Raw genomic sequence first — 1153433 nt, 5'->3', positions numbered from 1 at the left:
TGGGATTTACTACTTAGGACTAGAGGGGAAAAGGTATCATAGGCCGCCTGTATGGCTTTCCCAAGAAGACAGTTTCAGGGGTAGGGGCAATTTCAATTAGGAAAATGGTATGAATGGAGAAGGTAAAGTCACCTCTAGAAGCTTCAATCTGCTTAGGTCTCATTCGAGTTCTGCCATTACTGTATCGGCTAGTTTTTTAAAAACATGGGAAATCCTCATGACTAATCTCTCATGGCACATTAGGTTGTATCACTGAACCCATGTGTGGTGGGTGTACATGCAAACATGCACACATTTGCTTCGGCTACTGTGTTTCTTTGCATGCAAGAGACCTTAACTTGCAGTGAAAGGCCATCTGATTCATTATCTATGAGCTACAATTTTGTATGAAACCAGTTAACCCTGAGAGAAAGAGAGAGTTTGCGGTCGTGGGTAAAACAAAAGCTACTGCACAAGGCAAATGAGTCATTTCCAGTAAGCTTTCTGGAGATCAAGAAAAAGAAACAACGTTGATGTGTGAAAGGAAAGCCATGGGATTTGATCTGGTAGGCCTGAGTGTCTATGAGTTTTCTTACCCTTCTCTCATGAAGTTTTTCAGCTAGGGAGTTTTGTGGAGCCCATGCAGTAACAACCCATAGGCATGTAATCTCTCAAATTTGTACAGTATCTCTTCATGTTTCTTCCATGAGTGGAGCAATATGTTAAGTATCACCATCCTGTGTGCATGCTAAATCCCAGTCACTCAGAATCTTATTTGATTAGAAGCTGACTTCACTCCATGACTGCATTCTGAGCAACTCTGTCTCTTTGTGTGGCTGGGGGAAGTTCTGCCTATTCCTCTCCATAATTCAGCCCATGCCATTGGCAGGTACAGGAATGTTACGCTCTCATCTGTATGTTACTGAAGCTGTTGGTACAATATATGTCCAGTGCAGGGCTGGCCCACCCGTGAGACAAAGTGAAATGACCACCTTAGGCAGTAGACTCCAGAAGAGCAGCAAGTCCCGATGTAGATATTTCTGTTCCCCCACCCCCTTGTTCCTGATGTAGATTTTCATTTATTCCTTCTTCCCTGGAGGGAATGGGGACACCATTTTGGGGTCTACCTCAGCTGCCCAAATGCTTGGGTTGGCTCTGATGACGTGTATGGGCTAGTAACAAAAATACTGTTTTGTTTTACTTCAATGCAGCTATCATTCATCACGACTGTTCTAACACCACAAAAGTTTGAATTTCCATGTATTCAGACTAAGGATTTGCAAGAAATTCAATTCAGTTCTCATTTAAAGGCATACTTACCAAATTCTCCCTTTTCAAAACAATATGCTTTACTCAGTAAAGCAGTGGTCGGGGTTTGCAAGCTGACATGTGCTTCCCATGCTAGGGTGACACCCTCTTTGGTTGCTGGATGTTGCTCCACCCCCTCCACAGCTACCCAATCAGCTGCTGGCTGGGGGGTGGAGCAAAGACCAGGTAATGCAGGCTCCAGCCGATAGTCTGCCTAAAAATGCACACAGTAGTAAAAATAGCATGCCAAAAACTCATTATATTAAGGGGAAATGTATGCAAAATGTGTATATTAATCAAAGCTACATTAGAATGAGCACTCACACTTTGCTCTGTCGGTGCACTTTGCTGGATCGTGTGTGGTGCTTCAGACCCGGGGAACTTTCCAGTTTGTATGGGCTGGCCTGCCCCTCAGTGTTTTTCTGTGGAGGCTCAATAGTCAAGTTACACTGCTGGGAGGTGGGGCCAGTCATATAAATAGGGGGTGGAGCCAGCAGCAACCAGGCAGTCAGCTCAGGAGCTTCACTCACCCAACCCTTCCTTTGTTTAATGTTTCTTGTTTGCAGGTTAACTGTTTCTTCCTGTTTAGTGGGCACTGCTACAGTTTTTGGACTGGTTGCTGTTGAAGAACCAGGAAGAAAATTTCCTGCATTGGCAGATTTTGTCTTCCCCGTAGCAAATCGTCACAACTTTGGCGGTTTAAGGCCTTGGGAAGAATCCTTTAGTCTTTTCTTTCTTGAAATTGGGGGGGGGTGAAGTGATGACTCACCTCCTCCCCCACAGCAACGATTCCAGGGTCCCCTCTTAAAGGGATTGTAAATGGGTGTCTCTGGCCATACACTGAAAGGTTGTCAATGAACTACCCTGCGTGCGGGGAAATGGGGTGGGCTGCCTGCGTACACATACGTCTTGCAGAGCACCCCCATTTACCTTGAGGAGCCCCAGTTCCCCCGGCTGGGGGGCTGGGAGGGATACACGCCCAATGCCTAAGCCAAGGTCTTCTACCTTTGAAAGTTTAATAAAGTTGTGGCCAAATTTTAATCCATATCACGTTGTCATGTGTCATTATTACTTGCTGGTGGTCCCTGGGGGCTGGGGCGGTCGCACTAAAATGATAACACATTTTCTTGGTTGTGGAAGTGTAAAGAACTGAATTTAAGACTGAAAAACAATGAAATTTGGTAAATCATAACTGATAGATTTGTCCATCTCAATTGAAGACCATAGTTTTACAACATGGATGGTGGCAGCATTGTTGTTGTTGTTGTTTAGTCGTTTAGTCGTGTCCGACTCTTCGTGACCCCATGGACCAGAGAACGCCAGGCACCTCTGTCCTCTACTGCCTCCCGCAGTTTGGTCAAACTCATGCTGGTAGCCTCGAAAACACTATCCAACCATCTCATCCTCTGTCGCCCCCTTCTCCTTGTGCCCTCCATCTTTCCCAACATCAGGGTCTTCTCCAGGGAGTCTTCTCTTCTCATGAGGTGGCCAAAGTACTGGAGCCTCAGCTTCACAATCTGTCCTTCCAGTGAGCACTCAGGGTTGATTTCCTTCAGTATGGGAATGGGCATCACCAGATGGGCAGCATCGAAATCAGATTGATTATATTCTCTGCAGCCAAAGATGGAGAAGCTCTATACAGTCAGCAAAAACAAGACCTGGAGCTGACTGTGGCTCAGATCATCAGCTTCTTATAGCAAAATTCAAGCTTAAACTGAAGAAAGTAGGAAAAACCACTGGGCCGGTAAGATACAATCTAAGTCAAATCCCTTATGAATACACAGTGGAAGTGAGGAACAGGTTTAAGGATTTAGATTTGGTGGACAGAGTGCCTGAAGAACTATGGATGGAGCCTCGTAACATTATACAGGAGGCAGCAACGAAAACCATCCCAATGAAAAGGAAATGCAAGAAAGCAAAGTGGCTGTCCAATGAGGCCTTACAAATAGCGGGGGAGAGAAGGCAAGCAAAATGCGAGGGAGATGGTGAAAGATACAGGAAATTGAATGCAGATTTCCAAAGAATAGCAAGGAGAGACAAGAAGACCTTCTTAAACGAGCAATGCAAAGAAATAGAGGAAAGCAATAGAATGGGAAGAACCAGAGATCTGTTCAAGAAAATTGGAGATATGAAAGGAACATTTCGTACAAAGATTTCCATAATAAAGGACAAAAGTGGAAAGGACCTAACAGAAGCAGAAGACATCAAGAAGAGGTGGCAAGAATACACAGAGGAATTATACCAGAAAGAAATGGATGTCCCATATACCCCAGATAGTGTGGTTGCTGACCTTGAGCCAGACATCCTGGAGAGTGAAGTCAAATGGGCCTTAGAAAGCACTGCAAATAACAAGGCCAGTGGAAGTGATGGTATTCCAGCTGAACTATTTAAAATTTTAAAAGATGATGCTGTTAAGGTGCTACACTCAATATGCCAGCAAGTTTGGAAAACTCAGCAGTGGCCAGAAGATTGGAGATCAGTCTACATCCCAATCCCAAAGAAGGGCAGTGCCAAAGAATGCTCCAACTACCGCACAATTGCACTCATTTCACATGCTAGCAAGGTTATGCTTAAAATTCTACAAGGAAGGCTCAAGCAATATGTGGACCGAGAACTCCCAGAAGTGCAAGCTGGATTTAGAAGAGGCAGAGGAACCAGAGACCAAATTGCAAACATGCGCTGGATTATGGAGAAAGCTAGAGAGTTCCAGAAAGACATCTACTTCTGCTTCATTGACTATGCAAAAGCCTTTGACTGTGTCGACCACGGCAAACTATGGCAAGTTCTTAAAGAAATGGGAGTGCCAGATCACCTCATCTGTCTCCTGAGAAATCTCTATGTGGGACAAGAAGCTACAGTTAGAACTGGATATGGAACAACTGATTGGTTCAAAATTGGGAAAGGAGTACGACAAGGCTGTATTTTGTCTCCCTGCTTATTTAACTTATATGCAGAATTCATCATGCGAAAGGCTGGGCTGGATGAATCCCTAGCCGGAATTAAGATTGCCGGAAGAAATATCAACAACCTCAGATATGCAGATGACACAACCTTGATGGCAGAAAGTGAGGAGGAATTAAAGAACCTTTTAATGAGGGTGAAAGAGGAGAGCGCAAAATATGGTCTGAAGCTCAACATCAAAAAAACGAAGATCATGGCCACTGGTCCCATCACCTCCTGGCAAATAGAAGGGGAAGAAATGGAGGTAGTGAGAGATTTTACTTTCTTGGGCTCAATGATCACTGCAGATGGTGACAGCAGCCACGAAATTAAAAGACGCCTGCTTCTTGGGAGAAGGGCAATGACAGGCCTAGACAGCATCTTGAGAAGTAGAGACATCACCTTACCAACAAAGGTTCGTATAGTTAAAGCTATGGTTTTCCCAGTAGTGATGTATGGAAGTGAGAGCTGGACCATAAAGAAGGCTGATCGCCGAAGAATTGATGCTTTTGAATTATGGTGCTGGAGGAGACTCTTGAGAGTCCCATGGACTGCAAGAAGATCAAACCTCTCCATACTGAAGGTGGCAGCATTACTCATACATAAATTGTCCAAGGAGCATCTTTTGGTAGTTCTATGTTGTAAAGTAGGTGTACACTAGAAAGCTTGTTTGTATCAGCATCACACTTAACTCAGCCTCAGGTAATTTCATTGTCCTTGGAGCCCTAAGCAGAAAACAAAAAGAGGAGGTTTATTGAGCCTCATTCATGTGCCTAAGCTTCATTCATCTTGGGAAGCCTGCCTAAAAAAAACTGTATTTGTTCAATTGTCTTTAAAAATATGTGCCCTGTCGCACTTGCAAAATAAATCCAAAGCAACAAACAAATCAAGGAAAGCAAAAATAAAAAATATTAACATAACACTAATGAGCAATACCAAGGGACAGCAGTCAAAAATGAAAAAGCTTTCAAATCAAACAAGGGAAAAATTCAACGGAATACCTTTTTAAATAGCCAAGTTTGTAGTAATCTCCTAAAACAGTAAAGAGATCAGGTCTAGTGAACCTCAACTGGCAGATCATCCCATAGGGTGGGGAAAAGCTCTGTTTTTCATAGCAACCAGCAGCCAACTTGGCCTCACAGGAGCAATGAATAATACAACGAACAATCTTCTCCCGTCTCTGAAAATATATGAAATTTTGGTGTTCCCATGCCGAAACACATTGGTTTGAATTTCTGTGAATCAGAGTCTTAGAAATACTGGTAGTTAAGGGACTACTGGCTTTGGTTGAAGGATAAAATCTAAAATGAAAGCAGTAATTTTGTCTGATTCTGACAGAGCCTACAAAGCTTTTAACAATGAAAGCCTATGCTTGTCTACGCAGAAGTAAATCCCACAGGCTTACTCCCAGGTAAGTGGTTACAGGAGTGTAGTCCAAGAATAATAGTTCAAGAGGAAACATATTTAGATTTTTTTAAAAATGCCTGTTCTTCACTCTTCTGCAGACACTCCCCCCACAGTTCAGCAAACAATCTTTCTTTCTTTCTTTCTTTCTTTCTTTCTTTCTTTCTTTCTTTCTTTCTTTCTTTCTTTCTTTCTTTCCATTCCTGTGTAACTGGAACTCATAAGGAACACTCTGGGGAAGTGGCATATGCCTAAGTCAAGTAGCTCTTCTGCATAAAGGATTCTAGCAGTGACCGTTTCTGGAAAGGTCTAGGGCAGCTACTCAGCAGTCATTCTTTTTAGATGCCAGGAAGGCTAAGGGCATGGCTCCAGCCAAAGCTAAGTACTTTTCATCTTATTAGCTTCACCAGGAGAAAGTTAAGCACATTCCACTGAAACCAATGGGAGTCAAAAGTACTTAACCCTGTGACCTAACTTTCCAGCGACGTGTGTGTGTGTGTGTGTGTGAATTGTTCATTTTGTTTACCCTTCAACATTTCTCTGATGAAAATAGGGACATCCTATTCATAAATAAATAAATAATGTCCCACCCATTTGACTGGGTTGCCCCATCCACTCTGGGCGGCTTCCAACATGTATACAAACATAACAAAGCATTAAAACATTTTAAAAACTTCCCTATGCAGGGCTGCCTTCAGATGTCTTCTAACGGTTGCATAGTTACTTATCTCATTGGCTCTGGGGTCTCATAACTCCATACTCTCCAAAAATTCTCCAGTGAAAATTGGAACATTCTGGGATCAAATAAAAAGCCGGGACGGCTTTTGTAAATCTGGCACTGTCCCTGGAAAATAGGGACACTTGAAGGTCTTTGTTCATTTGCCTTTCTCAGCAACAAGGAAAGGAAGTGATATAGTTGCTGTAACCAAGCTCAGATCCACACAAAACATTTAAATCACTCTTATGTCTCTTTCACAATCATGGCTTCCTCCAAAGTATCCTGGAAACTGTGGGTGGAATTCAACATTGCACTCTTTCCAGTTGTTCTGTCTGCACAAGCATTGCAGCTTCTAAGATGGAACAGTTCTCCCCCTCTTCCTCCAGCATGCTGCTCTGCAGATTCTCCTGAAACCCTCAAGACAATTCCAAGGGGCACGGGGGAGGGGGAGGAAGCAGTGGCAGAGCTTCATGCTCCAGCACCAGGGAGTGGAGAACAGGCGGAGGAGGGCCGGCGCCCAGCACGGGGCGGGGGGGGGGAGCCGCAATGGCACCCCACCGGGATCGCGCTGCTGGGGGCAGTGCACTCCCCCCTGCACTCCTCTTCCTCTGCCAGTTTGAGGAAGCTCCATTATACAAGTGGAAGTTGTGCAGAGCTTCCACTGATGGGAGAAGCTAGGTGAATCCCACCTTGCAGCTTGCACTGAGAGCTGTTAAGAGACCCCTCACAGAGCTACACTACTTAGAACAAGCTACAGCTCCAATGAGTCTTTGTTTGTTTAGATGCAGCTAGACTTACTTTGTTAAAAAGAAGCAGAAGCCCAGATTGTGTGGCCCCTGCTTGGGGACACAAGTGCAGGCTCATGGGTGTCAGGACACTCGCAAGTGCCAGGTTTGTGACACTCAGTGTATGGTGTGGTTGTGGCCTAAGTTGTATCTGTAGTTGTATCTACAGTGGTACCTCGGGTTAAGTACTTAATTCATTTCCGAGGTCTGTTCTTAACCTGAAACTGTTCTTAACCTGAAGTACCACTTTAGCTAATGGGGCATCCTGCTGCTGCCGCACCGCAAAGCACGATTTCTGTTCTCACCCTGAAGCAAAGTTCTTAACCCAAGTTAATATTTCTGGGTTAGTGGAGACTGTAACCTGAAGCGTATGTAACCCGAGGTACCACTGTACTAGTAAAGGAAACACATATTCGTTAGCAATAGATAGCAGTGGCAAGTGTTATCTATTATAGCAATCAATTCACATGTTCACCTTGTTTCAGTGTTGCAATCTCTGGCTTCAGAACTGCATTTTTTTAAAAAGACCTTCCCACCTGCTTACTTCATATTTTAAAAAGTTTGCCTTTTGCTTACTCCTCCAAAATTTATTCCTCCAATACATACTGATAATGGAAATGCAACAAAAAGTACTCTGTGAACTCGCAGAAATACGATGGGGCAAGCTGTTTATAAGTATTTCTTTTGTTGTATTTGTTAGTGGTGCAAAGAAAGGAGGAACTCATGCGGGGTCGGAGGGGGGGGCGGAGTGGGATGAGTCGCTTAATGTTTTCTTGGATTTGAAAGTTTGGCACTTTGAAAGCTATTGCTAATTGAGTTAGGAACACAATCGATGTGTATATTCAAGCACCCAGCACAGAGACATGTTATGAGCTCTTAAAGAGTACTGACGCTATTGTTAGTAGATAAATTATGCATGCTCAATGATAGTCTGCATCTGTTGATTTGCCAAATAGCTAATTAAAATGCTTTAAAGCCATTATGCTGTTTAAGGCACATTTTGCAATTTCATAAAATGTCATTTATCTGGTGAGAACCAGGGCTTGTTTGGAAAAGCAGTCAATGGAGCATCAGGAATGCTTTCTCTGCATGCAGATGATTCACGACAGGGGGCTGAGCTCACCTGACCTAACAGCGGACAGCGGGGAGCTTGTGATTTTCCTTGCCTACTACAGAAGCAGTTGGGGAAAAGGCAAACTCCCATAATATATTCATCAGGGTTTCTTCTGTTTATATTTACCTAGAAGCTTTTATTTTCCAGCAGATGAAAAATTCAATTATTATGGGAAGCACTTTATGCGCATAAGCAGGTGGTGGGGGGGAGCAGACTCTGGTCTTTTAAAAGCCCACAACAAAAGCCCATGTTCACCCAGCACTTTGCATTTTCAGTCAAAATATCACCAGGCTCATTTGTCCCCCTTTCTAAAGTAGCTGACATCATTTTGCCAGCACCCACAAGCATTTCAGAATGCAAATGCTCCTTCCCGCTTTGGTCTGAGATGGAAAGCAAGCTTGAGGATTGTGACAAAATTTGTGAACCTCAAAAGAGAGGTCCACCCCATTCCAAAATGAACCGAAATGAACAACCCAATATGAATGAATGTGGAAGGGGTTCGCTAGTGGTAGGAAATGAGAACTATGCATAAGGGACAACTCAGAGCAAGGGACGGAAGGGGAAGGAAAGGAACCAGGAAGGCTGGAGCTTGCACACTCTTTGTGAGGAAAGGTCATCAGTAAGTAAAACCTATATATATATATATATATATGCAGGTTTTGGTGTCCTCGGGTGTCTTCCCGTGTAAAAGTTGGGGTGTCTAGGCGACGTTTCGACGAGGTCTCACTCGTCATCTTCAGGCTGGTGCTTTCGGCTTCTTGTTACTGGAACAGAGCAGGATCTCAGTGTTTGAGTTCCTATAAATACTGTTGAGGGGGTGTGGTGTATAGCCTCCAATGTTCTGGGCAGAGAGGAAGTTCCCAGGCTAGTGTGCCTTTTCTTCTTTTGTTCCTTAATTACTTGAGGGATATCTTGAGTGATTTCTTGAGTGATATCCTGAGTACCACTTAGGTGGGTCATTAGGTGTGGATTAGTTGCTAAAGTCTTTGTGTCTTGACCTCTTGAACTTTGTGAAGAGTTTTTCTGAGAAGATGGCTGTACTGCAGAAAAACTCTTCACAAAGTTCAAGAGGTCAAGACACAAAGACTTTAGCAACTAATCCACACCTAATGACCCACCTAAGTGGTACTCAGGATATCACTCAAGAAATCACTCAAGATATCCCTCAAGTAATTAAGGAACAAAAGAAGAAAAGGCACACTAGCCTGGGAACTTCCTCTCTGCCCAGAACATTGGAGGCTATACACCACACCCCCTCAACAGTATTTATAGGAACTCAAACACTGAGATCCTGCTCTGTTCCAGTAACAAGAAGCCGAAAGCACCAGCCTGAAGATGACGAGTGAGACCTCGTCGAAACGTCGCCTAGACACCCCAACTTTTACACGGGAAGACACCCGAGGACACCAAAACCTGCATTCCTGTACCCGTGAAAATCTACGAAAGCAAATATATATATATATATATATATATATATATATATATATATATATATATATGTGTGTGTGTGTAACAGTACACTTCTATACAAGCCCACTCAGAATTAAGTCCCACTGAGTTCAATGGGACTTGCACCATAATAAGTGTGTACAGGAGTGGAGTTTCATTGTTGTTAATATGCAACTTACTTACCAAACTGATTTCTAAACAGCTTACAAATACAATTACAAACCTAGAGATCCACACATAATTAAAAATGCTAAAACAATTTCATCAAAACATTAAGATCCATCACTCAAATTCGCAACAAACAAGCCCATTAAAACAGCAAAGCAATTAAATCAGTTAAAACATCAATGAAAACAAAAGGTTCAAGTCAGGAGATTGGGGGGAAGGCACATCTAAACAGGTGCATCTTCAAGAGCCAACAGAATGCCGTATTGACAGGGTCTCTCATATTTCAGCAAAGGAGAACATTCCACAACACTGGGAGCACCAGTGAAAACATGTGCCACCCATGTTACCACATGCCATGAGTATCACTTAAATTGTGCTAATGAAATAGAGAAGGGCTCTTGCTTTAACTTTTTCTCAGGAAATGTGTCATAAACAGAAGGATGTTTAACATGCCTTTTACTTCTTTAAATTGTCCTCCTGATCTAGCAAGAGGTACCCACACTATGAAAAATAGGTATTGACTGTGAGCATCATGCTACTGGATGTGACTTGGGTGCACCAATACAGCTGCACCAAAGTGGAGGTAGGAAAATCACTGCACTATGGATACACAGGAACCTGCCTTATGCTATTTGTCCATCTAGACAAACGCTACCTAGAGCCAGTGACTCTTGGGGATCTTTCCATCACCTGCTACTTGAGCCTATTAATGCCAGTGGTTGAAGCTGATGCCTTCCGTGTGCAAAGGACATGCTCCACCACTGAGCTAAGGTTCTTCTCCAAATCCACAGATGGGAGAAAGAAGAGATGGCCGCCTGTGTCAGAACTGATGCTGCTCAGCCCAATTCCCTGCTTTGGAGCATGAGAAAACTGTTCCAAGCAACCCCCTCCTCCATACAAGATAATGGAGAAATTGAGAGTGCTAACCATCTGTTTGGTTCATAGAGACCATCAGGCAGGGTGGGGCAGTCGGGTACATTTGCCCTGGGCTTTAGAGGACTAAGCCAGCCAGGGCGACTGCCAAGGGCCTGATAGACTTACACTGACTGCCCCACGCCTCCCAGCCGACTGGAGACTTAATGGGTGAAACAGCCATGGGCAAAACACCCATTTACTTCAAGGCTTTGATAGTAAAATTTTAGACCTGTGTTACTGCATACTAGCCCTGCCATGGGCCTCAAACAAGTTTTGTGCAGGCCCAGAGACCACTCTTAGAATACTGAGCTGTGAATGAAACAGTAAGCTTAAACACTGTATTTAATAGCACTATGAAAACATTTGTGGGTTCTTTTGTTTAACAAAACCTGCTTTCCACTAACAGATAAGAGTCTCAATTATTTCTCCTTTCTGTGTGCTCGATAATGATTCCTATTTTCTTTAATTAACAAATTAATATTTTAGAGTTTCTGTTTCAAAGGCAAAGAGTGGTGTGTGATGTATGCTTTTTACTTTTTTGCTCAACTCAAATCACATTCTATTTCCCCCCCCCCAAGTAGTTATTCAGTTATTTCCCAAAGCTGTAGAACAGCCTCTGCAAGCTTAGTGCCCTCCCTAGGTATTTTGGACTACAAGCCCTATCACCCCAGTCAAGCAATGAGATGGTTAGATGTAGTCCAAAGCTTCAGAGGAGGGGAGCACCAGGTTAGGAAAGGCTGCTGTGTAGGAGCAGAATTACAGTATATGCCTTGTCATATGAGGGGGAAAACACCTCAAGTATGCTTTCTGGATGTTGTGTTGTGTGTGGGATCCTCCACATGATGTGTTTATTTAGCATTCATCCTGGTTTACTTGTACACAGCTTATGCAGATGTTTGACTATGTCCAACCTTTATTGAGCATTTATTCTGATTTGTCTGCAGGGAGGTTATACAACAATGAGTATCCGTCCTGATTTATTTGTGTGATTTGTTGCAGCAAAGCAACAGAGCACTAGACTCCACTTTAGTTGTGCAAGCCTGCATTTCCTGTTTTGCTTTGTTTTTAATTTTTTAAATTTTATTAACATATAAAACACATATGCATTTACACAGTACACATACATAACACACTACCTTATTTTCATAACATAAAACATACCTACATTACTCTATATAATGCCTACCTATACTATGCAAGCCTACATTTTCAGGATGTGATTGAATCCTTCCCACAAAATAATGACATTCTGGTGCCCGCAGAGAATTAGTAACATCAGAATAACGTAATTGTATCAAACAGACGTGCATTTCCGAAATGAGGTTAAAGTATCAGTTGGTATTAATGGCTTTCATAGTGAGTTTTCTGAATAGATTTTTTTTTAAAAAAAAAATGCTTTGCTTAATAAAGATTGCTCAAAAGTAATCGTAGAGTATTTTATAGGGGAGGGAATAGCCATGGGAAAGTTAAGTACTGTTAAAAATTCAAAATTAATACCAGAGATCAAGCATGAGTTTCTGAAAATTGCTACCTAGGTAATTTAATAATCCATCAGAAATACAAATAGCACACTGATGATTTGAGACTGGTCACATTTTGTCACCAAAAGACAGTGTTTATTGGGGTTCTAACCCAGAAGCTATAGGCAATTTAGTTGAGACCAAATTTTCTCTGGCTGACAGGAAACAAGGAAGGTCAATCACTGCTGGTGGGCAAGTACAGAATGCTGTATTCAGAGGTTGAAGGGTATGATATAAATACCTCTTCCTACTTCAAAATAAATGACAGGTGTGTTTTGGGGCTTTCACTCAGCCTCCATTTTGTGGAGAGAGAACCAGATAAAACTACAGAAGCTTGCAAAAGTCTACTTCAAAGGAGATGTGAGCTTTACAAATCCTCACATTCTTCTTTGGATGAAAATCTGAGCTGAATAATAGTTTCCAGATTATTCAACCCATCCAACATCTTCCCCACCAGCTCTCCATCCCTAAGCACTTTGCTTTAATTTACGTGGTTCAGCAGAAGTAGTAGTGGTATTCCAGAATAGAAATCCAAACTCCCGTGGTTGAATGGAGTGATGGAACCATCCGATAGACCATTGACTGTCTCCACCATTCCTAAATTATTCTTCCATTTCCCTAAATGGTCAGTGACTTGAATATAAAAATACTGCAGCTTTCTGGTTAATGATGAATATCCACACTGAAGCAAGAAATATGTGGCCACTATTTACATGCTAATCATTTTCAGATATTGTCTCTTTATCTGGAATACATTGAAAATGTGGGTATTTTGGGGGAGAATACCGTTGTCTTGAACTTAGAGTATGAACACTCCAATGTTTAATTAAGAAATAGTCGTTTCAGTTCTGGAGCCGAGCAGACAACATTCACAGAATTCATAAGGACATGACCACACAATTTGATGAAAGCCCCATTTTCCTTGAAAGCACGGCAAATGCCGAAAGTCATCAATATTCTCATGAATACATCTGGGACACAGATAAATTAAAATACAAGCTTGCTCTAAGCTTTCTGTTTCTCTTAATTGCAGCATTTCTTCATAATTTTGAATATTGTACTATCACTTGAAGAATTAAATCTTCTTCCTCTATAAAGGGAGAAATTATTGTAATTTTTTTTAATCTAGTCTGTATGGGCATATAGTGGCATTCCTCTATTAAACGTCAGTAAAGTTGTGCTCACAACATACATTTAATGTACATTGTTTCTGCCAAAGAATAATGGGAATAGTGGAACTTTGTTAAGGGAGTTTGAAATTGTAATTGGTAAACTACAGTTCCCAGGATTCTTTGGGCAAGTCATGTGCTTAACCATGGACTTAACCATGTAGGGGTCCTTTACCTTTACTTTACTTTGCCTTACCTTATTATAAGTGCTCCCTAGCACTCTTCTACCCACCTCTTCAGTAGTGGCAGGAAGGAAAGAAGGCGTCAGTCTCTCTCCTACCCCACTCACTGTGCCTGGGCATGGATACAGCTGTGATCCAGCACCAGGAACCTTGAGAGAACTGGAGAACCCTACAGATGGAGCTGTGGTGGCTACAGGGTGAACATTACTTCCCCCTTCCACCAGCAGGAACCTCTCAGCTAGATCAGATGCCTTCCAGCTGGTGGATAGAGCCCTTCAATTTGTGGGAGAGCAACCCAGGAGCCAAATCATTTCATTTAGGCTGGAATTTACTTTTAAGTAAGACCCACTGAACTCAGTGGGACACCAGAGCAGATATTCATAGTTTATTCTGCTTCTGTCTCACAACTGTCATGCACTTCTTTAATCAACTGGTGAACAAAATGCATAGTACAAGATGTGCATTTGGGTTATAGCAAGGTGGGAGGCAATGTAGAAGAGAAACAGAGGTGCAATGTATAACCTAATCAATGTACAATGTTTTGCCATGAATTTAGAACACAGGTCCTTGTAAGCATTTTCCTGTAATGAGAATTTTGATGAAGTAGGTGATCTGAGTGCGTACACACACACACACACACACACACACACACTATAAACCAATACTTCACACAAGCTGGCTCAGGATCCCTTTTAGGATTTGGTGAATCAGTAAAATAATCTCAGTAACCTATTAGAAAATTGGGTAATGCTATTAAAATATTCTGTCTCTTTATGAAATAACTTGCACATAGCAGAATTGTTTTTTTAAAAAAATCATTAGATTCTGAAAACCATTACACAATTTGAAAGTTACTATAAAAATAAAATTGGCACCTCCTATTCCCTTCTCTGAGTGATCAATGTCTGCTAGTCATAAGAGAATGTCTGCTTAATGCCTAAAGTGTGGTACAATCCTTGCACATCCCAATCTCTGTTTTGACAGTGAATGCCACAATCGAAAAGAATGTTTAAGTATCTCCCAGCTGTTGTTGTAATGAAACATTCATTCATAATGTTTCATGTAGCACATATCTCATTTTGTAGCCAGCCACCTTTGCTTTGATTTCAAGGGGACTGTCACTGCAACAGCACCATTACAATAGCTACTGGTTTTTAGAAGCATTAGTCATAAGACACTTTATAAAACATAAAAAAGAATTAGCATTTGTAATGATGCCGGTTGAAGTAGTTTAGGATGTTCGAGAATAAGATGTAGCATGGGTTTATGAGAAAATGTCTGAACTTTTTAATCTTGCTATCTCTTTTGTTCCCTGCTTCTGCTTTGCTACACTAGTAGATTCTCTATATAACACTCAAGCATTGTTGTAACAGGATATTTATTTGCATTTATATGACATTAATGTCATAAACAGATAAGAATCCTGTCCAGAAAAACAGTGGTTTCTTGAGGTAATTAAATATAAGCAGCAGATAAAAAAAACACCTTTATATCTTTTAGTGTTAAGTGTGTTGCTTCACTATATTGAAATGTGACTAACATAGTCATTACACATACACAATAGGACAAGGCATATCTGACACAAGGCAAATGACAGAAGGTGTTCCCTCCCAGTTCCACATATAAAGGTAAGATTCTATAAGCGAGCCAAATTAAGGCAGTGTACACACTCTACCTGTTAAGCACATTCCCCACCCAAAAAATCATGGGTACTATGGTTTACCTCTCATAGAACTACAATTTCCACCACTCTTAACTAACTACACTTCCCAGGGTTCTTTGGGGGAAGCCATTTGCAAGGACCATACAAACCCCTGGAAAAGGCTAGGATGTCGCTCATGCAATCATCATGGTGTGATGAAGAGAATTTGGCCTCAACCCCATCTTGTCACACCTTCCCTGGTCAGGAAAGATTGCTCTAGTTTTGTCAGCTCCCTATTAAGTTTAGAAACCTGGATAGAGGGAAATATGGCCAAGCAACGAGGATGTGACTGATATGGGGACATGCTCTTCCCCCTTACCTTAGGAACTGCAAATGCCTGGAGAGGGTTCCTGACCCCAGGAAGTTCTTTTTCATCCTATGTACCCATCAGAGTAAAGGCCATCCATACATTTGGAGGCTTCAAATACACTGAGCACTCGGTGTTATGACAACATCCACCCCCCAATAATAAACCATCAAGATGAATATGGAGGGAAACAAATAGAGAGAGGCAGCATATGTGGAGATCACAGCCCAGTAATAAATTGTCATGGTGATGAAATAGAAGGCAGAAGAGCAATGCTTACAAATAGGGATCAGCAGCTTATGAATACCTAAGACAGATTGTTGGTGGTGGGTAAGAGAAGCAATATTTTCCCTGTCTAAACCATATTCTGCCTACCCATCCATCACCTCTATGATTACTTTAACATTTCCAGTTGATGGTGAGTTTTAAATAGATGCCTTTTAAAACAAAATGCCAGAGTTCGAGTGCCTCTTTATATTAGGATGAGCTACATTTTGAATTTCCTGCTCTGTGAAATATAGCCATCCATGTAATTCTATGTTAGCAAAAGTTTGACTTCTAAAGTGTATATCTTAAGTGCTTATTATAGGCATACTTGGATATCTGTTTGTAGAATAACTAGAATTAATTGAAAGCCAGTGTGTCTGTTTGGAACAATATTCTGCATTTCAGATATAAAACACAACTTAATCCCCACCTCACTACACATTTTCCATCGAGATATGAAAGCAGTAAAACACACCCAAATGGTACAGATCCATGGAACATTGAAAGCTGCATGTTTAAAACAGATCATCTGCAACACCAATTGCAATTCTTGCACCTGCTTTCATGTGGGCAATGAGTAAGTAGGGCATCTCAAATGTTGTGTTTCACTATGTGTTGCATTTCACTAGAGAACTGGATGCATGGTGAGGAATCCACATGACCTGTTCAGCTTGAGGAAAGCGACTCTGCCTTCCTTCCCCACACCATCCCAACATTGAAATGTTGCCCCACAAGGTACAACATACTGACAATAGAAAGTAGTGTTGGCTTTTTTATTTATTAAAAATGTTTGTCTTTCATCCAAAGGTCCCAACGTGGAAACATACAAGCATCATCATCATCAGATTAACTATATAATTAAAGGTACCCCTGCCCGTGCGGGCCAGTCGTTTCCGACTCTAGGGTTGTGCGCTCATCTCACTTAAGAGGCTGGGGGCCAGCACTGTCCGAAGACACTTCCGGGTCACGTGGCCAGCGTGACGAAGCTGCTCTGGCGAGCCTGCACCACCGCAGCACACGGAAACGCTGTTTACCTTCCCACTATAAAGCGGTACCTATTTATCTACTTGCACTTAGGGGTGCTTTCGAACTGCTAGGTGGGCAGGAGCTGGGACCGAAAGTCGGGAGCTCACCCCGCCGCGGGGATTCAAACCGCCGACCATACGATTGGCAAGTCCTAGGCACCAAGGTTTTACCCACAGCGCCACCCGCGTCCCTCTAACTATATAATTACCTCAACATAAAACCGAAAAGTATCTCTATCTAGAGTAGACCCATCAGAATGAATAAAAATAACTTAGATCCCTTGATTTCAGTTGGTCTGCTCTGGGTAGGATTAGCACTGGATATAACTGTTGACTGATATTAGTGACCTGTATTCATGCAGAAGTAGTTTCTGCTTGTATACCAGGAGGGGGATGCTGGATCTTAGTCATGGGCCAGAATAATATTTTTCTTTAAAATAACCTGGCTTTATTATAGACACTTGCCTCAGTTTCCAAAGAGTTGTTTGAATCACTTCATCTGGAGGGAAACCTAATGTTATATGTGTGTATTCAAGCTAAAGAGGCCTGTTTGAGTGACTCTGGGGTTGTGACACTCATCTCGCTTTATTGGCCGAGGGAGCTGGCGTACAGCTTCCGGCTCATGTGGCCAGCATGACCAAGCCGCTTCTGGCGAACCAGAGCAGTGCACGGAAACGCCGTTTACCTTCCCGCCAGAGCGGTACCTATTTATCTACTTGCACTTTGACGTGCTTTCAAACTGCTAGGTTGGCAGGAGCAGGGACAGAGCAACAGGAGCTCACCCCGTCACGGGGATTCAAACCACCGACCTTCTGATCGGCAAGTCCTAGGCTCTGTGGTTTAACCCACAGCGCCACCTGCGTCCCTGTTAATTCCTTACTAGAGGGGAAAACAAGTTTTTCAACCCTATTCATATTTCTCAGTAAAAACCTTTCCCTTTCCAACATGGCTTCTTCTTGCACTTCTGTCGGTCTCCAACTTAAGATCAGCTCCAAATACATTAGCAGCGCTTTTCTACTAGCCTTGTCACTCAAACAAGCCTCTTTTAGAAAGGTGCCTGGTGGTTTGCTGACCTAATAAAGGGAAAATGTTCTAACTTAATGTATTTGAAAGGCATGTCTGCTTTCTGACACAGTACAAGGGCCAACATTTAAATGTTCCTCTCCAATGATCCCCCTGGATTATGATGCAAAGCACACTCAGGTACTGTGCAGTTCCCTCCCACTCTCATGCTACTATCTTTTACAGTTCATCTGTTTACAGAAATAGTTGATTCAGAGCAATATGCATACAGTTACAAATATCAAAATTCTTTTTTTTTTTCAAAATAAAAAGCAGGTCTGTTCAAAGCAAATCAGCCTGTTTCCAGCTTCAGCCTTGACTGACAGTCGGGGAGGAGCTGGCATCCGATTCATAATGGAAAGCAACCTTCTTCCTATTTTTAGGTTTATTTTATTACACTGAAGGAAACCTTTATGATTTTTAGATATGATGGAAGTGAGGTCCTACTTACAGGTTTCCCACAGGTTTTTGGTTGGCCACCTTGGTGAGACCAGAATGGCAAGCCACATTGGTCTTGGGCCTGAACCAGAAGGGCTCTTCTTACATGCATAAAATTGAGCCTAGATATTATAAAAGAAAATTGATGCCTGACCTCCCCCACCAGTTATGTGGTAAGTATATCTGAGGTGCTACTACAGATCTTTGCCCACCTTTTTTTGTTCAAAAACAATTGGGTGACAAAAATATGTTGGGGTCAACCTTTATGTTAGTGCCTTGCTTACCTTTTAGCAAATTGTTGAATTTATTAGTCACAAGAAGTGAAAAGCACTCCAGACTCTCAAAGATAAACAAATATAATTTGTGTTTCCTTCAACGGCATATACAAAATCCATGTTAAACCTTTGTGATAGGAAAGCTGACAATGTTTGCAACAAATTTGAAGGTCAGAGCTTTCCTTTCCCTTCAGTTCTCAGAGGGGATAATCAAGCAAACAAACCTCCATTATGTCAGAAAGGTTGTTTTCCAATTGCATTTTTTTAAGGCAAGGAAATGGAAAGTGTCAGGGACATGATCCAGTGTGATTTCAAATGCACTTTTGGAAGGTTGTGAATGTGGTATTGATTTCAAATGCCTTCTTGATACTGACAGATTGCACACAGTTCATTTGTGTGTGTGCTGAATTAAACTTGGAATATAATATCTACTATCTTCTCGGTATTTCAAATTATCATTTAGACATGTTTATTGTATGCAGTCCTCCATTCTGCAAAGTTACTATAGTGCCTTGTTTTCTTGTTTTTAAGAACAGTATTAAAGTGTGCAATTGTGGGAATCGCTGCCAGTTTTGCACTTGCATTTTATAGGTAAAGGTAGACATTAAATGCTATTGATCTGGCATGAGCCATCCTTGCCTGTGCATACACTTGCCCATAAGAAATTCTCAGACATATCTCACTGGCCACTGTGGGAAATATGATACTGGATTAGAAAAGCCTTTCGGGTGATCCAGCAGGGTCCTTTACTCTCCTTCACTCACCACTCTCCTTGTCAACTCTGTGTAGTGTTGTACTTACTTTATTCAATTTTTCATGACAATGGGAAGCCCACTCTTGATACACACACACACACACACACACACACACAGAGAGAGAGAGAGAGAGAGAGAGAGAGAGAGAGAGAGAGAGAGAGAATGAATCTGCATACCAACCAATATTTACCCATTCCTTGCTATGATGTGCAAAGAAAGTCTTATTGGGAGTCCTGGGGCTATTAGGGCAACAGGAGGACATTTTATGTGACACCTCCCAAGACCTCATAATAGTCTCCTGAGAGAGGTGTGTGTGCTTGCACATCTGATGATGTTTTGAAAACAATGTAATCCTAATATTTTCCAGTTGACATTTGGCAACTATTTGTGGAATTAGCAACTACTTCAAATTGTCCTCATTGGCTTTCCCCCCCCATTTCACTGGGAGGATATTTTTATCTAACCTACGTGACATGCCTAAGAGTTGTGATTTTTACATGATTTTTCTAGGACTTAATGCTATGAGTCATTTTATTTTGTTAGCTGTGCTAAACCCTCGAAAAATAATATATTATAGTGAATGAACTAATTATCCAATTAGTTCCAACAGGCTTACTTGTGTGTTTAAAGTTAAATTTAAGATTGACACTTTAAATCGCAGAAAATCTTACTGGAAATGTTAGATAATGGCTCATCTCAAGTATCTTATGGTAGCAGGGGGTCATTGTCCTTGACATCTTGGAAGTACAGATTACCTGCAAATAATTTATGGCTTTATTTGTAACGCATTATGCATTTCTGTTTTTGCCTTCTTAGACTACAATCCTGGACACAGCAAGGTATCTTAAATTCTATTGGCCTCAAAGAGATTTAAGACATCTGTGTGTAGGGTTGCAGCCTCAGTGTTAATCTAAAGGCTAATTTTTGTTTCACCAAAAAAAAAATAATTAAAAAAATCCTTACAGATTTTTCTCCAAGTTATTTGGTTAAAGAGATACACCCAGCAGGAAGCACACATTGAAATTTTATTAGCTTCCATTTTGGGAACCTGTGAATAATTTGCCTCATTACTATGTAAATGGACGAAAACATTTCTTGACTAATTTTCAGGTAGCAGAATGCACACTGGAAAACAAACAATGTGTCCTCAAGACCTTCAGGATTTATACAAGCAGAATTATATATCTGTCTACTAAAGCAACTGAATGGATCTATGGGGCATGACTTTATATAAACATGTAAGACCCTGTCCATACATTTAACCAGGCAGCAAGAGTCTTCATGTGGTGGAGAAGTGGACATTTTCCAATGGGGAGAATCATATAACTGGGCATCCACACAGAATGCCCATGTCATATGTAATGTTATCTGCAAGATGGATGGAAGAAAATGTTTCCATTTTGAACAAGGCATGGGACTGTGGAGTGGGCATTTGGATACCACAAGAGTCTACTGCAAGGACCTGAAAATATTTTCTTGAAGTTGCAGTTTACAAGAAATGAAGAAAGAAAAAGCAACCACCTCCCACACCTTCTTAATTCAAAGTATACTAAATGGGGTCATCGCTACAAGAACTTCGACACCCTTTTTATCACTGGACTCTTCCCTTGGGCATGTCCTTTATCCTGCTTCCTACACCTACTTTTAATATACAGCATTCTGCCAATCTGCTATTATAGGCTCAGCACTGGGACTTTTTGTCCCAGACCCTGACTCCAATGCCTGTATTTCTTGTTCCCTTTTTAATTTTTTTTGCTCTCAGTTTGAGGGTGGCCCTCTTCAAATCCATTTTCTCCTCTCCTCTTTCTCGCTTCAGAGGAGGCAGCTCTTTTGTCTCTGCTCCCCTAAACTGCTCACCTGAAAGCAAGACAGAATGCAAACCATTTGTTCTCACTCTCCTCCTTCTCAAATTTCCTCTTCCTGATTCCTTATCAAGCCCACACCTTCTCCACTCCCAGAGGAGAGGCATGCCCTCTAGCCTGAACTTGTTCATTGCTGTGGGGGGGGGGGGCAAATCCTGCAAGGACTTATGAAGGCATGACATCATCAGTGCCAAAACATGACGATAAGGACCTTTTGAAACAGGTCTAATCATTATTTTTATTTGTTTGTTTTGTAGGACAAGGTCTATGATCCTGGTCATTTTGAACTTATTGTGTGAAAAGTCCCCGTGCATGAACCAGGCTTTGATTGTTCAGAATTCTGAAGGCTCTCCATGAGACAGGAAGAGAAGACTGCAGGCAACAGTAGCACTGTTGGCCATCTTTCACCATCATTTTTTTAAATCTATCCTTATCTCTCCTTGGCAGCTGTTCCAGGTCCAGAGAGGGGAATGGGCAGCAGTGGACAGCTACTATGTAGATAAGAACAGATTTTAAAAGTGGCCTGTGGCTCTATCATTTTCTTTGGCTTTTGCTTTCTTTCTCTTGGGTCTAAGTGGATCTAAAAATAAGTAAATACTTCTCGATTACATATTTACAGACTTGGGATTCCCTGCAAATTCTTTTAAAATACACCATCATTTCACAATAAAATAAATCAGGGATGATACAGTTTCTCTCGGTCTTGAACCAGTGAATTACCCCTTATTTATAGCTGGCTATACTAATTTCAAAAGTTTTCAATTAGCCATGAAGTAGACTGCATAATTTACACCTTGCAGCTTCACAAATTCAAGTTAATAGGAATGGGTAGTGTCCAATGCTGTCCCCCAAAGGCATATGCGAGCGGAAGAGGGATATTCAGTGCTTTCACATGGAACTCCCTAAACCTGTTCCATAACATTGGAAGATCCTCTGGAGTAGATTTGCGGCTGCAGGCAGATGGGGTAAAAAACAAAATTTATTTCCTTCCCTTTCTATTGATAGATGCCTTCTTTCACCAAAGGGTCAGCAATGGACCTCAGCCAATAGGGTTAATCAGAAGTGGCTTGAGAGTGGGTCATAGTCGCCAGCTGAGATGGGGAGGTGGCAGGGAGGATAAGTGCTTTGCAAACAGAGCTTGGCTCAACCTCCCCAGCACCTTGCCCTTCTACTTACTAGGAAGCGACAATCACACCACCTCCTGAGCCACTGCTGGAGTTAATTGTATCGCAGGAGCAAGATATTAATAGGCAGATTATGCATCTTCAAAGAAAGCTGCATGTATTCATTCTGACAAACAGTATTGGTTTATTTTATTTGTTATAACATTTTAATCCTGCCTGCCCAACAAAATAGTGCTCACGGTAATGGTAATTGTAATAATAAAAATAAGTATCAGAAGGTGAAATATGAAGCATTGCAAGCACAGAGTTGCAATCAGCCAACAATAGGGTCAGTAGTACCAGGAATCAAAGGTTTTCACACAGAGACTGACAGACAGACAGACAGACAGACAGACAGACAGACAGACCTAGAAGAATGCTATCAAACAGCAAACAAGTTGTGTGTGCACAAGCATGTACATACACAAATTTGAAATAATAAATAACCAATTGTATATTATCTCTTTCAATCAGGGATAGGAGACTTGTGGCCCTCTTGGTGTTGTTGGCTCTAGCTCCCATCAGTCCCAGCCGGTATGCCTATGAGCGGGAATATTGAGAGGTAGAGTTCAGCAACCTCTGGAAGACCACAGGATATTTGCTCCCACTGTCAAGTGTGGCTCACTGAAGGATGCCTGGAACACAAGCCATTTTGCCCCTATTGAGTTGTAAGGTGAGATTTAAATTTATACCAGGGATTTCCTGGTTTACAGCTGGCAATGCACTGCAACCCTATATATGTCTGTTAGGAAGTAAGTCCCATGTACATGCATTGGAAGAAGAAGAAGAAGAAGAAGAAGAAGAAGAAGAAGAAGAAGAAGAAGAAGAAGAAGAAGAAGAGTAGAAGAGTTTGGATTTGATATCCTGCTTTATCACTACTCAAAGGAGTCTCAAAGCGGCTAACATTCTCCTTCCCTTCCTCCCCCACAACAAACACTCTGTGAGGTGAGTGGGGCTGAGACACTTCAAAGAAGTGTGACTAGCCCAAGGTCACCCAGCAGCTGCATGTGGAGGAGCAGAGACGCGAACCCGGTTCACCAGATTACGAGTCTCCCGCACTTAACCACTACACCACACTGGCTCTCTGGTAAGTCCCAGGTAAGTGTGTAGCTTCAGTCACTTAGCTGTGACACTATGCTTTCAGGTGGGTTCCCAGACCCCACTTCTAGACAGAAGTATCCTATTAATGCATGACATTATAGACTTGTTCCTATCCCCGTTAAAAGAATGAAACATGTGGAAGATATGGAGATATGACAAATATCTGTGAAATCATGTTCACCATCTCACCATAGTATTGAATACTATTCTTTGGTCTCTGGATTTTCAAGCAAGCACTGAACATTTGTCAGATTATGCTCCTATGAATGGTAGCTAAATACTTTGCTCCACCAAACAATATGTCAGCGTAAATATGTGCAATTTATTACTGACATACATGTCAAGCAATTTGTGGTTTTTTTTTGGCAATGGGCACAGAAGAGAAAGCTCAGGATGGTCTGCTTTTTTCAAAGCATGCTGGAACTGCAAGAAATAGAATGTAATCAAATTCTCATTTCCTAATCAAGTCTGACTGGAAGCCAAGAGAAATCAGCCATAGCTGTAATAGCAATAATCACATTCTAAGTGAGCTGTTGAATTTAGCAAGATTAGTAATATAGAGTCTGAAGGGATCAAGAGGCCAGTGTTCAGCCTCCTACTGCGAGGCAGGACAATCTATCCCTCAGCCCTGCCACAGATCAGTCAAATGACCTGTCAAATGTGATATGGACCAGTCTATTGTACAGAGGGAATAAGTGCAGAGGTGCACTCTCTAAAAGTTGCCTGCGGGACAATTAGCTCAGCTGAAACATGTGCAGAATAACACTACAGATGTTTACTGAGAAATAAGTCCTAGTGAATTCAATAGAGCCTACTTCCAGCAGTGGGTATGTATAGGACTGCAGCCTGTACTGTTGTGCTTTCATTATTGAGGCTCTTATGTTCTGAACATCATCATCAAAACTGGTTGTGTGGCATCCACAGCCTTGATCCAGAGGCAATTTTGTACAAAAGGCAGTGGCACATGATATGAAAGGTATTTCTGATTTTACTGTAAAGCATTATGTGCACTAGCACTGAAAAAAATGCCTTGTTCTTGGCTACATTAGGAGTAAAGTGTTCAGATAAAGGTTATCTGTGGTGGAAGCAGGAATATATATGTGTGTGTACAATGCCCATTAAAGACCCAGCTCATAGTTGTATATCTTGAATAAAGTGGGAAGGAGTGTGGGCCATGCCACAGTGCTGTGAGATGGGGGTAAACTCTACATCTGCTTACAGAACTGTCATCAATGGGAGCCCATGTGTATGCAGGGCTTTGGAATGCAACCAAGTTTACTTTGAAGTGCCACAAATTAAGTCTAACATAATTTGAGATATCACACAACAAAACACACTCTCAGGGGGGAAATTAGTTGGCTCGATAACACCATATAGCTTTCTTCGAGAACCAAATTTGCTGCATAACTAATTGGCAAATTAGCAAGTTATCAGCTCTGGGTTTGGGAAGAAAGGGGAAGTAAAAGAACAGACAGAGATTACATGGAAGTCTTTTATTATAGGCTCCTTACAGAAGTTATCAGTAAAAGGTATTAAACATTTACCACACTAATTATTGAATGTAATTCAGAGCCAGTTGGGGTTAGAAGAACTGGAAAAGTGATACAGCTGAAAACTCAGTAGACCACCTTCATATTCTGCTTTAGTTATGATATCACAAACAAGCCAGCACTTTTAGATTTTAAAAAGAAGACGAAAAACAATATGCAGTTGATGTTATTTTCATCAGAAAAAACAGTGAGTGCAAGGAATATGCAGAATAATCATTATTATTAAATAAAATTTAGCACCATATTTTTGTATTAGAGAAAGGCAGGGATGTAATTTGCAATAAATAGGGATTCACAAGTTTTACTGCAATCAGCTTCACATTTATTTTTATTTTAATCCAGTCATCTCAGAATTATGTCCACCAATTGGGCAGAAGCTTCAGAGTGGAGACTTGTCTCTTGGGATCAAACCATTCCATACTGCAGGCTTCGGTGAGATTTTTATTCATTTTCTACATATACAAACTGAAGCTGATAATTAGGGACTTTTCCAGGCCATCCAGAAAGGACATTGGCAAGTTAATATTTTACTGATCTCCTAAATCATTCCATTGAATTGGGTGGGTTATATTTACATTGTCACTGTTACATTAAATTTGGGGTGGCATGAGTATTCAAAAATGTAGGGCTAAAAAAGTCAACCCTCTCATACCAACATGGGTGCTTCATTTGGAATTGGATCCAGACCTATCTGGATTTGGCTTGAAATGGGGTTCCCTTTCCACCTCACCCTTCCTCTGTCTCAAAAAATACTACTACTACTACTAATAATAATAATAATAAAACACACCCTTACATTTCTGGTAGTGGAAGCGCTCAGCAGTCTTGACCGAGTGATCAAATCCACAGCCTGAACATGCTTAGGAACCTTACTGCAAGCTATGAAGCTGGTCAGTTGGGCAGGCAGACTGGTTACCCAGCCTGCAAATGGGCAAACAAACCATCCATCCCTGGATGATTTGTTTCCCTGACACACACAAGTACATTATTGTGACGGAGAAAGAAACTGGCAAAGGGGTGTGTGTGCAAAATTCTGATGGATAGCTTTTGAGGTAAGCAAGAAGTTCTTAAATTATAAACCATGGAAAGCATGTATAATTGAAAAAGCAAGAGAGGGCACATCTTCAAAGAGTGAATACTCTTTGGGCGAGATAAACATGGAGAGAGTATTTTAGAAAATTATACCATCTCACTTGTATGTGCCCTGAAAGTCTAGGATTTTGTCCTAATGCAGGTTTCATCAAGTTGGTGCTCTCCAGATGTTTTTGACTACAACTTCCATCATCTCTCACTGTTGGCTGTGCTGGTTGGGGCTGATGGAAGTTGTAGTCTAAAACATCTGGAGGGCCCCAGTTTTGTAAGAGTATCACAGGATCTCCTCTAATGTCCATACCTGTTACTGTGAGTTCAAAATTTATGAATTGCTATTTGCTGCAGAACTCCTCTTTAAGACTATTTGGTGTGCATTGGCAAGCTTCTCTGTTTAAAAGTGAGGTATTTCATCTTATCAGGGTCCCTTCATGGTCTCAAGTTCTTCACTTCTGTAGTGAGCTTATTTCAGAAAAGTATAGGTGAAAAATACAGTTTTCACCACTTCTTGAGCAGAAATCCCCAAGAGTCTTATTCATTTGAACTATAATATGCACAGAAAGAGTATGAAATGAAGTCTCGGTGTGTGAACTCTCAGTGTTACACTCACCTTGCCGCTACCACACACACATACATACAAACTCTTCCTCATCTTTTATCTGCATGGTACATTCCTGATCCAAGAGAGGATTTGTAGTGCAATTAATGAACATTAATAGAAGCATTAGCAAATGCCAAACTGTTTCTCCTTGACATGGTAACAGCAATTCACATCACACAAAACACAGGAAAACAATAAAAGATTATAAAGATTATATAACAGGATAGAAAGATGGGTCCTGATTGTATTTTTCTAAAACTTTAAGGCTTTTAGAAGGTTTATTCTGACCTTTACATGCATATTTAACTATTCTTTATATAATGCTGCAATTATTGTGCAGTCTAAGTAGATTATCATTTGTTTATATTTGAGATTATAGGGGGTTTTGTCACATTTTTAAAAATGTAATACTGGCGGTTTATGAATCAGCATTTCTGTCACCCTGTTCCAGTTTTTTGAGAAGTAGCTACAAATATTACCTCAATGCTTGGACAGATATATATGACCTTGGGGAAATTAACTGATCAAAGCCCAGTTTTCACAATATTCATCTCATCCTTATTAGATTTACATGGTGGATCTCTTCTTTGGCTATTTATGGGCAAACATGAGGCCACGTCTAAATGGAAGGCCGAATCTAAATAAATCTTGGGAATAGGAGACAGGAATTCAAGTCCCACCAGGGAGAACAGATCATATTTAGGCTGGAATTGGTGGATTTCAATGACACTTCCAATCATCTAAGTCTATAAATAATTTAAGAAACTCTGTGCCACAAGTATTTCATATACAGGGCATGATCTGGGAGGGGATGCAAACCCTATGAATGAGAAAGTGCTTGCTTTTGGGTTCTCCTGAATACTTCTTTGTCATTACAGGCCCAAGTGTCCTCAGTGGCTAAGAGTACCTTTCACCAGCTTTGTCTGGTTCACCAGCTAAGGCTGTTCTTGGACAAAGATAGCTTGACTACTTTAGTCCATGCACTGGTAAACCCAAGGATGGATTACTGTAATGCTCTGTGTGTGGAATTGCTCTTGGACCTTGTTTAGAAGCTCCAGCTTATGCCACACAACTGATGCCCAACATGGGGCTCAAACCCATGACCCCGAGATTAAGAGTTTCATGCTCTACCACAGGCTTCCTCAACCTCGGCCCTCCAGATGTTTTTGGCCTACAACTCCCATGACCCCTAGCTAGAAGGACCAGTGGTCAGAGATGATGGGAATTGTAGTCTCAAAATATCTGGAGGGCCAAGGTTGAGGAAGCCTGCTCTACCGACTGAGCTGGGATGTTTGGCATTTGCTTGGAGAGTCTGCATAGCAGTTTTTGACAAACGTGGTGCCTTAAGTTACAAAGAACATAGCAAAAACACAAACAAAAGAAAACAAAACAACACCAAATTGCAAAATAATGGTGGCTGCTTATTTCATTCAACTATTTGGTGCATCTTTGCTTTTGAAAGAAAAAGGATCATGGTATCAGGCTATGTTCTAAGCACAGCTGTAACCCAGAATGAAAAATGAATGAATCATAAAGTTTATAGCTGGCTTTTAACAAGTATCTAGAGTCATGATGGACCTAAGTTGACCTTTCCAAATAAGACTCACCAGATCCTATACTAACGTGCATGAATTAAAATAGGATACTGCCTGATGAAATAGGATACTAAGCTTAGGAAAATGAATTGAGTGGAGGAAGAAGGAGACAGTCCCTATGTTCTTGCAAAAAGAGAGCAAAAGGGAAAAAAATCTACTCCAATCATCTCTCAATAAAAAATTCAAGGCAGGTGTTTTGTGACTTGAACAATTATACTTACACTTCATTACTTCTCCATGATGTTATGATAGTCAAATCTGAATTTCTCCAAAATGTGTAGAAAAGTCATTTTCATTGCCATCCGTATTGTTTCATGGTATTATAACCGTATATACTTAAAGATGAGGAAGCAGTCAAAAGACAGGGACATGTAGTAACAGCAGATACAACTATGTTTAAAGGCCAATACAGCAACATGTAGGTTTTAAAGAAATGTATTACTATTCTGGTGTCCACTTTCTATTTCAGAAGGATGAAGGACTAACTAATAATGGTTAGGGTGACCTCCAGAGAAGGAATAATAAATGACAACCAGCACTCTGCTGAATCATGTGGGGGGAAATCCTGAAACTACTGCTGCAAGTGGGTTATTTGTTTCTCAATGTATGTACTTTCAGGCTCTAGGCTGATTCCAGAAAGCCCATGGACTTCTCCTGGCCTGATATAATTGTAAAGACTTCCAATGAGAAGGTGAGTTGTTGCCTGGGCAATAGACAACATTGGCTATGTCTCTAGGCTCACTGACTGCCATGTGCTGTCTACAAAGGTCAGCAGCCCATTCAAGGTAATATGAGTTGTATCCTGCATCGAACCTCTGTGGGACAGGCATAAGTTTTCCACTTTCAGAGCTGCAAGTCTGGTGCTGGTCACATAAACACTCCATTTGCTAATTAAAATGAAAATTCTATGCCTCCACAAACAGAAGGTAAATACCCAGAAAATAGCTTCCCGTTTCTGTGACCCATTTTACAGGAAAACAATGGCTCAATGTGAAGTAGATCTTTAGTATTTCTGTCATGCTGATTAATGTAATTGGGGGAATATGCCTGAGCCTTGCCTAAGGAAGAAGCAAGTAGAACCTTAATGAGTTTCCTTGATACTGCAACTAGCTTAAATAAAATAAGAATACAATTAAGCTTATTCAAATGTAAGAGTAAATCAGGATGTCATTAACTATTGTTCAGAGCACTGGAGTGTAAAGAATATGCTTTTATGTTTGCTGCAATAGGGAAAGAAAAAGAAAAAGAAACCCTCATACACTTTTAATATTGAAGGCCTAGGACAGAATGCAGCTGAAGAAAGGGGAGTTAAATAGTAGTTTAAAAATAGCCAGGGTTGTATGGTATGACTTTCATGCATAATAAAAGAACCAATGTGAATTTGCATGTAGAACAGCCAGAACACCTGGGAAGACTGGCTTTCTGCATGAAACAATGAAAAATGAGTTTCTTGCAGACTCATTTGCTGGAGTTGGGAAACTGAGTCCCAGCTTTGTAACTGACAGCATGCAGGTGGACAGCATTGCTCAGCTGCCCTCTTGAATTTATTGCAGCTGCCCAGGCACAAGCTGCCCACCACACTGCAGAACTGATAAGAAAGGACTAACACCTTGTTTTGCACCCTGGATACAATATGACAAGGGAATCAACACCGCTAAGCACTAATCAGTGTTCCTGTTTAGAAGTCTCAACATGTCAAGTGACCCATTTTCAAAAGAGGCATTGTGTTCTCATAGCAGCTCACGGTGCATTAAACTGGCCACCCAGAAAGAGAATGGGACATGTCCCTCAATAAAGAAGGGACACTTCTCTCCAATTCTGGAATAAAGAAGTTGAGCTGTGCCAGAGACAGTCCAGAATATTTTGATGCCTGGTTTAGACACCACAAATGGTATCCTCCTGGTGGGTAGCAATAGAATTATGGATGAAGTAATGGGCAATTTGCTGCTCTTTGGTGGTACCATAAAATTGTGCTTCCTCCTCCTCCTGAAGGGGAGGCCAAGTCTTGAGTCATGTGGTGCTTCTTTTGGGATAACACAATTTAAACAATTTAAACAAACAAAAGGAAAAGGAGAAATCAACTTTCTGTACCCATAGATAGATAGATAGATGATAGATAGATAGATAGTTGATAGATAGATAGATAGATAGATAGATAGATAGATGATAGATAGATAGATAGATAGATGATAGATAGATAGATGATAGATAGATAGATAGATAGATAGATAGATAGATAGATAGATAGATAGATGATAGATGATAGATAGATGATAGATAGATGATAGATTAGATAGATAGATAGATAGATAGATAGATAGATAGATAGATAGATGATAGATGATAGATAGATATAGATAGATAGATGATAGACAGACCATAGTGATATTTATCTTGTGGTGTAATTCACCATAATTTGAATAAATTATTTTAATTGGTGAAATATCACAATGCTAAGGTCATGGTTTAGGGGTGTTGAGCATAATATTATGGACATGTTTTGGATAGAGTTTGTGCAATTCTTGTGCAGAAGGAAGGCTTGCAGGATATTCTGGCCCTGATCACGTTATGATCATTTCTCATATTTAGGGCTCCATTTACAACAGTGCTGCCATCTTAATAGTTTGCATTTATGCTGTTTCCGCACCATAAACTATGGCTGCCTGCATTCCTTCTATGTGTTTCAAACTGTGAGCAGCAAGCAGCTGATGAACAGGGGGAAAAATCTGGCAACAAACCAGATGGCAGATGCTGATGCTCCTCTTGCAAACAAATTATGAGGTCAGAGAGTTTCCAGTTATGCACATTATCCCAAAAAGCAGTATCTGAGTTTGATGCCAAATCAATGCAATCTATGCTTCTGCATTCATTCCAAATGCAAGAAGAAGATCCTTGCTAAACTAATCAGAAGGGTGAAAAGAGTTTTAAGATTCTCCTGGAAATGTAGTCAATTTACGAAATGAGTATAGGACTGAAACAAGTATTTTTTAAATTGACTACAAATGTCAGGTCAGGATTCAGCCAAAGTTAAACATTTTAAAGCCCTATTTATTTCAACACAAAATATTTTTGCCGTATTAATTCACTCTAGCCCTGTAATCAAAGATAATGCCCATGGATATTTAATATGGGTGCACACAAAATGCAAGATTTAACTTGTATCTCTGTGTGTTTCTTAATAATAATAAAAATCTAATATGCCTCTGAGTTGCATTGTGCTCTCTCTGCTTCCACCTGTAATTTGAGCACTGAGTCATTCCGTCTGTCTTCCAATTCAGTGGGAAATCTTAAAATGGCTATAGCTCCCCTCTTTGGCCAAAGTAGATAAAATTTAAAGGCACAAGAGCTGCTCCAGAGTGGATTGCCAGTTTACAGACAAATAGATCCTTGGGATTATTATTTGGGGTGGGGTGGGAGTATGGAGCAGGGAGAAGTAAAAGGGATTCACTATCTTCCATAACCCCCTATGAAGGGAGGAGTAGGGGGTTTGTCTCTTGCTTTAGACTGGGCTAGGATATTGGGGAAGGGAGTTTTAATTCCATAATGTCGGAGGAAGGGACTTCTTGTTTTACAGTGGTAAACCAGAAATAGTGCTTCAGGTTAAGAACTTTGCTTCAGGATGAGAACAGAAATCGTGCTCCGGTGGCACGGCAGCAGCAGGAGGCCCCATTAGCTAAAGTGGTGCTTCAGGTTAAGAACAGTTTCAGGTTAAGAACGGACCTCCAGAATGAATTAAGTACTTAACCTGAGGTACCACTGTATTTGTAATTATTACATGTATATCCCACCTTTCATCTAAGAAGCTCAAGGGGACATACATAGTTTCCTTATTTTATCCTCCAAACAACCCTGTGAAGTACATTAGGCTAAGAGATAGTGCCTCCCACCAACACCATCTGTGCATTTTTAGGGTAGAGTTGCAACAATCTAGTCTGGTCATTGGCTGGCTAGGCCCTAAGGAAATGGCACAACTCATGGCCTCAGTGCTGACTGGAGAAGAAAAGAGAGAGAGTGGGATAAACTGGTCTGAGGCATAAATATGGTAAAATGTGGCTTTCCCAAACCACTCTGTCAAGCACCACCAATCAGAGGGGATCTGGGGAGAAGAATCTCATGGAGACTGCCTTCTTCTCTAGTCAGAAAGGCTTACTAACTTCAGTGTGGGTGATGACAGTAAACTCGCATTGGCTGGGGATGAAGGAGAATTTTTCTGGTCTGCATTCATTGGACCCAGACTTGATGAATCAGAACACAGCTATCAATCAAATTACAGTGCTACCTCTGGTTGTGAACTTAATTTGTTCCGGGGGTCTGTTCTTAAGCTGAAACCGTTCTTATCCTGAAGCGCACTTTCACTAATGGGGCCTCCCGCTGCGTGTGTGCCTCCAGCGAGCGATTTCCGTTTGCATCCTGAGGCAAAGTCCACAACCAGGAGCAGCTACTTCCGGGTTAGCGGAGTTCGTAACCTGAAGCGTTCGTAACCAGAGGTACCACTGTACATACTTCTGCACATTCTGCAATGCAGTTCTAGTTAAAACATCTGCACACACAATTTGTGGCCAAATGGTGTATAAAATGCATGTTTGAGGGGAAGAATGCATATAGACTGCATACAAAATGTGCAGAATTTAAATGTGAATTTTCCATATGTATATTTTAATCTGCAAAAAAAGGGATAGAACAGACCTATAAATGAGTGCATGCAACACTGTCAAGGAGTAGAAAAAAGGCTGATCATAAGAACCTGAGGAACGCCTGCTGGATCAGACCAATGGACCATCAATTCCAGCATTTTGTTCTCACAGTGTTTAACCAGATGTTCTGTCCATCACTCTCCTTAATGCATCCTTAACATGTGGTACCTTTGGGTTTTTACTACTTTTTTGGCTCCTCCATCTGATCAATTTACGACCCACAATGAGAACCTGCTTAATATTGTAATAGAGGAAGTTTACAGTTTCACTACTAAAACCTCTCTATAGATCGCTAGTACATAAATAATATTTTATCTTTCTTTGCCTTAGGCAGCAGTGGCTTCTGTCACTGGCTGTATTCTTGCACACACAGTAAGCTGAGAATGGTTGCTCTGTCTGTGTCTGTTTTTAAAATTAATCATGATCAATATGAAAGCCACTCATGAAACTAGAAAATATACTTTTTTTTAGATAAAGCATACCATTTCCACATTATTCATGCAGTAACACTTGCTCATGTGCATTCAGATGCCCTTTTGGTGGATCTGATAACTATATTTGGTAGCAGTGCTGCAACCTACAACACTTTACCATAAAGCCAATGCAGTATTTTTACCTTAAACAATGCACCCTTTATCATTTAAGAGCACAGATGTACACGGAGCTTGGCAGACACAGTGATCTTCATGCTCCTATGAGATTTTTAATCTAGCCCATTTTTGTTACTAAGCTTATGAAACATACAGCCTTGATTTAAAAAGACTGATACCATGCAGCTAGAAATATGCTTCAGATGTTCAGTGAAATGTTTCCTTGTAAAGATAAGCAAAAGCTTGAAATCCCCACTTCCACCTAGCACTAAAAGTTAATCTGCTTCTAGAAGCTTTGGCTAAGTTTCTTACATAAAAAGTTGTGGGAAATCTGGATTTAATTCCCACAAACTTCCCGCAAACTTGAACTTTGGCTGTAGCATTTCCCACTTCACTTTGCCCTTCTTCTTTCATGCTCTTGCTTTCGTCTTCTAAAAGGCTCCAAGCCACACACCTGTTAAACTGGAGTACTTCCATTTATGTTGATTGAGCCCCCTTCCTAATTTCCATCAGCAGGACAACACTTACACATCTTTGTAAATGGAACATTGCCTAACACGGAGTCTGTTGTATTGTTTTGTTTTTGATCCAGAAGATGCAGACACCATTTTGGGGTCACTTTTATTTGCCAAATGTTTGGTAGGAGTTGGCACATACACCACTGATTTGTCTCAAAAATGAAGAAGTGAGAAAATCATAGGTTGATTGGAGGTGATGAAAAACAGGAGAAGGTTGCAATTGCTGATTTGGTTTAGATGCCATCCAATCATCTTCATGAACACACAGTAAAATCATTGAGCTGGAGACCTGGCAATGATCACATAGAACATCCTCAAGAGGTCATTAAGAGTAGAACCCACACCACCCCTGGCCATTCAGCATCCTGGCTGGGACTTAGGGGACTTGGAAGTCTTGTCCATTTACATGAGGAGGGTTATAGGTTATCAAATCTTGACACAGAGACATCAATAATGGAACCCCATGTTCAGATCCCACTGAATAGGAATTTCTTGGAAAGAAATAGCTTCTGAAGGATGTTGGCCTTGTGAACTGCTTGCACCCTTCCTGGAAGTATCTGTTTGGTCACTGTGAGAAACAGGATGTTAAGCTAGATGTATTCCACCACCATGCCTTTACCTGAGCTCAAGAAAGGACCACTGTAACCCTGCAAGTTATAGTAGCCCCATATATAGCCCTCGTGCATTGGTTCCAATCAATGGAACTGTATGTCTACTGAGAGTAAAACTGCTGTAACGAGTTGAAGACTCTGGCCACATTCTGTGGTATAAGGTTTAGCTGCAGGTTGGTACCATATATCACCATCATATATGAAACAGGATTGATGATACTGGGGAGCTGGAAAGTTGACTGCTAGGCCCATCGTTTCCATTTTAAAGCCTGCCAGTCTGCTACACCTTGATGTTCAAGGTTTCCACTCTGATCCTGTAGATAAAAGTGAAAAGTGTCCAGCTCAACCTCTAGGACCATAACACTAGTAGAGGCATTAAAAATGTGGTTGTGTCAGTAGTTAGCATGTGTCATTTTGAAGAGAAGTATTTTGAAATAACTCTGCTCTCAAAACAGCTGGCTATTAGTGTAAATTTCTGCAAATATCTATGACAATCATTTTTCTTGTTCTCCTGTGATGGAGAACTTGCTGCTATGGCCCAAATGCACTCTTAATTGCCCTTTCTTTCTTCCTGATAAAGAATAATACCGTGTACCTCAAAAATTGCACACCCTAGATCAACAGGTCTTAAGATCAACGTGCTAATAATGGAACTCATCTTCGTTTATTTTGCAAAGCTATGTTGTAAGCTTTCCCACAAAAGTGAGAGAAAGGTTTAATTAATTAGTTCCAGGAGTACTGGCAGAAATAAATTGTCAATAATATGATTCCTTTTGCACTTTGCTTGCTGTTGATATGACAGAACTGCCTTATCCTTAATCTCATCCTTTCTCTAAGTAACAATTCTACTAATATTAATAATGCACATAAATATATTGAGACTTAGGGCATAGTTCTTTTAATCACATACTATTTCATGTGTGCTTCTGCACTCTGCTTTTTCAAATGCTCTTTTCGAACTGGAACATTTTTGTTCAGAATATTCAGTGAAATGTATCAGTTCTAGGGCTATGTCAAATGTTCCTCTAATTTCAACATTTTTACCATATGTGATACAGTGTTCACTTCAATAACACTTTCACTAAAATGCATGTTGTTCATGCAGCCAAAAAAAATCACTGTTTAAAACCAAAAACAAAACCTAGGTTGTTGCCACACTGTACAGCTTTTGTTTCCCTGAAGGCTACTTTGTCTCAAGCAACATTTTACTTCTTTCTCGTCTCTCGGTTTGATCCTTTTACGTGGTTTTGTATGTTTTGTGGTATTTTATGTTTTATGATTTGCTGTTAATTGTATTGATTATATATTAGCAATTCTTTATTGTAATTGATGTGTAAACTGGTTAATTATTATTGGTTGGCGTTTAATTTTACTATCTACTATTGGATTTTAATGGATTATAAAGTTATTGTGACTTTTTTAGATTGGATCGGATAGTTTGATGTTTTATTGTGTTTTTATATGTGTTGGAAGCCACCTAGTGTGGCTGGGACAACCCAGTCAGATGGGTGGGGTACAAATAAAATAATAATAATAATAATAATAATAATAATAATAATAATAATAGTCTCGTTAGCCCAGATTGCCATTTTATCCTATTGGCTGTGATGACCCATGTTATTTGGTTTATATGCACCACCCATTTCCAGTTGCATCAGACAACCAGGTGTGGGTGCGCAGCACCCACCAGGCCAATCAGGGGCAGGGGCTTGGGGATCCTCTTGGCTGACCATTGTGGGATTTTTCACCCACCAAGTTTGTTAACAGTCTGCCTAGTGGAGGTGGGGTGTGTGTGTTGCATATGGACCGTGCTATGGTTTACCCAGTCGCCGTATTCACAGCCAAGGAGGAATTTTCTCCTGCAAGCAAGTTGGCTGGCCTGCAGGTTTTTGCCCACCTTATAGCAACTGTCACAAATTTGCCCAGTGCATAGAGCCTTTTTGAGACCCTTCCTAATGAATGCACAAAAGTCTGAAGATTAGCTCGTGAGTGCGAGTTGGAAATGGAGTTTGAATACGTGCCCTTGGCCCCCTCCCCCACTCATGCCAGGACATCATGTGTTCAGGCAAACACCTGAATGGGGCTAACATCTAGTTCATCACTGTAGCCAATCAGATTAGGCAGCAGTGGGGGCTAATGTTCTAATGTTGCTGAAGACAGTGAGGATAAAGAAGGATGGAAATTCAGTAGCAAGAAGAGCAGCATCAAATCAATGCAAACCTGCTTGTGGTCAAGCTTAAATCACGCAAACCAGAGTTTTGTGGCAGTAATGAAAACAAGCACAAAGTGAAGCGCTCTCCCAGACTAATTCTTTCACTTCTAATGAGAGGAATTCTGAGAGAAAAATGAAATAATTGATAAGAATATTCTATGTGGCCATTGCACAAAACCGAGACTCTGTTCCAATATCGTATTCCCACCCCCACATACATAAATGACAACTTTCAACTATCTGTTTAAAGTGTCTGTTTTCCCTGTATGTTAGCTAGGGGTGATGATGCCCTATTTACCTTCTCTTACTGGAAATCGACAAAGCTGAGGCTATTAGTGAAATTATAGCACACTGCAACTAAGCCTGCCACATGTGTCTTTTCTTTGGAAAAGCATTTCAGCTTCACAATTTGGGTTCACAAGCTTCACAAAGGATGATAAAACCCCATTATTGGTAGTATTACTGCTCTAACAGCAGAAACATTAAATTGGGCACCTGGTACTAACCAATATAACTGGTATTGTAAACCAGTTTCTGTTGCAGCTTTATAAAATGAAACCAGTCATAATTTTGATACCAAATGGCAACTACAGTTCTGTCAGATATGGATACAAATCATTAAACAAAATGTTTGCAGAGGTTGCAATTGTATTTAGGGTTGTTTTAAGTTTTGCATGGACTTTGGTGGGATTTAGTAATCCCTCCCATTTTAAAAAATTAAATATTAATAATGTTGCCAAACTGCATGATGAATGGCTAACTCAGAATAATAATTTCTCATATTCTTAGACACACCACTCCAGTGTTCTTTTTTTTTCCAAATACATTTTTATTAACATTATATACATAACAAGCATACAAACAGATACAAACAAATACAAAAAAAATTACAACAAGAAAAAAATAAAAATATACAAGCCAAACTTTTTTCCTCTCTCTAACTATACAAAGAGAGATTAATCTGGCTACTTCACAAAAAAGGAGGAAAAAGAAAAAGAAAAAAAACCAAAAACAACAACAAAAAAACAAACAAACAAACAAACAAAAAAACCCTCCTGGACTTCCTTCCATCCTTTTGGTAAGTATCAAATATTTACTTCCATTCACGTATTTGATTTTTGATCTGTAAACCTAAATTCACACGCTGGTAGTATTGTTCTGACCCCGCCAATCACATTAAACATTCATTCCAATGTAGTTCCAGTATTTACTCCAATTTTTCAGAGATTTCTGTTCATCATGGTCTCTTATTTTACCTGTTAATTTATCAAGCTCAGCATATTTTATCATTTTAATTTGCCAATCATTTATATTGGGGATAGTTTCCACTTTCCAATATTGTGCCAACAGAATTCTCGCTGCTGTGGTGGCATAGAGGAATATCGTTCTATCTTCTTTTTTGATCTCTTTATCCAACATTCCCAGCAAAAAGGCTTCGGGTCTTTTGGGGAAGGTGTATTTAAATATTTTTTTAAGCTCATTGTAAATCAATTCCCAAAAGCCTTTCACCCTTTTACATGTCCACCATAGATGATATAGGTCACCCTCCACCTCCCCACATTTCCAGCATTTCTTATCCTTTAATCTATACATTTTGGCCAACTTCACAGGGGTGTGATACCACCTGTATAGCATCTTCCAAATATTTTCTCTCAGGGACATACATGCTGTAAACTTTATGTTGCGGTTCCACACTTCCAACCACCTTTCAAAGTCGATGTTATAACCAAAATCAATTGCCCATTTGATCATTGCCTCTTTGACCTCCTCGTCCTTTGTGTACCACTCTAATAGTATATCATAGGTTCTAGATAGGGTTTTGTTTTTACCTTCTATTACTTCTACATTGAATTTTGATTTTTTGTCCTCAAAACCCAACTTCTTCTTGTCCTCTTTTAACAAATCATTCACCTGATGGTATTGCAACCACCCAGTGAATAGATTTTTTATCTCTTCATAAGGTCTAAGTCTTGGCCCTTGATCTGTTTTTCTTAACATTTCTTCGTAGGTGGCGTTTTTTCCCTCCATATTTGTTTTCTTCACCGTTAATACCTCAATCGGTGAGATCCACCATGGGGTCTTTCTTTCAAAGAGATTTTTATTCCTTTCCCATGTTTGGTATAAAGGTCCCCTGAAGATATGATTTAGAAAGCTCTTGTGAGCCTTCGCTTTCCCATACCAAAGGTACGAATGCCATCCGTACCAATTATTAAAACCTTCTAAATCCAGCAGGTCTCTATTCTCCAGTTTAATCCAATCTTTTAACCAAAGTATACAGGCCGCTTCGTAATATAAACTTAGGTCCGGGAGAGAAAAAACCCCACTTTCTTTTTTATCTATCAAAATTTTCATTTTTATCCGTGGCCTTTTCCCCTGCCAGATATACTTTGCCAAAGCTCTCTGCCACTCTTTACATTGTTTCAGGTCTTTAAGTATGGGAATAGTCTGGAATAGAAATAGCATTCTAGGCAAAATATTCATTTTGACAACCGCTATCCTCCCCAGAAAAGAGAGTTTCATCCTCCCCCATATTTCCATGTCTTTCTTTATACTCCTCCAGGTGACATCATAGTTATCCTTATATAAATTTATGTTCTTGGCTGTGACCCATATCCCAAGATACTTCACTTTCTTGGCTACTGCAATTTCCGTCCTTCTCTCTAAGTCTGTTATTTCTTCCTTTGTTAAATTTTTAACCAACATTTTGGTTTTATTTTTATTTATCTTAAGTCCTGCCACGACTCCAAATTCTTCAATCTTTAATAAAGCTTCTTTTACACTATTTTTTGGGTCTTCTAAGGTTAGTACGATGTCATCTGCAAAGGCCTTGATTTTATATTCCCTCTTTCCTACCTGGACTCCTTTTATTTCTGTTGCCTCCCTCAGTCTCTCATTCAGTATTTCTAATACCGTTATAAACAATAAAGGAGACAGGGGGCAGCCCTGTCTAGTTCCTTTATATATATCAAAATATTCTGTAGTGGTGTTGTTTATTACCAATTTTGCCTTCTGTTCCTTGTATATTGCTTCTATCCCTCTTCTGAAATTCTCTCCCATTCCCATCGTTTCCAAACTTTTCTTCAAGAAATCCCATGAGATGTTATCAAACGCCTTTTCAGTGTCTATAAATACCAAGGCCGCTTGTCTGTCTATACTCATATCCAAATATTCAATAATGTCTATCAGATTCCTTACATTTTCCCTTAATTGTCTCCCTGGGAGGAAACCCGTTTGATCTTTATGTATTTTGTTGTTCAAAACCTTTTTTAGTCTTTCTGCCATTATGTCTGTGAATAGTTTATAATCATTATTTAATAATGAAATTGGCCTATAGTTTTTCACTTCCAGGGCATCTGCATCTTTTTTGGGGATCAAGGTAATATATGCTTCCTTCCAGGTATTCGGGATCCTTCCTTCCTTTAATATATTATTCATCACTTCTCCTAACACTGGGGATATTTGATTACTTAGGGTTTTATAATATTTGGCTGAAAGGCCATCTGGCCCTGGCACTTTCCCACTTTTCATCCTTTTAATAGCCTTTTTTATCTCTTCTTGAGTAATTGTCTGGTCTAATATCTCATTTTCTTCTTTAGAAATCAGTTTTAGGTGGTGCTCTTGCGAAAAATAGTCTATTTCTTGCTTAGTTTCCTTTCCTCTTTTATATAAATCCTTGTAATATTTTTGAAATATTTTTCTTATCTCTTTTGGCTCTTCCACAATCCTTTCTCCTTCCCTTATCCTACTAATCGTATTTTCTTTTCTTCTTTCTCTTATTTGCCACGCCAAATATTTGCCTATCTTATTTGCTGACTCAAATGTCCTCTGATTCATCATTTTAATTCTCCATTCTACCTCTTGGTCAATTATTGTAGAAAATTTAGCTTGTAATATCTTTATATTCTGCTTTGCGGTCTCCTCGTTGGGGTTAATAGTTAACTTTCTTTCATTTTCCATAATCTGTGTTAGGATCTGTTCTTTCTTTGTCTCTTTTTCTTTTCTTACTTGACTATTTTTCTGTATTAAAAAACCCCTCATAACTGCCTTTCCTGCGTCCCACACAGTCTCTATGGCGGTTTCCCCATTTAAATTCCATTTAAAATAATCTTCTATTGTCTCTATTGCCTTATTTACAATTTTCTGGTCATTAAATAAAAATTCATTCATTCTCCATCTAACTCTTCGGATATCCCTACCTTTTAACTCAATGGAGACCGCATTATGATCAGATATAATTCTTGGAAGAATTTCCGATTTAATTAGATTTTGGGTTAGTTCCTTCGAAATCCAGATGCTGTCTATTCTCCCCCAACTCTGATTTGGGTTTGAAAAAAAAGTATATTGTTTTGTAGTAGGGTTTTTGAGTCTCCACGCATCAATCAGTCCCAGATTATTTACCATATCAAAGAAGGATCTCGGTAATTTACCTTCCTTCTTCTCATGTTTTTTTGTTGACTTGTCTAGGTTTGGAGATACCACCCCGTTAAAATCGCCCATCAATATCATTTTTTGGTCTATCCATTCCATCAATTTGTCTCCTAATTCCAAATAAAAGGCTGATTTTTTGTCATTTGGAGCATATATTCCCACGACAATTATTTTTTCTCCCTGAAACACTATCTGAACAATAACTACTCTCCCTTGGTCATCTTTATATAATAATTGTGGATCATATTTTTCCTTTATATATATTACCACCCCTCTTTTCTTCACTCTATCTGATGTCACGAAATCTATTCCCAATCTCTTATTGTTTAGTAATCTCTTATGCTTATTTATTATGTGCGTCTCTTGGAGACATATTAAGTCACAATTCTTTTTCAATAGTACATGTGTAATCTGATTCCTTTTATTCTTATTATTCAATCCATTCACATTCCAGTTTAGTATTTTTAGTGCCATCTATTATATATTGTTAATTAGCTTGTTGAACCTATGTACAATCTAGTGTTCTTTGTCTCCTTTCTCTAGTTCTTCTCTTTCTCCTGTTAAGCTCTCCTCTCTTTCTTCTTCTTCACACCCTCCTTTTCCTTCTCCTTGCTGGTTCTCTGTCTCCTCCTCTACCTCCTCCTCCCCCATCATTTTCCCCAGGTCCTTCTCGTATCTCCTTGCGAATTTTTGAAGTTCTGAGATAGTGGACAGTTTAAACTTTTTTTCTTTGAAATAGAATGAAATACCTTCTGGAAACTCCCATCTATACAAGATCCCATTTTTCTTCAGTTGATTTGTTAATCTTTTATATGGGTCCCTCCTTCGAAGAAATCTCGAAGGGATCTCTTTGTAAATAATAATTGGGTTTTCTTCAATATATAACCTTTTAACATAGTTCTGTTTCAAGATTTCATTTCTTATCGCCAATGAGTTAAACATGACTATTACATCTCCTGGCAATTTTTTCCCTCTAGCTTTGGCCAATTTTATTCTTATTCGAAATATGTTTACCAAGTGTTCTAATCTACTCATACCCCAATATTCTTCTTTGGCTCTGATTATACACCAAACTGGACAAGAACGCCTCCTGCTGTAAGTTTCTCTGTCCTTTTCCATCCATGCCAGTGTGGTCTAGTGGTTAAGAGTGGTAGTCTCATAATCTGGTGAATTGAGATCCTCCACATGCAGCTGCTGGGTGACCTTGGGCTAGTCACACTTCTTTGAAGTCTCTCAGCCCCACTCACCTCACGGAGTGTTTGCTGTGGGGGAGGAAGGGAAAGGAGATTGTTAGGGTAGTGATAAAGCGGGATATCAAATCCAAACTCCTCCTCCTCTTGTTGTTGTTGTTGTGCTGAAATAGCAGCAGGCTAGTAATGCTGTCACAGCTGCATTCCTTGTACCAAAGAGGAAAAGGGGCAATAGAAAATGAGATAGGAGACCTCTCTCCAGCCTGATACTGTCACAACCGTAGCAACCACCATTACCAATGCCATGAGAGATGGGTGAGGTTTGTGGTCTGGAAGTCAAGGAATTGTGGCTAGTGGTAGTCTCAGAATTTGCCAAACTACTTTCCATTTTAAAAGAAAACTATTTTAATGGATTCAGAAGACAAGAACATTCCAAACACTACCGAATAATTTACACCAACAGTTACAGTTTATATAAGCAGCAGAGAATTGAATATAAATATCTGCTTTATCTCCATAAAGGCTAAAGGTGGATCATATAGGTTCCCAATGAGGTTACATTAGCTGTTGTAAGTCACAAGAACAATCTTCTCTTCCTGTTTCATGAAATTTAGCCATAATTAACTTCACCTAAATTGGACCCCCCAGTTTTCTGGCTAGCTCTGACATTCCAGGGCCTTAAGTAGAGCTTGTTCCTTCTTGTGATCTTCAGGTGCACTTAAAACCTAAACAAGGAAAGAATATAGTCTGTTACAGAACTGCAGTCAGTCCCTGTAGTCCCAATTATTATTACTTTTCTTTTCTATTGACCATTCTGTAAAGGGATTTTCATATTCATACTAGTGAATACTATGGTGTGAGATGGAGGCATACAGCACAGGAGGTGAAGGGGAAGCAATGTTTTCCTGGGCTTAGGAAGACAATTAGTTTCCCAAGGGTTGTTGTGCGCATTCCAATAATGTACTTTTTTGTACTGCAGCTTGAGTGTTGATTAAAAATAAGAAAACAGCAGTACTACACAAGGAGTCCTCTTCTGTGATGAAAGCAGAATAAAGTAGCAGCAGCTGAACCACAGAGGACACAGCCACAATCCTCTGGCATTAGCTACACAGACAGCTAAAGGTTATTCAGCTTTGTAGATAGTTCAGCAGGATCCTGGGGTATACCAGCTCCAGAAGCATAGAAAGAGTTGTGCTGCTGGTTAGTGGAAAGTGGCCTTTCGCGAGTCTTTCCAGCCTCCTATTCATCATGTGTACCAATTCATCATGTTCCCTTTCACTGTATCACCCTTCGAACCTCTATCCCTGTGGAGGTGGGGACAAGCTGGTTGTATAGGAGAGGCTTAATGGCTTAATGGTGCCAGAAGTAGTGCTGGAGACCCCCTTTCATTTTCTAGGGACATGAAATACCCAAAGGTATGTCTTTACTCTGTGTCATAGTCATGATGGAACATCTAGAAGAGGAAGATAGAAACCGAGAGAGACTGCTGTACAAAACTTAGCCCTTTTGGATTCTGTAAGCAAACATCATTGGGCAGGGTGGGGTGGTCTAGCTGCCTCTTTCTAGAGATCTGTAAGGACAGTGGACTTATGAGGGATTTAGCTGTGCCTCCTGCATCTATGCTCAACCTGATTATTACAAAATGCCATAAGCTTCCAGGTAACTAAGTTCAGGGAAATGACTTGCCCCTGGAATTTCTCACCACTCAAAGAGGCATCCAAAATGTACATTCACTTCTCTTGGCGATGTAGTTTGATTGGTAATGCCTCCTTAGAAAACTAAATCCATCAAACGTAAGCAGACAATGGAACTGTGCTCTGATTCCAAAGTAAGAGATTTATGCAGTACATATGTGAAGAAGGAAGCTACCCCACTGTTATATGTTCTCGTCTTCATTATATAACAAATGCTTTTCTTTTCCATTTTTAGAGACCATTCTAAGCAGAAATATTAAAAGTTCACAGGAGGGTTAAGAGTTCAACCCAGGAACTCGGTAGTGAAAGAAAAATAAGACCAAATGATTTAAATGGGAAAAAGAAACACAACAAATGTGGGGAAAAGGAAACCTACTGTTATGAAATCGAGTTAATTTCAGATTAATTTTAATTTGCATTGGTTGAATGAGGCTTCATTCCAGTTATGAAAGGAAATAATGTATCTAAGAAAGCAAAGGTTCTATGCAAGGCTAGTCTTACTCAGAGTAGTCTCATTGAAACTAATAGGCATCACTAATTTTAGGTTGATTAATTTCAACAGAGTAAGCTAGGCTTACTCTGAGTAGGACTAACATTTGTAACCCAGAGATATAAAGAGCTGCAACACAGCAACATTATGGGGAACTGCTCAAACATCTTTTCAAAAACTATTAACCTGTTACCCTAGGGTTACCAGACATCCCTGTTTCCCAGGGACAGTCCCCGGATTTGCAAATTTGTCCCCAGACAAATTCCATCCCGGGAATGTCAACGGATTCATCTAATGTCTCCAGGAAATGTGGCAGCAACAGCGGCAGTCTCAGCAGCCCGGAGCCAGCCTGGTAGCATAGTTGGCTCTGGGTGGTGCTTGGGCGGCTGCTGCTGCTGCTTGGCTTCACCATTGTGCTCCTTGACTTGCAAGCGGTGGCTCAGCTTGTTGACCAGCTCATCGTTGGCCATTGCAGATGAGAGGTGAGCAGGAGACGAGCTGGACCGGCCCAAATGCACCTCCTCCTGCTCGCTTGCCGCCGGCTCTGCCCCGGACCCGCTGACTGGACACGTCGTGCCGTGGATGGGCGGCTGCTGGACGATGCCTGTGCAGGAGATTCCCAGACAGGTGGGCAGGGCAGCAGCAGGAGGAGGGAGTTTCCACTAATGCTTACCCCCGAGTAAACTGGTAGGGGATTGCAGTGCAAGGAGGGAGAGGGAGGAAGGGAGGGGGAAAGCACAGGTAGCACTCCAAGTAAGCCCGGGACCCAGAGGAAGGCCACACAACAGAGGAGACCACAGAGGAGAAGATATTACTTCTTTATTTTTTAAAATAACTTCCCCCTCTCTTTTTAAAAAAATGTTTGTTTGCTTGTTTGTTTATTGTGTCCCCGGATTCATTGAAAAAAATCTGGTAACCTTATGTTGCCCTCCAAAAAAAAAAAAAGTAAAGTAAAATTGATGGGTTTTTTTGTCTAGTTTAGTCTCAAGCTTTGTTATGCACCCATGCCAAGAGTTGGTTGTGCCAGTTAAACAAAATTTCAAAGATTAAAGGACTGTTGAGATTGTGTATGTGTGTGTGTGTGTGTGTGCACTTGGTAATAGTGGTCAAGTTAAGAGGAAGATGGGCTAGGCTAGCTGGTTTGCTTGCCTCCCTTCTCTCTCACAGTGAATGCTACAGGCCGCACTGTCACAGCATAATAAAGAATTTCACAGCTGTGACAGTGTTCAGACAGACTTGTAATGATGTAGCTACAGACATCCTGTGTAGTGATGGATGAACTCTTCTGCTGGCTCAGTCCTGAATCAGACTGGTAGTCTTACTAAGAGAAATCTCAGAGTGGAAAAAAGTTAATTTGATTGCCAAGAGTCCTCTCCCAGCTCGTAATGTTGGGTAAGTCTTGTTAGTTTTGCTTTTACATCTGTTATCAGAAAAGCACAAAGCCCCCTTTTTCCCCCACAGAGTGTTTTCAACTGCCCCTTAAAATTTAATCTACTTTTCATCCAAATCCTAGACACTAATCTCAACTCAGACACAGCTGAGCTGCACAACGAATGCACCCAAAGACTGGTTTTAAGGCTACAGAAAACTGTAGCTACTAAACTATTTACTATTGACCATCCCTGAGCTATTTTCCCCTTCGCTAATGAAAACTCAGGGCTCATCCTGACTACCTTTTGTGCTGTGTTTTTAAGCACAGGTCCACACTTTAAAGCATTGTGTCTGAGTGTGTGTTTTACCCTCGTGCTGTCCCCACGAAAACCCACTTCCGGCTCTCGTATGTAGCATGGTAGTGTGGCTCTTCTAAATGGAAGCATCCCCATAGTTTCAGGCAGACTTGCAATCTCTCTTCCCTTTCACCAGAAATACCAGGAATCAAAACAGAGAATTGTATATACAAAGCATGATCAACTGGGACATAGTTCTCATAACAGCAACAAGCACAGGAAGAAGATACGAAGTTGGAGTCACCAAACAATTAGCACAATATGTGAACTTACCATTATACAGTGGTACATCTGGTTACAGACACTTCAGGTTACAGACTCTGCTAACCCAGAAATAGTACCTTGGGTTAAGAACTTTGCTTCAGGATGAGAACAGAAATCACACGGTGGCAGCGGGAGGCCCCATTAGCTAAAGTAGTACCTCAGGTGAAGAACAGTTTCAGGTTAAGAGCAGACCTCCAGAACGAATTAAGTTCTTAACCCAAGGTACCACTGTATTCCACTATCATCTCCTTGTCTGATCTTGACGTCTTTATTCACAACTTGGCTGAAAAATTCTTGCTAAGTATTATTGTTGCTTTGGCTGATTTAAACACTTCGGTGTAGAAGTATTGGAAAATAGGACTGCTATTTTGCTTCCACTGATACATTGATTCTACTGATAGCTTCTACTCAAGTAGCTTCTCAGCTCTCTAATTATAAGGGAACTTTTATGATTTTCAGCATTCCCTTTTACTTTTCTCCTTTCACCATTTATCTTGATGCTATGCCATTTTGTATGCTGCAGCCAGTCAAGTCACAAGAACAAAGGCTTATCTTTTGTTCATTATTTTTTGTTGGCATACTTCTTACTCCTTCTCCTCTCAAAATTGATTTCAAAAGGCAAGCAATAAAACCGATGATCTTGCCTTATATGCTTTTCATATGATTCTTCTTAAGAGATTTGTTCCAACTTCCACCTGCCATTCCAGAGCTCACAAACAGATATAAAGCTAAACATAATGAAATGTGCCAGGCAAATGGCATTCACTATTTTAAGTAATGTTTAAAGGTCCTTCTATTTTCATCAGCACCTAGTATCCAACATTTGTCAGGAAATCTAGAGCTGAAACATGGATTCCGATGGCATCTACCTTATTCTGCATCCTACCCATAAAGAAGGAAGCACCTTGGAAGAGGGCTATAAAGCAGAATTTCTCTCTATCAGCCAAGGCTAAAAGCAAGCAGGCAAACAACTGCAGCACTATTCCACATTAAGGGCAATAGAACTTTAGACTATGGGTGAAATACAACTGAAGTCATTTACAAAACTTCAATTTAGAATAATGGATCAAGACTGCATCCTACACCAGACCTCCTGGTTAGCATCCCTCGCCCAATATTTCAGCTGCAGTCAGGCATCAAAAATATAAGACATATTTTGCCACTGGTGGGCTATGTTTGGTGGATCAGCATTTGCACAAGCCAGTTCTAAACTCTCAGTTCTGCTCCGATGTTGGAGGTTACTTACGATGAACCATCTGGATTAATGGACACTGAATGTATCTTTTAATTTGCGCTGGTGAGGTCAGAAGGGTGTCATGCCGAGGAAGCGGAATATTTGCTTTGACCTACCTTAGCAGCTGTCAGCCTGAAATTGCCATGCAGCCACATTTTATTAATACTTTGAACGATTTTTTACTTGTTAAATATAGGCTATACTTGCCTGGATCTGATCCAGCGGAGAATGGAAATGTACCGCACCTCCTAGCACATGTAAATAGCTCCTTTCTATTTAAACTCAGAGCCACACTCCTTTCGAAAACCTGAAGGTCTAAAGTTCCATGCACTTACTTTACACTGCAACAATGTAAAGAGGAAAAACAGCACAGATGTATAATTATATGTATAATTATGCCTGTCAAATTAGGAATAACTATTAGCTCTATGCCACTTTTCTCAGAGAAAAGTGAGTGATTGGCTATTGTTAGGCTAACACACACACACACACACACACACACACAAAGTTTCAAAAGTTAGAAAGTGATGCAGTCAGTACATTTTGTTATGCTGCAGCCATGAATCATTTAATAACTTTAATTATACATTTTATCCTGTCCTTCCTTTAAAGAGTCTCAGGGTGACATGAATGGTCTTTCCACCCCTAGTTTTATCCTCACAACCAAGGCTAGAGTAAGCAAAACAAGCATGTGTTTAGGGCGTCAAGAGAAGGGGCACCATAGAAATTTTCCATTGATGGATTTTTGACATTAAAGGTCACAAATTGCTCCACTGAGCATTCATTTTCTCAGTTGATGTATATATTAAAAATCCCAACATAAGAACTCTGCAACAAGGCAAGTTGGGTGCCTTATCTCTACTAAGTATAGTAGCAGATGTGTTATTTAAGATTAGTTTTGAGGATGTGAGCAAAGACTCTGCAATTAGAAAAAGTAGAAGATTCCCCCCCTAGTATAAATAAAGTGGAAGTATACAAAAATAATACAAAAATAAGGGACACAGGTGGCGCTGTGGGTTAAAGCCTCAGCGCCTAGGACTTGCTGATCGAAAGGTCGGCGGTTCGAATCCCTGCTGCGGGGTGCGCTCCCGCTGCTCGGTCCCAGCACCTGCCAACCTAGCAGTTCGAAAGCACCTCCGGGTGCAAGTAGATAAATAGGGACCGCTTACCAGCGGGAAGGTAAACGGCGTTTCCGTGTGCGGCTCTGGCTCACCAGAGCAGCGATGTCACGCTGGCCATGTGACCCGGAAGTGTCTCCGGACAGCCCTGGCCCCTGGCCTCTTAAGTGAGATGGGCGCACAACCCCAGAGTCTGTCAAGACTGGCCCGTACGGGCAGGGGTACCTTTACCTTTTTATACAAAAATAAACATTATTTCCCATCTTACAGTATGTTTTGTTGCACTTCGAAAAATAAAACTTTATTTTATGGTTTATTATTATTTATATTTTGAATTAGATATGTATGGGGGCACCACAATCTTTTAAGTGCTCAGGGCTTTTAAAGGTCTTAATCCAGCCCTGTGAATTAGACCAGGCAGAGAATAAATCCTGTTCATGAGTTTGTCATGCGAATGAACAATATAGATACTGTGTGTTTAGCTCTACCCCAGAAGTTGTGCAGCTCTTCTTGACCTCCCATGTGTTGAGGGATAACTTCTGAAGAAAGTTGCTTTATGTATCCAGGAAGATGTACCTGACCTTGAGAGCAGTGTTAAATGGACAGTCTCTTTGTATCTCTTGTGCCCCTTTGCATGAGAGGGATTGGTCCAAACACTTAATGATTGAGTGGGCACTAAACTATGGTTACCAGACATCCCCGTTTTCCAGGGACAGTCCCCAGATTTACAAATCCGTCCCCAGACAAAATCCGTCCCCGGAATGTCCCCGGATTTCATTTAATGTCCCTGCATTTATATTTCAAGTGTTGTAGATTTATTAGTAGGGAATGAATGTTGCGTGATTGGTTCAACAGCACAAAACACATCATATGGGGACTTCTGGCAAGGCAAAATGGTGGGCCCCACAGCAGCGAGCAGCTCCTGAAGCCAGCCAGAGCCAACTGCCCTACTAGGCTGGCTCTGGGCTTCTGAGACTGCCACTGCTGCCACTGCTGAGGGGGAACTAGGGACAGCTGGTACATCAACTGGAGGAACCGCTGACCCCCACCACCCAAATCAAGCTGGGAGCGAGAATGCCCAGCCATCCGGCCTACTTCCCAGCGGTGCTCCGGAGCCAGGAAAACCCCAGAGCCAAAGCAGGGAGAAGTAGGAGAGGAGAAGGAGAAGGAAGAGAGAGAAAGAGGAAGGAGAAAAAAGAGGGGAGCCCCGACCTTGCCGCGCCACTGCCACCACTACCGCTGAGGGACAGAGGTAGGAAAGCACTGGGAGGGCAAGGACATGTGGCTGAACCCAGGCCTGACCCGAGCCTACTCCAAGGCAGCTTGTGCTCCAAGAGAGCAGGCTGGGGCCCAGAGGAAAACCGCATGACAGAGGAGACCACAGAAGAGAAGGTATTACTTCTTATTTTTTTAAAAAAAATAACTTTTTTCTATTTTTTTTTTAAAGAAAAAAGTGTCCCCGGGTTCTTTGAAAAAAATCTGGTAACCTTATTCTAAACCCAAGTGTCCAGCCAACTATAACACACTGAATGAATGAAGGCTGGATATTTCCTGTTCAGAATTATACAAATTGATAATTAATATTTTATTCATGCTAAGATTAGAGCCCACTGTATAGTTATCAGTGAAGTTTCTTGTCCTACTTAGAACAGATTGAAAATACAAATTTGAATCTCTGCAACATGTTTTGTACGGTTTATATGAGAAACAGGATGTTGCTGCTAAATCTGCCTTGGTTTTCGAGAAACATAAGAGGTGGGGCATCTGTTGAGTGTTCTGAGATGGTCTTTTTCTTTTTTTAAAAAACTCATTATCTGCATAGAAAAATCCCATACATTTGGGATGTGAGAAGTATGCAAAAAGTCATTCAAAGCAATATGCATCTTTACTGTTTCAAAACAAAAGAAAGTTCAGACCGGGTTTTCGACTGAAGATTCCATTTCCCAGGTGGTCAATTGTACTTGTCATCTGTTATTTTGGAAATTGTACAGAATTTAATAGATGAGGTATATCAAACTAACTACGTTAGGAACATACCAGCTGTCAATATGGCTTCAACCCAACAGTATCTTTAGGGAAAAGCAAAATCTGAAATACAGACAGTATACTATTAGTCTGATAGAATGATTATAAGTCTCGCCATCTGTTGCATATTTCACACTTAATTGTGATCTGTATCAACATTTTTTTCTTAAAAATAAATAAATCAGTTTTCTGTCTTTGTAGGAATTAAAACAAAGATGAATAGTAACACATTGTATCAAATAAAGACAGACCAGCAGTGAAGCTCAATCAGATGTTGCATATTGCATGCACAATTTAGGTAATCCAAGGTATTAATAAGAGTAAACAGATCTAAAGAGATAATCATCAGATGAAAAGAATTATTTATTCTGGAATTATGACTCCCTATTTCAAAGAATCTCATGCTACTGAATTCTCACATAGAGCAATTACCGTTTCCCGTATCTCCCTTCTGTCAAGCAACTGAAAACAAAGGGTATATTTAAACAGTTTTAATAAATGCCGCTTTAAAGATACACTATGAAATTGACTTTAAAATATATTCTTTGAGAACTACATTGATAGGAGATAAAATTTTATTTGAAATAATGAAATGGTTCTTTGAATAATTTAATGTGGATCATCAAAATGTTATAAGTGGGATGTCAGATGAAAATAACTAGTCTTTCATGACATCCAGATCCAGAGGTTAAATAAATTATATTTAAAAATTAATTTTTATTTTCAAAGTCTCATAATCTCCAAGGGTCCCCCTTCACTCTGTGTCTCAGAGCTCTAGATCATCTTTGAACATGATCTCCATCTGTTGCCAAGTGAAAGGTCTGGTTCTAGCCCTGGTTACAAATCTGCAAGCTTGGTTTGCTGCCCATCTCATTAATAAACCCTGAATAGTATTACAGGTCTGTTATATTTATTTAAACATGAGAAGCGGATCTGGGGAAAACAAGGACCCTGGCTAGGAAATGTTATTCATATGACTTGAATTAAGGAAAGATTGAAAGACAAAAGCTTGAAGGTATAAAATGATCCAATATATCACACAATTCGGGGGGAACCCACATTTGAGCATTCCATGCTGTATGTTGTGAATATGATATGAAGAAACATCACGAGAGTTGCTTCTTTGAAATGGCAGATACTATAATGGGAAATATGTCCTAGGTCAAAATGTGCACATGCACCCCTTTGCACACAGTTTGCAAAAGGTCAAAAGTGCTCCTAAAGAGCAAATGCTCATCTGTAGTTTTGGCTTTAGTTATTGAAAGAACATCCTTATATCGTGCGTTGTGATAATGGTTTGCCAAAGGCTGCCGAATGAGAGAGCCATGCCGTGAACTGGAAACTTCTTGATTCGTAGCACACTCTAATCTAATTCAGGATTTAAACTGGGAGTGGAAGAACATCCCTTCACAGTAGGATCCAATGAGAACAAATGCACCTTAAAAGGGCATAAGCACATCTTGGCTATGTCTTATTTGTTTCTTCAAACCCACCAATCATTCAGGGCCAGCACAAGATATTCTGCAGCTCCCCCACATGCACTCCCACGACACTGACCCACTCCTCCCTCCTCCTCCTTCTTTGGTACCCCACTTGCAGACAGGCTCCGTATCTCCCAGTTAACTTCTGGTATGTACAGAATTTACAGAAGACCTGATTCACACATTGTTATGTACTGAGTTGAATAGGATCCAAAATGCAGCAGTCTGATTGGTCCTAGAACAATAGGATCCAAAATGCAGCAGTCTGATTGGTCCCAGAACAATAGTATTCAGAATGCAGCAGTCCGATTGGTCCTAGAGCAATACAGCAGTATGATTGGTCTGTAGGAGCCACCCAATCCAGCTCCAGATGGAAGTGAATCCACAACCTGATTGGCCTACAGGAGAATTCCGGGACTAGCCAATCACGTGCAGCCCATTGTGTAAATAATGTATATAAAGCAGATACTTTGAGGGGACTTTCATTCCTTCTCACCACTATGAGCTGAATAAAGAGCATGAAATCCACTCTCGACTCTGAGTATATTTCACACATACATGCTCATCAATGGTTGCATAATCAAGGGATGGTGTGCATGTGTGAGTCGTAGCAGCTATAACCCCACTACAGGAACTTTTGCATCAAATAAACTGTCAGAAGTAAAATGTTCAGTTGCTGGTCAATTGTCAATGAACAGGAAATGGAGAATGGTCAAGTGACGTACATGCATGAGTGAAACAGGCTTAAATCTGATTCATCTGCACTTGTCTATCATATGCTGGCTATAGTGTTAAGTGGTGGCAACTTGCATTTGTTAAGCAGTTAGCCATAATGGACAGATGTCCTGTCTATCTTGTACAGAGTAGAGGCAGATTCAGGGCAGTGCAACTGGTCCCACCACACTGGGCACCAAGACTTCGGGCATCACAACTATGATGTAGTGAATCAAGCAGAATGGAAGGAGAAAGGTGGCGGCAGGTGCTGAATTTTGGCCTCGTACAGGGGCGCCGCTGAAATTTGAAAGGCCAAAGTCTGCTCCTCTACAGAAGCCAAATAACAAAACAAATCAGGGTGGTTCGGTGGACAAACAAATGTATCAGAGGACACACACAATCTCTGGGAAGTAGAGCTGATGGAAAGGTGGCATTTTTAAAATGTACAAGTAAGAATACCCACCATTTGACTACCTTTAAATTATTTTTAGGTGACAAAGAGCAATAAAAAACCATGTTCCACCCCCATAAGGGATTATGAAGGAAAACAAAACCTTTTTACTTCACCCCACAAAAAGCCCCTGGATGAATCTGCCTGCAATTTGGCAGCCTTAACATCCTTGGGGTGGGGGAATTCTTTGCTTGTAAATTTGATCCACTTCAGCCCAAAGGTGGAAAGGTTATAGGTTTTTTTCTGTATTCCCCATTATAGTGAATGACAATCACAGACCTGCATTTTATTCAGAGTGGCACAGGCTCCACAACACAGATAAAACTAGAGAGAAAGTAAAGTGACTCAGAAACAGATCATACATCTTTTAACTAAAAAAATACACAGGTACAAAGACAAGGCAAATCATGATGCCTGTGAATACCTCTAGTGTTTATAAATGGTAAGACAGATATACTTCTAACAAAGTTTTCAGAATTTTATTATGTCACTTTAAAATGACTTCTATCCCACACATCTTCCCAGGGGAGTAGTTCTAAAAATGTGTGTCTGTTAATTGGCCCAGGCCTATGGGTAACTAAATGATTATCAAATCATATGAGAACCACATGACTGTGCTGTTTGAAATCTAAAATTCTTCAGTCATCTGACCACTGTGGAACCAAACACTTCTTTGCTGCAGTACAGTACATTTTGTCAAGAAATAATGTCCACCCGCATCACAAATGAATTGCCAAGGTCATGACCATTTTGGCAGACAAAGCAAAAGCACCATTTGTGCCCAGTGCATGAAAGCCATTTTGAGGCATTGATTAGTAAATGGCTGCAAATTCTAAAAGTCCTTCATATGGATATTAATGTTTAAGTGAAAACACATTTACAGTAGACACTGAATAATTCTGTGTCCTAGTGACAAAAAAAAAAATGCAAGCATTATTAATATGCTTGCTTAGCAAGACTTCCAATGACTTGATTTGGTTTATTAAAATGTTTTGTGCTGCCCCATTGATAAGCATAGTGTTTCTACCTTTTGTTGTAATCATAACAAAAAGGGAAAGCAATAATTAAAGAAATGAGGTATATTTTACTATCCGGCTATTGATGCTCAGCCTTCTTGGAGTTCAGCTGTGAATTTTGCAGTCTGTTTCCGGCTCTTTCAATGTGATTCATTCAATCCATTTATTTAACTGTTTTCCACAGACATCAGCGTTAACAGAGGAAGAGTCAATGCAATGTAGTGACTGAGGAACTGAGCTGTGAGCCAGAACTTTCAATGACCTCACCTCTGCTACAAACCCAGTTGGTGGCCTCAGAAAAGCTAGAAATTTAGGAAGCTGGCTTGTATTCAGTCAGCACAGAATCAAAGAATTGTTGAGTGGGAAGGGGGCCTGAAGGTCATATGGCCCAACTCCCTGCTATGAGGAATCTCAACTAAAGGATCCATGATAGATGGGCATTCAACCCCCGCTTAAAAACCTCCAATGAAAGACAGTCCACCACCTTCCAAGGGAGTCTGTTCCACTGTCAAACAGCTCTTGTTGTCAGAAAGTTCTTCTGATGTTTCTTCAGAATCTCCTTTCTTGTGACTGGAACAGGAGAAAACAAACTTACAGCAGGTCCTACTGGAACAGGAGAAAATAAACTTACTGCATCTTCCATGTGACAGCCCTTTAAATATTTTAAGATGGCCATCACATCTTCTCTCAGTCTCCTTTTCTCCAGGCTAAACATACCCAACTCCCTCAACTGTTCTCCATAAAGCTTGGTTTCCAGACCCTTGATTATCTTTGTTGCCCTCCTCTGCCACACATTCCATCTTGCCAATATCCTTCTTAAATTGTAGTGCCTGGAAGTGGACACAGTACTCCAGGTGTGGTCTGACGAAGGGAGAATAGAGCAGTACTATGTCTTCCCTTGATCCGGACACTCTAACCTCAGTTTATGTAGCCTAGAACAGCATTAGCCTTTGTTTGCTGCTGCATTGCACTGTTGACTCATGTCAAGCTTGTGGTCTACTAAGACACCTAGATCCTTTTCACATCTACTACTGGCAAACCATGCACCTTCATCTTATATTGTGCAGCTGTTTCTTCCTGCAAAGGTGTAATGTGTGGTTAATACTCTCCAACTTTACAGTATAGATTCCATCATGTATGAGCTCCCACTTGCTGTTACAAATGAATATAATTCTCATTTCTGTTCTGGGTCAGTTTTGTCCTCTTTCACTCATAGGTATGACCCTTCCTGTTTTCTGCAGATTTTTTATTTTTTTTAATGCACATAATTTTGATATCTAAAATTCTATGCATTTTGCACCCTTTCGTTCCTGCCTAAAGCATCTTTGTTGTTTGTTTTTCTCCAGTGCATTTTGCATGCACACCCCACCATAAAATACACGTTTTGGTGCACATTTCTGGAACCAACACTGCATCACAAAATTCAGAGACATGTTCAATCTGCTAGGTAAATTCTAATGTTGGGGAATTCAGCCAACCTGCGTTAAAATGTGGATCCAATGACTATCTCCCCCATCCCAAATTTTCACCTATTTTTCTGAGAATTAAATCCCAGTACTGTATTATGTATTGAGCTTCTGTAAGTCGTAAAGGGCCCAGCCACTTTCCTTTAAGTCTTTACCTCATTTCCACTAGTGATTTTGCCTCATATTTTACTTGGGGAAAGATCCCTGAGACCCCATGTTTTCCCATTCCTATTATTATTATTATTATTATTATTATTATTATTATTATTATTATTATTATTTGTATGCTGCCAATCTGACTGGGTTGCCCTAGCCACTCTAGGCAGCTCCCAATAGCCCACTTTTCATGTTGTCTTCAGCTTCAGCTTCACCCACCCATGGCAGAGAATCAGAAACCCAGAGAATCGGACAACCATTCGACATATTAAAAGGAGCTGAGACCCTTTCAATAAATATTATTTAATTCTTATTATTAAAGACAGAAAATAAAGCTGTGATTGGAATCATCACAACCAAGCAAAAGCAACAAGTGGGAACATGTTTTGCACATGTATCATTTGGTTACAATTTTCATATGAGCGCTAAACAGGGAAAATTAAATAAAATTAAAAGTGTGTGCATGCTGAGAAAACCAGAAGTGCACTGCTTGAAGCTGGAGAGACAACTGGACAACTGCAGGGGTAGATTGGGAAAGAAGGAAAGGAAGTAGAAGGGGACTGCCCATTCAGGAGCTATTTTAGAACCAGTTCAAAAGAGGGACAATGTTTTATTTCAGTTTTCTGTGGATTGGCATTTGTTCTGATTCAGCAGTAAACAGCAGGAAAGTGGCAGGGCAAACAAAACCAAAAAAAAAAAACCCTCTCTGACCTGTGATCATAGATCAATACAAAATACTAGAAACCACAGGACAAGCGATAGTAGTAGCAAAATGAATTGCTTTGTAACAAAGAATAAATATACAACCAAGCCTTTCTCAGACAATTCGTTAATGTTTGCTGAATGCTTCAGAATGGCACTAGACTGTCTCCAAATACTGCCAATAAGCCCTTTATTTCTTGCCATGTTATTGCTAGTTGCCAGCGTGCATATGCTTCCCCTTATGTGGCATTCCTTAAATCGTTGCCATCCCTTTACTGAGCTTGGAGTGTGGTTATACATTCAGTGAACACCAGAAACATACATTCTATTTGTTGTAAAAGCATGTGGAATGCAGCACTGTGAAGCATTTTGCTTCAGAACTCCTGTGGTTCTACAGTGCAGGCAAAACTTAGTGAAGTCTCTCTTGCCAGGAGCTTAGGAGGGGTGCTATTTGTGCAGAAGGTATATAGCTTGCTCTTCACAGAAAGTTAGTATAAACTATATCCCTCTGGCACTGAATGTCAGGAAGAACCATATGTTCCAACATGATGTCTCAAGTACCTGCTATTTAACTTCCCAGTTGGGTTGGTAAATAGCGTGGTAACAGACTTTCACGCTATTTTGGCACTCCTACCCCTGCCCTGGCTGGGATCAAGGAACACAAAAGCATGTGAAAATGAAAAGCACTGTATAATAACCGGAAGACTAGCTAAATGTTTCTGAACTTGAAAATGGTTCGCTTTTGAAATGACTTCAAGCCAGAGTGAAAATGCTTTTTAAAAAAGAAAAGAAAATTAGAAATCCTCTTCACATAAGTTTGTGTCTGAACATTGCTTCCATGCTTGGTGTATAATGTAAACGCTTAGATATAAGGGGATTAAGGGAGATTCAGTATGTTCCTGACACAGTGGCAATAGAGTAAAAAGTATCAAATGCAGGGGTCACCATTGTGGGGCTCATGAATGCACATGTACGGGCAGAGGCTTTTCCAGGTGCCCACAAGATCATCTTCCCCCATTGCTGAAATTAGACTTGAAAGAAACATTATGCTGTAGCCAATATAACAGGTTGTGGTGCATGCTTGGCTGTGGTGCACACGACAGTTTCTCCATTAAGCTTGCAGATGTGCTAACAGGCATCAAAAGCTTGGCGACCCTGACAACATGGAAAAGATAGACAACAGTAAAGAGATCAGTCAAGTGAGGACCAACCATGCCATCCAAGTTTGTTAAAGAACTGGTGGCTCTGGCAGTGACATGTCTGGCAGTCTGCTTTGTGTGTGGGGAGGGGGGATGAGGATAGCCCTAGCTTGGCCAGGGTTTGCCTCCTGTCTGAGGAAGAAGGGAAAGGGCTGGCCCAACCTCATAATCTCTCCTTGCTTACTAAGTGATTTATGAAGCTATGATCTGTCTTGAAAAGGACTTGATTTGGAAATCACATCTCATCCAAGCCCAACTGTTCTGCTGTCTCCTTAACTGTTTATTGTCCTATGAGGAGAATGTCTGGTGAGCCACAGTTTATGGCACCTTTTATGTCAAGATAATGAATGTTCATTTCCAAGTCTCCCTTGTAAGTTTTACATACTACCAGCCCTTCCCTAAGCATATTTGCTTAGTGAAGTGAAATGTGTAGAAATTGTGAAGGCATTTAAATTAATCACCACTACATTTTATCTTTCCGCTTATAAAAAGCTACCAGACTCCTTAGATCCAAACCAACTTCCGAAATTTCTAGCTTTTCTGAGGCTACCAACTGGGTTTGTAGCAGAGGTGAGGTTATTGAAAGTTCTGGCTCACAGCTCAGTTCCTCAATCACCACATTGCATTGACCATTCTTCTGTTAATGCTGATGTCTGTCGAAAACACTTAAATAACAGTTAAATATATAATTTCCTTACCTGCCCAAATGAACAAAGAATTTTCTAATAAAATCAAGGCGTGCCATGTCATATGGCATGACAGAGAAAGCCAATGGTATAATTTACATCAGGAGGCAAGAGGAATGATTTCATTTAAACAAAACCATATCCAGTAGTGTACTGAAAGGTATGGCAGCAAAATAACTGCATAGCCGTTCCCTAGAACTGGTGGCATTCAACAATAGAACACTAATTTAGGCCTGATCACTGCACCAGCCTGGAGCTGGAGTTAAGAACTGGGCCTAGTTGGCCTGCCTCCCATTCTTCCATTGCTGCCACCATGAGTGGCCAGACTGCCGATGTGACCCCTCACACCACCCCACAGAGCCCTGGCAGTGGCAGGGAGTTAGAGTTCCTCAAAACACACCCAGTGGAATCAATGCACTTGTCACACATGTACATTGATTTCGGTGAGTCTTCTGTGAGCACGGATAACATTGGATATATCATCCAGTTCTTTCAAAATATATGTTTCAAAACATATTCTAATGTATATATTTGAGCTGAGAGCTGTGCTGGAGCATTTCGGGCAAGTGAAAGTTGACACATAACTAGGTTGAAATCTGTGCATGAAACTTGGAGGTGTAGATCTGGTCAGTTCAAATGAGAATAGGCAAATAGTGAATTCCTCAGGCATCCCTTTGCTATTAGATGTGCAGGGGGTACATCTTTTTAGGAGATAGATAGGGCTTTGCAGATCTCTGCTTTAAAAGAATAGCAGTCCTCTCTGCTGATAAAGGTAGCAGCCCTCCTCTATGAAAATATGCTAATGCAGAAATTAATTTGAAAAATGTGATATAACTTGCAGGTGAGCAAATAAAATGTGAAGCTCCTGAATAATTTACGTTGCTGTAAGGCAAACTGGATAACTACAATATTTTAACCACTCTGCCTTTGGTGAAGAAATATCATTGCAGCAAGATACAGAAGAAAGGGAGAGCAAGAGTTTGTTCATTTAACAACTCTATAGAAAAGAACAGCTTTCTATTTTTTAAAAAAAGGAAAAGGAAAGGAAGAAGACTAGCCATGCATCTCAAAAAAAGAAAGAAAAAGAGTGCCCTTCTCAGCCTTATTTATCTATTTTATTTGTACAGCTTGTGATTTGTCACTTCCTGGAGGCTGATATGATGAGTCAATAATTTTCTGTGGAAATCTTTGGGATATCCTCAGTATATCAAAAAGTGAAATTATAAAGATGTCTGACACTCCTAAATAAAGGTCTCTTTGGTATTGATGATGGCAGTTGGAATAGAGTTGTCAGATCCAAATTTATGAAAGCTCTTAAGAGGGCAGTGGAACCATGCTTTTTAAATATATAATAAAGTCTACTCAGAGCTGAAAACTTGGCTTAGTGCTGCTACAGTGACAACATAAAACAAGCCTGTTAGCCTAGTCATCTGTTGGAGCTATGATTAGAATGCAACCACTGCCACATTTACAGATGCTGCCTTTGTGCGTGGAATCAGATACACATGACAACAAATCCCAAGAATGTTAAATAATGCAAAACCGGCATTATCTTTTTTTTAAAGCAATTTTAATATATATAAACTGCATGAGGGCAGTTACAAATGAAATAAAAATGAGCACAATCCTAGCCATATTCACTTGGAATGAAGTCCCATTGAATTCAAAGCAGCCTGAGGTTGCATGCTTACTTAAGAGTAAGCCCACTGAACTCAGTGGGGCTTATTTCCAACTAAACATGCACAGGTTCCATATACAGTTACAATATAATAATGTTTTGAATTGAACATAGTGCTGAGTGGGGTATACACATGGGGTGTTGAGAAGTCCATTCCTCCTGTGCTGCAGATGTGTGAGATTGTTACATGTCACATGTCTGTTTACATTACAGCACTGATTGTTGGAGTCTTGTGAGAGGAAATTGAGATACACTATTTCCGCTCTGTATTGCTGTTGTTTTTGCAGCTCTCTCTCTGAGGAAGAAAGACAGAGAGAGGAGCCATGTTTTCTTTGTTCTGTTACGTTTGATTTAATTTGCAATAAATTTGGCTTAGATGTTACTCCTCAAGGCTGAGCTTCTGTTTTGAACTGCTTGTCGTGTGCTCATGTCCTTGGATATGGGCCACATCCGTGTGACGGCAAAGCAGAGGAATGAATCCCGGGCGACGCCACAGTTGGAACACAGTAATACCAAAACATCCTGTCTCTGCTACTTCCCACATTGTGGAATGAAAACATACACCGTCATGTGATAGACAACAATCCCATGACTGCAGACACGGGGAATGAATTTCCAACAGGCACCAGGCCTCGGCGTTATCACCCAACAGGGGGACGGGCTCCACACATACAACAGGACTTCTCTCTGTGTACCCCCGTCTGCCCCCAAACCTGTGGTGAGTTCCCCCAACCCTCCAGAGCAGATTTTGGGGGGTGAGAAGCACGGGGATGGGGGAGGAGAGGAAAAAAGTATTATCTCACAAGCAGGCCTTGTTCCATGAATGCAACAACATATTTGAATCCTGTCCAGTAAAACCATTAAAAACAGCAATAAAATATAATTAATATTCTTACTCATTGAATTTAATGGGCCTACCTCAGTGACGTTCAATTTAATGAGTCTGCGCTGAGTAAAACTTAGTTGTATGCTACCCATTGTTTTTATATATGCATTTGCTCTATATATGTCTTTCTTGTATTGTAAATTGCTTCTGGATGCCTCATGGGAAGTAATGAAATAATAATAACTACTACTATACTACTACATATCAGTATAGTATTCAATACAAATTATTCTTTTCTTCTGCAATGCAAAAAATAATAATATAGAAATTTATCCGTTTGTTGTTTGTTTGTTTTTATCTTGTATGGGAATCAAGATAAACTATCAAAATAACAACTTTAAAAAATGATAACAACTTGAGCCAATTGGATGTTCAGCTTCAAATTTAAGTAATATTATGCCCAATGTTATATTTCTTATATGATGGTGCATCTTTTTATTATTGTCATATTCTTGGTTTGCATACCTGTGAAGATCTAAAATCATGGTGTGGTTTTTTGTATTAGTTCCAGATACGAAAGGTCAAAGGTTTAAAATTTTAAGTACCGTAGGAGAGTTTAGACAAATAAGAATGTTATGAATGACAAATACTTGGAGGACTCAGAAAGTGACCCATAGAGATATATTGGTAGTATAGGGGGGCCACCAGGTGGCGCATTGGAAGATGGCCGACAATAACATCTCTCCGACCCACACGAGGTAATTAAGAGGCTGCTATGGGAAGTATGCAGTCTTCCCCCCCAAGGATATGGGGGGGACTGCCTTGCCAGCGGTGGCCACAAAGCACCCCCAGATTCAAGAGAAGGGGGTACGCCGGTCACTTGGCTAAGCCCTCGGTGCGGTCGGCTCTTCCCAGACGCCATCTCCAATTTGCGCGTGCTGGCTTGCTTTAACACGAAAATATAATTGGAAATATATAATTGGAAGATGTTAAAGCACATACGTCAAGCAAAGGTCAGGAGATAAGACTCCTGATTAATGGATCTCTGGGATCGGAGTGGCGGGCGAAGACAAATAAATCAAGAGACGAAGCGCCATTAAGAAATGGGTATGTTTGGAGCTAAGAAGGTGGGGTGGAGGAAAAAAACTTTTCTTTCTTTATCTTATATGAGCATAAATAATAACCCTCCACCCCAAAGAAAAAAGAACCGCCGTATTTTACTACACAAGCAGGAATCTAAAAACTGTGTGGGATGAATTAATGATGAATGAAGAGAGGATTGGTAAAGATCGGAGAATGGAAAAATTTTATGACGCAGTTTTAAAATGGCGTCTTGCAAGACAGGCTTGTTTAAGAAAGACGGGGGGAGGAGAACCAGGACTATTTGAAAGTGAATGATGTTTGGAATTTGATCTTTAACCTGGCAGAGCCCTCTAGGAGATATTTTACAAGCCTGGGAAAACTAAAGGGCAGACCGAAGATAAATTTTCGAAGGAGGAGTGGAATGGTGGCTGTCCCTGTGAAATATGACTTGTGGAGTGCGTAAAACCCACGCAGACGATGTTTGTTCTTAACCTGCCTGTGAAGATTATCAGAGATCGCAAAGAAAGGAATATATGACAACAAGAAGAAGATGAAGAAAGTAAAAAAGAGACTATCTGGATAGAACTGGATAGAACTGTTTAATTAAAGCAGTAATAGAAGTGATGTTTGGATTCTCATCCGGAGCTTGATGTGTGGGTACCCCCCAACAAAATTGAAAAATTCGGCTGTATAATTTGGAATTAATGTGATTTGAAATAATGTGATATGATTGGCCTGTTAATAAAAATCATGTTTTAAAAAAAGAGAGATATATTGGTAGTATAAAGGTAAAAGTAAAGGTACCCCTGCCCGTACGGGCCAGTCTTGACAGACTCTGGGGTTGTGCGCCCATCTCACTCAAGAGGCCAGGGGCCAGCGCTGTCCGGAGACACTTCCGGGTCACATGGCCAGTGTGACATCGCTGCTCTGGCGAGCCAGAGCCGCACACGGAAACGCCGTTTACCTTCCCGCTGGTAAGCGGTCCCTATTTATCTACTTGCACCCAGAGGTGCTTTCGAACTGCTAGGTTGGCAGGCGCTGGGACCGAGCAGCAGGAGCGCACCCTGCAGCAGGGATTCGAACCGCCGACCTTTCGATCAGCAAGTCCTAGGCGCTGAGGCTTTAACCCACAGCGCCACCTGTGTCCTATTGGTAGTATAGACTTATTTAATGAAAAAATTCACTAAGGAACGGAATGGTTTAGATTGATCAACTACTTTTTTAAAAATAAATCTTCTGATTAGCCCTAATCTGAATAGAATCTGTGAACGCATTGTGCTGTGCTGAGGCTGACAAAAAGAAATAGCAACAAGCAACTCTGATACTCAGTTTTCTATAAATACCATCAGCAAATGCTTGACACACAGAGCCCAGTCTCTATGTGTGTGGGGAAGAAGGTTGCAATTAGGTTTTCTAAGGTTCCATATTTAAGTGGTTCTCAAGATGCCTTGGATAGCTCATCTGCTTTTACGAAATTTGAACAGGCAGCTGTCAGGAGTGGTTTCATACATCCTACACACAAAGGACTTCTGATTTATTCCTATTAAGGCCATATTTCAAATGATTTAACAGTCACATTAATCTGATGTCTCAGGGTTATTCATTATGAGAGATTGTCATCACCATAAAATGTGATCTTAACGACTTTCTTCCTCTAATTTTATGTTCTAACCCCTCAGGGGTTCCCTAGGAAGTCCTATCAGACCAGTGTCCATGGGGTGCCTTTCTTGAAACCAAAGAGTAAATGTCTAAGGATTAATCATGATGATCTAGACTCCATATTTTAAATTTTGATTGGATTTAAACCAAAAGGCCCCAGTTGTGTTTCTGTTTCTTGCTGCAACTGGAGCACAATATCCAACATCATGTCAATCCAACCAGAGAAACTATGTGCATAGAAGCTGGCCTGTCCCTACTCCCATACTCTGGGTGGACAGAATCACCCCAAATTACTCTATGCAAGCTCCATTTAAGCCAGTGTTCTTTTATACAGCAAAATTCAAAAGAGTGTGGGACTGCAACTTTAAATCTGATATCATTACAGACTAATATAGGCAAGTTGGGTTTAGAGATTTTCAGCCTAATCCTAATGAGATAAATTTGCTCAGCAGTCCCACTTGGAAGAATGAGACTCATTACCTAAAAATGTAAGATTTAGATTTTCAGCCTAATCCTAATGAGATAAATTTGCTCAGCAGTCCCACTTGGAAAAATGGGACTCATTACCTTAAAATCTAAGATTTCTTCTAAACTTGTGATTCCTTTCAGAGCCAGCATGTATGTTTGATTAGGCACGAATGGATACGCAGTCCTGTACAAACACACTTTTTTTTTGTCATTTCACCTTGTCTATCATTGTACTTGGAATAATCTTTGCCTCACACATGGAATGAAGACTTAGTACAGGGATATAATTATTTAAAATATGACAAGGAAGGCTGGATCCAAACCAAACAGAGGTGTGTGCAGGAGTAATCTGTGCTAGAAAGCAGAAAATCTCCGGCCTGCTGAAAAGAGCCAAACCACAACAAATCGACTCCTTTATCCAAGCCTTCATGATGGGAGGCAAAACTATTTTTCCATAGAGGGAAGCCATAGTGGTAGGTGACTTGCTCAACATTCAACAGGTATCACCTCCAGAGCACCACAATGATTATAAGAGGGTGGTTAGTGCAGTGCCCCTCCCCTCCTCCTTTGGCGATCACTCGTAGCCGAGTAAGATTGTCTTCCATGAACACGGTCTTAACAGTAAGTCCGTAAGTGACTGTGGAGGCCAATTCTGGATCCACATGTCCTTTTACAGTGGGGACAAAGGTTTCTGGGTGGGAGCTGATCACAGTGAGGGTTTGCCAAGTGTGTCTTCCTCTTAGCATGTTTCTCCCTTTTGTCCTGAGTTTGAGTGTCTTCAAAGCCCATGACACCTTTGGTAAAGGCTGTTCTCCAATTGGAGCACTCACAGGCCAGTGTTTCCAGTTGTCAATGTTTATACTACATTTTTTTTTTTTTACATTTGCCATAAGAGTCTTTAAACCTCTTTTGTTGACCACCAGCATTACACTTTCCATTTTTAAGTTGGAAATAGAGTAGTTGCTTTGGAAGACGATCATCAGGCATCCACACAACATGACCAGTCCAATGAACTTGATGTTGAATAATCATTGCTTCACACTGGTGATCTTTGCTTCTTCCAGTACACTGGCATTAGTTTGCCTGTCTTCCCAAGTGATGTGTAAAAAATTTCAGACTCTGTTGGGGGAATCTTTTAAGGAGTTGGAGATGGCGTTGATAGGTGGTCCATGTTTCAGAAGAATATAGTAAGATTGGTAGTACAATAGCTTTGTAACAAGCATTTTGGTTTTCCTGCGAATGTTCCGGTCCTCAAACACTCTGCACTTCAAGTGGGAGAAAGCTGCACTTATAGAGCTCAGGCGGTGCTGGATTTTGGCATCAATGTTGGCTCTTTTGGAAAGATAACTACCCAAATAGGAGATGTGACTGCCACTTTCCAACATTACACCAAACATGTATCAAGGTACTGGACATTATTTTTTACCTGCCCATACTAAATGCCTAATAAACCAAACAGAATCCTTGAGATGTCCTTCCTCATCAAGGTGGAGCAAGTTCACACCCAGATTAGGATAGGAAGTGACCTTGTCTATTTCCTCAACATATTTATTGAGACATTGATTCATTGTCTCCTCTGCACACAGACAAGTTTAAGAAACTTGGAAGTGTGTCAGGAAAAGGGGATAGCGAGATCACAGTGATATGAGGAAATATGAAAACTTACACCATAGTTCTCCCAGATTTTGGAATAAAGTCAATACTAGAAGATGTTTACGGTGAATAGCAGTCTTTACGTTAAGCATAACTTTATATAATGACCTTGGTAATGACAGAACTATGGCAGGACAATTGCCAGGAAGTGGGGCATCATGAGACTTTGGTTCAGATTAATAGTGGGAAGATCTTTACCTTTTTTAAATGAGGTGTAAATTCCCATGCAAAACAAATCAAGAAGTGAAGCTTAATTGGTGACATAGTGTGAGGTGGGGAGCATAGACTGAATGCCTAAACGTTCAGAAGAAGGACAGTAAATATTGGACTCAAGTCCATCACACGCATCAGATCCAGAAGCACAGGAGAAGAGAGGCTTCAAAGAGCAATGGCAATCCTGGGTTGCACAAGCAAGTCCCTATAACCCACTCACAGTGTTATACATTATTCATAGTAGGCAGAAGAGAATGATAACATTCACAATAACTTGGCATGAAAAGCACTGAGCCAGGAAACCCTTTCTGGAATCAACTGAACTAAGGTGGCCAGTTATGCATTGCCAAAAAAGAGAATTTGCATCATACACCAATCTCCACAAAATGTGTACATGGTAATTTGCATGAATAGATGCAAATTTAGAAACAACTGCTAACGTTTAAAGACAAATTCAAGACATAGTGGGGAGGAACCAGGTTACCTGTGTGCCTACTCAATCTGCTGGTCACAGATGCTGCTAACTGTGGATGGGCAGCTTCAAGGCTCCTGTGCTCCTGTTTTAATGGCTGGACTAGACAGCCTTGAAAGAGTAAGCTGTTCTCTGACAGTTCTTCAAATTGAGAACTGTTCTCTGCACACTGTAACAGGCACCAAATGCAACAACCTGATGATGCCTTTCAACATCAGACACCAAACAAGAACCAGCAGCTATCTACTTGCAGCGCTATAGTGGAGGAATCTTGACTTACTAAAGTACCACCAGTGGAAGGTCTCTAAAGGAAGTGGAGGTCCCTTCTATGCTTGCACGAACAGCGTGATATTGTCAAACTCCTAAAGCAAATGCTGTCTTCCTAGAGAGAACTGGGTTGAATCTGACATGTTTGTGGCAGATCTAAGATCATTTCCATTTTAAAATAGCATCATTTGGAATATGAACGACTATATTTGCTAGCTAATTGGGACTCCACAGAGGAAGTATATGCTAGAAATAACAGTCTAAAAATGTACACAGCTGAGGTTTTGCCTGCATAGTCTTCATTTCCCACAGTGCCACTCAGAATTCTATTTAGGATGTGGGAATGATATTAAAAAATTACTCAGAATTGGACAACTTGTTTCTTTACTTTTTGCCTCTGTATTTCTCTTAAAAAATTTTTTTTTATGGTGCTCCAGTATCTTCTAGGAGCTGTACCATAGTCAGTTCTGTGATTATGAAGGTTGTTGTTGTTGTTACACAGTTGAACAAGATCAAGTACAAATTACCAAGTTTCAAAAAGATTGCCAATGCAGTACAACAAGAGCAGGTAAACAGAACCTTGTGGATTATGGGCAGAGTATGGAAGAATCTAGATCAGGCATGGGAACCTTTTTTGGTCTGGTGGGGCTGCATGGGTGCACTGACAGAAGCTCTGGATTGGTACCATCAGTGTGGTTCATGCAGCTTGGACCTCATCACAGCCCTGCTAGTGCTGTTCGGATAAGAGATAATGATACCAATGTTTGCAGGGCAGTTCCATAACTACCCCACCACACCAGTTGCTGTTGGGCCCCAGGAACCCTTGCAGACAAGTTGTGGTGGGTTTGGGGTTTTTTTTTGGGGGGGGAGTAATCCTTGGGGAATGTAGCCTATGTAGCCTTTTGAAGGGGGTATTACAATGACAGTAGTTGTCAGCAGTACTACATGCCCCAAAGGATTCTGGGGGCTTGTCATCCTGGCATCCCATGGACCAGAGAAGGGAGGAGAAAATCTCTCTCTCTCTCTCTCTCTCTCTCTCTCTCTCTCTCTCTCTCTCTCTCTCTCTCTCTCTCTCTCTCCTTGCTGCTATCCTGCTCATCAGCCAGATGTGTGGGTTTTACATGGAAGGAATGGATTTGGGGAAATTGAAGTGCATATGTTGGATTTGATTTTTTCAAGCCACCTTCATGAGATGAGTAGGAAGCCACACTCCCAGCAAAACACCAGCAGACTAGCCCTGCCTCCAATATACAGATGTTGTATATTGGTATAAGGTACACAGGCACTGAAATCAGGAGTTGGGGGTTAGCCTTGTCATGTAATACCTGCAAACAGGGACAGCAGCATGTAATGTCTGAATGGGACTTAAAAGCCCTGGTGGGGATATTTTGGGTACGAATATTGCACAGAGGTAACATTTTCTGGCTAGATATTTACATTGAAGCATTCTATTACAGTACCAGTAACATCAAACATACATAACACCATTTAAATTTTGCTCCGTGTTGTAGAATAAGAGTATCACATCTTTGACTGGTGAATTAATTGAATGGCTCTAGCTATAAGTTGCTATAGGGAGACCTAAGCAATTTTATCTTAGGTGTGTGCGTGCTTGTGAATTTGTGAGCATGTGTGTGTGTATGCGAGGGGGGGGGAGAGAGCTACCTTTCCCTCCTAATCACTGCCAATTATAGACCTGTCTGAGACAGTCATTATCTGGGGAATGATGCTGACTCATAGGACAGGTTCACTGAATTATTTTCCACATAATTATTTATTTGTCCTTAAATCCTCTGCTCATTAGAGACAAAGAATCTTAATTATTTTATATTGTTAATCCCCTTGTAGGCAAAGACAATGGTCAAATTCATGAGACCTTGAGTACAACTGAAATGAGCGAAAATATATGATACTTTGAAAGAGGTGGGCATGTTCAGGACCCAGAGTCTGAAAGATTAAAAGGGAACATGATAAGTTTTCTACTGCTTTAAAAAGCAGCTGCGAATATTTTTTCTTAAAAAAACCAATTATTTCAATAAGAACTACATCCAAGGAGGATTTAAATGGCAGGAAGGTGGAATTAGGTTAATTACAAGGAAAAACTTCCTAAATGCAAGAAGGAACTGGGCAAAATGCCTAGGGAAGTGGTCAGACCTCCATTGTTCCTTGCTTTTAAAAAGAGGGCAAAGATTAATCTACTTGGGGTGGTGTAGATGTCGTGAATGTTGGCTCATTTCAGGGGATTACTTTAGGTAGCTCTTCATTGCAGCTCTATGATTCTGTAACACTGTACACCCCAAAGCTCTTGTGCAGGTTAGGAAATGTCAGGTTATAAGAATTGTCTTGCTGGAGATCCAGCTAATCCAGTGCTGAAACTGTGTGAGAAAAAAAGGTATGGTGTGTCCTCAGTGAAATCCATAAATTCCACCTCTTGACTCTCTACAATTGTAGGCAAAGATTGCCCTGCTTGTCGCATTCCAAAAACAGTAGCTAATGAGTCCACCATAAAAGATAAGAGGGTCAAACCTCTTTTAGCCTCATCCCCTGTAAATTGAGTAGTGATCTAATCCAGCATTCTTTGTTTATGCATTCCCACAGTTGACCCGCTCACATACTAACACACAAAAACCACTGCAGGAGCAATTAAGTAGCTGTTGTGGTGTGGTCATTTACTACTTGACATGGCTAATCCACAGGGTTGGTGAAAGGCTTGGAGGAGACCTCAGCATTCTGCTTCGGACGGAGCCCTCAACACCAACCACTGTTTCCTGCTCTTGACTTACCCCTTGTGCACCGTCCATACGGGTGTCTGTATGGGCTGCCTCCCGCACGGCGATGGTATGGGCTGTCACATGCACGCACTCCAAATGGGATGCCGCTATGCGCACTCCATACGGGATACCTTACGGGTTGCCGCACATGCACACTCTGTACGGGATGCCACTCACACGGCAGCCTGGGCGGAGTGCGCATGTGTGGCATCCCGTACAGACTGCACATGTGTGGTATCCCATACGGGGTGCGCATGTGCAGCATCCCATATGAAGTGTGCACACGCGGCAACCCGTACGGTCAGCAGCAGGCTGCTGCGTGTGCGCACTCTGTACTGGATGCAGCACATGTGCACTCCATACAGGATGCTACACGTGCGCAGTCCGTACGGATGTCACACATGCACCACCAGGTGATTTGCCCAGCCCCTTGACATCCCACCCTGGGTCCTAGAGAGGGTTCCTCCACCACTGCCTCCTCAACTTCCTCCCGGTTGAATACAGCTGGCCTGTCCACTGGCAAGCTTAGAGGAGAAAGAGTGTGGCAACTGCAGCAATACTACCACCAGGAGGCCTCAAGTAGTGGCAGAAGTCCAGCAGGCAAGGGATTGAGCCATTGGCATCTGCCCAGTGATGCCGTAAGACGAAAAGCCCTGCTAGATCAGGCCAAAAGGCCCATTTAGTCCAGCATCCTGGTTTCCCCGTAGCCAACCAGATGCCCATGGAAAGCTTCCAAGGAGGCAATAGCATTTTCCCCAGTTGTGATTCCCAGCCATTGGTATTCAGAGACATGCTGCCTCCAACTGGTAGAAGATAGCCTTAGTGATTAACCCCATATGCCTGCTGTGCTAGTCCACATGGTTGCTGGCAACCCTCCCTCTATATGTAACGCTGCCCTCTAATTACAATACAATAGTGGTCTGAATTGCAAAGGCATTAATGAAGTGTAGAATTCATGAGAGGTTAGTAAAAATACAGAGGGAAGCAAGATCTGACATGGGAAAAATGTACCTTGAGCAGAGAAGCTACAGGAAGATTTTCTTTTAAAAAATAATAATGGAGAAGACATGAAATACCATATTTTTCGCTTTTTCGCTTTATAGGACACACTTTTTCCCCTCCAAAAATGAAGGGGAAATGTGTGTGCATCCTATGGAGCGAATGCTGGCTTTCGCTGAAGCCTGGAGAGCGAGAGGGGTCGGTGCTTTCTCCCCCCCCCCCCCAAAAAAAAAACTAGGTGAGCCCTATGGGCCGGTTACAAATGTTCCATTATCACAAGCAGTTTTGCTTGGCTGGTGGAATCATCTCCTTTTTCTTTCCTCTGCACATTGTTCACCCCACAAGTCAATAGGGTGGGGTTGGGGGGTGGAGGCACTGAGCAGGGTAGGAGAAAAAAGCCAGTAGCAGGAATCCTTGCATGGATTTCCACTTGCGGGACCACTTAGCTGAATATGGTCCAAGGAACATACAGGCTGGTTTGGTAAACTGCTTCTTTTCACCAAAGGCCTGCAAATTACACAACTTCCTTAATACAGAAATTTCAGCAAAGGAAGAATGATGGTAGTCTGCAATTCTATGTATACTTCCTTATGGGTAAGACCCATTAAACAGAGGTGCAACTTACTTTTGAGGAGCCATGAATAGGATTGTGAAACAAAACACTCAGAAGCCCCCCCCCCACAACTCCCTGCATAATAGCAAGATTTGTTAGACATTTTATTGAAAGCTTATTGCAAGGCTGCCTTAACTAAATACCAACGTCTGTCTTGTTTTATCATTTCGAACAAAATGTAAGTTGATATTCCAAACTTGTACTCAACAAGTAATGTGGTAATGATAGGCACTACAATTCTGAACATGAACATTAATCAGTGGATCTTTTTGCAAGTGGTGAGATCATTTTAATCTGCTTAACTCTACAATGTACAATGAGGGAAGTACAGAGTCTAATAAAGAAACAAATTATCATGCATCACATTCAATTTTTGCAGCACTTTATCAGAAGTAGGAAAAAAACCCCACATAATCTAATAATCACAAAATAATGAAATCCTAGCTACTCATCTTCGTTTTCATAAACCCTTTTCGCAGCAGTAAACAATAATATGTCCTATGCTTATACAAAAGAGAAGTGTGTAACATATACTTTATGTATGTGCTCCTTTTTGCCAGAGATATTTTATATGTAAAATTAGAAAACCAAAAGGCACTCTTATTACCACTGCATGCAACACATCCAGTGATGGCAGTATATCTTTTCTTCTTGGAAATTTACTTTGGAATGATTTGTACTTGACATCTAAATAGACTTTACCATGCAATTTTGTAGGTACTAGAACAACTCGTTTTCAGGTGGCATCCATTTTGTAATGTCTCCTGCATGCAAAGCACATCTGTCAAGGGAAATTAAAGGTTCTAAACCTGCTTTATCTAGGGTTCCACCTGGCCGGGTTTAAAGGAATTGACCTGGTTTTCTTTTACATAGCCAGTCTGGTTTAAAAAAAAAAACCAAAAACCTTAGGGCAAAATTCAACCAAGGCTTTAAGATGGATTGAAAATACTATCTATTTAAATCAAGAGAACTGAGTTGGTAGAGCAATCCAAATTCCATTTCTGCTGGGCTGGAGTGGATTGGTCAGTAGTGTCCCTCTGCCAATCCTACCAGCCTCCACCTGCAGAGGGATACCAGCATAACTCCCCTGGCATGGAGATGCCTCATCCACTCAGTGAACAGAGTGGAAAGGTTGAGCTGAACTAGGATCTCTTGGATCCGGAATCAGTCCCACTGGCATCCTAGGGCAGCATCAGGCTGAATCCAGGCTCAGTTGCTGTGCCAGCTTCTGCTTGGCAGAGAAATCTGCCTGGCCTCCAACTTCTGTCACAGCCAGCATGCTCAGCAGGACTGCGGAGGTGAAATCCTCCACTCTGTTAAGTCCTACCTGAAAGTTTGTTCTTTGGATGCTGTATTCCCCACCACCACCCCCAGTATATTTTCAGTGCAACATTGGAAACAAATGATTCCAAAATAGTTATAATTATGCCTTGAATTAATAGAATCACATTTGTTGGCCTCCAGAGTGTTATATATTCAGGTTTCAATTAATGAAGATTAAGGATCACTGCTGATCAAAATAATGCTTGCTTATTTTAAAAAATATAGAAGCTGTTTATCATAATGTAGTTTTCTAGCAATTTGGCTCATAATTCACTTCAGTTACTTAGGTGGCGTTACTATAGTGGGGGGGAAAGTCAATGCTCAGTTATCCATTATCATATATCTCACTTGGTCTGCACATCTATCTCATTAATTTGTTTGTTAAGATTTCTCCCGTTCTTTTTATTGGTAGAATAATCATGAGCACAAAAACAAGATCATAAATACTGGTAGTTAAGCCTGCATCTCTACAAAATTGGGAGGGATGAGCAGAACTCCCCATTTACACCCTGCAGAGTTTGGTGGAGGGAGGGATAAAATAATTCAGTCCTCAGCCAAAACTCTACATAGAACCAAGGAAGCTAGAATGACTCCTGAAATCTTGCCACAAGGGAGTTGCATTTTACTGATTCCTTGCAGGGTCAGAGTATCCACAGGATTAGAAGTGGGTGTGGGCATCAGTACCTGTTGTGACAGAACTCTGCATCCCAAAGGGCATGTCTCCTATAAAATGGAACACCACCCATTCACATCGTTTGTTCTAAGGGAGGTTGGTAAGGAGAAGGGAAGGGTGAATCTGCTGCATTTCAGTTCCTCTCATTTGTTTAGCTTCCCCTATGAAGCTCATTTCTCCACATTTCCACATCATCTGGTGTTTTCAACAACAACAAAAACCCACCAAGTCCTTGTGAATACCCATCAGCATTTTAATGTGCATTTCATACCATAATAACAAATAAAAAACAGTACCCCCATTTTAAAAGGCCATAGATTGTTTATTTAGCCAAAGGCCTGGGAGAAGAGGAATGTTTTTGCCTGACACCTAAAGATATTTAAGGAAGGCACCAGGGGAGAGCTTTCCACAAATGGGGAACCACCGCAGAAATGTCCTGCTCTCCTGTTGCTGCCTCACAGAACCTCCCCTTATATAATGCTTTACAATGCTGCTTTCTCAAATATATGTCCATTATTTGGCTGCAGAACTGCTTTGCAAAATTCAGGGATGTGCGAATGTAGAGGGACTACTGCGTTTTAGCTCATATTGTCTCAGAGAGTGCATATTTGGTAATGCCACCAACAAACATGAACTGAATTTTCCCCCTTCCCTCATAAGAGTGGTACTGTCTCAAAGAATGCCCCTTCCTATATTTCTGAAATGGCCCCCTTCCCTTTCACAAGGCAGAACACAGCCTGTGCAGTCACATGGACCCTACTTTCGATGGCATGGATATGAGCAGATGAAACAGTAGGTTGTGTGTATGGATCCCTGTTGTGAAAGCCCAAATCCCATCAACTAATTTCTTCGAAAGGAGAGGGGAGCATAGCTGTCAACGTTTCTCTTTTTTTAAGGGGAATTCCCTTATTCCGAATAGGATTCCTTGCAAGAAAAGGGAAAAGTTGACAGCTATGGAGGGGAGTGAATCCTGCCCAGCTTCTCTCCCTGCAACAGAAGATGTTTAATGTTGCACAAGTTGCTCCAGAATTGCTTGATCACCATTGCATCAATTCACTGCCTGTGTTCTACTCCTTCTGGGATTTTCCTTTCATTTCTTTTTTTTTAAAGCTTGTGATATATGGAGCCACACATGGAGCCCTGACCAGGAAAGAAAAATCAAATCAAAATTTTTCCCTGTGCTAGTAAAAAAAAAAGTTATTGAAACCTTTCACCCATCAGGTCTTTTATTTCATTTTCTTCCTGTTGTAGGTGCATGCTCATTTATTCAGCTCAGTTAGGAAATGAAGTCCAATCACCGAAATCCATTTCTGTGATACAGCTGTGCTAAGAATAAAGTGCAACACTAAAGGAACAGTAGTTTAGAGGGTGGAAATTGCATGTTCCAAGATTTGCTTTTTAATAACAACCCTAGTATTCCCGACCTTGACATTTTCTTCTTCAACGGAGATGAGAAGCCCTCCATAAATTATGAAAATCTCTTTCACTTTTATGTATCAGAACAATTAACGAGAGCTCAGTTAATATTGATTTAGAACAGGAGAACGGTGATTGCTCTACAGCCAGGGAATCTCATGTAAATAAATATCTGATTTAAAGAATAAACCCTGTTAGTGCAATAAATATGCTAAGCACAAATTACCAATTCCTTGTTCATAATAAAAAAAATATTAAGTGAGGATTGTCAAGAAATAAATCTGTTAAATGGACTAAAAACCAACACACAGTACTAAACAAGCACTACAACTGAGAGATAAATAAGTCTGTTCAGTGTGAATAAAGGTTCTTTACATCAAGATGTAAAGTGTTTTTTTTTGGGGGGGGACCAATATTTTTCAGGTTAAGTGTTGTAAAATATCAGCATAAGGATACTAAGCTGGCTCTGCATTATTTTATAGCTAAGCTCACACCTGGATTTTTCTTTTCTGTAGGCTGAAAGCGCCATTGCTGAGAGTTGTTTTACATGTCATATAACAAGATAGCCGCTGCCATAAAAGGGTTTTAGAAACTGGTTGAGAATAAGCAGGAATGCATAGCAGAAGAAAATAGGGGGAGGGAGTGATATCTAACAGTGCAAACAAACACCCCACCAGAGATAGCTTTTAAGGAGTTATCTAAAGGGAGACAAAACGGGAGAAAATGGAATCTTAAGGCTTTGGGTAGAGTAATTTCCCAATTACTCTAATTGCTCCCAAGTTGATAACTTGAGGGAGCAGAAAGTTGTTTTTGAGGGGTGCTATACTCCCAATTTCTCATGAAATTGGGCTGTTTCACATATAATGGAGCTTCCCCACCAAGTGTATACAGAGAGCTAAAGCCAATCCTAGCTTTGTGGCAAATAAACCTGTAATGCACTGAACAAATGAGATGTAATGGGAACAGTCACATTTTTTTTTCATGTTATGGACTCCACTTGCATATAAAACTGATGATGGTGGTGGATGTTATTACAATACAAAAAGAGGTGTGGGAATGAGGCAGCAGTTACATGGCTCACCACATGGGGCAGTAGTCAGTAGCTCCTGACATCAGTTAAAAGCCAGATGACTCATTATCTAAAAACATCTTTAATTTGGTGGACAAAACTAATTTTCTATTGAGTCAGCCAAGACCAAGATTCCTCACAAAAAATCAAAAGCGCAAAGGAGACAATTTCTTTTCTCCTTCATGTTGTAGGTGAGGGGTGGCTAGATGCTGTTGGACTCCATTCCCCTCCATCCTTCAATACTGACCATGTTTGCTGGCATGTCTGAAGGGAGGGAGGGGAGAAACAAACCCAGAATTAAGTCCCAGAATGAACACCACTTAATTAAATGACAAGAAACCCAAGATCCATAGCTCAAATATTTGCTTGTGTCTTGTAGGAACTAAGGATACAGTGCTCAGTATACATCCAGCCCATCTCAATTTCACATGTCCATTTCACATTCACAACTCAGTTCCATCCCATTTTATCATTAATCTGCATTTTATTTACAACAAATACAAGAAAATTTAAATTAACATTTGACTAGCTAAATGCATTTTTTAATCCATGTTGAAATACAGATTTTATCTCAGTGTATGCAGTTCTAAATGCGTCTTGCCCTAAAACACACACTTAGCTGAGAATGGCATTGTAAAATTCATGGAACTGCAAAATCCAAAGCTAACATATTCCAGTCCTGGAGATACAAGTGAGGTGAGATTGTGCTTCAAAATGGGTACCAGACCTAGTTCTCCTCCATCCTTCATGACAGTACAGAGCATGCGAATATAAATTATTACCTGGGTCAGGAGACATGAAATTGAGGATCTTGGGTAGCCCTGCTCCTCTACATGTAACATCAACTGCATGCACAGAAATGTAGCTGGTAAAGCTTTATGCATCATTTCGGGGGGGGGAGGGGGCGGAGCTTCACCTGTGCACCTGTGAATATGTCAGACCACTGACATATAATATTAAGAACAGTAAAACATGTGATATCTCCATATGCAGTGTGATCAGTAGCACCATTTGATTGCTTTTTAATTCTGAAGTATTCCCTTCCTTTATAAAAGCACAGTATTTCCTGCTAGAAAACCCATTTGCCTTCTCCTGGGTGCAGAAGGGCACAAAGCCTACCATTTTAAGTCTGATTTAAAGGCAAAGTAAATCGGATTCAACTTTCCTAAAAGTCAGCAGAGTCACTGTAGTGTAAACCTAGGCTTGGGACTCGGGATATTTTCTCCTCGATTATCTTTTAACTTTGGCAACCTGGGTGCATTTAAATAAGGAAATGTTCTACAGGGCATGCTTATGAAATATTTATAGCAGTGCTAGGACAGAAATAGTTGTTTATAAATAAATCTGGCAAAGGGGTGGGGGGATTTACTTGAGAAAGGAAAGTGCAACATTTTCATTTCTAGCTTGAGTTGCAGAAATAAATAAATAAATACCCTGGTGGTGTTCGGGAATGTCATGGTTCAGTTCCACATCATCTCATGTTTCCTCTATACCTCAGTGGGTTTTGCTGGGAGAAATTCCCAGAAGTATTTATTTTTTGGCAACAGCTACATCTTATTGCAGCGGTAGCCAACACTGTGCCCTTCAGAAGTTTTGGGACTTCAATTCTCATCAGCTCCAGCATGGAAAATGGTCAGGGATGATGGCAGTTGTGGTTCAAAACATCTGGATGGCGCCATGTTAGCTACCCATGCCCTAAAACAGTGTTTCCAAAACCTGGGTCTCCAGCTGTTTTCAGACCACAGTTCCCATCATCCCTGACCACTGGTCTTGCTAGCTAGGGATGATGGGAGTTGTAGTCCAAAAACAGCTGAAGACCCAAGTTTGAGAAACATTGCCCTAAAAGATAGCAACCCCTAGTCCAGGGTTGGGGAAGCTGTGAGCCTCCAGATGTTCCTAGACAGCAGCTCCCTACTTTCCCGCCCAAAGGCTACTAAGGCTGATGGGAGTTGGAGTCCGGTAACATCACAGCTTTCCCACCCTCATTCTTTCCAAATGAGTATTGGTCAATAGCTAGTGTCCTGGCAGAATGGCAGAGTCAGCGTTGGTGGATCATGGTCAGCTCCCCTCCACCCCACCATGTGACCTTCTAAATTGGAGTACTGCTTTCTCCAATTTAGCATCGAGCTGGTGACTCTGGCAACTTCTTAGGACCACTGAAGAAAAACAACAACAACAACAACAATAACCCTAGTCAGAGTAGATAGAAAAGGAAATTCCATCTACAGAAACATCTAGAGTGAACCCTGAACCCAAAGAGGGGCCATGGGAGTAACAGAAGCTTGGACTTGTGGTGAAAATAAATAAACTTTAACGACCAACAGAAGAGGTCAAGTAGACATGATATTTAACTGCTAGTTCTGCCTGAGGGTTCAGGATAGGGCTCTGTGTGAGATTTCCTGGAGGACTGCAATCTTCTGTACTAAAATGATGTGCCCTGAGGTATTTCTTGCTACACTTGTTATAGGCAGCACACGCAAGGGCATGAGTCCAACGCCCCAGCAGCAGGCCAGTGGAAAAGGGCAGGAATCCTCTGATGGAAATAAGATCAGTCTAATTAAGGAATCCTCAGGCCAAGAGGTTTAATTGGAAGGACTGTCTAATATGTGAGCTAAACTGCTTTATAAAATGCAAAAAGGAAGCATGTGAACCTTGCAGAGGTAAATTAAAAACAAGAGGGGGGGAATCTCTAGAATGTTTTATTTTAACCTTACAATCAACTGAATGCCAAAAAAGAAAAGAAAAAGCCTACTGGGTTTTCAAGTAAAAATAGAAAAAGAACTGGGAATTGCCACACAGCAGTTTGTCTTGCTTGTTTAGGCCACACTCCAGCCATCTTTTAAATCCCTTTAATTCCACATGTTTAGCGAACTTAAACACACTGATTCTGACCAGCACATTTCCGTGGTTATTTGACTGCGTCATCACTTTGAATGCTAAATAGTCAAAAAGTGGAATGTAAAATTAATCTGTCATTAGCAGAAAGAAAGAAAAAGGTAGGTGGTTGGCCCAAGTGGTCCTAAGTACAGTGGTACCTCGGGTTAAGTACTTAATTCGTTCCGGAGGTCCGTTCTTAACCTGAAACTGTTCTTAACCTGAAGCACCACTTTAGCTAATGGGGCCTCTTGCTGCTGCCGTGCCGCTGGAGCATGATTTCTGTTCTCATCCTGAAGCAAAGTTCTTAACCTGAGGTAATATTTCTGGGTTAGCGGAGTCTGTAACCGGAAGCGTCTGTAACCTGAAGTGTATGTAACCCGAAGTACCACTGTAGACAGGCAGACAGGCTCTGTTATAACCGGGCTTTGGTGAGATGCATGAGTTGTTTCACCTTAAGTTACCTACATTGTTGAGCTGGTGAGCATCTTTTCAAACTGGGGAAACTGTTGTGGGCGTCACACATGCACACTGCAGCCAAACACACACCTCAGCCTATTCTATTGGCTACAAAAAGGATGCTGCTTTCAGGGTCAAATTTCAATGGGACAAGAGGAGGGGAGAGCCTGTAGTGACCAGGAAAGGCCTTTGCTACCTTTGCTAGCACATGTGTGGCTGCAGCTGCTGCACTGATCTATATGGTGGAGGCAGTTAAAGGACCAATGGTCTGGTTAGATGTGCACTTGTTGTGGAGTCCTTCCCACCAAGACAAAGGGTCAAACTAGATGAGAACCCAATTGTAGGCAATTAGCAATTGTGTGGAGGGAGTTTCTGAAAGCAAACAGCAGGCCAAAAGGAGCCTCTACAAAGATCAGGACCTCAGTAGGTACAAAGACTTGAAGTCTCCTACTTCTCTCCTCCAGAGTCCTGATGTGTAGGAGGACCTCACTTCTATTATTTACATTTTAAAAGCCACTCCGGGAATTGCTAATTATCTGAATGATGTCTTATCTTATTTTGCCCTAAAGCTGTTTCTCTTCAAATATTTAGGAGGGTTGACTTAGAAAGTCATCTTAAATGTAGGGTTGCCATCTTTGTTCTGGCAAAATAGTGGATAGGATGGGGCAGGGCGGTTGGGGTGATTTTTTCCCTCATCTGGTGCTGAATGACTTCAGAGCAATCCATTACAATCTACTGAAGCCTAACAGGATGGCTCCTCTGAAATTTCTCTCTCTCTCTCTCTCTCTCTCTCTCTCTCACACACACACACACACACACACACACACACACAAATTTGTAAATCTTTCTGAGCTTGGCTACCTGGAGCTTAAATACATTATCTCTCACACACGCTTTCAATTACATGCATTTGGAGAGGATCCCTAACTTGGCAGATAGAGACGGGGCAGACCTGAAATACAGGACAAAACTGTGTCAATACAAGACATAGCATTTTGCACGGATACATGGGACAATCCTGTATTATACAGGACAGGCAGCAAGCCAAGCCCATACACAGTAATTTGAGATTATGCTTTATATAACGCGGGTGGCACTGTGGTCTAAACCACTGAGCCTCTTGGACTTGCCAATCAGAAGGTTGGTGGTTTGAATCCCTGCGATGAGGTGAGCTCCCATTGCTCTGTCACAGCTTCTGCCAACCTAGCAGTTCGAAAGCACACCAGTGCAAATAGATAAATAGGTACCACTGTGGCGGGAAGGTAAACAGCATTTCCATGATCTCTGGTTTCCGTCACGGTGCTCTGTTGCACCAGAAGCAGTTTATTCATGCTGGCCACATGACTCGGAAAGCTGTCTGTGGCCAAACGCTGGCTCCCTCAACCAGAAAGTTAGATGAGCGTCGCAACCCCATAGTTGCCCCCGTCCAGGGGCCCTTTACCTTTTTCTATATATTCTAGATTGTCAGCTGTGGAGTTCTTGTATTCAAGGTTACTTCTGAATATTCCTTCCATTGCCCTTACTACATTTTTCTGTTGTCCCCCACCCAATGGACAATTGGCATGAAAACTGCCCCAAACTGTTTGTCTGCCTGTGCCTTCCAGACAGGAAAACCTTTCCACTGGGGATTTCTCCGCAGCCTAACTGGCGAGACAAGCTTCAGAGAGTATCAGCACAGACTCAGAGAGAGAATTGTGCTGCAGTTGTAGTCTGTCACCAAGTTCGAGCTTCACCTTTGTAACCTCCTTGACTTTCATTTGTGTGAAGTCTAATTACTCAAGCGTTATGCTGATGAGTTGAATTTCACACTACATGTAAATCTGACCTGGGTGACTGGGGCTATGTACTTGGGTTGTCAGGAGGTTCAGAAGTGCAAATTAATGCAGAGAATCAGCATGTCCTGAAGCAATGCTAAGCATTTATAACTTTATGTAGCTGCATGTCTTTTAAATTATTTCTCCCTATGCTACCTTCTGGGTGCATATGCAATATGATTTGGTAGCTGGATATGTTTCACTGCAAAAAAAAAGTTATATTGTATCCCACAAGGAAAATTTGAACAGTTTGGGTGGGTTTAGTTTAGTTTAAACCTATCTCCCATCTGATTTTTTTTATTATTATTTTTAAGATGGTGTTCATTTGTGGAGATAAAATGGAGTTATTGTAGGGGGTTGCTCTGGCTCTTCTTTATGGCAGAGTCAGCTCAACAGGACGTTAAAGTCTCATTTTCAGCAACTGGGGTGACTGAACTTTTAATGGAGTTAGAGCTATACTAACTGTTTAGTTAGGAATTACTGTTTGTTTTTAGCTTGCCCTTTTACAGAAAGGTTGGACGACATCATTCCCAACCTATTGTTAATAAGAGGGGTTTTTTTTGCATTGTATTATTGCCTTTCTTCAGACAACAATTGCAGCTATTATGTGTTCCCCATCCCTGGAATAATGAACTAGCTCTGATTTTCTGCTTTGCCCATAAGTTTGTGGGGCGAGGGCAAGGATCCCCTCAACTCTTGGGTGCTAGAACCTCCCCATAATTCCCAGATTTAGTAAAAGTTAGAAGTAATCAAGGTTTGATTAAACTGTGCTAAACTTTGCTGAATTCAGGTTACGCTAATGAGCCAGCCCAGCCTGACATAGCTAGCTGAGAGTGGGTCACTGGAGGAACAAGGGCAAGTCACCACTTCTTCTTCTTCTTCTTCTTCTTCTTCTTCTTCTTCTTCTTCTTCTTCTTATTCTTATTCTTATTCTTATTATATTTATACCCCACTCATCTGGCTGAGTTGCCCCAGCCACTCTGGGTGGCTTCCAACACACACAAATTTAATAATAAAACATCAAAGATTAATAGTAGCAATCAGCTCGTATATAAAAAGTCACAATAACGTTAAAACAAACAACTTACACCAAATAAAGCAATATGCAATAATGCACTAGAATCCAATAGTATACACTAAAATTAATTAATCTATAAGAAATTAAGAAGGCCTTTTACAGAGACTATCTGGGCCAAACAGGAAATGAGGAAAGCACCTCCCTGAGGTGAGAAATAGCAGAGACAAAAGGCCAAAGTTTAAAGAGGGAGGAGCAGAATTGCAGTGGGCAATGAAGTAAGCTAACAAGGGGGGGGAGTGTCAGCTTTGCAAAGTGGAGTGGGGTGGAGCACAAGGTGGGCTGCTGCAGAGAGAGTCAGGCACAATGTTTGGGGTGTCTTGGAATCAGGGGCTGCAGCAAAGGAAGGAACAGGACCGTCTTGGAATGTGAATGCTCTGCTCTCTCTCCATCCGAGCTCATGTTGGACACCCTTGTGCAAATTAATGGAAACAAAGCATGTTTTCTATCTTACTCGTAATCCTGTACAGTAATACCACGGGTTACAGACGTTTCAGGTTACAGACTCCGCTAACCCAGAAATAGTACCTCGGGTTTAGAACTTTACCTCAGGATGAGAACAGAAATCATGCACTAGCTGCGCAGGCGCAGCGGCAGCAGGAGGCCCCATTAGCTAAAGTGGTACCTCAGGTTAAGAACAGTTTCAGGTTAAGAATTGACCTCGAGAACGAATTAAGTTCTTAACCAGAAGGTACCACTGTACTCAAAACAAACATGAAAAGTCAGTTTGATCATTTTTTATGTTGGCTGATGCAATCATTACGTCAGCAGCCACTGTATTGCATCAGATTTTAGAAACCTGACCAGATGTGATTCGACCACAGTTCGAGATGAATGTGACACCTAAGAAATGTATGAAGATAGTAACTCTGCACAAACACACAACTAAGGCGTATCGAGAGATTGCTTCAGGGGTTGGTGTGAGTTTAGCAACTGTCAGCCATGTCATCAAGTTGAAGAAGGAAACCCGATCGGTTTCTCCAAAACGTAAAGAAAAGTGTGGTTGTAAGAAGAAAACAACTCCTAAAGATGACACTTACTTGCTTCAACAAAGCAAAAAGGATCCCCACAAGACGAGTGATGGATTGAATAAGGATTTGAAGGAGAAAGGAATCCAGATCAGTTCCTCTGCAGTTCACATTTTTGTACAATAAACTACTAAATTCATTGTTTGTTTCAATTAATTTGAACAAGGGTGTATATATGGGTAGCTGAACCATATATCATAAAGATACCATGAACTCCACTGTGTCCCATTGTCCAAAAGGAAGCACAAACCCTGATAAGCATGCTTGATACCCCTGGAATGTTGCACCGCTCTGCAATTGGGGTGGTGTATAACAGTATGTTTAAGATAGCCAATGAATTGTTTGATAATCACTGTAGTTTCACTAACACACCTGCCATTTGTGCAGATCAGGCCTTTAAAACTAGTTAGAGGGCCTTGGGATACTCAGCACCCAGCAGCAGTACTCAGCAGATTATACTTGTGGGGTGTGATTTGTGATTCCATAAAACCTTATGGTTCAGATTGAGCAAATGATAGTTCTGATCAATACCCAAGTTGTTGCGTTACTGTCAATGGGATTTGGTCAGGACTAGTTGAAAGGTGGCATGTGGGAGCAGTGGGGAAAAAATGAGACACATCTAAATCACATTTTAAAATTATTGCCATCTTTTACGCATCCTACTCTGTTCAGACACATTCTCATTATTAATATTGTGTTAAATTATTCTAATTAAAAAGAGACTATTGAAAGTCAAGGAGAAGAGTGATGACTGACAGACTGTTGAAACCTCCTGGCTTTTCAGAAGAATTCTATAATTATTTTTGATAGGTTTAGAATAATATGATGAAAACGGATCATGGAAATTTTATGGTTACCATCTATAAAAAGCCTTCAAATGTCACTTGTCAATTGCACAACTGGGATGTTTTGGTTTTTTTGTAATGGTGCTGGTGTTTATGCTGGCGAAAAAAGAACTATATAGATTCAGCTCTATTATAGTGATAAAAATATACCACATTCTCTTGCGTGGCTAGATTTTTTTTTTAAAAAATGTGTGTGCTATTCTAAAAACATTTTGCATTTGAGAATGAACAGTAATTTCACTTAGTTTATTATGAAAAATTACAGCTGGAAGTAAACGTATTTGTTTGACAAGTAACAAAAGCAACCCATTTTGGGTTTTATTTCGATGTATATTTCCACAGATGCCAAAAAGACTTAACAGTATTATAAAATCTTTTTATAGCCATTGAACATTCAAGCAATATATTCCTATAGCAAAAACCTGTAAAGAGATGAACTTTATGCTGAGGTGGGATGGAGGTATTTGTGACTTATGATTATGAGGAGACTGAAGACAACCTGTAGGAGAAAAGACATTCAGCGAGATCTCCCCTGAGATTTGAGAGGTACACACAGCCAAATACACAAACACTAAACTACAAGTTACAGAAATATTTATTAAGGGGATCATACAATATTAAGCACCACATTATTAAACATAAATGAGCAGTCCTTACAGTTGTCTGACACTCTATTCTGCTGCCCTCCTGAAGTTGTCAGATTTCGACTTGCATCAGCTCCAGACTGCAAGGAGGGCACCATGTTTGTTACTGTCACTCTACAGTCCATGTGATATCATCCAATGCAGCAAGCTTTAATATTCAGTATAGTTTGGAATTGCTGCATCTCATTCTGCAGACCATTGTCATATTCACACCATGCATTAAAAGCACTATGATTCCAATTTCAACATTCATGGCTTCCCAAAAGAATTATGGGAGCTGTAGTTTGCTAAGGATGCTGAGAATTGTTAGGAGACACCTATTCACCTCCCAGAGCAACAATTCCTGGAATGGCTTAACAATCAAGTCGTCTTCACAGGGACATCTGGGAATTTAGCTCAGGGAGTGGGTGGAAATGTCTTGGGCTGGTTCTGCATTCAAGACTTCTTTCTGCTAAATAATCTTTTCTGTTTCAGCAATAGGCCAACATTATATGCGCATACATTTCAACCATAACATGAATAGTCAATAATATGAAATATATCTAAATCTTACAAATGGTCACATTAAGGTTGAGTTATTGCCATGTCATCACAAAACTTATATTTTCAGCTAGGTATTATGGCACTGTGAAAATTGCCCAATTTGCCTGGTAAGCCGAGACTAGCGTGATTGTGGTTGCCATCAGTGGTCCTACTTCAGACAGGTAACGAAATAAAATAGATAATTGTTACAAGCATATATACAGAAGAAGTTAAACATTACAAAGAACACATGGCACAGGTCCTGTTGGAAATATCCACTATTAAGGTTCAGAAACCGTCCAAGAGGGATAACCATCCCAAGGTACACATCAATTACAAACAGGCAGTGTAGAGACTGATGCCAATGAAATATCTGCCAACTCTTCTGGCTGTGACTCCCAAACAACCTGCAATTCTCTCTGTTTTCTCTTGACAGTATCAGAGCCAGCTAGCTCTCATCCATGACAGGCTTAGAAGCTATGGATGATATCCTGGCTCTGTTAGACTCAATGGCAAAATTCCCATGGACCGCAATGAAGCCATAATTTCTCCCTAGGCATTATGTGTTCCGTTATTGCTGCCAAGTCAAAGATGATAGAGACATAAATGTGTGAAGCCCACTGTCTCTGGTGCATTACTAGGATCCTGGCATCGAAGGCTTGCTATGCTCCTTATGCAGTTGGATAATTCAAGCCAGTTTCCCCTAACTTTGAGAGTGCAGGCCAAAAGGATCCCAAGCAGCACCTGATAAGGCTGGCTAACAGTAACAAATTGCCCATTTGATTAATGTTGCCTTCTTGCCAGTCCCCTGCTTATTGTACAGTAAACAGCTGTATTTTCTACTCTTCCCACCTATGCAAACAACCCTTGATAGGAATATTCACCTCCCAGGTTACAGAATCCTATATAGCATAGCATATGCTCCAGAATGTGCATATGCCATTTTTAAAGAAAGGAAAGCTGCCACGCTGGTGTTGCCAGACATATCAAAATCAAGGGCCTCCCTAGGAGATGCATCAAGAACAACAATGATATCATGGAATTGTAGAGCTGGAAGGGTCCCCAAGGGTCATCTAGTCTAACCCCCTGCAATGCAGGAATCTCAACTAATGCATCCATGACAGATGGCCATCCAACCTCTGCTTAAATACATCCAGTGAAGGAGAGTCCATCACCTTCCAAGTGAGTCTGTCCCACTTTCAAACAGCTCTTGCTGTCAGAAAGTTTTTTCTGATGTTTAGTTGGACTCGCCTTTCCTGTAACTTGAATCCTATCCTCCAGAGCAGGAGAAATCAAGCTTGCTCCATCTTCCATGTGACAGCATTTTAGATATCTGAAGATAGCTATTATGTCTCATTCCCTTCTTTTCTAGACTAAACATACTCACCTCCCTCAACTGTTCCTTATAAGGCTTGGTTTCCAGACCCCTGGTAATTTTGTCACCCTCCTCTGCCCACTTTCTGGCTTGTTACTACACTATCCTTCTTAAATTGTGGCACCCAGAACTGTGCACAGCACTCCAGGTGGGATCTGACTTCCTTTGATCTGAGTACTAACAACAGTATGTCAGTTCTTGACCCAGGTTTTTCAATAGCACCCTAGGCCATAAATGATTCCAACTTTCCCATTTATTTCCACACATCTGGGCTGTGAAAGTCAGCAAAAATATATATAATAAGTCTAGAATATTTCTTTGCTGGAACCTACTGGGTTTTGTCTCTCTCCATAATCAGAACTGAAACATGGTGCTCTGAGTCTTATTTCATTCATGAAATGCTTGAGGGGTCCCATTTGCCAAAATGGTTCCAGCTTGGTGAGTTGGCTCTGGAACAAAGGTTGCCAGTATTCTGGACATTTGTGAGTTGGGATGACAAAGTAAAATACATATGTATTTTACTTTGTCAGACATATACTTGATCAAAGTCTAAACAACCTCCGGGAGATCAATTTCAAGACACTATTTATTGCTATTGGCAAGTTGGAATTTCAACGTTCTTTCCCTTGCCTCCCAAACTCTCTGAGATTATAGAAATAAACTTCAGAAGATCTGCCTTTCCAGTACTTAAAAGTTGCAGATAAAGGCAGTTTTCATCAATAAGAAGTGAACGTTATCCTCTATTTCCTGCAGCGAGAATGGAAAGGAAATGGCAGGGTCTGTTGCTTCCTCCTATTAAAGATAAATTTTGGGTAGCTCAGGGATAGGTCTTTTCATGGATAAAATTAAAGATGTTATAAAAGTAACTTTGTCACTGATTTTGTAATTCTAGAGATCTGTCATAGCAGCTACTTTGATGGCTATCCTGCTGCTGACACTCCTTCCCCACCCAAATGTATTAGCAGGTTAGAGGAAATAAAAGTAGCAGACTGCTCTACATATTTCTAGTTTCTAGGTGATAGGATCACTTTGTTAGGGACAGAATTGCACTTTTTGGCTCCAGGGATTTTTCAAATGTTGAATTGTTACAATTTGGGATGGGTGAGAAATTGGATTCAGTTTGCATTTAAAGGCAAAGCGTGTTCTCCTTCATGGAGAGCACGTGTTGCGGTGGGGGCCGCCAGGACACTCCAAAGTTAGGGGTGGGCTAACTGATCGTTGGCCACTGATGCGATTGGGGCTTCCCTTGTTGCTGGGAAGAAATTAATGTTGCCGTTTATTGATTGACAGCCAGAAATGCTAAAACTCCTTGCACGAGGCTAGGGCTTCCTCTTTTCGCCCGTGCAGCGGATTGCCCGTCCCTCCCTCCCTAGAATAGGGTTGTTCGCTTTGACCTTGCTATGCCTGTCATGGGGTCGTCTACTTTGGAGCGGGGGCCTGGTAGGAATTTTGTCCATCTGGCTGATTGGCTGGGGCCATTTGGGTTTTGCCTACTGCGTAGCAAATCGTCACAACTTGTAAGGTTGCGGTTAGGCATTGGTTTATGGTTTGGTTGGTTGAGGGGCATGGATTGGCTGTGCCTGCCCCTCTAATGCTGCTGCTGCAAGGGATTCCGTTAAAGGAATTGGGGGCTAACTATTGCTTGTCCACTCTGTCAAGGGGGCTCGGGCCATAGCAATGAGCTCCTGGTTGCATTTGGGGTGAGGGCAGATTCCCTGCTCCGCGTAACCCCCAAGTGTATTCCCTCATTCTGACTTTCACATCGTGCGGAATGTCAGTCTGTCCCCCATGGTGGGGGCAGATAGTCGCAACCAATGCCTAAGCAACCACTCACAAATTTGTATTTTAATAAAGTTGTGGCCAAAATTATGCCAAAAACCTTAAACAAAAATCAGCTGTAATGCAATATTTAAATGAATATCACGGGGGGGGGGGATGTTGTCATTAGGCACCATACATTGATTTGTTTCCTTGCTAATCCGAGTAAGCACCCTCATTATTGTGCAAAGTAGTTATATCCACAGCTGTCTTTACTTCCACATGAACTGCTTCTGCATTTAGCCCTCATGTACCCCCTAGTGATGGTATCCCTACCAATTAAAGTGTTGAGGAAATTGTTATAACTCAACACCACAGTAGTCAGGTTATATAACTGTAATTAAGGGTTTAGTGGTGGTGTTCTTGAGAGGATCTAGTCATGTGACCCAGGGCATATTAGTTATGCTACAGCAAACCAGGCACTTGACCAAAGAGCTGCATTAAATAATTTTAGCAATGTTTATACTAAATACACTTAAACAAACAAATGGCACCAGCTAAACTCTATTGAAATGTCCATTTCCCTACATATTTCCAGCAGATGTTTTGTCTTAATGGAATAGGCTGGTTACTAGGGCAATATGTTTGTACACAAACACATGGATTCAGAGATTCAGGCCCAGAATCAGTTTGGTGGGCCAGATTAATGTTTAATGGGGGCTTTTTAAAAAATACATGAATCATGCAGAGAGCCTTCTCAGGCATTAGGCCCTCTCACCCGCCATAAAATGGGGGGCAATAGGTTTGCCACACCTGTCCCCCTTCTTCCTGCTCCCGTGTAGGCTTTGCACTCAAACAGAACAACTGCATGGGGCTAACGTTTTGCAGATATACTGAGACACTCCATTCTCAGATTCTTCGTTAGACTTCAAAGAAACAGCTTCAAAGTTCCCGTACAGATCTATATCACGTCATACACCAGTTTATTCCCATATAGGAGAGAAGGAAGGTGAAGAAGGTTAATGATCATTTTTTTAAAAGACCCTGATCCATAGAAAAAAGGGCAAACTCCTCATCTCGACCAGAAGAAACAATCTGAAGTGTCTCTTTTGTAAATGATTTGATGTAAAATGATCAAAAGATGTTAACGTGTTTTCACTCATCCTACCACTTCCCTAGCTTTACAAAATATTCCATGGTAACCAGCAGAGCAATCTGACCCGCATCGTTTATGCTGATGTGTGTGCATGAGGCTGAGCTGCCTGCACCCAAACTTCAGACCCCCCAATGGGCAGGTGGGAGTGCTGTTAGCAGGCTGCCCACCGGGGGTCATCAGTGGAAAGCCCTGAAGCTTTCAGGACAGGACAGGCCTGAGCTGGCTCTGCATCTTCTGGATCCTGAGTTGGTCTCACTGTAGTTGAACAATGGGGCTGAGCCGTAATCTGGGCCTGATCATCCAGCACCCCCACCTTCTGCCATGGATTCTGTCACCAGATGTGGTCCTGAAGCTCCACAGAGCTCTGCACGAAGGGGCAGGGAGTTTTGACTGCACCACAAATGTTAGAATTCTGGCCAGGGTTCTGTCCAAGCTTTATAATTATCCATACGGAGGCAAGAAAGTTTCAGATCCTGAGTCAGGGAAGCAGAAGATATTCTGTTGACTTATCACATTTCAAGGACTGACTCGCACTTTCCAAAATGATAAGGGAACCAAAACACAAGTCGCCCTTTGGCATTTGCGCTTCTCCAAATTTTGCAGTGCAGTTCTGCAGCCAAAATGCATCTGCTCGGCTGGTGTGTGCCTAAAAGTGCATGTATTGGCATACAAAACCGCATTATAATTTGGAGAAAATGTTTTGCAATTAGTACAGAAATTAGTGCAGTAGAACCCTGGATTCCCCTCCCCCCCCCACACACAAAGGCTTCTTTAAAAAAAAGAAGAAGCAGTAAACTGATATATGGATATATGGAGAATTAGATTTAAGACTGAGAAAACGAGAAACCAAAAGGACAGATTTACCCACGCATCTGCGTAGTACAGCCCATGAGTCATGACCTGGAGCCCTACATATTCAGTTATTATTGTTCTCACCTATAAGGAAAACATTGAACATGTACATGCTCATTTTTTACTATGCCCATGAAGTGCTTCTCCAGGACAGCACAGATCTAAACCCCCTTTTGATGCTATCATAAGATAGCATGTGCTCTTCTGCATTGTTCAGTGATGGGAGGAGGTGCGCAGAACTTAACTGGTTAAATTCCCTGGTGTGTGTCACCTGCTGACGTCAGCTTACAGAAGCTGGGCGGAGACAGAAGCTTTAGAAGCTGGGCGGGACTATTCCCTGTTTCTGTTAGTTCCCCCTGTGACTCTGAGGGGAGAAGGATGTTCCCTCTGTGTATCTGAGAGGGAGACATGTTTGCAGCAATGGCTGCCAGCAGTGACGGACTTTCATGCTGAAATGTTGTAATAAAGAGCTGTAAATAGACACACCTGTCTATGTGTGCTTACAAGGAAGAAAGTCTGCTTTACACGCTGTGTTTCTACTCTGCTAAAAGCCGTGACTGAGAAGAGACAGCAGGAGTTATTGCGCAGCTTGGGAGGAAGCGTGCCGGACCGCTGTAAGTGATTGATTGGGATCGTAAAGCTGTCTGAAGTCGCGGCTCTATCCATCAAGGGCCAGATCGATATCTATCCGAACAGGTTATGGAAGGTCAGACAACGCTCGTAAAGCAGTCGGTGTGAGCTCCAGGAACGCTTTGAAGTCAGCGTGGGTGCCGGAGAGCAAGAATGATTAATTGCCTGCTTCCGAGAGGCAATGAGAGCTTCTGATACAGAGAGCTGGAGCTAAAAAGCAGCTAAGAGCTGGAGGCTGGGACGCAGCCGATAACGTTTCTCCACGGAAGGGAGAGCCAAGCAGCTGGTACGGAGTAAGTACAGCTTGAGGGGCCCCTTGGGAGAACGGGAGAAGATGGCTGAAAGCCAGTATATACCGGTGGAGCCTCTAACTCTAAAGAGTTGGGCAACGTGGTCCAGAAAAATAAGGGGGTTGTTCTTGGTTGAAGGCGTCTGGGAAGCAAACCAGTGGGAGCCTAAGACACCACCCCTTGGCTGGCCAGCAGCTGGAGCAGGAGATGCAAGCTGTGGGGCTGTGTTGGCTGAAGATAGCCAGAGGCTGCATCAAGAGCTAGAGATGCTCAAAGCATGCGTTGATGAATCTCTGAGGCCTCATTTGGAGGGCATAACGACAGCGTGGGCTGCCTGGAATTTGCTGAAGGGCTTGTGTGAGGCGTCAGCGAAAGGCCAGAGCCCTGGAGGAAGCCCTGGAGAGGCTGAAGGATGCCCAGAAAGCCCAATGGGGGCTGGGACAGTGTTGGGGAGCTGTTGTAATGCTTCTACACGTCTGTGTGATGGACTGAGTCCTGGAGAAGCTGGACTGGCAGGCCCTGTTCCCGATGTCTTGGCCTCTAGGAGCGCTAGTGAGCAGATCGGGGGGGCGAAGAGTTCCAAAGGCAAGTTTAAAGGACTTTCCCTTTGTGCTGAAGCAGAGAGCAGCTTCAGGGGGGGCCAGGCTGGTGGGAGGCGCCGTTCCAGAAGGAGGAAGGCCAGGCCAGCTGGGAGGAGCCCCGGGCAGTGTTTTTCCACTGGAGTTCAACGTCGGCGTGGCAATTGCCCCCACCGGAGCAGAGAGCCGATGCAGGATGTTTGCAAAGACTTTTCCCATGGGAATCAGGCAGGTTTCCATGGCAACAGGCCTGGGAAGACAGGCAGGCGTGGAGCTGAGCCAGGTGGTCGTGGTAAACAACAGGAAGAGTCTTATCAAGTTTCTGCGAGTATGGCAGTGTTTGAAGACGGCCGAGTGGAAAATTCCGAGATGGCCTTTGTAATAGACTCTGCAGCTAACCGCAACATGGTTCCAGAGACCCCTGCAGTCGAGAGGTGGAATTGCACGGCAGTTCCGAAGGGACAGACTATTAAGTTCGCGAATGGACAGAAAACTAGAGTTTCCAAGTGCACTAATGCCTATCTTTGTGTTTTACAGGAGACGGTGGATTTTTGTATTGTTCCAGAGATTCATCATTGTTTGTTATCTGTGCCTTATTTGTTAAGTAAGGGGTTCAAAGTTTGTTTTGAAAATGATGTCTGCACAATCTCCAAAGGGGGGAGGTTACTGGCCAAAGTGCGGAAGGGACAGAATGATCTTTTCATTCTTAAAACGTCTCTTGGAGGTGAGGGGAAGGTTGAGAAAGCACAAGCGTCGCGTGCTACAATTCCCGCTCATAATGTTACATGTGCATGCGTATGGCATCAGAGAACGATTCACAATCCTTTAGAGGATTTGCAGGCGTTGCCTGAGGTTGCCACAGGTTGTAGGATTCAAAATTGTCAAAGTGCCATTAATTGTGACACTTGCAGGCAGGCAAAGGTGAGAGGGTGCAGTTACCCAAAGGTGGAACGTGTGGCCACCAAACCTTTTGAGCTGGCACACATAGATTTGTCCAGTCCTGTCAAGGCACAGAGTCTAGGGGGGGCCAGGTTTCTGCTAACTTTTCTTGATGATTATTCGCAGAATTCCTGGACTCACGGTCTCAAATCCAGGGAGGATGCAGCACAGCTGATCAAGAGCTGGATTGAGGGAGTAGAACTAAGGTTCTCCACCAGGGTTCAAGCTATCATCAGTGACAGAAATGCTAAGTACACTGGTTCTGCTTTGCAGAAGTTCTTTCAGAAGAGAGGGATACGACACACAGTTATTTCACCCCAGCAAGGGGGGGTGGCAGAGCTGAGGAGTGGAGCTCTGGTTAAGGCTGCACAGGTGATGCTGAAAGAAGCCAGGTTACCTCCTGAGTTTTGGCTGGAGGCTACTAGGGCTGTGTCATTCACCTGGAATCGTGTCTACAACTCACTGGTAGGTGACACACCGTACTCTTTGTTAAATGGCCGAAAACCCCAGGTTCACTTTCTGCGGACGTTTGGGACTCCTGCGCTTGTCTCTGTGCCTGAGGCTTTGCAAGGGCCAGATGGAGCCAAAGTCCAGAAAATGATCTTCTGTGGGTATGAGCCAGAAGCCCGTGCATGGCGGTTTGCTTACCCGTCAGGTGATCAGAGTAAGGTGCTGATCAGTAAGCATGCTGAGTTCTTAGAGGAGGATGTAAAGTCAAAGACTTCTGTCAGGCGTGATGTTCTCTCAGAATGTCTCTCTGATCCAGAAGACAGTTCTGATGAGGCGGAGGAAGAAGGGGCTGAGGCTGCTGATGACGACCAGGTCACTGACCAGGGTCAAGAGCAGGATGTGGCATCTCCACAAGTTGTTAAGAGACAGCCCAAGTGCGCCTAGTTCTCCTGTGAGTGTGATGGAGAGGATTCGAAGACGCCTTAAGTCAGAAGGAGAATGCCATGATGCAGAGGACACACCTGCTGATCAAAGTGAGTTAGAGGGAACACCTGAGTTTGTGCCTAGGAGGTCCAGTCGCACAACTAAGGGTATCCCACCAGAGAGGTATCAGGCCACAGGTGCGTGGGTAAGTTTCGCACAGTGCGATTCTGAGAGTTGTGAGGTGGTTCCACAAATGCCAAACAGGTTTGCCAAGGGAGGGCACAAGGCATTGGGGAAGGGAGTGATCTCACAAGGTGTTACTGAAGATGTTGCACAGGTATCACGCAGGGACACAAGGGGGGGTGTTATAGTTCAGAACTTAACTGGTTAAATTCCCTGGTGTGTGTCACCTGCTGACGTCAGCTTACAGAAGCTGGGCGGAGACAGAAGCTTTAGAAGCTGGGCGGGACTATTCCCTGTTTCTGTTAGTTCCCCCTGTGACTCTGAGGGGAGAAGGATGTTCCCTCTGTGTATCTGAGAGGGAGACATGTTTGCAGCAATGGCTGCCAGCAGTGACGGACTTTCATGCTGAAATGTTGTAATAAAGAGCTGTAAATAGACACACCTGTCTATGTGTGCTTACAAGGAAGAAAGTCTGCTTTACACGCTGTGTTTCTACTCTGCTAAAAGCCGTGACTGAGAAGAGACAGCAGGAGTTATTGCGCAGCTTGGGAGGAAGCGTGCCGGACCGCTGTAAGTGATTGATTGGGATCGTAAAGCTGTCTGAAGTCGCGGCTCTATCGATCAAGGGCCAGATCGATATCTATCCGAACAATTTCCCATTTCAGTTCCAGTTCCAAGAACGGACAATGATGGGATGGGCAGGATCCAAATGGTGAGATCTCTGCACATGGCCTAGATCTGGTGCCTAAAGGCATGTAATGATGACACCATGTGAGCCTCTCTGAGGAGAGCATTCCACAGATGGGGAGCCATCACAGAAAAGGCCTGTTCTCATGTTGTCACCCTCCAAACCTCTTGGGAAGGGGGACATAGAGAAGGATGACAAGTGCAGGGTGAGGGTCAGTTTGTTCTAGAGGTATTGAGGTCCTGAGCTCCAGCTGTCCCTATTTACCAGAGACAGATCCTACATTCTGCACCTTGTCCTTGATAAATTACTGGGAGGAGTTCAATGTCACACTCTTCTGATTGTTCCACCAGCACAAGCAATTCAGCTTGACAGACAGAACACCCCCCCTTCCTTCCTTCCTTCCTTCCTTCCTTCCTTCCTTCCTTCCTTCCTTCCTTCCTTCCTTCACAGCCTTCCACAGGTTTTTCTCCCAACCCCCAGATTCAGTTTCGGGTTTTGTGGAGTGCACTTGCCTATCCTGCTACACCGCTGTGAACATCTTAGGACTGCTTGTTATACTGTTCTGATGCAATGTGATGAACCACACCACAGTGTGCCAGTAAATTTTAGGACTGGGGCTTATTCATTCCACCAATTTCTGAAGATGTTCAAGGTAAAATTTCTAAGTACCCCTTCACAGTACTTTATGCTTTCAGAGACTCAGGCTAACCCTTGTGGTTTGTCAGATTGCCGACATTCTAATTTCTTGGCCACCTGTTCAGCTGTGATCTTACTTTTCCTTTGTTTTGTTTCCCACTCCTGGGACATGTAAGTCTATTTCCAGCATCTGTCTCCTGTCCTCTTTAAAAAGAACAATGAAATAAAGCATGTATGCAGCCTTTCACTAAAGTGTACATCTGATGTCAGTATATTATTGTTGTCATCACTAAAGGACCCTTTAGTCCTTTCTGCCGACCTTTTGTTCCTTTGTGTGCTATCCTGCTGTCTCTCTTTCTAAGTATTGCAATGTGCTCACAGTAGAGAAACCTCTGGCATTGATTCTCTGGCCTGCTGTGGTTGCATGGAATGCTCAGTTGCCGCGAATGAGGCAATTTGCAGTCCAGATTCTATGAGGGAAAGGGAAGTTCTCAGTTTGTCAGGCATTAAAAACATCATATATGGAAGCAGAAAACTGGGAATCGGCACAAGACAAAAGTATATTTAGTATACATGGGTCTGGAAAGGCAAGGAACTTTGGTGGTCTGGGAGACTGTTGCTCAACAAGCCAAGGGGGTGAGATATGGTTGCTATGGAAAGAGACTAAATCCTGCTGGTTTTGTTTTTTACTGCCACTGTAGCATGGCCATGGCATCCCCAAGGGAGCAAGCAGGAGTAAAATCATGAGCTGGACTTCTTAAAGTGCAGTTCTTATGCCATTACAGTAACCAGTCAGTACAGTACAGTAACCTAGTATTACTTTCATTCTACAACAATTCTCTGATAACCTCCTTTCCTTTATTATGTCTACTTCTCTGACTGGAGAGCTGCTCCCAGTTAGAGTACGAAATAGTTTCCCACTGATGGGACAAGTAGGCTGGCCTAGTATGTGACAGCTTTCTCTATCCCTAGATTTATATAATGCAATTTGGTTACCTTTGCTGTACACCTATTCCTTTCTCTGCTGTACAGTCCTTCCTGAGCTTACCTGTTTCCAGATATGAATCTCTCCTGCTCTCATTTTCCCACATTGCATTATCAACCACTTCTTTAGATATTAACTTCTCCTTGGCCTGTCTGTCAAAATCCTAACAGCCAATAACTACCCTGCCCCCAAATCATGGTATTAGGCTCATATGGGTAATGTTTCTGCCAAGCTCCTGACAAGTATCTCCTTGCTCAAGCCAATTGAAGTATTCCTGGAAAAGCAATGCCCATCTCCACCAATAATAGGACAAGTGACCACAGACCTAAGCTGGCATCTTTAATTTACGTACAAGATGTGTAATCAGGCACCACTTTAGCAACATAACAAAGCAGTTTTTGAGCATCTGGTGACCTGTTCCACACCAAGTATGAGATCTGTTTAGAAAAACTGATTGATCCTGTAAGCTGAGTATGCATTACATCTGTTTAGTTTTAGAATATGAATTTGTTCAGTATTGGCCTTGACATAATTGTGCTGCAAGACTGCACTAGCAAAGATGTGTGTGTGTGCGATGTCTATAATTGAATTATCCCGTAGTGCAGCCTTCTTCTTTTTTTCCACTAACAGAGTGTTCTCACATACTGTGTTAATGAATCGAATTGACCCATCAGATAGTTTAAATAAATCTGCTGTATGCGCTCCAACACTTTTTTTGTATGCTATCTGATCCTTTTTGTTGTTCTTGTTCCTGTATGATAGCTGAATTTGTCAGGGTTCATGACATATGCAAGCCTTAGTAGCTTCCCCCCACTTTTTCTGGTTATCATAACTTCAAGGTTATTCTTCTGGTAGGAACATATTTTAATGCCAGCAACCATCACAGAGAAAAGTGACTAGGAGCATCTCCTGTGCATATATCTATCTATTTCACTTTCAATGTCAAAACTCAATATCAATATTACCATCGGGCTCCATGTGGGTTTTCTTTTTTGTTAGAGATTTGGTTCCGCCTCCCCCCCCCCCCAAAAAAAATTCCTGTTATCTTTATTGCTTACCTTATCAGCATACTGTGTCTCCTGACTGCATTAGATCTGGTGCCCAATGTTACCACTGAAAACAGCAGATAGTTCTTCCTCCATTGGATCTAAAAGAGTTCCCTAACATGCTGAAATTGTGCTGTTCTCCATTTCCCCACCTCAGCTGTGCATCACTGGGTGTTATTTTCAGGGACATGAGCTAGAGAAACACACTGTATTGCAATTTCAAGAAATGGACGGGGAGGCAAAAGAAATGTCTAGCTGACATTTTGGGTGGCAGCTGTGTATGTGCAGCGCTATCTTACGTATAGCGTGTCAGAAGTAGGGTGTGCGAAAAAATTAAGAGCTACTTGGAAACATAGTTTCCAAATACTTGGCAACCCACCCGGGCCCAACTTGCTTTAGAGGTATATGTAAAAGGACATTTTATCAGAACATATATATCGATGGTAGGAAATCTGTTGTGTACTTCAAGAATTCTGTTGGCTGCTAAATGCTGAACATCAAAAATATCTACAAAGAAGGAAATGATGGTCACAGTGCCGCACATTGTGGCAATGGTTAAACTAATGGTGTTAAAGAGAGATGGGTTAAAAGAGAGTGGTTACAGAGATCATTGGAGCCTTGTGTGATTTAAGTGAAACAAGAATATAATTCATATTTTTTCCTGCTTTTTTCCTGCTAAGAAGTAAAGCAAGAAATCTGAAGATCTGAATATTGGAATACATAGCAAAATATAATAGATGTTTATTGTTATGAGTGCTATGTTGTTTTATGGTAAGTGCCTATGAGTTATAAAGTAAGAGATTATTTTTTTTTTTTATAAATATTTTATTAGGTTTTTAATAAACAAATTTCCACTTTCAAATACATACTTCCATAGATCCAATGGACTCCCCCCATCTCCCGAGCACTGCATTCCCTGTGTAACCAAAACCTCAGCAATTTGTTAACTTATTTTATACATAACAATATATCTTCCATTTTATCGTGTTATCTGATGTAAACATTTCAGTACAATTGCATTAATTTTTAATTTCCACACAATAAAAATATTTCATTATCTCACTTCTGTCTTATAGTGTCTTATTTATCAATTCAGAAATTTGCCGATACTGAAGCTATACCTTCCTAGAAAGGAGCATTTTTTAACATTCATACAACTTATAATGCTTTTTCAAATAGTCCTTAAAATTTTCCCAAACTTCCTCCGTTTCTTCTTCTCCCGAGTCTCGAATTCTGCCAGTCATTTCAGCCAACTCCATATAGTCCATCAGCTGCGTCTGCCATTCTTCCAATGTGGGTAGATTTTGTGTCTTCCAGTGCTTTGCCAACAAAATCCTCGCTGCTGTAGTAGCGTACATAAAGAAAGTTCTATCTTTCTTGACCATCCTCTGGTCTACCATGCCCAGAAGGAAGGCCTCCGGTTTCTTAGGTAAGGTGAATCTCAGCACCTTTTTTAGTTCATTATGTATCATTTCCCAGAAGGCCTTCACTTTCGGGCAGGTCCACCAGAGGTGTAAAAATGTCCCTTCCTCTTCCTTACATTTCCAACATTTATTATCGGACAGGTGATATATCTTTGCAAGCTTGACTGGGGTCATGTACCACCGGTATATCATTTTCATAATGTTTTCCTTCAAGGCAGTACATGCCGTGAATTTCATTCCGGTGTTCCATAACCTTTCCCAGTCTTCAAACATAATGTTATGCCCCAAGTCCTGTGCCCACTTTATCATAGAGGATTTGACAATCTCATCCTGTGTGTTCCATTTAAGCAGCAAGTTATACATTCTCGAAATTAGCTTAGATTTTGGCTCAAGCAACTCTGTTTCTAGTTTCGATTTTTCCTCCTGAAAACCCACTTTTTTGTCTGCTTTAAAAACTTCCTGGATTTGAGCATAATGCAACCAATCTCGCACCTTGTTTTTTAACTTTTCCATACTCTGTAACCTCCATTTATCTCCAATTTTTTCAATTATTTCCCAATATTTAGGCCAGTGGGCCTCCATATTGAGTCTTTTACGTGCTTTGGCCTCCATCGGTGAGAGCCACCTCGGAGTTTTACTCTCCAATAAGTCTTTATATTTTGACCAGACCATGAAAATTGCCCTTCTGACAATATGGTTTTTGAACAATTTATGAACTTTAACCTTGTCATACCACAAATATGCATGCCACCCAAAAGCATTATCAAATCCCTCCAGGTCAAGGACATCGGTGTTCTCCAATAAAATCCAATCCTTCAACCAGCAGAGGGCTGCAGCTTCATAATATAACCTCAAGTCCGGCAGGGCAAACCCCCCTCTTTCTTTCGCATCTGTTAGTATTTTAAACTTTATTCGGGGCTTTTTGCCCTGCCAGACAAATTTAGATAAATCCCTCTGCCATTTTCCAAAACATTCCACCTTATCCACGATCTGGAGGGCCTGAAACAAAAATAGCATTTTCGGCAATACATTCATCTTTATAGCAGCTATTCTGCCCAGCAAGGAAAGTTTTAATCTTGACCATATTTCCAGATCTCTTTTGATCTCTGACCAACATTTCTCATAGTTGTCCTTAAATAAATTCAAATTTTTGGAGGTCAAATGGACCCCTAGGTACTTTACTTTTTTGACCACATTTAGTTCTGTTTCTTTTCTGAACTTCTCTATTTCAGTAGTTGTCAAGTTTTTTACTAAAACTTTAGTTTTTTGTTTATTCAGCTTGAATCCCGCCACCCGACCAAAGTCAGAAATTAATTCTAACGCTCTTTTAGTACTAGAGGCTGGCTCCTGTAATGTTAATACCAAGTCATCTGCAAAAGCTTTCAGTTTATATTGTTTCTCTCCGACCACAATTCCCTGTGTCAACCGGTCATTTCTAATCATGTTCAATAGCACCTCCAGGACTGAAATAAACAACAGAGGAGATAGAGGGCACCCCTGTCGTGTCCCTTTTTCAATTTTGAACTCCTCTGTCACCACGTTGTTTACTATCAATTTAGCTTTTTGTTCTGAATAAATTGCTTCTATTCCATTTTCAAACCCCCGCCCTACTCCCATCCTTTCCAAATTTTTCTTCATAAACAGCCAAGAAATGTTGTCAAAGGCCTTCTCCGCATCAATAAAAATCAACACCGCTCTTGTGTTTGAATTAATCTGTAAAAACTCCAAAATGTCAATGATGTTTCTTGTGTTGTCAAATAAATGCCTACCAGGGAGAAAGCCTGCTTGGTCCTTATGAATCACTTCATTTAAGACTTTCTTAAACCTACTTGCCAAAATGTCTGCAAAAATTTTGTAATCCACATTTAGGAGTGAGATAGGACGGTAGTTTTTAAGTTGAGTTTTTTCAGATTCTAGTTTTGGGATCAACGTGATGAAAGCTTCTTTCCACGTTTCCGGTGCCTTCCTCCCCTCCATAATCTGGTTGCAAACTTCCAGCAATGGTTGTATCAATGAATCCTTCAGTACCTTATAATATTTGGAAGTAAGCCCATCAGGTCCCGGAGATTTGCCCAGTTGAAGGTTCTGAATGGCGCATTCAATTTCTTGAGTTGTAATATTACAGTTCAGGATTGCTCTCATTTCCTGGGGTATTTTTTGTAATCCATTAGTTATAACAAATTGGTCCACCTCTGAGCTTTTTTGTGGCCTTTGAGAATAAAGTTCTTTGAAATATCTCTGGAAGGACTTTCTAATTTCGTCGGGTTTCTGAACCATTCTCCCTTCAATCTCTAGATTTGTAACTGTGTTAAGTTTTTGTCTCTTTTTCAACTGCCAAGCCAACAATTTTCCACATTTGTTAGCAGATTCAAAGGATCTTTGTTTCATTTGTTTAATTTTCCATTCCACCTCTTGATTTATCAGTTTCGAATATTGTGCCTGGAAAAACTTCACTTCTCTCAATACTTCCTTTGATTTAGGCCTGGATCTCAGTTTTCTCTCTCCTTCTCTTATTTTCTCCAAGATCTTCTCCTTCTTTTCATTCCAGAGTCTTTTTTTAATCGTGTTCTGTTGTATTAGAAACCCTCTTATAACTGCTTTGCTTGCGTCCCAGATTATTCTTTTTTCCACATTTGTCTTTAAGTTTATTTCAAAATAGTCCTTTAAAACTTTTTGGGCCTTCTTAACAATCTCCTGATCTCTTAACAAAGCGTCATTCATTCTCCATCTGAACGATCCGGTTGTATTTAGTCTCAATTCCATTCTCAAGGCGTTGTGGTCGGAGCAGGTTTTTGGGCAGATTTCCACTTTTCTGGTCTTAGGTGCCAGCCCTCTAGTTATCCATATTTGGTCGATTCGCGTCCATGTCATATGGGCCTCAGAAAAAAAAGTTCCTTCTTTCCCTAGAGGGTTCTTGATCCTCCATATGTCAATCAAATCCAAATTGTCAGTCATTTCAAAAAAGGTTTTTGGTAGTCTGCCATCTTTCGTTATATTAGCACTTTGTGACTTATCCATATTCACTGAGGCGACACCGTTCATATCTCCCAACATGATAATGTTGTTATAGTCCAAATAGTCCAGCATAATCTCGTGCAGCTTCTTAAAAAATTCCGATTTTCCATCATTTGGGGCGTAGATTCCTAGAATTAAAAACTTTTCTCCTTGTGTCTGGATTTCAATTGCCATAAAGTAAGAGATTATTGATGATAATACCTATGCATCCATTTACATGTATATTTAACATGCAAACACACCACAATATTTGATAACTTTAAAAAAAAAAACCTACAGAAGTGAGAACAATTGGATTCAGTGGGACTTTGAGGGAAGTGTGCATTGTCTTTGCAACTGGCCCTCAACTAAAAGTCCACAACCTTCCCAGTCCTCTTGGTGTACATAATGGCTCACTGAGCTTGGAACAGAAGGAGGCAGGGAGAAGTGGTGTGGTTTCATTTTAGCACAAACCAGAACTGATTGTGTAATCTGAAAATAAATGCCCCCGTTACCTACTACTTTATGCACTGGGTTTCAAACTACACAAGTTCATGGCTGCTTCATTGGCATCAACAACATCAGTACTATAAGAACATAGAAACCTGCCTGACAACTGGCAATGATATTTCTCAATCTAGGTCAGTAGCAGCATCTACTGGCAGCATCTGTCGAGTGCCTCAGGTTGTGGTCTTTCCCATCAGTTGCTACCTGATCCTTTTAACTGGAGTAATCTGCAGTTGTCTGCATGCAGAGTAAGGGCTCTACTCCTGCTGCACTATAGCCTTAAAAATGTATATAGGCTGTGAAACACATTGTTTCCATCAAAAAAAGCCTAGGCATGGCAGCTTATCAAGGGTTCTGGGGTACTGTCACTTTGTGAATGGTAAACTCCAATACCCAGAATTGTTTGATGGAAAGAATGTGTTTTGAAGGTATTTTAAAGGTATATTGGGTACACGGATATAAACCCATTTTCAGATAGAGATGAGGGCTGTAAGTTTAGACAAGGGCTTCATAGAAGAGCTGGGTTTTGTGCTGGTGTTTAAAGGAAAAGATACAGGTCAACCCACATAACTGCTCAGGGAGAGCAGCAAAGCAGAATTGGTGGAGTGTTTTCATTTAAAAAAAGAAAGTTGGTGACCTTCAGATAGCTGAAAGTGATAAAATTAGAGGAGCAAAGGTCACAGAAAAGGATATATCAGGATACAAGCACAGACAGAAGAGGGTTGTGAGGCCCTTGATGTTTCAGAGGTCAAAACAAGTTGTTTGCACTGGATGTGGCAAACCAGTTTGTCTTTGTAGTTACAGGCCATTTTTATTGTTGGTTTTTGGCCACAGACCAACACAGATTTTCTTATGGAAATTGAAATTCTTTACATGTATCTCACTGAGCTACTAAGCTCAGGGAAAAGTTCGGTAGCCTCTGAAGTTTGAGGAAGGAGAGGACAAGTCTTTACCTCTATCTCTTAGCTATTATCTCAGAGTTTGTGGTATCAATACTGCCATTGTAGTTCAAATCCCAGTTGTCTTGAAAGTGCTACATTTGAAACTCATTCCCTCAATGCAGAGCTTTAATTTGCTAGCTGAGAATTCTTGGAATCTCTTGATATTAAATTAATTTAATATACTTAACTGTTCAACTTTGAAGAACCCAAAACAATTATTTAATTGACCTCTAACTGGAGAGAGAGAGAGAGAGACTTATTTCCCCTGTTAGCTTCATACGACTATATTGCAGCGTCTGAAGCAATCATGTATCTCTGCCTTTCATAAAGCTCTCCTATTAGATGATGTGGGGATCTAGTTAATATAAAATATATTAAGAAGTTAAAATTTAATTTGCATTATGAAAAAGGCAAAGAACATTTAGTAAATTTTAGTACGATATCTAGTTTTATAACTGACTTTTCATTTAAGTACCTTTTATAGTGATTTCTGCATTTATACTATACAAAATGATGAATTCAAATTGCATATTAATGTGTATTTCCTTGGGGTCCCCAAAGAACACTTCTCAGTAAGTGACACTGATTTATAAAGGAGCATATGACTGCTGTCCTTGAGCCATTTTCTCTCGCTGATGATCATGGACTGCAGTGGAAGAACTCGGGTTGGAAGAAAGTAGAAAGAAGCTATCAATAGTTAATCTGAAGCAGCAGCCCATTTTACTTTGTTTATTAAAGATATGCTTGACAAGATGAAAAATAACCAACAAAGCTAAATTTTTTGCAAAACCAAGGAAGCAGTTCCAGATAACCAATGGGCATATTTTTACCCGTTCCAAACTTTGGTAATACATTCAGCCTAACTAACAGGCAATTACAGCATGGAAGGCTATTGGTCAAATGTTGTTTGACTGGATAAGAGCTATTCAGATTAATGCACTAAGCCACCCTTTTGAAAGGCCGAAATTTGCAGTTTATAAGCAATAAAAGGGGTGAAATTATTTCCTCTCACATTTTGGAGGTTAGGGATGCAATGTATTAGAATGGAACTTACTGGAATTTCCAAATATTCATCAGTTTGGAAGCCATCTTTTTGGATTTTTTTTTAAAATGGCCTGATTAGAGGGCCTTTGGGGGAAGGGGTGGGCAGCCATGCCCCTCAAAAGACAACCCCTTGTAGTGGTGGCTGAATGCACTGTTTATGAATGCACTGTTTTCTGCAAACAGTGAATGCACTGTTTATGAATGCACTGTTTATGAATGCACTGTTTTCTGCAAACAGTGCATTCATAAACAGTACTTTCTAGAAACCTACAATGGCAGCTGCATAAGAGCTTTGAAAAATTCTGACTAAGTGTTATTCACACAACCCCAACATCACAGAAATCCCATTCCCTTTTTCCGGTGAATGGAGCTAAGTATTCAGGAGGGAGCACTTTACTCAGATCTAGTCCAGAACTTTCAAATGTAGGCATTAACTGCTCTTATCCTTACTGCAGTATGATTGTGTGTCTCCAACTCATCATCTGTTTGACTCCTCTATAATATATTAACATTATCAACCCCTATCCCTTAGGCATAGTATTAGCTCAGCTATTTGCTGAATCCAGTTATGGTACTTTCTCAGCTTATATCATCAGCATGGAGGCCAAGTCATTGTGGTGAGATCCCATGCTGAGGAAGTAATTGTTGACATAATAGAATGAAATGAGAGGCACTCGCATGGGGCTTTCCCACACTGATAGAAAGGTTACAATTTGGCATGAATGACCTATGTGATTGGCTTTGCTCACGTGGTGCCAAACCACAGGCAGTAATGGCATGGAAGCTGCTCCCATCCCATTCTGTCCAAACAATAATTTGTACCAAAAAAATTGTCGCCTCCACTGAATAGACATTGAAATGGAAATCCCCACTGTTAAAGCCCTGTGTGTGCCTTGGAGCTCCTCCTGTCTCAAGAATGTCTATTTCAGAGCAGCTGTAAATATTATGATAAAGGATTGTCACTTTGAAGCACACCTAGTCAAAATCACAGGCCTTGTAAAGGAGACGGGCAATTCCATAGTGTAACCACAAGAGAGAATGGGCTACAATTCCTATACAAGCAGATCTCCATTAAATTTTAGGCAAACCTATGCAGCTCAATTCTAACTCATCGTTTTATACAAATTAAGCATTTGAAAGCACCTTGTGAAGCAGGTGGCAATCACATATCAATACAGAGACAGTCCCAGCCTAAAATCAGCACCTAATATTCACTCAGTTTTGAATTCTGAATTAAAAGTCTGTGAACTGTGAAATTCTCCAGTTGAATTCATTCATAAGAGCTCAGTGACGCACAGTTTGCTTTGACCAACTTTTGGCAGGAGTGAGTCTCTCTGATTATTCACAATATTCATACAGTAAATAAGACATTCGGTGTTCATAGTTCATAAGGTTTTTTTTGTTACTTACATTTTGTTGAAGTGATTTCAATGGAAAGAAATAAAGCCATAAAGAAGAAAAAGAACAAAGATACATATAATAAAGAGTATATATATATATATATATGCTTTCGTAGATTTTCACGGGTACATTTGAACTTGGCGCGCGCGCCCAGCCTCCAACTTTCCTCTTGACCGTTTCCGCGCTCTCCGATGGAGGCGTGGTCAATCCTGACTCATCTCCTCCCGCTGGTGGTGAGCAGCCTGATCCCGATACCTGGGACTCCCCCCCCCCACGGCGCTCTGGTGGGGAAGCTGGTCCTGATTTCCAACTGCTGCTCTCTGAGTCCCCTCTGGCCCCTTCTTCCTGGGGTGTCCCCCTAGGCACCCCCTTGCTCTGACCATGGGCGCCCCCTTCTGCGAATTTTCCGATTCGCTGGAAAGACTCAGGGACCTCGGACCACTGTCATCGCTTACGCTCCCTTCGGATTCCTCCCCATCGCTCTCCATTTCCTCCCTCTCCTTTGCCTCTGCTCCTGAACCCCTGACAATGGGAATATTGTATATTGCACTTTTGCACGCATATATATATATATATATATATATATATATATATATATATATGCAGGTTTTGGTGTCCTCGGGTGTCCTCCCGTGTAAAAGTTGGGGTGTCTAGGCGACGTTTCGACGAGGTCTCACTCGTCATCTTCAGGCTGGTGCTTTCGGCTTCTTGTTACTGGAACAGAGCAGGATCTCAGTGTTTGAGTTCCTATAAATACTGTTGAGGGGGTGTGGTGTATAGCCTCCAATGTTCTGGGCAGAGAGGAAGTTCCCAGGCTAGTGTGCCTTTTCTTCTTTTGTTCCTTAATTACTTGAGGGATATCTTGAGTGATTTCTTGAGTGATATCCTGAGTACCACTTAGGTGGGTCATTAGGTGTGGATTAGTTGCTAAAGTCTTTGTGTCTTGACCTCTTGAACTTTGTGAAGAGTTTTTCTGAGAAGATGGCTTTACTGCACTTAGTTGTGCTCTGGCTTGGCTTCGTGTATAGGGGCGAGCTGTGGTTTTGTGGCCTGTGTCAGCCAGATCTGTGTAGGGATTGCAGGGGGGTGCAGCATCCGGAGGTGCCACCATGGTTTGGCTACTGGATGGTGTCTGTAATTTATCTGTGGAGAGGGTCTGGGTTTGGGTCTGGTGTGGTTGATTGGTGATGGCGTTCTGTGTGCCTCTGGATCTGGTGTCAGTTTTTGTGGGGAGGGCTAATTTCCAGATGTCTGGCAAGCGGGATGTGTCGTCACGCTTGTTCATGTTGTGAGGGTGTTTCTCTATCTCGATGGCTTCCATGATTATTCTCTTGTGGTGATGTTCCATGTTAAAGAGCAATTTGGAATCTGCAAAATTAATTTCGTGTCCTGTTTCTTTCATGTGTTGGAAAAGAGAGGAAGTTTTTTCTTCTTTTTTGACGGCATTCTTGTGTTCTGCGATACGTGCATTTATTCGTCTGTTTGTTTGTCCAATGTACGTGGCTGGGCAGACTTTGCAGGGTATTTCATAGACCCCTTGGTTTTCCAACTGGATTTTATCCTTGGGGTTTCTGAGGATATTGGCTATTTTTTGGTTGGTGCAAAAGGCTGTTTTGATATTGTGTTTATGGAGGATTTTGCTAATTTTATCTGTAGTGCCCTTGATATCTACCGGAAAAAAACACACACCAACCGCTACTTACATGCACAATCACACCACCACCCTGCACAAATAAACTCCGTAGCCAAGACTCTCATCTCCAGAACCAAACGCCTGGCTGACAAAGACCACTTGACAACTGAGTTACAGAATCTCTCAAATGTGTTAATTGCCAATGGATACCAGCAAAACAGGGTTACGTAGCTAATCCAAAAAGAAACACCCCCCAAAAACCAAGACACAGAAGAAAACAATGGCATGGCCCTCCTTCCTTATATCAAGGGCACTACAGATAAAATTAGCAAAATCCTCCATAAACACAATATCAAAACAGCCTTTTGCACCAACCAAAAAATAGCCAATATCCTCAGAAACCCCAAGGATAAAATCCAGTTGGAAAACCAAGGGGTCTATGAAATACCCTGCAAAGTCTGCCCAGCCACGTACATTGGACAAACAAACAGACGAATAAATGCACGTATCGCAGAACACAAGAATGCCGTCAAAAAAGAAGAAAAAACTTCCTCTCTTTTCCAACACATGAAAGAAACAGGACACGAAATTAATTTTGCAGATTCCAAATTGCTCTTTAACATGGAACATCACCACAAGAGAATAATCATGGAAGCCATCGAGATAGAGAAACACCCTCACAACATGAACAAGCGTGACGACACATCCCGCTTGCCAGACATCTGGAAATTAGCCCTCCCCACAAAAACTGACACCAGATCCAGAGGCACACAGAACGCCATCACCAATCAACCACACCAGACCCAAACCCAGACCCTCTCCACAGATAAATTACAGACACCATCCAGTAGCCAAACCATGGTGGCACCTCCGGATGCTGCACCCCCCTGCAATCCCTACACAGATCTGGCTGACACAGGCCACAAAACCACAGCTCGCCCCTATACATGAAGCCAAGCCAGAGCACAACTAAGTGCAGTACAGCCATCTTCTCAGAAAAACTCTTCACAAAGTTCAAGAGGTCAAGACACAAAGACTTTAGCAACTAATCCACACCTAATGACCCACCTAAGTGGTACTCAGGATATCACTCAAGAAATCACTCAAGATATCCCTCAAGTAATTAAGGAACAAAAGAAGAAAAGGCACACTAGCCTGGGAACTTCCTCTCTGCCCAGAACATTGGAGGCTATACACCACACCCCCTCAACAGTATTTATAGGAACTCAAACACTGAGATCCTGCTCTGTTCCAGTAACAAGAAGCCGAAAGCACCAGCCTGAAGATGACGAGTGAGACCTCGTCGAAACGTCGCCTAAACACCCCAACTTTTACACGGGAGGACACCCGAGGACACCAAAACCTGCATATATATATATATATATATATGCGTGCAAAAGTGCAATATACAATATTCCCATTGTCAGGGGTTCAGGAGCAGAGGCAAAGGAGAGGGAGGAAATGGAGAGCGATGGGGAGGAATCCGAAGGGAGCGTAAGCGATGACAGTGGTCCGAGGTCCCTGAGTCTTTCCAGCGAATCGGAAAATTCGCAGAAGGGGGCGCCCATGGTCAGAGCAAGGGGGTGCCTAGGGGGACACCCCAGGAAGAAGGGGCCAGAGGGGACTCAGAGAGCAGCAGTTGGAAATCAGGACCAGCTTCCCCACCAGAGCGCCGTGGGGGGGGGGGAGTCCCAGGTATCGGGATCAGGCTGCTCACCACCAGCGGGAGGAGATGAGTCAGGATTGACCACGCCTCCATCGGAGAGCGCGGAAACGGTCAAGAGGAAAGTTGGAGGCTGGGCGCGCGCGCCAAGTTCAAATGTACAGGCGAGCGGCACAGCAGGTAGCCCGGATAGGGAGCCAGGTCCTAAAGCCCGCCGAAAGGAGGGACAAGAGTCAGGGGGGTCAGCGTCAGAAGAGTCCAGAAAGGAGGAGACCCCGGGGGGCAGAAGGACCCAGAGGAGGAAAGAGCAACGGAAGAGGTGGAGTAAGGCTAGAGTCTTAAACTGGTGTACAGGGGGTGGAGACTCAGACGGAGCTTCGCCGATCTAGGTTCTAAGACGTAGAGCTGCACGCTGCGGCTTGGAAATGGAAACTGAACTTCAATAAAGACTTTTGTACATTATTACTGACTAGCGTTGGTCCTCTGTGAGCTGGGACCTAGAGGCAGCTCTGACACCCATACATTCTTATATAAACTGGAATAGTGTTATTATCTTAATACTTATGTGAATGTGAACAGCCTACTATTTTATCATATTTATCCAAGCAAAGTTTGTGCCTGTAAGCAGTCCATTCATAGATTGCGAGTGATGTCATATTGTCAATCCATTTATTAAAGGGTATCATATCTTTATTTTTCCAATTCATCAATATCAGTCTCTTGGCCACCATTAGGGAACACAAAATCCATTTTTGTTGTCACATTGATTATTTCCACACTGCAGGTACATAGCTCAATAGAATATTCTTCACTGAAAAATTTAACTTTTTCTGCACAGTCAGAGTTACACAGTCCAGCACTTTCTCCCAGAACTTAGTATAGAACACTGTACAAAAGGAAGTTTCAGGGAGCCATTGTCCTTGCCAGATCTCCAGCACTGAGCTATCATAGGTTGAAGACACAGAACGGTCAACAATTCTATCCCAACAGCTTATCTTAATGGTGTTTTGCCATGTGTGGGCTGAACAACTTAAACTGAGAGATTCCTGTGTACAGTCGCACAGTCATTATGATATTCTTCACTTCCCTCCTGGGAAGTCCAATGATACCTCTCATCATTTCTGTCCTCTTCAACCTGACAGCATATAATGTTTAACATAGCAGAAATGCAAAATGTGTGTCCCTCAAAATGCCCATGCCATTTGGAATATGCCACCAAGTTTTATTGTATTACAGCTTCCTCATGACAGTCATTTTTAGTCACAGAACCTTCCAAGTCTGAAGTAAAGTGAGTAAGACATCAGCAGGTTCTTCAACATTTCCCATCATTGAAGACATTCAGTAGTTTTCTGTGCTCTTTGTTGCCGCTCCACTGATTGTAAGCTGGCCTTTTCCCTTTTTCATGCCTTCTAAAATTCCATTTATTTTGCAAACGGTTGCCCAATATTTGACAGTTAATCTGTGCAGATTTGGCTCTGGTCCAGCAATACACTCAAGAAGCTGCACTTTTAAACATTCTTTTCCGAACAAGAGCCCCCAACCAACCTAGGTCGCCTACACTGCATGCTGATGTAAAACCTGAACAAATATAACAAGCAGCATGCAATACTGGGGTGCAGCTCTTAATAGTCCTTTGTGCTCATTTGCTGCTCTGAGCTCTTGAAGAGCCTTATGGGATCATGGCTTTTGTATCCATACACTTTTTTAAAAAAACCATCCATTCATTTATTTCAACTAGAAGTAGGAGACCATTTTTAACCCAAGAACTGCATTTCCTTCTGGGTAACACTCCAGGGACCTGGCTCCAGCGGTGGTTCAGGAAGGAGAACAACAAATTTAAGTTCTACAGTGGTACCTCGCAAGACAAATGCCTCGTAAGACGAAAAACTCGCAAGTCGAAAGAGTTTTTCATTTTTTGAGTTGCTTTGCAAGACGAATTTCCCTATGGGCTTGCTTCGCAAGACGAAAATGTCTTGCAAGTTTGTTTCCTTTTTCTTAAAACCGTTAATACCCAGGGAATCCATGCTTCACAAGATGAAAAATTCGCAAGACGAAAAAACTCGCAGAACGAATTAATTTCATCTTGTGAGGTCCCACTGTATCTTTGCTCAGTAGGCTACTTTCTACATACACTCACACACTCCTCTATTTTCTATCCAGGCAAGTAAGAGTCGTATTCAGAGTTCATGAACACATTCCAGGCAAGCAAAAAATCTCAAAGCAGGGCTGCAGATTCTCCAGGTGTTCCTGTTTTCCAGGGATAGTCCTGGATTTACAGAAGCCATCCCAGTTTCTAATTTGATCCCAGAATGTTCCACTTTTCCTTAGGACGTCCCTATTTTCATTGGGAGGTATGGAGTTATGCAACCCCCAAGTCAAGGAGATAAGTAACTATAAAATCTTTAGAAGACATCTGAATGAATTCTGTTTTTTATATATGTTGGAAACCATCCAGAGTGGCTGGGGTATAATAATAATAATAATAATAATAATAATAATAATAATAATAATAATAGGACTTCCCTATTTTCATCGGAGAAATGTTGGAGGATATGGGGCTGATGAAGAGCCTGTCCTAGGAGAAATTTAGAGTAGTGCGCTCGTGCCCCAGGCCTGAGTTTCTCCAGCCATGTTTTATAGTATTTCTGAACTACCTTTTGACCAAGGCAACTAATGGAACATATTTTAAAACAGAATAATACAACACACATAAACAAATGCTCTATGAGCATTGTTCAGAGCAGTAGAAAGAAGGAGGAGAGGTATTAAGGGCACCCCGAACTCCCTCAGAAGTGGTCATTTTGAGCTGGTGTTTAACTTTCTAATCCTATACAAGTCTACTCAGAAGCAAGCCCTGTTGAGGTCAACAGAATTGAGGGCAGGATTCACCTAACCAGCCCCAGCATCTGAATCTCTGTGCAAGAACTGCCACTTGTACAGTGGGGCCTCTCCAAGTCTCCCCCTGCTGCGTGACCCCCATGTGCCCAAAATTGGCTGGGGGAGAATGTTGGCAGAAGACCCAGGACAATGCACAGGGAGAGAAGAGGGGGACCGTTCCATCCAGCAAGCTGCACTGCTTTTGCAGATGTAATGATTGGAAGAGCGTGGCATTGAATTCGATTGTTAATCCCAGTTAAGTGATGGTAGGATTGCAATCTAAAAGTTATTAACAAATGAGGCAGATTTCCCTGTGGATGGAATTCTGCAGATTCTGGGCTACCAAAGTAAAGGTTCGATCCTGCATGATTACACACACACAAACACCCATGTGTCAGACAGTAAAGGCACACAATTCACCATCTGAGGAGGATCACAACACACTGGCAGATTCATATGGAAATCAGGCTCAGTTGTGCATGTCTAAAAGGCCTGATATACAGTTTTGATTAATGTCACATTAATGGGATGACAACAGCCAGCTTACAATGGCTTATTAGTATAAGCTGTGCTGTTTTGCAGGTATCATTCTTAACATGGCCTACCTTGGTAGATGAAAAGAAATGAACCATGACAGCGGATATGTGATAATTTCTTCATACAAGCCATAACAACATGATAATGTTGCACGCCACCTCAATCTCTGAGCAGTGTGAGTTTCTGGGGGTTCTGGAAGCTTACCAGGGTTTGTGCTCCCTTTTGGAAATGAGGCATAACAGAGACTGTGGTGTCTTTGGGATAAATGGTTTATTTAGCCATATATACAAACTGTGCCTATAATGGAAGAGTTTACAACATCAATACCGCAAAAGGATCTTGTTTCTGCCATAGCTGCAGCCCTGAATTCAAAGAGAAATCAAATATTGCTCTCAAACACTGCTCTGACTCTTCCTCCAGCTTCATGCTTTGCTCCTAGATTACATCACTCCAAACTCTGCTCTAAAACCCAGGCTTTGTCCTTCCAACTATCTAAGAGTTGAAGGAGGGGCCCTACCCACATTGCCATCTCGCACAGAGCCTCCTTTTCCTTTCTTTCCCTGAATAGCTGCTCATTAGCCAGGCAACCATCTCCTCAGGAAGCTAGCCTGGCTTATATATTAACACTTGCTGGATCTAGGGCTTAGAAGGGTCTCAACTTCCCCACCCCCAACCCTTAACAGTAATGTTATTGAACCCTTGATTTGATTTTTCAGTCCATGTTTGCAACAATAACCAGGCAGGCTGCAAGAGATAAGTAATTGCAAATTGTATTGCCGGTATATGAATGATTGGAAGCAAAAGCCTTTATATGGTGTGGCTTTCTGTTTTTTGATGGGGCAGCTAAGCAGCCATGAATCACCCTGGCTTCTTTCGGATTGGGTCTTGTGTAGCCACAACGGAACCCAGTTCTGTTCCTATCTCTTTTCCTCTTTTTAATAAGGGTGCAAAGTAGGCAGGAGATTACATGCATAGCAGAAATTTATGTGCCATGTGGCAAAATCCAGTTCTCATAGTGAAGTCAGTCTGCAGGAAGGGGAAGGACCATTCACTCCCCCATTGAGATTAGAATGGAGATTTTCACCCTTCCCACATGGATAGGAGTCTTATATTAAAAAAAGTTCCCAATGTCACCAATATGGACTCCCAACCACCACTGTCAATAAGGCTCCTAGCACGATGTGGAGAGGGATCTCTATGCTGATCTCAGAGTGAAGAGAGGAGCTTCTCCTTCCTGCACATGTACTAATCAGAGTCCCCAACCCCTGTGATTAGTTAAGGAATAACAATATATGTAGCTTCCTGCTATATGATAAATGCAATCTGGTTTGGCTCTTATATGCTGCTAATTCTGTGCCCCAGATTGGTCCTCCTCATGCTGCTTCCCTGGCCCTATTCCTGTTCTAATTCAGTCTCCTTTCTAGGCATCAAGCCCTACCCAGATTGGGTTTGGAATCCCACCTTGCAAATTGATCCATTTTATACTTTTATTTTATTTTATACTTTTATTATTTTATGATTGCCAAAGAATTGATGCTTTTGAATTATGGTGCTGGAGGAGACTCTTGAGAGTCCCATGGAATGCAAGAAGATCAAACCTATCCATTCTGAAGGAAATCTGGCCTGAGTGCTCACTGGAAGGACAGATTCTGAAGCTGAGGCTCCAATACTTTGGCCACCTCATGAGAAGAGAAGACTCCTGGAAAAGACCCTGATGATGGGAAAGATTGAGGGCACAAGGAGAAGGGGACGACAGAGGACGAGATGGTAGGACAGCATTCTTGAAGCTACCAGCATGAGTTTGACCAAACTGTGGAAGCCAGTGGAAGACAGGAGTGCCTGGCGTGCTCTGGTCCATGGGGTCACGAAGAGTCGGACACGACTAAACAACAACAACAAATACTCTTTGAGACTGACCAATAAATTGCTGAATCCTCCCCTTCCCCCCACTGGCTTTTCCAGTTTGTTTAATGCTGACTTTTTCATTCTTAACTGATGGCCGAGAAGCAAGCAGGGAAGGACTCTGCTCAGGAAAGATCAGAGGTTGCATCCTGAAACTCTCCAATCTTATGTCGAATTACAGAGCCTCTTGTCAAAATTTTAGAAAGGTTTTATTTCTTCTCCCTCCCCTGAGCCACTACTATTGGGGGGGAAAGGCCAATTCCATTGTGCGCATCTGATTCTGCATTTCAAATCCAGGCCATTATGTAGTGTACACAGGGACTGTTTATTTGTCTCCATCCACCAAGTTGCCAATTTAATGAAATCATTGTTTACCTTGCTTTGAGAATTATTTTCTCCTTAGAATAAATATTGAAGTATAAAATGCTGATGTCACTGTATAGCATGAAAGAGATACAGCAGATCTGGGAAGCAATCCAAAGTGCCTCATACTGAATTTTCTGGCAAACTAAGGCTTTTTACCTGAAGCTCTCAGTTCCCCGAAACACAGAGTCATCTTTGAAGATAATGCAGGTGCAGTCTGAAAAGATTAGGCGTATGTGAATGGAATTCAGGATGTCAGCCGCTTTCATCACAATAGAAACCACCTTTCCAGAACTTGCTTCTTAATAATTATATAGCCATTTATCGTCAAAAAACATAATTTAAAATTTCCTTGCTCTCTTTCATCAAAACCAGATCTTTGTGAACTCTTTCCAGCATTGTACATATATTTTAATAGCTTCTTGGGTGAAGGGGGTTGTATGGGTGGGAGAGATTTCAACTGATCTTTCCCACCAGGCAATAATTTACTAAAAACAGACATGTAGGTGATCTACTTGAAATCATGTACTGGGTCCTGCTTTGAGTCTGCTGCTTTATAGCTGCAGGAATAAACTAGCTGCAGTTGCCACTGTATACTTACCCAAACTGAAATTACTTAAAATTACTTATTGAATTCATGGAGAAAAGATTTATCAATGCCTCTTATGACAAGTGGGACCTGCAACAGAATGTGTTCCTGTTCGGGTTTCCTGATATTTTATCTCCCCATGGTTTGGGGGGGGTTGGTCTTCCTCTACAGTTGGTCAGTATTCTGTGCCTACCCAGCATGATTAGTCCTCATTGGGCTGTGTATGGACTCTTTTTGGAGTTTCTATAGCCCCCCTCAATGTTTAATATCAAAAGATATATGTTTAATATATCTGCAAAGTTTTGGGTTCTCTAAAGCCTGCTAATACCCCCTTCTTTTGGCTACATAAAATATCCAAATTCCTCCCAGAACTTCAGAAATAGAGGGAATAAATGCTATACGGAATCTCCATATCTAGAGTATGTCACTTAATAATAATTAGGAGGAACAGCAGCTGTGGAGGTTTATTACCTTCAAATCTTATTTCTGGGTTTTCCAGAGGCATCTGACCCGACAAAGCTGTTTGCGGACAAATGCCTGCTCCCTCAGCCTGAAAGCGGAGATGAGCGTCGCACCCCATAGTTTAATTTGACTGGACTTAACCTCTAATTTTACCTATTGGTTATGCAATAGAGGTTATGCAACCTCTACCTTTTCCTATTGGTCATGAAGAGAAGATCACACAGAGTGTGCATAAACAACACAAACTCTTGAGTGAGGTGGAAGTTTCAAAGAGAGGGCTTCTCCAAGAGAAGCAGCTTGGCTATGGAACAATATGCTTCCAAAGAAAATATACCTGGCACCATGTCTATGGGCTTTTCAAAATTGTATGAAAACTTGTTATTCTTATACAAGTTTATATTCTTTAATGGTAGATATGCATATTTAGCAGTAGTACTAACAACAACAACGGCTTTTAGAGAATAAGCAAAGCAGCAGACTACTGCCGGCAATGCCAAACTGAAACTGAAAGCACTGTTTCCAAATGTTGATTCAGACGCTTCCTGCTATGGAAAGCCAGAAAGGCCAATATACTCCAATAGCAAACACAGGGACAAATTTCCTGTTTTTGCATTCCTGAAATTCTGGAGCTTAATGGCTGCAGCAGCATCACCATGTTGCCACCATGTCAGGCTGCGATGAAATAGCAGCTAATAATATATAGTCACCAACTTTTTCACTTCTTTTTTATGATATCACACTATCTCATAATACAACGGTCTTCCACAATATGCAGCTACAATGATGTCTGAAAGTAGCTGCATTATGAACTGGTTCTTTTGAAAAGGCAGGTCTTACATTTCCAGTTACCAGCAGGAATAGAAAGGAAGAAACCCATTCACCTTAAAATATGCAGTTTAAAAAATAAAAAAGCCAAAAGTTAAATATTTAAAATTGTCTTTGAGCTTATACTTTCAAGGAAGCCTTCTTGCAAGATTTTAAGCACATCTTGCTTTTGAGGCTAGAAATAACTACAGAATGGCCTATTTCTGGGTGTATCAGAACTCTATTTCCGATTCCTGACAGAAGCAAGAAGCAATGCTGCATGTAAAAATTAAAAACAGCAGGAGCCAGAAAGTTCCAGGCACCTAATTTTAATTCCTCAAGAATGAGCACCTTTTCATTATGTGAAAGGGTTTCTCAATTGCATCAATCAAAAAAGGGCAGCTCCTGCTCTCAGGTAGGAAATATTAGAGTCTGGCATTGCAGTGAGGAATGACAAGGGTAGATCTGCTGTGCAAAGTGGTATGACAAGATTCTCCATCCTGCTTGACCCTTCCCTGGACTGGTGTTGCCATGTTTCCATGTTTACTGAGACAGGCAGCAGACTGGAAAGAAATACTCAGGCCATAAAAGGGGAGGACATCCTGACATTCTGTGTTAGGGGCAATACATGCTTTGTGTATTTTAGCATTGGGCAGGGACATCTGAAAAGTCAGTCGGTTGGAGCCTCCTGTGAACTGACCATGTTTTGGGGTCTAAGGGGCTTTGGAAACTAAAACTGATTTGATGACCGGGATAGCAGACCCTCCAGGGAAAGTCTCAGATTTACAGAAGGAACCCTGAATTCTGATTTGATCACAGAACACCCTGCTTTTCCTTCCCTATTTTCATCAAAGAAATGTTAGAGGGTATGGAGTTATGCAACCCCTGAGCCAAGGAGATAAGTAACTATACAACATTTAGACGTCTGAAGGCAGCCTTGCATAGGGAAGTTTTTTTATAATATTTAGTGTTTTTATATATGTTGGAAGCTGCCCAGAATGGCTAGGGCAACTCAGTCAGATGGGAAGAGTATAAATAATAATGTGTTGTTGTTGTTGTTGTTGTTGTTGTTGTTGTGGAATACGGCATCCCGATATTCATCAGAGAAATGTTGGAGGGGATGGGATAAGTTAAAACGGGGTTTGTCAATGTGGTGACCAGTGTGCCCATAAATAACTCGTAAGGTGCGCTACTACTAAGCTATGGCCCTTACTGAAAAAACACTATACTAAATGGTAAACTAATTATTTCAGTCTCAGGTGATTTAAGTCAATGATGGAAGCACACCCTATAAACAAAGAAAGGGCCAAATCCCCATGTGTATTAAGCCAGTGGGGAGGGGAGGGGAAATGACTGATTTAATCTAAAGAAAATGAGTCATTCTTGTGCACAGTCATGAGAATGAGAGGTAGATTTGGTCCACATAGCCTGCGCCTTTGAATAGACAGGGTACAGATTAATCCCCATAAACAAATGAATAGGGTGGCATTCAAATAGATGCTGACATTTCTCAAAGCACAAAAGAACAAAACATGCCAAAGTGGGAAACAAATAAGCTGGATCTGGAATTCATCTTAATATTCAGAGTCTAAGCTTGTTTATCAATGGAAGAAAAAAATGTTGCTGAGATTTTCAATAATTTATGGTGATGATGATGTACAGCAGGCTGGTCTTTCTGGAACACTTATTACATAAATATTCTATTCAAAACATTACGTAGGTGCTGGAGTGCAGCTTATTAACTAATCGGCCCACATTTCCTTTAGCCTAAAAAGAGAGCAACTTCCTTGCATGCTATGGATACAGCAAGCATTAGGAACATTACTAGGTTGTTGTTTTTTTTTTAAAAAATAGGTTGTTTATAATCCCCTGAAAAATAAACTTGTTGTCTTAAGAAGGAGGGAGTAATTTGATCCAATATACTAAATAGGCTAAGGGTAGCCAATGTGATTCTCTCCAGAAGCTTTTGGACCACTATGCACCTGACCTTCCTTCGGCTGCATCACTGCTGCATACCAAAATGGAAGTGGGGAGCCAAGCAGCTATGAGCTCTGGGCACCACATCAAGCTTGGCACCACTGTACCACCACCAACCTCCCTCTGTACCACTATGCAGCAGTGATGCTGACAGGGGGAAGTCAGGTGATTGGCACAACCCATACCGCTGCTCTGACCTTGCTGGGTGAGTCTGATGGGAACTGTAATCCAATAACATCTGGAAGGTAGCATGTTGGTTATCGTTAGGTTAGGCATAAATATATTAGAAAGAAAGAAGGAAAGATCACCAGTGCGTAGGGATGGGCAGCTATGTCAACTTTGATTGTACTCAGGTTCTAATTTTTCCAGTTTCTAGTACTTGGTACAGTATTTACATATCAGTTTTATTTATTTTTAAAGTCCTCATGAAAATTCATCAACAATTTAGTGTGAATTTCTATATAGATATAGTTTTAATTCTGTTAATGTTAATGTTTAATTGTTAATAAATACCGTAATTGTTTTTTTCTATGTTTTTTAAAGCAATTATTGTTTTTATATCAGGGTAAAAGAGTATAAATAAAACTATAAGTATATAATACAAATATCTGCAGAACACAGCATACACAAAAAAGAAAAAAAAATAAAGTTTTGCAAGAAAAAGTCCAAATATATAGTCTGATTAAAATAGAACTTTCTTTTTTTCTTTCCATTAATCAAATAGTTAAAGCATTGTCTACTACTGGCTGAGTAGGTGGATGAATTATAAAGACAAGCAGGGAGGATTTCTGAGTTAGATATATTTTGTGTTGTATTGCAAATCCAAATAAATCACTTGTAGTCCTCAACATGGCAAGAACAAGCAATGCTAACATAAATTGTAGACATAACTGCAGACCAGAAAAACCACTGCTCAAGAGACATTGAATGCCCCTGAAAAATGAAATAGACCTTAACACAACATAATCAGAAAACATAATTTAACCAATCAATACTTTTATTTAAAACCATGGGCTATGACTGTACATAATGACATGAACGTGCATTGGCATTCATTTATTTTATATATTATTTTGCATTTCTAGACTGATCTTCCTTCCTTCGTGGAACTGAAAGTATTCATTATAATGAGGTTAAAATGAAGTTAACGGGTCAGGGAAAATAAACAAGTTTTTTGCCTGGCACCTAAGAGGCAATAATGTTGCACTGGGAGTTTCTTCCTAGAAAGATCACTCCACAGAATTCTACAACCTGTTCACCTTCCATATTTCAGGTTGAGAGGCCACCCAGAGGAAGGCCTCTGTAGATTATCTAATGCAATTTGGTCCCACCCTAATGTTTTGGATTACAATTCTCATGTCCCTGGCCATTAACCGTTCTGACTGGAGCTGATGGAACTTGTGGTCCAACGCTATGCTTAGAATATCTGTCAGCCTTCACTCCTTGGTTTCGGTTATGTCAACAGATCCTCAGTTAAGTTGTATTTAATTCCCCAATGATGCTGAATAGTGACAGATCCAGGACTGCATTACTAAACTACATAATTCATGAGCATAAGATGTAGTGATGACCACCAACTTAAATTACTTTAAAAGAGGATTAGACAAATTCAACGAGGATAAAGCCATCAATAGCTATGAGACATGGCGCTTGTGCTACCTCTAGTTTGCCTTTGGGAAGCATGAAAAGAAAAGTCTTGTAGTAGAGTCACATCCTACTTGGAGCTTCACAGGGATATCTCATTGGTCACTGAACAGAATGCTGGACTGGATAGTTGCTCTGGTATATCAGGGTTGTTCGTATGTTCTTAGGCTGTGGCCCAGTTTCACTCCAACAGTTACCTCTGGTATTATTTCTCAAAAAGTGATCAGTGATTGCATAACTGTTCATCTTGACTGTAGCTGAACCAATTTCATTAAAATGGAAAGTGAATTGCACCCAATTTGGAATATATTTGTTCAGAAATGCAGTCCTGTACCATTAAAAATCAATGGAAATATGGCCTTTGGCTTCACTAGGATTAGGTCCAAAGGGAATGTGTGTGTGTGTGTGTGTGTGTTTATGCACCAATTATTATTAAGCAGCATTTGTGATATGGCTTGGAAAAGTCTGATGTGCACAGAACTTCAGCAAGCAGGTGGCATTCCTGTTAGAAGAGAAAGCCCCCACCCAGAAAGTAGAAATCTTATTAAAGATGAAAGCCTTTGACACATCATTGATGACTTTTTCCTGCCCCATTTTAACAGAGGCTTCCTTGGAAAGGAGTAATCAACAGCTTTTTAAAACAAAAAACATGGGTGGATGGTTCATCTAAATAGTGTGAAAATATTTGAAGGAAACATTTGTAGTCCCCCCCCCCCACTCATTTACCTAGAAATCAGATATTTTCAATACCTTTATAAGATTCTCCCCACTCTGCATCTAATTGTCTCTCCCTTTCGGCAGCTTGCCTGCTCTTAGGAAGTCAATCAAAAGCACCGTATCTTGGATTTAAGAAGTCATCAATCTGCTCTTTTCCATTTCTCCTGTCAATTATAACATTTTAGAGCCTAGTCATGCCTTGAAGCATGACCTAGACATCAAAGGATAGATTTTCAGCATGGTATATGGTGCCATGATTCCTATTAACAATAATAGGAGTTGCTCATCTAATTCCTGCATTCACCACACTCAAAAAAATTTCCCCCTTCAGAGTCATGAAAGCCATGAAACTTACCATGAGAGCAAAACTCTTGTAATAGACTACTTAACTAGATTCTGATACCTGGAGAGAAAAGGGAAATGAAAATTTCAGGGACTGTATTTAACAGATACCATACTGCATTCCAGCAGAGGTTGTGTGAAGATAATGTTACAAATAGGAGCTAGAGGTAGCACTTCAGGAAGATTATTTTTTTTAAAAAAGTGGGGCGGGCGGGGGGGAGAGAGAGATTAAAAGAGCACGTTGTCCCACGTTGAAAAGAAAAGTTGCACACAGCTCCTATGAACAGAGAGTCAAGCCAGTTCATTCTTGGGTTAGCTTGACACAGGGTTTTTAACTGAACTTTCTCTTGAAAAATGGAGATCAAACCAGTATTCAGGAAAGATAACAGAGGCAAGGCAGTCTCATTTCTCTGCGTAGTAAACTGAAAAATAGAGTGGATCCTATTGAAAGAAGGGGTGACATCATTTCCTTTCGCCCATTTCCCCTTCTTGCTCTCTGCCCCCACCCCTTACCCCAGAGGGGAGACAGGAAATGTAAAATATGAAATTATTGTCCTTTTGATCTCCTGAAATGTTTCTTTATCCCATTTATCCTTCTAATGACTCCTTGAGGGTAGCCATTAATTATTCCCATTTGAAATAGAGGGAAATGAGGCAGAAAGGAAGTGATTTGCCCAAAGGCTACCTGGCAAGCAAATAGGTGAGCAAAAATTGGAATCCGGGTCTGTCTCTAGACCGCAACGTTTGTACTACAAGATACCCCTCTCCCTTCAAATTCTGAAATAGTGAACAAGACAAGCAGCAAGCAGTCAAGTAACAGGCGTCATGGTACTCAAAGGCTCATGAAAAGCAGCTTAATGTTTCCAATATGATATCGTGCGGCAACTGCAAGTCAGAGTTAGGGATGGGTGGATTAGTCTGTTTCCAGACCATGTCAATTTCACATGGATTCATTCATAAATCTATTCCCTAAATCGGATGCCCTATTGATCTGTATTCAAGAAAAGGAAAAGGAAATTGCATGAAAATATGTGTGAGAGAGAAAACATATTTTTTCTCACAAAATACACATTTCTGGAACACATTTGATATTGAAGTACATACAGTGGTACCTCGGGTTAAGTACTTAATTCGTTCCAGAGGTCCGTACTTAACCTGGAACTGTTCTTAACCTGAAACACCACTTTAGCTAATGGGGCCTGCTGCTGCTGCCATGATGCTGGAGCACGATTTCTGTTCTCATCCTGAAGCAAAGTTCTTAACCTGAAGCACTATTTCTGGGTCAGCAAAGTCTGTAACCTGAAGCATATGTAACCTGAAGCATATGTAACCCGAGGTACCACTGTATTTTTAATCTGCAGCTCAGTGCATTTTTTTAAATTGAGAACTGACCCACTAATTTTGGATAACTGCAAAATCTAATGAATAATTATTCTCCAATCCTCCGGTTATTGTTGAAGGCCTGGGTCAGTTTAAGTTATATCAGTACCCACAAATTCCTCAAACACCCGTAGTAAGAATTTGACCTCAGTCCTCACTGAGGATAGGTCCTTCTTGTCCTATCTACCAGGATGAACAGACAAATGCTTCCAGGAAGTTTTCAAATGAAAGAAACAGCCCTCCCTCATCAGCTGCTAATGCCTTTAAACCTGGAGGTTCTCGGCAGCTATAATGACTAGTAGCCAGTAAATAACCTATTTCACTTAAGTATCTGATTTTAAAAACCTATCTCACAGCACAGTCCTCACCATGCCCCTTCTAGCTCTATTAATCTATGATCAAATGTTAGAAATAAGTCTCATTGCATTAAGAGATCACCTTCCCCGATACTTTCCAACTTGATTGCCTCAATCTGCAGAACTAGCAGTTCTACCAGTGCCATGCAATATCCATTCTGCAATTCGAAAAAGTCATTCATTTAGTGCAGCGCCACCTGTGTTTTGAAACTCTTTGTGTTAAGTTGTGGGTGAACATATCAGACGACACAGCGATTCTTCAACAGCTCTTGTTTATTCACAGGCCAGAACAGAACTGAACTGAAGGGTTCAGCCAGCCTGCTTATATAGAGCTCCACTACAATGCAACAGTAACAACTTTCTGTAACTATCCAATCACTGAACGTCACTTTCAATTCCTTATTTGCATATGTGGACCTGAGTGAAAACTACCTACAGTATCCCCCTGCTGGCCCAGGGTGAGAACTTCATTACATAACACTTTGCCTATTGACATTAGGCACAAGTACCATGACAGTACTCCTTTCGTCACCTGGTGAAAACCTTTCTGTTTTGGTGGACCTGCATTTGTTCTTAAATTTGTTGTCAATATAATGTTTTTTTAGATGTTTTAGGCATTTAAAAAAATGTTTTAAAATGTTTTCATTTTATTTTTAGTTGATTTTTTATTGCAGATGTGTTTACTGCCTTGGACTCTTTTGGGAGGAAGAGTGGATATATATATGGGGGAGGATTTTTGCTCCCAGGTAAATGGGGTTAGGAATATAGGCTAAGTCAATAGCCAGCTTGTGGCAGCAAATTCCACAAATCCATAACACATCGTATGGATAAGTGCTTGCTTTTGTCTGCCCTGAATCCATAACTGAGAAAAAGAGAAGTCAAAATTATCCCCTCATGTAAGGAAAAAGATATGTGAACTACTGATACAGATTACAGCTTCCCATTCTTAAGAAAAAAGGAGAGGAATCAGGAAAAAATATTCACATGTTTGAGCATCACAATCTTATTTATTACAGGAAGTCACTGTAGGCTTCCTGTAGCTCCCACCCCACCCCAGTATGTATCTGACTTACTCCTTCACCCCTATTCACACTTCCAATTTTCTCACAGCCACCTGAAGAGCAGGGGTGGACCCTATGAGGAGAGATTGGTACAATAATGTTTCAAAATCTTCCCTTTTCTCCTCATTTTGCTCTCCTTCTTTTCTTTTTATTTGTTGCTGGGATTAGGAGAGGGAGATACCCCCTCCGTGTGTGATGGTGACTTGTTTCATATTCAAGTGATGAATTAAGTGAGCTTAATAGGTGAACTTGCAGGTGCTCATGAGTATTTTTCATTCTTTTATCAATAGTTGGCAACCTGTTCATTTGTTTCCCCCCTGCAAGGCATCAAGTGCAGCAGTCAAAGCATGGGAAAGGGGCAGGAAATGTTTGCTTTGCCTTAGGGCAATTCAGTCCCACACAAACAATGCATTATCCTCGAGGAAACGAATGTATGTGCTCATTTTAGATTTTATTTACAAATATATTATCAGGTTGCTAGGCTGTTTTGTTGTATTCCCCGCCCCATCTAATAAATCAGGAATGCAGTGGTGAGGAATTAAAGGGAGGTGGTGGTAAAGAGGAATGTTCACCTTTAACATTGATACGTGATGTAATAATAAGATAATTGTCTCTAAGCATGTAGAGAGGGTCTTTCCTTAGGTTGCGTAATTGCAATTCAACACCACACAAGGAATACCATGATCCATGCTACCACATGGTTACAGATGCTTACTTTAAGTTTTTAATCTTAAAATATATATGATCAGTGTTGCCATACTGTTTTGCTGTTAACTTGAAGAGTTCATCAGTAATGTGCTTATGTAGAAGTTGTAAAGTATTAATTGGGGTGGGAGGAGAGAGGAAAATGTCTATGCGCTTTTCACAATTGAAATAATGCACATTATCTAAAGGCTGAGGGGGGAAGGCTGAAAAACTGTGTCCACTGACTAAAATTATTTAGCTGCATCAGTCTGTCTACATACGTGTTTATCTGTGAGTCTAACCTATGTAATTCAATTTGTTATTGTGTATGTGTCTGCGCATGTATGTGTTACATCACTCTAAAATGACTTCTAATATATAAAAGTAATTCTCCATAAATATGTGACATGCCTGACTAGATCATAGTCCATTAACTGTTTTCCTTGCCCTACATGCAACTCAGTATAGGACCTCATATTGAACAAACTCTGCTCTTGTCTCAAATATGAGAGTTGATAGATTGTCTGGGGAATTGTTTCCTATTTTGTCATGGAAGAGGCAAACTGCCTGTATGTCTATTAAATCAATGTAGAAATATCACTCAGGTTGGATAATTAAGATGTGAAGCTTGATACCGTTGCCTCGTTTTAAGGCAATCCATAAAATGAAAGCGATTATAAACCTTGCCAGAACAATGTATTCCCGTGAGTCTCTGATAATTGGGATGATCATTTAATTGGCACATTCTTTTTCCACTAGGGTGTGCCAATTAAGCAGATTCTAGTATACAGGGCTGTAATAGGACATTTTATATTAGCTCCTCAGCTAAAATTACTTGCATTGAAAATAATCATGAAAAAATAGTATGGATTTTCTTTTTAAAGCCTTACTTTCCCAGGATATTATAAATGAATGGAGAGTGCGTTCTCGCCCTGAGCAGGAGTGATGGTGTGACAATTATACCAGTGGAAAGCAAAAATCTTAAACCTACATTTCAAGCAACTTAAAGCATAGAACTATGTTCGGTAGATTCAGTATTTCCTGTAGGTTGCAACACAGCCAACAAAACAGTGCTTGGGTGGCTCCTGAAATAAGTTAACTTTAATACGTTCATAGAAGCAAAAACAACAAAGTGTTTTATCACTCCCTAAAGAATAACTATTAACTAAATAACCATGGATAGGGATGCATGTGGCACTGTCGGTTAAACCACAGAGCCTAGAAATAGCCATCAGAAGGTTGGCGGTTCGAATCCCCACGATGGGGTGAGCTCCCGTTGCTCGGTCCCTGCTCCTGCCAACCTAGCAGTTTGAAAGTACGTCAAAGTGCAAGTAGATAAATAGGTACCGCTCCGGCGGGAAGGTAAATGGCGTTTCCGTGTACTGCTCTGGTTCGCCAGAAGCGGCTTAGTCATGCTGGCCACATGACCCGGAATCTGTGCCAGCTCCCTAAGCCAGTAAAGTGAGATGAGCGCCACAACCCCAGAGTCGGCCACGACTGGACCTAATGGTCAGGGGTACCTTTACCTTTACTTTAAATAACCATGGAAGGAATGTGTTCTCTCTCCTTCTAATCTGCTGCCCTCCTTCACTAATAGAAAACTTCTCCTGAGTGTCAGTGGGGCGCCTGAATAATATGGGATAGTTCAAGGAAGACCACAACAAATAGGGTCTGCCACTGAGCTATGGTTTTTCCATAGTCAGATTATTCCTTGGTAAAGGATAGGTAGTAATCATTTGCATAGATTTGAAGCAGCAAACAGTATCTGCCCTCAGGTATAATCAATCAAGAATGTTTCCAGAAGGCTTTGGGAGTATCGCTTGCCAGCAAGTGATTCTTCACTTGAGGGCCCAGAAGAACTCATGGATTGGGGACATCAATTAAATTACTCCAGAGTGTTATCTGTATTTCTCTCTCTCAGCCCCTAGCATTTACAAACAGAGTGTTAGTTAAGCATCTCTGGATGATGACTAGAGTGCAGAACATTTGGGCCAACTCCTATGGAAGACAGAGCATAGTGATTATAGCGAGGGTAGCAGAGAAATCTGACTTTGCTGTCCCGATTTCATCTGTGTCAGGCTGCCCAGTACAGCCTTTCCAAGCAGCAAAGGGAAATTTATAATCTAATCCTGTGCACTAGGTCTTGGAACTCATTGCCTGCTGTGATGAATTTGCTCAGCATTTGGCAGATAAAAACCACTTGCATCGGCTCCAATATGGACAACATGATTGCAGCAAAATCCAAGCCATGTTTAGTCCCATTTAGGCTGGATGGTAAGTGGAAAGAGTTGAGCAAATTGTCCCATAAAATTATTATTTTTCATTCATAAAGAGCTCCTCCATTTTGCAAAAGCATCTTACTCCCAAAGGATTATAGACTTCTTTCTTTCTTTAATGGGCATTCCGATTCTTTATCATCTCTATTTATCTCCTCAGCTAATACCTATTCTCTTCAGGCCAAAGTGTCTACACTGGTTGTTTAATCAAATTTCTTCACTCTATGAATGTTTTTTTCCTGTAGTCCATGTTGTACTTCACTGATAGACTTGAAGGTAGTGTTGGCAGCTGCAGCTGCGTAATGTGTTGCATGCTTGTCCACATCCTTATCATTTTGCACCTGCCATCACATTTCTTTTAACAGACACAGCTCAGCAACTCTCTTAGGATCTGTGGGTCTCCTTGCTGAAATGAGAAATGAACTGACCAGGCCGGGGGGGGGGGGAGAGAGAACAACAACAGGGACATTTTTCTGCATGGATCATTCTTACAAGCTGCTCACATTTCTAAAGGCAGTGGGTGCTGAGGTTTTTTTTTTTAAAAAAAGTCAAAGCTAAAGGGCGGGAGGTGGTGAAATTAAATATTTTGGAAGTCAGCAAATCCAACACTGATGCCTGCAACTCTACACTGCATCCTATCCGTGGGGGGCATGGGTGAGGTGGCACATCCCTGAAAAAATGGGGGAAGGAAGTTCACATTGTCAAATGGAAAAAGAAGAAGAAGAAGACAGATTAGACAGCTGCTTTGTTCATTGTTCACTGCCCACCGCTGAAAGCTGGCAAGAGTTCTGTTAAACGCTAATGCATGGAATCCAGTAATTAAAGACTGTGCCATACTGCAGTAGACTCTCTCTCTCACACACACAAAGGGGACAGGGCACATACCGCAAGGACAGCCTTTCTTCAGTCATCTCACATCAATAAATTACTTGGCTTGGAATCCCTTCACTAAACATTATTGAATCCATGTATACAGTATGGCATATCATTCTTATTGCACTCCGCTCACTGCTTATAAGTTGTCTAGTAGTTTCTGGGTTTGCTAGCTGGGCCAGTCGCATGCTCTGTACGTGAGCTATTTTTTTGCTTTGGGTTTTTCATTGCCAATTTAAATCTGACTCCCCTCACTGTACTTTTCTACATACATATTGCTTGTGATTGTTTCTCATTCTGATTTCTGTCTCTCTCTGGTTAAGTTACGAAGAAGAAGGAGAAGGAAGAAGGAGAAGTCATTAGGGTTATTATTTTAGTCTCTGCTCTGACAGCATTTTTAATCACTTCATTTTTACCCCATGGGGGTTATTAAAAAGCTGCACCTTTTATGCTTTTTTGTGGGGGGGGGGGAGGGTGTGCTGATGCTCTATTTTTTACCTCGTTCAGTAATTATAATGTATTACTTGATTCCTGTTTTATTTCTCTTTTGTCAGTTTGTTGTAACCTAGAAGCCTAGGTCATTAGGTGTTTGGTAAATAATGAATCCCCTTCATGGATCACTGCCTTGTCACGGTGAAGGGGCTTGAATAACTCCGAGAAGCTATGAGCTATGCCATGCAGGGCCACCCAAGACGGATAGGTAATAGCCGAGAGTTTAGACTAAATGTAATCCACCTAGAGAAGGAACTGGCAAACCACTCCAGTATTTTGCCAAGAAAATTCCATGAACAGAAAAAAGGAGAAGCTTTGAGAAGAAAGTGAGTTTCCAAGGCATGCTCTGGTTCATGGGGTCACGGAGAGTCAAACATGACTAAGTCAAACAACAAATAATGAATGAATGAATGAATGATGAATGAATAGAGCATCCTTGGAATAAATGCTGTCTGGGTCATGGTGGTTGGATTTAGACACATCGAAGAAACATTTCAGTTTAAAATGCTTTAAACTGGGAAAATGCTTTAAACTGGGAAAACTGAAAATTTAAACAGGGAAAACAGGTAGAGAAAAACAGGACTCCACATCACCATCTGGTGGCACAATGTTATGCCGCATATACAACACATATAAATCACTTTTTCTTTACCAGTCCGATGTGACCGGGAATATCAATGTTTGCTTTTGTATGTGTATATGTACCCAGAAACTGTATTTGTCTAGCATTTGAATTGCCTCAGTGTCTGAACAATTTTGCATCCTGTCTGGCCCTCTGCAACAATAACAGAAGCTGGTTTTCAACATTCTTGAAAAAAGAGGCCAAAGGGACACAGGTGTCAGACTGTTGTCCTGTTTAGAACGAAGCGAAGGTCAACCATGGTCAATGCACTTTTTCTATCCGCAACATCAATTTCCTTCTTACTCAGATAAGCATGACACAATGTTTGGAAATATATTAAAAAGTGGAAAGTGTATCTTAAAGAAAAAAAGCCAGACATCCCTTTAGTATTTTAACTTATGCTTGGAGGCCTTCTGGAAATTCAGAAATATTAATAGCTTTCAGAACTTCCAAGAGGGTTACTTAGTTCACACTTTCAGCTTTGCCTGCAGAACCAGCAGTCCCTGGACCATGCTGCCTAAAGCTCAGCCAGCAATCACCTTCATTTCCCCCTCATTTCAGAAAATAATTTATCATATTACTGGCCTACAATGACAGAACATGATTCACTGTGGGCCACCATGTGCTGTTGATTCCTCTACTAAACAAGAGATGAAATATATATTTGTCAAACTGAAATGCCTTTCTTATGGCTGACATAAGTGGTTGCCTTTTTATAAATTCTTCGGCAAGTCAATAGCCCTTTTCATGATTACAGTGGAGGGTGGATAAAGGGGGGAGGGTATTATGGTATCCGCTATCTCCTGCCCCTGGCTGACATACAGTCAGCTAAAGTTTGGAACACTACATGTATGGCAATTAAAACTCTGTGAGGGGTGAACTATAGTGACCAGAATTCCTCAAGGGAAAGAATGTACTTAGAATGTTATTTAAGAGTATAGTGCGCACACAGCCTTCATTTAAATATTGTAGTAAGGAGGAATGTCTCTCCTTTTATAAGAAAGATAAACTATACCGTTGAACTAAGTTTGGGGGAAGCAGCACAGCCAAAACTATGCCGTGAATGGAATTTCAGCTGTAAAACCTTTCTCTTCAAATGAAAGTCAGTTGCACTGAGCTTGAGGAAGATAAAATTGTTTCTTGTTCCTGCAGTAGTTTTACAAAAAGGAAAATGGGGAGTAAACCTCGAGAGATTTTCATTTGTGGCTTTCTGGTTTTGGTGCATTGATGTCACCACACTTAGCACAAGGCCGTGAGACAATTTATACGGTTGGGAACAGGGCCAAGTTGTTTTATTTTATTTTTGTTCTGTCTGCAGGTTATTCATCTGCACTTTTAAGAATATAGCAGAGGGAGGGAAGAAACCTCTTGAGCCATGTGAGATGCATGGATGCACTTTCTAAAAACTGCTTTAAAACACACTAAAAATTCTCCCCATCCCCAATCTCATTTACTTGCTATGAGTTAAGGGAGGGAACACTCACTGAATTAATGAAAGCAAACATATTGTGCTGTAGCACCAGGACTAGCTTGCTTCCAAATAGCAAGCCTGTAACTGTACAGCTAAGCTCTTTCTTATCACTCCACCCTTGCATTAAATTCTTCAGAAGAGGTCATTCTCCCAGAAATGCCAACTGGAAAGGAATGCAAAACTGGAATGCACAAAGGAGAGGGCCTTTTCTTTGGTGGTTCCCAAGCATTGCTTTATAGCATGATTTATCATGATCATTTCACAAAGTGGTTAGCATCAAAGGAGAGAGACGGGGAGGGAGAGAGAGAGAGAGAGACAGACAGACAGACAGACACAGAGAAAGATGACTCTGCATCAGGCTAACAAACTAAAACTGCAAAATGCAAGTTTACTAGTAAACTAGCCAAAATGTACAAATCAAATTCTAGAATGTTCTGGAATTGTAAAGAGAAAGAGGGCACCTGTCAGGGTTTCTGGGAGAGAGGAGGAGATGACAGAGGAGACGGAGAGCGAGTGGGAGGAGGGGCAGAAGGATGAGGAAGAAGATGACGGAATTCTGAGGGAATCCACGAGTCTGAGCAGCGAGTCAGAGGATTCTCAAAAGGGGGTTACCTTAATCAAGCAAAAGGGAGGAGAAGGGAGAAGCGGAGAGGAGCCCAGTGGAAGACAGACGCAGCAAGAGGCGTCTCAGCCGGAACGGAGTAAAGGGGGTGGAGTCGTCAGCCTCTCGGAGGGAGCAGGATTAGGAGAGAACAGAGAAAGGGGGTTGGAGCAAGGTGTTCAGCCGGAAAGGGTGGAGAGCAGAACAAGGGGTGGTGCAGCGGTCTAACGTGACAGACGTACGGCCACGATGCTGAACTGTACGAGAAGCAGAAATCTTCAATAAACTTTTCCTGTAAATAAACTGCAACGGAGTGAGGTCTCTTGTGAGCTGGGACCCGTCCTGGGTGGCCGTGACAGTAAGTCCCCTCTCAGAAAGCAAAAATTTTTTTTTGCGAAGCTCACGAACGGGAGCAGCCATGAGCGCTGAGGAGCAGCTGGTTGCACTGCGGGATCAGGTTACCGCTCTCACATCGGCAGTCATTGCTTCGCAGAAGAAGAATGACGACTTGGAGAAGACGTGCCAGGATTTGCAGGCAAGGTGGGAACACGCGGACAGGGCGGGGGCCCCAGGTTCCAGAGCGGAGGGCATTGCGCTTGGACGGAGGGGGGGTGCCCTGGTTCCGCATTTTAATGGCAACTTGCAAGACTATCCCAATTTCAGAGCGGACGTCGTATATGCACTGCATTTACTCCGTCACGATTTTAAAGATGAGGAGGAGAAAGTGGGGTTCATTGTTTCGCACCTGCATGGGGAGGCCAGGGCTTGGCTACGCAATCTGTGGCGCGAAGATGGACCGGCCCGTCGCAATTCAACTGCGTTCATCAAAGCGATGGATTCTTGTTTTCAATCCTCTGTGGATGTGGACATTGCGCGCCGTCAAATGCACGGGCTGAGGCAGGGGAAAGCGACTGTGCGCCAATACCACTCTAAATTTTTTGCATTGCTCACCGCCTTAGATTGGCCAAAGGACAGTAAGCCGGTCAGAGATCTTTTTTGGGAGGGATTGAGCCCCCCCATCAAGGATGAGATCGCTAGGGGGGACAGACCCCAGACCCTAGAAGACGTGGTGCAACGGGCTTTAGCTATTGGAATTCGACATGAGGGACGTCCGTGGCACGAGGAGGACGGGCCCCAAGCGCGTGCGCAAGCGAGAACTCTCCCTTTTGTGCACAGGGATTTCAGCCGTGCGCACCCCTCGCCAATGGGGAAGGACAGCGAGGAGCCAATGGAGATTGGTGGTGCTAGGGCTCAGAAGCCATCCCAGAGCCCTGTCCCTGGTGCAGCCAAAGCGAAGCCTCCTAGAGGAACCAGGAAGTGTTACATCTGTGACAGTGCGCACCATATGGCGAAAGAGTGCCCCCAGAGGCTCCAGAAGCACACTGCAGCACTGGCAACTGTAACAGCAGAGGTGCAACCAGGGGAGCAGCTTCAGGGAAACGACAGTGCCTGGCTGGAAGCAGAGCTACTGGGGCTCAGCCAGGCGGATCTGTAGACAAGCCCCCAGCATCACTGCAGAGCGTGGACCCTTTGCCTCCCAGACCGGCAGTTCTGCTCACAGCAACACTCCAGTTGCCTGATGGGAGACTCCTCGAGGTTCCAATAACGATCGATTCGGGAAGCAACGCCGACTTCGTGGGACTGCAGTTCGTTAAGCAGCACAACATGGCGCTCCTGCCTGCAACGACGCCTCTAAACGTGGTCACGGTAGACGGCAGGAAGTTGCTGGGGGGGCAAGTGGTGCAGCAAACCCCTCCCATGATGATGCAGATTGGCAACCATCGAGAACTTATTAGTTTCAATGTCACCCACTTATCGGACACACCCATCGTGTTAGGCATGAGTTGGCTGGAGAGGCACAGTCCCGCGGTTGCGTGGTACCAGCGGCAGATCACCTTTTGTTCATCGTATTGTGCTCAGCATTGCTTTCAGACCGATCAGGGAGGAGAAGCCGAGCAGCAGTTGCATCTGGGTATGGTGCAAACAGTGCCTCACAAGTACCAGGACTTCTTGGAGGTTTTCTGTGAGAAGGAAGCTGACAAGTTGCCGCCTCACAGACCTTACGACTGCGCGATTGATTTAGTGCCAGGGGCGCAACTGCCTGCTGCCAAGCTGTACTCCATGTCGGAAGACGAGATGCAAGAGCTTCGGGAGTTCATAGACCATAACCTCAAGCGAGGTTTCATCCAGGAATCTAAAGCAGCGGGTGGCAGCCCTGTGTTCTTTGTGAAGAAGAAAAACACGCCCCAAAAAAGGCTTATAGTGGATTACAGGTTCATAAACAGCTTGACTAAGCCCAAAGCTTTCCCCATGCCCAAGATTGACGACCTTTTAGCGACCGTCAGGAGGGGCAAGATTTTCACCAAGCTGGACCTACGTGGAGCTTACAATCTCATCCGCATCCGGAAAGGAGATGAGTGGAAGACCGCCATGTTCACCCCTCTGGGCACATACGAATACAGAGTCATGCCTTTCGGTCTCCAAAATGGCAGCCACGTTTTTCAAGCATTTATGCACCACGTGCTAGCAGGTCTCCTCTACAAGAAGTGTGTCTGCTTTCTCGACGATATCCTGATTTTCTCGGAATCGCCGGAGGATCACGATAAGGACGTGAGGGAGGTCCTGCAGAGGCTGAAGGACCACAGGCTGTACGCCAAGTTGGAAAAATGCCAGTTTGATGTCAGAGAGGTTGATTTCCTTGGCTACAAGTTGTCCGACGAGGGACTGGCCATGGACAGGGCTAAGGTTCAAGCGCTGTTGGACTGGAAAAGCCCTCGAAATCGGAAAGAGGTCCAGAGGTTCATCGGCTTTGCCAATTTTTACCGCAAGTTTATTAAAGGTTTTGCGAACGCGACGGCGGCTATCACTGACACCCTCAGTTCCAAGAAGAAGAAGTTCGTCTGGACCGAACAAGCGGAGCGGTCCTTCCGGACGCTTAAAGGTCTTTTCGCCTCCGAAGAGCAGCTGCTCCACGTGAATCCCGGCAGACCCATGCGGGTAGAGACCGATGCGTCAGACAGAGCGGTTGGGGCCGTTCTTTTGCAAGAGGATTCACAAGGCAACTGGAGACCGGGTGCGTTCTACTCCCGGAAGCTCAGCAAGACGGAGCGCAATTATACCATATGGGACAGGGAGTTGTTGGCCATTCATGCAGCTTTCAAAGCGTGGCGACACTTCTTAATAGGAGCCAAGCACACGGTGCACGTCCGCACGGATCACAAGAACTTAGAGTATTGGCGGACGGCTAAGTTACAGACCCAGCGACACATGCGCTGGGCGGAGTTCTTTGCGGATTTCGACTTCAAAATAGAATACATCCCAGGAGACTCCAATGTTATTGCAGACGCGCTGTCCCGAAAGCCGCAATACTTGGAGGAAGCAGCTCCAATCGCAGCAAAGCACATTTTCGCACCGCAGGCGTGGACGTGCGCTACCATCGCAGTCGACCTGGACGCGGTGCGACGCGCGTTGCAAAGGGATCAGTTTGCACAGTCCAAGATGGAGGAGCTACGCGGAGGGTCGCGAGACAACGATGAGTTCCAATTGCAAGATGGACTTTTGACTCGTAAGGGTGCCCTTTACGTGCCCACCGACGATCTTCGAGCCAAGGTTCTGCAACAATTGCATGACTCCCCTAGTGCAGGCCATTTCGGCAAAGAGAAGACGATGGAGTTGGTGGCTAGAGACTTTTGGTGGCCCCAGATGAGGGGAGAGGTGGCGGACTACGTCGCCAGGTGTGATATCTGCCAGAGGTCCAAACCAGTGCACCAGAAGCAGGCGGGATTGCTAGAACCGCTGGAGACACCGCAGCAACCGTGGGAGAGGGTAGCGTTGGACTTTGTTACGGACCTGCCCAGCTCCAGAGGTAAGACGGCGGTGTTAGTGGTGGTGGACTTGTTCACCAAGATGGCGCATTTCATCCCTTGTGCCAAGGTGGCGACGGCAGAACAGACCGCAAAGCTCTTCATCGATCACGTCTTCAGAGTGCATGGACTTCCGCAGTCCGTCTTGTCCGACAGGGGGCGCCAGTTTGTTTCCACTTTCTGGCGAAAGCTTCTGGGCATCTTGCACGTCAAAATCAACCTGACATCGGCGAGACATCCACAAACCAACGGTCAAGCGGAGAGGGTCAACGCGATCATGCAGCAGTACCTGCGGTGCTACGCCAACCAGCGACCTGCGGCGTGGGTGGCCTATCTGCCGATGGCTGAATTCGCCTACAACAACACGAAACACGCATCCACCGGGGTGACGCCTTTCTTCGCGAACAATGGCCGTCATCCCAGAACCTTCCCGAGATTTGCGGCACCAGGAGGGGGGGGGCCTCAAGATGCCGACCAGTTTGCAGCGGAGTTGCAAGAGGTGCACGAGGAGCTGCGGAGACATTTGGAGCTGTCAAAACAGGCGTATAAGGTGCAGGCCGATAAGCACAGGAGGGCGGGAGAGGACATCCAGATTGGGGACTGGGTGTGGTTAGCAGCCCACGCGATGCCGGCCAGGTCATTGGCCAAGAAGAAGTTAGGACACAGGCAGCTAGGGCCATATCAAGTTGAGGCTAAGATCAATCCGGTGGCTTTTCGTCTAGCCCTTCCGGAGGGTTCCAGGGTGCACCCGGTCTTTCATAGGTCGGTGCTCACTCCCTACAAAACCCCACACAGGTTTCAAGAGTCAGGAGCACTCCCAGAGCCACGTAGGAGGGCGCCTGAGGGGGGGGAATCGCCAAGACCAGAACCTCTTAACGAGGTCACAGAGATACTGGACTCGAGATGGGGGGAGGAGGGAGTTGAATATTTTCTAGCCAGGGAAGGCACTCCGGCCTCTGCCAATAGCTGGGTGCCGGGTTACGCGTTGGACGAACCCCTGTTGAAGGAGGAGTTCCATGCACTTTTTCCGCACAAGCCCATGCCCGAGGAGTATTTTGATGATTGGCTTTTCACGCCCACTTTGTCAGACAGCACGTTCGAGGGTTTCTCCTCACCCGAGGGCCATACGCCCGAAACAAGCCCGACCAGGGATCCGAGACTGGGGGGGGAGGAGACAGGCCCTTGTTGGTGGGTGGATCAGCCAAGGGAGGCATGGAGTCAGAGATGGATGGTAGGTCCTTGGCAGGCAGCGCCAGGAGAAGCAGTGATGGAGGAAGAGACTGTGAGGTCTGTGGGTGGGGAACCCGAGTTCGAACACACATATACGGAGATGACAGAGGAGAACGTTGAAGTGGACAACTTGTATCCTGAACCGACCCCGGAAGAACCACGTTTTCCTCAACCTGCACCCGGCGAGCGGGAGGGGGGAAGGGGGGGCTTCGAGGGGGGGATGGATGTCAGGGTTTCTGGGAGAGAGGAGGAGATGACAGAGGAGACGGAGAGCGAGTGGGAGGAGGGGCAGAAGTATGAGGAAGAAGATGACGGAATTCTGAGGGAATCCACGAGTCTGAGCAGCGAGTCAGAGGATTCTCAAAAGGGGGTTACCTTAATCAAGCAAAAGGGAGGAGAAGGGAGAAGCGGAGAGGAGCCCAGTGGAAGACAGACGCAGCAAGAGGCGTCTCAGCCGGAACGGAGTAAAGGGGGTGGAGTCGTCAGCCTCTCGGAGGGAGCAGGATTAGGAGAGAACAGAGAAAGGGGGTTGGAGCAAGGTGTTCAGCCGGAAAGGGTGGAGAGCAGAACAAGGGGTGGTGCAGCGGTCTAACGTGACAGACGTACGGCCACGATGCTGAACTGTACGAGAAGCAGAAATCTTCAATAAACTTTTCCTGTAAATAAACTGCAACGGAGTGAGGTCTCTTGTGAGCTGGGACCCGTCCTGGGTGGCCGTGACAGCACCTTTTATCATATGTGGTGGTCATGTAAGGTGATAAAAGCTTTCTGAGAAATAATATATAATGAGTTGGGGGGGAATGTTGAAAATACAGTGGCACCTCCGGTTACATACTCTTCAGGTTACATACGCTTCAGGTTACAGACTCCGCTAACCCAGAAATATTACCTCGGGTTAAGAACTTTGCTTCAGGATGAGAACAGAAATTGTGCTCTGGTGGCATGGCGGCAGCAGGAGGCCCCATTAGCTAAAGTGGTGCTTCAGGTTAAGAACAGTTTCAGGTTAAGAACGTACCTCCAGAACGAATTAAGTTCTTAACCCGAGGTACCACTGTAACCTTTTCTAAGAAACCAGAAGCTTTTCGTTTAGGAGTTTTAGGTGCATAGATTCTGAAAGACTAGAAGAAATTGTTTAAGTACATGACCACAGCTGCCGGGATTTTGCTAGCCTAGAGATGGAAAGAAGATACAATTCAACCAAAGATGACTGGCAGATAAAACTGATGAACTATGCTGAAATGGCAAAACTTACAGGAAGAATTGGAAACCAGGAAGAATCAAAATTCAATAAAGAATGGGGGAAGTTTATAATGTATTTGAAAAATGATTGTAAACAATTTCATCCATTAATAGGTTTGACAGAAAACTTCTAGCAAAAATTTGAATTGTGGTTTGGCAAATAATTTATAACAATTGGAGTTATGGAGGAGATGCAAATGTAAAAGTATTACATGAGGATCCACAAAGGGGCAGAGGGAGGAAGTCAAAGGAGATATCATGTTTCTATTGTGTTTGTTCTGTTATTGCATGCAAAATTGAAAATGCAAAAATAAACTATAAAAAAATCCAAAATGAATATGGAAAGAGGAGCTAAGGTTAGAGAAGAGATATCACTTATTTGTGGCCAGAATACAGATGTCAGCTATTAGATGGCATTCATATCCAGTTCAGGACAGGCTGATCTTTGGAATACCCTCTGGGAATTTGACTGGCACTGACATTACAATCTTTTTGGCACCAGGTCATGACATTTTTATTTGCTCAGGGTTTTTTCAGCTGGATTTATGGCCTCTGACTGCTTTTTAGTTTTATAATCTGTTCCCTCTCTGTTTTATTGTTGGTGTTGCTGCTTTTACTACTTCTCCCTTTTGTCCTTTTGTCGTAGCAGCATTGTGTTTTGTTATATGGAAAGGGTCACCAGTTGGTAACTTTTCCATGTCATTCTTCCACACAAAGTCATCTTGCCAATGCACCTAGTGTGGTTAGATCAATATTTAACCAAGACCTAGTCTAGGGTTTCTTTCATCATTCCAGTTCCTCAGGACATCATTAATTATAAATCTGACCACTTGGGGAGAACATTCACAAGAAAGCTTTGACATAGGAGAGTTGCATGAAAAAGCTACCGCATGCTGATATTTTTCTGTCAAAATGAGCATTGTTAAGAGGGGCAAATCCATTATTGCCGCCTTTTGTGTTCTTTGACTACTTCAGTTAAAGTTTAAAGAAAAGATATAATGGACAAAGTATTTTTAGATATTTTTTTCCAGCCCATTACTGGCCCAATATGGCACTGTGGGGTGACATGCAAGCACACTCTTTATAACACAAACACAAACAACAATACTGCTCTGCTAGGCATAGGATAGGAGATTGTCCTCCTGTTTATATTGGCACAGGGGATTGCTTTGTCATCCAAGAAGAATGACAAGTAGTTTGTTTTTGTTTTTTAAAAAAGGGTATAAGCAGCCAAACTCTTTCTTTTAATATGGTGCACCACATAAAGGTGAAATTGCCAAATGAGTTATTTTAATGCCATTTATAGTTGTGTGAATCCAATTCACAGAAAGTGTTCTTATTTCAGAAGACCTGTTGATATATTTCATGGCGCACTGACATGGGATTGTATTTTTGTGCATTATATTAGGGGATGCTGCCTTGCAGAAATGTATACATTAGGGGAAACTGCATACAAATTTGTGTGCATTGAAAGAAATTTGCTGTGAAATTTGCTGATGAATTTTCCAGTGGACTTCTTTAATTTTTTTATTATTATTAATCACAAATTCATGTCAAAATGTAGAGAACTGAACTGAAGATTGGAAAAAATGAGAAATGGAGAGAAACTGAAATTGACAGATTTGTCTATCCCTAATACAAAAGTCTCCGTTGCTTTCACTGAATACTCATTTTAAAGTCTTTTCTTCTCTCCTTCCTATTTTGCAAGCTTGAAAAGGTTATCTGCTTATTAAAAGCTTTCTTAGCATCAATGTATATCCGGTTCAGATGGATTTCTGTAGCTTTCCCTGGAAAGAAGACATATTCTCAATGGGAGGGTTATGTCTTTTAAGTTGTGTATTAGTCCCAGTAGTCTTTTCCATCATGGCGGGGCTAGTGATCCATCTTATAAGGTCTCCAGAATTAAAAATACTCATTTACTTCCCTGATACCAGGAGTTCAGCAGAGTCTGGACAGATCATTAAGCTGCATATTTCAAACACTGTTCACTTGCAAAAACTGCTGTATATTTGACATACACACAGTGTATATATAGAAAAATCTATTGGACTTCCTTTCAGTTGTATGCTTGGTGGGCTTTCATAGACACATTTATTTCTTGGAGAATTCAGTATGTAAGAATCGTTGTCATCGGCTCCCTGGTCCTTTCATAAATCATATGCTCACAGTTCAGCCTTCTGATCAGGATTTTCCTGGCAAAGGTTAAAGATTATAAAGAAAGCAAAAAAGGGGGGGTTGTACAAGTACTTCTACATGTTTTCAGTAAGCAAAACATAAATAAATACATCCGAGGTCATGCTGTAAGACTAGAGACATTTCTTGAGGCAGGGGTTGGCTGCATATCCTCAGTCATTACCCTGAAGTAATTCTGATTGCGTGAGCATTACATAAGTGCCGCACATCATCTAAAGGAAACAGAGAAATCACTCAGTTCAATGGGGATTGTTTTCTCCTCTGCTCTCAGCCATAAGAATCTTCCCATTACATGCTGTCATCAGGAATTCATTGAGTCACATAAGACACTGGACAGAACTGAAATATCCTAATAGCAATGAATGGAAGTGTTGGTATTTATATCCTGTTTGCGATAACTTCAGGCATTTGCTAACTTGTCATATCAAATTAAATAACGTGTTGGCTTCTGCCCCAAATGGCTATGCAGACTGAAACATTTCTAAATTTGGGGGGGCCCACAGGGGATGCAAAAATTTCAGCAGTCAATAGGTGAAGAGACATGTCAGAGTTATCTTTGGACGTGAAGTTTGAACTTCTATTAAATGATTACTAGAGATCTTCATGTGTTCTGGCTTTGAAACATTAGAAAACAATGTTTCTTCCTTTCTAGTAGATATCCTAAGCATGTTCTATTTATATGATTCCATTTATGAATAACATCCCATAAAATAGTTTGAAGTGTTTTCATGTTAAATAATAAAAGTGTTGTTGTTGTTGTTGTTGTTGTTGTGACTCTTGAAACCAGGAACTGAGCCTTAAATCCCCTGCATATAAACTACTGCTGAGCTATGGGCTCTCTGTGATTGCTTGCAATTATATTCTAGCCTGAATATGTCTCTTATTTGGGGCATTTAAGTCTCTTTGGAGTTAAGGAGATTTCCATCCACCCCTTATCCCTACTTCTTACACAAGCAAGATCATGGTGTATAGCAGCCAATCAGAAAGAATATTTACTTACCCTTCCATAATAGAGACCAAAGTGTTTGGCATTTTCCCTCTGGAAATATTTTTGCTAGAGTAATTATTTTCAGATATAGGTGGAACAGACAGCTGTATCATGGCAAAATATGATATCTGATGGTTCCAAATTCCCATCATTGGAGGCTGAACAAAAATGGGGGGAGATATAAAGATGCTTGATCATCTAAAAATGTCCCCTGCTTTGGCAAATATTTTTTTCAGTGGCGGTGCAAAGAGCAACTTGAAATATCAATTTTAACTCCTTCCCTGACATGCATTTGGAATGGAACAGAATAATGCTTCCTGACTCTCAACTAGCTTCCTGGGAATATCACGTAGCCATAAGACTTGGCTTTCTGATGATGGTATGAATCCATTTCAGAGTAAGGGCAATGCTTCTTACCATCACTTTGCATTGGCTTTGTGAAAAGGTTCCAAAACACAAATCTGATTAGCTATGTGACATCTTGACATCTTTGTGTCTATTATGTAATCACTAGTTGACTGGGATCACTTGGAGGAAAAGGACAGCTGGGACATGGGGTCAGGGATGGCATTAGTGCAGTAGCAAACAATTCCTATGATTAGTGACAAAGTGCCAGTGTTCTGACTCAGTGCTTGAGTGTGACAACGGACTTCATGAGAGCTGATAAAATGAAGCCCAAACCAGTTAAGACAGACATTTTGATACGGGATGGTTTCTATTCAGAGCAGTGGTGTTCAGCCTGTGCTTGATAGGGTTGCACACCCCTAAAAAGCCATGTTTTCAGTTTCGGGTATGCTGTTTGATCCAGTTTAAGTGGCTTGGCATGCCTTGTGTTAGCTTTGGCTGGTATACTAACTGTGATGGAGATAGCCTTGTTCCAGTTATCTCTGCCCTTATAACCCCCTCTCTGTCTTAGTGCATTGTGTTGCATGTGGTGCTGCCTTAGAAAACACTCCAGGAAATCCAATTAGTCCAAAATATGGTGGCAAGACAGTTAATGTATGATTTGATTATATTGTATCAGGGCCCCAGTTCAAAGTGCTGCTTGTGATCTTTAAAACCCTAAATAGCTTGGGAAAAGATTAACTGATGGAGTGTCTTCCTTCACGTGTGTCTCCTCAGTCCCAGATATCATCTGTAGAGATCCTTCTCCAGGTGTTGGGGACAAGTGAGGTGTGATAGGTGACTATTGGATAAATGGCATTTTTGGTGGTTGCATCCTAGTTGTGAAATTCCCTTTCCAAAGCAGCTCACGAGGCACCTTCTTTGTTGTAAGAAACTTTTTTAAAAAAACTTTCTCTCTAAGTCATTATCTACTGAATTTATGCTGTCTTATCCCCCAAAGCTGATGTTTGTTTACTGTTTTTATGATGTGATAATGATGATGATAAGCTACCTAGAAAACACTGTTCTTTTGTGGCATTTAAATGCTTATAAGAGGTCAGTCAGTAAATAAATAAATACAAAACACTGTACTGTGAAGATTTAGAGGGGCACCCAACAGTCCACCCACCTAAAAATCATGCATAAATATATGCAGCTCCATGTAACATACAGCGGGGGTTTAGACTTTGTTTTCTTGCAAGAGCCCTATGCAGTGCCAGATTTACGTATAAGCTAAACAAGCTATAGCTTAGGGCCCCACTCTCTTGGCCCCCCCCCAAAAAAAAATCTAAAATCTGGATGTACATTTCCAAAATATAAGATAACAAACAAATAAAATAAAACCTACATACAGCAACAATGTTTTGTGTCGTGTAGGCTCCTATGATGGAAGTAATGGGCCCCACCTGCTAGCCTGTTCCCTAAAATATCACTGGTTTGCTCATTTCTATATATAGGGTGCCTACATTCTGCATGTGCAAATGGCTTTAGATACCTATTAGGTCCATAAATTACCATACAGCATATATGCAACACAAAAACAGTGACATTTGTTGTTGGCAAAGGACAGCTGGACATATAAAGGGCCCCATTACCTTCCGTAGCTTAGGGCCTCATGAAACCTAAATCCGGACCTGGCCCTATGTAAAAGGCTGCACCCATAATTAAATAAGTCTGCACCCAGTAATTTGTTTTGAGTAGCAGAACTGTGCTTACAATCCTTCCCCAGGAGAGAAGGTCAATCTTGGTTACTCACTCCGTCGTCTTAACTTCAGCAGTGTGGTTTAGTAGGGTGGGTGTCATTTTATTACCACGAGTCATAAATTCTTGCCAATCAACTAGAAAACACTCAGCCATCCACTAGTAGATCCAAGCCTGTCTTCTGCTGTAAATCTCTGCCAGTATAGACCCATGCACACTGTGATTTAATACAGAATCAACTTTGTCACAAAAAACCCCCTCTGTCTTTAAAAATAAAAATGAGGAGCATGACAAAGATTGCTTAAAAATCAATGCAAAAGAAGTGCTTTTTTGCTCAGAAAGATTTGAACATCTGTTGCAAGCAAACCGAAGCCAACATCACCCTCTGTGGTTTCTAAGTGAAATTCATGTTTTCCCCCCCACAAATACGGGAATTGGACTAAATGCCCATCTAAGTCCATTTACTTAGCTCAGGCTGAGCAAAACATTATAAGGTCGGAGTTGGACTGAAATGACTATTTCCCCCCTCACAGGACAGGGCAAGATAAAAACATTAAATTACCATTGAAATATTTCTCTAGAAGTAAACTAAATCAAAGCTAAATTTGAATAGCTCCTTCCTTAATGTCAACGCAGCAACATAAATTAGCAAGAAATGAAATTAGAGATTGTCCTTTGATTTCATTATTGAGTTCAAACAGTTGTTAATTCAGTTTCTCTTCATAGTGCTGCCTGGAAAACACATTATAATGGCTCACTATTTCCTCATCAGATAATGATCATGAAGTACTGCAATGCTAGCAACACCATGGCTATAATTTGGCAGATGGAATCTTGTATTCTGTGATTTTAAATGTCATGATTTTCTTCCTTCCCTTACAAGCATAAGAACATATTTTAGGATCACATAAATGATCCATATAGCCCACTATCCTGTCTCTGGCAGATTTTAGATCAGAATGTTCAGCACTGGTTTACAGCGTCCCAATGCATTGCTAACAAAATAGTTGATTCTATATCTTCTGCTCATAGCCTTTGCTTGTTTTGTTCTAGGCACAAAACAAAAACATGCCATGGAGCAGGGTTCTCCAACCCAGAGTCACATTTGAAAAGCTATGAAATAGGCCTGAGTAACATAAAATACCCATTTCACAGTAGAAAAAAAATATGACAATGCTCAGATCCCTATAACCCCTCTCAGACAAATAAATATACTTTTTCTGGTATGCATGACTGCTGTTATTGCAGAAGAGACACAATGGAAGCAGGCGTTTACTAAGAAGTAAGTTCCATTGTATCTAATGGCAGTTATTCAAACAAAAGAATACACAGGACTGTAGCCTTAATGTACTTCCAAGGTTTGATTTTAGCCTTGCATATGAAAACAACCTAAGTTTAGATTCCTATATAATTGCTGTGCATGTTCAAATTTCTATGCATCTGCCAGTACTTTTACAGTACTGTTTTGTCCTCTCTGTTGGTTGAGATTTATGCTGCGCCCACAGTACACTTGTTTTAAAATGTTATTTTATGCTAAGGCGTATTCAATGTTCAGACCAATGTGATGGCATTATAGCACACTCACACACACACACTTACACACACAAACAGGTCTGTTCCAGCAACATATGAGGTGTGTGGTGTTCAAGAATATGATCCCAGGAGCCGACTGGATACAGGGCTAGGGGGCGCTGCTGAACCTCCTTTGCCTCCAGTAACTTCTCTAAACCTTGGTATTATTTTTGCTTTAGCTACACACTGAAGCTGGCAGAGCCAGGAGAGAAAGATAATTTTAATATGGGTAAATGAAATATAGAAAAAGGAAAAGGAATTGGCACATATAAGATTCAATGGCAAATGCTTCACTTGCCATTTGCTTTTTTTTTTAAGGCTAATTGTTGGATCTAGAAATAAGTGGTAAAATTCCTTTTTGTGTGTTGTGGCGCTGTGGGTTAAACCACAGAGCCTAGGACTTGCCAATCAGAAGGTAGGCGGTTCGAATCCCCGCGACGGGGTGAGCTCCCGTTGCTCAGTCCCTGCTCCTGCCCACCTAACAGTTCAAAAGGACGTCAAAGTGCAAGTAGATAAATAGGTACTGCTCCGGTGGGAAGGTAAACGGTGTTTCTGTGCACTGCTCTGGTGTGCCAGAAGTGGCTTAATCCTGCTGGCCACATGACCCGGAAGCTGTATGCCGGCTCCCTCGGCCAATAAAGCGAGATGAGCGCCGCAGCCCCAGAGTCAGTCATGACTAGACCTAATGGTCAGGGGTCCCTTTACCTTTACCTTTTACCATCCCCATAAAATGTCCCACCCCTCACTCTGTGATTGAATTCCTTATGTTCTCTCTCAGGCCCTCTGGCAATATTTGGAAAGACTTAACCTTGACCATCAAGTAAGGCAAGTGTGGCTGTATTAGTGTACCGTACATGTTCTTTCATCCATTGGGTTGCTCCATTCATTTGTATTGTTCTTAAGCATGGTGGTCTTAATTGTGTTGCTGTTAATCAGGGGTTTGGGACTATATCTGGTGAGCAATCAGCTGATTGTCAGCACTATTCAAGAGACCACAACTTGGCAAATAATTTTTATTAATTTTTTCAATATACATTTATAATATCCAATCTAAATTTATCACATATTTTCTCTTTTCAACTTCCTTCAGCCTCTCTAACAATCATCCATTATTCAATTTTTAATTACACATTTCCTAATTTTTATATTACATTTTATATACCTTCACCCTCTTATTTTTCTTCAACACAATATTCCTCAAACATTCACAGAGCCTCTTGAAATCCCACTAGCGTTGTTTGCTCATCACATATACATTTCAAATAATCTGAAAATTTTCCCCAATCTTCAATGAACTTTTGGTCTCATAGATATCTGATCTTCCCTGTTAGTTTATCTAGTTCTGCATAGTCCATCAGTTTCATTCTCCATTCTTCTAACGTCGTTAGTTGTTCCAGTTTCCATTTTGGGGCCAGTAGTATTCTCGCTGCAGTTACTGCGTATTGGAAAAGTTTACAGTCCTTTCTCTTTATCTCATTTCCTACTATTCCTCAAAGAAAAGCCTCTGGTTTCTTAACAAATGTATATTTCAACATCTTTTTCAACTCATTATATATCAATTCCCAGAAATCCTTCACCTTCTTGCAATCCCACCACATACGGTAAAATGTTCCCTCTTTTTCTTTACATTTCCAACACATTACATATTTTGTACATTTTTGCCAATTTTACAGGTGTGATATACCATCTAAAAACCATTTTCATAACATTTTCCTTTAACGCAGTGCATGCCGTAAAATTTATATTTTCATTCCATAATTTTATCATCATTAAACTGTATATTATGACCCAAATCTCTGGCCCAATGTATCATAACCGATTTAACTTCCTCGTCTTTTGTGTACCATTCCAGCAACATTTTATACATTTTAGATAAAATTTTGTACTCAATATTTATTATTTCCATTTGATATTTTATTCTTTTTCATCAAAACCTCTTTCTTTAAAATCCTTTTTAAACATTTCATTAACCTGATAATAATGCAACCAATCATATATATGCTCCTTCACCTCTTCATGAGGTTTCATTTTCCATTTTCCTCCTTCTTTTACTATCAATTCTTTATATGTAATCCAGTTCCCCCTCATATTGACTTTCTTAAGACTCATAACTTCTAACAGAGATAGCCAGTGGGGAGTTCTTGGTTCTAATAAACTTTTATACCTCTCCCATATTTCTATGAGAGATCTTCTAAAGATGTGGTTTTGGAAACCTTTATGGATTTTTTTCTTCTCACACCATAAATATGCGTGCCAGCCAAATCTGTTATCAAAACCTTCTAAATCTAATAAATCCGTATTTTTTAACTTTATCCATTCCTTCAACCAACAGAGACATGAAGCTTCATAATATAATTTCAAGTCTCGCAGGGCGAAGCCTCCTCTTTCTTTCACATCCGTTAATAATTTAAACTAAATTCTTGGCTTCTTACCCTGCCAGATATATCTTGAAATTGCTCTTTGCCATTCTTTAAAGATCACTGTCCCCTTGATTATTGGAATTGTCTGAAACAAAAACAACATCTTTGGCAGCACACTCATCTTAATCATTGAAATTCTCCCCAAAAAATATAACTTCATTCGACCCCACACCTCTAGATCTTTCTTTATTCCCTTCCACACTGGCTCATAGTTATTCTGAAACAAATCAATGTTCTTGGGGGTTAACCAGATTCCCAAATATTTAACTTTTTTGACCACTTCTATCCCTATTTAGGATAGACTACAACTTTGCAAGTGGCATCAGTCAACTGATTGATGGTAGCTGCCCAGCCCTGTTTTTACCTGCCCCATACCTGGTATGGGGCAGAGGGGTGTGGTATGGCCAAAATGGCCTCATGGGCCAAATGGGAAGCCCTGTTGGGCCAAATTAGGTCTGCAAGTCAGAGGTTCCCCACATCTGTTTTTATTGACAAAGTGAGCATACTGATAAAGCTGCATAATTCATAATTCACCCAGTGCTGTCGTTGTGTGGAATGTATGCCAAGCTACATTGGGGGGGGCAGGATTTCCCCCCTGCCGCCCCTCCCATCTTTTCTCTAGTGAAAGCAGACTATTTGAAATAAAACTAAATGGCCTTTTACATTAAAATGTAGTAGCTTAGACTGCTATCTTGCTTATCTAGCGTTTTGTTTCCTCCAACTCCATTGTTTATATACATCTGTCTGTTTGTCTTTAGGGCTTCATCTTAACATCAAAATAACATGACACCTCCAAGATAATCATATCTGGAAACTTACCTATGTGTCACTTGATGATTGATCTTTCAGTTAAAAAGGGATGCCGGTTAGATTGGCTCTTTGAACTCAGGGTGGGACCATTTCCCTTATCTTTGCAAGTTGGGTCAGTGGATTGTGCCTCTAAATTAATCAGTATGGATTGCTGCATATGCTCTCCAGAAGGGTATTGTCACTAGGCAGATTCTTAAGTCAAGGGCAAGGACTTGGCAGGTCTCCCCTTTGCCCCAATGTTAGCCTGTTATCCCTTTTACTTCAAAAATAAAAACAGATCCACTATACTACATCTGACAGCTGCTTCTGCCCACTGCTAGACACACCAGGAACTGCTGCATAATTTGAACATTACAACAGTGGCACTGTTTCCTACTAAAGCTCCCTCTAAAGAGAAACCAACTGTTCTGATGAGTGGTTTAGCTGCACCTAATTAATCCCATGGACTGCAAGAAGATCAAACCTATCCATCTTAAGGAAATCAGCCCTGAGTGCTCACTGGAAGGACAGATCCTGAAGCTGAGGCTCCAATACTTTGGCCACCTCATGAGAAGATAAGACTCCCTGGAAAAGACCCTGATGTTGGGAAAGATGGAGGGCGCAAGGAGAAGGGGACGACAGAGGACGAGATGGTTGGATAGTGTTCTCAAAGCTACCAACATGAGTTTGACCAAACTGCGGGAGGCAGTGGAAGACAGGAGTGCCTGGCGTGCTCTGGTCCATGGGGTCACGAAGAGTCGGACACAACTAAACGACTAAAGAACAACAACAATTAATTATACAAGGGATGTGGCTGGCGCTGTGGTCTAAACCACTGAGCCTTTTGGGCTTGCCGATCAGAAGGTTGGCAGTTCAAATCCCTGTGACAGGGTGAGCTCCCATTGCTCGGTCCCTGCTCCTGCCAACCTAGCAGTTCGAAAGCACGTCAAAGTGCAAGTAGATAAATAGGTACCACTCTGATGGGAAGGTAAACGGTGTTTCCGTGCGCTGCTCTGGTTCACCAGAAGCAGCTTAGTCATACTGGCCACATGACCCAGGAAAACTGTCTGTGGACAAGTGCCAGCTCCCTCAGCCTGTAAAGCGAGATGAGCGCCACAATCCCCGAGTCGTCTGCGACCGGACTTAACTGTCGGGGGTCCTTTACCTTTTTAAAAGTTAATTATATAGCACTTCTGAAGCAAAAGTGTGTTGACCTTATTAGTGCATAGATGAGAAACTACTAAGAGCCCCCACGCAAACCTATATTAAGTTTCTAAAGGAATTATCTCCATAATCATTGTCATCTATCTTTCCCTCTTCCTCAACCAGGATAAGGAGTACAGATCTGGCAGTGCAGAAGTGCAGTGCTGGTTGACTGGGGCTGTTTAAAATAGAACTATGGGGAATAATTTATCATCATACAATACAGCACTTCATGTCAGGCATCTGATCTGTGTATATGTATCGGAGAGAGTGCACAACAGAGAGAAGAGGAAAGGATGGCATGTACTTCAGAAACTATCATTTTAAATGAAAAGTAACTTTAGTGCTTTTGAATATGAGAGATATAGAAATCTATCCTTTTACTTGCCCCATAAGTCTTTTTTAAAAAAATGCACTCCAGTCTGAGGAAAGGTTCCCTTTCATCCTTTAGAATTTTTGAATCTTTTTCATCAGACCATTAGGACGACATCAGAGTTTTGTAGCTAACATTTTCATCCTAAATTCCTCTGATATCCTGCCTTAAAAGCATTCATTTAAAAGTTCCTGCAGTTCTGAATCACATTTGCAAATTCCCCCCCAAAATGAAATGTCTTAGCGGGACCGAAAGGGTAGAAAATTATATGTAATTGACTTTTTTAAAACAGCTTGCCTCTGAAATAGTCCCACAACTTTTACTGGTGGTACCTCTGGAAAAAATACATCTAGCACTGTAAATAATAGAGCACAAATGTGCCTTTCATTGTATAGATTCCGCACCTGTGATCTGTTCCATAATTCCAAGAATGGTAAATGACTGCTGATTTGGAAGTATGCTTCTGATCATAAACACAACATGCCTTACTGATCTTCCTCAGCATCAATCAACATGGATGGTGGTCAGAAACAATGGGAGTTGTAGTCCAATGATCTTCTGCAAGACAAACAGGTTCCCCATACCTATTCTATAAAATGAGTACGCTAGTCTTCCTTACATGGATGCAATGATTCCTAATCTCAGATGTATGAATGGTCTACAGTATTGAGGGAATATGATAGTTCCTTCAGTCTGTTTTTAATACATTTATGTGATTTTATCATTGTATCTGGTTGTAACTCAGTTGATCATTTGTTTTCTTTTTCTTTTAGTGGGGAGCAATATATAAGTTTAATAAATGAAAACCTAATCAGTTAAACAAATCACCACACTATTTTTTTAAAAAAAAAGGTGAAGCAGGGCATTAATTTTATGGAGGGAGGGGAGCGGGGGGGGAGATATACTGCATTACAAGCACAAATCAAATTGTTCCCAAATGTAACCTTCCATATATATACATTATTACATTTTTATATGCAGAAGCAAAATGATACATAGCATTTTAAAAACTTATTACCCATCTATGTAAGCCTCTGTGGATAGCACATACTTCTGATGAAAATCTTTTTCTAAAATTTAATGTTTTACATGATTGATGCCTTCCAATAGAGAGAGCAAAATATTTATGGTTCTTTTTAAAAAAAAGAAAAAGAAAACCAGAGTCTTCTAGATTACAAAATATATTTGCTACTATTTCAATATACGTATTCTTTTCTGATTTTTGTTAATTACACCAATGTTCAGTTAACAAAATCACAGAAGAGCCATTTAGCAAACTTGGTGAAGTAGAAGTTTCATGGTGATAAAGTAGAGATATTTTTAATTAGTTGTTAATTGCTTAAGAAGCATGGAACCATCAATTTTTTTTATCTGCAGTAACATTCACAATGGGGGCATGTGATCTCCACCTTTTATATTTCTAAATGCAAATATTTTTATCATCAGACACTGAATTAAGAGGGGTACCAGAAGTGCAACAGTATCCTCTCCACACTCAGAGACACAAAGAAACTAGATTTTAGAATATTCAGTTGCTCCCATTTCACCTGTTATGCTACCTTATATGAATACCTGAACATGGCGGGGCAATTCCTGTAGATTACTGAACCTTCTTTAATTATAAATAGAATATATGTGAAAACAGAACATGGAATGACCGGTGGACATTTTCATTACTTCTGTGTAGTTATGAGGATAACAATTTTCATGTGGCAGTGCTAGCCTACTGAGGTCTTAGCACACATCTATCTCTCCCGCCCCCTCCCCATTTGTGTGTGTTGCTAAAGTAAATGAACTCTGTAAAGTTCCTATGTTGTCTGTGGAAACACCAGCTGATTTCTGGGTGACCATAATTCCTGATGTTACTAACCTGAAAAGTTACCTTTCCAAAAATCAAGTAGATAGGTATATAGGATTGCAGTCTAAATTGCCTTTCTGATTTGGTTGTTTTGACAGTTTTTAGACATGAAATTTATTTTCTATATGTTTTGTCTCAGCCATGCTGTTTCAGTCCTGAGTGAAATATCTTATTTCCATACTTGTGTTTGTAAACTGCTTTGAGAGATAGATAGGTATAGATATAGATATAGATATAGATAGATATAGATATAGATATAGATATAGATATAGATATAGATATAGATATAGATATAGATATAGATATAGATAGATTTCTTTAAAATATAAAGCAGTATAGAAATGAAATCAATAAGAATAATAATTTATATGGTGGTCATTGTTTGTTGTGAAATCGCTTTGAGATGCTTCAAACAGATGATTCACGAATGGATGAATATCAGTTTTACTGTCATACTCTCCAGTAGACTATGGGTTCTGTCTAATAGTGTTCCATCAGCGGAATGGTAAAGGAAGCAATTTCTGGCTATTTCCTCTCCCCCTTTCAACACCCCTAAATCTGTTCCTAATGGTTGTAGGACCCTCCAGGGCTTATTCAGGGTAAGTGCTGGAGGCTTCCTGCTTCCACTTTCAGAAGCTGAGTGATGCCATTGGATACAACCCTAGAAGGGAAAATGCCTCCAAATAAGTCCCAGCTCATTAGTGCCTTCATTAGTAGCTCCAATATTACAAAAGGCTAGGCATATGTTTCTCCATGTTACAGTAAAGGTCCAGATGTATATTGATTTCTATAAGTGACTAGTTCATTCATCTGATGAAAATTCAGTTGTTTAGTATATTTCCATGCAGTCCCTGGCCCAGTTCCATCAATAAGAATCTCAGTGGTATTTGTAATGACGTGAACTGAACTCTCATATTGATTATGTTGCTCAGGCAGCTTTGCTTCTGCTAATCTATTACTGCATTTGCTGTTGGAGTTTGCAAAGCTGTTAGCCCTGGTTATCTGCTGAATGATATTCTAGAGGTTGTTATTCCAGTCCTAAGATACACGTCGTGCCAGCGATCAGAGGGCCTATAATATTGTAAGTGTGTTTTTAGGATGGCAGCCTAGTTTCAGTAATTTCATTTTACTAATTTCTTACTTTTCTCCCCCCCCCCCTTTTCTTTATTGTCTGAACGAGATATTCTGGGCTTCCTGCCTTTTGCAGTGCTAAACTGTACAAATGACTCCTGTTATCCACTGAGAAAATGACACATTTGGAAAAACCAAAAGGCTTGCTTCTTGGCCTTCAAGAGTAAGTCAAGCCCACTGTTTGAATTGTTTGCAGCGTTAGCAGTAAAAATCCTGCCAATTGCTCCAACCTTCATACGGTCACTTAGGAAGGACGAGCAATTTACAAATTCCTATCATCCTCCTTCTGTTCCTAAGAAAGATTTCACTGTTTTAATCAACTACCACTATATTAAGTCCACACTTTATGGGCATTTCTAAGAAAAGGCCAGGGCTTTATCACTCTCTTATCGGACAATCACAGGTGAAGTGGAATTAGTGTCAGCTAATTGTATGAGGGACGCGGGTGGCGCTGTGGGTTAAACCACAGAGCCTAGGACTTGCTGATCAGAAGGTCGGCTGTTCAAATCCCCGCAACTGGTTGAGCTCCCATTCCTCAGTCCCAGCTCCTGACAACCTAGCAGTTTGAAAGCACATCAAAGTGCAAGTAGATAAATAGGTACAGCTCCGGCGGGAAGGTAAACGGCGTTTCCGTGCGCTGCTCTGGTTCTTCAGAAGTGGCTTAGTCATGCTGGCCACGTGACCTGGAAGCTGTCTGCAGACAAACGTCGGCTCCCATGGCCTATAGAGCGAGATGAGCGCTGCAACCCCAGAGTCGTTCATGACTGGACCTAATGGACCTAATGGGGTCCCTTTACCTTTACCTTTAATTGTATGAGAATATGACGTGGTGTTTAAACCACTCTCATTCAAATGGAAGGTTTGAACCAACCTGCACAATGCATACAAAGTGGGAAATATGACTATGCTACTGGCCTCACAGGTGCCTCTGACTCCACCCCCTTGACATACATGTATTCAGCCCAATGCCTGCAAAATGACGCCTACACATATAGGCATCTCATTGCAAAAGCCACATGGAACATGCATATGTCAAAACAGGCATGCCAGCAATATGACCGCACTTTTCCCTACTCCTTGTATTTAGTCAACATGTGGGAAAGTTCCAAAGGGGTTTTTAGTCCTTATGCTAAGGGGTCTTTCCCACAACCCCCTTCCCATTTGAAACATCCCTGGATTTGGGGTTTCCAAATCACCTGATCATGTCTAGAGGACAGCATTAACGCATGTATTGATCTACCATTCTTTTATTTTGCTTCCTGCCTTTGTTCAGGCTGTTGTGCATGCATACATCATTGCAGAGGCACGCAAGTAGGTAAGTGCAGTGTTTAATAGAGTCCTCCCTTAAAGAGGGCACTTGTTGTGGTGAGACCTGGCAACCAAACCCTGTGTTGTGGGTGGGTATGATTGAATAGCCACAACACCCAATTGGTAGGTCCCTTGATGCAGGGTTTAATCAGGCCAATGGGGCACAGGCCAAACGGATCAAGGGACCTATATATACCTATGCACCCAGAGTTTCCTCTTTCGGTGTGTGCATCGGAACACCCACCCACCTCTCCCTATATTTAGGGCTGTGAGCTTGACCTTACTATGCCGCCGTGTGTCGTCTGTCCTTGGGACAGAGGCATGGCAGGAATTTTCCCCACTTGGCTGATTGGCTGGTGCCATTGGGTTTTGCCTGCCACGTAGCAAATCGTCACAACTTGTAAGGTTGCGAATAGGCTCTGGTTCAGGTGATAGGGATGGGAGAACACTCTCGCCATCCCTATGTGAAGGGTATTCCGTTAAAGGAATCCAGGGGTTCGATGGTTTGGTCAACCCCTGAGGCCAGAGGGACATTTGGGTGGCAGAGTTAGCCTGTTCCCAGCTTTCCGTTTATCCAGGTGTTCACCCTAGGCTGACCTATGCTGGTGCCTTGGGTCAGCGCTACCTGCAACGGTGCAGGAAGCTAGTTGAACCAGAGCCTATGCAACCACTCACTTGCTGTAATCAATAAAGCTGTGGCCTAAATTCTGCCAAAAACCAAACCAAAATTTGAGTCTTGTCTGAATTTATTTAAGGGGGTGGTTTAAATATTGAGCAAGTGGCAATCCCAGCCACAGTCGCTTTCTTTTTGCTTGGTGTTTCAATCAATGCTCCCATGTGCTTCTGTATATTAGTAACTTGTATAGCAGCAGAGACGTGAATTCAAAACCGAGGAAGCAGCATTGATATTAGAAATTCTACAAGGCAAGTGGAACAGAACCAACTTTCAGGGGAACAGCAGAATGGAATAGGGGAGATGTTTATTCTGAAAATGTTTTGATTTTTAAATCCTACATTGCTCTGCTTTAACAAAACAAGAACTCCAGAGCTCTTCAGAACTTTTCAGACAACGTTTTGGAAAGCCGCACATTGTAAGACTAATCAGAGGACCAAGCATAAAAAATGAAAGGCTGTTGTTGCAATTTCTGAGGATGAAAAAAGGTACAAACAGGGATACACAGTAGTCAGTTGCCCCTTAATCATTTTACAGTGAGGAAGAGCAAGAGACAAGGCCTCTTTCTCCCGACCACCATAAGCGGTTACAGAGGAAAGTGAATTCCTTTTACATCCTCTACAAAAAGCCAGTATGTCTGCAATTTGGTGGGCTTAATTCGCTCTGGGGAGGCTTCTGTGGTCCACAGTGGTCACATGGGGGAAATGTTACAGCCATTTTCAGATTTTGCATTACAGTGAGTGGAGGAATGCAGAGTTTCATTTTAAACAGAGCTGTTTAGATGCTGAATTACAGAAAAGTGGGAAGAGCACAGATCAACTAAGCAAACGATAAGAAGTGGGGGTTTTGGTTTAAAAAGCACACACAGAGAGAGATGCATGTACATGGTCAATCTTGGGACTCAAGCACACCCAATACTTTCTGAGCAAGCAGACCAACAGATTCCAGACTCAGTGCCTAAGCAGCCTGGTAATGCACAACCCTATCTGGGAGACCCTATATGAGCTAGAAGTGGGGGTTCCTGGAGTGTTTGACCTTTGCAGATTCCATTATGAACTGACCTTATTCTTATACATGCCAGACTAAAGTTCACATTTTGGCTGTGGCTACTCACCAGATTTTGCAATTCTTTGATGCTGCAACATGGTTCTTGGCTCAAAAAAACCCATACAAAATGAGTATTATCTTGAGAGAAGATATGTTTAGGATTATTTTTTTCAAGCAAAAGTACATTAAAGTGCATACTTCAAGAGAAAATAAGTTAAGTGCATATTCAAATATGAATTTTCCTGCATACTATACATATATATATATATATATATATATATATATATATATATATATATATATATATATATGCTTTCGTAGATTTTCACGGGTACAGGAATGCAGGTTTTGGTGTCCTCGGGTGTCTTCCCATGTAAAAGTTGGGGTGTCTAGGCGACGTTTCGACGAGGTCTCACTCGTCATCTTCAGGCTGGTGCTTTCGGCTTCTTGTTACTGGAACAGAGCAGGATCTCAGTGTTTGAGTTCCTATAAATACTGTTGAGGGGGTGTGGTGTATAGCCTCCAATGTTCTGGGCAGAGAGGAAGTTCCCAGGCTAGTGTGCCTTTTCTTCTTTTGTTCCTTAATTACTTGAGGGATATCTTGAGTGATTTCTTGAGTGATATCCTGAGTACCACTTAGGTGGGTCATTAGGGGTGGATTAGTTGCTAAAGTCTTTGTGTCTTGACCTCTTGAACTTTGTGAAGAGTTTTTCTGAGAAGATGGCTGTACTGCACTTAGTTGTGCTCTGGCTTGGCTTCGTGTATAGGGGCGAGCTGTGGTTTTGTGGCCTGTGTCAGCCAGATCTGTGTAGGGATTGCAGGGGGGTGCAGCATCCGGAGGTGCCACCATGGTTTGGCTACTGGATGGTGTCTGTAATTTATCTGTGGAGAGGGTCTGGGTTTGGGTCTGGTGTGGTTGATTGGTGATGGCGTTCTGTGTGCCTCTGGATCTGGTGTCAGTTTTTGTGGGGAGGGCTAATTTCCAGATGTCTGGCAAGCGGGATGTGTCGTCACGCTTGTTCATGTTGTGAGGGTGTTTTTCTATCTCGATGGCTTCCATGATTATTCTCTTGTGGTGATGTTCCATGTTAAAGAGCAATTTGGAATCTGCAAAATTAATTTCGTGTCCTGTTTCTTTCATGTGTTGGAAAAGAGAGGAAGTTTTTTCTTCTTTTTTGACGGCATTCTTGTGTTCTGCGATACGTGCATTTATTCGTCTGTTTGTTTGTCCAATGTACGTGGCTGGGCAGACTTTGCAGGGTATTTCATAGACCCCTTGGTTTTCCAACTGGATTTTATCCTTGGGGTTTCTGAGGATATTGGCTATTTTTTGGTTGGTGCAAAAGGCTGTTTTGATATTGTGTTTATGGAGGATTTTGCTAATTTTATCTGTAGTGCCCTTGATATAAGGAAGGAGGGCCATGCCATTGTTTTCTTCTGTGTCTTGGTTTTTGGGGGGTGTTTCTTTTTGGATTAGCTTCGTAACCCTGTTTTGCTGGTATCCATTGGCAATTAACACATTTGAGAGATTCTGTAACTCAGTTGTCAAGTGGTCTTTGTCAGCCAGGCGTTTGGTTCTGGAGATGAGAGTCTTGGCTACGGAGTTTATTTGTGCAGGGTGGTGGTGTGATTGTGCATGTAAGTAGCGGTTGGTGTGTGTTTTTTTCCCGGTAGATAGTGTGTCCTAGGGAGCCATCAGGTTTTTTGTAGATTAGGACGTCAAGGAAGGGAAGTTGGTTGTTGGCTTCTATTTCCATAGTGAATTGTATTTTGGGGTGTAGGCTGTTGAGATGTGTGAGGAAGCTATCCAGTTTTTCCTTCCCGTGTGGCCAGATTACAAAGGTGTCGTCAACATATCTGAGCCAAAGTTTGGGTTTGTGTTCTGACTTGTCTAAAGCATTGGTTTCAAAGTGTTCCATGTACAGGTTTGCGATGACCGGTGAGAGGGGTGATCCCATAGGTGCTCCTTCTATCTGTTTGTATCTTTGTCCATTATGGATGAAGTACCTGTTGGTTAGGCAGTGGTTGGTCAGGTCCAAGATGTATTCGGGGGGATTGTATTTGTTTTGAATGGCTGTCAAGGCTTCATTAATGGGCACTTGTGTGAAGAGAGATACAACATCGAAGCTCACAAGTAGGTCATTAGGATGTAGGTTTTGCTTCTTTATTGTTTCTATGAACTGGAAGGAGTTTGGAACGTGTGAAGAGATGGATTCTGCATAGGGCTGAAGTTGCTTGGCGAGAAATTTAGCGAGATTTTGTAGAGGTGAGCCTATGGAGCTGACTATTGGTCTGAGTGGTGTTCCTTCTTTGTGTATCTTGGGGAGGCCGTAGAGTTTGGGGCATCTGGATGATTTTTCTCTGGGGATGATTCTTAGCTGGATTTCTTCACTGATAGGAGAGGCTTTTATTTTGGATTTGGTGGTTTTTTCCAGATAGGTGGTGGGATCTGTTTTTATAGGTTGGTAGGTAGGATCTTGGAGTAGATTTGATAGTTTTGCTTGGTAGTCCGATGTGTTCATCACAACAGTGGCATTACCTTTGTCTGCTGGGAGAATGATTATGTTGTTGTCTTTCCTCAGGTTGGTGAGTGCTTTCTGTTCTTCTTTGTGTAAATTGCTTCTGGGTGGTTTGCTGGAGCAGAGGATGTTGGTGACTTCAAGTCTGATTTTATTGGCTTCATCTGGGTTGATTTTGGTTAGGCTAGCTTCGACTCCGCATATGATGTTTTCCGTGGGGATGCGTCTCGGGGCGACTGCAAAGTTGAAACCTTTGGAGAATACTTTGGTTTCAGTTGTGGTGAGGATCCTGTCTGATATGTTATGTACTGTTTGTTTCATGGGTTGTTGTGGAGGGTGGCTGGGCTTCTGGCGTTTCTCTAGTTTGTGGAGTTTGTTGGTGTGTGTGTCTGTCTTATGTGAGGTCTCCGTTTCAGCTCTCCAGACGGCTAGTTGTTTGCATTTGTCCCAGAGTGCAGGGTGGATTTTGTTACAGAGTTTGAGGTGAAGAGTGAGCAGATCTTTGTTGGTTTGGTTTAGTAGGTATCTTTTCTTGTGTAGTTCGTTTCTGATTAGGGATAGTTCAGTTCGTTTCAGGATCCTTTCGGTAGCTGGGGTTTTAGAATGGAATTTAAGTTGGAAGCATGTGGGAATTAAGTTGTTGTCTCGGCAGTTGCGTAGGAACAAGAGATCACATAAGATGGTGGCTCTTCGGACTTCTAGTTTCTCGTAGGTTCTTGTCAGCTGGAAGGTTTCCTCCCCGTAGAGGTGAGATATTTGCTTTCGTAGATTTTCACGGGTACAGGAATGCAGGTTTTGGTGTCCTCGGGTGTCTTCCCGTGTAAAAGTTGGGGTGTCTAGGCGACGTTTCGACGAGGTCTCACTCGTCATCTTCAGGCTGGTGCTTTCGGCTTCTTGTTACTGGAACAGAGCAGGATCTCAGTGTTTGAGTTCCTATAAATACTGTTGAGGGGGTGTGGTGTATAGCCTCCAATGTTCTGGGCAGAGAGGAAGTTCCCAGGCTAGTGTGCCTTTTCTTCTTTTGTTCCTTAATTACTTGAGGGATATCTTGAGTGATTTCTTGAGTGATATCCTGAGTACCACTTAGGTGGGTCATTAGGGGTGGATTAGTTGCTAAAGTCTTTGTGTCTTGACCTCTTGAACTTTGTGAAGAGTTTTTCTGAGAAGATGGCTGTACTGCACTTAGTTGTGCTCTGGCTTGGCTTCGTGTATAGGGGCGAGCTGTGGTTTTGTGGCCTGTGTCAGCCAGATCTGTGTAGGGATTGCAGGGGGGTGCAGCATCCGGAGGTGCCACCATGGTTTGGCTACTGGATGGTGTCTGTAATTTATCTGTGGAGAGGGTCTGGGTTTGGGTCTGGTGTGGTTGATTGGTGATGGCGTTCTGTGTGCCTCTGGATCTGGTGTCAGTTTTTGTGGGGAGGGCTAATTTCCAGATGTCTGGCAAGCGGGATGTGTCGTCACGCTTGTTCATGTTGTGAGGGTGTTTTTCTATCTCGATGGCTTCCATGATTATTCTCTTGTGGTGATGTTCCATGTTAAAGAGCAATTTGGAATCTGCAAAATTAATTTCGTGTCCTGTTTCTTTCATGTGTTGGAAAAGAGAGGAAGTTTTTTCTTCTTTTTTGACGGCATTCTTGTGTTCTGCGATACGTGCATTTATTCGTCTGTTTGTTTGTCCAATGTACGTGGCTGGGCAGACTTTGCAGGGTATTTCATAGACCCCTTGGTTTTCCAACTGGATTTTATCCTTGGGGTTTCTGAGGATATTGGCTATTTTTTGGTTGGTGCAAAAGGCTGTTTTGATATTGTGTTTATGGAGGATTTTGCTAATTTTATCTGTAGTGCCCTTGATATAAGGAAGGAGGGCCATGCCATTGTTTTCTTCTGTGTCTTGGTTTTTGGGGGGTGTTTCTTTTTGGATTAGCTTCGTAACCCTGTTTTGCTGGTATCCATTGGCAATTAACACATTTGAGAGATTCTGTAACTCAGTTGTCAAGTGGTCTTTGTCAGCCAGGCGTTTGGTTCTGGAGATGAGAGTCTTGGCTACGGAGTTTATTTGTGCAGGGTGGTGGTGTGATTGTGCATGTAAGTAGCGGTTGGTGTGTGTTTTTTTCCGGTAGATAGTGTGTCCTAGGGAGCCATCAGGTTTTTTGTAGATTAGGACGTCAAGGAAGGGAAGTTGGTTGTTGGCTTCTATTTCCATAGTGAATTGTATTTTGGGGTGTAGGCTGTTGAGATGTGTGAGGAAGCTATCCAGTTTTTCCTTCCCGTGTGGCCAGATTACAAAGGTGTCGTCAACATATCTGAGCCAAAGTTTGGGTTTGTGTTCTGACTTGTCTAAAGCATTGGTTTCAAAGTGTTCCATGTACAGGTTTGCGATGACCGGTGAGAGGGGTGATCCCATAGGTGCTCCTTCTATCTGTTTGTATCTTTGTCCATTATGGATGAAGTACGTGTTGGTTAGGCAGTGGTTGGTCAGGTCCAAGATGTATTCGGGGGGATTGTATTTGTTTTGAATGGCTGTCAAGGCTTCATTAATGGGCACTTGTGTGAAGAGAGATACAACATCGAAGCTCACAAGTAGGTCATTAGGATGTAGGTTTTGCTTCTTTATTGTTTCTATGAACTGGAAGGAGTTTGGAACGTGTGAAGAGATGGATTCTGCATAGGGCTGAAGTTGCTTGGCGAGAAATTTAGCGAGATTTTGTAGAGGTGAGCCTATGGAGCTGACTATTGGTCTGAGTGGTGTTCCTTCTTTGTGTATCTTGGGGAGGCCGTAGAGTTTGGGGCATCTGGATGATTTTTCTCTGGGGATGATTCTTAGCTGGATTTCTTCACTGATAGGAGAGGCTTTTATTTTGGATTTGGTGGTTTTTTCCAGATAGGTGGTGGGATCTGTTTTTATAGGTTGGTAGGTAGGATCTTGGAGTAGATTTGATAGTTTTGCTTGGTAGTCCGATGTGTTCATCACAACAGTGGCATTACCTTTGTCTGCTGGGAGAATGATTATGTTGTTGTCTTTCCTCAGGTTGGTGAGTGCTTTCTGTTCTTCTTTGTGTAAATTGCTTCTGGGTGGTTTGCTGGAGCAGAGGATGTTGGTGACTTCAAGTCTGATTTTATTGGCTTCATCTGGGTTGATTTTGGTTAGGCTAGCTTCGACTCCGCATATGATGTTTTCCGTGGGGATGCGTCTCGGGGCGACTGCAAAGTTGAAACCTTTGGAGAGTACTTTGGTTTCAGTTGTGGTGAGGATCCTGTCTGATATGTTATGTACTGTTTGTTTCATGGGTTGTTGTGGAGGGTGGCTGGGCTTCTGGCGTTTCTCTAGTTTGTGGAGTTTGTTGGTGTGTGTGTCTGTCTTATGTGAGGTCTCCGTTTCAGCTCTCCAGACGGCTAGTTGTTTGCATTTGTCCCAGAGTGCAGGGTGGATTTTGTTACAGAGTTTGAGGTGAAGAGTGAGCAGATCTTTGTTGGTTTGGTTTAGTAGGTATCTTTTCTTGTGTAGTTCGTTTCTGATTAGGGATAGTTCTGATTAGGGATAGTTCTCCACAGATAAATTACAGACACCATCCAGTAGCCAAACCATGGTGGCACCTCCGGATGCTGCACCCCCCTGCAATCCCTACACAGATCTGGCTGACACAGGCCACAAAACCACAGCTCGCCCCTATACACGAAGCCAAGCCAGAGCACAACTAAGTGCAGTACAGCCATCTTCTCAGAAAAACTCTTCACAAAGTTCAAGAGGTCAAGACACAAAGACTTTAGCAACTAATCCACCCCTAATGACCCACCTAAGTGGTACTCAGGATATCACTCAAGAAATCACTCAAGATATCCCTCAAGTAATTAAGGAACAAAAGAAGAAAAGGCACACTAGCCTGGGAACTTCCTCTCTGCCCAGAACATTGGAGGCTATACACCACACCCCCTCAACAGTATTTATAGGAACTCAAACACTGAGATCCTGCTCTGTTCCAGTAACAAGAAGCCGAAAGCACCAGCCTGAAGATGACGAGTGAGACCTCGTCGAAACGTCGCCTAGACACCCCAACTTTTACACGGGAAGACACCCGAGGACACCAAAACCTGCATATATATATATATATATATTCACAGATTACCGTGGAAATGAAATGGAACTTTCTTTTAAGAGAAACAATTATAAAAGAGACATGAGCCCAAAATGTAGACTAATTATGATTCATCCTTCTGCATCTAGAAGTCTATGCATTCGCTGTGGTTGCTTTGGGTTATAAGCAGTGAAGTTGTCATGTTTGTGCAAGGGCTTCAGCTTGTGCCTCTGCTTTCTGCTCTAGAGGGTGGGGGAGGGGAACCCAGAACAGTTTTGGGTGTGTGAGAGTGCAGAATGAGCACTGAAGAAATATGGGGAGTTCAATGGCGCAAGTGGACATTCTTGCACAAAGGGGACAATTTCATGGATATAACCCAATGGCTTATTGCATGTGAAGATCTTGTGAATGTAGTGTAGTCTTCTCCTGAGATAAGGTAAAGGTAAAGGTACCCCTGCCCGTACGGGCCAGTCTTGACAGACTCTGGGGTTGTGCGCCCATCTCACTTAAGAGGCCAGGGGCCAGCGCTGTCCGGAGACACTTCCGGGTCACGTGGCCAGCGTGACATCGCTGCTCTGGCGAGCCAGAGCCGCACACGGAAACGGCGTTTACCTTCCCGCTGGTAAGCGGTCCCTATTTATCTACTTGCACCCGGAGGTGCTTTCGAACTGCTAGGTTGGCAGGCGCTAGGACCGAGCAGCGGGAGCGCACCCCGCCGCAGGGATTCGAACCGCGACATTTCGATCGGCAAGTCCTAGGCGCTGAGGCTTTAACCCACAGCGCCACCTGCGTCCCACTCTCCTGAGATACAGCTATTATTTGTTGGAATGCTTCTACTACAATACCTCCTTTCTTTTGGTATATCAGAAAGTTGTCTGAGAACTCTTTGAGTGGCTGAGACAATATGGATTCTGACCTGAGGAATCACTGGCCACAGTTAGAAGCTCATGGCCTGCCCACCTGTGCTTTCAGTGAATCCTTTTATGCAAGTCGAGATCCACAGACACCTGTCTTGCTTTTCTGCTTATGTGATGGGAAGCAACGGATGCAAACGATTTCATTGATTTCTCTGATACCCAAAGCTGCTACTACTTATTTATATTGTCTTTGCATCTGCAGTTTGAAGATTGTTCTAATCATATCACTCAGGCAAGATTTATTGTTATTTTCAGACAGAATTTTTTAGAATAATAATGATGAGGGTACCTTTTCAAACTATGTTACTATTTATACCATTAATAAATCTGTCCCAAGGACTTCTGCTGAAAATGTGTCTTCTCATTCAGTGTTCGTCTGGCTAAAACAGGCCCAGTGTTTTAACCTGTAAGCACTGTACAGCCTCCATCTTTCATAGTGCACTGACTTCTGAATGTCTCCAGGGCCTGTAGAGGCAAATCTATTGGCTTCCCCAAGGTTTGCCTGCTGGCTTTAAGTGGTAATAGATTTTACTGATATTCTGCTAGTCAATGAAAGAGTCTTGGTTATGCCTTTTTGTTCATGAAACTCAGCTTTCTAACTGTTAGGAAATAAAGGTTAAAAGCTCACAATCTTTTCATTATGCTTGCATTCAAGTCCTGCTACCACATCACACATCAATATTAGACAGTCTAATATTGTTTCATAGCTCTGTCTGTAAAGTGCCCTGTCAAGTAGAACAATGGAAAATGCTGCAGAACTTGGTGGGGCTGGGCAAGAGGAATGGGAAACAAGAGCTTTAAACAAAAATGGTTTCAAGGTAGAGGGTGGTGGGTAGGGTTTTTTATGTAATACTTCTGCTAATTTGTTCTCACAAGTCCTTGTGGATTTTTAATAGTTTAATAGGCTCAGCTCTTTGATTTCATAGGCTTATTAGCATACTTACAACATTTTTTCTCCAAAATGCTGTAAATAAATCCTTGCACCATTTGGAGAGTTCATGTGGATAGGCAGTTTTGGTTCACTAATGTATGCATACCTTCCAACTTTACAGTAGGGCAAATCAGGACACACCCACACCCACATTGAGGGTCAAATATAGAGGCCTGGAGGACAATATTCAGACACAGACCAATTCAGGTAGGAACCTCAGACTCAGATCTCTCTATTCAGTCCAGAGGGCTTTTCCCAGGCTATAAGCCTCACCAGGCCTTAGCCACGTCTCACCAGGTCACCTCATTCTGCCTATGAAGCCACTTCGACCAAGCCATGTCCATTTGCCCTATACAGTCATACCTCAGGTTGCGAATGTGATCCGTGTGGGAGGCATGTTCGCAACCTGCAGCGTTCGCAGCCCGAAGTGCTGCGTCTGCACACACACATGATGCAATTTGGCGTTTCTGCCCATGCAGGAGTGCTGAAACCTGGAAGTAACCCATTCCAGTACTTCCTGGTTCAGCGCAGTCCACAACCCGAAAATGAGCAACCTGCAGCGTTCGTAACCCGAGGTATGACTGTACCTGACATCATAAATGTCAGGTAAAGATAAAGCTGTGGCTCAGCCAAAAGAGGGAGTTACAGGCACAGGAAATCAACAAAGCCTGCAGAACTATGTGCAATGCTGTGCACTGGGCTTCACAAGCTCCAGCAATCAGGTCTTGCAAAGCACTATGCACTGGACTTTGCAAGATCAACCATCAGCTGATCATTGGATATTGCAAAGTCCAATGCAGAACACTTCACAAGGCCTCATGATCAGCCGATCATCAACACTTTTGCAAGCTGAGCCTTTGCAACAGTTTGATTCTGAATTGTGCAGTGAAGAATGGGTCACCTGAGGTCATTGTGATGTCAGGTGATTGGCACACAGAGGGTAATGGAAGCAGCAATTGCCATAATTCACATCTGCTTGAGATCAGGAATGTAAACCATGCTAGCAAATATGAGCGATATTCACTATTATTGCTTTTGAGTCCATGAACATTACATAGATAATTACATTATTTTCAGTATTCTTTTTGATGTTTCCCTTCAACCGAAATGCATCTATATACCAGCTGCAAATTTCCTGGTCAAAACTATTAGGTAGCCTTAAATCATATATTGCCTTAACATTGGATCATATTCTTTAAGTACAGAATCATTATAGAAAAAATGTTTCATTGGCCATATCTTATTCGTAATTGAAAAGTGGAAGGACATATTGCCAGCTTGAGCATCTCACAACTGTAACACTTCTTTTTCCCTTGAGTTTTCTCTCTGCATTGTAGGCTGTGAGAAAAAAACTAGAGGTTTATTGGAATGGAATAATATATGTCAAAACCATTCTGCCTCATTCACAGATAGCCAGGCTAAGACTATAGTGGAACCACAGCCACTGTTCTTCAGCTACTAGGGGGGACTGCAGGACTGTCAGTATTATTCTGGTACTTGTATCAAAGCACACAATGGCTACCTGTTAGATAATGCATAATGATATGTGACAGATCACCAGGGCAGATTATTGTTCCCTTGAATCATGTATGTTTCTGAAGTGAGGCATCTGAAGGCTATAACTGTTCCTCAATAACTTTGTTTCTGACATCTTTAAACCTTCTGAGTTTGTTTTTCTGTTTCTGTTTTGTTTTTTGTCTTGACAAAGCTCACGATTCAGGTTTGCATGAGGAGTTGTCTGCAACTTTTATTTTAAAGGTGCCAGATAGGACTTCATCTTCATTTTCCAGTAGCATCACACATACTGCATTTTTAATCAAAGTTTGTCATTAACACTTTCTTATCTTTAAGTATCAAAGATGCCCAAATGTTCCTGCAATATCTCAGTTGTGACTGAGTACTGTAAATGATCTAGTTGTCTCATGAATCAGCATGGATTTTTTTTAAAAAAACAACACAATAGTGAACATTGCTCAGAATCGCTAACATGGTTCCCCAACCCAAACACCACTCTGGCTCCAATATTAGTTGGATATTTTAATGCAAGGAAGGAGATTGTGGCAAATGCATCCTTCACCATCCCCTTGAGAAAGGAACAGAAATCCTAAGCATGTCTACTCAGAATTAAGAAGCATTAGGTTGATTGTCAGAACTTACAAAGTTCAGTGTGTTGGGCTATGCAGGTGCCAATGATCACCTCAGTGTTGGAGCTTCAAAACATGACACCCCAAAAAAACCCTACAAGAATCCCCCTCCCCCAATATTAGGAAAGTCCCAAAATGGAAGTTAACAGAAAATTTGAACAGGATGGAATGTCTCTTCACAAGAACAGATCTTTCCAACTAGAAAGGGGAATTTAGCTAAGATACTTGATACTTTAGGTCTTCCTGTTCTTTACAGATCAAGTCATAACTCAAATCTTACATCTCCTGCCCCACTCCTGTTCTCATCCAAGGTACTAAGCTATGTGCTCAGCTCATTTTTTAAAACCCATTATTTTCATTTCTGATGTCATAGGACAAACTATTGCTGGACAGAGAGATAACCGATTGATTAGAGAGATACATTCTTCCCCACATGAGAACTATTAATGTTTCATTGTCGAAAGCAGTTGTATAAAGAAAAATGAATTTATTTCCATATCACTAAACCAAGGAAGTAATTAAAAAATAACATGAAGTATTCTGTTTTAGTGATGGGGGGGGGGGAATCTACAACATGTGGATGAATGGTTTCAGGAAGTATTATACGTATTTATAACTTGTATTTAACCAGTGGCTTAAAAAGATCTAATAGTTCCTCTTTCTGAGGAAGGGAGATAGGAGTCTCTAATAGAAAATTCTCAGCATGCTCAAACTACACTGCTCAGGACACTTTGGGTGGAAGTGTAGATTTGCCAAGAGGAAAGGCAAAATAGGTCTCGCATACAGAGAGTTCAATGCCAGGGATGCAAACGTATTTCCCGCTTCAAATATAGACCAAATAAGGTTTAATTCATATGGCAATACAGGCAGCAGTCCAATATTCTTGGTTTTTTTTTTTCTTTCTAATTTTGTTTTGAAGGATTTTGAATCCAAAATGAAGACATTCTTTCTGCCACTTTACTCTGATTCTCCTTGTGGACTCACAAAGGGATAAGTTAAATTCCTTGGATGCAAAAAGAACTAAGTCATAAAGGTAATTCAATCGAGGCAGTCACTAAGCTGGATGGGAATCATATTCTTTTAAAGTGATTTCTGCACTCTAAATCCATATTACTCAAGGCCATATCAGGAGCAGTAATTTCCATAATCTTGAAAAGGAAAACAAAAACAAAAAAACCCGTAGTTTGGCAGATATTTTGGCATATGTCTTAAAAGGATGAGGAGCTGAGCAGAGTGGGGAGAAATGTTAATTAATAATTAAGTCACAAACCTAACCCTAGACCTCTGTATGTATAAGAATGAATTCCAAATAAATTTCCTATGGTTAAATCAGGGCTGGCACTCTCCTACTAGTTACACTGCAGGCCCCAGGTGCATTGAAGTCTAGGATTTCAATGGGGCCTAGGCATGGCAAATTGCAATAATCATAGGACAACCAGTTGGGATTTAAACAGGCCACAACTTTATTGATTACAGATGTCAACGTACTTTGGAGCAGGCATTGGGTGTACATCCTGCATCAACCAACCAGTCTGCTGGTTGATTATTTCGGCAGGGTCACCCTTTTACACAAAACAAATCAGGACGACCCTGTTCAAGACGACCGTGGTAGAGCTATGGCCCATTGATCCCCTTCTGGGCATCTGGACAGTGGTACCTCCACCCTGGATCCTTTTACCTTGGGTTACATATGCTTCAGGTTACATACGCTTCAGGTTACAGACTCTCCTAACCCAGAAATAGTACCTCGGGTTAAGAACTTTGCTTCAGGATGAGAACAGAAATCGTGCTCCGGCAGCGCAGCGGCAGCAGGAGGCCCCATTAGCTAAAGTGGTGCTTCAGGTTAAGAACAGTTTCAGGTTAAGAACGGACCTCTGGAACGAATTAAGTACTTAACCCAAGGTACCACTGTAATGGGATACCCTGATTCCTTAGATTGGTGGGGGTTTAGACTGCATTTAAGTAGACTAAGGATAACCCCCATGCCTTATCCACATCAAGTTGCAGCAATTGCTATGAGGAAGGCAAAACCCCAAGACAGGCCCAATTTGTCTGAAGACAAATTCCTCCCTGGCCCCAAATATGGCAACTGAAAACTTCCATACCAAGCAGGGGCTGCCTGCTTACCCTCGGACAGACCCACACCTACAGTGTTGAGTGGATGGGGAGATCAAGCTCTGAATGTGAGCAGCCCCCAGGTATGGCTTTTTTATGTGCCCCAGGAAGTAGACCAGAGGGAAGCCAGACACACCAAGTCTTCCCTCTGGTCTACTACCCAGGCCACACCCCCAAGCTCACATGATTGGCTACAATCACAAGCAAGCCCCAGTGGTCATTGTGGCCAGTGGAGGAGGAAGTGGTGTCCTCCTCCAGTTGCTCCAAAGCCAATCAGCACCCTCGCCCAAGGCAGGTCACATCTGCCACCTTCCTACAACCACAGGTAAGCGTCCATTATCCTTGGCACCTTGGTTCTAATATCTGTTCACAATGCTAAAATGTCCTACACACCAAATCGCTCTCCATGGGCTTAGTCACATGGAGGATGCATTTTTTGGTGCGACCAAATTTCCTATTTGGAAACAGTCCTTTCAATTGTGCAGCTCATATAGAATCAGAGCTGTATGGGGGGGGGCTTACAGGCCATTCAGTGCAGTCCTGTGCTTAGTGCAATAAATAAATCTAGAACCAGGGTATCCCCCGCAGGTGGTTAACCAGTCTTTGATAGACCATCACCTCTCTAGGTCAGGGGTCTTCAACATGACACTCACAGGAACACCTGTGTGCACGGAAGCCTTCTTTGGTGCCAACAGCTCTCTCCTCCCCTCATGTTGAAATTAGGCTTGAAAGAAGCATTCTGTTGTAGCCAATTGTAGTGTGTGTTTAGTTGTGGTGTGTGTGTATGAGATACTCACCCTAGTTTCTCCTGCTTGCAGAAGAACAGGTTGGCAACTCCTGTTCCAGGTGATTGGTTCCATTGCCAAAATTGTACTTTGTCTCCAGAAGGCCCTACTAATATTCAACTAAATTCTGCACTCCTGAAAGTGAAGCAAATTACATTTAGTCCTTTTATCTGGAGCCACTGAACATAAATCTTCGCCTTATTCTGCAAGACAGCCCCTTGGGCTTTTTGGAAAGTGCTTTTATGTCTCTCTCCACACCTCCTTCTACTCCAGGCTAAATGTACCTACTGCCTTCCACTTTTCCTCATTGGACTTGTTTTTCATACCTTGGCCACCTTCATTCCAATTTCCCTCCACTTTTCTTGAAATCTGGTCCCTAAAACTGGACACAAGACTCCACATGGGGAGGAAGTATTACTTCCCATGACTTTTAGACCATGGTTTCATTCACCCTTTTTGCAGATGCATCACACTACTGACCCCTGTTCAGCTTCCAACTGACTGCAATCCTGATATCCTGTATTACTGCCAATCCAAGTATTCTCCATCCTATGTCTGTGCATTTGTTTGTTTGACTAAGTACCACACTTTCCTGCTGAATTTCATTTTGTTAATTCCAATTGCATTGCCACTTCCACATGGCTGCAGCAAAGAGGCTCCCCTTTATACTTTCAGGCAGCTTTTGAATATATGTTTTGTAATTGCAAATGGATTACGTGAAAGCTGTTCATGTCTGATAATGTTTATCAACTTACGATATACAGTCAGTTAAAACCATGTAGTTGCCTACAAACCCCACATGCCATTGGCTGAAGTGTCATGATGTCATGGAATGCTTATGACAATTCAAACTACTTTGAGCAAAGGGGTAATTTCATAAAATACTGTCAAATAGTACAGCCAGCTTAAACCTACTCCAAAGAAACATTTAAATATTTCACTCTAGTATCTATATATATATATATATATATATATATATTTGCTTTCGTAGATTTTCACGGGTACAGGAATGCAGGTTTTGGTGTCCTCGGGTGTCTTCCCGTGTAAAAGTTGGGGTGTCTAGGCGACGTTTCGACGAGGTCTCACTCGTCATCTTCAGGCTGGTGCTTCCGGCTTCTTGTTACTGGAACAGAGCAGGATCTCAGTGTTTGAGTTCCTATAAATACTGTTGAGGGGGTGTGGTGTATAGCCTCCAATGTTCTGGGCAGAGAGGAAGTTCCCAGGCTAGTGTGCCTTTTCTTCTTTTGTTCCTTAATTACTTGAGGGATATCTTGAGTGATTTCTTGAGTGATATCCTGAGTACCACTTAGGTGGGTCATTAGGTGTGGATTAGTTGCTAAAGTCTTTGTGTCTTGACCTCTTGAACTTTGTGAAGAGTTTTTCTGAGAAGATGGCTGTACTGCACTTAGTTGTGCTCTGGCTTGGCTTCGTGTATAGGGGCGAGCTGTGGTTTTGTGGCCTGTGTCAGCCAGATCTGTGTAGGGATTGCAGGGGGGTGCAGCATCCGGAGGTGCCACCATGGTTTGGCTACTGGATGGTGTCTGTAATTTATCTGTGGAGAGGGTCTGGGTTTGGGTCTGGTGTGGTTGATTGGTGATGGCGTTCTGTGTGCCTCTGGATCTGGTGTCAGTTTTTGTGGGGAGGGCTAATTTCCAGATGTCTGGCAAGCGGGATGTGTCGTCACGCTTGTTCATGTTGTGAGGGTGTTTCTCTATCTCGATGGCTTCCATGATTATTCTCTTGTGGTGATGTTCCATGTTAAAGAGCAATTTGGAATCTGCAAAATTATATATATATGCAGGTTTTGGTGTCCTCGGGTGTCTTCCCGTGTAAAAGTTGGGGTGTCTAGGCGACGTTTCGACGAGGTCTCACTCGTCATCTTCAGGCTGGTGCTTTCGGCTTCTTGTTACTGGAACAGAGCAGGATCTCAGTGTTTGAGTTCCTATAAATACTGTTGAGGGGGTGTGGTGTATAGCCTCCAATGTTCTGGGCAGAGAGGAAGTTCCCAGGCTAGTGTGCCTTTTCTTCTTTTGTTCCTTAATTACTTGAGGGATATCTTGAGTGATTTCTTGAGTGATATCCTGAGTACCACTTAGGTGGGTCATTAGGTGTGGATTAGTTGCTAAAGTCTTTGTGTCTTGACCTCTTGAACTTTGTGAAGAGTTTTTCTGAGAAGATGGCTGTACTGCACTTAGTTGTGCTCTGGCTTGGCTTCGTGTATAGGGGCGAGCTGTGGTTTTGTGGCCTGTGGTTTTGTGGCCCCACGAAATTAATTTTGCAGATTCCAAATTGCTCTTTAACATGGAACATCACCACAAGAGAATAATCATGGAAGCCATCGAGATAGAGAAACACCCTCACAACATGAACAAGCGTGACGACACATCCCGCTTGCCAGACATCTGGAAATTAGCCCTCCCCACAAAAACTGACACCAGATCCAGAGGCACACAGAACGCTATCACCAATCAACCACACCAGACCCAAACCCAGACCCTCTCCACAGATAAATTACAGACACCATCCAGTAGCCAAACCATGGTGGCACCTCCGGATGCTGCACCCCCCTGCAATCCCTACACAGATCTGGCTGACACAGGCCACAAAACCACAGCTCGCCCCTATACACGAAGCCAAGCCAGAGCACAACTAAGTGCAGTACAGCCATCTTCTCAGAAAAACTCTTCACAAAGTTCAAGAGGTCAAGACACAAAGACTTTAGCAACTAATCCACACCTAATGACCCACCTAAGTGGTACTCAGGATATCACTCAAGAAATCACTCAAGATATCCCTCAAGTAATTAAGGAACAAAAGAAGAAAAGGCACACTAGCCTGGGAACTTCCTCTCTGCCCAGAACATTGGAGGCTATACACCACACCCCCTCAACAGTATTTATAGGAACTCAAACACTGAGATCCTGCTCTGTTCCAGTAACAAGAAGCCGAAAGCACCAGCCTGAAGATGACGAGTGAGACCTCGTCGAAACGTCGCCTAGACACCCCAACTTTTACACGGGAAGACACCCGAGGACACCAAAACCTGCATTCCTGTACCCGTGAAAATCTACGAAAGCATATATATATATATATATATATATATTGCAGAATATGGACATATATATTTTCAAAATGACAGCAAGAGAATCAAATGATACTGAGGACAATCCTAGTTATGATCCAGAATCACTGTTCAAACAGAGTGCTGGAGAAGACTCGTTTATAATTATATTTTGGGGATGATTCATGTTCTTATGTAGCTGCATTTTTTTATACTTTCTAGATGTCCCATGGTCATATTATAAAGTAGTTGTATTCTCCTAGCACTGCTAGGAGTTGTTTCTTTTTGTTGTTTCTTTTTGTTTTCCAATATATTTCTTAACAATAAAAAATTTGGCGCACACAATTTTTTATTCTAAAAGTGTGACCCAGAGAAAGAAGTTTGAGAACCACAGGCTTAGTCATTCAGCTCCAAGTCTGTCCTCGACTACCTGGTATGTGAACGCTTTGGCCTGTCAGTCACTGGCGTGAATTTCAAAGGTTAATCCTCATATTATGAATCATCATCATAATGAAATTAAGTCACAGAAGAGCAAAAGAGAATTTCAGCATTGTGTTTCACAGCTCTTAGCTTTTTCTCCTCCAGCAGTGCACATTATCTTTGCATGTGTTATTTTTGTGAATGAAATGGCTTGCCATGAAATTTTGCAGGTAATTTGTGTTGACCTACCAGCTGTGAAGAACCATTTAGTGCCTGCGGTGTGGGAGTGGGTTTCTCACTGAGCATCTGTAGCAGAAACAAGCATAATATGGTTGCTATCTAGAGTAGCTACCACTTGGGCTACACACACACACACACACACACACACGTGTAACTGGGAGCATAAATGCAAACTAATCATCCAGAGATTAATTACTGAAGTTAGATGGCTGTTGTAACTTCAAGTAACTAACTTTTTCATTATATTTCTTCTGTACATACCATATGCGGAGGTGAGGGAGATTCACTCACTTCTATCAGCGGACTGTTAAATGGAATGGGACACAATGATGTTCTTTGTACCACTATTGAGCACAAGAACATTCTGGTCAACATAATTCACATTAATTTTACATGATTACTTGAAGAAAAAAATAATCACATATTTTACCCTCCATAAGTGAGCAAAGCTAATTATAGTTCCATTAAGTAGCAACTACGATGAGGAGCCTTACTGTGAAGACATACCTCTAGTCTGCTGTCATCTTTTGAGTTGTCCATACACGAGAGGTTGTTAATCCTGGCTGTCACCCAAAACATGAAGTAAGTATGGAAGAGATCTTGTAGCAAAGGAACAATAAAAGCTTTGCTGCAGACACAACCCCAAAGCTCATGAATGGCTGGAAAAAGGAAGCAAAGTTGAAGAGTCTGAAACAAAGGTCGGAAGTTCAGAATGGCACAGGAGCTGCATAGTTGTTCCAATGTGTTCCCATAGTCCCTTGCCAAGCTGCTAAAGTGAGCTTACTAATGAGATCCTGGTGCCCTTCAAGAATGTCAGTTTTGCAGGTCTACAAAGCATTTGGGGGGGTGGGGGGTCTGTTCTCAGCTATGATCCTGATCCTGGGTGACTACACTGTGACCTACCCTTCTGCCTCCTGTTCAACCACCCCCAGTGGCTGGTTGGTGCCCTCTTCAGTGAAGCTTTCCTCTCCACAGGAGGAGAGGGAAAGCCTGAGATCCCTGCCTCTCCCTCGAGACGAGAGCCACGGAAAGAAAAGGTGCTACTTCCTCCAGTCTCAGCTCCAGCAACTCAACCTCCTCCTCTTCTTCACCCACTTCAGCCTGCCAAACTGAACCTGAGCCTGACAGTACCTGAAGGTACATGGCAGTTCTTCCAGGAAGACAAAGGCATTGAGGAAGGGCCATAGTTGTACAGTAAACTTTTTTTAAAAGCCCAGAGGGACTCAGGAAAAGGCTAGGAAAGAACCCTGTTGAAAAGACTTAAGAGCTGCAGTGTCAACAATACTGTAGATGGACCAATGGCAGAATGCAGCTTCCTAGGTGCCACGAAGAGTTTTGACATGCCCAGTGGATTGTTTGACTTCTCTTTTCTTTGCCATGGCAATCCCTCTTACCAGTTCTCAACTACTTTTGGAACTCTCCTTGCTTTCAGAAAAGTTTACAAAGCAGAACTGGGGTCGGTGGGAAGGGATGCTCTTGAAAGTCTAAAACCCCCTTGGGCCTGCAGATCTAGTCATGCAGCACTTTGAATCCAGACTGCGAAGTGGGTTAATTTCGAAATGACAGTGAAGTGTAATTCACTGCTTTAGCTTTTCAGTTTGGGGAATGTTCCAAAGTGCATAAATGGCAGATTTTTTAATTGGGTTCACCAATCCACACACTTAACTGTGATGTATGAGGCTTTACCTTCTAATCTGTTTTCTGATATTTCAAAATTAGAAAGAAAATCTCATTGCTTATAGGCTGCTTCCGTTTTGATGGTGTCAAAACTCTATGCCCTCCCAGGGGTGTTAAACAAAATAACATTTTACTACCCATATGCTTATTTATTACCTCCCTACACAGAATAGTCAGGGTTGGAATAATGTCAACAATTGCCAAACATCTGAAATATGTTCTGACTTGGCCAAAGGAAATGAAGATTCCTATAAAGTATAGTGTGTTATCTAAAACGTATCTCAGTTTTGCTAATAAGTACCACCACATTTTTCTTTACTGCTGTTATCTGGCTTTCTGGAGACCCGTGGGTTCCAATTAGTGCTAGAGACAGGTTCAGATAACTGCTGTCTTTCACATTTCCAAAAAGATGTTCAGATCATTTGTAAGCTGCCCTTGAAGCTGTGAAGCTGAAGAGTGGCTATTAAATAAAATAAATAAAAGGAGAGCCCCAATTGCTTCTCTCTCCCACCTCTCTGTTCTTTTTATCCCTTTTTAATTTAGCATTCATTCCATTGAAGGGTTCTCTGTCACATGATATTATATGATATTGATTCTGTATCTCAGTTTGTTCTAATTACTAATATTACTATGAAAATTTCAGGTTGCTCTGCATAGTTGATGAATACTTATATGCATTTTCCAACTTGTGAACCAAGATGAGACATTTGTGTTTGGATCTTCCTGGTAAATATCACTTTGTGGGTATCCTTAGCTATGCTGGATTTCTAGATTTTTGTTTTTCTTGTGAGAGTGTCACATTTATGATAACAAAAGTACTGGAAACAATTTAATTTCATTCTGCATTTACAGGTGAGCAGAGAGAAAGATAAACTCCACTTGAAATGCCCAGCCTGTTTTTATTCTAAGGACTAGGACACATGACAATTTGCATTCCTATGCTCAATAATTTCTTAATCAAATTTACGACATATACTCTGATGGATGGATTCATTAAATGCCAGATATTTCTGCTGCTGCACTTCACTTTCAGAGGTCTCCAGCCAACATTATGTAAGGTTTTTCACCTTTTGCAATATCTTTTTTCCTGGTATATTGAGTTGTCAAGAGAGCTTGGCACCTTTACAAAATAATATATCATAATGACCATGGAGATACTTCTATGTTGTACTTCCGTATTTCATTGAAAGAGCACCCCTTCTCCCACACTTTCATTTTATCATTGTCAAACAGAGGATAAAATGAGCACACACAAGCATTATGAGATTTTTGGAAGAGAGGTGAGGTTAGGGTACAATGTTGGAGTCTAAAACACATAACTACAGATGTCATAAATATCCACCGATAGTTGTTCCTGCAACAAAGCCCCTTGGATAACTGTAAAATGCTATCCAGTTTTTAATTTCATTTTATTGGGAACTAAAATTATTTTATTGGTGTTTCTGTTTGGTACATGTAAGCAAACAAAACTTCAGACAAGTGAAAAGGCCCAAGAACCACAATAGTTTGACAGCTGAGCTAACGTCTCAACTCTTTCAACTTGTGAACCTACCACAGAAGACAACAACCACCCTTATCATACTCATCGGACAAAGAAGTTTAAGGTATCATAATCAACAATCACTGATGATAATTCCACAGATGCTTGAATCAAAATTCCAAATTGTCACACATTGTGCCAGAAGTATCCTTGTACTATCAGTCTTACAGTATCTTTTTATGAATTTGTCCTAAATAAATATACTGTAGAAAGAAGTGTATTGTTGCTGTTTCTCATGAATTCTGCTTCCACTTTAATGGAAAAGAGCAAGGATACAGCGTGGGGGAAAGCCATGAAATGAGAGGATGCACTTGTCTCCAAGGACAGATCCTGAAACAAGAGGGACTTAATTGTTTTATTTTATGTTATTAAATTTGTATACCACCCCTCATCCATAGATCTCAGAGTGGTTTAAAACATAAATGTGTAGACTGCACCTCTTTTCATTCTGTTTTGTAAGTATATGTAAGTGGATGCATCTTCCAAGGGTGCAATCTGTAAAGACTCCAAGTTTATGAACTTAATCCATTCCAGAAGTCCGTTCTTAAACCAAAACCATTCTTAAACCTAGGCGTTCTTTCCCTCATGAGGCCTCTCGCCGCTGGTGTCCTTCCACTGTTCAGATTCCATTCTTAGACCGAGGTGAAGTTCTCAAACTGGGACACTATTTCTGGTTTTGCAGAGTTTGTGAACTGAATCGTTCTTAAACCGGACTGTTCTTAAACCGAGGTACCACTGTATAAAATATAGCTAATAAATAAGGGCAAAATATAATGCAGATGACATGGGACTCACCTTTAATCTCCTCCCTTCTGAATCCCCTGCAACCTCTCAATTTGTTCTGCGGGATACCCAAACCCTGCATTGTGCAGAGCACTACTGGGGGGGCAAGGGGAACTGCACAATTGGATATCACCCTAAACAAATAACTTGAGTTGCTTATTTTAAGACACAGTTCATGCACACAGCTGCTCAGAAATATGCCTCATTGAGTTCAATAGGGTTTACTGCAAGGTAGGTGGGCGTCGGATTGCAGTCTTAATCCATTTCATGGGGCGATGAAAAAGGAAGAAGAAGAAGTGAAAAAGGGCAATCCAATAAATGTTCATTTGCTAATGAGAAAAAAGAAAATGTTTATTGCCCAATATTTTCAAAATACCTTCTGGGAATACTTCAAAAGACTGAAATTATTTCCATTGGAATTTGCACTTCTGATATGTTGCATAATTGCTCATGACATTTGGCCTTTGCTGGTAAGCTGCATTAAAGGAATGTATGAGGGGGGAAAAGAATTCACTCCTTATTACACCCTTAATTTGCCATTATTTAGTAAATAAATTAAGTGGTTTGTTGCCGGAGCATTTGCTTTCACAAAATTAGATAATTAAATCTGCTATGGTGTGGTGTATGAGACATTCAGAAAGCCCAGTATAAAGCACAACCAATGCTTTCTTTATTAAGGGAGGGGTGGGGGACAGACTTGGAGTTATGAACATGAATACTATTATATTTTGCCCTACTTTTCCGTGCTAGTGCATCTACATAAATCAAGCAAGCACAGACAGAGCTAAGAACCAACCTGAATACTACAAAGAACAAAGGAGGCTTCAGATCTCTGAGGTTTATAATTTTGCCTTTTGAAAAATAATCCTGTGATTTATACAGAAAACTCTGTCTTTGTCCATTTGCTCTCCTGATCCATAGCAATAAATATTTAGTGCTCAGAGGCTTAAGAGCTATCTTTTTGTCCAGCTAACTCAGTGCTGGTGTTGGTCTTACCATCACTAGCTTTATGTATTGTCCTTTATCTGTCCCTTTCTCTCTGGGGAGGGGGGTATGATGACTCCTGTGTCCTCCCTACATACAGCACCATTTGTCTCCTTTCAAAACTTTTCTCATTAGTCCCTCTTGGTGCAATACAGAGTGACACAACTGAAAGCAATGGGTGGCATTCAACTTAATTTTACTCTAAGTAGACCCATTGAAACTAATGAACATAATTTAGTTAGGTCCATTACTTTTGGTGGGTTTACTCTTAGTAAAACTTAGTTGGATACCACCCATTGTTGCCTTTAATGTGCACATCCACAAATGGACCCCCCAAACCATTTAGAAGGCAGTTAGCATTTTAGAATGGTCTTTCTTTTCTTTCCAAGACTTGGACGAATATATCAATTTCAGTTTCTCATTTTCCCATCTTAAATTCAGTTTGCCAGATTTCTTCATCAGTTTGTGTTAAAAACAAACAATAAAGTCCTTTTGAAAATTCATTAGCAATAACTATAATAACATACATATTTTTTTACTACAATTTTGCTTGACACACACATTTTTGCAAGGCAATTTCCTCCAATCCAATTTTTACTAATATATGCCTTTCGATGCACACTTTACCCCAGTGAATTCATTTTTTGCACATTACTTGGCTGGAGAACTTCATTGCAAAATTCAGAGATGTGCGAACTTCAGAGATGTTTTGGTTTGTATATGTACATAATAACTAAATTGGATCTCCCCCATCCCCGTTCTCAACGCAGATTAGTCCTCCACATGTAGGGGCTATGCCTCAATTGTAAAATGTGTTATGGTTTGCCCGTTTAAAATCCCAATTTCAACCCCTGACGTATTTTGGGTAGGCTCTCTAGTTGGTCACAGGACTAGGGAAGGCTCGGAAATCTTCGAGAGCCACTGCCAGACCATACATGCTGGAACACTGGTACAAAGGAGCTCCTTGTATCTTATGAAACAAAGGATTTGACAGTAACAGCTGGCAATGCAGCAATGGCAAGACTACATTTTCAGGCCTTCATTTAGGTCAAGATATCAGCAGCTATGGTATTTGAATAACTGGTTGACATTTAGCGCACACATTTATTTTACAGTAGAGAGAAATGGCAGAAGAGTATCTTCTCAAGGCAGAACCAGAGGTTACTCTAAAGACATCTGAATTCCTATAAAAATAAGTACATTTCTATCTTATGGGTGAGGAGGGTACTGCTTAAAAACAATCACCTATGTTTCTGCCAAGGAAGAAAAGAAGAGCTTCACAAATAAAAGCTTCAAGGAATAATCCTGTGGCTTCAGCTTCACACTGAAGTTGCATGTGGGAAAAATCAACAATGTGCGGGTGGAGGACGTATTTTCAAATGAATTTTAAATCCCTTGCAGCCACTATTGACAGCATTTTATTAGGTTACGTATAATTGCAGCCCACAGAATGAAAATGTGTTTGTTTCAGCTAATCTCCTGGTATGTAGGCCAGTTCTGTCCCCTTTTTTGGAGGGGGGGTCCTTTGTCTCCGTCGGTGTCTGTCAAAGAGTGTCAGAGTCCATTCTGTTGACCAGTTTCCAGATGGTCTCCGGCTTGGCAGATTTGATATGCCACGTCACATAAAAAGCTAGTAAAACTGAAGTGGCATTCACTCCATACAATGCTTTGATTATCAGCACACATACAGAGAGTGGCATCACACCTCCCTGCCAAGCGGTTAGCACCCATTGTTCCCATTGCCCAAATCCAGTTCAGCACTGCTTTAACATTTAGTCCCTCATGCCATGCACATTTAGCTTATCAATCGGTAAGCTTAGAGCACACGGGGCGGAGGGTGGGAATAATGAGATAATAAAGCCCCAGCTAAGAAAAAAAGCAATTGTGGCATGTTTAAAGGGCAACAGATATTTGCGCAGAAATACTTGTTTCTTTTAATGAAGAAGTAAGTACAGCTATTAAAGACAGATCCTTTATTAACACAAAATGAATCCAGTCTTGAGAATGTCCCAGTGTGGACAGAACAACAAGTGCAATGAATTCTGGGGAAATATGGGCTATCTCTTAGGTACCTTCCAAAATCCTACAGCAGTGTGATGGGAGCAGATTTTCCATGGTATTCATCCCATGGTGTTGCTATACTATTTGAAGTCTTGCCATCATGTAGGTGGGACCAGTAAGCAAGGTAAAATATCTGTCTGTTTCTGGTTAGTGCTAATTTTGCACGATTTTATCCATACAGTGGTACCTCGGGTTACATACACTTCAGGTTACGGACTCCGCTAACCCAGAAATATTACGTCAGGTTAAGAACTTTGCTTCAGGATGAGAACAGAAATCGAGCAGCGGTGGCACAGCGGCAGCAGGAGGCCCCATTAGCTAAAGTGGTGCTTCAGGTTAAGAACAGTTTCAGGTTAAGAACAGACCTCCAGAATGAATTAAGTTCTTAACCAAAGGTACCACTGTAATTCCATTCTACTTCTGCACTGATCTGCACTTTTTTATTTTAAGGTATATTTTCCAAGTACTTATTTGAATATACCTTTTTTATTTCCATATTTTTATTTTTATTGATATCCATATTTTCTCTCAAAATACATATCTGAATGTGCACTTGGTATTGGCAATGCAAATATGGCACTCAGAAAACTGTGAAATCTGTTGGATAGCTTGTGACTGTTTCATTGAGTTGCTATGGAATTGCTATTGTTACACTATGAATTCCTTTGTGTTGTATTCTCTGTTTTATTGAATTTGTATGTAGCCATTTTACTATATTTTTAATTTAATTTTTTTATTTAAAAAAATCAGTTGGATAGGAAAGTTTCTGGTCACACAACAGTCCAAGAGGCACATAAAGAAGGCTCCCCCAACCTAGTGCCCTTCGGAAGTTGTTGTGCTACAGTTCTTGTCAGTCTCAGCAAACATGACTTCCCATGGTCAGGGATGATGAGAGTTGCAGCCCAACCATCTCTTTGGTACACTAGGTTGGAAAATGGCTGCTGAAAAGAAATGTGCAAATATCAGCTCTTCAAGCATCCTTAGGGCCAAATATGTGAGGCTTAATTGGAAGGCAATGCCCAACCAGGATCAGGGAAAACAATGCTAATAAAACTGAAGTGGCCTTCAATCCATACAATGTTTTGATTATAAACAGCCATACCCCTTTTCTTTCTCACATAGATGAGAAGCTTTAAACTCAAGGACTGTAGTCATCATTATCATCATTTTATTTGTATGCCGCCTTTCCATAGTTAAAACAATGCTCAAGGTGGCTTACAACATGACAATATTAACATAATTACCAACATAACAAAAGTCACAAGCAATAAATGAAACACATCAAAAAGTACATAACCAAATGGAAAACAATTTCCACATAAATCATAAAATCTAAAACTAAGAATACAGCATTAATATCAATCACAATTTAAAATGACATAGATAAAAAATAAAAGCAATTCCCAAAACAAAAACGGAGCCTTCTCTGCCCAGCAGCAGTAGCAGCAGCAGTCCTTTAGGGAGCCTGTCAGGCCCCACCCCAAGCAAGGTAGAGAAGCAGGGCAGGGCCCTTCAGGCTCCCAGCAGGTCAGCCTTCAAAGGAGGATTCATATGAAATTTCTGATTAAGAACCTTATTAAGAAAGTTGAAGACCAAGAACAAAGATGCAGCCACCTCCTTTTTCTGTAGCTCTTCATTTTGGGGGCATTCTGTTTTTCTAGTCCTTTTTATGCAACATTCCCAGGGCCCAAGGCGAAAGAGAACAGAGCAACGAATGTAAGTTTTCCCCCTAACTTAGCCATCTAGCCTCCATCCAGGTTAGCATGGGTCATTGTTAAAATTCAGTGCCATGTTCCACACAGGCAAAAGTGCTCAAGGGGTGTGACCTTGGGATACGGAGTGCAGCTGGGAAGGAATCCTGAGGACCAGAGAAGGAGGCTCCTGTGGCGTTTGACTGTTTGTTTAGAGCCTGTCTGTACAAGGGGAAAGAAAGGGTTAAAAATGTAGCCCAATAGGAAAGCTGGAGGCGGAGCCTACATGTGTACAAAAGGGCTTAGCCCAAGTTTTGTTTGAGTTGTTGGTGGGTAGTTGGTTGGTTTTAGTGGGTTGGCTGGTTGGGAAAGGCAGTTGGAGAAGCAGTTGGCAGGCAGTTGGAAATAGAGAGACAGGGCAGTGGGTTCTTCAGTGAGGGGAGGTAGAAGAGATAGAGAGAGGAAAATAAGACTAAGAAAACAAAGAGTGACAACGTTTGGAATGCCATAAAAGTTTGTTTGTGTCTGAAATAAAATACACTCTTCTTTATTAACTTGAGAACCTTACTGAGACTGAAGGGATTTTACCGGGGAGGACCTGGTTGGTGGCAGCGGATTAGTGGTGTACAGGTCAATAGTCCGTGAGATGACCAGGGGCTCCGTACGAACGCTACAGCTCTCCACTCCTACTATAAGCTTTACAGGGGCAGCATGACATGAACCCGCAGAAAAACAGCTAGCATGGCACTCAAGTGATATTTCAAAAGGGCCTAACGCCACTAAGAAATGTATCACTCTCATTGGAAAACAGGCATTCATGTTTTAGAAATCCGTTCCAGGAAACTTTATTGTTGTTGACTAGTCAGCTAGCCAAGGGTGATTTAAGTAGCATAATTCTCTTCAGCTGTGTTTTAATATGCAGAGGTAATTCTCCAAAACTGAATCTGTGGATGAGAGCTAAGCAGATTTGCCTTAAATACTCTTAATATGATCAACATCACTTTCACTTGCTCCCCCCCCCCACCATTTTTTGGAGTATGTAATGCATGCAAATATGATAATAGCTCAATACATTTTAAAAAAATATTCCCTAGCTATCAAGTCTGCTCATTTGGTGTACAGGAAGAAGAAAATATGTCCCTGATACTCTGTAATGGGTGCAAGCTATAGAGAAACATTTGGAGGAAAGTGATGTGCTTAACATTAATTTTAAGCAAAGAGAAGGGGGAGTAAATTAAACAGCTTCACAAGAGTGATAGCCTGGACACGTGACCGAATGCAAATATTTAATTTTTAATTAAATCTTTTCTTTGTTTAAACTTTATTACCATTTTAAAATATTCAGTATCATAGCATCCCTCCTCCTTCGATCTCACCCTTCTTAACTCATCTTATCACACCTTGTAGATATATACATAGTAGAGAAAGGGCAAACAGAAGAGAGATATAAAAGAGTAAAGCAATATCAAAGGAAGAGGAAGGGGGAAGACAGAGGAGGGAAGGAATGGGAGGAATAAAAAGGAATACAAGAGGCACAGGCAATGAAGCAAAATGTCAATGGCAGACAACACAAAGGCCATCAATATGCTCTGTTGCCGCATCCTCTGGATTCAGGAGGTTACTCAAGAAACTCTATTACTTTTGCATACTAGATGTGCTACACCAACTTATCATTTCTCTGTCCAGTGTTCAATCTTGGGGTATCCTTGGAGCTTTCAGGGCCTTCTAAGACACAGGCATTATACTGCAAAACTACATTCCAGAAAATGATTGTAAACCGCCTGGTGATCTTTGGATTTAGGGCAATATAGCAATTTAAATTGAAATCTGCCCTTGGTAATCCTGTTTAACCAAGTCAAGCTTATAGTATTTGCATATGAAACTGTCTTATACTGAGACAGGCTAATGGACCATCTAGTAGGGTTGCCATACTAGAGCAAAAAAGAGGACACATTTGCAGACTTCTACTTTTAAGTATGGATCGCTAGGACAACTCTACCCATGAGAAAGAGGATGTGTCCTGGAAAAAGAGGGCATATGCAGCCTGGTGTTATCTACCAAACAGTTCTCCAGGGTCTCTGGCAGAGGTCTTTAACATTACCTCCTACTTCGCCACACAGCTGGAGTTCCTGGGGACTGAATGTGGGGAACTTTTGCATTCAAAGTACATGCCCTACCATTCAGCTATGTCCTGTTCCCAATCACACCCAAATAAAGCCTTGAAGCATGTGGTAGTAGTGATCCTAATATTGCTGCAAGGTCTATCAATGCATGGCCTGATAAAGTACATTTCCCATTTTTTGTGTCTTCCATTGTATTACTACATGAAATGCAGAAAGATACACTCACATTACATGGCCAACAAGAAAAAGAGCACACACAGCTGGTGGTGCCATCTGTGTAGACCAGCTTCTAGCCAAAATAATATTTCCCTAAGAGTTTCCAGTTGTTGGTAATAGGAGGTAATATGGATATGACTCTGTACAGGAAGTAGAAGACGAGAGTCGTAGCCTTGGCTCCATTACATGGTTTGTTATTGACAAAAATTATAATTAGTCAGTAGATATGGCTTATATATTCTTGGTTTCTGTTTGTAACGTTTCCCCTCATAAAACCTGGCTGGATAGCAAGTCCAAAATGAAACAACTCTCTGCCAGAGACATCCAGCCATGTGTGCCTCTGCTGAGCCATCTGTAGACCATTCCATATGGCAGTTGTTTTAGTTTCACCAGATTTTGGACTCAAGTTCCATAAGAAACACAAGTTTTTTAAAAAAAAATCAAGGGGGGGGGGAGGGAAGAATCATCACCCATTTTTCTCCCATATGATGATAAGCTGTTATTACTGCTGGAGCAGACGCTTCCAGTGACAGACCAGTCATAACCTGGAGAGCATCAAGAGCCAATGAAAATTATGTTCAAACCCAATTTAAGGCTATAGAATCAAATCAAAAGATTGCTTTCCTACACAGAATTCCATATGTATACTGTAATGTAAACCTGCATAGCTTGAGGCCCACCAAGCTGAACACATCGGAATGGTCATGTATGTAATTACGTCATAAATAATAATAATAATAATAATAATAATAATAATAATAATAATAATAATAATAATAATAATAATATTGAAATACTAGCTGCCCAGGTTGCTGAAATAAAGGAAATTATCCTACCAAAGACTCCACCATTTGTCACTTTTTCTCAGTGTCACGACAGAAGTGTGATATAAATCAGGCTGTAAGATATCTATCAATTAAGAATGGGCCAAGCAGCTAATTGCATTCAGTTTTGGTGTTGCAGACTCTTGATTATAGGTCCAGTCCACCCTGTTCCATCCCACTGTACACATTATATATGCATTTTAATGCAAAATACACACTTTTCAATATTTTTCAGTGTATTTGCCAGTAAAATGCACATTTTGCAAACATCTTTTTGTAAAGAATATATGTATTTTTGTGTGCATTTTTTTCACCACCTCACTCCTGAAAAAGCATTCCCAATTGGGAGTGTATAATCCAATTGGAAGATGCCTTCTGAGCTGCAAACAAGTTGGGGAGCATCAGACTGTGTCAAGTCACTGCAAAAAGCACTTCAAGCAAATTCCGCCTCCATTTCTAGTCAAAATCCCATATCACCACCAACAAGGCATCCCTAATGGGTATTCAAACTGCTCAACTCTGTCCTATCAAACAGTGGACCATTTCCTTTCAATAAAGTTCTGGCCTTGTTGTCAGAAGGTTTGTGTGATTATGTTGCGACTATAGCAAGAACGAGCACAAAACATTTCCACTTCTCCTTCATTTTACTGCACCCTTCTCCTTGCAGTCATTCTGGTAAGCCCTCATCATTGACATATATATGTTGCACACAGCTTCCTAGTTCTGACAGTTATGAAGAATGAAAGACATAGCAAATTCAATTCATAATTCAGGAATGATGGGCAAGTATCTATCCTACAGATGTGGATCACATTGGAATCACATCTGGGTTAGGGAATTGACATCTTAAAGATCACTCTGAATCTCCTGACTATGCTAACTGTTGGAATTGTGTGTGTGTGTGTCTGTATTGCTGATATTTGAGTGTTAAGATTTTAATATAGCACTCCATTTACAAGACATTCACTTTAATGAGAAGGGTAGGGGTGAGAAGAAGGAATCAGGCAAGGTACTAATTGCTTGTTCTGAAAAATATTCACACCTGTGATTCACAAAGAGTATTACAGAAGATTTGTGAAGGTGATTGAAAATTAACCGGCTCACACTAAATCAAAATCTAACCTAAAGCATGAGCACTATGCTTTTTATTGCAACAGAACAAATTTCAATTTCAAAAAATATATAAAAGGTAAAGGGACCCCTGACCATTAGGTCCATTCGTGACCTACTCTGGGGTTGCAGCGCTCATCTCGCTTTATTGGCTGAGGGAGCCGGTGTACAGCTTCCGGGTCATGTGGCCAGCATGACTAAGCCGCTTCTGGCGAACCAGAGCTGCGCACGGAAACGCTGTTTACCTTCCTGCCAGAGCAGTACCTATTTATCTACTTGCACTTTGGCATGCTTTCAAACTGCTAGGTTGGCAGGAGCAGGGACCGAGCAACGGGAGCTCACCCCGTCGCAGGGATTCAAACCGCTGACCTTCTGATCGGCAAGCCCTAGGCTCTGTGGTTTAACCCACAGCGCCACCCACATCCCACCAAAAAATATATACTCATCCTTAATTTCCAGGCTCCTCATGTGTTACTATGGGGAAAAATAAGCCCAGATGTTTTCTGCCATAGAAATAAGATGTTTAGGGTGTTACCCCAGTTAGATCTACCCCACTACAAGAGAGTCAATAAAGTGTTTTACTTGGATGGACCAGAGAAATCTCCATTCCACCATGAAGATCACCAAATGACTTTAGGACTACCAGCATCTTTCAGCCTGAGCTCATAATGTTAGATTAACCATATGTATGCTACCCTAAATTATCTAGAGAAAGGGTAGGACATCACTCGCTCGCTTCCCTCCAGCATTATGATACATACAAATTCTCTTCCAGTATTATCACTCCTGTGAAGTAGGCTTCACAGGATTACTGGAGATTCATATATGCCATCTTGGCTGCCCAAATGGCATATGCCCAAAGATGGAAAGAATAAACAGTCCCAATGAAAGAAGATTGGCAACTAAAACTGATGGAATACGCAGAGATAGTGAAACTTACAAGAAGAATAAGAGAACAAGATGAGAGACCTTTATTTAACATATTGGAAAAAAATTGTTGAATATATGAAGACAAATTGTAAACAATTTAAAACGTTAGGAGGATTGACATAAACACGAACAGTAAAAAAAAAACAGATTAAATTCATAAATAGATTGGAATTGGTTATGCATTAACCTTGTGCTATAAAATAAAAAAATGCAGAGAGGAGGGGAGGGCAGTCAAATAAAATGTTGATTTTTGTTTAGATTTAATTTTTGTTGTAGAAACATTGTAAAATGAAGAATTGGGGGGGGGGATAAAATATATTAAAAAATGGATAAGTCTCCAGCTGACAAATATACTGGGAAATAGTTTCACATGCAAAGGGGAGATGGCAGTTAAATGTCAGGAATGCATTGTCTGCACTGTACAATTCCATGTTCATTGATTTTGCAGTATTCATTTCACTTTTACAGCCTTATCTCGGATACATCGTCAACTATTAGGCAAATTAAATGTAGAATCTCTAGACTATTCAGCATGCGGGAGGGGGTTATCTATGTGTCGTGGTCTGTGCCCTGAGTCTAATTATGGATCCTCTTTTGAAAAAAGGAAAGAAAATGAAAATACATTAACTATTTTTGAAGACATCTGAATTCAGGCAGCCCTGTCCAAGGAAGTTTTTAATGGTTGATGTTTTATTGTGTTTTTAATATTTTGTTAGGAGCCATCCACAGTGGCTGGACAACCTAGTCAGATGGGTGGCTAATTAATAGTAGTAGTAGTAGTAGTAGTAGTAGTAGTAGTAGTAGTAATTCCTTTCTTTTAAGAACATGAGCATTTGTAGATTGCAGTCCACTTCATTAGATGGTTTAAAGGAAACAGGAGGAAAATCAACAGGAACCTAAAGGCACGATCCACGAAGACAGTCACTGCACTGAAATGGATAGTGTTTGCACACAAGAGCACACTTCAGTATAGAGATGCTTGGGGATCTTTTTTTGCTCACATTTGTGAATGACCCAGCCTGATTTGCACATTCTGAACTAATACACAGATTGGAATGCACTTACGTTTTGATTTTCACACTTCTTTGAATTTCACAGAAAAATTAGGCTCAAAAATGCATATGAAACACATTTTAAGCTAAAATCCGTACTTTTTTTTTATTTGTGTGTTCAAAAAATGCAACATTTGTATATTTTTTTAACACATACATACACCAGAATAAGGCGGAAGGAGAACAGAACAGTTTAATAAATGAACATGTGCAAAACTGACACAGAAGCAGATTGATCTGTTCATCCCTATTTCAACGGAACTTGCCTGCACAAAAAAAGTTCTGGTAGATTGTGTCTCATATTACTTCTACTAATGCACACTGGCGGAGGAACAGGGGTGCAGAGGGAGCAGACTGCCCCCAGCACCACTATTCTGGTAGGGTGCCATTGCAGTGAGGCCCACCCCCCCCCGGGACTCGCACCGTGAACCCTCCCGCATGCCGGGCACCACGCCCCCACAGGCAGTGTGCCATGCCCCCAGAACGCACGCCACGCCCTCGCAGGTGGCATACCACACCCCCAGGATGCTGCCACCCGCCCCCAGGGTGAAAGTCACACGCCTGCCTGCTCTCCGCCCCTGGTAGCTGAGCATGCAGCTTCACCACTGCTAATAGATGGGTGGGAATATTTCCTTTTGCTCTGAAGAAGAAGAATTTTTTTTTCTAATGCAAAGTCTCCCAACATTCTGGAATAACTACAAACCAAATTCATTTTAAGTACTGGTGCCCTGAATATACTAGTAACCCCGCCCCGCCCCCCAGCACTACCACCTGCAACTGGTACCTTCAGAATGTTTCCCTCAAAACCTCGCTGTTTACCTTGTACCCGTCCTCTGAAATCTGAAAGCCTTCTGAGTCACTTTTCCAGTGCCATCCCCCTTTCACTGCTTGTTCCATGGAAGATGGTCCCAGGGAATCAGGAATCCCATTGTGAAGAGGGTGGAGCCACTGCCAATCAAATTTATCCATGTGAAAATATTGCAAAGGCAATTTAGAGTGAAGGTGAGCAAAGAAGTCATTCTGTAAATACTTTTGCACCTGTCTGCAGCCCCCCTCCCCCAAAATGCAGAGAACAGTTTTGTGTGGCAGTATGATTATCAGTCCAGGCCATAAGAATGATAGAGGGACATAGGTACTCAATAGCAAGTGAGAATGCAACTTTACATTTAATTATGACTAAATTTCTATATTGTGTTGTATTCAGATATTAAATGTCATAGCATGCCCGTTCTCATTATACATCTGATCTCCCCTTTTCTACTTCTTCCTCTTAACTCTGAACAAGGTGTGTTGAAAAGGTCAGCAATATCATCTGATCAGAATTACCAAAGGCCAATCTAATTATTATTTTCAGTCAAATGAACTTGGAGGAAGGTGGTATTTAAAGTCCTACAACCAATAGAGTGATGGTGCTTCTTCAACCGTTTGCAGTGTGCAGTAGCTGCTTTTCAGCTTGTGTAGGTAAGCTTAGCAAAGATTCTTAGCAAAAGTTGTAAATTAATCTGAACTATAACCTCTTCTTAATTTGTGTGTGTGTGTGTGTGACAGGAGCAGAAATGAGATGCAAAATTTGCCTTGCTTTGCAAATCATAGTGAAGTGACAGTAGCCCTAGGAGAGCAGAGACAGGATGACACTTCGATGATAGTCCCTAACATTCCTATGGAAATGACTGTGGCATAATATTACCCTTATAAAGCCTTGTGCCTCCTACAGCCCCTAATGGAAAGCTGTGACCAGGAAATCAGATAACTGACATTCATCCTACCACCACCATTGCACGAGGCTCTAGAATCTACATTTTAAAAATAGGGCTCCATACTGATTTTACCCGAGGCTGAGCAGATCACTGAAAGGGTAAGAGAACAGCTTTTAAAAATCCTGTGCAATTCTTGCCCCCCTCCACCCTGTATTTCATCTGCTTTCCCAAGAAGGATATAGTACACTGTTTTTTGGGGGGGGAGGGTTGGTTTTTTTTGAAGTTTTAAATTTTATTTTTTAAAAAATTGTACACTCTTTACATCAGAGGATTTTACAACCAAAATAAACCACAATACAAACAAGAACATGACTTTGCTTTTCATTCATGTGAATCTCCTTCTTTTAACTCCTTGTTCTTAACCTCTTAAATCACATGTATATCTTTAACAATTTCCCAAATGCTGCTCTATACCTCCCTCCCCCCATTCCCTTCACTTCCCGTCACCCATGTGCGATCTTCTCAACCTAATATTGTTTCTCGTTGCGTTAACAAAAGTTTGCATTTGTTGTTCCATACATGTCATGTTATCATCTTGTATCCTTGTGCATTTTACCTATTGCCTATTGAATTTAAGCTCCAAAACCAAATCTTCCCATGCCTTTCCATGTACACTTTATAATACACTGGTTCAAAATGACACCAGCAGCTCCCTCCCAGAGAGCAAGGATCCAAACAGCAGTAGAGCCTTTGTTTTCCATACAAGAAGGTTCCAGGTTCAATCCATGGAATTCCTAGATAGGCTCTGACCCTGGAGAACCACTGCCAGCCAACAGTATGGTTGTGGGTTTTTCTTGATTTCACTTTTTTGTGTTTTGTAAACCACTTTGAGAGTTTTGTTTGTTTGTCTAAAATCAAGCAGTGTATTAATTTTATGAAACCAACCAACCAGTCATTCATACAAAAGGACTTGTGTGGGATCCATCACCATAAGGCAGCCAATACATGTACAGTTTTGTATGCTTTGTTCAGACCTTTAGCTGAATGTGTGGAGGTCAGAGAATATGTTAAGTGGGCATGATCTTGTATCCCATTCCATACAGTCACTGCCGTTGCAGTTGACATCTGAACAGGGCTACTTCCAACTTCCAATGTAATGTGCAGTAATGGCTAATACAGTGGTACCTCGGGTTACATACGCTTCAGGTTACATACACTTCAGGTTAACCTCGGGTTAAGAAGTGGTGCTTCAGGTTAAGAACAGTTTCAGGTTAAGAACGGACCTCCGGAACGAATTAAGTACTTAACCCAAGGTACCACTGTACTGGAAATCCTTTAGAATTGAAATGTAGTTTTCTCTGTATTAATTCTAAGTCAATTCACCTCATCTTGGTTGAGAGTCCATATGGTTTATATGGACATTATTCAATTCGGTTGGGTGTATTTTGATGTATTATTTATTGTTTATGACTACTTTCATTATGTTGTAAGCCACCTTGAGCATGGTTGGAACTATGGAAAGGCAACGTACAAATAAAAGTATGTACAGGAAACTCTCAACTTATGTGAGGGATATATTCTGAGGATAATGTTTAAAGTCAAAAATTGTATGTAGTCAAAACACATTAGATTCTAGGGCAGGTGGGATAGCCAAAGTCTTTCACCCTGACGCCTGCTACTTGATGCCTCCCCCCCCCTTTTTTGCCAAGATTGGAAAGCTGAATGGGCACATATTAAATGAGCACAAGTTGTGAGTTACCTGTATTTACTTCTAAACACTGCATAATATCCCATTTGGCACTGTTTTTGGAATTTCTATCATACCTGCAGTTGTGCTCTCAATGCAAACAACAAAGATTATTAGCTGATGGCATCCAGATTATGCTGAATTGTTTTTGGCTCCAGAGAACCAAGGCAACCACTGACAAATTAAGTCCACTTCTATTCTTGGAGATCTGCAATAAAGAATGGCAATCCCTTTCTGTAACTTCTAAAACATCAAGCTGGGCAAATGATTGAGTCCCAGAGCTGCACTACTTTGCACAATTTTCTGTATGAAAAGCCCTTCTTTTATCCTTTGCTTTATTGAATTACTTTTCAAGGTACTATATCTGCTTCTGATGTACTTCAACATTTCTCAGCATATTAAGATAAGTATTTTAAGAAAGATACAGCATAATCTTGTGGATGTCCACTCAGGAGTAAGTTACCTAGAATTAAACCAGTATTACTTCAAAGTGTCTGTCTCTCTCTTTGTGTGTGTGTGTGTAGAATTGCAGCCTTGGTATGCATTTTGGGGTGCTGTGACTGCTGCATCTTGAAGATTGGCACTTTTATTTATTATAATTCATACATAAAAGTGCAAGAAAAACCCCAATGCTACTCCTACTCAAAGTAGACCCATTGAAATCAATAGACATGGTTAACTTAGATCCATTGATTTCAATGAGTCTACTCTGAGTAGGATAAACATTCAATACAATCCTATGCACATTTTCCTGGGAGTGAGCCCTGTTGAACTCAATGGGATTTACTTCTGAGTACAAGAATATAGGATTATGCTGTAAAGTACTTTTTCAGGTAGTAACTAATACTGCATTAGTAAAATGATGCCAAATAGTTCTGCCAAAGATTGCCATTTTCACCCTGAAGGCTGACCTTCAAAAAGTTTATAACTTGGTTTTTCTTATGCAGCAGGCAAGGCAAGATCACACTTTTACCCAAATTCAATCATTTCAAGATATTGGAGCAGCCTGGGCATTGTTATATATTATTTAAATTCAAGCAGATCAATGTCCATTAAATGTTTTGACATAACAACGATCCACTAGAACTTCTGGGAAGGTCCGCCAAATGGATAAGCAAGTCATATATTAGTTATCCATAACTTTAATATTTAACTACTTCAGGAGCTACTGAAAGGCTATTTCAGGTTCTGCAGGACCTAGTTAGCTGCCTTCATGATGAGATGATTCACTGAAAGCATATGATGAGATGAGTCACTGAAAGCTTATGAATTCAGTGGGACACCAAGATAATAAAAAATGTACAGGATTGCAATCTTAGCCTTTTCAGTGTTACTGGGATTAGGAGGGCTTGCACAGAATCAAACAGCAAAATCCTATTGATGTCTACTGAGAAGTAGGTCCTACTGAAATTGCCCCTCTGAACTCAGTGGGATTTACTTTAAAGTGGACATCCATTGGTGTAAAGTCATCCACGTGAGGAGCAGGAATTGCCATATCGTGTGGGGTTCTTGCTGCTCCTGGTGGATGAGCCAGGGATTTACACTTGGTTTGATGTCATTCATTACTGTAACTAAATTTAAGGAGGGCCAGTCCAGATGTTTATGCTACTCATGGGAGGCTGACAGGAGCTACACAGAAGTGTGACTTACATGACTAGAAGGCCTGCCTAGAATTCTTATACTATGTTGCTTTATATGGAGACGGATAGTCTACTTATAGATTCACCATCAGATTTCTGCTCAAATGGAATGAGAAGGGGCGGTCTTCCTACATTCAAATGAAACAACCATTGGGAGATATTATCTGTGTGCACTCACAAACATTTTTTGCAGGAAGTACAAATATTGTGATGACTTCGATCAAGGTTTGGTGACAGCAAAAATTCCTCTGAGTCCCTGTGGGAGTTTTTACAGCATCTCTCAAATGCTGGAACAGGTGATTTCTGGTGCAATTGGGCCTGAAAACAACAAAATTCTGGGGGAAGTGTCAATTCCAGAAGTATGTTTAACCTGGGCTTCCATATTTTTTATTTTCCCCAACTCTGGCTCCTTTAATTGGAAACAAGAAAAGTGCCTCCGTCATTTGCTGGATTGCCATCTCCTCTATTCCAGCTCATTACAGTGCTTATCCTCCTTATCTTTTTACAGCAGTCGCAGATGTCAAACTGTGAAGATATTTCTCTTCAGCAAATGTTTCTGGCTGCTTGGCAGAATGTTCAGGCATCTGGGTTGGCAGCTTTGGAGTTGTCACTTGCCCTGTCACACAGACACACCAGGCTGTTTGTAGTGCCTTATTCTCCTACTTCACTTTGTCATTTAGCTTGAGGATATCACTTTTCTTTGAACACACACACATACACAGAGAGAGAGAGAGAGAGAGAAAGAGAGAGAGAGAGACACCCATCTTGTCCTGCATCCTGTTCTCACAGTGGCCAATCAGATGCCTGTGGGAAGCTTGTCAAGGAAATGGTTCCTTCACTTAGGCCTCTGGGTTAAAAGCTGACCTGTGTGAGATATAGTTATTTCTCACTAATTGGCGATGAGTTATCTTGTACCACCATGCTTCAAGGCCACAGAAAGATAGGTCTCCTAACTGGGAATTGTCTTGAGCAGTAGAATAGTGTTTTGCCATCACTAAGAAGCTTATTTCTTCCTAAGCCTTTTGATTGGCTAAGGGAAGTCACTTCAGTTTTTCATTGTGAAGTTAGCTATGGCCCCATTGTGTTTTGCCCTTCATTTGCTTTTTGTTGTGTTTCCATTTTGGTTTTGGGTGGTTTTTGCACACATTGAAAACCAGAAAGTGCTAAATAAATTGTTAATACAGTGGTACCTTGGGTTAAGAACTCAATTCATTCTGGAGGTCCCTTCTTAACCTGAAACTGTTCTTAACCTGAGGTACCACTTTAGCTAATGGGGCCTCCCACTGCCGCCGTGCCGCTGCCGTGTGATTTCTGTTCTCATCCTGAAGCAAAGTTCTTAACCCGAGGTACTATTTCTGGGTTAGCGGAGTCTGTAACCTGAAGCGTCTATAACCCGAGGTACCACTGTAGTAACAATAATGGTAGCAGCAGAAACAACAGCTGCGGTTGTATTAATGGAGTCATCTTAGTAGAGCCATGTAAGAACTATTTAAGTGTACCATAGTTGACTATGTGTCTGAAATGTTTAGCAGACATGGTGCATCTTTATTACAATAAATCAAGGTATGTAAGCATTATAAAAAAAATCAGAGGCACCATCTTCTCAAATTGATTGAGGGCACCTGATACGACATCCTGCAACGTTGCAAGGAGCCAGGAGGCAGAGCCATTCCAAGGGGTGGAGCCAAATGCTCTGTTCATTGAGGGAGCTGGACTCCCTTAAACACACACACATACACACCAGGGTGGGTGGGAGGGTGTGAAGCTGCCTCTGCCCCTAGGAGCTGGCACATATGCTACCAGTCCCCCCCCCCAAAAAAAAGAGGCTACATGCCTTACTTGGCACCATACATCACTTGATAGAAAGAAAAAAACAATGCACACATTCTTTTGTTTTTAAAACCCGTTCCACTTTGTCTGGCAAATTGTTCCAGAAGTTATTTACCTCCTAACAAGATCAAAAGCTATGAACATATGTTCTAGAGCTTTTAGGAGCAATGTCAGAACAAATTGATAATTCTAAGCTCCAATTTATTCATCATCTAAGGTGTCCAGCATAATCAACTCAGCCTTAAGATGTGTCATTTTCTAACTTGAATCCCTAACAGCTTTGTAGTTTGAGCTTAATAAATTGTTCCTTTCACCTTCAGAGTATGATGAATTTAAATCAAAGTCACAGCTCTGCCTTGTGTTATGTGACACCTTTGTGTTTAGAACTACTAGCATGCTTTATGAAACAATGGCATATCGAAGTTTTGTGATGATTTAGTTCAAAAGCTCGACATTATATTGCTTTATTTAAATTCCTGCAGTTATACAAAATGCATCATTATTCTGTAAAAAAAAATGTATGCAGAATAATAAAAGAAAGGTGACTCAAAAACACAGCATGCGCTGGAAGACAGCAGCAGGAAAACAGAACTGTGGATGATGCAAGAGTTCCCTTGAGCCTGGTTCAGATTCAAACCCAGGGAGTTTTGAAGACATGAATTGAAATTGAATGTGAGCTCTCTAGCCCCCAAACTCCTGCCCTGGATGTTAAAAAACATAAACTCTTGAGAGAAGCCCCATGCCCTTCCACCTCCCAAGCCCTTCAATTGTCCTCCAATGGCAACACACATTGTCACCCTTCCCTTGTTCCTTAAGAGCAGGTGCAGTGGGAGTAGCAATGAGAAGTGAAACAAAGGATTTTGGCCCTCCATCAGACTTTCTGTCCTCTTCCCCACCACAGCTGGCAGTGTAAGAAACACTGAGTGTCGTGGATCATGAGAGGGCAATTTCTTTAAAGGCTCCAGCATTTGCTTGAGCCCTTAAATGAACTACAACTCCCAAACTCCTTCATGCTGTATCACACTCCTTCAATGCAATCCAGACTGAAGATCTGCAAGTCACATAAGCATTTACAAGCTTATGCAACTAATCCATTTAAAATAGTTACCTGTTCTATCTTCATTAATTATGTCTTTTATATTGAAAGTTGTTTGATGATTCTTATTGACTGCCAATGGCTTGTGACTCTACTGATGGTTGCAGATGTCTTGGGGTTCAGTACACCTAGACTGTTCTTTAGCTAGGCTTTTTTGTGAGTTTATTTGTTCTGCTTCTTGCTGTTGTGCTCACTCTCTACTTGTGGGTTTCCCATAGGCATCTCATTGGTCAGTGACTTTATCCAGTTGGCTCATCGCAATAATCATAATCATAATCATAATTTATTATTTATATCCCACCCATCTGGCTGGGCTTCCCCAGCCACTCCGGGATGCTTCCAACTAAATATTAAAATACAGTATATTAAAATATACAAACATTAAAAGCTTCCCTGAACAGGGCTGCCTTCATATGTCTTCTAAAAGTTTGGTAGTTGTTTTTCTGTTAGACATCTGGTGGGACGGCGTACCACAGGGCGGGCGCCACTACCAAGAAGGCCTTCTGCCTGGTTCCCTGTAACTTGGCTTCTCGCAGTGAGGGAACTGCCAGAAGGCCCTTGGTGTTGAACCTCAGTGTCCGGGTAGAATGATGGGGGTGGAGACGCTCCTTCAGATATACTGGAACGAGGCCATTTAGGGCTTTAAATGTCAGCACCAACACTTTGAATTGTGCTCGGAAACGTACTGGGAGCCAATGTAAGTCTTTCAAGACAGGTGTTATGTGGTCTTGGTGGCCGCTCCCAGTCACCAGTCTAGCTGCCGCATTCTGTATTAGTTGTAGTTTCCGGGTCACCTTCAAAGGTAGCCCCACATAGAGTGCATTGCAGTAGTCCAAGCAGGTATGTTTTTATGCAATCTGTAGCCCAATTTGCACAAATATTTGCATGTGTGTTAGTAAGAGTATGAGTTTACTACTCTGGTAGTAGTTTTTTTTTTAAAAAAAATGTATAGAAATGTTTAAGTTACTAAAAGCTTTGCTGGCAGCCTGTAGAAGATGAAGCCATATGCATGTCTGCTTAAAGGCTGATTATCCTTTCAATTGGGTAAAGCTTCAACTGTTTCACAGCTGGGTGAAAACCTCCATTTGGTATTAACATTACATTGACACAGATTAAATGACTTGGGAATTTAATATAACAGACATTAAAAACAAATGAGTTGATGCTACATGCCTGAGCAAAACCTCCTGAACTTCAGTAAGTTACGCAAATGATGCCAAAAGGAAAAAAAAGTTGGAATTTCATGCATAATTGAAAATTTGATAAATACTGGGAATTTGAAATTGTGATAATGACTTCACCCTGCTGTTCAGTGCAACCTCCTGGCAGACAATTATCCCTCACAAGTTTTTGGCATCTATATTAGTGTTCACATATTTAATCAAACCTGCATAAGTTTTTGAAGCAGCTAGTTAGGCTGTGTCAAAGTGAAGAAACAGGAAGGGGGAAGGAAGCGGAGGTGTTTCATAACTTGTAAGCCAGCATTATCTGATTATATTGCAGTGGGATTTTAGCAGCAGCATTTGGTTTCCATAGCTAAATTGCATATCACCATGGGGAATGCTTTCAAGTAGAAAGCTGGTCCCATGGCATGGTCTGATAACACATGACATGATGTCGCAACTGACTTAACTACTTAAACAACTTTCGGTCTCCAATACCTAGATGGAAAACCACCAGTGCAAAAAGATGGAATATACACAGATCCCACTTACTGAACACAATTTGTTCCTGGGAAATCATCCATAAGGCAAATGTTCGCATAACAAGTCCATGATTTCCACTGATTCCTATGGGAACATTTCTATTCTGTGATCTGTCTGATCTCTCTCCTTTCTTTTTCCATGGTTTATTCATGAAATGGCTACAACCAACCAACAAGAGAGAGACAAATGAAAAACTGATCTGTCCAAGCTCTCCTGCTGCCTAATTTGGCCAGTCTCCCTCCCTCCCCGCATGGTTTCTGCATGCTGACAACCAGCAACACACAAACAAGGAAGTGGGCAAACTCTGGCTGTTTGGATATCTGAAACTGCAGAGTGTATACTGAGGTTTGGGCATAATTATGTACATTCAGATAAGTGAATTTTCACATAGCAGGCGGGTGGATAGCAGGACCTGTACGTAAAGATATTGGGTGGAATTCAGCATTGTGCTTTTCCAATTGTTGCATCTGCACAAGCATTCCAGCCTACCCAATGGAATGATACCCCTTATCTCCATGTGCTGTTCCAGGGCTTCTTCCAACTCCATCAAAGTCAATTTTGGAGAGGAGCATACAAGGGGAAGAGAAGGGAGAAAACCCCATTGCACAAGCAGAAGTCCTTGTGCAGGGCTTCTGCTGACAAGGCTGATTAGGTAATATATGGGTTGAAAGGTTAATTTAAAAAATGCCCAGTCTCCTAATGATGATGTAGGCCAGCTGCATAATAACTCAGATTTTGGGATGAATGAATTGTTCTGCTTCAGATCCATATAAGTTTCATATGTGTTTGATCATAAGTCCATTCTGTTCCATTTGTGCATTAATCTGTGATTACACACACACACACACACACACACACATTTGTACTAAAATAAGCATTTCATCACATGTGTTCAATTATCATAACTCTATGCATGCATTTTAAAATGTACCCCCTCCCCCGCTAAAATATGCATTATTTTACACATATTGGTACATTTTTGAACTGAGAACTGTTATCACAAAATTCAGAGAAGTGTGAATTCCGAGTGATAATTAAGTTCTGATCCATGTATTAGTGTGAACTAAGTTGGTTTGCTTAAAAATGCAGAACAGATGAAATTCTCCTCCATTCCTATGAAATATTTAATCCAGTGTAGAAATGCATTAAAGGATTAACAGGGATATGAAAGAAATTTGAATTTACCTAATTTGCAGTTTCTGAAACAATATGAGAACTGAACTGTAGCCATCCTTCAAAATTTGCACTTCTCCCAATTCTGCAATGCAGTTCTCCAGCCATGTAACATGTACAGAAGTGCATATGGTAGGGTAAAGGCTGCATGTAAAAGCTTATATTAGCAAAAATAATATACAAAGTACATTATAATAGAAAAATTGTTGTGCAAAGACGTGCACATTGGGAGAAACAGCATACAAAAATGCATCTAGTAGAAGAAATTTGCCCTAAAATGCTGATGAATTCTTATTTTCAAAAACTTTGTAAGTCCACTCCCCCCAGCTGCTGCCAAAAAAAGCAATGAGAAACCAAGAGAAACCACAATTGACAGATTCACCCATCCTAAATAAAAAGGGGTACAGCATTTCTGACAGCATCATAATACACTGTGCTTAACCATAATGCCTCTGTTTCAATCCTAGTTTTCTAGAACACTAACATTTAGCATTCCTTTTGAGACGTTATAGACCTGAAATGGTTTCTCTGGAATCCTGCTTTCCCCTTCTTTTTTGGCTTCACTGCAAGGCTTAATTTGTATAGCTTGAACTATCCCATAATACACACGTGTGCGCACACTTACATGCTAGTAGCGCTCAGCACATTTTTATCCCCCAATGTGTTGTTTTTAAGGGGAAATAATCTATTTTGTTCCATACAGCCCAGCCTCTTGCTAAAAAGTTTCTCATCTAAGTGTATTGATTTTAATGTGTGTACAGGGTTTCTGTGGGTTTTGTGTGTGGCTAAATTAACCTATTATCTTTAGCTGTATTAAATAATAATATTGAGAATCCGAGTAAAAAACCCACTGAGAAGACTCGGAAGAGCTGCCTGGAGATTACTAGCAAGTCTTCGCTGAGAAATCTTCAAGAAAAACTACTTGCAGAGCTCTGCATTTTATTTTGCTGTTAGAGCTGTCAGTTTTAGCGATTCCAATAATACGAACCTGACCGGAATATAATAAAAACAAATAGGGGGTGAAAGCACATGCATAATATATGTGTGCATAGATAAATATATACACATCTCAGCTGGAAATCTTTCATTTGGATATATGTGAATATCTGTGATATTCCTTAAGGTATTCATTTCAAATCTGAAACAGATATACAGAATTCGTGATCAAAGTGTTCTGGTGTTCTCTTGTGTCCTTTGATACACCCTTAAAGGAACTGGTTAACAAATCCTAATCTTGAAATATTCACCACTCTGTAAACATTTGGCTGGCTGTTACACCCAAGGATTCTGCCCATGAAAAAACATGCATTCAATGAAAGGAGCCAAATGTCATTACCTTGGTGATACATTTGAAATGTCAGCACAGATAGTTGGAAATTATTTTCTGCTCCTATAGCACATTCAGCACATGTTGCTGTCGTGTTCATCCTCACAACAAATCCCTTTCTTATAGCTATATTAAAGATGAGAAAGAGATTTACCTGGACCAAACATAATTTAAGAAACAAATATAACTCTTTTTTCGGTTCAGTCCCAGGGTTCAACCTTCAGAAATTTGGGGTTTGGACAGGTTTTGCCAGACACTCTTTAGAATTTCCATCTGATGGGTGTGGCTGATGGACAAATAATATACAATCCTAACCCCATTTAACGGGGGATATGCCCTTGCTGAATTCAATGGAAATTACCTTTGAGTAGGCCTAGATAATTCTATGGCTTTGAATGTTTGGCATCTTACTTTTTTTATTTTGATCTCTTGCTCTTTATATAATAGCTTTGTTGTTTGGGCTGGTGTCAGGGGCTCAGGAGCAGAGGCACAGGAGAGGGAGGAAATGGAGAGCGAGGGGGAGGAATCCGAGGGGAGCGTAGGTGATGACAGTGGTCCGAGGGATTCCCTGAGTCTCTCCAGCGAATCAGAAGATTCACAGAAGGGGGCCCCGATGGCCAGGGCAAGGTGGGTGCCAAGGGGGATACCACAGAAGGAAGGGGCCAGCGGGGACTCCCAGAGCAGCAGTTGGAAATCAGGACCAGCTTCCCCACCAGAGCACAGTGGGGGGGGAGGAGTCCCAGGTATCGGGACCAGTGTACTCACCACCAGCGAGAGGAGATGAGTCAGGATTGACCACGCCTCCATCGGAGAGCGGGGAAACGGTCAAGAGGAAGGTTGCCGTCTGGGCGCGCGCGCCAAGTTCAAAAGTACAGGTGAGCGGCACAGCAGGTAGCCCAGATAGGGAACCAGGTCCTAAAGCCCGCCGGAAGGAGGGACAAGAGTCAGGGGGGTCAGCGTCAGAAGAGTCCAGAAAGGAGGAAACCCCGGGGGGCAGACGGACCCAGAGGAGGAAAGAACAACGGAAGAGGTGGAGTAAGGCTAGAGTCTTAAACTGGTGTCTAGGGGGCGGGGACTCAGACGGAGCTTCGCCGGTCTAGGTTCTAAGACGTAGAGCTGCACGCTGCGGCTTGGAAATGGAAACTGAACTTCAATAAAGACTTTTGTACATTATCACAGACTAGCGTTGGTCCTCTGTGAGCTGGGACCTAGAGGCAGCTCTGACAGCTGGATATACATCTATTTTTATTTTTCTGCTCACATGGCCTGTTGTCTCCAGTATGACATGAGTAGCCACACTCCATATTTACCAATCGTTTTAATGAATGTTGCATCTTTTCTGTTCATGCTGAGGTTCCGGGATTGCATATCACCATCAGAAAAGGTTGAGGACAAGCTGTGGAGATGCTCCGCAGAAGGCACCTGCTGCTTATTAAGTGCTTCCCATCAAGGGACAAAGTGGGGGGGAGGAGAGTTCAGACACAACAAACCTGAACCAGTTACATCACTGAACCAGTTGACAGAAATAATAAAGAAATATGAGCTGAGTGGGTGCCTGTCCCATTGTCCTTGCTGCCTTGATAGGTGGTTTCCCAGATTGGAGCTCTTCTGGCCAGGGCCACCACCAGGTTAGACTTGAATAGGGTGGGAGAGATGTAGCAGAACCTGTGCAACATTTGAGAGGTTGAGTCCAAACACTTATGGGGCTGGATATTGCAGACTTGTTCAAAGCAGGATATTTAAAATCAGATTAACCTGTACTGTCTTCCATCATTCATACCCAACTCACTGAGCCCTATTTAGGAAACAATTGGCCACTCTCTGGTTTTTACCATTGAAATGGTGGCACTGTAGCTCCAGGAAATGTTGCCTGTTTCTTCGGCAACTATCCATGAAAGATCCCATTAGTATTCCAACCACATCAGAGCTTTAGGACCATCTCCAGGTAAGGTAGGGGACAGCCCGGCTACTCTTTACAATTGTAATTTCAGTCAGACACAGGTAATGTGTCTATAGTCTATGTGCAGCTTATTTATGGGCTTGAAACTTTTGTGTCACTTCTCTTGTTTCCGAGTAACTGCAGAGGGCAGATCTCACTGATCCCGCTCAAGCAAAACAGTGTGACTGACTAGCAGATGAATAAAATCATGGAGAAGCCATATGTGGCATGGCAGAACCCAATCATCCTGGCATTGTGTATGCAGAACAAAAGTAAGTGCTGTGGGGTTGCCATGGCCCCACCCTCATACCTCAGTTTCCAAGAAACAGTGTGAAAGAGACATGCACGTGCACAAAATTCCTAGCAATTTAGAACATCAATGGTTGATTGTAATTTGAGGTCAGACTTTGGTGTCAGCAATGACATATGCATCTCCATGCCAAAGTTAATTTCAAACTGTAAACTGTATTTTGTTTTATGTGTACATTTTTTTTAGTTTACAAGGCCCTTCAGTTTTGCTTTTATTGTGTCTCTTCAGTGCTTCACAACTTTTCTTGCAATTGTGTAAAATTCATTTAGAGGATTCAAATTAAAACTGAATGCTTCCTGTCCTTTACTTTTTACTGGGGCAAATGGCATTAAAAGTAGAGAGCCATTTTATGCATTATTGGCTTTACGCCCTAATACTGTCCTTTGCCATCTGCATTTATTTGTCCATGCTTCATTAAATAACCTACTTAGATGGGGTGCCAATGTTTGCCATTTCCCTTTTATACTGTGACCTCCCCAAGCAAGGATAAGGCTTGTTTTCAAAGCCTTCTCCCCACATGAAAGTTTTGTCTAATTTGATTGAAGTTAACATTGATATGGATAGAAGTGGGACAACTCCTTCCAATAGTGAGTTCAGAATCACAGCCCAAATGGGCTCCCTGAGAAACATGAGGGAGGTATTTCCAGGCATAGCAATGCCACAAAGTTTGAAAAGAAAAACGCTGAGCTATCATGAAATGTGAATGATTATTCCAGGGAGGGGGGGGACCTGAGAGAAACATGAATGGAATGGAGTGGTAGCATGGAACTTTGAACTCTACTCTGTACTAAAACACTTGATCAGAGGACCCCACTTGAAAAGCTAAATAACTGTTGAATAGTAAAGGTAAAGGTACCCCTGCCCGTACGGGCGAGTCTTGACAGACTCTAGGATTGTGCACCCATCTCACTTAAGAGGCCGGGGGCCAGCGCTGTCCGAAGACACTTCTGGGTCACGTAGCCAGCGTGACAAAGCTGCATCTGGCGAACCAGAGCAGCGCACGGAAACGCCGTTTACCTTCCCGCCAGTAAGCGTCCCATAAATAACTGTTGAATAGCTTCACTTTAATGACACATGAAAGCCTGCTGCCTGAGATAGGCAGCCCCTATATAATGCCCCTATATAATGTCCATAAGAATCCCATTAGGGATAGTATCCAACGTTTTGCTTCATGTAGAAAGAAAAAAAGCTTCCATCCAGAGAGAATCATGTACATAGAAAGCATCCTTCCATAAGCACAATTCTCCTCTAAGAATGGAAGCTCCATTGGATTCTACCCAATTTATTTTTAAAAGTTGTGTTTTAAATTCACTTTCCATAATGTTCCAATGCTCCACTTTCCCCCATGAAACACCCCACACACCACCACACATCTATTATCTGTTATACGAGAGTAATGAAGGGATAATTCCAGTACATTGCTTTCAAAGGGGCATGAGAATTGGGCCTGGACTCTCTTATCCTACTTCCTGTGATCTCATTATGATTTCTGACAACCAAAAGCAGGTGTAATAAAGATTTTTCTCACTGACTTGAGCTTTTCTGATGTGTTCGTTTCACAAAAGAACTACCGAGGCCTCCCACAGAATATCAAGACTTGATAATCTTGTCGCAGAAACCTTTAGAAAGTAACCTCCACAGCTGGCTGCTGAAAAGGTGTGTTGTGAATAAAAAGAAGGCAAAAGGTATTTGTCCTCATTTACATTAAAAACATCTTTTATAAATGCCTGACATATTTTACGATATGGATGCCATTTTCTATGCTGCCCGGCCAAATAATGATTGGACCAGTCCTTTGACTCTTCAAAAAGGGTGTTGCCTTTGTATGCAATCTCAGGTCAGAAAGAAACTTCACATAATCAGACAACATGTATACAAGTGCTGCTGAAACTCACTACCTGTATTAAGCCACCTCATGAGAAGAGAAGACTCCCTGAAAAAGACCCTGATGTTGGGAAAGTCTGAGGGCACAAGGAGAAGGGGACGACAGAGGACGAGATGGTTGGACAGTGTTCTCAAAGCTACTAACATGCAGAACTCTCACGGTACATCCACCATGGGCTCCTTTCACACACTGAAGCCTTGCAGCCTTTGGGACTACAGCTGCCATCATCCCTCACCAATGACCATGGTGACTGGGAGTTGTAGTCTACTAACACCTAGAACGTGCCTGGTTAGGGGAAGCATATGCTGGATGAGAAGCTGTGAGACATCAGTAAGCAGTAGCTCCAATGTGTACAATATTCACCCCTGGCTCATCTGGACGTCATTTCCAGCTGGAAGCTACTTCCGCTGTGACCTCAGAGATTTAGATGCTGAGCAGCAACTGGAACATCTGAGGACCAGGGGAAACTTGCAAACCCCTTTGCTCCTACATTGCTTCTTATCATGTGAAGGAGCAACATCTGGCTGCTACAGTAGTTATTTTCTCAGATACCTGGGTGAAGGATTCAGAAGCTTAGCTGCAACATGTAACAGTGGTGTAGCGTGGGTTGTCAGCACCCGGGGCAAGGCAAGTAATTTGCGCCCCCTAACCCCCAGATGTTGCGCCCGGTGCGGCCGGCCCCCCCTGCACCCCCCACGCTACACCACTGACATGTAAGAAGAAAAGTGTATACACATTTTTAATATATATTGTTAGCCATTTCACGAAGCAGATAGGCTTCAACAATGTCCCAGTCTTTGCTCACTATCAACATGTCTGTGGCTGTTGTGACAAGACCACATGTGCATTCAACACACATCCTGCTGTGTGGTCTCACACTTATTTATTTTCTTTAGATAAAGGTACCCCCGACTGTTAGGTCCAGTCGCAGACGACTCTGGGGTTGCAGCACTCATTTTGCTCTATAGACCGGGGGAGCTGGTGTTTGTCCGCAGACAGCTTCTGGGTCATGTGGCCAGCATGACTAAGCAGCTTCTGGCGAACCAGAGCAGCACATAGAAATGCCATTTACCTTCCCACCGGAGCAGTACCTATTTATCTACTTTATCTACTTGCACTCTGACGTGCTTTCGAACTGCTAGGTTGGCAGGAGCAGGGATCGAGCAGCAGGAGCTCACCCCGTTGCAGGGATTCAAACCGCTGACCTTCCAATCGGCAAGCCCTAGGCTCAGTGGTTTAGACCACAGTGCCACCCACGTCCCTTTGTTTAGATAGCACCCTGAAAACTTAGATTAATAAGTAAGGCTTATATAAAACATTACAAACAAATATGGAAAATGCACATTTGAGCATTTCATCTACCTGCTTCTGAATTATATCATCTTTTCCTGACTAGCCCATCTACAATACAATATTTAATGTTAACCCTTTAAAAATTGTTAGCAGGCTTATCTGCCATTCCAAAAGCAGTGATTTCTGTCCTCTATAATTCTGCTCAATAAGCAAAAGCAAAGAGTGATGTATCTCCTCTTCTCTGCAATTTCTTTTTTACACTTCACAAAAAAATGTACACACCGATCACTGTGGATAGTCTAAATGGTGCAGTACTACTTGAATGCAATTCTGTAGTCCCATACAGGCCTTTCAAAAGAAAATAATTTCAAATAAGTAATGGCTTTCGTTTCCTTGCCCCTCACATACCTACCCACAAGATGTGATACAGATGCATCTTACGACCTGAAATGCCTTCTAGGAAAATGAATAAATTCAAAATAGGCTGGCAAAAATTAAATAAATAAAATCTGCAAAAAGACCTGTAGCAGCACCAACATCTGAGTTCGCTCAAGAGAAAGCTGACAAGTTTTTGAAAGCATATGGATAGCTTAGGGGTTATTTCACTACCTCACATAAGGAGAGGGTTACCCAGATGATCTCCATCTGTTTCGATATTGATGTAATGAGAGGTCTAAAAAGGTGTCAGAAGATGGCTCTGGAGACTAGGAAGGAAGATGCAATCTACGGATCTTTTGATCAAGAAATGTTGTCCTTAATTAGAAAGCTTATCCTGCCTTGTTGTTGGTCTCATTAAAATCAATGAGTTTCTTTCCCCTCCATCAGTAACCAATGTTTGCACTCAGGTTTTACTTTCTCTTGCTCTTGCTCTGACTCTATTGTTCTCCTCTAAGACAATCTGCCCAAGGAATATCAAACAGCAGCTGTATGATAACAAAAGGAGTCATTCTAGGTGTGTGTGATGTGGCAGAAAAGTCTGTGGATCTGCAGGAAACCCAGCCCTTCCTTTACCCCTCTCCAGAATGGGAGACTAATTACTAAATTCTGGGAGTTGGTGTAGTTTATTTCAGTTCCTTTGTTTCCAATGGAATCAAAACTTAAATAGAAAACATCACTGAGAAAGAGACCCAGAACAGGAAATAAAACCAAGCAGAAATGTACCCTACCCTTTATCTGACTTTGGTAACTCTTCTCCATTCCAATCACTTTTTGGATTCCATTGTTAATGGGAATGAATTTAATTCAAATGCTCTTAAAATGCATTGTATTAAGGAGGAAATATGTTGAAGTCACCATGCTATTTTATTATTGGAATTCTCTCGTGAAGGTTTCAAAGAATGTTTTTTAGGTAAAGATTTTAAACTTTTTTTTCTTCTTATCTTACCTATACCACAGCTGTCTTGGATGAAAAATTGTCTTATTTTATTCTTTTTTCACTCTGTACAAGGCTCAAGGCTCTGACAAATAGTTTTATCTGTCTGCCGTAGTCAATCTTTCCTTTTTATTATACACATAAACAACATAGGTTCTAATTTATTCCTCATCGGATATAATTAATAACACAGGGATGTGAAGTGAGAAGGCATTAACTCTTGACAGTCAATTTCATTTATTTACTGACATTTTAGGAAAGAGCTGTGCTTTACTCAATAATGCTTTTAATAGAAACAAATGCATTAAAATGTCATTGTGGCAAATTGAAACAAGAAAATGGGGAGATGATGATGGGACTTAATATGCCTTTTTCCCTAGTTCTTCCTTGAAGTAGTGAAGAAATTTGGCAACTCTCCACGGCTTTCTATCTCAGTCTTAACGAGTTGAAATTCATGAAATCACTTAATGAAAATAAAATGAGTAACAGACAGTAGTTAATTTGGGGGGGGGGGTGAGAAATTGTGCCATTAATCCATTTTTTGGTGTGCTGCACACTGACTTTGGAGTTTTTTCGCTTATAATTTTAATTGCACATAGCACTTCAATCATGATGTCTTTGTACTACTCACTGCTACCTGGTAGTGAAGGGTAGGCTATAAGTACAAATAAGAAATAAATTAGATAAATAAAATCCATTTATTAAATAAATAAATACATAACTAATACCCATTTAACCTGCTAATTTAGGCATAGCGGGCCATGCCAAAGAGAACGCCCTTCTGGGGTTATAATTGCCTGCTTTGTCACTTCAGCCATGTGTGACAGTGTTGTTTAGGTCTTCAAGTGTCAACAACAAAATGCAAGGCAGGCACTTTGTTCGGAATGCATTTCTAAATGTGTTTTCTATCCAATTGTGCCTTTCAAAACCATTTTGATGCAATACTTTTTGACCTGTTGGAACACAATGCAAAAACAAAACAAAAAACCACCTGTGTGTAACTATGTACAGTGGTACCTCTAGTTAGGAACTTAATTCGTTCTGGAGGTCCGTTCTTAATCTGAAACTGTGCTTAACTAGAGGCGTGCTTTCGCTAATGGGGCCTCTTGCTGCTGCTGCGCCGCCAGCACACGATTTCTGTTCTCATCCTGTGGCAAAGTTCTCAACTTCAGGTAACTCTTCCAGGTTAGTGGAGTTTGTAACCTGAAGCATTTGTGACCTGAGGCATTTGTAACTCGAGGTACCACTGTATGTTAGTCCAGATGTGGATCTGGTTGATTCAGAACGGAAGTCACAAAGATCAAATTCCTCAAATAGTTGATAGAGGTGGGCTGTACCAAACTTAAGGCTGGAGAAATCATTAACTGATACCACCAAGAAGGCCCACTCTAAAGTCACCACCGCCCACCTCTGATGGTGGAGAAGGGCCTCTGAGGAAGATTTTGATACTCAAGCAAGCTTGTGTGGAAGAAGGGGAAATGGCATCTTTCATATGAATTGATAGGTATATTCCATGGTAAGTGGAATAAGTGGAATAATAATACTGGCTAAGTATTACTGCAGCCAGTCAAACTCAGCTATCTTTTGTACTTCCTAGTTGAGATACATTTTGGCTTCTGAGGTTTTTTGTGTTTAAATTAAATTTCCTAGGCGGAAGTTCGGGGCAAATGTAAATGTAAATGAGAACCTTCCTATGTCAGCCCAAGTCTATTCCTTTCTAATTGAAAGCAAAGAACAAACAGACAAACAAAAAGAACGATTTCCGAGCGCAACCTCGAGCTGGGAAATATATCAAAGTAATATCCTCTTGAAACACTCTTTTGTGCATATTCAGCATTTGTTTAATCAAAGTATGTAAACATTATTTTAAAAAATTATTCCTCTGCCATTTATCACACAAGCAGAAGAAAGAGACAAATTATCAGAGGAGTAACACTGCCAACCTTATGTAATGTAAAGAATAAATGGAAGCTTGTTGCAGGGGGTGGGAGCTCTTTACTGTAAGGCATTAGTCAGGCTGGTGGTTCTTATACACTCTGGCAAAACACAATTTTTCATGCCCTGACACTGACAGACTGTCCTTATTTTTAGATCACACGCTGTAGTGATAAGCCACCAAAGTGGAAAGTGTCCTGCTTGATACTGGGGTTGGACTGTGATTATTGCTGACACAAGTCTGGCATTCGAGAATATCCATTTGCTAGGCCTTTTTATTTCTGAGCTGTGCACTCGGAAGAAATACAGATCCGTTTTGGGCCCGACTGTATTGTGATCGAAATCCCTTCTAATGGACGGTGCTTACAAGATGTCTCAGAAATATATACATCATTCAGGGCTAGTCATACATCTTCTTTCCACAGAGCAAACACTGCCCATTTAAGGAGAAATGCTACATTCATCTTGATGTGCTTTTACTCCATACATCACAGGGTGGTACTACAGGTTTGCTTTGGGGAAGTAAGCAAACGCAGAAAAATTACCTCCCCTAACCTGGATTCATTCATACTTGGGAGGAGAAGAAAAATGTATTCTGCAGAATTGTCTTTGGGATTCAAGTATCTATGGACCATAAAAACTAATGATTCGTATGTTTGTATCATCTTTTATGGAAGAGACAATGTTGGACAAATATTTCAACCAAGCACACTAGAATTAGACAATAAACCTTCCAATGAAACCATTTGTATTGCCATTTTTGTTTAGAGCCTTTATGGAACAAAAAGCTGTAAAACTGTCTTTCCTTCGACTCACCCAGGCCAAATGATGGCAATAGGGGTTGAGCGGTCTACTGAAAGGATAGCAATGTGCATGTCTCATTGTGTCATATTTTGATTTCATATTGCAACTCAAAGCTGTTAGTAGTTATTTCACATTTCAGCCTACAAAGAAGTTTCATATAGCTGGTCGTGGTGTGTTCCATTCTGCATGCATGTACTGCACAAGTTCTCTGTAAGGTTCAGAGCAGACCAGTCCTCTTCCTTTTTCCAGACAGCCCATGACTATATGCACAGTGCAATGCTCTTACTATTCCTAAAGTGGCTCACTGGGATGAGGGGGACAACTATGCTAGCTTCTCGGCAGGTTAGTCACTGTTGCTCACCAGGTGGTGGAGAGAGATGAGTGAAGTGGCAGGGAGGATATCATGGTGGAAAAAAACCAGCAGGAGCACCAGATTGCCTCTGTTTCTGTGTTTCCACTGCACTGACCTCACCCATCCCCCTCTCCCTCACAGCAAGCAACTGCAACCCACCTGCCAGGGAGCTATTATAGCTGTTCTGCCCCACCTTGTAAGCTTCTTCTGCTATTACCTGATACATCTCCCCTATGCATTCTGCTATTACCAGATACATCTCCCCTATGCATATCTATCAGTTCTCCTCTTTAATGCTGCATTGTAATTTATGTATGGTGGGATGTATCCTTACTCCAGCAGCTTCTGGGCAGACATCAAACTATAAACTTCTCTCATTTTGCAATGCTTCTTAGTAGTCCCACACTCTGAAGTTTTAGGTTTGTTAAAAATAAAAGTAAAAGTAAACATCTCTGAAGAACTGCAATGATCAATTGAGGTTTTTAATCAAATATTGAGGAGGGGTGATTAAAGGAAATACCTCAGCTCTAGATAAGAAATTTAAAATTGAGTTAAGACAACAATTTTTTCGCAATTTTGAAGGGTTATTTTTTAATGGTTCAAAGCTAATTAAAATGGAATTAAGTATTGCTGTGACAATTGACATTTGCTTCTGAAACGGTAATTTGCTTTGTAATTAATGTAAATGCGATATTATTCTTCCTTTTAAATTATTGGTGATGCCATTGTTAGCAGATTAATATTATCAGAGTAATCAAAGTGATGAAGCTGCAGCAAATAAATGCATAACTTCCAAGGATGCCAGAGAAGCAGGCAGCAATCACTGAGTTGGACTCAGTGGGAAAGTTTGGCCAAGGAAGGGAATATTTGCCAGACAGATGCCAATATTTGGGTGGTATTTAATGAGAAATGCAGTTTTTAAACCTTGGATTTTGCAACAGCAAAAGCTACTGAGGTTTTCCCCCCACCCCTCCATAGGTCTCCACATGTGAGTGCCTTTCTGTAGGCATAATAAGCACATCACATTTCTCTCTCTCTCTCTCTCTCCCTCTCTCTCTCTCTCTCTCTCTCTTCTGCATAGGTGACCACAATGAAACCTTGCAATGACAAATGTCCATTCAGTCAGGATTCTACTCCCAGTGTCAGAATAGCCCATCAGCAAAAAAGTAAAGAAAGAAAAAGAGAAGGAAAGGAGAAAGAAAAGAAAAGAAGATGAAAAAGTGAATTTGAAAAAGCAATCTCAGAGATTCATCACTATGAAAAAGCGCATAATGTGGCACTGTAGTGACACACTATCACATAAAATAGAAAGGAATAGCCACATTCATCTTAATGTGCCTGCACTTCTGTTGGAAGGCATGCCACCATGCTTTATAGTTTCTGTATTGTGTATTCCAGTAGAACCCAATGGCTGGGAGAATCCTTCTGTCCAGTGCTTTTCTTCTAGAAAGAGAGGTGACGCTACTGCATACTCTTGAGTACCCCCAGAAAAAAGCACTGCTTCCACCTCCCAGATAATCAAAATAACTTTCAGCTCTTGAAAAGCATTAAAAAAATCAAAAATATATCAGCATTTGGAAAAAAGTAAATATTTCCTGTACACTAAGCATTTTTAAAGAACATACTTCAAGAGAAACAGGACTAGGAGGCATCAACTTGACCTGCATTTTAGCCTTTTGGAAAGGCACAGTTGACCTTCGTGATTGTCTTCTTTGTGCTGTCCATATTACTCACGTTGGAAGAAAAGCGCATACACTTTGGATGAATTGTTCAAGAACAGTTGGTTCTGCAGGAAAATATGACTTCTGTAAAGCTGCCAAGGTTAGAAAGATCAATGGATATTTGCTGCATAAATACTGTTTGTGCAAGATGAAGCAACCTGGGGGCTGATTGAATTTATGAACCTCATTTCCCCAGATTCCTATACATTTGGATTGGAGAACACTGCTTGCATATGCAAAGGCCAGTCTATCTTCCACTGAAGGAAGTCAGTCTTTCTGATTGCGTGCGCACACACACACAGAGAGAGAGAGAGAGAAAGAGAGAGAGACTTAATTTTTCTTATAATTCTCTTTTGTCTTCTGAGACCAGTGTTATATGTAGAAAAGAAACACACTCAAAAATGCATGCCAAGAAAATATGACTTCAACTGAAAATTTAACTCATTCTGTTCAATGCACTATGTCATAGTTGCAATGTCCTGTGGCACCCCCTAGTGTGGCAGAGCCAGCCCCGCTGCCCTAAATCTGCCTCTGACATTTGTTTCATGGGAGATCTACCCTCTGCAGGACACTATGCAGGATCATCTAAATAAGACATCCCTGCATATGAAATATGCACAAGTGTAAGGCACTCTGTTTATAAGATGTTATACGTGCAGAGATGGATGTTTGGTCCTAAGGCTCCTGAGCCCCACCACATACAGAACATGTATACAGGGTATATGTATGTGCTAACTAGCCATAATTAGTACAGCTTATGGTTTGCTTGAACTCTTGATTCCAACACAGTACACTGACATTTGCAGCAACTGTCCTCACTTTCCAGGAGAGTCACATTTTTTCTAGACCCTATCCTCGATAAATCACTGTCCCAATTTTGTCCCTTTTGTCCCCTTTTGGGGATACGTTGTTAAAATGTTGCTAACATGAGTTGCTAGACTCATTCTTCATGGTTCAGTTCCCTCCCCAGAGTCTCTAGAAGTTAAACGCTGGGGTTGTTTTGGAACATACAAGTCCTCTTTTACACTCATTGCATTCAGGTACAATGCAAAGTGCTGGTTGTCTGTTTAGCTTGGGATCGGGGTATGCAAAAGAACATTTTCACATATCTTCTTGCCCATTCATGGAGAGGTCTTCTTAATGCCCCTCCTCCTCTTAAGTCTCCGTTGGCAGGAACATGGGAGGGTCCCTGGCCCAAGAAATCAATGTGAGCCCCTCTTTGTTGGCATTCCATGGTCACCTGAAGACTTTCTTGCTTTGACCGGCTTCAGCTCATTCCTTTTAACTTTCATGACTTCTTATTTTGTAGTTTTGCTCTGCCTCTGGAGTTGTTAGCTCATTTTAATGATTGTGTTTTTTACTATCATTTCATAAGCTGCCTTGTATCATTCAAATTTGGAACAACAACAAAACTGGGGTATATGCACCTTTAATAGGTACATGCACAAATAAATTTCTACAGGTCTATGGTGCATTTTCTGCGTTGTTCACATGCATGCACATAAACAACCACTAAGGTGCCATACAATACACAGTCTGTCATTTCATGCCCTGCAACTGCCCTGTATATTCTGAATACTTGATAAAACATTGCCAGATACCATACTCTGGTCTAGTATTGTCTTAAAACACAGTAAAGATTTATTTATAGTAATCAGATATCAGCCCTATACTAGGCATACAGCAGACTAAGTAGAACTATTAGCAATGTGCACTGGGGTGAATTTAGCAGTGATTTGGGGGGTAAATATAGGGTGCCAATGGGACATGGGTGGCGCTGTGGGTTAAACCACAGAGCCTAGGTCTTGCTGATCAGAGGGTCGGTGGTTCGAATCCCCACGACGGGGTGAGCGCCCATTGCTCGGTCCCTACTCCTGCCAACCTAGCAGTTCGAAAGCACGTCAAAGTGCAAGTAGGTAAATAGGTACCACTCCAGCGGGAAGGTAAACGACGTTTCCGTGAGCTGCTCTGGTTCGCCAGAAGTGGCTTAGTCATGCTGGCCACATGAGCCGGAAGCTGAACACCGGCTCCCTCGGCCAATAAAGCAAGATGAGTGCCGCAACCCCAGAGTTGGTCACAACTGGACCTAATGGTCAGGGGTCCCTTTACCCTTTACTTATAGGGTGCCAATACAAACGTGTCCTTGTTTTCCCCAGTGAACTGTTGGAGGGCACTTTCTGTCATAGAACGTATAGCACTAAGAAGATGACACAACGCTTGTACATTTCCAAGTACTCAGATAGCACCTTCTTGGAATCCAACACTTTATTTCACTGGAACACAAAATTAACATTCTTCATGTGTTTGTTTCAGTCTGTATTCATCTAAATCATGGTTAGAAAGTATGCCCTTCTTGGAAATTAGAAACATTGGTTTAGGCATTCATTACAGGGACAGCATAGAAAGAAGAAGCCAAATTGTAGCAAAGATAATAGAAAGATGTATCAGTTCATCTAGGTTAAAACAACTACTGCATTGAAATTTGTTGTCTCCTGTTGACATGATTATTCTGCAGTAAGGTCTGAAGAACAGCCCACATTTGTGGCTGGTAACCTGTTCCATGTAGAGTATATGTATCAGGAGTGGCTGATACGGAGGGATAATGCCATGGTTCCAGTGTTGCTGCTACATGCCAGGGCAGTAAATGGGCATGGTAGGGAGGTCAGTGTACCCTGGTATAGCCTAACCATGGTTAACATGAATGCTGGTCAACAGTTTGGTTTGGAGGGGAATTCATGGCACCAGTAAGTAGATAATATCTTTATCTCTGCACTGAGCCAAGGAATGTTACAGTATCCCAAGTTTCCTGTGCATATTTGTGTGTGTAAGACAGCAACTACACACACTGCTTATGCATCTAAGAGAGAAGGAGTTCTCAGATTATGTTTTGCACTTTACCAACTGGAGCTTAACTGTAATAGGTAGCCTGTGCATTTTACCCGATCTAACTCCAAACTAAATATTTGTGCTACCTCATTTGTGCCTTGCCATGTGGAATCACAATCACTGAGCTAAGAGTTCTTGGCAATGACCCTCCTGCAAGTTTTATTCATTTCCATAATACTACTTGTTTTGCATCTTTATCACTTTTTTAGCAATGTAAACATTGTGGTGCTTCCCTGAATTAAACATTGAGGCATTTTGAAGCACCAGGACGAAGATCTAAAGCACTGGGTTTCTTTGCAGAATCTCAAAATCACCTTGGCATTTGGCTTAATACATCAGAATTGCTATAAAAATGATTGGAATGAGAACGTTTTAAGCAGACTGAAAGTAAAAAGTAGCCTTAACTTTCCCCAAAAGTGCTGTTTACTTTCATCTCCAGCTCATGGTAATGACTTAATCACTCTGGCTCTTCAGTGCTTAATGGCCTCTGTCCAGGTCTAGCAAGATTCTAATGACACATAGTCCAACAGCCCTAATTCCAATCTAATTCAAATTTGACAAGGGATGGAACTTGCTGGCGTAACCCTGCAGTTTGTTTGTTTGTTTACATATTTATAAAGTGTACTTTCATGGGAAATATAGCAAATGTATACTCAACATGACCAAGCTACTCCCTCGGCCAATAAAGCAAGATGAGCGCCGCAACCCCAGAGTCGGCCACGACTGGACCTAATGGTCATGGGTCCCTTTACCTTTACCTATGTTCAACATACAAATGGGATCCTCCTTAATGAGGGTCCTGGTTGCGCGTGGGCCCCTAAGGCACCCCCGCTGGGAGAGTTGTTGCCAGGCGTGGCCCAATCCTTAACCCAGGGTCGGGCCAGGCTGTTTGGGCCAATCAGAGCAGTTGCTGCGTTTCCTAGGGCCTATAAAAGTGGCAGCACGGCGTAATTGGGGGAACTTGCATCATGCTGCCGAACACCTGCCCTCCCTCTCTAATTTTAGGTGGTGCTCCTTTGACCTTGCTGTGGATTGGGTTGCCTGCTTTGGAGCAGGGGCTGGGTAGGATTTTTTTCCATTTGGCAGATTGGATGTAGCCACTTGGTTTTCGCCTACCCCCTTAGCAATCGTCACAACTTTGTAAGGTTTGGCGGTTAGGCATTGGCTTATTGAAGTGTGTGGGAGGGGAGGTGCTGCCAACACCTGCCCCTCCCTGAATAAGGGTATTCCGGCAAAGGAATCTGGGGGTCCTGGATCTCGTCCGAAGTCCGCTTGAGGGGCTAGGGCCATGCCAGGACCACAGGAACCCTGGGGTGAGCTTCGTTGGTCTTCATCGATGTTGCTCCCTCGTTTGGTGTTTACCCTTTCAGACTTCCAGCCAGAGAGGCAGGAGTCAGTTATAGTCTGACTCCTTTGCTGTAATCAATAAAGTTGTGGCCTAAATTTTGCCCAATAACTTAAACTAAAATTATGTGTCACTGTGAAGTTATTTTCAGGAGAAGGGCTTGGGGGCCTCAAAGTGCAAATGTTACTCAGCAGTGATAACATTGGTAAAAACCATAGTACAGTGGTACCTCAGGTTAAGTACTTAATTCATTCCGGAGGTCTGTTCTTAACCTGAAACTGTTCTTAACCTGAAGCACCACTTTAGCTAATGGGGACTCCCGCTGCTGCCGCACCGCCGGAGCCCAATTTCTGTTCTTATCCTAAAGCAAAGTTCTTAACCTGAAGCACTATTTCTGGGTTAGCAGAGTGTGTAACCTGAAGTGTATGTAACCTGAGGTACCGCTGTAACATGTCAATAACAACTGGCACACCAACGTGAATGAAGGAGCATGCTGTGGCTGTTTGCGACCCCTCACAAAATTGTGCCCGGGGCCACAGACCCCATGGGCCACCACCCCCACCACTCCCACACTACACCGCAGCATCCAGGAAGTGCAGAATCTAGTGGATAACTCATCCAATCTTCACATTAGCTTGGACAGTGCAGATCAGGTTAATGCATACTGGAATGTATAAAGTTCAAATCCTTCAATCATTCTTATTGCTGCCCATGCCATAGATAGGCTGCCCATATGCAGTAGAGGGAAGGGGCATATGTATCCTCCTCTTCCACACAAATGGATTGCTCTCTGCATAAGAGTGTCATCCAGGCCTTATAAGTCTCTGTGTTTGGATAAATGGTACACATTTCAAAATGTGACCTCTGAATCTTTTAGAGTTCTACTCATTAGCTCTATGATCCAATAACCTAGCCCAAGCCCAGAGGTCAGCCATTAAAACACTTTGCATTAACTTTCATATTCTCAGTGTTAGCTGTTTCCTTTGGATGGAAAACTAAACAGAAAGACCGGCCAATCTACAAGTATTTATGGTAAAACAAAGAACAGAGCTTATGGCTCTCCCCACCCCCACCCCCTTCTAAAAGTGAGGAAACAAGAAGTCAGGCCCCATCTGTACTATACATTTAAAGCAGTATCACACCACTTTAAACAGTCATGGTTTCCCCCAAAGAATTCTGGGGGATGTAGTTTCTCAAGGGTGCTGAAAATTGTTAGGAGACCACTATTCCCTTCACACAGCTACAATTCCCAGAGTTCATTGGGAGGAGGGATTGACTGTTGAACCACTTTGTGAGGAAGGCTAGCTGATGTCATGTTCTCTCCCTCTCCTCTGTAATGCCTTTTGTTCAAAAAGGCTACACATCTCATATTATTTCCACTCTTACACTAGTGCCAACCAATTATATTGAGGTGGGAAGCAGTATAAACACCACTAGGTGTTTAAGACCATAATGGATACTTACCCCTTCCTCCGGGTGGGCGGTTGTTACAGATGCTCACACAACTCCCATCAACCTCAGGCAGCATGAACAGTGTTCAAGGGTGATAGGAATTGTAGTTCTACAACATCTGGAAAACACCAGTCTGGGTAAGGCTGCTAAACAACACTGTGACAAGATACAAAGTAGGAGGAGACAGGTGTCATTTTTGTTGACAGTCACAAATTTTCAGGTAATATAGCTCCAGCCTGAAGTAAGCAATGTTGAGATCATGATCTTGAAAAGGAAGCTATCAGGCTAATGTGTGAATATCATATTTGGTCAGATTTTCTTTTTAAAAAATCAAGTTTTTCTTTAAAAAGAAGAAGGATGACCCCATAGTATCAACCAGTTCAAGTTACAGCTAAGCTTCATAGAAAGCATCAGCAAGTAAAGCAAATTTGCAAGTAATTATATTCTAAGTTATTTCTTACCATTTTCAAATGGCCTGTGGGTATTCAGAATATATTGGCTTTAGACACACATATATAAACACTGCTAAAAGTGGGTTAAATTTCCCAGTGGAGTAACTTCACCAAAGTAAATGGATTTACACCAGCAAAGCATTTTGCCCAATACAAACTTTAACAAGGATCTGGGGAGCAGAATATCTATCTTCCAAAGCCAACATTGCTGTGACAGTTGTGTGCCAATTTGACCTCTGGTGTTTTGTGAAGCATTTAGAAATGTCACCATAACTCTTTGAACAAGGAAAAATGAGTTGGTAGGTATTAAGGGTATATTTTGCTTGCTTAACCAAGCTTAGAAACCACCCCATTTTTATAAAAAATGAATAGAAAGCCTTCAAATTCAAGACATTTATAAAATACAAAAGCTATGCTACAAAGAATCCCCCATCCTGAACCAAAATCAAAACCCCAGATTCTTTGGCCTTCCTTTTCAAACCAAATATAAATGTTGATTTGTTGTATGTCTGGGTTATGCTGGAGTACATAATGTTGTTGCATTGGCAAATCAGCTGAAATGTTCTAACCAGGATTGCTACCCTGCATGAATCTGTAGCTGCTGCTTTGGCTGGGCCTGTCATGAGTTACTTCAGGCACATCCAACGGACATTCCTCTTCCTAGGTTGGTTCTGCCCCTAGTACTGAATCCAGGAAAGAAAATCTGGAATCAATAGCTGTCGGCCACTTGGTGACACTACCTAGACTGAATGTTTTCATTGCTGCAACTGTCCTTATTGAACCCCTGCTTCCTTGTTTCTAGCACAAGTTTCCAGATCTAGCTGTTTTTCTGAAGAAAGGCATCCAAATGGCCAACGCTCCCATTATCAACCTGTGAACTCTACTATGTCCTTGTGAAACAGTAAGGCTGACCTACAGGAACCACTAGGCATGGTCAGTAAATCTCTTGCTGTTGCATCCATGAAGAAGCTTTGACCAGATGTTGTTGGACTACAAATCCAATCAATCCCAGCAAGTATGGCCAGATGGAAGCTGCAGTTCAGCAACATCTGGAGAGCTAAAGGTTCCACACACCTCTGTTTTTGGATAAATGAAATCTACAGTACTGAAAATGCCTTTTGCCTCCTATATCATAGAATCATAGAACTGCAGAGTCGGAAGAGTCCCCTAGGATAATCTACTCCAACTCCTGCAATGCAAGAATATGCAGGTGGCCTATATAGAGACTGAACCTGCCACCAAGGCATTATCAGCACTCACACTCTAACCAAGTGAGCTAAATGCTTACTGGGGAAATGATAGAATTACATATGCTCAACTATATAATAATCATCATCTTACAAGTGTGGAGTAAATCTTGCTGCCTATGTTGCAAAATCCCTGCTCCCTTCTGGGAACAGGGCAGCACAGCCAACGTAGGACAAAACCATGTCCTCTTGCCTATCAGCTGACATCATCAGTGGCATGAGCAGGTCAGCATGGCTTGGGGGAAACACCCTTCCAGCCGAAGTTGAACTCCCTAGTGGGCCAAGGCTGGCCTGCAGACTTGAGGTTGCCTAAAACAGATCCACTTGGGCTTGTGCCTGAGCTCTCCCAGGATTGCTCCCCGCTTCTTGTTATTTGAAGCCAAGGTAACTTTTTGTACTATTGAGCTTAAAATGGGTGATCATTTTAATGTGCAGGTAGGCTTGGGATGAGCATCCTCAATAGATGTGCTCTATCGCATCTTGAGAACCATCCCCAGTGCCCTCGGCATGCTGGATGGCAAAGGTCAGCAGCAGAATACCTACTATACTTGTCTGGGCTTCCTGCATGATGTAGGATTAGGCTTGTAAATTGTGCAAGGAGCCTATGGGAATGCAGCAGGCTCCTCACTGAAGGCATTGGCCTTCCAACATGTGGAGGGGGCAGAGGGCAGCGCAGAGATAAAACAATAAGAGTGTAGCTAGCACAGTCATCCCTCCATACCATTCTAAGCATATAAGGAAAACTCACACCAAAATAGGGCTAAGGTTGTTTGCAGATCTTCGCTTTCTTACTGCTTGACCAAGTAAGGGCTCATTAAAACTGAGTAATCCTTCTAGAAAAGTATTTTATGGTAATGTGGTGCCCATGCTCATTTGAGCATGTTTCACGTTTATTTCCTCACTGTTAAAGGACTATTGATTCCTTGGAACTTTCCTCTCACTCCACTTTTCTCTTTTTTTAAAAAAAATAATTTTTATTCATTTTTCAAACACATAATAAAAAACAAACAAAACACAAAACAAAAACATACAAAACATTTAAACATGTATAATTTCATAATCTTATTTTCATACACCTTCTTTCCTCCGACTTCCCCATACCTCCTTTTCGCTGCATCCTTATTTTGCAATTCTTTAGCAACCCTTTAGTCAATTTGTCTATTAGTTCCCTTTCATTAAATTTCCTTAAATTTATTAGTTACAGCTGTAATTCTCTACTTCTTACCCCTTGACATCTTAACACTCCTCAATTTTACAACAGTTTTTAAGATATATTTTAAATTTCTTCCAATCTTCTTCCATTGTCTCTTTCCCCTGGTCGCGGATTCTGCCGGTCATCTCTGCCAGTCCCATAAAGTCCATCACCTTTGTCTGCCATTCTTCCAGAGTAGGTAGTTCTTGCATCTTCCAATACTTTGCCAAAAGAATTCTTGCTGCTGTGGTAGCGTACATAAAAAAGGTCCTGTCCTTCTTTGACACCAATTGGCCAACCATGCCCAGGAGAAAAGCCTCAGGTTTCTTAGGAAAAGTCCACTTAAGGACTTTCTTAATTTCATTATAGATCATTTCCCAATAGGCTTTAATCTTCGGGCAGGTCCACCAAAGGTGATAAAAGGTACCTTCAGTCTCATTACATTTCCAACATTTATTATTGGACAAATGATAAATTTTTACAAGCTTGACTGGGGTCATGTACCACCTATAGATCATTTTCATTATGTTTTCTTTTAAGGCATTACATGCCGTGAATTTAACACCAGTGGTCCATAACTGTTCCCAGTCAGCAAACATAATGTCATGACTGATATCTTGTGCCCATTTAATCAGAGCTGATTTCACCGTTTCATCCTGTGTATTCCATTTCAACAGCAAGTTATACATTCTTGACATATTTTTTGTATTGGGTTCTAACAATTCTGTTTCTAATTTTGACCTCTCCTTCTGAAATCCTATTTTCCTGTCCTGCTTAAATGTCTCATTTATCTGATGGTAATGCAACCAATCTCGGACTTTGGACTTTAATTTCTCATAACTCCACTTTTCTCTTCTATCCTAGGATAAAATTTAGTATATTGCTTGGAATTTGTTTTGAGTGGACATGTGGCGAAGAAAAAAACCATTTTTGGAGAAACAAACAGAAAATATTGATGTAAGCTAGATTCTGTGTTAATCAGGACATTTGCTTTGTATAGTGCAGAACACTATGGAGTAAGCAAAATAATGTCATCCACCATAGTATTTTGTGACATGTTTACTTATAGTCAAGACCCTCTTGACTACCTTGGTGCCCATTAGCACTGCAGCAGCCCACAGGCATTCAGCACCCCCATAATGAAGCAGTGTACCTCACAGGGCTTATGATTCAGCGGTGATTTGTTCCAAGTGAAAATTAGGAATGGTTTTGTACCAATAGCTTTTACAAACTTTTGTCTAAATTGCTAAATTTAGGACTCGGGATTTGTTTGTCATATTTATAGTTTGCCACTGAACTAAAGAAAAGATGCCTTACAGGGTAAATAAAACTGTGCAGAGTATGTTCAGCAAAACCTAATGCAGTGGAAGACTCTATTACTTCTAGTGATGATGGTGATTTTACACAAATTTTTTGCCAAGTGAACCAAAGTGGAAGATCATATGTGAAACAGAGAAACAATGTATAGGGCCATTGACTGGCTCAAAAAACAAACAAACCTGGATCCCAAACAGAATTGGATCAAACTGGGATTTATCTAGAGTGAGTTGAGACAGTTTTGTATCATCCCAGGATGGGTCCGTCCAGAGAAATCTGGGGCCATCACAAGGGGGTTTAAACTTTAAACCCTAAAATGTGATCACAGAATTGACAAATATTTACATTGTCTGAGTCAGCCAAGGGATACTGGAACCAGCACCTATTAAAATTATGTCCGCCATCCATTGCTTTACAATGGTGGCTAATAGTTTGTAACAAATATTGATGTACATGAATTCCACACAGTTTAGCTCTTTCTGATCTTAGCCTTCTTCCGTAACCCATATCTGACTTATTAGAAACATTGGCCATAGGCTTAGGGCACCTCATTTAAATTCGTCTAACTCTGCCTGCTATTTATGTCAAGCATAAGTATAGTAAAAATCAGTAGGACTACTGTCTATCCTGCCCAATTCTTACAATATTGCATTCAAACCAATAAGCCCTCCTGATAGGTTAGAACCACAGAGCAGCTTCAGTTGCAAAAAAAGAGAGTCAGAAACAACAAGCTCTACCATCTCTGTAATGATGCATGGTTTTAAAACCCAGATGACCCTGTTTTGCATCTACAGTATTATTCATGGCAAGAGCTGTCAGTTGTAATAAGCCTCATGCTTCTTTTACATCTTGCCATATACATAGCCCCAACAGATAAGCACTACGGAAAATAAATGTATTGAGGTAGAACTTTTTGCATAAGCTTTTGTACATGCTATAGCCCCAAAGAGAGCTCGAAGCTCAGAAGGTCATTTGGAATTACTGTTTCTGGGACTATGCTTTTTGTCAGCTGCTAGCCATGACAATCCTGGGGTAATCCTGGGGACACTTGGGACTTATGGTACAAGATCTTCATGGTCCTTATCTCTTCCCTTGGGCATACAACTCCCTGAATGGCTTTGATCCCACATACCTGAAAGATCAACTCCTCCCATACAAATCAAACCAGGAGTCGTGCTCATTGTGGGAGGCCCTGTTAACAATCCCATTGCCCTCAGAGTGTGGTGGCACAGGGAAGAGCCATCTTGGTAGTAGCTCCCAAGATCTGGACCTCCCTTCCCCGGGATGTGAACCTGGTGCTAACATTGTAAACATTTGAGTGACACACAAAAGTGCACTTTCCTACTCAGACATTGAATGTGAGCTTTTCCTTCTGTTTCTGGTGCTGTACTGTTTTTACTTTGGATTGATGTTTCTATTTTATGTAAGATTGTACTTTTATTCTTAATTGTACCCCAGCCTGGGCTTTGTTTTGTGAAGGGCAAGCAACAAATATGGATAATAAATATAATAGTGTTATGTGTTGGGGGGCATAGGCTCAATGCTTGGACCCCCTTCTAATTCTTGGAATAGCCAGGCAAGCTTCCTCATGAGGTGATAGCATGGGTGATGGGCCATTAAGGGGTACAAACGAAGAGGCTCTGTGCAAGAGGGCAAATGGGTGGGGTCCCCTCTGTTAACTTGGTGGTAGTTAGAAGAACAAAGCCGGAATCGAGAGCAGAGAGTTAGTTGAGTGATGTCAGCTAGAAACTAGAAGAAAAGAAAACAGTAAAAGTCCCAGTAGGAAATGGAATAAGGATGTAATTCTAAATTTATTTTCTTGAGAGTAAACCCCATTAAATTCAGTGGAAGTTACTTCTGAGTAGGGATGGAGGAGAAAATAAATTTGCAAATCTATCAAATTTGCACTTTCTAAAACAACACCAAAGGTTAAAAAAAAAGGGTAAAGGTAACCTGGCTGGTTAAGTCCAGTTGAATTTGTCTATGGGTTGCAGTGCTCATCTCCACTTTCAGGCCAAGGGATCTGGCATTTGTCTGCAGACAGCTTTCTGGCTCATGTGACCTGCATGGCTAAACTACTTCTGACACAATAGGACACCGTGGTGGAAGCCAGAGTGCATAGAGATGCTGTTTACCTTCCCACCACAGTGGTACCTATTTATCTACCTGCACTAGTATGCTTCCAAACTACTAGGTTGACAGGAGCTGGGACAAAGCCATAGGAACTCACCCCATCTCGTGGATTCAAACTGCCAGTCTTATGATTGGCAAGCCCAAGGGCTCAGTGGTTTAAACCTGAGCATGATTCGCATCCCAAACACAAGACCAAAACACTGCCATTGTGACTCAGAACTTGCTTGCAGAAACTTGTATATTAGTCAAAACTGTATGTGTTTCTTACGATAAAGTCACTCTGATGCTGAATAATGTTCATGAGGTTTTAAAAACAAAACAAAACACAAATGTGAAAATGTGGAGAATTTAAGAGTGGAAAAAATGAAGAATAGAAACTAGCACATCCTTCCACCTGTAATTCTGAATGCACATGGTTAGGATTACAGTCTTTGTGGAAATACATACACAAGTCAACAAACATCACTTCAGAAAAGAATAAAAGCAGTGAAGCACCTGTCTAGACAGCAGCAATTATACATCAATGAATATGTAAACAACGTACATGGCAAAGCAATTCACATATGTATTTCCATACAATGTGAACATGTTCTTTTTTTTAAAAAAAACCTTTTATTATAGAGAACTAGGGTGAAAAGCATTCATTGCAAGTGTCCATGCTGTGATGAGGGTCGAATGGGCAGATAGAAGGAAATCTGCTTGATAGTCCATTTTCAGCATATTCCTCTGACATCCCTCCACCCACACCAGGGGTACTTAAATCTACAGTGTGGCTGGAGGTGAAGAACAAGAGGCTGAGAGCAAAATGGGTGTGGTTTTGACCGGCTGTGCCTCTGAGTGTTTGAGAAGAAGAAATTCATGGAGGTAAGAATTTCTTGCCCCCTTTTTTATTTTTTCATAGAACCAGCCTTTGGTTGTCAAAATCCTGCATTATGTCAGTAATTTGTAGATTACAGGAATGCCTCATGCTGTGCCTTTTGAAAATGTTTTCTTTCTTCCTGAGTGGCCGATAAAAGCTTTAGAATGAATACCCAAATTCTATTCCACTAAAAAGTGGGAGCATGAATACTCTGAAGCAAAAGCTGTTCAGATTACTTTTCTCTTCTTAAACTCATCCCACTGTGTCTGACAATTACAGAGCAAAATAATATGTCCTTGTTTTGGTCCGCTTCATTCAGACAATTACTTCACCAGAGCATTTTCTTGTACTAATAATATATAACATTGTATCATTTAAATCTACTCAGCCATTCCGATCATTTTCTGTTTCAAATCTTTATGCTGATGTGAGGAAACCTGTCAAAAAACTGCCACGCTGTTTTCCAGGACAGCATGTTTTCGTTAACGTGAAACAGACTTTCTGGCTTTAGTGTGCTGGTGGCATTATTGAAATTTCTAGATGATCGTTTTCTTCCACATGAAAACTTTGCACTGACTGAACAATAATGCAGCAACAAAAGCATATTTACAATGGAATCCTATGCATTTTTTAATTATTCAGTAAGCCCCACTGAACTCAATGACACTCCCAGGTATAGATGATTGTGGCCTCAGCCATACAAGTTGCTGGCGTTGTTGCTGTTTTCTCCCCATAGCCAAAAGTTACTCCCCCCACAAAAAAGAAGTATTGGATTCAGCAGTGAAAGCATAACCAACCATAAGGTATGGTGTTTCTAATGCTGCACAAAACAACGATTTAAGCGACGACAGCTAAATACTGACCTATAGGCATGCCAACTCCTAGGGGCAGAGGTGTCTTTGGCCCCCTCAATATTGGCTGGCAGGGGGTCGGGGCCCCTCGATGCTGAGGGTGTAGAGGAGGCTGAGTACGGAGCCGAGCACAGCACAATTCAGTGGCTGGCTCCTCCTGAGTGTGAGAGAGGAAGCGGTGTCCTTCTGTACTGGGCTCTCTGCTAGGCCTCCTCCGAATGATGCAATGCCCCCCCCCAATCTTAGGTGCAAGACACCGTGTCCAGAAAGCAGAGAGAACTGCTAGCTAGGGCTTCCCCATGCAACACCCTGCCAATGTTGTGTTCAGGCCCAGTTCTGTAAAGGAGTGTTGCAACAACACTTTGATGACTCAAGAGAAGCAGAAGAGAAGAGAAGAGAAGAGAAGAGAAGAGAAGAGAAGAAGGTCTTGCAACACTGATTCAGCTCTTTATCCTCCAGGGCTGCAGTTCTATCTCAGACGAAGCTGCCTTATACTGAGTTGGCCGATCTAGCTCAGTATGGTCTAATACAGTGATACCTCGGGTTAAGTACTTAATTTGTTCCGGAGGTCCGTTCTTAACCTGAAACTGTTCTTAACCTGAAGCACCACTTTGGCTAATGGGGCCTCCTGCTGCCAATCCACAGGAGAACGATTTCTGTTCTCATCCTGAAGCAAAGTTCTTAACCTGAGGTACTATTTCTGGGTTAGCGGAGTCTGTAACCTGAAGCGTATGTAACCCGAGGTACCACTGTAGTGACTGACAGCAGCTCTCCAAGACTGAACCTGGGATCTGTTGTATGCAAAGCATAATCTTCTCTACAACTGAGTTGCTACTCTTCCTCTTGGCCTAGACTACACACACACTTCCTTGTTGTTATTGTCAGGGAAAGTCTTTGTTCAACTGCGGCTAGTGAAAGGGAGGCCACCTATTATACATATTAATACAGTTTATCTCTGGTATTCCCTCCACCCTATCATTGATGAACATAATAGAAAAATCAGAATTCCTACCCAGTAGCTGCACTAAACACACAAATGTCAATTTAAAAATGTCTTCTCTATTTTGTTTCTTATTTCTTTTATATGACTGACATTTGTATAGGATAATTATTCCGGAAGAATTTCGAGGAGATAGTGATCTGACATGGTCAACTCTTCCTGTCTATCTCTTCCTGGCTCTGCTTATCTATGTTTTATTGCTTTCTCTATCCTGGTCAGTAAAAGACTTTGATGTATGGCCTGGCATTTTTGTCCTTTGCTGTAGGGTAGCTTTAGTTGAGCCTGTATTAGCCCAACAAGAGACAGGTCTATAAAATATCTAGTTTGGGGGCATGTCAGTCAGAAGCTCTGCATAGACTGTGGGCCACACTGCTGTGCATCAAGGCTACCTAGGGGTCACTTCGCCACTTCTTCAGGGCTTTTCAGTGGCAGATTGAAGTGCTGCTTGGTAATGTATATTTTGCTTGCTGTTTGGAATAAAATCTGTAATCCTCTCACCCACTTGCGTTTGTATTGCTTCTGAATCTAATTTTTAAAGAACCATCTTGCATTTGGCAAGACAACATTGTTACTTTCCTCCTGTCCTTGCTTTCTTTCTTGCAATAATAGTGGCCAAATGAAAAAGAACCCTTTGTTTGGATAACTACTATTCGGTCTCCATCCTTGCTACCATTCCTCCCTTCGGTCTTTAAGATGCTTGGCATTAGCGTGTCAATGGTTCATTATCACCTAGTCTGGAGTGCAACTGTTCCTCAGCTCATAGAGGCTACCTCATTTAGGAGTTGATCACTTTTCCGGGGGGGGGGGGATATTCTCCAGTCTTTATTGCAATCCAAGACAGCACACCTCTCTCCCACCCTGGGGGTTAGAATGCTGTCACACCTTGTCACACCTTGTATCAAGAAGCCTGGGAACTTTCTAGGCTGCCAGAGCCCTACCGGTATATGCAGTATTCTGTGCATCACTGCAGGTATTTTAAACCCTGAATTTCCAGGGTATCAGCTGCACAGCAAGTAGGATTTTAATCTGGAACTGGGTTAAACACACACAGACCCAAGCTCTGCTTGCTGAGGTCAATTCCTTATCAAGTCAAGGGGAATCCAGCCATCACTACCTAGGTCCTAGCAGATAATTAGCAAGCCAAGTTTTTCCTAGGATGTAGTGATAGGAAAAGCTTGATCTGCCAAATTTAGGCTTTGTCAGGCTGTTGCTGAAGGTTCTGGTCCTATCAGGAAAAATAACTGGCAGCTCTAAACATAGAGAGGGCCCTAAAGTTCTCAAAGGAGATTTTTTTAAAAGCTAAAATTGGAAGGTGTGATCACAAATGGGGAAAAGTTGCTAGTTTTTATGACTAGGAGGTAAAATTGGAGGGGGTGCTGAAACTTGCAAACCTAGCATAGTGTTGGTGCCAGAAGCCACCAGCTAGTGACTACAAGTGCCCACACCCTGCAAAAAGAAGACCCCAGTAAGAATGCTACACAATGATGTAGTGTTGCTCTGGTCAGGGCTTGGCCACCATTCCCCCCCCCCAAACTAGAAGTCCCCATCAAAGCAATATTAGATCATCATTTAGTATCATTTTTAAGGGGCTTCAGGAGGTAAAGGTAGGTTGCCAAAAGGGGAACCATGATAGGCTAGTTTTGACAAGACACGATTCTGGCAGCCAACCTAAAAAATTACCAGAAACAGATAGTGCACTGGAGGGGATGCATCTTGGTTCAGTCTCACAAGGCATTGAACTTCAACTGTACCAAGTCAACTTTGGTGCAGTAGATTATTTTAAATGGATCTAGAAGTCTTACCAAAACATTTTGAAATTTCTTGTGGTGTGTTCTCTAAATTGCTCCTTGAACCTTCATCATTATATTCCAAGGTTTTGATGCCTTCTGATGTCATGGAAATTAATCCTATCCTCATGTGTGCACTGGTTTATGTACAGGGCAGAATTCAGTGAAAGTTACAGACGACCAAATCCCATCACAGAATCAACATCATTAAAATGTTTTCCATGCAGCATTAGTTTCATTGATTTCAATGGAACTGAAATTGGGCCCGAACTTTTCCAGAAATTGATGCATGGGAGCACCTAGTGAGCAGAGGCTTTGCAATTAGGGATGCTCCAAGATTTCTGGATGTCGCAAGAGGCCTTTCTTGTGCTATCAGATGATCACCTGAAAGCATCACCTTTTAGTGAAGTTATTTTCTTCAATATTCATTGGGACAGTAATGCTGTGATTTGGCTGCCTATTTAATATGCTCTGAATATAATTTTGTAACACTTGAAACAGCAGGAGCTGGGCCTTATTGTAGCTGTGCCCATCAGCTGTGAAACTGGCTTCCTGCTATTAACTATAATTTTCAATATGCACTGGAATTTAAAAGTAAGCTAAAAATTATATGTTTGCTATTCCATTTAAGTGTTCTTGAGCACTAACAATTTTCATTGATATACTCCTCTGAGACACCCCCTCCCCAATGCAGCATATTAGAATGTTTAAAGCTGCTGTATTCCATGGTCAAATGCATCATATTTGTAGTAATATACCCACAGAACAATAATTGGCATTCTTCAGTGAAAGAGTTGATGGGAACTATGAAAGGACAAAGATGCTATTAGGATTCATTATTATTATTATTTTAGTTAGGGGGAGGAAGAAGCATGGGAAAGAGCAGGACATGCTAATTAAAGGTAATCGAGATCATCTTGAGATATTATAGCATATGAAGGGAGGAAAGGACAAAAAAAAACAGAAATGAGGAAAGAATTGTGGGAGATGGAATGGGGAGAGTTGGTTTAATGGCACAGATGAAATTGAGAGGTGGGCGGCAGAGGAAAGAGTAATCAAAGGAGAGAGATAAAGGTTCAAAATGGTACAGATAATGAGAAATGAATTAAGTCTCTAACACTACTTAAGCTTAACAATCACTTTAAAAAAGATATCACGCGTACATTAGCAAGCTAGGGCATACCATAGAAGATGCAACCCAAATTCTTTTTCATCTGACTTTTCCCTGGAGGAAAAAAGTACCCATTGGCTTATTTGGGAGCAGGGGGCAGGGAGGGAGAGATTATCTGTCAGCCGAATTTGCAATATATTTGGCACCTTCTGCTGACCACAAATATCCGCAGTTTTCATTTAAATCCTGTGCTCATCTTACTACATAATAGTTCACTTGTCTGTATTTTAAAATGCAACACAAATCAAAGTTTAACAGAGTACGCTTTAACTGTCATCAATTAGATTTCATTATAAGTTCACGTTCTATTGTTAACACGATATCTGTATACCTTTTCTACTGATAAAATTTAGGGTCATGTATGTATCACAGGGGACGCAGGTGGCGCTGTGGGTTAAAGCCTCAGCGCCTAGGACTTGCCAACCTAGCAGCGCCTGCCAACCTAGCAGTTCGAAAGCACCTCCGGGTGCAAGTAGATAAATAGGGACCGCTTACCAGCGGGAAGGTAAATGGCGTTTCCGTGTGCGGCTCTGGCTCGCCAAAGCAGCGATGTCACGCTGGCCATGTGACCCGGAAGTGTCTTCGGACAGCGCTGGCCCCTGGCCTCTTGAGTGAGATGGGCGCACAACCCCAGAGTCTGTCAAGACTGGCCCGTACGGGCAGGGGTACCTTTACCTTTACCTTTTATGTATCACAGAGACTAAAGGCCATTTGCATGGGCTTATCCTGACTTGTCTTCAGAAGCTCAGCTATGAACGTCTTATTCCCCACTCCAAGCCCCCTTCCCTTTTGCATTATGTCTTTATTTATATTGCAAGACTAGGAGCAGACCCTGTCTTTCTTTTTCTTTGATCTGGTGTAAGTCACTCTGGGTTTCATTCTGACTGAAGAGTGGGGTAAAAAATATCTAAAATAAATGAACAAACACATAAATATGCTTAGGAATGATTTATTTCTATGTGTATTTCAACCTCCCTCTGTTCTTTAAGGTAGGTTAAAAATGCATAGGTATAGAAACCACTGTAAAATTAATGTTTGAAACATAACTAATGGACAAAACCCAAGTTAATCAGTTAAAAAGAATTCCCTCCCACTACCCCCAAAATGCTACTAAACAACAAGAGTTTACAAGAGTGGGTGTTTTGTTTGCATTCTCCCACCATCAGTTTGAACCCACCATAAAAAGACCCTGTTCCTACATGGACCAAATGCCTTTTAATGATCAGTTTGGGTGCAGGGTCCTGCCTGCAGATTTTAATGTATGTGTTCACATGCATAAGGGGAGCCATTATCTGCTTTCCTGGATACTAGGTGCCAGTAACTTGGCCCAAAGTGCAAATAGATGTGCGTGGAGTGCTCTCCCAACACAGGCATCATTTATTCATATCACCTTTCAAGAAATCCATCTGCATTTATAGTCCATGCCATCCTGCCATCTAGCTAGAGCTCTGTAGCTCCATTATTTGAAGCAGGATTTATTAGGTGAGGCTGCAGTGGAGAAACAACTACAAAGTGCCTCCCATTGGGCCACCTATGCTAATAATGCCTGTTTTTCCTCAGATATTGCCGAATGTTAACTTTTTATGTGGGGTTTTATGTGGAGGATGCTGAGCAAAATAATGCTGTGGTTTCTGGCATAGCTGAGGCTGACGGTACCTGGATTTGGATTCCAGTCCCCAGGGGATGTAGCTGAAGCACCTTTGTTGAAAACAGGATTGCAATTATCACAACAGCCTCATCTGCAATTCCTGCATGTGTCCCATCCTTCCACTTCAGATATGCCAGAGTGCATACTCTGCTGCAGTCAATCTGCATGCGTATTTTCAGTCAGTGCCAGAGGGACAGCCATTTTCCAGATGTCAAGGGAACAGCAGAAGTTCCTCCACTGCCAATGCTAATTGGGAGCGGGAAACCAATGGAGAAAATGCAAGTGAGATGCACTTAGAATTTGTTCTTGGGGAAGTTGTAGAAGTTTTTTGGTTTTTTAAATACATTTCAAAAACTCAGGATTAGCTACAATGCAGTGTAATGTCTGTGACCAAAGGGTTAAGGACACTTGATGGCAAGTATCACACACCCCAGGGTGTTTAGATCTGGCTTTCAAGTATTGATAAGGTCGTGCTCCAATTTGCAGTTTTAACACTGAACATTTGTAGCACAATTTCCCCCTTACCTCTGAAATGACTGTGGCCTCAATCCTCTTTAAGTAGCTTGCAAATTACAGAAATGCAGAGGTTTGCCTGCTATGAAGGAACCTGTGAAGGTCTACTCTGTTAGAGAAGACGTTAAAACCTACATGATATTTCTGTTAGGCAGAGGGAATATATTTGCAACGGGGTGTTGACTTTGTTTTACTTATACAATTACTTCTGGAAAGAGTAAATCCAGATTAAATGGGAGAGGACAAGCTGGGGTTTTGATGAAAACAGTGCTGTGTGGATGCTGCAAAAGGCCTCCATGAATCAGGAACAGCGATCCTACCATAAACCCTCAACTCAACTATTTTTTTAAAAAGCATTTTTACCCCACTATTCAGCTGAGAAAAGGCTACCAGAGCAGCTTACAATTACCAGTAGTAAGAGAGCTCCTGCCTTTAGGCTTACAATCTAAAGGACATGAGACAATATGTCAATGGGATAGGAAGGAAGGAAGGAAGGAAGGAAGGAAGGAAGGAAGGAAGGAAGGAAGGAAGGAAGAAGCAAAGTCAGGCACTAGTTCTTAGAGTTCTGCTGCATGAAGAAGAAGCCTAATGGGATGGACCAAGAGTAAATAGGTTTTGCTAAAATGTAAAACCTAAGAGTAAATCGGTTTTGCTAAGATGAGTGCTCACTGGAAGGACAGATTGTGAAGCTGAGGGTCCAATACTTTAGCCACCTCATGAGAAGAGAAGACTCCCTGGAAAAGACCCTGATGTTGGGAAAGATGGAGGGCACAAGGAGAAGGGGACAACAGAGGACAAGATGGTTGGATGGTGTTCTCAAAGCTACCAGCATGAGTTTGACCAAACCTGTTCAATAAAGGAGGCAGATGAACTGCATGTTGCCATAGCCAGGGGGAAACGAACAGAAGTTAGCAACTGCCATATGCCCAAGATGTAGACTCAGAACCTGTTTCTCTTCTGGGAAGTGGAATTATGTTTTCCTAGGTTCAACTTGAAGCGTGATATAAAAAAAAATTCATAAGCTTAGTTGGATTAGAGCCCCAACTAGGATAGAAAAGATGTGCAAGCACCCCCACAAATGAGGGGTGGAGAGTGACCCAACTCTCCACCCCACATTTGTGAGGCCATTTTGGCCCCCTACAAAAGGGGGCATTTCTGGCTGAAATTAATTCATTTTCTCTGGCAAGAATGCTGGCCATTATGATAGGAGGGCACTAGCAACTGTCTTGAACAATAATAAAAAAACCACTGCTTCAAACAGTGATAGGGCTACAATCAGAAGCTGGGGGTACCAAGAAAAGGGTTTTCCTGTTGCAAGAACATAGTTTCCTTGCTCAGGCTGCTGGGTAGAAATCTAACCTCTGTGAAGATGCTCTTTCCCACTAATTGGGGATCAGCTTATGTGCACCAGCACTTGTTATCTGAAGTCTGCCATGTTCAAGGTCAGGCTTGGAGGCCTGCTGATTGGGAAGTCAGAGTGGGAATTCAAGTCTGCTCTGGTGCTTGAAATGTTTGACCTAGAAGTTTAAGATAAAGCTATCCTCAATCCTTTTTTCTAAGGCTCCCATCTTTGTTCATGACACCAGTGCAACATCTCTGTGCTACTTGCTGTGTTTCTGTCAGGTCAAGTGCTTTAATGGTTTATATTGGAGTTAGGCAAGTTAGCTTTGTTGTTTTGTTCTGTTTCATTTTTCCAAAATGCATCTCTTAATTGTACTTCTTACCTGTATTTCACACTGGCATGTAGGTTCTCTTTTATGCTGCTAGTTTAATTTTAATAAATCTACCTCATCAAGCTTGGTGTGTATGTTTGTGTGTGGATTGGGAGCAGGTAAAACCTTGGGTAGTGAATCCATTTCCTAAATTCCTGGTTAACTGCTACTGAGTAGCTTTGTGGGTTTAAGGGCTCAAGGACCAGAAAGTCTGATTTTAGCTCTTGTTTACTTGACTTTCAAGTGACATTGCATAAGGTTCTCAGAGATTCCTTGCCTAAACTGGATGGGCATAGGGAGTGGTAGTAGCATACTATCTTTCAGGGTTGCTTTTATATGTTTTATATGTTGGTTTAGCAAAACAAATTCTTGTCCCCAGGGTTTTTCCATGTTGGTCCTTGACAGGTGGTGCTGTAATGTCCTCCACGCCAGACTGCTCCAATGGGAATTAGCACCATAACAACATAATAGCCCTGCTTGATGAACCAAAGGCCCATCTAGTCCAGCATTCTGTTCTCAGAGTGACCAACCAGATGCCTATGAGACTACCAGAGCACTCTTAAGGTAAAGGTACCCCTGCCCGTACGGGCCAGTCTTCACAGACTCTAGGGTTGTGCGCTCATCTCACTCTAGAGGCCAGGAGCCAGCACTGTCCGCAGACACTTCCGAGTCACGTGGCCAGCGGCATGAAGCTGCTCTGGCGAGCAGCACACGGAAACGCCGTTTACCTTCCCGCTATAAAGTGGTACCTATTTATCTACTGCTAGGTTGGCAGGAGCTGGGACCGAACGACGGGAGCTCACCCCGCCGCGGGGATTTGAACCACCGACCATGCGATCGGCAAGTCCTAGGCGCTGAGGTTTTACCCACAGCGCCACCCGCGTCCCACTAGAGCACTCTAGTCACTTGCAATCCCCAACAATGGCTATTGAAAGGCTTACTGACTCTAACACTGAAAACAATGCATAACAGTCATGATTAGTAATATTTGATAGCTTTGATGATGATGAAGAAGATAAGAAGAAGAAGAAGAAGAAGAAGAAGAAGAAGAAGAAGAAGAAGAAGAAGAAGTGGCTTCCAACGAATATAAAAGCATAATAAAACATCAAACATTAAAAAACCTCCCTATTTAGGGGTGCCTTCAGATGTCTTCTAAAAGCTGTGTAGTTCTTTATCTTCTTGAATTCTGATGGGAGGGCATTCCACAGGGTGGGCACCACTACTGAGAGGGTCCTCTGCCTGGTTCCCTGAAGGTTCATTTCTTACAGTGAGGGAAGGTCCTTCATCCTTCATAAATTTGTCTAAGACTCTTTGATGGTTGTCCAGGATTATGGCCATCACTTCATCAGGAGGCTGTGCATTTCACAATTTAACTACATGCTGTGTGAAGAAGTATTGACTTGTTTGTCCTCTGATTGCCAATATTCAGACTTCAACTATCCAGTGACCCTGGATTCTAGGAGTGTGAGAGAGGGGGGAACACTATCCTCCTTCTGCGTACCATTCTATAGTGACCCGCCCCTTAAAGAAACCCTGAGTAGTTTCCATCCTCCTACTGAAAATAAAGCCATTCTGCAGCTGCCTTTTTTTTGTCTGACAGCCCACAAGTGTACCCCCTAAATAATAATAATACTGCAACCCAGTACTGGGCCCTCACTGCAGTAATGGCTACAACTTATCTAACCCTTGAACTGTGGAACATAGAAGTTCAACTATTTGACTATCATCCACGTGGTCTTTCATTGATGTATGCCACTGAGATAGCTTTGTGTGTGTTTCATTAATGCAATTTATCAAACTAAACTTTAATGAGGCCGAATTTGGCATCTTATGCAAATGTTATAATTAGAGCACATTGTGCCAGCCGCCTGCCTAATTCAGCATCCATTCCAATATTTGAGTTCATATCTTCGCTTTTGGGGTCCTGAAAAAGATGAAGTCCAACAAGTCAGCTCCTTGATAAACTCTCTTTACATCCTGTGGGAAGGTTCTGCTACACAAGTGTCACTTAAAAGTAGAAAGAGGAAGCTAAGCAGGTCTCCCAGGGCAAGGAATTCCACGGTTTGTGTGCCCATGTTTCTGGCAACAACACCCTTTGATGGGTGCCAAGAGGACACTCCTGCTGATCTCAATGTTTAGGCAGATTGATGGTCCAGCTTGTTCAAGTTTGCTCTACAGTGACTAGCAGTAGTTCTCAGGGGCAGAGGTGGAGAACCTCAGGCCTGGAGGCTAAATGTGCCCCACAAAGCCTGTCTGTTTGGCCTTCAAGACTATTCACGAGCTTTATCCTCCAAGGCCACCTTCCTACCAACCCTGCACCACATTCTCTTTGAGTGCTTTTGCCTGGTTGTAATGTGTCCTTGAGGGATACGGGTGGTGCTGTGGGTTAAACCACAGAGCCTAGGACTTGCCAATCAGAAGATTGGCGGTTCGAATCCCCGCAATGGGGTGAGCTCCTGTTGCTCGGTCCCTGCTCCTGCCAACCTAGCAGTTCAAAAGCACCTCAAAGTGCAAGTTGATAAATAGGTACCGTTCCAGCGGGAAGGTAAACAGCATTTCCGTGCGCTGCTCTGGTTCGCCAGAAGTGGCTTAGTCATGCTGGCCACATGACCTGGAAGCTGTACACCGGCTCCCTCGGCCAATAAAGCGAGATGAGCGCTGCAACCCCGGAGTCGGCCACGACTGGACCTAATAGTCAGGGGTCCCTTTACCCTTTGCCTTTAATGTGTCCTTGAAATCTGAACCGCATACCTGCCTGGGTGGAGGATGGAGAGATGTGGTTAACTGTATAATTTTTTTCACTTTCACATGACTGGAATGTATCTCCAACTGTCCTGTACTGAGCTAAGAGTCACATTCATTACACTACTCATCTAGCCTCTGGCCCTGCTCATTGTTGGCATCTCCCTTCCCCCTCCGCTAGAGGTTCCCCATGAAGGAGGGAAGCCATCTGTCTGAAAAAGGTTCCCAGTGACATTTCTGAAGATGTTGGGAATTGCAACTGGGAATTTGTTTGCAAAGCTGATGTTCTGCCACAGAGAGACAGCCCTGCCCTGGATCATACCAAAGGAAACTTTATTCTGGTTGCCTGCCATGTAGAACGTTAGAGGTGATAGCCAGCACTGTGAATTGTAACCATTGAAGGTGATCTATAAGTGGACTGGGATACCTCCCTCACCTAAACCTTGCAAACTCTAATATAATCAGATTTGTCCATATGAACATATGTATATATAATCAGGAGCCAAAAGATTCAGCTTTATCTGTGTGCCCCACAAAAATCTTAAATTATAACTCTTATGCTTATGCAATTGGCATAAGTATATAGTGTAAAGTAACACCAAGGCTGTGTACACACTATACCTTTAAAGCACATTGGTGGCACATTCTTTCACTCAAAGGATTTTGAGCACTGTAATTTCCCCCCTCAGAGAGCTACAATTTTCAGCAACCCCTAACAAAGTACAATGCCCAGAATATATATATATAGAGAGAGAGAGAGAGCGCGCGCGCGCGCGCACAGTCTTAGCCCTGGGTCTAAACTATATGTGCTGTGCTGTGCTATGAAACATGTAATTTTATCTTGCTTCTTTTAAAGAAACCTGAAGTGCATAGCTGTGGAGTGGGGATTAGGACTGGGTCCACAATGGCCAGGGAGGCGCATTTAACTCTTTCCTTCCCTGCCACCTCCACCACAAAATTGCTCTGCCAAACCTGCTATGTTGGGAGAGAGAAGTTTGGTGTGGCCACTGATCTCTCAAAATCCATAGCGCTCCAATCTTAAAGGGGTAGGAGAGCAATATGCAAAGGGGTCTGCAAGCCTCCTCCTGCTTTCCTTTTAAGCTCCTGATCTGAGAGACTTAAAAGGGAAGTGGAGGGGGGGTCTTGGAAAAGCCTTTGTGAGTCTCCCCACTTTCCTTTAAAGTCTTTGATCTTGCTCCAATTTTAAAGACTCTTCCCTTTTCAAATTCCTGATTTCTGAAATCAAGTGCTTTAAGGCAGTCTCCGCACTTCCATAGGGAGTGCAGGGACTGTCTTCAAGCAACAAAATGCCAAACAGACATGAGCCTGTCTACCAGGTATGCAAGTCCAAGCCATATTTATATGTCACCCAATGAAAACGAGCTCCCAAAAGGTTAAATTTAAGGTGCTCATTTGAGCTGCATTGTTGAAATTGTTCATGTTCTTAAGACTTTTTTTTTAAGAAAATTGCCAGAAATGCAGTGCTTTTTCATAGCATAGCTCTGAATACATTTAGGAGCACTGCTTTTCCCCAGTGGGATTTTGCTGGAGTTTGAAACAGTGCCCTTGCTTAAACTCAGGGTTACCGGTACTTCAAATTATGAAATACCCTTGAGTCTAGGGCCAGATACCAAGGATGCTATTTCTTTTCTTCTTCTTTTTGGCCATCACCATTTTTATTTGATGTATGGAGAATACTATGAAAAGGGCATTTTCTTCTCACCATTGTGGTCATGAACCTAGAAGGCTACCGGGAGTCATATAAATACCAAAAACATTGATGTAATGTGCCCCCAGTGAACCTACCCCTGCTGAGAGGCAGACATTTTTGAACATGTTTTTAGAAGCATTGCACATTAAGAAGAGTTGGGTGGGGGAGATAGCTTCTGAAATAAATTGTTCCTATAATTATTTCTCCTGCTTTATGCATCATGAATGGAATTTGCTCCCATACTTAGAATGAAGACATGATACAAGGTTTGTGGTTCAAACCAAGCTCACAACTTTATTAAGCAGAATTCTTGAGGAATCTCATCCTCCCTAATCCTAATAGGAGGCAGGAGGAAATCCCTCCCCATCTGGAGGGATGGGGCAACTCCCCATGGTGGAGTTGCCCAGTGTTACTCATCTGGGCAACTCCACCATGAAGATGTGTGGACGGGAGACAGCAATAAGGACACCCTTCCTCCAATAGTTGTCCACAGGCAGCCTCTGTAGCATTGCTCTAGTGCTTTTCCCTAGCCAAACAACACTGCAAGGCCACTGAAAGGTATCTCTGGCTACTCATCAAAGCTAAATGTTATTCCCCTCCCAGCCTGTCGTCTTCTTCTTTGGTGATCACACGTAGCTGAGTAAGATTGTCTTCCATGAACACGGTCTTAACAGTGAGTCCCTAAGTGACTGTGGAGGCCAATTCTGGATCAAGACATCCTTCCACAGTTGGGAGATAGGTTACCAGGCAGGAGTTGATCACGTGAGCATTTGCCTAACGTGCTTTCCTCTTAGCATGTTTCTCCCTTTTGTCCTGAGTTTAAGTGTCTTCAAAGTCCACGACTCCTTTGGTAAAAGCTGTTCTCCAATCGGAGCGCTCACAGGCCAGTGTTTCCAAATTGCCAGTATTTATATTACATTTTTTTTAAAAGATTTGCCTTGAGAGAGTCTTTAAAACCTCTTTTGTTGACCACCAGCATTATGCTTTCCATTTGTAAGCTTGGAATAGAGTAGTTGCTTTGGAAGACGATAATCAGGCATCCGCACAACATGACCAGCCCAACGAAGTTGATGTTGAAGAATCATTGCTTTGACACTGGTGATCTTTGCTTCTTCCAGTACACTGGCATTAGTTCGCCTGTCTTTCCAGGTGATGTGTAAAATTTTTTGGAGACACCGTTGATGGAATCTTTCGAGGAGTTGGAGATGGCATTATAAGTGGTCCATGTTTCACAAGTGTACAGTAAAGTTGGTGGTAGTATGATAGCTTTGTAAACAAGCATTTTGGTTTCCATGTGAATGTCCTGGTCTTCAAACACTCTTCACTTTCATTGGGAGAAAGCTGCACTTGCCCCAATGTTGTATCATGGAACAACCCCATTGAAGAAGGTAACTACGGTTATCCAGACCTTGTTGCTGGTTGTGACAGGGCCCCCATAACAGTTTGAGATTCAGGGCCCCCAAAATGTAGTTCTGCCACTGCATGTCCCACAAGGGGAAGTTACAGAGTTACCTTGTAAACAATTGTTCTGATGACTTTCTACTTGTAGCAAAGCATTCTTTCTTGATTCCCAGGGTCTTTTCTCATTGCCTCAGTAGCATGGGAACCACTGCTTTGTGGTTTCTTATCATGTTGATACCGTAAGATCATGCAGGAGGTAACAGCACCTAACTGACTTCCTAGAGCATCAGTATCTCAACCCGGGGAAAGGGCAAAGCTGCTGCTGGAAGTAGCCACATCAACTCCTTCTGCACAACCCTGGATTTATTCCCTTAACTAAGCAGAGAAATGTGCATTCCTGGTACTTATTTCCCTTGTTTTTTATGTTTGTGTTACACTTACACACACACACACACACACACACTGTGCTGCTATGTTCACCTCACACAGATCCATTTGCAACCTTGAGAGAGAGGTTTATATATGGAGATCATCTGTTTGCATGTTGTTCCTGCTCTAAAGAACTGGCCACCTTGTGTTCCAGACTTGTCAATAGCACTTCCCCTCCCCATTCCATCTGGAGCCTATCCTAAAATAAGCTTTATAATTGGATTCTGTTTGTGTCTCCTTTTTACTTCCTTTTTGTAAAATCATTAACCTTAGCCACCAATACTGAGCCTCATAAAGAAAGCTGTAGATAGTCTACTATCTAGTAAAAAAAAAAAAAAGGCGGTTACTTATCACTTTTTGGACACAAACAATAAGAATTTGAGAATGGATTCTGGCCTTGAGCAAGGTCATCAAAAGCCAGGACAGTGGGTGAAACACCTTGTGGACCTTATGGTACTAGCCAGAAATAGACTTCATTTTACCAGGCTACATCACATTCTTGAGTCACAGAAGATAAGGGGGAAATGCTCTTATGACTCAACACAGGTATTCCGAAGGGAAAATGTAATTGCTGTGCATTAGTAAATTAAACAAACTTGGTTTATGAATTATAATGCACATCATATCACCTCTTGCATTTTTAAAAATTGATTTTAAAGACAGCAATTACATACATTCCCCATTCTTCATAATAAATTGATTCTTTTTATCAATATTTTGCTTCTTGTTTCACCTGGGTGGAATATTATGTGAACTAAAAATTGGTGGCACATTTCTTTGTTCAAACAGGGTTTTGTATTGTTTTAAACCCTCCCTGAATCACTTTCTAGTCTTCTAGTCTTCTAAAACAAATGTATTCTGCACCCAAATTTCACATTTTACCCTGTTCTTCCTAATCATGTTAACTCTCTCTCTCTCATTAGAATGATAATATTCATTTTTTTAACCGAGTCTTCAAACACATGCTCTTCTCAGATTGCCTTTAACTTGCTGGGTCTTCTGAACAATTTTGCTTTTGTTGGACGCTCAAAGAATTCTGCAGCTTAACTATACGCCCAGCTTCAAGTATGTGACATTTAGAACATGTCTCGCTAACCACTGAGCAAAAGGCATTAATGCAAACTTACTACAGCTCTTTAATATAATGAGAGAACAGATGTGCTGTTCAAAGGCTCTCAAACGATGCTAAAAATCACACAGCTGCATCAATCATGATGACAAGACTTATCTGACAATGCAAACAAGTTAACGGATTTCTGCCATTTCTATACTGGCCATGAATTTGTTTCCTATTCAAAAATGTGTCCTCCAGGCAAGAAAATACGTGGGAGAAAGAGAAAATAGAGAATAAAAAAGGACATGGAGAATGCAAAAGTGTGAAAACATTGAGGGATGCAAGAACACAATGCAACTACAGGGACATCCATGATCAGGGAGCCATCACAATGCAGCTTAAAACCCAGCAGTGTGACCCTAAGTGCCCTTGCTCCCTACTAATTATATTAATATATTAAGGATTACATCCAAGTTATCAGAGGTGACCTCTGTGGTGCTCCCAGTTCACCACTTACTCTGCTCACACCTAAAAGAGTGAGGAGAAAGAGAAAATAAATGGTTGAATGGAACATGTGACTCAGCCTTCAGTTTCTGGCCATTTCAGAGACCAGACAAGGTCAAGCAGAGGAGGACAGAGACTGATGATGGAGTAGTGACGACAGGGAAAGGGGAATGTCAGAACACCACAAGTTCAGCCAAAGTGATCTCATGCTTGTCCAGGAATGCCAAAATAAGAGGAGAAGCCAGTTCTCAAAGGTGCACGCTATTAGCCTTTATTGTAGTTCAATGGATTTTGGAACTAAGTCTCTTTCTTCAGGAGCCTTGTTAGATTTCAAATTCTATAGAATATCCAAAACATTCTATGGCCAAATGCTACTGCCTATAAGGATGGAGCAGGAAGCTATATTAGATCTATTTATACATGAAATTTGTTGGTTTTAACACAATCTATCTTTGCTCAGATCAAACTGCCTCTTGTATTAAGTGCCTGCGTGTGTCTTAGCTGCCAGGGTTTGTTTGTTTTGGAAAAAGCCTTACTAATTCTATGCAAAATTATACACAAAAAGACGGATACATATGGCATGTATGAAAGGGTAAAACTACATTCTGTATTATGTTTCTTCAACTCCCAAAGGGCCTGAAAAGTATGGAGTTATAACAAACTTTAACAGATCCTTCTGAGATCCTAACAGCCTGGAATTAGACTTTTTCAGACTTTCAGCTGGGACTCCCCCAAAGTCAGCAACCTGTGAGTAACACCCTGGCCCCTTGCCATCAAGGCTTGCACTTTCCCCAATAGATATGGCAGGAAGTAGTAAAGAGTTAACAGAGTACAATACTAGGCTCTAGGCTTAATTTTTGCCTTCAACTCCTCAGAGGGAGAGTAGTCAGGCCCAGTTTGATCTAGGAGCCTCCTGGAACAAGTGGTCTTCTTCTTGTGAACAAATTGTAACTGTCCTTGCTCTCCAAACAATTCATGGTTCCTGATCTTGGATGACAGCCCTGCCTGGGTATTGCATGTTCATTGCCATCAGCTCAAGAGCCCCACTGAACTTGTTTCTTCTCACAGTTTTATTGTGGGCTCAGTCTTGCCAGATCTGTGCATGAAGCCTGCCTGATTTAAGCTTTACCCTGGCCACTGCCTTAGCCTGGCAACTGTGTGTGGCTCACATTCTGGAAGCTAGATAATGGAAACGGGCAACTGCCTTTTGTGTCCTCTTTGTCTCCTTTAGCTATCAAGCCTGAAGGGGAACCTACTTTACATAATGGGACAAATGCCTTCATAACATCTCACACCTGGATGTGGCAACTAAGGTAGAGCCTAAATCCACATGACCCAGATTGCAGCACAATGGTGACCAGTGCTTGAGAAGTATTGTATATTTTGCTTCCAGGGGCCCTGGCAATGGACCCTCTTAAGGTGCTTTTCAAAGTGCAGTGTGGTCACAAGAAGGTGGCTTCCAGCACAAAAGCAAGCCCAGTACTTTTAACTCTGTCTGGCAGTAGCTCTCCATGCACTCAGATTTTCTATTTCACTTTCTATCTGATCTAACTGGGTTGTTAGGAATTAAAATGGTGACTTTCTCCATGCAAACTGTGTGGTCTACCATCAAGCTATGATGTCTCGCTCTGAAGGTGCTTATGTAAAGTGCAGGCATTCTAGATACTACTGGATGCTTAAAGATAGCACCATTCCCATCCTGAAGCTGGAAGCAGTGCAACCGGTGGTTTCATTTCCTTAGCAAGTACCTTAAGCCATTTAGGGAGGGAACGTACTTAATCTGATACTTGCAAATTTGCAACTACTTACGGGCAATTTGCAAAATGATGAATTGGGCACAAAGCTGTGTAGCAAATATTACTGAAAGCCTTAACTGCCAAAAATAAATCACATGATAAAATACAGTTGACAGATTTGACCTACTCTTTACTAATAGGTTCTTGTAAATCTGTAATCTGACAAAATGCTGATGGGAAATAACAACACAGGAGGGGTTCTTAAAAAAAAAAATTCTGGAGGGTGGAAAACTACCACTTTGTGGTAAACAGAACAAAGCTATTGAATAACTAATGGAAGCATCATCAATATGTGATATATAAGATCAGGTCCTGAAGTGGCCTTCTTTGAGCAGAAGACCACTTCCCCATGCACAAATTGTTGTTGCGTTGTTTTCCTGACAGCACAAGGTCCCTGCATGGCAAAAGAGAGGCATGCTTCTGTTCATGCAAGATCCTCCACAAGATCTTCCATAATGTCACACAATGACTTATATTAGCTCTAGCTAGTCAGAATTTCTTCTGCTAGCACATCTCTGCATCCAATCCATAAAGCATATCACATGGAGAAATGATACTAGTGTGAATGAAAGCAGACACTGAAGATCAATCATGCAACAATGTTCATCGGATATTTACTTATCTATAGAGTATCTGAAGAGGACATTAAGAGAAAACTACCAAGGGACTAATGAATGCTGGAGAAAAGCTCATGTTATATTAATAAAGGCAATTTAATTGTTGACAGTGATGTACAGTGTGTGTGTGTGTGTGTGTGTGTGTGTGTGTGTGTGTGTTCATTGACAAATGCTTCAAGAAAAATAAAGCCATCCTAAACAACTTTGCATTGGTCTTTTGCTATGAGTTCCAAATGCCTAAAAATAGCATCTTTATTCTAGTCATAGGAAGTATCCCCCCCCCCTTTTGCTTGTCTAAAGGACCATTCATCAAAGCTCTGACTTACAATACGGCTGTTCCCTGGCATTTAAGTAAACTGTCAGCTGCATATTCATTCGTAGCCTGGAAAGAATCAATATTACATTTTCTTTTTCAGAAGTTGAGAAGTATGGTGTGTATAATTATAAGTGACACATCTGTATCTATTAAACATATAGCCCTCTTTATGCATTACTCATGTGTAGGGCACAAGTATACAGATGAAAACGTGAGGCCACACTTTTAGCCCCCTCCCCACTGTGCATCATGTGTTTTCCTGCCCATGCAATTCGGACACCAAAATAATCAGGTGTTCTGATCATGTGAAACCCTGTTTCTTATATCTATCAACCTAATAGCTTTTACTAGCAGGTTATTTCAATATGGCCTCTGACATAGTGTGTAACATACAGGGGTGCCAACTTGAATAAAATATTGGGGAGAGAGGTAAGACCCACCCCACATAATTGATCACAATATGCAGCATGCATACACCATTTTAATCCATCAACTTTGGAGGGGCCCAGCCCCATAAAATATTTTATTGGGGGGGGGCAATGGGACCTCAGCCCTAAGATTTGGCTCCTATGGTAGCATATGTTGATGTGGCTGCAGGCAGTCCTTAAGGGAACCAAGTGCCAAAGCACTGAACACTCTAAAGGCCAACAACAGCACTTTGAATTGGGATTGGAAACACAGTGGAAGCTTTGCATCTTCAGGACTGAAATGATGTTTCTTGCATCAGATGCTGGAAGGCACTGCCTCCCTCCCTCCTCCTCATTATCAGACTTGGCAGTATGTGCCAAAGTACTTTCATGGGTGAAATGGCTGGAGACTGTATTGCTCAGGTTGCCTTCTAAAAGGAAGCCCACCAGCTCAACCTCAAAGCACTGAGTGTCAGCCATCTAATTGGATTTTCATAGCATACATGTCACTTCCTTGAGGGATAAATGAAGATTATAAAGATACGAACAACTAGTAGGCAATTACAAGTAACAGCTCAACATAAAATGTGCATATGTGTCTACTTGATATATCTGAATTGAATCTGTCCCAAGCTATTCTACGGTTAACCTTGTTAGGATTTTTTTCTAATCAACATTTTTTCTGTTCTACAAGAATCAAATTAAACATGTATTTCAGGTTCTTGCAGCAGCATCTGAATACAACAGCTGTTCTTTGATACTTTGCCAACTTCATTCATTGAAAAAATCTGTTGTACAATATTCCAGGAATTAAGATGTAAGAGGTGCATTTGAAATTAGGGTCTTGGTCCATCAGAGTGGAACTTTTTACCCCACAGACTTTCTGCCTCAAAAGCTGAGCACCCAAGTAGTCTTTGAACTCCTCTGAGATAATAATAATAAAAAAAAACCAGCTTGGGAATCGGGTACAATAAGTTTCAGAGTTGAACTCAGCTGGCTTCCCTCCATCTTCAACAGTAATTCCTAAACTACTTTCCAGTATTAAATCGCTACAGGAGAATGGGTATTGCTGCCACTGCTACTCAAAGCAATAGCATAATTTTGCCTTCAAACATAGGAATGTAGGACAATGGCTTACACTGATCATCAACCCATCTAGCTCAGTATGGTCTACATCAGTCTTTCCCAAACTTGGTTCTCCAACTCTTTTGGGACTACAGTTCCCATCATTCCTGACCACTGGTCCTATTAGCTAGGGATGACAGGAGCTGTAGTCCAAAAACAGTTGGCGAACCAAGTTTGAGAAACCCTGGTCTACACTGATTGGCCCCAGTTCTCTGGGGTTTAGATAGGACATTCTCTCAGCCTCACCGAGAGATGTTAGAGATTGAAATTGAGGCCTTTTACTACTGATTTGTGGCTGGTCCCCATTCCTTGTCTACCTCTTCCAGAACCTGTTCAACCTGTCTTAGATCACATCAACTGTCTCTGGCCATTTGGATCTTGTTCTGCCTATACTGAAACTGAATTTCATCGAGCTGGCTTTGGACCCTACAGCCTAAGTCTGAGCTTGGCCAACAATTGATTATGAATGAGCTTTATTTCACTTTTATGAAGCCACACATTCTCTCTGGGATGAGTTACATAGCTATGACTCAAGTGTAGTTACCATATAGCTGGATGGGCATATTTGGTGTGTTTTTATACAATCCATTTATCAATCTAGTCAACAGCTGTCTCAGTGAATATTATGTCAGATAACATACAAAATTAGCAGAACCAAATCCCATTTGCAACAGGCTGGGGGGGGGGGAGAGACACTTGGACTGGGCAGAGGTGTTCTTTCACCCAGCCTTGCCAGTGCATTTCAGCTACGTCTTTGTTTTAATAGTAGTAGTAGTAGTAGCGGCAGCGGCAGCAGCAGCAGCAGGTGATTCACAACACAAAACACATAATACACCATAAAAATAAGAACAAAAACAAAGAAAGAAATCACAGTGAGTTACCATCATTCCACCACCTCCTTCGGGCCAGACTGTAAGAGGCCCTGCACTACCAATAAAAGTTATGTTGGACTGCATAGAAAGGATTCGATGGAGGCAGCAAAGGATGCCTTTTTGCTGCCTTCACTGCTACTAGGTTACCTCAGTGATGAGCCCTTACCAGTGTTTCATTGCATTCAGCCAGATCTTTCCTCCACTAGTATTTGAGCCATCTCCTAGCTAAACTCTGGAGTGTACCAGGGAGCCCAGCAGAGGAGGAAATGTGCTGAAAGCCTCACCTCAGCAGGAAGTGATCTGACTGAGATAAAGGACTGGTGTCCATATCCCCTATTTTCAGACCACCCTCTCTTCCTGCCCAGGTGAGAAAACAAGGTCCAGAGTGTGGCCTGCCACATACATTGGGCCAGTAACATGTTGGGACAGCCCCACGGCCTTCATGGTAGCCATGAAGTCCTGAGCCAATCCAGAGCCAGTCAACTTGGCGTGGATGTTGAAGGCCCCCAGAACCAGCAGTCTGGAAATCCTTCAAAAAACAAAAACACCTGTTTTCAGCTCTCTGGCATCAACTTTTTCTTTTGTATGAACTAGTGTTTGGATCTGATCTAGATTAATTAATAAACATGAATGTTCTTTTGCTTGGTTCCTGGACATTCATTACTTATAAATTATAACATATAACATATTTATTTCAGTGCTACCTTTCAGCCCAAAAGGGCCCCAAGGCAGCCTGCGAAGGGTAAACCACAAATATAAAACTCAATTAAAACAATCATTTGTTTATTGTTTCCTGGGGATTAATGTTGCAATTAACACACATGGGGGAAAGATGCGGCAAAATTAACACTGCAAATCTTTAAAATCCAGTGCTTTTCATATTTGCCTTTGAATCTGGGCCACTCTTTAAGTGTCGTGAAAACATGAATGGAAACACCAGCCCTTTAATTATTTCATAAGCACTTCATGGGTTTGGCCTCAGGAAAGGATTCAGGGACATGCTTTGCTTAAGCCTTTACCACGAATATTCTTTCTCTTCCACTCTTTTTTGTATCGTGCATTTGGCACTGGCCTAAACCACTGGCAGGCCATAGCAAGCTATATATCTGCCAATCACATAGTGGCAAAACTGTCTGTCAATATCTTCCAGCAAAGACCTGGCATATGGTCCTGGTTTTAGCCATTCATCCTCCACATAGTGGCAAAACTGTCTGTCAATATCTTCCAGCAAAGACCTGGCATATGGTCCTGGTTTTAGCCATTCATCCTCCAACCCTTCTTTCATTGGGGACATAGCAGGACTTCTTTGGTAGTACTAATGTGAATAAATGCGTAAAATAGCTTCAAACTTCACCCATTTCTAAAATTAAAATTACCTTTGTTTTTATTACTGTACTACACACGAGGAATCGGAAGGGAGAGATAGCAGCTACCCAGAGACACCTAGTTAGTTCATGCTGGAAACATTTGAACCAGGGAGTTCCCAAGTCAATTTTATAATGATTATACTTCACCAGTGTTCAGCTTTTTCAGAAATGTGGGGTAGTCAGGGCAGTTTTCTTTTAATACAGAAGCTTTAATGGGCTTTCCCCCCCCTCTGAAACAAAAGGGGGGGCAAAAATCCAGATATGCTTTCAAGTCACACACTCACAACCTTCTTGATTGCAGCTTTGATAACATAGCTTATTTGGCAGGAATCAGGATTTTACCAGTGATGTTATGTTTCAAAGCAAAAAGACAAATTGGTTTTAATCTAGTAATGCTAATTCTTAGAAATAAATACTTGGAAATGTGTTGACATTTTAAGAGAAGTAATCTACTTCCTATGACACTGAGCAAAGTTTCGCTCTCATAATTATGTTGACCCTCCCTTTCTCTTTCCTTCGCCAAGATCAGAATTTTGTCCTTTTGACCTGCCTAAATCCCTGAAAGCATTTTGCAGTTTTTAAAACTTAAAAGCCCTATAGATCAGCATGTCCTGTTCCTTCCTTTCCCATTTCAATATGTCATCAGACAAAGTGTGGATGTATTCATTGCAAAGGGGTCAGCTTTTCCTTAGAGGATGCTATGCCCATAGTTGCTTATGAAGACTAATCCAATAACAGTTTAGGAGAAAGTGTTCTTTAATTGCATTCTCTAATGTTGCTTTTCTAACTGCACATCTCTATAACATTTGGACAAATTCAGCATATATATATATATATCACGATATCACAGAGATTTTCCCCTCCCCTCAAGGTGGAGGTTGGTCAGGATCAAAGGCACTGTCTGTGATGGTCCAGATGAACACAGGATTATTTCAGCTTCCTGCTTCTGTGCCTCCCAATAAGCCCCTGTCACAGAGGACACACCAGACAGGAAGCTAGCCAAGAACTTTCATTGTCTCTCTCGAACACAAACATGACATGAATAGCTAAATCCTGTGCCACAATTTTTTCTAAACTAGATGGCACCTTCCACACACACATACCCCATGAAGTGGGATGGACTTCTGCTGGAAAGGAAAATGACCTCTAATTCCAAATGTTCACTGAGTTGCCCTATACATGAGTACAGCTGCACGTGTTTATATGCAGCCATATTTTGGAAGTTCAGAATACAGAAAAACTTTCTTGAGTTTTCCTTCAAGCTGTAGTCACAGATCATGCTTTATTCTGAATTGCAATGGGGTCGATTTGTCCATCACTAGTCTAGAGTGCTTGAGAAATGTGCAAATGCTGAAGGGATACATTCAGCACTATTTCTGGTCTCTCCTTTGCTGCTGCTGTGCATGTGTGAAGTCTCATTAGTAACCCTGGACATGAATATCACTGTGATGCTACTTCTGTTTTTTAATATCAAATGTGTGGTAGGTTTTGTAACCCATACCTTCCACAGAATGGGGTAGGGTGAACTCTTGATGCCTCCTATGCCTTTGGACAGCTTTTCCTAACCTAGTGCCCTCCAGATATATTTGGTGATACCTTCCATCTTTCCCAGTTCTTGGTCATGGTGCCTGCAGATGATGGGAGCTGAAGTCCAAAATATCTGGAGGGCACCAGGTTCAAGAAGGCCATCTTTGACAAAGGACAGATCTGGCAGCTTGTCTGGATACCTTTCTGCCTATAAGTGGACAGGTTTTCTGAATTCTCAGATTGCAGACTGTCCACGAAAAGCAATAGAAAGCTTTCTCTCTCTTATAAACTATAAAAGACATTTCAAAGCTCATGGCCTCTTTGGGGTTTATGAAAACAGAGGCCGCATTCAAACAACACTTTAATTCATTACCCTCAAGTTTCCCTAACTGTTAATTTATGTATTATATTTGAGCTTTCAAAGCCACTTCCTGAAAACTAATGAGATATAGAACATGTTTAGTCCTCATTTTCATGTTATTGGATTCCAGGAAAAAGGAAAAAGGAAAACCATTTGCAGCCACCTTAACCCAGAAAATTGTGGAGCTAAGTGACAAAATTTGCAGTGGTATACCAGCATACAGTTCTTTCCTGCTGTATTTGTTTGTTTTGTTTTGACTCTTTCTGCTGTTTTCATGGGGGAATCATGGAAGAAAGGAAATACGCCTAATGTGGAAAGAGTAGGGGGTAGTGATGTTGTCCAATGATTTTTTTCTGTTGTGTCACACCACACCTGCTGGTGTACTTGAAATTTAGTGCAACATGCCTTGATCAAAAGGGCACACAACAGGTATTGTGCAGTATGAAAGGAACATTTTAAAAATGGGACAGAAGCACTGGTATTATAATCAAGAAATATAACACAGTATTCCACATGTCTGATTATACCCTGAGTTTCTCTGAAGAAGCATTCTGTGAAATGTAAAACTTACAGCAACGTCTTTACTGGTGGTACCAAATAAATACATTGTTTTGCTGATTTTGCTGGTTTTTCTCTTAGGTTCCAAATCAATAAATAGTTCTAAATACAGTATTTTAATACCTGGGATTTGGCTGCAGAAGATATAATAAGGTACAAAAAAAGTGGGGAAACCAGGCAGATTAGCAATGAGTGACTAATATCCTCTGATTACTCTGTAAGGTTATATTTGAACACAAGGAAAGGAGGTTTAGCTGGGGAATTTAAATTTATATGGAGCCAGTACTGAGAAAATCACATTGGTTAAGATTTTAGTTTTTAAAATATAAATATTGTAGCACCTATGGATCATTCTTTAAGTATTCCAGAAGGAATTTAGGAGGGCTCAAGGTTAAGGGCCCAACCTTTCTGCCACAACCTTGAAATCACTTACTTGCTGCATTAGTCTCACTGATGCAACGTAATGCTGCATAATTTAAATCCGACCTTCATTAGAATTAGTCACAATTCCCTTCAGCAACTGTGGTAATATTCATAAAGGTAGGGGGAAAAGGGGATGTGGAACAATATGTATAGGGAATTTGGAAATCTGGGAAGTAAGATATTCAAAAGCAGACGTGGTTTTCTTTAAAAAAGAAAAGAAAAACTGCCTGAATTCTGTTTCCCTCCAAACTCTGCGTAACAGACACCTCTTCACAGGAATCCATCATTGCAACAATATTAAGCAAAGACTGTGTCCATGGCAGTCATCATTTATCTGTAGCACACAGTCCAGTAGTTCCATTGTCAGTGACAATAATTTCCACTTAAAGATTGTTGATGTGGAAGGGATAAGGTGATTTAACAGGTTAGCTGCTTTTGGCAATGTTAATAGGTGTCCTCCAGAACCACAATATGGAAAGTTCCTTTATATTTCAAAGCAGTTAGTATATTAAAATGTTATGAATGATTCCCAGCTAAAACCATGACTGGTATACATGAGACTTGTTGCTCATAACTTAAAAACTTCAGATGTAAATAATGATCTTTGATATTTGTAACAGCACATTAGACTACAAAAGGTCTTGTAAAAACTTAGGGATGATCATTATATAACTTCCTGAGGCAACAATTTCAACATTTTTCATGGGGGGATGATTCCAGACAAATGGTCTCTGTGTGAAACTGAGAAGACGCAGACCTGTGTGAAAAACGTCCCATCGTTGTAATATACGAAGGCATCAGGTTCAGCTTACGGCCTCTAGGTTGCCTCCACAATGCTCAAAGTATCAGAATGATAGAGGTAGAACTTCCCTCATTGATCATCATCTCCGATTCTCTTCACGATGCAAAAGTACAATCCGAAGCCATCTTTGTCAAAGGCCTATTTGCCTTCATCCCAACCAATGATTTATCATGGGTATATCAGTAGAAGAGGTTCATAAAATATTGGCAAGTTATCCTCCCATTTCAAATGAAGGATTTACCTACAACCAACCAACTCCATACTTGTTTAATCTGCTATTAAATTCTATTGTGACGGAGATTTTACTATACACCACCATTCTCACAACTATAAAATTCTCCTGCAGTTTCTTTCTTGTTTTTCCTGTGATGTACAAGGATAACATGGCTTCCTAGTCTACCTAAGACAAACATCACACAGTTTCATTGGTCTCCCTCCATTTTTAATATTCTTCAGACTTCTAATCCCTTCTTGTTATAATTCATTGGATTTCTTTTTGCCAGAATTCCTATTTCTCTCTTGAATTGCGATAGCCAGAATTGAACACAGTACTCCAGCACAGAGCTCACCAAGAGAAATACCGCCTACCGCTAATCCCACAATGAACGCACGCAGAACAATAGGTTTGCTTTCTTGCAAAGGCACTATGCTACTGGCTTATATGCTAACTTCTGTGATTCAGCTTGCTACTAACTTCTGTGATTAATTTTCTCCTCAGACTTTCATGCATAAATGGCTCCAAGGATTTTCATATATTCACTATATCCAAGATAAGTAGGATGACTATCACATTTTACAATATTAGATTGGTATGTTCCCAGCCTGTAGGGGGGAGAGAGGGAGAAAAATGTGGAAGGAATCATCAGTGCAGAAATACTGACAAAATAACAGAAAGTATAAAAGAATCAAGTGAAGATCTACTACAGATAACTTCTCCAATCAGTATGTAAGAGTTCTATTACAAAATGCTCTGCTGAGAACTCATAAGGGCAGTGGCAGCTGCTGAGGTAGTTAGGTAGGTGAAACTCAGTAAAAGGACCACCTAGGCTAGCATCCTGTTCTCACATTGGCCAACCAGATGCCTGCGGGAATTCCACAAGCAGGATCTGAGTGCAATAGCACTCTCCTCGCCTGAGATTTGCAGCAACTGGCATACAATGTTATGCTCCTCTGACATGGGAAGTAGAACACAGCCATTGTTGTGTCTAGCAGTTGTTGATTGCCTTATCAGGCATTTGTCTAAACTTCCTTTAAAGCAATCCTGGTTGGTAGCCACCAATACCTCTTGCAGGAACAAATTTCATAGTTTTCTGTGCTCTGTGTAGAAGTACAGTGGTACCTCTAGTTACAAACTTAATTCGTTCCAGAGGTCTGTTCTTAACCTGAAACTGTTCTTAACCTGAGGTACCACTTTAGCTAATGGGGCCTCCCACTGCCGCTGTGCCTGCACAGCTAGTGCACGATTTCTGTTCTCATCCTGAGGTAAAGTTCTTAACTACTTCCAAGTAGGTACTACTTCCAAGTTAGCAGAGTCTGTAACCCGAAGTGTTTCTGACCCGAGGTACCACTGTACCTTTAAGGCAGTGGAGAGAGGAATGCTGCACCCAGCATTGTGCAAGCACATAACTGCTAGCTAGTCATCCTTGGTATAAATTACTGAAGTCAGCAATGGTGACAATCCAGTCAGAAATTGTGTGCTATCATGGTGCCGGCTGTGGTAGCCCAACCTCCACAGCCACCTGCTTATGTGGATTGGAATGCATCCCCTACCTTCAAAGCAGCTGCCTTTGGTTTTTCCTAATGAACCACTTCACCAGCCACTACTTCACAGGGAGGTGACTAGGGTGGTGCTGTGGTCTAAACCACTGAGGCTCTTGGGCTTGCTGATCAGAAGGTCAGCAGTTTGAATCCCCATGACGGGGTGAGCTCCCGTTGCTCTGTCCCAGCTCCTGCCAACCTAGCAATTTGAAGGCATGCCAGTACAGGTAGATAAATAGGTACCGCTGCAGCGGTAGGTAAACAGGCAGGTAAACAGCATTTCCTTGCACTCTGGTTTCCATCACGGTGTCCCGTTGCGCCAGAAGTGGCTTAGTCATGCTGGCCACATGACCTGGAAAGCTGTCTGTGGACAAACGCTGGCTCCCTCGGCCTGAAAGCAAGATGAGTGCCGCAACCCGATAGTCACTTTGAGTGGACTTAACTGCCATGGAGTCCTTTACCTTTTTACCTTAACTTCACATGAAACAGTTGTTTCCTGGCAACAAATCACAAATTGTACCTACTTATTTGACTAGTCATTAACTCATTTAACTGTGGAGAGAGGATGGTGGACCAGGTCAGGCCTGGCCTTTCCATCTCCAATGCACACTGCCAACAAGTCCTGTTTCCATAGCTACTGCTCTTTTCTCAAACCCTTCACGCCCCTAAGCTTGGCAGCCAGGAGGCCTCTAGCACACTTCAGGCCAGTGTTGATCCCTAACCTATGGCTCTTGTTCTTCTCAACATATTTCCAGCTGTAAGGCACCACAATATATTTCACCATGTAGCGAACTATGCCTCTTTAGTCTTTTCCTGCTTTATAGTACAGCAATGGTCAAGCCTTTTAAATCAGACAAACTCTGGGCACATTATGAGGGTTGAAATGGAACATAACTGCATGAAGTTGAAGGGTTCATTTGGCATGAAGTAATGCAGGGAGGGAAATAAAGATTAACATAGGCATTTTGGGTTGCCCAGCACTGGACAATCGCTTCTTTCCACATTTTCTATACTTAGTGCACTGACACTTCGGCCTAATTTCACAGTTCAGTGTCTTCACTTCAGATTCCATTTCTGCGTACAATAGAGCAACCCAGCCTTGTGAACATGGCAAATGACTGTGGCCACTTCTTGTGCTTTGGGAGGGAGAACAGAGATGGACCTGTGCTCAGGAGGGAAGAAAATGGCAGGATGCCTAATTCATTTGTCCATACAGAGCAGACAATGGCAACTTTGCCCTCATGAATTAGGTGGTTCCCATATGTTAGAATAATTGTACTGTCAAATAACACATCTGTAACATCTCCCTTTTGCTTCAGGCCTAACCAAGAGAGAGAGCATCACCATGCAATGCAGGGGAAACTGCATTCTCACAAGATGGCAATTTATGTTGCAATAGTGACGTTTCCACACAGCAATGTAATGGTAGTAACAGCAGCGAAAGAAATGATAGACCTGTCGCCATCTGCCATAAATCATGCAACCTGCTTGTATGAAGCACTCTCATACCCCTATGAGAAAGACTGGGGCCTTTTCTTCCTTGCAACTACAATAACAGTGGCACGCGCATGGAGGCTTGCCAGAGACGTACCAGATGAATGGGCAAATACATCAAAGAAGTCTGTCAGGCAGCAGGAAAACAAATGAGGAGTGGGTTGCAAGGGGTGGCAAAAGGCAAGGGGATACATGGGGACAGCTGGGCTAATACGGCACAAAATTATAGATAAACATTTGCTCATATTCTTAAGTTTAATTGCTTTGATTCATTCTCTCTGTGTGTGTTAACTCTGCCCACATAATACTCATAGAAGAAATGATGGCCAAAGCACAGGCATTTAATTTCCCAATGTATTTACTAGTAGCTTAAAATATTGGAGTGGGATGAAAACACCAGCATGTGCATCTGTGGTTTGCATCAGCTTTTCATTCTGGGATTGTTGTCCTCTGACATTGTAACGTAAGCCAAGTTCAATAAAGGTGGCTCTCTCTCTCTCTCTCTCTCCTCCATCAAGAGAGGCACTTTGGTTCTTCTTCAGCATGGTAGCTGGCCCTTATATCATGCATGCTACAGGGGCAGAAGACATCAATTAGAGAAAGGAAGCAAAGTTGTAGTCAGACTTTCAGTTGATCAGACTAAGAGAAGGCAGAAAGCCTTGTGATCTACGCAGAAAGCAGTAACATGAGATTCACTTTTCTTGGTAATATGACACCCAGAATCTGCAACCTACCTTGAAATCTCTGGGGTTCCCACCACCAACCAGTAGCTTTGGTTGAGTAGGAAGTAGGTAATTGATATATGACACACAGGAGATTCTCCTTGAGTCCAGTGGAAACAAACTCAAGGTTTTTATTGCCACCCCTGGTACCTCACAGTAATTAATCTACCTGGCTGGCACCAGATTCTGTTGGGAGAGCTGTTAGGTCTGGATCTTATTCAAGGAAGCTCATGTGGCACTGGTGACATGAAGCACTTTCTATCTGATTTGGCTGGTGTGCCAGCTGAAATATTTCCGGAACAAAAATAGCCTGCCCACATTTTTCCATGTCGTAGTAATAGCTTTCACTATGTAGATAGGGTTGTCCCTGATTACTACTCAGAATGTTCTGTTGGTTCAAATTTAAGACTGAGTAAGAATGCCCATTTTGACAGAACTTTGAAGGAAAAGAATCACAGAAACATAATACTGTTTGTCCAATGCTGTAACATAGGCACATGACTCCTTTCTGGCCATCAAATCATTCATTCTAGGAGCATATTTGCCTTTACTTTGTGTACTGCAGGCATATGAAGTACTCTTCCTTATAAGCAGATATTGCAGACCAGATCCTAGATGACAAATCAATACATTTGTGGACAGGATCTGCCCTAAACTACCTGTCTATCAATAACCTGAAAAGCTCCTCATGCAAAGAGAAAAAAATGTGTGTATTCGTACACTGAAAGATCAAGATTTTGTCCTTTTTATGGACAAAATTGCAAACACATTTGTTCACAATCTTTGCATATGTTAGCCAGATATTATAACCAAAGCAAACCTCTTAGAGTCTCTAGGCATTTTAGGAATTAATGGATGTTTTCAATATGACATGCTGCTGTTTCTAGTGAAAGGTAATTATCTTGTACCATTGTCATCAGAATTTACTTCCTTCCTCACATTCATATCTGCCCAAGTCCTTGATTGTATGAAATGTGCCATCAGAACTTAATCCATTAGGAAGGGTGAATGTTCACTTCAGAAGTTGGGTGTCAGCATGCTACCCCTTGGTTGTGTCAGACCAAACTGGCAGAGTCCCATTCAAGACCAAAATGTGCAAGCAAGCATCTGGTGCAGCATAGACCATTGGCAACGTATTATGCTGCCAGTGCATATTCTAAAGTGCTTTGTGATCAATATTGCGTGTGCGGTGACACAAAACCTCATGAAATGAATGCATGTTGGAATGAATGTGATACTGAGAAATGAAGCTCATAATGAGCTGAGCATTGTACAGACTTCCCCACTTGCTCCTGACCTGTGCAGAACTGCTTTCCAATTTGTGAATTTTGGTTTAACCATGATTGACAGCTATGCTAAATGGTATGTGCCAGGAGCAAGGTTTGTAATCACATTACAACCTACATACTGAGTTCCACATTCATTATGAATTTCACTCTTATTTCATCATTTCACTCACAAAACATGCCTTTTCTCCCAAAATTTACTGCACTACTGGAAAATTAATCAGATTCAGTTTTTTGAAGCTCCAGGTAGATCTTAATAACTGTATGAGAATGAGCACAGTTTATTATTCCTGTATAAATAATGGCCCCAATCTAACAGTGGCAGGTAGCCATTTCAAGAATCCAGAAATCCTCCTGATCCAACTACTAAATCCACCCCACTCTTTCCCCCTTATTCAGCTGATTAGTATATGTATACATACAGTACAGGTTTTCTCTAAGGGGTTAGATATGCACAGCCCCAAAGTTGGATCAATGGGTGAGCTATATGCAAAGCATCCATTTGAGCCTTAATTCCTTTACCTAGCTAGGGGCTGCATGCACAGAAGTCTACTTTCATTCATGTATGCCCTGTCTATCTGGATCAGGGCAAGTGCAAATTTCAAAATAAAAGAAGAACCTTCAGTGGTCCTCTGCACGTACGTGTGTGTGTGTGTGTGTGTGTGTGTGTGTGTGTGTGAGAGAGAGAGAGAGAGAGAGAGAGAAAGAGAGAGAGAGAGAGAGACCAACACATTTTCAATCAGTACCTCTTTTTCTCAGACACTATAGCAATAAAGCTTTACATAATCAATTTAATAAATCAATAAGACTGCATTGCCATGCAGTCATTCTAGAATGAAACCTGCCATGAAATATACAATATTATTTGCCAGCCATTAAAACATTTCCAAATTGAAAGGAGAAATCCTAAACGCCCTTTATAGAAACATGCATAGGACTGTCACTTTATTAACCATCTTTGGTGAGGAACTTAAAATTTGAGGTGGTTTACAAATAAAATAATAAAACATTCACCAATAGAATCAAAATATCATTTATTTATTTATTTTGTAAAAAACCCAATTCTAAACATTATTAAAATTGTGTATTGAAATTGTCTGTCTAGTGATGAAAATATAACAATGCGGATATCAGGGAATCTGCCCTGGGAACAGGGTTTCAGATATGGAATGTTCAAACTAGGTCCTCTCCTTGGGAAGAATCACCCTCCCTGTAAATTATATTATATATAAAGAAAATATAAGATGTTACTGCTCTCCTTCATTTCCTTCCTGCCATTCTATCTTATAGTATTTTATTGTTATAGTGGTGTTTTAGCGGCTGTTTTTTTTCCCACGTGCACAAGCTGTTACTTATGTGTTGTTTTTACCTGTATGGGCCTACGGCCGTAATAAATTCAATTCGACATTTCCTTCCTTAAGTACAGATACCTTATCTGTATACAGGCGTCCATTCTGAGTCCAGTTCTTTCCATCTCTGTTCCCAGGTCCTGCTGAGTAAACCACTCACATCTTATGCAATTCAGAGAAAGCACATTTGGACACATTTATTGTGTGCTTAATGCTCTGTACTTGTAACCAATTAAAATGTGCCAAATCTGGCTATGATTAGGAATGCAGAGTAAAAGCTAATGATCTATTTCCTGGCTTCAAATGAACCTTTGCATAAAATTGAATATTTCAGTCTTAGGTACATGATCAAAGAAGATAATCTAGCAGGAAATGGCCCCCAATAATTGCTTTGCTTTTTATATGATTGTAATAAATAAATAAACAATGGCAATTAACCCGGAATAGGTAGCTATTGCAACTGAAGAATTTTAACTTCAAAATGGAAGAAATGGCTTAGGCAAAGATACAAGCTCATTCTGCGATACCAAGCCAGAAGATATTGTTGTGCTCTCAAGACACCATAAATAACCAGAGAGCCTGAACTGAGATTGTATGTGTCTATTAATAAGAGGATTGCCTTGAGATTCAAAAACAATTCCCCTGGTAAAAAAAAATCAATAATATTTTCTATACCACTGGGAATATTTTCTATACCACTTTTTGCCACTGAAGCATTGCAATGTCAGCAACAAATATCAAAGTGAAAAAGGTCTCATCAATGCAGCAATATTTTAGGGAACGTCTCATTCTTTGGCAATATCTGCAACAGAAACTCAGTGTCTTCTTTTTCCAGAATGTTATGTAAAACTGGAAAACATCTCAGGTCTTCATTTAGCAGTGTTTATGAATGCTTCCTACTGTTAAATGTTTTCACTACCACAAAGACCCACAAACTAAGATGTGTTCTGGTGTTCACCTAAACAAGTGGAAGCAGAAAGTGTTTTCCAAGAGTTTTATGCTAACTAGCATGTGGACACATGTATACTGATTCAGCTTCACACCTTCAGAACCCAGGGATTGCATTTTGGTTTCATCTACCATTCACCCATCCAAACCCATATTACCCATGGTGCAACTGGAGCAATTGCACCAGAACCCATGCCTCCAAGAGGCCCCAGATTGTGAGCTTACATTTTATAAAGATAGATGAGTAAATTGGCCTCCTAGAAAGAGACAGCTGTGCTTGCTCCTGCCTTTTAGCTTTTTTTAGCCAATGAGTAAAATTAAAGCAGTGATTGATAGGTAGTTTTTTTCAACACCAGGCATTAGGAATCCCTGGGTTCTGAAGAGCTGGCATTATCACCTTCCATTTAATGCACATTAAATTTCATTTCCTAGACCATGGAATTTCTGTAGCTTGCCCAGATACTGTCTGATATCTTCTCTCTCTTTCATTATTGATGTTGGCTTATTTTATGGATGAATGTTCACATTATTTTATTAACACTACTGCTAGAAGTTTGTCATAGGCTTTGGCTAGAACAATAAACATATGAACTGAATTAATTCACCACATAAATTCATGCTAAAGCTACTTCTGCCCATGAATGTTACACTGAGCACTGTGGTCAGTACTCTCAGACGAACTCCATGTATAAACCTCACCTGCTGCTCCCCACTGAAAATCTCACTGAACTCTTGGACAGCCCCAGGAGGCAAAGAACATTAAAAAAAAAACCCCACTATCTGGCAGAAAGTTTTAAAAATATCCAGTCTCCCAATTTCTCTTCTGAGATTTAGAGGTAAAAGTATGTCAGTGTTTCCACTGTGAAGTCCTCATTTGAAAGGTTTAGTCTTTGAGGGGGAGCAGAGAGGAAATCCCTTGGGCTGTCGTTTGACATACAGCTTTTTAGTCCAGATGGGAAATTATTTTAATTTCTGTTTTGTTCTGGGGTTGTTGTTTTTTTTTTAAAAAAAAAATATTATTCATTAGTAATGTGCATGCTAATTTCAAACATTTCTGTGCTCAAATCTGAATAGCAAATGAGTATGTTTGGTTAATTTAACGTTTCTGTGTTTCAGGCCAATAGTTCTTGTGCCAGATTTGTGCCTCCTGGCACTTTTAATAATACAACCTAAGACTTCTAACACCCTAATCACAAATTTACAAGGCATGACCCAAAGCCTGATGCACACTGGAACTATTATCTCCTATGAAGGGAATTGCTCTTCATGGATTGTACATGAGGTGCACTTATATAAGCAAGCATACAGATGCAAGAGACAGCAGAACTCTATATTTACCATATTATCAGAACCGTTGTGTGAAGTCCACTAAGTTCTTTGAAATATAAGGAATCCAGAAGGTGTAAAGCTATGTTTGAGGTCAAAACATAGGATGAAGAAAGAACACAGGGAGGCGTTAGCTGGCTCAGCCACTGACATATGTGAAGTTATTAGAACATCTGAAGTACACGCAGCTGCACACATGTGAAGCTCTCTTTATGTACAGCTGTACATGTGTAAAGTCTCTTCAGATGTTCATTAGATCAGGGGTGTGACCAAGAAATGTCCCCTGGAAAGAAATCCAGTTCCTGTGTTTAAGGAACATAGTCAGCCAACCTAAAACATCATCATTAGATAGACAGATGTAAACCGAGACTGTACCCATAGAGAAGCTGTTCATATACAAGAATTGAAAACACCGGGCATAAGGAGTCCCGCAGGCTTTCAACTGAACTGTGATTTCATAGGGGGCTAGAGAGGGTTGATGTTGTGCATGTCAATAGACTAGTGGAGGTATAAACTGAGAAGTAACTTGTCTCTTTAAAAGGGAAGAGGAGAAAGGTAGATAATGAGAGCTTTGTGGAATGGGTAGTGGCTAGGAAGAAATTCAAGTCAATACACATGTAAAGGCAAACCTACCTAATTTATGCTTTTCAAAACATATGCAAACTGATATACAGCCACCCTTCAAAACTCATGCTTCTCCAAATTTTGCAGTAAAGTAGTGTGTGTGAGAGAGAGGGGGGAGAGGGAGAATTAGGCGAAAATGTTAATAAAATACACATATTGGTGAAAGCAACATATGTACAAAAATCCATTATATTGAGGGAAATTGCTTTCTAAAATTAATGTATATTTTAGGGGGGAAATGCACTGCAAAACTGATGAATTCTCATGAGGGCATCCACCCCCCTTTTTTGCAATCTGACATCACAATGTAGAGAACTGAGCTTAAGACTGGGAAAATAAGAAAGAGAGAGAAATGGAAACTGTCAGATTTGCCGATCCCTAGAAGTGACAGTGCTGGAAATGGAGGCTTGCAGGGTGAATAGGTAAGAGCTACATCAGCTGTTACTTTCGGTATGATAATATTAGTTATGGCAGAGAAGATCAGAATTAAAATGGGTTAGTAAGTATATATTATCCTTTTGTCACAGTTCTATTCCCCCCCATCTTGAATCTTTCTGAATGCCTGTTCTGACAGTATACATAGCGTTTAAACTATTAAACTATTTCCAGATTCCCTTTTGATAGACTTTTTGTCTAAAACCTTTCTCATTTAAAGATACCCAATAAATTCAGGCATTGATCTTGACATAAGCAAAGATCATACAGATAATGCTTCCATGGTCTATAACGTTGTTAGATGACAGGAATAAAACTAGAGAAAGACTATAATTATTTCTGTAGGGTGGAAAATTAGATGACTTGGTGCACAATGAAAATTGGACCATGGTGATATGTTTGTGCAAAATTTAAATGATAAGCTCTGTGATTTTGCCATGTTTCATGCCACAGAATTCATGAACCAGTGCCAGATTATGTAGTTTAAATTTATGTGTAGTTTATATAAAGAATGGATTAAACATTGTCTGGAAAATTCAGTTGATGCTGGGTATACACCAAATTTATAGTAGCATCTAATATTATTTTCACTTAATACCGGTTTTTCACAACTGCTCTCCAATTCTACATACCATAAAAGCCAATTTCCAATCTGAACAATTCGTCTTAATCCTCCTGCCTCGTGTATTTTGTTTTATTAGATTGCAAGAGAGAAGAGCATGTTATGTCAATATACACAGATTCCCAACTCTGTATATGACGAGTAACAGGGATATAGAGGGAGGATTTTCAGTAAACTAACAGTCAGGAGGCTGCTTCCTTGCCTACCCTCAGCCTAGACCTAGACCTAGACCTACACACACACACACACACACACACACACACACACACTTGTTGCTTATTGTGCAATGTTTGATTTGAGCTATGCAGTCAGAAAAGCTAAACAATACCTAGATTACATGCATGTAATATGCATGACCTCTTTTACTTCAATGGTCAACAAACATTTAGCACAGAGAGTTCTGAATTCTTCCCACATGCTCTGTACTGTCTATTTTTAAACATATACATTAAGTCTTTTCAAATCTTTCCTGGTAGTCCCCTTTTAATAGCACTCCCCCCCCCAAAAAAAAAGCTTGGATGGACAATTCAGATTTTTCTTTTCTTTGATTAATCCCATCACTCCTCATTGTAATCCCAATACAGCCTTCAACATCTCCCTGACTGCCTCTCCTACTTCAGTCTTTAAACCTTTTAATTATATTCCATTTTTAGCACAATGTAATTTTTTGCAGGTAATGTGGTATGCATGGTAAAATAAAAATGCCTATGCCCATTGTTCTGGTATTCCTCTATTAGTAATATATGTCTCCAAGGTACAGTACCAATATTAATACATTATTCTTCTCAAGGTTTTGTGAAAAGAATCGAAGTTAAGTGTACACTTATTAATATTATTATTTTACAGCAGGGAGATCTTGGGCTCAAAGAACCTTCTTGCAGTTGATCAGGTACAGCAGTATATATCTTGGCCCTGCATGTGCCTTAGAAAGCTTGAACTACTTTAGTCAAGGGCAAATCAAGTATGGCAGAACCAGAATTAAAACAGATTTCCATTCTGTTTTCTATCTTTAAAGAAGGTTTAATTTCCAAGGGTCAGACAAGATGTACTGCTGAGATAGCACATGGTCTCCTGGTTAAGTTATTCACATTTCCCCACATTGGGGGGGGGGCAGAGGCTTCAGGAGCAGTATGCCAAAGTGGGTACCAGTTGCTGAAGGTCAAATAACAGGGAAAGGCTGTTGCCTTCAGATCTTGCTTGTGGGATTCCTAGAAGCATTGTTTGACAACATACCAAAAAGGATGATGAAGATGGCCTCTGCAAATTCACCAAATTTTACCAGCTCAACACCTGACATCATGTGTAGGGCAGGTGAAGAAACACAGTGGGGGTGGGATGGTTTTGAAATCCAAATTAGGCCACTTGCCAGACCTAATCTGGCCCATACGTTGATCTCTTTAAGTTCTATTGCTTACTTTAACGATCTTAGAAGTTATATGAAGCAATAAGGAAAACGGGGACCACATTTTGGCCACAAAAAAAATCCACCTCATTTGCAGGTGTTGATAGTCCAGGCTGGTCTACACAGCCCTTAGGTATAGTACTGCAGCACTCTTATGTTCTTGTTTGAGGTAATAAAGAACCATATGAGGGACTGTGAGCCCAGGCGCCACTTGCAATTTCTTCCCATGAAGAATCCCAACTGGCAAACTGATCAGACATGTCCTAGGCTGTGAGAACTTCTGTTAGCTTTAGAAGAATCATTGCCACACACACACCAAAAAACAAACAACAAACAACCCACAGATTTGGAGTTAAGTAGACTTAAGGAATATGATGAGGTCTGCAGCAGATGGACAAAGACACAAATAAATTTGCTTGAATCCCAAGCTACTGTTCTGCAAAAAGAACAGTTCCTTCTGTTCACTGATGGGACTTCCATCCAGCAGAGATTCCCACTGGTGAAAGGATAGAGAATTTTTCTTTGCTTCGGCTTCCCTCTGTGGCCCCCTATGCCACCTCCCACACTGTCCAAATGGTTCCTTTCAACTATCCAGATCAGATCTGGGGAAGCACAGAAGGAAATCAGCAAAACCTCTCTCCCTCCTTTCCACCTGCAGGAGAATTGTGTTCTACTGACAGGATCCAGTTCACTTTGCAAGTTATAAAAGGCCACAACTTTATTTGAAATGTGAAATGCAAGAGGCAATAACTCATTACAGACACAGTTCATTGCACTGTAATCTGATGGAGCATGAAAGGGCATAATAGATGACATGCGTATATTAAGCCAGGGTCAATATGCAGTCTGAACTTTAAGAACATTCAAACAAAGCGAGGTGGCACTGAGGTTATAAACCTGTGGAATCTGCCATGTACTTCAGTCTGAAGTGGGGAGGGGGACTTACATGACTGTATGCTGCTCCAAACAAACAATTCCATTAAAAAAAATGGTGTTGGGAAGAAGATCCTGCACTTGACATATTTATCTTCTGTACAGAGGGTTTTTTTTAAAATGAGGGAACATTGAGGCACATGACCTTGCACCTACAGTGCACAATGGTATAGCCTAAACCAGGCATAGGCAAACTCATCCCTCCAGATGTTTTGGGACTACAATTCCCATCATCCCTGACCACTGGTCCTCTTAGCTAGGGATGATGGGAGTGGTAGTCCCAAAACATCTGGAGGGGCGAGTTTGCCTATGCCTGGCCTAAACCCACTTTGAACACGGAAATGAGAACGAACCCCCGAGCCTCCAATTTCATATAGAGGTGAAATATTTAATCAAGATTAGGAAGGAATTACTCAAAATATGGAAAGGATAATATAATGTAACCCATCAAGGGATCCTTTCCTCATTTGCTGATGTGTCAGCTTCCTGTTAGAAGCTAAGCCTCTGCCTCACTTTCCGCCAACTGTTCAAAGGCAATTTTCACGATGGTGAGTTCATTTTCACATATATCTAGAGCCTGAATGTGGAAAGATACAATGAGCATTAATAGCTTGAAACTGGACACACACAATTCCTTAGCTTTCTGTCAAATGTTAGAAACCACATTTTTTTTGGGGGGGGACCCTTATTTGTAGAATCCATAGTAGATCATTTCTTTCAAGTTGGGAATGGCTATCTTAATCTCAGAATCCCACATTTAAGGGTGGGGGGGGACATAAAGTAAAAACAACAACAACAACCTAGAATGAAGAGAGACATAAGCAGCTACAGTTTATAAGCCCTTATCTTTCACTGCATGTTCCACTCCATATCGGGAAGAAAGGCAAAGAACCAAGCAGGGAGAGGTAGAAAAACCCTTCTCCTTCCCCCAACCCTGCCAAGAAAATAAGGGGAGTGGCCTTCTGCCATGCATACAGCATGCACACATAGGCCAGCATGGATGCATAGAGCCAGGTAGGAGCTAAATAAACTAATGTCAGTGGAGAGATAAACTGCAATTGCCTTAGCACCCACTCACCCAAAGTCTCATTGTGAGATTAACCAGGAATTTGTTCTATCAACTAGACTGGCGAAAGGAGATGGATTTTTCTACCCACTCTACATTGTTTGGCATTCAGTTTGGGACTAGAAATTAGTGCTGGGGGTTGCCTTCTAAGCAGTAGCAAGCCCAGCCACAACAGCACAGCAGTGCAGTGAAGGAATGCTATTGGTGGGTCGTGGGAGGCACCATGTTGATGAGTGAGTCTCCCCAGACCTGCCACATAAAGCTATGAGAATCTGGAATCATAGAAAAGAACCCATACTGAGGCCTTACCAGAATCACACACCCAGAGCTTTGAGACTTAGAAGGTTGTAAATGAAGCATGTCTCCTTCAGCACTGGAAGTACAGCAAGATGGGGACAGAGGCAGCTGGCATAGTACTCCCAGCCTTGAGATACATCATGCTCGCCCTTTACTTGGGTGGTACAGGGATGAGAAATTCTTGTAGGTCTACCACTATTGTAGGGGGAAAGCGGTAAGTCCGTGGCAAGGCATCTGCTTTGAACACAAGGTCTCTGGTTAAATCCCTGCCAGCTCCAGAATGGCCTTTGCCAGAAATCCTGGAGAACTGGTACGGTTACTGAGCTGGTTGGATCAATCTGCCTCAGTATAAGGCAACTTCCTATGTACCTTTCTATGTTAAATACAAGTTGTGGTTTCAGTTAACCCAGTGACAAATGTCTTGCCTCTTTGTTCCAGATGTGAACACAACTGAAGTTTTCTATCGAACATCAAACTCTTCCCAGAGCAGGGGTAGGTTGAGCATACCCAAGCCACTCCATATACTAATAATATAGTTTCAACTTACATGTGAATATGGAACTCTTCAGACATTTGGCGTGCTGCCATTCAGAAAGTGTCACTGAATGAAGCATGTATTTGTCAAAACATAGCTATCAATTAATAGATCAGATTATGCAGGAATACAAAGGAAAATGCTGTCACACTGAGTGTTTATTCCTATTGTGGCATTTGGCTCACTAATAAATAATAACTAGAAATGTGTGATCCAAGGTGTGGAAGCTTTTTGAACTTTTAACAAAGGCTATGACTCATCCAAACAAATTTGAGCACATTTCCCAGAGATAATACACACATTATCTTCAAGGTAGAATTAATTAGCTGTGGCTTGTTTTCCTGCAACTAGAATTTTTGCATAGTGAAATAACACATTAGAAATACCATCACATGCTGCTGATGATCCTAAAGGCATAAATGTATGCAACATTAGTGTTCTTTTATGACTGCAGGTGAAATCAATGGGTCAGAGACATGTGTCCCAAAAAGATATGGAATGGAAACTCCCCCAGGCTGCTGGGGACATGGGAAACACAGCAAAGGGAGAACTCTGATAGGCCCATGAATCCCCACAGTTTGCAAGGACTTATCTATTAACATCAGGAGGCAGGCAGTGGAAATTATTAATGGCAATGAATGGGAAAATTTAGGAGCTTTAGGCATGTATTAGAGCACAGATGGTGCTCAGGATTACGGCGAGATCCTGTTGGCATTTGAAGTTCAGAAACATTTTTATGTTGTTTGTACTCCAATTAATTGAGACCATTATTCACTTAACTTGCCTGGTGGTTGTTTCTCCTTCACAGAGTTAGGCCAACTTTCCCCTGTCTTCACAATGCCTTGGACAGATTACTTGCAAGAGATTCAAGTGTTGAACTTAGAACTCGTCTTTCTCCTCCCCACACTCTTCAGGTGTGCTGCCTCATTTTTTTTTATTATATTTTATACATTTGCCTTGGTTTTTGCTTTGAAAATAAGAAATTCCTATTATATTGAGCTGCAAAGCTACTCCAGAGATGCAGAGAGGTGAAATGTAAAGTCGCTAGACCCAGGAAATCGGCACTCTGGGCAGTGTGCAGCCAGTTTCTTCTGCAAACTTGTAGGGTTGCTTTCTTGTTAGTTTGATCCTAGACAGGGAATTGTACATTTGTATGTGAGGCACTGAGTATACTTCCACAGAAGTTTGATAGATAACCATGTACATCTATAAAAACTTTAATATTGTAATTGACTGACAATATTGATCCTAATAATTAACACTCTGGAAAATATGGTCCTAAGAAGCAACATCTTATTTCTTGCACCTGGGATAATGACAGTTACATTCCACATAGTGGAAAGAAGGGGGAAAGAGACTTTACTCGCACCACTGCTACCTCCTGCCCTTACAACAGGAACGTTTTGGAGAAGGGTAAGGCATGGGAGGATCTCTAGGGGTTTCTGGAATTGGACAAGTCACCCTTAATTCGCTTGCTTTCTCCCCCTGATCATTTGCAAGTCCCTTATGGAAAAGTTGCTAAATAAATGATTGAGCCTACAGGGAGATAGCCCATCACTAGAAACAGCTGAATAGAGTCCCAACTCATCTTTTATAAAACTCAGTGACAAACTCCAATGCACTTCAGTGGTGAAAAAGCAGACCTGCGATCATCTACCCTCAGTTAAGTTGTACATCTTTCTGTGACTGTCACCTATATTGTACAGTACTAGCAAAGCCTTCAAGAAAAATGGCTCTAAGAACTGTGGTTATTGGACTTGATGGTATGTTATTTCCCTGCTCTTGATGTATACAGGCCATTATTCTTTATTTTTCATGATGGTTCGAATATACCATTAGCTGCCACAGAGGACTGCACAAGCCAGTCTCTTTCAATGAGGGGGCTCTTAGAGAAGAGAGCCCTGCAAGTTCTTGTACTGCTGAGAAGCTGACTACATAATAGCGAACATGTCCAGTGTAATTAAGATGAATGATTGTATACATAACCAAATGAATTTTATCATTTGTAAATTTGACGTTTTCCCTATACCACTCACAATTGCAATAGGAGCAAATCACAGATCTTCTTAGCAGTAGTCAACTACAGGACAAAATGCAGGCAGTTAAAAAGTAATAGCCTGTATTCCTTCTCCTAACCAAGTTCTTTTTCTTTTTCCTTTCAGCATAATTTTGAAGGGTCAAGTCCTGTTATTTATTATATTTCATCCTTGAATAATGCTAAAAAAAAATAAAATTAGCCCATCTCTGCATTTATTGGAAAAAAGAAAGCCACATTTTTATACACTACGATATAGTAAGCACGCACTTTGGGACATCACTGACTCAAGCAATGTCAAGATAGAAGTTATATTTGGCAACTCTTGGGAAGAATGAGTAATGTGGACTGAAGTGTAGCAGAAAGCAGGTTAGCAGCTCCCTCATTTGACAAACTAAAACAGTGGGGCAGAAAACAGTGCTCCTGTATCTTCTGGCAAAGTCCCAATTCAAGACACATCTTGGCTTTACAGTCCTAAAGTTCCTGGTGTTTTCTGGCAGTTGAGGGCACAGCTGATCCAGTCCAAAAAGACATTCTTCATGCTTGCTGTTGAACAGCAACTCCCATCACCCCCAGCCAGCTAAGCTAATGGTCAGGTGTGACAGGAGTTTTAGTTCAACAACAAGGATGAAGAATGCTGTTGAAGTTTGAAGAAAGCTGTTGTATAGGTCCACCAGGGCTTGCCAGCACAAGCTCCTTGCTCCTGATGCCCAGTAATGATATGATGTGTGGGTGCTATGTGGTCTGGCTGCCAACTACAGCCACTTCCTGGGAGGGCCCATGCCTTAAAAACCTATGGCATTCTTTCTTCAAACTTTTCGATTATCAGGCTGATTATTTTTATTATACTTGCAGTTTGCATTTTATCCATTTTTTAAAATATTTATTTTATCAATGTCTCACAGTGCACCTGCTTTAGTGATACCTGGCTTACCTTTGTACTCTAAGCGAACAGAGAGTCACAGTACCAGGATCCTGGAGACAACCATAAATAGCAGTGGTCAGTATCTGAAGGGGGCTACTGTCACACCGATATTATCTGATGGATATCACATTATGTGTGCTATATGCAATCATAATTAGGGAAAGGGTCTTAAGCCCTGTACCCCCAAGCCTACCTGGCAGCAAGTCCCATTGGCGCATATAGTATGTCAAGTCCAAAATCCAGCAGTCAGGAAGCACAGAAGCCCTGGAGCATCCAAGCCAAGGACTATCAGCATGGGCAGTTGACACATCACCTCATCTCTGCTTCCCTTTTGTACTTTGCATGTTGATTGCAGCATCTGGGCTTGATGAAGCATGTGACCTCACCTGTTCTGAGCCCACTCCAGCTGAGGAATCACACACCTCCTCCCTGAGCTAACAAACCTCACTTGGGTTGTGGGCCCTTACCTGCCTCAGCCTCCCAGAACTTACCTCCCACTGCTCCCTACATCTCAAAGCCCACCTTGATCATGGAGACAGGGGCCTCTCTGGCTCTGAGGGGTCTTGCCCATCCCCTTGCTGTCCTCTATCACCCTGTGTGTATTTTCCACAACCCCAACCTCTCCTTCCTCATCCCCAGCTTATCCTGGTGGGTCCAAGTCACGGTTGCACCCCTCACTGGAATCCTCTTCCTGCTCCCCACTGTCCTGCCAGTTCATGACACCTTAAGCTCAATAGTAGAGCATCTTCTATACATGTGGAAAGTCCCAAGATCAATTCCCATTTACCTTTGATGGACCATTGCCCATCCACCATACACAATACCATGGTCTGGCTCAGTATACATTCCTACATTGCTTATTTGTATTTCTTGTTGTTGCTTATTGGAAAAGTATAAACAACAGTTTGCTAATTTTCCTTCTTTTTCTTAGGAGGCTCCTGCCAGCAAAGTTTTAGGTAAGAGACAGGGCAACTTCTAAAAAAAACCTTCAGGATCATACTGGCATAGATATATGAAGGACGTGTATCTGGTCCTCCGAAAAGGAGGGAGGCTTACCAGTGTTTGAAGATTACAGACATAATATTGACAGCTATGCTGCATTCTTGAATAATTTTCATCTCCCTACCACAAATAAGGATCTAGTCAATATCTTCACCCTGTTTTTAAGTCATTGACTGAACTATTGAACAGCACCACTGACCTTAGGATATTCTTCTGAAAAGGCTTGTATTTCCCTGCATTGAAATCCAGAAATTAGTAACTGCTCACAGTTTTAATGTGTTTCTCCAGTTGTTTATCCACTTAACTCATTCAGAACTCTGCCAGTGAAATAACAAAGCCTACAGTAAAAAAAAATAAAAAATTAAAAAATAGGTGACAAGAGAGGAAACGTTCACCTCTTGAGACCTTTAGAGAGAAAAGCCTTTCTTGTCCTCTTTTTTAGTGAAACTGCCATTCGGAGTGCGTCCATTAGGTGGAAAGCTAATTCCTGCTCCAGGGCAGACCATTGATGCATGTATTAATGTCACTTTCTAACTCACAGAAAGTAGTAAGATAAAGCAGGCACATTGAATAATTGTTTGCCATGTCCTTTTAAAAGATGAGAGTAGATATTCTGACTGCATCAGAAATCAGATTTGTGGAGATCGATGATAAAGAAATATTATGAAAAACTTGCACTGTACATAGTTATTAAAAGGTAGATGGCTTTTAACATTGATAGGGCTGTGACCAAACCAATCTATGTCCAAGAAGGATTAAGTAAGTATAAACAGAAACTGAAGATGCTCTGGCAAACCATGTTTCATATACTTCAAAGCAGATCAAGAGAAATCTGAGAGGTATGGAGAGTAGCCAGCATAATGCCATTATTTTTAAAAGGTCTAAGGAGAGACAAGGAAACTAAAAACTCAATAATTCATTTGGATTCTCAAGAGGATATTGCTGTCAACTCAGACAAAACCATTATGCACATCACACACCTCAATTTTCAGAAAATGTTCAACAAAATTCTACATTGGTTGCTCCTGTCTAAGATGCACAATCAGGAGGGAGACTGATCAGGCTGAGTGAATAAAAATGCCATTCCAAATGACTGCCAAAAATAGAAAAAAATATATATACAGTGGTACCTCGGGTTAAGAACTTAATTCGTTCTGGAGGTCTGTTAACCTGAAACTGTTCTTAACCTGAGGTACCACTTTAGCTAATGAGGCCTCCCGCTGCCGCCGCACCTTCGCCGTGTGATTTTGCTCATCCTGAAGCAAAGTACTTAACCGGAGTCTGTAACCTGAAGCATCTGTAACCTGAAGCGTCTGTAGCCCAATGTACCACTGTACTAGTTTTCTGTACATAACCCTGCACTGAAACTTTTCTGAGATCTTGTTCTGAGATCTTGTTCTTTTACTCTCTCTCATTAAAAGGCACATTCTTGAAACACAGTTGTAATCCTCATCCCCATATCTATTGTCTCTAATTTTTGAAAATAAGTATTTTCTTCAATAAGGCTTGAGGACTACAGTACCTAAACATCTGTTGCACTGGTATTCAACTGGTGGGGCGGGACCACCTAATGAGCTTCAGCCTGATCCAAGGCAAGTCAGAACAGAAGCACTACCATCATGCAAATATATGATAGAAAATTAAGAAATGGCTCCACAAATGCATACTTGGGTTAAAAAGGTCCTGGGTCTGTAAAGTTGAAGATATCTGATCTACATAATATCTAATATGACCATTTATTTACTTATGTACTTATTTCACACGATTTATATACTGCTTGATTGTAATAAAAAAAACAGTTTACAAAAATAATAGAAGCAGCAGTAGAAAGAAAAACAACTAAAACGAAATATACATAGAATAGTTCCTGCAAAAACAGCAGGAATATGCAGCTACCATGCACATCCAGAAGGAACATCTAGAGTTCAGGGAAAGATACTGAAAACCAGACCCCCTACAATCTTTGTTGCTGTTGGAGCCTTTAAGAACTGCTCCAGAACATAAGGGGTGTGTGGCATGTAAGAGACCATCTCCTGCAGGCTCTAAGAAATCTGGTTGACAGTTCCTGGCCTTGGCACTTTGGAGGAACTGACTGCCCGTTATAGCATTTATCAGTACCTGACTGCACTAGAAAGTTTTGCCATAACTGACTTTGGTTGATACCATTTAACCTAAATGTATTTGTACTGATATGTATTTGTAATGACTGATATTGCTTATTTTATAATGAATTTAAAATATTACCACGTCGTTATTTTCAACATGCATTGTTTATCTGGAATGCCACATTATATTTTGAAATTACCGTAATTAATACTGCATTGTTTATTGCAGTGGTGTATTGATATTACTTTGGTTGTTTTGTTGCTGTTGTTGTGAGCCTCCTTAGGCATATCTAAGTGGCAAACAAATTGAAATAATAACAATACTTCTGCCTAGTTTCTTGTACATATAAGAATCCTGAAACAAATTGCACTTGTTACTTGCAAGGGGATGTTCTGGAATTGCACTGCCTTTGGCAATATTTCTGGGTGCAAAAACATTTGTCCCCCTCCCCCCACACACACTTCAAAGCACCTTCCTTCTAGGTAGCCACTGGTGGAGAGAGAGAATTGGGACTGCTGGAAAATAGCAGTAAAAGTATGGAGGGATATATAGACTTCAGAAAATGTACTTGACAGACTTTGCAATCAATACAAAACTAGGTTAAATTAGCAATTAAACCAACAGCCCATGGCACAGAAACTGAAGAAACACAGATTATTATTTTTAAAGTGTTCAGGAAGTTCATAAAAGTGAAGAGAGGCGAAGAGAGCCAGGGAAGTAGGTTCAACATATCAGATTTCCATCAATACAGAGACATAAGAACTAACTAGCAGGGAAATACTAATCTCAAAGAGCTTCTTTGTCCACCTGCACTGTTATGATTCACTGAAATTCTAGGTTTCTTTTTCTTTGATGTGGCAACTTTGCAGGTGTACAATTTCAGACAAATGTCCTGGTCATGAAAAAAATAAGGTGGGGTCATGACCCTGAGGGTCAAACTATGCATAATCCAAATATGAGAATGTAGACTCTACACAGAAAAGTCCAAATGAAGGAGGGCTTCACCGTGAGTGCAGAGCCCAGAGAACACCATTTTCCTCAAGGCCATAGACCATAAGAACCCAACACCTCAGTTCATCTTGCTGATGCTTTTGTGGCTTGAGGCTGTTGCATAGCCATCATCCTTTGATTCTGAGGACTTCATTCCAGTACTGCAGTCAAGCTGTGATCCACCAATGAAGTCAGAGTCAATACTTACCAAATTGGACAAGACCATTTAAAATACACGACGTTTCCTTAGACGGCATGAAGCTAGACAATTAACTGGACCTCCAGCCTATTCAATGCTTTAGTGAAATTCAGATTGCTTCTGAAGCAACATCTGAGCTCTGCTCATATATAAGCATGCAGCCTAGGTGCCATTTAGAGCTGTCCAAGGTCCTGATCATGTTAGGCATACTGCTTTGGCCTAGAGTCCTGTTGTAACCTGAACTCCAAGCGGAATGCTCACTTAGACTTACACTCCAGCCTGGCTATTGTCACCACCTGGAAAATCATAGGTACCATTGTGTGTGGGCTTCATCACTTTGCTTACATGTGACTGCAAATGAAAATGCATATGTGAAAAAATACTAGGCCTTTGCTTATATCAAACAACAAATCAGGTAGGAATTTAAATGAGCAACTGAATGTTGCTGCCTGGGGCAAAAACATGGATCTTAAAACTTCTCTTGAAGAAATTGCACAACCCTAGTATGATTACATTTACAAGTGAAAGATACATCCACATTGAAAGCATCTATTAAAGTGATATGTAATTATTTTATAAACAGAGCCACAAAGGCAGCCTATAAGGGAATCTTCTCTGCTAAGCTTACCATGTTGAAATGATTCCACAGCTGCAATTATTCAACTATACTCTGGATTTATTAACTACATTCTCTTGAGGCTACATAAAGCAATTCTCACTGTGAAAATCACGTTGCCCGCAACATACCATTCTTTGTAAATGGTTAAGTGTCAGGAGAATCATGAATCCATGCTGCAGTAAGCTATTATTATTTTTCTTTTATGCAGTTATTATAAGAAAAGGAATGTGAATAAAGAAACTGTCCCAAAACTGGCATAATCATATTTAGGCAGATTTAAGTAATGGAAAAGATGGTGATAAATACCAAATTGATGGTGGATTACAGCTCCCATCTCTTGCCAAACTATTTTAATGATGTTATAATCCATATTTAGCAGATGAAAGGAGCAAGGCATGTGTTAGAGACCATCCACATTTCCATTTGTGCCATGATTTCAAGGACAGATCCATGATTTGTAGGCACAAGTCCAAGTAGGTTTCCTTTTGCCCTACCACTTTCCTTGGGGAAAACCCACTGTTTACCACTGATTTGTAACAAATGTCAATCGAGTTTTCCATGGATTTACATTTGTTCTGATTCAGCAGTAAACAGTAGGATTTCCAGGGAAAGTGGCGGGACAAAAACAACAACACATGGACCACACACCTGGAAAGCATGGGTCTGTGCCTAAAAATCACAGCACAAATGGAAGTGTGGATAAGCTGAGTCTGAGTAGCAAGTTGATCAAAGCAAGGGGTTCCTCAGCAGTCAACCTGTATGGGTCTCCCAAAGTACACTGATAACACTCAGCTCTATTTCTCCATAACATCTGAATCAGAAGATGCAGATCTTCTGTTCCTCCACTGCCTGGATGCAGTGGAGGAACAGATGAGGGAAAATAAGCTGAGGTTGAATCCTGTCAAGCTGGAAGTATGTGGGTGAGAAGTTAACAAGACAACTGAGCCAATCCATCAGTACAACCTATTTTACACTTCCCAAGAAGAGCACCTAAAAACAACACAGTATGCTTCAGGCAAACACTTTTTAATTTACTACACTGGTGGTGTAAAATGTTGTATCAAGACTAGCAAAGAGAAAAGGGTGGTGGTGCTTGTTTTTTTAATGTGTTAACCCATGAGTGTCAAGACCAAAAAGTAAGTAGCTTTAGACATGAGCATAATTTAAAATATCACACTTTTAATTATATTATTTCAAGGGGCCAGGTCTAAAGGCATGGCATTTGTGGAGTTAACAAAGCTAAATGGAACGTCTGTGCACTTGCAAAGTTCTCTGTCTGCACTTTAGACATAATTAGTCAAACTATCCTCTAAACCAGATTTACTATTTATCACAATTTTTCCTGCACTTCCTGGGGGGGGGGGGACTGCTGATAAGTAAAGCAAGCTGCTGCTTTGTCTTGGAACACTTAGTATCATATTTTCTGCCCTACATTAATAGAACTCAGCACTGGGTAAAGTTCTCTTCCGCCTGGAAAATGCAGAAGAATGCAAGGAAAAGTGCCAGGCAATTAGAGGGGCTAAATCAGGGTAAAACTAGATGTGACATTAATTGTGTGAATGCAATTAATGCACATGGTTTTTGTTATGCAGATAGCAACCATGGTTGGCAGTTTGATTAGACTATGGAGAATAGGGAAGGGGAGGTTAACTCTTCATCTCCCCAGCATGGTCCCCGTCCCCCCAAAAAATATAAAATCACCCTGCAACTCCATTGTGAAATTGGAGTTAGGGTTGCTTATAGTTGTTTTATAATGAAGATGCCAAAGGAAAGGGACAGTTTCACTATGAAACCAAAAAACAAAATACAATTGATCAGTAGCACAAGCCTGGATTTGGAAAGCTCACTTGAAAATCATTATAAGCTGCTGATTTAGAAGAATAATGGTACACAAGGTACCTACTTCTCTTCCCCCCATCTGTTGCTTGTCTGTTGTTAGATGTCTTCTTAAGGTATCATTTATCAAGTGTCCTTGAAACCAAATAGGTACTACCTTGCATGGAAGAAAAGTGGGGGCATGGAAGCTGGAATAATATTTGGCCCCTTAAAAATTGATGAGAGTTTTTGACCAAATGTTTTTTTAAAACCTTGAATTTGGACTACAGCATCCAAAGCTATTTTGCAGGGATGTCTGAAATGGATACTCATTCAAATGGTGATTTAATTCCAATTCCGGTGCCCATTTCTCAAGCTAGGATCCAGGAAAATGAGAACTTATATGGTGTAATGGATAGAATGTGCCACTTGGACCAAAACATCTGGGTTGAAAACTCTACTCTTCCCAAGAGTTTCCTGAGAAGCATTGAACAAGTCACTATCTCACAGAGTATTCTACAGTCTGAAAAGACAAGTGGGAAAACTCCACGTATGTTTCCTCAAGCTCCTTTGTAGAATGCAATACAATTATTACAAATAAATCCACATATTTCAGATGTAGCCCCTTTCTTCTCCCTTCCCAGACACGGCACTTTAAGTCTGTCCTGTTCTTCCATGCCTTTCAATGGCTTGTTTTTGCAGTGTTTTAATGCCTTATACAATTTTTTTACCATGCAATTTTTAGGTGTGGGATGGAGGTGCAGAATTATGCTCATTTTAATTTTTTCAATTTTTGTTAATTGTCTTGATCAAAATGCATGTTTCCAATTTTTGTATGGGGGGATCACGTGCCTGCATACACTGAGGGGATTGTGTGACTGCACAAGTTATCTCCATCACATGCCATAGTACCCCTGCACCACACACATACATTATTATTATTATTATTATTATTATTATTATTATTATTATTATTATTTACTTGTAGGTCTCAGGGCAGTTCGCAACATAAAGTTACAATATTCAAAGTACAAAATACATAATTAAAAAAATTAAAACAACTAACAATACTACTGTATACGAACTAATAAAAATAAATTCCCCAACAAAAGCCCATAAACAATGCCCCACGCATACAAAATACAAATTAGCATATAACATTTAAAAACAATTTTAAAAGAACCCCACCCCTCAAATAAAACAACACTTTCTCAAGTTACAATCCCATCCCTGTTAAAGCCATAATTTTAGCACAAGGCAGAGAGCCCTTTCACATACTGATGACATATGCAGAGAGCAGAGGTGTGGCTTCTGTGTGTGTCAGTGGCAGGGGGAAGGACTAGCCCATGGAGCCTTGCAATTCCCCTTATGTATTTTTTAATTATATGGAAGGGATGCCTGAAACACTGCTATGGCAAACCACTTGCTGGAAAAGTTGTGGTGAATAGGCATATAATGCGCACCAGATTTGCACTGCATGGCTTCTCTATTCACCCCTACTATAAATGGCACTAGAGGAGACTTTGGTTTTTTATAGGGAGCTATCCCAAAGATCACCCTCACTGAAAATATTTATTTTTACAAATTAACTACGTATTTCCTGCTGTTGAATTTGCTGCCTGTCAAGTATCCCCATGGTTTCTTTTGCTAAATAGGGGAAAGCTCAGCTCATCAAATTTTCTGCGGCATGTTCATGAGAATCAACAGGCCACTGAGCAAGCCATCATGTAATAATAGAGCTCTCTCTCTCTCTCAAACAGAATATCACTGTGAAGCCTTCATTAAGCCTTTGCCTGCATATTAACACAGCAATTAAAACCCTTCCAGCTCTCCAAAAGCACATTTATTGTTTAAATATTTTTAGAGACAGGTGATGGGAAAGTTGGACAGTTATATGGGTTTTTTTATTATTATTATTATTATTATTATTATTATTATTATTATTTATTATTATTATTATTATTGCTTGCTTGCTTGCTTGCTTGCTTGCTTGCTTGCTTGCTTCTAGTCTATTCGCACTGATTTTTGTATATAGATAATACTCTAACTCAATAGCACAAATACAGTCCAACTCTTGGGATATATTAAAATTTTAAGTGTATATTTCATTACTACAAAGGGAAGCCATTTATGGACCGACCATACTGCACAAATTCAAGGAGTTATGGGAGTTATAGATAATAAGGCAAACATTTGGGTTAAAAATACCATTCTCATAAAATGCCTCTGCTATTTACAGTGGGAAAACGGGAAGATTATTAACAAGAAATAAAGCCAACATCTCTGCTTGCAGACATTCAGAGATATTAAACATAAAGCACAGGGCTAGGGTTTTCCTACAAATGTTCCTGCAAGTGCATGGAAACAAATCAAAGTATTTTCTAGCCAGTAATTTCTAAACAAAAACAGATACAGGATATTGGCAAGAGATGTGCCCAAGAGGCATAAACAAAAGTGGAATGGCATTGTCTTCAAAGGACAATGCTATGCAGGACAAACCCTACATTCCCTACAATGTTGAAAGGCCTCTTATTTGGTAGAATAATGGAGTTTTAGGGGGGCTGGAGTTGGAAAAAAGAAACAAGCATAGCAAACTATCACTATGTCAAGATCAGCCTCCAGCTAAAATGAGAAGACCATGGGAAGGGCCATAGCTCAGTGGTAGAAGGTTGCCGGTTCAATCTTTGTTGCTTCTCAGTGGGATTGAGAATATGCCCTTTCTGGAACCCTGGAGAGCCACTGATAGTCATTGTAGACTTTATTAAGCTAGATGGAGCACTGGTCTGAATCAGTACAAGCTTCCAAGGCCAAATGCACACAAATCAGAAAGAGATCCTGCCCCTGAGATGCCACAAACACCCACCCAGGCTGCAGTTAAAGAGTGCTAATTTTAATAATCTCTGATTTCTCCCTCGCTGGTTTCTGTGGCCACTGAATTAAGCTACAGGTATGCAGGAAATGTAAATCATAAAGGTTTAAACAGTTAGATTTAGTTTAAAATACAGACCTGAAAAATCTTACAAAAGTTTGAAAAGAAAGAAAAAATAGCCATACAAATCGGTACACATTTCACACTCTGAAAGTCAGTGTAGTACATTTCACGGCGGGGGGGGGGGGAATAAACTCAAGAAGTGGAGATTCCATATTTAAGTTATATTTTGGCACTGTAGTTTACACACTAAATCAGCTTCTTCAGCTGCTCATATATTTTTAAAATATCACCCCAAGGCAGTAGTAGTTTCTAGAATATCTAGGATTTACATAATTTCATGCTATATATATTTACAAAAACAATACTCTAAACTGTGGCAGATGCTGGTTCCTCTAAAGTCTGGCCAACTTCATACCTAAACCATCAGAACAACTTTGCTGTGGCAAATAAATACCAATATCTAAAGAATCTGGAAGCATCATTTTGAGATAAAACAGACTTTGAAAATATATTTGCAGACAAACCAGGGGTGTAGGAGAAATTCAGCTCAGTTTGCTTTAAATGGTGAACTTACTCAGGACTTCTTTCAGCTGGAACTCACCAGCACCTCTCAGGTTGGTGTCATTGCCATTATAAGAGAACAAGGGTGGTGAGTTCCTGGCATCTCTTTTTCTAGAAAAATAGCACTGAACTTAATTCACACATCCCAAAGCACTGAGCCATCCTTCAAAATTTGCACTTCCTTGAATTTTGCAATGCAATTCTCCAACCATGTAATGTATACAAAACTCTATATATTAGTGGAAGGTGTGCATGTATGAGATAGAGCGCGCGCAAGAGAGAGAGAGAGAGAGAGAGAGAGAGAGAGAGAGAGAGAGAGAGAGAGAGAGGTAGGTACTGAAAATAACATACAAAAATGCATTATATCAGGGGAAATTGTTCTGCAAAAATGTACACATTATGAGAAATTTGCACTAAAATGCCAATAAATTTTAATTAAAAATAAATAAATAAATACATGTGGAGAAATAAACTTAAGACTGGAAAAACAAGAAACTGAAAATGACATATTTACCTAATTCTACAAGAGACTCATATTAGAACACGTGAATTTTGTATCTCTCCACAGGAGAGAATTTTCTGAAAAACCCCCCACCCCCAAAAAAAGTTGGCGAAAGCAGTATTGTAAATGGGATAATAATAGTAAAAGTAGTAGTAATAATAATAATAATAATAATAATAATAATAATAATAATAATTTCAACCCAGTATTGGTACTATGTTTCCTGCAATTAATGAAGTAGGAATAAATCTCTGCCTACTTTTAAGTCCAAGAACAACAGTTCAGAGTTCTTTTCCATCTCTGAAGAGAATTTTATGTGTTCTGAAAGAAGTCACCTTCTGCCTGATCATGTGAATAATGTTAATATATCAACTGAAGGACGGAAGCTACTGGACATGCTGAAACAACTGAAAAGGAACTGCTTTTGAGAAGTTCATTAGCTCTTTTACACAAAACTGCAAAAAGAAAGAGAGGTGTACAACCAAAAATTCAGTGTAAAAAGACCAGTTTATATTTTAATTATGTATTTTAATTATGTATTTTTATATTTTAATTGCAGGTCATTGGGGTTTTATACCTATATACGGCTTAGAAGCTGATTTTGGACTAAGAGTTATATAAATAAAATAATGTGTAGTTAACTTTAATTAAAGTTTATATTAAATCTACAGATGTGCCCTTTATCACAAAACTCCCCCTCCTTTTTAAAAATATGCCATGTAGCCTAAGCTTACCTTATGGATCCTTTGGACTATGATTCCCATCAGTCCTGGCCCAGATAGTAATGGATGATGGGAATTGTTGTCCAAGTCCAGAGTGCATCAACTTGGTGTAGTCGCAGATAAGGGCCAAGTTCTAGAAAACAGCCTGTGAAGAAATTCTAATTCCATTTCAGTAAAGCACACAGCCGGATGATAGTGCAGTTTTCACTCAATCACTGAGACGTGATATGTAAAATGTATTTGTAAATAATAATAACCCCCCCCAAAGCAATGTAAAAGGAACTGTGTGGGTGAATAGAGCACCCAAGGAATCTGTCTGATTCCATAAGCCTGTGGAGAAGGCTTTACTAAAGGTATAATTACTGCTCATGTACCATAACTAATGACTGCTAGCTATTCATTATAAGCACTATTTACTTTCGGGTTTTCATAGCAAAACTAACCACCTACTGTTTGCTTTCAAAATAAATAATTCATGGGTTCTCTCCATAATTACCATGTTATGTTTGTGACGCCATGCCCTGGTTTGTGTCTCAATTGCCACTAAAGAGCCCGGCGCATGGACGTGCGGTGCAGATTTCTGAGAATTTAGGGTGAGGAGGGAGCACAACTGATACAAAAATGAGGAAATGCAAGATGTGGTAGCTTAGAAATGAAGCCAATAGTCGGGGGGGGGGTGTCCGTCTGAGAATACCTAAGCAGAATGGCATCGCTAATTCTAGTACTTGATTTGAAAACAATATGACCAATTATCTTGCTCACGGAACAGCGAAACCTCAGCTTAGACTAAGACCTTCTAGATGGCAAAGTTCTTCAGATCACGCTGCAACTTGCCTCTTAGAAGGCCGCAAGGAATGGTAAGCTGTGACCCCACACTATTGGGGGAAATAAGAGATTGCAAGCCTGCAGGCAGGGATGGTCTTGTTTTCATTGATTGTATGGAAACCAAGCTGGGAGCCTTTTTGGCTGAAGAGCAGGCTTCAAATGCTCTAAGTAATAATAATAATTTAAAAATTGCTTTTCCCCCCCTGGTGGCCCAAAATAACCATATAGGCAAATTATCCCTTCCCTATTGCTGCACGTAGAAATGTTTCACAGACTATTCTACTTAGCAAGAAAGAAGACGTGATAGTACATATGATTGTTCCATGACATGATAGTACATATGATTGCATTAAGACCCTCCTTTTTTGCATGGTACTTTAGTGAGACTAATGGGCATTGATAAAGCAGAGAGCCCCCTTTCCCCCCAAAAAAGCAATACCAATGTGATCATACATTTGGTTGTATTGACATTTGTTCTGTGCAGTCTTTTCCTAAGGCGCAGAAGTGTTCATAGATAGATAGGTTCATAGATAGGTGTGCAACTGCACAAAACAAATCATGACGTTCATGGGCGTATACGTTCAATTGCACCAGTACTGCTCCTTTCCTTTCCTTTTTCACCATTGGCGGTTGTGGCCAAAGTGGAGTGGCAAGACACACACCACTGTCCATTCTTTATCCAGGCAGGCAAGCAAAATGTATGGTCACAGTTCAGTTCCCATTGTCACGTATTCCAGGCCACATTCATTTGAAGTACGATGAAGTACGATGATACCACTAAAAGCAGTATGGTTCCCAGGGTGATTAAATAATCGATCCCTCTTCACAGGGAATCCTGGGAATTGTAGCTCTGTGAGGTGCCTATGAGTGTCCTAACAACTCTTAGCACTCTTAGCAATTTGCAGTTTCCAGAAAGTTGGGGAGGCACCATGCCTGTTAGAAGTAAATGGTGCTGCTTTAAATGGATGGTGTGAATGTTGCCCCAGTCAGGTAAAATCAGTAGAGGAGGGTGGAGAGCAAGACCAGTGAGGGGGATGTAGTGGGGGGGGGGGAGATCCTGGACGGTCACATTCAGTCCCCGGGCTTGAGATTCCCAACTCTTGAAGTAAAGACTTCATAAGCCTCGATACAGATTTATCTTCCACGAACACAGATATCCAGTTGACTTTAAAGGAAGTTGAATTAATATCCTTTGAGAGGCCTCACAAATAAAAATTGTTCCACTGAGCAATGCAAAGTATATTATAGCACGGAGTATTTCATGGCTTCGGGGTTAAGAAAGTGAAACTAATAAGAAATAATTATTGTAATGAATTGCAGTAAGTAATAGTACGGAAGCCTCCAAAAGGGCTTTCGTGTTGATTGTTTTGTTCAGATTACTGTTTTGGCAGCGTTTGGTTTTATTGATCCGATTCCTGTATTTAAAGATGTTAAGGTTATATATTAGAATTGCCATTGCTGCCAGATAATAAAATAGTAAATTAAAACTTCAAATCACTAGACTGCTACTAAGACATATTAAGGTGAAATGTACCCTGAAGGCAGTTTTACTAGGCTTCCTAGCTCATCTGTACTGTTAATGTAAAAAGGACATTGTTTTTTGTAAATCTTAAAGACCTCGCGCAAACCACAATGTTACGTTTTTCAAGTCCATTTGAAATAAATGGAACTGTCACCCCCTCTAATCATTATGAATTTATTCCTTTGTGCTCCTTTTGTGACTTTGCTGAGCTTTGCTGCCTCATGTTCTTTACGAACCACAGGCCTGAAGCATTTGAGTCTACATGCCTTTTCCCCAAACTGTTGTGGCCACTGACCATGAGGGTGATGATGAAGACAATGACTACTGCTTTGTTTCCCCAAGTCCATTAAATGCTGCTTGCCATTGATGGCATCTGTTGTAGCATTTCATCATCAGATGTTTCTGCTACTCAGAGGGGCAATCGCTGCTCTAAGAAGCTCACAGCAAATGAGGGGCAGGAAAATCGCATGCAAGTAAAAATGATTTATTGTTGGCAGAAGGGCAGAAATTGATCTTATGTAAAGACTTAAATATGTCAGAGCTTCAAAGATAAAGCAGGAAGGTTACGCCACATAAAGTAAAAGGCTTTTGAAAGAAGCCATAGGAGTAATCCTATTATTTATTCATTTATTTCATCATTACACCCCGTCTTTCCTCCAAGGAGCTCTAGGTGGCTTACATTGTTCTCCCCTTCACCATTTTATCCTCCACAACAACCCTGTGAGGTAGATTAGGCTAAGAGGCAGCAACTGGACCAAAGTCACCCAGTGAACTTCATGACTGAGTGGGGATTTGAACCCTGGTCTCTGGAGCCCTAGTCCGACACTCTAACCACTACACCAAATTGAGATAGTGAGAAACAGGGCCAGCGGATGACAAGATTCTCTCCACTCCCTCCCCATTATTTGACAACAGAGCAGCACACTTGAAGGCATCAGGCTGCCTTGGGGGTGCAGAACAGGCTGCATGGCACCTGATCTACCTTCCAGTACTGTCTGTGATAGACTGAAAATACTATCTAATGGTGGACTGGCTCTGCTGACAAGCAGATGAAGTCTGAAAAAAAGCTTGTGAAAACCAGGATTTGCAGAGACATGCCTAAGCCTTGGTTTTCCCGTGGTGTGGTACATTCGTGGATTCCTTCTGAGCTTCTTCACTTTCAGTCACTTTTTTTGGCCACGGGCTACCCATATATTACAGTGGGGTAAGGAGGCTTCATAAATATACATAAAACCAGAATGCTGATTAAATTTTGCACGGCGCTGATATACTCAGAGGACAGTGTGCAAACACATGCACCCTGACACAATACATTGATGTGGGAGAAGTGAGAAGCCGAGACAAAGAGGGCAAGCAAGTTAAGTTCATATGCTCACCTCATGGAACAATTGACCTGATATTAGAAGAGAGAATGTTGCACATGGAGTGACTTCCTCCTAGTGACCCTTCTTTTCCCTTTTTGCTCCAGTAATATTACATCAATGAATATCAAACTTGTTATAGGTATTTATGAACTAAGCCCAGATGCCCCTTACTCATCACTCTCTGCCAACCTACCTGTTGACTGGCGCTGTATATACCTCTGTGCTGCTTGAGGGCACCAAGACTGTGCCTTCATAGTGGTTTGCTTTTGGATTTTCTTTCTTCTTCTTTTTGCACTCAAGAAGCCTTAGCCATAGGTAGAATCCTAAGGATGCAAGGCATCTTCTTATGAAGCAGGTCATCATCATTATCCTCCTCAGACAGATAATGAAGAAAATTAGAGCTGAAGGGATATTTGTCTGCAAGTGGATTGTACTCTACAAGCCTTGCCTAATGCATGTAACAAGACAAAGTCTGAGGGATATGCTGGGGAGATTTTGAAAATCTCCCTAAATTCTCTAACTGATCCAGCAATTCTCCCAGGGTTCAACTGACTTGAATGTACTTGCTTGCATAGACCTATATGTTATACTGAGTCCAGTCCATAAGGGCCACGATCCACAGGGATTATTGATGTTCTTGCCAGCTATGACCCCATGGCCCAAGACTCATTCCATAGGCAATGTTTAACAATGCTTTGCTTCTGATGTTTTGGGGGGGATGGCAGCTGAAGGACAACCTGAGGAAAGATTAGCAATTTCCATGTCAGATTCTATTGGGTCAAACCCCTAAACTGTTTAAAACGCTCTGAGAAGTTAAAGGCTGTTACTAGATCAATATGTTTTTGCTTTACTGGTTATATAAATGAGGAAAAGGAAAATGCAGGAGTAATGGGAAGACAGTGCACCCAAAGCTGGCATAAATCATCTTTGTTCTCTTTAAGTCGAGGAAACAGCACATCTGCTTGCTTGTTTACATAGTTTTAAAAGTTGCATGAAGTAAAATAATTTGACTACACAGATTTTCTGTTAAGACGCTTCATGTCTATCATCAACGACTGGGAGTAAGGCTCTGTCTTATTATCCAAGTCTCAGAAAATATAACTGCAGCTGAGAGCCATAGTAACAATAGAGCTCAGTCATTAATCACCCCAGTTAAACTCAAGAAAGTCACTTTTGCCTACAGCCATGTTCATTCAGGTGTATTTTGTTCAGTCAAAGAGACCCATAGCCCTATTTCTCCTCACCTGCAGCAAATGGTTAACAGATTCTTCCAAGAAAAGAGGTAGTCGCAAAAACCTGTCATCTATTAACATTTGAACCTTCTGCATTTCAGTTACCAACGTTCAGCTCATTCCTAAAACTTGCTGTACAAGTATACCCATACCTGTGCATACAAATGGTGGTTCCTACACTAGCACCATGGTGGGGAATCTTCAACTCATTAAGTTTGGCCTGATTTGGGCTGCAAGATTATTTTCGCCAAGCCACACCCACCTGCCCTACACCTGATGTCATAAGTGGTATCAAATGTGAGCAGATAAAGGCATGACTGCAAAGGAACAACTGGGAGCTCTAAGCGTGCCTGTGACAATCACACGGGGTCCCTGGACGTTTGACGGTCTATTGATCCCTGTGCCACCACTGTGCTCGCTTCCCCGCTGCCACCAACATGTTACTCTCGAGTACACACTGAGTCCAGACAGATGTTAACATTAAACCAAATAAACAAGTTTATTTTATAAGCATCAACAAGTTTATGGTTTCTCAGATAATTTTTCTCGTCAGTTTTTTAACCTTAGTTTCTTTACCGGCCTATACCTTCCTAATAGCTTCCCAACTGTTTAACTGACTCCTCTTAACAGATTCTCTCACTCTCTCACATCAAACTAGCCCAACCCACAGACTTATCCTCCCTCTCCCTTCTCTAACTGCAGACTGACTTTTCTTAACAACTCTAACTCTAACTCCTCCCATTGGGTTCCAATTGGTTAATCATTTTACACTTAGTTAACCCTTTCCTTATGAACCCAGTATGATGTCACACACCTAGGAGGGCAAACGCCACAGTGCCACCAATTGTTCCTTGGCAAGCAGGTCTCCCTCTCACCCCAATCAGCTGACAAGGAGCCCCACTGATATTGGATTCACTATGGAGTTCCCCATCAGGATCTCTCCAACACAGCTGATCTCAGCACCAATCATGGATGCTTTAGTTGAGATTCCTGCATTTTTTGGGGGGTGAACTAGATGACCCTTGGGGTCCCTTCCAACTCTACAATTCTATGATTCTATAGTTAAACTATGGCACTTGCTCTCACAAGAGTGAGTGATGGCCACCAACCTCACTGGCTTTAAAGTGGGATTATTTATTTATTCATAACAACATTTATATATCGCCCTGTCACAAAACATCAGGGCAGTGTACAACAACATTTTTTAAAACGCAATACAAAATAATCAGTAACATAACTAACTGCTCAAATTCATGGAAGGAAAGTCTCCCAATGGCCACCATTCTCAATGGTTATAATCTGGCTTCATGGTCAGAGGTGGCTTGCTTCTGCATACAAGTTACTGGAAACCATGGAGGACAGAGCATTGTTGCTTTCAGATCCTGCTTGCAGGCTTCCTTTAGGCATCTGGTTGTCCACTGTGAGAACAAGATTCGGGACTAGATGGGCCACTGGCTTGATCCAGCATTCTTCATCAGCTGATGGGCACTGACAGCCATCCTTCTGAAGTCTGTTCACATAACTCCCTTGCAAACTGACTTATGTGATGTCTCTCAACACTGATCAGGTAGTGACTGGCACAACAGCACATTGCAAGACATTATGACGAGACTGCAGCAACATTATATCTATGGTCACACAGACAGATCAGTGACAAGGTTCAGATTTGGGATGCTCATAATTTTTCCTAAGTAGTCATCTGTGACAACAAAACAGCTTCTGTCTCTGTGTTCTGCAGCACTATTGGGATGGCTCCTTAACCCCTGCTTGCACTCCCAAGCATGCTCTCTGACTGACAAGAGGAACTGGAACTAATGATCCTCAATCTGCTACCAATGAGCATGCTTTTGAATGTTATGTTGTCACAATGTTACCAAGTGCCAGTTGCTTCCGCATCATCTTGCCTCTACAAAATGAGATGCTTCAATTTCTTGGCTTGTACATCTGTTTCCCATCCTCAGTTCTTGCCCTGCCTTTTGATCTCCACCTTTAACCACAGCTTCTTGGTCCAGCCAACTGCATTCTTGATTCTATCTGCTGCTTCCTGTGCCTTGAAGCATACTGAGTGTAAGTGCTTCTCTCTGATAAGGTTAAGCAAAGAGGCAAGTAGATAAAGGACTGTATCTTGTTCCTCATTCTGGTAGCAACTTACTGTCATTTCTCCCTCTCTCCTCGTTCGTAAGGTATACTACCTTCATTCATATATAGTTCAAAAATATACCAGTACAAGTAGTTAAATAGGTACCACTGTGGCAGGTAGGTAAATGGCATTTAGGTGCACTCTGGCTTCTGTCACGGTGTTCCGTTGCACCAGAAGCAGTTTAGTCATGCTGGTCACATGACATGGAAAGCTTCCTGTGGACAAACACTGGCTCCCTCAGCCTGAAGCGAGATGAGCACCACAGCCCCATAGTCGCCTTTGACTGGACTCAACCGTTCAGGGCTCCTTTACCCATATATATATACACACATACACAAAATGAAAGAAAGATACAGACCTAAAGCACATAGCTTATCCACAAAGAATCATGGGAACTGTAGTTTATCCCTCACAGAGCTACAGTCCTACAACATCTTAACAAACTGTGGTCCTGAGATGTGAGAAAGATTCATCTACAGTGGTACCTCGGGTTACATACGCTTCAGGTTACATACGCTTCAGGTAACAGACTCTGCCAACCCAGAAATAGTGCTTCAGGTTAAGAACTTTGGTTCAGGATGAGAACAGAAATTGTGCTCCGGCAGTGTGGCGACGGCAGGAGGCCCCATTAGCTAAGGTGGTGCTTCAGGTTATGAACAGTTTCAGGTTAAGAACGGACCTCCGGAACAAATTAAGTACTTAACTTGAGGTACCACTGTAATGAGAAGTTAAAGTGAACTGTGTGGTTCCTGCTAGTGGATAACTTTGAGGGAAGGAAACAATGTTTCTGCAGAATTAGCAGAATTTCTCAGAGAAATCCATACTTTCCTTTCATCATGAATCAGAAATGATAAGGGGAAGGGGGAACACAACATTCATTAGCTAGATTTATTGGCCTTAATCCAGGATACAAATAGGTGTATTTAAGCCCACTAAAAACAACTAAGCCTAGTGGAGAGGGGAACTGTGCTGATTTGTGGTCAACATCTAGCAGGCATAAGAAAAGTGTGGGATGCGGGCAACAATTGCCTCAGAGCCCACTCCAGCTGAAGACTCCCTTCGCACTCACACCCACACCCCCCATGGCAACTGATCATCAACTGTGCTGTTGGAAGGATCCCAAACTGTTTTTAATATGTTAATGTTGCTGATTAAGATATGGAATTGTTACTTGTAAGCCACCTTGGTAGGTTTTTACTTCCTGATATAAATAACTGTTGCAAATAAATAGGCGGATTCATGACTTCATTCATATAAATTGAATTGAAGCCATGTGTGTAGCTGATTATCTCTCCACATCTGTAACAATATCCCAATGGACAGTCATACCAAATGCGAGTGAAAATGAGTTTTGAATCATGCAGATCTTTGCTTTCACTGGAAGAACACTACACTAACAAAGAAAAGCCACTTTATGCATCTCTTGACGCTAGTGATTGCTATGGCACTAGCAATGGGATAGAAAAACAATCAGGAATTATACAAGACATAAAAAGTAGAACCTTGTTATATATAAAAGGATCTCTGCTGCCTCCATGCATTTGCAGAGAGTGTTAAGAGCAGATTTCCGTGCCACTTGAAATAAATGCCTGCCAATAAACCTGTTCTCACTTTCTTTCCCATTTGAGATTAACATTTATAGCCACACGTGGGATGCAATGTTCTCTTGACTCACATCAGATGCCTGTTTCCCCCGTTCCCCTTCACACTTCAGCCAAATTCTCACCTGCCAGTCATTCAGGCCACTCCATCCTACCATTTTACGATTCACAAAGGTTTCTTCTCACTAGCAGTGTGTGATTGTGTGTGTGTGTGTTTTATTACAAACTGCAGTAAAGCTGAACATGAAATACAAGCCCCCAACAAACCATTTCAGAATGCAGAACCGCTTGCACTGAGCACGTTCAGTATGAGGAAGCGATATTAAAACTGCACTTGAAAAAATCTAGATGGGATCAACACTGGCAAAACATGCCAAATGCACCAAAAGTAATATTTGCAGATTCTCTGCCATTTAAATGTACACCACTATGAAACAGAATGCCCACTATTAATGCCCAATAATATGTAACAAGTTAAAATGGCTTTTGCATGATGCATATTGCATTGGTTATTGAAAGCTCATCAAAGTAGGAATAGGTACCATGCGGTGATAGTATTATTTAATGGATCACAAAGCACTATACTTCCAGCATGGTTGCTTTTCTCAGTCCACTACCGGTTCTGATCCTTCCTCTCTACACAATGCTTGACTCTTAAACTTTCTTACCTTGTTGGGACCTCTTCAACTCAGCTCTCCAGCTGCTGTCTCCACAACTACTCCTGACCCTAGAAACAGATGAATTTCCAGTCCCTCTCACATAGTTGCTTCTCCAAAGATTTCCCCCAGACAGATCCAAGCTTTCACTCCCTCACCCAGAAGCTAGACGCCTTGCAAATAGTGCCAGGAAACGTTCATGACATCACAGAAGCTCAGCCAATTGGTCCAGTGGCTTTACTACTTTCATGACAGATTTCCTGCTATTGATACTATCCGTTGGTGTTTCTGTCCACCCACCCACCCACCAGTATGAAAGAGGAGATACTGTAAGTTCATGTATTGTGTTCCTTTACTTATTTATATTTTTAAAATTTAATCTAAGTCTTAGATTAAAGCTAAAAACTATCACAGTATTAACATAATAATACCAGCAACAAACTCTACCTAGAGACAGCATTCAAATACTAAGAAGCCTTCGTATCAGATAGGGATATTCTGCTAAAGGCCCTTTTAAATTTCCACTAGTTTCCTGAAAGCAGAAAAGCGTTTATGCCTATCAAACCAGAGCATAAGCACCACTATATAAAAAGTGCTGCCTCTCAGGGCAACCAGCCTAGTCTTGCATGGTTATGGAATCCAAAGTAGAGGCTCCAATGACAAGTGGAGCATACTGGGAGCAAGTAGCAGTAGGGGTTGGGTAGAGGCACTTAGCTGACCTCCCAACAGGTGAGTTGGCAGGGAAGGTGCTATAGACCTTAAGGATGTGGCCCGCCAGCCAGAAAATGTTCCCCACCCCTACCTTATCTCCCTAGACCTGAGTGGGTTCACCTACTGTAATTTACCTGAGTGATGCCAGGTGATGCTGTGCTTGAAGCCTTGACTGTTGGGCTTTCAGAGCACAGGGCAGAGCTGTTTCAAAGCCCATTTTCAAATAACTCTGGGGCTGCTCTTTGAACTGCTGAATACAAGGTTCAAAAAGCAGCACAAGGCTGTTTACAAAAGAGATTTCAAACAACCCTGCACTGAGTGTTGACTGTGTGTGCCAGTTTCTAGTAGGGGGAGTGATGTGTGCTGTCAATTGAAGCAGAATTGAAGCTTGCCTCCCCAGCCACCAGCTGACATTAACAAACACATACCCACACTGAAGTGACACCAACTGATTGGTAGGTTGGTGTTTGGCTTTGGCTTTGGCTTTGCATTTGCTTGACTAGTGGGCCAAGATAGATCCATGGGCTGGAGGTTCTAATCCTTGACTTAAGTGCCAGACCTTCCAGGGATAGTCCTGGATTTACAGAAGCCATACCGATCCCTGACTTGATCCCAGAGTGTCCCAATTTTCCTTAGGATGTCCCTATTTCCATCGGAGAAATGTTGACGGGTATAGCAGGACACCCCTATTTTCATTTGTTGCTGGGTATGGAGTTATGCAACCCCTGAGCCAAGAAGATAAGTTACTATACAACCTTCAGAAGACATCTGAAAGAAGTCCTGTATAGGGAACTTTTTAAATGTTTAATGCTTTATTATGGATTTTATATATTTTGGAAGATGCCCAGAGTGGCAGGGCAACCCAGTCAGATGGGCAGGGTAGAATTATTATTATTATTATTATTATTATTATTATTATTATTATTATTACATAGGACATCCCTATTTTCATCAGAGAAATGTTGGAATGCATAGCTTTTGCATTAGGCTGTGCTCACTGTGGTCCACCTCAAACTGTGACCCCCCACCCAGGCTGCATTCCTAGGACCTGTGTCAGATTCCATCCAAGTACAAGATTGGGGAGGGGGGGCGGGCTAACTCAAATACTGCTTTTGCCAGTTCTGTGCTCCACTAGGCTTCACCTACAATTTATAAGACTACCTTTAGGCCTAGAAATGGGCTTTCCTTAAAATAAGAAAAGAAATGGCGATTGCACAGTAAAATCTCAAAATACATGTCCAGTCCATAGATCAGTTATAAGCTTATTTTCCCTTTCTTTTTCATCCTGTGATGAAATGACTTTGTCAAACTACTGCTATCTCCTTGCAATGCACTGGGCGGGTGGGAGGAGGGAGTTGTTTGGATGCAGTGGGAGAGGGGGAGAGAGGGAGGGAGGGAGGGAGGGAGGGAGAGAGAGAGGGAGAGAGAGAGAGAGAGGGAGGGAGAGGGAGGGAGGGAGGGAGAGAGAAACCTGCAGCAATTAACTCCATCTGGCTTCGGAAAGAAGAAGTATGAGTAACATACTAGGTACAGGCTGTCGCACAAACTTAATAACACTACAACCCGATAACATATTGCATTATTTATAGAGAAACCTTGTGACACTCTCCATAGAATTTGCAACATTTTCATTACATTTATCATATATTCATAGCCTGTATTACAGGGAAAATGTGCCCCCTTTCTGCTCATAAATGTTGCATCATATTTGGGTCAAACCTTTTGATACATACTGAGATTGTGAGACCAATTAAAACAAAAACCTCTTTTGTCTTTGTAATAAATGTGGGATTGAGCCCATTGAGTATGACGCAAATGGAGAGGATGGGAAAGCCTATCACAACAAATTCAGACAGTTGCTCATATATTTTCAATATCTTTCAGATTGCCTCATTTGAATCATTTCTATCGTGAGAGATCTGGGCCGCATATTTCAGTGGGGTCAGGAAGTTAAACTCATTTCTCCCATCCTAATGGAAACTAAATTAGTCCGATACATTCTTAATTTTCTGTGTAATGGAGTGTAATAGTTCTGTCCTCTTGAAGCCTACAACAAAGAACAATGCCAACTATTTAACAACAAACATCTCAATCAGACATCTGTCTTACATCAGAATTCCTTTTGTATACAGAGGAAGATGTTAATAAAGGAAAGGAAGAAAACAGTTAAAATCAATGCCTATCTAATTTTGAGAAACTTATTGAAATTGCTCAGTGCTTTGATACTTTATGCATTAAGTCACTCTAAACGATTGCAGTGCTTTGTGAGAAGTTTCAAGGACACCATGAAGGAGAATTAAATTACCAACTAATGTTACAGCTTGCTCTTATATTTACATTTATCTTGAATGAAGATAATTTATTTGGTGGGTGAGGGAGGGGGTGGAAAGAAAACCATACATCACATAAATGCAAACTCTGAAATATTTGTCCTTCATGTAATGGCTAGACGTGGTCAAACAAAGTTCACAACTTTTTGACTGCATTCAAGCTCTCTCACGGTACCATGGATAGTTTAAGTGTTCTATAGTCAGGATATGCTGCCGAAATATTTGCATTTGCAATCAAAATAGTGGAGGAAGTGATTTGTTAAAAAGAATAATATTTCAAGCGTGACCGGCCTCTGAGACTTAATCGATTTTCATTCTCTCACATTCTCCCAGGTAGGAAAGTGGCGAAAAGCATAAGAATGAACACCCGAAGGCTACAACCTCTGTGGAGAATTCCAGGAAGGAAAAAAGGAAGCCACCAACATCTACAATTTCACTTAGGTTCTCTGCAGACTTCACACATACAAATCCATCAGCTAAGCTATGACTCAGAAATTAGATGAAACATATTCTGCAGTCAGGGTTGAGGGGTCACCACAGAAAAATGTCAGTCGCAATCGTTTCCTGTGGGGCAATTCACTAAGAATTTGGCCCAAAGGTTCACAGACACAATAACTATGTGCCTGAAGGAATTCCCAAACATGCGTTCATTGGCAAGAAGTTAATCTATTAAAACCTATGGGCAACTCAAAATATGTCAAGTTTGGACTGCTTGTTTTGACATAATCAATAACCCAAGAAAGTGTTGAAGGGCCTATGTATTCTGTTGAAAAAGTAAGGGTTTGGATGCAGCAAAATCTGCTGGTCCTTCAACAAAATCCCTCTGGTTCTTGAGATACTGTCATGTGTATTTGTTTTCTTTAAAGCCTGCCCTTCATCAAATGGTCCCAATGCAGGTTACAAATATATATATAGCAATTAAAATAAGTGCAATGTACAATAAAAACCATAAAAACAAAACCAAAAAAACCAATGGATATCAAAACAGCAGCACAGAATAGCAATGTAGGAGGAGGGAAAGTATCCACTCTGCCAAAGGCGTAAAGAGGTGCATCTTGACCAATCACCTAAAAGCATACAGTTATGATGGTGCAAATTGCACCCTAGCGGGGAGGTCATTTTACAACCTACAAGTCATCACAAAGAACGCCCTCTCACATACTGCTACCCTTCACCAGGGGTCAGCAACCTTTTTCAGCTGTCGGCCGGTCCACCGTCCCTCAGACCTTGTGGGGGGCTGGACTATATTTTGGAAAAAAATATGTACAAATTCCTATGCCCCACAAATAACTCAGAAATGCCTTTTAATTAAAAGGACACACTCTACTCATGAAAAAACACACTGATTCCCGGACAGTCCGTGGGCCGGATTGAGAAGGCGATTAGGCCGCATCCGGCCCCCAGGCCTTAGGTTGCCTACTCCTGCTTCAGACCACAGAGATTGGCATCTCTACCAACAGGACAGCCTCTGTTGATCTTAATATTTAAACAAACAATACACAGGGAAGTGATATAATAGCAAAATGCAAAGTCACATGAAAATATATCACCAAGGGCAACTGCTCTACTTTAAGGAGTATAAATAAGCAAACAAATAAATTACAGAAGTAGTCTTTTTCTTTACATTCACTCATGTATTTGGTAGAAGCAACAACTCATGAGTCAACACCTAGACGCTGTTCTGGTACAATCAGCGTTTCTCCCCGTAAATGAGCTTAATCAGCGAGCTGATAAGATAAAAGTGGGATTATAGTCAACATCTATTTCCGTGTGGAATGGCTGAATTTCAGTGAGAATACATACATTATATATTACCAGTGCAGTGAAGTCTAAACAGTATACAACCAATAGTTTAGAAAAATGGGATATTCTATAAAGGTAGAAAAATGACAAAATTACATTCCCTCTGCTATTTTAAGTCCTTTAGCACTTTTTGTGCACCAATGTTAACACCTTAAATTAGTCTTATTAGTGAATTGCAGTGCAGATCTTTGACAAACGTTGTCTAGGGACACCCATCAAGAGCCTCACTACTGCATTTCAGACTAGTTGCAGCTTTAGGGCCAGTCCCACACAGAGCACATTACAATAGTCCATTCTGTAGATGTTATCACAGCATCTACTAACCTGGTCAAGGAACAGCCATGGATGGCAAACCAGCCATAGGGGGAAATAGCCTCTCTAACCCACTGAAACCACCTGGGTTTCAAGTAGCATAGATGGTTCAAGATGTACCCCCAAAACCATGCACCTTTTTCTTTCCAGGGGAGTACAAAGCCATCCAGAAATGGCTAGAAATCCCCGCTTAATGAAAGTATTTACCAACTCTGCGAAGGTACAACAAAAATAGGGATATGAGGTATTTTTTTAATATTAAGAACTTGAAAGCTTTTCAAGTCCCCGAATGAGGGTAGGTTTTATTTATTTATTACTTCTCTTTATATTATTCATTTGAAGTTATTCACCCACCCTTTTTCTTCACCCACCCATTTTCTTGTGCCCCTACTTAGGCATGAAACAGCTCCAAAAATACTATATACCATGTTGGTTATGATACTTCATTGCCATATATGTTGCCATGTTGTTGTTTTGTCCTCAGGAAAAATGTGAATCGGTCATTTTGTGATCCAATCACGGCTTGGATCAGCCATAGTGATTTATTATATTAATATAAAAATAACACAAGCATGTGGGAAAATCCATGCCAACCAGGTTTTTTAATACTAACTCCTCACCTTGCCCCCTACAATGTTTCCCTATTAAAAATTCAAAAACAACGGTGTTATGAATTTACTAGGCAAAACCTTCACAGCTCTAGCATTATTTCAGGGTGTTCTGGGTGGGCTTCTAACCCCTTTCATCACTGGGTTTCTTGGGAAGCTTCTTTTAAAATGCAAGCATTTAAACTGTGGCTCACCACTGAGCTTCCTACTCAGGCTCTTTGTTACGCAAACAAACCTCAGCATTCACCTCCTTAATTGCACACTCCTCCAATACCTCCAGTTACAGGCAATGCTTCAACTCTGTTAAACCCTTCTTGTTCTGAAGCCTCTACCCAACCCCCAGCTAGTTCCTTTTCCTACTTTCATGTCTACCGCTCCAGAGGAGCAGTAGCACTTTGAGCCAATCTGCCCTCAGTGACATCTGCTGCCCAACTTTTATGCTGACAGTGCATTGAAAGCTATCTCTCTAGACTAGTTGTTGCAACTTCACTTTCCGGCTCACCCATCTCTGTAACTGAGTGATGAGCAGTGGACAGCTAGACAGAGCCACCAGCTTGCCCTCACGTTTTCTTTCGCATATAGTGCATGCTTGCCATCTCTCCAAATGGGCCTTGACAATTTCATTTTCACTACCCTCTAGGCATTGGAGAAGCCGCAGTTTCTCCTGTGAAATAAAAACGCCTCTTTAGCAGTACTAGATGATAGCACAACAGACTCAAACACATAGGCAGAATGTTCAAATTCAGAGGCAATTTAGTAGAATAGATAAAAAAGGATTATTTGTTGGAAATAAGGTCACTTGGATTTTTTTTTATAGTCTCTGTCTCATGGGTTATATATAGGATTATAAATGTCAATCCCGTTTCCCAAAACTGTAGCCAAGGTCTTCTGATGCAGATGGCTAGCCTCCATTGCTTTCAAGCACATCTTGTCAATGAATCAACAAAATTATTAGTTACCTCAAAGAATAAAAATTCCAAAAGGGAGCCTCAGACAACTTCAGTTTCTGTGGAAAGAGTCAGCAGCTGCTGCCCCCTTGTGCAATGGACCAATCCACACACTGGAGTAAACTCCTAGGGGCCGAGGGGTATTCCCCCTCATAAAATATTTGAGGGGGCTAGGCCCTCCCCAAGCTGATGGGCATTGTCATTCAAATGGTGTGTGTGTGCATCACATCATGTGATCAATCATGCTAAGCGGGGCTGCTTATTCCAAAATGAGGTTTCTGTTCTTCAAGCTAATGAAGGCTAATTAGAATTAATCACCCCAAGTGTTGAACCAGTTTAGGAAGGATGGAAATTCTAATTACATTTCCCTGTGATAGTCAAACCAGTTTTCCCAGAAAATTTATAGGTACCTCTGTATGATTGGTAACTTTATTCACTTTCCATCATGCTTAGTTACTGAGTTTTATTGTTAAAGGACAAAAAAAAATGCATATCCTAAATTACAGTCAGTAGCTTTCTTGACTCCCCAAATGAAGATTTGTCATTTTAAAATTGAGGCCAATATAGAAATAAAGTTCAGTCTCAGGTTCTTTATGCAGATCATCATTGAAGAAGGGTAAGTAAAGTTGTTGTCTTAAGAATAGTCCTATTTCAGGCAATGGATTTGCTATGGAATGGGTCATTTTGATCATATTATAATTGGGTTTGTTTTTGTTTTTGTTATGCATTTTGTGTTTCCGTGTTTTGAGTTTCTTATATTGTGAACTGCACTGAGGTCAATGGGTATAGGGTGGTATACAAATTTAACAAATAATAACTAATAATAATTGGAAACACGTTGGGTTGGTTCCATGGGTGGAAAAGCTCCTGTCCATGGAAGACTTTTGACCTGATGAAAGACCCCACTGACACCTCCAAAACTATTCTGGAACTCTGCTGAAGTGTTGCTCATGCTTATAGGCCAGAAGTTGCTTATTACATCAACAACAAAAACACACACATCCAGATCACACAGAGAAAGTTTAATGTGAGAGTCAGAAACCTTTATTTTTTAGCTAGTTAAAAATACTACAAACTAAAGCCCTGATGTTGTATGCATCGGAACATGATCACAAAATTAACTTTATTGATTGGAGAAAAACTATGGATTTAAGGAAAGCTGGAAGTGGTTTGAGAACTGATTCAGTTCCCATGTTATAGGCCCGTCAGTACCTCTAGTCAAATAGGTATTGCAGGATTTTTAAGTAACACAAAAACTTGCAGAACTTGTTTAGACTAAAAATGGGATACTTGTGTCCAGCATAAACAGCAATTTCTCTCTCACAAACTACCTGAAACACACTTTGGGGGGTGGGGGAGATGTCTCCAGGCATTGGCTTCCAAAGGCAGATATAAATATGCTTAATGCTAGGCACGCACATTCATTTTTACAGGGATTGTGACCTATGTGGCTTGCTGAGGAAACAGAAAATGTTGGCAGAGGTTGAGCACTGCTAAAGAATTAACAATGTTACTCCTATATTCCACAAATTTCCTGCCTCTCTCCTTTTCCATAGTAAGGCTGCTTCAACAGGGGCATGACAGAGAGAGGGGCAGTCCTCAATGTACAGTTAATATATGATTATTCCCCAGGACAGTCTCTCTTTTAAGGTCATTGCAAAGTGAGATAAGCAGAGGCAACTGTTTCACCTGTCTTTATAATGAGGAAAAAGAATAACCAGAAACAGTTTGTTGCTATTGTTTGCAATCTTGTGTATCTGCCCAAGAATGGGCTGTTGAAGCTTGCTGTGAAGGTTGCCACCACCTGAAAACCTTGTTGGCTTTTGTGGCAAAAGGCAATTTCCAAAGCTGATTTTTCAGCGGCAACAAGGTGACTTGGGCATGGGCTTCACCTGTCCCTTGCCACCAACTGCTTCTCTGCTGCAACTCTTCCCCAAATTGGCAGTGACATTTCCTCAAATGGGATTCCAGTCAGACATATTCTCTTGTAAAGACACCTCTCTGGGACCTCGCAAGACGGGGCGGCAGCTTCCAGCAGAAAAACAGCAGGCGCAGCAAGGGCAAAGCAATCCCTTTCCTCGCCACTATCTGTTCACCAAAAATTGCTTCTATCGGTTCCTCTTTTTGCCAAAATGGACTGTGTAAGCTTTCTTACACATATTTATATATAACATAAAAGCCATTTCCAGGCATTCTCAGATGTTGTCTGTGAAAGCAGAGGAGGGCTCTACATGCTGGCTTTGAACCTCCCTCCATTCCTAATCTTCTCACTTTGCATGGGATGCTCTGGAGAAGTGCTCTGAGTGTGTTCATCAACATACACTCACAATTTTCCCTCATATGGGAACTCTGTACAATTAGGAATCCCAATTGCGGGGGTGACCATATGCTTACAATCCTCTTTCAGACCTTCCCACTCATTATGGGAAGTCCATGGGAGTGATGCATTCAGCCCTGTATCCCCTCCACATATATTGGAGGTTTTTAAACAGAGGCCAGATGGCCATCTTTCAGGGATTATTTAGCTGTGATTGCAGCGGGCTGGCCTAGATGACCCTTGGAGTACATTCTAGCTTTACAGTTCTATGATTAGGTGTTCTATTTTGGTGGAACTGAATGCATGTACAGGAGAAGCAGCACATCAGCAGTTCAGACCACCAGAAGCGAAGACAAAGGAAATGCATATAGGGTGATTCCTGCTACATTGATGTCATTGCCCTCTTTTCAGTGTTTTGAATGTATAAGGTTCTCAGGATCTGTTAAAGTTGTGCCTGCACACATCTCTCTCCCTGCTCTCTTTTTTTGGAGACTTTCTTTCCCACCGATATCTCTCCATGCCTGAAGCCTATAAATTTTACTCTAGTTCAAATATTTATCAAAGAGTATTCTCAAGGAGGCAACCTATACTGTACTTTGGACAGGAGTTTCAAGGATTGGATGGTCAGTGAAGATGCAAGAGGAGGAGGAGAGAGAAGCAAAACAAGGAAATAAATATTTCATTTTCTAAAGCAAGCTACAGATGGTCAAATTAATTGTTATGGTAAATAACACCCAGGCAGTTATTCAGGGCATTTTTTTTCTGTCTCTAAGCAAAGATAATTAAAATGTGAGAGAAAGAGCAATATGCATACACACACACATATGATATCTTGTAAAAAAAAAAGTCTGAGAAGATTTATTTTTAAAGGTATTTTCATTAAGATAAGGTCTCCTTTAATTGAGCAATCACAGTCTAGTCTATTTTACATACAGAATGTTAATGTAGACCAGTGATGGCCAAACTTGGCCCTCCAGCTGTTTTGGGACTACAATTCCCATCATCCCTGACCACTGGTCCTGTTAGCTAGGGATGATGGGAGTTGTAGTCCCAAAACAGCTGGAGGGCCAAGTTTGGCCGTCACTGCTGTAGACCATTACCTTGGGAAATGAAGAGTATTATAGTTGGATACTAAACTGAAGAATGCAAGGAACCAAATTGTTTACAGAGGTGTGTGGCCTCGGAATCATCAGATCTACATTAAGACTGACTATACAGGATTGCAAGACTAGATCCTCACCAAGGAGAAAGACCCATTGAACTCAGTGAGATTACCTTCAGAGTAAACATGGATATGATTCAGTTTTTAAATGTGTTTCTAAAATTCATACGCTATTCTTATAAGTAGGTTGGGTCACAAAAATTTAAAAAAGCTACATTAAAACACCCTTTAAAAATTAATACATCAAAAATTTGGAATCCGATTATTTAAGCAACAGTCCTCCATCTGTCCTTCTCAATACAAGTTTAAGACCTAAAATTAAAAAGACCAGGTGGGAAAGGGATATTTCACCGGGCGTTGTCAGTGATTGCCTTATCTTAGGCAACTCACAGACAGGATGGTACAGGGAAAGGCACTCCATCTGATACCCAAATCCTAAGCCTTTGAATTGGGCTTGGTAGAAAATAGCAGTCTGTGTTTTAAAAACAACAACAGTGTTAGACATCCTTGCACAGCTGAATTAGTTAACATTCTTGTGGCTGAAATCTCTGAACAACATTCAAGGGTAGCCCCATGTAGAGTGCTTGGCTGTGCACAAACTATCCCTGTCCGGAAACAGCTGTAACTGGTGAAACAGCTGTAACTGGGAATAGGCACTCTGTATCGGGACACGGGTGGTGCTGTGGGTAAAACCTCAGTGCCTAGGACTTGCTGATCGTAAGGTCGGTGGTTCGAATCCCCGCGGCGGGGTGAGCTCCCGTCGTTCGGTCCCAGCTCCTGCCCACCTAGCAGTTCGAAAGCACCCGTATGGGCAGGGGGTACCTTTACCTTTACCTTATCACTGTATACCTCCAGTGATAAATTACAATGGTACCTCGGGTTAAATACGCTTCAGGTTACATACGCTTCAGGTTACAGACTCCGCTAACCCAGAAATAGTACCTCAGGTTAAGAACTTTGCTTCAGGATGAGAACAGAAATTGTGTGGTGGCAGCAGGAGGCCCCATTAGCTAAAGTGCTGCTTCAGGTTAAGAACAGTTTCAGGTTAAGAATGGACCTCCAGAACGAATTACCGGTAAGTACTTAACCCAAGGTACCACTGTATAATCAGTGAGTGCTCCCAAGCTTCACACCAGGTTCATCAGAGGAAGCACATCTCCCTCCAGAACAGGTCACTCACCTAATTCCTGGACCCAGAAACAAAACAAACGATGGCACCTCCATCTTGTCAGGATTCAATTTCAGTTTATTGGACCTCATACTGAAATGCCCTTTATTTATATAATTGCAAAACTTGTTATAGCCAACTTTCAGAGAGGCTGTGGGACCCACCCTCCTGCCACTGTGCATTTGATATAACATCAAAATTGGCTCCCTATGCATTTACTTCTATATGTGCAGCCTTGTAATGAATAATTATTATCTCTTTTAAAAAATGGGGTAGAAATAATGAATATGAGCATATGTGCATAGGATGTGCTTTCCATTTAAATATTATTTAAGATATAGGGCAGCTCACTGTCATCTCCAGGTGTTCTTGAACTACTTCAGTCCCAGCCAGTATGGTCAATGGTCAACAATGATAAGATCTGTAGTCCAACAACCTTGGGGATATGGTGAATAACCATGATCCTGTTGCCTTGCATATAGAATTTATTCATTTATCTTCTTCTTCTTCATTGTGAGAATTGTGTAAGTTGCAAGCCCCTTTGGCAGGATTAGATTACACTAAACCATCTATACACAGATTTTTCCTCCTCTCTGTGTGTGTGTGTGTGTGTTCCTATGTTTGTATTTCATTATGCTTATCATAATTTTAAATGTATTCTACTTATATCACTGTTATACAAGGAATATATGTTTCTGTTCTTGATAAATGCCAGCATGGAATTTGCACTATTTTTATCCTGCCTTTCTATGTAACAACAGGCCTCAGAGATCTGTGGTGAAGTATTAAAATTAATACATAAAAGACTGTTTTTAAAGGCAGTGGAGACTTATGAAAGCTCCGATGGAACAATGATGAAAATGTTGACTCCCTGGGCCTTATTTTGAATATTATTTCATCAATAGTGATATCTTTGCCAAGCAACATTATGTTGTTAGGCCTCAGACTCAAAATGTCCACATTCTGCAGTATTTCTAAGCCACTTCAGGAGCCCCTTTGGGCTGAGAATATATGGTAGAAATAATAAATCAGTAGGTGCAGAGCACAAATAGTTTTCATATTTCCTGGGGCATATCTAGCAGCTAGTGTTGTAGCTCAGAGCTTTAGCTCAGTGGCAGGTTCAGTCCCTGACTTCTCCAGGTAGAATTGGGAAAGGCTCTTGTCTGAGACTCTGGACAACTACTGTCAGGCAATACAAAAGACCAGGGGTCCGACTTAGTGTAGGGCAGCGTCCCATGTATGTTTCAGTTTGTTGCTATGTGATGCTAAAAACGGTTGCCTTCTCCCCCCCTCCCTCCTCTATTCTTTAAGAAAAATGTTTAACTAGAGGCAGCACAAAATCCTAGTTTTAGTTAAGCATATTGTGCTTTTCAGCCAAGGAAGAAACTGAATGCTATTTTTACTGGATGTTCTTTGCTCTCTCTGTGTAAACATTATTGCTTCCGTTGATCAATGCCCACTATTTCTGCTGGATTAAAAAGAATTTTAGATTCTAGGCTAATTTATTTTGCTAGCTGTACTCATCACATGATCAGACATTTTAAAAATCCACCACACATTCAGAGGCTATAAATACTAAAAACTTGTCAAGGCCTATCATGGAATATTTATGTACATTTCTCTCCTTCATTTAATACTGCCTGTTGCTAGGTTTCACAAATTGGCTCAAACAAAGGGGAAAACATCAAACCTGTCAATTTGAGAGTTGATCCACCTCCTGAAGCTCCAGCAGATTCCTGATTTTCGCTATTAGGCAGGTTTTACATATTTCAACACTTTCCTCAGCACTTGCACTCCTGCATATGTAGCCCATTCTGATGCATGTTTACTTGGAATAAAGCCCCAATGAGTTCAGTGGGGCTACTCCTAAGTAAATTCACATAGGATTGCAGATTTTTTGAAATGAAATGAAAAGCCCATCAACTTTCTGCACAGCAATCCACTGTCAACATTTTTAGAATCATAGAATCATAAAATTGTACAGCTGGAATGGACCCTGAAGATCCTCTAGTCTAGTTCTTTGAGCATTGTTGGTCAGAGGGTGTTAAAGAAGGACCGTACATTCTTTATGTATGCAACAACAGCAGCAAGGATACTTGTCGCCAAATACTGGAAAACCCAAGATTTGCCCACGCTGGAAGAATGGCAGATGCAACTGATGGACTATATGGAACTAGCAGAAATGACCGGCAGAATCCGAGACCTGGGAGAGGAAGCAGTGGAAGAGGATTGGAAGAAATTTAAGGACTACTTACAAAAACATTGCAAATTGTATGAGTGCTAAGAAGGATGCGAGAATGAAAATACCACAGCACCATTAAGCTAGTTGAAAAGAATATGAGAATGAGTGAATTTTTAGAGATAGATAAATTTTGAATAAATATCATGCCCAAATCAGGGACTTAAGACTTAGATAAAAGTATTCAAAGTTAGGGACACAATATTGGAAATTTACAGAATAAGAATTGAAACAAGGTGATAAATTGCTGGTTAAAGTTGTATAAATTTGGAACGCAGGAGCGAGAGATGTGAGGAAGTCCAAAAAGTGAAGAAAATATGGTTACTAAAAGATGTTAATTCTATTTTTTCTTTTCTTGTTTTGTTCTCTGTTTTTTCTGTTATCTTTTCTACTGTACTAATAAAATCTTTAATAAATTCTTTTAAAAAAAAAAGATCCTCTAGTCCAACCCCCTGAAATGCAGGAAAGTGCAGCTGTCCCATGCAGGGATCGAACCTGCAATCTTGGCACCATGCTCTAACTAACTGAGCTATCCAGTGTTTTATATGGCTATGTATTTGGTGGTTAAATAATTGTGTATATATTCATTTGAAGAACTATGTCAATGCACAGATGGTATATTAATGAAAATCAGTATGAGCTACTGATTCTGAGCAGAATTCCTTTATAACACAAGGTGTGTGCAGTTTACACAGCCTTTAGACCTTATCCCAGACAATAGATTGATCCCTGATCCATATATAAACTAGTAAATATAGATCATGCCGATAAAGATGTAGATAACCTTTGGTAGGCAATGAATTACTTGATGGCAGAGGAAAAGAAGAAGGAAGTGTAGAAGCAGCTTAAGGTATGGCATCTAAGGAGAAATACTGGAGGGGGGAGGCAAATTGGAGGGGGGAGGCAAAGGCTGAATGTGAAAGACAGGGGCTTGGCTAAATTTATTCAGCAAGCTGATGGTTGAGCTAAATTTGAACATGGGGTTTTCAGTTCATGCTCTCAAGCACTGGGAGCCTTTGGGCAATGAAGGAGTGGTGTCCCCTCATACCACACTAGTCACATTCAGATATGGGGTACATTGCATAACTTTTCCTGGCTATGATGCCAGCATATCTGTCCTGATTGTATGATGGGACACAGCCCCAAATGTCATCATGTGAACAGCAATGGCATGAGCATGAAAACTGTGGGGAAATTACAATGCCAAACTCCCGCAATTTTCCAAGTTAAGGCAGTTGCAAAATGATTTTTTTTCTGGAAGCATGTAACACGGAACCAAGCACAAAACTTCCACTTTATTCTGCTAGAAGTGGTTTTTATGTCATGTGAAAGAAGATCACATAAAATGTGAAAATTACCAGCTAAAGAAATATCAGGAAAACATAATAAACACAGCCTAGGTCAACTCACATATGCTGCACTAGGATCAAAGCCATACGAATCTCAGTGTGACATCACCAGCCTGAGTTGAGTCCAGCACCCACCTTAAGAAATAAGACAGTTCAACATTGAGGAGGGTCATGTGGCTTTAAAAAAAAAAATTGCTAAAGCTAATCTGTTTTAACCAGCCTTCTCCCTAATATGCAAACTTTCATTGAGAGGGGAATGCTCTCAAACAAGCATTCTGAGGCAGGTAGGGAGGGTATATAAACCATGTCTGAAACAGCAGTTCTGAATCTGCTCTTGTTCACTGGATCTGAGAGATGCAGAAGCACAACTTGACCTGGAGATCAGAAGCCCCGGGTGAAACGAATCCAGGAATTAAAAAGAAATCTGTATTGTAATCTGCTCTGTTTCTGGTGTTCCACAATCTCATAGCATCTTGTTCGAGGTGCCAGAATTGGGTTCAGAGGTCTGCATTATCAAACAGACTCAACCCCTATTTACCCAGAGCAATGATTTGGTCTGTAGCTCTTCTCGAGGAAGACACAATGGGAGCCGCAGGACATTTCGTGCTTTTGTGATAAGCATGTAAAAATCAAGTGGCGAAGTCTTTTGAAACATTAATCCACAGCAACTAACTGTTCCCGATTTTTATTTGGGGAAGAAAAGGGCAGCTTGAGAGGTCATCTAGTAGTTACTATTCCCCACCGCCTGCAGCTATTTTATGGGTTCTATAGGCATCCCAGATCCACACAGATCTGCCCCCACCTTACACAATTTCAAAGGCCTGGCAGTATGTCACTGTATACAGAGTGTAGACCATTAATACTTTCTGCCAACCCATCTCTATGCCTGCCACTGTATTTTCATTTAGTTGACATTTATCCAATTTTAACCCGATTTTTTTTTTTAATGAAAGAAATAATTCCGTATGATACCAACCCTAGTGGAATTCAACTACTGCGTTTCTTACCTTCATTGTATCTTCAAATATATTAAATAAGCTTATTGGGCCTATTTTGCATACTTAATCTTCTAAAACAGTTTTAAGCTCTGTTGAAATATCCAGCTTCACCCCCACCCTAATATGCTCATATACCAGGCAACCTTTTTTGGTACTATTCTACCAGTGTTACATTGAATAAATGCCTGTGGCTGCAATACTTGTTATGATTCTCCATCCACAACAAGAGGAATGAGGAGAGGTTCAAACCAACTTTATGCTTCACAGCTGCTAATACAAAGCTGTACAACTTCTCAGCCTTTTTCTGGATCTTCTTGGGGAACCTCCAGTCCATGGGTGAATCTGGGCCCCCTACAGGGCTCCAACTCCACACACACATCCCAATGCCATTTCCTCCAACGACATCCACCTGCTCATTAGTTAACATCACTGGAGATGTCAGCTTCTGGGCAGAACATTTTTGAAAGTGATCTCTTCAACCTCTGAAAAGGATTGGCTTGGGGAGGTGTGGCGATCACACAGGGTCCCCGGATGTTTGACGGTCTATTGATCCCTGTCCCACCACTGTGCTTGCTTCCCCGCTGCCACCAACCTGTTACTCTCGGGTACACACTGAGTCCAGACAGTTATTAAAATTGAACCAAATAAACAAGTTTATTTTATAAGCTTTAACAAGTTTATGGTTTCGCAGATAAAATTCTTGTCATTTTCTTAACTTAAGTTTCTTTAACGGCCTATACCTTCCTAATACCTTGACTGACTCCTCTTAACAGATTCTCTCACTCTCTCACATCAGACTAGCCCAAGCCACAGACTTATCCTCTCTCTCTTCTCTCTAACTCCAGACTGACTTCTTAACAACTCTAACTCCTCCCCTTGTGTTACTATTGGTTAGTCATTTTACATTTAGTTAACCCTTCCATATGAACCCAGTATGATGTCACACACCTAGGAGGGCAAACGCCACAGGAGGGCATTTAAAAAAATGGATCTGCTTGCTTTCATTTCATGCACAGCAAAAGCAGGCAGTCCTTCTCCCCCACCCCCCATTCATCATTGCACAAGGGAACAGTCCCTGCATGGCAAAAGAGTTCTGCAAGTGCAAGGGATTTTTACAGGTGAGCCAGGTAATTTACTTGCCAATCATGGCATGCCATGTTCTTCACAGGTGGGTTGCCTCACCCACCTATCAAAGTTGCCCGTGGGGCAGGGCCAAATAATGATCTTGTCCCTGGAGCCGAAAGGTTCCCTACTGCTTCCTTATGGCAAGTGCCCAAATTGCCAACATCGTAATATAAAGGGAATACCTCTAAATTACAAACTGTGTATTACAATAAGGTGGTACCTTGGGTTAAGCACTTAATTCGTTCCAGAGGGCCGTACTTAACCTGAAACTGTTCTTAACCTAAAGCACCACTTTAGCTAATGGGGCCTCCTGCTGCCGCCACACCGCCGGAGCACGATTTCTGTTCTCATCCTGAAGCAAAGTTCTTAACCTGAAGCACTATTTCTGGGTTAGCAGAGTCTGTAACCTGAAGTGTGTGTAACCTAAAGCGTATGTAACCCGAGGTACCACTGTACTTACAAGTAACTTCCACTCCCTTCCCCAAAGTCAGTCAGTATTCCATACCTCTGAACATGCTGAGTCCTCACTTAGTGGGGATTGGGAAACTCCCCTCACTGTTTTCTTCCCAAAAGTTTTTGTGTTTTGGTACTTCTGCAAACCTTTTGAGTTTTGCAGGTCACCTCCTTCTTCTGCATGGGTGACGCAGAGAATTGTGATTGCGAAAAAGAATGTTTTGTAAAATATAGCAGACAGCTGTCATAGCATGGTACCTAAGCATGTGACCTCTGACTTAGGAAGCCCCTGGTTTGGATCTGTCATCTTCCATAAATAGTAGATGGACTGGCAAGCTCTCACACACCATTTCCTTCCCAGTCTGCAGTGAGGTAAAAATATCTATCTCCTTTTCTATTAAGACTTTAGCAAAGGTCAAAATAAATGGGAATAGATTTCCTGAACTAGTGTATATCTGTTATACATCCAGTTAAATCCATGTACTTCAGTTTACCATGGATGTGAGACTGACAGAGAGACACAAGCCAAAAAATATCTAAATGGGGGGAATTAAATGTTGGAGAGATGGAGAAGGGGGTCGTGTTTATGAAATACCTTAATTATGGTTTTATAGCAATGACTACAGACATCATAGAAGAATTTTTATTGCAATCAATATAATGAAGTGGATGGAAGAAATGATGTCAGCCTTATATTCTCTCTCCTGTCCTTTCTGTTGCAGATATTACTCAAAAAACACAGGGTAGCAATTAATGCTGATTTGAGTTAGGTCCATTCAAGTTGCAGAGAAGAGATTTCATGGCTGGATATGCACAGATTTCCTGCATTTCACTTAGATAGTATAAGCCTGTAGTATAGGCTTATATAGAGAGCTGTCAGGCTGAGCAGCCTGTACTAGGGACTTAAGTTGTTGGACTTTTAGGCTTATTAATTTGGTGGCAAGATGTTAAAGCTTCAACATATGCACACATATTAGAAATAAGCTAATGTAGGCATAGATAATAATATATAATAACTAAGGGGTCTTCTCTAGGGCTGTTTTGTTTGATATAATATTAAATACTTTGTTTCAGGATGCTTGACATAAATAAGAAATTACTTATTGGTTATAGGGTATTAAATTTGTTCAAAAAATGAATAGCTAAGTTTTTAAGTCTGCAGATGTCACTTTCTTGCAACAAAGGAATCCAGGTACAGTGGTACCTCGGGTTACAGACTCTTCAAGTTACATATGCTTCAGGTTACAGACTCTGCTAACCCAGAAATAGTACCTCGGGTTAAGAACTTTGCTTCAGGATGAGAACAGAAATCTTGCAGCGGCAGTGCAGCGGCAGTGGGAGGCCCCATTAGCTATGGTCTGGTGCGTCTTATAGAGTGAAAAATACGGTATATAATGTGGGTTTGTGGGTGCCCTGTTTCCCCCAACTTATGGGTGCTCTGGCCTTCTCTGGATTGCTGGGTGCTGGGGTCACTGGAGAGATGATTTGCAGGAGGAAAGAAAGCACACGCAAAACCCCTCAGCCACCTCAAATAACATAAGATCTACATTAACCTTGCATCCCACCCCGGAGAATTTCAGCAACAAAATTCCTCGCCTTTTGTCGTTTTTGAATGAAATTTATTTTCTCAATATTTGATGGTGAATGAGAGAGAGAGAGAGAGAGAGAGAGCGCACTATTTCTATGTGTAAGTAACTTTGTTATATATACTGAGAAGCATTAAGTCATGAAAGGTCCCACCTGTGATTTGAAGCGGTGTATCCCACATGTAGGTTTCCTCTCCCAGAGAGAATTGTTTGGCAGATTGTGCTTCAGAAACATTGGCTCTAATTTCTCATAAGTCCATCCCATGGCAGTGAGAGGTGTTGATTTAATCAACCCTAGTGAACTATTGTTGAAAACATCTGATATATGCTCCCAGGGATGACATTTCAGAGCCAGAATTATTATTATTATTATTCCCTTTTCTGAAATTTTTAATTATGAGCAAATATTAGCAGACAAGCTAAAATGTGTGTCTATTTGAGACAGAAAGAAGCCAGTGCTTTAGAATGTCATTAGTGCTAATAAAACCAGTTGAATGTAAAATCTGTGTTTTTCAAAAGAATAAATCCTCACAGCAATTAGCCTTCCTTTTTAACTCAAGTATTTTAGCGTAGATTGTTAGCTAATCAAGCTTGGAAATTGAAACAGAGTATGTTAAAAAAATGTTTATGACTAATATTGTAAGCAAGCGGTGTGCATAGTACTGTACTTGTTTTAGTGCTATAATAAAGTAAGTAGTGAAATCAGCATTGCATCCATTTAGGTATAATTGTACAAATTGCTAGCTAATCTGACTGAGAAAATTGAACCAGGGCTTGAAAGAACAATGCTATATGTACTATTAACTAGTGTGCTCAGCTAACTATTTAATGAATTTTTGAGATTACACCGTGGAATTGTGGTGGATTGTACTTCATATTAAAAGAAAGGAGTTCCTATACTTTTTATTTAACCTGCGTAAAGCAGGAGTAATGCAATAAAACTCCACAGAATTATAAGCAAAGTAAAAGTGACTCAAGCCATGGATAAATAAACTCCACTGCTTTTACTGTTGTCTGACAGGCTAAGCCACAGGCCTTTCATTAAAAATGTAAAACTGGACAAATATATAAAATTCACTGAAATAAATAGCTCAGTTTATCAAGCTGGCTGTAGTCAGCAGCTCAATGTATTTTGACATCCTCAACACAGCAGGGACTTAACTAGAGCTGTGGAAGCCTGGCTCAAAGGCTTGTGAACTTTTCAAGAAGTTCAAAACAAAATACCTTGAAAATTCATAAGACAGGGGGGGATTGACTCTCTGCTTCTCTCCTGCAAATTCTGTTTTATTGAAGGTTTTACATGCTGTGGTGCAGTGCACTCATGTGTGAACTATCTAGCCCTTTGGATATAAGCCTGATGGATTTGGAGTTTTTCAAGAAAGTAGAGAAGAAAGCAAAGTTTTCCCATATGAAACAGGTAGGGTGGCTGGATGCAACAGAGAACAAGGTTTGGGAACTTTCAGTAGTTATGGAGAAGAGGGAATTTGGGACTCTTGCAGAAGTGAGGAAAAAAAGAACTACACTGAATGGCTAAGGGAAGGAGAGCTATAGATGTAGATCTTACAAAACTTACTACCAAAATGGCCAAAAGCTGGATGTGGCTGATTGGTCCAGAGGGACAACTCATTTCAAGGCAAGAGAACTGGAATATTTTCCAAGTGAAGGCTGAAATATGATTTAAGAGAGGGGTGGAATCTTGCGAAGGGAGGGGAGTCAGAGGAACGGAGGTACAAGCGCATTGTAGGACAAAGAATTTGAATAGGATACATCAAGGTAGGCCTTTGTTGAAATTGAATGAGGAGGAAAAGGCTTTAGGAGGGAGCAGGTGAAGCAGATGATGTCACCAGGGTGAAGGGGAAATAATGAACTTCAAACTCCCCCACCCAAAAAAATCTCCCCCAAGGTAGGGGGAGAGAAAGCAAATACTTTGTCTCATGGCCCTATAGCATTTGCTAGAAGATCGAGAGCGAAGGGATCTGAAAGGCAGAAAGAGTTGCTGCTAATATTTGTAAAGGAGTCACTGGAAAAGGCTTTGCTACCTTCCCAGAATGGACAGGTGCTCCATTTTGTAGAGAACAATCCTCTATTGAGTGGCATCCAGAGGAGAATCCTCTGTTCAGGCTTTCTGGTCTAAGTCCAGTTTAAATATGAAGGACCATAAGAACGAGGATAATCAACAGTTGGCCCCTCAACTGCAGACTGAGCAGGCCCACAGGTTGCTAGATCACAATCTTCACCACTATGGTGAAATGGAATGCACTCCAGTTTCTATACTGTTGTATTACGCATATCCTTTTGTACTCTGCTTTGAAGGAACACTGAGTCTGTTCTTTTAAAGGCTAATCTTACTATGTATATTAGAAACTATCTGTCTTTTTTGTGATCCCTTCCTTGGTCTGGGAACTGGTTGATTTGAACTACTTCAAGTTAATCTGATATTATATATCTGTATTAATCAATGGGGTATATACTGAATATTCAGAAGAATTTTCTTTTCTTTCTTTGTTACTTTTAATACAATTTCAACTTTTTTAAAAGGACAGCAGAAGAAGCAGAACTTCTGATTGCACAAAGAAACCCTATGTGTGGGATGTGGGGCTAGTTTTTTAGACTGGTTATTGCAAGGGTTCTTTTGGTCCTGTTGGGCAGGCTTTTGCCTTGATACAGGAGGTTTTGTCTGGCCTTACAACCTTTTCTGCTTTAATCAATTTCACTGTAATCACAATACATGAGTCACCCAAAGTTAAGCACCTAAAGTTTCCATTGATTTCAGTGAGCATGCGCTAGTGGGTGAGCTCCCCTTTGTACATCACTCTGAAAGCACAAAAAAGGAAGTAATTTCTTATTAACTTTCACCATTTCTTCTGGTAATGTGTGAAGCCACTCTTTGATTCCATTGTCACGGTTGTTTGAATTTTAGAAATCTTGTGATTGAGTTCACATCTTAAACATTTGTTTAAAAGAAACAGAGAGGGTTATTTTTTAAGAAAAGGATTTATGCCCATAAGACCTCCAAAGGATTTTCAGCTATGTTAGCTTACAATGGACATTCAGCCTACAGACTTTCCCATTCTAAGAGGTATTACTGCTTTGTATATTATTAGATACCCTATTATACCACCAAAACCAGAGCATACCCTTTTGTGGCAGCCAAACTCTGGGGGAATTAGCTCCATATCATATAACGATGGCAAAGTGTGAGATCATCCAAACAGAGCGCATGAACTCAATGAAAGTCACCTTCTCATTTAGCGCTCATTAGCATCTGGTCTTGCCCCAGCTATTGTGCAAGATAATTGAATTGTTTAATTTGCAAGCAAGGTTGTTTTAGCTGTTGTTTCCATCTCTCAATATTGAATGATACTTAACTCCCTTAAGAGTAATTTAAACTGAAAGTTTATCTTTCCGTTGCATAGAGCATGAGCCCAGCCACCTTCTAATGAGTAAATAAACCATTCAGCACTTTAATCACTGTTGTTGTACACCTCGAAACTGCTATGTAAACTACATAAACACTTCTATGCTCTGCTACATATGTCACTTTCATTTTCTACAGTAGCTACTTACTTAGATTGGCATCTGGGAAACAAAACATTTTTTTAAAAAAAAAATCCATTTCCTTTCAGCCAGCATGAACAAACCATTAACATTAGGTTTCTCTGCATACTAAAAAGCTTGCACGATTAAGATGAGACCTATAAAAAGGAAAGGGAAAGTGAGATTCCAATACTGACTTGATTACTGTGGGGAAAGTTGAAGAAGGTATTGCCTGTGGTATACAATGGTACACGCTGCATTTGTAGCATTGTCAATCAGAGGGCTCTACAGCTTTTGTTTTGTTTTTTATCCAGGACATTTTATTACTTCAGTTGAGCTGCCATATGTGATTTTATTTCTGCATCCTCAAGCCAAAGCAGATTAATGACTTTCCAAAGGTATATTATTAAGTGAATAGCAGAGATAAAACACCCAGTAAAATACCACTAATTAGTGCTCATTAGGAGGCAACAATGATGGACGGAACACATAATAGCTAAGAAAAAAAATTACAAGGTGTCACTCCTTGATTAACAGGGACACTGCCAAAGGTTAAGCTATTACATGTTTATTTTACAATTTTCTTTCATTTTACCTAGGTTGTATTTTCCCTGAAAATGTGGCACTTTGCAAATTAAGTAGCTACACTTATTCCACACCTTAGGAGCACGATTCACAACATTTTAACTTTACCAGCCTGTCAGGATTCCTGCATCCTGCCTAGAAGCTGTTGAAATGATAATAACATATCTGAGGTGCAATTAAATGAAGCATAGTACATCATGACAGATTAGCAAATCATTTATCTTATTTGGAAAACTGTAAAAAAAAAAAAAGTAACCTCTGAAACCTGATTTCTCTCTCTAAGCGTGAATGAGATCCTCCTTGCTTAAAGTTTTCTAGATCTTCAGTTTTAGTGGTATGAAAACAATGAGAATAACCCTTCCTTGATTATTTTAAACATCATCATTTAAAAATCAAGCAATAGCATTCTCCAGAAAATCTGGAATGAGCAGCAAATTACCAAGGATGAGGAAACTCTGACTTTCTACATGTTGTTGGCTCCCAGCATCCCTGAGCTTTGGTTGTGCTAGCTGGGTCTGATGGGAGTTGGAGTCCAACAACACCTGGAGGCCACAGGTTTCCCATCCCTGTTATACATCCTTACCTGGGACAAAGTCCCATTGGACATATTTCTGAGTAGACACAATAATTCAGTTAGGGCTTATAAGGGATAAGCTATATCCACTGATTTAATTCACCTATTTAATTCAGCCCAAATATCGACTGATTTCAGTGTGAGACATAAGAACCTGTTTAATTTTTTCCCATTGAAATTATATTACCTACAAATGTGCCCGTTCTTCATATTCCACTTGACAGTCTGCCACAAAGAATTTTGAATTTGAATTCTGCTGATGGTGCACCTGATGGGATTTCCACAGGTTAAGAACTTTTACTACACCGACACTCCTTAGGAATTAAGGCCATGGACAGCACACAATAAATGAGAGCATGAATACATTCCAATTCAGGGTATATATGCTGTCACGGCCACCCAGGACGGGTCCCAGCTCACAAGAGACCTCACTCCGTTGCAGTTTATTTACAGGAAAAGTTTATTGAAGATTTCTGCTTCTCGTACAGTTCAGCATCGTGGCCGTACGTCTGTCACGTTAGACCGCTGAAGTCCCCTCTGACTCCTCCCCTCTTCCACACCAACTTAATAGCCTGGCTCTAGACCACCTCTTCCTCTCCTTTCTTTTCCGCAGGGTCTTCCTGCCCCCCTGGGTTCCCTCTCTCCGTGACTCGCCTGAGGCTGAATCCTCTGCCGCCTCTTCCCCCCTCCTTCTGGCTTTAGGGCCGGGCTCCTCCCCTGAGCTCTCTCCACTTCCGCGCGCCTCTACGTTTGAACTTGGCGCGCGTACGTTGCTGCTGACCTTTCTTTCGACCGCTACACCACCCCTTGTTCTGCTCTCCACCCTTTCCGGCTGAACACCTTGCTCCAACCCCCTTTCTCTGTTCTCTCCTAATCCTGCTCCCTCCGAGAGGCTGACGACTCCACCCCCTTTACTCCGTTCCGGCTGAGACGCCTCTTGCTGCGTCTGTCTTCCACTGGGCTCCTCTCCGCTTCTCCCTTCTCCTCCCTTTTGCTTGATTAAGGTAACCCCCTTTTGAGAATCCTCTGACTCGCTGCTCAGACTCGTGGATTCCCTCAGAGTTCCGTCATCTTCTTCCTCATCCTTCTGCCCCTCCTCCCACTCGCTCTCCGTCTCCTCTGTCATCTCCTCCTCTCTCCCAGAAACCCTGACATATGCTTTCCTGGAACAGTTGGGGCAAATGAAAAAACAACAACCCCAATTTCTGCAAATTCAGTTGTAATTCTGCATTTCCTTCTCCTTAGCCCAACACTGTTGACATACAATTGTATTATTATAAGCAGCCAACAAATGTTATTGTCATGCCAGGGCTGCTTTATGTTTATGACACTCTGGCCCTCATTCTTTGAAAGTTAATTTCTATGGAAACCCTGCCACAGAAACAACAAAAGGCTTTCTGTATCAAACACAACAAGCCCAGCTTTCCAGCTGCGTAAGGCGGGAGAAAGAGCACCAATTATGCTTGGCTGAGATACCCTCATGCATGAAGGCCGTTGGGCCATCAGCAAGAAGCTGTGAAGTTCGGCAGGTACTCCTTGCAGAGAGCAGCAGAAGGGTAAAGTATTTCCATTCTTTATGCTCTTGGTGCATAGACGCTTAGTCACCAGACAGTTAATAATTTTGAGATGAAACTGCATGCAGTTAGTGTGCAAAAGGGAAGTCGCCGATGCTGATGACTAAGCTCTATTAATATTGTTGTCCTCTGGCTTAATCTGAGTGGTTAGCCAGTACATTTACCCATTTCTTCTAAAAGGAAGAAGAGTGGGAGAAAATACAAAGAATTATATAAATATAGCAGACTTCTGTACTCTTGACTGTGTCATTTCAAATTATTTTTAACAACAGTGTTCAGTACAGTTTGAAGTTGCCTTTCAAAGCTCTCAGAGGGAAAGAGCTTTGCATTTTTGTTGTTGCTCGTGCCCAATGGTCTTGGTGGGGCAGCTAGGAGGTCACATGACATGGCCCAGTTGTTCTGGTGTTCTCCCCATCTTCCTCCCTTGCAAAGCTTTTGTGGACACTTAAGCCCTGCAGTTTTACCCATGGACAGCACTTAGCTAAACAAGTGCCCTACATTGATTCAGAAAGGTCCCCTGCTGTCATAGTTGCTTCTCAGCTAGAAGATAGGTTGTGTGGCCACCACCTATCCTGATTCTCTCCCCAGCCTCCTCATTTGCAGTGAAATAGTGGACCTTTGAACATATGAATACTTAAGAATACTTATCAGTGAAGTGCCTTATCTTAGTTCAGAAGGGGTCACTGCTGTTGCAATTTCTAAATATGGATTCATTCCACAATAGACATACATTACTCAGAGGTAAGCCTCACTGAATTCCCTCCACTGGATTGCTCCCTGATATGTATGTACAGGATTGCAGGCTGACTTGAATAATCTCATGTGCCACAAAGGACTGTTAACAAGCGATTCCAAAAATTTCCAGACCATTGGGAAAAGATTATTCCCTTTCCATGGGTTATTCCCTTATCCATATTTTGTCCAGAAATAAATGTGGAATGTGGAATAAAGCAGAGGGAGCCCAGGGTTAAAATCAGCCATGAAACTCACTGTGTGACTTTCGCCAGTCACTGTCTTTCAGCCTGACCAACATCCCAGCGCTGTTGTGAGGATAATATGAGGAAAAGAGAATGCCACCTTGAGCTTCTTGGAAGAAGGGTGCAGTTGATATAAATGTAATACTAATAAATAAGGAGCGCTGTGTATAATTTCTCACTAAAGTGAATATTTAGGGAACTATTTAAAATGGAGGACAGCATAAATATTAGCGGTGAATGAAATTCTGATTAACTACCTGGTGTGCTTCCTGTAAGGCAAAGCTAATGCTTGATAACCCATCTCTACTTAGATATTAAGTTGAAGAGGTTAGAGGATGCAAGAGGTAATACTTTCAGCCTGTATTTATTCAGAAGTAAATCCCATTTGTTTCCAATATGACTTACTTCAAAGTAAGTGCCCATTATACCTTCAGGTCAGCAAGGGTGCCCATTTTATTGGTGTCTATGGAAAACAGTATATTAGGAAAGACTAAATATACTATTTTTCATTTTATCTCATTATTTAGTGAGCAACAGAATGAATCTAAATAGAAATGAAAGTAAATTAAGATTTATCTGCCATATCTTCACCAGTAAATATTGTTCCTGTCCAAAGTGCCAAATAATGAATTGCACATATGGGAAGCAAATTTTAACCTCTCCCCATTACTATTTTAACCTGTTCCCATTACTAAGTGCCACATAGGATTGCACCCTGACTACCCAGTCCTATGTTTATTTATTCACAAGTAACCATAACTTTAGTTTTGGGATTTACTTCCAAACAAAGTGTGCCTAGAAGTGCAGGCTTTGTCTTATGTGTAGTCCAAGAGCAGACATTCACTTGTGAATCTACAGAGCTGATAGACTAGTCTAAAGTACAGCTCCTGACCTGAGGGAACTGTAGCTACTGGTCATGGTGAGTGCTTTCCTTAATGGTACAACTGGGAACCTGCAGTTTATCTGCAAAGAGCTCTAGCTCACCAAAGAAAGAAAAATAACAGGAGACAGCTTATATTGGAGATCTTTAATTTAAAAGATGCATTGAGTTTCTGATACCAGTTTGTGTTTGGTAGGACTGTTAAGAGAACTTGGAAAATAATACTATCCTATTTTCAGTGTGTGTCAGATTTTGCACTGTATTATACAGGAAATAGGTTTCTATTACTTGAACAGCCACATGCAGGCAGAAATTCAACAGCTGTAGCTGTTCCTCAACATGCAGAAGCACTTCACCTGTTACATTTCTTCCAATTTTATTTTTAGTAAAAGCTGAGAAGTCTTCCCTGAAGTCTAAGTGGCAAGATTAATTAAGGATTGGGGTAGTGGGGAGAGGTTGAGAATTGCTTATCCAGAACCAGTAGATTGGATTATATTAGGCTGAAACTGTACTGAATTCAATGATTGCCTTTTTATTTCCAAGCTCAGCTGAAGATTCTAATTTTCACCTATAGTCTTCAATACTAAACTCCACTAGGGAGTACTATGAGCTTCATTAAGCCAATGTGAACTTTATTCTGAATAAACATGCGTAGGATTGGATGATTAAAGTCCTACACAGTTGGAACCATTGTGTCTCTATAATGCCTGTCCCCAAAACTCCATTGTTGTAGAACTGTCTTTCAAAGTTGTGTATAATAACAAAATCTGTTACTGGCTTGGGTTACATCTAGCGCTGAGTGAGAATGAGCCAATATACTGGTTCCTGGATCAAATAGTGAAACCACAAAGCTCTTTCCTCCAGTTCGGCTGCTGCCATGTTGCCCAGGGCTAAGACATGGTGTTCTTATGTTTTGACTTTTTGTCCTCAGTGGATGTTCTCATTGGTATGTTTAGATAAAAATGGGGCATATTTTTAAATTCAAGTCCCTGAGTAATATTTTTTCCTCAGCTAAGGGATCTATTGTCACCAGGTTTGTTTAGTCATTTGGGCAGAAATGTGCTGATTAACTTATCAACTCGATTGCATTTAAACTTTTTTGTGTGTGTGCGTGTGCAAGTTCCTCTCAATTCTACCTCTTTGCTCACTTAACATGTCCTTGCTTACGTTGTGGGAAGAGCTGAACTGAGTTTTGGCATGACTGAAAGGAGGGACTCAATGCAAGCATTAAGTACAGGCAGGTTTCCTAGGTATTTTAGAACAACTTGTTTTCTAGGTCCCAAGAACAACTGCTGCTGCTGCTGTTGATGTTGGGGCTGGATTACTGAGGTGTTATTTTATTTTCATGAGACAATAGTGGAGCTGGCATATGCATATGAAGTGAGCAACATTTTCAAACTCTCTTAATGTGGTTATGCACGAAGCGCAGGGAGTAGCTTTATTTGCTAAACATTGGTGTTAAGGCATTTAGAAATAGAAGAAGGAGAACCAGTAGAATAAAAAAACTGGCAACCCTCACTACCACTTATGAAACGAACATATTGTTACACAATGGGACGGGTGCCCCTAAACACTAAAATTAATAAATGCTAGGATTTTAGGTTATTGGTGAATATAACGGAGAATATAAGCTGCAAAGGAATTCCTGGGTAGCCTGGCCAAACTAGGGCTGTTATGAGAGCCATTGTGGGTCGTTAACAAGACAATGGCACTTCTAGCACCAAGTATGACCAGAGATTGCAGATTTGGAAGGTTGCCAGGGTAACTGCTCTGTGGGGAGGGCAAGGTGCTTCTGGAGGAAAGAAAGGGGAAGAAAGGGAGAACCATTTTGGTGAGGGAGAAGTAAACACTGCCTGCAGTGCTCTGGACAATGCTGTAAGATCTGGACTCCATGCAGACTGAGGATGTAAATTAGGGTTACCAGACATTCCAGGGACAGTCCCTGGATTTGCAAATCTGTCCCCGGACAAATTCTGTCCCCGGAATGTTCCCAGATTTGCAAATCTGTCCCTGGGAAATGTGGCAGCGGCAGCCTCAGCATCCTGGAGCCAGCCAGGTAGCGCATTTGGCTCTGGCTGGCTTCAGGAGCTGCTTGCTGCCGTGGCGCCCGCCATTTTTCCTTGCCGGAAGTCCCCATATGATGTGTCTTGTGCACATATGATATGTCCTGTGTGATCTCCTGCCCCCTTCCCCCTTTGTTTTGACTGATTGGGGGAGGCTTGGGAGTCGTGGGCGGATGGCCGTTGCCCAGTTTTTAAAAAAACCTCTGTGCATTTATGTTTCACAGGGTGCGAAAGAAGGGCTTTGCACCTTTATACAATATGCATGTATGCTTGGGCCCAGGGTCTTTTGCCTCACCATCTCCACTACTGACTCCCTGTTGCTACTCAGCTTCCAAAAAAAAAAAAAAGTGTCCCCAGATTCATTGAGAAAAATCTGGTAACCATAGTGTAAATGGGCTAATAAACCCTATTTCTTAAAGCATGGCAGCCTCCACCGTGTCTTGTTTTCTTCAAAGGGACACAGATCCTGTGTGCGCGCCTCTGACCCCACACGCTCTGGCCACAGCTTGGCAGAGAGAGGGGGCAGTCACCAGGCTTTTGTGAATTCTGCATCTGATTTCAAAGTCCACATTTGTAAGACAGCCTTGGCCAAAAATATTTATTAATGTATTTATTTTATGTATTTCTTTCTTTCTTTATTTATTTGATGGAGATGATTCACTTTTCATGAAGGAAGAAGAAGAAGAAGAAGAAGAAGAAGAAGAAGAAGAAGAAGAAGAAGAAGAAGAAGAAGAAGAAGAAGAAGAAGAAGAAGAAAAAGAAGAAATCTAGCACACACCACTTCTTTCCATCTAGGCATAAAATGCAGTACTTGCCAAATTTTTGGCATGACAACTATGTGCCCTCCTGTATTTCAGGCTAACCTGGCCATTCTAAGACTTATTGGAAACATTTAATCAAAGGGGAACTGAAGGATGTACAGCTTTGCAAGCAAACATATCAAGTAAATGTGTTAAGTAAAGTTATGAACTCATCTATTTTAAGTGGGTTAATGGCATAATAAATAAGGCTACTGTTTGATTAGAAATGTTATCTAGTAATTTGGGCATACAGTAATAACACCTTCGGCCCCAAGATACTGGCAACTAATCAGTGAGTGAAAACTACATGGCCACTCTGAAGACAAACCCATCCCCTAGACAATGTGTAATGTGACAACAGATTAATGCCACTCAGAATGATTATCCATCCAGTCAAAAATAATTACCAATGTCTAATCAGAAGACATTACCATCTAATTTCACTTGATACCTTGTTCTCATTTGAGGTTTTGTAGAGAGAATATATCAAGGAGTTATAAACACTTAACTTCTGTGACTTGCTTGTGATTTTTGGCAGCTGGGCTTGGGGTCTGGCAGAAAAGGCTTCTCAGGGAGTGAATTTAAAGGTGCAATTTTAATTAATGGCCCATCTGTTAATCTCATTGCCTTTGCCCAGGTACTTAGCCTTGGCTTTATTTTGTATTTCCCTCAGAATCTGTCCATTGCCAGAAGCTGCTGTGCTTTTCTGCTACTACATTCCTGATGTTCTTTCTTTTCTACATTCTTACTTGCCAGTTTCTGGTTCATACGGTCCACCTTTTCATTAAATAAAATACCGTGTTTTTTGCTCTATAACACTCACTTTTTCCCTCCTAAAAAGTAAGGGGAAATGTTTGTGCGTCTTATGGAGCAAATGCAGGCTGTGTAGCTATCCTAGAAGCCAGAACAGCAAGAGGGATCGCTGCTTTCACTGCGCAGTGATCCCTCTTGCTGTTCTGGCTTCTGAGATTTGGAATATTTTTTTTCTTGTTTTCCTGCTCCCAAAACTAGGTGTGTCTTGTGGTCTGGTGTGTCTTATAGAGCGAAAAATACGGTATATTCTGTTCCTTGTTTGGAAATGAATTAGCATTGACCTCAGCAATCCCAGAAGATCGGAACCAACTATCCTCTAAATTATGGGACAGGATAGCTGAAGGTGCTTACTTAATGACCTTGAGTGCTGGTGGGTACTATCTTCCTGGGGACAAACTTCCTTCAGTGGGACAGGAAGGAAACAGTTTGGTAGTTTGATTGTGGCCAGCAAATGAGAGCACAGCCTGAGCTTAGTATGCTGTGGTACTGAGAAAACTTGAAAAGTATTTTCACAGACAATAGAGACTCTTCTGTATTTGTAAATAAACAAATATTACAGCCACACCATATTCTTTTCTCACCAGAAACGATGCAAAAAAGTATGTCTCTGAAATGCAAACTAGCATCGTTATAGTATACAGAAAGGCTCCTCTCTTCAACGGAAAACATTTCTGCTCCAATGCAAAACTGAGGATATAGTTTAAGGTAAAGATATTCCAGGAACTTATAATACATCAGATCGGTCCAAAGCAAGGGTTTCTGGATGGGGCTATGCCAGAGTGTATTAGCACTCCATTCAAGTTTGGCAGGATTGGAGGAAGAGGGCAGGAAGCATTTTTGCTGAGATGTTAGGAGGGCAGGGAAGATTAGGTGATGGAAATACAGCTTTTGACCTTCAATACAGGTTGTAATGTGGCAGGGAAGATGGAAAAGAAGACAATTGAGGCTTTTTACTTCTGTATAGCCTCCTGCTCAAATGATGTGGTTTCAATTTGCCCTACTCTCTCTATTAGGTTGCTGGCACCTGTCTGTCTCAGGAGACAATGGAGTAGTGTTCATTTGAAGGTGAGGTCAAGCTGTTGGAGGGTTGCAGCGCTTGCCGTGGCTGTAAATACCAGTGTGGGAGAGACATGTTTTGTTGCAGCTGGGGCAGATGAAGGCATCCAGTTGTGCTGCTGCAGATGCACCATGGCATTTCTTCTCCCTGCTCTCTTCCCAGCAATAATTTCTCCTCTGGCTGCTGCTATGGATACATGACTTGGTTGCTTGTCTCCAGGCACTGTGGTCATCTGCAAGGGAAGGGTTGACATTGCCAGCCTACTCTGAGCTCCAAGCACCCATTGAAGCAGGCGGCCCATGGCAGGTCAGCACTTTATTGACTGGGGACTGCCCAGTAGCTGACCAGTGAAACACAATGATCTCTCACACCAAAGGAGGCAACCTATAGCACTTGCACCTTACGCCAATCTGGTTGAGCTTGAAAGAACTCTATTTTAAATGGCATTTTCATCGAACAGAAGCCAGTCTGTTCTGCACTACTGAGTTCAGGTTGGATGATGCAAGGGAACCTGCATTGGACTAATTCATCCAGCCAGATACTTTGTCTGGCAGCAGCATCAGGATGAAAGTCAGACAGGCAAGGCTATGTTATGATCAGTTTTGTTTGTGCAGGTATATGGAAAGGCTTATACTGCGTCAGACCACTGGTCCACCTAGTGCAGTGCTGCTGATACAGATTGACAGCAGGTATCTAGGGTTTCAGGAAGCGTTTTCTCCCAGCCCTACTTAGAGATGTAGGAGATAGAACCTGGTACTTTCTGCATGCAGAGCAGATGCTCTGCCGCTGAGCAAAGGCCTTAACAAATAGATGTTTAGTCTTGAATTTGTGTGCCTTGTATTGAGATCCAGGGACAGGGCTAGGGATTCTGCTGTTAATCTACATGCGCAGTAGATTCCTTGGTGGAGGTAGTCTCTGCCTGTTGCCCACAGGCTTTCACTGCTGAGAGATTTCAAGATGCACCTCTTCTTTACTTTGCTAATTCTTATTGCTACATTTATTTTTGTTCGTAGTCTCTTGGAATATGCCTCAAGGTTTGGGACGTGGCTTTAAATAATTAATATTTCCCCATAGGATCTCCCCACCGCCTGACATAATCTTTACTGGTTGGCAAGACCCGAGGTAAAGTTTTCTGCATTAGGAATTCAAGGATGCATCGATGTAAAGAATGTGTGATTGCAGGAAGGTATTAGTTTTCATAGAGACGCAAGTCCAAAAGTTGTGAAAATGTCTTTTTTGATTCATTTGGTTCAGTTCACTTAGATGGCATTTCAGGGTCGGCTGTTTGTTCACTAATTTGTAAATAATAATGAAAAAATAGATCTAAAAACAAGAGGGCAAGATTTCCAAATACTGTTACGAGACCTTCAGTGTCCCAGGAAACTATTTTTGTATGTACAGATGTTAACTGCAACATTTTGCTCAGATGTGTGCATGAGTAGGTGCCTTCCAGTTGCATCTGTGAGGTTTTTACATGGGGCGAAAATGAAAGAATGTGTCAGATCTGTAAGCAACAGGCATGCTGCCCTGCGGTAATGAATGCTATTAGAGTCAGAGTACAGCTGTTGGGAGCCTGTGGAATCCTGCACTTAGGACTGTGTGACACTTGCTGAGTGCTCCAATGATATAAGGTTTAGGAGCTAAATTGAAACCACAACAGAATACCTGGTTGAGGGGAATTGGAATATGTTTGTGGTAATGACATTGTAAGAATTTGGGGGGGACTGATCAACAGTGACATTTGCGAAAACAACAACAACAAACTCCCATGGCACCTTAAAGACAGAAACATACATGGTGTGCCAGGAGCTTCTGCTAGGAAGACATGGCCTATCTCACATTGTATCTGGTCTTTGCTACAGCTGGGGCTTCATTTTGATTTAAATAAAACTTAATCAGTTGAATTGTATTACTGAAGGAATTGAGGCAGCAATCTTATACACTTACTGGGGAGTAAATCCCATTAAGCCCAGGGTGGCTTTCTTCTGAGTAGACTTGTTTAGCGCTGCATTGCACTGTGTCTGCGTAGTTTGCATATAAATAAAGTAATGCTTTTGAAATAAAAATGTCATCTTAGAAGGCAATTCTAAGATGTGTATGAGGAGAAAATATATCTTTCAACATTGCACTGGCTATCCAGCTACAGCCAGTGCAATGTTGAAAGATATATTTTCACCTCATACACATCTTAGAATTGCCTTCTTAGAATAGGTAGGATAAAATGCTTTCTTTTTTAAAAAAAATATCTAAACTTCAAAACCATAGATGTTTAAGTACAGTGGTATCTCGGGTTACAGGCGCTTCAGGTTACAGACACTTCAGGTTACAGACTTCGCTAACCCAGAAATAGTACCTCGGGTTAAGAACTTTGCTTCAGGATGAGAACAGAAATTACATGGCGGTAGGGCGGCGGCAGCGGGAGGCCACATTAGCTAAAGTGGTACCTCAGGTAGGTTAAGAACAGTTTCAGGTTAAGAACGGACCTCCAGAACTAATTAAGTTCTTAACCTGAGGTACCACTGTATTTTGTTTTATATTTTTATATTTATGTGTTATTAGAACAAATATATGTTAATTAAAAATGGATTCAGAGTTTCAAGGGTGGTGGGATGCCTCAAACTTCTCAGAGGAGACCCATTGAAATTAATAGACCTACTCAGTAAGACTTATAGTAGTTGCATACTACTCCATGGTTCATTGGCCACTTCACAAAGTGCCACCCCCCCCAAAAAAAAAAAAAAATTGAAATGACTTTTTAATTGTAATTAACAACAGGCTTTGCAGCCACTTACCTGTGCTGGATAATGCACCTCTGAGGAAGCGTCAAAAAATCTTCACAGAGAAATGAAAATAAAGGGAACACTGTGTCTCTGCATAAAACCCCTTTTGATCTCTCACAGAATGCACTTTAAAAGGTGTTTTGAAGTTGAACAAACAATGCAAGGAAGGCTAAAGTTTATCAGTTCCACTAACTATTTGTCTGGGGACAGGTGGTGGTAGGAAACTCCTGGAAAAAAATTCAGAAGTGATTTATTGCCTTAAGAGTTAAAGTAGGTCACGTTTCTGTTTTCCTTCCCCTTTTCTTTTTCCTGTTTCCAAAGAAACACATGGGCTCTGGCTTTTATAAAGAAATCCCGAGTACAGTGTGACTAGTTATTTATAAGGAGGTGAACTAAGCTTGTTGCTAGCAGCTAGAAAGGGATAGACAGAGCAAGCAATCTTTCTTTCTCCGGCAAGTGCTCTGAGATTCTCTTTGACGCTGATTGGACATGACACCTGGTACGGTAAACAAATGTTAGAATCGTTAAGTTTTCTTGGCAAAATAAGTTTTTTAAAAAGAGAGCCAATCCCATGTGGCATTTCTCCGGTAACCCCGGGCCCAAGATGATCCACCATAATCACCATTTTGTGGGGCCGACTTTCCTCATCAATTATTGAACGCTGCAGATGAGGAAGCAATGTGAACCATGGAGAGAGACAGGGAAAGAGATGAAGATATCAATTCCTTCCCTGGCTGGCCTGTCAGGCTTTACAGTAGCTGACATGTGAATGATTTTTTTTTTTAAGGTGCAAAGTATTATGCATATGGCACATGGTCTAACCTTTTACAGTTCTTTAAGACCTATGTTCTTGTACCGGGAGCTGGAACTGGAATATACCTAGAGGGTGAGGAAGATTAAAGTGTGTGCCAATCCATCATCAGGTACGTAAATTCCTGACCTGCACTTGGAGGATCAGAAGCATAACCTCTGAATTGAGTCACAGGCTTGAAACAGGTAAGAGTTCCCCCAAGAGAGATGAAAGTGGAATGGTAGCAGAGCTGTTGATGGGAATGCAGTTCGTATTTTAATATGAGCCTACCAAACCAGCACTTCCTAAACTGATACATGAACTGAAACACAGTTGTTCAAAATTCACACTTCTCCAAATTTTTGATGGAGTTCTCTAAGCAAAGAATGTGAGCACATATACACGTATTATTGAAAAGGTCATACAGGATTGCCTGTGCCATAGAAAATGTATATGACAGAAAGATTGAGGAATAGAGGAGAAACAGCTTACAAAAAGGGGGGATATACATTATTTGCAAAAGGTGTATAGTAGGACATGTGTATAGTAAGGTAAAGGTAAAGGGACCCCTGACCATTAGGTCCAGTCATGACCGACTCTGGGGTTGCAGCGCTCATTTCACTTTATTGGCCAAGGGAGCTGGCGTACAGCTTCCGGGTCATGTGGCCAGCATGACTAAGCTGCTTCTGGCAAACCAGAGCAGCGCACGGAAATGCCATTTACCTTCCCTCCGGAGTGGTACCTATTTATCTACTTGCACTTTGACGTGCTTTCGAACTGCTAGGTTGGCAGGAGCTGGATCTCAGCAACGGGAGCTCACCCCATCGCGGGGATTCGAACCGCCGACCTTCTGATCAGCAAGTCCTAGGATCTGTGGTTTAACCCACAGCGCTACCCACGTCCCTTTATGTGTATAGTATATTTACACATAAAAATATGATGTGTGTTGAAGCAAATCAAATTTAAGGTTGTAAAAAATAGAAACTGAGAGAAAGATCTTCTCTTCCTTGTTTGTCCACCTTATTCTATCCAGCTCCATTCTGATCCTGCTGCTAAGGTCTTACCTGCATCACACTGCTCCACCAGATGTTAATCCCTGGAGGCCCAAACCACAGAAGGGGAAAACCTGACAACCTCTGCTGCTGACATTTCATAAACCTGCAATGTATATGGATTGCAGCCTCTACTCCTGACATCTCATGCTCCCAAGACAGATATAATTGCAGTATTTGGTTAGTAATCCTTTAAAAACAAAGGATTTGACCATAACCAACCATTTCAGACATATGGTAGTTATGGTAGCTCTATATTGCAATTATGTGGACTAGGCACCTTATCTAAAATCTCCCACAGTATTTTCTACCCAAGCAAGAACTGAGCTTCATATGCACCTAGCAGTGTTATATTAACATAATAAAATGGGAATAACATTTCACTGGGAACAAGCTATTTTTACAGCTTAAGCTATCTGCAATTGCCTTAACAGTTGGCATACTAAGTACACAAAGTTCGTAAAAAACTTGTGATAGTAAAATATATTACTTTGCCTTGATTTAAGGCACAAATTGAAGGCTGCATTTAGAGAGTATAAGATACATTTCCCCCCTTTAAAATAATTATTTTATTTTATGTCAAACTCTCAGACTGTCTTTTGAATTAGGGGTAGTTCTTTAAAAAAGCAGTTTGGAGTGTGGTAGGGTTCAGCTCTGGGTCATGGGGAATAGCTTTATCCTTGCTTTCCTCAACAAGATATTCTTCAGATGGCGAATTTTTACAATTATTTTGTTATTAAAAGATGGATGGAATCTTGGTATGCAACAAACTACTTCCAATAATAAAACGAAGGCAATCTCTTTCATACAAATGCAAGAGTTTGGATTTGATATCCCGCTTTATCACTACCCGAAGGAGTCTCAAAGCGGCTAACATTCTCCTTCCCCTTCCTCCCCACAACAAACACTCTGTGAGGTGAGTGGGGCTGAGAGACTTCAAAGAAGTGTGACTGGCCCAAGGTCACCCAGCAGCTGCATGTGGAGGAGCAGGGAAGTGAACCTGGTCAATTGGGAAGGTAGCCTATCTAGGAGAAGGAAAATGCTGATCCTATACCTCCACTGCCTTGTGGGACATATTTGGGAGAAGAAAAGGCTAAGGAGTAAACCCTAAACAAATCTGGAGTGGAGTCCCTAAGATAGTTGGATGGTGCCTTGAACACCTCCTTCCAGCAACTCCTGATGCCAAACTGGTTCCAAATGCATCATTCTGCTTTCCTTTGGACCACATCAATTAGCCTGACAGTGGGGTCTTGTCATCTGGTCTGCCCAGTACCTCCATATCACTGCCCAGGCTTGCATCCTGGTGAGGTCACTTCAATTCTACTAAAGCAGTAGTTCAACATCACCCCCATTGTCTCTCGAGACAGGCAAATGTCATCATCAACAACATCTTTTACCCTCGCATTCTCTTACATAATATCAGGACAATCCCAACCACGTCTACTCAAAAGTAAGTCCGATTGATTTCATTTTCTTTCTTTCTTTTATTTCACTTCAATTTGTATACTGCCTTTCTCTATTTGCAAGCTGAAGAAACAGCAAACTAGACAGCAAGGTTCACACACCTAATAACAGTCTGATCCAATACATAAAAAGTCATAATAAAAAATAACTTTAAAATAAACAGCTTCTATTGAATAAAGCAATATTCAATAATCAATTAGAATATAATAGTAAACAGTAAAATTAAATGCAAGCAGATAACAGCTTACCCTTCACAATTCCAATAAAGAATTACTAAACTATAATCAATGCAGAAAGCATACAAAACCATTTAAAAGGATCAAATTGAGAAACAAGCAAACACAAATAATAAAATTAATTTTAAAAATATCCCTGAACTCCTCTTCTTTCTTCCCAGCTGCTTCTGCTGTTCTGAAAGTCATGGTCTGGGTAGGCTACTCTGTTTTCTGTTCAATATCAGTAGAACTGATCCCCCCCCTAAAGCATAGCTGTCAACGTTTCCTTTTTTTACAGGAAAATTCCCTTATTCCTCATAAGAAAAGGGAAAAGTTGACAGCTATGCCCTAAAGAACCCCAACAAATTCTTCCTCACCAGCTACTTTTATTGTTCAATCAAGGAGACCCTTCCTGTACTTGTTAAAAAATAAATTAGCAGAAGTAACAGCATCACACTTGAGGAAATACTTCCTAACAGAGCTAAGAGCTCCACAATGACAACCATTTCAATTGTTCATGGAGGCTATAAAGACTAAAGTTGTATCCAGCTAAATTCCACTTAGAAGAGGCAAATATAAATTAATGAACCTCAGTCAGTCATGTCCATTGTTTTTCAATGGGTCTGCTCTGAGTATGACTAACACTGAACACAGCCCAGTAGATAAAGCTTTTTGGTAAGGTTTGCTTTCTTTGTTTAAAACATGTTTCTACTAGCCTGCGTTAAATCTGATTCCAGAGAAGTTCACAAAAAATGTTACACTTCAACCAGGGAAGAGAATGACAACAAGGCCAGGGGAAATGGCACGCTTTTGGTTATTGGATCACACCACAATACTATGTAATTAAATTATGAAAGGCCATGAACATAATTCCAGCCAAGCACCTTTTGTTCAGAAATTAACTACTACAATATGGCAAAAAGATATTGAATAAATTGATTTTTGCAGTGACAAATGTTATTAGACATAAATGAATTTGCATCATGTTTCCTCCATCTTCATCATAGAGAAACCTCAAGCAGCGTACACCAGAAAGCATAGAACAGCCAATAAAACAAGAATAACCCCCAAATTATGGAAGCCAATATAGCCTCTCTTTCCAAATACTTCCACATAGGGGGCGCTGCTATAGAAAAGGTACTTCAAGATGTTCCTACCAGCAGTACCTTAAAAAACAATTATCTGCAGAGAGCAAACTTGTTGCCATAAAGCAAACATCAAAAATAATTAAGTGTCATGGAACATTTCTTTTTGGTTGTCAGGGGATGGATGTGTGTGTGTGTGTAATGCTCAGCCTCTCAAAAACCAAGGCATTTATTTCCATAAAATAGAAATAACAGATTGTTTCAGTCTCACAAATAAATGAAATGACTTACTTTGAGCCTAGGCCGCCAGAGATTAGCACTAGGCTTTACTTTTAATGTCATGGATTGGCCCCAGAGCTGTTCCATTTAACCATGTGGCGCAGTCTCACCACATAGCACAGAGTCACCAAAATCTGCCTCTAAATATCTGGTATTATAACGTCTTCCAAAAACTCAGGCAGGCTTTCCAGAGATCTAATGTGCACCGTTTAAATTCAACTGGGGAGTATCTGAGGGAGCCCCATTATGATCCTGGCTGCTTTGCCTCTCTCTGTGCTGCAGCCGGGCAACAAGTCCCTCCCCCACAGCTGGCTCCCATGAAGCAGTGACTGTGTGTGACTTCACAAGGCTGAGTTGGGAAAGAAAAGCCAGATAGTTAATAGTCAGTCATTATTTTAGCTCCCAAAAGTTGGACTGAAGGTGGGGGCGGGACAGAGCTGCTGTGTGGAGGGAGCTGTCTGAATAAATTCCAGGGGGAGATTTTATCAGCCTGAGTCATTATACGACTCCCATCCACAATGGCTAGCGTACTGTTTTGAGTCTGATTTGGAGAAGCAAAGCAAAGAAGGGGATGGTTTTGCCTTTGATTTGTAGTTCTCATTTTTCTTTCAGCAGAGGTTGATCCATTTTGCAAGCTCCATTTGTCTTCAACAGGCCCCCCACCTGCTTACCACCTACAATCAGTCTAAAGGGTGGCACTGTCTCTCAGCCTCAGAAGGTCCCAGCAGGGAGGACGATAGGGACAAAACTGGAACTAGTTGACTTTCATTGGCTCTATCTCTGCCAGTCTTTTGCCCTACCTGCTGGACTCACTGCCTTCCAACCTACCAGTCCTAATAGGCACCAGCCTCCAGTATTCTCTTCCAGATATGGGTGAGTTCTGTACTTTAGTCCATAAACACAGGGAGGGGACTATTATGAGTGATAATAATTTATCATAGACAGGGACAGACCTTTGACACCTTCCCCCAGACCCTCGTGGATTGAGTGGGGTGAACAAGACAATGGGCTTTGGGAAGGAAGTGTGAGGCTCTGGCAGGTCCTAGAGTCCTCCCACCTTCTTCTCAAAGCCTGGTGAGTGTTTGTGCTTGACTTTGGGAATGAGGCAGGAGGACTCTAGAAGCCTGTCAGAGCCCCAATAACTCCTTCCCAAAGCCAAACAAGAGCTTGCTGGGCTTTGAGAAGGCACCCTCCTCTGCTGCCAGCCCACTGCCTGCACCACTCATACTGCCCTAAATTCGCCTCTGCCATAAATAGGAATATAGAGATCTGCCTTATACCACGTCAATCCAACTAGCAATGTATTGTCTGCTCTGTTTGAAAGTGGCTTTCCAGAATTCAAGACAACGAGCATTCCCAGACCAACCTAAAATTGCACTAGGACCTTAGGCGTACGAAGCAGAAGCTCTACCACTGGGCTATGATCCTCCCCCAATTGATTAAAAAATAATTTGAAAAAGATAAAAGAGAAAATATATATTCCATCAAATCCACTCTGTTCTATGATATGTTCAATAATGAGACATGTAGGCAACCAAATGTTACCACTGTACAAATCACTTTAACTGATTCAACAGACATATGCATTGGTATGCCTTAATACAGGCATAGGCAAACTCGGCCCTCCAGATGTTTTTGGCCTACAACTCCCATGATCCCTAGCTAACAGGACCAGTGGTCAGGGATGATGGGAACTGTAGTCCCAAAACATCTGGATGGCTGAGTTTGCCAATTCCTGCCTTAATATATATCTAAACTGTTTGCCTGTGTTATCATCAATCTGGTAAAACTCTCCTTTCCATTCCCATCAGAAAATCCCTTGTATCAAGTATGCTGAATGTCCATTGTGGGTTTCATTTCATTATTTGGCTGTTTATATACCTGCAGCACAAATAATGTTCAGCTACCTGGGGTCATTTTCATTCATAGATACTCTGCAGACCTGTCACTTATAAAACACCTGGGGTCTGTGTACACTGAAGCATAAACGGTTCATTATAACTTCACTCATTTTTCACTTATTAAAGTCAATAAAAGGCTATATGTGAAATTCTACCCTAGGACTCGGTCTTGATATTTTCTACAATAAAAAAGTGCTTTCACTAACAGTGAGGTTGCCAACATTCGTAATTGCTTGATCTGGAACACAGATTTGACCAGCTAATAATGATTGGCAGCATTCTGAATCAAATGCTATCCCCCTGCCACTGAAAAAAGTTGCTTTTCCAGCTTGGAAACCAAATATTCAGCAAGCCAAGAATGCCCAAAGTCGGCTGTTTTGTAGTTGCATACATGGAAGTTCATTAATATGAATCCCCTGTTCTTAATAAAACTCTCAATGATTGCTGTGGATTATGTAACCAGACTAACTTGAGTATTGCAACCTTTTGTTTCATGAGTATCAAATTGCCCCTCAGGTTATTCCCCCCAACACTCACACATTTTTTCCTAGCTTTTAAAGTTATTATAACACTTTCCTTATCATGTAAGTGCTGCTTCAAAATGCCCCATGTGGCCAGCTCTAACATTGGACCATGCCGATTTGTCAATAAGCCTTGGGCACATAGCAGTTGAAGCATTGCAGCTACAATCCCTGCTACCCTGTTGGAGCAGTTGGTCTAGTATGTCGCCTGAAGCTACATAAGGCCTATTACTAGAAGGATGGGCTGCCAAGAGGAACCACATGGGTTGAGCACCTGGTTCTTCCTACCTGAGCAATGCTATCCCTGGAATTATTATGCGCTGGATGTAAATCTCTCACCCAGCCCCCACCACACAAACACAATTGTTGGATGAGCCTGACCTTTAAAAAATGCAACGTTGCTGTCTTGGAAGCTGTGCCCGTAATGGAAGATGTGTGAAAAAATGTAACGTTGGAACAATAAATACCTTCTTTTTCTTTCACCTGGGAGGAAAACAGTCTAAGGACTCTAGAACTTCTATCAAGAGTCCTTCAATGTGTACTTCTCACAGAGCAATCCTATACATGCATGCTTAGGAGTAAGTTCTGTTTTCCGTAGGACTCATGCTGCTATTTTAAACTCTTGCCAATTCAGAAGTACAATCTATTGACGTCAGTAAGATTTACTCCCAGGTAAGTGGGGTAAGGGCTGCGGCCTTACTCTCTGGTACATAGGTATAGGATTTTACCGTAACTGTTGATCTGCATGGCATCTGATGAGCAGCTGACAACACAAACCTATACAAGTTTATTCAGAAGTAAGACCCTGTATGATCACTCCAACTCTGTGATGCTAAACTTGTTTCCCCTCCTTTATCCTCTCCATCTTCTTCCCCCACCCCCACTGCCCACCCCCAGCTACTGAACAGTTCTAGGTAACAGCACTTGCCATAAAAGACAAATAACCTGCATTTTAAAACAGAATAATATTTAAATGGAAGACTGAGCATGTTTTGTTTATTTCCAGCAGATAAGCTTCCTCAGAAGTATCTTTAAAAAAGACTGCAGCAAATTCTATATGACCCCCTAAAGAAAATTTTCAGAATGAAACATAAAAGCTTTATTTTACACAGCTCCATACCCTTTCCCCTTAAGAATTCAGGCACTTTTATACAACTCAAACCAATCATGACAGAGTGTTGGAGGCAAGGAAAGAATGGTAGCCTTCTACACATTTCTGTACACACACACACACACACACACACACACACATACAATCATAGAATTGTAGTGTTAGAAGGGACCCCTTGGGTCATCTGCTCCAACCCCCTGCAAAGCACAGCTAAAGCATTCCTGACAGATGGCTACCCAAAACGTCCAGCAAAGTCCACCACCTTCTGAAGTAGCCCTTTCCACTGTCGAACAGCTCTTACTGTCAGAAAGTTCTTCCTAATGTTATATACAGTTACTAAAATCAGATCCAGTTCAAGTGTCTGGTATTCATGGTGCATTCCCAAATCAAGTGTGACCATTTGTAACAGTCATTTATTAGGTGATACCTACTCAGCTGGTCTGTTTTTTTTCCTGCTAGCTGTGTCACACCTCTGAGTACTCTAAATTCCACTAGACAGGTGACGAGTGCTTCATAAACTGTATATCACACTGCACTAGTATATACTGTCTGAAGCCTCTAAAAGAGAAATTAAACTCCTTGACTCTGTAGTACCATTGCTGAGCATAATAATTCCCCCCCACCATGTCTGGAAAGGGAGGGGAGAAAGCCTTGCGACAGCCTCATTCTACAGCATTTTTATTTGGTTTATTTTTTGCTTTAATGTGTCTGTCAGAAGAGCTGATGTGGGTGTAAAAGTGGAACGAACACATTTCCCATAATGTCTTGTGAATCATGAGAAAGGCCTCATTTGTTACTTTTCCTGTGTGGGTGGTCAGTTGCAGATTGCCTTAATTTTTACCACGACCTTCCACACAGCTTGTATTGCAAGCATCTTGCTGCCCTAAATTATATTTTATCCCCCCCCCTCCTAGATGTGCAGCACACCTTTGGCTTTACAGAATCAGCAGCCAAATGTTCTTTATGCTCCTGCCAGATTTTACATAAGGCAATAATGGCAGTTTAGAAGGCTGTTGCATAAATTGTATCACCTAGCAAAAGAGGATATATTAGTCTTTGAACAATTCCTTGCAGTTCATACGGAATGGTTCCATTTGAAAGCTGCTGTTAGGTTTTGTTTTTTAAGTGTGACAGTTCTGTGGTCAGTCACAACCTCTCATTAGCCTGGAATACCAACAGCTCCCTCTCTTCTCACCCCCAAACTTTAAAGATGTTCACATCAGGATTGTGTTAATGTCAACAGCTGTCCCCCTCTCTTCTTTTAATACTTCTAATTCAAATATAGTTCCCTGGCAAGAGAATATGATTTCTGTGCCAGCTCCAGACATGTAGTATTGCTCCCAAATACATGAGAATAAAATATTGTGACTTCTGAAAGCTATTTCCTTGGTGTATGCATTTTCTTGGAATGTTTTTTTTTTTTGTGTGTGTGTGTGTGTTGTTCCTCCTTGAATAATTCAGCTAGAAATCCTACACACAACTGGGAATAAGTCCCATTGAATTCAGTGTGGTTTAGGTCAGAGTAAAGATACATAAGGCTGCATCGTCAGTAACACTTATTTTATTATTATATATTTAGTTTCCAAATTGCCCTTCATCAGCTGTAGTTTCAGGGCAAACGAAACACAGACAAACAAAACTTTAAAAAAAACAGCATTTCAATACAGTTCTGGATTTAAAGTTTTAAAATCAACTGTATTGCTTTTCTCCCAGCATTCTCCAGTTTTGGCAATAGCTTTTTCTGTGGCAAGCCATGGTTGGGGAGGGATAGGAGGAGAGGAAAACTGAATTAGTGATGGAATTTTTCTAGTAGCTTTTACTTATCCCAGACTTCCAAGTGCATCCAATGTATTCAGATGCCCTTTAAAACCTCTAGGTTGAGTTCAAATTCATGCTGATCTGAAAAAAGAGGATTGGCTTATTTTATGAATTTGAGACTGATATGTCCCTGTTTTTGATGATTACTACATTCTTTTACAAAGAGATATGAAACCATTAGCAACGAGAGGGGGGAGTTCAGTATATGAGAGAATATATCCCAGAGTTGTGCATTTTAAAGTTATGCAATATTGCATTTTCTTCCCCTACTAAGTCACAGAAAACTGTCACTGGTCAGTGTTTGATTGAGATGAAAGTCTTGCCACACAGCACTCAGAGGCAATGAATTTGTTATTGTGTCACAGTAAGCCAATGAGTAGTTGTATGAGGAAGGGAAATACATTTGATCACCACCACCCTTTCAAAGATAGGGCTTTGTCCTTGGCTGAGTGACCTTATCACCTAGCCAAGTCTGGCTACATGTAGGGATGGAGAAATCTGTAATTCTTAGTTTGCTTCCAATTCTTCCAGTCTTCAGTTCACATTTCTACATCATCCCAAGAAAATTCATCAGGATTTTAGTGCAAATTTCTCCTAATATGTACGATACATTTTAATGCAATTTTTCCAAATACAGTATACATGTTTCTGGCATCAATTTCCACAATATAATGCATTTTGTACCTTATTTTAACTAATATATGATTCATTTTCATGCACACTTTACCTGAGCATATGCATTTTTGTACTCATTACTTTGATGGAGAACTGCATTGCAAAAAATAAAATTTAAAAAAAAATCTGCAGAAGGGTGAATTTTGTAGGAAGGCTGCCTTTCATTGCACATATTATTTCAGGAAGTGCAAATAGGTAGGTTTGCCTTTAAATGCAAAGTGTACTGAATTTCTCCACCATAGCTAGCTATGTGGAAAAAAATCATCCATGGGCTCAGAACAATTCCTTTTCATCTGTCTCCCTGTAACACTTTCCCCAACCATCACCCCTAAACAATCTAATGGAGAAAGAAAGCCATTCTGTTAGATTGGAAGGAGAAAATCCTGGAGGGATGAAATGCAGTAGTGCAGGAGGGAAGCTCACTTTTTTGTGGAAGGCCAGTGGGGGTTGTCTGCTCTCCCCCAGCCACGAGTTTTGCCCCTGTACCATTTCCTTCCAGTCCATGTTCTTTGTTCCTATTTTGGACATCTCTGTATTTAATTTCTACTTGCCTGATTTCCCTGACACTCACTTCTCAGAGGCATCCACCCACTCTGCTTATTGTGCACCATGCATCTTGTCACTCCTTGGCTGGCTATCTCCACACCCGCCCACTTCATTGTGATCTCTTGAGCACTTTTATAAATGAATATAATGTTCTCAAAGGACATCAGTATATTTATTTCGTTGACAGTAATTTTATACTACAGGTCTCAAAATGCTATTTCTCCCGAGGTCATACAAGAAGCTTCATTTGCAAGAAGAGAACAATAATGCTTTTAAAATTAATTATAAGTCCTTCACCTAAGTAGCAGTCTGCTTTTTTTGTCAAAAATTATATTTGAAAGGCAAAAATGGTGCCATTTTCATTCTGGAGGGCAAGTAAAGTGGAGACCTTTGGTTTAACTCATCTGCTTATCATAAGTATATACTCAATTCTGACCAAACTAAGCCTTCAAGGAGAACTGAGTACAGTCATACCTTGGTTTTTTAACAGCTTAGTTCTCAAATGTTTTGGCTCCTGAATACTGCAAACCTGGAAGTGAGTGTTCCGGTTTGTGAACTATTTTTGGAAGTCAAACATCTGACGGAGCTTCTGCAGCTTCCGATTGACTGCAGGAGCTTCCTGCAGCCAATCAGAAGCCGTACTTTGGTTTTCAAACATTTTGAAAGTTCCTTCTGGAACAGATTCCATTTGACTTCTGAGGTACAACTGTATACACTTCCAGAGTTAATACTAAATACAAAAATTCTGGTAAATGAGCCACCAGAGCCACTTGAGGGCTGTGAAAATTTGTGTCTGTAGCTTTTTAGATTCATTTTCCCATGTAATATCTGAAACCAAAGGGGCATATTGGTTACCAGATGTGATCCCCCCCCCCCCCGTTCTCCTACCCCACTACTTATCAGAAGCCCTCAAGCAGGACCTAAACACAGCAACAACTCTGCTTGGGATTCCCAGCCACTGGTATACAGAGGCATACTGTGGAGGTAGAACATAACTGTCATAGGTAGTAGCATGTTTGTCTTTGCAATGTAATAGTAGCCTCAGATGATGTCTGAAAAGGAGCTGTGGGACTACCATACATACACATTGCCAATGTGCCCACCAGTCACATCCCCTTCCTGTCACATGTTTAATGATACTGACATGTATGTTGAGCTCCTTCATGTGATGCAGGAACCTGGGGCAATCAGGACAACAACAACAACACTACTACCCCTGACTGGAGGTTTGCTCTATGTTCATCCATTAGTTACCGCATGTATAGCCTGCAAGGGGTGCTGTAGCAGAAGGTCAGGACTAGCCCCCTGGCCCCCTCATACATGCTTTTAACACATGAGAGACTTGTCTGAACTCTACTCCAATGTCTTATGTGAACACAAAGATATCCAAATGAAATCCAATGTGCACATTCAAGCTAGCATTCTACATTTCAGATACAAATACCACCTCAAAAGGGATATGCACAAATGCATTGAAATAACAGATCGGCTTGGAGGAGTGAAAGAGTGGGATGGAAGATGGCATGTCCATCCAGGATGTAATTATTTGCTTAATTATGGAGCCCCAGATCACCTCCCACACCTATCTTGAAGGTGGGCAGGAAAGATCAGAGTGGACAATTATGCACTATGCACAGATGAAAAATTGGAAATAATTGCTATAAATAGAAATGCATCTCACCGTAATGAGGCAGACTGTGACCAGCTGACCTCCATGCCTGATCAGTCAACTTCTCAAGTGTGAACTACTAATGGCAACTAGAATGCCCTTGTTCTCCCTTCTTATCTTTCTTTATCTTTAAAATGGACTTGGCCCAGAAAGCCCTTCAAACAGAAGACACCTTCAAGAAGAGGATAATGTGTTATCTCCCTTGAGCACTGAATCATAGGAAGGGACGCTGAGGGAATATCAGACAGTATTTGGTGTGACCACTTACAACGTAGTTCTCTGCTTGAAGTTCAGACTACAGCTCACCCTCTGCTTTATCAAAGCGCTTTGATGGAAAATACAAAATGGAACGTGATGTCTGGCTGGCTTAAAGACTGACATTAAAATGAGAGTTGGTGTACAGATTAAGAACAAACCTTTACAGTCCACACCTATTTTCCAGGGGGCCAGAAAAGTGCGCTGTCATGCCATCTCTCCCATGAGCACCGAAATGTCACAACAAAATTGGATACATATTTGTAAAGTTAGAACACCAGGTGACCCTCATGTGCATTGGAAATGTGGGAAAGGAAGAAAAGATACAAAACACTACAGTGCAAACAAAATGTGAAGTAAGATATTTTGCTTATTTACAGTTATCTACAGTTATCTACAGTTAACTTACAGTTATCGGCTATGGCTACTTTTCTGACAGGATGATGAACTAGATGTGCCTTTGGTCTGATCCAGTGGAGTTCTTCTTATGTTCTTACCTGGACCTCTGAAACATTGTCAGTTACTTGTTCTTGTCATTTTGTATTTATATAATAAGACACTTTAAAAAACTGACAAGGACTGCGGGTCTCTTACAGGGACTTCTAGCTCAATGCCCAAATAATGGCATGGTCACAAGTTCTGCTAATTTTAATAGCACACGTTCCTGTCATCAGGCTACACACTTGTTCCTGTTTGTCACATCCCTCAATCTAAATAATAGGCACTTAAACATTATGCAGATGGATGTTGGTGTACAACCCAAAATAGATTCAGAGGCACAATTTTGCATATGAATGCTCTGTAGATATGCATATCAGTGTTGTTGTTTTTTCAAAGAACACTCTAAGAAGTTCAGAGGAAATATGTAAGTAGTGAAGACATTTCTAGGTTGAAAAGGAAGAGCAGTGGATATTGAAACCAGCAATAAGTAGGATACTAGCACAAGGGTTTAATAGATTTGCCTTAAAGTTCTCTGTAACAAAGTCAAAAATTTCTAGCTGAAAACTATGCCATCTAAAAATCAAAAGGGATCATGAATAAGTATTCTTTAACATGGGTCAATCAAAATCAGCTTTCCATTCCCATTGCATATTTGTTTATTTTTGTAGGTATAGCCCATACTATATCTGAAGTTCTAACTGAAGGAGATGCACCTTAAAATAAATTAGAAATATCAACTGAAGTCTCTATGTTAAATTCCAGTAATATATTAGTATAGATCAACCTGTTTAGACTAACAATACAACATACTGAGAATAACATTATTCAACAACCTCGAATGCCAAAACTAATTTTGAAAGACTTGTGCTCCTTGCAGAAGATGGTTAGGTTTGAGGCAAGTAATATTTCTAGAATACAGCTAACCATCAGTGGTGCTGCCATTGGGATCTCTTCTTTGCATCTGATTGTTATCTCAACATAGTGCATGCTGAAAATTATTTGGGCTGCAATCTAACACATGCTGACCTGGGTGCTTCCCTGATGGAGCACATTGGGAGCTGGATGATATTGCAGTTGAAGACTGAACTCTGTAAACCTTAAGCTATTTCATCTGTGACACTCAGCAGTAATCTTCAGACAACTTTGCGAGCGTACATGGGGGCAGTGGCGTAGCGTGGGGGGTGCATGGGGCCCTGGCCGCACCGGGCGCAACATCTGGGGGTTAGGGTTAGGGTGCGCAAATCCATGGGTTAGGGGGCGCAAATTACTTGCCTTGCCCCGGGTGCTGACAACCCACGCTACGCCACTGCATGGGGGACTTGCCTCCCAATGTATGTCCTTTTGCCTCATGGGCATTTGATGTAATTTCTGAAAGCACCTACATGTCTACAGAACTAAACTGCCTTCAACCTTTCACCTTAACACATGGTGACCAAAAATGAGTCCCAGTCAATGAAGCTGAATGTTGGCAGATTCAAGACAGTAAAAAAAGGGGGCGGGAATACTTCTTCACATAGCTTGTAGTTAACCTATGGAATTTGTTCCCAAAAGTTGTAGTGATGCCCATCAACTCAGATGGCTTTAAAAGAGGATTAGACAAATTCATGGAGGAAAAGGTTATCAATGGCTGCAAGCAGTGATGGCTACATCACCCCCAGAGGCAATATGACTCTGGGAATCACAAGTGGGGCATGTCCACAAGAACCAGGTTAGCCACCATGAGAACAGGTGCTGGACTAGATGGACTTTTCATTTTTCACTTCACTTCTTATGTTCATATGATGGGGACACAGACATACACACCAGCCCCATCGCTAATATCCCTGTAGCTGTCAGGCCTGACCTTCCCATGCAGAGTAGGAAAGGTTTGGTGTGGGCTTTTCCACTTTTTTGCTTGAACACAGGTATAACTCACCATGCATTTGGGGCAAAGCAAAACCGACTGAGCAAAAGAACCCTTCCTTTTTATACACTGGTAGGGCAGACACTGGCAATCGGAATTGTTTAGGGACAGAATTCTGCAAAATGAAAAGAAGGGTTATGTGCAAATAATTTGATGGAGGAAATACTGAAAAATCTTACACCTGCACACTGAGATCGACTTAAGACTCAGGGGAGAGGAGGAAGAGTTGCATTGCTTAGGTAACCTTGAGTACACCCTCCGCAGCTCACAGAAGGATAAATCAAACTATTTTTACCAAGCTAGCAAAGCACCACTTATGACTTGTTCTTATAAGAACCATATCCGCCCCTTGAGCAAGTCACCCTGTGCCTGAGCCAAAGTCCCAGATGAACCATTAACATTTAGGTTCAGAAAAAGAACAAAATTACAAGTTGCCCCTCTTGTTTACGCAGCAGTTTAGAAAGCCTTGCACACTGACAATATGTTCTTTCTGTTTTTCCAAGTTAGCTGTGTTCACACTGAGCCTTAAAAAAAAGAAAAGGCTTTCAGGGGGTCATTCTTCACTGTCTTCTTTAAGTATTTTTTTATCTGAACTCTGGGATTTTATTTTCTCAAGGAACCTTGTTTGCCAAAGGCATCTGTGAGAATAGAAAGCATAACCAGATGGGCCATTGGCCTGAGACAGCTTCACTCTTTCCATGTTACTGTGCTTAAACTTCATGAAATTTGATTTTTTTTTTAATGTAGAAATTGATGGTTTCTAGGAACTGAAATAGAACTGGAAACTACCTATATCTTCCTCTCTTGTGCAACATTTCCCAAGAATGTTGAAGCCACTTCCTGCCCAATCTGAGACCTTAAAAAAAAAAACCTGAAAGGGGCCCTTCACTGGGTGATCCTGGTCAGCTAGGCATAATGACATCACACAATCACACCAGAATTACCTTTTTGCTGTTCCAGCAGTGAATGTGTCCATGTTATCAATGGGGTGAAGCATAGAGATGGGTGGATGTGAAGGGACTGGTATCGTGAATGTGCAGGAAATTAGGAAACTTGAAGAGGAGATGAAAAATAATGAGGGATTCCTGCTGCATAATTCTCTTTCAGGAGCAAGGCCAATGCTCCAGGAACCATGGATAAATTTGCATAGGAAGAGACCCCAGGTAGTTTAGGAGTCCAAAATCCATGGTGAAAATCATATGGGTAGCATCTTCAGGTGTGATAGAAGCACTTTCTCACTTCTGTTGCTCAGCAGCTTGGAAGGAAGGGTGGAGGCAGAGAAGCATGCACCCTCTTCTGTAATCCAACATTGTCTGCACCAGTTGCGTGGCTGAGACACAAGTTCAGTGTGTGGGTTATGTACGGTATATAGCTGCTTCTTGATTGATTTGAGTGGTGGTGGGGTTTTCAGGTTTTTGGTTTTTTTAAAATGCATCCAATCCCAAAATGTCTTAAATAGGCCTTGAGTTGTGCATTGCTTAGATGCGTTACCAAATTGAGAACTGGGTAAAACACCTCCAAAGCAGCGCTTTCAAGGCTATGGCTCAGCTAGGCTTAGTGATGAGCCCACAGAACGGCTCATTACACTGGTGTCAGGGAACTGACATCTAAAGCGCCGGAGGCGCAAAGGCTCACTGAGGGTGAGAGAGCAGTAGCAGCGGAAGAGGGAACCAGTAGAGGGCGAGCAAGAACTCCAAGGGAAAGTGAGTCGGAGGGATGGCTCAGAGACGCTTCAAGCGAAACCAGTGGGGAGGTCTCAGGACCTCCTATAGGGACACCCACACCTCGACGGAAACTGTCACGCCGAGAGGCCAGACGACGTGTTTCCGTTAAGGAGCTTTTATGTTGGAAACGTTTCCGAAAGCAGCCACTTTCGGATTCTACTAGTGATTGACGCAGCCATGCTGGAGGGGCTCCGTCACAGGCAGAGGTTTGAAAGCCTGATCAAACTCTGAGGGACTTGCATTTTACGCACAAGCAGCTCATCGTCCCATCACAGCAATCCGAAAGTCCCCGAAAGCCAGCTTGTGCAGGGAGAAGCATCATGAGCAATCCAGCCGGAACCGGGGAAGCAGGAGCAGCTGGAGGAGGTCCAAGCCTGGAAGAAAGGTACAGGGCGTTGGAGATCCAGTTGGCGCTGCAAACGGCGAGGCTTGAGGAGAGGAGGGCTCAGGATGCAGAAAAGGGAAAGGAGAAAACCACCCCGCTCGCCAGAAAGGTGCCAGGATTGGTGCAGAAATTCGGGGGGGATCCCAGGAACTATCATGCCTTTAGAACAGAGATGCAATACGCTCTAAACTTGCAGTTTGATGACTTCCCCGATGAGGAATCGCGAGTGGCGTATGTGATTGGCCATCTCGAATCCGGGGCGAAAGATTGGGTTAGACCCCTGATGGCAGCGAATAATGAGATCTTAAAGGACACGAGGAAGTTTTTTCGTGCCATGGACCTGATGTTTTCCAGCGATATTGAGCAGGGGGTGGTGCGAAGGCAGTTAATGGCTTGCCAGCAAGGAAGCAGATCTGTCCGTGAGTACTGGACTGAATTTACCATGTTGATTCACAAATTGGGGTGGGACCTATCGGCGGAGCCCATCCAAATGCTTTTCGAAGAGGGGCTTTCTTCAACCGTCAAAGATGAGCTTTCCCGGGGCCCCAGGGCGGAGTCTATGGACCAGTTAACCAAATCTGCGCTGGCCATAGGAGCGCGCCAGGAGGCGAGGGCTATGGAAAAGCGGGAAGGGAAAGGAGACCGTTGGAGGGAGTTCCGCATTCCAGACATTCCAGAGCCACCTTTCCCGCCGGCAGAGCCGATGGAAGTTGGAACAGCGCGGGCGCGCGCAGTTTCAAATCCCAGTGAAGGGCGGAAAAAGGAGGGAAAGAGCGCCAAGAGATGTTATCTCTGCCAACAGCCAGGGCACTTTGCCAGAGTTTGCCCACAAAGAAAGGAATGGCAAGGGATGGCAGGAGCTGTTGGGGGAAAGGAAGAGGAAGGCAAGGAGCAAGTAAAAGCCAACGCCTGGCTGCCACCGTTGGGGCACAGCAGCCAGGCCAAAGAGCAATGAAAGTGCCCATGCCAGAACCCCCCAGACCCGCTTTAGTGATAGAGGTGTTACTAGAACTGCCAAACGGACACCCACTAAAGGTCAAGGCGCTTTTGGATTCAGGCAGCTCCTGTAATTTCATGAGTAAGGAGTTTGCAGCTGAGCACCAGATACAGACTATCCCTTTAAGTAACCCCTTGCAGGTGACTACGATTGACGGCAGAGAGCTGTTGGGGGGAGAAGTTAGCCAACAGACTGTCCCGATGATAATGAGAGTGGCAAGGCACACCGAACAGATAGCGTTTAATGTGGCCATCCTGGGAGGAGCGCCCATCATTTTGGGGATGAGCTGGCTGGCGCTACACGATCCGCTAGTGGGCTGGCATCAGAGGGTGGTCTCCTTTGGGTCAGCGCATTGCCTAGAACACTGCAAGGAGGGGAAGGTTTCGGGAGGAGACAGAGTCACCCTAGCGGGGATGGAAGTGATGGACAAAGGGAAGGTGCCCCCGCAATACGCAGATCTGAGCAACGTATTCAGCGAAAGGGAAGCAGACAAACTGCCACCGCATAGACCCTTTGACTGCCAAATCAACCTACTCCCAGGGGCCCAACTCCCAGTAGGCAAGCTGTACGCCATGTCAGACAGGGAGATGCAGGAGCTGAGGGAGTTCATTGACAAAAACTTGAAGCGAGGTTTCATCAGAGAGTCCCGAGCGGTGGGGGGCAGCCCAGTGTTCTTTGTGGACAAAAAGAACACAGACAAACCGAGACTGGTGTGTGACTTCAGGGCCCTCAATGCAGTGTCGGAGCCCCTGGCTTTCCCTATGCCCCGAATTGATGACATTTTGACCAGAGTAAGGAAGGGAAAGATTTTTACAAAACTGGACCTGCGGGGGGCGTACAATCTGATACGCATAAGGAAGGGAGATGAATGGAAGACCACCATGTTTACCCCGTTGGGAGCCTTTGAATACCTCGTTATGCCCTTCGGTCTACAAGGGGGCTCCGCGTGTTTTCAAGCTTTTATAAACCACGTTCTGGGACCTTTGCTCTACAAGAATTGTGTGGCCTTTTTAGACGACGTGTTGGTGTATTCGGAAAATGAGGAACAGCATGTGAGGGACGTTCGAGAAGTGTTGGGCAGGCTGCAAGCCAACCAGCTGTGGGTGAAACTGGAGAAGTGCCAGTTTCATACCAAGGAGGTGGAATTCCTGGGGTACCGCTTGTCAGACAAGGGATTGGCCATGGATCCAGGCAAGGTCCAAGCGGTACTGGAATGGAAGACACCGAAGACCAAGAAGGACGTGCAAAGATTCTTGGGATTTGGGAACTTTTATCGGAAGTTCATCAAGAACTTTGCCCACTTGACGGCGCCCATCACCGACTGTCTCAGCAGCAAGAAGAAATTTGTTTGGACGGCAGAGGTGGATCGAGCCTTTGAAGAACTGAAAAGGGCTTTCGCCTCGGAAGAACAACTTCTGCATGTGGATTTACGAAAACCCATGAGAGTGGAAACAGATGCATCCGACCGGGCGGTAGGGGCGGTCCTTCTTCAACCGGGGAGGAGTGCGTCGGAGTGGAGACCGTGTGCCTTCTTCTCGCGGAAGCTGAATAAGTCCGAGAGGAATTACACGGTGTATGACAGGGAACTACTTGCCATTCACGAAGCATTCCGGAGGTGGAGACATTTATTAATTGGGGCACAACACAAGGTGCAAGTGTGCACCGACCACAAAAATTTAGAGTATTGGAGAACAGCTCGAGTGCTCAACCAACGACAAGTGAGATGGGCACAGGAATTCTCCAAATTTAACTTTGAGATTTGTTATGTGCCAGGCCCAGAAAACGTCAGGGCGGACGCGCTCTCACGCAAACCAGAATATTGGGAAGGGGAGGGGGTGATCGAAGAGAGACATGTCATCCCGGAGGACCGCTGGGTGTGTGGGGCGGCGATGGTGGGGCAACGAGAACTGGTGGAGGAAACGGAAAATGATGAATATGCCCAGGATAAGCTCAGAGGTCTCAGGGGGGAGGGCGAGAGCCCCGGAGGTTTTGAGGAAAGAAATGGGGCATTGTATTACAAAGGGGCACTGTATATACCCGAAGGTGAATTGAGGGGGAGAGTACTCAAGCAGTTGCATGATAGCCCCACGGCGGGACATTTTGGGCAACACAAGACCATGTGGTTGGTTACCAGGGAATTTTGGTGGCCTAAGGTGAGGGAAGATGTAAGGGAGTATGTAAGAGGGTGTGACCAATGTCAGCGAGCCAAAGGGGAAAGAAGGGCGCCGGCAGGGTTATTAGAACCTTTACCCACACCAGAACGGCCTTGGGAAGCGATATCAATAGATTTTATGACGGATCTGCCAAGGTCCAAGGGGAAAACAGCCATCATGGTAGTAGTAGACCTGTTAACTAAGATGTGCCACTTTGTAGCATGCTCACATGCAGTCACAGCGGAAGAAACGGCGAAGTTGTTTGTGGAACATATCTTTAGGTTGCACGGGGCTCCCTCGAGGGTGATCTCAGATCGAGGCAAACAATTTACTTCCAGGTTCTGGAGGAAGCTCATGAGCTTGTTACACGTGGAAGTCAATTTTTCAACTGCCCGGCACCCTGAAACCAACGGGCAGGCGGAAAGGGCAAATGGCATTCTTCAACAATATCTTAGGTGTTATGTCAATGACAGAGAGAACGATTGGGTCGAAAAGTTGGCGTTGGCAGAATTTGCCTACAATAATGCGGAGAATGTGTCCACAGGGATGAGTCCCTTTTTGGCTAATTACGGGTGTCACCCCAGGGCATTTCCAGGGGAAGGAGGGGAGAGATGGAGCGTCCCAGCGGCTGAACATTTTGTAGAAGAGATGGAAGCCATCCATCAGCAGCTCCAGCTCAACTTAGAAAGGGCTAAGGCACAATATAAGAAGCAGGCAGACAAGAACAGAAGGGAAGGTGAAACCATAAGGGTGGGGGATCAAGTGTGGTTGTCAACCCAAGGGTTGCCGTTCAAAGGGGGTTGTAAGAAACTGAGGCCCAGAAGATTGGGACCCTTTGAGGTGATCCAGCAGGTCAACCCGGTAGCTTTCAAACTCCGATTACCCAATCACATGAAATTGCACCCAGTGTTCCACAGGTCGTTACTGTCACCATACAGGGGAGGAGGTGAAGGGGAGCACGTCAGGGGACCAGCCTTGGAAGAGAGGGAACGCCGCAACCATGTAGCGGAAATCCTCGATTCCAGGTGGAAGGGAAATCAGGTGGAGTATTTAGTGGCGTGGGAAGGGGAACCGGAGTCAGAAAACACCTGGGTAAGTGCGCAGGAAGTCAATGACGAGGTTTTAACAGAAACGTTCCATCAAAGGTTCCCGAGGAAACCTCAGCCGATAGCAAGGTTTAGGAGGGAGTATTTCGGCACCACCGATGAGGAAGAGGAAATGGAAGGGTTCGCGGAGTCGGAGTTGGAAGAGGGAGTGGACTCTGATGACGAAGAGTACCTAGAGAGTAGGAACAGCAACAAGTGGAAGGAAGTGTTCGCGACGTCGGAAGATGAGGGAGGTTCTTTCAAGGGTTTTACCTCCTCACCGCCAGTAGGAGAGGAGACGGGAGGGGGTGAAGGGGGCCCTGGAGGGGAGGTGGATGTCAGGGAACTGACATCTAAAGCGCCGGAGGCGCAAAGGCTCACTGAGGGTGAGAGAGCAGTAGCAGCGGAAGAGGGAACCAGTAGAGGGCGAGCAAGAACTCCAAGGGAAAGTGAGTCGGAGGGATGGCTCAGAGACGCTTCAAGCGAAACCAGTGGGGAGGTCTCAGGACCTCCTATAGGGACACCCACACCTCGACGGAAACTGTCACGCCGAGAGGCCAGACGACGTGTTTCCGTTAAGGAGCTTTTATGTTGGAAACGTTTCCGAAAGCAGCCACTTTCGGATTCTACTAGTGATTGACGCAGCCATGCTGGAGGGGCTCCGTCACAGGCAGAGGTTTGAAAGCCTGATCAAACTCTGAGGGACTTGCATTTTACGCACAAGCAGCTCATCGTCCCATCACAACTGGGCAACAATTTTTTACTTTTTGAATGTTGTCTAGATTTCTACAACTGATTTAGGATATTTTTGCACTGCTGAATCAGGAAATGGCATCCGTTTCTCTCTATCAGGTCAGGTTTACTGTAAACTGAATGGTGGGCATTGATAAAGGTAAGTACACATAAATTGCATGTTGCTTCACCATTTTTCAAACTTCAGGGCTTGAACTTCCGTTTCTTCAAACTCCTGGAATGCTCAGCGGCAGGGAGGTCTTTCTTCAGAGTCCAACAGTAGTCAGCCATCATGACTGCGTCCCAGCAACCCTGATACCTGGTCTCCATCTCTTTCATGTCCTGATGGAATCTCTCCCCCTGCTCGTCACTCATTGAACCCAGGTTCTCAGGAAACTGGTCCATTTTTGAAAATAGGTAGTGCATCTTGACGCTCATGTTGCAGCCCAGGTTTCTGAAAGCAGTCGGCATGTTGTTAACAAGTTCTGCAAGGTTTCTGGCCTTATTGTTGCCAAGAAAGTTCTTCACTACCAGAACAAATGCCTTTCATGCTTCCAGTTCCACTTCGTTCATTGAGTTTCCGAACTCTGGATCTCTGATGAGCTGACGGATCTGAGGACCGTCAAAGATGCCAGCTTTCAACTTCTCCATGGTCAATCCTGGAAAAGCCTGGCACAAGTAAGTGAAACAGTCACCATCCTTGTCCAGAGCCTTGGTGAACTGCTTGATTAAGCCGAGCTTGATGTGCAGCGGTGGGAGGAGTATTCTGTCTCTGTCCACCAAAGTGTCGTTGATGACGTTCCTTTTTCTGCAAGGCACCAATTCCTCCCGCACAGGCCAGTCCTTCATGTAGTACTGAGCACGGTCCCTACTATCCCACATGCACAGAAAACATGGGTACTTGGTGAAGCCAGACTGTTGTCCCAACAAGAAGTTCACCATCTTCAGGTCAACACAAATAAACCACTTATGCTGATCATAACCAATTTTTTCCAGCACATACTTCACCGCTTCATAGTTCGCCTTGCTTGTACTCGAGTGAGCCAGGGGTATAGAGGCAAACTGGTTGCCGTTGTGTAGCAGAACACATTTCAGTGATCGCTTGCTGTTGTCAATGAACAGTCTCCAATCTTTGGGTTCGTACTGTGGCACTCCAAGCTCGAGCAGAAGCTGTGCAATATCTGCACAGTACACCAAGTCCTTCTCTTCTGAGAAAAAACGGAGGTACTCTTGATGCCTGTTGCGGAAGAAGCTGATGCGAGCACTGTCAGAGAGGAGGTTTTTTCCCTTCAATCTGGATGCCAACAGATCAGCAGAGTCCTTTGACAAGCAGAGGTCACGAACTAGATCATTCAACTCCTTTTGGGAAAATGGATGTGGAGCATCATCTTCAAGAACCACTTTTTCTTCTTCTTCATGTCCTTCAACACTGGAGGCATCTTCGTCACTAATGTCAGGAAGTTCTCCGAAAATAGGCACTGGAATTTCATCACAATGAGCTACAGGACGACGTGCTGATTGAAGATCAGGATACTTGAGGCTGCTCTGGTTCTTTCTGTTGATCCCAGTCACATCAACAGCGCACCAATTTATGGAAGATTTCGAGGTTTTATTACTTCAAACTGTTCCCTTTTCGACATAATCACCCAGAACTATTGGACCTGAATACTTCTTGTCATTAAAATAATCATTTCCAATCAAAACAATTATTCAACATGGCATTTTACCCCCACCAACTTCTTCTAAAATGCTCCACACAAGCGAACATGTGAACAAAAACGTAAAAAAACGACGTGGCCATAGCTCAGAAACCTGACCTGATTGAGCAAAACCAATGTGATTTTTGGATTCAGCGCATCAGATTCATCCTAAATCAACTGAAAAAACACAGACAACAAATTTGTTGTTGACCAGTGTTATCTAAGCTGGGATTAAGCCTCTGGAGAATTTTCCCTCTCTTATTTTGATAGTGGAGTCTGCCCACTCTTGGGGCGAAGTAGTTGGAGTTGACAGTAATAACTTGAGCTCCTGCCTTCATAGCTGCAAAATGCTTGTTTTATAGCAAGAGTGTGTTTTTGTTTTGTTTTGTTAAAAAGAAAAAAGAGTTCACAGTGACACACAGTCAGAATTTCACTCCCCTGCCAAACTGTACAAACACAACCACACTGTTTGGAGCAGATGATTTTCCAGTTTTCTTCTTATGGGTGTTTGACATTTTTGTATATCCATCGGGTTGGGGTCAGAGGTTCCTCTAAAAAGCTGACACTTTTAACCTGCTTATAACTACCTCAGAAATCACAGTTGCCTTTCAAAAGAATGACTTACCAATGCACTTCAAGTGGCCTGACTTCACAGAGGTTTTGCTGCCCTGAAAGAAATGAGGGATGACAGAGAGATTTAGATGCAAGAGCCTGGAAGGCAACAGCATATTTTACACCACAGAACAGCGTTCATAGTGCGAGGGCATATCCGATGTCAAATGCCTTGAAAATAGTAAGCACTCTAGCTCACCGAAGTCTTTGCTGGATCATAACTTTCCTAAGTGTCCTACAGAATCATTTGTGTAAACTGCCTTATTTCTAGTCAGACGAACCTCAGGCTTCTGGAGACTATTGCTCTTCAAAATATATTTTAGAAAAAGGCATTTACTTGAAAGAAAACTGCACATGTGACCCAAATCCTAAGTAAATCTTTTGTTGCTAGTACAGTATTATGATGATGATTATCACTATTATTAAAAAATAAAATTATGAGAAGCTGTTTTATACCACATCAGACCATTTGTTCATCTAATTCTGTACTGTCCACACTGATGAACATCATCTGTCCAGGGTTTCAGGCAGGAAACATTCACTTTTAAGAAGACAGGAGATTTTGCCATGGTATCCATTTAACAGGCCATGTAATATGAGCTTAATGCTTGGCAGTGGTCAACATAAAGCATTTTTCACCAAATATGAATGAAACTGGAATAATCATTCTATAGAAAATTATCAGAAAGAAGTTCTCATAAAAAAAAATCACAGCAATTAACTTTCAGTGATGCAATTTGCAGCCCACAGAAACATTTGAAAATGATTATGAAAGGTGAGGGTATATTCCATTTTCACACAAAAAGATGCAGAAAGATATATTTTTTAAATGTATGTGGAAATGTTTTCCCATATTTTTTCCCCATGATACAAAGAATTATAGAAATGTTGGTTAGTCAAATGTCAATCCAAAAGATGAACTAAGGGTCAAGTTCCTGTACATTCTCTTTCGTTTCATTTCCCTTTATAAATGTACAAGAGACTGCCATGCAGGCAGGGGTGCCAACTTGAATAAAATATTATGGGGGTCCATTTAAGCCCTGCCCTGCTTAATCAATCACATGACGCAGTGCACACACACCATTTTAATGGGAATGCCCATAAACTTTGTGGGGGTGCAGCCCCCTCTAATATTTTAATGTGGGAGCCGAAGCCCCCACAGGCTCTAGGAGTTGGCTCCTATGCTTGCAGTCCTTTTCCACCTGGCCTGGGAAGGGGGGCCCTGACTGTCTCCAGCTACAAAAGCTGAGAAAGCTGAACAGACTCCTGAGTTGGGGTATTGTTTGGAGTTTTCCTCTACTTGTGTTCAAGTTTAGAGAAAGTAAACAAGCTGGGAACTTGAGTAGAGGGAAAACTCCAGCCAATTGCAATCAAACGTTGATCATCATCAAGCTGTGGCAGTAAAGGCATTCTTACTCTGTTGTCCAGCAGAGCTTTTCAAGGTAGTGCAGGGCCTTTTACAACCTGGCCCGAAGGAGGTGGCAGAATAAATGGTTGATTGCTGTGACTTTTATTGAGGATAAAATCACTTGCATCCAGTGGGATCTTGATTCTGCTGTTGCAGTAGTTGAGTCTCAAGAGGTGTCAAGAGTTTCAGTTAGTAAGATTTAAGGATGTGGACAAGGTGCTTGGATCAGCTAGGGCAACCACTTGCACCCTGGACCCTGTCCCTTAGCTGATTAAAAATTAGCAGGGAGCAGACAGCTTCCTGAGATAGGGAGATGATTAATGCCTCCCTTTGAGAGGGGATGGTCTCTTCCTGCTTGAAGGAGGCAATGGTAAAATGACTACTCTAGAAACCCTCCTTGGATTTGGGACGCGGATGATACTGTGGTCTAAACCACTGAGCCTCTTGGGCTTGTCAATCAGAAGGTCGGCGGTTCGAATCCCCACAACAGGGTGTGCTCCTGTTGTTCTGTCCCAGCTCCTGCCAACCTAGCAGTTCGAAAACACTCCAGTGCAAGTAAATAAATAGGTACTGTTCTGGCGGGAAGGTAAACGGCATTTCTGTGCGATCTGGTTTCTGTCATGGTGTTCTGTTGCGCCAGAAGTGGTTTAGTCATGCTGGCCACATAACACAGAAAGCTGTCTGTGGAGAAACGCCGGCTCCCTTGGCCTGAAAATGATATGAGCACCACAACCCCATAGTTACCTTTGACTGGACTTAACCATCCAGGGGTCATTTACCTTACCTTGGATTCAGAAAATCAAAGTACCAGTAACTACCAGCCGGTTGCCAATCCCCCCTTTTGGGGTAAGGTTCTTGAGTGGGTGATCACGGACCAGATCGGAGGAAACTGATTTTCTAGATCCATTTCAATTGGGGTTTAGGTCTGATTTTGGCACAGACTGCTTTAGCCCATTTAGACTCAGAATTGCATGCATGACCTGACAACAGGTTTTTAAAGTTTTTACTTAAGACCCCAGGAAAACTCAGATGGGGATTCTACCCATCACCTTTGGTAGTTGAGAGCCACCGCAGTCCCATGAATGGAGTTTGGGACTGAGATCTGGAAAACCAGATGAGCTGCACAGTGGACAGCACTATCTCTCTCTCTTTTTCTCTCTCTCTCTGGCTTAGTTGTTGTGAAGACAAAGAATGTAAAGATTGTAAAACACGCTGTACATAAAAAGCTTTACAGTTTATTATGATATAATTTCATACCTGTTGTTCACTTTAAAAGACAGATATTTGATCTGTAAGAGTTCTAGACATGTTGTACTTCTAAAACCACTTCTACCTGGTCCTTAAAATTGCATTAGGAATTTTGTCACTGTGAGAAGCAGGAAGACAATGTTGTGGCTTCTTAAAAATAGGTAATATTTTTACCAGCTTTTCTAAGGTGTGCTGAATTGGTTTTATTTTAGTGTTGCTTTACTCTTTTATTGTATTATAACCCTCCAGGGATCAAGGCTGAGCTGGCAATGATCTTACAAAATGAATAAAATAAATAAAGAGGACTTACTTCTGGGTAGACTTGTATTGCACTGCACTGTAAAGGTGTTACTGGAAATTGCAGGTATGTGATGGATTTGGGCAAGCCCTGATCTGACGTGACCTGAAGCAAAGTGCTTTGGAGAGATTCTGAAGTTGTCTAAGATGAAGTGGGATCTGCTGGAGGCTTCCTGGAGCAAAACAGAGACCTACATAGCACTTCATAGTGCTTCAGTAATTTGAACACCAAAACAAAAAACACTCTACAAACAAGTTTCTACTGTCTCTTTCTGGACTGTACAATGTTGTATTGTTGTACTGTGTATAAGCACTCAGAGATGTGAGTGCTATACTATAGAAAGAAAGTACGTATTCATCTGTAAGTTGGCAAGTTTTCTACTTAGGAGCACCTCTCTCATGTCTATTACCATATTTTTTGCTCTGTAAGACTCACTTTTTCCCTCCTAAAAAGTAAGGGGAAATGTGTGTGCGTCTTATGGAGCGAATGCAGGCTGTGCAGCTTTCACAGAAGCCAGAACAGCAAGAGGGATTGCTGCTTTCACTGCACAGCGATCCCTCTTGTTGTTCTGGCTTCTGAGATTCAGAATATTTTTTTTTCTTGTTTTCCTCCTCCAAAAACTAGGTGCGTCTTGTGGTCTGGTGCATCTTATAGAGCGAAAAATATGGTAGTTTTGTGTTAATTATCCACTAAACTGTAGGGGAAATTAAGTGAATCCGTTTTTTTTAGCCAGCTCCAAACTCTAAAAATGGTCTTTGCAATAGCACTGCTGCAGCTATCCTTCTACCAAGCCTACAAATTTCATCAATTCTTTTTTTAGAAAGAAAATAGAATAAAAATGCCCAGCCCAAAACCCCCTGGACCTATTTGTAATTTGATAGGCATTATCCATTATCCACTCATGCTTGCAAATATCCAAACCACACCTGCAAATTTCACCCAGTTCTGTGCAAAGGTATGGTTAATAATAATAATACTTTCATTTCTATACCACTTTGTAGTTTTAGGAAAAATCTCAGAGTAGTTTACAACACAATAAATTATATAGCCTTTAAAAAAATTCCCCATACTAGTGAGTGGGGAGGCATTAAACTCCATTTTTCTCAATTGTGATTTGGATTCAGACCCTGAGTCAAGTTGTCCAGACTGAAGCATTTCATACTATAGATGGCTATTTTCCAAAGGGGCAAATCGGAGTACAATAGTTGGTCCACCCTTACAGGAAATTGTCTCTCTCACTTAGGAGAGGTAATATACCTCAGAAAAACTATAGAAATGGCATGGTATAGTAAGTTCTTATCCTCTATCACAATTGATTAGTTGGTACAGGCTGTTTAACTGAATTGCTGAGTTTTTGAAAGTAAAGCATTATTTTATAAATTATGAAGGAATTATTTTAAATGGCTTCCTGACAAAAGTAACACAGGAAATGTTACATCCATGCTACCCTTTCAGGCTTAAGTAACTTCTTCTGCTTTCTATATTCATTAGCTCTCAAATGTTTACACAGAGCTACAGAAAGCTAAAATTCAATATAGTTGAAATGTACTCATTAAAAGTAGACTGGGTAAGAAAAACCTGGAGTTTGAGCTCAGATTTATTTTGAGTCACAGGAGAAAATATCACAGCTATGAGTCATCTGCGATATACCTCCTCCTCCCTCTCACAAATCACTAACTCCAAAATCAAAACCTGGGAAGAAAATTGCTAAACTCTAATGGAGCATCCTCTTTCTTGTCTATTGACCAGAAACTACTGGAAGCGGAGCTAGGGCTCTGGCCATACATTTCTTTTGATTTCTATTTCAGCATTATTTATATTAATGATTCTTAAGTTTGTAATTAAATTCTTCCGATTCATGATTCAAAATGGAGCACACCTGAAGCAGTCTTATACCAAGTCATTGTATATGTTCATCCTGATGGGAAGAGATTTCGTTTTCTCCCCGTGGCCACTCAGAGCACATGAACTGACCAGGTTCAAAACCCAACATGTTGCAGCTATGGACCATCCTGGCAATCCCATTTAGATGAATAACTCAATATTGTCAGCAGCATTTCCTCTAATAGACCCTGAAGTGCCTTATATCAGCTGCAATTTATTTACTTGAACAGGAATGATGAACCTGGGAGTACAATGTTATATGCCCTTCCTCCAGGCATCTTTTAATTTGTGTGATCCAGGTTGGTTGGTGCAATCTAAAAGCTTTGATAATGCCCTGTTGTTAAAGCAAAACCCCATGTTAAGGCAATAGTGTTAGGCATCAGTTGACATGTTATTACCTTAGCCATCTGGAGAAAGGGGGAAATGTCCCCAGACATTCGCCTTTATATCTACACATTTGCATCAATACATTCTACAGGGATGTGTTCTAGTACATAATGAACAGCATGCTACATTGGCATGATTATGTTCTCAACTAATAGTTTCAAAGTTCCTGGACTTGTTTTGCAGTGAGGCAATTTTAGACTCTGGACTTAGTAGTCTTATAAGGGTCTCTCTTTTTAGGGAGCAATGTGTCAATTATTTCCATTTGCTTCAAATTGTGGCAAGGCAGCCCTGCTGCATTTGGGGGCTGTCCTGCTGAGTGGGGTCCTTAATGGCGCCCAAAGTCTTCTCCTGATGGCACTACTCGTCAACCACTCCCCCTATCATTCCTCTGCTCCTACTTGTAGCCTGCCACAATCTCAGAGTCCCAGATGACTCAGACAGCCCCTCCATGCTTCCTTCAGAAATAGGATGCACTCCCTACTCAGTCTTGCTGTCAGACCAGAGAAGCCCTGCTCATCATGGGGTGGAGTGGGGATTAGATAGCCCCACTTACCATGCTCCATGTTGGCCCACACACATTCAAGAGGCAGCTTCAGGCTCCTCCTCTCCTTCCTGTCCCTTTGCATCCCATCATCTGAGGCTTATAAGCCACCAGCAGGAGTCTGGAGACTTCTGGATCCACCCTTAGCTTCCTACAGCCCATCCTGACTGATGTCTGGTTGGTTTACTTTTAGCAGCCTCTTCTCCACACAACTGCTTTTCATTTAAAGCAAAATGTTGGGAGATTGCCATATTGGTTCTCCTTTTGCAACGTTTGGTTTAGCCCTGATTTTTACTAGCTGTTTATTCTGAGTAAACGTGCTTAAGATTGCACTGAGCTTTAAGTCCCAAGGAGTTCAATATGACTTACTCCCATGGCAAGTACGTATAGGATTTCAGTCTTGGAATGATGAGAAATTATTTACCAACTAAGTGGTGCTCTAAATGAAATGTCACCTCGCTATAGAAGCTTTTTACACTAGAAACACAGTATTGCATAGTTGAGAAATCAATACTAGGGTTTTTTCCCCCCTTGTCTTCTTCCAAATGGGCATTGAATCTGTGCAACCATGTGATACTTTACAAAAATGCTGACAAACCTTCCTCTCCCCACCACCACTGTGAAGCATTCACATCTTAAGTGCACCATAATAAAGTGCCGAAGTTTTCTTTTTTCATTTGTCAAGTAAAAAGCATATTTTAGTTCTTATTGCTCTTGGAGTAAAACAATAATTGATGAACACCAAAAGGGCTTTCTGGGGCATATTCTACATTTGACAAAGTCTAAGTAAGCTGAAGAAACCACAAAGGATATTGATTTTCCATGAAAGGGTAAAGACTGATCTTTCTTCATTTGAAATGGTCTGCTTTTTCTACCAAATACCACAAAGCAAATCCAGGGAATAAGGCTAAAGGACAAGAGAACAGCAGAGTAGAGAGGGTAAAAGATGAATGATTTGGGGTCTAAATGACTCTGCTTGCCATTGTAATGCCAATTAGTGGAAGGGGGGGAAATATGTGGTTTTTAAAAAGCCCATTTAACAGGGATAAGTAATAGGGGTGTTGCAAAACTGCCTTAGTATTCATACGGATTTTTAAAAAATAAAGTGTGCCAGCCTAAGCCTTATATTCTCACAAAAATGTTGATGAGTCTATTGGGTTGAGCAAAATCCATACTGTAATATGGACACAAGTAATGAGTATAAAAATGTCTAGATGCTGTTACTATATCCTACAAGCCTTAAAGAAATGTCTTGCCCACGACTGCAATCACTGCTATTCTGAGTTAATACTTTATTACTGTCCTTATAATCAGAGGACAAAACGACCCCTGTATATTTTTAGTCTAAGGTTAGTCAATTTCATACAATACAGCTCCTTTAAATTGCTTTCTAGCAATGCTCCTTTTGATGGCTGAAGCACCGTAAAGCCACTCATTCTGTGGTTTGACCCTGTTGCAAGGAGGCTCTTCATGGCCGCATCTGAGGTTCCCAGCCTCAACTCGAGTAGATTAAAAGCTGCTTGTCATGTGAATAAGGTATTACAACTACTTATAAAGTGCTGTGATGTGGAAGCTGTCTTGGGCAGCCTCCACAGGGAGATATTTGCTTTTAAACCAGATCTTTCAAGACCGAATTGCTTTTATTCAAAGGAGGGTATTTCTTGAGAGAGTATGGCAGCCATCCTATATCCAATTTCATGGGAGTATGTTCCATGGAAAACAGTTGACCTATTTTTATTTCTAAATATGCATTCATAGGATGGTGTTCAGATGTCCCATTTCCCCCCAAATTTAATCACACCTCCATGACAATGTCCTATTGAAGGGATACATCTTGCCAAGATTATCACACTTTTTATAAAGTGTGCTTCTAGTTTGCTCAAGTGAGAAAGCTACAGCACTTGCTATATGTTGGACTACAGTGGTACCGCTGGTTGCGAATAGGATCCATTCCAGAGGCCTGTTCGCAACATGAAAAGAGTGCAACCCACAGCAGCACGTCTGTGCACGTGCGGGTTGCAATTCGGTGCTTCTGCTTCTGCGCATGACATCATTTTGTGCTTCTGCGCATGCACAAGTGGCGAAACCCGGAAGTAACCCTTTCCAGTACTTCTGGGTCACTGCGGGTCATAACCTGAAAGAACGTAACATGAAGCAAATGTAACATGAGGTATGACTGTATTCCCAATGGCTGGGATGGGTGAATATGTCAATTTTTGTTTCTCATTTTCCCAGTTTTAAGTTCATTTCTCCACATTTCCACATCTATTTGCTATTCCTTTTTTAAGTCCTCGTGAAAATTCACTCACACATTAGGACAAATTTCTCCTAACGTACACATTTTGCAAAGTAATTTCCTCTAATGTAATGCATTTTTTTCTATGTTACTTTCACTAATATTTGTATTTTTATGCTTACTTCACACTAGTATATGCATTTTTGTACACATTACATCTGGAGAACTGTATCACAAAATTTGGAGAAGTGCAATTTTCAAAGGATGGTTGTGTTTCAGTTCTTGCATTGTTTCGAAAAGTGTGAGTAAGATAGGTTCACCTCTAAATGTGAAACTCAATCTAATATGTCCCACATTCCTACAGCTCCACAGGAATCCTACTGAGTGGTGGTTGCATTCTGGGAATAACTAGATTGGGAGGTTTTTTTAAAAAAAAAATTCCTTCATTAATTTATTGACAAACCATTGCTACTGGGTACATTGTTAAAGACGGTTTTTAGAGAGGACAAATCTAACTATTTTCCGCTTGTGCCTCTTTGGTATGTTTTTCTCCATAATTTTACTCCATTTCCACTAATTAATCTTTGAATGTTTAGGAGGGGGAATACTTCTAAATGCTATTTTAAATTGTATCTAATACATATTTTAGCATGTATTTAAATGTGTACTATCTCTCAAAGCATGCATTTAAATGAGTATTTTGATATGCTTAAAACTGTGTAAACTGCATCCCAACATTTAGAGAAGTTCATGATCTGGTGGATAGCTAAGTTCAAGGTTATCAAGGGAATCTGCAAATGTCAAATTATTCAAGCACCACTAGCAGGATCACAGCATTTTAAATATGATTTCCCCCTTCAATCCCCCTTCAATCCCCCTTATTAATCATTTAGGCTTGCTCCAGCAATAATCCAGAATGAGTGGCTCTGCACCTCTGGCAATATTTAGAAAGTTGTTTTTTAAAAATAAATAAAAAGTTTGAATTTCTCTTGTTTTCCATGAACTTCTTTATACTTTTTAAAAAAAGAGTCTATTTGATTTGTGGTTTCAGTGCCTAGCCTTCAAGTGACCAACCCATTGCTCAGTATTTGCTACCAAGTTACGTTATGCTGGTGGGTGGTTTTTATCTCACTTCATGAGATTTACAGATGGGTCTTTAAGCTATTGCCAATGTTTGTGAAAACCAAGTTCCTTGTGTTTTGTTAGCTAGCTGGTTTTTTGCTACTGCTTCATGGACAGGGCTTAGCACAGCAACTACATATAGCTTAGTCTCATTTTCAGTGAACCTTGCAATGCAGAACTTCCTGATGGACTGTGCCCTAGTTCAGTCTGTTTTAGGAGGAGCAGCAGCATCTATTTTTGCCCACCCATATTCATTTCAGTAAATTTCCCTGCCTAATGAAACAGTGTTCTTAAATCAGTGTGCCCTCAAGCTTATCAATAGCCTTCTGGAATGGCTTTTATCCCTGCTCTTAGAAAACCATACAATTTAAATCCTAAACAGTGGTCTTTATAGTTTCAGAATATATAAATTTTACCTAAAACAAGAAGAAAGTCTGAATGACAAAGTCATTTAGATTCCAAGGACTTAGTTTGCTTTCTGAGACTGAAGAACAGACTGCACTTCATGCTGTCATAATGTTTACAGGCTCCAGCTTAACACTTAGTAGCATCTGTTGAGTGCTTATGAGGATTTTCAAAGCTCTGCTCAGCCTTATAACTGAAGTATCATTGATTTTATTCTTCGCATCACTCATTTTGGTACATTGTTTGTCTCTGGGTATATGTGTCTAGATCTTGCACTGGGAGCACATGTGTACCTTCATCAAAATATATGTTCACGTAGGTATCAAATAAGTATCAAACATTTCCAGTTCATGTCACTTTTGCATGTGCTCAGCAAGCCCATTTTGTCCCATTGCCATATTAATCTGGGAACGTGATTTTTTTTTTACGTGCACAAAAATCTTAATTTAAATACACAATTTTAAATATATTTTCTCTCAAAATGTGCAGTTTTTAATGTATTCTTATTGAGAATTGCATCAGAATATTGGAGAGCCAGTGTAGTGTAGTGGTTAAGAGCGATAGACTCGTAATCTGGGGAACCAGGTTCACGTCCTCGCTCCTCCACATGCAGCTGCTGGGTGACCTTAGGCTAGTCACACTTCTCTGAAGTCTCTCAGCCCCACTCACCTCACAGAGTGTTTGTTGTGGGGAGGAAGGGAAAGGAGAATGTTAGCCCTTTGAGACTCCTTCGGGTAGTGATAAAGCGGGATATTAAATCCAAATCCAATATTTGAGAATTGCATCAGAATATTTGGGAAGTGCATTAGCTTTGCCCCTGGCTGCTTCAGGGATTGGAGAAAACCTGCTTCCACTCCTGCTCTTGCTGGCAATATCAGCATAGCTGCTTATTTATTGTATATGTAAGTTGCCACCTACACAGTAGCATTCCTGGGATTATTTTATAATACTTAATAATACTTAATCAGGATCAAATAATGGGTGATTGGTAAGCTGGCAATATTTTAACAGGTCAGTCGACCAACATGAGAACCCTACAAGACAAATAGACAGATGTTAGACAAATGTGTGAATTTTGGTTACTCTCAGTTTATCACTTTTTTTGCAATCCTAACTTCTGTTTTCCTCATTGCCATTGCAGTGTGCAAATGTATTATTTTAATGTCCATTTTTGTGCGAACGTCTCCTAAAACATCTTCATATGCAAATTCATCTAATATACACATTTTTACAAAGCAATTTAATCTAATATAATGCATTTTGTATGTTATTTTCACAAACTTATATGTTTTTAGCCTTCTTCAAAAGTGAACCGGATCCTATTTTCTTCCCCATCCCTTCAAGTCACGCCATCAAATGAAAATACTTCCACCTGATTCCAAGGATGTTTATACAGAAACTGTGTTCTTATTATGCTATTAAGCTAAATGTGTTGAGTTTTACACTAATAAATTTAGCTTTTTAAGGAAAAATGCCTAATTTGCTGTGAAACATTTCTTTTAACAGGTGCACCTATTATTAGGAAGGCTGTCTTTTAACCCTGCCCCACAAGTGTTTTGAAACTAATGTTATTTAAATGGGTACCAGAGAGAGCATCTGCAAATGTAATGTTAATTCTATCTGCACTTATTGCTTAATTACCACACAGTTTTGCCCTCTAATCTGTAGTGCTGTCTGTTCTTCAAGGGTGGTGTATCTTCTTAACAGTTAGAAAATTATTGCTTTTAAAAAGAGTGGCTTTCAACTAGAATATAATTATCAACAAAACACATTAGTGAAGCTTTGCAACAATAAGATCAGCTGTAGCATTGGAAGCTGTTTACACAAGCAATCTATTCGTACCCACGGTGTAACATAAGGCTATGCTGAGCCCCTGATCCAATTCTGGCCCTGATTCAGCCTTGGGCTGACCTGACCCAGTTCTGGGCCCTGAATTGATTTGAGGGGCAGCCCATTTCTTTGATTCAGATTTTAAACCCAAGTGAACATGCAGTCACAACAGGGCTAAGGAAGAAGGAGATTCAGCATCTCCTTGCCCTCATTCCCTCAAAAACCACATGCATAATTAGAGTTTTAAAACCCTAATGAGCCAGGGGCAGCTGGTGAATTGAGAATGCAATTCTGCTGGGTGATCCTTCAACTGTACATTCCCCGTTGAGAAAGTGCTGGCAAATCAGACCTCTGTAGCCAGCAGGATTGAACCCTCCACTTATTCAGCTGCTGAGGAGAAGTTTTAATCCTGCTCAGTTTGGCTGTACAGATCTGCTCCCCTGCTAGAAACAGCTGTGTGCAATCAAAGTGCAGGACAGGGCTGTTTGAAAGCCCTTTTGAAAACAGTCCACCATCTGACCAACCCTGCCTTCTGACAGCCCCAGATTACTTTGAGTGGGCTAATACAACCTAGGCCAATCCAGAGCCATCTCAACCCAATCTGGCCCAAACCTGTATCCCTCCCCTCCCCTGAACTGGCCTCAAGTAAAAGTAATGAATTCACATGAGCTTTATCCCTTCTCTGCTGTAAATTATCTCAGGCCTGTTAACTCATTTGAGAGAGACCCTTCTCCCATGCCACACCCACAGGTACAGGGCTCCAATGCAGACCTGACATTATGATAGGTTGCATGTTATATTTATCCAGCCCATTAGATTCATTAGTGTACTGATGAAAATAAATGTTCACATTTACTTACTTTATAAATTTATCACTTTATTATTTATTGAAAAAAACAAAGTGCTGAAGAAACAGTATTTAAAAATAAAACTACTACTTAAAACAATGAAAATATTTGCTGGGTTTTTAAACGTGTCAAAAGCAGCTCGCTCTAAACGGAGTAAAGCCTTCTATATTTATGGATCATTGGCTACATAAATTGTCGTGGTTCCTCTGGAGCTCTTACGGTTTGTCATTTCACTCCAGCCATTGAAACTGTCCTAAGCCTGTGTGCTTAAAATCCTCAATAACCTAGCGGGAAAATCACTGCTGCTTGCATTTGGCATATTGTTTTTAGAGTTCAGCTGCTTTGTCTTCTCTAATGCAAGGTGGGGAAAGATGAAAACAATTTCAGCAAACACTTTGAAAAATTAGGAGGTGGAACATCCTGATCATTGCTCCCCTTTAAGTAGCTAAAAAGATGAAAACCTCCAGAATGGATAAGCAGAGTAGCTCAACAGAGAGGAACTGAACTAAATAAATCCAACTCGGCTGTTTCCTGCGAAGAAACAACACACCCCAGAGATTCTTCCCTGGCAACTGCCAGAACCTTAACTGTTGAAATCAAAAGGGAATTGAAAACAAGCTATCTTTAGGGCAGCTTTATATATTTCTTGCCAGGACCGTGACCACTACCAAAGACCCTTTCTTTAAAAACAAGTTTTTCCTTTATAAGTAGGTCTGTGTGTCTCTTTGTGTGTGTGTGTTTAAAGGGGATTGTAAACTGATCAGTTAATGCTTATAACAACTGGCCATAGCTGTGATTTTTTGTCTCAATTTTTTTTGAGTTTTGCTAAATCCTAAACATAAAATCATTTCCTTAATAACAATAATTGAAATTAAAAAAATAATAATTAAAAAAAACTATAATCATATAATAAGGGGGGCAGACACCAGGCAAGTATAAAAAATGTACACAGAAATCTTCAGGGATCATATCAGGTACGAATAACAAAAACGATTCTGTTTTATATTGCAAGGTCAGGAAATGAAGGTACTGAAAAAGGAGAAGACACATAAAGAAAGAAAAATAACAAATCAGGAGACTTCAGCTTCACCAGATCTGTTTAAATGTTGATGGTGGAGACAGACAACTGAGGCCTGGGATTATATAAAAAACAATGCAGTGATTTAAAGGAAGAGATATATAGGCAGGAAGGAGAACAGAAGTGGGGAAATGGATGTAGTAAATCAGAGCCAGATCATGAACTTTCCTATGAGATGAAGAACCAGCTTTAGGTGGAGAAAGCTCTCCTGTTGGACAGGAATTTTCCTTGGTCATTTTGTTACATTTCCATAGAATACAAACCCAGAGGTCTGGATACTGACCCATTCATTCCCTGTACCTTGTTGCCTTGTCAGCAATGACTGACTCATGAGTCTATAGGATTTGTACAGGCCAGAGAAGTATAGCACACAGAGTGATGGGGGGGGGGGGAGAGAAAACAAGGACTCTTGGGATAATGCTTGGTATCTATCTTCCACAGCCTCCTGCAGTTTGGTCAAATTCATGTTCATAGCTTCGAGAACACTGTCCAATCATCTCGTCCTCTGTCATCCCCTGCTCCTTGTGCCCTCCATCTTTCCCAACATCAGGGTCTTTTCCAGGGAGTCTTCTCTTCTCATGAGGTGGCCAAAGTATTGGAGCCTCAGCTTCACGATCTGTCCTTCCAGTGAGCACTCAGGGCTGATTCCCTTAAGAATGGATAGGTTTGTTCTTCTTGCAGTCCATGGGACTCTCAAGAGTCTCCTCCAGCACCATAATTCAAAAGCATTGATTCTTCGGCAATCAGCTTTCTTTATGGTCCAGCTCTCACTTCCATACATCACTACTGGGAAAATCATAGCTTTAACTATACGGACTTTTGTTGGCAAAGTGATGTCTCCGCTTTTTAAGATGCTGTATAGGTTTGTCATTGCTTTTCTCCGAAGAAGCAGGCGTCTTTTAATTTTGTGTCAGCATAGATTACATATCCTAAAACAGAATAGGGCAACTTAACTTGCTTGCATTATTGTAACCATGCTCCATTTGGCCCTGTGTGAATTTATGCTGAAGGCAACTTAAACCTTTTCTTTAACAATTTTTGCTCAGATGCTTTGACCAAAACATGGTATTTAGCATCAACCTGAAATTTAGAATGAAGATAAAATGAAGATTAACTGAGTCTAATCCACCAAGACATTGTGTTGCATCTAACTAAGTCATCCCATTTGCATGAACACTTCTATGTGCACAACATAACTTCTTGCCACATCCCTCCAAAGATGTTCTGGAGTCTTGGGGCATACCCAGAACAGAGGGAGGTACCCAGGGAGAGGAGAAGAAGAGGTTCTGTAGCACATGCTGCAGTCCTCAGGAAAACATGGCAACTTTGTTGGGTCCAACCCATTATTTTGTGCTGGTCACTGAAGACTACTGAGGACGTTCATCACAGAGCCTTCTCTGCCATCTAATGTGGTGCATTACATAGTGCATAGATGATCCATCCCATGACACACACTCCCTCTCAATGGCTCTGAAGCAGCCGCAATCATGTGACATTCTTTAATTTTAAACTCTGCCCTATTACTCTGGCAACATCCTTAATGAGTGTGGAAGTCTAGCTTACAGGCACTGATTCACAGATGAGGAACGTCAATTCTTCATATAATAAGAATTGTTGTTATGGGGGCAATGTGTAATATAGCTACTGATGGTTTTAAAAGCAGCTGAAAGATAATATCTTGCTAATTGACATTGCCCAGTGTCCATAAAATGACATCCTGTAATGTTTCCTAGTTTGGATGATAAATACGACTCAGATAAAACCAATGTAAGCAGCACTTAACTTTTTAAAAAGTGTCTTTCAGTGCAATCCTACTCCTGTCTATTTAGAACTAAGTCCAATGTGGTTCATTGGGACTCAGGTGGGCACAATTGTAACCTTGAGGTTTTCCTGTGGGCAGATCTGTCAGTTTTGTTTTCTCTGTTTTTCATTTGTTCAGTCTTAACTCAACATGTCCACATCAGTTTGCAAATTATTGTTATATATTTATTTTTAGTCCTTGTGAAACTTCATGAGCATATTAGTGCAAATTTCTTCTAATAAGCACATTTATATTTTTTTGCCATTTTGCCTAATATACATACTTTGGGGGAAACAACTTCCCCTAGTATTATATGTTGGTATGTTGGTTTCATGCATGCATGCACTTTTATGCATTCCTTGCACTATATTAAATGCATTTTTTGTACACACTACTTAGCTTACATTACTGGGAAACTATACTGCAAAATTCAGAGTGTACAAATTTCAAATGCTGGCTGTGCATTAGTTGGAAAGTGTGAATTAAGTGCATCTACCTTTAAATGTGGATCAAATTTCTCCTCCATTCCATGGTGCTTGCAAAGCCTCTGCGCTCCATCTCCCCACTCCCTTGGTCATGAGGTGGTATGGTGATACCTTGAAAAGCACATAGAACGGAAGGAAGAGTAACAGGTTTTCCAACTTCCTCTTTCAGCTCTGTGCTTTTCCCTTGGGAAAGTGATGTGCGAGTGTATGCACTTTTTCTGTCTCTCTGATGAGGAATGATTTGGTGGAGAGAAGTGACGAGAGGAGGTGGCACCCATAGCACTCATTCAAAAATTCAAATATGCCTACAAGTCTTAAAAGATTGGCTCAACTGCTTTGTCCAGATTTTCACTTTTTGAAAAATGGCAATAGGTTAAAAGCCAGGGTGAGGAATCCTTAACCCTCTAGATGTTGTTGTACTCCATTAGCCCTACTGAACATTGCCATGGGTAGGAATGATCATAGAATCATAGAGTTGGAAGAGACCACAAGGGCCATTGAGTCCTACCCCCGGCCAAGCAGGAAACACCATCAGAGCACTCCTGACATATGGTTGTCAAGCCTCTGCTTAAAGACCTCCAAAGATGAGACTCCACCACACTCCTTGGCAGCAAATTCCACTGTCGAAAAGCTCTTACTGTCAGAAAGTTCTTCCTAACGTTTAGGTGAAATCTTCTTTCTTGTAGTTTGGATCCATTGCTCCGTGTCCACTTCTCTGGAGCAGCAGAAAACAACCTTTCTCCCTCCTCTATGTGACATCCTTTTATATATTTGAACATGGCTATCATATCACCCCTTAACCTCCTCTTCTCCAGGCTAAACATGCCCAGCTCCCTTAGCCGTTCCTCATAAGGCATCGTTTCCAGGCCTTTGACCATTTTGGTTGCCCTCCTCTGGACACGTTCCAGTTTGTCAGTGTCCTTCTTGAACTGTGGTGCCCAGAACTGGTGGGGGTTGTAGTCCAGTAGCAACTGGAGGCCAAAGATTGCCCAGCCCTAAATCCTGATGTCTTGTTTCTTCATGTTTCTAGTTACAGGTAGGTAGCCATGTTGGTCTGCCGTAGTCAAAACAAAATTTAAAAAATTCCTTCCAGTAGCAGTTTGTTAAGTTTGTTACTGGTATGAGCTTTCATGTGCATGCACACTTCTTCAGATACCTTCAGATTCTTCAGATATGTATCTGAAAAAGTGTGCATGCACATGAAAGCTCATACCAATAACAAACTTAGTTGGTCTCTAAGGTGCTACTGGAAGGAATTTTTTATTTTGTTTCCTCATGTATGCTATCTAGCTCTATATAGTAACTAAAACTCCATGCATGCATCAGCAATGAATTTTATTAACTTAGCGAGATAATCCCCTTTCCATGCCCACTAAGCATGGAATGCCATTGCCCAGAGGTGCTGTGGCCCATAGATTGCAGCAAAATTCTGGGCAAAGCTTTACCCAGTATCTTCTCTGTGTGATGGGCTCATGGGAAAAAGCTGTCCCATGAGCCTTTGCTGACAAGGGGAGGGGAAAGCCTATATAAGGCTGCTTCCCCTGGAGCTCACAGCCATTATGCTTTGAGAGCTTCTCTCCTACGCACCCTTGGGTTAGAGCCTTTATTGAGAAATTCTGGTTGTTAGTTGACAGGCCCGGAAAGGAACTTTTCTCTCTCAACCTGAATGGCACTTGGATGGGGGGTTTTTTGCCTTTCTCTCAGTGAAATTATGGCTTTTCTTTGTTAGGCGGAAGAACATTGTTTGTATGAGGGCGGAAATGGCATTGGTCAGGATCAACATAGTATGGGGGCATAAGGGGCCTGAGGGGAGAATTGACCACAGCAAACACAAGTGTGGGTTCGGTATCTGCCTGGTTGGAATCTGCACCCTGGTCCCCCAGTGGGACCTTCCTTGCTTGACTTGTACCACAGCAAGGTTCAACACTGGCTGACTCCCGTCATACAGGTTTGGAGTGATCCAAACCCAGCAGATCCATTCCATCAACATGGGGCTTGTGGAATGATGAACTGATTCTGGGACCCAATGCCATGCCAACCCTTGCCTTGCCTGCTGCTGTCAATAAAGATTTGGCCTGATTTTATCCCATCACCGTTGTACAGTCTGGTTATTTTGCTGCTCTCATGGGTTACATAATGCGCCTGCCTGGGCAAACACATTGTATACATGGGAAAATGGGGAAAGTACCCCTAATTATAAGCAACAAACAATTTGACTACAGACATCTTTCTTCAGAACCCACCTCCCTCCCCACTAGGGGAGACAAAAGATGTCAACTTTAACTTTGTTTTCCAGACTAGATATGAGTAAGATTAATGCAATGCTTTCTGAAGATCCAGGGATCTTTACTGATATTGAGTTTATTACCAAAATCTCTGCTGCTCTTTCTCAGCTTTCACAGTTACTTCCTCCAATATGCCTCGGGGACTTGTGTCCTTTATATCTTCCATCAAGTGCTCCAAATAATTCATCATTTTCTCAAAGCAGAAGTATGACATCCCGGTGACCAACGAGTCACTTAGAACAGTCTCTCAGCTAGTTGACACCATTATATGCCAAAAGGGCAAATGTGAACACCAAAGGGGAAAAACAGGGAGGGTTTAGTTAGTTTGTTTTTTACTCATCTCTTTGCCTTACCCACAATGTATACATTGCCTAGAAAACAGTTGTTAGGTGTGCGTAATTGAATGGGAGATGAACCTTCATGGTACCTTAATGAAGAATTATATTACTGCCCAGGCAGCACAAAGTTAGTTTGCTTCGCAACTGCCTCAGCCCTAAATTATTTCATTAATATTGGCCCATGTTTCCAATTTCTCCCGGGGGCATGAAGACTGGAGGAGTGTAGAAAGATGCAAATTATAACTCTCACCCTGTCCTATCTCATCATTAGGATGCACAGGAGGAGAAAAGTGTGGAAACGGCATTTCTCTGGCAAGGGAAAACAGGTCTCTTCCGTTGGGAAAACGGGGCTTGTTTTCAGAAGGAAAATGATGGCTCTATTTTAAGTTGCTCTTTAGAGTGATGTACAATTAAATGTGCGGCTTCTTTTTCTGCCTTTCTTTCCCTTTGCCTCTGGTAGATTTTTTTTAAAAAATCCAAAATATCAAAGCTTTCATATTCCAAGCTTTGAATCATGGACTCAGTTTATTTCTTTTTGTTGCACCTATCTGGGTTAATGCTGGCTTTGGAAGGTGCAGAAGAATGGGCTACTCTTACAGTGTCCTGATGCTCTCATGATACCCTGGCAGAAGAACATGGACTGGCCCTTAATGGCGCCCATGCCTTGCCCAGGTACCTACTAGATATACATATGCTATCAGACCAGCATGGACCTAAAAATAGTGCTTTGGAAGCTCTGTGTTTCCTGCTACATGCTAATGTTCCATGTAAAAAATATTATAACATTCTCATGCAGTCACCCTCTGCACTTCCCTTGGAGGAGGCACATGGGGAAGGACCTCTCATAAAGACTGCAGAGCTCAGGCTGGTTTACATGGGGAATGCCAATCTTTAAGCTATGTGCAACTCATTCTTTTTTTCAGCAGCTGTAACTGAATTGTAACAGAGCTGTAAATGAATACATGTAGGGATGTGGGTGGTGCTGTGGGTTAAACCACTGAGCCTAGGACTTGCTGATCAGAAGGTCGGCGGTTTGAATTCCCGTGACGGGGTGAGCTCCCGTTGTTCGGTCCCTGCTCTTGCCAACCTAGCAGTTTGAAAGCATGTCAAAGTGCAAGTAGATAAATAGGTACCGCTCCAACGGGAAGGTAAACGGCGTTTCCGTGAGCTGCTCTGGTTCACCAGAAGCAGCTTAGTCATGCTGGCCACATGACCCGGAAGCTGTACGCCGGCTCCCTCGGCTAGTAAAGCGAGATGAGCGCTGCAACCCCAGAGTCTGTCACGACTGGACCTAATGGTCAGGGGTCTCTTTACCTTTACCTTTAACTGAGTACAGCTTGGAGGAAAGCAGCAGTGGAAGGGACATAGATGGGCATGGGAAGGACTAAGAATCCTCTTTATAGCTTCATAGGAAGCTGCCAATGAGTCAGACCACTGATCCATCAGGATTGTCTAAGCAGTGACTTTACAGGGTTACAGGCAGTCTATTCTACTCCTAGCTTGAGAAACCAGATTATGAACCTGGGACCTTCTGCATGCAAAGCAGATGCACTACCCAGTAGCTCAGTAGCTACAGTTCTTTCTGCCAAATCTCCCCTATAAATGTCTCACCTCTGTCTCACCTCTGGACCAGATGAACCTTTGATCTGATCCATCAGGGTGTGTCTTACATTCTTATATTATCCCACATGTGACCGATAAACACTGTAGTTTCAATATACATTTTATTTGTGTGAATTTGAAACGGTTGACTCTCTCATTGAGGTCTACTGCATAAAGCAAGATAAAGTACTCTGTTTATTGAGTATTGAGGAAATTATGCTTCCAAAATGCAAGAAGCATTGCCCAAAGAAGCAGGGCTTGTCACTTCATTCATTGTTGCATTTTTTCAATTAGCTCACTATTTGTATTATCTAATCAGAAGATGAGGCACTATTAACATCATTCTGTTTTTACTGTTTTCATTCATTTATAAATAGCCTGGGGCTGGCAAGCATTTAATATTTGAGAGAAAGAAAAATCTCTTATGAATGTGTGCCATTCCTTTCAAAGGAAGCACTGTAGCTCAGTGGTGGAGCCCATGCTTCGCATGCTGAAGATCCCAGGTTAATTCCCTGTTATCTCCAGATAGGGCTAGAACATTCTATCCAAAACCCTGGAAAGCTGGTGCCAGTAGAAATATATAGATATGGATATAGTTATAATGAGCAATGTGGACCCAATGGACAGCAGATGTTGTGAGATCCACTGAACAGAGAAAGCTGCTTTATACTGAGTCAGATTATCAGTATTGTTTACACTGACTGGCAGCAACCATTATGTTCTGCCTTCTTCAGAGCTGAGGCCCTTCAGGGACTGCCATCAAGGTTGGATTATCCATGGTGCAATTGGAGGAATTGTCCCAGGGCCTGTGCGTGCAAGTGCCCCAAAATATGTGCTTTCTTCCTTTCTAATCTGTCTCTAGCCCTTGCAGAAGGCAAGTTATGAATCAAAATGTGCAGGGTATCGAGCTGACTAGAGATAAAGTTTTCCTGAAGTCCAGGATGCAAGTTGCACAGTATAAACAAAACTAAAGTCCCTTGAGGGCCCACCAAGTTATTAGTACACATTGTTAATTCAGTAGATACCTTTAAATGTGACATTGTTGAATTCTAATATTTTAATTTGTTGCATTGTTTCCACTCTTCATTTCTCCTGCTCTCTGATTAAATTCGGTGGAGACTGGTCCAATGCAACGTAAGCAATTCTTTTGAAGTTTCCCCCCAAAATCTCTTTCCTTTACCACACATCCTTTCTGACATCCTTCAGTACCTTCACAACAGTCATGTGAGGTAGGTAAAGCTGAGAGATGGTGACTAGCCCAAGGCAGGAAATGAGGAAAAATATGATGCATTAAGTGCACATGGTCCATAGTTGGCAAAAAAAAAGTTTGCAGTTTGCTTAAAGTTTTGAAACTGCTTGTGGTCAATGGATTTCTGTAGTCCACAAAAGCTTGTGTCATTATAAATGTGTTTGTCTTGAAACCACAATATTTTTCATGATTTCTTTCATGCCTTCTTTTCTGGGGAAAGAAGGGGCTATTTGGGGAAGTGTACTAAGGGCTCCAGACCACCTTATCCCTACCATGCTTGGCATAGCACTGTTGTGGATGAGCGAAGTGGCACGAGACCAAGCTTTCACCGCTGCACATTGCAGAGTTTGTTAAACTTTGGCTGTTAGACTGTAAAGCCTTTGAATGCAGTGATCTGTCTTGTCCATGCATAACGGCTGGAACCTAGTGCAAGCTCTTGGGACACGGCAGGCTATAAATCAAAATGAACAAATAGGACTAAACCCCTTTTAGCCTGTGTCCTCATGTGATTGTCCTAATGTTTTGATACGTCTTGATGTGCCTGCAATGTTTGTCAGTGTGCCAGCTGAAGGGCAGTGTTTGTAGTAAGATGGAATGGTCTGGACTAGCCCTCTGCTTTTTGATCCCATGCATCATAACCATGTTGCCACCTGTGGCTGGTGAATGCATCTTCTCTCTCTCTCTCTCGTTCATTCTCTCAGTCTTCTGTAGCCAGATGTCTGCCATCAAGCGGCTTTTGCAAATATTTCAAAAGTGAAACTTGATGAGGTAAAATGTTCTCATGTTGGATTTGCTGTTAACTTAGGGGTGCTGCAAAAGCAGCTTATGCTTCATGGAGAGGACATTTTCCACCTTTCACTGCTCATTAGAGTGGATTCACATTAATTGGCTAACAATTAATTTGCCTGAAAAACTACTTCAGAGCTCATGATGTACTTGAGAGCATGCTGAGCTTAGACCAGAGAGACCTGTGTTCAAATCTCTATTTCATCAAGTTTCCTGGGTGATCTAATCATTAATGCTCAGGCATGAGGAAGAGTGCTTTTTCCATGGTGGCTCCATGACTTAGGCATTCACTGACCTCCTCTTGCCTCTCCCATTCTTAACTAAATACCTAAATAAATCACACAGCACCATTAATATGCGTACTAGACAAGAATGTGGATATCTATTGATTGCGCACTTTCTTAACCTAATATATCTCCCAAAGATCTGAATAAAAACTTAAACAAAATTAACAATAAACCACAACTGAGTTGCTGAATTGTTGCAGAATTATTTGGCTAAATAGAATATCACTTCTTTGAAATTTGTTTTGCTAGCTCACAATCTCAGAGCTGAGGCATGCTGTTGCATTGAGCATTCTGTGGTGATATAAGGCAGATACTTCAACAGCCTTAAAAAAATAATAATACAAAGCCAAATGTATGTTAAACTTGTTTTGGCTGTTGCAAGGCTTGATTCCTGTTTTCCAACACCTGATGAGAACCCAGTGAGATGAAGAAAAATCCCTTATGCTCTTATCCAACCCACACACAATGTGGGAGAAACTAAACTATGAGTGAAGGTGATAGCAATAAGGAGTATTTAATGTCTTCTTCCTCCCTTTATTTGCCTAGCTCCCTTCCTATTATCAGATCCTTAATCACAGATAAGACACCACAGGTTTTGCTGAAGGCCTGGTGAATGAATTAACCATCATATGGCTTAAAATCCTCTATCAGGAACAGGATGAGTGGAGAGGGCTGGAGAATGCTCTTAAAAGTAACCCATTTTTGCCATAAAGGTGAGTGGTATTAAACAGTGTAATTTTTGGTTTTTAGTAAAGTTTACATAATTCCTTGCTTTCTAGGTTGAAAATATTGATTGATGGGCAGTAAATTTGTGCTGAGCTAAGCAGATGCAGGCTAAGCACCTCCAGCATACCAAATGTTCTTTTCCTGAGCACATACTTTAAGATATTGTCTCTATAACTTGCAGAGTAAATGGAATAACAACATCTCAACCAAATACACTTTTATTTTCTCAAGTATACTGTGTTCAAGGTCTTTCTCTAAAAGTAAACATTGAAAACAGTCAACATGTGAAAACCTAGTTTTCCAGAAAGAAGTGCTCTAGTTTATCCTCCTCCTTAACATGAGAGTGTTCCATTGGCAGGAAGTTTGGACTCTAGGAGAAGGATATCCTCTTGGTCACACTCTGTACTCCATGGGCACCAAATGTGTGCAGTCTAAAATGGCCTGTGCTGATTCCCACTTGGATTATTTCCACCCAGTGCTATTTTTCTAGAAAAAGAGGTGCTGGAACTCACCATGAACTTATCCCTTGTTCTTTTAGAATGGCAATGGCACCCAACTGAGAGGTGCCAGAGCTGAGCTTCAGTGAGCTCCGGCAAAAGAAAGAAAAAAGCCCGTTTCCACCTGTCACTGGGATTACTTCTGCCTGATATCTGATCCTCTGCATCTGTTTTTAAATTCAAACAGCTCCTTAAAACATTTCAGTTTACCCTGCTAGATTCCAATTGACCTCCTCCACATTTACTTTCTTTCCTCCCTCCCCAATGTGTCTTGCCTTTATTCTTAAATTATGTGTCTGTGGCTAGGATCTCTGTAGGGTTCTGGTTAGTTTTTTTAGGGCTTCTATAAACGAATAATTGGTGTAGATGGCTAACCTCTTAGTAAAATGACTGTATCAAAGCTCATTGTATTATCTCGGTGAAAAGGCTCTTCACATGCCTCCATTTTGCCATGGGTCTGTGAAATGCCACCGTAATAAAATTTCACATTGGGTTTCTAAATGCTACCTTGGTACGAATGAATGGATGTATTCACTTCCATGAAAGTATGCTTTTGAGTCACTCACTTTATGGATGAATTCGGCCCAACAGTCTTTGGAAACCCTGATACAATGTGTCATCAAAAATGATAATGTCCACTCTCTAAGTCTTAATTAATGCCTAATGAAAGCAGAACATCTAAAGAGTTGCTTTTGGAAAAATTCAATTGCAAAACTAATTCAGACAGAACAGTGTGCATTTTGCAGTGAATACAGAAGTTCGTGGTGACAGGGCTTTCAGAAGTAGTAGTTACTGAAGCATTGCTGTAGCAGAACTAAGCCCTCAGAATAAACACAGGCAAGTGGAGTTGTTGCAAGCTTCTCACCACACAAACAGTACAGGGTCAAGAGGATTTGCTTGGAAGTAAATATGTTTCTAAACAGATAGACTATGTTGCTAGAATGCATTTTGCCTCTTTTTACTGATAGGGTTTAATTTTCATTTTTCAGTAAAGTTCCCTGCCACTACAAAGTTGTCTTTAATGAAGCTTAAATTACACTTTCCATTTGCTTTAGAGTCTTTTGCACTTGCATATCACAACAAAGTAGCATTAATACCATAGACATAAGACAACCATACACAAAGTTTACTTGGGTTCATGAGCAGCAGATTCTGCAATTTCTTCATCCACCATACTAATCTGGTGCTCAAGAGTGGATGCTCCAAAGGAACTGGGGGGGGGGGGGGACAATTCCTTCCAGTAGCACCTTAGAGACCAACTAAGTTTGTTATTGGTATGCACTTTCGTGTGCATGCACACTTCTTCAGATACCATGAAAGCTCATACCAATAAGAAATTTAGCTGGTCTCTAAGGTGTTACTGGAAGGAATTTTTTTATTTTGTTTCAACTATGGCAGACCAACACAGCTACCTGGAACTGGAACTGAAAAAGACGTGTATAGAATAATTACCGTCAAGAAAGCTTGTGTGTGTAAAAAGACTTTGGTACAAATTACTGTTATTGTAGACATCATACCACACCAGTGTTCTTTTATTCTTTTATTTCCCAGTTGTATGTATTGGTTATAACCTTAGCACTTCTGTATAATAACACTTTCCCTTTTGAAATTGGGATGATTGATGGTAAAACTGAGCAAAAGCTTTTGGTTTTAACTGCAAAGTTATAAAACCTTAAGCGCAAACTCCTGATATAAGTTCAATTTGACTGGCACGGCAAGGAGCCGCATAAATTTCACTAATGGTTGCAAACCAAACTTGGATTTACCCTGCCTGCTCACTGTAATTGTATTTCAAAGCTTACTGTGCAAAACCCATTAGGCCAGTGAAAATTAGTTTTTAGTGTGTTTTGCTCCAGGTGATAGCTTTAGTAGACAGGGCGGTTTGGTTAAAGCAAGACAAGGCATTCAGGAAGGACAGCTCCATGCAGCAAGTTTAGAAAGTTGCTTCAGCGACAGATGACTCCAGACTAAACCTTCAGGAAGGCTACAGTTCTGAGTGGTTACCTCCATCCCCAGTGGGCGAAGCTCTTCCGTTTAAAGGAACCCTACCTGCTTTAGCAATTGCAAACTCATGTGGCACTGGGCAGACAGTGGTTCTGTTGGAGCTTTTGGACTCAGAGTTGAAGGGTGGCAATGCCACTGGCTCAGGCCAGGGAGGTGTGGACCAAATTGCATTCTGCTGGAGCTTTCAGGGCAGTGGAAACCACCATGCTTATCTTTGTGGCAATTCCTTCCCAGCCTGAGATTCTTCCTCCAAGTCCATAGCTTCATCCGCTGAAGAAGGAAAGTTAGACCATGACTTCATGACACACAACATATCACAAATCAATGGCTCGTGATGGGGATTTCTGCTCAAAGAAGACTTACCACTGGGAATAGATGGCTCTCTCTCTCTAAGAATTGAGGTACAAATGAAATAGCTGGGGAAGTTTTTGTTTCTGAAGAGTTTGGCAAAGCTAGACTTTTACATGTGGAGTTATATTGGCATGTGCAAACTGGGTGCAAAATATGAAACACAAAATGCATGCATACGTGCAATACTGGTCAGTGCAAACAGTTTTCATACACCAGTGATATTCTTAATTTTGTTTCTTGTGATATGCTGTGTCAGCAGAATTTTTATCTGAAGTATCACCCAAGCACATGTGTGCATTTAAATGCCATAAGTTTTTAAGCAACACTGAGCTGCACTCAGAGTTGGCTTGCATGAATGAAAAGGAACTTTCATTCATACAAAACAGCCCCCTCCCCAGTACCAGTAATTCTTCAACTTCTTGCCCCATCCCAGGGTAGCCACAGCAAGGAGAAGAGGACAGAAAAGCCTCGTTTTCCATTTGAGTATTACTGGATGGAACCCTTAGATTTTGAATATTGTGATGTATCTATATAGCTAAGTATACATAAATATGTGAATACTTGCAATGTGATTTTAAACCTTGTTCATACTAATTATTTTTTTGCTAAGTTTTAAGACTGTAGGAAAACCAGAGTAATTTTTTTCTCTGTAGCCAAAAAAATAAATAAATGCATAAATAAATAGTGTAATACTGACTTTTATTCAAATAGGTATATGTAGAGAGGTATAATTCAGGCTTTGGTCTAAAACAAAACGCCAAACAGCACAAAACACAACAAAAACAATAGCAGGTTTGCAGCTTACATCATGAACCATGCTTCATTATATCATACTATAAAGCAGGTTAATGCCAGAAAGGATTTGTGTTGTTTTTAAGTACAACAGCCAGTTTAAATGTTGGCTTTGAACAAAACTACCAGCAGACACTGACAGCTATTTTGTAGGAGTCAAAATCGATGAATGTACCACTGAATTATAAAGACTAGGTCCTCCTCCTCATTGATTCAAACAACAATAAGCCCATTGACTTTAGTAGGAGGTGGATTGGGCCCTAAAAACTGTCTGTTAACTTTCTTGGATGGGTTTCTTGCTCCTTTCTGTAGGATGGATAATAAAACCGAAGTTTCTCTGAAAGGCTGCAGGGAGCTGGATTCTGAAGCACTGAGTTAGAAAATGCAGCCTTTGGGCATAGTGTGCTTTGTATTAGCTTGGTTAGGTAGAGAACAGTAAATGAAAACTAAGCAAAAATGACAAATGGATGCCTCTTCAGATTTTTGGAAGAAGAAATTTAACAGGCAAGATGAAAATCATACTTGGTTATCAACTAAAATTGTATGTCCTATTTTCACTGTTCCCTCTGCTCAAAGACTAAAGACTGAGATCACATGAGCAAAATGATATTGTAAGAATAATATTTTGTCATACCTGAACTGGCTCTGAGAAAGAATTTCCTGACACCCTGGTGTAAATATTCTATATAAGCTTAAATTGGGAGGTGTTTAAAACTGTAGCTTTATTGCCATCTATTCGTTGCTGTGGCCATCCTCTCCTCTACCCCAACCTGTTGACTTTGTGCCTGAAGCTGCAATCCTATGCATAGAAATAAATATTGGTTGTTGTTGTTGTTTAGTTGTTTAGTCGTGTCCGACTCTTCGTGACCCCATGGACCAGAGCACGCCAAGCACTCCTGTCTTCCACTGCCTCCCGCAGTTTGGTCAGACTCATGCTGGTAGCTTCCAGAACACTGTCCAACCATCTCATCCTCTGTTGTCCCCTTCTCCTTGTTGCCTCCATCTTTCCCAACATCAGGATCTTTTCCAGGGAGTCTTCTCTTCTCATGAGGTGGCCAAAGTATTGGAGCCTCAGCTTCACGATCTGTCCTTCCAGTGAGCACTCAGGGCTGATTTCCTTAAGAATGGAGAGGTTTGATCTTCTTGCAGTCCATGGGACTCTCAAGAGTCTCCTCCAGCACCATAATTCAAAAGCATCAATTCTTTGGCGATCAGCCTTCTTTATGGTCCAGCTTTCACTTCCATACATCACTACTGGGAAAACCATAGCTTTTACTATACGGACCTTTGTTGGCAAGGTGATGTCTCTGCTTTTTAAGATGCTGTCTAGGTTTGTCATTGCTTTTCTCCCAAGAAGCAGCCGTCTTTTAATTTCGTGGCTGCTGTCACCATCTGCAGTGATCATGGAGCCCAAGGAAGTAAAATCTCTCACTGCCTCCATTTCTTCCCCTTCTATTTGCCAGGAGGTGATGGGACCAGTGGCCATGATCTTCGTTTTTTTGATGTTGAGCTTTAAATATTTACATGGAAATAAACCTCACAAAAATATTTGGACTTCATTCTGAGTAAACAAGTATAGAATCAAACTGTTAAAATGTTTCAAGTTGTTGTACTGAGTGAGTGTGTGTGCTTTCCAAATGTTCCTGTGAAAGGATGGAGGAGAAACTCAATTTTGTTTGCATTTTAATGAGAAACTGCATATTTCTTATTTATTGAACCAGTATGCAAATGAAATCATATTTATACTTAAAATTTTGCACTTCTCTGATTTTTTCAATACAGTTCTCTTAACAAAACAATGTGTATAAAAGTGAATATATTAAGAGAAAATATGCATAAAAACACATAGTGACAATAACATGCAAAAATATATTACCTTAGGGGAAATTGTTTCAAAAATGTGTACATTAGTCAAAACTGCCTACAAAAATGTGTTTATTAGGATTAATTTGCACTAAAATCTGACTAATTTTTAGAGGCTTTTAAAAATGGACATAGAAATGTTGAGAATTGGATTTAAGATTGGAAAAATGAGAAACAAAAGGAAAAACTGAAATTAACCATCCCTATTCCTAAGTAGGGTCAATCATATATGAATGTAGGGTAGGATTGACCTTAATAGTTGTAGTATTATCACTTGGAATGTTAGCCGCCCCCCCCCCCATCTCCCTGCTCTTAAATAATAGAAATACAGGGAGGAAATAAGACTGTATTTAGAAGTGGGAAAGAAATTCAGTTCATTTAGCTTATTGATGTGAAGCTTCCTAAGTAACACTTGCTGAAACAATATGCGGACTGAAATACAGATGTCCATAATTCAAAAATTCTGTGAATTTTGTAATGTAAATCTCTGACTAAACAATCTGTACAAAATCCACTTATTGTGGAAGGTGCTTCCAAAGGGGTGTGTGTGTGAAGAAATGTGCATTCAGATGATGACAAGGTCTTCTGATGGTTTTTTTAAAAAAAAGAAAGAAAGAAAAAGAAAAATTCATACAGATATGAAAATGTGAACTGAAATAAAGATTGGAAAAATGAGAACAAATTTGTTCATTGCCTGTTGTCTCCAACAAACTTCTTTCACAAGGGAAAACCCCTCCTCCCTACTACAACCCATGTATCAGCAACAAAGCCTCATCTGAGGGTGAGAAGACTGGTGTTGGGAAGGCCTGGACTGTAAGAGAGGAAAGGAGAATCAGGTAGAGGCAATGTGTGCTACCTTGTAAGAAGAATCACACTACGCTATAATGATTAAAATTGGTTGTGATTAAGAGTGGCCCTGAAGAAGATCCTAATTCAAAATGCTTTTGGCCAGATAAAGTATCCTTATGAGTACCTGGAGAGGTTTCCTGTCCCATATTCCCTATTAATCAAATCACATCGCCTTCATCTCCCATAGTTATTAGCAGTCCTCATACTTTTCCTGATGAAATTTCTCCAGCACAATGAAAAAATCAGGGCTTTCTCAAGGGACTTTATAGAACATTGATCTTCTGTCTAGCTGAAATTAAATAACACATTGATTGATCCTTTAGGTAAATTAACGGTTTCAGGCTTCAGTTAGTTAATTCTGAATACACTGAATGAAAAACATGACAAAAATAGATCATAGTGAAACTAAAGTGAACACACTAAGTCACAGTTAAATCTTGCTAAATAATATCCACACCTACACAGCATTCAGATAAATATAGCCTGCCTCATTCACCAATGTTAACACTGACAGAATAACTACTTGGCCACCATTCCCCACCCCCCAGTTTCCTCTTGACCGCAGGCATGAACAGAAGTGAGTTCTTGCGTAGAATCCTTTTACTTTCTTACCTCGTTTCAGCAACTGTGCATACTCACATACAGGGAGAGATGGAATAGTCTTGATACCAGTTCCTTTCACACTTCTGATCAGCAAGTATGTTCCATCCTGTTTCTGTGTGGTAGGGTTATAACTCAATGGTAGAGCATCTACCTTGTCTACCAGGTTCCTCAGCATCTTCAGGGAGGAACAGGAAGGAAGCCCTGTCTGGAACCCTGGAGAGCTACAGCTAATCAACATAGTCAATTACTGAGCTAAATGAACCAATGGTCTGACTCCACATGAGCCAGCTTCCTAGGTTCATATGAGATGTTTAGGAAACTCCTAAAAATCCACCTGCTTTTGGTGAGATAAAAAAATTAAAGTACTTATGAGGTGATCCAAGGGATTCCTTCCTTCCTCCCTCCCTCCCTCCCTCCCTCCCTCCCTCCCTCCCTCCCTTCCTTCCATTGTCAAGCTACTTGAAGTAGCAAGCAAAAGCAGCACAGTGCCACACAAGTAAAACAACATTTTTAATGATCCAGGAAAGAGTTGTTATCACACTGTGCATTTTCTTCCTGGGGAACTGTATGGAGAAAAAGATGGTTGTCCCATAAGTACAAGGAGATATTAGGTATTGTACATGTAGTCTTCTGCATCTGCTCTACCACTGCTCTACCACTGAACTAAGGCCTCTCCCTTGGGGATGTGTGCATTTAAAAAATGGTTTTGCGCTGCCAATCTGCCAATAACTATCTCTATGCAAGCATAGCCTTGTGTCAATCCAGCACAAGAATTTAACCTCCATGTCTTGTTAGTAGAAAGAGGAGAATTAACAAAAGCTTTGTTTGTTGGCCACTGTCAGGGGGCTGTGCCCATTGTTCATTACTCTCAGCACTTCTATTTTCAACATTATTTCTGACTAAGCAGAAGACTTCAGTTTCTTCCATGAGGCTTTAGCATTTATCTTAGCCATGTGTTAGAACTTGGCATTGTAAAATCTGGTCGTCCTTTGAAATGCCTCTTCCTCCCACTGATGCGTGCTGTGATAAGACAGAATTACTCACTCTAGGTGTTTATAAAGGTTAATAAGAGATTTATTCAGAGCTGTAGACGAGTCAGATGCTTGGATGAGGCAACACTGCAGTAGGGAGTGCTATGAAACAACTAAAAATAAAACAAAAAAATAGGTGCAACACCTAACCAGAGCGCCCACGCTCAATATGTATGTAATCTACTTTGGGTCCTTAGAATAAGATCGTCCTATAAGTGAATAAACATCACAAAAAAGATCAATGTAAGAGGGCTAATATTACAGTTGATGGATATTTTCCCCAAATGATGTGCTCCACACTTGTTTATTACTTATAACCAGCATTACTTTCACAAGGGTAAGTTCTGTCTAAGTAAATTTTAGAGTTCAATGAGAGTAGCTTTCAAATGAAGGCCCTCACTTCCTGAGTAAGCATTGGAGAAGAGGACATGTCCTCTATGGATCAGTAGCAAGTTAAATAACAGGAGACAGGGAAGAAATGGATGGTTCTCACAATGGAGGGATGTAAGAAGTGATTTCCACCAAGGAATCAGTATTTGGACCTGTGTTTTTTAACTTGTTTGTAAATCATCTGGCAGGGGTGAGCTGTGAGGCGGCCAAGTTTGTGGATGATGCCCAATTGTTCAGAGTAGTAAGGACAAAAGGGTTTGCGGGAGAGGCCGTAGTAAGTACTTCATCACACAGTGCATAGTTTAACTGCTAGAGTCACTATCACAAGACAGCAATAGTTATCAAGTTGAGTGGATTTAAAAGCAGGTTAGACAGCTTAATGGTCAAATAAGGGCTGGATTCAAATAAGTAGGTGCATTAGTGGGAGCCAACTTCCCCGCTCTCCTCCCAGAATTGGCTCGGCGGTGTCTAGACAACTCGCAAAACAGAGTGTAGGGAGGAGAGGAGAGACTGTACTATTGGGCGAACTGAAATGCTTGTGCTATAGGTAAAAAAGGTAAAGGACCCTTGGACGGTTAAGTCTGGTCAAAGGCAACTATGGGGTTGCGGTGCTCATCTAGCTTTCAGGGCGAGGGAGCTGGCATTTGTCCACAGACAGTTTTCCAGGTCATGTGGCCAGCACGACTAAACTGCTACTGGTGCACAGAGGACCATGACAAGTGCCAGAGCACATGGAAATGCCGTTTTCCTTTCTGCCTGTTTATCTACTTGCATTGGCATGCTTTCGACCTGCTAGGTTGGCAGGAGCTGGGACAGAGCAACGGGAGCTCACCCTGTTGTGGGGATTCGAACCGCCGACCTTCCAATCAGCAAGCCCAAGAGGCTCAGTGGTTTAGACCATAGGCCACCTGCGTCCCTATAGAATGTGCTATAGAATATTGGATTCCTCCCAATGGCTGTCATAGCTGTGTATTACCTCCAGTATCAGAGGCAGTATATAAAGCCAGTAGTTGGGGTGATTGTTTTTGTCTTGCTTGTGGACTTGCTATAAGCATCTGGTTGGCTACTGTGAAAGCAGGACTCTTGTGCTCTCTCGTGCTCTCGTGGCAAATTAGAAGCCCTAATTAATGTATTTATTTACTACTCAACCACTTTCTATAAATCTTGAATTTACAATGTACATGAAGCATGCTTTGAATGACCATCTGATAAGCAGGCCTTCTAAATGAGACCATCTGTTCTTCATGCCTCTAAATGTGAGCACCACATATCCCAGGAGGAAATAACTTGCATAGATTGCTTCTTTCGAGGTCTACATAATTATTTTTTTAAGTCACCTGTTTGCAAAGTAAAAGGGACATTTAGTTAGGATTTCATATTTGAAATTCTGGGTTGAATTTATTACTAACAAAACCAATTAGTTTCAATCTGGGTGAAAAAGCAAGCTTTGAAATCAATTGGACCTAAATGCACTTGACTTTGGTTGGATCATGCCCAGAACATGCCACCCCTAATTGAAATAGAGCCTCCATTGGTTCTACCATGTATCCACCTAATTGCTTAATGTGTTTCGAACTACTGGGTGTTATGCTGGCTTCACACATCATAAAATAATGGTGTCCTGGACAAATCTGAACATGAAAAGTTTATGCGTTTTGTGCCTTCTCGAGATTGTAGCATATAATTTCATATTCATATGGTCAATTATAAAGACTAGCCTTCAAATTCAGCCCTGGCACTTAGGGCAGAAACCCATATATGATGGAGCACGTGTCAGCCTCAACACTGCAGGGTGCATCTCCTCTGTACCAACATTCACACATTTAATGCAAAGGTCAGAAGATGGCATGTAAGCATGTTTCCTTGGTCTTGCTTACAAGCCTCCTTGAAATTAGGAACCTTTGGGCAGTGGCAAAGCTGCATGCTCCGCTACTGGGGGCGGAGAGCAGGCGGGGGCACAGCTGATGCCCCCGGAGGCATAACACGCCCCCGGGGGTGTGGTACACCACCTGAGAGGGTGTGGCACACATTCTGGGGACGTGGTGCACCACCTGTGGGGGCGTGGTGCTTGGTGCACAGCGGGTGCGCATTGCGCACCCTGGGGGGCCGCCACGATGGCACCCTACTGGAATAATGGTGCTGGGGGTGGTCCACTCCCTCTGTACTCCTGTTCCTCCACCAGTGCCTTTGGGTAAACATGTGAAAGTCGACAGTAGAGCAGGCATGCCTGGACACATAGAGACATTTGGCCAACAGATATGCCCAAGCCTTTCTACACAACTTTGCCCTTGCATGTCTTTGCTGAATGGCTGCAGATGGGTAAAGGTAAAGGGACCCCTGACCATTAGGTCCAGTTGTGACCAACTCTGGGGTTGCAGCTCTCATCTCGCTTTATTGGCCAAGGGAGCCTGCGTAAAGCTTCTGGGTCATGTGGCCAGCATGACTAAGCCACTTATGGTGAACCATAGCAGTGCACAGAAACGGTGTTTACCTTCCCGCCGGAGCGGTACCTATTTATCTACTTGCACTTTGACGTGCTTTTGAACTGCTAGGTTGGCAGGAGCAGGGATCGAGCAACGGGAACTCACCCCATCGCGGGGATTTGAACCGCTGACCTTCTGATCGGCAAGACCTAGGCTCTGTGGTTTAACTCACAGCGCCACCCACGTCCCTCCACCACCCGCGTCCCTCTGATGGCTACTATCTTCTAAATATAAAATAGTTTGAAATCTTAACTCCACTGTCAAAACCACACAACACACATGGCCAATCTCTTTATAGCCTTGAACAACTATATTTGCTTCCAAAATCAGGGTGGTAAAACCTTGGTTCATTGTTCCTCCTCCTGCCTAGTTTCAAAAATGTTTATGGAATTTCTATCCCAATCTTATATTAAGCCATTTGTGAGCAACCTGTGACCTTCCAGATGTTCTTGGACTACAACTCCCATCACCCCTGACCAATGGCCATGTGCTGGCTGGGGACAATGGGAGTTGGAGTCCCACAATATCTGGAGGGCAACAGGTTTTCCATCTTGTATTGCACCATGCCTAACATTAAGCAACCTGTCTTGTGATCCCAATGGCTTACTCTAAATAAAATACTCACAGTATGAATTAATGGATATGTAAAGCTAAACAGTAATAGGAAGTTATTTTGTGGATGCCCTTTAGGTGCCCTTTGGAAGATGACTGGTTGTAAATGTCCTCTGGTTTAAAAATAAAAGACCATGAAGAATTACACACCAGTATAATAATTAAACCAAATTACATTATAACAATTCCAAGGTATCAATTATGTTCCTTTAAATAAAAGTTAAATCTTTATTGCTCACAAATGGCTTTCTGAATATGCATTCATGATTACTCTATTCTTTTTCTCCCCCCCCTTTTTTTTAAAAAAGGGGGAGTTGCTGACAGTAAGGATGGTTATTTGAGATATTCAGCCTCCAGATGCATCCTGGTCATATATTGGAGGTCTAAATGAGAATCCTCTAATTGTTAGATCATTCTTGAGATGTGAAATGTAACAGGGTTAATGCACCATTGCAATGTGACGGATGATAAAACATTTATAATCTCTTATAAATCACTGATTCACCCCCCCTTTCTTTCGTACTGCAATCTTCCCCTCTCTTCTGCACTTTCTTGCCATAAGTGCCATCTCGTGCTGTTCACAGAAAGTTCAGAAACTGAGAGTGATGATTTGCTCTGCTGAGCTGGAAATAACACCACCCCAAAAATTATAGTCAAAGATCATTAAAATGGAGCGTGTGAAAAATGTTTTTATTCTTCCGCCACTTTCTTCAAGGAAGTTCAAATAAAGTTTATATAGAAAGTGGTAAAAACAGGGTTTCTTTCCCCCTTTCCCACCCCCCACTTGGACACTCTTTGTGTCCAGAGTCAGTTAGTCCAGCTGTCCACACACACTTCTCAAGGCAGCCACAGGAACTGCCTCAGAACTAGAACCTGCAAGGATATATGCTAATTGTGGTGCATGGGTGCAGAAATTATGAATGGGGATTTATGGATATTCTGCTTTCCTTATTACAATTGCTATTATTACCAGAAGGAAAAGAGAAACACCTCCTGTGAATTTTCAATCTATTTGTAGTATTGTAGGCTTGGATCCAGATCTCTTGCCCACTTGTGGAACATGCTCCAACTTATGTAATTGGGAGGGGGAAATGATTCTAGTGGATTCTCCCTTATCCCCGCAGTCCCTGATAAAGCTGTATGATGTGGTGTGGGAGGCCACAGGGAAATCAGGGAATCTGCAAAAAAAACCACCAACCTCCCCAGTTGCAAATGGGAGCCTCCACTGAATCCAAGCCCCTTTCTGAAAGAGGAGGAGCTTAGCTGTTCATGGAAAATCTGTATGGACCCCAGTCCTCTGAGCCAGATGTGACAAAAATCATGTCACCCAATTATCTACCACAAGACAAGACTCAGAGATGTTACTCTAGTCTGCCGACTAGATTCTGGGACGGATTCCTTGGAGTGATTGAAAAGGTGTGCGGCTTACCTGTCAATGTTAAAAGCCCACAATGTGCATAAAGAATCTTATAAACAGATACATTTAAAATATCAGTTAGAGCCCTTAAAAATAGAAATAAAGCAGCAGCCATCATCAATAAAAAGCAGATGAGCAACAAAACAGTAAAAGAGTAATAAATAGCATAACATCAGCTATAGTAAAACAAAACAAAACAAAAGGATCTTAATTGCCACTAAAAGCTGAGTGAACAGACAGACTTCACCTGGCACCTAAAAGATAAGAAAAAAGGCCAGACAAATGTATCTAGGGTGAGAGTTCTGTAAATTGGGTGCTGATAGGTTTTGTTCCTTAAAATCGTACGATACCTTGGAATGTTACTTCCTGTTTGACTCTCAGTTCAGTACAGTGAAGCTTAGCATGGCTGACAGACCTTCCATGTGTCCCGATTTACGGTGTCCCTATTTTCACTGGAGAAATGTTGGAGGTTATGGAGTTATCCAACTCCAGAGCTATTTGAAGGCAATCCTGAGTATAGGGAAGGCTTTTTAAAAAAAACAAAAACAAAAAAAACTTTAATATTTTATTATGTTGTTATATATGTTGGAAACTACCCAGAGTGGCTGGGGCAACCCAGTAAGATGTGTTGGGTATAAATAGTAAAATTATCATTATGGAATGGGATATCCCTATTTTCACTGGAGAAATGTTGGAGGGTATGGGTTGATGGACTTGTGTAAATTAAGGCTACAAACACAACAGGTGCCATCACAGAAAAAGTCCTGTACTCTGGCAGTCATCTGCCTAACTTCAGAAGGCGGGACACACAAAGTACCTTTCATGTTATCTCCAGTATCAGGGAGGTTCATGTAACAGATGGCATTTTCTGGACAGAAGAGATTCTAAAACAAAACCCAACAATTTTGCAACCAAAAAAAGGACACAAAATGGCTGAAACAGTTCCATCCCTTCATATATAAGCCACCCATTGTTTTAACTAATACTCATTTATCAGCAATCTATTTCCAGCTGCAAATATTTATAAGCTATTCTTCAGTCCTAAGAATTTCAGAGCAATATAAAATTTCAAAGAAGAAAAATATAAGCGGCAGCAGCAAAATATTATGAAACACAAATACATTTGCAGCATAAAAGAGAAAAAAGCCAAAAAGGCCCTTTCCCCAACTACCACTGGCCTCACTTCAGAAGGCAAGGGGACTTGGAGAAGGGCATTAGAACTAAGGCAGGTTCATGATGGTGTGCATTGACAGTGTGTACCCCAAATAAAAATGTGGCTTGTGGTGTTTCGGAGTAGTCTTCCATGTTAAAAAATCAGATTGCACTGTTAATAAGTGTGTCAAGGCAGAACAGAGAGTACCCAATCTTCCAGAAAGTACCAGACCTTGGGATTAGACCAATAGCGAGTGCTGTTCTTTCAAGATTTGACAGCAATAGTAATCTATGTGAAAATTTTGTAGCTGAAGTTCCCAACTACTGACAAAGCTAATCTTGTTGTTTTGTTGTTTTTTTAAAAGAACTCAATACTTCTTGGCAAGGGAATATATGTTCTAAAATTTGCTTTCTGCACTTCACATTTACACTTATCCTTTCTGGTGCTGATATGTAACCACCCTTTGCTAATCTGCATAACAACCTGTTTCCACACTGTGTGGTCTCAGCAACCATTGGGGCCCCGTGAATCATGCATGGTATCAGAACAATCAAACACAGAGTTTTCTCCCATTCAGAAGATGTCCTCATGAACTCACAACTAGAGATCAGGAATGTTTCTAGTCCGCAGAAAAGATTACTGCGGGCATTATTAATTCCTCTACCAACCTATGCAGGTAGCAGGTGTAAACTGGTAGTGTAAGCACAGGCTATGGAGTCTTTGGAGGATGTTATTCTAGGTGTGTGTTCTATGGTGGTGGTAGGGACAACCTTTATCCAAGCAGCTCCATTTGCTCCCTGCAGTATACTGCATGTCTTAGTGAGGAGAAGTGTAGGTGATGCCATCTGGACCTTCTTATACTTGGCTACATTTACCTGCTTAATATTGGTATATACTACAAAGCTGTCACTAGTATTATGAAACACACACGGAATTCTGAACTGATGGGAAAGGAAAGTAATTTCAACTCCTTGGATAGCTCATTGGTCTCACTGAGAGACAACAAATCAGGGGCAGGCAACCTGCAGCCCTCTGATAAATTTAATGTGGGCCTTATCCTAATTTCATGTTTGTGGAAAGGGAGTATAAATGCGGGAAAGGGAGTGGCAAAAGGAAAGGAGAAAGGAGTTGAGGGGGTGGGGAAGAGATTAGCCCCATTCACTTTTCACTCTGCTCCTCCCCTTCATGTAGGTTCTGGTCACCACTAGTACGCAGCCTCTGATTACCCCTGAGGGAATGTGATCCTGAAAACAGAGCCGGCTCTGTAATCAAGCAGAGTGAAGCAGGTGCCTCGGGCAGCAAATATTGAAGGACAGCAGGTGGCAGAAGCTCTGTCTGTGTGTGCTGTGCAACTTGTCCTGCATCCACTAAATGAGATAGGTTGACATGAAGGCATAAAAGTATCCTTTAGATTTTCCATGCAATATCAGGATCGGTCTATGTCCATTCTTTAATAATTGCTGCTGCCATATTGCTTGAGGTAATGGTAAATCAGTCCAACAACTATGTTTTGGGCTGATTTTTTTTTCTAGGATACTGTTTCTTCATTATTTTCAAACGTTTATCAGAGAAGATCTAGCCTTGTCTATCTAACATGTGCCTTCCTTATAGCCAGGCTGATAACACCCCTCTTTGCATTTCATTTCCAGCAGATGAAATCAATGTGTCGCAGAGGGTCAAAATGTCTGGAAAAGATAAGAAAGTGGAAGCGAAACAGATGTCTAGATGTCAGCTGGGCTGGGTGTACTCAAGGGAAAAAAGTATAATATTATAATGAATAGGAAGCTGTTTGGATTCAGTATGATACAACTACAAATAAAAAGCTTAAATTCTCTCTTTGTTAGCCTCACTCAGCTACTGCAAAGCAATTCGGTTTACTGCTTTAGTAGACCAATCTATCTCTTAAAATCTAGGTGGCAAAAGACATATGAGTTGATATTACAATTTGTATATACTAAAGATGCCCTTTATGGTGCCCTCCAGATGCTGTTGGACTCCAACTCTTATCATCCTCAGGCAGCACTGCTAATGGTCAGGGATTATGGGAACTGAAGTACAACATCTGCAGGGCACCACGTTGGTGAGACCTGCTGTAGCTCTGCAGCAGATCTGCTGTAGATCTGCTGTATCCATATTGAATGGTGAATCAGCCTAAGGACACCATATTGGCTACCCCTGATATTATACCATGGTGTGTGCCATGGCACAGGACCAAGGGAGAATGGGTGGCTATCCTGCTCTTGTATGAGCAGAAATTCCACTTGTACAAGAGGCATTTTGGATCCCAGCTATTGCCGGTCTATTTTAGCCAGATTGGTGTTTCAGATTTATTGGGTAGCTCAAACTGGATGTGCAGCACTTCCTTCCTGTGCCTAATGCTCAGGTCATGTATTTCTCACTGATGTCCCTGGAAGTTAAACATGCATAACTGGGTGCACCTTTGCAGTTTTAAATTATAAATCTAAATGCATAATTGATTCACCCATCACTGGAGCATCTTAACACCTATCACAAAACTGACAGTAATAATATTCTTCTAAAATTATTGTCATTCCTTTAGTGGTGTGTCCAGGGGCAAGAGCACATGAAGATAATTGAAATAAAGAAGAATAAGTTTTGAAAAGTTTAACCTAGCTCCAAAACTTCATTTTTTCTTTAAAAAAAAGAGAGCAGTAACTTTTCTTTTCCTGACACACTTAAAAGCCTTCTTGAGGCATGCTTCTCCATGGCTTGAACAGTGGCTGTATGAAAGCAATACACTTCAGCCATTTAACATTCTAAGTGAAACAATCAAGTTGAATGACATTCAGATTTTCACTCATAAAATGTATTAACTAATGAAAAATAGGCATTGCTCAACAATATTGCTGTCACATTTTAGATACAGGTTTAAAACAACTGTGACCTCACACACTTTAGATGCAATTAAATATGAGCCTGGACAAATCTGCACTAAGTGAAGTGTCTGAAGTCTATCAAGGAACTGTAGAAGAGCTACATTAGCAGACATAGACAGAAATAAAAAAAGACAAAAAGCAGGCAGATTTATTTTATTTATTCATTTAACCAATTTATTATCCAGTGTTCAATCTATAGTATTTTCCCATGGTGGGTTACAGAATCTAGAACAATATAAAATATGGAGCAACACAATCACAATTAAAAATTCTTCTTTTCCATTTCATTATACAGTGGTGCCTCGAGTTAAGTACTTAATTCGTTCTGGAGGTACATTCTTAACCTGAAACTGTTCTTAACCTGAAGCACCACTTTAGCTAATGGGGCCTTCTGCTGCCGCTGTGCCACCAGAGCACGATTTCTGTTCTCATCCTGAAGCAAAGTTCTTAGCCCGAGGTACTATTTCTGGGTTAGTGGAGTCTGAAACCTGAAGCGTATGTAACCTGAAGCATATGTAACCCGAGGTACCACTGTATAATTTATAAGAGTATTTATAAACTGCCAAATCACAAGCTATTGAAGTGTTATACAATAATATTCATTAAAACACCATGTATTTGATATTGTTATAATCTTATACCGGTACTTGTAAAATCAAATAAGAATTATTATTATTTTTTAAAAAACCAAAATACCATAAATGCATAAAATCTGAAAATTAAGAAATCATAAGATGAAACTAAATACAAGCACTGAAACCAAAGTAATTCTCTAGAGACTCTCAGCATAACCAATATGTTTCAGCGGGTGACAAAACATGAAGATTGTAGGTCCTGTACCTACCTTCATGTTTCCCTACAGAAAAATTGCCTAAGTACATATTAACAAGAGTATCTATTCAAGCATATCAAGAGACACACAGAGGCATTGATAAGCAGAATATATGACTGCCTCACATCATTGATGACTGGACCTCAGTAAATATCTAGGAGCCCCACCTCATCTCTCACCTTGGTAGTACAGGCCTGGTGTCCAATAACTTCCTTCCAACCATCATCAGCCAGCATAGTTTTGTCCAAGTTGGAATCAAAAACAAAGACTCAAGGGATCAGTGTCCCCACTACTGTGTAACCCCTGAAGTGGCAGCCCATCACATTTGGGTGGTAGCACAGGCAGACTTGGGTAATATTTCATAACATGACACCCTGTGTGAGGCCAAAATTTGGTGACTCCAAATGGATCTTCTCAATTTCACACCCCCTCAGCTTGGCATCCTGTGCAGGGCAAACTGCCCACACCACCCTAAAACTGGAACTAGTGGAAGCCTGCCACAGTATGCCTTTTGAGTTGTTTCAAGTGAGGGAGTCTCCCACTAGGCCAGTCCCTGTCTCTGACGGAACTGTATAAAAAATATGTGTCATATGGAGAATGTGGGTAAATAAATGTTTTTTTCCGTGCCTCATAATGCTAGAACGCAGGGACATCCAATGAAGCTCAGTGTCACAACATCCTGGATTAGACAAGTTAATGGAGGATGAAGCTCTCAATGGCTACTAACCCTGATGGCTATGCTCTGCCTCCATTGTTGGTATTCAGGTACCGCTGAATACCAGTTTCTTGAAGCCACATTAGAGGTGAGGGAGCTCAAAACTGACAAATCAGCTTGAACTGATGAAGGCCACTCCTAGCCAGTGCCATCACTTCTGCCTCCACAGACACTGTTGTGTTTAGGAAGGTTCCCATGCTGGTCTTTTAGAAGGAGTGCAACGCCATCCAGAACCAGTTGGCTCCTTAATCCACAATAAGAGATCTTTCTACTCACAGTCCCTTTTTTGTTGCCTGGATTATGTTTCAGTTTATTCACCTCCATTCATTTCAAAACAGCCTCCAGACATCTGTTCAAGAGTTCTAACAGCTTCACTGGGATTGGTAGATAGAAATGTGTGATTAGATTGTATGTCATCCACATGCTGATAACGCAGCAACCGAAACCTCAGGATGACTTCCCCCTGATGGTTACATTCAGATAGATACTGAACAGCATGATAGCTAGGGAATTCCTAACAGGTAAAGAGATTCCAAGTACCTGATTCCTTTTATTTATTCAAAACCGTATTAAGAAATGTTTGTTTACTTAACAACACTCTTTTCCATTAATCAAAGAGGTTATTCATCCATGGTGACATGTAAGCCAAAAGCAGTATTCATAAAACACTGTGTAGGCTGGTGACAACTGGAAGTGGGTAAGCAAAGCTGACATGTGGAGGCAGGTGTACAGTCAATTTATAGTTCTGGGGAAACAAGCTCATGCTGTATCTGATTATAGGCAATGTCTTCTGTTAGCTCAGCAGCAGAATTCTACTTGTAAAATAAAGGCACACTGCTGGCATCCTCTTAAATATCTTGTTGCTTATTTCAGTTCAATATATGAAGCTCAGTCTTGCTCCCCTGTTTACCCTACATCCATGTCATGTGCACCCTTCCCCTCCTGCTCATTCTCTCTCCCATATTTATTTCCACTTATTTCTCATAAGAAGGTTGGAATAGCCCTGCTTCATTAGTGCTATTTTTCTAGAAAAAAAGTGCCATAACTAAGGTCCGAGCACAAGAGAACTCTTCCCTCCTGTGGTTTCCAGCAACTGGAATTCACAAGCATTGATGCATCCAGCTGTGGAGGCAGAGCATGGCCATCAGTAGCTTTTTCCTCTATGACTTTGTCCAGTCCTCTTTGAAAACCATTCAAATTGGTGGCGATCAGTGCCTCCTGTAGGAGCATGTTTCTCCTGTGTGTCTGTATCCAAGTACAGTGAGATGTGGTTGCAAGGAACATGTGGATGCAAGGAACTCTATATCTGCATATTTCAGGGAAAAACATATTTAAAAAGCTATGAATTGAGGTAAATATATGGGTTGCATCCAGTCATCACTTTACATTGATGGAAAGCACTTCTGATTAAATTAAAACAAGCACATTTCAAGCCAGTGAGGAACCAAGCTTAAAGGAAGAAAAAGAAATGGGCGGAAGGAGAGACTCGGGTAAAAGGAGCAGGAACAGTCCATCCTTCATTGTTTATATTTAATTTACCTCACAGGGAGCATTCTGAAATTACTGCATTGATATGGCCTCTGTGAAACTCTGAGAGAATCTCATCATTTGAATGAATGGCTATATTTGTTTTAATGAAAATATGCCAAGCTAAACTGGTAGGTGGCCTTTATCTGCTTTCTTTTATTCTGTGTTGGAATGACTCATGAAGCATCATTGCATATGGTGCCTACACAGAGCACACAGCATATATTTAAAAAATTAAATACAGTCTAAAAGCAACAATTAAGATTGTGTATATAACAAGCAAAGCTGTCCCACTTCCCTTTGAATTTTATCTCCCGCTATGACAAAAATTGCCATGACCCTAATCATTGACTATTTTACTCTCTAATTAAAGTTCTGCATTCAGGAAACTTTAAGAAAACACTGCCACTGTGTGAGAAGAAGGAGACTGACCCATTTTATAAAACTGGCAAGAATATTCTAAAAGAGGCTGGCGCAGCTTGTCGCCCAATAACCAAACATAGCCCACTAGCCGAGGTTTGTGGCTAGCTTACCATTTGTGCTTGTCAAATGCATTGTTTTTGCAGTTCCAGGTATGCAGAAATAACTGGAGGTTTATCAAGACCCTGGTGGGCGGCTGTCAGGACCAGGACCCACAGCATATAAGCTCCTGCTGAATCAGCCCAAAGGTCCATCTAGTCCAGTATGCTGTTCCCACTGAAGCCAACCAGATGTCTGTAGAAAACCAGTGTACAAGAGCACTGCCTGCACTCATGAACCCTAGCAACTGGTATTCAGGGGCATGCTGCCTCCAACAATTGAGAATGAGCATAGCCTTACATCCTGGCCTTATTGTGCTCTGATAATTGCTGATGGCCTCTTTGTCCTCTGCTCATTTGGGGGTCTACTAGCACCAATGGGAAGGCTGGTACTGATAGGGACAAAAGGCACATAAGAAAGTTGCCCTCTATTCTCTCTCATGCCCCATCCCATAGAACATGAGTCATTGCCTCACAGCCCCCTGTCTCATTCCAGAGGCTGCTGGGAGGATTTCCCACGTCTCAGTGGGAGGGACAGCCCATTGCAAAACTGGAGCACATCTCTCCTGTTCTCTTGTTCAAGCACAGTGCAGCGCTGCTTGCAGGTCTACAATGTATGTAAGTGGTCATACTCAATTCCCTGTGGCACCATTCTCATCCTGCCTTCCATCTCCTCAAATCTTCCTTAGTAACCCCACCACAGGTGGTGGGTACAAAAGGATAAGCTTCCCTCCCCTCCCCTTTTTCAGCAGGAACCAAAAAATTAGCTACACTTTGATGGCTACTAGAGAGAATAGTTGGCCAATAAGCCCATCCCAAATGTGAGTACCCTTTATTATAAGAATAACTTTATGTGGTTCCCTAAAATTAAATCCACCTGGCTTTATATCCAGTTATCTGTATGCTTCTTCTGGGCATCCATCAGGTACACCATCGTGGAGGGGGTGGGGGGGCCTCCCCCCAAAAAAATCAAGGAAGGGGCTGGACCCCCTCAAAATTCCCTGGTGCTTATGCAGGTATGCTGTGGGTTGTGCTGATGCCACTCACACACACCACAGGACGTACTGACATTGCACAGCCCCGGCCCCCTAAATTGCGGGGGCAAGGTGGCACACTTGGCTTCCATGCATATCTGTCAGGTCCATCCCTCCCTTTTCAGAGAACAGCTTTTTGGATTTGTGTCTATGTGGGTCAGTTCAAGTTCTCGCCATGTTCTTGTTCCTTCCTTATTATTGTTGCTACAGTGCTCCCACTTCCAGCAGTGGCGTAGCATGGGGGGGCAGGGGGGCTGGCCGCACCAGGCACAACATCTGGGGGTTAGGGTTAGGGGGCGCAAATCCACAGGTTAGGGAGCGCAAATCCATGGGTTAGGGGGCGCAAATTACTTGCCTTGCCCCGGGTGCTGACAACCCACGCTACGCCACTGACTTCCAGCACTGTATGTTGTAGAATGTTTCCAGTTTGTCATATTGCAGGTTCAATTCCTGCCTCCACCAAGCTCTATGTCAACAGAAGAATGACACTGGTCTGTTGTATTGGCGGTCCTGTCAGATTCAGTCTCCACCTCTAACCAACACCCTCACGTGACTTCAGCTGCAAACATAATTTTAATGCATGAGTGGTGAAAGGACTGGAAAAGGAACAGAGTGTTAAGGACGAAGTGAGGACTTTCAATATGCTAATATAGGTCGGCAGGTAGGACCACACATGCATGTTTAATGTTTGACATTTTTAATGTTTTTATATCTGTTGGAAGCCACCCTAAGTGGCTGGGGCAACCCAGGCAGATGGGTGGAATAATAATAATAATAATAATAATAATAATAATAATAATAATAATAATTCACACACATATGAAGCAGAACCACAGAGGCTCCTCTTAAATAGCTAAAGAAGAAAGATTGCTTCTGTGAGTATTTCCTGGTTTGGAAAAGAGGAAGAAGGTCAGGGAGTTATCCAGACCTTTTGATTTTAATATGAAAATTGTGGGGTCCAGGGTATAAAGGGTGAGATTTGGATTTGGGAGACCTGCGTTCCAATTCCACCTGTCATTGTGTGATCTTAGCCAAACCAGTATCCCTAAGCCTCAGTTACACTTTTGTAAAAAGCAAACAAACAAACTTGGGAATAATAGAGATCTATTGTAAAACTGAAAATAATAATAAATCTGAAGCATGCTACAAACGCTGAATATTTTTCTATATAGAGCAAAGCTTCTTCAATTGGTGGTACTTTTATTTAAATGGAATATTAATAGCACAGCATGCTTAAGTGTCCCCTTTTATAAAACTGTGGATTTGGCACTCCTATTTCTGAATAGCCTTCAAGGACAGAGCAGCCGAGGCCACACTTACAAATGGTGTAATCTGTGCATCAATGCATTATCAAAGCTCCTGTAAGCTCTCTTTAAATAAACTTTCCCCCTCCCAAGAACTTCATGAGAAATATGCCTTTGTTCAGCACATCTGTTGCATTTTGCTTTCGAAATGCTGCTTTCTGGGAAGCCATTTGGGTCAAGGAGAGAGATGTGTCAGGAAATTAATTTATAGCACAGCACTTGGTCAGCACATGTATATAGGGAACAGCATAGAAAAGGAGGAAACAAGCAGCCATAGACAGCTTCTTAAAAAGAAATACCAACATTTTCTGTCTGTATTGAAATCCCTTAGATGTCATTAGGGGCTGTCAGGGACTGGGCAGAGGAAAAATGGTGGAGACCGCCTCCCCAGCCTGACCATTCCAGAGAAGAAGACAGTTCAGAATTATAACAGGGGTTTGAGGGAGGTCACAGCTAAGAGGAGGAGGAGGGGGATAGTTGGGAACTAATAGGAGAGGAGGAGGAGCCAGAGCCAGAGCAGCTGGCTGACACATTATCACTAGAAAGCATTCCAGACCCACCATCTCCCAGAACCCAGCAAGCCTTAAAAGTAGGAGATCAAAGAGCTCGGAGACAGATGGCCCTAAGTGACAACTGTAGGGGTGGTGATGCTGTTGACGAATAAAGAAGGGGGGGTAGAGATTTACTTGGGACAATGCCATTATTCCAAGAGGCTGCATTTCTAAGCCTCTCTCTGTAAATATTGAATAAAAAGCAGATGGTAAGGACTTTTCCTTGTCTTATCCATTCCTGGCAACCTGGTGTGGGGGCTGGTTCCTCTGCCTCCTGACAGAGGTTGGCTGAAGACACTGAATCTATTTCAAATCCACTTCAACATCCCTTTACTTATATGTGTTGTCTGTTGAACCTTGCCTACTCCACTCAGGTGCTGGTAACCTAACAAATTTATATATTTCTGAGCTGAACTCTAGCAGAGGCTTGCTACAGAGTTTTCTCCTAGTCTAAGGAAGAGGTCAGTCAAAGGAGACTAAGCCTGAAGGCTGCACACTGTTAAATCAGGCTACTGCTCCCATCTATATGCTTACAGGACACAATAATATATTTACAATACACAGTATGCCCTAGGTTTTTGTTACTACTGCTACTCTAGAGAGCAAGGTTCAAATGAACATTTGCACTAGTGCAAAGATTAGCACTTCCACCCATCCTCTGTACATACCCTGTGCTGTCTCCAAACCAGCTCTAGAGATTGGGGGGGGAGGGCCTAGAACAGATTTAGAGTGTGCAGAGAGAGAAGGAGGGGAGAATATCCCATCATGGAATTTTCTCCTCAGTGCTACGTTATTAGATTTCTTTAACCCCTTCACCCCAAAGTCCCAGGGTGGGTGACAATAAAAAAAAGCTAAAACAAATTACAGTTCCAGGAATAGGATGAGTCATGAAAACACACATCTCAGGTGGCAGAGAGTTTGTAAGATTTTTAAATATATATATTATGGGACAATTACATTTTTCATTTACATCAGATACCTGCTGGATCAGACCAATGGCCCTTCATGTCCAGCATCCTGTTCTCACAGTGGCTTACCAGATGCCTATAGTTTGTCCCAGTGCTATTTTTCTAGAAAAAGGGTGCCAGAACTCAACATGAACACCTTCTTTGTTCTCTTATAATAGCAATAGTGCCCACCTAAACAGTGCTGGAACTGTGCCCTGGTTTGCCCACAAGTAATTTTATTATGAACTTCCGACACTGTGAAGGGAACCTAGAATTGCTTTCCTCATCTACCAGAGAAGAATAACATAGCTGCACTGATAAATCATGGTGTAAAGCAGAACAGATTTGGAAATCATCACAGTGCAGCAGCAGCTAAAGCCTTGAACTAAAGAGAGCAGCCTGTGAGAGTGAACATGCCAAGCAAGGGACAGGGGAATGAGGTGAACCAAGAAATGAACCTTTTGGGGAGCAGCAGAGATAAATGGAAAGAGCCATGAAAATAGTCTGAAAAGGAGTGATTGGCGAGATAGGAGACAAATTGGCAGAGGACAGCGTCACAGAAGCCCTGAGAAAGTTAAAAATGATAGAATCAGTAACACTGAAGGCAGAAATAGGTTTTAGAGAATGGAAAGTGCTTTGAGAGAGACCTTGCTTCCTGTGGTATATACCCAACTTTCTTTTGATCTACTCTCACACACCTCTGGTCAAGTAATGCTGGGCCAAATGTTCTTGTAGCCCCCCTTTTTTGACCAAGGTGGTATAAGAATGCAAGTGAAAGAGGAGCCAATGTCCCTTTCATCTTTTTGAGGCATTTATGAGGGTGGAGGTTGAATTTCAAATATAAGGGACAAAGCACTTCTCCACTCACATCCACTCTGCTGCATAATGGCCTCCATTTGGGTTTCAAACTATGACCTAGAATTATGGTATGTCACAACTCAGTGTCATTATGAAAGGCATAAACGTAGGGTCAGGTCACAGCACTTGCTAATGGTCACCTCCCCACCCCCCAAATACCCCACAAAACAATGTGGCGTTGTGATGTGGCATTGTTCCAGGGAATTCTGGAGAAAACCAAAATGGCACGTGAAGCAGTGAGGAAAGGAGTGAAGTGCTAGTAATGTTTGCACCCAGCCCTCAAAATTCATTCCTCCAATCGACAAAACACACGTGTGCTTCTGCAGCCTACAAATGGGACCACAAAACAGGTGGGGAAGCTGCTCAGAATCAGCAAAATCTGTTTACCTGAAGCAAAGGTGGAATGGGTATACACACCACAAGCAGAAATCCTTCCTTAGACTGTCTTCAGTTCTCTGTGGTGGTGGGGATTTACTTCTGTCTCCAATTCAAAGAGCAGGCAGGCAAAAATGAATGGGAAGAGCCTGTTGATCTACATGTTTTACTCTTCGGTGAGAATGAAAGGCTTTAGAGTAATTGCAATTTGCAATCTCTCCTTCTCTCCTTACACCAGTGATGAGATTTATCTAACCTGAAAAGCAACTACTGTAAGGTGAAGCAATGTAAGTTCAACATCGCATACATTTCCCATTAGACTTAGAAATATGTCATGGGTGAGTAATTAGTGCTTTCTACCTGTTTTTTTTTTAACTGTCTGAACTACTGCTGAGTAATTTGGTGCAATTTAATTAGCATTATGTGTTAACATGCTGCTGACGGCACATTTTTATTGAAACGCCGAAAAGATGACATCTCCACAATGGTTAGCTTTAAATGAAAGAAACACATGTAACAACACAGGGTGCTGTACTGCTGGGGGCATCAGCAAAGGAGCGGGGAGGAAGTCAACTTTGTCTAACAAAAATTGTATTTTCAAGGTACTGAATGCTTGGCTTAAGTCATCTGAGTGATTGGGAAGTCAATATTTCATAAAATTAGATCTAGAGTGAAAACATTTTTTTTTAAAAAAAAAAACCACCACCTTCCATATTTTTTTCTGGAAGGTTTGAAATGGCAAGGCATGTATTGGCGTGAACAGGGGTGGGGAGTTGGGTGAATTAAGACCTGATGCAGAAAAAGGTCTCTAGCTTGGAGTGAATGCAATATTTTTGCAGTACTTTCCCAGCCTCCACCCCATGATCTGCTCTTACTCCTCTCCTGTTGCACATGTCTTCTCCAATACCAATGTGAAGTTTTGCTCCACTCTCATGTATTGAGGTTCTCCTTTTACACTGCTTCAGGCACGCAACATAGTTATAGTTTAGTCTTATACTTAGTCTTCTTTGAAACTCCAATCCCCAAATAAATTTTATTTTATCTCTGAGCATTGGGAGGGAGGGGGTAACTTTGTGATTTCCAATAAGAGCCAGCCAACCAGTGATCTGCATAGCTGGATTGAGGTGGTGGGGAAAAGGTGGCTTCTTGGGGACCTCATAAGAGCCAGCCAATAAGTACTCAGCTTAGTAGTCCATGAAACAGTCTAGGTTTCTCCTAGGTTCAACTCACATTAAAACTTGGTTGTTTATCAGTCAGAAAAGGAGTGATGGCAGATCCAAAGTGGGCTCACCTCTCAATTTTGGTATATCTGTCATGAGATTTAAAGGGGGGGTGTTAAAAATGTGTATATTTTGAGAAATACGTTAAAAACTGTTCCTTCATCTAATCTTCATACAAGATCGTTTTTGTCAGCTGTGTTGGATCTCATCCAAGAATATTTATTCATGCTATTTGCATAGCTTTTTCAGGGACGTATCAATAGGGTTAAGGTAAAGGTAAAGGTACCCCTGCCCATACGGGCCAGTCTTGACAGACTCTGGGGTTGTGCGCCCATCTCACTTAAGAGGCCAGGGGCCAGCGCTGTCCGGAGACACTTCCGGGTCACGTGGCCAGCGTGACATCGCTGCTCTGGCAAGCCAGAGCCGCACACGGAAACGCCGTTTACCTTCCCGCTGGTAAGCGGTCCCTATTTATCTACTTGCACCCGGAGGTGCTTTCGAACTGCTAGGTTGGCAGGCGCTGGGACCGAGCAGCGGGAGCGCACCCCGCCGCAGGGATTCGAACCGCCGACCTTTCGATCGGCAAGCCCTAGGCGCTGAGGCTTTAACCCACAGCGCCACCTGCGTCCCGCCATCAATAGGGTTAATCCCATTTAAATATCATGTTAACTGGGAGGGAGAGGGGGGGAGAGATTTGTCCAAGGTCACTTATGCACTACACTGGACTGGTTTTCATTTTTTGGCTAACATATGCAAATGTCACAACCTGTCCTTCTGCTGGACCATATTGCACTGCTCAAATCACAGAGGGGCAGAGGCACTGGATGAGTGCAGATAGACCTTTGCAAAGCCATAGATGGCTATCTGTCACGTCTTTCAATCCTGCAAAGATCAGGGAAACAGCAATGCAGAACAACTACACAATGAAGTATGGTAGCCTTGAACCCTCATGTATCAGACAGGCTTAAAGAACCAAGTTCTACATTCTTCAAGGAATGTTGTTTCATAAAATTCTGTTTTAGAGAAAGAAAACTAGCTAGCAATCACAGTGATGGAAATGAAACAGAGAAAGGGGCAAGAAGCAGCTCTAATGCCGCCCCCTTCATGTGAATCAAGAACATCCATCGCCAGATATTCCTAACAAGCCATCTATCAAAACAGGAGAGGCCATACTGTGGCTTCTGCATGAATTCCACTTAAATGAGATACAGTGCCCTTCCTGGGAAGTTCTGGGTTTAGATGCTGGCCTCCTTTTTATATTATGTGCTATTTGTGTTCCTAGAAAGGAGGAGCTTCGGGGAGGGGGAGAGAATTGAAGTCTTGGGAGAAGTCCAACATGTAAGACCCCACGCTAAGACATCTGATAGTTTTCTGGAATGAGAAACAAGGAAACTGTAGTGGTAGAATGGACAAGGAGACCTGGAAGAATGGTGGGCCATGGGAGAAGAGGCATTATGAATACCACTTGGTGGCAATAAGCAATGGGCAGAGTGCTGTTAAACATTTTATGCGGCTTCCAAGCTTCCCACAAGAATCTTGCAGGCCACTGTTAAAACCAGGATGCTGGACCAGATGGGCCATTCAGCAGGATCTTACTGTGTTTTGAGGCATACAAAAGCAGTTTATAGTTGGCTGTACAAAGTGTAAATAAGAAGGAACAGGATACATTCTGCAAGTTAAGTCCATAGGACAAATAACAGTTTTCATAAGACAATCACATTTAGGTGGCTTACTATGCAATCCTTTACATGTCTTCTCAGAAATAGATCCTTCTGAATTCAATGTGGCTTACTCCCAGGTAAATGGGTATAGGATTGCAACATCAGTTAATTAAGGAACAACACTTCTACTTATTTTCATTGTACAATGTATTTTTAAAAGACCTGGAATTTAGACATTTGTACCTTCACATTGGGACGCGGGTGGCGCTGTGGGTTAAAGCCTCAGCGCCTAGAGCTTGCCGATCGAAAGGTCGGTGGTTCGAATCCCCGCGGCGGGGTGCGCTCCCGCTGCTCGGTCCCAGCGCCTGCCAACCTAGCAGTTCGAAAGCACCTCCGGGTGCAAGTAGATAAATAGGGACCGCTTTCTAGCGGGAAGGTAAACGGCATTTCCGTGTGCAGCTCTGGCTCGCCAGAGCAGCGATGTCACGCTGGCCACGTGACCCGGAAGTGTCTTCGGACAGCGCTGGCCCCTGGCCTCTTGAGTGAGATGGGCGCACAACCCCGGAGTCTGGCAAGACTGGCCCGTACGGGCAGGGGTACCTTTACCTTTACCTTACCTTCACATTTCATATACAGCCATCTCAAGGATCAATGGAAACATGAACTCAGTGCTATACTTTGTGTCTTTCTACTGACCTTAGTGGGTAATAAATGTGGCTTCCAAGGAGGTGTGAATTTAATTTTTATGTTGAAGATTTGTGGCTGCAATTGATTAAATGATGCAAGCATTTGTTTTAGTGCGTGATGAAATTCATGACTTAAAGTGCCAATGCCATGCATAATTCCTCAGCCTGGATCTTTAGAAAATTGTGTCATGTATTTCGACAATGAATATCACAGTCAAAGCTGCATTGTGGCGCAGATACCATGTAATATGTTTGCTGCAGCAGGTAGCGAGCAAAACATTGTTCAAAATGCAGGAATAGGAAATGGTTTTATAGTTATTAGCAACACAAATTCCCTTCTAGTGTTAACAACATAAAATGGATGCTTTAGTTGAGATTTCTGCATTGCAGGAGATTAGACTAGGTGACCCTCAGCTCCCTTCCAACTCTACAATTCAATGATGCTACACAGAGAGTCATTCACAACTAAGAGTGCAACGAGGCATTTTTTTTAAAAAAAAAGCAATGGGAAATAATGGGAAATTATTGCCCAATTCATACCATTAAATACGGTAAGTGGAACCCTCTCCCCTCAAAATTGGAAAAAGTTATTCCCTCCCTCCCCCACTCCCCCCTTGAGTTTGCAGTAAGGGTTCATTTTCCTCCCAAGAGATGGCCCCAAAATAAGACCTTTTCGGCGTAGCTCTAGTTATTAAACTGCAACAGTTTGTGTCTGCTGAACGAAAAGACTAAGAGAACAGAGAACAGAAATGGGAGCTCAAATGTGACCTGTGGCCACCTTCCTAAATAGGTTTACACATTTGTGCAGTTTTATCCAATTTGAGGCCCTGACATTACTGAACGGGACAATCTGGGAGACCAAAAAGGAAAGAGTGATGGCAGGATTGTTGGAGGAGCAGCCAGCCATTTCTCTGCTCCCTGTGATTAGCCCAGCTGGGAAGCATGGTATTTAAATACAATTTCCCAGCTGGTGGGAGTGTAGCACACTCTCAAGTGTAATGCCTATTAACCCTAAGCCTCTGCCCCACCGCCTCTTCTCTGTATTGAAATAGGTACAATGTGCTTATTCTACCCACCCTTGGGTAAAATAGCGTGTAACTAAAAGTAATGAAAGAAGGTTAGAGGAGGAGAAAATTTAGGATGACTATCATTAAAAACTGCTTGAGTAAGAACTATTAACATGTTCATTAGATTCCAAGAGAAAGTCTGGATGCTCCAAGCACATGGGTGAAATTGCACAAGTCATGGGTTGGAGATGAGGGGGACCAGACTCCAGAATGCACCTTAGCTTTAGAAATGATGCCCCATAAGAACTTACCAGTTCTGCCTTTGAACAATTTTGCCCACAAATCAGCATGGAAGCTTCTTCCAACATAGCAGTTACTCACAGAAACATTGCTCCCTTTTCAACGAACTTGTTCAAAATTAAACTGGAAGCATTTGGTTTTTTTAGAACATCTTAAGTGCTTTTATGAAAATACAATTATATTGACAGATGTCTTCATAAATGTTAATGTAGTTAATATGGAGAACATTGTGTTCCTTTTAAGCCTGTGTAAAAATGCTATGTTGTGTGAGACAGACTGAAGAAAAGTACACTGATAAAGACTGGAACATTTTCTTGTATGCCACATGCTATTTTAATACATAGAATCATAGAGTTGGAAGAGACCACAAGGGCCATCGGGTCCAACCCCCTGCCAAGCAGGAAACACCATCAGAGCACTCCTGACATATGGTTGTCAAGCCTCTGCTTAAAGACCTCCAAAGAAGGAGACTCCACCACACTCCTTGGCAGCAAATTCCACTGTCAAACAGCTCTTACCGTCAGGAAGTTCTTCCTAATGTTTAGGTGGAATCTTCTTTCTTGTAGATTCCACCTAAACATTAGGAAGAACTTCCTGACAGTAAGAGCTGTTCGACAGTGGAATTTGCTGCCAATACAGTAGTCTAGGCTTTAGAACCAGGAGTAGTCAAGGCTGTGTAGATGTCGTTGTTGTTTAGTTGTTTAGTCATGTCCGACTCTTTGTGACCCCATGGACCAGAGCACGCCAGACACTCCTGTCTTCCACTGCCTCCCACAGTTTGGTCAAACTCATGCTGGTAGCTTCAAGATACTATACATTTAAAGCACACTTATTCTCCTCAAAGAATCATCAGACTGTAGTCTATCACTGGTGCTGGAAATTGTAGCTCTGCTATGAGTTCCTGGGATTCTTTGAGGTATGGTGTGTATGGTGTGTAATGTATGGTGTGTAAGCAGCCCAAGTTTAACAGAGTCATTTATAAGAGGAATAGCTTCCTACAAAAGTGGTTCTATTAATACGGTTAACAAAATGCCCACCATTATTACAGGAATGCTGTGTACAAAGAGAGGTTTGTATACTGCCTTGGTCTTTAAATGTGGTAATGACTTCACACCACTGTACAATAGCTACCGCTGCTAGTGTACATGTTTGTGACACAGAAGTGAAGCATTCTCTTCCCAAAGAGCTTACACACACACACTTTCACTTGTACAACAGGACTTTATCATTATTTCCTCCCGCCATCCCAGAACTTCCCACACACACCCCAAATCTTCTCTGGGGGTGCAGAACATTGGGTTTTGCAACCTTCTACAGAGAATCTCCTCCATATCCAAACAACACCTGGATTTTGTTTGCCTGGGATATGAAATAGGATGTTCTCTGTGTCTGCACCCAGACTTTAGTACTATCAAGGACATTTCTTTTCCAATAAGCATTTGACCTGCTGGGCTGTTAATGTAATCTTCCTGGTACATTAGTTGATGTGCTTTATTTGCCATCTGTCTCTTCCATTCATCATTATTTTCTATTTTATTTGTGTTGTTTCAATATGCTGATCAGGTGGTAAGACACCTTGACCATTTTTTTAAAACAGAAGGCAGGACAAAAATACTTTAAATAAATTAAATTTATTATTCTGATCTGACCTTTCATAACATGATGTGTTAAATATATAAGAGAAAGTCAACAGCATTTTAAAATTAATAACATCTCATTTTCACTTTATTTAGTGTTATTTTAAGTGGGCCAAAGTCTCCAAATCAGTGTTCTTGTTTACTACTTTTTTTATGAAGCATGAGAACCTCATCTGAGGGTCTTCTGCTGGTTCCCTCACTGTGAGAAGAGAAGTTACAGGGAACCAGGCAGAGAGCCCTCTCAGTAGTGGTGTCAAGGAGATAAAGAACTACACAACTTTGGAAGACATCCGTATTGGGAAGTTTTTAATGCTTGATATTTAACTATGTTTTTATATATGATGTAAGCCACCCAGAGTGGCTGGGGAAACCATATGGGTGGGATATAAATAATAAAAGTGTTGTTATTATTAACCAATCTGTACCAATGAGAATTCCTGGACCTTTTGCCACACCCCTTATAAGTTCATAGGATTTATTCTCTTTATAAGGTACCACGTAGAATTGTAGAGTTGGAAAGGACCCTGAAGATCAACTAGTAAGGTGTGAATATGCAGCTGTCCCATATGGGGATTGAACCTGCAGCCTTGGTGTTATCAGCGCCAAGCTCTAACCAACTGAGCTATCCAGGCTCTTACATAATCATAGGAACATTGGAAGGTGCCTTACACTGAATTAGTTCACTATTCTGTCTAGCTCAGTATTGTCTATCTGGGTGGCAGTAGTTTGCCAGCACTTCAGACAATGGTTTCTTCCAGCCACTGGGAGATGCCAGAGACTGAACTTGTGACTTTCTCCATGCAAAGCAGATGCTGTACCACTGAATTATGGACCTTGAGTAGAATGGGACATACTTGCAGGTCAGCATGTACAGGATTACATCCTCAATCTAGCAATCTTCCTCCACATATTTATATTGTCATGCAGGTTTTGTTTCCAAACCATGTTAGCTTGATGACAGATGCAGGATGGCATCACAGCCAGTAAGGTTCAAGGGACAGTGGAAAGGAGGGAGGGGCCACAGTTGACAAGGAAGACACAATCATTCCCATAGCTGAATTCCATAAAGGTGAATCCATTTTCCCCCTTCTCTAACTATTCCTCCCTCCATGTGCACAGCCTTGCAATGGACTGCTAATGCTAGTAGCTTTCTATCTTGGTTTGGAAGTACTAGTAAATGCACACACATTAGAACTAATTGAGGTAATCAGGGCATATTCAGCATCCTGAAGTTTTATCTGTTACTTTCAGGGGAGAGGAAGAGGGAGAAAAAATCTTCTGATTTCATTAGCTTTTAGAATGAGCGCTCATCTTTGATTTCGAAAAGGCTACAGGCTTTGTGCTTTGCATTTAAATGTTCCTCCTGCCTGTTTAATCATTCAATTTCAGTCGTTTGCATGATGCCATATGTTCTTGCAACTAAACAGTCTGGTTTCCCGTTCAAGTGAAGTGGCTATTAATATTTGAGGTGGTTGGGATTTGTGGTTTCTTTGCCACAAGTGCTGCTCCCATTTCATCCTATCCTTCTTTTCAACCCTCAGTATCAACTGTAGCCATTTATTTTACACTGCTAGGTGCAAAATAGATTAGTTCATATAATGGGATTAATTAATACCACCCAGCCAGGCTGGTCTGTGTCAGATTATAGAAGCTACAATGATACTTTTTTCAGAAGTATTGTTCCCAATCAAAATAACATTGTTTTTTAACAACCCTATGATGATTTTAGATGAATTCTCAGAATTTTACTGAGGCTCTTTTAAGTCAGAAAGGTACCTTTTGTACTCATGGAGACTATTCCTGCCTTGCTTGCTTATTGTTTGAAGAGCATCTGTGATTGTCTGCCATATTCCATCCAGTATATTAATGGCATGAAAGCAATGTGGTAAAATATGTAGGCTGAGATCCAAAGAGCATACTTCAGCATCAAATCAAGTGGATTTCTGATCTTTGAACAGCTGGCTCCCTTGCCACATCGTGAACTCTCAAAAATAGTTTGCCGTGCAACATGGGAAGCTGCTTTTCAAGAAATACCAGTCTCTAGCAGGCAAAACTCGTTACCAGTTTTTTTGGATCCTGGTCAAAAAGTACAATGCAGTATCCAATATCCAAACAAAACATATTGGAAGTCCTAGGATAATAACAGGTGACAATGTCTTGACAATTGAGGAAATATGTGGAGGGATCCAATGCAGTCCTATGATCCCACCAATAGATGCTGCCTGGCTGGCTGTGACACAGAGCTGTCTCCATAGTGACACCCATATTAGTGGTGCTCAATCTCACTGGGGGTATATTTTGCCCCCTCAGAACTGTTATCTTTTAAAGACCCTTTTTAAAGTTACATTTGTTTACTCAGGCCTGGGGAGGAAATCACAAAACACTAGGCCTGTACATGTTTCGAATCTTTTGACTCCCCTGATATATTTACCTTATTTTAATGCCAGTTTTGTGGGGGGGTCTTGTATGGTTTTGTATTATGTTTTATACAACCCTGAAATAACTGGATGAAGGACAGTCAAGAAATAAATGAACAGCATCAATGGCAACACAGCTTCTTTTCACTTACACTGAAATGTATGCTCATGTTTTTTGTTCAGGAACCGGCAAATGCCTATGCTAAAAAAGAGAGCTGGAAATCCTCAGAGTCACTTATGCTTGTTCTGACCTGTTTCTTAAGATGCAGCTTGCTCTCCTGATGAGTTACGTTAGTATTGAAAATCAGATAGCTCAGAAAAGGAAAAAAGAACAGTGAGTGGTAGCTTGGACAGCAACTCTTGAAGAAATACACAAATTTGTTAAGACATAGCAGAACCAGTCACCGAATTCAGGACAACCTGCCATGGTTGTTAGTGTCCACCAGAGATGGGAAAATCTGTCCATTCTGGTTTGTCTGAGTCACATTTTTCCAATATTAATTTTATATCAAGTTCTTATTTTTATTGTTCTTGCCAAAGGCTATGACAAAATTATAGCAATAGTATTAATAACATAATACAGAACATACCTCCATAATATGTGTTACCATTCATGATGTAAGAAAGAAAAGTTATCAGAGACATCAACAAACTCAAATCCAGTTTAATTTCAGATTAAAATGCCCAAATCACCACAACAATTGATAGTGATTCTATCTAACTCCTATGGGCAGCATATAAATTATTATTACTATTAAGTAATTATTGCTACTCAAAGGAACCCGATCTATTTCTATTTACATGGCTGTGTAAATTCTTTCTCTTTCAGAACCTATAAAAACAAATCTTATTTGAAATTTGCACTTTTCTAAATTTTGCAATACATTTCTTCAACCAAAAAACATACAGCAGAATGAACATTCGGGGGGGGGGGGAATCCGACAGCAATGCTTATATTCATGAAAACCATAAAAATGTATCCCACATATATATATGGGAAGTGCTTGGGAAAATACATATATAAGGCAAAATTGTGTACAAAAATGCTTATGAAAATTATTCTGCCCAATCATTTTGTGAGAAACAAGCATGCTAGCAAAGAATGATGCCACGGCTATGACTGGCATTTAGGGTAAGGTTACCAGATTTTTGTCAATGAATCCGGTGACACTTTTCAACTTTCTACTAAATAGATGGATTTTGTCAGGGGACTGATTTGTAAATCCGGGGACTATCCCCGGGAAACGGGGACGTCTGGTAACCTTAATTTAGGGAAGCACTATAAAGAATAGAGATTTTAAAAAGTGTAGAGTGGGGGGCAATTCCTGATTCTTTCTTTCTTTCTTTCTTTCTTTCTTTCTTTCTTTCTTTCTTTCTTTCTTTCTTTCTTGGGAAGTATTTAATCTTAGCAAACAGTGGATGAATTCAGAATTGTACTGCAATTATGACTGGGTAGTAGCAACCCCAAATTAAAAGGGAGCGGCAAAGATAGGAGGTCCTGACCTTTTCAATTCTTTATTTATATATTTAGCCTGAGTTTGTAAATGTTAAAAACATATATGCTACCAATGCAGAAATAAAGTCCACAATTTTTGTACCCATGTGCTTGGGGGCATCACTGTGGCTGACAGAGTATAGGTTACATCAGCCCAGAAAGTATCCCAGTGCTATTATACTCAAATGGCTGGTAATGAGAGTAGTATATGTCAACACTGCTGTATAGGGTCATTTTCTACCATACTGGAGTTCTGGGGATATACATTCAGGGAGCAGCAATTCTACCTACAGTTTGAAGTGTGTGTAATTAATTGCTTTCCAAGCCATCAAGGAAAACAGGAGGATTTCTGTTGGTTGCTACAAGATGACCCTCAGAGGTAGCATAGTTCTGATTGTAAGTGAAAGAGTGATTTCACACACACACACACACACACACAAAAACACATTCAAATCTCTTCTCTGCAAAAGTACTAGAGAGAGGACCTCCACTTTCAGGTGCAGTATACCTCCATGTAAGACAGAAGGGGAAAGTAGTCTGAGGTTGACTGGTGCCGATACAACATTTGAACTTTGCTCTTATCTTAGGCTCCAGCCTAAGCTCCATCAGACCAAATCCTGAAATCTTGGCTTGCCAAAATCCCCATACCTGAGGTCATCATTTCAGCAGAACAAATGTTTGTAGCTTCATTGAGAAAAAAGCTAATACTGTCAGGGGATAATATTACTTTAAATTATGTCATCCCTGTTCTAAATGCCCCTGTCACAACCATTAATGCAAGCTACACTGCAAGTAAGGAGAGCTGTATGGGATTTGACAACTGGTCAACATAAATGGAGTCTTCATGCCCTCACTACGGCTAAAAGACTAACATTGATTCACTGGAAATATAAATCTATGGCTCTCTTTAATCAATGGATAGAAGATATGACAACTCTTGCAACATATGAATGGAGTGTTTATAGACATAGATTGTGTATGGACAGATATAATGACATTTGGAGTGCATTGATTAAAAAATAGCAGGTTATAAATGAATGTATATGTATTGGGCATTATTATTATTATTTTAAAAAACATAAAAAGATAAATGATTTAATGTTCCTTTTCTTTTTTAAAAAAGCTTTTTTACAATATAGTTTACTTCTTTTTAATTGCTTTTTTCTTTTAAAAACAGTTACAGGTATCTTTACAAGATTTCTTATACAACTGCAGAATTACTCATTAACCTTTTCCCATATTCATTTCAAATCTGCAGTGTCCATCCCCATACAATCTAAGGGAGAAATCTTAAGTATGGAAAGCCAGTAATTTATGGCAGCAGCTTAAGTTTTGAGAGATCTTTTAAAAACTCCTGGCAATCCCTTTTTGTTCTCAACAAGGCAAACAAGTTGTCAAGCAATCAATGTGTTTGCTTTCCAGCAGTCTTCCAGCATGGGTTTCTGGAATTTGTAAAGATCACCCCACATGAACTGTGTGCTATTGACAGCTCTTTTATTCCCAACATTTGTTTGGAATTTTTTGTTTTGTTTTGTTTATTTGTTTAATAATAGTGTGCACAAGCAACTGTGTACTTTAAACTAGTTGGCATATGCAGATCTACACTCTTTTAGTTAATGGAAATGTGCTGACCTGTTGGTTTATATGGTGATGCCAATATTAATATTCAGTGTTTCCCCATTCATTTAAAGAAAATGAAAATGAGAAAATGAGTGTCTTTCTTCCTTTTCTGTTTTAATGGAAGTTCTTATTCTCACAGCCATCTTCTTTTTCATTTTCTTTTTTTTGGGGGGGGGTTTAATTTCAATTCAATTCCAAATATTTTAATTTCAATTCTGGACTAATTGGGCTTTAAGTCTGAGGTGTTCATTTTAATCATAGAATCAACTGTAGAGTTGGAAATGCAGGAATCACAATGCAGGAATCGAACCCATGACCCTGAGATTAACAGTCTCATGCTCTACCAACTGATCTAGTATCACTTCTCTATGTTGTGCAAGCAGTCAGGATTTTCTCCTGAAAGTACCATATGAATCTCTGGATGAAATCACCATGCTCTTTTTACGCAAGTCATTTTCCCTGAGCAGGTAAAGGTCTGCTGTGCCCAGTCTGCACCCATCCCTGCTAACAAAGTTCTCTCCATTTGTGCTGTAAGAAACTCCGGTACATACTATAGTCTCAGAAGACATTATGAGTCACTGCACTGTATATAAACCATGAAAAGCTAGTCTAGTATGCTATAAGCAACACAACCAGAGTGTTTAAAGTACTCGCCTTCTATAAGGTAGACACGGCACAGACCGTCTAGTGCCAGAGGCTAGCAAAAGTCTGCATTTGTGATGTAGTGCAGGGAGGGAGAAGTTCCTGCATGGGAAGGGAGTGGGCATTGTCTGAGTGTGGGACAGATTCCCTTTTCAAAGGTTTAAGTGACTTCTGGAGGGTTTCTTGTGCCCAACACAGTAAGAGAATACTATTGAGTGAGCCTTCAGAACTTCCACAAAATCAGAGAAATAACCTCGCAAGGATCAGCAGAAAAGTCATGAAATCAGTTCCACAAGAGTACTCGGCTTAATGCTAGTGATAGGAAAGCCAATGCAGAATAACAGGGTATCAGAGAAATATTAATATTAATCATCTCTAGTCAGTTTGATTTTATTGCTTCTTTGCCTTTATAACATTAATTTATATGTCATCAGACTGTCAGCAATTATCAGTGTCAGAAACTTGTAGGCAGCCCAGTGACATGCAACAAGGGTCTATTTTTGGTTACTCAAGTGTAAAATTTTGTCAACTTGTTTTTTTTGTCCAATTAGCAAACTACTTCCACTTCAAAGCATTCCAGCAGCAAAGTGGTCATTCTTGCCCTTTTGTTCCTCTGATTTTTTTTTTGATTTTTTTTGCTGATCAGCTCTCAAATAAAAGATTTTGGAAAGCAAGGCCAGTTGTTGTTTTGCACACCTACTGGCTTGGCAGAAATGGATATGCAATGATACCAGCAAGCCTGGGTTGTCTTCTGAAAAGCATGTATGGCTTGTTTCTGAAGAGTAATGCATCTGCTACGCAGAAAAAAATAATAGAATGCATGCATGACTCATTTGAAGGAGTCCAATTTTGTTGCGGCTCCTACAGTATATACAAACTCAGAATGTAGTTTGTTGAATTTCTTTAAATTGGCTACATGTCACAATATTTGTCGAAAGGACAAAGTCGATGATACAACAGAAGCTCTTTTTATGGTTCTGAATGCTCCTTGTCCATTTCAATTTGCCGCTCCACTCCTGGTGATACCTCAGGACTCAAGAACCTCCTCTACTTGTATAGGTTCCTCATATTATGTAGGACCCTGATCTGCCAGTACACCCACATGGTGACATTGCCACCCTGCCCCGTCCCCTTATCCAAGTAAGAATCAGCCAGTGACAGGATGGCCGCTGCATTCCACACCACATACCACTTTTACTCATTCCCAAGTCCCATGAAGGGAAATAAATCAGGGTCAGAATGGTTCCAGAAATGTGAATGGTTAGAGTACTCTTCATCACCTGATGCAGATTTCTGTTGAGCTTATCCAAAATTTCCAAGTGAATAGATAGAACAAGCATTTTTGAAATTCTAAGGCCATTTGATAGATTATGGTGTATGCATTTTACAAATTTAAGGACTGTTAACATTGCATTGACTTTAGCAAGGAATTTATACATGTTCTCAACTCCTCCCTCCAAAAATGCCTTACCCTGGAAGTGTGATCTCACTCTGCTTCTATTATTATTATTATTATTATTATTATTATTATTATTATTATTACTATTATTTTCATTTCTATACCACTTTATATTTTTAAGAAAAAATCTCAAAGCGGTTTACAGCCTACATTAAAACATCAAATAAAGCAACCCAGAATAAAACATTGCAGAAGAAAGTCAAATATAAAGTATACATTCAAAGCCACACAATTAACAGGAAACTAAAATCTTATCTTAAAGATTTCAAAATAAAATATTGCAAAGGAGATCAAGTGCAGAATACAAATTTAACACAGCAAAGTTAACAAAAAGAATCATCTGAACATTTCAAAATAAAACATTACTAAACAAAGTCAAATATTAAATGCATATTTAAATCAGCATAATTTGCAAGAAAATGAAATATTATCTTAAGAACAGTGTGGGATGTGAAACACATAGCAGTCAAGTACAATGTTCCTAGAGTAGACATGAAGAGGGATGTTTGCACCAGCCAGTAGAAATTTCCTGTTTCCTCCTGGGTTGGGGCAAACTTCTTCTACATGTGACCAGAGGTGGGCATGACCTTACCCGCCCAGGTATGAAAGGGCAAGGCAGGCAGAACACCTCCTCTTCTCCATCTTGCTTTCATCGAAGAAGCCTCAGGTTAGAGATGCCCTGTTGGCTTCCAGCCAACAAGAGACAACAGAACTACATATCTCCTTATGAGATAGATTCCACATGTATATACTTTTGTAACCTAAGTCTGCCTTCAGGGATCCAGTTGTGAACTGGATTATACTGTGAGTAAACCTTTTTACTGACTTTAAATAATATTGTCATGTCTATTCTTTTTAAGAGGGACAAAAGGGAATTACCAGGAATCTTATATTGAGAAGCTAAAACTAGCCTGCAACAAACAAGAATTTTTTGAACTCTGCTAAACTATAGTACTTGCTAATGCAAGTTAGGATTTATATTATTAACAATATATCCTCTCCTGCCTCCCAGAACATTCCCACACACAGAACATATGTGCTGCAGTTGCTGCCAATCCTGCCAGTGGTGGCTGTGGAAACTCAGCCTCAATGACCTGGGTCCACACTGGGAGGCAGCCAAGAAGATCTCTACTAGCCTCTACAGCAACCTCAGATTTTGTAGATGGTCTCTAATCTCTTCAGGAATCTTGGCTTTTGTAGCTGTAGTCATTCAGGGTCCTGCCCTCCCAAGTCAGGTGGGCAAATGCCTGCAAGGCATGAAGCAGGTCTTCCAGGACTCACAGCCATGATGGCCTCCGGCCTCTTCAGCAACCTTGGCATTTGTAGCTGTGCTCAATCTTCCAACATTCTGCTTCTTTAGATGTCGATGAGCTAGCTTGGTCCTGCAGTCAAACTTGAAATAATCCCAATTTATACACCACAGGCCTTCTGCAGAGCTTTCCTAGCTCCTGGCTGTGCTGGCAGAAGAAGGCGTGCCCTGCAGGTGATGCTATATAAAAGCACTACATAATAATAATATTTACTTATTATTATCATTATTAGTGTGCAACATAATTTAAAGTTTTGAATTTTTATCATATATTTGCTGCCTTATGGGGAGATTCTCCTAAAAAGCGAGATAAAAAATTATTAAATAAAACAAATTTGCCATTTATGGTTGTATTTTATTTTATTTTAAAGCTGGCATCAAAAGTTGCAGCTTTGTTTTGGTTTTTTCATTTCCTAGTTATAACATAAGCTATTTTGTTTGTTTTTCACCAGATTTTGCTAGCCTTGTAGGTTTGTATATATTATACCAGCTAATATATGTGCTATGCTAGAAGGATTCATCACAACCAAGCTATCCTTTTACATTGCAGTCTTTGAGAACAACAACCCCTTTGCGTTATAGCTCCATTGATTAAGCTTTTGTGGAAGAACTATACCAGGTGTTCAGTTTATAATGATCTTTAATGTTAAAGTTTTGGATTCTGTTCAAATGGGTGACATCTATTATATTGCTTTTTAAAAAAAAGATAAGCAAGATTAACATAGTTTTGAAAAACCAAACAAGAGGCTATAATGGGATCGACAGCTGCCATCTGTGAGACATTCTCCATATTTTTTCTGATGAAGTATGTAATTGGATGCAATCCAGGAGATCTCAGCTAACAATTTGAGGTGTTAGGAGAAATTGTAGTAGTCACACAATAGTGGCTATCACTTGGGGGGTGTTTCTTTTACACCGTCTTGCTTTTTTTTTCATTCATAAATCACCTTTTATACCAATGTTATTGTTTTGGGGGGTTCCCATGACCTTGCCTGTTTTCATACATTTGGTGGCCTTCTTTGTTTTAGTTGACTAACAATTCATAGGCACTGAAGCATATGTAGATACTGTGGTTGCTTCCAGGCCGTCACTATTTTGTGAGAGGGATTCAATCACATAGCGACAAATACAGGTTCACACAATTAAAAGTGGCTTAAAATGCTCTGGCCCAAGAAACCCACTTCTTAAAAAAGGACTTTTTGCAATAAGAAATGTGATGGAGAATGGAAGACGACAATTTATGGGAAATTGTATAACCTCTACACAAATAAATCAGGGCACATGTTTTATAAACAGTGGGCATTGTATAACCTCCACACAAGCTTTGTGCCAACAAATCAGGATGAATGCTCAGTAAACAAATCATCTGGAAATGACCTGTCTCACCTATAAATGGGCTTCCCCTGTTAGCAAGGAAGGCTGACTGCAGCTCCGCAAATCCTCTTTGTATTCTTGCATTCCTAGGCATTTAACCCAAGGGTTTAGTGAGATAGGTACATTAGGTTTGGTGGATCACAAATCCCTGGTAGTTAAGAAATCTCATTTCTAAGCATTTAAGAAGTAGTAAGCAATACACGTTGCAAAGGAAAGGGTTAAATTAGACAGCTCTATGTTATTGGAACAAATTGATATTAATTCAATGATTGGGCATCATAGGTGCAAATGTTCAAAGCCCATTGGGAATTTAGCCTCATGTCTTCTTATTGATATTCATTCTGAGACACATTTTGCACCAGGTAGCAAAAGACTGAGTGGACTAATAAGAATCATTAACTAAATCCCTGTGTGGGAATTTGAAAATGTAGAGGTTGGGTAAATTTCTTCATTCTACTGTGCAGGGAATTAATTGAATACCTACTGTTGCTTTCTGGAGAAATTTCCAAACTAATTCCCAAATCAACGAGCTAAAAGGAAGTCCTTCATTGTGTGATGAAAAACCAGCCTTGAGTGTATTAGTACTACCAACTACAAATATCCTGCTTTAAAAGGCAGTCTGCCTGCCTGCCTGCCTCTCTCTCAAATAAGTTAAAGGTAAAGGGACCCCTGACCATTATGTCCAATCGCCGATGACTCTGGGGCTGTGGCGCTCATCTCGCTTTACTGGCTGAGGGAGCTGGCGTTTGTCATGACAAAGCCGCTTCTGGCAAACCAGAGCAGTGCACAGAAATGCCACTGGAGAGGTACCGATTTATCTACTTGCACTTTGACGTGCTTTCGAACTGCTAGGTTGGCAGGAGCAGGGACCAAGCAATGGGAGCTCACCCCATCACGGGAATTTGAACCGCCGACCATCTGATTGGCAAGCCCTAGGCTCTGTGGTTTAGACCACAGCGCCACCCTCTCTCAAATATGGGCTGTCTAAACAAAAAGTGCATCCTGAAATCAAGCAGTTAATTTGGCAGAGAAAGTATTAACACTTTGATCCTGTTCTTGAATGCTGATGTGTGCATTGCCAGTAAGGTACCTGTCTTTTCTGTTGAGGTTTGCTCACATAAATGTAACAGCCTTCTGCATTTGGCTGTTTAATATCCCCCTTAGCAACCCTGGTCAACTCACTGGGCTCTGGCACTTCAAGCTAGGAGTGCCTGTGACCACCTGTTCCCTTCTCTTTTGGCGGTGCACTTCCCAATGGGAAATATTATTTCAGGTTGTTAAGAGAAGTGTAGCAACGTAATGGTCTGAACTGGGGAAGGGGAAGCGAAGCATCCAAGGTAGTAATTTCGATAGATTTTAAAAGACGGATGGGCAATTGCATCACTTTCTCAAGTATTGGCTTAAGAAGCAGAAGATGCATTTTGTGTTCAACAATAGCTATGTGCTCCTGGTCAATGTTAAATACTGAAATATTAAGTAGGAAATTGTATTAATCAAATCTTTGCTTTGGGGAAGAATTAAGCTTCTGAGATTTCAAAAGACCTTACCCTGGCAGAAAGTTTGAGGATTGTCTCCTTTTCTGGGATCAAAAGTTAAAACCTTCTATCCCTGGCAAAAGAATACAGGATGACATGCAACAGGAAATCTGTCTCAGTTCTGTTGCAGTTTCATGGAAAGCCCAGGCTAGAAGGCATCCAGTTAAATTAGCACACCTCAAGATTTTCTTTTTTAAAGAAAAAGAAAAAATCTTTCAAGCTGTCAGCACTTAGAGTTTTCCAGCACTGGAATTAGCTTAACAGGGCAATCCTCTCCATGCCTATTCAGATGTAAGCCCCACTGAGTTCAAGGAGACTTACTTGCAGGTAGGATTGCTGCCTTCGTCAGGTGGGCTTTTTTTTTAAATAAAGCATCAGAGAGGTTTGTGGGATTTGCTTCCAGTAAAGGTTGTGGTTCATTAAGCACTTCTGGTATGTGCCTGCTTATGCTCCTGAAGTATTGCTTCCTTTTTTTCCCTTCCAAATAACCGCTCTCCAGCCATATTGAGAACTGCGTTTAAAACTGCAGGGAATTCCAGCTGTGGTTTTTGGCATGAATGTAGGGAGACTGCTTTGTGAAACAATGTTAAAAATGCACACCATGGTTTGGCGCCCACCTGAACACAAACATAAGCTTCTAAGCGCCTCAGCTTTATTATTTAACAGGATCTGCAGTCTTCACTAATTTATCTTAACTTGTTTAGTGGTGGTACTGGCTTCCTTGAGTAAAGTTTCTCAACTGTCTTCCCCACGGAAAACCCCACCCTAGGTGCTCATCAGTGTACCTGTTATAAAATTAAGGAAACAAGTTTGAATGAATCTAATGGCCAATATCTTAATACGTTTTGAATTAGCAATTAAGGTTTTAACTTATATATTTTAGCTATTTTATATCTGAAATGTTTATCGTGTATTAGCTCAAAGCTTGATTTTAATCTATTTATGTTTGTATGCTCTCTATTGTTGTATATGTTGCACTCTGAACAGTGACCGAAATAAATCGATTCCTTCATTCTTCAGTGTAGCCTAACTTACCAACTAAGGCTGCAACCCTAACCCCACTTCCCAGGGAGTGAGCCTCATTTAATTCAGTGGGACTTACTTCTGAGTAGACATAGTTGTATTGTTAGCTGCCAGCACTACCTGTTTGTTGTGATCAAGGGGGGAAGGCCAAACAATCAAATTAATCTATCTGAACAGTATAGTGCAGGGAGCAATTATAGAAACCATACACACAAAAATCCTACAGGGTGACTGGCTAATGCCGTACCAGGGAAGATGGAAGGACTGGTACAGCAGAGTTGAAGAGGCTGAACTGGGTGCCACTGCTGTACAACTGCACCCCTGCCTGCTTTTGCAGCTAAGGGCTGAGCACTAACAATGTGGGGATACCTCCACATCTCTTTATTTCTGAAGCAGGTTGGAAGGCAAATCGGCTCTACCTCCTTGTGGGGGCGCATTGCGGGCAAGCCGCCAAACCGTATGCTTGGGAGGCCCTGCCACGCAGGTTAGCCAAGCAGCCAATCAGGTGGCTTGGGGGGCATGGCCAAGGCCAATTTAAACCATGACGTGATGCTGAATCACAGCCTCGCACCACGGATCCCCCACTCTCCCACCCTTGGTTCAGGTTGGGTCATTGGCCTTGCTATAGATTTTGGTTGGTTGAAGGGCCTGGTAGGACTTTTTCCACTTGGCAAATTGGCACTGGCCACTTGCTTTTCACCTACCTCATAGCAATCATCACAACTTTGTAAGGTTTGGCGGTTAGGCATTGGAATAGCAATGTGTGGGGGAGGGGAGGGGCGGCCATCACCTGCCCCTCCTTGCTCAAGGATATTCCATTAAAGGAATCTAGGGGTGTGGATCTCGTCTGAAGCCCGGGGAGCGGCTAGGACCATGCCACGACCCCAGCAGGAACCCAGGGGATGCTCGAGTCGATCCACATCAGCAGGGCTCCCCCTACTGGTGGCTTACCCTTACCAGACTCCCTGCAAGGCGGGGCAGGAGTCAGATATAGTCTGTTGATGCCAATCCCTAAGCTAATATCGCTCACGTTCTGTAACCAATAAAGTTGTGGCCTAAGTTTTACCCATTAACATTAAACTAAAATTCTGTGTCCTTGTGTCTTTATTCTCATGGGGGTGGCTTGGGGCTTTGAGACACAAACACAATCCCTACTGCCACTCATTGGAAAATCATTTCAAATGTGCACACAGCCCATTAGCCCAGTCCAGCTGTATGTGCTGTTTGTGGCAGCATCACAGATGCTGTAGCTACAGCATTCATACACAGACACCCACCAAAAGGCCTGGTGATTCAAAGGGCATCTCCATGCATGTGTCCCTTTCCATTAATGCCTCCTCCTTTATTGGCATGTACATGTCAGCTTGCACATGCAGGAACCTCATGTATACAATAGATGGTGCCTGAATCTCTGGCTCATGGTAGATGGGTTAGGGTCATGGTGTTATGTAAGTGATACTTTTTTTCTCCTATGAAACATCCAGCTTTAGGAAATAAGATGTTTTGGTCCATTGAATAAATTCAGCTCAACTAATATTGGTTTTTAAAAAGTATCCTGCTTCGGTTTGAGAATTCTGCCTGCTCACTGCAATGTTACAAGTTTGCAAGGAAAGTCTTCTTCCATTGCCTTTTGTTTCAGTCCTCTGCACTCCTGTAATAGAAAACGTTTATATTTATGATCAGATTTTGGGAAGGTTCATTTTTCGTTCTTGGTTTCTGTACTTTTCTGAGATTTCATAACAAGCACCATTGCCAGTGTGTTGGCCATTTTTAATGTAATTTCCTATTTTATTCCTATTTTAATATTTCTTTAATCAGACTATGCTATGCGCAGGATGTGTATGTATCAATCATGCAGGCCTAATGAATTTCTATATGATTCAGCTTCGTTCATTTAAAGGAGCTCTTAGAGCTTGGCCTAGTATATGTGATATCTATGTGATAGCTGATATAATCCGTGCATGAATCAAAGTATCTTTACGTGTTTGTTATATAAATATAACATGCACACATGGGTGCATGCGCGCACACCCACCCAGCTTTATCCTTGTTTTATACCTAGTACTGCAATGTCAGAAATAGACTTGTTATCACACTTTGCTGATGTCTGTGTGGTGGGGAATGCTGCACAGAACAAAAGCAAAACACTAAACTTCCAAAAATGAATGTGTGTAAATCTACCTTCATCAGTCGGTAACGTGCTTGCAAAATTTTAAGTAGACAGATTATTGTTAAAATAAAAGTAAAGGTAAAGGTACCCCTGCCCGTACGGGCCAGTCTTGACAGACTCTAGGGTTGTGCGCTCATCTCACTCTAGAGGCCGGGAGCCAGCGCTGTCCGCAGACACTTCCGGGTCACGTGGCCAGCGTGACAAGCCGCATCTGGCGAGGCAGCACAACACAAAGAACACCATTTACCTTCCCGCTGGTAAGCGGTCCCTATTTATCTACTTGCACCCGGGGGTGCTTTCGAACTGCTAGGTTGGCAGGCGCTGGGACCGAACAACGGGAGCGCACCCCGCCGCGGGGATTCGAACCGCCGACCATGCGATCGGCAATTCCTAGGCGCTGAGGTTTTAACCACAGCGCCACCCATGTCCCTATTGTTAAAATAAGAAGGCCCTAATTGTCCATGCATTTGCTTGGGATTTATGACTATTGACCCCAGTTGCTTCCCAGTTCCCAGACAAAGCATACCAAAGTCACTGCATTAAAACACCTATCTACTGCCATCAACTCCCCACCCTCACCCCCGAAAATGTAATAGGAATGCATTCTATCCAGTGTTATTCATACTCAGAGTAGACCTGTTGAAACTAAAGGACACAATTAACTTAGGATCACTGGATTCAATGGGCCTGAACAGAACATAGTTGGATATGAACCAATGTATTTATTCTGTGTATATGGGGGAAAAAATGGGGGAAATATTAGTCTGGAGAAGGAATAGCAATACAAAGCATATACTGACAGCTACTCAGCCATGTGAAATTAAATGCTGATCATTCCCCCCTGCTTGCTTGGCTGTGGTACCTATATATTGCACGTCAATGATTGATTATTCATGTACTCATACAAATCAGTTACCTGACTATGCTTTTTATCTCATTAATAAGAGAGGACACAAGTGGAGAAAATAAAGTTTTTATTACCAAATGAATAGCACAGCAGGGTACAATTTGATGAATAGAACATTTCATTTTACCGCATGGGCCTCTCCGACCGCAGCCCAAGAGTCTCCAGAGTAATTTAATGAACTGTGATGTTTGAACTGATGCCAGTTTGAATACTCAACATTTTAATCACACAGCAAAATAAGTTATAATTGAACAACACTTGAATAGCACTTGAAAAATATAAAGAAATATTGAGAGCGCTGTTAGCAAGGCTTGTTGAACTGGACAAAAGCTCTGCCATTAATATCCTGCTCATGAGAAGAGATGCAATTTCTACTTGGGTATTGCATCACAGGTGGGATGACATGCTGGTTTGCTTCTACCCATTAAGGAAAAGCTCAGTGGTAGGGGTGATGTCCTAACCATCGAGGTTTCACATCTTCATGTGCCTGTTTGACTCCCCTCATGGCCAGTTGTCCTTTACTTTATTTATAGTCCATCTTCAAGGATCTTTTTAATAAAAAAAATTTCCAAGGTGACTCACAAAAGTGTCATACAACAACATTGGGTTGGATCAAGGCTTCACCTTTTGTAGACACATCCTTTCACATCTGGAAGGCTTCTCTTCCAGTGGAGGAATCTTGCTGGTGCTGCAAAGGGGAGGGAGCATTGACAAAAACTCCCTCCCCCCTTGCAGTCTTCAGTGGATGTGTCGCTAATACAAGTGAACTATGGGTCCAGCCCTTATAATTTAGAAAGCAAGTTCTTTAGAAAAGAAAGCATTTGTGTCTACAGGGGAGAAGGACATAGAGGAAAGCAGATCTAGAAATATGTGGCAGTTCTTATTCCATCAAGGATCCTTATTTACAATTTTGTGAAGACCTACTAGGTTGGATCATTGATTGGCATGGATCTTAGTTAGAAGAAATTCTTCTATCTGTGAAAGACGTCTTTTGTCAGGGGGAGGGAACCACTGGATTTGCTTGGACAGCTTACCTTTATGGCTGGTAGAGCAAGTTATCACAAAAAGAAAGGTATACATAATTTAATTTACAATCCACACTTTATCCATTCATGTAGTGAGGGCTTCCCATTTCAAAGGATGTTCTTCTTCAGAGAAATATGGTGTCCCTTATATATTCATACCTTTAGTTCATACCTTAAGTTGAGCACATAGTATTCAAAAGTTCCTTCAGAAGTGTAGGTCCTACTGGGTTGGCATTAGTCCTTCCTGTGTTATCCTTCCAACAGAAAAACCTCAGAAGAGGATTAAATAATGGACAGCTGTGTCAGAAAGACTTTCTCAAAGAAAGTCAGCGCAGGGCAAGGCATCCTTGAAAGATGTTGTTCTCTTTGTGGATCACTTCAGAATGATGTTCTTAAATACCATGTAGTCTTTGCTGGTGGCTAAATGCTAAATTCCAATATTTAGTTCCCATTCGTATGGACAGATATGGATGCATGTTATCATCCAGCCATCTATTCCATCATGTAGTTCTTATCTAAAACGTAGACTTGGTTATCAAGACAATCTGACTTGCTATATAACTAGTGTGAAAATTCCATTCTTTTTGAAATTACTGATAAGAAAGAAAGTTAGTAATCTCTCTGAAATAACAAACAAATGATTCATTTAAATGAATCTTTTCCAAATAATTGTCGCCATTTTCATACCTCGGACAAAACTAAAACCTACTTCATCAAAACAAAATGTCACTACAACTCTTAAAAATATGTCTACTCTGTTGTGCCATGGGAATTACGGACTTGTATTTATAAATTTAATTGACACATCTGATGGCCACGCTACAAAGGAAAGTTACCCTCAAAGAAAATATGCTGATCAAATACAATCATGATGGTGATTGATTTTGCAGGGCAAAAATTAAGTATCACTCAAACTGAATCAAACCTCTACCCACTGAGATTTATTGTAGCATTACCTTCAGTATTTATCACTGATTCTTCCTGTAGTGACTGATTAGACTGCAGACTCATGCAGCTGCTGGGCATATGTAATAAAATGTGATTGTTTTATGCACGTGTATATTCCCTCTTGTAAAAGACTTGTGTAATGCAGCAACATAAGTGATTTTTACCAGTTAGCTTACCTTGGAGATCTATTAAAACTAATATATAAGAATCTGTATTTTATACATTTTAAAATTTAAACAATATCCCTGCAGGCTCATTCTTGTAATCTTTACACGTGTGGCAGTGCCATTATAACTACATTCTTCCCATGTATTACTCTCAATTGCTCCTCCATTTAATTTTCCTGCCCTGTTGTAAGCTGTTGAATGATATTTAATTTCTGCCTGACACCCACTGAGCTCAACAGGAGAACAGCTATACTCTTGAATGGGGTGAGTTGGATTCGCCCATCCACCTGTATCTTAAAGTTATATGGGGGGGGTTAAAGACATCGCATGTATGTTTGTATAACAAGTTTAGAAAGGAAGAAAGGGGGGATGTAAGCTGTGGTTGTTATTTGCAAGCGAATCTGTGTAACTCAAAGCAAAACGATTCTTCCCATTTGAAGTTGCTTTATTCTGTAATTAGTAAACACACCTCCATAAGAGACACTGAAAGCAATACTTACACTATTTTAAAGATTGCTTTGCATTTTCCCATTCCCACTTTGTCTTCTCAGCTGAGACATTCACATCCCTCTTATTTTAATTTGAATAAAAGGATAAATAATGTATTGCTGAGGAAAAGCAATATTGGAAAATATTTTGAGGAACAAAGATGCAATGGAAACTCTTTAAAAGATGAAATGGTAGGAGGATGTGTGAGTTATTTCCAAGTGTTACTGAATATACAATATTCAGTTTCCTTTCTACTCACATCCTTTAGTTCATTCTAGTCGTTCTCAGTGAAATTATTCAAATTTGTTCATATTTTATTCCATGCATTGGTATATACTGTTCACATTCAAAATTAAGTATCCATTTAAACTTTTTCTATACATAGCTTCTTTCCAATTGTGAAACAGATAGCTCCAGTTCCCACTGTCCTATTCCAGGTGGTTCCTCAGATTTTCAGTTCTACAAAACTGTTCTGTTTGGAACCAATGAGCCATGCCTAATCTCTTCCAAGGACCTACATATCAGATATATAGCTTAGAATTGCTGCGAGGGCTATTATTTCTAGACATTACTTTTCAGTGTTCTCGAAGCTCATTCCAAAACTGTGTGAAAGTACTGACAAGTATCCTGTCCTGATAAAGCAAAGCCCACAGGTGAACCAGGACAGTACAATCCCCAGAAGCAGTCTGGACCAGAAGGAGAGATAGGCATGAGGAAAGTTAGTGGCAGGTCTTTCAGGAGCTTAGAGCCCATGGAACAGCCTATTTCTTCAGAAGAGAGCCCTGATTCAATGGAACCCTTTAGGTTCCCTTAGCCAGGAGTTGAGAAACTTAAAGGGACAGCCCTTCAGCCTGAAGCCTGGCACTCTGGCATATCTTGTCTCCATGGGCTAAGGCAAGCCATGCTTTCTGCACTTGTGCACCAGCCTAAAGGAGTGTGCAGCACTTGCAGACATGTATGCTAGCCCTTCAAGGGAGCTAGTCTCAAGGCCTGCTGTCTCCAGGGTCAAGGCTCAAGCAAACTGAACTTGGGAGTTCCTGTCACAGTAACAATACTCAGGACTAGTGCCTCCTGAATCAGCATCATGGCTTCCTTGCTCTCTGTGTCTGTGTCGCTGTTGGATTGCATGGTCATGATACCAAGGCCCATGGTATGACCATCAGGGTTCGTGTGTTATAGCAAATGTTAGCAAACCTTTGGGTGGGAGAATAGATGCTCTTGGTTCAAATTTCCTTCCAGGAAAATACATCTATGCAGGCCCAGACAGAGGGGGGGGGGCCATATGGGCCGCTTGGCCCAGGCCTCCGATTCCAAAGGGGGCCTCAGTCAGCATATTCACAATCTCAGGGGATGCACTGGGGCGAATGCGGAGGCACAAAGGCGGTGGTGGTGTGCGGATTCCCTGGGGCCATGGCTAGCAGTGCGAGAGTCCCCGGCGGGGTAAAAAAGGGGGGGCACATTATCTACCTGGCCGGGGCCTCTGCCTGGCTCTACAAGGCCCTGCATCTATGTGTGAGTCTACTGTCACAGCAATAATTTCAAGGACTGAGGGTAAAAATGTGTTATATATTCCAGGGTTACTCTTAAAATATCAAGGCAAGGATGAGTGTTGTTCCTACAGCACGACACTAGACCTGTTCTTTTCAGTAGTACCTCTTCATAACTGTATTTAGGACTTTCATCCTCAGTGAGGTATTGACTTTCTCTAAAGGGCCAATTCCTTTTGCTGACACAGTTATATTCATGGCAGTACAAGGTACATTATAAAAAGCTACTTTTTATATTAGGCAGAATTATATATAGTAACATTGTAGATCTTGAGAAACTAAAGAAATAATAGATGTACCTAAATTTCAGCTCTGGTTTAGGATGGACATTATTTTAACCCTGTGTTTTGTTATGAGAAACAATAAGAATAATCTAGGCCAAATATGCATTTGGATATATTATTTACAAACTTGTTCACTTGACATTTTGAAATGTGTTATTTTAAATACTGCAATGTCAATACCTGGTCACATTTTCCGCTGCTTTTGTTTAAATACAGAAAGTAAGCACAACTGAAAAGCAACTGTGTTATTCTGTAAATCCCCAAACCACCATTTTGCTATTTGAGCTTTCACTGTAAAGACCTTTTGTAGGATATGGATTTATTAAGTGTGTGATTTAGATGAAAAATGTCACATGAAGCGTGTTTATGTTTATCTTACTTACCATCACAAAAAAATCACCCCATGTATTAGACTTTAAGAACATCATGCTGTGTTGGTCAAAGAGACCATTATCATGTCTCTGTTACATGCTTTGGATGAAATGTATAAGTTGTCACAGGGAATTTAACACACCGGTCCTGATTATATTACTTAAATGCCTTTCCCACTGATTTCAGGACTATTTGCTCCCCAGTAACATGCTGAGGACTGGAGTACAAATCCGAGACATGGTGAGAAACAATGAATTGTTTGAAAGGCAAAGGGGTAATACCATAGCAAGAATTGTATCATTTTTTCTAAGGAGATCATGTATTTTTGGTTTTCTTTCCAATTATGACATAAGATCATAAAAGAGATTATAAAAACATCCCCAAATATGCAGTTAGAATATTTTAAAATATGCTGCCCTTACTAAATCTAAATGCATGTGTAGACTGGAGTATAACTCAAATGAATGTCTGTCAAAATTAAATGAGCGATGTTCAGATGAGCTGAGTAGTAAGGTTACAGTTAGATGGGAAGCCCTGATTTGCACCTATTTTTCTGAGATATGGAAACATAATAGATTTCCCTACTGGAATAGAAGGTGTCATTTTGAAAGTTCATGCTCTTTCTCTCGGAGTAAGGGAACTTTTAGATCCAACCCAATATTTTCATGCAAATCTTTGTATTGGTTTTAAAGAAAAGAATTGCAACCATAATTTGCGTTCGCACCCCAGGATGAATACTTGAGACACATAGATGGATTTGAACTAAAAAAAAAATCTCAGCTCTGTTAGAATCAATTTAAAGGATTTGCAGTGACATTTGCAATTCAGGAACACTCTTCTCCACCCTTCAGTGTACGTTGCCAACCCTTCTGGTGAGAGCTAGCAGAGATTGGCTCTGCTGTCTACCTTATATGGGTGACTCCATTCTGGCACCAGGTATTAGTTTCAAGCTATTCCTGTCCAAGGCTCCTTGTAAAGGTAAAGGTAAAGGGACCCCTGACCATTAGGTCTAGCCGTGACCGACTCTGGGGTTGCGTGCTCATCTCGCTTTATTGGCCGAGGGAGCCGGCGTACAGCTTCCGGGTCATGTGGCCGGCGTACAGCTTCCGGGTCATGTGGCCAGCATGACTAAGCCGCTTCTGGCAAACCAGAGCAGTGCACGGAAACGCCATTTACCTACTTGCACTTTGACGTGCTTTCATACTGCTAGGTGGGCAGGAGCAGGGACCGAACAACGGGAGCTCACCCCGTCGCAGGGATTCGAACCGCCAACCTTCTGATCGGCAAGTCCTAGGCTCTGTGGTTTAACGCACAGCGCCACCCATATCCCTTACAAGGCTCCTTGTAGAGGTACGCATAGCTATGTCATTATGTTTGGGAATATGGATGGAAGGACCTGTCAGTTTCATGGTCATGTTGCAGCAAAGCCAGGTGGGAACAATGAAGAGAAGTTGGGCCTGAGTATTCTCAGAACTACAAGGCATCTTTACTGCCATGTTTTGACCCATTTTCACATGCTACATGCTGCCCAGAGAAGGAAAGGTTAGCATACTAAGGAGAGATCAGAGGGCTGCCCATCTCCTTTACTCATAGCCTTACCTGTGCATGGTGGCCATTTTGCCCCAGTCTGTGGAAGCCTCCCACTTCTTCTGTCCACAATTAGCTCTCAATTGTGAAATCTACACTGCCTGGAGCATCCCCACAGTTGTGGGCTAGGGTTCATGTGGCTTTTTGGGGGAATAATGTGGATCTCAGTCACACTAACCACAGGACATTTTTATGTCAGTGTCTCAAGAACCGCTCTCCCCATTTGGTAGGCATCTGACTTGACTTTCACTATGAAACAAAAACAGTCATTTCAGCTTCCCGCTCCCATTCCAGATTCCAGTAAACTGCCTGGCATTTCAAGTACCATTTTGCATTACTGCTAACTCACCTATCCATCCATATCGAGTGCTCATAGAAATAGAAATGCAGGCTGTTGAGTCAAATTATTGATGAATAAGGCTCTTAATGTTCTTTCCTAGAAAAATGTCACTTGTTTAAGCAGAGAACATCAATATTTTAAAATTAAATAATCTCTTGGGTCATAAGTATTCTTCTGTTTCAAATGACTTCCTGAGCAACATACACTTAAGGTTCTAATTCTAATGAGAGAGAATTTGTCACCTTCCTACAATTCTGGCACAACTAGTGAGAACTTTCTTTAAAAGATGGATGTCTGAAATGAGTAAACCTTGGGTATATATCATATGTTCAATTAATAAATCCATTCTGTGCTATATATTTTTCCTAGAGAATACTTGGAGCAAAATAGAATTATGAGGTTCTTAATGCAAGATTGAAATAATGCCCCTGCTTGTGTTTTCAAGTTGCACTTCCACATAACCTGTCTCAACATTATCCAGACTTTTGCTGTTCCTGAATCAACACACCAAGCTCCCAATATTTTTCTCCAGTTTTCCCTGCTTGTCTCCTTCTCCTCCTCCTTTACATCTCTCTGTTGGCCTCCAGGACTTCCACCTATCTTTATTGGTACATCATAATAGCCAACGCTAACACACTAAGGTACAAATATGGTAGACTAAATTAGAAACAGTATGATTTTAAATGAGTATTACTAGTTGACTTTTTCATTAACCTGCATGGCTCATGCATCTAACCCTGATCTACATTTTTAAGAGATGCACCTTAGGTTGCTTCCAGGCAACTGGTTTATTGAGCATTCATCTTAATTAATTTGACAAAGCTTGAAGGTACTTTAGACCATTGTACATTCATTCTGGTTTATTTGCAGGGAGGTCATTGCATCAATGAATTGTCATCCCATGCTTTCAGTTTTGTCTGTCACTTTCCTTATTGCAAAAATTCTGAGAATGGTGGCTTTGTTCTACAAGAGCACCAAACCAAGTTTAATTGGACTACCTGAATTTGCTGGTAACTGGTGGAATCCCATCCCAAAATAGTGACAGTCTTGAAGTGCCTTTAGATCATGTTAATTTGTTTACTCAATCTGCTTCTGTTGCAAAAGTACCAGAGTTACATGAGTATGCAAACTCTGCAATTATACAGAAATGCTGCATACTGCACCAGCTTGATAGCCAGCATTAGTATAGTTGCTCAGAATACGATTCATAAGGCAGGAACACCCCCAGTTTATGTTTCACCTCAGCAACTCACCAAGTAGCCTTAGACAAGCAACTGTCTCTCAGCATCAATGTAATACAGAGAAAATAAACCTGCCATACCTTCCAAGGTTGTTGGTATTATTACTGAGACATTATAGACACTGAATACTCAGAAGCATTGCATCAATGATTTCTAGATTCTTATTATGTGTGCATATTATTTGCTACATTTCTAGACCACTATTTATCATTCATAGTGATCAAGGGTGGATTCCAACATATAAAACCCATTTTAAAACACACATGCTTAAAATACACACAATAAAAACAACTTTTCATCAAACAGCACAGAATAGAAACCTAGAACCTTGAACTGTCAAATTAATTTCTTCTGAAGGCTCATGCATCTCACCCTAAAAGGTTGTTTTCTGCTGCTACAGAGAAGCGGACACGGAGCAATGGATCCAAACTACAAGAAAGAAGATTCCACCTAAACATTAGGAAGAACTTCCTGACAGTAAGAGCTGTTCGACAGTGGAATTTGCTGCCAAGGAGTGTGGTGGAGTCTCCTTCTTTGGAGGTCTTTAAGCAGAGGCTTGACAACCATATGTCAGGAGTGCTCTGATGGTGTTTCCTGCTTGGCAGGGGGTTGGACTCAATGGCCCTTGTGGTCTCTTCCAACTCTATGATTCTATGATTCTATGAAGGACCAGAAAAAAATGGCAAGTTTTTACTTGGTGATAGATTCCGACAACCTTAGTTGCACATTCAGGGGAAGAGAAATTTATAGCAATCCGCTTTGTGTGTGTGTGCAAAACATAAACCAGAAGGGAGAAAACCTCTCACATGCTTCATCTTTTGACCAAGAGCAATTGAATAAAGATGTATTTGACAAGTGAGATAACAAACATGTTTCAGACTCTGTCTACAGAGAACCCATTATGACCTCACATGTTCATTCACACACATTTTTTAAGCCAATGAAAACAATACTGGTGGAACACAAGGCACATTTTTGAAGCCAAAACACCAGTACTGTTTTCATTGCATCCATGCCATCCTTCTCAGTCTACAAACTATTGCTAATGCAGACAATAACAGACTCCATTCAAAGCTTTATTTTGTGGTGGGGAGGTGAACTAGTTCAATGCAAGCCTATGCGACTTGCTACCTACCAAGCCAAAAGCAGCCTACCAGTCAGGTATTTTGGCTGGCCAGGTGCTTGACATATCCTTTGTTTTGTTTTTTCACTTCCAGGCTGGCAACAAAATCAGGAGGTTTATCAAGCCCGCACTGCACTGTGATCAGCTTTCAGTTTTAGAAGCTGTGCAGGTCTGGATTGGATTGCCTTGGGAGGGCGGTTTAGCAACAAAGAGAATCATAGTCCCACAATGAAATAAATTGGTGTTGTTACTCCATTGAATAAATAGGTGGGGGTGGGGGGATGCACTGTTATGTACAACATTTCCCTCCATGCTGTATGCATAATGCAACATGCCAAAAATATATGCATTGTATAAATAGATGAGTATAGAACAGTGTTCTCCAATTTGAGTAGAGTTCTCACTTTGGCTGTGTGCTTTGCACAAAAATATTCCTTACTAGTCCCAGTGGTAACAGTGCATCCATGGCAATAAGCAATAGCTAGCATGTTAAAGGCATTTTACTGTTGTTGTTGTTGTTGTTGTTGTTGTTGTTGTTGTTGTTGTGCATTGGGCACATGGGCTCATTATCCTCCAGTCTTATCTGGAGCATAGCAGGCTTTAGTTTCCCAGCTGTTATTGCTAACTGAGCCAGCATTTTTTCCCCAATACCAAATTCCTTTGTTTCAAAACATTTTTGAAATATTTGTCAAAACCCAAGTTTATTGGCAACACAAAATAGAAAAGAGTATCCTGTGAAGAGATGCTTTTAGGAAAGGTTTCAACAAGATCTTTTGAGACTTCAGCAGAGCAGCTGTGATTGGCTCACCATATTAGGGGTCTTTGGGGGCAAATCTCTCTCTCTCTTTCTGCATAGTATGTTAGCAGCAGAATTTATGCATCCAGACCTCACATAAACTACAGCAGTGGAAGTGTTCTATAAAGCAATTAGGTTTGTGAGTCTTACTTTACTTTTAGAGATGTTATTATATTTAGACCATACCTTACCATCTCTTTTCGAAAATATATTATATAGCATACGGGTAGCTGGTGGGTATTTTTTTAAATTTCTCATAACCAGCTTTGTCATGCTGAGTATCCTAACTATGCTTTTTCATTTCTCATCCAAAACTGTACACGTCCGTAGAATATAAAGTACTCTTTAAAATATGTGAATTACTCTAATGGGGCTGTGTGTGTTTATATGTTTTACAATATTCTGCTTTCATTTACTCACTAGCAGGAGATATTCAACATGAAAACATTTATTTATTTGGCTTATATGATATGATTATATGGTTATAACCCCCCTGGGACCTTATAGTGAAGGACAGGTATCTTAAACAAACAAACAAACAAGCCACCCTTTGCCAATTAGGGCCCAAGATCAGTTCATACCAATAGAAATAAAAAATACAGTAAAATGCAGGTCATATATATATATATATATATATATATATATATATATATATATATATAAAAAATTCCATAATTCTTAAACATAATCAAATAAGGTAGCATTAAATCATTCATCACTATTTGGATCTACTAAAGCTTCCTGACCTGGCACAAATTGCGAGTGTTTTCACAGCTGAAGGAGGCAATTACTTAATGATAGGTCTAAGCTTTAAAGACTTTATAAATCAAAGGTAGAATGAAGGCAGGCTTCTCATCATCAAATATGATAAATCAGAGATGGGGAAAGGCTGACTTCCACAGCACACTCAGCCTATGGTGCCTTTCAGTTGGGCCCAGGGCCTCTCCTACTTAGGGCTCACTCCCATCCTGAGCTCTAGCCAATTACTCATCTTCCAAAGTGAGCGACCTACTTTCTCCCTTTGTCTGAGGGTATTGCCAGAGAGAGGCAGAGGAAGCAGGAGGCAGACAGGCAGATACACATAAAGCTTGAAGTAGCCACCAAGTAGCAAAGCAGCTAGAGTAGTGTGTCATCCTTTGGAAATGCACTCTAGCCACCAAGCTCCATGGGCAGGTCCCCAAACAGTTGCTTGCCTGCATCCCAGTCTCCTCAGAAACATCAGAGAGCTGCTGCACAGCAAAACCTCTGCAACATCAAGGTCGGACCAGCTTTATACATTTGGCATTCTAAATGAAACCGTAACACCTAGTAGCAGCTGGTGTTGTTGGCCAGAACCACAAAGCCATTCTCCCAACACCAGGATCATTATAGATTACGTAGACGGGACTGGGGAGGCATCCAGATTGGGGTTGTGTAGACCCAATGGAGTTCCAGACTGGCTCTGCTGGTGTGTCCATACAGAGCCCAACTCACTATGACACTGCCCTACCCTAGCTCCATCCAGGTATCTTTCAGCAACACCAGTGACAGAAGGTTGGCTCTGCCTCACCACACCAGCCACTACTGGTGGTTCCATGAGCTCAGAAGTCCAAGCTGGACTTCTGAGGTAAGCTGTAATGATGATGGTGGCCAGGAGGCTGGTGCCACTGCTTGGCTCCACAACACACACCTCCTGTCACAACTCAGCCCTGATTCTCCTGGGCCTGGTAGCCTCTCCCACTTTTTTTCTGTGCTAACACCAAGCCAAAAAGGAAGCTCCTTCAACAGCCTCCTTATTTGTTTTATAATGGCATCTAACAACTAACTACACCTTTTAAGGCCTTCCCTGTCACGTTTCAAAGTTCATAATCTAATGTCTGAAAAGAAACCACTCTGCCGTATCATGTTGATAACCTGCTTTGCCATTATCAGGGAGGAGAGAGAGAGAGAGAGAGAGAGAGAATTTTGCCCCTGGATCTGTCCACTATCAGCAATGGCCTTGTCAAATGCTGGCTCTGGCCTCATCCACCATCACTATGCAGCCCAAAGCACCCACAAAGGAATATAGCTGCCAATGTGTTTTTAAAAAGCTTCCCCACTCTTGTGATAAACAATGTTAAAAAAATATATTTTTATTTTTAAAGAACGAAATACTGTTTCCTTGTGTTCTGGCTTGAACTCAAGCGAATCTGCTCTACGTAGTTCTCCATAGTGTATACTTCATCCAATTAACAACCTCAATGTCCTGATCTTTTATCTTCTTAAAATAGTTTTGGGTAATAACTGAAGTAAGACATTTATGCGTATAATATTAGAGCTATTTAGCCTGCAATTCTGTGCACATTCTCCTGGAAGTAGATCCCACTGAATACAATTAAAACCTATTTCTTGAGTAGACATCTATAAGACTGGGTGGTTTGTTATCAGCCATCCCTGATGGCCATGCTTTGGCTCCTTGTCTGGAGGCAGCAATGCTTCTCAATACCAGTTGCTAGATATTGTAGAGGGCTCTTGTGCTCAGGTCCTGCTTGCTGGCTTCCTACAGGCATATTCTTGGCCACTGTGAAAACAGGATGCTGGACTAAGAGGCAGGGCCGTAACTAGGGAGTGGTGAGGTGGGCCCCTGTGGCGATCCCACAGGGCCCCCGGACGTTTCATGGTCTATTGACCCTGTGCCACCACTGCAGTTAGCTTTCTTCGCTGCTACCACCCCGCTTCTCACGGGGACACATCGAGTCCAGACAGTTGTTAACATAAACAAATAATCAAGTTTATTTTTAAATGCAGGAACAAGCATATGGTTACAGTTTATTTTTCTCTTGTCAGTTTCCTAATCTTAGTTCCTAACAACTCCAAACTGATTATTCCAACTATCTATCTGACTCAACCTAACAATTCCTCTCACTCTCTCAGAATACAACTCTACCAACCCACACCTAAGCCTCCCTCTTCCTTCTCCAACACCCAAGCCTCAACTCCCAACTGCCAAACCTCAACTAACTTTTCAAAACCTCCCACTCTATCTTCTACTCCCCCCTTGCATTCTCACTGGCCAATCCCATCACACCCATTTTAACCCTTTCCTTGACGCATCCTAGGAGGCAAACACCACAGCCCCCACCAGGGGCGCACGCAATTGGGGAGTGCAAGATTGGCTAAAATATGTCCATAAATATAAATATTGATTAAAGGGATCTAACCATTATTGCTTCTACCAAGAGCTCACCATGGTTCTGTTAGAATTCCTGCTCCGTGATTACAGTCATGGGATTTTTGTCTATCACATGATAGTATATGTTTTGATTCCACAGTGGGAAGTGACAGAGACAGGATGTTTGTGTGACTGTTTTCTGTGAAGTGGGACTATTGTCCTTTGTTCTTTTTCTCTTTGCTGTCTGATGCTAGAGAGAGAGGGAGCCATGTTGCAGTGCTCTGTGTGTGTTTATATGTAAATAAAGTAGATTAGCCAAAATGCTGAGTTGCTGAGGTCTGTCACATTAGGGATCTGCGGATCCCTAAATGTGCCAGTGTCGGTTGGCATTGGTCGCTGTGATGTTCGGGCTGAAGAAAGCTTATGAAGCTCCCAAACGATCGACCAGGAGGGAGGGAACATGCCAGTCGGGCTTGTGTCTCTGCCAGAGTCCTACTTGAGTGCAGGCTGAGCTCCTAACAGGTTCCCACTTATCAAAATGGAGCATGCCCAAGCCAGATACCTGACAAAGCTCCCACTTGCCATACTAAGAATCGCTTTTACAGAACTATGATTCCAATTGATGCCCTCGGTGGTGTTGGATGGACGGTATGGCAAAGTACATTATGAAGAGAGACTCTATCTGTGTGGACAACCCTGCGTCGAGGACCTGTGCCATTATCTGTTGCAGTGCCTGTTATATATAGACCCAAGAGATCGATTTATAAAACCCCTTTTTACGAATGGAAGACATTTGAATAGGGTGGAAAGGGTGAAATGGCTGCTGAGCGACACCGACGACTTTGTTACTTATAAAGTAGCACTCTGTGTGCTGGCAGCTAAGAAGATCAGGAGGAAGGAACTAGACAAAATAGTGGTCAACTGCAAAGGGGATTCAAACATTTAATTTGGCACATCTTACCTGAGAATCTTCTGCTATTCTATTCTATTCTATTTAATGCAACAAATAATTTTAGTAGCTGTGACCGTGGTTTTATTGTATGTCCGTGCCCGATAATTTGTATGGTTGTTGTTGTTGTTGTTGTTGTTGTTGTTCTGAACGATGTCTTAGCCTATGGCTAGTGCAATAAAAAGTTTAATTGGAATTGAATTGGATTATTGCCTCATAAGAAATGGTTTTAAATAGAGGGTAAATTGAATGAGTGGGGGGGGGTGTTGGAGGAGAGGTGGAAAGAAGAGCTAATTTGTCCATGGCTAGGGGGCGCAATCTGGACGGTTCTGCCAAGGGTGCAAGATTATCTAGCTACGGTTTGCTAAGAGGGCCATTGGCCTGATCCAGATAACATTTTTATCAAAAAAGGACACACTTTAAAAAATAAGTGTATGTATTCCAGTTACTAGGAAACTGTGGCCAGGATCCAAAGAACTGCTTAAGCTTATGCAAGAGGGTTGCAAGTGGGTTGCACTAATTCAGTTTTTAAATAAAATAAAATACAGATTCAATGCTGTATCATAAAATGCTTTTGAAACTTGGCAGCTTGTAAAAGCAATTGGAATGTGAGGCTAATTTCTGCAAAGAAACCACTCCAACGAAATAGCCTTAACCTTTGGACTCAGTTTGCTCGTAGCACCACTTGCTTAGATCCCAGCTCATAGCCACAAGCTTCTGATTTTTATAAATAAATTATGTTGTGTTAGCTTACATAAGAGATTGTGGTGCCTCTGTTATGTGAATGCTTAGGAAAGAAATTCCATTTTCATTCTGAAAACGAATGTGAAATCAAAACCTTTGAAGTCACTCAGAGGATCATGCAAAGAAAATTCAGAGATAAGGTGGAATGGCCATATCCATTACAAGCCATAAAATTTTATGGAATGGGCACAAGGTTTCAAAAACGAATAAGTAGGATTTATAGTTATCCATAGGCACGGGTATTGGTCAATGAATTATGATCTTCTCAATTTCACTTGTCAAGAGGAACCAGATAAGGCTGTCCTTTGTCTCCATAATGGATTTAATTTATATTTGCAAAACCTTTTCTGTGGCTGTATGGCACAATTTTAAAATAAAAGGACAAAAGATAGGTGAACAGGAAATTAAGGTTTCCATGTATGCAGACAACATTGCCCTGTTCACAGAATCAGATGGATCTCTATTTGAATTTCTAAAAGTTGCAGAAGGGTTTTAATAAAATTACAAGCTATAAGCTCAGAATAGACAGAACAGAGCTGTTAACTTTTTTTATCTTACAGACCAATAATTAAAATCCAGCTTCATAGTGAATCAGTGAGATGCTTAGGGATTGTTTTCTTGGGAGTAAATGAACAGTTGCAGGTGCTAAATTAACATGTTTTGGAAAAATAAGATAAAGGAAGACACAGAGGGATGGAATTGTGTTAGATTATCTTTCTCATGGAGAATTGTGACAATAAAAATGAACGTCCTTACAAAGATAAACTTTTTATTGAGATATATATTCTTATGGCGTGACACAACTAAAAATGAAACAGTGGCAAATGATAATTAGAAGTTTTGTGATAGATAAAAGCAAAATAACATTTAGAACCTTCTAAGAAGGTAGGTTATGTTGTTTAGTTTATTATTTATTTATAAGAATACTTACAAACCACACACTCATTAAAAAAACAATAAATCATGGTAAAGTCCTAAAATACAATACAGAACAAATGGCCAATACAGAATCAAATGAATGCAAGCAATTTTTTAAAAAATTGGATTAGATTGGTATTTTGAGGGAAGAGAAGGGTATATTCATAATATAGAACAAGCAGATATCATTGAATGTGCCACCCGCAGCGTATATGTACAGTTCAGAAGTTATATTTGGATAAAGGTCAAAAGAAACAAGCATGAATGCCACAGTGAATGTCAAAGGGCATAATTTGTTTTATATTCCTGGTGTTAAAAGAGGCATGTGGGAGGAACTCACACCTCTATGTGATTTGAAGATTAAGACAGAATGAGGCAGATTATGCTGGGAATTCCAGGAAAGGTGCAAAAGTAAATACAATGGGGGTTTTTCAGCTTTTCGAATAATCGGGGTATGCTAGATAGAATGTGCACAATAGTTCAGCTTTGTAACTTTGCCTAACAGCATGTGAGTTACTGATATAACAAAAACCTGATATTTCACTCTGTGTGAAATCACAGAGGCTTACACTGCAAGAATATCATGGGATTACAGCTTCCCGTCTGAAAACAAGCATTCTTTTAATATAGAGCTATGGGGAGTATGTAGAAAAGTACTCTTCTAAATACACACACACACACACCCTTAACAGAATAACCCTGTTATCTGGCGATCCTCCTTCTACATCAAAACAAGCTATCTAATTAAATTTGCAGTTTCACAGCACTTAAAGAGGTCACTTTTTCTACTCTAAATGTCTGTTCATTATTTTAAAACATGATGAGCTATAGAAGTTGTTAAGTCCAATATAAAACCATATGCTTCTGTGCCCCCCTTTATTTTTTAAAAAACCCAGCAATTAAATATCATTTATTTAATTTCATAGTAGGCATCAAGTGTGTTTGATGATCTCTCAGCTCATTATTCTGAGGTCAACCATTATTTCTTCACGTTGTCTCTTCTGTACTTCTCCTCAGGTACTTCCCCTCCACCTGCCTGAAAGTTTTGCAATGCTTTCAGTCTTTCTGAATTTAATTAGGTTTTAACTATATCACTACAGCTAACAGACCATAGGGGACTGAACTACCAAGTTTAAGATTGAAATGTATATATTCTGGAGTTAATCATGGTTAATCTTATCAATGGAGTTTTAAATTATGTTCTAACAATGGCAAAAGCTATAATAAAAAATCTTGGTTTGGTGATGGCAAGGGATGGCCTTCCAGATGTTGTTGTCCTTCAGCTCTGATCATCCCTGACCCCTGGCAATGCTGAGTGGGACTGTTCAAGGCCAACGATATATGGAGGACCACAGATTCTCCACTGCTGGGCTGTGGGATTTGTGGAGGTGAAAATTCACAGCTTGTGCAGCTTTTTCAAAAGAGCTGGATGACCTCATTTTAGATGGCTCATTATCAACCAATCCACAACTTTGCCATAATGTGATCAGCTCTAGGTGGAACCTGGCAAAAGCTTTTATATGTTCAGATACCACAAAATACTACCATTAAGGCCCAGCCCACCCATGAGGCAGAATGAGGCAGCCACTTCAGGCAGCAGAAATCCCCAAGATGTCCTGACCTGGCCCACCACCACCACTGGAGAAGCGGTGTTGGCATCAGTGTTGATTTCCAGCAAGATCTTGCTGAAATCTCACCAGAAATCAGTACAGATGGCAGAGCAGGGTAGCGCAGAGGCAACAGTGGCTGTGTGGGAAGGCACTTTCTATTTCACCTCAAGCGGTGAAACGGGATTGCACCAGCCCTGCTACCATTGCTATTTGTGACCCACCAGAGAAGTCACAGTAGCCTCTCGCCAGGAAGTAGGCTTTGCATCTTTTAGCAAGGAAACATTGCAACAAATGTTGGTGCAGCCAGACAAAGCAGCCACACCAATTGTTGTACATTTTGAAAATAGAAAGTATGTGACAGGTTGGGCAGCCTGTACAATTTATGATCTACCAAGCTAAATATAGTTTAGCAGCCATGCTCTGGTAGCTTCCGAAGCTTTGTGGGGTTTTGCTGCTTGCTGAAGACCACAGAAGAGAAAGAGAGAGAGAGAGAGAGAGAGAGAGAGAGAGAGAGAGAGAGAGAGAGAGAGAGAGAGAAGTACCTAATATGTGAAATGGAGAGCAACAAGTAGTGCAGGCCTGAATTAGAGCTTTATTTTAAGCAATTAAACAAAATAAATGATGAAAATATGTTTCACCAAGTGACTGAGCCAAAAACATCTTTATTTCCAGGGAAAAAGTAACTATACATATAACACATCAAAATAACAATAAGAACTAATAAAAATTCATTTTCCGGCTTTATATTTCCTCAGTATGTATTCCAATAACTCATAGTTGCATTTTGTTTTACTGTCAGATGGAAAGGTGCATGTGATCCTCTTCATTTCATCTACACATTATTTCTGTCAATTTCTCTGTTTCACCTAGATTTAGATTTAGCTGTTCTCAAACACACCACAGCTCCCACGATCCCCTTAGTGAGCTGCAAATGACACATTATAAACATGCTCTGACTAAAAGTGAGTGCAAAAAAAAGAATGCAACGGCGTTGTCGCATCAACATTCCTCTTTACATGCTGATCTGCAGTACAGTCCTGACCTTCTGCCTAAGTGCTGCTGAATATAATGCTCCTGTCCATTGGTGAGTGGGAAATGACTAAACTGAACAAAATCTTTAAAATAAATTAAATATACCGCCCTTCATCCAAAGATTACAGGGCAGTTCACAACGTAACAATATAAAATGAGAATACAAAAAAAAAACAACAACCAGCAGCCCGACAAACATATTGCTTTTGCTTTATTTATGCTTACGCACCAACAAGATACACAAAAAGAAATAGACATCATCCTCAAAAGGCCTAATTTTTTTCATTGCTTCTGGTTTCTTCCTCGAACGGTAAGGGTGAGTCAGCAGTCAGCCTTTTGTCCCCATTTTCAATTCTCTCCAATCCATTCTCCCTCCTTCCTCCTTGTGCTGGTCCCGTGGGTTACCCGAGAGGCGAGGTCCAAGTCCGGTCCGTGGTCAAAGGTGCAACGTGGAGGCAGTCCGTAGTAGCTGAAGCTGGGTGGAGGGCAGGGAGTCGGGTGAAGTCAGGAACAGGCTTGCAAGCAGGGAACCAGGGCGGGTCAGGAGCTCAGGCAGAAAAGCAGGAGACTGTTCAGGCAGGAACTAGCAACCACTTGGGACTGGGGCTGGCCGGCTTTTATCTGCCCCGAGGCATAGGGCGGCCACAATCCTCTGGTGACTTGCCTCTCCTGGCCTGGAGGTAAGCACTCCTCCTGCGGGAACTTAGTTCCCTTTGTCTCTCTGCCCTGAGCCTCTGCAGCTCAGGAGAGGCTGGAGGGTTACCTCGATCTCATTGCCCTCGTTCTTCCCTTACTCCCTTTTAACTCCTCCAAAGCGGAGCGCCTTCCCTTGACCCGTCACGCCAGACGCTCATTCCAGATCTTCAACAATTAGGTCTTCTTCAGGTGCTGGTCTAATATGGGCCCGGTTTTGGGCTATTGCCTTCTCGAGCTCTGGAAAGCTCTTGAAGAGCTTTGTCACAAGTGGTGCCACAGGAGGCTGCTCCTTGGGCTGGAGCGGGGCCACTTTGTTGCTCTTTTTGAGCTGCATTGTGCTTCTCAGTCGTCTGAGCCACTCTGTTCCGCGAAGTACAAGTCCGCTGAACCTTCCTTCTTCCTGAAGGTCTGGAACTGACCGCATGGTTGATTCTGGCTCCGCCTCCTCTTTAAGAAGTCAAAATCAGAAGAAAATCCAAATCCTCTGCTTTCTCTCTTACCACCAACTGGACCTACACACCTCTCTCTCTCACTAACCCACAATGGACACCTGTAGTTGGTGGCTTTTAAGGGAGAAGGAGAAGATGTCACAAAGGAGGGCAGACCATTGTTACCATGGCAACCCACCCACATTGACCCTGTCACAAAGGAGGGCAAGCCATTGTTACCAGGGCAACCCACCCACATTGCCCCCCCCATGTTTCTTCAGAACTTTGAAGCACCTGCTGTTCCGTCTGCAGGTGAATCTTCTCTTTTGGAGTTCATGTTTCTATATTGGATCATTCTTCATGCAGCCCCATTTGCAAAGGGAGTCAATCCCAACATCCCCTGAAATGCAGTAGAAGACTCCCAAGTCTAGGGGTGTCCATAGCACAGGATTAGACAATCTGCTTTGCATTATCATCATCCTCATAGATAATCCTGGATTACATCTCCAGCTGGGCAGAGAATGTCCCCTGTCTGAAACCCGGTCTGTTTAGACGATGCTGAGGTGGATGGGTCAATGTCTGACTCTGTCCAATATGAATATTCCTCTTAAGTCATTTACCCTGAAGACAAGCAAGCTCCCTTCTCCACAAGACCAACAATCAATTTCTCCATTTAGAAGACAATACGGAAAGTCCCTGTTTTATATACAATAATGCAAGTACAGAAATCTTGAATATGAGAGGAAGCAAAATTCTGGCCTCTGTAATGAAGCAATAGGCAAAGGGTCCTGAAGCAGAGCAAGTTGGGGAGGGGCATCTGTCAGGGACTCTTCAGCTGTGATTCCTGCATTGCAGGGGGTTGGGCTAGAGGGCCTTGGTGTGCTCCCTGTTCCACGATTCTGTAATTCTAGCTTTGTACTCTGTACTGGGTCCTGTTAGATTTATGCAGCATCACTTTTCTTTTCTTTTTGAATTTGCATTTTATTTATTTGTTAACATTCTTATATTACATCGGTAAACGTTGTCATATTACATTACAGGACTTACTATAATTTCCAACATGGATACAAAAATTATATACAAATTTTATATACCTAGAAAGAAAATGAAACAAAAAACAAAAACAACCCCCCCCCAAATCATATACATACCAACACACTAGACTTCCTGTCTATCCCGTTGTATATTCCTTTTTTACAAATGAATGTACTCTTATTATTGTATATTTCGTTACATTTTATCTAATACATTCCTATATCAATAGTCCGAGCTGCGGCCGTTGCATATAAGAACACCTCCCTAAAGGCCTTCAGGATGTCCTCTGGTCTTCTTAAAAAAGTTATTCCAAACATTTTTTTCCACTCCTCATAAATTAATCCCCAGAACACTTTGATCTTCCTACATGAGCACAACATATGATACATGTCGCGATTACTCCCACCACACCTCCAACAAGTATTTGCTAAATTTTTATACATCTTTGATAGTCTTGAGGGGGTGAGGTACCATCTGTGCTGAATCTTTAACATATTAAAAAGGCCATAAAAATAAATAAATTAATTAAAGAACCTCAGAACAATAGTGGGTTGCTAGTAACTCATTGTGCTGATCCACAAACAACATGAGCTAAACTCAGGAGCTCCAAAATCTGGGGAGAAATTAAAATAGGGAGAATTTCATAAATGCGCTTAGCATTCCTCAATTCACCTCTCTATCCCCCATCCATTCAAGCTAAGATTGCCCTCATTTGTTCTCATTCAGTAAGGGAAAAACCCAGACTATCACAGAGTTAATAAGTTCAGCCACGTCTCGTGTGGATTTTCTACCCACTCAGTTAACAATGCAGAGGTCAGGGTGATGTTATAGAAGTCTTTTAAAATAAACTTAATGAGCAAACTATCCTCTAGCAAGCTAATTCAGTCCCATTGCAACCGAAGCTTCAGGCACTCACGTATAAGCAAATCATGACTATTTTAGTGATAGTTCAAAAGAGTTCCTTCTGATCCGATTCTAATTGCTGCCTGTATCTTCTGATAACAGCCAGAACTGGCATTGTTGCAGGCACTTTCGTTCATGTCTCACTAAAGTGTTTTGAAGCACAGCCTTGTGTATATGTGTCTGCCAGGGATATCAGTATTTATATTCCATCAGGTATAATAATAGTCATCATCATCATCATTTATATCCCACTTTTCCCCCAGACTGGGACTCAAGGTGGTGTACATAAATTAAAACAACACAGATAAACTATGGAAGGCTAAAAACAAATATAAGATAATAGCTAAAAAGTAATTAAACCATAATAGAATTTTAAAAGGTACAAAAACAGAATAAGGTGAGAATGCACCAAACCAGATGGATATTTCAAAATTTGCTGTTTCTCTAAAGTGAAATTATTATTATTATTGGCTTCAGCTCCCAAGTTCCATTCTGTAAATGGAACATTCCCCCTGAAACCTCCTGTAGACCTGAAAATTGGAATACCCTTGGTAATAGTTTGGGGGTTGTGGAGAGTGCCAATGGAAGGAGCTGGTGGAAAACACTTTCCTTCACTCTATTGGAACAACATCTTGGCATCCAAGCTGCTAATGTTCATGGTAGAAGTAGCATCAGAGATGGCACTCAAACAGAAAACAATGTGTGAATAATTTTTTCTCTTAATGGAAGTGCTGTATTCAGAATAAAATCAGCAAACAAGGTCTAATGTTAAGTAAATAATAATTCTTTTTCCAGCATGCTGGAAGTGCTGAATCATGAAGAGTGACAGAATATGCCCCCCCCTCTTTCTCCACACACACACACACAATTTCTCCAGCTTGGTGACTCCAGACTAAAAAAGCTACCAGCTAAACAACTACTCTGCTCACTCAGACTGAAGAGAGCTGTATTCCAGAACATCTGGGGCACCAGGTTGGGGAAGGCTGACATACTATGGTGGTCAGACTTCACAGTGTACTGTATAATGGGCGGGGGGAGGAGACCCAGCTGATCTCAGTGATAAGTCTGAAGGAAGGCACAAGACTGGGGTTGATCATCATGTGAGCTGCGCACAGGTGGGCTGAAGCGAGCTGCTTGCCAGTCCTGTGGAGCCTCCTTTTATTGAGACAAATATGCAAGCCAGACAAATACATTTTGGGCTGTGACCTTTACACATCTTCCATCCCGAGATCATGGGGGGGGGGTACAAAGTTATTTTGGCACCTGTTTCCACAGCATCATTTTCCCCTTGCACAGTGTATGACGAAGGAGACAAAAGCTCTCAGGGACAAAGGTTACAGACAGGACACCGTAGACTGCTGAGACCGCAAAAGGTCAGACAGAGGGGACGATGTTCCAACAGCCGTGGCTTGTCTGAGGGGAGTTTGCCCTGCACCCCAAGGTCACGCATGCAGGCAGGCTGTGGCTGCCTGCTGGTGGAGAGTGTGCTCCCTCCGGACCTCACTGTCCACTCCGCGATATCCCTACAAAGTCACTGATAAGTCAATTCACCCTTCACAGTTCACATCTTGCTAAGGTCTGTATTCAATATGTGGCCCAACCTGGTCAAAATTCACAGAAATGTTTTGGGAAAAGAGACCTCAAATATAGAACTGACATATTGGAGCACCTTTTTGTGTATGTAGATTTTAGAAAATGATAATTATTAGCTCTAGGGTTTAATTGAAAGCAATTCAATTGAGCCGTTAGGCACAGAGTATTGCCATGCATTTCTTAATAGCGAACAATAGCTGAATTTATATCATCTGCACTAAACAGAAAGCTGGATCTTAATACACCAACACCCTAAAAATGTCTAATTAGTTCGCCTTTCCTCATTCGCAGACTTGGAGGAGGATGAGGTAGAAAGTGTTCTGGAAATGTGGAAATGGAAATTATGTAACATGCACTGAAAACCTGATTTGTGGTGAGAAACCCCTGAATTTAGTGAGAGGTGATGGGTTCCAAGCAATGCATCCCTTCCTTGTTTATTAAGAATAGATAGTCCTGTTCCAACTCTACAATTCTATGTTTCCATGTTGAGATTCCTGCATTACAGGAGGTTGGACCTGGGGGGTCTTTTCCTATTCTACAATTCAATGTTTCTATGAAGGGGATGTTCATATAGGTTACCACTCCTATTTAGATGCTTGTGAGCAGAACAAACCTGATCATAAATTGGGGTGAATAGGAATGTGCTTGCTTGATTCAGAGGGAGCAACCCACAACCTAAGGCCAAGAATCTTATTCCACTACAGGGAAAAGTAGAGGCAGTTGTAGGCAGAGTGTCATTCTTGTTGAGGACGATATGTCCTAAAACCCGCAGCAGAAAACTGATATTCTGCATGCTAGTTTGCCTGTGCAAAGGGACTACGGGGGTTCATAGAGTGCCATTTTTTTCTATCCAGGGTTATGGGATTTGTAGTCCAAGTCCTCCTTTGCTGGGGCCTAAGAGGGGAGACACCTCTCCCTTTTCCCATCCCTTGCTTCATGGTAAGTGTCTTGTCCTTGGGGAAGTGGGAGGGCATGGCAGGTGTCCTCAAGATTCTTGCCCTTAGTGTCAGTTTTTTGGCCTTAAGTAAGGCCAAATGAAGGATTGCTCTGGAAGATTTGCTGAACAATGTCAGTGGTGACATGACTGCTTCCCATGGCAGTGCTGATGGTCCCTGGGGCAAGGTGACAGTGGTGTGGAGCCACCTACATTGTTGCCATGCTGTCAGAAATTTGATCAAACACCCTACCCACCCCCATTGCTCATGCTCTTATAATATCCGCATCCTACCCTCCATCAAAGAAATGTCCACAGTATAGGTAACTTAAAAGTAGAATCGCGGCACAATAATAATCAATAAGGTATCAAACCATATATCTACTCCTTGGCCTTATCAGCAGCTGAATGATCTCTTACCCCATCCAAGGCTTAGTGGATGGGGTGAAATTTTAGCTGAAAGGCAGGCAATTCTGTTGCCAGCCATATTTCAGGAGATTTTGATTTATGGTGAAGCATTCCATAGATATAATATCCATACACGAAATCAGATTCTGTATAATATATTTTTTCCCCAGTTTCATTTGTATGTAGAGAGCTGATGAGATGGAGTTCTTGTTCAATCTGCCATTTTGCCTGCAATAAAATGACTAGTTTATGAGAAATAAGGTAGGGCTCTCATGACTTGACCTAGATTTATGAAGGAACTTGTAAAAGTATTTGGTTTCAATAAATCTGATAGATTAAACACTGTTCTTGTTAGCGGTTGATAGACGTCCTCTTTTAAAGCCATCTAATTGCCAGAGAACCTATGCAACATCACTATTAAAATCAAGATTTGGACATGAAATAGTGATATCTGTCAGCAATGTCTATCTTGAGCAATATGCACATTGACCTTTTTACAGTGATCAGAAAATGCATGACACTCTAAAAAAAGAAAGAACAAACTAAGTAAAGTGCCTTAATTAAAAAGCCAAAGCTCTTTTGAAAAATGAGAGAGTCTGTTTTACCTGCCTCAAGTAACAGAACTTATTTTCTGCAATATTTAGGTGTTAAGTACTCCCTTGCCTCTCTCTTAAGGGGATTATAAACTGCTTTTGCAAGCTACAGGGTGAGGTAAAGTACTGAAAAGAGTTATTAAAATTGACAATTTAATGCAAGTAATCTGTTACATGTGGCATTTGAAATGCCTTCTGTTCTGTAGTTAATATTCTAAAAATAAATGTTTTTTCACTGAAATGTTGACTGGACACTGTGCTGTGGTATTTGTTTTAATAACCTGAGGCTATGCAAAATCACAATCCAAAACATGACTCGCTGGTGTCATGGGACTAGATGCTACAATGTGGTGGCAGAGTCGTGCTTAGGAACAGGTCTCACTCTCTGGTGGGCCCCATGTTGGGAATGAGGTGCCACGATCAAGCTAACTCTCAAACATTGTTCGTGTAGAGGTGAACTATGGCTTTCGTCTGCAAAATCATGGGGTTTTCTTCTGGGTAGAGAGGCGTAAGATCAGTGGCGTAGCGTGGGTTGTCAGCACCTGGGGCAAGGCAAGTAATTTGTGCCCCCTAACCCGTGGATTTGCGCCCCTAACCCTAACCCCCAGATGTTGCGCCCGGTGCGGCTGGCCCCCCCTGCACCCCCCACGCTATGCCACTGCATAAGATTGCACTGTAAGACTACTAAAATCTGCCTTCATTTCCAAGGTACCAAGACGACTCTGGATGACAAGGGAGATACGATTCCTGACAAGTAAACATGATTTGAACAAAGCAGAAATAATCAAAAGAGTATCTTCCAATGTCCATCTGAATGTCTCACCTTTTGACATTTATTTGTCCCACCAACCCACTGACATCTTGATAACAACCATTTTTAAAAGCAGAGCACCAAGTCTACGCTTACTTGGACAGCATCTTCCCTTCATAGCTCCAAAAGGTTTTTCTTTCTGTCTCATTTAAATATTAAGAAGTGCTTTCATGAGCTGTTTGGTTGCATTTAATGTTCCAAAGCAGATGTGAGTAGCGCAAGGAAGCCACATGACAGTACATGAGAGGCTTTTTTTATCATGTCTAAAACCAACAGGAAGGAAATACTTTTACAATATGTCATAAAAGACATGGGGATTTTTAAAACTCACCGGTGCTTTAAAACTTGGTTGCTATATATTAGGTTTTGTCTACTGTGTGTGTTCTCCCTCTGTAAAACAACCAAAGGGTCGAACAATCTCATATATATATATATATATATATATATATATATATATATATATATATATATATATATATATATGCTTTCGTAGATTTTCACGGGTACAGGAATGCAGGTTTTGGTGTCCTCGGGTGTCTTCCCGTGTAAAAGTTGGGGTGTCTAGGCGACGTTTCGACGAGGTCTCACTCGTCATCTTCAGGCTGGTGCTTTCGGCTTCTTGTTACTGGAACAGAGCAGGATCTCAGTGTTTGAGTTCCTATAAATACTGTTGAGGGGGTGTGGTGTATAGCCTCCAATGTTCTGGGCAGAGAGGAAGTTCCCAGGCTAGTGTGCCTTTTCTTCTTTTGTTCCTTAATTACTTGAGGGATATCTTGAGTGATTTCTTGAGTGATATCCTGAGTACCACTTAGGTGGGTCATTAGGTGTGGATTAGTTGCTAAAGTCTTTGTGTCTTGACCTCTTGAACTTTGTGAAGAGTTTTTCTGAGAAGATGGCTGTACTGCACTTAGTTGTGCTCTGGCTTGGCTTCGTGTATAGGGGCGAGCTGTGGTTTTGTGGCCTGTGTCAGCCAGATCTGTGTAGGGATTGCAGGGGGGTGCAGCATCCGGAGGTGCCACCATGGTTTGGCTACTGGATGGTGTCTGTAATTTATCTGTGGAGAGGGTCTGGGTTTGGGTCTGGTGTGGTTGATTGGTGATGGCGTTCTGTGTGCCTCTGGATCTGGTGTCAGTTTTTGTGGGGAGGGCTAATTTCCAGATGTCTGGCAAGCGGGATGTGTCGTCACGCTTGTTCATGTTGTGAGGGTGTTTCTCTATCTCGATGGCTTCCATGATTATTCTCTTGTGGTGATGTTCCATGTTAAAGAGCAATTTGGAATCTGCAAAATTAATTTCGTGTCCTGTTTCTTTCATGTGTTGGAAAAGAGAGGAAGTTTTTTCTTCTTTTTTGACCAGCCACGTACATTGGACAAACAAACATTGGACAAACAAACAGACGAATAAATGCACGTATCGCAGAACACAAGAATGCCGTCAAAAAAGAAGAAAAAACTTCCTCTCTTTTCCAACACATGAAAGAAACAGGACACGAAATTAATTTTGCAGATTCCAAATTGCTCTTTAACATGGAACATCACCACAAGAGAATAATCATGGAAGCCATCGAGATAGAGAAACACCCTCACAACATGAACAAGCGTGACGACACATCCCGCTTGCCAGACATCTGGAAATTAGCCCTCCCCACAAAAACTGACACCAGATCCAGAGGCACACAGAACGCCATCACCAATCAACCACACCAGACCCAAACCCAGACCCTCTCCACAGATAAATTACAGACACCATCCAGTAGCCAAACCATGGTGGCACCTCCGGATGCTGCACCCCCCTGCAATCCCTACACAGATCTGGCTGACACAGGCCACAAAACCACAGCTCGCCCCTATACACGAAGCCAAGCCAGAGCACAACTAAGTGCAGTACAGCCATCTTCTCAGAAAAACTCTTCACAAAGTTCAAGAGGTCAAGACACAAAGACTTTAGCAACTAATCCACACCTAATGACCCACCTAAGTGGTACTCAGGATATCACTCAAGAAATCACTCAAGATATCCCTCAAGTAATTAAGGAACAAAAGAAGAAAAGGCACACTAGCCTGGGAACTTCCTCTCTGCCCAGAACATTGGAGGCTATACACCACACCCCCTCAACAGTATTTATAGGAACTCAAACACTGAGATCCTGCTCTGTTCCAGTAACAAGAAGCCGAAAGCACCAGCCTGAAGATGACGAGTGAGACCTCGTCGAAACGTCGCCTAGACACCCCAACTTTTACACGGGAAGACACCCGAGGACACCAAAACCTGCATATATATATATATATATATATATATATATATATATATATATATCCTCAATTCCTCAAAACAATTACTCTCTACAAGCTACATGGACCTAAGTTTCTGCATTGGTGGTCTCTGTTGATATTCTTGTCCTAGAAATGGATGGAGAGAATTATACCCTGTTGATTAAATTTGCCAGCATTCTGATTAGAAGTCAGGTACAACTTTGAAATATTTTCCCCTGTTAGTGGGAGTAATCCAAAGAAAATTTGTCTGAGTGGATTTATACTGGCATGCACGGTCAGTGGACTAGGGGAACTAGGCAAGTCCCCTAAAAGTTTCCCTGATGCCTCCTTCCCAAAGCCTGGGAAGCTTCTGCCCAGCTTAGGGACGGAGGCATGATGCTCACATGTGTGATGTGCAGACGTCACAATGTCACATGTGCAACATTGCCCTCCTCCCCATCACTCTCACAAGCTGGTGCCTATGGTCCTAACTATTCCCGTACAAAAAAATTCACTACACGCCACTGGTATATTGTCTGTGAAACTCTGAAGAAGGGCTTTTTCATAGTGTTTGGTTATACAGGCACCTTCATTACAGTTTAATGACATCATAATTAGGGAAGAGAAGGAACATAGGTCCACTCCGATGGTGTGGCGGGAAGGATATGTTTTCTAGGAAAAACTTTTCCACCCCTTCTGGTCATCAGAAGAACTTGTAACAAGGAACTTGAACTTGAACTTGAACCTCCTCCCTCCCAATCTGTTTGCCTTTTGTGGAATATCTTTTCAGATCCAGACCCATCTGTTTGACCCTTGAGACACTGCCCTGTCACAGACCACCCCCTCCTTGAGTGCTTTGGCCGGGCTGGAATAAGGTCTCTGAACCATGATATTGCCTTTTGCTTGCCTGGATGGATCAATGGAGATGTAGAAACCCCGGCTTTTTCATAGCTGGAGTAAGGTTGCCATATTTCAAAAAGTGAAAATCTGGACACAAAAGTTCTTAAGCTTTTTTTTTCCAGTCCGCCCCCCCCCCAAAAAAAGTTTTTTCCAGTTATTTTAAAGGAAATTCACCAAAATCTACACTTCCGACATGGGATTTCCCTAGGCATTTCAACAAATTCTGCCCGGACACTGCTTACAAAGGCTGAATCCCGGTTATGTCTGGGAAATTCTAGACATATGGCAACCCTAGAATACAGCCTACTGTACCAGCATAAGAGTTACAGCCATAGCTCTGCCAACTTTGGCACTTTGCCTCTGCCTGAAGATCACTCTTGTAGCCCTCAGGCTGAAATGGGTTCCCAAACCCTGTTGTAGGAACTGCCTTGTAAACTTTTTTTTTCCTGCTGAAAATAATAATAATAATAATAATAATAATAATAATAATAATAATAATATGTGTGTGTGTGATCTGTGCCAAACAGAACTTTGTTGTGGTTTGTTTGTAAGAGCTGCACCAAATTTCACTCATGATTGTTTTTCAGATGAAAGCAGGGTTTGGGAGGATGCAACCTACTCTAACCCCACAGCAATGTATTGTTTTGCCATTTGGCACGCTGATTGACAGAGGAAGGACAAATGCACTGGAAAGTGTGACATAGCAATTGCTTGATCCATTCTCATCTAACCTCCCAACAAACAACTCAGGATAAATGCTCAATAAACAGACCACCCAGGAGTGACCTGCATGTCTTGCTGTGTGTCAGTTTCATGACAGCATGGAAATACTTGGAGCATCCTAGATGTGCATCCCGATGTGAATTACTTCCCATGGGATGCCCATACCAATGTTCATGCTCATTCATATTTCGAGGCAGCTAGTCATCTGTAATTATGCACAGTTAGAGGTGGTTTGGGGCAAGGGGTTTCAAACTTCAACATGCTGAAGAACACAGTGTTGTTTTTTATTACCCCAGCATACCTTTCATCTGCACCACTACTCTCGTATTTTTATCTTTACAAGAGCATTTTATGACCAAGGGGCATTGGTCCATTTGGCTTGGCAAAGGAGATGGATCATGCCCCTTTCAACCCTTCAGTTAAAGGGAAAATGCTTTGGGGGTGGTGTGAAAATATACATGAGACTTCCCTCCTTTCAGCTCAGCCATAGGTGTTTTTCTTTTAATTGCTAGAATTTTGACTGCAAAAACAATGGTACTATTTTTTAAAGAGTTTGGGACTACTGTCTTCTGCCTTCATCAAGAAAGGGATCCCTTTTTTTAGGTTTGCTTTCTTTTAATCTATTTAATCCTGTGGAAAGAAATTGGATCAAAGTTTTTTTAAGTTTCATGCTTGAAAGGAAGCTAACATCTGAATTCCTATTCTGTTTAGATGTGTCACTTCTGATTGCTATTTAGTGACAGATTTCCTAATGTTCACCAAGCATTCATGCATCTTTTGATTGTCGCTGTATGCATCTTGAAATGTTCACAGCTCCACTGATTTGGTCATTTTGATTTCTGCTGCTGATTCAAAAAGACTTTGTGGTGGGCGGAAAATAACAGGGTGGATAAGGCATGGTGACTTCTAATGAGTAAGCCATTCAGCTCTATACCATTACAAAAATGTACGGACTATCTAATAAAGCTCTGGCTAGGATTTCTTTGATCTTTGGTTTAAAAACATAATGCTAATTTTCATTTTTACTCAAAGTAGAACCATTGAAAATAATGGGCTAGTCAAGTCCATTAATTTTAATGGATCTTCTCTGAATGTCACTAACAATGCCTTGCATGCAAGCTGAAGCACAGCAGCAAATATAGTTACATCTATGTTGCTTTCCTAATACCTATATTAATATTCCCTTTAGTACCTTTCAGTTTTGTGTCAAAAGTAACCAAATGTGGCATACAACGATGCTGCATATTAGGGGGGGGGGGGACCATAATGGATCCTTTTCAGTTCTCTGGTCACATGTTTGTTCTTCAGTGGTCCCATTTTCTTTCCATAATACAAAAATAATTAATGGAAAAACCTTTGCATTGACATATACTCTATGTAGGAGATGATAGATAGATAGACAGATGATAGATAGCTGATAGATAGATAGATAGATAGATAGATAGATAGATAGATAGATAGATATAGATGATAGATAGATGATAGATAGATGATAGATAGATGATAGATAGATAGATAGATAGATAGATGATAGATAGATAGATAGATAGATAGATAGATAGATAGATAGATGATAGATAGATAGATAGATAGATGATAGATAGATAGATGATAGATAGAGATAGATAGATAGATAGATAGATGATAGATAAATGATAGTGTTCCTATTTACTTCCACTAGATTACTTAAATAAAAGAGAAATACCTGTATTCAGACCAGTGGTGCCGAAGAAAGGGTAGAAACTGAATGTTATAACTCCTCTAATAAAATTCACATAGCCTAGATTCTGACGCTGGAATGTGGAGTTAACCATTCTAGTACACCCTCCTCTGGTGTGGAGGAACAAAGTATTCTCTCATCTCCAGCCACACCCTTTCAGTGGAAGCTGGTTCCAGTTGGGACTTGTAAAGGAGATGGCAAGGAGGCCAACACTAGGTGGCACCAGAGATACTGAGAAGCAGAAGCAACCAATTCTGGTTTCTCCTCAGTAAAACTGAGGAGACTGACAGCTAATCTCACACCATGAACTGGTTGCAAGTAAGGATGTAGGGCTGCCATTTTCCCGGGCATTACCAGGATTTCAAAGGCAGAATTGACTTCCGGGGGAATTCCAAAAAGGCGGTGCTTTGTCCTGGATCTTAGGCAAGTCAATCGAAAAATTACATTTTGGGGGGCGTTTTTGTAAAAAAACAAAACACCCTTTGAGGTTTGTTGGAAAAAAGCTCAGCAACCTTCGTGGTGTCCTGGTTTTTACTTTTTGAAATATGGCAACCCTAAAGGATGCAGGTGGGGAGTGGCTGAGGATAGATTGAGGCTGGTGGGGCAGTGCCCTATTTATTCTAATGGACGATCCACCATTGCAACTTTGTGAAGGGCTTGGGAACAGCATAGCTCCAAAAATGCAGGAAATGGACTCACACAATGGTCATTTTGAATTGCTGGGGGATGTTTACAAATAGACAGGGCAGTGTGGGAGGAGACCCAGTGGCCCTGTTTGTGCTCTCCCTGCCTGCCTGCCTTTTCAAAGATCACTGTTTTCTAAGAGCCAGTAGAACCAACTGCTTCACTGATTCACAGTGACCAAAGCTTCATTTGCATATTGGTGTGAAGTACAGTATTGCATAGCTGTGCCCAGTTGCAGATTATCTTCCTTCCCTCTAGCACTGCATTTTGTTATCCCAGCAATAAACTCAATGAATTTAGGGCCTTGCTTCTTCTTGTAGATGACAACATTCATAAATGACCAAACTAATCTATGAATAGCTCTAAAGCTGTGCAGTAAAATGCCTTTGGTTATTCTTACCACTCTTGTTTGCTTTCTATATTGTGAGGGACCACTATGCCAGCAAAGAAACAAAATAACTGCTTCCTCGGGAATGGGGGTGTAAATGGTCATATTTAAGTTTCGTACACTTCATGAGGTTCTTAGCATTCTGGTACAGAGTAGGTTAAGAAGACAGATAAGGAAGATGCAGACAGTTATTTGATACACACGCAAAAAAACAAACAAATAAACCAGTTGGTTTTATTGTTTACACCCAAATTTCCTAGAAGCTTCATATTGAATACAACCATGGTCATAGACAACTATTGCATGTTCAGATATCCACATCATTTTTTACTGGGGAGGGGGAAGTATTTGCTAAATTACGGGCTTCAAAATTGTGCACTTTTAAAATTTGAAACATACAGCAATTATTTAAGAGAGAAATAAAGGCGTGGGGGGAGTGGGGGGGAGTCAATAATGCAAGGTTGGTAAAGAAGTTCTATTTAAAGAGCATTTGGTTACCTAGCAACTGTTGTAGGAGGTAACGGATATCCAAACTTTTCCTTTTCCTTTCTCTCTCTTTTTTTTTTTGCTGCTGGCACTTCTGAAATGCATATGTGTGTGTGTTTGTGTGTGTGTTCATCTTTGCACACACACACACACACACACACACAGAGAGAGAGAGAGAGAGAGAGAGAGAGAGAGAGAGTGTTCATTAGACCACCATGCATTGTAAAAAGGATTTTAACAGTCAGGAGATGTGACTGTATTTAAGATTCCTTTTTCCAGTCACTAGTTCATTGTCAGCAGCAGTTACAAAGCAGCTTTATATGCATTCAGACACAGCCAGGAAATTAGTCTTGCATGACTGAATCAGAGAGAGCACAGAGTACAACTATCATCACCCATTTCCTTAAACAATTGTTTATTTCTTGGGATGATAACAGAATTCCATGTCACAATACGAGGCCTGGGTAAGGGGGTCCCGTCTGTCGTTGTCCCCCCCACACACACACTCTACCAGCTTTAGAAGTGAAACCAAACCTCCAAATAAATCATGCTGCTGTTTATCAAAGTCATTCTGTGTGTCCCTGCTAATTTTGTGTGCCTTTTTATTTTATGACAAAAGCACTCAATAACCTAATAGCTCAGTTGGTGGCTTTCTTTTTCTTCTCAAACTCAGAAAAGCTGTTTGAATTATTATTATTTTTAAAAAATATATCTGTAGTGAAGTTAAATGATCAGTGTGAGCAGGCTATGCAAAACCATACTCTTCAAACAAAGGATTTTGTCTAAAAATACACATAGACTAAAATGGGTTTGGCTATAGAGAGGAATGGTGGCAATATGGTTATGGATTAACTGAAATGGGACTCCAAATCTTGTGATTGTTTCCTGATCGTTCATATCCAACCATCTTTTGAGGTATAAAACAAAAACGGTTTCTCAACTGCATGGCATATATTTCACTGGAGGGACTGGGGAAATCCTTGTGTCTAATATTCAGCATGAGTTCTAAGGAGCATGTGAGGCTCTGGATTAGGCATGCCATCAAAGAGAGCTGCATGTACCCAAATGACCCTGAAAGGGCTGGTCCTTTTCTGGACTGCAATGGCCAGCCGCTGGCTTCAGCTCCAAGTGGGAGAGCACCCTCTAAATGCCATAGTTCAGTTGTTCCTCTGCCTGTCAGTACTCAGCTTTCTGGGTGCCCATGAGGGCTGTACCACTTCACAGCTGGTGCCTAACATGACATGGGCAGCAGCCGCTAGAAGGAAGTTTTGAAGAAAAGAGGGGTTGGTGGGGAAAGCAGGACAACCATGAATAACGTTTCCATTCTCTCATGAAATGAGAGTAGAGTGCAGAGGGGAAGTATCCACAGCTAGATCCCAAGAGGAGAGGACCAGGCAGGAAGTTCCCAGGGGTAGTGTTATCACTACTCACCTTGATCACTGCTCTGGAGGAGACAGCCAGCTATCGTCCTTTCTTCAGGGCAGGCTTCTGAAGGAAAGGACGTCTGACATACCTCAGCAGGAAAGGAAAGGGAGCCCACACTGCATCAACTTCTTGCTTCTGTCCTTTATACAGTGGTACCTCGGGTTGCAGACACTTCAAGTTACAGATGCTTCAGGTTACAGACTCCGCTAACCCAGAAATAGTACCTCGGGTTAAGAACTTTACCTCAGGATGAGAACAGAAATTGTGCGGTGGCAGTGGAAGGCCCCATTAGCTAAAGTGGTACCTAAAGAACGGTTTCAGGTTAAGAACAGACCTCCAGAATGAATTAAGTTCTTAACCCGAGGTACCACTGTACTCTGAATCTCAAGGTGAAAGAGGAAACTACTACTACCCGGACTTTTTTTGTTCCATCATGGTTTTTCCTCTGCTAATCCTGCAGACGGTTTACTCTGCATGGCCCTGGACATGGTTGCCACACTAGCTTCTGAGCACAGGCTGAGCATCCAAGCAATCTTCTTTGTGGTAGGTATCTGTTTTGTTTGGTTGCACCTTGAGGACCTAGAGCATAATCCATGTCAGATGAACTAGAACCTCAGTTCCTCCCAGATAAACTGCATGATGCATACCCTCCAAATTTCTCCTATCAAAAGAGGTATGTCCTATTCCACCCCCTCCAACATTTCTCCTATGAAGGAGTGATACCAACAGAGCTTTGTCCATTGTAAGACTAACCTTCCCCTCTCCCCATGGTACACTCAGATATAACAATTACCTCCTGTGTTAAATTGTGGGTGAACATATCAGATGACACAGCAATTCTTCAAACAGCTCTTGTTTATTCAGAGGCCAGAACAGAACTGAACTGAAGGGTTCAGTCAGCCTGCCTATATAGAGCTCCAGTACAACGTAACTCTAACAATTTTCTAAAACTATCCAATCACTGAACGTCACTTTCGATCCCTTATTTGCATAACTATCTACAGTATCCCCCCTGCTGGCCCAGGGTGAGAATTTCAGTACATAACACCCTGGCATTGGCAATAACTGTAATTGTGAAGTTTTTACAGTGTCGTTCACTTTGAGGTTCCATCCCCCTGAATGTGAACCACCCTGAGACCTCTGGATATAGGGTGGCATATATATCAGAAGAAGAAGAAGAAGAAGAAGAAGAAGAAGAAGAAGAGGAGGAGGAGGAGGAGGAGGAGGAGGAGGAGGAGGAGGAAGAAGCAGCAGCAGCTTCAGGTTTCTCACATTTTCCTTTTTTCGGCCCTCAATGCAATCTTAGGGGGCAGAGAACAGACATGATAGCCAAAATGTGTCATCTCTTTCGGCTTTATTTATTTGTGGTCTAAAGTGAGTGAAAACTGCAACCCATGATGGTGTGCAACAATTCTCAAGTGGGAAGTAACATCCTTTGCAAGCCACCAAGTTTGATCTGACTACCAACAACAAAATGAATATCAACAGAATGCCGTAGAGTAAATTCTTGAAATCACCCTTCCTTCCTTGTTTCAAAACAAAATACCAACAGTCTCATCATTTCCCTTTATTTGTTGTTTGCCTTCTCTCCTTATGTGGCACTACATTCCTTCAGGCTAAAAACAGTTTCAGTGGAATTGTGGTATCACTCACACCATTTAAATATAACAGAAAACAATCACTCATAAAGGGGCGGGGGGAATCAGAAACCATGTAAACAATAATTACAATTTGTCACTTCCATGCAAGAGAAAATGTTCTCTTTTGTTATTTGCTTAATTGATTTCTTTGCTTATTTATATATCTGTTTAATTGGCTAGGCCTGTTTTGTAGCAGGGCTTCATCCTTTATCATTGCAAAGTGACAATAGTCACAATTTGCAAGTGTTCTGCTGATGTTTTTTTTTTCTTTGGTGTTAGATAGGGAATGTATTTTCATTAGTTCTTCTTGTCTGTACAAAGCATCCGTCTTGTGTTGATACAACACAGCTTGAACAAATCAAAACAGGTCTGGCTCGGATAGTGTTTTTCCACATGGTTAAGAATATTAGTATTACAGTGGTACCTTGGGTTAAGAACTTAATTCGTTCCGGAGGTCCGTTCTTAACCTGAAACTGTTCTTAACCTGAGGTACCACTTTAGCTAATGGGGCCTCCCGCACCGCCGCCACATGATTTCTGTTCTCATCCTAAAGCAAAGTTCTTAACCCAAGGTACTATTTCTGGGTTAGCAAAGTCTGTAACCTGAAGCGTCTGTAACCCGAGGTACCACTGTAGTATACTATGTGTAGGTCTCGTCCTAGTGAAATCTGACAGGCACCCAATCCCTTTTGAAACTTTATAGGGGAACAAAATTAAAAAGAGGAGATCAATAAAAACAGGGGGTGTTGAAATAAAAAAGGGGAACAATAAAAATGAGCAATTAAAAATAAGGGCTTCAATAAAATGAGGCAGAGGGATTCTCAGGGTGGAGCTGTGGGGAGGAGCTGGTGGGGCTAAAATCTCAACATGCATGGGGCACTTGTCACTTCTGACTTTGACAGGAGCTATACAGTGGTACCTCGGGTTACAGACGCTTCAGGTTACAGACTCCGCTAACCCAGAAATACTACCTCGGGTTTAGAACTTTTCTTCAGGATGAGAACAGAAATCGCGCGGCAGCAGCAGGAGGCCCCATTAGCTAAAGTGGTGCTTCAGGTTAAGAACAGTTTCAGGTTAAGAACGGACCTCCAGTACGAATTAAGTACTTAACCCGAGGTACCACTGTATACGCTATACTACTTGTATCCCTTAAGAATAGTCTTGATTTTTAAAATGCAGATTATTGTTGTTATTTTAAAAAAGAACGAGGGTTCCAGAGTTTATTAAATAAGTGCAAAACTTGAAAGACTTCTGTTTGTTTTCTTAGTGCATTTTATTCAAAAAGATTGCTGAGTCACTTGGGTTTTCAATCTTGAATGGGTCAGTGGAAACCAATGAGCAGTGGGAAAAGAGTGATGTGTTTCCGCTGTGAAAGATGTCTTGGTGTAAGGAAAACATATTAAGTGGCAGGGGTGAAGCAAGTGATTTGGAATTTGTGTACATTGTGTGTATTCTGCTGCCTCTCACCTGCAGCTTGACTATAATCTTCCGCATGGAAAATAGGAGATTGCAAACATTGTAGGAGCTATCGCATTCTGTAAAATTGGACGTAGCTATCCAGCGGAATGTTAAAAGAAACCTTGAGGCAGTATCAAAACTTCTCATTTCCCCATATCAAATGCTAACCACAGGAAAGAGAAAGGGGAGGAGGTGGCTGTGCTGGATCAAACCAAAGGCCTATCTAGTCCAGCATCCTGTTTGCACAATGACCAGTCGCATGCCTGTGGGAAGCCTGCAAGAAGGACCTGAGTACCTGAGAGATGCCAGCTCCCAGACTCCAGTGATTTGGTCCTGATGATGCTCAGTTACTGCCTGCTCTCCTTTCTTCTTGGGTGTGCAGACCAGCATGAACAGCTGCCCCTGCCTTTCTCAGTCTCTACTGTTTGCACATTGATGGGGAAACATTTTTAGCCAAAGGCTGCTTTCCCATCTAGGCAACTTCCCAGGGTCCACAGTGGGTGAGACTACAGGGGAAAGTGGGCAAAGCAAGAAATTTAGATTTCACTTTTGTACAGTAGTCGTCTTCTTCTTCTTCTTCTTCTTCTTCTTATTATTATTATTAATTTGTACCCCGCCTATCTGGCTGGGTTTCCCAGCCACTCTGGGTGGCTTCCAACCAAGACCAAAATATACTGAAACGTCACACATTAAAAACTTCCCTGAACAGGGCTGCCTTCAGATGTCTTCTGAATGTCAGGTAGTTATTTATCGCTTTGACATCTGATGGGAGGGCGTTCCACAGAGTGGGTGCCACTACCGAGAAGGCCCTCTGCCTGGTTCCCTGTAACTTTACTTCTCACAATGAGGAAACCGCCAGAAGGCCCTCAGCGCTGGACCTCAGCGTCTTGGCAGAACAATGGGGGTGGAGACAGTCCTTCAGGTATACTGGGCCAAGGCCGTTTAGGACTTTAAAGGTCAACACCAACACTTTGAATTGTGCTTGGAAACGTACTGGGAGCCAATGCAGGTCTTTCAAGACCGGTGTTATGTGGTCTCAGCGGCCGCCCCAAGTCACCAGTCTAGCTGCCCCATTCTGGATTATTTTTAGTTTCCGGGTCACCTTCAAAGGTAGCCCCACGTAGAGCGCATTGCAGTTGTCCAAGCGGGAGATAACTAGAGCATGCACCACTCTGGCGAGACAGTCTGTGGGCAGGTAGGGTCTCAGCCTGCGTACCAGGTGGAGCTGGTAGATTTAAACATACGCTCCTCTCTCACTGTCCTCCATCTGGGCAACTAAGGATTCAAGCGGGGAAAGCAGAGAACATTAAGGGGTGTGTGAAGTGGGGCTGGTGAGGGGTGTGACCTGAGGCAATGGGGTGGTTCAGGAGGAGTGGTGTCCCAAAGGCTAGACTGCAAGGCCTGGAACCCATGCCTGAGGTCCCTCACACTTGCTGTTACTGTATGCATGCAACAAGTGGTAAAGTATGCCCACAGACGCACAGCTTCCTGGACAAAAGGGGCGGGGGAAATGCCAGTCACCTCAAAGCAATTATCATTCCACCATAACAACAAGACACGATGCTAAACAGCCATGAGGGTTGTGACAATATGAAATAGCTGCCAATTTCCTTGAGACTATGGTCAAGAACAGTGGGATGACCCTTTCTCTGTGGAAGGGAATTGCCTCCCACAGCAAATAATAGTTTCAGGAGGGAGGGAGTTTCCATTGGGAGTAATGGGTTGGTGGTGGTAAGAATTAACCTCCTTTCCCATGCATCAAGGTCCCAAGAGAAATCCGCATTCTCCTCCCTCTTGAGGGTGGGCATTTACACTTGGGATACTTGAAGTGATGCATTTAGCATCACATCTAGTTTTGCCCTTAGTGCTTGCAAGCTGACAGCCCAATTCAGGCAAGCGAGAGAAAAGAACACCTGCTCCACTTATGTGATTTCATGCTATGGAGAATCAGGTCCTCTAAATCACCCCTCTTTGCTTCATCTCTGTCATAGGCTTTGCCACTGCCCTCTCAATTTTATCATCTGCAGAAACACAGTGCATGTGTCCATGTGGACACTGTATACAATCAGAGAAGAGAGAATGTTGTATGTTTATTCTGTGGGGGAAAACTGTATGGTGTATTCTTTTCCTTCGTTCCTCCTTTTATCGTCTTTCTAGTTTCCTAGGACAGCAGCTAATAAAATATCTAATTTACAAGGCTGGTGTCTCAAAAGGAGGTCAACAAAGCTAGGAAAAAGAGTCAGGCAAAACACATTCTCACAGAGGTCAAAGAACTAGGTCTAATCCTGACTGAAGTTTGGAGTGATCTCTTCTCCAGTTTTTGGGATCCATACAGACTGAAAGGCAATGTGTGCCACTTCAGTAATCTGTTCAGGACTGATTTAGGAAAAATTCAGCTCCACTGTAGTGGTTTTTATGGTACTTAAAGTGTTTGACTCTGCTGATTCATACCAGTACAGCAAAATGTTATACATATCTGCTCAGAAGTAAGTCCCATTGAGTTCAATGGAGCTTCTTCCTAAGTATGCCTGGATAGATTCCAGACGTAGTTTGCTGTTGATGATATTTCCCTGCAATCTCCTGCCTGGAACACCTCTATCAGTAGGGAAACGTATTGTCTTAAGAAGCTATTGACAGGGCAGGTGTTTTGAAAGCTCTCCCACGGAGCTCATGATTGTTCTTGTTTTCTTTGCATTTGCCCATAAATTACCCTTGTAAGGTCTTTTGCTATATTGTGTGAGAATATTGATTATGAGAATCTTTAAATGCTTATTCACTATCAACATAATTAAACTTTTAATTCACACTGGAGTCTTCTATCGTGTGTGTTTAATTTAAAATTAGAGAATGTTAGAGGGGGAGGACAACCCTAATCTTAAGTAGCCTTAATAACCTAAGTAATGCTAATAATTTCACAATGAAAGGGATAAGAGCTCATTGATTGTGAGCAATTAGTCTATAACAGCAGGCAGTAGATTTTGTTTCCTTGAAAAAAACTCCTTATCTTATCATCAGCCTTATTTTTATACATGTGGAAAACTAAATTGTACAGAATAGTTAAAGACAGGCATTTAAGTAGAATTGTGAAGTAGGAAACAGTGCAGTGAGTCGTCTGAGGAAGTAGATGCTGTAGGTGCAGATGCCCAGCCAATCCTTCTTTGAAAGCTCTCAAGAACCAGATTCTAGAACCTCCCTTTTCAGCATATTCTGCAGCTAAGTGGCTTGTATAGTTTTATCTTAAGGAAGTAATCCCAACCATGCTTACTAGGAAGGAAGTCCCACTTAAATTAGTGAGATTGATGTCTTTCTGCATGCTGAAACTCACTTCTTCAGATTCTGTTCTCAGGGGTGAGGGCAGGGAAAGTTGGATTCCTTTTTTGATATCATTTTAGGTATTCTAAAGTTGCCGCCATATTTTTGCTTTCCCCCTTTAAACAGTCCCCATTTCTTTGGCAATTCTTAATATGACCTATATTATTTCTTGTTGGTATAGTTCACTTCTGAATCCTTTATGACATGTTTGCCTTAGTGATGTTGTTGCCAGTTCTGCATGATCAGGGTCCCACACTGGAACATTTCAGCCCAAACTGGTGGATGGTGTGGCTTTGAGCATGCTGATTTCCACTGGCCCCAAAGAACAAAAAAACACTATCTCATGCACTCTTCTTAGTGGTGAGCAGATGAGCCTATATCCACACACACACACACACACACACACCTACCTCTGGTGAATGAACCTTCAGTTATAGAGTTGGAAAGGATGTCTGCCTGAGCCCTTAGGAAGATAATGGCCATCATGGTATATAGAACTGAACTAGATGTATTATGTTGGACGTTATAAGGTACCTAGTTAGATCCTTAAGCTACATTATCAAGCCACTTCCCCCCACCCCCTCTTTGCTTATCACCCAGCCTGATGAAGAGTTTCGGAGAACTCAAAAGATTTCCTGCCCCCCAACAGACCAGCCTGATTCCTTTGATTTTTCTGTACTATCATGATCACTGCAATGACAATTAATTTTGGTCATCGACTTCATGGGACTGGCAGAGATGACCGGCAGAATCCGTGACCAGGGGAAAGAGACAGTGGAAGAGGATTGGAAGAAATTTAAAATATATCTCAAAAACTGTTGTAAAGTTGAGGAGTGTTAAAATGTCAAGGAATAAGAAATAGAGAATTACAGCTGTAACTAATAAGTTAAAGAAAATTTAATGAAAGGGAATTAAATAGTTAATTGACTGGAAGAGTTGCTAAAGAAATGTAAAACAAGGATGCAGCGAAAGGGAGGTATGGGGAAGTCAGGGGAAAGAAGGTGCATGAAAATAAGATTATGAATTTATACATGTTTAAGTGTTTGTATGTTTTTGTTTTGTGATGTGTCTGTTTTTTATTACATGTTTGGAAAATGAATAAAAATTTATTTATTTTTTTAAAAAAAGACAATTAATTTTGGTTGGCCTACTCCCCATCCACTGTGAAAATTTGTAAGATAATACTTTGTTTGTTTGTTTGTTCCTCCATTTCTGTGATATGCTGCAACTAATACAGAAATAAATCTGAGCTTCTTATTATTATGGCCCCCAAAACTAAGAAGGCCTTACATATCTAATTAGACGAAGCTTAAACATAGCTTGCAAGCCACTTTCAGCGAAACCTGCCAAGCTTTTGGGTCTGCCTTGTGCTTGAGTGTCCCCCTGTGACTAGACTAAGGCTCCATCTGAGCAATTATTTAAAGCAGCATCATGCCACAGTCATGGTTTCCCCCCCAAGGACCGTGGGAACTGTTAAGGGTGCTGAAAGTTGTTAGGGGACCTCCATTTCCCTCACATAGCTACAATTATCAGTGTTTCATGGGAAGTCGGATTGACGGTTAAACCACTGTGAGAAATGTAGCTCTTTGAGGGGAATAGAGGTCTCCTAACAACTTTCAGCACCCTTAACAAAGTATAATTCCCAGGATTCTTTGGGAGAAATTATGTCCGTGTAAAGTGATATAAATGTATGGTACATTTGGGACCTAATGTAATTGCTCACGGAATACAATATCTCACTGAGTACAATGGCTAAAACAAAACAAAACAAATCCTTCCAGTAGCACCTTAAAGACCAACTAAGTTAGTTCTTGGTATGAGCTTTCGTGTGCATGCACACTTCTTCAGATACCCTTTTTCCTTCCAGTAGCACCTTAAAGACCAACTAAGTTAGTTCTTGGTATGAGCTTTCATCTGAAGAAGTGTGCATGCACACGAAAGCTCATACCAAGAACTAACTTAGTTGGTCTTTAAGGTGCTACTGGAAGGAATTTTTTTTGTTTTGACTATGGCAGACCAACACGGCTACCTATCTGTAACTGAGTACAATGGCTGTTAGTCATGAGCAAATGTTTTCAAATAAATATCTAAGACAACCTTATACACTCTTACGTTTCTACTCAGAAGCAAGCACCATTGTGTTCAGTGGGGCTTACTCTTACAAAGGATTGCAGCCTTAGGCAACTGAAATATGAGCAAAGGGATTGGAAATCTACATTGGGGAAAGCCTAATTTATGACCATTAATTTCAAAGGGTCTACTCGGAATAAAGCTTATTTGAATAGCACTCTCAAGTGGATTGTTTAAAATAGTGCCTGTGCACTTTCCCCCTTGAACTGAGGGAGATTGCTTCAAATGAGGTCTTCATTATACGCTCTACTGTAGAGTTACTCACTGTTTTGGTCTTCCACGTCATATGCACATTTCTGTAGCAGAATGTCCTGATTGGGCTATGCAGAACAACAAGACTGTGTCTGGGAAATGGAGAAGGGAAATGCTGTCGTGTAAAAGTTTGCTTCAAGTGGGCTCTAATGAAGGCATCTGGCAAAGGAGTCCAGAAAACGTATTATTCCAGTTCAAGTTTTGCTTCCTTGTGATAGTTTTTCTTGCCTTTCGTTGTGTAGAAGCAAGCCTATTAACATACGGATGATAAAAAAAACAAGGCAGTTTTCTCCACTAGATTGTTGTAATTTTAACATGAATTAAAGACCATTCATTTAAAAAGAAAAAGAAAGAAAATGAAAACGGTTGGTCTATGCTGCTTCTCTTAAGAGTTTTAAGAGTTTTAATTGCCGCATTAGAAATTATGTTGAAAATATTAAAGCTAACCTTGAACTTCTCAAAAAGTCAAGAGACACTAAAGCAGAGATGGTTTATCTTTTCAGGCATTAATACACTGAAAAGGAAGTGAGGGAAAGTGTATTTCCCAACTGTGGTTTATTTTCTCTCAGTGTAGAACCATATAGATGATCTTCAAGAATTCAACATGGACCAGATTTTTGAAAGTTTGTTCATTTATTTTTTGGGTTTCTTTGTGGTATAATACTGGGAAGGCCCTATTTGTGTGTTCAGACCCAGAGACCTCTCCCCTAAATAAACACACATTTGACTCAAATTTTAGTTTTGGTTTTTGACAAAATTTAGGCCACAACTTTATTTATTACAGAAAAGTGAGTGGTTGCATAGGCTCTGGTCTGACTAGCTCCCTGCACCCTTGCAGGTAGCGCTGACCCAGGGCTTCAGCATAGGTCAGCCAAGTGTGAACACCTGAGGCAGGTGAAAAGCCCAGGAACAGACTCTGTTCACTCCCCAGATGCTCCCCTGGACTCAGGCACAGGCACAACCCTCTCTTGGGGGTTGACCAAACCAAGCTGAGTCCCTGGATTCCCTTAACAGAGAACCCTTCACATAGGGATGGCAAGATATATATAGGTCCCTTGATCCATTTAGACTACACCCCATTGGCCAGATTAAACCCAGCAATGAGGGACCTACCAATCGGCTGTTGTGGCTGTCCAGTATACCCAACCACAACCAGGAGGTCAGTCTCCAGGTCTCACCGCAACATGTGCCCTCTTTTGGGGAGGACATGATTTTCAAATGTGCTGAGCAACTAGGTGTACCTCCTATGATGTTCACAAGACTGCAAACTTGCATTGGTTTAGGGGGTAGGCGTCAGGCCTAAGTTGGTGCTGACCTTTAAAGCCCTAAATGGCCTCGGCCCAGTATACCTGAAGGAGCATCTCCACCCCCCATTGTTCTGCCCAGACACTGAGATCCAGCACCAAGGGCCTTCTGGCGGTTCCCTCACTACGAGAAGTGAGGTTACAGGGAACCAGGCAGAGGACCTTCTCGGTAGTGGCAACCACCCTGTGGAACGCCCTCCCATCAGATGTCAAGGAAATGAACAACTATTTGACTTTTAGAAGATATCTGAAGGCAGCCCTGTTTAGGGAAGTTTTTAATGTTTGAAGTTTTATTCTGTTTTTAATGTTTTGTTGAAAGCCACCCAGAGTGGCTGGGAAAACCCTGGCAGATGGGAGGGGTAGAAATAAATTATTATTATTATTATTATTATTATTATTATTATTATTATTATTATTAAAAGCCAGAAGTCAGAGCCAACAAACACACCCAAACCAGGAAGTCACTCTCTCGGCCCAGACAGGAAATGCTTTATACACCTTCCTGTTCAGTAGGATCCAGTGGTTAGCTTGGGGAATATGAGCCAGTCCAGAACTTGAGAATATGCCATTACCCAGGGTTATCTGTTCGTATTTGAGGCAGCTGCAAACAGGATTTCCAGCAATGTTCCTTCTCTTGTTCAAGAGTTTCCACAACCACTTGCACAAATGAAAGCATAAGAACCACTCTGGAACAGGCGTAGACACTCATTCAGATGTGTTCAGGCATGTTTGTGGGACAGCACTTGTATCTGTTTTCATGCCTCTTGCAATTCTTTGCAGCCAACCCAATATCCCAAAACAACATCTTTATTGAAGCTTTGGTACTGTGCTGTATTTAAATGGAGTAGATTAACCGGTCACAAGTTAGATGGCGAATCAGCAATGAATTCTTTAATTCGTTATGTACACATACATTCTCAGCAAGTATCCATGAGTGACTCCAGACTGCTTAAGACTGACAACTGAGTGCACAGTTGTGAAGAGGAAAAGTGGCCAGACATTATGCTGGAAGCCTGTGGCTATTCTCTCAAGAGCAGTTCCTCATTCCAGCATTACCTCTTTTGCAGGTTGAAGGAAAGATAATTCCTCGTCCTCAAAAACTGTGTACATGGATATATGTGTATGGGTGTGTTTGCATATGTATGGTGGGGGGATGGCAGAAGATGGGGAGAGAGAGACCAAAAATCTATACTTACAACTCTATGTATTTTCACGAAGTGGACACTAGTCCAGGAAAGCTTATGCCATAAGAAATGTATTAGTTTTAAGGTGCCACAAGGCTCTCTGCTGATCTTGCTGCAACAGCCTGATGCCGCTAGCCCTCTAGAAATGGTTACTACATCTTTATTTCATTTCTCAGCTTGAGATTTCCAATTGAATTTTCTTAATGGAAAATGCTGTGTCTTGTCAGCATTTCATATTTGTTTTCTTACTTGGCTTTCTGCAATTTTTATTTATTTTTAACTCGTGTTGCTTTTATACAGGAATGTAGTTCCCTTTGTTTGTGATTGTCTGATGCCTAGATACAAATAAGTAAATGTGAATATTTCTCTCCTTCTCTCTCTCTGAGTAAAATGCATGAATGTTCAGAAGTCCCTGTTCACAAATCAGGCAGCCTTTGCTTTTAGTCACATGGTAGAAATATTCATAGAATTTTCTGTATTACTGGTTAGCTAAGGACACGATTTGCAGAGTCCTTCATATGAAGACATCTGCATTCAGATATATAACTATGGTGAATGGATGTGATCTAGAATGCACTTAATTTTAGTGATGCATCACTGGGCTGAGTATTTAGACCTAGAGCTATGCTACATCTCAGTGGCTGAGCTTCTGCGATTTGTCTGCTTGTGCTGTTTTAGGAAGATGTGATTATATAATGTCAAATAATCGCCACACTGTCACTGAGAAGACGGATACATTGAATGTTCACATATGTTCAAAATCCAAAGTTTGTTGTCTTTCCCCCCCCAAAACAGGTTTTTCATTCATTTGCCATCTGGAACTTCTTGTTGAGTCCTCACCCATTACAGGCATGAATTGCAGATATAATTCTTTGATTTGTCTTTGGTAAGTGCCCTAATGGACATGTAATAGACTCATAACCCTTGAAAGTAATGGTGTGAAACTGTTCTAAACCGTGCTTGAAAAATAGATATTGCATTTCAGCTCTGGATCTCCCAGCATTTGCAACCCCATACACTTTCTCTATCACAGATGAGAGGTGACTCATAGTGAGTTTCTGGCTATACACCCTAAGAAAAAAAATGGATTATCATTCATGGTTAGCTAGTAACTTACATTTTTTTTAAAAAAGGTTTTGTGCCATTAGCATTTAAAATGAGAGAAATTTTAAATATTGCCTATTTTGTGTTCTTTTTTGTTTTTGTTTACCACCTTTGATTCTTTATCAGACTATTTCATTTAGCATAAGGGATATGGATAATTGTGAAAAGGAATTAAGACAGCAGTGGGCTGAAAGCTTTGCTGTGCTGTAAATATTATGCCTACAAATTTGATATGAGACATTTGCAAAAAAAATAAAACAAGTCACTCTAAGTATGTCTATTTTTAAATTCCTGGTTCTCTGAAGGAATGGTAGTTTATTAGTAAAATATCATTTCCCAGAGAGTATACTGTTATATGAAATAATTAACTGGTTACTATCACTTATGCTCAGATACCTAAAATATTCTCTCACTCCTTAATTGATCACTGTGTTCTGCTGCAGATACAGTCTTATCAGGGTGTCCATTCTGTATGATATGTATATTTTGACAATTTATATACTGCTTAATTTACAGTCTTTAAGGGTTTACAGAAGGCTCAGTAAAATAGAACTAAAAAGAGCTGACACGGTAAAATCAGAATTCAATTTAAAATCCTGCTGGGATTTTAAAAAAGAACTTCAGCAGATGCCTGAAGTTCAACAGGGAAGGGAACTGTTGGGTGGCCATCTGTAAAGGAACATCCAACTGCATCCAGTATTCTGTGGCGAAGACTAGATCCTTTCAGCCCTATGATTGAACCTGGAACCATCTGGAGGTAAAGCATATGCTCTATAACACGGGTAGGCAACCTAAGGCCTGGGGGCCGGATGAGGCCCAATCGCCTTCTCAATCAGGCTGCAGACGGTCCGGGAATCAGCATATTTTTACATGAGTAGAATGTGTCCTTTTATTTAAAATGCATCTCTGGGTTAGTTGTGGGGCATAGGAATTCGTTCATTTGTTGTTTCAAAATACAGTCCGGCCCACCACATGGTCTGAGGGACGGTGGACCAGCCCACAGCTGAAAAAGGTTGCTGACCCTGCTCTATAATGACCCTTCTCCTTGGTCATGATACAGTGTTGTCAGAAGGAATGATTGCCTTAAGAAGTTAACTGTGTGAGGCTGCCCTTCTATATCCATTTAAAGTGCATAGAAATAAGCTTCACGGAAATCACTGGGGCTTACTTCTGAGTAATCATGTATGAGATTGCACTGTAAGTCGAGGAAACAAGAAGGTGACAGAACAGAAAATTCATATACAGGTCAGTTTGAGGCTTAAGCAACTGTTACAGAAATATGTACTTTTCCATGGTTCTGTATGCTTCTTATAATTGTGACTATTTTTACTATAAATACTTTAAGCTTCAAAGGTTTATTTCTGATTTGAGCTGGTTTTCAACATTATTTTTTCCCCTTTAATGTAACCCAAACTTCCAATTATAATTGTGCATATTAATGGTAAAATATAACAACACAGACATAATACCCTAGCAAAATAGGTCATACACATTGCAACTTGAGGATGCTTGAATTTATGTAAATTGTGCCTTTAGAACCATCAAAACATTTGAAGAAAAATGTTTTTTTTTAAAAAAAAATAATAATAATTCTGGAACAGGAAAAATATATATTCAGGATGTCTGAAGCAAATCAGAGTAATATTTTTTTAAACCACACTCATTTCTCCCCTTAATTTTGTTTTTAAAAATGAGTTGCTTTTCAGTGACACATGTCAAAAGTGTTTCCATATCTCGCAAGTCCTTCATACTATTAACTTGTGAGACCTTGTAGGTGTATATTATAAATGAGTTGTATGTATTGAGTAATTTGACTAGCAAACCTGCTACAGAGTACAACCATAACAATTAGCCTCCCAAACAGATAAGGCACTGTGGAAAAGATAATGGAATTTGGAAACATGAAGCGTTTTAGGTAATATATTAACTAGAACTGTATTTACAGTTGTTTCAGTACAACCTTTGGCTTGAATTTCAGGGTAGCAGAGGGTCAAAAGGGAGCGGAAACCCCCTTACAAATGATAGGGGAGTTTCTATGCAAGTTGTGGAGACGTAACAGAAAGTGGTAGTGGCTGCAGCTTTCCCCTTATATCATAATGTAGAGTCATTCCAGAATTGTGGGGCATGCAGACCCGTTATTGTGAACTGTAAGTTGCATCCAAACAAGTTGTCCTATGCATGCAAGGACTTCTGCTTGTACAATGGGACTTCCCCTTCCTCTCTTCTTCTTGTGCTTCCCCAACTAGCTCCATAAAGTTAGGGGAAGCTCCAGAACAGATTTAGCAGGGTGTATGGGGGAAGGAGAGGGAAGGAAATTTCCACCTCACAGGCATAAGCCCTTGCACAAACAGGACAACTTAGTTGGCTACAACCCTATATTTCCATTCAAGGTCTCAAATACCCAAGCTTGGGGGGTGGGGGGTGGAATCAGGTGAAATTCTCATATTGCTGAATCATGGGGTAGAATCCAGTTGATGCCCTTGACCTTATGGATCAGCAGTTGAGCCCCATGCAGAAGGGGAGAGGAAGTGATTGTTGACAGTTTCTCCACCCTGTGTAGCACCACCACCACATAAATAAGACAGCTCCAGATATTTTGGAGGATCCTCCAGAACATGGTAGAAGGTGGAAATTGGGGGCTGCAGGGGAAATCAGCAAAATATCATCCCACCTCCTCTTCATTATCAAATACATCTGCTGGATCAAAAGCCCTTCCGTGAGCAACAGGGCACCAGCTGAATTTCACCCATGGATTGGTGCATGTGGTCAGTGGTTTACGCCTGGTGCTTTTACTACATTTGTTTGACTCTAGCTGGACAAAGACAGCTTATTCCCTTTATTAGTGCACCTGGTTATGCATAGATTAGCAAGTTGCTGGGTCTTTGTCATGTGACATGCCTTCTACTAAGTCAAATAATTGGTCCATCCAGCCCTATTCTTTTGTCCTCACTGCCAGTAGCTATTTAGTGTCTAAGGCAGGTATTTTCTTAATTGGGGCTGCTGAAAACTGAATCTGGAACCTTCTGAATGCAAAGCCTGTGCACTGGCACTAATACTTAACAAGCTAAAACCTAATCCAGACAAGACTGCGGTACTGTTAGCCAAAAATATTGGTGATCTCGATGAGGTGTTTCAACCTTTTGTAGTTGAAGTGGCACTCCCCTGAAGGAGCAGGTATTTTGCTTTTCCTGGATACTGGGGTGATTTCTATGAGTGTGTGAAGGGAATGGCGAAAACCACAGGTTTGCCCAGGTAGGGAATTAAATAAGAAAACAGGGACAATGTTCAAATGAAACATAATAATAATAATAATAATAATAATAATAATAACTTATTTTATTTATTTATTATACACCGCCCATCTGGCTGGGCTTCCCTAAAATACAGTAATGCATCAAATATTAAAAGCTTCCCTAAACAGGGCTGTCTTCAGATGTCTTCTAAAAGTCTGGTAGTTGTTTTTCTCTTTGACATCTGGTGGAAGGGCATTCCACAGGATGGGTGTCACTACTGAGAAGGCCCTCCCTGTAACTTGGCTTCTTGCAGTGAGGGAACTGCCAAAAGGCCCTCAGTGCTGGACCTCAGTGTCTGGGTAGAACGATGGGGGTGGAGACGCGCCTTCAGATATACTGGACCGAGGCAGTTTAGGGCTTTAAAGGTCAGCACCAATACTTTGAATTGTGCTCGGAAATGTACTGGGAGCCAGTGCAGGTCTTTCAAGACTGGTGTTATATGGTCTCAGCAGCCGCTCCCAGTTACCAGTTTAACTGCCGCATTCTGGATTAGTTGTAGTTTCCGGGTCACCTTCAAAGGTAGCCCCACATAGAGCGCATTGCAGTAGTCCAAGTGGGAGATAACCAGAGCATTCAACACTCTGGTGAGGCAGTCTGCGAGCAGATAGGGTCTCAGCCTGCGTACCAGATGGAGCTGGTAAACACTTTTATTAACAGTAAAGGACAGTCCCGTAAGTGATGGGTACTATAATGCTCACAAGTTTCACACAGCTTTTATACTCTCTCACAAACAGCATACATCATATTAATTGCATAACTATTTCCACATTGTACATTCCATGTAAGCTATGACATGACATCTTCACAGTCAGGTCAGAGTAACTCTACAAATTATCCTGTACAGTAAGCTAACCTTCAATCAGGACAGTAACAATAAACAAAACAAATTACATAAAAGGTTAATCTTTATTTAGAGAGATCTTTCATCATCCCTGTCTCTGATATGTATAGAAAGGACATACTCCTAATATCAATAAAGGCCTTTATACTTCTCCTAAAATTATGTTCAAGCTAATGGATACTTAGCAAATAAGAATACATGTGTTTCAAAGCAACAAGAATATATGTACATTGAGTTATCTGAAATATTAACAACCTTCAATGACCTTTATTGTTATGCATATTCCTTATCTTATTGGCTTGTTGAATCCTAACAGTGTTGTGGGCACATGCCAGTAGATTGAGGGTGGAAGTTGTGTTTTCCATTTTCCAGCGTTGCATTATACTGTGTAAGTTGCAGGTGAACAGCCGAAAGACTTCCCAGTAAGGAGTTAAGCTACCACCATTTGTAAGCGGTAACATGGTGTGGGTAGGGAGGAAATAGTAATGAGGTGCTCAGTTTATTTACACATAATCTTCATTTGTGATGGCAAATCTCCTGTACAAAGCACAATTTGACCAAAGGTAAATGCACTCAGCACAAAGCCTTGTTTCTCTCTCAAATAATTTGAAACAGACAGACGTGGAACCAATTCATTGAGTGTAAATTACCGCCAACTTTAGCTGGAATAACATTATGCTCCTGAGATTTCTCAGATGTCTAGCCACAGGGAGCTGCATGGGGAATATTTTTTTTAACACATCTACAGAATGCAAAATCTATCACTCAGGGACTTTATGTGGATTTGTCACACTGCCTGAAGGACTTTGTGATCCATAAACCAGTGAATGAATGACACTGAACCATGAATATAATTTGCTCATCTGTGAAAGATACACCATGGATATCCTACTTATTCATATTTTACCAACTTCATTTAATACATAACTCTGGTGTAATTTGACTTCTTCATTAGAAGAATGAAAGAAAAACCCAGGGACTTCATTTCCTGAAAGAAAAAGAAAAATGAGAATGAACACAACTTGCTTTTTTTAAATGGAAAAAAAAGGAACCCTCAGAAGGTATTGCAGCACAGAGTGTTCAGGTAAAATGATATCCCTGAGTTATATGACTGTGACAGTCTGAAAAAGGAGCTCAAAACCAAAAGCAAACTTTATTCATGTTAAATTTCCTGGTGAAAGCATATGCTAGCAGAGTGATCTAGCTGCTGTAGTCACATTTGTGGAGTCCACTTTGCCCTTGCAAGAGAAGAGCATGCAAAAGCATGCAAATATCAAACGATGGAGGTGCTTCAGCACTATATACCCTGAATCAGTAACCTTTATTGGCAGATGAAAGATTCCAATTATGTAATATCTTGTCGGAAGGCAAATCTGTGAAGTGGCTCCATGGAACCATAGGAAGCTAACTAGGATGTTGATTCTGCATTGTAGAGAGTAGCTGGTGTGTGTGTGTGTATGTGTGTTTGTGTAATATTGTTGTGTAATGCCATTTGGTTATTAAATATTGCATCCATTGTGCTGTTTCATTTGCTTCATTATTTCCTTCATTTCTCGTGTTCATCTTTTTCCAGTCACTTCCTATTATCATAAATAATACTGTAAGGGGTATTGTTTTGTTCGTTATTATGGTATATATTTTTATGTTTTTATACTGTAAACTGCCCTGTGAGTTTAAGTTGAAAGGTGTTATTAAATATAATAAAGAATAAGCGTAAGAATCTGAATGTATCACCACAGATTTGGGCACCACCACAGATTTGGGCCCTGGAGACAAACCTTTTTATGAGGTGGCAGACATATTTTGCAAGCATGCTACAGAACAGTGTATTCCTAGGGGCGGAAGGTATTGGCCACCAGAGTGAGATCTTTCGCCACTTCTGCTTTTGGAGACAGGTAAGTCCTCCCCAAGTGGTTCACATCCAAGTGTCAAAGAACTGTCCCATTTCTACATCTGTGTACAGTGGTACCTCGGTTTTTTGAACTTCTTGGAAGTCAAACATTTTGGTTTTTGAACGCCGAAAACCCAGAAGTAAATGCTTCCATTCTCAAATGTCCCTCAGAAGTCGAATGGCTTCCGCTGAGTGTTTCTCACTTTTCTCAATTAAATTTGCAGACTGCCCTTTGCGCCTCGGTTTCCGAACGTTTCGGAAGTTGAACGGTCTTCCGGAACAAATTACATTTGAAAACCGAGGTACCACTGTATTCATTTTGCAAACTAATTGTGGATTTGGGCCAAGTGAGTCACATTCAGATCAGTTTTTCATTTATCCTAAAACTAATCAACATCAGAAAAGAGGGCATTTGAAGGAGTTTTAAAATACACAGACATAGTGGTCTTTTCTCCAAGTCTCTTGAAAAGCAATTCTTCATGAGCTTGGTAGTGCAGACCTAGAAACATCTACAAGAGGGGTGTGAAGCTCCAGCTTCCATAATACCGGACCACTGGCCATGCTGGCTGGGGCTGATGGGAATCAAAGTCTAACAACATCTGGAGGGCTGCAGGTTCCACATCCCTTGTCTACACAGAAGTAAGTTCCACTTGGTTCAGTGGGGCTTATTCACAGGTAAGTAGGTATAATATTATAGTACGTATAGTTTTATAGTCTTAAGATATAGGTGGCAAAATTAGATAAACAGATAATCATGTTTGATAAATAGAGCACCGGGAGAAGAAACGCCATGGTGCATCTGCAGCAGCACAACTGGAGGCCTTCATCTGCCCCAGCTGCTACAAAACATGTCTCTTCCGCATTGGTCTCTACAGCCACAGCAGACGCTGCAACCTTCCAACAGCTTGACCTCACCGCCAAAGGCACACTCCTCCATTGTCTCCCGAGATAGAAGGATGCCAACCAACTCAGAATTGAAGCTTGAAAACCTTCCTTCCTGCTGCTTACAGTCTCTGTCAGCCTTCTGATGTCTCGTTGCTTTGGTTCTTCTGCTAAGCTCCGGGATATCACCCTGACAGGCTAGGTTGTGAATAGTAATAATTTATTACCATAATTACTAATTGGTCTATCAGTGAGTAGGTAGGTGAAGTCTGAAGTTCATGTCAGCTCACCTCATATTATGGGAATAGGGGAATAACTTGTTTTACCACTTCTTTCATATATCCAAATATATCTTTATAGCAGCTAATAATCTGTTCATTTCCTAGTTTGTAATTATCTAAGAGAGCCTTCTGAATAATAAACCATTGGATTACTACAGTTTTCACACTGAAACACAGTAAACATTTTTACGTAATTAGGGCAGCAGCCTGATTAAATGAATTTTAATCAATGAATGACCTTTACTTGATCAAGTAATCTATTGATTAAATTTACATGCCTTTGCATATGAGTACAAAAATATTTCTCAAGCAGGAAACATATTTTATTTGTTTTTACATGCACACATGTGTTGTGCCATCTAAGAAGAGGGAATCTGTCCAATGAGAGAGAGAAGGGCAAAAGACTCTTTGGAAAGATTGTGTTTTTTTACCTGCAGTTTTGATAAGCACTTGTATTATACATAATTTAAAAAAAAAATCTTCCCAATTTAATCAAGGCCAGTTTTTCTACTTTGAATAAAAGGGTTTTTAAAAATCAGCTACTTTTAACAGAGTCTAACTGGTGAATCAATTAAACCTAGCAGTTCTAATTTTCATGTTTGCTTTGCTCCAATTAAAGTTGGTAAAATTAATAGGACTGTAGCCAGACACTGCAAGGAGCAGTGGGAGATGCCCCCACTGCCTCCATGTCCTGCTTGTGATCTTCCCAAAGGCACTGGGGGGTGGGGAGGAGTCTGAATTATGCAGAACATTGATAACACCTAGCAGGGCTAGCCATGTTCTCAGCTATATGTGGAAATGGGGAATGTCTGTTGATCCAAACTGCATCCATGAAGGAAGAAAACACTCCACAAGAAGTTTCACATTCTCCAGACATTCTGCTTCCTAACACCTAGCTTCCTGAAAGTACATATTTGGATGTACATTGCTGGATACCTGCTCAACATTATCTGCATTTTTCATAGGTTTATATTTGCTAGATGAGTAATATAAAGCCACCTTTTTCAAATCAGTTAAAGAGATCTGGGTGATACAAGCAAGAGGAGCGGAGAAGGTAGTTTGGGATCTATTTGTAGGTCTCCTAGTGAGTTGCAGTAGATCAGCAAGGATTTCTGACTCACAACCTACTATGGCACTTCCCTTTACTTCATAGTCTAGTTACATTTGTAGTACAGTGGTATCTCGGTTTTCGAACATCTCTGAAGTCGAACGTTTCAGTTTTCAAAGGCCGAAAACCCGGAAGTAACTGCTGCCGTTTTCGAATGTGCCTTGGAGGTTGAACAGGAATCACGGCTTCCGCTAAATGCAAGATCCTGAGTTCTAGCTGTCAGCTATTGAACTATTGAACTTCGGGTTTTGAAAGTTTCGGAAGTCGAAAGTTCAAGCTATTGAACTTCGGGTTTTGAACGTTTTGGAAGTCGAATGGTCTTCCGGAACAGATTGCATTCGGAAACCAAGGTACCACTGTACTATGCAATATTCCCAAAATTGCATGCTTCAAATGAATTAGCAAGTGACCAGCAAACCTAGCTCTACGAATAGATTTCCTGTTCTGACGTCCGCAGCCTTCTCCCACTGTATTCCATTTACCATTGCATTAATAACTGTAATGGTAACAGATAACTATTTCTGAAGTAATGATTGTGATTCATCTTTTAGTGATTCATTAACTCAGACTTTTGGATTTATTCAATTCCATTTAAATAACGCCATTTTCTGTACTTTTTATAATAGCCACTTAACAGATGGTGTTCTCTTAAAACTGTACATCGGAAACCATTTCTGTATCACATCATTTCAAAGGTATATTCATCTATGTTAATTCCATTACCCTAAAAATAGTTTGTACTGAAATAATTGCATCAGAGGGTTATTCAATCTAATGTACTGTTTTGATGCAAAATTTTTCACATGTAAAGTATCCTTCATGGCGGTACCAAGTTAGTTTTTTTGGTGAGGTTCCAGTGCATGCAACAACTTCTCTCAGCATCAACACCCAGTGGCAGGAAAATCTCCATGTGCTGATTGAGACCAGGTTGCCTGAACAGTTGCTTCTTCCATCACCCACCAACCCAGGCTTTGAGGTCTTCCTTCTTTGCCCTTTCCCATGAGTCTCCAAGTGAGGTGCAATGGATGGTTACTGGGGAAAGAGATTTTTCACTGGTGGCTGCAGAATGGTCTTCCCAGAGATGTTGGGTGCCTTATTTTCTTTTCCAAGGCCATTTAAAATTGGCTTAAAATATTGTTGGTTTTGCTTGAGAATTTGAGGTTGTTGTTTTTATTCCCTGCTACTGTCATTATCTTTGAACTGCTGCATTATATATACTTGTTATGGCATACAATGGTCTTTTATTCATTATTTAATAATTACATTTATATGTCCCTTTTCCATAAATATGCTCAAAGCGCATCACAACAGAACATATCAATGCAGCCTTATGATTAACATACACGAAGTCATTTCGAAATGATAGCACAACAATAAAAAAACCCCTCAGTTCGTCATTGAATTTCTCTCTTGCTATTTGTTCACAGAAAACTTGATTAGTGGGTGGTCTAGAACTACTGCTAATGAATAAAATAATAATGAATAATAAAATGCCTATGCGTTACGGAGCTGTTCTGCCTTTAAGGAAGTTGGCAATCCCACTTGAGACAAGGCACCATAGAAGCATATTCTCTCATGTTAATGGTTTCTCATCAAAAAGTAGCCTTAGTGTTGCTTATAGGAGGTTTTACCAGGAGAAAGGTACAGGGCTGGTGGATGGAGCTGCTGTGACCCACCAGAATTTTGGACCATCATCAGTGGCTACTGATCCTAAATCAAGGAGGTCATTCTGCACTGGTTCCTCCTTTTAGGGGTGGGGGGTGGGAAACCAACATGAAACTTTGGCACCAACTTGTACTATACCAGGAAGGCAGGTAATTGCTCTCTCATGACAGCTTCCATGACATTTTCAGTGCCATCCATGGCTAGGGGACCCACATTCCATCTTTAACCACATGAGTGAAAGTTTCAAATGTTATCAGGAGTGGTGTGGGGCCAACCATGGGAGAGTAATAACCATGTTCCTCCAGGTATGGTGACAATAGGGCTCTTGAAGCTCCAGATAAAGATACTGTACCTGCTCATCTGGGATACACCATTGTCTGAGCGTCCCACCAGTCACAGGAGGACAATTAAAGGCATACTGAAAAGAGACACCTCTCCAAGAAATGGGGAGCCTTTTCTTTAACTATGTTGATGACCCAAATCAAGATCCTGAGTGGCTGGTATAACAATCTTCTCAGTGGAGAGGTTATGTTAAACAATAGGTTTGAACATTCAGTGTATACGCTTATGTTTAAAAGATAGAACAAACACCATTAGATGTATGGCTGGATAAGTTTTTAATGGTCCTTGTATTAAATACCAATAAACATTTGTTTTTAAAAATATTGAAAGTTAATCATGTTACAAGCAATGTGATGTAAGTAGTTTTGCTATATCAACAGCACACGATTACATACAAAGAACAAACTCAATCTATGTAATGTTTTATTTTTAAAGCTTCGGTGCGCATAACAAACTACATGTCATTTGTTTTACTACAGTAATTGTCATGCTGTATATGAATGCCTGGTCTTAAGATTTTGACTGATTCTCATTTGATTCCCACAGTGCAAATTAACACCATCAGATGACATGCTGACCGCAAAATAATAAAGGTCACACACACACATATATATGAGAAAAAAACAGAGTTTGAGAATAAAGGGTATAATGAGTAAGAATGCCTTTTCTTGGAACCATCTCTGTGCCCTTAACAGCTGTGTGATAGGCAGAAATTCAACAGATGGAAATTCAACAGCTGTAACTTTCTCCATGGCCATTAACTCTATGTTGGGAAAACATCACCTCATTCCCTCATTGCTCAGACCGCATCTGCAAACCTATTTATAACCTAGCCTATATCAAATTGATCTCAGGGCAGGATACAATAATACTTTTGAACAATCATTCCATTGATAAAACAATAAATTACAATATTTAAAACACAGGGTAGTGGATTCCCTATTATTTCCAAGGAGAGATAACACTAGTTTTTCATGATTAGGGAATAAGCTCTTTCAGAATATGAATGCTTGGGAGGAATTTATCTCACATTGTATGCTAGGGGGAAATGCATCCCTGCCCTGTTCCAATTCCTAGTGAAAAGAATCTGCTTCAACTAGTGTCCGTTTTCCATACATGACCATGATTATGCCTGCTTCCTATGCCATCCATTTCTTACACCAGTCTCAGCCAGCTTGTTCCAATGCATCCATTGTAAGAGCAATGACTTTCACAGGAATGGCAATATAGCTGATTTTAAAGGCCATTTTGTTGGACAATAAAAGTGGTCTTCTGGAAAGAACGGCGCAGAAATATACTTCACTATTGATTCTGCACCATTGCAGAATGTATCCTTTGGGAGTCCTCAAATGCAAATGGCTGCCAACGTATTATTTTCTATTGCTGTACCTTAGTGACACAGCAGGCGGCAAATCAAATGAAGTACAATAGCTCGCTAATTCACTAGAGTGCCTAAGATGGGCTGTTTTACATTTTTGATTGCAGGCATACTTCCAGGACCCAGCAGGACAGCAGGAAATTCCTGCTAATTTCTCCCCCACTTTATTGGACGGTGCTTTCTTGATGTACACTAGACCCATGGTGTTCTTCTCTTAAACTTTCTCTCCTATTACCTATTTCTAGCTGGATAAGAAACTGTGCACAAAAGTGGTGTACACCCACTTCCTGCTCAGATCCAGAAGACAACACTATCATAGAACATCAGCAGTCAAAGAGTTGGGGGCTGGATTCAGTCCTTCCTTCTCTCCCTCAGCCCCAATGATGATAAAGGTTGTCCTCTATGATCCAACTAGAGTATAGTAATATTCTTATTCTTACTACTACTACTACTACTACTATTATTATTATTTACCTGCCCTTCACCCAAAGGTCACAAGGTAGGTGACAGCTTCAACACACCATATTAAAAATAGTTTAAAACAACCAACAATCATAGAAATAAGATGAGTCCATGCAGACCCACCCTCAGCCTACAGTTTGATTGCAGCCAATATATTAGGTCTCAAAAATGTTTTGCTTTTGTGACCAAATTCCGCAAGTCCTATCTTCCCACTGTGTTCCTGAACCGTCCTTGTCATTTGTTTTAAGCAGAAAATTGGCAAGTGTGTAGATTTAATGGTTTTTTTAACCATCAAAAACTCAGAACACGTCTTAGATTTTGTTCTTTAATTTTACTGCTTGCTAACCTCCTAAATAGGAATCATAAGCAAATTGATGTAAATGAAAGGTGAATGTTACAGTATGAACAATCAGCTTTATTTGAACATTTGACGGAAATGGACCCGTTCAGCTGGGTCATGCAAGAAGGAAGTGCTTCCAAAGTTATGACAACACACTTCTATTGGAACAAGTTCCAACACTTGTAAAAAACGGGTTTTTTAAAGAAATGCCCTTACACATTATTCCATCTTAAACAGTTCATTAATGGCATTATATCATGGATTGCCAAACTTATGCTTTATTCCATCCTATGCAGTTCATTATTGGCATTATAAAATTAGTAGGTTGCCACTGCAGTGCCCACAGGTGCATATACACCCTCGGAGGATTTCCCTGGCATATTGTCTCTTCCACTCCCTTCAGCTGAAGTGAGACTTTAAAGAAGTGTTCTATTGTAGACAATATAAGGCTTTTGTCAAGCCTAATTGTGATTATGGGGAGTTATGGGACATGGGTGGCGCTGTGGTCTAAACCACTGAGCCTAGGGCTTGCCGATCAAGAAGGTCAGCGGTTTGAATCCCTGCAATGGGGTGAGCTCCCGTTGCTCGGTCCCAGCTCCTGCCAACCTAGCAGTTCAAAAGCATGTCAAAGTACAAGTAGATAAATAGGTACCACTCTGGCAGGAAGGTAAATGGCATTTTTGTGTGCTGCTCTGGTTCACCAGAAGCGGCTTAGTCATGCTGGCCACATGACCTGGAAAAACTGTGGACAAACGCCGGCTCCCTCGGCCAGTAAAGCGAGATGAGCGTCGCAAGCCCAGAGTCGTTCATGACTGGACTTAACTGTCAGGGGTCCTTTACCTTTTTTATGGGGAGTTATAGTTGTGCCCCCCTTGTATCACAATTAAGCTTCAAATAAGCCTTCTTTAAGCTTCTTTATTTATTTTGGGGAGTATTCAGTTCCTCCTTTGAAAAGAATTCTTCCAGTGATAACACGACAGTTACAATATTTTGTGTTAGAATCAGTGCAGTTCTGAAAGGTCAAGTCCACTATCTTGGTTCAAAATGGTATTCATTTGTAGCCGAACATATAGACCAAATACTGTCCCTTGAACTCATGAACCATCATAGCAAGACATGTTCAAATCAGTGCAGTTTTGAAAGGTTCAGTCTTATGTCTTGATTCAAAATGGCATCCAATGGTATCCAAACGGAGACAAAAATCTGCTCCTCAGTCTCAGGAACCACCATGCCAAATTTGGTTGAGCTACTTTAAGAGGTGTCTGAATGCATAGAGAGCAGACAGAGAGATAGGAGAACAACTTGCAAAAAATATATAGTAAATTTTCATCACCACATTCAGCTGTTTTTGCATGATGTCCTTTTGGACTGATATTTGAACAAAAGAAAAACTTTGCAGGGCCAGAACAAAGACCCATCTACTCTAATATTCTGTTTCCCACCATGGCATCCCAAATGCCTCCAAGAAGCCCACAAGCAGCAGGAAGTCACCAAAAACAGAATGTTCACATCAGTCCACTTCATGAAACTTGAAGTGAAAAGTAAGTTTAGTCTAGAAAAACCCTCAGAAGGGGCTGTATGGGGAAAGTTTTTAAAAATCAGGATTAGAAAACCTAGTGGGATTGGTACTAGGAGACAGAAAAGCTAAGAGTCAGAGAGCTGAGAGGAAAGGTGGCTGAAGAAGAGGACAGAATAAGCAGCAGATTGATGAAGAAGAACTCGAAGGATAAAGAAAAAGGCTTGATGAACAAAAGATCAGGAGAGGTGTGGAGAAAAGAACAGTTTCTGTGAATATGAAAATTGTCTGTCCCTATTCTAGGGATACAAGTTCCTGTTAGATTTATGTAAATCAGCTTTATTCCATCCACTTCATCATGGTAATTCAATTTATACCCAGTAAGCATTTCCTCCTAACTATATTCAAGTGAGTCCTGCAGAAATAACTGGGGACCTTGAATTTCGACAGAAATCAAGGAAGTCAGAAGTGAACATGAACCTGAGGGTGCTTCCTACATATGTCTGCAATGCATGCCTCTGAATTGTACAGCATTACTGAAATGAAATGGCAAATTTAAAAGGCACATTCCAAAAGACAAAAATGGAGAGAACAAAGTGCATCATTATAGTGATCCTATTTAAATTCAGCATGATTCCATTTGCATGAGCAAGTGATGCCAACTTTTAAAGAATCAGTCTGTTTAAACAGCTCTGACAGGTGCAATGCTGAAATAATTGTGTCCTTGGAGTAACAAGTTTTCAGAGAAGGCACATCCCATATTATCTGTCCCCAAAAGTCATGAAAGATGCCCATACCTCGAAAGTGGAAAAGGACATGGAGGGACTCATTAGATTTATATGCTCGTAGATTGCAGAGATGGCCCAAGATGGTTGTTAACACGCCACTGTGTCTTCCCACCATCAAAACTTACTTCCAGTCATATAACAGGACTTCCTTTCCTCTACCATATACCACCCCCACCCCCAAAAATTGTTCCAAAGGATTAGGTGGCCTCAGAAGCAAATTTAAGGCCTGTGAGGGGCTGTAGAGAAGGTGGAGATAAAGGGAAATGTAATTACAGGTATATTCTGCAACATGTTTTGCATTAGTAGTGGATTTATTCTACTCCTTCAATTTATTATGCTTTTGCAAAGTTATGGGGTTTCAGCAGGCAGTTATGGAATGCACACTGATTGTAAATGAAGCAGTGTGACCACCCCACAAACTTTATGCAGGCGCAAACACTATTTAAAGCAGCATCATGTGTGACCACCCCAATAGGAACATGAGCACAAACAATCACAAACATTCAATTAAAAGATGCCTGTAGGGGATTTTAAGGAGCACCAACATTATTAAACTCTAGGGTGGCACACAGGTCCAGTGCATACGTATATTGTCCAGCTCATTAAACCACATTTTAGGAGCCATGAATGATTATCCATTTCCCACTAATCCCTTTCCTCCTCTTCTCCCTTCATTGCAACACCAAGCCTTATTAGCTTCAGATCCTGTTTTGTAAACTGGCATTGAACTACCCTTCATGTTTCAAACACAGTGGGGAGCTTTAGTGGGAAGATACTCCAATGAAAATCCTCATTATTACATATTTTACATGGCTGTTTATTTGTATATATTTTAAAATTTTATAGATGGATGTTTTATGATAGCCTATATTCCTAAAGGGTAATAAAGGTTTGGCGAAGTAAGTAAGTAAGTAAGTATAAGATAACCAGGATTGGCACACCAAAGCCAGGATGTGAAGTGAGCATAGGAGTCAATTCCTAGGGGTTGCCCCCCTTTTGCCCCCCACAATAAAATATTTGGCAGCCCCCCCAAATTGTTGGGCAATGTCATTCAAATGGTGTGAGTGCACTGCATCCTGTGATCAATTATGCAGGGCAGGCTTACATGCCCCCCCCCCCATATTTTATTCAGGTTGGCACTTGGAAGTGAGGAAGGAGGGGAAGGAATTCTGATGTTGGCTTAGCAAGCCAGGATGTATGGCACAACGGAAATGGACCAATGTGAATGATCAGTGCTACGCTGGAGTTATATTGCTGGGATGAGATGAGTGCTTGTGGCAATTGAGACTTCTGGGCTCACATCTGCATTATAGTTTCAGATTATTTGAATCACAGCTTACCTAGGCTCTTCAAGATAGGCTATGGATTTTGTTTTTGTTTTTTAAGCAACCTCTGCCTCTTATATTTAACTTCATAACCTCGGATTTTACAGACGCACAGCAGATGCATGTCATTCGCTGTGCAAGCTTGTACAGTGTTTAACCAAAATGAAAGTATAAGAGCAAAGGACAACAATTCAGTATTAATGATGGATTTCTCAAGTTCTGTTGAAGAGAGCCAAAATCACAGAGGGTGTGTGTGTGTGTGCGCGCGCGCGCACACACACACGTGCATTTATATTTATTATACTTCAGCTTGATTAATGAGCAGGCAACATTTTAGAGAAGATTAATAATATCACAGATGAAAGGGCATTTTTAAAAATTAGTCTTCTTCTTAGTATAAAGAGGATTTGGATGCATTTAGATAATTAATGGGAAAACAGGGGCTCCATTTTATATTATCCACCTCTGCATAACTGTTTGCTAGTCAATACAGTAAGGATTAAGCCCTTGACATCCATCTACTGGCTGCAAACCATTCATCTCTAACTTCAAACTGCACTGTGGCCAAGGGAAGCCTAGAGTGTGCTGTAATGAATGGGTGGCAAATTTATTTCATGGCACCTTGATAACACTAGCTCAAACAGTCAATAGCAAGGAGGTGAAACACTGAAACACAGATATCGCAAGCCCCAAGGGGCTAGTCTCAAATTCTGCTTTGAGTGCTAGAAATAATTGCTTGTAGAACACAGGATATAATTGCCTTTCATTCATTGATTAGTTCATCTAGCTCAACAACCTTTGGATGAACTAGAAAGCAGCATGTTCAACAGCAGAGCCCCAGTGTCCAAAGAAAGCAAAAGTCATTTAAAAAGGAGGGAATAGAGAACCCACTTGGTGTATTCCACTTGTATATATTCAACTACTTGTGATCAATAATTTAAAAAGCTATTTAAAGGAAGATGAAAATAAATTTCCTTGCTGATTAAAAAAAAAAAAAAGCTTTGAAAAGAGTTTGTGTGAAATAAGAAGAGCCTTCTTTGATTGGCTAGGAAATAACTACCCAAGGAAATGTTTTGTGCTATCCCTCTGCCTGTTTGATTTACCCTTAATTTGTGTTGGTTTAGTAACTATCCTAATGAGTGACTTATCATAAAAGAAAGAGAGACATGCAGCTCTAAAGACAGGGAGGCACATGTGCCAAAAAGACATGTTTGGGTGTGGCCTCAAGAAAGTGTCCATAGCATGTTTATTTTGATAGAACCTATATTATAGTTGTATGTTTCCCCCTAATAATTCACAGTGGCAAACATCGATGCACACATGGCAGACACATATTGTTACCTGCTGCAACTTAGTGAAGGAAAACTCACTGAGAACTAGCAGGGGATGCAAATCCCAAACAAGTCAAGGCAAGTTCAAGGAGGGTTGTGCCTACCTCAAAAATTATATCCACTACACCCTATGCATTAACAGTTGTCAGGCCAGCAAAGGTGGGGCTGTGCTGTTGTCCTGGCTTCTGAACACCATGCATTGCTCTTGCTTACTGGACAAGGCATCAAGAAGCTCGGCATGCCTAGGTGCAGTGATGCAGCCAATAGGATGGTCCTGGTGCACCTGCAGAGATCCTTTCCACTGCCTAGCCCCTCCCACAGTGTTTGGAAGCCAGGAGAGTGATGCAGCTCCCCTTGTGCCATCCTGCTGGCCACTAATGAGCCTATTGAATCCTATGAGTCTCTACACAGTTGTAAGGGACTTCTATATGGCAGTTCATTGTGGACCCAGTGCTGCTCATGCATGCAAGTATTTTTGCAACATCCATATTACATCATCGTCAACATGTTCTTTTTCCATTTAATCCAGATTTCCAGAAACTGCAATAAAGGGAGGGGGGAATCCTGCAGAAATGGTGAGTCTAGATTAAATAGGGAAATAAAATATGGGGTGGCATTTTTATGAGAATGACACCGCAAAGCAAGTTTCCTGTATGAGCAGCACCAAGTCTGTAATAAACAGTCATGTGAAAGCACCCTAGGTTTCACTGGATCCTTGAGATTTACCCTCCGGTAACATATGTAGCCTAATTCCTGTGCATTTTAATGTTTGAGCTAAGCATATGCTGAACATTCTCCAGCTGAAATATATGGGACTTTTATTGGCTTATGCTCATTGTTTTGTTCTTGATGACATGCAAATGAATGGTGGTGAGATGCATCTTCTTAGTTCTGCATTTTGTATCTTCTTCTGTATTTAGCAATGGCTTAGAGTCACACTTCTCTGGAGGTGCCAACCTAAATACTGTAACAGTAGAGCAATGTGTGGCTGCTTAATGAGATGACTCTGTTTGTACAGAAGAGCAGAAGTTGCCAGGAAGAAAAATATCCCGATTGTCAATTTTCCCCCAAGCTTTTTTTAAAAAACAAAAACAACCTTACTGCTGCATACAAAACAAGGCTTTCACCAGTACATGAAGATCATTTCCATACAATGTGGGCAACCTAATTCATTTCCATATGGAAATAATGTATCTCAAACTGCCAAGTTTTAGTTATTTGAGTATAAATGATGTGGGAGTGGGTTTTTTTTTAAAAAAAAATAAAAAATAGTCACCCTGTGGAACTCCCTCCCATCAGATGTCAAGAAATTAAACAACTATCTGACTTTTAGAAAACATCTGAAGGCAACCCTGTATTGGAAAAATTTTAAAGTCTAATGTTTTACAATTTTTTTATATGTTGTAAGCTGCCCAGAGTGGTTGGGGAAATCCAGCCAGATAGGCAGAGTATTATTAATAATAATAATAATAATAATAATAATAAATTTGTTGTTGAAAGTTTTCAACAGAATCCAGCCAAAATTAAAACACTTTTAAGTCCTGACATTTCAATGGAAGAATACCTGCTAAGAACACCATGAAATCAAGAGAACTAAAAAGTGCTTTGCTTTGTCTAGACTGTGCCTTGTGGGTGACTGACCTGATAATAAAGGCTCATCCGCACTTCCACTTGTCCTGACCTGAAAAGCATGGGCCTGAGCAGTTTCCCACTTGCTTGTGCTTTCTCCGCACAGGCCCAAGCAGTTTGCCGTTTACCTTGGGAAATTCTTTAGTGCTGAATCAGAACAAACATCAATACACAGAAAACCTGCTTGACCTTTGCTCTGATGCAGTGGCAAAGAGTGAGTAAGTGGTGGACAATCAGAAGTCTAGATGAGCCCTAACAGAGCCTTTCTGAATAGTGAACTCTGGTGGTGGTATGACTGGAACCAACATAGGACAGTAATATAGGAGAGTAGCATTTCTGCTAGGGAGCCAGAATACATTGCAGCATTTAGTTGCCAGTCACTTGTGATTCAATAATAGGAACTTGAGAAAGTTATAAAGAGCACAGTTTGCAAACTGTATTAAAATCATAGAGTTGGAAAGGACCCTGAGGATCATCTACTCCAACCAATGCAGGAATATGCAGCTGGATTGAACCTGCAGCCTTGGCATTATCAACACCACACTCTAACCAACTGAGCTATCCATTTAGTATCTAAATTACTTTGTTGAGCCTAACCATGTCTGCTCATTTTCCAAATCTGCATGGAATCTGTTTTGCCATGAACTGGCCCTTCGTCATACGCCCTTCAGGGTCTGTACCTAACCCCAGTGTTATTTCTGCTCAACATCATGTCTTGACAGTGCAGGTGACTCTTATTTTTCTTTTCCTTCTCTGTGCCACTTGTTCCTAATCTTCACGAATTGATTTCCACTGAAGAGTCTCCCAGAAATTCACAGAGAGTCCTCCAGGTCTGACCTCTTTATAGAAGTTAATTACACGGCTGTGTTATCTGGAGGTTTGCAACAGACAATATCTCATCATTAGCATAGTCATATCTTATATGTTTTGTTAAAGCACACCTCACCATGTTTGCAGTCATGCCAGCTGCTGCAGTTTGCAAAGGTCGCACCAGCCTGTCACTGGTTAGTGTCTTGAATTAAATAGATCATTAAAAGAAGCTTAGAATGTTTCTGGCCCATCATGTCATCGGACGGATATAAATTCATCTTGAATCGTTATTATTTCTTGCATTGCAAATATTAATTTGCCATGATGCCAAATCAACATGCCACAAACCAATCTATTCTAAAGATTGTCAAAATAATGAGATTGCCAACACTTCAAATATAAGAGGTCTTCACCCTTCTCCTGAATTATGGCAGTAGTGAAGTGCTCTACGCTGAAGGAAGTCCTAGAGGTCTGGTGGCAGATTCAAATATTATGCAAGACAGCTAAGCTGACAATTTGCTATTCCTAAAAATAGAGAAAGGACATGTGAGGCTTTTAGCCTATCATGAAGTGTAAGAAATTAGAACTGAGTCAAACATGGAGTGCCTTTTCTGGAACCTTTCAGCAGTGACATAAGTTAAGGCATATTCCATAGTGATGCCCAATTTTACAAGTGTGAATGACTTGTCCCCCATTTTGACTATGTTCAGGTGAAATTTAATGCTGTTTTATTTGTTCAGGCATTTGAGTGGATAAGGGATGTTAGGTATCTGCCAGATGTTTCATCTGGTACTGTTTTTATGATGTTTTGTGACATTTTGTGCTGCCTTGGGCTCCTGTGGGTAGAAAGGTAAACAATTAATAATAAATGAAATAAATGATGGCTGGTTGATTGTTAATTTAAAGTTATATTGCTATGTTATATTAGGTTGATAGGAGCCCTGAGCTCACTCTTAGGAGGAAGTATGGGATAACAGAATAATAAATAAATTAAAATAAAAACAAAACAACTCCTTTTCTTTTCTTAACAACATATTTAATACATTCAGTTAAAACATAAGTATCAATATATTAAAAATTTTACTACAATATTCTAATGCTCTAAAACCAAGAAGAGCTGAGACCATTTAGATGTTTTTCATCTCCGCCACAGTTTTAGTATCACATTAAGTTACCCAATTGTTCATTACTTACGCTGACAACTACACCCTCAGCATATCAGCTACTACTTATCCCAAGACCATTACTTCTTGGTCAGAATTGTTTTCCACCAGAATCTCATTCTTTCCAACCTATATCTCAAGGTGGGCCAATTTCCCCCCCATATGTTTCTTGGAAATTGCCCAAAAGGTGGAGAAAATGCCTACCTGTTCATAGTGACAGCAGTGCTGATCCACAAAGCTGTACCCTCACTCTCAAAGGCCTTGTGATGTCATCATGCAGTGCAATCTAGTCAGCTACATATTGTTGTGACATCATCACATTCACAATGTAATCTCTAACTGGCTGGGGAAACTACTCCAAGGGAGAATGCCCAGTGGTTTCTTCTGTTTTCAAAATGACATAGAAGCAGCAGCAACAACAACAGATTGGGAAGACAACAGAAACAAACACAAAAAGGGGTTTTGTTTCTTTTCAGGGCATCTCACACCTTTCACACCTGTGGTAGTGAGCAGCTTTTGTGACCACTGAGGGAATGGAAGGCCCTGGTAAGCGGCTTTGGCATATAGGTGCATGTTGTGCTGTCACTGGGGTGTGAGAGGGGGCTATTTACACCTGCCTCTCTCTTTGCCTCTTCATTTGGCAGGCTACTCACCTGCCCACCCTAGAGGCACCGCAAACAGCGGCTCATTGCCTCCTGAGGGGCCAAGTAGGAATATTTTGCTTGTCACCTGCTTGGTCTTGCTGACAGGGTTGTTTTACCTACTCTGTTCTGATGTGCTGGTGGGTACACTTAGTGGCAGGTAGTCACTAAATAGATTAATTAGCCATATTGGCAGGTAGGTGCGGGAAGTTATGAGTTAGTTAAAGTTTGGAATGGGAAGATGTAGTCCTGAGCCCTGTTTTCAGGGCTGTGGGCCTCAATGACAAGGAGCATCTTAGGGGCCAACCTGTGATACCTGTCTGGGGTTGCGGGGTCTCAGGAGGGGGTGAAGCACAAAGGCCTTCCTACTGGCCTAAAAGGTGGGGCTTAAGGAGGGGGATAGAGGAAGGGGCCTTAGCACTGCTGGCTCACCCACAGTTTGGTTAACAGATCCCACACCTTAGTTCCCCTATATGCAGATCTGTTGGGAGTTGAATAAATATATATGTATGTTCAATCAGCCTTTGTGTCTTGCCTCTTAATTTCCCTGTGTGGTTGCAGAACACTTTGTACCACTTTTGTCCTGAAAATAGTACAAGGAGCAAACAATCCTGAGATCCCTCCCTTTCTGAGAGGGGTTATATCGCCCTCTCTTTTAAATATGGGAAGAAACAGAGGAATGCTTGGCAGTGTGCTAGGAGTGTTGTAGGCTTTGCTGATGTTCTGTTCTGTTTTGTTTTTATTTCTTTTATTTATTTATGGCTTCTTCTGGGCAACAATACAGCTGGACTCCTACAACTTTTGTAACCCCAAAATAATGTCTAGTGAGGAAACATGATAAATGTTCTCATATTTAGTTCCTTGGGTCAAAAGTGGCTATGATCAGTAACACTACAGATCAGAATTCACGCAGTGTGTAATTGCAACAATAAAATCTCCTTTTAAAAAATCCAAACCTTTATGATTACAAAAATAATTGGCTTGCACGCTCTCTGGAATGTTAATGCATATTTCCCCGACATAATTTCAATCAGCAAAAAATGCATCCTGCAGCTAACCAAATGAACTTTGAAGTGAGTGACATTGCCAGATTTAGCAAAGCCCTCTCTAAATGTTCTCTTCCCTTTGCAGGATTTAGCAGAGGTTTGTGTGTGTGCCACAAAACAATTCCCATGCTAAGTGAGTGGTGTTTGTTAGAAAGCAATGTACTTCTCCACCTTTAATTACAATGCACTTTCCCCCTCCAGCATCAAAGAACACTGGCTGGTGAATAGCTCAACACACACACACGGGGTGGGGTGGGGTGGGGTGGGGGGAGAGGAGAGAGAGAGAGAGAGAGAGAGAGAGAGAGAGAGAGAGAGAGAGAGAGAGAGAGAGAGAATTCAGCTAGAGAGCAACAACAGAGAGCAGCAGAGTGGGGAAAATGTTTGTTGAACTTCAACAAAAAGCTGTTAAATTTCAAGAGATTTACATACTGTTCCCCCCACCCAACCCTGCCCTCCTACCCAAACTTTGCTTCATTGTTTGCCTAACAATATCCAGCCTGAAATAAACTGAATGCAAGGATATAAACAGGGAGATTCTAAACAAATTATAGATGGCCGAATGCCCATTTCTAGTAATGGATACATCTGCATGATCATTGAAAGCAAATAAGAAATAGAAAGCAAATGACAAGTGTGAACTGGCTTTTAAAATACATGCTTCAAAAATGATGCAGAGAAAGGGGAAATAACTTTAAGAGAGCAACAGTAGACCTAGGGAGCTATTCAAAGTAGAAATGGGAAGGCGAATCATGTGGAGGAGTGAAGGTTCGAAGGCTGAAGGAGAAAGAAAGGTTGGCCATGGCCAATGAATGGCATGACAAGTGAAATGTCCATGATATAATGGCAGAAACCACAGTGCAATGCCAACTTCCAAAGGAGAAGTATAATGTCCAGCATATAATATTGGAATATTGAGAATATTTTTTTTGTGGTATCGCACTACTGTTCCTAATGCAATAGTTCTGAGCAGGCCTCAGAAAGATCCTCTCACTTCATGTGAGTTTGCATTTGGTCTTCTGCTGTGGTTAAGTAATGCTGTTTTTGTTTTTCTTATGCATTGATATCCTGCCTTTCTTCCACCATGGAACCCAAGGTGGCATGCACGTGTTACCCAGATGGTTTCTTATACAACAACAACAACAACAATCTTTATTATGGTCCAGAGACCAACAAAACATTACAAATCAATACAGAGTTCATACAGCCTACCTCCAGGTTAATCAAGCACTTTGTTTGGAATATAGGGCTCATTTGTTCTTTCAACCACCGATATACACACATGGATCAGATCCAGAGATTCAGAAAAACTTCAGCAAGGTGCTGGCCCATGACATGTGCCTTCATACCATACTCTGGGATCAGAGTATGGAAATAATGTTGAGCACTAACCAAGGAGATTGGGCTCAAACTTTTATTCAGCCATGAAGCTCAGTAGATGCCCTCAACCTCACCTACCTTGCAGGATTGTTGGAAGGTTAAAATGTGGGGAGACCACAAATGCTCTATCCTGAGATCCAAGATCACCAGTCCTGAAGCAATGATTCTTCAACATCAACTTCGTTGCACTGGTCATGTTGCGCAGATGCCTGATCGTCTTCCAAAGCAACTACTTTATTCCAAACTTAGAAATAGGAAGCGTAATGCTGGTGGTCAACAAAAGAGGTTTAAAGACTGTCTCAAGGCAAATTTTTTAAAATGTAGTATAAACACTGACAATTGGGAAACACTTGCCTGTGAGCACTCCAATTGGACAACAGCCTTTACCAAAGGTGTCATGGGCTTTGAAGACACTCAAACTCAGGACACAAGGGAGAAACGTGCTAAGAGGAAGGCACGCTTGGCAAATCCACACTGTGATCAACTCCCAGCAGGAAACCAATGTCCCCACTGTGGAAGGATGTGTGGGTCGAGAATTGGCCTCCACAGTCACTTACTAACTCCTTGTTAAAACCATGTTTATGGAAGACAATCTTACTCGGCTATGAGTGATTGCCAGAGAAGAAGATCACCAAGATCCTGGAGCAAGGGATGGATAAAAATATAACTAATAGAATTAATGAATTCCATTTTTGATTTTGTTCTTACTTATGTGCTTTGTTTTGGTCTGTCAGTGTTCTGCAGCTTTGACTGAAGTGATAACAGAATGTGTTGTTCTTGGCAGAATTCGCATCATATATTGCTTTGTGCATCACACACTTACTCACAGAAGGATGGGCACAGTAATTCTCTCAGGATGTATTTCTTATGTGCTCCACAGGGCCTGCTTTCCTGTGAAAGACTCAATAGTCATTGTTACGGTTTTTCCACCACTGCCTGTCACAATTTCCATTGACAGCTATGCCTGCTTGTAACTTCATTATGTGAAGGATATCTACCAACTCTGCCTCATTCTTGAGTGGGTGTGCATAAACCCACCCACATTTATACACACACCCATTCTTCCATGAACTTGTCCTTTACTTCGTCCAACAAAATCAAGTTACTTGGGCCACACAGCCAGTAGCCAAACTACTTCGTCTTCTCCTTCAGATACTCAACCTTATCAATCTACTTGTGCTATCACACTTCTATTATTCCATTATGGGTCTGTCCAGCAATCCCTCACTGTTTTATCATTCCATCCCACACACTTTGTCATTCAATCATCTCCCATCAAAGTTCTCCAAGACTGAGTTCATGCATTTCTTCCCTAGTCCAAAATAACCATCAAAATGGTTCTACATAGCCACCACATTGTCTACAATTCATTCCCAATACACTCTTTGCCTCCTCATTGCCATTCTTACCACTCCAATGCAGACTTATCTTTTCCATTCCTAGAGTCCTCCTCAGTGTCATCTTGTGTGATGTTTGCTCTGACTTTACACTCTTTCCCGCACCCCTTCCGTCTGCCCAGTACAATTCAGCCATTGCTCAGCATCATGATTTCAATTCAACATCCTAATTTCATTTGCATCTGATCCCTTGGCATTCATATTATTCTTCGCATTCTCCCTTTTGACACTCAACCCACCTACGGTACTGCCAGTGATGTCCACTTTCTCATTCAACTCACCACAATGTGCTCCTTGCCACTGTTCACCCATTTCCCAAAGCTGCTTCTGAGTGACTGCACTGACTCCACAAAAGCTGCTTATTATTCCAGCTTATCCCCCCTCAACATTCTCTATTCAACAGCTGTACTCTACCTCCATTAGCCTCACTAATCCTCTCCTGTTCCAATGTCATTCCATTTTGAGAACTGCCCAGTCCCGGCCATACTGTTGCCCGAGCCTGCCTAACGCCGTTTCACTTTGGGAATACCCATTTTGTTGTGTCACGCTGGGCACTGCTATACCTCTGTGCTCTGGACACTGTCATTTTACTGTCAGCTTGCTCTCCATGCCTGTTCCACTACCAATCTGCTCTGCCATTACGCTGACACTTTAATCTGGACAGTATCATTCCATGCCATCATTCTCACCTAGACAATATCATCCCACAAGCCACCCTTTTTCTGGACACTGTGATTCTGCTGTCATTTTGCTTTTCAAATTGTTTCCATTTCAGAGGCTATAATTCAGGCTTGGACTGCCATTGGACTCTGGAGACCAACACTGCATCTTGATGCACATTCCTCCCTATTAGACCAGTCCTTCATATTTGTGCCTTGCAACTCCACTCATTGCAGTTTTCCTTCTTTCCTCAGTTCCACAGACAACCCCACAGCATGCACATATTTGTGGCGTTCCTCTGGGTTCCTTGAGCCCTACTGACAAACCCCAGGGCTCAGTTACACCAGCTGACCTGCCTTTCCTTTCTTCTGCAGTGCAGTTCTGATGCATTGGTGTGGGTTTTTTTGTGTTTTTTTAAAAAAAACCCTATTCATGCCTATTGTCATTCAGTTGCGTTCCTTTTTCAGAAATTATTCCGGGCGGGCAAATCTTACTTTCCATGGCCATTCAGTTTTCTGCCATCAGTCTTAAACATGTCCCAGCGCAAAAAAATAAAAGATGTTAAAAAACACAACAGCAACAAGAACAACAACTGATCACATATTCACGCCATCAGGCGTCCCCCTATCGTGACAAAGAAATTAAAGCAGGCGAATTCCTGTCGCCGCGAACAAGACAGGCAAGAAATCAGTGGAACAATTCCCTCTCTTCAAATCCACCCACCCTTCCCACAGACGATAACTTAGGTAAAAAAGAGAGAGTGGGGAAAGAAGCAGAAATCTCAGCCTTCCGGAGTCACTATCACTTGCTATTTGCAGACTGATTGAGTCACTCTCTCTCTCTCTCCAGCCATGAAAATGCTGCCACGATCCTAAGCAAGAGCCCCCTAGATTTTGGGCAAAGAACAAACAAGGTGTTAATTGCAGCCTCGCGGAAGAAATTGCTATTGTTCCCAACAGTGGAAGGCGGCACTTTGAGAGCTGCGATGTTTTCCCTCGGAGCGCCAGATCATTTAAATCTGCATCGCGGTGGCGAACTGACAGCTCTTGGGGCTGCGACAGAGGGCTTTACGCTTTAGGAGCAAAGAGCGAAAGGAGGGAGGCGGCGGGTGGTGGAGCGGGGGGCGAGAGGACGGAGAGAGAGAGAGAGAGAGAGAGAGAGAGAGAGAGAGAGAGAGAGAGAGAGAGAGAGAGAGAGAGAGAGAGAGAGAAATCAAAGGCTGCGCTCTCGCTCTTCTCTCCCGCGCGCGCCCCCTTCTCTTCCCCAGCCTCCGAGTTTCGCTCGCAGCCAGCCACAGCCGTGTGGGAACTGAAGCTGGAAAAACCTCCCAGACGCAGAAAAAGACCGGCTTGTTGTGGGGAGGGGAGGGGAGGGGGGGAAGAGACGTGCTTGGGGTTGAGTAGCTGTGACGTGCGAAATCACACCGCCGCGCCGGGCCCACTTGCCGGAGCCGAGAGGGAAGCCTGCCTCGCGCACGCGCACCCGGCGGAGAAAGGCGCGGAGAGGACGTCGAGCGGAGCGCGCGGTGCTTGCGCTCCCAGAGCCTGAGCTGTCGGTCGGCGGAGGGAAAGGAAGGAAGGGTGGGAGGGAAGCGAGGTTGGTGGAGCCACAAACGCGCGCGGACAGCCGAGCGCGGGGCGCACTCGCCACGGGAGACAGCGCGAGGGAGTAGCGCGCGCGCGCTCATTTCCTCACACACACACACACACGGGTGAGAGGGGAAAGCGCACACGCGCACACTGGAGCTCACACACATCTCCATTCTCTTTCCTTCACACAGAGAGGGGCGCGCGCGCACGCCACACACACACACACACACAGACCCACACTCACCGTGGCTCGCTCTTCCCGCGCTCCCGCCGAGCTTCGCCGCCTTCCCTTCGCTCTCTCGCGGACTCCTTCCTCTCCCCTCCGCGCTCCTAGAAGCTCTTCGACATCCTCGGCCGAGGCTATAGCTTGCGAGGGAGAGATTGTACTGCCATCCCCCTCCACCTCTCCACCTCAGCCGCTGTCCTTCCCTCAGGTACTTGAGAGCCGGAGGGAGGGAGAGGAGGAGGAGGAAGAAGAAGAAGAAGAGGAAGGCGGCGAAAAGAGAACGAGACCAAGCCGACTGACAACAACCGCCAAGAGCCAAAGCCCGCCAACAAATCTGCAATAGGGCAGCCGGATCTCTTTGAGTTTGCTTTCTGGGCTCATCTCCTTCGCCGGGTCTGTCTCCGCTGTTGGGTTGAGACACTTTATTCCCAAGTGAAACAACACAAGAAAACCTCTGCTTTCCAGCCAAGTCCATTGCAACCCGCCCCCCGCCCTTCTTTCCTGCAGTCTCTGGTCGGGGGCTTGGGCTGCCCTCCCCCTTCTTTTTATATGTGGTTGGATCTGAGGGAAGCCATCCTTTGGCCGTGCTGAGCCTCCCTCCCCCTCTCTCTGCTGCGGGTTTTTTTCCCCTCCCTTCCCTTCCCCTTCTCTCCCTCCCCCTCAGCAGCCCTCTTCTTCTTCTTCTTCTTCGGCTTTTGGTTTTTTGAATGCGCGCTGAGGAAAATGGGCAACGGCGCTTCCGCCCGAAGGGGAACCTCTCCATGCCTGCTTTTGGGACGTGTGCCTGTGGCGGTGGGGTCTTCTTAGAGAAATAGCCTGCCTGCTTTCGGAGTGGAAGGTAAGGCTGGGGCGGGAGAGGGAGCTCGGGGCTGAAGGAGAGACGGGAGCCGTGGGAGGTGGGTGAGTGGGTGGGGGTGGGAGAGAGACACGACGCACCACCTGGCGGGACCCCTCCGCGCAAGTGCTCCCTCCTCGCCCCTGGAAAAAAGTTGGCGAAGTCTCCTCGGCGACTGGGCAAGGCATTGGCTGCCCTCCCGCTCGACCCAGGGAGGTCTAGCGCACGATCGGGGTGATTTTCTCGCAAGGAAGAGGGAAGCGGGGGATCCTGAGGTTAATAGGAAGTTTAAGGGAAGTCTGTGTGTGGGTCTTCCGTGGCGGAGCAGATCCGTGGAGTGATGGCGCCGTCTAGGTTCGATTAAACTACAGTGTCACCGAGGAGGGTGGGAAAAGACGAGGATGCTTTTCGGTGGGAAAGATTTCGACGAGCAGTCTGAGATCTTTTGAGGACAGTTTTGTTTCCCCCCTCCCCTAAAGCAGATATCACCCTTCACCTCCAAAAAACCTCCACCGGAGCCTCCTGCTTAGAAAATGAACTTCTCGTCGTTGGCATTTGCTGCATCGTCACCCAAAATCCTCTCCTCTCCAGTGTACCCTGTGTAGTTGACAGAGGATCTCCCCTTTCCTGTTCAGAAGAAAAGGAAGGAGGGCGAAAGCCAAAATGCTGTCTTTTCTTTATAGGAAGCAGCCTAGCACTGCAGACCATAGCATTTTAAAAATCTTACCTGGCTGTTCTCCCGCCCCACCACCACCACCCATGCCCTCCTCAGACATTTATTATCTTAACCAAAATACATTCCCTTCAGATTTTGAGGCAGCTCTTCTCACACTGATGGAATTCCTAATTTAGTGCTCTACTGCTAAATTGTCTTTCAATGCCTAGACCCTCCTGAACAATGCTGCGCACAACTGCAATGCCTGTAAAGTGCTCCAGCAACATTTGTAAAGAGTAGATGATTATTTGCAGTGTTTACCCATAGCAAGTTCACTTCTCAGCCTTGAAATGGCCTATCAAGTCTGTGGTTGTGGTTGTGTGTGTGTTTTGCAAAGAAGCCATTTGCTTCTGATGTACAGGAAAGAGAAAAAATCTAATGGTTTGGGTAATGGGGGGGGGGAGGGAATTTCCACAACTATACCTTTACCCCTCCCGAAACCTCTCTCCCTTTAAAACTACACATTTAAAGAGAGTCACTGCTGTTTTTCTCTTCTCTGTGTTCTGAGCCTGCAATTTATAATCTGGGAAGCACAAAATCTCTTTGAGGGAACTGAATCCTCCGATTTGTTCAGCATTACGCAATTGGGGGTGGGAGATGCCTGGTCATTCGGATAGAAGATGAAAAAGCTAGAGAGAGGGGAGACTGTGTCAAAAACTCAGTAACTCTTTATGTTTGCCTCCAGACAAACAATGGAAGAGGTTAGTGTTGCCAACTAAAAACATTACCTCAATGTCACTTTTATCAGCTACCACTTACAAAGAGAACTAGAATTGTTAAGGGCTAAACAACTTCATAAATATTAAAGCTGAAAATGGGCTATATGGCATTTATTCCATAGGTGGTTAAATGTACCCAAGACTCACTTTCTTTAGTTACACCTGTATTAGAGAAGAGCAAGTAAAGATTGCAGGTAGATATAACTGATATAACTACTATATTTGGCAAGGGTGCTGGTAAAAAGAAATGGTGACAGTAGATTTCATTAACCAACACATTTTGAAAACGCAACTGTTAGCAACAGAGGGCAAGGAACAACCAGGACATATAATCCAGGTCTGCTTCAGAGGGAAGTTCTAGCACAGAAATGCTGCCTAGCTCCATCTTGGGTGAAATATTATAGATCGACTTTGTGTATATCACACAGAGGGTATATCACACAGAAATTGTAGCATTCAGATTGCTAAATTTTAGTTCTGCTGATAGCTAGCAAAAAGTTATTGCTGTCTAACCTGCTATATTCCCTTTGAAGATAACACTTCCAATATTTCAGTGTTTCTCAATCTTGATATGTCCTCCCGAGTTTCCTTTTTAAATGAAATCTTAATATAACCAGGATGCTACCGCAATGGCATGAAGCCATATGGGAGATAGTACCCCGTCTGTAGCAAATAAAAATTTGTGCATTTTAAAAACCATGACTCTACTTCACCATAATTATTTCTAAAACATAATAGAAAATACATTGTGTAACAACAGCTGCTCCCAATCCCCCTCCTCTGGCAGTATATGAAAATGTTATATAGAAAGGCTCCTTAGCTTAAAAGTCAATTACTGTTCCTCTTGTGATCTATCAGACAAAGACCATTGAACCCTAATTTGGGGTTGAGAGTCATGTGCTGCCAAACTGTATATGTTTTAAGCAGGAGGAGGCATTCCAATTAATAATGTAGCAAATGTTATTTTTGAAAATTTGGATATGGAGAATTTGACAGCTAAACTGGCCACATGGTGGCACTGTTCACACAGCATCCAAAATTTCCTTGTATTATAATTCTCTTTTTAAAATAAAAATAAAAAAGAAGGCGAAGAAGTCCTCCTTTAGAGGAAAAATATACGCACATTCTAACTGAAATATTGAAAACAGCTGGCTGAAATTTTGGAAGGAGTTTAATTTTCATTGCATGAAGCATCCGACCTGCATTTTTCTTTCCTCTCCTTTCCTACAGGCCAAATGACATAGGATGAAGGCTGTTCGTAATTTGCTGATTTATATATTTTCCACCTATCTACTGGTTATGTTTGGATTTAATGCTGCCCAAGACTTCTGGTGTTCAACGCTGGTGAAGGGGGTCATTTATGGATCGTATTCTGTAAGCGAAATGTTTCCCAAAAACTTTACAAACTGCACTTGGACGCTGGAAAACCCAGATCCAACCAAATATAGTATTTACCTGAAATTTTCCAAAAAGGACTTCAGCTGCTCTAACTTTTCACTGTTGGCTTATCAGTTCGATCATTTTTCCCATGAGAAAATTAAGGATCTCTTAAAGAATAACCACTCTATAATGCAACTTTGTGATTCCAAGAATGCTTTTGTATTTCTGCAGTACGATAAGAATTTCATTCAGATTCGCCGGGTCTACCCCTTCGAATTCATAGGATTACACAAAAAGGAAGATGGTCAAAAGTCTTTCTTTGAATTTTTGGTGTTGAACAAGGCCAGCCCAAGCCAGTTTGGTTGTCACGTATTATGCACTTGGCTGGAGGGCTGCTTGAAATCTGAGAATGGGAGAACAGAGTCCTGTGGGATCATGTATACAAAATGCACCTGCCCTCAGCACTTGGGAGAATGGGGGGGAGATGACCACTCCCTGGTGTTGCTCAATAATGTAGTGCTGCCCCTTAATGAGCAGACGGAAGGCTGCCTCACACAGGAGCTGCAAACCACCCAGGTCTGCAATCTCACCAGGGAAGCCAAGCGACCACCGAAGGAAGGTAGGTGCTCTTCAAGAAGGCTCAGCTGTCCTACAGCCCTTTCTTGTTTTTGATTCAACTGATATATATATATATATGTCTGTCTGTCAGAGTTGCACTCCACACCAGCTGCCTGCATGAAAGGATATTTGAAGGTCCACATACAGTCATCCTCTGGATTCCTTCCAAGAGGGAGGATTTAATTTTTCTTATTTAATCTGATAGAAAAGTGCGGGGTTTTTTTATTATTATTTCCATTAAAGAGTGCTCATATTTTATAGAGGACTTCTGGTTTTGTTTTCAGACCTGCTAAGAATAATTGTGACAGGTTGGGAAGCCAAGTTATTATCTTTCTTCTCACTGCAACCACCCAGCTACCATATGCTTATTCACCTGTGATCCTGTTGCTTTGGCTTTGCAAGGAAGATATTTCCAAAGGCATATGGGTAACCTGAACAAAGTTCCAAAGATCTAGGTTGGCCAGAATCCCAGAGGCCAAGGATGGGGGATAATCATAAGGCACCTTGTGAGATCTGTTTCAAGGTATTCTGAAATAAGGGAGCATCCATTATGGAACTTCAATAAGGATTTGTAAGATCATACTTTAGGAAGCACACAAACTGGAGACACCCATCATGTTCTCTTCCTGGTATATAGAGAAGTCCACAAGGAGGCCAGTTGCTACTTAAAAAAAAAAACAACCTCTTATCAAGAGACGTTCCAGAAGAAGCCATAGTCTCAAAAAGAAATATGAATGATTTGGAGATTGCATTTTAATTAAATAACTAAGCAGCAAGCTATGTTAAGAAGAAGCAACTATTTAAAGAAATAGCTGGCTGACCTATGAAAGATCTTGAGACTATTATCAATACATTTCTAAGAGCCACTTAGAAATTCATTCAGGCTACAATTGTATACACACTTACACAGGAGTAAGCCCCATTGAACTCAATGGGACTTAACTTTTGAGTATAGGATTGTGCTGTCAATAACTTCTTTCTGCATGCCTTTGTACCGTGGCTGATCATGCACAGGTGCAAAAAAAAAGAGGAGAGAATGTGGCTGTAGTAAAATCTTAAGGAAACAAGCACCAGGGTCAGAAAGCTACAGAAAATGATGTGAATGGAGGCAACCAAATGTAGAAACGTCATTGAACTAAGCTATAAATACAGAAAACACTTGATGTGTGTGATTAAAATTCAAAATGATCTAGTTAGATAGGCTGACATTCCCTAACGTAGTCCCTGTGCTGGAGAAGGTTGCATTTTAATGCAGGAAATGTTTTCTCTCTCCCTGGTTCCTACATGGTCACAAAGCTCTCTGTCTATGGGGAGGCAGAGCCAAGCTCCCAGTCTCCCTAATAGAAGTTGCCTTTGTGAAGGAATGCAAAATTGACACGTTGTTCTGTGAGGATTTTCTTTAAGGGCAGCCAAGGCTGAGTGGTGTGGGAGAAGAAAAGCTGAAGCTGCTCAAACTGCTGAGCTGCCAAGGATACTCCTAAGGGATGGGGGCAGGGGGAGAGCAGCTCAACTCCCTTTAAGCTAAAGGAGGATGAAGGTTGCAGGGAGGAGATCGGGGGAAGGGTTGGCAGGGTAAAGTAGTAAGGGAGCAAGGCTTGCCGTTGATTTCCTTCAGGTCAGTGTTTTTCCATATTCAGTCTGCAGCTGGGGATAAAGACGACAAAGTGATTTTAAATTACTCAACTGCTTGTTCCTTGTAAAGATCCCATAGAAGCCCTTGTAACGGCAGGGATGGTATTTAACATCATTTAAAACTAATTAATGTCCCTTAGAAGAAGAAATCCCCCCCCCCCAAATAGTGATGCTTGAAGCTGACTATTAAGACAATTAAACCTAAGAAAGTGTCTGAGAGACATGGGAACCCATTAGCATCTGAAGGCTGTAATTGTTATTGGGAGCTGTTGTGGGCTTTAACCCATTCCTGCTGGCAAGGGGGTGGGGAGTGGGGCAAGCATTTCTTCCCTCCACCCGCCCAAGTCCCCAATGACCAGCTTTGTAGAAGAGGAGCAGCTGTGGGGCAGTTTGCTGTTAACACATTTGAAGGAGGGTAGGTGGATGGATTTACAGAGCTTGCTGGTTGTGTTTGTGATGGATGCATCAAGATAGTCCTGGGATTGATGGGAGAATATGACTAATGCCAGTGCCCAGATCCTTTGCTGGCACTCAATAGAAGTTCCCACAAATGCTGGTCTTAGTGGTTTCCCCAGAAAAAGGCACAAACACTGGGGTGCAGTACTGTTTGGAATTCCATAGTGTAGAAGAGGCTGCTAAGTATAGATCATTGCTTTCTCACCTCCTTGTGTTTTATTGCTAAGAATTCCACAGAGTTAAACGTGATGTTTCTGACACCTATCCTATGGGACACAGTATGTGCACCCATGATAATCTATCAAGCTGTCATATTTAGGAGCAAGGCAAAGGGGAGCTTCCTTCAAAGTGGAGCATCTGGCAACCTAGATGCTCATATACCAGAGGAAGTCAGACCTGAATGTTCTAGGCTAGTCTGACAGCTAGCACACTTTGGCAAATTGGGGCTTATGATTCCCACAGAGCTTTGGATGGAGCAGTTATTCACTGAATGCAGAGGCCATGCAGCAAGAGCATTTATAGTGTCGTTTCTCAGCTGCTGTATTTGGGGAGCAATTAAATTTTAATTGCAAAAGAGATGCCATTCCTCTTGTTGTACGTGCTTCTCTCAACATCCATTCCAGTTAAGCCACGGGATACTTAGGAAATGAAGACATGTGTGGGTGATAATTATATTTGCCAAATACATGTTTCTACCTAATTTTTTTAAAAAAATGTAGGCGGAAATTGTGACTCAGTGCTTGTGGTAATGTACCAAGCAGAATAGACAGGGACAGTAAGTGAAAACTGAATTTTATTAGCGTGTTTTAAAACATGAAAGTCATGGACCATGCAGAGAATGTATTTCACTTTAAATTTCACTTATATTTTATTTGCATTGACTCCTATTTGTCATTAATAATATTCTCATGACATTAGCAAACATAAAATATTAACATAAAAATAAATATTTCATGTTCTTTTCTAGAACATAAAATATTATTTCTATCTCTTTCACTCTAGGGGATAGGTTTTCTTTTATATGGTGTTAGATCTTGATGCAAAATACATTTTCATACTTCTGTGTTTTTCAAGTTTATCAGTGAAACTTTAATACATTAAAGCTGACTGTATTTTATCAACTATCAAATTCAACTTCTTGTGAAAAAGGTGTCTAGCTCCGTACTCTGCTTTTAAGAGTTCAAAGGAATTTGAGAACTCTACAATAAAAAATAAACATTTCAAAGAAGTAAAATCATTGCCTTAAGGTTAAGTCTACGTGTGTGTGTAGTTAATTTAGTTTATTTTCCAAAATTATGTCACATCTGTTTCTTCAACAAGATTAAAAGCAGGTAAGAAACAGCAATAAAAGCAGAAATAAACAAACATAGCTCTCATTTGCATGTAATGTTAAGCCAAACAATGGCTTAGCATGAACAAGCAAATGTGTGAGCTCCCAGATCAGAGGTTGTGGTCATTTATGTCCTCCATGGTTGTTTTCCTGTGGCACTACACTAAACTGGGGTTTGGCCTGTGTTGTGCAAAGGCAAAACCATGGTTGCAGCTTGTGATTTGTCCGAAGAGAGATAAACCTTGAATCTGGGTTCAGACAACATGCTAAGCCAAAGCACAGTTTGGTGCAGCTCAGCAGCAAAATGACTAGGGAGGGGCAGTGGTGAACATCTACTGTACTCTCCAGGAGCCCAAACACTCTAAACTATGGTTTGGTTCAGTTGATATGCTAACTGAGGCCATAATTAATCTTTTTTTTTAAAAAAAAATCCACTTTACATTTCAGATTAGTAGATCAACAATATGTTTAACAAATTCATGCAGCATGTAAATACCATATATTAGTAAAACTCTGACTCTCTAGTATATGTTCCCCTAAAAAATTAGTTTGAAAGCTGCAAATCTTTCTGTGTAATAACAGGTTTCAGGTTTGTTTCTATTGTGTGTTTGTGATAAGAATCCAGATTGCACGTTGAACACAGAGACGGATTTAGGGGAGCAAGACCAGTTTGGTTACACAGGGCGTGGAACCTCAGGACACTGCAACTATGCGATAGATGGGAAACAAGAGGCATGGGGTGCCAAATTTTGGTGTTACACAGGGTGCTGCTGAAATTTGAGACCCTATTGTTGAACAGACATGCCTTACCGATGCAATATACTAGTTATTTCTATTGAAGATAGCAGAAATGGTTATACATGGCTGGTCGAAATAGAAGCTGAATAGACCCAATATACTTCAGGTCTGGTGCTTGAAGCCATACTATGTTCTTTCCCGGATTTGTAAATGGTATATACCATATTTCCCCCCTATTTTTGGGGACCACAACTAAATTTTTGGGGAAATTGCCCAGAGTTATTGAGCTTTCTTGGGGGGGTCACCACCGCCAATCGCTCTACAGCCTGCCCGCCAGTGAAAATTGCATGCATCACCACTAATTGTCTGCACGTTCGCCGCCCAAGCCCACCTGCACACTTGACACAACCACAGCCGATTGCACGCATGCCTCGCCACTGCCATAAATCAAAGTCCAATTGCCGTAGCCGCAGCCAATCGTCAGCAGGCCTTGCCGTAGCAACCAATCACACGCCCAATTACTGCTGCCAATCTCCTGCTGCCTGCTGCCACCAGTCGCCTGTCCCACCTCTACTATCCATGTATAAGACAACCCGGAATTTTTGCCTATTATTTCTAAGGAAAAAATATTATCTTATACACAGAAAAATATGGTAGGTTTTGCAAAGGCCAGTAAACTTTTGCAGTGTGTCGACTGCTGGGCAGCGACTCTTAGGCACCCTATAGGACTAATTTTATATTAGCTTCTATTTTAAAATTTGATGCTGACTGCAGCATCATTATGTAAACAAATCCAATTCTAGCTTTATTCTGTTAAAGTTGTTTAATATCACCAACATAAAAGGAGCTCTGTATTTGAAATGGTAGCTGCTTTGAACACATTTCAATTGACTTAGGGTACACAGCAAATGGATACTTGTTCAAACAAAGAGATCTGTTTGCTACTATGAAAAACTAGTTTAAAGGATAGTTACATTTTTTTATTTTCAGCTTTCATGACTACATTCCAACTGGAAGGCCTGTCAATGGCAATATTTAAGAGTATTATGCTGAATGATGCACTATTGTAATTTATGTTCTGTATTTATCTTGTTATTATTTGGTTGATAATGACATCATAGTTTATCTGTTCATTATTTGTTGAATTTGTTTCCTGCTTTTGCAACAAATGTTCTCAGGTCAACAAATGCAATAAAAATATAGTAAAGTACAATAAAACAGAAACAATAATAACAAATATAAAAACCACACATGACAACATCACTAAAGCATCAGTAAAAACAATAAATTAGTAGCAGTTTCAACTTTTTTATTTACTTCACAAAATTTATATACTTATATTGATTGTAAAAGCAAACAAACCTCAAATTCGTTTCCAAAATATATTGCACTGCACAATAGAGCTAAGCAAGTTGATGCCAAAAGTTCTCCCATTCCTCTTGCAATTCTGTAACATGTTGTGTATTCCAGGACATAACTAATAACCCTGAGGGTTTGATACTTTGAAGCCCTTGGGCATGCATGCAGATTCAACTGTCTGGCATTAATTGTGAGATAGTTTCCCTCTTAAGGATTGGGTTAAAAAGCATGACTGAAACAAACATAGTTAATTCTATATAAACAGCTGGATACTCTTCACTGAAGAGTAACTCCATGTTGTAACTCTATATTGGGGGGGGGGGATGTTAATTTATTTGTGCTTTAATGCAAATTATGATGGGAGATCGTATGGTGGAGTTAGCACTACAAGCCATGGCACAGAGCTATGACTATGGCAGAAAGTTGGGGGGTGGGTCACTTTCTTCTTCCTTTATACATTCCTCCCCTCCTCTCCCACTGACTCCAATGGGAGGAAAATTAATATTCCATCCCCAGGGATCTCATAGCTTGTGGTACTTTTCAGGAGAGGGCTAGAGGGAACAAAGTTTTGAATGCTGCTACCTGGATCTGCCCTGTTTTGGCTCATGCTACTGGCTGAACACCATCATAGTTTTGCTAGATTGGAGCTGCATTGTATTACCCTAAGAGTCAATGCTCTTAGGTATGCCAGTACATTAACTTTAATAGTTGACACACAGTAACTGAGGCACATTCACTGAGTCTTTTTTTTCATGGTTAGCATCAGGGTCAGAACAAAACTGTAGATATTGTAAGATAAACATCACGTTCAGGGTGTGTGCAAACCAACCCTCCAAAAGCAAATTCTCTTGGGTCATGAATAAGGTCTAGCTCTATGCCATGTGTTTCGTTTATTCAACGAAATCCTCTAATCCCCTTCAGTACTTCACTTTTACAGAGCATCCAAGCGAATCTAGAGAAGTGGACTTTAGCTCATAAAAGCTTATGCCACAATAAACTTGTTAAGGCATCATTCAGTCTGTGTTTTGTGCATATGTTCACAGGCCTACTCTGAGCACAGCTCTCCGTAAGTAAGAGAAGGGCAGTCATGGGGAAGGAGTTGGCAGTAGGGGAATCTTGCATATGAAACAGCACGTGCAGAAGTGGGAAATGAAAGACTAGCTCATTCTCTGAGGGCTTATCCACACCCATTGCTCTGCTCTTTCCAGGCCTGCGCTTAGAAACTCTCTGTTCCCCAAGCTTTTTGCAGGAAAAGCTCTGTTGGACTCCAACTCCCATCAGCCCCAGTGAGTAAAGTCAATGTTTGGGGATTATGGGAGCTGCAGTCCAAGAACAACAAGTTCCCCATGCCTCCTTCAAAGTGTGTCAGGGCTCTGTTTTCATCACTGCATATGGTTGTACTTTGAAGCTGGACTGGATGTGTTTTTTCTCTCCATGTGTTGAGTGTTGTTTCTGCTGCGTTTACATAAGCAACAGATGCACTTGACTCTGAATCAAATGCTTGTTTAGCATTCATCACCCCCTTCCTCCAAAGCTTCACATGGGATATCTCTTGTATTGTTTAAAATGTCATTTATATCCTTATCAGTTTCAAAGTTAATTTAGTGGAAGGAAAGAAAGAAAGATTCCATTGGCGGTGTTCTGCTGCCAGAAGACATATAATTAGAAGGTGAGGGGCAATATTAGGCACTTCCTTCTTTCCTGCAGCTCCCATGAAATCTCCCAGCTGCTCTATAGGGTTTCCAAGGCTGTGGGAGTAAATGGGAGAGGTCTGCAGAGAGGAAGAGGAATCACAGGAAGTTTCCTTCCTCAACAGAGTGACACCAATTAGATTCCACCCACTGTTTTTAAAGCAGAAAAGAAATACAGTGGTACCTTGGTTTAAGAAAAGCTTAGTTTATGAACAACTTGGATTAAGAACGCTGCAAACCCAGAAGTAGGTGCTTTGGTTTGTGAACTTTGCCTTGGAAGCAGAACATGTTTTGCTTCCTGTTGAGTGTGTTCCTTTTGTAAACTGAGTCCCCGACTGCTATGGGAAAGCACGCCTTGGTTTAAGAACGCTTTGGTTTAAGAATGGATTTCCGGAATGGATTAAGTTCGTAAACCAAGGTACCACTGTAAGTAATCTGTGACATCACAGAAGCAAGTCGATCAGTATTATGTAGAGCCAGCTTCTGTTGCATCCTAGCAGAACAGGTTTCCCTGTTGGCTCAGTTCAGAAGAGAATGTTGTGTCTGACTGTGTTCCACAGCAGCCTCACTACTGAAATTACATACATTTGTACACAGCCTAACATGGCTAGCCCGCTGGTATTCACTGAAATACCATTAGTTGTTTTCACAGTTGCTATGAGGAGCAATTCTGTGTTTTGCAAGTTTGATTTTAATATGATAATTTTTCACTGTGCAGGTTAGAACAAGGGCTGAGCCAAAGATATTCCAATTCTCTTTACCACTTAAAAGTAGCAATTCCAGCCAGGCTCACAGTCCACTCTGGATAACTCCTTAATCTATCAGTCATTTTGCAGCTTTGCAGCCACTGCCCTTCCCATGCTGTTTCAGTGACATTTTCCCTGCCCCTCTGTTTCATCCTAACTTGAGTAATCTTTGCCAACCGTAGTTCCTAGTCAGTGTGTCTCTTTTTCAGGATATGTAAGGAGTGAAAAGCTCCTTCTAAAGCACTGAAATATTTGCAACTGCCTACTGTTGTCAATATTATTTCAACAGTAGAGTGTCAAAATTTGAATGAGCATTTCTTTGTGTTGACCAGACAAATACAGATGATATATGGAATAAGTTTAATTGCCATTAGTTCTACATGATCTTACTGAGAATAAAAAAGAGAATGAATGTTCAGTTTAATTTGCCATAAACGTAAATGTTAGAATGGAACTGTTAAAATGTAGACAGCAGTATGCTGAAAAATATTACATAAATTTACTAATATGCTGCCAAGAATGCAACTGATGAATATTTGTAATTGCATTTTTGTATCCATTCGGAAAGGATTGTCAGATTTAATAACATGGTTGTACTGTTTTTATTCTGTCTATTGCACAGATGAAAGCATGCTTTGGATCATGTGCTGGAAACCTTGCGTTGCAGCTAGAGATAGTAATTAGATATTTAGGAAGAAGTAATGTACTCATGCTATCTAATATCATTCACTTTGCTATCTTTTGTTGTGTTGTTCCTTTGACTTGAGCATGCTAACAGTTGCTGCATGACTCCTTTGGGTTAGTAGTGACATCAACTGTAGAGTGTGCTTGGTTGCGTTGTATTTAGGTAGGCTGGGGGAGCTTGCAGTTGACTCCTTTGAGAGAATGCAAAAGTCTTGGGAAGACTAAACAAGAAAATGGTGGTTTCATTCCGTTCCCAGTTCACACACCAGAGTTTTATAACGCACACAGAACTGCCACTAAATTCCTGGACAATTGCACATATTGAATGACAGCACAGTAATCTATAAAAAAGTATTTTTTCCTTTTGTATTAAGTTTTTGAATTACTTTTCTATTCTCCCAAGTTATTTTTAATATTATCATCTAGAAATATCAGCAATGCAGTGTTCAGTGTTCAGTTTTAATTTGTACTAGAATGATCTGTTTAACATTTCAATATAGAGAAAGTAATTTATTCAGAGAAGAGTTCTTTCTTCCAAGGGAATTAATCTTTATTAAGCTTATTCAGTCATACTCCATGGGCTCTATCAAAGCATCCACATTCAAAGTTGTTGTGGCTCTTTATATCTCAAATTGAAGTTTAGCTGTTCCTCTGTAAATCTACATTACTTACAATAAACTAAAGGTTACATTAGTATTCCACTGGGCATTATTTGTATTTACTGCTAACAGGAAATATAAAACAAGGTGGAGAAAGTCTATGTACAAAAGAGAAAGTGCAAACTGTACAAATGATGTATCTGTGACTTATGAATATACTAGCAATTAAAGTTTTTGGTTATGCTTTTTTGTTCTCAATGAAAGATTTTGATTTTGAATATAATCATATTTGCATGGTATATAAATACATTTTTCAGTTTATTCTTTTTGTTGTTGTAAATCTTGCCCAAATGAAGAGAGCAAAATGGAAAATAAACTTTGGCACACACAAAAAGTGCAAGCAGACAGAATGCTAAAAAAGAATTTGAGGGGAAGATTGCAAAAAATAGTAAGGCAAACAAAAAGTTATTTGAACACATTAGTAGCAGGAAACTATCTAAGGAAGTGGCTGGACCCTTGGATGACAAGGAAGTCAAAGGTGTGCTAAAGGAGAAGAAACAGGTTGTGGAGAAGCTGAATGAATTATTTGCATCTGTCTTCACAGTGGAAGATATAATGCAGATCTCAGTGCCTGAGCAAATGTTTGCGGAAAGGAGGAACTGAGGGAGAGTTGATAAATCTCCAGGCTCAGATGGCATCCACCTAACAATTTGCAAAAAGCTCAAATGTGGGATTGCTGATTTTCTAACAAAAATATGTAACTTGTCCCAAATCAGCCTGTCCTGCATACATGAGGACTTTAAAGTAGCCAATGAAACACCTTTTTTTTAAAAAAAAGTAGTTCTGGGTGTGATCCTGGAAATTACAGGCAACTTAGCTTCACATCTGTTCTGGGGAAACTGATGGGAAAGTATTGTTAATTATAAAGTAACCAAGCAGAAAAAGGTTTCGTGGAGCAGAGCCAATATGGCTTCTGCAAAGGCAAGTCCTGTCTTACAAACCTATTGGGGTGTTGTTGTTTTTTAGAGTGTCAACAAGCATATAGACAGAGGTGATCTGGTTGACATACTGTACTTGGATTTTCCAAACACTTTTGACAAGTTACCTCACCAAAGACTCCTGAGTAAGTCATGGAATAAGAGGAGAGGTCATCTTGTGGACCAGGAATCGGTTAAGTAGCAAGAAGCTACTGAGAGTAAGAATAAATGGGCAATTCTCTGAATGGAGAGATATATACAGTGGAGGCCATGCTAGGGATCATTATGAAAGGAACTGAAAATCAAGATGCCAATATCATAATCAAAAATTATCCAGGAGTGACTCCCTGATGAGGAAACATTGTAATGCTTGGGAATGTTTAGTTTAGAAAAAAGGCAAACGAAGTGATATGATAGAATTTCATAAAATTATGCATGCCATGGAGAAAGTTCTGAATATTGGAACTTTAAGTATAGATAAAAGGAGTACTTGTTCACACAGTACATAGTTAAACTATGGAATTTGCTCCCACAGGAGGCAGTGATGGCCACCTATTTGAATGGCTTTCAAAGAGGATTAAACGTATTCATGGAGCAAAAGGCCATTGATCTCTACAAGCCATGATGGCTATGTACTACCTCCAGTGCTGGACACAGCTTGCCTCTAAATACCAGTTGCTGGGAATCACAGGTGGGCAGAGTGCCATTGTGCTCATGTCTAGCACACAGGCTTCTCACAGGAACCTGGACAGTCAATGTGAGATGGAAGAGATGGACCATTGGTCTGATCCAGCAGGCTTATCTTACAGTTCTTACATACATGTCACAGAACCACAACTGCTTATAGGCTTTGGGTAGCAACCCCTATGCCCACGTATCTGGGAGTAAACCCCACTGAATCTAATTGGATTTATTTCTGAGTGGGGCAGTATGGGATTGCAGTGTAAAGATTCTGTGGCCTCCTTCAGGATTCAAAGATTCTATAACAGATTTGTGTGACCATACCCTTAGGTATACAGTAGGAAGCTTTCGAACAATGCCCCTTGTTGCAAGTATCCCTTCTTGCATTTTATTATGACTCAGTTGGGGGCTCATATATTACCAGATATCATTGGGGTAAAATTGGAAAGTTTTCTGCATATTCTGTAATTAGCCCAGGTAACCACTGCTAGGGTGGTAGAGCATCTGCTCTGTATGCAAAAGGTCATTGATTCAACCCCCAGCATTAAGCAGTAGGGCTTGGAGAAACCACTGCTTGAAACCCTGGAGAGCCACTTCCAATCAGTGTAGGTAGTACTGAGCAAGATAGACCATAGGCCTGACTTGGTACAAGGCAGCTTTCAATTTAAGGGAAAATATTTGTAGCTGTTCAACTGGCGTGCAGTTGATTTCATTCTAAATTATTTATAGATTTCTCATTGTATTGTGTGATCAATGCACAGAGTGTTTTACAATAGTGCCTAAACAACAAAGAGATGTGTGGCACCATAAAAACTAACCAATTTATTGCGGCGTAAGGTTTCATAGCCCAGAGCTCACCAAGAGAATAAAAAATATGTGTAGAGGCTGTTAGAATTAGAGTAATGGAGACAGCCTCAGGACCCTTATGAGGGACAAAAAATAAATAACTAAAAGACAGTGGAAGTCTATGATTAGATCACCTGTTTCTACATCATGTGTCAAAATATCTTGGGCCTGCGCTGAATTTAAGAGCCTGCTTCAGAAAAATCTAGAGTTGTGGGGTATTTATCCTTTTAAAAAAAGTTCTGCTTTCCCTAAATAATAATAAGGTTGTATAGAAGAACCCCCTAGTGGATGTTGGCATTGTTCAGTGGTGACCATATAGGTAATTAGGTTTGTTTACATCCTAACACCCATGTGTTTTGCTTTTGTGTAAAGTGAATGCTAGAAAACTTTAGGCAGTTTTATATTACAAATTTATGCTATTCTAAACATTCTTTCTATGAAACCTAGTCAGAGGAAATAAACGTGATCCTTTTTACATAAAATCATCTGCCGTAAGCCAAAATGAAGCAAAAGTCATGCTGCATGCCTGCTTCTTACTGTGGAATCTCACCCTGGCTTTTCCATGCCTCCCAATAGCTTCTGGCATTGAGAGACATGATAAGAAATCACTGCTGAATCCTGCTCTGGAAATTCAAAGCAGACAAACAAAAATATTCAGAATCAGTTAAAGCTTGCAGGAAAAAGATAAGGCAGTGAAAGAGTAGGGAGGGTTTTATGCTAGCCCAAGGGGTTAAGATAATAATAAAGGCTTTCATATTAAAATATGGAGCAGAGAGGAACAACTGTGTGAGAGGAAAATAGATGAATTAATTGTGGTTTAAAAGAGAGGCTAAAGAAAAATTTAGAGCAATGGCAAAGGGGAGAAAACTGGGGGGGGGGGACTGAAAAATGGCAGATCACCATATGGCAGTCAGCATCATAAAGTACTCAGTGATCACATAACTAAAAAATCATGTGTGTCAAGGTATAAATTGACAGGAACTCTGACAGTTGTCTGATAAGATGTTGCTGGACCATTGGTGGAAATATCTGTATATACTTTGACAGAAAAGTTATCTTTACAGGAAATAAGATTTGCCAAAGCACACTGCAATCTGTTATTGAAAGTGTTTTCTTTTGCTAAAAATGATCAAGATATAACATGTAAAGATAAAATGTCATCTTAAATGAAAGAACAGATGAAGATGTGATCAGTTTTAAGAGAAGAGTGGGTGGAATCCAGTTAGTGCCCTTCTATTCACAGAAGGGTTATTGATTCAATGAAGCATCAATCATGGAAGACAAAAGGAGGTAAGTTTTCCCCTCTCTCTCTTGCAGCCCCCCCACCTATGAGCTCCAGAGAGTTGGGAGGTGCTACAAAAGAGGATGGAAGCAGCAGGGTGGGCCGCATGGTGAGGGAAAATTGGCAAACCCCATTTGTTGTCTTCTTCTGTTAGCAGACACAACTGCTGTATCAAAAGTCATCCTGTGAGTGCAAGGGCATCCATTGCGATTCCACCCAATGCTCCATTTTATAAAAGATACTGCACAAGAATAATTGCTGTTCTACATGTTTCCCCCCTTAATTTTGCAAGGCTGTGTAAGGAAGGCCTATGTAGGAACAGCTGTACTGAAGAAGAAAACTCTGAACTATTGTCTGTGTTGATTTTTTAAAAAAAAGGATCATGAAAAGACTAATGACCCAGAAGAGTATTGTTGAAAGGTTTAGATGTTGCTGCTGTTCTTCAGATTTTTTGCTTGTTATGTTAGGGGAGGTAAATCCTGATTGTTTCAGCTGGTGAGCAGAAACATTTTTCATAGCAAATCTTAATTTGACTGGTTTCGTGGAGTAGCAGAAGCCACCTATGTATTACTGATTGTTATAGAGCAGGGGTAGGGAACTTTTGGCATGCCAGGTGTTGCTGAACATTTATTTATTTATTTAATTTTGTGCACCACTTGATTTTTAAAAAAAAAACAGTAAAAGACAAAACAGTAAAATAATAGACAAAACAGTAAAATCCAGAAAAAAATCACAATGATGCTTTAAAACATGCAAAAGTTAAAATACTAGAACAGATTAGAATTGCTACAAATATATAAGCATTTGATTAAGTTTGTTGAAATCAGTGGTGCCAACAAAAGTACAGTGCTAACTTAACTTCAACCTTGGGTGAGCTGAACCCTGCCCATTTTAAGGGACATAACAAGGCATAGTCCCAATGCCTAGGCCCTACCTTAAGGTGAGTAGGGAGGCCTTCCTGCCCCTCCCAGGCTTCCCCCTGGGGCAGGTGTGGCAGGTGAGCTTCAAGAACACTCCATATTCAGTCTAAGTGCCTCATGGCCCAAATGTCTCTGTCTAGTATCTGTTTCCTCCTGCTTCTTATTTGATATTTGGTCCCCTACCATCCCTTAGCTTTATCCAAATAATTACTGGTCCAGTTTTTGTAAATGGCCCTTCTGTTTTACTCTTAAGCTCTGCCTAACTGCTTGCTTGTTAATTCCCCATGATTTGTTCCATGACATACCGTGGGTTGAATCCAACTAAGAGATCTTCAGAGGAGACTCACTGAAATCAATGGCCTTGTTAGTCAAGAGACCAAGTAATTGGCTTCACCCTCATGAATCTTGGCTAAAAACCCCAAACATGTTGGTCAGGTGCATGTATACATTTGTGTGCATGTGTTTGTGTGCATTTGTGTAATATGTCTCATGCCTTCTGCAATATTTAGATATTTTATTAAGGAAAACTGTGTTTGCTCTTGGAATCGTTCAGATTAGAGCACATTAGACCTGAAATTATGGAGATGCAGTGTATGCAGATGCAGTCAATCATGAAACTACATTTTGCTATGATAAGCGTTTGTAAGTTGCTGCTTTTGCTGGCGTTTCCCAACTCCTCCTTCCAGTTTTCTTTATCCATGAAGCATGCTTGAAGAACTGATAAATTCGTCTGTAGAGGATTAGAAAAGAGGTGCTTATTTCTACATGATTAAAAGATGGGCATAATGTGTCACCTGAAAAATTGATTAATTTGGCAATCATGCACAAGAGTAATCTCACTGTACATTTACTACTACCAAAGTTTTTCAGTTCACTCTAATTTCAGAGGTACACTGCTGTATGTAACAGAAATAATTGTGGAATAGCAATGCGGGAAGAAGTTGGGAAGTGAAGCATAAAGGTATACAGAAAAACGTGTTGCCCATCATTCAATGAAATGCTACTTCCAAAGAGGAATGTATATTGATCATAACTTGGCAAGCAAAAAAAGTAGCTTTGACATGAAACATGATTGATTTAATGACCATGTATAAAATTGTAATGGTGCTACATTGTAGTATGCAGAACTCAATAATAATTTATTGTTTAAGCATAGGTTATAAAGTGGGTAAAATATGTAAAGCAAAAGCCTTAATGTCTTATCGTAAAACAATGTCTGCAATACAAGTTGTTTATATGATCCAATAAAGTACACATTTTGCAGCAAGGGAAACAAGTAATTGCATAAATAATAAATTATACAAATTGAATCAATATTTACCTTGCATAGTTCTGCCTCCAAGGTTTTCAATGAATTTGCCTTTTTGTGGTTTTTTCCTGGATTGTGGCATCAGAGAGCAGCTAGCTAGAGCCAGTAGGGGATGAAGTAGCTAGGTCAGATAAGTAGGAATATCCTTAACCAGTCTGTTCAGAAGCTTCACTAACCTATTTTCAGATTATGCATTTTAATAGAACAGTGTATTTTTTCACTAAAAAAGGCAAAGAAAACAGCTTGGTCAAGTAATACGATGCAGCTTTGAATGCTTTAGGGGCATAACAATATAATAAATGCAATAAAATATCAGCCATCACTTTAGTTTATTTAGCAGCAACCAGTGGTTCTCTAAAATTTCACCCTTGTATCCTTCCAAACTACCAAAAAATACCCTCAGACAAATTTGTAACACACAAAGCACTAAACTTATGAAGGAGAGGCCCTTTGTATACCCTAAACAACCCCATAGAACATGAACAACTATTTACTCCACCCAACAAACCTCACAACATTCAGAATTGATCGTCTCATCTCTGAAGAGCACAACGCTCCATCAGAACTCTGAACAGATTAATTTGTCTCTGTTACTCTTCAGTTTGAAAATACAAAAACAGAAAACCAATGGTGGGCCAAAGTACAATACTCTTCTACTCATAGAACCCACCTCTCACTGCTTTTCACTTAATGGAGACTGTTTAAACCCGCTTTTAACTTCCGGAAAGGGCGGTGGCACCACAAGATCAGTGTCCTTCTGTCCCAAAGGCTTCCTAGCCATCTGATCAGGCATCTTATCCCCCAAAATGCCCCTCTTTCAATTTAGTTTCGTATCCAGTGACATTCCTTCTTACAGGAGATGAAAAATTATTATGTGAAGCAGAAATATGAAGTGCAAATATTAAAAGTATAAATAAATTATGTATGCATATTTATATGTAATAACACGGCAACATTATATTAGGCTATATTGGCAGAAAGTCAGAAGGCGTAAGACATGCATACTGGGAAATTCTCATTATGGGCCTCTCTGGTACTGGCTGGTGAGCTTTAGACAAAATAAAAACCAACAAAATGATTGCAAAATTGCAGTGCATGATAATTTAATAAGGTTTCTGAGTTTGCATCTTATGCCCCACATACCCTATATGGCTGCCACTGGAGCTTTGGCATATCTCAATTTAGACATCAAGCAGTGCTGCCCTTACAGTTTTGTCCCACTCACGAACTTGGGATGATGCTATGCTGCATCTGGTGTGCAGCGCACAGACCCTTATTACTGCGCCAATGCAGCATTTTCAGACCACCCATTGTATTGCTCCAATAGGCATGGTTGAACCCATTGATTTCTCAATCTGGATTGGAATGTTGTGGCAGAGCAATAATTGTGCCTCATTTCTAAATTATTTTCTAGTTCATAGCATTGTGCTTCTAGGTTTTCATCAGTCAAAACTGTTTTGAACACCACGCTGTGAAGATTTTGCCAGAGGTCTTACTTCAAAATAATGATGTACCAATCTGCCCTAAATGAAAACATCCTCTTCCTTTCTTGGGGATGCAACATTGTGTGTAAGAAAGAAAGGAGCTGTTTCTTGTTTCGTTTTGTTGTTGTTGTTTTTTAAAAAAATATGGCCAGAGATTATTTCCTACTGCCGTTGATGTCTCTACAAATGTTACTTGTATTAAACAAACATCAGAGAAGTCTTCCACTTTTGCTGATGGGTGCTGTCATTTCTTCGGGAGCCAAATATGTGTGTCAGAAGGCAAGGCTATGTCCCAGAGATATGATTACAGATCATGCATTTTAGAATTGCTCCTTTAGGCACTTGGAGCTAGCTGTTATATACAAGAAATGATATTTCACTCTCTCTCTCTTTTCATTCTTTTTATAATGTGTTTTAGAAATCTATTAATTCTGTGCATGTGATGAGAACTAAAAAGGAAAAGAAAAGAAATAGCAGATAAAATAGTATTCCAATAATCTTTATAAATTATAGACTAGTCAGAATGAAAACTGCATGGCAGAGAGGCTTCAGTGCACTTTAATTTCCTCTAAAAGCATGCAAGTCAATAGCAAAATCACAGAGTCAATGAATTTTGCACACACACACACCAAAATCCTTTCAGCAGATAAAAGGATTATACATGACCCAGGTAAAAATAATGGAAGATTTTTGTATGTATGAATTTTAGCCATGTGCACTGATTTATGTACACCAAGAGCACAGCGCGGGGTGGGGGGTGGAATCAAGATAATCAAAGTTGGTTCTTAATTTGTGGTCTTCTAGTTATTGTTTTTGTTTTATTTTTTAAAAAAGTATCGTCATTTTTCCATCAGCTGAGGCCTAGTTTTTCTCAGACATGGTAATCCTGTGTCTGTGCTGTACTACTTCAGACTGGAATTCTCTGGAGTAGATTCCTCAGTACAAGTATCCCTGCCCTTAAATCTGTTCTAGAACTATGGCATTCTATGTGTTGTTGTTTAGTCGTCTTAGTCGTATTTGACTCCCTGTGACGACATGAACCAGTGAATGCCTTCGAAACTCTCACTTTCTTCTTAAAGCTTCTCCTTTTTTATGTCCATGGAGTTTTCTTGGCACAATACTGGAGTGGTTTGCCAGTTCCTTCTCCAGGTGGATAACATTTAGTCTAAACTCTCAGCTATAACCTGTCCGTCTTGGGTGGCCCTGCATGCCATAGCTCCTAGCTTCTTGGAGTTATTCAAGCCCCTCTGCCATGACAAGGCAGTGATCCATGAAGGGGATTCTATGTGTACAGACTATATATCTCAGAACCCTTCATCATATGAGCCCCTACATATAGTATTAAATGGTACAGCACAGATACAGGATTACCCCTCAGTGAGAACTAGATCTAAGGACACTTAGTTTTTCAGTCATGTGTCTCAGATACGTATATCACTGTTCATATCCATATGTACAATTTAACAACATCTTCAGGGGTGATATTCTGCATCATGCAATATCGTCTTCATGGACAATATCCAACTTCTCTGCCCCCTATGCTTCCTCTGATTTGCTCTACAGGGTCCTCTATTGTGCCAGTAGAGGTCCTGTTTTCCAGTAATACCTGGATGTCATAGAATCATATAACTGTAGAGTTGGAAAGGACCCCAAGGATCATCTAGTCCAGCCCCCTGCAATGCATGAATCTTTCAGCCAATGTGGGGCTCAAATCCATGACCCTAAGAGTCTCACGCTCTACTGATTGAGCTATCTCCCTCATTACTCTGCATCTCTTGAATATTGTTGTTCCTTTGTGGAATGTGCTAAGTCACTATAAATCAATTCCTATGCTTTTTAAAGTACATGAAGGACTGCTTATATTTTCTATGCCATTTTAAACCATTTTAAAATATAAACTGCTTATATTTTCTATGCCATTTTAAGCAGAAGCATGATTTCACTGATATGTAATCTATATAATTTAAAATGTAAACATTTTAATAATTCTTATAAAAGCTGTTGGCAATAACCATTTTTGCTAAAAGCAGATCTAAACATCACATTCCTATCATTAACAACTTAGTTGAGTTGTTGCTTCTTTTAAAATTCTACTGCACTCTTTCTGTTACACATCCTAGCCACTCTTTCATACCAGCAATCAGGACTATTAAATAATGCTTAAAAATAAAAATCCATAATGGGGGTTAAAATACTTGCATGCATTGAGGCACTTGGTGTATTTCTAGGTTTCCCACAAAAAAAAAAAAATCATACACAAAGCATACCTCAGGTTGCAGAAAAAGTAAACATGGTTAAATTGTCACCTTTCTTGCACCCTCCATTCCTATACCAAGTAGTATTCAGTGGAATAGAATGCTTTGGGCTCAATGTTACTCTAGTCATTATGTATCTAGGGAATGTTGCTAAATTAAAATCCAGCAACTATTGCAATTGCACCTGCATGATTAGGCACCCCAGGCAACCCCTTGTGCAGCCTTATTTTAGGCCCTGCCCTACCTCAACCTGCTAACTGAATTGTGGAGAGCATAGGAAACAGAGAAAGGTATCCATCACCCCCAAATTTTTCATCCTTGGTTCACTTGCCTCAAAGCTTCATCACAGACTCACATCTCAGTAATGCTGTCTGCAAACTCATGTTCATAGCAAGAGTGTTGAAGGGTGGGCCGATTGAATGCTGATATATAAAGTGTCCAGGGCTGAATCAGCTTTAGCTTCCTATTACATTTGCCCTTGCTCTCATTAGACAGCCACTAAGACTTCTTCAGGAAAATCCCCAGAGCTTCATACTACAGCTCTCTGCTTCCTCTTTGTCAGATTATCAGTGTTGTCCTTAATTGGGAAGCTCTGTTTAATTGGGACACCTTTTGTCCTCGTAATAGGAATTGTAGATTAACATAAGATAATGCGTTATTACTCAGCAGTGCTGTACAAAGAATGGCATAGTATTCAGGTTTCCAGATCTTGGAGAAGTTACTAGGATCTTAGAGCTGCTTCAAACGTTACCTGATTTCAATGCAGGAATAAGCATGAAAGTCAAGAATAGATAACCACATGTCTGTTTTGCTGGGCTTATATGTAGTATCTACATGCTGGAAAGACACAGACCTCTGAGCACATTTACATGCAGTGAAATCGATATAAACGGAATGACCCATGACAATTTGCATCATTTTGGTATGTTTTTTTCCTACAAGCACAACATCTACGGTCCTTAATCATTCTTTTTTTTGGGGGGGGGGGAGTTGTATTGAAGTGGATAGTTTTTGCATTCATGCAAATGTGTTTGGCATGTAGATGGAGGTGCCTGAAGTGGGACTGCTGTAAGCTTTCTCACATTGCAGCTGTTCATTTGGTAAAAGCAAACTGACCCATACAGACAAGAGTTGAAATAATTAATTCTGCTTCCTGCTCATTCTGCAGCATTGGAAGCTGTTCACTGAGAAGCAAAATAACAAAATTAGCATAAAGAAAACCTAAGCAACATTGAGGACGTAATCTTGTGCACAATCACTTGAACATATGCACCCCCTGAACATGGGGGAGATATTTTTGATACATAGGATTGGTCTGTAAATCACTTAAAAGGTGTCTCCATTAAATAGATTATGATCCTTATTAATCACACTTGTATCACTGGGTTTAAATAATGACAGGATATATCATCTTGCTTATAAAAGGACAGTGTTCTATGCTATCAAGCACATTTTAATATTTCCAGTCCAAATTTAATTATTTGACACTTGCAAGAGAGGCTGTCACAATTCTGACACTTGTTTAATTGGCAGGAAGAACTGAATTCAATACATGGGATTCCCTGTGAAAAGACTGCTAGGAACCTAACTGGGTAGTGTTTGTTAAACTATTCACTGGCTGTGCAGATCAGTTAATTTCAGGTGTAGAAATTATAGGCTAGTATATTCAACTAGAAAACCCAAGGGTGGCTGGTTGTTTGTTTGTTTTGTCAGTCCGCAAGGGGACGAAATAACAGATTGCCTAAGGTTCTGTAGGTCGGTATTGTTTATTTAAAATATTTATATTCTGCTCTTTACCAGTTTTGATTTGACGGTTGTTTACAGAATTGAATTTCACCTGGGAGGAATTCCCACTGAGTTCAATGTGCCTTACATGTGTACAGTGGTACCTCGGGTTAAGTACTTAATTCGTTCCGGAGGTCCGTACTTAACCTGAAACTGTTCTTAACCTGAGGTACCACTTTAGCTAATGGGGCCTCCAACTGCTGCCGCGCCACCAGAGCACGATTTCTGTTCTCATCCTGAAGCAAAGTTCTTAACCTGAGGTAATATTTCTAGGTTAGCGGAGTCTGTAACTTGAAGCGTATGCAGCCTGAAGAGTATGTAACCCAAGGTACCACTGTAATTTTACACTGCTAGCCTTGAAAGCCCAATTCAGCTCTCCTGTCAAACATTTCTCTCTGATCATGAGGAAGAAACTGTAAAACTGAAGTGAAGCTGGGACCTTATTTGTATATTTACTTTTCTTTAATGCAAGTGTAGACTGCCTCACACCAATAACAAGTATATGGTGGTCATCTATACACAATGTATACATCAGATCTCTTGCAGTGAAATCTTGTGAGCTCTACTGATTTGTCTTGAATATATGATCAACGTTTCCTATTCCTGATGCACATTGAGCTGTATTTATGTTTTAGGCAATCTCAAACCATTTTTTTTTTTCTGCACTACTGTGCTACAGGGTTCTGAACTGATAGGGAGTAAATGGCTAAGTAAAATCCTTTGGTGCTAAACAAAACCGGTTGTCATTCACCGGTTATAGTCCAGCAAAGGCTATTGCATAAACTTATTGTGAAAGCTCATTTTGTTATGACCATGAGGACTCGACATTATTTTTATTTTTGAACAAAGTAGCATATTCATTTTATACTACTTATAATTATGAGACACCTATCAAAACTATTAAATGAGGAAAAGTTAAATTGATTTTAACTTGTCAGATGATCTTCATGAAGCTTCCCAGCATATGTGAAGTTTGTGTTTTATGGAGGGGGCTGGAAATGCTATGAATGCTTTTAAAACTAAGTGTTTTCTGTTTGATAGACTAGGGAGTATGGTTAAGCACTGGTGCAAGAGGAGAAAATGTGTTCACCCTTTAAGTTCACCCTTAAAGGGGCGTGGGTTCCTTTTCCTGAGTTGGTTAGTCTTAATTTTAAAGCATACTACTTTTTGGACTGGAGTTCAAGTACATTACAAAATCATGATTTCTGAAACTGGATCAACACAGCTCAGAGTACAGCAATCCAATTTGGTTTAGTGCAGAGAAAAGAAAATGATATGTGAGGCTGTGTGTGATAAAATGGCAATTTCTTTGAAGCATTTAAAATAAAGCCATGAAATACAGTATTCCAAAAGTACCTTTAAGGGAAAGCCAAGAATAAAGGCATTAAAAAATTACCAAATAAAAAACACACACTGCAGGATAGCTGGAGATGCTTCCTAACTACCAGTGGTTGGATAGCTTGCTGGATAGCTGGAGTGATACTGAAACTTCTTTCCTGGAACTAGCCCTGCATACATGATGCCATGGTGTCAGGCCTGACCCAGGTCTTTGCGCTGCACCAGCAACCAGGTATAGTGAGCTGTCATTTCTTTTCCTGCTCCTCCATACCTTCTGCCCTGGGCAGTGTTGATTGTGGGGCTGTGAACATGGTGTTGGCTCCACCACTTTGTTAAACCCCACTATTGCCAATCAGAGGTATGGATCGTGCAGCACAGAAGATTATTCTCGTGGGAAGCAAGCAGGGCAAAGTGAAGCTTTTTATATAAAACAGGGAAAGAAATAAAGCAAAGAAAAAGGGCATTCTGAGACAGAATGATGGGGAAAGGAGAAGGTTGCCAGGGAATGTAATGGAGCTTGAATGACAAAGAAGATGAGAAATGTGTGTTTCTGTGACAAGAAGAAAATGCAAAGGGATGAGAAGTTGGAGATCATGTCTTATCTTGCTGCTTCCTCTCTCTGAAGAAGACTATGAGGTCAATCCTGGTAGCAGGAAAGACTGTCCAAGGAGCAAATTATTTCAAATCAAAGAAGGCAGCTGAGGGCTGGGAGTTGCATTACACTGCATACATTTTCTGCAAATAAATCCAAGCTTAATTTACAGCGAGATACCCTTGGATGTTTATAAGAAGATGTGAAAGCTCATTTATGTTTCATGAAATTTGTGCATATGGCAAAAATCACATTTTTTTACATCATGATAAAATCAGGGGATTAGGAAATGCATGAGGGGAATGCATGGGGATGCATGATTATCAGGCTTTCCTAAATGTAAAACTTTTGCTATCTGTATTTCAGCAGTTGCATTTTTGGGAATAAAGTTAAAATCAGCTAAAATGTAGTATGTGTCACAGTAGCTCACTGATGAGCTCTCTGGTTCTAAAAAAAAAATCATATTTCACTTATATTCTTTGAGAACAATAGAGATAAGATACAAACACTGAATCAGTACTGCCATCTGTTTCTTTAGCAGGATCTGTTGAGTTACTGGCAGTTTTCCTAAAGGACAATTTCATTATACCTATTCATGAAGACAGTCAACATGCAAATGGTGCCCCCCCCCTGAAAAACATCATTGTTATACTTGCAACATAAAAAATTATCAGATAGTTTGTGCTATGTGTTCTTTAGAAATATGTGTTCTCCAAGGCCTTTCTAATTGCACATCACAGATTTTTCAACTTGCTGTTCAGTCTTCTTTCAGCTTGTGAACATCAACTGATCAAGTATCAACACACACACACACACACACACACACTGGAGAAATACATTTCACTAAAATATTTTGGGTCAGAAAAATGAAATTCTCCTGTTACGTTATACTGTGATACACATGGAGTTCTAGGATATTTAAGGGCAGATCCATAGGTGCTTTCCTTCTACCTGAAAGTGTCATTTCTTTGAAAGGGATCACTTCCATTGAAGAAAATGAGGGAATAATTATAGGCACATAAACTGAATAGGAGCCACACATTTGAATGGCTGTGTCCAGAAGTGATTGCTGTTATTTTTGTTATCATTCACTGGTTGAATACAGTGGTGCCTTTGAGGTAACAGAGAGCATTTCCACTTGATTGCACAAGTCCAGACACCCAATTTTAACCAATCTCTGCTGCCCAATGAAGCCACTCATTCCATATACCATTGTATTTCATAGAGTCTTCTAACCCTCAAGATCAGATTCCAGAAGGGACAGGGGCCTTAAGTGGATGGTGGGGAATAAATGAAAATTGGGTAGCCCACCTCATGGAAGGAAACACTCTTATTTAGAAATAGCCCCCCCTTTTTTTAAGATTCTAACTAAGCTTCGTAAAAATAAGCTTTGTTTCAAATATTTCCTTTAAAAATATTAAACTAAATCTAGGTTGCTGTTACTGTTTAGGTTATAAAAGCTGCAAGAATCAATAATATTTCGCAGCAATGGGCATTATTACAATTACTAGGCTGTTCCATTCCATTAGATTCAAGCAGTGTATTTCATTTAAAAATGTAAATAAAATTGATTTTTAAGCTTTAGCTTTAGGCTTATTTTTAATTAACCGTACTACCTGCTTAAAGGAGCTGTGGCTTGAATTGTGATCAATGGCAGCATGCTCGGTGTTTAATAAATACTTAGATGAATTTGTCTTCATTACCCTGTTGTGGAATTCTTTGAACACTAACACTAATTCTTTTAAACTGCTTACCCATTACATAAATGATCTGTCTAGATCTTCTGACCAAGAAAACATGGCTGACTGATCTTCTGGCTAAAACTTTATTTTAACCAGGGTCTTGAGTCTTCTCCCTATTTTCAAGAGATAAGAGTAAAAAAGGTGAGCAAACATGAATGAATTCAGTGTGTCAATACACTAAAGGATGCTGTGATATCCTGCCTCACAACAACATACACCACAGCTTGAAAGCAAGATACAGGCGCAAAATAAATGTTTTGATCCATAGACATGCCCATAACCATGGGTAGGTAATGTCACAAGGAGAAGGCAGGATAATTGTCCCAAAGGCTGAGGCAAAGCAAAGCAAGGGAGGATCAGTACCTTGGAGAGGGACATTAGTGACCCTGAAGCTGAAACAGAATGTACAAGCACTGTTGTGGAGCAACTGACAGGTTTTTATAGGCCAGGCTAAGTATTTGATAAAAGGGACGTGGGTGGTGCTGTGGGTTAAACCACAGAGCCTAGAGCTTGCCGATCAGAAGGTCGGCAGTTCGAATCCCCACAACGGGGTGAGCTCCCGTTTTTTGGTCCCTGCTCCTGCCAACCTAGCAGTTCGAAAGCACATTAAAGTGCAAGTAGATAAATAAGTACCTCTTCGGTGGGAAGGTAAATGGTGTTTCTGTGTGCTGCTCTGGTTCGCCAGAAGCGGCTTAGTTATGCTGGCCACATGACCCGGAAGCGGTATGCCGGCTCCCTCGGCCAGTAAAGCGAGATGAGTGCTGCAACCCCAGAGTCGTCCGTGACTGGACCTAATGGTCAGGGGTCCTTTTACCTTAAGTATTTGATGGCTAGAAGCTTCACCCCATGTATATTGTATCTGGTCAGCTAAAGAGATACTTTCACTGGCTATGTCTAGGCCCTGTGATTTGAAGCTGTGGGGATTTCTTCTCAGTGGTCTCTTGAGCCTCCAGGGAATCTGTGAACCAATCAGCAGAGCTTGGGTGCAGAGGAGGCTCTTTTGGATTCAGGGATGGAGATGCTGGCTCCAGTGACTGTGGCTCGACATGAGAGGGACAAGGCAGTACCTCAACCTCCTCCTTGGAACTGCCATCATTATGGAATTCTGTCTCTGGGGATTTCTGGTCTGCAGTCATGACAAAAATGGCTCAAAAAGTGAATGAGTGATACTGCTTATGATTTCATAGCAACAAAGAATGCTGTAACGACTCAGATGTTAACAGGCTCGTTATTTCATGAGCTTTTGATGCAATAGTCTACCCCACATAGCCAAATGCATAAGCTCCTAGAGAAGTTTTAGTTCAAATAATATTTTGGATAAATTGATTTTATGAAACTTATAGAACCAAATTAGATATGATGTGAAAGAGCCGTGATCTTGCTGTCTATCTGTCTGTGTCTCTGCATTGGTTAAAAGCAGCTTGGCGAGGAGTGTGATTTGGATTGGGGCCGTGTTGCTGTGCCAAAGGGAGCTAATTATATGCTTTAACATGTAAATAGTCCCATGTTCAATCCCCGGTATCTCCAGCTAAATGACACAGTAAATAAATAATGCTTTAAAATTGCTGTAATTGGGTTACAGTTTTTGGTTGCTATATATTTTGTTGATTTATTATCCTTTCTATTTTGGAAGTTCAGAGATGAGTGTGGATGTTTAAGTATGCCAAAGAGTCACTATCCATTCACAAGATGGAGGTATCAGCAGACTTTGGGGGAACCCTACAATCTGCAAACTGAACAGGAACATCCCATGCTGCAATATTTTGTTGCAAGCCCCAATTATGATTAGTGTTTTTAATTTACGTTTGCTGTAAGCTGCTCTGATATGGCTGAGGACCCCAGTATCTCTTGGTGCACCTCTGCAATACGAACTCACCTAGACAATTTGCTCTTCATCTGAAGCCCTTTGTTGTAAATAATAATAATAATAATAATAATAATAATAATAATAATATAAATAATAGTCATGATCAGGCAACATATAAATATTTTGAAGAAATAAATAAGTGATGGAAGACCATATCTGGAAACCCCAGAAAGCCACTGACAAAGTAGACAATACTGAGCCAGATGGAGCAATAGTTTGATTCAAAGAGCTTGAAGTGGCCTACATAGCTCTCTCCTCCGTTTTATATTCACAACAATCCTGTGAGGTAGGTTGGGCTGAAAGGTCACCCACAATGATGTTCATGTTAGTGAGGATTTTAACCTAATCCAACATTATACCCGCTTGCTCTTTGTAAGGTAGTATAAAGCTGATTCATAGGTCATATGCCCCTAATAATAATAATAATAATAATAATAATAATAATATAAATAATAGTCATGATCAGGCAACATATAAATATTTTGAAGAAATAAATAAGTGATGGAAGACCATATCTGGAAACCCCAGAAAGCCACTGACAAAGTAGACAATACTGAGCCAGATGGAGCAATAGTTTGATTCAAAGAGCTTGAAGTGGCCTACATAGCTCTCTCCTCCGTTTTATATTCACAACAATCCTGTGAGGTAGGTTGGGCTGAAAGGTCACCCACAATGATGTTCATGTTAGTGAGGATTTTAACCTAATCCAACATTATACCCGCTTGCTCTTTGTAAGGTAGTATAAAGCTGATTCATAGGTCATATGCCCCTAATAATAATAATAATAATAATAATAATAATAATAATAATAATTTAATATATATTCCTCAGCCACTCTGGGTGACTCCCAACAGAATATTAAAAATGCAACAAAACATCAAACATTGGAAACTTCCCTAAACAGGGCTGCCTTCAGATGTCTTCTAAAAGTCAGATATTTTTTATTTCCTTGACACCTGATGTGAGGGCGTTCCACAGGGCGGACTGTTTCCCCATTGTTTCCCCAACTTAAATCCCTTTTCCGTGAAGCTGTGGAAGTTGTACCAATAGCTAAGAATAGCTTTGGAATTGATAATTATATTAGGGGTGAGGGAAAAGGGTTACTTCCCCGGTCCCTCTGGCACCATGACTTCAGTTGAAATCATGTCCCTAGGGCTATTTTTAACCAAAGAAAAAGGTGTTGGATCTCCCTTAACATGTTCAGCTTGACTTTTCCTAATACTGTAATATATACCAACACACAAACACAATTTTGTTCTTGTATCTCTGTCATTTTAAGGCAAATCATATATAAGCAGTTGCCTTTTATCTAGCCATCTAAGCTGGTATTGTTTTCTCTAGCCAGCAGTGGCTCTCCAAGGTGCTGAGGTTCCTCCAGACCCTGCTTTCAGAGAGCCTTTAATGGGAGATGCTGGGGATTGGATGAGTGACCTTCCACATTCAAAGTATGTGGTCTACCATTAAAACCATTTTTTAAAAAAATGCCGTATTTTTCTGCCGAGCCAGTAGAGAACTATTTTTTTCTTTATGCAGTTCTGTTAACTTTGCCTTTAAGTTGACTTGTTTTTATGGTCTGCAAACAAGCAAAGTTGGCTTTCATCCATAAATGAAATTTAAACTGGAATTAATATTTTAAAAGGGACTGGTTTGGAATTTAGCAAAGCTATTTATGGAAGACAAAAGGGCTGGCTGGCTTCCAGCTCAGAATAAGCTCAGTGATTGAATGGAGAAGCCTCATAAGGAGTGTAACAAAGGCTGTTTGTTTTAAACTACGTTGTTTTAACAGCATTTCACCATTTATCTTCTAGCCTTTCCAAAGGTAGATCCTTGAATGTGTGGTAGATGACTAAATCCACACTACCATCAGTGTGGAGAAAATATTGTTGCCTCTGCAAAGGTTCTTAGTGTCTTTATTACTCATTGCAGGCTGAGCCATAAGCAGGTTAGCAGGTCATTCCTTTTTTATTATTTCAAGCTTATATGCCATGCTGTCTGCCAAATAGATGGTGCTCAAAGCAGTGTACAGTCACATTAAAACAAATACAAACAATAAAGCACAACACAACACCATTTTAAACCAGAAATTGCTTTTTAAAAAGGCAAACCATGTCAGTAAAAAATTCAGCAGAAAGAAACCATCTCCAGCTACCATTAGCCTTCAAAAATACTTTCTGAAAAAGCCATGGCAAGACATTAGACAGTAATACTGGGTTCAAGCAACCTTATATTCAAGTATAAACTTAAGAAGACGAAGCTTACTTAATCCTTTATATATATATAGTAGAAGGGAAAGTTAAAATAGATGTACAATTTTCTCTCTGCCTGTCCATTTTCTTTTCTCGGTGTTTCTCATTATTCCCTCCCCCCCCCACTTGAGTTTTAGGTGGAAGTTATACAAAATCAAAGTTTACGTTGAGTTAACTTTGCTTTCCTTCTGGGCATGGTCGGCCAGAACGTGTTAAAGAAGGACAGAACATTTTTTATGTACGCTACAACGGCGGCAAGGATACTTATTGCTAAGAGCTGGAAAACCCAAGATCTACCAACACTGGAAGAATGGCAGATGCAGCTGATGGACTATATGCAACTGGCTGAGATGACTGGCAGAATCCGCGACCTGGGAGAGGAGAGGGTTGAAGAAGACTGGAAGAAATTTAAGATTTATTTACAAAAGTATTGTAATTTGGTTGAATCCTAACAAGGAAGCCAGAGCAGAAATAACTGTCTACCATTAAATTATAATTTTTTATTTGAGTTTAATCTAAATATTGTACTTAAGAGCATAAACAAGATGATAATTTGCTTGGAAAAATTCGTTTTTAATGATGTAAGTGGAAGCGGGAGACGTGAGGGAGTCCGCAATAGAACGAAAGGATGTTATGAAACCTATTCTGTTTGTTAAATATGTATCTGTAAAAAATCTTAATAAAAATTTTTATAAAAAAAAAAAAAAAACTTTGCTGAGAGAATCTATGTATAAAAACTGTATATGCCAACTTCACATACAATGAATTAAAAAGAAAAAGAAAATACAGGAATATAAGTGGCACTATGTAGCTCAAGAGTCAAAGCAGAAGTCACCGTAGAGTAGATGTGACTTCATGCCTTTACATGAAGCAGTGCCTCTCCCAGTGGTCTGAGGGAGTAGAATGTATGCATGGGAGGAGGCCCTCTAGACACCAGTCGATGTACATAAACATTTGGAACTGAGCTCAGTACTGAAAAAACCAAATCAGTATAGTAGAACCAGTATAGTTGTCATGTTTGACCTGTGGTTTGTCTCTGCAAAGGGTTGAGCTGTGTGTGCGTTAGCTGAGCTTTGCAAACTATTTCCAAAGACATTCCCATATAGCTGACATGACAGTAGCTGATTTGAAGGCAAAAGCATGGATGACTGAGCCCCAAAAGTAACATCTAACCCCTGGCCATTTCTGCCACCTCATCACCCAGAGGCATGGGGGTTTGAGGAATGGCCCCAAGCTACAAACCTTGTGCCTAAGAGGGAATATAATCCTACCCAAAATAGGTAAAAACAAACAACCTTCTAGCTCTAGGTTAGCCCACCACCATAACTTCTGACTTGTCTGGGTGATATTTTGATTTCTTAATACTCATCCAGCCTGTAACCATAACCAAAAAAAATGCCACAATTCCTGGATTTGAAGAAAATGAAAATTAGAGGTTAGTGCCATCAGCAGATGGGTGACATCACTCCAGATTCATAAGTGATCTCTTCCAAATACATCAGGGGTGGCCCCAGGGCCCCTGTGGAGGCCCCTAGGCAGTCTAAACGTCCCCCTGCCTACACTGAACTAAGTAAGCTTGATGGTAAATTTCTTTCAAGATCAAATCAATATTATTTTGATCCGTTGTCATGGGATTATTTAGTAATCTGGCCCTTGGGGTGGCTTGCATTTGGAGGGGGGGACCTGGGCCATATTGACCTATCATGGGGCCAAGGGTCAAATTAGTCATGGCCAAAATGTAGAAGTGGGTATAGGCAATTATTTCTTTCTTTTTTAAAGTATACACATGGGGGAGGGGGTATTTTAAAAATGGCAGCAGAGAATCCTGGGAGGTGACCTGGGAGTGGGGCAATTATTCATTCAATTTGTGTCTGCCTTTCTTTCGAGGGAGCCTACTGGTGGCAGACAGCAAAAAACAAAACTATTTGAATTGCAGGAAGTGTGTTCAGAAATAAACTGAGTTTGTTGAAAACTAATAGACCAACTTATAGGAGATATACCCCATTTAAAACTACTACTGCTTGCTACCTTTAAGATGTGTGGAAGTGCCAGACATTTAACTCACCGGTTCATTTTTTTTAAAAAAAAAAATTCAACGAATAGTAAAACTGTTACTTAAGCATGCTCTCATTTACTTTGGTGCAAGCTTATCTAGGTTGCAAATGAGTGATAGTTTCACTGTGTGACTTAAAAACTGTTTAACTGATACCCCCAGGATATTTTATTCATTATGATATTAATAAAACTCACAGAAAAGATTTGCCAGTATAATGTGTATAAGGTTTTCTCTTCCCCTGGAGTTTTTCTCTACAGAGAAATTAGGTTTCTGATGGGCCATGATATGATTCATTAATCCAATAAATTTTTGCTTTTGCTTGAAAAGTTGCTAATGTAAAGGGCATAATTTTATTTAACCAGTAAGCTTCTACCATTGTGTTACAGCAGTGTAATTGATGCAAATATTAATTAAAAAGCTGCTTCTTAAGCCAGGTATTGTTAATCAGATGCAAACTCTGCTGGACAAAAAATATGGTAGTTGAGGATTTATAAATGGGTTTTTTTAACCAATTAAAATGTAACAAAAGCCCTAATATATTTCACATATAGCTCACTGATAAAGTTCATTTGTTGGATATACTAATTATATGTGAAATATTTCAGCTTCCTTATACTGTATGTCTCATTCACAGTGTTTTATTGCTATGAAGTTTGTAAGGAAGACACTGCAGTTTATTAGGGCTTGTGTCCTTGGTCAGGATTGTGGTTGTTGCTTTTTTAATCTGGAGTTGTTTTGAACTACCAGCATTGGGGTACTGAAGTTTTTAATCCTGAGCTTTTCTGAATCAAATTCAGGGATTTGAGGTTTTGAACATGGAAGATGTTATTCAAAGGCCTCGCATTTTCAGAGAAATAGTCATGCATTACTTTCAAAACATTTATCTAGTTATTTCATTGTCCTACCTTATGTACCCAATTCACTGCCTAGGCAAAGTCCCACCATCTCATCAGATAAAATATAGGCCTTCAACCAGTGGGCCAGGACCCACAGGTAGGTTGTAAGGTCTGTAGCTAAGGCTAATCAGACCAGAGGAGCATTATATGTCTTGTCTGCCCACATTCTCCTGGTGAGACACTCCTTTTATCAATTTCCATGAGTACTGCAGTGTGGCAGGAGAAAAGCACAAGCCTTCTTCAATAAGATATATATTTCTGATATCTCATATGCCCCACTTTCCAAAAGCTATGTCTGTAGTGAGGCAGCTCTCTATGGAGCAGGGGCATTCTGTTCATTTTCTAGTCTATTTCAACAGCTTCCTAGACTTCTTCCAAAATGGTATTTTTGGAGGACTAGCTTGGTTGCCATCATGGGCACAGGAAGTCATATCAGGAGTCTGGTGACTGCAGGAGATGAGAATGACTGGAGGGAGCAGGGATGCCAAATTATCTTCATCCCACTCCTTGCAGCTTGAAAAAGGGCTGTATCAGGGGAATGGTTCATTGCTGCGCAGAGCACAGAATCCATTTACGGGTCGATATGTGAAATTGGATCCCATGTTGCAAATTGGGAGTCGGGATGTGAGTCTTGGGCTTGGACCAGTTGAAATAAAACATATTTTATTCCCAAACTCCAAGGACAAATTTCCCTTTTGTCCTTGGGACTAGCTATGCAAGCATGTGTCTATCTGGGCCAACGTTTCTAAGCGCACTTGTGTCCTTACAACAGAAGCAATGCAGCACCCATACCTCAATATCTCTTTCAGGTAGGAAACTTCATTAGTAAAGTGGTAGCAAGGTCATTCCAAGATGTAATGCTGTCAGTCATTAGAGGATAACATCATTTCAAAATGTGAACAGAGACATCTACTGTATATTTCAGAGATGCACACTGCATAGGCAACAAAAATGTAATAATGGATAACATTTTGCAGGATTAGAAGCAGGGCACATTTTCATTAAGCTTCTTCCAGAAGACTATCATAGTTAGCCTGTTTTTTAAAAAAGGAAGACCCTCCAGCAACTTAAAGATGTAACACATTTGTTTCAGCATGAGGTTTTGTAGGCAAGAACCCTCTTTCACCTGTTGCATGATGTTTTTTATGTTTTCTATTTTCTATAGTTTTGGAAGTCAAAACCCTTAAGAAGGGTTTATGATGCTGACGATGACTTCTGTAGGTACTTGAAGCTGTAGTTGTCTGGTATAAGTCTGCCTATCATTGACTGAGTTGCTTAAAGAGCTATGGTTTCACTTCAGATTAAGCCAGATTCAGTGTAGCCTGTGGTCCATTGCCAACCTTATAAGCACATAAACTACAGTATTTGCTAACAAGCCTGAATTAGTAGTTTCCCACTATGAAATAATTAGTTGTCAATGAAGCCAGTATCTCTAAGAAGATTTTGCGTCCTTTAGAAGAAAGTAGAATGGTATCCCATTCCCACCCACACTTCAAGCACTCACTATGTTATAATGGTTTGTTTGCAGACAATAGCCAGGAAGAAAGTATCAACAATTGCTAACCAGACCCGACCATGCTTCACTTCCAAGATCAAACTGGGTGTGTCCAAAGAGCCATGGCCACAGCTGAATGTTAGATATCTTCTAATTGGGGGAGGGGAATATTAATCATCCAGATCTTGGCACAAAATGTTGACTAGCAAAACAAAATGACAAACCAAATTGTGGCATTATGTACAGAGAAGGAAGCTACTTGCAGGTGAATTTTATTTACAGAATAAGTGACTATCTTGTGGAATTCTGTCAGTGATTTATTGTTGCCAAGGTGATAACAGAGCTATTCAGCCTGTCTGCACTCCTTCATAAAGGACCAAATCTAGGGATGATGATTAATTTACATGTGCATATATGAGTGGAGCAGGTTTTACCAATTCCATTCCAGTCAATTTACCTCGTGTCATTTACAAACAAGGCCATGATACACTCTCGAATGGGTGACCTTGCATGGATAAAGGGTTACTTTCATTGAAGGGGAGCAGGTGGCGCTGTAGTCTAAACCACTGAGCCTCTTGGGCTTTCCGATCGGAAGGTCAGCGGTTCGAATCCGTGCGATGGGGTGAGCTCCCGTTGCTCTGTTCCAGCTTCTGACAACCTAGCAGTTCGAAAGCACGCCAGTGCAAGCAGATAAATAGGTACCACTGTGACAGGAAGGTAAGCGGCATTTCTGTGCACTTGGCTTCTGTCACGGTGTTCCATTGTGCCGGAAGTGGTTTAGTCATGCTGGCCACATGACCTGGAAAGCTGTCTGCAAACAAACGCTGGCTCCCTCAGCCTGAAGCAAGATGAGCGCTGCACCCCACAATCGCCCTTGACTGGACTTAACCGTCCAGGGGTCCTTTACCTTTTACCTTTTACCTTTACCTACTTTCATTTATTTTTCCTTTCCTGATTCTTGCTTTTGTCTAGCATCTGCTTCCCATTTTTCCTGCAGTTGATCTTATTGTCAGTGGCCATCCATTACACTGCAAATAATCAAGTTATGGGGTGTTTGTTTGTTTGTTTTACTAATTTTCGCCATGTATATCAGTATATTGATAATTCAGTCTTTGGAGAGCTGCCAGACTAATGTTTTGCTCTTTAAAATGACGCATGTAAATAGCCACTATTAAGTTTTTGTGCTTTTTAAAAGGAAAGGTGGAAACTTCCACCACTCACTCTTTCTCATATGTATTCAAACACAACGTGGAAAAGAGGCTAGCTTCAACCACAACATTTATTATTCTTAACATAATCCTTTCTAATTTATCAAAATCTTGATGCTTTGATCAACATGTTGCAATTCCTGCACACTTACTTTCCCAAGAACCAGCATTATTATGTACTCAGAGTGATAATATGCAAAGTGTGTGTGTGTGTGTGTGTGTGTGTGTGTGATGTTCAGTGCTAATGCCTCCCTTGTTCTCTTACAATGGCAATGGTGCCCATGTGAGAGGCACCAGAACTGCATTCTGGCGAGTTCTGGATGCAGAAAAAAAAGCTCCAATGATGTTCTATAAATAAATTCAGGCATTCATGGAAAAAAACTTAATCGTTCAAACTGGGGGGAAATTGGTATGCAAATACAACTATCATGTAAGAATTCATGTCATGTTTAGCCCTGAAGTAATTGCATCACGGCACTAATTCACACAGAGATTTTAAAATGTTGTTGTTAAAAATGGATCCGTTTAATACTTCAATTTAATAAATAAATATAAACAATACCTCTGGAATCAGAACTAAGAAATAGCAGGCAATAAATCTCCTTCCTGTCACTTCATCTGGGAACAGAACTACTGCTTTGAGGTGATGGCCTAATATGAGTGAAAGAGGCCCTAATTAATTATACACATATTAGACATGCTAATCTAGAGTAAAAGACTTGAAGAAATATCTCTGACAGCAGAGCTGGAAGGGTAAACAATTTTGGGATTAATTTGGAGGCTCATGATGCCTCTGTGACATCAGGGGCTGGAGAACTGAAGCAGAGAAGATCCAATCCAGAGGTCAGACTAAGGAAAATGATTGTTGCAACTGAAGTGTTCCCAAACTGAACAACAACAAAAATATGCTGAGGCCCAAGTGTTTCAGAATGCAGGGTTTTCAAAGCTCTGTGTCTGTGGTGTGCTGTAGAAAATCAGAAAGCGGGGAATGTGATAATGTTCAAGGCTACGATACTGTACAGGCATCTTAAATCCCATCAAATTTCAACAGGACTTCAGTAATGTAGCTGTATGTGCAGGATTGCAGATTTAGTGTCTAATATAAAATGCATAAATAGTAATCCATATCACTGCTCATTGCTTACTCTTTCCTTGCAGAATGCCCTGGCCAGATAGGCCAGATGCACCCCCCAAATTACACAGTAATTGCTCCAACCACACACCCTCTTAACCTTTACAACCCCTAAGGAGTGTAAAGTCTGGTAAGTCGAAGCAATTGCTTCCAAAGGGGCCTTGAGACAGTATACCCTGCACTTCTCAGCTCGATCCCTCTCAGTTTCTTAGGGGAGTAGAGCATGGACCCAGCTCCCTATCTCTACCTAATTTTCTCTGTCAACCCTAACCCTATATCTTTATAGCATGGGCCAACTGGTTTAGGCTTGTGGGGGATTTTCACCCATTCTGCAAACTGGCAGCCATGCAGCAAGATGCAACATGTCAAATTATATAACATTTATTAGAACTGACAAGGGAGAACACAAAGGGACAAAAGCAGAATACTGAAAAATAAAGGGAGCAATGTTAGCTCAAGCCTAATAAACAGGCGCCTGGTCTCCTCATGAGTAATGCAATGTAGCTAGTCAGTTGCTGGTTTCCTAATGGTCGATGATGGACATTGGGCCCTTGTGTGGTGGACAAAGGGACTGTTTTGACAGTACCTTTTTAAAGGGGTTCCAACCCATGTTGGGTTGAGTGATAGCTGGTACTCTTTCAGCCAATCACAGTTGCCAAGTGATCTGTGTGACACTTTTCCAAGAGTTGCAGAGATGGCAGACAGTCCTTGTGGACAGGGGAAGAGGGATACTACTGACGGAAATCACCACCAGCATTTTCAGGTCTATTTACCAGACAAAACCTAACCTGTGCTTGGGTAATGTACATGCCTGCTTTGCTTAGCCTAAATGGAAGTCAAGGGAGCAGGGCTTGTCTCAACAAACTGACCTGTTCTTTGCAGAAATGGTTTTAGTAGAACATGTATTTCACTCATATATCAAGGCATACCACAGAAAACTATGTCACTCATATATGCATAGAGGAATGAGCATGCAAGTGAGAACTCAGTGATACAGAATTTTGATTTAAACTGCCCATTGTACAATGGGAATACTTTGCATGAACAAAGCAAACACACTAAGACTTACAGCAATGTTCCTGCAAAAGTTAGTTCAGGCACAAAGATCAGCCCAACGTCTTTCAATGTGGAAACAGATGTAAATAACTCATTTCATTTCTATGCAGTCTCCTTTCCCTCCTTTAGCATTCCTTTGGCTCCCTTATCATCCAAGTGTCAAATTGGGCCCATAGCTGGTCTCCTGCTACTAATGCTTATTTTTTGTTGATCTTTATGTTTTTAGCAATGTGAGCCTCAACTCACTTTTGAGAGTGAACATTCTGCTTATTTCACTTAGAGCCCACCTTTTCCTTGGAGCATCTCATGGTTCTCTATCTACCTCCCACTTTATCCTTACAACAACTTGGACATGACTGGCCCAAATTCACTCTGCATGACTGAGTATGGATTTGAACCTGGGTCTCCTATTCCACCACTCTAACTGCTCTAATGCATTTATTTATTGGTTACTCAGGTCCATAAGTTATAGTTGTTTAACGTAGCTAATGAAATTAAGAAACACCCTTTCCTTTGAGGTGATGAAATGCAGTACAGGATAGGACTCAGGTACCTTTAACGGTTGTATAGAAAAAAGGCTTTTGGCAGATGCTGGGTTTTTGCCCTTTCTGCCCTGGCAGCCGTGTAACATGACAAGCTGCATCTACGTTTTTCTTCTCCTTTTTGTGTTAGAGATCAGTTGTTGATCTAGCCAGGAGCTTCATCTCATTTGCAAAACAGCTGTTTCTCTTGATATAAACTCCTGTATGGTAACTCATGTGTGCTTAAACCCTGTCTGTTAGGCACATGACTGTCAGCCTTCTGAAAATCATGTTTCATTACTGGCACAATTGCTTTCCTGCAGGAAATTAGGTTCTGGGGGTGTTTTGGTTTTTTTGCTTGCTCATCTTGAAGAACAGCATGGATGGTAGAAATATTCCATTTTAAATGGTACTCAGCCAAAAAGCAACAGATTTAATCAGTGGGTAGTGAACAGAAACTGTTTGAATTAATTGGAAAATAGGTCTCGTCTAATGGTGTTGCCACCCTTTTTTCCTGCTGAAGTCTATTACCTCTATGCTATCTGGTGCTTGCTGGTATCCCTCAGGTGAGAAGGAAAGGGGCATGCAACGGTTGATCACATGCCAAGATGAGGATAATTAATCTAAACCTCACCAGAAGTAAAGCTTATGTTAGGAAACGGCAGGATGTGTAACCTCGGCACATTGGAAGATGAAACGTCTGGAACCAGACATTACAGAAAATGGATTATATGCCTTCTCAATGCTGTGCTGAGAGTGTAGTTGGATGCAAGGCTCAGAGAGGGCTAGGTATTTTCTTAATGCACCTAAAACATGCATATTGAGGGGGGAAATTGACATGAATGCAGAATGCTGAAGGTTTTTTTCTCCTTCAGCTTTACATTGCTGAAATTGCTCAAGAACATTTCATCTGTGTACTAATATGACCCCCATAAAGCTGCCAAGGTCAACAAGACCCAGAATGATCTGCTGTGTAAGAACCAATCATGCGAGCTAAAACTGCCTGTAGGCTTGCTATATCTTATAATACACACATCCTTTTTTTACTTTTTACTTTTTTCTTTTAGAAAGTGCATTCAAATGCATTTTAAAACTGCTGATTGGAAAATATCTACATTATGATGTAAGGAATTTTCCCACCTCAATTTGGACTGCCCCTCGTCTCTCCTCTTCTTAAACCCGTGATGACGCTCATACATTTTGTCAGTTTTCATGCTAAAGTGTAGAAATTTAAAGCTGTAATGCATGAAATACTACCCATTCGCACAACAGGACTGACTTCACCTTCCCTGACTTTCCTTGTAGCCCCTCCAAGTGCCCTCAACATCTTCTTTGGAAAGCTGGGGGAACTTCCAGAGCAGAGTTTTGGGGCATGTGGGGTGTGCTGGGGGTAGGAGGAGGTGATAGCCCCATTGCACAAGTGGAAGTGCTGCATGCTTGTGCAACATTGGATTCTGCCCACACACTCTAATATAATTCAACCTTAAGGGTAATACCAAAGTTCTCCAACCAGCATTGTTGAATAAGTTGATTTGTAATTTATGTTGCATTTATTTCTGCTGGAAACATAACTACAGATACCACTAGAAAAAGAATACCACAAATCTATGTAAGAATGGTTTTTTTTTCTTAGAATTTGGGGCACTATCATTATGTGAAAACTAATCAACCATAAGGGAAAAAGAGGATTTGTGGTCAGGTATCATAAGTATGCTAATGATACTCAGTTCAATTTCTCTGTAACATCTGAATCTGGAGCAACCATGCAAACTCCGGACAGTGCCTAAGCTTGGTGGTTGACTGGATGAGGACCTACCAACTAGCTCTGAATCCTGTGGTTGAGCAGTTCCTGAGTCTGGATAATTGGTCAATTGCCTGCTTTGGACAGGGTCACAATCCCACTGAAAGCGTAGGTCCACAGTCTGGAGGAGGCCTTGGATCCATCACTGTCACTAGAAGCCCAGCTGATCACAGTGGCTAGGAGATCCTTTTAACAGTTGCAACTGGTAAGACAGCTACAGCCATTTCTAGACTATGAGAGCCTAAACACGGTCATGCGTGTGTTGGTAATCATCCACTTGGATTGCTGCAATGTGGGCTGCCCACAATGTTTACCCAGAAGCTGCAGCTAGTACAAAACACAACTCCTTAGGGCAGAATTTTGCCATCTTATTATGTCACTGCTGAAGTCACTGGCTAAGTTCAAGGTGTTCATACTGGTGTACAAAGTCATATACAGCTTGGGATTAGGGTACCTAAAACATTGTCTCCTCCATTATATTGCTAACTTATCACAGCAAGAAAGGGCATTCTGCAGCTACCATCAAATCACATATGCCATCTCACTGTTCTGTATGATACTGGGACCTTATTTTAATTGTCTTTTTGAATGCATGCAATTGATTTTGTATATATAAAGATATATTAATGCATGCTTTTATTGTATTATAAAATCATTTTGAGATGCCTCAAATGAAATTATTTTTATTTATGAAATAAATAAATAAATAATAGTATTGACAGCTGATACTGAAAATGTATAATGAATAGTGGACTCCCATTTTTGTTTAGGATAATATAAGCTGTGAAGGAATAGGGCATTCAGTCGTTTTATGTTCTTTTTGGTTGCTATAAAATGGTTGCTTTTGGGTTTATAGGTTCTTCTGCAAAAGTTCATATGAAGGTTAAAGATACCCAGCAGGAAGTTCTGAACTAGAAGGTCGAAAGTTTACAAGGCGATGTTTTGCTCTTAGCAATTAAGGAGAAACTGAAACTTAACCAACCCTCTACTCTGTTCAGATTGGCTAAAAGTTTAGGAGAAGAAGTGAAAATATTGTTTGGAATGGTTAGTTGAATAGAAGAAAACTTCTAGAGATAGACACTTTAGGAGATAAAGAATTGAAGAGCTGCAAGCAAGAGGAAGGTGTGAAACTCTAAGATAGCTGCAGCTCTAAAAAGAGTTAAAGAGCTTAGGGAAGTACTCCTGCAGCAATAAGCCAGGAGAGGACCACAAAGGGGTACAGAAGCTGAATTTAGGGATCAAAATTGCCAAGTATTGGATTGGTAGGGAAACAGATTAGAATAGGTACAGCTGTATAAATTAACCTCTCGTTGTTGTTGGTTTTTTTTTTAATTTTCTCTTATGGGTAGCTACTAAAACTATGTAAGTAGTGACTGGTTGCCTTAATAAAACTGTAAGTTAAAGCTCAGGCAGCTGTTTGTTTCTTGGAAAAAGTTGGCCTGAGGTCTTGTTATTCATCTAATGCCTCAATGCCATACTATTCTGCAGGCTGGACAGCTCCACTCTATTTTTTTTTTTTAATAATTTTTATTCATTTTTCAAACACATAATAAAAAACAAACAAAACACAAAACAAAGACATACAAAACATTTAAACATGTATAATTTCATAATCTTATTTTCATGCACCTTCTTTCTCCCGACTTCCCCATACCTCCCTTTCGCTGCATCCTTGTTTTACAATTCTTTAGCAACTCCTTTAGTCAATTATCTATTTAATTCCCTTTCATTGAGTTTTCTTTAACTTGTTAGTTACAGCTGTAATTCTCTGCTTCTTACCCCTTGACATCTTAACACTCCTCAATTTTACAACAATTTTAAAGATATATTTTGAATTTCTTCCAATCCTCTTCCACTGTCTCTTTCCCCTGGTCGCGGATTCTGCCGGTCATCTCTGCCAGTCCCATAAAATCAGTCACCTTTGTCTGCCATTCTTCCAGAGTAGGTAGTTCTTGCATCTTCCAATACTTTGCCAGAAGAATTCTTGCTGCTGTGGTGGCATACATAAAAAAGGTCCTGTCCTTCTTTGGCACCAATTGGCTGACCATGCCCAGGAGAAAAACCTCAGGTTTCTTAGGAAAGGTCCACTTAAGGACTTTCTTAATTTCATTATAGATCATTTCCCAAAAGGCTTTAATCTTCGGGCAGGTCCACCAAAGGTGATAAAAGGTACCTTCAGTCTCATTACATTTCCAACATTTATTATTGGGCAAATGATAAATTTTTGCAAGCTTGACTGGGGTCATGTACCACCTATAGATCATTTTCATTATGTTTTCTTTTAAGACATTACATGCCGTAAATTTAACACCGGTGGTTCATAACTGTTCCCAGTCAGCAAACATAATGTCATGACCGATGTCTTGTGCCCATTTAATCATAGCTGATTTCACCGTTTCATCCTGTGTGTTCCATTTCAACAGCAAATTATACATTCTTGACAAGTTCTTAGTATTGGGTTCTAACAATTCTGTTTCTAATTTTGACCTCTCCTTCTGAAATCCTATTTTCCTGTCCTGTTTAAATGTCTCCACTCTAAAAGGTTAAAGCATGGACAGGCAAACTAAGGCACGGGGGCCGGATCCGGCCCAATCGTCTTCTAAATCCGGCTGGCGGACGGTCCGGGAATCAGTGTGTTTTTACATAAGTAGAATGTGTCCTTTTATTTAAAATGCATCTCTGGGTTATTTGTGGGGCATAGGAATTCATTTATTTATTTTTTCAAAAATATAGTCCAGCCCCTCCACAAGGTCTGAGAGGCAGTGGACCGGCCCCCTGCTGAAAAAGTTTGCTGACCCCCTGGGTTAAAGGGTTGTTTAGTGGAGGCAACCAGGAAGCCATGGTGGTGGCAGCAAGAAGAAGCTGTAAGGTTTGGCTTGGCTGGTGCGCTTGCATCCCTTTCCTCTCATGTTGCAAGCATCATGCTTTCACATAAGCTTTCACACTCACAATTAAGGTAGTTCGGAGTAAGTAGCACAAACTAAGTAGCGCTTATCGATGCATCAATGTTCAGTTCTTTCCATCCATTGTGATGTCCAATCCATGCTTGTTTTAGGACAAATGCACACATATGTATGCAATCATAAACTCAGGGCAAGCATTTCAGCTTGCCAGATGAAATGATCCCCTTTCCCCAATGCATTGTTTTGGGGCTCTTCCACCACTCCCAGCCCAGTTTGAAGGGACATGGGGCAGGGTTGCAGGAGCAGGGGAACACCCCATTGCACAAGTGGACATCCTTACACATTGACAGAACTGATTGGTTGAACCCTGCCTTAAAAGTTTAAGTTGTTCAAAGTGCTGCATATTATAATAGTGCAGCCTTGAGGTTTCAAAGGTTAAAAAATACAATTGCTAGATACAAACATACCATAAAAACTTGCTGTCTTCATGCTGTACAGGATTGGGAATGAGGGACAACACATCTTATTACTACAGAAACCATAACTGGAAGTGAACTGAACCTGGAACCATTAAACTTGAAACACTTAATAGTTACAGATATGGGAGATCAAGCAAAATAATTCATGTTTCATTGGTATGAGAGAAAATGAGGGAAGATGCACCCCAATTGCAGTTCCAACTTTTCATAAGAATTTCTGAGCCTCAGTACTTCCAGCTTTAACTAGATTTAGCTCACCTGAATCCATTTCCTCAGCCACAGCCAGCCATCAGCAAAGCACCTATAAATATGTATATGTGGAACGATTATTATGTTTATTTTTCTGACATCTGACTTAAGCATTTTTTACCCAGCTGCTCTCATTTTCCTACTACCTATTGAATAAATTGAATGAATTAGGGCAAAATTCAGACTTGGCCAGAAAGAAATAAAATGTTCTTGGAGATTTTCCCTTCAGGCGAAGTGAAGGCTTGGTCAAGAGAGGAGGAAAGAAACAGAAGACGAAGTGGTAGAGAAATGGGGCAGAGCCTACAGGGAAATTACATCAAGAGAGGCAGAGAGAGAGAGAAAATTAGGACCTTTGCTGCCTCCAGTGGTGTGTGTGTGTGGCATGCACACATCACATGTAAGCACACATTTGTGGTTGGACACCATTCCAGTGCAGAAAATTTTACCATTTATGTGCAGAGCAAGTGAACATTTGCACATATTTGTAAGGAGAAGTGCTCCTGTCACTATATTCAGATTCAGGCTTATGCTATCTTTTGAGAGTAAGGTGGCCTCCTTTAATAATAATCTATGCATAGTGTTTGCAGATAAAGATAAAAAATATATTGAGTCCATATAGCCAACTGGTGTGTTGTTGTTGTTTAGTCGTTTGGTCGTGTCCGACTCTTCGTGACCCCATGGACCAGAGCACGCCAGGCACTCCTGTCTTCCACTGTCTCCCGCAGTTTGGTCAAACTCATGCTGGTAGCTTCGAGAACACTATCCAACCATCTCGTCCTCTGTCATCCCCTTCTCCTTGTGCCCTCCATCTTTCCCAACATCAGGGTCTTTTCCAGGGAGTCTTCTCTTCTCATGAGGTGGCCAAAGTATTGGAGTCTCAGCTTCACGATCTGTCCTTCCAGTGAGCACTCAGGGCTGATTTCCTTAAGAATGGATAGGTTTGATCTTCTTGCAGTCCATGGGACTCTCAAGAGTCTCCTCCAGCACCATAATTCAAAAGCATTGATTCTTCGGTGATTTGCCTTCTTTATGGTCCAGCTTTCACTTCCATACATCACTACTGGGAAAACCATAGCTTTAACTATATGGACCTTTGTTGGCAAGGTGATGTCTCTGCTTTTTAAGATGCTGTCTAGGTTTGTCTAGCCAACTGGTGTATAGGGCCATAAATAGTAAATGGCCCGTGATATTACTGCTGCCCCACTAGGGGAAAAAACAGTAAGGACAGAAATGTCGTGGCTTTTTTTCCAGCCAGGTTTCATGAGGATGAGAATAAGCTTACCACTAATGCCTCTACTCCTGAATGTGCATAACAGGTTTCAGGCTTGAAGCAGGGGAAAAGGATAAAGAGTGGATGTTTCCCAGCCTAGATGAGTTTGTTTGGAAGATGAAGGTAGGGACAAGCACATTGCAGCTGGGTATGATCTGACCCCATACATTTGGTCAGAGACATTTGGGCATGCCAGGCTTTGGAAACTGGGTATGCCCAAATTGGGGGGGCGGACAACCCAAAATACAGTGGGTAAAGCACAAAGTTGAGTGTATATATTGGACATGCTACAATAACATAAAATGATACTAGAGACAAATTTATGCAGCCAAATAGCAAAGTGTTACCTTTCATGACTTGGATGGATGCATCTCAGAAGGGGGTCACCAGAGTCTTGTTTCTGTCACATACTCTTTTTCTGTGGAGGTAGCACAGTTACCTTTACTTGTTTTCCAGCCAAGCAATTTCATGCATGCATGAATGTTTAAACTTTCGTACCTGGATGTGTGGCCTGTTTTCAGCCTTCCAATTTTCTTGCATATGCATACATCAATATTGTCATTGTGCAGTTTTAGACTAGGCTGCTGTGTAATGCCAAGATGGTAAAAGTGGTGCATGTTGTTAGTTGTTGTTTTAAAAAAAGTAAATTTGAGTGCATAAATCCTTAGGCAGCAGAACCTCCATGCAGGAGGAGGGGACAGAAAAGAGAATGTGAACAAGTGAGGCAAGGTCATGCTCTACAAAAGGCTTCAGGGTGTTTTGTCTTGGGAATCACTGAATTAGGCAAAATGATTTTTCTTGAAATGTCAGAAAAATCATAGGCTCGTTTTGGGAGATTTGGTTTTGCTATTGCTGCTCTGATGCCACACAAGAAACAGTGCGTGTCATTCTGAGGGCAGAATAGTCTTGCCTTCCCTGATTAGACCTCTGTGGTTTTACATGCACTGGAGAAAGGGACAGCTTTGGTTTTGGTAACTGTCCTTACGACTGGACACTTATCTTCATTACCTTGCATCCAGTGTGATTAGTTTGGATCATGTCTCTATTCGTTGGCCTCCCGGGAAAAAGGCTTTCTGTTGCCTTCAGAAAGAATAGAAATGAGAGGCAAATGTGCTCATATGTGAATCTCATTTGTTTTGGTGGCCATGTAGAAGCAGATTGTGCCCAAAGCAAGTAAAGTCATAGCTTGCGATGAATACATGTGTGCTTGTTTCAAATTCTAATATCTCATCCTTCTTCAAATTAGAATGTCTTCTGATGCACTCAAAAGCATCAATAACCACAGGTTTAAAAATAAGGTAGCATCAAAAGGAGAAGCAAATTAAATTCCATATCCATAGGAATATGAGTATTTTAGTCAACCCTGACTAGCTCCTGCTTACTGAGAGGAATAAGGTTGCAGGGAGGGTGTTGTCATGCTGGCAGGAGTGCCAGATTGGCTCAGCCAATGCATTAGCACTGTACCACCCTCCCTCCCAACCTCCTGGGCAGCAGCAAAAAAACCTCAGGAGTGAATCTGAGGAATCACTGAATTACCCAAATCACTGAATTACCCAAAGAAAAATGACCTTGTCAGCAACAATAAGGCTTTGCTCCTTCACCGCATTTGGTATGGGTTAGTACACAGAGCAGGGCCTCTCCTAATTATGTTAAAAAGGCTCATATGGGGCCTTAAGCTTCAATAATCCTCCCGCTTCTCCTTTAACTATGTTGTCCTAAGACCTTAGTGCAGAAGTGCTAATTCAACTGATGAAAAGTGCATTCGTACTTGGCAGCAATACTTGCAGTTTTTGTTATGATAGGTTCATGAATTAAATATATCACAAGCATCTTTTAAAAAATGCAATTATTATTTTTCTTCTTGTTGATATTTACCAGGCATAGGCAAACTCGGCCCTCCAGATGTTTTGGGACTACAACTCCTATCATCCCTGACCACTGGTCCTGTTAGCTAGGGATGGTGGGAGTTGTAGTCCCAAAACATCTGGAGGGCCGAGTTTGCCTATGCCTGATAGATGCCTTCCTTGGTTAGTTTTTCAGATGACCCAGGGAAATGCTTATGCCTCATTATATAAACCTGCCCTGTTACTATTATGCATGGCATTAGGGAGATGGGGTGGAGGTGCTTACCAGACCTCCCAACAGGTGAGCCACTGCTCCTTACTGGAAGGCTAATCCAATCTGATGCTCCTGCAGGTGCATTTGCAACATGCCAACTTTCCCTGCCACCTCCCAGTAAGCAGCAACAACACAACTGCCAGAAGGTCAAGTAGGCACCTCTGCCCCACCACCCTGATTTATTTATTTTTAGTGTGTTTTCATTCTCTTGACTTCTAAAGACTGGTTCATAGAGTCACCTGTGATTTAAATCCAGATCTGCAGCACAGAAGAAGGAAAGCCTATTGCAAACTAACACAGTTTTAGTGAGCTTCACAAACTGGATTTGAATTAATAATTTTATTATTTAGATACCAAAAAAAATATAAAAAACCAGTGTAGTTTTTAAATAAATAAATAAAACATCTCATGAACACAGCCAGTACAAAAACACCCACAGCCTTTCTATGCAGACAGGAGATTTTGGGCTTATTAAACGAAGTGGAAAAACAAAGGCAAAAGCAGTTCTGTGAGGGGGAGTCTTGGAAGCATCCGGAAGAGAACTCAGGCAAATCAATTGCTTCCCACGCTCAGTCTGTTGTGTTCTGCCTTCTTACCCTATCAGAGAGAAGCAGCCCATGAGAGTTAACGAAGTAAAGAAAGCCATAAGCAGGGAAGGGAATGTTGGTGACAGTTTGGGGAGAAGGCCTAACTCATTAAAGAACCAAATGAGGAAGAATTATGTAAAGCTCTATGTTAAACTTTAAAATAATGAACAAGGAAGACTGCTTGTTTTTAAACTCTACCTAACTTAATGTTTTTGACTCATTTTTGCTACAAAACGCCGGGTCCCTATGAGTTACTACTTTGAATTGCTTGGACTGAGATGCAGAGTACTTGCAGATGGGTGGGTGTTTACTGTGGGACTGGTGCATACTCCCTTCTTTTGCAGTGTCCACACATTATCATCAAAATGTCTCTCCACACTCCCCACAAATTTAACAGGGATTTGCCTTTTCTGGGGTAATCAGACAAGGAGTTGTTGTTGTTGTTGTTGTTGTTGTTGTTGTTGTTGTTTTTAAAGCCTGCTTCTTGCATCCCGCTTGCAACATCTTAATGACCCCTTTACAGTATGAATTCCCCAACTGGAAGTCCCCATTTGGAAGCACTCCAATTACACTCTAATAGATTTTATACCATTTCTTTCAAAAAAAAAATTTAACATATAAATCAGGGGTCAGCAAACTTTTTCAGCAGGGGGCTGGGCTATATTGCGTGGGGGGGGGGAGAGAGAACAAATTCCTATGCCCCACAAACATCCTAGAGATGCATTTTAAATAAAAGCACACATTCTACTCATGTAAAAACACCAGGCAGGCCCCACAAATAACCCAGAGATGCATTTTAAATAAAAGGACACATTCTCCTCATGTAAAAACACGCTGATTCCCCGACTGTCCACAGGCTGGATTTAGAAGGTGATTGGGCCAGATCCGGGCCCCGGGCCTTAGTTTGCCTACCCATGCTTTAAATTGTGCGTGTGTGTATATATACATGTACAAGTGTGTGAGTTGTTTTAGTAGAAAAGCAGTTAATAAGTGAAATCAATCAATATACCTTTCTCCTGCTGTCACTTGTGTTCTACTTCCAGCATCAGAATGACAACTTTTCCAGCCCAAGCCCTATCTTTAACCCAAACATGCATCTTGAGTCCAACTTCATCATAGCTATAGCTATATCTATATTACCATATACAGTATCCATATGGTACTAGTTCTGCTGCTGCCATCCACTTCAGATAGGGCTGCAAGTCAGTAATGGGTCCCAACCCACTAGTGAAAGACCAGTAGTCCAGACTGGTAAATCCACCTTGGGCTTGCCCATAAAAAGCAAGTCTAAAGTAGGAAACTAGGGCTATGCCCAATGTTTCCAGGAACTCTTCTCATTCTGAGATTTTTCTGGTGAGTTTGTTTGGACGCTGGGTGAGATCCCAGTGGCTAAGAGTGAGGGAGTGTTAGAAGGAAAATAAACTGATGTTGATTTTTATATATTAGCAACTTTGTATTAATGTTACAATTTTATATGTAACTGTGTGTTTTTGTAACATTTTGTTTAAGTTGCCTGTTGTTGCTTCAGTTTTCTGTATACCACTTAGATACATATTTTAATAAATTAAACAGTATAGAAATTAAGTAATCAAATGCTTTGTTATTGTTGGCATCCTTCTGTCTCCATAGACAATGGAAGAGTATGTCATCGGGTTTAAAGTAAAACAGTTGGAGAGTTCTGGGCATACAGAGAAGACAGGAATATATGAATCCAAGCATAAAATTGGCATCTGTTCACAGAAGGAGGTGCTTTGGAGAGTTTCATCACCTGCTGTGGCTGTAGAGACCAATATGGGAGAGATATGTTTTATTGCAGGTGGGGCAGATGGAGGCAGATGCACCACGGCATTTCTTCTCTCTGTGCTCCTCCCAGCAGTCAAATAAATGTATACACATGTATATTCATGTTCCATTAAACATACAACCTGCCATCACATTAATGTTAAATTAGTGATGTTACAAGCACATCTATTGGACTGTACTAGATGGGCTTTCAAGATGGTCTTTCTGGATGCAAACAGAGAGAAAAACATTGTTTGAAATCAGAGTTCTTCTATATAAAGTAAAGGTAAAGGTACCCCTGCCCGTACGGGCCAGTCTTGACAGACTCTGGGGTTGTGCGCCCATCTCACTTAAGAGGCCAGGGGCCAGTGCTGTCCGGAGACACTTCCGGGTCACGTAGCCAGCGTGACATCGCTGCTCTGGCAAGCCAGAGCTGCACACGGAAACGCTGTTTACCTTCCTGCTATTAAGCGGTCCCTATTTATCTACTTGCACTCGGGGGTGCTTTCGAACTGCTAGGTTGGCAGGCGCTGGGACCGAGCAACGGGAGCGCACCCCGCTGCGGGGATTCGAACCGCCGACCTTTCGATCGGCAAGCCCTAGGCGCTGAGGCTTTTACCCACAGCGCCACCCGCATCCCTAGCGGGTCTTCTATATAAAATGCATCAAAGATGTGCCTACTCAGGAGTAGATTAAAGGACATATAAATCTCACATTGAATGAAATTAGGATATCAATACTGGTTATACCTCTGACATACAACTCACACTATTATTCTCCTGTGAGAACTCCTTTACGGAGGGCAACATTCTTCACTGTTGTTCACCATATCCTAATCCACCATTAAAAAATCTCATCCCTGCAGTACCATGGATATTATCCTTATTCAGGTGTACTACTGTTTCATGTTATATAATTAGAAAAACAGCCTTGTGGTGGTCATGTTCTTATGTTCAGAAATCATAAAGCAGCCCCCAATCTCTTGAGAAATCATATTGATGTGGCGAGATGCACTCAAGCTGGAGGTTACTTTGTAATGTAATTAGCATACTTGCTAATCCATCCCTCAGGTGTTTTTAAGGGCCAATTAGAAAAGAGGAGATTAAAAAATCAGACTAACACTTCTACTGATATAGAAGAGATCTGAAGCTTTTGAAATGGTATATAGGCATTTAAACTGTCCAACAAACATAGATCCCTCCCCCCTCCCCAATTTCTGGTTTGATTCAACCTGAAATAAAAAGGAGAAAAGGAAACCTTTGATCTGAAACTTTTGATCTGCATTAGTTGCTCCCTATATAAACTTGTGATGTCCAGAAACGATTATAAATCATTTGGGCACTGAGTGCCTGTTGGCAGAATGAAAATTCATTTAGCTCACAGTGTGGCTCATTTAAAATATAGTTGTTCAACTTTTAAAGCTAAGTGCCCTGGACATTTTCAACCTTTTGCCTCATTAACTGCATGTATATTAAAATACCTCTTGATTTAACTGAGACAATAATTATAGTACCCAGAAGCAGATGAGATGCTATTCCTGCGATTGTCTCCAAAGTGATATGCAGATACTTTAGAACTGCTGCCATATCCATTAAAGATAGAGGGACCCCTGACCATTAGGTCCAGTCGTGGACGACTCTGGGGTTGTGGTGCTCATCTCGCTTTATTGGCCGAGGGAGCCGGCATACAGCTTCCGGGTCATGTGGCCAGCATGACTAAGCCGCTTCTTGCGAACCAGATCAGCGCACAGAAAGGCCGTTCACCTTCCCGCCGGAGCGGTACCTATTTATCTACTTGCACTTTGACATGCTTTTGAACTGTTAGGTTGGCAGGAGCAGGGACCAAGCAATGGCAGCTCACCCTGTCACAGGGATTTGAACTGCCGACCTTCTGATCGGCAAGTCCTGGGCTCTGTGGTTTAACCCACAGCACCACGCGCATCCCTGCCATATCCATTAGTTACCCGGTAATAACTAATACTGTTACTTTTGGTCACTTTGATTCCCCCCCCCACACACACACACCTGAATTACAATACTGCATACTGATGATAACCTAATTTATGCTACATTATAAATGTTTATAGAGAATACAGAGTAAGAATTTTTTTACTCCTGAATATGCTGTGTTTCCACCCATATAGGATGTACTCCATCTCCTTTCATAGTGGTGTTTATTGCAAGTCTTTGGAAGTAAATGTCTATCACACTGCGCTGACCTCCCTGCCACCTTTTCCATTCTCCTCTTTCCCAGTAAGTGGCAGTAACACCACTTGCAGGCTGTCCACCTGAAATCCCAGGTGAGTGGATAATGTGGCTGTACCCCACCCAGCAAGCTGCTTCTGTTAGTAGGCTACAAACTTTCCTTGTGCACCAAATTTTCCTTGATTCTCAAAGTGTCTTTAGAACAATCGTGCACGCTGATGATTTTCCTTTGGCAATTACGTGTCAACCATTTGTGACATTTTGTATTATCAGACATTAATAACTGTTGCAACATTCTTTATTATTAGATGTCAAATTATATCACCATGCTAACTTAGGGGGGCATTCACACATTCCTAAATTTAAACTTTTTTAAAAATCCTAACACTGGTTTAAAGCTGAACATGTAACATTTTGGCACACAAGGTTAAAAATGCAGGTGCTTTGCCCTTCCTGATGCTGGACAGAATTTGGCTTAGCATTATAACTGTACCTGGATTCATGATAGGCTCCTCTCCAACAAACCATGAGTGGTAAGCCCAGAACAAAACTTTGTTACAGCTCATGGTTTGTTTGGAGATAAACAAACTAAGAGTCATGCTTTGGATGCAGTGCTAAGCCAGCCCAAGACATAGCTTACATCAGGAGCAAATGTCACATTCACCTTTAAATCATAGCTATAACTATGATCAAAAGGATATGTTATTAAATACGTTATTAAAATATAGAGTCATACCTCATGTTACGTTTGCTTCAGGTTGAACGTTTTCAGGTTGTGTCCTGCGGCGACCAAGAAGTACCGGAAAGGATTACTTCCAGGTTTCGCCGCTCGCGCATGCGCAGACGCGCAAAAAGACATCACATGCATGCGCAGAAGCGGCGAATCGTGACCCGCAGACGCACAGATGCAGGTTGCGTTCTGCTCATGTTGTGAATGGGCCTCCGGAACGGATCCCATTCACAACCAGAGGTACCACTGTACTTCTGTCCCCTAGCAACAATAGGAAACAGTGACATCTAAAAAAGGCACAGGTCTGTGGCTTGGGGGATTGTTTGTTGCTTAATGCAATGAACAATCCAGTCCATTTCAAGCACCAGCAGTCTCGCGGCTTTCAGTTGGGATAGAATGCAAACTGAAATTAATGGAACTTAAAAGTGCTTACCTTTAACTGAATCATCCCATGTTTTCCACTTGGTAAAAGGCTATTACTTTAATATCATGCATTTTCCTCAAAGGTAGCCTCTCATAGTCAATGTTTACAAAATGTGATAAATTATTTCACAGCTAGGGTTACAATTGCAGAAGTGCAGGTGGTGCATTAGCCACATGCAGCGCAATTTATACTGTTTTGACTAATAGGCAATCTGGAAGCCATAGGTAGAGCACAATTTGTCAGAGTTCTCTAGGAGTACAATGCAAATGGCTAGGCTAAACTTGGTTTAGGTCCAGAACCTAGTTAAGTGTGTGTGTGTGTGTGTGTTTTGTCATTCAGCACTTTTGCTAAAAAAAAAAGGAAGAAAGAATGACAAATGACTTTCTATTTAATTCTCATTATTGAGCAGTTTGAAAAACAACACACATGGCAGGGAGAAGGCAACGGGAAAAATATGTGAAATATTGTCTTATAATGATTAAAATTGTTTGGAAAATTCATTCAAGCTTTACACAACTCATTGGACACCATTAAGAAGCCTGGATCTTAGTTGTGATTGCACACTAAGAAAGAATTCAGAGAAACACCAAGGGAATGCAGACAGTTCTGCTGGTTATTATAATGTTGGAGTTGATTTTGTAACAGAGTCCTTCAATTCCTTCAGAGAGAATAAAACATAGCACAAATTTACAAATTCTGGTACCAAATAAGTAGCATAGCGTAGATAATGCCCCATTTTTGCATATTTAGTATCTGGTATATAATTAGTAGACACTGCTATGTGTCTAATTCTAATTTTGAATGGGCCACAAAACAGGTTTTTCTAGTGGCAAGGCACATTGATTTCAATGGAACTTACACCTGAGTAAGCATACATCAGAAGCCTGAATGTCTTGTGAGGTTTTTAGCAGTGTTAAAGAGAAGAAAGAGGTAAGAGAAAGAAAATAGTCACTGCAAACCAGTCATTTATTGGATTTTCAAGATAGGTCACTTAAAGCCTGCTTCCTAATCCATTACTGCATGAGGCTGATATTTTAGCTTTGAACCAAAGTAAATTATAAACCTTTAGAAAAGTTGTTCAGCTTCAAATAGGCTAACAAATGAAAATTGATTACAAATTGAGAACTGGATGTTAGTCCAAATCCAGATCAGCTGAAGGTCATTTCTGCACCTAGTTGCTGCTTACTACTACATAAAATGACGTACTTTTATTGACTAAGGCTTCCTGAATTAAATACAAGCATTTATGAATCTGCTTTTTCTTGAAATTGTTTGGGTATGGTTGCTTGGGTATTCTAAGAAATGACAACAAAATCTGTGCAGTTTTGAAAGGTTCAAGCCACTGTCTCAGTTGTGTTCAATTGCATCCAAATATTGACGAAGAGTTGCTCCTCGATCTCATGAGCAAAATTTGGTTACAATATCATAAGAGGCGTCCCAATGCATAGCGAGCAAGCAACTTTCCAAAATATATAGTAGATGCTATGGCACACTTCTCCAAGTGACTTTGTCAAGCAAAAGCATTTATTTAATTTAAATATGAAAACAATAATAAAATTACATTTATAAAAACATCAGTAAAAAATAGCTGGCCAAAAAGAAATATGTTTCTGAGCCTGTCTAAACAATACAGTGTTTAAAAGATGTCTAAAACAAAGCAGGAATAACTTCTGCTGAACTTCTGTTGGCAAAGTACTGTATATTCAGAGTTGTTTGAGTGGCACTAACTGGGCTTTCCCACACCTGCCTTCCTACGGCAATTCCTTACACATCCTGTCAGGATTATCCAGAACAATATCACTCAGAGGCATTGCAGTGGGGAGAGGAATCAGTAAAAATCAGGTGGCAGCACCTAATCTAAGGTTTAGTGAATCTGATTATAGGAATATTATGAGACTGATGGAGCCTTTGCAGGACTTAGAAGCAACTGGACTTAAGACTTGGCTGTGGACTTTAACACAGTAAGGACTTTGAAGCAAAGAATCCTTTCTGGGCTCAAAGAAAGAAGCCTTCATGGAACCTGTATATAGTGTGTAACTATAGAGTGTGTGTTTTGTGTGTGTCATGTAAAACTACTCTGCTAAAAACTGTTTTATTTTGGTGAGCTTAATTGCTTCCCTGAAGCATCTGTGAAGCATACACTGAGAACAAGATATATGGGAGGAAGAGAAACACTCTCCCAATGACAACAACTTAAGTGTCTCATCTGCCTCAGTATCTTATAAAATTCTCAGATAGACCTCTCAGTTAGGGAATGCAGCATTAATCATAAAGCAAAATACACAAACAAACATTTTACACTTTTTTACAAACACAATAGCTTGGGTATGTTCATTAAGGGAATTGTTTATATAATGATTAAAATTGTTGTTTTTTAAGATAGTAGAATAAGACTGTGTAACTGTACAGTTGTAAGTTGCACATGGTTAAATATACAGTACTTAATTATGATTTGTAAGATTCAGGAGAGTCTACCCCAGCTAAATAAGCTCTCAATAGCTTTTCCCTCTGGCCATAGTTGCCTAACCTTCACCCTAGCAAAACCACTCACAACCAGGAACAGATGCTACACTGATAATCTTCTGCCTTGGGCTCTTCCTGCTGCTTCTGGCTTCTAGGATGTTTCAGATATTTAAGGGACTACTTAATGAAATTTTGCCTCTGGTCAGACCTCTGTTTATAGGTTTGTGGTGCTGGGCTCTGCTTCACTACCACCTCACAGAACAGTTCTTTGCTCTCCCTGATGCTAATAGGAAATCAGTTCATTGGTTGGTGCATCAAGAAATATAGACACCACAAAAGATAGTAGATCCTTTGTAATTAGTTTTGACTTTGGCCCAAGACAACATGAAAATGCTTCACAAGAATAATTCCCTTCCCACACTTTTTGAGACCAAATGTGGGATAGTATATAGGAATAACACAGAAATACATTGATAATTTCAATATGGGCTTACTAAAATATACCTTGAATGCAGCTTCCCTTGCAGTTTGTCTGGAAGTTATAGTTTGTGAAGCATTTTACTGCACAATTACCAAGAGGTGTGAGATCCCACCAACCAGCAACATATATGTTCTAATGTGTGAACTGGCATAACAATTTGATTCTATAATAATTATTGAAGACATGCAGGAAATGCAAAAATAATCTAAGTCATCGTTAAATCTTTCAATTTGAGTTGCCCGCTATGAACTCCTACTTAATTCCTGCCAGACTTAGCAGAATGGGAGTTTAAATAAATTACCATCAGCCCCCTCCTCTATGGCCAGTGGTCAAGGATGGTGGAAATTGTAGCCCAAAATATCTGGAAGGGTTAGTAAACACATTTTAAACAGAGGACTACTAAACTCTAAATAAATAGACCCATTAACATACAGAACATCAGGAAAAACTTCCTGTATGACAGTGGAACAGACTCCCGTGAGAGGTCTGAAGGTGTCCACACCTTCCCACAGCTGCCTATGTCCCCTCCTCTCCCAAGTCTTTCACAAGCAATCTTAGACATGTCCATGCTCCTCCTGCTTCATGCCCCTCCTGGTCCTGAGAGACCAGTGGGAAAGGGAGCTCGCTACAGCTGGAGGGGGAGAAACCCATGCTTCTTCACCAATTGGACTCATCTCTGCCTCTTGGCCTCCCTCGTCCCACTCTCCTGCTTCTGTTTCTGATTTTGGACTTCCCTCTGCCGCAAACTCTCCTTTCTCACCAACCCTTACTCTCTCTTCAGCTTCCAACACCTCCTCCTCCCATTCTTTTCCCTCTTCTCCTTCTGACCACTCATTGTCACCCTACCACCAATCTGCAGGCTCTGAGCCTTCTTCCCCTGGGGGTTCCCCAGCTAGTTTCTCCCACAACTCCTCTGCACCCAACCAAACACTCAACCATGAAACTCCCTGAGTGACCTTGGCCCAGTCACCGTATCTTAGCCTAACCTACCTCACAGAGTTGTTGTGAGGATGAAATGGGGAGGAGGAGAACCATGTGGACCACCTTGAGATCCTTGGAAGATAAAGGTGGTATATAAATGTAATAAATAAATAAATAAAAATTTCCTTACTATGGTAAGCAAAGGGACGCGGGTGGCGCTGTGGGTTAAACCACAGAGCTTGGACTTGCCGATCAGAAGGTTGGCGGTTCGAATCCCTGTGATGGGGTGAGCTCCCATTGTTCAGTCCCTGCTCCTGCCAACCTAGCAGTTCGAAAGCACGTCAAAGTGCAAGTAGATAAATAGGTACCTCTCCAGCGGGAAGGTAAACGGCGTTTCCTGTGCGCTGCTCTGGTTTGCCAGAAGCGGCTTAGTCATGCTGGTCACATGACCAGAAGCTGTACACCAGCTCCCTTGGCCAATCAAGCGAGATGAGCGCCACAACCCCAGAGTCAGTCACAGCTGGACCTAATGGTCAGGGGTCCCTTTACCTTTACCTTTATGGTAAGCAAGACACTTGTTTTGGTTATAACTCAGGAAATTTGTCTCTTAAAAGATATGTGGATCATGATCTAGACACCACTATGTACAGCTCACCTATGTTGGCGCATTCACACTGAAACAGTAAGAAACTGGCATAACACAGTAGTTAACAGGATGACTCATGAACTTGTCTCATGGTAACCATCATTGTCTCAGCCTCTGCTCTGAAACGTAAGGGCAAAAATATTGACCTGATTTACAGGGCTTCTGTAATGTAATAAATATTGAAATAACTTATGTGAAACATTTGGAGGATGGTTATGATATAGCAGTAGCAGTAGAAACTATCTGAGGGCTGTTCAGTCCACAGCTCAGTTACACTTAGTAAATTAGCCTTAAATCTGCATAGTTACACTGGAATTATGGCTTTATAACCTGCATCATTGATATCAAAATGTTTAAAACCATTTTAGTACAATTACTAAGGTTTCATTAGGCTGTGGATCAGGCGGCAAATAACCTCACCCCTGACTCCTGAGAAGTCAGATAGACAGATATATAGATAGATACCACTGTTTTATATAGTTAACAGGATATCATACAAATAAAATTTAAAATAGGCTGGAGAGTAGGTCATGAATAATTCCATTTTCTCTAAATGTAAAGTTGCTAACAAAGGAAGGAGTCTCTCCTTAGCTGAAGAAATATCAGTTAACTGAGTAAGAATTTTAAATAAGCTCTGTTCTGCTTGGTTGACAGTTCTGTTTAGTCCTGAATATCAACTAAAAGTATTCTGAAATCCCTAATTGGAGTGGGAGTCCATAGTGAAGTTATGAGCTTGGTAGGCTGAATATTTTGACAGTGGAATTCCTTAGAAAGAACAGACTGCAGCCAAATCTTCATGCAAGCAGAAGTATCTGTTTCCCCCCTCCCCATTACAGCCACCACCCCTGCACCACCACCCCACCTCTAATGAGGTTCAGAGGACCCTTCAGAGTACCAGGATATGAGGCAGGAAGTGCAGGGGGAAAGGTGGTTGGAGTTGGTGTGAGCAAGCAGAGCTGCTGTGGTGGGGAGCATGTGACAGGTCCTTCCCCTTACAGGGATATCCTTGTAAGAACACAATGTTACATACAACTCAAGCAACTTCTAATTCTGTTTATTTGACTGGAGTGGTTTGTCAAGAAGCTATTGTAGCATTCCAGGGATTATGTCTCCAAATGATTGATGTGTTGCAGATCATGATGTTGGTTCAGTTACAGTAGTGTCTTTCCATTGGCTATAAAATTACACCAGCGTATGGGCTCATCCAGACTTCCTTTTGTGCTGTGTTTCTAGGCACAGGTCTGTGCTTTAAAGCACCATGTCTGAGCAGCTTTATTTATTTATTTGCCCTGGCACTTTCCACAGGGAAAACTGCTCTTTACTGGCGAATTGGAGCAAATAACTATCTGTGGAAAACCCAAATTGTCATTTGTTCCAATTCAGCATTAAAGAGCAGGTATTCACAGGGAAGGTGCCAGGGCAAAAGAAAAAGAAAAAAAGTGCTCAGATATGATGCACAGACCTGTGCTTAGAAAGCATAGAGCAAAAGCTAAGTGTGGATGAGCCCTTAATTAAGGGCATGATCTAATTAGACTGTACTTTCATGAGAGTTTCTAGTTTCCTGCTAGAAAGGAGCTACAACTCTTTGTAGCAGCAGGAAGCCTGTTTCTATCCTCCATCCCTGATGTAGTTTGCTAGGTCAGAGTTGGCAAGGTATCGTCACTTGGTTCCAGCACTTCCGTTAACCTCCCTCTCCCCCATTCCTACATTGTAGCCTTTTGGTTGCCTGAACTGACACCACCAGTAGAAGTCAATCTAGCAACTACAATCGGCATTCACTGTTGCTGTTGTGTTCAGTCCGCAAACTATACATGATTAATGACCTTTTCCTAGCACCAGGGAAGTGCACCATGCAACTGCTGAGGAGATTGTAATCCCTGATTATGTGAGTAGCCTGCAGCCACTAGGAATGCTTGGAGAATCTGGATTTGTGTATGTGTGTGTGTTGCTTTCTCTAAGTTAAATCAGCCATGGAATAGACAGACTTACGAGTGAACACATGATAAAATGAGAAACAGACTAGAAACACACTGATTTGTACATCTTTAGTGCCCATGCCAGGATAACCATTGAGTAAGCAACAGTACACAGCACCGTGCTGGCTGTATCGCTCTCTCCCATCAATCATTGCTGAGCTTCAAAACATAAGAGTGGGAATGTTCCTCTCAATTCTGTCACCAGACAGTTTTGCCCTGCTAAATGCTTCACCAGCTACCATTGGAAATAACCACTCTGAGCACATCAGTGGACAATGTCTTGCACAGTGCATGATAAGTACCCCTTTTGCAAATAGTTTAAACAATGGATATGTGGGATTTGGTTTTTAAATACTGGTAGTTTATAGTGAGCATCTAAAAAGTAAAAATAAAAAGATGGATAAATGGCATGACATTTTAGACTCTTTCCCCAGCCCCCACAAAACAACTAATTCATCAATAGACCCATTAATGTGTGGTCACCATTCATTATTGCTGCAATATTTTAAAATCAACTGCTAAGTTTACTCTGCAGTCTAAAAACAGATTTTTAATTAGTACAGTTTCTTTAAACTGAAATTGTAGTAAGTGTATATACATTTAAGGTTAGAACTGAATAGCCCCGTAAAGTGTAAAATGGATTTTAAAAATCTGAAAAGGGTTGTAGCCAGTGAAGGTATCTGCTGGAATCATACTATGTTCATGCATTGTTCTATCACTTGGCAAAATGCAACAGTTCTCAGTATTTAAATTTTATTGGCACTGTTATATCCATATTAGTGAAATGCTTTAGTGCTGAATGAAAGTGGTTTAAAATGGCTGCATCATGATATGATTTTGTAAATGTGAATTTGGCCAATATAGCTACAACAGTCAGAAGGAAATAGTGCAGTTAAAAAGTATAATAAATCATTGCATTTTAATCACCACAGTACGTTAGCATAATCTTTTGCAGAAATAATGATTTCACTGCTGCTGCAAGCTTGGGGGGAAATAGGCTAGTTAAAATTCTACAGTGGTGTCTATGGAGGATTGTGCAAGAATATTAAAAATGTATTAAAACTTACATATAGAACTATGGGTTGTGAGTAATAAAAAATAATCATGTTGGATATAATATCAAACCAAACAGTAATTCAACACATTTTGCCTCAATAAAAGAGCTTCCTGACTGCAGAATTACAGAGTTCATAGACTTATTTCAGATATCACTTAATGGCTGGTAGCTCAACTATGCACAATGCCTTCTTCTAATGAGCAGTGACACGTGCAAATGTCCCCATGGCACTACTAGCAGGAGAAAGTGCTCACCATGGGGAATCTAAGTTGTGCTTCTAGCATCTTAATTGCACTGGTATAGTAATTATACATCTTGTTAAAGCACAATTATTCTTGCTCTTCCTTTTCTTTGTTGACAATTTATTTCAGTATATACTTTTCAAAAGTGATGATGATAAGATGAATAACACAGCTTCCTGCATCTTTTCTCATCAGCAGATTCCTAGAAAACAAATGTAAAACAATATTCAGGTTAGACTATTATCGGGAGGCTACATTATAGACAGAGATAAGTAAAAACTTATGAATGGGGCCTGAGGGACACTGCTCCTTTGGGGGTTTTTTAGTGTGATGAGAGCTAAAGTATGTGTTTCCCTGAGGTGGAAGAGCTTTAACACGTTAGTTTAATATATGACAAGAACAGGACATGTTGTAAAGCTCAAATGGACCCCCTCCTTCCCAAATGCTCTACAAAATTTCCTTCAAATTCTGATGCTGAGTAGTTTCCAAATGTCAACAAGTCTGTGAATATTTGGCATATGTTTGATCTTCAGCATCAGTATTTGACATTAAAAGGTTGGCAATACCAGTCAGTATCTGATATATAGCAGTCTGTATTTAACAATAATTTAAAGCTGACATTCCAGAGCAATCCACATTTAACTTTTTTCAGCATGAGCAGTGCATTCCCTTCTGGGAAATCTTCAAGGATCTGCATGCCAGTGGTTGGTGGGACAAGAAGCAAAAATGTACAGTAAGCTATACACACCTCTCCGGCTTCCATCCAGGCAAGCAGGAGTCATTATCACCATTCAGGGGTACATTCCAGTCACACAAATACACTCAAGGAAGTTGTGAAGCAACGGGTGTGGCTGGAAAAGCAGGTGACCTGGGGACAATCTCAAGAAATGGAGGGCAGGCTTGGAGGGCTGCATTTGGTCCCCAGTTTGGAGATTCCTCACTCTGCCATATAGCACGAACACCTTCCTTTGTTATCACTGACTACAGTTCACTTCCCCTTGACTGTCTGAACCTGACAGGGGTTGGGTTATCAAATTTTGCTCATTCCTGTATTAGCATGCCACATGCTTTGAAATCACCCACTCTTAGTCCTTGCTTCTATCAATCTGGAAGGCAAATTTCTTATGGGTAAAGCTCAAGTGACACTATCAAGTGGCATTAGAACAGGCTCTCATAATTATGGAAGCTACCTATTGCTTCACCATAAATGTTGGATGTTCTCTATTTCAGGTGTAATGTGGAAGTGGGGTTTAAAGGATCACTGAAGTTCGCTTGAACCGCATGAGGCCAAATTATTCCTGGCTTCCTAACCTATTGTTTAGCATGTAAGGGCATCACATCCAAACTAGGCCTATATCCACACACAATCAACATTTGGGCCTTCTTGTTTCATATCAGATCTCAAATTTAATGAATTTTGGCAGAAAGCCTGGTTACAAAAAGTGTACTATTTTGTTTTATAGTATTACTTTTTAGAATGATCCACATACTTCCTTAAATTTATCAAAGGTAGGCTATACATTTAAGTAAGTAAGTAGCTGGAGTCTTGCCTTTCATTTAATCAATTTATGTCTGCAAGTGGCTGTAAAGATTCTGAGCCATACATACGGCAAAGCAGTAGACTGTAATGAAGTGCCATCTTTAAATTTAACTAAGGTTGTGCTCTTAAGAGATTTGCAAGAAAGTAAATTCCAGGAAAATCAAAAGGACTTTACGAGTGAATTTATCTAGGATCGTGAAGTCACACATACAGAATTTTGCAAAATGAGTCTGCTCAGCATTCAGCCGGTGGCACTTGCTAGGCTATATAAACACCCTACCAAGCAGCCCCTGAAGCTGGTTGGCAAAAGTTGGTGATTAACAGAATGTCCTTCACCCAACATGTGTCAAAGTGCCGGCCACCATCTAAACCTCTTTACCTGCCCACACTAAATGTCAAATAATCCAAACAGCCCAATTAACAGCCTACCACAAGAAAAGGAGTGTGCAATCTGATAGATCTACAATCATGAATTCAATCTTCTCAGCATATAATAAGAGACTGAGCAGAGTGCAAGAACCCTGATGACAGAGCCATTTTGAGGGCAAAGACCTCTGCAGCAATCCAAGGAAATTTCCATCATCACCCCACTTCACCATTCATCTGTGCTACTAGACTGGTCATCTAAAGTTAAACAGATCACCTACCTTTGGTAACTATATTTTCACAGGGTGAGTGTAAATGTGCTCTATGATGGAGAGTGCTTCCCCTCTCAAATCCTGGGTTGCATACGTGACAAAGATGTAACAGAAACTGATTAACAACTCCTTATCGACATTAAAAACTGTTAAAAGGCTTGAATTAGTAAAGGCTTTATGGCTCAAAATTTGGATATGTCCAAAACTGACTCCAATCACTTTTTATACATTTTAATGATATTTTTTTAAAAAATAACATTCTAAATATTCAGTGGTTTCTTTACATAGGAAAATAATTCCCCTTTTCTCAGAAACTTCATGTGGCCTACAATTCAGCATAAGCTAAATAAAGCCCTCCTGGTGTCAATTGTGAGTTTGATCCTTTCATGGTCTTCAGTTGTTGCTCTCTGTAACTCCCCCCCCCCCCCCGCCAGTCACGATGATGCCAACATCATTTTGCTTTGTTTGAAGTGTTTCCAGGGTTCCAAATTCTTGCCAGTATTATGTGAATTTCTTGTGGTTTATCAGGAATCACAAAGGCCATGAGAAAGGTCATTGCTATTATTAACTGCACACTCCAGGAAATTCCAGCAGATGGAATGTGTCATAACCTCAAATGCTTCTGAAATGCCTGGAGAATGTGGTCCACGGGACACTGGTTTCTAATGTTGGAGCATATGGATAGGAATCATAGTAACACACTGCATTTGAGACTTTCAAAAAGCTTTTGAAGAAGTCACCTCTCCAAAGGTTGTAACATGGCTCCGGATGCCACATATTTGGGAACAACAGCCATAGCTGGTCCTGCTTGTATGCTTCCCATAGACATCTTGTTGGTCACTTTAGGAAACAGGATGTTAGACTAGAGAAATCTTTGATGTGGTCTTTGGTAAAAACCACTCCTCAAGAAACCCTCCTTGGATTTAGAAAATCGAAGTAATTATCGGCCAGTAGTTACCAATCTCCCCTTCCTGGGCAAGGTTCTTGAGCAGGTGGCCGCAGACCAGATCCAGGTGCTCTTAGAGGAAACTGATTCTCTAGATCCATTTTAGTTGGGGTTTAGGCCTGGTTTTCTCACAGAAACTGATTTGGTCACCCTATATTCCTACCTTGTTAATTCTCCTCAATTTCTCGGCAGCTTTTGATAACATCAAACATCATATCCTTCTGAAGCAGCTGTTTGAGTTATGGGTGGGCGACGCTGCTTTGTGGTGGTTCTGATCCTACTTGGATGGTCATTTCCAGAGGGTGATGCTTGGGGAGTTCTGTTTGGCCCCCTGGAGCCTTTAATGCGGGGCTTCTCAAGGTTCAGTTTTATGCCCCATGGCATTTAAGATCTACATGAAAAGACTGAGTGGGGTCACCTGGAGTTTTGAAGTATGTTGTCTGCAATATGCTGGTGACACATCTCCTTTACATCTACAGGTGTGGTAGTGCATGTGCTGGACCAATGGCTTGCTTCAGTAATCGACTGGATGAGAGCCAATAAACTGAAGCTCAATCCTAATGGATTGAGTGGGCAGTTCCTGAGGCCAGATTGGTGGGAGGTTGCCTGTTCTTGAGTGCTAATTTAGTGCTTTGCAGAGGGAGTACTTGCAGAGAGAGCTCCCCCTACACCCCGTTGGTTGCAATTTATTTCCATGCGTAAACCTGTTAATTTCAAAGTGGTTGCAAAAGGTGATGACTTAGATTTGGGGTGGTCAGGGAAGAACAGTGGTGCTCAGTGTTTGGTTTCTTTTTTTAGCAAACAGAGAATTGCAAAGTTTTAAGGTAAGTGAGGGATGTTTTCTCTTATTGCAACTATAATGGATAAAAAGAGAATCGTTTAAAGGACTTCTTGTGCACATTGGCAATGTGTTTGTTATCTATAGATTTAATAATATACAAGGCATTTGTGTTTAGTGGTACATAATGAAGCAATGGAAATGGCATTTAACTTCTGGATTATGAAGATTCCTTAACTGAGCGGTATTGTGTAATGGGGGGCAGCCTGGGAGCAAGTTGCCCTAGAGCCAAATTAGTACATTTAGCTTGCTTTAGAAGTGTTTGCATCTGGTAAAATATACATAGCACAGTATTAAACATGCAGGTAAGTTAATTGTGCACATTCTAATTAAGATAATAATCAGAGACATCTCAAAAAGGTGACAGTATATTATTTACATATTTTAGAGCATGTTGTGATCATGGCAGGGAGACAGCTAAGATGAGTCAGTTAAGCTTATAGAATTTCCCAGTTAAGATGTCATTCCTTTTACCCCATAACTGTCCTGTGAAGGCTGTTTGGCATGTTTTATGCATAACTGCTTTAATCCAGAGGCATTTAAAGTTTCCTTGAAAGCAACGGAGCAAGTTAGTAGCAACTAACTCAAGTCCCATTCATTTCACTAGGACTAAATGCTAGCCACAAATTGATTGGGAACTGGATCTCACTGTGTGCTTCCTCTGTCTGTATATGTAATGATAAACATGCACTTAACACCATACCTGGCTTTCTAAAACTTGTTAGCACTGTTACAACTAAAGTAAGCCATGACTAAATTTCACTAAAATGTAGGGAACAAGCCCCTTGTGAATAACAAGTCTTATTGCTTTCAATGGGACTAATTTTGGACCGATTCAGAGCTTCTGTTCTGACAGCATATGAATATCGCCTTTTGCATCATTGTACTGAAGATTACGTAGTACATTTTCATTAATAGCTATATGTATATATAATTCAGAACTCATTATATAATCAAAGCTGATGGGAAAAGCATAGGTGCATTTTCATTTGTTTGAATTATTTTATAATAATGCCAGTTTAACAGGAAAAGTTCAAGGACATGCATCCCCAAGGGTGATTGTCTTATGCTTCAGTAATGGAGATTAAATTTGTGGTAGTTAGCTAGCTTTTTTTTTCCTTACAAAGGAACCAAAATTCATTAAAAACTAATTAGGAATGTATAGGAGGTTAATACTCCATGTTAAGCCTTATTAAAGGGAGATAAGTAATTCATAAAGTATCAAAGGAGTGCAAATGTACAGACTTAAAGAGAATTATACTATGGAAAACTACCTTTAAGTCACATTAAGCATCTAGCTTACATCCATCAACAGAGTTAAAGTAAAATACTTGGCTTTAACTTATTCAACTGCTGATTCTGGATGTTGCAGGTGAGCACTTCCTCATGAAAAGAAAGGAAGAGTGGCAAAAAAGTGATCTTCATCATGATTAATTGTCAGCATTCATTAAAAGAAAAAGATATAAATTTTGTAAATATTGTCATGTTGTAAGATGCCATGAGCATTTTTTTTAATATGGAAAGACAGCATACAAATAAAATGATGAATGAATGAATGAATGAATGAATGAATGAAAAAGAAAAAACAGTCACTGAGAGAACCTCTATTATTGACCTAATGAATGATATTGTCTATGTAAAAACACCACCATTCTCCTTTTTTCTTTTTTTAAAACACATAATTGACTTCTGGTATGCTGATCAATAATGACTGCAAGCCTTCATCTTTTGATAAATGGGGGTTGTGACATTGATACCAACCAAATACTTGTGAAAGCTTGTAGCCTTCACCAACAAACCATGTTATACCCCTTGCTTTTCAGCAACAGGGACTTGGGTTTCTAATGATCAAATAAATAACATGGCTAAATTATTCCTCCTGATTTTTATGAAACATTAAACCTAAAATGAGAAGAAAAACACCCTCATAAGGCAAAGCCTCATTCATTTTTCATCTGCCTTGAATTCACAAGGAACTGCATTTTTTTAATTTTATGCTTTTTAAATGACTCCTAGGTTAGTGTTTCACTGAATGGATCCTTTGTATATTGTTAGTGATTGCCAGCTTTGGCATGGAAGTTATAACTCAAACTAAAATCAGTTTCTTTCCTAGACCTAACGTGAAAGCTACCATTCTAAAACTAATTCCAAAATAGTGGGTCTTAATCCATAAAAAGGTCACATAAGTGCCATTTATGCTAGTCCCCAACATGCTAAAAAGGAGTACTGGGATTATTACTTTGGATCAGCCAGGTACAAAAGAGATACAGCTTAAATTAAAGAACATGGTGGCCCTGAGCACATTTTTAGCTTGGGAATTTGCTTTTAACACCAGAACTGAACTGTTTCCGAATATTTCCACACAGAAAACTCAGTCCAGGGTCGCTTTTCCCATTTCATCAGCCTGATTTAATTGGAAGAAGTCATTTTGTTGTTGCTATCAATAACTGAAAATCATAAATCCATGGCAGAAGGTTACCAATGGCTTCTAGTCATGATAGCTCTATGCTCCCTCTAGGTTTGCAGATAGTATGTCTCTGAAGAAGAGTTTCTGGAGATCAACAGATACTCTCATGCTTGTGGACTTCTTGGGGGCATCTAGTTAGTCACTGTGGGAAATAGGATGCTGTGCTAGATAGGTATTTGGTCTGCTCTGTTGGGGCTTGCATGTTTTCAAAGAATCATAGAGGACTATGCAGCTGTCCATTATGTGGATCAAACCTGCAACCTTGGCATTATCAGCACCATGTTCTAACCAACTAAGCGCTCTCTCTCTCTCTCTCGCTCTCTCTCTCTCTCTCTATATATATATATAACCTCATCAGAACACAGGGAACTGTTAATGCATCTCACGTAGGCATGTAGTCTGGCCCCCAGTTACAGCCTCCTCTGGTAGGGTTTAGGTAATACACAGATGACTTTGCACCAAAGTTCAGCTGTGCCAAGAATACACTTACAAGGGTATTGTGAAAATGGCATCAAAATAATCATGCAATCTGTTTAGATAGTTTGGGGAATCAGAAGAGAAAGAGGTGTATCAATTAAATTAAGAGCAGAATGAAACATCCCCTCTCTTTCTGACTGCACATTCATTCAGATAAATTAAAAGGAAACTAAAAATCCTTTCAAAGGTCAGAATTTTACTAGGTGTAGATTGCTTTGGGGCTTCTTTATTTACATGAATCTCCGCTGCACATTTTAGATGGGTTTGTGAGGAGGGAGCAGCAAACTACGGTAGTTTGGTGGTGGTGGTGAGGGGAATATTTCCATTCGAAGGAATTAACAGTCATGGGCTTTACTGAAGAAATTATTTTAAGGGAGTTATTCGAATCCAGAGAAAGTGAAATGGCTTGACAAGTTAAACACATAAGAAATAACAATGTCTTACATTTTAAAGTGCTTTCTATCCCAAAGGAGCTCTAAGTGCTTTACAAACTGCAGTGATGGATATTTCATGCACCACTGAAACTCAGCTACCTTTCTAGTTAGAACACAGTCTCTGTTTAACAGAGCACAGCAACATGACACAATCACATTGAAGGAGAATTCTAAATGGTACCTGGATGCCTCTCCTTTTAGACTCTCCTGCAGTTCAACTCTGGGCATGCAGAGTACCAGCTATGTGTACGTTACTCAGCCAGAAGCTTTTCTCCCAGTTTTGTGAATCATTTGGTGGGGAACAGAAATAGCTGGAGTTATACAGTTTTGATTTTGCCTCTTTATTCGGTCAACATCATCAGGGTTGAGAATATTTCCTATGTTATTTGATAAGAAAAGGTTTGGTCAATTGACAGGTCAGTATTAGTCAAATATTGATCAGGTATCTTTGAAGCATTAGTATAGATAGAATTTTTTATTACTGCTCATCAGTTTTTGTTATTAGAACCAAATTAACTTTAACCACCAATAGGCTTGATACTTTTGCTAATGACAGAAGCAAAATAGTTAATAATTGTGAAAACATTGAATTGGCTTTAACTGGTTTCTTAGCACATTTAATATTGTGAATGTAAATGTGAATGATTCATTGAACAGGTCTTCTCTTTGGCTTCTATCTGAGAGCACCAGAGTCACTGAGCAAGTATGGAAAAAAAAGTACCAGTTGGAAGCATTTCTGCTATATAGGCAGTAGACAAATTGAGCCCAGCATGGTGGGCAGGATAATGGGACTAAAGGGCTCTGGAGGGCTCACAAGGGCTGACTCTGACATCCATTTTTAAAAAAAATAGTTTTGTTGTTTGCCTTCTTAGTGGTCAGCAGAGAAGCGCTAAGCAATACAACTGCAGCAGCTGCCATCCTTGTTACCCCAGATGTAATGATATTTATTTAGGCTTCTCTGCTCTGCTCTGCTCTGCTCTGCTCTTGTCTTTTCTGTGTCCCTTAAGTATTTATTTATGCATCTACTTTGTATAGCTCCATAGCAATGAAGGATTGACCTTTGACTTTGTTTTATGTTATATATATATATATATATATATATATATATATATATATACACATACACATTTGCAGGATGAATCAGATAATGAACCATGAATCAGATAATGCCATTGTCACTCCAATAAATAAAAATTTAAAAAATACAGTATGGTTAAAGTGAAACAATGAAAGCTGTAAAGTGTGGGGGGGTGCATTCCATTTGTGAATCACTTCCTATCAAATATCTTGAAGTGGTTTCACAATAAAAGCAGCAACAATAAAGACAATGACATTAGAAAGTTGGAAAGGACCCCGAGTGTCATCTAGTCCAACCCCCTGCAATTCAGGAATCTCAACTAGGTCATACATGACAGATGGCCACCCAGCTTTTGCTTAAAAACCTCCAAGGAAGGAGAGTTCACCAACACTCCTAATCTCATATCTAAAAAGAATTATAACATTTCAAAAACAGTTCAAAATGCTATCATGCAGCACTTTCTTCCTGGGGGGGGGGGATGCAGGGGTACACATACCTCTAAACATTTTGTGAATCTAAGTTTGGCCTCACTGAAGGGCAGTATTTCAATATATGAGTAGGAAAATGAGAGTATCTCTAAACACTTTTTAAGAAGGGGGGAGCACTGCTATTATGTATAAAAAACAATTAAAAGTAATTCCATAGGTAAAAATAATTCCAGGTCTAATAGAGACGCAGATTGGTATAATTGTCTCCGCTTGAAAAAACAAGGTCTTCAGTAGGGACTGAAGAGACAATACAGAAGTTACCTATCTGATATGAACTAGGAAGAAATTCTAGGGGACAGGTGCTACCATGCTCAAGAACCAATTTTCATATCATATGGAATGGACATTTTGCAGGAGGCCCTATCCTTCAGGTGCAGTGATCAGTTGGGTATATGAGTCTTTAGTAAAAATAATAATTCTACAAACGCTCTGTGCAGCATATAAAACAAGCATTTTCAGCAAAATGTTGTAGTATAATATTTGATACGAGCTGAACACCATATTAGCACATCTGCATAGTTTATAAATGTTTTCAAAAATGCATGATAATATCCATAATGCATTAGCTATGCTCTTTTGCACTCTAGGCAGAACTATATGTAATTTTAATAAGCATATACTTGATGTGTATAGTTATACTGGTAAAGCTATTCATTATTTACTGCTATTAAATAATCGGGCTTTGTTTTACAAGGATGTTCATGATTTTGAGAAGACGTTAGTTAAGAAAAGGGAACATCATGTCAAAATCTCACCTCGAGTTCTGTGATATTTGATAACTTGCTGCCAATTGCATTTTTCATGTTTACTTGCACATTTTCCCAAAGGTTAGGGGCAAAATTGCGCATTGTCTGAACATCATGCAAGTCCCTTTGGTGTGACTGCTTGAACGGAAGTGCTCATTTGGGTGGGCCAAGCTTTATACTTAGTTTGCATGCTATTGTCAACTTGCATTGTGACCACGATAGATCTGATAAATTGCACGTAAAAAAGAATCCTGTATGTTCGTTATAAATTGAGGCTCCATAGATGGTGCCCTGGTAAAGTGACTGACCCCTACCATCTGCCAAGAAATGGCAAGAACCTGGTTGATATCTGGGGACCTCAGGGATGTCTAGGGCCACAAAGTACTGGTGATGCACCTCCAGGCATACTTCAGATTAAGCTTCTCCACCCCTGCTGAAAAGTAATTGTGGGGTTCCTGGTCTGGATTGGGACTCTATCATCCAGGGAGGGGAGGTTTGATCCCTCCTTCCTCAGATGTACCCCCCCTCCCACGCACAAAAAACTTCACACACCCCATCCAGATCATCCTTGCACTCACACAAAAGTGTGTGTCTGCAGACTACAAATTAAATGCAGTGTGTAGTTTGACCCCGAGTTTATCTCAAAAAGTGCCTGCTGACATGCCCTGTGACAAGTTCAGACATATGATTGATTGTACATGGATGCTAGAACATTGTTGGGAGAGTTTCTACTGATGTCAAAGAGTATAGGCCTGCACGTTTTGCCATAGGTTGCTACTGGTTCATTGTAACTACCATTACTTTTCTCCGTCTTCATTGACAAGATTTCACAGTTATTTACACCGGCCGGTTTGAACTGCTGTCTGCTATCATTTATTGATTGCTGCTGCTGACAACCGGTCACAGTCTGTGGCACAGTAAATAAACACTCTGTTACATTAATAAGATTACAGTTTACGAGCTTGATGAAATTAATCAGCTAAGGGAGATTTGGTGTAAGTCCATGGGAATCAACTTTATTGTGATTTAAGCTGGCTTTTAAATATTAAAAAGTGACACTTTGCCTTCGACTTAGGAGAAATGTACGTCATCACTCTCAGGTTTCACAGTGAGTGCGCCAAGCGAGTGGTCACAGGCTACCAGCAGTGGCAGTAGTACAGTCTCTTCCTTTTCCCTCAAAGGTCCCACCTCTATGACCATTGCAGTCTGCTGCAGCAGCAACTGTATTGGGCACCTAGCCATCATTATGCATCCTCCAAAATGCTGCAGACTTAATGTTATTATAGAGCATTACAAGAGCAGGGGTGGGACAGATGGCTGCCACCCACAAAAAACAAAATCCTTGAGGGACAGATTTCCCAGCTCACTGTGCAGCACCCAGGTTCATGTGCTGTCTCTACCAAAGCCTGGTGAATAGCTGAAATGTGTTGAAGATAAGCAAGTGGTGGGGTGGGTGGGGGTCAAAGACATGTGTGTGTGCAAGTAAGGAAGATGTGATAAAATTCTGCAGCAGCCTTCTTTTTCTAGGGGTGGAGAGCTGAAGAAGAAAAACTCAGAAGGTTTCTTTGGGGCAGGGGGAGAGAGGCCTTCTGTTAAATTTTGGCTTAGCTCTAGGCAAACATTTAGATGTTTATAATTAGGGCAATATTGATTTTTCTTACTTGTGTAGAGAAGGGAGGGAGGGAGAGCTACACTCCAGCAGGCCATTTCTGTCTTCCTTAAGAATGTCACTCCCATTTCAAAGCTAGCACATTGTCATCTCATTTTAGAAGTGCCAAAACAGCCTGAACATCAGTTCTCTAATTTCTGTTGTGCAGAGTGACATGTTTGGACAACAGCTCAACAATACTTGAAGGGAAAGGGATCTAGACTTGAGGTGCCAGTGCTAAATTGCAGGAGACATCAGCAAGAACTTTCTATAAACAAACTTATGTGACCTTCACTATCAGCAGTTTGAAAGATCAGTTCATGATTACGCACCATATATATATATATAACACACTATATTCTCCTGGCTATATACTTTCTCTTACATAAAATACTTCCACTGATTCCTGAAGCATAAGCTATAATCTTGTTATGTAATGACAGTATAGGGTTTTTTCTCATGCATTTTGATCTTCCCTCTGTGTGGAGCACTAATCCCATAGTTTTGCATTTATTTATTTATTATATTAATTATTTCTACCTGCTAAAGTATCAATTTGCACTTGGGAATGATAAATGCCTTCATTTGCAAAAATTCACACTGTGGACTGTGAAATTTTCCCAATGGAGGGAATGCTATAAAAACATGTTAGTATACATATCTATGTATCAGCATGTAGCTAATTAGAAAAGGCATATGCTTCTAGCAGTTTATAACAAATAGCAGATTTTTCTAAAGATGTACAACAACAATTGATTATATTTATTCATGCTTTTTTATAAATATAATGATATCTGATTAAGGATGCAAATCTGATTATGGATGAGGAAGAGTGTGCATTGTTAACTCTTTAGTGCTACTGTATCATTCTAGTATATATTAAGTTTATTTTTCCTCCTGTGCAACATCAGTCATTTTAAAATTCAGTATATAGCTGACATTGCTCATTTGCTATTGCTGCCTTATTCCTAAAGCACTAAAATCCATGTGTGCATATTCTCTAGGATTAGGAAACTGTTCTTTCAGTGTTAATCCAAGTAAGTACAGTATGCTTTCAGGCACATTCTATATCAGTATGAATCTGGGTTATTTCCCCCCTCCCCCTTTATTTTGTCCCACTTAAACTTACTTTTGTGCAAATATATGAGAAAATGTACCCCTGAAACTTTCCCAGTAAGAGGAACTCTGTGGTTTGATTCAGTTGTGGGAATTCTACCCATTCATTGTGCTGTGAAATTATTTGCATGACGTAATGTCAAATGGTGTGAGCTGAGATCTTGCAGAGGCAATTGAGATGACAATGTGGGCACAAGGAGATGGCAGGAAAAGCTTTATTAAATACCACAGGTGTAAGGCATTCCACTCCAGTTTGAAAAATAATCTAGTTTACCCAAGTTTAAGCCTCTAATTTCCAAACCCAGTGTAGTCTTCTGGCAAGGACAAGGCCACCATACAATCCTGCTTTTAAGGCTGGCTTTCAAACTACATCCCTGGTTCATCACAGGGGGTAGAGAGGTATGAACCTTTGGGATCACTAGTGAGACTTATTAGCTATCCACAAGCCTCACAGCCAGAAAAGACAGCATTCATGCCAGTTTAAATCCAGAGGGGGAACACAAACTTCAGCATCATTGGCACTACAAACCCAAGAACTGTGATGCACAAACTATTCTCTCCAGACAAATGCTTATCACCTGAAGGGTTCCCTTCTGTGATGAATCTATGGCAACAGCTAGTCCGAAAGCATGCACTGGTTGTCAAGACACTGGATGGCTATCAAGTGGCTAATGCTCATGTAGCTCCTAAGACCACTGGGTAATGACTTCCTGAAAGCCGGAGCTTCAAACTGAATGCAGATCCACACCTGAGAGCCAGTGTGGAGTAGTGGTTTAGACCCATAATCTGGGGAACCGGGTTCGCGTCTCTGCTCCTCCACATGCAGCTGCTGGGTGACCTTGGGCTAGTCACACATCTCTGAAGTCTCTCAGCCCCACTCACCTCACAGTATGTTTGTTGTGGGGGAGGAAGGGAAAGGAGAATGTTAGCCGCTTTGAGACTCCTTCGGGTAGTGATAAAGCAGGATATCATATCCAAACTCTTCTCTTTTCTTCTCTTCTTCTCTTTAGCTGGCCATGCTTTCAAACATATAACATACTGAAATGGTTTGTGCACATTTGAGAGATTCCCTACTTATACAGAAGTATATTTGTTTTTAACTGATTTTTTTAAAAATCTGAATAAAGCACCAGACTCAAACACAAGAACTAGTCCCTGCTTGCTTACATCTCCTAGAATCCTCACAGATCACATTCTCCTAGCTGAGATTGGATACACCTCAGACTGCTTTATCATTGAGCTATCATTCGTTTTCATCAAACTTCCCGGCTGCTGCTTCTGTTGCAGTATGGGTCTTAAAAGAGTGCGTTCCAAAAGAGGGTGTTACCATGGCCAATCACGTCTTCTCAAATGAGAACAATGGCAAGTCACTCTGGGGGATCACCCTGCTGGTCTATATAGGTAAAGGTAAAGGTACCCCTGCTTGTACGGGCCAGTCGTGTCCGACTCTAGGGTTGCGTCCTCATCTCGCTCTAGAGGCCGTGAGCCGGCGCTGTCCAAAGACACTTCCGGGTCACATGGCCAGCGTGACAAAGCTGCAGCTGGCGAGCCAGCACCAGCGCAGCACACGGAAACGCCGTTTACCTTCCCGCTAGAAAGCGGTCCCTATTTATCTACTTGCACTTAAGAGTGCTTTCGAACTGCTAGGTGGGCAGGAGCTGGGACCGAATGACGGGAGCTCACCCCGCCTCTCTATATACCAGATGCATTTATACAGAGCTAAATCTGGGCAAAGATTAACAGGTCATAACAATGCAGGGGGATCACTTATTGTACCAGCAAGGATTCAATTTTAATATCACCACTTGCAAAGCTTTATGTGGATCATCTCCATGACCATGCCTCTGCAATCAGCATAGAGGTGCCAAGGACTTCCACCACCATCCTGCCACATTATATGCAACATGAGCCTTATTCATTACTTACAGGTGGTGAGGGTCGTGGAGGAGATAAGTTTTATGAGGTGGGAAAAGAAAAGGAATGGTAATAGAGGTTTTAATGCCCATTGCATGCATTCCCCCTCCCCATTCTCATTCTCCTCTACTATAGTATATGCTGTTAGAGGTCCAGCCCACTAATTTCACACACCCCACCATTTTCCTCACCCCTGCTAGAGATACACTCAACATTATGTGGCTCAGCTTTCAACATTCCATAACAACATTAAGTCACTGAGCATATGTCCATGTTGCACTGTTTGGATGCTTTGTTGTTGGTTATTAATTGTTTATACTTAAAAACAAATTTACTTCTGCATAGCTGAGTAATCTCACAAATGTGCAGAAACTACTACCTCATTTTTTTAACTTTCCTATTTCATGTCCAAACTGATGGTCACGGGACCACAGTATTTAAGGGAGCAATCATTGTGACTGATGGTAGGAACCAAATAGTACCATGATTGGTTGCATGATTCTGGAGAACAATAAACTAGAAAGGAAGAGCAGCCACCACATAGTGATCATTGTAAGAGTGATATGGTTCAAGTAAATGTCCTTCATTACATTTGCATAATGTATGGAGTTTACTGCATCAAATAGTATGATAATTGTTTTTATTGTGAAGTTTCCCAGTTGATCAGATTGACATTAATCCATTGGACCTAAGGGAATGCTTTTCATTGATTTCAGAGAGTGTTAAATTGGTCCTCTAATGACAGTGTTAACTAAACCACCTTGGTTGAATTAGCAAAAGTAATTGGAAGGAATGGGAAAAGAACGAAACTGTGAAAACATTATCCACAATGACAATGAAAAATCTCACCTACAAAACAAATCCCGCTCCTACTAAGAACATTGAACATTCAGCATACTGCATGATCTGCTAGAGTATATTGGTGTGCATGTGTGTGTGTGTGTGTGTCAAAAATTACAAGCTTCTAATCAGAGATAAATTCTTTGTGGCTAATACATATATGTGAGATTAAAGAACTATGTACAGATATCAAATTAAGTCAAACTTTGAAAAGGCCCTTGGGCTAGCAAGCTAATAGAATATAGTAACCCATTTAAACTTATTAAAGGAATTCGTCCAGAAAGTCAGTAGAACCTAATTTCTTTGTAGGAAAATGTAGCTCTGGAGTTGTTTGGTCTCGTTCCTCCCCCCCTCCCCACACTGTACACACTTAACTGCTACGCTTAGCTAAATGAGGTTTGGCAATATTTACAAGTAAGCTTCTACCTCCTGGATTAATATGATGAAAGATTCTCATTTGACATTAGAAATTAATTTAACCAATTTAGATTTCATTATTTAGCATGCTTCGTTTTGTAGCCTAAGGCAAGAAAGCAGCTCAATATTATTTGCAATATACGTTGTAGGAAATAATCTCCATCAGCGGCACAAAACTTTTAAGAATAGAGAAGTGTAATATTTTGCTGCCTCCATTTGTCTGCCTGCCTGCCTGCCTGCCTAATCTCTTCACATATTCCACTGTTTCCAGCAAATGCAGTCAACAGGATCAGGATTATGACTGTTGCAAGGCTGTGGCAGTGCCCTCCAAGTCTCACCTCCTCATTAGCACTGGATCTTGGGCAGTTTGAAAGAGGAGTTAACTTTGCTAGCTTTGCATTAGCAAACAACATTTTTGACTGAGGTTCCAATAGGTGAGCTATTCTCACATTGGCTGTTGCACAACTCTTCACAGTGACCCAAGTTCATGCAACATGTAAAATATCCACTATATATGGAACGGTTAAGCATCCATGTAAAACATTGGTGCAGAAATATAGGTGCCTCTGCTGGAAAAGAAATTCTTGGTTTATTGTGTGCTGAAAATGCCCCATCATTTTTCAGATGTGACAATTCTAGTGCCAGCAGGAGTGAAATAAAAGTACCGTTAATTACTGTTTCAATTGTGTTGTTGCTTTTTATTTTATTGCAGTTAGTTTAGTTATTTAGAAAGGATAGGTGTATTACCTCCAGAAGACAGGTAGGGAAGGAAAGGAGGAGGAAATGGAAGAGAATGCTAAAATAAAATGTGAAAATCCTGAATAAATTATTAATAACAATAAAAAGCAAGAAATGTGCTGTTAAATATCAGAAGTGAAACTGTTTTGGGAAAGCTTCTGAATTGCAGGAATATATAGTATTTAAAAAGTAACCAGCTTGTTTGCATCTTTTTTTCGGTTACTGTTTCCTTGCTTTCCTTTCTTGCTGCTGTGGTCTTTGTCACTTTTGCAACTTGCATTGTATTCCTCTGCACTGGGAGTCTCCAAACTAAATGAGGCTTGAAGCTTTCAAAGGTAGTTTGAAACTGGGTAGTTTTATTGTCAGTGTATCCAATTCTATAAGGGCCCAGTGAAAAACACCTGCTGCCTCTCCTTCCCAAGATGCCTTTTGCTCTACCAATCTCTTATGTCACCTGGGATAGAATTAGGTTCCTCTGCAGTTCTGGCTAGCCTACAAGACAGCCTGAGAAAAACAAAATACTCTACGGGTGGTATTCAACTGAATAAATGCACAGCAGAAAAATTTCCACTTCTGCAATGGGACATTCACACAGACAAACCCCCACATGCACTGTACACCATCTCCAAATCTGCTCTGGAGAGTTGGGGATGGTGACCCAGAACAGATTTAGTGGGCATGAGTAGGGATGGGAGGGGGGGAGTCCTGTTGCACAAATAGAATTCATTGCACAAACAGAAGTCATTCCACTCACACAAATTTCTGCTTAGTGCTGCACTGAATACAACCCTATCTCTCTTAATATTACGCTGCTTGCATCAGTCACGTGTCTTAAGAGTGGCAAAACGTTGCCAGACTCCGTTGCAGTTTCCAAGTGTTGTTGCCAACACCATCTCAAACTTAGTTTATTAATGCAACTTTAATTATAAAGCAGTGCTTTATGTTTTATAGCATCTCCACATCCCGAAGTTCTCCTTCATTTCAGAGCTATATCTGGAATATGAAGTGCCACTGGGAATCGCATTTCAAACTTCGAGCTCAGATTCTCAAAAGGCATTGATCTCGCTCGGGTCTGTGAGTCTAGTAGAACTGTTTAAGAAACCTCTAGCCTGGTGTTTAAATATAGATTAAAGTACCTAACTTTAGACTCTCACCCTTTATAAAATGTCACTTGAATCACAAAGGATTTTCCATGAAATGGGGAACACTGCAAGAATTGTGAATATATTATTTTGTACAAGATATTAATAATTTATGGTTTATGCAAGTTTGAAGTGGGTAATGGGGTGACTTATAGCAAGGTGCCATTCCAATTCTTAAGGAGAAACCTGACAAGCTGACTTTTGGGATCCTATCTACTGGAAATGTAATCCACTATTTCTCACATAGAAATGGTCAGGAATAGTATGTGAGAGTGTGATTCTGTGGTCTCTGGGAGGGCATCCCATGAGTCATAGGATATTGAGGGCCACTCCCCAGGCAGAGAAGGATGTCCACCCATAGAGAGAAAGGTCTGCTGCAGAGGGCCTCCATTGTCTAGTAGTGAATAAGTTCTGTTATCTATTTTTTGAGTCATTCAGCAGTTTCACGCTTAAATCTTAGTGATAATGTGGACCACTTACACAAGATGACTCTTCAAATGTCAGGTGGGCAATGATTGAACAACTCTATTATTTATATATATTGAATTCAATACAATTTGTTTCTCTCCCTTGAGCCCAGGAGAGGGTTTGGTCTTCTTGTTCCAAATACACAACAATGCATAAACCGTTAGTCCATAGCTTGCCTGTCTTCATAAACTCTTCTGGAGTCTGCTTGAAGTCTTCACACTCCAATGTTCTCAGTCAACCAGCCAACTCCCACCCTCATTCTTAGACACACACACACACACACACACACATACACTTACACTTTTAAAGGCAGTTAACAAGTTAACGAGGCAATGGTTCAGCGTTTCTGTGACCTTGATTGGAGTCACCAGCTTTGCAGCTGTTACATTACATATGTTTTCTTTTCCCCAGTACAATTTATTTTTTGTAAAATACATTTTCTGATAAGTACGGTAACAGGTTCTGCTACTGTGGCTGCCCCACCAGCAGTCCTCCGTAGGTGTTGGAAGCAAAAGGGGATTTGGGGAGCAGTTCAGCAGAAGATCCAAGTCCATTCATCTCCTAGAGAAGCCCTAGAATGGGAAGGGAATATATCTATAAAGACAGAAGAAGCTATATAAAGCAATGTTCCATCACTACCTTGATATGATTGTTAGTATTTCACTTCTCCCATTGCAAGGATCATCTGATCCTATTGTTTACTTTCTGTTCCGTGAGAAAGGAAGCCTGTCTATGTGACCTCTGTCTCTGGTACTATTGTACTTTTTATTTCTACTCTGTCTTGCAATGAGATAGGATGTCTGTATGAGGGCTGCTTCTCTCATACATGTTTGTTATGTTCTTTAATCTGTAATTAGTAGAAATAAAGTAGGTATGCCCAGATACCTCATCTCCTCATCTCCGTCTGCGCTGCCTTTACTCTGTAAAGACCGGGTGCTCACAAGAGAGCAGCTGTGAGTCCCAGAACACCAGTAACCCTTCCTGGGAATGCTATGTAGCTGTTCCAGTTGCCAGAGGAGGCCATGGGGCCTGCAGGAGTGTTCCATTATCGATATGAATGCAGCTGACCTCAGGATGTGGCAATACCTCTGCAATAGACTCTCCCCACCCCACCCCAACACCCATAGGATTGTTCTGTTAATTCATCAGTGTCTAATTAATCATAATTGGCATGGATTCAAAATATAACATGAGAAATGGTCTTATTTTATATTCAAACGTATTAAAATATGGTTTGGTTATCATGCACCCTGAACCAGTGGTGGGTGGCATGGTGGCACTCACTTCCAGGCAATTGCATTGCTGCTGCTGACCAGGAGGTAGTGATTGGGCCAAGGTCACCTAGTGAGCTTCATGGCTGAGCCTGTTATGAGTGCAGTTATTGAAGTGTTTTCTAATTATTAGGTTGTGGGGGGACATTAAAGTAAAAGAGGAAGTAGCTTTATTATTATTATTATTATTATTATTATTATTATTATTATATTAGAAAACCACATTTCCCTTTGGCCAGTGTATTGGATTTACAGGTAGGTAGACAGACAGGCCGGCCCAAGCCCTTTGGCTGGTATAAACTTAATTCAGGGTGGTACAAACATAATATTAAGTTTGGGGGTGGAGAGGAGTTCCTTCTCAAAGAACAGTTATTGACACAGCTCATGGTTTGGAAATAAGGCTAAAGCAGACCGTGTCTTAGGCCTGGGTAGCATGGCAACAGCAAAATCAGTGGGGGAGTGCTGCTTCTGTGATCTTGGGTTGGCATTGCATGTGAACTGGGTCACTGTCAACCTAACCGCTTACAGCCTGGCATCCACATGACTGATGCTTATGATTCAGGCTGAGCAGTTTTTAAAACAGGGGTCCCTTTATGGTTCCACTATAATGCATTTATTAACTTCTAGTTTTGTTTTGCTGTTGGTTGTTTTTTTAACAACTTTCGTTTCCTGAAAAGATTATTATAAATGTGCTGTATTTAATAATGCATTAAAAATTGAAATGCAAAGTAAGTTTTAGGTATAATTATTGTAGTTCTGCAGCAACCTCTGGAGCATATTAAAACTTAATATATGATGTACAAAGGGACAAGATTAGCATACAGATTTTGTTCACACTAATGCTGACTAGGTTTAATCAGGTGCATAATGACTGCTCAGATGGGCTATGATCAAAAACTTCCTGTTAACTTTAATGATCTCTGAATCAGCCCTTCTGAAAAGTTAAGAGTGTTAACAGTAAGACATATATATATATATATATATATATATATATATATATATATATATATAACATCCATTCTGATATATTCACTACAGAACAAAATATCTTGTGGTTAGAAAATTATCTGGAAGAATAACACTGTGATTTGTTTTGAATCTTTAATCATAATCAATCTTCAACACACAGTCAGTAATTCTGGTTGTCACATATCCTATATTTTTAAAGTTCATTTTTTATAGGTTTTTGAAGATCATTTTAACAGATTCAGATTTCTCCCTTCCTCTTGAGACTGTTCATTTCCTCTTAGAGCAAGAATGGGAATTTCCCCCCTAGCCAAATGGGAGGAGCAATTTTCATTCTGATCAGTGCTAGGGAGGCAAGAGGTAAGACTCTTCTCACACCCCATACCTATAATGTAATTAGCAGAAATTGAAGATATTGCTCCGCACTACACAGGAAGCAGAAGATGTCGTTTGTCCTTGAGTGTGCCCTTTGCAAGATTCAAGATTCAGTGAGAAAGACACAGAGAGATGCAGGCAGACAAGGAGCTTGCAGACTTGCAAACTTCTAAAGAACATGGACTTGTTAAGAGAATGATATCCTCTTAAGAGATTGAGGGATTTAAAACACAGTTTCAGCCTGAACAGAGTATATACACCCTGTACAGGTTTATTTCTGTATTACATGTTCGGGCTGACTTCCTGTCAGTCATGCATGATTTACACTTAAAAAAACCCCAACAGCTAGAATTCCATGGCCCATGTAGCTCTGGTAGCTCAGTCAGTACAGCATGAAACTCTTAATCTAAGGGTTGTGGGTTCGAGATCCATGATGCACAAAAGATTCCTGCATTGCTGGTGATTGGACTGGATGACCCTTGTGGGTCAACTCTATGATTCTATGATAGTCTATGTGTCTCAGTCTATGTGTCTCATGTTTGTCCCATGCTTGGCTATTTTAACAAATTGGGTGTAACTGCCCTTTGTGGACATAATATTAAAGGAGAGCTCACAGAGCATACTTCAGCTACCTTGCAAGCCTTCCTTCATAACCAAACTGTTAAGACACTTAACCTCAGGGTTGTGGGTTCAAGTCTCATGTTGGACAAAAGATTCCTGCATTGCAGGGGGTTGGACTAGATGAACCATACAGTTCTATGAATCTATGCATACAAGCAAACTTAATATTATACCAAGCCATTTGCTCCTTCATTTCCCCACTGCAGCCTCCTGCTCCACCTCAAGCTGAGAAATCTAGCCCTTTCTGCTGGATTCTTGAAATGGTAGGCATCGGTGCCACTTCCACCTCATGTATAATTGTAGATTAGAAGGGACCACAAGGGTCATCTAGTCCAACCGCCTGCAGGAATCTTTTGCCCAACGTGGGGCTCGAACACACAACCCTGAGACTAAGAATCTCATGCTCCAACAACTGATCTATCCCAGCTATTGGATACCACTTAGCAGTCATGTTTGTATATGTAGCAACAGTAACATACTGTACAAACAAAGCCATCGAAAATGAGGGTGATGCTTCCTTGATTAGTCACACAGATGATCTCAACCAATCAATGATTCTTTAAATGGCTTCTATATACATAGGCTCTGCACAGAAGTTCTGATTAATGTTACAAGGTGGGGCAAACAAGAGCATTTGTGCCCTTCCTCCTTCACACATTCATTTTACATGGATATGACAAGTAAATGGGCTAATTCAGTCTTGGTTCTGAAGTTTTCCCTGGAGAACAACAGTATCTGAAAATCCCTTGGATGTAAGCAGAGCCATAGAATGTGGAATTGCATTACAGAAATTCCTCCAGCAGAAGTAAGAAAATATAACAAAAACACAGGAGAGCTGCTAATATTATGTTACAGACCAACATATCTGCAGGGGGATGATAAAACCAGCCTGGAAAAAAAAATCAAGTTTCGAAGTATGCATTGGCAATGCTGGTATTAATATTTATACAGAATGCAAGATCAACACAATGCCTTGGGCAAAATTTTTGCTTATTTTAATAATGTTGTAAAGTGCTTCCTTCAAGCAAGGACAGGCACCAACCAAAAGAGACTAAATTACTTCCAAGTGTAATGTGTGTGAAAATACAGGAATGGAGCAGTTATAATGTGCTTACAGTGCTACCTTTTTAGAAGTACTGTGGGAGTTATTAAAATGTGCGTGTAAAACTGCTTGATTTCACATGCTACGCTTTACTACAGTATTTAAAAAATACAGAGTGGTAGGCAACTGAGTCCATCCACCAATGGAAGAAATCCACTGGTGGAAGAGAGATTTTTTGGTGATTTCCCACTCCTTCCCATATCCTCCCAAACCCTCATTCATAAATCTGCTCTAGAACATCCTCCAGCCTTCCAAAGCATATTGTGATTGGGGGGGGGGCAGCTGCGGGGGGGGGTGTGGAATTTTGTGTAGAGTAACTGGGAATGAGCAAAAATTGCCTCACTTCCCTCTTCTGATGACAGGTTGATTTTGTGCCCCAAGGCCCCCAATCCCTTCCCCAGTAAATAAATTCAAATGGACACATAATTTTAGTTTAAATTTTTGGGTAAAATCAACTTTATTGATTACAAAACAAATTGAGCAGTATTGGCCTAGGCAACATCGGTGAAGACCGATTGAAGCTCACCCCGGGTTTCCTATGGTCCTGGAATAGCCCTAGCCCCTCAAGCGGACATCAGATGAGATTCAGGACCCCCTGTTTCCTTTACCAGAATACCCTAATTATAGAGGGGCAGGTGATGGCCACACCTCCCCTCCCACACATTTCTATAAACCAATGCCTAACCACCAAACCTTACAAAGTTGTGGCGATTGCTAAGGGGGTAGGTGAAAACCAAGTGGCCCAAGCCAATCTGCCAAATGGAAAAATTCCTACCCAGGCCCTGCTCCAAAGCAGGTGACCCAATCCAAAGCAAGGCCAAAGCAGCAGCACCAAATTGGGGGGGGAGGGGGGTGTTTGGCAGCGTGAAGCAAGTGTGCCATCCATGTTGCGCTGCCACATTTATAGGACCCCCAAGATCACACCACCTGCCCCAATTGGCCCAAACAGCCAGGCATGATCCCAGGGCCCAACTGACAAGGCTTGGGCCATGCCTAGTAACAACTCACCCAATGGGGGTGGCTTAAGGGGCCCTAGAGCAACCAGGACCCTCAATTAAGGAGGATCCAATTTGCCAGCAAACACACAGCATTAAATGCTACCCATCCTATTTTACACATTTGTAGAGGTTATATGTGACAAACAATGAATTTTCATATTCAGTTGCCCGGTAGATCATGAAGAACTTAGATCAGCTACCTGGTAATAATATATTCTGTCACGTAGACAGAGATTATTGAACCAACAGTGTTGTTCCTTTACTAGATCAGAATAATTTATATCACTGTAGGTTACAAGAATAAAATTTGGTGGGCTATGGGTGTAGTAATAGAATTAGTTGCTTAGTTCAGCTGGCTACTTTTGAATGAGAGATGTCATGATTGGCAACACAATCATCTATAATCCAGTTAATCTGTAAAATTGTAATGTCTGATTGTCAACTGAATTAGTCCTTGGATGTGTTTTGCGGGGGGTGGGGGGTGTTGTTGTTTAGTCCTTTAGTCGTGTCCAACTCTTCGTGACCCCATGGACCAGAGCACGCCAGGCACTCCTATCTTCCACTGCCTCCCACAGTTTGGTCAGACTCATGTTTGTGGCTTCGGGAACACTGTCCAACCATCTCGTCCTCTGTCGTCCCCTTCTCCTTGTGCCCTCAATCTTTCCCAACATCAGGGTCTTTTCCAGGGAGTCTTCTCTTCTCATGAGGTGGCCAAAGTATTGGAGCCTCAGCTTCATGATCTGTCCTTCCAGTGACCACTCAGGGCTGATTTCCTTAAGAATGGATGCGTTTGATCTGATCTTCTTGCAATCCAGGGGGGTGTTAACACTTTTAAATCTGAAGGCTTCGTGTTACACTTTGAATTTTGCAGAGGAATCCATTTAGCTGCAAACACACCATACATTAAAAGCATATGACTTGCTCCAAATTATCCTGGGAACTGTATTTTGTTAAGGGTGCTGGGAATTGTAGCCCTGTGATGGACAGAACTTACTATCTGTGGTTACCTCTCATGCAAGCAGCTTCAGGAATCAATTGCACGTTGGCAGAGTGGTGGGGTTTCAAGAACAACAAAGACTGCATCATACCTGTCATCTTTTAAAGCGCATCTGACCCAAGTGGGTCTTGATTGGCAAGTGGTCTTTTCCAGCTAACCAATACAGTGGTACCTCGGGTTAAGTACTCAATTCGTTCCGGAGGTCCGTTCTTAACCTGAAGCACCACTTCAGCTAATGGGGTCTCCTGCTGCCGCTGCGCTGCCGGAGCACAATTTCTATTCTCATCCTGAAGCAAAGTTCTTAACCCAAGGTACTATTTCTGGGTTAGCAGAGTCTGTAACCTGAAGCGTATTTAACCTGAAGCGTATGTAACCTGATGTACCACTGTACTCATGGCACATTTGTCAGGAAGTTAGTTTGACACCTTTTGGCAGTTAAGACACCTCCTGGAGGGCTCATAAATTACTTTCCACTGGACTCCCCTTATCCCAGTGCTAGAATGGATTTAATGAGGAACTTTGTATATTTATGAAGGGATGTGCCTTTTTCTCTGTGCATAAAGCTGGGCAAAAAAATCAGACCTGTGATTTATGCTTCATTTAGCCTGAAAAGGATGAAGAAGAATCAACTTCTTTGCTTTATAAAACTTTTCTTAGTTGGTTTCCTGGATATAATTCTTACTTGTCACAGATGACAAAACTGAGTGGCTGCATATCATGCACTTGTAGCCTTCAAATAGCACATCCTGCATATGCACTGTGGAACATACACTGATCCTTGATTCCTAGTTTTGATCTTATATTGTTTTTATTGGGGGTAGGAAATGAGGAGAGGAAGTTTTTATACTTTTGTACTGCTGAAATAAAGAAAAACACAGATGGTGAGTAACTGACCTGTTGCATTCTTGACCCCCCAAATAACAAGATTCACTTGCTTGATGAAAGTGCCAAATAGCACAAAGGGAAACATCCCTGGTTTTATATTTTATGGCTGAATCCTTGTGGTCTGTATGCCACTTTATTATGTAGCATACATTGTGTTTGAAACTACAACCCTGAACAGATTCTGTGCATAGTTTGTTTTTCTAAAAAGTCATGCTGTCATCAGTAATATTTATGGGAGTTACTTTCCCATCCAATTTGTTTCAGTAAAGGGGTTGTGGCATTCATCCTGTATCATATTCTAACATAGTAAAGGTAAAGGGACCCCTGACCATTAGGTCCAGTCGTGACCGACTCTGGGGTTGCGGCGCTCATCTCGCTTTATTGGCCGAGGGAACCGGCGTTTGTCTGCAGACAGCTTCTGGGTCATGTGGCCAGCATGAGAAAGCCACTTCTGGCGAACCAGAGCAGTGCACAGAAACAACATTTACTTTCCCGCCGGAGTGGTACCTATTTATCTACTTGCAGTTTGAGGTGCTTTCGAACTGCTAGGTTGGCAGGAGCAGGGACCGAGCAACGGGAGCTCACTCCGTCACGGGGATTCGAACCCACGACCTTCTGATTGGCAAGTCCTAGGCTCTGTGGTTTTACCCACAGCGCCACCCGCGTCCCTTTTATATTATAACATACATAGGTATAAATTCAGATGGTGAAACAGTAGATTTTGGAATCAAAAATGATTTCAATCATTTCATTTTCTGTAAGGTTCAAAACAGTCCATGTTCATTAAAACCAAAAATACTTTTGGGGCAGTTAATAAAGTTCAGTCAATCACCTCTTAGTAATGTTCGGTTACATTTAAGTAAAGATTCTTAGGGGTACTTCAAGACAACAAAGGGCTTCCAGTGTCTGATCCAGAATGTATAAAAGTCTCTGAGCAACACCACTGTTGAGTATTGTTAGGAACTGCAAATGCTTCAGCAAACATTAATATCTAATTAAACCAAACTAGTCCATAATGAATCTGGAGGAGTGCAAGAATAGCACCTACAAAATTAATGACAAAATTAAAGAGGTGCTTTCTCTACCCCACCTCCAGTCCAGCCTTCTTTTTATTTGTTCCTATTCTAAACACACACACACACACACACAGCCCTCATCCTGAGTTCTAAAACAATACTACCTACTACATGAAATCATTTTTTACAATTCCAAATAGAAATTACTATGATTATTGTGCAGGATTTACCTTTCTTTTTTTAATTACCAGTTCTCAGAGACCTTTAGTAAATTTCCTCTTTGTATGATAAAGCCTACTTTGGACCATTGAAAGCTTAATGAGCTGTGTGACTTATTTTACTGGTCTAGAGGCGAATGGAAATTGCTTTAATTTGCATAAAGTAGATAGCTTTGTCGTTATCAACCCATATTTTTCACTTTTCATACCATTTTGAATTGGTGGCTATTGTTGATTTTCATAAGATAGTTAAGGGTTCTAGCCCATGAATGATACTTAAGCATCCTCCCCCTCTCTGGGCCTCCCCCCCCCATGTAATCTTTCTATGCCCTCTGTTTGTGTCTCCTGCTCAATGCTGCTCCTCCATCTCACCAGTCTCCCCAAGCCAGCCTACAATCCTTTAAGCAAATTTTGGTCTGCTTCTCCCAAGCATTCTCATTAAGAGAATCGATCTATTTTCATGAACGATCGCTTTCTTCAATATACCCATTTGTACTTCCCAGAAACTGCATGTTTCCTAAGCCACACACTTTTCAGAATCTCCCATTCATTCTTCACCAAATCCATCTGTCTTTGCTCCCTTCCTTACTCCAGACAAAGTAAACTCCTCATTACTCTGAATCCAATGCACTTCCACCACCACAGGGGGCCAGGTAGAAGGCCTTTTTGGCAGTGGCGCCCTGCATGTGGAACACCCTCCCATCGGATGTTGGGGAGATAAATAATTAAACAACTTTTAGACAAAATCTGAAGGCAGCCCTGCATCAGGAAGTTTTTAATGTTTGATGTTTTACTATGCTTTTATATATGCTGGAAGCCTCCCAGAGTGGTTGGGGAAACCCAGCCAGATGGGCAGGGTATAAACAATAAAATGAGTTAGTTAGTTAGTTAGTTAGTTAGCGGAAGTGTTCATGCTGTTAGCCACAACCCACATCTATCTTGTATCCATCCTGTTGTTTCTTTGGAAAAACTGTGTTTTGATGCACTTTTTCCCAAACCAGCTTTGGTCTGTACTGAGAAAAAAATAATGACCTAGCTTTTTAAGCCAGTAATGTAGTAATAACAATAACAACAACAATAACAACAACAACAACAACAATAATAGTAATGATGATGATTATGATGATGATTTTACTTATACCCTGCCCTGGGTTTCCCCAGCCACTCTGGGCAGTTTACAGCATATATTAAAAACATTCAAAACTTCCTGATGCAAGGCTGCCTTCAGATGTCTTCTATAATCATAATAATTGTATTATTTATACCTAAGCTGCTGTAGCTAACCCCATCTTCCCAGTAGCTTTAAAGGCATTACATAAAACACTTGGGCAGGAATTCAACATAGCATTATGGCAATTGTTCTATTAGCACAAATATTTTGACTAGCCAGAAGGAGCAATATCCCTCTTCTGCCTCCAAGCCCTGTTCTGGAGGTTCTTCTCACACCCACCGAGGCCAGATTGGGTGTGGGGGGATGGGATAAAGCCCTGTTGCACTAGCAGAAGTCCTTGCAGTGGTTTCTGTTGGTGGGATTTATTAGTTGAATCCAGCCCTAAAGATTTATCATGACTGCTCTCTAATTGCACTGCAGTTTAGGGTTTCTTTTGGGAACTCAAGGAGACCATCTGAATGGTCTACATTCAACAAAGTCAGCATCTTGTCTAAGGAATATGCATATTTATTGACTAACTTTTTCCTTCCACATGCAATATTTAGCCTGATTTTCATTCTGGGGTCAGCAGTATAGTGGTCTAAATTGGGTAGGGGAACTCTTTCAGCCTGAGAGCCATATTTCCTATGGGCAACTTCAAGGGCTGTGTGCCATGGTGGATGGGCCCAGCTGCAAAAGTAGCTGAAGCCCCCATGCCACACCAAGTCATTGTTGTGGCACCCAATGCGGGTGAATAGAACATGCTCTCCTAAATCCGCATCTGGCCTGACAGTGCTGAAGGGCCAGATTCAATCCCCAGATCTGAACTTTCCTACCTCTGGGATAAATGAATTTACATGGAAGCATTTTTTCTTAAATAATGTAAACAAACAGAAAAGAACACAGCAAAAGAAGTGTCAAGTGAAGACCTCTGGGCTGAAGGATCAGCAATGATGTTAAGAATATATCCAAGTTAACTATGCAGCAGTGATTTTTTAAATTTTATTATTGTTTTGAGCAGAGTCTTGGAAATATGAACAGTATAAATGATATTCCTTTTGTTCCTTAAAAAAAAAAATCTACATACTTTCAAAAGACCAGGAATCAGTAAGAAGTTAGGAAGACCCATAAATGTGTTCTTGTGTGAAGTAGTAATTAGTATAATGGAGAAATGCATGGCAGAGACATTTGTCTGCTTTGAATGTTAGACAGGAACAAGTTATGCACGTTATAATTTGTTTCAAATAAGAGCCAATGTAGTAAAATTCTGGACTTGAACCAACAAAGTCATTCATTTCACTTCTCAGCCATGAAAACCTCACTGCCTGGCTTCTCTCAGTGGTTTGTGGTGAGAGTGAAGTAGGATACCCACATGAAGTTCTTGTGGCAAACAGTTGTGATAAACAATTGAAAGCTTTAAATATAAATCCATTAGTTGTTTCAAGCACACAGTGGAAAGAATTCTACCTATGGAACATGGCCTGTTCTGTAGGTGAAGGCCTACAGAACAACCCTTTTCCATAAATATTCTTCCCTTTCCCATCATAATTATACAACTGTTGGGAAGGTATATGCTGATGGAATTAAGTTATGTCTCCCCCAACTGTTAAATTTCATTGACAGATGGCCATTACAATACCTCTCTAAACAGTTCTGTTCATTCTTGCAATCCAATAATACATTCAGTATAAAGGCTTCCTTGTTTTCTGGTCTGGAGGAGAAAGAAAATTTTCAGAAGACTGCCTGGAGAGGCTTGCTGGAAGATTGATTTTTCTATCTAACGATCATTTGAGTTAAATGGTGCAATCCACTAGGTTGGTATTTATGTAGTTTTCACCTTTTTAGAACTGTCATTTATTGCAGCAAAGAACTCTAAATGTTTCTGGGTTTAGCTCATCAATCATTTTACTTGCAGGTAGAGAGTGTAATGCGATTTTCCTAAGACTTTGTTTAGGAGATTATGCCAAATTGTTCCCTCTGGCTAAAATAATAAATAATTAGACATTGCATTGAAGGTTTATTTGACTTCCCTTTCTTCCATAAGGATTGGCTTTCAGAGTAGGTTTGATGAGATGCAATAAACTCATATTATACCCTTGTTGTTAGGAATATAAAAATATTGCCATTTTGTGAGTTCATGGCATATAGAAGTAAATCTGTAGCTACAGGTTATGTTGTCATGTGTTAAGATTGCAAATGAAGCATATTTAACCTTGAAGTTCTACGGAAATTAGCGGAGCTTTCTGCCAATTAATGAAGTACTCAATGGTGATGTGCCTGCCTCCTTTTATGTGTCTTTTGAGGGGCAAAAAAGACCTGGTGTTGAAGGATGAGGAGAAGCAAGAAGCATCTGCTGGTGATTTTGATTATCGCAACAGGAATGCAGAGGGAATTTAACCCCTTTCTCCCCTGCTGCAGACCTTTTGAGAAGCTGCTATTTGCATTGGAAGGAAATGCTGCATTGGTATCTCAAATTTAGAATATAGTGGTACCTCGGGTTACAGACGCTTCAGGTTACAGACACTTCAGGTTACAGACTCCGCTAACCCAGAAATAGTACCTCGGGTTAAGAACTTTGCTTCAGGATGAGAACAGAAATTGTGCGGCGGCAGTGGGAGGCCCCATTAGCTAAAGTGGTACCTCAGGTTAAGAATAGTTTCAGGTTAAGAATGGACCTCCAGAACGAATTAAGTTCTTAACCTGAGATACCACTGTATGTGGTGAAACAGATACACGAAAGTGACCCACATGGAAATCCCACTGGTATTGAATCATGCAATATGAAGGGAGTTGTATAAAGTTCAATTCAAAGCTGCAGTCTTTTTCTTTTCTTAATTACACACCTTCCACTCACTATGCATCCAGATTCCCCCTTTCCCAGTGTTTTGTGGTCACTTGAGTCAGATCTCAGATACTGAGAGGCTGGTGCGCTGCAATGTAACCATCACACAACCTGTCAATAAGAAAACAAGCTATATTTTAAGAAGAAAGAAAACTATGTTTGACCAAATATTTAAACAAAAAGTACATTCCTACATCAGTCTATCTTCACTGTATACTTTGTTGCAAAGATTGCAGTGTTAATAAACCTATTTAAGAGACATTAGAAATGTTAAAGGGAGAGTCAAACACCTTTCCCGTGTTCATTTTCCATGGACGTTAAATTCCTGAAAGGGGTTTGTACCATGTTGTGATACATATTTAGAAAGACATTGTTACACCACAGTTCTAAAACTCCCTCCCCTCAAAAACCTACTTTAAAATATTTCATTTTCCAGTGCTTATAATTCAGCTGTTGCAGCAAGATGCTGACCACAGATGCAAAAATGAGGTACTTTATATCTGGATCACTGTTAGTATCATTACTGTTTGTTTTTCAGGATAATTAAAATAAGATTTAAAATGTACAAAATAAATACACAGTTTTAGAAAAGCATTGACATTGTCCTCTAGATTACTTTAAATATGCAAACAGAATATGATTTATACACATTTGACATTCATAATTGATAATATTATTATAGGATTACTGCTGTGATGTGGAAAAGTCTGGGTTTGAACAGAAAATAATTAATGGAGGCTAGAACAATTAGTGAAAGAAGTGGCCAGGTGTGCCAGAAAGATTCTTTGTCAGGAAAAACTCATTTAAATGTCCTGGATTATCCACAAAATAAGTAGGTCATCCTTGAAAGTTTGAAGAAAGATGTTGTAATTTACATCTGTGTGTGCTGTTAGTAGTAGACTCAAGTCTTTTGGCTGCTTAAGGCAAATGGTCCCACCCCCAAAAAAAGAAATCATGGGAACTGCAGTTCACAACAACGTAAACAAACTACAGTTATCAGAAGTCTTTGTGAGAAAACAATGTGCTTTAAATGTATGGTGGTCCAGTGATTTTCATAAATTTGAGGAACAAAAACAGCAAGAAAACCCTCCAAAGGGTTAAGCTTTGGGGACAGAGAGATTCCTAAGAACTTTCAGGGGGTAATCTTACCTTTTAAAATGAAGTGGTTAATTTGCCAAAAGAAAATAAAAAGTGACCTGCCACTGCTTCAAGCAGTAGCCTAGCTGTATTCCTGTGGCCGAATGCCTGATTGGAATAACACTGTGTCATGATGTAATGTCATTCCCAGGGGCACCCTGAGGCTGGAGGTGGCTGCCCCCAGTCAGAAGTTCTCCCTTCACTTAACCAATGAACACAAGGCAATCAAATGATTGATTATTTAATTTCTATACTGCTTAATATAGTAAACATATCTCTAAGCAGTATACAGGAAACTGAAGAGCAATAGCAGACAAAAACAAACAAAATATTACAAAAAATACAGTTCCATATAAAAATGTTAACATATAAAAATCAATATTATAGAGGTACCCGCCCTGTGGAACGCCCTCCCACCACCACTACCAAACTTTTAGAAGACATCTGAAGGCAGCCCTGTTTAGGGAAGCTTTTAAAGTTTAATAGGTTATTGTATTTTAGTGTTCTGTTGTGGTTCGAGGGCCCGACCCCCGCGAAGTGAAATGAAGACACAAGGACATGTGATATAAGGTTAATGGGCTAGAAAAGGCCACAACTTTATTGATTACAGCAATGAACAGAATACACGACCGCCAGATTCCTTTAACGGAATACCCCTAAAAATTGAAGGCATAGGCGATGGCCACACCTAGCACTTCGACACACCACAACACATTATTCCAATGACTCGTGACGGGACGACAATGAGGAATGAGGCCAGGGAAAAGGCTGGCACTGCAGCAAAAGGCTGCTGAACACGCCCCCACCGCGGCACCTGGTTGGGTGGCCACCGGGGGGGGGCATGAGTGCCAGCCAGGTGAGCTGGAGGCAGGGGGCAACGCCCCCTGCTGGGCGGTGCTCGGGCTCCCGCCCACAACCACTCCCCTCTCTTTCAGGGAGGAGAGTCTTTGGAAGCCGCCCAGAGTGGCTTAATGTTTTTGTCTGCTATTGCTTCAGTTTCCTGTATACTGCTTAGAGATATGTTTACGATATTAAGCAGAGATGATGATGATGATGATGATGATTTTATTATATCAGTTCATTTTCCTTCTCACACACCCTCAGCCTCCAATGTTTTCACCCAAGTTCCAAACAAACTCTCAGCTCAGCCACAAAAGTCTCACAGTGACGAGAATTCCTGGAAACAGCGGACATCACCCTAATCTGTCATGCTGCTCACAGCTGTAACCCAATCAGTTGCACTCTCCACCTGTATACCTGTACCAAATATAGAAGCTTTGTTAAGTTGCCCTGGGTGTCCTAAGGATGGGGAAAGCTCTTTCTTCACCCTCTGTCTTCTCCTCCTCCCACAACTGCACACCAGCAATAATGCTTAGCCTTTTTATATAGCACACTTCATGCATTCCAAGTGCTTTGCATAAATCAGATCAGAAATTCTTATAGTGGCCCATGAGGAGTATTATTATTATCATTTCCAAATTGCAGATGGGGGACTGAGGGACTTGCCAGCTCGCAGCTCACACAGTGTGCCAGCCTGCTGCACCAGGTTGAATCTCTTTCCGCTTCCTCTGTAGGTATGTGTACAAAATGCATGGGCACCACTTGCAGTGAAAAAAGATAATATTGAAGTGCCATATTAAGGAAAAGAACAAAAGGGGGAGATGCCAAGCTGTTGTTCAATTCAGGAAGATACAGAATACCAAGCTAGGGGAGGGCATTGGTTCAGCTGAATAAAACAGGCGCTCGCGGGGGGGAGAACCGCTTATCTCACTCAGTCGCTTTCTGCTGCTCTTGCAACTTCTTTAGTTAGAATCAGACAAATCCTAAAACCTTATGTCCAAAAGCCTTTGTGATGGGGGGTGAGGGGTGGAGAAAAGAATTTATTAAAGAACAAACAAAATAGGTCAAGCTGTTCCCTTTGATGTCAGATTTCTGGACACTACTGGGCTACTCCTGAATGGTTTTGCCTAAGAAGTTCCTTTAAATCTCTTTCTGGCTCGAGACAGAGTAGTGTGCAGATCTTTCTTTCTGTCCCCCCCCCCCACTATCTAAATATTTTCAACAAACCTCTTACAGCTTCTTCATTTAAGATGCTTAACTCAGTAATAAGTACATTTCTAAGCTTTTAAAACTTAGGGCAATATTTGCAGGGTTGCTATTTCTAACATTACACTTTCTTTTCATGGAAGGCACTTCCTTATTTAGGTGGGGAGGAAACCTACAAAATGGTTTCGTTTTGGGGGGGCATACAGTGGGAAGTCACCACTAGATGTGGGTTGGTATATATATGCTAAGTGTGTTTTCACCCTGTGTGTATGCAGTGCTAAAATAAGGGAGGGTTATGGGCTTCTCAAGAGGTATCAAGCTAGCCCATCTTGGAAGCAAAATGTGAGGCTAGATGGATCTTTTGCCTGCTCAAAAAGGGTTCTAAGTATGGTCCTCTATTTTAATAAAATGTGTGTTTGGACTCATGGACTGCAAGAAGATCAAATGTATCCATTCTTAAGGAAATCAGCCCTGAGTGGTCACTGGAAGAACAGATCGTGAAGCTGAGGCTCCAATACTTTGGCCACCTCATGAGAAGAGAAGACTCCCTGGAAAAGACCCTGATGTTGGGAAAGATGGAGGGCGCAAGGAGAAGGGACAACAGAGGACGAGATGGTTGGACAGTGTTCTCGAAGCTACCAGCATGAGTCTGACCAAACTGCGGCAGGCAGTGGAAGACAGAAGTGCCTGGCGTGCTCTGGTCCATGGGGTCACGAAGAGTCGGACATGACTAAACGACTAAACAACAACAACAACAGGTTTGGACAGTCATAGGATCATCTACCTGAAGTTTTCACATTTCACAGAAGCACTTTCAACATAGAGAAAGAAAACATAAGCAGTTCTTATTTGGGTGTCTGGCAATGGCACTCTTTTGTTTTGATTTTAATCTTGTATTTTCCTTTTCTTGCAGAAAGCAACATACACTGCTGTCTAAATGCATCAACACACACTGCTATCTAAATTAGAAAGCTACCCCATAATTCTCCAGAGCAGAAACTGCAATATTTTACTTTTATAACTCGTGAGCCATGAACATTTCCTGGTATGGCTTTCCCAATATTACACTCTTGTGTAGTTGTGAAACCATCCAAGAGAACCTATCAGTTTAAAAGTGAATATGAATTTGACATGACAGCTTATAGACATAAAAGCAAGTATCATTTTAGGAATTTATTTTTGCAAGGCAGCAGCTAAATCTTTTTTTAAAAAAAATATATAGTACATAATATTTGAGCATACATATAGACTTTATATATATATATATATTGTGGATGAACGAATGGTAACTAAATTACAATCTGCCATTGTCTTTATACTAATAGAAAACCCCACTCTTTATATTGACAGTGCCAAATTTTGTTGGAAAATTCTACATTTAAAAATCATTGCAATCTGTTCCATCTTATGTTTTTTTCTGGGGGGATGCAGGGGGACGCATACCCCTAAACATTTTGTGAATCTAAGTTTGGCCTCATTGAGTGGCAGTATTTCAATATGAGTAGGAAAATGAGAGTACTCCTAAACATTTTTAAGGGGGGGGGGAGCACTGCATAGGACGAGTTTTATGGTCAGTTCTTAAGTTACCACCTAAATCAGATTCCATCTCAAATATAACAGTGACACTAACAGTGAAGCTTTGATTGGCTCTGGTAGCCTGGTGTGGAGAACAATTCATCCTGGGGACACCAGAGACTGGCAGAGCAGAGTGGAGCACCACTGTTTCCTTAGCATCCCAACATCGAGGCCACTGCTAGTAATCAAGAGGGAGAGGGAGCAGGGAGGTTAGCATAGTAAGAGCACAAATGTTCCAGATATTCAGAAAGCCTGGAATGCCTTTGAATGCCAGCAATATTAATGTTAATCTCCTCATTATAGGTGCTGATGCATTGCTGGCTGGGGTTTTTTAAAATCTCTGTTAAACCAGCTAGATATTAGTGCTTTATGGGATAGTAATTAAGGTTCAAAATGTGGTGTGTCACTTTGGATTGTACAACAGAGATGGAGTATAAATATTTTAAACTTTAAGAATGGTGAATTTCCGTCTATACTGGAACAAGATGCATTATGGAATTTGTAGGAAAATAGCTGTTGCTGATAAACCCTTCATGGAGAACTGGGGGCCAAGATTAAAGGTTTGGAAACCCAGCCTTATGAGGGAGTTGGGTATGGTTAGCCTGGTAAAGAGGAGACAGAGAGAAGATATGCTAGTCATCTTCAAATATCTCAAGGGCTGTCACATGGAAGAGGGAACAAGCTTGTTATCTCCTGCTCTGGAGGGTAGGACCAGAACCAATGGATTCAAGTCCAATAAAGGATATTCCAACTAAACATCAAGAAGAACTTTCTGACTGGAAGAACTGTTTGACAGTGGAGCAGACTCCTTCAGAAGGTGAAGGACTCTCCTTCCTTGGAGGTTTTTAAGCAGAGGTTGGTGACCATCTGTCATGGAGCTTTAGTTGAGATTACTGCATTACAGATACTGTGTATCTGAAGAAGTGTGCATGCACACGAAAGCTCATACCAAGAACTAACTTAGTTGGTCTTTAAGGTGCTACTGGAAGGAATTTTTTTTGTTTTGCATTACAGGGGGTTGTACTTGATGACCCCCACAGTCCCTTCCAACACTCCAAAAAACCAGTTGTGGTGGTCAAAAATTAATAAATGATAAAACAACTTTTTTTGCTAGAAAATAACAAGCAATTCAATATTAAATCCCCCTTTTTTGTGTGAGAGGTAGTGCTATATATTTGAATAGCTCTATATGAGTGTGGTTTTCCTTGTGCTTTGTTGGTGGTTTGGTTAGTGGAACAGAACATTACAACAATGTAATCCCTTAGATGTAAGCTGTAAAGGCAGCTGTGTTTAAATAACTTAAACTTCATTTTTCAAAACAATAGTGGCAGATGAGATGCTTATTAAAATCAAGCTTTTATTTTACTGTACTATGAATCACAATCCGCAGTAGTTGCCTTTATCCAGTAAGAAACATTGCTTTTGACATTTCCATGGCTAGCATTTTTTATTTCCTGAGCACTGCAGACTTTGTTCTTCACCATCATCTTACCACAGTGATGTTCAGAAATCTGAAAAAAGCATGAAGGAAAAAATGTATTAATTTAATAGAAATGTGCTTCTGAGATTGGTACATCCCTGCATATATCATGTGAAACCTCCAGTTTTTGTTGTTGTTGTATGTGACATTTGAGATGTGCAGCAGGGAAAAAGAAGTGTCATCTCCCAAACAGTTGCTAGGAAACCACAATTAATAATTCTGATAACAAAATAACCTGGTAGGTTTTTACTGCTTGATGAACATTCGGAGGAGGTTTTAAATGTATTTTTTTAATATTAAAAATATGTAATTTTATTATATCCACAAAAGGGAAGATTATGATATAATATAATCTTTGCATTACTAAGTAATAAATGATGGAGATAGAATCAGAGAATGCTAAAGACATGAACAAGTAGGTGGTTGGATTGTGATTCACAGAGGACTGGGTCTAAAGTTTCCATGAGCAGCAAGTGCTCTGCTTAAAGAAGGGGGGAGGCAATTTTAGCCAATTCTTCCTTCACCACACATTGTCAGAGAATGGGGGGGGGGGGACTCTCCTGAACAGCATGGGAGCTGGTCTCAGACCTGCAGGGGGAACAGGCAAAAATCACCTCGGGCAGGAGTCTTGACTGGACTGGAGTTATTATGGCTCCTTAATAGGAATACCTGTGTTGTTGGTTTTTTTATTGCATTTATATGTCAAATTCTAAATATAGTGTTTGGAGGGAAATCTTAGGAGTACACATAAAAAAAAAACATGCAGCATAAAGGAGCAGCTATGTAGTTGGTTCAGAACAGAATGCAAAACAGTAAATAGTCAAATAGGCCTCTCTGTTACTGGATTTCTTCTATATTTTCAAACTATATTACAGACATACTTGAAGTCTCATTATAGGAGACAGTAACAGCTACCAACTTGGATTGCTTTAAAAGAGAATTAGACAAATTTATGAAGGCTAAGGCCATCAATGGCTACTCACTCTTCCATCACAGTCAAGAGGCATTAATGCTTCTGGATACCAGTTGCTTGAAACCGCATGAGGCAGGGGCGCCATCTTGTCCTCAGGATTGTGGGTGCCCATTACCACAACGCAGACATGCAGGTGTGTACATGTGACGTCGCAGATCTGCATTGCAGCGGCCGGTGGTGACTCCTCTTCCTCCTGCTATCCGCAGCCCGCAATGCACTTTTTCCATGGGGAGGGGCTCATGCCTCCACATCTGAGCCCCACCCCCTGGGAAAGGGAGCCTTGCTCACAGAGCTGAACTGCTTCTCTCTCGGAGGCAGCGCCACTGCCACCTGTCAGCTTTTCTCATTGACTTTGTGAGTGCCCGGCCCCCACAATTATATTCTTATGGGTGCTCAAGCACCCATTCCCCCCTGGAGTTGGCTCCTATGGCACGAGGACAGAGTGCTCTTCTGCTTGGGTTTTGTTTGTGGGTTTATGACAGGTATGGCCACTGAGAACAAGATCCTGCAACCCTGCAGTTTGCCCACCCATACTTTATAGCATAGAATTTTGTGGTATCTGAATTCTCTCACTTGTAGAAAGAAGTGGAATATTCAACATTACTATTTGTTTACTTTGAGCCTGTGATTTAGAACACTGGAAATCCAGTTATGCATACCCAAGAGAAGGTACACAAGATTCTGACTTGTTTTGTTTCAGGTTTTTGCCTCAGAGAAACATGCATATTTTATTCTCCCCTCTCCCCCCGCCCTTGTCTCCTGTTCTCTCTAAACATATGTGTTGGAATAAGGATGTACATATGCCCCAGATTTATCTTCCACAGCCACTGGTTCCTCTGTTTCTCTTTCTTCTAGTTAGATATCAGTGACTCTTCAAGGTGAGCAGATGCTTACTTTTCTCTATATGAACAGAGGCTCCATTTGGTAATCTGGAAGAAATTTCAATAAAGGAATAACATTCAAAGTCTTCATTCAATATTAAGTTGCAAATCAGCAACAAAAACCCAGGAAGCTCCAAGGCTTTTGCTGTTTTTTGCTGGATTCAAGTGTGTGCTGGAAAATTTAGGTTGCACCAACAAAATCAGTCTGGTGTTGGTGTGCAACAGACTTGACCCGCTCCCCAAAATGGACTCAAAAACTATAAGGAAAGGCACTGAACATTGTGAGATCAGAGTATCATAAAATTGTAGAATTGGAAGGGATTCCTAGGCTCATTTAATCCAACCCCCCTGCAATGCAGGAATCTCAACTAAATCAACAGATCTGTTCAAGTTTTTTCCTGTGTAGATTTGGTTTTCAATGACTAAATGCTCCTGCTTTTTGCTTTTTTAAAAAACTTACCATGTTGTCCATAGATAACTGAAACCTGAAACTGGGAAAGTCAAAGCATTTCTGAATTATATGACAGTGGCATTTATATTAAAGCCTGTTGGGCTTCCTTCTGCATTTTGAGCAAGCTCTATGTGAGCAGACTATTTATATATAAAGGCAGAAACTGAAAAAGAAAGAAAGAAAGCAGTGACAGTTTTGTAAAGATCCAGCCCAGAATGGAAAGGTCAGATGACTCTTATCCTGGATGTGCACAAGAAGGTTCCAGGCCTGCATATATATACAATATATATATATTTGCTTTCGTAGATTTTCACGGGTACAGGAATGCAGGTTTTGGTGTCCTCGGGTGTCTTCCCGTGTAAAAGTTGGGGTGTCTATGCGACGTTTCGACGAGGTCTCACTCGTCATCTTCAGGCTGGTGCTTTCGGCTTCTTGTTACTGGAACAGAGCAGGATCTCAGTGTTTGAGTTCCTATAAATACTGTTGAGGGGGTGTGGTGTATAGCCTCCAATGTTCTGGGCAGAGAGGAAGTTCCCAGGCTAGTGTGCCTTTTCTTCTTTTGTTCCTTAATTACTTGAGGGATATCTTGAGTGATTTCTTGAGTGATATCCTGAGTACCACTTAGGTGGGTCATTAGGTGTGGATTAGTTGCTAAAGTCTTTGTGTCTTGACCTCTTGAACTTTGTGAAGAGTTTTTCTGAGAAGATGGCTGTACTGCACTTAGTTGTGCTCTGGCTTGGCTTCGTGTATAGGGGCGAGCTGTGGTTTTGTGGCCTGTGTCAGCCAGATCTGTGTAGGGATTGCAGGGGGGTGCAGCATCCGGAGGTGCCACCATGGTTTGGCTACTGGATGGTGTCTGTAATTTATCTGTGGAGAGGGTCTGGGTTTGGGTCTGGTGTGGTTGATTGGTGATGGCGTTCTGTGTGCCTCTGGATCTGGTGTCAGTTTTTGTGGGGAGGGCTAATTTCCAGATGTCTGGCAAGCGGGATGTGTCGTCACGCTTGTTCATGTTGTGAGGGTGTTTCTCTATCTCGATGGCTTCCATGATTATTCTCTTGTGGTGATGTTCCATGTTAAAGAGCAATTTGGAATCTGCAAAATTAATTTCGTGTCCTGTTTCTTTCATGTGTTGGAAAAGAGAGGAAGTTTTTTCTTCTTTTTTGACGGCATTCTTGTGTTCTGCGATACGTGCATTTATTCGTCTGTTTGTTTGTCCAATGTACGTGGCTGGGCAGACTTTGCAGGGTATTTCATAGACCCCTTGGTTTTCCAACTGGATTTTATCCTTGGGGTTTCTGAGGATATTGGCTATTTTTTGGTTGGTGCAAAAGGCTGTTTTGATATTGTGTTTATGGAGGATTTTGCTAATTTTATCTGTAGTGCCCTTGATATAAGGAAGGAGGGCCATGCCATTGTTTTCTTCTGTGTCTTGGTTTTTGGGGGGTGTTTCTTTTTGGATTAGCTTCGTAACCCTGTTTTGCTGGTATCCATTGGCAATTAACACATTTGAGAGATTCTGTAACTCAGTTGTCAAGTGGTCTTTGTCAGCCAGGCGTTTGGTTCTGGAGATGAGAGTCTTGGCTACGGAGTTTATTTGTGCAGGGTGGTGGTGTGATTGTGCATGTAAGTAGCGGTTGGTGTGTGTTTTTTTCCGGTAGATAGTGTGTCCTAGGGAGCCATCAGGTTTTTTGTAGATTAGGACGTCAAGGAAGGGAAGTTGGTTGTTGGCTTCTATTTCCATAGTGAATTGTATTTTGGGGTGTAGGCTGTTGAGATGTGTGAGGAAGCTATCCAGTTTTTCCTTCCCGTGTGGCCAAATTACAAAGGTGTCGTCAACATATCTGAGCCAAAGTTTGGGTTTGTGTTCTGACTTGTCTAAAGCATTGGTTTCAAAGTGTTCCATGTACAGGTTTGCGATGACCGGTGAGAGGGGTGATCCCATAGGTGCTCCTTCTATCTGTTTGTATCTTTGTCCATTGTGGATGAAGTACGTGTTGGTTAGGCAGTGGTTGGTCAGGTCCAAGATGTATTCGGGGGGATTGTATTTGTTTTGAATGGCTGTCAAGGCTTCATTAATGGGCACTTGTGTGAAGAGAGATACAACATCGAAGCTCACAAGTAGGTCATTAGGATGTAGGTTTTGCTTCTTTATTGTTTCTATGAACTGGAAGGAGTTTGGAACGTGTGAAACTCCTTCCAGTTCATAGAAACAATAAAGAAGCAAAACCTACATCCTAATGACCTACTTGTGAGCTTCGATGTTGTATCTCTCTTCACACAAGTGCCCATTAATGAAGCCTTGACAGCCATTCAAAACAAATACAATCCCCCCGAATACATCTTGGACCTGACCAACCACTGCCTAACCAACACGTACTTCATCCACAATGGACAAAGATACAAACAGATAGAAGGAGCACCTATGGGATCACCCCTCTCACCGGTCATCGCAAACCTGTACATGGAACACTTTGAAACCAATGCTTTAGACAAGTCAGAACACAAACCCAAACTTTGGCTCAGATATGTTGACGACACCTTTGTAATTTGGCCACACGGGAAGGAAAAACTGGATAGCTTCCTCACACATCTCAACAGCCTACACCCCAAAATACAATTCACTATGGAAATAGAAGCCAACAACCAACTTCCCTTCCTTGACGTCCTAATCTACAAAAAACCTGATGGCTCCCTAGGACACACTATCTACCGGAAAAAAACACACACCAACCGCTACTTACATGCACAATCACACCACCACCCTGCACAAATAAACTCCGTAGCCAAGACTCTCATCTCCAGAACCAAACGCCTGGCTGACAAAGACCACTTGACAACTGAGTTACAGAATCTCTCAAATGTGTTAATTGCCAATGGATACCAGCAAAACAGGGTTACGAAGCTAATCCAAAAAGAAACACCCCCCAAAAACCAAGACACAGAAGAAAACAATGGCATGGCCCTCCTTCCTTATATCAAGGGCACTACAGATAAAATTAGCAAAATCCTCCATAAACACAATATCAAAACAGCCTTTTGCACCAACCAAAAAATAGCCAATATCCTCAGAAACCCCAAGGATAAAATCCAGTTGGAAAACCAAGGGGTCTATGAAATACCCTGCAAAGTCTGCCCAGCCACGTACATTGGACAAACAAACAGACGAATAAATGCACGTATCGCAGAACACAAGAATGCCGTCAAAAAAGAAGAAAAAACTTCCTCTCTTTTCCAACACATGAAAGAAACAGGACACGAAATTAATTTTGCAGATTCCAAATTGCTCTTTAACATGGAACATCACCACAAGAGAATAATCATGGAAGCCATCGAGATAGAGAAACACCCTCACAACATGAACAAGCGTGACGACACATCCCGCTTGCCAGACATCTGGAAATTAGCCCTCCCCACAAAAACTGACACCAGATCCAGAGGCACACAGAACGCCATCACCAATCAACCACACCAGACCCAAACCCAGACCCTCTCCACAGATAAATTACAGACACCATCCAGTAGCCAAACCATGGTGGCACCTCCGGATGCTGCACCCCCCTGCAATCCCTACACAGATCTGGCTGACACAGGCCACAAAACCACAGCTCGCCCCTATACACGAAGCCAAGCCAGAGCACAACTAAGTGCAGTACAGCCATCTTCTCAGAAAAACTCTTCACAAAGTTCAAGAGGTCAAGACACAAAGACTTTAGCAACTAATCCACACCTAATGACCCACCTAAGTGGTACTCAGGATATCACTCAAGAAATCACTCAAGATATCCCTCAAGTAATTAAGGAACAAAAGAAGAAAAGGCACACTAGCCTGGGAACTTCCTCTCTGCCCAGAACATTGGAGGCTATACACCACACCCCCTCAACAGTATTTATAGGAACTCAAACACTGAGATCCTGCTCTGTTCCAGTAACAAGAAGCCGAAAGCACCAGCCTGAAGATGACGAGTGAGACCTCGTCGAAACGTCGCATAGACACCCCAACTTTTACACGGGAAGACACCCGAGGACACCAAAACCTGCATTCCTGTACCCGTGAAAATCTACGAAAGCAAATATATATATATATATATATATATAAAATCTCCATCCATCCATTTGCTGCTAGGTTAGCAAGCATTGTGGACTTGCATCCTCTGAAGAATCTTTAATCTTGTTGTGATTGTGTGTCAGATTAAAGGGTTAAGAAGGTAAATCTCTTCCTGTCAGATTGCATTCTTCCCATTCACTGAAATAATTTTTTCCCATATATTGCCTCCCCCCCTTTTTCTGGCAGACATAATGCCAAGAAACCAGACAGCGATTTGCAGTTTCATTTCATTTTTGAAGTATGATAATGAATCCATACAAAGAATAGGAAGCATGTCTTGTTGAAATCAGGAAGATGCAAGTTAGTTGCAGTTTAAGTTCTCCCATTGATTTCAATGGGACTTAAATGTAACCAGCTTTCTCTGGGTTTGGGGGCCCATTATATTTTAAGAATATAATGATCAAATAATTATGTGTAATTACATTCACTGGCATAATCTTGCTGCAGTTTTAAGATATGGTAATAAATGTGTGTATGTATAATGGATGAGAATAAATACAGTTAGGGCATCATCAGCATGGCTCTCTGCATCCTCAGATATTAGCATAAAGGATACATTTGTCCATTCGGTTGCCTAAAAATAATCACATAAATTGTAGAACTCTTTTAGTGAAACAGCTCTGTGAAGAAAAGGGCAGGGGACAGGAGTATGCATTGAAATGGAGCATTTCAAAACTAACCAAGGGGAGGCTGGTCCAAAGAGGTCGCTTTATTTTTATTTTGCTACCAGGCTTCATTTTATCACATTTAAAACTGAAAGACAGTGTTAAGTAATGTGGGAGAAGTATGAATAAGCCCTTGCAGGGGTGGGGGAGGTTATTTTAGCCAGTCAGTGTCTCCGTAATATTTGATTTCTTCTCTAAAAAGTAAATAGATATACCACCGCATCACAGGCATGGATTGAAAGAGTGCGTACTTCGTTTGTCTCCCTTTTTTGGAAAGCAAGGGATATAAATGTGAAGGTTCCCTCCCCCTTCCTTTTACATTCCTCACATCAGTGGATCTGTCTTGCTCCCATCGCATACACACACATCCATCCCACTTCCAATCTGCTCAAAGACTCAGCTTTCCATCTTTCCCCTTCTCCATTCTTTGTCTATTTCCTTCTTTCTTGTGTGCTTTCCTGCTGAATCTCCTTCTCCTAGCACCGTTGTCTCCCACTCTCTCCCATTTAGAGAATGCCAGAATGTTTACGTGAACAAAATTATACCTTCAAACTTCTAGATGCCTGCAAAGTAGGTTGGCTGGTTGTTGTTTTTTGGTAGGGGCAAAGCATGACAAAGTGAAATACAGAGGACTGGAATTTAAACAGCAACTTTATTAAATGAGTATGGTTTGCAGTTGGGTAGTAAATCAATTGTGAAGGGGAGTCAATCATCCAACCTGTCGAGATGCTCAGGTAAGCTGGTGTGGATAACCAGCTCCTATCCCAATATTACCCACAAAACCACCCAGAGGGTGGTGTAACTAGGTTCACCCAACCTCTAAATACTTCTGCAAAGTTGCATAAGACCGACCACCACTCCCCCAGTATTGTATCTGGTGTCATTCCCTTCCCTTCTGCTCTTCTGTCTGCTTTTTAGTCACCGTGGAATAAAATACACATGATCCACCCATCCCTTAGCAGAGTAGGGCTACAGCTCAGCAAAGAGTCTGTCTCAAAATCACTTCCCCGTTTGGCCATAGCATCACATCAAAACGTTGGTGTTTGTGAGTGCAGTTTTGTTTATCAAATTGCCTTCTAGGGATGGTCACTTGAAATGCGTAGCTGTGGAAAAAACCAGAGAGAACCCTTTGAGATTCCTTTGGCCACATAATGGCACACTTCTGTCTTCCCCCTGCTGTTTATGATCTCAGGGAGCCTGATGCAAACATTTTGATCCTCTGCTGCCCACTGAAGGCCACTTCAGAAGTTACACTTCACTAATTATGTAATTGCTTAAATGTATGCTTTACACAGCTTCGCCAGCATTGCCGTGGTATTATTATTGCCTAGGTGCTACTCTCATGTCGCAGGCAGATATATCATTACACATTACATTACATAGAATGAGTTGAACTCTAGCGGGTGTGGATTCTGTCCCTCACTGCCCAGCAGAGCTGCTGATCAACAATATCAGAATAAGCTGAGAAGTTAATTCTGGTCTGATGAAATGAGGAAATTGCTTCTACATTTGGGGCCAAGCTACATTTTGTGAGTAATTCCATGTCTGTGTCCCCCCCCCTCCCCAACCCTTATTCTTTCTTTAATGCAAAGCAGCTTTCTGTGATTTTGAGGTTGAGTAGAAAACAGGGTAGGGGGCATTCAACCTTTTTCTGTTAAACATTTGTATGCTCCAAATATCCCATAACCTAAGCTGCTTTTCTCCTTGTGGGGAAGAAATATATTTCATCCCTTCATTGGAGTAAGCTGGGTGAAATTTTGGGCAAGTGGCTGACAGGGAAGCGATTAATCAGACTGAATGTCTGATGCTTTGCTTAATCCCAGAGCCATCTATGGCTATGTTTGGACCTTAAGGAAACATTTTGTGTTTAATGGAGGTCTTCCTTTCTAATTCATTGTTTCAAGGGAGTGGCCAAAACCACTCATCAGTTTTGCCCAGGTAGGGAATTAAATAAGAAAATGCAACCAATATTCAAACAAGACTATACCCTTTTATTAACTTTATTGCAGAAAAGGACAGTCACATAAGTGATGGGTACTGTGATGATCACAGGTTTCACACAGCTTTTATACTTTCCAATTACTTCATTAATTCTACGTTATCAATTCCACGTTATCTTTGACAGGACATCTTCACGGTCTGGTCAGAGTAACTGTACAAGTTAGCCAGTACAATAAACTTCAATCAGGACAATAACAGTAAACAAAGGAAGATTACACAAAAGGTTGATCTTTAAACTAATTAAACAGACAGATCCTTCATACCTGTCTCTGATATGTGTAGAAAGCACATACTTCTGCTATCAGTGAAGGCCTCTGTACTTCTCCTATAATCACGTTCAAGCTAAGGACTCAGCTACATTAGTAAAAATACAGAGTTATAAATGCGTTATAACACTGTGGCACCAGATGGTGCTGTGGAGCTGAAGTCACAGCTCAATGATATTTTCAATTGTGAGCTTTATAACAATTTCTTTTACAGATGGTTTTTCAGAGCATTTTTATAGTTGTGTAGATCTAGCCTAATACTTAGCAAATTTGAATAATTTCAAAGCAACAAGCATATATGTACATGCACTGAAATATTAACATCATCCAATGACCTTTATTGCTATGTATATACCTTATCTTATTGGTTCATTTGCTACCATTTGCGCGTGTGCCTGTACACCCACACCCACACCCCATGCCTCTACAGTATACATGGCACTAATTCAACAACTCTTTGCCCATCACAGGATCAGAGCAAACATCCTCAAACCCTGTCCTGAGAAGTGGGTTTTCCCTATTCGGAATCAATACTTTTCATTGCTACTATTTCACGTGTATACATGTATACTTGGGGAACAAAAACAGGGAGAAAAGCATTTTATTCTTCACAATTGCATTGTCATGAGACTCTTTGTTGAATTATACCAGTTTTAGTATCTCTTTTACCCCTGTAATACCACTGGATGGACAAAATGGCTGGATTCTACAGGTGGAATGCATCTGCACAGCTGGAAACTTGCCTGCTATTTTTATGGCAATCCTGCCCACTGTGTGAGAGACAAACATCCGTTTAAAATGTGGTTTTGCTCAGCAATGGGAATTCCTGCAGAGAGAACAGCAAACAAATCTCTTGTACTTCTATAGCATATTTGTAGTTTGTAGTTCTATATCAATTCTATATCCTCATTTGCATTTTGGAGCCAATAAATATATTTTACAATGAAATACAAATTGTACTTGGTGAGATACTTGTCCATTTAAATTTAGCCTTGCAATATATTTTGGGGCATCTTATCTAGGCATCTAATCTTTTGATGTCCTAAAGACCATTGCAAATCTGCTTGGATTTGTTAAGATGTATTTATAGCTAACAGTGAATAACTGTTTTTATTCAAAAGTACTATAGTGCTAGGTCATACCAAACTGTTAGGTACACGTATTTGTTCTATTTGACCACCCTTATCCACTATTACCACTTTGATACTGTCTACAGGTTTTTTTCCTGCTGGTTGTTTCTGTGAAACCTGCCCATTCCGTGAATGTTGCTGTACTCACATAGCTTCTGTGTAAACCGCTTAGAATTTTTTAAATAATGAATGTCTGAACCAGGTCACTGGGTTTTATGCAAATCTTGAGAGATGGTTTGCCAGTTATAAAGACTTAGTTTACCTTGATGATACCAGCACACACACACACACACACACTGGCTCCAGGGTTATTTGCACATTGGGAAGGCCAGTTTCACAAATAGGCATATGCTCTGAAAGTATTTTCATAAGCCTCAAATGACATGCCTTGGATCTGATTCTAACATCCATATTCCTAGCTAATAGCATATAGATATTTTATTCTGTGAACTGCCCTGAGACCTCTGGGTCTAGGACGGTATATTATTAATAATAATAATAATAATAATAATAATAATAATAATAATAATGTCCTATATTTTATAAATATATTGGCATACTTATGCTGTAATATGCACAGATTTCTTTAAATAAAAGGAAGTACAGTGGTACCTCAGGTTAAGTACTTAATTCATTCCAGAGGTCCGTACTTAACCTGAAACTGTTCTTAACCTGAACCACCACTTTAGCTTATGGGGCCTCCTGCTGCCGCCACGCTGCCGGAGCACGATTTCTGTTCTCATCCTGAAGCAAAGTTCTTAACATGAAGCACTATTTCTGGGTTAGCAGAGTCTGTAACCTGAAGCGTATGTAACCCAAGGTACCACTGTATTTGCCTCTCAAAATTCAGTTGGCTCTACAAACTGAAAGCTGCTGTGATTTATTTCAACTAAGCCAAGTCACTCCACTTTATTGACATAAGCTAAATCTTTCTTTTTTTCTGGTTACATCGTCTGCAGTGCAGATGAAGTGCAAGCACATTCTTCAACATTTATAGCTCACTTAATAAGAGGCCATTGTAAGCATCAGCAGACAGATCTTTGATTTGTCTCCACAGTAAAGGAAGAGGTCGTCATTGAGATCTGTTGGAGATCCAATAAGAAAATACAGCAGATTGCCATCTACCATGATTGATAAAAGTTAAATGTCTGTTCAGCACCATAATCAAGCACAGGAGGCTAGAAAGGAATTTGTGAGAGGATTGTTTAAGCAGAAGTCAGGTGATTCAGGAGTCTGCAGTTCTAAGTCTGACTACTGTGGTCTGCAGGCTGTGAAAGCTGAGGTTTATTTTTTCAGAATAACCAACAAAACTGAAAATAGCAGCAGACCTCAACCGACTCATACTTAGTTAATGGTTTTATCTCCCCACTGAACATTCTGATCCTACATCTAATAATGTGTTTTTTAGGGTCTGCATCTAGATAATTGGGAAATGTATGAATAGCCCAAATACTGATGAAGAGTCTGAGGTGGAACTGCCAGTAATACATGCCACAATTTGCCATGATGACTGTGTTAAAAAAAATTCTGTTCTGACAAGAAGTTTGTTTCAGAGGGGGCAGGGGAAGAATTACTGGGCCTTTGCTAAGTACTATTTCAACTTGGTATATGTCCAGATTTCTCCACACTTGTGAAATGAGTTCCAGGAAGTACTTATTTCTAAAGGTTTGTTTGCAAGAGGAAGATGTGAATCCCTTGGTGTGTTATGCTTTGGTTCCTTGAGAAATTAGAGGCCCACTGAGAAATATCGCCCACAACAATTATTTCTGGCTAATCCCAAGATTGGTTACACATATCATCTTCAAAGTATCTTCAATATAAACTTTTTGCAGTATTTTACTTTTTCTAGGTAACAGTTCTGTGATTCTGCACAAGATTATACACATCATTTAGAAATAAAAGCACCATAAAGGTAAAGGTAAAGGTAAAGTATCCCTGACCATTAGGTCCAGTCACAGACGATTCTGGGGTTGCAGCCCTCATCTCACTTTACTGGCCAAGGGAGCCGGCATACAGCATGACTAAGCTGCTTCTGGCAAATCAGAGCTGCGCTCGGAAATGCAGTTTATCTTCCCGCCGGAGCGGTACCTATTTATCTACTTGTATTGTGTGCTTTCAAACTGCTAGGTTGGCAGGAGCAGGGACCGAGCAACGGGAGCTCACCCTGTCACGAGGATTCGAACTGCCGACCTTCTGATCGGCAAGCCCTAGGCTCTGTGGCTTAGACCACAGCGCCACCCGCATCCTTCCATAAAGCACGATAGAAATGGCTTATTTGAAAGGAATTTTTTCAACAGGTGCATAACATGCATCTTCCTTATTTACATTGGGTGTTGGAGCAGGGAGCCTGTATACCATCTTCAGAAAATAAATTTTACTTGTTTGGTCATGAAGCATAACAATAATAAAATAAAATAATACAATATCAATACAGATTAAAGTCTGCAGTATCTCTATATGCACACACAGAAAGAGTTAGTGACCTCTTTGGAATCAAACCAGTGCTTGTAATCTTTTTGCTTTTCAAGATTTGTAGGATTTTCAGAGAGCCCATCTCTTTTTAATATACTGTGACTTGCTCTGAGCCCGAAGGAACCCAGCTCTCGTCTGTCTTTTGTTTTATAACTGTGGCAGATCTAGATCGGTATCAAAAATCTTTTTTTAGATGCGAATGCAGGGCTTGTATTGATTCAGCACCATGTGTTGCCCTATTAATAATGTATACTCTCCCAATCTCAGCACAGTCTAAAGGAATCACAGCTTACACACCTTTCCCCCTTAGCTTATTCTTATTGTTGTTTATTGCATAGACTCAGCAATATGCCAGGCACTTTAAAGTATAGCCGAGCAAAAAGTTCCAGCTTTGATCTGTATGTGTGTCAGCCTGTCCTTTGTTGTAATTTGTTCACACAAAAGTATATAACATCCTTCTTTTGAAGAAATGACAGTACTGTCGGGTTGCTGGTGTTTCAGAAAACTCAATCAATGACTCCTTCCCACAATATGGAATATGCAAGTGCACCAATTTGTGCTAAGGAGAAATGGCATTTTTCATTAAAATCTGTACAGGTAGTTACTATTGAAACAGTATTCTTGATTCAGTCGCTGGACAATTGCTGTTCAGTTAAAGGTAAAGGGACCCCTGACCATTAGGTCCAGTCGTGACCAACTCTGGGGTTGCGGCGCTCATCTTGCTTTATTGGCCGAGGGAGCCGGCGTACAGCTTCCGGGTCATGTGGCCAGCATGACTAAGCTGTTTCTGGAGAACCAGAGCAGTGCACGGAAACGCCGTTTACCTTCCTGCCAGAGTGGTACCTATTTATCTACTTGCACTTTGATGTACTTTCGAATTGCTAGGTTGGCAGGAGCAGGGACCGAGCAACGGGAGCTCACCCTGTTGCGGGGATTCGAACCGCCGACCTTCTGATCGGCAAGTCCTAGGTCCGAGGTTTAGCTCACAGCGCCACCCACGTCCTGCTGTTCATTTAGGGCCTTGCAAAAAAGGTAAAGGTTCACCATGTTTCAACCAACAATCTAAAATAATGTATGCTTTAAATATATATTTATGTTCAGTCGAGGTATTGTGCGAATGTCACTTATCCTCAGACTGCTGCATTGGTTTCTTTCACAGAATTTTGGCATGTATCAGTTGTGATTTTCATAGTAGTTTTCTAAGCAGACCTCTACAACCACGAGGACTAGAAATTGCCCTTTTTGTTATAAATGAAATATGTCTCCCATGTTTTGCATGAGTAGTGGGTTCTATAGGCATGTGGGGAAAAAGTAAATGTGAAAGTATTGACATTTATGCATGTATATACAGCAATTCTACGGGTTTTTGGTGTGTGTTGCTTTAAAAAGCATATAATAGCTCAGATATATAAATGCTCATAAACAGGTGTCATGTTACAAGTTTCGAAATGAAATAGCAAAGATAAGGTGCCAGGTGAGCCCTTATGTGTGGGATTTTGTGCCGCTGCTTTTAGGGTATTGAGAATAAGATTCAGAGATTTAGCTATGTAAGTGTTCAGTCACAGAAAATTTAACACACACAAAAATCTGTGGCTATTTACATTGTAAACTATTTAAGGCTGGGAAAGCAATATAAAGCATTTGTTTCTCATTCAATTGAGCTGCATGGGTGCTGATGGTGGATAATTTGCTTTCAAAATGCAAAGTTATGTTTTGGAAATGATTTCCAACTTTGGCTAGGTGTTGCTCATCTAATCCTTTAAATGTGGTGTAAAATGTTGCCGCGTTACGATTATAGATTATAGAAATACAGGCATAATGATATATTTTATATGAGCATGTAAGCCTTTGGGTTTCCTTACGTTAGTATTCGCTTAAGAGCTGTTTCGCATTTCTTAATCCTTAACCTTACTTTATCTCTCTCTAAAATTCTGCTGGGAACAGATATCTATCTATGCATTTTATGTTGGGTCTCATCTGCCCTCTATTGCTACATCACAACATTTATTTTTAGGAAGGGAGGAATGCATTATTCAGTGGAAACGACTGGAGAAAATTAAAAGAAAGTTGTTTTTGAATTATAGCTCAGTGACACCATGGTCAATCTCTGCAAAAAGTAACAGTGTTATGCTTTGATGGAAGTTTATGTTTGAAAGAGAGAGGTCTCCTAATACCTCACACGTTGCTGTGGTCTGGTTTACTTATCTCAGTACTGCCCACAAGATTGTGGAGTACCCCATCTCTCCACAAACCACCACAAGGTGTGGTCTCTCACTGCCCCGTTCACATCCTGAAGAGAATGCAACCCGTGTCTGCCCGTGCACGGTCGCGATTCGCCGCTTCTGCGCATGTGTGTGACATAATTTTGAGCGTCTGCGCATGTGCGAGCTTTGAAGCCCGGTAGTAATGCGTTCCGTTACTTCTAGGTCACTGCGGAGCGCAACCTGAAAGCGCTCGAGCTGAAACAACTTCAACCCAAGGTATGACTGTACAGTATAGCAGAGCTTTCCGAACTTTTCACGTTGGTGACACACTTCTTAGACATGCATCATTTCGCAACAGAGTATTTCAGTTTTACTGGCAAACCAGAGATGTAACTAACCTCTTTCCAGCCCCCGGAGGAGAGTGGGGATCGTTCATGGGACACATCTACACACTGCAGCCGACATGCTAATGTGACATGTCACAACGCGCAGTTTGGAAAGCCCACCGTTACTTCCAACTGTCAACATAGAAAACCTTGCAAGGCAGACACACCTTTTAAATATTTGCAGCAGCCTAGCTGCTTATATCAGCCTAGCAGATTGTCAGTTGAAGCCCAATACAATGTATCTCTCTGGTTTCAGTTTAGAATAAAATACCAGGTTTTTTCCTGTCAAAACAATTAATGATTTACAATCCAAATGGTGTTCACAATGTAACATATGAGCCAACTCCTAGGGCCTGTGGGGCCCCCACAATGTTTATGAGTATCTCCATTAAAATGGTGTATGCACTGCGTCATGTGATCAGTTATGTGGCTCGGGGCTTACCTGGGCCCCCACAATATTTTATTCAAGTTGGCAACCCTGCAATGTAATAACATTCTTACCTTTCTTTTCCTTTGTAAAAAGTTCATTCACAATATACCATTTGAATTCTGCTGTCGCATAACACAAGCTACACTTTCAAATATCTAAGAAGAATGGCAAAAGTTTTGTATGCCAATTTAGTGGGGTTTTGTTTTCTTCTATTTTTAGGCAGTTAATGAATCCTAAGGATATAAGATTAAATGCAGTAACTACCTGATTCTGTTCATGTTTACATAGATTCCAGCGAAACTTCTTCCCAAAGAAGTGTGCATAGGACAGAAACTTAGGAGATTTGGGATAGTGTAGAGTTCTGTATATTCAAAGCTCCTTTACAGGTTTTGCAACTACACAGAGAAGTCTGTATGAAGACCATGTTGTTGTTGTTTAACCCCCTTGGCCTTAAAACAGCGACACTGTATTAAGGCATGATCATTTGAATCATGGTGTAAGCCAAAAAGCAGTTAAAACAGAACAAAATGGCTGAAATAATTCAAATGCAATCCAGTGCTTGACTGATCTTTGCAGTACTGTCAGTGCTATGACATAGTAGAGAGAGAAACGACACATATGCACTTCGCAGCATAGAAATAGCAAGGAAGTGGTGGAAGGTCAATATATTTAAAATTGTCCTGTGTGTGTAATAATAATAATAATAATAATAATTAATAATTTATTATTTGTACCCCGCCCATCTGGCTGGGTTTCCCCAGCCACTCTGGGTGGCTTCCACAAAGACCAAAAATAAACTAAGATGTCACACATTAAAAACTTCCCTGAACAGGGCTGCCTTAAGATGTCTTCTAAATGTCAGGTAGTTGTTTATCTCTTTGACATCTGATGGGAGGGCGTTCCACAGGGTGGGCGCCACTACCGAGAAGGCCCTCTGCCTGTATAATTCTGTGTATAATTCTGCGCAAGCAGAAATTATCTTTTGTAGTGGGATGGCAACTAATATCCTGAGGGGGGAAATATCAGTTAACAAGTGCATGCCCCTTCTTTGCTCTCTCACAGAGAATGATTTTAGACATGTGCATATGAACTAATTAATTGAGACCAAGTTCTCCTTCCCTCCTCCCTCCCTTTCACCGTGCCAAGATAGCCCAGTTGGGCCCTCCGAACCAGTACTACTTCCACTTGCACAGCCGAGACTCCACCACCTTGCTGTCACAGCTAAAAATTGACCGCTGTTTCTTTAATGCTAAAATAACTAAAGTCAGCATGAGTCAGCTGCCTACAATGACTCATGCAGCCTTTCACCAAATTGTGTATATATATATATACCTGTATATATAGAGTGGTCAATGTTAGTGTTGGGTGTGGGTTGGTTGGATGGTAGAAAGCTGGTTGCATTTGGTGTGTGTAAAAAGCTGTCGGTCGTGGTTGGAGAAGACAACATTTTAAGAATAAAAGCAGCAATACTCTGCAAGATTACTCTTCCTCAAATACTCTTTTGTGCCAACTAAGATCTGAGGACTAGGCAAAGGAGTAAAAAGGAGGTCAGAACCTTTTCTTTTTCAAACACTGACACTTGCATGTTGGGCACTGCTGAGGGAAGGAAGTTCCTTCAGAAGAAGTGCTGCAGCTTGGTCTGGCTGGCCCTGACTGCCTTGGACATCATTGACTACACCATACTGGCCAATGCAGGGAATAATAGTGCTTGTCCACATTTCTTTGTATTTTGATACATAAGGCTTCACATTTTAACATAATGTTATACTCAGATTGAAATTGTATACACTTACCTGTGTCTTGGCGCTGTGGGTTAAACCACACAGCCTAGGACTTGCCGATCAGAAGGTCAACGGTTCAAATCCCTGCAACGGGATGAGCTCCCGTTGCTCGGTCCCTTCTCCTGCCAACCTAGCAGTTCGAAAGCACATCAAAGTGCAAGTAGATAAATAGGTACCGCTCCAGCGGGAAGGTAAACAGTGTTTCCGTGCACTGCTCTGGTTCGCCAGAAGCGGCTAAGTCACGCTGGCCACATGACCCAGAAGCTGTACACCGGCTCCCTCGGCCAATAAAGCGAGATGAGCGCCGCAACCCCAGAGTCGGCCACGACTGGACCTAATGGTCAGGGGTCCCTTTACCTTTACCTTTACCTTTACCTTTAGTGTCTTGACCCAGGGTATGATCTCAAAGCACATGCAGCCACTACTTAGATGAAGCTAAGCAGGCCTGGGCCTGGTCAGTGGTTACCACACATGTGCAGGTTGGGGCTTCATTGTAAAATAAAGGTGGAATATATAATGTAAGAATGCAAGGAAATTGTCAGACTAAATCTGCCTAGGATTGGACTGTTAACTGCCCCCTCTCTCCCACATGGGTTGACATGATGTTGTGACTTAGTCATCATGGGAAAAGGTTGCTTTTAGAGTTTCACATAAATGTTTCATTTCTGTTCTGGCTCACTGTTTGTTATTTTTTGCTGCCGATTTATATATCACACAATATTTCAGATAAAACAGCCTCTTAAAGAGGTTTTTCTTCAGGAAAGATGGTGTGTGTTCCTTTGCCCGTGCCTTGCCTTCATTTGTTGAAATCTGCAGTTGGATCATTCAATTCCCAACACTCTGGTATTTTTAGTACTGGAGGATGCAATAAAAAGGACATATATCCCAATGACTAAAGTCATTTAGTAAAAAGGGCTACAAATCCTTGAGGTCTGAGCAGTGGATAAAGATGACAACATTTCAGGCAATATAGGCAGAATGTTAATCATGTGCTAATTGGGGAAATAGTGCTAATGTCACCTGTAACTTTTTTTTTTAGCATGGCTGATTTATTTTGTAGAAAGAAACTATCAAATGCTTGCCAGAAGCAGCCCACAGCCTCTACCAATAATTCCATTTAATTGATATTAAATAAATTCATTGAAACTGAATAGCACAATTTTTATATTAAAAAATTAATGCAATTTGAAACCTCAATAAAATCCACTTGTTCTAGGACTGGTTCCAAAAAATCAGCTTTGGCATCCTTTTAAAATACCATTGTAACACTATGCTGCTGCTTATACATATTATAATTGTGAAAATATCTCGTCTCCCTCACTTCTTTTAAAAACTTTATTGCCTGCAGCATTATGTGATAGAACAATGCAAGCTATCAAAGGAAAGATAACCAACTTACTGAGGAAGTGAATTAATGCCTTCCTTCATCTGACAATAATTTTGTTGGAATTTTGTCTCAAGTGAAACCCATTGGCTTTCAGCATGTAGAATAATAAAACTCACTTCTTTAGCCTTGAAATGACAGCAGTGGGGGTTTTATCCAATGTTGGCTACTGCTGCTTTGGGGGTCTTCACTAGAGATGATTGTGCAACAAAAATATGACTGCAATGGACATGATTAGTCCACAAATACCAGTATTTTATTGCTTATTTTGAAGAGACTAGCAAAAACCAATAAATGTCAGCATTATCTTGCTTCGTTAGGGGAAGAAGCAAGAATCAATGTTAAAACTAATGTTGAAACATTTATTTGCACAAAATTGCTGAAGCTTTCCAGCTTGAAGTACAGAATTGTAAAGGTGGTTAATTCAGTCCAAGGCAAAACACAGACTGCCCCAACCCAGGGCATATACAGAGGTCCAGTTGCAATGAGCTTCTCGTAACCTGAGGATCTGTGAAATTTGGGTGGTCCATATCACACAAGCAGATAGGCTTTCCAGTAAAGAAACACCACCATTGAACACAAACCTATGTCACCAGTGTGATTGGTGGCAAATATTAACTACGGTGACAAACAATTTAACAGAATTTAGTAGCTTAACAGAATTTGATAAAACAGAGAATGTATTCATTATCTGCACTTGATCTAATTTGAATTAAAACAACTTTGCTTAAAAATTATTATTGTCTTCTGCCTCCTTCTCTCTCATCACCATCACGATTGTTACTCTGTGCTCTTTCTCTCTTGCATTTAAAATATGATAATTTTTGCATTTATGTTTTAAAATATGTACTTTGAGAGGCTATTAACAAAAAAAAGAAAGAAAATAAATGGATTAGAAGAAGAATGTGTTCAGGCAGGCAACAGCATTTCTATTTGGAAAGATATGTAACATTTCATCTATTCCACAACATTCCGTGATTCTTGAATAAATGAATTTTGACTGAAGGGGTCTAATAGGCATAGCTGTCAACGTTTCCCTTTTTTAAAGGGATATTCCCTTATTCCGAATAGGATTCCTTGCAAGAAAGGGGAAAGGTTGATAGCTGTGCTAATAGGGTCCAAGGCTAAGCCCATGTCCCACCCTGCTTTCTCTTTAACATTGCCCTCTCTCTCTCTTTCTCTCTCTCTCTCTCTCTCTCTCTCTCTCTCTCTCTGAGAGAGAGAGAGAGAGAATGGAAAGGCTTCCTTGGTTGCTTGTTCCTGCTTGGGAAGACCACCAACTGAGTCATTGCTATCTCTAGAGCGTATAATTAAAGCATTTATGTAATTCATAAATTTTCAGGTGAGAACTTTACTCCCTCACCTCTGTTTTACATCATGTAGAACATGTTCTGCAGTAGAAAATGTATTTGGTTCAAATCCACATCTCTTCATTCATTTCTCATAACTAGAACCTAAATGATATGAGGACATAGGACAAAGACAGGGAACTGCAGACCTGAGATGTTGTTGCACTCCTACTCCCATCCAGGGGCGGAGGAAGGAGTGTGTGATAGGGGCGAGCTGCCCCAGGTGTCACCACTGAGGGGGGGGGGTTGACAAAATGCTGGATGGAACTCATTGCGGGGCCTGCAGCGTCCCCGAGCCATGCATCTCTCCTGGGAGAGACATGTGGCTTGGGTGCGTGCAGCCCAAACAGTCCACCCACTGCCTTCCCCTCCAGCTGTAGGGCGGCTGAGTGGGAGAAGGCAGGCTGACTCTGGAGGCCCCACGGTGCACCCCACACCTATGGGCGGCTCGCCATGCCCCTATGGGTGGCTTGCCACACCCCTGGGCGCACCGTCCCAGGCGCCTAAGCAGCTTCTGCCACTGCTGCTCCCCTCAGCCCTAACCAGTGTGGCCAGTAGGTCAGGACTGATGGGAGCTGTAGTCCAGCAGCATATGGAATGCTATATCCCTTAGAGCCAAACTGGATGTGATGCTAAATGCATGGTTAGTGAACACATCACGGTTTTGTTTGTTTTTTATCTCCCATTAACCTCAGCCTGCACTGTCAATGGCCAGGGATTACCATTATTTTAATCCAACAACATCTGGATAGAACCATATAGGGTTATTTCTGCTCTAGATGAGAAGAGTGGCTTTTGAAAGTGAATTTTCCAGTTTACATTTGAAATGCCACATGTAAGGTGGTATGTTTAGTCAGAATGGCAACATCATCATGTTTTTGTTGTAAAAACTAAAGTTCCTTTTCTGTCAACATTTTCTTTAAAAGCTCCTATGATGGCCTAGGACAACTCAATAAAATGGCACATTTTCTGCTCATGAGTTGTTGTTGTTTAGTTGTTTAGTCGTGTCCGACTCTTTGTGACCCCATGGACCAGAGCACGCCAGGCACTCCTGTCTTCCACTGCCTCCCGCAGTTTGGTCAAACTCATGCTGGTAGCTTCAAGAACACTGTCCAACCATCTCGTCCTCTGTCGTCCCCTTCTCCTTGTGCCCTCCATCTTTCCCAACATCAGAGTCTTTTCCAGGGAGTCTTCTCTTCTCATGAGGTGGCCAAAGTATTGGAGCCTCAGCTTCATGATCTGTCCTTCCAGTGAGCACTCATGGCTGATTTCATGAGTAAAGGAAGCAATTAGAGCAGAGGTTGCCAACCTCCTTGAGCCAGTGAGCAAAGTTGGAATTTTGAGAGAGCATTGCCAGAAATGGCTGCTGTGTGCCTGAGGCATGACACAAAATGGCTGTTGACAGGGCATTGTATAATGGTTCTCACATCTAAAAGAGGAGAAATTGACAGAACCACAAAAAAATTGACAAAACCATCAATAGGGGGAAAGGTTCTTGTACCAGCTCTTTGCACCTTTCCTTTCTTTAGAGCAGATGCAAGGTAAGGGACCATTCCTAGCATCTAATGAAATGTGGGCATGTTTAAGCATATGTGTTCAATGCAGAAGAGGCTGAGCCAATGCAAACAGGAACTGAGCACGAGTACCCTAAGAAATAATGGGGGGTATTGCATTGGGGACCATAAGTTAAGGGAACTGGGGAGGAAACTGGCCTTAGCATTAATACTAGCATTAGTCCTATAAACAAATATTTTAATGAACCAAAGTAAGGAAGATCAAGCTCACAGTGAAGTGTTCCATCATACTAACATTTCCCTCCCTCTCCAAGCAACAAGTCTTTTCTTTCCCTGTTGCTGGAGTTTAGTCTGTAATATTTGAAGTGGCTAATTATGATGCTTGAGGTAAAAAATATATATCTAATATTGCAGTCATGTAATATACTGATTGTTATATTGAAGGTGTAAACATCCCAGAGGCTCTGTCCTGAATAGTCCTTTCTTTTTTGTTCCTTGGAAGCTGAAAATGTGATCATATTATTACCTTAAAGTACAGACCGTGTTGTACAGTGTTTCACTATTCAAAACCAATGATTTCTTAGTGATAATTCCATGTTGCTTCTTTTTGCTGAAAGCTGTCCTGAACTCCTTCAGGAGGAAGGGAATGAGGGGTGGGGGTGGGGTGGGGGTGTAAAAAAATATGCAAGATGTGAATGTACAAAGGTGGAAACATGCACAGAAAGAGAAGGGGCTTTGTACATGCTTAACTGATACCTGAAACTGAGGAGGGGCAAGGTGTGGCTTGCATGGTTATGGTTTAGGAGGTGTGCCATTTATGCTAGGAGCAAAGATTGCAGACATGGTCCAAGTGAGTCAAACTCAATTATGGGAACTCAGCTGGAGCTGGTGTGGCAGGTGGTGTCACTGTGGAGGGATCCATTTGAGAGGAACTCCTTGGAAATACCAAGGGGCAGGATGAAGACAAAGGCAAAAGGTATTCAAGCAGATGCAAGAAGACAAGGAGCTGTGGGATGGGAGGAGTTTATACAAGGCAACAGTGGCAGCAGTTCTGAAGGAACAGGCCAAGTCATCTGTAGCTCGTGCAAGCTGCATTTGAGGGGAGTTGAAGCAGCTCTGAGCAAACCATAGTTGCATACCACCCATGAAGATCAGAACCCTCTGCTGGGATGGGCCTGTAGCCTAGGGAGAAAAGTAGAACTCACAAAGGTCCCTATTGAATTTTTGTATACTGAATTCCCCCCGCTCCCACACACTTGCACCTCTCACAACTGTAAGAAACAGCTTCTGATCTATTTGTGCTAGCTGCTCTTCCAAGGATAAAGTAACATACTAAGAATGCAAGTAATCCTACATGCTTCTCCACATTAAGCATCACAACTCATTGCAAAACGGTGCAAGTTTTCATAAAGTTTCCTGCTGATTTGTCTCTGTAACTTGATTTTCTCTTTTGAACCTGTTTGTGGTTTTTTCAGAAAGTGAGCAATGCTGTTGGGCTTTTGCGATTTGATTTTGCAGTTTCATTTGGAAGCCCATAGCTTTTCTACTTCAGAATAGATTTAGATCCTAATGCAGTAGGTATGCTTTTCTTTCCAAACCATGCCAGTATGGTTTACAACTCAACAAAACATTTTACTTAATTGAGTCTTCTGCTTTTATATTCCTGACCTTAGCCAGACCTAAATTAACCACTTAAACTTATAAGATTACAAGTTGCTTGAGCCATTCAATTAGCTGTAATTCTTGTTTCCAACTCACCAGCACACACATGAACTTGCAGGTAAAACACTTCAATACCATTTTACCTTGTATTTCTGTTCCTTGTAATGTGCTTGAAAAGTTAACAGGTAAGCTGCTTTTAGATGCTTTGACCTAAAAGCAAAAGAGCCTCAAATGGCAAAAGGACCTCTTTCTTGCACAGGTAGGTGGGCTGAGGGGAAGCAGCTGGTCTTTGATTCTTGTTAGAAGACGGGAAAGAGTGTTTGTCCTAGTACTGTGTTTCAAGTGTACACTGGTACTTTCTTGGTGGCCATTCTTGGGTGTGCATGTTTGTAGAATCAGTGTGTATGAGCCTAACACATTTGGAATTTGGCAGATAAAATACTGCAAAGTAAATGTAATTTTTTGTTATGTAATGTTATCGCTGCCTACCCTGTAGATGGAGCTCTTATTGATGCCAAATCGGTAATGGTGGTAGAGAAGGTCAGCAAACTGCATTGTGGTGAAATGTGCATTTTAAAATATTAATGGATTAATATACTCTATTTTTACTTTTATTTTTTAAAAGATGAAACAGAATGCAGCCAGTTTTTATACACATTAAGGGCTACCTGATCATTGGCTCTGCGGGTGGGAGAGATTACAAAAACCAGCTGTCCTACTCTAGAGAAACAACCCTCTATTTGAAGGACTGTCAGAGGACAAATGAAGAGAAGTGAGGGGCCTTGAAGTTGTCCATCAAGTTTAGATACAACAGATCATCTGGTCACAGCATATGGCTGGTTGTTGTTTTTTCTATTTAAATTAGTCACTTCTAACTTTGCATATAATTAAATTATATTTATAAATTATAATTTAATTGTATGCAAATGTATAAGTCGCCATATGCACATTTTATATAAATCTGTTACCCCTATCAGCTGAAATGGAAGCTGAATGAATCTAGTTTCTCAGCAAACTCCCCAAGCACCCTCAGAGCATTCCCAGTCACCTCTTATATCAGAGGGGCAGGGCTTAGAACCATTCTTGGTCTTAGTTTTTGGACCCAAGAGTCCCAGCTCATCATAAGGAAAGACAAGGGAACAAGTTATCCCTTCCTATAATCCTTTAATGATGCTCCAAATCCTCTACAAGGACCCTGCTGTTTCTATGTGGCTTATCAAGCACAAGGAACTTCTTACTTTGGTTCTCCCAGCCCCACCCATCAGCAGCACAGGTGGACTCAATCCCCAACAGCTGGTGTGAGTGGGAAGGAAAGCAGCCTCAGTGGCTTCTCTAGCCTCCTCACATACCCAAAGAAGGCTTTCTCCTGTAGCCTAAGGCTTTTAGACTAGCTTCTACCTCAAATAGTTGATGGAAGCAGTTTACCTGCATGATGTGATTCTCTTACTTCCTCCAAACTCCCCTTCAGAATCTACCTTCTCCAGGTAAGTTTTGGCATAATCTTCAAGTCTTCATGCCCAACTATAACTAAACCTACATATGTCTAAAATTATGTGTACAGTGGTACCTCGGGTTACATACGCTTCAGGTTACATACGCTTCAGGTTACAGACTCCGCTAACCCAGAAATAGTGCTTCAGGTTAAGAACTTTGCTTCAGGATGAGAGCAGAAATTGTGCTCCGGCGGCGCGGCAGCAGCAGCAGGAGGCCCCATTAGCTAAAGTGGTGCTTCAGGTTAAGAGCAGTTTCAGGTTAAGAGCGGACCTCTGGAATGAATTAAGTACTTAACCTGAGGTACCACTGTATTTTCTTCCCCTGTGTAAACCAGCCCCACTCCCCCCGCCCCCGGTTTCTTCTGTTTGTTTCCTTATGCTGAACTATAGGCTGTAAGCTCTCTGTGCAGGACCTGTCCTCTTGTGCAAAGTCCCATGCAGATTGATAGTGCTGCATACATATACAACCGATGTGTAATAAAGCATCTTCTGTCTTTCAGAGTCTTTCAATATACTACATGGCTATAATTCTGTATGGTCCTTTAATATACTACATGGCTATAATTCTGCATAAAGTTCATTCTTCAGTCTTCTTCCCTATTCCATTTTTAGTAAAAGTTTGCACATTTAAGAATTGCCTGGAATAGCTGTTGCAATCCCATAGCTTCAGCTTGGTCTTAATTATTTTGAGTGTGTGTGCCTGCATGCACATGCCATGTTGTTTGGGGTTTTTCTTTGAGACGTAATATTTCTGAATATTCTTGCTCTCCTTCTGTAGGCCTATATGCACACTTAACACCTACTTTACTAAGGCTGGGAGCTAAATATCTTTTTGTAAAAAAGTTTTTTTTAAAGATTTTCTTGTGTTACAAAGTAAACAAAGGAACAAGGAGAAGTACGTATGGCATCTCCATTTTTGATTCATAGTCCTCTTCACAGTTCGTTTGCATTCTGTATGAGACACTATTGTCATAGACATTATGCAGTTGTGGGGAAAGAGAAGGGAGAAAAGGAGGGAGAGATGAGAGATGGGAGCAACCTTTTTTTGTTCTTTTGGATAGTGTTTGTGTGTCAGCATCACGTGAGTAGGTCCTTTATTTGTACATTTGTTTTTATTGGCATTGCAAGAGATGAGAGGGCCCAGAGCCTGGTTGGTTGCATTCAGTTGGTTGCAGTGTGGTTTGTTTGTATGTGTAAGAGGTGGGTTGTTGGGTCAGATTAGCCATATTGTTTCAGATGCTGTTTTGGGGGGATAGGCCATTGTCTTGCCAAATATCTTTTAAGAGATGCTGGTACCTCTATTGCATATGCCACCTGTTACAGTGAGTACACAGACTTAGAATAGGGATCAACACAGATTTATGATTGGATACTAGTTCCTGGGGCACACCAATGGAGAGAGTGCTGCTGCACACATGTCTTGCTTACAAGCTTCTCGTAGGCTTTTGAGCTTCTCAGAGCAGCTTCTAAGAAGCTACTATGAGTACAGGATGTCAGACCAGATTAGCCTTTGGTCTGATCCAGATTCCTGCATTCTTTTCTTAAAAAACCTCCAGTGCAGGTGTGAGTAACATGCAGTCTTCCCAATATTGTTGGGCTCCAAATTCCATTAGCCCCAACCAGCATGACCAGTGGTCAAAGATGATGGGAGCTGCAGTCCCAAGAACATCAGAAAAGGCACAGGTTTCCCAGCCCTGCTGCAATGCAACCACATGCCTTCAAATAGAGGTTTGCCTGATTTAAAGATGGCATTTGATGGAGATTCCAACTAAATATCAGGAAGAACTTTTGGATTGTAAGAGGCATTAGACAGTGGAACTGGCTCCCTTGGGAGGTGGTGGACTCTCCTTTCATGGAGGTTTTATAGGAGAGGTTGGATAGCCAGCTGTTATGGATGCTTTAGTTGAGATTCCTTCAGGGGGTTAGACTAAATTACTCCTAGGGTCCCTCCCAACTCTACCATTTATGATTCTGTGATTCTATGATAGTAGCAAACTGTCTTCTATCACTCACCTCTTTCTATATCCTTTTATTGGTCAATGTTATTTACAAATTATTAATTTATTTTGCAGCTTGCCAAACTTTAGGTAGAGCTGCTAATCCTTTTGCTCAATCCTTTTGAAGCACAAAGTTAACATTATGAGTGATCAACAGCTCACTAGCTTTGCATGAATACTAATCACACTAGTTACAAATTATTAGATACAGACTTTTTGGGAAAGCTTACATTGATGTGCTCAGCTGTGATTTGGGTCCACAATGGTGGAATGGTCTCCTTTGACCTAGTCACCATGAGGGAACTGCAATCTAGATTTAATTAGCCATGGATATTACTTTTGAAGAAAGGGGTGGTTTGAAAAGCAGAAAGGAACCATATTCAATAAGCTGTATTGTAATTAGGTGGCAGCCTAAGAACCACTTGCAATGGTGATGTCACCTCATCTTAATATACCGTAATTCATTCCTTTAATAAGTTGCTGTGGTCTTTAATGGTAGTGCAAATAGCCATTGATTCTCTGGCTTACATTAATAAAGTAAAGCAAAATGACTTACCTAAGGTGAACGTGTAGTGCACTGAGCAATTAAGATTCAATGACACAGCTTATTTATTTAGTAAATTATTGCTTTCTTCACTTTATGAATCAGCCTGAGCACCTGGTCGTACTACAGCAAGCTATATATGTTGTAATGTTTCCTCAATGGCCCTTTTAAGCCTCCCAGCTTCTGAGGCCTTCTGGGCTGGACTTTGCAAAGCTAGTATATGCCTGCAAGTAATCATTTGAGGAGTGGATACACCTTCTCCCCCCTCTCGATTATTCATTTTTAACTGCAAGGAATGCATGAATGCAAGACAATGACTGGGGAAAATTCTTCAGATCGAATTTGTATATTCTAAAAAGACAGCTTGCTTCTTCTGGCATATTTGATTGTAAATGTTTCTAGAAGGCACAGATAGAAAAGAATTTCAAAGTCACAAAATTCAGAAACGCTACAATCTATTGCAAGTCATTTGCCATTAGTGTCAGCCAACCATTAAAAAAATGACCTGGACATTATACTATTATTTATTTTGAATTATCTGCCAAATGAGAAAAGGATAAGTCATTTACTTTCCAGCTTTTGATCACTGCTTTCGCTATACATGTTAACTCTTCCAGTTTTTGCACTCTACTCTCCCTGACTATTCACAAACCCATTGAGCTTTTCCTTGCCCCACTCAAAATCAATTTGAGTTTTGCCCACGTCCTACCCAGATGCAAGAGTTTTGTTTTTAAGAGTTGGAAGCCCTTTTAATGGTTGGTTTACAGTTCATATATTTGGCAATTTCCCCTATTTTAAAAATGTAGTCAGAACTGATTTTTTTAGATTTAGTTTCTTCATCTCTACTACTTTTTGTATGCGCAGACATGTTGCGATCTCTCCTTCCAGAAGTGAAAATGGCTTCTTATAGTGCCACTCACTATAGTGAATAGCTTGATTATATTGGGAAGTGACCAATTGCTATGATTCATGTACCTCATATAAATCTGTTAAAAGATAACAGTAAAACTTGTGCCTAAATATACATGGGGAAATCATGTGAGAATTGCAATATGTCTGACACTTCACTTGCTACCTCACTATTGGAAGAAGCAGCAAAAAGCAACAAGACACTTTCCAGCTTATTGAAAATGAATGGTTTAAAGTGGGGGAACTATGTGCAGTTCCCAGTCCTTCCTTCCTACTCCAACACATTCAGTGTGATCAAGGAACTTACTGAGTTTCCTCTGGCTATGATGCTGTAAGGCATTTCTAAGGCAACTGCAAATCAGTAAGAAATCATATTATTCCTGAACCAGATCACAAAAAAACCTTACACCATTAAGAGGATGTCCCTAAGAATGAAGTCCATGGATGGCAAGATTCTGGAGACATGTATCAAATACAGATAGTGCCTGTAAATGTGCCACAGTGCCTTTTGAAAGCAATGTGAGAAACAGACTGGAGACATGTGGCAATATAAGATATACAATGAAAGGGTGCATCACTGACTCTTCGGAATATATTTACAGCTGTATTTTTGCAAGTTGAGGTCTTCTGGTCTGCATTCCCTCCCCCCTTATAGGCTGTATAATTTCTCCAAAATGGAATCAGTCAAAGTTAAACAGTGATCCGCAAAATTGCATCCTACTGAAGCTCAAACTCAAAGAAATGCAATTTCATAATGACCGTGATTCATTGCACAAAGATGTCTTGCCCATCTTCCTTTGCTTTTTTGTTATAGCATCTGAGCTGAAAAGTGCCCCTTTAACATATAAATCCTGGTTCTCATGCTGATATTGATCAAGAGGAATCAATCATTCCTGTAAGTGGGACTTGTAAAAAAAATGAGAGTTTGGAATACCTGTCATAACAAAATGCTAGATATGTCAAGCTGTTCAGCTGAGTATCCTCAAAGCTACTTTGTATTGCCTATTTCGTGGGTCAATTCATTCATGCTAGATTAAACTCCTCCAAATAGAGGAACCCATTGTTGTTGCCAACTGGAAGAAGTAACACGAAATGTCACCAACATCTTAAAAAGTGTTGCTTTCTGGTAGCAATTTGAACACATTTTCCGGCCACCCTGCTCTTGCAGTTCACTGCCAGAAAGCCACGTCTCCCATTATGCCCTTGCTTCCACCCAGCGGTGCCAAGCAGAAGATTTTAAAATGTATGACCTGTTCCTGGGAACAGAGTGCAGTCCAGAAAACATCAAGCATTAGACCCATTCAGGTGTTCAAAAAGTAATACCTGGTAGGACACTGAATTTACACTGATTTCAAGAGGATTCATGTGCAGTTGATTGCACCCATTCTAAGGCCTCTTCACAAAGCTCCAGGGCTTGAATGTTGGCAGTTCATACCTCTGTGTTAGCAGCGGCTTGCTGTTTGTTCACTTCTGTGTTAGGGCAGCTCCATGTGTGCACTACAGAACCACATACAGAGCTTTTCTAAATGTTGAAGAAGCAGGACAGACTTACGTGTTAGGGTGAGACGAGTCCCTCAGGTAGCTGATTATGGGTGCCATGTAAGGACAGCAAATTTTTAATAATTTGCAGTGTTAGCCTAACCGTGTATACTTGCAAGGTTGTCATGTTGAATGAAATGGGGCTTATTCCCAGATAAGTGAGGTTAGGATCGAAGCCTTAGCTTATTATTGTTGTATGTGCAGTGACCCAATTTGTCAATCCATAGGAACTATGCCCTTTAGTGGAAGGGATGGGTGGGCATCATTTGCTGCTACACCTCAGGCAGCAAAGTTATTGGGCCAGCCCTGTGTGTAAGGTAAGGAGAGATACCTCTTTGCATACGGAACTCTTCTTGATCAACGCTAAGTCAGCTGCATTGTGAGAAGCACTGCACACGCTGACCAGTGCCCAAGCCCTGTGACGGCCAGTTCTGCATATAGATTTATGCATGGAGTAGATTTTTATTCACGCTGAAACAGCACAAAAACACCACTTCTCTGGCATGCCCAATGTTGATCTTGAATTATACAGCGTTCTTCATGCATGGTCTTCAGCCAGTCACATCTTAAGTGTGGGCACACAGACTGACATTTTACTCAAAGCTCACAGTGGAGCCTTTGCCATAAATATAATGGATACACGCAACTGCTCGCACACAAAGTTTAATGGTAGCCTAATCATTTTATTTTCTGCAAGGTTTAAGCTTCAGAATCTTCCGTGCTTAGTGTAAGAATGTTAACATTTGCTGCAGTACATAAAAAGCAAATCTAGAAAGCGTGGCATTTTATTGTCCTTTCATTTTATTATTTGATTGTGCAGGTTGTATCCTGACCCATATTTAATATATCATTACCAGAGTAATCCTCCTGCAAAGGTTCCTCCCTTGTTTTCTGTTATAATAACCATATTTGGAACATGGCTGATAATAAGTAGCTGCAATCACACAGATGGCTGCTAAATTGAATTTACTTGATAGATAGTTGGTTTTCTTTGTATAATCAAGTGCTTGATCAAAGATGCAGAAAGATAATATATATTACAGTTTTGATGTTTGATTCACAGAGAGGACTTTCAACCGCACTTCAAAAAAACTCACATTAGCAACAAAAAAATTAGCAGCCAGGAGTGTTGGGGTTTCTAGCATGGAAAACATGGTTAGCATTTGTTCAAAAGCTTCAAAGTCTAATTTTTAAAATTTAGTGTGTGGTGATACAGAGAACTGCAGAGCAGGAAAGACAAAAAGTAAACAATATTTGCATAGCAAAAGCAAATTGACAGCTTGGTTCATAAATATTGCAAATGAGGTGAAACGTCTGTTTTAGATTCACAGCAAAATAAATAAATAAATCCTGTTTGTTTTATCTCAGTTCTTCCTTCTGATTGGGTGAACAGTGTACTTTTTACACATGAACCTTTTAAATTCTAAGAGCAAGCTAATCGGAAGTATTATAGCATACAGGCACTTCATATCTGCTGGATTATGCACTTTGAAGATGGTTAAGGATGCTCAAATGCACACTGGGTTTTTTGGTTGTTGTTTTTTACATGTTCTCACATCTGGTGATTTCAGTGGAAATTTAATAGAAAATCCACACCCCCTGGGTTACGGATCGTTGAATCTGATATTTTCTTATTTTGTCAATATCTCACATGATATTAAGAAGTGATATGATCCATGTACAAAGGGTGTTTCTTAAGGACTTGTAAGAATGAGAAAGGTGTTTCTCAGGCACCATGGTAGCAGCTAGGAGGCTGGGGAGCTCATTTTTTTACCCTTCTGTTTTCTTAGACATAGAAAATGTCAAACTAGTATTCCTACTTAGCTGTAGGCAAGCAAGGGCACTTTCATAGTGGGTTTGTGAGAATAAAAAAGGAGGTGAACCGTATAGTTGGCTGTGAATTCATTAAAGGAAGGTCAGGATAAAATTAGAGAAGTAACATTATTAGTTCAGTTTCCAGTTTCCAAAAATATTTTCAGTAATGCTTAAGATCTTTGTTTATGAACAAATAATGGTTTGGTTTAGTTTTCAGTTTTGGTTCAGTCTGATGCCTGAACAAAGGAACCCACATTTACAGTAGTAGTGATTCTGGATCAATCAAACATTACAGTGTAATGTTTTTGCCATTTCTGAGTCCTAGTGCATACATTTGGAAATCCTCTAAAAAATACAGTAGGAATTTAAGGTTACATTTCCTGACCATGCCTTCAGCTTAGCTGGCACTGTTTGAATCAGTTTTGACTGAAATGAGTTTGCCTCCACAAAGCTCTGGCATTCACCTATCAAGAGAGGATCTTAGAGACAGATTTGACAACAACTTCACAGATGACTGTATTTTAAAAGGAAGAAAAAGAAAGGTTGCCTTTGTGCTCAACTGTGATTTACAGGTATGAACAATGTCATGGCACCCACAGCAGCAATTATCCGAACTGTCAATCTGTGGCTGAGGTTAATCCATAGGGTTTAATCCAGTTCAGTTCATGATGTGTCTGTAATTATCTGTTGCACAAAATGAAAGGAAGTATTGATACCCGTAAAACAGGCATTTTCCTTGTCTTTGTGCACTTGGAGGCTATTCCAGATTGCAGGCCTTTTCCTAAAGGCCTTGGGAGTTTTTGCAGTACAGTGTAAGCACTACCCTTGATCCTAAATTCATATTGATTTACTTTTCTATTACTCATTATCACTCCTGTTCCCATTCCTTGCAATAGGGCCTGTCTCCCAGAAGATACCTTTTGACACAGCCAGAAGGATTCTGTGAGTCACTAAGACATCTGCTTCACATCAAGCTGTTATTTGGGCAAACTCAATTACTTGAAAAATACTGGGTTTTGGAAAAATAAGATAACAGTCAACAGGAGAAGTATTTCAAAGACATGTTGGGTTCTGTTCAGTGGTGGTTTTACTTCACATTTAACACTTCTGCAGATCAGGGCACCCAATTTTTGTCAATCCCTCTTATCTCATTCTGTTCCAGGGCATCCCCCAACACTTTTCCATGAATCAAAACTACCATTGAATACAACTGATAGTTATAAATTTTGAAATATATAACTAATATATTCTTTTTTTCTGGTGGGGGGGCTGATGTCTCAGAAGGCGATAAAAATTTTTATTTTAGTGGTATGCCCTTGATGCTAAATGTCTGGAAAACACTGGCTCATGCACTGTGTTTGCAATGAAACTTTTTTGAATAGTGGATATAGAGAAAGATTTGCAGCTAGGTTTATATATACAGTGGTACCTCGGGTTAAGAACTTAATTCATTCTGGAGGTTTGTTCTTAACCTGAAACTGTTCTTAACCTGAGGTACCTGCTGCACCGCCGCTACACGATTTCTGTTCTCATCCTGAAGCAAAGTTCTTAACCTGAAGCACTATTTCTGGGTTAGCGGAGTCTGTAACCTGAAGCGTATGTAATCTGAAGCGTATGTAACCTGAGGTACCACTGTATATATAGTTACCATGTTGATTTCAACTTGGTTAGATAATGGGCAGATGCATTCATGGAGCATAAGCATATTTGCAGAGGAGAGTGACCAATGGTCTGGAAATATCAGGAAGCAATTTCTGACAGCAAGAGCTGTTTGACAGTGGAATGGACTCCTTCAGGAGGTGGTGGACTCTCTTTAATTGGACAGCTCTTACTGCCAGCAAGTTCTTCTAGATTTCCTTTCCTTTTTTTAAATTTTAGCTTGCCCGCTCCAAACCATTTCTCTTAAGGCTCTGAACTTTAAAGAGAAGCACTGGGTTGAGTTGTTTGTTGCAGCCATCATGATCTTCATTTCTTGGGGCCCAGAGCTGTTCTGAGGGAATAAAGGTGGCAGTAACTGACTGGTTCGGGCCCTGAAAGAGATGGAGGTCATCTGCAGCTGAGCTGTGAGCAATTGGAACATATACAATGATTCTTAAAAGCAGCTAGGAAATATTGTCAGCAGTTGGCAGCTAGGAATTGTCTACGGAGCACCAAAATATTCCCATGCAGTACCACTGTAGAGGGTTGCCATTTCCCTGATGCCATTTTGCCATGGGCCTCCCTAAGAAGTACACCCTACAGGGCCCATCCAGACTTCGTTTTGCACTGCACTTGGTCCTGTCTTTCGGGTCTGTGTCCAAGCAGTTTGGTTTTTGTCCTCCTGCTTTGCCTAGGAAAACGAGCTGTTTCCTGCTAAATCAATACAAACGGTAAAATCAGGCTTTCTGGGGATTGTTTGGTTAAGTTAAGAGATTCAGAGTCTTAAAGCTCTAATAATAAGGTTCTGCTTTATCTGTGAGCTAGACAGAATATCAGAACTAACAGTAGCTGTTTTTTTTCTTGGAGGCCACAGATTAATTTAAATTCCAGTTGTAAAGTAACAGTTCTAAAAAACCACCACCACCCTTCACTTTTTCTTTTCTTTTCCTCTGCCTTATCCACCACATTTCCCCATCTAAACTCATCATTTGGTGGCATATAAGCAGTCACCTTTCATTCTGTGTAACAGGTACCCCAGGGGAAGGGTCTGATAAACATGTAAACTAGTTCATCTCATCATTGATGAGATGAATATGCAGTTAGACAGCAGACACCACCTATGTGCATCAGTTTTCAGTGTTCAGGACAGGAATTCTACCCTTAAATCTGTGAACCGGAGCATGACTTAAAAGGATGCTTTAAAAAAAATGATAGCTCATTTTTTATTTAAAAAAAAAATTTATTTAATAATTAAATAAGCGTGTTCATGTTTAAAATAAACAAAGGCTGGGATTGGATCTCAAGCAAGTAATATTTACTGCCAAACACAGTGGAAGTATTATCTACAAGAGGTTTACAATGTATATTTGCATTTCATTAGTTTTAACTTCATTAGCTATTGATGTTGCAGTTGTTGAGTTATGCCCTCTTAAGCCCTTTAGTGGCAAAAAGACTGAGCACATACGAGTGGCTCTGACTTGAAGCCAAAAGTTGTAAAAAAACAAATCTATTTGCTTTAAAAGCAGATATATCTGCTTTGACATGTATTATCCATTAGTTTTGTAATAATGAATGTGGTAAGGAAAGCATGAAGGAAAGGATTAAGAGAGGGGTCAAATGAAAATATATTTACACAGTTATGGATTTCTTTCCTACAGAAAGTTATTTGCATGTAGAAGAAAATGTGTTTTCTATAATGTGTGAAATATAAGGCAAAGATTTATTTCTCCCACCCTACTCCGATTATGTAAACTGAGTGGCCTGAATTAAAAGAGAAATCAGGAGAGATGGAGGAGAGCACACCCAGGTGGTTGCAAATACGCTATTTAGCATTCATTGACATTATGCTCTGTGTCCTGAGTGCTTTCTATTATTCCGTTTTCTCCGTTGTTGGCATGCTTAAGGTGCGAGGCAAAGAAGAACTTGTATTATATGCTTGCTATTGAAAACAATCATTTCCTTTTTCACCATACTGAAGTTGGGTTTTGAGGTGAGTGCGTGTGGCAACTGTACCACAACTGTGGTATTTTTATTTTGTATAATTTTTAAATTTGATTTTAAAAAGTATAAACATACAACAAAAAACAATTCAAAATCCAAATATCGAGATTACTCTGAATCAGCTTCCCCCCATACCTTCCATGAGTCCCAATGATAATATTTACAATTTGCATATCAATACTTATCCACATTTTTATCCTTCTAAATTATCCATACTTTTCGTTACTTTACAAATGTGGTTAAAATCCTGCTAATGTTTTAACCTGCTTACAATGGTCTCGTATATAAATTATAAACTTTTGCCATTCTTTTTTGAAGTTCTTGTCTTCTTGATTTCTGAGCTTCCCAGTTAATTTTGGTTTGCCATTCTTCTCTGGTCGGGGTTATCTCTTCCTTCCACCTCTGGGTTAAAGTATCCATGCGGCTGTTGTCACATACATAAATAATCTTTTCTGATCCTTTGGTATCTCGGTATCTATAATTCCTAATAGAAAAGCTTCTGGTTTTTTAACAAAAGGTATTTAAAACATTTTTTTCCCCCATTTCATTATAGGAAAGTTCGACCCTCTATTGTGTGGGTAGGGAAGTCCCACCCCTGGCCAACTCCCCTGGCAATGCCTCCCCCACCAGGATTGATTGACTGCCCAAGGTTGGGCGGGAACCTCCAGGTATCCAGCCTGGGGCGGGGGGGCGATGCCAGGCAATACTCCTAGGAGCCGTGTAGGATCAGGGGTGCTGCGTGCATCCACACAAAGTACGCCCCCCCCCATTTGATGTGGGAAGCAGTCATTTCATTATATATCATCTACCAGAAATTTTTAGTTGCTTTACACATCCACCACATATGGTAAAAGATAACTTCTTTTTCTTTACATTTCCAGAAAGTATTTGTGCTTGTTCTATACATTTTTGCTAACTTAATAGGAGTCAAATACCACCGGTACATCATTTTCATATCATTTTCTTTCAGTGAGCAATATGCCGGAAATTTCAAATCTGTTTTCCATAGCCTCTTCCCATTCTACTATTTGCATATTATGTCCCAAATCTTTTGCCCAATGTATCTTCACTGATTTGACCTGTTCGTCTTTCGTTTGCCATTCCAGGAGCAGATTATACATTTTCAACAATAATTTTATATTGTTTTCTAAAATCTCTTTTTGAAATCTTGATAACTCATAACTAAAATCTTTCTTTTTATCTATCTTAAAAATATCATTTAATTGGCAACTGTGGTATTTTTACGTCTTCTCCAGAAAATTTGTTAATAATGCTCTAGTAAGCCATTGGTTTTCACATATTTATCACGTCCGGGAACACGTTATTCATTTAATTATTTATTTCAAGAAATTTATATCAGGCTTGATGGGGGGGAGAATCCCAAAGTTAAAGCAAAATAATCATTTAAATAAACCAAAACCATAATTTAAAACATATGAAAAGTTAAAGCTACGATAGAATACAAACTAAAAATCATTCAAACTTTCTAAACACTGGAATAGGCTTGTCTAAATAATAATGTTGCTGTATTTTTTTCCAGCAAAAAAATAAAAATATAGCAAAGGCTCCAGCCTGCTAACAATTGGCCAGGAGAGCCAAAGTTTTGGGACTGCCATAGTAAAGGATCAGTTATAACATTTTGCTGTGCTTGTAGTGGTGAAGCCTTCAAATAAATAGGATATGCATGGCCAGAACCTGCTGTCACCCCACTAATTGCCTCCTTCATCTGAGGATGGGATGAACTGGGGTCACCTGGGATGCCTGAGCAAGGGAGAATTTCCCCCCTTCCAGATACTCCTTGATTGAATGAAAAATAATGATATCTTCATCATTTTCCCATCTAATGGAGGCGGGCACACAGTGAAGGGCCTCAGGTGAAAATTGCAGAGTCCACATTGGTTCATGCAAGGAAAGGCAGTCCATGAAATATTGGGTTCCTGAGACACATAAGGCTTTGTAGGTCCAAACCAGCACTTTGAATTTGTTCTGGGAACTAATTTGTAGCCAGTGGAGCTTTGCCAGAATTTGTGTTACATTATCAGATTGTCCTACCCCAATCCACAATCTGACCCTTGAATTTTGCAGCTGCTGCAGTCTTTAAACTGTCTTCAGAGGGAGCCCCACATTTAACACATCACTTTTTCACATAACTTGAAGAGAGCTATTGCCATCCACAGTCAAAACAACTGTCTTCTAAGCATTAACATGGGTTTTATTTTTATTTTTATTATTGTGTATCGCTACGGGTGCTACCACATTTTATAAACTTTCCTACGAATTTAAAAATAAAACCGCTAATTTCATTTACTTGTTTGTGCTATATTATTATAATAATGAAGCTATAAATAAATCACTTGTACTTATTTAGACATATATTTATTCAGGTTGATTGTGTGTGTGTGTGTGTGTGTGTGTATAGTAGTATTCTCTGTAAATGTTAGAAGTAATCAAAATTAGTGTGATGCCTAAAAAATAGCATCCAAAATATATTTAGTGACTAATAATCGCTATAGATCTCCATGGCATCCCTTTTTGTTGCTAGTTTTGATCTCTGCTTTTGACATCTCTGGGTGGTACTCTAGATTAGCCATGAGGTGGCAGCATTTGAGAAGAGTTGCACACATCTGAGTTTTCTACCGCCAACTGGAAAAACACTGTGGTCAAGAACAACAAACTACAGGAACCCATTTCCCCGTGATTTTATATTTGAAAAATCAGGATAGCTGGAAGAAAGGACCTCACTGAAGCCAGTTTCCTTTATGAAGTGTTGTTGTTGTTTTTTTTAAAAAAATAAACCTTTTACAGATGTATTAGCATCCCAACATAGGGAAGTGCTTGTGATTTTTCTTCAGTTTCTTTAATTTCATGCTTCTTGGGTCAGTAGGGGAGGCTCCTTTGCCTTGTCACATTTAGTTGTGATGGAGGGTGTTGCAGCAAGGTATCTATGGTCATGGCATAACATGCAGCTTCCAAATCTTTTAATATTATCATAGTTCCAGTGTTGGAATGTAACTGTGGTGGCACTGGGAGTTTCTTTAAAAAATATACATATGCAAGAAGAAACCTGTAAATATATAAATTCCAGCTTGGAGCATAAACATAAGTAACAAAATAGGGTTTGGCCCAATTTAGCCCTCAGCTCTAAATCCACTGAAGTCGGTGTAGGACAGAATTGGGTCATAAATATCTAAATTGCATTACAACTTGGATTAATTTATTATTTATGATGAATTGATTTTACCGCCTTAAGCAATCCAACTCTGTACTTGAAAGTAAAAAGATGTAGATAAGTTAACATGCACAGACTTATGAAGGTTAGTGTTTGTGTGTGTTGGGTGAGTGTCTCTGACAGCACTTCTCTCTCCCTTCCCCCCACCCTTCCCCTCTCTCCAAAAAAAGTCTACAGGAGAGAGCTGAGCATGCATCGCTTTCATAGTGTCTGTTTCCAGTAATTGCCTATTTCACAGTAATTGCTTAGAATGTAGCCATCTCAATCGGCACATTTATACACAAAGCATATGAGCGCGCATAAATTACACTTTTTCATAACATGATGTGCCTGTGTTTGCTGGTTTCGCCATCCTGGAGGACTAGGAGAGTGGCCAAGATGATCAAGGGTCTGGAAACTATGCCTTATGAGGAGCAGTTGAGGGAACTGGGTATGTTCAGCCTGGAAAAGAAGAGATGTGATAGTCATTGTGGTGTTTGCCTCCTAGGTGGGTCATAAGGAAAGGGTTAAATGAGTGTGATGTGATTGGCCAGTGGGAACCCAAGGGGAGGAGTTAGAGTTAGAGTGGGAGTTGTTTGGAGTCAGTTGAGAGTTGGGAGTTGGAGAAGGAAGAGGGAGGATAAGTCTGTGGGTTGGTCGAGTTGTGTTGTGAGAGAGTGAGAGGAACTGTTAGGTGGAGTCAGATAGATAGCTGGGATAATCAGTTTGAAGTTGTTAGGAACGAATAGGTCAGTAAAGAAACTAAGATTAAGAAACTGACAAGAAAAATTAACTGAAACCTTGTTCATGCTTATAAAAATAAACTTGGTTATTAGTTAATGTTAACAACTGTCTGGACTCTGTGTGTACCCGAGAGAAATTGGTTGGTGGCAGCGGGAAAGCAATCACAGTGGTGGCACAGGGATCAATAGACCGTCAAACGTCTGGGGACCCTGTGTGATCACTACAGTCATCTTCAAACATCTAAAGGGTTGTCACATGGAAGACACAGCAAGCTTGTTTTTTCCTGCTCTGGAGGCTAGGACTCAAACCAATGGATTCAAATTACAAGAAAAGAAATCATGACTAAACGATAGGAAGAACCTTCTGACAGTAAGAGCTGTTCAACAGTGAAATGAACTCCCTTGGAAGGTGGTGGACTCTCCTCCCTTGGAGGTTTTTAAGCAGAGGTTGGATAGCCATCTGTCACGGATGCTTTGGTTGAGATTCCTGCATTGCAGGGGGTTGGACTAGATGAGCCTTGGGTCCCTTCCAACTCTACAATTCTATGATTTCATTACTAGTCTATGAAAGGCACAGATGGTGTGCACTGCATGAGTCACTCAAGACGGGTGTCATAAAGTTCACATATAACACACAATAATGTGAACGGACAAACCAGACTCTGAGAGGGGAAATCATGGCCCCTTTGCTTCTCTCTGGTCATTTTGCCGCTGTACTGCACTGAGCTAAGCCATAGTTAGGCTTAGCATGTCAGCCAAACACAGTCTTGGGGTTTAGCTTTCTCCCATGAACTGTAACCAAGATTTGTACTTTGTCTGGGACAGCTATACTATTAATGTGGGTTCAGATGATATGCTAAGCCAGAACACAACTTAGCTTTGCCCACCAGCAAAACAACCAGGAAGAAGCAAAGCTGTCACAGTCTCTTCACCAGGAGCCCTCATGTTTGCTGGTTCACATGAAGCCATGGCCCTCTTTAGCATTAACTGTGAGCAAGGGCTACTTATTTCCTTTATTGGCCCTGGTTTAACATGTCAGAGCAGGATAGCTAATAGCTCATATGCGGACCTGCCGGGATGCTTCTGTCTGCTATTATAATATAAAACTATGGAGCCAGAAAAACATAGTTGTAAAGAATATACTGATTTGAATGTTGTCTCAGTACATATATTTGTGCTGTTTGCCACATATTACATTCTGTTATGTTCTTCTTATGCACACCTTCTCTTTATTCGTGGCCCCAGGGAGTTATTTGCTTTTCTGTCATTATACCATAAACTCACATCCTACCATGCCTACTTGATCCCATGAGTATCTTATCATTTTACTTGGATAAAACTTCCTCTTTTCCATATTTCTACTAGAAAAGGGACTCTGTTTCCAGTCTACAATCAGTCAAGAGTATTCTTATTAAGGCCTTTAGTAAATATATAGTTTTGATGGAAGCCCTTAAAAACAGGTTTTGATAAGGGAATATGGTCTTGAAGAGGAATATGGCTTGGGGGTTGCAGATTCTGAACTGCATATTCATAACTAAGTTCTGATAAGCTTCTTTTCTTGGATTTCATTTGGATTTGGGTGTTTGGACATGAATAGGGTACCACAGATGTTCAACTCATTCCCCCCTTTTTTTACAGTTTTGTCTATAGTTCGTTATTGCCTTCAGAAAAGCATAATACAGGAGAGTCTAACAGTTCAGCATTTCACAAGTCCTTGTAGTATGTCAAGTAAAATAAGCATATGTAGAATATTGGAAATGTTGCTGTTTTTATTTGAATAGCACCAAAAAAGTGAAAGTTTCCCCCCCTATTGAAACAGGAAAGTATTGGTATATAGAATTCTCAGTTTGCCATTATAGTTATTGGGGATCTTGCTGTATGCCTTTCTGTCATACCACAGAAACACAAAGGCTGATCTTTGAACATGATTGCTTGAAGAGAGAAATAGAACCAGTGCATAAATAAAAGATTACAAAAGTTTCTCAGTGTAAAGACATAGGAAGAAAACATTTGAGATTAGACAAAGCAAACAGATTTAGAAATAAATCTGCCTGACAAAGGAAAGAACAATATGGAAAATAAGCAATGCAAGAATATTTATTCTCACTGCAGTTGGGAGCATCTGTAACATTTATTCAAAATAGCATTGATAGGGTGATTTGAAAATGACCTTCTCCCTGTTTTAATTACTCAGTAAATAATTGTGATTGTATTCCAAATGGAACAAGGGCATGGCCTGAAGACACAATATGCATCAATCTTGCTGAAGTGAAGGTCTGGATTGGATCAGTGTCTAGAAAGGAAACCACTTGGGAATCCCGTATATTCTCCCTTGAATTACTTGGAAGAAAGGCATGAAATAATGGCACATGAAGCCTCTGAGAACCCCACCTTTCAAGGCCTCCTTGGTGATGAGCAGAAGGGGGTCATTTCCCCCCCCCCCTTTGTAAAGTATGCAAAGCTGAAGAAGGAAGTTGGAAAAATGACTCTTTCTTACTTCAGTTCCATTTGCTTTTTAAGGCTCAGACTCATTTTGTGGGATTTGGTTTGTGGGAGAAGCAACCACAGCAGGTGACGTCCATTATCATTGCTCAAATGTTAGAACATGCCTATAGACCTAGAAAGGGTAACAACCCCCAAAATAAACAATGAACGTGTAAGGCATCAATGCCCGATACAGAATATTTCATTGCCAGTGGTATATAACTCCCCACCCCATGGCAGGCCCAGGCCCCACACTCTCCTCACCTCACCAACTGAGATGGAAATAAGGGACAGCACACATTCAAAATAGGATCACATCAGACCACAACTTTATTGACTACAGATGAAGAGGTTTGGCATAGGAGGAGAAGCAGGTGCTGGGGCTGGCGCAGGCCATGTTAAATATCCTGGGAGCGGACCTGAGGGAAGCCAGCCTCCAAGCTTGCCAGCCATTGACCAATTTGCAGACAGGCTTGGATCTGAATTTCCAGCCGGCAGAGAGAACTCAAAGATCCTTCCAGCTGATAGGGAAATCCCCAGCAGCCATGGCTCCTGGTTGGATCTGGGTGAAAGGAAGCATCGGTGGCCCGCAATGCTGCCACACCAAAAGGGTAAGCAGACTTGTCCAGGCCTCTTCACTCTGCTGCTATGCCATCCTGGTGTGGTGAAGTGACATTTTAACTTCCCCTCTTCTTCTTCCCTGACTAGTAGGTGTGGTATTGGTTATGCTGGTCCATTAAGCCCTACCAGAGCTGACCCACCCATGAGGCAAGCTGAGGTGACTGCCTCTGGTGGCAGGATCCACAGGGGAAGTAGATCCCAAAGCAAAGCTGAGCAGAGGTGTACTGTAGCTCTTCACTCACTCGTTCTTTCCTTGAAGGGAGGGAGGCACCATTTTTTGGTTTGCCTCAGGTGCCAAAATGTCTTGTGCCATCCGTGAGCCCCACGTCTGCCAACCAGAGGCTTGGATTGCATCTTAACTTAAGAGATGGTGACATTTACTAAGTCACCCATTCTGCTCCCTGGGTGAGCACAGATGTTGGAAACCTGGGTTTCCAACATGGAAGCAGACTACTCTATCTACTATACAAGTTTAAGCTTTCATCTGGTTCTAATTACAGTTATCAGTGATGTGTGTATTATTATGTAGGAACATGGAATTATTTATTTGAATGGACATTTAAACTGGGGCATGGAAACCTTCAGAAATAATAAGAACAGAACTAAATAGTTTTATTGTCAACCTCTCTAGCCAAAACAATTACAGTAGGGCAAGCCAATGAATATTAATGCTGATGTGTACATTAGAGGTTCCATATTTGTTTGGAAAAGGATAAGAGCATTGATGGATTTCTTGTTAGACCACTTATGATGTGCCTAGTATTTTAATATGCATAAAAAGAGAAACAACAGATCAATAAATGATGTGAAACGGTTATGGCCACTGAGCAGCATCTCCCCAAAACACAAAATCTCTAGCAGAAGTTATGAGATTATCAATATGGCTTTATCCCTATTCTAGGGTGTAGCTATTTCTTTAGCTTAGCAGTCTATCCATCATCTTGTCTCAAGAAACCTGGAGGTAATACAGTTGTTGTTTTGACTGGGAAGAGTCCTCCTCCCTCCTTTTGCCATAACTGGTCCATTGTGGCTTAGAGGGGTTTCTGTCTCTACAATACTTGTCAGATTTTGTATCGTCTTATGATGGGTTAGCTTCAGATCACTGATATTTGCTTCATTTTTTTATTTTCCCCTCTGTGTGGATTTATGACATTCCACTTGTCACCTTCTTAAACTTGCATTTTGCGAGGTATTTTGGAGGAGGAGAGAAATGGGACATGACAGAGGGAAGGGTAGAGATTTATGCAAGTATTTATTTAAGGTTTGGAAATTTCAGTGGGGGGAAAGAAAATAGTTGTTTTTTTCCAATACAAAATGTGGTCCAAGGATGGTAATTTGGGTCTTACATATTCAACTTTGTTCCTGTACATTCGTTCACATGTAATGTTCAGTCCATGTACGCAATAGTTCAAATCAGCTGTGTGCACTCTTTCACACAAATATTTGTGTTCAGTGTGATGTGTGAACAAGCCTAATGTCACACACATATGGGGAAAGGAATGTTCAGTGAGCTGACTATGAAAAAAGTGGAACTATCAAGATGAAACTGTTAGGATGGGACATACTGACTCTAAAAAAATTGACAGAGATCCAAAAGTTCACACAACTACTAACATTTTTTTATGGTTCTGCTGTTCTTTATGTTCCCTCAAATGCTGGGTCTAAGGATTAGGAGACTCTCCAGAGTGGCATTTGATGCATTAAGAAGGACTATAGTGGAAAGGGAAATTAGCATATGCAAAGTGGGGGTGGGGGTCAGTCTCAGCAATTTATGTGGCAGGAGATAAGCATACTTGTCAGTATTAATATAGCATTCATTTCAGCCAGCTGATTTATTCTATTCATATATCGGATTCTTGCTTTGTGACCTACTGTTGTTCTCATGATGCAGCATAGATTATGAAATGCCTACATGGGTAGCAGGGAAGATGCTGATACTGGGCCACCTGTGTGACTTTCCAGCAAATGTTTCTCTCCTTTTCTCATCTTTGCAAACAGCTTTCAAATGAAGCTTCATGGGAAGGGAGGGAAGACTATTTTTGTGTGTGACTCCCTTTCTGTCACCTGAGGAACTACAGAGCTGTCAGCCCCTGATAATCGCCAGTAACCTGTGTTTATCTACATTACCTGGTCAATTTGAGAAAGGTCATTTTGGGTTTACTGCAAGTCATTTTTCATTTGGCTTTATTGTTTCAGCATTGATCTGAGTCACTCTTTCCAGGCAGATCCTTGTTGAACAAGGTCTTCCCGGTCTACCTGTTCTTTATATGTGAATAAAGCAGGGAAGATGGAGAACAGGGAAAAGAGGGGGTGTCCTTTACCTACAGCAGCGAGTATATTTGCTGGGGGCGAAATTGTTTGTACCCAGATGTACACTTAATCAATATTTGCATGGTTTCTCTTTTCTTGATTGGAAGCATAGCAATCTAGGTCCTGCAGGAGCTTGCTCCATGATGACAGTAGGGCACAGAGCACATGGCAGAGTTTCAGAATGTATGCAAGGTGCTCCTCTGGTCCTTTCTTGTAGAATGGAAGCACAGCCTGTTTTGGTGCTTTGCACGGTACCCACCAACACACCTCCTGGGTGCAGCTTTCCTTTATGAATTCCATCAGATTGAGGAGGGGATGAGGATGAGGAGAGGCCAATGATGGAATCTTACCCCACATCTTAAGGGCCATCAACATAGCCCTTTCTCTCTAGTGGTGAGACATGATTGTACTCACAAAACTTTATAATAAGGACTTCTATGACTTTTCAAAGGAAAGTGGGGCAAAGCTACAATGCACTTACTTACTTATCTAGTACAGTAGTACCTCGGGTTATTAACTTAATTCGTTCTGGAGGTCCATTCTTAACCTGAAACCATTCCTAACCTGAGGCACGCTTTCACTAGTTGGGCCTCTCACTGCCGCCACACCGCCAGCATGCGATTTCCATTCTCATCCTGGGGCAAAGTTCTCAATCCAAGGTACTACTTCCGGGTTAGCAGAGTTTGTAACCCAAAGTGTTTGTAACCCAAGGTACCACAGTATAAGATGCTGCAGCTAAAAGGCATTGAACTGCTCCTTTAAGTTTCATCTATTGTGAGGTACAGTGGTACCTCGGGCTGAGTACTTAATTCATTCCAGAGGTCCATTCTTAACCTGAAACTGTTCTTAACCTGAAGCACCACTTTAGCTAATGGGGCCTCCTGCTGTCGCTGCGCTGCCGGATTTCTGTTCTCATCCTGAAGCAAAGTTCTTAACCCGAGGTAATATTTCTGGGTTAGCAGAGTCTGTAACCAGAAGCATATGTAACCTGAAGTGTATGTAACCCGAGGTACCACTGTATTCTTAATTTTATGCTTGGTGGCCATCCCCCCCCAACCTCAATTCAGATATTATGGAGCCAGAATTTATTGCATTAATCAGAGATAAGTAATACTTTCCAGATTTATTAGTACTGTTTTCTGCCTACAATATATGCAGATAGTAGGAGAGAGATTAAGTACTTTTTAGGCACTTCATTTTTTACTAAAAGTTTTGTGTTTGCATACACATGGTAGTATATTGGTAATGGTTTATTAACTTCAGCTATGTGCCGAATATTGTATAACAATTGTCCATATTTCCACTATGAAATTAGCTGAATATTGTCTGCATTTGCCTATTGAAATTCTCAAATCAGGTTTTTACTTAAATCTGGGTAGTTTCCTTATTGTTGTCAGATGTTTATGGAGCATCTGCGAGTTAAGTGATGCAAACTTCAACATACAATTGGATCAGATCCACTTTCTGTTCTGCATCACCCACTGTGATCAATGATGTTGGAAAATATAAGCACTATAGTATATGTTTCAGTGTATATATACAGCCCCTAGTTAACGACTGTGGAGTAATACTGGTCAAACTGGTGATAGTTTTTTTATGTATTTATTTTATTTATGTAATTATTACATTTATATACCACCTTTTATCTTCCAAGGACCTCAAGGTGGTGTACATGTTTCTCCTCTTTCCCATTTCACCCTCACAACAACCCTGTGAGGTAGGTTAATCTAAGAGATGGTGGCTGGCTGAAGGCTACCCAGCGAACTTCATGACTGGGTGGGGAGATCTGAGCCAGAGGTAATAAAATATCTGTGCCACAGTTGATATCACGCCATTCTCCATAGAACTAACACAGCCAAAAAGGCAAACAAAAACTATGTGAGAAGCTGTCTCATTACTCATTTTTTTTATACCTGCAATACTAGACAGTGACCATTGTAGGTGAGGTTTATATACATTTCCAATGGCAGAAAACTACAAAATGTATTCTTGGGCTTAAATGTACCCGTGTGGAAAAAGAACACTATTTTTCACTTTGTTTTGCCGTACACCTAACAAGAAAAACTCCATACTATATGCTGTAATATGGAGTACTTAAATCCATCACTCCAATGATTTATGGTATCTCTTAGGTAATTATTTTATTATGCTTTCCCCTAGTGGGAGGTGTATAGCAGAACAATGCCCAGCAATCCTTTATTCAGTCCAGTAGTTTTAAATGGCAGCAAATAAATTCTTCTGCATTTTGCATAGTTACCAATATCAGCTGTCAATTCTCTGTTCTGGCAATAAATTGTTCCTGAGAAATCACAGTGGCAACAGATCTAAGCTGATCAGCATTGTCTAGGCACAAAACAAAACATCACGCCTCTATGGAATCAAATCCTTTTTTGTTTTGTGAATCAACAGTACACATACACTTTGCACTCCCTCAATTTATGAATCGTTAACACAAACAGCAGATATTGACACATTATCTACAGTAAATAGAAATATGTGACAGGAAGTTTTAGATGGAATAAATATGGTTCTTTAAGCCACTCATATTTTACTGCTAAAAATAGTTTGCTTAAAAATATATACAGTAACTGACGAACCATTATAAATGTACAATGTCGAGGCAGAATGGTTTTAAATAAAAATCAGCTATGGGTTATTTTTAGCTCATTAGTTCAAGAAATTTGAGAGCCACAAGCCTTGAATTTGGACATTATTAAAGTATTTTAATTTTTAAAACAAAAATGGGATCCACTTCTGTACACATTATATTAAAGGGGAAACCTAATGTAAATTGTATTACTCTGTTTTTGTTTATTAAGTGCCAACATGCATCATGAATTAATTTATTTTTCTCCAGCGGATTCTATTTAAGTAGATTTATGCACTTTTCATTTTCAAAAGAATTCACAAGGGCCAAGGCCTGTCCCCTCTCAAGGGGTGGACCGCTAGCTGGGCAGGTAAGCTCTTTGCTATAGCTACCATGCCTTAGGGTGTCAGAAGTGAGCTGTTATCCTCAGAAATCAGGGGCTTCCAGACCCACAAACCTGTTTCAATAGGGGGAAATGTAGCATATCCAACCTGACTCCAAGTAAAGCTATACTTAGGAGGGAAATGGTGCTTCCATTACTGAGCATGTACCTGGTATCAGCAATATGCAAAGGTACAGCAATTTTGTGGTCCCTGGCCAGCCGTCTTACAATTGATTGGCAAATAATTTGGGTTTGGTTTGCAATGCAATGCATTAGATAAATCAGCTACCTAAGTGGGGCAGAGGCATCTTTTAAACTGGGTCAAGAAGACTTGCAGTCTTTGAATTTTTAGTTTAACACAAGTATGTTTAAAATTCATCCAACAGAAGACAACAGATCTGGAAAGTCAAAGTTTAAATTATGGAGAGTCTGTTGATCAAAGCTTTGTAGGTGCTGCCCGTATTTTATACCTATCCATTTTGGTATTTGTACAGCTCAGTGGTAGAGCATCTGCTTTGCATGCAGAAGATCCCTGGTTCCATTTGCAGCATCTGGAGTTAGACCTGGGAGAGACTCCAGCCTGACACCCTGCAGAACCATTGCCCATCCAGTGTAGACAATCTCTTGAGTGCAATATGCAAGACTTCTAGTTGTTCCACACGTCTCTATCATCAGACTGTGTGATCTTATGAAGAGTAGTGGTACTTCAGAGAGGTAACTATGGGCTTAACCACACTTACTTTTCTTCTGTGCTTTCCAGGCATGGTCCAAGCTTTAAAGTTCCATGTCTGAGTGCCCCCCTCCCCCCCTCCAGTTTTCTCCATGAAAACCCACTCTTTAAAGCTTAATCAGAAGAAACGGCAATCCACAGAAAACCCAAATTGACGTTTGCTCTGATTGAGTGCGAAAGAGTGATTTATTTTTTTCAGGGAAAGCTCCAGGGTAAAAAGTGCAGACCTGAGCCTAGAAAGAGTGGGGCAAAAGGTAAGTGTGGATAGCTTTATAACGTGTAGCACATTTTACAAGGGCTGAAAGCACTTCACTTCCTTGCAACAGTCTTCAAAGTAGTTCTAATAATATTTCTGCTTGTGGGCTTCCTAGCGGCATCTGGCTGCCCATGCTGAGAACAGGCTTCTGGGCTGGATGGGCCTTTGGCCTGACTCAGCAGGGCCATTCTTACAGTGTTCAAAAGAACAGTCCTCCCAGTGCAGGGAAATAAAGAAATACTGGGCTGGTTCAGACAAAAAGCTGAATCATACTCTAGTGTTATGAGAATGAGCCTAGGGAAGCCTCAGACTCATCTGCTTCCTTTCTCCCTCTCTGGTGCAGCTAAAAAAAGGCCATGGGAATGTTTATTCTGTTTTAGATTACGGTAATCACAGCTTGCTGTTTCTTTGAACCCAACAAACAGTGGTCAAGCTTAACCACAATTTGTTGTAAGAATCCCATCATCCAGGATCGTTGGCCATACTGGCTGGGGCTGATGGGAGTTGGAGTCCAACAACATCTGTCAGGCAGGCTGAAAAGAAGCTGGTTTGTTTCAACAAACTATAGTTAAGGTTAACCACAGTTTTGTTATGTTTTTGCTGCAGACATCATGCTAAACTCTGCTTAATCTAAAATGGAAGGTGAAGCTTCCAATCTCTTTCATGTGGCCATATGGCAGGAGGTTCATACCCATCAACTGTCCCAATTTTAGAAGGACACTCCCAGATTTACAGAAACCATCCTGACTCTTGATTTGACCTGGGAATGTCCTGCTTTTGCCCTCCAGCATTGCAGGGAGGAGGATGAACTAGCACTTGTCCCGAGCTTCTCCGTGGCAGCTGGCTGGAGCAGAGAGGATTTCACAGCACACCCCGAGGCTGGGACTCCCCTCAGGTGGCAGCAACTGCAACCCCACTGCAGCTCAAGCACAGTCCCCTCCCTCTTTCCCCTCACACACCCGCTGCACACTTCCTCATGCGCATGGATGAGCAGGCAGAGCAGACATGGGAGGGGTGAAGGGAAAGAAGGGACCAGGGGTGTATGTGCATGCGCATACACTCACACGTGCTCCCACCCTGAGGTGATAGTAGCAACTGTGGCAAGCCAGGCAAAGCTTGCTTATAGACAAGTCAAGTCAGAAACTGCCTTCCCTTCCCTCTGGAGTGTGTGAGCTCCTTGACAGTGCTTTCTTGGCTGCATCTGTTGTCAAGATCATCAGACCGAAGTGGTGGATGGGGCTGTGTTTGGTGCTGAGTGAGAATTGCAGGAAGGGCTGGGTGTTGTTTTCTTTCCCTCTACCACCTCCAGTTTAAGTGTGGGCGTTTGGTTTCTACGTGGTTCTTCATTGTGAGTGGAGGAATCGGTGGCTCAGCTTTTGGTCACACAGGTCTGGGTGGGAACGATAGAAGCCTGGGGAATGCTGAATTGTGGGTGGGCGGGTGCCTCTGAATCCTGGGGGTTGCTTTGCAGTCCAAGCTATCTCTGTACCCTCATTGAATGTGTTTCCATCTCTCCACCCTTGTTGCATGCTGCAGTGGCTTAGGTGGAAAGCACTGAGGTGTCAAGAAGGGAGAGGAGAGTTGTGGCAGGAATCCTAGTGCTGCTCCAGAAAGACAGTCAGATTCAGTCCTTCCTGACCAACACCTCCTGTTGTGGTTTTGTTTTCATTTGTAGGGAGGGGGTCCTGCTCTGTCATCATTCCCCCATTCTCTTGCTCTCATAGGTTTGGTGTAGGGAAGTAATAAGTTCCCCCCACTCCTTCCCCACATGTACCTTCTGTCAGATGTTGCTCTTGGATCCTCTACCTCTAGCCTGCATGGGGGAATGTTTTCTGCCTCCCTTCCCCTCCCCTCAACACGCTCCAACCTGACTTAATAATAACAGCGCAATGCAGAGTGTTTAAGTTCTTGTTACATTGGGGGGTGGAGAAGCTCTGTCTTTCCTCATCCCTTCAGGTTGTGACTAAGCAAAATCATAAATAATGAGCACCCCAATTTTAATTGGCAGCATGTTGGAGGGTATGGAGCATGGGTAGGCAAACTAAGGTCTGGGGGAAGGATCTGGCCCAATCGCCTTCTAAATCTGGCATGTTTTTACATTAGTAGAATGTGTCCTTTTATTTAAAATGCATCTCTGGGTTATTTGTGGGGCCTGCCTGGTGTGAGTAGAACATGTCCTTTTATTTAAAATGCATCTCTGGGTTATTTGTGGGACATAGGAATTCATTCATTCCCCCCCCCCCCAAATATAGTCTGGCCCCCACAAGGTCTGAGGGACAATGGACTGGCCCCCTGCTGAAAAAGTTTGCTGGCCCCTGGTATGGAGTCTTAGAATGCTAACTATGGCTTAGCAGTTTGCGTGTACCAGGCCAAGGGCACGTCTAAGGCTGTCTATTCAAATCTCACTGCACTGAGATTTGAACTGGGAGGACATTTTGGCTATCATTTCACACTCACAGGGTGGGATTGAACTAATGAGTAGAAATCCTGAATAATGACCACCACCACCACCACCACCCAGTCCTCCCCCTGCATATACACTCTTGCAGCCAAAATTGACAATTGGGGAGAACTCCAGGTATAGCACACAGGGGGAAGATAGGGGTTTCGTTCCATCTGGTAAGCCGAAATGTTTGCCTGAGGGACCGCTTTGCTTTAGTGCAACATTGATTCCACCCACAGAAAATATAACCCACCCACCACCCCCGCCTCTCTGTAGCATTATTCCTGGCCGTTGGGATAACCCAGCAGATACTCTTCAACAGCTGTTGAAGGGTGGTTGGAATATGTTTTCCTCTTTTTTTAGTATTTTTCTATCATACTGAGGAATTCCCCAGGGAGAATTACATGTGGGAATACATAACCTGAGAGTTCCTTTTTAATTGGAATGTATTCAGAAGCAGGAGTGAACAGTGACCTGCTTGGACATGTTTATCCTTTCAGTACAGTTAGTTTAGCAAAGCACAGGGTGAATCAAAGCGACTATCAAAATTGCCCTGTTTTCTTCATCCTTCATATTAATAATTTGGGTTTGGGGGGTTTTCACTCAAGCTGTACTCAGGAGAATATCCTACTGATTTTTATTTATTTATTTATTTGTTTATTTATTTATTTATTTGCTGGAGCAGAATATGGAAGGAGGAAAAACAGAAAGAAAAAGCAGATTCTCATTTTTACTGCAGCGATCTGCAGCTTAAAATTAAGGCCCATCCTGCCATCTAGTGATGAAATTATATATATATATATATATATATATATATATATATATATATATATATACACATATATGCACACACACACACACACACCAGCCAGTTGTGGGTGTGACTAAAACACCTATTGAGAGGAAATTTAGAAAAACAACGTGAAGTAAAAGCAAATGATGCTGAACGCTCTGTGCTGTTTCACTTGGTGTGACAGAACTGCTAGGAAATATGGAAAAAAGGAATAATGCATTAAAAAGTGTCAAGCTTCCTGGGTCTTAAAATGAAGCTTATCTATAGAAGCAAAGCACCTTTGCTGGTTTCAGCATTAATCGTCTAATACAGCTCTTCATACTGATTATTTGCAGATCTCTCCAGACAGGCAATTTTGCATTTTGGCTTGGGAAATTTTCATATGTGCTGGTATGGGCACCCATATCAAGGAGGCAGCAATAATTTTTATACAGGTTTTTATCTTCCCACCCCACCCCTGGCAATCACACCAATTAGGTGTATCACAGCACAGCAGTGTTTTGGCTGAAACCAGGAGTGACGCAGAGCCCTGAAACTTATCCACAATCCAGAGAAGTACATAGATACATCCATGGGGAATCCCCATTCTTCTTCGTCCCTCAACCCTTGTGCCATTTTCAATGTGCTTTTGGGGAAATTTGATATATTTTGTATACGGCACCTCAGTGCTAAACCTGTTGGCCATGATCCAGCTCCAGTCATATGTAACTAGTAGTACAAAATGTCAAGTAGCTCTGGAAGGGTACACCATAGAGCACATTAGTGGGCCAGCCCATTTAGTTTCATCGTGATGTTGTACCAATAGGGGAACCTTTGAACTTTTATCTTCAGCACTACAGCATAGCGCTACAAAGCTGTGTTCCTTAAGCAGTTTTCATCAACCTAGTGCCCTACAGATGTTTTGAGCTGCATTTTCAATCAGCCCCAAACAGCCCAGTGAATCCTTACCTACAGACTGGAGATTCAGCAGCCTGGCATTCACTGTTACTGTTTACATTTTTTTTTTAATGGTGCATTAAAGTCCAGGAGGAGCCCTATGGTTGCATGCCTTCTCTCCAACACACGCATATTACAATGTAGGCATTACACCTCAATGCATCTTTAGACTGTGATTGTATGCCCACTGCCTTACCTATAAAGTCACTGGAGATCAAATATGGATTAAGTCATTGTGTTTGGTCTATTATGAAATTCTGTAAGCACAGGGCATTTCTTGTTGCTATATACCGTATTTTTCGCCCCATAAGGCGCACCGGCCCATAGGACGCACCTAGTTTTTTGGGGGGGGAATAAAGGGGGGAAATTACTCCCTCCCCCAAGCACAGGGCTGGGGTGGGAAGCTGTCCCCCGAGCTTGTGGGGCTGGTGGCGGGGAGAAGCAGGCTTCTCCCGCAGCCAGCCTTCAAACAAAGTCAGGGGACAGCGAGAAAGGCGCGCTGCGCCTCTCCCGCCATCCCCCGAGTTTGCAGGGCTGGCGACGGGGAGGAGCAGGCTTCTCCCACCACCAGCCTTCTAACCAAGTCGGGGGACAGCGGGAAAGGCGCGCCGTGCCTCTTCCGCTGTCCCCCGAGCTTGTGGGGCTGGCAGTGGGGCTCTCCTGAAGCCTGGAGAGCGAGAGGGGTCGGTGCGCATCAACCCCTCTCGCTCTCCAGGCTTCAGCGAAAGCCTGCATTCGCCCCATAGGACGCACACACATTTCCCCTTCATTTTTGGAGGAGAAAAAGTGCGTCCTATAGGGCGAAAAATACAGTTCATTGTTTGGGTAAATAATCTCCCCTCAGGTGTGCACACATTTTTCCATATCATTGGTAGCACTACATTGCTGGGTACCAAACTGTAATCCTACTCAGCTGCTATCCCATGACATGAAGACATTTGTCACCATTTAGAAGCCATATTGGGTTGAGTTCTGCCTTGCTCTCTGGCCCCTGTGTGACCAAGTCCTCAGAGGTGGTTTTTGGGCAACACAACCAATTTCCATGCACAGAGCACAGAGCTGAGGGGGCATCTTTCTGCCTCCTTCCAAAAGCCTAGTAAACTCTTGTAAGGTGTAAGGTCTCTGATGGGGTCCTTGAGTCCTCCTCTCTCCTTTCCAAAGTCTTATTAGTGCTTACCCAGCTTTGAGAAGGAGATGGGAGGGCTCTAGGACCCTGCCAGAATTCTCACACCTCCTCCCCAAAGCCTAGAGCCTCACTTACCCTGATTTCCTGCTTGGCAGGGGGTTGGACTCAATGGCCCTTGTGGTCTCTTCCAACTCTATGATTCTATGATTCTCTGATTCTATGATTTGGGAAGGCAGTATGAGGGCTGGGTAGGGGCATCAAATTTTGGCCTTGCACAGGGTGCCACATTGCCAATGTCCACCCCTGAAGATCTGAACCTCCTATTAGTTCTATTATTCATACTGTCCAGTGCAATCAAGCTAGATAATCACCTAATATCTTGAATTTGCAATCCTATGAACACGTATGAGATAGTAAGTTCCATTTAACTCAGTAGGACCTGTATGGGCTGTGATGTTAGAAGATCTACTATCTTTGGGGTTTGTTCAGCATATCTAAACAAGAACTTTAAAAAGGTGAGGAAAATGAGGAGAAATAACCTTGTCTTCCATCCAAAGTGAAGGGGATCAGGCACAGAGGGATAGGCAAGAAAGGAAGCAGTGACAACAGGGGTGGTGATAAGGAGAAAGATGCATGCCACCCACAGAGCAGGGAAACACTGAGACCATCATTCTCAGGGGCCCCTCAGTAGCCTGGATCCCGCACAAGCTGATGGGCCTCAAATGGGTAGAAGTGTCACACTTTTTTTATTAATTGGAACGTATATATATATTTAACCCTGTAGTTACAGTATCTGTTTAATTCCAACTTTTAACTGTAACTCCCAGTGGACTTTGTAATAATTGTAGTAATGCTACTACTAGTAGTAATGATCATAATTTTAAAAAATATTGTTTCTGCACCAGGAAATGCAAACCATTGAGTAAAATTAAGATTAGATTTAGCACTGGGGGGAGGAACGGGTTGAATATTAAACATTGAATTCCGTAGGCATTTTTAGAATTCATGTAAAATGTATCAGAAAATTCACAAATTTATTTTATTAATAAGGTTTTAAAAATATTCGCTGTAAGATGCAAAATGTGCAGCTATTCTTAGCGTGGATAATTATTACTTTTTAAATAAAAAATAAAATTGAACCATGAATATTTAGAGACTTGTACCATTTTGGAAAAATGAAAACCTTTCAAGTATTAAGAGAGAGAACTCAAAATTTCTTAGGAGTGTGGGACCTGTCACTGGGTTTATAGCAAGCCCCCCGCTCACAGAAGGGTGTCATTTGCGAGCACTGGCACAGCAAAGTGTGAGTTATATGCACAACCACCACAATTTGACCACTGCAGCCTTTATTCAAACTATCTTTGCCTTGCATATAACTTTCAGATTGAGACTCCAGATTTCATCCATCAATACACAGGCAAATGGAACCTGACTGTGAGCCCAATAGTGACCACTCAGCTCTCACTCTCTTCCGATGCATTTGCATGGAGGTTGTCATATATACAAAATGGCTCATAGAAAGGAGCAGGGCTTTCTTTCAGCCAGAACTTGCCGGAACTCAGTTCTGGCATATCTCAGGTGGGCCTCATTGCTGTTCCATGAGAACAGTAAATTCTGGCACCTCCTTTTCTAGAAAAATAGCACTGGGAAGGAGCTTGGAAAAGGGGCTGTTGCAATGTGGGATTTCACATTATTAAGGACTAATGATGTCTGCTACAGTGATCTCAGCCAACACAGTGGCCCTGCTCACTCCTGAGGCACTTCCCACCATGAGTGTGATTGAGGCCTACTTGTGTGTGCTGTAGGGAACTCATCTGTACATCTTGAATTTGGCGCCCTGGTGCTTATTGTGATGGCTTACCTGCCTCTGTTACTGATATAAACACACTGTGATGTTGCATGGCTGTAGGTGTCCAGGCACCCAGTCATAAGCATTTATGTACAGGCATCGCAAATCTTAGGCTCAAGCTGTTAGAGGTTAAGTGATTTGCCAAAGGCAGTGAAGAAAATTATCAGCAGAGCTGGGTTTTATTTCAAGCAGCATCTCACGATTCCCACATGGGAGTTTTTAACATAGATTTTCCCCTATTAAAATCAAAGAGAGAGCTGTTTTAGAATCAACAGCAGGGGGAAAAAGCCTTGGGCCTTCCACACGCTTTGTTAATAACTATGAGAGTTTTCTGAAGCAATGAAAGTAACAGACACAGCTGCCATTGCATCCAACTTATCACTGAGCATTTTATGGGCCACTTCATTATGTGACATTGTCTCTGTTCTCATGAAGATATGCTTACCAGTCCATCAGACTGAATGATGAGCAGGGAAGGTATTGATCTCCACAGGAAACACTAGCTTCTGTCATAGAACAACAACACTTAACTCAGTGGTGGTAGTTCTCTGGTGTGGTTTGCACTGATTTAAAATATTCTGAGTAAAATGTCTCCAGTCTAAATAACTGATTTTTGTCCTGCAACTGATTTTTAGTATGTGTCAAAATACTGATATGTTTCTATTTCCTATTTAAACAAGCCTCTGGTTTAAAACTCTCTCCAGACACAGAATTAAGCCTAATTATAATTTTTTATCTAGCCTAGCAAACTAAGTTGATGTTAATTGCCATGGTCTGAAGTTTTACCAGTGCCCTCTCCAGGTGGTTTTTTTATTATTTTTGTTATTTTTTGACAAACATATTGCATGAGATAGTATGTAAATTTTTGAGAAATGTCTGCACACAAGCTTTCATAAACCTTTATTCTGTCTTTAGAATTTGGAATGATGGGAGATCATACAATTAAAAGTCAGCGACCTCGATCTGTTCATGAGAAAAGGGTCCCTCAGGAACAAGCTGATGCTGCTAAATTTATGGCACAAACTGGTAATACATTAGTTACATTTTTTCTACTTACTGTGTTTAATTTTAGAAAAGCCACTGCATGTCTCCATAATCTTTTGCTGCATATTTGTCAGTTTTCTAAGCTGATACTTTTTTTAAGCCATTTCTTCTTATTTTTATTTTTGCCACCAGTTAAAGTCCATAAATAAAGTAGCCGAAAATTAGACAGATTGTTTATAAACAAACAGTGTCAAATGTGAATACTGTTAAATTTGTCCTCCTTTAAATATAAAGCAATATCTTTTTAATATAATAATGATATTGAATGTAAACATTTAAGGAAAAGCACACAAGACAACAACACAGCTTCTTAGAAGGAAATTAAGTGTAGCCCCTATTAAGGACACATATGCCTGTTTCATAAATAAGATGCCTAGATACTCACAGAGTAGTCTCGGGGCCATATCTGTGCCCCTGGGAGTGCCTTTCCTCTCCCCACACAAGGTGCCAATTAGCATGCACAATAATAATAAAGAGGTACTGATATATGGAGCCATGAGACTTGTTTGCACTTCTCCTGGGTGGGAGCAGAGTTGGCTCATTCCCTTGATTCCTCCTCAAAGTGACTGGATAGTTACTCAATGGGAAATCAGAAAACCAGAAGTAATATACTAAAGGAAAATAAAAGAACCTCAGTGTTAAACTTATAAGATGTTCTTTGTAATGGTCCTTTAACAAGGCCCTGATTATCCAATTCTGTTGACTTGAAAATAAAAACCTGCACTTACCGTACAAACCTGTATATGCTTACTCCGAAGTAAATATGAATGGGTGGAACAAAAAGTTCCACTACCTTATTCCCAGATGAGTGAGTGTTAGGCATTGAGTGCAGCTCTCATTGGTACTTCAAAGTGTACTAGTGCATTGCATCTCAGAAGGGGATCCCAGTCATTGTCTTAGGCTGTGCATACATATTTGCACATGGCTATATCTGGATCAGATGCCAGAAAGTTTGCTAAACCAGTTAAAGCACTTGAAAACTAGCAAATGAACCTGGCCAAATACATCAATGCAAATAAAAAGTTATGCACATTGGTCGCTAAATGAAATTATTTACTCATAGAAGCTACACTGAAAAAGAAAAGACCAGTGTTGTTTCAGCAAGCTTGGTGCCATTAAACCACTTACTCCACACTGTAGTGGGATTATTCAGGGGTAAATTACAGCTATTAGTACACATGCTTCTTTATCATTAGGCCACAAACGCCCAACCACTTATTCCATGTAATTCCATGAAATAAGTGTATGTGTGATGGAGTAAATTGTATTCAGAATGCAATCAAGGAATAGATTGTACCTGTTACGACAGTGTTTTGTAAGATTTAGCAAAATCTAACATCTTAATATGGAGGCCTTCATTGTATCTAAGGAGTAGGTGACGCCTTATAAGCTTCTAAGCTCTAGCTATTGTGTGGTAGGTCATATGATAATCATATCTCCTCCCACCCTTGATATCCGTTGCTGGGTAATTGATGTAATCAGCGGTCCCTTGTGGGGTGACTGATTATAGAAGTTGCACAAGTTCAAGTTATCAAGTGATACCTTATAGTTATCACCCAAATAGCACAGTTTCTGAACTTACCATCCATTGATTGTGCTAAATGGCACACTGTGTTTCCTGAAATGTCTTGTTCTGTACAAGATATTAAGCATGAACCCACCAATCCCCTCACCCACATTTCCCCCCACCATATTGCTTATAGACCCACATTAGTAAATTACCTATGATTCCATTATGGTGCATCCTGATTTTTCAAAGTATAGGTATAGCACGCCACTATACTTCCAGAGTAGGAACACTCAAAACACTCTAGCAAAATTAAGCAAAAGACTCTTATCATGAAGATCACTATCTGGAAAACTTCACCTTTAAGGGGAGCTGCTTCAATATGGTAGAATGCTACGCTGCGGGGGCATGACTGTGAATAGTGTGGCTGGGCTGACTATTTGCATATTTCCCCATGGAATTGACATGCTCTCTCACAGTGTACTGATTCCATGGGAAAGACCCATGTGATCAGCTCCACATAAGTGGTTTTGTACTATTCACACGTGCCCATGCAATGAGGTAACATATCACCTTGAAACAGCTCCCATGTTTTACGTGTGTGTGTGTGTGTGTGTGTGTGTGTGTGTGTGTGTAAGGATGTTAACTGAACATGGAAACAAGAGGCTGTGACCTGATACGGCACCACAAACATCTGATATAAATCACTCTCAAAAGAGGCATACATAAGGGGGCTCTCTGGATCATACCTTGAAACCCAGTTATAATGCCTAGAAAATATATGTATGGTTCAGTCAAAGTTAAGCTCTGTTAAGTCCCACTGGTTTTAAGCTAAGGGTGCGCTTTAAAATCTTCAGAGGAAATCAAGGGGCATAAGAGGATTTAACTTTGGTTTAATCAGTGGCCCATGTACAGCTGTAAATTATACATAGAATTCCAAAAGATATTTAGTCACATATCTCTTCCAGCAGCACTGGACTTTATTGACAATTCCAGCAGGTTTATTATATCAGCTTCTTCTGACCCATGCGCTTTTAGTCTGCTTCTTAGTCCCAAAGAATTACCATAGAACTGTGCCATAGTCTGCTGTAGCTCCTCTTATATATATAGATATATATGCAGTTTTGCTTTAGCATATACTTCAGTGCACTTACTTTGGTCCTTAGAAAACAGTACCCTCTATCCATTGTAAAAATATGAAGAGGTGATGATTATGAGGCAAATCCTCACTTGAAAACGCTTGCATAATACCGAGGAAACAGTGGTCCAGTTTGCATGCCATGCTAAGCCAAACTATGGCTTGCTGAGAACAAACAAGTGTGTGAATATCCAGAGCAAAAATCACAGGCACTTCACATCTTCCTTGATCCTCATATTGCAGTGCTACCTGGCACTAAACTATGTTTTGGATCAGTGCTGCATATAACTCCAAACTAATGGTTTGTGTAGCTCCTCTCCCAAACAATGAGATGTAACCAAGGTTTCCTCTTGGTTTACCACTTTTGATGTCTTGGGGAAGACAACCCTTGAGGCTTCATGTAATGCTAAGCCAAACCATGGCTTACCTATTGGTAGTGCAGCAGCAACAGGACCAGGGGAGGAGTGAAGTGGCCAAAATTTTTGCTCTGGGTACTCACAATTTTGCTCGTTCTTACCAAGCCATAGTTTGGTTAAGTGTTATATGTAAACTGGGCCATTCTGTAGCTTGCATACTGCAGAATAATTTATTTTACAAAATACTGTGCGCTTTTTTCAACATAGTTACTAATATCCATCTCTTACTTTTTTTTCCATCCTGGTTTCCTTTCCTTTTCCTTTTTGGTACTGATCATTGCGTATGTGGTTCACTGTGCGGCTTTTCTTTTCTCTTGGTTAAATTAATGTTGTATCTCCTTCAGTAGAATCATTAGGATCTTCTAACATGCATCATAGATTTACCTTTACGCATTCAGAAATTAATAAGCCTGATAAAAAAATGACTTTTGGATGTGGAATTCATTTGTTTCTGTGACTCAAGATTATTCCTGGTTTATTTTATTTTTATGTAAAGACAAATTAATAAAAAAAGGAGTCTAGAAATAAAATCCTGGTTGCGTGGCATGCCATACAATTATTTCTGCAAAATGGTCGAAATTGTTCAGAATAATGGATTTGTTCTCTCCTTGAACTCGTCCTTGCCCCCTGCAAAAAAAATAAACAAATAAATTACTAAAAATTGGGGGGGGGGGTTGGAATGTGTGTGTGCTAGGGAGTGGCAGATTGTGTGTGTCTGATAGCAGGCAATACAACATGTCCAAACATTTCGGGGTGAAATTATGCTGCATTCATGTGCTCATTTATCACTCTGATGCTCACACAGAACTTTTGCCCTTGCAGACTGTCCCCTTCACTTCACTAGAACATGGAGAGCTAGTTTTGTACATGCATCATTTGCCCCCTTTCATTAAAAGGCGCAGGGAAACCTTTGTAGGATGAGGAGATCTGTATATAAGCAGTGAAACAAATCTGTATAAGCATATCTAAAGACAAGATGACATGATCTCTGCTCCTGCAGAGATGTGGATTAATTTTGGCTTATTGTAAAACTGTCATCGTCTTGCATCTCCATGCATCTTATTTCTCTTTCAAAGTATGATCAGCAGGATGGAGGTGGGTGGGAGATACGTTGCCGAATCATGACTAAACTAGGCAGCTGAGTGCATGGTGAAGGAAGGAGACGGTTATCATATATCACAGCAAGCACACAGCTTATTGCAAGCAGGGCATCGTGGTCATTGGTCCTAACAGCACAAGACTGCAGCATGACTGTCTGTTCCTTTCCAACCACAAGTTGTGCATTCCTCCAGATTGTCCTCTCTTTAGGCATAATGGATTGCAGAATTATAATGCAGGTAAGTGTTAAATGGATTCATGAGCTGCTCCAGTCAATAACTCATGCTTTTGCAACCCTTTTAAAATTAATTTTTAATATTTATTTATGGCTCAAATCACCCTTAGTGCTTTGAGGGAAAGTAACATTGCTTTAAGGACCGAGCCCATGAGAAAGTAAAACCATACTGCTACGTAAAACATCCCTTGTATCCTAATTTAGTACAAGGCATTAAATGTCAATTCAGAGGTCTCTGGCCCACACCTACATGCCTGCAAGCAGATTTTCCCATCCTCTTTCAAAGGAAGCAAAGAGAATTCAAAATCCTTGTTCGTGTTGGAGTTTCATTTGCATGTTGTTCCCAGACTCTCAAGGAACCATTGTAGCAAGACGAGGCACTTGTCTGGCAAGATTGTGTAGAGTTGAGGGAATGGAGCAAAGCAAGGAAAAGGTATTTAAAACAACATCATCTCCCATTCATTTCAGTCGACATGAAGCATAGGCAGTGGTTCAGTCTATAGAAAAAATTGAACCCCATGCACATCGGTGGAGCGTGCATATGCCCACCCCATTCTGCCCCCATTTTCAGGCCACTTCCAGGTCAGCAGTGACGAGTGTGTGTTTGATCGGATATCAGTCAGAGACACGTAAAATGGTCACAGCCTGTGTTGGAATTAGTTACATAAATATTCACTTGTTTGCAGCTTAAATGTGCATATAGAAATTTGAGATAAATTACTACATTTAGATTTGTCCGTAGGGTAATCAGATGCAAAGGAGGTCAAAGGTCCAAGGCATTTGATACTTGTGATAGGGAAAGAGAAAGAGATTTGATTCAGTTTGCATTTATAGGCGCACTTCACAATTTCCTAAACAATGAGTAACCAAAATGCAGCCATTCTTCAAAATTCACACTTGTCTGAATTTTGCAATGCAGTTCTCCAGCCAACTAATGCATATGTATAAGATATACCAAAACTGTGCATAAAAATAGTGAAAATAACATAAAAGCACATTATATTGGTGTAAAATGCTTTGCAAAAACATGTATGTCAGGCAAAATTCCATACATATGTGTTCATTAGGAGAAGTTTGCTGATGAATTTTCATTATGCTTTTTTAAACTGATGCAGAAGCTGAACTTCAATGTAGAACTGGGAGAAACCAAAATTGACAGGTTCTCCCATCCCTACTTATGAGGAAGAAATTGAGGTTAGGTGAAGCTTGCCTTGAACATTTGTCCTCCTCTGCATTTCAGACAACCTGCTCAGCAGTGCTTCTCACTGCCTATAATCAAAAAATGCAATACCCAGTCATAATACCTGTGTTCTGTCTTTTGATTATCAAATCACAGAGACCCACACAACACTGAAAATGAAAATTTCTTACTTACTTACTTTGCCAAACCTTTATTAGGCATTACAAATATAGGCCATCATAAAACATCCATATATAATTTTGAAAAAATATATACAAAAACAACCATGTAAAATATGTCATAATGAGGATTTTCATTGGAATTTATTCCCACTAAATAGTGCCATTCACCACTCTAAAAGATACTATTGTCAATTTCAATAATAATGAAAATTTCAATAATAAGGAAGTACTATTAAGAATAAGAAAACACTATTATTACTGAATATTTAGATTTTAACGCTAGTACACTGTCAGTAGGTCATTGTGGGATAAATGATCATTTGCATTCAGTGTATAGATTTAATTTACATAATGAGGAACAAATTGAGCACAGCTTTGACTATGGGTTCCATTTTGGCCTTTCCTTTAAGCAACCTTGACAAAAGCAAAAGCAAATGTCAGGCATGTAGGAAATTAAATAAAATTTAAAAGCCTTACTTAGGAGTATACAAGACTGTTACTGCAGCAAGATCTTTACCATGTTTTAAACAGGTCCCAGAGTATTGAATCCAGAGGAAGTTAGCCATGCTTTAGTCCCATTGAAATAAATGGGAGAAGTCTGTAATGGATAATTTGTCATGACCTATTCTAATTATTATTTTTAAGTGCTCCATTGATTTCAATTGATGGCTTAAATAAAATCTTAATGCTTTAATCTTGATCGTAAGTCACCTACAGAATGTTTTGTGTTAGGCAACTAGCTAACTAAACATGACTGATTTCCTCTGGATCCAAACTTTAGTCAGTATTATTAGGGCTGCAAGACAAATATCACTTTCATATACTTTATGTATATAGGGTGGGTTAAGTAAATGCGCTCAAGGCCTTCCATTTCACAGAGGAAGTGAGAATATTATTGTTGTTATTACTATTATTATTATTTGCTTATTTATCCCCTACCTTTTTCCCTGCCAGGACTCAAGGCGGCTTACATATAAAAATGAGAACTACTAAATACATAGGAAAAACCCAGCAACCATTTAAAAAAAAACACCAAAGGAAAACTATATACATACATAAAATCTATTAAAGCAAACAAGTCTTATGTTCCCTGTAACCAAATGGTCAGCAATCTGGCTGCAGCTCTTTGAGTCATTTTAAGTTTCGGAGCACATTTCAAAAGCAGCACCATGTAGAGTGCGTTACAGTAATCCAAATGGGATGCAACTAAGATGTGTGCCGCTGCAGCCAAATCAGACATCTCAAGGACTAGGTGCAGCTGATGCACTAGCTTCAACTGTACAAATGCAGATACCTGAGCATCCATGCTCAGGGTTGAGTCCAGGAGCACACCTAAACTGTCAGCCTGTATCTGTGTTAGCCCATCCAGCACAGCCTGAATCCCTATTCCCTGACCAAGAGCACCTCTGTTTTGTCCGGATTAAGTTTTAATTTGTTCCCCCTTAATTAATTTGGAATGTGGGAAATCAGTATTTTTGTAACAGAGGCAATAAGAAAAATCGAACTTGTTCTTCCCAGTGTTTATCTAGTGCTTTGTGTAACTGTAAGAAGAAGAAGCCATTCTTTATTTAGAAAGCACAAACTAGGGTGAAGAAGTTTCATACTTTAAACTTTTGGAGCTTTTTCCAGCAGAAAAAGAAATGATAGATTAAAAAAGAAAAGCACGTTACAACCTTCAAGTTTTTTTATTTAAAAAATGGAGGGTGGTTGGGGTTTTTTTTGCTGTCATCCCTCCACTTTCATTTTGATGTGATAATTATAATTCATGTGCATTCATTTGTTCTTCTGTCATCTAAAATAGATTTCTCTGTTGGTGTAGGGTCCAGAGAGCAGTGCAATTTCTAGAACAATGAAAGGCAGCGGACTAAAATGGTGAATGCCAGTAAAACAGATCCCAGTTTCTTTGTTTTTAATGCCATGTTTTTACATGACTCTTTTCTTTTTCAAGTGTTTATTTTCGACTCTGCTGCATATTTTTCCATAGGTGCTTTATTTTAGTGAATCTTTTCTTTTAAATATAAAGTATCATTATTATTTTCTAAATGATGCTTGCATGCCATTATTATTATTATTATTTTACTACAAATCTATATTAATACTCATTGCTGTATTCATGTTTGTTTATTGTCTTGGATACAGGTGAATCTGGTGTGGAAGAGTGGGCCCAGTGGAGTACATGTTCAGTTACTTGTGGTCAAGGGTCGCAGGTGCGAACCAGAACTTGTGTATCACCTTACGGGACACACTGCAGCGGCCCTTTAAGAGAATCAAGGGTTTGCAATAACACTGCCCTCTGTCCAGGTAGTGTTAGCAGCCAATCAATGAAATTGTGGATGTTATTGAACTGTTTTAATGCTAAGCACTTGAAACGCTAACTCTTTAAAGATTGTGACCAACTCACTGGGACTTTAATTTAGGACAAATGACTGCGATTATTAGTCATCTCTTAAAACTTTGTGGTGTATTCATGCTTTTGGAACTGGCAACCAGCTTTGAGAGCATATTTTCGAGTTCCAGCTTTTTAAAGCAAAAGCCTCTGCTATCACTCTTGGGGGTAATAGCCCTGTAATATTTTGCATTACCTTATCGGTTTACATGACCACAACATTAATCCGAAGCTGAGGTAATTGAACATGAAAAAGACGGCTGGGCAACGAAAGGTTCTTGCCTCGCCTCTGCTTTGAATTGAGCCAAGTCAAAATGGTCTTTTCCACCTCCAAATTCTGGAGGCAAGCAAGTTGTGTGAAGCCTTTTGCCAGATGTTATGACAACAGAGAATTCAGTGGGATGAGGGGAAGATGTTGCCTGTTAACCCCCATTTGTGGATTTGGTTTCAGGCAATTTAGGCTGCATTCACAATGCAGTTTGTTCCATTTTGAGAAAGTTTACCTAACTGTTAGTTTCCATATAATATTTGAGCTTTCACACAACAGAAAAGCCATTTCTGGAACTATAGTGGAGCACAGTGGAACTTTAGTAGAATACAGCACAGGCTTAACATTCCTTTCCATATTATTTACAAACGAATTTTATTTTTTTTACCTGAAAGCAAATAACATGGAAGCAAACTCCAAACCCTATATTCCCCTATAGTTCCAAAATAGGCTTTTACATCATGTGAAAGGTCAAGTATAATGAAGAACTTAACAATTAGGGGAAAGTCATGTAAATGGAACAAGTTTTCATGTGAACATAGCCTTATAGGTTGCACCTCTGTTTTGGTTTCTTTAAACTATCCCATCTCCCCCACCCTAAAACATCCACATGTACAATCAGGGGTTTGCAGTGATCAGTAGTCTTATCATTACTACATTTCCACTTTAACAGTATAGCCTCATATTAAAAAAATAGCATCATTGAGTTCAATGGAGTGTGTAGTGGATCACACACCCTAAAAGCAGTAGAGGATACTAGTGAATTCTTTGTGATATTAACTCTGGTAACATCAAATAGTAATGTCTGCTAGCATTTCTTTCCTCAGGAAGAAGTCTCAAGGAATCCAGAGGCTCATTCTCTAGACATACCCACAACTTTTCTGCCCGGCTCTCACACAGCATATGAGAATGGCTAGATTTGCTCATGAGGGGAGAAAAATAGGGCTAATGCAGATATAGCACTGACTCAAACCTGACCATGGCTAAGAAATGAGAAGTCACACTGGGTTGCCATATGTCCTCTTTTTTTCAGAACACGTCCACTTTTTCATGGGTATGTAAAATGAGAGTCGCCATAGTGATCCATAGTTTAATGCAGACATTGGCAAATGTGTCCCTTTTTTGCTCTTCTAAATATGGGAACCCTATCATCTCATCTCCTCCACTCTCTAAAGGCAATTATCCCTTCTCCCTTACCATGTTAGAGGAAGTGTTGACATCGAGCTTCACCACAGTTAATGCTAACCAGGGTGAGGATTGACCTTAACTTTTGCATAATGTTGCACTGAAATCCTGGTTAAACAGGAACTTTGGTTTGAGTTACTTATGGTTAAGTGAGTGAAGGAACTTGATCATTGTGGTGGGACAGGGAGGGCAATATGTTCCCAACACTGGCTCCTGATTTCTTAATTATCGCCTTCCAAAAGAAAACATGCCTGAAGCTGAGCATAAATTTCTATCCCAAAGTGAAAGGCACTAGTTAAAGTAGAATATATTATCTAAGTAAGCAATTAGCTTTCATGAGAATGACTATCCATAGCTGATGGTATTACTTAGGGATGTGTTCCATATGTCTACAGATATTTCACTGAATCAGAAAACTGAAGAGGGGAAGATGAATCCTAAGAACTTCAGTTTTCATTTTTAAGTGCTGCTATTTGTGGATGAAAATTTAAATATATATAAAAAGCAATTATCCAGCCAGAAAACAAGAGGAAGTTGGGGACTTCACAATAATAGAAAAATGCTATTTTTATTCCTCACACATTTTTCTTTTATTTTTTTATCTCCATCACTTTCTTGTCCCTGTTCACTTATCTTTTATCTGTGCCAGATACTTTTATCCCAATCTTCATACTGCAATCATTGGCAAAACATTCAAGATGACTAAGTCAGAGTTTTAACTTTACACCGCTTCCATTTATGTATAACAGGACACAAAATGCTTATTTCCTTTGCATAGAATTTGGATTCCATTTTAACAAAAAATTCACACACCTTGTTTCAGCTGCACCCTTCAGATATAATTGCAGAAGGGTTGGACCAGCATTTGTGGGTGCAGTGGGTAGAAAAGGCAAGCCTATACTGTTTTACATCAGGAGGATGTGATCCTTGATAGAGCTGGTGGAACCCTTCTTGGAATTGGCAATTGTCAACATGCTTTGATAAATGCAAACATATTTTGATAAACAGGAGTTTTCATATCTGAACGTAGTTCAAGGCATAATAATGGAGATAATTTAAGCCACTTGGTATCTGATTCAGTACTTGATAACCAGAAGTTCTGGTCATGTCATCAAGGAAAAGATAAAAATATTAAACCTGCATGGATCCCTGGTTGACGTCTGCTACACATTTTGGATATAATGTGTCATTGGTGGATGCCAATGGAGAGAATAGCATTCAAAAATTGCTCATTATCATGATTATATGAATTAGACTCTACTAGAAATATATCAGTTATATATTATAACAAATGTGTGTATGCCAGGTGGTTCCAGGGTAGGCAGGCATAGTCCTGGCATTTCTCCACATGTTGACATGACATCCTTCCCCTTTACTTGAACAGGGCTAACTCCTCACCCCACTTGTGATGCTTCCTCTGAAAAAAAAACTACATACATACAAAGCCCCATTGATAGCAGACAAGCAAAACTTGCTCTAGGCATTTCGTTCATTAATATTTTACTGAAGATGAAATAATTTATAAAGGAATTTAGCCTCTTCATGTCTTAGGCTTTGACAGCGTTTGCAAATAACCTGCTATTATTGGTGTGCCTGTTCCATTTTAAAATAGATAGATATGGGTGGAAAGAGGTAAACAAAAAGGAAAAGGGTGTTTATGAGTATCTTCTTCATTGGACACAATCCAAAGTACTGTAGGCATACTTAGGCTTAGTTCTCACTGAGGTGCTAAAACTCAGCCTGGACTTTATAAAATAAACTGCAGGTGGTGGCAGCTCACATGATTTTGTGAATACTGTATATCACTGCACCTAGAAAAATGTCATGTCAAGGAGAGACAACTAGGCTGGCACCCTTATCCCTGGCACCTACTTTTCCTTGTAGATGGATACAGGGGTATAGATTTCTGAGCTCTCCTCTGCAGTTGGAAGGAACATAATCCATATGCAGATTTATCACCTGAATGAGAACTGAGTCATAATGTCCCATTGAAACTGTGCTTGTGTGTGTGTTTGCCTGCACACAGCTATAGAAAGGAATTCAACATCATGCTGTTATAATCTTTCTGTTAGCACAGGCACAGCAATCCTTCCTAATGCTCGTCTGGGAGTTCTCCTGACCTCCCTCAAAGCCAATGGGGGGCATGCAGGGGGAGGAGAGGAAGGAAGGTCTCATTATGCTAGGAGGAATTGCTATGCTGGTGCCTGCCAGCACAATCGTTTAGTTGAATCTGGCCTGTTGATTTCAGAAACTTAGGTGTGCTTAATGTCTCTTGGTTGTCCCCATTGATTTAATAGAGATGCTATCTGCATGTGAATGTATACAAATAGAAGCAAATGAAGTTTAATGTTTATGTTTCATCCTAATTTAGGAAAGTGACTAAAGCAATGCTTATTTTTTAATTTATTTAAGACTGATAAATGGGTGAAATTCTTGTTACAAAGTGCAGAAAAGTGCAACTCTATCTGAACTAAATCAAATTATGTCAGTGGTTCATGCTTTGAACTCTTACGAAAAACCTTACATGGAAATTCCACTGTTTCACATATATTTTTTTGAATCATTTGCTGCCCAGAATTTTCCTAGTCAAAACTGAGCCCTGATCAGTTTCGTCCTGTGTATAGTAAACAATCTGCATAAGAAGTTGAGTGATTGTTGGGTATAAGTGATCATTTACTGGATCATGTCTATCCATTTACCTGATGGTAATCAATTTGTTTTGTATTTGTCACATGATAACTAAATACACATGACATAAAAACTGGCCCCTTTGTTACAATGTGTTGTTATTGAACAACACATATACCCTACTCCAGTGGTTTACTTCAGGTCCAAGACATTCCACTGCATCTCCAAAGCTCTCTAAACATTAATGGTATCCCATTCATTCTGTGGAAGAAACAGATCTCTGTCTACATTTCCTTTGCACATGTAGACCAGCTGTCCAGTGAAATGAATGGAGCGGACAACACACACAAGAGCAACATATGTCTTGGGCTGAAGGCTGTGGTTCTAGCCATATCTGCAATCTATAAGTCCTACTGACCTATTATGATTATGATTAAATGAAAGGTTGCAATCATAAGCCTAGCTTGCTGATCACTAATGCTGCAATGCTCTAAACTTGGATTAACTTATATTTGTGAATGGTGGAAATACTGTTGTTGTTGTTTTCTTCCTTCGGATGCTGGCCAAGTTATTCAAGTTACAGTTTTACTATGCTTGTTTTTAACCCACTTGGCTACTCATGTTATTTTCTTGTTAAAGCCTCTTTGCTTTATTACAGTACATGGAGTATGGGAGGAATGGTCACCTTGGAGTTTGTGCTCATTCACATGTGGTCGAGGCCAAAGAACTAGAACAAGGTCATGTATACCTCCCCAGTATGGGGGAAGATCATGTGATGGACCTGAAACACAGCATAAGCCTTGCAATATTGCTCTTTGCCCTGGTGAGCATATATAGAATAACTGTTTGCTACTTACAAGGTTTGTTTGTTTTTCCAGTGTAGTACCTTTGTGGTCTCCATTGTCGTTTTGTGCAGCTTGAGCTTAAACTCTACAAGAAGGATGCATTCCTATAGCATTATGGGGACCCTAACAGGGCTAGTTAGAAAGAGGAAAGTAAACTCGTGTTTTCCCTAGAAAACATCTGTGCACCTTGGACATCAAAGTTGAATGCTTGGAAGTCCTCCAAGGTGTTCTCTGAGTGTGCAGCTTGATGGCTGCAAATGCCAGCCAGCCTTTTGCTGAATGCTTCTCAGTCGCCTTCCCCCCAAAACAAATGAAACCCCTCATTGTAGAGAAGGAATAGCTCCAAGGAAAAGAGGCCCCACATGCCACCATTGGCTGGAAATGATGAGCAGAGAGTCATATCCTTCTAGGAATCATACAGCTTATAGTCTAGTCCATGATTCTCCGGTGGGAAAAGGCACTCTTGCTGCTGGAGAGGAAGCCCACCTGGACCTTCTTTATTAAGAGGCCTTCACTAGCTTTCACTTTAGGGTCTTGGAAGAGGGACTAGTTGCTGGCTGGGGTTCAACAAAGCGGAAACATGGGTCTCAGTTCTGCTTGTGACATTTCAAGCAGGAGTGCTTGCAAAGTCAAGCATGCTTTGTTTGCATTCTCACTCCATCCTTAGAGCTGGTGCTTTAGTGTGCTCTGTTTCTTATCCCTTAACCTGGAGGTAGAAGGTGGGATCCACAGAACCATACAAGTCATTTTGTGAAGGGGTCTTCAGGCCTGTTGTTCTTAAAGAGAAGGATGGCCACATAGCAAGCCATTTTGACATGAAGGGGAATTTTTTAAACAGTACGTAGAATGCAGTGCTGGGTTACCCAATAGACTGACTAAGCAAAGCAGGGGCACAAAAAGGGAAATATTTTTAATAAAGAATTTGAATGAAAAATAAAACTTTATTTCATTTTATGTATTAGTATTGTTTTTATTTTAAATTACGTATTGAGGGCACCATAATCTTTTAAGTGGTTGGGGCCCCTAAATATCTTAATCCTACCTTGGTGACATGGCACAGGAGTCCACAGCTCACGGGAAAGAAATACCAACATTGAATATGGTATTGGGCTTACATTAACTAGTTCTTTGAATCCTGGCCACTAGAGATAAAATATATGAAACATGCATTGGATATATGTGCATCTAATAGTCAAATGATGTCTCAAGAGCCCTGAGTGGGACCCAGAGAACAAGGAACAGAGCTCTGATCATGCTATGGAACTTTGTGATGCACAGGGTGGTTCACAGAACAAAAATGCAGCTGAATGAAAAAAGGACCTCATTTCATTCTCTAGATGCCACACGTTTATATGCTGAGATGCTTGAGGGTGTTTGCAACAAGTTACAGAAGACAGCAGTGGGTTAATTAGTAAGAATGTGGGAATTCAACTGTTATAAGGTGCATCTTAAAACTCATCTTTCTGATATTGTCCAGTACATAGTACCCATTGATAAATTCTATAAATGTCTGCTTTGTACTGCATGTTGGTCCATTTGTTTGAAATATTCAGCATTTTGGGGCACTGTTACCAGGGTCGAAGCAATACCACTCAAAACTTTGGACTGCCAGTATAATGCCCAGGTGATAACTATGTGATACTTTAAGTGAAATCTTTGACAGCTACTCCATGACTACACCTGAGTAAGAAGCATAACTGCATAAACATGTTACGAGCTGCATGACACCTACTGTTGGGACTAAACTGAACATTTCTTGTGTTCAAATTCTGTTACTCCAATGATTTTCTTTCTCCCAAATTGCTACTGAAAGGAAAAGGAAAAAGTAGTTAAGATATGCTTAGCTATGGCAGCAACAATGCCCACGATTTAGAGCAATATTAAATGATAGAGTACCATCAGAGTTACTTAGCAAGTTTAGTAGATGGAGGCAAAAGTCAAGTGTAAAGACTACTGGTTCATGGGCACCAGTAGCTAAGGAATCTTGGGTAGCCTGCTAACCATTCATTTCAACCAATTTCACAATACCTAATTGTGTTTCATAAACATGTCATACTCTGTAATCATTGTTTGGCCTGCCTCTTCCCTGCAATATCATAGTGCCGTAGAATCGAAATAGGAAGAAATTAAATTTAAGTTCATAGAATTGTAGAGTTGGGAGAGATCCAGCCACCTGCAGTGCAATTAAGTTCTGTAGGACATCTTTAGATGAGGTCACAAAATAAGCAGATTTGGTGGGTAGCCATATTTTGAGATGCTTCTCCAGTTTCCTACTCAACCAAGATGCTACTAATCCTTCATAATCATCTGTTATATTCCGAGACTTTGTAAGACTTTCTGAGGAAACATATATATCCACATTGAAACAGATCTTAGCACATGGTGCTATTTTCAGGATACATACACACATGCTTCCAAGGATGATAATATAAGTTAGATATGTATCATGCAACTGTCTGAATGTTATGTGTCTCCTGCAATCCCCTTGCTAGCATACCCAGTCCTATGTAAAAAGCTTTTCCTGTTATCCAAACATCTGTCCGTGCAACATTTTTGTATGTCTCCTAAACCGTAGATGAAATGAAAGATGTACAAAATGATGTTAATCTTTGTGTAAGTTCAGAGTTTTATATTGTTGCCAACGATTCACATTTGTTTTATTCTGCTCTTGAAATGTTGTCCTTCTTTCTTCTCGCCATCAGATGCATTGAGTAATCTTTTTCCTCCTTATCATCTAAGTGACAAATTTCTTAAAATCCATGTCACTCAACACAATCCTATGCATGCTTACTTGAAAGCAAGTCTATGTCTAATACGGCTTAGTCCCTACTAAACGTGATCAGAATTGTTGTGTTAAAACATATTACAAGGGAGTATGTTGTTTCGTCAATGTCCGTGCTACTTTCTTAGAAGTGTAGTAAAACAAAATACAGCCTAATGTGACACTGTGTTTTGCACTGTTTCACCTAAAATAGTCTCTTCTCTTACTCTTGACCAGTATAATACAGCCATCCATCTCTCCTCACCTACCATGGCTGACTCCTTTTTAAAAACAAAGTACTTGACTAAACGGATAGCTAGACTCTGAGACTTCTCACAGGGTCCTTAGGTTGCCATGCTTCAACATTTGTATCACCCTGCCAAATCTGTGCATGATCATGCTGCATCAGCATGTAGAAGGCTTCAAGTACTAGTGCCCAGGGTAGCATCAGCAAGACTCTAAGTCAGCGACAGGCAATCTTGTCACAAATCAAGCCTGAGTGTGTGAAACAATGCCACTTGACTGTACATAGGCACCTTAGGATGGTTTTTCATCTAGTCTGCTGTGATGGGGATCAAGCAGTACAATGGAGCAGGAGTAAAACCATGGTTCTGCCTTGTACTCGGGCTTGAGGCCCATCTGGATGAATGTGCTGGTTATGGCTTCCATCATGGTGCAGATTGGTTAATCATACAATAAATGCTGTGCCTAGAGAATCAGATTTGCTTTTTAAGGCTCCAGTTAGTGTGGGAGATATGACTGGTGAGGTGGAATGGTAGGGAGTAGCTGGCCATCACCAGCGAGGGTGACTAAATCAAGGGGGGGACACTTTCATCCTTAGGGGATACAGAGAGTAGTGTCCAAGCCAAGCAGTGAATAGTGGAGGTACTGTGTGCGGCCTAGTCTGACGTTCTGCTACACTTGAGAAGGTCAAAATAGAACTCAGTGACCACATTTACCCCTCTCTTGACACACGTGCACACATCACCTCAAGTGCGCCCATTATATAGAAGAGAAGGTCAGAATATTCATCTCCCTCTTCTTCCCAGCACCTGGGCTATCAGGTAACCCCTGCACAGCCTTTTGTATAATGGTTGGCGTGCTGAAAGCTATGTATAGGTTGAAGAGAGGAGGGGTTCCCTTTAGCAGCCCTCTCCATGGGCACATAGGGACACAGGTGACGCTGTGGGTTAAACCACAGAGCCTAGGGCTTGCCAATCAGAAGGTCGGCGGTTTGAATCCCTGTGACGGGGTGAGCTCCTGTTGCTCAGTCCCTGCTCCTGCCAACCTAGCAGTTCGAAAGCACGTCTAAGTGCAAGTAGATAAATAGGTACTGCTCCTACAGGAAGGTAAACAGCGTTTCCGTACACTGCTCTGGTTTGCCAGAAGCGGCTTAGTCATGCTGGCCACATGACCTGGAAGCTGTACACCGGCTCCCTCGGCCAGTAAAGCGAGATGAGCGCTACAATCCCAGAGTCGGTCACGACTGGACCTAATGGTCAGGGGTCCCTTTACCTTTACCTTTTACCATGGGCACATCAATACCCGCCCCCCCCCCCGGCCGAAGACTGTGTACTCCTCATTTCTGTGTACTCCTAATTATTTACTTGAATTATATTTTCCAGGATAAAGCAGGATTTTGTAACCCATAAGATTAATAACCTGCACTAAACAAACAAGAAACTGTCATGGTACCCTTGCTGGTAAAGGTAATCTGGATTTTATCTCTGTTTTGTGTGTATTGCAATAGTTGATGGACAATGGCAAGAGTGGAGCGCTTGGAGTCAGTGCTCGGTGACCTGTTCCAATGGCACACAGCAGAGGAGTCGGCAATGCACGGCAGCTGCTCATGGAGGCTCAGAGTGCAGAGGCCCATGGGCTGAAAGCAGGGAGTGTTACAATCCTGAATGTACAGGTACATAAGGTCCTCTCTTGGAGAGAGAGAAATGAAAGTTATTATGGGGAGATATTTCAGTTTGTTTAAAAATGTTAATTTTCCTTAAATAAATATTTTCCCCTTCAAAGAGGTTAGGATGGTGCACAAGATCAACCCCACAAAGTGAGTTAGACTAAGAGATAGTGGCAAGGCGCAGGCTCACTCAGTGAGCTTCATGGCTGGGTGGCAATTTCACCCCTGCTCTCCCCACTACAATATTCTAAGCACTCTTGACATTTCAGACCTTCACTCCATGGCAGCGTGACACATTCCTGCTACACCGCAGTCATAAGATATGAGACAGGGCCTTTTTGGTGGTGGCTTCCTCTCTTTGGAACAAGCCTTCTGAGGAAGCTTTCCTGGTGCCAATTTTGTTATCTCTTTGGTGCAAGTGAAGACCATTTAATTGGCCCAGACTTTTTAGTACTAGGGTGTTTTTTGTTTTAGTTTTCATGGTGGCCTTTTGGCAACCCTGCAAACTGCTTTTTAAAAAAATAATAATATAAAAAACCATTATATATAAAAGAAATAAATGAAAACCAGAACTCATTAAAAATCAAGGAAATGTTTAAAGTGAAGATAGAGTAATAACCACACTTGCTGTTACTGGATACGTGTATAACAGGGGTTAGCAAACTTTTTCAGCATGGGGCCGGTCCACTGTCCCTCAGACCTTGTGGGGGGCAGGACTATATTTGGGGGGGGGAAATAATGAACGAATTCTTATGCCCCACAAATAATCCAAAGATGCATTTTAAATAAAAGCACACATTCTACTCATGTGAAAACACCAGGCAGGCCCCACAAATAATCCAGAGATGCATTTTAAATAAAAGGACACATTCCACTCATGTAAAAACACGCTGATTCCCAGACCATCCGCAGACCAGATTTAGAAGGCGATTGGGCCTCATCCAGCCCCCGGGCCTTAGCTTGCCTACCCATGATAGAAATTAAGGTTAACTTGATTTTCTGCTGTCTGCAGGGATGTAATAATGAACAATAATACTGGTAAATACTGGGGGGCGGAGTGTTAACTAGAGATTAATTGAAAATAGAAGCAGCAACTGGAGTTCGTTCAGCTTTGAAATATCTTAAAAGGAGAGTGGGAAGCCAGTTTTGAAAATTGTATGGAAAATTGAATTAATTTGACAATGATTTGTAATTATTTGGAAAATCAAGAAAAATAATTGGGAGGGAAATGAGTAACAAATGAGTAGCTGCCTCCAAGTGTGTTACTGAAGGGGAAAGTATACATTCCTTTTGACCATTGGATTCAGATGCCAAAGATGACTCTTTATAAGGAAACCATGATTCCTCTATAGATTCTGGATTTCTTACATGTTTAATTTGTTTGGAAACAATTTTCAAATGGGGGGGGGGGAATATTCTTGAAATATACCTGAAAGATTAAAATACTCTGCAGGATGAGCAAAAGCTGCAAATTTCAGCTATTATAAACAGATTACAGGGATTCTTTCTTAGGCCTTTCGAAATTAATATTTGTAGTGAGATAACACAGTGCCGAGGTATTAATGAAAATCATACTGAGAAAAACATAATAGATATGAACACAAAGAGCACATTCATTAACACAAAGAAAACAGGACAAAGAAAAGTTAGGATAGCAGTTTAAATAAACACAACGTGGAATAGCTGTATAAAATATTGTGCTTTTGTGGAACCTATGAAAACATTGTTGGCATTCTCAATCCGCATTGACAGTGCTAATCTGCACATGATTGTTCAGAAGTAAGCCCTATTCAGTTCAGGAAAACTTACCCCCAGGTAAGTGTGTTGCAGCCTAGTGCAGCCATCTCCTTGCTGTGGAGATTTAAGCTAATTGACTTGCTTTAATGCTACCTTTCTCTTGGGTCTTCGGATGCTGGGCTCAGAGTCCAGAAAGAAAACTCAGTAATGTTTGGGTATGTGCCAACTGTGCCCTTAACTGGGCAAAGGGGGCAATGGAAAGTACTGGGCAGTGTGACATATGTTGTTTTCTGTATAAAGAAGGTGTGCACTTTTGCTTGGGTGCAGACAAGTGACCTTCAGATGGTTTGAACCTACGCCGGGTTGCAGCATCTATGCTTTGAAACTATTTGCCTATTAACATTAGGCAGGCACCTTCACTATACAGTGGTACCTCGAAAGAATCTATTCCAGAAGTCCATTCGACTTCCAAAATGTTCAGAAACCAAAGCGTGGCTTCTGATTGGCTGCAGGAAACTCCTGCAGCCAATCAGAAGCTGCGGAAGCCCCTTCGGACGTTCGGGTTCCAAAGAACGTTCACAAACTGGAACACTCACTTCCGGGTTTGTGGCATTCGGGAGCCAAAACGTCTGAGTACCAAGGCGTTCACGATCCAAGGTACGACTGTAGTGTTTGAGACACCTGCTAAAAACATTTTCTTTTTTATTTCATCAAGCCGATCCAGACATATAATTTAGGTATTTTTTAAAAAAGTTTCCTGATTTTATCTGTGTATTACTAATCATTACTTTATATTATTTTATGTGTACACCATTTAGAGCTTTTTAAATTATTATTTTTTCTAAATAGGTAAATACAATTTTAAAATGACCATTAGCTAATTTTAAACAGGCGGGCTGGTCTAAGGGAATGGCTAAACCAACAGTGATACTGTGCTTTAGGGTGGGATAGGGGAAGTGTTGAATGACATTTTTGGGCTTGGTTTATGTACCTTAATATTTGTGATCATGCCACTTGTTCGTATCATGACTATTGCCTTCTTCCAAGCAGCTAATGGTCAGTGGAATCACTGGGGTCACTGGAGTGGGTGTTCTAAGTCGTGTGATGGTGGCTGGGAGAAGAGGATACGAATATGCCAAGGAGCAGCTGTTACGGGGCAACAATGTGAAGGAAGTGGAGAGGAAGTTAGACGGTGTAGTGAGCAGCGGTGCCCAGGTAAGAAGCTTATAGAGTACTGCAGCTTAGTTTGAGGTCCTAGTTGAACACGATCACGTGTAGCATTTACATTTAAGAATAAGACAACAGTTACCCAAAACCCATCAGAAACATTCCTGTGGTACTTTTTGGGGGGAGAAATGTTGGGAGTTATATGTTTGGTCAGTGTACAAATTTTGTTACCCCACACTCACTCATGAATTCAATTTTGACTTTGACACAGAAGGCCATTCTAATGATCCAAAGGCAATGAGATACACAGCCAAATTAAGTTAGAATAATTTTGAGTGGAGGTGATATAAGGGAGTGTTCTCCTATTGGGTTTGAGAGACAAAACCATGCCAGAACTGCAGTGCTACATTACAGCTTAATTCCTGAAAGCGTGATGAACATTGTTAGAAGTCATATTTGACAATCCCAAGTGAATTTTTGGTGGGTGTTTGAAAACTCGGAAATTAAATGGTGATAGCTGACAGTCACTTTAAATATGATTAGCAGCCTTCACATCTGTAAGTCTGAAAAGTGATTAAATGTACAACTGTTTGAGGGTTTTCATAAAATTCATCTGAGATGGTACACATTTACATGGGAATGCCAGTCAGATTCATGGCATCCATAGCGAAAACATAGGAAGCTGCCTAATATCAGGACCATCTAGTCAAGCATGTCTACTCTAACTGCGAATGGCTCTCTTAAGTCCTCAAGAAGAAAGGTTTTTCTGATCACCTGCTACCTGGAGATTCTCAGAACTGAAGCTGGAAGCTTCAGCATGTAAAGTACATGTTCTGTCATTAAGCAGCGGTCCTTTGCCTGTTATATATAGAATGAAAGCTATGCAAGAGAGACGCCTTAAAATAATAATAAAAACATGCAGGACTACTATCCAGTCAAAGCACTTTTAAGTCTCATTTATTTCATGGGAATTTAAGTATGTGTTTAAATCATCCAGTGAAATCACTTAAAAACACTTAAACATACTTAACTTTGGCTAATTTGTGTTCAGATATAATTATGGATTTTTCTTCTTCTTGGAGAAGGCAAATTTTAGTTAAATCATCTGAAATAATAACTGGGCGAAATTAACTGGTGAATATTACTCTTTCTATCCCTGGTTTTCTGCAAACAACAAATTAAGATGCTGTTCATCTAACTGCTATGCACCATCCAAATTATACTTTCTGAATACCCCCTTCCTTCTCATTGTGTGTATCATATACATATAAAATAAACCAGCTAGTAAAACATGAACTATAAAACCACAACTATAGCAGCAAATTAACAAACAAGTTTGTGCAACAAACAAGGTTTATTATAATTCCCGGGTAGCTGGGTAGCTTGACCTAAAGTTTTAATACTTAACAAATTGTTGTTCCCTATTCTGAAATTCATCAAGCAGGTTGGTTTCATTGAACCTTCCCAATAGATGAGAATTTAACCTGTGTTGGGAGGGATTGTTGTTGGGCTCAACAGAACTTTGTTTCTCTACTCCTTTTTGGTGAGTGTATATGGGTGCTTAAGGAGACAGTGCATAACGGAACAGGGCATGTGCAACCATCTATTATGGGCAATGGGAAGTGTATCGCTTTAAGATGCTGCACATTTTTTGAACTGCAGTGGCTATGAGAACACACACACAGACACACACTTCAATAAAGCATAGGGCAAATGTGAATTGTTTCAGTAAGAAGAGCTTCAGTTGAACAGCATGGAAAATATTTCTCACCGCTAGTAAATATTTCAAACATATACAATTTCCAAAGATTGCTACAAGTTTCCGTATTTTTCGCTCTATAAGACACACCCAACCATAAGACACACCTTGTTTTAGAGGAAGAGAACAAGAAAAATAATATTATCTCCCTCTCTGCTCAGCGCCTCTCCAGCAAAGCGGGAGGAGCAACGGAGCCCCTTCCAGTAGGCTTCGGGCGGCTATCCCTGAAGCCAGGAGAGCAAGAGGGATCGGTGCATTGTTCTCCTGGCTTCAGTGAAAGCTGCACAGCCTGCATTCGCTCCATAAGGCGCACACACTTCCCCTTACTTTTTAGGAGGGGGAAAGTGCGTCTTATAGAGCGAAAAATACGGTACATGTACTGTAAATAGTAAATGATGTTCACCAATTAAGTCTATGGTCTTGATTCAATCAAGGCCACCAATTAGGATGCTTATAGGAATTGCGCATGTTAATAGCATCAACACCTTGAGCACCTAATGGTGGAAAAGTGGAATATGACTGAATAAATAATTTAAGACTGGATGCAGACACAGTTATTATTGACATATAGCTACATAAAAGTTATAGTTGAAGAGTTTCACCTAGATGCAATCCTGTACAACTCACATTATACCAGTACCAGAAATACACTGTTGCTATAGCCATTGCCAGTGTGTACTCAGCCCAGGAAGAAAGGGGGAAATCACAACACCAGAGCACCCAAAGAAGGGATAAAAAGACACACGTGCAGCATCTCACTGCCGCAGTCCAGCACTCCGGGACTGAGCTGGCCATGACCCCTAAACACCTCACAGATAGACACAGCCAATTCAGAGGCATTTCTGTTACTCACCTGGCTCCCAACATATAAGAAATTGCAGAGAACTGGTCTGCAGTCAAAGGCACAGACAAGGGAGCCATGTGACACCATTCATTAAAGCAGCCACAAGCACACTTAAGAGGTTTTTGGTTCTGTAAAAAAAAAAAGGTAAAGGACCCCTGCATGGTTAAGTCCAGTCAAAGGCGACTATGCGGTTGCAGCAATCATCTCTCATCAGCTCATCAGCTTTCAGGCCGAGGGAGCTGGCGTTTGTCCACAGACAGCTTTCCGGATCATGTGGCCAGCATGGCTAAACCGCTTTTGGTGTAATGGAACACCATGACAGACACCAGAGCACATGGAAACACCATTTACCTTCCTGCCACAGTGGTACCTATTTATCTACTTGCACTGGCATGCTTTTGAACTGCTAGGTTGGCAGGAGCTGGGACAGAGTAACGGGAGCTCAACCCATTGCGGGGATTCGAACCGCCAACCTTCCGATCAGCAAACCCAAGAGGCTCAGTGGATTAGACCACAGAGCCACCCGCGTCCCTTTTTTGGTTCTAAACCCCCTAAGGGTGCAATATTGTTCTCCCTCCACCCGCCAAGGGTAGGAAGACAGCAATGCAGCCAACAAAAACAAGAAGTAGAAACAGAAATGGAACTCTGTAATGCAGTCTACAAAGCAGGCATGATCCAACCCAGGATCTTTAAAATTTCAGTGATGTTTTCTGGAGGTTGAAAGCTTCTATTTACTTTTACGGTATTTTAAAAGGCATTATTCACACTTCGTTTAATTTTGAAGCAAAACAAATATGTCAAGTAAGGAACAGAGTTTGCAGAACTGCTTCTCAAATCTGGGGGGCGGGAAGAACTACCCATAATATAGAAATGTTTGTGACCAGATAATTAATGTATGCAATTGCTTAGCAGGTTTGGAGCTAACCTAGAGAAGCGGGTCCACCAACACTTTTTTTGAAGTACAGCTATGATTTCTTTTTGAATTAAGAATATTCAGTGGCGGAGATGGAAACACTGCAGTGATATGTGACACAGAATGAATGACAAGCTATGGTTCTGCAGATTCTATGGGGAAAGCTATGGCAGTAAAAGTGGAATAGGAGGGCTTTGAATGCGTGGAAGTTTCCTCAGTCAGGATCTTGCATAGCCACTATCAAGCCTGCCTCTTTCTCCACCGCTCCTCCCCATACTTGCCCTTATTACAGCCCTCAGCCACTCTTTCTACGATACAGTGGTACCTCAGGTTACATGCTTCAGATTACATACGCTTCAGGTTACAGACTCCGCTAACCCAGAAATATTACCTCGGGTTAAGAACTTTGCTTCAGGATGAGAACAGAAATCGTGCTCCGGCAGCGTGGCGGCAGCAGGAGGCCCCATTAGCTAAAGTGGTGCTTCAGGTTAAAAGCAGTTTCAGGTTAAGAACGGACCTCCGGAACGAATTAAGTACTTAACCTGAGGTACCACTGTATTGCAACAGCAGCAGGCAGGGGTGGGGGGCATGGGATGCACATTGATCAGGGAGCCTAGTTAAGAGTTGCTCAGCTACCCCCTTTTAATCTTGGATCCAAATAGGCATGAGCAGAGGCATGATTCCAAGACATGTCTGTCGCTTTGGTTTCCCGAAACTGCAGTTCAATATGCACAAATGATAGCAAGCAGATATAAGCTTGATGTATATCTCTTTGAGCCCGTTTCTTCTCTTTCCTTGTATATTTTATGCTTATGCAGCAGTGAGGGAGTCAAAATATACTTCGTATCATGATTCCTATGAAATAACTGAGGATGCTTGTCTATGCATTTGGCTGCCTAATGTCTCTCTGCAAACGTGGGTAAAAATCCATCAGAATATATCCAATATAGTGGTGCCTCGCAAGACGAAATTAATTCATTCCGCAAGTCTTTTCGTCTTGCGAGTTTTTCGTCTTGTGAAGCACAGTTTCCCATAGGAATGCATTAAAAATCAATTAATGCATTCCTATGGAAACCGCCTTCAGACCAGGTCCGGGGACAGTCTGTCCCCCGACCTCTTCTGAAGGCTGGCGGGGGGCGAAAGTCTTTGCTCCCCCCTGCCTGCCTTCCTGGGAGAGCGGAAAACGCAACGCTGTCCAGGACCTCTTCCGAAGGCGTGCGGGGGGCAAAAGTCTTTGCTCCCCCCCCCCCCCGCCTGCCTTCAAAAGCCGTCCGGGGGCTTTTAAATCGCCCCGGACAGTCCGGGGCAATTTAAAAGCCCCCGGGAAGGCAGGCAGGGGGGACAAAGACGTTTGCCCCCCGCCCGCCTTCGGAAGAGGTCCTGGACCTCTTCCGAAGGCGGGCGGGGGGCAAAAGTCTTTGTCCCCCCTGCCTGCCTTCCGCGGAAAGCGGGAAGGCAGCGCTGCGTTTTCCGCTCTCCCGGGAAGGCAGGCAGGGGGGAGCAAAGACTTTTGCCCCCCGCCCACCTTCAGAAGAGGTCCTGGACCTCTTCTGAAGGCGGCGGGGGGCAAAAGTGTTTGCTCCCCCCGCCTGCCTTCAAAAGCCGTCCAGGATAGTGGGAAGCGCTTCCCTGCTATCCCGGACCGCTTTTAAAATGCTGGCGGTGGGGAGCAAAACCTTTCGCCCCCGCCGGCCTTCCTGGACCTCTTCTGAAGTCCGGGGGGGGAAAGGCTTTGCTCCCCACCGCCAGCATTTAAAAGAGGTCCCCGGAGATTTCCCTATGGGCTTTCGTCTTGCGAAGCAAGCCCATAGGGAAAATCGTCTAGCAAAGCGACGCAAAAACCGAAAAACCCTTTCGTCTTGCGGGTTTTTCGTCTTGCGAGGCATTCGTCTTGCGGGGCACCACTGTATATGCATACAGCTATGCCAGTAGTCCTGGTGTCCATGCGGAAACTTTGTTGCTCATATGCGGTTCCAGAGTCTGCCTCAATCGCGGGGTGTATTCCAGAGAACGTTGCAGCCACCTGCTGCAGTCTGCAAGATATGCTTGGCTGTCTTTCTGATTATGACTATACCAAACTAGGTGAGGGAAGCAAAATATTGAAATGGAGTGCTGTCTTTCCTACAGAGTCATCTATAATATGGAGACATGTCATTTGGGACATTTTTCCTCCTCTTTCAGTTGAGACATTAGGCTGGCTGTGAGATTGTAGATGCAGTAATGTGCTGTTCCAATTAAGGGAGAGGCTCAGTCATAAAGTTGTGGTTTTGCAAGCAGAACACCCCACATTCAAACCATGTTATTGCCAGCTAAAAAGATGGTAATGACCTCTGCCTGAGTCTCCAGAGAGCTGCTGTCAGAGGAGACACAACGTTAAGTTAGATGGGCAGATAGCCTGACCCTGGTATAAACCTGCTTTCTGTATTTCTAGTAATGAGTAATTTTGCACTTCTTAGTTATGGTGCACTGTGGGTTAAACCACAGAGCCTAGGACTTGCTGATCAGAAGGTCGGCGGTTCGAATCCCCGTGATGGGGTGAGCTCCTGTTGCTCGGTCCCTGCTCCTGCCAACCTAGCAGTTTGAAAGCACGTCAAAGTGCAAGTAGATAAATAGGTACCGCTCCTGCGGGAAGGTAAACGGTGTTTCCGTGTGCTGCTCTGGTTTGCCAGAAGTGGCTTAGTCATGCTGGCCACGTGGCCCAGAAGCTGTACACCGGCCCCCTCAGCCAATAAAGCGAGATGAGCGCTGCAACCCCAGAGTCGGTCACGACAGGACCTAATGTCCAGGGGTCCCTTTACCCTTTACCTTAGTTATGTGTGGATTTGTGGTTTTTAAAATCCAAATATGCATATAGATCCCTTAACACATATCCGTTCCTGTTAGCAAAGGTGCTGGGTTCCATCCAACTTTGGGGGTGCCTTGTGCACGTTCATGTGATGTCATGTGGCAGGAGGAGGCTGTGAGGCCCGCCACGACTGTGGGGAGGTCTTGAAAGGCCTGCTGGGCCCAATGCAGCCACAAAGAGACCCATAAGAGGCTGCAGAATATTGAGGGTGCCCCTCCTTGAAAATTTCAGGGGGCCGCCTCAGCCCCTTGCCTGCCTGTTAGTGTTAGGTATGTTAATAATATGGTTTTTTTCAAAAGCAGCATGCATAAAAGCCATACAAATATTAGTTCCAGAAAGTGCAGGAGTGTCCACCCCAAAGACCCATGGAGTGGTATTCACCTAAGTTTTACTCAGAGGAGATAAACAGGAATTAATGAACTAAACATTACCGTTCATTTCAGTGGGTCTGGTTTGAGTAGAACTTAGTTGAATACCACCCATTAGATTTAATAAACATATCTCATCACAAGTTATACACATACCCTAGTGCTACTGTAAGAGAAGACATCAGTACAAAACCCTCCTGTGGAGAAAAGAACAGAATACTTTAGAATTATTTTTTTCTATGATACTTAGGATGGAATGAAAACAACTCCTTTTCTTAAACATTTGCCATTAAGACATATTCTTGCTCTTCTGGCACTGTCAGCTTTCTTAAGATTTGAGAGAGCTGATGCTGAAGCATATTTAGCAACCTATTTTATGCACTTCATATTGGCATCGCTGAAACAGCTGCAAGGATATGTTTGTCAAGGCACTAACTTGTTGCCACCGGGGGTCTTGCTCATTTCCATGAAATGTGTTTTGTTTGTAACCTCATGGTAAGAATCAAATTGTTTCAAGTAGACAGGGGTCGCCTCCAGGCTGTTACTGTTTTGTGGGAGGGATTCAGTCACATACTGGAAATGTAGACTTGCAGATTTAAAGCAGATTCAAGTGCTGCAGTGGAATAAAAAATAAATGCAACTTCAAAGAAACTCAGACTTTTGTGGTTAGGAAAGTGACAGGAAAAAACACAAAAACCCCGCGTTACAACGATTGATAGGAAGAAATATAACCTCTGTGTAAGCAAATCAGGAGCAAATGAGGATGAATGCTTAATACCTTAGAACCACCTTGCAAGCACATCAGAATGAATACTCACTAAGCAGGTTTCGAAAAGTGCAAGTAGATAAATAGGTACCGCTCCGGTGGGAAGGTAAACAGTGTTTCCGTGCACTGCTCTGGTTCGCCAGAAGCGGCTTAGTCATGCTGGCCACATGACCCGGAAGCTGTACGCTGGCTCCCTCGGCCAATAAAGTGAGATGAGCGCCGCAACCCCAGAGTCGGTCACGACTGGACCTAATGGTCAGGGGTCCCTTTACCTTTTATTGAGAAGCCAAATTACTTTCTCATATAAATATATGAACAGCAAAATAGTTGCCCAATGAACCTGTTGCAGAAGTAGGACTACACAACCATGCATGAGATACATACACAATAATGGATGTAGTGATTGAATGTTCAAAATATTGGGTTGGGCCCAGGTGTTCTGCTATTGTTGGTGGAGGGGGAAGGGGAGGTGAGAGATGCAGATACAAGAGTTGTTTACACTGCAGTCTTAATTTAGTATTAAACCAGTTTAATTGCCCTACTTCCCCAAGACACCCTGAAGTGATGGTTTGATGATGGTATGTTTGGATGGTGGCCTTCTCTTTGAGAGGTCCCTCTCACTCCCTCACAGTGCATTGGATAAAAACCTCGGGAGGGATAGCCACATTAGTCTGTTGCATCAACTGGCTCCAAAGCATGTGCCAGGAATGGGGAACTTTTTTCATCTCAAACACCACATTCCCCCACAAAGAACTTTCTAGGGACTGCATACCAGTTGTGTGGGTGGAGACAAAGACACAAGTGGGCAGATCAATGCTACATTCCAGCCACACACAAGTCACAGGTTTCTACACACACACACACACACCTCTTCTATCCAAGAAAGTAAGAGGCATTATCATAATTCAAGGACACATTCGAACATGTATGTTTGTCAAACACACTATTCACTTTCCACATTTTTTAAATTACAGCACCTTATGAAATATGCCCTGAAGATTATTTGATATCAATGGTCTGGAAAAGGACCCCAGCAGGGGACCTCGCATTCAATCGGTGTCCTCTTAATGCTACAGGTACTTTTATTTTGTTTGTTTTTTTAAATCCAGCATGCATGAGTATTATTAAATAAAAGGGGTTATAACTACGTATATGAGAATTACGAAATAAGAGGGGATTGTAGCCAAGTGCATTATAAACAGAGTAGATCTACTGCAATTAATGGATTTAATTATGTCCATTAATTTCAGTAGGTCTGCTTTGAATAAGAGCAGCATTGGATTCAACCCACGTTTTTGAAATAAAAACATAATGTTTCTGTGACTGCCTTTTCATTGTTTTCCCCAAACCCTAACTAACCATCTAGATGAAATGTGTTAAGTTGCTATATTACACGCTTAGCAGCCATGTATTAAACAGTAATGACAGTAATTGATACAGCATATAGTAGAGGCAGCTTGCTGGAAATTATGGCACCCTCTTTTCAAATTAAAGAATGCTTTAAAGGTCAAGCATTGCAGAAAAAACACGAATGGGTGCTAATTCTTCCTTGCATGAAATTGTATTTGTGTGTGCGTGCCTGAAAAGAATGTGGAATTATTCTGACTGGGCTTCTTTGGCTCTGACTGTTGTTTCTGTTCCATAAATGCCTTTCCTCTCTCTATTCTTTGTGACTCACAGGCACCACTAGCAGACGCTGCTCTCTCAGTCTTCATGGAGTGGCCTTCTGGGAACAACCTAGCTTTGCTAGATGCATATCAAATGAGTACAGACACTTGCAGCATTCAGTAGGTGCAAAGCCAGCTTTAGTACTTGCTCTATTTATTCCTTGCTAAAAACAAAAACATCGGCATTAATGGGATTAACTGTTTGCTCTCCTGTCAGATCTGCTGTTCTAAAGGACAGAAATGCTACTAAGGAGATGGGGGAAAAATATAAAAATCAAATAGACTTAATTTATTTTCCTCCCACCTTTCTTTTTCTCTCTCTCTTTTTTTTACCACCGTCAGAGTTCCTGTAACTGTTAGAACATTGCAGAGTTTCTGGGTTTTTCATTACTCCCTTTATAAAATGTTTATAGGGACTGGAAGGCAAAGAACATATTTAGGTTTATTGGGAAACGTGACAGTGAATAAATTAGATTTACTGGAGCTACAGTGCAACATTTTATAACTCATTCAGCACTTTAATGCCATGCTCATAAATCAGTGACACTGATGGATCTTTCTTTGTTCAAATGTTGCTCTTCGGCTGGGCGCAACTACGATAGCACAAAATTACCATAGGAGATACACACACACACCCCTACCTAAAGCAGTAGCTAGCTTCACATGTTGAAGTACTGGGTGCTTTCCAAAAGTTAATTAAAAGCCTTATAAAAATAGGATGCAAATTAATTTTCCCTGATTTATAAATGACTATTTGGACTTGTTCCTTGCAAAGGTGGCGTTAGTGCTTGTTGGTGCAAAAAAATAAAATAAAATCCATTGCAAGTAAACGTGCCCTTTAAATATCCCTGAAATATATTTTCTTGGCATATTTCTTTTTACCCTTCGTATTTGTACTGTTTCATTAACAGAAAGGTGCCCATCCTGATATGTGTTGGTCCTTTTCCTCGCCTCCAAAGCATGCACACAACCAGGGGCAGTGGCAGGGATTGGCATCATTGGGCAACTGCCAAAGCCCATTCACCAACAGGAGGGCAGCTGCCAACATCTGGAGCTCTCTGGCCCTGATGCTGCTCTTCCTTGATGAGTGAGCAAATAAACAGCAATGGGGGGCGGGAGGTGAGGGAGAAAAAAGCAGTCTTTCTTTGCTTCACCCTTGTCCTTTGAGCAGCCATGCAGACTGGGCTCAGAGGAAAGGGGCAAGTGAATCAGCAGTGGTCCAGAGGAAGGGGCTTGACTGAGAACAGCTTGCTCAGAAACCCCCCGAAACTTGGAACTGACACTGTACACTGTAGTGTTTTTACTTACCGTATTTTTTGCTCTATAAGACTCACTTTTTCCCTCCTAAAAAGTAAGGGGAAATGTGTGTGCGTCTTACGGAGCGAATGCAGGCTGCACAGCTATCCCAGAAGCCAGAACAGCAAGAGGGATTGCTGCTTTCACTGCGTAGCGATCCCTCTTGCTGTTCTGGCTTCTGAGATTCAGGATATTTTTTTTCTTGTTTTCGTTCTCCAAAAACTAGGTGCGTCTTATAGAGCGAAAAATACGGGTAATTTTACTTCTACGTTTTTGACTACAAAATGTAGACACTTTGCTGTTTCTTGTGAGAGCATTAACAGATGACAGTTTTGCATTTCTCTTCATTCAGTTCCATTGGTACTGTTTCATTAGTACAGCAAGGGCTGTAATGGCATGCTACAGAATGACAGTGGAATTTGGACCATGATGTGGAAACTCCTACAGAAAAGATACATGGCTATGGAAACTGAAAGCTAGAGGGCCTAGTAGCTACAATATGCCACCATCCCATGCTCTTCAGATGTTTATAGCCTCTTTAATATATTGCTCGTCACTACCTCATTCTCTGTCAAGAAATTATGTGTGCTTTGAGTTTCAGCCTTAATCAGATACGCTGTTTCTTAGAAGGAAATGAGGAGCATACTCACCAGCCCTGTGTCAGTTCAGTGGCTGACTAACCTGCAGGAGATGAATGGAGAATTAAATCCCATTTTGAATTCTCTGGGTATTAGGCATTTATCTATTTCCATTTAGGAAGGATTACAGGAGGAGGAGGAGGAGGAGGGTTGTAATTATTATTAGTAGTAATAATGATGATACATTTTACAGTGTTTGTTTTCATTTTCATCCTACTGCAGCTTTCAAATGCAAAACTGGGGGATTTGTCTTCCAAGGCAATAAACATAGACAGATATTAGGCCTTTTGGGATGCAGCGTTCCCAGCTTCCGGGAACAAGGCCAATTCCACGTGTTCCTCCTTCATTCCTCCCCTAACATGCCACCTTCAACATGGTGGTTCTGCTTTCTTTAAACCATGGTTTCCCACTATGCCCCAAATGGGAAACTGTGGTTTAATGATGGATCTTAGATCTTGGTTTGATCCTGCTTTAAGAACCTGCTTAGTAAACTCATCATTAAATTATAGTTCCCCATCTTGCAGTTAGATGTAATGGGGAACCATGGTTCAAAGAGGCCAGGTTCATAGCACCTAAGAATAATTTGGGGGAAATGAGCAAGGCAATATGGGTGAGAGGAGCACATGGACCTAAGGCTCATTCCTGCCTTAATCAACTATGGCTTAGGATGCCAGGAATGTCGCATCCAAACTGGCCAATTTTGACCTAAAGGTGATACACAATTAGAAAGAAAATGGACATATCTGTGAACTCTAGATAGTCTGGAAGGGCATACAACACTTATCTTCTTGGTTGAAACTATATCTCAGCCTGACATATTGGGAGCCATGAAGGTAACACACACACACTCTCTCTCTCTATATATATATATTTATATATAATTACTTCTGTGCTCCTTCAAGTTCATGCCATAATTTTGCTTTCACTCTTCCCTCACATTCTTGCAAATGCCGAGATGAAATGTAATTTGATCAAAAGAACTCTGAGGTGAATAATGATTTGCTTCAGCTGCAGCTCATTAGAGCTGATTTCAATTTTTTCCAAATTATATTACAAGGGCCGCATATCATCCAGTCTCTCTCTTCCTCAACGAAATGAGTGTTCTGAAACCGGGAATGAAAGGCTTCCTCTTTCACAATTTATTCCTTCCCCAGACAGTTTATTAAAAAGGAGTCAGCCTAAAGTTATTATTATTATTATTTATTTTAAATGGATTTGAATTTGGAACGATGGTCATCCACTCTTTGCAAAGGCTCGTTTATTTTTACCACTAGCTTTTGTTCCAAAACCATCTCCTTTCCACTCCCTATATTGTACTTAACCAAGGACCAACTTGTAAACTTGCAGTTGGCTAAATTCTCCTCTTAAGAAGCATCTGTAACCCTGTACTCCCCCTGGGGAGGGCTGTTGTTTGAACCCATTTTTTGTTTGCAAACGGTTTCAGGGTCAATCCCAGGTAGGGTTCCGAAAGACTACATAAAGACTACCTGGAGAGTCACTGCCAGTAGATTTCATTAATATTGAGCTAGATAAACCAGTGGTCTACCATGTTATACAGAAGCTTCCTGTGTTCTTATGTACTAAGACATTCCTCACCAACTGCTTCTTCTGATCTCTTCTGTGTTTTTATGAGTCACTCACAGATACGTGCAAAGGGTAAAGTCTCCGCTGTTCAATACAGTTTTACTCTCTACTGGTGCAACACATAACTACTGGTGCAACACGTACCAGTACTACGTGTTTACTAATGCTGGTGCAACACATAACTACTACAATTGTTCCCTGACTGCACATATATTTTTAGCAAAACCAGACTGCAATCAAAGGATGTACCCCAATTCTTTTATATGAGAAAAGGGAAGAAATAAAAGCCATTTAAATTTCCTTGAAAAGGGGACAATCACATGAGGTCTTCCTTGTATGCTCTAGAGTGCACCATAGTTTATCTAATTCCAGGAGAGTAACTGCCTTAGGCCTCATCTGCATTATACATTTACTAGCAGTGTCATACTATTTTAAACAGATATGGCTTTTTCCAAAGATTCCTGGGAACTGTAGCTTGTTAAGGGTGCTGAGAGTTGTTAGAAGATCTCTTAAAGAGCTATAATTCTGAGCGGTTTAGCAGTCATCCCCCTTTCCCAGAGAATTGTGGCTCTGTGAGGGCAATAGAGGTCTCCTAACAACTTCCAGCACCCTTGACTACAGTTCCCAGGATTCTTTGGGAGAAGCCATAGCTGCTTAAAATGGTATGCTTCTACTCTCAACTTATAATGCAGATGATGCCCATTCTGCTAGAAGAAGCCCATTCAAGGATGCCTGCTAGCATTTCCTCCCTGAAATCAGTTCTGGGTGGTTGGGAAAACCCCCATAATAGTGGGGGCAGGGAAGGGAGATATTTCCATCTGGCAAGCAAAAATGGAACAATCTCCTCAGTGCTATGTTTAATTCCACCCTTTGTTTCCTGTAGCAAAAACAAAACAAAAATACCCCCCCACAAACCAATTGTGTTTTCAGGCCTAAAGTAGTTCTTGCTTCAGTCAGTTTGTCATGCAGATAAACTACATTGGCTGGAATGACCATGCATCTTATAACGGCCTCTCTTTTGCTTTCCCTGCATTAATCATAACCAACCATTCATGGGAGAAAGACTCAACATCAATTTAACCTTCATGTATATAAACATCAACTTAGTCCTTTCCCATCATAAGGACTAGCAATATTTGTGGCAAGATTTTTTTGTTGGCAAGAGACTAGTGTAGCTTAAGCATTCAGCAAGCAGCAGCTTTAGCACATTAACACTTCCATATATTTAAACTCTTAATCTTACTGCTGCCTTTTGCTCTGCCAACAGCTCTTTAACTTAATGCAGGATCCTTGAAGAAATAGCTGCCCAAGCAAAGCATACCAAGTTTTATAAAAAAAAGGGGGGGAATAAGGTGCACATTAAAGGAGGTGGAAAGAAAGGCCACCCTAGGAGTAGTCAGATTACATGATCATACAAATAATGTAGAGAAATTTGTGTAATTTAATTTGGTTAGTGTGGTTCTGACTGCAAGACAGTTGAGTTGTAGTTGATTTGGAGTGGTTGCTCTGGTGAGAGAAAGGGAGTATGGGGGCCAACTGATGTATGATCAAGAAACAACGTTTTGTTTACCCCAGCAGCCCTAAGGACCTGTTAATTTGATCAGGAAGCTGTCCTAGAAGAGGGGAGGTTAACCCTCTCTCCTTTCCCCCATCTCCAGATAGACCCAGCAGTTGTTATTAGCTCTGCTGAGGGGGTGGGAATTCATGGAACTATGCTATACAGTTGTCCCCCACTTATGTGGGGGTTAAGTGTAAGTGAGGGGGACGCAGGTGGCACTGTGGGTTAAAGCCTCAGCGCCTAGGACTTGCCGATCGAAAGGTCGGCGGTTCGAATCCCTGCGGCGGGGTGCGCTCCCGCTGCTCGGTCCCAGCGCCTGCCAACCTAGCAGTTCGAAAGCACCCTCGGGTGCAAGTAGATAAATAGGGACCGCTTACCAGCGGGAAGGTAAATGGCGTTTCCGTGTGCGGCTCTGGCTCGCCAGATGCAGCTTTGTCACGCTGGCCACGTGACCCGGAAGTGTCTCCGGACAGCGCTGGCCCCTGGCCTCTTAAGTGAGATGGGCGCACAACCCCAGAGTCTGTCAAGACTGGCCCGTACGGGCAGGGGTACCTTTACCTTTACCTTTAAGTGTAAGTGGGAAGCCGTCTCTAAAAAGCCTATAAATGCCTGTTTCCCCCTGTCTCCAGCTGCTTCTCTCCAATCCAGACCAAAATATCTAGAGTTGAAGCACTGGGGTTGGCTGGAGGACACATAGGAAAGCAGTTGCACCAGCTGTTAGGCAGGGAGGCTGAGCAGCCTAAACAAAGCCCTGTTGCACTTTTGGGGGGCTCCTCTGCCCCAATTCACATCCTCTTTGGGCTCCAGGTCTCCTCCCATCATTTCCTGGTATGAATATATTTATTTATTTACTTCCCGGCACCACATGTATATGTGGTCATGCACCAGTTGATAGTGTGTAATTGGGTTGGGAGGAGCATGTACTCTCTAGGAAGCAGTTCCATTTGAGGAAGAATTGACTCCATCCTCCTCAAGCCATACCTCCCTGATCAAATTAGCAGGCCCCTGTGGCTGCTTTGAAGCATAGAAAAGGACATCAGATCTCACCTTGGTTCAACTTGGTTTCAGCATAGAAAAGGACATCAGATCTCACCTTGGTTCAACTGTGTCATGTCTTGTTTGGCCCCAAGACATGAGGAAACAAGCCACTGTCAACTCATTAAAACACTTACCATCTGATGCAGAACAAAACCTATTGGGGTTATTTTTATTTTTAGCATGGTTACATGTTTCACAGAAAATGTGCCAAATTCACAAGTGTTGAATTCTAGCAGTAGCTGGAAAAGAAGAGTTGGGAGCACAACTAAGTGCACCACAGCTTCGCCAGTCCAGCACCTGACATGTCAGGTGATGAGGGAGAAGTGGATGTGGCATTGGTAAAATGGCTTTTCAGACCAAATGGAGAGGCCTAGATGGTCTAATTAGGCCCCTGGGATGGAGGATCCCCACCACTGCTTTGCGTGGCCATTCTGTGGACCAAGTTTACAAATACTTGTCCTGTATATGAATCAGGGAGAGGTGCTTCAAGGAGACTTATGCATAGGGTGTTTGCATCTGTTGTCCACACTTCACATTTGTTGTTAAAAAATACTATGCCTCGCATGGCATAGTCATGGAAAATGCCATGGCAGCAAGTGTGCAGTCGTCAAGGCAGTAGCTTGTCCCCTCATGTATGCTGAGTGTTCCGTTATCACAAAACAGCTATTCCTAATCCTGTGCTGCAGCAGTATTTATTTCCAGACTTCATCCTGCAATAGAAGACTTTAGAAGTCAAGGGTTAGCACCCATGTACTAATGTTGTGTGTAATGAAAGGGATATAAAGAGATCCAGGAGTGGAAGGAAATGCAGAGAGTTCATCCTCTGGCCTCTAAAAAGTTCACACCAAGGCATTTTTTGCAGTGAAAAATTCTGCATAAATATAACTGCTTTATACTTCTTTTCCCCCCCACATCTTTCCTTTGAAAGGTGTTCAAGTAAGCCTGCATCAGTAGTTTTGTTTGCTTGCTTTGTTGCTAGGGTAGCCAGTTGAAGAAGGCATGGCTCCTGCACCTTTAATAGTTGTGTAGAGAGGGCATGTGAGCAGAAGCTGATTGCCATGCATGCTTCACCTGCTGAAATTGCCCCTTATATGGAACTATTAAGCTCATCTTTTTCACCTGGCCACCTTAGCTGTTGCAGAATCCCCCAAACCCAACAGGTTCCTAAATGCCTATCGTTATTCTGCTACAGAAACAGCCTAAACAGCATGTTTTGCACTGAATTCTGATTCCTGTGTATTTTTGAGGCTTTTAGACCACCTTCTGTCTTAAATGCAGGATGATGGTAAGTTTGATTGCACTGTGGTATCCTAATTCCCAGCAGTAGATTTTGTTTGCAACTGTTTATCTTGCATGACACACACAAAAAGTTGTTTTGAAGTGTATGTTCTTTAGCCTTTTTCAAAAGGTTAATTCTTAAGAACTGTACTTTTATTTAGATACAGGATGAGTTGAAAGTACATCAGCTGTTCTATGCAGATGGGGGTGGGCGGGCTCAGTGGTGGTTCTTTATCAGAAGCGGCAAGAGGTAAAATGTGGGAAGGGATTATCACAGAAATGGGGTTGCAGGGAGTATGGAGCCAACTGACTGCATATTCTAGTTGCCACACATCACAGAGAATTGTTTGACTACCATTTCCACTGCAGTTAGCATCTTGTCATTTCAAGGGCATGGAGAAATTCAACAGCAAATAAACTTCAGTTACGTGAGGAGTCAAGACATAAAACAAGGGCAATTTCTGTGTCTTGCCCTCTGCGGCCAGCACCTCAGCTTTTTCCTGTCACGAAAGGTAGCAATAAGAATTATTTCCTGCGAAACTGAGAGTACATCACCCAAATAACTATGAAAACAAGGAATGCAATAAATTAATCAAGCATCTATGCCATTTTATATTTTGTGGAAAGGAACAATTGGAAACAAAATCATATATCTCCATGCCACAATGCCTTTTATGTAATAGTTCGGGAATTATGATTCTATTTTTGTAGCATCCAATTAATGAATGACTTACGCAACAAGCCATGCATAGCTTTTTAAAACTATCATGTGGATGCTGAAGAGAAGAAATTGCTTGAATTTTGCTTTTTTGTGCTTAAAGAAACAACAACCCTGTTTTTAGAATCATTGGATTATTTTGATTGTTGTTAGCCGCCCTGAGCCCAGCTTCGGCTGGGGAGGGCAGGATATAAATAAGATTTATTATTATTATTATTATTATTATTATTATTATTATTATTATTATTCACCTTGTGTCTTCAGTTCTGTACTCTATTAAGCTTTCTTTCCCCCCCCCCCATACTGATTGTAACGAATAAGTATGGACACAATCCAGACAGGTGGACAGAATTACCATAGACTCAACAGAGCCCTGTTTTTATCCATCCTATATTGCCACCAACACATAGCCACTGAGGGAATGAGGGTGCATGTGTGTATCTCACATACCCCCACCCAGCTTTCTCTCTCACTGTTCTTTAGGGAACAATGAACTTGCTCTGAAGAGATGAGAAAAGTATCAGTGGGAATATGGTGAATGTGTACAGACTTCCCATTCCCCAATATGGCCCGTAATTCTGCCTGCATGAATATTCCTTTGCTCACATAGGGAGAGTGGCAGGGGGAGGAGCTCCTCCACACACAGGTACTATGCCTCTGGTGAACTGAACATGAACCGATAGAATTTTAATTCTCGGCCGTAATTTGAGAAACACTGCAGCACGACAAATGTAATTCATGTTTGCAAAACAAATATCTATAGCTAGAGATACCAATATTGCGATGAAAACCAAGTGCCATGACACAGTGTCAAAAAAACAGGGTTAATTTGAAGAACACTTGCTGTTTAAAACCCAAAGTCATAGTTCCCTGAATGAGAAGACCCATGCAATTTAACTGCAGCCTATAATATATCTGTCGCTCTGTGTGTGCATGCACGTGTCACAAGCTTTTCGGAGACCTCATTCTCCTTTCCTTTGACCCCCCCCTGTCAATTTACATTACATAAGGCAGAACACAAAATCTTAAAGACATGCCCCATGGTTAAGCACCAGCAGTAGCCAAATTGTTCCCACAGCATTCCAGTGTCAGCTGCTTTAATTGGCGACAATTGCAGTATTTAGAGAAAAGAATGAATGCTATAAAGCAAACATGGGGAGAATTTTAAGAATGAAACTATTTCCAGGGCTGTATCTACTACATTTGCTCTATCTGTCCTCGCTTTCTGATGAACATTGTACCTCTCAGTGTTACAAATCCTATACACTTCAATTCTTCTGCTTCATATATATTTATTTTGTACTTTTTTCCAAAATTACCTTCGCAAGGTGAAGACTTGAGAAAATGTACAACAAAAATAGTAAGAATATATATGTAAAAACCACAAAACCTAAGGAAGTTATGCAGCAGCAGCTAGTGGTTTCACCCAAAGTAGGCCGATTTTTGAAACTATTCACAGGAATAATTATATACCAAACACAATAGAGAAATAAATTTTGTAATAATTCTACTACATGTGAAATAGATCTTTCATTTCATAGAATTATAGAATTGTAGAGTTGGACGGGAGCCCAAGGGTTATCTATTCCAACCCCCTGCAATGCAAGAATCTCAACTAAAGCATCCATGACAGATGGACAGATTTTCTTACCACATACCTGGCCGTGCTCTGCTGTTTTCCTCTATTGTTGAATTGTTAGTTTTGTTTGTTATATATATAATAAATTATTTAAAAATTCTTCTACATACAACAAAATTTACAAAACAAATATCGCTCAAAGGTTTGCAGACCCACTGAAATTAAAGTAAGGTCCATTCATTTAAATGGGTTCACTCTGTGTAAGTAGAATGACTGTTGACCACAGCCCCATAGGGTGCAATCCTGTGACCCCTGGGAGGATGACATAGGAGCCATAGGATGCACCAGAGCTTCTGCTCTGGTGTGGGTGGGTGGGGGAGGGAGGGAGGGAGGGAGGGAGGGAGGGAGGGAGAACCAATGTTGGATCCCTGCCATTTTGGCAACTTTCTCAACCCTGACCCAGCCAGGGAGCCCTGACATTGTTGATGTAATTTTGATCTGTTTTAGTATTTTAACTTTTGTATGTTTTCAAGTATGATTTTGAGTTTTTTCCTCAATTAAGTGACATATGAATTTTATGTAATAAATAAATTATTTAACCTGAAGTACCCACATCAAATTACTAATGAACCCATAACATCCATATAAGTCTGCAAAGGTTGCAAAGTAAGTATAGTTACATCATTCACAATCCTTGTGATATTTCCTTTCAGCCTTACTGTACCCCATCAACCCGCTTTGGTTTTTAGTAGCTATAGTGATTGGAAAAGAAGTAGCTGTACACTGTGCTTTGGGTTTCCAACTTTCACTATGTACTGTGTTTCAGCAAAAATTAGGGCACTCTGGATCCCAGATCAATGTCCACTAACTAATGAAAGCCAATTTTCAATATGCACATCTATTGTGAGACAGCAGCTAAAGTACCACTTTAACAGCTCCTTTATTCCACCATCTCGTGGCTCATAAACTGCATCTTAATAAGCCTGCATGTAAGTGCACTAAAAGATGACCTTCACATAGGAAGAGCACTGTCAACCAGAGCAACTTTCTTCAGCAATGTAAGATTCCCCCCCCCCCCGCCATGTTACTTTGTGACTTACACATTAACCTGATAACTACAAGAAGTTGAGTTATATTCAGAAACTCAGTCAAAATATATATCAAGTAACAACTTCTCCTTTCTGTAATTTGGAACACAACACATATTTGCCTCACTTTACAGGTCAGAGACCCAAAGGGAAGCCATCCATCTGAGCCCAGCTTATTCTTACCAAATCATTCTAATAGTACCTTCAATCTATAGCTTGGGTGGCTAACTTATAGATCTCCAGATGTTGTCCTGGCCATTGATCAGGAATGTTGGGAGCTGTCATCCAGCAACTTCTGGAGCAATGCAAGTTCCCCAGCTGTGATCTAAAGACCACTTTATGGAATGATATTGTAGTCTATGGAGTATGTGAAGAACGGTTGATTTGACATAAATATACAGACTGGCTGATAAGTGTAACAGCTGTTCAACTGATAAACTTGCAGCAGACACTCTTGTCACAGTTGTTCACAAAATAAAACACACAGGGCAGGATTCAACTTACGAAGACTTCCACTTACAGAATGGGGTTTCATCCTATGCCCCTGTGCCCCCTGAAATTGACTTGGGGAGGGGATCAGGAGAGCTCCCAAAATGGGGTGTGTGGGAGAGGTGATTGTTCCATCTAACAAGCCAAAACGCCTGCACTGATGGAACAATCAGAAGAGTGCCGTGTTGAATTCCTCCTCTGGTTTCAAGTTCATTTCCATGCCAGATTTCAACAGATTATGCACTCCTTATGTAACTCGCTATAGTCAGAGCCTACAGACAAACAAACATAGAGCTCAATACTGTGTAGCAATATGGAAGGATTTTTGCAAGAACCTATTTTCACTGGCAAAAAAAAATGGTATTTGCCTTAAGTATTTACAAAACCGGTTAGGGGAAGATGGCAGTCCCCATGAGCTTGTTCTTCATTCTGCCTCTCCCTGGGCCCATTTGAGCATTCTTCCTCAAGTAAAGTATTGGGACCCCTTCTTGATAGTCGTAAGGAGTGATAAAAAGAAGTTGAAGGTGGTTGTTTAAAAAGTGATGACTGCCATTTTTTTATTTATGGAGGCTATTGTTGCATGCATCTCTCTGAAGCCATTTATCTTTTATCATTTGCTGTTTAGGAGGGCATCTTTCACTTTTCATTTTTACCTATGGTACAAAAAGTAATATGCTGGCTTTGTAACGTCCCCCTGCTGCATGCTGTAATATATCTATTGACTTGGCTTAAGGGGCAGCTGAAACTAATGAATTTGCACCAACTGGCAGCTAAGGAGAAAAGTGTAATAGACGGTCGCCATAAATTCTGCATATGCATATAGTGATTCATAGAATTTGTCTTTCCATGGGAACTGGTTCCCTTTGTTCTCAACATTTACCTATGTCAAGCTTTCACAACTGGATGACTAGGTATTTGTTTTGTATTGTTTTTAAACTCTTCTGTCTCTTCTGCAACTATTTTAAACTGCTTTTATTATATTTGGTACATTGCCTTGGGACATACATGTAAGGCAAGTAATAAATACTACTAATAATACATATAAACCTACAGCTGTCAGGCATAAGAACTGTGGTAACATCAGCCACCAAACCCAGTCCCATATCCTGAAGTAGCTTCCTTTTGTATTCTTCAAAGGGATTAGGCCACACAATCCAAACAAACAGGAGAACAAGGAAAGAAGAAGCATATGAATGTCACCCGGAGACTGATAGGAATGGGATTTTACATCCTACAAAACTATGTGTGCAAATTAGAGTTTATTATGCCAAAATAAATTTCAACAAGCCTGGAACCTATTGGTTGCTCATCTTTAGGGATAAATTGCTCAAAAACATAGTGAGCCTGAAACATTCTATTGTGATACTCTTTTCAGAGAGACACTCTTATCTCTAAGGCATCAAAATACAAAGGAACCTATAAATCAAGGTTTTGCCAGTGACTTGAATAGAATGTAGATTGCTCTCATAAAGTGGTTATTTATGTAGTCTGGCAATGTAATGTGTCTGAAGTTCTCATACAAAAAAAGTATATGAAAGCTAAGTATAATGACTGCAGCTGTGTGGCTTTTTGGGGTTTTTCATGGTTTTTTTAATAACATGCCTCCAGATTCTCCAACTCAGTAGTTTACTCTGGCCCAGCATATTTCTTTGTGGAAAAATTAAGAAGTAGCTCTCTTATTTCCCCCTAAATGTGTTTCATGACATCCTATGTAAAAATGACATCATGGCTAAGCTGTAATTTATTCCCGTTTCTTTAGAATATCCTTATAGCAATCTCTCAAGTTCATTTGGTGATGAGTTTGGGACTATTTAGTAAAGTAGGTTCTAATATTTATCACACTGTTTTAACTTTCACAGATTAAAGAACATCTTGCAAAAGGACAGAGGACACTGGCAGGTGAAGGAATGTCCCAGGTGACAAAGACCCTTCTGGATTTAACTCAGAGGAAGAATTTTTATGCTGGGGATCTCTTGGTTTCTGTGGAAATTCTCAGAAATGTTACAGATACATTTAAAAGAGCAAGCTACATTCCAGCTTCTGATGGAGTCCAGGTAAGTTAAACTAGTAGTAGAGCATAGCTAAGTAGCCATAGCTAAGTGAGTAGAATGTTCTTGGCATCTCCAGTTAAAATGATCTCTAGTGAGGAGAGCAGCTGCCTGAGATCTTAGAGAGCTGCTTTCACTGAGAGGACCAAACACTGGACTAGATCATTCTTCTCCAATATGGTGCCCTCCATCTGTTGTGGATTACAACTCCCATCTGCCCCAGATAGCATGACCAGTGCAGGAGAGGAGAGTAGGAGAGCTCAGCTTTGGCAGTTACGTGAAATCTGTTTCTGCATTCCACATTCTGTTTTTACATTCACTATGTAGTGAATGGCCACTAGGATTAAAGGCACGGCAGTTTTCATTATTGCTGACATGTAATATTTGATAATAAATTGATGCTCTGTAACTGGCATACCAGCCTTCAATACAGACTCGGTTGGTTGCAAAGCCAGCACAATTAATTGTTTTGTCACACTGAGCTATGAGATAGCTGGAAGTGCACCACCTCCTGAACATATGTGCTGATTCAGAAAGTCTTTGTATCAGGCATTTAGGCTGCAGCAAAAGCAAACATAACAATGGCAACATCGTTAATTTGACACCGTTTATCCTAGGTACTTCAATCTGATAAAGCCACATCCTAATTAGTGTTAAAAGAGAAGACAACAAAGGCTGCTTTAACTCAACTCTACAGCCAGACCCAGACAGAGAGGATAGTAGTTTTGCTTATCCTTAAAATAAAATTAAAAAAACCCACTGTGGGCAGCATGAGAAGAATTTAAGATAAGCCCCAAAGCTTTTCTTTTCCAACATTATGTTTCCTGCAGTGGCCAATGAGATGCCAGTGGGAAGCTCACAAACAGGCACATGAAGGCAATAGCCTTCTCACACTGCTCTTCCCTGGTGACTGGTATTCAGAGGCGTGCTGCCTCTGATCTTGCCGGTGGCGCAAAGCCATCCTGAATAGTAGCCACCGAGAGCTAGCTAATCACGAGAGACATAATCTTTCTTAAGCACACCTCCTGTATCAAAACCTAAAGCAGAATGTTAAGTAGTAAGAATGGCCATGAACGCTAGTGTCTGGTGGTCCCAGGATATAACCTAAAGGCACATGAGACCACCAACTTGCTGAAATTAAGCAGGTCTGAATCTAGTCAATTGTGCATGGGTGATTGTTTGGGAACCATATGTACACCGCCTTGGGTCTCATGATGGAAGAAAGGAAGGATATTAATTTAAGGGAATAAATAAATAAAATGACCATCCATTAAGCTACTCAGAATACATCATGCAACTGTCTGCTAGGACAATAAATTATTTTAATTAGATGATAGCAGTGTGACTTTAATTGAAGTCTATGAGGGGAAAGAACTTCATGCTGGCTAATAACTTTGAATATATGGACTGCATTTTTCTGGGTTTCCTGTCCTCGGCTTCCTGTACCAAACTTTTCCTTTAAAAAAAAACACCACAGAAATTTGCATGTCAATCCTGCACAGAATGGACATTATATTGGCTATTTTCTGTAGTTTAAGATTTCATCTTGAACTACTGTCATTAAGAGTTTAGGGCTTTTTTAAGTAAGCAAGAAAGTACCTCCCCCAATACCTCCTGGATGCAAACTTTCTTTCTACAATGGCAAATAAATGACACTGCAGGGGCTAATACAGATGTGCTGGTTTGTTTAAGCATGGCTGGATGCAGGATTGCATGTTCTTTACCCACAACTCCTCAAACCCTACCTGAAGACAACTGATATCTTGATGCTGACCTTCTTGATAAACCCAGGATCTGAAACCATACAAATATGAACACATTTGCAGTGTTGTTTCTGCAGCATCCTACTGTATCCCAAAGTCAAATGTTGAGCATGCATTTAACACTGGCCCACACTTGTGGTTTGTTTTTGTTTTTCTGACAAAGAATCTTAGAGTTGGAAGGGATCCTGAGGGTCTAGTCCAACCCCTGCAATGCAGGAATCTCAGCTAGAGCATCCATGACAGATGGCCATCCCGCCTGTTTAAAAACCTCCAAGGAAGGAGAGTCCACCACCTCTTGTGAGAGTCTGTTCTACTGCTGAACAGCTCTTACCATCAGAAAGTCTTCCCAAATGTTTAGTCGGAATCTCCTTTCTTGCAACTGGAGAAAACAAGCATGCTCCCTCCTTCATGTGACAGCCCTTAAGATATTTGAAGATGGCTATCATATCTCTTCTCAGTCTCCTCTTTTTCAGGCTAAACATACCCAGCTCCTTCAAGCACTCCTCACAAGGCTTAGTTTCCAGGCCCTTGATCATCTTGGTTGCCCTGCTCTGCACCCATCCCAGCTTGTCAACATCCTTCTTAAATTGTGGTGCCAAGAAGTGTGTGGTGCCACACAGTATTCCAAGTGTGGTCTGACTAAGGCAGAATAGAGTGGTTCTATTACTTCCCTTGATCTGGACACTATACTTCTGTTGATGCAGCCTAGAATAGCATTACCTATCCATGTGTCTCAGCTTGCTAAGCACCTATACTTGAGGCATAAACCTGAAAAAAGAGACAGAAAACAGATGTTGCTGTAAATTGACTCTGGCTGTAGGATGTTTCCATCATCTGCTGCATTAATGATTCATGGAAAAGTGAAGAATTAAAGTCAACCAAGTTGCTTAGGCTCTTACCCTGCTTTTTTTAAAAAAAATGCCTCAAATGTTCATAGAAACACAACGGCCTAGATCTTAAGTTCCCATGAGCTGAACTCTGCTCACATTCTTGCATATGGGGGGGGGGGAGGAGCGTGGTTTTTTTTTGCAATTCTCTGTTCCTTTCTGTAGCCCCTATATCCTCTGGAAATATGTTCTGGAGGTTTTCATGTCCATCAAAACAGTGCAGTGTGGCAGCAGAGGGGCAAGAAAAAGGTCAGGGATTCTTTTTCAGCTGGAATTCGCTAGAACTCAGTTCCATTGCCATTATAAAGAGAACAAGGGAGGCGTTCATGGTGAGTTCTAGTACCTCTTTTTCTAGAAAAATAGCACTGAGAAAGGTGCAATGAAAATCCTCTTTCCCACGTCCACATGCAGAAAGTGCATATGAACAGAAGGGAAGCTTAAGATTGAAGCCAGAGTTAGCTACCGTATTTTTCGCCCTATAGGACGCACCTTTTCCCCTCCAAAAATGAAGGGGAAATGTGTGTGCGTCCTATGGGGTGAATGCAGGCTTTCGCTGAAGCCTGGAGAGAGAGAGGCGTCGGTGCGCACCGATCCCTCTCGCTCTCCAGGCTTCTGGAAGCTATCCGCAAGCCCTGCGAGCCCGGTGGGAGTTCCCGCCAGGCTCGCAAGGCTTGGGGGCAGCAGCCTGCAGCCCGAAGCACAGGGCGCGCTCCGGAGCGCACCTTGGGCTTCGGGCAGATGTCCGCAAGCCTTGCGAGCCTGGTGGGAGTTCCCGCCAGGCTCGCAAGGCTTGCGGATAGCAGCCTGTTCTGGGGACTGGGGTCAGGGGAAGCTCAGGCTTCCCCCGCCCCAGCCCCGTGGCTGGGGGGGGGGAAATATTTTTTTTATTACCCCCCCAAAAGAAAACCTAGGTGCGCCCTATGGGCCAGTGTGCCCTATAGGGTGAAAAATACGGTAGTTAGTTAGTTAGTTAGTTAGTTAGTTAGTTAGTTTCCCATATATATATTTTCCATCATTCGTTACGAAAGTAATCACAATATTCATAATAGAATAATATTTATGAGAACATGAAATCAACAGTAAAATAATGACACAAATATGCACATCTATTAATCAATTACCTTTGATTAAACAACAAATAATCATCACAGGCCATTTTCATACTTCAGAAGGCCTAGCAGAATAAGAATCTTGTCAGCTGGTGATGAAAATTAGCTAACGTAGGTGCCAACCTAATCTCAGGAGGAAATGTGTGCTGTTAATCAAAGTTGTTGCTTTAATTCTAAATCTTTCTCTTTAAAAATTCTACACGTGCTTTAAGCATTTACATTTATTGTCCTTTAAGCAGTTAGACACACTTTTATTAATTCAGTTACAAATACAATGCATTTGCACACACGAGAGATTTTAGCTTGCAAACTTCCTGACAAGTTACTGGAAATGTTTCTTAGTGGTATGTTATGCCTTTATAAAGCTGTAGTAAATGTTATTTTAAAATTGTAGCACAGTTCTCATAAGATTGGTGTGGATGGTCTATTCACAAGTATTTTGGATAACAATCAGAAGATATTCCTTATCTGGGGCAACCATGATTTCATGGTTCTTTGATCTAATCCCGAGAAAGGTTAGATCAGTCTGGGGATCGATAACTCTCACTGTGCTTTTTGCTTTCATCATGAGCTGATGAAGGAGACCAGCGTATTGTACTGTAGTCAAGAGTGGTTCTGATTGGGATGCCTTCTGCATTTACGACAGTAGTTCCAATAACTTTTTTATGTGACTGGATCCTCTTTAAAGTTTCTTCTACCTCTGCCACTGCTCAGCTGGGAAGGCTCAAAGGCCTCCATTTTCTAAATATCTCAAGAGTTGTACCAAACTTCTAAGTGCCCAAACAATGCCTCAAATTGATTTGAATAAATATCTGATAAATATTTAAGTCACAAAGCATTTGCTTTGTACCAGTCTAGTTTGTCTTAATTCTTTGCAAACAATTATAATGCATGATTAAAACATGTTCCAACTCGGGTGTTAAAAAGGAGCAACCTGAGTGGTCCACCAGCTTTTCAGGCCTGAAATTTGAGAAAGTGTCATGAAGAGAATAAAATGGTGGCCTTGATAAGTGTGGCTAGTCAAAATTTGCGGCCGCAACTAAATACCTATTTTCATAGATAGTATGGTGAGGCTGAAAGGGAAGAAGCGTACCCAAAAAACTGAGCACAAGATAATAATAATAATAATAAAATTTATTTGTATCCCGCCCTCCCCAGCCAAAGCCGGGCTCAGGGCGGCTAACAACAATCAAAACAATCAAACAATCAGATAATTGCACATTCTAAAAATATTTCATTATAAAAATCAATTGAAATCAAATTAATGGCAACTGATTAAGCAAGATTCTGTGCAGGTTGCCAGAGGAGGGAGTCAGGCTGTGCCCTGACCAAAGGCCTGGTGGAACAACTCTGTCTTGCAGGCCCTGCAGAAAGATGTCAGGTCCCGCAGGGCCCTATTCTCTTGTGACAGAGCGTTCCACCAGATTGGAGCCGCAGCCAAGAAGGCCCTGGCTCTAGTTGAGGCCAGCCTAACCTCTCTGAGGCCTGGGACCTTGAGGGTGTTATTATTTGCAGACCGTAGGTTTCTCTGTGGGGCATACCAGGAGAGGCGGTCCCGTAGGTACGAGGGTCCTAGGCCGTATAGGGCTTTAAAGGTTAAAACCAGCACCTTAAACCTGATCCTGTACTCCACCGGGAGCCAGTGCAGCTGGTATAGTACCGGATGAATGTGATCTCGCAGCGAAGACCCCATAAGGAGTCTCGCCGCGGCATTCTGCACCCGCTGGAGTTTCTGGGTCAGTCTCAAGGGCAGCCCCACGTAGAGCGAGTTACAATAATCCAGTCTGGAGGTGACCGTCGCATGGATCACAGTGGCTAGGTCAGGGCGAGAGAGATAAGGGGCCAACTGCTTAGCTTGGCGGAGATGAAAAAATGCCGCCTTTGTTATAGCTGTAATCTGCGCCTCCATAGAGAGGGAGGTATCGAAGATTACACCCAAACTCTTAACGGACAGTGCTGGCACTAATTGCACCCCCGCAAGAGATGGGAGTTGCCCCCTCAATCCCATATCGTCCCGCCCCAGCCAGAGGACCTCTGTCTTCGAAGGATTTAAATTCAACCAATAGAGTTTGGATCTGAGACCCAAATACCAAGCCACATATTTGACTCCACATAGCATCCCAAATCATCAGTCTAGCAGAAAGCAAAATGCGTAGGCTGGGAGATAATTCACCTATTGCCCTGCTCTTCTCACCCCACCTGCCAACCTAGCAGTTTGAAAGAATGTCAAAGTGCAAGTAGATAAATAGGTACTGCTCTGGCAGGAAGGTAAACGGTGCTTCCGTGCGCTGCTCTGGTTCGCCAGAAGCGGCTTAGTCATGCTGGCCACATGACCCGGAAGCTGTACGCCGGCTCCCTTGGCCAATAAAGTGAGAGGAGCGCCGCAACCCCAGAGTCGGTCACGACTGGACCTAATGGTCAGGGGTCCCTTTACCTTTACCTCTCACCCCACCACACACCACTTCCTAACTTCATCTGCCCCAACTGCCTTTCCTGTCAACCCCTGCCCAACAAAGAGCTGGGGTAAAAAAGTGTGAGACTAGCAGTGCCATCCAGTGTTCCCCTGGATGGCTTTTTTGGCAGAATTAGATTCTCTAAGCTGGAATCTAGCCCAGAATTCATCAGATTCCAGCATATCTCTTTAGAAACAGGCCCCAGAACAACTGCTATGTTTCTAGTATGTCCTGCAATGCACATTGATTACATCATGACATTAAGTTGATTCATAACACTTTGCAGTCTTTGGATATGTGCAAGGAGTTCATAAAGCTTTTAAAAAAAATTATACAAATCATGCTAAGTATTTAAGTATCTCACCATAGGGAAGGTAAACTATGTCAGCGACTAAGCCGCTTCTGGTGCACCAGAGCAGCGCACAGAAACACCGTTTACCTTCCCACTGGAGCGGTACCTATTTATCTACTTACACTTTGACATGCTTTCGAACTGCTAGGTTGGCAGGAGCAGGGACCGAGCAACGGGAGCTCACCCCGTCGCAGGGATTCAAACCGCCAACCTTCTGATCGGCAAGTCCTAGGCTCTGTGGTTTAACCCGCAGCGCCACCCGCGTCCCTAGGTGCTGCAAAATTCTTAATAGGAGAGAAAACAACATCAGCATTTGAGAATATGGGGGGGGGTACCACTAATTCTGTTTTTTAGAGCTTGTTGGCTTAAAATCACATTGCTTTTTAGATGTTTTGCATTGTGCTAATAAGACATTTAAAGCTAAATTAAAATCAATAAGGCTCTCTGGACATTTTTAACATGAAAGCCTTTTCTTATGGCCTTTAATTAACCTTTTAGAAGTATGGACACGTTTAGGGGATGTCTGTGTTAGCCTTATAATCTTTTATGCTTCCAGAGGTGTTGGGAAGGGAATAATTATAGAAATGAAGTTATCTCTTTAGGGAGGAATATTGTAGGTTAAGCTCCTTCTCATCTCATATTCACACTCTGTTTTATAATGGGCTATATATTACTGCTGTTCCAGTGATGCAGTGTAGGATATTAGAGGGGTGTGTTACATATTTTCTGGCAAATATATATCCCCAATGTAAATTCAATGAACAGTTTCCCCACTGCCTTGATATTGAAGACTGGATTGAGTCTTTAGAATTGTCTTTCCCGTTTCTAATTAGTCAGTTTAGTAATTTTTGCACTTGTGAATTTTCTAATTAAGGGTTTATTCACATTATGATGCCACTTAATGGCTTTCCAGCAATTTCGGAGAAGGGTTTTAACTCAGTTGTGGAGCACATGCAGGGCACACAGAATGTTACAGGTTCAGTCCCTGGCATCTCCAGGTATGGCTGATAATGGTCCCCTGCCTGAAATCAGTGTACACAGTACCAAGCTAAATAGAAGAATGGTTTGGCATGATATACGGCAACTTCCTATAGTCTATGTTCAGGAAAGGCCTCTTTGTTACCTGTTTTAAATCACCCTATAGCCCAAATTCAACCAACATTCAACTGGCATGCATCCAGAAAGTCCATCAAAACCTTCATTATGTGAAATCCTCACCCCAGTTCAATCCCCTCTAAAAATAAGTTATGAAGACAGGTGTTTGATATGAAATGTAATGGTAGTATATTAATAGACTGTTATGTACTGAAGTTCTCACCCTGGGCCAGCAGGGGGATACCGTAGATAGTTATGCAAATGAAGGATCGAAAGTGACATTCAGTGACTGGCTAGTTACAGAAAATGGTTACTGTTGCATTCTAGTGGAGTTCTATATAAGCAGGCTGACTGAGCTCCTCAGTTCAGTTCTGTTCCAGCTTACAAATAAAGAGCTGCTTTGGAAGAATCGCTGTGTCATCTGATATGTTCGCCCACAACTTAACATAGACAATCCACAGTGTGTGGTGTGTCAGTTGCAGAAACAGGCAAGGTGAACACCACAATGTACTAAGAGATTTTGTTATTAAACTTTTGGCAACAATTGGTTTAGCTGCCATGTTGCCATGAATATATATAATTAATGGAATTAACATTGACAAACTTTAAGTATGTTTAGACGTAACTGCGGTGCAGAACTGGTTTTTTGAGTAGTTTTATGTGTCTTCTGTAGAAGTAGGGTACTACAGTGGCACCTCGGGTTACATATGCTTCAGCTTACATACGCTTCAGGTTACAGAGTCCGCTAACCCAGAAATAGTGCTTCAGGTTAAGAACCTTGCTTCAGGATAAGAACAGAAATCAAGCTCCGGCGGCGTGGCGGCAGCAGGAGGCCCCATTAGCTAAAGCGGTGCTTCAGGTTAAGAACAGTTTCAGCTTAAGAACAGACCTCCGGAACGAATTAAGTACTTAACCCAAGATACCACTGTATGCACATACCAAGATTATATTGGTAGTGATGAAGTATTTAAACTCTTCTCTGCATTATGAATGATTACTTGGAAACAAATTCCAGGGTGTTCAAAAAGAGTCAGTGATCTTTAGCATGTGCTTAGGAGAGGACCTCCATTATGACATAATCCAGAGCTGCTTTCATGATGTAGTTGTGAAAGTGAAAACCTTTCCCCCACACTTATAATCAAGTGTGAAGGATTGGTGTGTGTGTGTTTGATCATATGAATTTTAACTTTAATCAGTCACTGTGCAAAGTCACTGAGTGATGTGAAAAGCTTTCCTCCCCATGCGGAGATGTAAAATATGGAAGACAGAAAGGTTAGTATTTTAAATATTTATTCACACAATGCAGAAGGGATGTGCTTCAGCCTCCAGAGAGTATTCAGGATTTGAGCACAGATTTATTTGTGGTTTGGCACTCTCACGTCACATTCGCAACAACGGGTCTAGACACAAGATGACCAGACTATGCCCTGGCTTTGAAAACTTAGATTTATTTTGACAGCTAATATTTAGAATGCCAGCATGCCATAATTTCTGAAGAACTGAGGGCTAGATTATGCATCACAAACATTGAGTTTGTGTGCTTAACTCTTCCTGCATCTGCCTCTTTCCTCCCATAGTTTCTCCCTCCAGATCCTGTTAATCTGCTTGGATTTCTGGGTGTATGTATGTTATGTCACAGGGGAAAATGGACCCAGGCAGCAGATGAAGAAAAAAAGAGGCAGGTGGGAGAAAGGTTAAGACCCTTCTATCCACCACTTCCCCACCCCTAGGAAATCATGTTTACCCCCACATTGCTTTGCAGCCATTTGGCAGAAACCCAGGTTCCCATATGTCTTGTTCTGCCCTTAATGACACCTGTTATGAGGGTCAGTACAATGTGTGGCAGCACCTTAAGCAGCCATCCTACTACTGCTCTCATCTGTCACTCCTTCACCTCTCCTCCCTTACTTTTAAATTGTTTTGCCATTGACAATGTGGGGGTAGCATGGGAAGTCTCTCCACTTTCTGTGAGCGAGGGGGTCCTTCCTCAGAATGAGGCATTATGGGTAAGGTGGTCCTGGAGAGTGCCTGTGCCACTGCCACTTTGTCAGGACAACTAGAAATTCTCTTTACAGATTAGCTGGAGCTCTCTCTCTCTTTTTAATAAGCATTTCTAGCTGCTGAGGTAAAGCTAGTGAGAGCCAGTGTGGTGTAGTGGTTAAGAGTGGTAGACTCGTAATCTGGGGGACCGGGTTCGCGTCTCCGCTCCTCCACATGCAGCTGCTGGGTGACCTTGGGCCAGTCACACTTCTCTGAAGTCTCTCAGCCTCACTCACCTCACAGAGTGTTTGTTGTGGGGGAGGAAGGGAAACGAGAATGTTAGCTGCTTTGAGACTCCTTCAAGTAGTGATAAAGCGGGATATCAAGTCCAAACTCTTCTCTTCTTCTTCTTCTCCTGGTCACCTCAGCTATAAGACCTTGCCCTTAGAAAGATACATGAGGATGAGATGGGCACTTTGCAGAACACTTTGACAGGAGTCTTTCTCAGATGGGTGGCGGTTACAGCAGTGGCGAGCCACGATCATCATCATCATTTTTTATTTGTATGCCTCCTTTCTATAGTTAAAAAAGAATGCTCAAGGCGTCTTACAGCATATCAAGATTTACCTAATTACAAAAGTCATAAACAATAAATAAACCACATTAAAAAAATACAGAACCAAATGGGAAACAATTTCCACATAAATAAAAATCTAAAACTAAGAATACAGCATTAATGTCACAGTTTAAAATGACATAGGTAAAAAATAACAGCAATTTAAACAAAAAACAAAACAAAATGGAGCCCGTTCTGCCCAGCACCTCATGATAGGGCCAGCCCTGTCTAGCAACATCTATTTTCATTTTGAAAAGGTGATTGGAACAGAAGGAATATAGAATGAATATATTGTGTTCACATTTGGTTAAGCACAGTGCAAAAAACAGTACAGTTTGGCTTCTTTTTGACCTTGGATCAATCTGAAGGCCTGAATTTTAAAATGTAAATAGTAACAGGATAATTGACAGACTATGGATAAACCTGGATTACTTATAAAAAAAAAGTTATCGAAACTGAGCCCAACTTTTACAGCTAAAGATAGAAGTGGTATAAATGGATTGAAGTATTTATTGTGGTTAAAAATAGAGTTTTGAGAATAACTTGAAAGCAACCAATTGACAGAAAATGTGGTATTTAAAAGCTACCTAGTACAATCCTAGATGTGGACTGTCCAAGATGTGGTTCATGTAAATATATTCCAGTAAGCAGGCTATAGAAACTAATAACTTAAGCTCAAAAAGGTTGAGAAAAGTATATTTTTATATTTCAGTTTCTACTTCTGACAGAAAAAAGTGTGTAATGGCATTTACAAGGCTGAAACTTTTAACTGGTTTACCGGGTGGAATAGGATTGTGCTGCATAGGTTTGGTTTATTCATTATTGGCGGGCAATGTTAATTAATGAGACAAAATTTGTGAAGAAACAATTCAGGGACACAATTGTTTGCTCTTGTAGTTAAGACCATTTTGGGGACTTCCGGGTTAGCGCGATCTGGAAATGGCGGATTCCCTCCGAGCTGCGGAGGGAATCGGCTCCACGGAGGACGGGTCTTGCCGCGCCGGTGACGCGGGGACCCTTAGAAACCGCAGGCGCTGAAGCCTGCGGACGGGAAGACTCGGTGGGCGCCTTAAGCACCCCCCCGACCCTTGAAAAAGGGTACGGAGGGTGGTGTGGCGCTGAGAGTCGATCGACACCTCGGTGGAGCGGAGCCGCGAGCCACGACCGGAGAGCGCTGACTTTCTCCCTGGAAATTTGGATCGAAAGAATTAACCCGTGAGTAAACGGAATTTGGCTTTAAGAAATTTTCCCCTCGAATTTGAGACGACCGGAGGGTGTGCTAAAAGGGAGTCCGCACCCCCCCCCTAATTACAGACAATTTTGAAGCAAAGTTCAGAGAACTAAGGCGGAAAAGATACACTTATACATTATAAAAGAAACTTCTTCCACGATTTAACAAAAGAAGTGCTGTGCTGGAGAGTGAGGAGAAATTCTTTGTGAAATCCCCCCCCCCGGGACCAGGGAGAGTCCCGTGTTTGAGTCACGAAGATAATCACGAAGAGATATATTTAAAAATATCAACTATAGGTTAAGAAGAAGAAACTAAAATTTGCTGAGCGAATCATGGGAATAGGGATGTATGAAGAGGGGGTGGGGGGGAGTCCGGGGAATAAGGTTAAGAAAATAAGGTGTTGAGACGATATCTGTTTTGTTTTTGCTGTATTTTTGTGTGTCTGTCTTTAAAAAAATGTGAAAACCCAATAAAAATTATTATAAAAAAAGACCATTTTGGTACTGGCCACATAACAGGGAATGAAAGACAAAATAAGAAAAATGGCCTTTCTTCAACAATGGATTGCAACTTTTGCTTAACAAATGGTAGCTTTTCTTAACACTTTAGAAAGGCCTGCATGGTTGTGATAACATGTGAACTGATTGCCATAGATGGCAACCTCACTAGTCCATACAGTTCAATATACAAGTTTGTGTCCTTATAGCACTCCATCTGTTAAAAAAATCATTTTAGATAAGGGTATTTTTTTTTTATCATACTGATTTTGAAATGTATGCAATGCATTATAAACCCATACATCCGGGGGATGGGATAAATGATAAATTTGCTTCCTAGAAAATCTCTCTCATGTGAGCATTTCTGTTACCACAGATGCTCATATTCTATCTTTAAGGTAACTGCAGCAGCCAACAGAATTTAAAATGACCAATGGAAACAAAATGTCCCTGATAAGTTCATTTGAGTATTGACAGAAGTATACTGGTACAGGTGAAAGCCAAAAGAAATCACAAACCCACAACTGTTATTTTTTACTTGGGCAGGGGTAGCCAACATGGTACCCTCCAGAGGTTTTAGACTCCCACTTCCATCAACCCCAACCAGCATGTCCATTAGTCAGGGATGATGGGAGTTGTAGTCCACAACGTCTGAAGAGCAGAACATGTGCTACTGCCAACAGAGGGGGACACTCCATTACCATGTTTCAGCTGCAAGCCTTATATAAAGTAGCATCATACATACTACAAAGTTTTTATTGTATTGCATGCTATATATTTCTGTTATATAAGCTCATTGTCTTCTTGAATTTTCAGAACTTCTTTCAAATAGTTAGTAACCTTCTGGATGAAGAGAACAAAGAGAAATGGGAAGACGCGCAGCAGGTAAATTTGTGTAGATTTACCAGTCATTTGCTGATGGAAAGTTTGCCCCTTACCTGGCCTAGAAAGAATGACATTACTTGTGTGCATTATTTAAGTGGTTATTTATCATTGGATTAAAACAGGCAAATTGTTTAGGACTGAATGCTTGTCCGAACAAATAGATTTTCAATACCCACACACACTTGGAAAAGGAAGGTGCTTGTTGGACCACATTAGAGAGAGCATTCCAAGCTTTTGGTGCACCTACCTTTCTTACAGGTAATGAGACAGAGAGCATGTCATCTCTACCAAACTCATGGTTTGAACAGAGAGAAAGTAGTTCTTCAGCATTAAAGGTTAATGCCATGACTTTAAATTGAACTTGGCAATAAATAGATAACCAATATACATGACCTAAGTTCCCATTGTCTGTTTTGGCAGGAGATTCTGGACTTACGAAAGAAAGACCTTCAGATAGCACATAGTTAATCTTAGGAACTTTGTTTCTGCAGGACGGGTGGTGAATACTATCTTAGATGGGGATTAGACAAATTCATGGAGGTTAAGGCGATCAATAGCTATTATTCATAATGTATATATTTCAGGCATTATAGGTTCAGAGGCAGCATGCCTTTGAATTTCAGCTGTTGGGAAACAACAGTGGGAGAGGGATGATGTGCCCTTGACCCTACTTAGTGGGCTTCCAATAGGCAAATGATGGGCCACTGTGGGAAGCAAGATGTTAAGACTAAGTGGGCATTTCTTCTGATCCAGCAAGGCTGCTCCTATGTAGTCATGCAGTCTGTGAAAATACATTTGCCAAGAGCATCCCTGTTTTACCCCAACGTTGATAAAAATATGTTCAAATATAATTCCAAAGAATCCGACTCCTCCTCACATTTTAAAAGCTATAGCAGCCATTCATACAAGTATGTGTACATTGTGCGTGCACATGCAGACAACCTTCACAACTGCATAAACTGCATGCATTTGAAATAGATATTCTTATTTTATCAAGCTTTGTACGGCTGCTGTTTTATTAATGCTGTTTTTGAAGCTGTTTCTTAATGTCATGGTGATGTATGTATATTTTAACTTTTTATTCTACTTTTGCTGCAAGTTGCCCTGGATGCCCTTAACAGGTAGAAGGAAAAGGCATAAGCTTTCAGTAAATAAATAAATCCCTGCCAAAAAGTTAGGACATTTGTTCTATCAAATGGACTATGGAGCGGTATCTTTCTCAGATTCAAAGCTGCACAGTTAGTCATGTCACATCCAGGAAATCATGTCGTATCCAGGAAAGAAAATAGGACGAGACTCTCCTAGGTTTGCACATATTTAATTCAGAGTGCTTGAAAGAAAACAGAATGAGATTGCTTAGCTGGAAACAGCTCGCTTCCAACAAGTTGCCATTGTTTAGATTAGGTAAAATATTCATTGTGTATTATAAACCATACATGCATATTTTATGACCCATGAGATGATGAACTTCACATGAAGACTTTCAAAAGTCCTTCCATAGGATTAACCAGGTTAGGATGCTCTGTGTGTGTGTGTGTGTTTTGGTGGGGAGGGGGATAGTTAAAAACTGCAGCACATTTTCTTGGGGTTGGGTGGGAGTGGATGAACAACTGAGCAAGAACAATTTGTACTGCCGTAGATTTTTACATGGGAAAAGGCACTTTTCTAAATTCTCCCACAACCAGCAATAGCCCTTTCATATAAAGTCAGCATGGCAAGCCCAAAGTAGACATTTTAAATCATCACAATTATTATCATCATTTTAATTTTTTATTTACAGAAAAGCAGTAACCCTCCCAGACTGCAGCAAATCATGGATAAAATAAAGAAATCAAAAGGATGCATCCCAAGGAACGCCCATCCTTTTTGTTTCTTGCAAAGTTGCGCTTTGTTGGCAGTGTTGCTCAGGCCTTCGCCACAGATGTAATCAGGGGCACACTGGCTCTGAGAGGTGTCTGGCATCATCATCCATGGAGAGAGGGCTTTACGCTTTGCTAAAACTGCCCACCCCATGGTTGCACTATGCAGATGGGAGAGATCAAAGCTCCTCTATCTTGATGCTTGAGTACACATGATGTACCCTAAAGGCTAAAATAAAGCTTGCCTTTTAATCACATGTCACTGATATACCGATTTCAATCTGATAACAGTTTCCGATTCTGATAGTTTTGTTATGCTGGACATGCATGTGTTACATTAGTTCCATTGTGTGTGACCGTTTGTTTGTTTTGAGGTCTTGTAGTAATTGTGTGCCTGACCTTCATTTTTTAGATCTATCCAGGCTCGATAGAACTAATGCAGGTGATTGAAGATTTTATACACATTGTTGGAATGGGGATGATGGACTTTCAGAATTCATACTTAATGACTGGAAATGTAGGTAAGAAATAGGAATTTCTTTTATCATATATACTTATATGTGATACGTTGAAAAAGTATGCATTGTATAAATACTGCTTCTCTCACATGTAGAACCTAGATCCACCCTCACTTCCAAACCTACCTTTTGCTGTTAAGCATTGTACAATATATGCGTCATATTCCTGGTGGGATCTTCTTAGAAAGTGGGTATGGTTCTTAGGAAGTAAAATCTTGCATTCTATCGGAAACCAGGTTACCACACTTTTATTCACAACAATAGATTCCGCAGCATTTCCAATCATGTTACAATGCTATGGTGGCCGCTTTGCATCGCTGAAAATAAGATATTCATAATCAAAAGTGAGAGCCCTAATCTGCATAGATTTGCACATACTAATTTACAGGTATACATGAAAATTGAAAATAATTACTAGAATTTAAATTTCACCGAAGGTGAGCCCAATCCATTTCCTATTCAAGTCAGCCTCCACCTTAAAAAAACCAACACCTTACACTAATTTGCATATCACCCAAATCAGTTCTTGTTAAATTAATTACAGCCCAGATGATCCAGATCTTGCTCCACACACAGTTTCTCTTAAATTCATCCAGATCTCTTCCATTATTCAATCTTCATATCATCACCTTCCGTAAATCAAATTGAATTCAAAGTAAATAGAAGGCGCATTGCAATTCCATTCAGAAGAAGGATTCTTACTATGAGCTGAGGGAGCTGGTGGGTGATTTGTTTGTCTTTCTCCCTATCCCAATTCGTTTACCTGCAAAGGCAAAATGTCAGCTGACCTGCACCACGCAAATCAGAATCTCAATGCCTGGCAGGAGGAAGGAGGCCATTTCCATCTATTTCCTGAAACCAGGGCCATTTTAAGCATATCCGGCACCATGATGCAAAGCTCCCTCCGGCACTCCCCCCCCCCTGTTTCCCAGAGTTGTCCACCATTTTTTTAGGGAGGATGGTGCTGCCAGCGAAGCTGGAGGAGGCGGACAGCAGCTGGAGGGCAGCTCCTCCGGCAGGGAAGAGGCGGAGGCTGGACACAGCACCCCCCGGCTTAGCTGACCGCTTTGTGCCATGGTGGCCACGGCAGAAGGTGGCTCCGGGCGTGATGCTGCATGGCAGAGGCGGGCAAGGGCAGTGAGCTGATGCTGGGAGGTGCCGCGTCCAGCCTCCGCCTCTTCCCTGGCACCCTCCAGAACTTGGCGCCCTGGCACCCCGCACCACTAGCCTCTCTGGGTAAGACGCCCCTGCCTGAAACATTGTCCCTGGAAAGAAAGTCAAAATGATGTGGCTTTCTTTCCCAGAGCAAGCCAGTGTGGTGTAGTGGTTAAGAGCGGTAGTCTCGTAATCTGGGGAACCGGGTTCGCCTCTCCGCTCCTCCACATGCAGCTGCTGGGTGACCTTGGGCCAGTCACACTTCTTTGAAGTCTCTCAGCCCCACTCACTTCACAGAGTGTTTGTTGTGGGGGAGGAAGGGAAAGGAGAATGTTAGCCGCTTTGAGACTCCTTAAAGGGAGTGAAAGGCGGGATATCAAATCCAAACTCTTCTTCTCTTCTTCACTAAGATTTCAGTTTTGCATAGTCCATTAGTGTCTGACCAACAACTGACAGGTGGCCCATGAAAGGTGCCCCCCAACCTGCATAGAACTGGAGAAGACTGGATATGCTTATCTAGCACATATATAACATTATCGCAAAAGAAGGTCCGCCCCACCCCCACCCCCAACGCAAGCTAAAACACCTCACACACTGGTGCCAACCTATTTTGACATTTATAAATCAAATTGACATTATCTGAGAAGTTGTAATTGGGTGGTTTCCTGTGTTTGAGCTACATTTGAAATTTTAGAATGAGGCACATTAATTTTAAAAATGTCACGTAGAAGTGTCTTTAATATAAGCGATACTCCAGCTGCTCTCTTTTCATCACAGAGCCCCAGTTTCACTTCAGTATCAATCAGTGCTTAATAATCACATCCCAGGTTGGGTGTGCCTGAATCAGTGTTCCTGCCACTGGGCTGGAATAATTAACACTCCTTACGCATGTATCCCCTAAACATTTACTGCTATGCTAAATGTAACTCCAAGGTGCTAAACCATTAGTTATGGAAATATACATTCCTCCCCTCACAAAGTTAATAATAGGCCTGCCACTTCAGGTTTCATTTAATTTTATCTCAGCAAACAGGAAAATAAATAAATAAATAAATAAATCAGTTTGGAGGCTGGATAACAACAACCCTTGGCCTAATTTTATGTAGCCTTTGATGAGGAGGGCTCAAATGGGGAGAAAGAGGGAAGAAGGGAAGCTGGAGTGTATGGGGCAATGGAAGGAAGGAGTGAACCTCATTCAAGCAAAGAGTTCAGCCCTCTGGCAGCCGCCCCCCCCTCAGAGAGCCTGGTACATGGGGAGAAAAAGAGAGTGAGAGAGGTGGCAAAGAGCAGAGTAGGTGCCCAGATTTGGGTGCCCAGTTGCGCGTGTGCACAACATGATGTCATGACATCATGTGCACGTGTGCTGGCACTGCAGTGGCAACTAGGCCAGGGCCCCCACCTCTGCCACAGGGCCTTTGTTTGCACTCCGCTGCCCAACCCCTGCCATTCCAACCAGGCCAAGGACTCCACTACGAGGCCTCCACTGAGGCCACAGCTTCACCCTGGAAGCATGGCTGTGGCCACAGCAAGCCCCAACAGAGGCCTTGCAGCGGAGGTGGAGGCCCCAGCCCAGTCGCTGCCACCAGGGGCGAACGAAGGCTAAGTGACACCCAGGGCAGGGCAAACCGCCGGCTGTGCACACGTTGCGCTGCTATGTACGACGCATGTGTGGCGTTGCTACGTAGAGCACATGTGTGGCATTGCTACGTGCAGCGCATGCATGCAACACCCTGCATGCATTGTACGTAGCGGTTTGACGCTGGTGCCGCCCAAGCGCTGTATGGATGGTGGTGGTATCCTCTGCTTGCGGCTGCAGACATGAAGTGAGCATCCTCCACATGCAGCTGCGGTGGTGGCGCGATGGCTGCTCGTGCTGCCGCACCCGGGGGCGACGGGGCAAGCACCCCACAGGGTGCCTTCTTGTCAACTCCCCAGACATGGCACCTGGGACGCACTGCCTCCCCCCTTGTGACGCCCCTGGCCGCCGCAGCACCAGAGAGCCAGCGGAGGTAAGGCAGCAGGTGGCAGACAGAGGCAGAGGAGCATGTGCATGCACAAAGTGATGGCTGGGCACCCACAATAGAAATTTTGTGGGTGCCCAGGCATCCAGGGAACCCCAGAGATGGCACCAGTGGTACAGAGATAGAAAAGGGAGTGCTAGAAGGTCAGAAAGAGAGAGGGTTGCCACAGAGAGACGGGGGGACAGGGCTGTGCCCTCTTTTGGTTGTGGCTTTCTCCACTCTCAGCATACTTCAGGCATGAAGCCCACAACAAGATTGCAAGGTCTCCTGAACTACTGTAACCAGCCTGCACAATTGCAGGAGATCCTGTCTGGCAGCCTGAGAGTAATGGTATTCAGTTATGTCCATTATGGCCACATGCAAGCAACATTGTAGCTGAGATCAAGGGGTCTCTATCCAGTGCTGCATGGTGTGTCATAAGTGTAGCTAGCAAGGAGTCCACTCCCTGGCCTACAAACAGTATTCCCACCTATTGACTGTGTCAACTGGACCTATGCTTCTCCTGGAAACAGCGTGAAAATGCTGATTGGAGGAACAAGCATATCTGTGTTGGGAGGTGGATGCAGCCAGCATGATTTGCCACAATAAATTTGCACACTTGCAGAAGCCTTTTCACAGTGGCATTTGAGCTTGGTGCAAATTGCTTCACTGTCTTTTATTAGGTGTTTGGGTTTGGTTTGGTCTTTTAAAGAAAAACAAAATAGCCTGCATATCGCAAACTGTGGATATTTCCATACATCATTGCAGTAGTGTAGCTAATGAAGAAGGCTTTGCTGCCACAGCCTTTCCCTGTGTGCTCTGACAATCCTGCAGACATGAGAAGCAACTGGTTCAGGACTTAGAATGCCCTTGAATGGATGTCTGAGGTTAATAGAATCAATAAGTAGTAGCAGAATCTGAGAGGCTAAACAAAAGGAAAGGAAATGGTTATTAAAGATACTGCACCTAGCAACAAGTCCAATCATATAAAACGCTTCAGTGGTGCTAAAAGAGCAGAAGTCTGCTCTTATACCTACCAATCAGAGGTCGTTCAGGAAGAGTGAAATTGGCACTGAAAAACACTATTCATAATTTTCAGAAGGTCAGCAAAATCAATTTTGAGGCAAATACTGTTCTGAAAGTACTGATTATGACAGAATAACAAGAGGTGAGAAGCTGCGTCTCTGGGCATTAAAAAAAAAAATAGTGTGGGAGAAATGAGACGCCGGTTGCTTAAACAGCTGTAGCTAAAATGCTGATACACTTAACATGCATATTCACAATAATTGCCTGCAGGAATGAGGTGTGAATTTGCAGAACGTCTGAAAACTTAACAGCAAAGTTATTGCTTTGTCAGTTATTTACACTTACGCTTTAAAAACAACAATTACTACTACTTTTAGAAGTAGACATGACAGAATATATGTGGCATGTTTGTGATGTAGTGGTTAGAGTGGTGGACTAGGGCCTTGGGAGAGTTCAAATCCCCATCCATCCATGCAGTTCATTGGGAGCCCTTGGGCCAATCATCATTTCTCAGCCTAAATTACCTACCTCACAGGGTTGTTGTGAGAATAAAAATGGGGAGGGGAGAACCATGTATACTATATTAAGCTCTTTGGGGCAGGGGGAGTTGGATATAAATGTGGTAGGAGCGGTATTAATTTAATTAAAATACTTTTGTTGAGACATAGTCCAGCCAAAACTAGGCATACAACTCAGAAAACTCTCAGATGGATTGTGCTCTTAGGTACCAGAGCATTATTTCTACAGTAAATACCATTGTTTCTTTTAGGAATTGACCATGACAGTACTTGTTTCAGAGTAAGAGTTTGCTCAGAATCACAACACTTGCATTAGGAAGTTATTGTGGCTGCTTTACGAAGCTGGCAATACAGTATGTTGTGTGCATGTGTTTTGGCTTGTGTCAGGGACTGCTACTTTTTGCTAAAACAAGATCAAGGGCACAGCTATGTTCCGTGAATTAATTATAGTGCCCAATTTAAATACATATCTATAAATCATTTGGAGCCCTTGCTCCGAGTGGGGTTTCATCTGGATGTGCTTATGAAGTATATACCAATAAGTATCATATTCTGTTTTCAATGTTTATGTGTCCAGAAAGACACCAAGGATAACTAGTTTTCTTTTGCTCCAGAAAGATGGATCAGAATAATTTTTCTGAATCTTAGATCATGCTGTTTCCATTTTGCACTGTAAAAGGAAATGAAGGCATGTGGTTCAGAAACATGTTAAAGTTTCATTTTGTTTTTGTTCTTATGAAAGGCAGCATTATAGGATGGCACTTAAATTATTTTTACATAAGAATTACAATTTCTTCCTGCAACACATATGCAGTCAAGGCAATGCATATGCATCCTTTTCCTATAGGCAGTATTTCGTCATTGTCATTAGAATTGTTAACACTCCTTATTAGTCATGATTGCCAGGAAATAAAAAAACACCCATCAAGTGTGAAAATGGAAGGTCGATAGAGTGGGATGTTCACATTATTCTAAAATTACATGGTATATATACCAGGGTAGACTGGAGTCTGGCTTCTGCTGATATCCTGTTTGCTAGACCTGGCTTCCATACCTTCCAACATGTCCTAGATAAAAACAGAGAATCATGGTTACATTTAAGACCCTTGTATCCCCATTAGGCTCTCTGCCTGAGTGGTGTGCTTACACACATACTTTGCCGAAGGCTATTCTCTAGCTTCTGTACATTAAAATTGACAGTGAGAGTTTGTGCTTTAAAAAAGAAAGTTGAATGGAATGTTTAATCTCCCAGTGGATCTGGTGGCACTTGCTATGGCAGTGTTTCCCAACCTTTTTTGGGCAAAGGCACACTTGTTTCATGAAAAAAATCTCGAGGCACACCACCATTAGAAAATGTTTAAAAAATTAACTCTGTGCCTATATTGACTATATATAAAGTAACTCTCTTTAATAGGCATCAAATAAACACAAAGAAAGTACCGTATTTTTCGCCCCATAGGACGCACTTTTTCCCCTCCAAAAATAAAGGGGAAATGTGTGTGCGTCCTATGGGGCGAATGCAGGCTTTCTCTGAAGCCTGGAGAGCAAGAGGCATCGGTGCGTACCGACCCCTCTCGCTCTCCAGGCTTCAGGAAGCTGTCCGCAAGCCTTGCGCGCCCGGCAGGAGCTCCCGCCCAGCGCGCAAGGCTTGGGGCGGCAGCCTGTTGCCCGAAGCACAGGGAGCCCTCCGGAGGGCTCCCCGTGCTTCGGGCGAGTGTCTGCAAGCCTTGCGCGCCCGGCAGGAGCTCCCGGCAGGCGCGCAAGGCTTGGGGCGGCAGCCTGTTGCCCGAAGCACAGGGAGCCCTCCGGAGGGTGCCCCGTGCTTCGGGCGAGTGTCTGCAAGCCTTGCACGCCCGGCAGGAGCTCCCGCCAGGCGCGCGAGGCTTGGGGCGGCAGCCTGTTGCCCAAAGCACAGGGAGCCCTCCGGAGGGTGCCCCGTGCTTCGGCGAGTGTCTGCAAGCCTTGCGCGCCCGGCAGGAGCTCCCGCCAGGCGCGCGAGGCTTGGGGTGGCATCTGTTGCCCGAAGCACACGGAGGCCTCCGGAGGGTGCCCCGTGCTTCGGGCGAGTGTCTGCAACCCTGCGCACCCGGCAGGAGCTCCTGCCAGGCGCGCAAGGCTTGGGGCGGCAGCCTGTTGCCCGAAGCACAGGGAGCCCTCCGGAGGGCTCCCCGTGCTTCGGGCGAGTGTCTGCAAGCCTTGCGCGCCCGGCAGGAGCTCCCGCCAGGCGCGCAAGGCTTGGGGTGGCATCTGTTGCCCGAAGCACAGGGAGCCCTCCGGAGGGCTCCCCGTGCTTCGGGCGAGTGTCTGCAAGCCTTGCACGCCTGGCAGGAGCTCCCGCCAGGCGCGCAAGGCTTGGGGCGGCAGCCTGTTGCCCAAAGCACAGGGAGCCCTCCGGAGGGCTCCCCATGCTTCGGGCGAGTGTCTGCAAGCCTTGCGCGCCCGGCAGGAGCTCCCGCTGGGCGCGCGAGGCTTGGGGCGGCAGCCTGTTGCCCGAAGCATGTGGAGCCCTCCGAAGGGCGCCCCGTGCTCCGCGCTGCCAGCTGCCGCCCGCAAGCCTTGCGCTCCCGGGGGGAGATCCCCCGGTGCGCAAGACTTGCCAACACCAGCGCCGAGCGGCGATGGGATTTGGGAGGGAGCTTGCTCGCCGCCCCGCGTGTGCTCGCCGCCGCCGCCCCGCCTCTCGCCGCCGGACTCGCCCGCCTCCCTCCCACGGCACACCAGGCAACGGCTCGCGGCACACTAGTGTGCCGCGGAACACCGGTTGGGAAACACTGTGCTATGGAATAGCTGCAATTCAAACACATTCAGCAACGTGTACTGTTGGGACAAGCAGTTGTGGGAGTTGAAGGGAAGCCGTGCTCTGGCATTTCCTGTCTGTCTATGTGCATGTACACGTGTGTGCATTATAGCCAATCTGCTCCCTGTTCGAGAGATTTAATTCCTGAAGGCCAAACTTCTCAACTAAAGCAAAACCAAGACAAAACAAAGGCAGTGATTTACCAGAGACAGGGCAACATACATGGTTTTGATGTTAAGCCATGCCTCCGGCCAACTGGATAGATCGGCTGGGGGTGTGACGCTGTCGGGACTCCCCTATGACGCAGGAGCACTGCCACGCCCCCGCGGTGCATGGGGAGAGTGTGTGGCCTAGCCACAACACCATCCCACAGGGAAGTGGAGCAGCCTTACTTCCTGACATGAATGTTAAAGGGAAGCCTTTTTTCATGGGGTGCAACATACCTACAAGTGCATTGTCATATGCAGAAACTGCAGCACTTGCAACATTTGCCTGAGGCTCTGGCAGGTAGATGCAAAACACAACAGGAGCCAGGAAGGAAGTAGAGAGCTCTAGCCTACTGCCGGAAGAAGGAATCCTTATCCCTTGCCTCATTTCAATAGATTGTTTTCTGAACTGAGATTCCTGAATGGCAAGGGGATGAACTACATGATCCTTGAAGTCCCTTACAACTCCACAATTCTATGATCCAATTAATTCAGGTCGTTTTCTGTGTCACCAGTTGTTCTTCTCTAGTTTCTTTTCTTTTGAAACAAAGAGAAGTGAGCCTGATTATAACAGGTGTTTGCAATAATTACTCCGTCCTAGAGCAAACTCAGTCATATAATTGATTGTTCAGTTTTGTCACATAACTTCATCAAATATTTTGGTACTGGTACATCATTTCTTGCTAATGATCCGCTCATACTTCTTCCCCCCACCTCTCGTTTAATGTTTATGTGGCTTTTTCTGTGCAGTCTTTTCAAAAATGTTTTCTAAGCATTTGTAGGCAACTTGTTATGCACAATGTGCAAAAAGACCCACTTCTCTCCTTGATGATCATCAAACACCCTTTAAGGATGCTTCATTGCCATGCAAGTGGAATCAGCCTCTTTTCACATTATTGTACCATAACTCAAAGATTGAAATAATCTAGGCTTATATTGAAGGTGTAGTTTGGAGGAGGATACTGCTCGACTGCATTAAATTCCTTAACAATATCTCATATTGCTCCCAATCTGTTACTTTGGAATCAGATCAAACAGAGGTGGCCATTATCGCCGCTCCTTTTTGCTGGGTTTGAACATCTTTCATGAATTCTTGCTGCTTGAGTGCTGCCGTTATTATTTTGCTTCCAAGGAAGTACCACTTAAATGTTTGGGGAGTTGGAGACAGAAAGCTAATTTAGAATTATTTTAAAAAAATACTATTCAGATATTGGTCACATTGTAAACACTTATAAAACATAGCCATTGCGTGTGAGGTGAGGTGCGGAGGCTTAAGAGTGGAAGGCTGGAAAATACCCTTTTCTATTAAGTAGCATTTCTATAATCAAGATGTGTTGGAGAAAGGTGACAAAACGCAATTGTGCTTTTTGATTGTCTTGCTGCAGGGGGAATGATTTATTCTGGGTAAGCAACCAGGATCATGATTTGCAAATGATATGCACATGGAAATTCTGGAAAGGCCTTTTTGTATTTGTATTCTGCCTACGTAATGATGCAGAATGGATCTAAGTATGGCATGTGAATACAACAGGCTTCCAAGGTGGTGGTGGTGGTGGTAGTGCCGGGGAGCTTTGATCCTTTCGTTATTTCCAAATCAAATAATCATAACAGGACACACAAACCATGTTTTCACTATTATTACCAATGTTTGCGACTCAAAGAAAAATGACAATCTCTCTAAAATAAATAGCCTGTCATTTAACATCCTGTTCAAAACAGCTACAGTTGTTTCATCCAAAAGATTTATTAGCCACAGAAAATTAAAATAAATGAAAAAAATATATAATAAAATACGTGACATACCCACTTGCCTGGGAATAGGCCTCGTTGAAGTCAATGGGATTTAGCAGACCTTTATAGGGTTTTTGCTGTAAGACAGTAAACATTAACACAGTAAAATGGTAACATTCTAGCATGGAAATATAAAATGGACTGATCTAAAATGCTGGAACAAATGAGAATATTTTCACCTGGTTCTCAACAGAAAGCAAGGGTGGCACCCAGCAAACCTCCCTAGGGGAGAATTCTGAAGGCAGAGGACCACAGTGAAGAAGGCCCTGTCTTTGGTCACCTCTCACTATATTTTAGAGGGTGGATGGGCTCAGAAAAGGGCATTAATGATTCTCAAGCCAAATTATGCATTGAGAAAATAGTTTGATGTTTGTGCATTCCACACTAAGAGAAGAAGATCAACTGTCCTATATGGGACATTAACAGCATCCCTTTGCCACAAAGGGCAATTTAAGGAAACAAGCGCAGATCTCCAGGTTGCAACCAAGCAAACTTTACAACAGGAATGGGTCAGGGACCAGATGTTGGATTCCAATTATTGCTGACCTTTTGGTGTGCTGGGGTGGGGCTGATGGAAGTTGGCATCCAACAATATCTGGACAGCTACGGGTTCCCCCCTCTCCACTTTACAAGTTTGAAGCCTGTTTGAATGGATCCAAACTAAATTCTTGGTGAATAAGACCATTAAGTGTTGTTCATACTTGCTTTATCTCTTCATTTGTGACACGGTCACTGAGCCTAGATTTGAGAAGTTGCTCCTATGCAGCTCATCTTTGGCTTGGCATTCCTTCATATACAGAGAATAACTTCCAGCCTGAGATTTTTCTTCGAAAGGCAAGTGGTTGCTCTTTGAGAGCAAATCCAGGTCACACAAGTGGATCCACATAGCAGACAACAACTACACATGGAGTAGCCTGTCATAATCTGACAGCTGATGAGACTGGAACAGAATAAAAGTGTGTAAGGGACGCAGGTGGTGCTGATCAGAAGGTCAGTGGTTTGAAACCCCACGACAGGGTGAGCTCCTCTTGCTCGGTTCCAGCTCCTGCCAACCTAGCAGTTCAAAAGCACGTCAAAGTGCAAGTAGATAAATAGGTACTGCTCAGGCGGGAAGGTAAATGGCGTTTCCGTGCGCTGCTCTGGTTCTCCAGAAGCAGCTTTGTCATGCTGGCCACATGACAAACACCGGCTCCCTCAGCTAGTAAAGCGAGATGAGGTCCACGACTGGACCTAACAGTCAGGGGTCCCTTTACCTTTTTAAGATATAAAATATGCATGCCAGAAGCACAGGCACAGCTAGGTTTTGCTACTAGTTTTGTGTTTAAGCAACTATACGTACTGAATTTTTCAACACAGACAGACACCATTTTGGTTCTTTAGCAAGGAAAGTTGAGGACGTAGAAATAACAGTTAAGTGCTGGTACATCTGTGCCCCCCCTCCCAGTGTGGTCCCTGGCTTGAAGTTCAACAGGTCTTGTTATACCATACCAGTGCTGCAGTGATGACTGCATCTCTCTCTCCCTCTCTCCCTCTCTCCCTCTCTCCCTCTCTCCCTCTCTCCCTCTCTCCCTCTCTCCTTCTCTCCCTCTCTCCCTCTCCCCTTCATTGCCAAACCTTTATCAGGCATTACAAGTATAGGCCATCATGAAACGGCATATAACATCCATATCTAAAATTTTAAAATATATACAAATAAACAGCCATGTAAAATGCATAATAACAGGGATTTTCATTGGAGTTTCTTATATATACACAGAGAGAGAGAGAGAATGCAGAAACAAGGGAGCCTAATGGTTCTTAATGGTGCCTATTGTTTGCCACCTGTGAAAAGACATGGCGATGGAAGATTGTTGCAATGGTCTCTGTAACTTATAACTATGCAGGACCAGGTTATATTTTGAAGCTCGTCCCTGGAACCTGAGCTTAGTGAATAACTCTGCAGGTGCATCGGCTGTGTATGTAGATTGTGTTTGCCATTCAGTAGCTTTTTCTCAGCACAGCGTTTTGCTTCCTCAGATAATTTACCCTTTATTTTCTCTATCACCTTAACTTTAAATGGCACCTGAATAAAATGTTACCTGGCAGCTACTCTGGGTCCTTTGGAAGGGAGGATTGAATAACAATGTAATAAATGAAATGAATTTTTAAAAGTGGGGCATAGCCATCTTATCGGGCAAATCCCCATTCTTTACCTTGTTATTTCCAGAGGCTACTGTAAGGGTGTGCCTGTCTCTTTTAAACCATTAAGCTCCAAGACCCAAGTTGCTGTCCTGCATGTGTGTGTTACAAGTCACCACCTCCTATCCATTCCCTGTCCTAATACTAATGTATGACATCACCACAGAGTTCTTTGGAGGGGGTGGGGCAGGGAAATTTTCTCTTTGTGCCATTCTGCCTCTAAGCTTCAGAAAAGATTATACTTTTTGCATAATACTTTGCTGAACTATAAAGAGCCATGATCAGGCTGTAAAGAGTTCACCTAATAGAGAACATTAGTGATGGGTTAATTTTAATGACAACCACATAAGTGGTGGGGTGGAGAGATTCTCAGCATCACAAATGAATTAAGTAAATTTGCACTGGTGACATCTGGAAACATATATTGTAACTATTGGTTCTCTGACCATTTTTAGATCACTAAATCTTCCCTCAAAGCAACAATCTTAATGGCTTTGATCTTTTAATCATCTCCTGTATTTTAGACAACAAAGCTTTTATTTTCCATAATAATGTTTACTGTGCCTCTTGGAACATTCAGGTGCCTTGCATTTTTTTTATTTTTTTGCTTTGATTTCAGTGAATTTACTAGCCAGGATATTTTGTTCGGGGGGTGGGGTGGGCAGGGAGAGGCACTTTGTTTAGAGATCTTACCTGTGTTTATATAAAACATTTTTCGCCATATCACATGTGAGAACTTGGGTCCAGGGGGGAAAATGCATATGTCTGGCTAAATGGTATATTGAGTCCATTCCCTGCCAATCACTGTTTAGCAGTACTTTATAATGGTACGAATTATAGCAATTAACCTAGTATTGTTAAGTTGTCAAAGGGCAGCCTAAGCAGGTAAATATAAATACAGAAAAATAAAGCAGAATCTGCTAGTGGGCCCCACAGCATCTCTAACAGACAAATGCAATCTGTTTTTCCAAGTTCTAGGGAATAAATCAAATAGATTTGGAGTAATAAAGCAAGCCATGGAAAAGCCTTTAGCTACATGCGTAAACTAATAATTGGTACTCTGCTGGTGTTTTGTGTGCTAAACTGCATTGAGAGGCACCTTTTAAGCCTCTTAAAAAGGTACATAAATGCTGGCATTAAAAATAAAAATCTGTAAATCCTCATTTCCTGTAATATTTTAACACCTTTTAAGACTTTCCCCCCCCCCCTCGCAAAAAGCAACAACAGGGAGAATGGTTGAAGGGGCACAAAACTGTTTTCAACACCCACTGCATTTAGCTTAGCACTAGTAACAATTAATGAATCACAACGTGCATGTTTATCCATTCCATATGCCATCCTGGGCTACTTTGGAAGGAAGGGTTGGGGTATAAATTTAATAAATAAATAGACAGGAAACAAGGAACACTCATGCCAGGAAACATTCACACCCATATTACAAAATGTTTATCTTGCTTTTGACTGTTCTTTTTTTAAAACAACAACAATACAATGTGAATGGGGTGGGTGGTGGGAGAGAGAGCACATCACACCACAGGAGGTAAAGAGTAATACAAAATTCTTCTTAACCGCCCAGTTAAGAGGTGGCAGAATTGCAGATCCCAAAGACAAGGCAAAAGTGTAGTGCAGCTTCCAGAAAGTCTCTTCCAGGACTCTACAAAATCATTTTTTTAGTTTTTTCCTGCCCTCTTGTTCTCTTGGTAATTTAGAGACAGCAGACCCAAGTTAGTGTTTGAAGTTCATTCCTATAGCTGCGTTGGTAGAGTATGAGACTCTTAATCTCAAGGTTGTGAGCACAAACCCCACATTGGGCAAAATATTCCTGCATTACAGAGGGTTGGACTAGATAACGCTCGTGGTCGCTTCCAACTCTACAGGTCTATGACTATATACGATAATCAAGGAAAGCTTACAGTATCTGCTCAGAAGTAAGCTGCACTGACTTCAGTGGGACTTACTGACAGGTAAGTGCCTACAGCAGCAGAGGGAAATTCAAGTTACAAGAAAGGAGATTCCAACTAAGCATCAGGAAGAACGTTTTGACAATAAGAGCTGATTGATAGGGGAACAGTCTCCCTTGAAAGGTGGTGGACTATTTCCTAGGTTGGATGGTCATCTGTCATGGATGCTTTAATTGAGATTCCTGCATTGTGGGGTGTTGAATTAATGACTTTCGGGGTCCCTTCCAACTCTACAATTCTACGATTCTATGTTACACCCAGCTATTCCTAACTTTACCTCCTTGTTTAATTGTTTTTAGTAAAAGCAGCCTTGGACACTTGGAGCTGTCTGAGGTGCTGAAACTCTAGCAGCCTTGCTGTCACACCATCCAGAGGTTTACAAGGATTAGCTGGTGGAGAAGTAATTTTGTCCTCCAGAAAACAATTCAATAATCTGGGATTTTGATGTAGTGCTGAGTGATATGTAAGCTTTTTTTTAAAAAAAAAATATTCTGTAAATGCTAATGAAGCTGAAGATAGAGACCAACATTAGTATACTCATTTTGCAGGGAATGGAACCATGACTGAGACAGCATGAATGATGCATTATTTTTTTCTGTATATGGGAGGTCTTATTTTCGGGCCTTTATATCCTGCCTTTCTTTCATCATGGATCTCAAAGCAGCATGCGTTTCACCTATCCAGGCACTGACCAGACCCAGACCTGCTTAGCTTCAGCAAAGTTGTGATGTTGTGACTGTCTTCTGGAACCTGGTAGTGAAGTTAGTATACTGCAATCCTGAAGTGTAGTCCAGTGTTGGTTACTTTGGGTTTTTATATAGAAATGTGGTGGCGGCTGTGAAGCTGATTGTAGCAACTGTGCAATTAATTAAGGCTGGAGCGGCTGAAGGGAGCCAGGTAAATAATTGAGGATTAGAGTAGTGAGTGGAAACACATCTGGATTCCAGGTTTACCCTCAGAGGAACAGCACATCTGCCTACTTAAAGCACTTAAAACCCCTCCACTTAAACACCAGTCTTCTCATGAGGCAAGCTGGGGGAAAGTTATATGAAACTATGACATTTTGTTTCACACTTAGGTATTTGAGCATCGTTTAGCTGGCAAATGAATTGACTGTGAATCAGAAGGATAGACAGATAAATGAACTCTGTATATAAAGCTAAAAGCATCAATTTGTTAAATATTGACTTGTGAAATGATCCAGCTTCCTCTTGGCCAAATCTGCAAGAATAAATTATGAAAAGCCTATCGCAGAGTGCGGGGGGGGGGGGGCAGGGGACAATTTCAAGGCATATCATCTTGCCTCATTTTTGAAGATTTTGAAAGTGCAACCAGTCTGCATGAAAGTCAGTGCCTCCTGCATGCAACTGTGCACTTGATTTGGCCCAGGGGAAAGTCTGAGTGGGCAAGTGATCTTTGCAACAACCTGCAAGGAATGGGATTTTTTCAAACTGGGAATCCAAACCAACCTCAGCCCCATATTTGTTCTGCAGTATTATCAGTGGATTGCAATGTAAAGGTAAAGGTAAAGGTACCCCTGCCCGTACGGGCCAGTCTTGACAGACTCTGGGGTTGTGCGCCCATCTCACTCAAGAGGCCAGGGGCCAGCGCTGTCCGGAGACACTTCCGGGTCACGTGGCCAGCGTGACATCGCTGCTCTGGCGAGCCAGAGCCGCACACGGAAACGCCGTTTACCTTCCCGCTGGTAAGCGGTCCCTATTTATCTACTTGCACCCGGAGGTGCTTTCGAACTGCTAGGTTGGCAGGCGCTGGGACCGAGCAGCGGGAGCGCACCCCGCCGCAGGGATTCGAACCGCCGACCTTTCGATCGGCAAGCCCTAGGCGCTGAGGCTTTAACCCACAGCGCCACCTGCGTCCCCCCGGATTGCAATGTAGGATGGCCATAACTCCACCCTCTCTTTGCATAGCCAAACAACTTGTTACTTTGTTCCATTTCTCTCTGAGGAGGGCAAAAAAAGAAAAAGAAAGAAACTGAGCAATCAACAAGAGTAAAAGAGATGCAGAGAAAGAACTTTAGACTTCCCACTCTCCTTCTTAGCTCTCTGCACTCCTTATTTTTCTCAACTAGTATCTCTTGCCAATGTGGTAGTTGATCAGTGGTGTCACCTCAGGGGTTTCTGTGACTCTGCCACAAAGAAGCACATGGGTTTTCTTTTCCCAACATCTCTGGATGCTGATTGTGCCTAGTCCTAATTGTGCTGTTTTGGGTTCTCCTTAGGGTCTGTCCCCCCAAAAAATGAAAAATTTTAAGGTTGGGAGGTTGGACATTTTTATTTTTATTTTAATACTTCAGCAACTCTTTGGATGCCCCAGAGTTGAGGGTCCTTTGGAAGGAAGGATGGAATATTAATTTAATAAATAAGTCTACCGAGACCTCCCTCTGGATACATGTACCATTCTGGATACATAATTGGCGCACAGCTCTGAACATCACAAATCATTGTAATGATACTCTGTTGTTGGCTTTGTTGAGACTTTGTCCTAGTTTTAATTTAATGTTTAGTGCTGCATTATTATTTGAGGTCCCAATAGGATAGCATGACGGGGCATAATTTAATGAATACAAGGCATCTCCTTCCTATGAATATTACACATTAGTCTATCCATCTGGTGCTTTGATTATCTGCCACAAAGAATCTTGCTCTCTGGACATCTGGGTGACTGGGACGAACTGATCGTTTGTATTCCATAAAAGAAGTGAGCATATACTATGGAGGGATGCAGAATTTAAATACACTGATTTATCTTTTTATGTCTCTGAAATGGCTGTCTATTGTACATGCAAAATATGACTCAAGAAATACACTTTTAGAGGAATAATAATAATAATAATAATAATAATAATAATAATAATAATATGCAATAATGGTGATTCTCTGGAGGGTGGCAGACCTACAGATCTACAGGCCTCATCAACATGAGCAATAGAGTGGGTAGGAGAGAGACAAACCAGGGGCATTTTGAAGAACGGGATTAAACTGCATTTATTTATTTATACAACTAATCCAGAATGCGGCAGCTAGGCTGGTGACTGGGAGCGGCCGCCGAGACCATATAAAGACCTACATTGGCTCCCAGTATGTTTCCGAGCACAATTCAAAGTGTTGGTGCTGACCTTTAAAGCCATAAACGGCCTCGGTCCAGTATACCTGAAGGAGCGTCTCCACCCCCATCATTCTGCCCGGACGCTGAGGTCCAGCGCCGAGGGCCTTCTGGCGGTTCCCTCATTGCGAGAAGCAAAGCTACAGGGAACCAGGCAGAGGGCCTTCTCGGTAGTGGCGCCCACCCTGTGGAACGCCCTTCCAGCAGATGTCAAAGCGATAAACAACTACCTCACATTCAGAAGACATCTTAAGGCAGCCCTGTTCAGGGAAGTTTTTAACGTGTGATATTTTACTGTATTTTTGGTTTTTATGGAAGCCGCCCAGAGTGGCTGGGGAGGCCCAGCCAGATGGGCGGGGTATAAATAATAAATTATTTTTATTTTTTATTTTTTATTTATTTATTTATTTATTTATTTAATCTGGTACTACAGCTTTTTACTCTTTTACTACAGGTTGGATACAGACTAAATTAAAAATACTCTCAGAAATCAAAACTTCTAGAGGGTGGTATCTGTGTAAAAACAACCAAGAGTCTTATGGCACCTTAAAAGACTAAAAATGCAATTCTGTGCACACTTACCTGGGAGTAGGGTTTATTGAAGTCAACAGAACTTACTTCTGAGTAGACACACATTGTCTTGTGCTTTACATGTTCTACTATGTCATGCTGTGTACATACAGAGAAAGAGAGAGGTCCTATTTTAACCAGGCATGGTTTTAAGTCATGTCTATGGCATGTGTGAAGCACAATATGATCTTAAGCATATTAACCCAGAAGTATTTTGAAGTCCTTCGTGATTTACATACTAGTATGTGCACTTAGGATGCAGCCTTAGTGCGTTCCACAGCACACAGAATTTGAAGAAAAGTTGTCCCTATGCAATTAAAAGTTCATTTTAAAGAGGCCATCATTAGCTCAGTGTTTGTGTGAATTGGCCTTCAGAGGACACAGCCCCATCACTCTCTCACCAGTAGGCAACATGATATAATTAAAAATAAATTTGTGTTTCACAAATGCAACTCTGTCTTAGGAGTTATGTGGCAGATTTAATTTTGCCCTCTGTACTCTTTTCCTCCAGTCCTTGAAAATGTATTGCAGAGCCCAGTTGCTCAGGGAATGTGGGAGGGGAGAAGAGAGGGGTATTTCAAACAAAGGGAGCATCTGAATATTTGAATATTGTGTCTCCCTGCCCTGCAAAGAAGGGTTTGCAACAAATGTCTTGGACTAGCCCTGATTTATTATGACAAAAGCCTTTATGGGTTAGATCCTACTTTATCAGGTGCGTGAAGTATTGTTTTCAGTTGGCCAGTATTGCATACATTTTAAACTTCAGTTAAACTTTAACTTCAATTAAAGCTGTGGTTTTTTGCATCTTGAGACATTTATTTACAATCCACCCACCGTGTGTGTGTGTGTGTGTGTGTGTGCGCGCGCGTGCATGCATGTATAATGCAAACACACATACTTGCCAACTGAGGAATACACCTCATCCACAAAATGTTATTCCATAATAAATTAGTCTTTAAAGTGCTGCAAGACACTTTATTATTTTAAATTTAATAGATAAAAAGAAACATTTCAGACTGTTGTTCCCTGAAGGTATGATTCATAGGACACTTATTTACTTATTTATTTATTTGTTCGGTTGAATTGAACTATATTTCAGGTATGATAATCTTCCCCAACATTTTTCATTGTTCCTTGTGGAGTTAGGTAACAAGATACCAAATCTGGATAATATAATCACACCCAATTTTTGTTTTAGCCTACACACTAATGGATAGTCTAAATCCCCTAATTTGAGACAAGAACATGCAGCAGATCTGAAATAACTAACATTTTAATTAAATATACCATATTTAGCTGTTTTATGTCTCTCATTTATATAGGCATTCTTGCATAACTGCTTATTGTGAACCCTTAATGCAAAGTGATTTGTCTGTTTTGTATATGCAGAACAAACCCATTACTTCTGTTCTAGCATAAATAATGAAGACTAGTTAAATCTTTATTTAGGAGCTAGGGAAAACTTGTGCTGATCTTACCCCATGTGAAATATGAATCTTGTCCAGTTTCCCCCTTTAAACATACACTGTTTTGCCAATGCAGGAATATGTTATAAAATCAATAAATGTCTAGTTCATCCCTTTAATACATGCCATAAACTGCTTCCAACCACTGCTCCCCAGTTCTTATGGAGTAAATTATCTCTGGTTTTCTGCTGGTGCTACTGTTTGGTCTTAAAAGCTATGTGCCTCCACTGCCCTGATCAGGTAATAGAGTAGAACCCTGAATCCAACTGGCTCTGATGGATCAGTCTGCTTACATGATGCCAGTCCTTTGAAAGGTAAAGTCTGAGCCCTGAACACTGATGTCTGGGTACCATTCAGTCAGTGGGAGCCTGGCTGTACTGAATGCCCCCCCTCCCGGAAGCATGCAATTGTTTTCTGAAATGCAGAAGAGGCTGGGATTGATGTGATAAAGTGCTACCTATTGGAATTTGACTTTCCACAGTACTCTCACACAATAAAAGCTTGAAAGAGCCTTAAATGTAGCCTTTCTAAAGTGATGCTATAATACATAACCGGGTTAATTTGAGACTGAGAGCCAGTTGTCAAGCAGTGTAGAACAAGATCTGTAGAACTGATACCTTAATTTGAATCCTTGCCTCTATTTGAATTACAATTTCCTTTAAAATGAAATCGGCTTATGAGAGGTTCCGTACCATAATTTTTCTGTTGTGACTGCTTTTAAAGGTGTCCCTGTTGTCTCTCTCTTGCCCCTCTCTGGGGCACTTGTAGTAAATTGGTTATGCACATCATTGCCTGTGTACAAATGGCATGAACTCTATTAGCCTTCTTGTAAAATGATTAGAAAAAGCGGTGTGCAAAAAAACAATTATCGCTCTGGCTCGCATTAGAAATGGGGCTCTGAGCAGATTGTTTATCATCTGTATGAATGTGAATAATGGTACATAGGACTGTTGGAGGCTTAGAAGTAGCCTGAATCTTACTTGAAATAGGCAATGTTGCCATGGTATCATGCTCAGATTGTTAAAGCCACAATAACAGTGATTTCTATATAACAAAGGCATTATTATTTTTTAAAAAATGGAGGGGGTGAGTAAACAAAATTTCAGCTTACCCTTTTCAGCTCGGGCCTGCTATTACCGTAATTGTGCTATTTTCCACTCTTGTCACAATGATAACAGATAAGTGGATGAGCACTCTCATTAAAAACTAATATTCCATATTTGCATTTGGAACTATGGCGTGCCGGTATGTGTTTACGTGTTTGATTTTACTGTAATAGCATGCTGGGTTTTGCAAATTTAACAGCACAATCCTATGCATGTTTTCTCAGAAGAAAGACCCCAGTGTTCAATAGAACTTACTCACTGGTAAGTTGTGTTCAGGACTTTAGTACATCCTAAATATAGTTACTACATAAAGTTCCCCATTCAATACAATTTCCAGGTTCCGGTGGAATGCTAAACTATAATTTGTTTACCTCAACTCTGTTTCATTTGTACATCCATACCTGCCCAGGTTTACTAACCACAGCTTGTTGGGGATCAGCAAACCCGGAATATAAAGCATGTGTTGACACTGTATTGAATGTATTGAAGTTGTTTCATAAATATCACCTTACACTTTACACTAACTAGTTTGTTGTTGTATTCAGTCTTGGGAACCTGGTTTGGGTCACCTGGCTGCAGAGATATGAGGGGAAAGCACCTTGAAAATGAAATAATGCAGCTAAAACACTTTTACTGGTGTCTTCATAGACCTTGACCACCCTCCTATCTCTGTGTGGCAACACGCTCTTTCCCCACCCTTCCATCTGCCCTGTTGAATTATGCCTTTTCAGCCTGGCTAGGTTTTTTTGGGGGGGGGGGAGGATTAAAGGGTGCATTCTACTTTCACTTATATCTAATGATGATACATGTTAAATGCACACCTTCGCTCTCTTAGCAAACCATATCAAGAGCTCAACTGATGCAACTGCACAGCTGCTTGCTCACTAAACAGAATTAATTTTGTAATAAAGAAAGCTGTCTCTACTGAGAGATTGGATACAGATGGAGTAAGACGATTTCTGGGTTGGGCAAGTGAAGGTTCTTAGGACTGTGGGTGCTGGTGTCAGTTCTGTTTGTGTGTGTCGAGAGAGGTTAAGGGTTGCACGGATGAACAGATAATTTGAATGCTATGTGAGTTGAGAATCCTGTTTTTCACTGCTTTTGATGGGGGTGGGGGATGTGAAGGGGTCTTAGCCTTTCCACATGAAGAGGCATTTGAGTTTGCAAGGAATATATGGGGAAAGTGCTTGTAGGAGGCTTGAATCATTGAAGCCAAGGATGGTTGCAAGTGACTGGCTGGGAAACCCAGCCAGAAGGGCGGGGCATAAATAATAAATTATTAAATTATTATTATATGACTGAGCTGCCAGAGAGGCCTTGGGGCTTTTTGCTTCATTTTTTTCGGGTTTTGTTTTGTTTTGTTTTGCTGAGGTGCAGTTCTGCTTCCAATTCCTGCTGTTGGCCAATAGAAAGAAAAAACTGGTGACACAGTGGTGCTCTTACTAGCTTTTGGGCAGTGCAACTGGCTTGGAATAGCAGTCAGAGTTTCACAGAGGAGGCAGAGGTAAAGGAAATCAATATTAGTGGTGCTGGTGCAAGACATTAGCCCACCTGAGCTGGGTGGTAGCTCTGCCACTTCTCCTGCCTGCATCACTCTGGGACTCAGAGCAAGGCATTCTGGATGGTGTGGCCCAGGGAAGCACCTGCACTGCTGTTGCCTTGATATGCTGGTTGGAAATTAGGTTTAAAATTAATTTAAAGTTCATCTTTTGATTAACTTTAAGCAACTTCCCTCCACTGTAGAGGCCACTTGGGATTTATACCAGCATATAAGCAGACATAAAATTGCACTGTAATTAAAAATAAGTAAAATTGTTATTTTAAAAGTTTATTTTAGTTTTAAAAGTTTTTTTTTACTCTTATCCCCCTGCCTTGGAGTGCTTTGTGGAGTAGCGGGGCTTCCATCGCGCCCACAGCCTTGCTGGGGCAGAAGAAGGAAGTACAGACAAAACACTTTGTTGATCTCGGCTGATTGAACCCTGCTCCACCCAAGCCGAATCACCCAGCCCCTCTGCCTGATGTAAAGCTAGTAAGAGAAACACAACAAAAGCTAAAGTGGTCCTTCAGGTTAAGAACAGTTTCAGGTTAAGAACAGACCTCCAGAACAGATTAAGTTCTTAACCCGAGGTACCACTGCACTGCCAAAAGCAGGTTTAAAATACTAGATAATGAAACTACATTAATATCAGTTTTACAAAGCGTGACAAACCAAACATGATGTGCCTGGCACTGAAAAGAGATCAAAGTAGGCACCTAGCGGGCCTCTCTATTCAGCAAAATAATAATGATAATGATAAATCCTACAACTATTATCAGTGAGCCGGTGGAGTTGGGGAAGGGAAACCTCGAAGTTATCTCCCACTGTGCCATGAATGTACTCTGCATAACTCCATGCTGGTGCTGTATAAATAAGAATAAATAATAATTTTTGGGCAATTAACAATCCGTCAGTTCAGTTTCTCACTTCCCCATTTGTAAATTGGACATATCAGTTACCTGCCTCAAAGGGTCGTTGTGAAGGTAAATTTTAAAAAAAAGTTTCCATGGAACTTCGCTCACCAAATGTGCTGTGCAAGAGAGTAATAAAACAGTAATAATTACATTTCACAGTGAGGAGTAATGGGAAATGGCTTGTGAGCTGTTGGTTGCTGGGTTTTTTTTTGCTTTGTGCAGAAAAAGACTACAGACTGCTAATATGTCAATCTACTTAATGGGGCTTGTTTTCAAATCTTATTAGGCCTGTGCAAGGGATATCGGCATTGTTATTGCTTCATTAGCCTGGTTCCAGAAGTTATATCTCCCCAAGCAATTCGCAACATCCTCTCCCTAGTTCTGTCATTTTTAATCAGTTCAGAATATGCTCTGAAGAAAGAGCTCCGCTATGTCCTTCCATGTGAGTTTCAGGGCAGGAGCCAACAGAGAGAATAATCCCTGCTAAGATATTGAACCTGGCTGACAAGCGAGAGAATCAAGGCCACAACATCCATCCACAGACTATTAGTCACGTATAAGCTTGTCTTCTTCATGGTTCATATCCTTATAAGGCTGCAATGCTATGCACACTTACCTGTGAGTCCGTCCCATTGCATTTGATGGTGCTCACTTCAGAGCAAACATCTACACTGCACACATTATTTTTAATTATTATTTGAAATATAACCCTCTAAAACTTTTTATTAACCCCTTTTTCCTCATAGTCAAAATTTACTAGTGTGATCTTTTCTCAGTGCTACTGCCGTGAAGGTTAAAGCAAGTGTTCTTTTGATTCCCCTCCCCCTTCTTTTATTCTTTTTCTTAATAGTGGCCAGCATTCAGAAGCTTCCTGCGGCATCTGTCCTCACAGACATCAATTTCCCCATGAAAGGAAGGAAAGGAATGGTCGACTGGGCACGAAACTCAGAAGATAGGGTTGTCATTCCAAAAAACATCTTCACCCCTATGTCAACAGGTAAAAACTAAAAGAGCGCTTGTCCTTATATTTTCTTAGGAGAAGACAGAGGTTGGGCCTATCACTTTACAGAAGCAGTGTATCTGTGTATCTGAAGAAGTGTGCATGCACACGAAAGCTCATACCAAGAACTAACTTAGTTGGTCTTTAAGGTGCTACTGGAAGGAATTTTTTTTTGTTTTGACTTTACAGAAGCTTTGTAATAACCTCCCATTTTAAAGTACACAGAGATCATTATTGTCTTCTGCATACAGTGGTACCTTGGTTCTCAAAGTTAATCCATTTCAGAAGTCCGTTCGACTCCCGAAAGTGTTCGAAAACCAAGGCGCAGCTTCCAATTGGCTGCAGGAGCTTCCTGCACTCAAACGGAAACCGTGTTGGATGGTCAGTTTCCGAAAAACGTTTGCAAACCAGAACAAACCAGGGTTTGTAGCGTTTGGGAGCCAATTTGTTCAGGAGCCAAGCCATTCAAGAACCAAGGTACACTGTACATACATTACATAAATGAGGGACAGCTGGGAGGACAGGAGGTGAGGAGAGGGCTCTTATGAGACCCATGGTTATCCCTTTTCCACACACAGACTTACCTTACATTGCTAGGAGTATAGCGCATACATCTAAAAATGTGTAGTATGAATACAAATAAATCTTGGCATCATGCAGGTATACTTGACAGGCAACTGAGATTCACTGTGGCTTCCTGTTGAGTACATCCTTTGTGCCAAAACCAGGTTTCTTGTTGCATAATGTGTGAAACACCTTCCATTCAGGGGTGGGCGTTAGTGTAGAGACTGGCTCCTACAGTGACTTTCCTAAGGCAATATGCATTGGCTTGATATTTCAGAATTAGAATACAATAGCCAAATTGCTGCTGTGGAAATCCTCTTCAGTGTTAAAGGGGGTGGGGGAAGTCCTCTAAAAATAACTCCTATGGATCTTTCATAATCAGGGCAGAATATATCATGAAATGCTGGTACGGTTTAGCGGCCAATGATGAATCTCACAAAACAGCCAGCCTTCTGAGTGCTTTAAATCTTGTGAGATGTTCCAATTGTAGAGACCTTTCCCTCCCCGCACCCTAATATATCATATTACATTTTTATGACAGCATACTTGGAAATATATTTCGCATTGCGATGATGATTTCTTTAAAGATAGAACTTCTTCCACAATGATAAATACCCTTTCACGTACCCATATGCTGACTATGTTGGAAAGGCAAGAAATTTAACGTACACACTGTTTTCCCTCTCTTCCCCACTTTCATTTTAGATCTAGATGAATCCACCGTATTTGTTCTTGGAGCAGTACTATACAAAAATTTAGAACTGATTTTACCCACCTTAAGGTATGTGTTGTGACTAGGAGACAGCATGATTTATATTACTTCAAAAATATGCATCTGGGATGTATTGAGTTGAAAACTGACGGCAATTTCCATGGGTTTTTATGCAGTACAAGATTTTCCCCCTCAGTAGAGTAGGGATGGACAACTTGGCCTGGGGCCTAGATCAGATTATTTTCCTGCCCTCCCATCTCACCAGCTGAACTCTGTCCTGCCTGCTTCTCCACTCCTCTCTGGGATCAGCCCTAATTTGAGAGTTAGAGAAATTCTAAGGAAGGGGTAAAAGAAACATGGAGATGCAGAAGACACTGGACCATCTAAAGCAGGAATGGTGGATCTTTTCTGACCAGTGGGTCAGATCCTTATCTCCTCACCTGTTGGTGGGCCAAATTTGACAGGTGGGTGGCGCTTCCCCCTTGTCAATCAGCTGATACTATGCTTTGAAGTCCCAACTGGGAGGGGAGGAGAGGAAAGATGTCCTTTGAAGGACAGATCTTCCTCCCATTCTGATCAAAAAGGAGGGGGAAAGATACCTTTTGGAAACACCAACTACCTTGGGGAAAAATCCCTTGAATGCTGCACAAGTGGTGCACAATCGGCTGGTTGACAGATGGACATGGTTTAGGGAAAATGGCATCGTGGGCCACCTTAGACTCCCAGGGAACTCCCAATTGGCTCCCTGGCTGGAGGTTCCCCACCTCTGATCTAAAGGAAGTGGAGCGAGCTGAGATGGAGACGAGGGAGCTTCTGTGGCAATGCAGGAGAAGGCAGCAGCAGCAGCAGGTGAGGAGGAGGAAGGCAGGCCTAGGGTGCTGAGCAAAATTACCTACTTGGCCCATAAATGGAAAAAGGAGCCATAGGTGGTTTGGATTTCCCCCAACGCTGACAAAAAATGCATAAACTCTGCAACTTTTAATTGCACTTTTATCTGATCTTTCTTTTTGAACTTTGTACTGCTATTGTTTAGTGTTTTGTTCATTTTTGTAAACTGCCCATAGTTCTAAAATAAGACAGCATACACATGTTTTGAATATAGATAAGTCCTTCACCATCAGGACTGCTTTCAGAAGCACAATTCTATTTAGAAATTCGATTAGAGGCTGTCCTGGATTTGAAGCTTGAAATCAATGTGATATGCTGCCTTTATTTAGCCCTCACTGAGACATAACCTCTGCCCTCCGTCTCCTTTCCTGTGGAAAAAAGACTTCCCTGACTTTAATTGATAGTTTCCCTACACGCAGAACTGTGGAATTAGATATTATCAAACACTTTTCTGTCTGGACAGTTGGGAGGCCCTTCCTCACACCTCTGTGCATTTCTCTTCAACAAGACAAGTTTAGAGGAATTTTGATAATACTGAAGCATGGCACAATTTGTACCTATCACTGCATCACTGATCTCACAGGTTCCGTTTTCGCAATCAGTATAGGCTTTCTTCCTGTTTAACATAAGTTTCATGCCAGAAGTGTCTTCAGGCATTTCACAAACTCATAAACAATAAGTGGAGGCTCATTAAACATAAACTCTTCCAGAATAACTGAAACGCCGGTCTTTATTTAAAAACAGTCTGAGACTCAGCACGACTGGGTTTCATACATTAAGTACAATGATGAAGGGGCCAGATTCATCATAATGTGAGATTCAAAGTGGGCTCAGTTAGATAACTGTACTCAGTCATGAGGTTTGACATGGCACATAAGCAGCTCCATTGATGGAAATGGAACAAAACTGATGGAATGCTTGAAAAGCTAATCGAACCATTTTATGCCCAGCGTGATATATATAAGGGGGAATATGTATGTATTGTAATCCAATCTGCTTTTCCGCTCTGCTATTTATTGCATGCTTTTGAGTCACTTTCCAAGTCACTTCCAGCACACAGAGATTTAGGTGCAGCACTTCATAATACGAATGGTTGTTTCACAACTGCCTCTGCATATGGCATTGACAATATGCCTTTTACCATTAAAAATGTCTTTACTACAGATGTTTGACTTTCTCAAGGGAGTATAGAACACTAATTTACAGTGTTGTTGAAAAGAGAGGAAACTCGTTCAGAGTCGGATAACCACGATATTTATTCCCAGTGATTCTGCAGAGAGAGAATATTAAAATATATTCCTGTGCTTAGTAGATTTTGTCTTGTGTTTCTCAGCAGTTGATTGTCTGCAATAAGTACATGCAGTAGGAGTGCTTCATTGCACGGTAGCAGAAATGTGAACTGGAAATATAAGGGCTTTTAAAAGAGAAAAGCAAAAGCCAAATGCTGCAGCATGTCATTCATTCTATTAACATAACATGGCATATGCTGTCCCTCTTTGACTAAAATGAATGGAGAAGATCTTGAAGGGCAGGAAGCTCCAAAGAGCACCTACCCCCGCAATGAGTCTCTGGACTGAGTTGCTGTATTTATTATTGTTATTATTGTTCATTTTTGTAAGATTTTACCACTTTCTTCAAAATGGGTTTTCCCCCTTCTGTTTAGCTTTGCATCTTAAACCCCAATTTCTCCTGCATCTTTTATCCATCTCAGACATAACAGAAAATTTTCCAGCTGGCGAAGGGATTTGCTAAATATTTGTCAGATTGATATTGGGGGGGGGAGTGGGGGTAATTAATCTGTGAATGTTGCCAAAGTAGGAAACATCATCGGTCCAACTGATGGTTTAAGTAGGAGCTGCACATTCCAGTCTCCTTTTAAAGGTTTAGTAAAATATAGGACAGATGAATGTTTCAGTGCTACTATACAAACTTATACAGCCATGAATAAAGGAATTTTGGACTTTGCATGAAAATATAAACAGGAGATGAAGGGGATAACTGTACCCCATCACCCTGCAGGTACTGATAATTGATGTATGTACTGCTTTCAGACATGCAGTATATCATGATATACACTGCATTGTAATAAGTTTTGTGGGAAATGCTGTGCTAATTTTTGAAATAACCAGCACAGAAAACAGGGTACTTTAGTTAGGAGTAGGTGAGTGTATCTGAGTAGGCTCCCCCTGTCTTAAATGTCCATTGTAAGGCACAGACACCAGGGCAACCCACGTGTCATCTGGGGCTCAGGGCCAAAGGCTTAAGCCAAAAATCCCCTTTTCCCTCATTGAGCCTTCACATGGGTAACATAGTAAGAGTACTTCCGAGAGTTTCTAATGTTGCTTCTAGAATCAAACCATGAACAGTTCTGTTTGCAATTTCTCTCCCTCTTCTTACATTTACTCACTTTTACATTGATGAAACTCTGCAAAATAAATAAATAAATGAAACTGGCATCCATGTATGCGCTTCTGTGCATTAGGCAAACACTCCACAAAGGGACTGTACAACTATATATATGCAGCCACATAAAAATGCTTCCCCCCCCCCATTGTTTCTCAATTTTCAGGTATGCGCTGGCAGTGTAAGGGGAGGGGGGGAACAAACGGGAGAGGGCCGAAAGCTGTAAAACAGTTCTTTGCACCACATTCAGAAATAAGTAATGAAACAATGGCAAATTGCTAACATAATGGTTGGGTGGTTTAGAACACCAAAATCCAGATAAGAAAAATTCCAGTACCATCTGTATCAAAATAATTAGCGTGGAATTCTACTAAATGTATTCTCCAAAGACAGAAGGAAAAGGAAGCATTATTTGCCAGTTCCCTCTCTTACCATCCCCACCCACTGGATCTGAACCCTTTTGTTCGTGGAAGAGCAGATCTGGATTGAACCCATTACATTACATTTTTCTTTGGAGATGGTTTTTTGGGGGGGGTTTGTAAGCTTGCATCCCACAACGGCAATACTTGTTGCCCCCACCATTCACCACTGATATCTGAAGTGGTGACCCTGAGTAGCTTCTGCCGCTTCAGAATCAACTGGAAAGAAAATGGCAGAGGGCCAAAATGTGAGGCAATGCTTCTTTAAAACAGGACAGCTTATTAAGGCTGCTGTCATCAAAATACATTTTACGCAAGAATACCTTTAAAACAAATGAGGCTGTTTTGGTGGAAGTAGTTTGATGATTGTCACCTGGGGGACCAATCTGAGGACCGAGAAACTGATATAAACTGTCCACATGATTTTGGTGGGCATGAGGTCAACTCCTCCTGGCCTCATAAATGAGAATCCCAGAGGAAAACAATGGGGCCTCACCAGCGTAAGTGATCTGTGAATTGAAACCCTTGGGTATCTTCCGAACAATCTCGTTGTTCATTCATATATGGAATGAAATGGGTTTTAAGTCTCTCTGGTTATAGATCAGAAAAATTGATTCTGAGGAAACTCATTGCTGTCATCCATCTTAACTTTTTCAGTTAGCAGTCAGCAAAACAGCCAGGCCAGAACTTTGCAAGAAATATGTTTTGTTTTGTGTAAAACAAGCCTACTGAGTTCACCTTGAGATAAATGAATTTACAGCCATTTAAAGACCTGCCTGAAGGTTTGTGTTGTCAATCTGTCTCTTTAATCAATGAATCATACTTAAGGAATGGCTCTTGGATCAGCACGAGGGCTTTCTTTAATTCTTCACCAGGTCTAAGAACAGGGGGAATTGTATTTTCAATAAATGGCATGTAGGGATATTAATTTAAATTCTCATCTAGTCATATTCTCTCTTTGCTTGATTGCATCATATTGAGGTTTTAATAAATGTTGTGTTTTTTAACTGTTCTTTTTCAGAAATTATACAGTTGTAAATTCCAAAATCATTGTGGTGACCATAAGGCCTGAGCCCAAAACATCCGATTCCTTTCTAGAGATAGAGTTAGCTCATTTGGCTAATGTAAGTATTGATGTAGTGAATGTTCATTATTATTATACAACTCATTATTTATACTCTTTTATAAAAAAACAAAGAATGTATTGAAATAACTGTTTTGTCAAATTCTTAATCAACCCATTAGATTTATCTTTTTTTTCCCCTTTTGTTGGAGTTGCTGCTTTTATATTGCAACTTTAATTCATACTGAAATCAATGTTTTGCCTTACTGCAGTCCCATAAGGTGTTGTTAACCTTTTGTCTCCCAGATGTTGGTGGGCTATAACTCCCACCATCCTTAACCATTGTCTATGCTGCCTTGGGCTGGTGAAAGTTAGGAGTCCAACAATATCTGGAGGGTCAGAGAATAGCCACATCCTTGATATAATAGAGCAGCCACCCCTATATTAAAACTAGATCCATTGCACAGATCTCACGATTTCCTGAGTTAATTGTGTGTCCCTAAAGGGGACGCGGGTGGCGCTGTGGTGTAAACCACTGAGCCTTGGGCTTGCCGATCGGAGGGTTGGTGGTTCTAATCCCCGTGACAGGGTGAGAGCCTGTTGCTCAGTCCCAGCTCCTGCCAACCTAGCAGTTCAAAAGCACATCAAAGTGCAAGTAGATAAATAGGTACTGCTCCGGCGGAAAGGTAAACAGAGTTTCCGTGCCCTGCTCTGGTTTCACCAGAAGCGGCTTAGTCATGCTTGCCAAATGACCTGGAAAATCTGTCTGCAGACAAACACTGTCTCCCTCAGCCAGTTAAGCGAGACGAGCGCCACAACCCCAGAGTCGTTTGTGACTGGACTTAACTGTCAGGGGTCCTTTACCTTTACCTTCTAAAGCAGCAGAGTTTAATTCAATTGCAAGTAAATAGAAACTACCTTGTTTGAGCATTTGATTTCCCTAGGCTATGTTCTACTGCTAAACCATACTAACATTTCAATGTATATATTTGACTTTGTAAGGATTTGTGTGAATCCTTGGCTTCAACTGTATAATGTGATATATATTGATATTGGGTGGTTAGACATCATCAAAGTATCATGTGATTTTGAGGTAGGAAGATGATTACCTTTCTCATAGCTTTTTCAGCTGGTGTATGGCAGGGTTGGTATTCTTATAGCCACCCTACAGATGGTATTGGGCTACAACTCTCATTATCTCTATTGGCTGCACTAGTTTGGTTGATGGAGCCACAAAGTACCTACCCTTATGCATGGAATCACTGAAATTGGCAAGACAAATTCCCAGGGTTGGTGCATGCCCCTTTCCACAACACGCATAATGTAACATGTTATGCACACACTCCACCCACAAGACTATACTCAAGTAAACTTAGTAAGATAGATACTTTCCCCACAAACTTTTAAGTTTTGAGGGAGAATAATCCTTTGGACTGGGCCCCCATGCATGCACGCCTCCATATGGAATGCTCATGTCACATGTGATCAGGGCCGTCTTTACCCAGGGGTGTAAGGGGTGCAGGGCACCCGGGCGCTGAATTCTGGGGGGCACCAAATGTATACCTACTGTATACTGGTCTCTCTTGATTGGTGGCAGTAAAAATCAATGGAGCGAAATTCCCTGCCCCCCTCCTCTGTTGCTCTGCTACTCCATAGCGTCAAATTTTCCCGACGAGTCAGGAAAGAAAAGCAGTTTTTTCCACTCTGTCATTGTTTAAAAATGGTCAACAACTTTGGCTTCCACCCTCCCAAAATAAGCTCAACAATTTTAAATTTTGGGGTGGATCTTTGCACCCTGGTGGCGCATATGCTAAAGATGGCCCTGCATGTGATAAAGACGGCCCTGCATTAGATGCAAAAGAGAAGAGGTGCACTCTCCTCCTTTTCAATGGGAATTGGGTCATTGCCTGATAAGGACCTAACTGGCCCCATGTATTATTTATTTTGTGCTTTTAAAACTTGAGGAAGCTTCCAACTTGATTTCCAGTGTAGAGCCTAAGCTTGCTGAGAGGTCCAAAAATCCCTTTTCCTATATGCAGGCAGATTTCTTTTCATGTTCAGAAATGTATACATCTGAGAGCCTTGCTGAATACTTTACACATTCTCACATTTGTATAGTGTAGTAAACAAACATCTTTGACAGGACTTTCTTAACAGAATTCTGAACACAAAAAACTGCTAGAAGCATTCACAAATTTCAGTTACAGATAGGCCTCCTTACTATATCAGTAACTACAGACATAGATCCAATGCAGATGAGCATGTGAAGTCAAAGCATTCAAAGCAATTTTCTTATTCACTGTACTATAGTGCCTAATGTAGTATACTCAATATATTGTGCAATACAGAATATGTTTTACCATCTACCCAGCAATGCCAGTGGGAATCTGCATCCCACATATTTCAGGCCACTAGCTGAATGACTCTCGCGTCAAATAAAATCTTTATTGTTGTGTTCAATGACTAGTACCAAAGAATCAAAATAGGAAACACATAAAACACATTATCCAGCTGTGTATAATAGCAAAATCTGGAATGAAATAAAATAAGGTAGATAAAAAAACACACACACAAAGAGAAAATAAACTCCAAGAAGGGAAATTACAGAGTGGCTGGGATCAGATCCTGGTGGGATTTATTTGCTGTAGGTAGGCCACACTGATGGATACATGGTTTGAAGAGGAGTTGAAGGACATAAAATACATCTAATCATCCTGGCAGCTCTAATAAGAAATGTTCCATAAAGGTTTTATGCAAGTCATGTAAAAGGAGCAGTGCAGGAGGATATGGGTCGCCTACTTGACCTCTCCAGAGTCTCTGGGGCAACTTCATGTGTGGGAGTGAGTGTTTGTGTATCTTCCCTACAGGACTACTGAAGGGATGGCATTTAAGCATGCCAGCATGAATGCTATGAACTGCTTTCAGACCAAGAGTTCAGAAAGATAGTTGGCTGGTTTGTCAGTCTGGAGCGCTCCATCAGTTAGAGTATCATCGCAGGTTGAGCCTAGATTGTGTTGGTGCTCAACATCTAAGATACGTTCATTGTTAGAGAACCATTCTGACCTTCTCACATCCAGTAGGCATGAGGGAAATCAAGGGAAATCTGCATAGCTAGAGTTTTTCTAGCTATACAGTAGGGACTGCTTCAATACAGATTGCTTCTCAGCTCAAAAGCAGCACACCAGATTGTGGCTTTGCAGTTAAACTTACAAAGCTCCAAGTCTTCTGATACCAGAAGTCCTCACTAAGGGATAAGGACTTCGTTGTTAAAAATAAGAATTTGAGTTCTTATTATGATCCATTTATCAGTTTATTTGTGGTCACTTTACATCTAAATACCATGGATGTGAAATTTAATTGCAAACCATCTGTAGACAATCATGTGATGATTGCATTTCACAGTTTTGCCACTCTGGGATTCTCTTCCCATAGCAAATCACAGAAATGCATATGCATGACTGACAGACACGCATCTAGATGCAAGTTACTTAAAAAGTTGAGATTTCGTGACATACAGAAGCAGCTTTTATACCTGAAAAGCATACTAGTTCTAGAAACTAATATATGTAGTACAAAGAACAGAGTCTAGGAAGCTATATGTTGAACCTAAAAAAAAGGTCCAAAAAAGGCTCAATATATATTTTGAAAAAATATTTAGGGAAATCCTACAGGAAGGCATCTTTCTTTTTGGTTTAAATTGTATCCATATGGGCTCATTAGCCATAGCTAATTTAAAAAGTTACATGCACAACCCAACCGATATTAAGCACTTTTAGATTTGATTGAATTCAATAGGAGAGATTTAACCACATGCTAAACTGGGACGCAGGTGGCACTGTGGATTAAATCACAAAGCCTAGGACTTGCCGATCAGAAGGTCAGCAGTTCGAATCCCCGTGATGGGGTGAGCTCCCGTTGCTCGGTCCCAGCTCCTGCCAACCTAGCAGTTCGAAAGCACATCAAAGTGCAAGTAGATAAATAGGTACCGCTCCGGCAGGAAGGTAAATGGCGTTTCCGTGCGCTGCTCTGGTTCACCAGAAGCGGCTTCGTCATGCTGGCCACATGACCCGGAAGCTGTATGCCAGCTCCCTCGGCCGATAAAGCGTGACGTGCACCGCAACCCCAGAGTCGGTCACGACTGGACCTAATGGTCAGGGGTCCCTTTACCTAAACTGTCCCACTGAAAACAATGAGACTTAGAAGAGCTTAACTTTGGTTGGGTTGTGCCTAAGAATATGTGAATCTGCATTCAGTATACAGTGGTACCTTGGGTTACAAATGCTTCAGGTTACAGACTACGCTAACCCGGAAGTAGTACCTCGGGTTAAGAACTTTACCTCAGGATGAGAACAGAAATCGCATGGCGGTGGCAGTGAGAGGCCCCTATTAGCTAAAGTGGTACCTCAGGTTAAGAACGGACCTCCGGAACGAATCCAGTTCTTAACCAGAGGTACCACTGTATGCATTTTTGTACACATTCCCAAGCTGGAGAGCTCCACTGTAAAATTCAGGGAAGTGCAAATTTTGAAGGATAGCTATGTTTTGGCTCTCATACTGCTATGTAAAGTGTAAATTAGGTAGTGCAAATTTGTTTAAGTTTCTCCCCTATCTGTAGCTTTGCCTTAAAAGCAGTTAGTGGATTGGACTGTAAGGGTTAACTGCAAACAAAGGGGAATGGGGCAGCATGTGGAAAAGGTTGTAGTGACTTTGGTCACCATGTTGAGATAAGAAGAAAGAATCAAAATAGTGTCACTAAACTGTATCAGTGTAGGAATCAACAGATAAACTCCATATAAGTAATTAAAAAATGGCCAATAGCATCAAGGCCATGGGAAGGTTAAACGAACGTCTTTGAAAGCCATTTTTAGAAACCTTTTTTCAGCTTGTTTATTTTATTGTTCTTTTCAGTAATCTACTGACATAGCGTTTGCCTCTTGCCAGTTCTTTAAAATGTTTATTAGCTTGATTCTGGCAGCAGAAAATGCAGGGCATTGATTGTCATTTGGCTTTGTCTACCTTTCTGTAACAGGATATTAATGACTACCATATTAACACAGGGCCAGGAAGTGCTGACAAGGCAGGAAAGCAATAGTCTTGTCAATAACATCCTGGAAGAGGTGTCGTTTTCTTTTGGCTCTGTTTGAATCCAAAATCTCCTTTTTCTTCAGACAGCAGGTCGGATTCAGTCCCTTGAGTGAACTCAATAGTAAAGGGGTGAGAGACTTCATATAGGCAAAGTCAATCCATTCAGGAATCATTGCCTAATATCTGCCAGAATCTATGTAAGAAATACCATCTTTAATGGAGTCTCGAAGCACTGACATCTCTAGGACTCAATGCGTTGAACTTTATTGGGGTCTTTTCTCAAGTGATACTACAACACTCTTTGAATATTCCACATTTGTTGGTTTGCTCTCTGTGAGCTTGTTCATATGTTACCTTAGCAGCATAGTTGCTGCTTCCCCCAAAACCATTCTACACTTTCCTCAATTTATGAAGTTTGGTAATCACATGAGACAGGTTGATCAACATTACAAGCTAAGATGTGGTCGTGGAATTGTGATGCCCCATTCTTCTGTCTCTTACATGTGTGTGTGCACCCCCACACACACACTTTTTCTTCATCATGAATTACCGGGGCAACATGTGATGTGAAACCAGCAATCATGCCCTTTGCATAACACTTTACTCATGAACATGAATTTATGAACATACAAACCACGCCTCTGCTGAAATGTTAATAAATGAAAATCTGTTTTTAACTTGGAAAACATCTAACACTAGCAGAATAATATCTAAAGGTAAGGATGGGGAATAGCAACAGAGCAACATCACGGACTGCGTTGAGAGTATTTTCCCCATTCCATTCCTTTATTGTTTCTTTGGTTCACTCTGCCCTGCGTTTCTGTCCTGAACCCCTGGCCTACCTGGGAGCAAGTTAGTATGTCAAGTACCCAGTCCAGCATCAATCAACATGTCCAAAGTACAAACAAAGCGCAGTCCCACAGAGATCCTTGAGCATCCAAACTGAGGTCCATCAGCATGGGCAGTTGAGCAGACCCAGCACCTCACCTCTGCTGCCCTTTTGTACTTTGCATGTTGATTGCAACATCTGGGCTTGATGAAGCACGAGACCCTCAGCTGTTCCAAGCCTACTCCAGCTGAGGAATCACACCCCTCCTCCCAGAGATAGCGAGCCCCACCTGGTCAGCTAGGGAGCTGGGCTGTAGGACCATGCCTGCCTCAGCCTCCCAGAGCACCCCACCCCCTGCTTCCTACGCTTCGCTTCACAGCCTGCAATGTTCATGGAGACACTGGGCACTGACCCCCATCCCCTGGTCATCCACCATCACCTTGTGAGTACTTCCTACACCAACCTCTCCTTCCCATTCCCAGTTTGCCCTGGTATGTTCCAGTCTCGGTAACATCCTTTGCCAGGATCCTCTTCCCCCTCCCTGTTGTCCTGCCAGCTCATGACAGTGTAACTGGGTGAATTTCTAAAACTGTCTCTGGATATGGAGGACATGCACAGTTTGCCATAGCTTTCAGAGCATCAGTATCTTTGGTTCCTACGCATAACATGTGCATTGATGAAACAATGTGTCTACAAAAATAAATCTTGATGGAAACATGCCACATCAGGATTACTTTTCTTCTTTTTTGCAGCATTTGATGATGGGGAAAGATGCAAATGAATTGAAGGGCACTGAAGTTATGAAAAGAATGTACCGTGCTTTGTACAAAATTCAGAAATGAAAAAAGATAGTTTCTCATACTTCAGAGGCAAAACTAGGTATCTTAAAACTCAAAGGGAGGGATTCAGGGTACTGCTAAAACAAACATCCCCTCAGTGCATGCATTTATGCTTGCCTAATGGAGCAACCTCCCCTTTCCCAGCATATAGTTCTAGGTATCTCTCCAATACCCCGGAGCCATTTGCAGGGGAAATGGGGAGAAGGCTCCATTGCACTAGCAGGAGGCCTTGCACTGGCTCCCACTAGCAGAAGTATTTAGTTGAATCCAGGCACCAGTTCAGTTGAGGGAATTTTCAGAAGCCCTCCACAGATTCACAAATACCATCACTGGATTGAAATTGTCCACTTCAGTGGACTTGGCTGTGTAAATTGGGGAGGGGGGCTCAAGTGAGCTATGGCTATACAGGTGTTCTTGGACTAAACTTCCACCATTCCTAGTAGCCATGTTGACTGTGGCTGATGGAAGTTGGGAGTCCAACAAGATCTGGAGGACTGCAGGTTCCCCACCCGTAATGTAAATGTCTGAGATTGAGATCTTGTTATGTCTTTGTGTAATAGGATTTTGTTGTTATTGCTGCATAAAGGAGAGGAAGATAAAAACGTTAGTTGAAAATGCCATTGGTAATTAATCAGTATCTTTGCCCCCGCCCCGCTTGCTATCTTAATGATTTTCTTTTTTCTCCTTTGCCATAATTTACCTGAATTTAAGAATAGATAGTAATTTTTCTAATTAAAATGTCTTCATTCGGCACAATTTGTCTTTGAACTTTGTACTCTACTTAATAAGGTGAAGATAATTTTGTTTCATCCATAGACATTGAATGTTCTGTATTAACAGCTCACAAAGCACTCATGTTCATGCCACCAATTAAACGGGCTAATTATTTAATTAAATTACTGAATAAGAAATAAAATCCTGACTTTCTTTATTCAATTACTCTTTTCTCATGTTACATGAATAACAGCTCAATGTTATTCAATGTATGATTTGTTAAACAATTTCTTTATTGCTTAATTTAATCACTATGATCAGATGAATGTCAGAGACTTAAGATGTTTTTCAAAAACTGCAACTTTAGTGAGAATTGTGTATAACAGACATAATACCTGAGTGATGGGTTCCCAGTATGAAAGGATACTAGTCATAACCTGTCTGCCAGACCTATGGACTTGATCAAAAGATGACTGTCATGGACTGATCAGCCACATTACACTTCTGCACCAAGCGTTCATCTTCTACATCTAGAAACAACTCTAGTCACTATTCTGCTATACCTATCCCTTTAGAGGCAGATAGGAGTGTGAGGAATGGAAACTCTGTAGTATGTCAGGCATAATACTAAACCGCGGTTCACCAGCACCACCTTCTGGAAACAGACTTCTAGAAAGGAATGGAAGCACAATAAGGCAGTGTACCCATCACCTAATCTGGGCAGCCTATATGGAAGGATACCATCATGGGTAGAGTCAAAAGCAAGCTGGCCCTTTCCCTGTTCTTCTCCCAGCATAGGTGATCCATCATGGTGACCATATTGCCAAAGCCATTTCTGTGCTAAAATCAAGACAGAAATGGAACATAATGTGTGTGGACTACCGCAACAGGGAGAACCCAGCTTAGTTTGACATCCTGACTTTCTCTCAAGTCAGACAGAAGTTGCTGTGGCTGAGATAACAGTAGTTTGCCTAGTGCAGCCTGGAGAGTCCATGACAGATGCAGGCTTTGAACCAGGAATATCCTTGTTTGCATGCTACGGTAGAGATGTCAGGCTTGAATTCAGAACCTTTCCCCAGACAGGTGATCTCCATAATCAAAACTGATCATGCCAACCATCTGTTAGGAGATAAGAAGACCCATTTCAGTACTAATTGCAGTATGCATGCTACCCAGGGCAAGATGCAGTTGTGTGTTGTTGTTTTTTAATTCATGCAATACTCTTTTGCCCATCCTGGAGGGAATTTGGATTCAGAGGCCTTTCTGGAAATGAACTATGGTATTTTACATTTATCTTTCATTAGTCCAATCAGAAAGCTATATTTCATGCTCTACAGGACACTTCTTATGGTCGGTTGTCAAAACCATATACAAATATAGCACCAGGAGGCTGATATTTAAAACAAAAAGCCTGGAAAAGTGAGGGGGGAAGAGGAACTATTTATTTACGTATTCATTCATTTATTCATTTAACTTGTTAGTTGCTTAATAGTAGCAGTCTCTAGATGACTTATGACAAATGTAAAACAGAAGTTTTAAACAGCCATAGACCATTGTAGGATTAAAAAAAACCTTTCCAAAGTAAAAGAAAACAACAATGTTCTCAACTATTTAGAAAGTACCAGTGAATAAGCTATAGCAACCATGTCATCATGTTCCATAAAATGCCTGAGATAATAGTTTTCACCTGGTACCAAAAAATACATTAGTGTCAGTGCTAGGCAGACCTTACTGAGGAGAACACTCCACAGACAGGAGACTACCACTATCGCCCTGTCCTTTGATGCCCCTCTCTGAAGCACAGACCTCCCCACACACATTTCTGGCTGAAACCTCAAACTAATCAGCAGCCTGCTAGGGTACATATCCTGCTTGAATTTGCCGGAGTGGAACTGCCACAAAAGATTGTATATGATCTGTTTCATTATCTATGCTGTTTGGACATAAGATGGCTGATCCAGAGGCAGGCATTTAAAGAGGAGGTTTTCAGTAATTTCCGGACACCAGGAATAAAGTTTCCAAATCAATAAAGAAAGCGAAGTAGCAAAATCTAAGGGAAAGCTGCTTCTTTTTTGCACTTTTTCAGCAATCCAGGTCAGAATGACCTGGTCTGCAGCCAAATACGAAATGCTGTTCATGGAGTTGTTTACATACAGCTTCCCAAGTACTTTTTCTGCTAGTGTTTATAACGAGAGCAGCCAAACCAGGCTCATTTCATGCCAGCCAGTAGATATCCCCTATTTCCATCAGTCTTTTTGTTGTTATTATTTTTAAAAAGCTGAGTTTTGCAATTGATCAATCAATCTCCTTGCATAGAAAAAGTGCATCGTATACATGGATCAGAACACAACATAGTTAACGAAACATAGTGGGAGATACTTTAGGATAAAACTGTCCAGACATTGTGAGGTATGAAAATGGCTCTTAGGACCTATGGTGATGTAATTTTATAGCGTCACTCAAAAATCTTGTCACATTCTCCACAAGGTCCTTACTACAATTGTTCAGCAGATAAGACACCCTGGAAGAGTCAGTGCGATAAATCCCCTCCTTCAATAAGGGGGCCAAATACTTACATATTTTTGCATAAAATGGGCAATAAAATAAAACGTGTGTGATGAATTTGACCTGTTTTAGTGCCACAAGGGCAGCATCTTTCAGAGAGTGGAATTTTTAAGAATCTACCTAAGTTTTGCAATCAAATATTAATGTTTTATTACAATGTGAGCTGTTATGGAGACAAGAGGAAGCACCAATTAGCAGTTGCAAAATATAAATGCTGCAGCATGTGCAAATTGCATCTGTAGGTCTCAGGACACGATTGGGTGTAGCTAGTTTGCCCAATATATAATTGGACCATTAATAGTTTGACAACACCAGCCTTTGACATATGAGTTCTTCAACTAGAAAGGAACATGTGCTGCTTCACTTAGCATTCTGGTCTTCCGCATTCCTACACTGTGGTGCTGGGTGGGTAATGGGATCCTTTGATTCACAAGGGTTGTGAAATGATTGCCTTTGCAAAGCAAATCTTCCTTTTTAAAAATTCAGGGTTGAGGTTTTTTTCCATTTAAAATTCTGTACATTTGGTCATAACCATTCGTTATATCTGTCAGTAAAGAACAAATTTTGATGGGTGATTGTTATTTGTTTCAGGGCACATTGAATCCCTATTGTGCACTATGGGATGATTCAAAAATGTAAGTAACAGATGTTTATTGCTATTACTTGGGATTTAATATTCTAGATCACATCAGAATGTTTATGTATCCAGTAGATAAAAAGGCATGATTATGAGGCGCTAGGAACTAAATACATAGCAGCGCTGATATGCTGCAGAGCCAATTTCAATTTTTTGCTTTAGATATTCATACTAAAATATTAGCAATCATGCACATTTGTGTGCTGTCATGTGTCATGGTATAGATCTGTCAGAAATCACTATACCCATGTGATTGTGGCAGTGCCTAGATGTGCATAGAAATCTTTACAGAAACACATGATTTCAAGATGATGCCTGAGGATTAAATGCCTGTCTCTGCTTTCGTTACTGGAGAGTTGGTTGCTGGGCAACATATTGAGTACAGTGTCGACTTTTAAAATAAGAATATCTAATACTTCCTGTCGTTGATGTAATGGATTCCAGTTACTGATTTCAAAACTGATAGCTTAAAATATATTTATTGCTAGATTCTCTCCAGTTTGTCAAATAAACAATTAGGAGGTAAGGTTTCCTGTACTAGTGTAAAGAAAATGCAAATGAATACTTCAAGTGTTATTGAGATGTTCATGTGTCCTTTTCTGTGTGCATAGTTTGGATTCATGGTAGCAATTAGTGGTAGCTCTCATTCAACCATCACTAAATATCATAGGCTGATCAATCTTTTTCTCACTAAAATCAATGAATGTACCAAGGTTGCAGTCCTAAGCACACTTGCTAATGAGTGCTTACCCATTGTAGACAGTGGGGCATACTCATACTTCTGAGTACCCATGCATAGGATTATGATGCAAGGGTGCAATCCTATGTACCCTTACCTAGATGTGAGCTCCACTGAATGCAGTGGGGCTTCAAGTAAACAAGCACAAAATAGAATTGTAAGAAGTTCAGTGTTGCAGGCTACATCTTTATTAATTGTCCTGTGTACAGAGAAACATTTTTGCACATTGTTTTTCTCCTTGTAGGCATTTCTGTGTGTATATTAGGAAATTATGCTGCTTTATTACCAGTTGAATGACTTTAACCTCTACTCAGCCCATTTTTAACCAGTGTGGTCTTGAATGGTTTGACAGTATGAGTTTCTGCAAGAGATAGTCCTGCAAGCCTCTTTTGAGAGACAAGTCCTGAAAATCTCAGGATTTGCAATTCTCTCCATCACTTGTTTGCTGCAGATTTTATATAGTGCAATAACATACACACACACACATATATAAATGTGCAAATATATTTATTTGACTATGCAACAATACATTTGTTACTACAGAGATGGTTTTGTAACGCCTGTGCTTCAGAGGTCTATTCCCAATGCCCTACTAATCAGTAACTGGGCACGTGCGTAGGGACAGACTTTGGAAGTCTTGGGTAAGATGGTATCCTGAGCGAGGCCAAAATTTGGTGCCCCCAAATGGATCTTCGCTGTTATGGATCTTAACAATTTTGGGGCCCCTTGGCTTGGCACCCGACATTACTGATTTTCATTATGTTTCTCTACAAAACCTCCCCAGAAGAGGTTAAAACCATAGCATAGATGCTGAGTCCCTGGGGCCCTGAATGCCCTGGCTCCCACAACATTTTAAATGAGGGGACCGGGCACCTATAAAGTGTGGCACAGCTACGTGCACAAATGATGTCAGCACACCAGAGGGCGTGATGATGTCGGCACATGGACGCTGGGGGGTATGATGACATAGTACATCCATTGGTGTGATGACATAGCATGCATGGCCGGGTGATGGCTCACGGCCCCGGACACCCGCAGTCAGAGGGGCAAGCCAACCCCACTGAACCCTAGTATTGTTCATGTGATTTCATTATCTTCATTTGAGAGAGAGTGAGTGAGCACTGAGCTGAGCTGGAAGAGCCTGATGTTGTCAGAGGTGAAGAGGCTGTTTTATTTGCTGCCAGTATATTTCAGTACGAACCTGCAGTTTTTGGCTAGTCTTTGTTCAGCTGGATGGATACACACACACACACACACACACGAATGAAACTTGATGTGTCTCTTGTAATGTGTACATGTACCTATCATTTGGAGAGCAAAGAGTCTCATGGTGTTCCACCTTCAAAACTAACAAGGTGCTTCAGAATTATTGGGGCCTTTTATCACAAGCGATTCATAAACCACCTTTCTGTCAGGAAAAAGCAACTTCATGCTGCTATTTTGGGTGCTACAGAAAGCCACTGATTCTGAAGAAGCATTTCAGCATTTTAGTATGTACTTGGTAGTAGTTAGTACAATTGCCAGCTGTGCTCATCTACATTTAAAACATACTCAGGGATTCAGAAAGAAAAGACAATGATTAAGGGTGCCTCTAGGCTGTCAGTATTTTGCAGGAGTGATTCAGTCGCATGCCAGGACTTAAGGTTCATGTATTTAAAGAAAAATCAAAACACTATGTTAACCTAGTGGAACAAATCCACTTTAAAAAATAAAAAATGGGACTTTTTGCAGGTTGGAAATCCTTTAAAAAGTGTGAAATGAATGAGCGACTAACAGGAAGACATGCAAACAGCCTGCAGGAAAGTCAGAATGCATGCAGGATAAATGCTCATAGTCATATAGCTGTCCCACAAGCAAATCAGAAGGGAAGCTCAATAAAGACCAGATATTATGTAGCCTCTGTGTAAGTTTTGTGCAAGCAAACCAGGGTGAATGCTCAATCAGTAGACCCCCTGGAAGAGCCACAGTAGCTCGCTCCTGCATATAGACCTATGCTGCTGTAAAAGAAAGAGGGCCTAGAGCAGAGCTTGTATAATTTAGCTCTATCTTGTAGCCACCCCCTGCAGTGCAGTGGGCTCTTGTGCAGGCTGGCTCCATCTCTCCTCCCCTCTCCTCCTTCCTTTGCCCGTGCAGAGCATGGCTGTCTTTCAGTAACATATTTTAGGAATCCCTGAAAATGACATAAAATAACTTATGCTAGGAAAAGGTTCCAAATTTCAGGCAAGGAAATATTTCACTGGGAGTTTTAAAAATGGCTCTCCTTGAAGCTGCTTAAAGCTTTTCAATAACCGGGGGGGGGGGATCCAGCAGGAGATGCATTAGTCATCCGAGAGTAGGTGGGACCATAAAAGATTGATGCTAAGTACCAATTGTTACGCTTCTGTAATTTATCAAATGGCTTTTGCAACTGCATGCTGCTTATGCATTTTATGGAGCTGGTCCTTTTTTTCTCCAGCCCCAGAGCTTAAGCTCATCACCCACAAGAGGTCAGGAAAGTGTTCTTTTTTCCACCTTTCATTTTGCTATCACTTTTTTCTCTAAACTTCTTGGGTGGGTGGGGGGGGAGAGAATGTAAGGACATAATGTTAACTGAGGTTGCTTTATGATTCATTACTATTTTCCCCCCTCAGCAGTGATTTATGATGGAGTATTTTACTCTATTTGATTATGTTATGGAATTTGTATTCTGATACTGTAGGCTTTGAATTAGAGTGAAAGCTCCTAGTGTGCTAGCATGGAAGGATACTTAGGCTATATAAATCTAAATAAAATGTGCAGCGTCGTGCCATTGAACAGATGCATAATTGTAAGGCTGAATTCCCCCCCCCCAGGTCTCTATCACCCTCTGTTTATACTTACATTCCATTCTATAACATCAAATTTTCCACATGTGGCAGGTTGAGAGTCTTGATCCACTGTTTATAAATCACACAAAGCTGGGATGTCCTCACAGCCTTCAAAAATGAATGGCATTTTGCTTCGGTTGTTTTGCAGTTTATATTTGGCAGTCCCTTTGGCGCCGATCCAGCAAGAGAGTGGACTGTTTCCAGTCAGGAGTTCTTGCTTATTCACTGCTGACCCTGGAAAACTGGGGAAAGCTTTAACTGAAACTGGTCCTCATTTCATTGCATTGCGTAAGATCACCATGAGCAGAAGAATCAATAGCCATATCCTGGGCCATGCATTCATGCGCCCAGTTTGCACGCCACTTTAAACTACTGTTAAGCTTAACTATGGTTTAAAGGTTGACCATGCAACGTGCTGGTGCACGGAAAGAAAATTGCAGCCTCTTCTGTTCTCCCTCACTCCTGCTGCACAATCAAGGACCCGAGCTGTGCTTTAGCTTAGCATTTTGCCTGAATCCAGGCTCATGGTTTGTCTCTCCTGAAACAAACCGTGAACTGTAACCAAGGCTTGCGTTTGGTTTATCATTCATGGTTTGCGTTGGGGAGATAAACTATGAGCCCAAGTTCAGACATAACACTTAAGTCGTGGCTCATCTCCTGGTAGCACGGCAACAGCAGAGTGGGAGAAAAATGAGACAGCTGCATTTTTTTCTCCCTGTGCGCCAGCATCCTGCTTCTTCACCTTTAAGCCATATTTAAGCTTAACTATGGTTTAAATCAGGGCTAACCAAAATAGTGCCCTCCAAATATTGTTGAACTACATCTCCCATTAGCCCCACCATAGCCAATGATGGGAGTTGTAGACCAGCAACATGTGGAGGGCACCATGGTTTAAAGAGACATTCAACTGAAGCCATTACAACACATTACAACACCACTGTGTTTTCTGCTATTCTCACATGTTGTTAATGGATCCACTGGAAAATGGAGAATATGTTTTTGAGAAGCTATTTACTGGTGAATATTTATCCATGGTACGTTTTAGGGTACATTTCAGGGCCAAAGTAGACATGAATGCAACTGACATGCACATTTTTTATGTAAATAGCCATCAGCTGGAAAACTGAGCAGCCTCAAAACCATAGCGACCGGGAACTTAAACTATTTCTCCAAGGCATGGCAAAATATTTGTCTTGCTCAGATCAATTTTTCCTCAATGTTCATGAAATTTCACACAGATTGATATTCCAAAACACCAGTATTCTGGGGAGAGCAGGGAATGTTTTCATGACCAATTTTACAATAACACATGAAGCTTATTGTGATGAGAATCTGAACAGCCTAGCCCACTTAAACCTTTCTTCCTTTCTTCCTCAAATTGGTAGGCATTTCATCACAAAAACAAAAACAAAACAAAAAAAACCTAGCTGAAAGCATTAAGCGGATTGGCCTTGTTGCCAAGCAGATTCCGGCTTTTATTAATGGTAATCTTAGTGAATTGGATGTTTGAGTTAAGCAGTCGCAGTGTTCCCCATTCTGCTTGCAAACTGCTGTAGTAACATACAAACAAACACAAAGAGAACAGTAGCAACAGCAGTTTGCTGCCTGTGAAGCAGTTGCTCCAGCTGTTCCTTTTTGTCTTCTGGGGTATTTGACTTGCATACAGGACACATGCACCCTATGGCTTGGTTTCCTTGTACTGTGAATCATCACACTTTCTTCCTGCTTCTTTGCCCTGCTGAGATCCAGCTTTGCCATGGAAGCATACAGTATTTGATGGTAGCAAGATGAAATAACCTTACAAGTAACTCCTGTCTTTCACCATGATTTTGGTCCTTGCCGCTGCTATCTGCAGGTCCAAGTGTGTAAAATGAATGCAAACACTATTATAGAAGGTGTCTGACCTTAAGGATCTGCTTTAGCTAAAATGGCACAACATGATTTATGCTGTGGCCACGAAAACAGCTGCCAAGTCTTTAAGTTATGAAGCTGTGATCCAGCATCTAGAGACCCTCCCCCCTCTTCAAGAAAGGAACATCACAGATTTAAGGAGTGGGGAGACAAAGAGATATTAACATTTGGGTGGAAGGCTCTAGGGGCAGCAAGATCCAAACACCCATTCAAGGCTACATTGCTAAAACAAAACAAAACAAAACCCCATTGTGTTTGGATAATCATTTATTTATTTATTTATTTATTTATTTATTTAGTATACCACCCTTCATCCGAAGATCTAAGAGTGGTTCACAACTAAATAAAAACACAAAACACATAATAAAAGCAAGAACAAAAACAAAACAATAACTCCCCGTCCCATAAACATATTTAAAAAGATATAAACTGGTGTCCTAGTATGCTTTTATCCTAATAACTGTAGCAATGTTTTCAACCTAAGACATACTTTTTTGTTTCCTTTTGGCATGCCAGAGGTACAAATCCCATTCATTCATGCCTACTACACAAGGACATGCATTTGCTTACAACAATGATCACTCAGTGTGTAGCAAGTGCAAGTTGGCCAAATATATAGTCATATTGGTCTACAGAGGAGAGACACATGTTCTAAAACACAGTGGAATGACTATGTGGTCCAAGGTCAAGATGAGTGTGGCAGTACTCATTTAAAATCCCAATGGACTCCTGCTGGTAGATGGAGCATGTTCATCACTTGTCAAATTCTTTCCTCTCTCCTTGTAACATTTACTCAGATGTTCCTGTTTTATTTCTCTATACCTGCCAGCAGCAGCCAGTAATGTGGGGCATTGAGGTTACATAGGTAATCCTAGATGAGGCGGGATGGAGGAGAACTTGGCATGGGGTTGCCATTTCCATTGACATGTATATTTCTGTGCTGTTGCTGAAACCCAAAGAATCAGACCCCTGAATAAACAAAGTTATTTGTATTGTTTGTCCCAAGTACAGTATGAAGCTAGTTTTTGTCTGGAGATGGTTACCTTAGAAACAAACATGCCATCTTTTGGTAACCCATTTATTCTCATAATTGGAGTTCCTTCAGAGCAACAGTTTTTTCATGGTGTCACCAAGTTAAAAAGTTTGAGCAGTGTAAGGTTCATTTAGCATATTACAGCTTCTGAGCAAGGCACGACTGTCTCCATCAACTTTCTTCTTCTTCTTCTTCTTCTTCTTCTTCTTCTTCTTCTTCTTCTTCTTCGGCGATCACTCTTAGCCAAGTAAGATTGTTTTCCATAAACACAGTTTTAACAGTGAGTCCGTAAGTGTGATGGGACGATGAGCTGCTTGTGCGTAAAATGCAAGTCCCTCAGAGTTTGATCAGGTTTTCAAACCTCTGCCTGTGACGGAGCCCCTCCAGCATGGCTGCGTCAATCACTAGTAGAATCCGAAAGTGGCTGCTTTCGGAAACGTTTCCAACATAAAAGCTCCTTAACGGAAACACGTCGTCTGGCCTCTCGGCGTGACAGTTTCCGTCGAGGTGTGGGTGTCCCTATAGGAGGTCCTGAGACCTCCCCACTGGTTTCGCTTGAAGCGTCTCTGAGCCATCCCTCCGACTCACTTTCCCTTGGAGTTCTTGCTCGCCCTCTACTGGTTCCCTCTTCCGCTGCTACTGCTCTCTCAACCTCAGGGAGCCTTTGCACCTGCGGCGCTTTAGATGTCAGTTCCCTGACATCCACCTCCCCTCCAGGGCCCCCTTCACCCCCTCCCGTCTCCTCTCCTACTGGCGGTGAGGAGGTAAAACCCCTGAAAGAACCTCCCTCATCTTCCGACGTCGCGAACACTTCCTTCCACTTGTTGCTGTTCCTACTCTCTAGGTACTCTTCGTCATCAGAGTCCACTCCATCTTCCAACTCCGACTCCGCGAACCCTTCCATTTCCTCTTCCTCATCGGTGGTGCCGAAATACTCCCTCCTAAACCTTGCTATAGGCTGAGGTTTCCTCGGGAACCTTTGGTGGAACGTTTCTGTTAAAACCTCGTCATTGACTTCCTCTGCACTTACCCAGGTGTTTTCTGACTCTGGTTCCCCTTCCCACGCCACCAAATACTCCACCTGATTACCCTTCCACCTGGAATCGAGGATTTCCGCTACATGGTTGCGGCGTTCCCTCTCTTCCAAGGCTGGTCCCCTGACGTGCTCCCCTTCACGTCCCCCCCTGTATGGTGACAGTAACGACCTGTGGAACACTGGGTGCAATTTCATGTGGTTGGGTAATCGGAGTTTGAAAGCTACCGGGTTGACCTGCTGAATCACCTCAAAGGGTCCCAATCTTCTGGGCCTCAGTTTCTTACAACCCCCTTTGAACGGCAACCCTTGGGTTGACAACCACACTTGATCCCCCACCCTTATGGTTTCACCTTCCCTTCTGTTCTTGTCTGCCTGCTTCTTATATTGTGCCTTGGCCCTTTCTAAGTTGAGCTGGAGCTGCTGATGGATGGCTTCCATCTCTTCTACAAAATGTTCAGCCGCTGGAACGCTCCATCTCTCCCCTCCTTCCCCTGGAAATGCCCTGGGGTGACACCCGTAATTAGCCAAAAAGGGACTCATCCCTGTGGACACATTCTCCGCATTATTGTAGGCAAATTCTGCCAACGCCAACTTTTCGACCCAATCGTTCTCTCTGTCATTGACATAACACCTAAGATATTGTTGAAGAATGCCATTTGCCCTTTCCGCCTGCCCGTTGGTTTCAGGGTGCCGGGCAGTTGAAAAATTAACTTCCACGTGTAGCAAGCTCATGAGCTTCCTCCAGAACCTGGAAGTAAATTGTTTGCCTCGATCTGAGATCACCCTCGAGGGAGCCCCGTGCAACCTAAAGATATGTTCCACAAACAACTTCGCCGTTTCTTCCGCTGTGACTGCATGTGAGCATGCTACAAAATGGCACATCTTAGTTAACAGGTCTACTACTACCATGATGGCTGTTTTCCCCTTGGACCTTGGCAGATCCGTCATAAAATCTATTGATATCGCTTCCCAAGGCCGTTCTGGTGTGGGTAAAGGTTCTAATAACCCTGCCGGCGCCCTTCTTTCCCCTTTGGCTCGCTGACATTGGTCACACCCTCTTACATACTCCCTTACATCTTCCCTCACCTTAGGCCACCAAAATTCCCTGGTAACCAACCACATGGTTTTGTGTTGCCCAAAATGTCCCGCCGTGGGGCTATCATGCAACTGCTTGAGTACTCTCCCCCTCAATTCACCTTCGGGTATATACAGTGCCCCTTTGTAATACAATGCCCCATTTCTTTCCTCAAAACCTCCGGGGCTCTCGCCCTCCCCCCTGAGACCTCTGAGCTTATCCTGGGCATATTCATCATTTTCCGTTTCCTCCACCAGTTCCCGTTGCCCCACCAGCACCGCCCCACACACCCAGCGGTCCTCCGGGATGACATGTCTCTCTTCGATCACCTCCTCCCCTTCCCAATATTCTGGTTTGCGTGAGAGCGCATCCGCCCTGACGTTTTCTGGGCCTGGCACATAACAAATCTCAAAGTTAAATTTGGAGAATTCCTGTGCCCATCTCACTTGTCGTTGGTTGAGCACTCGAGCTGTTCTCCAATACTCTAAATTTTTGTGGTCGGTGCACACTTGCACCTTGTGTTGTGCCCCAATTAATAAATGTCTCCACCTCCGGAATGCTTCGTGAATGGCAAGTAGTTCCCTGTCATACACCGTGTAATTCCTCTCGGACTTATTCAGTTTCCGCGAGAAGAATGCACACGGTCTCCACTCCGACGCACTCCTCCCCGGTTGAAGAAGGACCGCCCCTATAGCCCGGTCGGATGCATCTGTTTCCACTCTCATGGGTTTTTGTAAATCCACATGCAGAAGTTGTTCTTCCGAGGCGAAAGCCCTTTTCAGTTCTTCAAAGGCTCGATCCGCCTCCACCGTCCAAACAAATTTCTTCTTGCTGCTGAGGCAGTCGGTGATGGGCGCCGTCAAGTGGGCAAAGTTCTTGATGAACTTCCGATAAAAGTTCCCAAACCCCAAGAATCTTTGCACGTCCTTCTTGGTCTTCGGTGTCTTCCATTCCAGTACCGCTTGAACCTTGCCTGGATCCATGGCCAATCCCTTGTCTGACAAGCGGTACCCCAGGAATTCCACCTCCTTGGTATGAAACTGGCACTTCTCCAGTTTCACCCACAGCTGGTTGGCTTGCAGCCTGCCCAACACTTCTCGAACGTCCCTCACATGCTGTTCCTCATCTTCCGAATACACCAACACGTCGTCTAAAAAGGCCACACAGTTCTTGTAGAGCAAAGGTCCCAGAACGTGGTTTATAAAAGCTTGAAAACAGGCGGAGCCCCCTTGTAGACCGAAGGGCATAACGAGGTATTCAAAGGCTCCCAAAGGGGTAAACATGGTGGTCTTCCATTCATCTCCCTTCCTTATGCGTATCAGATTGTACGCCCCCCGCAGGTCCAGTTTTGTAAAAATCTTTCCCTTCCTTACTCTGGTCAAAATGTCATCAATTCGGGGCATAGGGAAAGCCAGGGGCTCTGACACTGCATTGAGGGCCCTGAAGTCACACACCAGTCTCGGTTTGTCTGTGTTCTTTTTGTCCACAAAGAACACTGGGCTGCCCCCCACCGCTCGGGACTCTCTGATGAAACCTCGCTTCAAGTTTTTGTCAATGAACTCCCTCAGCTCCTGCATCTCCCTGTCTGACATGGCGTACAGCTTGCCTACTGGGAGTTGGGCCCCTGGGAGTAGGTTGATTTGACAGTCAAAGGGTCTATGCGGTGGCAGTTTGTCTGCTTCCCTTTCGCTGAATACGTTGCTCAGATCTGCGTATTGCGGGGGCACCTTCCCTTTGCCCATCACTTCCATCCCCGCTAGGGTGACTCTGTCTCCTCCCGAGACCTTCCCCTCCTTGCAGTGTTCTAGGCAATGCGCTGACCCAAAGGAGACCACCCTCTGATGCCAGCCCACTAGCGGATCGTGTAGCGCCAGCCAGCTCATCCCCAAAATGATGGGCGCTCCTCCCAGGATGGCCACATTAAACGCTATCTGTTCGGTGTGCCTTGCCACTCTCATTATCATCGGGACAGTCTGTTGGCTAACTTCTCCCCCCAACAGCTCTCTGCCGTCAATCGTAGTCACCTGCAAGGGGTTACTTAAAGGGATGGTCTGTATCTGGTGCTCAGCTGCAAACTCCTTACTCATGAAATTACAGGAGCTGCCTGAATCCAAAAGCGCCTTGACCTTTAGTGGGTGTCCGTTTGGCAGTTCTAGTAACACCTCTATCACTAAAGCAGGTCTGGGAGGTTCTGGCATGGGCACTTTCATTGCTCTTTGGCCTGGCTGCTGTGCCCCGACGGTGGCAGCCAGGCGTTGGCTTTTACTTGCTCCTTGCTTTCCTCTTCCTTTCCCCCAACAGCTCCTGCCATCCCTTGCCATTCCTTTCTTTGTGGGCAGACTCTGGCAAAGTGCCCTGGCTGTTGGCAGAGATAACATCTCTTGGCGCTCTTTCCCTCCTTCTTCCGCCCTTCACTGGGATTTGAAACTGCGCGCGCCCGCGCTGTTCCAACTTCCATCGGCTCTGCCGGCGGGAAAGATGGCTCTGGAATGTCTGGAATGCGGAACTCCCTCCAACGGTCTCCTTTCCCTTCCCGCCTTTCCAAAGCCCTCGCCTCCTGGCGCGCTCCTATGGCCAGCGCAGATTTGGTTAATTGGTCCATAGACTCCGCCCTGGGCCCCCGGGAAAGCTCATCTTTGACGGTTGAAGAAAGCCCCTCTTCGAAAAGCATTTGGATGGGCTCCGCCGATAGGTCCCACCCCAATTTATGAATCAGCATAGTAAATTCAGTCCAGTACTCACGGACAGATCTGCTTCCTTGCTGACAAGCCATTAACTGCCTTCGCACCACCCCCTGCTCAATATCGCTGGAAAACATCAGGTCCATGGCACGAAAAAACTTCCTCGTGTCCTTTAAGATCTCATTATTCGCTGCCATCAGGGGTCTAACCCAATCTTTCGCCCCGGATTCGAGATGGCCAATCACATACGCCACTCGCGATTCCTCGTCGGGGAAGTCATCAAACTGCAAGTTTAGAGCGTATTGCATCTCTGTTCTAAAGGCATGATAGTTCCTGGGATCCCCCCCGAATTTCTGCACCAATCCTGGTACCTTTCTGGCGAGCGGGGTGGTTTTCTCCTTTCCCTTTTCTGCATCCTGAGCCCTCCTCTCCTCAAGCCTCGCCGTTTGCAGCGCCAACTGGATCTCCAACGCTCTGTACCTTTCTTCCAGGCTTGGACCCCCTCCAGCTGCTCCTGCACCCCCGGTTCCGGCTGGGTTGCTCATGATGCTTCTCTCTGCACAAGCTGGCTTTCGGTGACTTTCGGATTGCTGTGATGGGACGATGAGCTGCTTGTGCGTAAAATGCAAGTCCCTCAGAGTTTGATCAGGTTTTCAAACCTCTGCCTGTGACGGAGCCCCTCCAGCATGGCTGCGTCAATCACTAGTAGAATCCGAAAGTGGCTGCTTTCGGAAACGTTTCCAACATAAAAGCTCCTTAACGGAAACACGTCGTCTGGCCTCTCGGCGTGACAGTTTCCGTCGAGGTGTGGGTGTCCCTATAGGAGGTCCTGAGACCTCCCCACTGGTTTCGCTTGAAGCGTCTCTGAGCCATCCCTCCGACTCACTTTCCCTTGGAGTTCTTGCTCGCCCTCTACTGGTTCCCTCTTCCGCTGCTACTGCTCTCTCAACCTCAGGGAGCCTTTGCACCTGCGGCGCTTTAGATGTCAGTTCCCTGACAGTAAGTGACTATAGAGGCCAGTTCTGGATCCACATGTCCTTCCACGTCCTTCCTCTCTATCAACACACTGCTGACAAAACTACTCACAGTGGCTTTTGATGAGTCTACAGAGCATCCAAGCCACACTGAACCCATCAGGAAAACAGGGTAAAAAAAACACACACACCCAAAAACTGAAATCTCAGATATTGCCTTCCTAAAGCAGAAGTGTATTTATTGATCTGTTTCCTTACATTTGTATTCCATCTTCCTTCCATCATGGAACCCAGGGTGGCTTGCATGTGGTTCCCAGGCAGTCACTCGCCCAGGCACTGACTGGACCCAAACCTGCTTAGCTTTAGTGATGCAGTTGCTTCATGCACCTTCAGTTGATGCTCTGGAGTAAATAAGACCTGTTGTTGTTTTGGGACAATCTTAAAATTAGACACAGATAGAAACCTGAGCACTAAGAATTTCTTCTTAAATGTTTTAGCGATCTTTTACCCATACCATTTTGTGCAAGTTGAATATCTAGTGAATAGCAGTAAATCGGTAAGTAATTGGACAAAGGACACTTTTCTCTCTCTTTTTAATGGCCTTGCACATTTCCAAACAGGTTAATGTTTTTGTCTCAAGGGTGAGTCAGCAGGGGGATTAACCATTAACCATAATTCTAAACCCACAATTCTCTCCCCCGGGTCAAATAATGTTTATTGGTTTTCATGTAAATACAAGAGCAACATATAACTACCGTAACTTGTCCAGTGGTCCATTAAGTTTTGTTTGCAGTACACAGTACATGAGCAATATGTTTATTTTTTCATTATCAATTCAAGTATCCTCTCCCATAATTTTGTGTTACTGCTGGACATTTTTCAACTCAGGAAATAAGAGAAAGCAACTGGTAATGGCTTGTGTTCCACAATTAAATCTGATTTCTTCTAGAAAGTCCAAGTTGTTAGGTTTTGTGGTAGAGAAAAGTTTTAAAATAAATTGACAGGTCCTTCTATTCTGAATTTCTGCCTTTTGCCCTGTAGCTTAATTTACCACTACCACTCCCATCTGTTATGTCCATTTGTTCCTTACACTGTATCGCCTCCCCACTCACAAAAAGATTCTGAACTCTTTGAAATACAAGTATTGCAATTTGAATTAATCAAAGTTACATTTTGCTCATTTGCATAATTTATTCAGAGCATGGTAAATTGGTTGCGAGGTGTGGGTGTGTTTTTTGTACAGGATGTGATTTTTCTTTTTGCATAACAGAACTGCCAGACTCTTGAAAAACAAAACAAAAAGGCTACATGTGGTCCTGGAATAGCTTCCCCTCCTACTATCAGTTTTCAACTTCTTTAACCCAGCCTTTCGTGAATGGTCGTGACCACATCTCAGGAACTGCTTTATTCCCTTTTCAGTCATGTTTGGCCAAATTTGCAAAAACAAAACCTCTGTGGCACTTTAAAGGCTACATCCTTTCTCACTATTTGATAGCTGGGGCAGGCAGGGATGTGGGGTGAGATTAAGGAAACAACATGACTTAGTCAGGAACTCCCTCCTTATAAATCATGAAATTTGCAAATTTCCTTTCTGCTTATGTGCACCAATAACTTGGTTCTCTCACTCTCATTCAGCCCTTCAGGTCCTGACCTGAAAATGCAGACCGGCTCTCATGCTGACTAATATTTAGAGTTTGCACATTTTAATACAGCTGGAAACCTGAATACTGTACCTCCGTTTTGTGACAAAAGAGCAACCAATATATTTTGGAGGTGTAAATTTTGAAGAAGACTTGTGTTTGCAAGTCACTACAATGAAGACCAGTTTAAAAGTTACTTAGGTCATGTTTAGTCCACCCTAATCTGATGAGTCTGGCAGTGCTTTTGCAAGGTAGATCTTAGAAGATTTATTGTTTTCAGTAGGGGATATATTTATGTTTGAGTCTCCCATTAAGATTGGTGGCTTTTAAATACCCAATCCTATGTATGTTTACTGATAGTAAATTTAACAAATCTTATTCCTAAATACATGGTTGTAGCATGGCCGTCCAGATGTTTTGGAACTACAACGCCCATCATCCCTAGCTAACAGGACCAGTGGTCAGGGATGATGGGAATTGTAGTCTCAAAACATCTGGAGGGCTGAGTTTGCCTATGCCTGCTTTACAATATTCTGCTTTTAAATAGTGTGTTTGCAATGCTGGGTTGTATGCCAGTGTTGCAATTTTGCTTCTTTATCTGTACCACGTGTGAAGCTGACAGTAATCAAATGCGTAAGAAAGAAAAAGAATGCAGATAAGTTGGTTCACTTGAAATCTTGAATGAAAATGTAAGAGACAGGATTATCAAACATGTACATAAATGATTTATGAGTAAGTGGAATGGTGCACGATTTTGCACTGCAGTGTGTTTGTTAATTTTACACTTCATTGCATGCCATCACAACATGGACAAGGTTTCAACTAACATGCATCTTTTAAGAAGCACAGAGAAGTCAAGAAAGTTTATTTTCTTTGAAATGAGCCCCGGAGCAGCAAGGTGCTTATTATTTACATAAAAAAATACAACAGGTGCTTTTTTGCAAAATTAACATATCCACATATCAGGATCTGTTGCGCCTACCTGATTGCAGAGTGGGAGTAAGTTTGGCAAAAATTAAGATGATTCATTCGCATAAAATCCTAGCACTACATCGCAAGATTGCCTAAAATGGATATGGTATGTTAGCCCTTCGTGATGGTGGTACTGTTGTACACCTACTATTGAGGATAATGCTGTCATGAAAGTCTGACCTGCCCTAACATGTCCCTCTAAGATAGGCAGGTTTTCCTGTCTTCCATCATGTCCAAGCAGAGAGGTCACTTCTCCCTTCCACCAAGTCTGAACACAAAAACTGAGGAAAGCTTGTTGCTTAGCAAGGAAGTTGGACAAATTTGACAGCCCCATCTCTCAACTTCCCAAATGAGTTTGGCTAACCTAAGATGCCAAATTCTAAAAGATTTGCCCAGTCCTGTCCTCTCACACCCCACACATAGGTATGTTGAAGACCAGAGGAGAGGTGATAATGAGACCAGATGGGCTATGCCATTGCTGGCTATCTCCCATGGAAGGGCAGGACCTCAGCAGCCTGAAAGCATCAGCCTTGTGCTAGCTGAACAGTGGGAGCTGGAGAGCTGGGCAGAATATAAGCCAGCATCCACTTTTGACTTGCTTCTGCAACAGAAAATCAGCACCACTTGCCCTTCCACGGGACAAAGTAGGACACGTTGGCCACTTTTAGGAATTTTCCCCCATGGCCCAAACTGGCTATGGGAGTTCAGTTGAATCTGGACTTCTCTGAAGGTGGTGGACACTCCTTGAGTTGAGATTTTTCAACAGAGATTGGATGGCCATCTGTCAGGGATTCTTTAACTGTAATTCCTGCATTGCAGGGAGTTGGGCTAGAATGACCCTTGGGTTCTTCCCAACTCTGCAGTTCTAGTATTCTATGGGCGTGTTGATTTAAAATGTGTACTTTGCCCTACTGTTGCAACCCCATTACTCAGGGTATCTTACAAAATAAATAAATAAGAAAGAAAGAAAGAAAGAAAGAAAGAAAGAAAGAAAGAAAGAAAGAAAGAAAGAAAGAAAGAACCCTACAAAATAGGTCTCACCTGGGAGTGGAGAGAATTCTGCTAAAGGGGTAGCATAATCTTTGGTGATTCAGCAGGCCCTCTGAGGCATTGGTTAGCTGGTGAAGGAGGATTCCGTAGGCCAACATCTCGCAGGGGGGAGAGAATGGAACCATGTTGATGCCTGTAGTACTCCTGCTTAGTGCCAAAGGGCTCAGGGGGTGGGGATGTGACAAGGATGTGAATCCCTCAAGACATCATAGGGGGTGTTGCTATGAGAAGACATCCTCAGAGTCTGGAGGGATCCTAAATCCTCTGGCTGCATAGGGCATTAATATGAAGGCCATCTGCACAGATCCAAGTAATTCACTGCACTAGAAGTTGTGAGTCACCACTAAGTAAATGACTTATAACACTGCTGATTTTGTTATAAAGCATATGAAGCTTCTTCTGAGACAAAATGTCTCACAATGCCCTTAGAGCTGATGTACTAGCCACTTGGTTAACCCACAACTACATAGTTGTCCCAAACTAGAACTGGTTTTTTCTGTGCTTCACTTGAAAATTCAAGAAATCACCATTGGGTTGGGACTGAATTTGACGTGTCCATGTTCACTGGAGTATCCCATACTTTAGCATGAATACGTTGCAGTTATTTGGACGACTAACAGTTTCAAGATTATGTTTTAGATTTTAAAATACTGCACAAGTGGTTTCCATCAGAATTGCATCAAATTATTTACAAATAGTGTGCTTTGATGATTCCAAGCATCCAAATAGTTAGAGAAACATAGCTGTTGCTGTAGCAATTTTAAAATCCTTCAATAAATACACCCATAAATGTGTGTGTGTGTGTGAGAGAGAGAGAGAGAGAGAGAGAGAGAGAGAGAGAGAGAGAGAGAGAGAGAGACCATACATAAGAAAGGGACACACTGGGGCTAGACATAGATTAAATATCAATGTGACTGATGGCTATTCTTTTTTGTTGTTGTACTGGTAGAACAGTCTCTTAACATAGCAGCCATGGTGGTATCTGTTATATACAATACACACAGATATATATGGGTGGGTGGATAGCTAGCTAAATAGGTAGGTAATATGTGTGTGTATGTGTGTTTACACATAATATAGTATAGCAGGGTGGAGGAATTGTGCAATCCATTTACCAAACATAATGGTTTTATTAAATTCAGTGTGACTACCTCAGGCAGATGGCTTTAAAACAAAACAAAATAAAACACCATTGCATTTTTTGGCACAGGTGGACTAGGTAATCTGGAGTCGTCTGAGAAGCCACGGCTCATTCTAGTCTTCATTTCTGAATTTTTCCACATTCCATTCCAAAGCCAGACAAAAATATCACCCAAAGGTATCCAGACTGAGAACTAGCTCTCTCGCTCTCAAATGTGCTTCTGCCTGCCTATTTGTTGGAAGACTTGGACAGGTGGGCACTGCCAGAGAGGGAATCCCTTGTGCACATTCTGAGGCAACACAGTCCCACAAGAGGTTTATATCACATGCATTTCCAGAAATTTGAATTGACTGTGCTGGGATTTAAAGGAAAAATAGGTGTGGTCCATGTGCAGTGCTGATGGGAGACATGAGTGTGGATCTGCCATGTGAAGTGTACTGTGCTTCACCTGATAAGCAGGCCAAAGGCAGAAGTGGTAGACTGGTGGGACTGAGAAACACCTGGGATCAGCAATGCGAGTGCAGATATTCTCAGAACATGTGAACACCTCAGCTTTGTAAAAGCCTTAGCTCTGAGGTTGCACTCCAGAGACCAGAATAGAGAAACAAGCCAGCAGCAACAGCCTGAGTAAATGCATCCCTCAAGATCAGCTAGCTTCCATCTTCTGAAGGCAGAGTAAATGTATTCCTCAAGATCAGCTGGTTTCCATCTTCTGGAGGCATTGCTAGCTAAAGTGCTGCACTGCCTAGCCCTAGGACATCTGAGGTATCTTGAATAAAGACATGGAGTTTAGTCCCTCTTACTATCTTTTGTCTAAATCAACAACCTCTTGGACTGTGATAGCCAATGTAGTGTCCTCCAGATATTGTTGGACTAGAGCTCTCATCTGCCCCCCACTAGCATGGTCAATGGTCTGGGATGATGGGAATTTGGAGGGCAGCACAATGGCTACCCCTCCCCTAGGAACTCTCTTCGTAGTTTAAGGATTGGTAACAGTTTGGGACTATGGCCTCCAATGATTAGGGGATGAATCAAGGAGTCATTTCTCAGAAGACAGAAGCCTCACCGTATACACTTTTGCCTATCAATGTGACAAAGTATGCATCACATTTTAAACAGGAAGACAAATGCAAAACTTTCAAAGCAATGCCTTGAGGACATGCATTCTTGTTTTGTTAGTTTCATATGAACAAATATTGAAATAAAATGCATTCAATTTGGCTTTTTATCTTACCACAATTAAATGAATATTTCATTTTATATGAGGTTACTCTGTGGCTCAGCTTTATGATGTACTGCACTGCATCTAGTCTATGACTACACTGCCTTCCAGAAGAAATAGATACAATTTGCATTTAATTCCTACCCCTCCCTTTTAAACCATTTCACATTCTCTATGCAGGTTAGACTGATTGAATTCCTTTTGAAAGATAAATACTAGAAGCCAAGATTATGTCCTCTAGTGTTAGACAAAAGGAATATATTCATAGGAATATGAGTTTAAGCTCCCCACCCCACCCCTTAAAAAAAACATTAAAATAACTTGCAAGAAAAATAAGGAATAAAATTCTGATTTATTATCCCCTTATAGACAGAGTATTTTCTTTAGGTTAGTAAAGACAAAGTTCATACTACTTACTACATTTGTAAGATCTTTTATTAAGCTCATGCGGGATGGTCATATTTAGTAAGACTAATACAAAAATATACTGGGATTTAAGCATATTTAAATGGAAAGTATTAGTGTCAAATGAGCATCATCAGGCTAAGAGATTTCACTATAAAGGCTCCCTCTTGAATAACCACCAGATTATGGATGAATAGGTTTTATATTAAAAAAAAAATACGGCTGAAAGTATCACATTGTTGTGATGATTTTTTAAAAGAAATGTTATTGTGTTCCCTCATAACATTAACTAGGATTTGAATATATTTTGCTCTTGGCTAATTAGGAGAAAGCAATATGTACATAGACACTTGAAGTGATGGGCCTGGAGAATATGTTCCAATCCATTCTATTATTCTTCAGTAATGGATTTTTAAAAAAATACACTGTGAATTTGAATCCCATGTGCCGCAGTTATTGCTGCAAACATGACATACACTTCTACTTATTGCAGAGCACAGTCCACAAAGCACTGCATTTTAGCAGAAGCTTATGTTGAAGCTATATCCCATCAACGGCTTTGAAATGGTTGGCCTTATGACCCCATTGTGCTAGGAGACAAAAGTAGATGGCACTTTTGCATATCTTAAGCTGAGACTCTCAGGTCAACCTAATAGGGGACCAATCCTAAACTGTTCAAATAAGGAAGGGGGGGTGACATCAAATGGATTACTCAGTTACTATACTGAGCCTAAATGAAGCCTTTTCATGATATACAGCAATGCACAAAATGCTCACCTTTGAAGTCCCGGAATTATAATTTGATATCTCAAAAGTATCCAAAAGTCCTTCAGCGTCCCAGTTAGCAATGCAATAAATAGCATGCCTTCTGTTAGCCCAGCACTTTTAAGCAGAAATTGGCTGCTGAAGAAATTGGTCAACTACATATAGCCCTGACTTATAAAGGAAACATTTGCCTTTACATCAAAGATAGCTCGATATAGTAATTCTTTATTAAGGTTTTGAGATGCAGTCCGGATTTATTGTGGCTCACATGGAGAATACTTGAAATTGCCTCCGTGTGGCAGCAGCTGCAAGCTGTCTGTACTGTCTCATCAGATTCAAATCCAGTCCCCACCCAGTTTGTCCATGGGCCATCACTGAAATTGCTTCTGCTTCTCACATTATGGCTGACAATGAAGGGTTATTGAAATAGTCACAGCATGATAGCCCTTCCTCCTTGCATTAAGGAGTTTCAAGAAGGTTGATTCAGTTTGAGGACTGGCCCTCATGTACCTTCTCTCCTTGTTAGTATCCAGCTTTTCTGTTGCTGGCTTCTAGGAGACCATGGAATGCAGAGACCATGGAATCAGTGCAGCAAGCTTATACAGTGGTACCTCGGGTTAAGTACTTAATTCGTTCTGGAGGTCCGTTCTTAACCTGAAACTGTACTTAACCTGACGCACCACTTTAGCTAATGGGGCCTCCTGCTGCCGCCGTGCCGCCAGAGCACGATTTCTGTTCTCATCCTGAAGCAAAGTTCTTAACCCGAGGTACTATTTCTAGGTTAGCGGAGTCTGTAACCTGAAGCGTATGTAACCCGAGGTACCACTGTACACATGAATGGCTTGCTTTGTGGAGAGGCAGACTGAGTTCTATGTTATACTCACATTGTAAGAAGAGACATATTAATTTGACTTAACTTGTAGCACCAAACCATGATTTGGAGTTACGTTAGCTTCTGTCTCAAAATTCCCTCCTCTCATCACATGCTCCGTGTTTCTCCATATCTCAGTAAATCAGTTTGCCATTTTGCCTAAATTGACCACAGAGGTGCCAAGTATACTGTGTGTGGATTGGCCCCCTGGCGTACCTGTAAAAGAGGAAACAAATTTTGAATAAAAATTGAATTTTTCTGCCATATGCAAATTTCCAGGTGGGACATAGTGTCCCAAATAAACTGGGGGCCACACACCAGTAAAAAAAAAAAAAAAATGCCAGATAGAATGGTATCAGGTGATGCTTTTTCCACAATTGCACTTCCATACATGAAAAGGCTTAATCCATTGAACTGATGGCAGCTCTCCCTGAACGACCAACCCTAAACCATGCAAAGAATTCATGTTTCAAGCTACTGTAGGTATTTCATCCACAAGATTCCCCCTGACATAGTATTTCAGATGGTGGGGTGAGGAGCGTGTCAAAAGAGATTTAAGATTTACAGCAGCAAAGGTTCAGACACCCATTCTGGGACAAGTGCATGACTGAACAGTATATTCTAAAACCATTTGTTGGGATTATGCCGATCGCATGGTCGGCAGTTCGAATCCCCGCGGCGGGGTGAGCTCCCGTTGTTCGGTCCCAGCTCCTGCCCACCTAGCAGTTCGAAAGCACCCTTAAGTGCAAGTAGATAAATAGGTACCGCTTTATAGTGGGAAGGTAAACGGCGTTTCCGTGTGCTGCTCTGGTGCCAGTTCGCCGGAGCAGCTTCGTCAGGCTGGCCACGTGACCCGGAAGTGTCTGCGGACAGCGCTGGCTCCCGGCCTCTAGAGTGAGATGAGCGCACAACCCTAGAGTCTGTGAAGACTGGCCCGTACGGGCAGGGGTACCTTTACCTTAATAAGTACAGCAATGTTACCAGCAGAGGTCCAAGCCCAAATCAATTGTTTGTTAAAGCACCAAGCTGGGATTCAGCTGAATCTGGTGGTCAGTCCCACACCTCTAGTAAGTACCACTATTGATTTGAAAGACAATTCATGGACAACAGCATCAGAAGGTGTTAAAACTTCCATAGTAGGAAATCGGTCTTCCTTTTTGTGTGTGTGTCTGGCACATTATATGCAAACATAAGGTTGTTTTTTGGAAGTGCAGACAGCTTATATCTTCTGGATTTGTACTAAATTAAGCAATTCAGAAATTACTCACTTCAGGTATGCTTAACCTATACTATTCTTAAATGTGGATTGGAAGTCCTAGCATTTTGGAGCTTTATTTTAATAAAACTCTTGATGCAACAGGCTTTTGACAAACTGGGGAAACCGAGAGCATGAAGTACGAAGTGTGAGAATTCATACAACACAACATACACCTTGTTTCTTTTCTGTCAAAGCAGGTGGGGAAAACCTTGGGCCTGGGAAACCAAATGCACAACACTCTCAAGGGCCAATGAACCTGCCCAGACCATGCCGCTTCTCCCTAGGCCACACTTCCCACTGGCCCAGCTCCACTCCCTCCTTAGTTCTTTTGAATATTCTTGAAGTTTGATTACAACAATAAATAAAGTGCATGACAGAGTTTTTGTAACTGGGAACATAAGGGGAGCTCTCCTGGCTCAAGCAGCCTATCCAGTCCAACATTCTGTTTTCCCCAGCGGCCAACCTGTTGCCTATGGGAAGCCAACAAGCAGGGCATGAGGGAAATAGCTTTCTCGGTCTCCTGCTGTTGTTCCCCAGAGAGTGGTATTCACAGTCATGCCGCCTCTGTTACTAGAGGCAATACACAGTCATTATGACTTGTAGCCACTGATATTATGATATTATGATATTGATATTGTGATAGTCATCATGACTTGTAGCCACTGATAGCCACAGTCATCATGACTTGTAGCCACTGATATCACTGACTTGTAGCCTTAATCTCTGAATTTGTGCAGGATACTAAGAAGAGGTAGAAAAGCCAAGAACTTGTGTATAAATCTCTCTCTCACACACACACACACACACACACACACAGAGAGAGAGAGAGAGAGAGAGAGAGAGAGAGAGAGAGAGAGAGAGAGAGAGAGGAGGGTGGGTGGGAGAAGGGGTTCTGTTTTTTGGGAAACTAATAAAAAAGAAAGATATAAGATTTACATTCAGCAATTCCAAGCACCATTATGGGTTTCCACCACCTGTTCACTCTGCTGCTTGATAGAATAGAATATACAGTTAGTCACAATAGATCAGATAGCAAGCATTCTCAACATAAAAGGAGATAAAATTAAAGAACAGATTGCAGTCTTTTAAAAATGTACTTTTCTATGCTGTTGCATCAAGCTTGCTGTATCAGAGGGGGAAACCTGCTGCATTAAACAAACAAATATCCAATTCCTCTTTTATATTGTAGGCTGCCAGTAGTGTCTCTTTAACAATCACTCTTTCTTCCTAGTTTATAATGGTTTATCTAAGAAGGGTTAGGTCACATGCAACCTTTCATTTCCTCTGAGCTTTACTGTGGTATCTCAATTTTCTATCTGGGTCATCTGGAGCCAATAGAAAACATAAAAAGCAAAGTGAGGCAGTGCTACAGCCAGGATTAGAACAACAAAATAGAAATATCTCCTATGTCTCAGCATTTATTTTAGCCTCTAGAACCATATTGTGCTGCCTCTTAGAATTCATTTTAGAATTTCAAGAACTATATCATTTGAGTGCAGAAAATGGAGATTGTTCCTATTGTTTCAATATATAGTTTGGCAGAATGAAACCTGTTTACTTGCATCACCCTTGGGGGGGGGGAATCAGAAGATTATTTTTTGCATGTTGCTGTCTTGTTATTGTTTACATTATTTAAATAGGAACAAAGAGGAACATGGTCTTTTTTCCCTTGCCCCTTGCCATCATCCCCTAACCCAAATCTGAACCAGGTCAGAAAATAAAAAAGGGGGAGAACAAAGAGGGAAACTGAGAAAGTTTGTGGCATGTTTAAGTCTCATATAGGTCCAGGAACACAAATAATGAGTTTGATCCGAAGGTTTCCCTCTGCATGAAGAACATATCTTCCACTCATGGAAGGGCTCAATGATTGCAGCTTACCTATGTCCCCACAGATCTGGAGCTCTGTCTGTTTATACATCACACTTTAACAATGCACAAGAAAAGTGAATATAAATCCAAATTTGTTCTTCCTCCATTGTTTGCAAGAACTTGCAGAAGCTGTGGCATAAGGTGAAACTCGACATCTTTCTATAGCTCCTGTTTCTTACAGCACTCCATGAACTTGGACACATGGGGTGATATCTGACATCAGACATACTTAGAGTTGACCCATGGAAATCAATGCACTTCAGTCTGTTAATTTTAATGGGCATGACTTGGTTGGATAGCACCCATGGTTTTTTGCAAGTGCTAGTAGGCAACTACCGTATTTTTTGCTCTATAAGACTCACTTTTTCCCTCCTAAAAAGTAAGGGGAAATGTGTGTGCATCTTATGGAGCGAATGCAGGCTGCGCAGCTATCCCAGAAGCCAGAACAGCAAGAGGGATTGCTGATTTCACTGCACAGCGATCCCTCTTGCTGTTCTGGCTTCTGAGATTCACAATATTTTTTTCTTGTTTTCCTCCTCCAAAAACTAGATGTGTCTTGTGGTCTGGTGCGTCTTATAGAGCGAAAAATACGGTACTGTATTTTCCATCTGCTCCTGGTTCTTTGCCTACACCACAAGTGTAATTCTGCTCATGTCCTGTTTGTGGAATTCCAAAGTGCAACTACCAAACACTGAGAGAACAGGATGCTGGACTAGATATGCATTGGTCTGATCCAGCAGAGCTTTTCTTATAGTCTTACGCTAACCCTGGACTCAGCTAGATTGGTAAAGAAAAAGTGTTTTATATACATTGTATATGCGATATAACACTGTGCCAGCAGATGTCTCTGTAAAGTCCCATTTTCCCCTACCAGATTTACGCGTTTAACTGAAACACTTCTTTGATGTGTCTAGATCCAGCCCCTATGGAATTTTTTTAAAAAATCAGCTTTTTATTGTGAGATCAAGAAAGTTCAGGTCTTGGTGTGAGGGTTATGGTCAGCTCTCCAATATTATAACATTGACTACTATTCTATGTCATCTTCCTGCTCTGCATTATCAGGAAGGTAGGCAAGGTTCTGCATCTTCTGGTTACCTGAGAAACTTCACATGTCCTCAGTTTCCACTTTTGTAAAAATTTCTTTCTCCTGCTGACAGAAAAATTAGAGCTAAAACTGTTAACATTTGCCAGATTGATGTTGTGTGCTCCCTGTTACAGAGTAGAAATGGTAGCAAATAGGAAAATAGAACACTATCAATCGGTTTGCATGACAACAGTTGTAACGAGAATGGAAAGTGGTCAGATATTAATTCAGTTTCCCTGCAATCTGAAAACTGCAGTCTTGTAGGCCTCTGCAAATTTCCTTCCTGGGATTCGACAGAGCTGTCAAATTGTGTTTAAAGTGATGTAAGACTCTGCATTCCAGACTACTAACATGCAAATAGATCCAATCTCTGGCTTGAAGGATAGATACCTGGGAAGTACGAAGTCTTTTACAGCAGCCCTTTATGTGTTCTTCTCAACAGTGTTGTTTCTCCTGGGCCTCAATACCTGTCAGAACAAGTGTGCACCATTTATCAGTTTATATGGGCAAAGAATCAATCAGGCTAAATATTCTAACTTTACAGCTCCCTTGTCATATTTTCTTAATAATGAGTTGGCCTGAAATTTGTGAAGCAGAAAATTCAGCCTCATTTTGCCTAGTGACAAAAGCAAAGGAGACCACCCTTTTCTGATTTATTAATAACAATTGCACCTCAATATTTCTAATAGCCTCTTAAATCATCTCCAAAAGCTAGAAAGCTCACCAAGTAACGATCCAGCTGTCTCTCTTAATATTCTGAAAGATATAAATTCAACTAGAATGAAGTGGCTTGTGTCACTTTTTTCTCCTTCTCAAGCCCGAAGAAACTGCCACTTTTATGTGTTTGTATATTAAAACTAATTTAACAGGGCCGATAACGGTCACAGTTTACTCTGGAACTTATTAAGCTGCAAGAATCGTGCGTGTGGATTACTGATGTCAGCAGACAGTGCTACATAACAAGAGTTAATTAACAGTTAAACAGCATGATCACAAGTCTATATTATAACAAGAGTTTACTGTATTGTGACACAGATATTAAAATCCTGCTCTTCTGTGTCAATATTTGAGTAATTTCACATTTTCCCAGGTCTGTGATAATTTTGAAAAGAAAAGATGTTGACCATACTCATTTCAGGCATCCTTTAATTCTTATATTCCTGCAGTGTGCAGGAGAGGGCATATTCAGTTTAGCACTATATCACATTTTTTCTCCTTGTATTAAATGTTATGCATTCTTTCCAGGAGGATATCATTTTAGATTGAATCATGTACTGTAATAAGCAAAATGTGTTGAAATCCCAAACAACTACAAGAGCAGCAAAAGGACCATCAATATTATTTAGAACATAGTAGTTAGTGTGCATTTTTTTTAAAGGATCAAGCCCCAAACCTTTATTCTTCTGTCTGCTAGATACCGGTAAGTCAATATGTGTGAGATGTGCTGTGAATGAAGACTGTAAATTGTGGAACAAGAAGTCCTTTGACTATAGATGTTGCTACATCAGTGAACTTGTGAAATGGGCATGTACATCCCATGACAGGCTTCCTCAACCTTGGGCCCTCAGATGTTTTTGGCCTACAACTCCCATGATCCCTAGCTAGCAGGAACAGTGGTCAGGTATGATGGGAATTGTAGTCTCAAAACATCTGGAGGGCCGAGGTTGAGGAAGCCTGACCTATGATCTTTAACCCCCACCTCGATCTATATTATAAGGATTATACTGACCTACCTTGCGGGGATTGTTGTAAGCATTAGGGAAGACAATGTTTTCAAGTATTTTCAAGTATGTGCTACAGAAATGCTAAGAATTAATATTGTGCATTTGTACCTTCCGTTGCCACACCATTCTGTCTTCTGTCAGCGATATTTTAGCATTGTTCAATTGTTTCAAATGGACATAGAAAAATAAGAAAAGTGAGTTAAAAATTGATATGGCAGTCATAGGCTTAGATCCAAAGATAAATTAATTAAAGGAATTCCACAGAAGGAAACCTTACTACCCCTTTCTCCCACTGGCGGAGGAAGTGGGGAGTGGTGGGTGTGGCCCACCCCTGGTGTCATCCCTGAGGAAGGGTGACATCACTGCCCTGCCCCCCTGGGATGCTCACCGCGGGTGGCGCACCCCTGGGGCGCTTACTCCGCCCCTGCAGGTGGCTAGCCCCACCCCTGGGTGCACAGCATGTGTGCCACTCTGGATGCCGGAGCAGCCTCTGCTTCTCCCCCCTGCAGGCCCCTAAATAAGCTGCCTTAGTGTGTGTGTAGATAGATGATGATAGATGATAGATGATGATGATGATGATGATAGATAGATAGATAGATGATAGATAGATAGATTAGATAGATAAATAGATAGATGATAGATAGATAGATAGATAGATAGATAGATAGATAGATAGATAGATGATAGATAGATGATAGATAGATAGATGATAGATAGATGATAGATAGATAGATAGATAGATAGATAGATAGATAGATAGATAGATAGATAGATAGATAGATAGAGAGAGAGATGATAGATGATAGATAAAGTTAAAGGGACCCCTGACCGTTAGGTCGTGACCGAATCTGGGGTTGTGGCGCTCATCTCGCTTTATTGGCTGAGGGAGCAGGCGTTTGTCCGCAGACAGATTCCGGGTCATGTGGCCAGCATGGCTAAGCCGCTTCTGGCGAACCAGAGCAGTGCATGGAAACACCGTTTACCTTCCCACTGGAGCTGGGACCGAGCAACGGGAGCTCACCCCGTCGCAGGGATTAGAACCGCAGACCTTCTGATCGGCAAGTCCTAGGCTCTGTGGTTTAACCCGTGTCCATAGATAGATAGATAGATAGATAGATAGATAGCGTATATATATATATATATATAGTATGTCAGACCAATGATTCATATAGTTCATATCACATACCCCACATCTCGGTTTTTTCTCATGAGAGGAATGTGGCCATTTTGGGTATCATGATTTCACACCTGGTTTTTGCCTTTGGTGTGTTGGAGGTTACGGTATCGTCTACACGGACTGGCAATGGCTCCCCAAGGTTTCAGACAATGTTCTTTTCCTGACCTGCCTGTAGATGCCAGGGATTGAACCTAGGTCCTTTAAGCATGCAAAGCAGGTGCTCTATCACTGAGCCATGGCCTTTCCCTAATAAATCTCTCTTGATAAGAGAGGCCTACTGGATCGAGCCAATGGCCCATCTAGTTGAGCATTCTGTTCTTACTGTGGCCAACCACATGTCTGTAAGAAACGAGAAAGCGCTCTCCCCTCTGTGTCTTCCAGAAACATTACTGCCTGCCCCCCAACTATGGAGGCAGAACATATAGCCATCACGGTTAGTAGCCAGTGGCAGCTGTATCCTCCATTAATTTGTCCAAACCCTTTTTTAAAGCCACCCAAGTTGGTGGCCATGACTGCCTCCTGTGGAAGCAAGTACCATAGTTTAACAACCATAGTGTTGTGTGAAGAACTACTTTCTTTTATCCATCTTCAATCTTCCAACCTTCAGCTTAATTGGATGCCCACTTGTGTTACAAAAGAGGTAAAAAACAATTTCTTTGTCATCTTTCTCCTTGTCATTGTTAAAAAATAAAACCATTCAATAAAATGTCTACAGAGCTTTAAAAAATAATAATATGGATGCTACAAGGGAAAATATCAAGATGTCTGTTTATCCTCAAATTCTTATTATTCTTATTATGATTAAATACCATTTTACTGCACCTTAGTACTTCAGCATTGACAAGAATGGCAGGACCTCCATTCTAGCTTTATTTGCAAGAGCAAGAAAGAAAAAGAAACTGAGAATGGCCTTGATTTTAATGTGTGCTCCAAAGGGGGGAAAGAAGCCTTTGAGTCCCTGATACTTATTTGTACTGTGCAGCATTCCATATTCATAATATTTCAGACTGGTTATCTTGAGGGAAATGAACAAATATATAGGTTGAAGGATTTTCAAGCATCTTTTGAAGTCTGGTTAAAATATAAAAATAATCTTTTTCCTGGACACTCGTCTTGCACATATAACTAACAAATAAAACAAAGAGAAATACTCAGAATTGGGGAAATAACGAACTTTGTGCGCTCTGCAAGACTTTGTGCACTCTGCAAAACTCTGGAAGTCTAATAACACAGAGGTTGTTTCACTCAAATAACTGATCAATGATAAGGGCAGGGAAGCCAGAGTAGCTGCTGAACTGGGTGTTCTGAAAGGGGCAGCATAAAATGTGGGTTAGAACTCGGAGCGCAAGGGCTGATGGATAAGTATGAGCAGCCACTGTGGGTGTGAGGGAAAGGCAGGAGCATTAAGAAAAGTGCATGTGGAGATAATGCTGAAAGAAGTGAGGGATTTGGAAGGTTGAGGCCTCAACTAAAAGCTTCAGATCCAGAGAAAGGTTAAGAGGATCCTAGTCTGTGACTGAAGAGATTGCAGGAGGATAGATTAAGATGTGAACGAGAGGTTTTGTTTAGTTTAACAAAGTAATATTATATTACTGAGAGGGAAGAGTAGAATTTATAAATTACTTCATGAGTTAAAAGAGGAAAAGAGAAAATCCCATCCAAAAACTGGGAGAAAGACTTGGATATCAATATACCTGAAACGGTGTGGGAAATAGATAGAAAGTAAAATATGTATACTGTTATCTATGAATTTGAAAGAGAACTATTATAAAATCTTACACCAATGTGACCACCTGTAAATTGAAGCACATGCAAAAGTTCCCCCATGACAATTTTTGGAGATGGGGGGAACTGCATGCAGATTACCTTCATATTTTCTGGAAATGCCATAATATTCAAACATTTGAGTGTTTAGTACTGAGAGGCCTCAAAGAATAACAGGTTATAAATTACCAGTGGAACCTATCAATGCACCCTTAAACTATTTGGAATGATACTCTGAAGCTGTGCATATCGAAATAGTTCCTTTTCTCCCTTCCGCAAATGTGTCAATATTGGGGGGTTAATCATTCCACCATCTCCATCTGAATGTTTTGGGTTTCTTCTTTTCTCTTTTCTTTTCTTACCTTTTTTTGGAATTCAGGACATGGTTGTTATGTATAAACTAAGGTATTACACCCACACAAGAGAAAGTATAATGTGTAAGAATAAGTTTGTAGAGCAGTCGGCGGTTTTTATATACTTTTGGAATAAAAGTTTGAGGAAAGCATAATATCTTTCTCTTTATTTCCTTTGGTTTGAAATGATAGGTGTTCTTTTCCCCCTTATCCTTTTAATCTCAGGATAAGATGAATGATTACTTAATCAATCATTTTTCTATGTACAGGTGTTTTTCTTTGCCAGGAAACTGCAAAATCTAATTACATTGTGCATTGCTTGGATGGTGACAGCAACCCTAGTTATCTGCATGCTTAATAACACAGGAAGTTCCCCTTTGGGAGGAAGGGTGGGATATAAATTAAATTATTAATAAAATTATTTTTTCATTTGTTTGTTTGAACCTCAGCATACACATGCAGCCTGTAGAGTGTGAGTAAAATAACCTTTATTTCACTTTTCCCCTACTGTGAAAGTATTCATCTGAGGCATCAGATTACATAGATTCAAGGAAACGGAGGAAACGTATGACACAAGCAATGGGTGGGATCCATTATGACCAACCAGGCCCAGATCTCTCTTGCACAACACCAAGCTAATAGAGCAGGGTAGGGGAACCTGTGGTTCTCCCAATTTTGCTTCATTACAATTCCCTTCCCTTCCCAGCCACCATAGCCAATGGTCAGGATTGGTGGGAGTTGTGGTTAAGTGACATTTGGGTAGCCACAAGTTCTTTAACCCTGTAATAGAGGCTATTGTTTTGGGGGGAGGGGCCAGAGTGCTATACCTATGTTGGATAGACATAGTTTTTTCAGCAGATGTGGGATTTCTGCTGCCACTTTGAGAACCCCCTGTGAGCATAGTCCTGATGAATCAGTCAGCGTGTCTCATGACAGATTGCTTGCCTTTAACCAAGCAAGGTAATGGGTGAGACAAGTGCAAGCATTTAAAGTTTATAATATATTAAAGTGGTCCCCCCCACCTTGTTCTTAGTATATTTGTTTACAATTTTTCTTCAGTTTCTTTTTCTTTCGGAAATTATGCAATTCAATTCTAGGTAGGTAGCTTAAATGTCCATCACAACCCTCATCTTCTGTTTCATGAAGCAAAACTGCACAACTACAAAATTGGCATCAGGGTACCTTAAAACAAAAAGTGAGTCCATTATCAAATATTGTGGAGAATTGAACAAAAAAACCCCGTGCTAATCTAATAAAACTTAAAAGTGCAGTTCTACTCTGAGAAGTGGCTATGTTTAAGTACTACCATGAGGTTTGATATTTTTATTGTATCTCTCCAACTCCTGTTTCACATTGGTTTAGTCATATCTAGTATAGGGGAGGGGTACTTTCTCAAAAATCCAGAAATGGATGGTTAAATTGCCCTTGGTCTACCAGATATCTTGACTCACTCAATGTGGCTGCGTTCAGATACCACAGATGCCATCTGGCATTCAGATATTATTCAGATCTCCCTTCCTGGTTTAGAGGTATCACTAAAACCAGTTTCATGGCAAACTGTACTTTGGCAAACCAGGAAATGTTAGATTAAACTAAGAGCACAAGGGGTGATGGAGTGTGTGCACACATGCCTCATTCCCAAATCTCCAACCCATTGGTTGGGGGATTAGCAAATGCGATGTCTGAATACAGCCACTGTAATGAGTTACTATTCATCTTGAGATAAATATTTTATTTTTACAGCATCTACGAAACATAATTTACCAGTTTGGGAAGTTTCACACAGGACTCCTAGGGCAGGAGTTGGGAACCATTTTTCAGCCAGAGGACCATATTTCGTCTTGGGCTGCTTTCCAATGAATGCTTGCCAGTGGTGGACAGGAACAGAGTGGGTAGAGCAATGAATATGACTCATACCTTTCTACAGTATAGGATGGATACATCCAACTATGCAAATGTCAAGAGCCAACCTACCGCATCTCTCTTGTCTTCCATTCAGCCAAGCAAGAGGCATTATCACAGCTTAGGGACACGTTCCAGCCCTGTCAAAGCACTCAGATTCTGCACCATCGCCATTCTGCCCTCTTCTGGGTCCCAAAGGGCCCACACAACAGTCATTTGGACACACCTAAAATGGTTACTGTCTTTATGCACGGATATTTTATAACCATGCTGAACTGCAGGTGAACTGACCTGTAATTCTGTTGTATGGTATTTAGTTCACCAGCTTCTTTTTATTTTTTTATTTTAATGTAGGCCTTCTACGAAATATTAAGACTTGCACATAGCAGATTCAAAGATCTGCAGAATGGAAAACATTTTGCATCATCATTCCTTTTTTAAAAAAAATCATCTGTTTAAGACAGATGGAAATACAAAACATTTCCCCCCTTATCAGTAAAAGCTGAAATAAACAATTTTCTTTTACAGTTATGTCAATTTTTCTGGTGACTTTATTTACATTTTCTAGTCCAGTCCTAAGTTCCATGATGACTTGGAGGTGCACACAGTGAAATCAAAAAAGAACCGAAGTACTAGGGAACGGGTCATAGTTCAGTGGTATGGAATATGCTTTGCCTGCACAAGGTCCCAGGCTGATTATCTGGCATTTCCCTTCAAAGGGATTGTGTTGGGGACTGCTGCCTGAGACTGAAAAAGACTGCTGGCTGATATTTTGGAGAGCCTCTGCTAGTGAGTCAGAGCAGACAATAGCAAATCAGATGGTTCAACAGTCTGACCATAGGTACATGCAGGGCTAGTAATCTGTGTGAATCTGTCTTTATAATGATTGCAGTAGCAAATGATCTGATGTCCTCCCCATGCCACATCCACCTCAGAACTACTGGCTCTGAAGAAATGCACATTGGTGGCAGCAGATTTGTGGTACATTCAGATGGCCAAGCCACATTTGAAATAGGAACAAGCTCTTGAAGGTGGATGCACAACACCCCACCTTTTGAAATCTTTCCAAACTCTTGGTTTTTAGTGACTGGTATTCAGGGACGTGGGTGGCGCTGTGGGTTAAACCACAGAGCCTAGGACTTGCTGATCAGAAGGTCAGTGGTTTGAATCTCCGTGTCGGGGTGAGCTCCCGTTGCTCGGTCCCTGCTCCTGCCAACCTAGCATTTCAAAAGCACGTCAAAGTGCAAGTAGATAAATAGGTACCGCTCCGGTGGGAAGGTAAATGGCATTTCCGTGTGCTGCTCTGGTTCTCCAGAAGCGGCTTAGTCATGCTGGCCACATGACCCGGTGCGCCGGCTCCCTTGGCCAATAAAGCGAGATGAGCACCGCAACCCCAGAGTCGGTCACGACTGGACCTAATGGTCAGGGGTCCCTTTACCTTTTACTAGTATTCACTAGAACTCACTGTTTTTACAGCTGCAGATGATGCATTGTGGATTTAACGGATGGATGGAATCAGTAGATCTCTTCCTAAGTTAGTGGTTTAAACTGAATCCCTACAAAGAAACGTGGTTCAACTTGGAAATAAGAGAGGGATGCTTACTTAACACTGGCAGAGATTTCACTGATACCACGTAATTAAATCTAGTGAAACGGGTTCCCATTTCAGATTCAAGGCATGCAAAATAATTACTCTGGTTGTTTCGGCTATGATGTTTTACTGCCTGTCTCAATGCATTATTGAGTCTACAATGCATTGCCGGAAGTCCAGGAAACGAAGTGTTGTCTTTAATTTTTCATTCTTGGGTTGATTACAAAAGAAAGCTCAAAATAAGGTACCTTTGAATAAGAGCTGGTATTTCTGTGGAATTTTTCTTCACCTTAAAAAAAAAAAAGCAACCACCACCTTGTGTTTACCTTGTTGAGTTTGCCAGCATACAGGGAACTCAGTACTGTGGCTTTCTAAAATTGCCATTGTAAAGTAAACAAAGGCAGTCACAGTTTTGCTTGATGATGAAGCCTCTGATGCTGCTTCCTTTTATGACCTCCTTAAGGGAAGAGTTAGCACACAAGGTCATATTATAAGTCTTGATTGGCATTTCAGAACCCAAAGGCAAAGAAGGCTTCAGTCTAGCAGCCACAAAAGTACAGTATCTGGCTATGAGGCTGGCTCCACTAAGAGATGTGCTGGTAATTGTGATGTGGCCTGTGGGAGAGTTTCAGGGTCAAGTCTGCTGCAGGACTGCCCAGGATGTATTGTCTTTCTTTACTTACCCTTGAACATTAGAACTGTAAACTTTGTCATGCAAAGAGGATGTGCACAGATCTTCTCATTTCATCAATCTTCATGTGAAGCAAGGATATCTTTTTCACTGTTCATTTTCAGTACATTAGCTCATACCTGTTCTGACGTTGCAGATTGCCTCAATAGTCCTGGGTAGTTCAGGGGTTACAATAATGTCTGAGGTCTTCTAGGATCTCATTCTGTGATCCGTAATGTTATTATAATTGGGAGCTTTTATAATGCCTTTCAGATTGACATATAATAAGATAGTAAAACGCAAGCAATAGTCCACTGGGCACATTCTAGAAAACATTATTATTTAAACGCTTAGTTTAATAGGACAGGAGTAAGCAACAAAAAGCTCATGGGCTACATTCCCCACATGACTGCTAGGTGACAACTTGCAAAATTCTCCCCCCCCCCTTCTTTTTTTGAGGGAAGAATGAAATGGCCATATTAAGTCATGGTGGCTGGATATAATTTACCCCTAACCAAGTGCTGACAATAGCACAGAAGCCATTTCTTTGAGCCATCTGCCTACATGGTGAGAATGCTTTTTAAAAATTGTTACACTTTTTTCATTAAGGTTGCAGGCTTTTACACATTTTCCTGGGAGCAGTTGAACTCGATGAGTGTTTACCTCTGTGTATGTGTGCCTAGCTTGCAGTGAAAATAGATTTGTATTGCACCCCTTGACTTTAAAATAAAATCCTCACCGCAACTTACCAACAATTAAGATTTTAAAACAGTCAACAAAGTTAAAAATCAACAAAAACCTTAATAAAACAGCAGAAGACAGTGCAACAAAACAATGAAACAATAAGCACAGCAAAAGCTCCTAATAGCAAATAAAAGGGATCTTAAATCCCACTGAAAGCAAGAAAAATAGGGCAGACTTCACCTGGAACATAAGCAAAAGCAATGATGGTGCCAAATGAAGATGTCTAGCTGTGTTCATCCTTTGCCTACCCATACAAGAAGTCAAAGGAGTGTGTGCCTTTCTCAGGCATATTTAAATGCCACTTCTATCTTTCAGAACCAATCAAATGAATGACATTTGCTTTTAAAGCCAAGGGCTTGCAGGATCTACTTTTTTTTACTAGAATCCCAGGTCTCAAATAAATGATTAGCCCAGAAATTTGTTTTGAGTACCAAAATTGAACCAAACTCACAATCTTTCCACATAGAAATCTGTTCTTTATGTCCACCCCATGATCTATTTCACATCACCCAAACATCTAGCAGTACACCCCAATCTACCTTCTGCTTATCCCTGGATTAAGCCATTTTAATTCGCCCAGGCTTTTGGAATGGCTATGTCAGCAGCAATCGGCCTTACAGTTTTACAATCTCGATCTTTTATTTGCATGAAGGTTGTTGCTTTTATTGTATTGCACTTGGTATGACTAATTTTTATTTATACTTATTGCACACTCTCCGAGAATCGGTGCAGATGGAAGGTTGTCTAGAAATATTTTAGATGCATACATAATGTTTCTAACTTAGTGTCTTTGGAGGATCTGGGTATTCTATTGAATATACTTCAAACAGATATGATATAACCACCAGTTAGTAAAAGTTTATATTAACCTTATATTGATTGTGCTCCACTAAGCCAGGAATTGAATTTTCCTATATTTGTGGTTGGGTGAAGAAATGTTCTTCTTGCCTTCAATCCCCAGAGGTTGAGAATTCAAGGGGACAGTTTAGTGTAGATAAATTCTTACCGCTTTTGTGGCTAAGGGATAGTTATTTATTTATTAAAATATTAATAACATTCCCTCTATCAAATTGCTCTCAGGGTAGGATGCAAGAATACATTTAAAAAATTACATAAATAAAACAAGAATGGAAGACAACAATAACGCACAGTGGCTGATACCCCAATTATTTCACAGTGAACAGTTTCATAAGCGCCACAGAAAATAGCTAAGTCTTAACCTAATGCTGAAACTGAGCCGAAGCTGGTACTAGACAGACTTCAGAGGGGAAGGTATTCCATTCAAGAAGCTACTACAGAAAATGAAAGAGAACTCCTCGGAGATCTTGTCTCCACTGCCACTGCCGCTTTTCCCTGGGAAAACCCATTCTTTACCTTTGAATCACAGCAGCTGTCAATCAGGTTTTCCATGGAATGACATTTGCTCTGATTCAGTGGTAAAGAGATGGGTTTTCCCAGGGAAAGTGGCAGAGCAAATGGAAAACTGCCTTATAAAGCACGGAATAAGTGGAAAACTGATCTGACCCATGCTTTCTAGGCATGGGATAAGTGAAGGGTGGACAAGCATAGAGATGTGATCCTAAAGGTCTTTGTTCACCACTGCAGAAACGTCCGCAGACCTTCCTTACTGACCTTGGAACTCTTGACTTCAGTAGAGGTAAAAGGTGGGCATGCTAGGGGAAGGATTGGATCAAAGTCTCCATAGCTTTCCCATTCCCCCAACACACCCCTGAAACAGGAGAAAGCATATACAGGCCCTGAAACTGGAGCTGGTTCCCCATTCTTTCCACACACACACACACAAAAGCCCAAGCCACTGGAAGAAAGCAGATCATCCATCTTTCACGCTTCCTCCCCTTATTGTTTGGATCACTCTGCCCAGCTACAAATTTAAACACACTAAACTATACATACCTAAATCCCAATGAACTCAGTGGCCCTATTCTGAGAAGGCATGTTTAGAGCTGATACAAGACATCTGGGTGTTATAGACCTAAAATCAGGGCATTTTTTTCAGCCAGAACTCATTTTCCGTCAGGTGGGTGCCATTGCCATTCTAAGAGAACGAGGGAGGTGTTTGTGGTGAGTTCTGGCACTTCTTTAGAAGAATATCACTGCCTAAAGCAGCTTTCAACAACCTGGTGCCTCTCAGATGCTTTGGGCTGCAGTTCCCATCACCCCAGCCAGCATGGCTGATAGGAGCTGTAGTTCAAAAGATCTGGATGGCACCAAGTTGGCAATGGTTGCTGTAAAGCATCAGTGTGCAAACACATTTGTTTATCATAGGTTGGGATCTCACCCTTCCTCCACAGAAATCGACACTATTTTAGCTTCACAAAACTTTATGAGGTAGGTTAGGCTGAAGCAAAATAACTTAGTCACAGCCAGATTTGTATTTGGATTGCCCATAGTTAAATTCATCACTCTAGCCATCACCCTAGCATGGGCACAGGGATTTCTGAAATGCAGTGGTACTTTGGGATACATATGCTTCAGGTGACATACACGTCAGGTTACAGACTCTGCTAACCCAGAAATAGTACCTCGGGTTAAGAACTTTGCTTCAGGATGAGAACAGAAATCGTGCTCCGGTGGCACAGCAGCAGCGGGAGACCCCATTAGCTAAAGTGGAGCTTCAGGTTAAGAACAGTTTCAGGTTAAGAACAGACCTCCAGAACGAATTAAGTACGTAACCAGAGGTACCACTGTACAGATTGCGTACCATTCTCTGTTGGCAAACCAGGCCAGTGGATTTTGCTATTTAAAGATTTGGTGCAAATGGAGCATTGATCATTATTATACAGTCAAAACAATCAACATCGTCCTTGCAGCTAATGTCACAGACAGCAATGTCAGCCAGCCCAAATATCCCATCTGGAAACCAAATACATTATAGACCCAGAGGCAGCAATAAATTCCCTTATTGGAGTAGAGTTGCTGACAGTGGAATTTGCAGTGGAACAACAACTTAAGTTGCATGGAGTAGGGAGTACAATATCAAAAAAGGAACAAAAGATTCAGCATGATGTATCCTTCATCCTTATTAAGCATATCAAAACAACTATTAAAAGCTGGGTGCATCTCTGATGTAAACAAGCTTACACATGCCCTTATAATGCCTTGCCTCTCCACCTGGTGATTGCAGCTTGCATTGGGCTTTTTAGATAGATGATAGATAGATGATAGATTAGATAGATAGATGATAGATAGATAGATGATAGATAGATAGATAGATGATAGATGATAGATAGATAGATAGATAGATAGATAGATAGATAGATAGATAGATAGATATAGATAGATAGAGATAGATGATAGATAGATAGATAGATGATGATAGATGATAGATAGATAGATGATAGATAGAGATAGATAGATAGATAGATGATAGATAGATAGATAGATAGATAGATAGATAGATAGATAGATGATAGATAGATAGATAGATGATAGATAGATGATAGATAGATAGATAGATAGATAGATGATAGATAGATAGATAGATAGATAGATAGATAGATAGATAGATAGATAGATGATAGATAGATAGATAGATAGATGATAGATAGATATAGATAGATAGATAGATAGATAGATAGATAGATAGATAGATAGATGATAGATAGATGATAGATGATAGATATAGATAGATAGATAGATAGATAGATAGATAGATAGATAGATAGATGATAGATGATAGATGATAGATGATAGATAGATGATAGATAGAGATAGATCAAACCCCGAAACAAGGTAAAACCAGCCCAGCCTTAATCATGACACAGGTTTAGGGACAGAAATGGCTGTGCGCTTTTGGTTGGGAAAAGTTTCAGCCAAGATGAGACTAAGCAGCATTATCAAAGGCACAGTTTACACTAGACCATCTATTTCAGAAAGGTATGTATGTATATAGTGTGAGTACATGAGTATTGTGTATAAATAGAGTTCACCTTTGTGTGTATACATTGAATGTGCTCAGGCATAGAACGAGAGTGAATTAACTTGCACAGGGGCTGTGGGATTCTGCACACTGGCTGCACCCCGCTCCCTAACACTGTCTCCTCTTCGGACCTTTGCACATTTCTCCCAAAGCCTGAAGGGGGCTTTCAGTTGCATTTGGCTACATTAGAAGTCTCCCTGTGACCAGGGACCCTTTGCAATCAAGGTTCTCGGTCATGGGGGTGCTTCTAATCATGTCTAGCAGAATGTGGTTAGGTGAACCCTTCAGGCCTTGTGATAAAAGTCCAATGGTCAAAAGTGGAGGTGGCTGGGATGCAGATGTGGAGCAGCGGCAGCTGCGTGCGCAGTCCTGCGAGCCATACACAAGTTGTTTAACCCCAGTGGATAATGCCTGAGTAGGGCTGACGTCCCTCTGTGACTGAAGCAGCATTGAGGGAGTGAAAAACAGTGGGCACCAAAGCAGTATTTTTCAAATAAAGACGCATAAACACTGTGAATTCACTTGGTTTCCACATGTTCATTCTTATTATAAAATGGTGCGCATCACATCAGAACACACAGACGTTTTACTTCTAGGCGACATTTGTTTAAATGTAATGACTTGCATTTAAATAAAATGGTCTTTCATGAAAGCCTGTCATTTTTAAGTGAGGGGAAAATGTATTATGCAAGAGGCATGCTGATAATGTATTGCAATCTTAGGAATAGCATTAATATACAGTAACTGTACTAAAAGCATTGCTTCCAAAGTCTCTGTTTTAGTTGGCAGTGAAGAAGGAGGGTGTGCATGGGAAGGGGGAGGGGAATTCAGGAATCCCAGTCCCTGACTTTAAGGCAGCATTTCTACCTTCCTAACGTGTTTTAAGGCACCCATGCTATAAAAGCATAACTCCAGAAGCAATGCTATACTGTTTCTCAAACGACAAGCATAAACATAGCTACAGGAAATCACAATGCAGCTAGTGAACATTTGTAAGGGAAATAAAGAATCAATGCTTCTCACTATGGGTGACTTCCATATCTATGGATTGGGAGAGGGTCTGCTTTAGACATATTTCAGCCTCTCTCATCAGAAGCAAAATCTCATCAGTAGCAAAATATCAAAACAAAACAAAAACGTTTGCCACAGCTAGGGATGTAAAAATAGATACACCGCATATAATAGCTTATTGTCAAAACCAGTTGGTCATTGCAGAGCAATTTTTTTTAATCAATATTACTTTTCTGCCAAAAAACAGCAGTGAGTAATCCCTGCCTAATTTCTTTGAAAATAGGATTGCAGGCAGGGAGATTAACAACATAATCCAATATCTACTCAAAAGTAAATTCCATCTATCTTCAGTCAATCCCAACCATGCTTACTCAAAAGTAACTCCTGTTGAAATCAGTGGGGTTTATACCTGGGGAAATGGTATTAGGATTGCTGTTTTACTTCCAGAAAAGTGAGTATAGGCTGCTAGGAAGGACCAGATGCCAAACAAACCATGAACTGGACAAATAAAGTTCCCTTTTCAGCAGGTGAGGAAAGGTTGAACTTATAGGAATATAACAAGAGCCTGCTCGACCAGGCCAATGGCCAACGGCTCATCTAGTCCAGCATTCTGTACTGACAGTGGCCAACCAGATGCTTATGGGAAGCCCACAAACAGCATCCAGGAACAAGAGCACTCTGCCCTCCTGTGGTTATCAGCAACTGATGTTAAGAAGCAGAATTCCCTAACAGTAGAGGGAATTGATCTGGAAAGAAAGATTGTATCAAAGCATGCTGTGTGGTCCATGTAAGGAATGCATTCTACTCTGAGACAAAATTCAGCGACTAGTATTCATGTTGGCTACATACAAACTTCAGTTTGTATGTGAAATAACGGGGGGGGGGGAGGCATTTTCCTCATGTCTTACTCATAGGCTTCCCATAGATATCTTGTTGAATCAGCCTTTAGTCTGATTCAAAAGGGCTCTTCCTATGTTCTTAAACTAGGGTGGCATATTTCTTGAAGAACCTCTGCCATGCAAGCCACATCCTTGAAATGATGGATGTTGCAGAAGTGCATGCCTCCTACTTCCTCAGGGCAGCAGCTCAGAAGATCAGGCCACATCAATTTTGCCAATGCATATTCTCGTTTCCCTACTCATATTGAAATACTGCCCTTCCATGAGGCCAAACTTGGATTCACAAAATGTTTAGGAGTGTGCATACCCCTGCATCCCCCCCTGAAAAAAGCACTGGTCAGTCATGTTTGGGAGACAATGGAGTACATCTCAGGGGTGAAGTCAAACTGCTGTGCTAGCAGCACCAATGTGACCTTCCAATGTGTGCAAGCCTGGGCAGTGTGTATGGAGGTCCTGGGCTGCCTTCCTCTTGGCTTCACTGATGTAGTTTGAAGGAAAGCAGAGCAATATGTTTTGCACCAGCATGACTGCAGGAAGCAGTTGCTGGAAGGAGGTGTTCAAGGCGCCATCCAACCATCTTAGGGACTTCACTCCAGATTTGTCTCAGGTTTACTCCTTAGCCTTTCCTTCTTCCAAGGATATCCTGCAAAGCAGTGAAGGTTTAGGATCAGAATTTTCCTTGTTCTATATGGAAACAGGCCCCATCTGACCCTCACTTCCCTCTACAACTTGTGCAGAAACTGCCTTGTTGAACCCACTGTTCTTGTCTGGAGACCAATCCACTGAAGCCTGTTTTTGCATGCAGGGGAAGTCCATAATTCACCATCAGCTGCCTTCACCTGGTTTAGCTGGCCAGTCAAAGCCATTCCCAGCTTGTATTTGCTGTCACATGCTGACATCTTCTAGGAGCCACGGATGAGAGCTGAGTGCAGGGTGGGGACCAAAGGTGACAAACTACCCCACAAGAGCATGACATGTCCCCACAAGAGGTACTACCGCTCCCCTAACACCCCATATACATATACATACACAAATACATGATAAATGTATATACATATATACATATATACATATATACATCATGGGAGTGTTGGTGTATTATGTGCTAATTGTTTTGGAAATTTAGCAGTTACAGGTAATATCAAAATTTAGAGGATGGAATTATTTTAGATGCCTTCTTCCAAAAACATAATTTTTAATCAAATGTAACTTTTAAACTGATTCAAGAGAGAGAAAACAATATTGGGAAGAAAGCTGCTCCATTAAGTAGCAGAGGAAGAAGAAATAAATAATTGCTCTTTGTAGCTGAGATGCTGACCTCATTTTACAAATGAGTTCAAATTAAATTTGGATACCAGTGCTCCAAATACTTTGTTGGCAAGCCCTAGGGGTCAGATTCATAGCACTACTGCAGCTGAAAAAGAGAAAAGTCTGTAAAACATATTTTCAGCCAGTTAAGGTGCATGTAATACAGATGTACCTGATTATGTCTGGATGAAATATGTTCTAGGTTCTTGCATATTTACTTGGCTATAGCCACTGCTAATTGGTTTTGAAAAGACTTGGTTCACTGAAGAAAATCAGAATGTTGTATTTTTTACAAAGCTTCAAAATCTTACATTTGAAAATTACATTTTCAGCCAACATGCATCCTATATATATATGGAATGGGATTAGATATGAGCAAATCAGTCAGTTTCTAGTCCATGTCAACTTCACATGTGCTCCTTTTAAGTCTGTTTGGTCCCGATTCTGCCTGAATCTTATAATTTTTTTTTTAAAAAAATTCCATACCAAGGTTGTATTTCAATATGAGCCAAGAACTGTGTCACAAAATTTATAGAAGTGTGAAATCTGATAATTGTTCCAAACTGTATTAGTTCAGAGGGTGTGAACTGAGTCAACTCTCTTAATAACTATGGACCAAACAAAATTTTCCTCCAGCACTAGGTGGCATGGATAGTGTTTACTCACAAGGAGCTGAATAGGATTGCAGGCTTAAATTTCCTACCTCAATGTTCACATAATTGTAGGCAACAGGGTTTATTATTTTTTTTAAAAAAAAAACACCTCATTGTGCAGTTTAGATTACTTTTTGAATGCAACTGCAAAATTAATGGATGTGTGGAATAATGCATACATAATATATTTGGGGTTTCTATGCAGCAATTGGTTCTCTATCCTTTCAGATCTTCAATTGCATATTATAATTGGCATTATTTGTGATCGTGCTCACGGAAAAATGAGATTAAAAGACTCTACAGAAATAATAAACAACATACAAGGTTGAGAGGAGGCATTGAAAGGGATGGCTCAGAGATGATTGCCAAGACAGGAAGTTATTTAATATCTCTGTTAATGACCTCAAAAACAACATAAACAGCATATTAATGATTTTTTTACCTTAGGTAATAGCTGATTGCTGTGAAGTATGATCAATAATAGAATGTGGCCAAAAGAAATTGGAAATGCAGAGGAAAAATTCAGTTCACAATATCACAAAATGCAGAGGAACTCATTTCACAATATCTAAGGCTGAAGACCTATAGGGAAATACACTTCCATGGCCAGAAGAGGGGCAGTGGGGCTTCCTTCCCTGAGAAGCAGCTGGGCTGCTTGCAGGTGCAGCTGCATCCCCATAAGGAGCTATATCTGTGAAGTGCAATAAAGCGAAGTATGCCTGCAGTCCTAAGTATCTGCATCCTTGGGGAAGTGGGGGAATCAGTGGAGCAGCAATGTGTGGTTTTAGCCTAGATCAAATTATTCCGGTTGCTGCTCCATGCACAATGGCAAGCTCATAGATTTATTTCCTCAAACCACAGCTCCAGAAAGCCAGGAGATGTTTCTGCTATCAAGAGGCAAAGTACTCCTTGTATGGCTTAGTCGAAACTGGGCCGTGGGTGTTTGTCTGGTTTTGAATACTTTCAATGAGCCATTTGTTTCAGACAGAGCTGCCATTGTTTCTTCTTCTCCTGTTACCAAAAGTTTCCTTACTGCAATAGATAGTCCATAGGTTCCTTCTTTCCAGGCCTCTTTTTCACTGTCATATCAGGGGAGACAGAGAAGCAACGTTGTTATACCACCTACACAACTAAGTGTGCTTCTATCTTCTTTGGGTCTGGACCCAGAGGCTAATGCAACGTTGGAGTGGTGGTAGTGGTGGAAGTACAGTGGTACCTCGGGTTAAGAACTTAATTCGTTCTGGAGGTCCATTCTTAACCTGAAACCGTTCTTAACCTGAGGTACCACTTTAGCTAATGGGGCCTCCCACTGCCGTGATTCCTGTTCTCGTCCTGAGGTAAAGAGCTTAACCCGAGGTACTACTTCCAGGTTAGCAGAGTCTGTAACCTGAAGCATCTGTAACCTGAAGTGTCTGTAACCCAAGGTACCACTGTAGTGGCAGTTGTTGTAGTATTTATTTATTGTTAGACGCTTAATAGAAACAGAAAATAAAGTATCTATGCAACTTCTAAAACACACACACACAACCCTATGTATCCACACAAAGATGAAGATTCCTTTGCTTAAAAAAGGAGCCACCACTTAACCATTGTCGATAATAAGAAACTATAGTGATGCTATGAGAGTTCGAGTATATCCAAAATAAATGTGCTTACAATAGGTTGCCTTTTGCAATTTAATCTTTTAGTATATCCAAGAGTCAAACCATTCAACCTTGCTGATAATCTTGTTTCCACAAAACATGAAATGGCACGTTTGCTGCTACTATATGAGATCTGTTAAATTTGCTAGCAGAAAATGGTAATTTAAAACCTGACATGTGGGATGATGTTATTTGGGGCTTGCCGGAGATTGAGAACATTGAAAAGGCACCTCTGTGCACATGTTGCCATTGCAGTGGTCTGTCATGATTACAGTGACCGCAGTGATAACAAATGTCTTGCTGAAAAAAGACAGATTAGAATGGGGGATGCAAAACTCAGATGGACCCACGAAGGCGACTGCTCTCAGCGAAGGACACAGGTGCATGCATGTAATTGTCCGCAGGCAAATATTTTTTGTAGGTAAAAATAATAAATAAATAATAATGTTGGGTGTCAAAGAGAAAAGACATCATGCTCTCCAAGAGACAATACTGCCCAAGGCCACTTTCTGAGGAGCTATTCTTAGAATGATATACAAAACTTGCCTTAAAGTTTTTTGAGGAAGGTAAGTTTACCCTGAGAAAATCATAACAAAACAGGGGGTGGGAGTTCTTGGGGGGCTTGGTTTTTACTGAGGGTATATCATATCATATCAACACAAAAGGGGGTGAGAGGGGGTGGTATTTGGTATGTGGCCTGTGCTGATACATTGCTGTAATTATTATGGGGATTGAATACATAGTCACAACAACAGAGTGAACAGCTTGCTTTATAACAATTTAAATCTTGAATTTATCCAAGCATGATAATCTGAACAGTGTTGCTGTAAATCTCTTTTGACTTCCTCCAGGCCTGGTCTTGCATAGAATGTAGGGTTGGCAGCCTAAGAGAAATTGGTAAAAGACCTACTGTGATGTAACTGGATGTATAACTGAGTTCTTTGCATTGTTTAGGGTTAGCATTGGGTTTTCTAGGCATATTGGGTGAAATTCAATGTAGCGCAATGAGTCTACTTGCACTGATGGGATGGTTTTCCCTCTCCTCCTCCAAGTGCTGTTATTGTTGCACTGGCTTCTACTAGTGTGACAACTTAGCTGAATCTCTGGCCCACTGAGTACTCTCCAGGAGGTTTTGGGAAATGTACATATCTCAAATGCATTTTGTGTATTCTCCAACCGATATCACATTCTCAACAGCTACTGTGGTGCTACCCCACCACACAGTCATCCAGCCTCCCGTCCTCAGTGTTGCTCAGGTTTCCTAGATCTGAAGCATAGGCTATCGAGATTGGGCTGCTCAGATGTACTTGCAGAACTTATCCAGAATTTCCACCTATGCATTAGCACAGTCCCAACATCACCCCAGCGCTGCCCTAAACCTAGTATCATACACGTAAGCTGAGGCAATAGAGGTGTTGGGAGGTAATGATCTACCACATTGGCTGCTACTGCCTTCATCCCTTGACTCATTGAGAGGTGAGCTTACAGGCCACATGCAGCCTATTGTTGACATGGGATTCCCTCCTTCAGATCAGCTGAGGAGCAGCAGAAAGAAAGTGTTGCTTCAGTCTCCATTTATCTGTTGCTCAGTTTCCCTCTGCTATGAGTGGTGCATATAGGTTGTTGTGGAGGTGAAGGGAGATTTTGTACAAAATCCTCTATAGATTTGCACATTCCCCAAGGCCTGTTGGAGTGTATGTGCTTAGTCAAAAGTATGTTGCCAAGACTATATTATATCAAGCCGCATTAGATATCTAAGCAAGTCCAGTAGACTCCAGGCCAAGCTGAGTCATTCCTGGATCATGCACTTAGGGGTATGCTTATCAGTCTTCATCAGTCAACCTAATGCTGGTCTCTAAAAGGGAAGCTAACATTTTCGAAGGCAGAAACTGGATAAATAAAATATATCTCACTTCAGCGAAGAGATAATGCATCACTTTCTGGATCTGTGCCTGCTTGAGTTTCCCATCCATTAACCTTTATAAAGTTTCACATCCAAACAGTGCCTGTCCATCTGAGTCTATCACAACAGCCCAGTTCTAAATTTGGGTCTACATTGTCTAGTAACTGGTTCTGTAGGGAGAGGAGGAGAAAGTGCAGTCTGTAGTTTCTCTATTCTCCACATTTCATCTCTGTGTTTCCTTCCCACTCAGGGAAGATATGCTTCTTTCATTTGACTCCAGATAGTCTTCCTCCTTCTGTACACCATCATTTGATACTACTACTGCTCCTCTTCAGCAATAATCTTAACTGCCAGCGATAACTTGTACCGTGGTACCTCGGGTTACATACGCTTCAGGTTACATACGCTTCAGGTTACACACTCCACTAAGCCAGAAATAGTGCTTCAGGTTAAGAACTTTGCTTCAGGATAAGAACAGAAATTGGGCTCTGGTGGCGTGGAGTACGGACCTCCGGAAAGAATTAAGTACTTAACCCGAGGTACCACTGTATCTGTCACCAACAAGGGACTAATTATTTCAGCAGTATGGGCTTGTTTTCATGTTGGCTAGAAACTGCTACATAATAATAGGAAGTCTGTGTGGCCACCTTCACTTCTGCACCTTAGCAAAAGAAAAAAGAAAAATCTATGCTCCGTGGATTTAAGTTACTAAAAACGTTTAACTTATTTTACTTCTGATTTCTCACCTTAGTTCTTTTCATCCTAAAATTATAAAGCCTTACTGCTGCATTGTTCTAGGACCAATCAGACTGCTGCCTTTTGGAGCCTATTGTTCTAGGACCAATCAGACTGCTGCCTTTTGGAGCCTATTGTTCTAGGACCAATCAGACTGCTGCAGTTTGGATCCTATTCGACTCAGTACATAACAGGTTCCTTCATCTGTGCTTCCATTCCAAGCAATTCCACTTACCAAAAGTGATTACACCCTGAGTTATAAATGAAGCAGCTTCAGGCAATTTTTCATTCCATTTATGCAATGCCACAACCAACATAACCAAGTAAAAGTAAAGTCTTAGGGAAACATAAATAACATACATAAACACAGATTAGCTATTTATTGCTGTTATACTTGATAGGTGTTTTGTTATCTATTCAGTGATTGGAAGGAAGGGGAAGAAAGAAAGTTTACTTCTAATCCCATGTCACTGAAACCATCCCTTTCACTTAAAAAAAACAAACACCCTTATCTTTCATTTTCCAGAGAGACCCTTTCAAATCTGTGACACCACTGCAGGGGCCTGAAAATAATATGACTTTAAAAAAAACATAAAGCGGTGGACAGAATGTGCTGTGGGATAGAAGGACATAAATGTAATTCCTTTCTCCCAATACTGCTTTAAGATGTTTCTTTGTTCTTTTTGCTTTTGAACTGTGGCTCTGAAAAAATATATTTGAAGGACACACATGACCAACCTCACTGTGATCAAGGCACTGCCCTGAGATCTGCAGAAGTGAAACAGTTAGTCTGAAAAGTGTGTCAAGTGAATGAACTACCAGCAGATATTATTCAATGCACCCAGGCTGAGATATTAAGCTCACTCATGAGATTGAAGATAAAAATAGTTTCAAAACATTTTATGAAAGCTTTTGCTAAAGCACATCCCTTGCTTGTAAGCATTTATGCTGAGCAATCTCCCTCCCCCCATTTCTTCATCTGGCATATCATTATTTTTAACATGAATTCAGGCTAATGATTGTGTAGAACAGTTGTGCTTCTATACATACTTGTTGGGAAATACTATCAAGACAATGGAAGCATGTTGACTCAGAAATAGGCTTCATTTATTTAAGTGTAGCTAAGAATACACACATACACAAACACAAATTGCAGGCCACAAGTGTTGCAATTCATACCACCACCCCACTGATTTGAGCAATTTTCTGGGCTGCCTACAAACAGGGAATTCAAGTCTAAAATTCACCCTGGGTGGTATTGGGCCACCATTTTGAACTACCATAAATTCAGTGTTGGCTTGGGTACAGAACATTACCATAACCAAGTTAACTGCACACCTCATATGGTTAATGTTTTATCAGGATGCATCAGAACATTTCAAATTCTACAAACCTTGGGTTAGATTCAGACTTGCCAGTCTTCAAAAGGAAAGGTTCCTTTCACTCGCCCAAATGAGTGAGATCTAGCAGATTCTCCCCACTGGAGGAGAGAGATGTGATTTCTGCTGGCTCCCTTGTCCCACTGAACTCCCAGTGCTGCCTATCACATTGTTCCAGAGAGCAGCTTTTCCATGGATGCAGGGACTGCAGGGAGGAGGACTTGGCACCCCCCACCACCACCACCACATCTCCAGCAGAAGAATCTCTTGAGTGGGATTCTGCTCATGGGAAGTCTGGCCCCAACCCATTAACATTAGTGGAGGGGGGGAGAGAGAGATAGAGTTTCAGTTACATCTTAAATGTGTGTCTGTCATATGTGTTCCAAACAATGGGTCTCAGTAAACATAGGTATTGTGGTTGACTGGTTAAGCAAAGATTTTGGTCTCCTGGGCTGCACAGAAGTCTGCATCAATCCTGCTGAGATAAATTTAGTAACCAGGATTTGCTGCTTGAGTCTTCTTTTACTATGCAAGTTTTACAAAGCATCTTTCTCATCGGAATATTATGGCTCCAGAATCATATTTTGGTTCACCTTGTATTTAGAAACATGCTCTGCTTGAAAGACAAGCACTAATGCCAGCTATTTTCTGCCATGACTTGCAGCAGTAGAAGCAAGACTCATTCAGCATTAAAGAGCTTTTTGTGGTATGAAGTCATATAGCACTAATGATTTTCTCTCCTAGTTGTTGTGGAGGATGGTGCTTGGGTATTGGGAGGAAAAGATTGCACCTTTTTAGCTTATCATCAGAGCATGACGACTGTGTGTGTGCCACTGATTGCCATTAAAGTAGGTCACTGTTGTCAGGATCTTCAGCAGCTTGTTTCCAAAATTAGGAAAAAAAAAATGGTTAAGAGTTCTGCCCAGTTATTCTACATCAGCCTGCCCCCAGCCTCATGCCCTTCAGATGTTGCCAGTCTTTCTCACCATCAGCCCCATCCAGCGTGATCAGTGGTCAGAAATGTTGGGAGTTGGAGTCCAGCAAGATCTGGAGGGCACCAGATTTGAGAAGGATCTTGCGCATTATTTCAGAAAGTGAACAGTTTGTGTTAAAGTGATGGAACAAATGAGGTTCTTTCTCTACCAGTAAGGCCAAATTCACAGAAACAGACTGGTTTTGTTTTTTCTGTTGTCCATGTAACTCCATTTGTTTACAGAACCAACGAAGTAGAACATACTCTATGGGGTGGACTACTTCTCTGGTGTAGAATCATAAAATCGTAAAATTGTGGAGTTGGAAGGGACCACGAGGGACATCTAGCCCAACCTCCTGCAATGCAGATATCTTTTGCCCAGAACGGGTCTCAAACCCAGGACCCTGAGATTAAGAGTCACATGTGTTTATTAATTTGTTTGCAACATTTCTATACTGCTCATTAACACTTCTCTGAACCATTCAAAAAGTTAATTCAGTTCACACTTGTGTCCAAGCACTGATTAGAGCATCCACCTGGAATTAATGAAAAAGGGAGATAGAGCTAGGTGCCTTCTGTGTATTGATGACACCTTGGTCTGCTTCTAAGCAACAACCTGTTAAACAACCTGAGGGAATAAATAGAGTCCTGTGGAATCCCATAGTATACCAAGCTACCAAGGCACAGAGCAATAATACTCGTAGTATTGGTGTTAGTATTGGTAGTAATCTGGGGGTGACATATCCAAGCTCTGCCTATGCAATTAGTGTCAAATATACATGGGTTTCAACTGCATGATAAATTCTCCAGGTCTTTTCTGGGGAATCAACTATTCATTTGAGGTCTTTGCACATTTAATTTTATGCACAGAGCCTGACTTTGGACATATTGTCCGCATGTATTGTGGGGGTAGGGAGGATAGTTACACCTCCTGTTCTTCATGGTGAACTAGGCCACCCAAGAATATCATTGTTGTATTACTGAGAAAGAGCATTCAATAAGCTCCAGTTAGTGATAATGTGGTGGCTCCTCATCTGATACTGGTAGGTTGGGCAGATCATGTAAGACCAGTGCTTTCAATCACTGAACTAGCTTCTGAGGACCATCTACAAAGTTCTAAATGGCCCTGGTCCTGCATACCTTTAGCTAAACTCTCATCTTGTAAACATTTTTAAGGCTGAAATCCTTTCAACATTTGAGTTCAATGGGACATACTTTTGAGCAGACATGTGTAGGATTATACTGTAAGAATGGCTAAGATCTCTGTTAAATGTATCCTCTGTGCACTGGAATACAAATCAGCGAGTATTACGGTGATCATTGTGCTGGTCTCACAATTATGGAACTCCTTTCCAAGAGACATACTTCTACCAGAGCCCAATTATGCAGATTCCTCCCCTCCGATGCTGCAACATGTTTTTATATAAGAAGGTTTTATAAGATGAATGAAAGCTGTGAGATACATATCTTGAATTAGTTTTTAATTGGGATATTCATTTTGAATGCTGGTTTTTTAATGTATTCTAAATTGCTAATTATTAAAATTGTTTCTCCCCCCCCCCCAACTATATGCCATACCGAGGGGTTTTGTTGTTGTTGTTGTTGTGTTGTGTTGTTTTACAAATAGGCTGGGTGGAAATGTAATATATAAGTAAATAAATGAGGCATAGTATATGGAAATCTGACTTGAAAACGATCTGTGTAGGCGGCGTTACATTTCCCCCTCAGTGTTAATAAGTAGTTCTTAGCTTGCAAGCGCAGATTGTCTCTGTGGACAACAGAACTGCAGTGTCAAATTGTACCTGTCTTTTGTGTATGGATAAATACACGCAACACCCACCTACTGCACCATTTGTTCATAACATATCTGCATCAGGCAGAGCAGCAGCTCAGGACGGAAATGGAACCTCCTTCATAGACATGTTGGAGCTTGCGGTAGATGACAATATGTTCTTCCACACCATTCCATTAAAATATCAAAGGGTTGGTGTAACATTTTGTTCTTTTTGGTGCATTTCCCCCCCAGCAGTGCATGTTTTCTCATTACTGGTGTCTAGTTTGACATGGGAACTGCTGCTAGGAAGAAATAGTGGACTTTGTGGATTACAACCTTTGTCATTGAAGAAACTCCTGCAATTACGGTAATATGCTGATAATTTTAGGAGTTTGCTATCAGCATCAGAATTAACTTATTTGCCTTAAAAATCAACAAAAACATTGTGCCATGGGGCTTTTATGGCAAGTCCCTGCTTGATGGGATGCAGTGACCATTTTTCTATCTCTCCTTCTCTCTCACAGTGGAAGAAATAAATACTTGTTTTTGGGTTTTGAAAACTGAACATACACTGTACATGAAAGAGTAGACAGCTTACATAAGTCAGTCAATTTGGACATATATATGTATTTTAGTTTTCTGCTGGATTTTTATTCCTTTCAATATATATATTATTGGTGTTCTATTGTCTTTTTTTATAATAATATTTATTAAGATTTTCAGAAATACAGAAAGAAAAGGTTAAAGTACATTCAAAGCCTTATTTTCATATACCCACTTTCCGGGACTCCCTCCTTCCCCCACCCCTACCATATTCCCCTATCATATTGTTGGTTCTACAAGCTCTCAATTCAAATTAAGACTTAGTTTGTTTAAACCATTAGTCAAATTTAGATTTAAATTTATACAATCCTCATCAATACACTTAATAGAAAACAAAAATTCTCTCCACAGGGCCCGCCCCCTTTCCGTTCCACAATTTCCCTTTTTTTGATGATAAAGACACCCCACACAATAGAAATATAAAAAAATAAGAAATAAGAAAAGAATATAATAGATAAACAAAAAAGCCAATCCAGAAAATAGTTGACAAGCCTTTGGATTCTATTTCTCCCCCCCCCCCCCGTCCCCGGTTTAGTTTCCCCCTGATCCTTGTTGTCTGCCTGGAATTCTTAAAATCCATAAGTCACATTTTTCCCCCAACTCCTTGTTGGCTTTTTCTTTTTATAATTATTTTTAAAATTATTTTAAAACCATTTAACTTCAAATCTTTTAATAAGACTCCCCCTATTGTTCTTTCCAAGTTATAGTCCAGTTTCCTCTTGTTCCGCTGCTAAAACGTTCTAATTCAGAAGTTTAGTAAGTCTGCAGGGGTTATTGTTATTCAGGAACAAAAACTTGCGTTCAGTCCCTTCCTTTCTTCAACAGAAAATTCTATTGTCTCCTTTAGCTGAACACCCTGTAGACACAATATTGTTTCCGTTTTGCAGCTTTCCCAGAAGATAACCAGTCCTGTAAAATTCCGATGGTATTTTTCCACTTACGACCTTCTTTGTAATGTCCCGAAACTCCTCTAGGGGGGTTGTTGTAACTTTGTTTTCTCTAATCCAAAAGTCCGATTGTTATCCATGTTTTCGCCATTTTGTATCCAAGTTTTAACAGATTGTAACAAATTGTAACAAAATTAACCAGCAAAGTCCTCGTACTAAAATCCTCTTCGAATTTCCGACTTTGACAGCTACTTTGACAGCTGTCAAAATCTCCTTCGCTTTTCGCCAGGCTCTCTCCTCAATCACCCCGGTTCCCAGGGGGGGGGGTTTACGTTTTCCTTCTCCCTCCATTCTTCCTCCAGCACAGTTCTTGTAGTTTCCCATCGTGGAATTCTTAGTTTTTATCAGCAATCCAATTCTTTTTGGACCTTGGTTTCCCAGTCCTTGTTTTGGAAGGTTTACAGTGGGGGGGGGGGGGACTGACTTCCTTTTTGGATCCCCCCCCGCTCGTGCCAAATCCGAAAAAAAATTCTTTTTTTTTCCTCTCCTTTTAAACCCGGTTTCCAAATTACTCACGGGTTGTTGTTAAAATCCGAATTCTCAATGGAAGAAGTCAGCGCTCTCCGCCGGATGGCATGCGGCTTCGCTCGGCAGGGATAGCGGTGGACTCAAAGCACCACGCTTCTCCCCGGCACCCGATCCGTAGCCTTTAAAAAGGCTCCTTCACGAGTCGGGAGGGCGCTAGCGGTGCCAGCCGAGTCTCCATGTCCACGGCCTCCGTGGCCGTGGTTTTTAAGGGTCCCCGCATCGCCGGTGCGGTAGGACCCAGCCCCTGCCGAGCAGGCTCCCTCCGGAGCTCGGAGGGAGTCCGCCATTCGGCGATGGCGCCAACCCGGAAGCCCTATTGGTGTTCTATTGTCAGTCACTTTGGGAGGGCTTAGTCCTTGAAAAGTGAGACATATTTATCTAGATCACCTCTCTCAGTATCTTGCAGGAGTTATGGAATCACATATCAGAAATTTAGGTTTGCTCAATTAGAGCGCATTAAAGTGTTCTGGCACAATGACAGTCCCTCCAAGTGTCCCTATTTTCCAGGGACAGACGTGGATTTTCAGAAGCTATCCTGGTTTTTTATTTGATCCTGGAATGTCCCACTTTTCCTTAGGAAGTCCCTATTTTCATCAGGGAAATGTCGGATGGTAAGGAGATGAACCAAGGAAATAAGTATCTATACAGTGGTACCTCAGGTTAAGAACTTAATCCATTCTGGGGCCTCCTGCTGCCGCCGCGCTGCTGCTGCACGATTTCTGTTCTCATACTGAAGCAAAGTTCTTAACCTGAGATACTGTTTCTGGGTTAGCGGAGTCTGTAACCTGAAGCATCTGTAACCTGAGGTACCACTGTACAACCTTTAGAAGGCATCCCTGTATAGGGAAGTTTTTAATGTTTAATGTCTTATTATGTTTTTATATTTGTTGGAAGCCACCCAGAGTGGTAGTTGTTGGAAACTACTCAACTACTAAAACTGTTGATGTTGTTATGGAATAGGACATCCCTATTTTCATTGGAGAAATGTTGGAGGGTATGCAATGAATCCTCTTAAAAGAAAAGGAAATGATTTTTTTGCAGTTAGAATGGTGAAATGCACTGAAAACAGTTGATTGCCAGGAAACATTTATAATCTTTGTGCAAGCAATTCAGGATGAACACTCACTGCTGGATAGAAAATTGCCACTGTCCATGCATCTCATGAAGTAGGAACCTGCCGTAAAGAATGCTCAATAAAGAACAGGCAGCCGCTGCTCAATTCAAAAGTTAATTAAGAGCAACAGAGTGATCTTATAGTTTCCTTGGGTGTGTTCCATTCAACAGAGCCTTAGTGCAAGTGGAAGGTACTCCTGGTCAAGCAAGCAGGGCCTGCCTTCTGCACTGATACCTTGTTTGCTGCAGCTTCCACCCTGTATGCCACATTGATTGCCTTTCCCATAGGCCCTCAAGGCCCTAAGATGCTAGACAGCTTCTTAAAAAGTAGAGACATCACCTTGCCGACAAAGGTCCGTATAGTTAAAGCTATAGTTTTGTGCTCCAAGCCCCAAAACCCATCCCTCATGGAAATAAAGACACCGTGGAGACAGAATTTAGTTTAAATGTTAATGGGCAAATTTTGGCCACAACTTTATTGAATACACAAATGTGACTGGTATTGACTTAGGCGTTGATATCAAACTATATCTGGCTCCTGCCCCACCCTGCAGGAAGCCTGTAAGGTTAAACAACCAGCAGGGGGATCTCCGTCAGTATATTGACTGGTGCTCACCCTGGGGTTCCCAGGGGTCCTGGCATGGCCCTGGCCCCTCTCCGGGCTTCGGACGAGATCCAGACCCCCAGATTCCTTTAACGGAATACCCTATTGATTGGAGGGGCAGGTGATGGCCGCACCTCTTCTCCCCACATTCCCCATAACCAGTGCCTAACCGCCTAACCTTACAAAGTTGTGACAATAGCTAAGAGGTAGGCAAAAACCAAGTGGTCACAGCCAATCTGCCACATTGGGAAAAATTCCTACCCAGCCCCCGTTCCAAACCAACCGAAGTCCAAAGCAAGGCCAAACACGACCTAATTAATGGGTGAGTGGGCGGGTGTTCAGCAGCGCAAAGCAAAAGGAGGTCCCTATGTCACACTACCAAATAGATACCCCCAACCCCCAACCTTTGCCACGATGCTGGCATAACTGTAGCACCACCGGCTTAGAGCGGGGCAAGCCCCGCCCACAAGCCAGTTGGGGAAGAGTTTCAGGGGTCGAGCACAACATGGACCCTCTGTTAGGAGGATCCAACTTTCCAGTAGTGTATAGAAGTGAGAGCTGGACCATAAAGAAGGCTGATTGCCGAATAATTTGCTTTTGAATTGGAGGAGACTCTTGAGAGTCCCATGGACTGCAAGAAGATCAAACCTCTCCATTCTTAAGGAAATCAGCCCTGAGTGCTCACTGGAAGGACAGATCGTGAAGCTGAGGCTCCAATACTTTGGCCACCTCATGAGAAGAGAAGACTCCCTGGAAAAGACCCTGATGTTGGGAAAGATAGAGGGCACAAGGAGAAGGGGACGATAGAGGACGAGCTGGTTGGACAGTGTTCTCGAAGCTACCAGCATGAGTTTGACCAAACTGCGGGAGGCAGTGGAAGACAGGAGTGCCTGGCGTGCTCTGGTCCATGGGGTCATGAAGAGTGGGACATGACTAAACGACTAAACAACAACAAGGCCTTCAAATCCAATGTAGCCTTTGTATGTGTGCAGGTCAGCCGTGGGGGGAGAGGGAGGCAGGAAAGCCCTCTCCGCAAGCATAACTCTACTTGCAGTTCTTAAGATCCAAGTGACTGGCTAAGATTTGGAGCACTTGGGCTGCTTGAGTGCCACTGAACTCAATAAGGATTTAGGCAGCTTATGTAGTCTGCATCCTTGAGCAATGTGTCATGAACTGACAGTCATGCTGGTTTTTGGCTTATGTACTGATAGAAGTATTCAAATTCAGGGCTTCTTTTATTATGTTTCATACAAGCTCTTAACAACACAAAATAACCATGTAGCAATTAGGGACCTGGACAATATGGTGTGGTGAGTTATTTTCTGTCCTTCCTAACCTACAGCACATACCCATAACTGCAGGATGCAATTTCTTTTAAGTGCCAGAGGAGGACGTCGGTTTTTCTAAGTGGACTCTGTCTCCTGTGGCCACTTTGTTCCTTCCACTAAGGTTGATTTAGTCCATAGACACTCTCACCTCCAGGTTATTGATTTCAGCTGACATTTGATTCAACCTGTTAGCAGTTCTCAGAATCATCTAAAAGAATGGGAAGAAAGAAATAACCTCTCCATTAACTTCCACTTCAGCGTATGATGGCCACAGGTGGAGTTTACAAAAAGCTTATTGCAGCAGGGAAACACTCTGATAAGAAAACTATTCCTTGCAATAGTTCCACACATCTATAGATTTGATGTTGGAACCTAGGAATGTGTGGTGTTTGTTTTTTTCTATCCTTACTTGCAGTCAAAAGCCGGGCATTTTGATGTTGACTTCTAAAAACTTATAGTTCTGGAACTTCAGGATTTTGTTTTATTCAGCCTTGGCAAAGTAGATTTAGCAACAGGTTTCTTGCAAATTGTGCAAGTTGTTTAAATGGCTTTTCATCAATAATAATAATAATAATAATTCAAGAGAATTTATGCAGCCACATATTTCCGTTAGGCGTAAGCCACATCTTCCAAGAAGAAACAAAATATTATATCTACACTATGGGTGCAATTCAATAAATTCCGCAACTGGCTTTTTCTTTTGGTCTTATAGAAATAAATGAGACTTCAGACTAAGCCCCATGCCAATGCTTTCAGTGAGATTTAGGGAGCAATCCAAACCCAAGAGCCACCAGGATCATAGATGCATAGAATTATAGAGTTGGAAGGAACCCTCATAAAAGGTACATAATTACAAGTGCGCAGAGTAAGATAAGACACAAAAAAGAAGAGAATGAAATAGCACCCACACACACACAAAAACTAATTGCAAATATTTAAGTGACCGGAAAGAAATGGCAGAACTGTGTAGGACTTCTGTATACAAACATCCTGAAAAGATCAAGTAAATACATGCGCAATCTGGTTCCAGTCTCAGTTACTCATGTCCCAATTCCAGCAATATTTACCTATGAACAAGACCCTGTTCCTTCAGCGAGGCTTAATCTTAAGTAAATGTGTACAGGATTTAAGCCGGAGCCTAATTCTGGTACATACATGGCTATCACTCTTGATTCTGGGGCTCTAACATCGTGTCAAGTGACATTGTAGATTTTGCTTTATAGTTTAGCAACACAGTAGCTCCTAAAACCTTTGTAATACTTAAGTTTGATCACACGGGAATAATATGCACTAAATTTTATATTACATCCTTTATGTCAGGGTGGTAGTGTATTATTCCACAGGCAAAAGTGTGAAGATGCTGCACCACCTTTCCTTTAGAAAGGTTGTAAAGGTGCAAAATAAAGTCTAGCAGCAAGCTTAATGGCAAGGGAGTGTTACTGACAATGGATCACAACAGATGAAACCACCCATATTGACTGTCAAGGTAGATGAAGATAGAGGTCAGGAGAGTGAATTAGTACATGGCGTGAATAACTAGACCAGATAGAACATGTTTAAACTAAGATGCACTCCTGCATTCAGGTTGCTGTTCTTCCACTGACTGGGGATTTAAACTGTGTGAGAATGCAGCCTAAATCAATAGTTTGAAAAATGTAAATTGAATAACTGGCAAATAGCTAGATTTTCATGTACTTTTCAAAGCCAAGAACATTTGCGTAAGTAAGATTTACAAATGCATGGAATGTTGCTGCATTCCTCATCTCACACCGAAAACCAAAAATATTTTGGGGGGAAAGGCTAGGAAAATAAAAGTGGCAATGATTCATTTATTTTTATGACCTCTGTTGCTTCCGTTGTCCACACTGCAACATTTCATTGCAAGTCTCACTTGTCATTCCTTGTTTCTTAACTTCTCCAGGCATTGTGGGAGAGAGATTATACTAGAGGCTTTTTTCTGGGGTAATCTTAGGCCAGCATATTTCACTTATTGCCCAAAGGTTTATTTACTTCTGATGTTAAAGTACACATGTATTGAGGTGGTACTCCTGCTGCTTTTTGAAGCAAACTGCAGCTTATTAGCTGTATTCTGGAATCTTGTAGCATTTATACCAATATCACTTGCCTGGAGGATATTATTATACTGAGTTATCTAGGCCTTTTTAGCATGTATTGTATTGTCCTTTTCACTGTGAGTCTGTGGGAAGTATACACAGGGGCTTACCAGATACCAGCACTATGCTTCTAAAGAGATACTGCAAGAAACATTATAGGCATCTTTGTGTTTTCAGACCGTTTTGCCAGCTAAAATTTGCAAGATGGGTCACTTTTGCAATGTCACTGATAAGGTCCTAGTATAAAGGAGCAACATGGTATATCACTTTCAGCACCTTTTGCAGGCATTGGTGGACAAGGAACTAGTAACATTTTTTCAAATGGGGTACCTGGGAGAAAGCAAATGTTAAGAGGAATGTTGGAAAACATGATGATGGAAAGAACAAAAGAGCAGATCGCAGTATGGTTCATATGCACATGGTTACTTTTTCCACCCTTGATTCACCACTTGCCATGGTCTCAGACTGGATTACAATAAAGCTAGGCTTAGTTTTCCCCAAACACAAATTAAATACATGCTATAGGAAAGGTTAGGTGTCATGGCTGTGGTAGGATTTGAACCCAGATCGCCAATGTCCAAAATTAACACACTACCATTCTGATAGAAGATTATCCTTATAAAGCAAATAGAATTTGTTATCAAGCTCTATCTGTTCATCGTATATTGGTAGCATCCTGTTTGGATAATGCTTTACATTTGCATGAGTTGATAACATGTACAGCCTCTCTTATGTCTAGCAAATCTTCCCCACTGCTGTTAACTCCCACTGTCTTTTCACAGGTAAAGATTTTCACATAGGAGGTCTTAAGGGTAGGGATGGGATGTTTTGACCCACTTTGAAAAATAGGTTTGAAGGGACCCTGACACTGACTGTAGCTCTTTTCACTCCAGCCACAATTAATATATGGAAATCAAGGACAAATTGATATAGTAGGTATCTATTATTATGTCCACCACCAAGGGAAGATGATGGAGAGCAGTATCCCAGAGTTCTGGAATAGGCTGCAGGCTTAAGATAAAGCAAGGTTAGGACCACAGTTAGAAGTCCTACAACTGAGGGAGGAAAAGCAAGTTGTCTTAGTCTTCTTGGAGCAACCGGTAGTGTTTCATAGCAGATAGCCAAGATGAAAGCCCCACCCTGGCCAGTAAAGACAGATTGCTTTTTCTGCAGCAGTTGGCTTCTTCTAGGCCTCAGAGTTCCAAGCTTCAGAAACATATTTGGGGAAAGCTCCTCAGGTCCTTCCTGATCCTCCACTGTTAGCAAATCCACATGGGAGAGACAAGAGAGTTTATTCATCTCCTTCCTCCTCCTCCTCCTCTGAGCTACTGTTGTGGAAGGATTCTACATCTGAGGATAACTGGTCCAGGCTCATGACACCAGGTTATATCCATCAGTGGGACCATTGATCCAATCCAGCAGTGCTGTTCTTGTGTTCTTGGGACTGATTGTGACATCATTGCCATCTTTCTTCATCTAAAATTGGAAAGGGCTTGGTACTGGAATTCCATCCCCCCCTAATATCTACACCAGTCTAACAATCTTTAAAATCTGCTGAAACCTACCTAATCTTTCATGTATTTTCCCTTTGTGAAATACAATTCCTTCGTGTGCTTCCCCCTTCCCTTTGACTTGGTATTTCATCTTTTCTTCGTAACATCATTCATCCTCCATCCCCTACTTAAGTGCCATGTCTATTATGGATTTTAATTCTATAGGCAGGGAAGGTAGCAGCTTCATTGGCCAGTGCACCACCTCTAGTTGTTATTGATGCTGGATAAATATTATATAGTATTTCCACTACACTACTAGCTGCTCAGGAATAGTAACTGGATCCATTTTGGGGACCTTTGAAAGCCTTGAAAAATGCATGCTGTTTTCCATTTCTTATTTTGCATCTCTGGCTTATTTTTCCCTGAGATCCTAAAGCACTTTAAAAAGTTTCCCTTGGGACCCCTACATTCATGCCGCTCTCTGTAGTTGGATATATATTCTGTGCTCTGATCTGCCACCTGTAATTATTTTCTGATTTTGCCCTTGGTCAGATGTGGTCAATGGAAAGCAAAGGGTAACCTTGTGTTTGGGTTTAAATTCCTCATGTTATGCTTAGTCTGCCAGTAATGGGTCACGAGTCCACCTCTGGAGTGGCACTTTGCCATAGGCAGTTGTGTTTTAGCAAGAAATCCTGCATGTGGCACAGGGCAGATCAATGCGAGGCGAGCAAGAGTGATAGGAAGAATTAACACCCATGTCATTATGGATGCACCAGATATAAATTTTGCCTGCTTTTTAAGACCTATTTGTCGTCTCAAAGGCATGCTCAATTATTGAGGAAGGCCATAACAGAATCTAAGTGGCAGGAATGAGAACCCATCATTCTGATAGTCCCATTAACCCCCTGCACTCCTGTGACTAAAAATTCATAATGTGAAAACTGAGCCTGAAACTTCATATGCATTCTGAAATGCTCTTCAAGAGAACCACAAATATAACTGATAAGAAGCGAATAGGGCAGAGCTTTCCAAACTTTGTGTTACGACACAATAGGGTGTCGGCTACAGTGTGAAGATGTGTTGCGTGAACACTCCCCATGCTCCTCACGGGGTTGGAAATGGGTTAGTTTAACCTCTAGGCTTGTAAAACTGAATTGCTATTTCATAAAATGATGCATGTCTAAAAAGTGTGTTACCACCACGGAAAGCTCTGGAATAGCTCTCAATTTCTAGTCTGGTCCATATTTTGCAAATGATAAATGATGGAAAATTTCTACAATCCAAACCTTCACATTAGTTTGGCAAGCAAATATTGCAGATGTGGCAGAAGGAATATTATGAGATAATTTTAGAGCATCAATATGCTTTCCCCTAGAATATTAATGTAAGGCTGCATTGATAAACCAGGTTGTCTAGGGAACACATGTGCCGATTAGAAAGCAAGGCCAGAGTGTGGCACTGGCAAGAGTGGTTTCATGGGTGGCTGGGGGAATGAAGCGTCACAGGGCTTAATTTGCAAAAGAACAGAGGTGGTGGTATGGCTAAACAGCTTGGAGCTAGAAGCTTTGTCTGCCGATGCTACATATCCAAGTATTCTTTTTGCTGGTGAGGGAATAACACTCTGCCCATGTGCAGTTAACCCATGTTTATAATATCCTCCAGTGTTGTATCCTGGCATGAATCCCAGGTTCCATAGCTAAGCACAGGAGGAACTTCACTCAAGCCAAATACTCAATCTCCTAATTCTTTTGTAAAAATTGTGGGGAAGAAGAGCCCCAAAGCAAATGGAGCCCAGGTGCTGTTATATTGAAATAACCTATTTCCTCATGTCATTGTCCTTGTCTAAATTGCCCTCAAAGCTTCTATGCAGATTGGGGAAACAGTCTGAGATGCAGCAGATATGCAGCACCAATCTAATTGGGATCCTCCTCCCACATCACAGCTAGGAAACACAATAATAAATCTTTATACTTCACATCTAGATTGGTCTTCAGGCTCAAACAATGTTACACAAATATATACTTCTTGTGAACTGAGCCTTAATAACAGGCAACATCTTTCCTAAAATCTCTTGCACGGAGTCTTCTGCCTACCTAGGAGTCACTAGATGAACAAAAAGACCAGACACAATGTTGTCGTTCTTTGCATGATGAAATTATAACATAGCTAAACTTCATTGAGGAATCCTCATTCTCTGTCTGCATGGTGAAGCTGAGTAGTATCGGTGGGGATTCTGGAAAGACATTCCCATGTGAGGACCAGAGAGAGAGAGAGAGAGATCTGTTTTCATATGTATCATTCAGCTTTCTATGCTATCCATTATGCTTAATGCGATTGGGGAAGGACAGCTGGAGAAAGGGGCAAAGTAAATTTGCTAGACTTGGGGCCAACTCAGTAAGGCTGCAACAGCTAACCCATCACTGTTGATGCTGAACAAGCAGTTGAGGGGCACTTATTGAGAAACAAGTGGTCCAGGGAAATGTTTCTGTATGAGATTCACTTTTTAAATGCAAGGCAGAAGGTGATGCTATACCATGGAGGGGGGGGGGGGATGTACTGCGGTTGGTAAACAGACTGTAAACTGCACTGAGTCCTGAGAGCTAACTTCAGACAATTCAGGACCTCAGCCTGAAATCAGAAGTTCAGGAATATATAGAAGATAGGTAAATTGATATGCATTGAAATGTACTATATTGGTGAGCACCAATATAGATTGTTTCTGCTGCAGCAAAGAAAGTTACTGGACCCTTTAATTTATATATGAATCCCACGAAAAAACACTTGGGTTTGCTGTTAGTTCAAGGACTCTTCCCATAAAAAAACACTTGGGTTTGCTGTGTTAGTTCAAGGACTCTTCAAGGAATTTAACTTTCTTCCATACACCCAGAAAGTAAAAGATAATACTAAATGCTCAAGTGAATACAAGAGGTGGGAGGGGCTCTTGTTATGCTTTGCTAGTAGTTCCCTCACCAAAGCACCACTGGTTTTTTTTAATGTATTTTTATTAAAGATTTTCTTGGTTTACAAAAGTATGTGCAATCTCTCTCTCTCTTTTTTCAAGTAACATTTTTTACAGATCAGTTTCATTTGTTGAGACATTATTCATTTGTTGAGGTGGAGGGGGGAAAGGTGAGTGGGGGTGGGGTCAGGTGGCGGTGTTTCTATTTTACTTAATATATGTGGGGTTTTGTGTCAGCGTCGCTTGTACAGGTTCTCTGCTATTCACTTGTGTTCCTTTCGTGGTGAGAGAGGTTGGGGTTTACCTATGGCAAAGCACCACTGTTTATGATGCTTTGGGACCCAGAGACCAGGTTGAAAAAGAGACTGTTTGGTTCCAGGTGGGCAAGGCTATGAGGGGTGACTAAATACTGCAAAACCGTATCAAACAAACAAACAAATACAAGTGGTGGGGGCCCTGAAACTGGATTACGGTAACAAAATCAACTAGGCCAAAGCAAAATGAAGTACACACACCCTGGAACCTACAAATGTCCCCCCGCCTTTTGCATCTTACTTCAGAAAAAAACAGCAAATTATATATATCATTTTTATATAGGGAAGGTTAGCTGTGATTTTATAATGGCCCAGTGTGTAAATGTGAAATGGGCTTTAACTGAGTTCCATATCAAATTTGTTCTTAATGTGCATCCTTTATTTAGAGTATTTAAGACTGCAATTAGCCTTTGTCTTCCTCTGCAAATTTACCATTTGTGTAAATAACACTAACATCTGTTTCTATACAGCCATTTTGCAGTAGGTTGATGGATGGCTTTGCCCTTGAAGCCAACAATGGGAGAAGAATTACAAAGTATAATTGAATCAGAAGCACTCTGCTGCCACACTTTCTCATTCAGTTGTAGGGAAAGGGGGCATGACATCAACTCAAGCTTCTTGTGGGTGCTGAACGTCGTCATGGGAATGCTCCAAGAAGTTGGCTTTCAAAATGTGTCTTAAGGAGCCCTCATGTTCTTCTGTGGCTTTTCAAGAGTTGATCATTGAGAAGATCATAGAATTGTGGAGCTGGAAGGTACCCCTAAGGGTCTTATAGTCCAACCCTCTATAATGCAGGAATCTCATCTTTGAATAGGAGCTGCCTGATATTGATCCAGCTAGCTCAGTATTGTCAGCACGGGCTGGCAGTGTCTTCTCCAGGGTGTCAGGCAGGGAGTCTTTTCCCAGCCCTACTTTGAGATGTTGCTGGGGATTGAACCATGGAGGCAGAATGTAGCCATCATGGTTAGTAGCCACATAGCCTTATCCTTCATGAATTTGTCTAATCCTCTTCAAAAGCTATCCAAGTTGGTGGTTATCACTGCCTCCTGTGGGAGCGTGTGCCATTGTTTAACTGTGTGCAGTGTGAAGAAGTACTTTCTTTTATCTTCCAATGTCCAGCTTCACTGGATGTCCAGTTTATGAAAGAGGCAAATCTTTCTCTGCCCTCTTTCTTCATGTACATGTATGCTTTTATACACGTCTATTATGCCACAGCTTACTTCCTGTTTCTCTAAACAACCAAACCCCAATTGCTGCAGCTTTTCCTTATAGGGCAGCCGCTCTGTCTACTTGATCATTTTGGTTTCCCTTTTCTGAGCATGGTTTCCCAATGGGACCTCACCACAAACATTAATGGTTTTGCATCATCACATGCAGTGTTATGTGTAAGAGTAGAAGGTGTGCCCATGTTTGGCATACTCTCTTATTGAGAATAGGAAGGCTGGTCTGTGTTTAGTGTTGTGGTGGAGAACAGGTTGAGAGCTCTGCACTCCTTATCCAGCCATGTATATGCACAATTCACAACAAGCCATATTATTCATTTATTGAATTTATTTCCCACCCTTCCTCCCAAAGGAGCCCAGGCAATATTAGGTTTGTTTTCTTATGTGCCTTATTAATGTCATGCTCACGGGTCTCTTCATGCCTCAAGGCCCTAATTTATCAAGCACTCTGCAGATATACCAGGCAGTCCAGATCCTAAACTGCTTATGATAAAAAAAATAGCTTGACAAGAGTACAAATATGAACTATTAAAATTACTCCAGAGTTGAAAGAGTGCTCCATCTGGACCATATGTGAGATAAAAATCACCAAGAACCAATTTATCACCACTCAAATCATGTTGCATCCACTGAAATGACAAAAAAAGTGGAGCTTGTCAGTTCACAAGTGTGTGATTTAGAGTTTGCTATCATTAAACAGCACTAAAAAGGTCTGCTGTCAAAGAAAAATGCAAAGTTATGCATTAGAAGCACGACAACAGAAACAGCTGCCTTCTGGATTAGCTTAGGACTAGTTGTCACACACACACATATATTGTTGGCCTAGGACATCTATAGTGCAATTTCTTACTCTTGTCATGTTATAGAAGTGCAATTGAACACACACACACACACACACATATATATATATGGTACACACATGTTGTTGTTGTTGTTGTCTAGTTTTGTCCGACTCCGTGACCCCATAGACCAGAGCACGCCAGGCACTCCTGTCTGCCACTGCCTCCCGCAGTTTGGTCAAACTCATGTTGGTAGCTTCTAGAACACTGTCCATCCATCTCATCCTTTGTTGTCCCCTTCTTCTGCCCTCAATCTTTCCCAACATCAGGGTACATATACATATATACATACACATGACATACATACAACCACAAAGGCTTGTATAAAAGTGAACTGTGTAACATGGGTAGGTTTACATTCTTCTCCAGAATCATTTCTGAATTGGCCCCTGATTGGTGGACAAAATTGTGCCATACAAGCTTTTCAGGACATTGCCGTTTTAGAGCTTGGGGTGACATAATACTTTGAGCAATAATCAAAGCTTCATAAAAACGCCTGACCATTTATTAAAACTCCTAATTTCATCATTCATCTGGGACTCTAGAGCTGAGGTGTGAGACAGCTGCCTGCACATTAAGTAGAAAGACAAAGCTGATGTTTATGCTTCGGGGAAGGAGAAAAAACATTTTTGGCTAATATATTTATAGGTGTTTTCCACAGAGTAGAAATCTCATGAGTCATTGCCATGCTGTTAAATACAATTTTCTTCAAAGGGAGTGAATAGCAGCACATCTAAGAAATAACTCTGGCATACAGAGCATTTCTTGATTTGGTGAGAGCAAGCTAACATGAGAGATAAGCAGGCAACACAGTGGCCTACCTTAGAAAAATCAGAGATCAACATCTTAATTTTAGAGCAAAGGGATCCGCTCACCTGCCCTTCCCTCTTTACGCCCTGATTCAAACCGGGATAACAATACCCTACGCACATCTCAAAGCCAGTTCCAATTTAACTTGATTTAGTAGATGTATTTCATGGAAACCACTGTGAATCCTCTGTCCCACCACAAAGATGCTCAGAGAAGCTTGGCCTCACCACGAATCAGTTAGATGATTACACTGGAAAGCATCATGTTTGAATAAATCAACTTAAATTTGTTTTTCTCATTTAGGTTATGGTCTAAATGCCTTAACCCAATCTTGACTATCACTTCAAGGCTGCACCGTAAACAGAAATTCATACCACAACAGCTGCATTGACCACCTGTTGCAGTGGGGCAGAGCCATCTAGCTGCTTCATTCCTGCATGTAAAATTTACAAACCCTTCGTCCTACACCTTGTTGCAGTATTTTTCCTAGCACAAACATCTTTTGGCGCAACAGAGGAAAACCGCCTTTAAAAACCCACTTGTGTTAGCAGCAGATTTGTTGCTGGCTGCAACACTTTTTATGAGAGGGGCCTAACTCCTTAAATCTCATCTCATATCATTTGCAGATACCGAAGCAACAATTTTGCCAGGAAAATGTTGAACGTAGATCAGGGAGAGAGTCAAGAGCTGAACACGCAAGGGTTCAAAGTGTGTAGAGGGGCAAGGGTGCACACAAACCTTCCCCAGTTGCCCCATGTGTAACAGCACTTCTCAGACTTTCATTCATAGAGAAACAAAGGCCTGAAGAGCATCCTTCTCAACATTCAACTGGGTGCAGTCAAAAAATATTTGTACGTTCGGGGATCCTGATAATGCAGAATTATTGACTCTTGGCAGATGTTTCTAATCACATTCAGATGAAAGTAGTTAGAAGCCTCTTTCTTACTTTTGCATTAAATACACAAAGGTTGGGAAAAGGATTCCTGGTGCCCTCACCCCACTAAATAACCTTGGTGATTTGCCTCCCTTACCTTAGGTCAAGCTAAATGCCTGGAAAGAGTTTCATTTGCTCTGTCCATATCAAAAGTTCAGGGGAATATAGTTGTGACAATGGGTTTCTGTCATTGGTATATTCTGAATATATGTGTACATGTGGACTTTACCCTCTATATATGTTTTAAAGAAGCCTAGAGCACGACCAACTTTTCTTAAGACAACTTTTCCAAATAAACTTAGAAAAAGGAACACACTGACCTTGCAGATACGTTTTTGCTTTAAAAGGCAGAGATTTAATAAAAGGAGGGGGAGGTGTCTTCAAAGCTCCATTTATATGCATTTCCCACATTTAGTGTCTGAGAACTCTGGGTGCAGAGCAACACCCACAGAGGTCTGACAGAATCATTTGCTTCCTTGCTAAGTTGCTACTGTGCTGGGTAGTATGCTGCACTGCAGTCTCTCAGAAACTTTCCCACGCCTCCATAAGATTATCAAACAGAAGGTCCAAAAGACGTGAACGAGTACCGAGGATACAATGAGCTGCTGGATTCATCTAAGTGAGATGTGGTATAACCTCTGCTTTCTGTGAGATGCTTTGTTGCATCAAATTGTGCCTTGGCAAGTGAGTAGATGGTGCTGTTTGTTTCATTTTGCAATTTGAAGATTCCCCTCACCTACCCCAGAGGTAAGTGGCCACAGAATATAAGAATCGCATTGGTAACTGAAACTTCACAATTGCATCCCTGAAGCCCCGCCTTGAAAAAGCCCAATGTAGAAGCATCTCAAATAAAACTCAAATTCCAACATACACATAAAATCCTTTAAACTTAACTGTTTCCTACTTCTTCCCTTCTCTGATTGTATTTTTCTTCACCCTACTTGCCAATGACTCTTCCCACTCTCTCACACACCTGTACCTCAGAAGCAGCTCATTAAAAAGCACCAGAGGGGGAAGATGGGTGAGGGGGTAGGCAGCTCTCCTCCTCCTAGGATATGGACCCTGGCAGATGCCCAAGTATACCAATGAGTTTGGTGGGGTCGACATGCATGTCTGAAATAACAGCATAATGACCCTGTAAAGCCAATGTAACACCAGGTCTTGTGTCAGAAGTCTTACAAGTGGAACAACTCACCCTGTGCCCTAACTTATTTGCTGGTGCAGTGATTCAGGACTTGGCTCTCAGGTCACTTTTAATTTATTTTTATCCCTGCCTTTGGGCCCAAAGGGGCCTCAAGGCAGTTCATGTTCGCTTGCACTCATGTCCCCCTATTAATCACAGTGGGACTACACTAGGCATTTGAACTGTCCCAACCTTTGGGGATTTCTGCAAGCTCATACTTTATGTTCTCTGGGCATCCAAGAACCCCGTGAGATAGATCTCAAGAGAAAACGATAAAAATGTTTTGAACGACCTAAATACACTGTCACTGTAAAAGTTCTTTCTATATACATTTTGTTTAAAATGTCAGACCTAAAAATTTTGATTCCACACAGCCTTGCAAGGCTGGAAGCTTCACTATGTGTCTAAAAAGAGCACTGAGAATTTTCCTTTTGCACAGTTCCTTCTTCAGTCTCTGCAGGACTCTCCAGGGCAGGACTTCAAAGCAGTGACATTTTTAGGTACAGGATGGTGAAATGCTCAGGCTGGAAACTTGTCCATTCAAGCCTTTGTGGAGACATCACTCTGCAGGGACCTCTTCTGGGTATATATCTCAAATATTTTCTTATTTATTTCCTTCATTTTTTTTTCAAGAGAAAGCTTCCTTTCATTGTTACAGCATAAAACCAACATAAAACAAGTCAGTCTAATATAAGCTGTGTTGACCATTACCTTCAAAGTGTTATAAAAGCATGATAGACCATGTTGACACAGCTATTTTAGTTTCAGAAACTTTCAAGTTCACATCAGAAGCTCTGTTGCCAAATCATGTCTACTTTGTCGTCCCTAGCGCCATCTTTTTCTAATAGTTGCTAAGCTGGCAATGGGTTCTAACCAGGACAATAATGATTGACAGCTAAGGCTGACTGCCAACCTTGATTGGCCCAAAAAGTGGAAGTTGCCACCCTAATTGCCCTGAGCTGGGAAAGTCTGGAACTCTCAAAAGCCAATCTCCCTCAAGTTCTAATGCAATCAGGGCAACACCCTGCTACTCAATCACTAGCAATACCAAGAGCTCTGCTTTCATCTGCAGGCTTACATCTAGCACCAAATACAACCATTCAGTGCCTCTCTTTTGAGAAAGTAGTCTGGCCATCTCCACCTCTTTTGTTCCCCTGGAAAACCCCTTTCATTAGATACCCTTCTATCACTGTCTTGGTACTTCCTCTTTGGGGAAAATGGTCCTGCTGGAACCCACCTTGTCTACATCTCTCCTCCCCTCTCTCTTCTTTGATGTAAATGTTTCCTTCCTTTGGCACAACCCCTTGGTCCTGATACCTTCATTCTGTAACAAAGGCAGAGCAGGGACCTGTTTATTTGCAGGAAATAGCACTTGGGGAAGGGGTGGGGATAGCAAAAATGTGGGGGAGATAACAACATGGGATTGAAAGGGTTAAAGCCTCCCTTTGCATACAGAAGGTCCCAGGTACAATTCCCAGCATTTCCAAGTAAGGTTGAGAATGTTCCCTGCCCGAAACCCTGGAGAGTTGCCACCAGTCCATGTAGAATACTGAGCTAGACTGATAAAGGGCTCTGACTCAATATAAGGCAGTCTCCTATGTCCCCAGTACTGCAGTTGGCATCAGAACTCCCTTGTGTGAAAAGAAGATGGCGGAGAACTGTTGAGCATGTGCTTTGTGAGAAACATGCAAGGGCTTCACGTAAAATGTTGCTTTGTACCTTAGAATCATCGATTTAAACATTTGATAGGTGGCAAAGCAGGGAAGGATCAGACTGTCCATTCCAAGTTTGTAAAGAGGCAGGTGCCTAGTTCTACACAAGCAAACTCACTCTTCACACCTGTAAGAGCACCCATGTATTTTGTATAGTTAAGAACCAGGTTTGAATTTTGGAGGGTAGAATCATATTTTTGTATGAATTTAGCCTTTGGGCAGTATAGTGTAGATGATTTCTGAATATAAACGGGCACAGTTCTGCTTCTATGCCATTTCTTAAACCCACTACTGGAAATACAACAAATATTTAACAGTACAATAGCTTTCCCTTTGGGGGGGGGGGGTGGAATACAAACATTTGACAATGCAGCACTTTGTGAAAGCAAGCAATTCTACCATATCTGTCTGGAGGTATTAACAGAAAGCTGCAGAGCCGAGCTGCTACGGTGGCCTAATTTAGGATTCATGGAAATCAATAAGAATTTGACTTCTACGTGAGCAGAATGAACAACTAACGTTTCTGATAAACTCCCTCTCCCAATTAATGAAATCTTTTCCTTGCAGTGATTAAACTGTTAGTAGAATGCTATAAAATCCCAGAGCCTGTTTAGAGTTCTTCTCTGGATCGGGCTCCAAAGTTCAATCCCAGACTCAGGACACACTAAAGAAAGTACTGTTTTTTACACAACGCATAGTTAGTCAATGGAATTTGCTACCACAAGATGTGGACATGTCCACCAACTTGAATAGTTTTAAAGGGGCAATTAGAAAAACACCTGGAGGCTATCCGTGAGTACTAGGCAGGATGACTATTGGTTGTCTCCAAACTCTACTAATTACTGGAGTTCATAAGTGAGGAGAGGGCTCATACACTCATGTCATACCTGTGTGCTTCCCATATGCATCTGGTTGATCAAAGCAGTCAGCCCTGAACCTGAGTGGCACTGTGGGTTAAACCACAGAGCCTAGGGCTTGCCGATCAGAAGGTTGGCGGTTCAAATCCCCGTGATGGGGTGAGCTCCTGTTGCTCGGTCCCAGCTCCTGCCAACCTAGCAGTTTGAAAGCACATCAAAAGTGCGAGTAGATAAATAGTGTCAGGGAACTGCCATCTCAAGCGCCGGAGGCGCAAAGGCTCACTGAGGTTGAGAGAGGAGTAGCAGCGGAAGAGGGAACCAGTAGAGGGCGAGCAAGAACTCCAAGGGAAAGTGAGTCGGAGGGATGGCTCAGAGACGCTTCCAGCGAAAACAGTGGGGAGGTCTCAGGACCTCCTATAGGGACACCCACACCTCGACGGAAACTGTCACGCCGAGAGGCCAGACGACGTGTTTCCGTTAAGGAGCTTTTATGTTGGAAAAGATTCCGAAAGCAGCCACTTTCGGATTCTACTAGTGATTGACGCAGCCATGCTGGAGGGGCTCCGTCACAGGCAGAGGTTTGAAAACCTGATCAAACTCTGAGGGACTTGCATTTTACGCACAAGCAGCTCATCGTCCCATCACAGCAATCCGAAAGTCACCGAAAGCCAGCTTGTGCAGGGAGAAGCATCATGAGCAACCCAGCCGGAACCGGAGGAGCAGGAGCAGCTGGAGGGGGTCCAAGCCTGGAAGAAAGGTACAGGGCGTTGGAGATCCAGTTGGCGCTGCAAACGGCGAGGCTTGAGGAGAGGAGGGCTCAGGATGCAGAAAAGGGAAAGGAGAAAACCACCCCGCTCGCCAGAAAGGTGCCAGGATTGGTGCAGAAATTCGGGGGGGATCCCAGGAATTATCATGCCTTTAGGACAGAGATGCAATACGCTCTAAACTTGCAGTTTGATGACTTCCCCGACGAGGAATCGCGAGTGGCTTTTGTGATTGGCCATCTCGAATCCGGGGCGAAAGATTGGGTTAGACCCCTGATGGCAGCGAATAATGAGATCCTAAAGGACACGAGGAAGTTTTTTCGTGCCATGGACCTGATGTTTTCCAGCGATATTGAGCAGGGGGTGGTGCGAAGGCAGTTAATGGCTTGCCAGCAAGGAAGCAGATCTGTCCGTGAGTACTGGACTGAATTTACTATGCTGATTCATAAATTGGGGTGGGACCTATCGGCGGAGCCCATCCAAATGCTTTTCGAAGAGGGGCTTTCTTCAACCGTCAAAGATGAGCTTTCCCGGGGGCCCAGGGCGGAGTCTATGGACCAGTTAACCAAATCTGCGCTGTCCATAGGAGCGCGCCAGGAGGCGAGGGCTTTGGAAAAGCGGGAAGGGAAAGGAGACCGTTGGAGGGAGTTCCGCATTCCAGACATTCCAGAGCCACCTTTCCCGCCGGCAGAGCCGATGGAAGTTGGAACAGCGCGGGCGCGCGCAGTTTCAAATCCCAGTGAAGGGCGGAAGAAGGAGGGAAAGAGCGCCAAGAGATGTTATCTCTGCCAACAGCCAGGGCACTTTGCCAGAGTCTGCCCACAAAGAAAGGAATGGCAAGGGATGGCAGGAGCTGTTGGGGGAAAGGAAGAGGAAGGCAAGGAGCAAGTAAAAGCCAACGCCTGGCTGCCACCGTCGGGGCACAGCAGCCAGGCCAAAGAGCAGTGAAAGTGCCCACACCGGAACCTCCCAGACCCGCTTTAGTGATAGAGGTGTTACTAGAACTGCCAAACGGACACCCACTAAAGATCAAGGCGCTTTTGGATTCAGGCAGCTCCTGTAATTTCATGAGTAAGGAGTTTGCAGCTGAGCATCAGATACAGACCATCCCTTTAAGTAACCCCTTGCAGGTGACTACGATTGACGGCAGAGAGCTGTTGGGGGGAGAAGTTAGCCAACAGACTGTCCCGATGATAATGAGGGTGGCAAGGCACACCGAACAGATAGCGTTTAATGTGGCCACCCTGGGAGGAGCGCCCATCATTTTGGGGATGAGCTGGCTGGCGCTACACGATCCGCTAGTGGGCTGGCATCAGAGGGTGGTCTCCTTTGGGTCAGCGCATTGCCTAGAACACTGCAAGGAGGGGAAGGTTTCGGGAGGAGACAGAGTCACCCTAGCCGGGATGGAAGTAATGGACAAAGGGAAGGTGCCCCCGCAATACGCAGATCTGAGCAACGTATTCAGCGAAAGGGAAGCAGACAAACTGCCACCGCATAGACCCTTTGACTGTCAAATCAACCTAATCCCTGGGGCCCAACTCCCAGTAGGCAAGCTGTACGCCATGTCAGACAGGGAGATGCAGGAGCTGAGGGAGTTCATTGACAAAAACCTGAAGCGAGGTTTCATCAGAGAGTCCCGAGCGGTGGGGGGCAGCCCAGTGTTTTTTGTGGACAAAAAGAACACAGACAAACCGAGACTGGTGTGTGACTTTAGGGCCCTCAATGCAGTGTCGGAGCCCCTGGCTTTCCCTATGCCCCGAATTGATGACATTTTGACCAGAGTAAGGAAGGGAAAGATCTTTACAAAGCTGGACCTGCGGGGGGCGTACAATCTGATACGCATAAGGAAGGGAGATGAATGGAAGACCACCATGTTTACCCCTTTGGGAGCCTTTGAATACCTCGTTATGCCCTTCGGTCTACAAGGGGGCTCCGCGTGTTTTCAAGCTTTTATAAACCACGTTCTGGGACCTTTGCTCTACAAGAATTGTGTGGCCTTTTTAGACGACGTGTTGGTGTATTCGGAAGATGAGGAACAGCATGTGAGGGACGTTCGAGAAGTGTTGGGCAGGCTGCAAGCCAACCAGCTGTGGGTGAAACTGGAGAAGTGCCAGTTCCACACCAAGGAGGTGGAATTCCTGGGGTACCGCTTGTCAGACAAGGGATTGGCCATGGATCCAGGCAAGGTCCAAGCGGTACTGGAATGGAAGACACCGAAGACCAAGAAGGACGTGCAAAGATTCTTGGGGTTTGGGAACTTTTATAGGAAGTTCATCAAGAACTTTGCCCACTTGACGGCGCCCATCACCGACTGCCTCAGCAGCAAGAAGAAATTTGTTTGGACGGTAGAGGCGGATCGAGCCTTTGAAGAACTGAAAAGGGCTTTCGCCTCGGAAGAACAACTTCTGCATGTGGATTTACGAAAACCCATGAGAGTGGAAACCGATGCATCCGACCGGGCGGTAGGGGCGGTCCTTCTTCAACCGGGGAGGAGTGCGTCGGAGTGGAGACCGTGTGCCTTCTTCTCGCGGAAGCTGAATAAATCCGAGAGGAATTACACGGTGTATGACAGGGAACTACTTGCCATTCACGAAGCATTCCGGAGGTGGAGACATTTATTAATTGGGGCACAACACAAGGTGCAAGTGTGCACCGACCACAAGAATTTAGAGTATTGGAGAACAGCTCGAGTGCTCAACCAACGACAAGTGAGATGGGCACAGGAATTCTCCAAATTCAACTTTGAAATTTGTTATGTGCCAGGCCCAGAAAACGTCAGGGCGGACGCGCTCTCACGCAAACCAGAGTATTGGGAAGGGGAGGGGGTGATCGAAGAGAGACATGTCATCCCTGAGGACCGGTGGGTGTGTGGGGCGGCGTTGGTGGGGCAACGAGAACTGGTAGAGGAAACGGAAAATGATGAATATGCCCAGGATAAGCTCAGAGGTCTCAGGGGGGAGGGCGAGAGTCCCGGAGGTTTTGAGGAAAGAAATGGGGCATTGTATTACAAAGGGGCACTGTATATACCCGAAGGTGAATTGAGGGGGAGAGTACTCAAGCAGTTGCATGATAGCCCCACGGCGGGACATTTTGGACAACACAAGACCATGTGGTTGGTTACCAGGGAATTTTGGTGGCCTAAGGTGAGGGAAGATGTAAGAGAGTATGTAAGAGGGTGTGACCAATGTCAGCGAGCCAAAGGGGAAAGAAGGGCGCCGGCAGGGTTATTAGAACCATTACCCACACCAGAACGGCCTTGGGAAGCGATATCAATAGATTTTATGACGGATCTGCCAAAGTCCAAGGGGAAAACAGCCATCATGGTAGTAGTAGACCTGTTAACTAAGATGTGCCACTTTGTAGCATGCTCACATGCAGTCACAGCGGAAGAAACAGCGAAGTTGTTTGTAGGACACATCTTTAGGTTGCACGGGGCTCCCTTGAGGGTGATCTCAGATCGCGGCAAACAATTTACTTCCAGGTTCTGGAGGAAGCTCATGAGCTTGCTGCACGTGGAAGTCAATTTTTCAACTGCCCGGCACCCTGAAACCAACGGGCAGGCGGAAAGAGCAAATGGCATTCTTCAACAATATCTGAGGTGTTATGTCAATGACAGAGAGAACGATTGGGTCGAAAAGTTGGCGTTGGCAGAATTTGCCTACAATAATGCGGAGAATGTGTCCACAGGGATGAGTCCCTTTTTGGCTAATTACGGGTGTCACCCCAGGGCATTTCCAGGGGAAGGAGGGGAGAGATGGAGCGTCCCAGCGGCTGAACATTTTGTAGAAGAGATGGAAGCGATCCATCATCAGCTCCAGCTCAACTTAGAAAGGGCTAAGGCACAATATAAGAAGCAGGCAGACAAGAACAGAAGGGAAGGTGAAACCATAAGGGTGGGGGATCAAGTGTGGTTGTCAACCCAAGGGTTGCCGTTCAAAGGGGGTTGTAAGAAATTGAGGCCCAGAAGATTGGGACCCTTTGAGGTCATTCAGCAGGTCAACCCGGTAGCTTTCAAACTCCGATTACCCAACCACATGAAATTGCACCCAGTGTTCCACAGGTCGTTACTGTCACCATACAGGGGGGGACGTGAAGGGGAGTACGTCAGGGGACCAGCCTTGGAAGAGAGGGAACGCCGCAATCATGTAGCGGAAATCCTCGATTCCAGGTGGAAGGGAAATCAGGTGGAGTATTTAGTGGCGTGGGAAGGGGAACCGGAGTCAGAAAACACCTGGGTAAGTGCAGAGGAAGTCAATGACGAGGTTTTAACAGAAACGTTCCACCAAAGGTTCCCGAGGAAACCTCAGCCGATAGCAAGGTTTAGGAGGGAGTATTTCGGCACCACCGATGAGGAAGAGGAAATGGAAGGGTTCGCGGAGTCGGAGTTGGAAGAGGGAGTGGACTCCGATGACGAAGAGTACCTAGAGAGTAGGAACAGCAACAAGTGGAGGGAAGTGTTCGCGACGTCGGAAGATGAGGGAGGTTCTTTCAGGGGTTTTACCTCCTCACCGCCAGTAGGAGAGGAGACGGGAGGGGGTGAAGGGGGCCCTGGAGGGGAGGTGGATGTCAGGGAACTGCCATCTCAAGCGCCGGAGGCGCAAAGGCTCACTGAGGTTGAGAGAGGAGTAGCAGCGGAAGAGGGAACCAGTAGAGGGCGAGCAAGAACTCCAAGGGAAAGTGAGTCGGAGGGATGGCTCAGAGACGCTTCCAGCGAAAACAGTGGGGAGGTCTCAGGACCTCCTATAGGGACACCCACACCTCGACGGAAACTGTCACGCCGAGAGGCCAGACGACGTGTTTCCGTTAAGGAGCTTTTATGTTGGAAACGATTCCGAAAGCAGCCACTTTCGGATTCTACTAGTGATTGACGCAGCCATGCTGGAGGGGCTCCGTCACAGGCAGAGGTTTGAAAACCTGATCAAACTCTGAGGGACTTGCATTTTACGCACAAGCAGCTCATCGTCCCATCACAAATAGGTACTGCTCCGGCGGGAAGGTAAACAGCGTCTCCGTGCGCTGCTCTGGTTCACCAGAAGTGGCTTAGTCATGCTGGCCACATGACCCAAAAGCTGTACGCCAGCTTCCTTGGCCAATAAAGCAAGATAAGCGCCGCAACCCTAGAGTCGGCCACGACTGGACCTAATGGTCAGGGGTCCCTTTACCTTTACCTATAATAAGGAAAGACTTTCAGAGAGCAGGAAAGAAAAGGGTTTCCTTTTTTCCTTTCCTGCTTCCTGAAACGTCCCCATGCCCTGCAAGCCCTGAATATGGACATTCCTCTTAGGGGCGGGATTATACTACTACCTTTTCTTGCAGGTCTCCCTTTGTTGTTGCTGTTGTTGTTTTCATACAGCCAGCTTCAAATTAACTCTCCCCTTTCACAATCTCACTACTTGTTATGCATTTTCCCCCTTTTAGCTCAAGATGGTGGGCTTCCCCCACTTATTTGCCACATTGACATCCTGCCTTTCACCCAGAAGGCAGTGTGCATGGTTCTCCTCCTCCCCATTTGATGCTCACAACAACCCTCTGAGATAGGTTAGGCTGAAGAATAGTCACTGGCCTAAGGTCACCCAATTAACTTTATGGCTCAATGGGGATTTGAACCCTGTTTTCCCACATCCTAGTCCAACACCTTATCAACTGCACCACATTGGCTCAAGTCCCCTCCTTCATCTTTGTCCTCCTCCACTTAACATGTTATATTGCAGCACTGTCCTCTTCAGCAGTTATTCCTTCAGAGGGTGAGAGGGCTCCCAAAGTCATATGTGACAAGGGAGTATAGGTTGGGTAGCACAAACTCTGTGAAATTTCATCAGCATCTCTGAAAGTGCTGGACACTATCTCCATCTTTCCCTGAGCTACCTCCCTGTGAGCAGACTTGCCATTATTCATCTCAGAGGATGATTGTTCTCTTACCTTTCCTCAGAGAAAGTGGGAATGTTATCATTCTTGTTAATTCATGTCCTTGAGGGCAGCCTACCACCACAGGTGTTCATTGAAGCCATGCTTCTTTCTGAACAACAGGAATATGTGGGTTAGGCTCCCTGAGATGCATTCTTATAATTTCTCCCTCTATATAACTTACGGTTTTTAGTTCTGTTTTACAGGCATGCAATCCAGTTGATGTGCGCTAGTTTGTTTTTATAGGCCTGTTATGGCCTATAATGGATTTTTGTTTTCTGGTGTGTGAGCTTGTTTTTGATTTTGGGTTTGCTGCCATGTTCTTTGGTAAGAATCCTCTAATTTTTGCAGTCAGTTTTGGAGAAGTGACTTGTCCTTAATCATCAGGTGGCACCACCACCTAGCTAGGTAGGAGGGCAGGTCTCAGAGATGATGACTCCCCTCTGCCTTCCTCAATAACTATTCTATATTCATCATTATTGAGTGCTCTGGAAAATTTATTCAGGATAATAAACTCCATATATTAAGTAATCTAAATATAATTCCGAAGAAAGTAACCTAATATAAATTAATTGCATTCTGCATTTTTATGGCACTCTCACAAACCACTATGTATCAGGAGAATGCAGGAGAATGTCAATTGCTTGCACAACAAGAAAGAGTGCAGTTTGGTTACTTCTGCACAGAGACTGATCCCCATTGAAGTGTAGACTTTTTACATGTTCAGTTTTAGTGCGCAAGCCTAAGTATGGGTATTTTTATATTTTTAATATTTTGGGGGGAGCTGCCCAGAGTGGCTGGGGCAACCCAGTCAGATGGGTGGCATAGAAATAATAAAATTGTTGTTGTTGTTGTTGTTAGAAGTTAGCTCCAGTCTTGTTGAAAAATAAACACCAAGTTGTGTTGGAACAAATGGCCCAAACAGATGCAATGCGGGATATCTGTGATTGAATCTTCTAATATGTTGTCTTTACTTCAGCATAGCCGAAAGACTGCGAATTTGACCAGAAAGCAATGCTGGGAGTGGTGTTAGGGCTCCCACCCAAATGCACTTTCTCTGCTCTAAACCACCCCACAATGCTGTATTGTGAAAGTAGAAGATAGAGGAAAGCAACATCAAAATGAGGTGACCCTCATCCAGCTGCCTAAGACAGATGTAAGCTTTATTAATTTGCTCAACATACTTCTAATTTGATGTGCTGGGACAGAAATGTCCTTCCAAAGTATCCAGACCAGCACAATATTCATTTTTGGTTCTAGGATAAGTTACAGGCATCACTCCTGATGAAGATTTTCTCAAACTGCATTGGACAACTTAATAAAAATTCATTTATTCTTTACACCTGTTTGAGGATCACCTCCTTTTTTCTTTTATTTGCCTTTTGAAAACTAGAGGCTTGGTGCTAGTATCTGCATTTCTCCACATGGGTCTAACAGGAGGTTTGGGAGTAGATGTAGATCATGGAAATGGTTTTGAAGAGAGTAGTAACCCTCCTACCCCAGTACTCTTTCCCTGATCAAATTAGCAGCCCTCACAGCTGCCTCAAAGTGGGGATGGCAGCCAGGAGATCTGATCAGAGACCTTCCTGTTGCGTCTGTTTCGACCCTAAAGCCAAAACCTGATGTGACACTGATCATGCTGTTGTCATTTGGTGATTATCATAGCATCTTAAGCAGTTATGCCTGTGCAAATGTTAAATACAGAGCCATTTAGCAGTGTAATGGATTGCTTTCTCGCAGCACTGAATACATTGTTGCACAGTCCTTTGATGGATGTTTTGAACTAAATGTGGCAGTTGATAGTCAAAAAATTTGGCAGATTTAGGGTATTCCACAGAGATGAAGGAGCTTTCAAATATAGCCATTCATATCCTTCTCAGTCTGTCACTGAGCACTTCAATCAACGGGTTGTGGGTTTGTTTCCTTGCTCCAGCTGTAGCTCTTTTTTTCGTCTTCTTTTGGTGTAGCGTGAAGGATCATAAAGGATCATAAAAGAGTTGCAAACATCCAGTCAGAATCCTTCTCAGGTGGCAGGGGAAAGGAATTCACTGCTCAGCATATCTTGATCAGTTAAAGACTGCTATGTGACTTATTTTCCATCACGATCTTCAAGAACAATCTTTTGAATGCATTGAGTTTACAAGTCCACTCCACTCCACAAGCACATGTAGAAAGTCAACTTCACAAATGTGGGAATTTCGTATCTTGGAGACACCCCCAAGATAGAGCCTCAATACTTTCTAGAAGCACATTCTTTAAACTTGGTGTTGATGGGCTAGATGAGGCACTCCTAGTTGGAAACAGCATTTTAGTATTATGTAGCTCAATTGATACTTGATTTATGGCTGTGGCTGATTCTCTTTAGTGTTGTTATCCATGTCATGCACTTAAATTATTTTATAATTCTAATTAATATGTGATTAGTCTAAATTAGTGTTTCCCAAATTTACCTCTCCAGCTGGTTTTGGACTTCAACTCCCATTATCCTTAGTTAGCAGAGCCAGTGGTCAGGGATAATGGGAACTGCAGTTCAAAAACAGTTGGAGATCCAAGTTTGGAAAACACTGGTCTAAATCTTGCACCTACCCATTTCAGCTACATTTCTACCTTGTGTTGCAGAGGAATAAACCAGGGCTTCATAATGCAAAGACCTCATACCATTGGCTTTGTTGGAGACTCTTAAGGATATGGGGAAAGAATCATGCTTACTATTTTGTATTAATATTTAGTTGTTTTACTAGTATTAGTATGTTAATACCATGTTTGTGTTGGGACTGGTTCTGAGAACTATAAGCAAGTGTCTGAGATTTTTGTAGGAAGTTGTCTTATACCAAATCAAGTTGATGGTCCATTTAGCTCAGCATAGTCTACTCAGGGTTTCCCCAAACTTGGGTCTCCAGCTGTTTTTGGACTACAATTCCCATCATCCCTGACCACTGGGGTCATGGGAGTTGTACTCCAAAAACCCAAGTTTGGGAAACCCTGGATTACATTGAGGGGCAGCAGCTTTCTATGGTTCATAGCAGGGATCTTTCCCAGGTACACCAAGTGATTCTGCAGTTTGAACCGGGGATGTGGAAGGCAGATGCTCTACCATTGAACTACAGCCCTTCTTCCTTCCCTTGTGGCACAGGAGACTAACATCACGGACAGCCCAATTCCACCTTATGTGTGTTTTCTCAGAAGTAAGCCCCCTTTAGTTCAGTGGGACTTCCACCTGAGTAAAGATTTATGACATCACTTTGCAACTTGATAGTGACCAGTGTTCAATACCAGCAGCATTTTTAAAAAACAAACAAAGTGATTATGCTCAGGAGCATCATTCAGTTGTTCCTGCAGCAGAAACCAGGAATGAGAAATGAGTGCAGCATGCCACAGCAGGCTGGGAAAGCAGGCCACAGATCTACTGAGCAAGCACCTTTCAGAAGTTTGGCATTAAGAGAGCAGGGACCCAAACAGGTGAGCATCTAAATACAAAATTCTGTTGAAGACAAGTTATGCTCACAACAGTACGGCCCCCTTCTGCAGATCTTTCCCTCGCTGCACCCAGCCTTTTCTTGATATTATAAGCTTAGAGATGTTTGTTTTTGCTTTTAGCAGTGTTTTTGATTATTGGTTTGTTTTGCTCTTGTTTTCGGTCCAAATTGCCGAGGCATCAAGAAGTTTTTCTGGTGGTCCCTGCTTCAGTTTATGTTGCCTCATACAAATCCTATATCAGCTCGGCCAAGCTCTGAATTGCTCCAAAGCACCCTGATTTGGCTCAGGATTCACTGAAACTGCTGTGCACTCCTACTTCTTATGCCATGGAAGTATGGAGTGCCCAGGCTATGGGGAGAAGGAAGATCCTGTGTACAGAAAGTCTTTGATAAAGTATATGGAAATGAAATACATTGTCCTTTCTGTCCTCAGTGTTTTTGCATATGCCTATTTATTGCTTATTCTGCACCCCAACTGTCCAAGGCTACATGTAGAAGATTAGTAGCTTGCCCACGCTGCCAAAGTTTATAGTGACCCTATGTAGCATTTTTAAATATCCCTGTCATTTAAGGGAAAATTAACAGCAGCAGCAGTCTTTCACCAATCATTGGCAAACACACAATTTTTAATTTCCAGGAAGAGTTTTTATGTTTCTATTTTAGGCCTGTGGCAATAAGCACTTTAATAAGGCAGCACATGACTAGAGGCCATGGTACATGTTGGGAGAAAATCACAAAAAAAATCTTCATCACCTATAATCTATAGATTAAAAGCAAGAGTGGGTAGACTTCAGGCTTGAAGGATCTACCCTGGACCTTATCCAACGAAGTAGTTCCATTAGCGCAAGGATTTGAATGTGTGCAACAGAACTCCCCCTTCCTTTCATCTCTTTCCATGCCATTTAATTCTCACCCTATTTAAAACCATTTCTTATGAGGCAATAATCGATATATTTACAGTGGTACCTTGGGTTACAATCTTCAGGTTACATACACTTCAGGTTACAGACTCCACTAACCCAGAAATATTGCCTCAGGTTAAGAACTTTGCTTCAGGATGAGAACAGAAATTGTGTTCCGGCGGCGTGGCAGCAACTGGAGGACCCATTAGCTAAAGTGGTGCTTCAGGTTAAGAACAGTTTCAGGTTAAGAACGGACCTCCAGAATGAATTAAGTACTTAACCCGAGGTACCACTGTATATTTATGGACATATTTTTCAGCCAATTTTTTTTTGGGGGGGGCATCGCCTGCACCCCTGGTGGGGGTCCACCTCACAACCCCTAGCTATGGCCTTGCTCCTCCCCATGTACCCCCTAAGCCTGTTCTGAGGGGGGTCCCCATAACCCCCATAGCAAATTTAAGGGGCACGCAGTGCATGTGGAGAAGAAGGGAGAAGTCCCATTTAATGAGTGGACAGTTCTGCACACACAACAGCTTAGTTTAATCACACCCATTGTCTTCAGTAGGATGCCAGTAGTGTGTACAGGACTGCAGCCTTAATGTGAATCTTTGTAGATTCATAGCCTTGGGTCCTAATTTTTCATTCCATTAATGGTAGGAGCTTCCATTCACAAAATGAGACAACGGTCTCCACACCTCTGTTCTGGCCAGTTCAAACATTGCAGGAGACCATGGCTTAAAGAACCAGGAAATAGCTGAAGCCAAATGCATGAAGGGACAAGAGAAAGGGAAAGTCAAGGAAATATAGTAACACAACTCACTTCCAGTCCAGTAAACCATTTGTTTATTGGCCCAAGATGTCTGAATCCTGATATCTCCTGTGGAGCACAAATGTGCTTTTTGTGTGTGACCTTGGTGTCATAATTGCTGGGATCCACAGTTTGGCACCAGTGGGTCTCAGTATCTGTCATCGGCCTCATAATGTCTTTGAAGCAGGCAAAATGTATATAGTTTATATCTGGAATGAATGAAGATAGAAAAATGGCCAAATTATAGTTCAGATTGTGCTCTCCCCCTACAGCGTCAATCACTTCCTTTCCAGTGTTCCATGTCAATACTAAATCCACACCTCATGAATTTTACATAAGTCCAGGGGGAAATATCTACCTATTTAATACAGAATAGAAGGCAGCAAAGCTGGTATGAAGATCTTGTTTGGCTGTCCAGGCATTATAACTGAGCTACTGCAATACATAGCATATGCTCATTACTTTAGTGTTACTGTGATAAATCCTATGGAGTTGAGTTTCTTTTCCTAAGGTTTATTTCCTGAGCAGCTTCAAATCTCATTGGGTTAAAATTTGGTTTCTAGCCCAGATACACATTTGTTTTGCAAAAATAATATTTAAATGGGATTAATTTTTGATTTAGAGATCAGGAAGAGAAAATCTCAGGGCTTTTTGTTTTGTTTTATTGGCAAACGTACACATCCAGAGGGTGTTTAGTTACATTAACCAAAATGCTGAAATCCTCCTATATACTTGAGAAGGGAAAATATAATTGCTAATCTGTCTGATTTCAACTGCAGTCCGTAATCCAAACTGTACAGACTCAATGGGTATTTGAATGGCAGAATATTTATATCCATATTCTGGTATTTGTTCATTTCATATATTCAGTATTTCCCCCCTTGTTTAAATGAAGCATAAGAAAGATGCTAATCAAATGAGTCACTTGGGAGTTTAAAATGCATTGATATGAACTTTTCAGAGAAAATGTTATTAGCTGCTGTGGCCTGAAGGAGGGATATGAAGATTCCCCTTACACAAATTCCCTTGCAACTGGTTGTGAGATTCAACTCAATGACCATGATTCAACATAGAGTTAGGCCTGTTTGAGATTATTGATTTCAGTGGGCTTCAGCACACCCTAAGCACACTCTTCACTGAACTGTGTACCAAGGATGGGGAACCTGTGGCCATCTAGGTGTTGCTGGACTACCAAATCCCATCATCCCTGATTATAGGCCATACTGACTGGGGCTGATGGGAGTTGAAGTCCCATAAAGTCTGAAGGATCAGAGGACCTCCCCCATCCCTGCGCTACCCTATAGCAATGGAGTGCACTGGAAGAGTAAAGGAGGTGAAATGACTGAGGTTGTGAATCTGTTTCCAATATTCTGACTAGCTGAATTCTAGTAAGGAGAACAAAGGTTCTCTTTCTGACTAAAGGAGTGAAGTAAGAGTACCATTCTGAGGCAAGATTCCTGGCCTGCCCTTTCCAAAGACAGATTGAAAGAAAGCACTTTTCTCAACAAGGCAGATCCTGAGTCTTCCTTCCATGTTTACACATAGCATCTGGCCAAGTGGTGTTTGATGTGAAAATCAAAGATGGCATAATTGTTTTTCTAAATGTGGTGTTAAGGATTTTGTGGTCAGTCTTCCTGTGCATAAATTTCCATAACTATCTGACAATAGTGGAAGTTTTCTGCACCATCCTGCATCACTAAAGTAAGCCCATAGCACATAAGAGTAGGCTTTATATCCTGGAAGCACACTGGTGTGCAATTACTCAGTTAATTAGTAACTAGAATCAGGAGTCACCAATGTGAGTAAGGGAATAACAATCCACTCAGTAATAAACAAATCCTTTTTTTCTTATATTGGCAAGGATTCATCAGAGGAGAATAATGTGGTAATTGGTGTACATTATGTGATAAATGCATTGCTACATGAATAGTATTTTACAGTAGTACCCTGGCACATTCTCAGTAATCATTATTTTTAATTATACAAAATAGCACTGCAGTTAATATGACATTTGCAGCATATATTTCAACAAGACTTAAGACTCATGCATGGGCATGCTATCTACAAAATGTGGCTACAAGTTCATCGTGTGCGGCCTGATCATAACTCTGTGATCAATTTTGGCACTGCCATCTTTGTGCGTGATTCTTGCTGCACAAAGATGCTCAAAGGTAACATTTTAAAGCACCAGGTCTCATCTCAATCTAAAATGTGGGTCTTGAATGGGGCTGAATTATTGTTTCAAGTGCAGACTTAGCCCAACAGGGAAGTGCATAACCAGCATGTAAACTCAAATAAATAAAAATTAAAAGTAACATTTGACAAAAGGATGGAGCTGAAAGAGCACTCCAGTACTGTGGATTTGGAGAAGGGGAATGCTCAGTCACTGAGGAACCGAAGAATTAAATATGCTCATGCTCAGAATCTTATTTATTTTGTCATAGTATGTAAACTCTGGCTTTCAGGGCATTGCATGTTTTTACTCTTCTGTTTATTAATAATTTTACTGTATTGCTTTGTTGTTGGCTTGTGATAACACAGGCTGTCAAATTGCTAATGAATAGACCAGAAATAGGAATAGGATGAACAACCTTGAGGAATGCAGTGTTTTCTCATGCACAATATACAGTACATCCAGTGCTAGGTGACTGCAATATCTCCAAAAGAGAAGGTTAATCTCAAAAGAAGATGCTGTGATTATGTACGATGAATGGGAAATAACTTGGCATTCATTTTGCTAAAACCTCATCATATAGATAGGCAGTCCTGAGACTCAAAGTCCTCATAAACAGGGATCATTTTCAAATAATAATAATAATAATAATAATAATAATAATAATAATAATTTATTATTTATACCCCGCCCATCTGGCTCGGCCTCCCCAGCCACTCTGGGCGGCTTCCATAAAAACCAAAACCAAAAATATAGTAAAATATTCAAATATTTGAATATTCAAAAATATTCATATATTTGAATATATTATCGGACATAAGGAAATACATTTATAGGCCATCTTCTGCCTCTAAGGTAGTTCACAACAATAAAAACGCAATCCTGAAACAATTAAAATTGTATCAGGATGATGCTAAAGTCACAGAAGTCGCCCTAGCTGAGAATTGTATTGCACCATTCTGAAACTGGTCAACCTGGGCAAATAAATTTAGCTAAAGCATTTTTAATTTTTAACTTGACATAGAACCAGCAAGCAATATTGGTAGGTGTGCCACTTTATAACTATTACACAAAAACACATATACCTTGCTTTATAATATAACCTTATAACAAAAGAAGGAATAATTAGGAAAACATTCCCAATAGGAAACAGGATACTGTCCTCTTTATCAATAACTTAATTGGTTCCAAGGCTAAATCCTAGGTCCGAATAAGCAAGCAGAGTTGCCCTGATAAAAGGGTGAGACACATGCTATCACATGTCGTTACATCTTTGTACAGCAAATATGTGTTCAGCAAATACAGCATCCTGTGTGATGCTCTGCAATGAGACCAATATGACATACTGCTGTGGCAGGCTGTTCCCCATAAACCAACAAGGGGCATTCCTTCAGGGCAGCAGCTCTGCCTCTCTTGTAAAAGCTGATGGCTCCAGCTGGGAGCATTGAGTATTTGCTGCTGCTTTTGTGGTTTGAGGTCAGAGTTACATGCCTGAGCCAGTGACTCAATAGAGGAACCTCAGGGAAGTTCAAAGAACAAAAGGAAGCATGATTGGATAGGTTTTTGGGGGGGGAAATAGGAAGGAGGACAAGTCTGGTACCATTATTGTGGCCAGATATCTTGAAAGTTTCAAACATACTGTGGTGACAGCTGAATAACCATCCCTAAGAAAGAAATTGTGCCTTCTTCAAATCAAACAGAATTCAAGTGCTGTGGGATTAAAATAATTTAATTTTGACACAGTTTATTTAGGATATATATGAATAGGTAAAGGTAAAGGTACCCCTGCCCGTACGGGCCAGTCGTGTCTGACTCTGGGATTGCTTGCTCATCTCGCTCTAGAGGCCGTGAGCCGGCACCGTCCTAGGACACTTCCGGGTCATGTGGCCAGCGTGACAAGCTGCATCTGGTGAGCCAGCACCAGCGCAGCACATGGAAACACCGTTTCCTTCCTGCTATAAAGCGGTACCTATTTATCTACTTGCACTTAGGGGTGCTTTCGAACTGCTAGGTGGGCAGGAGCTGGGACCGAATGACGGGAGCTCACCCCGCCGCTGGGATTCGAACCGCCGACCATACGATCGGCAAGTCCTAGGCACTGAGGTTTTACCCACAGTGCCACCCGCGTCCCTCATATATATGAATAGCAAACCTTTAAAGTTAACTGCTTTCTAATTCATAGCTTTCCCCAAGGAATTTAAAATTAAACTTTTGTGGTGCTACTGAGAATTCTCCATGGTAGAATGCCACTCACCACACAGAATACATTCCCCAAGATTCCATTTAAGGAATATAAACAGATTAAAACATGAGCCCCAGAAGTACCAATATACAGTTGCATTATCTTGACTCAGACAGGGGAATGCAGGGGCAATTCCTAACTCACTGAGTGTTTGAGACCCCATGGCTATCCTCACCTGGTTTAGCCAGCCAGTCAAAGCTGTTCCCAGGGTGTTGCTGCTGTCTCATGCTGACAGGTTCTAGGAGCCACAGGTGAGAGCTGAGTGCAGGGTGGGGACCAAAGATTGACAAACTACCCCAGAAGGCGCACGACGTGTCCCCCGCCAGAGGTATGACCCCCCTCCCCTAACATCCCATATACCCCTCTAAATAAATACACAGGAATATACTCCCCATACACAAATGTATGTTGTGAACAATGAAGCTGTGGAATAAATTTAACTAGTCACATTATTATGCAGCCTTGATTTATTATCCTTATTCTGTCAATTCTCTGCTATAACTTTCTGCAAGTTTTCATGACTGCTGTTTCATTTTCCTTTTTTTGAAAAGCCAGAACTGCCAATAAGATTTTGTTACCCTTCTCCAAGTGTGGAGCTCAAAACCATATTCATGAGAGATGAACTTTTGACAATATTGAACCCTGCTCTGTGTCAGTCTTAACATCAGGCATTCCCATAAGGCAAATAAAGAAAGCATGTCAGTAAGATACTCAGGAGACAGTTTGCAAAAATCATGGTGGCTTGGATCCAAAGTAGAGCAGGTTTTAGTCCACTCAGTCAATTGGTTTTATTCTCTCCCCTTCTGTAAACAACATAGGGATGCTGGTATTGCCATTTGTTCATCAGTCTTGGGTGTCATCTACACTGAGTTGCAAAGCATTTCACATGGGAGTCTTTCCCACCTGTACTTGGAAATGTCAATTACTGAACGTGACTCCAGAGGCAAACTAGGTCACCCATGCGTTAATATCTTCAAATGAAGTCCCTGTGGATAGCAAAAAAGAGATGGAGTAAGCCCATGAAGTATAATGGACACAACTTTTAAAACATGTACATTCAAATCATAAACCAATAAGACGGAATAAATTTTGGAGGGTATGTGTGCAGGGAGATAATTTGGTTCTTATCCACCCGAGGTACTGACCTGGATTTCTTTGCTGCAGTTGTCCTTGGGTGGTCTGTTAATGCCTGAGCACTTTGCCTAAGGAGAGACATGAGCAGGTTTCCATGTCTCTGCAAAGGCAGCTCCTGATGCCACAGTTGCCCAAATTGGAGTTGTGGCATGGCAGTGGCCAGCCCAGTCCACAGACACCTCACTTCACCCAGGATGGGCCATAACCTCTCCACACACATGCATCATTCCACACACTGCAGGAAGGGGTAAGTTCTGCTTGTATTCATTCCCCATGCTCACTAATACCTTCAACGCTCATTTAAGGCCTCTCTCCCTCCATTGCATTGTCCAGTTGCAATGCAATGGCTTGAGAGTACAAACAGAAATGCCCATGGGTCAATTCACAGTTCAGTATGAGCTCAATAGGTGGACTTAGCCAAACCTCTTTGAATCGGCCATGCATGTTAATACTGGCCCACTTTTTGGGAAATTACTGACACAATGGTGTATAAATATTCAATATTTGCTTTCCTTTCTGAATCCCATGGGTCAAAATTGCACTTCTGTGTTTGGTAGAGCAGCACACATGGTAGAGCAGTTCTTCATAGTAAATAAATATAAATGGCACATCCTTCACATTTCAGCTAGCTTAGGTCCAATGTGCAGCTTGCCTTTGCAGTATGCTTGCTTGCTGCAAAGCCGTTTCCCCAAGGCTGGCTTTCATGTTTCAGTAGAAGCATGTTGAAGTTCCATAATCTGCACTACATTGTTGCCTTGATCTCATGAGTATTTCCCATGCTACAACCTCACCTCCATCAAGGCCTCTGATGCTGGCATTGGAAGTAACTGCATGGCATTCTAGACAACTAGGTAGAGTGGTTCTGATGACATGAGGCATGGGAATCAGGCCCAGGAGAGGTGATTTTTCAAAGGCAGTCTGGCTGCAAAAGTAACTTGCAGAGTAGCTCAGATGAATGCAGTGTCCAAAGGGCTGCATTGTAAATTCTGTACAGTCAGTAGGGCTTCCCGGTCTCTTCTGTCCCTCTCTGCCATCAGACAAGCCAGCCTCAAACCTCAGGAAAATTGTAGTTGTGGAGTTCGAGTTAGCATATTGGAGAAGAAGGAGAAGAAAAAGAAAACAGAAGTCTACAATATGCAGGCAAAACTTTGCCCAATGGGGCTTTGGGGGTTAGGGGCAAAGAGTCTTACATTATCTAAGCCTAATGGGTGTGTGAGCCAATTTACCTGTTCTTAGAAGGCCGAGAAAATCTCACTCTGCTCTCCAGCTTGTAGTGTTTCTGCAAACCTAGGAGTTGGATACAAGTGGTGTAATTTAGAAACAAACTGAGGGTTGTGACAAGGTATGGTGGCAATCAAGCGAGCCAGTCCAGCTGCACTAATCAACTCTGGGAAATGGTAGCTTTCATGAGATCCACCTCTCAGGCAGCTGCCCTATCCTTTCCATGGCCAGTTCACCCCTGAGTGTATTAAACGTCTCTGAGAATGGATAATAACACTGCCTTTATGTGTTAAGCCACGTCAGTTTCCCTTAAGCTCCCATCTTCTTTAATATTTAATCACCCCTGATAAATGTATTTCATTTGGGCTTTAACAGCGTGTCACAACAAGACAAGATTCAGAGGGATTAATAAATTGAGTAGGTGAGGTTAATCAGTAGCAGGTAGATTCCAGTATATGAGTGAGTGTGTGTGTGTGTGTGTGTGTGTGTGTGTGTGTGTGTGTGTGTGGAAATTAGACAATATATACCAATTATATATGTCTGTGTGAATTACAACATAAATACTAATTTTTCAAACACACACACAATTTAAAGGAAAATAGTCCTGGAGTTTTTAGGCGTTTGTGAGTTTGAAGGCTACAGCTGGCCTGGACAGGGTACCGAAGGAGATCCTGAATAGCGCAGTTTGGGGGACTCTCTTCACCCCCGCCCCCGTCTTTTGCTTTGTTTATGACTCGGCTCCGAAGCCATTTGTAGTGCCAACTATTGAGCTCGCGGGGTGTGGAAGGCAAGTGGCGCCTGGTGGGATAGGAGGGCGCGCGCTTCGGAGCACAAATGGCCGGGGCTCCAGAGTCCGCGCTCGCAGTCATCGCCGCGAACAGACGTGGGAAAGCCAGAGCAGGAGGGCTGGTTCAAAGGGAGTTGAAAGGAGGAGGAATTTGAAGGTGAAAGCGCTCTTCCCCTCCCTCTCCTTCTCTCGCCACCTCCTCCTCCCCCTTGTTTTTAAGTGCCTTGGGGATGGAATTGACAGCACTCGCTGTTGCTTGCAGGAGACTTCCTGGCATCCGTGCACAGATAGCTTAGGCAATACATGAATCCCTGCATACGAAGCCTGGTTCTGGAAACCGGGGGGAGGGGGCGAGAGAGCTTGTGCGAAGGCATGTGAGGGGGAAGGAAACGACACCCGCCTGTTCCAATTCGCAAAACATTAAATGCGTGAAAACTGGTTTGAGTCCGAAGAAGCCGAGCAGTTCTCCTTGAGGAGAGACCCCGTAACCCCTTTGATTCACATGGAAAAACAAGGCGATTCTCTCTTCCCACCCACTACCCACCCCTACTCCCGCCTTGCTCTTTTTCTCTGCACAAGGAAAACGCGGGTTGATACCATTTTATTGCTCTACCGGGGAGGATTAGAGAAGAAGCTTTTGTACTTTTTAAATTGCTAATCAAATCAAGGGTGGCGTTTTCTTTTTTTTCTTGAGGCTCTCCCCCCTCCCCTTTAAGAACAGGGTGGTAGTGGATAAAGCCCCAGCAAACGATCTCTTCGCGCTTGTGTGTCCCGTGTCCCCCCCTCCCCTCCTCCGCCACACACCCACCAGTACCATGGAAAGGAAAAGGAGGGAGGGAAGCAGGGCGAGTTGGACGGAGGGATGTCTGGAGGGCGAACTGGTGTCTCTTGAACGATGCGCTGCCCTGCTGAAATCCACCCCTGCGCTGGAGCTCAGGCGAAAAAGGGAAGAGTTGGAGAAGGAATCAGCCGCTGCCGCCCGTTTCCAGGGTGAAATCCGCAAGGCTGAGCTTGAAAACCCACAAGGAGAACAAAATAGCTACACCACCTACGAAATCCTAGCCAGAAAAAAAGAAGACCCAGAATTGGCCAATCTAACCAGTGTTAATCAGACAGATATTACAGAGCCATCTGCATTTAAATTACACACACACACGCACGGAAGAGAGGGAGCGAGGTAATAGCTTCACAAAAACGTGGCAGAGCTGGTATGAAAGACGGGGGGTGGGGGAACCACAAGGGTCTTTTGTTTTATTTCCCCCCGCTATGAGTTTTCGCAGTGATCTGAGCAGTTGGGAAAGCGGCGGGCAGCGGGGAAGGCTTCCGCTTCTACGGCGAGCCGAGAGAGCTCTTACAGAGCCCTTTCAGCACCAAGAGCTCTGGACAGCTCACTGCGCGCCGCCGAGCTGCCTGCTTGCCTTCTGTCCCCCTCCCTCGCCGCCTCTCTCGCCCCCCTCCCCGCATTACTGTACAGCTGGAGATGCATCTAAATTAAGTCCTATTCAACAACAAGTAGATCTCTTCTGTCCGGGAACCACACTAGACTCTGCTCTCAATTAAACTGCATTTTCTCTTCAAGGAATTGACCGTCAGCCGTAATTATCCCGATTTTCTTTCTCTCTCTCTTTCTCCCTCCCTCCCTCTTTCTCTGTCTCCCTCCCTCTCTCTTCTTGCAGGAACGACTCTTTGGGAACCTGGTCCACCCAGGGATGTAAAACTGTGCTTACCGATGCATCCCATACGAAATGCTTATGTGATCGTCTCTCTACCTTCGCCATTTTGGCTCAGCAACCTAGAGAAATAGTAAGTAACAAAGGACGGGGAAAAGAAGAAGAAGAAAAAAGCCCTGAGTTTAATGCAATGACTGGGAGGGTTTTTGGTGTGTGTTTTTATGTGTCCAGCATTAACTCAGATGAGAAATTGTATCAGCGTTGCAGGTCTGGAAAAGACTGGCTTTTCTCTTATCTATTAGCAGTTCTTAGTTTTGAGGAACGAATTGCTGGTTTTGCCTTATAACTAAATGCTAGTCAGTTTCAAGTGCTGAGGTACTCCTGTTTTCTTAGAGAAAACTTAGCAACTGTAATGTAATGTATTACAGTCCTGGGTTTTCTTTTTTAAAAAAAAAAGAAGGGAAAAAAGAATATACAAGGTTTTTTTATTGTTGCTGGTAGAAGCAGGAACCTAGCTACACTAGTTAAACAGATTGCAGTTCTGCATTGGGCATTACAAGGAATCTATGCTGTCTGTTGATATCTTGTAAAATAGACCCTCTAGTATGAATGCAATGATGAAGATCGAGAAATAGGAAATCAACAGTATTAATGCCTATAAAATAGGTTGGTTGGTGTTTTTTGTTTTAAAGAGGAAGCACCTTGAAGCTTTAAGGGAAAAAGATTTTCAGTGTGTGGCCAAGGGTCTTCTCAGCAGTAAACTAGAAGTATTTGGCAGAAATAAACTTAAAAACCTGGATAAGATATACAGTTTGCCTCACCTTGGTTACAAATTGTATCTTGATAAAATGCAATTTATACTGGAGCCTTGAGGCTTTTCAGCAGCACACTGCTAAATCAAGCAGCAGATCACTGCAAACTTCCTGGTCTAATTGTTTTGAATTTGTACATTTTGAAACAAAACAAAACCAACAAAACCAGTGTAAATGCTTGTGTGTAGGGCAAAGGTGGGGTGTTGGAGGTAATTTCATAGCTCAAAAAAAATGGTTATTCTGCCTCAAGGTCATTTATACTTCAGCTCCTATAAATATTAAACATTAGAAGTGCTATTGTTTCAGAGGTCCAGATCTTACAAATGATGCATATGTTTTGTTCTCTTTTTTTCATAAATTGGTACTCTCTTAGCTCCTAAGAGACAGAAAGAAAATGAATGCTGGCTTTAAGGCAAAGTTACTGGTAGAGTTAGAAAGTTTGATCTTGTATTTTGGATAAGAAATTAGTTGGCATTACATTTGTCAGAATAAATCACACAATTTGTTTAGAACATTGCTATCCAAATACATCTGCCTTTCAAGGAGGAAAACAATTTTTACTTGTGAAGTTTTTTCCCCTCAAAGCAAAACCTAGAGAGCTTTTTAATGTCAGTTAATGTTATGGGTGGCCATCAGACTATTGGCTTTCCCTATTCTCTCTTTTAAAAAAATTTCATGTATTTATTTTCATGAGATAAAATAGACTACTGAGGATATCATCAAAGACCAGTGGGGTTACTGTCTTGGTATTCTGTAAATACCCAGGCCTCGGGTACTTTAGGAGCTAGGACAGAGGCTGAAGTAGAGAGACGTGGTTACTTGTTGGCAATGCTACTTAGATGATGTGGCTAATCACTACATCAGATATCCATCTCTCCTGTTTTGGTTTTATGGTTTAGTTACTGGAACATGGTTTTATCTGATAGATGTTTGTTATGACCCACAGATCATGGAATCATCTGGTGCTCCCTCAGTAACCCTTATAGTAGGCAGTGGCCTTTCATGCTTGGCTTTGATCACCCTAGCAGTTGTCTATGCAGCACTATGGAGGTATGTAATTGAATCGTGTGGGTTTATAGAAATGTGCAATTATTCAGAACTGAGGGGTCATTGAAGAAGGGTTTCTATTAATCTAGGAAAAACAAGATCGCTACTGCAGAAGAGTTGTAACGTATTAATAAGTCTGATTAGGTTGACACGGTTTCTGTTCAAGCTTGGCCTGGTGGTGATCAAATGCCCTATTTTCTCTTCCTATTCAGCATTAATGATATCTGCTATTATTATCACCATTTCTTCTCAACACTGGGGAGCCACATTCAGAGCTCCACCACTGTCAGGGGTTTCCCCTTTCAATTCACTGGAGAAGAGTGTGTGGACCTGCCATTTCAGTTGAGAATCCTACATATGGGATACATTAAGGACTGCATCTCCCCCATATGAACAGGCCCAGGCCCTGTACTTGACATTTGAGACCCTTCTCGAGAGGTTTGAAGGGTGGCAGCACAAGAACAGGCCTTTTCTGTAGTAGCTCCCCATCTGTGGAATGCTCTCCCGAAAGAGGCTTGCCTGGTGCCATCTTTACATATCTTTAGGTACCAGGGGAAAGCATTCCTTTTTACCCAGGGCTTCAGCCATTAAATAATGCATGGCCTGTTGAAGATGGTGAGGGAAGGATTGTTATTAAATTTGTTTTGTTATTATGCTGTCTATTATGATTTGTATTATGCTTTCATTATTATTCTCTGTAAAATATGTTTTAAACATTGTACATCACCATGGGATCTTTTGATAAAGGGCAGTATATAAATAGAAAATAAATAAATTGTAAGTAAATAAGATGAAAAGAGCTCTGGGTCGAAGTGATAGCCCTTCATTGTAATCACACTTCTAATCAGTGATTTCTTTTTAAAATGTGAAGTTAGATGATATCTACTCCAGAATCCTGGCCTTATGACACAAACAAATGCTGCTTTTGTTTGCTTTATCACTCAGACTTTGGGTCTCAAAGGTTCCTCAGTAATTTCTGACCTGAGGCAACTTCACACATTCGATTTTGCCTTAACACACTGTTCCTTGAGTGTCCCCAGGTGAACATTTGCACAGTGAACGTCCCACACAAACTGAGATTTCCTATAGTGATTTCCACATGCCCAGCTCTATTTGATGAGATCCACGACATGCTCTGTGTGAGAGATGGGGAAATCTGTGGCCTTCCAGTTGTTGGATTCCAATTCCCATCCAAATCTCAACACAGCCAATAGCCAGAGATTGTGGGAGCTGTCATCCAACAAAATCTGGATGGTCGCACATTCCTTATCACAGCTCTTATGCGAACGCATCCTCATGGATCATCTTGAGGATTGACTGTGTGAGCTGCCCATAGATCACATTCACAAATGAAAGCCATGGAGAAATTCCAACTGAAGCTGCTGCAGTTTAGAAGTAGGGGGGATGAATCTGTCTCTGAGTTGTAAAATGACAGTGAATTATGATTACAGCTCATCCTTACCCAAGTGGACACTTCTTGAAATTATTATTTTTAAAATAGTTTTAAAAGAACATTGTTGTACTAACTGATGGTTTATCAGTACTATTTATTGCTACATGACACTGATGAAACAAATAAATGATTAAATCCACATAAAAACCATAGGTGAATACTCTCATAGTTACACATTTATCTAAATCAGAGCCTTCCAAACTTTTCATGCTTGTGACACACTTTTTAAGAAATGTATCGTTCTGTGACACTGTAGCAAACTGGAGGTTAAACTAACCCCTTTTCAGCCCCAGGAGGAGCGCTGGGAGCATTTGCGTGACACACTTACACCCTGCAGTTGACACACTAATGTGTCGCGACACACAGTTTGGAAAGCTCTGATCTAAACAAACACAGTGAGCCTAGTAGCATCATGGTGGGGGAACTTGAGGGGTAATACATCACTGTCCTCACACCTAATTATTTGGCAGAGCTGGCCCGGTGCATTGTGGGATTACTTTTCTAGCACTTGATGGAGTCTAAAACTAGGGAAGCCTAGAGTTAGTATCAGTCTCTAAATGATAAACTTGGTGCTGTCTATAACCATGAATGTTATACCCAACTGAGGTTGTTTGTTTCCAAAATGAGTGGAAATGTGCACCCCAGTCTTTACTAAAAGTAGTAATGCACAAACATCATCAACAACAAAATGGAGCAAAGCCTGAATTATTTGAATCCTTGGATAGCATGTGGGATTCTTACCTACAGTGAGTTTTCTTTAGTACAGGGAAAGACATATATCTGAGGAGTCCACTTTGTTCTAAGGGCAGGATCCCAATAGGTGGCAGGGATTTTGGCCACACAAACCAATACTTTCTTCTTTTAACTTTCTAAAAGTTAATTCTGAAGATAGGAACAAACATGCATACTTTCATGTATGGTACAATCATGTTTTACTTCCTAGCCATAAAGGCTTTACAGTAGGGTGACCAGATGCAAAATAGGACAAGGCTTCCCCACCCTTAATAGTTCTGCAGAAGAGGACATTGCAACAGCTTAAATTGCATGGCAAGCTACAACAGCTGAAATTTCATCTCCTGCACATCTATTGCAGCTGTGGGAATCCTGCCCTCTTTTGCATCTGTCTGCCTTACTTCACAATTATGGGGCACATGCACTGAAAGAGAGATGTAACATTAAAGAGTGGAATGGCTCTTTCTCACACACTATTAGTTATTTATGAATGAAAGTATGCTCAGGCTCTCACAACACTTTGATTAGAAACCAGGAGGAGTAACAATGGGCAGATAAAATTGTTTTGGAGAACAGATTTGCACCATGGGCTGCCAGCAGAACATTCCCGACTTAATGCAAAGCAAACCACTAGAAACCCCAACATATTTCTAGTTGATCCACAACCCAGTTGAGTAGAAGAATTTGGATTGATATCAGAGTCCATAGAGATGTGCTTAAATATTTTCAGCACAACTGGGTTGTACATCACATTGATAATTTAACACAGGAATATCTCAAGGCAACATTTTTTCACTGGCAAGGACAGATGAAAGTATCAGGGTTTGGGGCAACAAATTATTTGGTTTCCTATTCCAGTGAAATTATTCCTATGACTTAAAAAAAAAGACTTTACAAGTTTGCTTACTTAGCTCTATTTTTTGTTAGAAGTGAAATGGACTTGTGTTGATCATATGATGTTCAGTTCCCTAGTGCAACAATAAAATTAGATCACATGGGGTAGTATTCAACTAAGATTTACTCAGGGTAAGCCCATTGAAATTAATAAACATGACTAAGTTAGGTTCATTAATTTCAGTGGGTCTACTCTAAGTAAAACTTAAGTTGGCTAGTACTCATAATGCTTTCATAATTTACTGAAGTGGACTAATGTCCATGCACCCTTCAAAAAAGTTTTCTCAATGCAAAACTAATATTCTTCATTGTGCAAGGCTGGTGTGGTGTTTGCACACCTGCTGCAGTTGGGAAAGGGGTTCAGCAAAGAACAGGGGGAGGCATCTTGTGCAGCAGAGCCAATAATTGAAAGATGGCTACTTTTTGGTAGATACTACTTGATCCTCAACCATAATATTTTGCTCTGAATGATTCTCTGTATCAGACAGCATGCAAAAGTGTATGTAATATATACAAAATTTGAACTTTCACACACTAAAAAAGTTTCCTAAATTACTGGCAAAGCAACTATTGGCAGTGGTGTGTATGTGGACTGTCAACTTAATGCATTATTTGGCAGTAGCATAAATTATCTGTATTCTAGCTTCTATACACAAGCTATTTTGTAAGTACCGGTATAACCTAGCATCATAATTAATGAGTGGATTAAATTTATATGCTCAAATATTCCTATCACACAATAAGCAGTGAGTGTCTTATTGAAATGAGTGGCAGCTGAGCAAAAGCACTAATTTGAGTAGGGCTTCTGTAAATCATTTCCCAGAGGGCTGCAACCAGTCATAAGCAGCTATATTGCTCTAGAACTAGGTGGTGCGAGTTGCTAATTTCAAAATGCTGTATCATAAACATCAAGGGCTATGAAGTCCAATTACCAACACACATGTAGCAAATCTCTTGGAATTGTTGGAGAATTATGGAGAACTTGTTTTTTTCTTATCCAATGCTATTATTAATAATAAAAAATAATGATTTAAAAAGTTATCTTCAGACTTCTGACAGAAGGCATTTTATTTTTCAGAAGTGCTATTTAAAACTTTTAAAAATGTCAGATTTTTTTAAAAAAATTACAATATTGGTATGCAATGTATTTAGATAGCCTTTTTTGTGTGTCTTTCTTTGGACAGATACATCAGATCTGAGAGGTCAATAATTCTAATTAATTTCTGCCTGTCTATTATCTCATCAAATATTCTTATACTGGTTGGACAAACGCAGACACATAATAAGGTATGAATAAACTACATTTATATTATAATTGCATTCTGTTTTTGTATAGCTGAATACATTTGCTCTTTTTTTGTCCAAAAAAAATTAAGGTGTTTTTTTTTAATTGCAGATAAGAGCCAAATAAATTATTCAACATGTTGCCTATGTTGCCAAAGAACCCCCCTTTCAAACTTCCCTTTGATAACCTTCCCTCTCAATAATTAGCATTTTGTGTAGCAAAGTTGTGTAAATTTCAGAGCTAAAAAACCTCAAAGACATGATACATCAAAAACACAGATTCTGGCTCAAATTGGTGTTGTGATGGGATTGTATTTTTGTCATTTTTGGTAGCATACCGACATTCAATGGGAGGTATGAAAATAGTTATAGCACACTTTTATTTTTATTACTCAGAACTAAGCTCCATTGAGTTTAGTGGAACTTACTCCCAAGTAAATAGCACAAAAGATTTCAGCCTTAAGGTATTATTCTTGAAGATTTGAACTGACCTATATGCCATGTGAGTGCTCTAAAAACCCTGATTTAGCTGGTGATAATTGTTGTGTTCTGCATATTCATTGCTTACCTTCTCTTTACAGTGTGACTTCTTTTCTGCCTATATTTGTGTATTCACATTGGGACATGACTGCCAGGCATCATTCAGCCTAGTTGAAATACATGAGGTTATTCCGTGGTCCTTTCAAACTGATCCTAAACCCAGTACACAGCAGTTCCATTCAAACCAATGTCGCTTTCTTTCCTGTATTGGTTTTGGGTCATATTACCTATTAGCTTCAATCCATTTACCTTTGTACTGTCTTATGGATCAAGATGATATTCAGTCATGTGGAAGTATAACTAATATGTGGATCATGGCTAGGCATTTGTGCAGGCAACAAATGAAAATTGCAGTATGAGTACATTGGCTTTCTCGGTTAAGGCAAATTGGTGTTTTAAGATATGCACATGTGTTTGGTGCATGGATTCTGTACTCTATGGTCTTCCTGTTCTAAATTCTATGAGGGATTCCTGGCCTCGTTAATATTTCCAGATGCTGGTAAATTGATTAGTTGGAGAGAGAGAGAGAGAGAGAGAGAGAGAGAGAGAGAGAGAGCATGGTCTGATCTCTAAAACCTGCTGCCCCAGCAAATGTATAATTAGAAGGGCATATCTAGCACTGTGTCACTCCAATATTGTTAGTGTAAATCTGTTGCAAGGGTTCTGTGTTGCAGTGGATGATCCATGACAAATGTTTAGGATTGTGGGATGAAGCTGAAGAGCTAATATCAGCATTTTGCCTTTAAGTGCATCTGGGCCAGATTGATGTTGAATATATGTATGTGTGGTACTTTAAAAACAGCTGCTACTCGTTTTAGCCATTTTCTAACCAATCCATCAAAATCAATGAGTATTCTACCACTGATTTCAGTTAGATGTTCTTATTGTTCTCAAGAAGGGGAAAGCAAATAGACCTCAAAAGTTTTGACTTTACAGCTATGGGTATCATAAAACTATGCCTCTTTAGGCTACCATGGTATTCCATTATTCCTGCACCTCATGTCATAGGGTGGGTTATTAGATTACACTTAATCATGCATTCAAGTGATAGTGCAGTGTGGAATTAACTCAAGCAACTACCACAGCAGCAGCAGCAGCTGTGCACAAAGCATGGCAAAAAGCTGAAAACTGGGTGAGTTTCCTCCTCCCATCTTTTACTGCTCACTCAGATTGTTCATGTGAGGTCTTAAATATAATTCATGAATTAGCATTCGTATCTGAAATGACACCTATAGCTCCCTATACAGAGCGACAGAGAGAGAGAGAGAGAGAGAATAAAAGAGATGAGCCTTCTCCTATGGTGTGTGATCCCACACTGTTGGAAACTCCCTGTCCTTCTCCCTTTGTATGTGTGTGAAGATTCCCATCATCCTTCCAGCAGGAGGAAAGTGTGTGCATAGAAAAGGGGTGTGTACATCTTGATCTATTCAGATTATTGGCATTTCCAACTAAATGTATCAGCTATCAGTGAGAAAATGCTCACTATATCACTTCTGAAAAGGTATGTTGAGATTTAATGCCCTGTCTTGTTTAAGTGTTTCTGGATTTCCTCCCCACCCCCAAAATGAAATCAAAGCAAATTTACAACCCAGCTTTGTTCTAGCTTAAAAACGATTTTGCAAAAGGTTCCCAACCCCTAGTCTATATCATCTCTCAGCCCATAGATACGAATTGCTGAGAAAGTATATTATATGGATTGAGGACAGAGTAAGGAATTCTGTGCCAAAATGTGTCTTCATTAATTACTAGCAAAATTTAATTTTAACACTTTTGTTTACTGCCTAGCTAATATATTTTGATACCAGCTCAGCCTTGCATTTTGTGCAATCTCATGTGTTTAATGCTAAATTCCCATGTATGGACACAATTCAGCAATGCTGCTTTGATGGAGGTCAGATATTGCCATACCTTTCTGATTAAAATTGGTAGATATGACAGTTCAAAATGCAGGTGTGAAACCAGGTCTGTGCTTATATTTCTCCTGCATGATTTATTTGTTCATGCACATGAAGATATTTGGAACTAGCATGTCTCCAAAGTTGTCTGTAAATCTATAGTGTCCAATACAGGTTGAGGGTGAATTACTATAACCAGATTCTTATTTGAGATTCCAGTTTGTGGGTTTTGTACTCTGATTCAGTATTTCACAGAACAATAATACTTATTGGGGATTTTTGAAAGGGAGATATAACCCTGCTCTTCCCACTCAAAACAGATTTAAGGCCATGTTCAAAATATTATCTTCTTATAGGACCCCCATGGCAACCTCTCGCATTTCTCTTCCTACGCATTTCAGCTGCTGAGTGCCTTTTTCACATCCACCCAGTTATGAAGCCACACCCCCATTCTTCAGACCCTTTTGTGCCCCTGCTTTCATTTTCAACCGCATTCCCATGCCTCCTAATTCCTCCTTTCTTGCAACCCCCTCTGCACTCTCGTTTTTTACCTTCAGCCTCTTTTTTCCTCCACTCTCCTCCTTACTTTTCTTAACTCTCCCTTGAACACATATCACTCTCATTTCCATGCCCTGTCCTCTCTCCCTTTGCGCACACATGCCCCATTATCAACTTCACCCCCTTTTTCTATCTCCTCTTTTTTCAACTCGCCTGTGCACACAGACCACTCCACTTTTCCATGCCTCCTCCTCTCTGTGCATGCCCTCTTGGCTCGCACCAACCCTTGCTGATATATGTTTCTGCATCTTTAAGATCAGTAGAATCTTAAGAGCAAGGCTGTCAGCTAGCTTGTTCAGTTAGAGAAGGTTAAGTTCAGCTGATGGGTGTTGTATATATGTGGGTGCTCACTTGTTAATAGAACCTCTCTAAATTGCTACACAGAATCTGGAACTTTATGTTGAAAGCAACAAATGGTAGCAGGAGTGAACTACATTCTTGGAAGTTAAGAACTCCACATTCTATATCTCTCTCACTTGAGAGAGTTGAGTAATAGAAGAAGGAGAAGTTTAAAATAGCCATTTTATTTCCTTTTTGTGTCCATCCGTCTCCTTCTCACTGTACTCAAATAATGGTAGAAGTTTAAGTAAAGTGGGGGTGGAAGGATACTGATTTCAAACAATGGCAGAGGTTTGAATAATGCAGGGACATAATGACACTGAGGGGTTATTTTTCAAGAAAACAGACCAGTTTAACAAGGAGATGGATAGATCACAGAAGCAAACACCAAAAAGCTAACACAACAAAGCCTCCCCAAATTCCCTTAATGATGTACTCAACCATTGTTTTACTTCCCTCCTCAGTATCACCCCCTGCTCACTCTACCCAAACTTCTGCGCTTGCTTAAAATCACCAGTTTTCCCCTCTCAGTTTTCTCCAGCTCTGCTTTGTTCAACCCTCTGCTGTTGCTTAAAACTGCCATTTTCCTATGTGTCTCTCTATCATCTGTTTTCTCTTTTGCTCCCTCTCCCACCCCCACCATGCAAATTCAGGATTGTGATGTGGCACTACAAATTTTCCAGTGGGGGTTTCACAATGACAGCATTACATTTTTATGTATATAGGAAGAATGGTTTGGTGTAGATGTAAGAAAACCACATTAAAATCCCTGTTCAGTGATTAATTCTTAACCATATGTACCATATGTCCTTGGATGAAGAAGAACTGGTGATACAAATGTGGCAAATGGCTAAATAATAACCCTACTTTTTGACAATATTCCATCAAAGGCCAAGGATTAACACTAACATTTGTCGTTTACATTTACCTTAGAAAATGTATCACTCCAAAAAATATAAAACATGCAATTAGTGGTTTACAGAAAAGCAGTCTCTCTTCTTATAGTGTTGACATGACCACAAGCCTTTGAAGGCAAAGAGACCAGTTAAGCAACAAACCCCTGCCAAGTATTTGAACTGGCTCTTCTAACTCCAGTTAACTGGCTGCTGCTTCTGTCGCCTTGCTACTGAAGACACAGTGACAATACATAAGTCTCCTGGGTTGTTGTTGTTCTTTGGACAAGCACAAGATCTACAGCTTCTGGGTTATTGAGCATCTGTCTGCTGCCACAGATGGTGGCAAGATAAACTGGCCTCTTGTACTGCACCCTGGCATTAGGGCAACCAGTTCTGTAGCCTCAGCAGTAGCATTGTGATTGGCTCCCTTCTTCAAAGCAACTCCTTAATGCAAATTCATGCAATACTCTCTTAATTTATGTCAGCAGCCTCACTGTCCTTGGGCACATATAACTCACATAGATAAAGGCCAGGCAGCTGTTGTTCATCTAGGGTGGCCATGCGCCCTACTTTACAGAGAACAGCCCTCTGTTTGATAAAGAAGCATCAGAAGGGAGAGCAGGGGCTTGGAGGTTGCCCATCAAGAGTTAGCAGCACCTTGATAGTAGACTAAGCAGGAACATATGTCACCTGGTCACCGTTTACCTAATTATGGTGAGATGCGTTATATTTCTATCTAAATTATAACCATCCTTTCTAAATTTGCATCGGTGCATATAAACTAGTGTGTGCACATTTTATGTACGTGTGTGTCCCCTTTTTTGGGTGATCAGCCTCTATTGGTCTACAGCAGCTTTTGCCAACCTGGTATCTATCCTCCACCATCAGCCCCAGCCAGCATGGCTGTGGTGGCTGGGGCTGTTGCGAGTTAGTCCAAAACATCTGGAGGCACCAGGATGGTGAAGGCTTGTCTACAGGCATTCCCATGATTGTATTACCTTTAGTGACAACCACATTAATTGCTGTGATGCATTATGTTCATAACTGCCCGCTTCATACCTTGCATTCATTTCTTGAATTATTACAAGAGCCAGACCATAGAAAATCAGCAGAGCCTCTACTAGGCAATAAGCCTTTCATGATAGCAGATCTCCAAACCCAATAAAAGCATGTGCTCAAAATCCAAAGGCATTTGTCTTGATGGTGAACATTTAGGAGAAACATAGAAACAAACAAATACCTAATTGCCTTTTATTATTAAATAGAATAAAACATCAAACCAGGTTGTTTTAAATAGATATTCTAGAGTTGAATACAATAACTAATATGCATGAGGAACATGCAGATTAGCTGTTCTTGCCAGCCAGCTGAAAGTGTCCACAGAATATGTTGTCATCTTAGGAGGTCTGCAAGAAAATAGGATGAAATCATTGCAGTAGAATAGTTTAAGATGATATTAAACACCAGTTCTTATAAATTAGGTCTTATGACTATGTCTCTGTTAGCTTTATACAATTCCCCTGTATGAATTAAGAGGAGATAGCAGTTTCAAGGACTTCAGAAGATTGTGCTTTTGCCTTGTTAAATTACCTCTTGTCTTCTTCAGTAGAAATGGGGCTAAGCTGTATCTGTGCCACAGGAAGAAGAAGCTTAAGCTTGTATAGTTGGGATCCTACAAAACCACCTTGAATTCTTCAAAGCTGAAGTACTTTCTAAAAATTTCAAATGCACATAGCTTGCAGAGAGACATTCCACCCCCACTTCCTGGTCTGTGAACTAGTATTTAAGTTTAAAGCTTCAGAAGTGTAGGTCACATAGCTTTTTAGCTCTTTTGAAAAGATGGACGGGGGGGGGATAGGTTATGGGGTACAGGGAAATTTAGATATGTGAAGATCTAGACCAGAACGGCCCAACTTTTCATACCAAGTGTACTTTGACACAGAACCCATGGGCTGCATGGAGGAGGGGGAGCAAGGCCAAAATCTGATGCCCCCAACCTTTGTGCTGTCTGCCGAAAGATGGGTAAGGAGACACCAGGCTTTCCCAAAAGTGAGAAGGAGGTGGAAGGACTCTAGAACCCTGTCAAAGCCCTCATGCCTCCTTCTCAAAGCCCAGTGCCTCACTTTCCTGGCTTTGGGAAGGCAACAAGAAGGCTGGGGGCGCCAAATGTTTTCAAGGGCCACCAAAAAAAGACACTGAGGGCCGCATGCAGACCTCATGTTGCAGCACCCTGATCTAGCCCTTTCCTTGCCACAGTTGCTGCTCAGCATTGCAGCCACTTCCTACCCACTAGTCTCTGCTGGCCTCTTATACCGTCTTAGGTGCCTTCTTATTTCCTCTCCTCTCTTTCGCTGCTTCTTGCACTGCATTAAAAGCTGCCTCTGGAGTTCCCTTGAGTTTCATAGCTTCCAGAAAAGTGTGCTGCATGGTTCTTTAGATTGTGGCCTATATCACATAACTCTTTCCATATTATTACCTACTTGCTGTTGCTCTCCATGCCACCAAGAGAAATTGCTGCATTTTGTCACTCTGGACCTTGCTGCTTGCTACTATAAATTGTTTGATTATGTTCCAGCTTTAACACAATTGTAGGCTTTCCACTTTCATTTTATTCATATTCTGAAACTGCCTTTTTCAGCTTCATTAGCAATGGCAATGTAAATGAAACAAAACACTTTACCTATTTTCCTCGTAAAGACAAGAAGTCTGCACCCTTTGCAAAAATGCATCAAGGCAGATGGAGGCAGCTAATTATGTCACACCTTCCCTCCTTCTTGGTGTGCATATGCTGCTTCAGTCTACTGGTATGTCCTGCTGTCTTAGAGGAGTTTGCACAACGCATGATCCTTTAAGGCAGAATGCAAGGTAGCTTTTCACAACACAGGCAGAATACCCTATCGAATGAGAGCATCACATTTGTTATGCTCTACTTAAGGCTTTGCAGGGAGGGGAAATCCATACACCATGCTCCTAGAGGTCATCTCATTTACTACTGTGAAGCAATGCCCCAAAGTAGCTGTTTCTGGCAAGCAAAAAAAGTGGGGCAGGCTTGACTGAACAGGGAACGGACTTGCTTGCATTTAAAAGGGGCCCAAATTTGACGTGACAACAATCCATTGCCGGCTATTTTACATTCCTGTATGTTGCTCCGTCAATGCAAACTTCATGTTGCCTTAGCATAGGGGTATAGGAAACTGCCTTACACCTTTGGTTTGGCTATCTAAGAATCATATCCACTGCTGGCAGTAGTTCTCCAGGGTTTCAGGTAGGAGCTCTACTTGGAGATGCCGGTGACTGAACCTTGGATCCTTCACACACAAAACATGTGCCATGCCACTAAGCTACAGCCATCCCTTACCTGTCTCACTATCTGAGTGTAGAGTGAAGCTTTCAACAATGTCCAATCTACCTAGAGGTTAGCTGGCAGCTACCATTGTGATTTTTCCCTGTAGGCAAAAAGTGGGTGATGGAGATAGGTGGCACACCTAAATTTTTGTTGCACTTCTGCAAACCTCGGGTCTGCTGCTGCCCCCCTATAATGTGTGGCTGCTACCACTTTGGCTGTATCAGAATTAGAATATAAGATGATCTACAGCATTTAGGTGACCTAGCTGAGACACCCCTGTGGTGAGCTGCAGTGAGCCCTTGAAAGCATCACTGCAACAGGGAAAGTGTATAATTTGAGGCACTTTGCTGCAATTTACTCCTGTAGGATTCAGAGTCTGAACTATTTCAATGACATCATGACATGCTGTTCTGAAAATGGAATTTGTTGCTGTGCATTCTCTTAGGCCTATTTTTAATTGTTTTTCTCCTCTGGATATCACCCCACACCACAGCCATGAAGAGCAACAACACGTCCCTTTGAAAGCACCTGTTGCAATAGTTCCAGGCAATCTGTTGATGACTCAAGGAAGCTATTCCTGGTGTGACACTATTCCCCCTTCCTATGCTTTTACATTTGGTCGTATTCCAGCTCAAATGGCAAAAGCTGCAACTGAGCAAATGAACAAACCCTGATGTGTTAAAAAGAAAGAAAAAAAGATCCTGCCTTTTGTGTTTGGTAGAGGTGGCAACATGGGCCACTATCGCTATTTTCAGGTTGCAAATTCAGATTGCACAGTTAAAGTTGCTTTGGAGGTAGTCTTGACCAAAAACCTACTTCGGCACAAAGTTGGACCATTTGTGATATCAAAGGTGATATGAAAATGCACTGGAAAGTATGGCACAACACTTGCTTGGCACAATGTCATCCAGCCTTCCTGTAAACAAATCAGAATGGATGCTCAGTAAATAGCCAACATCATCTAACCTCCCTGTGAACAAATCAGAATGAATATTCAATAAAGAGATCACTGGAAGCAACCCTGGGATTCTAAAGACTGGTGCAGGCATTGTGCCTCTCATCCATACCAACGGTAGTCATTGTTCTTGAGTGTACACTTATGTGCAGAAATGTGTGTGTGTGTAGGGTTACCAGTTGGTTAGAATTTCTGTAAGTATGGCAGCTGAGGAAGAAGAGCTACAGTCATGCAAGCTGGTGTCCAGTAACTATGATAGCTTGGGTTCACTTATTTTTGCTGTCCTTTTATTAATTTATTTATTTTACTCAGAAGCATATATTCAGCCAGTCGTCCCTCTTACACACAAGAAATACAGTGTCTGAGTTGATGCTAAGTAGGGGTAGCTATGGCAAACAAGGATCCTTAAAAGCAAATACCTTTCTGATTTGACAGTATCTGAAATAATCATTCTAGTAATGGCCAACCATTTATTTGGCAATCCAGCTCCATGAGAGAAGAGTTTTGTTTAACAGGGAAGTGATGGCCATTTGTCCTCCGTTCTTGGCAAACCATGACAGTTCACATATCACATAGGCGTGAGTAAAAGCACTTGCAGGGAAACAGGTTTTAAAAATTGGTTCCTTGATAATAAATCTCTGAAAGCAATTCATTCTCCTGAGTGCTAAAACATGTTAAAAATGACACAATCCTTTTTGAAGGCTAGTTCTGATTCTGAATGGCACAAAAAATGCGCATTTTGCACAGCAAGGTTATTGAGTGCTGTCAATACCTTTCCAACTTCCTCTAGTTGTGTGCCTATATATCTTTGTGAATGCATGAAGAGCTTTGGCATGTGGAACTTCGGTGTTATTTTGTGATCTTCCTGCTCAGCAGCATTTTCTTATCCTCGTTGAGTCAATTAGAATTTCTACCTATGGGATAACTGCTGGAGTCGGAGGGCAATTAGATATGTGAAGATAACATTCCTTTCTATAACAAACCTTCATGCTCTTTTGTTTTCCAAGACTCAGTCTGATAAATCCTGCATCTTGCCACCATTACACATAGTAAGTCTTAAACACTTCGGTATTTCGGCCATATTGGCAGAGATTTGCTCATAAATAGTTTTAAGTAAAAAAAAGAAAGAAGTCTGGAAGGATAGTGCATAGAAATTTTGACAGCGTTGTGTGTTTTGTATCCATGCCAGTACGGCAACGGGTTCTGTTAGGTTTCACCGCTGTGCTATCTCTTGCAGTTCTTTTTATGCCTGCATTTGTATAGGAGCAGTGGCTGAAAATTATTTCTAAATACTTGTTAATGGAGTTGTCACACTGAGGAAGATATGTAAGCGGTCTAGAGCATTATTCAGGTCTTAACAGTGGCCAGTACCAGCTGCTTTCAGGGAAGTTGGCAGCAAGTAGTTCTGGGATTATCACTGCCTGTGTTTGCAGAGTTTTGTTTAATGGCTAGGTTTGATGATGTGTTTCCACCACCGGATACCAGATGGGGGCAATTGTCAACTGCAATGTGGTTTCATCTTTGTGGATAGTAGTAGTAGTAGTAGTAAAGGAACATAGGAAGTTATCTTATATTAGGTTAGACCAATGTTTCCCAAACTTGGGTCTTCAGCTGGTTTTGGACTACAGTTCCCCTCATCCCTGACCACTGGTCCTGCTAGCTAGGGATCATGGGAGTTGTAGTCCAAAAACAGCTAGAGACCCAAGTTTGGGAAACCCTGGGTAGGTCTTCTCTGACTAGCAGCATCTATCCGGGTCTCAGGTCAAGTTTTCCCCATCACCTGTTGTAAAGATCATCAGATGTGCTTGGGGGAGGGGGTTGGGGAGAGAACACCAGGCATACACAGTTATACCGGTTTGTCGTGTAAGTAGGACCACAATTATAGACAAACACCTAGGGCTTATTTCTTCCTTTTCCATAGTTGTGGTTGTCGGTATTATGACAAAGAAGGATACAGCAGGCAAATAATGAAGTCCCATTGTGCTGTTCTCAGTATGTGACTGTCCAAAGAAAAACTGCATACGGAAAAGCTGCAAAATGTTAAGAAGCATTAACTTTTCCAGTAATCATGGCCTTGTTAACAAACGTAGCAGGCAGATTGTTCAGATCCCCGTAGGGAAACTTTAATTTAATTCAATTTTTTTAATAAATAAATAAATAAATAGCCCTCAAGCTGTTTAGCCTGATAGAATTTCTGTAGTGTTGGAAAGTTCAGACTAGTGAGTTTTTAAGCTAGGGTAAAGAACACATTCAAAGAGCTCTCCTCTGATTAAAACTGAAGTGTCCCTGGCATAAGAAGTCCAGCAGCTGAATGGCGACACAATTGGGTTTGACACAAAATTGTGAAACGACAGCAAGCAGTTATATAATCTGGCTTTGAAAAGAACACTACATATAATTTGAAGTGGGTTTTATTTTTCTACAGTATGATGATTAAATCTCCAAACATACTGCATTTAATAATTTCTCAAAGCGCTGGGGTCTGAGTAATGCTCCCAAGCTTAATGTACAGTAAGGTGAAAGCACAGAATCAAAATGTTGTCTTTTAACAATCTTCACTGAGCCCTCTGAGGGATGACTAAACCCAGCAAGTCAGGAAACACACTGCTCATTGAATCTTGAGTTCTAAGAAGATGGGATTAATTTAAATCTGTTGTTCTTTGCACTGAGATTTCGTGTATTTCGTATTTCAGAAGGTTCTCAAGTGTCTGCCTTTGGCTGCCTATCCTCTTATGCCATGTCAGTCAGAATTCAGTCTTAAGTGTTACCAATTTAATTGCTGCTATAAAAAGCCACATTTTGGTGCAGCTAATGAATGGAAGTAGATAAAGAATACTAGTATGTGTCACTCACTGAGCCAAGGGATCCCAGCAATGGGACATAGTTTGAGTAGAACAGTTCCATTTTTACTACATGCATCTTCGCTTCAGTCATCACATAGGCAAGGTTTTATACTAGAGATGGGTAAAACGTGGTTCCAGGGCCTTTAGCCAAATTTCATGCAGGTGACAAGGGGAAAGAGGAAGGTTAGGATCATCATCCCCCCCTCATTCCTCTCTTTGTCTCTCCGTCTCTGCCTCTTTCCAGTTGTCTCCAGACTTTTAATATATTGTGGGAGGAATTCAACTGCATACTAGAAATTTAGATTTGCAGAATTAAAGTAGGTTGAAGTGTTCTGCTATTCTATCACAATGAATCTGCTTCTGGGGGGGGATTACCTTTTGCCGTTAGGAAAGCGATGGGGAATGCACTAAAAGCTGTGAGATAAATGATTGGTTAACAGGACATCCATAGAACCCCTCCACAAGTAAATCAGGATGACTGTTCATTGTTGTATAACCACACACCCCAGAATGAATGCTCGTTAAAGAGCAGGCATAGTCTATCTACTCCAAAAGCTTTGTGTAGGCAACTCAGAATGGATGAACAATAAAGAAGTCATCTGGAAGAGCCCCCCCCCCCCACGTTCTGAAGAGATCAAGATAGAGAAATTGAGGGGTGGTTATCATCTTAAGAAAGAAACAAAGAGAAGGGGTGGGTGAGAAGTGGCTCTACCCCCACTAATTGTGCTGCACCCAAGACATCCTTCCTGAATCCCAGATCCCAAGCACTCTGCCAGCTGCTACCCTGCCCCATTTTGCATAGACAAAAAAAACCCCTTACATTGAGGAAGGTGGATGGCATAGCAGGTGGCAAAGGGCAGGGCTCTGATGAAGAAGGAAGAGGGCTTATGGACCTCTCTTGCTTCAGGCAAAAGAATCTGTTGGGTTTTTGTAGTTTGCTTAAAAAAATAAAATGAAAATTCCTTGGATGCCTAGGTTTCGGGCAAACACTCTTTGGTGAAAGAGAGATCCCCAGCAAAGATTTGAATTCACAAAACATGCAGCAAATTAATGTATGGAAATATAGGTTGTTAGACCTTTAAAATACCCCCTTCTAAGTTCCTTCCAAAGTTACACACTTCCCCTTAGCATAGAAAGAGACCACGTTTGGTAAGTTTAAAATGGTTTACTTACAAACTCTTCAAAGGTCAGGTTCATGTGTTTTCCCATGCAACAGCAAGAAAAGACAGGCAATATAACTTAGGTTCAAAAATGGCAAGGGTTTATAAATTATTTCTATAGAAACACAAAGACAGCTTGCTAAATTCATGTGGTCTGAGCTTGGAGTGACTAGCTTCAACGTCTTTCCTTTGTGGGTTCACATGGTGGAAGAAAAAATAACAAAGAGTTTGGTAACACTCCCTCCCAAGGTGAGGGGGTGTGACCTAGTTAAGCCTGGCAGGACAGCTTACTCTATGGTCTTAACCCCTTCGTGTATTAATTAAGCTTAACCATATTGGTTATATGAGGCTGGATATCTCCCACAGAATATGCTCATGTCTTTTGTCACTGGAGACTGAATGATAGAGAGAAATGATGCTGTCAGCATCACTTCCTTGAAGGAGAGGCCCCTATCCTACTTCTGCAAGGTGGGTTTTTTTCCCATGGGAGATGGGAAAGGAGTGACCGGTGGTAGGCAAATTGCATTAACTGGGCCTTTTGTTCCTCAAGAGGTTTCAGACATTTGATAGAAATGTTTGAAGGGACCAAATGATTTTCAAAGAGAGCAATAGGCCGCTTGCCCAACCTAGTCTATGGATAATTTCTTTGCTTGATGGAGGAGGAGTGTGTGGAATGCATTGCTATGTTGTCAAGGCAACCAGGCATTGCTCCTTATCTTGTCCTGCTGTGCTGCAAGGGTGAATTTGTTGCCCACCCTTGTAGCACAACATAACAAGACAGGCAGTACATCACTGCATTGCCAAGGCAACTGGTTGATGATCCCCCTTTCACTGAGATATGCTGTGAGGGCAGGCAATGAAACAGTCCTCAAAGCAGAGCCTGGAAAGATAATGAGCATCAACCAGTTGCCTTGACAACATGGGATATGTTCTTTCCCCCCACCATCATGAAAATTATTTTTTGTTTGCTCTCTGCAACTAAGCTATGTTGGCAAATCTAATTGGCTATCTTGTGCCATGACATAATCTCACTCACTATGTGGTTCCTAATTGGTTGGGATAACATAGTGCAAAATAAGAAAATAGCTCTGGAAAACCAAGAGAGGAGGGAAACAATCTAGTTGCACACAGCCACAAAAAAAGGGGGGGAATGCTTCTTTTTTTCCAGGTGACACTGTACAACCTCCTGAAAAAATCATTTTTTTGCCCTGATTTTTTTTACAGGTGAAAATTGTGTGTAGCATTGAAAAACACATTGCAGAAGGCTGCCATTAGCTAGAAGTTCCACACCACAATGAATATAACTCAGTGTCTATATAAACATATTCCACACAGATTTTTTAAAATGCATAATGAATTAATAACTCATTCCATAAATATCTGAATTCCATGTTTGTGTTCATTAGCCAGCAGTCATTAAACCATTTTTCCATTGCTTATATATGAATAAAACATGCATTTTTTTAAAAGGCAAGGGAATTCTAAGGCACTAAAGATGAGAAGCTTTAAAAGCAGCTATGTGACTTCCGTAAATAAACACCCGTGTTCAGCAGGGAACAAGCTTGTCCTTTTGATATAGGGAATATTGGAATGATGATTTAGAAAAGAGTTCCTATCCCAGCCCCTTACATGGTTTTTTTTCTGGAATGACATCATAGACCTGCCAAATGTATAGGTTTTTACAAATTATAACTTGTGTGTGCCCTTTTCACATTACCTTTAGCAGCACAGCTTCTTTATGCATTGCCCAGTAAAACTGGAAAACTGTGGCCACATGGGAAAAGCCAGCACTGTGACCCCTTTCCATGCTGGTGTTACCATTGATGGTAATAGGAGCAATGCTGGCATGGGAAGACACCAAGGGGCGGACTCAGAGCCAGCCCAAGACGTTTCGGCGTTTGGGGGGGGGGGAGTGAAGAGTGAAGATTTATGTTGGGAATGGGGTTGGAGGGGAATAAAGATCTACATTGGGATCAATGGGGGGGTAGGGGATCAACTGAACCTTATCCAACAGTTGAATTGGAGATTGTAATCCCCATCATGGGGTGGGAGGGGGCTCACTCTGAATCATGCCCAGGAGACCCGAGAGGGCAGCCCCCTCCATTTCCTCCCTAGGGGTGGGAGGAGACTAGCAGTGTCTCCTAACAGCACGGGGGAGACAACTGAAGAGGAGGCAGATTCAACCCCCAAGGAACACGCCACAGCTGTTGCTGCCTGCATGGCAAGAGCAACAAGCAATGCATTCCTTGGGGGCCGGATCTGTGGCCCCTGTTGATCCTGCTGCCTGAGGCGGTCACCCCACCTTGCCTCATGGGTGTGCCAGCCCTGTGTGGAATCCTCCCCTGTGACCACACATTTCCAACACTGCTGAGCATGGAGGCCCTTGCCAAATCACAGGCACTTCATGCCACTAAAGTTAAGGTCAGAAGAGCAGTTTTAATCACGTGATACCATCCAGAACCCATGTAAGCTAGTGTACATGAAGTCAAGTCCAACACAGTTAATCTGAAAGACTTTGTTTTTAGTGGATGTAGTTTGGTGATTAACCACATCCCTGTCTTAATCCCACTGTATGTTGGGAGTTTAATCAAATAACATTTAATCCGCTTATATACCCTTCGGTTGATTTTAGTGACTTGAAACTACGGATCATGTTCAGCACCATCTTGGCACACCCATCAATATGCAGCAAGTTGCATTTCTTTCTGCAAATTTAAAATCTGATGGAGTTTATTTTTAGAGCCTCATCATGCATGGCAAGGCATAGAAAAGTCTGATACAGGCAACTGCAGAGTTGGCCTCATATGGTGACTGGGTTCGGGGTGGGGAGTGTCACACATTTACAATTTGATTGCACTACTTAGATGAGTGTGTGGCATCCTAGGGCCAAGCTACACGTTGTCTAGAAGGAGGTCTACAATTTGTGCTTAATGAAATGCAGATACCTGGGTTGCCAATTTGATTGGAACGGTGCAGTAAGAATACTTAACCCTTTCCTTGGGCTATTTTGCTTATCATCATTGTGTAAACCCCAGCCCTTTTAACCACCATCACCACCACCATTTTAACCACCATCACCACCACCCCACAGGGAGCAAAATAAATAAGCTTACATTTTTTCTTCTCTGGAATGATTTTAATTGGGAATGTGGCAAGTAGAAAGGTGTTAAACATACTCCCTTGCTGCATCTGATAAAGTGGGAAGGGTTCCACAGTTGCATTTAATTAAAAAGAGAAAGGTTTGGAGATCCAGTATGGATCTCCTGCATAAAGTGTAGCTTGGGCCCCCGGACTGTCTTTATAACTAGCATAAACTCTCATAATCAAGGGCTGATAAGTATAACTGCATGGAACTTAAAAGTGCAACTTGCAGAGAGAACAATTCACTAGGGACTGATACTTTTCACATTTAAGTCGCCAGGTTTAAATCTTCTGAACTGCAGCCTTTTATCTGTGCAGAAAGACCAGAGGGGCATCACTCTGTGGTTCATTGCAGCCCTTTCCTGGTGCATTAAGTCATGGCTTAGTATTTGCATATGGTCACTAAGCGACCGGCCAAGCAGAACACAGCCCTACAGTGATTAATAGAAGCCCACTAGGATCTCAATAAAATTTCCCCATTTTGCCTCTTGGCTCAGGTTGTAAAAAGCATTGGGGAGTGGCAGACAGCCACTTTGTGGGCCACAATTCATGGTTGGTGGATTGTGCTGGCTTGGTAGGTCAGACGTTGTACTAGCCTCTAAGAAACCCATTAAATATATGTTAAAGAGAAGAATCTGCCCTTATTTGATTGGGAAACCTTGAATTTATCACAATATTTATATTGCCAGGATGAAGAGACAAGAAATCACATTTGGAATGGCTAGTAATTTATTTTACTACTTGAAATAATTATGAGTGTTTCATTGTCTTTCTCTCTTATCATTATTTAAAGTTTCTTTTTCTCCCCAAATGGTCAATTTCACACGTTCCTCTTTTATAGGCTGGGAAGAATAGCAAATCAAAAAATAAATCCCTATTAGAGCATTATTGTAGCTTAGATGGTACTTTTAGAGATTTCTGAAAGGTGCAAAATGAAGCAGAGAATAGCAAAATGGACAATTATAGATGCTCATGAAAATATATTTTTATATTACTTCTCCTGAGTTCTTTTTGATGGATTTTGCAATAACAGTACTCTGCTGCAACAAATCCTTTCATACCTGCGCTGGGTCGATACAGGATTTTGTTTCAATGGCTTGTTCGGAGATTTCAACATTGGTTTAGAAAAGCCTAACTTCAGATTCACTACTTGGAGATGGCCATATAGATTCAAGAAAGCTCCCTCGTTCTCCACATGCTGCTCCCCTAACCACTTTGACAGCTACTTTCTCTTTTACTCACACTCATTTGTTTAAACCATATGTCTTTTCCAACAAAGTTCTAACATAGAAAGGCAACCCCATTCACAAAAAAATGCAGTTGTTGAGGAAGCTTAGAGATTTGAAATGCACTTTGTCAAGAACCCTGGAATGCCAGCTAGTTTGAATTAGTCCTTCTGCCAACTGGTTTCTATACCCAAGGCTAACAATGCATGGATTCATTTCATACTTTCATTATGAATAAATGTAAGAGCATAAAAATTACCTTACTAGATTATATTAGACCAAGTGTCCAGCTAAGTCGGCATTCTGCGTCCAGAATCCCGCTATTGTTTGGTATTGAATGTGAAATTGTCATCACTTCCACTTCACATTGTATTTTTTTTTTAATGATCTTTTGCAAACAACATAGAGATTTAAAGTGGTACACAAGTTAAATGAATAAATTGTGGCCAGATATGTCTTTGTGTAAACATGGCATTCCTACATTGCTTGTTGTAAAATTGTTGTTGGCAATTGAGGGGCAGCCCTTAATTGAGTAAGGAAGCCCTTACTCTTCTTCTTTGGCAATCACTTGTAGACAAGTAAGATTGTCTTCCATAAACACAGTTTTAGCAGTGAGTCTGTAAGTGACTATGGAGGCCAAATCTACAGTGTGGACATAGAGTTGATCACGGTGTGGATTTGCCAAGCGTGCCTTCCTCTTAGCACATTTCTCCCTTTTGTCCTGAGTTTGAGCCTCTTCAAAGTCCATGGCACCTTTGGTAAAGGCTGTTCTCCTACTGAAGCACTCACAGGCCAGTGTTTCCCAGTTGTCGGTGTTTATACTACATTTCTTAAGATTTACCTTGAGAGAGATAAGATTTACCTTAATGGAGGGTAAATCTGAGCCACTAGTTCAGCAATGTGTGGGAGAATGACTACTGAGTGGCTAACATGGGCATGATCTCAATGGCCCGGAATGGGCTCTGCTTGCCACCCAGCTTGTATGTCTTTGGTGGGAAGCTAACAGTAAAAGAAAACATATATGTGTATTTCAGCATGATGAAAGAAAGCATAAAAGGTAGGGAGATAGAACTGCTTTTTTTTAAGGGTAGATATATATGGTTAAATTGTGTTTCCCAACCTTGTGCCTCCAGATGTTTTTGGCCTACAACTCCCATCATCCCTAGCTAGCAAGACCAGTGGTCAGGGATGATGGGAATTGTAGTTCAAAAACAGCTGGAGGCACAAGGTTGGGAAACACTGAAAGAATAAGGAACAGCCTTGTTCCAATTCAGGATAATGAAACCACTAGTTTCCCAGATTCCTATAACTAGAGATACCAAGGACCTTCTGCATACATAGGAAGTGCTCTGCTTCAAATAACAATAGAGATTTTTGTGGCAGAGCTGGCAGCATAATTTGTCAATGTCTAACACACTGTCATGTGTGACAAGGTCTCACACAACACCTGGCCTGAGTGCCAAAAATAGTTTAGAAATAGTTGCCAGTACAGAAGCTAATGAAATCCTATACCTAGCAAGTCAGTGGTATGAGCAAGAGTCACCCTTACAAGGAGAAATATTGGTCTGTTCCTCTCAATTTCCCAGAGCCTGGATACAGGAGCAATGGCAGCCAATTCAGCACTGCCAGAGCTTCTATCAACCACAGGACAGCCCTGAGATTAGATGTCGGCGTGCCGTTAAGTCACTACATGTAATTTTTAATTCTGTAATTGTTAATAGTCTGCAGCAGACAGTGCAGTGGGGCTGTGCAATGTACCTGATTTCCTTTCTGACCAGTGGATGCTGAATACCAGGATGGAGAGGAGGAAGGGTGAGGCGGCATCAAGGTCAACCCAATGCAAACACACTGGCGGGAGCAGCAAGTTGACCCTGCACCATGCTGCCCTCCGCACCTTCCCCTCTCCATCCTGGCCTGCAGCAGTGACTCAACCATGCTTACCTGCAGCCAGGTAAGCATTGTAGCCCCAGTGCATCACCTGCTACTGCCAATGGCTATATATCTTACAAAGCATGCAGATGTGAAGAGAACTTAACGCATGGAATTGCTAATAACTGTTAGTTGTATTTTTTTAAAAAAAGAAAACTACTAAAAGCTAAGCTAATATGCAACCGCCAGTGGCGTTTGCCCAACCTAAATGATCTTCCTGACTTCTGTGCTGCAGATAGCATGATGAATGCACAGTGGGTTAAGCTGTTTGAGAATCACATTAACCCTGAGCACTGGATCACCTTCAGCCACTCCTGTCGCTTCTGGAAAAAAGCTTCCATGTGTTCTGACAAGCCTACATTGCCACTGGTGCAAGGAGGAGAACAAATTGTTTTGGTTCCCTGCTGCTCTCTCTGCAGTGCTCCTTCAAGTAGAGGCTCTCTGGCTCAGGGGTGGCTTCATTCATTCAGTTACCACTCAACAGTCCAGGGCAGGCAGGGAGGGGAACTGGTATGCATGGATTTAGCTCTTATGCATACAAATCCATGTCTGTAGCACATTTTCATTCCTTTGCAGCGATGCTCATAAGATGGCTTGCTATTGATTAAATAACCTTGAGTTGTTTTCAGTGGCGTGGTATTTTTAAGTGTATTACCACAATGTACTGGACTGGTGACACACACTGTGAATGCGTGTGAAGAGCATAATGTGTTGCTTTAAAAAAAAACACACACAACTACAACAGTCTGTGGTATTTCAATTCTTGTCTAAAGTTTCCCAGCAGGAGCAATCCACTCTAGTCACCACATAAGTTGAAGGGCAAGAGTCTGTAACAGAAGAGATCCAGCCACATTCCTTCAAATTGTCTACCTTTAATATTTGAGCAGAAAAAAGTGATTTGCGCTGTAAATCTATTTTAAAAGTATCTAATTGTCTTAAAGCATGGTGTTTCCCAGTGATTGCCCTTCTCTCATTCTTATCCAGCTTTCTACATTCATCTTCTATCTCTTTTGTTTATTTCACAACGTACAGTAATCCCAATATGGTTTTCATCGTTTGCTGTTCCGTTCCTCCTTCTTCTGCTTGTACATTTCCCAAACTATTCTCAACCCAACTTTTCAAGGTGTTTTTTTAAAAAAATATTATTCTGTCAACCATGACTCCCCCCGCCCCCTCTTTCTCTTTCTTTTCATTCTCACACCTTTTCTTACTTCACCTTTCCCTTTTCCCACTTCCTTCCACCTTCCACCTCATACACTAACATTCCTCTCAAAGGACAGACTTTCAATAGCAAAGAATTGCACATGTCCTCACACTGATTGACTTCTCCATCAGCTGAAGTGCAGCAGCATGAACCACTCCTTATGGCTTAGCTCATGGTGGCTGGGAACTTCCAACAGTGTTAGTCATGAAAAAATATTGATGCAGATGACTGAAGAAAAACTTAGCTCTGTTGCAAAAGAAAGGCTTCCATTGACTCTTTTCTATTGAAATCATATTAATATGTTTTAAAATGTGTGCCTTTTCTCAAAGAATTATGTAAATGAGGATTTTGATTTATTTAAACTACCAAGAACTGTGCTACAATATTTAGAAAAGTGGGGGTGGGGAAACAGTAGATAGCTAAATTTTGATCTGCACTGTGGCCTGAGAAGCATGAATCAGGTCATTTTGGATGGGAATTCGCAAATGTCAAATTCCTGAAGCACTTCTCTGTATTTTATTTTATTTTATTCACAACATAATTCCAAAATGGCTTTTATATCCCTGTTTGTGCCAGGTCCCCCTACCCTGTGTCCTCGAGTTGTAGCACAATAACTATTCCCCCCCCCCCACACACACACACACAATCCTTATTAGTTAAGACAGTCTTCTTATCCCCTTCAATAGGCAGGTAGGCCATTGCAAAGAAAATAACTTGGGAAGATGTGTGAATCATGTTTCCCTTTTTTTTCGAAGGAACCTCAGATCATTGAATACACGCTTCTGTTTAATCAGTAAAACTGACTAAGAGTAACTCTTGTTTTTATCAGATTATAGGACATTTTATTGATTACTTGTTAAAATGAAGTTATACTTTAATTACTTTGCAATGTTGCCTTTGCTTCTCATTCAGTTAATCCTTTTTTCACCGGATTGTTATCTTCAACCGTTTTAAAGTCACTGTAATTAAAAAAACAAAAAGCAAAAAGCAAAAGAAATTGATCGAGCAGCTGAATAAATCAACAGATTGGGCATTGTGATGAGGCCATATGGGAAAAGAAGTCCTCCAGGCTAAACTCAAGCTTTCGGGGTTCAGGGCCGGCCCACTCTTGAGGCAAGGTGGTGCAGTCACCTTGAGCAATGGAATCCTGCAGGGTAGTGGCCCACAGGCACCCCACCCTTGCTGCTGCCACCACACAATCCCAGTAAGCGAGGCTTTGGCATGGAGGAGCAGCCTTGCGGGGGACACCTTCCCATTTTGCCTCAGACTGCCCCTGGTGCTGTTAGAAGTTAGGAACATCATACTGGAAATTTCACTTGTTCATGAACAGAGTCTGCTGGTTCAGGTCAAATGTTCATCAAGCCAAGCATCCTCTTCTCAGAGTGGCCCATGGGAAGTCCTCAAGCAGAACCCGAGCACAAGGGCACTCTCCCACCCCCACCCCTGCAGTTTCTAGCAACTTGTTATTCAAAGTAACATAAGAAATCTTTGCTAGCCCTACCTGGAGACACCAGGGATTCATCCAGCCACCTTTCTGCAGGCAGTGCAGATGCTCTACACTGAGCTAGAATCTTTCCCCAGAAAGAGAAGAATGCCTACTACTTGCAACAGTGGATGTATAACAAGGCCATTGTGGCTTGTAGCCACCGAGAGAGCAGTGTGCTTCATGTAGATACTGTTATGCACCCCACCGTTCTTTGCCCGGTTTTTCAATGAAATTTGCCCGTAAGAGGAATTTTTTTAGACAGGTCATTCAAAGTCCTCTTCAAAAACAGGAGGTGGGTCCCCACTTTCTTGCATAACGTTTGATTGCAGTAAGACACTTTGGCGTAAGTCAGCCCATGGAACAAAGCAGTGAAAGATATGCTCTCTCATCAGCTGAACAGTTCCTTTGCACCGCTCTGCTGATGGACAGAAACCATACCCCTTTTAAGTGGCTGATTAAGCACCTGGTTTGTGGCTGCTTTGCATCACTGGAGCAACTCGGAAACAGCCCAAGCGTAGTACAGGATTTGGCCTCCTGGGCTGATATTCAGGAGCTGCCTACTTGGATGCTGGCGAAACAGTTGATTTCTCATCGCTTTCAGACATCTCTCTCAAGAAATGAGATGTAGAAGGAGGACTTCAGAACCAGGGTAGGAGTGGCGTTATTTAGGGCTATGTTTTCAAAGCCTTGCTTGGGGCTCTTAAATTGTGAGATCTGCCTGGTTGTAATGGGAGTAACATGAAATCAAATATTGCTGTGATCTTCAAATGAAAAGTGTTTTCTGAACAGCGTAAGAGAAAAATAATGGGGGAGAGAGCCTAGAGACTCACATAAATGTTAATGGGACAGAGGCAACTGATCCTACAGATGTACCCCTTAGCATGAAGTACTTCAGGCAGAACATCAGAAAGCGACACTTCTGCATACTTTTAGATGATACCATAAAAGATTAATCACAACAGATGGAGCATAAAAACAGAGTTTGTATTTGTCATGGTGTTGGTTAGTTAACTAGAGGCTCAGTTTCTGCATTATACATAGTGGCCCCTCTCCAATTTGGTGTCTTCTAGTGCATGTGTGCGTGAAAGAGAGGCTTTTTGTCGTATATATCCAATTATTTTGGACAGTAAAGCAAGAAATGCAGGTTCCACACCTCAGAGCTCTTGTGTTGGAGTTTAAGTCATACTAACCTTGCTAAGTGTTACATATACATGTTGCCTGCTTTCCAGTGCACTCTGTTTGTAGGTTTCTTGGTCACGTGAGATCTCAGGTCCATGTGGTCAAGACAGTATAAGCAAAGAAAGAAAATCATATAACGGAATGAATATTGAAACCCTACAAATATATCCAGCAACCAAACTGCTTTAGTTCACTTCTCTTCCTGTTGGGGGGCATTGGGGGATGCAGAGAGAGTCGAGACAATATTTTTATATTAAATAGTTGTGACATTATAACTGGCTGAATTTATTGTTCTTTCTATTACACTTTTCTCTGTGCAGTCACGGTTCTGACAAGGCTCCCCTGGTTGAAAGCAGTTGAGGCAGGGCAGGTTGATTTGCCTGCAGTCTCCTAAGGCATTGTGGGTATTCCAATCATGTTTCAAGGAGCAATGACAGGTTTATTCCTCAGAGCAATTGTGCCCTTTGTTCCTTGGGCCTCTAAAGCCCTGGAACCAGGCAGGAAATCTATTATTGGAATGGAAACTTTGCATTGATTTGCTGTGAAACATGAATCTGATTTAACTTTGCAGATCTTCAATTATAACCCTTAGTTACTATATGTTAACAAAAGCTCAGGTGTCACAGAGGATCATTGGGCTGCTTGGCTTATGAATCTGGCTTGTTTCAATAAGCCATAGTTAAGACGAAGCATATCCCTGAAACGTGATCAATTGAAAGCAGAAATAATCTTCTGATCATCTCACAGCTGTCCTGGGCAGGGGAAGAGTAACACATAACATCAATCCTGGTCTGACTGCACTGGCTACCAATTAGTTTCTGGGTCCAATTCAAAGCGCTGGTTTTGACCTATGAAGCTTTAAACGACTCAGAACTGCAATACCTCAAGGACCACACTCTCCCCATATGAACCAGCCCAAGCCCTGCAATCATAATCTGAAGCTGTTCTTCAAGTGCCCACTCCACAAGAGATCTGGAGGGTGGCAACACAAGAACAAGCCTTTTCTGTGCTAGCTTCCCATTTATGGAATGCTCTCCCCAGGAAGGCCCACCTGGTGCCGTCATAATAAACAAACCTTTAGCCTTTTATCTGTGGCATTTTAGAAGTGTTTGGGATGTTTGTAATGTAGCTTTCTCCCCGCCCCCGCCCCCCGGTTTTAATGTATCTGGAAGGGGGTGTCGATTATTGTTTAGGGTTGCCTTGGGCAAGATAAAGCAACTAACAAATTTAATAAAAGCATAATAATAAGCCACGTCTTGCTGTGTGTAATACTAAATAATGATTTAATACAGGGGTCTCTGCCCTGTGGCCCTACAGATGTTGTTGAACTCTGACTACAATAAGTCCCAGCCAGCATAGCTAATAGATAGCAAGGATTATGGACTGTAGCTAAACAACATCAGATTGCTCCTCATTTGCCACCCGTGGTTTAGCATTATGTCTGAACACAGGAACTAGCTTGAATACATTTTCCATGCCATTTTGCCTTTAAGATAAAAGTATTGTTTTGTTGCCCTTTTAACCAGTGCCTTGGTAATGATATTTAACATTTCATTGAGGATTTTTACTGAGGAAGCAAGAGGCTAATAGTTGGCTAAATGGGGTTACACAATTATGAGTTAATAGTTAAATAGTTATCCATTGTCTGGGATAAGTTCCGGTAATCTTGTGAAACAGGAAATAATAAAGACAATGGTTAAAGACAGCAAGAATGAACATACTAGACTTCTGTATCTTCAAGATATCCTGGTGAAATTTTGAGGTGCAGGGGGGAGTACTTACCTGTTGTTATTGTTACTTTCCTTTTGATTTGTGAGGCACAATGCTGTTTTGGTCATTCCTTATTGTACCAATGCCCCTCTGGTGCTGGTTTTCTGTATTTTATTTTTTTTAATCACTGATTCCAGTGGGAGAAGTGTTACTTCTAGGTAAATGTGTGTATAATTGCTACCTGAAGCCACAGAATCCATACATTCCATTATTATGTAGGCGTCTAAGGATCCTCAGTCCTATATCGGGGTGTGCAATTATTGGTAGGTAAAAGCAGGTGACTCTGGCACTGTCCAAAAATATATACCTCACTTCATCGGGATTATTAAAAACAACAGCTAACTTCTCACTTGCCACACTTTTAAAAACCAATATTAAACCCCTCCTATGTCACAATTTTGCTATGTTCCCCTCCACTTCGTGAAGTATGTACTTTATGGCAGACTTACCCAACCTGCTGCCCTCCCAATTATGTTTGGCTACAACTGCCATCAGCCCTGGCCACTGGGAGTTGTAGTCTAACAACATCTGGAGGGCTTCAGGCTGAGAAGGCTGCTTTATCGATGTCCTGTCCCCACTGTGCTGGTGGCTGCAGCTCTTCTTGCCACACTGCCAGTTTTCTTTTTGTTGAAATGATTGAAGGCTCCACAAGCAATGCTTAGTGAATTGTTACCAGTACTTCCAGGGTGTATGTGTATACACACACACACACACACACACACTTTTCTCAAGGTGTCAAGTAGCATTTCATTTAATAAGATGAAGGCAGCTGTGTTATTATTAACATCTTCAATGTTCTATTTCCTTTTTAACTTCCCCCTCCTTTCATATATTGATTTTTTCATCTTCCCTTATTGCCATGGGTTGCACGTTTCTTTCTTTCTTTCTTTCTTTCTTTCTTTCTTTCTTTCTTTCTTTCTTTCTTTCTTTCTTTCTTTCTTTCTTTTTCCTTCTCTCTCTCTCTCTCTCTCTCTCTCTCTCTCTCTCTCTCTCACACACACACACACACACACACACACACTCACACACAATCACAGGATGAAAAAGAAATAGATGGAGGAAACAGCATGTAATTCTGTAGGTCATCCTTGTGCCTCAGGGTGCAAAGAGTCCCATAAATAGCCAAGAATTGGTTATGGGCTATACAATTAAGTTGATAAAAGAAGTAATCATTTTCATAGAGCACATTATGTGAAAATTCACCTTTTTTTATCAGCGCCATCTCAACATTACAACATTTACAGCAGATTTTTTTTTTAATGGTGATGAATTAGTTATAAGCATATGATATGCAGGTTTCTCCTCTTGGGCTGATATTTTGAAATGAGGCTCCCGGCAGTGAAATCGTCTCAAGGGGTTAGTTTCAGATTATCCTGAATTTTCTAACTAGGGCTTTTTAACCCCCTCTCTCATAGCAAATGCAGTCACTAACTAGGTAAGTTAGCTGTGCTGAGAAGACATCATTTTATGATCACACTAGTAGCAGAACCTTCAGTTTTCAGGACCAATCTAGATGCAGCATTTGTCATGCTGTTTAGCCTCGCAAATATCTGTATATATAGTTAGTGGTCTATGCCCCAGTTTGCACATCACAATAAATAAATATTATTGGTTATAGCTTGTAGTTAGTGAGGAGATAGTTTAACCACAAGTCCCAATTCAAATGGCATGCTGAGCCAAACCATAGCTTGGCTTGATGCAGCAGCAAAAAGAACCAGGGGCAGACCTACCAGCCCAGGAGAACCATATGAAAGTCTTTATATGTGCTCTCATTTTTTTTTTACCAGTAATATCAGCTACAGCAGTTCAGTTCAGCCATCAGAATAATCTGCTGTTTGCCTCCTGAGTTGTATATTGTATCATCCAGCGTGTGTTTTCCCCAGCTTCCGCATCTTCTCATGCATTATGCGTATAACTGACACCCGCACTGATGAAGTGTCAACTTTTTGTTTTGGCAAACAAAATATTTTCCAGCAGCATTGCTTGTGCCCAGCTTCCCTTTGTTTGTGTGTTTATAATCATGCTAATAATGATGAATCAGTTCCCACAACAGCTGAGAATAAATAACATCTGCATACGCCAGGTCTGCAATATCAAAACACAGAAACACCGCATGTTCGTCATTTAAAATACCACTCTTTTTTATCATCTGTCATATAATGGCGTAGCTGAGAGACAAATAACCCATCCATTTAAGCCCTGTTTTGTGCAGTTCAAAGGAATAAGGCAAGCCGTAATGATCTGGATGTTAATGCCATACTGCCAGGCTGCATGAGAAAAGATAGACCTAATGACACCATATGAGGCAAAGGAGACTGAAGGAAGAGACTGTTAACAGACTAAGGGTTGGTTAGTGCTAGCCTAGTCATCTGTGACAGGACTGATGCTCTTTTAGGTGAAATCGATAGGAGGTTCAATCTGCCTATTCCCCTCTTTCCACTCCCAGATCACCAGGAGGATAACCAATCATCTGATGGGGGCATTGCACACCAAATGGGGTTTCCTAGTTCCAGGAACCTTCTTGTGCAGTGCTGGTTTGCTTTTGTGCTTTGTCCAGCTAAGGAAACAAATTCAGAGGAGTGCTTTCTTGTTATCTTTATAAGTCCGTTTTGCTGTGCTGCCAATGCAGCGAAAACAATGCGGGAGGCAGCAGTTACGAGTTATCAGTCTCTGTAGCCACAGCAGGCACTGTGATTCTCCAGCGGTGTGACCTCACCCCTGGAGGTGTGCCCCATTGTCTCTCGAGACAGACGGAGGCCAACAGCAGCACTTGCTTTTCATTTCTCTTGCCAGCTGAAAAGGCTTAGCACAAAAATTTCACATGCTAATTATAAGTCTTATTGCACCACCACCCCAGTTATAATGTGATGCACTGAGCATTGTGCTATGATGTTGTTCTAGGGTAGCACAGATGCTACACATGTGACGTAGGCAGAACTGGCAGTGCAAATATTTAAGGTCAGAGCGCAAGTTGGCACCTGACCTTAACTCCTCAAAGGGTGAGATGGGGATCTCAGGAAGTTGGTCTTTCCCATCATCTCCTGCCAGATCTTTTTAACTGGAGCGGTCAGAAACTGAACCTGAGGCCTTCCATCTGCAACCAATGTGCTTTGCCACTGAGTGGTAACTTCGCCCCACCTGAACTGCTCTACCAATAAGGGCCCAGACTTAACATTGCCAATAGCAATGAAGGAGCAGAGGGGGCCTCCCTAGGCAGACAAAAAGCAACCTGTCATAAAAGGCACAGTCAGTCAGTGTGATTTCACCGCAACGCCATCCATCAGCCTCTTTATGTGTTCGACTAATCACTTGGTATAGTAAAAATTAATTAATGGATTAAGTATTTTGTCAGAGGCTAAATGTCTTTTGCTTTGAAAGCAAAATCTCCTCAGGATTTATCCGGCGGTAGGAGACCATTATCCTGTGACAACATTATAATCCACTGAAATTATCTATGTATTACCATGAATGTTAATGTGCATTTCATTTTGGTAATAACTGGTGTAAATTTACTCCTTTGGCTCATGTTCGGAAATGTTCACTGACAGCACTTTTCAGCAATACCCGTTTCTGTTTTAAAATTAGAGAAGTGTTTTATTTTGTTTAGTCTGGGCTGAATGTGGCCTGCCAACCCACACAGCTTTACCTCAAGATCTGACTGAGAGATGGTGCTCTGTTGCATAGAGCTCAAGGACAGACTTAGTATTTTATTCCCTGGCCCCACAGGAGATAAAAGACCCCTCTGGCTGTCTTTTAGATAGGATCTCTAAAGAGCAGTGGGGGGGAGGGGATATGTTATCTCTGATTTCAGTACAAAGGACCACAGTGCTGAGATTGGGAGATAAAAAATCCCTCTCACTGCCCGCTAGGTTGGATTTTTAGAGTGAAAAGTGTAAAGTTAATTCCACATGGTGGACAGTTAAGCTCTTCTTTGTAAACCAGGGTTTCCCAAACTTGGGTCTCCAGTTGCTTTTGGATTACAATTCCCATCATCCCTGACCACTGGTCCTGCTAACTAGGGATGATGGGAGTTGTAGTCCAACAACACATGGAGATCCGAATTTGGGAAACCCTGCTGTTGGGTGAGGTGAGCATGGCAACATGTCAGCCATGACTATCAAAGCCAGCCCAAATTGTAGAACCCCTGCTATATCAGGATTACCCTTTCTTAGCTGAAATCTTTTCTCAATAGGTCTAATTATTAATTTCAGTTCTCTTCTCCACTTCAGAAAACAAGTAATCAGGAAAGAGGATACAGTGATTTTGAGCTCAAGAAAGTTAGCATCCGTTTTAGCGGCAGAGCCAACTACAGCGCTCCCCCCCCCCTTTGCATTTGCCAGCTGTTATTACCAATCTATCTATTGCCTTCAATAAACGAAGCAATAAGAGTCACTCAAGTATCAAAGTACCATCAGCGGTAAAATGGAAGCGTGTGACTCATGCCAGCACCGTTGAGCTGGGTTGCTGAATTGCATTTGTATCAGTTTTACTGGGCATTTTGCCACTAGGAACAAACAAAAACATTGGTTTTATTTTGAATAAATATGGCATATTAGTAGGGGATGATTTTTTATTTTATTTATTTATTTTTTGGTGCTGCTCTCCCCTAGTAACAAGAATAGATTCCTCTGGATTAAATTCTTAGACACAGCAACGAAAATGACACCAACTATCTTCAGGATGATGCTTGTGGCTGGTAATTAGATGAGAAAGAGTGAACCAAAGCCATTAGATGCTAAATGGCGTTTAGAATAAACATTTTGTTGATTAGGAACCAAACGAGATTGGTTTCCTAGCCTGATTCAAACCCCTCCATATAATTCTCTCTATTTGTAGGTTACCTATTCTGGAGTCAAATTTAATTAAAACATAAAAAAAAGCTAGGGGAAAAACTGCATTTCTATTTCAAGCCTTCTCTGCAGGATTGGCTACTGCACTCTGAAATATTAAATCCTTGTTTTTAAAAGGGGCGAGAGGCCATCCTTAGCCTTCTGGGAATGTAGCTTGTTGAGGCTGTCATAATGATCCAGTCAGGTTTGAAATCATCTGTCAGTGCCCAGACTCCATCACTTCTTCATTGTGTATGACAACCCAAGATGCTTATTAGCAGAGAGAATTGCATCATAATTCAGCATAAGAGCTGGCCAGGCCCCAGACATTTTCAAATTTGAGAAATGTTTTGCGTTTATATTGCCGGGCCATTTCAAATGTTTTGGCTCCTCAGCCAGCACACTGATCAAACCCCCAAGTGGAGTGCCCTTTCAGGTTTGTAATAGCTCATCCAGATCTGCTAATGAGGAAACAAAGAGTACTTTGACAGGTATTAACTAGTGTCTGAATGTGGTCCTTGCCTTCCATTGTATCTGAAGCTGTATCCCAGATATGATAGATATACTGTTAGAGCAAAAATGAATGCCCATGAATTTAAGATTGACGCACATTCCGAATGGTTCTTGAAAGTTTCATCCAACCTTCCATCTGTCGTCGTCGTTTTCCTGCTTACAACCTGTGAATCCCTACCCTTCCTTTCTGTCTTGCTGCTCAGCTATGCCTGATTTTGCAGCCCTAAACAAGTGGAGGTGGTGTTATCTCCAACTGTTACCACTTCTGTTGAACTCAGTTTGTGTCTTTTTCTCTTTTTTAAGGAGTTTGGTTGATTTATGAGCTCAAACAAAGCATTTGTGTGAATTCTTATTTTGCATAATTGCTTATAACCACCTGGGAGAATCTGGGTTTCCAAACGGCAAGCTGCCCAGTACACTGAGGTATTGAGGCAACCAGGAGATAAAATGTAGGCCTGTGGACATTTTTCTTCTCTGCATGAGGGGACAGTGCCTGAGTGCATTCATGAGTCTGCTGCTTCTCTTCCTCTGCTCTGCTTCAGTGGGTACACATGGAAGTTGTGCGCCTGAACATTCCAGGGGCCGGGTGATCTATGTGCACCTCCCACATCACTGTCCAGACCTCCCTCTCTGCACTGCCAAAGTTACTCAAGATCCAAATCTTGAGAAGGAACACCAGTGAGAGGCGAACAAAACCCAGTATCTCCAAGAATGTCCTGGTGGTCCGCTTCTCTGTGCGCATGAGGTGCCAGGGGGGTAAACAGGGCTTTATAGATTCCTTCAAATGTGGATATTGAACCTCACTCGGGGGAGAATTATATCCAGGTCACAAAATATTTTTATTTTTCTTATAATGTGTGAATTTAAAGCAATATGGCTGCAATCCTATGCACATGTACTTGGGAGTGAACTGCAGAGTGTGGTCTGAAGACACCTGAGGCCACATCTTGCTGAAGCAAAGCAATTCTGGGTCTGGTCAGTGCTGGAAGGGGAACCACATATATGCCTCTTAGGGTTCCCCGCCAGGAGAAAGATGGGATGTACGTACCAAAAAATAAAAGTAATCAACATAGTGGGGCTTAAAGGTAAAGGTAAAGGGACCCCTGACCATTAGGTCCAGTCGTGGCCGACTCTGGGGTTGCGGCGTTCATCTCGCTTTATTGGCCGAGGGAGCCAGCATACAGCTTCCGGGTCATGTGGCCAGCATGACTAAGCCGCTTCTGGCGAACCAGAGCAGTGCACGGAAACGCCGTTTACCTTCCCGCCGGACCAGTACCTATTTATCTACTTGCACTTTGATGTGCTTTCGAACTGCTAGGTTGGCAGGAGCAGGGACAGAGCAACGGGAGCTCACCCCATCGCAGGGATTCAAACCGCCGACCTTCTGATTGGCAAGTCCTAGGCTCTGTGGCTTAACCCACAGTGCCACCCGCCTCCCTATAGTGGGGCTTACTTCTGAGCAAACATGTATAGGATTCGGCTGCATAATTGTCTATAATTACATCAACATTATAGGTCTTCACAAAGGAGAGTAAATTATGGGAGTCCCTTGCTAGTGACCTACCCCAAAGCCCAACAGAAGACCCTCTTGTATGGAGTTGGGAACACTCCATATCCCCAGTGATGCAAGCAGGGGAAGATTGGTTGCTGAGAAAGAAAGGTGTGGTGTAGTGGTTAAGAGCGGTGGACTCGTAATCGGGGGAACCGGGTTCGCGTCTCCGCTTCTCCACATGCAGCTGCTGGGTGACCTTGGGCCAGTCACATTTCATTGAAGTCTCTCAGCCCCACTCACCTCACAGAGTGTTTGTTGTGGGGGAGGAAGGGAAAGGAGAATGTTAGCCGCTTTGAGCCTCCTTCGGGTAGTGATAAAGCGGGATAGCAAATCCAAACTCTTCTTCTTCTTCTTCTTCTAAAGTTGCCTTGTTCTTTGTTGAATCATTGTGCTTGAGAAATTAATTTTTTTTTGGCATTCGTTCAGTTAGTCTGTCAAAGTTGTTCTGTATTGATGGAATAAAATGGCTAATACAAGTAAAGCTAAAAGGATAAGGGGGTGGGGTGGAATAACAAAGGAGATTCTATTTTAAACACATTTGCTGCAGTATTATTTTTTTTAAGATGTCTTTTATCATAAAGGCAAAGTAAGAACTGGAAAATTAGAGCTAATTTAACATAAAGAAGAGTACAAGCAAATGTGTAAAATCTAATTTAAGAGATAACATTGATTAGTGGGACTAGAATTAAGCATTGCAGAAAATCAAAGGATGTTGAGAGTTGCAGTTTGTTTTCCTATGAATAACACATTCCAGAGGTTTCGGTTGTTGTTTTTAAAGAGTAATATATTTTAATTGAATAGCATTCACCAACCTAATTTCCCCTCCCCCCCCCCCCACCATTCTTTCCATTCTGTTTTTTTTTAATGGAAATCATGTGGTTTCAACAGTATTCCCAAGTTACAAGTAGCAAAATTTCTTTAATTCAAAAATCTTCAAAATGAGGCATTTGGATTGTGAAACCAGCATCCCTTCACTATAAAGCTCATTTACTTAATTGAGCTTGTGCCAGCGGAGTACTTTTTAAGGATCTGAGCATGAGAGACTTAGGTGGCCACCACCCATATGTACTTGAAGGCTGCTTAATTAGTTAGTGCACTAAATTTCCCTTTGGACCTGTTATCATCTCAATCATCCTTCATCTTGTCTGATTTCATTCTTCCCAAGCTGCCATTGAGAGTGCTAATGTCAAGGATAGAATAAGGACAATTTTGCAATATGTCGTGGCAGCTCTGTGCCTAGAAATCTGCACCCCTCCCCTCTCATATTTAACCTAATTTTCTCCCTTGTAACTTAAGCTTCTCCTTCGGTCCTCCTTGGCTAATGAGAACAATTGATCCCTGTTGTTTCAGTATGAAAGACCAGCACCCCTTGGCTTATCATCTAAGTTTAATTGGTTGGGTACTGGCACCTTAATTCCATTTGTACTGTGTCAGCAACTGCGAAAAGTAGTAAACTACCGAAATTCACACCGGTGCCTTTGCTAAGTGCTTTGTAACGCCTCTGACAACTTTTGTGGCAGTGACATAGAACTATTCAAAGTGTGAGGGAGGAGGGCTCCTTTTTGCTTTTCTTTTTAATTAGGGATTTGCCAAGTACATTGTGAACTTCCAGGGTTAATATTTCTTTACTATGAACAATGTAGCACAAATTATTTGAAACAGAAGATGCTTTCCTTTCCTTTCTCATTTAGCACAACTGTGCTAAATGAATACATGGCCTTTCCTTGCAGAAATGCGTACCATTTCTAGGGGAATTGCACAGTCTGCACAGTTGCCCAGGCATACCACATGGCAGGTGGAGGGTACTGTTTCACCTCCTCACTCTTGTCATTGCCTGTATATACTTCAAGGGGGCAGTTTCAGCAAGGAGGAGGAGAGCCAGGAAACTCCAGATATCATCAGCAGGTATCTTGTAGGTATGTGGGCCTTTGCAAAGATCCTGACAATGCTGTCCCTGTGTATAAGACATAGAGTTAGGGTTGCATGGAATAAGTTTATAGAAGGAAGTGTCTTTAGCCTCAAGAGGATATGCCAAAGTTTCTGCACTGAATTCCTAGGACGTATTCCATCATCTCAAAAAGATATTGACCGCATTCAGAAACAAACCTTGTGCACGTTCACTCTAAAATTAGGCCTACACATCTTGTAATCTACCAAACGTAGGTCAAAAGTATTGTGACAGCCAGCCTCCACCCCACACTACAATTCTCTAGGCTCCATTCGTGGCCAGTGCTGGGTTGTATTCAGCTTATCCCAGGTTTCCCATACCTGGTGCCATCCATATGTTTTGGACTGCGCCCACTGAGAATTGTAGTTCAAAATGTATGGAGAGCACCAGGTTGGGAAAGGCTTGTTTAGCTAGCCACAGGTTGTGCAGAACTACCCTAAACCCATGTTTGGAAAGTGATTGGCCTTGTTCACACAACACAGTTTGGGGGGCTCAGAGGTGTATACAAATGTCACCATTGTATTCAGTGGAGGGTCACCAGAATTGTCACTGTCTAACCAATTGCCTTTGTCTACCAGTTGCTGGTAAAAGGGACACGGGTGGCGCTGTGGGTTAAACCACAGAGCCCAGGACTTGCTGATCAGAAGGTCGGCGGTTCGAATTCCCACGACGGGGTGAGCTCCCGTTACTCGGTCCCTGCTCCTGCCAACCTAGCAGTTTGAAAGCATGTCAAAGTCAAATAGATAAATAGGTACCGCTCTGACGGGAAGGTAAACGGTGTTTCCGTGCGCTGCTCTGGTTCGCCAGAAGCGGTTTAGTCATGCTGGCCACATGACCCGGAAGCTGTACGCCGGCTCCCTCGGCCAATAAAGTGAGATGAGCGCCGCAACCCCAGAGTCAGCCATGACTGGACCTAATGGTCAGGGGTCCCTTTACCCTTTAGCTTTACCAGTTGCTGGGGATCACTGGTAAGAAGAGTCATGTTCTGCTCACGTCCTGCTTTGAGGGCTTTCCATCTAGATGACCAGTATGAAAACAAGCTGCTGCACAAGATGGGTCTTTGACCTGATCCAACAGGGCTCTTTCTTATGCATTCCCTGTGCATATTGACAGTGGAACAAATCACAAGGCTCTTTGGATGATGGCCAGTGTGCCAGTGTTATTTTGCCATATATATAATTTCAAGAATTGTGTTACATTTACTCTTTAAAACCGTCCAAGACAAATAGAATGCAGCAGAGAGAAAAGGAAGAGGGTGGGGGAAGGAAAAAGCTATAGCGCTCAAGAGTTGTACAAAGGTTTAGAGAGCCACCTGCCCCAGCTTCCTGATGTGGCATTATTATATTTTGAACTTAAGTCAGTGTGTTGATCTAAATGTGCAGATAGGTGACATTTTGAACAAACTGGTGATACTCTGCATGGTTCTCTTATTTCCATTTGGGTAGTTTTCTCATTCCTGCTGAGGCTTTGTACAATGGTTGCCTTGACTACCACAGAAATCAAAATAACTTCAAAGATCAGCAAAACCATCTTCACGGTGTGCCAGTTTGCCTCTCGTTACAATACCCTAAGCTTTTTTATATTTTATTTTAAGGGGTCCTAACACCTCCTGATTCTTCCTGCTGGCTCCGGTACTGTTGTGTAGTAGTAATAATAATAGTAGTAGTAGTAGGCTTAACGAAAGCATTGTGGCAGGAGGGAGAGAGGATTTGCTTCAGTTCCTGGTAAGGCACTTTCAAGGAGGCTCTGCCGTGGCTGGAAATGAGCCAGGAATATTTGTCTTCCATTTCCAGGGCTGCTGGTGGCATCTCACCACCAGCTTGGCCTGCAGTGGCACAAATCCACAGGTCATTTTACATTGGATGCATGCCCAGCGTGTGATCAGTCCACTAGACAAGAGTCAGCATACACTGAATGAGTACCCAGTTGGCTTGCGCAGCACCGAGCCAGATTTTAGAAGCACAACATGTGCTGGTGAGACAGAAAGAGAGTAATTTGCCAGAGCTGCTGAGTTCCAGGTGCCCTTATGGTGACCGGAGCCAGGGACTGCTTGTCCGATAATGAAACGGTACCTACCTGGAATGGCTTAATAATGCCGAAGTAGCTGAGGAAGGTTGTGTCTTGCAGCTCTTCAAGCAGCACACTCTGAGGAAAATAAAACCGCAGAGACTTTCCCTCTCCTCTGTTCTCCCAAAGCCTCAGAGAAGCTTCACGCCTCCTCAAAGTCTCCATGTCAAGGAAGAGCCATGCAGAATTCTCACTAAATGGCTTTCTTGGGAAGCATCAGATGTGGTTCTGAGGACACCAAGCCCTGGGATTCCTCCTGGCCTCCCTTGCCACCTCACAGGCCCTGTTAAGTGCTCAGTTGCTGCTGAGCATATCTCCATCTGCTTAATCACTGGCAATGCTTGAGCATCTCTACTACACTAGAGTGCTCCCAGCCCTGCTATGAATGACAGGAAACCTTTATTATTATTATTATTATTATTATTATTATTATTATTATTATTATTATTGCCAGGGAGGGGAGTAGCCTTAGAATGGAAAGCAAACTCTTTTTGCCTGTTTCTTCATCTGGATCCATCACTGGCAAACCACATTGTGGCCTGCCGTTTCTCGTTTTCCAATTTTCCCACAGTGACTGACACGAGGCAGTGATACATGCCAAGAGTGTGGTGCAGCATTTTGACTTTGCCAGAATACATTCAGGCTTTCTTTAAGAGCTAGCGAGCTCACTACAAATCTGCAAAAAAAAAAACCTTGAATTTCCTTAATTAAAGGTTTCATCTTCGGCATCCGAGTGATTTGTGAGTCAGAGCAAGGAAACTTGTAAGGCAGTGCTGAAATGGTTCTGCCAATGCAGGTTTCAGGGATCAATTGATTAGCTGAGCAGAGTGTCATCAGCATAAGAGCACCGGGAGGGGAGAGAGAATGGAAAATCATTCTCTACATAGTGATATCAACCAAAGATAATAGAGTACAGTATGGGTGGAAAACAAACGTGCTGCCACCCAATTCGATGCAAATGAAATAGCCAAAAACCCCAACTCAAGATTTGTGCTTAGCAGCTAAGAATAGCAAGGTTAATTACAGATAGAAGGGAGAGAGGTAGGCAAAACTGCAGCCTCATCCAGATGTTGCCACAGCCCTACTTCTAAAATAATTAGTAACAAGGATTTACCATAAAGCTGTCATGGTGTTAACACCTTGAAGGATGGGGAACCATTTATCTCCTGAAATGATATGCTTGTCATGCTTCAGGAAGGGCATATTAATGAGGAAAGGAATCGTGGGTGGAGTGGGGTGAATAATGGCATATTTAAAGAGACGAGGAATTAAAATCAATGACGAGAAGCACCAAAAAAAACCAACAAATGAGTCATTTATTAGGCAGTGACAGATTTAGCTGAGCACCTACTGAAAATTCTGCCCTCATTGGGACGTGTGCTTCAGGCCTAAATATTGAGGTCTGTAAGCTTAGCAGCTTGACACAACTGTTGAGATAATGTACAAAGCAAACCACTCAGAATTGTTCCGAAGCCCTGTGGCCTAGACTTCATTTGAAATCTCATTTTTCCACTGGGAGAAGACAATACTGAAATTAAACTGCTATTACAGCATCGCCCTAATTTATAGCATCATTGATTAATAACGCAAATGTATTGAATGTTGCTGGAACGACTGGCTGTGTAGCTAGCAGAGAAGGAGAAATTGTTCCTTCCTCAAGGAGACTGCAGTCTAAACAAGAGGCCGCCAGCCAAATTGGGCATGATTTAAAGTTCTAAATTAGAAGTCATGGATATTTAAATGTGTTCTCTCTTTTTAGTAAATCCTCAGTGAAAGGCCAGCTTACAGGAAACATATATCCTCTTAGTGCAATGATCGCAAGCACTTTATTAGGGGGCACAAATCATGCTTCCTCATTGAGCATGAATCTCTTACCTATACATACATGCATATGTAAGCAGCCATATCTCTCCAAATAAGCACCAAAAATCCTAAAAGAGAAGCAAATATCTACTCCTACACAACTTTTCAACGATAGGCATTTATCTATAATTTGGAGGTAAAATGAAAGCTGGCATGGAGCTCTACAGCAATATGACTTTGAGGAACACTGAATTTCACTTTGCAATGCAGAGAAACACAGTCAAGCCTGCATCAGAAATGGCTGCTTCTAAGAACCAAGTAAGAACCATGCTGGATCAGACCAAAGGCCTATGTAGTCCAGCTTCTTCTACCCAACTCCAATAAAACAGGTGCCTCTGGGAAGCCTACCAGCAAGACATGAGAGGAATAACCTCCTTCTGCTGTTGTTCCCCAGCAGATGGTATTCAGAGCCACACCGCCTCCAAATCTACAAGCAGAATGTGGCAATCAGGACTCGTAACCTTGTCATCCATGATAACTTCCAGATGCTGTTGCATAGTCCACCTTGCCTCTGACACTGGGCAACCCACATTTGTCTCCTGCAGGCCCTAGCACAGGTGCCAAGCCCCACCCATCTCGATTCACCTATACACACACTGGTTAGCTTTGCTGCCTGTGTATGAATGGTTGATGGGATATGAGCATTCTGTATAAGCCACTCCCAATGCAGCAATGATGGGAAGGAAATCACTATGGCTTATGGGTGTGCGAGGGGGCCAAATATTCCATAGGTGATGGAAACTGGTGCAAGGAGGGTGGCAGCTTATGATACCTGGATTTAAAATTGGAAACACTCTTTGAAACAGATCTCTAGTGCCACAGCCTAAGGAAATCTGCTTTAAAATGGGGAGAGTGCAAAGGAGGAGATTTTTCTTCCCAGGTGTTCCGAAGTGCAGAACATTGCATGGGTGGAACAATCTACCATCTCTTTGTTTGTATGATAGCCCACTCCACTCCCACCTGTTTTTCTCCCCATCAGACGTATGTGTGTGCGCGCGCGCGTGTGCCTGCCTGCCTGCCCCTGTGTGTGTCTGCATGTGGCTGAGTGGTTCCAGTGTGTTGTCTGAATGCACATAAGGCCGCCACCCTGCTGAAGCTAATCAGGTCTGTGGCAGGTCAGTGCCTGGATGGCAGATCTAGAAGAAATGTAGGGTATAATCTAATGAAATAAAAGAAAGAGTGTGATGGGTTGTAGACTTGGGGGCGCATGGATGATGCAAATACCCCTGCTCTAGCCACACCGACTGGTACAGCTGTAAAACTCTGACAAATTCAATCCAAGCATGCAAATTCAGAAAGAAGGAGATCCTGTGTATAGGATATGCACAAAGATTATTTCTATATGGGCCATGGAAAAATTAAATAAAATGTTAGGAATCAGTGAAGACTTTTTCCTGCTGATTCCATCTGCCTTATAATGCCTATGCAGTTGCCTTTAAGGCCTCTTTATCAGGCATTCACACTTCCTTAAGAACCATTAACACCTGATTAACACATGGCTGGAACATTTCCCTTGCTTCATTCATTGTGTTAAAATTAAAGGAATGCCATTGAGGAACATGGCGTAGTTATTTCTTTTAACAGTAAGCAGATGAGTTTAAAAAGCAACAACATATGTACATAATTTTCTAAGTAAATGGACAGTAATTTTGGTGGAGACCTTGATAAAGAAATGAAAGTCTCTGGAGAGTTGGTATGGGCCTTTGCAGATGTTTGTGTGGTATGAAACTTACTGTATTGCAATAAAACTATGTACTGTATGATCATAATATTGTAGAATTGTAAGGGACCCCAAGGGTCATTTAGTTCAACCCCCTGCAGTGATTGGGCCTTTTGGGCTGGATACAATCCCCTCCCTTTTGTTGTGAGTGCTTCTGTGTGCTTGGAGGGGCGTGTCTATGCATGTGTAGAAGACATAGGAGCCAACTCCTAGGGGCTGTGGGGGCTTTGGCCCCCCACAATAAAAAAATTAAGGGACCAGGCCCCCACAAAGTTGATGGGCATTCCCATTCAAGTGGTGTGTGTGCACTGCATCATGTGATCGATTATGTGGGGCGGGGGCTTACCTGGGCCCCCACAATATTTTATTCAAGTTGGCACCCCTGCTAGAAGGTGCTTCTAATGAATCTGGCAGCACCTCATGCTGCTTTGTGGGGTTCTGTTCCAGAAGGTTTCTGAGCTTCAGAACATGGGGCTGCTATTGCTAGAAAGAGGGAGTGAGAAACAACCTCACACGAGTATGGCCTCAACTCAGTGTGGTGGTGTGGTTGTTGTGCTCTTAATTTAGCCATCTTCTGAAACATGTACTAGGAGAACCAGTTGTCTTGAATTACTGCCAATTAATAATATAAAAATTAACAAAAAAAGGAAAGAATTACTGCCATTACTTATATCTGTTTGAGTTAGCTTGTGTTAATGCTCTGTTGAGTGAGACCTGAACTCCAGTTTCTAAAAATTTATCTTCCCCTCCAAAAAACCCCACTCCTATTTTTCTGTCTGGGCACTTTAGAATTTCTTTATAATTACCTATTTTATGAGAATTAAACATGCTTTTGGGGGGGGGGAATTGCATGTGTTTCTTCTTTCCATTATACATTTCTCAAACGCTCTTCAGTTTCACACCTGACTATATTTACTGTAGAAAAAGAAAGGCTTAGGAGACTTTACCTCAGAACATCTCCCCATGAGCTTTAATTGAAGTAGGGGAGGCATGGCTGCCTGGCTACTAAGCACCTTAGATTGGTGCACTTGCTTATTTTGTTTGTTTCCTTTACCTTTAAAAACAATCATTCCACAATGATTTATTTAAAAGCAAATGGGCTTCTCATACCCCCCCCCCCCATGAACAGCTGTCAGGCATGCAGTAGGAATCTTCTCCACCTTCCCATGTGTACAGGAAACCACAGCAGCGGAAGCCGGGGGTTTTCAGGAAGAGTGGGGACCCAGGAAGGCTGCAGACTACCAAAGAGATCATTTGCACTCGCAAACATCCCTTGGCCATCTAAAAAGCACAGTCTGCACAACAAAACAGCTGCACCCCACCTTTGAGAATTCCGTTGAAATTTTCTTTCCCTCATTTGTTGATAGAAAGTGGTTAAAAAAGGGGGGGGAGCATAACTTTTCAGCACAGCAAACTTTTCAGCATATCAATTGTAAGGTCAGGGTAAGAGTGCCTCCGTGTCATGAGTTACTGAAATGTTCCCCACTGGTGGGACATTTTTAATGTCCAGCATGGCTCCTTTCGTTCTCTTAAACAGGGACTATCCTGTTGTAAACTGCTGAAGGACATTTCTAGCAGGTGATACGGCTTTCTGCAGAGCAGAGACAACATGGGAAAGTCAGAATACCTGCAGTGGGAATACACTGAAGACTGCATGCTCCATCCAGCCAGACAGTTGCTGGTATTAAATAATTTCTTGTTTCAGCTGCTCTCCCACTGATCTCATATGCAGTGTGCATTTCCTAGGGAAAGGTGCCTGTTTCTTCTTTATTTAGAGGATTCTGATATGGAACTGTAAAGTGGATGGGTTTAAATCAATACACTATTTTAATCCTATACCATGGCAGGCTGCCATGTAATAAAACCAGATTGCTGCTGCTTCAACTTATTTTAATCACTAATAGTGAGAAATGGAATTGCTGCTGATTTTCCCTTTCCAGCCATCATTTTGATTAGCAGGGAAACGCCCTCAAAATTGCAACAGTTTCTGTTCATAAGATCTAATATTAAATCTGAATCGATATTGGCGCATGCGGGATGGAAGTATACTGTGGTAAACGCCAATTAATGCAGATGCCCCCCAAATACCTGCAGTATCTGTATAGGGGGAGTGGGTGGGCATGCACACTTTGATGAGGAAATGCTCATATATTCCAAACACACATAAGACTTGCACCAGCCATTTAGTCAGAAGAGAGGAGGGAGAGGTGTATGTTTAGTGTGGCTGCAATGTCCTATATCTAAATAAATACCCAGCATCAAACAAGGGTCACCTAAAACATTTCTCAGTCCCGATCATTTCAACATTTCAATGGGAAATGAAACTGCTTTGCTTTGGCAAGATCCTGCTCAGTGATACCAATCTTACCAGTTTTAGGTGTATTTGTTTTCTTTTGTTTCTTCTGAAATATGACTCTTCCTCACCAGTCCACTTTGTAATTTGTAAGGATTTAGATGATGATGATGATGATTTCTAATGTTCTGTAGCTGGAATTTTGAAGATATGAAAGTTAGCAGTGAGATAGGTAAAATGTGTATCTGCAAAAGAGTTCCTGGACAGAAAATCAAACCATTTAAGGAGCTTTGCACATTCATTTGCTCTTGCAGGTGTTAATTGTGCCCTTGGCATTATTCTTCAGTTCTTGGGCCATTGGGCTCCAAGATGTATTTATCTCTCATACAAAGGACAAAACCACCCAATTCCAAAATGACCAGACTTGGGTCTGCAGGACTAGTCCTTCTAGAAACAACCTATGGAAATATTTTGGTTCTAAACTCTAATCTGTGTTGCATTTACATTACGTGATTGTTAATGCAATCGTCTATCTACCTGTGAATATTGCAGGCCAGCAGACTTTTATTAAATTAAACCAGGCTATGGCACATGTCCAATATGTGATTGCCAGTCATCTATAGCCCTAATATTTAATTATGAAGCTTTGTTATAAAAATGCCTGTAGCCTTGTCAAGGGCATTTCTCTTCATTTTCCATTTTATCTTTGAAGGAAAAGGGGGAAAAGGCTTTACGTGCTTCTGAAGGACTCTTGAAAACATTCTGGAACTGCTAGAGTCAGAAAGGGTAGCATCCTCTGAAAAACAATTCACATCCTAATTCAGCTTGGCAAGGATGGAGAGCCATTCAGGGGCTTTCTTCCCTTATGGACAACTCTTCAGGGACCACATGCCAGTAGCGGGTATGACCGAAGCCAAACATTGGCAAAGCAACAAATGTGAAACAGCTTAGTTTCTCAACACGCTCAGGCACAGTCTATCCTCCATACAGGCAAGCAGGAAGCACTGAATGTGCAAGAGCACATTCCAGCCAGGCAAAAGCCCTCAAGGAGAATGCAGAGCAGAACCAGTACAGGGAAGAGGGCCGGGGAGAGAGGGTGTGGCTTAGAGGGCCACGTTTGGTTCTGGGCCCTGAACTCCTCCCATTTACACAGGCCTAATTGGATGAAGAGTTACAACACCTGTGCTTCTCAATTTTTTTAATTATTTTTTTTGAAAGCCAAAATCCTTCTGATCCAAGATGGGGAGCAGAAGCTTGTATTTATGGTTGCATTCAACAAAGTAATTTTGTTGTGTGCCAGGACTTCTGCCTGTGCAGTGGGATGTTCTGTTCATCTTCTCTCTGTGCACCCCACCCCATCTGCTCCAGAGGTTGGGTGAAACCCCAGAACATATTTTGGAAGCACAGCGAGAGGGAGAGGAAGTCCCATTGCACGGGCAGAAGCCCTTGCGCTAACAGGACTGCTTTCTTGGAGACAACCCTCAATTCCATCATTCCCCACTAAACAGATTTTTGGTAAAATGTTTTATTCTATCATTTATCTATCATCTATCATCTATCATCTATCTATCTATCATCTATCTATCTATCATCTATCATCTACCTATCAACATGTGGCAAGCCTAGGCTGCTCAGTGCATATTTGGTTGGATCAAAGACTCTATGCATATGGCGTTGAATTTACCGAAGACAAACATCATAGAATCATAGAATTGTAGAGTTGGAAGGGACTATGAGAGTCATCTGGTCCAACCCTATGATGCAGGAATCTTTTGCCCAACATTGGGCTTCAACACATGACCTTGAGATTAAGTGTCTCACGGCTGAGCTACCTTGGCTTAGCTCAGTATGGTGAAGCAGTAAAAAGGACCTGGGATGAGGAGCCAAGTGGTTGCGAGCTCTGCTACAGGTGTCTGCACATTCACGTGGTCTTGCTAAGCCATAGCTTGGTTTACCATGCCATGTGAACCAGGCCATCTTGACAAATCCTAACTATAAGCTACGTACAATTGCAAACAATTTTCACTTCTTTCTAGCTTCTCCAATTGTCACTAGCTATCGTAACATTAACATGTTGTGTAAGTTTGTTTTGCCTTGGAAGGATGCACATTTATCTTGTCTAAATATTTGTTCAACATAGGAGGCACTGATGGTCATGTTGTTTTCTAAAGTTGCCATTAATAAAATGTCAACTTTGTGGACTTTGGCAGAACTATTTTCTAAGGCAGTATTACTTCTCCGACCCATTTGTTCCAATAGGAGCTTTTCTCCCCAATACAAATTTCAAGCATGGGGGCTGGGGAGGACCAGTTTAGATCAGGACCACAATGCAGCAAATGATAAACTCTCCTCCTCTCCTACACTAGGCTTCTGATCTGGATTTGGATCCCACCATGGCAAGAAAAAAAACTGGCATTCAAGGGCAGGCTGTGAGATTAACATTGCTTGCAGTTAGACTCTAAGCATCATTCAGCTCCAAGTGCTGCAAGCTGTGCAGACTGCATTAGGTGCTTCCTTCCAAGGGAGAAAAAGCATGTTTAATATTCAGCTTTTCTTTACTGTATACATATTTTTATTTTTGTTGTGGAACTTGTATGCTGCTTGTATGCACAAGCTCTCAAGAGTGGCAAACAAATTGTAGAAGAAAATTAAAAACACATTTTCTATAATAACTATCCAAATACCTACAGATATTCCCGAGCCCGCTCAAAGGAAGGCCAAGGAGGGAATATTTTCCAAAAGAAATATTTGGAAAGAAATTACTTGTGCCAGAGTTTGTGGGATAAATCCCCACTACTGCCACCCAATCTGTCTTAAATGGTCTGAGAAAACTGGCATGGCTACAGAGCTGTTCTGCATGAACGCGAGAAGCCATTCAGCGAACAGTGATTGAAAATGCCACCATCTCTACATGAAGCAACATGCTAAGAAACTGAACAAACTGGTCTTTGCCTGTTCTGCAGAGGTGTTGGCAGTTAAAAGTAATCTTTGGGAACAGAAACCCAAAAGAAACAAAGGACCCAAGCAGGGATTACTTGAGTTTCCCAAAAGCTGCACTGATGTTACTTCTCAGTCTAAAGGGTGGAAGAGAGAACATGTTGCTCACATTAAATCCCTCTCCAACTGAATGCCTTTTAGCCAAGGGTGATCTAGAACTATCAGTGCTAAAATATGTAGGTGTATATTTTTATTTTTTTATATGGTAAAATATAAATTGAGGAATGTTGGAGAGTAGGATGTGGAACTTTCTTCAGGCAAAGCATGTGCTCCACCACTGAGACACGGTTCCTCCCTTGTCTCTGTGGCAGCACTTCTGGGGGTGGGGCATTGAAGGAGCAGCCACAGAATCACAGCGCAGAAGGAGCTGCCCGTGTGTCACTGTGAATGCTGGGTGTGTTTGTTTGTTAAACGAACAATTTTGTAATACCCCTTAGAATAAGGTTACCAGACGTCCCCGTTTCCCGGGGACAGTCCCCGGATTTACAAATCAGTCCCCTCACAAAATCCATTGATGTTGAAAAGTGTCCCTGGATTCATTGAAAAAAATCTGGGAACCTTACCTAAAAATAGCCACGGTTTTAACCCCTTTCTATTCACTTTCATGCTTAATAGGGCTTTGGAGGATCCAAATAAACTTTGTGCTACCATGAGTTGAAATAACAAATTAACAAATATATAAACAAATTCCTTATGTTATCTTTTTGTTGAATAAAATGGGAGTTTGGCTCAAACTACTACAGTGGTACCTTGGGTTAAGAACTTAATTCGTTCTGGAAGTCGGTTCTTAACCTGAAACTGTTCTTAACCTGAGGTAACACTTTAGCTAATGGGGCCTCCTGCTGCTGCTGCTGCTGCTGCTGCTGCTGCTGCTCCACCACTGCACAATTTCTGTTCTCATCTTGAAGCAAAGTTCTTAACCCGAGGTAATATTTCTAGGTTAGCGGAGTCTGTAACCTGAAGCGCATGTAACCCGAGGTACCACTGTATTCTAAAATCAGTGGAGAATTTTCAAATGTTGGATTTAGCAACAACACTAATCAAAAAAAGATGAATCAAAGAACTTAAAAAATAATAATCCAGGGATGTGGGAAAGTGGAGATTTTAAGAATTGGTTTGGATTTCCAATATTTATTGTTTATATATCTGAAGTGTGCAGCAGCTTTCTCTTCTCTTCTCTTCTCTTCTCTTCTCTTCTCTTCTCTTCTCTTCTCTTCTCTTCTCTTCCCTTCCCTTCCCTTCCCTTCCCTTCCCTTCTCTTCCCTCCCTCTTCCCCTCTTGTGACTGCATTTCCTAGAAGCATGAAAAAAACAGAATAATTTGCTACCTGACACAGACATCTGTCTTCAAAGGCAAATTGTTTATTAAAGAGAGGAGAAGCAGGTTACTCAGATATTCATGCAAGTTAAACATTGAAAGCTCAATTAAGTCTTCCAGAGACAGAGATTGTATTGAAGAACCGGAGAAGTAATGCAAATTGCAGCGACTGAAAAACTGAAGCCAATCTCTTTTTCCTTGTGTTGTCTGTAGGATAAGAGTACCCAAAGACCACTTCACTGTCAAGTTACCTTGAAACAATGACAGTGTGAGCATCCCCATCTCCACCCCCCACCCTTCCAGTCAAGGAAACTGACATGCCATATCAGAACTGTGCTAGATATAACCGCCCAGCAAGCTGAATCCCAAAGCATCTGAAATGCTTACCTTAGAACAATGGCTACCCCAAAATGGTCTCAAACGACATAGACACTGAACCAAGCATTGACAATTCCTCTATTCTTGGGTGGCACTATGTTCTCCAGAAAGTGGTGCTGGAGATAGAAAACCATCTTAAAAACCATTCCAATGCAAATGCAGATTGCAGAAGGTCTCAGCTTAAAAAGTCTTGTTGAAAGATAAGGGTCTTCAGTAGGCACCAAAAAGACAACAGAAATGGAACCTGTCTATAAGGTTCAAGGGAAGGGAATTCCAAAGGAATCTATTCAATTTATGCCTGATCCTTCTTCCTGAAGGGGCCCAGGGCAGCAAACAACAAAACAGCAAAACAATACAATTAAAATCATTTTAAAACTCCTAAGACACTTTAAAGCAGTAATGCCCTTACAGCTATTAAGTTCCAGCTTGCCAGGGTGAGTATATTTCAGCTGTCAAATGCTTGGGTGAACAGGGATGTTTTTAAAATTCCTCCTGAATGTTAATAAGGCATCCCTACCCGCTGGGGCCACTGGTAGACTTTGCCACACTAACTGACTTCCATATGGATGGGTCAGGATTTACAATAAAGTTGGTGCCATCTGGCATTAAGGGCTTCACACTTGTAGAGCACAGATGCTCAGGCATAGTCAGGGCATCATTTAGAGAATTCACGGCAAGATGCCACATTAAAATGTGGGCTCTCATTCTCTCTTTTACACCTTTAAGATCATTTCCCACCTTCTCCTCATGAGAAAGCATTTCACTACCCCTTGTTTACAATTGGATTAAGGCCACCAGGAGCCAGATAAAATTGCTTCACGAGTGCACTAAAAAAAGAGCAATGGGGAAAAAACAAAGCCCTATAAATTACTCAGGTCCCAATATAGCTGTACTGGGGAAAGCCGAAGGAGGTCAAAGACAGTCACTTAACATTATTTCAACTCTTATTTACTTACTTACTTACTTACTTACTTACTTACTTACTTACTTACTTACTGTACTTATATAGCCTGCATAAGAACTTACACTCCATTACTGAAAATTGACTCACGGAGAGACAATTTGAGACTGATAAACTCTGAGAATATATCCGAGTACAGTGGTACCTCGGGTTAAATACTTAATTTGGTCCGGAGGTCCGTACTGCTCTGGTTCGCCAGAAGTGGCTTTGTCATGCTGGCCACAAGACCTGGAAGCTGTACGCCGGCTCCCTCGGCCAATAAAGCAAGATGAGCGCCGCAACCCCAGAGTCGGCCACGACTGGACCTAATGGTCAGGGGCCCCTTTACCTTTACCTACTTATCTTCAGCGTCTAAATCTTAGGTTCTGGATCCAGTTGGGATACTCCTCATCTTCCATGTACATCAGGAATGGGGAACCTGTGGCTCTCCATGTTATTGGACTACAACTTCCATCAGCTCAAGCTAGAATGACCAATGTCCAAGGTTTATGGGGATTGAAGTCTAGCAACCTCTGGTGGGACGCGGGTGGTGCTGTGGTCTAAACCACTGAGCCTTGGGCTTGCCAATCAAAAGGTTGGCGGTTCAAATCCCCACGATGGGGTGAGCTCCCGTTGCTCGGTCCCAGCTCCTGCCAACCAAGCAGTTCGAAAGCACACCCAAAAGTGCAAGTAGATTAATAGGTACCACTCCGGCGGGAAGGTAAAAGGCATTTCGGTGCGCTGCTCTGGTGTCGGTGTTCTGTTGCGCTGGAAGCAGCTTAGTCATGCTGGACACATGACCCGGAAAAACGCCAGCTACCTTGGCCTGTAAAACTAGATGAGCACCTCAACCCCAGATTCGTTCACAACTGGACTTAACTGCCAGGGGTCCTTTCCCTTTACCTAACCTCTGGTAGGCCACAACTTCCTAGGTTCTGCTCTACATCATTTGAAAGAACAAAAATACAAACAGCTAAAGGCTACTTTTACATGGCACGTAGTAACCCAATGCCAGCTATTAATATTAATTTTATACCACTTTCACTGTGCACAAAGTGCTTTCATTTTAGAATTATTCGCCATCACATCCAGCTTCATATAAATTGTGTGAGGGAGGGAGGTCATTATAATCCATTATTTCAGAGTGCTGAGAGATCATCTTTCTTGAAAAATCCAAGCCAACCATTGTAACTCTTATTCAAACTTGTATTGTGCAGGAGGTATTCACATTCCATGTGTGTTGAAATAGAACATTTTGACTAAATTAAAGAGTCCAATTTTCTCCATAACTATATATGTCTTTATTTCTCTCCTTATATCAGTGTAGTGAGTGTGCACTTTTCTCAACATGATCAGTGTTCTGTTCACGCAGAATAGGTTTCCTTGGTGATCTTTCAGTTAAGGATTCTGCATTGGCAAGAGCTCTCTTGCCGCAAAACTCTGCAATATAAAAATACTCTTAAAAATTTACAAAATCTGCCATGGAAGGCAAATAATAACTGTGCAGAATGAATTCCTAATATTTATGCCCCAGCTACAGCATGTAAGCACGGGTATCCTCTGATTTTCCGTGCTTCCAGTGTCATAATATTCCTGGTAGTGACTTGCAATCTCATACATACTAAACATGTTTTTAGCATACAACCCATAAGCAAGTTTTTTCATGAATTCTGCCCCCACCTCATCCTGTGTCCACCCATTTCTGTGCTGTATATTAGTAGTTGCACGTATTGTCAATGCAGGAGCATCAATCCACCAAGTTGCACCAGCATAGTATAATCATTCAGCAAGTGACATCAATGCCAAATGATGCCCTAGACTCTCCACTCACTGTTAGCATGTTGATTCAACAGCGCTTATTAAGTCTCAAGCATGACTAAGACCTTTTAAAAACACCTCAGAGTAAAAGGAAATTAGGCTATTTCCAGTCGCCGTTGTGTATTCATTCATTTTATGACATTTTATGACAACGAGCTTTGACAATGAGCATTCATTCTGAATTTGCTTGTGCAGTGCTTATACATTCTCCCATTAAGAATTTGTTCATCCCCCAAACTTTTCGGCACATTTCCCCATCACTTTCTTAATCAGAAAATGGCTGTGTGTTTTGTATCTGAAAAAGGTCATGCAAGACTATACAGACTAGAGGTGACCACTGTCTGACAATGACACTGAGTATCTTTATCACCAACTCCTGTACAGCAGCCCTAACACATGCGCTGAATGCTGTTTATTAGATTTACATCCTGCTTTGCACCTAGAATCCTCAAAGTGAAGTGACATTTATGAACAGTCCCATTAACCATCTGACAAGTTAAACAAAAGCCCTCCAGAACGAAGAATATTTGGTTCTCATATAGTTTCTAGAGCCTTCAGAATAGGACACTGCTCCTGGACAGGATTTTCATGATAGGACACTACATACCATCCAGGGGAGATGCTGTCCCAAGGTCCCAACCTCCGGGAGATGCATAAAACAGGAATTTATCTCCAGAAATTTCCCTTTCTGCTGAACTTAAGGAAGGGGAGCAGATCCTGAGATGATCCCACAGCAGGCATGCCATGGTGTGTTAGCTTAAACTATATACAACAGCATACAACAGCATAAGAAGAGGCTGCTGGATCAGGCCAATGAGCCTTCTGGTCCAGATCCTGTTCTCACACTGGCTGGCCAACTAGATGCCTGTGGGAAAACCCACAAGTGGGATCCAAGCACAATCACATTCTTGACAGTGAGCTCCAGAGCCTATGTAACAGGGTTCACCTAATCCAGAATTGGATTTCTCTCCCGCATACCAACACACACTTCTATTGTTCATAAGAAAACCAAATGTGATTTTAAATTTATTTAGGGAGGGGAATAAAACACACACACACATTTCGGCTAAAGTCTTATACCTATGAATAAGCCTCACTGCAGTCAATGGGACTTATTTCTGAGTGGGCAGTAAAATAATTGCACTGTTAATCATCTGAATTTAAGTGTTATCTTCTGCAACTTGCATTTGGTCTAAACACTGAGTTCCTTTTTGTCCGTTATAAACTTAGTAGCTCTAGTATACTTACATCGTTGGGATTTTTGTTTCCTTGGTTGGATTTCAAAACCATCTTTTCATGTGGACAATCTTGTATACTGCGATATTTTACCCAGTCAAGGGGAGGAGGCGAGCAACCTGAATGGGATGATTGGATAGCATGTGGAGCTGTTAAACATAAGGATGAATGGTAATAAAATAAAGTTTGATTCCACAACTACCTACTGTGGTTGCTTCTAAAGATCAATATGCATGCTATAACTTTCCTCTCTTCTATTCTCCCCTGTCTGTTCCTGTAACTGAAAATAATCCAGTTAGTAGGTTTAGTGCATAGTATGTTTTTCCCTGCTTGTCACTGCCGGCATTCGCAGGTACACCGTGTTGAGCCTAAATTTTTAATCACCGAAGTCAATAACACGTTTGTCCCTGATTTCATGGGGATTAAAATAGCATGCTTTTTTAGAAATTGCCATGCTAAACATTCTGCATAGACTTGGAGCCTGATTCTCAAACCACTATACATTGCAATTCTCATTACACCCTCAGATCATATGCTCACCAGCCCTGAAACTAATGATTTGGATTTTAAACTGCAGTCTAAGTTCTGATGGCTCAAAGCAGCTTCTCTACCCACCCCACAATGGCCCCACATGCTGTAGCCCCTAGGCGCTCCTTGAAAAGCTGCTTCTAAGGGTGGCAGGGAGACTCCAGATCAACACATACCTCCCAAGTGCCCCAGAAAAAAATGGGACATCCCATTTTTTTACCCAAGATCAAAGGGGCCATTTGGGGTGCCACAACCTTGCATGCTCTCACACAGTGTTCTCGTCCCCCCCAAACTGCAGAAAAGTCCCCCCAAAAGTGCAAAAGTGCAGGTCAAAAGACTTGTCTCAGAGTACATCCCAGTTTGGGGCTTGAAAAAGTTAGTCGGTATGTCATGCGATGCAGTATTGAGGGGGGAGATACAGGAGGGAGGTTATCAGCAGAAAATGGTGACCTCTCCCATTGTGCAATGCAGTGGGCTTCTAGAATTCAAGCCATGAAGTCTAAACTCTGGGAAGTTATTTGAGGATTGCCATGGTGTGAGCTTTGCTACCTAAAACTTCAGCCCACTGATTGTAAGAAGTTGCTGTGTACCTTTATTCTGCCTGGCTCTGTAATGTCTCCACTAACAGGCAGTGGCTTTCAAATAGGAGATATTTCCAGTCTTACCTGGAGACATCAGAGATTGAACAGGGAAGCTTCTGCATGAAACAAAGATGCTCTAAAACGGAGCAACATCCCTTTACCTTTTCACTTAAAGCAACTCTGTGGTTTCATTATGACTTGTAATACTGTTCACCAACAAAATATTATGGAAAGCATTTTGATAGCTCTGCTATTTCTTTTGTTTAAAAAAACCCAGAGACTTGTGCCACTCTAAAGGCCCAAAACATTTATTATGGGACATATATGGTTTTTGTGCTTAGCTGCAGTCATCTGGGATCCAGAGCAAACTTGTGCTGTTTGATGGATATATCATTCGGTTTGCATAAATGATTTGTATATATTTTGAAGTATTTTAGTAATCTTTACCTTCACCTTTATGCTGTTTCTATTTATCATTTTGTGATTAGGAATAATTCTGCTCTCTGTGTTGTGACAAGGCATCTTCTTAACACCAGTATAGCAGGCAGGTACATCAGTTTATATACTTAAGATCAGGAAGTCAAGTAGCACTTTATGACTGAATTGGATTAGATGCTGATTTGAGATCACAGAAAATGAAGCATTTGAAAAATGAGCTTGAAACCCACCCCCACCCCCAGTATAAGTGCCTAAATTGCCAAATCCACTTTTGTCTCTGCATACATAAACACTGGCAGCAAAATCCTTCCCCACATAAGTGCCTGTCGGCTGCATACAGAGCTGAGAAGAGAGTAGAAAGACTCTAATTGTGGGACATTGGCAGTCAAATATCTAACAGTTAGAAATTCTAGGGGCAAACAACCACAGAACTCTACTGCTAGATAGGCAGACTCATACCATAGTACAGTGGTAACCCTCTGGTTACGAACGTAATTCATTCTGGAGGTCCGTTCTTAAACTGAGGTACCACTTTAGCTAATGGGGCCTCTTGCTGCCGCCACGCCGTCGCTGCACAATTCCTGTTCTCGTCCCGAGGTAAAGTTCTTAACCCGAGGTACTACTTCCAGGTTAGCAGAGTCTGTAACCCGAGATGTTTGTCACCCAAGGTACCACTGTAATGCAATTGGTAGAGAGAGAGCTCTGTGCGATGTCATTTCCTCTGTTTACTGTAGCGGAGAAAACCAATACATTTAATCCTTCCTGCCACCTCTCTTCCACCCCCCCCATGTCTCCACTGCAGACAGGTGCATAGCTGTCAACTTTCCCCCCTTTTTAAGGGAAATTCCCTTATTCCAAATAGGATTCCTCACAAGAAAAGGGAAAAGTTGACAGCTATGGTCTGTCTGCACTGTCCTTGAGCACAGACTCCATTTTTGTAATCAGCTAAGTATCTTGAAACCTAGAACTATTTTTACCTGCATAGTTCTGCAGCCTTTGCTGTGATCCAATGCAATACTGTTAAGTAAGCAAAGGCTATTTTTAAGTTTCCTTTTTAAGTTGTCGTCTGATTGTTTGTTAAGAGTGGTTTAAAAGGGGGGAAATCCAGCTCCCTTTCATGAGCTGGAGTCGCTCAGAAAAGGAAAGGCTTCACAGCCTAGTTCCAAAGCTTATATTTTTGTTGCTAAGGATGGAAATTTAATGCTCTGCTTAACCCACACACATGGGAGACTGGAGGGATAAATTGTATTTAGTATATCCTCTCCTTGCCATCAACAACCCATCCCACACTAATAACTTAATAATTTTAAATGTTCATTTGTCTGTTGCAAACAACTGTTTGCTGCCAGGAAATGTAACCTGTGCAGTGTATCCCTTTAAATTACCCGTGTTACTTTGATGCTAGAGTGCTACTATGTCATTTGATATTATATTATGAAATCTCCAGTATCTAGGGCTCTGTAGTGAATGCAAAGCAGGGACATGATGGATCATAATTTACTTCCAATAGGAAAGTCAAGCTCACTTATATGAGCCATTGTGTCAAGTTTAATTAAGTGGTACAGTGTCAGATGAGAGCCTTCTATCGATGGCTTCAAAGAGCCTCTCAGATGGTAGAAACTGACATGCATGGAGGGAGGGGGGGTAACCCAAATAACGGTGTAGGTTTTTTACATTGTGTAAACCACACTTCAAAATATATAGAGATATGGCAGCTGAATATATAAAGAGGTTTTCCATGGGTTGAAATTATTTGCAGTTTGCAGTGAAATCTCCATAAGGCAAGGAGCTTAGCCCTTTCCCCCTTTGGAGTTCAAATGTACACTTGTAATTTGTCGGGGGGGGGGGGGAGATACTATTAGGATTGTTGGTTTGCACTGGTTCTATTTGAAAGCTGAAGAGTGCTCTACAGCTGTTGTGTCATGCATGTTTTGTAAGGTTTCATAGCCAAAAGGAACACAAAAAGCAGCCTCCTTTTCTGCCCTATTGCATTTCTTACTCAAACTAAACATGGATGGTTAGCAGAACTAGCGTATGTCTGAAAGATGTCCAGGCTATGTCCACACTGGGGTGTTGCCATATTCATGGGGTTGTGCATTTTTGGCCACACATGAGCACTATCAGTTTTATGCCTCCAGAGTCTCTCTCTGTGTTTCCTGTCCACACTAGTGGGCAGTGCTTGATGAGATGCATTTGCGCTGAGCACTGTTCTCTCCTAACCTCAATTAGTACTTCTGCATGCACCATAAGTTCTGGAAACCTGAGGTGTGTTGCACACATGAATGCAGGTACTCATTTTACCTGTGCTCATACACATTATATATATATATATATATATATATATATATATATATATATATATATATATGAATGAAATACAAGTTTTCTTATATACCAGATTTGACCGTAAGTGCAGCCAACATTTTTTTTTAAATAAATGTGTTGCTTCAAGGCAGGAAAGGATTTGGAGTCACTCACACAGGAGGAGCCACTCACACAGGAGGCTGCTACTTCCTTTCTTCTCCTTTTCCAGCCTCCTGCACTTACAAGGGCATTAAAAATGTAATACTGCTGTTTAGAACAAGAGCAGGGCTATGCAAAAGAGCTGCTTTGAAAATACAAATACTACAAGTTGTGGAAAAAGGCAGGTGGTATTATTACCTTTGGGCTAATAGAAACAAAATGGAAGCAGGGAATGTGTTGATAAATGTGGCCCAGAGAAATGCCATCATACGCTTTTTGGTTTTTTAAAGAGACCTACCCACTCAATGTGCGTCAATGAATTCCTAGTTGGGTAATGTGCTATCTTGTACTGCATTTTCTTCCCTCATTAAATTATTTGAGGATCGGAAACATCTGAATTTAGAAGGGGTGGGAATTGTGGGCTGCTTTTTGGACAAGGAAGACATTATGTGGACGCTGCTCTTCCCCCCAAATAGAGACACAAGCAGCTTCAAATCCACATTAAACTCCAGTGTAGACAAAATCCTTGTCTCCCAATGGGCTGTCTTTTAACGTGCAAGGAGTTTGTGATGGGAGGCAGCATTCAGGCAAATTATTCCTGCACATATGTGTTGGAATTCTTGCACACAAGTGCACACCAGGTAGACACTATTTTCCTGTCCTAATTGACACACTTGTGTAATGCAGGGGTTATAAATTGTACTGTACTTTATTTTCCTGTTCCTTTTGTTATCTGGGCAGTGTACTTTCAATGTTCCCTATGATGACAGCATGAACACTGTTCCTTCCAACTGGGGGGACAAGGAAACTGCTTGGAGACATGGATGGTTTACAAAGAGGCCAGTCTGGGCTCCAAAGAGAAGACACTCCTTCCCACACATGATTAGTGTACATTAATGCATGTAGTCAGTCATTTTATCCTTTTCTGGTATAAAAGCTGAGTTTGTTGCATAGTAGAAGTCAAACTGTTGAAATTTTATCAGTCCTTTGATTAACTGACTATCACTGAGTTTTAAATACAACCATTCTCTCTTTTTCTCTGTCTGCAGGGGATCTGTACCACGACCACAGCATTTTTACATTTCTTCTTCTTAGCTTCATTTTGTTGGGTTTTGACGGAAGCGTGGCAGTCTTACATGGCTGTTACTGGAAAAATTAGGACACGACTCATAAGGAAACGCTTTTTATGCCTTGGATGGGGTGAGTTCATATGACTCAGCTAAGATGTTTTACAGCTTAATGTTTCATGCACGGATAACCTTTGGAACATGAATGCATGTTTCAATAATCCTGACAGGTAGTAGATTGCACGGTTTCTAAACCGAATATTAGTACTGGGAGATTTTCTATAGAATTGCAAGCAGGAATATAATTTAATTCTATTGATCTGCTTCAAGATATGGCTGGTGATGAATGTCTCATTGATTATGAGAGTTTATCACACCATAACTTACAGCCTTTAGCAGATTCTCAGTAAAGCACGGTAATAACAAAAACACAAGAAATGTTTTATTTTATTTTATTTTAAAGACCCTTACTGAAATACATCACAGCTCAGTGTGGTTTCTTTGTTGTATACTATGTCAAATGTACTGGTCACTTAGCAACATAAAAATGATGCATGCTGGGATGGAAGCTGAACTGTTGACAAGCTCCTGGTAGGTGAAGTGGGCATTAACATTACATGCTGGTGAAAAGGTCCCCCCCCCCTTATGAAATCAATCTCTATAGGTTAATATAGTAAGCTGTGGTTTTTCACATCCCATAAGAAGCAGCATGCATTGTGGCTCACAGGAATAACGATTGGTGGATAAATTCTAAAAGAGTAGCCCATATTTCAGCAAAAACCACAAAGGCACTGTGGCACCTTGGAGACTTGACAAATATGTTGTGGCAACAGCCATTAAATGTGTAGGGAAGTAATCATACAGTCACAGAATTGTAGAGTTGGAAGGGATCACGAGGATCATCTAGTTCCACCCCTCTGCAATTCAGGAATCTTTCACCCAATGGAGGACTAAGACCCATGACCCTGAGATTAAGAGTCTCATGCTCTGTCCAAACCTTTTCCAAACAGGGCCAGATTTGATGAAGTGAAGGGCCATGGGGGCCGACCAAAGTTGTTAAGCTTTGTTTTTAGGATTTTACCCCAGGAAATAAACTGCCATAGGGGCCGGATTAGGCCCCCAAAATGGACTTTGGACATGCCTGACACTAAGCTAATCACTGGGGGTTTCTCTTACAGGTCTACCAGCACTGGTGGTGGCTATATCAATAGGTTTTACCAAGACAAAAGGATACGGAACCAGTAACTAGTAAGTCACTCCATAATAATAAACGTTTTCAATGACCGCCAGCTCCTCCATCCCTATTTATCACACAACCTGCTTTGGGGTATTTTTACTGTTCTGTGCTGACATGGAAGTTGTTTAAAGGTGAATAATAAGTGTGCTGGTTAACAATGGGCAGGCCCAGTTGAGGAGAAATTGCTATCTATTGAATGGGGAAATTGTCTTCCATCTTGTCAGAGCACTACAGAAGTACCTGACCCTGCGACTTCTTCCTTAGTGTGCCTGTTCTGGCCTCTTCGTTCAGTTGTTTCTAGCAAACAGGCTCTTACTCAAATGCAGATTTACCACCCCCTTTCTTCCAAGAGCTTACTGTGATTAATAAGAGTTTGGCAAAGGAGGCATGGTGTGCCCATATTCCTATTCATTTATCTCTCCCTGAACAACTATTCTGCAGGATCTGATATGGAAAAGGAAATGAGATTCAGTAGTGGCAGGGTGGGGAATGCAAGTGAGTAGGAAACAGGTGGCTTAGGAATATAGTGCACGATCATTGAGATGTTTTAGACTGCAATTCCCATCAGCCCCAGCAAACAAAGCTATGCTGGCTGGGGCTGATGAGAGTTACAGACAAAAACATTTGGAGGGCAACAGTTTTGGGAAAGCTGCCTTGAAGCAGCTATTACTTCACCATTCCTTTTGCAAATGCCGGCCAAATGAGCAAAAATTCCCAGAGCACGGAGGGCATTCAACAGCTCTCTAGAGCAGGGCTTTCCAAACTGTGTGTTGCAACACATTAGATGGGTCATGTGAACGCTCCTCACACACCTCCTAGGGCTGGAAAGGGGGTTAGTTCAATCTCCGGTTTGCTAGTAAAACCGAATTACTGTGTTGCGAAATTATGCATATCTAAAAAGTGTGTTACCAACATGAAAAATTTGGAAAGCTCTGCTCTAAAGGCACTTAGAATTTAGATGGATTAAGAGCTCCTTATTTTGAGAGAGTGCTACATGTATTCCATTAAAATCATTACATCTTATTAGGAGCTTTAGATGAGTGACTTGGTGTCTACTTCATGAAGTATTTTCAATAGAAAAGCAAGACATCAATGAAGCACTAACAGAAAAACACTTAAATTGTGTCATTCAGTCTGTGAAAAAATACTTGGAAGATGCTTTGAATGCGACAAAGTGTGAGAAATTAGCATTAGAATTGTAAGTTGAACAGTATTAAAAATGAGCTATTTTAGCATTTAACACACACACACACATAAAAAAAAAGAGTTTCCTTGAAGGTAGATTTCCTTTTTGCTATGGTGCCGTAACTTGAAAACTGCTGAATGAAAAATGCTAAATATTCAGTACTGGCAGAAACACTTTTTTAAGGACAGTTTATTTGAAATGTTTAGCAAGCATGAAACACAATATCTTCTCAAACATATTCTTCCACACAGAAGTAAACTAGGTTTCATATTTCTTAAGTAATACAGAAGATATCACAGCTATATATGCTCTGTCCTTGTAGTAGAACAGCAAGTACAGGTTGCATTCTGCAGGGTTGGATACATTGCAGACTGCAGCTAAATAGTCTTGGAAATGGCTAGTTTTCAGACTTCCTGATTTATTGGGGTGTGTTGGCCTACATGTGCAATAAATCTCTGTTTTCTGTTTATTGTGAAAGTGTTGGAAGTGCAACAGCAGGGATCATTCCATTTGAACATAAGGATTACTTCTGTTATTAAAGTCTTCTAGCCAAGAGGGGGAGGTGTTGCTTAGTAACTAAGCAGATACTTGGTGAAATAGCGTGTCTTCTGGTTAGCTGTGTAGATATGAGAGAGTTGTTCCTCAGTAAATTTGGTTGAATGTCACCCTGCTATAAACAAGGCCTAAAATAAGAGACACAAAATCTCTGATTATTTCTCCTAATATACCGTATTTTTCGCCCTATAGGACGCACTTTTTCCCCTCCAAAAATGAAGGGGAAATGTGTGTGCGTCCTATGGGGCGAATGCAGGCTTTCGCTGAAGCCTGGAGAGCGAGAGGGGTCGTTGCGCACCGAATCCTCTCGCTCTCTAGGCTTCAGGAAGCTATCCGCTAGCCATGGGAGACCCAGCTCTCCCAGGGCTAGCGGAGAGCTTGCCTGCACCCAGAAGCTTGGGGCGCGCTGAGCTCCGCACGCCCCAAGCTTCGGGATTAGCGCAGCGCTCTGCTAGCCGTGGGAGAGCCGCGCGGCTCTCCCACGGCTAGTGGAGACCTTGCTAGCAGCCAGAAGCTTGAGGCGCACTGAACTCCACACACCCCAAGCTTTGGGATTAGCGCAGAGCACCTGGGGGGGGGGGAATAAATTTTTTCCCCTTTATTTCCCCCCCCCAAAAAAAACTAGGTGCGTCCTATGGGCCGGTGCGGCCTATGGGGCGAAAAATACGGTAATTAGAATTTCTTTTCTCTCCTGTCTGTGTTATTTAAGAGACTTTGCTAACAGAAAGTATCTGAAACATTTTGATATCCCAAGACTGAGAAAATCAGTGAGGCCCCACAATCAGTAGACAGATATATAGACAGACAAATAATAAACCTTATTAATTTTTATTAGTTCTTTTCTAATGTTCTTTCCAGTTGCTGGCTCTCTCTCGAAGGAGGACTTCTCTATGCTTTTGTTGGACCTGCAGCCGCTGTTGTCTTGGTAAACATTAAAATCACCTATTTTAAGTAACCATGGTAATATAATCACTGACTGGCTAGTATGTTAAGTGTTCTAAATTGTGATATGGAAGTTATGAATGCAAACTTATTTTGCATATACTTTCAGTATCTCAAATACACAGATGATTAAAGGGCGGTTGTCCCTCTTAACACATGTTAAATTTGTGCACTTGTATTTATAAAAGGGATGTATGTGTGGTGTGGCCTGTACAGAGGGGGCGTGGGCTGAGGAGATTTCCAAGAAGCAAATAGAGAGCTTTGGGGGTGCATTTGGCCCCCAGCTAACAAGTTCACCATCCCTGAATTTTGCCCCATGTTTGATTACTGTTGATTATTCTCAACAATTGAACTTTATAAAGGAATACAAAATCAAACTTTTCTCAACCTGCAGTCCCAGAATTTGTTAACACAAATTCTTTCGGAACTTCTTGTATGGTTTCTCAGGGCGGGGAGGTTAGAATCACCTTGTAGTGAAATTCAGAAAAAGCAAGAAGAGAGCATGCAAACTTACATTCTCTCCTCCTTCATTCCTTCAAATTAATAAGCTCTAGTGAAAAGCATGAGGGGGAATTTAATTTAAGAAGCTTACAATCACCTACTTGCTTAATACTCACTCCTTCCCCCAATGCACAAACACAGAAAACGCTGACTGTGTGTCTATTGATCCTCTAAATATTCTGAATGCAGATCTGCCTCCAATCTTACTAATCCTTTGAAGTGAATTGACTTTGAGCCGAAACTACCATATATTTATTGGCTCTGAAGCACTTTGAAGCCTCAAAGAATCTATATCGCTGCCTGGTTTTGTTTTTTGTAACTAACACAGTGCAGAAGGAACAAGCCATCGCATCTGAAACACTTCAGTAATCCAAGCAAAAGAAAACAATGTCACTTTTCATAATCGCCTTCTTGTCAGAAATGCACATTTTCCCATCAACTTTGGCTGTATGCCTTAAAAATGATAGCAGTCAAAAAACTAATCTAGGTCATTTGAATGTCAGCCTGCCTGATCAAACTACTTGCCTGTGTCTTCCAATTAATATCAGCCCTGCCTTTTAAACTCAGACAAGGTTGTGGAAGCACTCCTGTAGTCTAGAGAGGGGGTGGCGAGAGGGATCCTCCAGACAATCTATTCATTGAGCACTTATCCTAATTTAGATGCACTAAGGTTGTTTGGTGATTGCTGCTTATTGTTCTGATTTGTTTGTGGGAAAGTTATATGACAGTAATAGTTAATTCTAATTTCTTCATGCAGACTTCCCATCTATCAGTTGTTATCCCACATTTCTCCATCACTTTCCTTACCACAAAAAGTCTCTTATATCACAAACCTAAATGCCTAGTCTAATCCTTTCTGCAAAATAGTGATTGGAGGTGACCATAGATACAGATGTGGAGTTGGATTCTGTGTTGTGCAGAGCAGATGTCGGTGAAGTGGATAAGCCCATTCGCAAGAGAGTGGAAGTGATTTTGATTTCTAAGTCCCCCTTACCTCTGCACCTCCAAAAATCAGCTCTGGATTAACAGGGATCCTACACCACAATGTCTGAAAAGCGACTGGAACCTGCAAAAAAGGAGGAGGAATGGGGGGGAGCTTCAGTAGAATCACAGTTTCCTCTACCAAAGAAGCCCTTCCATTCATAGTGGGGCAACCCTGAATCTGATGCATTTATATAAGATATAAGAAGTGGTGCATACCAGCAAAACTATTCCCTTTCACCAGGAATGCCCTGCTATTTCCCTTTTTCTCCCCCCCCCTTGAATGCCATGCATTTCCCTTTGCCTGTGCTGCACTACACACTTATTATCTTCCCCCCTGCCCTGTCCTTAATTCAGTATCACTTAAAGGGGTGACTGTTTCTGTTTTCGTCCGTTTGTTTTATATTTAACAGGTCAACATGGTGATTGGCATTCTGGTGTTTAATAAACTTGTTTCCAGAGATGGAATCCTAGATAAAAAACTCAAACACAGAGCGGGGTAAGCAGAAGTTGGGTTTTCCCCCCAGGCCTACTGAAAATCTGTTACTTATTTTCAATTATTTATTTTGTCTCTATGTATATATTATGTTTACCAAATGTCTATTTATTTGATTGCACTTTGAATTATTATTATTTTGCATAGTTTAACAAGCTGTCTAACCAATTTTATTCATCTCCAAAACTGAGGAAATGTGATTGAGCAACAGTAAAATAATAAAACACAAGTACAATGGTATTAAGTCAGTCAAAAGCCTGAATAATGATTATGCATGTCAAAATTATTGGCTTTCTAAAATATTGGCATTGTGCAGAATGGAGACGCAGACTTATGTAATGCTCTTTAGTTAGAATGTTCCCTAAAAGATTTCCCAAGGTAATTCCTAAGATAAAATGGGTGGTAGGCGGACCATTTGCTTGCTTGAATATGTAATGCACCACAATAAAGTATCAGAATATAACACCAGGCAAACAAAATATTACTTTGCTAACGCTTAAGGTTTTCTATAAACTGATCCCCTTTTTTGTCTGTGAGAGGAGATTATTTGCATTGAGTGGGTTCTGTCCATGCAATTGTGAGGCATTTCCTTTCAGACAGGGCCTGGGAGCCTGAGTTCATGAAAAAGCTGGATTCCTGCCAATCTGTTGTTGCTTATCTATTCATTTTCTTTACCCATCCTTTACCATAAGGTCCCATGGCAGGTAACAGCAATTTCAAAATACAATATTAAAATCAATTAAGAGAGTAGTTTAAGCCCTAAAATATATACATCTCAGGTGCCAGACACACCACTCGGATAAGGGAATTCCACAACTTAGGGGCTGTCCAGAAGAGGGTCTGGGTGCTAGATTCTGTTACCCCTGCTCTCCCTTCTCCACCAAACAGCTGATCATCAATATTTCTGCTTCTTTTATTCAAGCAAGCATACATTTTCTTAGATCAGGGTTCATTGATTCAGTGGGGAAGATCTTAAACATGGGCTTAACTCTCCCAGTGAGACTTACATGTGCTTAACTCTGACTAGATCCTACTCCATGATATTTCATTATTGATTGTTAATGCTCTATTTAATCTTGATAAGAATGCATCCTTTGAAGAATATTGAATTAGCATGATAAGACTGCTCTGTTAACCAAAGCTGTTCTTCAATAGCTGTTTCTCACAGGCAGACTATACCATGACTTGTTGACATGTGATTTGGTCCCACTTATAAGGTAAAGGTAAAGGTACCCCTGCCCGTACGGGCCAGTCTTGACAGACTCTGGGGTTGTGCGCCCATCTCACTTAAGAGGCCAGGGGCCAGCGCTGTCCGGAGACACTTCCGGGTCACGTGGCCAGTGTGACAAAGCTGCATCTGGCGAGCCAGAGCCGCACACGGAAACGCCGTTTACCTTCCTGCTGGTAAGCGGTCCCTATTTATCTACTTGCACCCGGAGGTGCTTTTGAACTGCTAGGTTGGCAAGCGCTGGGACCGAGCAGCGGGAGCGCACCCCGCCGCAGGGATTCGAACCGCCGACCTTTCGATCGGCAAGTCCTAGGCGCTGAGGCTTTAACCCACAGCGCCACCTGCGTCCCCACGGTCCCACTTATATCCCCTGACAAATACCAATATGTATATATATCCATTAGTTAAATCAGATGAAGGAGGTTCTAGTCCATGCAAACTTGTCAATCTTAAGACACCACAGGTTAGGACTGTTGAAGTTATCCTCTAGATAAGGCTACGTGAATCAGCAGCCATAAAGCAGCTGTTGCCAATTTCACATTGCAAAATCGGTGTCAAGGGGTTCTATGCATTTTCATTCAAGGAATGTAACAAACGGTTATGGAATATTATAACATACCTTAAGGTGGTAAGATCCAGTCTCATATGCTTTCACATAATCATCTCCTCTTTAAGGTTGCTTGATCCAAGTTTCAGAAACAAGCAAGCAATTCTTTGCAGCACTGTTCTCAACACACACACACACACACACACAATATTATATATGTGTGTATGTGTGTGTGTGTTTTTTCACTTAGAATACTTGTACCCCTTGTACCCAAAAATTCTCCAAATAAAAATCACTCTCGTCTCTGGTACAGGAATGGAAATTGCATGATGTCTGCATGGAACCCAGAATTATTCCTACAGTGAGGTGTGTCTGACAAAGTCATACTCAGAGTAGAATCAAAGAATCATGGAATCATAGAATTGTAGAGTTGGAAGGGACCCTGAGGTTCATCTAACCCAACCCCCTGGCAATGCAGGAATCTCAACTAAAGTATCCATGACAGATGGCCACCCAACTTTTGCTTAAAAATGTAGGAGAGTCCAGTGAAGGGAGTCCATCGCACTATCAAACAACTTTTACAGTTAAAAAGTTCTTCCTAATGTTTAGTTGGAGTGTCTCTTCTTGTAACTTGAAGACATTGGTTCAGGTCATTTTGAATCTTCCCAGCAAATGATGACTCTGAGCATACCATAGGCGCCAGAGATGGCTAAGGCTAACCTCCATTCTCAGGGACTATGTTATCCCCCAGACAATTTTAAATTATTTTTATTGTGTATTTGATTTTTCTTGTATGCTGTTTTATGGGCCTTTCACCGAAAAGCAACATGAAAAAGCACATTAACATTCTCATTTCCAAGAACCTGTTTGTGCAAAATGAAATGAAACATCAACATAGTTATATAGATTTTCGTGTTTATATGGATTTTGGCTACAGTATTTACATCTATATTTTTGACAGAATGTAAAACAAAAAACAAAAACTGAGCTCCATCTCTCAAGCAAGCTGATCCCTCTTACCATATTCCTCAAAATAGCTGAGCCATTACACCAAGAGTCCCTAGCCTTTTGGATTCTGGGAATGCATTTGAAAATCTAAGAAACTGTTGTTGGCACGACAAATAATCTGGTGATGAGCAAAACTACCAACACTACCACAACCAAGGAATGCTCCATAGGCCTACACACATTGCAAAACAAATGAAATGGAGAAAGCAGCAGGCAACAGCTTCCCTTGAAATTGGCAAAACACCTCTCAACCAAACAAAATAACAAGGATGCAAAACACACACAGGCACCAAATAAACAGGAAAACCAAAAACACACAAGGAAACAAATCAGATAAAACGCCCCCACTTGAGACCCTGAGGCATTTTGAGGAGAAGGAGATAAGAGGACAGAGTGACTGCAAGCCTGCAGTTCCCTGTCCAGCCAGCTCAATACTATCCAAAGTTAATAAAAAGAGTGAAGCACCCTGCAATTTTAAAAATAAAAAATGGAAGGAGCAGCAGGGCCTTGCAACAGACCAAGGGGGTGTCTGAGGCTGCCATGGTGCCCACATCCATCACATTAGGGACCCCAGGACTCAAGTTGGTCACTATTTTTTTAATCTATTGCTTATTCCAATAGTAAATTCCATTTTATAGGATGAGTTGTTTGGTACATGTAAGCTTTCACAGGCAGATGGTGTGAGGGGGTGGGGTGAGTAATAAGATTTTTCTCTTCATTTTATAAAAATCCAGAGTGACAGCCAATATTACATGAGCAGACTTCACTTGCACATAAAGACTCCTCCTTCCTCTCCTTTGCCCCGAATCCTCCTGTGCTCTGCCCCATATCTAATCTGCAGATTCTGAAAACCCTCCTGAGAAGATTTGGGGGGCATATGTAGAGCTGCAGCAGGGAGCGGGATCCATTCTGCCAATGGAGTCTGTTCTGCTGTTGGACAGACACCCATGGATTCATCTGCAGCAACTTCCGCCAGTCAATGAAAACCGTTCCACTACATATTAATTTTTGCATTTAATACACTTAATAAAGTAATGCATCACTCTCTTAATCAAAGAAGAAAAAGCATACACAAAGAAGCTTACTACAGTGAAATAATGTGATTATAAAATATTGTATAAGTAATAAAACATATCCGTAAAATAATAAAAACATTATTGAGCGACCTTGCGCCAGCGACTCACTCTCAGATCTATTTCACAGGGATACTGCAAATTATAAAACAGGGAGAGGGAGAACCACACAGGCCACCTTTAGCTCCTTGGATATAAATGTAAACATAAAGTTAAAATAATCATTACAGTAGGAGACTAATTAAAAACTGGCATCACTGCTGGTGCCTGCCATATTTCAGAGGTAACCTGGTCTGGAGCTGTTAGGACTTCAGATGTTAATAGCAGGACCTTAAGCCTAGCTTGATAGCTAACTGGCAGCCAGCCTGTACTTAGATGGCACTGAAACTGTTAGGGTGGATGAAAGGCTGGAAATAGCCAGGCAATTCAGTTGTTAGAATTTATGGGGCAAGAAAACTGAACCAGTTGTTCGATGTTGTGATACAGTGTGCTGTACAAACAAACATATACTGTACACACATATATTCACCTTAATGCTTGTGTACTGTGTTTTATTAAAATGTTGTTTTTCAAGCCTGAAATAATACTTTCATTAAATTTCATACATTTCAAACCCTGTATCCAGACCAGCCTCTGGCAAAAAATTAGAGTAAGCTAAGAAGGAGCTTATTCTATCTTGTTTTAAAGCTCCCTCAACCTTTCAGCCAATGTCGTAGTGCACATTGACTGAGCCATCTTAGTGTGTGGTCATTTTCCAACTTTGTTCACCTCTTAATTAATTAGAGGTATGCACACACTGCCCTGGCAATTTGTCTTTCTCTTGCATTCTGAGCGAATAAATGATCATGAGCATTTTGGTCTTCTTAAAGGTCTGAATAGAGGGATCTCACCTTGTGTGTCCTACACTAGCACGTGCTTGTTTACTTCAGTGTTATCAAGTGACATTTATCTCTGGACACTGGGGGGGCCTTAAAAAAAAAGACTTAAATGAAAGAACTAGGCCTTGCATGAAATGAAACTTCCCTCCCCCAAATAACATTATTTTTTTTACTTAAAAAATGTAAAACAATGTATGATTCAAATAGAGCTTTGTAAATTCTGAATAAGTCTACCTGCTATTTTATTTTCTTGCATGACATCATATTTAAAAAGCTAAATTTCAGTCGCAACTTTTTTTGGTGACAAAAAATTCAATATTTTGTTCTTTTTTGTGGGTGTTCTGTTTGTTTGCAGTCAGATGAGTGAGCCTCATAGCGGTTTGACGCTCAAATGTGCCAAGTGTGGAGTAGTTTCAACAACAGCTTTGTCAGCCACCACCGCCAGTAATGCCATGTTAGTCCTAATCATTTACATCTTCTTGTTACAAATCTTATACAGTGCATGTGGGGGGCGGGGATACTACAGTGATGAAAAACTATGATAACTAATGCTGAATATAGTTAATTTAAAGGAAAAGAAATGGCAACCACACTTTTTAATTCAACTGGAGTAACATGTAGAAAATAAAATATCAATCTTTATAGATCTCTAAATATTTGTCATTGGTCTTCACATTAACTAACAAGTTGCCACCCTTAAATATGTTATCTATACATTTGCATATATATATATATGTGAAGAGAGGGTTGTATTGTCCACTCATGGTTCTACAGCGTCACTGTTGTTGCTCTTTTCCTCTTTGTCACTTTCTAGGGCATCCCTTTGGAGTTCCTGTGTTGTGTTGCCTCTCCTGGCTCTGACTTGGATGTCTGCAGTTCTGGCGATGACTGACAAGAGATCGATATTATTTCAGATACTCTTTGCTGTGTTTGATTCATTGCAGGGCTTCGTCATTGTCATGGTCCACTGCATTCTCCGAAGGGAGGTAAGGAAACCACTTCCCTATGGCATTTGTCATGTGCCGCTGTGAAATTTTACAGCAATACCAAATGCTCCACAGAAATTCAGTTGTATGTCAAGGAAAAATCTGGGATCAAAAGCAGGGCAATTGAGCAATGTTCTTTTGTGACAAACAGATGTAACAGCCTATTGAGGAAAAAAGCCACCATGCATAGCTACAAAGAACCAGTGGACTGAATGAAAAGTCAAAGTGGAGATTGGGCAGGGCTGAAGTCAAGAGAAACCTGATTGATTTCAGATGCAAATGTAGAAGAAGAAGAAAAAGCCCAATAGCCCAACAAATTAAAGGTTTCCTTTTCTGCCTTTTTCTATCTCCAAGAGGTCTTCTGTGACTCTGACATTTACAACCTTCTGGTATTTCAACCAACAATAGCAAATGGCTTCAGAATCTGGATCAGACCATTTGGTAATAACAAGATCCTTCCCCACTTGAGTTCCTTCCAGCTCCCATATAACATGCATCTGTACCGCTTGTGCAGAGCAGAATCATTGAGCATGAGCCATCTGAAATCCGGGATCCTCGTAATGGATCTGTCCTGGAAACCTTATGTGATTAAACCAATGCTAATAAAATATTACACTGAAAGGCTTACCTAAGGGTTTGACTCACCATCAAAGATGGTTATCTAAAGAAACATGGATTTCATAATGCATTTTTAAACTGTAGACTGGAAAATAGTCCATTTCCTCTCATTCTCGGCACAGACATTTTAGTACATGAAAACGGAGAAACATATATAGGTGTGGTGAATAAATGAACTGGCAACTTCAGTTTCTATAAAAAGTTTCAAATGATATCAGTGCCGACGTGAAAGCAGCTGTAGTTGGAGTTTTTTATATGTCTTAGAATGTGTCTTACTAAATCTCATCACGCTGTCCAGAAGAATTCCCCGTAATTACTTGAGTCTGCTTCAAGGGATGCTCTAGGACTGGAAAAAACCCAGGGAGGCTTCAGATACAATCTGAAGCTTCTCACAATGTTGATTTCAAAATGTTGCACAGTAAACCCACAAAATGAAGATAAGCACCACCAACCAAGTCCATTACAGTGGTACCTTGGGTTACAGACGCTTCAGGTTACAGACTCCTCTAACCCAGAAACAGTACCTCGGGTTAAGAACTTTGCTTCAGGATGAGAATAGAAATCATGCGGCGGAGGTGCGGTGGCAGCAGGAGGCCCCATTAGCTAAAGTGGTACCTCAGATTAAGACAGTTTCAGGTTAAGAATGGACCTTCAGAACAAATTAAGTTCTTAACCCAGGGTACCTCTTCTTCTTCTTCTTCTTCTTCTTCTTAATTTGTACCTCACCCATCCGACTGGGTTGCCCCAGCCACTTTGGGCAGCTTCCAGAATATATAAAAACACAGTAAAACATTAAACCTTAAAAAACCTTCAGATGCTTCATAAATGTTATATAATTACTCATCTTCCTGACATATGATGGGAGGGTATTCCACAGGGTGGGCGCAACTACCGAGAAGGCCTTCTGCCTGGTTCCCTCTAGCTTTACTTCTCACAGTGTGGAAACCACCAGAAGGCCCTCGGTGCTGAATGATGGGGGTGGAGACACTCCTTCAGGGGTACTGGGCCGAGGCTGTTTAAAGCTTTAAAGGTCAGCACCAACACTTTGAACTGTGCTCGGAAATGTACTGGGAGCCAATGTAGGTCTTTCAGGACCAGTGTTATATGGTCTTGGCAGCTGCTCCCAGTCACCAGTCTAGCCGCTGCATTCTGGATTAATTATACTTTCTGAGTCACCTTCAAAGGTAGAACGCACTGCAGTAGTCCAAGCAGCAAATAACCAGTGCATGTGCCACCGACATCTGGAGGGCTGGGAGTCCTCCACACCTGATGTAAATGATAGCATAGCTACTATCTCAAGTAGGCAGAAGTAGACATTACTCATATTTCAGTACATGTGTAAAATGATCACAAGTCATGAATCCTTAATTACCAGGTTTTGAATTCAGCAATTTGTTAAACATGTTTTATTGAGATAGGTGATAGATATAGTGTGTGTGTGTGTGTGTGTGTGTGTGTGTGTGTGTGTGTGTGTGTTCAGATCCTAATTTGAATTATGTCAAAACCTAAAGATTGGGAATAAAGTGAGGGGAAAAAACTTATTTATTTTCTTCTTTTCCTGTGTTCTTAATTATTGGGATATATATCTGTATCTGTATCTTTTTAACCCATTCCTAGCATTTAAAGCTATACTACCACCCCATATCTAAACTGCAGAGACTAAAAATAAAAAATAAAAATAGAGGACACGTGAGGAGAGAGGGCAAGTTATAAGAGCTTTGAATTGGTTACTGTTGCTAAGGAAACCACTTCCTTGGTACCCGCACGTTCAGCACATCTGTCTCTCTTGCTGTGTCTGGCTCTGAGAGAAGCTTGCAGCTTCATGTCAGAGGGTAAGAGAAAAACCTGAAGAAACTGCTTTAAAAGAATATACCTTGAGCACTGAATATCAGAAAAGCCAGAGGAGCTACAGAGAAGAATTTAATAGGATCTCACATTCAATTGTTTTGCAGCGTGCTCAAATAATGGAGATCACCCACAGGATGGTAGCCGTCGTTTGCTTGCTCTTGGCATTCGGCAAAAGCTAGCAAACAAACAGTACCAGTCTGAAGTGTTTTCCATCTGGCTGGCCTTACAAAGCATGCATTAAATTTATCACTGGGTTTGCAGCGTTGGGGGTGCTCTTGGGCCTATCAGTGCCTTTTGTGTCTCCTGACATCTGAGGTATGGGCAGGGAGGCACACGCTTGTGTGCTGTGCATTAACCCAATGGTGGTACCATTTTATGTATTTGCTTCAGTCCTGTCAACTGTACTGCATCATCCAAAGATGGCATCCTAAACACTACTCTGTGACAACTGAAGCATTGCTATTATTGCTTTTTAATAATTTTGTCTATTTTAAAGAGGTGTGCTGAATTCTTGGCGTCTTTCACCAGGTTCAAGATGCGTTTAGATGCCGTTTAAGAAACTGCCAGGATCCAATCAATGCAGATTCTTCAAGTTCATTTCCTAATGGACACGCTCAAATCATGGTTAGTTTTTATTGCTCCTTGCCTGCTATTTCCAGTTGGCTCTTGTGGGCAAAATGAACATTTCAATAGTGTACAGGGTTTGGTTGTTAAAGGTGCCCTACAAGCATACGTTTGCCTTCATTATTCCATTTATTTAATTATATTTCATAAATAGAACGCCTTCTCTCTTTTGAAATCCAGCTGAAGTATTGGTTGGATTTCAGCATCAGCTAAAAAAAATATTTATTTAGCCATGCTTTTAGTGATGTGGGGTCTTGATGTATTTAGTCACTGACTGGAGGAGGAGTTGTAATATATATTCGCTTTATATTGTTCTAATGTTTATTGTATCTGTCAGATTATCATTTTGATTTTATATTTATTTATTACATTTATTTCTGACCTTGCCACCAAGGAGCTCAGTGTGGTGTATAGAGTTCTCCTCACAACAACCCTGTGAGGTAGGTTAGGCTAAGAGTGAGTCACTAACCCAACGTCAGCCCATGAGCTTCATGGCCGAGTGAGGATTTGAACCCTGGTCTCCCAGGTCCTTGTCCAACACTCTAGCTTCTATGTCAATGAAGATGGAATGGGAAGACACACACACACACACAAATATACAGTACAAAATACACACTTATACATACACTATGAACACCTTTTCTCACTCATATAGTCTAGTTGCCACTTTTCCTGCATGGAATTATAATTTCTGAGAAAGAATGCTAGGGTCAGGTAGGGTTAAAAATAGTAATAAAACATAACTATTTGGATAGTGCATTTCAAATGTTCAGAAGTGCTTCGTGTACATTATCGCAGTAATCCTTACAACAGGCACCTAAGAAGGGTAAGACGCAACAGAATACGGAGCAGACTCTGCTGCTTCAGAGACACAGGGCTAGAACCAATGAGCAGAACTTGCAAGAGAGCAGACTTTGGCTCGATGATAGGGAAAATATCTAATGGTAAGAGCTGTTTTAAGAGTGGTACAGGCTGCCTTGGGAGATGGTTGCCTCTCCTCCACCGGAGGTGTTTAAGCAGCGGCTGTAGAGCCATCTGTCAAGGATGCTGTCATTGCAAGATTCCTGCACTGAGAGAGGTGACCTCCAAGGTACCTTCCAACTCTAAAATTATATGATATATGAGTCTATAGAACCATATTATACTTCCCATATTGCAGTCTAGGGGGTGAGAGTGGGTTTCTTAAGGCAAGCTCGTGCCAGAGGTAAAATTGCTAGCTCAAACTGCTGGCCATTATGCTATACCATAACCGTTTTTGAAATGGTACTGACTTTGGCAGAATTCACTTATCCTTCTATCCTGCCTTTCTCAGAAGCTCGATGTGGAATTTGGGAATTACACTGTGATTGATGCAAGGGACTACAAGAAATGAGTATACAGATGGTCTTCTGCATAGTCATCTGAATGGCATATGGCAGAAAGGAACTTAGTGAATCCCAGCAGCTCCCTTAGAATTCCACACTAATACTAGGGAAATTGCTTTAACTAAGCACTGCATAATAGCCCACTGCATGTACACACAGCAAATGCACAGTAGAGCACTTGGAGCACTCTGGAAGGCTCTTCTTGCAAAGAGCAAATTAATGCCCTTGAAAATGTTACAAAACGGTAGCTGTGAAATGTTCAGCTGTATGTGTACAGTGTTAAGTGTGGAAGTGTGTGTGGTTTTTTTATGTGGAAACTCACCAAAGCCACCTGCCTCAACAGAAAGCTTGGAAGCTTTATAGAGCTGATTCTTTTGGTTATGCAAATATAGGATTGCAGGGAGATATTTAAGTAAGAGTTTTCCTGTGGCATACTCAACAGCAGCATGCCTTCTTCTGAATTCTTTAATTTGGACTAAAATATTACTTGATGTATCCCTACACTTGATGTAAATGGAGCCATCAGTCCAAGGGGCTACATTGTAGAAGTGATGATTAAGTGAAGTTAGCCCATTGTTGAGTTTGAGAACACACCAGCACAGAAAGTGCAGGATCCAACGTAGCAGTGTGGCAATCATTCAATCTGTGCAATGATTTTTTGCCTGCACAAGAGAACATTTTTCCCTCTCCCCTGTCCAACATGCCCCTAGATTTGTTATAGGGGTTTCCCTAAACCTCTAGAGCAGTGGTTCGCAATTAGCTAAGTACTGCAGGCCCCCTGTTTTTCAAATGCCAAACCCTGAACACCCTACTTTGAAAATTTTGATATCTTTATGGTAGCTTTTGTTATATGAATGGTGCCATGGATGTTGATGAGTGGCAATGCTTGTCTTAATAAACTTTTATTTGTTATTGTTACAGACAGATTTTGAAAAAGATGTGGACATTGCCTGTCGATCAGGTAAGGCTGTCAGATCACCATGTGAATGTAGGAAGATCATATAAAAATTTACTTTGTTAGTGTAGCTGAAGTGTCAGATATGCATTTAGACAAGACTTTTTCTACCAAAAAGACCATTTTACCAATATGGAGGTAGAAATTGCTTTGCAGGATATAAATATTTGATGCCATGGCCAGAAATGTATTTTGCTATGCACCAGGAATATGACAAAATGTGCAAGACAGTGCAGGCACAGCGTTCTGAAAATTCAGTCTCTAGTAAACTTCATGAGTGTGGCCAAAGAAACCAGGGTACAGGAAGAGGCTAATAAATGTCTAATCCTTATGTGCAACAGGCTTGAGAAACAGCTCCTTGTAAGCTGTTTGCACGCACCAGAGCTCTTGCATCTGCAAGCATTCACTGGATTGGGGTAATTATATGCAGGCAGACTATCATGTAAGAAGCCTTTGAAAAGCTGCTTGTAATAGGAATAGCAATTAAACAAGCATACACAACCTTACTATCAGCCCCCCTCCCCAAAAAACATGTTCTCTAAATATACAATTAATACTATACCAGATTAAAGTGCATTTATCGTTCTTCTGAATTAAATGCAAATTGCCATCAATGAATTCAAAAAAATCTGAATTTTAAATGGTTCAGAGTTTCTTTCTGATTGTGCTGGCTAAAAAAGGGTTCATGATCAGCAGTTTGCTTTGGCAACTGCAAACAAAATGTTGTTTAAGAGCGCTTAAGAACTGGAATGGGATATTCCTTGGTTCTAATCCTGAGCTCTGCTGTGCCAGCAAATAGTCATCAGGCTACAGATTTTTTCAGTCAGTGGGTTCATTCCAATTCTAGTCCTACTCAAGAGTAGATCCATTGAAATTAATGCACCTAACTAAATCCTTGCATTAATTTCAATGGGTCTACTCTGCATAGAACTAGTACTGGATATGGTAAAATGTCCTAGAGTAACACTGGAAACAATGCATTAACACTAGCTATTCACCATGATGCCTGTTTAGAACTGCATTGCCTCATCTGAAACAGTTGTCACAATGCCTTTGTCATCCTTCCTTAGTACTTTAATGGTCCTGTGATTTTTAGGTGTGGACTTTAAGAACATGAGCACCCAGGTCAGCTCCCTAATGACAGGGGGAATATGGTATTGCTCTCCAGAGCATTCATGATTAGAAACTGAACAAGAAAAAGATGCCTTGCAGAAGAAGATAGGGCGGACATGACTGGACTTTGCCTTCAAAAAATAAGGGATTTAAATTTGTGTGGGTTCTTTAAATAAAATAAATGAGAGTCTTAATTAGAAGTGTGTGCTTAGAAATAGTGTAATGACCACTTTAACATTTGCTAAAATGTATTTTCTCATTTTCTGTTAAGTACTGCATTGTTAAGAGATTTGAATTGGCCTCGCCTCTTCCATACGTATCCTTGCTTCAAGGCCAATATTGATTGAAATTGGAAAGGCAATCACATCTGTCTTAATTGAAAAGGCTGTCTTGATGTATATTACCTGGATAGTGTGACATGTGTTATAATATCAGGGCCTGTGTTATCCAAAACAGAAACAAATCTTAAGGGAGAAATGAAATGATTTCGCTTCTTCTCACAATGCATCCCCAAATGACAATATTCCTCCTTTATATTTACTGGCATTATTACATTGCTCAAAGCTTTCTCTAAATTGGGGATGGCCAACTCCTAGTTCGAGGGCCTGATTTTTCTGGACCACCAGAACACCACTGATTTTGGCAGTGGCAAAAAAGAAAATAAATTCAAGTAGATATAGCAATGGGGTGTACAGAACCCAGCAACCTGACAGGGATGTAAATTGTCCCCTTCACATTCATCAGATTAATACTAATTTGGTTAGCAGAGAAGGGGTGATAACTCTCTTCCTCAGCTGAACTGCACAGATCAGCTAAGAAAGGAGGTCTGAGTGCCTGTGTGGGTGTCCTCTGGGTGCATGCGAGCCTGTGTGCAAGAGCGCAGGGTGGCTACACCCACTTTGGGCCATGTCCCCCACTGGTACACAGCCCATGAGGGTTAGCGTAGGGTGAATGCAGTCCCTGGGCCAAGAAAAAACAGCCACTCCTGCCCTAAATTTAATGGTGGTGATGACATATTTGCAACCAGAGTGAAAACTCTACCTGCAGGACCTTTTGAAAACTTGTGGCCCTGCTCTCTCATTCACAGTTCTCCATAAGGATATTGGACCCTGCAGAGCAGCTACAATAACAGGAACCCTTTCTAGAATTTCACTGAACGATGACGAAGAGGAGAAACCTGCCAACCCTGAAGGAATGAGCTACTCAACGTTGCCTGGGAATATAATTTCTAAAGTTATCATTCAGCAGTCTGGAGGCATGCATATGCCTATGAGCATGAGTGAGCTGGCCAATCAGTGTCTGAAAAAAGACAACACAGAGCTGCGGCGGACTGTGTATTTATGTACTGATGACAACCTGAGAGGTGCAGATATGGACATAGTCCACCCTCAGGACCGAATGATGGAGAGTGACTATATAGTCATGCCCAGAGGCTCAGTGAATGCACAGACATCTCTAAAGGATGACAGCAAATTGAATCTAGGCATGGAGACCTTGCCTCATGAAAGGCTATTACACTACAAAGTTAATCCTGAGTTTAGTATGAACCCCAATGTAATGGACCAGTTCAGTATGAATTTAGATCAACACCTCCCTACCCAGGAACACATGCAGAACTTGCCTTTTGAACCTCGCACAGCAGTAAAGAATTTCATGGCTTCAGAGATGGATGATAGCACAGGACTAGCAAGAAGTGAAACCGGATCAACCATATCAATGAGTTCTCTGGAGGTCAGTCACATAAAAACTTAAGTGTATGCATCATGCTGTTCTAGGTGTGTTGGATGTAGGTAGCTGTGGGTCTCTGACCCCCTTCACATACACAGCAATAGCAGCAGCAGCAACAGCAGCATGGAAGTTACTTCCCCATGGTACAATCTTATAGTAGTGAGGAGTACTGGTGAATATCAAAGTTCCATTAGTACAGGCTTCCTCTACCTGGGCCCTCCAGATGTTTTGAGACTGCAATTCCCATCATCCCTGACCACTGGTCCTGCTAGCTGGGGACCATGGGAGTTGTAGGCCAAAAATAACAGGAGGGCTGAGGTTGAGGAAGCCTGCATGAGTAGTACTCATCATTCACTAATTCAGTGAGAAAGACTGACACAATCATGCACACCTACATGGGTTACTGATTATACACATTCATGGATAATAAATTTGGCAGTGGCTACAAGTTATAATGACGGTATGCTATCCTCCAGTTCAGAGGCACTGTGTTTCTCAGTTACCAGTTGGTGAGGAACAACTTGGGTGAGGGGCTATTGCACTCATGTCCTGTTTGTGGACCACCCTGACCTCTGTGAGAAAGAGAATACTGGAATGATGAGCCTTTGGTCTCCTCCAGGAGCCCCCTCTTGCTCTTATGATTTGATTCTCTAGAGAGCAGTGACATCAGCTTGCACCATAAGGCAGTGACTTCCATACTGTTATACGTGTGTTTGTGTATAGGGGACTTTTGCTTACTGATTGAATGGTGTGGTTCGGGGTGCAATGGATATTCCATTTGTTTGTTTTCTTAACATTTATATTCCACCTTTTTTCCATCATGGAAGAAAGTGTGGTATACATGAGGTTCCCAGGCAGGTTCCCATCCAGACCAGACCCAGACATCTTTAGCAAGGTGGTTGCCTCACTTGCCTTCAAACCATACCCTGGGGTGCATTTTCACCAGCCATACATCACCATGTCTGTGCTGTGCCTATGTCACAATACTGAAAATGAGCAGGACTAGCTAGCCTCATGTATGCTTAGACATGCAAAGGAAGGTAGGGCATGTATGATCCTCAATGATAGGGTAGATCCAAAGGCAGGGACAGTGGGTGTTCCCAAGCCACAAGAGAGCTTTGACCAAGTAGGACTTTGGAAGGAAGAGAAGTAGAAGAAGGCACCAGGCTTGGGAAGAGTGGTTCTAGGACCGAGTTGGGAAGTACGCCTATATGATTGCTCTCAGAAAATGTACTTAGTTCAGAGGCACAAAACTATCCAGTGCTGAAGCCCCAACCTATTTAATAAAACTCTTCTTCCTGTCCCCCCAATGTAACCAAGCTACATTTTTAAGCTGCTTTTGCAGGGGTGAGCAGGAACTTTGGCACAGTTTTCCTGGGTTTTACCTTTGCTTTTTATCTTAAAAACATAATGGGATGGTTGAGTGCTGTGTGTTCTCCAGACCTTTGCCATCTTAGCAACTATAAACAGACAAGGTAGAAGTTGAGAGATGAACTGGAGGCTCTCTGGAGACAGAACTCTTTCCCTGCCTGCTGTTTCTCTACTCCAAAAAGGAAGGGTTTTAAAAATGCATTTGAAGGGCACACATGTATTTCAAGCCTCCGCTTTGGAGTGATTTGTAATGCAGAAATGGGGATGTTGGAAGGGTTAGGGCACTGCTTTATCCCTCCCCTGCTTCTCAAAAAAACACATTCAAACCCGTTTTTCTTAGTCACCATCAGGACTCATTTTAGCAAAATGTGTAGTTAGCCACTTGTTTGGTTTTAATGCATCATAATCAGCTGTGCTGACTGGAATCCTGCAGTTGTTTATATCTCTTTTATGAGAGAAGGGCCGTGATGTTGGATGGGTAGAGATTTTGTGTTGAAAGGTTTGGGCAAGCACTAAGACTCAGGGTACGACATCAGGGGGAGTAGATGTGCCACAAGACAAGACCTTTGTGACAGACCAGGAGTGAGAGTGATGTTGGATGTTCCTTGGGAGAAAATAGAAGAAGCTGGATTGCCTATAAGTGGGCTTATTAACTACACATGTTTTTGGCTTCATTGTCATTTTCAATTATTATTACTACTACTTTCAAATGTATAAAATATCAAGAGGGACGGGTGGTTCTTTCTATTTTATGGAAAAAAAGTTTACTTCAAATTTTTCTCACACTGGAATTAATTGGCAGATTTTGGTATCCACTTTTACACAGGAATATCTGCGATAAATACAAAATTTATGATGGCTCATATTTATTAATCTAAAATATTTGGATACAACAGCTTAAGAAAACAATACAGTGGTACCTTGGTTCTCAAACTTAATCCGTTCCGGAAGTCTGTTCCAAAACCAAAGCGTTTCCAAACCAAGGCACACTTTACCATAGAAAGTAATGCAAAATGGATTAATCTGTTCCAGGCTTTTAAAAACAACCCCTAAAACAGCAATTTAACATGAATTTTATGACGAGACCATTAATCCATAAAATGAAAGCAATAAACAATGTACAGCAGTCACACAATCAATCAATCAGTAGCTGAACTGGGTTCCACACAGTCACAAAAACAAAAAAACACAAAATAAATAGCAAAAACAGACAGACTTAAGTGTAACACTCAAATTGGAAGTGTGGCACTCAAAATGGAGCATGTTCAGCTTCTGAAAAAATTCACAAACCGGAACACTTACTTCCATGTTTGCGGTGTTTGGGTTCCAAGTTGTTTGAATACTAAGGCATTTGAGAACCATGGTACCACCGTATATCAAAGCAAGGTAAAGTAACAGGGCATCACAATACGCAAACACACTAGCAAAACACAAATAAGCAGGAGCCAGATAATCTCAAGGACTGCTATGTCAATAGCCCACAAAAGCCTGAGTGAATAAATGAACTTTCATGAGGTAGCCAAATGTCAAGATAGTTAATACCTGCCTTTTTCAAGGGTGTGCAGAGAGAAAAGGTTTCACACACTGAATGCTACAATGGAATAGACTTCCCTCTGGTTTCCACTCAATGTACTTTGGCAGGTTGTGGCACAACTAGAAGGGACTCATTGCAAGATCTTAATAGCTGGGCAGGTATATATGGTTGAAGGCATTCCTTCAGATAAGCAGGTCCCAAGCTGTTCAGAGCTCTAAAGGTGAACCATAAAACCATAAACCTGGCCAGTGCAGGGCTTGCATCACCACCCCTGATTGACTTGTAACAAAGAAATGGAGTTGAGTGTCATTTGCATATTGAAAACCACTCAGAAAACTCAGTTGGATGGCTACCTGAGAATTTGGCCGATACCACTTCATTGCAATAATAATAGTTTATTTTTACACTTATATCCCACCTTTCCTCCAGAACAACCCTGAGAGTAGGTAAGGATGAAAGAATGGTGACTAGCCCAAAATCACATAATAAGTTTCATGGCTACATGAGGACTTGAACCCTGGTCACCAAGTCTTAGTCCAACTCTCCAACCACTACACCATTGTGGCTGTCAAAGCCGTATCATCATATAATCTATGTGGCTATAGATTGGTCTGTCATATTTATGGAATTGTCCCTCTCCAGTACAGGTGTCAGAGACAGAAAGGAATTCCCTTCCATTAAGCAGAAGCTACCATTGAGCAGATGACAAGAAGATGTGTTCCCCAATGTTCAGTCTAATCATAACCTCTGCTATCATGATAGCTTTCTGCATAATTTACATTGCCATTTTATCATTACTTCCATGTAATTAATTAGTCATGTCAGTAAAGGGCACTTGTGTGATTTGTGGCCTCTGCTCATCAATTTTAAAATCTAAAAATGCAATACCAAAGATTGTTGGATGCATAATAAAAGAGAGGAAAGATTGCCAAGGTAATTAAGGGAATTGTTTAACTAGGAAATTACTTACCAAACTACCATAATACAAATAGTCCTTCTAGTTCCCATTTCCAGTGGGGACTCAGATCAACTTCTGACTTTTCTGGGTGTAGTTTATCCTCAGAATATTTTTTCACTCCAACAGGCAGAACACTGATAATGATGGAGCGATCAAATATTACTTTCCAACAGAAATTTGGTGGGTTGTTAGTGGCTCCTCTTTGATCTTGTATTTTTACTGCTAGCATCAAATGGACCTTGCAGAATTGCAACTATTGCAGAACATATAGGCCCATTGCTGTAACTGTACTCACATGCTGAAGGAAAGGAACACTTATATGAGTCATTTGAAACTAATATCCATCCTTTTCTGGGAAATCACTGGGTTGAATCCAAAGAACCTTTGGCAAAAGGAAAACAGGCATTAATGCTGTTCTGCAATCACTGGTGGAAGAGTTTGCTCAGTCCTATAATAAGTAGGTCCTATAAGAATTCTTATCTTTTTGCAAAAGCTCACGCAGTGCTCCAGTGCAAGGTGTAAAATAGCATTTCTATGAGTTTTACAGCTGATATATGCAAAGGGGGGAGCCAATATTAGTCATACTCAGAGCAGACCATGTGAAATCAATAGACAAGTTACTAGAACATTTTGATTTAAGTGAGTCTACTCTATTATTTACTCTATTTATATTTCACCCTGCCTTCCAAAGGAGCCAAATACATCAATAATACAAATAAAACTTTTAAAAAACTATTAAAAACACATTTTTTTAAAAAGTATGACTAACATTGGATCGTACTTCAGTAGTGGTTGGGTTATGTCATCTTCTTGGGGGGCATGCCAGTCAGGAAGCTAGAAAAAAACATTGCTGTCTCTATTAAAGAAGACTAGAACAGTAACCTGAAACTCCTGATGCCACTCAGAGTGCCATCTAGTATCAAACTAGAGAAAGAGCCTGTTGCCTATGGCCAATGGCCCACCTAGTCCAGCATCCTGTTCTCCTGCCAGACATCTGCAAGCAGGACCTGATCACAAGAGCATTCTCCCCTCCTGTGGTTTCCAACAACTGGTATTCAGAAGCATTGCTGTCTTCAATTGTAGAGGCAGAGCAAAGCCATCATGGCTGGTAGCCTTTGATAGCCCTCTCCTACATGAATCTTTTCAGCTACTCATCTCTAAATCTTAAAGCCTTCTGGATTATTTGATTTGAGTAGTACCATCACTTCAGTCTTAAAAGATAGCTTTGGCAGAGCCTCAGTAGATGAACTTGTTTTTTTAGGTCCCAATTGTGCATCTTGATGATCGTACCTTGTCAGGAATAAAATGGAGCTATAGTCAGTTTCTGTTATGTATTCTGCATTCAGTCTCATCAGAATATGATCTGTGTGTTTCCTTTCCCACCACCCCATATAGTAGCTACAGCCTGCCCTGTCTTTTCTCCATTAAATTTCATATGAACTCTTTCACCTGACTTTAAGATTATGTACACTTTAGTAGTTTAAGAGGCAGCAAGCTAATTTGCACACTGTTGTACGCACCAGAGGAGGGGTAGAGATGTCTTCACCCAATGTGCATTACCTGTTTGGTTTCCCCCCTCCTTGCAGCCCATGCCTACTCCTGTTCATGACGCTGTCACCTGTCAATATACACTATCCTCTGCCCATTCACATTGGCTTTCTTAAATATATACACATCTCAGCTTACTTGCAAAGTGAATGTGGCTTACATTTTCCTTTTGTATTGAAGCCTGGTCCACAGGTCAAAAAGAAGTCACATCAAGAGCAATGATCATCACACACATTTCACTGAACCTGGGATCAAGTCATGCAATGATGATGACAGCATGCAGGCATTTTGCAGTTTTATACCTAAATGTGTCTATATTTTGGTAGTAGTATACGATATTATTCTTAAGCCACAATGCACTTAAGATCTTCTTCCTTCTACCATGCCATCACAACTGTGGTGTGTGTTAGTTTGCTTTCACAAACCTACTCTCATCCAGCCATTTCCTGTCTTGACAGACTGAAGTTGGTTCAACTTCCTTGGCTTCAAAGGAAAATCTCTTGGAGTGCACTCCTTCAGTTCAAAGTGTTTGGTTTTCCTGACAAAATCATTTTGCATCCTTTTGAACTGGGTTGTGCTTTGAAAAAATACGCCCAGACAACTGTTCTCATTTAAAGGAAATTACTTTGAAAGGGAGCTGCAGCTTCCCAGGTGTCTCAATTCACAGATGAAGGGCGGGAGAGTCTGGGAGAAGGTGGAGATCTTTGCAAGCCACCTCCAAATTAAGCTCAACTCTGTCTTCTAATGATGTGGGGAAATGCAAACACACACACACAAAGGAAGCAGATCTTTGCCTCTCTGTCTTTTCAGAAATGTATCAAACACAAACATCCTCAGGGAGAAGGAACAGTTCATTCTCTCAAGAAATGTGGCGTAAACAAACCCCCGAGCAAAACTGCACTATGTTAATTAAGGTTGTGCTCAAGCACACACACACTTACTTGGAAGTATGTTTCATTAAATCAACAGCATTTTCAAGATGTGTTCTGTTAATGAGATATTACAAAGAAAATAAAATAAGGTAGAACTTCCACATATGCAAGCCAGGGGGTGCTGAAACAGTAAGGTGGTGGAGGAGCACATCAAGCCCTTCTTGCCTGCCACACTTATTTATATCTTTATTGAATTTATATACAGTGGTGCCTCGCAAGACTAAATTAATCCGTTCCGCAAGACTCTTCGTCTTGCGGTTTTTTCGTCTTGCGAAGCACAGCTATTAGCGGCTTAGTGGCTATTAACGGCTTAGCGGCTTTAAGAAAAAAGAAACAAACTCGCAAGATGTTTTGTCTTGCGAAGCAAGCCCATAGGGAAATTCGTCTAGCGAAGCGACGCGAAAACCGAAAAACCCTTTCGTCTTGCGCGTTTTTCGTTTTGCGAGGCATTCGTTTTGCGGGGCACCACTGTACAACCTTTACTCCCAATGACTGCAAGGTGATACACATAGTTCTCCTCCTCCCATAGTCTCCTCACAACAACATTGTTGAGATTGTTTAGGCTGAAAGTGAGTAACTGACCCAAGATTTGAACCCTGGTCTCAAAGGTCCTAGTCCAACACTCTAACCACTACACCACAGTGGTGCCTCGCATGAACTGCTGATAATACAGAGGCTTGGTTCCTTTGATTCTTCCTGCTCAAAAAGGTAAAGCAAAAGCTCTGAGAACTGGGCCTTGTACAATGAGACTCAGAGGGCCTAGTTCACAATTGACTCACACCACTCCACTATCATGCTGTTTCAACACACACCCATGGAAAACCTACAGTGCCAGAATAGCACTGGGGTCATTTTATGAACAATTTACACTGCAAGAGTGAGATCTGACGTCCCAGCAACAGCAATGGAAGGGGATAAAATAAAAACTATGGCTCACATCCTGAAATATTATATATATCTTCTAGATTCTGTGTAAAAGGAGCTATCAAAGAATGGCTCTTAGAAAGGAATAGTGTGAAAGCAACTTTTGTGCGAGCCCAAAATTTGATAAAGGCTGATATTTACATGCAGAAATTCCAGATTAATTTTGTGAATGTTCAAGAACTGATTTTCTGACTCTCAACTTTCGCTCTAGCATAGACCCAAACGAAAAGCTTGAGTCATAGTTTAGAAGAGATATGTTAAAGTAAATAGATATGTCACTCATATGTCACCCAGAACAGTTCTGAACTGATGCACCCCATATATATTTCTGATATATAGTAACTCAATATAATAAATCTGCTCGGTATGTTTCAGCACTCAAGTGAATAACTACTGCATGTGTAATATTTTTATTCATACAAAACCATTCTTCTATGACTAGCCCATAATAGTGACTAATAGCCTGCAAATCTTATATCCAGCCCTCTTAAGCCTAACTTCTGAAGTAGAGAGATCCTCATAAAATGATATTTAAGTTGGGGTGGGGGTGGAGAGGGGGGGAAACAAGCAAGTAATCTTTTCAACTGCACTTTTAAATCTCTAAAACAAGCAAAAAAGGGGGCTTCACTTTTTGCATTTCATTTTGCAGAGAGAAAAGGAAATCTTGTCCTGGGCTGGGATCTTGGATGTCAAGTTTAATCTGAGAGTGAATTATAAATCACCGATAATAGGGATTTGTATTAATGGAAACATGGGTACAAGCTTCACCATAATATTATATCTCTTGTTTCAATTATAGCCTGCACTGCATAATGTATCTTGAGTGATATCTTATGTAATTAATCAGGTGGCCGATTATAATAAGGAATACAGCAGGCATTCACCCTGTCTCACCGAAGAAGAGGGTTTGCATTAGTCATTGGGTGGGAGCCGTTCCCTCCTTGCTGCCAGCAGCTTAGTGCATGTTGCTGCATGAAAATTATCCTTCAGCGCTATTCTATTTTTGTCCTCCAGTGAGCAGAGTTCAAAGTTGTTCTGGAATTATACAGCGAAAGCTCTACATGGTTAGTTCAAAGCTAAATTGACTTAAAATGAATTATTGCTGCAGTCTTCCTCTCCCTAGGTTTTTTACTCTCTCTCTTTCTTTCTTATGCTTTCTGTATAGGATGAGGCTTTGTACCTATAATGTGGATTTCATCACTGTCATATAACCATGAAAATAAGCGAGATGGAAAAGGTGCTACTGGGTCATCATTTCCTGTCAATGCAGGAGTGTGAATAGATTACATTCGCCCCCTCGCCCCCTCGCAAACCTCTTGCCCAATGCAGTGCCCACGTTAATTTGTTCTACAGCCAATGTAACTAATGGGAAATTTTTGTTCTGGCATTCAACCTAGATACACTTTTCTTAATTTCGGCCCATTGTTCTTAATGAACAGCTTCTCAAGCAACAACCACCCTAATATATGCCTAATTAATTGGTATTTATTTACTTCTAATAACTCCCCCCGACTCAGAACAGTAGTTTATCCAACCTGGATGGCTTTTAAACTTACTTTTACCTGTTGTAAAAAAACTTCCTTGTTTATTTGTTTGTTTGTTGGGTATTATCTTGCCATTCAGCCTTTCACAAAACCCCCAGCTCTCACCTTTACTTTTTGACAGGGCTGGGGAACCTGTGAAGTTTCGGATGTTGCTGAACTACAACTCCCATCATCCCTGCCCATTGGCCACACCGGAGTCCAGCAAGCTTTAGAGATCCACAAGTTTCCCAACCCTCCCTTTGGGGATTACTCAGTATGCATTACTGCCACAGACTTATTCAGTCACCAGGTTTTGTTGGGGGAGGGGCAATGATCTCATCAACTATAATATGGGACATGAACCACCTATGTTTAGGTCCTGTGTTGATTCCAGGGAGAGAGTAATAATAAACGAATGAATGAGTAATTGAGGGTCAGAGGGATATAAATGTACTTGACTATAATTGGGTTTTGCTCGTCGTTATTTGTCAAAGGGCACTTACTAGGAGACAATTTTGTATATGGTGATTGATCTCCATGTACGAAAAAAGCACATAGCAGGAAAGTATAATGTGGTGTGTAGGGATGCATGGTTCAGGTTGCATTTAAAGGTAAACCTACTTAATTTGCAATTTCCAAAACAATGCACCTACCCAAACAGCAATCCTTCAAAATTTGGCCTTCTCTAAATTTTGCAGTGCCGGGTAATATGAAAAAAAATGCATATACCAAGATAATGTGTGCATTATATTAGGGGGAATTGCTTTGCAAAAAAAGTATGTATATTAGGAGAAATCTGAGTTAAAAATGCTGATAATACTTTATGAGAACTTTTTTTAAAATTCACAAACTAGTGTGGAAATGTGGAAAACAGAACGTTAAAATTGGAAAAAATGAGAAACTCAGAGAAACCAACATTGACAAATTCACCCAACCATTGCTGTCACAAAGAGCTGTCCAGTCAGATTATTTATCAAGTACCGCAAAAAACGAAACAATAGGAAACACTCTTGGGTACATTTCAATCCTTACAGAACACAGAACATTTTTTAATACGTGAAAGCAGCCCTAAGACTACGTGCAGTTTCTCTCTTTGCTAATTGATATAACATTTTAGCCTGCTATTTTAATACATGACACTTATTTTTGAAGCTTGTCTGGTTGCTTACTAGAACAATGGGCGGTTGTGAACGGGGTCAATGGAAGGTGTCAGCTTCGCTGTGCCACAGTCCAAGACCATTACATACTGTGAAAACGATGGCATTCACAAACAATATGTTCTGAGTTGCACAGTTTATGCAAGATCCATTTCCTTTAGAAACAGAAGTCACCGAAAAGTATTTTAAGCGCATCGGTGCACAATATGAAAAGAGGTGCCAGATTCTTGAAGTGACAGATTGCCACCCCACCACTCCATACGCACATTTCACAAGTGACATTACTCAGAGTATATCAGAAATAGTGCAAAAAGGTTGGCTCCGACATCTCCCTGCATTGACCTGTTTGTCATTTGTTTTGTTCCAGCACAATCGATATCTTCCAGCACAATAGATATCTTACTTTCTTGGGAAAGTAGCATAACATCATAATAACATCAGATCATCATCATGATACCACATAACTTGTAGGAAGTAGTTCAGCATGTTAAAGTATTTCATATGCAATTGCTCTATAAAGTTATTTGCTTTTTTAAAAAATGAAGCCTTGACTCTGGCACTGGAAAACAGCTGAATGCTATCACAGTCATTGTTTCCTGGGACACTGTATGGAAAAGAAATGGCTACCCCAATGGACTTCCCATGGGGACAGCCATTTAGTTCTCTGTCCAATGACCCTATCAGTAAAACTGATGAAATGCCATCATTCACTGCTGTATCCCAGGGCAGACGTGAGGCTTCAATTTTTGCAGAGCTTTCAGCTTTTTGATTGAGTAAAAAAGACCATCCCCCTAGCAGCCTGGCCATCTATAGTAAGATATACCCTACCACTCATCTAAAAAGAATTGGACACACTCTATTTATTTTGAACTGTGTTTGTGGCAGGGGGATGATACTATGGAGCGAAATGGGTAATTATTAATTGAAGGAAATTTGATTTTGAACTGGATCCATCTGTGTGGGTGCTCCACTAATTACTTGGGTTTGAGGTAATCTGGAGGAGGGCTACAAATTGATTTATGAATTTATTTGAAGTAGACATTGTTATTACTGTTTTGATTTATGACCCACACTTCACCCTAAGGTCCCAAGGCAGGTCACACCAATGTAAAATACAATACTGAAAACAAACTGCAACCAAAAGTATAGGGTGGGTCCTAAGAAATATACATCTCAAGTGTCAAAGGGCAGGGTTAAGAGGAGCACCTTCAGGATATCATGAAAATATAAATTTCTCAACTTTACCAGAAGCCTTAAGCAGACCCCTTAAGCAGGTGTTGTGTGGGCACTCAAGACTAATTGCCCAGTTAGGTACTTACATACACAATGCCGCTGTATTTGTGTCACTCATTAGCAGAGAAACGGAGAGAGTGCAAAATGGATTCTAACCACTTCGTTTTTCATTTCCTGAAGTGCCGACTTCAGCAGACCACATCCATCCATTTTTTAATAACAGCTATCAAGCCAATGAGCAAAAACAAATTTACTGTCACCTGATGGTTTTTAAATGACAATTTTAACGACCTAATTAGTTGTCGAATCATCTATTTTCTCTCTGTGGTCATAGAGGCAGATCTGCTGTATCTGACATTCTGATTTAAGAGGATATCCTAACCCCTATAAAATTACTGTTTTGTAAAACCACATTTAAGGTTTCTTGTTTAAACCTTTGGCTTTTTATTTTTGTACTCTAAGTGTTCTAAGCAATATTTATACAGCCTCTTTAGTTACTGGGGGGGAAAGAAACCTAATGCATTGCTTTTCAAATCATCTCTTTTCTATCATGAGGGCTGCAATCCTATACCCACTTTCCTGGGAATAAGCCCTACTGAACTCTGTGAACATTTTGTGCACATTCACTTAAAAGTAAACCCAAATGAAGTGGCTCACTTCTGTATAAACAGGCATAAGGTCAGTCTGTAAGCTCTTAACTTTCTGGCTGCAAAATCAGTAGAAAATATAACAAGACCTTAATTCTCTTTAAATTGCCTTCACTGAAATCAGTGGGGTTGCAAAAATGAAAGCATTGTTCGCAGTTGCCTTCTAACTGTCCCATTTCAGCTGGGATAGCCATGCTTTTCAGAGACTTCAGCGATCCCACTTTTCAAAAAGCAACATTTTATTCGTCGTCGTTGTCGTTCCCGCCCCCCCCCCCGGCACCTTTGGTATAAACTGAAGCAAAGAGTTATCACCACACTTAAATGACCCTTTAGAGAGTATATGTCTTTTAGTTACAGTGATATAGAGCCAGACCTACCATTGGGCAAAGGGAGGCAATTGCCTTTGGTGGCAGATGCTGGTTGTTCTTCCTTAGACCACCACCCACCTCCATTTCCCTCTGTTGCAGGGTAGCAACATATAACCTACATGGCATGTTATCTAGTGTAAGATGGGATTAGTGTCCTGTAACTAACATAAATGAATTGGTGTGTGTGTGTGTGTGTGTGTGTGTGTATGCATGTGGAAGCAGATGGTTGCCTGCCCTTCTACTGCCTGACACATTTAAATCTGGATTGTTTTGGGCCCACCATTGTCTACCAGAACACATCATTTTTCTGCCAGGCTCTACTCAAAACCCCACCCACCCACACAGAGGAATGTGCCTCCCCATTCCAGGAGTAGTTGCTTGGTACTTGACCTCACTATGGATAATCTCGGTTGCTGTATTTGGGGCCAGGGAGGACTTTCTTTGCCGTATTTGGGGCCAGGGAGGACTAATTGCACTCATCTGAAGGTTTTGCCTTCCTCATAGCAGTTGCCACAACTTTGATGGGTTAGACATTGGGTAAAGCCTTACTCATGTTCGTAGGAGAGGTTGTTAGCCTCTGTCTTCTGCTGCGAGCAAACGGAGTATCCAGGAGGGATCCAGGAGGTGGTCTTCTGTCCAGATGCCCAGGAGGGGGCTACAGCCATAGTACTCCCCAAGTAGACACATACTTGATGTTTGTCATAGGTCCTCCTCATCCCTGCATCGACTGCCATAAAACATCCAGCAAGTGGGCTGGCTGATATAGGATATACCCAATACCTAGGTCAAATCCCCTTACTTCTGTAATCAATAAAGTTGTGGCCTTATTTGATCCAAATGAATGTTGTCATGTGTGGTTCAATGATCTCAGGTGAAGCGGCAGTTTCACAACGCTTTGGCACACAAGATCATTAAGCTCATGGCAGATAGCAGTGGCATCCTCAAATATTCTTACCTTTTTTAAAAAACAACAACAACCAGCAAGGTTTTTTTTATCATTTACAAAACCCAGTTTAAGGAGGATCTCAGTTTTCACTTCTGTAGGTAACCAGTTACTATTGCAAACTTTGGAGCGGTAGTTGTACAGAAGGATGGTGATTTAAAACAAAAACTGCAAGTTCACATGATGAGCTAGTGAAATCTGTTTGAAGATGAAACTGAAAAATATTTCATAAGGTGAATCTCTGTTGTCATGTTAATATTCAGTTAAGAAATGTGTGCCGTTTCTTAATGTAAAAACTTCAAATTAATATGCACTTGTGTTTTTTTGTTTTGTTTCCCTCACTCAATCCTTAATAGAGAAGAAAATCACGCTATTCTGACCTCGACTTTGAAGTAAGTTTTCTTGCATTATTTCGGCTGTATTTGATTTAAAGCAATGTGAATGTGAAGTGTTTATCTTAATAAATATTTTGACAGCTTTTATAGAGACAGCTTTTGCTAAACTTCGTTTTTTGAAAGCTATGCTAGAGTTGTCCCTTTTCAATGTATCATAAATCTTCACTTTTTAAAGCATTTCCAAAGCTCCACTTTCACAGTCCATTTGAACTTGGATGAATGGAATTTTCCCCCTATTTTAAATATCTATACAATATTCTGTGACTCCCTCCCTTCTTGAGGATTATGGCTTTCCCTGTGAGAGAAGAGGACTAGAGCTTATTTACATATGTTGATCTATTTAAACGTTTTGCACAGCAAGAGCCTCATTGCTGAATTTTGAGATTGAGCTGGATAAAAGAAACTCTAGCTAGCAGTCAGGGCAACCAGCCAGAACAGTTAAGGGGAAAAAAGGTCATCAAGCTCTCTTGCATGCTGAGCTAGGCTGTTGTCAGCCAGACCAATGGCCAGATAGCATCACCCCTTCCATATTTAACAATCTGGACTGAAGCCTGTATAAGTACTTCCAGAGAAATCTGTAACTCTGTGCTGTACACATGACAATATTCCCAGGTCTTTATAGCCTCTGAAACTCTGCTGTGAACATGCAGGGAGGCAATTGTACATAGTGAGTGAGAATCAGGCCTGCAACTGAATTAGGTAATGAGGCATGGAGAGAAATGAAACATACTTATATGAAGCTGCTGTCTACCAAATCAGACCAGATCTCTGTGGTCACAGCCTTGCTATGAGAGCTTTTAACTGAAGATGCCATGACCTGCAGCTCCAGCTTTCTGTGTTCTGAGACACTGTCACTTATCATCTACTGTTCTAGATCTTCTAAGCACTTGATTTTGGAGTTTCAGGTCCATTTAGGTTATTATAAATTGGATATCTAAATATTAAAGCTGATTGTTTTTGGAAAGCCTGGGCTTGATTATTCAGTCGATGGAGATATGGGTGCTGTATAAAATCTCCACTGATTAAGATTATTTAATCCTAAACACAATTGTTATCCAGAGGGTCGGGTGGGGGGGGAGAGTTCAAAGTCATTAATGAAATGTATAGGATTAGTACCTAACACTCTGATCATAACCCCACTACATGAATATGAGTGCCACCTGTTTCAGTGGAAGATGCTTTCAAGAAATGTGTTTAGAAATGAGCGGTGCCTCTGTATACTCAGAGCAGAATGTCCCTCGTCTATTCAGTGGAATATTAATGATTTGTGGAATCTTGCTTTATGCATAAGCTTCCTGTTCACGCAAGTTAACTATCTGATATAATTAATTATGTGTTCCTCTTGTGAAGCTGAAGCTTCACCATGTTTGCATAGCCAATATACACTTAGGACCACTTTATCATCGCCTGAGAAGCATGTAGTAACTGTAATTTGAAAACTAATCCATATTAATGTGAATGGGCGCAGAGCAGTATAAAGCACAAGATATGCTGTTCACCACCTTCTTGCATTTGAGAAAAGAATCTGATTTACCATTAGCACATACCTGATAAAAATGCTATTAAAAGAAAAGCCTAATGTTTCCTGAACTGTTCCTTATAAAAAAATACCTCTAATCTAAAAAGCCTACATTGTCATAGGGACACAGAGCGCTCCCTTATACTGAGTCAGATCAACTAGTCCAGGGGTTCCCAGACTGTGGCCCATGGACTACATCTGATCTGCAAGCTTCATTCAGGTGGTCTGCAGCATTATCCTCATTAAACAGTCATATTAAATTTTAATTGTATTGTTATTGCTTCCTTACTGAAACTGTAATGCAATAAAACACAATGTAAGTTCTACAGAATGCAAACTGTAATACAATAAAATACAATGTGATAATAATGGAAGCAATATATACAATTAGAAACCATACAGCATTTGTAGCACTGTGCACTGCAGTTGCTATAGTGGGAAGAAAAATCATTCAGTGGTCCACCAAGACCACCAGCAATTTTCAAGTGGTCCAGAAGGTAGAGGAAAGGTATTCAAACCATGGCACTAGTGCATCTAATTCAGTACTGTCTACACGGACAGGCAGCAGCTCTCTAAAGTTTCAGATAGAAAGTCTCTCCCATCCCTACCTGGAGATTCCAGGGATTGAACCTGGTACCTTTCTGTATGCAAGGCAGGTGCTCTACCGATGAGCTTCAGCATTTCCCAGGTAGCATAATTAGGAAGCTGTTGTTAATTCAAAGGAACATCATAGTATGCCTATGAAGAACAGACAGTAATCTCAACCCACACCAATAACTGCGGTACAAGATTTTGATTGCAGAATGATTTTTTTCACTTGCAGAGTGAGGCTCCAATCCTACCCCATTTACCAGGGAGTAAGCTCTGCTGAATTCACTGGGATCTTCTTAAGAGTAGCTATGGTTAGGATTGCAGCTAAAACTTTCATATTACAAGCAGACAGACAGTGATTACCTCCCCTCCCCCCAAAAAATTGATATTAACAACATAATGTCACATGTGATTAATAATAATATATATGATTAGTTTTAAGAATGTGTCTGTAATGTATTGCTGAGCTTGAAATATCTAACCATTAGAAACCCTGCCTGGCCATGATTCATGTCAGTCAGCGCTTGTGCCCTTATAGCATTAGGTGCCACTTAAACAGCCACTAAACATCTATAAAGGAACCAAAGACAACTATCTTTTTTCCATATATATTTTTTTCTTTGGCTAGTGAATGCCTAGCAGCAGTAAGATCAATGAGTCACTGGTTCAGGAATCTGAATTCAACAGGTAAAAGTTCTCCCTGGCAACTGACAAAAGCTCTCCAGCTGCCTCAAAATCCAGGCTGCAAACTTGCTGTAGGGCAAACTATTATAAAGCTGCTCAGGTTGCTGCTATCTTAGCCCCACTGTGTGTGTGTGTGTGTGTGTGTGTGTGTGTGTGTGTGTGTGTGGAAAAATGGCCAGGAAACTCTGTTGTCTCTGCAAGTGGGAGATCTAATAAAAGCAGAAATGCATATAAGAATCATTTGCCCACACACTTTGATTTGCTTATTACTGTCTTCCCACCCACCCCCTTCAATCATCAGCCACACTAACTTAGCTTTGGGGTGGTCAGATTTTTAAAATGCCAGAGATTCTAACTCTGTAAGTGCTCTGAAGAAGGTAGTCATTCTGCAGGTGCAGCTTCTCCTGACACAGTAGTGTAGTGAAGGGGAAAGTGGCACATGTGGAAGAATGCTGTGCCCTAGGAGTTCTTTAGAGGGAAGAAATTATGCCCCCTTCAGAATGTCATCACCTTAGAACATTAACTTCCATGGGGTGGGGGAGAAATTTGATTCAGTTTGCAATTGAAAGAGAATCCAGTTTCCAGTTTCCAGTTTCCAAATCAGCATGCGAACTGAAACCTGATCATAAAATCATAGAGTTGGAAATGACCCTAAGGGGTCATCTAAGTCCAGCCACCTGCAATGCGTGAATCTCAACTACAGCATCCAAGACAGATGGCCATCCTTTGAAATTCACCCTTCTGCAGCCACATAAGGGGTAAAGTAAAGGTAAAGGGACCCCTGACCATTAGGTCCAGTTGTGACCGACTCTGGGGTTGCGGCGCTCATCTCACTTTATTGGCCGAGGGAGCCGGCGTACAACTTCCGGGTCATGTGGCCAGCATGACTAAGCCACTTCTGGCGAACCAGAGCAGCGCACGGAAACGCCGTTTACCTTCCCGCCGGAGCAGTACCTATTTATCTACTTGCACTTTGACGTGCTTTTGAACTGCTAGGTTGGCAGAGCAGGGACCGAGCAATGGGAGCTCACCCCATCACGGGGATTCGAACCGCGAACCTTCTGATCAGCAAGTCCTAGGCTCTGTGGTTTAACCCACAGTGCCACCCACGTTCCCACATAAAGGGTACAAAAATGCGTATTTTAGGGTAAAATGTGCATTAAAATGCATATATTCATGAATGAAAATGTAGAATACATTATATAGGGGGAGCATAAATATTAGGGAATACAGGCTTTGCAAAAGTGTGTACATTAGACAAAACTACATACCCATCTGTATTATTAGGAGAAAATTGCACTAAAATGCTGGAGAATTCTCGGAAGGGTTTTTTAAAGAATCATAAAGCGATGTGGAGAATAGAACTTAAAACTTGGGGCGGGGGGGGGAATGAAAAACAGAGAGAAACCAAACTTGACAGATTAGCCCGTCCCTACTTCCCACACTGCTGATTCAGAGTGCAAGGGAAAGAACGGCGGAGGAGAAGGCAGATCCAAAAGTGTGAACCAGGATAAAACGGCGCTTGCTATTACATAACGAAAAACAAGCTCAGGTCAAGGAAGTGGGGAGGAGAAGAACACTCAATGCAATTCTACTCTGTACTTCTTGAAAATGTAACCCCATGTCAGGGGTGGGGAACCCTTTGCAGCCTGAGGGCCTTATTATCTCATGAGTAACCTTACCAGGGCCACATGCCAGTATAGGTTCGGACCAGAAGAAAAAGTAGGCAAGGCAACTGATTCCTACCTTTTGTAACAGTAGGCGACTTTCCACTCATGTAAAATGAGGAGGCTTGCACCTTCTCACACCCACGCCCTTTCATCCAAGTAAGCATAAGTGCAAAAGCATCTCCTTGTCACTTTCCACCAGATTTTCAGGGGCAGACATTAAGCTAACCAGCCTGTAACTTTCAGGTTCCGTCCTGGTTCCCTTTCTAAAAATTGGTGTTACCTTGGCACAGCTCCAGTCCTCAGGCATGGAAGCTGATCTGAGGAACAAGTTACACATCCTTGGTAGAAGACCATATTAGAGCTCTTAAAGAACTCTAGATGCCATCCAGAAACAGTGATTTGTCAGTTTCTATTTTGTCTGCTAGGCCTAGATCTATCATCAACCCTATTTGCCTCAGACTCCCTTCCTGCAAAAACACTCAAAGAGGGTGCAGAGCAGGGCTGGGACCTAGGGAGTGCCCAAGGAACCGGCTATAGATAGGCACAGAGGGTTGTATTTGGCCCTTCAGCTAGCCATTCCCCATCTCTGGGCTTTACAACTAAGGTGAGGAGGGGAGAATGAAATTAAGCCTGCTTGTCTCACCTCTTCATCCCCACACATAAATGGGCTCTTCTACACAGAATCTGTGCACGTGCAACATTGGAAGGCAGGCCTGTGGGCTCAATTGTTTTCCTCCAAGAACTGCCATTTGCACATGAAATGGAGAAAAGATACAGGTTCGGTCTGCAGCATTTCAAGTTTGGACTCACAGGTCCTGATTATTCTGCAGATTTTGGCTATGTGTTGTCATCCCCTGCCCCACCGCCCAAAAGATATTTTTCCAGGCATCCACTTAATGAATCTTCATACCGAGTAGGAAGCTATGACGCATTAACAACTAAATCAACCTACCTTAAAGGCAATTAAAACTTTTTTTAAAAAAGTATATAAGGAGAAATTATATAATCACCATACTGAGCAAATACTGTGACTCATAACTATGCCATTTAGAAAGTCAGATATTCAGCTTGGTTTCTTCGAGAATTTTTCTCTATGGCAACTGATTTGAAGACATCCTTCCTATCACTGAAGAGAGCAGATTTTAGCATCTGATAAATACAGATGATGCCTTGCACGTCTAAAACATTCTGTTCTCCTTTATCTGTCATCCTGTTACATATTTTTAAATTGTCTGACAAAGTGATTGCAAGGATGTGTGTACATTTTGCCAAGCTCACCAACTGTTGCTCCTCTTGTTGTTGAAGCGGGAGTACCACAGGTGCCCCTTCAGCATGGAGAGGCACACATATATATATTGGCTGGATCCTAAGATGTTCAGGAAGCTTGCATAAAGGAAATTTCTCATACCTCCCACCCTTGAGAAGCCTCTTCAGTAGTTCAAGCTCCCCTCCTGAACAATGTGGGATGGTGCACAATGGAGGGCCAATGTGGGAGGTGCGAATCTCTCAAAATCAAGCTTTTGTTCTACATAAGTAAGTTTCCAAAAGGAAAGTTCTTTCTCTTTGCAGTCCCCCACAGCCCAATCCATACTGTCTCTCCAGAGAGGTCTTTGCGGATTGCTATGCTCAATGCTTTCTTGTCAGAGCTCGTGCAGTGAGGAGGCAAGAAGCCCGGTCCCACTCAGGCTTGAATCCATGTGCTATATGCAAATCATGCATGAGTAGGACTTAGGAGTAGATGAATCTGTTAATTTTGTTTTCTCTCAGCTTCTAGTTTTCCCAGTATTAAATTCAGTTCTCTACATTTCCACAACAATGTGCAATTTTTAATTAAAAGAAAAAACCTCATGAAAATGAACCAGCATTTTAGTGTGGATTTTTTTATAATAAACACTTTTCTTTAGCTAATATTCACATTTTTGCAAGTAGTTCCTCCTAATATAGTATATTTTTGTATGCTGTATTCTAAAATATATGATTATGCACACTTTCCCCCACCATGTGCATTTTTGAAAAACCACAACACAAAATTTGGAGAAGTTAACATTTTGAAGGATAGTTGGCTTTGTCTTTCATTACGCATATTGGTTTGAGAAGTGCAAATTAGGCAGTTCTCATTAAAATGCAAACAAAACTGAATTTTTCTTACAGCACAATCTTACCCACATTTACTCACAGAAAGACTCAGAATTCAGGGGAGAGCACTACTTCCTAATAAGTGAATTTAAGATTGTAGCCACTGTTCCGCAATCCTGTTATCTTTGGAAGTGGAACCAGTTATGTGTGTAGGGCCAAGTTTGCTACCTGGCATTACTAACAGTAAGATTAATACCTTGGAAACCCAGGAAATCACTTATGTGAGACTTCCTTCATAAATTTAGGTCTACTATCTCTTAGGAGAATTATGTTTTGCAAGAAGGATCTCACTGAATCCTGCAGAACCCCACAATTCTTTAGAGGTTAATTGGTTTATAATTGCTTGCTATGTTCTCATGCCCACATTGTGAATAATGTTGCCACTGCTTGAGGCATCAGAAATCTAATCTCAGATTCAGATTTCTTCTGATAACCTTGATCCAAAACTAATTTATACTGGAGCAGGACTCAGATCCAGACTTTGCCATGCTTTGAGTAGAGTAGACCCAGTGAAATCCATGGGTGCTGGCCATGATTATGTCCCATTTTTCTTAATGTGTGTACCCTAAGAATAATATAGATGCAGCCTAGGATAAGAGTGGTCTAGAGGGGCACATTTAGCTTCCAAGCCTGAGGCTGCCAATCCCTCATCTATGAGACTTTGGGACCTTTAATGATCAACCTATTAAAAAACGAGTCTCCCCTGGGGTTGTGTTGACATTTTCAACATTTAAGGTTCAGCCACACTTTCTTTTGTGTTGCATTTCTAGGCAAAGGTCTGGACTTTCTAGCCCCATGTCCAAGAAGGTGTGTGTATCCCAGCACTTTCCCTGGGGAAACTTGTGTTTTACTGCTGAAACACAACAAACAACAATCAGGGTTTCTGTGGATTGCTGTTTGCTCCAATTCAGCAGTAAAATGGGTTTTCCTGGGGAAAGCACCAGGACAAAAAAATGAACTGTTCAGACATGGACTAGGAAAGCCCGAACCTATATGCAGAAAGCATACAGCAAAGGTAAGTGTGGGTGAGCCCTTACTTTAAAGAAAACAAAAAACTGGCTTTAATTGGCAAGCAATGTAGCCTGTTCTTAGTGATAGCTGCTATAGTCATAGCACATATGTGGGTAGCACAAAGGAATTGGGTAGTGGTTTGGGCAACTCAGTAAAGGGAAGGAGAAAAGGCAATGCTCTGTATCTGGGAAGTATATTACAAAGATCAAATAGGAGACGGTGCAATTAATTTTGAGTTCATTGTGTCTATAGGAAAGAGACAGCCCAGCCCAGCCAAATTCAATTTGCTTTATTAAGTTGGATGAAATAATGGTTCTTTTAAAACTGTGCCATGATTCATTATAAAGTATTAAGCAATTATATTCTATTTTGCAGAAGGTCATGCATACGAGGAAGAGGCACATGGAATTGTTTCAGGAATTAAATCAGAAATTTCAGACACTAGACAGATTTCGAGATGTACCAAAATCAGGCAGTATGGTAAGTATACTATTTTATTTTGCTATCCTCTTATGTACTTTTAATCTCTTACAATTTAAGAATTATTGAGAAAGTTGTGAATTAAGGTAGGGTCATCTCAAAATGAGAACTTATTATTCTTTTTCAGTGAGAATTGCCTAATAAGTAGAAAGCTCTCTAGCAGCTAGAACAGGGATGGGAAACTTCAGGCTCAGGGGCCAGGTGTGGCACTTCAGGCAGACCACACCATACTCCAAGCTCCCCATTGGTACCCATTAGTACCCTTCCACTACTACTTGAGTACTTTTGCTAAGCCTGACTGTGTCCTTGAACTGTGTCCATGAACTTCTGGCTTCCTGGATGAATAATGTGTATGTCCGGGGGGGGGGGGAGCCCTCTGACTAAAGGGCTACAGCTTAAGTAACATAGTAACATCAACTTCCAAATGCATAAAAATCATTGCAATCAAATATTCGTATTATATGTTATTGGATGTAAAACAATTGTCTTAAGAATGAATATGTACTGAATATTCAACATTCACAGAAGACCATTATTTAATAATTGTATATATTATTCCCTCATAAAATAGTTTAAAATTACAATTTGGAGTTATAAGAAAAACGTTAAATTGAACCTGAAATATGCCAAAGCCTTCCAACATCATATCTCTTGGCTGTTAATTTAAGACCAGCTGTGGTGATGTGCCTTTATGGTAGTGTTAAAAATAAAGGTTCAATATATAAAAATAGGCTATATTTCAGGGTTTACTAGCAAGTGCTTTATTAGCTTCTGTGTAAACTTGAAAAGGACGTCATGTTAGAAGAAAAATATTCAGGATTAGTAAGGCCCATTGTTTGTTTGCTTTTCTGATATGAGACCTTCTTTATAATGAGAAGCTCACACATTTCGTGCCACTATTAGAATTTTATCTGGCTTCCATTATTTTCGCAAACTCTCTTCTTGCTCCCAGAGAAGGAATGGCAATATATCTACTTAGAATTTTATGGCCATGTACTGAATTGAGTAGATTATTATTATTATTATTATTATTATTATTATTATTATTATTATTAGGGATCTGATGACTAGTTGTTAAAAGATTTCCCACTTTGCTGCCAATTTTGAAGAGAATTTATGGAAACTAGCTCGTTTCAGTCCTAAAAAATAATCTTTAAAAGATTAAATATCAGCTTAATCCCTTTGCTCCTATATCACATCAGCCAAGGCAATGAAAAGTGACATAGACTACACATCCGGCAGGAACTAAGCTTTGATGAGTCTCCGAGGAAAAGAATCATCTAACTGTTGGGCAACCACCAATAATGGTTCCCCTGTATTTACCCTCATCATATATTCTTGGCATGCAGCTACAATGAACAAGACAAGTATCCTTGATTAATCTTAGATACCGTGATGGGGCTGAGGCAAGGAAAGGCTGCTGAGGGCCTTACAAAGTCAAAAGCCAGCACTGGATAGCGATGTTTCTCATCTGGGAGTTTGGATTACACTTAGCCTCAAGTTGTCACATGCTGTATTTGAGGGACACTTATAGTAGCTATGACGAGCCTTTAAATCCCACTTTGCAATTGAGAGGAGAGCTTTCAATGTCTTGCGTTACAGGGCCCACCACTAGCCCAAACACACAGTCAGTTCCCAAGAAGGCTGTAAAACGGGCAGCTAATCCAATTTGGTGGGAAGTGCTCCTTGTCAAGTTAATTCCTGCTCACCTTTCTAGGAAACTGCAAGTAAATATATAGCTGTCAGAGATGGCCAGCGAACCTTTGCTTCACTCAGTTCCAACCCTGCTACTGGGAGTTTGTTAGCAGATCTGCTGGCAAGCCTTTCAGTGTGCCGATTGCGCATAAAAAAAGGATGAGAAAACTGGCTGAATTTTGGCCAGTCTGACACCCTTCAAAGCCATTTTATCTCTCTTGATGTCTGTTTTTACATGTGATCTCTTAAAAGATCAAATCGGCAAAGAGGAAGTTTTTAAAAGTTGTTTCTCTCTCTCTCTCTCTCTCTCCCTCCCGCACCCCACCTCATTCCTTTCATTCCCGCAGGAAAATCCAACAGCAGCCAGCAAGGCTCCCTGGGACACTTTCAAAAACACAAGTGACTACCCACATTATACCACAATAAATGTATTAGATACAGAGGCAAAAGATGCTTTAGAACTAAGACCATCAGAATGGGAGAAGTGTCTGAACTTGCCTCTAGATGTACAAGAAGGTGATTTTCAAACGGAGGTTTAACGAAAGAGGAAACAAACTGAAGCGAAAGCGAGATATAGAACAATTTTGTTTGCACTGACACTCCAGAGACTTGGGAAGCCTGACACGCCAATCTGAACATTGTGGCCGAGGCGTGTCAGCACCTTCATGTGCCAAATGTCAGTGGTTTCTTTTCGTATGATATATTCCCACTAGCAAAACTAGTGGAGAGCCCAGGTGTACAATTCTTACCATCGTGTCTTGTAAGTACCCGTGGAATGGATTTGTAAGGTAAATCTTTATAGATAAACCTCAAGCAACGGTTCATGTTGTAACAGCTTCATCTGGTTTAGTTTTCAAAAAACTTCACCATGAAGCACAATGTATATATTTATGCAGTTTTTAAAGTTTATAACAGTCTGTTTGGCCATTACTACACTTTTTACTTTATAATATAAAAAAGCAAAGTTTTGTCGTCATTAAATGAATGTCTGTTGAGCTACATTCTTCATTGCTTTAAATGCAATAAAGTAATAATCTCACTTTTATATGAATAATATATTTCACATCTTTATTACTGCAGTTTTCTCTGGAAAGCTCAGAGTAGCTTCTCCTGCTGCAGCTGTGTATAAAATATTTAAAATGTTGTATGGTGTAAATAAACTTTTGTCTACATATCAGTATTTTCAGTGCATTTTATTTTGGATTTGTTTATCGGAAATTTGCATATTTATAAAGTTTTCTTAAACAAAACAGAAGCTGAAAATGTATTCAGAATTTTAATAGCATACTGTTATTACTCCTTTGAGACTAATGATTTCTCAAATGTAATAATAGGTTTGCATGGCTGTTCTATTTTTCTACTCTACGGAGGCAACACACAATGTAAATTGGCCTTGTAAGAGCATTGCCAAATTAGTTCTACTATATGCAGGTCTTAAGCTTTTTTATTTAGCTACAGAAAGACAACTTTTTAGACAAATACTGTTCAACAAACAGAACTTGAGGGAAATGCTTCTCTGGCTCTGACTGCCACCACCATACAGTGTAGTTTTGTTATAATTTCTTACTATTATTCTTATTATCAAGATTTATTACCTCCTTCAGTACTGAGGTACATAGCATGACTCTCTCCAAGAAAAATTAAATAATATATTCCATAAAAGATTCAGTGCCTAAGACGACAGCAAATCATCTTTCAACTTCAATCGGAACTAAGATTTTTTAACCTAGTATTTTGTATCAATGAATAGTATGTAAAGAAGCCAATACTGAATAAATATATTAGTAAACTGGTCTGCATGGTAAAATAAAACATGCTGATACATGGAAAATGTAATGTTGTCTGCCCAATTACATAGCTTAAAACACCTGCCATTCTGCAAGATGTTCTCCATGCTTTTATAGCTTAATTGGACTGAGAAATACCCACCTCTTTAAGTATTGTAAGTATGCTGCTTGGCTTTTTCTTATGACTAAAAAATTAGTATTGTTTGATTACAACTGTTGCCAGAAGCCAAATGTAAGTCAACAGCAGGGTTTTCTTTCAGCTGGAATTCAGTTCCGGCACCTCTCAGATGGATCCCAGCACCTCACCATTGCCATTCTAAGAGAATGAGGGAGATGTTTATAGTAAGTTCCGGCACCTCATTTTCAAGAAAAATAGCACCGGTCAACCGTAACTTGGGGGGAGGGGGCATCGTCTAGGAACTCTGAACAACAGCAGAAACTCCAATTGCCATAGCTGGTGACTCAGACAGAGTAGTTCCTATGGTTGAAGCACAATCATCAGCAAAGAAAGTGCATAAATGGGTCCAGCAAAGGTACCAGATAGGCCTCTTGATTATTGCAACATCCAGTGACTGCCTGGGATGTAGGCTTTGATAGATATGGTACCACCTAAGCTTCCCTGTCATGTTGCACACAGTGCTTTTCAGTGGAGCAGCTCATGCACTAAGATGCCACTCTTCCAAATAATGTGCAGGCCAAAATTCAGTTACAATCCCATGATACACAGTTGCTCCAAATGGTTTGTGCGTACAAGTACATGGATGTAGCCAACACAAAGTTCAAAAATTAGGGTTCTCCCCAGTTCCCAAAATGCCATGGAGGTGAATTATCCCACTATGCTCCCACCTGGGTGACGCCCCTTTCCATTGCTGCCCTGCACTTGGCGATTGCTGCCACAGCAGCATCAACTCACAGGACTGCAACTGTGTGGCACTGTGGGCCGTCTCGTAATGCCATCATTGTCAATGCTGAACGGGTCCAGCCCTCAAGCCATGGATTGCCGATGAAGTAGCTCGCTAACCTCTTCGCTAATCATTTAATATGCTGGCTTTTCCTCTTGAAATATAATAATAATGCACTCATAATACAATCAGCACTTGCAGGGCTTTCTAAAAGCATGTCAGATTACAGAGCTCTCAATTATTTATTTGGCTGGCTTAGTGTTAAACCAGAAAATGTACTGTCCTCGGGGACACAAGCATGTTTGCTAAGAGTGTTTGCTGCTGCTGTTTTTCACATGGAGCAATGTAGGATAAGTCAGGCTTGGAAGGGGGTAATGAAAAAGTACTGTGTTTTATGAGTAGTTGTATGTGAGGGACTTGGGTGGCACTGTGGGTTAAACCACAGAGCCTAGGACTTGCCGATCAAAAGGTCGGCGGTTCGAATCCCCGCCACAGGGTGAGCTCCCATTGCTCGGTCCCTGCTCCTGCCAACCTAGCAGTTCAAAAGCACGTCAAAGTGCAAGTAGATAAATAGGTACCGCTCCGGCGGGAAGGTAAACGGTGTTTCCATGTGCTGCTCTGGTTCGCCAGAAGCGGCTTAGTCATGCTGGCCACATGACCCGGAAGCTGTATGCCGGCTCCCTCGGCCAATAAAGCGAGATGAGCGTCGCAACCCCAGAGTTGGCCACGACTGGACCTAATGGTCAGGGGTCCCTTTATCTTTACGTGCTGTACTCCCTTTCAAATGGTAATGGGACAATCCAACCAGGAGGTATGTATGTGTGGAGGCAGACATTTGCATGTATGCCCCTTGCTGGATAAGAACTGCCTGCACAGCAGCTGGAGCTGGGTAGACATAGCGGTGCCACTATACAGTAACATGAGTACCAATCAAAAACAATTTTTGCAAGAAGTGGGGGTACAATGTATTTCTCGCCCCTACCCTCTTCTTCCTCCTGGGGACTGCTCTCTAGTGAACTGCCAATCCAGTGCTCTGTGCCTGCTCAACTGGGCCACTTATGTATGTTTTCAATTTTCAATTTAATTTGTACTTCAATGAAATCTTGTTTTCAACAAAAATGAGAATTACCTAATACTTTAAATGGGTTTGTATTTTATGTGATTTTTTTGGTTACTCATTATATAGTATAACAACAGCTGACCTTGCTAAATATTATAGACTGCATACATACCATACATTTAAAGCACACTCCAAGAATTCAGGGAACTGTAGTATACTCATCGCAGAGCTACTATTACCAACACCCTTGACAAACTAGAGTTTTCATTGGGCGGGGGCTGTTTTAAATACATGGGATGCATGCAGCTTCAGAAACTTGCCTAAAACCTTTTTCAATGAGCCTACTCAGATGTATAATTTAGCTACCTATATTGGTTTTGTAAAAGTTTTGCTGATTTTATCTGTGTTTCAATTATTATGATTTTTATGTATATGTTTTATGGTTCTGTGGATTTTAGCTGTGCTTCATCTACAGTTTTATTATGTACACTGCTTGGAGAGCTCTGTGATTAAGTGGTTTATAAATCTTCTAAATAATTTAACATAAAGTGACATGCTTTCCATTGCTCTGTAGTCCTGCACTGGAACTGTGTTTGCGAGAGCGAAACGGGATGAAATATTCAGCCACCTAAGCACAATGTCTAAAACATCTCTTGCCACACTTGGAAAAATTGCACGCACCCAATATGCACCAAGTGGCTCCTTCTGTGCACAAGAACTTGAGAGCATATGTGAAGCCTTCCCACAACAGTGAAGATGTGACACTCCTTGCAGAACTGCTCCATGGGTGCGCTAGGGATATCATGGAACACTGCCCCGGCACCAAGTCCTCAGTATTTGTTTCTATCACAGTTAGTCAAAGGGTTACTTATAATTGCTCCGGGACCAGAGAGTGTTGGTATCATTGCTTTAGCATCTGGAATGTTTTCCACCATCCTGGGTGGTAGCGTGCCACGCTGGCAACAGATTGCAGGCTTCATTTGTTCCATCCACTGTTAGTTCTGTACCCCTTTTCCTCCAGAACTAGGGTTGATCACTTAAATAGATGGAATTCTAAAATGCTTAACTCCATTGATTTTGTACCCCTATTTTCTCCAACTCCCACACCCACTTCACATAATTAATGCCTGGTGGCATCTCTGTTTTCTAGGATGGTTGTTAAGAATGCTATTTTTCTCGTAAAAAACACCTCTTATAATGGCAATGGCGCCCACCCAAGAGGTGCCAGAACTGAGTTCCGGTGAGTTCTGGCTGGAAAAAAAGGCCTGGTTGTTAATTAGTTCTGTTGAAATTATATTGCAACTGCCATCACAACAGAGCTAAAGTTCTGGTAGGTCATTGTGCACATGGCTGTAGATGTTACAAATACGAAGGTAGCAAAAAGCTACCTAAAGATTATACTTCCACATCATTTTTATTTTCCAGGTAGACACCTGCTTCTTAATCAGATAGTCTCCCCTGATGCAACAATTACTGCTTTCATCTACATGGAAATAATGTACTACTGGAAGATAAGGGTACAGTCCATTTTTGGCACAGTTGTCTCCAATAAATGTGGCACTTCTTTCTACATTCCACTGCCCTTCTGCCTGTAAATATTTTAGGTTATCATACCTGCAATCTCGGTAAAATTGTTTTGTTTTGCTTTTTCCACAATCCAGTGGTTAAATCTTTATAAGGTGCTACCATGTTTGTGTATTTTGCCAGGACAATTCAACAGCTCTTTCTCTTTCTGGAGAAGTAAATACATTTCATCAGTGTCTCTCTTAAAAATGAATGATTGGCTCAGTAAATAAAATTCTGCCTTTGACAAGAGATACCGAAGCAACAGCTCACTTCTATGATCTACTGCCCTGTATAGAGGAAGTGGTGCTTTTGAAGGTGTGACTATCATTTGAAGGGAACACTCTTGCACCAAGTAAAGAGTAGAGGAAGGAGTTTCAATCAATAAAATGTATGACTGCCACTTGTTAAATAAAGCTGTGAAGTAGCTCAAGATGTCAAGAGTACATACATCATTCTCAGTGTTGCATTGCAAGCTTCTTTCCCCTCCCCATAGCTGTTATGTGAACATAAATCTCTATTCACAGTCTAATTCTGTCTGGATTGTGGAGTCACAATTCTAAGTTTGCATATATAACAGTATTTAAACAGTATTAAACTTTAGGCTGTTCTGCTTCACTTCTTGTTCTTCCAAGTGTCCTTATTTTCCTAGATTTACAGAAGTCATCCTGGTTTTCAATTTGATCCCAGAATGTCCCACTTTTTCTTAGGACGCCCCTATTTTCATTGGAAAAATGTTGGAGGGTATAAAGTTATCCAACCCTTTAGCAATCTGAAAGCAGCCCTGAATAGGGAAGGTTTTTAAAAATATTTAATGTTTTTATATATGTTGGAAGCCGTCCAAAACAGCTGGGGCAATCCAATCAGATGGTGGGATATTATTATTATTATTATTATTATTATTATTATTATTATTATTATTATTAAATTTAATTTCCAATCAATACAAACACCAAACTAAAAAAACAACAAAAAACCATAATAATAATAACACAAATTGACAACACAAAATTAAATACAGTAATATCCCTATGCCTACTACTCCTTGTTTATCACCATTCTCTCCCTCCTCTATTTCCCACTGTTATCCCCCTTGTCACTTATATATTCGTTCCAAATTTCTTCATATTTATCCATTCTTATTTTGCGTTGACAAGCAATTCTTTTCTATGTAGACAGATTAGCTACATTATTATTATTATTATTATTATTATTATTATTATTATTATTATTATTATTGAATAGGACATCCCTATTTTCATCAGAGAAATGTTGAAGGGTATAGACATCACTATATATATAAACTCCCACTTTACTGCCCCCATTCCAGCAGATTCAAACCACAACTTGCTTTCAGTTCATACGAAATGTGTGCTAAATTTGTTAAAGACTACTATTTATGTGAAGGCCTTGCTGTTGTTTGCTGCGCCTCTCTGACTTGTTCAAAGTGGAGGTTATGATATGATCTCCCGAAAGTTGACTGTTTTATGGAAAGAGCATTGAGTAAAAACGTGTCATTGTTAACAATGAGCAGGCACTGAAATAGGCAGGGGGTTTTCTTCTGCAATTGCTTAATTCAACCCCATATTGCACAGTGTTTGCTTGCCGTTACCTTTTCATGTTTGTGTCTGTTTCTGGCTCATAAACATTTTGGCCATGCGGCATGATATTTCATTTTGTGAGCAGAGAAAAGTAAACAATAAAAAAAAATGTGAAGTCCTTGTATCAATGTAAGTAAAAGGGTTAGGACAGCAGTCAGCAAGAGGAACTTAATGATACAGAGGGAAGGCACAGGTTAAGGGAACAACTACCAGGAAGCGATTCTGCACAGAAAGCAGAGCAGGAGGGTCAGAGAGAGAAGTTAAAGAAAGCTTGCTTAAATAGAGTTATTTGCTTGATGATACTCTAACCAGATGACCCTCATGGTTCCTTCCAACTCTGCAGTTCTGTGATTCTATTATTCTAACACTATTTGAAACAGTCCTTATTAAAGAGGAGACCGTGGAAGTAAAATTTAGTTCACTGACGGCTTTGCCTGGCTTAGGGATTACCACTGCCCACCGTCTACGAATCAGGAGTCTGAGCAGTAGATACTAATACATTAAAATCACAATATTTTCGAATAAAAGGAACTTTGTTGTTTTTAAGTAATTTAATTGTGCCAACAACTCCCTTCTCTGAAATGATTCTCTGATGGATTCTTATTTTTTGTTTGTTTTAAATAAAGTTCTACAATTTCTTTCTTGTGAGTTTTCCTGCAACAATATTAAGAACATCAAATGTCTACTAGGGGCAATTTCCCCCCAGCTTTTTATTTCTATTTATTTCTATTTTTTACTTTTTAGTTTGACTAAATGATTAGTAAAGCCTGTTTATGTTTAAAGCCAAAAAAAAAGAGTAGAGCTACAAGACACATTTGGGGAGTGTGATTAGTAGCCTAAATCAAAAGTTATCTTTTTTTGTTGTTGTTGTTTTGCAACGAAAATCTAAAAATAAAGCGAAGAATATAAACAAAACATATGAATAAAAAAACCCTTGGAAATTTACTCAATCCTCACAACTTAGGGGTAACACCCTTTTAGTCATTTTTTATATCATCAAAACAAGAGTTTGAAGTTGTCCTGAACATTAGCTAAATCAAGTGCTTGTTAGACTGATAATTATATTCGCTCCTCTGAGACCATTCCCCATCCTGCACTTCTGTTATCCTAAACATTTGCTGGCAAGAAATCTGGGAAGATTTTTCACTAAATTAGGAATGCCTCTATTCCTTCTCTGCTTGTCATATTTTAAGCGGTGTTATGCTGGGGTGTGGGGGGGGGCACCATTCAGCTGTTGAGAGAGAGAACAAAGAGAACAAACATCCATTTTAGGATGCTAATTTTACCTTCCCCTGAGAGACATTTAAAAATGTGCATTCTAGTTAACACAAGGTTTATCATTCCATTTGCAGGCACAGAGACTCAGTTTAATAAGGATCATCACTTCCATAAAGAACTCGACTAAGAGAAAAGGGATAGAGATTCCCGGTTACATCTCATTACTGCTCATCTTCAGTCATGGAGTGAAATGGAGTAGAAGCACCAGAAATAATTACATTTCTTGACACCACCATTCCCAGTAAACCCTGCTGCTGGGGAGTACTGGATTTCACTCCCTTTATCACAGGGTAATAGTAAACAATGGTAAACAATTTGTGTCCTGTGCACACAAATATGTTCTTGCAGGAAATCTGTTGATTGTAGAGGCTGCATATGAGCGGGATATTAATTGGACTTGCTCACTAGGAACAGTTGTTAATTAAATGCTAATGAGGCATTGCCATTTGCACTGAGTTCCAGTAATAAGCTTGCAAGTGCAGGAGTTGCCTCATCTCATAAAACGTCTCCTTTCTGTTCTTCATTCGTTCTCTCAGAACTTAGTTAAATTGGGTTCAAAGAAACTTATTCCCAGGTGAGTGTGTACAGGATTGCAGCCTTAGGCATACAGCACTGCACACATTTTAGCAGCTCAGGCTGGCTGGCTGGCTGCAACCCTATCCGAAGGAAGGGGAACATGGTCTCAGTTGCAACCACAGCGGCTGTAGCTTGACTTAAATGGCTGTAATGCTCTCGGCATAAGGCTGCCTTTAAAAAATCTGTCCAAAAATTTTAGCTAGTGACAAATTTAGCAGCCAGAATGTGTGTGTGGGCTAGGAAATTTGTTCATGTCAAGGCATTCTGCATCTGTTGCATTGGTTACCCAAATTGTATCCAAGCTCAATATAACTAACTTTTATAGATTGATATAGTTTGATTCCACGTTACCTGGAGGACCTTCTTCATGAGGGTTGGATAAGCTTTTCCCAGCTCTAGGGCTGTATTCAACCTAGGTCAACTCTCTAGAGACCACGTGCTGGTGGGAGGCATGGCCCCTCCACGCTCTCCAGCATACATCACACCCAGACAGCCATATACAGGTTATCACGCCCTCTCCAGTCATCAAATGATTGATCTGATGGGTGGGCAAAGGCAATATTAATCCATATCATGGTGCTGGCAATGAAAAATTCCACTTGTCTCTGTGTGCTTGCCCCCCGACCCCCAGCAGGGGCACTGTTGAGACAAAACTGAGTCAGGGACTGCCACAAGGAAAGGTTTGGTGGATCATTCTTAAGCTCAGGTAGTTCCCATAGGCCAATATGCTTGTCACGTATTGACTATGTTTCCTTCCACAACAGCCCTGACATCAGTTGAAATCTCCATACAATTTTGGCCCTGCAATAAGCTTTTCCAGCATATACAATTGGTACCGCATCAGTGGAGAGCTTGCCCATAATGAGCTTATCACGATTTATGTGAACGAAACATACATTTCTCATCTGCATCCAACCACGGATTTATAAGCTCCTTTTGTCATGCAGGAAAAGGGTTAGTTCCACTAATGGTAGCTGTCCAAGTAAAACATGCCTCAATTTCAGAGTTGTCTCCTGGTCTCTAAGGTGATAACTTTAGAAACCGAATCCAATTCCATTGTGGAAGTTTTAGGCATGAAAGGTCAGAAACCTACTGCTTTTGGTAAAACTCTTAAAAAGCCACAAAGGCTCCAATACTTGCTTAAAACAATTTTCTTTCCTCCGCCCACATGGTATTATATACATTGGCTGTATGAAATGAAATCTGGGCAGTAGACACATTTTACTGTGGTGCACAAACGATCCCTTTAGCACATGAGAAATGAGAGTAGGGGGGTTTTTTAAGCTGGGAGGCTGGGAAAGGACAGTTGCTGGCAGCGCATGCCTAGGAATCACCACTCCCCTAAAACCCCATGTGCAGTGGACTTTGCTTGTTCCATTGTTATCAGGGCCAGCCCACCCATGGGGCAAAGTGAGGAAAGTGCCTCAGACGGCAGGATCCACAGGCGCAGCAGATTCTGATGTATATCTGTATTGCCCCCTAGTTCCTGATGTAGATCCTCACTTACCCCCCCCTTCCCTGGTGAGGAGGGGAGGGGGTGCCATTTTGTGGTTTGCTTCAGGTGCCACAATGTGTTGAGATTGTTACACAAGTAGAGGGGAAAGGCCTCATTAGTTACAGTAGTTTACATAAATCCCAGGTGAGCCAGATCTCTATGTGGTAGGGCCCAGGATGAAAACTCAGCCTCACATTTACACACACACACACACAGAGAGAGAGAGAGAGAGAGAGAGAGATCTGGCGGTTCCCTCGCTGAGAGAAGCCAAGTAACAGGGAACCAGGCAGAGGGCCTTCTCGGTAGTGGCACCCGCCCTGTGGAACGCCCTCCCTCCAGATGTCAAAGAGAAAAATAACTACCAAACTTTTAGAAGACATCTGAAGGCAGCCCTGTTTAGGGAAGCTTTTAATGTTTCATAGGTTATTGTATTCTAGTGGTTTGTTGGAAGCCACCCAGAGTAGCTGGGGAAACCCAGCCAGTTGGGCGGGGTATAATAAATTATTATTAATTATTATTATTATTATTATTATTATTATTATTATTATTATTATTATTATTATTATTATTATTATCTGGAAGCGACATAGGCCTACATTTAGTTCCCCAGATGCCCCATTTGTGTGGAACTCATAGACACATGTTGTGTTTCCTATAGGGGCGATACTGAATACAAATGTTAACTCCTCTGCCTGACTTAGCATGTTTAGATCCTAAATGCTAGGGACCTGATCCATCATTTTATTCTGCCTTTCAGACTGTAAACTATCCTGAGAATGCCAATGTGGTAACATTGCAGGATAGAGCTAAATCATAAACCAAACCTGGCCCCAAGCTGTCAGATCTGTTGACCTTGACCTCCCAGTATATGAACACACTACTTTTAAAAAACAACCATGGGGGGGAGGGGTAAAGGAACAAGCTATGCTTTTGTAGTCTGCCCTCCCCGGCTCCGGTGGAGGCCCTGTCAAAGCTGAGAAAGAGCAAGTCTTGTTTTCCAATTCCGGCACAACTGGCTTCCATTGCCAGCTACTGGTAACAGTAATCAGATATCCTTTGTGCAGATCTTCATTGCCTATTGTCTATTATGAACTAAACACACCTACACAAGGGTAGGTTTGTGAAAGGAAATGAAAATTATCAATCATCTACTCTTGTTCTAAAGACAGACAAATAATTCTCAAATAGATGAGGTACATAAAAACAATGTTGTTTTGAATGGGCTGGACATAACACAGCCATCATATTTTCCTAGTGTAGACAACCTTTGCAGTTGTCAGATGCTAACCATCTGCAGGATCACACCTGCTCAAAGAAATCCTATGTGAAATGGCCCGCTTGTTTATTACATTGTTATCTCATTCTTCCTTTTGGAAGCCCATAGCATTTTGCATGGAACCCCTAAGCAGTTGTTGAATTCTGACAATGCATCATATATCCTTATTATGTGGTCTGCCTCCCTGTGAGGAACCTCTACATTTTGATGTAGTTTGATAACAGTACCACCTAGAGTATTTAGGGATTACAGGCCACCCACCCACCCCTCACTGTGAAGTAGCAAGAAGCATACGCCAGTACTTGAATAAGTGTCCAGGAATTAAGCTCTTTTCACAATAGCAAAATAGGTCTGAATTGGCTGGGCCTTTTAAATTGTGAGTTTAGAGTCATTAAGGAGGTAGAACTAGCCTCTCTGTAATTTTGTGGTAGCCCAAAGAGACCACTAACATCTGAGATGGGGCTTTTTTTGCAACCGGGCCTCAGGTTGCCATAAATGCGTGATGCTCAGCCTTGGTCTTTCTGAAAACAGCTGATGAGGAGTCCTAAGTTACTCTTGTTAGGAGAGCCTGCAGCATGGGCAACTTACAGTTTAAGGAGTTCAAAGGCTTCGTTCATGCAAGAGCTATTTACAAGGTGGGCAGAGATGAAAGAGAAATGGCTGACATCTTGTCTCAACAAGTTGGGAAAGAATGACAAAAATGGCTCAGCTTTTAGGGATGGAGTTGACTTAGACAGAGAGGCTATAAGCAAGGGTTGGCTAGATTGCTAGACAAACAGTGCTCGTGTGGTTTAAAGTAACACATGCATTAACTAGAAGCTCAGAAGAAGGGAAGGTATTTGCTTTTCTCCAACAGCTCCCTCTAAGCATCTCTATTCTTCAACAAACTCTGCACATGCTTTGAAACCCAAGAAGCCTGAGAAGAGATGCAAATGAAAATAATTCACACAGCAATATCAGAATGATTGGGTTTCTCGTGCCACATTCCCTTTCTTAAACAGATGATCATTCCATCCTCTGATAATTTAATAGTATTGCACACATACAATTCAGTGAATGCCACTTTTTGGTAGTACTAAAAAGCAACACAATTGTTTATTTTGCTACTTCCATTAATGTGCCTAGCAAGGTTGAATTAGCCAATCTCTCAGTCTCAGTGCCTCATCCACATTACATAGATGGAAGTGAGGAAGTGAATCTGGCCAGAGGGCTGAATCCAGAGCTGGACCATCATTCTGTCAATTAACTGGCACCTGATCAAAGCAGGTAATAGAAAGTTCAAGCCATGGGAGCAGGCACAGGCTAAGCTCAGAAAGAAACCTCTGCTGCTGCCATCTGTTGTACAGCTTACAATGTAAGGATTACTGAAATGGTGCTGAAACTAGAATACTCTAATAATTCCATTTCAGGGTTCAACAGTGCAAACCTATGCATGCCTACACAGAAGTAAATTCTATTGAGCTCTGCAGGGCTTATTCACAGGTAAGTGGGCCAAGGATGGCAGACTGAGGCTGCAGCTCAAGCCCAAAATGTTACTATGTGCTACAGCTACATGACAGCATTTGTTTAAAAAAGACGAAACACGGACAGTGGCCCACCTGCTGTTTTAAGGCCAGCTTGGCTTGTGCTCAAGTTACAAGGGCCAGTTCAGGATATGCGGCCAATCTGTGAACAGGCTCCTTTTGCCATCCTAGCAGATTGGCATAAGTATGGTGGCTTGTATAATCTGTGCATGAAGCGGCATCATTGGGAGCCCATACGTTGTGAAATCATTCTCTCCTTAGGGCTTTTCTTTTCCTTCTTTAATGCACACAGATTTGAAAAACAATCTGTGCCAAACAAGGAGAATGGATTCAGAAATGGAGACTCGCCATCCAAAACAGCATGAGGCTTGTTTTTGATTGTCTTAAACAGAGTGGATTGGTGGAAGGTCCAGGGAGCCAAGCAAATCATGTTTCCTACTTGCTTTTGTCTCTTCACAGGGAAGCGTTGGGGAAGTGGCCAAAACTAGCTTGTTAAGTTCTGCCAAATCTGACAATGAATCAGCGAGCTCTGTGTGAAAATCTGTCCCACGGCCTGCTGCTGGCTGCTGAATACCGAGAACAGGTAAATTGATTATGGACACGGCCATCACTACATGAGAAAAAAGCTGTTCTATTCCATAAAACATTGCTATTTTAAAATATATGGGTACTCAGTTAGCAGGGACTGAATGAGAGCTGGTTAACATATGCATGTGCTTCATTCAATGACTGCATGCATGTGAGGGAAGCAGTGGCATAGCGTGGGTTGCCAGCGCCTGGGGCTGTGCAGAAGGGGGGTGAGAGGGAGGGAAATGGACGGAGTACACATGCTGCCAAACAGTATCTGCGTCACCCAGGAATTCACAGCCGCAGAGATGAGAAAAGAAGAGTTGTATTGAGGCAGCACTGGGTGTTGAAATTTTGCGCCCCCTAGCAATATTGCACCCAAGGCAACTGCCCCTATGCCCACCCATTCTACGCCACTGGAAAGAAGGGCCATAGCCCAGTAGCAGAGCCCTACGCACAAGGTCTCAGGGTTCAGCTCCTGCTATCTCCTGCTACAAAGGGACCTCAGGTATAAAAGCCCAACACCGTATTTAAGCAAACTGAATGCGGCATCGAAACTAATGTGCACCTCAATTTTCAGAACCTTGAAACCAAAAAAAGTATTTACTGGCAAATGTAAATGTGCCATCAAATCTAATGTGCACACTAATTTTCGTGACATAATTTGGCCAAAAAAGGTACACATTACATTCAGGTAAATACGGTGTCTTGGAGAGCTCCTGCCACCGATGGTAGACCAGGGGTTGCCAACATCACACTCATGGGTATCAATGGGCCCACTGGTAGCTCCAGTGGCAGATATAAAAGCTCTCTGTAAATATCCCTTTTAAAAAGCCACAGTGCTATTTGCTTTTCCTGCTCAGTTCCAGTTTGCATTGGCTCAGTTCCTCTGTGTTGAACTCACCCCCGAAACATGCTCAGATTACATTGGATGCCAATATTCAACACCCACCCTCCCTTCTGTCCTGTGGTGCAAAGAGCTTAACCAATGTTGGTGTCTTTTCCCCCACTGATGGGACAAAAGAAGTGATACATTTCTCAATATTGAATTATAACGGGACAAATACAATTATATATTGCTCAAAATTTGTCTGCTTGTCTCATTAGCCCTTTTCATGTGTTCAAAGAACATCTGGGGCGGGGGAATCAGGTTGTGTATGCAATCCCAGCTTCCAACATTTGTGCATTTATCTGAAGGTCTAAAAAGAGCTTATATGTTACATTTGCAAATTCATAGACATCAGGGATAATGTCTACAGCAGGGTTCCCAATCGCAGAGAGATGCTCTTAGTGCATACAACTATTCATAACTTCAGATGAACACAGTGAAATTGGGAAGCTCTTACTGAGCTTCCCCCCCCCCCCATCACACATGATGCAGAATCTCACTCACACTCATTCAGAATAGACTTTCTGGACAAGGAATAAATAGTTGTGTTTCTCTGTCACCAAAGTAATTTAACTAAAATCCTATACTCTATGTAGATGTTAGCAGCTTCTGTGTTCAGCAAAATGGGAACAAGGGGACCAGGACGCAGTTCTCAGCATTTTTGTTGAACCTCACAGGAACAAACAAACATTGAAATGCTAGGCTTGGGTAAATTCTGATCCATTACAGATTGTTAGTGTCCCAAACATTAAAGGCATTGTTCATGCTACAGTTGCTGCACAAATACAATGTGCCCTGTGGAAACATCGTGGAGAAGGGCGTCAGATGATGAGGAGTGGGGTGAGATCAGGGAGTTGGAGAAGACTGAGCTGAGGGAAGGTCCTAGGGGGTTGGGGCATGGGAGTTCAGGACCTCAGGAGGAGTCTGACCCCAGGAAGGGAACCAGCGGCTTGGGAGGCAGATACTTGAATTCAGGGGAAGGGCTGAGCAGGATTTCAGGAGATTGACCCACCTCTAGTTACCCCCAAGTGCAGGGCCACAACCAGTTGAGATGACTCAGGCACCTTTTCCCAACAGTGAAGAACTGTCCCATTCTGAAGAGGCATGTGGGGATGAGCCCAACACTGAGCCAGCTCCTTAAACTCTTCCTTCATTTCCAAGGAGGCAGAAGTACAGTGCACGCACACACACCATTTGAATGGGAATGCCCATCAGCTTTGTGGGGGCCAGGCCCCCTCAAATATTTTACTATGGGGGCCAAAGCCCCCACAGCCCCTAGGAGTTGGTTCCTATGGTAGGAAACCAGCGTTGAAATCCCTATTCAGCCATGAAGCTCAAACTGGGCCAGTCAGGCTAACCTAACGTCACAGGATTGTTGTGAGGGTAAAACGGGGAGGCAGAAACCAATGTACATCACCTTGAGCTCTTTGGAGGTAAGGTGGGATATGAACATAATAATCAACAAAACTGTTTATGCGGCAGGGTCCAAATAGAAAACCAGCAGCAACAAGCTGCAAAGCAGAATACACTGTATTAACTTGAATGTAATGCACACCTTTTCTGTCCAAATTACATCACAAAAATTAGGGTGCGCATTATATTCGATGGTGCATTAGGTCTACGTAAATATGGCAAACTGCATAAACCCTTTAAAAAATGAAAGATTACAGAATTTTTACATCACTGACCCTACATAGTGAATAATACACTGAAGCACAAGGGGAAATAAGTTATTAAGCAAAAGCTCATCTCTGGAACAAAGGGCCGTCTTTAATACATTCTTTTTTTCCCCAGCCTATAATAGTAATATGCTGCAACCAAAATAGCTGTGAGTAAAAAAAATAAACAATTGTGCTGTTCATTTTCAGCCTCACCAATTAAAATTTGCCCTCACTAATTAAAATTAGTCCCCACTGGTTAATCAATGAAAGCTTTAGTTAATTAATCTACCGATTAAACTGGCAGCCCTAATTAAGAAACGAGTATAATATGGATGGCTGAAATATTGTAAGAATGCGGGTGCAGAGAGGATACATGATGCCAAGTCAAACTTCCGGATGCGTAAGCGGGGGCAATGATTCTCACATGACCAAACGCTTATGCCCTTGTGCGTATGTGTGGATTTGTACATTTGTAAATATACTGCATGCAAATATACAGGAACACTGGACCCTATGGCAGGAGCGACATGCGAGTTGAGAGCTCTATCTCCCAACACCTTATTAAAAACCTTAAACGTGAGGAGTCAACCATCTCAGGACCACCACACTGGCTACAGTGGGTGTTTAAACTCTTCCTCCCTGCCATACTTTCATTCAGGAGATGGTGGGGAAACAAGCACTGGCATTGTGGCTCCCAATTATTTTGTCTCCCTGTTCTTTAACAGCTCCTCTGTCACAGTCTAACACAGCCTCGGATCTTCAGCCATACCCAGCTAAGGAAAGAAGGTGGGAGAAATACTTTTTCTTGGAGGAGACTTTTTTTTGAACTAATAATAATTTATTTATACCTAGCCCATCTGGCTGGGTTTCCCCAGCCAACAAAGCATACCAAAGTGAAATAAAATGATTTGGTTTTTAGGTACAAACTTACGACCAAAGTGTAGGTATTTGAAGGTGAAAGCGAAATGTTTAAATTTGATATTCAGAGGGGAGGGAAGTAATTTATTCTATAATGGATCCCTTGATCAACCTTCATAAAGCTAATGAAAATGGTCTGTTTCCAATTAAGGAGTTTAATTTGGCATGAGCCTGAAATTTCACCTGCTTAAGTGAAACTGTACAAGCAATTCCTTGTGGTCCAAAGGAATGCTGTAGTAACCAATTCTAGTGATTGATGCTACATGGGATTTTCTATCTTTTAAAGTGTTTGGCTTGCAATAATTTATTTTTAAAGCTCAGGTGCTTTCATAGCTGAGTTCCGATTAGACTGAGGGTGAAACAAGCAACAATATAAATAAATACACTGTGGACATCCACTATGGCTCTCAGTAAGTCTCACCCAGGGATTCTCAACTTCCCATTTGTTTGGACCATTCCATTGACCAATGACTACACTTCTTTTATAGAACAGATGCCAGGACTCAAGCCTGCCAGGGACTCACACTCTATGAATTGGAAATTCTGCCCTCCTAATTTTAGCTATTGAGGACAGGGAAGTGGATGAGGCTGAGGACATTTAGCAGTGAGGAAAGTGCCAAGATTCAGGCTTATTGGAACATCAGTTCCAGTTTCCTAATTCCAGGTGGATGGGAATAAACTAATGTAGAGGAGAAAAATGCACTTTGTACATGCCCAGAGGCACTTTTGCTTGATTTAGGGCTGGACCCTGGCCTTCAAAGTACGTCATACAGGTGATCCAGAATCCCTTTTAGAGCTGTGGAAGGAAGATACTGCATTGTTGTGGGCCTGTGTTGAAACAACGATGGATCACTGTTTGGGGTTTGAACAAAAGGATCCATTGCCAAGTTGTCAGACCCGTCTTTTGTTGGGGAACCTGAATGGGCTATGAAATCCAGCAGGGTAGGTGGCAGTCCTCCCCACTCTCCACCCCAGTTTAGGAAGATGCAGGCTAGGTCTGTGAGCATCTGTGAAAAGGAAGCCAAGAGAAGTTGCAGTTTGATGGGACAGAGTGGCAGGCAGGGCAAGAGCTGTCAGGATATGAAGCCATCTTAGGATGCTGCCCATCTTGGGGCACTTCCTTTTGAAGAAAGCTGAAGTAGGGCAATGGATATGCTGTAGGTAGGAAGGTGTTAAGTAGTATTCCTCCACCTACACTCACCTTTTGAGCCAGCATCTAATTCTGTCTCTAAGGAACCACATTCAGCTAAGCACTGCTGGGGAAGTGGCATGTGCATAACAGTATAAATGCGCCCAGGGATTTGGAAACTGCCTAGCATGAGTTAAGGAGTGGTTCCTATGCCTGGAAAGAGCAGGGGAAAAAGCTAAGTGTGGATAAGCCCTTAAACTACTTATACTCATGTTTTCTATTATGCAGAGAAAGTTACATATGCTTGCACGCTTGTGAAAGTTATTAACTTCCCATGGATTGTGACACTGCCTTCACCCTTCAGCTCTTGACCCAGTCTACAAGCACAGGCTATTATGGGCCGACCTCCCTTCTTGCTTTATCAAAGAAGCAAAACTCAACTTGCCTCCTGGGAAAATAAGGTGAACACATTTATAGAAAGATTTACTGCTTGCAGAACTTTATTTAGGAACACAAAGGTACATACCCTAATTAGCATGCCCCTGAACTCATAAAGGAAGGAGGGAGGGAGGGAGGGAGGGAGGGAAGCATGGCCATCTATTGCAATGCTGAGAATAACCTTTGAAAATGTTATCTAATCTTCAGACTATTGAAATAACTTCAATTTGTTTGGTGTGGAACAAGGACACATTCAATCATGTGTGCTAGGACCTTTGCAGGACTCTTAGGAAGATTTGCAGATGTAATATAATGAAAACAAGTCCTGTGAAAAACTGCAGCTTAAATCTTCTCAGAAAGGGACCTTTCCACCTCAATTTGCTATTTTCAAATAGATTCAAATTAGATGGTTCATGCAGCACTTATGGTGGGATGCAAGGAGACACAAATGTTCTCCTAGGAAGCCAAATAAATGAGAGCAGACGAACACCACCACTTTTTCAACTTATGTTCCCAAGCAGAATTAAATAGGAAGGTTGTTTAATTATAGGAAACCAGCAAACCAATGGTTTACTGGTCCAGCAACATAAACTGGTGCTCTGGAATCTCAAAAGCCAATAAGCTCCAGACCTGCCTTCCTTGCAATGCTTTCTCCTGACTCTGCCTATCTTGTCCATGTCATCTGCCCAGCCAACAGGACAACGCTTTTGAAATGAAAAGTTGATGACTCTGGTTTCAAAGTCAATCTATTAGTGAGTCAGATGAGGACAGGAGAGACCCATGCTCATACCCCCAGACACAAAGTTCAATGAGTGACTTTAGCCCCCACTTCTCCCATAGACTAGCCTGCCTTGCAGATAAAATAGGGAAGGAAACCCATGCATGCTTCCCTGAGTTTCTTGGAGGAAGGGTGGGATGAAAATGCAATTTGTAATCCTAATTTCAACAAACTTTTTAAAAATGATAATGATAGTTATGATGATGAAGCTATTAAGGAAATGGAAGTCTCCCATTCATCTAAGTTTAACGAGGAATAAATAATCTGCAATGTATTTACCAAACTAAATAAAGCAAAATACTGGCCAGAGTGAAGTGATTTTGCCAATGGCTTTTCATTAAGTTCTTTCAAAACAAAACAACAGAGGAAGATGATCTACAACAATATAATATGCAAAGACAATACACCTGAGAGAAAGAAAACTTGCTATGTTAGCAGAGGAGGTGGGCTGTTAATGGTTTTTTTTCACCAACTCAAATGAGTAGCCAGAGGATTTGAAGTCATTTTGACAGGTCAGGCTGTAAAATGTCAAAATACGTGTGACCTGAAGATCATGATTTATTTATTTTTAAAAGCCTTCTATTCACAAGTTTTCATTGCCTTGCAATAAAATAATTAAAATCTCCCACAATATCAAGAAGCGATTGAAATAAATGAAAAACAGTGAAAGTACAATCCCGGAGTCACTAAATGAATAACCACCTTTCGTCAGATTTGTTGACCTACAGAGCTAAGTGGGTGTATAATAAATGTAAACACAATTTTTTCAGGACACCCTTTCAGTAGCCTGAAAAATACCCTCACACTGGAAAACATGGGCTCCCAAATCCATGTTTGATCAATGCAGGGGTAAGGAAAAGGGTGATAACCAAGGATAACCAAGTAAACAACCCAACCACTATTTCCCACTGTATTTATCACAATGGTGGGCATTTTGCTAGTTTTTGCATAAAGCTGTTACCAAAAGAGACCTTGAGAGTCCCATTGTATCAAACTGAAAACCACACCAAATTTATTATGCATGACACATTGCAGGCCCAGGTGCAGCAGAATATAACAGGGAAAGTGTTGTAAAATGGAAGGGGAAAATTAGAGGTAGAAATTTACATAGCAACAGGTTATTAAATCCACATAAATAAACCATATGGAGGTGCACCATGTATAATTCTATCAGTTCAAACCGAATGTGCATGTTTGAGGAAAGGGGCAGGAGAGAGGTTGGGCAAGGAGTGATATACCACAGAAGGAACTCTGCAAAGACATCATAGTGCTTAATAGCTGGAGGATCTAAGAGGAAAGAGCTAGACTAGAGAGTTTGAGACAAAAGGCAAAGTAGCTAAAAGCAGCAACCTGCAAGGAGGAACTTGAGGGGGAAAGGAGCTGTGGAACCAAGAAAAAAAAACCCCACAGAACTCAAATAGTGTTGCAAGGTGCTGAATCCAGGCCCACAACACAGGAATTGTACCAGTTATGGCTTCATCAGTCAATAAGCATTGTGACCTGACATCTCTAAAAATATAGCATAGCCCAAGAAAGAATGCATGATGAGAAGGGAGGGGCGGTTGCCTAAATTTCATGTATGGATTGCAACTAAGCAACCAATTTCTTTGACTGCAGGCTTTTAGCAGTGAAACAACCTTCCACACATTGTTGCTACTGGGACTCATGGGAGCAAGATGGCAAAGCACTGCACTTAAACGTAACACACATAAGTGATACCCCAACTCCCTGTCTCCCATTGACACCCCCAGAAAAGCACCAAAATGACTTGCTATTGCAGAAAGGAGCAAAGGTAAAGATATGCGAGACAGGGAAAGCGAAAAGGCGTATTGTATGTAGCACTTCATTTAAGAAGGCAGGCTCTCAACTTCAGAGCCAACGGTATACAGCGACCACTTTACGAAAGGAGAATTTGCAGGTAGCTCCAAGCCACATTCAACATTAATTTCAGCAGCAGAGCATTCATTTCCTCTCAAGGCTGCCTGCGTTAAACACAAACGAAGCCTCTTTATTGAACCAGAATAGATCAACACACCATATCCTGCAAGCCAGACAGAAAGGAGAATTATCACTCCAAAGGGTCGTTAATAAAGAAGTGAATTATCTTTAGAACATATTCATAGTTTAGCATCATCCCTCTGTTCTGTGAGTAAATATACCCTAATGCATCTTTTGAAAAGTGATGTCTCCCTGCGCTGCTCTGTTGCACTATTTATAATCACGCCTTCTTCCTGTGGTGCATTCTCGAAATGGCCCTCAACAAGCACCAAGTCACTTAAGAGTCTGACTTATTTATGGCTCTGGAGCTCTAACGAGAACAGGAACAGACATTTCATTCTTGTAATTTGAATGATCAGCAATTTAACAACATCCTGGAGGTCAAGTTCTCCCCTGGTTTTCTGCACAGGTATGCCTGCCACCACCCTTCTTTCCCCCTCTTGTTGAATGTGACTTGCATCTCTCGCATGAGTGACCTGAAACTATTAGCTCCACAGGTACCTTTCTGCAGCATGTCCATTCTCTCTGCGTGGAAGACTGTGGCCTCGATTGCACTGGGTGGCCTTGGGAGTGCAGGAGCGATAGCGAGATGATCATCCTCTGCCTTACATCAGTAAACTGCATTTAATGACCTTTGGATTTCTTCAGCTCTATTCTTCAACTTATTTTAAAAAGAAAAGAAAAAAAATCACTCAACTCCACTCTTTCCCATTACAGTGGTACGTCAGGTTACATACGCTTCAGGTTACAGACGCTTCAGGTTACAGACTCCACTAACCCAGAAATAGTACCTCGGGTTAATAACTTTGCTTCAGGATGAGAACAGAAATCGTGCTCCAGCGGTGTGGCGGCAGCGGGGGCCCCATTAACTAAAGTGGTGCTTCAGGTTAAGAACAGTTTCAGGTTAAGAACGGACCTCCGGAATGAATTAAGTACTTAACCCGAGGTACCACTGTATACAGAAAACATAGAAACAGCAACTGGTAATCTCCACAGCTGTATTAATTAATTAACTAATTGATCAAATCATCAGTGTAGGCTCAAGGCAAGGCAACACGTGCAAACAGACGCAGAATGATGGCAGTTATGCCTTTTCCAGACATTCTGGGAAAACACAAACTGCACGTCAGCTTCTTACCCTAACTACGCAATCCTACTCAGTAATCTTCTCTGGGTCCAAGAGAATTTACCATATTTTTTTTGCTCTATAAGACTCACTTTTTCCCTCCTAAAAAGTAAGGGGAAATGTGTGCACGTCTTATGGAGCGAATGCAGGCTGCGCAGCTCTCCCAGAAGCCAGAACAGCAAGAGGGATTGCTGCTTTCACTGTGCAGTGATCCCTCTTGCTGTCCTGGCTTCTGAGATTCAGAATATTTTTTCTTGTTTTCTCCTCCAAAAACTAGGTGCGTCTTGTGTCTTATACAGCGAAAAATACGGTACTTCCAGGTTGCATTGTGCACAGGGCCTTAGCTTTCTTGAGTACAGAATACACATGCACCACACCAGGGGTAGCCAATGTGGTGCTGCCCTCTGGATGTTGTAGACTACCATAATCTCTGGCCACTGACCATGCTGATAGGGGCTGATGGGAATTGTAGTCCAACAGCATATGGAGGGCACTATGTTGGCTACCCTGGTCTACACTGATGGGCAGCGGTTTTCAGGCAGGAGTCTTCCAGCCCTGCCTGAGCTGGAATTGCACTTGGTACAGTCTGCATGCAGAACGTGTCCTTTACCACTGACCTATGGTCCTTTCCCAACAGCAGCAATGGCTGCACAATTGTACCAACAGGTAACAAATATGATTATAATGTGTGAGTCTTTCAAACATGCTCTTTCTCTCTCTCTCTCTCTCTCTCTCTCTCTCTGTGTGTGTGTGTGTGTGTGTGTGTGTGTGTGTGTGTGTGACTATATAAAGGAGAAATCAAATTTCTCGTGTACCTTCCTGGCATAGGATTTAAGTAATTTAAAGGCTTCCTTTAGAAGAGGTCTAAATCTTCTAGAAGGCTTGGAAAAGCTAGGTGTCCAATTAGCTGAGACACAGACACAGCACTGAGGAAATATCTCTTTTTTAAAAAGAAAAAGCGGCCACTCAACTTTGGTAGTTCTTTGTTGATGAAAAATGAATGTGATACTCATTGTAAATGGATTCAGATTGAGTTAAATAACCCCCTATTACTCTAGAAAGATAGCTGAGCTTTTAAAAAAGAGCAGTTGCCTAACTTAATAAAATAAAAGATAGCAGGAGCAGACTGGACAGTAATTAATTAAATTACAAACTATTGCTCAGGTAACCATCTGGGATGAATCCAACAGAGCTAACACCATGTATCTTAGCAACTGACAATCTGAATAAGTCTCTGTGTTTTGCAGTTAAAAGCCCTTACTTATAGTATAGTGTTACCAAAATGCTCCGCCTTGCTGTCATTTTAATTCTGCCCCTAAACACCTTAACTTCTAAAGTTTTTATGCAATTATGACTGCGCCAAGCAAGGGCTTGTGCATGCACAGCAGAGGGAATAAGCAATGGTGTGCACGGGCTATCCTCATAAACGTTAAAGCGTGTTCTCCATAACAGAGAGCACGTGTTGCGGTTGGGGAAACAGGCCACCCTGCAGTGACTAGGCAAATTTGGTGAGGAACCCAAGCCTTTAAGTGGTTAACTTTGGGTTGCTGGGGAGTTTTGATTGTTGCCAATTTGGAGGAGGGGTCAGAGTCTTTAAATACAGGGGCCAGACGTAGGACGTCCTCTTGGCCATTTTGCACCGGATCACCCGCCCTCCCTCCCTTTCATAGGGTGGTTTTTTCATGTTCGCTTGACCTTGCTATGCCTGTCATGGGGTCGTTCGCCTTGGTGCGGGGGCCTGGTAGGAATTTTGCCATCTGGCTGATTGGCTGGTGCCATTTGGTTTTTGCCTACTACGTAGCAAATCGTCACAACTTGTAAGGTTGGCGGTTAGGCATTGGTTAAATTGGTGCTTGGAGGGGTAAGTGCCTATCCCTCCAAATGATGCGAAGGGAATTCCGTTAAAGGAATCCAGGGGCTTGCCATTCTTTTCGTCCTTGTCCCCGGAGTCGGACTTGGGCCGTGCAAGCCCCACCGGAACATGAGGGTGAGAGGTGAGGGACTGTGGCTCAGCTCCATTTTCTCACCCAATACTTGTTTCCCACGCTGGCTTCCGATGGTGGCCGGAAGACCAGCTCTGTCCCTGAGGGCAAGGACAGATAGTCATAACCAATGCCTAAGCAACCACTCACATTTTTTGTATTTTAATAAAGTTGTGGCCAAAATTATGCCAAAAACCTTAAACAAAAAATCATGTGTGAAGTGTGAATTTTTTGGTGGGTGGCATTGTGGGACTCAACACGCAAGTGGGATTACCTTTGGAAGCTGTGAGGATTTGGCATATATGCAAATGACTTACATTTCACCCAATTCCTTTTGCACAGGTGTGCTATTTGGTCATTTAAGAGCTTTGGCAAGACCAAAATATCATTCAAAGAAGGACCATCCCTACCGGGACTGTAATGAATAGTCGTTCGTGTTGGTAAATGTTGAGATGCCAGCACCAAGGGTTTGACCACAAAGCTTCAGTAGTAAGCCTTGAAAATACTCTGGTTTCTCTTCAGATCGTATAAATCTTTCGCCTTTTACTGAAAATGACATTATCCTCTTAGATTTCCTCTTCAATTCTGTACACAGTGCCCAAATGTGCTGTGGTAGGAATGCTTAAAATCCTCAAGCTCATTCCCCTTTTCTTTAGATCGCTCTCCTTTTGTTCTATGTAACTCATCCTATAAGGAAACAGAGTTATTTCCCTTCTTGAGACCTCACTAGGAACTTCCTATCCCTACCTCCTATAGCTAGGGGATCCTTGCCTATTCCCTGTATTTGCTATTGTATTCAGTTTTAGTAAAAAACAGAGGGAGCAGCTACATACACATAGCTTTATAGTCTTCTTTTCTATGCAATGTTATTTTTCACCGATTAGGAAAGTTCAGGGAGAATCTACCTTTGATTCCCCGTAACAACCCTTTACAGAAACGAAAAGCAGCCCACAGCCTGGTTTTGTAGATGAGTGGCAAGGTGTGCTCAAGGAGGAAAAGGAGACTACACAGAAGCTGAATGAATTGTTTGCATTTGTCTTCAACAGCAGAGGATATAGGGTAGATTCCCAGAGCTTGAATGAATGTTTGCAGCAGGGGAGCCAGAGGAACTGAGGCACAGAGTGGTGATGAGATACAAAGTCCTAGGCCTAATAGACAGAATAAAATATGACAAATCACCAACTCTGAATGGCATCCACCATGAGAATACTCAAAGAACTGAAATGTGAAATTGTTGATCTAGCAAAAATATGTAACTAGTCCCAAAGATACTGAAGTATTGGAAAGTGGCCAACATAATACCATTATTTTAAGTGAGTCAAGGCAGTGGGGGGGGGGGGGAAGGATACTGTTTGGTCACCTGACTTTATGGTGATGTCATTTGATTGAGAGGTGGGTGGCCCTCCCACCAGTCAAAATGGCCTGTGGGATGCTGGGGAGCTCCAGACAGAGGCCCCCAGCCAGATCATGTCCTCCACTCATCGTTTATAACAGTAAAATGGGAGGGACAATCTAAACTTGCATGAGCACAACAACACCAAAGCACACTTAATTAAGAAAAAATGAATACTTTCATAACAATTAACACAGAAACTAGTGCTAAACCATGTTCTGCTAGATTTTTGGAAGTGGCTTCTACATTGAGAGAAAGCTCAAATAAACTGTGGAGATTAGGGAAATGAAATAAACTGTTGTCTAAATGCAGCCTTACTCTCAGATACTCCCACTGAGTTCAGGGGGACTTTATCCCAGGTTAAGTAGGTATAGAATTGCAGTCTAAAAATTGCCATGAATCCCACCCCTCCCCCAGGTCCGTTATGAATGCACCATTAGTTATGCAATGTTCCAAAAGTATATATTAAGTCTTTGTGGTATCTTAAAACTTTGCTGGCAGATGATATAACTTTTAATATATTTATAACATGAATTGAAATATGCAAGGGAGAGTTCTAGCACAAGTCTACAAAGGCATAATCGTTTTAATGCACGATACAAAGCTGCTTTTTGCAACAAAACAGACAATCACTGGGTGGGTGTTAAATGATGAGCGCAGGATAGCATTAGGATGAAAGCAAGGTGTTTTGTTCTCTCAGACATGTCACTTTCTCAGAAAAATCCAAGTTAGAATTTTACTTTAGCGGATAAGAGCAATGCGGCATGTCACTTAATTGTTCCCAGCTTTTACCTGTAGAAATATCCTCCCTCTGTTAGTGTGGCTCATACATTTGTGCTGAGGGTTCCAGCACTCCCCCTACTCCTATTTATGTACAATTTAAAATCTGCCCTTAACAGAGGAGCAACCCCTTCTTCCTTGGAACCATAGAATGGTTCATTATAGCATTCTGCAGCTCACAGGAGGCAAAGAAGTGCTTTCTATCAGTTGAATGAATAACAAGCAACATTTCCTACCTAGGATGATCAGAGGCTGATGTGAAATGCAGAAAATTGCTCACATGGAAGATGCAAAGAAAGTCATAATAAAAGTTTGTGAGTGGGGAAATAACTTTGTAAGATGGAATTATAAAACAACCTTCATTTTGAGCAAATTATAAGGAGCAGACATTTCTCTTCAGCTTCTACCCATGATATCCCTATGCACATATCTTACTCATGTATGCAGAATTGGTGACAAAAATATGATTGTTAGTTTAGGTGTGATTCTTGTATCTGTTGGTGCATGGGGGGAAATATATAATATAGTATGGGAAATTCCCTGGATGCCAAGATCCAGGTTTGGGGCAGGTACTCTTTGGTGAGAGAACCCCAGCAGAGATTTAAAATCACAAAACATGCAGCAAAGTAAAGTGCGGAAATATAGGCTGTCAGGCCTTTAAAATATGCCATTCCATAGTTCCTCTCTTCCCCTAGCACAGAAAAAGACCACACATTGGACAACTTAAAAATGGCTTACAGTACTTACAAACGTCCCAATGGTTGGATTCATGTGCTTCCGAAAATTGCAAAGGCAGTAAAACTTGGCTTAGTTACAAATTGATGAAAGTGCCTGAATTTTTGATACAGGAACTCAAGAGTGGCTTGTGAGAGCCATGCAGTCTGAGCTGGAGGAACCAATCAAACCTCTTGACAAACTGAGCTTCTCAGGTAGACTGAGGGAACAAGGTAAGGGGAAGTGGGCATAAATATGCCGGCCAGGAGTGCTTACTCTATGGTATTAACTCCTTAATTAAACTTACACATGTAGATTATGGAAGCTTATCCAGAAGGGAATGTGGTCCTTCAACTAAAAAGGTGCACCACCCCTTTGTTTGTTAAATTTGTATACCGCCCTATACCTGCAGGGAACTTTATTTGGCATGCATTACTCTGTACAACATCATGTAGAGTGATGGCATTATTCTAAAATGATAAATATTCCCAGCCCACCCAATCCAAAAAAAGATTGCTTGGAAGAGGTGTATGTGTTAACCTACATTAATTTTCCAGAATCTGGGGCTCTCCATATATATGTTTTGAACCATTTGGTTGGGACTGATGAAAGTTGTAGTCCAAACCCCCTCGAGGGCACCAGGTTGGGGATGCCTTGCCTTCATACAATTTATAATGCCAGGGGAGCTAAAACAAAAGCACCATAGTAGGAAACTAAAATTTGATGGTTTCTTTTCCTTGACAGAGACCTCTAGTGAGAACTGAGGCTCACTGTAATTTGTACATGCCAACATATCCAAAGAACAGAAACTGGGGTTGCTTGATCCAGATTGCAAAAAGGACTCCTATTACCATTTAAAACTGAGGGACAGGGAGTGGCAACAGGGGAGATAGGACTTGGTAATATTCCTTCTTCTGTATGGCTCTTAAATGCATAGGAGCCTTCTCTAGGACTGGCACAAAAAAGCCAAACAGAAATGCCACCACAGTCTGAATGACCTGTGTTTCATGTCCATGAATGTCTGAATGACCTGTGTTTCAAGCCCCATGTCAGAATGTAACACAGATGAGGAGCACACACCCGTTTTTAATCTCAATCGGATGTGCCAAGTCAAAATAATGGGCTGTTTGAAAGAGGAGATGGCCTCAGTTTCAAATCCTATTGTCATCTGCTTCTGCCACCGGACAGAATGAATAGCAGGCAAGAGAGGCAACCTCATCAGGCCTTGCTGTTACTGCCAATAAACCATCTGCTATGTAACCAAATAACTTATCAACATTTAGATAGATTCCAATTACAATGCATGCAACAGTACTGTGGAGAGTCAATCTTCATAGCAGGGATCATCAGCCTTCCAGAGGCAACAAAGAAAAGCCTCAGCTCCTTCCCCAAACTACAATTCACAGGGTAAACCATAACATTTGATTGAAAACAGATGCAGCTAAGCCTGAACACAGAGCAAAACTATGGATTTCCAAAACTTTGTGCTGTAAGCTTAAGAGAACTGCTAGTGTGGTGTGGAAAATAAATTAGTTTTGAAAATGAAGAAGTTTATTTTGTTGGATTCCCCCCTAAAAAAAACTAATAATAATAATAATAGTAGTAGTAGTAGTAGTAGTAGTAGTAGTAAAGCCTACAGAGGATGTTGTCCACTGTCTCTCTCATCTCTTTATAATTCACTGCTCTGCCTTTCCTCCTTCCAATCAGTGTCTGCTGAGGGCGGGTAATTTTGTTGCATCTCTGCATCAGGCTGGATCACTCCATCACTCCCAATGCAGAGAGACAGCAGAATTAACTACCTTCAGTGGAGGCGCACCCACAATAGTGACTCACGCAGAATCACAGAGGAGCAAGGACTGCCAGTCAACCCAGAGAATATTAAACTGTTTCATCTTCTAACAGATGAATTGTGGCAGCTGTTTTGCAGTTAAAACACTTATTTGATTCCGTGTGGCAGGGGAGGCGGGGGGAACCTTCTTACTCCTTGGTCCTCTCTAGGAACATGCAACAACAGATCTCTTTATTCCACAAACCAAATCTCTAACTAAAAAATAGTGTGGGAAGGAACATTTTAAAACTGAATAATCTTCTATGGTTTAGTTCACAAACCATAGCTTGGCAGGAACTGGCGAGTGTGCTGGTGGGTTCCCAGAGAGGAGAGCACAGCCACTGTGGCTCCTCCCATGTTCCTCCCGGTGCCACACTTCCTAAGACAACGTCATAGCTTGGCTTCACGGATCATCGAAACCCAAACTCCATCGTTCATCTGCTCTAGGCAAATCACAAGCCATAAACCAAGAACAGACCTTGGTTACAGATTGTGGTATGTCTGGAGCAAAATAAACCACAAATCAAGCTTCCTAGAACAGTGGTCGCAATCTCGTCTCCAGGAATCTGCATGTTCATGCTAAGCCATGGTCTGGCTTATGATTGTGTGCAAACTAGGTCTATATTTGCCTAGCTTTAATTAAAGGTGGTCCAGCATGCCATCTTCCTATTCTTTCTTGTGTGCGCCCTAAAAGACACTCCTAGCTACAACTTTATGCAGCTTTGCAAATGGAATGTAGCCACTGACATACATGAATCAGACAGCAATCTGACATGTGCTTCCAGGAAAAACCAATAAGCTTTTTGCAAACCATTCATACATATTAAGAAAATACGTTTCTATAGCCACCTTCTGACATGGTTTTTAAGAGCGGAAGTTACATGTGAAGCAGTAACTGTGCCAAGTATCGGTTTGAGGGAATTTCATACTGACTTTATTAGCAAGGCTTCCAAGCAAACCAGCGCTGCAAGGACATTGCTTCAGGCATTCAACAGCACAAGACTGTTTGTGAAGGTCATTCTGGAACCCAGGGTCCCAGTACCATATCCAGAGGACAGCTGACCACACTGTACACAAAGCAAGGAGGGAGGGGAGCACAACATGTATCCCAGGAATTGGAAGGTGCTTTTCCTCCGTCCCCTTTCAAATTCTCTGCATGTACTGCACAGTGTGTCATTCCTATCTGGCAAATGAGCCTTTGGAAAATCAGACTGTGCTGAAGCACCCAACATCTGAACTGGGAGAGGGTGCTAGACGTTATCTGACAAAAAAGCTGAAGCAATACAACCATTCCCTGCTATTTAATTTGTCTAGACGTGTCGTAAAGCTCCCTTAATTATCACCCACATTCTGGCTAAAAGTTACCCCCAATCCAGCATCGCACAAGAGTAGTTCAGCCAGTTTTGTCTAGTACTGTATCTAATATGAAGTTGTTCCACGTTTGTCTTTTGTGTCCCATATGAGAAGAGAGAGACAAGATAAAGCGTAAGGGGCGGAGTGACATTTACTTCAGAGCATGCACCCATCTGGCTAGAGCTCCTAAAAATCTGTTTTATTGTGACCTGGCTGCAATGCATTGTATTACTCAACTGCAGAAAGCTTCTTTTATTAAGCTGTTTTTCACATCAGGTTCCCTAGGATGTTTTGTGCAATTCTGTGCTACTCCAGGTGAAAAGGGGAATCAGTTTTAAAACCATCTTTAGTTTGTCATACAGCATTGTGAGTTTACAGTGCTTCTTGTCCAGCTTTCCTTCCTTTTCAGGGCACTCAAAGCCACTCAAGAGGGTGATAGAATGACGTTTTTGATACATTAGGCCCCGAAGAAAGTAGGGCAGCAGCATTTTCCAGAGGTGCCCTGCAAGCTGAATGGCAGCTGGGGCCACTTGCTTGTTCATCTCAACAGCAAGGTTTGGGTACAATATTAATACTAGATAAGGAATCTCTCCTGTGTGACCAATCTTCTGCTTAAGCTTTCCTTTTATAGGCAAAGTAAAATGGAAACCATCTGAGCCAAGGTGTTAAAAAACACACACTACTAACACAGCGGTTGCAGAACTTGCTGTCCCTGGCAACAATTGTTCAGCTTCCTTCAACTGTAAAATGGAATAAAGACGTGTACCACAAGCTTCTTTATATATTATATAAAGAAATGTATTATATAAAGGAGGGTGGGAAAACACTTCTACTCTTGAAGGGCTATCTATTCATTAAAATAAATAAAAATGCCTTGAGTTAGACACTCTCTGCAATACAATTTACTGACCACAGAGGCTGTTGATAATCCACAACCCCCTGAAATGCTCTAAGATAGACCATACTATGCAGCAAACAGCCCCGGTTTATCAACTCCACCAACCGCCTCAGGAAGGAGTCCTCCTTCCTGTTTTCTCCTACATCATATAGAAATGATGTGATATACAGAAGTATACAAGCTTGTACAGAAGCGATATATAAGTGGTGGTTATGCAGAAACATGTTTACAGTGGTACCTCGGGTTAAGTACTTAATTCGTTCCGGAGGTCCGTTCTTAACCTGAAACTGTTCTTAACCTGAAGCACCACTTTAGCTAATGGGGCCTCCTGCTGCCGCTGCGCCGCCAGAGTCAGATTTCTGTTCTTATCCTGAAGCAAAGTTCTTAACCTGAAGCACTATTTCTGGGTTAGCGGAGTCTGTAACCTGAAGCATATGTAACCTGAAGCGTATGTAAAACAAGGTACCACTGTCCAAATATATCCTTAACGAGTTAACCTTTTCCCAACTGCTGCATAAGGACAACAGTTTTATTTAAAAGACTGTAAGTACACGTTTGGAATTGCCCTCACACTTTAGATAAATACAACAGCATCCCACCCCCGTCTCCTTATTTGAGTTCCTAAGAAATGTATATAATAAAAACGAATACTCAAACAGTCGCTATCTAAACAGAGACTTCCACAGGAAAGCATGCTTTTAACAAATGCTATTGTGATTGGCTATGGTTAAAAATGAGGTGGCCACTCAGAATTATACATAAGCCTTAACTTTTGTTAAGGCACACATTTAAGTTTGTTTCCATCATTTGGTTCCTACCTGCTCTGCTGGAGAGGAAATGTTCTCCATGTTGTAGATGCCTCAGCCTTTGCCCCTAATCTTCCCCAGAGCACCTGTGCTGGTTTCTATCTCTGGTGCCTAATTGGAGGCAGGTGGCAGCAACCCTAATGAGGGCTGGTAGGGAGGAAGGGGAAAAAGTGGGACTTCCAGGTCACAAAAACAAAACCTTCTTCTTGTTAAAAGGGGGGGACCACCTACTTCCTTTCTCTGAGCTAAAAGATTGAAAGGACTGTGATCTGGCAGCCTACCTCTTCATGAATTCCAACTGTATCAGACATTATTCCTCTCCTTTCTCCTTCGCCTGGGGTCTAGGTCGGAACTCTGCCTCCTGTATTTTCCCCTTGTAGCACAACAGGCTGCATGAACATGGAAAAGGGCAGGGTTTGGGAAGTTCTGAGTTTAGAACTATGATCCAAGCCACCCCTTGTTGTACAGCCATGCTGTGAGATCCTGGCACGCATCCCAGAGCAAGATTTGAACCCAAGCCTCCCATGTCAGGCCCGAATGTATTAGTCATTAGGCCACATGTTATCACTGATGCTTAGCTTATGGGCAGAGCCCACAGGTTTCGACCAGCCTTTGCAGCCAGAAAAAATGGACGCTTGTCGTGAGCCTGTCCACACACATCCCCAGCACAGAGAGGGGTTGCTTGGTTTCAACACTGTGTTCAAAAACCAGAGTGTCTAGGTTTTTGCCCTGTTCCCCAGCTCTGAAGTGGAGAGAGGGCTGGTTCTAGCCCTGTTGCACTGAGCCTCAGAGACACTTCGAACGCTGCAAAGCCTTGCTTTCTAAGTGACTTGGTGTTGCACCACATTCTCCAAATATGGAGCCAGGGTTAGGGTTAGGGTTAGGCGCTCTCTGGTGTTTCCCTCTCCAGGTTAAAGCATATACTTGCAAAGGGTCAGCTGATGAGGGTACTTGTAGATCTTTGATTTGGGCCATTGCAGTGTAGGTGTTGCCCTATTAAGAATGAGGCAAGTTATCAGCAAAAACATTCTTGAACTGATAGCTCAAGAGTGCACATATTTAGTTACAACCAGATAGTTGCTTTGTATCTGTGTTTTTGCAGATGGAGAGTGAATCTGATTTCCTGTTGGACCTTGAACTGTGTTACTGAGCAAGGAAGTTGTCTACATTTCCTTAAACTGCAATGGCTTATGAACATAACCAATTCTCTTAATGGTTAAGTTGCACTGATGTCAAAACAGTCCTGTCAATGTATGTTTATATAAGGGAATTCTGGCTGTGACTACCTTGCCTGCTTTGTCATAAGCAGGCTTGCTCTGAAAGTGTTTTGAGGCCTCAAATACATGAGATTAAACCCTCCCCTCCCCATCTGCATCGGTATTGCATTAAATACCACCTTGTTGGTGCAAAACAGAGTTCACCAGATAACAAGACTCCCAAGCTTACGCAAATCACATTCAGCCGCATGCTACATTGCAAAAGAGTAGACCAGTTCGCACAACTCTTTTGTCATAGTGAAATGTGTCCACTGGTGATGTTCAAGTCACATTATTGCCTCATCCTGCACCCTGCTCAAACCCTGAGACACTCATAACATGTTTAGAAAATCTGTGAGGTACACCTATGCGCTGATACAAATCCTCAGTCATGACTCCCTCATTTAATGTGATGAACCTAAGCTGTTCCAGTTTGCAGTATCAGTGTTGCTAAGCAACACTCTCTACCTACTCATTATTGCCTTTTTAATTTTTATTTTATTTAGAAGAGGCAGAAATTTTTGCCACACTTGTGTTTCAGAAACTTTGCAAGATCAGAATAAAATAGTGTTATGTCTAGGGGGTTTGTGGGGTTTGGGAGTAGTATTTTGTATATTGCGGATACCATCCCTTTGCCCGTGTCCCTTTGTTGTTAGGAAGAGGTTTTCGAAGGTTGGCGGGGGTCTAGTTGCTGTTGATTTTACTACTGGGTTGTTTAAGAGGGCATGTTTCTATGTTGGGGATTCCCCATCCTCCCTCTGAGGAGGGGAGGTGCAGATATTTGAGGCTTATTCTTGAATAGGTGTAGTTTTTTCTGCCATTTTCGAAGATGGGTTGGGGGGATCCAGATTGGGAGGGTTTGGAATAGTTAGTTTTGGGAGGGTGATCATTTTGATCATGGCGATTTTGTATGAGAGTGAAGTTTGTGTTGTTCCATCTCTTTAGGTCCTTGTTAATTTGCCACCACATGGGGTTGTAGTTGTGGAGGTATAATTTATTGAGGTTTCTGGTTCTTTGTACCCCTAGGTATCTGAACTTGGTGTGGAAAAGTTTTATCTTGGTGACGTTAGCTAGTTCTTTTTGGGTGTGAGGAGGGGTGTTGAAGCACATAGCTTCTGACTTTGCAAAATTTACCTGTAGGCCCAATAGCATTGCAAATGTGTTGAGTTCTCTAATTAGGGAGGTTGCTGTGTTTATAGGGTCTGGTGTTGTGCCCATTAGGTCATCTGCAAAGAGCCCTAATTTTGAGGTTTTGCCTTTTATTTCCACTCCCTTGATGTCTGTGGCTGTTCAGATTCAGATTGCTAAAGGTTCTAGTACTCCAAAACCCCACAAAGTAATCAAAAATGTAATCCCCTAGACGTAATCAAAAAACAATGGGAAGATGACATAGGATATGAGATCCACTCAGTGGACCAGAATGTGGTCTAACCCCCCCCCCCCAATCCATATCAACAAGAATGAGAGAACTCACTCTGAAACTCATCTACAGGTGGTACCTAACACCAAGGAAATTAGCACTAATACGCCCAGGAACCACACCAAAATGCTAGAGAGGGTGCACCTCCACTGGCACATACATACACATGTGGTGGGAATGCCCCCAAATCCAATTATTTTGGATAACAGCCATACAAGTAATATGTAAAATAACTCAGCAAGTATTAGAAATCACCCCAGAACTGGCCCTACTAAACATATTCAGAATAAAATAGTGTTCCACTAAAGGGCTTGAACAGCCAAATACCAGCCAAGTCCAAAAGATAGTGACATTTGTCCATATATATTGTTTGAATATTGAACATGTACAAAATCTGGGGCAGTTTACATACCCAGGTCTATTTCATACATAGCATTTTCCCCATGCGGACATGAATTCCATCATAGGTGAACATTGTACTGGTGTCTATGAGCCACAATAGACATGATGTGGCAGATCTAGTTCATTTATCTCTGACAATTAAGAAAATGATGATGATTCAGATCATGGAGGGCCCGCTCCAAATACATGGCTGCTCTAAGTGTCTGTGTCTATATATAGCTATGTCTATAGATATAGATATATCTATTACAGGTGCATGAGATCCTAAGCACGGGTATCCAGTCCCATGCCATATCTAGTCAAGCCCCATATGTTCCCACAATTACAGATGTTCAAACCCACAACACGCAGCCATTTCCAAACACATCCTGTAGCAACAGCAACTGCTCATCATTTTCCCTTTTTGTACACAGCATACTTATTCCTTTTTCTGTGGAGATTGTGTTACACACACACATTCACATGCCAGGTATGATCTAGCCCATAGTCCTATATACTGTGATTTGCTTTGAATACAGATTTTCATCTTAGTGTTTTCTTTTTCTTTTTTTTTCTTTTTTTGGCCAAGTGACTGGAGGGGAAGAATTAAAACCAGTGTTAGTGGGAAGCCAGAGAAAGAGTGGGAATATTAATGTTCTAATTACAAGAGAAGAATTTAATATGCTCAGTGAAGCCTGTCTGCAGCAAATCAGTCCTTGGGAGGGGAATAAAGAGTGGCTGCGGTAACCTGAGATATTTCTCCCTGCCTCTCTTCTCTCAGTGGTTGTGTTGTGGTGTGTTTTTTATGTGGAAGAAATCATTTGTAGGAAAGGAGGTATTTCATTTATAAGGTGCTATTCTTAATGAAGAAAAGGTGGTCTTGCTGGGAAGGGCTAAGGGTTGGAAGGCTTGGGAAATCATCTTTCAAAAACTCTCCTGGGCAAATGCAATTGAAATGGACACATACTTTATTCCCACAGCATGTTTAGAAGGCATGTGGTGCATTAACAGGTATAACCAGTGCATAAACAAGAGATGGGAACCCTGTGTAACGCAAGCTGCCTTGAGTTCCATGCAATAATATTCAGATATTAGTGAAATTAAAATACAAAAAGGGGGGTGCATTTCCCTCCCCCAAAGGATGGTTCATGCACCTTTTGACATCTAATTCTAAGACTATAACATTTTTTTCCAATGATCCTGGAGTACTGACTAATTAGTTGGAGGCTCGGTATCAGCATTTGAGTTGTTGGGGCCCACATGCCACACAATGACTCACAAAGGCTAATAGTGGCATCCCATGTCTCTGTGTATTTTTTCCCCCCTGAGCTTTTAAACTTTTCCATGACCTACAGCTGAGAAGAGAAAGGGTTGAGCTGGGTAGCTACAGGCTTCAACCTCTTCATTTACCCACCATATCTCTAGGTCCCCTTCTTGACATAGCAATGATACGTTAGTTCTCACAGGCACTGTGTAAAAAGCAAAGATGGTAGCAGCTGCCCATCTTAGAACCTCTTCTTTCGTTGGTGCCCAAATAAGTTTTTTTAAAAAATTCTGGTGCCTGTAGTGGTGGTCATAGCTGTCAACCGTCCCTTATTTGGCGGGAAACTCCCTTATCCCAGCGCCGTGTCCTGCTGCTGACCCTTATTGATGATGTCCCTTAAATTTCCCGGGTTTCAAAGAAAGCAGCTCCTCTCACTCCCTCCCTGCCAGCCAGGGAGGAGGGAGACTTCAACTGTGTTGCTTGGTTGCCCAGCCCTCCCCCCTCCGGCCTCCTCTCACCAGCCTCGGCCCCCGGGAGCCCCTCCCCGCCGGGACTAGCGGGAGCCTCGGGCCCTTCCGCCGCCATCCTCCTTGCGGCCGCCAAACTGAGTGTCTCTGCCTAGGGTAGCATCTTCGTAGCTTGAACTTTGTTTTGCGCAACAAGTGGTTGCTGCTTGTAGTTATTTAATTGCAGTGTTTCATCAGCTTGAGCAGCAACCTCTGGAAACAAAGGGCTAAAAACCGGAGCCGCTCTCCAAAATTATCTGGTCCCTTTTAACTTCGTATTTCATGTGGTTGACTAAAATCCCTTATTTTGGCTGCTGATTCCTTATTTTCGAGGCTGCTGGTCCCTTATTTTCAAATCTGTAAGTTGACAGCTATGGTGGTGGTGGTGGTGAGGAAGGAGCCAGCTGCTAGGTTGGTGCTGGCAGTGTTGGGGGACTCACCCTGGTTGACAGCTTTATATTGGTTCCTAACCCCAGAGTTATCTGCGACTGGACCCTAATGGTCAAGGGTACCTTTATCTTTACCTTAAAAGTGTGCAAAACATGTCATATCTGTCTGGAAGAGTGATTGCACAATGTGAGGACCACAACTGGGCAGGGTTAGGCATGGGGAAGCTCTCCTATATCCAAGTTCGCTATCAGGGAAGGTTGTAGCATTTCGGACTTTGTAGTTTAGAGAAAAGACAAGCAAGAGGTGACATGATAGAAGTTTATAAAACTCTGCACAGCACGGAAGAAGTGGATAGAGAAATGCATTTCTGTCTCAGAGCCCTAGAACTTACAGACACCCAATGAAGCTAAAGGTTGGAACATTCAAGATGTAAAGTACTTTTTCACACAGCACAAAGTTAAACTATGGAACTCACTCCCACAGGAGGTAGTGAGGAGGACCACCAACTCAGATGGCTGATTGGGCAAATTCACGGAGGATAAGACCTATCCATGACTACTAGTCACGATGGCTATTCTCTGACTCCATGGTTGGACGCAGCAATATTTCTGAATACCAGTTACTGGAAACTGCAGGAGGATAGAGGGCTCCTGTGCTTGGGTTCTACTTGTGGGTCTCCCAGAGGCATCCCATAGGGTGGCCATTGACACTGGACTAGATGGGTTATTGGCCTGATCCTGCAGGCTCTCCTTACCAATTCCACCAACTAATATGAAGGAGGCACAGCAGGCGATTGAAAAATGATTCAGCAGAGCAGCTCACACTGGCTCACGTGTTATAATGATTTCTCCTTACATGTGACTTTACAGATCAAAACCAGCACTGAAATAAAACAGAGGCTGAATTATCTTTCCTCCTTGCACGTATCAGGAGATGAGCTGCCACATTCTGCGCTAACAGGAACTTCTTAATAACATGCAACGGCAGCTGAACGTATAAGTACCTATGCTGTAACTGACTTGCCTACTCAGAAGTAAATCCTACTGAATTCAGCGAGACTTACTCCCAGGTAAGTGAGGTTAGCATTGCAGCCTAAAACCCTCTGGCTTGCCTTTTCTTTTATATGACACTTTCTTAACCCACAATCATCTTTAGAACACTTGAAATTAAGGTTTGGAGCAGACCTGGAGAAAACTGACCACCTTCAGGCAGTGTGTGCATCTCCCAAACCTGAACAGAATTTGCATTAAACTACTTTTTTTTTTTTACTCCTGATGTGTTTGTTTTTTTTAAAAAAAGAGGGGTTTAATTAACAAGATTTGTTGCTAGGAACAGTCCCCAGCTGAAATCTTCAAAGCAGAGTTCCTCTGTTCACAACAAAATTAAAGGTATATACTGCATTTAGTTGTCTATCTCCAAATTAAGGAAGTTAAGGGAAATCTGTGCAAAAATCATATTAGACATGTAGACTCCTATGTTTTTAAAGCTCCTGGTTACTTTCCAAAACCAATTTTTATCCAATTGGAAAGGAAAAAATGGTGGGGGAAGGTGTCTAGAAAAACTGTGTTTTAGATAGTCTCTCTCTCTCTCTACAAATTTGATTTTGGCAAAGTCATCTTACTCAGACACACACACAATCTCTGACTGAAGTGCCATAGGCATCCATGCTGTTCTGTTGCACAAGCTGAAGAGGTGGCTCATCCGTCTGAGCTTCTGAAGAGCTTCTTAGCTAATGGCAGATACTTAATAAGCATTGATATCCACTTGATATTGCAAGAACCTGGACCTGCAGGAAACCTCCCTCCTGCCAGGATGGGGGTTAAAAGAATCCATTCTGTAGTTTGTTAAATAATAAAGGGTTTGCATTTCAGGGTTTGCATTTCAGGGTTTGGTGATCAAGAAGCCCTCATAATAAGCTCACTTCTAGTGTGTGCTTGCTTTTTGGCAAGTGGCTGATCGTAGGAGTCTAAAGGGAAGGAATAGGATTATTATTTTTAAAAAAAACAAAACAAGCATACACACATTGTTCCCTCCTCTGAAAAATGAAATGCCAAACACCACAAAAATGATGGAGAACATTCTGCAATGTGGCTCCCTGCCCCCCACACCCAGGGAGTGAGAAGAAAAAACACATTAAGAAATTTTCTCTGACAAAAAAGCATTCTGGGTTTTATTTTTATTTTTGGCTCTGCTCTAATGAAAAACCAACTTGGGCATCCCCGGTCCTCCCTGCTGAAGCACACCTACCTGCCATGTAAGGCTTTGAAATAGGAAAAAAACTTGAACTGTGCTCATAAATTCACTGGAAGCCAGTAGGCCACTTCTACTTTGAGTGACACACAAACAAAAACTCAGATTGTGGGGTGGCTAAGTGGGGAGCGATTAGAAGGAAGGAGACTGAAAACTGAGTTTAAAAGTTGCTGCTACCTATCTATCTATTGACACACGGTAACACAATTTCTGTTTTGCTCAGTGGTTTAGCCAATAAATTGCCCTGGTCACCTTGCAATAGATGGCAATGCTTTGGGTTAGCCCAAATACAGGGAAATGAAAAAAGTCTCATGTAAAGAGTTGTCCAATTAACCCAAATGTACATATCACTTCCGTACAACCAGCCCCATCATCTTGCATCCCCACATGCGTCACCTGACTTTTTTAAAAAATTCCCTTCATTTGCTTCTACGTCTAGCTTGCTATTTATTAATCACTGTTGCCCATATATTAAAGGAGACTGCAGGGTACTTGGGATTCAGCTCATTGAGTAGCAATTAACTGAGCTTGACTTCAGCCATAAACTTTTACCTCCAAGTCCTGCTTTGATATATGTATCAACAAGTCCAGGAGACTGAAGCTCAATTTCAGATTCATGATTGAACCAACAGGAGCGAAGCTTTGCTATTTATAAGCCTTTCAAATTGAGAGAGAGAGAGGGCCTCTCTTAGTCTTTGAAACTTACTGCTTGCTTTTAAAAGCCAGGTTAACCTAACACTCCATACTGCATGTTAATGATTCACAGATCATTAAAATTTCAGATTTTTTAAAATAAAAAAAACCAGTAAAATGAAATTCAAATCACTAAATCTTCTATAATTTGGGTGTGGTGAATAGGAGGGTGGATTTTGATTAAAAAGTGAATGCATCACCTTTATGCAAGCTTAATATTCTTTCCAACTGCTCAGTACTCTGTACCATTTAAATTAAAAACTGAGATATACTCTTATCAGTGCAAGTCTAATACAGAGTCACTTTCTCAACTGAAAAAAGGGGAGAAAGTGGACAAATACCATAGAGATATTTGGAAACAGAAAGCAACTTCTTGATCACAGCACATCAACTGTGAACTCTCTTCCAAGGGAAGATTTACTTGGGATCTTCTTCGTTATCGCTTAAGTGCTGAGCAGAGTCTATCTGGTAGTTAATTTTTAATTGTTCTCTCCTGCTGTTTTACCATTCGGGCTATATTTGAGCTGGTTGCTAGAGTGCCTTCTAGCATTGCTCTTCTTTCTGCTGCTGCTTTGTATTGCTAGGAGGTTGTATTTTCTGGGTTGGGCGAGATAAACTTCCTCCAGGGAAGGAACTACCTTTCAGAGAGCTGCTCTCTGAAAGTACCCTTCTTTGGGTACAGTGCTATGGTGATGTTTTGTTAATGGTGCCTTGAATGTTAAGAAATAGCAAGTGTAGCAGTAATCAGATTGTCAACTGAAGTGATGGAGCAATGGAGATACACAAATACATGGAAGAAAAGAAGGTTCTATGTGTTCTTCCTAGAACTGAGGGCTGGGGGGCGGTATAAGAAATATATAATTTATTGCACCACATATCCTGTACCAACTACAATAATGCTGTTGAAATATTATAGGGATAGAAATGGTAGTGATGTTTCCTTATTAAATAATATGGAACTGATCTGGGCCCTACTATACTTTATTAAATTACGCCACCCCCTCCATCCCTCCCGCAAAATCATTTAAATAATCATGGATTTCTTGGTTGATGAAATAGCATTTTAGGTGCATTCATACATAAATCTGTTCCAAGCAGTTACTTCTGGTGAGTTGTCAAGGGGTGGTGGTAGAAATAGGATGCTTTTGAATACAAGGAGACAAAACCATCTCCGACTATAGCGACCTTGAAAGAAGAGCACACTGAGCTCCTGTCATATATGAGCGTGTGAAAAGAACAAAATGTAACATTAATGAAAGGGCATTCATTTCACTGCATTGCTAAGATAAATGTCTGCCAACCGTGTGCCGATATTTGTTTGCTACCCACAGCTTTATTCTTTGATTGGTATTTTGACTCTCAAATCTTTTCATCGTTTTATGAGTATGTTTGAAAAATTCAATACGATAAGTATCTTTCACATCATCTAGAGAGATGTGCGTGGGATCTTCTGCCACATTACAAGAAGGGGCTGGGCGTAATTTGCACCATGAGGAGGGAGGGAGGCAAGCCATCCAACCACATCAACAACTCTTTCGAGTTAACTGCATTGATGCTGCTATTTAGCTCTGGCTGCCTCCATTTAAACAATCCTTTAACCCTCTGGATTTTAATTGATCCAATCTACTCCCTATACAGGGACGCGGGTGGCGCTGTGGGTTAAACCACAGAGCCTAGGACTTGCCGATCAGAAGGTCGGCGGTTCGAATCCCCATGACGGGGTGAGCTCCCGTTGTTCGGTCCCTGCTCCTGCCAACCTAGCAGTTTGAAAGCACATCAAAGTGCAAGTAGAGAAATAGGTACCGCTCTGGCGGGAAGGTAAACGGCGTTTCCGTGCGCTGCTTTGGTTCGCCAGAAGCAGCTTAGTCATGCTGGCCACATGACCTGGAAGCTGTACGCTGGCTCTCTCAGCCAGTAAAGCGAGATGAGCGCCGCAACCCCAGAGTCGGTCACGACCAGACCTAATGGTCAGGCGTCCCTTTACCTTTACCTTACTCCCTATACTGGGTAGAGTAGTATGGGATGTAAGCATGGGATTAATAATAAGAGCTCAGACCAGATATCTCCCAGACAACCAGATAGCAAGTTAAAACTGTTTGTTTTTTTTAAAAGAAAACACACGTTTTGCCATTTGGATAGCTACCCACAAGAGCACATAAAAAATAAACACAGGTAATACACCTAGTTGCACTTTTCTTTTCCTTTTTTGCTGTACACATTTTACTCCAGTCTTTTTCTTTTTCTTTCGACAAAGTAATAACCATAAATAAATAAGAATAAAAATGTGTAGCCCACCACTGAGCCCATTCCATTGTCACTATCCAGCCTCCCATAATTTCAACACCTCTTGCGATGGTTTGACCCCTTTCCGTTTTAACAGTACAAATTCTACAAACACCTTCCATATCTCCTCAAAATCATTTCTCCTGCATATTCCCCGTCTTACCTTAATGGCACATGTTAATTTATCATTAATAGCTATATCCCACACCTCTTTATATCATTCATCCATTTTATATTCTGCTTGCCCCTATCACTTCTTAGCTATGATAATTCGTGTAGTTGTCAGCAAATTTGTCAGCAAGTCCTTCATAGCCTGCAAACCTTCCACCCCATTGTAAATTGATAACAATGCTACCTCTGAACTTTTGATCAGCTTGACCCAGTGATTTCTGTTATCTCCTTAAACACCCTTTGCAAAAAATAATAATAATAATGCATCCCTCACTGTCTGGTTCAAACCAGATCCCCACCCCCTGAAATTTGCCCCTGGACCACAAACAGCCCATGTAATGGTGGGATAGAGCTGAGGAGCTGCCTCCCCAGCATTGGCATTGCCACAGCATACCTGGATGGAGCTGGGTCAGGGCAGGTTGCAGGTGAGGTCAGGGGATGTGCAGGCATGCTTGCAGCACCAGACTGGCAACCACATAGCCCCAACCTTACTGCTGCCCAGCTAGCCCCCCAGGACACAGGAAGTGTCATGTAGGCACCTCTGCCCTACCACACAAGCTGTTACTGCTTTGACACCCCCCCCCCCGCAAATCCCACCATGCTATCCAGTGCTTGAATTATTAATTATTGGTGGAGGGGGAGAGCTGTGACATTGAGTGCCCTTTAATGTAATTCACATGAACTTTTAGCAAAACATGGCCACCACCAAAGTCTTCTAAAGGCAGTAGATAAAATGGCCAGCACAGAAAAAGGTAATGAACTAGTACTCCTCTGGCTTTCTTGTAATTTGAGCCCTGAATCCACATCCACCACTACTAAGATGTTATGTCTGACTTCATTCCATTGTGTGTCCAAGCAGATCATTCTATTATTTGCCCAAGTAGGTGGGAAGAAAGGCTGGGCAGGAAGGATGAAGAAAAGACTATCTCCATCCGGCTCTGTATTGTATTATCATGCTGAGAGCCTCTTTCTGCATCAGTTTGCACTTAAAGGAGGGGGGAAAGCCAACATGAAAATTCATTTTCATGCATGTTTCTCCTAACTTACATATTTTTGTATGCAATTTCACCTAAGAGACATGTTTTTGCAAGTTGTTTTGTCTAATATACACATTCCATATGTTTTTATTATTATTGAAGAACTGCACTACCCCCAAAAAAATAGGAAAACACAGATTTTGAAAAGTGGCCACATTTCATTTTTTTGTTTGAGAAGTGTAAACTTGGTAGGTTTGTATTAAAATGCATACTGCATTGACTTTCTTAACCATGTCTTAATTAGCAGGGTGTCTTCCTAATCCTTGCCTTACAGCACCTGCACTTTTAAATGATTATTCATCCAGAACTCAATGTGGTCACGTCTTGCTTAGGTAGACCCTAACCAGACCCTGTATTCAGTGCCAGGGCTCAGTTCAGAAAGGAATTTTGGCTTTTAAAAGACCTCAGATATTTCTCCCTGCATCCTTGCATAGTTGCGACTATTCTGTGCACACCTGGTATCAGGGCAAGATATCCATAACAAAGAGCACTTTTTCAAAGCAAGTTTCATAGGATGAATCAAACAATGAATGTACTCAGAGGATGGGGCAGAAATTTAGAAAAACCCTTGGCCAGTGCTACTTAAGTGAATGTAGGCATAATTTATAATATATGAAAATTATATTTAGCTTTCTGTCATTCCGAGTAGCTTTCAGAATTACACACAAATTTTAATAGTATCACAAATTATTAGAACACTGTTTGAATTTTTCACAAAACTTTCCTTTATCAAGATAACCTAAGCATACCAATTGTATGTTCAGACCCTGCATTTATGTAAGCACTACAGTCTGCAGTCAACTACATGCATAACCATCTGCAGGGCTCTCTTTTCATAAATAAAATCAACACAGCAGTTAGTTTGTTTTGGGGTTTTTCTACTCATACTAAAGCACATAGCTGCCATTCATTAGAATACTGCATGTGTTAGAAGCATAGCCAATATTTATATAACAACTAACAGACACAGATTATGCACTAACAAAAGCTTCTGTATGTCACACATGCTCATATTAGACTGCAACCCTGAATACTGTTCCTAGGGAGTGGACCCCATGGAACACAGTGGGCCTTCCCTCTGAGTAATCAAGCATACATCAGATTGTGATGCACATGAAAGAAGCTGCTTTCCTCTCCAAAAGCTACACAGGAGTGCATTGGCAGCCTCCAATGTGAACTGGCAAACCCCGCTGAAGATCTAACGTGTTGCTTTACTGCATTGCTTCCACTTGGCTACACCAGTCAGCTCAGGTTTGAGTAAAATCATTGACTGAACTGCACAAATAACACATTGACCTGAATTTTCCCAATGCCTTTTTGGTACTCCCGTAGCCCGGAGCAAAATATTAATGTTTAGGTACAGGGGGGAAAGCTTTTTTAAATGGGTTGGCTGCCATGTCTAACATTTTTCCAAGTTTCTAGGCAATTGCCTTGGTTTTTCCAAAAAGACAGCCGGGTAAATGGATACAAATATACCCAGAACTGCTGAAAATATATCACACAACTCAGTGCAGAAAAAGGGTTTGGCTTTATAACGCTGCATAGCAGATCTCAAAATATTTTTTCCTTTTTTAAAAATCTAGATCAAAGCTGTCAGAACAAGATTCTTGATAGCTGCTTTAATAAATAGCCAAAAGATGGATTGACTGACATGTTTTTAAAGAAGCAGGTATGAATCACTCTGTCACAGGGCCACTTCATGTGTGTCCCACTGTCAAAATTTTACATGCATCAAGGAATTAAGAGAATAACACATATATGAGAGCATGCAGGCCCAACCTGCAAATTTGTTCTTACAGAGTGCATGGGATGGACATGGGTGTATACGTGACTTCTATATCTCATGGCACATTGACTTTGCACACAGAAGATCGCAACTGAACTAGTCCCAGCTGGAATGATAATACCTTTATACCATTTGCTCATCCATCCATGCCCAGTCACAGACAACCAATTGGTTTGAATTTTAATAATAGAATCCAGGCAAGTAAAATCATGCCATGCATTTATTTGTGTGGATTCAATTGCTATTTGTGCTGCAAGATTTTTGCCTACTCAGGAAAGGCTGTTCTAAACACTATCGAGTAGGTGTAGGTGTCTGCAGTGATGGGAAGAGGCCTTTGCACATTCAAATTCCATGTGACTTAGAACCCATGAGGCAACTGCCTCAGGCGGCAGGATCCACAGGGGCAGTAGATCTGGCCTCCAAGGAATGCAATGCCCACTGCTGCTGTTGTAGTAGTGGCAGCAACAGCGGCAGCACACTCCTCAGAGGCCGGATCTGCCCCCACAATGCCTCCTCTACAGCAGTCTCTTGGCAAATAGGAGGTGCTGCTGGCCTCCTCCCATCCTTGTTCCTGATGTAATCTTTATTCCCCCCTTGTTTCTGATGTAGATCACTCGCTCCTTCTTCCCTTGTGGGGATAGTTGGAGGCGCCATTTTGTGGTTAGCCTCAGGTGCCATAATGCCTTGGGCCAGCCCTGACCCCAGTCGTGCAGGTTTTCAAGTCATATGGAAGCCTTTGTGTGTATATGAAAGCTCCTCCCTTGCAGTTATTTGCAACGCACCAGGGGAGGAGGGGCTCCTCTGCATGCATAATACTGTACTCCTTGTTGTGTGCTGGCAGACATATCTTCTGAAGAGGGATTACACAGAAACCGTTTATACAGGCTTGCGTGCAAGATCTGGGAAGTGTGGAGTGGCTGAAAGTAGACAGGACAAGCGGATATAGGAGAAAGGAGGGGTTTTATCTTATTATGCAGATGAGAATGGATATATGGAGGAGGAAGCCTTTGCTCAAGGCCACACAGAAATGCAAATGTCCCAAGGCCCATGCCTCATCAAAAATGTATGAATCCTTTCTATAGTACACCAAAGTATCCCCAAACCTTTTGCAAACGTAACTATCTTGTAAAAATAACTGCCAGGCACAGCAAAATGAACCCACAAAACAACACTTCAGGGGCTGAAAATCAGAAGAGAATGTTAAGTGCTATTCATCGAGTAGTAGAAAGTGTGTCAGTTGAGCATGTTCACAAGATCACCCAATAAAGATAAACATATTCAGCAGAAGGAGGGGAGCTGAATCCAGAGTTGGCAAAGTAGAGAGTAACGCTTCAGTCTGTTGATGACAAATGGCCATTTCTAATGTTTGCCTATGTAATATCGCTCTGCAAGTTGAGCTCCTAGAAAACCGACCACTGAAACTTCAAGCCCATACTGCTCCACACTGCATTGCCTTTATCATGGCAGAGAGTTTTTAATGTAGGGCAGCAGTAGAAGAAATGTGCCTCTCACCTGATTCTAAAACTTCAGCGCACTTTACCTCCTCAACTTGCTGCCTATATAGACTCACAATGCTTTTGAAGGAAGACTTCTATTCCCACCCTAGTTCATCATATGCAGCATTGTTTTTGTTCTGCTGCTGTTTGCCTTCCTACAAAAACTACATTTTCCATCTTGCTGTCTACCGCGGCAGAATTTTAAATAATTAATTGCAAAATTATGGCGTTCTTTCGTTATGTTATCCTGCAACATTCACTTCAAAGCAAGGCCATTAAGTTCACTGTAAAGGAAGCACAATGCATATTGGAGTGGGTGGGGATCATCAATGATGTATCATCTGAGGTCTGAAAACATCAATAACAGTGAACACTGATTCACTTCACTGTTTTGGACATGGTGCAATTAAGTGCACACTGGTAATTTCTAATCCTGTTTCCATCAGAATTCTCCGACTTTCCTAAAGTAGCTTGAATGAATAACCTATCAGCAACTAATAAAAACCATTTAATGAGCCTAATCTTACTGGGTTAAGTCCAGAGTGCGGCTTCAATGGACAGAAGGATCTCCTTATGTTCGCAGAAGGGGATTTTATCCAGCAGAGACTTCCACTGGAGGAACAAGGAGGGGGCAATTCCCAGTGGTTCCCCCTTATACCCATTTTATTGTAACTCCCACACTGTCCTGTAGCGTCACCTAACCTTCCTGGGAAGCCTTTTCTTTAATAACATAGAGGGGCTGCAGCGGGAAGGAGGAATCAGAGAAAATTGCCACAGACACACCACGTTCAGGGGAGAGGGAAGCTGGTGGCTCCAATAGCAGAACTGCTACCAAGGTGCAGTCAAGGCCTAGTCAGTATGGTGGCCAGTTATGCATTGCCTAAAAAAAAAGAAGATCTGTGTTACCCAAAAAAAAAACCCTGAGGCACCAATTTGCATATGGTAACTTCTATGTATAGGTACAAATTTAGAAGTAATTACTATAATTTAAATAGAAACACAGTATCTCTCACCACAGTTGGGAAGACGCCAGGTGACCGATGTGCTTGCTCAATCTGCTGCTAACTGTTGATCAACAGCTTGAAGGCTCCTGCTGTCCTTCTAGATGGTTCTTTATAGTTAAACCTTGCTTGGGCCTTATCTTCATTATGCATTTAAAGCAGCATCATAGCACTTTAACAGCCATGGCTTCCTTCAAAGAATCCCAGGAGAGGCAGTGCTGAAAGTTGTTTAATAGGCCTCTCATTTCCCTCAGAGAGCTACAGAGTTCCCTGGGAAGAGGGATTGGTTGTTAAACCTCAGCTTCTGCAAAGTTACTCTGTCATGCATGTTCAGACTATGCACTCTTTAACCTACCATTTCTGGTAAACTATCCCCATGAAGAAAGAGTATAAAAATATCATGAATGGTAATGGTGAGATGTACTATTAATTACCTCACAACATGTTTTATCTCTTATGTCTCTTCTCAGGATAATTTGGAACCGTATATTTTCCCTTCAAGTATTTCTTCCTTTCTTTTTTAAAGAAAATGGTAGTTTCTTGTGAACAACTGCAACAAAGTAATTAAAAGTATTAGGGGAAACACTGATATAATATGAGGTTAGAATGTTTACAGATCTTCAGATTACAAATTTGCTTCAAGTGCCCTAGGGCAGCCTTTCTCAGCTTGGAGTCTCCAGGTGTTGTTGGGCTGCAGTTCCCATCCCTGAACACTGGTCCAGCCAGCTAGGGATGATGGGGAATAAACTAGGCCAGTCCTGCTATTAGGCAGAGTCAGTTGCCTCAGGCAGTCAGTTTTCAGTGTCATAAAAGGGCAGTAAATTGTTAGTTATTTAATGTAATACTATTGTTTTCTGTTTTGTTTTTTTACTGCCAGGAAAGGAGAGAAGCACTTGTGGCATTTGCTGCCTCAGGTGTCAGAAAATAACTTGACCGGCCTTGGGTACTTGGCTTGCAAAGGGAGTGTATCATGGGCTACCCCATTTCAGGCAGCAAAATGTAGTGGGCCAGCCCTGGGGGTAGAAGAAAGAGGCCAGAGTTCTACCAAATGAAGTCAGTGGATTGCCCACATTTGATGCAAAGTGAGATGTGACAGTTTTGAGGAAGCTCTACTAGGCCTATCCTGGGAAGAATGTTAGCAGTACCCTCATTCCCAAAGATGGCAGATCTCAGTACAAAACTCAGCACCCTCTTCCCATTTATTGTGGAAGTTTTGCTTTCCTGTAAGGAAAAAGAATAACAGGTTGTCATTACTGAAGAGATATAACTCTCCTTTATTTTCCTTGGAAGAGCAACCACAATAACTCACCCAAGAATAGTTATCTTCCAGTAAATATCTAACTCAAGCAGGGTGGTGGTGATGACAAACGATATGAATCTAGCAAAGCAATGTTATAAAGATCAATATTTCCAACCACTTGAGGGGTGTATCTCTCTGTGCGTATCTCTCAGCACGCACCCCATCCCCTCGCAAGTAAAAAAGAATATTTCTGCAGCTTCAGACACTTTTGTTAATGGTAAGCAAAGAAATGCTACTTCAGTTCACCGAGCAAAGAGCTAACTAGAATGCTGTGAACACAAATTTTAATCTGGGACAAAGTCTCAAACATATATAACGGGCACATTTTTATGGCTGGATTTTCCCCTAAGAGATGAGGAATGGGGTGGCTGCTATTTCTGGGTTTAGGAAAGATGGTAACGAAAACGAAAAAGTGGTTGCATGCTACTGTTTGTCAGGAAGGAGGCAGTTGTCTTCTACCTAGGCAGTAACAGTATTAGTGAGAGATTCAAACATTAATCCATGTGTAGTGTTTTCATGTCTGAGATGGCAGTTTGCCTGGAGGAATTACCCTGTAATTGTTGTCTGTGGTATCAACTGAAAATTTAGATCAATCAGTGATAAGGCGTAGGAAACACTGGTATCAGAAATATTCCCTTGCAACTTGGCACCAGACTTGAATGTATAGCTCTCTCAGTGTAAGGCTGCAAGGAATAATCCACAAGGGAAATCAATAATATTTTAAGAAATTGCCTAATACCTGCAGCAACTTTAGTAGAATTGTGCTTGCCGACAATGTCTTTCCTGTTCTGTGGACAAATACCTCAGAGAAAAATTCCTGGCTTGTCTCCCAATCCTACATCTAGTAGCTTATTTTCAAAGCGACTTCAGTGTTGAGTCCAGAAGAAATTGCACTTTTCCCTGCTGCCATCTTCACAAGCAGATGTGGCACACACACAAGAGCATCATTCTGTTCAACAAGATACCTTTGAGAAACCTGCATGCAGGATTCGAGCACTCTCCCTTTCTATAGCTTCCAGGAACTGGTATTCAGAAGTATTGCTGACTCCAGCTGTGGAGGCAGTGCTTAGCCATCGTGGCTGGTAGCTGTCGATAGATCTCTCCTCCCTAAATTTGTCTAACCCTCTTTTAAAGCCCTCTTTTTAAGTTGGAGGCCATCCCTGCTGCTGCCTCAGAGAGAGAAGGAGAAACTATTTTATTCCAGACATTAAAACAGGGCTTACATCAATGACTGCATAATTAACATCACTAATGAACAGAAATTCTGCTTTCTCACACAAAGAGAGGAGATAGATAACATCCCCTGGAAGTTAGACTTAGACCAATTCTTTCTCTTTTTTTAGACATATGTTCCTAAAGGATCTTGAAATCTCATCCCAAAATTGAATTGACCTATTGCTGCAGCATGTTAATTTACAACTGAATATAGCGATAGGGGCATATCGCTATATTGAGGTCAAAAGGGTTGTTCCGAAATGAAAGCATACTCTTGGGCCATCATTATGGGAATTTATGATAATAGCTAATTAGTACCAGCCTGGAAATTAGCATTTGTTGCCCCCACGAGTGGGGAGAACCAGTGTATGCTCTGAAATTCAAAGGGACTGTCTGAATTCATCCACGGGCGTGCTTGGAGCTTACATATTTGTTTTATTTATTCCCTGTCTTACACCTTAAACAAGAATGAGATCTGGGGTTTTGCTACTTCAGAATGCGGAATATGGTCAGAGAAAGTCATGGTAAAGAAAACTTCCAACGTTAACTAAGCCAGCACACTTTGGAGAGGACCACTACCATGTCAGAGATGAGGGGAAAGGTTTACCTTATTGTCACTGGATATCATTGACTTCATCTACCCAGAGTTCTATCTCTTGGCCTGGTGCTAGAAGCCCTAGGTCCACATGTTGCTCATGTGTAAGGCACTCACAGTTTGAAACAGAGGTGGGGGCCACACACATGCTCCTGTGCCAGGGCTAGCCTCATCCTGTGCTGTGCATAGTCAGCTATGGAGGAACCCCTTACATATGAGCTTCTCTGCCCATGCAGGGGGATCCGCATGATCAGGATACCCACACAGCTGCATGGCACCCCAGCTACAATTAGCCCAGGAATGTGGTGTTGGCAGCCCTGTTCCTGCTTCAAACTGTGCTTTACGTATGAGTGATGCATAAATATAGCTGGAGTGTGATGGATTTGGGACTTCTCAAGAGAATTGGAATGTGGCTGAATGTCAGGAACTGGTTATCCTGGATGTGGATAGCACATGTATGTTTGTGTTATTGCCCTGCCTCCAGCTGGGATGAATCCTATGCATCAGGAGAAACTGCAAGAGTACATTTTGTGATGCTTCAAAGCCAGCAAAGTGTGTTCCCACTAAGTTCCACCCAGAGTAGACCCACTGAAATTAATCACTTTGTAATGTCCAGTAACGGCAATGGCTCTACTCTAAGTAGGACTAGCATAGGATACCTACCCAGTATCTTCTGGTGGACACTGTCTTATATGGGTGAGCCCTGGTTGCTTTATCTAGTTACAGAGGGCAGTGGTACTTTGATTGACTTATGTGTTTGATAGCTGCTGTTTTAATTTCCTGTAATGTCTCTGGTAGTGGGCAAACATGAAGCTTGTAGGAACTACTTTGGGGTTTTTCCTTGACCCCCCCAAAAAAATGTCCCCCAGCTGGGGCCAAGAGGAAGAGAGTAGCTTAGAAAGCAGGATACACGTATACTCTGGGGTGGCTTGATCTAATTTTAAGTGTATCTCAGCCTAGGACTTTGTTTTCAGAATGAGGACTCAGGCAACCATTCTTTGATACAATAATCCATTCCAGGTGGGTGGCTATTCCAATTCTGTCTGGTCTGTGAGGATACACAGGCATCTGACTGGACACTGCTGGAGACAAATGTTGCTCTGTATGGGATGTTTTTATCTTTCTCGTCCAGACTGAGGAAAAGCAATTCATATATTGTGATGTGCTGCCTAAATTAACAGGAGAAACGGCAATTGAAGCACACTCGGCAGCGTCTATGTTTGTCAATAACCACATAACAAGTATATTAGTTGTAATTCCTCAGCTTTCATCCTGAAATTGATAACTCTGTCAGAACAAGTAAGTAAATTAAAGGACAGCATTCACTTATTATATGTCTAGCTCTTAGCCGGAAGAGTCCTTTACAACCCTCACAACATTCATCTTCAAAATGAAACTGTGAGGCAGGCCATTTGAAAAACACTCATTTTGCACAGAGAATTAATGTGAAAACCAGTGATTTGGGGTTTGAGATGTCACATTTACCCAGTAGTGCAGCAGTAAAGTCTGGCGTGCAGGAGTCCATGATGACATAGCCCCATGGCCACTCATCCAATGAGAGCTCAAAAATGGCAGGCAGCTGTGTTGATTCTTGTAGAATAACTTCCAAAGAGCAGCATTAGTCGCGTAATACCCAATTTATTGTCGAATAACAGTAAAAAAACTGAGCTGGCAAGGATGGTGGAGTGGTTCACACATTGGACTTCAGCTGGGGAGACCTGGATCCACATCCCTGATCACCTATGGGGAGTGTATCACTGGGTGACTTTGGGCTAGTCACTGAGCCTAGCCTATCTTAACAAAGGATCCTGTGCCAGGACAGATCTGGCCTCCAGCCCACCCACGCCCAGTTAAAACTCCTCCAACAGATGTCATAATTGCTTCTGCTGTGAATAAAGTACCAGAGGTACACTTCCCCACATTTGTGGGGCAGGGGGATCACAGCAGTCCATCATCCATCCTTGGTGGAAAGGACCAATACTCCTCTAGCATTGAGGAATGAGGTGGCAAAATAGGCATACAACTGAACAGCCATGAAGGAAAACTAGAAAGCTTGCCACATTAGATATTGTTCTCTGGATGAAGAATGCAGTGCTTCAAAGTGTAGTAGGATAATTCTTACCACTCACATATACATTATTATAAATAATCCATGGCTATGCTCCTGTTTTCTGGAGAAGACCACAGCCAACATGTCAGATGTCAATGATAAATGGGGTTTATGGCTGCACCGGTCACTGAGAGTCAGAAGCTTTCTGTCAAAAAAGTTAGGTGATATGAGATCCTGTCTACAGCTGGGCCTTACCTCCAGACCCATTAAAGTCATCACCATGCATCATAAATTCACTTTTACTTGCAATCCTACTGTAGTGCTTTGAAGCCCTGCCAGGAAAGGTTCTTGACTAGAAAGCAACTCTAAGCGAAGTCACACAGCCTGGATTACGAAAAAGGATTTGTAAAACTTCTTCCCAGATCCCGAATGCCATCTTCTTTCAGTCACAACATGAACATGTTCTTTGTCCAGTCCAGTGTGAATCATCAAGGGAAGCCAATTTCAGAACAGCAATTTGGTTTGATTTCTGTAAATGTAGGCAGATCTACGAAAATCCATGTGAATTCATCACCATGGTAACTCTGTTTCGGTGCCTTTTTCTCTTTTAAATTGATCAGAGGTCACTAGCTAACTTATTGAGAGCTGGGTTGTTACAATGATGATGATTATTATTATTAAATGTCCATACGCACCCCTTCATAACTTTGAATATAGCAACATTTCTAAGAGCTTAAATTCTAAGACCTAGCCCAAAATAAAAAGGTGGAAGGAAAGCCAGTATGAAGATTTTAAAGTATGCAACACTCTATTGCCTTAATGGAGCAATCTTAGGGGAAAGAGTGGCAGTAGGCAAAGTGCAAAATCCAAAGCTTTGTTGGAGTGTGGTGTTTGTTAAGAGCGGTAGACTTGTAATCTAGTGAACCGGGTTTGCGTCCCCACTCCTCCACATGCAGCTGCTGGGTGACCTTGGGCTAGTCACACTTTTCTGAAGTCTCTCAGCCCCACTCACCTCACAGAGTGTTTGCTATGAGGGAGGAAGGGAAAGGAGAATGTTAGCCGCTTTGAGACTCCTTTGGGTAGTGATAAAGCGGGATATCAAATCCAAACTACTACTGCTACTACTCTTCTTCTTCTTCTTCTTCTTCTTCTTCTTCTTCTTCTTCTTCTTCTTCTTCTTCTTCTTCTTCTGTCAACTGAGTGGAAGGTAGGGTGAATGTGTTTTCTCCTTAAACTGCTCCCTCCCATTTTTCTGCCTTAAAAAATCCTTTCTGTTATGCCCAGTTGGAAAGAAAATGTGTGTGCCAGTTCTGTTCCAAAGGCAAATCCAAAATTTCCTCTCACCCACTGCCCCCCGGAATGCATCTTTTTTGCCCTTTCTGCTGTCAAAGTGCTGGTGGCTAAGAGTTCCACACTTGCAGCAAAGAGGCCTCCACTGGTAGACTTTCTGCTCCATAAAATCCAGCTCCTGGGCAGACTTCCTAGAGACAGCCTTCCCAGTGCACTCTAGATCGCAGAACGCTCAGGTTGAATCATTTATGGAGATGCCAATTTGAAAAATGTTTGCATAACTTGCTTCAGTTTGTCTTGAAGTGTATATGTAAGAGTTTGTACTTTTGCAGCTGAAGTTGTGCATAAGAGCCCTATTCAGGCATTAAAATGCAATGTTCAGAAGACTCAAGAGGGATCAGTGTGGATGAGTGTGTTAGCTCTCTCTCTCTCCCCACACACACACTCTCTCTTCCCATCACATGGACTAATGGAACTGCACAAAGTGGGGAGCCCCCTGTATCCTTAAAGGCTCTTCACACAATTTTGAAACCTGATTTCCAGGGTTAGGAGACCCTCCAAAGTAAATTTGATTTATTATGCAAACTATCCATGCGAAAAAGCAATGAAATACAGTGAGAGAATAATGTAAGTCCCGCCTAAATACGGCTGAAATCATTATTATGCATTTAGCATTTCAGTGATACGTTACAAACAAACAAACAGGAGTAACAGTTAAATGTTACAAAATGGAATGCACTTCATTGGTGGCTAGAAAATGGCATGCCATGCAACGTGAAATTTAGGGTGTCTTGTACCAGGGGTGGCTAACCTGACCCTCCAGATGCTGTTAAAGTAGAACTCCAAGCTCCCCAGACCACTGACCATGCTGGCTGGGGCTGGTGGCGAATGAGCATTCAACAACATCTGAAGAACCAAAAGTTGGCCACCCTGATCCTATATATATAATAATATGTAGCTGTACTGAGGCTGAGATATATATATGTTCTGCATATAAACAATTGCCTTGGAGTTTGGTTTCTCCACTCATTATGCTGCATGGGAAGCCAGTTTGGAAATGAGAGGAGCTTTCAAAAATAGTTTGTGATTATCAAACCCCTGCCTTTCTGGGGAGGGGAGAAACCACTGACCACACCTAAAGTACCTTTTTGTACCTCAGAAAAGCAGCACATGCCTATTGAGAAATTAATTTTAAGTACAGGGAAGTGTACATCATTAAGACAATGTGCTGCGTGTACTGAAGTGCATTGAAAGATCATGAATTAAAATCAGTTTGTCTTTAAATTGCATAGCACCCCTAAGTTAAAGTCCGGTGAACTGAGAGCCCCACAACCTTGTATTGATCCAGTTGGCATTTATGATGGTGAGAAACACAATACCATGATGGCAAGAAGCACAAAGTGTTTTGCACAGTCATATTTCCAGACTATCAGACTGCCTCACTTTAGGCTCTGCAGAACTTCGTAAGATGTTTGTTTTGTGAGTCTTGTTTTTTCAGTGAGTAGAGTGCTCTAGAATTGCTGGCACATTTACCCCATGCAATTAATTTGTAGGCAGGCCTAAGAGAGGCCACATGGAAAGATTAAATAATTATGAACAGGACTGTATCCAATACACCACAGTGACCAGTTCTGACTCATTTTCACGATTTGCCTCATTCCCCTCGATGTCTTCATAGTATTAGGACAAGGATGGGACAACCTGTGGGCTCCATAACCACCATATATTTGAAGCATCCCCCCCCAAGAAAAAAAGAATTCTGGGATCTACAGTTTACCCATAACAGAGGTACAATTCCCAGCATGCTTAACAAGCAAGAGTTCCCAGAATTCTTTGGAGGGGGTGCTTTAAGTTTATTTAGTGTATGCAGCCTAATTCTGCAGTGACAGATTGAATTTGAATCACTTTCTGAAAAGGTGGGAGTCATTTCAATCCTGCCTTCTCTCCTCTAGATGGAGCTCTGAAGTCATATTTAGAGAACAGGGTATTTCATTGGCTGCATTCGTTTTATCTTCCCACACTGTTATTTATGGTCCCTTCATCGAGAGCAAGAACAAACCACCATCTTGGCCGCAGCCCAATTTTATTTTCTTACATGGAGAATCTAACTTGTGTAAGGTGACTAGCTGAAAGCAAACTGATTCTTTGGTGGAATTGCAGAGACACCTTTTCTAATTGGCTACAAAAATTGTACAAATGTACAAGTATTCTTGATTGAGCTAAATCTTTGCCTTTAAAATTTGCATGGGTGGAAATATTTAAAAAAGGAAAATCTATTATTTCTATAATTTCTAAATTCTTCAGGCCTAGATCCTAATAATAATAATAATAATAGTTTATTATTTGTACCCCGCCCATCTGTCTGGGTTTCCCCAGCCGCTCTGGGTGGCTACCATAGAAACCAAAAATACTCTAAAATATCACACGTTAAAAACTTCCCTGAACAGGGTTGCCTTAAGATGTCTTCTGAATGTCAGGTAGTTGTTTATCGCTTTGACATCTGATGGGAGGGCGTTCCACCTGCAACTTCTGACAGCCTCTCTCTGCAGACTTCTGCACAGTGTGGGACAGAGTGCTGGGGTCTGCTGGGAAGGGGCAAATCACCCAAAATAGGACAACCCTCTGCCTAATTTTGGACGATGTCCTGTTAACTATATCACCAGGTGAGACATAACTCAAATCTTTTTCGTTTATGTTTTTATCCCCCCCCCCAACAGTCCTTATGGTTTTTGGCATTTAGAACATCCTACCATTATGCCTCAATTCTGCCCTGGAGGGATTTTTGCCACTGAATCAAATTAAAGAAAATGCTTTGTTGAATCAAACATTCTTTCTACAAATATATAAGACTAGTTTAAAGGACTGCAAGAACTATTGCCTCCATCTGGACACGCTGATGTGTTTGTGTTTCACTTTGCAAACAAAATGGGTTGTATTCAGATTGACCTCAGGACTGCCGCTTCAAATTTAGAGTTAAGAGCCTGAAGCTCAATCTTTTCCTGCTCATTTGAATTGGTTTCAAACAGTCTTTGCCCCTAAAGCAAACAATGTACTTGGAGCCTTGTGGGCAATACTTGCAAGCTGACCTTATGCCTATCCATGCTAGTAAGAGGCAGCTGGGAAAGAGAGTCATTTAGTGGCTATATGCATCCAAGGAAATTCAGAAGCCTATTTGCAGATACTTTGCTCCTCTTCAAAAAAGCAACAACTAACTATCCTGGACGTAGATGCCATAGTAAGTTTTTGGAGGACTGAAAAACACTGAGGACAGCAGTGGCTCTCCTCCAGTTCCACAGGGCTATTTATTTTCTGGACCCTCACACCAATCTGATTTTTGACCCAATTATGGCACCCTTACAGCCTTAGTTGACAAGACTTTGCCTAGAGATTGATAGGGTAATTGCACACCATTGATCTCATTAGATCGTCAGCGCCATTTATCATGAAGTATTGAAGATTGACAGAGATTTGTGGATCTGCTCCAGAACAATGCTGCTCATTTCCGGGATAAAGGTCAGACAGACAGATATGGCAGGCAAATTGTTCATCATCTCCCTTGGGATCTTACACAGTTCTATTTTACCCCTGCTTCAGGTTCTATATGAATAAGTCATCAATAGGCAAGATTTGACAATAAATTTGGCATGTCTTCCTCGTTGCCATCTAATTCAGCTACAGTGTAACCTTGCTGCTCACAGTGCTTGGCCATGATGAGACTAGATGCAACTGATATTGAACCCAGACCCGATCTATCATGAGGGAATAGACTGGAATACAAGGTGTCCATTATCTCAAAACTGTAGCTGTAAATAGCCTTGGCTATGCAGCTGTGCTTGGAAGTCGAGGCTACAGGACTGGCATGGACTCCACTCACTCTTACCAACTCCTATGTTTTGGAAGACCACAAACCTTCTGAACAAGTTCCGGGGACAGCCTGATGAATGCCTTCCTTGCCTTGAGCCTAGACTACCCACTGGGGTCTTCTGGGACCACCCTTAGTGATGGCCCAGAAGCTTCAGGAGCTACAGAACATGGCAGCACACATTACATTAAATATGGGTTGCCAAGATCCTGTTGCATTGACTCTTTGGCGCCTGCATTGACTTTCCATTCCTCTCCTGCTTTAAAAAGGCTTGGACTCTCTGCATCTTTGAAAACACTCACAAGGCACAGGAGAGTAACCCCTGAACAACCAGAATTGCCTCCTTGACCATACCTTCCAAGTATCAAGTTCAAAGAGTAAGGCTACACCCCTCACTGCCACCCTTTCCCAATGCCATTTGAGTAATCTATAGCAATACCAAGGCGCCTGCCCAAGCCCTGCCCAAGCAGCCCTGCCCAAGCAGCCCTGCCCAAGCAGCAGTCACTACTGAGTGAGTTGGATCAGACGGTGCCCTTCTATGAGTGGGGAACCTCCTTCCACGGGACTTGGAAGCAGGAGGGTGGAAGGGTTTTGTTGATTTCTCTTCCTTGCTGTAGTAGGGCCCCCCTCCCACGCCATGCTCCATATTCCTTTGGCAAAGCGCCCCCATTCCCTTGGAACAAAATTTTTGGGCCATAGGGGAGCAGAGACCCAAGGATTTTCCATTTGCTGAGCACAATTCTAGATATAAACCAGTGCATTCACATTTCACCATACACTTTGCTGCATCAACTACAGCCCCATTCATTTGATTTTTTTCCATAGAAGGTACCAAGAATTCATCCTAGTGATTTAAAAAAAAATAATCACATCTCTTTTTAGCTGAACTCCTCACTCAGTTTCTAGAAAATGCTTGTGCTACATCAGATTATTCCCATTAATGATTTTGTGTCACTATAACGGATAGGAGGGGGTCTTCCCCTGAGTGTTATTTTTTTCCATGTTTTAATTTATTTTTGTTGTGCTTGTCATTCATCAGTCATTATGCCCAATATGGCTTTGTTCCTTTTTCCTGTAAAGACAGCAGCTATGCCAGTCAGAAATAATACAACTGTTACTTGTTTTAATCCTCTTGCCAAGCCTTTTAGAGAAGCCTCACTTGTTATTGCACTAATGGCTGCTTCTTAATACTAAAAGCCAACGTACTTGTTTGTGGTTCATTATTTCCCGCACTGTGATCTCAAAAGCCACTCAGGCAAACATAATAAGGTTATGCATTTTAAAATAAGGAGGCAAAGTTTGTTCTACTCTAGTCGTCTGGAAAAGCTACATTTCCTTACTTTTCAACAGCCGAGTTCATGCACATTAATATTGCACCAGGCAGGTTCTGAGATTCATTTACATGCACCTGCCAACATTCCTTTACATGTACCTTCCATGACTACTCTGCCAGTCAGAGAAAATTTAAAAGCTTCTGTGCATCTGGTCAGTGCTAATGAAATATGTAGAGTACACAAGCAACATAGGAGCAGGCATTGCTTGATTATTCTGCAAATATCCTGCTATGAGCCATGCAGGTTACTTCCCCCACCCCAAGAGTGTTTGGTCCAGTCAAAAGGAACCCTAATTGTCACACCCATGGCTTGAGACTAGCACAGCCCTTCACTAATTCCAAGCTAAAGCGTGGGTTGCTTTCCATGACTGTTCATGGCACATCAAGTATTTGTTTTTTCTTCTTCTTCCCTCTCACTCTTGGACAGGAAAGGCTACGGGAGTGATCCAACAAACTAGTTATGTTAGCACAAGGATTTGTGCTTGGGCAACAGAACTTCCTTTCCCACTTCATTCTCTCAGCGCCTTAAGTCACAGTTATGCATTACCTGAAAAAATTGTGGAGACTCCAAGGAATAAAAAGTCTGTACTCTTACTGTTTGTACAGAATCATGGAACCAAGTTTAAACAGACATCAGGAAATGAGTCTCTCATGGAATCACCTTATTTCAAAAAGACACACAAGATATATGACCCTTTCACAGAGTTGGTGGGTGGCTTCCAGTCAAGTTATTTTCTATGACAACAAACATTAAATGAAGCCAGAAGACTTCCCAAAGCTTATTCTTTGAAATAAACTTAGAATCTTGGAATTTGTTCTTTGAACAAAACCCTACAAGTTGTTCTTAATGATTTTGTTTCAGCAGGTATTGTATTGGCTAACTTTGTCCCTATCAAATTTTGATGTGAAAAAAAGTGCATATGGAAGGCACTAGCATCTTTTGAAGGTACATATTAACTCAAATATAGGGTAGGAACAGACACACAAAGAAATTCAGGGTGATGCTGCTGAAAGATGCAAAAACATTAGAAAGCCAATGAATGATGAAGCCTTAGAACCAAGTAAGCAAACAATAAAAAGAATTAAAGGCTGTTTCACATATTATCTTTGGCTCTCAAAGAAGAAAGCCACTGTTCTAAAAAAAAATCTGAAAGATATATTGGGAGATTGAGGAAGTGGTGGTGGACTCTGCAGTTGCAACTATGCAACAAAACCAGTGTTTTGTAGCAGCAAAGTGAAAGAGAAAAATATGGACCCATTTGGAATTGTGAGCATAGCTCAGATAAATGTCATTTAAGTTTTATACAGGTAAGAAGAACCTAGGAAACCGAGTGTCAGTCATGGAGAAGCACAGGTATTTTTAGACTTCCTGCAAGTTCATTAGAGAGATACCAAAAGTGTGTAAAGCAGAGAGACTTTGAAGCACAATATACCTCCTGTTCTTTTCAATGGAAAGACCAAAAAAATAAGGTTTTCTCATGAAGTAAATGGGTCATTCTGCATGCAACAGCTTATACAGACCCCCTGCATACTTGAGATGCCTATGAATTAAACTTCTTTAAAAACACATTGATAGGCAAAACATGAAGCCCTCCCAATTGTCACTGTACCCCAACTCCCATTATACCTGATCACTGGCTATGCTGGCTGTGGCCAAAGGGAGATAAATCCGGTTATAGAAAGCAAAGCAGCATAGAAAAAGCTGCTTTACTATACTGTGATAAGACAGAAAATTAAAGAGGCTGTGATTTCTCCAAAAGCATGCTAAACTCAGCATTTTGCTTTCTTGTAAACCACTGTTTTGAGAACAGAAAACAACACTTCTATTAACTGGCAATATAAGTACTAACTGGGGTTAAACCAAAACATCTTAATGTCAAATATTGAAACAATGATCAGCATTAAATATTTCACAAATTATTCACTGAGCCAATACAGAAAAGTGCTGCAGCCAGGAAAACTAATTCATAAATATTTGGCTTGTTTAACTGCAATCATTTAATGAATGGCAGCTAAGTCAAGGAACAGTAAAGATTACTTATTTTGTAATAACGTTTAGGTTACAAAAATATGGAAAAGATACATGTCAGTAAGATCCCGATTAGTTTATTTTACAAAATGATACAGGAAAAAGTCTTTGCATGATTTTAAATGTTTATGCATTGCATTTAGGTATAACTGAACAAAATGGCAAGGGATACAAATTTCAACAGTTATTAATTAAAAAAACTACATCAAAATATTTAAGTTAGGGCATAGCAAATAATAGTAACTAACTTAGGTGTTTAATTTTTCAACTTATTTTAAAATTCATATACTGTTAAGTTTAGACCATGGAGAAAGAATAAAGTTTTGCCTCTCTCCGCTTTTACAGAGAAACATCTGGATATATTCATCAAGATAATACTGCTGTCTCCAGCCCACCCCTGCCATGAATAGCAAGATTGAGAGAAACATTGATCCTCTCTCACCTGTCTGTATCACTGTGCATAGTAAGAGCTAAACCTGGAGATCCCACATTCATTTGAATGTGGAATTTCGTTAACCCTGTTACAATCCCATTCTTCATAACTGGGTTACAGAAAAACCAATGTTTTAATAAGACGAGGCTCTCCCAGGGAACTTGTATTCTATTAGATAATTCTGCAGGAGACAAAGGAGGGAAATGGAAGCCCAGGTGCTGCTCCCCATCTCACTACATCCTGTTTTTATTTTTATTATTATTTGGCCTCTCACCGAAATCAGCAATAACCCAACATTTGACAATGATGATTACAGCTGCTGTTATGTAAAATATTTAGTGTGTTCTAAATATTAATTGTACAATCAAAAAGCACTGCACTTTAAACTTGGCGTTCCTGTAAGAAGCATTTATCAATTTGATTGTATTAACTTTTCAGCACTGTCAAATTGAATCAGGCATAAAGTAATTTAAAACTCAAGACCAGCAAAACGGCAACTAACATAATGACCGCAGAGTGCATATTGGAAAAAAATTATAGTACTGTTTAATCATTCCTTCATAAAATTAGCTCCTTTGTGACTATATATGTACATATTAGCTTAACTATAATACAATAGTATACTTAAAGATTTCATTTTCCACATTGGCAAATATGTGAACTTTTCCGAGAGTAAAGTCCAATGGTGGCATTTTCACAGTTTTAAATTGCATGCTTTAACCTTCAGAACTTATGGGCTGTCAACCATAATAGAGGGATGGCTCGTCATCACTTATATCTGAATCATCTTCATCCACTTCACCTTCAATAACAGATTTTTTCCCTTTGCAGCATGACACAATTAATCCAATTAAGAAAACCTGTGAATTTAAATCAGTATAATGCATTATTGGTGATCAGTTCAAGGGAGTAACAGATTTAGAGTCAGGCAACATTGCTGTGTATCAAATGATATGATAATTGCAATTATGTTAAAAGGTTCAGTTGGATTTATAATGACCTCCAAATAAGTTTACTTACTGCAATGAACGCCCAATTGCCAAAGTAATATGCAGCACTGAAGAACCAAAACTGGTGAAGGAACAGGTAAGTCCGAGTGACAGTGCATTCATCTGGAAGAAAAGAAAAGAACAAAACTTAAAAGTGTGTGGCAAAAAATGTTATTAATTTTAGGGAATACACTGCTTTAAAAAGTCACAACTGCTAAAACATGCATGGGTTCTCTTAAAAATAAAAGACAGTTACTTTAAAATTTAAGGTACCACTATCACATAAATTTATTAAGTACTAAGACATTTTTTTTTATTTCAAAGAAGAAATCAATGTTCATATTTTATACCAATACAGACAGTTTTGTTTGATCAAAATCTTAGAATGCATTTACATTTTTCAAAACCTCATGTGGACTCTTGCACTCTTGTATTTGAAGTGAATATGAAAATTGAATAAAACTCGCCCCTTCCTATGAAAAGTGTTCTGGATTTTTTTTTATTGCACATTGCTAGGAGATTACAATAAGGCCCAGCTACATCTCACAAGCAAGATTTGGTTTTTAAAAAAGGTAAAGGGACCCCTGATCATTAGGTCCAGTTGTGACCGACTCTGGGGTCGCGGCGATCATCTCTACTACCTTCCTAAATTAAAGGGTACAATCAGCAGAACCAAGTGACATCTACCAAGTGTTCTACTTTCTTCTGCTTCCTTCCTTTACTTACAAATTAAAGATATGCATATTTTCCTACAATGGCTTTCAAAGGAAGTTTACACATACACACTTGTTGCCAATTAAGCAATTATATGGGAAGCAAAATAACAAACTGTGCTATAAATGAACTTGTGGGGGCTCCCATTTTTAACACACCAACATGATTTCAGACCCCAAGCTATTATTAAGCTACAACTTCCTCCATCTCCGATCATTAGGCATGCTGGCTGGAGCTGATGGAGCCTAGAGTCTAAGAATATCTGGAAGGCATCACATTGACTACCTGTCTTCTACGTTAACCATCCTTCAGCATTACTCCAACATGGTTTGTATTAAACTAATATGCACCCAAACTGGTTTCCAAAGCTGTTGGGCAATGTTCAGGGTCATAATGGGTGCAGATGGGGAGGGGGGAGTAAGAGAGAAGGATTTGTCATGGAAAACAAGAAAAAATTAACTTGAGAATTTATTTCTCGTTTTTGCCTAGTTTGCATCTCAACATTGCAGAGGTTTCCCTTAAACTCACCACAACATATTTACTACTAGGATATTTTGCAAAGTACTATTTAGTAGACCTAAACAAGAAGAGGACTTATAATAAGACAACCTGAACTGCTGTTGAAGATGATTCTGTGAAACTAGGTCAAACTACAGATGTGCTTCTCAGATTATGCTGACGCAGTGGAGAGCAAAACCCAATGTCTACCAAGCCAGGAATCCCAGTAATATCTACAAAGGAAGGTGGGGATGTGTTTTCCAGAAAATGTTTCTCTGGAGACTTGATTACTTTGAACTACAGGAGCAAATATGTAGGAATGATTGTTTGACACATCTGGCTTTGAAGTCTCAGTGAAAGAAGACGAATCCAGAAAAGAAATCTGTTAAGAAGGCTTTTGCAAGGAATACGGAATGCTTTACATTGGTATGAACCATGCCTGAATGTTGTTAGGGTCTCTTCTTTCAGAAGCGTATTTTAAAATCAGATGTAGAATACCAGATAGGCAACATTCAAAACAGCATTTAGGAGTTACAGTACTGTCCTGAAATGCAGAAGTTCATATATAGGAGCTAAGTCAGAAAGATATGGCACAGCATAATTTCATTAATACATGGTGGAAACATGCTGAAAAAGACTGTTCTAGATGAGCTGTCACTTACTTTTCACATACTGAAACACACCACAGAAAAGTGAGGCTCTTAACAGAAGGCTTAATGTAAGAAAGACTGGTATTTCTCCAACACAGATCTTAGATTGCAAGACTAATACCATTCACATATAGTATGTTATTCAAAACATTTCAAGCTTTCCAATGATTTCTATGTAACAAGCAGTATTAGGCAGAAGAGTGATTTAGTGTAGCAATCACTACAAAGTGGACATTTTCCCAATTAGATCTAATTCAACGCTGCAATTAGTTCTAGAGAACAGATTGGGTATCCCCAAGCAGTTCACTAACTCCTATTCTTGGCAATGCTACTTAGAACAAGTGCCCATTTAGATTAGGGAGAATCAAGTTCTCCTGAATTGCAAATTTCCATAACAGAGTAAATTTTAAACACCTTACACTCGGCAGTTGTGTCAGCTAGCCTTATGCTGTCATTCTCCACCCCCAAGTGAAGAGGGAGATCTGCAATTTTTTTGTGTCTGCTCAATGAACGTGCTGGGCTCCTAATCCAGCTAGCCCCACAAGGCCTCATGACTCCATTTCCCAGGATACTTTCAGTATCTTTGTGGTAACCGGAGCCTCATCAAACAAAGATTTCTGGCGTAGTGGTCCTTTCATGAACATCTCACAACTATTTCATCAAATGCAAGCATAAAAATAATACTCAAACGTTCTCGCTACAGAATTTTTGAGGGATGACTAACATAGTAAACTGACCAGGCCTTCTTGGTTGCAGCACCCTGGTTGTGGAATTCCAGCCCAAGGGATGTTCAGTTGGCATACATGTGTGTATGTATTTGTGTGTATATGAGAGAGATTTAGGTGAGCAGTTAAACCTTTTTGTTCTGCCAGGCCTTTGAGCAGCATTAGATTCTTGCCTGCAAAATAGGTTTGGTTTTGCTCTATTTTGTAATGCTCCCTATTTCTTTTTTTATTGTATCGTATTGTTTATTGTGTATATTGTATTGTATTGTATTACTTGGTTTGCAAGACAAACTGAGAGCCATTTTGAGAGTTGAAAGGTGAAAGACAAGTGATTTTAAAAATAAAAGAAATCTAGAAAAGACAAAACCAAAATATAGGCATAGATCTAACTGGTCTGTGAAAAAGGTTTCCTACATTGTCAGCCACTCTGGCCAATGTGAGAAAAGGAAATAAAACATTTAATTAGTAGATCAGGACAGCACATTTTTAGCACCATCTGCAACCCCTCCAGCTGCTCACCTGAATAAAAGAGTAACAAACAGACCTACAGATGGCTCTCTACAGTAATCTGACTAAACAAATTATAGTAGAAATTTTGGACCTGTTTGACCTTCATGAAATATCATAATGAAACATGACACTCGTTCAGTACCTTAGCTCTACACTTACAATGTCTTTGTTACTTCTCTAGAGCGGCAATAATATTTGCCAGGCATTATGCAATACAACTCACGTCCTGAGTTGAATTGTTTATTATGGTCACACACACCAAGAAAATTAAGTACACAAATTAAAAATACAGCTTGTAAAAACAGATGCATATAAATATACTTCTCTTTCTGAAGAAGAAGCAGCAGCAGCTAGCAGTAAATTTCTCCTGATCAGCACTGAATGAGAAAAGTTTTTGCAACCCTACCAGCAATACAAAAGTAAGCATCCCTTAAGCAGAACAATACAGGCTCTTTGGGAGATTTTCCTGGAAGAGTTCTTCATAAACTGTACTATATACACTCACTATATAAGTTACAGTGCAGAGGAATATGATCAACTGAATCTATCGCTCCAGCTCCACAAAAACAAAACTGTTCATTAACCAGGATCATGTTGAATTGCCAACCTAACAGTGCAAAAGGCAGTACATTAAAATGAGCAAAGATAAATGCTCTCCTAAATGCAGAAACAGTTAATGTATGAAGATTCCATAATGTGAAGTGTATTAAGGTATAATAAAGATTTGTTAGCTGCAATTCTCAGATACTGTGGATCAAAGTCTACTAATCTTTAAACAGAGAAATGGACGTTCTTTAACCTATAATTTCCCAAAACTTCAGGAGAGAGGCCCAGCCTAAATGTCTTCTTTTCCATCTTTCATCCACTGACTAACAAAAGAGTCTGAGAGCAAAAAGGAGAGAAAACTATCAATTTGAAATTTATTATTGAATGACTCTGAAACTGACAACACATATTTCTGGTAGAAGCACAAGTTCTTCTATGTCATAAATATACCAGTGTTAGGGGATTTTATTGTGCGGTGGGAGATTATCTTTTGTTTTGTTTTTTTTGTTTTTTTGGCTTTCTGTCTGTACTTGGGATAGCTGCTCTGTCAAATTCAATAAAAATCATTTGAAAAAAATATGCAAGTGTTAAGTGTCTAATTTTAGCAATTAATTTTACAGATTGTTAGCTAAGGATAAAGATGCCAAAGAGTCGTTATTCCATATTTTTTAGTCTTCAAGTTCTGCTAATGTTTAAAGATGTAGAAAATACACTTCAGAGCAGAAGCGAACTGGAGTGGAAGGTGACAAGGGGCGGGACCAGATTAAAAGAGCATACTGTGGCTGCCCAGCAGGTAGAATGAGTAAGAAACCAGAAATGCAGTGCATAGATGAAATAGTTCTCATCACTTTTTCACTCATTTGAATAAAAACATGGCTTTTAGAAACTTAGCTGGTCAAAGATTCAGCTTAGAAAGGAAAGCCACCAATTCATTGCAATGCCTCATATAGAAAAAAAGAATGGGGTCCACCTAAAACATCTCAAGAACTCCAAAATGAAATTGCTGATTTTTCAACAACAAATATCAATTTGTCCTCAAGATCAGCCTTAGTACCAGAGGACTAGAGAGCAGCCAAAGTAGCATGGGGGTGCATGAAATTTCACGCAAGTTAACTTAATGTCTCAAACTAGTGGAAAGCACTATTAAAGATAAAATTATCAAGCATATGGAACAGTAATGAAACTGTGGTCCTTCAGGTATTACTAAACTTCAGCTCTCACAATCCCAAATGGTTGACCATGGTGGCTGGAGCTTGAGGGTCAAAGGTTCGCCATCCCCAATACAGGAGAAAAATTAAAATGTGTTTAGACACCTGTATGGTGCCCAGGACTATCAAAGGCTACTAAGTCATGATGGCTGAGCTCCCTCCTCACCTTGGTACCACCTCGCCTCTCCAGCCAGCTTCTCGGCACTCAGTGACTCAGGAGCTGCCAGCTCACCAAAGACTTACCGTATAAATCCATGTATAAGACAACCTCCAATTTTTGACTTAAAAAATGGGGAGGAAACATTGTCTTGTAGACAGAAAAATACAGTACATTAAAGTCTGTGGAAGACCTTCAAATAGGTATTGAATGTTGCTAAGTTAAATTTCAGTGGTTCTGATAGAAGTATATTTAAGGTACTTTAACAATGTGTTTGAGTAGAATCCAAAGTTGTCTTACTTGCAGGGGCATCTGCATCACAAACTTTAGGCACCCACGTTGTCACATTTGTCAAGTGTCCATCCACTGTCATATTACTCTGTGTGGAGAGAAGATTATTTCATTAAACAGTTATAATATGAATACTACAGATACATGATTTATTTTGTTTTGGCACAACAGGCTACAATAATTCTTTCCTTAGTTTTGCTTGTGAATGAGGTATTTGGGTTTCATTTACTATCAGAAGAACCACAACTAAATTTCAAATTGTTAATGTTATTAAAAGTTTTGTAAAGCAATCTGTAAGCTATTTATTAATTAAGACAGAAACACAAGAATCATCAAACAATTTCAGGCAAGGTCTGTCCAAAGAGGGTGCCCGTAAAGCAACAAAAAGACAACATTAATATAAAATGCCAACTTAAAATAACCAAACATTTCTAAAATCAACTGTCCTGTCAATCAAGACAAGTATCTGCTTTAATTAACTAATCAGGATTCTTACTGTCCCTGGAATGCTAATATATTTTAGACCAGGGCAAAAGAGAGCTGTGTGAATGCCACAGTTCCATTCAAGAGCAGAACGCCGTATTATGTTGCTGAAGCTAAACAAAAGCAAATACTGCAAGTTCCTAGCCCTTATGATTGCAAAGATACTCTTGAAAGTGCACAGGCAAAACCTTGTGAAATTGCAACTGACTAAATTGATGAATACAACTACCAGTGTTAGCAGCAAAACATGCTGCGTATAGAAAAAGAACAAACTGCAAAATTATTGCAAAAGTAGTATTCCAGACTTGCCCAACCTGGTGACCACCAGATGTTTAGGTCTACAGATCCCCATCAGCCCCAACTATCACGGTCAATGGTCAGGGATGATGGGAGTTGAAGTCTAACACCATCTGGAGACTAACAGATTGGGAAAGAGATAAATATATTGTGGCTCAGGCCACAGCACTTATTGGAACAGAATGTGAATTGCTTTACTACAGAAACCAATTAAAATAAAACAAGCAAATAATATACACTACTACCGTGCAATGTCCAATACATAGTTGTCATGGCATAGCTTCAGCATGGCCCCAGCTCAACTCAATTAACTGTGCTGCTAGAAGCTGCTAGAAGCCAGTTGAATGATGCTGTGAGCTTGATCTGTGCTGAAGCAGTTCCATGGCTCCTTCAATCTGTTCCAGACTCAACCCAAGCTTCCAGCTTGTGTCCTTTGTGTTTTGGCATCACTATTTTTAACCAGTGAAAATATTGTTGCTGTCATCCGTCTATCTCAGGACGCAGTGGAAGAGTGCAGGGATTCCTGGGAGTCCTGCCTTCTTCCATACTGTATACATGACCAAGCCAGTGTGGACATCACTGAGACAGAAGTGTGAACATGACGGGAATGTGGGCTTGGGAGAAAGTAAGTTCTTCTATAGACTGAATATAAGACCTACTAAAACACTGTATTATTCCCACTTCAAAATGTACCTCATTTCCCCCAACACACAACAAATCTTACCAGAGATTGGTACTTTTGGCTTCCGTACATAACATACTGAGGGGCCAAGCTGTATATCATGTAGCTGGTGTGAAGAACAATCAACAGCAATATCATGCAGAGAAAGAGAAGCGCCTGTGGCCTTGTCCTCCCCCGTCTGATCTTGTACAGCTAAAAGCAAAAACATTAATATGAATTCCACCAACATTACGCCTTGGGCAGACCTGGTCTTTTATTTTAAAATATTTCTGTGACACCTTTCCGAGACTTAAAGAGCTTACAAAACTTTTTAAGAACAGGATTTCTATTACTGAAGTACTAATTTTCTTGATACTTGGTGCTTCACATTCTCTTGTACTAATCATTATCATTCCTACTTTTTTATGTAGTGCAATAGGAGAACAGAGGAAGCTGCCTTTACACTGTGTTAAGGCTATTGGTCCATCTAACCTAGTTTGGCCTATTCTGACGAGCAATGGCTTTCCAAGGACTCAGGAACAAAGGCCTTTCCATTTTTCATTACCTATCTATTTTTTTTCATTTTTAAAAACTTGAAGATGCCACAAATTGAATTTGGGATCCTTAACATAGAAAGCAAATGCTGTACCATAAGAAATAATAATAATAATACTACAGCTGACACTGTAGTGGGTGGAGGAGTTTAAGAAATGTCAAATTGTTTAAACAACTGCTGTTTACGATCTAAAAACAGCCAAGCAGAGAGAAACAGGGGAAAGAAAGAACGATGAGAAGCAAGAGAAAACTATGGCAAGGGAGGAATGAAAGCAAATGCTAGTACCTAGCATTGTGGATGGGGAATCTATCAAGGGGCTAGTTACATCAAATACTTCTCACTTTTATTTATTTTTACAAGAGTTGATTGAAAGTGGAGAGGGAAGAGGGACAATTCCACACAGGTGTTTTGGGAGGGAGTTCAAGACAAAAGCGCAGCAAGGGAAAACTGATGGAAGTCATCTGCAGTAGAGCAAGAGAACTGTGAGGACAAGGGTGGTAGGACTGTAAGAGCAAACACAATTTTTACATGTCATTAGCCAAGCCCACTCAAATGCCTTAGCAATGGACACCACAATCCTTTCCCAACAATGGAGTGTTGTGGTAGAAAGGGGTCCTACACTGCAATTCTATAGATGTATATTCAAAAATAAGCCACATTCATTTTGACAGCACTTACTCCCAGGTAAGTCAGTGTATGATTGCAGCCTTAAAGTATGAATTAGGAGACTTGCCATATAACAAAATTCCCCCATTAATCCATTTCACCAGCAGAATTAGAATAGCACATTCTACAGACTTAAGGTGGGGAACAGAGCTTCAATCAAAATGAAACAGCATGGTGCTAATAGCTCTCTGGGCAGAAATGAGGCTAGGGCATCAAAATCAGAGAGGCCCTGAAGGAATATGAGCTGGTGACTGCTCATATAGAGCAATCTATATATAGACACTTATTTTATCTTACATTTTTGCACAGAGCAAATCACTTTCAAATTGGGCATTTTTTAAAACTAAAAATCATATTACTAGATTTTATAAGTTCCTTTTATAGCAAGCCTCACTTTTTAAAAAATGCCTTGTTTAAGATGAAGTATATGTTTAATAAAATTAAACATGTTGAAGTGCCTGCAGGTAGTGAGCGTTTGGGCTGAGGCACTCAAGAAGATTAACAGCATAATAAGGCAATCAACTGTTAAAATACAATTTTCTGTATCAGATCCACAACAAGGAAGAATATAATGAGCAATATCCAATGAGGTAGTTCTGTGCACAATGGGGCCTTCTCTCCCTCCCTTTTCCCTGCTCATCCCCTAAATGTGTTCTGGGGTTTCTCTCACTCTTCCAGAGCTAATTTGGGGAGAGCATATGGGCCATGCAGAGAGATGAGATGTATTTGGAAGATTTGGTTTTATACACTGTACACAGTGTTTAAACATTATACATACAGGGAACCCCAATTTGTGCAGGGGTTAAATTCCCCCCCCCACGTGCCAGCGGAGCACGTGTAAGCCTACCCTGCCTCCTCTCCCAACCACTTCCGGATTCCGGCAATGCACGCATGCACATTCTTGCGTGTTTGAACATGTACAAAATGGGCACTGCCTGTAGTTCTTTACATTCTCCATATGATGTCTCTATTGTATATGTATATACACAATCATTATTCAAGTGGCAGTACTTCTGCAACACACCGAGTTTATTGAAAGAAGGGTAGGATACAACTGTAATAAATAAATCTCTGTATATTTACCCTTATCCAGAAGAACCATATTCCCATGTTTCGAATTCCTGCCATTGAGGTGAATATAAAGTACATGATGATAGTAGTGATGAGGATATAATCAAGGGGGAAGACCTAGAAGACAAAAAATAAATAAGAGTTTAAATTTCATGAAACTCTTCCAGTTTAAAACACAATTCCTGCCATAATAAAATGACAGATATGGTGGGGGGGGGCATACCAGGGTTAAATGAATTTTGCCACAAGATTACATCTAATACACTAGGGGTAAAGACTTTCACTGGTACCTGAGACACTGTGCTTTCATTACACACACAAAAAAAAGTCTAATCATCCAAGGAGCAAAGTTATGAAGTAAGTGTGCAGGCACTTTCAAAGTAATTTATGTGAAATGAGCATTATTATGGTACAGAGGAATGTTCACTGTTGCTGGTGCGGGTATCCGCCTCAAATTTTGAGTTATGCCTCTGTGGCAGCCATTTTCTTACTGGCATCCTTAGCAGTCTCTAAATTCAAAATGTGCCCAGTGGCAATTCCAGTAATATACGCATACCAAAAACCCAAATGTCCAATTCACATGTAATGCCAAAATTAACCATGGCCTGCAGGAACATATTTGCCTCTGTTTAAACAATAACCTTGTTTCACTGGAGAATTCACTGAAGAGTTACCATTGGCGTTACTAGCTTCCATTGTCTTTTACTCACAGTTTGTAGAATGGGTAACAGCATATTCAATGGATTGGTCAAATTTGTTCCCAGGATTATAAATCCAGTGTCGATGCCAGCTGAGTGCAGTGCTTTATCCAAGCTGTTGCAATTTCAAAAAAAAGAGAGATTATTTCTTGATTTTTGAAAACACCAGCCCTACATACAGAGTGCAGGAAACTCCTTGTTTGCACGGGGGTTGTGTTCTGAGGCACCGCACACGTCGGTAGACTGTGTAAGCCCACACCACCCCATTCTGCCCTTGTTCCCACCCCACTCACTTCTGGGATGGCAAAGGGTGTGCGTGCTAGTGGTCAAGGGCATGCCAAATGCAAGGGCATGCCTGTACTCTGTCCGAACTTTAGTGTCATAATTCATTCTGCAACACTTACTCATATTACCAGACCAACCTGAAATAATCCTGTTTCATCTCTTAAGTTGTATCGGGGTGAAGATTCAAAGTAAAGAAGTTCTAGCTAATGTGCACATAACTGAAGGCTGCCTCCACGGACAAACATTACTTTGAAAATAATTCTGGCCATTTTGCCAGGACCCTTCCCATTCTTTCAACCACCGCCCCAAGACCTCAATTCCTTATTAGTGTGGAGAATCACAGGGGAAATATCTTTTAAGGAACCCATAAACTAGACAATAGTTTTTCCCCATTTCATAGCCCCCCTGACTTCTCTTCATAGGCTCAAATCTAGTCGCAGCATATTAACCATTCTAGCCTACACACTTCCACTAGCAGCCCATATATTTTTTGACAAGGCAGAATTATGCACATTATGCCACTGACATCTGTTTTAAAAACTGAATTTGCTGCAAATTCTAGGTCACCTTTTCATAGGTAACAGCTGCCTACCTATAGATATTCACTACCTGAATATCTCCATATTGCAAGCAAATCAGGAATGGTTCCCTAGAAATCTTTATTCAGGTAAGAGTGTATACAGGCATTCTTCTTTTCTTTTAGTTTTTCAAGATCAGTTCGAGCAAGTTTTGCACAATATTTTACTTCAGTGTATATGATGATCATCAAGAACTAAAAGATGCAATGCAGCAAGTGCTTGCTTTGAGCAAAACACATTACAATAGGGGAAAATCCAAAAGAGAGATGTAATATTTAATAAACTGTGTTCACTTCTGGATTTAAACCACTGGATTCATACCCACTCCCAATTCTAGGGTGGTAAACAAGAAACATATTCACATGAAAGGTTAGCATGAATTCCACTTTGCAAGTAATATAATTTCACACAGCCTCATTTTTAAATGTAGAAAACACACTATAAACTTACTTGGACAAGAAGAGTGAAATAACAAACAGCAGGGCCACAAGGATAAAAAATATTCCCCAGACAATCTAAAAGACAAATTATTGATTTAATAAAAATAAGTATATATCACTATAACATGGGTAGCCAACATCTGACAGACTGCGATCTACTTTCAAAATTAAAATCTGGCAGTGATCTACCCCCTTTTTTAGGGGTTCAGGTGGTCAAAGTTGTTGAGCTTTTTTTGGGGGGGAGTGAAGATGCCCCGTTTCTGGGGGGTTGGGGACTTTTGCGCAGCTCTTCTGAGGGAGGGAGGAACAGAAGCAGCCACTAATCTTACAATTGCTGGCCAGATAACAACCTCCATTTCTAAACTCCGGCTTCCCTTCTGTAGCAATAGAGGCTGGCACTGGGAGAGGGGGCGGGGCCAGAAGGGGGCCAGCGATCGACCGCAATCTACCAAAACCTCGCAGGGATCACCAATAGATCGCAATCGACATGTTGGACATCCCTGCACTATAGCGTAAAAAATAGCAAACTGCTTTACAGTTATATACACATATTATAAAAACACATACAAAATTTGAAATCTGACACAATCAACTACGTATTATGGAAAGATGTATTCTGAATTGCCTGCATAAGCCTGGCGGAACAGAATAGTTTTCAGCAGAAGTTTAAAGGGTGAAATTGAAGGAGCCTGATTAATTTCTACTGGCAGAGCATTCTACAGAGCTGGAATGGGGACACTAAATCCTCTATTTCATGTTGATGTCAAATGAGCACCACCAACTTGGGGAACAACCAACGATACTGCTGCAGACGATCTGGAGCTGGGATATAAGGGTTTAGGTGGTCTCTAAGGCACCTTGGACCTAAGTTGTTCATGCTTTGTAAATTCTAAGCTGTCACTGAATCTCGTTTTCTCAATGGCACCCATGGCTTGTACTGCATGGGTTCATTTTCAAGTACCATCAGAGAGTACAATACAAAAGTGATATTTAAAAATAGATGTTATAAAATGATGAATACTTTAAAAAAAAACTGCAATGAGGAAAGCATCCCCAACACAATTTCTTACATGCATCTCATTAAATTGTAGCACATTAGAGTGGCTGGGGAAACCCAGCCAGATGGTGGGGTACAAATAATAATTTTTTATTATTATTACAGCACACACGTAGCCCTTGCGCAAGCAGCTTTCAAGAACTTGCTAAGCTGTTCTATGGTCTCCACAATGGCAGACCCCACAGTACCATGCAGAATGAGCAAGAAGATTTTAGAAAATTACCCCCACCACTATAAATGTGTGGAAGTGACAAACATTTAAGCAAAAATCAAAATGATGCAGTGTAGCTAAAATATCCCTTCTGTATATCTAAAGGTTCACACACACTGAAATTCAGCTGGCCACTGAATTTAAGAAATTTCACACTGAGGAGATCTGCTTAAGAGAAGTGTTTTTCTGAAACTACATAGAAAGAGTGGGAAAGCAACAAGAAGTCAAACCTACACACTTACACAGTAAAATAATGGCATGTAATAAAGACTGAAAAGTGTTGCCTGGCTTCTTGGCAATCTTGTTTTTTGTTTTTTCCAAAGCAATATTCTCTGAGCAATTGAAGCCACAAGATAAATATATTCATTTAAAGATTGAGAGCACAATGTAAGACCTTTTTTCAAGATAAATTTTCAGTGGAAGCTCTTAATGAGCTGCAAATACCAAATGTAGAACTCCATATGTTCACTGCTATTCTCAACTGTTCACAAACGAAAAGTCACAGTATCTGTTTTGAGATGGGGGGAGGGGGAGAGATCACACAGATCAAATATCTATAACTCTAGAGAATGACCGGCACTCTCCAAGACAAAGTGTCTGTTTATTGTAGGAATATTCTGGGATGAGTGCATTTTGTGTTACGTGAACTGCAGCAGCATAGTAATAAATGTCATTTTTCCCAATTTGTACTAGTTTTCACTTGCTACCTATCAGTGAAAAAATGAATGTTAACTAAGTTCATGGTGCATTCCAAGCAGTGTGCTGGTTCAATTTTAGATCATGCAATTAAAAGGAAAACAGCATAGGCAGTATCGACGATAACCGGAGGTCACTTTGTAAAACTTTCCTACACAAATGTAACTTGTATGTATCCCAAATTATCATCTACCCTCTATTTTTCCTGCAGGAAGATAGCCTTGAGTGAAGTGGCTCCTAATAGCCAATTGCAAACAAGATACACAATTTTATTGCAATAAATTACAAAAGGGGATGTGGCATTTAACAGAAAAGGCTAACAGGTGCCATGAAAACTTACAAGCCCCTACTATGTGCACTTTCTCTACACATAGCTACCACAAACTGAGACAGTCACATAGAACCAGTAAGCACACACAGACACCGTCCAATGCTCAAAAAACCAAACTCCTATTACAACATGCATTAAAGCTCAAGTTTGCTTTTGATCAGCTTCTGCATAATTGCAACTGTGAATACCAAATGTAATAATAATACTAATTTTATTATTTATACCCCGCCCATCTGGCTGGTAGTTGGCATGCCAAAGAGAACTATGAAATTAAGTTCTACACAACAAGGAAATGGTACAGAAAGTTAACAGACCAGGCTTTTCTACAGAACTAAACTTTTGGTGCAAAACCAAACATAATTAGCCTGCATTCTACCTAATTGCCGATATGCTATTGTGTGTTTGTGGTAAAAGCTTTCGTGCTGGAAAAGGTCCTTGAAGGATATAAAGTGCATGCAAACTTGTAAGAAGCTACTACTGCATTGTGTATATATACCAAATATCCAGAACACGTTATCTGAAAAGAGCTTTAGGGAATGCTGAAGATGCATCCCTTAACCCTGGCTTTTGACATTTGAAATGTGTATTATTAGGATTCACTCTTTTTAATGTTGTGCTTTAATTGTTGTAACTTGCCCTAGGACCTAAGAGTGAACGGTAGGATAATGATGATGGGAATAATTTATTAGGTCTGATCTCCAGACTAAACACATGACAAGTGTGTACTTCTATAAAACTGGAAATACTATGCGGTTTCTATTTATCTTCAGTATTTTAAACAATCAGGACATTGCAAGGTCATTTTCTGATTGATTTGCATGTAACTTTTGTGTCTTTAGATATGAAGAGGGTATTTTTAAGATGAAAGAATATTTTTCTGGTGACAATTCAACCCAGATATGCTGAAAGGATCTCTGGTAGAAAGCATGCATATTGAAAACCAGAAGTACTTTCAGCAGTATTCAGGTGTAATCCTGTTTATATAAGTTTAAAATCCCCAGTGTCTTCAGGCTTTTGCTTCTACTTCTGGTACATACCTTCATTTCTCCACATTCGTGCTCTGATGCTTTTCTAACTCTAAATTCAATTTGTTGCTTATTTGTTCATCCTACAAGTCTGTTCACACATTTCTCCACCTGTCGACCCATCTTAATTTGATCCACTATTTGTCCAATTTTATCAGTAACTTCAACCATAAATCTTGCTCCTGCTTCCAACTTAGTTTATATAGTTGCTAAATAGATTGTGACCCTGTGGCACTGCAAAACTGTCAGTGGCTACAGTCCTAAGAATATTTCAAAGGAACCTCATTTCCAAGTAAATCCACAGAACTTTTTAAAAAAATCAACGTTTTTAAAAAAGAACTGATGTCACAATTATCTAGTGCTTATAGAAGAAGAAGAAGAAGAGTTTGGATTTGATATCCCGCCTTTCACTCTCCTTCAGGAGTCTCAAAGCGGCTAACAATCTCCTTTCCCTTCCTTTCCTCCCCCACAACAAACACTCTGTGAAGTGAGTGGGGCTGAGAGACTTCAGAGAAGTGTGACTGGCCCAGGATCACCCAGCAGCTGCATGTGGAGGAGCGGAGACGCGAACCCGGCTCCCCAGATTATGTGACTACCGCTCTTAACCACTACACCACACTGGCTAGTATAAATTTGTCTATCTTCCACTTCTTGCTTTTACTTTTGAATCATAACACAGGCAGCAAGTGATTCAGGCATGTCCAAATGACGCGTGATCACACACACATCACCAAACCCAAAAGTAGCCCCCCGATGTTCTAAAGACATCATGAAAGGGGGCAGGGTGGGCTTACGCGCACTCAGCCAACGTCTGTGGGGGTTTGGAATGTAACCCCTGCACAAAACAAGGATTGCTTGTATTCTTTTAACTATAAAAAGGCAGAAATAGTTGAAAACTGTGCATATAATGAATTGGCAGGTTCACAAGAGACATGACCAGACTGATTTCTAAACAGTATGTTGTGCAAACATATTTGACAAAGACGCATTACTGTTAATGCTACAAAATATTGTAAGTATTTATTTACTGAGTTTACTAAGTTGATTCTTTGTTCCAACCTAGTGTTAAAACGGAAGTCCATCCAAGTAACATCACTGCCTATTTCCCCCTACATCTTGGCAACATAAGCACCATTTTCTGTCATTCTTAAAGGGTAAAGGGACCCCTGACTATTAGGTCTAGTCGTGACCGACTCTGGGGTTGCGGCGCTCATCTCGCTTTATTGGCCGAGGGAGCCGGCATACAACTTCCGGGTCATGTGGCCAGCATGACTAAGCATGACCTTCTTATCGGCAAGCCCTAGGCTGTGGTTTAACCCACAGCGCCACCGTTTCCCTTCATCTTGGTAACATAAGCACCATTTTCTGTCATTCTTAAAGACTTATTTGAACTTTAATTAGTATAATCCGCCAAGAATCCTTGGTCTAGAGTGTTATAGTCTTATCCTGCTTACCAACAACCCGGGAAAGTAAAAGTATTGATTTTTGTTTGGTTGATTTGTTCTAAAGATGGATAGTGTGAAAATTGGATAGTGTGAAAACATGCATAAAACGTCTCAGATGCAAAGAGCTGCTTTAAGTGAGCTCAAGGTGAGCAGGCCACATTTACCCACAGATACAGCAGATTTTGAGAGCCATATCACAAATGGGCTATCAGGGTGAGCAAACTGTTACAGTGGTACCTCGGTTTTTGAACTGAATCCGTTCAGGAAGATTGTTCCGAAAAGTTCAAAAACCAAGAACTCAATACAGGAGTCTCAAAACAGAAAAGTCAATATGGAAGCTGCATGGCATGCTCGAATTCTGAGGTGCATTCAAAAAATGAAGCATTTACTACCAGGTTTACGGCATTCGAGAATCGAAATATTCATCAACAGAGACATTCGAAAACCAAGGTACCAATGTACTGTGATTACTCTTGTTTTTTCCTTGCTGTTCAGCTTAGGGGGACGACCTTGAGCACATGAAACTAACTGACCACTTATTGTCATTTCTTGTCATCATGGTAAATATTTTTAGCCAGATAGAAAAAAATACCTTTTTAAAAAAAAATTCATTGTTTCATACTGTGGCAGCTACCTGTATCCCTCTGCTTCTAACCGGGGGTGGACAACCTATAGCCTTAGAGCTTTCATGGGGCCCTCAGTCCAAATCTCATGTTAGTGGCAAGGAGCGGAAAAAGCAGGGGGGAAGAGAAGGGGAGAGAGAAAAAGGAATGATCTACCTACCTCAGGCTCTGGGACCACCCATAACTGGCATGCAATGTCAAAAAAGGACTTTAAATTTGTGCTCTAACCAGTTAGTGGTTTTACATAATACAGGTATACATCAAAAAAATTATGTGCTATACTTTACTTTTAGTGGCCTCATGGCTCCACAGAATCTTGTCCAGCAGCTCTTCTCAATATATTCCAGACGTCTCCCTCTCCTTTGAAGGGCTCTTAGCTTGTCCTCAAGCTGTTGCAGTGTCCTCCTATCCCGAGTTGGTAGAGGCCGACCATCTTTGCACTAACGGGGGGTGTAAGGGGGAGAACAAAAGATGTAAATCTTGAAGCTTGAGTTTGTATTTTTCCATGGTTGTTTAGGTTCTTAATTCAAAGATATCCAGCATCTCATTTTAGCAGCTATGCCATTTAAAAAGGGTTCCACTCAGTGGTTTGTTTCTGTCCAGTATATAATACCAGAAGCTTTGCTTCCCCCTGCTATTCCCCTCAGACAAGCCTCCTTTGCCCATGCTGGGGCTTGCTTTTAAAAAAATGGCGGGAAAAGGAACGCAAAAGAGTGTGCATGTGCGTGTGAAAGATAAGTGTACTGTGGCCATATTGAATTATTTTCCCTGTTACCAGGAAATGCTCTCTGTAATCAGACAATAGCATTGTTTTGCATGTAGGAAAAATCAATATTGTGTGGTCTCCACAATCAGAATCAGTACTTGGCTGACTCCGCATGGCAAGCATAAGGTGGGGGGGGGGCACAGCAATGGCTGTACTCTAATTTTATACTATGCCACATCCTCATGGTCACCATTTTGTGCTATGCCATGCCCCCACAGCAGCAATTTAGCTCAATTTTTAGTTATTTGACACTCAATAAACATATTTATTATGTATTCTTGATTTATTATCATCAACCTTCTAATAAAAAATGATAACAAATTCAATAAAGACGTGGGAGAGGGTGCAGGAAGTGGCGGAGTGGAAGAGGTATTTTACCATTTATCATGATATAAGTACCAGCACCACATTTAAAAAAAACAAACAAAACAACCAGAAAAGCACTAATTCTACTCAATAAATCACTTGTTCTAGTAAGCATATGTGGAGAGATATTTTTCTGATCTAAGAGTATCAATCCAATTATAAAGTCTCAAAAATGTCCTCTCTGCAAGTGCCTCACTGAAAAGTGTGTGTGCTTAGTACTCATATTTTTAGAAGTGTGAAAATTATTGAAACTTGTAATACCACTGCCACAGTTAAATCAAAAGAACAGTATATAGCAGCAGAGGAGAGCTAATAGTTACCGTTATATACAACTGTGAAGATTCATTTTGGTTATTTCAATCTCACTAGATATACATTACAGTATATACTTTTTAAAAATTAACAACAAGAAGAACAATAATAATAATAATAAATATTTATACCCACCCTCCCCAGTCAGGGCGGCTAACACCAAATATGAATTACAATAAAACATAATAGAAGATAAACAACCACCACCAAACAATTGAGGTAAGGTGAGGCGACCACCTCGGGCGGCAGGATGCACAGGGGCATCAGATCCCAATGGATATATTTATTCCCTCCTTGTTCCTGATGTAGACCTTCACTCACTCCTCCTTCTCTGGTGGGAAGGGGAAGGAAGGGGCACCATTTTGTGCTTTGCCTCAGGTGCCAAAATGTCTTGAGCCAGCTCTGCCCTCTACCCAATCTAAACATATATTTCTAAAGATTTTAAACTGCTCACATTGTTAAATATCAGAGCAGGGTACAGAAAGCAAAAGATAAGATACATATAAGAGAAAATACAGGTCAAGTCACAGCAGTACAACACCTAATAAATGGATGAAAATTATGAGAGCCTGTTTGGCCAGAGAGCGAAAGCTGTTAAAAAGCAATATTTTAAGACAGAAACCCAACCAAACCTTTGATTTAATCCTTTGTATACTTTGCTCAACCTCTTCAATATCTTCAGTGTTTTCCAAGCGTTCATAACTAGCATTTCTTGTTCCCTTTATCAGGTTCAGAGGCAAAGCGGACATGCCATAAGCCTGGGGGGAGGAAATGCAAAGATGGTTTTAATTCTCAATTGTACGTGATCACCTTGAGACAAAACATTGATCAGTATCCTAGAACCAACACAGAAAGTAGTTGTTTTATTCATATTCTGCCCATCAGACCAATCTCAGCACAATATAATGAATATGGTATTGGACTACCAGTGGGTGCTTAGTTAGTCAAACAAATTATATACAGTACCTCTCAACTGCAACAATCTCTACCTCAATCATCTTAGAGATCAATGGAGGGTAGAGGAGAAACTTAGCATTTGGAAGACAATTGACTATAGCTGGTATGAAAAACTGTAGCTACTTATTCAGACGTGCTGTAAATTTTGAGAAAGGAAGGTTACATGCTCAGCTGTAGTCCAATTTTAGAGGCTGGGGAACTTGGCAAGCAATAAAGCTGCAAAGGGATACAGTACAAGACTGGCAGTAGTCCATAAGAAAAATGGAAAATCTTATAAGCAAAAAAACAGGAGACAGGAGACTGCAAAATTATAAAAAGCAATAAAAATGAGGACTCTGTACATCTAAGGAAAGGGGAGAAAATAAAAAACTGGAATTTGACAAACATAGATAAAGTATACAAGTTTCTAGAGCAACAATTCTTTTTTTAAAAGTTGTAGGAGACGAGGAAGGAGAAATGAAAGACAGGAATGAGAGAATAGAAATTCCTTGTGGAATGGTTTGATCGTTTTCATATTTTTTTTACTATACATAACAATAACACGAACAATAAAATTGGCAACATAAAAATTCAGTAGTCAGCAACGTAAAAATTCAGTACAACCTTCTGCTTATGAGAGCAAAGAAGTAGATAGGTAAATGGGTCTGTTGTGGGGTACAGGCAGGCAGTTGAGGTAATGAGCAGAAGAGAATGAAGGTCTTATCACTCTACACTGCTAGGGGTTTGTTCTCATTTGTTAGTTTATAAATGGCTAGTATCTCCATGAACACCTCATAAAATAGGTATAGATTCCAGAAGCGGACATGCTATTTTGGCACTTGTGCATCTACATAATCCTTATCAATAAAGGAAAGAGTTGCCAAGTTTTATGAAAGGAGTCTGCGGCTTTGTGGTTTCTTGATGTCCTCAAATGGTTTGTTAGTTCTTCCATATTAGTTAGGTTTTGGGGGTTTTCAAACTAAAGTTGGATGGTGAGTTTCCCAATGGTCAGTAATCGTGAGATAGTGCTGCCACCAACATTTCTTATCTTTAGAAGGAGCCTCTCTGTTGCCCCGGGACGCGGGTGGCGCTGTGAGTTAAACCACAGAGCCTAGGACTTGCCGATAAGAAGGTCGGCGGTTCGAATCCCCGCAACGGGGTGAGCTCCCGTTGCTCGGTCCCTGCTCCTGCCAACCTAGCAGTTCGAAAGCACGTCAAAGTGCAAGTAGATAAATAGGTACCACTCTGGTGGGAAGGTAAATGGCGTTTCCGTGCGCTGCTCTGGTTCGCCAGAAGCGGCTTAGTCATGCTGGCCACATGACCCGGAAGCTGTACGCCGGCTCCCTCGGCCAGTAAAGCGAGATGAGCGCTGCAACCCCAGAGTCGGCCACGACTGGACCTAATGGTCAGGGGTCCCTTTACCTTTACCTCTGTTGCCCCCCGAGAAAATTTTAAAAACTAGTTATTTGTAACCCACTGTTAATTCCTATCTACATGCCACTTTTCAGCAAAAGCAACATCATTAAGACGTCGTTAAAAAATAAAAACTGTAAAAACAAATAGTTCACCCCCTAGATAAAACAGAAACCAAAGCATTATTCACTAAAAGCCTGGGCAAATAAGTTTTGAGCTGGCATACAGAGCTTAGTTGCCTAGCACCTATGTAACTATTTGTAGGGAATGTTTTCCACCACAGATAAAGCCTTGCTCTTAATCTTCCTCTAAAGAAGAATTTAAGAACTGGAGCAAAGGAATACCTAGTAATTTAGAAAGCACATAAAATAAAGTCTGTGAAATGGAAAGAAAATGTTTAATATACCCTTCCCATCCCCCAAAAGACAGTAACCTATAAAGCAATTCCAGTTATGACAGGAAGGGGTGGAAAAATTAAATTGAAGCGCAGGTGTTTTGTTCAAGATGAGTGACATGACAGTATATGGGGAGGGGAGAAGCTAACTTATATTGGTCTTTAAAAAAGAGAATAACCATATATTTGAAAATACAGTATATTCCCAAGCATTAAAAAAATATAATACAGAAAGGATGAGTAAAAACAGACTATGAAGCTTATAATAATCTCAAGTATCTGAAAAAGTATGCATGCACATGAAAGCTTATACCAAAAACAAACTTGGTCTCGAAGGTGCTACTAGGCAATTTTTAAATATATTTTGACTGTGTCAGACCAACACGGCTACCTACCTGAATCAATAATCTCAAGGGTTATTCAAAATCTGTTAGCATTTGGTCACGAGTACAGTGGTACCTCGGGTTAAGTACTTAATTGGTTCCGGAGGTCCGTTCTTAACCTGAAACTGTTCTTAACCTGAAGCACCACTTTAGCTAATGGGGCCTCCTGCTGCCGCCACGCCGCCGGAGCACGATTTCTGTTCTCAGCCTGAAGCAAAGTTCTTAATCTGAGGTACTGTTTCTGGGTTAGCAGAGTCTGTAACCTGAAGCGTATGTAACCCGAGGTACCACTGTATGGGGCTTAATATTATTTAAGATGAGGTGACAACAGGTTGCTTTTCCTCTTTAGACAAGAGAAAAGGCTTTGCTTCTTCAACTCTCAGAGCAGCCTGGTGGTGTTCCCATTTGCTGCAGAGAGGCCCCAAGGGCAGGATGCTATGTCATGATGTAGAACCATTCCCAAGAGATTATTTTCCATTTTGGTGCTGGTGGTGGAATATTGTAAGAGGTGAAACCTAACGATACCAGGTATTAATATCAATCGAAAGTAGAGTGACAAAAATGTGTGAAAATAGGTTGCTGTTTGGGAGGGGGGTTAATAGCATTTCTAAATTATACTGAAGGGGAAAAACTTGGAACTGTTTATCAGACAGTAAAGATATACAGCCATAAACTGTACAACCCTCCAAGGGTAACTGAGGAATTGAGGCTGTTTATCCAGAAAGCAAAAGCTATAAAAATGCCAGAAGCAAAGATGGCATGTATGTGTACACACATTATTGAAAACTAAAAAAAGAGAAAACGGTGTAACAGAAATGAGATCATAGTGATAAATCCTGATACGAATTATGTAAGTAAATAACAATAAGGCACTGGGGCATTTCCCACTCAAAGAAAAATTTCTTTGGACTATCTCAAATTCTCAATTGACTCAAATTTTATCAGCCAATTGCATCTCCCTCTTTACAGTTTCGTTTTTGAAAATAAACTTTCCACTTACCCAGGATCAACTGCACTGCTGTGGAGATTCAAAAAGAGATAACTGGCGTATCACAGCTGTATATGAACTCCACTTTACCATCTATATCTTACAACAGTATTGCTGTTTGACTCCAGCTAAGCCTATTGAATTGGCAGAGTTTAAGGCCAAAATATAAGTAACTCCTTTACTCTCATACAAGCAGCGTCCAACAAAACTGCCTTTATTCACGGAACAGCAGCTCTCCAAAGCCATACTCCCATAGCTTGTGAAATGACAATTTCAAGCGGAATATTGCAAAAGGGATCTGGCCAAAACTATTGAGCTTCTCTAGCATCAGTTAAGCTAGGGCCTGAAAACTTTGCATGAGAAATTGGTAGTGATGGACAACCTGTTTTTTCAGGAAATTTGAATACTCGTTCTGATTTTCTCAAAGTCCGCCTTTCATCTAAAACTGGCTGCCCAAGATGCTTACAACAATTAAAAATTCATTACTAAAATAATAAAAAAACACAAGAACTAAGGAATATATGTGCATAAGGCTCTTTATGGCAGTCCATATTCCAGGCTCTGCCCTATGAAGAGGGGGCAGAAGGAGCTGAAGGGTAGACTCAGGCACTGGCTGAAAATAAACAGCCAACCTATGGAAGCAGCCCTTTCCTTGGCTTGGTCCCTTCCTCACAGAAGCTGGGCTGCAATCTCAGATGGAAAACCTCTGATTTAGAGCACAAGAAAATATACTGGCAGCCACCGCTTAGTTTTGATTAAAGGTGCAATGCTTGTGCTTTTTGTTCCAGTACTAGTAAATATCATAACCATTAAGTCCCAACAGCTACTAATAATGCCCATTTTCCAAATGTGTGGCAGTCACTGAAAGTGCCACTTGTTAATTAAACCTGTAACTTCAAGTACAATTACTGCTTGGCAATAACTGTTGTGTTTTGAAATGAATACAAACTATTTGTTAGTTTTTTTTTAGAATGCATAACATGCAATTTTAGACTATATAAAGCACTAAACTGAACACAAAATACTTTCAAGATGCAATTCCTGCCCTGCAATATATTTACTGCCCACATCTGCCCTCTAGCGAAGCTGCACACAATACACAAGTAGCACAGAAAGGTGGTGAATAAAATCCCTGTTACATTGATGTTGATGCAAGCTGTGTCCATTTTTTGAATATGTAAAGAGCGTTTCTAAATAGAAAATGCTGCCTTTTGTCTCTTAATCTCTTCAGTAGAAAAATGATTCCATTTCTGAATGGCTATAAGCTAACCTGTAGTGAAGATGACAATTCTCAAAAGGTGAGAACTATGCAGTCCATCATTTGCAAATCTTCTCTATTAATTTTTCCTAGCAGAATGACAGCAAAAAAATGAAGGGGCTCAGTTTTCCTATGTAACAAATATGCACTAATGTGAACATTTAGAGGAAGGATGGATCATAAATTTAGCAAATGCATAAATAAAAAAGAAAGAGTACAGTACATAGAAAATAAGCCTTCTGAAAGGTGGCAAGGCAGCTGATGCAGGGGGGAAACAGAACAGCCTTAGACAGCCCTGTATGAAGGAATTGCTCAATTCTGACATGCTCGGCATAACAAAAAATATTTGCTGCTAAGAGAACTTGTTCCAAAGAATAGAAAGACATTTCACCTGTGATTCTCTACCACATGTGTTGTGAAGGCAGTAGCAGAATCCAGACTTCCCTTGACTGTTATCTATTGTGTCTACCTTAAGGTTTCCTACCTTAAAAGCTTCTGTTCATGATCATGATACAACACACTGTGTTCATACACATTGACAGTCCCTACATCTTAACCAAGGACATTTTCTCAATACATGTCAGATTCCTTCAACAACAAAAATCTAAATCCTTCTCCATTGTTTTCCTTGGATCTCTGTGCCCTCCATCCCCCCCCCCACTCTCCACAATGTATTTTCATTTAGACCACAAGCCTATGGTCAGTTTCTGAAGTTATTTGTATTATCTTTTTCCTGATTAAATAATTATTAATTTAAGCAAATGTATTGCACGTTTTGGTAGCATAGTTGTGAACATGCACAGTATGATTAGAGCACAGGACAATAGTAGTAAAATAATGTATCTTGGTGTAGTCTAGTCTCTCGTTTCCTCACATGGTACCACCAGCTCCTTGAGAGATCAGGCACTAGAAAGGATGGGAGGGGATTCTACCTGAATTTACACTGCTATACAGAAGAAATAATATAATCAGAATATGTTAAGAGTCCAAAGATCAAGTTCAGTTTAAGTAGAAGATATGCATTAAGAAAGTCATACTAGTTTACTAGTAAGAAACCCCACTAGATATTAGGGCATTCCCAGAGCTATGCAGAATGTACATGTCCTCCCCAAACTTAGTTTGCCCAAAAGGACAATGATACAATTTAATATTCTAATAATTTTAAACTATGCTGGCATTTACAAAATGAATGATACATTTTATATCACAAAGTTTTTGTGAACAAGTAATAATGGAAAAGGTCACTTAAGAGTTGCAGCCTACATATTCAAATGTACCTTTTGTATTTTTGCATCTTTTTAATCAGCACTGGAGTGCTTACCTACAGTGACATTTTCATAGAGATGCAAACATTATTAAATGTTTTGGAAAAACTAAAGCCACTTACATGTACCCTTCAAGAACAAAGAAGCAGGGGAAAGAATCAGTCACGTTCATCACAGCAAAAGCTATACTGTTTTACCTTGACTTCAAATAGCAGCACAAAGCTGGTGAGAGGTTCACTATTAATACCCAAGGTTACCTAAAATCATTTAAATGCAGAACATACTTAAAGCAAGCAATGTTTGTGATACAGCTTCTAACAAAGGGTAACAGGTAGCCATGTTAGCCCATAAGAAGAAAAAGAAGCAAAATCCATATGATTTATTAGGACAAACAAAATGTCACAAAATATACAAGCTTTTGAGTCCCCCAACAGCCTAGGTATTAAAAAAGAGAAGAAAAACAAAGATTGTTTGTTGTCAAGCCATCCATGTCTGCATCTGCTCCCTCCTCCCACACTCTTAAGACTCTTGTATTTTAACCATCTGGCCTGTTGAAGAGTTCTGGAGTAACTGCAAGCTTGCACCCTACTTCATGACATTTTGGTTGGCCTAATTAGCCAATGGGGTTTCTAGCAAGCCCTTATTTATCATTTATGGTGAGGCTCCATGTTTAGAGGTGGTTAACGTGAGAACAAGTTAAGGGCAGATTTGTGGAGTGTCTACCCATCCGTATCCCAAATATAAGGAAAATATTGCTACCGTTCAATCAAAATATGAGAGAGATTCAGTTTTGGCTGTGAAAGAAATCAAAGCAACATATATCCTGTTAAACACTGCAATGAACAACACACCAGGCCAAGCAGTAAACGTTTTTTTCTAAAAACGTTTACACTTGCACAGAGATTCCTTGCAAAGAATACAACCTAGCTCAACTGGATGCTTTGCTGGATTTCAGAAGTTTGCACAGGAAGGCCCCAAGCTTAAAAGCGTTTCAAAATAGTGCCTTAAGATCACTCACAACTCACAAAGTGTTTTGAACAATAGCATAAAAGGCCTGCAAAATCAGACCAACGGTCCTCCTAGTCCAGCAATGTACACCTTAACTCTGATGGTAAGAAGACCACAAGAAAAAAATAATCTGTGTTCATAAATGAGGCTCAAAAACAAGCAAGTGAAACCTTTGCATACATAAGCCCTACCACCACAACCATTGAATGAACACACACACACACACACACACACACAGCACACCGATAGGTGAGCACAAAGGCAACTTTCCCACACAGAAAAGCCACTTCTCAATAATGCAATCCCATGGCACTGGGGAGTTTTGTGCTGTGTGTGTATTTATTAAACAACCACGTGGGTGGATCCAACTGCAGGGGTCTTACTTCCTCAGGTGGTGAATACATCAAATGAAAAATGCTTTATAAACGCTAGGATTTTGTATGCATTCATGTGCTTACACACATTTTCTCCATAAAACTCATAAAAGCGCTGCAAATGTAAGGCAGCATATGTTTATTTCCATCACACAGACAGGGAGTATGGTAGAACTGGAAGAAGCATAATTGCCACTCACCGATTGTATTTTGTTTTTGTTTTTTTAATAATGCAGCTAACTGTGGACATGTGCTGCTGGCCAATGAGACTGGTATAAAGTTCTCTAAATTCTTTGCTTGACGAAGGAACAGTTACTAGAATAAACTGTTTATATAAGTATTAAAAGATTACTTTGTGAAACAGAGCTTGCTATAGTGAAAGCTTTTAATCAGTAAAGACTTTGGCCAAGATGCTGAGAAGGTCAATATTCAGAATACAGAGATCTATAACCGTAATCCCACTTCATACCCTCAGCTCTGACACATTGACTTAGGGATGGCATCAAAATTCTGCTGACTATAGTGTTGAGTCAGGAAGACATCACATCTGCACAATTCATTTTAAAACCTTTCTCTGCCAAGGTACTAACTTTTGAGAAACTGCAACCATAGTTTACTACAAAACTTATTCACACATGAACATATATATTTAGAAGAATTTAGATCATTCTTCTATCATCTATCATCATTTGTCATCTAAAAACTCTAAAACAAGAGTTTACTATTTAACAGATTATAATCTCCACAAAATTCTTATTAAGATTAGGTTCATCAATACTTCCAACAGGAATGGTAAAGCTCAATCATGCTCAACTAAATCAAGCTTCATGGTAAAAAGCTGCCAATATGCACAATGTTAAGAAAAGTGTTTTAAACAGTTTTGAAAAGGAAAGTATTTAATTGAAGGGGGAAGATTCCAGAGTCTAGAAATTTTCTTTTAAAGGCTAAAGCATAATAGCATTCAATTGAGTTTTACCACACACTTAGAGACATGACCTAAACTCAAAAACATTTACCTACAACTCAACTATTCCAATTCACATTTGTTACTCCAACACAACTGAAAGCATTGGCTTTCAGTATAGATTAAGGTCTGTGGAAAGACTTCCAAGTTGTTGTAGGTGAAGCAAACATCAAGATGAACACAAGACAAAAAGATGAATACTTACTGTATATGTAACAGCTGCTACCATTCCAATAAGGGTCAAAGAACTTATAGAGAAGGATAGGGCCGCCAAACCATCTGTAAGACAAAAGGGAAATGCTTTGCTGAAATTCACATTAAGGAACATTTGTTTCCATTTGTTTTCCTTTTTTCCACTGTGTGTGTCATCTCTAAAGGTAAAGGAACCCTGACAGTTGAGTTCAGTTGCGAACAACTCTGGGATTGCAGGACTCATCTCGTTTTACTGGCCAAGGGAGCCGACGTTTGTCCACAGTTTTTCCGGGTCATGTGGCCAGCATGACTAAGCCACTTCTGGCGAAACCAGAGCAGCGCACGGAAATGCCGTTTACCTTCCCGCCAGAGTGGTACCTATTTATCTACTTGCACTTTGACGTGCTTTCCAACTGGTAGGTTGGCAGGAGCTGGGACCGAGCAACAGGAGCTCACCCCATCGCGGGGATTTGAGCGGCCGACCTTCCAATCGGCAAGCCCAAGGCTCTGTGGTTTACACCACAGCACCACCCACATTCCTAGGAAACAGCATAAACAAATATAGAAACATATGCACAGATCAAAAAGAAAATTTCAGCTGCAAGGTTATTCTAGACACAGGACTTACAATATAAATGCTTTTACCATTGTCCAACACAATGGAATGACAGCCTAAGTAAACAAAACAAAGAGTATACCGTCATGAAGTTAAGAGTTCAGAAGATCAATGTCAGCAGTTGTTTCTGGCTGCAGGTTTTTGCCTTAAAATTTGGTATTCCCTGCATCTAACCTTTCTGGGGTCATGAATGTGGTCCGTGCAGGCACAGTGAAAAAGTGACCAATGGGGATAGTGCCCAGGACACTCACAACATTCCAAACATGTAACTCCTGGGAGCAACACTATAACTTAAAAGATTCTTAAAGATGAATGGAATAGTCCAATGAAAACTGTCTTATTTGGAGTAAGGATATACAAAATTATTCACTTCTTAGGTCTCTAACTTACGGCTGCTTCCAAGCTCTTCAAACAAAAGTTTCACTTTCTCCCATTCCGTTGTATTTTTTTGGTTGGGAATATTCAATGGAACAAAGGCTCTAACAAGGAGGAAAAAATAAAAATGTTATCCTCTGATAGTTACCTTGCAAAATACACTACATCAAGACTACAAATGGTCTTACAATACTAGGACGGTGACAGGGCTAATCCATGTTAACATGGAAATTTTTACAGCCTTCTGTACTACATTTCGGTGTTCCTAACAAAAACGGTTTGAAAATATTGACTCTATATTGACTTCACAATATCTGGTGACCAAAGCAGAGGTTTCTGGAAAGCCAGTCAAATGCAGAGAGAGAGAACATTTCAGAACATCAACTATTTATTGAAACTGAGCTTTGCTACAGTTTGTGACAAATACAAAGAGATATTCAACTAAGGCTTACTAAGAGGAAACCTTCTGAAATCATTAATTTAAGTTACTTGTGCCCACTAATTTCAGTGAGTGAGAACGGCCAACATTGGCTATCAACTAAAAACACTTAAAAAGACTATGAAGACCAAACCCTGCCCAATACCCCCCTCCCAAGCTTTGAAGGCATTCCTAAATTAAATACAGAAAACAATCTGCAAAGCTAAAATGAGGGAATTTTATGTCAAAGAAGGATGCACACATCTGCGTGGCACTGAAAGCAAGCATTTTAGCTGACAAACAACAGCTGCGCCACCAACACCCACAGACTTTACAATAATGAGCTGCTACTGCTAGCGAGGGAGCCTAACTTTGTCCCAGCACACTTCAATCTAAGTGGCGGCACAGGGATGAGGAGAGTTTAACTATTTTGACAATATTGGAAAAGTAGCTGATGCAGCACAATGGACACTGTTACTGGAGTTCTTGAGAATACCTAGCGCACTAGAGGAATTACCGCATCCAGTGATAACCAGCAGCATCAGTAGCAGTCCCTTGAAACACTGACTGATTGGATGCTCATGATCTTGGCTCATTAAAACGAAATATGAGCCCTTTGACCAGCATGCAGCCTCCTCGCAAAAGCAAGAAAACAAACCAGGAGGTCTTCCCTTAACCAAAGCTTTCCATGACAACTGAACCGGGGGGAAAAAACCAGCTTCAGAACAAGACAGGAACTTAAACCATTGGAGGTAGCTTAATATCCAAAGCCAGGCAGGACTCAAATTATTCTAAGATCCCTACTGTCAAGGGTGATGATTAAAAATCATTAAGATTAGTAAATGGAGGAGAGAGAAAAGAAAAACCCTGCTCACCATTCTCTTTATGATGAGAGTACATTTCCTTTTCCATGACAGCATGAAAAGCCGTCTCGCCTCCAAGCTCAGGAAGGGGGCAGGACCTCGTCCATGCCATGACATTAAGCATGAGGTTGGTAAGCGGCAAACTACCTGCTGAACTTTGAAATAGGCAGCACCAACTTACTGCTGCACTTCGGAGGTGCTTTAAACATCTCAGAAGTTCAGTGTGAACAGATTCATCCCACTAAGGGAGGAGCAAGGTCTGGAAAGCAGAGATTTTGGCTGGCTACCAAGACCAAACAACCTTGGTAAATCCCTGAGCAAGACACAGTATTTTAGATACTGCTTGTATTGGGAGGGGAGAAATAGACACACAAACACATGGATGGAATATGCATTAAAAACATTTAAAAGTTTCGTAAGAGGGATCAAGTGCAAGTTCAAAGCTGAAGGAGAAGCAGCAGAGAGAACATATAAGAAACAAGACAGCAGGAGACATAGATTAGGGAAGAGATAAGAGGCAATATTATGAAGAGCTTTAAAATGAGAATTGGTTAAATATAGATGTATGGGGGCTGATAAATGAGAGGCAGGCGGTGGTCATTTCAGCAAGCTTGAAAACTACAACATCTTGTGGTGTTAGAATGCAGAAACATATCCACTTACCCAATTAGTAGAAGAGCAGAACAAACCACAAGAAATCCTAGAGTATACTTGACTGCAATTTTAACCTGCTGTAAAATTAGAACAAAAAGTAAGAATATGTAGAAACTAACAATACCTTTATGCTAATTCTACCTACTGCATCTGTCTGGATGCCCCACAAAACAGATTTTTTGAAAATTTATATTGAAAGTTAAATTTTTTCTCAAGGATCTTGATTTATTCCTGTATATCAATAAATTAAAGTTAATTATGAACTTTTATAAGCTCTGCAATTCAAAGACAGGATTTAACTAACGAGTCCCACCAGCTTCTGCTTGCGCACCAGGGTTTTCCTCTCCTCCTCCCACCCGCTCCCCAAAACTGGCTCTGGAGGGGTTGGGGGAACCCCTGGAACAGCACACGGAGAGGAGGGGGGAGAGAGAGTTGTTTCATCTGGAATACCAAAAATGCTTTACTGACAGAACAATAAGAAAAGTGTGACTTTGAATGTCCAATATGCATTAGGCATACTGTTTCATGCAGCAAGCACATCAAATGGTACCAATCTTCTGCTGCCACTATTTCAGTACTGTTTCTTTAAAAATGGGCAAGATACCTGCACTGCAGATATCTACTACATAACAATGGATAATGAAGAAAGAAAGCTCATTACTGGAAGAGCCTTCTGGATATTTTCCATTAAAATGAAAATGAAAGTTTCCACAGTATTTAGGTTCTCATCAATAAAAGAGGATTATATTTTACTTCCAGCTGTTAATTCCTGTTTTCTTGCTTAAGACAATATATAGTTTCTTTATACTAGAGTCTCTCTGTCCCCACCATTTAAATAGGGATGTTTTTTTCCCATTTACTTTTTGGCGCCACAAAGGCACTGTTGTCAAGTCAAAGAGGAGAAAAACACAATATTATTTAATGTAATAAATTATTCTCACTCTTTAAACTGATTAAATACATTCACATGTAGCTTCTAGAGAAGCACACAAACAGGTCACTCTGTGGTGGCCAAATCTGCTTTCTGTAGAAATAATTTTTGAAAGCACTTTATCAATGAAAAATTTACTGCATTAATTACTATCCTGCCTCAAAAGTCACGATCACCAAGCATTTTATAGAATTACTGTGGTTACTGCTGCGTCTATTCACAAACAGACTTCATGGGCATTTATATACGCACAAGTCAATCTCCCTTCACTGACTGTGTTTAGACATGATACTAAACCATTGTTATACATAATGTAAGAAGAGTCTTGTTGGGTCAGACCAAAGATGTTTTTAGTTCAGCAGTCTGTTCTCAGAATAACCAACCAGATGCCTGTGGGTAGTCCACAAACAGGACCTGAGTGCAATAGCACTCTCCTTCTTGCGCTCCCTAGCAACCTATTACAAGGTGTTGAGATGGTGACCATCTCAACACCTTGAAATAGCAAATGCCACGCAGTACATTTTTGCTTCATTTTCCAATACTGCACAGGAAAGAAACAGCAGGTCTAAGCAACCAATCTAAAACTATCTGCTGTGCAGTTGTACTTCCTTTTGCCTGTACTGAATTTTCGGATATTAAAATTCACTGTATTTTGAACCAGCTAGAGTTCACATACCCTCTTCCTCTGGCATGGCTGCAAGGAGATTAGAAACTTTCTCTTTCATTTTAGTTTAGCGTGTCACTTAAATTCTAAGCTGTGGTTAATCTTAACAATGGTCAGTTGAAAACAACCAACTTCATACACTATGTGGTAAGGGTTTACAATGGGAGTTCTCAAAAAGCCAGCACAATTCTTAGCTCAGGATCTACCTGGTGAGCCTCTAAGTAGGTTAACTGACAGATTAAGTCAATACAATTCCCAATACTGGCTTCAAGCATCAGCAGTGTATTTTACTTTTAACACTGGACAGCATTTAATAAGATTGTTTTTCAGCTGGCAGTAGAATAAACCAGAACCTCTTTATTCACTAGATGTTCAAGTTAAGCAATCAGAAATCCTATAAACATCTTACTGAGCATGTGTTGGCATCATCTTCATCCTTCTCCTCGTAGTAGAAGTAGACGAAGGGGATCCATAAGAACACACAAAATAATATGATGGAATAGAGTGCTAGAAGTGAAAGGATGGAAAAATAATCATTCTCCCCAAAAATGATGTTAAAAGAACATGCTAACACACTTCAAACTCTCATTTACTACTACAATATTGGTCTACTGAGGCAATACACTATATATTATATTGCAAGTTATATGAAACTCCAAGGACAAAGTACTGAAAGAAAATCTTAGAGCCGATTGCCATCTTTGCGACATCAACAAAATTAAACACCTGCCGTTTAGCAGGGCTGAGCCTGTTATGTTCAACACAACTATGGTTACTGAAAAAGCTTCCTAACTCAAGTAAGCCTATGAAACTAGCGTTCACAGCTTGAGGTATATGCCACATGTGAATGTATGCTTTACATATTATATGTGCTTCATCTCATGTGCTTTATTGTGCTCTGTTGTCTATGCTTGGTTGCTAAAAACTTCTTTGCTTGTTTTTTTGGCTGTAGCCTGGTTGACCAATTAAAATTTGCTGATGATTGACAAAAGCACATGACTGATTTTATCAATAGTTTTATTATATATATTGTTGGTGCCTCATTTGCTTTACAGGCTCACGTGGGCAAGAGGTAGCAACCCCTGTTCTGAGGAGCTTAGTATGAATTTAAATGGAGAGGTAAAGGGTTGGGAAACAGTGAAAAAGAGTCAAGAGTAACAAGCAAACACTGGCAAACTTGGGTCAATCCCATTTTCAAGTGTTTTATGTCACAATAGCCATGGGCAGGAAGCCTTTATCATTTGTTCTCAGACCAAAATCATATTTTATATCTTCCCTTACCGTGTCACTATTTTATACAAAAATTGCCAGAACTAAAAATTCAGGAATGGTAGAAAATAATTCTTTACTACAGAAAACGGCTCTTTACTACAACTGTCAGTACTAAACAGAAAGAGCCCTATAACTAGTACTTACTGCCACAGTCCTTTTATGCTATCAGCAAGAAACAAGAAAGGTGAATTTACTCCAGAAAATGATATGTACAAATCACACAGTCAAAAGGGATCTCTTCCTTACGTTTTCTTATTGAAAAATTGCAAGTTACAAAAACAAGACTTCAGTCCAATCTTCGGCAAGTATAAAATTTTGTCGCAGTGTGTTTTTTAAAGATAAACATTGGTGAGCAAACAAGAAATCCCAATATGTTGTGGTTCATACATGGAAGAAAACATGCTTTTCTCTGTGGTCATTTTGGCTCACTTCTATCAAAATCTCTTCCCAAAATACGCATCAAAATCACATTATCAAAGATCCTTCAGTGCCCATGTGACTACCAGTGTCATCTTCTATTCTCAAAGCATCCCACCCTTCTACTTTTATTTCCAGGCAAATACATCCATCTTTCAGCAAGAGGAATGACAACATACTTCCTAATATCCTATCACAGCCTACAGGCTGCAAAATGGCTTGCCAACACTTTCTTGATCTGTTAACACACCCACAGGCAACCTCAGACGAAAACTGAATCAAGAAAGATCGAACGACTGACCAGTATGCAGTCTTTAATAAAAAGTCCTGCAGACTCATCTAAATGTCAAAACGTTTTATTTTAAAGATTACAGAGGAAAGCTGTCCACAAAAGTGGCCAGGCTACAGTGTCCAAATAAAAAAATTGTGTGATATTCTGAGTATTTTTTTCTACCTTGGGTGGGGGGAGAGATTTGCTTTCAGCTTTATCTATGATGGGAACTATTCAGTTTGATTTACATTTAGTACCATTCATACCTTTGTACATTTTGGTATCCATTTTGTGAAGTCATGGTTCTGCTCATACAGAATGCCTGGGTACCAGGTGCCTACCTCATTAATCTGACACATTTAGAATCGTTTTCTATTTATACTTAAATCATTAGCTCCATCTGGAGGTTGGTCTGTGCAACAGCATCAAGTCTACAGACTACAAAATATTTCCCTCAAGATGGGGACACTTAACTTTATTATCTAAAATAAAAGTGTGTGTGATAATGCTTCTAGAGGAGGAAATATACGGCTTTCTTGAAGCAGCTTCAAGTACTCACTAGAAACTTAGTTTTATTTCCCTTACTTGTATTCCATTATTTCAATAGCTTAAAAGCCTCAAGAGTCAGCACTTTAGAGTCTCAAATGAATAGGCTTTCCACAAGAGTTTCACATTACCAGTGAATAAAGGTGGGTGAGTACTTTACATTTCTAGCCTATTAGCTTTATGCTAGATACATTAAGTATTACACTGGAAAATTAGGAAGGCTTCTCCTACTAATCCACAGTTCACTCTTCTGTCTGGAGACATGCAACACATTATCTGAACAGCTATGGCTCTGACAGATCATGCAGAACACACCTGCAATTTCCCAGGTATACAAGCTTTAGCAGTGAAAATATTTTCAAGTTTAGAGAAAATGGCTTTGTTAAGAATGGCAAAAGACTACGGTTCTGAATTTATTCTGCTAGAAGGGGGAATCTAGAATGGAAGGAAGAATCAATCGATCAATCAATTGATTGATTATATTTGACTTGCATACCACCCTTCATCATAAATCTCAGGGTGGTTTACAAGATAAAAATACAAGGTAAAAGCATAAATAAACAGTTAAAACAAAAACAACAACACAGTAAGAAGGGGAGCCTCTTAACTTCCATCTGAAGAATGTTATGTTTAACCTTATTGCATCATTTACTCCTGTAAGTAAAAAAACTGTTGTGCCGTGTTATGCTTAAGCTGAAAGGTGAATAGAATTTAGGTAAGACATCCTTTTCCAACAATAACCAGCTACTGACATGTAATGAATTCATAGTGCAGCAGAGTAATATTTTTTCTTCGTGCTCAGGAAGGGAACCACAGTTCTTTCATCATGCTCCCATAAAGAACCCCCATCAAAGTCACATTATGCAAACTGGAACATGTCCTTCGTTGAAGAATTCTCCCCTTACTGTGGGATGTCATTTCCTTAACTAGAAAGGGGTATTTTTAATAAATAAATACTTCTCCTAGCAGGGGACCAAAATGCAGACATCTGCAAAGCGAGGCCAAGATTAAATCAAGGATGCTGATATCCAGAAGCAACTCTACTAAACTATTTGGCAGCATATGAGCAAACATCCTGCTGAGCACATATTAGAATGAAATAACAATGTTTGAAAATATTTTTCTACGTTCTATAATTCAACATGCCATCAGCTTTTTCTGAACTTTAGCAAAAGTAACACAAAATAATAGCTCATTGCAAGCTACTACTTGGGAGGTTAATATGCCGTTTCAGAAACCTTAACCAAATGACTTTAAGACTGCTATCTAAGGAAAGAGATAATTTGAATACTGCACATCAGAGGTAAGTTGATGTAGTGCCCTCCATATTAATGGACTACATGTTCCATCACCCCTGACCACTGGCTATGCTGGCTTCGATTGCTGGCAGTTGGGAGCCCAACAACATCTAGAGAGCATCCTCTGATGTAAATTTTCTGCCTTTCCTAAATAATACCATATGGCAGCCTAATGCACTACAATTCTGAAACAGAGAGGGAAGACAAGAGTGGCAGAATGATATGTATAAAAAAACCAAGTTTGATATTTGTCATTTCCAGCTAAAGATCTCAGGAAGCAAGGCTGCTCAAGATATTTTAATGAGATACTGGAAGTCTTGAAAAAAGTCAGTGTTTAATGTTCTAAATTTTATGAACAACTGATCTGATTAAGGGACCAATCAGAACTCACAATGCATGTTTCTAGAAGGGGGTTAGGAGGCCAACAGAAATACATACATACATAATTTTAATTGTATGCTGCATTTCCATAGTTAAAACCATATTCAAGGTGGCTTACAACACGAAAAAAAAACCTTAATTACAAACATAACAAAATAGAAGACCTTCAGAGAACAAAAGAACTCCTGTTCACAGGATAGCCAGAAAAAAATAATGTGAAGTAGCAGAACATAGCAAAAACCACAATTTAAAATTAAAAACTAGTATACACATGAAATATGCCACAAAACTACATGATCTGAACATAAAGAGTGTTATTTTATAATACTTACTGTAATATGCATATAATACTGTGTCTTCAATTTGCCTTGTAACATTTGGATCTGCCCAAGCCTGGAAATGTTGATAGAAGAAGAAAAACAACAACAATATTACATTAAATAGCAATTTGTGTAAGCTGTATACAATAACTACTTTCAAATATCAACTTCTGCTACATCGCATACATGTAGATGGGCAATTGAACTTCAAAGAATCACCTCAACAAATGAAATTAAGACCATTCTACTTTCCCTCTCCTCTGAAGAGTTGCGCTATGGAGATGACAGCTGAATGTGGTGTATCTTACTGAAGAAGAACCATTCAGTACAAACACAGATTACTTTTCAGCCATAGTAGTTGTGATCTTGCATACCCAAAACAATTAAATAACTTGTTACTAAATATCTTTATTTCCTTTTAAGGCTCAGTCAGAAACCCATAGACATTTACAATGTAAAGCAATATGGCTTGCAGTTCCCAGATAAGTTCCCACATAATGCATGCATAAATATATGTATACCTAGTTGCTGATCAGTTGGTTGCACGGACCTCTTCAACTTTCAAATAATCTATCTCGTAATGAATCAAATGTTGCTACATTAGCAAGAACTCAATGCAATTCTATTTCTTTTTTTTTTTTTAATATAATTTTTATTAAGATTTTCCAAATTAAAAACAAATTAGATCCAATTCATACACTTTCTTCCAAAACCAAAGCTAGGACTTCCCCTTCCCGCCCCCAATTGCGTTCCAAATCTTCCGAATAAGCAATTAAATTCAACAAGTTTTTATCCCATGACTCACTTAACATCAATAACCCAATTTTTCCAAATTCCCATCCCCTAAGATCGATTTTTTCCCTTCCACGAGTTCCCCCTTTCAAAATTTTATAAAAAAAGAAAAAAAGATATAAAGATAAAAAAATAATTTTACAACCTTTGGATTCCAAATTTCCCTCCCCCCTTTCTCTGTTGTGTTCCTTCTATCCCTTCATCCTAATGTCTTCCTGAAGTTCCTACCCACTTAATCCATGTCCCTCTAGTAGTTTGCCAGTCATATTTAATTACAAATGTCCAATCTTGGAAGGAGTCTGTCTCAAAAAGGGGCCCATTTTTTCTATCCAGATTTTTATATCCAGGAGTAAAAAACTCCCATTTAATTTCCATAAGCTTGTCAAATCTGGATGTCCCAAATGTTCCCAATTCTGTCCAGTTCATGATGTTTCCATATTCTTGTCATTCTCTCTCCTCCTTCTGTTTCCCTGTTTTCCCGCAAAAATGTTCTTTTTCCATGACCTTCTTATTTTCTGCAGAGGCTTGTTATTCAGAAGCAAAACATTATGTCATGTCCCTTTCGTTTTCCAACTAAAGAATCCATTGTTTCCTGTAGTTTGTAGCCCTCTGTAGACAAAACAATGTTCCATTTCTGCAGTTCCCAAGAGATTAAAAGTTACAACTGTTCAGGTTTCCTGAGAAAAACACATGCAATGTCGCTCAGCTCCTCTAGGTGGATCGCAGTAACTATGTTCCCTTCCAGATCGAATCCATTAGTCCAAATAGTTTGTAAATCCTTATTTGAAACAATTTGTATACAATTTAGAACAAATGTAACCGGCAAAGTCCTCAAAGCAAAGTCCCTGCTTTATTCTTCCGTTTTGACAGCCTTTGACAGCTGTCAAAACTCCCGATGCTCTTCCCCAGGTAGTTTCGCGGATCACTCCAGGGATTCCGGGGGGGGGGTTGTTTTTTTTAATACAAATTCCACTTTTCTCCTCCAGCACAGTCTTATAATTTTCCCTCGCGAAGTTGCTAATTCATGAAGATAGAGATACGCTCGATCTTAGTCGTTAAGTCCTTTGTTTTGGCTCTTCTACAATTAAGGGGTAGGCTGACTTCCTTTTTTCCACCTCCCCCGTTCGCTCCAGATTTTAAAAATTTATCCCTCTTTTTTAATCCATAGTCCAATTACTCACGGGTTCTTCTTTTAGGTCCAAATTTTCAATAGAAGAAGTCAGCGCTCTCCGCCGGATGGCATGCGGCTGCGCTCGGCAGGGATAGCAGAGAACTCAAAGCACCACGCTTCTCCCCGGCGCCCGATCCGTAGCCTTTAAAAAGGCTCCTTCACGAGCCGGGAGGGCGCTAACGGTGCCAGCCGAGTCTCCATGTCCACGGCCTCACTCTGGCCGTGGTTTTTGAGGGTCCCCGCATCGCCGGTGCGGTAGGACCCAGCCCCTGCCGAGCAGGCTCCCTCCGGAGCTCGGAGGGAGCCCGCCATTCGGCGATGGCGCCGACCCGGAAGCTGTCAATGCAATTCTATTTCTAAAGCAGTCACTGTTATGACCCGAGGAGGGGTGAGTAAGTCTAACAACAACAAAAAATCACTCTAACTACTAGAACCCTATTTATCTAAAGCCTTGCACTGGAGTAATTCCAGGGAAATAATAATCTTATCTGAAATGATAAAAATAGACAAAAAAAACCCCCACAATCGTATCTTATTAATTTACACTGGTTTGGAAGAGTCGGACATGACTAAATGACTAAACAACAACAAAGCCCTCATTCCTCTCATCCAGTTGACAGCAATGTGGTCTATCCCCCAAACTAGGCTGATTTTGAATGCTGCACATTATTACCCTTCCAAGCTCCAGTACTGCCCGAAAAAACCAGGGTCCACAAACAGAAGCATGGCTTGCAGTCTGCCTCCATCTGTCCTCACTACCAACCCAGCCAAACCAAATCCATTAACATGTGCAGAGACAAGGATTCTCTCATTTGCACTCCCTTATGGAGAAGGAAAGAAAAAGCAGGACTCTGGCAGAAATGGTTTACATGTCCAAACTGCTGAAAATGAGAGAAGACTCCATCACTTCTCCTGGAAAGCATAGAGAGGCAGAGTCATGCTTCTCTTGCACAGGGTTATGGAAAGATTCCTGTGGCTTATCTTATCCAAACCACTGGTCAGAAATCCTCACCTTTCTGCCATGCCTTTTGGATCTGAGGAAGAACTCTTCTCAAAAATTTGGAGAATGATAAAACAGCAGAAATTTCCCTATTTCTTCCCTTCTCTGAACATCCATGCAAAAGACACAAGACTACCTTTCTTCCAAGCTCTAGCTCTGAAAGAAGCACAGACTTTTCTCTCAGCTGTCTTGCAGTTTGGAAAAAGGTGCAGGACAAGACCCGCCAGTCACATTCCAGCTATGTTATCCCTTCTCCAAATTGCAGTGCAGAGGCTGTCAGAGCTCTTGCAAACGTCCATGGGTACTTGCCCCTGATGACTTTTAACTATGGATGTCTGCCAAAAGTGTTTAAGTAGATCACTTGCTCAGAAGAATGTGGACAGGTATGCTTAATTTGAGCTCTTTCTGAATAAACAAAATACTTAAAACACGCACGTCTACTTTCCACCTCTATTCCACAGTCTGTAAGGCATAAGACACTGGAGAATCCTGGTTTCAACGTCTCACTTGGTGCCTGAAAAAGCCATACCCAACATTACTAGATACAGCACTATGGCTGTTAAGTAAACAAAATGTGTACTTAATGTGGCACTGGGAGGCAACATTCTACTTTTAATTTGTACCCTTTATTCAGAGCCTCTTTGAACCCTTTATTCAGAGTCACTTCATATCTTTACATCAAGTTTACAAGGCCCTGTTTCCAGTGAAATGCAGGTTCTGAAAGTAAACTTGACAAACACAGAATTTGACACAGGAGTGACCATACAGGTTTCTGTTAATTCAGCCAGAGAGACTGCTATAGCTAATAGGAAAAAGAAAATGTCAGTGTTAGAAGCAGAACTGCTCAGGAGTTAGAAAAGAACTGTTGTGTACTATGTTAGGGAAGAAGGGAGGTGTTTATTCCACTATGTACCTTCTACTACCTCCAAGTGCAAAGTGAAGCCACCCTAAAAACATGGCACAACAAAATTTCTCCATAACAAGAAAGAAGCAGGACAACAGTATTTTCCTTAGGGAAAAGACACCTGACATTCTCCATCATCACTCCAACAGCAGGTATGTTAATCAAACTTCTTCTTTTTTAAAGTAACATAATGAGTAGTTTATTCCCTTTTAGAGAAGGGGAATTACTTCTGGGGGTGATCTTAATAGGATTCGTATTAAAAAGCTAGACTGAAAGTGCTTACAGGAATGGAAGAAATAAGGTGACCTAGGAGAATGGAAGTGACTATTGCAACAGTTTAACTTAACAGATGGGAACTGGAATTTATATCCTTTCCCCTGAAATCCATTCTTACTCCAGGCTGGATAACACTTTAAGAGACCGATTGCTTTTCCATAATCCAACTGTGGCTATAACTGAACCACAGAAAAATTCAAATTACAACTTGCCCTTAAAAGATTTGAGGTGGGCATTCATTTAGGACAAATATGTATATACTGTATGTGTATATCTATATCTGTGTTGGGCCACAAGTCTTTCAAACATGTATTTCAGATGCTGTGGCTATAGGCAGAGAGACTGAATGCAGAAGTTTTGTAATAACCCAAAGACATTTTTTTCCTCTTACTGCAATTTTTAACAAAATCTAGAATTTAATATGTTAAAGGGATCAGAATTTAGCATCTTAAGTTTCAGATGCTTCTAAAATTCATAAAGGGGGGAAATGAGTTTATAATAATTGTATATAAAGCACAGCAACTGAAGTCCCATGGTGGGCCAGATCACAAATAATCTGATGATGACTTTCCATGTCATATGCACCTTGTTAATCCTTTCTCAAGACAAATTCCCTTCCTTCTACCCGTATATCCAAAAATTCAATATTTCCAATCATCTGAAGGCAACTCTGTTTAGGGAAGTTTTTAATGTTTGATGTTTTATCATGTTTTTAATATTCTGTTGGGAGCTGCCCAGAATGGCTGGGGAAACCCAGCCAAGTGGGTGGGGTATAAATTTATTTATTATTATTATTATTATTATTGGAAGAAACATGGATCTTGGAATTCACATTAAGAAAAATAAGCCACTACACAACTTAACCTGCAAGGAGTATAATTCATATAGCCCTGGCTATATTCTGAAGATGTATGTATCCTAGATAAAAATATATCCAGTCACAGTGGATAGGTACAAATGAGCAACACACGCAGTAATACTCTAAACAATGGACAAGCAGTACCAATTTAAGATTAGTCACATGTGATATGCAAATTATCGTCACTTCAATAAGTTATTTCTGCCTTTTCAACTAGTACCATTTCTGTTTATTAATTTATGGTTTTAATATATACATATGGAAAACAAACACACACAAAAAGAAAGAAGTTTATATAACCCACTGCCTTTAAAAACAAATTCAAGACATTACTGCCATTAATCCTGTTTTTAACCAAACTCAGGTAATACAACATACAAAATTCCAATGCTGAACCAGTGCCAAACACTAACTGATCCTTCTGCTTCAGCTCTCCTAACACACATTACATATATGTACAAGGCTGGAAAGGGAAGCAATTGTTTTTACATCCAGTGACACTGCACATTTTGTAATACAGCTGCCCTCTTCCTGTTGAAAACGTAGTTTTATGATATTTGACATGTGGGCCTGGTTCAGAGATAACATTGCTCAATCTGCTGATTATGGTTAGGAGGCTGGAAGTTCCCTGAAAGCTCATGCCTTGTTTATCCCTCAGCTCAAGTTTGTATGTAACTCCTTCCCCACCCTTTCGTGTTATAACTAACTATAGTGTACTGTTGTGTCTGCACCAGTGTTAAAATAATTACCAATAGGTAAATCAAGCAGCTTCCTGGTTTCAATATTTAAGAAGCTAACAAACATTAGTGTAGCTATTGGCATGCCAATGCAGACATAACACTGCACAAGGTAATGTTCAAAAGGGAAGGGAAGAGTAAGCAGTGTGCAAGCTCAAAGGAGATGGAGCAGTCACACTTGAGGGAATGCCTGATCTTCTAGCCATAGGTTAGGAGACTGAATAATAATTAGAACAGTGTTGCCTGGTGTGCCGTGGGAAAAATTGAAAAATTCGAAAGATTTAAAAATAAAGTATTTTATAATTTTTCATATTTCTGTTTACTTACTATTTCATAATAAAGTAATTATAAAATACTTTGTGTTTATTTGATTCCTATTCAAGAGAATTACTTTATATATAGTCAATATAGGCACAGAGTTAATTTTTTAAACATTTTTTAATGGTGGTGTGCCTTGTGATTTTTTTCATGAAACAAGTGTGCCTTTGCCCAAAAAAGGTTGAAAAACACTGAATTAGAAGATACAATATTGCCCAATCAACAGACCAATCCTGTTCATTTGTCTTAGTTGTTGGTCTCATTTTTCATGGGCTTATCCCCTACTAAGTGTGTTTATCATTGCAGCCCACTTAAATATATTTTAAGTAGCTGGAAGGGGTAATCAATACATACCTTGAATGTCCCATTTTGGTTTTTCACATAAGAAACCAGAAAAATGTCAACTGGCAGAAGTGCTGATGTAATAAGTGCTATTGCAAGAGCGAAAATAGCTGTTATAGTAGAGATTACTTCACTTTCACGTCTGCTCTGGTACTTGCGGACATAAACCCAGCAGAATATCAGGATAACCTAAAAACAATAATACAGAAGTTACTACAACCCAGTAAAAAAATCATATTCTTGCCATAATTCCATTTCTCAATACAAAAACAAAATCAATGCAAAGGTATGTACTCTCTATGGACAGATTTTTTAATTGTGTTTCTTTTGAGATTTTCCCTTTCACCAGGTCAGCATTTCATCCCCCCAACAAGATGCAGCAATGGGTTAGAAAATTACAAAGCCATTATTTTTAAGTGCAGATTCAACATTTGAAAGGCTATAAGCTTCTATTTTAAGCAGCTTCATATCTTATCTGAATGTTAATGTAATGAGTCAGTTCTTACAACTGGTAACTGAATACCTCAGGACTCTATTTTACCTTGTAACAGCAAGTTTCCCATTTGCTACCAGGATTGTTACCAATGAGGTAACACATATAAGGCTATCCTGAACTCCTAAAACATTTGTAAATTTATTAACAGATTGGTAAACTTTCAGGCAAATTGAAACCAACATGATCTTAATCTAGTTCAGGATGACTTATTGTTTACAAATCTATGATGTAACAATGACTGGTTGCCCAAGGTTAGCTAATGAGCTCCATGCTGAGTGGGCAGCAAGTCAAGTCTCCCTTGTCTAAATCCAATATCCTATCCATTACACCAGACTGGCTCTCACACTTGCTCTTTTGGACTGTCCAGGGTTCTACTTATTTGGTCATAGGAAGCTTTATGACTGCAGGAAATGCTTTTTTAAGGGGGTACTCAAAGGTACACAGTACCGACATCTCTTTTCTGTTGTTAAAAAGTATGGCACTTACTGTAACAACTTCAGGGTGAGTACTGGCACCTATTTTTCAGGGCGGGGGGGGGGGCACTGACTGCAGGTCCTCTGTCACAGTCATAAAACAAAACTGTGACATCCCAGAGACCCCAAACAAAGCCTGACCCATGCATGGGTGGTTGCCCATTCTGTCCACTAAAGCCAGACTCCCCAAATCTGCTACTACCATCTACAGTGCTCCCTACTTCTCTCTCAGATACACGCACAGACCTCTTCACATTCACACAGGGATTGTGCATGCGTAGCCCAGTGTTTTTAAGGCACCTGTTGTGCAAACATACATCATTACATTTGCAGAAATGTAATGTTCTATGTAGATGCTTGCCACACTGAAATGGTTAATGTAACCCTAGTATGTCCTCTCAATATTTACTGAAGATCTGTAGAGAGGTTTGGCAATAAAAAGCCATTTAATGCATGCTGAAGGGCAGAGTGGACATCTTAGACTGTATTAGCAATGGAAATTATTGAGCCATGGGGTGCTATTTAGTTTGGACATCTGCATATATGATATACACAAGCCTTAAGCAAGTACAAAAAGTTTGTTCATAAGTTCCACACTCCCTCATTGCAAGCCAAGGTAGGCATTAATTTATTTCATACCATCAATACATCTGGTACTTAAAACAGGGCAGGAGAAAGAAAAACAGTTCCCCCGCTCAAGACCTTACATTTCCATACTGGTATGCTCAAGTAGAAGAATTCTAGACAGTACCATTTCAAGACTGGTGTATAAATTTCATATGCTTACCAATGCAAAACAAAAACAAACACTCCCTCCCTATTGCACATCAGAGTAAAGGGCTATAAACCAAACTCTACCTGCAAGTGTTACTACAGTGGTACCTCGGGTTACATATGCTTCAGGTTACATACGCTTCAGGTTACAGACTCCGTTAACCCAGAAATAGTGCTTCAGGATAAGAACTTTGCTTCAGGATGAGAATAGAAATCGTGCTCCAGCGGCAGCGGGAGGACCCATTAGCTAAAGTGGTGCTTCAGGTTAAGAACAGTTTCAGGTTAAGAATGGACCTCCGGAACGAATTAAGTACTTAACCCGAGGTACCACTGTATTTGCTACATGCAGCCCTGAGCAGTACTGTTCTAATGCCACTTTACTTTGCAAAATGCCAGTCACCCCTGCTACTCTAACCTCTCGAGTGGATGACAGGATCAGTGAAGGAAGGGTGCAAAAAGGGACGCCTAACCCACCTTACACTTTAACGACAAGGTGGCTTTAACTGGGAAACCTACAGGCACACACACATATAGGGGCTCTTTCCGCACCCGCTGGAAAACAAGGAAACGACATTTGGCTATTATTTGCTAGATTCTCTTCCTCCCGAGCACTTCGGCTTGCGCAGTTTTTCACTCGCTTGCTAGAAAGCAAATCCCATGGGTGCAATTTTATTTCTAAACAGGTACACTGCGCCACGTCGTTTCTCTTACGCGCCCTAAGCAACGACGGCTGCCAGCCTATGCAAACTTAACTTGAGAGTGAGCCTGGCTTGCTTCCCAGTATACGGGCAGGCGGGACAGGGGGAAAGCGTGGAAACCACGGAGCCTTATATAATTCGCCTGCCCTCCTCCCTTTCCAAACTGAAAAGAGCCCTTTAAGGCGGGGGTCGGGCCAGGTCCTCGCCCCACTCTTCCCATGGGGCGCAAGAGCCCACAAGCTTACCAGCAAAGCGAGGCCGAAGAGGCACCAGCCCGTGACCAGGTCCGTCTCCGCGGTGAAGGCCGCCATCTTAACTTCCGGCAACAACACTGACGCTCACGGCAACGGCGCCGCCGCCGCGAGGGGGAGGAGTCTAATGGAGCACCAGGGGGCGGGGCCAAGCAAGGCCCAAAGCAAGGGGAACCGCGTTACCGTAGGAACCACTCAACAACACTCTGCGCCAGAAGACTGGCGGTTGCTCTTGATTGGCTGGCCCGGCTGCCGAAGGAGGCCAATGAGGGCGCGGCGGAGCAAAATCACCCACCCACGCCCAGCTGACCTTGTTGCGTGTCGATTCCCGACTAGGCAGCCTGGCGGTTGGAATCGTGGCCGCTCTAAATTAAATTAGGGTGGTGTGTGTTTTTTAAGGACGTTGTGGCCGCGCCTTAAATTATGGTTTCGGGTGACTTGTTAGAAAGGCGGAGGCCCGTTTTAGATTTCGGTATTGGGGAGTCATAAAGGTTCTCTGGGTGGAAAACTTAAAAAGACGGGCAGCTTAAAGAATAAAAGACACGGGAACTAGCGTAGGATTCGTGCATACGAAGCACGGACGTTTGCATTGCAAGTTTGCACGCGCAATGCAAGCATTCTTGCTTCGTATCCATAAGCTGCGAAATGCCTTTTACCAGTAATGCAATTCTGCACGTGTCTTCTTCGGAGCAAGCCGCCCCGACCCAGCTAAATTTGCTGGGATGGCAACTTTGGAGAGGACGCAGCAGGAACAGGCGCTTCTGAGAACCGAAATCCCGTCTGAAGGTTTTCTTAATCTAGGTCCGTTGCTTGAATTTAACTCCCGTGGGGCTGGCCATTCCCAGGTGCGTGAATAGGGGGTAACCCCGCAATCGCTGCCGCGCATGCATCGCAACAGGGATGAGAGGCAGCAGAAACCGTGTAACTTCCTAAATCGTGGACGGGGTGAGAAAAGAAAAGGAGACTGAACCGTGACGTGCAGCAGCAGCAACAGCTACCTACCAGCAAAGCGACACTAAAGCACCACCTCGCGGTCGGGTCCGATACAATCGTAAACATCTCCATCTTGGCTTTCGGTTGCCTAGCCTAACAGCACCGCCCTCTCTGCCGCCATTTATGGAGAACAGAAGCACACGCCCGTGTAAATAGCCTCAAGTCTCCCTCCTGTGTAACAGATCTGCCTTTCAGCCTTGAATTGAATCTTTAACCACGTCAGGGGGGGGGGGTCACATGCTTCATTTCTTCATGGGGGAAAAGTCCCTGCACTTAGAAAAGTAGAATGTCATGGAGAAGTTAAACCAGGTTTTCTGTAAAGTATTCTTAGCATTTTTGGTGCAGAGGAACCTACATGTAGTCTTAAATAGTATAGTCTAGTAACCACAGGAGTTTTCTATTAAGTAGTGGGTTGACAAAGCAGACGACACAGAGAGTTCTCCAAGTAGCTCTTTATAGTAAGCTTGAACTGAACTGAAGGGTTCAGCCAACCTGCTTATATAGAGCTCCACTACAACGCAACAGTAACAACTTTCTGTAACTATCCAATCACTGAACGTCACTTTCGATTCCTTATTTGCATATGTGGACCTGAGTGAAAACTATCTACAGTATCCCCCTGCTGGCCCAGGGTGAGAACTTCAGTACATAACATTTTCCTAATCCCAAATGCTTTGGCTCCTACTTTTGTACATGTTCCTTATGACAGTTTGAAGCCACTGCTGTTCTTTTGCCCAACCTTCATTCTTCCTGTTTTGTAGGCCAAAAGTAAATGAGGATATTCCAAATGAAAATTAAGATCTGTAGTAGGAAAGGAAGGTTGGATGGTGTAGTAACGTACACACAGTTGAAGATATAGGAGACAAAACATTAACATGACCAGCAGTGGGTGGAGATTAAGCAGATGCTGAGTGAGTGATTTGAACCTCCAATTATTTCCAACTTTTCCTAGGTTCAGAGTGTGCAAGATTCTCATGCCAAGCGTTCCAAAATGCTGTCGGAGATCTAATCATGCAGATCAATTAAGAAGTTAGAGACAATACTACAACGAAAAAATAGGAATAGGCATATCAGAATGAAATGGCGTATTATTTCTTAAATAAGGAAGCAAAGCATTCACTAAGCTTGATTCAAATGGACAGTAGAGGTTAATCATAATTAGAGGGCATTTAAATCCAACAATCAGAAATAAGAGATGTAAGTTAAAATGATTACTGTATACTTCTGTTAGTAACTGAAAATAGCATTCTATGCTTCTTTATTCAGACGTTCCCCTGAGTTCAGTAAGCAAGTCGGTATAGTTTGTTTATGAAGCAAGAACAAGGTGGCTAATTTAAAACAAAAGGCGTGCAGCACAATCCTATGGATGTTTATTCAGATATGAGTCCCCATGTTCAGTGTAAGTATGTTCAACATGGCACCCTAAAGCACATTTAACAAGTTTCCATGGATCATCAATTAATGGCTATGTTACTCAATGCATTGCTTTAAAAGACTGACCAACAGACCATCCTTTTATTGGTCAAAATCAGAAAATAGAATATTGTAGGTCAAACCACAGAATTCCCAAAATAAGCCAAATTCAGTCTGTGTCTCTTAACTACTTGATAAGGTACATGAGATCATCAGCTGACATGATGAAAAGATGAAAATATCTAACACTAGCTTGATGTCATCTGCTTTTTATATGTAGCTACAACATTCTGGGTTTGACCTCTTTTCTCAATTTGAACTTACAGATTCTATGGTGATAAGTAGAATTTTACTTTTGTTCGACCAGTGCATTATTGAAGTAGGTGTTGTTCTTTGGCAGAATTGTTATGGAACTCCTTCGTTTGAGTGGGAGCTGTTCTAACACTAGGGTGACTCACAATTTGCTTCAAAATATGAATCATCTCAGATCTGCCATTTCAAAACCTCCTAAGCTATGCAGGTACGATTATAAGAACTGGCCTCCGTAATCCCCAAATGGCCAAACGTTCTGCAAGAGATCACACGGGGTTCAAAATGTAACATGCAAGATTTCAAATTATATAGCTGGCTTTCTTGGGACAGCCATGTAATATCAAACATGTTTTGTGACTAAAAATAGACCATTCTGCTGACATGGTGCATAATGCTAAACTGGGCTTCTCTTTCCAGTAACCTCAGGATTCCCCCCTTCCTGTTTTCATGTCTTCATAGTTTTCTTTATAGTCATGAGTACCTTGCAAGGTTTGTTTCTCTGCTTGTCCAATTGACACCGGAATTGGAGATGGCACTATAGGAGAAGGACTTGCACGAAAATAGCAAAGGTTGGAATACCACCATCTCACCTTTTCCTCAAACCATCCAACGAAGGGTTGCAGATTTCTCTCGTGGCACAAGGGAATATCCCTACCGGCAAAAGGTGGCATAAACGTGCTAACCCTAGACACTATGGGGTGGCTGGGAATTGTGTTGGCCGGGAAAAAATAAGTGTAACACAATGAACCAGAATGTAGGACAATGTTAGGAAGGCCTTAGTTGCATCTCATAGCACAAGCCCATCAGTTTCATTTGCTCTCACCAATTATGGCTTTGGGGTCGCAGCAAGAGTTAAACCACCCTTCATCACCAATGTAATTGTGGATGTCATGCGCCAGTCATTGTGGAAGCAACAATGTAGAGCGCAATGTAGGAACACAAGAAGCTGCCTTATACTGAGGCCAGACCCTTGGTCCCTCTAGTTCAGTATTGTCTATATACTGACTGGCCGTGTCTCTCCCACCATTACCTGGAGATGTCAAGGGTTGAACCTTTTGCAAGAGCAGATGCTCTACTACTAAGCTACAGCGCTTTCCCAACCTTGTTCTTCCCATGATTCCTTGTAGTTCCTGCTTACTTGTGTGTTAACATCTAAATTCTTAGTACTTTAGTGTGCTTCTTCTGAACACAAGCATTCAAAACAGTGTCAGCCAGTATCTCCTGACTCCGTTAGCATCTGACCCTGAGAAACACCCTCATCAGAATTTGACTATGTACAGTGACAGTAATACATACAGTGTGCTTCAGGTTACAGACTCCGCTAACCCAGAAATAGTACCTCAGGTTAATAACTTTGCTTCAGGATGAGAACAGAAATCGCGGCGTGGTGGCAGCGGGAGGCCCCATTAGCTAAAATGTTATCTCAGGTTAAGAACAGTTTCAGGTTAAGAACGGACCTCCAGAACGAATTAAGTTCTTAACCCGAGGTTTCCACTGTATATGCAAACAGTTTCTATTTCTGTTTGCCTTTTATAATCAGTTTTTCTGTCAGTTTAATTTTTGTTGTATCATCTTGTTGAAACGTAACATTAAATATGACCCCTATTAACACTGTTATCCATTTTCTAAGACATTACAGAACGTATTTATATATTTATGTTGGTGGTGGCCTGGATGGAAACAGAAAAAAGCTAGAAAATACCTTCAGGCTGCTCAATCCAAGGATGGTTCACAAGAGCTAAATTCAAGGATGGTTCACAAGGCACATTATCCAGATGAAAAATTAACACATCACAGCAGATTAGTTAGAGGGTTTGTTAAATATTACGTTTCTATCCTACAGCAGGGCATATAAAACATTTATCATTTTGGTGGAAAAGTGCTTGTTGTCATCGAAAACTTTCCTAACAATGCATCACATCACTATTCTTCAGCTAATGTTATCTATCACCGGTAAAACTGTTTACATTTCTCTTTGTGAAAATTATAATTTGATTGCTGTTTAATGCTTATGTTTGGTCAAATCTGTTTTTAAAAATGTAACAATAGTAATTGGCCATTTGCCTGTCTGATTTGTAACAATACAGTTCTTTATTTTTCAGTGGCTTTCCCCATACATTTTCTGTTGTTTGTAAAGATCACTTAGTGCTGCATTTTGGTTTTAGTGCTGTTTATTTCTTTGGTATGTAATTTTTATGGTATGGATTTTCTTTAATGTTAACCACTTTGAGAAATATTCTTAATGCATTTAATAATGAAATTAAATCACATTTAGTCTGCAGTCGAAGACAAATTGGCTTCACAATCTGCTTCGCTTCAAAACAGAGTACTGTATCTTTGAGGCCTGACCATATAGGGTTTGTGACTACTGACCGAATCGTTCAAATCGCATGAACCTCAGGCACAACACATTTTAGGGTGACAGGATGCAAAGGAGGACAGGGTTAGTTACTGTTATCAAAGTGGGACTTTCAGGCGATGCATATTTTTCTTAAACCCTGCAGAACAATCTGCACTGCTGAAAATCACTCTTCTGCACAACTAAGAAACATATAGACAAGGGCATGCTGGGGCAGAAGGGTAGCAAATAGGGGTGTCATGCAGTTTATGGCGACTACACCTGATGCTGGCAACTACAGTCAGCAGGCACACTGCCTAACCAGGCCTACCGCTGTCTACCCCTCCCCTTCCTAGACCAAAGGGAGACCTTGGCATCACTACCACTACCAAAGCAATGTCAAAAGAAATATGTAGGCCGGTGAAGGAGAAGGGACTGTCACTGCCACCACCATTACTGTTAAGTTGTGGGCGAACATATCAGACGACACAGCGATTCTTCAAACAGCTCTTGTTTATTCAAAGGCCAGAACAGAACTGAACTGAAGAGCTCAGTCAGCCTGCTTATATAGAGCTCCAGAACAACGTAACTGTAGCAACTATCCAATCACTAAACGTCACTTTCGATCCTTCATTTGCATAACTATCTACAGTATCCCCCTGCTGGCCCAGGGTGAGAACTTCAGTACATAACAATTGCCATGAAGAGGGAGGGGGAAGCAGAGGAAAGGGGGGAGATGAAGGCAACGAAGAGGCACATAGTATGTTTGGACCAAGGCCAATCAAGGACGTAACAGGGAAACATATTGGACTTCATAATTTTATTTTTCTCCCTCAGTTTTTCTGGGTCTTAGCTGAGTTAATTGACTTCATTTCGGTAGGTTCTCGTATATGAATACAACAGATGGGAAAAGCTTCCAGTGTTGCATTCAGGCAGCAAACCTTGATATGAGATAATAGGTATTGAAAAAACCCAGTTGCTCCTGCTTGAATCAATGAAATCATGGAAGGTATACAATAGAAAGGTCCCCTTTTGTGCACACATACATGACAGCTTGACAGAATGACAGGCCTCTTTATTACTGTACGTATAATAGAAACGTGGGCGGGGAACCAGTTATCAGGACCTTTCCTCAGACCAGACTCTGTGCATCAGCCTTTAGAATAAATATAATGACCCAAAGTCACAGAGTATAAACTCTCACCACATGCCAAGGATTTCACAATAGCCTCCCCAAAATCAACTACACTGCTACAGAGAGGAAGCCAGTGAGGTATAATGTATAGAAATTCACATAATGTCAGTAAAGAGAAAAATTGAATAGTACCGGAAGAAAAGGAAATTATTTTTTTCTCACACATCTTCCCTATGGAAGGCAATAGGTACAATAAAAACAAAAACTGTAGCTCTCATAATTAATTCACTGTGTTTCCAACAACATGGCAATGATATGCTTCCCTCCTTGAATGAAATCTTGGGACTGAATGCCTTGGAGGGAAAATCAGATAGTAGCCTCTGTGCAGCACAGTGCTTTGGGAACAGGAAGAACCACTAGGAGCAAAGGTGCTTTCTGCCCTGCCCTGCTCTGTTCTCTTTTCAACAGTGCAATTTTAGCAATGCCTTCATTGGCATTATCCATTTGATCTGAGGACAAAGTCATGTGGAGTGGCCTGTGTACTAGTAAAGAGAAGCAACAATTAGAGAGCCTACTTTGCATTTTTTTCATTAAGGTCAATAAAAAAGAAGGGTGGAGAGAAGAACAAAGAACCGGCCAGGAATGCCGTGCATCCATTGTGTGCTTGGATTATTAGCCACTGATGGGGAAGGCAAAGGGTCTTCTTGCTCCCATCTGCTCTGCTCTCTTCACCCACTGCAAATGATTATAGATCCACACTTGTTTACCATGTTCAGACTTCAGGAAGCAGTAGACTGTAACTAATCAAAATCAGCAATCCTGGATTCCCAAACTTCAAAGACTCAAATAAGAGAATAGATGGCCCCCATATTCCCATCCCAGTTAGCTGACTGTGGTTTCACAGAACAAAAGCCACCCTAATTTTCAAAATGTCATTAAGGAAGCTTTAATAATATAAATAGGGGGTGTGCGTTGACTTGATTTAGGAGCCAAATAACCTTGTGAATTGGGATGATTTTGCAGTATTATTAATTCTGTATTTCTGTTTTATAGCTCTATATTTGCCTATATCTCTGTGGTTTTCCCGTCCATTGTTTTTTTTTTTGCAAGAAATAAGGCTGTCCAAAATGTTGCACACAGAGCACTTAAGAGCTCTGAGTGGGTTTTGTTGTTGTTGAAGCACAGAAATGGGGGGGGGGGGGAGGTTCTTTTTCAAAAAGATGAAAGCTTAATTTACGGTAACTTTATTTTTTTAAAGTCCTATATTGATCAGGTTTAACAACAACAGACCTCAGAGCTCTTGGTAACGCCAAGGTTGCAGACCTCCTGCATATTCCTGCATTGCAGGGGTTGGACTAGATGACTCTCGGGATCCCTTCCAACTTCTATGATTCTTCAGAACTCCACAGGCAGCATTCTAGATAGCCTCATGATGCAAGGCCTGTCTAAGATCTATCAGAGGACACAAACTAACCCTGGATAAGAAATGTAGGAATGACGCGGCAATTTTTTTAATTAAAAAAAATATTAAGGTAAGGTAAGAGACAACCCTCCACTTCTCCAACCCCAGAGATTATGGAGGAAATCCCTTTTATTTTCCCCATAAATTGTCTGTAATTTGACAGACTTAATCCACTCTGGGTTCATGCTAGCACAGAATCACAGAGTTGGAAGAGGCATCAATGTTATCTAGTCCACCCCGCACCAATGAAGGAAATCCACTGTTGCAGCAACCCTGATAGTGATAGGTGGTCAAGCAGCCTCTGCTTAAAAACTTCCAATGAATGAGAGTTCACCATCTTCCAAAGCAGTCTGTTAAGTAGCTTATAGCGCCAGGAAGTTCTTCCTAGTGTTTCATCCTTATCTTCTTGTTCTCTTTTTCTTATTGTAGCTGGAACCCATTGTTTCAAGTCCCATGTTCTGGAGTAGCAGAAGACAAATTTGCTCTTATTATCTACGCAATAGCCCTCCAAATGTTTGAAGATGGCTATCATGTTGCTTCTTAATCATCTGTTCTCCTGGCTAAACATAACACAGCTCCTTTAACCTTTCCTCATGAGACTTGGTTTCCAGGCTCTTCACTATCTTTGTCACTGTCCTCTGGAGATGGTCCAGCTTGTCAATATCCTTCTTAAGCTGTGGTGCCTAGTACTCTAAGTGAGGTCTGACCAAAACAGAAATAGAGCGCTACCATTACTTCCTACAATCCGGACACTATACTTTTGTTGATGCAGTCTAGAATTGCATTAGCCTTTTTAGCTGCCACATCACACTGCTGAGCTTTGTTTAGCTTGTCTTCTATTCACCACCCAATCCTTTTCACATATACTGTTGTCAAGCTGGGTGTCACTCATCTTGTATTTATACATACATGTGATATTTTTCTTCCGAAATACAGAACAACATTTATCTCTGTTGAAAATCATTTGGTTAGCTTTGGCTCAGATACTCCATCCTGTTAAGATAATCTTGAACCAGTTTTTGTCTCTGAAGGTGCTGACTACCCCACTCACTTTGGTGCTGTCTGTATATATACTGAGTATCTCCTATATAATCCTTTGTCTAAGTCATTTATAAAGATGTCTAACAGCACCAGGCCTAGAAGGTGGGCCAGTCTGCCTATGAGGTGAGGTGAGGCAGTTGCCTCAGGTGGCAGATCTGGCTTGAGGAGTGTGTCTCCTCCATTGCTGTGCCTACCCACTCTTCTTTGGTCTCCTTTTATCTCCCCACGGCCTTTGGGAGGGGCAGCAGCAGCAGTTGGGGGCTGCAGAAAAGTAGGAGGGGGAATTTTCTGTGTTACCTGAAGCAGCAAAACATCCTGGGTCAGGAGAGAGTCCCATGGCATTTGCCTGTCACTTCCCTTCAAGTTGACAGGAAGCCACTGATGCACACTCTTTGGGTATGGTCTCTCAGCCAGCTTCAAATCTTCTCACCCAAAGTAACATCCTGATGGTCCGAGGGTGCTCCTCATCCAGCTCTCTTACCAGAGATTCATTTGACCTCAGTAGCAGGGATCGCCTTTTACCAGCTTCAGCTGGTAAAACAACTATTGTTGTTTCTGGACCAGGAGAGACTTCTGACCATTGTTGTCCTTGCACTGGTAACCTCCAGGTTAGGTTATAGCAATGTATGCTATGTGGGGCTGCCCTTGCAGTTGGCCCAGAAGCTGCAGCTAGTACAAAATACAGTGGCTTGACTGATCACTGGGGCAGACTCTTGCCAGAGTGTTATGCCACTACTAAAAGAATTTCACTGGTGGCTAATAAACTACCAAGCTAAGTTCAAAGTGCTGTTAAAGGTAAAGGGACCTCTGACCATTAGGTCCAGTCGTGACTGACTCTGGGGTTGCGGCGCTCATCTCGCTTTATTGGCCGAGGGAACCGGAGTACAGCTTCCGGGTCATGTGGCCAGCATGACTAAACCGCTTCTGGCGAACCAGAGCAGCGCACGGAAATGCCGTTTACCTTTCTGCTGGAGCGGTACCTATTTATCCACTTGCACTTTGATGTGCTTTCGAACTGCCAGGTTGGCAGGAGCAGGGACCGGGCAACGGGAGCTCATCCCGTCACGGGGATTCAAACCACTGTCCTAGGCTCTGTGGTTTAACCCACAGCACCACCCGCGTCCCAATAAAGTGCTGTTACTGGGGTACAAACTTCTTTACAGCTTGAGACTAGGAAACCTAAAATACGGTCTTACCACATATATAGCCAATCAATCACTGCGCTCTGAGGGAAATGTCAGATACCATCTCATTAGGAAGTCCATCCCATAAGATGTAAGAATTTCTATTGTCTTCTCAGCACCTGTTGAATACCTTCATTTTTCATCAGGCCTTTTAAGTGGAGATCTTTATCGTAGACTGTATCTGTGCTGGGTTTGTAATAATTGTTTCTATATGTGGTATTGGTTTTAATGTTTTTTACACATGTGGAATTGTTTAAAATTGTTCTTATGGTTGATGTTTTACTGTGAAATCAATTTGATATATTTTATGGGAAACAATTCATAAATGGAATGAAATAAATTAACAAAATACTGTGTTCACTGGGCTTTGCCCCCTTGGTAACTGTGCTCAGGGCTGCAGTGTGTGAGAGCAAAATGTTGGACTAACTGGGACTTTGCCCTGATCCATCAGAGTTTATGTTCTCCTTATGGTTTAATGTTACTGGCCATTGTCACTGCACATTATCTTTCATGTCAGCTGCACGTTATGTGACCAAAAAAAATCACTAATTTTGTTCGCTCTTAATTCGATCAGGTGCTCTCTTGGTTCTATATTTGTGTAGAACAGTGAGCAGCTGTTCCCTGATAGAGATTTCAAGAGCTTTTGTGGTTTCATATACCTCTATCATATTTCCAGTTAACTACCTCTCTTTTTTTTCAAGCTAAAGAGCAGTAGTATTTTTAACATTTTGTACAAAAATACTCCATCTACGCTGCAAGATCACATTTTTGTGTTTCTCAGTGCCATTCTCAGTCCTCCTAAAATGAAATGACCAGAACTATCCAGTTGATGAAATACACTGAATAGATAATCACATTCTTTTCTGTCTTTGTTCTTAGCAGCCTTTGACATTCTATTTAATGGTTTGAGGATTCTTTTACATTTCTGCTTACATATTGGAATTCTCATTGTTTCCTTCCATTGAGAAATAGGGAAATGTTGATTTGCTGTCAATTCCCATTTTTGAGACTGTATATACTTCTTATGGAAGGCAGGGTCTCCTTTGGATTATAACATTGGCCATGCTGGCTGGAGTGGATGGGAATTGGAGTCCAAAGGTTCCTGAGTGCTGTTGTAGAACAAATAATTTACCATTGCCATGAACGAAGGATCAAAATGGTGCTGATAAGAAGAGGAAAATGTCAAGGAAAATTATATAATTTATTAGATGGAGGCTGTCATAACAACTTAATGTTATAGAGGACAAAAATAACAGCCAATGCTTAGCATATTCTAACAGTTAATGGGTATTAAAGAGGATGACCCAATATATACGGGATTACCCCATCCCATACATAATACAGGAATTAAAAGAGTAGAATGGGAAATTGTTGGTTTTTAAAAATCTATTAACCGCCCTGAGATCTTGTCAAACAAACAAACAAACAAACAAAAAACATGGACATTAATTAATATTTGAGTGCCCTTAATTCAGAATAATTTCTGTATATTACTACTAAAGATAAAGTAAAGGACCCCTGGATGGTTAAGTCCAGTCCAAGGTAACTATGGGGTGCGGCGCTCATCTTGCTTCAGGTTGAGGGAGCCAGCGTTTGTCCACAGACAGCTTTCCACGTCATGTGGCGAGCATGACTAAACCGCTTCCTGCGCAACGGAACACCATGACAGAAACCAGACCACACGGAAATGCCGTTTAACTTCCTGTCGCAGCAGTACCTATTTACTTGCACTGGTATGCTTTCGAACTGCTAGGTTGGCAGAAGCTGGGACAAAGCAACGGGAGCTCACCCCATCGCGGGGATTCAAACCAACGACCTTCTGATTGGCAAGTCCAAGAGGCTCAGTGGTTGAGAGTGTCACCCACTCCCTACATATTGCTACTATGTTGTGGCAGCATAGCACAATAGGGACAGTTGCTGTTTTTTTATACAGCATCAAATTTCTGGCCTAACTAGAATTTTTACATCACAAGTTTTTTGCTTGTTTGTTTTTTTAAAAACAACAACCAAAAGTTCCCAAGTTTTTTTGGATGTGAAGAAGGAATGAATATGTGATGCCATGGGGAGCTTCACTTCTTCAGCCGGGCAGGAAAGAATTTACAGCCTCTGCAACCAGCCCAGCACATTCAGCCTGCAATGAGACACTGTGTGTGCACAGCACATAATATACGCCCACCCACACATCTGTTCTTTTTTCGTTTTAGTTTCCATATGGGTCTCTGCGTGTCTGCCTCTGGCAGACTCAAAAGTCATAGAAGTAGAGTAATAGCAGACTTGCAGAAAATGTTTCTTCTTTCTGCAGGAGAAGCAGGAAGGAGAGGCTGCTGTGAAACAATGGGAAAAGTATATAGAAATGGGTATGGCTGGCTGATGTTTGCTTGAGAGTAAGCCCTTTTAAACTAATGCACAGGGTGCGTAGGTTACTATCTTAAACTTGCCACCTACATGCTGTTTAAGAAGTTGTACGTGACAAGGTTCCTGGTGTCAGAAAAGCCACAGAAGTTTGGAGGTTCTTGGGTGATATTCGACTAAATTCTACTCAGAGTAGGTCCATGAAAAAGAACAGATGTATCTCGTCATGTTCACTAATTTAATTGGGTTTACTCTAAGTAAAACTTAATTGAATACCATGCACATATATTTAAACGATTAGCTTAAGGCAGTGTTTTGATTTCTCTTTTGGACAAAACTGGCCTGAGGATTCCAAAGCGACTACATTATTTCCAAAGCCATTTGGTTTTGAAGAAACTTCACAAATACCTCTTAGGTGGTGGATGTTCTCTGGTGCAGCAGACATTTGCTTGCCTGGAGATTTTAGAGTGATTTAACATCCTTTCCTTCTGTGTCTTTTGAGAAAAGAAAAAAAAAAAAGAAAAGAAGAAGCACAGGATAGTTTTCATTTGGGAACTGAACCCATGTTCTCCTCTTTCAGTCCTTACTAGTGATATCCTTTTAGGCAAAGTATTTAAGTTATGGGAAGAAGATACTGTACCACTGGCATCTTGTGGCCAAAGATGAATCCTTGAGGGTTAAGTCAGGGGATTTTTTTTTAATGCAGCCAAAATGTCACAGCATTTATCCTTTTCAGATGTCTTTTACCTTTAGATTTGCTGCCCTTCGGATGGAATCAGTGCTCCCCCCCCAAAAAAAAATGTTTAAGAGTACTCTCATTTTGACTCAAGAAAACCACCATTTTATAGTTCAATGCAGGAAAAATAAATACAGTAAATGGACAAAAGTATAAAGATTCACAAAATGTTTAGGGGTATGTGTACCCCTGCATACCCTCCAGAAAAAAGCACTGGATGGAATTAACTGGGTTTTTTAATTGGCTAATAAAAACTAGTTCATTTTCTTCATGTTTTCCAAACAAAGCAAACACAGTGAAGCAGCATGTTCATCCTAATTCAGTTTAAACCAGAGTACTATGATTTAAGTCTCATGGGGATCCCCGTGGAAATTCCTTAGGGAATTCTAGATATTGGCATTGGAAAGTCATAATAAAATTGGACATTGTTTATGAATTAAGATACAGTACAATTTTCATTTTCAGTTAAACCAAAAGCAGACTTTATGTGCATGCATCCTACATATTGTAATAATAGCTGAGGTAAAGGTAAAGAGACCCGTGACTGTTAGGGCCAGTCGCAGATGACTCTGGGGTTGTGGCGCTCATCTCGCTTTAGTGGCTGAGGGAGCCGGCGTACAGCTTCCGGGTCATGTGGCCAGCATGACTAAGCCGCTTCTGGCGAAACCAGAGCAGCGCATGGAAATGCCGTTTACCTTCCCGCTGGAGCAGTACCTATTTATCTACTTGCACTTTGACGTGCTTTCGAACTGCTAGGTTGGCAGGAGCAGGAACCAAGCAACAGGAGCTCACCCAGTCGCGGGGCTTCAAACCGCCGACCTTCTGATTGGCAAGCCCTAGGCTCTGTGGTTTAGACCACAGCGCCACCCAATAGTGGCTGAACTTGTTTAACAAAACAGGTTCATAGCAATGCAATATCTTGTTTTTCCTGCTTTCCTCCCTTGGGCTGTGCTCCAAAGATCTCTTTCTTAGAGCTGGGCTTAGTTTAAAATCAATATGACATTATCTAATAAATGTGTGCAGCGTGAAATATAATGTGGATGTAGATGAAAGGGAAACTAAAGCAAATGGAAAGCACAAATGGAGCCTGCAACAAAATGTTACAGTGTGGACTGTTCAAATTCCCAGCCAGCCGCCCCATCTTCCATGACACTCCATTGCCTCCTTCCAACAGTCAGTCAACATTCTGTGCCCACTGAGCATTCTCTGTCTTCAGTGGGCTGTTTGGGGAAACCTGCCCTTTTTGTACTTCTGCAAAGTTTAGGGTTACTCCTGGGTTACCCCAGGCTTGCTGAAGCCTCCTTCTTAAGTGCATGGATATGTTAAGTGCAGGGATATGTTGACTATTAGTGTACATTAGATTGTACATTTATTCGGTTTTCTATAGCGAATGAAGCAGTCAGAGCAGCAGTAGCAGCAAGGGCGACAGAGAAGTCATCATCCCCATAGAATTCCATAAGATCTCCCCTCTATCATTGGGAAGTGTGAGGAGTTACAGTCTGTCCAGTTGCCCACATGAAGCAACGCACCATTCTCCCACCAACTAACTGGTAATACCTGATAGAGATAGGGGAGAAATTAGATTTTGTTTGCACCTTAGTGAGAAAGGACCTAATTTGCACTTCTCAAACCTTGGCCTTGGCCTACTCAAGAAGTCAACTGGTTGAATCCAGACTAATAGCGCACTCCTAATCATGTCTACTCGGAAGCAAGTCCTATTGAATGGGGATTACTCCTAGGTAAGTGGCTAGGATTATAGTCATGCTTAGTGTAGATTCATCAGAATCAATGGGACTTAAGTTAATCATGACTAACATAACCCACACTGATTTTAATGGATCTAAACGTGCATCCAGCCCATGATTTACAGCCAAATCTAAAAGGCACCTGCATACTTTTCCAAACCAAATTCAATGGGAGTGCCTGGTAACAAGGAAATCTGCTGAACTCACACAAAAAAGGAAGCAGAAACCCTTCTTCATTTCCAGTAGCAAAGCATATTTTGAAAACAAATTGGTATTGTGAATAATGCAAATATTTTTTCCACACATTATTTCTATAAATATAAAAACTGCCAATTATTTTTATACATAGCCAATCCGGCATCTTTGTATTCCTCATCATTAATTCATTAATATTAAATCACCAAAAGAAAATGGTTCCCTTGATGTCATTACTTGTAATTAATTATGCATGTTATGAAACCAAACATTCACCACACATATCATGAAGAATTTTTAAAATGTTATAAAGCTTGGGAAAAGAGGGAGAGAAAATGTTATTTTCCCCAAACGGAAAAATAATAACGTACATGTTGCATTTATAAACATTTTATGAATAGAAATACAACAGTAAAATACTATATTGCTAATAAAACACTGAGCACAAAAGGCATAATTAGTAAATGATGATTAGAACTGTAAAAATAAATTTTACAGATGCACAGTCATTTGAATTAACCGCCAAGCCTGCAGCATATAGCTTGATATGGGAAACAATCCACAAAACAAATTCTGTTTAAGCAAATTTCTTGTCTTTTTAAGTGGTTTCTAATTTCAGTCAATCAACTAAGTAAACATGCCCTCCAACATTTTCCGATGAAAATAGGCACGTCCTATTCCATAATAATAATAATACCATTATTATTTATATTATGCGGCTTAGTCATGCTGGCCACATGACCTGGAAGCTGTACGCCGGCTCCCTAGGCCAATAAAGCGAGATGAGCGTCGCAACCCCAGAGTCGGCCACGACTGGACCTAATGGTCCGGGGTCCCTTTACCTTTTTAAACTGGGTTACCCCAGCCACACTGGGTGAATTCCAACATACATAAAAGCCGGTGCCAGATTACCAAATAGGCAGTCAGCACCAGCCTATGGGCCCCATGCCTTTTAGGGGCCCTGCAACAACAGATCAAAATAATATTGATTTGATCTTGAAAGGAAAGTACAAAAATGTATTAAAAAATAATTTGCAAGGAGCGCCCTGAGATTTCGACTGCCTAAGGGCCCTCCACAGGGTTTAGCCAGGTTCTGATAAAAGCATAATAAATCATTAACCTTTTTTTTAAAAAAAAAATCCCTATACAGGGCTGCCTTCATAACTCCAACATTTCTCCAATGAAAATAGGGACATCCTAAGGAAAAGAGTGACATTCTGGGATCAAATCAGAAACCAGGGCAGCTTCTGTAAATCCGGGACTGTCTCTGGAAACTAGGGACACTTGGAAGGTCTGAGTAAATGGTTAATGAAATCTTTGCAGAAGAAATAATTTTAGAAACAAAGTGGAGTATTTACTTGTTATATCACCAAAAAAATACAGTGGTACCTCGGGTTACATACGCCTCAGGTTACAGACTCCGCTAACCCAGAAATAGTACCTCGGGTTAAGAACTTTGCTTCAGGATGAGAACAGAAATCACATGGCAGCAGCGTGGTGGCAGCGGGAGGCCCTATTAAATAAAGTGATACCTCAGGTTAAGAACAGTTTCAGGTTAAGAACGGACCTCTAGAACAAATTAAGTTCTTAACCAGAGGTACCACTGTAACCCAAAATGGGTTGTTTCCAATGGTTGTAAAAGTGGAAGACACATTTCACAACGGATCTTCTTCTCAAATGTGGCTAGCTTCCTTTTTCTGAGAAAAGGCCAAAATGGGTCCCCCTCTCCACTTCCAAGCTTGTGTCTTTCGTTTGCTTTTCTGACTTCATCTTATTACTTGCAAGACACTTGCATGCCTGATCCTAGTTCAGGGCTATCCACACCATAGTTGTAGTAAGAGTTACATTTATTTAATTGCTGCACTTGCTGCGGGTACTGTATAGTTTGGCTTACCATGTTATCTAAACCTGGGCTCATGGTTTGCCTCCTCCAGCCAAAACCACAACCTGGAAACCCAAGAGGAAATGTTGATCACAGATTGTGGTTTCTCTGGAGTGACAATAATTTAGCTTAGTGTTACATGCAAACTAGCTGATGGTGAAATACTGGTAGTGAACACCAACCCACAGAGCAGTGAGAAATTCCAATTGTGAGCTTTATTAGAAAACTACTTGTTACTACCTGAGAGCTATTTAAAACCATACCAAAAAAAAAAAAAGCCTATCTGATGATAGGAATAAATAAGGAAGGCATTAATGTGATTAAGCTTGATTTGGAAATGCAACACACACTCTTCAGGAAATCTGTGTATGGGCTCATCACAAGTTATAACCTAGATCCAGTTATTCTGGGCTTGCTATGATGATCACTTCCAGGATTTTAGACTCCTCAAGCAGCTGTTTTCTTTTCAAGTGATTCGCCTGTAAACATTCATCATGACAGAAAAAGACACAAAGTCCCCAACAAGGCTGATCTGAAGAAGTATAGAATTAGTTCATTTGTCATTCCTGATTGCATGCTTGTTACAGCATGCAAAAGAACCCCCTATTTGTAGGATCTGGCCTCTATCCAGCCCCATTAGGGATTCTGAAGCCCATTGATTTAAGAGGGCTTAAGTGCTCCTGTGTGCAGTGGTGGCCTCTGAGTTTACGCTTTAATCGTAATGGGGTTGTTACTACTTCCTTGTTTTGAGCAGCAGCAAGATTAAGAGCCTATGGATATTATGTTTGTTTAATATCAGTTTACCTCTCACAATTTCTGCCTACTAATTCTAAGAATTTTACTTTTGAGCATGTTCAAAATTCTGTTACAGTGCCACCAGCCTCAAGGTTTCTTTGCACAGAGGGAATTATTATTAAACTAGTTTAAGTTTATGATGTGGATGTGTCCATAAGTGTGAGGGCTGTCAGCTGATATTGTTGATTAAATAAAATAATTATCTCTGTCTGCAAGTCTGAACAATGATCTACCTATACTGCTGGTAATGAACATACGAATTTCTGTCAAAAACTGATTTGAATTCTCTTCCAAAGTTGTGTGTATACTGAATCAATGACTTAATAAAATTAAAGAAGTTGAGGCGATTTTACATAGTCCTAATTCTAATCACACCAAAAGTGGACCCAAACAAACAATCATGCTTACCTCTAAGATGACATGTGATACATGGGACTGTAAGAGTATATTAGTATACAAGTTCCTGGACTCCTCAAAATAGCCGGTAAATAGCCCTACTTGTTGCACAGAAGTACTGTGGGGGTAGATCAGTAGGTCAGTTTACAGCTCGTGAACTCAGCAACGTTCAGATTTTCTCAGGCGTAGAGATTTTAATTCCAATGTAATTGAAGACCAAGAATGCCACTGAAATCAATTCTTTCATCCCAGACTAATACCAAAATATAAGATTGTATCAGATGCTGCACTGACTCTTGCCTTCCTCGTAAGATAAGGTCTTTCAATTGTTTCAACTTGTAAAAAAGATGTATAGCAGTGGAATGATGTTCAAGCCTCACATAGCTTTAGTCTGGTATGTTTTCTCCTAAGAATGACAGAAGAGCGCAACTCCTATGCTCTGCCTCAACAGTTGGGGGCAGCAATGTTTTGGAATACCAGTTGCTGGAAACTGCAGAAAATGGTAGTGCTCTCATGCTCAAGTCCTGCTTGTGGGTTTCCCACAAGCATCTAGTTGGCCAATGTGAGAACAGGATGCTGGGTTTGATGTGCCATTGGCTTGATCCAGCAGGCTCTTCTTATGTTTGACAGCAGAAGTGACACCAGCTCATATTTGCCACTTTCCTCCTTGGTGTGCACTGGCAGTTCCTTGCTCACAGTGAGCAAATTATTTATTTCCATTGAAACAGCCTAACGTGCCTGGATATGTGAATAAGTCTCTCTCTCTCTCTTGCATTCAAAGCAATGCATTTCGGACTAAAACCCTTTCAATCTGCTTTCAGGCCTGGACCCAGCACTGAAATAGCCTTGGATGCCTTTATTTGGGAGAAAGTCAAGATGAGTTCTCTACCCTGTTGATTCTTCTTGACCTATTAGTGCCTTTCAGTGTCATTAACCATAATATTCTCCGAATTGGCTGGGTGGGATAGGAGTTGGTGGCATTGTACTGTGGTGTTTCCACTTCTTTCTGCAGGGCTGCAACTTGACAGCAGCGTTGGGGGCATTCTGCTCCATCTTGGCAGTAGGCTGTGGAGTTCTGCAAGGCTGTGTCTTGGCATCCATGCTATTTAACATCAATATGAAACCACTGGAAGGTGTCATCTGGGGATTTGAAGAGCAGTATTGCTCATGTGCTGATGGCCAGCTTTATCTCCCCATGCCACCTGAATTGGAAAGGATATGTGGAACACAGTCATGTGTATCTTTTCCACTGACTTCTAAAAACAAAAATAGCCTGGCCAGGTGCTGGTAAATTTAAGAGAAAGAAAATCGGAGAGTGGGGTGGTTGCTTATCACCCACTGATGGCTGCCATTTTTCCATTTAAAAAAAATCACTATTCTCAAGCACAATGCTTAGATCTTACAACAGGTCCTGGCCCCTGCTTATTTTTAAATCAAGGGCCACCACTTGGTTGATGATAGGCTGATTCAAGCAAAACCATCCACTGTATCTGTGGCTCTTGGGTGCTTCCAGGCAGTTGCTATCCTTGGGTGGGATTCAGTGATATATTGGCAAGCCCATGTTGCGGAATTAAAAGCTGGCTGAAGTCAGAACGGTTTGCTGCAATATCATATAACCTCCCCACAAGCAAATTAGGGTGAATGCTCATTAAAGAGGTCTCCTGGAAGCAAATGCTATGTCTTTTTCAAGTCTTAACATTTTCGTTTACCAAGCGAGTTCTCTTTCACAGTTACCTGTTCCATCTCAGGATAGCTGAGGTCAATTATTTCTCCTACTGCTGTTATGACATTCTGTAGGGTTAGTTGCCTCTCCAATTCCTACTTGCCTTTCAAAATCATTATCAGATTGGGGGGGCATGCTTTTAAGAAGCTAGAATTGGAGAAGGCTGAGAAGGGCTTCCAACATTTGAGGAGTGGGAATTAGTATATTACTTTCTGCTTTTCTCTTCCCTATAATGAATGCACAATGGTAGGTCTTGGGACCACCCATGCTGGAATAATGACTCACTCCCAAGTCTTGTACCCTCTGAAACAGACATTTGAAGCTGCTCTTCTTTTCTCCCTGATAAAACTCCCTGTAGTAATCTCTTTCTTTCCTCCTGCTCACCTAGCAGTTTCATATTCAACAGGTAACACACAACCAGGTATAGAGGATGACATCATCCCATACAGATCTCCATCATACCTGATTTGGCTGACTATCATGGGTGGTAGTCCACCAATAGCATTAAGTCTTGTAGCTCTATGCAAAACATTATAACTACCTATGAGAGCTGATGAAGAAAAGTGGTTATGAGACCGAGCTATGAAGCAGGGAATCCCTGGTTCAAATCTCACCTCTGCTGTGAACTCACCGGATAACCTCAAATAATCCACACAGTCTCATCCCCCAATCTCAATCTGCAAAACTGAGATTATAATACTTACTTCCCTTACAGGGTTGCTTTGTAAGAATTACAATACAATCTGTTTGAAGGACTTTGAATACTCAAAAGTTCTAGTAATTATTACTACAGTGGTACCTCGAGTTACAGACACTTCAGGTTACAAACACCGCTAACCCAGAAATAGTACCTCAGGTTAAGAACTTTGCTTCAGGATGAGAACAGAAATTGTGTGGTGGCGGTGCGGCGGCAGTGAGAGGCCCCATTAGCTAAAGTGGTGCTTCAGGTTAAGAACAGTTTCAGGTTAAGAACGGACCTCCAGAACAAATTAAGTTCTTAACCTGAGGTACCACTGTACTAGAAAGAGAGAGAAAATTCATTGGAGTGTTGGCATGGTCACCAAGCAGGGGGGGGGGACAAAAACAAACCCCCACCCCTATTTTTGTGTGTTCACTTCTGCATATGTTTTAAAGACTGTCGCAAGGCAAATCTAAAAAAATATACTATAAACACCAACAACTGGGAAACACTTGCCTGCGAGCAATCCAATTGGAGAACAGCCTTTACCAAAGGTGTCATGAGTTTTGAAGACACTCAAACTCAGGATGCAAGGGAGAAACGTGCTAAGAGGAAGGCACACTTGGCAAATCCACAGCGTGATCAACTCCCGCCCGGAAATCAATGTCCCCGCTGTGGAAGGACGTGTGGATCTAGAACCCATATAGGACAGCTGCATATTCCTGCATTGATGCAGGTTGGACTAGATGATCCTCAGGGTCCCTTCCAACTCTACAGTTCTAAATGGGCAGAGGGGAGTCAAAGGTAGCTGGTGCTTGTTTGGAGGAAAGGATTATGTTAAAAGCACAGGAGAGGGTGGTGAAGGTGGAGCGGGGTGAGCTTGAAGACAAAATTTATTTAAATATGTGCAGACAGCATGTGTGAAGATCCTGCCCTCCCTTCTCCCTAAGTTTGTGCTGCAGTCATTCCCTTTTTCTCACTATCCTTTTATCCTCTAGTTAAATCCTTAAAGGCAGTGCTAGAAACTGTCATGAGAACACTCCCAGGGCCCAAGCAAGCACAGTTTAGCATATTCAAGGGAGAATTAGCAGGAAGGCTGAGTGTCACACAGGGTTTTTTTAAATCACAGACAGCTGATATTACAGTGTAAGAACACCCTTGCTTTATATACGAAGAGCTTTAAAAAAAAAAAAAAGGCAAATCAAACAGCAGCCATCCACTATTCTCTGCAGCATCGGTGCCATAAATAGGTGCATTCCCATGGTTGGTTGATTTTAAATTTATGATAAAGTATATAAAATTAATGAGATGTGGCTACACTTAACATGCTGGGGGAGCGGAATCTACTCCCCTGCTGTTGTGCTCATATCATGTACAGTACTTCAGAGTCGGTGCGCTGAAACCAGACACCCCTTTCATTCATGCAGTCAAACCCCAGGCAGTCTTATCTGTGACACAGCTTTAGACAATCCATACCTAACCCTTTTAATATTATTACCAGATTTGCATTGCAACCTCTTAAGCATGTGTTCTCTCTCTCTCTCTCGCTCGCTCTCTTTTTGCAAAAACTGGTGCCAGAGCTGGGGGCTGTCCTGCCGTACAGTTGTATTCTCTCTGTGTGCTTGCTGAGTGGGAGGGTCACACCGTGTGAGACTAATAAGGACAGAGCTGCGTCCCCTTCTCCCACTCTTTAGAGACTCCAGCAACTCCTCGGCAACTACAGCAGCTTTGTACAGGCATTTGCTGCGCTTCTGGGGAGGGGGAACTTAATCAAAGGTAAGAGCCTCTTGTTTGCGATCAGCTGATTTACACCCAGTATACACTGCAAAGTACCGTGTGCTCTGCTTGGTTGGTTTGCTCTGGTTTTGACAGTGTCACAACTGAGCCCTCTATATAAATGGTATTATAGATTGTGCGCTGGTATATCAATAGCTGTCATTCTGTGCTTGTTACACTGTGCAGTCTGTGTAGCTGTGTGATGGGAAAACAGGTACTTTTTTTTCCTTTTTCTTTTTGCACGGATACGCTGGTTTTAAATGAATGCCCTGTTCCATAAGGCACAGGGAACAGTTTAAAGCACATGCAAGGCTTAACATGTACAAACTGATGCAGTGATAATGAAGCTTGTGGGTATATTTTGTTCAATGTCTATATACCAAAGGAAATAACTGTGAGGGTGCGGGTGCATTTCTCTGTCTTCTAGGGACCGTTGCACTAAATTGCGTGTGTATATTGTGAAGGAAAAGAAAGTCATAGTGGGATGCTGAAATTTTAAAGCAGCACAGCTCCCATGAGGAACTATAGCGCTTCTGCCTTTTACTGGATTCTATCTCTCTCTCTTGCTGTCGGGGATATTTTGTTTTGTAATATTGCTAGAGATCCTGCATTTGGGACCAAGAGAGTGTTGTCCCCTCCCAGGTACACACCTGAGTAAGCAGAATGGTAGAGCATAACCCCCTATAAATGAACCCCTCTTGTCCAAACACACACACACACACACACACTGAACGAGGATGCTATTTTGATTCCCTATTGAGTCGGATTCTGAGGTGGGATGGTTTCTTTCCATATCTGTGCAATTTCCGATTATTTAAATATTATACTGCTGTCGTACAGAATCCCATAAGCAACCGGGGCATGTTGTAGCCAAAGTTAACAGCTTTTAAGTCCCATTAATTGGAACGGAAGAGATGTTAAGCACATGCTTAAGTGCCCCACTAAAACAGATGCAACACAGAGGCGTTCCATATTTATTTGCTTTTTTAATTAGCTAAGGGGGGGGGAGCATGTTAAAAGTCTTGATTAAGAACAACTTTGTGGGTTCCAAGGTATGGCACTCTCAGTCTCCCCCTTTCCACCACAATGCATAAACTGCTAAAAATGAAATATAAATATTTCCCTGTGCGGGTTCCAGATGTGGTTAAGGGTGGTGCATTTCCTTTGCTGGTGGTGAGGTGCTTAGGTTGGTTCCATTGTGACCATTATGTGATGTGGTGGAAAATGGATAACAGAATACGCTTGTGCTTTTGCTTATACCACTGTCACTCATAATGAGCAACGCTAAACTCAGGTCGCACTACACACCACACATTTAAAGCACCTATCCCCTCCAAAGATTTATGGGAATTGTAGTTTAAGTGTGCTGGGAACTGTAGATCTGTGATGGGCAAGTACAGTTCCCATATGGCAGTGGTGTCCAAACTTTTTTCAAAGAGGGCCAGATTTGATGAAGTGAAGGGCTGTGAGGGCCGACCAATGTGCCAACCATACTTGTTGACCTTTTTTTTTAGGATTGAAGTTGCTCAGCTTTTTTTAGGATTTTACCCCAGGAAATAGACTGCCGCAGGGGCCGGATTAAACCGACTGGCAGGCCCCCGAGACGGATTTTGGACATGCCTGCCACAGGGGAAAGTAATATGTTTAAAATATATGAATACACCATGAAATGCATTGCTTATTAAGAGCAAAGTAACTTTTGAAAGCAATAACAATTCCCCCTACCCTCCCATCTTACAGCCTGCCTCACTTTGTTAATCCTCACTACAGATCTGATCTAGTCCACTGGGGGAACTGTCTTCAGTTCTGAAGTTTTCTCTCAAGAGTGGCTTCTCTTATATTTTAAAATCAGGGTGGCTTTGGGCATGCACTTACATCGAACCATTGTTTTGCTTGCTTCCCATCATGCTTAAAGCAAACAAACCTGTGAACTGCATATTTCTAAGGGTTCCTAAATCAATCACTCGGTTGCCAGAATAAGCACACACACCTCACACTTTTCTGACATGGCAAGTTCATGGCTGGAAGCGCCCTGAGTTTGGACCACGTGTGCTCACTTTGTGACATTCAAAGGGCTCTGATGAGAGCATTAGAGGATGCCATTTCCCAATGGAAAAGGTGTTAAGTGTTGTTAATCAGGATGTGAAAGGCTTAAAATAGAAATGCCAAAGCCCCATTAGACTTTGAAAGCAGGGGAGCAGCCACAATAAACAGCATTGGCTTCACACTCTGATGTGACTTGCATCTAAGGCTGCCATATTTTTTTACTAGCCTTGCTCCTGTGCTTCAATCAAAATCCTTTGCTCCTAGCAAACATTAGCAGGTAAGGACTTTTCTGATATGAGGATAAATAGAGCTGGGTGGAAAGCTGTACAAATAATAAACAGGCTGTGGCAAAAAGGTGATAACTGTACCTGCTGCCAGCTGAAGAGTTGGAGGAAACTACTGCCTGGGCCCAATCAAGCTGCAATAACAAAAAGGCAGTAAAATCCTGAGGGGGTTAAAGAGAACTGTACCACTTCACAGGCAGCAGGGGAGCGTTGCAATCTTTAGCTGCTTCCTCATGTAAAAATTACCTCAATTAAGTATATACTACACCAGGCTAGTCTATTCCCAGAGTTGCTGGCTGTCTCCTTGCTAAAGTTGTTTCCTCCCCACAGAGGGAGCAGGTTAAACACAGAACAATATTTAAAAATGGGATTTCCCCCCCCCCCTTCCAAATTCTCACAGGTTGAAGTGATACATTCCATTCACTCATTCTTGCCCTCATTATTACCTGTCTGCTGCATATGTAGACTAGGCCTAGGTGAGCTTTTCTTGCACACGCAGGCAAGGAAGTAGGTCGTACGTGACATCCTCCTCTCTAAAGGTAATTGATATTTTCTTCTCCAGGCAAGGGTTTTCTGAGAGGAGTCGCTCTTTCACATATGTGTGTGTGGGCTAAGCACCTGAAATTGCTCTGGAGTGAGGTTGAGAGGAAGCACAGGTAAAGGTCCATTATATGTGCTTGGTGGTCCCTTCTCAGGCATGTATGTATGAAAGAAAGGCTCAAGTATTCTCCAGTGTGCTTTAGAAATCTCAGGTAATGGATCTGTTACATGAAGGAAATGCACAAGCGGTCTAAAGTGGTCCAGCTTTTAAGGTTGGCTAATACCTCCTAGTTTACGATACTCAATGTGTATTTGCCCTTAGCTGCCAGGAAACTCTGGGTAGGTGCTCAAGTACGTGAACAAGCCCACCTGCCCGCCGTGGCCCGGCCTGTTCTGAAGCGAGTTCCAAGCTTGGGCAGAGAGAGAAGCTGGGCTATAGAGCATTTTTTTCCAATCCAATTTTGGAAGACGGAAGGGCGGTGGGAATGGGCAGTGCATAGACACTGGCTTGAGCATTGCACTGCACGGGAAAGGAAGGTGAGAAATCAGCAGGAATCTCTATGCCTAATACTTCCCAGCTAAGAATGAATGCAGCCAGCAAGAAAATAGCCATTTAAATCTGTTTCTAGTGGTAGGATTCAGCTCTGGAATTAAGGGGTGAAGGTAAACAGGAATGCAAGTTCATTCCATAAATCATCTACTTTTAACAGCTGTGTGACATGGAACCAGAAATTCAACCGGTGAGGTTCTTCCATCGCTCTGGCATGAAGATGCTGTAATGCAAGCTTTACCTACTGATTTTTTCTTAACACAGTTATTGAAAACAAAGGAACCTAGCTTGAAAAAGGTTGACAGCCATGCTAAACAATATCTCACGTGTGAGCAATCACGCAGGTACCGCCCACACAGATTAGGTGGCAGGAATTATAGGATGCATTTTGAAACTATTGGTTAGGTGTGGCCTCTAGTACACTTTCTTTTAGAAATTAAGCTTCAGAATGGCAGTGGACTAATGCCCTGTGAGTTCTGCATGCACACTTCTTCCTGAAGGTGGGCAGATGATAATTTAAGCAAGCCTGGCCAAAGCGACTTGCAAGAAATAGCAATTGAAATGCATTAGAAAAAGGAGCGGCACTGCCTTGGGTCAATAAAAACAATCAGTATCTGCAAGTGGGTTTTCCAGACAAGTGATGTGACTTCTTTTGTTGTCCTTATCAAGTACAATAACTTGTGTGAATAAAGATGGAGCCACACAGATGTCCTTCCCAGTTTCTTCTGCTCAGTTATGCAAGGAATGCTTGCAGGCCCCTCGTAATGGATAGTCACATGAAAGTCAGGGTTGCCATTGGGTTTAGCACACCCAGTCAATATCGGCAAGCCCTTGGAGAACAAAACAAATCCCAAGATCACCAGGAATGAGCCAGGAGTTTGGAACCAGGAGTTTGGAATAAGAACTCTGCCTGCGCATGTGGAGGGTCTTCATCCTGGCTCAACCATAGATACACCAGCATGTCCAAATGAGGGTAAGTCCCTCAAAGGGGTATAGCAGGGATGGGATGGGGGGGACTTACCCCTATTCAAAACTCCTTTCAGTTCACTCATGTGACTAGCAACCTAGCGGACATTACACTGGCAAAAAGAATGGTCTAAGTCAAACTCTATTTTAAAAGCTTGTTTTACCGCTGCTAAGCTTGGGCTGCCTCAGCTGGCAATATCTTTGCTTCCCAATAGAGTTTTAAATAAGGGTAAATTGGGTAAAGGGACCCCTGACCGTTAGGTCCAGTCGTGGACGACTCTAGGGCTGCAGCTCTCATCTCGCTTTACTGACCGAGGGAGCCGGCATACAGCTTCCAGGTCATGTGGCCAGCATGAATAAGCCACTTCTGGTGAACCAGAGCAGCGCACAGAAACACAGTTTAACTTCCCGGTGGAGCAGTACCTATTTATCTACTTGTACTGTGTGCTTTTGAACTGCTAGGTTGACAGGAGCAGGGACTGAGCAACGGGAGCTCACCCCATTGGGGGATTCAAACCGCCGACCTTCTGATTGGCAAATCCTAGGCTCTGTGGTTTAGACCACAGCGCCACCCGCATCCCTCTTAAGGGTAGTTTACCCCGGTACGAATTACCCTGGCTTCCTGTAGCTTGGATTGCTGTGCCTATGTTGTATCCAATACTGTAGTCCTACTTGTACTCATTGAAATTAATTGGGATGTCTAACTTAGGGCCACTGATATTAATGGACCTACTATGAGTAAGACTAGCATTGGCTATAACCCTCAATAATGCCTTAAATTCAAGCATGCAGGAATCATAGTGGGGGCAAGGGTAGGTTGAAATGAAACATACAAACAGAAACACCGAGGACCTACAATGTAAGATACTGTGGGAAAGGTGGGACGATTCCAATATTTAATGTGCATGACACTTATTTTTAAAATATATACACACACAAATACGTCATTTATTCAAAATGTGTATACCTGGTTTGTGCAACGAAAAACATCTCTATCTATAGATATGATGCAAACTAGTACAGAAAGCTAAGGCTGTGTACCCATTACTGTTTGTTTGCTCCAGTGTGTGTGCACCAATGGCGTTTGACATCAAGTACACATGGCATTAGCCACAACCCATGTCTATCATGTAGTTCTTTGAAAAGTACTGCTGCTGAACGGATGCATTTTTCCTCAAACGAGCTTCCACATGTTTTGAAAATAGAAACGCATGTTGTCTCTGCAGTTAAGCTGAGGTTAGACAACTCAGATGGCCGTGCATGCACAGATGACAGCTTCATGAATATGGATTTGGGGGGTTGGGGGGAAACTGAACAGGTAATGTGCATCAGGTAAAGACATCCCTGCTCTCTCTAGTGGATAGCAACGTGCAAATGTGATTTGCAAATGTGACTTGCAGTACACCTAACTGTATTTTAAGCCATTAATGTGTACGTAGCCTAAGAATTGCAGATTGCCAGAAAGGTTTTCAGAACTTGAGATTCATTGCCTCTTAGGGTCATACTACACATTATGCCTGGAGAATATAATTTATTTCCCTACACTTTTTTGGTTTTTGTTTAGTTGTTTTTTTACTGAAATGCAGCAACAAGGCTGCACAGATGAAGGGATTTTTAAAAATTGTTTGTTCCTGTACTGTTTGTTTCCCCTTCTGGGCAATATACAAAGTGAGCTTTTGATCAGGAAAATAGGGCTGGAATGAAAGGTTAAAGACCCGGACACCCTTGTTTCCCTTCCCTGCTGTTCTGTCCAAATTGGCAGGCCCCACCTTTCAGGTAAAAAAAGTTGGGAGATTAAAGAGTGCTCACTTTCTATAATGTGTCATTTTGGTCCTTAGAATTCCAATAAAGCCACCTTTTAAAAATGATATTTTTATTTATTTATTTTCTCAAAGAAGCAATATGTCAACCAAACTGAAAGAAAATATAAATCCAAAACCCAACTTCTGAGTCAGCTATGCAGGCTTCCCACAGGATCTTCTAATGACATTCCATCAAATCATACAAATACAGACAGATTTATTTCCTGCATGTAACCAGAAAAGAAAAACCAAGAAATGGAATAAGGCTTAAGCTGTTTGCAGAATCTTAAACTGGTTTTTGTATTTTATGCATCTATGATTCCCATGTAATATTTTTGGCTAAAACGTACATTCAATTGAAAAGTGCACTTAAATAGTGTGCAAGAGTCTGAAAGTTGTGTTGAGTGTCATGCGTGTAAAATGCTTTCCAACTCCTTGAGAAAGGCAATAGAATTTAGGCATATGCTCCTAGAATCCATTTATCCAAATGAGATTCAAGCACAATTTTGCCATCTCTCAACTACCTTCTTTTTTGTTTTTTAGTGAGTCTGACTTCCAAAATAAAGAATCAACCACAGCCTCTTCTTGCTGTTGGCCTTATAAAGGCAACATTAACGTGAACACAACATATAGATGGTACCAATGGATCTGAAGTAGGAGCAACCTATATTACCCCACTGAGGGCCAAATGGGAAGATACTGCTGCATGCCACCCAATCTCTGAGCAGTGCGAGATTCCACAAGGCCATATCTATTGGCCTTCAGCTTTCATCATTGCCCACTGCAAACTGGAAGTCCCCTCTGGCATTGTCTTCTGCTAACCAGCCAGAGCGCAGCGCCGGGCTAATAGTCTTAGACTTGCTGATGGTGTCTTTTATTAGGTCAATGACTCGGCCATCGATAACCTATGGATGGTTCCTCTTGGTAGCTTCTCTGCCAGGCAGTTTACGGGACAAGGATAGCTGAGTGCAGCAATTTAAAGTCTAACCCTCTTTAACCCTCTTAAGCAGTGATAAATTCTAACATTTACTAGATCGAGGAATTTAGGGGGATCTGTGCCCTCCCCTCGTACTCCTAACAATGCATTAACTCAGTGGCTTTCAACCAGTGTGCCATGGTTGAAGGATGGTCAGGGGTGCCATGGGCAACACTGGCCTCTGTCCCTCTTTCCTTCCCTCCCTGCTCTGATGTCCTCTTGTTTATTGTAGCAGCCCTGGCTATAAGCTCCACAGGCGAATGGTGCCTCTGGGAGGCACCTCTCTTTGGGGTGGGGGACAGCTCAGAGATCAAGGACGGCAGCGGCAGCTGTCCGGAGGACTCCCAAGGAAAAGGGAGAGGAGTTTGAGGGAACACTCCACAAGGGAAGGTGTTTGAAAAAGGGCGAGATGCTGCCAGCTCTGTAGGCAAGAGGTGACATAACTGGGCTCCTGAGCTCCACAGGGCGTGCCGCAGAAAGAACGTAGTTGGTTATGGGAGCCGTAGACTCAAAAAGGGTGGAAACCTCTGCATTAACTCTTTCACTATTAAATGCAGTTTAAAGAAAAAGACAGATTGCCAGTGTACGGGCCCTGATCTAGATTGGGATTCTAGCACAAGGGCAATGGGGTTTTGACCCTCCTACCCCACTGTGATCCTGACCTAGATTGGGGGACCCTTGTCAGCAATTCCCATAAGTTGAAGTTGAAAGTTGAAGTCCCCCCCCCATGCAAAAGACTACCATAACCCTGAATAGGAATACGTATCATAGTGGGGAGGCAAAGGGTTAGGTCTGTGTATATTCTTCCCCCATTCTATTGTCTTTATCTGGACGGGGTCTTCCATGCTTCACATTCATGTGGGAAAAAATACTACACTTACTGCATAGTTTGACCCGGACTCTTTTTCATATACTGTAAATAAATAATCATCCTTATTTGGATTTTTATTTTTTTATTTTTTTGCATTTTACTATATTCTGTTAAAGTCTGAATTCTCTTTTCATTATAAGCGATTTAGAAGAAATGATTGATTGTGTATAGATGACAAAAATATTTTGTTGTATACATTCGATTCTTCTTTTATGCAGTCCAAAATGGAACTGTCCTTTCCCCCTCATTTACATATTTTCTGAGACATGAAAGCTGCTGAAAAAGAAAAAGAAAAAAGGAAAAGAAATCTAGATATAGGAATGATACGTCAGTATGAGATTGTGACTGCTCCACTCATCCTGCTCATAGTGAGTGCATGTAGTTTCACTTTAAGTATCATAGGCTAAAAATAATCAAAAATAAAAATGCTAATCAGCTATTACTAACACATGATAATTTGGTGGTCTTTTGACCAATATATTCGACCTTAGCATAGCTGAAAACCTATTACTCAACAATCTAAAAAAGTAGCTGAGAAGTGCTCTTCATTGTCTTCTTATAAGTCTAAAATTAGCCCGCAAACACCCTTTGTGTGTACGCGCGTGTGCTTTTTTCACACTAATAAATGATACACATTGTACTTGACTGATGACTCTTCTCTCTCTTCACAACTGCTTGTGATTTTTGCAGAAGTGAGAGGAAGCATAGTTCAGGAATGGAAAATTGAAAACGAAGTTCACCTTAGTTGTGTTACCATCAATCACAGGCTATTTCAGTAAGCAAAGTTACAGAGAGCCTGCATAAATAACATGCAGTCAATACATATCAAATTTTAAAACATTTCTAGCAGTCATTGGTCAGCACAACATAAAATTATTTTCTGCTCCCAAATGGCAAAAATAAAATGCCTGTGAAACAGAAATTATTCAAAGGCCACAATAGAAAGAGGTACAACCTATGGCTCTAGGGCTGGCCCCAGACATCTGGCTGCCTGAGGCAGAGAAGCAAAAGTCACTCCTTCCCAACCTTGGTACCCAAGACCAGTCAAGTTATTTTTGCAACTGTGGCAGAAAGTGCTACAGCTACCCCATCTCTGCCTCTGCAGATAGCAAGTTGTTAGTTACTTAATTTATTATTATTCTATCTTTTTATGACCCCAAAACCAGCTGCTTGAGGTGACTGCTTCACCCTGCCTAATGAGAGGACCAGAACTGGGTCCTCAGAGCAGCAGTTATACTCAACATGGGCTTCTCAACAACTAGAAATTGTCTCTATTTCCCTGGCAGAATAATGAACTAAGGATTTATTATACAGTCATGGATGTGTGTTTAAAAATTGCTATTGGTCATCAGGGATGCTCATGGGAAGTACACAAACAGCTGGTTTCCATTTTTAGCAGGGAATTATCCAACCAATTATGTTACAACACATCTCAGTTCGGAAGTAAGACCCACTGAATTTAGTCAATGAGATTTACCCCCAGGTGAGTACGTATGTATAGTACTACATTATGGCTCAACAGTCTATACGCCTCTTTTCCCCTTATAACTCATGTGTATGTTGCTACATTTGTTTTTGTGTATGTACGTGTGTACCAGTATAAAAAGGGAATATTTAGATGATTCATAATTATGTAGGTTTTATATTAACTGGCAGCAATGTAGTTAAAGGGTTTGATAAGTATAGAGAGGATGGTTGCTTCATTGATGTGATTTTAGTTTAGACTTCACAAAAAATATGATTAATTTTAAATATAGGTGGAAGTTTCTCAAGTACTTGTCCCTTAACCCATGAAACAAAAGTGTAAGGGTGAAATCATGTGCAAATTCCTGAGACCCACAGAGGAAGACAGAGCAGCATTTCATCACCCCTCCATCCTGTCTAGATATAGCTCCAGCTGAGAACTTTTGCTATGTACATGAAACTAAATTATCCTATTCTTTTACACAACTAATTATATTTCTTGTAGGCTGCCTTGTGAGGGTTTTGCCTCGAAAGGCAGCATATAATTACTAATAATAAAATAAACAAACTGAACTTGAGTCCATTGATTTCGGTGAACTCAGGCATGCCTAACAATTTTCAGTGGAAGAAGTAGAGGGGCTTTAAATGAAATTTGTAAGTCCCAACTTCCCCCACATTTTAGCCAAATCATGCTCCACATAACCTTAAAACAGTACCTGTCACAGCAGGTAAGCGAGGTCAAATCTTCTTTGGCCCCTTGTAATTTGAGCACTGGTGTCTAAATCTGGATATGTCTAGGCTGGACATCCACAAGGCAACCTGCTTGACCACAGTGGAATCATAAGAGTGTTTTTAATCATGAATGTTTTCATTTCAGATTTCTGGTCATTTGTTCACATGTGTTCAAGAGGAGATGAAGGCAATTGGATCTTGCATAATTTGGCTTGGGTTGGCCATCCTTCTTCCAGTCTCTCATTCTATAGCAGTCACTGATAAAACAGGTATTTCTTTATTCCTCTTCCTTTCTAATTAGGCACAGAAACTTTGTCAGGGTGATATTGTTGCTTTTGAGAAAATAGTCCAGTCGTTTGGAAAGTATAGAGGCACAGAAGGCTTTTTGGGATGTTCAACAGGGCAGGTTCAGCTATGTAGAAAGTTGTACTCTGCATAATACAACCACCACATGGAAAGTGCATGTACAATGAAATGCATGGAGGGTTAATGGAGCTTTGGAAGCTAAGCTGGAAAGTATTTAATTAAACTTCTCTATTAAAAGATGTTTCCACCCCAAGGTATCTAACAACAATATTTCCATTTCCTGTCCACTCACAGGAGTCTACATTTGGAATGAGCTTGCAATCGTTTACAGTTATGTTGTGCTGCTACTGATACTTCCTCATTTTCTTAAGTTACATATTGAAAAAGAACCCAGCCCTGGGCTTTGAAACAGAGCACAGTCATGAGTGCAGTTTGGTTTGCTTGGTTCTATATGTCCTGCACCATGATCCTGACGATACTTAGATGGGAATGTCATATTGCTTTTAATGGAATTTTCTTCCATGCAATTGTGCATGAGATTGGCAATTTAAATCGGTGAATGTAAGGACATGAATGGGCCTGTTCTTCATTGAAGCAAATGTGCTTAGGAACCTCACTAGCCTTTCTCCGGATCAGTGCTTGTCTGATAATTTGCATGTGCTATGACAAAAAAAAAAGGTTCCTAGGAAAAGTTATATAAGGTGAAGAAGAAACACTTTTCACCAGTACTTTGTAACTTCTGCTGCGTTGCTAATTTTTCCTTCCATCTGTTTGATTTTTTTCCTTGCAAAAAACACATATAAACCTGCCCTTTTTCCTTGCAAAAAACACATATAAACCAACAAACACATATAAACCTGCTGCCCTTCCACTTATACATCTCTCTGCCGCTGCTCACCTTGGCCCTCACAAAACGTTTGGACCATCTGCCTCTTAAAATCATCAAGATAGCTGTCATCTTCTGAGGATTAAATCAGTTTTTGTAATTGCAGAAGCAGCTGGTTTAGTTGTATTTCATCAAACGTTGACCTGGCAGTTTCTGAGGACTGGCCATAGACTGCATTTGTATTTTGATAGTTCACTGGTGCTCAGTCTGCAACACCAGGTGGGATGATTCAGAATGACCCCAGAGAGGGCACATCCACACTTGCCCCATGATTTCAAGTTGTTTACTGCTGAATGAGAACAAACTTCAATCGGCTTTTCTTCAGATTGACCCATGACTTTAAATCACGGGATGAACAAAAGTGTAGCTGGGTCCTAAGACATCTACATCAAATGTTGTAGGAGAGACTCTTACTGATTTACATGTGGACAAAATAACAACACTTTTTGAATAGAAAAATGAAATGGGATTGATTTTCAGATTGCAACATTGTTCATATAACCCATACAAAAAGGTGGAAGGTATGAGCTATCCCATCGAAATGCTAAAACAATTATATTTTAGAATTATTTTTCTTAGACCAGCAGGAGTCCAATGTTAAGCGGAACCTCCAAGCATCTTCAAATACCAATAATAAGTGCTAAGTGATTACAAATGTGCTGAAGGGTAGCAAGAACTGTGGATAAGCAAACCTTGCATTACAGTCTCTTTCCTAAACTCTTAAGGCAGCAAAACTTCCTCAAGACTCGCTGATCTCAGCTCCTGAGAGAAATGGAAAGCAAACTACCCAGTGAACCTACCATATCCTTCCCTTGCCCTTTTCAGGTGTGAAGTTACAAAGTTCTGGATGCAATATATCCTTAATTGGATGGTTGAATGCACAGACTATTTGTTTTTCAGGGTCTCAGGTGATCAGCACTATCAGAAATGAAGAATGACAAAATTCACCAGAGAACGTTAGCAGTCCACCACTGATGCTGAATAGTGACCCTTCACTATAAACAAAAATATCTAAAAACAATATTGACACCCCGCACCTTCCCCATTTCTGCTGTCCACCGTAACATAGGCCTTAAAGTATCTACAAGTTTTTGAGCCAAAATGCGGAGGATGGAGGTTTGAGAGGCAAAATGTTTCTGGTTTAGCATAAAATAATGAAAAGAGTCAAAGTTATTTATGCCAAGAGAAACTGCTGAAGTAGGCATATCAAAGGAGAGCTAAATCTCTAAGCACCTCGTTCTACTGAAGTTCTCTTTTTGCACCACTATTCAGTGAAAAGTGAACTCTATACACCTTTGGATTTCCTTTTGAGTCTGTTTCCATAGGATCCCCTTATGTCTCTGTCCCATCCCTGATGCCTCCTCATTCCTTAGAATCTTAGATGATCCTATATTGCTGAGTTTGTTTCTCCTTGGGTCCATGGCTGTTTTGGATTGAGACTCTTACACATCGCACACAATGGTCTAATTGCATTGAAATGATTCTCAGAACACTTGGAGCTTCACAGAAAGCTCCCAATTAACCTTGATTTTTAAAGTGGCATATACTGAAATATGAAGGCAATTACTCACGCTAAAGGAAAGAGAGAGATTACATGTGTGGGCTGTTATGAAGGAAGAAGTAAGGTTTGCTTTCTGCTTAGTATCCTGAATGAGCCTGGGGAATGACTTCATTTAATTAGCTAATATTGTATTAATTAAGGAAATGGCAAGGCTGGGGATGGGGTTGGGGGGGAAGAAGAGATGTTGCAGAGCGGCAGATTATGCTGGTTACGCTTGCAGCAGCCTGCCTGGGCATATGCCGATAGCTTTTTGGTTCATAGCAATGTTCCCCTTCAGTTTTCGCTGGTGCAGAACTGCTGGTATAAGAGCCATTTACTGGAGGGAAGTGATTACTTCTAAAAATAAAATCTAACAAATCTAAAAGAGAGGGTTGTGTTACAATACTGAAGCTCACGGAGCTGTCAACAGCCATGTGTTAGACTAAAAATGAGTTATTTCTTGTAATTGTTTTATTCGTTGACTTTTCAGGGATTAAGGTTGTTTAGAAACATTTATGTCTTCACTGGATTCATAGGATTTCTCTGTTGGCAGGGCCATAAAGAATTTTAAGTGCTAATTTATACATTTTAATTGTACACAAGTCAGTTTTTTTAAAAAAAATCCTTAGTGATTATTGCTGTGTGCTCCAAATTCCTATTATGGGCATCATTCTACTACGATCCTAATCTTCCTACAGATGGGCCCTATCTACACTTCCAAGGGGTTTTTCTTTTGGCCTGCAGCATCAATCCACAGAAAACCCGATTGATGTGCGTTCTGATTCAGTGATAAAACACTGGATTTTCCTGGGGAAAGTGGCAGGACAAATGAAAGACTTCTCAGACCTTTGCCTAGAAATCATAGGGCAAATGGAAGTGTGGGCATGCCCTTAGTCTTGACGGACTGAGGATGCAATCCTGTGCACATTTATGTCCAAATACATCCCATTGAACTAAGTGAGATGTATTACCGAGTAAGCATAAATAAGATCGGGTTGCACGTCCCATTGAAATCAATGGAAGATAGTAGATGCAACTTACTTAAATCTGTTGATTTCAGTGGTATGTGCTGATGTCCTTTGCATCCTTACCTGGAAGTAAATACCATTGAACACAGTGGGGCTTACTTTGGAGCAAACTTCCATGGGCATGTGCTGTTAGTCATGATGACTATGCTTAGCTGGTTCGTTGCTGTGAATGGAAGGGACTAATTCAGGGTCACATCCACACCATACCTTTGAAGCACCCTTATACCACTTCCTTGGAGCTGTAGTTTGTTAAGCATGCTGGGAATGGTAATGAAGGGTTTCCTAATAACTCTCAGTACTCTTAGAAGTTCTCAGTTCTCAGAATTCTTTAGGGGAGGCCATGATTGTGTTCCAGTTCTAACTATAGAGATTCAGAAGGTCTCAGTAACTTCTCTATGGAATCCTAGATTTCTGACAAAGAGCATATTAGCAATATTTTAGCTTCCGGTCAGAATTTTAGACATGTGAATTTTGATTCAAACACCACTTATGTTTGCAAAAATGTTCTCCAGTCTTGCAGTTTTTAATTGGTTTGTTGGAACCCAGTAGCAGTCCTACAGTTCTCTTGTTGCCATTGTTGTTTAGAGTGATTTTTTAAAAGAGGAAAAGCAGAAATATAGATTAACAGAGAAAATGTATAGGAAAGAGAAAGAGAAAGAGAAAAGAGATCAGTTGCAAATAGGGCAAAGTTCCTTTAGTTCTGTGAAAGAAGGAATGCCGGCAAATGCTGTTTATCATCCCTGCATGACAAGCTGGACAGGACAACATTCTCTCTTCTGCAAAACTCTGAAATGTACAAGAACCTGTCCTTTCAATCTAGTCTCCCCAATGGTAAAATGAACGTCGTCCTCACATGCTTTGTTTCCCCTAAAACCTGACAAGTGTAACACTTAGAGTGAAAATTCTTCTCTCTTTTATTTAAAAATATTGTGTAATTATTATATGGTATTCAGTTGCATGTGAAATCTCACAACTCCCACAACAGTACTGAGGTAATTTCCTTCTAATAATTCGAATTCATTTTTATTCCTAAAGCAGCACAATGAATAATTCCTCTAGTTACTTCACTGGGACTATTCATGTACGTTTGGGCATTTACATTTAGAATTACTCAGTAGTGTACTCAGACACTGACTGTACACAAGTTGAACTCCTCACATTGTGTGTCATGTAAAAGTTAATGTTCCCAGGACTTTCAGTTCTTACAGCTCACACTCTATTTATGGCCTAGCAGCAGACGATTCAGGACAGCCTTGCATAGATGTAAAGTGCAGCCTATGATATGGTAGTTCTAAATATTTTGCTTGGAAGGCTAAACTTAATTGAATGCCAGCATTTAATATGTGCTTTCTCCCGCCCACACTGGTTGGCACAATGGTGCAACGCAACGGTCTGTGGCGGCAGGTAGAGGCACACAGTGTGACTGTTCTTGTGTTAGTAGCAGAGACAATGCAGCCATATTGCTCTTTCCAACAGAGGTCTTAAGATAGCTGTTCTCCCCCTCCTCTCCTGGTCTTAAATGAGCCCTCCAGCTGCAAATGGGGCATATCCTCTCTATCTTTGGGCACTTACAGATTCCAGGATATAGATTGTGCATTTGGCTATTTTCTCTGTGGAGAAGAGACACAGTTTAGTGATCCCTGCATTATATATTTGTGTGGTGAGTGTAGAACTGGAGCAAATGAAGTGAGGGAGGGAGGGATACATGAATGACAGTCTTTTCTAGGACCCAGTATTTTCCCCCCTCATGGCCTCTTGACTGTTGTAGCACAGAGTTATGTATATTTAAAACACAACTAAAAAAGGAGCACTTACCAGCTTTTAAGAACTCCTTGCATTCTACCATGTTATGTTGGCTGCAGTCATGTATGGGATGCAGAATAAAAAATAAGTTGAAAAAGGCAGTGATGATTCAATAACAAAAAATATCCACCCCCCCCAAAAAAAAATCTTCCTCTGAAAATTGCTCAGTGAAGTGTGTATAATTTAATGTTAACGTGCCAGGGTCTTGCAATAGACCAAAGCTCTATTGCTTAAGTGTTGTGGAACATACAGTGTGTGGTCCACACTTGTTGCTTTGTGGTTCCATTCTAAGCCCAGTTCATCAGAGACTTTCAAATAAAGGTCAGGTTCTGCAACGGAATTGAAAGGCCATATTCTGTAGCCTCAAGCTTATTGTAACTCCTCCATTTCATTGTTGTTGTTGTTGTTGTTTAATATTCATTGAGGTATAATAATTATTAGGGCTATAATAATAATCATGTGGCTAGAAGCACAACCACGTGGATGACTGCCTCCCTCACATGGTTACTGGTGGGATGCACTAAGCAGCTATGGTGTAGCCCTGGTCACCTGATCTAGTCCTCTCCATGGTACTGGGAGAATAGCTTTGATGAGGTTAGATGAAGGGCTTTAGGAGGGAGAGAAATAGTGGAGACAGAACAGAACCTGGCGTGCTCAAAAGTCGGAGTGAGGCTATCACGCCTTCTAGAGAGTAGAATGGGAGACAAGCAAAATGCGGGGAGAGGCTTAGACAAAAGAGTATTTCACAGTAGATGGGCTGATACTTGGGCACAACAAGTGACAGTAGCATCATCTTTCTTTCATTTAGAGTTCATTTTTTAAAACGATGAGCTCAAGGATGAAAGCATATTTATATGAACTCAGTGTCAGGCTTTAGAGAACATTTACAGAGTGTATGGAGGGAATCTTAATAAGTGGAAGCAGAGAGGTTCTTGCACAATGAACAGAGCAGAGGATGGCCATGGAAACATGGGAGCATGTTGAAAAGATTCAGTTCAACTTAAACAATGTCGTGATTTCTGCTCATTATATACCTTCTCTGTGGAATTTTGACACACCCGCACGCAAAACAAGCTAAGTATCTCAAAATAGCTAGGATACAATCTGACATGGCCTTACTTTTGTTTCTAAATGTGGGCTACCCCATAGATAAAAAAGAAGAGGATGCTAATGTCATTGGATAATTCTTCAACAATAGCTTCCTTCATGTGCTACTCATGTGAAGTGGCATCATGTGATTAAAAGAGCTCTGGAACCATGCTTCTGGCTCCAGTGATACACATCGTTCCTTGTTCTGCCATCCATTCATTAGGTTCTTGGGATGGGATATTGTTTAGGGGGTTTCGTTGGGGGGTTGTTGCTGCTGTTTCTGATATTAATTCATTGTGTACTGAAGATCTGATTATGATTTAGGTGGCAACTGTTTAATTTGGCTGAATAATATTTTATTTATTTTTCCCAAATGTTAAAAGCGTTGCATGTACTTTATAAGCGTACCAGCACCCATCTTTCTTTAAAAAGCACTGGTTTTAACTATTGAATGGTGCCATGCAAATAAAATTATTTATGCATCTGAAAGACTATGTATGTAGTCTTTCCCAGAACCTGGAACCTTGATGACATCACAGCTTCTTCAAATTTGTGACACCCCTTCATATAAGTAAACACATGAGCAGAGCTATTGATCAATGTTTGCTTCAGTGTTTCCCCCATTCCCTTGTAAATGGCTGCATTAAATTAGCCCGTGATTAATGATCATTTTATTTACTAATATAAATTGTATTTGCAATATAAACCTAATAAATATATATGGTTGCCCATCAGTAAAAATTCCTAGGTGGCTTATAGAAAACAGCATTATAATATGATATTGTTACATGCCACCCCAATCTCAGAGCAGTGTGAGATTGCAGGGAGTCTATGGTTTATTTACACAAATATATAACCCGAGCCTACAATTGAGGCGCTTTCAGCATTGACATCCCTGGAGGTTCCTGTTTCTGCCATATCTGCTGCCTCGGATTCCAAAAAAGAAACAAGCATGCTGTCCTCCCCCGTTGCTGACACCTACAGATTGGAACATTTCCCTCTAGCCCACATCATCCCCAACTGCAGTCCTAAAAAAATTCTCGTCTCTGCTAACTATCCCAAAGCTGAGGGAAGGGCCCCTCCCAAGAGCCATATGCCAAGGAGTCCCCTCTCCTTGGCTTTTCTTCATAGGCCATCATTTCCTTTTGCTTTCCTCAATGGCTCTTCTCCCAGGCGATTTCCTGAACTTGCTATGCTGGCCTGTCTTATATTTTAACACTTGCTAAATCGCATGTCTGGCCCCAGGTTACAACTCCAAGCGTTGCTTAAATTCTAACTCCTACTGCACCCAGGAATTTAGTGGGGGCACCCCTGAACTCCCAACATAATAATTAAACCAACATTAAAGAATAAAAGAAAAAAACCAGCCAAAATTTCCTGACAACAGAAAGTGACATCCGGTGTTGTCCAATAGGACTCCCTCTTCTTCTTCTCCCCCCCCCCTATAAAAACCTCCAGCATTTTTTTGGGGGGGAAGCCCAAATTTAAAACAGGAAAGTGCGATGTCTTCTAGATGTTTAATTTCTGGTTACCTCCAGAATGTGGAAACATCTGGAATACTTGCCATTTTCAATGCAAATTTTCCTCTCTTGGTTTTGGAATTCATTAATCACATTCTGCTATGCTATACCTCATCCCTTTGCACCTTGTGACACTTTGGAAAGTCCCTGCTAATATTATTTTGGCACTCTTTCGTAGGGGCTTCACATTTTAAATTCAATACAGATTCCATCTGCGCTAAATTAGCAGGCCAGCCGTTGACTCAAATCGTTCTCAGGTGGCCGCTCCTTTAAGCAATATTTTGATGCTGAAAATTGTTGTGGCAGTGTAATGTCAGCTAGTAAGTGTCAGACTGTGCACAGACTAGACATAGAAGTATCTATAGAATTAATATATAATGCCTCTTAAGCATTGACTAACATATTACCTTCAGCAACATTTCTCTCTCTCATAGCAACACGTGAGAGCAATGTTATGAGTGAGTGCCAAAATCATGCTGCTGTGGTAATGTCATTGTAGAATTGCAAATCACAGCCACTGAGGTCCTGGCTCTTACATCAAAATTGCACGTGTGTGACTCAACTGTTGGTGGGGGGGAATGTGCTGTCATGTGGCTGCAAAATAAGAAGTGTGAATTAGTACTATGAAAGTGAATAGGCAGGGGAAACTGACTGCATGTTCCTATGCATATTTACTTGGAAGAAAGGCCATTGATCATGCATAGGATTGCAGTCTGAGATCTTAAAAGGCCTGGGTAGGATCAGTGCCCCCAGCCTGGATTTTGTGATTCATGTATATAGGGGTTAAGGTCTTTGAAGACTGACATGTTGAGGACTTGTTTTTATATAATAGTAGAATACTATTCTAGAATAGGGACGCGGGTGGCGCTGTGGGTTAAACCACAGAGCCTAGGGCTTGCCGATCAGAAGGTCGGCAGTTTGAATCCCCGCGACTGGGTGAGCTCCCGTTGCTCGGTCCCTGCTCCTGCCAACCTAGCAGTTCAAAAGCATGTCAAAGTACCAGTAGATAAATAGGTACCGCTCCGGCGGGAAGGTAAACAGTGTTTCCGTGCGCTGCTCTGGTTCGCCAGAAGCGGCTTAGTCATGCTGGCCACATGACCCGGAAGCTGTAGGCCGGCTCCCTCAGACAGTAAAGCGAGATGAACGCTGCAACCCCAGAGTCCTCCATGACTGGACCTAACGTCAGGGGTCCCTTTACCTTTACCTAGAATACTGATCATTAAATCCTCAAAAGTTAATTTAATGTAACCTGTTTTGTTAGGCTAATCATTAAACAAAGTGATTTCAAATCATGAATTAGCATTATATGTTGGAACACTTTGCCTATTTTAAAATAAGTTATTTCAAACTGTGAATTCGAATCATAGGTTGGAACGCTGTTATAGGGGAGTGTTAGCATATTTAAAACAACCCCTGTTGTGAAATAACTTAACAAGGTAGTTTTTGTTATGAACCTTTATTATATTATTTAATTTCTCCAAAAGCAATGTTGAATATTAACACAACATTATGACAGCCGTTGTCTTCACAGTAAATGATGTTTGGCTATTTCTCCTGTGATCCACTTACCTGCTTTTATTCTTACTTCATTATCACTTAAACATTTATTGCATATTCCAAATTTGGAAAAAGTCCATACAAGTACAAACAAACGCACAAAAATATGTGATCAAATGCTTTACTATATTTTTAAGGGGAGAACACAATTTAAAATTAATACTAAATATTCTTTGATGTTAACTCAGATTTCAACAGTTTTTCGCTCCTTTTTATTTCAGTGAGATAGCTAAAGCCTGTACTTAATCCTCCACTGTAATTGAATTGTTTGCTATTTCATGGCCATGTTTGTGCTTTGTCTTTCTGAATGACATTACAAGTCAACATTTTATTGTGTTAGGAACACACTTTAGATTGCATCATTTAATAAAAGATTGAGTATATAGGCAACTCTCCACTTACTTAGGGGTTGCGTTCTGGGGATAGTGCATAAAGCCAAAATCACATATAATCAGAACAATAGTGGATGGATTTGCCAAAGGTTTTTTCCCCTGCTGGATGCCCACCCTACCTTATTGCCCCTCTTATTTTATTTTTTGCCATTTGCGTAAGGTAAATGAGCACAAGTTAAATGCACAAAAGTTGCGAGTTACTTGTAGTTTCCCTTTCTCACCCCAAACCACTCAAGTCTGCTATTTAGCAATAAAGTGCTGAAGTTTGTGGCTGACAGCCAATCACCAAACTGATCCCTGTAGCACTGTCTAGCACAGCAAGGAGAATGGGAAATCTAAAGATATGCTTCTTCACTTTACTACAGAAACATTCCTCCTGTGAACCCCGTGACTAGCACAAGGCTCTTGATCCAGATTGGTTTAAGCCCCGAACAGGAATACTATTGTAGAGGCTTTTTTCTTTTTCTTTTTAGCTTATTGAAAATGTATATCAATTTTTCTTCCATGATGCTGATACTAAATTCATTTCCCCTGTTTTGCAGATTTAATTGTGTCAGTGGTATACAAGATGATCTGTTGTTTTCTTGTTTCTCCATAAAGTGTATGGTAGGAGTGGGGGAGAGGGGAAGGAAATCCAAATATTTTAATAAATTATTTTATGCCTGACACATTTTGGAATAATCCTTGTTCAGTTCATCACAAGTAATGTGATGTAAAGGTATAATGCAGCCTCATACGCCTTGAATAAAAAACAAACAAAACTATATATCTGTATACGCAAACACATGCACAAAAGCTGTTAAAATCCATGAAGAGGACAAAACATAAGCCAATTTTTATCACAGAAGAAGCATCTGAAGAAGGGACAACCCACAAAATAAATAAATTCTGCTCCACCTGTGCAGTACTATGCATGTCTCAGTCTTTCTTCCACTACTTGCTAAAGTCTCGGAGGTAGCAAAGATTAATATAATTAAACCCTGTGAACATGTATTAATAATTGCACAACAGACACCCAAATTATTCATCTCTGAGTGAGCCTGCTTCTTCCGAAATGGACCCAAGTGCTTTCCTAGTGTCAGGCTCATTAATGGCACTCTATATAAATAAACAACAGCAGTTTTGCATTTAAACATCGTGTTATTTTTTACAATTCTAATATTACTTTTATTGTAGTGAAAAATACTACAGTCTGTATATTTTTTATAAAGCTTTAGGACATTTTATATTTTTTTATAGCTACTGCATGCCCAGTATTGAAAACAGAAGGACATCAATTTAGCTACCAAGAAAACCTTGATGTTTCAGGTGAGTTTTCCTTAAGCAAAAATAAATAAATAGATGAGTATGTCCTAAATTATGTAAGAACACAGCAAAGAGAGCATTTAATTCTTAGAAATATGTTTTCATTAAAGGAAAACATTTTATTTTTGAGAGTCCGGCTAAGTCATTTACATTCATCTTTTATTTTTCCATTCATGCTTGTTATAATTAGCACGGAGTTAGCATTCATTTCTGACAAGCAGCACTTTTATTTTCATTCATTCAGATGGCAAAAGGAAACAGCGAGTGAATTCCTCAGAGGTTGCCAAGTCAAGTGCTAGGGGAATTTCACGCTAATATTCCTTCTACAGAGAAAATGAGATCTGGACATTTCTGTGACCAAAACCGTGGGATTTGAAATAGCCTGTCAGTTGTTAGTCTAGCAAAACAGACAAGCTTATGGCACAAATCGATAATTTTCTCCAGCCTTGTTAAATTGCATTAAATGAACAATAAATGATTCCACTCTATCATATTTTTCAGGTTTTGATTTAACCCAAAGCTTTTCTTTGAGGCAGACTTCATGTGGAGTTGGAAAGCCTTGTTTTAAGTTGGGGAATGCACCTCTTATCAGAGACTCTCAGTAAGTAATACATTATCATTGTATAACCATGTAGAATCCCTAAACATTTCCCTATATCCTACTTGGCTTGTATTTCTAAATTTCTTTATTTTCCACCAATCTCTTCATTTGTGTACCTCTGCATGAATTTCCACTTTCTCTTTTCCTGCAATGATGAACTGTGTGTTTCTGTGGATTTTACTTATTGTTTCAGCCCTGTAAGCTTAAGAAAGAAAGAAAGAAAGAAAGAAAGAAAGAAAGAAAGAAAGAGAAAGAAAGAAAGAAAGATGTTTTGGGGGGAACTTTAGGTAGTCGTATAAGCTTCTTCGTGTCTTATTCCCAATGACATCAACATTAAATGGTGATGGAAATAAAATGGATTTATATGCTAATTATCCAGAATATCCTAAAAGATATGTAGAATGCTTCCATGTGAATGACCATTGAAATGGGGAGTTTTCAGTATTCTCTCTTCCTCAGTACTCTTCAGGTTGTTTTTGATCTCTCTGCTGCCCATCCTTTGCCTGACCTCAGTTCAGCTCAGTTGTACTTTGTGAGAATGGACAGTTCAAAAGGCCGTTTGTTTTCCAAGCAATATTTCCTTGCACTGTTAAAGTTTTATAAACCTGCTTTCTTCTCTCTTTTTGAACCCTGTTTTAGAGTTTGTGGATTCTGGTGGTGAGCATGTTCCCATAATGTGTGCTTGCACATCCTTTTTAATCGCTGCCACAGCAATTTAATCAGGCTAGATTGTAACAAAAGAAGGCTAGGCATGTAGACATCTGCCACTAGAACATCTTTATCTCCATTGCCCAGGTCCTGTGTGTTCAGTAAATCTCTTTTGTTGCCTTCTTCACTTCCTGCACTGTGTCAGATTTTGTGGCTTTAGACACAGCAACATAGTCAGATGCAACATGACTTGTATGATCACGTCTTCTTCTCTTAGTATATGTAAATAGACTCTGGGTATACGCTGTGAGTAGCAGAACATTGATCTCCTCGCCACAGGAAGCGAAAGAGTATCTGATTAAGCTGACTTGTAAGTGTCAAGTAGCTTGGCAGATATCCCCTTACATTTCACTCATTCAGCTATAGCATGAGTGAGTTGTAAACTATGCTGTGCCACTTCTGATGAGGGATGCCATTTTATTTTTCAATGAGGCTTGCAGCTTTCAACGTAGTTGTAAATATGGTGCTTTCCCAAGCAGAATATAGAAGGAAGTTACAGTAGTTTCTTTAGTATACCTGTTTCGTTACGTATTGTTGCCCGCCACGTCCAAGCAGTGTAAGGTTGTTAATTTGAGGGGGGATAGCCCATATACTTGACCCCCTAAAAGGGGACAAAGCCTCAAATTGATGTTTAAAGGAAAATATTTTTTCATTATACAGTGTGGTACATCCAATGTGTTTCAGTGTCTTCTTGCCTTCTCCTGCGATGCTAAGAGGAAGGACGCTGTTAAACATTTCAAGGCTATAATTTTAAATATGCCTACTAGGGACTTCTGAGCAATCATCCACAGGCTTGCACTGTAATAGTACTAGATATTTGTCAGAGATATTATTCCTCTGAAAACCAGAGAATCACAGGTGGGCAGAGGGCTGTTGTGCTCACATCCAACTTGCATGCTTCTCGCAAGTGAACTGGTCAGGCACTATGAAAACAGGATTCTGGACTAAATGGCCCATTGAGCTGATCCAGCAGGCTCATCTTATGTTCTTGGAAAATAAAATACTAATTTTACAACTGCTGCTCAGATTTTGATTTCTCTGTGACCACCCAACTGAAATAGTAACGAAAGGGCGGGAGCTGTATCAGAGACAAATAAATGGGAAATGGACCAATGAAAAGAGGAGACAGGAAATGGCACCCTCACTGAAATTTTAAGATCTAGAGGTGTCTCCTAGATTGTCAAAGCAGAACAAAAAAAAATTTAGGCATTAAGTGTGTTTTCTATAGGCTGAATGATTGGTTACATTTTGTTGGTTGGATTATCTATATTGTTGTATTAATGTTGTTGCTGAGAGGGCCGTATTCTTTTTGTTTCGTTATAATAGCAAAGTGCTCACCAACAATAAATAATTCCAATTCTGATCCTACATTCTTCTTCTTTATTTGAATAGATGTAAAAGTCTCAGGGTTGTTGTTTTTTTGTCGGTAACTGTTTTTTTGTCGGTAACTCTAGCAGAACAGGGAGAGACTATGGACATTTCCAACAAGGCTCTTTTTCCGCAACAGAAAATTCCCTCTTTTATGAGGGACTGGCATTCTTATGGATTTTCCCCTCAATAAAATAGTGAATGAGAAGAGTTCATGTGTCCAAGAATGTTTGTGGTGTACAGTTCATTAGGATGCTGCTTAGCATATGTATTATGTGCAGGAGACAACTTTTTATGGATGCAGCTCTTACATGAGTTGAAACAAAAACTGGGTGCCCATTGTGGCTAGAATCTAGGCAGCTAATGTAGGCCTAATGATTTGCAAACAGACTCTTACTTTCCCCCCTCAATGCCATATGAAAAAAAAATTATGAACCTCTCTTGTGTTTCAAAATCTGTTTACCATGTGGAATGAAGGAACAGCTGCTTGAGAAGCACATAGCTCCATGGTGTACATGGAACCAGCAGCATATTCTTGTTATTTACTGCTTTAATAAGTATGTTTTTGTATTTCCCTATTTGATGAAAAGTTCTGAAACAGAAGTTTTCCTAAAAGCACTGCTTTAATGTCAGGTTGCCATGTAAGATTCTAATAGGCCTAAAATTGTTCTAGTTAGATATTCAAGTTATAATCAATCATATTCTGCTTAGACCATTTATCTGCATTCTGCTGTGTCCCACAAAAAAATATCACACTGTTGTAGGACCTTAGGCTAAAATACAACAGCCATGTAACCTGTTTTACACCAGGAAGGCCTCTATCTGAAGTGCTGTTCTGGAGAAAATCTAGTTTGCCTCACATATCTGAAAAAAGATCCCTCCCTCATGAGGATCAGTGGAATGCTTCTCTCCCTCCCCACATCATTGGGGAAGGGCATATATGCCAACATTTTCAGATGAAAATAGGGGCTTTCCATTCTACCTCAGCATCACTTCTGGGAAGTGCCTGCCCAGGATCACTTCCAGATGCCGCCTTCTCTTCAGGCCTGACCTGGCTCATTTTCTCCTTCTTGTTTTTATTCAGCATGGCCAGCTGAATGGGCAGCTAGGGGCCCACCAGGCTGGAGAGGCACAGCCTCCTATGGCAAGGACAGTGGCGGCGGCAGTCCTGTTGCCTTGCTCCCCTTCCTTATCCTCCTCCTGCTTCCTGCACTTGCTGCTGCTACTCCATCGGCTGGCCAGTGTGTCTTGTTGCAATAGCTAAAGTGAAATCAAACATGTGGCTTTGTATTTAAGGCTCAGACTCAACCTCTGACTGTACAGTGGTACCTCGGGTTAGAGACGCTTCAGGTTACAGACTCCACTAACCCAGAAATAGTACCTCAGGTTAAGAACTTTGCTTCAGGATGAGAACAGAAATTGGACGGTGGCGGCGCGGCGACAGTGGGAGGCCCCCATTAGCTAAAGTGGTGTCCCATGTTAAGAACAGTTTCAGGTTAAGAACGGACCTTCAGAACGAATTAAGTTCTTAACCCGAGGTACCACTGTACTCAGTTTCTTGAGGGACTCACTAACCTCCATCTAGTCCAGTACACTGGGTGGGATTCACCTAGGGCTGCGATTGATGTCCAGAGGGAATTTCTGAAAGGCGGCACTTTGTCCTGGTTCTTAGGCAAGTCAATTGAAAAATCATGTTGTTTTTGAAATATGGAAGGTAAACGGCGTTTCCGTGTGCTGCTCTGGTTCGCCAGAAGCGGCTTAGTTATGCTGGCCACGTGACCCGGAAGCTGTACACCAGCTCCCTTGGCCAATAAAGCGAGATGAGCGCCACAACCCCAGAGTCGGCCACGACTGGACCTAATGGTCAGGGGTCTCTTTACCTTTAACCCTTGATTCACCTAACTAGCCCCATCATCTGAATCCCTGCAAAGGACTGTTTCTTGTGCAACAGGGCTTTCCTCTCCCCCTATGTGTGCCCCCACCTCCCACAATTGGCTCGGGGTTGGGAGAACCCCCAGAACAGAACACGGTGGGAGGAGAGGGGAAATCGTTCTGATTGGCAAGCTGCAACACTTGCGCAGATGGAACAACTGGAAGAGGGTGGTGTTGAATTCCACCCACTGTTAGTAGTAATGGTCATGCCTTGGGAAGCTTAAAAGCAGCAGGGCATAGGGGCAACAGCACCCCCCCCCCCGATACAGCAAGTTATATTTCTATTTTAACAATAGTAATGACTTAACAGCAATTTGCAAATATACATAGGAAATTTGTACCCTTTGTTTTGGTGTGGGTGGGACAATGCGTTTCCTCTTTTTTTCATCATGTGCCCGTTTCCATCCTGGCCTTCAGGCCCTAAATGTTGATGTGAGCATGCACAGCTGTCATCAGGGCCAAAGTCCCCAGAGCAGCATTCCCAGAAGTCCTCCATGCTATCTCACACGTCTGCACATTTGAGTAGCAAGCCCCATAGAGAGGACATTTTATAGGTACAGTCTGCAGGGCTCTATCATGCTTCCACTGTGGTGTGACTGAGTATGAAATGGCCTTTAAAAGCCCTCACCATTTTGGAATAGATCCATTTTAGGCTTCACTGATAGGCTTTATGAAGCCTTTCTCACCTTAAGGGTACAGAATGAGACATGTCAGGCGTTGCCAAATGAAGTAGCAAAATCCCATGTTATTGCTGCTGTTTTTTAACTGTTCAGAAGCAGCCTTGGATTTGTAAGAAAATGGGTATGGGATTTCAAATAAATATCTGCAACTTACCAGGGGTGTGAAAGTTGTCACTTTTTCTAGCAAAGGCAGTCAAGCACTTAGCTATTCCAACCATCCTGAACTTCATTAAGGCTTGGTCAATTAGTAAAGCTTCCTGTCTCTGTGGCACTTCTCTGTGGTTAGCTCTTTGCAAGTTTTATCATTCTGCCACAAAGTATTTTTCACGGTTGAAGGAGACAAATTTATGAACACCTCTTTAGAAGCAAGTTTCTTTAATTTTGTATAAACAAAAATGGTTTTGTGCTCTACTTTATCCACTCAGGATGTCTGGGCTCTAAAATGGCACAGGACATAAACGTAATAGGGTTGGCATTTTAACAGTTCTTATCCTCTGCTGAATGTTCGCCACGTTATAAAATCATTTTACAATTTGGAGGGAGTCAAATGCCATTCAGCACGAATGAAAGTCTCTCCTCTTATCTGGAGAGAGAATGAAGACTAGAATAGGAGAGCTGTATCTTGAATCAAGGGTGTTGACAGTGTGCAGATGCGTTTGTGTCATCTTTGTCTGCTCTCATTCATCTGAGTTGATAATCACAATTGCCCGTCTTTTGAATCCTGATTAATTTTATTCCGTTAACGATTTGAGTAAATAAGTAATTGGAATTAATGAAAGATTCAAACAGGGACATTTTGAAGTCTGTATAACTGGGTGAGAGATTTCTGCTTTTATACCTGCCAATCATAGACTCTCTGCTGCTTTCTGAATTTTTTATAGGCTTAGCACACTGAAGTCTTATTGCGTCTGTTAAGAATTTAGAGCACTCAGCACATGATCTGACACTTTTTGTTTGAACTACAGGAGTCTTGCAGACTTAATCTCACAGTGTCAAGGCAATGGAATTACCTTACAAATGAATACATGACAGTTCCATGGACTCCTACAGCCCCTGATTTACTGTGGAAGGGCTATATTTTCTTACATCTGTTTGTTGTAATTCTTGCCCCTATTTGCCTTTGTGGGAGTTACTAAGAAGGGGGGTCTTTTCAAAAGGTTCCCTTTTTTTTAGTACGTAAGTGTGAACGTCAGCCTACTCTCAAAAGTCTCCAAGTTAAATGTCCAAATTGTGAGTAGAGCACATCTTGACTTGAGTGCCCATGCATGTAAATGAAAATTATCTTATACATATCCTTCATGTATGTGCCCAGTCCTTAAGGTCTTAATTAGAGGCTCTTCTCCAGTTTATTCAGTCTAATGACTAGAGAAAGTGCCTTCTCGGTGGTAGCACCACAGTTATAAAATGCTTTCCCCAGATGGGCTTGCCTGGCACTTGTGTTAGGATCTCTCTGGCACCAGGTGAAGATTGCGCTGAGCTTTTTCACTATATGAGGTTTAGTACATTTTAGTTCTTAGAATTATTGTGCTTCCTCCTTTGCGGGATTTTAGTGTTATTTTTTATCATATATTGTTGCTCATATGCTGCTTTGTAATTTATTTATTTTTGCATGCCCAGGTGTGGGCACCCCGCTGCCCTGACCCAGAGAAGAACCAGTCAAGACACATACTTATTTTGCCTCAAATAAGGCCATGATTTATTGATTACAGGTGTAAGAGGTTTAGCAAAGGCATTGGGTATAACCTGCAACAACCAGCCTGCCTGCAGGATATATCTTTTTTCTTGGGGATGACCCTGAGAGGAGGTCCTATGACTTACATCAAATAGGTACGTTCCTGCAGGGATCACTTTCTTGAGGAGTGCTACGGCCCTAGCCCCCAACTGGGCATCTGGACAGAAACACCTTCTCCGGGATTCCTTTAATGGGATGCCCTTTTCCCTTAGAGGGGCAGGCAGAGGTTTACCACCTCCCCTCCAGCCATGACTAAGGCTTACCCAATGCCTAAACTGCCAAACGTTGTGACATTTGCTCAGGGGCGCCGACTTATAAAAAATATTGGGGGGGGGGCATACCGACTTATAAAAAATATTGGGGGGGCCCAAGACCTCCAAACCGCTGCTGCTGGGGGAACGAAAGGGGCGAGCCCCGGGCTGCCCCGACCTTAAGTGAACCTGTGAGGGCCCGCCCTTTGCGGCAGCCGATTGGCTGCCGCCGTGGGCGGTGAATATTAATGATGTATCATTTTTGTGCTTCATGCTGTGGCCACAGACATGTGATCTGATGGTGAATTTGGGGTGACCCAATGCAAAGATCCTGAGGATCCCTGTGGATCCATGTTTTGTAACCACATTTTTGCACCATTGCAGCCCCAGGCAACAGTGGGTGTGTGATTTTTGGGGGGCAGGCTGTAGCCGTGGACATGCTATGTGATCTGATGGTGAATTTGGGGTGACCCAATGCAAAGATCCTGAGGATCCATGTGGATCCATGCTTTTTAACCACATTTTTGCACCACTGCAGCCCCAGGCAACAGTGGGTGTGTGATTTTGGGGGGGCAGGCTGTAGCCATGGACATGCTATGTGATCTGTTGGTGAATTTGGGGTAACCCAATGCAAAGATCCTGAGGATCCATGTGGATCCATGCTTTTTAACCACATTTTAAGTGGGGAGGGAAGGAAAAACACAGAATGGACAAGGAGCACGAGAGGGGTGTGCAGAGAAGCAGCTGGCTAAGAATGCAGGGGAGGGGTATAACGGGAGGGAGGAAAGGAAGGCAAAAGTTTTCCCTCACCTACCCACCCAAGCCAGCCAGCTCGCACGCGCTCTCTCTCTCTCTCCCTCCCTCCTGCATGTTTTCAGCAGCACTCTGCTTTCCCCTCTCCTTGCCTGGAGGGGAGGGGCTTTCCCTGCTCTTTGTTCCGTTTGAGCAAACACAGCAAGGAAACAGAGGAGGGTGGGCAGTAAGACCCTGAGGCAGAATGCAGGAAAGCAGCCGCTTCCTCTTTTCAGGTTTCCCTTCTCCGACACGCGGTTTGATTTTTGCCTGATTTTTCGGCTCCAGGGACCACACATTCGCTCTATAACACGCTCTATAACACGCGTGTTATAGAGGGGAAAATACGGTAATAATTTTCTTAAATTATTGGGGGGGCAGAGCCCCCCCAAATGAATTTTTGAGGGGGCTCGGGCCCCCTCAGGCCCCATGGAGTCGGCGCCTATGCATTTGCTTTGAGGTATGCGAAAACCCCACTCAGGGCCAATTGGTCTGAAAGAAAAAATTCTCCCTGGCTCTGAATACAGAGACCAACTTTGTCTATAGCAAACTCTATTTTTTTATATATATATAATTTTTTTATTAGGGTTTTTTTCATACAAATACATATAGAACAAACAACATTCGTTTTTTATAACATCTTTTCATTCTGCTATGGACTCCCTCACGCCTTCTGCTTCCACTTACATCATTAAAAATAAAACTTTTCCAAGCAAATTATCGTTTTGTTTGTAAACCTAGATCCAATAAATTTAGTTAATCTCATATATAAAATATAATTTAATGGTAGACAGTTGTTTCTACTCTGGCATCTTTGTTAACATTCCGCCAAATTATAATACTTTTGTAAATAAGTCTTAAATTTCTTCCAGTCTATAGCAAACTCTAGTACATAACAGAAACACTGATGGTTGCAGAAAGTAAAATACATAAAGAAGGTGGGAGAGAGATATGGCAAAGAATTGCATGCAGAGGAAGAGGGAAGCCCAAGGAGTGGAACCAAGTGAATGATGAAGGCCCAGCCAGGTCCATTCCGCAACAAGCGCCCATCTTAAAGATTGCCTACAATTGATTGATTCAGCAAGCAGTCTGAATTCACACTCCCTGGCCAGTGGAGAAGCTGTTTTGGCTCCCTGCCAGCCGGGAATCCCCTGCATGCTGTTCCCCATTGGGAAGCACTGAGTGATGCAGCGCTGGCCTGCAACACCTTGGACTAGCTAAGTGGGTATGCAGATTTTTTCAGAGCCAGTGTGGTGTAGTGGTTCAGAGTGGTAGACTCGTAATCTGGGGAACCGGGTTCGAGTCTCCACTCCTCCACATGCAGCTGCTGGGTGACCTTGGGCCAGTCACACTTCTCTGAAGTCTCTCAGCCCCACTCATCTCACAGAGTGTTTGTTGTGGGGGAGAAAGGGAAAGGAGAATGTTAGCCGCTTTGAGACTCCTTAAAAGGAGTGAAAGGCGGGATATCAAATCCAAATTTTACATATCTAACCCTGTTATTTAATTTAGCCCCCAGCCCACACGATGCCACATAATTGGTTCCAGAGTGGTAGCTTGAAGAAAGAGCAGAATGTCCTCTGTGGGGAGAAAAGAGACGAGCATATTAGATTAAAATGGGGGCTTGAATTGAGGAGGGAGATACTAGAGGCCCCTTCAGATGTCACCACTTTACTTTCCAGGTTGAGCTCTAGTAGAAAACATGATTCCGGATGTTTGACACAGAACTTAGCTGTGAACGGTGTTAATTGACTGGTGCCTGTGATATTTATCTATTTATTTCATGTACGGGCTGCCTTTCTGCTAAGGTATCCAATGAGGTATAAAGTTTAAAAATATCAAACAAATAAATGTTATAAGATGAAAAGTTGGTCCCAGCAGAATGTAGTGGTAGAAGGAGGGCAAAGTCCATGTTGTCTTTGCTTGCCTTCTTTTGCTCTCTAATTCCAAGAGGCCCTAACTTGCAAAACAGTTTTGCATTTTTTTATATAAGGAAAATCTCTTTAAAAAAACACAAATGGATTTCTCTGTGTGGTGTGCAGTTTTTATTATTGCTTTTCTTAAGTGGAGAACGGGGAAGGAGCATAACCTAAACGTTGGAATTCCCGTTACTCAAGGCTGAGAGACAAGGGGCTGTTGCACCAGAAGCAAAGGGCCTGCTGAGTGTTTTCCTTTATATTATGCTTGCCTGCATCCTTTGGCTATTTGGGCCAACTGCTGCAGCCCTTATGTTCCCGAGCATCCTCTGAACAAAGTATAAATCTATTAAGCAGTTGCGGGGGACACACATTCTGTCTGGTATTATACTTTCTGTGGTACTGAATTGTGGAAATCCAGCTGCCAGTTGAGATAAACAATTCAAAGTAGCCAAAAGTTCAACTGAGGAATCATGAGCCCTTAGAAGATCTTTTCAAAATTATTTTAAAGATGTGACTAACTTGCGCGACGAGTGCAGCTGATGCGTTCCACACTGATTTCAGCTTTTCACCTCAGGCAGCAGATCTCCCACAAAGTGGTGTCAACAAGGGCCGGAGCCAGTTTTCAGATAACCCTTGGCATGGTCTAGCCGATAGCCCCTGCTGCCAGTGCCCCTGCCCCACCCAATGGACCCCATCTTCTGCTTTGCAGTGGTAGGTTGAGCATCCCCCCCCCACGGCCACCACCCCATTCCTATTGCTCTCACTACTGTCTCCCCTTCACTGTTGGTGTTATTCATGGTGTGGAAGTCTTCTTTACAGCTGCATTCTCTCATGGACAACATTCCTGTGGGCCACATACAATGGTGGGCAGGGCCAGAGGTGAAATAGGTGGATCAACAGGTGTACCTGTTCCTTTTGTACAGTAGGCTTCATTCTAGCCATGCAAAAGTCGGAGATTTCTGAATGCGGAACTCTTCCCCCATTCCTCATCCTCTCTCCTGGCATAAAGAAGCAGCACAGTTCAACTGTACATACAAATCAGCTGAAAGCACTTGAAGGATGCCTTTCAGCACGGCTAGAGAGGAAACATTTGGTCCTCTGGCCTGAAGTTCCGAACCCCTGTTCTAGGTGCTGCTACGGGAAGAGGTAACATGCAACAGGCACTCTCCCGCACATCGGTTGGTTATGTAAGGCACTGCTACTCTTCTGCCGTGCCTAAAACAGCTCATGCGTCTGTTGAGCGAGCCAGAATTCTCCTGCGTTTGTATACAAAAATGTATTTGCGTTCGATATAAGACTGTTTGTACGTCTGGCAGCGTTGGCCTCAGTTTGCACTTGCGATGGGATCCAGAGAATCATGCATAAGGTGTGCACGTTTCCTACTTTACAGAGGATAGTCCTCTAATTGAAGGGCTGGCCTGGCCAAGTCTGGTTTGTGTTGGAAGTGCAAACAGCAGGGATCATTCCGTTTGCAACCTAAGGGTCAATTGTGATGCTGTTGTTAACAGTTAAAACCAACTAGCCTGGAGTGGGATGGGTGGAGTTGTTAGTTAGCAGTCAGGTGGAGTGATATGGTGTTTGCTGAGACAGCACGTGCCCTGATTGGCTGTGTAGTTCTGATGGACTCTTTCCTCTCTCTGTTGAGTGTCTCTTTGCTATGTACAAGGCCTGAAGGAAGGAAGACAAAACCTATTGCCTTCTCTTCAAATTATACACTTTTTTGTTCAGTTTTGCATACTGAAGTATTATCAGGATTCTTTTCTCTCAGGACTCTACCTGCATTGTTTAAGTGACTTTGCTAATGGTTTTAAGGTTATTTATTTATATAAAATTTATACATTGCTTGGTTATTTACAAAGCAACTCAAAAGCGATTTACTGTGGTTTATTTTTATTTTATTTTTTTAAAAAAACCCCTATAACCATTGAAAGCAGGAGCCTTGGCACAGCCTATCAAAGGCTTGAACCCAAAGAGCACACTGAGCAGGCAAACTGGTTATGTGTTTTCAGTTTCCCCTATTATGATGAGCTGTATTGCATTTTTATTAAAATCATACCAATTCTTTTTAAATGGGTATATATGCACATACAGACATTTTGTGCAAATCTGTGTCCTCATTTATTTATTTTTTCAGGAGGTGGTGCATCCATCCTAACCATGCAGGTGTGTGTGTGTGTGTGTGTGTAATCAGAAGCTTGCTGCCCAACTTGATGAGGCACTTTGGGAGTTTCAAAATCTATTTGTGTATGCAGTGTGGGGAGCTCTTGTTAGAAAATAGTTTGCAATTGCATGCTGCATTCATTTCATATGCTTATGTGCGCCTAAAGAGTCTCCCTGGAGTCTGGTATTTGAGAACAGAGAGGCCATTCTTTTATGTTCACTGGCCAGCATGATTGTATCACTCATAAAAGGATGTGTACAGATAGATGGAGACGCATTAGTAAGCAACAGCACACATTTTAGCTTAACTGGTATTGTACCAAGTTTGACTGAAACCCAAGAAAAAAATCCCCTTGTGATTCAAGAAACCGATTTCAGGGAAGGAAGATCATGGCTCATAACGGTGTTACTGTTACATTCTTTGATGAAATAATTAGCAAAGTGAAATTAAATACACTGGCTCAGTTAAGACTCTATTAATAGTCCATATATATATATCTCATTTTTGGCCAGGTTTATCACAAAAATCCTTCCATCTGGCTTGTATTGAACAATGACATAGAGACAACTGTATTGGATCAAAGCCATGGTTCACCCTGCTAGTAATGACTCACTGGACAGTGGCCAGGGAATGCTACATTTCCTCTGAAAGACTCCTCTAGTTCATAATAGCAGAGACACAATCACAGGAGATACTCTGAGCATCTTACCTATTAGCTGCTGTTGCTCCCATCTTCCAGGAATTCTCATACATCTTTCAAAGCTTTGTATAACATAGTAATGAGGATCGTTATATCTGGATAATGTTTGTGTTGGCTGTTTATCATGCAGTCTCTTACTTGTACTATCATGATAAGCTTGTGCTGCTTGCACCACATGGTGTGTATTGTCACAATTACCCCCAGAATTCTTCTTCTAAGACCTTCATGTAATCCTCCTTTAAATAGGAGCAAAGGATAGTATTGCATTATTCACAGTTGTTTAACATGACGTGCATGAGCAGGGACGAGATGCAGCAAGATTTTGGGTCCTTCCCTCCTCCCTCTTCTCTCCTGTCCTGTGTTGACAAGAGGATTTCAGAAGCTTCTGCTTTTAGTCAACCACAGTTCGCTGTGTCACCTGGACCCAGAGTTGTGAGTAATATTAATTGTGGTTGGTTTCAGCAAGCCAATTTCAGAAACCTCAGTTTGAAGTTGGCTTGTTTGAAACTGACCATAGTTGATGTCAATTACAATTGCAGATCTAGATGACATGACAAACTGTGGTTAACTAAAAGCAGAAGCGAACAGCCACCTCTTGGCTGCAATGAAGGAGAAGAAGGGAGCTGGGAGTATGTGAACCCATGTCTTGTTCCTGCTCATAAATATCTGGTAAAACATGTTTTAGAGTGACTTGTGAACTTGGCTACTGAGGCCAGTTGCCATCCGAATTGCCCAGTCTGCCTGCTTGCTTGTTTCCGTCCTCCTTACTGGGGAAGATGGGCCTGCCTGTTTGTTAGAATTTGCTTCTATTGCTCTTCCTGTCAGCCAACCTTTTTGGTTGTTTTCTTCCCCTTTCCTCTCAGGTCAGGAGGGCAACAACTCTTGTGTTTTGCTCCCCCCCCCACCCCGCTCTTGGCCTGATTGCCTCCCTTCCAGAACCTACACACACACACACACACACACACACACACACACACACACACACACAGCGTGGCTGGGCATGCCAAATTGTGGTTGGGCATGCTTTCCACCAGGCCATGACAACCATTTTGTGACAAGGTCTCCCCCCCCCCATTCATCCACCCACCCCAGCAATTTTGTAGCAGTTCCTAAAGCATTCTCTTTTTTTATTTTTTAAAAAATCCAAATATACCCATGGGCTCAGAAAGGTTGATGACCTCTCTGTTATAACGCTGTTTTCAGGTGCATTCATGCATTCAGAGAGGAAATAAAAATGAATAAATAAATAAATAAGTTTAATAAATAAATAATAATAGTAACTCTAGCACCTGCTGTTTCTGATGTAAACTCACTTCCATTCTACCTGCCCATAACTGACCATTTATGAACTTTTTCCAGCTGCTTCCCTAGTTTGTTGTACATCTTTTAAGAAAGTAGGGCATGTATGTGGGAAGCACTGCATGAGAATAGGATCAATAGTCGTCGTGTAAGTGAGAAGTGCACCTTGAACTTGATTCCCCTGAGGTGAAATGGTTAATTTATTTCCCATGAAATAAGCTTTCGATGAACTGGGATGTAAAACTCACGGGATGGACTTTCTTCTGTTCAGGAAACCCAGGCCTGAGCGAAAACTTATCCTAACAGAATTACAGATACGTTCACCGCGGCCAATGTGCAGCCAACGTTAATTTTTTGGAGTGGCATTCACACCATGTTAGCCACAATCCGTATTGATCTTGTCGTTTCTTGACAAATACTGCTGTTTGACGTGGTCCCCACCCTCACGCCCCAACCTGCCTCTTCAATCTGACTGGGAAACTTCAGAATAATGTGAGCATTTGAGATACCCGGTGTGTATGTGTGTGTGCAGATGACAGCTTCATGAATAGTAGTTCCAGGGAGGGTCATGCATTTTGGGTGAAGACATCCCTGCTACCGCTCTGATGTGAGCAACACTGTGCAGATGCATGTTAAAAGGCAGAGGTGAGGAGCGTGCGTCTGCTGCGTTTTTAGGCAGCCCTCTATAGGGAAGTTTTTTTAAGTTTTCATGTTTTACTACATTTTTATATTTGCTTGACTTGAAGCTACCCAGTGTAGCTGGGGCCACTCAGACAGATGGGTGAGGTATAAATAAAACAACAACAATTGTTATTATTATTTGTTGTTGTTGTTTAGTTGTTTAGTTGTGTCTGACTCTTTGTGACCCCATGGACCAGAGCACGCCAGGCACTTCTGTCCTCCACTGCCTCCCGCAGTTTGATCAAACTCATGCTGGTAGCTTCAAGAACACCATCCAACCATCTCATCCTCTGTCGTCCCCTTCTCCTTGTGCCCTCCATCTTTCCCAACATCAGGGTCTTTTCCAGGGAGTCTTCTCTTCTCATGAGGTGGCCAAAGTATTGGAGCCTCAGCTTCACGATCTGTCCTTCCAGTGAGCACTCAGGGCTGATTTCCTTAAGAATGGATACGTTTGATCTTCTTGCAGTCCATGATTGCCATATTTCAAACAGTGGAAATTCGGACAGGAAAGTTGTTGAGCTGCTTTCCCCCCCCAATCCCCCCCAATGATGTTTTTGAGCTATTTTTATGGAAAATGCTGCCAGCTGCACTATTCAGGATATGTCCTGGAAATTCCAGATGTATGGCAACCCTATTATTATTATTATTATTATTATTATTATCATCATCATCATCATCCCTATTTTCATTGGAGAAATGTTGGAGGGTGTGCAGTGTATAGAATCATAGAGTTGCAAGGGACCAAGGATCACCTAGTTCAACTCCCTGCAATGCAATGAACCCACAACCCTCAGATTAAGTCTCATGCTTTACCAACTGAGCTAGCTCGTGTGTGTGTGTGTGTGTGTGTGTGTGTGTGTGAGAGAGAGAGAGAGAGAGAGAGAGAGAGAGAGAGAGAGAGAGAGAGAGAGCGCTATTGGAAGGAAGATAACTCTTCTTCACTCTGAAGTTGCAGTTGTATATTCTTGCCATGGGCTTTAAGTAACAGAAGTGTGTGTTCTCTCTCTCTCTCTCTCTCTCTCTCTCTCTCTCTCTCTCTCTCTCTCTCTCTCTGGTCAGTACTTGTCACAAGATTAGATCTGGGTGAGAAGGCTTTCAAAGCAGTTTTCTAGGTCATATAGGAAGCATCTAATCCATTCCAAACACCCTCTGAAGGATAATGGCACGCATGCTATCTGATTTCCCTAATTGTATTTCACTGGAAGAAAGGGTGGGGGAGGTTCCAGGTTTCTGAATCATGTGAAGTATTTTTAAAACTTCTTTAAATCTGGAGTCATGCCTGCAAGCTAAAAACCCATTAGCACACTGCAGAAGAGTTTTTTAAACGGCCCTGAGCCCCAGAGGCTACAGAGCTGAAGCTTATCACGTTAGTGAGGCTTAAAATGTGGAGCTGGGCTAGGTTACAGATTCTGAAGGCTAAACCAGTGAAGCTCATAACTCCTATTATTTTTGGTATAGAGCTCTGTTCATGCAGGATCGAGAGCTGTGAATAATCTGAAAACAACATTTGGAGCCTCACTCAGTATACAAACACTGAGCATAGTACAGCCTCTAGTTCGTAACTACTTTTTCTCTGTTGAGATATGAAATTATATTTTCTTTTTTTTTAATGGAATCATTTTAGACTTTCCTGCATGCACATTCCTTCAAATATGGTTCCCCTGCCTTTTAAAAGCGAATGAAGTTTTTTAGGTAATTTTTTTTCCAACAAGAAAGAAAGATTAGTGTTTTCCCTTTGGACGCAATATGATATTGCATCTAAATGATATGAGTATATAGCTCATCTGCTTATAATCTAAAACCTATTTTGATTGCAACCAAATTACCATTCAATCTACATAAATATTTCTCTTTTCTATTCAGATTTCCATTACAATTACACTCCAATTGCACCTGTTGTCCAATGTGATGATTCTGATACCCCTGTCTTGGAATAAGACAGTCACCTTTGCAAGCAGAGTGGTTGATGTCTCTTGTAGAACATGCTAAAATCAGTTTGCTATGAGGAAACAAAATACTCATTTTTCTAAACTTTATTTGAATACAGATGGGATATATGAAAATCAAGACCTGATGAGGATCATTGCAAATCAGTGGGGAATTGCCCAAATTGTAATAAAAATTTACTAGACTAATATAATATTTTATGTTAAACATTATTTTTTAAAAAAGTTACTTAGGTGGTGGTGATGATGATGATGATAACAACAAAATTAAAAATAAATTCCAAATGGCCATCAGTAAGTTCTCAAGACAGCAAATCAATGAAACACATGATGGATCTGTGAGGGCAGAAATGGTTTATAGCAAGTACCTTTGCTGAATTAGTTGGTTGAGTATTTGTCGGACTGTTGTTGGACTGTAATGTTTTCTACCTGCAGCTGTCCAAGTTTCTCTCTCCCACCCACCCCCACCGCCATATTTTTGCCAGGGCTTTTAGGAAACAAAATATTGTGTGGAAATCTGTAATGAACAGAACAAAATAACCTTTCATATCACCTAGGTATAAAAGACCAAGGTGACAATTCTGGGCATACCAGATCCAACTGCATCGACACTGATATGATGTGATATCATCAGCACAGTGTGCAAATTAGGCCACCATATTAGCTAACATATTATGGTTGGGTCTACAGCAGGCATGTTCAATAGGCAGATTGCTATCTACCGGTAGATCGCTAGGCGTCTGTGGTAGATCGCAGTAGATCGCGTGACGCTTGGTGATTCACCCCCTAAAAAAAGCTTTGGCTCCCCTAAAGAAAGCTCAACAACTTTGCCTGTCAATAACAATGGGTAGATCACAATCAGTATTTTTATAATTTGAGTAGATCACAGTCTCTTGGGAGTTGGACATGCCTTGTCTACAGTATCAACATTGGCTTTCAATTGAGTAGTGCTTCTCAATGAGTTATATGCTGCCCATGTGGGTAGGTTTCTATGGCTCTGTGTATTTTTCTGAATTTCCTCAGCAGGAGTCATATTGCATTCAATTGGAGCATTGGTGGTGTCAGAGCCACCCGTCTGGTCCCAGCTCACAAGAGACCCAAATCCGATCCAGTTTATTTACAAAAGTCTTTATTGAAGATCATTGCTCCATTTACATTCCATCTCTGTGACTCTACGTCTGTAACGTTAGACCGCTGAAGTACCCTCTGAATCCGTACCGCCTCTACACCAATTTAAGAGGCTTGTGCTGGACCACCTCTTCCTCTCCTTCCTTTTCCGCAGGGTCTTTCTGCCCCCCTGGGTTCCCCCTCGCCGGGACTCGCCCGAGGCTGAATCCTCTGACGCCTCTGCCCCCCTCCTTCTCGCTTTGGGGCCGGGCTCCTCCCCAGGGCTCTCCTCACTTCCGCGCGCCTCTACATTTGAACTTGGCGCGCGTACGTTGCTTCTGACCTTTCTCTCGACCGCTACACTGCTCCCGGTGCTGCTCTCCACCCCTTCCGGCTGAGCGTCCTGCTCCGATCTCCTTCCCCTGTCTCCTTCTTGCTCTGCTCCCTCTGACACACTGGTAACTCCACCCCCTTCACTCCGTTCCGGCTGAGAAGCCGGCTCCGGTGTCCAACTCCCACTGGGGCTTCTCCCTTCGCTCCCCTGCTCCTCACTGCTTCCCCCTTGGCCTCCCTTTGGTCTGACCAGGGGGGCCCCCTTTTGGGAGTCCTCTGACTCACTGGACAGACTCATGGACGACCTTTGGTCATCGTCATCCTCCTCCTCATCTCTCTGGGATTCTTCCCCCTCGCTCTCTGTCTCCTCCCCCATCTGCTCTTCTCTCCCTGAAACCCTGACATCCATCCCCCCCTCGAAGCCCCCCCTTCCCCCCTCCCGCTTGGCGGGTGCCGGTTGTGGAAACTGCGGCTCTTCGGGGGTAGGCTCAGGATACAGGTCGTCTACGTCAATGTTCTCTGCTGGCAGTTCTGTGTATGTGTGTTCGAACTCGGGTTCTTCACCCAAAGCCATCTCAGTCTCTTCTTCCATTGCTACTTCCTCTGGTGCTGCCCGCCAAGGCCCCATCATCCACCTCTTACGCCATTCCTCCTCTGGTTGCTCCTCCCACCAATCCGAAGGTAGTGTGTCCACTCCCGAACACAATCCCCTGGGCGGGCTCGATTCTGCTGTTCTTTCCTCGGAGGAAGAGAAACCCCTGAACGTGCTATCTGACAATGTGGGTGTGAAAAGCCAGTCATCAAAGTACTCAGCTGGCATGGGTCTATGTGGGAAAAGTGCATGGAACTCTTCCTTCAAAAGGGGTTCGTCTAACGCGTAGCCCGGCACCCAACTATTGGCAGTGGCTGGGGTGCCCTCTCTGGCGAGAAAGTATTCAACCCCCTCTTCCCCCCATCTCGAGTCCAGTATCTCTGTGACCTCGTTGAGGGGTTCGGCCCTAGGCGACCCCCCTCTCTTGGGTGACTGTTTGCGTGGGTCTGGTACTGTTTCTGACTCTTGAAACCTGTGCGGGGCCTTGTAGGGAGTGAGCACCGACCTATGAAAGACCGGGTGTACTCTGGAGCCTTCTGGAAGGGCCAGGCGAAATGCTACAGGATTGATCCTAGCCTCAACTTGGTATGGTCCTAGCTGCCTGTGTCCTAGCTTCTTCTTGGCTAACGATTTGGCTGGCATCGCTTGGGCCGCTAACCATACCCAGTCCCCCACCTGGATGTCTTCTCCCGCCCTTCTGTGTTTGTCCGCCTGCACCTTATAGGCTTGTTTGGCCAGCTCCAAATGTCTCCTCAGCTCCTCGTGCACCTCTTGCAACTCTGCTGCAAACTGGTCGGCCTCTTGCGGCACCCCCTCTCCTGGTGCTATAAGCCTCGGAAAGGTTCTGGGATGACGGCCATTGTTCGCGAAGAACGGCGTCACCCCCGTCGATGCGTGCTTCGTGTTGTTGTAGGCAAACTCAGCCATCGGCAGGTAGTCCACCCACGCTGCGGGTCGCTGATTGGCGTAACACCTCAGGTACTGCTGCATGATCGCGTTGACCCTCTCTGCTTGGCCGTTGGTCTGTGGATGTCTCGCCGACGCTAGGTCGATCTTGACGTGCAGGATACCCAGAAGCTTCTGCCAGAAGTTGGAAACAAATTGGCGCCCCCTGTCGGACAGGACGGACTGCGGTAGTCCATGCACTCTGAACACGTGGTCGATGAAGAGTTTGGCGGTCTGTTCTGCCGTCGCCACCTTGGCACAAGGAATGAAGTGCGCCATCTTGGTGAACAAGTCCACAACCACCAATACCGCCGTCTTGCCCCTGGAGCTGGGCAGGTCAGTAACAAAATCCAGGGCTACCCTCTCCCACGGCTGCTGCGGCGTCTCCAGCGGTTCCAGCAATCCCGCTGGCTTCTGGTGTACTGGTTTGGACCTCTGACAGGTGTCACATCTGGCGACGTAATCCGCCACCTCTCCCCGCATCTGGGGCCACCAAAAGTCCCTGGCCACTAATTCTATTGTCTTCTCCTTGCCGAAGTGGCCCGCACTGGGGGCGTCGTGCAATTGCTGCAGAACCTTTGCGCGAAGCTCGTCGTTTGGCACGTAGAGGGCACCCTTGCGAGTCAAGAGCCCGTCTCGCAACTGGAACTCATCGTCTCTCTGCGACCCGCTGCGCAGCTCCTCCATCTTGGATTGTGCAAATTGATCCGCTTGCAACGCGCGTCGCACCGCGTCCAGGTCGACTGCGATGGCTGCGCACGCCCACGCCTGCGGTGCGAAAATGTGCTTCGCTGCTATTGGTGCCGTCTCCTCAAGGTATTGCGGTTTCCTGGAGAGTGCGTCGGCTATAACATTGGAGTCCCCCGGGATGTATTCTATTTTGAAGTCGAAATCCGCAAAGAATTCTGCCCAGCGCATGTGTCTTTGGGTCTGCAGCTTCGCCGTTCGCCAATACTCTAAGTTCTTGTGATCCGTGCGCACCTGCACTGTGTGCTTGGCTCCTATGAGGAAGTGTCGCCACGCTTTGAAAGCTGCATGAATGGCCAACAGCTCCCTGTCCCATATGGTGTAGTTCTGCTCCGTCTTGCTGAGCTTCCGGGAGTAGAAGGCGCCCGGCCTCCAATTGCCTTGCGGATCCTCCTGCAGAAGGACAGCTCCAACCGCTCTGTCTGACGCGTCGGTTTCTACCCGCATGGGCCTGCCGGGATTCACGTGCAGTAGCTGTTCCTCCGAGGCGAAGAGGCTTTTAAGCTTCCGAAAAGAGCGCTCTGCCTGTTCCGTCCAAGCGAACTTCTTCTTCTTGGAACTGATGGTGTCCGTGATTGCTGCCGTCTCCTTTGCAAAACCTTTGATGAATTTGCGATAAAAATTGGCAAATCCGATGAATCTCTGGACTTCCTTCCGATTGCGTGGGCTCTTCCAGTCCAACACCGCTTGGACCTTGACTTTGTCCATGGCCAGCCCCTCGTCGGACAGCTTGTAGCCAAGGAAATCCACCTCCGTCACATCAAACTGGCATTTCTCCAACTTGGCGTACAGCCTGTGCTCCCGCAACCTCTGTAGGACCTCCTTTACATCCTTCTCGTGAGCTTCCGGCGATTCCGAGAAAATCAGGATGTCGTCGAGAAAACATACACACTTCTTGTAGAGGAGTCCCGCCAGCACGTGATGCATAAATGCTTGGAAAATGTGGCTGCCATTTTGGAGACCAAACGGCATAACTCTGTATTCATACGTGCCCAGAGGCGTGAACATGGCAGTCTTCCACTCATCGCCCTTCCGGATGCGGATGAGGTTGTACGCTCCACGCAAATCCAACTTGGTGAAGATCTTACCCTTCCTAATGGTCGCTAGGAGGTCGTCAATCTTGGGCATGGGGAAGGCCTTGGGCTTAGTCAGTCTGTTTATGAATCTATAGTCCACAACGAGTCTTTTTTGGGGCGTGTCTTTCTTCTTCACAAAGAAAACAGGACTGCCTCCCACTGCTTTGGATTCCCGGATGAACCCGCGCTTCAGATTATGCTCTATGAACTCTCTGAGCTCTTGCATCTCGTCCTCAGACATGGAATACAGCTTTGCAGTTGGCAGTTGCGCCCCCGGCACCAGGTCGATCACACAGTCGTAAGGCCTGTGAGGCGGCAACTGGTCAGCTTCTTTCTCGCAGAAAACCTCCAAGAATCCTTCGTACTTGTGAGGCACTGCCTGCACCATGCCCAGTTGCAGCTGCTGCTCAGCCCCCTCCTCCTGATTGGTTTGGATGCAATGCTGAGCACAATACGATGAGCAGAAGGTGATTTGCCGCTGGTACCACGCTACAGCGGGACTATGCCTCTCCAGCCAACTCATGCCCAACACAATGGGCGTGTCTGACAGGTGGGTGACATTGAAGCTAATGACTTCTCGATGATTTCCAATCTGCATCACCATGGGAGGCGTCTGCTGCACAACTTGCCCTCCCAGCAATTTCCTGCCGTCCACCGTGACCACGTTCAGAGGCGTCGTTGCAGGCAGGAGCGCTATGCTATGCTGCTTGACAAATTGTATTCCCACAAAATCCGCATTGCTCCCTGAATCAATCGTGATGGGAACTTCCAGGGAGTGTCCATTCGGCAGCTGAAGGGTTGCAGTGAGTTGCACTGCTGGCTTGGGTGGTAAAGGGTCTGTGCGTTGCAAGGGTGCTGGGGACTGTTCTACAGATCCGCCTGGCTGAGCCCCAGTAGCTCCGCTTCCAGCCAGGCACTGTCGTTTCCCTGAGGCTGCTCTCTTTGCACCACTTCCGCTGCCACTGTTGCTAGAGCTGCAGTGTGTTTTTGGAGCCTCTGGGGGCACTCTTTCGCCATATGGTGTGCACTGTCACAGATGTAACATTTCCTGGTCCCTCTAGGAGGCTTCGCCTTCACTGCACCGGAAACAGGGGCTCTGGATGGTGTCTGAGCCCTAGCACCACCAATTTCCATCGGCTCTTCTCCCTGCCTCCCCAAGGGCGAGGGGTGCGTCTGGCTGAAGTCCCTGGGGACAAAAGGGGGGGTTCTCGCTGGTGCACGCGCCTGGGGTCCCTCCCCCTCGTGCCACGGGCGTCCCTCATGTCGTATTCCGATTGCCAGAGCCCTCTGCACTACGTCTTCTAGGGTCTGGGGTCTATCTCCTCTGGCGATCTCATCCTTGACGGGGGGGCTAAGACCTTCCCAGAACAGATCTCTTACTGGTTTACTATCCTTCTCCCAGCCCAACTCAGTTAGTAACGCAAAGAATCTGGAATGATATTGACGTACAGTGGCCTTGCCTTGCCGCAGTCCGTGCATCTGCCTACGAGCAATATCCACATCCACAGATGACTGGAAACAAGCATCCATCGCTTTAATAAATTCATCAGAATTGCGGCGGGCAGGGCCATCTTCGCGCCACAAATTGCGCAACCAAGCTCTGGCCTCCCCATGCAAATGCGAAATTATGAACCCCACTTTTTCCTCCTCATCTTTAAAATCATGACGAAGCAAATGCAGTGCATACACGACGTCTGCCCTGAAATTAGGGTAGTTTTGCAGGTTGCCATCAAAGTGCGTAACTAGGGTGCCCCCCCCCCGCCGTCCAAGTGCAACTCCCTCCGATCTGGAACCCGGGACCCCTGCCCCGCTTGCATGCTCCCACCTTGTTCGCAGGTCCTGGCAAGCCTTCTCCAGTTCGTCATTCTTCTTCTGAGATGCAATGACTGCAGCTGTGAGGTCGGTAACCTGCTTCCTCAGCGTAAGCAGCTGTTCCTCCGTGCTCATGGCTGCTCCCGTTGGTGAGCTTTGCAAAAAAAATTTTTTGCGTTCTTGAGAGGGTACTTACTGTCAGAGCCACCCGTCTGGTCCCAGCTCACAAGAGACCCAAATCCGATCCAGTTTATTTACAAAAGTCTTTATTGAAGATCATTGCTCCATTTACATTCCATCTCTGTGACTCTACGTCTGTAACGTTAGACCGCTGAAGTACCCTCTAAATCCGTACCGCCTCTACACCAATTTAAGAGGCTTGTGCTGGACCACCTCTTCCTCTCCTTCCTTTTCCGCAGGGTCTTTCTGCCCCCCTGGGTTCCCCCTCGCCGGGACTCGCCCGAGGCTGAATCCTCTGACGCCTCTGCCCCCCTCCTTCTCGCTTTGGGGCCGGGCTCCTCCCCAGGGCTCTCCTCACTTCCGCGCGCCTCTACATTTGAACTTGGCGCGCGTACGTTGCTTCTGACCTTTCTCTCGACCGCTACACTGCTCCCGGTGCTGCTCTCCACCCCTTCCGGCTGAGCGTCCTGCTCCGATCTCCTTCCCCTGTCTCCTTCTTGCTCTGCTCCCTCTGACACACTGGTAACTCCACCCCCTTCACTCCGTTCCGGCTGAGAAGCCGGCTCCGGTGTCCAACTCCCACTGGGGCTTCTCCCTTCGCTCCCCTGCTCCTCACTGCTTCCCCCTTGGCCTCCCTTTGGTCTGACCAGGGGGGCCCCCTTTGGGGAGTCCTCTGACTCACTGGACAGACTCATGGACGACCTTTGGTCATCGTCATCCTCCTCCTCATCTCTCTGGGATTCTTCCCCCTCGCTCTCTGTTTCCTCCCCCATCTGCTCTTCTCTCCCTGAAACCCTGACAGGTGGTTTCATACATTTCTGGATTCAAAACACCTTCAGAGTCAATTTGTCACATCTGAGCCATCCATGCTGTTCGCTATTCCCGTAACATGTGATGTCCTGAAATTGATTGTGACATCCAAATATCCAGGTTAGGTCATTCAGCTTTTGAGTCTGTGATACATCTTGGTTTCGCCCTTGTTTTGAAGTTAGGGTGTTGCACAGAAGGAAAATTAGGAGCAGGGTGGATTTGCTGGAGGTGGCTCTCCGAGATTTGTGTTTACTGCACAAATTGAAATTGAAGGTTGGCACCAGGCTATGCAGCTTATCTGGAAGTAAACCCCAAGGACTGCTAGAGCACGAAGTTCTCCCTGGGGCTGTCTTGTACATCACCTTGAGGTTCATTGCATGAGGCAACTGAAAAATACAGTAAATACATTATAAATGGTGCTGCTGCAACTGCCAAACCCATACATTTCCCTGAAGAGTCTGCCCACACATTGCTGCAGTAGAAACAATTTTAACATTCAATACACATGGGACTACCAAATATAGACACAACAGTCCCCACTGCAAATACAACTGATGCTTTAAACCAGCTGCATTTTTATTCTTGTATTGAATATCTGGTTTTTCAGATGTTTAGTTTAATTTTAATGGGTTATATCCAACCTAGGTTCACTGGAATAAGTGGAACATCTCTCAGTCATTATTAAGTTTTAATGTTGATGTTTTAATGTAGGGCCTGATTGCGACTAATTAGTTCTGGATATAACCCAGATCCTCTATATGTTGAGGATCGCATTGAGAAAGTTGTTCTGGAATGGCATTTATCCTTTTTAAAATTAAAACAAAACAACATTTGAGCAAGCTGAATTACAGCTTACACATGACTGTGAATAAGCAGTATACAAAATGTAGAAAACAAAAATAAATGTAAGAGTTCCTTGTGCCTTTATCCTTATTCTGAGTAGCAGACATCAGATCTTGATTCTCATTTGAATTTGCATCCAGATACCCTGCGTTGGCACTGACTTGCAGCTGGGTCTTATTAGCTGCTCGCTGCTCTTTTGTTCTTCTTCTCCAGGGCACTTGTTTGTTGTCTGGATTTTTTCCCCACATTGTAAGTGCTGTGCCTTAATGTGTTGCTGCTGACAATGTCAGCAAGAAGGATTATTCTTTTCGGTCCTTGGAGCTTCAGCTTTCCATGAGTATCATGCCTCTGTTTGTTGAATCCTCAGCGCAAACACAAAAGGCTAAGATTTCAGAGTCCTGGTTTAAGGTGGCATTAAAGACATCATCACCCACCCTAGGAGGACAGAGGTTCACGCCAACCTCACGGCCACTGATCATCAAATTATTTGTAACGTGACAGGTGATGGTAGGTGTCAGCTGGAAGAAGAAATGTCTTGCCATAAATGCCAAACATCTCTCACTTCACTCTCAGGAAATGCAACTTGGATCATCTTTCTCTTCCTGGAAGACATTCAGCGAGCTAGAGGCCCCATTGATACTTGTAAATACGGAAGTTAATCACAAACTCTAATTTGGTCTCATTCAGTGTGGAAGAATTAGTGTTCATAAGATTTAAAAATAGCAGCTTTTTTCCATCAGTGCTTTTTAAAGCAAAACCCAAAAGGTAAATAAAGATTGCCTTACTAAATCTGATATGGGTACCTCTTACTACTGCTTCTCAAAAATAGCACTGCAACCAAGTCTGCCTATAGTTCAATGATTACTGTGTTCAGTTTATTGATAGCTAGCTATAAAAGCATAGAACACTTAGGAAAGCTAGAAGAAAGAGTCACAGGACTAGGAAAGCTTGAAAGCCAACATAGCTCAGCACCCATTCCTGAAGCAGGGCTCTCCACAGATTAACACAATACAGTTGTTGTCATGGTGTACAATGGGTGTGTGGTGCTTTCTGCACCACCAGATGTAGCGACCAGTCAGACCCATCCACTGATAGCCATGTTTCGAAAAGCATTGAGCCTACAAATTGACCCCACTCCCACAAACCTTCCTGACTAACTCAGTAGCCTCTGATGCTCTGCTTTCCATTGTGCAGTTTGGAGGACAGTGACTCAGGTCTGTATCATGCCACTGACCTCACTTTTAAAGAGCTGTTCATAGAGTAAAGCTGAGTCAAAACCTGCAACTTCTATTTTATGTTCTTTTGAGAAATGCTAGCATAAGCTTCGATTCCTCCCCCCCCCCCTTACACACACACACACACACACGCACATATGCACTTCTTCCTTCCTTTCTCTTTGAGGGTAATATATAGGCCAATTCCAGGGCTCCCACTGGCGACGTCCGTAATGAAAAGTGTGGTTCGCTAAAGCTTGAGGCAAAGAACCGAGTCTCTCTTATTGGTATCTGTAACCAAACTCCAATTCTCTAGGCACCGAGCACAGAATGACAAATCTAATAATATACCTAAGAGAAATGTATGCAATTCTGCTCTTTATGTACCAGTGACACTGTGGTGCAAGCTCAGCACCTGCTATTGTATTTTGAAGTTTGATACATATTTGTTCTTAAAGAAAGTGGCTGCTCTAAATTCTGCTGGGAATGTGAACATTTAGGGGAAAAACATGGCCCTCACCCCATACTTTCAAAGTTGCAAAAAAAGAAATAGTATGAGGTATAGGAAATAAAAAGAATTGTTCTTTTCATGGCTGTGATAAATCGGTGGAGGATAAGTCAACAACAACATTTAACACTTGTACATCATCTCCAAAGTGTTTCACATGCACTTTCTAGTGTTAATCCTTACATCAACACTGTTTGGTGAGTCAGTACAATTATCCTTCATAATGGTGGTGGTGGTGATTGAGACTGAAGGAGTAGCTTTACAAAGGGTACCTACAGAATTCATTCAAGTTACAAGATTTGAACTGGGGACTTTTGGATTTGTTGCATGCTCTCTAGCTCTTGTGACACATCAGCATTTATTAGTCTTGTCGATGACCATTAATCATCATTGCAAGAGATGAAGCATCTGTATTTTGGGACAGTACATAACTGAGAGTACCAGATGTTGAGAGCAGATGACAGAGGACGTTCATCACCATCAGGCCTTGCTTGTCAAGTTACCATCAGCTACTGCTGGAAACAGAATGCCATTCTGTGGCTGTCCTTTTGTTTGTATGACCCATTAATAGATGAAGGCCTGTATCTTATGAAAACCATATCAGAACTGATTCTCAGGCCAAGTTGTCCCGGAACATTATAATTAGGAGAGCCACACAATGCACTTGCATTCCAAGCATATTTACTTGGAAGTGTCTACAGAGCTACCGATGGCAGCACCATTGGCAAATTAAAGTTCCCATTATTCTTTGGGGAATATGTGCTTTAAACATGCTTTAAATGAATGGGCATGTGTATGCAGTTTAGCTGACAGCCTCTCATCATCTGTCAGTGGTGGCGGTGGTCCTGGACACCACTGGTTTCTTCCTGTTCAACTTTCATAAACAGAGGTTTTCCAAAATGGCAGCTGTTCTGTTTGTTTATGTGATTTAGACTAAGCTGGTAGTGTGCTTTGGTCATTATCCTGGCACTGAAATGGAAATTTTTCGCTCCCTTTAGAAAATACGGAGTTGGCAGAAATGTATTTTCCTCCCAGTCTTATATTCATGATCAAATCCAAGAGATGGCTCTCAGAATCAACAGACATGAGAGTATAAATTGATTCATCACTCTTTCTTGGGGGGGGGGGGGGAACAGTCATAAAGGAGAGACAATTTCCCTCCCTGTTCATTGCTAATTACTTAATTGAAGGGCAGGTCAGTGTAAAATTCTGTTTATAACCTGAGAGTATTAAGCCAACATGTTGAATAGCTGCTGTATGCCAAAGCCCTAATCAGTGTAGGTAATTTTTTGGTCTCTAAAGGGGGAGTGTGTGCCAAGGCAAAAGTAAATTTTCAGCCAGTTAATTGGTGTCCAGTAAAGCAACAGTCATTTATGATTGTCTCGGAGGATACGCTTTATATTTCATTTTCCTAGCCAGATGGTACACGCTACAGCAGTACCAGTGAGGGCATGGTTAATTGGAAAATTGGCATGCTTTAGGGTGATTAGCTCATTTGTATCAAAAATCTCGGCCATCAACCATCTCCATGCATCTCCACTGCCTTGATATACAAGTGTTTCCATACAGTATCTCATCCTTTGCCTTCTAGGATAGTACTGGAAATCATAACAACGTAAGACAAGCTTGCTCAAGAGCCCATCTAGTCCAGCATCCTATTCTCACCGTGGCTGACCAGATGCTCATGGGAACTCATGAGTGCAACAATACTCTGCCTACTGGGTCTGGGAGAGGTCAGCTTTTCAACATTGCGGTGTATCACCAGCCAGACATTGTTATATAGTGATATATTGCGATGTTGAAAATCAGAGGAACAAGCTGCTTTGGTCCTGAGGTGCTAGGGTGAAACTGCCCCAGCTCCCTTGGCAGGAGTGGCAGCAGTTTCACCCTGGCGCCTGATACAGCCTGTTCCTCCCACTGGGCACTGGCAGTGCAAAGACTCCCTCTGCTGCCAGCACCTGGAGCACAGAGGGAACAATGAGCCACATCAGCCATTCTTCCTGCTAGATGCTGGCAGTAGAGGGAGTCCCTCTGCTGCCAGCACCCAGCATGCGGAAGGAGTCAGGTGAAGGAGCCATCATACTCTGGCTCCCAAACTGGTCCTGGGCGATGTATGGAAACATTGCCCAAACTTAATGCCCACCTGCAGCTCCTAGCAACTAGCACCCAGTGGCATAATATCTCACCCAGAGAGCCTTCCATATCCATTTAGTGTTAGTGTACCCCATCTGTTAACCGTTCTCTGATAGCTTAGATGAAGATGTAAAGATTCAAGATCTTAATTGAAAATAATATTCTGAAAGGTAAAAGCATGCAACGATGAAACCCAAAATTACAATTTACTATGTATATGGCTCACACAGTTATTTTGCTGATCCTTAGTTAGAATGAAACAGGGAGAATTTTAAAAATAAAAAATGGCAGAGCAGAATCATCAGTGGGGGAAGGCCCTGTTGTGTTTCTCTTGAACCAGGCACTGTCAAGAGACATGGGAGGAGTAAAGTGAGCGAGAGCCCTGCTTTAGACCATAGTGATATGCCCCTTATAATCCCCCTTTCCACACACACACTTACAGAGCCATGAGGAGCACAGGAAGCTTGTAAGATAGGGAACTGGGCAACCACACTTCTTTTGTTTCACTTTTTTCTCTCTAAATGTTTCTTGCTTTTTATTGTTCTTCTGTGCGTTACTGTGCTGGAGTTCCTTAATGAGATGTAATATTCAGCTTGAATTTATGTTCCACTCCATTAACTCTTTCCTCCCCCTGCTTGAATTTTGTCTGTACTAATCAAGATTTTTGTGAAAGCTTGTTCAGCAATTCTTCGATAAATGTGCCCTCCTTACAGGCTAATAGAGGTTAAAACACTGCAGCAGAGAGAAAACGATATCTTGCAGAAGGTTGTTTATGTTATACGGCATTTATTGGACCATTAATGCTTTGATCTGCTTTCTGCTGTATCAAACCTGCACAATTTGTGACCCATGAAGCCATATGCCACCTGCCAGCTATGTGTGGCCACCCAGGAGAAGCTCTATAAACTTCCAGGTTCTGCTGCTTACCTAGCACATAGACAAATTCATGGGGGAGAATGCTGTCAATGATTACTACTAGCTACAATGGCTATGCTCTACTTCTGCTGTCAAATGTGGTATGCCTTTGAATAACAGATGCTCAGAATCTCAGGTGGAGAGGATGCTGTGGTACTCAGGTTCTGTTTCTGGGCTTTCCATGGGCATCTGGTTGGCCTCTGAGAACAGACAACTGGACTTGGTGGGTATTTGGCTTGATCTAGCAGGCTCTTGCTATGTTCTTAGAAAACAAAGAGTTCCGCCCAGCACCTGGCAGGTCACAATACATGACTACTACTAGCCACATTTGGCTTGGCAGGTCACAAGTAGGGATGCAGGAGAAATTCGTTTCCATATGCATTTAAGGCCAAATCTGTCAGTTTTGCATTTTCTGAGGCAATATGCAAGCAAAAACACTGCTGTCCTTCAAACTTCACACTTATTTGAATTTTGCAGTGTAGGTTCACCAGGCAACCAGTGTTTATAAAAATACACATTAGGGGAAACTGGAAATGAAGAAATAATGGTGAAAATAACATGCACAAATGCATTGCTTTCAAAAATGTGTACTTCTGTCAAAACTGCATGTTAAAATGTTTTCATTAGGAGGAATTTGCACTAAAATTCTGAAGGATTTTCATGAGAATTTTGTTTCCAGTCACAAATTGCTGCAAAATGTGGAGGATGAATTTAAGATTGGGGGAAAATGAGAAACTGAGAGAACTGAAATTGACAGATCTCTCCATCCCTATCAGTATTGCTGTACTGCAGCTGCTTGGTTAGTGTTTCCAGTTTCCACCTTGCTGTTCTTTTATTTGCATCCATGCATGGATCCTCATCAAAGTTGAATTAAAGCAGCAGCAGTAAAGAAGTCTGGATGTCTGCTTTCCTTCCAGCAACCATGATGCAATTTTTTTGGTTGGTTGGGGGAAATGGCATTATATCACTTTCATAATTCTAACGTACATGATGTCTGGCGATGACGTCTGAAAGGAAGCAACTTCTTGTAGCTACACGACAAACAATATTAGTACCCTCAAGGGTTTGGTTTTTGTATATATATATAAATCCACGCAGCAGTAGAAGTCAGGCCAAGCAGTTTATATGGAGTAGTCTTCACCCTTCATAGTTTTGAAGAGGGGAGTGGTTTTTAATGTTCCCAAAACTTGAAAGTAATTATTATTATTTTTCTGTCATCAACTTGTTTTATAAATAATTTGTTAGAAAACATGCTTGTCTGTCTTGAATTTTAAAAAGCTACATTTATTTTTTTTAGGTTGCATTCAAAGATCATTTGGGGTGAAATTCATCCCTGGGCAGAAGGCCAGCGAAAGGCCTGCGTATCAAATAGCGCTTAAGCTGTGCGTAGCTCTTGTGCTACTGCACTGGGCCGAATGCTAAATGTCTGATCATAAATGTGCTGCGCGTATGGGCAGCTTGCCAAAATATTTGCCCGGTGAAAGATAAGAGCCCCTCTCTGCAGGGTGTGGTGAAGGAGCAACAGACAGGAACTTCTGCCAGCAGACATGACTGAGTATGTGAGCTTCCTGCTTTTGGCCTTCAGCGAACATTTCACAAGCCCTTCTCTAAACTGGGAAAGGAAAGAAGCAGCTTCATACATTGTTCTGGCACTTCTGGAATAGCCCCCTCTTTATGCAGATAGCCTTGGGTACATTCAGAGCCTTCAGATAATTAATGGATGACACAGAATGGATCTCTACTTACACAGGAGTTTCTTAGTGCCGTGAGGTTATAGCCCTAGTCAAGTGTGTTTGTTCATGTACGCACTGTGTTATCCAGGTTGCATCTGCTGGCCTTTTCATAGTTGCACTGAACTTTCACTTGTATACCTAAATACATTTAGGTTTCCTCTGTGTGTCATCTGGCTCGCTCCATGCTTTACGGCAGGCATGGCCAAACTTGGCCCTCCAGCTGTTTTGGGACTACAACTCCCATCATCCCTATCTAACAGGACCAATGGTCAGGGATGATGGGAACTGTAGTCCCAAAACAGCTGGAAGGCCAAGTTTGGCCATGCCTGCTTTAGGGTGATGAATCCCATACAGGAGCCAACATGCATTCAGGTATAGGCTTGGTGCAAATGCAACTCTTGAGGCAGTACAGTCTCTTGAAAACCATACAGTTGATGAGGACATCATTGGGAGAGGTGTATTTTAACTTACATTTGTTTTCATCTTTTCACCCAATTATCATTTCTCTCTCTCTCTCTCTCCCTCTCCCCTCGTCTCTTCATGTAGGAAAGTGTTTCCGAATGGGATTCCAGAGGAATATTTCTTAACAGCCACATTCCGTGTTAGGCGAAACAGCAAAAGAGAACGGTGGTATTTGTTGCAAATTTTAGATCAGCACAACATGCCACAGGTTAGAACAAATGGTCTTTTGCCTTCCCAAGTGTCAGGTGATAGATACAGCTTTGTAGGAAAGCAGATATTTTCCTCTCTGGGATCAGAGTATACTCAAGATGTTTTTGCTGTTATGGCTATATATAGAATCAGTAACTGTTCTGTAATACAGCACTGGCATGGTAAGTGTGTAAGCTGCCACCCAGGATTGCTGTGAAACGGAAATTCTCTTTTGAGTTGTGGTGGAATAGAGACGTAACAAACAAAAAGTGAATTAAACAATAAAGGGTTTAGAACTGATGCTCGATGATGAAGCTGCATGGGAGACTTTTTTTAATGTCCAAGGGAGGGATCCAAAAGAGTCTCTTGCACAAGTAGAAGGCACATCCAGCTGTGTACAGGGAGTAGTGATTTTTACCTGTATCTGCCAGCATTCGCTCCCACACTATATCCAGTGCCATTCTGGAGAATCCTTGATCCTCAGGAATGGCTGTATGTGTGTGGGTGCACAAATGCACAAGAGACTGCAGTGGGAATGAGGAAGCCCCACTGGCCAAACAGAATTCCACTTGTGATTCCTACCAACATCTAATGAAGTGTGAACTTTTAGTCCGTTTTCTGGCTATTTTGCATTTTCATTGTTTCAAACCGCTTCTAATTTGACTGTGCTTTTTCCAGGTTTACATCACCATTGATGGTACGAAAAAAATTGTAGAGTACATTGCACAGTCCGCCCAGGGGGGCTCATTGCACTACACCTTTAGAAGTCGGGAAATCCACCCTGTTTTTGATCGGCAATGGCACAAGCTTGGCATCAGCGTGCAATCAAGGATCATTTCTCTCTATGTGGACTGCAGCTTAATTGAGCAAAGGGAGATTGATGAGAATACTACTACGGACTTTCAAGGGAAGATTCTTATTGCTACCCATTCTTTAGATGGCAAGCCTGTAGATGTAAGTTGGCTTGACTGTGAAAGTGTATTTCAGTGATATAAAAATGGGTGATCAAAACGTATTTATCCCTACAAAAGAAAAGCTTTGCAAGTTATTAATGTTATGTACTGGGACCCTTTGAAATAAGAAACCTGAGTCTTAAGAGATCAAACAACACTAGCGGATGAGGTCGTGGAATGGAGATAGTTACGTGCCCTCCTGGCAGGTGAATCACTTCTTCTTATTGGGAGGGGTGAAGTGGTGGCAAAGTCAGTGCAGTGCGAACATGACAGTGCAGGCAGTCTAGTGCTCCTGTTGATGCATTTGTACCATGCTGTCCTCCTTGCCACTTTACTCCTTCCTCTCTCCATCCTAGTACGCAGCAGTGACTCACCTGCTGGAAGGTCAGGTAAAGATCGCCGCCACACCATGCCACCTGCTACTGTCAAACGGGTGCCACAATTTAACATATCAGGTTCCATATAGGCACATTATCATTTTTCTAGAGTGCCTTTCCTCTTGCCAGTGCAGTATAGGCAGTGGGATGGACTGCACTGCATGTAACGCAAAGCGTTCCGGAAAACTGGCATCTTTTTGACCGTTCTGAGAAAGGGGATGCTGGTCTGATCAAGCAGGGTTCTTTTTATGGTCTTAGTCTATTGTTGTATACACATTACTAGCTTAAGATGCAGCTAAGTCATTCTATTTCTAACTTTGGATTGAAGCTGGTTTGGGGATAAATGCACCAAGACACATTATTATTTGGGGTGTGTACACTGCTTTCCAAAAGCAGCATTGGGAGCGCAGTGGATGTGGAGTAAATGGGTGTGTGCACATGACCTAATAGAAAGGACACAAAAGGAAAAAAGGGGTGTAGAGCTGAAAAGAAAGCATTTAATGAACCGCTTCCCATGTTACACTAAGCCATAGTTCATTTTGAACCGTGCCTCCCACTCCCTTGTGTGGCTTCCCTCCACCCCCACGAATGCTGTGTCTGCCACAAACAAACCATCGTTTAGGCTGTCATGGTATGTTCATTTCAAATACACCAAGGGCTCATGTACTTCCGCTTGCCCCATGCCTAGAAAGCGTGGGTCTGGGCGATTTCCCACTTCTCCTGGGCTTTCTAGGCATGGGTCCAAGTCATTTTGCCTTTGGCTTGCTGCTTTCCCCCAGACAACTCATTATTTAGCACTAAATCAGAGCAAACGTCAATCTGGAGCAAACCCAACTGACATTTACTCTGATTCAGTGCTAAAGATCAGGTTTTCCCGGAGGAAAGCAGCAGGGCAAATGGAAGTGTTGGTGAGGCCTGACAGTGGTGATCCGGAAATAAACTTAAGAGTAAACATTGGTTTCTTTCTGGCTTATTGCTCGTGGTTTATTTGAAACAAAACAAACCACAATCTGGGTTTGTACGACATGACAAACTATACTATGGCTTGTTTGTGCCACAGGTGCAGGAGAGAGCTACATACGGATGGTAGGACATTCACATAATTCATGGCTTTAAAGTGACTTACTGTTACGTGTGAACCAGCTCTGTAGGATGTAGAAAGCATTTAAATTACACATTTTAAATTTTACATTGCCTCATTTTTTTTAATCTGTAGTAAGAGAGTACTACTACCTATTTTCACATTCCCTTTATTCCCTCCGTCCTATTCTTTTGTTCGTGCATGACCACTGACTCCTTTCCATCTGGTTTTAGACTGTATAAATGTCTCACAATTCTCATGCATAGACTTTGCTCTGCAGCATGCAAACTCTTGCGTAATGTGCAACTTTTGCGAAAAAAGACTCTAGTCAACTATTTTTTCTAAGAGGATCAAAGCAGTTCAAATATATTCCAGTATTTTTATAGCGAACTCAGTGTACAGAATTCTCTGCTCCTTGCTGTGCAGATGATTCAGTACATGGGGGAAACAAATATTTGTTCATACTGTTACACATCAACAGTTTTCATAAGTGGTGTGAGGTTCCAGGGGTTGCAGGCCTGCTTCCCAGAGTCTGTGTTGCCTTTTGGGACAATGAGACACAGTAGAGTCTGTGGTGTCTTTAGGACGTATGGTTTATTTTACACATATGTACAACCTGTATCTAGATGGAGAGAGTGCAGAACATTCACATTCCAAGAGGGTCCTCTTCCTGCCATTGCTGCAGCCTTGAATCCCAAGAGACCCCAAACATCATATCTGGCCCACTCTGAAGCATAAAACAGACTGCCTTCCTTGTGCCCCCCTTGCAAAAGGGACACCTTTTTCCTGTTTACTTATGTCCTCCACTCTGTAATTCTGGAAACTTCCCCCTCCCAACTCTGGGATTGTCATTTGCTAATTACTCCGAGCTCGGGGCGGGGTCTCCCCACTCTGTATCCTGCAGAGAGCCTTTTGCCTTTGTTGACAGCTTTCTTGATGGGTTAATTGTCTTTGTTTCATAATGGCCCATCCCCAAGCAATTCCCTGGTCAGGAAAACAAGTCCAGCCTGTATTCTTACTCTGTTAAATCCATTGTTTAAATTCCAACCTTTACTTTGAGCAGTTGAGGGGGCAGGAATATATACGAAGGTTTCATTTCATAACTTTATTGTGCTGCAGTGGGACATGTCTTGTCCTCTCAGCTCTGGCAAACGTCAGCCATGCCAAGAATCCTGGAACCTCCTGTGCTCGGTCCAGCATCATTTCTGTGGCTATGAGAAGCTGATTTAGCTGACCCTGGTTCAGAATGACCAAGTGTTCCTGCCCTGCCTTCTAGCAGAGATTCATACTTCCACCCTAGAAAGGAACAGGGAAGTAGCAGTACCATCTCTTGCCTAAGGATTGCCAGGCCAGTTGCATGCATTAGTGTTGGAACAGACAGGTACCTGGGACAAAGTCATGTCCTAAATAATTTTACTATATTGTTACTAGTATTAAGAGTGGATGAGTTTGTAAATAAAGGTAGCACTCCTCCTAGAAAGAAATCAAAGAAGCGTGTTTTGTAGAGATATACCTGCCAGCTTTGAAACATATCCTAAAAAAAAATCAAGTAAATTGGCCAAAGGAATGTAGGAAACTGCAATATTCATTTATACAGTATAAATAATAGCTGTGTTTGGCTCAATATACTTATGTTTTTTATTATCAGATTAGATTATGTGGGCTGCTCCTGTGTTCACAAATGATATATGCAAGTACAATATTTTAAAATGAAACACTGTAATGTGCTTTCTGAGTTTACAACCCAAAATAGAATTTGGCGTACGTAATCTCATTCATTTCTATGAGTTCAAGTGGTTTAATTTTGTGCTGGATTGTGGTCACAGAGGTTTCAGATGTGTCAAGATTGATTACCTTATAAAGCTGATAAACACCTCTGTGTTTACTAAACAGATTGAAGTTGGCCGCATGATAATATACTGCAATCCCAGTCTTGCTGCTCAGGAGACTTGCTGTGAATTATCTGAGAATATGGTAAGTTAAGAAAATAAAAAATGCAAGTTTTCCCCCCACCCCAGAAACACACAGATCGGTACAGTCCTTCTTTCTCCATTTAGAAATGTCAATAAATTTCATGGTATCACAAGATTAGTCCGTTCTTCAAAATGGAAGTGTGACCTAGATTAGTTTTTCATGCTGAAAAATATGGGATTGGAAAGGATCAACATTTGATAAACAAGAATTCAAATAGAAAAGGAATATTGAAAGCAAGAGAGATTTCTATGGGCAACCGTTGTTGATGCATGCCTATATCATGGTTTCTGTTTGGGTCTCATTAAACTTGATCAGTACAATTGCTGGTGTAGGTGGAGACGCCCATTATATCTTTTAGGTAGAGTATTTGATAAACATAAACATCTGAATACTATCTGCAAATAATCCTTAATGATGAGCCTTAGGTCTTATTCAGGCTTGCCCTTGCCCCACTACTTTCCCCTGGAGGAAAGCTGATCTCTACTTCTAAGTCAGAGCAAAGGTCAATTGAGTTATCTCTGCATTGATGTTTGCTCCAATTTAGCACCAAGGAGTGGGTTTTCTGGGGGAAAGGGGCAGGGCAAGGGCAAAACTGCTTGGATCCATGCCTAGAAAGCAGTAGGAAACCGCTTGGACCTGTGCTTTTTAGGAACATGACAAGCCAAAGTCTGGATGCGCTCTAATTCCCTCTCTCATTCTAGCTAGGTGTTATTTTCTATTTTTTTCTACCATTTTTTCTTATTTTTTCCCCATTTAGAAGTATTGTGCTGTTCATATGGCTAAGAACCTAGTGGATTAGTCTGACCCACAAGCTAGCCGCTATACATAAAAAGCACAAAATATTTTGCTAGTTCATTTATAACATCCTTGAGCTACGTATTTGACATTATTGCGATCATATTTGCTGCATCAAGGATATTTTTTAGAAAAAGCTTAAATTGAATTTTGCATGTAAATCAGGCCCTATCTCACACATGGAATGATAATGTGGGTAATTGCAGTCATATACATACCTACTCAGAATTAATAAGCCCCACTGAGTTCAGTAAGCCTAACTCCCAGATAAGTGTGTATATGTTTGGAGTGTTAGATAAGATCAGTGGTAAGATGCATCCTCCCCCCCATTGTTAAAGAATAAAATATATGTATAGTATTTAGAAGTGTGTGCAAAAAGAGTGGTTGCCCAGGCTGCAATCCTATTGCCATTTACCTGGGATTAAGCCCCATTGAACTTAATGGGACTTGCTCCTGAATAGGTAGGTATAGAATTACACTGTAATTTTCATATCCAAACAATACAATACAGTATTGATGAGAAGATACAGCAATGCAGTAGATGAGAAGATTTCCACTTGCAGCCCCAAACTCCCTCCCTAGGAAGTAAGCATCATTGGACACCACGTGACTTACTTTAGATTAAACTTCCATAGATTTGCTCTGTGGTTCACTAATATTGGTTTTCTAAAATTAAAATAAAATAGATCATTCACGGCCTGATTTTGAATTCAGGTTGCTGTTTTCATAATGCTTGCATTAACGTGGAGTTAATTTAATCCTTCCTTCCCCTACAGAGTGTAATCTCTACAGATGCAAAAGGCACTATAGAAAAAATGTTTTGATCACTGTAGATGTAGACTTAAATCGGAATAATATATATTTATTATTTCAGTGCCCTTTGGAAGAAAGCTTGAAAACTACTGCAGCATCACCATCAACTGTTCATGTTGGTGAAATACATGCACTTCCAATAATGGAAAAAAAACCTGAAGAAAAATGCTTTTGTTCTTCAAATAAGGTATAGGACTTAGTTGCTTATACATAACATTTTTTGCTTTTTGTGACCTGTAACATTTGTGCTGCTGGATAATAACTTTGGCTTTTTGCTCACACCTTTTGTCCCTTGTATTTTAGCTAGTATTTAACATTTGTGGAAGTTACGTTATTTTTAATATAGACTTCACAGATTAATGGAACCATGCTAATGGTGCAACAATGGCCAGCTATTATATACTCCTATATAATATATAGGGCCATAAAGTTGTTCTGCAACGGCTTAGGCAGTAATGTGTTAAAGATGACATAGAACCAGTGCACATCCATAGCCTCTGTGAAACAAATTTTACCACAAAAAAACCCTCAAGAGGGTTATTCTGTCAGTGTAAACACACACCTAGCACGAATGACACTGACTGTTCAGAATTACAGGAGATTAGAGGAATCTACAAGGGAAGCAAATACTATAATAAAGGGTTATTTCAGCTACTTCAAGTTGATTGGATAAATGTCACTCCAAGGTATACTGCAGAGATGAAATTTCCAAATGGTATGAATGATTGTTTCCTGGAATAGCTAGTTTGAGAAGCTGCACAGTGTGAGGCAGTCCTTGGCTCTTTCCTAAGTGGCGCATAGAAACTGGACTAGGATGTCAATATAGCTGGACCACTATGGAAGAACAGCTCTGATGGAAGTTCAATTCACAGGTATAGATAGAGACATAAGAGTCTGAGAAAGCGCCAGCCGTGGCCATCTTTAATAGGTGAATGAGACAAATACTGGGACACTCAGAACCATGATTCAGGATCTTAGAAGCAGAAATCTTAGTAGGGATCTGGGCCATAGCTGTCAACCTTCCTTTTTTTGGTGGGAAATTCCCTTATTCCAGCGCCGTTTCCCACTGCTTCCCGCTGCTATCCTGGATTGTTAGATACCCTGTAAACTTTCCCTGGGATAGGTGAGGCTGCTGATCCCTTATTTTCAAATCTGAAAGTTGACAGCTATGGTCTGGGCACCCCATGACAGCAAGAGGAATCACTTGTGAATCAGTAGCAGGTACATTACAGAGAGACTGCATATCACCTCACAAGGAGGTTATGAGCCAGACCCGTGAACTAGCCTGTTTGGAATGGGTGACAGCTTTTCATAAAGCATTGCTGATTTAAATAATGTAATTTGCATGCCATTTTCATGAACACAGCAAATGTCAAGCTGCAGCAGACATTATGCAGTTAGAATACAATGCCTTTTTTTAAAAAAACAGCAACTTATTATTACAGTATTTTTGTGCTGGTATGTGGGGGTGGGTGGGAAATGAAATGTTTCAGGCTTCAACGGTGGCTCGCAGACCACACAGAAATGGTACGTATGTGTGTTCATGCAAGACATAAACAGCAATACAAAACAAAAATCCCAACAGAATGTTAGGAAATATTAGAAAAGGTGTGAAAGATAACATAATAGTAATAATGTCCCAGATATCAGTGACCATACACTCAAATATGTCATCCTCTTCAACATACTGAGGTCTTACCAGAAAGGAGGCAGAAAAGGAATTAATATACTGTGTTTGGGAAACTTGTGAAATTTCACCTTGGAGAAACCCCCCGGGTGCAATTGCATCAAGGAGTGATACTAGTTCCCCCTTTATTAGGGAATAATTGCTTTTGTGACATCAGTAGCCAATGCAGCATGGCTGGGGAGCCTTTGGCCCTCCAGATGCTGTTGAACTCCAGTTCCCATCAGTGCTGGCTTGCATGGCAGTTGTCATGGACTGTCTGGACACAGAGGAATGGTAAGAGGCACCAGCTGGGGAACCCCCAAGGGTAGAAGGCTCCGAGCCCAGGGACTCGTGGTGAGACAACAATGAGTGGTAGGAGGAGGTGTTGGAAGCTGAAGTGTAACAGGGTTTAGTGAGAAGACAAGAGTCTGTGGCTGTGAGAAGTCCACAATTGGAAGCAGGAGAGGAGGAAGGCCAAGAGGCAGAGATGAGTCAGGCTGGTGAAGAAGCCAGGAACTTCCCCACTCCTGCTGCAACAAGTTCCCCTCCTCCCTGGTCTCTCAGGATCAGGAGAGGTATGAAGCTTGAGCAGCTAAGGCAGCCACACAGGTGTAGTCTCAGATTGCTTGGGAAAGACCCGGGAGAGGAGGAGACTTAGGCAGCTGTGGGAAGGCAGGGACCTTCAGTCTCCACAACTGCTTCGTAGGGACAAGACCTATCATTAGGCCTGGCACTCCTGGCCAGATCCTGTTTCTTTTAATAAAGAGTTAACTTTGCTTACTCTGTAACATCTGGAGTGTTAAGGTTCCCCAACTCTGCATTATATCATTCCTAAACTTCAGCCAAGAACTCTTGCATAGACAGTAATCAGTGCACTTAAGGTAAGGAGCAAAAAACAAACAAACAAAAGGCATGAGGCAACAGTGAGAGTTGTTGTAATACCTGCTGAGGTCACAAAGGTGCTACTTTTTCTTCTCAGTAACGTAACCATAGAGATGAGCTAGAGGTGAGCGAGGCTGAATGGTAAAGGGCTGAACTCGTGTGTTTTCTTTTAGCATTATCAAGAATGACTGTTATCCGGGCACTGCTCATACTGCTTACTTCTCTAATGTAAGATGCTGGAATAAAACATTTCAAGCTTTACTTTAAACAGGGAGAAGCAGGTGTGCCAGGAGTACCTGGTTTGCCAGGACAGAAAGGAGAAAAGGTAAGATTCTAGCCTCATATAAGCTTCACTGGTGGCAACACTGATACAGTGGTACCTAAGTTTACAAACTTAATCCGTTCCGGACGTCCGTTCTTAAACCAAAACCGTTCTTAAACTGAGGTGCATTTTCCCTAATGAGGCCTCCTGCCGTCAGTGCCTTTTCACTGTTCGGATTCCGTTCTTAGACCGAGGTAACGTTCTCAAACCAGGACACTATTTCTGGTTTTGCAGAGTTTGTAAACCGAATCGTTCTTAAACCAGACTGTTCTTAAACCAAGGTACCACTGTATTGTCTTACTGTACATCTTAGAGAAAGTGGAAGTGGGGGGGAATCCTTCAGCACATTCCGGTTTTCTTTGAAAAGCAAAGTAAGGCCCGCTATTCCAAAACCCTTCCAACAACGCAGCGGAAGTTACAATTTACTTTGACATAAATTACACTGGCTTCCTACAGCCAGTGGATTCCTCTGCCCAACTCTAGATTGCATGGAATCCAGGTATTTGAAGGACTGCCTTGCCCCATATGAACCTCTCTGAGCTCTTTGATGGATGCTCTGCTCTGTGCCTTCATCTTCATATATTAGGTAGGTGGCTACCAGGGGCAGGACTTTATTTATTGTGGGACCCTCGATTGCAGAATGCTCAAACATATTTACTTGACAATAGTTTTAATATTTTGTTAGATGGCTGGGGAAAACTATTTGCTTGGTAAAAGCTTTTGGTTGACTTGGATTTTGGCAGTGCTGTGATTCGGTTTGGATTTATACATTATTTATTTAGTTATTGCTTCTATAAGCTGCCTTGAACATGATAATGATGGATCCCATCTATGTAGCATTGTTTCAGTGCCTGGTGAATTTAATATTTCATATAAAAAGAAGGCAGATTCCACTTTATAATTGTCAGAGGTGCATTCACACATCACAATAACCCGGGGTTTCTGACATATCATAATTTATTGGACATGCTGCCCAATTGCTCCTGCTTCGATCCTCCCCTTTTGCACAACTGTCTAGTAGTTTATCCTGCACCTACTTGGAAATGCTAGGGATTGATCCTGTTTCTCAGTTTTGTTGGACTAATTTGCTTCTGAAGATTATTATTTTTTGAAACTTTCCTCATCTTTGAGTACATTTTAATAATTGGCTGAACCTGTTTGGGGGATCTGATGTGCTCAAAGCAGCAAAGCCGGGTTGAAAAATCTTTGCTTGAGTTTGAATGCAGGTGTTCTTTCAAATCTAATTCAGCTCTGAAAGGCTATTTCAAATTTCACATTATTCTGCTTGTCAATCTGCTTATCGGAATACAATGAAGAGTTTATGCTTCCAGCCTGTCAAGATCCTTTTACCAGGGCAAAATGATTTAAAAAATAAAAATAAAAATCAGCATTTAACAAATGCAGAGACCCCACTGACACCGTCCTTTGTTGCTAGCCCTTTAACAAAACTGTGACCTATTTTTGTTGTTGCATTGCCATCTCATGCAATCTCCCATTCCAGGGATTGGAAGCAGTTGGAGGCAGTTTATTTTTCCTGCTTTTGAAGCTTGATATTTGTTTCCAGGCCATCCTGCTATTGTGTAGGGGTGTAGAACAGTTTCCACCCTGTGGGCCAAATCCTCATGGGCCAAATTTGGCCCACCTGCCCATCCCCTGACGTCACAATGATCTCAGCTGATTCGGGACATTGAAGCCCCGAAATCAGAACCTGAAAGCACCATGAAGTCTTGAAAAGAGCCTTGTGCAGTGCTTTAAAGCCCTTGGGGTTTCTGCTTTATTGCGCATCAGCTGATAGGTAGTAGAGCCAAAGCCCACAAGGAACTGCCTGAGTTTCAGCTTTGCTGCCCATGAGCTTGATGGGTGGTACAGCCAAAATCTGCTTTCTGCAATCATTGGTTGTGCGACTGAGTTCCATGCAGGGGTCTTGCTAGTTCAGCCAATCTAGCAGGCTTCAGTTCTGCCACTCATCAGCTGATAGCAGAGCCCTGCTTTCCCCTGCCAACACACAACTGGGAGTGCATTTTAAGTCTCCTAGTTGTGTGTCGGCACGGACATCACATATGACGTTAGGTGTGGGACAGGTGGGCGTGGTTTAGGGGAAGCAGCCTCATGGGCCACATTTGAATCCCCAGCAAGCCAGGTTTGTCCTGTGGCCGGAGGTTCTCTGACCTTACTCCAGTACTTTGGGTAGATGGTCCTAAAGTGTTGTAGTTAGGGCTTATTACTGCCTCAAGTCCCAGCAGCAGAAGGTATTCAGGCAGTTTTAGGGATAAGTTACCAATAAAAAATCACAACCCATTCAATTTTGCAAGTTTGACGTAGGTGTATGGATGTTGTGGGGTAATTCTCACTTTCTTTCTTTTTGCTGGGGGAGGCAAAATGAAGGAGCAGCATGCAGAACATGCTGGAAAACTGCCAGCAGCCATCACTTTATTTGCCTAGAGTCCATCTGGGAACAGCACTACAAGATAATGTAAAGACCTCCAAAGCAGAGGCTTGACAACCATATGTCAGGAGTGCTCTGATGGTGTTTCCTGCTTGGCAGGGGGTTGGACTCGATGGCCCTTGTGGTCTCGTCCAATTCTATGATTCTATGAACTAACGAATTTAATAAAATAATAATAATAATATACAGTAGGTAGGAAGCCATCAGAATCAGGGCAGTCTTGGCACAAAATGAAGGCTAGAGAGGACACAGATAGAATCTGTTCTTCAGCTTCAGTATTAGATCAGAAGTAGTACTGAAGCTGAAGAACAGATTCTATCTGTGTCCTCTCTAGCCTTCATTTTGTTAGTTGTTTCATCTTGTTCAAGGCAACCCAAAGCAACTTACAACCAAGCAATGTACTTTTTGGACTGGATACTTGTGTATCAGTACAGTAACTTTAGAATAAACTCCATCAGAGTAACAGAATAATTAGTCCCCCACTTAACCACAACCAACCAATCTCCAATAGCCACCTGGGACATGCATTTCATTTCTTACAATCCCTCCTTCTCTCCATAGAGTTCTGTGCTTTATCAGGTGGAATTATGCCTAAGTCTTGCTTGTTTGTGTTATGTGGGAATTGAGTTGGGTCCTCACTTGTGCTCAGAAGATTACCATTGGTGTTGGGAAAGATGGTGTGGGGTGACAATTTTTGCCAATTCTTCCTTGCCCCTTTGCCTGCTGAAAAGATGGTTGGGGGCCCTCTGGGAGAGCAAGAGAGGTTGTACTGGGGACTGCAGAGAGAAGGCAGTATCAGCAATAATTGCCACCCCACCTTCCTCCAGCATAGAGCCTTTGCTGAATCCTGGATTCCTTGTGAAAATGGAAGAAATTCTTCCAGTTGTGCAGGAACAAGCCTGGATCCCACTAACTGAGGGTTGGTAGTTTTTGGTGAGGAGGGTATCTTTTTCTCTGTTTTCTTTCATGTCTGCTGCTCTGTGACATTTGTTGGGTACAGTAATACATGCACTTTAGCTCCTGTCTTGTTAACTTGTTTTTTGAAGTCCTCCTTTGCTCTTGTATCATGATAGCTTATTTAACCCTGTGAACATTGCTGCATATCGCTTGAATGGAAATTCACTATTTAGAGGAATAATATTGGTGGCTCTTAGTACTTATCTTCAATGGAGCTTTCCTTTTCTCCATTTCCAGTTCATAATTTCCAAGTGCAGACTGAAGTATTACTAATGTCAAAAACATGGCGATATCATAATTATATCTCATCCCGTTTCTGATACTCCGATGACCCTCAGTTATGTTCATTATGCCTCCTAATTTCACCAGCATATTCCAGCTGTATATCAGATTTCCTCAACATCCGCCTACTCCCCTACCAGCCATCGGAATGTAAATAAGTTTTCCAGAGCTGAACTTTGATGTATCCAGTGCATAACACTCTGCAATGTGAAAAAATTGCCTTTCTGTGCAGCCCTTTGAGTATTGTTTTAACCAGTTTCTTATCTATCCATCCACTGTGCTACCTTACAGTCCATGATTTCCAATTTAGGTAGAGATCTCCCATATGGCGCAATATCAGATGCTTTGCTGAAATCTAAACAGACTAAACTGACTGCATTGCCCTTGTCCAGAAAACCAATTATCTTTTCCAGATTACTTTGACATATTCTACCTTTCATGGACCCATGCTATGTTTCTTCTTGTTTGACCCCTTCTTCCTGTCTTGTATCGTTCTTTCCTTCCATATTTCTTCTGGGAGTTTCAGTTACGTTGATTTAAAAAACAAAGCAAAACCTGCAGTTAACACACTGACAGCTCAATGCCAAACACATTCATTTGAAATGAAATCAAATTTCTTTGAATGCAGCTAGGCATATTTAACAGATCCATAGGACTGAAGCTATAGTCTAACCGTCCCCAACCTTGTTTTTGACAATAACTCCCATCATCTCTGGCCATTGGAAGACACCAGGTTGGGGAAGGTTGATTTAGTCCATAGCTCTGGGTGACCTTTGAGATGACAGAACAAGGTGCTGCTTAGAATGGACTGCATCAATTCAGACTTCATGTCAGGGATTACATTTATGAGTGTTTTCTTTACATTCAAAAAAGAAATTACTTGAAAATAGAAAACTAGTGAAGAATGAAAGAGACTGAGAGAGAATAATCTGGACAGACACCTTTTGTGGTACTTTGTTACTTGGGCTGTTTGTGGGGCTGCCCTCAAATATGTTTTGGAGACAGAAGCTGATAATTGTCACTGGTCATGAAAATGCTGCATTGGCTGCCAGTGAGCTACTAAGCCGAAATTTAGGGTGTTAGTACTAGCATATAAAGTTCTAAATGGCTTGGGACCCAGGTACCCAAAACTGCCTTCCCCAATGTCAATGATATTAGATCCTATGGCTGGCAGGTCAGTTCTTACTGGTAGTGCTGTCACTGGGGCTTGGCATTGACCAATGACAAGGTCTTTTCATTGATGGTCCCATTGCTGTAGAGTGCCCTCACTGGTAAGGTGTGTCTGTCTCCCTCATTATTGACTTTCAGCTGGAATTTATGACATTCCTGCTTACCTAAGTGTTTGATGGCTGAAGTCACTGTTGTTGGCAACACTGAAGTCACTGGTTGAGAGAATCTTTGAACTGTTCTTTCTTTAAAAGTTTTTTAAAATTGTTTTTATTATTGATTTGTTTGTCACACTGGGCTCTTTAGGGAGGAAAGGTGGAATAAAAATAAAATAAAAAAATATATAAATAAATATATTTATATATAAATAAATTCATCCATACATAGCAGGGCATTCAGAACCAATATCCTCCACTCATAGTCTGAAGTGGTACAATCCATTCTACTACCTTAGGTTGGAGGAACCTGTTTTTCTGTACTGGGGTGTGTGGCACGTATGAACAAAATTCACTGAGAAAGATGACACATTATTGGGATAGTGGACACATTGAGATTTTTGAGAGAGCGCCATGGGTGCTTCTCTTCCATCTCCCTACATGCACATGCACACAGTGGATCTAACATATCGGAGTGTGCACAGCATTGCCTTCTCAATTCCTCTGACAGTTCATTCTCTTCTCCTGTGACACCCCACTTTGTTCTCCCTGCCTCCCCCAGTTGCTCTGTTTAACTCCCCTGAAGTCTTCCATATCTCTCCACTTTCCCTCTTAGCTTCTCAGTTGCTCAGTCTACTTTCTGTTTGGCTGCTCAGATTGCAGCCTGAGCCTTGAAAATCACATAGATTTCAGAGAGGAAGTTGGGGAGACCATTGCCCTCCTACCTTCCTCCTTCAGTTCTATAACAGTCCTCACCACTTCATGATGAAAAGGGCCATGGGGAGAGCTCAGAGGCTTCACAGGCACCAAGAGAAGACCTCAAGGGTCCCATTGGGGACCCTAGAGTTAAAAGGTTGCAGCAAAGGGATTAGAAGCCTTCCCTGGTTTCTAGGAATGTGAATCATCGTTGGAGGGTCTAGGAATGACTAATACCATAGGAACTAATAGACAGTCCGTAAAAACTCTGTAAGAAGTTTTAACAATTTACTCTACATTCTTATATGACTTACAAGAATCTTAATAAACAGATAATCAAAAGGGGGTGAGCGGGTGAAATAAAATGCTCGGGGTAGTATGAACCCCAAATAGCACACAAACTGCCTCATGGGTCAAATGTTTGCTGCCCTGAACTTAGTTCAGCTGTGCATGGACTGAAGGGTTTGTTCGATTTGAGTCTGGCCTCTGCTTATTAAAGTGACCATTACATGATGTAGGCATAACTTCATAATCTAATTTGCTGTAGTACATAGTTATCTTAAAGGCTTAAGGGGAGGGGAAGTTGATTTACTGTTGTCATGAAGCAGCTGTGTATATTTAGCATGGTTTCTAGTTAGTCACACTAAAGTCTTTTTTTGTAATATAAAAAAAAGAATAGCAGACATAGAACTGCATGAATTCAGAGTATGCCGTGTGTAAAAATACATTTCAAGAGGCAACGAAATGGTTAGGAGCTCTCCTAAAATAGCTGGAAGCAGCACAGGAAGCAAAATATGATGTAATGCTCATTCCGTGGGCAGTCACAGAAACTGACATGATTAATTTCTGCTCACCCTCTCTTCTTCCTTTCCTAAGTGCTGGTGGCAGTTGCTAATAAACATAGTCAGGATTTCATCCTGCTGCTGGTGACTGAACCAACTTAGGATGTCTGCATTCAAACCCATTTCAATGAGAAACCCTAAACATCATTACTTCAATTCACTGGGTGTGAATTTCTGGAATGAGTGCAAGCATGTGCAGCTCATTTTGCTTGATTTGCTCACCCCCCCTCCCCGCCCCCTGCTCACATGCCAATAAATAAGTGGTGCCAGCTGGTTTTTACAGGTGCAGCCCTTTGAGTTTCTGCAGATGAATTCTGTGATTTCAGGAAGACAGGTATAAAAGCTGCAGGATGTAGCGCATGGAGGCAATTTAGTGTATATAAAGGAGTAGTGACTTGCAAAAATGCCTTATTTTTGGAAAATATTAACTCGATTGCTTGCCTAATTGCTTTCCATCATTTATATGCAACTGCTGTTGTTCAGACTAGCAAAGAATCAAACCATACCCTAGCTATATGGGCAGTTGCTTATCCCAAGAGGTATTCTAACAGACTCAGCTTTCCTTTCACAAACAGCTATTTATCTCATCTCACCTGTTTTACTTAACTTTATGAGTATCAGTAGAATCTTAATAGAGTCTGGCATGAATCCAGACTGTCCCTGAAGGGCTCATTCCATTTACAGAAGGGACTGAAACACCCAGCGGCAGGAGGGCAGGTGATTTTTACTTATTTACACTTCCCAATGCAACTTTTCAAACCATCTCCTACATTGTTCTGAAAGGTCTCCTAACCTTCCAGAGCAGCTTGTTAAGGAAAGGAGGAATTGGCAATCAACCCTTCCCCATAGCAGGACCATCCGTGTGCAGAGTTCCACACAAATACTCTACATCAAACCCAATGTGTCTTAATATTTCAAAACTTTTTTTCTGTACTGGGGTGTGTTGCATGTATAAACAATATTCACTGAGAAAGGTCAGCTAAATTATGTCCTAATGATTCATGTGATTTTAGGGTTGGACACAACCTAAAGGTAATTACGATTCAAAAGGAGGAGACATTTCAGAAACATAAACCATTTATACCTCAGAGACCTGCTTCTAATGAAATATCTGACTCATTGTGTTGGTGAGGTAACCCTCAAGCACATCAAATCCACAGCGGTTGTTCCATCTACGATATAATGGCAGAAGCCAGGTATCAAATCCACATGTAGCTTAGATTTGAAATTCCTTTTTCTTTTGAACACTCACATTTAATTCAGCCTCCTGAAATACCACTTTAACCAAACAGTCTGAACAGATTAGCCCATATATTAGAATAATGCAATATATGACATTCTCAAGCAATCTAAGCAATAGGGCAGAGGGGTATAAACATTTATCATGCAAGAAGTGCCTTCAGAATCAGATTAGTTTCATAATACTAGCAAAACCTTTTTCATTTATTTATGCATTAGAAGGCAAACATATGTGGCTTGTCATTATTATTATTATTGTGTACTAGAATACTGCTTTCTTGTTTTTCTTTAATTCCAGATCAACTGAAACATATAATATTATTAGCACACTAGTGGACAGTTCCCCAGGCTATATAATTCCTGAAGTCTGAAACATGCAGAAGGGAATCTCTTCCTTAGACAATTGTTTCTAAAGACTGTTGTGAGGTGGCCTTTAAAATATTTATTTTACAATATTGTGATCAGAAGGCTTTCTTACTGAAGAAAGTACTATATAATACATGGGGTTTATCTCCAGTTTCAAAAGTAGTGTATGGCAGGCTCATACAGTTTACAATTATCATTATACTTGTACAAATGGACAGTGGGTTTTACATATTATTTCAATAGTTTTGTGAAAGCACTAAATTCTTAAAATTGGAACAAGTATGGCCCTTTGTATTCAGCACTGAGTTGTTCTCTGCAGCAAACTGAAAGTTATCACTGGGATTTTGTAATCTACAATGTACAAGTGGATCCCCCTCCTGTGTGACCTAATCAAATGCACTTCATACAGATATTTGTGTGTATCAAATGCCAAGAGACCATGAATTCATATACTATCTGAGAAAGTGAACTTATGGTTTTGAAACAAGTCAGTTTAGTTTTTCAACATTAACCCCTACTTTTTTCTTTACAGTTTGAAGAACTTCATTTCCAATTTATGTTGTGCTTGTCTCTGTCCTTTTAACTGCAGGAGTTATGTTTCTAGATTTTATATGCTGAAGGTGACAGTAGACCAAGAATTTACTAGGTTTCCCCCCTTTATTCCAGTAACTTTGCTTCTGATAAGTTGATGACTCAGGGGTCAGCAAACTTTTTCAGCAGGGGGGCTGGTCCACTGTCCTTCAGACCTTGGGGGGGGGGCAGACTATATTTTGAAGAAGAAAAATGAACGAATTCATATGCCCCACAAATAACCCAGACATGCATTTTAAATAAAAGGACACATTCTACTCATGTAAAAACACGCTGATTCCTGGACCATCCGCAGGCTGGATTTAGAAGGCGATTGGGCCGGATCTGGCCCCTGGGCCTTAGTTTGTCTACCCATGGTTAATGTAAATTCTGTTGTTGCTGCTATATAGTTGTTTTTTTTTGGGGGGGGTGGCTTATATTTTGCAGTGGACAGGACTGGGATGAGCTTCATGTAGCATTAAAGAGTTATTTTCCCATTTTTCCCTAGCAGCATCCATTATCCTGGCCTTGGAAGATTAATTTGAATTTGAAAGATTAACCTTGATTAATTTGAAAAAAGAAAGTCAATCAGTTCTGTGTTCATTTGTGTATTGAAGCCCTGATCATTCAAATGTGATGAATTGAGCTGCCTCTTTGACATGGAAAGAACAGACACGCCCAGTTGTATTTTTGGAAAAAAAACTGCTGTGTTGTCTGAATTGGCTATTTTGTCAATTTTGCAAGCAACCTTCATACAGATCAAATTCTTGGATATCTGAAAATACTGTAATCTGGCCTAAAACAATTTTGGTTACAGTAGAGAGAAATGTATAGTCTGACTCACTAGAGTACAGTGGTACCTCGGGTTACATACGCTTCAGGTTACATATGCGAGGTACCACTGTATTTAATATCTATGACTTGTACTTTTGTAATATTGGCAAACTAGTCTGTGATGTTGCATGCAGAAGAAAGGTATTACAGTCCAAAACATTATTTAGGATAAAATAAAAATCTCCCGTTATGATTAAATTGTCATAGGACAGTACCTGTAGATGTTGAAAATGTGACCGGAAGTCTACATTGGTGTCATAAATATTTATGATTGCTAATTTTTACCCAGCAGCGTAATATAAAATGAACTTCAGGGTCCTTGATTTCCTTCTCTAGTTGCAAAGTTTAAGATTCGCAAAGCAGGATAACTACCCCTTTGGCTTTTTGAGAGAGAGATCGCAGTCATAAGCCTCACTTACTCAGCACTCACATAATGTATGCCTGCCTGTTTTAGGAATGTGGCTGTCTTCACTGAGGACAATTTCTGCTCTCAATTTTTTAAACCTGTGGTTAACACTAGTTTGTATTTAATGAGGTGCCCCAGGAAATTCATGGAAATTGGAGAGGTAGGCATAGCAGTATTCTCTGAAAATTAGTGTACTGGGGGAGTGCAACAGAGAGATGAGCCCCATCAATTTCAGGATTCACTATTCGTTTTTAGGCCCGAGAAGGCTAATTCTTATGTAAAAATTTGCAGAGGTGGAGGCAATGGGAATAGAAAACTAGGTAATATTCTTCACATACCAGAAGAAACAAAAATGTTAAGACATTAGCAGCACTATATGTAACATGTTATCCCGGTCAGATCTAAAAAAATTATTGGGAAGGAGAACAGTTGATAAATTATCTTTAAAAACGGAGGGAGTAATAATAATAATAATAATAATAATAATAATAATAATAATAATAAAGAAAGATTAAAATATTCAGATTATAGGAGTGGGACTTGCTTCTTGCCTTGAAACACAAATTTCCTAATTTGCTTCCAGGGAAGGAGCACCAATCCATCCAATATTACAAAGGGAGAGGTTGTTCCAGCCTGCCAACAAACTTGGCCCCAAACTTGGCCATTCCAAGCTATCAAAAGTGAGAGGCTGTGGGGAACCAAAGCTGAAATGTGCCTATTCAACATCATTACAGCAGGAAGGGAGCATAGCTGTTAACTTTTCCCTTTTCTTGCGAGGAATCCTATTTGGAATAAGGGAATTTCCCTCAAAGAAAGGGAAACACTGACAGCTATGGAAGGGAGAGAGGAAAAGGGAACCATTCTGGGGCCTTTACATTATATTAGTTTAACATTGCACACGCCTACAAAGACCAGCTCTGAATTAATCACAGTCCTCTTCCAGTTAATATCCATTTCACATATGACAACTAGGACAAAAGTGAGTTGAGGTTGGTCCAGTGTGTGTGTTGTGAAAGGGAGAGATGAGTTTTATAAAACGATATTTCTCATGGGCCATACCTAGTAAACTCTAAGCCTGTTGTGCAGATCAAGCAAGCACTGGTGGTATGATGGAAGTGAAAAGGGGTGTTATGACCAGCAGCCACCACCACCCCACAAATTTTTTACGTTAGAAGTGAATTGAAGGAACTGAAAAAGGAATGAAGATATTGTGTGAGGTGTGGAGGGGGCAGGATGGAGAAAGCGTAAAGGGAATTCCAACAAAAGAGAGATAAAATGTTATGGCAGGAGAGGCTGTCTGTTCAGCCTTTGTCCCAAGAGATAACATCAAGCCATATGTTTGAAGGAAATTAGCATGGTGTATTTCACATCAATCTTTAGCTGGTTGTTGCGTAAGGAAGTCCTCGACTGATGCTGCATTGCGGAAGGCCCTTATGTGGCCTGCATGTCAAAGACAAAAGATTTCTGGACGTCAGATGTAAAAGCTTGTGTTTCTGTCTCTTGCCATCTGGCCTACCTCTGAAAACAACTCTCAACCACCTATTTTGGGTGGTTGGGGAATATCATAATGCACGCATTATTACAGTCAACCCAATGAAACATTTCCTTCTCTCTTGCATATTTGAGAATATCTTCCTTGGTGGGGAATTAGAGGAATTTTACAGCAAAGGCTATAGGAGTGGCCTCCTTCCTGTGTGTGAGATAAAAGATCTAGGAGCTTGATATCCAATTCAAGGGATAAACCCAAAACAGCATGCAATGGAGAGCCAGTGAAATTTGTGGGGTTCCCAACAATTCCTATATTGTTCTGGTGAGAGTTTGAGGTGTTTCACAAGCAGCCTTGATATCAGCCTACAGGGCCTCGTATATTAATGATCTCTCCCCCAGTCCTTTGTGCCAGCCATGTTTCACCTATTCCTAATGGGTTGTTTATTGTATCCACTGAGATCTGTAGCACATCCACTGATTTTTTTAATATTGTTTTTAAATCTGCTGCCATTTTTTTTTTAAAGTGCAGAAGAAAACCCTCCTTTGCTTCTTCTGAAGCAGAGTTGGGGGAATAGTGCTCTTAGGCCCTGGTGGGGAGGCAGCCTTAGGCCCTTGGGGAACTGCAGAATTGTGGCCCATTAGCACAGTTAATGAAGGAGATTAAGGTGTGAATGCCACCCATCTGCCTTCAGTGAGGTTCACAAGGATTCAAAAGAGGTACATTTGCTTTTAGGCACCGAGAAACACAGCTTGAAAAGGCAGCTCATCTAGGCGTGTCTGATCCCATCTCCATCTTAGCAGGAAGTCTCTTGGCTGTCTGTCTCTCAGCTTGTGGTACTCTTTTGCTGTTCTTGTTCAGTAGAAATAATGGAATAAAAAATAAAGCAGAATCAAACTTTTGAGGGGCTGAATGTTTTCTTAAAGAACAACTTGGACAAGCTGACGAATCTGTCTACAATTTACTTTACAGGGTGAAGAAGGAGCTAAAGGAGAAAATGGCACCCCTGGTTTTCCCGGTGAGAAGGTGAGTTTCCTGCCTTTGACCTCTCGAGTTGCAGTGATATAATTCAATCGGTGCTATTAAACGTAAAAATAAAAAAAAAATAGGATGTTTGGCAAAAGAGTCTTATATTGTTGACATCCTGAGGACCAAAATAGTTTAATATATGTAAACTAACACTGGTGTTTGTTACCATTTAAAAACATAGTAGAAGCTACTTTTTAAAAAACCCGACAAATCAGATTTTCCCACCTGTCTTGGGAGGCCTCGACCTTGACTGTCAGCTACAAAAGCTGAGGCTGCTGAATAGACTCTTGCTTGCACCCTGCCTCTTAACACAGGCCATTTCGCAACCTGAGGTGAAAAAATCATTTACACACGTAAATCATAAGACTTGTCATGGCCAACCAAAAAATGGGTCACTAGAGGGGTGAAATATGAGGTGATGAATAGTAAACCAGTTCAGTGAATTCTTCGATAGATCAACTTGGAAAACGCAGAATAAGAATGAGCTAATGTGTAGTCCCTGCTTATCTATGCCATATTGCAATATACGTTGTAGGCATTTCTCATCTCTGTGTTGTTTCATTTGTACATTTAGTAAAATCATACCATACAGTGCAAAAATTATCTTGTTCTCTCTCTCTCCCCATGCCACCCTGAAGGTGGCAACTGCTTATTTATGGCTCAACAGATCATCTTCAGTATAAAAAGATCTCCCTGTCTTCCTGGGAAAAAAATTACAGGCCTTTTCTATTTCATAATAAGTGACAGGCAAATTGTCATCATATTAAAACGGAAGAGAGATTATATGAAATTTGGAATTGGCACTGTAAAAGCGCAAAGCCAATTGCTGTTACGTGAAGGAGGGGAAGGAATCTGATAAAATATGCAAGGCATGAATTGCTTGTATAATGGAATGTCTTGAGTAGAAAGATTAGTCAAAATAAGTATTCAAAAACAAAAGTAGTGGAAAATTGTCTGTCTGACTCTGTATCTAGTCTGATAATGTTCTAAGCTAACATATTAGCAAGCACATACTCATACCCAATCTTTAGACCTAGCTCATTCACTGTTTTCTGAAAAAAGAAAACGGATCTGATATTTCCCATTTTTAAAAAATAAAAGTATAGGTTTTAAGTATGTAATTATTTTAGTTTATTTGTACCCCAGTTTTCTAAATGCATTTGTTGTTTAGTCGTTTAGTTGTGTCCGACTCTTCGTGACCCCATGGACCTAAAGTAGCTCTAAAAAACCACCAAACCAACCACAATAA

The 1153433-nt window shown here is 41.5% G+C and overlaps 3 protein-coding genes, 3 long non-coding RNA genes and 1 pseudogene across 16 annotated transcripts in view; 3 read left to right on the top strand and 4 right to left on the bottom strand.

The window, feature by feature from the left end:
- The first annotated feature begins 94437 nt into the window (after window positions 1–94437).
- LOC309366192 lies at window positions 94438–94624 on the top strand. The gene is made up of 2 exons (XR_014166563.1): window positions 94438–94488; window positions 94521–94624. It is a non-coding gene; the product is annotated as an uncharacterized lncRNA (long non-coding RNA).
- Window positions 94625–494333: 399709 nt separating this feature from the next.
- ADGRB3 (adhesion G protein-coupled receptor B3) lies at window positions 494334–947331 on the top strand. Of its 4 annotated transcripts, XM_081905942.1 has the most exons (32): window positions 494337–495548; window positions 498210–498978; window positions 651821–651931; window positions 659845–660006; window positions 664831–664995; window positions 669529–669693; window positions 672475–672639; window positions 681061–681162; window positions 681767–681873; window positions 694879–695073; window positions 707867–707935; window positions 710207–710315; window positions 733511–733657; window positions 734930–735005; window positions 739668–739770; window positions 750333–750376; window positions 841742–841868; window positions 843494–843597; window positions 847858–847960; window positions 902955–903105; window positions 904151–904220; window positions 906809–906875; window positions 908788–908873; window positions 913960–914058; window positions 914419–914590; window positions 917585–917680; window positions 919966–920005; window positions 922200–922843; window positions 931773–931904; window positions 936335–936370; window positions 944360–944464; window positions 946507–947331. In XM_081905942.1, the coding sequence occupies exons 2-32, from the start codon at window positions 498225–498227 to the stop codon at window positions 946696–946698; spliced, it is 4698 nt and encodes a 1565-aa protein (XP_081762068.1). In that variant the 5' UTR covers window positions 494337–495548; window positions 498210–498224; the 3' UTR covers window positions 946699–947331. The 4 variants fall into 4 exon arrangements, with proteins under 4 accessions (XP_081762069.1, XP_081762070.1, XP_081762068.1 ...); XM_081905943.1 differs by lacking the exon at window positions 913960–914058 and having other exon boundaries at window positions 494334–495548; XM_081905944.1 differs by lacking the exon at window positions 651821–651931 and having other exon boundaries at window positions 494336–495548.
- Window positions 699054–700926, bottom strand: LOC309366269 (dynein light chain roadblock-type 2 pseudogene; annotated as a pseudogene). Its single transcript has 2 exons — window positions 700917–700926; window positions 699054–699532 (listed from the first exon to the last, which is right to left on the bottom strand). The product of its transcript is annotated as a dynein light chain roadblock-type 2 pseudogene (transcript).
- Window positions 925247–994766, bottom strand: LOC309367396. Its single transcript, XR_014167130.1, has 3 exons — window positions 994425–994766; window positions 968100–968253; window positions 925247–927085 (listed from the first exon to the last, which is right to left on the bottom strand). It is a non-coding gene; the product is annotated as an uncharacterized lncRNA (long non-coding RNA).
- A 13265-nt stretch (window positions 994767–1008031) lies between these two features.
- Window positions 1008032–1054814, bottom strand: LMBRD1 (LMBR1 domain containing 1). The gene is made up of 16 exons (XM_081906302.1): window positions 1054661–1054814; window positions 1051987–1052163; window positions 1045588–1045648; window positions 1041480–1041577; window positions 1039485–1039552; window positions 1037556–1037644; window positions 1036563–1036636; window positions 1028007–1028132; window positions 1026218–1026370; window positions 1020553–1020617; window positions 1019252–1019354; window positions 1018554–1018658; window positions 1016312–1016461; window positions 1014817–1014895; window positions 1009540–1009631; window positions 1008032–1009379 (listed from the first exon to the last, which is right to left on the bottom strand). Exons 1-16 carry the CDS (start codon window positions 1054724–1054726, stop codon window positions 1009260–1009262), a joined length of 1626 nt encoding a protein of 541 aa, XP_081762428.1. The 5' UTR covers window positions 1054727–1054814; the 3' UTR covers window positions 1008032–1009259.
- A 7719-nt stretch (window positions 1054815–1062533) lies between these two features.
- Window positions 1062534–1079276, bottom strand: LOC309367382. Its single transcript, XR_014167112.1, has 3 exons — window positions 1079238–1079276; window positions 1067305–1067390; window positions 1062534–1063021 (listed from the first exon to the last, which is right to left on the bottom strand). It is a non-coding gene; the product is annotated as an uncharacterized lncRNA (long non-coding RNA).
- COL19A1 (collagen type XIX alpha 1 chain) overlaps window positions 1076535–1153433 on the top strand; it is a gene marked incomplete at its 3' end in the record, with an annotated part of 191241 nt that continues 114342 nt past the window's right edge. For 4 of the 7 annotated variants that reach the window (XM_081906050.1, XM_081906049.1, XM_081906048.1 and 1 more), the window contains exons 1-10: window positions 1085149–1085226; window positions 1087200–1087323; window positions 1098415–1098483; window positions 1098982–1099081; window positions 1130742–1130865; window positions 1131525–1131800; window positions 1135151–1135231; window positions 1136901–1137026; window positions 1139659–1139712; window positions 1152128–1152181. In XM_081906050.1, coding sequence (XP_081762176.1) covers window positions 1085179–1085226; window positions 1087200–1087323; window positions 1098415–1098483; window positions 1098982–1099081; window positions 1130742–1130865; window positions 1131525–1131800; window positions 1135151–1135231; window positions 1136901–1137026; window positions 1139659–1139712; window positions 1152128–1152181 — 1056 coding nt within the window. In that variant the 5' untranslated portion in view covers window positions 1085149–1085178. Of the gene's footprint in view, window positions 1076824–1079561; window positions 1079693–1085148; window positions 1085227–1086321; window positions 1086342–1087199; window positions 1087324–1098414; window positions 1098484–1098981; window positions 1099082–1130741; window positions 1130866–1131524; window positions 1131801–1135150; window positions 1135232–1136900; window positions 1137027–1139658; window positions 1139713–1152127; window positions 1152182–1153433 lie in introns of those variants that run through there. The other 3 variants (XM_081906051.1, XM_081906052.1, XM_081906053.1) reach the window with 3 other exon arrangements.

The sequence above is a fragment of the Podarcis melisellensis genome (assembly GCF_964234715.1).
Source record: "Podarcis melisellensis genome assembly, chromosome: 3".
NCBI lineage: Eukaryota > Metazoa > Chordata > Lepidosauria > Squamata > Lacertidae > Podarcis > Podarcis melisellensis.
The sequence above is the reverse complement of the archived record's forward strand: the minus strand, read 5'-3'. Positions and strand labels throughout refer to the sequence as shown.

Bases quoted from the DNA above. Each gene is read 5' to 3' on its own strand.
- ADGRB3 (XM_081905942.1), top strand. From the start codon at position 498,225: ATGAAGGCTGTTCGTAATTTGCTGATTTATATATTTTCCACCTATCTA. The intron at 750,377-841,741 runs GTAAGTAACAGA...CTCTTCTTGCAG, and splicing joins CTATGGGATGATTCAAAAAT to GAACGACTCTTTGGGAACCT. The intron at 908,874-913,959 runs GTAAGCAGAAGT...GTTTGTTTGCAG, and splicing joins AAACTCAAACACAGAGCGGG to TCAGATGAGTGAGCCTCATA.
- LMBRD1 (XM_081906302.1), bottom strand. From the start codon at position 1,054,726: ATGGCGGCCTTCACCGCGGAGACGGACCTGGTCACGGGCTGGTGCCTC. The intron at 1,037,645-1,039,484 runs GTAAGTGGATAT...CCTCCTTGTTAG, and splicing joins TCTGCTCTTCTACTAATTGG to AGCCTTTGTTCCATTGAATA. The intron at 1,014,896-1,016,311 runs GTAAGATTTGTT...CTCTCCACACAG, and splicing joins GCCAAAAGTACCAATCTCTG to AGTAATATGACAGTGGATGG.